At 35.3% G+C, this 1,153,433-nt stretch overlaps 3 non-coding genes across 3 annotated transcripts; 2 read left to right on the plus strand and 1 right to left on the minus strand.

The window, feature by feature from the left end:
- Positions 1–499,247: 499,247 nt before the first annotated feature.
- LOC131180371 (small nucleolar RNA R71) lies at positions 499,248–499,354 on the plus strand. The gene has a single exon (XR_009149147.1). It is a non-coding gene; the product is annotated as a small nucleolar RNA R71 (small nucleolar RNA).
- Positions 499,355–611,999: 112,645 nt separating this feature from the next.
- LOC131180423 (small nucleolar RNA R71) lies at positions 612,000–612,107 on the minus strand. Its single transcript, XR_009149198.1, has one exon. It is a non-coding gene; the product is annotated as a small nucleolar RNA R71 (small nucleolar RNA).
- A 447,317-nt stretch (positions 612,108–1,059,424) lies between these two features.
- On the plus strand, positions 1,059,425–1,059,531 carry LOC131180430 (small nucleolar RNA R71). The gene has a single exon (XR_009149204.1). It is a non-coding gene; the product is annotated as a small nucleolar RNA R71 (small nucleolar RNA).
- Positions 1,059,532–1,153,433: the final 93,902 nt, after the last annotated feature.

Genomic DNA, 1,153,433 nt, shown 5'->3' on the forward strand with positions numbered 1-1,153,433 from the left:
GAACATTGAGGTCAAAAGGCAACTTTAGGTGTCAAATGATCAAAATGCCCCTCTTCGGGTTGCATTCCTGATTTTTCGGTAACACCGATTTTTGTCATTTTCTTGATTTTTCATTTTTCTTTATATTAATTTATTAATTTTTCTTTGACATTTCTAATGTCAATTATACCTCAATAAGCCTTTATTTATGTCTCAAAATTTAATTCCGAGGGTTCCTCGTAGTCCTGGGGTCAGCTATTGCCTACGCTATAACTTTCCCGTGCGGTCACCCATCGCTGCGTTGCTGGCTCGTTTAACTTAGTTTCATTTTCTATCTTTTATTTTTCCTTAATTTTTCTTGTATTTTCCTCTATTGTATTTCATTATTTCATGTCTCCTCACTAACATTTAAGTTTAGTTCTAGGCATTCTAGCTGTCCGGACAGACACTGATCGCCAGAACAGTAGAACGCACTACCGAATGTAGGGGTGTTACACTTGCGGGTTTGTAAACCAGTAAACATTGGATCATTCACTCGATCAACTTCTTCCGAACATTTCATCTCAGGCAATTCAATGAGGTTAGCTTGAAAAAAATCCTCCAACATTCTTGTTGCATCAGAATTAGAGAGGGAATACTCTTTCTTTTGTCTCTCTCAGAGTATTTTTCTTTTCAACGTATCCCTTGGAAGGAAAAGTCTTCCCTTCTTTCTTTTCTTCCTCTTTAGCATTAATGAAGAACTTGAATGGTGCTGTACTTACAATCGTAGATTATTTCCCTTTAGTTTTCATAGGAGCCTTGTGATATGTGTAATCCACAGGTATACGGGCCGTATCAAGTAATAAAGTGATAAGTCTAGTATCGTTCCCATGAGGATTTGACGTTTGATTACCAAACTATGAATGAAGCTATTATTTGGGCTAATGATTAATGAAAGTAAAGTGCAAATGCGAATAAACTAAGTGAATTGATAAAGCTAAACAAAATAAGTAAAGAGCAAGCAAATGAATTCTTAATCTAGATGCAATTAAACTAAATTAACAATAGGTAATTTAAATCAAATGCTAATTAATGGGAAAAATGATTCCTGAGTTGGGGGTTTATGCATAAATTAATTGGGATTTGTCTTGATTTTTCCAATTTTAATGGAAAATAGAGTTTGAAGGTAATTAATTCTAAAATCCTTTGAAATCTTTTTCAAGCAAACCAAAGCATATTTTAAGAAAATCAAACTTACTTTCGTACGATATTTGATTAACTTAAAACCCATTAAGTTTTGTAACTAATCAATAAATCCTCTTAAAACCCTAGTTTATTTCTAAATCTAGGTGATTTTAAGTTCTAATTCTTGATTATCTATCAATGATTTTCACCTTTTAGTCCTTCAATTAAAGATTAAGACAATACCTAATGGGTACCAACATTAAGCAAGTAAAATAGGCTTATAAGAAAAGAATCAAAACTTATATTTATATAAAATCTAGAATAAACCAGTCCAAATCCACAAATTAATCTAAAACATATTTTCCATGTAACGATCGGGCTCTAACCACTAGAGAAATTGTCCGCTTTGGCCATAAGCCTCACGGTTTTGTCCCATAGGTGGAATGGAGAACTTCCCAGGAGATCACCCATCATAGGATTTCTCTCAAATGAGCACGCTTAACCTTGGAGTTCTTCCAACTCTCCAAGCCATTCCACCAGAAGGCGCGATACTAAGCTCCATGTTATAAGTACGAGTAGCCAATTCTTCAAAGGTTTTAGGCTTGACACCTTGAAGAATGTATCATTGTCCCCAATTCATGCCTTGAATACACATATCCAGAGGACATACTTTTGAGAGGTGATCCTTGCAATTGAGACTTAGGTTTCTTCACCTATGAATGTAGTCAATTACAAATTCTTCTACTCATTGATGAGTGTTTGTGAGTTCAATCATGCTGACAATTTAGTGAGTGTTGTAGAAACGATTAAGGAACTCACATTTGAGTTACTCTCAACTGTCAATAGTGCCTAGTTCCAAATTAATATACCAATGAAAGGCATTTCCTTTTAGTGATCTAACAAATTGCTCGACCATGAGATCCCCCTCAATACTAGCATTGTTGTAAGCTTTTACAGAGAGGGCCACATGTTGCCTCGGGTTGCCTTTACCATTATTTTGCACATTAAGATGATAAATAGGTTCATTAAAACACAAAAATGGAAGTAATATGAAAATGTCAAAACTAGCACACCTTTGGGATGTTACGAATCCTAAGATCCTAAAAAAGCTAAATAAATTGGGAATAAGATAGGAGAGCCTGCAAAGAAGCATTAAGAAAGCATACATTTCTTAGTTAATTAAACCACGAGATAGTAAACTTTTAACTATTGCAATAGGCACCTGTGGCTCCACTAGAACTCTAATAGGAAAGAAGAATGCTAGGTGGTTTTGCTTTGGTCAATGGTGATAATGGCAATGGCGATGAGAGATTAAAGAGATTGGGAAGTAAGAAGGGTAGAGTGTCGAGACGGAAGGAGAGTAAAAATGGTGGGTGGGATTTTAAGTTTTGGCCCATATGAAACATTAGGGATTTTAAGTTTTAAAATACAATTTTTTGATGGATTTTGATTTTTCAAAAATTCTATTAATTCCTAAATAAATATGTCACTATTTACTTAAATTGATTAACAATCAATAATCCGCCATAAAGTCCATCACTATTTGAAGTAATTTTTAACGAATTTGTATCTGTCAGAAATTTAGCTCTTAGTTTTTTGTAGTGTGTTTTTGGGATATTCATAGTAATGTTGCTAGGATAAATGCTTGGAATCTATATAAAAGAAAAAGAAATTTGGACAACAACTAAAAATTTTAATCACTTCAATATTAAAGAAAGAAAAAAACTTAGTTTAAGATAATAAAAAATTTTAGTTTAAAAAAACAGGGACATTGTTGACCTATGGAAAAGTAAATGGTGGGAGGTTTGGATGGTTGACATGTGGAAAGGCTGATCATGGTTCTACATGGTGAGCACTTTGGCCTTATAGGATTTGGGGCATTAATAGTTAATTTTGGCCACCCTTCTTGCTTAAATTCTAAAAATCAGAGAGAAAAGTTAATATCATTGCAAACTTTGAAGTACAAAAAAGTACAACATGGATTTGACTTATCCTTTATATTGATAATATTTCTTTAAGTGTTCGATATTTATTGATGAGCTATTCACAAGTGCACAAAATCACAATAAGTAATCAAATGATGAGAAATATCATTTTCATGAGAATTGAGATTAATTACCAAAAACACACACTAATTCCACTAATATTTAAACTACTAAGTAATGATGAGCACTCAAATTAACTAAATTAAATTAACTCTAAGAAATCATAATTAACTAAGTAATGATGAGCACTTAAATTAACTTTAAGAAATCATAATAACTATTATTAGAAAATTCAATAAGATAAAACTCAAGGGTTACTTGATTTCACTTTCACCATCAATTAATTCCAATTATTTTGTTTAATAATCTAAATTTAATCATTAAATCAAGGAAAAACCTTAATTATCCAATAATCTATACCTTATATTATTGAACATATCAATCTAAACCTGTAGTTTATCTCCCAATAGTAAAACATATATAAATTAATTCATTAAGAATAAGTTTAACACACGAAATCCCATAGTACGACCAGTATTGCTTCCTGTCAAGATGTTCCTATATGATCCCTGTAATTTTCAACAGATTTACATCCTTCCCTTCTAGTAACAATTATAAATAAGATCATCCAAGTACCAATATTACAACCCAAAAGCATTAAGAACAAAAAACAGGAATTTGAATTAATGAAGAAAATTAATACAAAACTCTATAATCAAAATAGGTTCAAGCTACATTAAGTACCTTAGAAAGAAGTTTAGTTACTCATAATCTCAAAATCCAAACCCATTATCTTGATTCAAAACCCAAACTCATTGTAAAATTATAAGAATAAAAGATTCAAAGCAAGATAAGGGAAGAAAAGAAAAACTCTAATTGAAAAAGCCAAGACTAATCTCTTGAATCCTTCTCCTAAAATAGCCAAATTCTTGAATCTTGAGTAAAACTAGCTGAAATTATTTTTCTTACAGTGTTTAGGGTTGCAAAGTCCCTTCCTAGGTGTAAAAAGATATATTTATACGAAAGGAGGTGTTTAGAATGGTGAGAGTTTTAGTGACTCAAAATTCCATCCAAATAGGTAGGAAATTACGCTAATAAAAGTACACACAGCCAAACCATGCTATTTCTCATTTTTCACTGTTAGGCCATGCACTTTACTACCTCATTTGAAAACTTCAATTTTCCTCAACTATTTCAATTCCACACGACCTGAGCATGAACTTAAGCCGTTTTCCATAGCCTAGCCATGAACTCCACTATTTGAGTTGCTCCCCATTATGCCAAAATGCTCTAATTATTACTTAAATTCAAAAATGGATGCCTTAGGCAACTAAAACCATCAAACATAAAAAAAATTTAGAGTGAAAACACAAGAAACATAATCAATACTTAATTTAGCACTAAATATCAATAAAACACTATAAAAACTTAAAGAAAATAACACCAAATTTAATATAAAAATGCAAGATATCAAACACTCCCAAACTTAAATATTTGCTTATCCTTGAGCAAAGGAAAGTTAAAGTACAATTGTGAAACCTCTCTTTAAATTTATAAGCATCATATATCAAGATTTTCAAGACTATCCTAATTAAATTGATTCATCAATAATTTATCATGATATTAAGAATTGAAAAGGTTACTCATGCATCAATATTTAATAAAGCTCAAAACACTACTCTAAGCACGTATTGAAAAATCAACCAAACAACAATTGCAAGCAAATTAATAAATATATATATATATAAAATTAATAATATCAAATTGCCTCTATTGAAATGAATAATAAAGTTAAGAGACATTTCCAATCCCATAGGAATCCACTAACTCAGTGCACACATCTTAAGAGATCCAAAGGTCTTTATACACGATTGTAATGGGGCTAAGGATAATAATTTGGTTAACAAAGAATGGATAACAAGGACATAAAAGTGAGATAAATTAAGTGCAGAAGATTAAAACACAATATGAATATATATTTTAGAATTTGAAAGGAAGTTTCATAATATGATGCTAGCATATATCTTTTATTGAATATTGAACTGTAAGGAAACTTCGAATTAATAACTTTTAATACTGTCTTTGCCTTCACCCTAAACTTATTACTTAAGATGCTAGGGTGGCTTTTCACTTCTTTGACTTATATGCTAGCACTTTTGTTTTTTTTTTCTTATTTCTTTTTTCTTTCTTTTCTTTTTTTTTTTTCACATATATCCCTAATGCATTTCTCAACTTAACATTTTATTGCATCTCACAAAATATTAAAGGCTAGGCAAATAAATATGGGTGAATAAAGAAAAACATATAGGTTATAAACATTACTCTCAAAAGGGTTAAAAATGATAAATTTCACAAAAAGGGTGGCTAAGCTTTTAATAGGGCTAAAAATAAAAAATTTTGAAATCATTTCTCTTTAATGTGCACACTAGGATTTCACCTCAATATAGGTATAGCAAACGTGTTCTAAGATTGGTAAGGCAATTTAAAATTATCTTCATTAATATACATCTAGCTAGTTATGCACTCACATTATCTTGCAATCAATCAATGAATAGATACCTAAAATAATGAAATCACTTGAGTAAAATAAAGATGAAAAAAGCAAGCAATCTCATTCTAACATTTCTCAAAGTTATTAACATATTAAGTTTTTCAAAATAATCTCAATAATCTATCTATACAACATTGATTCATTCAAAAAGAGTAAAAGAAAATATTATTAATTTTGTGTAACAAAACATAAAGCAAACTAAAAACAAAAAGCATACCCCAAACTTGAATTGGACATTGTCCTTAATGTTATTAAGATAAAACAAAAAAGCACATAAGAAGTAGACGTAAGGAAAAGAATTAGGGATACTCCATTTTGAAGCATTCTTTCCTTATTCCTTTATCTCAAACTTTAATTCCACAAAAAAGCAACATATATCAAAAACAAGTTTGGAGATAATTTAAACACACAAAAACACAAACAAAGAATAAAAATTTTAAACTCTTAAGAATCGTTTGTTTAATGTCATTACCTTGATCCCTTTAAACTCCTCAAGGTGGTTTGAATGTAGAGGAGTGGTCACACTTTTTTACAACTTTCTTTACTAATTTGTATTTCCAACTCTGCCCATTCACTATGAAGACACCTATTAGTTTATTCAAAATACCCCCGTTTTGAGAGGATTTCTTATGGTAAGCAGGTAAGCCTAAGCATTGAAGTTGGGAAGGAGCAGATCTACATGTAACCTTAGGAGCCTTGCGATGAGATTGAAACTGTTCATGTTCTAGTTGTTGAGCTTTATTTGACTTAAATTTTTCTATAATTTCTCATTGGCAACCTCATTAACAACATTGCTATAATTAGATTCATTAAACATCTCATTCAAACAACCATTTATAATATCAATTATACAACAATCATCTTTCTTTAAAAAGGAGTTTAAATAACTGAAAACATTAAAAGTTACCTCTTGTTGCCCCAATCTAAATGCTAACTTACCTCACACACTTCAATGAGTGCCTTACTTATTGCAAGGAATGGGTGTCTTAGTTTGAGAAGTATCTCTTTATCTTCTTTCATTTCAAGCACAATGAAGTCCATTAGAAAAATGAATTTATCTAGCTATCTTCACGAGCACATCCTCCATTATACCCCTTGAGTGTGTGAGCGAGTGTATGCAAGTTTTACAGTTATAGTTAAGGCCTTTATCTTACTTAATCAAAATTTCCTACAAACAGAGGGAGGATTTAAGTTAATACTTGTCACACCCTACCCCTCTGTAAGGCATAACATGATCCCGTAGTATACCTAATGAATTACCAACTCCGTCTACTGATAACCCATTAAATACACTACAAGGGATTTTAAAAACTTTTCTTACTTCTTTTACAGTGGTGAGCACTATTTACAAGTGTTAAAAACCTTTTTGAACTGAAGTGATAGAACTAACACATTTGAATTATTTGGAACTTCTGTAAAAATTTTGGTAGAGTGCCATCTGTATTTTGGATAAAACAGTTCTTCAGAAAACCTGTAAAAAGCACTTCAATATTTTTTCCAAATCTCAACTCAAATCCACAGTGATTTTTCAAAGACTGAGGTAAAAGAAATATAATACAATTTTTACAAGTCAAAATAACTCATAATTTACTTACAACTTCAATGTACAATTTTAATTTACAACTGTACAAAATCAAAAACAAAATGTACATACAGTGGTCATACATTACAGTACAAAATGCAAAATGTGGTATACTCATTATACCCGAAAATCTCTCGCTGGGTGTACTAGCAGCCTAGTCTGCTGCCCTGTCTGTCTGTCTCTCTGCGATAGCGATAAAAAGCTATCGCTGAGACAATGTCTCAGTGGTGCACAACATTAACCAAATACAACTTTAAATCACAATTCATAAGTTAAATAAATAGTGGATACTTAAAACAATAGTTAAATTCAAGACAATAATGTCATAAAGAATTTAACACAATATCATAATAAATCTCAGTAATCAAAACATAGTTAAATTCAAAAGACAGTGAATGTCAATGAGCATTTAAACTCCATTTCACAATTTCACAATACATATCAATAAACCACACACAGCTTAATCATGTTCCAAAGTTCAATTCGTCCCAAAAGTCAATGGCTAATGAGGTATTCAATTCGTTCCAAAAGTCGATGACTAATGAGGAATAATATAGCTAGCTAGCAAAAATATGAGTACTCATCCAATTCGTCCTCAACAGGCACACACCTCAACACTTCAGCCAGAGAGGGAATTCAATTCGTCCCACTAGACAAGCCAGCGAGGAATACAATCAATATACATGATAGCTGTGGTTTCAAACCATTTACAGTGCTTTTCAATCAATAAGTATCCATCAAATATCATTTAAACAATTTTTCACAGTTTCACAATTTTAAACAATAATATGCAAATAGTCATAATTTATTTCAATTGAAAATAATTCAAAAGAAATAGCTGTTGTGCACAAACCTCTGATAACTGTCTCCTGGTCTGGACTCAGTGTTTCCTTCCCTTTCCCTGAGTCTTTACTAACTGAGAAACACAATTTGAAGTGTTTCAGTACTAAACTAAACTGTCTCTATCGATAATGCTTGATAAGTAATTCACTGAAAGCTATTATTTGCTTAATCACCTAATATATCGACCCTCGATCCGTTCTAGGTAAATTAGGTTTTAGTGTTACTAATATGTCACATTCGATAGTCTTTTAGGGTTGGTACATGTTACCAATTTCATTTCCTTGTTTAGTGCATTTTATTGCAACTTGCTGGATTCCGGGATACTAGTTTGACCTAGCCGGACGACCTAGTTCCCTCGGTTTTCGGGTTTTGATCAAAACTACAAACTTGTAGATCTATGTCTTATGGAACGCAGGGCAAAATTTCAGGTCATTCTGAGTTATGTAGACCAAGTTATGGTCATTTTACTATTGCTGGTCAAATGGCATAAATTTGGTTATTTTAGGTCAATTTTGGTCAACTTTGGTTCGGCCAGTTTTTGGACTCGAACTTGTGCAAGCTGTTTGACTTGCTTATGGTCATTTTTGGGCTTTGGTGTCTTCATAAGACTTGTAGATATGGGCCTTAAATATTCATGGTTAAAATGTCAGGTCAATTGGACCTGTTTTGAGTGAGTTATGGCCTAAACACTAACTGCTGCCCAAATGGTTAGTTTTCAGGCCTCACTTGCACTTAATCCGGATTTGGTCATTTTTCAAGCTACCTTGCAAGCATAATTTTGGTATGCTTCCTTCATGAAAGTTGGCACATGTTGTGCCTAGTTTCACCTCCAATTGGCCTCATACCAATTGGAGTTACACATTTAGAGTTATAGGCTAAAATGCATACTGTCCTTAAATACATTGCTTAACATCTATCAATTGCACATTTACTTGCTATAAATCCACTTCTCTTACCAATTCTAATTTGGTAGGGTTCTTGGCTCACTTAACTTGGTTACATTTCTTTGTTATTATTTTTTATTTGTTTTTCTTGTATTTTCTTTTCTTGTATTTCATTATTTTATGTCTCCTCACTCATAATGAAGTGTAGTTCTAGGCATCCTAGCTGTCCGGACAACACTGGTCACCGGAGCAGTAGAACGCACTACCGAACATAGGGGTGTTACAATTCTCCCCCCCTTAAATAAATTTCGTCTCGAAATTTTACCTGGCATTAGTCTCTGAATAGTTGTGGGTGCTGTCTCCTCATATTCTCTTCTCATTCCCAAGTAGCTTTCTGGCCTGAATGATGGTTCCACAGCACTTTAACCAGGTGTATCTGTTTGTTCCTCAGCTGCTTCACCTCATAAGCCAGAATTTTTATGGGTTCTTCCTCATATGAGAGGTCTGGATTTACCTTAATCTCTTCAACGGATAGTACATGAGATGGGTCTGATCTGTACCTCCTTAACATGGACACATGGAAGACACTGTGTATCCTTGCTAGCTCTGGAGGTAATGCCAATCAATATGCCAAAGGACCCACTCTTTCCAGAAACTCATATGGTCCGATGAAACGAGGACTCAGTTTCCCCTTTCTGCCAAATCTCATAATCCTCTTCCAAGGAGAAACTTTGAGGAATACCTTATCACCCACTGCATATTCAATATCTCTTCTCTTCAGATCAACATAGGACTTCTGATGGTCTGATGCAGCCTTGAGTCTATCTCTGATCAATCTAATCTTTTCCTCTGTCTGCTGAACAATTTCTGGTCCAATCATCTTCCTTTTCACCTACTTCATCCCAACATAAGGGAGTTTTGCACTTTCTGCCATACAAAGCTTCATATGGAGGCATCCTAATGCTTGATTGGTAGCTGTTGTTATAAGCAAACTCAATCAAAGGCAAGTGTGTATCCCAACTACCTTCAAATTCAATCACACAAGCCCGTAGCATATCCTCCAATATCTGAATAGCCCTCTCGGTGGCCATGCATGCGTGGGTGGAATCTTTGTCTTTGAAGTTCAATCTAGTTCCTAGGGCTCTCTGAAGACTACTCCAGAATCTAGAAGTGAACCTAGGATCTCTGTCAAATACAATTGATACTGGCACTCCATGCAATTTTACAATCTCATATATGTACAATCTGGCCAATCTTTCCAGGCTATAGTCCATCCGAACTGGCAAAAAGTGAGCAGACTTGGTCAATCTGTCAACTATAACCCATACTGCATCATGATTACTCTGTGTTCTTGGAAGTCCTGTAACAAAATCATAGTTATTCGTTCCCATTTCCACTGCAGTGCGACAAAGGATGTAACAAACCAGTGGAACTTGATGTTACGCCTTTACTTGGCGACAAGTTAGGAATTTGGAAACACACTCAGATCTATACCTATTCATACCCATCCACCAGAAATGCTATTTAACCCCTCTTTACATTTTAGTTACACAATGGTGCAAAGCAAATGGATACTCATTTTCTTCCTTTATAATTAGCTGTGTCAATTCGGCATCATTAGGAACGCACGATACGCTTCGATGTAGCAATAAACCATCATCTCTCATAGAGAATTCAGGTTTCTTGCCCTGCTGGACTTCTTTCAGTAGCTTCTTATATATTTCATCACTCTGAGCAGCCATTCTGATCTGATCAATCAACACTGGCTGTACATGCTATGCAACTACTGTCTGTCCCTCATCATCAATCTCTAAACTGGCATGCTGTGCTTTCAATTCATATACCATGGACAAAGGAGAAACTCTAAGACTTGCCATAGTCTTGCGACTTAAGGCGTCAGCCACCACATTTGCTTTCCTTGGCTGATAGTCTATTAAGCAATCATAATCTTTGATGAGTTCTAACCATCTCCTTTGCCTCAAATTTAATTCCTTCTGGGTGCCTAAGTACTTCAAGCTCTTGTGATCTATGTAAATGTAGCATTTCTCCCCATACAAATAGTGTCTCTAGATCTTCAGAGCAAAAACAATAGCTGCTAGCTCCAGATCATGTGTTGGGTAGTTTCTCTCATGCGGTTTCAGCTGGCGTTATGCATAAGCAATGACATTCCGATCTTGCATCAGTACACAGCCTAACCCATTGTGAGAAGCATCACTATAAACTGTGTATTCTTTACCCGGAGTAGGTAAAGTGAGGATTGGAGCTTCAGTCAAACACCTCTTTAACTCATCAAAACTCTGTTGGCATTTATCAGTCCAATGAAATTTTACATCTTTCCGAAGCAATTTGGTTAGTGGAGAAGATAACATAGAAAACCCTTTCACAAACCGATGGTAATATCCAGCTAAACCCAGAAAACTGTGAATTTCTGTGATGTTCTTGGGCGGCTTCTAATTAAGGATAGCTTCTACCTTGCTGGAATCTACCTTGATCCCTTTAGCTGACACAACGTGTCCCAAAAAGGAGATTTCTTTCAGCAAAAATTCACACTTCGACAATTTGGCGTATAGCTGTTTCTCCCTTAAAGTCTGCAGTACAATCCGCAGTTGTCTATCATGCTCTTCCGCATTCCTTGAGTATATCAAAATGTCATCAATAAACACCACCACAAATTGATCGAGATATGGTCTGAAGATAGTGTTCATCAGATCCATAGAAGCAGCAGGAGCATTTGTTAACCCGAATGGCATTACTAGAAACTCATAGTGGCCATACCGAGTTCTGAAAGCAGTTTTTGGAATACTCTGCTCTTGCACCTTCAACTGATAATAACCAGATCACAGATCAATTTTGGAGAATACAGCTGCTGCCTTCAACTTATCAAACAGATCATCAATGCGAGGCAATGGATATCTGTTCTTTATTGTCACCTTATTCAACTGCCGATAATCTATACATAAGCAGAGAGTACCATCCGTCTTCTTAACAAACAACACTGGTGCTCCCCAAGGTGACACACTAGGGTGGATGAAGCCCTTTTCAAGTAGTTCTTGCAATTGTATCTTCAACTCCTTCAACTCTGCTGGTGCCATTCTGTATGGCGTTATGGAGATTGGTTCCACACCAGGCATAACATTAATATCAAACTGCACTTCTCTTTCCGGAGGTAATCTTGGCAATTCATCAGGAAACACATCTGGAAAGTCATGTACTGTAGGGATGTCCTTCAATGCTAGACTCCCCACTTGGGTGTCTACCACATGTGCCAAGTAGGCTTCACACCCCTTTCTGATCATTTTTCTGGCTAGTGCAGCCGAAATGATGTTTGATGGCAATAACTGCCTTTCCCCTTGTATTACCACATCACTGTACTGAGGAAGGCCAAAAGCGACTGTCTTCAGCCTACAGTCAATCATGGCATGATGCCTAGCTAACCAATCCATGCCCAAGATGATATCATAATCTCTGAAGGGCATTTCAATGAGATCAGGCAGAAAAGTGTGTCCTTGGATCACCAAAGGACAATCTCTATACATTCTATTAACCCTGACTTCCTGTCCTAGTGGACTTGTTACTAGCACCTCAAAGTCCATTTTTGTACATGGAACAGCAATGCAATCAATGATGCTAGCACTCACATAAGAATGGGTAGAACTCGGATCAAATAACACAAATACATCTTGATTAAAAGTTGAAAAGGTACTAGCCACAACATCAGATGTCTCTGTCTCTTCCCTCTGTCTCATTGCATAGATTCTGACTGGAGCACTATCTTGCTCTGAATGTTTCACTGTGCCTTGGCTGCTTGCTGGACTACCTCTACCCCTGCCTCTACCTCTGCTGGGTGGTTGTGAATTTCTGGTGACAGGGCTCTGAACTAACCCTTCTGCAGTAGTAGGAGGTGGTCCAACTCTGCGACTACTGGTGTAGTCCTTAGCAAAGTGTCCTGTGCCTCCACAGTTATAACAGGCTCCAATAGCCTTATAGCATATCCCACCATGATTTTTTCCACAAGTCTCACATTGGCGGGGAGGATAGGAACTTCTAGATCTCTGCTGACCAAATAGTGGAGGTCTCTGTCCTGAATATCTTCCCCTACCAGACTTTTTGCCACCTCTGCCATGTCCCCCATGGTTCTTCCTCTTTCCAGTAGGACCACTGGAACTCTGTTCTACTGATTTTCCCTCTTTCTCTGTCTTCTCTGATTTCTTTTTCTCAGGAGCAGCTTCAAACTCAATTCTTTCCAACTCTAGGGCTTGAGAAACAAGTTCAGAGAAGTTAGTGTGTTTGAAACCGACCACTTGTAATCTGATACTGGGCTTTAAGCCAGTTTCAAACCTCTTGCATCTCTCCCTGCTAGTAGAAAGTAAACTCACTGCATAATGGCTTAGGCGGGAAAATTCTCTTTCGTACTCAGCCACTGATCTACCCCCCTGTTTCAAACTTAGGAATTCTTGTAATTTCTGGTCTACATAAGCATCAGGGACATATTTTTGTCTGAATTCCCTGAGAAAGTCATTCCATGTTAGCACTGCAGGTTCCACCAGACTGTGGGGAATGGTTTTCCACCAGTCATAAGCATCCCCCTGTAACAAAGATACAGAGTATTCAAATCTGAGCTCCTCTGTGCAATGCAGTTTCTTGAATTCCCTATCCATCCTTTCTATCCACTGTTCAGCCTCTAGAGGATCTACTGTCCCCTTGAACTCTGTAGTCCCATACTTCATCAATTTATCATATTGCCTAGCAAGAGACTGTGGTTGTACCACTGGTGTCTATATTGGGACTTGAGTAGGCACATTACCAGCCATTTGTTGGAACATTGCATCCATCTGGTGAGTGAACAGGCAGAAAGTGCAAGATCTTGCGGTGGTGTTCTTTGAACCACTGACATTATGTAGGCCTGGGGCATCCCCTTGCACCTCAGCCTCAATAGATTGATCGACTGAACGATCACCCTCTTCCATATTCAATGCGAGGATTTTAGATCTCCTGAACAAATAACACAAGGAGATTTCCTCCCGTTAGTGCATATTTATAATGTAATGTACTGTATGTATCAAACAATGATATTAAGCAGTTGTACTATGAAGAAAGAATATTCAAGTAACATGTGAAAACAGAAATTAAAAACTTTGCTCTGATACCACTAAAACATGTTACACCCTACCCCTCTGTAAGGCATAACATGATCCCGTAGTATACCTAATGAATTACCAACTCCGTCTACTGATAACCCATTAAATACACTACAAGGGATTTTAAAAACTTTTCTTACTTCTTTTCTGATGGTGAGCACTATTTACAGGTGTTAAAAACCTTTTTGAACTGAAGTGATAGAACTAACACATTTGAATTATTTGGAATTTCTGTAAAAATTTTAGCAGAGTGCCATCTGTATTTTGGATAAAACAGTTCTTCAGAAAACCTGTAAAAAGCACTTCAATATTTTTTCCAAATCTCAACTCAAATCAACAGTGATTTTTCAAAGACTGAGGTAAAAGAAATATAATACAATTTTTACAAGTCAAAATAACTCATAATTTACTTACAACTTCAATGTACAATTTTAATTTACAACTGCTCAAAATCAAAAACAAAATGTACATACAGTGGTCATACATTACAGTATAAAATACAAAATGTGGTATACTCATTATACCCGAAAATCTCTCGCTGGGTGTACTAGCAGCCTAGTCATTGTCTGTCATACGTCTACCTACGATAATAAAAGCTATCGCTGAGACAATGTCTCAGTGGTGCACAACATTAACCAAATACAACTTTAAATCACAATTCATAAGTTAAATAAATAGTGGATACTTAAAACAATAGTTAAATTCAAGACAATAATGTCATAAAGAATTTAACACAATATCATAATAAATCTCAGTAATCAAAACATAGTTAAATTCAAAAGACAGTGAATGTCAATGAGCATTTAAACTCCAATTCACAATTTCACAATACATATCAATAAACCACACACAGCTTAATCATGTTCCAAAGTTCAATTCGTCCCACAAGTCAATGGCTAATGAGGTATTCAATTCGTCCCAAAAGTCGATGACTAATGACGAATAACATAGCTAGCTAGCAAAAATATGAGTACTCATCCAATTCGTCCTCAACAGGCACACACCTCAACACTTCAGCCAGAGAGGGAATTCAATTCGTCCCACTAGACAAGCCAATGAGGAATACAATCAATATACATGATAGCTGTGGTTTCAAACCATTTACAGTGCTTTTCAATCAATAAGTATCCATCAAATATCATTTAAACAATATTTCACAGTTTCACAATTTAAAACAATAATATGCAAATAGTCATAATTTATTTCAATTGAAAATAATTCAAAAGAAATAGCTGTTGTGCACAAACCTCGATAAGCGTCTCACTGTGCGGACTCAGTGTTTCCTTCCCTTTCCCTGAGTCTTTACTAACTGAGAAACACAATTTGAAGTGTTTCAGTACTAAATTAAACTGTCTCTATCGATAATGCTTGATAAGTAATTCACTGAAAGCTAATATTTGCTTAATCAGCTAATATATCGACCCTCGATGCGTTCTAGGTAAATTAGGTTTTAGTGTTACTAATATGTCACATTCGATAGTCTTTTAGGGTTGGTACATGTTACCAATTTCATTTCCTTGTTTAGTGCATTTTATTGCAACTTGCTGGATTCCGGGATACTAGTTTGACCTAGCCGGACGACCTAGTTTCCTCGGTTTTCGGGTTTTGATCAAAACTACAAACTTGTAGATCTATGTCTTATGGTATGCAGGGCAAAATTTCAGGTCATTCTGAGTTATGTAGACCAAGTTATGGTCATTTTACTCTTGCTAGTCAAATGGCATCAAATTTGGTCATTTTAGGTCAATTTTGGTCAACTTTGGTTCGGCCAGTTTTTGGACTCGAACTTGTGCAAGCTGTTTGACTTGCTTATGGTTATTTCTGGGCTTTGGTGTCTTCATAAGACTTGTAGATATGGGTCTTAACTATTCATGGTTAAAAGTTCAGGTCAATTGGACCTGTTTTGAGTGAGTTATGGCCTAAACACTAACTGCTGCCCAAATGGTCAGTTTTCAGGCCTCACTTGCACTTAATCCGGATTTGGTCATTTGTCAAGCTACCTTGCAAGCAGAATTTTGGTATGCTTCCTTCATGAAAGTTGGCACATGTTGTGCCTAGTTTCACCTCCAATTGGTCTCATACCAATTGGAGTTACACATTTAGAGTTATAGGCTAAAATGCGTACTGTCCTTAAATACATTGCTTAACATCTATCAATTGCACATTTACTTGCTATAAATCCACTTCTCTTACCATTTCTGATTTGGTACATTACCAAAACCATTTATCACTTCATATTAAAGTCACTTTGGGCAGAATACAAATATCCTCAATACACCAAATGAAACTCTAATTCACAAAGTCCAAATAAAACACTATATATACACATAACCACTCCTAATTATTACATACAATTTCCACAACCAATTTACATACATATTCATCAATCCTCAATATCACAATTCATCCAATATCTTCATGAATTCAAACATTCATCAAGGAGTCTCAAGGCTGCCGAAATGCTCCCCATTGCCAAAGTTTCCCATGATTAAATCAACTTCAATTTCAAATGCACAATCACCACATATACATGGAAATAACTTACTAGGACATTAAATCACCCTACTCAACATAAATTCCCATCAAATATATGTATGAATATTTCATTAAATATACAACTCCATGGCTGTCCAAACTGGATATATCAATAACTCCTCAAAACTTTAAAATTTTCTTCACAAACATACATGCTTACAAACTTTAACAAAGCAATATTCAAAAACACAAACTTACCTATTGTTGGGACTTGTTAAATCTTCACTAAACTTCCTTGATTTTGCTATCAAACTCTTCCTTGTGATGTGGGGATAATCTTTAATGAAGAAACCTAGATGTTTAGAGGTGAAATGGAGGAGAGGATGAAGCTTGAAGCAAAATGGCTATGGTGGTTCTCAAGTTTTCCATTTCGGCATGGATGAAGGAATTGGAGAAGATGAAGTTGCAGATTGTGTAATGGGTTTACACCGGCCCATTTAGTGTTTAGTTCATTCCATAGTGGTCCACTTACACAAATTAAATCATATTATATGTTTAACTTTCATTTATCCCACATTAAACCCATAATTTTTGCTATTTACTTTATGTACCACCAATTTAATTTTTCATTATATTTTCCAAGTGTAATATTATTTATTTTTAATGGACATTTAGGTCAAAAGACAATTCGGGATGTCAAATGACCACAATGCCCCTGTTTGGGTTACATTCCCGATTTTTTGGTAACACCGGGTTTTGTCCGTTTTTCGATTTCTCACTTTTCTTTGTACTAATTAATTAATTTTTCTTTGATATTTCTAATGATATTTATACTTCAATAGGGGTCTCTTTAAGTCCTAAAAATATTTTCCAGGGTTTCCCGCAGTCCAGAGCTAGTCAACGGTCTACGCCGTGACTTCCCGGTGCAGTCACCCATCGCTAGGGTTCTCGGCTCGCTTAACTTGGTTACATTTCTTTGCTATTATTTTTCTTGTATTTTCTTTTCTTGTATTTCATTATTTTATGTCTCCTCACTCATAACGAAGTGTAGTTCTAGGCATCCTAGCTGTCCGGACAACACTGGTCACCGGAGCAGTAGAACGCACTACCGAACATAGGGGTGTTACAATACTTCAAACAAAATCACAAAGAAATTTATTAAAATCACAATTTCCAATTTTACAAGGGATAGTAAAACTCCTTAGATCTTTGGTTTTTAATGGCATCTTATTTTGAATGATTAAACTGCACTCCTCCATAAGCATTACTATCTTATAATCCTTCAATTTCCTTTTTTTGGAAAGAATCTCCTTATGGAACTTAACATAATTGGCATCTGTGCTAATGCTTCTGCAAAAGGAATGTTAATATGCAATTTTTTAAAAATTTCAAGAAACTTAAGAAAACCCTTATCTTACTTATTTTTTAGCAAACATTAAGGAAATGGTACTAGAGGTATATATGGCCTTACGAACTCCTTTTTCTCTTTATGATCTTCTAATCACAAATATTCTTAGTTTGAGCTTGTTCTTTTCCTTTATCCTTTATAAGCTCTTTTTTCGGTTGCTGTTCTACCACTTTACTACTACTCCAGGTCATTGCATTACGTTGCTCTTTAGATTTTTCTTTGTGTTACTAGCTAATGCCCTTTGAGCTTTATTGGTTAAGGCTGTGCACAATTCCCATTCGTAACTATTCTCACTCTTTTTTTTTTCTTTCGTCCATCTTCTTGGACTATAAACGTAAAATTAGGTGTAAATTCTTGAATTTTCTTAAGGTTACCATTTCTGGGGCAGTAGTAAATATAATTGAAGTTTTGACGTTACCACTAATAGTAGGTTATGAGTTAGTTTGCTATCATAATAAGGAATATCCTCCCAACAACATAGACAATAATCCATATTAAAAACCATAATATTAAAATAATCAATATGGTCTGATTTTATTGATTAAAAAATAACAAATATTATAATAAATACATTCTTAAATTGATAGTTCATGTAATTTTTTTAAATAGTTGTGATAAATTTAAATATTAAAATACATTATTTAATAAACTTATTTTTGTATTTTTTATATTCACCTTGCCTTTTTGTACCTTTGATCCAAATAATAAAAGGTTAGTAAAATATCATTTTCTATACCTTTCTTCCATATAAGATTACATTAGAAAATCTTACTTCACCCTACCTTACTTTCTTCCACACATCCTAAACATAGTGTAAGGAGTCACAAAGAAATAAGAAAAGAGTAATGATACTAAGTGAGTAGAGAATCTATCAGAAAATAAAAAAAGAATGTAATGATTAAAAATAAACATATGTATGCATAATCCATATGGGTTTTCATAGCACAAACAAATCACATATATAGTAGCTATGTCACCAATGGTCCTCCTTTAACATTTCCATGGATTCATTCCAATAAGCCTGACCTATTATGGGAGCTCCTCAAGAATTCCTCTTTATCATTCAAATCACTCTATGATGCCATAGACACATAATTGCCTTACTAGATATCCCTACATCATTTCATAGCATAAAGTTCATTCTTTCATTCACAATGTCATTAACAAGTCATCGTTGTATCATACCTATGATCTCTTGTTAAGAACCAATAGATTATCCATAAACTACCTTCTTTAAAGAAATCAGTTTGCATTTTCAACACACGTCAAAAGATTCACTTTTAACTTTACTGACTCTTGGCCAAATACTTTTACTTTCAAAGGTTTCTTTGGTCTCCTCCTTGATGTCTCATCTCCATGTTTATAAAATATAATATAGATATTATTGATAAGCTACAGGGTTGATAAAGAATAACAAAGATTATCACTTCTTAATCATAAGTTTGTTTAGCGGCCGAAGAGTAGACTTTTAGTGGGTGAAGAGTTGATTTTTGGATGCTGAACATTCCATTTAATGTATATGTTACTATATAAAAGCTTCAGTTGCCGAGCAGTCATGTTTCAGTTGCCAAAGCTAGGAATTCAAGCATTGTAAAATTTACCCTAACTTTCTAGGTTTTGGTTTCCTATCTCAAGATCAAGTCCCATTCTCATGGTTTTGTCAAAATATACCTCTATAGATCATTACAAACCTAAAATAATCCATATTTAAGGTATTATTCATAAAATTGTCAAAATCCTAACCCTTAACCAAATTCATACTTTCTACAATCTCTTCCTTTCTCCATTTATTTAGGATTATGAAAATATAAATGAAAGTTGTTAGAATGGGAACACTTACCATGCATGTTATGTTTTAGAAGAAGTGCAAGATCTTCTCACTATTTCCTTGAATACTTGATGAAAATAAGGAAAAAGGAAGTCTTTAAGTTGTAAAAGTGGCTTTGGAAAGTATGGAGTGGTGAAGGAATTTAGGATGAAGAGATTAAAAAAGGGAGTGAGGGAGAGTGAGATAGGAGCAAAAAAGAAAAATGTCAGTCGATTTTCAAGGTGTAATGCCCCTCTCTAAAATTTCAAACTTTGCTATTGAAATTATTGAAGTTTAACCACCAAAGTTTTCAGGGAAAAACTAACATAAATAGGGGATGGAAGATATTTCTCCCACCCATCTCTCTTATTTGGCTCTCTAGAGCTTTCCCCTTCTCCCCTCTTATCTTCTCATTTTGTCTCTCTTTCTCACCAACCAAACACTCTAAACCTTAGTAAGTCCTTAAGATCTCTCCTTTTAAAATACAGAGATGCTCTTTCTTCTCTTCCTTTGCTTGATGAAAAAGTTGGAGGCTTTGAGGGCTTAACTTATGATTTGGGTTTTGAAGATCCAAGTAAGTTTTTCTTCTTCCTTTCTTTAGATTTGATGAGTTTAAACTAGTAAATATAGAGTTGGGTTAGATTTATGGATTTAAGTGAATTTGGGGAAATCATTAAATCTTGGATTAAATTAATAGATCTAAGTTATTTGAAGTTTATTTCAGTTGTTTAATGTTTGAAGTAGCTAAATATGGTTGAAAAGAGTTTTAGGATGCTTGATTTCGAGCTTGAGGGATTGAAACCCAAATTTGAGAGCTGTAGGATGAGTTTTGGAAATCCAAAGTTTGGTAGTCAAATATGTAGTGAAACTTTGCAAGAATAGTCACTTAAACCATGGCAAGTTAAGCAGCCTAACTTTAAATTTAGGTTGCCTAACTTGCCTTGCCTGAGAATTCAAAGTTCAATTAAACAACTAGGTTAATTACATTAATTCATAAAATATTCTTGCCATATAATAACTATATAAAATGAATTGTAATAACATAAGGACATTGCAAAGAACCTCCAAGAATATTTCTATAATTTCCAAAACATAGAATCACTATAGAGGGAGTTGGGAACATTAACTAGAAAATTGAACTGCTAAACCTAGATTAGGATTTTTTGTCACATCCTACTCCCCCGTAAGATGTAACATGATCTCGTAGTACACCTAATAAATTACCGCACTTTGCCTACCGATAACCCATTAGATATACTACAAGGGATTTTAAAATAATTTTTGTGAAATTTAAATCATCGATTAAAATCTAGTGTTATAAAATTTTTTCAAAATTTTGACAAAGTGTTGATTGTGTTTTGAGAAAACAGTTCTTCAAACCTGAAAAGGAAAACACTCCCAATATGTTTTCTCAAATACAACTCCAATAACTTCATTTCAACTCATAATTCAATTCTCAATAATCAAATCAATTCATTTTCAATCCAATCTCATCATAAAGAACATTTCATTGATTATAATACTCAACATTTATATCATAATAATTTACATTTAATTACATACCAAAATATTTTACAAGAGTTTTTATACAATTGCTCAAATAATTTACATACATATTATTACATGCATACATCCAAACCTGTGTACATGGGTATACCTGGAGCTGATCTGAATGTTTCTTCAAAGAAGCTTACTCAAATGCTCTATGCTCTTTTCACCTGCGACAGCATACAATGCTATTGCTTAGTGGTGAACTCAGTGGTGCACAACTATAATTTAAAACATAGTATAATATACATTGACAAAATTTACAGCAAAAAAATTTGGAAATCTGAATACTCATCAAATTCTAAAACTCAAAATATTCATTGCCAATAATATAAATCATTTGTATAAAATAACTTTGATCACGAATTTCAATTTATCAAGTCACAACTAAACATTTAAGGTAATTCCAACAATTTATGGAAATAAAGATTAATTCCAACAAAATCAATTATACATAAATCCCATTTGAAATCAAAATTCTTTAATATTCAAAACCATTCTTTATCTCAAAAACCATTCTTTATCTCACTAACTATGTAAGACTAATCCGAAAGGGCCATCTTCGGGGTGATTCTAACTCCCTATAGTCGGGGAGGTCGAATTAGATTCTAACTCCCTATGGTTAGGGAGGTCGAATCTTCGTGCACAGTACACATCACAATAATGAATCTTTCGAAAGGGCCAAAATATAAAACTTAGATCTAACCTCTAATAAGAGGAGAATTTAAGCCTGTGCACGTACTATGGTAATCAAAACACAACTAACTCCATTGTCTTCTCAACAAATGAGAGAGATGGGTAATAACCTAGTCAAGCATCTATAGTGAAATATAAAACAATATCACAATCCTTTTAGTGAGCATAAATCACAATACAATTCGATTCAAAGTCAATTCCAATATCTAATAATTTTTATGCTCATCACAATTCAAATCATAAATTTGCATTTTTCCATGCAAATTGCCCATTACAATTCAAAACATGTTCTATCACAATTTTCCAAAACATAATTTATTCAATCCACAACAATGCTTAATACTTGTGGAAATACCATTTCACAAAGCTAAATTCATACATACTATAACAATTTCAATAATCATTTAATTAAATCCAATGTTTGTTAAACATAATACATAAGAAAAATATGTCATTTAATCATATGAAATATTCAGAACAAAATCAGTTAAAAACTAGTTGTGCACAAACCTGATTTGAGTCGCCCCTAGGCCTTGACTCAATGTTCCCTATGCTTCTCAATATCCTTTTCAACTAAAACACACAATTTAAAGTGTTTCAGCACTTAGTTAAATTGTTTCTAACAATAAAATCCAATATCTAAATTTTCTTGGTACTATTCTCTTTAATTCATTTCATTAGTCAAACTATAATGTTGACCCTTGATGTACTCTAAGTGAGTCAATTCTAATGTTACCAATATGTCACATTTTATAGGCCTTTAGCGTTGGTATATGTTACCAAATTCATTTTCAAGTGTATTGCATTTTATTGCAATTTATCGGATTTCAGTGTACTATTTTGACCTAGTCGGACGACCTAGTTCCCTCAGTTTTCAGGTTTTGGTCCAAACTACAAACTTGTAGGTATATGTCTTATTGCATGCGGGGCAAAATTTTAGGTCATTCTGAGTTGTGTAGACCAAGATATAGTCAATTTACCAATGCTGGACAGAATGCACTAAAATAGTAAGCTTAGGTCATTTTTAGGTCATTTTCATTTCGGCCAGTTTTGGTACCCGAAATTGTGCAAGCTATTTGTCTTGGTTATGGCCATTTCTGGGCTTTAGTGTCTTCATAAGAATTGTAGATCTATGTCTAAACTATTCATGGTAAAAATTTCAGGTCAATTGGACCTTCTTTAAGTGAGTTATGGTCCTCCTAATGACTACTATTCATATGGTCAAAAATTCTGGCCTGGACTTACCTATTCCGGATTTGGTCAATTTTTATGTCACTTTGTGGACAGAATTTAGGAAAGCTTCCTTCATGAAAGTTGGCACATTTTGTTCCTAGTTTCACCTTCAATTGGAGTCACACACTTAAGGTTCTAAGCTAAAGTGTACACTGCCCTGTTGCACATTATTCAACACTTACCAATTACACAATCAATACTTACCAAGTTTACATTTCATGCCAATTTTGATTTGGTACCATAACATTAACACACATTACATCACATTTTGGTCATTTTGGATAGCTTGTAACCATTCTCAACATACACATTATAACTTAGAATTTTCCAAAGTCCATTTACACAATTTAACCACATGAACATACCCCATTTATATATCCAATTCCAATCTATTATACACATATACATGCTGCCACCATAAACAACATAATTCAATAAACCAAACCATGAAACAACACATTTCTAACCACACTTTAAAGTTGCTGATTCACCTCATGGAAAATATCTCCTTCAAATTGCTTTCAAGCTTCCAAAACCAAGTGCACCATTACACATACTCTTAATATACATTGTCTAAATCATTTCTATACACATAAACACTTACATCAACATATTAAGCTACCATTAACAAGTAAAAACAAGTTATAAATAGTGAGTTTCCATGGCTGTCGAAATAGTGTACCACCATTAAAACATCAAACTTCAAAACTTCTTCCACAAAACCACTCACCACAACATCCACTCAAAGTTTAATGAAACAAGAATGGAGAATACTCACCTACCACTTTTGAAGCTTGACCAAAACCTCACCAAACCTCCTTAAAATTACTACCAAAATCTTCCTTGCAAGGTAAGGATTAACTTTAAAGAAAGAACTTAGTAGAAAGGATGGCTCCAAGTGGGTTGCATGGAGCTTCACTGAAACGGCCATGGAGGTTTTCTCCCAAAGGATTCAACTGGTTTGCTCAAGGAAGAAGATGAAGGAATCTTCTGCCCAAACTAATTAAAAAGTCCACTTTGAAGGTGTTAGTGGAGCACTAAGTAAGTTTATTATTTGTTTAATCCAAGGTTTTCACAATTCTCACATTTAACCTCTTTTCTTTTACTATATAAATTATGGACCACCATTTTAATTTTCATGATATTTTCAAAGTTTAATATCATTTATTTTTAATGGACATTTAGGTCAAAAGGAAACTCAGGGTGTCAATTGACCACAATGCCCCTATTCGGGTTGCTTTTTGGCTTTTTCGGTAACATCGATTTTTGTCGGTTTCTCGATTTTTCATTTTTCTTTGTACTAATTATTTAATTTTTTCTTTGTACTAATTATTTAATTTTTCTTTGACATTTCTAATATCATTTATTTTTCAATAGATGTTTATTTAAGTCCTAAAATATTTTCTAGGGTTCCCCGCGGTCCAAGGCTAGTCCACGGCCCATGCCGCAACTTCCCGATACGGTCACCCATCGGTACGGTTTTGTCCGTTTAGCTTAGTTCCATTTTCTCTCTTTTATTTTTTTTCTTTATTTTTTCTTGTATTTTCCTCTATTGTATTTCACTATCTTATATCTCCACACTAATATTTAAATATAATTCCAAGCATCCTAGCTGTCCGAACAGACAATGTAATCGGAACAGTAGAACGCACTACCGAACATAGGGGTATTACATTTTTGTAGTCCCTGTATGGGTATTGTGATATTGTTGTAGGCTTGAGACCCTATGTTGAGTTTGCTTTGCAAGGAGGATAGGTGTCACACCTTACCCTTTATAAGGTATGACATGATCTTGTAATATACCTAATGAATTACCAAACTACACCTACCAATAACCCATTAAATATACTATAAGGGATTTTTAACAAAACATAACATTTTATTTAATCTTTATTTTTTGGAAAAGCTGCATGGTGATAGTTAAAACTTTAACAAAACCCAAAGTATAAGCTGTTGAAACCACGAAATAAGTCAACTAAAAGATTTTCTTCAATCCATTTCACAAGCATAATATTAATACCTTCACATTTCAAGTAAACATTTGATTTCAAAAGTTTCATTCAGTAGAGACAATAAACTTAATATTATGAAAGTTACATTTACATAAGTCTTGAAATAAAGTTATAAATATTTATAATCCCAAATTGCTTTAGCAATGTAAAGCTTTTTTTAATACAAACTGCTCAATGTCTGTACATCCATACATATAGTTATAAAATACATCAAAAGGAAATTACAGACCTACTATATATATATACCCACAGTCAAAACAAAATGCTGCCCCCAAGTCTCTCACTCGACAACCTTCTCCTTTCCCTTACCTGCGATAGCATAAATAAACTATCGCTGAGTATATCACTCAGTGACACACAACTAATAACTTTAAAACTTAAAATAAAGCATAACTTGTCAAAACATAATTAATCATATTTTCCATAAGCATGAAAATATCACACAAAAGTTCTAAGTCCATAAGAATCATTTATGAAGAGGTTATAATTCACAATCACAAATCACAAATCATAAGTGTTGCCAACATTAACACGCAGTTTAGACCAGGAAACAAAATTTTACGATCAATGCGGTGTTGTACACTATGACAAAGCAATCTTAAACCTCACTAACCATTATTAATGAGGGAAGGGCCAGCTAGCTAATGAGTACTCATATAGTCTTACCCCACTAATCGTTACTAATGGGGGACATAATCATAATCAAATATCAAACCCCAAGTAGTCGTTACTATTGGGGAGTTCCGAAAGGGACTGTCATGCTAACTGTGGTTTTAAAATAATTTCCAAAAATTTTCTCAAACAATAATCACATTTGTAAATCAATAAACACATTCAAATCATCATAAAACCCATATAGATGTAGCAACACACAAATTTCTTAAATGCAAGAGAAAAACCATATCTCACTCAAAATAAACTCATTCAAATCAATTTACAAAGTTAAAAACAAAGAAAAAGATTAGTTGTGCACAAATCTTCAATGATCTCCTTCCTCTTTACTCACTTCTCCTTATCCGTCCCAACCTCTTTTTCTACTGAAAACACACAAGTAGAATGTCTCAATACTCACCTCAACTATTGCCAAATATTCATTATATGAATATCTAATGCATCCTTAAGTTAGCTCTGTAACTTAAATATGTTTTGGAATTCTGCACAACTTGGTGTTCTAATCTTTGAAATCATAATTTGGTGAGGTGTTCTTTATGAAAATTGTTACTCTAGGTCTGATCTTTATTTCCCGTTTTGAATTATCTTATTTGGAGTTTTGTAGCCCAAGTTATAGTCAAATTAATTTTACTGTTCACATGGACAGATTCTGCAGATTTCAAGATTTCTAGAATTTTACTCAATTTTTCATCTAACATTCTAGCCTCTTACATTCATAATTTGATCCAGGTCCTTACAACAATATTGTAGGTCTCTATCTTGGGTTTCTAATCCATTTTGAATCACTTCAATTAGAGTTTTGTAGAGAAGGTTATGACCTAATAACCCTATTGGGTCATAAGGCCATTTTGCTGAATTGTTGGTAATCTAGCTTAGGCATTCCTAGTTTCTCTAGCAATTTCCATAAGTTGCCCTAAGATTTAGGTTCTGGTCAAAACACAAAAGTTATAGTTCTATGTGTTATAAAAATTTTGGCTTTGGAATCACTACATTTGCAGTTTTGTAGGCCAAGTTATGGCAATTTATCAAAACTGGTCGGATGGCCAATTTCTAGAATTTTTAGGTTGGTTTAGGTTTTGGCAGATTTGTTGACTTAAATTTGCCCAGCAATTTTGTTAAGTTAAGTTCATAATTTGGCTCCAAGTTCCTCATATGAAATGTTCTACTATGTTTTAGGTTTCCATCAGTTCAAGAATCACCTAATTTGGACTTTTCTAGAACAATGCAAAGTTTACTGTTCATGTGTACAAATTCCACAGATTCTAGGTTCTAGCATATTTGTTGATCCAAATTTTCTCAGCAATTTAATTGAGTTAAGTCCATAATTTCACCTAAAATTCTTCACATGAAATGTTCTACTATGTTTCAGGTTTCCATCGGTTCAAGAATCACCTAATTTGGAGTTTTCTAAAGAGAGTTATGACAATACAAAGTTTATTGTTCATGTGGTCACTCTGTCAGGTCCAGATTTCCTACATCTAGATTCAAGCCAAGTTTAAGGCAATTTCTGGGCAGTTTCTCTAACACCCCTATTGTGACTCCCCTTACCCGTCTACATTGTAGCCGAGCAAGTTATGCCACTCAGTGTGCCAGAGTACCAATTTATATTTCTATTACAATTTACCCTTTTAATTTCATTTATTTTCAATTTTGATAAATCTAAATTTATCCACCAATTTTATAGAAAATCCGACAGAGTGCCGGCTGTAAATTGGAAAAACAGTTCTTCTGAACCTGTTTAAAAACACTTCCAAAATGATTTACAAATCCAAACCCCATTATACACATTCAAGTCAATCTCAAAATCTCAATCTCAAATCACAATACTATTTTCAAAAATTTTTTGTTCACTTCATCACTTGAAGCATATTCACAAAAAATTCTCAACATTTCATTTATCAACATACATTATGTAGAAAATCTCAATAATATGAAACTTCATATATTTACATTAATACATAATTACAGGAGTTTATAGTTACAATCCAAACTAATACAAAATGCAAAAATACAAAAGGGCCACCTATAGTCCTAATGTCCTACCATATGCAGTGCAGACGTGAGGTAACTCTAGACCCCGGATGCAGCTCTGAAGGCTCACCTCGTCTGATGTCTACTGGGCTCCCCAGCTAGGTCTCCAGTACCTGTGCGTGGCAAAAGCGACGCACTAAGAAATTCTGCTTAGTGGTGACAATATAAAATAAAATAAAATAGAATAAAATATGATAAAACAAATATGCAGAATGTGTGTTTACATTTTTTTTTGGTAGACTTAACTTCTGATATTATTTGCATTATTATACGATTAAAATTTTTGGTAAGGTTCATTAACATTGCCCGAGTAACCCATACTAATTGACTGGACTGGATAAACGGGTAAACTGGCACTGGGTACTAAGTACCTTGGACCATCACACCATCGGTCACATTGTGTCTCCCGGTGTGCAACAGAACAGCTAATAAGCTGTAATAATTATCTGGGTTAAAACCCAAGTGTAACAATTCAAATAACATAGCCAAAGGCTATTTTGTCACAGAATGGCATAGGAGCCATGAAACACATAATGGCATGAAGCCATATGCAGTACTACTAACAAAACCCTATTGGCATGCCAAGCTATCCAAACCAATCTTGTTGGATATACTAGGGCATATTACATTTTTAAGTTTTACAATTTTTGAATTTCAAGTTTTGGTGTTACTATTCACTTCATTAGTCAACCAAAATGTTGACTTTTGCTTAGACAATAGGTACATTGGTTTAAATACTCCCAACATACCACATTTTGCATTTAAACTTGGTGGCATTGGTTGCCAATACCATTTCTAAGCTTAATGTTAATTAAGCAAAATTTTCAGTTTTCATACTTCATTTTTACTGTTTCATTAGTCATTTTTGCAGTGGGAATTTGGAAAAATGATCAACATGAAAGTTGTTCCTTATTTTGTCTAGTTGAATTTCCTTTTTTGAATCACTCTATTTGGAGTTTTGTAGCTCAAGTTATGGTCCAAAAACCATAACTGGCCAGATTGAAATTTTTCTGGACTGACCATATCTATAGTGCAGTGAACAGTGACTGCAACTCACTTGTTGGATAGGTTCTGGTCATAATTTGGGTTAGGTTCCTTCATGAAAGTTGTTGGTCTATATCTCAGCTTGCTGGTAAATTTTCAGGTCAATTGGACCTTTCTACATTGAGTTATGGCCAAATGAACAATCACTGTTCATTTAGTCATTCTGCAGAAACAGATTGTAGGTCACCCGGATTAGGGCAAGCTTTTGGTCCACTTGGTTTAGTTTTATGGGCATGGTTTCTTCACCAAAGTTGCGTCATTATGTGTCTAGTTTCATGTCCAATTGGCCTTGCACCAATTGAACCTCTACAATTCAAGTTATGGCTGCCCAAACCTGCTGGACTCAAGTCCAATTTTGCAGGTCACTCCATTCTGTAGGTCACTTTCATGGCAGCCACACCAAACCCAATCCCATCACTCAACACACTTCATTTTTAATTTAAACAGAACTAAATGGTCACTAATTGACCATTAAAACCTATTTTCATCATCACATGGTCAAAATCCCATTTTTCCACCCTAAACCCTAACTCACACATTACCCTTCGTGCATTTTCATTGCATTTCTTCAATCCACTTAGTAAATACCATGATCATCTTTTAATTTCATTAAACTCAACAGAATCAAACCCTAACCATGGCTACCCAAAATCTAGGGTTTACATACAAATGGTATTCAACAAATTTTTTTCTTTGTAATTTACACTCATTCAAAGTCCTTATCATGAATTTAAAGTAAAATTCATGGTTAGGTCACTAACCTCAAAGGAGTGAGATTTTCTCACTTGCTAAAACTCTTATTTTCCTCTTCTTTTTCCTCTCAAAAGGATCGCCAAGGTGTAGGAGCAAGTTTTTATGTTGAGAAATTTAAGTTTTAATGGATTAAAACCCAAGAAATCAAGCTTGGATAAAGCTTGGCTATGGAGGGCTATGGTGGGAGAGGTGACGCCAAGAAGAAGAAGTAGAGTGTTTTGATTTTTCTTCTTCACTTTCTGCCCATTTAGTCGCTTTTATATACCTTGGTGACATGTGTCAACACTTGATTGGGTTGGAGACTTTTAATGACATCCTTATGATGTCATAATTTCAATTTCTTTTATTTTTCCATCCTTTTCTTGTCCAATTAATTTCAATTAAATTTTTAACAACTTTTAATCATATTTTATGTTATATAAATTATTTATTTAACTGGACAAGTTGGCCCAAAAATCATCTTTGAAGACGAAATAACCAAAATGCCCTCCGTTTGGCTTAACGGGCAAAAATTGTCTTTACCGATTGAAAAATTTTTCTAAGTATTTTCTTGGCATTGTAATGCTATAAGAACCTCAATGACCCTTCTCTAGAGTCCCAAGAATTATTTTATAATTTTTCCTAATTTTTTTCTTATTAAATATTTAAGTTAATTTTTGGTTCCTCACTTTAGTTTAAATATTTTTCCGAACGTTCTAGCTGTCCGGACCAACACCGGTCTCTGGAACAGTAGACTGTACGGACTAGCTAAAATGAGGATGTTACAACTATTCCCCTCTAATAAAAATTTTGTCCTCGAAATTTATCTGATGCAAACAGTTGAGGGAACTATTGCCTCATTATCTCTTCACTTTCCCAAGTTGCGTCTTCAGTGTTGTGGTGCCTCCAAAGCACTTTCACCAGTGGAATTTGTTTATTTCTCAGTTCCTTCACTTCCCGAGCTAGGATTTGTATAGGTTCTTCTGTGTATGTCAAGTCCGGTCAGATTTCAATCTCTTCCATGGAAATGACATGTGAAGGGTCTGAGCGATATCTTCTCAGCATGGAAACATGGAATACATTATGAATTTTATCCAGTTATGGTGGTAAAGCTAGCCGATAGGCCACTGGTCCCACAAGTTCAATAACTTCATATGGGCCAATGAACCTAGGGCTTAGCTTACCCTTTTTCCCAAACCTCAGTACTTTCTTCCACGGTTAGACTTTGAGAAACACTTTATCGCCAACTGCATACTCTATCTCTTTTCTCTTCAAGTCGGCATAAGATTTCTGTCTATTTGAGGCAACCTTTAAGTTAGCTTTGATTATCTTCACTTTCTCCTCATTCGGTTTCACTGGGTCTGGTCCTACTAGCTTATCTTATCCCAATTCAGTCCAACACACGGAGCCATTTGAATGCTAGCTTTGTAGCTATTGTTATATGGGAATTCTGCCAGTGGGAGGTATCTATCCCAACTTTCCTCAAACTCAATGACATAACTCCTTACCATATCCTCCAAGATCTATCATATAATTCATAGTGTTACTATCATTTCAATTTATTAATTGCAAAAATTCAATTAGGTCTTAGGTTTACCTGGATTACTCGTTCTGACTGTCCATCCATCCGGGGATGAAAAGCCGTGCTAAAACGGAGTTGTGTGCCCAAGGCTTCTTGCAACTTTTTCTAAAATCTCGATGTAAACCTTAGATCTCGATCAGAAATAATGGAAAGTGGGATTCCATATAGTCTAACTATCTCACTAATATACAATTCTACTAACTTCTCCAGTGAGTAGTCAGTCCTAACTGGCAGAAAATGTGCTGACTTTGTCAATCTATCCACTATCACCCACACTGCATCATGCTTCCTTTGGGTGAGAGGTAGACCACTAACAAAATCCATAGTGACCCAGTCCCATTTCCATTTAGGTATGCTTATAGGCTATAGCAATTCTGATGGAACTTGATGTTCTGCTTTAACTTGCTGACATGTCAAACACTTAGTCACATAGTCAGCTATTTCCCTCTTCCTACCAGGCCACCAATAATGAGGCTTCAAGTCATTAAGATTTTTGTGCTTCCTGGGTGCATAGCATAAACACTAGTGTGTGCTTTTTTCAGAATACTAGTCTTCAGTTCCCCATCATGTGGTACACATACTCTTCCTCTGTAGTACGGACACCCATCTGCTTTCACCTCATAATTAGTCTCATTTCCCTCTGGAATTTTACCCACAATGGCTATTAGTTTTTCATCTACCCTCTGCCCATCTTGTATCTGCTATAGCAGGGTTGGCCTCACTTGCAACTCAGCCAAAATATCTCCATCTTGAGCTAAAGACAGACAGGCATTTAGTGATCTTAAAGCTGTGATGGACTTCCTGCTCAAAGCATCAGCAACTACATTTGCCTTCCTAGGATGATAATCTATCACACAATCATAGTCTTTGAGGAACTCAATCCATTGCCTCTGTCTAAGATTGAGCTCCTTCTGAGTTGGAAAATATTTTAGACTCTTATGGTCTGTATAAATGTAGCATTTTCACCATATAAATAATGCCTCCATATCTTTAGTGCGAAGATAATTGCTGCTAACTCCAGGTCATGAGTAGGGTAGTTCTGTTCATGTGGCCTTAACTGCCTAGAAGCATAGGTGACCACTTTCCCCTCTTGCATCAATACACACCCTAACCCATTATGTGAGGCATCACTGTAGACCACAAAGTCTTTTCCCAACACTGGCTATGTTAACACTGGTCCTTCTGTCAACATAGCCTTCAGCCTCTCAAAACTAGCTTGGCACTTGTCGTTCCAGCCAAATTTCACATTATTGTGCAACAACTTGGTCATTGGAGTAGCTATAAGAGAGAACCCCTTCACAAATCTTCTGTAATACCCAGCTAGCCCTAAGAAACTTCTGACCTCAGTTGTATTTCTAGGAGGCTTCCATTCCATCACTGCTTCTATCTTTTTGGGATCCACTCTAGTCCCCTCTGCTGATACTATGTGTCCAAGGAAAGAGATTTCACTCATCCAGAAGTCACACTTGGACAACTTAGCATACAGCTCCTTTTCTCGCAGGGTTTGCAGAACAATGCTCAAATGTTCATCATATTCTTCTCTGGCCTTGGAATACACTAGATATCATCAATAAAGACCACTACAAACTGATCTAAGTATGTGTAACACCCTAGGCAAATCCAACATCGACAAAACACGGGAGAGATGCTTGATTTATAAGTTGGTGGTTCGTAACCCCTAGTAACACGTTTTAAAACCATGAGGGCTTCTGCCCAGAGCGAACAATATCCCTAGTGGGTCGGCCATTACATTTGTGGTATTAGAGCCACTCAACGTGCAACTGTAACACCCCTCACCCGTCTACAGTATAGCCGAGCAAGGCATGCTACACGGCGTGCCGGAACACCTAGTCTGTGATTATCTCATTTCTTGAACTCAATTTGATTTTAAGAAGTCATTAATGTAATATTCATATCATGTTGATACTATTGTCATACTTTGTTAAAATCAGTGTTTCAAGACTGGTAATAAAAATTTGGCAAGGTGCTGTCTATATTTAGGACAAACTGTCCTTCCAAACCTGTTGAAAACAATTTAATATTATGATATCAAAATCTCAAATATTTCACAGTCTCTATTTCTCAGTAAAGTCAATAGACTTTTACAGTCATTAAACAGTTCTATAATACAGTCCATAATAATTAAAATATATATAAAAAATTTCCATGTTATTTAATATGTACAAATATTACAAATCTTAGAGCTTTCATAACATTATAAAATACAGGGCTGAATTTCAAATATACAACAAAAGTACAAAATACAAGATATCCTAAGCCCTACCATGTATGCAATGCAGTGCAGATGACTCTGGACTCCCGTGCAGATCTGATGTCTCACCCGGTCGTAGGTCTGCTGGGTTCCCCAGCTGTATCTCTAATATCTACGCGTTACAAAAGTAACGCGCTAAGCAATTTTGCTTAGTGGTGCCAAATATAAAGAAATATATACTAAAATAAAGTAAATAAAGTGTTTATAAATTTTTGGTGGTGCTGTATGTCAGTAGACTGGATTTAGGTATTTGAATTTAATAGTACTTGAATTACTGCCCGTGTAGCCTATATACTGACCAGACTGGATAAATGGATATCCTAGCACTGGGTACCTAGTACCTCGGGCCGTCACACCATCGGTCACAAAGTGTCTCCCTGTGTGCAAATAGTGTGGCTAAAAAGCCATATAGTCAATCTGGCGATAAGCCAAAAATAAATACAGAATATGTATAGCCGTAGGCTATTAAAGTCACAGTGCGGCATAATAAAACGTAAAAACACAGTATGGCATGAAGCCATTTACAGAACAGCTGTCAGAATCCTATTGGCATGCCAACCTATCCATACTAGTCAACTTGGCAAACTAGGGCACATTATAAATTAATTGTTTAATTCCTCAATCTTTGGAGTTTACTAACTATTATGTAATTCACAAGTCAATGCATATGTTTACCTTTTTTAGGTAATATGGATAAGTTGTTTCTAGCATCAATATGTCAAAATTTATATCTCAATATGCTGCCAATATAGTGCAATTTACTATTTTTACAAGTTGGCATTCATTGCCAAAATGCTTTAAGCATCACTGTATGCAAAATGTCAAATTCTCAATTTTTGTGTGCTAGATTGGTCTAGCTTAAAGTCCTATTTCCCTTGGTTTTTAGCTTCTGGTCAAAGAAGCAAAATTGTAGCTCTATGTCTTATTGCACGCGGGGAAAAATTTCAGGTCATTCCGAGTTGTATAGACTAAGATATGGTCAATTTGCTAAAGCTGGACAGATTGCACTTTTAGTGCACAATTTGGTCAATTTTTAGGTCACTTTTGGTTCGGCAGTTTTTGTGCCTGAACTTGTGCAAGCCATTTGACTTGGTTCTGGTCATTTCTGGGCTTTGGTGTCTTCATAAGACTTGTAGATATAGGTCTTAACTATTCATGGTCAAAATTTCAGGTCAATTGGACCTGTTTTTAATGAGTTATATCCTAAACACTAACTGCTGCCCAAATGGTCAGTTTTCAGGCCTTAAATGCACTAATCCGGATTTGATCACTTTTTAAGGTCAGTTTCTAGGCAGAATTTTGGCAACATTTCTACATGAAAGTTGGCCTATTTGGTGTCTAGTTTCACCCCATATTGGCCTCATACCAATTGGGTTCACAGTTTTGCACATATGGCCTAAATTAGGTGCTGCCTCCAATACACAACCTGCACAAAGCACATACACTCCCAATTTGATGTTCCTTCTCCTCCTCATTACTACAATATTCAATCAACAACACTTCCATACATATATTGTACACAATTCCAGCAAAAATTCTGGGCAGCATACTCAAGTCCACAAGGCACACAATACACCATTAAACTTCAATATTTACATCCACCCAAATTCGACATACTTCAATGTTAATATTACACATATACTTTAACATATTCATACTTCAATATCACTTACACTTGCTGCCCACAATTTAACATTAACATATATCATTAATAACCACATGTTCACACACAATTTCATGCTATTAGGGGCTACCAAACATGGCAGTTTGCTCAAGGCATCAAGGTTCCATTTCACACAGTTAATCTAAACACTACATGCACATACTTATGCACAAACTTACTACAACTTTCATTTGAATTAATCAACCTTCATTTTCATTCATTAGAAGTAAAAATAACTCAAGCTCAACAAGGGTTCATGGCTGCCAAAAATGGACAAGTCCATTTCTCACTATTTCTTTCATTTCTCTTCACCAAAACACTCACCTCAACCTAAACATAAGCTTTACTAAAGCAAGGGAGAGGTTTTGGACACTTACCACTTGAAAGCTTCCTTCAAACTTCACCAAATCTTATTTTTCTTGCTGCCAATATCTTCCCCAAGGTGAGTATGTAAGCTTTAATGAAGGAAGGAAGTGGAAAGGGTGGCTAGAACATGCTTGCATGTAGGTGGAGCAAGGTGCGGCAATGGAGTCCTCCCATGGTGGAAATTCGGTTGGTTTGTGTTTTGGTGAAGAAGAAGTGGTTTCTACCCACTAATGGCTTAGATAATGTCCCAAGGATTGAGTTAGTGGAGCACTAACTCTAAACTAATTGTTTAATTAGTTAAACTTTCATTAATTGCACCTTTAGCTCAATTATTTCACTATTTACATAATGTATCACCATTTAATTTTTCATGACATTTCTAAAGTGTAATATCATTTATTTTTAATGGACATTGAGGTCAAAAGGCAACATTATGTGTCAAATGACCAAAACACCCCACTTCGAGTTACATTCCCGATTTTTCGGTAACACCGATTTTTGTCTGTTTCTCGATTTTTCATTTTTCTTTGTACTAATCTATTAATTTTTTTCTTTGATATTTCTAGTATCAATTACATTTCAATAAACCTTTATTTATGTCTCAAAATTAAATTCAGAGGGTTCCCCGCAGTCCTGGGGTCGGCAACGGCCTTCTCGGTGCGGTCACCCATCGCTGTGGTGCCAGCTCATTTAACTTAGCATCATTTTCTCTCTTTCATTTTTGTTTGATTTTTCTTGTATTTTCTTTTTATTTATTTCATCATTATATGTATGTTTACTATCACCGAAGTGTAGTTCCAGACATACTGACTTGCTGGTATTATTTGACTCTTTGGAGCAATAGAGCATTACAAAATATGTACAGTGGGGATGTTACAACTCTTCCCCTCTAAATAAAAATTTCGTCCTCGAAATTTACCTGATGCGAAGAGCTGAGGGAATTGTTGTCTCATTGTCTCCTCACTCTCCCATGTTGCCTCTTCCATGTTGTGGTGTCTCCATAGGATTTTCACTAGTGGAATTGTCTTATTTCTGAGCTCTTTTACCTCTCGTGCCAAGATTTTAATTGGTTCTTCTTCATATGTCAGGTCAGGTTGTACCACAATTTCTTCTGCTGAGATGACATGTGAAGGATCTGATCTGTATTTTCTGAGCATCGAGACATGGAACACATTATGTATCTTGTCCAGCTCAGGTGGTAAGGCTAATCGGTAGGCTACTGGTCCCACACGTTCAATAATTTCATATGGGCCAATAAACCTAGGGCTTAGTTTTTCCTTTTTCCCGAATCTCAACACTTTCTTCCACGGTGATACTTTTAGAAATACCTTCTCGCCAACTTCATACTCAATGTCTTTTCTCCTCAAGTCAGCATAAGATTTCTGTCGGTCTGAGGCAACTTTCAAATTGGCCTTTAGCAGTTTCACCTTTTCCTCTATCTGTTTTATCAGGTCTGGCCCCACTAGCTTATCTTCACCCAATTCAATCCAACATACAGGTGTTCTGCATTTTCTCCCATACAGTGCTTCATAGGGTGCCATCTGTATGCTAGCTTGATAACTATTGTTATATGCAAATTCTGCCAGTGGAAGGTATCTGTCCCAACTTCCCTCAAACTCAATAACACAACTTCTCAGCATATCCTCGAGGACCTATCACATATATTCGGTTATTATTATCATTATCAGTTCAATTATTGTTTACAATAACTCAATGAGTTTTAAAATTTACCTGGATTATTCTTTCTGACTGTCCATCCGTCTGAGGATGAAAAGCTGTACTAAAATGGAGGTGTGTGCCCAAGGATTCTTGTAATTTCTTCCAAAATCTAGATGTAAACCTCGGGTCTCTATCAGATATAATGGAAAGTGGAATTCCATGTAGTCTAACTATCTCACTGATGTACAATTCTACTAGCTTTTCCAGTGAGTAGTCAGTTCTGACTGGCAGAAAATGTGCTGATTTGGTTAACCTATCCATAATCACCCATACTGTATCATGCTTCTTCTGAGTGAGAGGTAGACCACTGACAAAGTCCATAGTGACTCAGTCCCATTTCCATTCAGGTATGTTTATGGGCTGCAACAAACCTGATGGAACTTGATGTTCTGCTTTGACTTATTGACAGGTTAAGCATCTAGTTACATGGTCAACTATGTCCTTCTTTATACTTGGCCACCAGTATTGGAGTTTCAGGTCATGGTACATTTTTATGCTTCCTGGGTGCATAGCATACACACTGTTATGTGCTTCTCTCAGAATACTAGTTTTCAACTCTTTATTATCTGGTACACATACTCTATCTTTATAGTACAGGCACCCATTTTCTTTCACTTCATATTCAGTTTCCTTCCCCTCAGCGATTTTGCCCATAATAGCCATTAATTTCCCATCTGTCTTCTGCGCATCCTGTATCTGTTGTAACAGATTTGGCTTCACTTGCAACTCAGCCAAAATAACTCCATCATGAGTTAAGGATAGTTGGGCATTCAGAGATCTTAATGCTACAATAGATTTTCTGCTTAAAGCATCAGCGACTACATTTGCCTTCCCAGGGTGATAGTCAATCAAACAATTATAATCTTTCAGGAATTCAATCCATTGCCTCTGTCTCAAATTAAGTTCCTTCTGGGTTGGCAGATACTTCAGACTCTTATGGTCTGTGTATATGTAGCATTTTTCTCCATACAAGTAATGTCTCCATATCTTCAATGCGAAGATAATTGCTGCTAATTTTAGATCATGAGTAGGGTAATTCTTTTCATGTGGCCTTAACTGCCTAGAAGCATATGCGACCACTTTCCCTTCTTGCATGAGTACACACCCTAACCCATTGTGTGAGGCATCACTGTAGACTACAAAGTCTTTTCCAGACATTGGCTGTGTTAACACTGGTGCCTCTGTCAACATAGCCTTGACCTCTCAAACTGGCTTGACACTTGTCATTCCAGTCAAATTTCATATTCTTGTGCAGTAATTTGGTCATTGGAGCAGCTATCAGGGAAAATCCCTTTACAAATCTTCTGTAATATCCAGCTAACCCCAAGAAACTTCTGATCTCGGTTGTATTTCTGGGAGGCTTCCATTCCATCTCTGCTTCAATCTTCTTGGGATCCACTCTAATCCCTTCAGCTGATACTATATGTCCAAGGAATGCAATCTCATTCAACCAGAACTCACACTTGGACAATTTAGCATACAATTTCTTCTCTTTTAAAGTCTGCAGAACAATTCTCAAATGCTCATTATGTTCTGCTTTATCCTTGGAATACACTAGGATGTCATCAATGAAGACCACTACGAACTGATCTAAGTATGGATGGAAGATACGGTTCATAAGGTCCATGAATGCTGCTAGAGCGTTTGTTAACCCAAATGGCATCACTAGGAATTCATAATGCCCATACCGAGTTCTAAATGCAGTCTTAGACACATCTGCATCCTTAACCCTTAGCTGATGATGCCCTAATCTGAGATCAATCTTAGAAAACACACCGACTCCCTTCAACTGATCAAACAGATCATTAATTCTAGGCAACATATACTTCTTCTTCACTGTTACTCTGTTTAACTGCCTGTAGTCAACACATAAGCTCAGTGTCCCATCTTTTTTCTTTACAAACAGTACCGGAGCACCCCACGGTGACACACTGGGGCGTATGAACCCCTTGTCTAGTAATTCTTGTAGCTGAATTTTTAACTCTTTCAATTCAGCAGGTTCCATCCTATATGGAGCAATTGAAATCGGAGCTGTACCCGGCATAATCTCAATGGCAAATTCAACTTCCCTTTTTGGTGGTAAACTAGGCAATTCCTCAGGAAATACCTCAGAGAAATCCTCACGTGGGTATGTCGCAAGTTAAGTTTACCCTGCCTAGTGTCAACCACGTGTGTCAGATAGGCTTCACACCCTTTCCTCAACCATCTCCTTACAACTGTAGCTGAGATGACATTGGACAAGAAATCTGTTCTTTCACCCACTACTATTACTTCTTCGTTCTCAGCAGTTTTCAGAGAGATTCTCTTCAATTTACAATCAACTATTGCCTGATGATGGGATAACCAGTCCATTCCCAAAATCACATCAAACTCATGGAAAGGCAATTCGATTAAGTCTGCTGAGAACTCTTTCCCTTGAATTTTCAATGGACAGCCCTTATACACCTTGTTTACTACCACACTGTGGCCTAGCGGATTTGTGACCAGGATGTCTTGGTCACTTTCCTCCACTGGTATTCCCTTTCCTACGGGCAGCTTGATACAAATATATGAATGAGTAGATCCAGGATCCACTAGTGCATGCACAGAAGTATTATAAAGGAGGAACATACCCTTGATAACATCTGGAGCATCCTGTTCCTCCTGTGCCCTTATAGCATAGGCTTTGGCTGGTTTTCTACATTCTGCTCTCTCCACAAACTCTGACACAGGTTTCTGTGAAGTACCGGCTGCCTCAGCCTTACCCGGCCTTCTACCCTTGAGCCGAGGGGCAGCCTATCGATTGATACAGTGGATGTAGCAGCTCTGCGTGGACAATCTCGGACTAGGTGGGTCAGAGATCCACACCGTAAACAAGCACTGTCATCCTCCAACATTCACCTTTATGCCATTTTTGGCAATGTGGGCAAGCAATATACCGTTGGGGCTGGTCCTCAGCATACTGGCCCCTAGAGAGCTAGCCATTGAAGGGGTGGACTGGCCTCTCCTTGGTGCAAACTGAGATTTGGGCCTTTGTGACTGACCCTGACTTGGTGCTCTACTAAAACTCTGAGTAGGCGAATCTCTGAATTTCTTACTAGGGGCAAAAGGTGTACTGGTCACGACGACCTCTTTTCTGGCATTGTCATACCCTTCTGCTCATTCATTCTAACTTTTTCAACCTTTAGTGCAGCTTTCACTAACTTGGTAAACTCTGTAATCCCCAAGGCTGTAATCATTACTTTAATGTTATCATTGAGTCCTTCCTCAAATCTCTTGCATCTCTCTGCCTCATTAGGGACTATTTCCAGCCCATAGCGGCTTAGTCTGACAAATTCTCTTTCATATTCAGCCACTGTCAGCTGTCTTTGGCGTAGGGTAATAAACTCCCTTCTCTTCTCTTCCAAGTATAAACTGCCCACATACTTCTTTCTAAACTCAGTGAGAAAGAAATCCCAAGTTATCTATTCTGGTGGCACCTCACTAGTTACTGTATCCCACCACTGGTATGCATCATCCTGCAGTAGTGATACAGCAGCTTCCAAATTCTGCTCTGGAGTACAATGAAGTTGTTTAAAGACTCTTCCAGTTCTATCCAATCAGTTTTTAGCTGTGACAGAATCATCTTTTCGTTTGCCCAGAAAGTCCACTGCTCCAAACTTCCTGAGTCTCTCCATATGAGATTTTTAATGTGGAGGTGGTGGTGGTGGCATAACTCCTGCCATCTGTCTAAAGAACTCAGCCATTTGCTAAAATATGGCTGATGCATTTGGTACTGGTGGAACAGGTTCCCTCCTGTCTCCTGGTTCAGTCATAGATGGAGCATGACTTTCCATTTCCTCATCTACCGCTCTCTGCAATGTGGAGTCCATATTCTGATCAAAATAACAAAACAAATCAAAAGATCTGCATTAGAGTCATCTTAACACTTACAATGCAATGCATGATGTGCAATCTATCTAAGTCCAGAAACGCCTAAACCGTGTTCTGATACCATTAAATGTAACACCCCTCACCCGTCTACAGTATAGCCGAGCAAGGCATGCCACACGGCGTGCCGGAACACCTAGTTTGTGATTATCTCATTTCTTGAACTCAATTTGATTTTAAGAAGTCATTAATGTAATATTCATATCATGTTGATACTATTGTCATACTTTGTTAAAATCAGTGTTTCAAGACTGGTAATAAAAATTTGGCAAGGTACCGTCTACATTTTGGACAAACTGTCCTTCCAAACCTGTTGAAAACAGTTTAATATTATGATATCAAAATCTCAAATATTTCACAGTCTCTATTTCTCAGTAAAGTCAATAGACTTTTACAGTCATTAAATAGTTCCACAATACAGTCCATAATAATTTAAATATATACAAAAAATTTCTATGTTATTTAATATGTACCAAATATTACAAACCTTAGAGCTTTCATAACATTATAAAATACAGGGCTGAATTTCAAATATACAACAAAAGTACAAAATACAAGATATCCTAAGTCCTACCATGTATGCAATGCAGTGCAGATGACTCTGGACTCCTGTGCAGATCTGAAGTTTCACCCGGTCGTAGGCCTGCTGGGCTCCCCAGCTGTATCTCCAATACCAAAGCGTTACAAAAGCAAAGCGCTAAGCAATTTTGCTTAGTGGTGCCAAATATAAAGAAATATATACTAAAATAAAGTAAATAAAGTGTTTACAAATTTTTGGTGGTGATGTATGTCAGTAGACTGGATTTAGGTATTTGAATTTAATAGTACTTGAATTACTGCCCGTGTAGCCTATATACTGATCAGACTAGATAAACGGATATCCTAACACTGGGTACCTAGTACCTCGGGCCGTCACACCATCGGTCACAAAGTGTCTCCCAATGTGCAAATAGTGTGGCTAAAAAGCCATATAGTCAATCTGGCTATAAGCCAAAAATAAATACAGAATATGTATAGCCGTAGGCTATTAAAGTCACAGTGCGGCATAATAAACCGTAAAAACACAGTATGGCATGAAGCCATTTACAGAACAGCTGTCAGAATCCTATTAGCATGCCAACCTATCCATACTAGTCAACTAGGCAAACTAGGGCACATTATAAATTAATTGTTTAATTCTTCAATCTTTGGAGTTTACTAACTATTATATAATTCACAAGTCAATGCATATGTGTACCTTTTTTTAGGTAATATGGATAAGTTATTTCTAGCATCAATATGTCAAAATTTATATCTCAATATGCTGCCAATATAGTGCAATTTACCATTTTTACAAGTTGGCATTCATTGCCAAAATGCTTCAAGCATCACTGTATGCAAAATGTCAAATTCTCAATTTTTGTGTGCTAGATTGGTCTAGCTTAAAGTCCTATTTCCCTTGGTTTTTAGCTTCTGGTCAAACAAGCAAAATTGTAGCTCTATGTCTTATTGCTTGCGGGGCAAAATTTCAGGTCATTCCGAGTTGTGTAGACCAAGATATGGTCAATTTGCTAAAGCTGGACAGATTGCACTTTTAGTGCACAATTTGGTCAATTTTTAGGTCACTTTTGGTTCGGCAGTTTTTGTGCCCGAACTTGTGCAAGCCATTTGACTTGGTTCTGGCCATTTCTGAGCTTTGGTGTCTTCATAAAACTTGTAGATATAGGTCTTAACTATTCATGGTCAAAATTTCAGGTCAATTAGACATGTTTTGAGTGAGTTATGGGCTAAACACTCACTGTTGCCCAAATGGTCAATTTTCAGGCCTTAAATGCATTAATCCGGATTTGGTCACTTTTTAAGGTCAGTTTCTAGGCAGAATTTTGGCAACATTTCTACATGAAAGTTGGCCTATTTGGTGTCTAGTTTCACCCCATATTTGCCTCATACCAATTGGATTCACAGTTTGGCACTTATGGCCTAAATTAGGTGCTGCCTCCAATACACAACCTGCACAAAGCACATACACTCCCAATTTGATGTTCCTTCTCCTCATTACTACAATATTCAATCAACAACACTTCCATACATATATTGTACAAAATTCCAGCAAAAATTCTGGGCAGCATACTCAAGTCCACAAGGCACACAATACACCATTAAACTTCAATATTTACATCCACCCAAATTCAACATACTTCAATGTTAATATTACACATATACTTCAACATATTCATACTTCAATATCACTTACACTTGCTGCCCACAATTTAACATTAACATATATCATTAATAGCCACATGTTCACACACAATTTCATGCTATTAGGGGCTGCCAAACATGGCAGTTTGCTCAAGGCATCAAGGTTCCATTTCACACCTTTAATCTAAACACTACATGCACATACTTATGCACAAACTTACTACAACTTTCATTTGAATTAATCAACCTTCATTTTCATTCATTAGAAGTAAAAATAACTGAAGCTCAACAAGGGCTCATGGCTGTAAAAAATGGACAAGTCCATTTCTCACTATTTCTTTCATTTCTCTTCACCAAAACACTTACCTCAACCTAAACACAAGCTTTACTAAAGCAAGGGAGAGGTTTTGGACACTTACCACTTGAAAGCTTCCTTCAAACTTCACCAAATCTTATTTTTCTTGCTGCCAATATCTTGCCCAAGGTGAGTATGCAAGCTTTAATGAGGGAAGGAAGTGGAAAGGGTGGCTAGAACATGCTTGCATAGAGGCGGAGGAAGGTGCGGCAATGGAGTCCTCCCATGGTGGAAATTCGGTGAAGAAGAAGTGGTTTCTGCCCACTAATGGCTTAGATAATGTCCCAAGGATTGAGTTAGTGGAGCACTAACTCTAAACTAATTGTTTAATTAGTTAAACTTTCATTAATTGCACCTTTAGCTCAATTATTTTACTATTTACATAATGTATCACCATTTAATTTTTCATGACATTTCTAAAGTGTAATATCATTTATTTTTAATGGAAATTGAGGTCAAAAGGCAACAATATGTGTCAAATGATCAAAATACCCCACTTCGGGTTACATTCCCGATTTTTCGGTAACACCGATTTTTGTCTGTTTCTCGATTTTTCATTTTTCTTTGTACTAATCTATTAATTTTTTTCTTTGATATTTCTAGTGTCAATTACATTTCAATAAACCTTTATTTATGTCTTAAAATTAAATTTAGAGGATTCCCCGCGGTCCTGGGGTCGGCAACGGCCTTCCCGGTGCAGTCACCCATCGCTGTGGTGCCGGCTCGTTTAACTTAGCATCATTTTCTCTCTTTCATTTTTGTTTGATTTTTCTTGTATTTTCTTTTTATTTATTTCATCATTATATGTCTGTTTACTATCACCGAAGTGTAGTTCCAGACATACTGACTTGCCTGGACTGTTATTTGACTACTGGAGCAATAGAACGTACAAAATATGTACAGTGGGGATGTTACAGCAACCTTGAACGATGGTGGGGCAAACCTCAGCGAGGACGCTGAGTCCCATAAGGGGGGTGGATTGTAACACCCTAGGCAAATCCCACATCGGCAAAACACAGGAGAGATGCTGGGTTTATAAGTTGATGGTTCGTAACCCCTAGTGATGCGTTTTAAAACCCTGAGGGCTTCGGCCCAGAGCGGACAATATCACTAGTGGGTCGGTCGTTACAGTATGGATGGAAGATACGGTTCATAAGGTCCATAAATGCTGCTGGTGCGTTTGTTAACCCAAACGGTATCACTAAAAATTCATAATGCCCATACCGGGTTCTGAATGCAGTTTTTGACACATCTGCATCCTTTAACCTTAACTGATGATAACCTAATCTGAGATCAATTTTTGAAAATACACTGGCTCCTTTCAACTGATCAAATAGATCATCGATTCTAGGCAATGGATATTTGTTCTTCATAGTTACTTTGTTCAACTGTCGGTAATCAATACACAATCTCAAAGTTCCATCCTTCTTTTTTACAAATAGTACCGGAGCTCCCCATGGTGATACACTGGGGCGTATGAACCCCTTATCAAGCAACTCTTGCAACTGAGTTTTCAACTCCCTCAATTCAGTGGGTGCCATCCTATAAGGAGCAATAGAAATGGGTGTTGTACTCGGCATTACCTCAATAGCAAACTTGACTTCCCTTTCTGGTTGTAAACCAGGCAACTCTTCAGGAAATACATTTGGGAAGTCTTTCACTGTGGGTATATCACACAGGTTCAGCTTGGCTTGCCTAGTATCAACTACGTGTGCTAGGTAAGCTTCACAGCTTTTTCTCATCAATCTTCTTACAACTGTGACTGAGATAACATTGGACAGGAAATCTGTCCTTTCACCCACAACAATGATCTCATTACCCTCAGAAGTTTTCAGAGAAATCCTCTTCAATTTGCAATCAACTATTGCCTGATGACGTGACAACCAGTCCATTCCCAAAATCACGTTAAACTCGTGGAAGGGCAACTCAATTAGGTCTGCCGAGAATTCATACCCTTGAATCCTCAACGGGCAGCCTTTATACACTTTATTCACTACCACACTGTGGCCTAGTGGATTTGTGATCAGAATGTCTTGATCACACTCCTCTACTGGAATTCCCCTCTCTATGGGTAGTTTGATGCAAATGTAGGAATGAGTGGATCCTAGATCCACCAATGCATGCACAGAAGTGTTGTAGAGGGAAAAGATACCCCTGATGACATCCGGGGCATTTTGCTCCTCCTGAGCTCTGATGGCATAGGCCCTGGCTGGTATTCTAGTGTCTCGCCTCTCAGCTGACTCAGATGCAGGCCTCAGTGATGGACCAGCTGCCTCAGGTTTACCGGGCTTCCTACCCCTTTGTGGTGTAGGAGCAGGTCTGTCAGTTTGTGTTGGAGCAACAGTAGTAGTCCTCTTCGGACAATTCTTGATCTGGTGTTCTGTCGATCCACACCGTAAGCATGCACCGGTCACTCGCCAACATTCCCCCTTATGCCACTTCTGACAGTACTGACAAGCAGAAAATGCAGGAGCTGGTCCCCTAAACACCGTCCCTGGAGAGTTGCCCATTGATGGTGTAGACTGGCCTCTCCTAGGTGTGAACTGTGGTCTAGGCCCCTGAGACTGACCCTGACCCTGTGGTGGTCCTGACCTCTAAGCAGGAGGACCCTTACTCTTCTTACTGGGAGCAGAAAATATACTGAACTGACCTGGACCCCTCTTCTGCTGTCTTTCCCTTCTATTTTGTTCATTGATTCTGACCCTTTCCACTTTTGTTGTAGCATCCACTAGCTTAGCAAAATCTGTGATTTCCAGTGCTGTGATCATGACTTTGATGTTGTCATTAAGCCCTTCTTCAAACCTTTGGCACCTCTCTGCCTCTGTAGGGACTATCTCCCTGCCATATCTGCTCAGTCTAACAAATTCACGCTCATACTCAGCCACTGACAATTGTTTTTGTCTCAGACTGATAAATTCCCTTCTTCGCTCTTCTAAATACACTTTGCTAATATATTTCTTCCTGAACTCTGTGAGGAAGAATTCCCAGGTGATTCGTTCAGGTTGCACCTCACTAGTTATTGTGTCCCACCACTGACATGCATCATCCTGAAGTAGGGACACAGCACCCACCAGGTTCTGCTCGGGGGTGCAATTTAGCTGTTTGAGCACTATGATGATTCTATCCAACCAATTTTCTATGGCCATGGGATCATCTTCCCTCTTCCCAAAGAAGTCCACAGCCCCATGCTTCCCCAATTTATCCAAATGAGATTTCTGTGGTGCTGGTGGAGGTTGTGGTTGTGGTGGTGGAATTGCCCCCATTATTTGCCAGTAAAACTCGGTCATTTGTTGAAATAGTGCAAACTGAGGTTGGGCTGGTGCCTTAGCTGCTGGTGGAGTAGGTTCTCCCGTGCCCCTAGACTCAGCCCTTGGTGGAGCATGACTCTCCACCTCTTTCTCTACTGCTCTTTGTGAAACAGGATCCATATCCTATTCAAAATAAAAAAACAAATAGATCTGCATCAGTGTCACCTCAACACTTACAAATGCAATGCAATGGTATGTACTTTATCTAGGCCTAGAAACGACTAAACCGATGCTCTGATACTACTAAATGTGACACCCCTTACCCGTCTACAGTGTAGCCGAGCAAGTTATGCCACTCAGTGTGCTAGAACACCAATTTATATTTCTATTACAATTTATCCCTTTTAATTTCATTTATTTTCAATTTTGATAAATCTGAATTTATCCACAAATTTTATAGAAAATCCGGCAGAGTGCCAGTTGTAAATTGGAAAAACAATTCTTCTGAACCTGTTTAAAAACACTTCCAAAATGATTTACAAATCCAAACCCCATTATACACATTCAAGTCAATCTCAAAATCTCAATCTCAAATCACAATACTATTTTCAAAACTTTTCTGTTCACTTCATCACTTGAAGCATATTCACAAAAAATTCTCAACATTTCATTTATCAACATACATTATGCAGAAGATCTCAATAATATGAAATTTCATATATTTACATTAATACATAATTACAGGAGTTTATAGTTACAATCCAAACTAATACAAAATGCAAAAATACAAAAGGGCCACCTATAGTCCTAATGTCCTACCATATGCAGTGCAGATGTAAGGTGACTCTAGACTCCGGATGCAGCTCTGAAGGCTCATCCCGTCTGATGTCTGCTGGGCTCCCCAGCTAGGTCTCCAGTACCTACACGTGGCAAAAGCGACAAGCTAAGCAATTCTGCTTAGTGGTGACAATATAAAATAAAATAAAATAGAATAAAATATGATAAAACAAATATGCAGAATGTGTGTTTACATTTTTTTTTGTAGACTTAACTTCTGATATTATTTGCATTATTATACGATTAAAATTTTTGGTAAGGTTCATTAAAATTGCATGAGTAACCCATACTAATTGACTGGACTGGATAAACGAGTAAACTGGCACTAGGTACTAAGTACCTCAGACCATCACACCATCGGTCACATTGTGTCTCCCGGTGTGCAACAGAACTGCTAATAAGCTGTAATAATTATCGGGGTTAAAACCCAAGTGTAACAATTCAAATAACATAGCCAAAGGCTATTTTGTCATAGAATGGCATAGGAGTCATGAAACACAGAATGGCATGAAGCCATATGCAGTACTACTAACAGAACCCTATTGGCATGCCAAGCTATCCAAACCAATCTTGTTAGGTATACTAGGGCATATTACATTTTTAAATTTTACAATTTTTGAATTTTAAGTTTTGGTGTTACTATTCACTTCATTAGTCAACCAAAATATTGACTTTTGCTTAGACAATAGGTACATTGGTTTAAATTCTCCCAACATACCATATTTTGCATTTTAAACTTGTTGGTATTGGTTGCCAATACCATTTCTAAGCTTAATGTTAATTAAGCAAAATTTTCAGTTTTCATGCTTCATTTTTATTGTTTCATTAGTCATTTTTGTAGTGGGGATTTGGCAAAATGATCATGAAAGTTGTTCCTTATTTTGTCTAGTTGAATTTCCTTTTTTGAATCACTCTATTTGGAGTTTTGTAGCTCAAGTTATGGTCCAAAAACCATAACTAGACAGATTGAAATTTTTCTGGACTGACCATATCTACAGTGTAGTGAATAGTGATTGCAACTCACTTGTTGGATAGGTTCTGGTCATAATTTGGGTTAGGTTCCTTCATGAAAGTTGTTGGTCTATATCTCAACTTGTTGCTGGTAAATTTTCAGGTCAATTGGACCTTTCTACATTGAGTTATGGCCAAATGAACAATCACTGTTCATTTGGTCATTCTGCAGAAATAGACTGCAGGTCACCTGGATTAGGGCAAGCTTTTGGTCCACTTGGTTTAGTTTTATGGGCATGGTTTCTTCACCAAAGTTGCGTCATTATGTGTCTAGTTTCATGTCCAATTGGCCTTGCACCAAATGAATCTCTAAAATTCAAGTTATGGCTACGCAAACCTGCTGGACTTAAGTCCAATTCTGCAGGTCACTCCATTCTGCAGGTCACTTTCATGGCAGCCACACCAAACCCAATCCTATCACTCAACACACTTCATTTTTAATTTGAACAGAACTAAATGGTCACTAATTGACCATTAAAACCTATTTTCATCATCACATGGTCAAAATCCCATTTTTCCACCCTAAACCCTAACTCACACATTACCCTTCGTGCATTTTCATTGCATTTCTTCAATCCACTTAGTAAATACATATTATGGGCAGCCATGATCGTCTTTTAATTTCATTAAATCAACACAATCAAACCCTAACCATGGCTACTAAAAATCTAGGGTTTATGTACAAATGGTATTCAACAATTTTTTTCTTTGTAATTTATACTCATTCAAAGTCCTTATCATGAATTTAAAGTAAAATTCATGGTTACGTCACTAACCTCAAAGGAGTGAGATTTTCTCACTTGCTAAAACTCTTATTTTCCTCTTCTTTTTGCTCCCAAAAGGATCGCCAAGGTGTAGGAGCAAGTTTTTGTGTTGAGAAATTTAAGTTTTAATGGATGAAAACCCAAGAAATCAAGCTTGGATAAAGCTTGGCTATGGAGGGCTATGGTGGGAGAGGTGATGCCAAGAAGAAGAAGTAGAGTGTTCTGATTTTTCTTCTTCACTTTTTGCCCATTTAGTTGCTTTTATATACCTTGGTGACATGTGTCAACGCTTGATTGGGTTGGAGACTTTTAATGATATCCTTATGATGTCATAATTTTAATTTCTTTCATTTTTCCATCCTTTTCTTGTCCAATTAATTTCAATTAAATTTTTAACAACATTTAATCATATTTTATGTTATATAAATTATTTATTTAACTGGACAAGTTGGCCCAAAAATCATCTCTGAAGACGAAATGACCAAAATGCCCTCCGTTTGGCTTAACGGGCCAAAATTGTCTTTACCGATTGCAAATTTTTCTAAGTATTTTCTTAGCATTCTAATGCCATAAGAACCTCAATGACCCTTCTCTAGAGTCCCAAGAATTATTTTATAATTTTTTCTAATTTTTTTCTTATTAATTATTTGAGTTAATTTTTGGTTCCTCACTTTAGTTTAAATATTTTTCCGAACGTTCTAGCTGTCCGGACTGACACTGGTCACCGAAACAGTAGACTGTATGGACTAGCTAAAATGAGGATGTTACACCTATATTAAGTAGTCTATATATTTTACTGTTCTAGTAACTAGTGCCTGTCCAGACAGTCAGGATGTTTAAAACCATGATTAAATCTTCTAGAAAAGTCATAAATAAAAATTAATAGAAATCATATAAGGGTGAAATGGAAATAAGAAAACAAAGCACAATCATTTAAATGAGCTTAGGTCCCAGCAATGGGTAACCAAAACGGGAAGTGACTGCGAGCTTAGTTGCTATCCTAAATTTGTGTGGGACCCTGTGACACCCCAGGCCTAGGAATTATCATACCTTATCCCTCCATAAGGTATAACATGATCCCGTAGTATACCTAATGAATTACCAAACTTCATCTACTGATAACCCATTAGATACACTACAAGGGATTTTAAACCTTTTCTTATTTTTTTTTTTACAGTGGTGAGCACTTTTGATAGGTGTTAATTTTTTTTTTTTTACTGAAATGAAACCAAATAACAAATCTAGAGTATCAATAATTTCTGTAAAAATTTCAACAGAGTGCCGTCTGTATTTTGAACAAAACGGTTCTTCAAAAACCTATAAAAAGCACTTCCAATATTTTTGATCAATCCCAAACTCCAATATAGCTCAACACCAATTAATTTTCTCAACATTTGTCTAACTCAATTCAACATCAATTTTCAATAGTTCTAAAAATAGACTGCAAAATGACTAAGTAGTTTAAAAGCTAAGATAAGAGAAGTACAATACGATATTTTTACAGGCCAAAATAATTTACAACTTTAGTTTACAACTGCTCAAGACCAAATACAATATATACATACAGTTCACATACATTACAACAAAAATTAGAAAAAGGTGGTATACTCAATATACCCGGCAGAATCCCAAAATGTAGCACAAGCAGCCTACTCTGCTGCTTTTTCTATCTGTCTACCTGCGATAATAATGAAAAAGCTATCACTGAGCCAATGTCTTAGTGGTGCATAATATTAAGAAAATGCAATTTAAAACCATAAACCATAAATCTTATAAACTGTAGATACTTAAAATCATAGTTAAATTCAAAAGATAGAGAATGTCATAAAGAATTAAACTCTATTTCACAATGCCCTAATGAATATCAATAAATTACACACACAGATTAATCATAATTCCAAAGTCCAATTTATCCCAAAAGCCAGTGGCTAGTGAGGAATAACATAGCTAGCTAGCAATTATATGAGTACTCATCCTATTCGTCCTCAATTGGCATACACCTCAACACTTCAGCCAGAGAGGGAATTCAAAGCTAATTCATCCCACTAGACAAGCTAGCGAGGAATTCAATCAAATATACATGATAGCTATGGTTTCAAACCATTTGCAATATTTTTCAAGAAAAAAGTATCCATCAAATTTCATTCAAACAATTTTCCACAATTTAAACAATAACATACAAATTGTCATAATTTATTTCGATTGAAAATTCAAAAGAAATAACTATTATGCACAAACCTCTGATGAATAGCCTCTTGGCCTTGACTTAGTGTTTCTTTCCCCTTCCCTAAGTCTTTGCTAACTGAAACACATAATTTAATGTGTTTCAGTACTCAGTTAAATTATTTCTAACAATAAGGTTTAACAATTAATTCTATTTAATACTATTGCTTTGATTAGTCAACTCATAATGTTGACCTTTGATGCACTCTAGGGGAATAAATTTTAACGTGACCAATTGTCACATTTTATAGTCCTTTAGTGTTGGTATATGTTACCAATTTCATTTTTAAGTGTATTGCATTTTATTGCAATTTATCATATTTTGGTGTGCTATTTTGACGTAGCCGGATGACCTAGTTTCCTCAGTTTTCAGGTTCTGGTCCGAATTACAAACTTGTAGGTCTATGTCTTATTGAACTTTTGCCACAAAGTTTAGGTCATTTAGAGTTTACTAGACCAAGTTATGGTCATTTTACCAATGCTGGACAGATTGCACTAAAATGGTAAACTTAGGTCATTTTTAGGTCATTTCCGATTCTGGCAGTTTTTATACCCAAAATTGTGCAAGCATTTTGACTTGCTTATGGCCATTTATGGGTTTTGTGATCTCTACAAAAGATGTAGCCCTATGTCTAAGCTTTTCAACAATATAAATTTCAGGTCATTTGGACCTGTTTTGAGTGAGTTATGGTCAAAATACTGACTGCTGTTCAAATAGTAAATTTTCAAGTTTGCAAAGTCACCAATCCGGATTTGGTCAATTTTCATGTCACTTTCTGGACAGAATTTAGGTAGGCTTCCAACATGAAAGTTGGCACATTTTGTGCCTAGTTTCACCTCCAATTGGGCTCATACCAATTGGAGTCATACAATTCCATTTATAGCCTAAAACATATACTGCCCTTAACACATTTTTTAAAGTATCAACCAATCACACATTCAACTAACCAGACTTCACTTCCCTAACTTAATTCTGCATTTATATCATACCACAACTATTCATCACTTTAAGCTTCCCTTTTAACTTTTCAAACTTATAATTCAAACTATACACATGGTAAATCAACTCCTATACATTTAAGCACTTAAATCAACACCTCAAAACACCATTTACTTGAAGAAATAATTCATTAACCTTGATAATCCATGGCTACTGAAAACAGTACCTTTGAATAACTCATTAAAACCTCAAATTTTCTTCATAAATCAACTCCTCTCAACACTAACAAAAACTTTAACAAAGAAATGAAAAAGAATTGAACATGTACCTCAAGTGGAACTTATCAAACCTCTTCAAATCTCTCCCTTTTTGCTCCCAAAATGCTACCCAAGGTGTGGTGATCAACTTTAATGAAGACAACTAGGAGAAATAGTGACTTGAAGATGGTGGAGTGAAGCTCATGCATGTGGCCGGCCATGGAGTTCCATGGAGAATTGGTTTTGGCTGAATGGTGAGAGGTTGAAGATGAGATTGTTTTCTTTCCAAGAAGGATTATACATGGCCACTTAAGCATGGTTAGTGGAGCACTAACCTTGCTTAATTATTTAAATAATCCAAAGTTTCTTAATTTTGCAATTATGCCACCAAGTTCCACTATTTCTAATATATACCACAATTTTAACTTTTGTGACATTTTCAAAGTTTAATATCATTTATTTTTAATAGAAATTTAGGTCAAAAGGCAACTCGGGGTGTCAAATGGCCAAAATGCCCTTTTCGGGTTGCATTTCGAATTTTTCGGTAACACCGATTTTTATCGATTTCTCATTTTTGTACTAATTAATTAATTTTTCTTTGACATTTTCTAAGTCAATTATACCTCAATAGATGTTTATTTAAGTCTTAAAAATATTTCTCAGGGTTCCCCATGGTCCAGGGCTAGTGAACGGTCCTCGCCGCCACTTCCTGGTGTGGTCACCCATCGCTACGGTTTTTGGCTCGTTTAACTTAATCACATTTCATTACTCTTATTTTTCCTTTGTTTTTCTTGTACTTTCCTCTATTGTATTTCATTATTTCATATCTCCTCACTAACATTTAAGTGTAGTTCCAGGCATTCTAGCTGTTCGGACAGACACCGATCACTGGAACAGTAGAATGCACTACCGAATATAGGTGTGTTACAATTCTCCTCCCCTTAAAATAAATTTTGTCTCGAAATTTTACCTAGTTTTAGTCACTGAATAGTTGTGGGTGCTGTCTCCTCATGTCCTCTTCACGTTCCCAAGTAGCTTCCTAGCCTGAATGATGGTCCCACAGCACTTTAACTAGGGGTATCTACTTATTCCTCAACTGCTTCACCTCATGTGCCAGAATCTCTATGGGTTCTTCTTCATATGAAAGGTCTGGATTTACCTCAATCTCTTCAACTGATAGAATATGAGATGGGTCAGATCTGTACCTCCTTAACATGGACAGATGGAAGACACTGTGTATCCTTTCTAGCTCTGGAGGTAATGCCAACCGATATGCCAAAGGACCCACTCTTTCTAGAACCTCATATGGTCCGATAAAGCAAGGACTCAGTTTCCCCTTTTTGCCAAATCTCATAATCCTCTTCCAAGGAGAAACTTTGAGGAATACCTTATCACCCATTACATATTCAATATCTCTTCTCTTCAGATCAATATAGGACTTCTGACGGTCTGATGCAGCCTTGAGTCAATCTCTAATCAATCTGATCTTTTCCTCTGTCTATTGAATAATTTCTGGGCTAATCATCTTTCTTTCACCTACTTCATCCCAACATAGGGGAGTTCTGCACTTTCTGCAATATAAAGCTTCATATGGAGGCATCCCAATGCTTGTTTGGTAGTTGTTGTTATAAGCAAACTCAATTAAAGGAAAGTGTGTATCCCAACTACCTTCAAACTCAATCACACAAGCTCATAGCATATCCTCCAAGATCTGAATTACCCTCTCAGACTGGCCGTCTGTCTGTGGGTGGAATGTCGTGCTAAAGTTCAATCTACTTCCTAGGGCTCTCTGAAGACTACCCCAAAATCTAGAAGTGAATCTAGGATCTATGTCAGATACAATCGATACTAGCACTCCATGAAGTCTTACAATCTCATCTATGTATAATCTGGCCAATCTTTCCAGGCCATAGTCCATTCGGACTAGCAGAAAGTGAGCAGACTTGGTCAGTCTATCAACTATAACCCATACTGCATCATGACTATTCTGTGTCCTCGGAAGTCCCATCACAAAATCCATAGTTATCCATTCCCATTTCCACTCTATATACTGGCAATGAATGTAACAAACCAGCTGGTACTTGATGTTCTGCCTTCACTTGCTGACAAGTTAGGCATTTGGAGACAAAATCAGCTACATCCCTTTTCATACCCATCCACCAATAATGCTCTTTCAGCCCTCTGTACATTTTAGTTCCACCAGGATGCATAGCAAAAGGAGACTCATGTGCTTCCTTCATAATGATCTGTCTCAATTCCACATCATTAGGAATGCACATTCTACCCTGATGTAGCAGTAAACCATCATCTCTCGCAGAAAATTTAGGTTTTTTGCCCTGCCGGACTTCTTTCAGTAGCTTTTGATATTTCTCATCATTCTGAGCAGCCATTCTGATATGATCAATCAACACTGGCTGTACATGCCATGCAACTACTGTCTATCCCTCATCATCAATCTCCAAACTGGCATGCTGTGCTTTTAACTCATGTACCATGGACAAAGGAGAAACTTTGAGACTTGCCATAGTCTTGCGACTTAAGGCGTCAGCCACCACATTTGCTTTCCCTAGCTGATAGTCTATTAAGCAATCATAGTGTTTAATCAGTTCTAACCATCTCCTCTGTCTCAAGTTTAATTCTTTCTGAGTGCCCAAATACTTCAAGCTCTTGTGATCTGTGTAGATATAACACTTCTCCCCATACAAGTAGTGTCTCCAGATCTTCAGAGCAAAAACAATAGCTGCTAGCTGCAAGTCATGTGTCAGATAGTTCCTCCCATGTGGTTTTAGCTGGCGTGATACATAAGCAATGACATTCCGATCTTGCATTAGTACATAGCCTAACCCATTGTAAGAAGCATCACTATAAACTGTGTATTCTTTACCCGGGGTAGGTAAAGTAAGGACTAGAACTTCAGTCAAACACCTCTTCAACTTGTCAAAACTTTGCTGGCATTTATCCATCCACTGAAATTTTACATCTTTCCAAAGCAGCTTGGTCAGTGTGGAGAAGCTAACATAGAAAATCCTTTCACAAATCGGCCGTAGTATCCAGCTAAACTCAGAAAACTGTGAATTTCTATGATATTCCTAGGTGGCTTCCAATTAAGGATAGCTTCTACCTTGCTAGAATCTACCTTGATCCCTTCAGCTGACATAATATGTCCCAAGAAAGATATTTCTTTTAGCCAAAATTCACATTTCGATAATTTGGTGAATAGCTGTTTCTCCCTTAAGATCTGTAATAAAATCCGCAGCTGTCTATCATGCTCCTTTGCATTCCTCGGATATATCAAAATATCATCAATAAACACCAACACAAATTGGTTGAGGTATGGTTTGAAGATAGTGTTCATCAAATCCATAAAAGCAGCTAGAGCATTATTAACCCGAATGGCATTACCAAAAACTCATAGTGGCCAAATCAAGTTCTGAAAGCAGTTTTTGGAATACTCTGCTCTTACACTTTCAACTGATAATAACCAGTTCGCAAATCAATTTTGGAGAACATAGCTGCACCTTTCAACTGATCAAACAGATCATCAATGTGAGGCAATGGATATCTGTTCTTTATTGTCACCTTATTCAACTGTCAATAGTCAATACATAAGCAGAGAGTGCCATCTTTCTTCTTAACAAACAATACTGGTGCTCCCCAAGGTGGCACACTAGGGCAAATGAAGCCCTTTTCAAGTAGTTCTTGCAACTGTATCTTTAACTCTTTCCATTCTGCTGGTGCCATTCTGTATGGTATTATGGAGATTGGATCCACACTAGGCATAACATCAATCTCAAACTGCACTTCTCTTTCCGGAGGTAACCCTGGCAACTCATCAGGAAACACATCTGGAAAGTCACATACTGTAGGGATGTCCCTCAATGCTGGGCTCCCCACTTGGGTGTCTACCATATGTGCCAAGTACGCTTCACACCCCTTTTTGATCATTTTTCTGGCTAGTGCAGCCAAAATGATGTTTGATGGCAATAACTGCCTCTCCCCGTGTATTACCACATCATTGTACTGAGGGAGACCAAAAGTGACTGTGTTCAGTCTACAGTCAATCATGGCATGATGCCTGGCTAACCAATCCATGCCCAAGATGATATCATAATCTCTGAAGGACATTTCAATAAGATGAGACAGAAAAGTATGTCCTTAGATCACCAAAGGACAATCCCTATACATTATATTGCCCCTGACCTCTTGTCTTAGCGGACTTGTTACTAGCACTTCAAAGTTTATTTTTGTACACGAAACAGCAATGCAATCAATGATGCTTGCACTCACATAGGAGTGGGTAGAACTCGAATCAAATAATACAAATACATCTTGATTAAAAGTTGAGAAGGTACCAGCCACAATATCAGATGTCTTAGCTTCTTCTCTCTGTTTCATTGTGTAGATTCTGACTGAAGCACTGCCTTGCTCTAACTAATTTACTGTGCCTTGGCTACCTGATGGACTACCTCTACCCCAGCCTCTACCTCTGCTAGGTGGTTATGAACCTCTGGTGGCAGGATTCTGAATTGACCCTTCTATAGTAGTAGGAGGTGGCCCAACTTTATGGGCACTGGTGCAGTCTTTGGCAAAGTGTCCTGTGCCTTCGCAGTTATAACAGGCTCCTATGGCCTTGTAGCACACGCCACCATGATTTCTTCCACAAGTTTCACATTGATGGAGAGGGTAGGAACTTATGGTAGTCTATTGACCAGATAAAGGAGGTTTCTATCTCGAAAATCTTCCCCTACCAGACTTTTTACCACCCCTGTTGTGTCCCCCAAAGTTCTTTCTCTTTCCAGGAGGACCACTGGAACTCTGATCTACTAGCTTTCCCTCTTTCTCTTTTTCTGTCTTCTTTGATTTCTTTTTCTATGGGGCCGCTTCTGACTCAATTCTTTCTAATTCAAGTGCTTGAGAAATAAGCTTAGAGAAGTTATTATGTTTGAATCCAACCACTTGTAGTCTGAGACTAGGCTTTAAGCTAGTTTCAAACCTCTTACATCTTTCCCTGCTGGTAGAAAGGAGACTTCCTGCATAGTGGCTCAGGTGGGAAAACTCCCTTTTGTATTCTGCCACTAATCTACTTCCCTGTTTCAGACTTAAGAACTCCTATAGCTTCTGGTCCACATAGGCATCTGGGACATATTTTTGTTTGAACTCTTGAAGAAAGTCATTCCAGGTTAGCACTGGAGGTTTCACCAAACTATGTCGAATGGTTTTCCACCAGTCATATGCATCCCCCTGTAGTAGTGACACTGAATACTCAAATCTTAGCCCTTCTGTGTAGTGCAGTTTCTTGAACACCCTATCCATTCTCTCCAACCATTGTTTTGCCTCTAGTGGATCTACTATCCCTTTGAACTCAGTAGCCTCGTATTTAATCAGCTTGTCATACTGTCTAGCTAAAGGCTGTGGCTGTACCACTGGTGTCTGCAGTGGGGCTTGAGTAGCCATGTTACCAGCCATCTGTTGGAACATTGCAGCCATCTGCTGAGCAAACTAAGCAAGGAACTACGGTACTGAGGGAGCTGGTGCGGCTGATCCACTCACATTATGAAAGGCTAGGGCTTCCCCTTGTACCTCAGCCTCTATTAATTGATCGACTGAATGGTCCCCTTCTTCCATAGTTAATTAGAGTATATTATACCTCCTGAACAAAAAACGCAAGGAGATTTCCTTCCGTTAGTGCATATTTATAATGTAATGTATTGTATGTATCAAACCATGACATTGAGCAGTTGTACTATGAAGAAAGAATATTCAAATTACAGGTCAAAACAGAATTTAAAAACTAGCTTTGATACCATTAAAACATGTCACACCTTACCCCTCCGTAAGGCATAACATGATCCCGTAGTATACCTAATGAATTACCAAACTTCGTGTACTGATAACCCATTAGATATACTACAAGGGATTTTAAACATTTTCTTATTTCTTTTTATAGTGGTGAGCACTTTTGACAGGTGTTAAATTTTTTTTTATTTTTTTTTATTTTTTTTACTGAAGTGAAACCAAATAACAAATATGGAGTATCAATAATTTTTGTAAAAATTTTGGCAGAGTGTCGTCTGTATTTGAACAAAACAGTTCTTTAAAAACCTATAAAAAGCACTTCCAATATATTTGTTCAATCTCAAACTCCAATATGGCTCAACACCAATCAATTTTCTCAAACTCAATTCAACATCAATTTTCAGTAGTTCCAAAAATAGACTGTAAAATGACTGAGTAGTTTAAAAGCTGAGATGAGAGAAGTACAATACAACATTTTTGCAGGTCAAAATAATTTATAATTTTAGTTTACAACTGCTAAAGACCAAGTGCAATATATACATACAGTTCACATACATTACAGCAAAAATTACAAAAAGGTGGTATACTCAATATACCCGGTAGAATTCCAAAATGTAGCGCAAGCGTCTACTCTCTTTGCTTTGCATCTGTATACTTATGGCTAATAAAAAGCTATCAGAGCCAATGTCTCAGTGGTGCACAACATTAAGACAATACAATTTAAAACCATAAACCATAAATAATATAAATTGTGGATACTTAAAATCATAGTTAAATTCAAAACACAGAGAATGTCATAAAGAATTAAACTCCATTTCACAATGTCTCAATGAATATCAATAAATTACACACACTGCTTAATCATAATTCCAAAGTCCAATTCGTCCCAAAAGCCAGTGGCTAGTGAGGAATAACATAGCTAGCTAGCAATTATATGAGTACTCATGCTATTCATCCTCAACTGGCACACACCTCAACACTTCAGCCAGAGAGGGAATTCAAAGCCAACTCATCCCACTAGACAAGCTAGCAAGGAATTCAATCAAATATACATGATAGCTATGGTTTCAAACCATTTGCAATATTTTTCAACCAATAAGTATCCATAAAATTTCATTCAAACAATTTTCCACAATTTAAACAGTAACATACAAATTGTCATAACTTATTTCAATTCAAAATTCAAAAGAAATAACTGTTGTGCATAAACCTCTGATGAATAGCCTCTTAGCCTTGACTTAGTGTTTCTTTCCCCTTCCCTGAGTCTTTACTAACTGAAATACACAATTTAAAGTATTTCAGTACTCAGTCAAATTATTTCTAACAATAAGGTTCAATAATTAATTTTATTTAATACTATTGTTTTCATTAATCAGCCTATAATATTGAGCTTTGAGGCACTCTAGGGGATTAAATTTTAATGTTACCAATAAGTCACATTTTATAGTCCTTTAGTGTTGGTATATGTTACCAATTTCATTTTCAAGTGTATTGCATTTTATTACAATTTATTGGATTTTGGTATGCTGTTTTGACCTAGCCAGATGACCTAGTTTCCTGGGTTTTCGAGTTCTAGTCCAAATTACAAACTTATAGGTCTATGTCTTATTGAGCTTTTGCCACAAATTTTAGGTCATTTGGAGTTTACTAGACCAAGTTATGGTCATTTTACCAATGCTAGACAGGTTGCACTAAAATGGCAAACTTAGGTCATTTTTAGGTCATTTCTGATTCTGGCAGTTTTTATACTCGAACTTGTGCAAGTATTTTGACTTACTTGTGGTCATTTTTGGGTTTTGTGATCTCTACAAAAGATGTAGCCCTATGTCTAAGCTTTCCAACCATATAAATTTCAGGTCATTTGGACCTGTTTTGAGTGAGTTATAGTAAAAACATTGACAGCTGTTCAAATGGTAAATTTTCAGGTTTGCAAAGTCACCAATCCGGATTTGGTCAATTTTCATGTCACTTTTTGGACAGAATTTAGGCAGGCTTCCAACATAAAAGTTGGCACATTTTGTACCTAGTTTCACCTCCAATTGGCCTCATACCAATTGGAGTCACACAATTCCATTTAGAGCCTAAAACACATACCACCCTTAACACATTTTTGAAAGCATTAACCAATCACGCATTCAACTAACCATACTTCACTTCCCTAACCTAATTCTGCATTTGTATCATACCACAACCATTCATCACTTTACATTATTGTCACTTTGGGCAGAATATAACCAGTTGACAATGCACCAATTACACTGCCATTTTATAATATCCAATTCTAAATAATATATCAACATAATACTCCTAACCATTACATATAACTTCCATCATCAAATTACATATATATTCTCTACTAAATCATATACATATGTTGCCACTTTTAGTACCACAATTTAATAAACTTTTCATCAAATTAAACACTTCTAATCTTCACCATAAGGCTGCCCAAGTTACACATATACATCAAGCTTCCATTTTAACTTTTTAAACTTACAATTCAAACTATATACATGGTAAATCAGCTGCTATACATTTAAGCACTGAAATCAACACCTCAAAACACCATTTACATGAAGAAATAATTCATTAACCTTGATATTCCATGGCTGCTGAAAACAATACCTTCCAATAACTCATTAAAACCTCAAAGTTTCTTCATAAATCAACTCCTCTCAACACTAACAAAAACTTTAACAAAGAAATGAAAAAGAATTGAACATGTACCTCAAGTGGAACTTGTAAAACCTCTTCAAATCTCTCCCTTTTTGCTCCCAAAATGATGCCCAAGATGTTGTGATCAACTTTAATGAAGACAACTAGAAGAAATAGTGACTTGAAGATGGAGGAGTGAAGCTCATGCATGTGGCCGGCCATGGAGTTCCATGGAGAATTGGTTTTGGCTGAATGGTGAGAGGTTGAAGATGAGATTGTTTTCTGTCCATGCAGGCTTATACATGGCCACTTAAGCATGGTTAGTGGAGCACTAACCTTGCTTAATTATTTAAATAATCTAAAGTTTCTTAATTTGCAATTATGCCACCAACTTCCACTATTTCTATTATATACCACAATTTTAACTTTTATGATATTTTCAAAGTTTAATATCATTTATTTTTAATGGAAATTTAGGTCAAAAGGCAACTCAGGGTGTCAAATGACCATAATGCCCTTTTTCAGGTTGCATTTCGAATTTTTCGGTAACATCGATTTTTGTCAGTTTTTTCGATTTCTCATTTTTCTTTGTACTAATTAATTAATTTTTCTTTGACATTTTCTACGTCAATTATACCTCAATAGATGTTTATTTAAGTCTTAAAAATATTTTCCAGGGTTTCCCGTGGTCCAGCGCTAGTGAACAGTCCTCACTGCAACTTCCCGGTGCGGTCACCCATCGCTATTGTTTTTGGCTCGTTTAACTTAATCACATTTCATTGCTCTTATTTTTCCTTTGTTTTTCTTGTATTTTCCTTTATTGTATTTCATTATTTCATGTCTCCTCACTAACATTTAAGTGTAGTTCCAGGCATTCTAGCTGTCCGGACAGATACTTGTCATGGGAACAGTAGAACGCACTACTGAATATAGGAGTTTTACAGGAATAATTGCGAAGCTTGTGGTAATGTGAAAATCATAGAAAAGAATGAAGAACCAATTCAAACAATCAAAACAGACTTCAGGAAGCAATTCAGTGCTATTGGAAAAACTGATCAGACCGAGAAGGGGCAATATAGTCAATTCATCCTTAGAGGTGACTCTTGACCTAAATGTCCAATAAAATGTAGGAAATTAAAACTTTGAATAATATATTAGAATTGAAGAGGTGTGTGTGGAAAGAAAAGAAAAGAAATTCAAAAAGGTGAATTATGACATCATGCTTAGGTAAGCATGACACAATAATAATTATAATTTTATATTTTGAAATTATGAGATAATTAACACCATAAAGAGACAAATAAAAAGGAAAAAAAATTAAAAATTTCCTTTCTTCTTCCTTGGTGGCTGAATTCCCTCTCTCTCCTCTCTCTCTCAACTTTCATTCCTCCATTGTTAAAGCTTTGAGAGCTTGAATTTTCTTAATTCCCTTCCATAATTTCCCTAAATTTCAATACCAAAACTCACCCCTAGACTTTGCTAAACCCTTTGGGAGCAAAAGGAAGAGAAAAATTGAAGAATAAAAGATTTGGAAAATCTAACAAAGAGGTAAGTAAATCCAAGCTTTTCTTTTTGAATAATTGAGTAAATTAAAGTTGAAATTGATGAATTTATGTGAAGAAATTTGAAAAAAAATGCATGGTTAGAGAGGGATAAAAATTCGGCCAGCGCTTGAAGTTTATGGTTTTGTTGTGTTCTAAATGAATTGAACATGAATTCTTGGTGAAATTATGTTGTATAAGTGATTAGTGTATGTAAATTTGCATGAATTGAGGTAATTAGGAAATTAGGGTTCTTGGTGATTAGGGTTGTCACACCCTACTCCTCTGTAAGATGTAACATGATCCTGTAGTACACTTAATGAATTATCGTACTTCGCCTACCGGTAACCTATTAAATATACTACAAGGGATTTTAAATCAATTTTTGTGAAATTTAAATCATCGATTAAAATATGGTGTTATAAAAAATTTTCAAAATTTCGGTAGAGTGCTGCCTGTATTTTGAGAAAATAGTTCTTCAAAACCTGCAAAGAAACATACTTCTAATATGTTTTCTCAAATACAAATCTAATAACTTCATTTCAACTAACAATTCAAATCTCAATAATCAAATCAATTCATTTTCAAACCAATCTCATTATAAAGAACATTTCATTGATTACAAGACTCAACATTTATATCACAATAATTTGCATTTAATTACATATCAAATTATTTTACAATAGTTTTTATACAACTACTCAAATAAATTACATACATATTATTACATGCATATATCAAAACCTGTGTACATGGGTAAACCTAGAGCTGATCTGAATGTGTCTTCAAAGAAGCTTACTCAATTGCTCTATGCTCTTTTCACCTACGATAGCATACAAAGCTATCGTTGAGTGGTGAACTCAGTGGTGCACAATTATAATTTAAAACATAGTACAATATACCTTAACAAAAATTACAGTAAATAATTTGGAAATCTGGATACTCATCAAATTCCAAAACTCAAAATATTCATTGCCAATAATATAAATCATTTGTATAAAATGACTTTGAATACAGAATTCAATTTATCAAATCATAACTAACCATTTAAGGTAATTCTAACAAAATCAATTATACATAAATCATAATTGAAATCACAATTCTTTACTATTCAAAAACCATTCTTTATAACTATGCAATACTAATCCGATATGGCCATCTTCAAGGTGATTCTAACTCCCAATGGTCAGGGAGGTCGAATCGGATTCTAACTCCCTATGGTCGGGGAGATCAAATCATCGTGCATAGTACACATCACAATAATGAAACTTCCAAAAGGGCCATGACATAAAACTTAGATCTAACCTCTAATAAGAGGAGAATTTAAGCCTGTGCACGTACCATGGTAATCAAAACACAACTAACTCCATTGTCTTCTTAACAAATGAGAGAGACGGGTAATAACTTAGTCAAGCATCTATAGTGAGATATAAAATAATATCACAATCCTTTTAGTGAGCATAAATCACAATACAATTCATTTCAAAGTCAATTCCAATATCTAATAATTTTTATGCTCATCACAATTCAAATCATAAATTTGCATTTTTCCATGAAAATTGCCCATCACAATTCAAAACATGTTCTATCATAATTTTTCAAAACATAATTTATTTAATTCACAATAATGCTTAATACTTGTGGAAATACCTTTTCACAAAGCTAAATTCATACAAACTATAATAATTTCAATAATCATTGAATTAAATCCAATGCTTGTTAAACATAATACATAAGAAAAATATGTCATTTAATCATATAAAATATTCAGAACAAAATCAGTTAAAAACTAATTGTGCACAAACCTGATTTGAGTCGCTCCTAAGCCTTGACTCAATGTTCTTTATGCTTCTCAATATCCTTATCAACTGAAACACACAATTTAAAGTGTTTCAGTACTCAATGAATTTGTTTCCAAACATAAAATCTAATATCTAAATTTTCTTGGTACTATTCCCTTCAATTCATTTCATTAGTTAACTTATAATGTTGACCTTTGATGCACTCTAAGTGAGTCGATTCCAATGTTACCAATATGTCACTTTTTATAGCCCTTTAGTGTTGGCATATGTTACCAAATTCATTTTCAAGTATATTGCATTTTATTGCAATTTACCGGATTTTGGTGTACTATTTCGGCCTAGCCGAACGACCTAGTTCTCTCGATTTTAAGGTTTTGGTCCAAACTACAAACTTGCAGGTCTATGTCTTATTGCACGCGGGGCACAATTTCAGGTCATTCTGAGTTGTGTAGACCAAGATATGGTCAATTTACCAATGCTGGACAGAATGCACTAAAATGGTAGGCTTAGGTCATTTTTAGGTCACTTTTGGTTCGGCCAGTTTTGGTACCTAAACTTGTGCAAGCTATTTGGCTTGGTTCTGGCCATTTCTGGGCTTGGGTGTCTTCATAAGAATTGGATATCTATGTCTAATCTATTCATGGTAAAAATTTCAGGTCAATTAGACCTGTTTTGAGTGAGTTATGGTAAAAAAACTAACTGCTGCCCAAATGGTCAATTTTCAGGCTTTCAAGTCACTAATCCGGATTTGATCATTTTTCAAGTCACCTTCTAGATAGAATTTAGGTAAGCTTCCTTCATGAAAATTGGCACATTTTTGTGCCTAGTTTCACCTCCAATTGGTCTCATACCAATTGGAGTCACACACTTAAGGTTCTAAGCTAAAGTGTACATTGCCCTGTTACACATTATTCAACACTTACCAATTACACATTCAATACTTACCAACTTTACCTTTCATGCCAATTCTAATTTGGGACCATAGCATTAACACACTTTACATTACATTTTGGTCATTTTGGGCAACTTGTAAACACTCTCAACATGCACATTGTCACACCCTACTCCCCTATAAGATGTAACATGATCTCGTAGTATACTTAATGAATTACCGTACTTCTCCTACCGATAATCCATTAAATAAACTACAAGGGATTTTAAAAAAATTTTCGGGAAATTTAAGTCATAGATTAAAATCTGGTGTTATAAAATTTTTTTCAAAATTTCAGCAAAGTGCTGGCTGTATTTTGAGAAAACAGTTCTTCAATCCTGCAAAAGAAAATGCTCCCAATATGTTTTCTCAAATACAACTCCAATAAACTTTATTTCAATTCACAATTCAATTCTCAATAACCAATCAATTCATTTTCAAACTAATCTCATCACGAAGAAATATTTCATTGATTATAAGACTAAAAATTTATATTACAAAACTATTCAAGTAAATGAAATCTCAAATTTACATTTACAATAATTTATATTTAATTACATACCAAAATATTTTACAAAAGTTTTTATACAACTGGTCAAATAATTTACATACATATTAATACATGCATACATCAAAACCTATGTACATGGGTATACCTATAATATACCTGGAGCTGATATGAAAGTGTCTTCAAAGAAACTTACTCACTGCTCTATGCTCTTCTTACCAGCGACAGCATACAAAGCTATCGCTGAGTGGTGAACTCAGTGGTGTACAACTATAATTTTAAACATAGTACAATATACATTGACAAAATTTACAGTAAATAATTAGGAAATCTAAATACTCATCAAATTCTAAAACTCAAAATATTCATTGCCAATAATGTGAATCATTTGTATAAAATGACTTCGATCATGAAATTCAATTTATCAAATCATAACTAACCATTTAGGTAATTCCAACAAAATCAATTATACATAAATCATAATTGAAACCACAATTCTTTTCCATTCAAAAGCCATTCTGTATCTCAAAAACCATGCTGTATCTCAAAAATCATTCTTTATCTCACTAACTATGCAAGACTAATCCAAAAGGGCCATATTCGATGTGATTCTAACTCCCTATGGTCAGGGAGGTAGAATCAGATTCTAACTCCCTATGGTCGGGGAGGTCGAATCATCGTGCACAGTACCATCACAATAATGAATCTTCCGCAAGGGCCATAACGATAAAATAAACTTAGATCTAACCTTAAATCAGAGGAAAATCTAAGCCAGTGCACATACCATGGTAATTAAAACACAACTAACTCCATTGTCTTCTCAACAAATGAGAGAGACGGGTAATAACCTAGTCAAGCATCTATAGTGAGATATAAAACAATATCACAATCCTTTTAGTGAGCATAAATCACAATATAATTTGATTCAAATTCGATTCTAATATCCAATAATTTTTATTCTCATCACAATTCAAATCATAAATTTGCATTTTTCCATGAAAATTACCATCACAATTCAAAACATGTTCTATCACAATTTTCCAAAACATAATTTATTCAATCCATAACAATGCTTAATACTTGTGGAAATACTATTTCACAAAGCTAAATTCATACATACTATAACAATTTCAATAATCATTGAATTAATCCAATGCTTGTTAAACATAATACATAAGAAAATATGTCATTTAATCATATGAAATATTCAAAACAAAATCAGTTAAAAACTAGCTGTTATGGCCTCAACACTAACTGCTGCCCAAATGGTAAATTTTCAGGCCTTATTTGCACTTAATCCGGATTTGGTTATTTTTCAAGCTACTTTGCAAGCAGAATTTTGGCATGCTTCCTTCATGAAAGTTGGCACATTTTGTGTCTAGTCTCACCTCCAATTGGTCTCATACCAATTGGAGCCACACACTTAAAGTTCTAGGCCTAAACTCAAACTGCCTTATTACATTGCCTTTATACACATCAAAGACCACTTTTAACACTTACCAAAGTCAACATTCAAGCCAATTCTGGTTTGTACCATAACCTAAACATAGTTCACAACATATTAAAGGTCATTTTGGCAGCTTACAATTATATTCAACATACACCATAAAGTGCAGAATTTTTCAAACTCATTTACAATAATTCAATCACCTAACCATAACACTTTTACATGTCCAACTTCACACCATCACACACATACCCAAACTGCCATAACAACCAACACAATTCAACATTAATATTCCATAATCCAAACATGAAATAACATCCTTATGGTTCACCAAACCAGGCTGCCATTTCATGCATTACATTCCCATAATTTCCAAGCATTCAAATTTTAATACACATTCACATATACTAAGTATACATCACCCAAATGATTTCCTACACACATAAACATTTAATCAATGCTTTAATCCACCATTTACAAGAAAAAATAAACTGTCTTCAAGGTGTTTCCATGGCTGCCAAAAGTACACATCCCCATTCAACATCAAACCTCAAAAATTTCTCCATAAATCAAACACCGTTAACATCCTTACAAACTTTAATGAAGCAATAACCCAAAAATACAAACTTACCACATTGGAAATTCTTCAAAACCTCTCTAAAACTTGGTCTTCTTGCAGCCAATCTACTGCCCAAGGTGTAAGGACAACTTTTAGTGAAGAAAGGTGCCAAGAACGAAGCTTAAATCAAGCTTGCATGAAGCTTTCAAGTGGACAACAATGGTGGATCTTCTTTTCACCATTTTCGGCTGAATTTGGGAGCTTGAAGATGAAGTTCAATCTGTTGTCCAAAGGGTGAGTTAGTGGTCCACTTAAATGACTTAGTGGAGCACTATGTGAAAATTAACTATTATTTTAATCTTAACTTTCATTTTCCCACATTTAACTCTCCATTTTTACTATTCACATTAGGTACCACTAATTTAATTTTTCATTATATTTTCCAAGTGTAATATCATGTATTTTTAATGGACATTGAGGTCAAAAGACAACTTGAGATGTCAAATGACCACAATGCCCCTGTTCGGGTTGCATTCCCGATTTTTCGGTAACACCGGATTTTGTCTGTTTTTCGATTTCTCACTTTTCTTTGTACTAATTAATTAATTTTTCTTTGATTTTTCTAATGGCATTTATACTTCAATAGGTGTCTATTTAAGTCCTAAAAATATTTTCCAGGGTTTCCTGCGGTCCAGGGCTAGTCAACGGTCCACGCCGCGACTTCCCGGTGCGGTCACCCATCGCTAGGGTTCTCAGCTCGCTTAACTTGGTTACATTTCTTTGCTATTAATTTTCCTTTGTTTTTCTTGTTTTTTCTTTTCTTGTATTTCATTATTTTATGTCTCCTCACTCATATCGAAGTGTAGTTCTAGGCATCCTAGCTGTCCGGACAACACTGGTCACTGGAACAGTAGAACGCACTACCAAACATAGGGGTGTTACAATTCTCCCCCCCTAAAATAAATTTCGTCTCGAAATTTTACCTGGCATTAGGCTTTGAACAGCTGTGGGTGCTGTCTCCTCATATCCTCTTCACGTTCCCAAGTAGCTTCTTGGCCTGAACGATGGTTCCAAAGCACTTTAACCTGGTGTATCTGTTTATTCCTCAGCTGCTTCACCTCATAAGCCAGAATTTCTATGGGTTCTTCCTCGTATGAGAGGTTTGGATTTTACCTCAATCTCTTCAACTGATAGTACATGAGATGGGTCTGATCTGTACCTCCTTAACATGTACACATGGAAGACACTGTGTATCCTTGGTAACTCCGAAGGTAATGCTAACCGATATGCCAAAGGACCCACTCTTTCCAGAACCTCATATGTTCCGATGAAACGAGGACTCTGTTTCCCCTTTCTGCCAAATCTCATAATCCTCTTCCAAGGAGAAACTTTGAGGAATACTTTATCACCCATTGCATATTTAATATCTCTTCTCTTCAGATCAACATAAGACTTTTGACGGTCTGACGCAGCCTTGAGTCTATCTCTGACCAATTTGATCTTTTCCTATGTCTGCTGAACAATTTCTGGCCCAATCATCTTTCTTTCACCAAGTTCATCCCAACATAGGGGAGTTCTGCACTTTCTGCCATACAAAGCTTCATATGGAGGCATCCCAATGCTTGATTGGTAGCTGTTGTTATAAACAAACTCAATCAAAGGCAAGTGTGTATCCCAACTACCTTCAAACTCAATCACACAAGCCCGTAGCATATCCTCCAATATCTGAATAACCCTTTCAGGTTAGCCATCTGTCTGGGGGTGGAATGCTGTGCTGAAGTTCAATCTAGTTCCTAGGGTCTTTGAAGACTACCCTAGAATCTAGAAGTGAACCTAGGATCTTTGTCATATACAATTGATACTGGCACTCCATGCAATTTTACAATTTCATTTATGTACAATCTGGCCAATCTTTCAGGCTATAGTCCATCCGGACTGGCAAAAAGTGATTAGACTTGGTTAGTCTGTCAACTATAACCCATACTGCATCATGACTATTCTGTGTCTTCGGAAGTCTCATCACAAAATCCATAGTTATCTGTTCCCTTACAATGTTTCATAGGGTGCCACTTGTATGCTAGCTTGACACTTATTAATGTATACAAATTCTATTAGTGGGATGTATCTATCCCATCTCCCCTCAGATTCAAGGACAGAAGTTCTCAGTATATTCTCGAGGGTTTATTACATTTTACAGGTTATTATTATCATTTCATTTCATTATTTATAGAAACTCAACGAGTTTCAAAATTTACCTGAATCACTTGTTTCGACTGTCCATCCATCTGAGGATGATAAGTCGTACTGATATCTCTAAGCTTATAGCAATTACTGGGTACAGGTAATTCACATTAATATATCTGAGTCACTAACTCTAGCTACCTTACAAGTGTAGTCATTTGATAGGCTAGTTCTGAAGTTTTAAATTTCTAACTAAAATTTTCACATTTATTTCCAGCAATAGTACTCTATTCGGGTGCAACTATATCAATTTATAGATTACTTACAAATATTCTTAATTTATTATACCACGAGGAAGCACGTAGCTCTACACAATAATCCCGTGTCCGTACTATAATCTGCAGCTTACAATACAAACATCGAGGACATTATATAGTCACTACGTTATAACTGTTAGTAGTATGCCCTAGAGCATATCATTTAGTATGTATCTTGTACATATTTTATTAATAAAAGGCATTTCCACTTTTTCGTTTACATAATATATTTATGTGTAATAGAAAAGGTCCATTGATATTTTGTTAGAAATATTATTCTTAAGTTGTTAAGAATATGAGTGACAATATTTCTAGCACAAAGTATCATAAATAGGTTCACAATCGAGGATACTTCATAATAAGGACATGACTTATACAGAAAGATTGTATTCATGTTTGTTCCCAAGTTATTTATATGAGATATAAATAAGATGGAATGGTGAGTCTCATGCCATATAACAAACATGATAGGCACTTATAAATGATAAGTAGGCCGAACCAGTGACACTTATGACAAGCACATGGAGTTTACTCTTGTCAATGTTTTGTCATAAATCATATCAGTGCATATAATCTTTAGACCTGAGATAGCACAGTTATCTTGTATATAGGTAGTTTGAGTTTGATACTGCTTTCATACTTGTACTATATATGGGTATATGGGCATGTGTTGGCTCCTGCTAGTTATATATGGAGGTAGGTGTTGATCAAGATGGAATCTGTTCCTCTATGTAAATAGAGTTAAAATCCTATGTTCATTTAATTGTTCTTGATGTTTCAAGTTCCTGGCCAGGACAGATAGATTTATTCAGAAAAGAGTTTCTGATGAGAAAATCTTTTTAATCAAGAACTGGAATTAAAAGAGAACATAATATTCATAGCAAATGGAGTTTGACATAAACCATGACTCCAGCTTGAGTTGGGATTTTGTAACAGAGAGATTCTAGTGCATGGTAACATATGATTATAGGTTCATTTAAGGTAAACCTTATTACTAATTGGGTGGCCATGGCATGCTATGCTAGGTGTTAACCATGGTCTATGAGGTTCATAAAATGATTTAGAGAAATCATTTATGGTAAGAAAGAGTTCTGATGATATTAAGAGTTGATATTATTTCTCATTGCCAATTAGTGATGAGCCTAGTAAGTCACATACATACACAAGTTATCACCTAATTAAATATGATTTAATTAATTAATTAATTAAAGAGTTTAATTGATTAATTAAATAGGTTTGGTTTGCAATTAGATTGCAAAGTCCCTAGCATGACTTGAAACCAAATTTAGATTATTTGATGTATAATATAAGTTAAATTTATATTTAAAGTGTTTAAATATGAATTTAATTAATAAGAAATTAATTAATAGAGATTAATTAATTAATTTATATTTGATATAAATTAATTAGAAGAAGAAAAATAATTATTTTGGGTTGAGAACTCAAAATTAAGACACAGGGGCATTTTGGTCATTTTGCAGTGTGACACGTGGCATCATGAGATGGTGACACATGACATAACACATAAGCTTGCCAAATGTTTTTTTAATCATGTAAGATGATTAAAATCAAGATTAAATATAGGTTTGACACTTGGCACAATTTGATTGGATCACTTAAACCTAGAGCTAATCAAAGGGTGACATGTGGCAAGGGTTTAATGTGTTAACCTAGCTATTTAAGTGTGGTTATGAAAAGAAAACATAACCAGCAGCCTCTCCTCTCATTTTTCACGCCACTTTGAGCCTCTCCAGCTATTCTTCTTCATCTCTCATCAATTCAAAGAGATTAGCCATCAATCTCTTGAATTAAGAACACTAGGAATTGTTTCTAGTGTCCTGTTTACATCTCTAATCTCTTAAAAGGCAGAACTTGAATTTCTAATTAATAGAAAAGGTTTTAGAAGCTGTTCAAGGGCTGCCATAGGTGTTCTTGGTGTGGACAAGCTAGAGGGACAACATTTGGTGTCCTGAAGATGAATCTCAAAGGCGCAGACACGCTGCAGCACATCAAGAGGTTAGTGTAATCGTTCTTGATTTAATCTAGGGTTCTAAAATTAATCTGATTAATTTTAAAATCTTAAATGGCAAATACAGATCCAAAAACATATTAAAAGAGTTTTAATATGTTGTTTATCATTGAAATCAAATAGATAAAAATAAATCTTGCATGATGCATGTGACCCTAGGTGAAAATTTTTGAATTCAATGGTATAAACTTGTGTTTTTCACGCTTCCGTTCCTTCAATAACCTCATGGACTAGGTTTTCTAACATCTTATCTTTCTCAAATCCACTAATATCCTAAACTGATTCTGATTACAATATCCATTAATAATTACTAGCAGTAACATCTTTGCCCTCATCTAGAGCAATTCTATTACTGTAACTTACTTTTATGTCCTCTTGCCTTACATTAAGTAGGCTTGCCAATTAGCTTTATAATTTATGGTATGTTAGAAAATACTTTTAGCTAACAATTCTTCCAAAATTAATGTCAATCATACTTGTTATTATAGTTATTATCCTAAAGGACTAGTCACTAATACATCAAAATTCATTCCCATGTAAAGGAATAACAACAGAACATATAGTTCTGACACTAACACACAACTAAGTAGTGCTGGGATCAAATAATAACTAATTGTTTCTTTCAAAAATTAAGAACTTACCAGCAGCTACATCTGAAGTTTCTACTCATTCTCCTTGGCGCATAGTGGACGCTCTGATTGGTGCGCTACTATATTCGGGTTGATTCACTGTGTTATAGTGGTGAGGAGTACCAATTCTACTTCTATCTCGACTCTGACTGACGGTCTGTGAACTCCAAAAAGCAGATCGAGGTGCTCTAGTACAATCTTTAGTAAAGTGTCCAAGTTTTCCACAATTGTAGCAGGCTCCAAAGGCCCTTCGATAAATACCTCCATGTAGCTTACCACAAACATTGCAGAAACGGGCAGAATAGGAACTTCTGGTTGTTCGACGACTAGATCTTTGTGTTCTCTGCCCTGATGATCTGCCTCTATCGTATCCCTGAGCTCGGGGTTCATCAAATTCTTTTCTCTTCCTCAAATAACTGCTCGAGATTTGACCCGTAGATTTCTCCCTCTTCTCTATTTCACACTGCCCTTGTGGGGGTTGGGTTTATAGTTGGGCTTGGGCTGACAGATTATCAGCCATTTGTTGGAAGAAAGTGGCCATTTGATGGGCCATTTGTGCAGTAATTTGTACTGGTAAAACTGGTACAGTTGGGCCTTCGACACTTTGGGGAGTTGGGGCCTCAACTTGTACTTCTGCCATCACGGACTGTTCTATTGTCTCATTCTTCTCTTCCATATCTTTTCATAGGATTTTCTATTCCTGTACAACCAACATAAGGAGATTCCTCTCCATTAGTTCATATTTATGATGTAACTGTACTATATGTATCAAACATTTGAGCAGTTGTAGTTACCGACAAAAATATTTCAAATTCACAGTTCGAAATTTACTTTAAAACCATTGCTCTGATACCACAAAACATGTCACACCCTACTCCCCTATAAGATGTAACATGATCCCGTAGTATACCTAATGAATTACCGTACTTCTCTTACCGATAATTCATTAAATATACTACAAGAGATTTTAAAACGATTTTCGGGAAATTTAAGTCATAGATTAAAATCTGGTGTTATAAAATGTTTTTCAAAATTTCGGCAAAGTGCCGGCTGTATTTTGAGAAAACAGTTCTTCAATCCTACAAAAGAAAATGCTCCCAACATGCTTTCTCAAATACAACTCCAATAAACTTTATTTCAATTCACAATTCAATTCTCAATAACCAATCAATTCATTTTCAAACTAATCTCATCATGAAGAAATATTTCATTGATTATAAGACTAAAAATTTATATTACAAAACTATTCAAGTAAATGAAATCTCAAATTTACATTTACAATAATTTACATTTAATTACATACCAAAATATTTTACAAGAGTTTTTATACAACTAGTCAAATAATTTACATACATATTATTACATGCATACATCAAAACCTATGTACATGGGTATACCTATAATATACCTGGAGCTGATATGAAAGTGTCTTCAAAGAAACTTACTCAGTGCTCTATGCTCTTCTTACCTGCGACAGCATACAAAGCTATCGCTGAGTGGTGAACTCAGTGGTGCACAACTATAATTTTAAACATAGTACAATATACATTAACAAAATTTACAGTAAATAATTTGGAAATCTAAATACTCATCAAATTCTAAAACTCAAAATATTCAATGCCAATAATGTGAATCATTTGTATAAAATGACTTCGATCATGAAATTCAATTTATCAAATCATAACTAACCATTTAGGTAATTCCAACAAAATCAATTATACATAAATCATAATTGAAACCACAATTCTTTACCATTCAAAAGCCATTATGTATCTCAAAAACCATGCTATATCTCAAAAATCATTCTTTATCTCACTAACTATGCAAGACTAATCCGAAAGGGCCATATTCGATGTGATTCTAACTCCCTAAGGTCGGGGAGGTCGAATCAGATTCTAACTCCCTATGGTCGGGGAGTTCGAATCATCGTGCATAGTACCATCACAATAATGAATCTTCTGCAAGGGCCATAACGATAAAATAAACTTAGATCTAACCTCAAATCAGAGGAAAATCTAAGCCTGTGCACGTACTATGGTAATCAAAACACAACTAACTCCATTGTCTTCTCAACAAATGAGAGAGACGGGTAATAACCTAGTCAAGCATCTATAGTGAGATATAAAACAATATCACAATCCTTTTAGTGAGCATAAATCACAATATAATTTGATTCAAATTCAATTCTAATATCCAATAATTTTTATGCTCATCACAATTCAAATCATAAATTTGCATTTTTCCATAAAAATTACCATCACAATTTAAAACATGTTCTATCACAATTTTCCAAAACATAATTTATTCAATCCATAACAATGCTTAATACTTGTGGAAATACCATTTCACAAAGCTAAATTCATACATTCTATAACAATTTTAATAATCATTGAATTAAATCCAATGCTTGTTAAACATAATACATAAGAAAATATGTCATTTAATCATATGAAATATTCAAAACAAAATCAGTTAAAAACTAGCTGTGCACAAACCTCTGATAACTGTCTCTTGGCTCTGACTCAGTATTTCCTGCCCCTTCCCTGAGTCTTTGCTAACTGACAAATACAATTTGAAGTGTTTCAGTACTCATTTAAACTGTCTCTAAGAATAAGGTTTAATAATTAATTTATCGAACTCTCTTATTTCCTTAGTCAACCTAATATGTCGACCCTCGATGCATTCTAGGTAAATTAGGTTTTAATGTTACTAATATGTCACATTCAATAGTCTTTTAGGGTTGGTACATGTTACCAAATTCATTTCCATGTATCTTGCATTTTCTTGCAATTTGCTGGATTCCGGGATATTAGTTTGACCTAGCTGGACGACCTAGTTCCCTCGGTTTTCGGGTATCAGTCAAAACTACAAACTTGTAGACCTATGTCTTATTGCACGCGGGGCAAAATTTTAGGTCATTCTGAGTTATGTATACCAAGTTATGGTCATTTTACTATTGCTGGTCAAAATGCATCAAAATTGGTCACTTTAGGTCACTTTAGGTCAATTTTGGTTCGGCCAGTTTTTGGACCCGAACTTGTGCAAGCTGTTTGACTTGCTTATGGTCATTTCTGGGCTTTGGTGTCTTCATAAGACTTGTAGATATGGGTCTTAATTCATGGTCAAAATTTTAGGTCAATTGGACCTGTTTTGAGTGAGTTATGGCCTAAGCACTAACTGCTGCCCAAATGGTAAATTTTCAGGCCTTATTTGCACTTAATACGGATTTGGTCATTTTTCAAGCTACCTTGCAAGCAGAATTTTGGCATGCTTCCTTCATGAAAGTTGGCACATTTTGTGTCTAGTCTCACCTCCAATTGGTCTCATACCAATTGGAGCCACACACTTAAAGTTCTAGGCCTAAAACTCAAACTGCATTATTGCATTTCCTTTATACACATCAAAGATCACTTTTAACACTTACCAAACTCAACATTCAAGCCAATTCTGGCTTGTACCATAACCTAAACATAGTTCATAACATATTATAGGTCATTTTGGCAGCTTACAATTACATTCAACATACACCATAAAGTGCAGAATTTATCAAACTCATTTACAACAATTCAATCACCTAACCATAACACTTTTACATGTCCAACTTCACACCATCACACACATACCCAAACTGCCATAATAACCAACACAATTCAACATTAATATTCCATAATCCAAACATGAAATAACATTCTTATGGTTCACCAAACCAGGCTGCCATTTCATGCATTACATTCCCATAATTTCCAAGCATTCAAATTTTAATACACATTCACATATACTAAGTATACATCACCCAAATGATTTTCTACACACATAAACATTTAATCAATGCTTTAATCCACTATTTACAAGCAAAAATAAACTATCTTCAAGGTGTTTCCATGGCTGCCAAAAGTACACATCCCCATTTAATATCAAACCTCAAAAATTTCTCCATAAATCAAACACCCATAACATCCTTACAAACTTTAATGAAACAATAATCCAAAAATACAAACTTACCACTTTGGAAATTCTTCAAAACCTCTCCAAAACTTGGTCTTCTTGCAGCCAATCTACTGCCCAAGGTGTATGGACAACTTTTAGTGAAGAAAGGTGCCAAGAACGAAGCTTAAATCAAGCTTGCATGAAGCTTTCAAGTGGACAACAATGGTGGATCTTCTTTTCACCATTTTCAGCTGAATTTGGGAGCTTGAAGATGAAGTTCAATCTGCTGTCCAAAGGGTGAGTTAGTGGTCCACTTAAATGACTTAGTGGAGCACTATGTCAAAATTAACTATTATTTTAATCTTAACTTTCATTTTCCCACATTTAACTCTCCATTTTTACTATTCACATTAGGTACCACTAATTTAATTTTCCATTATATTTTCCAAGTGTAATATCATGTATTTTTAATGGACATTGAGGTCAAAAGATAACTCGAGATGTCAAATGACCACATTGCCCCTATTCGGGTTGCATTCCCGATTTTTCGGTAACACCGAATTTTGTCCGTTTTTCGATTTCTCACTTTTCTTTGTACTAATTAATTAATTTTTATTTGATTTTTCTAATGGAATTTATAATTCAATAGGTGTCTATTTAAGTCCTAAAAATATTTTCCAGGGCTCCCTGCGGTCCAGGGCTAGTCAACGGTCCATGCCGCGACTTCCCGGTGCGGTCACCCATCGCTAGGGTTCTCGGCTCACTTAACTTGGTTATATTTCTTTGCTATTATTTTTCCTTTGTTTTTCTTGTATTTTCTTTTCTTGTATTTCATTATTTTATGTCTCCTCACTCATATCGAAGTGTAGTTCTAGGCATCCTAGCTGTCCGGACAACACTGGTCACTGGAACAGTAGAACGCACTACCGAACATAGGGGTGTTACACACATTATAACTCAGAATTTTCAAAGTCCAATTATAATAATTTAACCACATGAACATACCCCATTTACATGTCTAAATCCAAACAATTATCCACATACATATGCTGCCACCATAAGCAACATAATTCAACAATATTTCATGAACCTAAACACTTCAATCTTCTTCATGAGGTTGCCATAAGTTTACACATACCCATCAACTTCCATTTTCACTTTTCAAGCTTACAAATTAAACTTTGCATATGGAATTCAACTTCAATATAATTAAACATTTAAATCAACATCCAAACAACCATTTACATGCAAGGGCAAGCTGTTCATGGTGAGGTTTCATGGCTGCCAAAATGCTCCACCACCAATAATTCATCAAACCTCAAATTTCTTCCGTAATTCAACTCACCCAAAGCTCAAAACAAGATCTAATGAAAGAAAATGGGGAGATTAAGCACTAACCTTTTTTGAGCTTGACTAAAACCTCACCAAACTTCCTTATTTTTGCTCCCAATATTCTGCCCAAGATGTGTACATCACTTTTAATGAAGACACTTATAGGAATCGTGACTTGATCATGGAGGAGAGGAAGGTTGCATGTGGGATGGTCATGGAGGACAATGGGAGAGCTTGAATTCGGCAAGGTTTTAAAATGGGAAGAAGATGAAGTTTTAATGCAGATTTTATTGTCCTTATGTGGCTTGTATAGTCCACTTAATGCTCCACTAACCTTATTGAATTAATTAAATAATTCAAATTCTCCATAATTGCACTAATGCCCTCTTTTTCCTTAAATTATATTTTATACTTAATTTTAATTTTCATTAAATTTTTACAATTTAATACTACTTATTTTTAATGGACATTTAGGCCAAAAGTCCACTCTAGGTGTCAAATGACCAAAATACCCCTCTTCGGGTCAAATTCGGACTTTTTCGGTGCTATCGATTTACTCCTTGTACTGCCGGTTTCTTAAATTTTTATTTTTGTTTATATTGACTTACTAAATTTTCTTTGACATTTCTAATGTCAATTACACCTCAGTAGACCTTTAATTATGTCCCTAAAATATTTTCCCGGGTTCTTCGAGGTCCAGGGCTAGTCAACGGTCATCGCCATAACTTCCTAATGCGGTCACCCATCGCTACGGGCTCGGCTCGCTTAACTTAGTTTCATTTCATTGCTATTATTTTTCCTTCATTTTTCTTGTATTTTTTTTTTCTTGTATTTCATTATTTTATGTCTCCACACTAATATTTAAATATAATTCCAAGCATCCTAGCTATCCGGACAGACACTGTCACCGGAACAGTAGAACGCACTACAGAGCATAGGAGTGTTACAATTCTCCCCCCCCTTAAAATAAATTTCGTCTGTGAAATTTTATCTAATAGCCATCTTACAATATTCACACGTTTATTTCCTCCTTTCTATATGATCGTATAATATTCTTTCCTCTGAATTTGTGTAAGATTTTTAACAATCTAATATAATATTTACTTTGTTTATATAGCACTAATCTTTTCTTACTATCGTTCCGTGTAGTATTTCGATTCATGTTCCCTTTTCAAAAGACCATTGAGGTCATGTTAGAATTACTTATCTAATCATAGGTCCTTTGGCCATTCTAGTTAACAATCTTACTCACATTCGTAACATTTCTTTGTTATATCTGAACCAACTGTTCAAATTTTTACTTCCACAACTCTTTTTATCTATTAATATTCTATAACTTACTTCCTTTTGTACTAAACTATAACCTTTCGTTATTCTAACTTTTGAGTTTTAAATCCCTAAATAGGATTTCCAAAACTGATTTCCAACAATAAAATTTTGTCCTGGCATAACTATACCAAAACAGATACCGTTGGCAACTATTCTCATCTTGGTGTACTATCAGGTAGTATGTATCTCTACACAATAATCTCAAGTCAGTATTGTAATCTGTAGCTTACAATATAAACATTAAGAACATTGCATAGTTACTACGATACATCCCAATAGATCAAACTTGCCTATATTTTATCCTTTTTGAATTTACTGATATTAGAATCTAATTCTGTTTACAATATCCATTAACAATTACTAACAGTAACATCTTTGCCCTCATCTAGAGTAATTCTATTACCGCAACTTACTTTTACGTCCTCTTACTTTACATTAAGTAGGCTTGCCGTTTAGCTTTATAATTTATGGTGTGTTAGAAAATACTTTTCACTGATAAACTCTTCCAGAACTAATTTCACTTATTATCATATTACTTATCTTAAAGGACTAATCACTACTGCATCAAAATTTATTCCCATGTAAAGGAATAACAATAGAACATATGGTTCTAACACTAACATACAATTAAGTAGTGCTGGGATAAAATAATAACTCACTATTTCTTTCAAAAAATTAAGAACTTACCAGAAGCTACATTCAAAGTTTCTGTTCTTTCCCCTTGGTGCATAGTGGATGCTCTAACTGATGCGCTATTATGTTCGAGTTGATTCACTGTGTTATGGTTGTGAGGAGTACCAACTCTATTTCTATGTCGACCTCTACTGACTGTCTATGAACTTTGGAGAGTAGATCAAGGTGCTCTAGTACAATTTCTAACAAAGTGTCCAAGCTTTCCACAATTGTAGCAGGCTCCAGAGGCCTTACGATAAATACCTCCATGTAGCTTACCACAAACATGGCAGAAACGGGCAGAATAGGAACTTCTGGTTGTTCGACGACTAGATCTTGGTGTTCTCTGCCCTGATGATCCGCCTCTATCATATCCCTGAGGTCGGGGTTCCTCAAATTCTTTTCTCTTCCCCAAATTACTGTTTGAGCTCTGACCCATAGGTTTCTCCATCTTCTCTATTTCATGCTGCCCTTATGGGGGTTGGGTCTGTACTTGAGTTTGAACTGACAGAGTATCAGCCATTTGTTGAAAGAAAGTGGCCATTTGTTGGGCCATTAATGCAGTAATTTATGCCGATAAAACGGGTACAGTCAGGCCTTCGATACTCTGAGGAGCTGGGGCCTCAACTTGTACTTCTACCATCACAGACTGTTCTATTATCTCATTCTTCTCTTCCATATCTTTTCACAGGATTTTCTATTCCTGTACAACCAACACAAGGAGATTTCTCTCCATTAGTTTATATTTATGATGTAAATGTACTATATGTATCAAACATTTGAGCAATTGTAGTTACCGACAAAAAGATTTCAAATTCACAGTTCAAAATTTACTTTAAAACCATTGCTCTGATACCACAAAACATGTCAAACCCTACTCCTCCGTAAGATGTAACATGATTCCGTAGTGCACCTAATGAATTACCGTACTTCGCCTACTGGTAACCCATTAAATATACTACAAGGGATTTTAAATCAATTTTTGTGAAATTTAAATCATCGATTAAAATCTAGTGTTATAAAAATTTTCAAAATTTTGGCAGAGTGCTAGCTGTATTTTGAGAAAACAGTTCTTCAAAACCTGCAAAGAAACACACTTCCAATATGTTTTCTCAAATACAACTCCAATAACTTCATTTCAACTCACAAATCAAATCTCAATAATCAAATCAATTCATTTTCAAACCAATCTCATCATAAAGAACAGTTCATTGATTACAAGACTTAACATTTATATCACAATAATTTACATTTAATTACAACCAAATTATTTTAAAAGAGTTTTTATACAACTGCTCAAATAATTTACATACATATTATTACATGCATACATCAAAACCTGTGTACATGGGTAAACCTGGAGCTGATATGAATGTGTCTTCAAAGAAGCTTACTCAATTGCTCTATGCTCTTTTCACCCGCGACAGCATATAAAGCTATCGTTGAGTGGTGAACTCAGTGGTGCACAACTATAATTTAAAACATAGTACAATATACCTTAACAAAAATTACAGCAAATAATTTGGAAATCTGGATACTCATCAAATTCCAAAACTCAAAATATTCATTGCCAATAATATAAATCATTTGTATAAAATGACTTTGATCACGGAATTCAATTTATCAAATCATAACTAACCATTTAAGGTAATTCCAAAAAAATCAATTATACATAAATCATAATTAAATCACAATTCTTTACTATTCAAAAACTATTCTTTATCTCACTAACTATGCAAGACTAATCCGATAGGGCCATCTTTGGGATGATTCTAACTCCCTATGGTCGGGGAGGTCGAATCGGATTCGAACCCCCCATGGTCGGGAAGATCAAATCATCGTGCACAGTACACATCACAATAATGAAACTTTCGAAAGGGCCATAACATAAAACTTAGATCTAACCTCTAACAAGAGGAGAATCTAAGCCTGTGCACGTACCATGATAATCAAAACACAACTAACTCCATTGTCTTCTCAACAAATGAGAGAGACGGGTAATAACCTAGTCAAGCATCTATAGTGAGATATAAAATAATATCACAATCCTTTTAGTGAGCATAAATCACGATACAATTCGATTCAAAGTCAATTCCAATATCCAATAATTTTTATGTTCATCACAATTCAAATAATAAATTTGCATTTTTCCATGCAAATTGCCCATCACAATTCAAAACATGTTCTATCACAATTTTCCAAAACATAATTTATTCAATTCACAACAATGTTTAATACTTGTGGAAATACCATTTCACAAAGCTAAATTCATACATACTATAATAATTTCAATAATCATTGAATTAAATCCAATGCTTGTTAAACATAATACATAAGAAAAATATGTTATTTAATCATATGAAATATTCAGAACAAAATCAGTTAAAAACTAGTTGTGCACAAACCTAATTTGAGTCGCTCCTAGGCCTTGACTCAATGTTCTTTATGCTTCTCAATATCCTTATCAATTGAAACACACAATTTAAAGTGTTTCAGTACTCAATGAATTTGTTCCCAGCTATAAAATCCAATATCTAAATTTTCTTGGTACTATTCCCTTCAAATCATTTCATTAGTCAACTTATAATGTTGACCCTTATTGCACTCTAAGTGAGTCAATTCCAATGTTACCAACACGTCACATTTTATAGCCCTTTAGTGTTGGCATATGTTACCAAATTCATTTTCAAGTATATTGCATTTTATTGCAATTTACCGGATTTCGGTGTACTATTTTGACCTAGCTGGACGACCTAGTTCTCTCGGTTTTCGGGTTTTGGTCCAAACTACAAACTTGTAGGGCTATGTCTTATTGCACGCAGGGCAAAATTTTAGGTCATTCTGTGTTGTGTAGACCAAGATATGGTCAATTTACCAATGCTGAACAGAATGCACTAAAATGGTAGGCTTAGGTCATTTTTAGGTCACTTTTGGTTCGGCCAGTTTTGGTACCTGAACTTGTGCAAGCTATTTGGCTTGGTTCTGGCCATTTCTGGGTTTTAGTGTCTTCATAAGAATTGTATATCAATGTCTAAACTATTCATGGTAAAAATTTCAGGTCAATTGGACCTTTTTTGAGTGAGTTATGGTCAAAACACTAACTGCTGCCCAAATGGTCAATTTTCAGGCTTTCAAGTCACTAATTCGGATTTGGTCATTTTTCAAGTCACATTCTAGACAGAATTTAGGTAAGCTTCCTTCATGAAAGTTGGCACATTTTGTGCCTAGTTTCACCTCCAATTGGTCTCATACCAATTGGAGTCACACACTTAAGGTTCTAAGCTAAAGTTTACACTGCCCTGTTACACATTATTTAACACTTACCAATTACACATTCAATACTTACCAACTTTACCTTTCATGCCAATTCTGATTTGGTACCATAACATTAACACACTTTACATCACATTTTGGTCATTTTGGGCAGCTTGTAACCACTCTCAACATACACATTATAACTCAGATTTTTCAAAGTCCAATTACAATAATTTAACCACATGAACATACCCCATTTACATGTCCAAATCCAAACAATTATTCACATAAACATGCTGCCACCATAAGCAACATAATTCAACAATATTTCATGAACTTAAGCACTTCAATCTTCTTCATGAGGCTGCCACAAGTTTACACATACCCATCAACTTCCATTTTCACTTTTCAAGCTTACAAATCAAACTTTACATATGGAATTCAACTTCAATACAATTAAACATTTAAATCAACATCCAAACAACCATTTACATGCAAGGGCAAGTTGTTCATGGTGAGGTTTCAAGGCTGCCAAAATGCTCCATCACCAATAATTAATCAAACCTCAAATTTCTTCCATAATTCAACTAACCCAAAGCTCAAAACAAGATCTAATGAAAGAAAATAGGGAGATTAAGCACTAACCTTTTTTGTGCTTGACTAAAACCTCACCAAACTTCCTTACTTTTGCTCCTAATATTCTGCCCAAGATGTGTACATCACTTTTAATGAAGACACTTATAGGAATCATGACTTGATCATGGAGGAGAGGAAGTTTGCATGTGGGATGGCCATGGAGGACAATGGGAGAGCTTGAATTCGGCAGGGTTTTAAAATGGGAAGAAGATGAAGTTTTAATGCAGATTTTATGGTCCTTATGTGGCTTATATAGTCCACTTAGTGCTCGACTAACCTTATTGAATTAATTAAATAATTCAAATTCTCCATAATTGCACTAATGCCCTCTTTTTCCTTAAATTACATTTTATACTTAATTTCATTTTTCATTAAATTTTTACAATTTAATACTACTTATTTTTAATGGACATTTAGGTCAAAATTCCACTCTAGGTTTCAAATGACCAAAATGCCCCTCTTTGGGTCAAATTCGGACTTTTTCGGTGCTACCGATTTACTCCTTATACCGTCGATTCCTTAAATTTTTATTTTTGTTTATACTGACTTATTAAATTTTCTTTAACATTTCCAATGTCAATTACACCTCAGTAGACCGTTAATTATGTCCTGAAAATATTTTCCCGGGTTTCCCACGGTCCAGGGCTAATCAACGGTCATCGCTGTAACTTTCCAGTGCGGTCACCCATCGCTACGGGTTCGGCTCGTTTAACTTAGTTTCATTTCATTGTTATTATTTTTTCTTTATTTTTCTTGTATTTTCTTTTCTTGTATTTTATTATTTTATGTCTCCACACTAATATTTAAATATAATTCCAAGCATCCTACCTGTCCGGACAGACACTGTCACCAGAACAGTAGAATGCACTACCGAACATAGGGGTGTTACAAGGGTTGTGGGGGAAATTGAGGATTTTGGTGAATTGATGACCAATTGGCATTGTTGATGCTTAATTTGGTCAATTGGGGTGCTTATGAGTGCAATTGAACGAATTGAATTGAATTGAAGTGTGCATGTGGAATGGCCAAATTCTAGCAGCTTGACCCCTGTTCACTTAGAAGGCTATAATTTGAATTATGTTACTCCAATTGGTGTGAGGTCAATTGGGGATGAAAATAGAGTCATAATGCTACAATTTTGATGAAGAAACCTTGCCTAAAACTGACCCCAAGTGGATCTAAAATTTGCTTGAATCCGGATTTGGTACCTTGTTACTCGGCAGAATTGACCAAATGAATAGTATATGTTCAAATGGTCATAACTTTGCGTAGAGAGATCCAAATGACCTGATTTTTGAACCATTGGAAAGCTTAGACATAGTCGAACAAATTTCATGAAGAACACAAACCAAAATTTTGACCATAACCTAATCAAATTTCTAACCAAAGTTAGGTCACCAAAACTACCAGAACCAAAAACTTACCCAGAAAATCTGGAAATGACCAATCCGGCCAGTTATGGTAAAAATCTCATAACTTGAGCTAAAAAACTCCAAATGGAGTGATTCAAAAAGAGAATTAAACTAGACACATTAAGGAACAACTTTGATGAAGAAATTTTAGCCAAATTTTCATTGTAGGTTGGTCCAATAGAACAGTAAACATAAGAAACCAAAACTGAAATTTTGAAATTTTTCTTAATAGGCCTTGAATTGTCATTGGCAACCAATGCAAACAAATGCAAAGGGACTCAACTTAGGAAACTTTATAAGTGAATTTAAAATGCAAAGTTCAATTATTGGAATTATTATTAGAAATAATTTGAATGGATATTGAAACACTCTAATTATGTGTTTCAGTGGGAAAGGAGCCCTCCAAGGAAGGAGGAAAAAGTGGACCAAGTCAAGATTAGTTAAGAGGTTTGCACACAACAACTAACTCCTTTTTGACTTTCAAATTGAATTTTTAATTGAATGAGTTGTGAATTTAATTTATGGCCTTATTTATATTGAATACTTTGATTGATAAAAATTATGTGTTGTTAGCCCAATTTTGGGAAATTATTTGAAATGAAATAAGAATGTGAATTGATGAATATTTTTTATGCTTGGAAAATTATTAAAATGGTTTGAAACCACAGTGTCATGACTATATGTTTGAATTCCTCACTAGCTTGCTTAGTGGGACAAATTAGATTCATATTCCCTCTCTGGCTGAAGTATTGAGGTGTGTGCCGGTTGAGGACGAATTGAACGAGTACTCATATATTTGTGCTAGCTAGCCTTTGCATTCCACATTAACCTTTGGTTATTGGGATGAATTGGATATTTGTGTCATGATCAAGCTGTGTGACTTTTCAAAATTTTGTTTTAGGAATTGTGGAATGAAATTTGATTTATTTAAGGAATTTTCTGGCTGTAGAAATGAAGCATGATTTTCTATGTGTTAATAATTCAATTGATTTAGTTTGAAAAATTGTGATTTTGTTGATTGTGTAAATTATTATTTCCTCAAAGTTTTGCACCGCTAAGTCTTTAGCTCAGTGATAGCTTTTTATTGCTATCATAGGTAAAGAGACAGATAAAGCAGCAGAGTAGGCTGCTGGTGACGTGTAGTAATGATTATTTTGGAGACATCATCAAGTATATAGAAAATACTCTTGTAAATAATGTATATGTATCTGTGTGTATGTACATACTGGACTTGAGCAGTTGCATAAAAATTTTAGAATTTTATTTTGACCAGTGTAAATATTTATAATGTAAGCCAGTTATTTCTTATTAATGAAATCCTTGAGTTTCTTTTGAATTTTTTATAATGAATTGCTTGAAATTGTGTTGATTGAGAAGGGATTATGATGAGTTGTAAATGGAGTTGTGGTTTAAATATATATTGGGAGTGTTTTTCAAAGGTTTTAAAGAATTGTTTTCTCCATTTACAAATGGAACTCTATCAAAATTTTCGTAAAAAATTCTAGAAATTTCGAAAAGGTTAAAATGTATTATTACGATATAAACCCCAAATAAAATGTTCTTTAATGATAAATACCTTCTCTTTTCACCTTGAAAGAAATTGAAATTGTACAAAATCCCTTGTAATATATTTAATAGACTACCGGTAGGCGAAGTTCGGTAATTCATTGAATATATTATGGGATCATGTCATGCCTTATGTAAGGATAGGGTGTGACAGTTTCTAGGTTAGGTCTCTTCATGAAAATTCTAGCCCTATGTCTTATGTTGCATTTCCAATTGGTTTCACACCAATTGAAGTTGTGTAGCTCAACTTATGAGCTGTCAAGCACACTGGACTCAGTGTCCAAAATTTTAGCCCTAAAGTTCAATTTTCATTTCCTTCAATTACTTCCACTAACCAACCTCAATTCACATTTAATTCATCTCAAATGACCATAATTTAACATTAAACACATTAATGGCACTTCCTAGCACAAAACTCTCAATTTTCCAAAACCTTAGTTTGCAATTTCCCCAATCCATACCATTCTATTAATTCCTTTTATTAACCCAATGTCAATTCACACTCAAGGAACTATAAATGACCACAATTTGTCATTATAAACACTAATTACAGTTCATACAATAAAAGCCCCAATTTCTCCATGAACCCTAATCTTCCATAATTCAATTTATACAAATCCCATGGAATTTCACTACCCCAATCATGTAAACCACTTCAATTAAACTTGAATTCATCATCAATTTAGCTAAAACACATCAAAACCCTAATTTTCCCCAAGTTGGAATCACACCTCTTCATACATGCATGATTTCTTTCAATTTCTCATGAAATTTCATCATAATCTAACTTAATTCAAAGTTTGTATAACTAATTAAGTATGAAATAAGCTTACCTCTTATGGAGAGTTTCCAATCTCCTAATTTTCTTCAAGATTAATTATCTCTCTTGCTTGAAATCTTCTAATCTAGGGTTAATGTAAGCTTTTCTATGGTTTGTATGTGGAATTTATGAAAGAAAATCAAAGATTTAAAAGCTTGATGTGGAGCTTCCATGGAGAGCAAGGGGAGAGAAGGGGGCCGGCATTGAGTGGGGAAGAAGAACAGTGGTCTTTTGTTTTTAATGCCTTATTGTCTCTATATATATTTATCCCAAAAATTAGATAATTAAATTGAGTTGTCCAAAGCCCATAGGTCATTAGTTTTTAATTATGACATAATGGAATTAAATTTTAAGTTTTCATTTCTTTTATTTCTTTCACACATTTTTACTCAAATTCTTTTTCAAATTTTCTTCATAATTTAATAACTTATTTTCATTTAATTTAATTGATATTTTAGTCAAAAATCAACTCTTGAAGTGAATTGACCAAAATGCCCCTCATCGGGTTATAATCCATCTTCTTCATAATACCTAATGAGTCCTTAGGTTTTTGGTTCACTTGAATTTTTATTGTGTCCATCTCAATTAATTTTCCCTTTATTTTTTTATCCCTAAGGTGGCTTTGAATAGTACTATTCACAGATAAAAAATGATACTATTTAGAGCTCGGAGGTTCAGGGTGTTACAATAGGTATAGTTAAGAGCAAACTTTAATAGATTTTTGGCAGAATAATTAAGATAATTAAAAGAAATAAGTTGAGTTAATTAAGTAATTAAAGTTAATTAATGATCAGTATATAATAAACTGTCTTTACATTTCATAGGTTCATCCAACCACCAGTACTAGCAGTCCTAGCAAATCCAATAATAGTAAAGGGTTAAACTAGTAGTGTGAATAGAACTTACTTAAATTGTTTTGAATATATTTCTTCACATAAATGTTTACAGCATATCTAACACGATCATGCATCATGTACCTATTTTACATAGTTGTATTACATATAAGAATTGCATATATAATATTATTATATATTTAATTCATGAAGATACTGCATCATATAATTGTAATGAGTTGGTAGCTATGGATGACCCAATGATTCTTAAAGGGAAAATAAAGTAAAAGAGAAAAGGAAAGGCATGTATGTAATGAGCTCATTATCAAAAGTAAAGGAAATGGATGTCAAGCAAGGCAATTCTATGTCTTTAACATCCTAGTACTAGGGATTTCAGGATCCACCTTAAGTAAGTCATGACTTCAGGGTTCTTGGTACCTATTATGTGTATGAATATTAAGAGAAAGTCTTGAGAAATTCCTTTATAGGCTGAGCATATTCGACACATGATATGATTATGAGATGGTGAACCTTTAGTGATATAGTTACCTTATTGTGAATTATCTATGCTATGTAAATATCATGTGATTGTTGCATTTCAAGTGCTTGATTATAATTCCTTTATCAAATGATTTATTTTCCTAAAGCATGCTTTTACTCATTGAGACTCTAGCTCACTGCTTTTCTCTTTCTATACAATCAGTGGATTTTGGCTAGTTGAGTTCTAAAAGTTAGCCCCTCAATTTTTCTTAAATGGTATATGGACATTTTGTGGAACTCTTTTATAATGGCATGTAAATTTTATTTTTTTACTGTTATGTTGTGCCATCTAATATTTTGCAATATAAGTAATCACTGCTTATATTTAATATAACATTTATATGAATAGCACGTAGTAGATTTAAATAAAGATTTTTAATGAAAATTAGGCTTGTTACAGGTTTTGGTTGCCTTATGCCTTCTAGTGCCCTAGCGCTGGTAATAGTTCGGATCAGGATGTTAGACAAGGAGTAAGAAAATGATCAACCACTTAAAATAGGGTTCTATTTATATATTGATGTAAAAAGACCTTCGATGATTAAAGTTTTAACCTTCAACAGCCGAATTTCCCTTATACAACAATTAAACTATTTGATATCACAATCCTCATTTCATCCTACACTCCCATTATTGAAACTCACCTTCCTCAAGATTCAATGATTGTTTCAGTTCCATATTCACATTACATCTAACTCGGATGGTGAGTATTACACTAATAAAGTGGGAATACTATATTAAAATTAAAAAAGTTAATGCATTCATCGGAGAATAATGAGAAAATTTTTGACTCAAATAATATTGAATAAGGTATGTGTGCTAAATGCAAGAATGGTTGCAATAGAGATAAAGTTGTATAATCAATTAATTTTTATAAAATAAAAGGAATATATGATAATTAATGATATCTTAATTTTAAAAGAACTTATTTTCTTAAAAAAAGAAAAAATAAAAACAAAAAAAATTTGAGCATTTGCTTTGAAAATGTTATTTATTAATTTTTAACTAAAATAAATTGAGTTGCACATCAATGTTAGTGAATATATTTGATTTAATTCCACATAGATAATGAATGAACTCAACTCAAATTCTTACCGTACGAGTCAATTGAAACACAAGTGGAAGAATTACTGATGAAAGTTTTATATAATTTATATTTATTTTATTATTTTTTAGTTATTACTATACACTAAATTATATAAGTTATATATTAATATATAATAATATAGAAATAATATATAATAATAATAATGGAAAAATCTATAAATAAATATAATAAATATGAAATAAAAAAATATAAGTAAGAAAAAAAAATTATGAAAGTAACACAATTTTATTTTCTTAGCAATCGATTTATGAATTAAAGAAAAACCAGTTGCATACACTTAATGTAGTAACAACATTTCAAGTTTCTCCCAAATAGTTATTTATAACAAAATACATTTCACTTAATAAATTAATATTATAAAGTAAAAACAATTGAAAAAACGCAGTATAATCAATATGAAAATAAACACAAAATCATTCTTTATTAAAAAAATATTCCTAATTAGCCATCCAAGCAACACAGAGGGACATATATAATCTGTCTCTTAGAGAAATTCATAAGCTCACTCTTGCAACTTTGAAAAAACTCTGTGATCAACAAGAGATTTTCAAAGGAATCATTAATAATACCTAGTCTTTTGCAACTATCTGCACTAGGTCGCATCTTCAGATTAAGTGTAATGACAAGAATTGTGTTTGCAAAAATAAAAAGTAGTAGTAAAGGAGGGAGAAGGAAAAACAAGTTTTATAGATTCTTGAACAAAAAAATCTATTTGAGCAAAGAAATTAGATAGATGCATTGTTTGTGGGGAAAAAGAACATTTTTGAAAAGAATGCCCTCAAAATCCTAAGAAGGCTACAAAGATGATTCGATAGATTCATCAGAGTACTCATCTTGATCTTGAAGAAGCCGATATAGAATCTTTATTCTCTAAAAATGTTGAACCAGATAAAGAGACTTTTTTTTCTTTTGAAGGCATTTGAGTGGATAGCACATCGCCCTCAGAGAGTGATTCTGATTTTAAAAATGTAACACCCCCTATTTGCATAGTCTGATATATTTTACTATTTCGGTGATCGGTATCGGTCTGGACAATTAAGAGGATTAGAACCACATCTAAGATAATTAGATAAACCCTGAACACAAATAATTAGTAATTGTCAAATAGTTAAGTATAAATAAAAAAAACAGAACACAAAAAGTTAAATGAGCCAAGAGTCACAGCGATGGGTGACCTTCTCGGGAAGGACTGTGAGATCGATTTAAACTCGAATTTCAAACCGTAAAATGTGACGCCACGATCCTTAGGACTATTGTGAACACAGTGGAAAAGAGAAAATCACGAAAAAGAATTGTTAAGCCGGTCATATAATTAGGTCAGGAATCCAGAAGAAATATTGAATTATTTGCAAACTAGGTTGAACCGGCGAAGGGTAATTTGGTCAATTGACCCCTAGAGATGACTCTTGAACTGATTGTCAAATAAAATTGGAGAAAAGAAAATTTTGGGATCAAGAATTAAATTAAAGAACTAATAGAAAAATAAATGCAAAAGAAAAAGAAAAAAAAAAGAAGAAAAAGTTTATTTACATCACTTAGATGACATCATCATGATGTTAAAACTAATTTTACTTTTCCTACAAATATTGACCAAGTCAACTAAGACTAAAAGAGTTAAAAATACACTAAAAAGAAACAAAAAAAAATTAGACCTTCTCCCTCACCAACGGGTTGCCCTTCTCTCCCTCACTTCACCATTGAAGAAAACTCCATTAAAGCTTGAAACCAAGCTTCTTCCAATCACCTAACCCCACTTTGTTCCCAAATTCCCCATTAAAACTTGTTAGACCAACTTGAGAAGGTGATTGATCAAGAAAAGGAAGAAGGAAAAATAGAGATTTGAAGATTAGAAATTCAAGAAAAGGTTAGTAATCTAAACTTGAATATTTTAGTTAAATGTTTATGTTCTTAGTCCAATTAACTTAGAAATATACTTAAAATTAAAAGAAAACTATCCTTGGGGACCAAATTGAAATTTGGCCAGCAGTAGGTTAGGGCTTGAAATGAGTGAATTTGATGCATTTGAATGGTTTTTTAGGTTGAATTATGTATGTAGACTATGGATAGGTGTTTAGAATGCATTAGATTCGAATTTTATGAAAGTTAGGGTTTTAGACCTAGGGCTTAGGAGATGACATTTTGAGAATTGGTCAAATGGTGTGTTTGACCTTGTTTGAGCTGAAAAATGGTCATGTATGACCAATTGTGGTATGTTGAAAGTGTTAGAATTAGGTTTAAATTCGGATTGCTTAGGGCCGTTATGCAGGCAGCAGGACCAAGGTCCCTTTTAGGGACTAAAACTAAAAATTTACTAACCAAATCGGTGTGAGGCTAATGGGGATAAAACTAGACACAAAATGACATATTTTTCATTTAGGAATCATGCCCAAAAAGTGGCCATAGCATAGTGAACAAATTGACCAAATCCGGATAAGGCAATCTGACCTGTACAAAAATGACCAAATGAATAGTATTTGTTTATTTGGCCATAACTTGGGCTAGGTAGGTATAAATCTCCTGCAATTTTACCAGTAGAAAGATGAGATATAGACCTAAAACTTTTATGAAGACTGAAAACTCAAATTATGCCCTTAACCAAGTCATTTAGCCACCCAAAGTTAGTGACCTAAAGAACCAGTTTTGGTGCCTAGAAAATATGAGTTAGACTAATCCGGCCAGCCATGCTCAAATGGCTATAACTTGAGCTACAAAACTCCAAATGGAGTGATTCAAAATGGGAAATAAATTTAAGACAATAAGGAACAATTTCTATGAAGAAAACTTAGCCAAATTCTAACAGAAACATGACCAATGGAGCAGTATAAAATAGGACACCAAAACTAAAAATTTGCAATTTTGCCTAAAAGGCTTAAGTTTTGAGAAAACAACCAAAACCAACAAAATTGGTGACCAAAATGTGGTATGTGAGTATAGTTGGAGTTCCCATACCTTTTAAGCATAAGAAAGTCAATATTTTGACTTGAATAGTATCATGAATAGTAACCCCAACATGAAAATTTTCAAGAATGTAAGTTTAAGCATATTGGGATTAATTATTGGAATTATTGTGAGGCAAAGATACTGAGACACTATAAATTTTATGTTTCAGCTGAAAAAGACCCGGAAGACCCAGAGGCAACTAAGTCCAGGTTTGTGCACAATAACATTAAATTATTGTTTTCCCACTGAAAACTTGATTTGTATGCATTGTGTTAATTATGGGTTTTGAGAACTACTGTGTTGCCACTTGTGAATGGAAATTTGACTTTAGAAATTGATTGTGTTTTGTATAAAATATTTAAATAACTTGATTTAAATTGTTTTTAATTCACACTTGGCATGGCAATATTAATATGTTCCTCCTCCACTTGTGAGGTGAGTTTGATATTTGATCACTTTCCTCCCTCTCTGGCTTCCTAGTCTGAGGGGTGAGTTTGGATGAATACTCATTAGCTAGCTAGCAAGCTCCCTCATTGATTTTGATTAGTAGGGTAAGTTTGCCTTGTCGTGCTGTACAACATGGCATGTTTGGAAATTTTGTGTCGTGGCCTAAGTTGTGTTATTTATTGGCAACACTATGTTTATTAAATTATTTGATCAATGTTGTGTTATATTAAGCTTGAAAATTATGATTTGTTATAAATGTGATTTAAAAAAATTGGGAAATGCGATTATGAGATTTTTGGATTATGAGATTTTTGAATTATATTATGCATTTTATACTTTATTGTGCACCACTGAGTATTTTTATACTCAGCGATAGCTTTAGCTTACTGTCGCAGATAGAGAAAATGACATAGCAGCAGAATGAGCTGCTATAGTCAGAGAGGAACACAGTTGAAGAATTTTTGTACGGGTATTTGTCTATACCCTGGTAGTTTAGTTTGATGTAAATATGATAGTATGCATATGTATCTCTGTAGTTTGAGTAGTTGTATAGATAAAATTGTAATAATATTATTTTGGATTTTCTTTCTGTATATTAAAATTGTGTATGTAAAATTAATTTTAATGCCACGTTTATGAATGGAATTATTTTAACAATATTTGAAAAGTGAATTTTGATTTAAATTGTGATTGACTATATTATTTGGGATATTATTGGAGATTGAGGCTGTGAAATGAAATTATTTGGAAGTGTTTTTCACAGGTTTTGAAGAACTGTTTTCTCAAAATATAAACAGCGCTTTGCCGAAATTTTTATAAAATTTGCAAAAAAATAAAAATGGAAAAAAATTTTTACTAGTTTGAAACTTCAATTAAATGTGTTTAATTCCTACCAAAACGCTCACCACTTCCAAAATGTAAGAAAATAGTTTTAAAATCCCTTGTAGTATATTTAATGGGTTACTGGTAGGCGAAGTACGGTAATTCATTAGATGTACTATGGGATCATGTTACATCTTACGGAGGGGTAGAGTGTGACAAAAAATTTTGAGTTTTCTTATATCAACACTCTACAACCATGCTCTTCAGCACTGATGAGTCCCAATCATAAGTTCACGGGTTGCTCAAGTGGTATAGAAAAGATATCATTTGCTCAAAGAGTTGTGTTATAAATTGAATTTTTGATATAAAAAAATGTATTGATCTAAACTAAATTGGACAAATAATTAATTAAATGAAGAGATTGGGAATTAAAATGTATATTTGTAAATTCAATGAATAAATAACTTGAATGGATGATTTCACTAAGGTTATAAGAAATAAGTCGAGCTAAATGTAATATGGTAAGAAATAAGTAACAGGTAATTAAAAACAATTAACAATCAACAATGATAAAAGGTGATTCCAGAGTCATGGGATTTATACTTAAGCTATTTTGGGATTTTGATAGATTAGCCAAACATATGAAAATTATGTGTTTTAAGGAGATTAATTCTCAAATCCTTTAAAAACTCTTTCGAGAAAGATAAAGAATGCCTTGATTAATTAAATCCTACTTTCACGGAGTTTAAAATTAATTAACACCCATTAGGTTTCTTAATCAATCTATTAACCCTCTTAATCCTTAGTCTATTTCTAGATCTAAGTTAATTAAGTCTGATTTCTTGATTATCTATCACTGAGTTTTCTCTTTTTGGTGCTTCAACCAAGGATTAAGAGCATAACTTAATGGGATCCTATACTAAGCATGTCATTAGGCACACAAGAAATGGATAAAACTTTATAATAACCATAAAATCTAGACTAACCAGCTGAAATTCACAAAATATCTTAAATATTATATACCTAACTCCAAAATCTTAGAATATTACTCACTATCCATGTTTAGTGCAAGTGATTCTAATCTTTCCCTAGGACGACCTAAAAATGGTGTGTATGAGGTCACCTCATGTGTGATAATATTTCCTCCTTCAGCTAATTAATTCGAAAGTGCATGGGCTATGCAATGCCTATGTAGGATCTTGTGAATTGTCAAGACTGGAGAGGAGTAAAAATTAGTTTGCATAGCCATGTAGGTTCTTGTGCACATTTTGGCAAGCTTTAAAATTTTTCCGTGAAGGTGTATAAGAGAGTTGCATAGCCTATGTAGGTTTCGACATGTTCTTGCAATTTTTCTGATCAACTGAATAAGCGAGTGCATAGCTTGTGCATGAAGTTGTGCAAGTTTTGGTAGGTTCAGATCGTGAAGGTGCACAAGCTATGCATGAAGCTGTGTGACATCCTATACAGGTCTCGGCAAGTTCATGCTTTTTCTGTGAAGGTGCACAAACTGTGCAACTTTTGGCAATTCTCAACTATTTTTCAGACTCTCGCATAAGTAGGTGCATAGGCTGTGTACTACCCTGTGCACTTTTGGTAAGTCTCAAAATTTCTTCTAATTTTTGTACACAAGCTGCACAGATTATGAAGCATCCTGTGCAAATTTCGATAATTTTCAAAAGCTCAAATTTTCAAGCTTCAAATTTTGGCATTTTTGGAGCTGGAAATTACTCCTCATTTGCACAATTACCTTTTAGTCCCTCAAAAATACCATTTTTTTTGCAAAATAAAAATAAAATTACAAATTAATCAAAAAATTAATAATTATGAAAAATTAACTAAATATCTAGTAAAAATGACTAAAAATAACTAACAAATGAATAAAATGACTATAGAATTCAACCTAAATGACTACATGAATCTATGTCCTCGAATGCCCCCAAACTCGAATCTTTGCTTATCCCTAAGCAAACTTTGAAATACAATGGAACTTTGAGGTGCCCTGTCTATGAGTTATGAAAATCACCTACTAGAGCAACTTAACTCACCTCTAGCCATACCAATAATCCATATACCCATCCTTCGAGATGCAAAGAATTTAATGCTCAACTAGCTTTCATTGCTTAGCCATTAAGTCAAATATCATTCAAAATTCCCAAACCAGTCAATGAAAAGAGAAAGTCATGCTCAAAAAGAACTTTAGAAAGTGCCTCTATATAGAATGATGGAATTTGATGAATGTATGAATAAATTTCCAACCCCATAGTAGTATCAAGATATCAAAGGTCTTCTTAGGGATGTAATGGGGCTATGGGGTTTAAAATGAGGCGAATAAGAAAAGGGTAGATGGGATTTAAAACATGAGAATAATGTTAATCCTTAAAGAAATTAGGTACACTCCCTTTTTTTTTAATATATATATATATAAAGGAAAAAGGAAACACACACTAAAAATAATTAAGTGCTAGCATATTTAATGAAGTACACAAAATTAAGGGACTATTTTGATACTTTAAATTTGTATCTTGTATTTTCTTTTAATAATTATCCCTAAAAATACCACCCCCAAACTCATTTTCTCAAAATATCTTGGGTGGACTTCTTTCAGTTTTGGATAACAATAAAGGAATGTATGTGTATATATATGTATATATATATACACACACACACTTTTACAAAATAATAAGCATTCCTTTTCCTTTTCAATTATATATATTTTCACATTTATTTATTTATTATTATTATTATTGTTATTAATATTAATATTATTATTATTATTATTATTATTATTATTATTATTATTATTATTATTATTATTTTGATAGTGTACCAAATTCCATAAATAATTATTCTCATGAAAAGGTTAAAAGTGTTTGGCTTATTGGCTAGGTAATAATATGGGTTCCAAGGAAAATTAGGAATAATATAGATTTAAAGTGGTTTGCAAATGTTAAATTTAATGAAAGGAGGAACAAAAGTTTAAAATGAGAGGGTTTAAATCAAAGAATGCCTAATCATTTCTCTTTTTAAGTACAAGCTGGTATTTCACCTAGAAAGGTTTAAAAAATTTGTTCTACGATTGTTAAGACATCACTTAACTAGCTTTTATCCTAAACCTCCCTCTAAACTCTTCAATCTCTAAATGACTAATTGGGTGACTTTTTGGCTAAGAATGTAAAACCCTTATACTAAGTAGTCCTATACATTCTACTATTCTTATGACTAATGTCTGTCCGGACAGCTAGAATGTCTAAAACTATACTTAAATCACCTAGAGAAACCATAGATAAAATTGATAAAGATTAAAAGAAGTTGAATAAAAATGAGAGAAATAAAGCATAAATCAGTTAAATGAGCCGAAGGTCTCAACGATGGGTGATTGACCCGGGAAGTGACTGCTAGCTCAGTTGCCACCCTAAATTTGTGTGGGACCCCACGACATTCTTATTTGAGGGTTAATTGCAAAACTACTGGGAATTAGAAAATCCAATAAATAAAAAGAGAATAAGTAAAATTAAGTGAATCAAAACCTTAGGACTCATCGGGCATTATGGAAGAATGTACACTATAACCCGATGAGGGGCGTTTTGGTCAATTCACTTAAAGAGGTGACTTTTGACCTAAATGTCCATTAAATTGTATGAGATTAAAATATTAAAAAAGAATTAAAAATATAAAAATGTGTATGGAAATTTAGAAAATGATATATAAGAAATTAGAATTTTATTATTTATGACATAAGCATGACATGTTCATGACATAATTAAAATTATAAATTAAATAAACTAATTTTGGGGATAAATATAAAAGGGATAAGACATAAATTAAAATCAAAAAAATTTTTCTTCTTTAACCTTCCAATTGGCCGGCCACTCTCTCTCATAAGCTCCCTCCATGTTTGCTTGGTTCCAAGCTTATAAACCCTAAGTTCTTCCATAAATCACTTAGCTTACTTCATGAAAACTTGATCTTGGAGCTTGATTAAGAGATTGGCAGTTGAAGTAGCAAGAAAATTGAAGAGTTTTGGAGGATAAAAATTCTACTCAACAAGTTAAGTGTAAGTTAACCTTGGATTAGTTCTTTAGCTCTTGAAATTAAGTTGAATTGAGTGGAAATTGCATGAGAAAACTTGAAAAACATGCATGAATCCTAAACCTAGATTTTGGCCAGCTTGTTAGGGTTAGGTTTTTGATGAGTTTGATCTAAATTAAACATGTATTGTGATCTTTTATGATGTGGTATACATGATTAGTGAAGTGTCATTGCATGTGATTGCATGAATTGTGAAGTTGGGGGAAATTAGGGTTCTGGTAAAGTTAGAGTTTTGATGTATGAAGTGCAATTAATGTGTCTAATGTTGAATTAAGCTCAATTAATATGTGTGTCACACCTTACCCTTCTATAAGGCATAATATGATTCTGTAGAATACTTAATAAACTACTGAACTTCACCTACCGATAACTCATTAACTACCCTACAAGGGATTTTAAAACCATTTTCTTACTTTTTGGAAGTGGTGAGCATTTTCTTACATTTAATAGAAGGTTAAAAACTAGTTCAAATTTTTGTCCATTTTATTTTTATGCAAATTTTAGAAAAATTTCGGCAAAGTGTCGTCTGTATTTTAAGAAAACAGTTCTTTAAAAACCTATAAAAACACTTCCAATAATTCTTTTTCATCAAACTCACTACTACTTCAATAAAACTCAACATCATTTCTCAAACTCCAAAATTCAAATCAATAATTCACAACTCAATTGTCATCAAAATAATACTCAATATTTCCATTCATTTTTTATTAAAGTAAAAACAAATTACATTTATGAACCACTGTACATTAACAAATCCAAAACAATATTATTACAAACTCTATACAACTACTCATGATCAGTTTTTACATATACATACAGTTACATACACAAATATAAACATTACATTCAGGGTATAAATTATACCCGATAAAACTTCAGGGAAGTGGCTCCAAGATCCTCAGCAGCTCACTCTGCTGCTCCTCTAGTCTGTATATCTGCGATAGCAATAACAGCCATCGCTAAGTACTATGACTCAGTAGTGCACAGCATACTAAAATAACATTTATGCATAATTGAAATCAAATTTATTCAAATATTGAACTGAACATGAAAAACATATACAAAACATGATTTATAATTTTTTAGTTTAAACAATCTCATTTAAGAAGTCTCAAAACGAATTTCACAAAAACACATAGTTATATCATGCCATTCGAAACAAATTCATCTCAATAGCCAGAGGCTTATGAGAAATCACAAGGCTAGCTAGCTCAAATATATGGATATCCATTCAAATTTCTTCTTCTACTGGCACACACCTCAACACTTCAGCCAGAGAAGGAATCAAAATTCAAAACTAATTTCCCCCACTAGTCATGCTAATGAGGCATTCAAATATATGGTCATGACACTGTGGTTTCAAAACTATCTTAGCAATTTACTAAATATTTATTGCCATTTCAAACACATACAAGTAAACTTTCAACAATTTAAGTCAAAAGCATAATAACCATTTCAATACAATTGAGTCACAATTTAATATCTCAATTCATTCAAAACAATTTACAGGAGAAAATTTATAAAAATTCTATGTTGTGCACAAACCTTATATGAGTTGCCTCTTGGCTTTGACTCGATGCTTCGGGTTCTTTCCTGGTATTCTTTTCCATTGAAACACACAATTTCACAGTGTTTCAGTACCATAAATTATCATAAGTCCAAAAATAATTTCAAATCTAACTTTAATATGCTTAATTTGATGTTCTTTGAAATTTGTATTTTGGGGTTACTATTCATGATACTATTCAAGTCAATTTATTGACTTTCTAATGCTTAATAGGTATGGGAATTCTAATTTCACCCACATACTACATTTTGGTTACCTAATTTGTTGGTTTTGATTGTTTTCTCAAACTTCAAGTCCTTTTGGCACAAATTTCAAATTTTCAATTTTGGTGTTTAGTTTTACACTGTTCCATTGGTCATGTTGCTGTGATATTTTGGCTAAGTTTTCTTCATAGAAGTTGTTCCTTATTATCTTAAATTTATTTCCCTTTTTGAATCACTCCATTTAGAGTTTTTTAGCCTAAGTTATAGCCATTTGAACATGGCTAGTCGGATTTGGTGTTACCCAGAATTCTGGGCAAATTCTGGATTTTGGCAATTTTTCTGGTTGACTGTAGGTGGATTTTCAAATAGGTTATGGTCAAAATTTGAGTTTATTTTCTTCATAAAAGTTGTAGGGCTATGTCTCAGCTTTCTACTAGTAAATATTCAGGTCATTTGGACCTTCCTAGACCATGTTATGGTCATTTATGTAACTACTGTTCATTTGGTCATTTTTTTGTACAGGTCAGTGTGCCAATTTCATATTTGGCATAACTGTTCACTAAGTTATGGCCACTTTCTAGGCATGATTCCGAAATGAAAATTGTGCCATTTTGTGTCTAGTTTCATTCCCAATTTGCCTCACACCAATTAGGTCGGTAAATTTTCAGTTTTAGTCTCTAAAAGGGACCTAGGTCAAGCTGCCTACAGATTGACCCTCACCAATCCGAATTTAAATTTATTTCCAACAATTCATACACATCACAAATGGCACAATTGAACATTTCTCAACTCAAATAAGGTCAATAACATCATTTGGACAATTCTCAAATTTTTCTTCAATTTTTCACATGTTCAAAATACTAGCTTCACACAAAGCTCAATCTAATACAATTTAAAGTGTGTATTCATGTTCTACACACCTAATCCACCTCAAATAACCATTCAAAACCATCAAACACATTCATATCAAACCCTAACCCTAGCTGGACGAATTTTCTATTTGGTCCCTCAATAATTATTTTTGTCTGATTTTACACAATTTCTGAGTTAATCAAGCTACAAACATAAACATTTAACTACAAATTTTTAAGTTTAGATTACTAACCACAAACTTTGATTTTCAATTTCTCCAAATCTTCAATTTCTCCCTTTCTTTTCTTCTTCACTCTTCTTGTCTAGGTTAATTTAGAAGCTTACTAGGGTTTGAGGTTAGATTTTGTGAGAGAAAATCAAGTTATTCAAGGTTGAATAACTCTTCAATGGTGGACATCAATGGAGATGTGAGGGAGAGGAAGTGGTTGCCATTTTTGGTGAGGAAGATAAGAGTGTTTTTTTGTCACACCCTACCCCTCTGTAAGGCATAACATGATACCGTAGTATACCTAATGAATTACCAACTCCGTCTAATGATAACCCATTAAATATACTATAAGGGATTTTAAAAGCTTTTCTTATTTCTTTTATAGTGGTGAGCACTATTTACAGGTGTTAAAAACCTTTGTGAACTGAAGTGAAACAGCTAACTCATTTGGACTATTAGTAATTTCTGTAAAAATTTTGGCAGAGTGCCATCTGTATTTTGGATAAAACAGTTCTTCAGAAAACCTGTAAAAAGCACTTCAAATATATTTCCCAATCTCAACTCCAATAGTTAAATTACACAATATTTTCTCAACTCAAATCCACAACCATTTTTCAGTATTTTCAAAGGATGAGATAAAAGAAATATACTACAAATTTTACAAGTCAAAATAACTCATAATTTACTTTACAACTTCAAGGTACAATTTTGATTTACAACCGCTCAAAACCAAAAACAAAATATACATACAGTGAATATACATTACAGTACAAAATGCAAAATGTGGTATACTCATTATACCCGATAATCTCTCGCTGGATGTACTAGCAGCCTAGTCTGCTGCCCTGTCTGTCTGTCTACCTGCGACAGCAATGAAAAGCTATCGCTGAGACAATGTCTCAGTGGTGCACAACATTAACCAATAAAATTTTAAATCACAATTGATAATTCATATAAAGAGTGGATACTCAAAACCATAGTTAAATTCAAGACAATAAATGTCAACAAGAATTTAAACTCCATTTCTCAATATCACAATAATTTCAATAAATCAAATCATGATTAAATTTAAAAGACAGTGAATGTCAATAAGAATTTAACTCCATTTTACAATCTCATAATACAAATCAATAAATCACACACAGCTTAATCATGTTCCAAAGTTTAATTCGTCCCAAAAGCCGATGGCTAATGAGGAATAACATAGCTAGCTAGCAAAAATATGAGTACTCATCCAATTTGTCCTCAACAGGCACACACCTCAACACTTCAGCCAGAGAGGGAATTCAATTCGTCCCACTGAATAAGCTAGTGAGGAATACAATCAATATACATGATAGTTGTGGTTTCAAACCATTTCCAATGCTTTTCAATCAATAAGTATCCATCAATATCATTCAAACAATTTCTCACAGTTTCACAATTCAAAACAACAATATACAAATAGTCATAATTTATTTCAATTGAAAATAATTCAAAAGAAATAGCTGTTGTGCACAAACCTCTGAAAACTGTCTCCTGGTCCTGACTCAGTGTTTCCTTCCCTTTCCCTGAGTCTTTGCTAACTGAGAAATACAATTTGAAGTGCTTTAGTACTTAATTAAACTGTCTCTAATGATAATGTTTGATAAGTAATTCACTAAATGCTAGTATTTGCTTAATCAACCTAATATATCGACCCTCAGTGCATTCTAGGTAAATTAGGTTTTAATGTTATTATTATGTCACATTCGATAGTATTTTAGGGTTGGTATATGTTACCAAGTTCATTTCCGTGTATACTGCATTTTCTTGCAATTTGCTGGATTCCGGGATACTAGTTTGACCTAGCCGGATGACCTAGTTCCCTTGGTTTTCGGGTTTTGGTCAAAACTACAAACTTGTAGATCTATGTCTTATGGAACGCAGGGCAAAATTTTAGGTCATTCTGAGTTATGTAGACCAAGTTATGGTCATTTTACTATTGCTAGTCAAATTGCACCAAAATTGGTCACTTTAGGTCATTTTAGGTCATTTTAGGTTCGGCCAGTTTTTGGACCCGAATTTGTGCAAGCTGTTTGACTTGCTTATGGTCATTTCTGGGTTTTGGTGTCTTCATAAGACTTGTAGATATGGGTCTTAACCATTCATGGTTAAGACTTCAGGTCAATTGGACCTGTTTTGAGTGAGTTATGGCCTAAACACTAACTGCTGCCCAAATGGTCAATTTTCAGGCCTTATTTGCAATTAATCTGGATTTGGTCATTTTTCAAGCTACCTTGCAAGCAGAATTTTGGTAAGCTTTCTTCATGAAAGTTGGCACATTTTGTGCCTAGTTTCACCTCCAATAGGTCTCATACCAATTGGAGCCACACAATTAAAGTTCTAGGCCTAAAACTCAAAGTGCCTTATTGCAATTCTTGCATACACATCAAGCATCACTTTTAACACTCACCAAACTTAACATTCAAACCAATTCTGGTTGTACCACAACCTAAACATAATTTACAACATATTATAGGTCATTTTGGCAGCTTACAATTACTTTCAATGTGCACCAACAAGTGCAAAATTTGTCCAATTCAATTTATAATAATTCAATCACCAATTCATGCTCATTTACATGTCCCACTTTACACCACCATACATACACTCAAACTGCCATAACAACTAACACATTTTAACATCATTATTCCATAAACCAAGCATGAATTCTAGCATTCCTCAAGAGTTAGCAAACTGCCACAATGGTACACTTACATTCCATTACTTTCCAAGCTTTAAATCTCATTTTACATTTACATATACTAAGTATACATCACCCAAACAATTTCCTACACAATATACATTTAATCAATCATTTAATTCACCATTTACAAGCACAAATAAACTGCCTTCAAGGTGCTTTCATGGCTGCCAAAAGTGCACATTCCCATTCAACATCAAAACTCAAAAATTTCTCCATAAATCAAACACCCATAATATCCTTACAAACTTTAACAAAGCAATAATCAAAAACTCAAACTTACCTATTGTTGGGACTTGCTAAATCTTCACTAAAACTTCTTAATATTGGTATCTACTTCTTCCTTGTGAAGTGGGGATAAACTTTGATGAAGAAACCTAGGTGTTTGGAGGTGAAATGAAGGAAAGGATGAGGTTCCTTCAAGTTTCGGCCATGGAAATTTTTAGGGAGTTTATTTCGGCATGTGTGAAACAAATGAAGAAGATGAAGTTTTCAGATTGTGTAGTGGATTTACACCTGCCCTTTTTGTGTTTAATTTACTCCATAGTGGTCCACTTACACAAAACTAATTATATTTTATGTTTAAATGTGATAATTAGTCAATTTGCCCTCCATTTTTACTATTTACATTAGGTACCCCTGAATTAAATTTTCATTATATTTTCCAAGTATAATATTATTTATTTTTAATGGACATTTAGGTCAAAAGACAATTTGGGATGTCAAATGACCACAATGCCCCTGTTCAAGTTGCATTCCCGATTTTTCGGTAACACCGGGTTTTGTCCATTTTTCGATTTCTCACTTTTCTTTGTATTAATTATTTAATTTTTCTTTGATATTTCTAATGATATTTATACTTCAATAGGGGTCTATTTAATTCCTAAAAATATTTTCCAGGGTTCTCCGCGGTCCAGGGCTAGTCAACGGTCCACATCGTGACTTCCCGGTGCGGTAACCCATCGCTTGGGTTCTCGGCTCGTTTAACTTGGTTGCATTTCTTTGCTATTATTTTTCCTTTGTTTTTCTTGTATTTTCTCTACTTGTATTTCATTATTTTATGTCTCCTCACTCATATCGAAGTGTAGTTCTAGGCATCCTAGCTGTCCGGAAAACATTGGTCACCGGAACAGTAGAACGCACTACCGAACATAGGGGTGTTACAATTCTCCCCCCCTTAAATAAATTTTGTCTTGAAATTTTACCTGGCATTAGTCTCTGAATAGCTGTGGGTGTTGTCTCCTCATATCCTCTTCACGTTCCCAAGTAGCTTCCTGGCCTGAATGATGGTTCCACAGTACTTTAACCAGATGTATTTGTTTGTTCCTCAGCTGCTTCACCTCATAAGCCAGAATTTTTATGGGTTCTTCCTCATATGAGAGGTCTGGATTTACCTCAATCTCTTCAACTGATAGTACATGAGATGGGTCAGATCTGTACCTCCTTAACATGGACACATGGAAGACATTGTGTATCCTTGCTAACTCAGGAGGTAATGCCAACCGATATGCCAAAGGACCCACTCTTTCCAGAACTTCATATGGTCCGATGAAACGAGGACTCAGTTTCCCTTTTTTGCCAAATCTCATAATCCTCTTCCAAGGAGAAACTTTGAGGAATACTTTATCACCCACTGCATATTCAATATCTCTTCTCTTCAGATCAACATAGGACTTCTGACTGTCTGATGCAGCCTTGAGTCTATCTCTGATCAATATGATCTTTTCCTCTGTCTGCTGAACAATTTCTGGCCCAATCATCTTCCTTTCACCTACTTCATCCCAACATAAGGGAGTTCTGCACTTTCTGCCATACAAAGCTTCATATGGAGGCATCCCAATGCTTGATTGGTAGCTGTTGTTATAAGCAAACTCAATCAAAGGCAAGTGTGTATCCCAACTACCTTCAAACTCAATCACACAAGCCCGTAGCATATCCTCCAATATCTGAATAACCCTCTCGGTGGCCATCCGTCTGCGTGGGTGGAATGTTGTCTTTGAAGTTCAATCTAGTTCTTAGGGCTCTCTGAAGACTACCCCAGAATCTAGAAGTGAACCTAGGATCTCTGTCAGACACAATTGATACTGGCACTCCATGCAGTTTTACAATCTCATATATGTACAATATGGCCAATCTTTCCAGGTTATAGTCCATCCGAACTGGCAAAAAGTGAGCAGACTTGGTCAATCTTTCAACTATAACCCATACTGCATCATGACTACTCTGTGTCCTTGGAAGTCCTGTAACAAAATCCATAGTTATCCGTTCCCATTTCCACTCTGGTACTGACAAAGGATGTAACAAACCAGCTGGAACTTGATGTTCTGCCTTTACTTGCTGACAAGTTAGGCATTTGGAAAGAAACTTAGCTATATCCCTCTTCATACCCATCCACCAGTAATGCTCTTTCAGCCCTCTGTACATTTTAGTTCCACCAGGGTGCATCGCAAAAGGAGACTCATGTGCTTCCTTCATAATGACTTGTCTCAATTCTACATCACTAAGAATGCACATTCTGCCCTGAAGTAGCAATAAACTATCATCTTTCATAGAAAATTCAGGTTTCTTGCCCTGTTGGACTTCTTTTAGTAACTTCTGATATTTAACATCACTCTGAGCAGCCATTCTGATATGATCAATCAACATTGGCTGTACATGCCATGCAACTACTGTCTGTCCCTCATCATCAATCTCTAAACTGGCATGCTGTGCTTTTAATTCATATACAATGGACAAAGGAGAAACTCTGAGACTTGCCATAGTCTTATGACTTAAGGCGTCAGCCACCACATTTGCTTTCCCTGGCTAATAGTCTATTAAGCAATCATAATCTTTAATCAGTTCTAGCCATCTCCTCTGCCTCAAATTCAATTCCTTCTGGGTGCCCAAATACTTCAAGCTCTTGTGATCTGTGTAAATATAGCATTTCTCTCCATACAAATAGTGTCTCCAGATCTTTAGAGCAAAAACAATAGTTGCTAACTCCAGATCATGTGTAGGGTAGTTCCTCTCATGCGGTTTCAGCTGGCGTGATGCATAAGCAATGACATTCCGATCTTGCATCAGTACAAAGCCTAACCCATTGTGAGAAGCATCACTATAAATTGTGTATTCTTTACCCGGAGTAGGTAAAGTGAGGACTGGAGCTTCAGTCAAACACCTCTTCAACTCATCAAAACTTTGTTGGCATTTATCTGTCCACTGAAATTTTACATCTTTCCGAAGCAGCTTGGTCAGTGGAGAAGATAACATAGAAAATCCTTTCACAAACCGACGGTAATATCCAGCTAAACCCAGAAAACTGCGAATTTCTGTGATGTTCCTGGGCGGTTTCCAATTAAGGATAGCTTATACCTTGCTGGAATCTACCTTGATCCCTTCAGCTGACACAACATGTCCCAAAAAGGAGATTTCTTTCAGGCAAAATTCACATTTTGATAATTTGGCGTATAGCTGTTTCTCCCTTAAGGTCTGCAGTACAACCCGCAGATGTCTGTCATGCTCCTCTGCATTCCTCGAGTATATCAAAATGTCATCAATAAACACCACTACAAATTGATCGAGATATGGTCTGAAGATAGTGTTTATCAGATCCATAAAAGCAGCTGGAGCATTTGTTAACCCGAATGGCATTACTAGAAACTCATAGTGGCCATACCGAGTTTTGAAAGCAGTTTTTGGGATATTCTGCTCTTGCACCTTCAACTGATAATAACCAGATCGCAAATCAATTTTGGAGAATACAGTTGCACCCTTTAACTGATCAAACAGATCATTAATGCGAGGCAATGGATATCTATTCTTTATTGTCACCTTATTCAACTGCCGGTAGTCTATACATAAGCGGAGAGTACCATCCTTCTTCTTAACAAACAACACTGGTGCTCCCCAAGGTGACACACTAGGGCGGATGAATCCCTTTTCAAGTAGTTCTTGCAACTGTATCTTCAACTCCTTCAACTCTGCTGGTGCCATTCTGTATGGCATTATGGAGATTGGATCCACACCAGGCATAACATTAATTTCAAATTGCACTTCCCTTTTCGGAGGTAATCCTGGCAATTCATCAGGAAACACATCTGGAAAGTCATATACTGTAGGGATGTCCTTCAATGCTGGACTCCCTACTTGGGTGTCTACCACATGTGCCAAGTATGCTTCACACCCCTTTCTGATCATTTTTCTAGCTAGTGCAGCCGAAATGATGTTTGATGGCAATAACTGCCTTTCCCCATGTATTACCACATCACTGTACTGAGGGAGACCAAAAGTGACTGTCTTCAGCCTACAGTCAATCATGGCATGATGCCTAGCTAACCAATCCATGCCCAAGATGAGATCATAATCTCTAAAGGGCATTTCAATGAAATCAGACAGAAAAGTGTGTCCTTGGATCACTAAAAGACAATCTCTATACATTCTATTAACCCTGACCTCCTGTCCTAGCGGACTTGTTACTAGCACCTCAAAGTCCATTTGTGTACATGGAACAGCAATGCAATCAATGATGCTAGCACTCACATAAGAATGGGTAGAACCCGGATTAAATAACACAAACACATCTTGGTTAAAAGTTAAGAAGGTACCAGCCACAACATCAGATGTCTCGGCCTCCTCCCTCTGTCTCATTGCATAGACTCTGACCGGAGCACTGTCTTACTCTGAATGTTTCACTGTGCCTTGGCTGCCTGCTGGGCTACCTCTACCCCGCCTCTACCTCTGCTGGGTGGTTGTGAACTTCGGTGACAGGGCTCAATCGACCCTTCTGCAGAGTAGGAGGTGGTCCAACTCTGCGACCATCGTGCGATCCTTGGCAAAGTGTCCTGTGCCTCCACAGTTATAGCAGGCTCCAATAGCCTTATAGCATATCCCACCATGATTTCTTCCACAAGTTTCACATTGGCGGGGAGGATAGGAACCTCTGGTACTCTGCTGACCAGATAGAGGAGGTTTCTGTCCTAAATATCTTCCCCTACCAGATTTCTTGCCACCTCTGCTGTGTCCCCCATGGTTCTTCCTCTTTCCAGTAGCACTACTGGAACTCTGTTCTACTGATTTTCCCTCTTTCTCTATCTTCTCTGATATCTTTTTCTCAGGAGCAGCTTCAGACTCAATTCTTTCCAACTCTAGGGCTTGAGAAACAAGTTCAGAGAAGTTAGTGTGTTTGAAACCGACCACTTGTAATCTGACATCGGGCTTTAAGCCGCTCAAACCTCTTGCATCTCTCCCTGCTAGTAGAAAGTAGACTCACTGCATAATGGCTCAGGCGGGAAAATTCTCTTTCATACTCAGCCACTGATCTGTTCCCCTATTTCAGACTTAGGAATTCTTGTAACTTCTGGTCTATATAAGCATCAGGGGCATATTTTTGTCTGAATTCCCTGAGAAAGTCATTCCATGTTAGCACTGCAGGTTCTACCAGACTGTGGGGAATGGTTTTCCACCAGTCATAAGCATCCCCCTGTAGCAAAGATACTGAGTATTCAAATCTGAGCTCCTCCATGCAATGCAGTTTCTTGAATACCCTATCCATCCTCTCTAACCATTGTTCTGCCTCTAGAGGATCTACTGTCCCCTTGAACTCTGTAGCCCCATATTTCCTCAATTTGTCATACTGCCTAGTAGGAGACTGTGGTTGTACCACTGGTGTCTGTATTGGGACCAAAGTAGGCACATTACCAGCCATTTGTTGGAGCATTGCAGCTATCTGCTGAGCGAACTGAGTAGGAAACCGCGGTACTGCAGGGGCTGGTGCTGCTAAACCACTGACATTATGTAGGCCTGGGGCATCCCCTTGCACCTCAGCCTCAATAGATTGATCGACTGAACGATCACCCTCTTCCATAATCAATGCGAGGATTTTAGATCTCCTGAACAAATAACACAAGGAGATTTCCTCCCGTTAGTGCATATTTATAATGTAATGTACTGTATGTATCAACAATGATATTGAGCAGTTGTACTATAAAGAAAGAATATTCAAATAACATGTGAAAACAGAATTTAAAAACTAGCTCTGATACCACTAAAACATGTCACACCCTACCCCTCTGTAAGGCATAACATGATCCCGTAGTATACCTAATGAATTACCAACTCCGTCTACTGATAACCCATTAAATATACTACACGGGATTTTAAAAACTTTTCTTATTTCTTTTATAGTGGTGAGAGCTATTTACAGGTGTTAAAAACCTTTGTGAACTGAAGTGAAACAGCTAACTCATTTGGACTATTAGTAATTTCTGTAAAAATTTTGGCAGAGTGCCATCTGTATTTTGGATAAAACAGTTCTTCAGAAAAGCTGTAAAAAGCACTTCAAATATATTTCCCAATCTCAACTCCAACAGTTAAATTACCCAATATTTTTCTCAACTCAAATCCATAACCATTTTTCAGTATTTTCTAAGGATGAGATAAAAGAAATATAATACAAATTTTACAAGTCAAAATAACTCATAATTTACTTTACAACTTCAAGGTACAATTTTAATTTACAACTGCTCAAAACCAAAAACAAAATATACATACAGTGAATATACATTACAGTAGAAAATGCAAAATGTGGTATACTCATTATACCCGATAATCTCTCACTGGATGTATTAGCAGCCTAGTCTACTGCCCTGTCCGTCTGTCTACCTGCGACAGCAATGAAAAGCTATTGCTGAGACAATGTCTCAGTGGTTCACAACATTAACCAATAAAATTTTAAATCACAATTGATAATTCATATAAAGAGTGGATACTCAAAACCATAGTTAAATTCAAGACAATAAATGTCAACAAGAATTTAAACTCCATTTCTCAATATCACAATAATTTCAATAAATCAAATCATGATTAAATTCAAAAGACAGCGAATGTCAATAAGAATTTAACTCCATTTTACAATCTCAAAATACAAATCAATAAATCACACACATCTTAATCATGTTCCAAAGTTCAATTTGTCCCAAAAGCCGATGGCTAATGAGGAATAACATAGCTAGCTAGCAAAAATATGAGTACTCATCCAATTCGTCCTCAACAGGCACACACCTCAACACTTTAGCCAGAGAGGGAATTCAATTCGTCCCACTAGACATGCTAGCGAGGAATACAGTCAATATACATGATAGCTGTGGTTTCAAACCATTTCCAATGCTTTTCAATCACTAAGTATCCATCAATATCATTCAAACAATTTCTCACAGTTTCACAAATCAAAACAACAATATACAAGTAGTCATAATTTATTTCAATTGAAAATAATTCAAAAGAAATAGCTGTTGTGTACAAACCTCTGATAACTGTCTCCTGGTCCTGACTTAGTGTTTCCTTCCCTTTCCCTGAGTCTTTGCTAACTGAGAAACACAATTTGAAGTGTTTCAGTACTTAATTAAACTGTCTCTAACGATCTTTAAAGACTACCCCAGAATCTAGAAGTGAACCTAGGATCTCTGTCTGATACGATGGATACTGGCACTCCATGTAGTCTTACTATCTCATCAATGTATAACTTGGCCAATCTTTCTAAACTATAGTCCATCTGGACAGGTAGAAAATGAGTAGACTTGGTCAGTCTGTCAATAATGACCCATACTGCATCATGACTCTTCTGTGTCCTTGGAAGTCCCATCATAAAATCCATCATTAATCTATCCCATTTCCATTCTGGTACTGGTAGTGGATGTAATAAACCAGCTGGTACTTGATGCTCTGCCTTTACTTGCTGATAAGTTAGGCATTTAGAAAGAAATTCTGCTACATTTCTATTCATACCTATCCAGCAGTAGTGCTCTTTTAGCCCTCTATATATTTTTGTGCCACTAGGGTGCATAGCAAAAGGAGACTCATGTGTTTCCCTCAAAATGATCTGCCTTAAATCAACATCATTAAAAATGCACATTCTACCCTGGTGTAGCAATAGACCGTCATCTCTCACTGAGAACTCAGGTTTCTTGCCTTGCTGGACTTCTTCTAACAGCTCCTGATACTTTTAATCATTATGAGCAGCTATTCTGATCTGATCAATCAACACTAGCTGTACATACCATGCAACTGTTGTTTGCCCCTCATCATTAATTTCTAAGCTGGCATGCAATGCTCTCAACTCATGTACCATAAACAAAGGAGTAACTCGTAGACTTGCCATAGTCTTACGATTTAAGGCGTCAGCCACCACATTAGCTTTCTCTGGTTGACAGTCTATCAGACAATCATAGTCTTTTATCAACTCTAACTATCTCCTCTGTCTCAAATTCAACTCCTTCTGAGTGCCCAAATACTTCAAACTCTTATGATCTGTACAGATGTAGCACTTCTCCCTATACAAATAGTGTCTCCAGATCTGAAGAGCAAATATAATAGCTGCAAGCTATAAGTCATGTGTCGGATAGTTCCTCTCATGTGGTTTCGGCTGGTGTGATGCATAGGCAATGACATTCCTTTCTTGCATCAATACACAGCCTAACTCATTGTGAGAAGCATCGCTGTAAACAATATACTCTTTACCCGGGGTAGGTAAAGTAAGGACTGGAGCCTCAGTTAAACATCTCTTCAACTCATCAAAACTCTGTTGGCATTTATCCGTCCACTGAAATTTCATATCTTTTTGATGTAATTTGGTCAATGGAGATGCCAACATGAAGAATCTCTTCACAAATCGAGGGTAGTATCCAGCTAAACCCATAAAACTGCGAATCTCCATGATATTTCTGGGTGGTCTCCAATTAAGAACAGTTTTTATCTTACTTGGGTCTACCTTGATGCCCTCTATCGATACTACGTGCCCCAAGAAGGATATTTCCTTTGGCCAAAATTCACACTTTGACAATTTAGCGTATAGCGGTTTTTCCCTCAAAGTCTGCAGTACAATCTGCATATGTCCATCATGCTCCTCTGCACTCCTCGAGTAAACCAATATATTATTTATGAATACCACCACAAATTAGTAGAGATATGGTTTGAAGATAGTGTTCATCAGATCCATAAAAGCAACCATAGAATTAGTTAGCCCGAAATGGCATAACCAAAAACTCATAATGGTCATAGCGGGTTTTAAAGGCAGTTTTAGGAATACTCTACTCTTGTACTTTTAGTTGGTAATAGCCTGATCTCAGGTCAATTTTGGAGAACACAGCTACACCCCTTAATTGATCAAACAAGTTATCAATGTGGGGCAATGGATATCTGTTCTTTATTGTCACCTTATTCAACTGCCTGTAGTCAATACATAAATGAAGAGTGCTATCCTTCTTCTTAACAAACAACACTGGCGCTCCCCAAGGTGACACACTAGGGTGGATAAAGCCCTTGTCAAGCAGCTTTGCAACTGCACTTTCAATTTTTTCAATTCTCCTGGTGCCATTCCATATGGTGTTATAGGGATTGGGTCCACACCAGGCATAACATCAATTTCAAACTGCACTTCTCTTTCTAGAGGTAGTCCTAGCAACTCATCAGGGAACACATCCGAAAAGTCACATACTGTAGGGATGTCCCTCAGTGCTAGACTCCCCACTTGGGTGTCTATCACATGTGCCAACTATGCTTCACACCCCTTTCTAATCATTCTTCTAGCTAGTGCAGTCGAAATGATGTTTGATGGAAGTAGTTGCCTCTCCCCATGTATTACCACATCATCGTATAAAGGGAGACCAAAAGTGACTGTCTTCAGTCTACAATCAATCATGGCATGATGCCTGGCTAACCAATCCATGCCCAAGATGATATCATAATCTCTGAAGGGCATTTCAATCAAATCTGACAGAAAAGTGTGTCCTTGGATCACCAAAGGACAATCTCTATAGATTCTATTAACCCGAATCTCTTATCCTAACGGACTAGTTACTAACACTTCAAAATCCATTTTGGCACATGGAACAGCAAGTGAGCTAACTATGCTAGCATTAACATATGAGTGGGTTGAACCCAGATCAAACAGTACAAATACATCTTGATTAGAGATAGAGAATGTACCGACTACCACATTGGAAGTCTAAGCCTCTTCCCGCTGTCTCATCGTGTAAACCCTGGCACTCCCTTATGCTGACTGGCTAATGGTACCTTGACTGCCAAAAGCATTGCCTCTACCTCTGCCTCTTCCTTTGCTAACCGGTTGTGAACCTTAGGTAGAAGGACTCTGAATGGATCCTTCTGGAGTAGTAGGAGTTGACCCAAATCTAGGGGCACTGGCGCAGTCCTTAGCAAGATGGCCTTTGCTTCCACAGTTAAAGCAAGCTTCTATTGTCCAATAACATTCTCCCCTATGAATCTTGCCACATGTCTAACAGGGGCAGAGAGGATATGAACCCCTGGTCGACTGCTGACCAGATCTAGGGGGTCTCTGTCCAGAGAATTGGCCCCTTCCAAACCTTCCTCCTCTACCTCTGCTAGGTACCCCAAATTTCTTCTTTTTTCCAAACGTACCACTGGGACTTTGCTCTATTGACTTTTCCCCTTTATCTTTCTCTGATTTTTCAGTCTTCTCAGATTTTTCTTTTGCTGGGGTCGATTCTAATTCAATCCTTTCCAACTCAAGTGCCTGAGAGATGAGCTCAGAGAAGTTACTGTGTATGAATCCCACTACTTGCATCCTCAAATTGGGCTTCAAACCGGTCTCAAATCTCTTGCACCTTTCTTTGCTGGTGGACAGGAGACTCCCAGCATAGTGGCTTAAGTGAGAGAACTCCCTATCATACTCTGCCACTGATCTGTTGCCTTGCTTCAAACTCATAAACTCTTGCAATTTCTGATCTACATATGCATCTGGAACGTATTTCTGTTTGAACACTCTGATGAAGTCATACCAGGTCAATACTGGCAATTCTGCCAAGCTATGGGGGATGGTCTTCCACCAGTCATACGCATCCCCATGCAACAAGGACACTGAGTATTCAAATTTTAGCTCATCTGGGCAGTGCAGCTCCTTGAACACTCAATCCATCCTCTCCAACCACTGCTCTTCCTCTAAAGGGTCTACTGTACCCTTAAATTCTGTCGCCCCATACTTTAACAGCTTGTCATACTGTCTGGCTGGAGGCTGTGGTTGTACCATAGGTGTCTGAAGTGGAGCTTGAGTAGGCATGCTTCCAGTCATTTGTTGAAACATTGCCATCATCTGCTGTGCGAATTGTGCAGGAAACTGCGGTATTTGTGGGACTGGTGCCACCGACCCACTGATATTTTGGAGAGCTGGGGCTTCCCCTTAGGCCTTAGCCTCTACAGACTGCTTAACAGAGCAATCCCCTTCTTCCATTTCAAATTGGAGTTGAGATATCTCCTGAACAAATAACACAAGGAGAATCCCTCCGTTAGTTCATATTTATGATGTAATGCACTGTATGTAACAAATAAGGACATTGAGCAGTTGTATTTATAAAAAAAAAGACACAAATTCACAAGTTAAAACATACTTTAAAAATTCGCTTTGATACCACTAAAACATGTCACACCTTACCCCTCTATAAGGCATAATATAATCCCGTAGAATACCTAATGAACTACCGAACTTCACTTACCGATAACTCATTAAGTACCCTACAAGGGATTTTAAAACCATTTTCTTACTTTTTGGAAGTGGTAAGCATTTTCTTACATTTAATAGAAGTTTTAAAACTAGTTCAAATTTTTGTCCATTTTATTTTTACGCAAATTTTAGAAAAATTTTGGCAAAGTGCCATCAGTATGTAACACCCCTATTTGTATAGCCTGGTATATTTCACTGTTCCGGTGACCGGTGTTAGTCCCGTTAATTAAGGGGATTATAACCATACTTAAGACAACTAGATAACCTATAAACACAAATAATTAGTAATTTCCAATTAGTTAAGTATAAATAAGAAAAACATAACATATGAAGTTAAACGAGCCGAGAGTCATAGTGATGGGTGACCTTCTCGGGAAGGACTGCGAAGTCATTTTAAACTCAAATTTCGAATCGTAAAATGTGACGCTGCGGTCCTTAGGACTATTATGAACACAGTGGAAAAGAGAAAATCACAAGAAAGAACTGTTAAGTCAGTCAAATAATTAGGTCAGGAAGCCAGAAGAAATATTAGATTATTTGCAAACCGGGTCGAACCGGCGAGGGGCAATTTGGTCAATTGACCCCGAGAGCTGACTCTTGACCTAACTGTCAAATAAAATCAGAGAAAAGAAAATTTTGGAGTCAGGAATTAAATTAAAGAACTAATAGAAAAATACACAGAAAAAAAGAAAAAGAAAAGTAAAAAGGTAGTGACATCATCATGGTGACATCACCTATGAGGCCATAAATAATTTTTATTTACTTAATATTTTGTCTAAGTCAACTACAGGTTAAATATCCAAAAGAAAGAAAAAAAAAATCATTTCCCTCATCTTCCTCAAGTTAGCCGAAACCCTCCCCCTCTCATCTCAATGAATTTTCCTCCATTAAAGCTTGCACTCAAGCTTTGAAATCCTTACTAAAGCTCAACTTCTCCCATAATTGCTTCATAAAAACTTGTTTTAGTCACTTGAGAAGGAGATTGATCATCAAAGAAAGAAGAAAAGAAGAGGGAAATTAGAGAATTCAAATTCAAGTGAGGTAAGTACACCAATTTGAAAGTTTGAGATTTAGTAGTTGTATTTATAGCATGATTAACTTGTAAATAAACTTAAAATGAAATGAAACAAATTATTGAGGGACCAAGCTGAAATTCAGCCAGCAATTGTATGGGGGTGTTATTGTATGTTCTGATGGATTTAAATGAGTTTATGGACCTCCATTAGTTGAATGATTATAGTTAAAAGCTTTGAAATTAGCTAAATGCAACAATTTAGTGTGGTTAGGGTTTGGACACTTAGGGTTTAGTGACAAAAATGTGAGGAAGTGGTAAATGATGTCTTTGACCTATTGTGAAGTGAGAAATGCTCATTTGTGACCAAATGAAGTGTGTTGGAATGGCTGGAGTTAAGGCCAAATTCGGATTGAGTGTGGTCATGCTGCTGGCAGCATGACCAAAGTCCCTTTGAGGGACCAAAAATGAAATTTTACAAGTCCAATTGGTATGAGACCAATTGGGAATGAAAATAGACACTAAATGACACAATTTTCATTCAGGAAGCATGCCCAAAAAGTGACCAAAACCTAGTGAACACATTGACCAAACTTGAAAAATCACAGTCTGCCCTGTACAAACTGACGAAATGAATAGTGTTTGTTCATTTGGTTATAACTTGAGCTAAGCAGGTCAAAATGACCTGAAATTTTACCAGTGGATAGTTTAGATATAGACCTAAAACTTTCATGAAGAACACAAACCAAAATTATGCCATTAACCAAGTCATTTGGCCACCAAAAGTTGGTGACCTAAAACTGCCAGAACCAAAAATTGCCCAGAAATTCTGGGTTGTGTCCAATCCGGCAGCCATGGTTCAAATGGCTATAACTTGAGCTACAAAACTCCAATTGGAGTGATTCAAAAATGAGAATAAACTTAAGACAATAGGGAACACTTTCTATGAAGAAAGGTTTGCTAAATTCCAACAGTAAGATGACTAATGGAACAGTGCAACCTTAGACACCAAAACTGAAATTTTATGAAATTTACCTAAAAGACTTAGAATTTGAATAAACAACCAAAACCAACAAATTTAGTGACCACAATGTGGTATGTGGGTGAAGTTGAAATTTCCATACCTATTAAGCCTTAAAAAGTCAACAATTTGACTTGAATAGTATAGTGAATAGTAACCTAAAACACAAAAATTTTAAGAACGTCGAGTTTAGCACGTTAGAGCTAGGTAAAAGTGAAGTTAAATTTATTTTTGGATTTATGCTAAGTTATGGTATTGAAACACTATAAATTGTGTGTTTCAGTTGAAAAAAACACCAAGAAAGAACCCAAAAAATCGAGTAAAGGCCAAGAGGCGACTCGCTTGAGGTTTATGCACAACATCACTATGCTTTAAAATTCATTGATAAAGTGAATAAAATATGCATTTTACTTTTGCTTTGAATTGTTGAAAGTTTATTATGACCTTATTTATGATGTTTTGATTTAAATTGTGAAAGTTATCGTGTAAATGACAATGTTTAGCAAATTGTTAAGATAAGTTTTGAAACCACAGTGTCATGACCATATATTTGAACACCTCACTAGCATGACTAGTGGGGGTAATTAGTTTCGAATTTTGATTCCTTCTCTGGAGAAGTGTTGAGGTGTGCCAGTAGAAGAGGATGTGAATGGATATCTATATATTTGAGCTAGCTAGCCTTGTGATGTGATTTCTCTTTAGTCTCTGGCTATTGAGATTCTATTTGTTTCGAATGGCATAATCTAACTGTGGGTTTTATGAAATGTGATTTGATACTTCAAAATGAAATTGTTTGGGATTAAAATCTCATAATGCATTATTTGTATTTAATTCTCATATTCAGTCAAATTTTTGAATAAATGTGATTTAAGTTCTGCATAAAGATTATTTCAGTATGTTGTGCACCACTGAGTCCTAGTACTCAGCGATAGCTTTTATTGCTGTCACAGATATAGAGACTAGAGGAGCAGCAGACTGAGCTACTAAGGATTGAGGATTTATCAATTTGAAGTTGTCGGGTATAATTTATACTCTGCCTGTAAATATTTATTTTGATGTATGTATTGCACATAAATGTATGGACATGTAAATCGTTCTTGAGTAGTTTGTACAAAGTTTGTATAAAGTTGTAATAAAATTTAGTTTGAATTTTCATAATGTAGATTTTAGTATGATGTATATATATAGATTGTTGTCTTTAATGAATGGAAATGTTTTATTTTAATTTGAATGAGATTGATAGATGTTATTTAATTATTATTGAATTTTGGAAATTGAAAAAGGTTTACTGTTGAATTTTGAGACTTGAGAAATTGTTTGAGACTGATTATGAAATTGAAGTAGTGGTTGAGAAAATTATTGGAAGTGTTTTTTTTCAGGTATTTGAAGAACCGTTTTCTCAAAATATAGACGGAACTCTGCCAAAATTTTTATAAAATTTGCGGAAAAATAAAATGGGTAAAAAAAATTTTAACTAGTTTTCAACTTGAATTAAATCTGTTAATACCTATTAGAAAATGCTCACCACTTATTAAAAGTAAGAAAATTGATTTAAAATCCCTTGTAGGGTACTTAATGAGTTATCGGTAGGTGAAGTTCGGTAGTTCATTAGGTATTCTACGGGATCATATTATGCCTTACAGAGGGGTAAGGTGTGACACTGTATTTTAAGAAAACAGTTCCTAAAAAACCTGTAAAAACACTTCCAATAATTCTTTTTCATCAAACTCACTACTACTTCAATATAACTCAACATCATTTCTCAAACTCCAAAATTCAAATCAATAATTCACAACTCCATTGTCATCAAAATAGTACTCAATATTTCCTAATTTATTGGTTTTGGTTGTTTTCTCGAACTTCAAGTCCCTTAGGATCACATTTCAAATTTTCAGTTTTGGTGTTCAGTATTGCACTGTTCCATTGGTCATGTTGATGTGATAATTTGGCTAAGTTTTCTTCATAGAAGTTGTTCCCTATTGTCTTAAATTTATTTTTCTTTTTTGAATCACTCCATTTGGAGTTTTGTAGCCTAAGTTATAGCCATTTGAATATGGCTAGCCGGATTTGGTGTTACCCAGAATTCTGGGCAAATTTTGGATTTTGGCAATTTTTGTGGTTGACTGTAGGTGGATTTTCAAATAGGTTATGGTCAAAATTTGAGTTTATTTTCTTCATGAAAGTTGTAGGGCTATGTCTCAGCTTTCTACTGGTAAATATTTAGGTCATTTAGACCTTCCTAGACCATGTTATGGTCATTTATGTAACTACTATTCATTTGGTCATTTTTTGTACAGGTCAGTGTGCCAATTCCGGATTTGGCCTAATTGTTAACTAAGTTATGGCCACTTTTTGGGCATGATTCTTGAATAAAAATTATGTCATTTTGTGTCTAGTTTTATTTCCAATTGGCCTCACACCAATTGAGTTGGTAAATTTTCAGTTTTGGTCTCTGAAAGGGACCTAGGTCAAGCTGCCTACAGATTGACTCTCATCAATCCGAATTTAAACTTATTTCCAACAATTCATACACATTACAAATGGTCACAATTGACCATTTCTCAACTCAAATAAGGTCAATAACATCATTTGGCCAATTCTCAAAATTTTCTTCAATTTTTCACATGTTCAAAACCCTAGCTTCACACAAAGCTCAATCTAATGCAACTTAAAGTGTGTATTCATCTTCTACACACCTAATTCACCTCAAATAACCATTCAAAACCATCAAACTCATAATCAAGCTACAAACATAAACATTTAACTATAATTTTTTAAGTTTAGATTACTAACCTCAAACTTTGATTTTCAATTTCTCCAAATCTTCAATTTATCCCTTTCTTTCCTTCTTCACTCTTCTTGTCTAGGTTAATTTAAAAGCTTACTAGGGTTTGAGGTTAGATTTTGTGAGAGAAAATTAAGTTATTCAAGGTTCAATAAGTCTTCAATGGTGGACATCAATGGAGATGTGAGGGAGAGGAAGTGGCTGCCATTTTTGGTGAGGAAGATGAGAGTGTTTTTTTCTTTCTTTTTTTTTTATGTCATTTATGTCTTTAATTAGCTATTTGACTTGGTCAATTATTGGGCAAAATTAATTTTTATTTTGACATCATTTGTGATGTCATCAATATGATGCAATAAAACTTTTTCTTTTGTCTTTCTATTTTCCTAAATTTTTCAATAGTTCTTTAATTTAATTCTCAATTTTGAAATTTTTTTTCTCCGATTTTATTAGACAATTAGGTCAAGAGTCAGCTCTAGGGGTGAATTGACCAAATTGGCCCTTGCCGGTTCGATCTGATTTGCAAGTAATTCAATATTTCTTCCGGATCCCTGACCTAATTTTTTGACCTGCTTAACAATTCTTTTTTTGTGATTTTCTCTTTTCCACTGTGTTCACAATGGTCCTAAGGACTACAGTGTCACATTTTATGATTCAAAATTTGAGTTTAGACTGACCTCGTAGTCATTCCCAAGAAGGTCACCCATCGCTGTGACTCCCGACTCATTTAAGTTTTTATGTTCTGTTTTTCTTATTTATACTTAAATATTTGACAATTACTAATTATTTGTGTTCAGGGCTTAACTAGGTGTTTTAGACATGGTTTTAATCCCCTTAATTTCCGGACCGACACCGATCACGGGAACAGTAAAATATACCAGGCTATGCAAATAGGGGTGTTACAGTGTGTATTGATGAGAAATGAAATTGGTTTGTGAAGAAATCAATGGAGTAGTAATGAGGTCCATATGCTGAAATTCTGGACAGCTTGTGTCCAATCTACTTAGATGCTTATAAGTTGAGTTACACAACTTTAATTGGTGTGAAACCAATTCGAGATGAAATATGAGACATAATGCCAAACTTTTCATGGATAAACCCTGCCCAGGATATGACCATAGGTTGCCCTAATGATGAGCACTCCTAGGATGCCAAGAAACACAACATCTAAAGATTGTAACCAAGATCTTTAATCATCCAAACAAGGCAGAATTTCATATTAAAAGCCCAAGTGTCAATACACAAATAGTAACAAGCTAAGGCATATTGATCATCAAAATAAGACTAGCAAGGGGTTCATGCTGCTAGAATCCAAGTTCTTTCAAGGAACATGGAAGAAACATAGAAGAAATTCAAGCTCCAGCAATGGAGTTCTCTCCCTAATGCTCACACAAAAACAAGAAAAAAATGAAGGCTGCCAATACAATCTGAATATCTTGGGTTATATATAGCATCTCTAAAACCCTAAAAGTGTGCCAAAACCCTAAAAGTGTGCCAACATGGCTAAAAAGACAAAAATACAAGGCTCCTCATTCAGATGGGGCGTCTCCATGGGGGGGGGGGGGGACCATTTGGGACCACTTGCTTTATGGCAGCCCTTTATGTAGTGGGGACCATAAGGTGGCAGCAACACTTTAGGTGATAGCAGCCTTTTTTTAATGTAGTGGGGACCAATAAAAAGTGTCAGCACATGGCAAATCCAAATAAGCATAAGAAGCTCCTCCAATCCACTTGGCCGAATGGTCTTGTGCTAAGTCATGCCAATGTGGCGAAGTCACGCTGATGTGGCACCACTTGTCAAGTCTCCCATGCCAATTTGTGTGAGAATGATCCACCTAGATTCCAACAATATGCAAGAAAGTCCAACATGGCAATTTTGATCCCCCTTGTGTTCACAATGCTCCAACACCAATGCTTGCAGCTCTCTAGCTCTGGCTCTGGTGATGGGTCCTCTAAATAATGGCATAGGCACTGGTGCTTCTTCATCATCCGCTCCTCCTTTGAAAGAATTCGTCCTCGAATTTGGTCCTGCATCAATGCAAGGTGAAAGATCAGTAATGTTAAAAGAATTGCTAATACCATACTCAACAGGTAAATCAATCTTGTATGCATTGTTGTTGATCCTTTCTAGCACTTTGAATGGACCATCACACCTTGGCTGTAATTTTGACTTTCTTAGGTTTGGAAACTGCTCTTTCCTTAAATGCACCCAAACAAAGTCACCTGGTTCAAACACAAGAGGCTTTCAGCCTTTATTAGCATGAGTAGCATATGGTGCATTTTTCTTTTCAATTTGTAACCTAGCTTGCTCATGCAATTTCCTAACCAAATCTGCTTTCTTTTTACCATCAAAACTATTAATATGATTAATAGGTAAAGGCAACAAGTCTAATGGTGTCAATGGATTAAATCCATACACAAACTGAAATGGTGAAAATCCGGTATAAGAATGCACTACTCTGTTATAAGCAAACTCAACAAAAGGAATGCAATCTTCCCAAGATTTCAAGTTTTGTTTAACCATTACACGCAATAAAGTAGTTAAGTTTCTATTCACTACTTCTATTTGTCCATCAGTCTGGGGATGACAAGTAGTTGAGAACAACAGTTTAGTACCTAACTTACCCCACAACACCCTTCAAAAGTGACTTAGGAACTTAACATCTCTATCACTCACTATAGTCCTAGGTATACCATGTAACCTGACTATCTCCTTAAAGAACAAATTGGCTATGTATGTGGCATCATCTGTTTTGTGACACGGTATGAAGTGTGCCATCTTAGAAAATCTATCAACAACCACAAATATAGAATCATGACCTCTCTTAGACCTAGGAAAACCCAAAATAAAATCCATGGAAATATCAGTCCAAGGTTCCTTAGGAATAGGCAAGGGTGTGTAAAGACCATTTGGTGTTACTCTAGACTTTGCTTTCTTACATTCAACACACCTAGAACACATTTGATCAACATCTTTCCTCATATGTGGCCAAAAGAAGTGTTCTTGCAATATGTTTAAAGTCTTAGCAACACCAAAATGTCTCATCAAACCACCACTATGTGACTCCAAAACAAGCAAGTCTCGCATAGAGCATTTAGGCACACACAATTTATTCTCCTTAAACAAGTACCCATCATGCCTATAAAATTTATGAAATGCACTTTTCTCACAAGCAGCATATACATTACAAAAATCAGCATCATCAACATACAATTCTTTCATGAACTCAAAACCAAGCAATTTAGCATCAAGTGTAGACAAAAGTGCATGTCTCCTAGAAAGTGCATCAGCTACAATATTCTCTTTTCCTTGCTTATATTTAATCACATATGGAAATGACTCTAAAAATTCAATCCATTTAGCATGCCTTCTACTCAACTTATTTTGACTCTTAATATGCTTTAATGATTCATGATCTGAATGTATGACAAACTCTTTAGGCCACAAATAATGTTGCCAAGTTTCTAAGGCCCTAACTAATGCATACATCTTCTTATCATAAGTAGAGTAATTCAAGGCAGCTCCATGCAATTTCTCACTAAAATATGCTATTAGTCATTTCTCTTGCATGAGAACCGCACCAATTCCTACACCACTTGCGTCACATTCAATCTCAAAAGTCTTATCAAAATCTGGCAAACTCAACAAGGGTGCAGAACACAATCTATCTTTAAGTTCAGAAAATGCATGTTCATGTTTCTTTTTCCACTCAAATGCAACATTCTATTTCACCAGTTCATTCAAAGGAGCAGCAATTGTACTAAAATTAGGCACAAATCGCATATAAAAACTAGCCAATCCATGGAAACTCCTAACCTCAGACACATTCTTAGGAATTGGCCAATCTCTAATAGCTTTGATTTTCTCTTCATCAACCTGTACACCTTTACACTTACAATAAAACCAAGAAAAATAACCTTATCCAAGAAAAATGAACACTTTTTCGCATTCGCATACAATTTCTCATTTCTCAACACATCAAAAACAAATATCAAGTGATGCAAATGCTCGTCTATGTTACTGCTATAAATCAAAATGTCATCAAAATACACAACAACAAATTTTCCAATGAAATTCCTCAACACATGATTCATCAAACGCATAAAAGTGCTAGGAGCATTTGTAAGCCCAAATGGCATCAACATCCATTCATACAACCCATATTTAGTTTTGAAAGCAGTTTTCCAGTCATCACCAATTTTCATTCTTATTTGGTGGTAACCACTTTTCAAATCTATCTTAGAAAACACACTTGCACCATGCGACTCATCAAGCATATCATCAAGGCGAGGGATTGGGTGTCTATACTTTACAATGATTTTATTCATGGCTCTGCAATCCACACACATGAGATAACTCCCATCCTTCTTAGGCACTAGCAATACAGGTATAGCACATGGGCTCATGCTCTCCCTAACATAGCCCTTCTCCATAAGCTCCTTCACTTGCCTTTGCAACTCCTTTGTTTCTTTAGGATTTGTTCTGTATGCTTGTCTATTCGGTATTTTTGCTCCAGGTACTAAGTCAATATGGTGCTCAATCCCTCTGATAGGTGGCAATCCTGGTGGCAACTCATTCGAGAAGACATCTTCATATTCCTATATAAGAGACAAAGCATCACTAGGCAAATGTGAATTAAGGTCAGTAACATATAAATTAACCTCCTTGTACATAAGTACACAAAGAGGTCTTCCTAAATGTAAAGCCTCTCTAACTTCTCTTTCCTTCACATACAAACTCATTCTTTTCTCTCCACTCTCATTTTGCCTCGAGCTTTCTTTTTTCTCATTTGCTCTCATTTTCTTTTCTTTTGTTTCTCTTTTTCTCTCTTTTTCTTCTTTCTTCTCTTTCTTTTCACTCTCATCCAGCTCGGCCTCTCTAAGTTTTTCTCTCCAAGTTTTTTTCTTTTCTTCAATGGATCTAAGAATCCTCATTTGATCTTCATGCACTTGAGCTGGTCTCATAGGAAGCAATGAGTATGTTCGACCTTCCATAGTGACCGTGTACCTATTCATCCTACCATCATGCACAACACTCCCAACAAAAGATGCGTAGCAACCATAGGCACAACATCACAAAGTACCTCTTCATGATATTTGCCAATGGTGAATGGCACCACCACCTATTTTGTAACCCTCAACTTCCCACAATCATTCAACCATTGCAAGCCATATGGTTTTGGATGTGTAGTAGTAGGCAAACCCAACTTGTCCACCAAGAGTGAACTAGCCACATTACAATAGCTCCCACCATCTACAATCACACTACACAACTTGTCATTCACCAAGCACCTCGTATGGAAGATGTTCTCCCTTTGCATTTCATCACCACACTCCATACTCACTTGTGCACTAAGTGTGCGCATGGTAACAAGGATATTTCCATCCATAGGTGGCTGATCTCCCTCATCATAGTGATCATCCTCATACTCATCAACATTATGAGATTCTTCCTTCCCTTCCTCTTCACTTTCTAACTCTCCATTTTCCCTAACAACCATCACTCTTTTATTTGGACATTGTGAGGCATAATGTCCATTTCCCAAACACTTAAAACACTTTAATTCTCTAGTCCTAGTAGGAACTCCCTTGTTCTTCTCCTCTACTTTCTCCTTTCCTTTCCATTCTTTTTTCTTGAATTAGGGAACTTCTTTCTCCACCCTTGAAGGAGCAGACCAATTCGACTTCCAATTACTCCTAGAAGCCGAATGGTTGGCTGGTGCATATCGAGCCCCATTCTTCCTTTTTAGTTGCTTCTCCACTTTAAGTGCCATTTGTAGCATATCCTCCACCTCCACACAAGGTTGTAGCTCCATAATACTAGCAATTTCAGGATTTAACCCATTCAAAAAGCGAACCGTTGTAGCTTCCCAATCCTCCTCAACATTAGCTCTAATCAAAGCTATCTCCATGGCCTTGTAGTATTCTTCGACACTTTTAGTACCTTGAGTGAGTTTTTATAACCTTTGAAGCAGCTCTCTGTGGTAGTAAGGTGGCACAAACCTGTTTCTCAAGATTCCCTTCCAATCGTCCCAAGTCTCCACGGTTCGTTGCCCATTTCTCCTCGTTCTACTCAACAACTGATCCCACCATACAATTGCATACTCTTTATTCTACAGCTGCTAACTTCACTTTCTTCTCTTCAGAATATTGGTGGCACTCAAAAATCAACTCAACCTGTCTCTGCCACTCCAAATAAACATCTGGATTATCCTTCCCATGAAAAGGTGGAATTTGCATTTTTATACTAGCTAAATTCCCATCAACTCTCTCCTCATTCCCATCTCTATCCCAATGATCACCGAACCTAAAATTTCTGCAACCCCTTCTTCCCCTAGGCCCTCTACCCCTAGGTGTTCTATACCCTGTTCCACCATAATGGTAGTTGCCATAGTCATAAGCTTCATCATACTCATCATCATTCCATTCAGCTTCTTGATACCCTCCATTCCTATGTTCTGCCTGAAATCTACCTTCATTTCTATTCTGATTTCCCACATTTGTTCCCCTATCATTCCTCCTATTTCTATCTTTTCTATCCCTTCTCATCTTTTCCATAAACTTGCTCATTTCAATTCTCATTCCCCTCAATATATCCAATTCATCTCTAAAGTCATTCATTTGCAAATTCATCCTTTCAAAGCTTTGTGCTATGGATTCTTTAAAAACTCGATCGTCAGGAAACTCCCTTTTTTCTTCATTACCTCCACTACTACCACTTGTCTCTTGGAATTTAGACATTATTTGGTTGCAAGAAAATGAAGTTAGTAGAAATGGCTCACCCTCTCTGTCGCAAGGGATTTCGCGATCGCCTGGACGATTACTCACCGAAGTGGGAAAAGTGAGGAGTCGCCACCTTAGTTTTGAGGGAAACTAAAGAAAACCATTTGGGAAGATAAATTAAAAATGAAACCACTTCAAAACAGAGATTCTAGGTTCGGGGTCCGTAAACGGGTGGGGAAGGTGTTAGGCACCCCACCTCGTCCCTTAATAAGGGTAAGTAGATTTAATTTATGCTCTTTATAAATTAGTTAGGAGGGCTTGAATGGGAATGTTAATCCTTTTGGCTAAAGGAACATTTGATTTCTCACTGAATTTGGATCACCCAGATACACAAGTAAATGAGACAACCTTAGTGAGTTGGTGTCGCGAATCATCTTGGTTTTGGGATTATTTTACGTACAGGTTAAGGTTTGATGTGAGAATCGGATAAGAACTCTCCTCCGATCTCTTTTAACTTATTTATTAAAATTTTGGAGGGAGATCGGATAAGAACCCTCCTCCGATCTCCTCTAGACGTTTATTAAAATTTTGGTTGAGACCGGGTAAGAACTCTCCTCCGATCTCTTTTTAATGTTTATTAAAATTTTCGAGTTGAGACCGGATAAGAACTCTCCTCCGATCTCTTTTTAATGGTCATTTATTAAAACTTTGAGTGGAGACCGGATAAGAACCCTCCTCCGATCCCTATTTAATAGTTATTAAAATTTTGAGTTGAGACCGGATAAGAACTCTCCTCCGATCTCTTTTAGATTAACAGGAGCCTGAAAGGGACTTTTCCGATCTCCCGGATTTTAATTTCAGCTACATGACATAAGAGCCTAAAGCTAAGGATTCTGGCATTCAAAGATGCTGGGGATAAGGCTTCTCGATACCTTTTGGCTAGATGGGGAAAACTAGACTTGATTTACCGACCTTCCATGTATTCATTTTACCAATATCTATTAATGACCGATCTATTCTGTTTTGTTTATTTTGGTTTTATTCCACTTTATGACATCTTTGTCCAATTGTTGTTTACGTCAGCCTAATAGTTTGGCTATCTTCCTGACGCGTTATTCAGGTTCTCTCTTTTAAAAGAGATCCTTAAGTTGCAGTTACCTACGTCTTACCGGACCATTTATACGCTACTAGGAGCTAGAGAACTTGCATTCAAAAATGACGAAGATTAATGAAACGATAGACTGATCACTAAAGAAATAAACTCGAGAGTAACATTCTTTTGGGTCCTTTTGCACAAAATGAACTTGGAGAAAATCACATACGTAAGAAGAACAAAGAAAGTGCGAAAAATAAATGTAAACACTTAGTAAAACAGCAATATGAGCTCTTACCTGTGAGGAGCCAAACCTACTGAAATAGCTACGGGGTGGCAAATAGAGATAAGACAGTGGACTGATTAGCCTGAGAGCTGATGTTCGTCGGGAAGTGAAGGGAGCTTAGCTAAAATATAATCAGATTAAGATAAAAGCCGAGTGGAATGAAGTTTAGCTTAGACAGTGGGAATGAAAACAGAGATGATAAAGGGCTGAAAGTGAGGGTGTGACCAGATAATGAACAAACTGAAATGTAGAGTTCCAGATTCGTAATCCTTTTCAAGAAACACTTCGAAAACTAGTTTCAAAAGTTTTTCCAATCAACACTTCAAAGTAGCGGAATAACAAATCAATGAATTTTTCGTAGTTCTTCCGCTATAATAATAATTTCTCCTTTTTGTCCGTCCGCCCTCGAACGCTTTTTTCATGCAGTATTTATAGGAATCGGCCTCGTGAAGGGTCGATTTATTTTGAGGAGATGGAGGGTCAAGATTTCAAGGACGTGATCGGATGTCCAGAATTAAAGAGAATCAAAATGAATGGTCGAGATCCTCTTCGTAACGCTTGTCCTTTTCTTCTTTCAACTGACGGCCCCGATCTTCTTGTCAGTAACGATCTAAGGGCTAAGAGCTAAAGACGCTGTTTTTGTCTTCTTCTCTCTTGATCCAAGTGTTCCGGTTTTTTCCTTACAAGTGTGATCAACTGTGGAGATTGGGATGTACAGATCGTCATGACATACTCGCACTGCCAAGATTGCGGGCGATTCTTAGGCGTATGTGGAGATCTCGTCGCAATGCTTTAACTACCTCGCCCGATTCCGATTTACGGCTATTTGGGATTTGTCTTATTCTTTTGCCTTCCGATCCTCCTCTTCTCGATCTCTTTCACATGTTCTTTCCGATCTTTCATGCTGGTCTCCCATCTTCCGATCTATTATTCCGATCTTTCCCTTCCTTAGGTCCGGTTCGTCAAAGCATTAATTGCCCTCGATTCCCAAAGCGCTCGCTTGCTTTCGCCAAAGAATAAATGCTCATTTTCCCCTATATATACCTCGCTGACAGAGACATTTCCTTCATATGATTTTCCTCTCTTCCTTTCTTACTTTTCCTCGTTTCTAGCCGCCCGTGGAAGTTCCGCCATGATTGTGGTTTTTGATCCCTTCCGATGAGCTTCTTTAACCACCGCTGAAAATTTATGATCCTTGATCGCATAACCCTAATCGACGATGGTGAGAGAACCGATTTGACCGATTTGTATTATGGACCTTGGTTGTACCGATCTCGAGTCGCTCAACCGAGTTCATTCGCTTCTCATCACATTGAGTGTTCCGACACGCTTCTCCCACATTGGGTGTTCCGACAATGATGAAGCATCCGGTCGGCAATATCCTTGGGATCGCCATAAACTGATCCTTAGATCGGCCTTTTGATATGATCAGATCTCCAATGTATTCCGATCCTTAGAGATCGCCCAAATGATGTAGTTAGAACTTTATTGTAATCCGATCCCTAGAGATTGCCCAAATGATGTAATCCGAACTTTTGGAAATAAAAATCTTGTTTCTCCAATTATTGTCTTATTGATTATTTTTCGATCTCTGATATATTTGTCCGACCTGGTTCCCAACAAAACGACTCTTAACTGATCCTTCATTCAAAATATTCAACTTATTATGTCGATCTCCAGTTAACCGATCTCGGAATGTTCGAGAGACGTGTCGTAACAAAGCTAATCCCGTTAACCGATGCACTGCATGGAACCTCGTGAGCATTAAATGCTCGGACTAGTATAAATAGGGATGGGGGGTTAGCCATTTGCTCTCTCATTCCATTTTCAGTCTCTTGCTCACAACTTCGAAGTTCTCTCATTTTTCCCAAGTTCTTCCGACGCCGATCAGACTCTGGTAAGGGTTTTGATCTTCTTTTTAGTTTAAGTTCTTTATTTCCTTTGAAAATGAGCGGTGTCAAAGGTCAGAGAGTGGCGAGCCCTCCTTCCATTCAGTTCTCATGGTCGTCCGATGAAGAAGAGGTATTCGGGCCAAGCACGCAACCTGAACCTCCTAGGGTCTCCGCTCACTGGGGCGGATCATACCATCAAGGCGTGCACTGCTTGTGGAGGGAGACTCTCCCTATAGACAAGCTACCGCCGGTTCTTCGAGAATCCGATCCGCAATCGCTTAGCCAAGAATACAACATTCGCCCGATTCGCAGACGAGCTAATCAAGTGCCACGCGATCTTCGTGTCGATCACTCCTTTGAAGAGAATGACATGGTTATGGTGTACGAGGAACGCTTAAAGGCCGGTCTTCTTCCTCTAGATGACTTCTATAAGGAGGTCCTAAAACTTCACCGAGCGCATTGCTCAAATTCACCCTAACTCGTGGCGGATCTTGGTAGCCTTCGAGGTCTATGCCGATCTAAGGGAATCGACCTACGGCTAAGGTGTTCGCCGAGCCGCATGCACTAACTCACAAAGGATGATTTAACATCGGTTCTTTCAGCGAAGCCTCATTGCGGCTCTTTTTCCGATCCGCCTCATCCCTTAAGAATTGGAAGAACCGCTTTCTTCATTCTCGAGGAGCAAAGATCCGAGCCGCTTGAGGACTTCCCGTAGCTAGTGGTACCAGGGCCTTTGCTTCAAGCATATTACCTGAACCAGAGGAAAGCTTAATAGTGATGGATCTCAAGAGTCGCCGCCACTCAAAAGTATTCTTGTTTGGATGCGTGATCGCCGAGCCGCACCATTGGACTATTCAATCGCCACCGCCAAGGCCGCGAACTTCCGCTCTCTGACCTCGGCATTGGTATTTTCTATATCTCAGCTCTCAGGACCTTAGCGATCTCACTGACCTTTTCTTTGTGCAGGTATGGCGGGTGGTGAGGGTTCTAGGAAGCGGAAGGACAAAGAGATCTTCCGGAAAATAAAGGAGATGAAGCGTTCGGAAATGCTTCGAACACCTGGTCATGAATCTGGGGAAGTACAAGGGGACCCGCCTCAACCTTTCTGATCCGCCGATCACTGCCGCCAATCTCCTCATAGATTGGAAGAGCAGCCTCCGGCTCTTCCAGTTGTTCCAAGCACGAAAAGGGGTCCTTCTCAACCTTCTGGGAGGACCTCTTCTCGTGGCGCCGACATCGATCGATTCTCAAGAATAACCGGATCGCTCGAGAACCCTGCTTTGCCAAAGTCTTGGGGTCCTCTATCTTCCTTCAGGAGGATCGAGACAGGCTATCCCCGAACAGCCTTGATGATATCTTAACTCGATCCATGAGCCTGAACATGGAGTGCCTGGTGAACTAGACCATGGTTCGGGAAAAGGTTCAGCGTCTGGGTAAGGAGATCGGGAAGAAAAATCAGGAAGTGGCTTCCCTCCGATCCCAACTCTCATCCGCTCAAGATTATATATCTGAAGTTGAGGGGCGGGCAAAGTTTTATGAGGACAGGGTGGCCGAATCAATCTTGTTATGGCCGAAAGGAATCGGGTTCTCGGAGAAGTCCAGCGCCATGTGCCAACGGTTGCCGCCAGTCGCTCAACTCATCTAGGATCTTAATGAGAAAGAAGATGAGCTTAAGGAGTAAGATTTAGAGATTGTGACGTGAATAGTCTGAGCCTATGTGAATGCTCACAAGGATCTCTTGGCCGAACCTGCTGCTACCGTAAGAAGACTTCTTGGATGGCCGACTGCTCCCGAGGGCGACGATGAGGACAAAGTGAGGAGGAAGCCGAGGTGAGAGAGAGAGTGAGCAAAATGTAAATCAGTCAGTGACCCTCCACCGAATAGCTTGTACAAAAAAATGAAATTAAATGGAAAGTCTCTTTAGTTCAATGAATGGATGTGATTGGAAAATCTCTGAATTGCCTAAGTATTTGATTGTATGAGCATAGCGAAACAAGAACTAAATGCAATTATTAATCTAAGTATAAGAGATCGGAAAGCACAATAAGCATGAGATCGGTGGGGAAGAAATGCTGAATGGGACTTGATTAAAATTGAAAATTTAACTAGAACACTTAAGATCGGAATCCTCATTAAACCGAATCAAAACCTTAGCTCTTAATCTTTCGAAAAGGAGATCGGCAATAAAACTGGTAAGAAAAGATCTAGTGCCAGTTCATTTTGTTTATTAGGAATATACTTGACGGGTCCTGAGTTTCGACAATGGGTTTGAGAGATCGGTGAGCGATAGACTGGTAAAGCTTTGACTGATGCGAGAACTTAACAATTTGATTTAATTCTTTGCGGGGAGAGATCGGAATTGTGACAGCCTATCAAAGAGGGATCGAAAATGTGATTAGCTGTCCGAAGGAGACTTAGTACCGGGAATCGGTTTCAAAGTTTTATTGATTTTGGGGATCGGCCAAAATATGGTGTCGACAGCTACCCCTCTTTACATAATTTCTATCAAAGGAAAATTTCCGTGTAGGAATTATGTAAAGATTTAGACTCATATTTTTGACGATTAGGTGTACCTAAGTTAGTGACCTAGAATTTGGCTACGAAAGTTAGAATACTAGAAAATTAAAACCAACTTGGATCAAGGAACCAGAGGTTGATAACAGGAAAATTTAAAATCAACTTAGATCAAGGAACCAGAGGTTGATAGCAGAAATGTAAATTGCTAGAATTTAAAATCAACTTAGATCAAGGAACTAAAGGTTGATAGCAGAAATGTAAATTGCAGGAATTTAAAATCAACTTAGATCAAGGAACCAGAGGTTGATAGCAGAAATGTAATTTGCTGGAATTTAAAATCAACTTAGATCAAGGAACCAGAGGTTGATGACAGAAATTTAAACGCAGGAAATTAAAATCAACTTAGATCAAGGAACCAGAGGTTGATAGCAGAAATGTAAATTGCAGGAATTTAAAATCAACTTAGATCAAGGAACCAGAGGTTGATAGCAGAAATGTAAATTGCTGGAATTTAAAATCAACTTGGATCAAGGAACCAGAGGTTGATGACAGAAATTTAAACGCAGGAAATTAAAATCAACTTAGATCAAGGAACCAGAGGTTGATAGCAGAAATGTAAATTGCTGGAATTTAAAATCAACTTAGATCAAGGAACCAGAGGTTGATGACAGAAATTTAAACGCAGGAAATTAAAATCAACTTAGATCAAGGAACCAGAGGTTGATAGCAGAAATGTAAATTGCAGGAATTTAAAATCAACTTAGATCGAGGAACCAGAGGTTGATAGCAGAAATTTAAACGCAGGAAATTAAAATCAACTTAGATCAAGGAACCAGAGGTTGATAGCAGAAATGTAAATTGCAGGAATTTAAAATCAACTTAGATCGAGAAACCAGAGGTTGATAGCAGAAATGTAAATTGCATGAAATTAAAATCAATTTAGATCAAGGAACCAGAGGTTGATAGCAGAAATGTAAATTGCTGGAATTTAAAATCAACTTAGATCAAGGAACCAGAGGTTGATGACAGAAATTTAAACGCAGGAAATTAAAATCAACTTAGATGAAGGAACCAGAGGTTGATAGCAGAAATGTAAATTGCTGGAATTTAAAATCATCTTAGATCAAGGAACCAGAGATTGATGACAGAAATTTAAACGCAGGAAATTAAAATCAACTTAGATCAAGGAACCAGAGGTTGATAGCAAAAATGTAAATTGCAGGAATTTAAAATCAACTTAGATCGAGGAACGAGAGGTTGATAGCAGAAATGTAAATTGCTGGAATTTAAAATCAACTTAGATCAAGGAACCAGAGGTTGATGACAGAAATTTAAACGCAGGAAATTAAAATCAACTTAGATCAAGGAACCAGAGGTTGATAGCAGAAATGTAAATTGCATGAATTTAAAATCAACTTAGATCAAGGAACCAGAGGTTGATAGCAGAAATGTAAATTGCTGGAATTTAAAATCAACTTAGATCAAGGAACCAGAGGTTGATAGCAGAAATGTAAATTGCAGGAATTTAAAATCAACTTAGATCGAGAAACCAGAGGTTGATAGCAGAAATGTAAATTGCATGAAATTAAAATCAATTTAGATCAAGGAACCAGAGGTTGATAGCAGAAATGTAAATTGCTGGAATTTAAAATCAACTTAGATCAAGGAACCAGAGGTTGATGACAGAAATTTAAACGCAGGAAATTAAAATCAACTTAGATCAAGGAACCAGAGGTTGATAGCAGAAATGTAAATTGCTGGAATTTAAAATCATCTTAGATCAAGGAACCAGAGATTGATGACAGAAATTTAAACGCAGGAAATTAAAATCAACTTAGATCAAGGAACCAGAGGTTGATAGCAAAAATGTAAATTGCAGGAATTTAAAATCAACTTAGATCGAGGAACGAGAGGTTGATAGCAGAAATGTAAATTGCTGGAAATTAAAATCAACTTAGATCAAGGAACCAGAGGTTGATAGCAGAAATGTAAATTGCATGAATTTAAAATCAACTTAGATCAAGGAACCAGAGGTTGATAGCAGAAATGTAAATTGCTGGAATTTAAAATCAACTTAGATCAAGGAACCAGAGGTTGATAGCAGAAATGTAAATTGCATGAATTTAAAATCAACTTAGATCAAGGAACCAGAGGTTGATAGCAGAAATGTAAATTGCTGGAATTTAAAATCAACTTAGATCAAGGAACCAGAGGTTGATGACAGAAATTTAAACGCAGGAAATTAAAATCAACTTAGATCAAGGAACCAGAGGTTGATAGCAGAAATGTAAATTGCAGGAATTTAAAAATCAACTTAGATCAAGGAACCAGAGGTTGATGACAGGAAATTTAAATTGCATGAAATTAAAATCAACTTAGATCAAGGAACCAGAGGTTGATAGCAGGAAATTTAAATTGCATGGAATTAAAATCAACTTAGATCAAGGAACCAGAGATTGATAGCAGAAATGTAAATTGCTGGAATTTAAAATCAAGTTACAAAGCAAGTCTAACCCTACACATGCAGTTCTTTCCCTGACGAAGTGTACTTAACAAGATACCGAAGGCCGATGATTAATGGAGGAGGAGTTGCAAGACTTGACCCATGATCCCATTCCTTCGGATGCCCCTTTTCTGTTCCCGACTTTCTCCTTATTTTACGGAAAGCGCCCTTGAGGGTTTTTACTTTCTTTTCGTCCATTCGACCAGAAGCGCCCTTTCGGGTTTTCACTCCTAGTTTTTTTTTTTTTATTTTTTTTTAAGGCCATTCCCTGCAAATCTCATAGTAAAGTATGTGAGGTTATCAATTTTCGAATTCAAATCTTATGGCAAAAATTTTAACTAATCAATAGCGCATTAAACAAAGAGAAAGGATAGTATTTAAAAAGTGAGTAAACAGGAAAACAAAAGGTATGAATAAAGTATAATTTTATTATGGCTTTAGGAAAATAGGGATAGACTTTCAAAGGAAAAGGAAGGGTACAAGGATAGATCTCACATATTCCTTATAGTTGGTTTTGAAGTCTTTTAATCGCCATTATTTCAAGTTCTCTCAAGCCTCATGCCGCGACGCTTTCCTCTCCATCCCTGCTTCATATCCCCTTCCTTATTTCTCCATTTTGGGCGCTCTTTCTGTTTTCACCCCAAGTTTTTTTTTTTTTTTTTTTTTTTTTGGGACGCCTTTCTGGGTTTTCATCCTTCACTGCTTTATGCATAGTATCTCTTGACAAAGGTTTCCAGATTCACAAGTCTCGGGAATTCTTCACCGTCCATGTGGGTCAAGATCAAGGCTCCTCCGTAAAATGCCTTTTAACCACATAGGGTCCTCATAGGTTGGTGACCATTTCCTGGATCGCTTTTGGTTCGGCAAAGACTTTCTTCAAGACTAGGTCCCCGTTGGAATTCGCGTATGGCGGACACCTTTATCAAATGCCCTAGCCATTCTCCTCTCGTATAATTGCCCATGACATGTCATTAATCTTTTCTCGCCCAAGAGTTTAATCGATCCAACATTGACTGGATCTATTCTGATTCATCAATTCCTGATTCCTTTAGAATCCTCAAGGAAGGAATTTCGACCTCAATAGGTAATACTGCTTCCATCTCGTAGACCAGTGAGTATGGAGTTGCCCCGGTTGAGGTCCTCACGGAAGTCCGGTATGCGTGAAGAGCGTAGGGGAGCATATCATGCCAATCCCTATATGTGACCGTCATTTTCCGAATTATCCTCTTGGGGTTTTTGTTTGCGGCTTCCACCGCTCCATTCATCTGGGGACGGTATGGGGAGGAGTTGAGATGTCGGATTCTGTATTGATCACATAGTTTCTGAACCTTCGAACCATTCAAGTTCTTGGCATTATCATTGACAATTTCATTCGGGAGGCCATGCCGGCAGATGATGTTGCTTTTGAAGAATTTGAGAAATGTGTTTTGCGTGATGTGAGCATACGACGTTGCTTCGACCCATTTGGAGAAATAGTCGATGGCCACTAGGATAAATCTATGTCCATTGGATGCCTTGGGATTGATGGGACCAATCACATCGATGCCCCACATTGCGAAAGGCCATGGTGAGACGAGGTTGAACAGCTTATGAGGTGGGACGTTTATCGGATCGGCATAGATCTGACACTTATGGCACTTCCGGAAATACTCGATGCTATCCTTCTCCATTGTGGTCCAAAAATACCCACGTCGCATGATTTGCTTGGCCATCATGTGCCCATTGGCATGGGTTGCACAATTTCCCTCATGAGTCTCAAAAAGGATTCTCTTTGCCTCTTTTGCATCTACACATTTCAATAATTCGTTGGAGCTCCTCTTGTATAGGGTTTCTCCACTGGGGAAGTATCCCAATGCTAATCTCCGGATCATCTTCTTTTCATTTTTGCTTGCCCCTGAGGGGAATTCTCTGGTTCTACAGTAGACCAGGATGTCATGATACCAAGGCTTTCCATCGGGCTCTTCTTCAATCATGAAGCAAGAGGGTCGGTTCATCCTTGCTTTGACCCTCAATGCTTGAGTTGTCCGCTCTTCTTCGATTTGAGCCATAATACTAGAGTAGCTAAGGCATCAGCAAATTGATTCTTGTCTCGCTAAGATGGGTGAAAGAGATTTCTTCAATTTCTTAATCACCCAAGAAGTACTTCTGATATGGGATCAACTTGGGATCCTTAGTTTGCCATTCTCCCTTGACTTGATAAATTATCAGAGCCGAGTCTCCGTACACCTCCAACTTTCTGATTTTCATTTCGATAGCAGCTTGTAGACCCATTACACAAGCTTCATACTCTACGACATTGTTGGTACAGTCAAATCTCAACTTGACAGCTATCGGGAAGTGTTTTCCGTCCGGGGATACCAAGATACTCCGATTCCATTACCTGACAAATTGATCAAACCATCAAAATACATTTCCCATACATCGGTTGGGCCCTCTTCTTCACAGTCTACTTCATTAATATGCTCATCAGGGAATTCAAAATCCAGAGCTTCATAATCCTGGATAGGATTTTCCGCTAGGAGGTCAGCGATCACGCTACCTTTCACCGCTTTCCGGGTCACGTAGACTATGTCGTATTGGGAGAGTATAACCTGCCACTTGGCTATCCTTCCTGGCACGAATGGGCTTTCGAATACATATCTGATAGGATCCATCCTGGAGATGAGCCATGTCTTGTGATTCAACATGTAGTGCTTGAGGCGATTTGCTGTCCAGGCTAACGCGCAGCAAGTCTTTTCTAAGAAAGAGTACCTTGATTCACAATTATTGAACTTCTTGCTCAGGTAATAAATGGCCCTCTCTTTTCGGCCGGTATCATCATGTTGTCCCAAAACACATCCCATCGAGTTCTACTGAACTGCCATATACAGGATCAAAGGTCTGCCCGCCACAGGTGGAACCAATACTGGTGGATTTGACAGATACTGCTTGATTTTCTCAAAAGCCTCTTGACAAACTGAATCCCATTGGGTAGAGTTGTTCTTCCGGAGTAGTCTGAAAATAGGCTCAGCTTTGGCAGTGAGATTAGAAATAAATCTCGAAATGTAGTTCAACTTTCCTAAAATCACGCACCTCCCTTTCTCGCTTTTGGGGACGGCATTTCTTGAATAGCTCTGACTTTGTCCGATCTACTTCTATCCCTTTCTCGCTACTATGAATCCCAACAACTTCCCGATCTAGCTCCGAATATGCATTTAGCAGGTTCACTTCAAGTGGTATTTCCGAGTCTTTCAATACCCTCCTCATCACCCGAACGTGGCTCTCTTCTCCTCGGATTTGATGATCATATCATCCACGATACCTCCACTTCTTTATGCATCATATCGTGGAATAATGTGACCATTGCGCTACCGTAAGTAGCCCCGCATTTTTCAACCCGAAGGGTATGACCCGATAGCAAAATACTCCCATTGAGTGATGAAAGCGCTTTATCCTTGTCTTCTTCGCATCCATTGGGATCTGATTGTACTCGATGCCCCATCAATACACGAACACCGCCCAATCTCGCAAAGATTGTCAACTAACACATCAATGTGGGGAGAGGGAAATCGCTCTTCAAGCTAGCTTTATTAAGATCCCTGTAGTCAACGCACACCCTGACTCTCCCGTCCTTCTTCATTACTGGGACGACGTTAGCCACCCATTGGGGATATTTGACCACTTCCAAGAACCCGACGTCATACTATTTTTTGACTTCATCCCGAACCTTGAGCAGTGTGTCGGGATTCATTCTCCTTAGTTTCTGCTTCACCTAATCGCTCTCGAATTAAGGGAATTTTGTGCATTATCCGAGGGTCCAAACCCACCATATCATCATAGCTCCAGAAAATACATCGAGGAATTCTTAAGGCATCGATCATATCTCCCAATTCTTCACTCTCCACTACCTTAAGTTCCCTTTTTACTTCTTCCGTGCCCAAGTTTATTGTGTGGGTCTCGTCTCCACAAGGCACAAGGGAGGGCTCATCCTTTTCACTGTCTTCATGTGTAAGGTCTTCCTCAGAATCACTTGAAGTAATGGCAGTTATGGGGATTTCAAAATTAACCAGAGGGATTTCTGAGTCTATTGGATTATTAGGTGTTAATTGATGAATGGTCCTGAATAAATAAAGAATAGAACGTGTTATAAGGATGGAATTAAAAAGGAAAGAAGGAGAGTATTGGATTTAAAATGCGGTATCAATTCATTAATATTAATGCCATAAGAAAAGGTCCATTTACAATATTACACTTGTCACCATGGACAAAATGATCAAGTGTTGATAACCAAAGGTACTTTACTCGAGATTGAGTACAGGGATATCCTCTGTTGTCCAGTTGTCCAACTCCTGCCCCTCAGCTATTGGCGAGACTAGGGCCTCATACAAGGAGTCCAGTTGGATGACATCTATGGATGGCTCATCGGTGATTCTTCCAGATTTGCTTGGATGTTGAATGACCGGTTTAGTGAAGATCTCCGTAATTCTCGGGACTATTTTCATCTTTCCCATCTCCTGGTCAAACCTCTGATCCTGAAGTATTTTCCTCATCCAGAATCGCCCATCCACGAGGGCATCCTCCTCATATCCCAAACCACAACGGCCTATCTTCTGAATAGCCGGTATGGGTTCCACGATTCCTTGCAGTGCGGTGCCCAAGCCTTTCCCCTCTTGGTACCCGTTCCTCGACATCACTTTGGCCACCATAGCCATAGCCCCTCCTTCCCTGTATCTTGCGCTCAAGGGCCCGGAAAGAACTCTCCAACGATTCTCGCCGCCCACATAAGGAAGTGATTGCGCTTGGTGACCAAGATGGCTTCTTCGCCTCTTACAGCTGATGATTTTGCCGCCCTTAATGTATTTTATTTTCTCGTGCAAGGTTGAAGGAACAAGATTCGCAGAATGGATCCACGGCCTTCCCAACAAAGATAGTGTAAGTTTACCAATGTTCATCACCGAACGTGACGCTGAAAGTACATGCACCGACTTGGATTGGCAAGTCAATGTCTCCCAAAGACCTCTCTCGGTACCACAAAGGCTCTTACCACCATAGCACTGGACGATATATGATTGGTCGACTAGCACCGCTAAGGTAGCGCTAGGCGACATTGAGGGTCGATCCGTTATCGATGAGGACCTTGGCCACTATACAACCTTTACACTTCACAGCTACATGTAGAGCTTTATTGTGCCCTAAGCTCGCGGGTCTACCTCCTCTTCGTAAAAGGCTACAAAGCGATGCCCGGATTTGTTCTACTATCTTCTCAAACCGCCCTGAGTAATGCTCTGGTTTACAAAGGCTTGATCCAGATTCTTTGTAAGGCTTGTCGGTGGACTTCCGAGCTCGTGATCGTGATAACAGTGAAATCCGGCGGTGTTTTTCTCAACCGCTCCACCACATCATACTCGCCTGTTTCATTATTTGGAGCAGCTTCTTCCTCTTCCTTGTGCTCAACAGCTCTACTTCCCCGCTTTCTCAACCTCCTCTTCAGATTTCTTGATGACTCTCCCATTTTTACTTTCCCTTTCCTCCTCTCTCTTTCTTCGTTCTCCAGAACACCTCCCACTTCGAGTTATAAACTCGACTTCTTATTCAGGTGGAGAGGGCTTTGTTGTGATAACGGGCTGAGAACTGGTCTGGGGAGTAATGTCGCTGGCAGGTCCAGCATAAGTCATCCTGAAGTGCTCATGAGGAGCGAAACATGGTTTTGGTGGTGCCGAGGTGAGACAAGACTAGGAGCCGATGTATCGCTTGACGCTCCCGAGTGAAAACTTGGAAATTATAATTCCATGGGACAAATGGAGTATTGGTGACGGAGCCGAGGCGGAGTTCTGATAACCGCATCAAGCGGTGAGGCTACCGGGGTGAGAAGGTGATTCTAGGTTTGGAGGTAGAAGCGCTTGGCTGAACCTAGTGGTGTTCACTCCTCTTCCGTCTTTGACTTCGTCCGCATCTCGTAACCTTGAGAGACAATAAGTTCCGACCTCTTGCCCGATTCCTCACACCTCGCAGCCATGGTCACCGCCCTCCATGGTAAGGACACCTGCACTCTCTTCGAATCCCGCCACCGAGGGCAAAGGTAGCCTTCCTCATTGCTACAAAGAAAATCTCCTTAAAGTAGGGAACCAGCTTGTCCACTTCCTGTTGATCTTTCTTCCTCACTCAATCATATTTACACCACCGCCCACATTGTGGTTAGGCAAAGGTTTGAGGTAACATTGGGGAGGGATCCATTTCCTCGATCTTCAACCACCCATTTCGGATTAAAGCGTGCACTCTCCTCCGAGTGCCCCGCAGCTATCGCTGAATGCCCTTGTGCCCTCCATGGTACTCACAACGGCAAGGGCATCATACCACCCGGGATATGGCTACCGGATTGGGTCCAAGGGGACTGCACGATTTGGTTTATACCGACAAGGTATCGTATATTTCACCGAGAGGGAGAGGAAGAGGTGGATCGTGGTTCCTTGGAGGTCTTGGGTTGCTTTGTGGTGGTCTTGGTTGAACAGAGGAGGAGGTGGTCTTGGTTGGAAATTTGTAGGTGGGGATATTGTGGGCATGGTCATGATAATTAGGAAACGGAGGTAGAATGTTTGCAATGGTTTGGCCAGGAGAGGAAGGATACGGCCAGTAGTTATTTTGGGGGAATGGGGAATAATTGTTTTGACGGGTGACAGAATGTACCTCACCCTCCTTTTTCTTGCCAAAGTCGCGCCTTCTTGGCGTGGTTCTCACCAACTCCCGCAACCGCCCCATTCTTAGATTGGCCTCTATTCTTTCACCGGCCTGTATGATGTCAGAGAAGCTGTTAGAAGTGTTCCCAATCATCAAGTTGAAGTAGGGAGCCTTCAAAGTCTCGATAAATAGAGAGCATAGCTCATTGTCAGTCACCGGAGGGTGGACTTCTGCCGCCTTTTCTCTCCATCTTTGGGCATACTCCTTGAAGCTTTCCTGCCTTTCGCACTGCATTCTCAAGATCAATCCTTGTGGGGCCACATCGCAGCTTAAATTTGTACCGCTTCAAAAAGGCCTCGCTAAATCCTTCCAGAGCGTAGTCCGCTCCTATCTAATCGAACGCACCACCTCAGGGCTGCTCCAGAGGCTCTCGTGGAAGAAGTGGATTAACAATTTGTCATCATCCGTCATAGAGGACATCTTGGCAATATAGGTGGCCAAATGAATTCGAGGGTCCGAATTCCCAGTATACTTGTCAAAATCGGGACCTTGAATTTAGGAGGTACCACCACATCGGAACCAATCTAAGTGATGCCACATCCACAGAGCCATACATATTCAAATTTCTTCAATTGCTCTCAATCTTTCCTCTAGAGCATAGCTTCGCTTTTGACTTATTTTCCTCCCATCGCTCGGGATATTCCCCAGCTTGGGAGATGAGGGGTGAAGTGAATTGGAGGGATTGAATTTGAAGGGTAAGGGTCGGTGTTTGGAATGGTTGGGTAATGAGAGTAAGGTAGGTCATTATTTGTGGTAACCGGATTGACAAAGTGATTGTCGGTCCGGATGGGAGACCGAAAGGTAAAAGAAGTTGAAGCTTGATGAGGATCATTTGTCGTAGGAGGCGAGGAGGTAATGGTGGGCTAGGCTTTGAAGTAGGTTTATTCTCGAGACATTTCCTTCATTAGTCTCATAATTTCGTAAAGTCGATCTTTCAACTCTGAGACCGCCTGTAGGTTCTCGCATTTGTTCCCGATTTTCCATTATCTTCCTTGTTCGAGATCTTGTTAAGTACACTCGCTGGGGTTGAACCGTGTGCTTGGTCAGACTTGCGTTGTTTGAAGCAATATTGATTTCCTGTGAGGGGTAAAAAAAAAAATTTTAAATGAACTTTGAATTTTGCAAAGAAACTAAAAGTCCTGGTCTGGACGAAGGATACAATGGCATTTGAGAGCCAGGTTGAAATCTGTAAAAGGACAATCGCATCAACTTTATCATGGCATCGTCCGATAGTCTGACTGTGAATGACGGAATTGAATGCGCATTTATGATACCCGGCCCATATAGCGCATTCAATTTTTCACATAACCCTAGCGAGGAGTTCCTACGGAGTCATATTATTCATTCACAAATTTACTAATCAATGGTCCAAAAATCATTTCATTAACTGAATAATTTGTACACCATATTCTTTACATCGGCCTAGGCTCTGGGAGGTTCTTTATAATGAGATGACATTTTCTGAGATACTCATACAACCTTTCTTCTTGCTTGGCAGGATCGAATGCTTTCAGAGCATACTTGATTCTGTAATAGTTCTTGTTTTCCCCGTATATCGCTTTTTCCACCGGTCAACGCTCTCTTTCACCCTTGATAGAGAGCAAATTTGTTTTTCTTTCTCTTTCCTTTCTTTAGCACACTCTTTCAAGATATCGTTGATGAGTAGTGCTTGTTCTTTTAATTCAAGCTTATTCTTTTTGTTTTCTTGCTTATACTCGTCAATGAGTATTTCTTGGTATTTCATCTTTCCAAGCTTACTATTCTCGCACTTTCATTTCTTTGGCCTCACTGAAGAGAGTCTTTTTCCTTTTCCCACTGCACCTCTTGCTTTTCGAACTCCATCCTTTCGGCTCTTGCCTCTTCCTTGAGTATTCTCACCCTTCTCTTAAGTTTCTGCTGTTGGTCCTCCAATTGTTTCATTCATTCTTGCAACTGTGAGTTCTCGGTATTTGCCTTTTGTAGCGAGTCAACCAGCGACATCGCCTTCCTCTAATAGGGCGTTTGGCGAGGGTTGCTGTCCTTGAATTCTATAGTAGAGTGTTCTCGGTCCCTGTCAGCTCTCCATTTAAGATAATCGCCCGAGGCACTTGGGCCTTTGGGTGATCTCTCCATCAGAGTGATGTTTTCCCAAGACTTGCGAGCCATTTTCAACCCTTCTTCTTCCTTGAGCTCATGGTAGAAGCGTCCTTGGTGGTATTCTTTGATGTTAATCACGGACTGTGTTGAGCCAAACTGCCTCATTACCAATGCCGAGTGTAACTTGTATACCCGTTATTCCAATTAGGACACCGCCCGATTACCCTCGCATCGATCGTAACGGGTTGGTCCGACGCCCACGCCTTCCTCCAACAAGAATTATGGCCATTGAAACTCAAAATCCGCTCCCACCATCGCTGCTCATTCTTCGATCGACATTAACCGGTCATTCTCTCGATGGGAGGCTGGTCAAGGTACCAAGTCAATCCCTTTGTCTCCACGGACACACGTGGATCGATAATCCGCAGGTATAACAATTGAGAACAACACTTAATGGACCCTTTGCCCCGCCTTCTTCGCAGCGGTGTGTAAGGGTCAACAGGTCTCGCAAGAATTGCCGCATCGGATTGATCCCCGCCTTTCTATCGCCCAAAATACCTCCACCGCGCTGCAAGTGATGATTCCCAATGGCCCCGGAATGTAAGGCACCATAGATTCCCAAGGCGAAGTGCATCAAGCTTGATCCCATTGTTTCTCTTGGAGGTAATGATCTAACCGCTTCTCGAGGTACGCCCAATACCATCCATGCGTGTTCCTTTGATCGCTTTCTTTGACTTCGCCTCCAAAGGGATGCCCAACAAATGTGTTAATCGCTTCCGTGTCCGCCTATGCTCAAGGTGTAGGTAGATCCTGCTCGCAATGAGTACTGGAATCCCTAGTAATGCCCGATATTCTTCCATAGTGGGAACCGTATCAATGTCATTGAAAGAGAATACCCTGCACTTAGGATTCCAAACCGATAACATGGCTTTTAATGCCGGATTTGGACCTTGACTCGCATTAAGGTTGCAATCCTCCGCATTTCTCTTCAAATCGCACCTTGACTGACGGAAGCAACCTCCATCTATTAGACAGCACTTCGAGGTTGTTCATTCCGACCTCTATCTTATCCAGATCTAGTGAAGGTATTGAGCTAGCGTGTGCCTCTAAACATCATTTTGCGAGGGTACCACCTATGAGCCGATTTGGACCAAAGTTTAGCATGTCGAGCCTCTTCTCGCCGATCGACTGAGGATGCCATGATAAAAATGATGCCTATCCTTTTACGCACTCTTGGTTTGGTAACGCTCATGGAAAATTCGTTAGTAAGACAAATTAGGTAATTTTGAATCATATTGTTGACAGGACACGTACACATTTATCAAAGTAGGAAAATGTGTAGGTGTTCTAGTAGGATTCAAGATTACCCTAAAAAAATGAACAAAAGGAAATTAAAGCAGAATAGGTAAGAGTAAGTATGCCCTTTTGTCCTATAGTAGGGAGACTCCTAATACCGGTGAGCGCTACCTATCCGGATAGTTCTATCTTATAAGGTAGTTTACTACGGCTTTCACTATTGTGATAGTTTAGCTCAGATCTAATTTTCTAAAAGCCAGTGTTCCCAAATTGCCTCATCAGAAAAGAGAGCCCCATTCTACTCCCATGATATTGTCGGGAAAATTCCACGGGTATCACGGTAAATAGAACGAGTTTCAATTTGAGCAGAAGCCTTCACGGATACTAACGGGGTAAAACCCACGGGTACCGCTACATGACCCCCTCCTACTTTCCTAAAAGGGTAAGAAAGCCCGAGTTAGGACCATAGTGTGTGAGGACATTGTGTGAGTGTTCAGTGTGTGAAGGGACACCTTTACCTCTTCCCAATTCAGGGGGATTTTATTTTTTCATTTTTCCGTTTTTCCCTTTTTTGAAATGAAGAGCACTGTAGGAAATAGAACAGGCAAAACAAACAAAATAGTTAGCAGCAATAATAATTAATGTATAAAACATCGCCCAATGAGCCCATCTAACTATAATTTGATCTAACAAAATTAAATCTACTTTTGGACCACTAGACCGGGGTTAAAAATACTTCCCCAGCGGAGTCGCCAAGCTGTCGCAAGGGATTTCGCGGTCGCCTGGACGATCACTCACCGAAGTGGGAAAAGTGAGGATTCGCCACCTTAGTTTTGAGGGAAACTAAAGAAAACCATTTGGGAAGATAAATTAAAAATGAAACCACTTCAAAACAGAGATTCTAGGTTCGGGGTCCGTAAACGGGTGGGGAAGGTGTTAGGCACCCCACCTCGTCCCTTAATAAGGGTAAGTAGATTTAATTTTGCGTTCTTTATAAATTAGTTAGGAGGGCTTGAATGGGAATGTTAATCCTTTTGGCTAAAGGAACATTTGATTTCTCACGAATTTGGATCACCTGTATACACAAGTAAATGAGACAACCTTAGTGAGTTGGTGTCGCGAATCATCTTGGTTTTGGGATTATTTTACGTACAGGTTAAGGTTTGATGTGAGAATCGGATAAGAACTCTCCTCCGATCTCTTTTAACTTATTTATTAAAATTTTGGAGGGAGATCGGATAAGAACCCTCCTCCGATCTCCTCTAGATGTTTATTAAAATTTTGGTTGAGACCGGGTAAGAACTCTCCTCCGATCTCTTTTTAATGTTTATTAAAATTTTCGAGTTGAGACCGTATAAGAACTCTCCTCCGATCTCTTTTTAATGGTCATTTATTAAAACTTTGAGTGGAGACCGGATAAGAACCCTCCTCCGATCCCTATTTAATAGTTATTAAAATTTTGAGTTGAGACCGGATAAGAACTCTCCTCCAATCTCTTTTAGATTAACAGAGCCCGAAGGGACTTTTCCGATCTCCTGATTTTAATTTCAATACATGACATAAGAGCCTAAAGCTATGGATTCTGGCATTCAAAGATGCTGGGGATAAGGCTTCTCGATACCTTTTGGCTAGATGGGGAAGACTAGACTTGATTTACCGACCTTCCATGTATTCATTTTACCAATATCTATTAATGACCGATCTATTATGTTTTGTTTATTTTGGTTTTATTCTACTTTATGACATCTTTGTCGAATTGTCGCTTACGCCACTAATAGTTTGGCTATCTTCCTGACGCGTTATTCAGGTTCTCTCTTTTAAAAGAGATCCTTAAGTTGCAGTTACCTACGTCTTACCGGACCATTTATACGCTACTAGGAGCTAGAGAACTTGCATTCAAAAATGACGAAGATTAATGAAACGATAGACTGATCACTAAAGAAATAAACTCGAGAGTAACATTCTTTTGGGTCCTTTTGCACAAAATGAACTTGGAGAAAATCACATACGTAAGAAGAACAAAGAAAGTGCGAAAAATAAATGTCAACACTTAGTAAAACAGCAATATGAGCTCTTACCTGTGAGGAGCCAAACCTACTGAAATAGCTACGTGGTGGCAAATAGAGATAAGACAAAGGGACTGATTAGCCCGAGAGCCGATGTTCGCTGGGAAGTGAAGGGAGCTTAGCTAAAATATAATCGATTAAGATAAAAGCCGAGTGGAATGAAGTTTAGCTTAGACAAAGGGGAATGAAAACAGAGATGATAAAGGGCTGAAAGTGAGGGTGTGACCAGATAATGAACAAACTGGAAATGTAGAGTTCCAGTATTCAGAATCCTTTTCAAGAAACACTTCGGAAAACTAGTTTCAAAAGTTTTTCCAATCAACACTTCAAAGTAGCGGAATAACAAACTGAATGAATTTTTCAGAGTTCTTTCGCTATAATAACAAATTTCTCCTTTTTGTCCGTCCGTCCCTCAATGCTTTTTTCATGCAGTATTTATAGGAATCGGGCGCCTCGTGAAGGGTCAGATTTATTTTGAGGGAGATGGAGGGTCAAGATTTCAAAGGACATGATCGGATGTCCAGAATTAAAGAGAATCAAAATGAATGGCCGAGATCCTCTTCGTAACGCTTGTCCTTTTCTTCTTTCAACTGACGGCCCCAGATCTTCTTGTCCGAACGATCTAAGGGCTAAGAGCGAAAACGCTGGTATTGTCGCTTTCTCTCTTGATCCAAGGGTTCCGGTTTGTCCTTACAAGTGGGATCAACGGTGGAGATTGGGATGTACAGATCACATGACATACCCTCGCACTGCCAAGATTAAGTGCGATTCTTAGGCGCGGTGGAGATCTCGTCGCAACGCTTTAACTACCTCGCCCGATTCGACGACTGTTATTTGGGATTTGTCTTATTCTTTTGCCTTCCGATCCCTCCTCTTCGATCTCTTTCACATGTTCTTTCCGATCTTTCATGCTGGTCTCCCATCTTTCGATCTATTATTTCGATCTTTCCCTTCCTTAGGTCCGTTCGTCAAAGCATTAATTGCCCTCGATTCCCGGCCGCTCGCTTTTCTCGCCAAAGAATAAATGCTCATTTTCCCCTATATATACCCCTGTTGATAGAGACATTTCCTTCATCTGATTTTCCTCTCTTCCTTTCTTACTTTCCCTGTTCTAGCTGCTCCGGTGGAAGTTCCGGCCATGATTGTGGTTTTTGATCCCTTTCCGATGAGCTTCTTTAACCACCGGCTGAAAATTTACGATCCCGGTGATCGCATAACCCTAACTGACGATGGTGAGAGAACTGGATTTGACCGATTTGTATTGCGGACCTTGGTTGTATCGATCTCGAGTCGCTCAACTGAGTTCATTCGGCTTCTCATCACATTGAGTGTTACGACAATGCTTCTCCCACATTGGGTGTTCCGACAATGATGAAGCATCCGGTCGGCAATATCCTTGGGATCAGTTACAAACTGATCCTTAGATCGGCCTTTTGATATGATCAGATCTCCAATGTATTCCGATCCTTAGAGATCGCCCAAATGATGTAGTTAGAACTTTATTGTAATCCGATCCCTAGAGATCGCCCAAATGATGTAGTCCGAACTTTTGGAAATAAAAATCTTGTTTCTCCAATTATTGTCTTATTGATTATTTTCTGATCTCTGATATATTTGTCCGATCTGGTTCCCAACAAAACGACTCTTAACTGATCCTTCATTCAAAATATTCAACTTATTATGTAGATCTCCGCTAACCGATCTCTAATGTTCGAGAGACGTGTCGTAATAACAAAGTAATCCTGCTAACCGATGCAATCGCATGGAACCTCGTGAGCATTAAATGCTGACTAGTATAAATAGGGATGGGGTTAGCCATTTGCTCTCTCATTCCATTTTCGCCTCTTGCTCACAACTTCAAGTTCTCTCATTTTTCCCAAGTTCTTCCGACGATCGACTCGGTAAGGGTTTTGATCTTCTTTTTAGTTTAAGTTCTTTATTTCCTTTGAAAATGAGCGGTGTCGAAGGTCAGAGAGCGGCGAGCCCTCCTTCCATTCAGTTCTCATGGTCGTCCGATGAAGAAGAGGTAGTCGGGCCAAGCACGCAACCTGAACCTCCTAGGGTCTCCGCTCCACTGGGGCGATCATACCATCAAGGCGCACTGCTTTGTGGAGGGAGACTCTCCCTATAGACGAGCTACCATCGGTTCTTCGAGAATCCGATCTGCAATCGTTTAGCCAAGAATACAACATTTGGCCTGATTCGTACGAGCTAATCAAGTGCCACGGCGATCTTCATGTCGATCACTCCTTTGAAGAGAATGACATGGTTATGGTGTACGAGGAACAGTTAAAGGCCGGTCTTTCTGCCTCTCTAGATGACTTCTATAAGGAGGTCCTAAAACTTCACCGAGCGTGCATTGCTCAAATTCACCCTAACTCGTGGCGGATCTTGGTAGCCTTCCGAGGTCTATGCCGATCTAAGGGAATCAGACCTACGGCTAAAGTGTTCGCCGAGCTGCACAGACTAACTCGTCGAAAGGATGACGAACACTGGTTCTTTCAAAGTAAGCCTCATTATGGCTCTTTTCCGATCCGCCTCATCCCTTAAGAATTGGAAGAACCGCTTCTTCATTCCGAGGAGCAAAGATCCGAGCCGCTTGAGGACTTCCTCAGAATGGTGGTACTGTGGGCCTTTGCTTCCAAGCATATTACCCTAAACCAGAGGAAAGCTTAATAGTGATGGATCCAAGAGTCGCCGCCACTCAAAAGTATTCTTGTTTGGATGCGGTGATCGCCGACCGCACCATTGGACTATTCAATCGCCACCGCCAAGGCCGCGAACTTCCGCTCGACTCGGCATTGGTATTTTCTATATCTCAGCTCTCAGAACCTTAGCGATCTCACTGACCTTTTCTTTGTGCAGGTATGGCGGGTGGTGAGGGTTCTAGGAAGCGGAAGGACAAAGAGATCTTCCAGAAAATAAAGGAGATGAAGCGTTCGGAAATGCTTCGAACACCTGGTAATGAATCTGGGGAACAAGGGGACCCGCCTCAACCTTCGGATCTGCCGACCGCTGAAGCTGTCCGATCTCCTCCTAGATTGGAAGAGCAGCCTCCGGCTCTTCCAGTTGTTCCAAGCACGGAAAGGGGTCCTTCTCAACCTTCTCGAGGACCTCTTCTCGTGGCGCTCGACATCGATCGATTCTCAAGAATAACCGGATCGTCGGGAGAACCCTGCTTTGCCAAAGTCTTGGGGTCCTCTATCTTCCTTCAGAGGATCGACAAAGCTATCCTCGAACAGCCTTGATGATATCTTGACTCGATCCATGAGCTCGAACGTGGAGTGCCCGTGAACCGCACCATGGTTCGGGAAAAGGTTCAAAGTCTGTAAGGAGATCGGAAAAAATCAGGAAGTGGCTTCCCTCCGATCCCAACTCTCATCCGCTCAAGATTATATATCTCAAGTTGAGGGGCGGGCGAAGTTTTATGAGGACAGGGTGGCCGAACTGAATCTTGTTATGGCTGAAAGGAATCGGGTTCTCGGAGAAGTCCAGCGCCATGTGCCAACGAAACGCTCAGTCGCTCAACTCATCGAGGAGCTTAAGGAGAAAGACGAGGAGCTTAAGGAGAAAGATGAAGAGATGGTGACGGAATAGCCGAGCCTATGTGAATGCTCACAAGGATCTCTTCACGAACTCCGTGCGTTACCTAAGAAGACTTCTCTTGGATGGCCGACCTGGCTCCTGAGGGCGACAATGAGGACAGTGAGGAGGAAGTCGAGGGTGAGAGAGAGAGTGAGCAAAATGTAAATCAGGCTGGGGGTGACCCTCCAGCTGAATAGCTTGTACAAAAAAATGAAATGAAATGGAATGTCTCTTTTGTTCAATGAATGGATGTGATTGGAAAATCTCTGAATTGCCTAAGTATTTGATTGTATGAGCATAGCGAAACAAGAACTAAATGCAATTATTAATCTAAGTATAAGAGATCGGAAAGCACAATAAGCATGAGATCGGTGGGGAAGAAATGCTGAATGGGACTTGATTAAAATTGAAAATTTAACTAGAACACTTAAGATCGGAATCCTCATTAAACCGAACTAAAACCTTAGCTCTTAATCTTTCGAAAAAGAGATCGGCAATAAAACTGGTAAGAAAAGATCTAGTGCCAATTCATTTTGTTTATTAGGAATATACTTAACGGGTCCTGAGTTTCGACAATGGGTTTGAGAGATCGGTGAGCGATAGACTGGTAAAGCTTTGACTGATGCGAGAACTTAACAATTTGATTTAATTCTTTGCGGGGAGAGATCGGAATTGTGACAGCCTATCAAAGAGGGATCGGAAATGTGATTAGCTGTCCGAAGGAGACTTAGTACCGGGAATCGGTTTCAAAGTTTTATTGATTTTGGGGATCGGCCAAAATATGGTGTCGACACTCTCAAGTGTTTAGCTCAAGTGTTTTTGCACAAATTTCAGACTCTTACCCTCTTTTGGCACTCACACACTCTTGCTTTTTACCACTCAAAAGTTTGCTTCCCTTGTTCCTTTGGGAGCTAAAATTCACAAACAAGCACAAATACTTGCTAATTTTATAGAAAATAATAAACAAACGAAACTGGAAGAAATGAAATTGCAATAACCAGAGAGTGTAACACTAGAGCCAAAGAAATGGAAGAGACCAAAAGTAGAAGCAAATGTGAACTAAATGGTATAATTTTTGAAAACTATATGAGGGACAACCCAATAGAATGATATCAAGCTCAAACTTCCAATTTCATAGCCAACTTTGCACAAATACCAGCAGTTCTCACAATTAACCAAAAATATGTGACAATTTTGGTTCACCACACAAATGAATATATTTTGATTTGAAATTTGGTAGACATAGGCAGCCCAATACTGACTAACTACTGGTAAAATTTCAGGAGTTTCTGGATGGGTTTACTAGGTGAACAAAATTTGATTAGGTCTACTGCAAAATTTTGGTTCGGTAGGCAAACAATGTCACAAAACCCCGAAAATTGACACAAAAACTACTGAAATGGAGTATAATCAGCCTGTAAAGTTTCAGAGTTTTCTAGGTTGGTTTGGTGTGTTAACTAAAATTGATCAAGTTTACTGCAAAATTTGGTTCGATATGCAAACAGTGGAATTTTCACATCAAATATGGCATGTGAGGTGTCTAGTAATACCCAAAGATGTTGGTAGATTATCAGGCACAAATTCAATGTTTAACTTCACAATCCACAATTTCATCACCTATGTCAGCTTGATAATTTTTCAGCACAACACAACTCAACAATATATGCAGTAGATAATTCAAGGATTTTTATTTACTATCCAATCTCATTCAATCTCAATTCAAATTCAATCAACTCAATCCAATCTCATTTTTTTTTTCCTTTTATACAGATGTAAAGGATAAAAATTGTAGAATCAACTACTGATACCACTCAAGTACTTTGGCAATCCAAATTAAGCTCTACCCATTAGCACACAGGCATATCTCAAGCATTAATTACCCAATTTAACATACTCAGACTTGATATCATATAACTCAAGAGGCAAATAGTGTTAGTAGTATGCCCTAGAGCATATCATTTAGTATGTATCTTGTACATATTTTTATTAATAAAGGCATTTCCAATTTTCCGTTTACATAATATATTTATGTGTAATAGAAAAGGTCCATTGATATTTTGTTAGAAATATTATTCTTAAGTTGTTAAGAATATGAGTGATAATATTTCTAGCACGAAGTATCATAAATAGGTTCACAATCGAGGATACTTCATAATAAGGACATGACTTATCCAGAAAGATTGTATTCATGTTTGTTCTCAAGTTATTTATATGAGATATAAATAAGATGGAATGGTGAGTCTCATGCCATATAACAAACATGATAGGCACTTATAAATGATAAGTAGGCCGAACCAGTGACACTTATGGCAAGCACATGGAGTTTACTCTTGTAAATGTTTTGTCATAAATCATATCAGTGCATATAATCTTTAGACCTGAGATAGCACAGTTATCTTGTATATAGGTAGTTTGAGTTTGATACTGCTTTCATACTTGTACTATGTATGGGTATATGGGCATGTGTTGGCTCCTACTAGTTATATATGGAAGGAGGTGTTGATCAAGATGGAATCTGTTCCTCTAAGTTAATAGAGATAAAATCCTATGTTCATTTAATTGTTCTTGATGTTTCAAGTTCCTGGCCAGGACAGATAGATTTATTCAGAAAAGAGTTTCTGATGAGAAAATCTTTTTAATCAAGAACTGGTATTAAAAGAGAACATAATATTCATAGCAAATGGAGTTTGACATAAACCATGACTCCAGCTTGAGTTGGGATTTTGTAACAGAGAGATTCTAGTGCATGGTAACATATGATTATAGGTTCATTTAAGGTAAACCTTATTACTAATTGGATGGCCATGGCATGCTATGCTAGGTGTTAACCATGGTCTATGAGGTTAATAAAATGATTTAGAGAAATCATTTATGGTAAGAAAGAGTTCTGATGATATTAAGAGTTGATATCATTTCTCATTGCCAATTAGTGATGAGCCTAGTAAGTCACACACATACACAAGTTATCACCTAATTAAATATGATTTAATTAATTAATTAAAGAGTTTAATTGATTAATTAAATAGGTTTGGTTTGCAATTAGATTGCAAAGCCCCTAGCATGACTTGAAACCAAATCTAGATTATTGGATGTATAATATAAGTTAAATTTATATTTAAAGTGTTTAAATATGAATTTAATTAATGAGAAATTAATTAATAGAGATTAATTAATTAATTTATATTTGATATAAATTAATTAGAAGAAGAAAAATAATTATTTTGGGTTAAGAACTCAAAATTAAGACATAGGGGCATTTTGGTCATTTTGCAGTGTGACACGTGGCATCATGAGATGGTGACACATGGCATAACACATAAGCTTGCCAAATGTTTTTTAATCATGTAAGATGATTAAAATCAAGATTAAATATAGGTTTGACACTTGGCACAATTTGATTGGGTCACTTAAACCTAGAGCTAATCAAAGGGTGACATGTGGCAAGGGTTTAATGTGTTAACCTAGCTATTTAAGTGTGGTTATGAAAAGAAAAAATAACCAGCAGCCTCTCCTCTCATTTGTCACGCCACTTTGAGCCTCTCCAGCTATTTCTCTTCATCTCTCATCAATTCAAAGAGATTAGCCATCAATCTCTTGAATTAAGAACACTAGAAATTGTTTCTAGTGTCCTGTTTACATCTCTAATCTCTTAAAAGGCAGAACTTGAATTTCTAATTAATAGAAAAGGCTTTAGAAGCTGTTCAAGGGCTGCCATAAGTGTTCTTAGTGTGGACAAGCTAGAGGGACAACATCCGTGTCCTCAAGACGAATCTCAAAGGCGCAGACACGCCGCAAAGACATCACGAGGTTAGTGTAATCGTTCTTGATTTAATCTAGGGCTCTAAAATTAATCTGATTAATTTTAAAATCTTAAATGGCAAATACAGATCCAAAAACATATTAAAAGAGTTTTAATATGTTGTTTATCATTGAAATCAAATAGATAAAAATAAATCTTGCATGATGCATGTGACCCTAGGTGAAAATTTTTGAATTCAATGGCATAAACTTGTGTTTTTCACGCTTTCGTTCGTTCAATTGGTATCAGAGCCACTATTTGCCATTTAGATTGTTTATTATATGATTTAATTGTGTGATTTGATCATGAGATGATTGATCCATTGCTGGTTGGATCAAGAGGTGTGGCGGCACACGTGGTGAAGCCACCATTGGTGGCGGCAACAATGGTTCCATGGGTGGTTCAAGGTTTGGCTTTTAATTCTACAATTGTTGTATGATCTAAGGCCTATTCTTTGACTAATTAAAGTGTTTAATTAGTTGTTTTAATCACACAATTAAATTATGATTCAAATCAAAATTTTAAAAAATTGTTTGAATGTGATTCAAATCTGAATTTTAAAAGTTGTTTGAATGTGATTCAAATCTGAATTTTTAAAGTTGTTTGAATCATATTTAAATCTGATTTTTTAAAATTGATTGAATAAAATTCAGATCTGATTTTTTAAAAAATTTTTGAATGTGATTCAAATTTGATTTTTTAAAAAATGTTTGAATGTGATTCAAATATGAATTTTTGAAGTTGTTTGAATGTGATTCAAATCTAAATTTTTAAATTTGTTTGAATGAGATTCAAATATGAATTTTTAAATTTATTTGAATCATATTCAAATCTAGATTTTTAAGTTGAATATGAGATATTCAATTTAATTTAAGTATGTATGTTTTATTTAATTGTTAAATAGTGATATGCATGATGGATGATCATGGACTATAAAAGACCAATGTGATTGGATTTATTTCTGTTATGTTTCTTTGGGATTGTAAATTAATTAATTTATTTTAATTTATTTTGGGCATGTATTATTAAGTTTGTAATATTTTTTGGGTTTTAATTTCATTTATTTAAGTTCTTGTAAATTCGCCTTGGTATGCCAAGGATTACTATGTAATATTGGATTGCAAGAAGTTCAAGGAGGTCAAGAGCATTGGTGGGACCAGTGGGAGGAATTCAAGATCAAGTGTTGATTATGTACTCCTTCAGCAACTCTTGTAAAATGAATGAATGAAATGTACCTAGGAATGCCCTGATTCAATTCTTGGTGGCTCAGAATTGAATCCCTTAGAAAGTCCATGATCATACCATATTTACTGCTTATCCATGAATGCATGAGATGTATGGGAATGTATGCAATTATATGATATATGCATGCTAAATGGATAATGTGCAAAGTGAGACCATAATAGTAATTAGAATGACCATAAAATCTTCCAAACAAATGATTAAGTTGGAAATGGTATAATTAAAGTAATTATAACATAAGCCCTCCATTGGGGCAATTATTTTAAGAAATTTTAAATAGTTGTATGAGATGCAATTAATTTAAGAGATTTTCTTAAGAATAATTGTTAAGCATGAGATGTTGTAAATATGTAAATGGTTTGGTACAATATTGGATGTACTGGGACATTAAAATTATTTGCATAATTATCGCTCAATGGGATCAACTTAACTAATGCAAGATAAGTCAATAATGGATGTACCTGAGATTTTGAGCATTAGGGGCTAGGTAAAGGATTGAACCTCACATGAGATGTGATGGGCAAGGAGTTGCTCACTTATAGTTTATTGTAATTCCAATAATGGATGTACCTGAGGATGATCAATAGAATTATAAGAATTCAATCACCCACTAGAAATCCATCCAACTAGGATTTCCGTTTTATACTTTGGAAGTGTAGGATTCGCTAAGTTAGTGGGAGGACCAATTTGGTTAAATGAGCATAATCATTTTGGTTAATTACATGATACATTTACTAATTAATCTGGTTATTTTCAGCTAATTTTCTCGATAAAAATGAGCACAAAACAACCACCACCATCCAATATCCTTGCAAGCATACTTGATCACAATAGGTTGACAGACCAAATCTGTCCGATTGGCTAAGAAATTTGAAACTTGTCCTGAACCTTGAACATATAGGATATGTTCTAGATTCAAATGTTCCTGGTCCCTTACCTCCAGAGGCCACACAAGAGGAACATGAAACTTTGGACAAGTGGAAGGAGCATGATATGAGAGCTAAGTGTTACATGCTTGCTTCCATGAGTAATGAGTTACAGAAGCAACATGAGAACATGCAGAGTGCTAGTGAGATCCTCCTTCACCTACAAGAGTTGTATGGTGAGCACAGCAGGAATGCTAGGTATGAGATATCTAGACAGCTATTCCGTATGAGGATGTCTGAGGGACAGAATGTTGGGGATCATGTCCACAAGATGATTCGGCTGATTGAGCAGTTGGAACATCTTGACTTCAACATGGAATTCCAACTACAAACGGATTTGATCCTTCAGTCCCTTCCTGAGTCTTTTGGGAATTTTGTGACAAATTTCCATATGACTAAACAGGAATGCACCTTAGCTGAATTACTCAACATGCTGGTTATTGCCCAAAAGAATATGCCAGGCAATAAAGGAAAAGAGGTAGCTTTGATTGCATCTTCTTCTGCTGGAAAGTCCAACAACAAGAAGGGCAATAAGAAAAAGAAACCTTAGATTCCTGGTTCTTCCAAGAAAATAGCTAAACAGAAAGGGAAGACCAAAGCTGACAAAGGCAAAGGAAAGTGTTTCCACTGCCAATAGGAAAGTGTTTCTATTACCAGTAAGAAAGTGTTTCCACTGGCTAGAGTATAGCAATATAAAAGAATGCAATGCCATGGTGAAAACCAACACAACTTCAAAATATATTTGGCACTTAAGGTTATGTCATGTTGCAGAAGATAGGATTGCAAAACTGGAGAAAATGGGGATTCTATCCTCATTGGGCTCTGAGCCTACTCCAACTTGTGAATCTTGCCTTCAGGGCAAAATGACTAGATCACCCTTTGTTGGACAGGGGCTAAGAGCTGAAAATATTTTAGAGCTAATACATAGTGATGTATGTGGTCCATTTAAAGAAATGGCTAGAGGGGGTTTTCATTATTTTATTACCTTTACTGATGATAAATCAAGGTTTGGGTATTTGTATTTGATGAAATACAAACATGAATCTTTTGAAAAGTTCAAAGAATTTAAATCTGAAGTAGAAAATCAAACAGGAAAGAATATTAAAGCTCTTCGATCGGATCGTGGAGGTGAATATTTGAGTACTGAATTTGATGAATACTTGAGAGAGCATGGCATTGTTTCTCACCGACTCCTCCAGAACGCCACACCGAATGGTGTATCTGAAGGAGAAATCGTACTTATTGGATATGGTACGTAGTATGATGAGCTATACCGATATGTCAATCTTCTTTGGGGATTTGCATTAGAATCACTTTGTATATTCTGAATAGGATTCCATCAAAATCGCTTTCTTCCACACCTTATGAGATATGGCATGGAAGAAAACCAAGTCTTAAGCATGTTAAGATTTGGGGTCATCCCAAATTATATCAAAAAGTCAACACCGATAAATTGGAGACCAGATCGTAAAAGGTCGATTTGTTGGATATCCAAAAGATAGTTTTGGATATTATTTTTATTTGCCTACTTCACAAAAGGTTGTGATAAGTAGAGATGCCACATTTCTTGAACAACAGTTTGTTCAAGAAGGAGGCAAAGGAAGGCAAATAGAGTTAGAATTGGAGAATTCTGACCAACCAACAGATCAGATGGATATAGATCCATCAAGTCAACCAATACACGTTGATGAAACATCTACAGCTCTTCCTCGTAGAACAACCAGGGTATCTCACCCACCAGTGAGATATGGTTTTCTTCATGAAGAAGAACAAGAGTTGTCTACTTATGAAGAAGTAGATCATGGAGATGATCCACTTACCTATGAAGAAGCTATATCAGATATAAACTCTTCAAAATGGATTGATGCTATGAAATCCGAGATTGATTCCATGTATAAGAATCAAGTTTGGGATCTTGTTGACCCACCTGAAGGTATTATACCTATAGGGAACAAATGGGTTATCAAGAAGAAAATTGGTTCTGATGGAAAGGTAGAGACCTATAAGGCAAGGCTAGTAGCGAAAGGGTTTCGCCAAAGGCAAGGAATCGACTATGAGGAGACTTTCTCGCCTGTTGCCATGCTTAAATCAATTAGGATTTTACTAGCAATAGCTGCATACTATGATTATGAGATTTGGCAGATGGATGTCAAAACAGCTTTTCTCAATGGATACATTGAAGAAAACATTTTCATGGAACAACCTAGGGGATTTGAATCCCAAGATGGCTCCAAGGATGCAGGCTAAAGCGATCCATTTATGGGTTGAAACAAGCTTCGAGGAGTTGGAACATCCGTTTTGATGAAGCCATTAAATCCTTTGGTTTTATCAAAAATGAGGATGAGCCATGTGTATATAAGAAGGTTAGTGACAGTGCTATCACTTTCCTTGTCTTATATGTGGATGACATACTGTTGATGGGTAATGATACAGGTATGTTGACGACTATAAAGGTATGGTTGTCAAATACATTCTCCATGAAAGACTTAGGGGAGACAACCTATATTCTTGGGATTCGCATCTATAGAGATAGAGCGAAAAGAATAATTGGTTTATCCCAAAGTCTATACTTGGAAAAGGTGTTAAAGAGGTTTAACATGCTTGATTCCAAGAGAGGATTGTTACCAGTGAGACATGGTATCCATCTTTCTAAAGAGATGTCTCCAAAGACACCTGAAGAAAGAGATAAGATGGCCAGGATTCCATATGCTTCGACTATTGGAAGTTTAATGTATGCAATGTTGGGTACTAGGCCGGATATCGCATATTCTGTTAGTTTGACTAGCAGTATCAATCCAATCCAGTTTGGAACATCGATAGTCACAAGAATATCCTTAAGTACTTGAGAAGAACTAAGGATTTATTCTTGATTTATGGAGGTGGAGACTTGCAATTGGATGGTTATACTGATTCTGATTTCCAATCAGATATCGATGATAGAAAGTCTACCTCTGGATATGTGTTCATTTGTAATGGAGGTGCAGTCAGTTGGAAGAGTTCCAAACAAAGCACGATCGCAGATTCCACTACGTAGGTCGAGTATATTCTTTGCATCGAATCTTTGCAAAGGAAGTCGTTTGGATAAAGAAGTTTGTGACAGAACTTACAGTAGTTCCTTCCATTGAGTCGTGAGTTCCACTACACCGTGACAATAATGGAGCGATCATGAGCTAAGGAACCAAGGTCTCACCAGAAATCCAAACACATAGAAAGGCGCTACCACATTATCAGAGAAATAGTTGGGCGAGGCGATATAGCCATGCAAAAAAATAACATCAGCTGAAAAAATCCAGCTGATCCATTCACTAAGCCTATGTCACAGACTCAGTTAGACAGACATCTTGAGAAGATAGGTCTAAGATATTGTAATGAATGGCTCTAGTGCTAGTGGGAGATTGTTAGTAGTATGCCCTAGAGCATATCATTTAGTATGTATCTTGTACATATTTTTATTAATAAAGGCATTTCCACTTTTCCGTTTACATAATATATTTATGTGTAATAGAAAAGGTCCATCGATATTTTGTTAGAAATATTATTCTTAAGTTGTTAAGAATATGAGTGACAATATTTCTAGCACGAAGTATCATAAATAGGTTCACAATCGAGGATACTTCATAATAAGGACATGACTTATCCAGAAAGATTGTATTCATGTTTGTTCCCAAGTTATTTATATGAGATATAAATAAGATGGAATGGTGAGTCTCATGCCATATAACAAACATGATAGGCACTTATAAATGATAAGTAGGCCGAACCAGTGACACTTATGACAAGCACATGGAGTTTACTCTTGTAAATGTTTTGTCATAAATAATATCAGGGCATATAATCTGTAGAACTGTGATAGCACAGTTATCTTGTATATAGGTAGTTTGAGTTTGATACTGCTTTCATACTTGTACTATGTATGGGTATATGGGCATGTGTTGGCTCCTACTAGTTATATATGGAGGTAGGTGTTGATCAAGATGGAATCTGTTCCTCTAAGTAAATAGAGATAAAATCCTATGTTTATTTAATTGTTCTTGATGTTTCAAGTTCCTGGCCAGCACAGATAGATTTATTCAGAAAAGAGTTTCTGATGAGAAAATCTTTTTAATCAAGAACTGGAATTAAAAGAGAACATAATATTCATAGCAAATGGAGTTTGACATAAACCATGACTCCAGCTTGAGTTGGGATTTTGTAACTGAGAGATTCTAGTGCATGGTAACATATGATTATAGGTTCATTTAAGGTAAACCTTATTACTAATTGGGTGGCCATGGCATGCTATGCTAGGTGTTAACCATGGTCTATGAGGTTCATAAAATGATTTAGAGAAATCATTTATGGTAAGAAAGAGTTCTGATGATATTAAGAGTTGATATCATTTCTCATTGCCAATTAGTGATGAGCCTAGTAAGTCACACACATACACAAGTTATCACCTAATTAAATATGATTTAATTAATTAATTAAAGAGTTTAATTGATTAATTAAATAAGTTTGGTTTGCAATTAGATTGCAAAGTCCCTAGCATGACTTGAAACCAAATCTAGATTATTGGATGTATAATATAAGTTAAATTTATATTTAAAGTGTTTAAATATGAATTTAATTAATGAGAAATTAATTAATAGAGATTAATTAATTAATTTATATTTGATATAAATTAATTAGAAGAAGAAAAATAATTATTTTGGGTTGAGAACTCAAAATTAAGACATAGGGGCATTTTGGTCATTTTGCAGTGTGACACGTGGCGTCATGAGATGGTGACACATGGCATAACACATAAGCTTGCCAAATGTTTTTAATCATGTAAGATGATTAAAATCAAGATTAAATATAGGTTTGACACTTGGCACAATTTGATTGGGTCACTTAAACCTAGAGCTAATCAAAGGGTGACATGTGGCAAGGGTTTAATGTGTTAACCTAGCTATTTAAGTGTGGTTATGAAAAGAAAAAATAACCAGCAGCCTCTCCTCTCATTTGTCACGCCACTTTGAGCCTCTCCAGCTATTTCTCTTCATCTCTCATCAATTCAAAGAGATTAGCCATCAATCTCTTGAATTAAGAACACTAGAAATTGTTTCTAGTGTCCTGTTTACATCTCTAATCTCTTAAAAGGCAGAACTTGAATTTCTAATTAATAGAAAAGGCTTTAGAAGCTGTTCAAGGGCTGCCATAGGTGTTCTTGGTGTGGACAAGCTAGAGGGACAACATCTGGTGTCCTGAAGACGAATCTCAAAGGCGCAGACACACTACAGCACATTAAGAGGTTAGTGTAATCGTTCTTGATTTAATCTAGGGTTCTAAAATTAATCTGATTAATTTTAAAATCTTAAATGGCAAATACAGATCCAAAAACATATTAAAAGAGTTTTAATATGTTGTTTATCATTGAAATCAAATAGATAAAAATAAATCTTGCATGATGCATGTGACCCTAGGTGAAAATTTTTGAATTCAATGGTATAAACTTGTGTTTTTCACGCTTCCGTTCGTTCAATTAGCTTGTGTCAATGATAGGTTTCAGCTTGATTAACTCTAATCCTATAGACAAAATCAAGGAAAACAAGATGAACAAGATACTTAATCTAAGATTAAGCAAAATCCTACACTAAAATTAACACTGCCAAGTTTCAGCCAGCAAGAGTTCAAACAAAAAAAAAGGAAGAAAAATCAGTACCCTAAAATGCAAATTTAATTTGACTACAAAGAACAAGGTACTAGATGAAGAAACTAATAGATATCTAAAGGTCCTACAATGGCTGACTATTATAGTTAACCAAACAGAAAAGAAAAAACAGTTTTAATGGATAAATACCTTGTTAGATGCCAAGGCTCTGATACCAAAATGATGAGCACTCCTAGGATGCCAAGAAACACAACATCTAAAGATTGGAACCAAGATCTTTAATCATCCAAACAAGGCAGAATTTCAGATTGAAAACCCAAGTGTCAATACATAAATAGTAACAAGCTAAAGCATATTGATCATCAAAATAAGACTAGCAAGGGGTTCATGCTGCTAGAATCCAAGTTCTTTCAAGAAACATGGAAGAAACATAGAAGAAACTCAAGCTCCAGCAATGGAGTTCTCTCCCTAATGCTCACACTAAAACTAGAAAAAATGAAGGTTGCCAATACAATATTAATATCTTGGGTTATATATAGCATCTCTAAAACCCTAAAAGTGTGCCAAAACCCTAAAAGTGTGCCAACATGGCTAAAAAGGCAAAAATACAAGGCTCCTCAATCAGATGGGGCATCTCCATAGGGGGGGGACCATTTGGGACCACTTGCTTTATAGCAGCCCTTTATGTAGTGGGGACCATAAGGTGGCAGCAACACTTTAGGTGATAGCAACCTTTTTTTAATGTAGTGGGGACCAATAAAAAGTGTCAGCACATGGCAAATCCAAATAAGCATAAGAAACTCCTCCAATCCACTTGGCCGAATGGTCTTGTGCTAAGTCATGCTGATGTGGCGAAGTCACGTTGATGTGGCACCACTTGTCAAGTCTGCCATGCCAACTTGTGTGAGAATGATCCACCTAGATTCCAACAATATGCAAGAAAGTCCAACATGGCAATTTTGATCCCCCTTGTGTTCACAATGCTCCAACACCAATGCTTGCAGCTCTCTAGCTCTGGCTCTAGTGATGGGTCCTCTACATAATGGCATAGGCACTGGTGCTTCTTCATCACCTAATTGGACCTTGAATCTGGAATGCAAATTCTGGACCTGATAAAAAATGACTAAATAAATAGTACTTAGCAAATTAGGTTATTCTTGAACCAATGGAAACCTGAGACATAGGAGAATAATTCCTATGATGATCATAGAGCCAAATTATGACCTTAAGTTGATGAAATTGCTAGACAAAGTTGGTCCAGCAAATCTAGAAATTTTGAACAATTGCCTATCCGACTAGTTTTGGCAAAATTTCCATAACTTGGGGTACAAAACTGCAAATGCAGTAATTCTAAAGCCAAAATTATTATAACACATATAACTATAACTTTTGTGTTTTGACCAGAACCTAGATCTTAGGGCAACTTAGGGAAATTTAGAAATGCATAAGCTGAATTTCCTGCAATTCAGCTAAATGGCCTTATGATCCTCGAACGATTAACAGGTTCATAACTTCCTTTACAAAACTCTAATTAAAGTAATTAAAAATGATTTGGAAACCCATGATAAAGACCTAAAACATTGTTTTAGGGACCATAGCTAAATTATGAGCTTAAGATGCTGGGGTATATAATGTAAAGTTAGGATATAAATCTAGAAAACCTAGAATCTCAGGATATGGTACGTGAAACAATGTTTAGTAGTTTAGCCATAACTTGAGATCTAGAACTCCAAATTGAGTGATTCAAATCAGAAAATAATACTAAGACATAGAGGAACAATTTTTCATGAATAACACCTCACCAAATTATGACTAGAATTAGGTTGAAATTGGGTTCAAAATTCAGGGCATAAAATTGTCTAGAACCCAAACTCCTTGAATTTGCATAAGTAACTTAGGAATTCATTTGATTAGTTATTGAAGATAATTAGGATAAGTATTGAGACATTTTTATTGTGTATTTTAAGTGAAAAAGGAGCCTCCTAAAGAAGGGAAAAGTTGAACTAAGTAAGAGGAGTATAAAGAGGTTTGTGCACAACTAAACTCTCCCTTGTTTTTAAATTATAATGGTTTGAATGAATACTTTAATTTTGTAAAATGAGTTTATGATTTTAGAAAGGCAAATGTTGGCCATTTTGTACCATTGTAGCAAAAAGTGGGCAAATTTTGAATGAAATTTGAACTATTTTTAGAAATTGTGTGTTGCCAACCCTTTTTAGGCAACTATTTTGAATGAAATATGATTGTGAATTGGTAAATACATTTTGATGAATGGAAATTGTTTGAGTATGGTTTGAAACCATAGTTGACATGACTATGTGATTTGTATTCCTCACTAACTTGCCTAGTGAGATGACTTGGATTTGTTTTCCTTCTCTGGCTTGAGAGGTGTGTTGCCAGTTGAGGATAACTTGGATGAGTACTCATATATATGCTAGCTAGCCCTTGTGTTCCCCATCAGCCTTTGGTTATTGGGACAAATTAAAAATTTGTGTTATGTTCTAAACTGTGCGATTTTCAGCAAAATTTGTGTTTTATGATTGTTTAGAATAAAATATGATTTTATTAAATGATTCTCTTAGTTTGGAAATGTTGTGATATTTTTCATATGTTTGAAATTATGATTGATTAAGTTTTGATGAATTATGATTTATATTGAGCTTTAACATTTTAAGTTGTGCACCACTGAGTGTAATACTCAGCGATGGCTTGTTTATGCTATCACAGGTAGGAGTAAGGAGAGGACTACTGAGTAGCTTACTAGTAGCAGTAGTTGGAGTAGTTGTGATTTGATCCCGGGTATATACTAGGTATACCCCTGTAAATTGTTTTGATGTATTTTGTATTTATATGTATTTGTATAGACATTGAGCAGTTGCATAAAAAGTCTTCTATAACATTTTGAGTTTGTAAATTTTATGTCTTTTGTAACTTTAACCATGTAAATTATGGTAACATAAACTCCTTTGGTTTTCATGAATAAATGTTGATTCCTTTTGAGATGAGAATGAGAAGATGATTTGTGAAATTATGAAAATGTTGAGATTTAATTTTGTGTACTATCATAAATTATTTGTCTTACATATGAAAAGAACTGTTTTCTTGAATTTTAGCTGTTACCATGCTAAAAGTTTTGTAAAATTCTAAAAATGCCAAATTAATTTAAAATAAAATTTATGGTATAAACCTCATTTAAAAGCACTTCAATAACTATTTATCATAACTTCAAACTTTAAAATGAATAGAATTTGTTTTAAAATCCCTTGTAATATATTTAATAGATTATCGGGAGGCGAAGTTCGGTAATTTATTAAATATGCTACGAGATCATGTCATACCTTACAGAGGAGTAAGGTGTGACAAAGAAGATATAGGTAAAGATGAACACTTCAAAACTTAACACCTTTTAGGAACTTTCAATCCTCAAACCCAACTAAAGGCAGGCTAAATTACTCTACTAAGTAACTTCATTACTCAAAGGACTTAGCAAAAATTTTATTTCATGAATGCATGGTTCCTAAAATTGAGCAACGCATTAACTAAATATGATAAACTATATGTAGTATCTGTATGGTATAATTTCGAAATGATGTGTAATGTTTGTGTGTATGCGCAATATATTTACAATGTATGCATGCAAATGAAATGAAATGAAATATACCTATACTATGATGTGAAAAACTTTTTGCAAAAATCAAAATTAATACATTAATGCACACTCCCAAACTCAAAATTGGACATTATCCTCAATGTCTAAGGTAGTGCACAATGAATGTAGAAATTTAGATAAATAACAAAGCATAGCTGCAAATAGTTAAAATTTAAAAATTTACCCGGGATAGGATAGATAGGTTAACTATGGAGAAGAACAGGGTAAAAGATATTTAGCAACTAAGTATAGAAAAGAAAATTCATGTTGCATAAGCAAGCTGCATAGGCCATACAGGATTTATATCTTTTTAAACCAACTGCACGCTATGCAGTTACTAAAAATCGATAGCAATCCTGTGCAATGTAGAAACAACTAAAAATAACTATATTTCAAGTAGATATATATACAATTATGCACAATTGGAAACTGAGATGATATATGAACATTCAAAAACCCAAAATCAATATCCATAGAATTATATCTCAAGAAATGAAGAATGTAAGCAAATTAAATTGAGATTGTTCCAATGCTCAACTCAACTCAACTCAACTCAACTAAGCATTTATCCTAAAAATTTGGCGTCAGCTATATGTATTCTCTTTCTCCACTCTAAATGATTTTGGGTTAAATCATCGGAAATGTGTAATGCTTCTAGGTCATGTTGTACTTGTAATGCCCTTACTTTAGGTAGTCCATACATTCTACTATTCCAATGATTAACGTCTATTTGGACAGGCAGGATATCTGGAATGACACTTAAACTATAGTGAAGAGACATAAATTGACTAAAAAAAAGATCAAGTAAAATTAAGAAAAAAAAAAAGAAGCAAAGTGCAACTTAGTTAAATGAGCCAGTGGTCACGGCAATAGGTAACCCTAACTGGAAATGATTGTGAAGACAGTTGCCAACCCTACACTCATGGGGGAGCCTTGTGAGATAATTATTTGGAGTTCAATTGAAAGATTTATGAGGATAAATGACAATAAACATGTCAAGAAAAATACAAGAAAATTTAAGTCAATCAGTAAGGGTAATTAAAACTCGATGAACATAACAAAGGGCATTTTTATCATTTCACCCCCAGAGATGAATTTTGACCAAAATGTCAATTAAAATTGAAGAGGTTAAAATAATAAAAATGAATTAAAATCATGAATTTGTGTGATGGAAAAAAAAGGGAAAAGAAAAGAAAAGAAAGAAATAAAAAATATAAATGAATTATGACATAAGCATGATGTCAAAATGACATCAGTAAAATTCATAACTAATTAAATATGGACAACCACATATAAGAAGAGATAAAAATCAATTAAAAGAGACAAATTTGACTAAAGAAGTCATCATCTTCTTCCTCCCATTGCCTTGGCCGAACCATTTGTGCTCTCTCTCCCTCCTCCATTTTCTTTCTTTTCCAAGCTTAATTCCCTTGATAAACTACCATAAAAACCATAGTCCCCAAAACAAAAACTTAATTTTAGACCTTGCCTAAGAGATTAGAAGCAAAAGAGAGAGGAGAAAGTGAAGGTTTCAAGCTTGGGAATTTCATCAATTGAGGTTAGTGCCTATTCTTCCTTCCTCCCTTCTTTAAACTTTGAATTTGAGTTAAGATGAGTTGATATTGCATAAAAATTTAAGAAAATAATGAGTATGTGAGGGGACAAATTTTCAGCAGCCTTGATATATGAGAATAGGATGAGTTTAATTGACATTAAACTTGCCTATGGATGGTATTTGATGTGTATATATGATAGCTAGGATGATTAGATATGAGTTTACATGAATTGTAAAAATTGGAGTTAGGGTTTTGACCTAACTTTGGGAATATTGTGCTGTTAGTAGTATGCCCTAGAGCATACCATTTAGTATGTATCTTGTACATATTTTATTAATAAAAGGTAATTTCACTTTTCCGTTTACATAATATATTTATGTGTAATAGAAAAGGTCTATTGATATTTTGCTAGAAATTCTATTCTTAAGTTGTTAAGAATATGAGTGACAGTATTTCTAGCACAAAGTATCATAAATTGGTACACAATCAAGGATACTTCACATAGGACATGACTTATCCAGAAAGATTGTAATCATGTTTATTCCCAGGGTATTTATACGAGATATAAATAAGATGGAATAGTGAGTCTCATGCCACATAACAAACATGATAGGCACTTATACATGAAAAGTAGGCCGAACCAGTGACGCATATAACAAGCACATGGAGTTTACTCTTGTCAATGCATTGTCATATATCATATCAGTGCATATAATCTTTAGACCTGAGATAACACAGTTATATTGTATATAGGTGGTTTGAGTTTGATACTGCTTTCATACTTGTACTATGTATGGGTATATGGGCATATGTTGGCTCCTACTAGTTATATATGGAGGCAGTTGTTAATCAAGACGGAATCTGTTACCCTAAATAAATAGGGATAAAATCCTATATTCATTTAATTATTCTTGATGTTTCAAGTTCCTAGCCAAGACAAACAAATTTAGTCATAAAACAGTTTCTGATAAGAAAATATAATTAATCAAGAACTGGAATTAAAAGAGAACATAATATTCATAACAAATGGGGTTTGACATAAACCATGACTCTAGCTCGAATTGGGATTTTGTAACAGAGAGATTCTAGTGCATGGTAACATATGATTAAAGGTTCATTTAAGGTATTCCTTATTATTGATTGGGTGGCCATGGCACGCTATGCTAGGTGTCAACCATGGTCTATGAGATGCCTAAAATGATTTAGAGAAATCATTTATGGTAAGAAAGAGTTTTGATGATATTATGAGTTAATATCATATCTCATTGCCAATTATTGATGAGCCTAATAAGTCACACACATACACAAGATAATCACCAAGTAAAATGTGATTTAATTGATTATTTAAAGAGTTTAATTAATTAATTAAATAGGTTTGTTTTGCAATAAGATTGCAAAGTCCCTAGCATGACTTGAAACCAAATCTAGGTTATTTGATGTATAGTATAAGTTAAATTTATATTTAAAGTGTTTAACTATGAATTTAATTGTGAGAAATTAATTAATAGAGTAAATTAATTAATTTATATTTGATGTAAATTGATTAGAATAGAAAAAATATTGATTTTGGGTTGAGAACTCAAAATTACAACATAAGGGTAATTCGGTCATTTCACAGGGTGACATGTGGCACTATGAGATGGTGACATGTGACACCATGAGATGGTGACACATGGCATCATATAAGTTTGCCATTGGTCTTCCTATCATGCAAGGTGATCAAAGTCAAGATTAAATCTAGATTTGACACTTGGCTTAATGTGATTAAGTAAATTAAAAATAAGATGCAATGTGATAGTGACATGTGGCATAGGGTTTAAGTGATTACTTGACTTAATTATATAAAGTAATGTTATATGAAAATAAAATCAGCCAACACTCTCACACTCTCTCAAAGGTTGTGACACTTCTTCATCTCCCTTTTCTCTTCATCTTTTCTCATCAATTCAAAGAGAATTGCCCAAATTTCTTTGAATTAAAATTGCTAGAAATTGTTTCTAGTGTCCTATACACACATACAACCTCCCTAAAGGTAAGAACCCAATTTATAATTAGTTGGCAAAGGCTTAGTAAGCAAATTGGGCACTGCCCATTGGTGATCTTGGTGTGGACAAGCTAGAGTGACAACACTTGAGGTCCTAGGTACTTCCTAAAGGTGCCAATCACATCCATAGTGCATCAAAAAGGTTAGTGCCCTAACTTCTCTTTTAAACTAGGGTTTAAATGAATTAACTGTTAATTCACAATCTTGAATGGCAAACATAGATCTTAATACATATTAAAAGTGTTTTAATATGCAATTGAGCATTAAAATTAATTAGGCACATAATGGATGTGGCATGATACTGTTAGTAGTATGCCTTAGAGCATATCATTTAGTATCTATCTTGTACATGTTTTTATTAGTAAAAGGCATTTCCACTTTTCCGTTTATATAATATATTTATGTGTAATAGAAAAGGTCCATTGATATTTTGTTAGAAATTCTATTCTTAAGTTGTTAAGAATATGAGTGACAATATTTCTAGTACAAAGTATCATAAATAGGTTCACAATCGAGGATAGTTCATAATAAGGACATGACTTATCCAGAAAGATTGTATTCATGTTTGTTCCCAAGTTATTTATATGAGATATAAATAAGATGGAATGGTGAGTCTCATGCCATATAACAAACATGATAGGCACTTATAAATGATAAGTAGGCCGAACCAGTGACACTTATAACAAGCACATGGAGTTTACTCTTGTTAATGCATTGTCATAAATCATATCAGTGCATATAATCATTAAACCTGAGATAGCACAGTTATCTTGTATATAGGTGGTTTGAGTTTGATACTGCTTTCATACTTGTACTATGTATGGGTATATGGGCATGTGTTGGCTCCTACTAGTTATATATGGAGGGAGGTGTTGATCAAGATGGAATCTGTTCCTCTAAGTAAATAGAGGTAAAATCCTATGTTTATTTAATTGTTCTTGATGTTTCAAATTCCTAGCTAGGACATATAGATTTATTCAGAAAGAGTTTCTAATGAGAAAAATCTTTTTAATCAAGAACTGGGATTAAAAGAGAACATAATATTCATAGCAAATGGGGTTTGACATAAACCATGACTTCAGCTTGAGTTAGGATTTTGTAACAGAGAGATTCTAGTGCATGGTAACATATGATTATAGATTCATTTAAGGTAAACCTTATTACTGATTGGGTGGCCATGGCATGCTATGCTAGGTATTAACCATGGTCTATGAGGAGCATAAAATGATTTAGAGAAATCATTTATGGTAAGAAAGAGTTTTGATGATATTAAGAGTTGATATCATGTCTCATTGCTAATTAGTGATGAGCCTAGTAAGTCACACACATACACAAGTTATCACCTAATTAAATATGATTTAATTAATTAATTAATTAATTAAAGAGTTTAATTGATTAATTAAATAGGTTTGGTTTGCAATTAGATTGCAAAGTCCCTAGCATGACTTGAAGCCAAATCTAGGTTATTGGATGTACAGTATAAGTTAAATTTATATTTAAAGTGTTTAAATATGAATTTAATTAATGAGAAATTAATTAATAAAGATTAATTAATTGATTTATATTTGATATAAATTGATTAGAAGAAGAGAAATAATTATTTTGGGTTGAGAACTCAAAATTAAGACACAGGGGCATTTTGGTCATTTTATAGGGTGACATGTGACACCATGACACATGGCATTACACATAAGCTTGCCAAATGTCTTTTAATCATGTAAGATGATTAAAAATAAGATTAAATATAGGTTTGACACTTGGCACAATGTGATTGGGTCAATTAAACCTAGAACCAATCAGAGGGTGACATGTGGCAAGGGTTTAGTGTGTTGACCTAGCTATTTAAGTGTTGTTATGAAAAGAAAATAAGACAACCAGCAGCTACTCCTCCTTTTTCACGCCATTTTGAAGCTCTGCCTCTCTTCCTCTTCATCTCTTATCAATTCAAAGAGATTAGCCATCAATCTCTTGAATTAAAAATACTAGAAATCGTTTCTAGTGTCCTGTTTACATCTTTAATCTCTTAAAAGGCAGAACTTGATTTTCTAAATAATAGAAAAAGCTTTAGAAGCTGTTCAAGGGCTGCCATAGGTGTTCTTGGTGTGGACAAGCTAGAGGAGCAACATCTGGTGTCCTGAAGACGAATCTCAAAGGCGCAAATACACTGTAGTGCATCAAGAGGTTAGTGTGTTTGTTCTTGATTTAATCTAGGGTTCTAAAATTAATCTAATTAATTTTAAAATCTTAAATGGCAAATACAGATCCAAAAACATATTAAAAGAGTTTTAATATGTTATTTATCATTGAAATCAAATAGATAAAAATAAAGCTTGCATGATGCATATGACCCTAGGTGAAAATTTTTTGAATTCAATGGTATAAACTTGTGTTTTTCACTCTTCCGCTCCTTCAATTGGTATCAGAGCTACTATATTTGCCATTTAGATTGTTGATTATATGATTTAATTATGTGTTTTGATCATGAGATGACTCATCCATTGCTAGTTGCAATGGATGTGTGGCGGCATGCAAGAGATCACCATCAATGGTATGCATGGTTTGGCTTCATGGGTGGTGCAAAGATTTGGCTTTTTAATTTGCAATTATTGTATGATCTAAAAGCTCATCCTATGTCTAATTAAATTGTTTAATTAGAATTTTAATCACACAATTAAATTTTGATTCAAATCAGAATTTTAAAAATTATTTGAATGTGATTCAAATCTGAATTTTAAAAGTTGTTTGAATGTGATTCAAATCTAAATTTTTAAAGCTGTTGAAATCATATTTAAATATGATTTTTTAAAGTTCTTTGAATAATATTCAGATATGAATTTTTAAAAATTGTTTGAATGTGATTCAAATCTGATTTTTTAAGGTTGTTTGAATGTGATTCAAATCTGAATTTTTAAATTTGTTTGAATGAGATTCAAATATGAATTTTTAAATTTATTTACATCATATTCAAATCTGGATTTTTAAGTTGAATATGAGATATTCAATTTAATTTAAGTATGTATATTTTATTTAATTGTTAAATAGTGATATGCATGATGGATGATCATGGACTATAAAAGACCAATGTCATTGGATTTATTCTTTTATGTTTCTTTGGGATTGTAAATTAATTAATTTATTTTAACTTATTTTGGGCATGTATTATTAAGTTTGTAATAATTTTTGGGTTGTAATTTCATTTATTTAAGATCTTGTAAATTCGCCTTGGTATGCCAAGGATTACTATGTAATTGGATTGCAAGAAGTTCAAGGAGGTCAAGAGCATTGGTGGGACCAGTGGGAGGAATTCAAGATTAAGTGTTGAATATGTACTCCTTCAGCAACTCTTGTAAAATGAATGAATGAAATGCACCAAGGAATGCCCTGATTCAATTCTTGGTGGCTCGGAATTGAATCCCTTAGAAAGTCCATGATCATACCATATTTACTGCTTATCCATGAATGCATGAGATGTATGGGAATGCATGCAATTATATGATATATGCATGCTAAATGAATAATGTGCAAAGTGAGACCTTAATAGTAATTAGGATGACCATAAAATCTTCCAAACAAATGATTAAGTTGGAAATGCTATAATTAAAGTAATTATAATATGGGCCCTCCATTGGGGCAATTATTTTAATTTAAGAGATTTTCTTAAGAATAATTGTTAAGCATGAGATGTTGTAAATATGTAAATGGTTTGGTGGCCAATATTGGATGTACCTGAGGACATTAAAATTATTTGCATAATTACCCGCTTAATGGGATTAACTTAACTAATGCAAGATAAGTCAATAATGGATGTACCTGAGATTTTGAGCATTAGGGGCTAGGTAAAGGATTGAACCTCACATGAGATGTGATGGGCAAGGAGTTGCTCACTTATGGTTTGTTGTAATTCCAGTAACGGATGTACCTGAGGATGATCAATACAATTATAAGAATTCAATCACCCACTAGAAATCCATCCAACTAGGATTTCCGTTTTCTACTTTGGAAGTGTAGGATTCGCTAAGTTAGTGGGAGGACCAATTTGATTAAAAGACCATAATCATTTTGGTTAATTACTTGATACATTTACTAATTAATCTGATTTTTTTCTGAAGTTAATTTTCTGATAATAATGAGCACAGAACAACCACCGCCATCCAATATCCTTGCAAACATACTTGATCGCAATAGGTTGACAGGACCTAATCTCTCTGATTGGCTAAGAAATTTGAAACTTGTCCTGAACCTTGAACATATAAGATATGTTCTATACTCAAATGTTCCTAGTCCCTTACCTCCAGAGGCCATTCCTGAGGAACATGAAACTTTGGATAAGTGGAAAGTGCATGATTTGACAGCTAAGTGTTACATGCTTGCTTCCATGAGTAATGAGTTACAGAAGCAGCACGAGAAAATGCAGAGTGCGAGTGAGATCCTCTTTCACCTACAAGAGTTATATGGTGAGCACCGCAGGAATGCTAGGTATGAGATATCTAGACAGCTGTTCCGCATGAGGATGTCTGATGGATAGAATGTTAGGGATCATGTCCACAAGATGATTCGGCTGATTGAGCAGTTAGAACATCTTGACTTCAACATGGATTTCCAACTACAGACGGATTTGATCCTTCAGTCCCTTGCTGAGTCTTTTAGAATTTTGTGACAAATTTCCATATGACTAAACAAGAATGCACCTTGGCTAGTTTACTCAAGATGCTGGTTATTGCTCAAAAGAATATACCAGACAATAAAGGAAAAGAGGTAGCTTTGATTGCATATTTTTCTGCTGGAAAGTCAAATAAGAAAAAGGGCAATTAGAAAAGAAACCTCAAGTTCCAAGATCTTCCGAGAAGATAGCCAAACAAAAAAAACAAAAATCAAAGTTGACATAGGTAAAGGAAAGTGTTTCCGCTACCAACAAGAAAGTGTTTCCACTACCAGCAAGAAAGTGTTTCCACTGTCTAGGGTATAGCAATCTAAAAGAATGCAATGCCATGATGGAAATCAACTCAAGTTCAAAGTATATTTGGCACTTAAGATTAGGTCATGTTACAGAAGATAGGATTACAAAATTGGAGAAAATGGGGATTTTATTCTCATTGGGCTCTGAGCCTACTCCAACTTGTGAATCTTGCCTTCAGGGCAAAATGACTAGATCACCCTTTGTTGGACAAGGACTAAGAGATAAAAATATTTTGGAACTAATACATAGTGATGTATGTGATCCATTTAAGGAAATGGTTAAAGGTGATTTTCATTACTTTATTACCTTTACTAATGATAAATCAAGGTTTGGGTATTTGTATTTGACGAAATACAAACATGAATCCTTTGAAAAGTTCAAAGAATTTAAATCTGAAGTAGAAAATCGAATAGGAAAGAGTATTAAAGCTCTTCGATCAGATCGTAGAGGAGAATACTTGAGTGCTGAATTTGATGAATACTTGAGAGAGCATGGCATTGTTTCCCAGCTGACTCCTCCAGGAACACCACAGTTGAATGGTGTATTTGAAAGGAGAAATCGTACCCTATTGGATATGGTACGTAGTATGATGAGCTATACTGATATGCTAATCTCCTTTTGGAGATTTGCATTAGAATTATTTTTGTATATTCTGAATAGGATTCCATCAAAATTAGTTTCTTCCACACCTTATGAGATATGGCATGGAAGAAAACCAAGTCTTAAGCATGTTAAGATTTCGAGTTGTCTAGCTTATATTAAAAAGTTGAACACTGATAAATTGGAAACCAGATCAGAAAAAGGGTCAATTTGTTGGATATCCAAAAGATAGTTTTGGATATTATTTGCCTACATCACAAAAAACTGTGGTGAGTAGAGATGCCACATTTTTTGAACAACAGTTTACTCAATAAGGAGGCAAAGGAAGGCAAAAAGAGTTGGAATTAGAGAATTCTAACTAACCAACAGATCAGATGGATATAGATCCATCTAGTCAACTTACACTAGTTGATGAAACATCTCCAGCTGTTCCTCATAGAACAACCAGGGTATCTCACCCACCAGTGAGATATAGTTTCCTTCATGAAGAAGAACAATAGTTGTCTACTCATGAAGAAGTAGATCATGGAGATGATTCACTTACCTATGAAGAAGCTATATCAGATATAGATTCTTCAAAATGGATTGATGCTATGAAATCTGAAATTGATTCCATGTATAAGAATCAAGTTTGGGATCTTGTTGACCCACCTGAAGGTATTGTACCTATAAGGAACAAATCGGTTTTCAAGAAGAAAATTGGTTCTAATGGAAAGGTAGAGACCTATAAGGCAAGGCTAGTAGTGAAAGGGTTTCGCCAAAGGCAAGGAATCGACTATGAGGAGACTTTTTCGTCTGTTGCCATGCTTAAATCAATTAGGATTCTATTAGTAATAGCTGCATACTATGATTATGAGATTTGACAGATGGATGTCAAAACAGCTTTTCTCAATGGATACATTGAAGAAAACATTTTCATGGAACAACCTAGGGGTTTTGAATCCCAAAATGGTTCCAAGGTATGCAAGCTAAAGCGATCCATTTATGGGTTGAAACAAGCTTCGAGGAGTTGGAACATCCGTTTTGATGAAGCCATTAAATCCTTTGGTTTTATGAAAAATGAGGATGAGCCATGTGTATATAAGAAGGTTAGTGACAGTGCTATCACTTTCCTTGTCTTATATGTGGATGACATACTGTTGATGGGTAATGACACAGGTATGTTGACAACTATAAAGGTATGGTTATCAAATACATTCTCCATGAAAGACTTAGGGAAGGCAACTTATATTATTGGGATTCGCATTTATAGAGATAGAGTGAAAAGAATAATTAGTTTATCCTAAAGTCTATACTTGGAAAAGGTGTTAAAGAGGTTTAACAGGCTTGATTCCAAGAGAGGATTGTTACCAGTGAGACATGGTATCCATCTTTCTAAAGAGATGTCTCCAAAGACACCTGAAGAAAGAGATAAAATGGCCAGGATTCCATATGCTTTGGCTATTGGAAGTTTGATGTATGCAATGTTGTGTACTAGGCCAGATATTGCATATGCTATTAGTTTGACTAGTAGGTATCAATCCAATCTAGGTTTGGAACACTGGATAGCTGTCAAAAATATCCTTAAGTACTTGAAAAGAACCAAGGATGTATTCTTGATCTATGGAGGTGTAGACTAGCAATTGAATGGTTATACTGATTCTGATTTCCAATCAGATATCGATGATAGAAAGTCTACCTCTGGATATGTGTTCGTTTGTAATGGAGGTGCAGTCAGTTGGAAGAGTTCCAAACAGAGTACGATTGCAGATTCCACTACAGAGGCTGAGTATATTACTGCATCAGATGCTGCAAATGAAGCTATTTGGATAAAGAAGTTCGTGACAGAACTTATAGTAGTTCCTTCCATTAAGTCAGCAGTTCCACTACACTGTGACAACAATGGAGCGGTCACACAGGCTAAGGAACCCAGGTCTTACCAGAAATCCAAACATATAGAAAGGCACTACCACATTATCAGAGAAATAGTTGGGCAAGGTGATATAGCCATGCAGAAAATAGCATAAGCTGAAAATCCAGCTGATCCATTCACTAAGCCTTTGTCACAAGCACAGTTAGACCGACTTCTTGAGAATATGGGTCTAAGATATTGTAATGAATGGCTCTAGTGCTTGTGGGAGATTGTTAGTAGTATGCCCTAGAGCATATCATTTAGTATGTATCTTGTACATGTTTTTATTAATAAAAGGCATTTCCACTTTTCCATTTACATAATATATTTATGTGTAATAGAAAAGGTCCATTGATATTTTATTAGAAATTCTATTCTTAAGTTGTTAAGAATATGAGTGACAGTATTTCTAGTACAAAGTATCATAAATAGGTTCACAATCGAGGATACTTCATAATAAGGACATGACTTATCCAGAAAGATTGTATTCATGTTTGTTCCCAAGTTATTTATAGAAGATATAAATAGGATGGAATGGTGAGTCTCATGCCATATAACAAACATGATAGGCACTTATAAATGATAAGTGGGCTGAACCAGTGTCACTTATGATAAGCACATGGAGTTTACTCTTGTCAATGTATTGTCATAAATCATATCAGTGTATATAATCTTTAGACCTAAGATAGCACAGTTATCTTGTATATAGGTCGTTTGAGTTTGATACTGCTTTCATACTTGTACTATGTATGGGTATATGGGCATGTGTTGGCTCCTACTAGTTATATGTGGAGGTAGGTGTTGATGAAGATGGAATCTGTTCCTCTAAGTAAATAGAGATAAAATCCTATGTTCATTTAATTGTTCTTGATGTTTCAAGTTCCTAGTCAGGACAGATAGATTTATTCAAAAAGAGTTTTTGATGAGAAAAAATTTTAAATCAAGAACTGGAATTAAAAGAGAACATAATATTCATAGCAAATGGAGTTTGACATAAACCATGACTTCAGCTTGAGTTGGGATTTTGCAACAGAGAGATTCTAGTGCATGGTAACATATGATTATAGGTTCATTTAAAGTAACCCTTATTACTGATTGGGTGGCCATGGCATGCTATACTAGGTGTTAACCATGGTCTTTGAGGTGCATAAAATGATTTAGAGAAATCATTTATGGTAAGAAAGAGTTCTGATGATATTAAGAGTTGATATCATGTCTCATTGCCAATTAGTGATTATCCTAGTAAGTCACACACATACACAAGTTATCACCTAATTAAATATGATTTAATTAATTAATTAAAGAGTTTAATTAATTAATTAAATAGGTTTGGTTTGCAATTAGATTGCAAAGTCCCTAGAATGACTTGAAGCCAAATCTAGGTTATTGGATGTACAGTATAAGTTAAATTTATATTTAAAGTGTTTAAATATGAATTTAATTAATGAGAAATTAATTAATAAAGATTAATTAATTAATTTATATTTGATATAAATTGATTAGAAAATGAGAAATAATTATTTTGGGTTGAGAACTCAAAATTAAGACACAGGGGCATTTTTGTCATTTCACAGGGTGACATGTGGCACCATGACTCATGGCATTACACATATGCTTGCCAAATGTCTTTTAATCATGTAAGATGATTAAAATTAAGATTAATAATAGGTTTGACACTTGCTACAATGTGATTGGGTCAATTAAACCTAGAACCAATCAGAGGGTGACATGTGGCAAGGGTTTAGTGTGTTGACCTAGCTATTTAAGTGTTGTTATGAAAAGAAAATAAGACAACCAACAGCTACTCCTCCTTTTTCATGCCATTTTTAGGCTCTCCATCTTTTCTTCTTCATCTCTCATCAATTCAAAGAGATTAGCCATCAATCTCTTGAATCAAAAATACTAGAAATCGTTTACATCTTTAATCTCTTAAAAGGCAGAACTTGATTTTCTAAATAATAGAAAAAACTTTAAAAGCCGTTCAAGGGCTGCCATAGGTGTTCTTGGTGTGGACAACCTTAAAGGACAATATTTGGTGTCCTGAAAACGAATCTCAAAGGCGCAAATACACTGTAGTGCATCAAGAAGTTAGTGTGTTTGTTTTTTATTTAATCTAGGGTTCTAAAATTAATTTAATTAATTTTAAAATCTTAAATGGAAAATACAGATCAAAAAACATATTAAAAGATTTTTAATATGTTATTTATCATTGAAATCAAATAGATAAAAATAAATCTTGCATGATGCATGTGACCCTAGGTGAAAATTTTTTGAATTCAATGGTATAAACTTGTATTTTTCACGCTTCCGCTCCTTCAGATACATGAAACTCTAGAAGAAATTTTTGAAATTCAATGGTCTAATCTAATCATTTACATGCTTTCGCTTCTTCAATTGGTATGAGAGCCACTATATTTGCCATTTAGATTGTTTAATATGAGATTTAATTGTGTGATTTGATCGAAAGTTGATTGATTAATTGCTGGTTGAACCATCAAAAGGTGGAAGCATGTTTTTGAGCTCCAATGGTGAACATGCTTTTGGGCCTTCCAATGGTACGTTTGGTTATGGGCTCAATCATGCAATTGTTGTATGATCTAAGGCCCATAATTAGGCCTATAATTAGGCCCATGCTTAATTAAATTGTTTAATTAAGAATTTTTAATCAGACAATGAAATTTTGATTCAATTGTTTGAATGAGATTCAAATCTGAATTTTTTAAATTTGTTTGAATGAGATTCAAATCTGAATTTTTAAATTTATTTGAATGTGAGTCAAATCTGAATTTTTAAATTTGTTTGAATGACATTCTAATCTGAATTTTTTAGTTGAATATGAGATATTCAATTTAATTTAGTTATGTATGTTTTATTTAATTGTTAAATGGTAATAAGCATGATGGATGATCATGAATAATAAAAGACCAATGTGATTGGATTTATTTCTTTTATTTTTCTTTGGGTTAAAAATAATTAATTTTAATTTTGGTGGCATGTATTATAAGTGTTGTAATAATTTGGGTTGCAATTTCATTTATTTGAGGACTTTAAAATCCATGATCTTGTAAATTCGCCTTGGTATGCCAAGGATTACATTGTAATTAGATTGAAAGAAGATCAAGGAGGTCAAGAGCATTGGTGGGACTAGTGGGAGGAATTCAAGGTCAAGTGTTGATTATGTACTCCTTCAGCAACTCTTGTAAAATGAATGAAGGAAATGCACCTAGGAATGCCCTGATTCAATTTTTGGTGGCTCAGAATTGAATCCCTTAGAAAGTCCATGATCATACCATATTAAATGTTTATCCATGTATGCATGAGATGTATGGGAATGTATGCAAGTATATGATATATGCATGCTAATTGGATAATGTGCAAAGTGAGACCATAATAGTAATAAAGCTGGCCACTAAATCTTCCAAACAAATTATTAAGTTGGAAATGGTATAATTAAGGTAATTATATCATGGGCCCTACATTGAGGCAATTATTTTAAGAAATTTTAAATACTTGCATATGATGCAATTGATTTAAGAGATTTTCTTAAGAATAATTGTTAAGCATGAGATGTTGTAAATATGTAAATGGTTTGGTGGCCAATAATGGATGTGCTTGAGGACATTAAAATTATTTGCATGTCTACTGGCTCAACGAGATCAACTTAACTACTGCAAGATAAGTCAATAATGGATGTGCCTAAGGATGATCAATAAGACTATAAGAATTCAATCACCCACTGGAAATCCATCCAACTAGGATTTTCGTTTCCTACTTTGTAAGTGTAGGATTCACTAAGTTAGTGGGAGGACCAATTTAATTAAAAGACCGTAATCATTTTGGTTAATTACATGATACATTATCTAGTTATTTTCTGCAATTAATTTTTTGATAATAATGAGCACACAATAACCACCACCATCCAATATCCTTGCAAGCATACTTTGTCACACCCTACCCCTCTGTAAGGCATAACATGATCCCGTAGTATACCTAATGAATTACCAACTCCGTCTACTGATAATCCATTAAATACACTACAAGGGATTTTAAAAACTTTTCTTAATTCTTTTACAGTGGTGAGCACTATTTACAGGTGTGAAAGACTTTGGTGAACTGAAGTGAAACAACTAACTCATTTGATTTATTTGGAATATCTGTAAAAATTTTGGCAAGGTGCCATTTGTATTTTGGACAAAATAGTTCTTCAGAAAACCTATAAAAAGCACTTCAATATATTTTCAAATCTCAACTCCAACATTTTTATCAACACAACACATTTCTCAAGTCAAATCCACAGTGATTTTCAAAGACTAAGATATAAAGATATAACACAATTTTTACAAGCCAAATAACTCATAATTATTTTACAACTTTACTGTACAACTTAAATTTACAACTGCTCAAAACCAAAAACAAAATATACATACAGTGAATATACATTACAGTACAAAATGCCACATGTGGTATACTCACTATACCCAAAAATCTCTCGCTGGCGATACTAGCGACCTAACTGCTGCCTGCTCTGTCTCTCTACTGCGGACAATAAAAGCTATCAGAGACAATGTCTCAGTGGTGCACAACATTAACCAAATACAAATTTTAAATCACAATTCATAAATCATATCAATAGTGGATACTTAAAACCATAGTTAAATTCAAGATAATAAATGTCAACAAGAATTTAAACTCCATTTGTTAATATCACAATAATTTTCAATAAGTCAGATCATGGTTGAATTCAATAGACAGTATATGTCAATAAGAGTTTAAATCAATTTCACAATCTCACAATACATAATAACACAATTCGATCAAATAACTGAAGAATACAGTGTTGCCAATCTATAACACAATTTAGGCCATGACACAATTTTTCCATATATGCCGTGTTGTACACCACGACAAGACATGCTCACCCCAATAATCGAAATCAATGAGGAAGGAAGCTAGCTATCTAATGAGTACTCATCCATACTCACCTCAGACTGGGAAGTCAAAGAGGGAGGAACATAATCATACTCACCCCAGACTGATAAGTCAAAGAGGGAGGAATAATCACACTCACCCCATTAATGGAGGAGGAACATATTATCAGTGTCATGCCAATTGTGAGTCAAAACAATTCCAAACATTTTATTCAAATGATCCGTAAGAATCCAATAAATTTCCAAAGTTATAATTTCATTCACAAAATGGCAACACAATTCGTAATTCACTTCAATTTCCACAAAAACCATTTACAGTGCTTTTCAATCAATAAGTATCCATCAATATCATTCAAACAATTTTTCACAGTTTCAAACCATTCACAATGTTTTTCAATCAATAAGTGTCCACCAAACACATTTCCACAATTTAAAACAATAATATACAAATAGTCATAATTTATTTCGATTTAAAAATTCAAAAGAAATAGCCGTTGTGCACAAACCTCTGATGATCGTCCTCTGGTCCGACTCGGTGTTTCCTTCCCTTTTCTTTGAGTCCTTGTTAACTGAGAAACACAATTTGAAGTGTTTCAGTACTAAATTAAACTGTCTCTATCGATGGTGTTTGGTAAATAATGCACTGAACTCAATTATTCACTTAATCACCTAATATACCGACCCTCATTGCGTTTTAGGTAAATTAGGTTTTAGTGTCGTTAATATGTCACATTCGATAGGGTTTTAGGTTTGGTATGTTTTACCAAAGTCATTTCCTTGCTTAGTGCACTTTAATGCAAATTCTTTGGATTAGGGATACTGGTTTGACCTAGCCGGACGGCCTAGTTCCCTCGGTTTTCGGGTTTCGGTCGAAACTACAAACTTGTAGATCTAGGTCTTATTGCACGCGGGGAAAAATTTCAGGTCAATCCGAGTTAAGTAGACCAAGTTATGGTCATTATACTATTGCTGGTCAAATGGTACCAATTAGGTCAATTTTTGGTCAATTTGGTCAACTCTGGTTCGGCCAGTTTTTGGACCCGAACTTGTGCAAGTTGTTTGACTTGCTTATGGTCATTTCTGGGCTTTAGTGTCTTCATAAGACTTGTAGGTATGGATCTTAACTATTCTTGGTCAAAATTTCAGGTCAATTGGACCTAGTTTGAGTGAGTTATGGCCTAAACACTCACTGCTGCCCAATTGGTCATTTTTCAGGTCCTAATTGCACCTAATCCGAATTGGTCATTTTTTTAGGTCACCTTGCAAGCAGAATTTTGGTATGTTTTCTCAATGAAAGTTGGCACATTTTGTGCCTAGTTTCACCTCCAATTGGTCTCATACCAATTGAGGTTACACATTTAAGGTTATAGGCTAAAATGTACACTGCCCTCACTATGCCTTTCACACCCCACTTCAAACACATATTTACCTTGCAAAGTTTACTTCCATACCCTACCAATCTGTTTTGGTACATTACCAAAAGCATTTTCTACTTTACATTAACATTATTTTGGGCAGATTACCATTACCCTCAACACACCAAGTATAATTCACATTTACAATTTCTAAGTACCATTACATACACACCTAACCATTACAAATCTTACATACACTTTTCAATATCAATCTACATACATATCATCAATCCTTCTAGGTCAATATTCTGCCCACACTTCCTTCAATACATACAATTACTCAAGTGTTCCCAAGCTGCATAAATCTTCTTCAACATCAAAGTGCCGTCAAGTTACCAATTCCCATCCAAGTGCATAAATCACCATATAAACATGAAATAATTCACTAGGTTACTAAATCACCATGATCAACATTATTTCTCATCAATTATATGCACAAATATCTCATCAAAAAAGTGACTCATGGCTGTCCAAAATGAAAACAACAATAACTCTTCAAACTCAAAATTTTCCTTCACCAAACCAACACCCATAACATGCACACAAAACTTAACAAAGGAGTTCTCAAAAAATGTAAACTTACCTTTGATTGTAACTTGCTAAACCTTCACCAAACTTCTCAAAATTGGTATCAATATCTTCCTTGTGATGTGTAGACAAATTTTAATGAAGAAACCTAAGAGGTTGGAGTTGAAAATGGAGAGTTAAGAAAGCTTGCATGAAAAATGGCTATGGAGTTTCCTCTCACCTTCATTCACGGCAATGTTGAATTCATGTGGAGAAGATGGAGTTTCAGCTGCATATTAAGTGTACACATGTCCCACTATGTGTTTAATTAATTCCCTTAGTGGTCCACTAAAAAATTAAATCATATTTTAAGCTAAACTTTCACTTAATCCCACATTAAACCCTTGATTTTAGCTATTTATTTTAGGTACCACCAAATTAATTTTTCATTTCATTTTCTAAGTGTAATATTATTTATTTTTAATGGATATTTAGGTCAAAAGACACTTCGGGATGTCAAATGACCATAATGCCCCTGTTCGGGTGGCATTCCCGATTTTTCGGTATTACTAGGTTTTGTCTGTTTTTCGATTTCTCACTTTTCTTTGTACTAATTATTTAATTTTTCTTTGATCTTTCTAATGATATTTATTCTTCAACAAGGGTCTATTTAAGTCCTAAAAATATTTTCCAGGGTTCCCCGCAATCCAGGGCTAGTCAACGGTCCACGCCGTGACTTTCCGGTGCGGTCACCCATCGCTAGGGTTCTTGGCTCGCTTAACTTAGTCACATTTCTTTGCTATTATTTTTCCTTTGTTTTTCTTGTATTTTCTCTTCTTGTATTTCATTATTTTATGTCTCCTCATTCATATTGAAGTGTAGTTCTAGGCTTCCTAGCCGTCCGGATAGCACTGGTCACCGGAGCAGTAGAACGCACTACCGAACTTAGGGGTGTTACATACTTGATCACAATAGGTTGACAGGACCTAATCTTTTTAATTAGCTAAGAAATTTAAAAACTTGTCCTGAACCTAGAACATAATGGATATGTTCTAGACTCAAATGTTCCTAGTCCCTTACCTCCAGAGGCCACTCAAGAGGAACATGACACTTTGGACAAGTGGAAGGAGCATGATATGAGAGCCAAGTGTTATATGCTTGCTTCTATGAGTAATGAGTTACAGAAGCAGCATGAAAAATATGCAAAGTGCTATTGAGATCCTCCTTCACCTATAAGAGTTATATGGTGAGCATAGCAAGAATGCTAGGTATGAGATATCTAGGCAGCTATTTCGAATGAGGATGTCTGAGGGATAGAATGTTGGGGATCATGTCCATAAGATTATTCGACTTATAGAGCAGCTAGAACATCTTTACTTTAACATGGATTTCCAACTGTAGATGGATTTGATCCTTAGTCCCTACTTGAGTCATTTGGGAATTTTGTGACAAATTTCCATATGACTAAGCAGAAATACACCTTGGCTGGTTTACTTAACATGCTGGTTATTGCCCAAAGGAATATGCCGGGCAATAAAAGAAAAGAGGTAGCTATGATTGCATCTTCTTCTACTAGAAAGTCCAACAAGAAGAAGGACAATAAGAAAAAGAAACCTCAATTTCCAGGACCTTCTAAGAAGATAGCTAAATAAAAAGGGAAGACCAAAGCTGACAAAGGCAAGGGAAAGTGTTTCCACTGTCAAAAGGATGGGTACTGGAATAAGAACTACCCAGAGTATAGCAAGTAGTAGCAGCTTGCAGTAACGAGATATTAGTCTCCGGGTTGGCAATGGCTCAACTGTTGAAGCTTTAGCCATAGGATCTAAATCGTTATACATGTGTGGACATGTTTTGTATTTAAATAAGGTTTTTCATGTACTTGATGCTTTTAAGAACATCATTTCTATATCTAATTTGACTAGAGATGGTTATGAATTTCAGTTCATAAATGATGTTTGCAATATTTATTTTGGAAATAAATATGTTAGTTCGGGTTATATGCATGATGGACTTTATTATTTAGATAATAATGTTAAATACAAATCTAATGCAAGCAATCTAAATGAATGTAATGCCATGATGAAAATCAACTCAAATTCAAAATATATTTGGCACTTAAGATTAGGTCATGTTGCAGAAGATAGGATTGTAAAACTGGAGAAAATGGGAATTTTATCGTCATTGGGTTCTGAACCTACTCCAACGTGTGAATCTTGCCTTTAAGGCAAAATGACTAGATCACCCTTTGTTGGACAAGGTGTTAGTAGTATGCCCTAGAGTATATCATTTAGTATGTATCTTATATATATTTTATTAATAAAAGGCATTTCCACTTTTCCGTTTACATAATATATTTATGTGTAATAGAAAAGGTCCATTGATATTTTATTAGAAATATTATTCTTAAGTTGTTAAGAATATGAGTGACAATATTTCTAGCACGAAGTATCATAAATAGGTTCACAATTGAGGATACTTCATAATAAGGACATGACTTATCCAAAAAGATTGTATTCATGTTTGTTCCCAAGTTATTTATATGAGATATAAATAAGATGGAATGGTGAGTCTCATGCCATATAACAAACATGATAGGCACTTATAGATGATAAGTAGGCTGAACCAGTGACACTTATAACAAGCACATGGAGTTTACTCTTGTCAATGTTTTGTCATAAATCATATAAATGCATATAATCTTTAGACATGAGATAGCACAGTTATCTTGTATATAGGTCGTTTGAGTTTGATACTGCTTTCATACTTGTACTGTGTATGGGTATATGGGCATGTGTTGGCTCCTACTAGTTATATATGGAGGTAGGTGTTGATCAAGATGGAATCTGTTCCTCTAAGTAAATAGAGATAAAATCCTATGTTCATTTAATTGTTCTTGATGTTTCAAGTTCTGGCCAGACAGATAGATTTATTGAGAAAGAGTTTCGATGAGAAAATCTTTTAATCAAGAACTGTAATTAAAAGAGAACATAATATTCATAGCAAATGGAGTTTGACATAAACCATGACTCGGCTTGAGTTGGGATTTTTGTAAGAGAGATTCTAGTGCATGGTAACATATGATTATAGGTTCATTTAAGGTAAACATTATTACTAATTGGGTGGCCATGGCATGCTATGCTAGGTGTTAACCATGGTCTATGAGGTTCATAAAATGATTTAGAGAAATGATTTATGGTAAGAAAGAGTTCTGATGATATTAAGAGTTGATATCATGTCTCATTGCCAATTAGTGATGAGCCTAGTAAGTCACACACGTACACAAGATATCACCAAATTAAATATGATTTAATTAATTAATTAAAGAGTTTAATTGATTAATTAAATAGGTTTGGTTTGCAATTAGTTTGCAAAGTCCCTAGCATGACTTGAAACCAAATCTAGATTATTGGATATATAATATAAGTTAAATTTATATTTAAAGTGTTTAAATATGAATTTAATTAATGAGAAATTAATTAATAGAGATTAATTAATTAATTTATATTTGATATAAATTAATTAAAAGAAGAAAAATAATTATTTTGGATTGAGAACTCAAAATTAAGACACAGGGGCATTTTGGTCATTTTGTAGTGTGACACATGGCACCATGAGATGGTGACACATGGCATAACACATAAGCTTGCCAAATATTTTTTTTAATCATGTAAGATGATTAAAATCAAGATTACATATAGGTTTGAAACTTGGCACAATGTGATTGGGTCACTTAAACCTAGAGCTAATCAAAGGGTGACATGTGGCAAGGGTTTAATGTGTTAACCTAGCTATTTAAGTGTTGTTATGAGAAAATAAAATGCAACCAGCAGCCACACTCCTTGGTCACGCCATTTTGCAGCCCTCCCTCTATTCTTCTTCATCTCTCATCAATTCAAAGAGATTAGCCATCAATCTCTTGAATTAAGAACACTAGAAATTGTTTCTAGTGTCCTGTTTACATCTCTAATCTCTTAAAAGGCAGAACTTGAATTTCTAATTAATAGAAAAGGCTTTAGAAGCTGTTCAAGGGCTGCCATAGGTGTTCTTGGTGTGGACAAGCTAGAGGGACAACATCTATTGTCCTGAAGACGAATCTCAAAGGCGCAGACACGCTGCAGTGCATCAAGAGGTTAGTGTAATCGTTCTTGATTTAATCTAGGGTTCTAAAATTAATCTGATTAATTTTAAAATCTTAAATGGTAAATACAGATCCAAAAACATATTAAAAGAGTTTTAATATGTTGTTTATCATTGAAATCAAATAGATAAAAATAAATCTTGCATGATGCATGTGACCCTAAGTGAAAATTTTTGAATTCAATGGTATAAACTTGTGTTTTTTCACGTTTCCGTTCCTTCAATTGGTATCAGAGCCACTATATTTGCCATTTAGATTATTGATTATATGATTTAACTGTGTGATTTGATCATGAGATGATTGATCCATTGCTAGTTGGATCAAGAGGTGTGGCGGCATCTTGATGAACTCCAACATGGTGCGCATGGCTTTGGAAGATCATGGTGCGCATGGTTGTTATTAAATTCTGCAATTGTTGCATGATGAAAGGTTCATCATATGACTAATTAAAATGTTTAATTAGGATTTTTAATCACACAATTAAATTATGATTCAAATCAGAATTTTAAAAATTGTTTGAATGTGATTCAAATCTAAATTTTAAAAGTTGTTTGAATGTGATTCAAATCTGAATTTTTAAAGTTGTTTGAATCATATTTAAATCTGATTTTTTAAAATTGATTGAATAAAATTCAGATCTGATTTTTTAAAAAATGTTTGAATGTGATTCAAATCTGATTTTTTAAAAAATGTTTGAATGTGATTCAAATCTGAATTTTTGAAGTTGTTTGAATGTGATTCAAATATGAATTTTTAAATTTGTTTGAATGAGATTCAAATCTGAATTTTTAAATTTATTTGAATCATATTCAAATCTGGATTTTTAAGTTGAATATGAGATATTCAATTTAATTTAAGTATGTATGTTTTATTTAATTGTTAAATAGTGATATGCATGATGGATGATCATGGACTATAAAAGACCAGTGTGATTGGATTTATTTCTTTTATGTTTCTTTGGGATTGTAAATTAATTAATTTATTTTAATTTATTTTGGGCATGTATTATTAAGTTTGTAATAATTTTTGGGTTGTAATTTCATTTATTTAAGTTCTTGTAAATTCGCCTTGGTATGCCAAGGATTACTATGTAATATTGGATTGCAAGAAGTTCAAGGAGGTCAAGAGCATTGGTGGGACCAGTGGGAGGAATTCAAGATCAAGTGTTGATTATGTACTCCTCCAGCAACTCTTGTAAAATGAATGAATGAAATGTACCTAAGAATGCCCTGATTCAATTCTTGGTGGCTCAGAATTGAATCCCTTAGAAAGTCCATGATCATACCATATTTACTGCTTATCCATGAATGCATGAGATGTATGGGAATGTATGCAATTATATGATATATGCATGCTAAATGGATAATGTGCAAAGTGAGACCATAATAGTAATTAGAATGACCATAAAATCTTCCAAACAAATGATTAAGTTGGAAATGCTATAATTAAAGTAATTATAACATAGGCCCTCCATTGGGGCAATTATTTTAAGAAATTTTAAATAGTTGCATGAGATGCAATTAATTTAAGAGATTTTCTTAAGAATAATTGTTAAGCATGAGATGTTGTAAATATGTAAATGGTTTAGTGGCCAATATTGGATGTACCTGAGGACATTAAAATTATTTACATAATTACTGGCTCAATGGGATCAACTTAACTAATGCAAGATAAGTCAATAATGGATGTACCTGAGATTTTGAGCATTAGGGGCTAGGTAAAGGATTGAACCTCACATGAGATGTGATGGGCAAGGAGTTGCTCACTTATAGTTTATTGTAATTCCAATAATGGATGTACCTGAGGATGATCAATACAATTATAAGAATTCAATCACCCACTAGAAATCCATCCAACTAGGATTTCCGTTTCCTACTTTGGAAGTGTAGGATTCGCTAAGTTAGTGGGAGGACCAATTTGATTAAAAGACCATAATCATTTTGGTTAATTACATGATACATTTACTAATTAATCTAGTTATTTTCTGCAATTAATTTTCTGATAAAAATGAGCACAAAACAACCACCACCATCCAATATCCTTGCAAGCATACTTGATCACAATAGGTTGACAGGACCAAATCTGTCTGATTGGCTGAGAAATTTGAAGCTTGTCCTGAACCTTGAACATATAGGATATGTTCTAGATTCAAATGTTCTTGGTCCCTTACCTCCAGAGGCCACATAAGAGGAACATGATACTTTGGATAAGTTGAAGGAGCATGATATGAGAGCTAAGTGTTACATGCTTGCTTCCATGAGTAATGAGTTACAGAAGCAACATGAGAACATGCAGAGTGCGAGTGAGATCCTCCTTCACGTACAAGAGTTGTATGGTGAGCACAGCAGGAATACTAGGTATGAGATATCTAGACAGCTATTCCGTATGAGGATGTCTAAGGGACAGAATGTTAGGGATCATGTCCATAAGATGATTCGGCTGATTGAGCAGTTGGAACGTCTTGACTTCAACATGGATTTCCAACTACAGACGGATTTGATCCTTCAGTCCCTTCCTGAGTCTTTTGGGAATTTTGTGACAAATTTCCATATGGCTAAACAGGAATGCACCTAGCTGGTTTTACTCAACATGCTAGTTATTGCTCAAAAGAATATGCCAGGCAATAAAGAAAAAGAGGTAGCTTTGATTGAATCTTCTTCTAGTAGAAAGTCCAACAAGAAGAAAGTCAATAAGAAAAAGAAATCTCAGATTCTTGGTCCTTCTAAGAAAATAGCTAAACAGAAAACAAAGACCAAAGCTGACAAAGGCAAAGGAAAGTGTTTCCATTGCCAGTAAGAAAGTGTTTCCACTGCCAACAGGAAAGTGTTTCCATTGCCAATAGAAAATTGTTTCCATTGCCAGTAAGAAAGTGTTTCCACTGCCCAGAGTATAGCAATCTAAAAGAATGCAATGCCATGGTGAAAACCAACTCAAGTTCTAAATATATTTGGCACTTAAGATTATGTCATATTGCAGAAGATAGGATTGCAAAACTGGAGAAAATGGGGATTCTATCCTCATTGGGCTCTGAGCCTACTCCAACATGTGAATCTTGCATTCAAGGTAAAATGACTAGATCAACCTTTGTTGGACAAGAGCTAAGAGCTGAAAATATTTTGGAGCTAATACATAGTGATGTATGTGGTCCATTTAAAGAAATGGCTAGAGGGGGTTTTCATTATTTTATTACCTTTACTGATGATAAATCAAGGTTTGGGTATTTGTATTTGATGAAATACAAACATGAATTTTTTGAAAAGTTCAAAGAATTTAAATCTGAAGTAGAAAATCAAACAGGAAAGAATATTAAAGCTCTTCGATCAGATCGTGGAGGTGAATATTTGAGTACTGAATTTGATGAATACTTGAGAGAGCATGGCATTGTTTCTCAGCTGACTCCTCCAGGAATGCCACAGCTGAATGGTGTATCTGAAAGGAGAAATCGTACCCTATTGGATATGGTACGTAGTATGATGAGCTATACTGATATGCCAATCTTCTTTTGGGGATTTGCATTAGAATCAGCTTTGTATATTCTGAATAGGATTCCATCAAAATCAGTTTCTTCCACACCTTATGAGATATGGCATGGAAGAAAACCAAGTCTTAAGCATGTTAAGATTTGGGGTTGTCCAGCTTATATCAAAAAGCTGAACACTGATAAATTGGAGACCAGATCAGAAAAAGGTCGATTTGTTGGATATCCAAAAGATAGTTTTGGATATTATTTTTATTTGCCTACTTCATAAAAGGTTGTGATAAGCAGAGATGCCACATTTCTTGAACAACAGTTTGTTCAAGAAGGAGGCAAAGGAAGGCAAATAGAGTTAGAATTGGAGAATTCTGACCAACCAACAGATCAGATGGAAATAGATCCATCTAGTCAACCAATACCCGTTGATGAAACATCTATAGCTGTTCCTCGTAGAACAACCAGGGTATCTCACCCACCAGTGAGATATGGTTTTCTTCATGAAGAAGAACAAGAGTTGTCTACTCATGAAGAAGTAGATCATGGAGATGATCCACTTACCTATGAAGAAGCTATATCAGATATAGACTCTTCAAAATGGATTGATTCTATGAAATCCGAGATTGATTCCATGTATAAGAATCAAGTTTGGGATCTTGTTGGCCCACGTAAAGGTATTATACCTATAGGGAACAAATGGGTTTTCAAGAAGAAAATTGGTTCTGATGGAAAGGTATAAACCTATAAGGCAAGGCTAGTAGCGAAAGGGTTTCGCCAAAGGCAAGGAATTGACTATGAGGAGACTTTCTCGCCTGTTGCCATGCTTAAATCAATTAGGATTTTATTAACAATAGCTGCGTACTATGATTATGAGATTTGGCAAAGGGATGTCAAAACAGCTTTTCTCAATGGATACATTGAAGAAAATATATTCATGGAACAACCTAGGGGATTTGAATTCCAAGATGGTTCCAAGGTATGCAAGCTAAAGCGATCCATTTATGGGTTGAAACAAGCTTCGAGGAGTTGGAACATCCGTTTTGATGAAGCCATTAAATCCTTTGGTTTTATCAAAAATGAGGATGAGCCATGTTTATATAAGAAGGTTAGTGGCAGTGTTATCACTTTCCTTGTCTTATATGTGGATGACATACTGTTGATGGGTAATGACACAGGTATGTTGACGACTATAAAGGTATGGTTGTCAAATACATTCTCCATGAAAGACTTAGGGGAGGCAACCTATATTCTTGGAATTCGCATCTATAGAGATAGAGCGAAAAGAATAATTGGTTTATCCCAAAGTCTATACTTGGAAAAGGTGTTAAAGAGGTTTAATATGCTTGATTCCAAGAGAGGATTGTTACCATTGAGACATGGTATCCATCTTTCTAAAGAGATGTCTCCAAAGACACCTGAAGAAAGAGATAAGATGGCCAGGATTCCATATGCTTCGGCTATTGGAAGTTTAATGTATGCAATGTTGTGTACTAGGTCGAATATCGCATATCTTTGTTAGTTTGACTAGCGGTATCAATCCAATCAGTTTGGAACATGGATAGTCACAAGAATATTCTTAAGTACTTGAGAAGAACTAAGGATTTATTCTTGATTTATGGAGGTGGAGACTTGTGATTGGATGGTTATACTGATTCTGATTTCCAATCAGATATCGATGATAGAAAGTCTACCTCTAGATTTGTGTTCATTTGTAATGGAGGTGCAGTCAGTTGGAAGAGTTCCAAGCGAGCATCAGTAGATTCCACTACAGAGGTGAGTATATTCTTTGCATCGATGTTGCAAAGGAAGTCGCTTGGATAAAGAAGTTCGTGATGTAACTTACAGAGTTCCTTCCATTGAGTCAACAGTTCCACTACACCGTGACAATAATGGAGCAACATACTGAGCTAAGGAACCAAGGTCTCACCAGAAATCCAAACACATAGAAAGGCGCTGCCACATTATCAGAGAAATAGTTGGGCGAGGCGATGTAGCCATGCATAAAATAGCATCAGCTGAAAATCCAGCTGATCCATTCACTAAGCCTATGTCACAGACTCAGTTAGATCGACATCTTGAGAAGATAGGTCTAAGATATTGTAATGAATGGCTCTAGTGCTAGTGGGAGATTATTAGTAGTATGCCCTAGATCATATCATTTAGTATGTATCTTGTATATATTTTATTAATAAAAGGCATTTCCACTTTTCCATTTACATAATATATTTATGTGTAATAGAAAAGGTCCATTGATATTTTGTTAGAAATATTATTCTTAAGTTGTTAAGAATATGAGTGACAATATTTCTAGCACGAAGTATCATAAATAGGTTCACAATCGAGGATACTTCATAATAAGGACATGACTTATCCAGAAAGATTGTATTCATGTTTGTTCCCAAGTTATTTATATGAGATATAAATAAGATGGAATGGTGAGTCTCATGCCATATAACAAACATGATAGGCACTTATAAATGATAAGTAGGCCGAACCAGTGACACTTATGACAAGCACATGGAGTTTACCCTTGTCAATGTTTTGTCATAAATCATATCAGTGCATATAATCTTTAGACATGAGATAGCACAGTTATCTTGTATATAGGTAGTTTGAGTTTGATACTGCTTTCATACTTGTACTGTGTATGGGTATATGGGCATGTGTTGGCTCCTACTAGTTATATATGGAGGTAGGTGTTGATCAAGATGGAATATGTTCCTCTAAGTAAATAGAGATAAAATCCTATGTTCATTTAATTGTTCTTGATGTTTCAAGTTCCTGGCCAAGACAGATAGATTTATTCAGAAAAGAGTTTCTGATGAGAAAATCTTTTTAATCAAGAACTGGAATTAAAAGAGAACATAATATTCATAGCAAATGGAGTTTGACATAAACCATGACTCCAGCTTGAGTTGGGATTTTGTAACGGAGAGATTCTAGTGCATGGTAACATGTGATTATAGGTTCATTTAAGGTAAACCTTATTACTAATTGGGTGGCCATGGCATGCTATGCTAGGTGTTAACCATGGTCTATGAGATTCATAAAATGATTTAGAGAAATCATTTATGGTAAGAAAGAGTTCTGAGGATATTAAGAGTTGATATCATGTCTCATTGCCAATTAGTGATGAGCCTAGTAAGTCACACACGTACACAAGTAATCACCAAATTAAATATGATTTAATTAATTAGTTAAAGAGTTTAATTGATTAATTAAATAGGTTTGGTTTGCAATTAGTTTGCAAAGTCCCTAGCATTACTTGAAACTAAATCTAGGTTATTGGATGTATAATATAAGTTAAATTTATATTTAAAGTGTTTGAATATAAATTTAATTAATGAGAATTAATTAATAGAGATTAATTAATTAATTTATATTTGATATAAATTGATTAGAAGAAGAGAAATAGTTATTTTGGGTTGAGAACTCAAAATTAAGACACAGGGGCATTTTGGTCATTTTGCAGTGTGACACATGGCACCATGAGATGGTGACACATGGCATAACACATAAGCTTGCCAAATGTTTTTTTTAGTCATGTAAGATGATTAAAATCAAGATTAAATATAGGTTTGACACTTGGCACAATGTGATTGGGTCAATTAAACCCAGAGCCAATCAGAAGGTGACATGTGGCATGGGTTTTAAGTGGTGACCTAGCTATATAAGTGTAAGTTTTGAAAGAATAAAATGTGTGGGCTGCTGTTCTTCTTTGGTGCAGCCACCCAAAGAACATCTCCCCTTTCTTCTTCTTCATCTCTCATCAATTCAAAGAGATTAGCCATCAATCTCTTGAATTAAAAATACTAAAAATTGTTTCTAGTGTCCTGTTTACATCTGTAATCTCTCAAAAGGCAAAACTTGATTTTCTAATTCATAGAAAAAGCTTTAGAAGTTGTTCAAGGGCTGCCATAGGTGATCTTGGTGTGGACAAGCTAGAGGGACAATATTTGGTGTCCTAAAGACGCATCCCAAAGGTGCCAAACACACTGCAGTGCATCAAGAGGTTAGTGCACTTGTTCTTGATCTAATATAGAGTTCTTAAAATTAATCTTATTAATTCTAAAATCTTAAATGGAAAATGTAGATCCAAAAACATATTAAAAGAGTTTTAATATGCTGTTTATCATTGAAATCAAATAGATAAAAATGAATCTTGCATGATGCATATGACCCTAGGTGAAAAATTTTTGAATTCAATGATATAAACTTGTGTTTTTCATGCTTTCACCCCTTCAATTGGTATCAGATCCACTATATTTGCCATTTAGATTGTTGATTATATGATTTAATTATGTGGTATAATCATGAGATGATAGATCCATTGCTGGTTACAAAGAAAGGTGGCAGCTTGGTGACCAACACCATTGGTGCGCACACTTTGTGGTTTCCAATGGCGTGTGCAAGGTTTGGCTTTTTAACTTACAATTGTTGTATGATCTAAAAGCTTATCCTATGTCTAATTAAATTGTTTAATTAGAGTTTTAAATCACATAATTAAATTTTGATTCAAATCATAATTTTAAAAGTTGTTTGAATGTGACTCAAATCTGATTTTTAAAGTTGTTTGAATGTGATTCAAATCTGAATTTTTGAATTTGTTTGAATGTGATTCAAATCTGAAATTTTAAATTTGTTTGAATCATATTCAAATCTGGATTTTTAAGTTGAATATGAGATATTCAATTTAATTTAAGTATGTATGTTTTATTTAATTATTAAATAGTAATATGCATGATGGATGATCATGGACTATAAAAGACCAATGTGATTGGATTTATTTCTTTTATATTTCTTTGGGTTGTAAATTAATTAATTAATTTTAATTTATTTTGGGCATGTATTATTAAGGTTGTAATAATTTTGGGTTGTAATTTCATTTATTTAGTCTTGTAAATTTGCCTTGGTATGCCAAGGATTACTATGTAATTGGATTGCAAGAAGAACAAGGAGGTCAAGAGCATTGGTGGGACCAGTGGGAGGAACTCAAGATCAAGTGTTGATTATGTACTCCTTCAGCAACTATTGTAATATGAATGAATGAAATGCACCTAGGAATGCCTTGATTCAATTCTTGGTGGATCAGAATTGAATCCCTTAGAAAGTCCATGATCTTATCATATTTACTGTTTATCCATGAATGCATGAGATGTATGGGAATGTATGCAAGTATATAATATATGCATACTAAATGGATAATGTGCAAAGTGAGACCATAATAGTAATTAGGATGACCACAAAATCTTCCAAATAAATGATTAAGTTGGATATGCTATAATTAAAGTAATTATAACATGGGCCCTCCATTGGGGCAATTATTTTAAGAAATTTTATATAGTTGCATAAGATGCAATTAATTTAAGGGGTTTACTTAAGAATAATTGTTAATCATGAGATGTTGTAAATATGTAAATGGTTTGGTGGCCAATATTGAATGTACCTGAGGACATTAAAAATATTTGCATAATTACTGGCTCAATGGGATCAACTTAACTTATGCAAGATAAGTCAATGATGGATGTACTTGAGATTTTGAGCATTAGGGGCTAGGTAAAGGATTGAACCTCACATGAGATGTGATGGGCAAGGAGTTGCTCACTTATAGTTTATTGTAATTCCAATAATAGATGTACCTGAGGATGATCAATAGAATTATAAAAATTCATTCACCCACTAGAAATCCATCCAACTAGGATTTCCATTTTCTACATTGGAAGTGTAGGATTCGCTAAGTTAGTGGGAGGACCAATTTGATTAAAAGACCATAATCATTTTCGTTAATTGCATGATACATTTACTAATAAATCTGGTTATTTTTTGCAGTTAATTTTCTGATAATAATGAGCACAGAACAACCACCACCATCCAATATTCTTGCAAGCATACTTGATCGCAATAAGTTGACAGGACCTAATTTGTCTGATTGGCTAAGAAATTTGAAACTTGTCCTGAACCTTGAACATATAGGATATTTTCTAGAATCAAATGTTCTTGGTCCCTTACCTCCAGAGGCTACTCAAGAGGAACATGAAACTTTGGACAATTGGAAGAAGCATAATATGAGAGCCAAGTGTCACATGCTTGCTTCTATGAGTAATGTGTTACAGAAGCGGCATGAGAACATACAGAGTGCGAGTGAGATCCTCCTTCACCTACAAGAGTTGTATGGTGAGCACAGCAGGAATGCTAGGTATGAGATATCTAGATAGCTATTCCGCATGAGGATGTCTGAGGGACAGAATGTTGGGGATCATGTCCATAAGATAATTTGGCTGATTGAGCAGCTGGAACATCTTGACTTTAACATGGATTTCCAACTGCAAATGGATTTGATCCTTCAGTCCCTTCTTGAGTCTTTTGGGAATTTTGTGACAAATTTCCATATGACTAAGCAGAAATGCACCTTGGCTGGTTTACTCAACATGCTAGTTATTGCCCAAAAGAATATGCAAAGTAATAAAGAAAAAGATGTAGCTTTGATTGCATCTTCTTCTACTGAAAAGTCCAACAAGAAAAAGGGCAATAAGAAAATGAAATCTCAAATTCCTGGTCCTTCCAAGAAAATAGCTAAACAGAAAAACAAAGATCAAAGCTGACAAAGGCAAAGTAAAGTGTTTCCACTGCCGACAGGAAAGTGTTTCAATTGCCCAGAGTATAGCAATCTAAAAGAATGTAATGCCATGATGAAAATCAACTCAAGTTCAAAATATATTTGGCACCTAAGGTTAGGCCATGTTGTAGAAGATAGGAATGCAAAGCTGGGGAAAATGAGGATTTTATCCTCATTGGGTTTTGGACCTACTCCAACTTGTGAATCTTGCCTTCAGGGAAAAATGACTAGATCACCCTTTGTTGGACAAGGACTAAGAGCTAAAAATATTTTGGAACTAATATATAGTGATGTATGTGATCCATTTAAGGAAATGGTTAGAGGTGGTTTTCATTACCTTTTTACCTTTACTGATGATAAATCAGGGTTTGGGTATTTGTATTTGATTAAATACAAACATGAATCCTTTAAAAAGTTCAAAGAATTTAAATCTGAAGTAGAAAATCAAACTAGAAAAAGTATTAAAGCTCTTCGATCAGATCATAGAGGTGAATACTTGAGTACTGAATTTGATGAATATTTGAGAGAGCACGACATTATTTCCCAGCTGACTCCTCTAGGAACACCATAGCTGAATGGTGTATCTGAAAGGAAAAATCGTACCCTATTGGATATGGTACGTAGCATGATGAGCTATACTGATATGCCAATCTCCTTTTGGGGATTTACATTAGAGTCAACTCTGTATATTCTGAATAGGATTCCATCACAATCACCATCTTTCACACCTTATGAGATATGGCATGGAAGAAAACCAAGTCTTAAGCATGTTAAGATTTGGGGTTGTCCAGCTTATATCAAAAAGCTGAACAATGATAAATTAAAGACCAGATTAGAAAAGGGTCGATTTGTTGGATATCTAAAAGATAGTTTTGGATATTATTTTTATTTGCCCACATCACAAAAAGTTGTGATAAGCAGAGATGCCACATTTCTTGAATAACAGTTTGTTCAAGAAGGAGGCAAAGGAAGGCAAATAGAGTTAGAGTTGGAGAATTCTGACCAACCAATAGATCAGATGGATATAGATCCATCTAGTCAACCTACACCTATTGATGAAACATCTACAGCTTTTCCTCGTAGAACAACTAGGGTATCTTACCCACCAGTGAGATATGGTTTCCTTCATGAAGAAGAACAAGAGTTGTCTACTCATGAAGAAGTAAATCATGGAGATGATCCACTTACCTATGAAGAAGCTATATCAGATATAGACTCTTTAAAATGGATTGATGCTATGAAATTTGATATTGATTCCATGTATAAGAATCAAGTTTGCGATCTTGTTGACCCACCTAAAGGTATTGTAGCTATAGAGAACAAATGGGTTTTCAAGAAGAAAATTGGTTCTGATGGAAAGGTAGAGTCCTATAAGGTAAGGCTAGTAGCGAAAGGGTTTCGCCAAAGGCAAGGAATCGACTATGAGGAGACTTTCTCACTTGTTGCCATACTTAAATCAATTAGGATTCTATAGCTACATACTATGATTATGAGATTTGGCAGATCGATGTCAAAACAGCTTTTCTCAATGGATACATTGAAGAAAACATTTTCATGGAACAACCTTGGGGTTTTGAATCCCAAGATGGTTCCAAGGTATGCAAGCTAAAGCGATCCATTTATGGGTTGAAACAAGCTTCGAGGAGTTGGAACATCCATTTTGATAAAGCTAGTAAGTCATTTGGTTTTGTAAAAAATGAAGATGAGCCATGTCTATATAAGAAGGTTAGTGATAGTGTGATCATTTTCCTTATCTTATATGTAGAGAATATTCTGTTGATAGGTAATGACACAGGTATGTTGACAACTATGAAGATATGGTTGTCAAATACATTCTCCATGAAAGACTTAGGAGAGGTAACCTATATTCTTGGGATTCGCATCTATAGAGATAGAGCGAAAAGAATAATTGGTTTATCCCAAAGTCTATACTTGGAAAAGGTGTTAAAGAGGTTTAACATGCTTGATTCCAAGAGAGGATTATTACCAGTGAGACATGGTATCCACTTTTCTAAAGTGATGTCTCCTAAGACACCTAAAGAAAGAGATAAAATGGCCAGGATTCCATATGCTTCAACTGTTGGAAGTTTGATAAATGCAATATTGTGTACTAGGTCGGATATTGCATATGCTATTAGTTTAACTAACAAGTATCAATCCAATCTAGGTTTGGAACACTAGATAGCTGTCAAGAATATCCTTAAGTACTTGAGAAGAACTAAGGATTTATTTTTGATATATGGAGATAGAGACTTGCAATTGGATGGTTATACTGATTCTAATTTCAATCAGATATCGATGATAGAAAGTCTACCTCTGGGTATGTGTTCATTTGCAATAGAGGTGCAGTCAGTTGGAAGAGTTCCAAACAGAGTACGACTACAGATTCCACTATCGAGGTTGAGTATATTGCTGCATCAGATGCTGTAAAGGAAGCTATTTGGATATAAGAAATCCCGGTTTCACTAGAAATCCAAACACGTAGAAAGGCGTTACCACATTATCAGAGAGATAGTTGGGCAAGGAGATATAGCCATGCAGAAAATAGCATCAGCTGAAAAATCCAGTTGATTCATTCACTAAGCCTTTGTTACAAGCTCAGTTAGATCGACATCTTGAGAAGATGGGTCTAAGGTATTGTAATGAATGGCTCTAGTGCTAGTGGGAGATTGTTAGTAGTATGCCCTATAGCATATCAGTTAGTATATATCTTGTACATGTTTTATTAATAAAAGGCATTTTCACTTTTCCGTTTAGATAATATATTTATGTGTAAGAGAAAAGGTCCATTGATGTTTTGCTAGAAATTCGATTCTTAAGTTGTTAAGAATATGAGTGACATTATTTCTAGCATAAAGTATCATAAATAGGTTCACAATCGAGGATACTTCACAATAAGGACATGACTTATCCAGAAAGATTGTAATCAAGTTTGTTCCCAAGTTATTTATATGAGATGTAAATAAGATAGAATGGTGAGTCTCATGCCATATAACAAACATGACAGGCACTTATACATGATAAGTAGGCCGAACCAATGACATTTATGACAAGCACATAGAGTTTACTCTTGTCAATGCATTGTTATAAATCATATCAGTGCATATAATCTTTAGACCTGAGATAGCATAGTTATCATATATATAGGTGGTTTGAGTTTGATACTGCTTTTATACTTGTACTGTGTATGGGTATATAGGCATGTGTTGGCTCCTACTAGTTATATATGGAGGTAGGTGTTGATCAAGATGGAATCTGTTCCTTTAAGTAAATAGGGATAAAATACTATGTTCATTTAATTGTTTTTGATGTTACAAGTTCCTGGCCTGGACAGATAGATTTAATTAGAAAAGAGTTTCTGATGAGAAAAATCTTTTAATCAAGAACTGGAATTAAAAGAGAACATAATATTAATAGCAACTAGCGTTTGACATAAACCATGACTCCACCTCGAATTGAAATTTTGTAGCAGAGAGATTCTAGTGCATGGTAACATATGATTATAGGTTCATTTAAGGTAAACCTTATTACTAATTGGGTGGCCATGGCATACTATGCTAGGTGTTAACTATAGTCTATGAGGTGCATAAAATGATTTAGAGAAATCATTTATGGTAAGAAAAAGTTCTAATGATATTAAGAGTTGATATCATGTTTCATTGCCAATTAGTGATGAGCCTAGTAAGTTACACACATAAACAAGTAATCACCAAATTAAATATGATTTAATTAATTAATTAAAAAGTTTAATTGATTAATTAAATAGGTTTGGTTTGCAATTAGATTGCAAAGTCCCTAGCATGGCTTGAAACCAAATCTAGGTTATTGGATGTATAATATAAGTTAAATTTATATTTGAAGTGTTTAAATATGAATTTAATTAATGAAAAATTAATTAATAGAGATTAATTTATTTATTTATATTTGATATAAATTGATTAGAAGAAGAGAAATAATTATTGGTTGTGAACTCAAAATTAAGACACAGGGGTATTTTGGTCATTTCACAGGGTGACATTTAGCACCATGAGATGGTGACACATTGCACTACACATAAGCTTGCCATATGTCTTTTAATCATGTAAGATGATTAAAGTCAAGATTAAATATAGGTTTGATACTTGGCACAATGTGATTGGGTCAATTAAACCTAGAGCCAATTAGAAGGTGACATGTGGCAAGGGTTTTAAGTGGTGACCTAGCTATATAAGTGTAAGTTATGGAAGAATAAAACGTGTGGGCTGCTGTTCTTCTTTGGTGTAGCCACCTAAAGAACATCTACTCTCTCTTCTTCTTCATCTCTCATCAATTCAAAGAGATTAGCCATCAATCTCTTGAATTAAAAATACTAGAAATTGTTTCTAGTGTCCTATTTACATATGCAATCTCTCTAAAGGCAAAACTTGATTTTCTAATTCATAGAAAAAGCTTTAGAAGCTGTTTAAGGGCTGCCATAAGTGATCTTGGTGTGGACTAGCTAGAGGAACAACATTTGGTGTCACACCCTACCCCTCTATAAGGCATAACATGATCCCGTAGTATACCTAATGAATTACCAACTCCGTCTACTGATAACCCATTAAATACACTACAAGGGATTTTCAAAACTTTTCTTACTTCTTTTACAGTGGTGAGCACTATTTACAGGTGTTAAAACCTTTTTGAACTGAAGTGATAGAATTGACACATTTGAATTATTTGGAATTTCTGTAAAAATTTTGGCAGAGTGCCCTCTGTATTTTGGATAAAACAGTTCTTCAGAAAACCTGTAAAAAGCACTTCAATATGTATTTGCAAATCTCAACTCCAACATATTTCTCAACACAACATTTTTCTCAACTCAAATCCGCAGTGATTTTTCAAAGACTGAGATACAAGAAATATAATACAAAACTATTCAAGTAAATGAAATCTCAAATTTACATTTACAATAATTTACATTTAATTACATACCAAAATATTTTACAAGAGTTTCTATACAACTGCTCAAATAATTTACATACATATTATTACATGCATACATCAAAACCTATGTACATGGGTATACCTATGATATACCTGGAGCTGATCTGAATATATCTTCAAGGAAATTTACTTACTGCTCTATGCTCTTCTTACCTGCGACAGCATACAAAGCTATCGCTGAGTGGTGAACTCAGTGGTGCACAACTATAATTTAAAACATAGTACAGTATACATTTACAAAATTTACAGTAAATAAATTGGGAATCTGAATACTCATCAAATTTCAAAACTCAAAATATTCGTTGCCAATAATGTAAATCATTTGTATAAATGACTTTGATCACAAAATTCAATTTATCAAATCGTGACTAACCATTTAAGTAATTCAACAAAATCAATTATACATAAACCATAATTGAAATCATAATTTCTTACCATTCAAAAGCCATTCTGTATGTCAAAAATCATTATGTATTTCAAAAATCAAAAACAATCTCAAAAATAATACAGTATCTCAAAACTCAATCTTTCTCACAAAAATCATTCTTTTTCTCACTAACCATGCAAGACTAATCCGAAAGGGCCATATTCGATGTGATTCTAACTCCCTATGGTCGGGGAGGGCGAATCAGATTCTAACTCCCTATGGTCGGGGAGGTCGAATCATCGTGCACAGTACCATCACAATAATGAATCTTCCGCAAGGGCCATAACGATAAAATAAACTTAGATCTAACCTCAAATCAGAGGAAAATCTAAGCCTGCGCACGTACCATGGTAATCAAAACACAACTAACTCCATTGTCTTCTCAACAAATGAGAGAGACGGGTAATAACCTAGTCAAGCATCTATACTGAGAAATAAAACAATATTACAATCCATTTAGTGAGCATAAATCACAATACAATTCGATTCAAAGTCAATTTCAATATCCAATAAAGTTTTATGCTCATCACAATTCAAATCATACAATTGCATTTTTCCATGAAAATTGCCATCACAATTCAAAACATGTTCTATCAAAATTTTCTAAAACATAATTTATTCAATCCATAACAATGCTTAATACTTGTGGAAATACCATTTCACAAAGCTGAATTCATACATACTATAGCAATTTCAATAATAATTGAATTAAATCCAATGCCTGTTAAACATAGTTCATAAGAAAATATGTCATTTAATCATATAAAATATTCAGAACAAAATCAGTTAAAAACTAGTTGTGCACAAACCTCTGATAATTGTCTCCTGGTCTGGACTCAGTGTTTCCTTCCCTTTTCCTGAGTCTTTGGTAACTGAGAAACACAATTTGAAGTGTTTCAGTATTAAATTAAACTGTCTCTAACGATAATGTTCGATAAGTAATTCACTGAAGGCTATTATTTGCTCAATTACCTAATATACCGACCCTCGATGCGTTTAAGGTAAATTAGGTTTTGGTGTCCTTAATATGTCACATTTGATAGGGTTTTAGGGTTGGTACGTGTTACCAAACTCAATTCTATGTATATTGCGTTTTCTTGCATTTCATTGCAAATTGCTGGATTTCGGGATACTAGTTTGACCTAGTCGGACGACCTAGTTCCCTCAATTTTCGGGTTTCAGTCAAAACTAAAAACTTGTAGCTCTATGTCTTATAGACCGCGGTGCAAAATTTTAGGTCAATCCGAGTTAAGTAGACCAAGTTATGGTCATTACACTATTGCTGGTCAAATGGCATCAAATTAGGTCATTGTTAGGTCAATTTGGTCAACTTTGGTTCGGCCAGTTTTTGGACCCGAACTTGTGCAAGCTTTTTGACTTGCTTCTGGTCATTTCTGGGTTTTGGTGCCTTCATAAGACTTGTAGGTATGGGTCTTTACTATTCATGGTTAAAATTTTAGGTCAATTGGACCTGTTTTGAGTGAGTTATGGCCTAAACACTCACTGCTGCCCAATTGGTCATTTTTCAGGTCCTAATTGCACCTAATCCGAATTGGTCATTTTCTTAGGTCACCTTGCAAGCAGAATTTTGGTATGCTTTCTCAATGAAAGTTGGCACATTTTGTGCCTAGTTCCACCTCCAATTGGTCTCATACCAATTGAGGTTACACATTTAAACTTATTGGCTAAAATGTACACTGCCCTTGGTTACTTTGCTTAACACACATCAATTACACACATTTACCTTGCAATATGTTTACTTCCCTACCAAATCTGTTTTGGTACATTACCAAAACTATATATTACTTTACATTAACATCACTTTGGGCAGATTACAATTATCCTCAACACACCAAATATAACTCTAATTCCCAAAGTTCAAATACCATTACACATACACACAAACATTACTAGTTTTTACATACACTTTACACAATAATTTCATACACATATCCATCAATCCTTAATGCCACAATTCTACCCATATCTTCATGAACACATACACTTATCCAAGAGTTTCAAGGCTGCCGAAATTGTCCTTCAACACCAAAGTGTCCTACAATTCATTAAATCCCATTCCAAGTGCAAAATTTCACCATATACATATGAAGTAATTCACTAGGTTATTAAATCATCATGATCAACATCATTTCTCATCAAATATATGCACAATTATTTCATCAAATACATGACTCCATGGCTGTCCAAAATGAACACAACAATAACTCTTCAAACTCAAAAATTTTCTTCACAAATCCAACACCCATAACATGTACACAAAGTTTAACAAAGAAATCTTCAAAAATGTAAACTTACCTTATGGTTGGAACTTGCCAAACCTTGATTAAACTTCTTAAATTTGGTATCAAACTCTTCCTTGTGATGTGTAGACAATCTTTAATGAAGAAAGGTGTGGGAAAAGGAGGCTTGATCATGGGGTTGTGAAGGTTTGAAGGTGGGCGGCCATGGGAGCTTTTTTTGGAGAATTTCTTCACTTTGGCAATGGTGAGACGTGAGGTTGAAGATGAAGCTTTTAAGTGCTGCCCACTTTGTCCACTTAATCCATTTTATATTTCTTAGTGGTCCACTCACATTAATTAAACCATTTTATAAACTTAATTCTCATTTATCCCACATTAACCCATGATTTTAGCTATTTACTTTAGGTACCACTAAATTAATTTTTCATTTTATTTTCTAAGTGTAATATTATTTATTTTTAGTGGACATTTAGGTCAAAAGACAATTCGGGATGTCAAATGACCATAATGCCCCTGTTCGGGTTGCATTCCCGATTTTTCGGTAATACCGGGTTTTGTTTGTTTTTCGATTTCTCACTTTTCTTTGTACTAATTATTTAATTTCTCCTTGATATTTTTAATGATATTTATACTTCAATAAATATTTATTAGAGTCCTAAAAATATTTTCCAGGGTTCCCCGCAGTGCAGGGCTAGTCAACGGTCCACGCCATGACTTCCCAGTGCGGTCACCCATCGTTAGGTTTCCCGGCTCGTTTAACTTGATCACATTTCTTTGCTATTATTTTTCCTTTGTTTTTCTTGTATTTTCTTTTCTTTTATTTCATTATTTTATGTCTCCCCACTCATATTGAAGTGTAGTTCTAGGCATCCTAGCTGTCCGGACAACACTGGTCACCGGAGCAGCAGAATGCACTACCGAACTTAGGGGTGTTACAATTCTCCCCCCCTTAAATAAATTTCGTCTCGAAATTTTACCTGGCATTAGTCTCTAAATAGCTGTGGGTGCTGTCTCCTCATATCCTCTTCACGTTCCCAAGTAGCTTCCTGGCCTGAATGATGGTTCCACAGCATTTTAACTAGGTATATCTGTTTGTTCCTCAGCTGCTTCACCTCATAAGCTAGAATTTTTATGGGTTCTTTATCATATGAGAGGTCTGGATTTATCTCAATCTCTTCAACTGATAGTACATGAGATGGGTCTGATCTGTACCTCCTTAACATGGACACATGGAAGACACTGTGTATCCTTGCTAGCTCTGGAGGTAATGCCAACCGATATGCCAAAGGACCCACTTTTTCCAGAACTTCATATGGTCCGATGAAACGATAGGCACTTATAAATGATAAGTAGGCCGAACCAGTGACACTTATGACAAGCACATGGAGTTTACTCTTGTCAATGTTTTGTCATAAATCATATCAGTGCATGTAATCTTTAGACCTGAGATAGCATAGTTATCTTGTATATAGGTAGTTTGAGTTTGATACTGCTTTCATACTTGTATTATGTATGGGTATATGGGCATGTGTTGGCTCCTACTAGTTATATATGGAGGTAGGTGTTGATCAAGATGGAATCTGTTCCTCTAAGTAAATAGAGATAAAATCCTATGTTCATTTAATTGTTCTTGATGTTTCAAGTTCCTGGCCAGAATAGATAGATTTATTCAAAAAAGAGTTTCTGATGAGAAAATCTTTTTAATCAAGAACTGGAATTAAAAGAGAACATAATATTCATAGCAAATGGAGTTTGACATAAACCATGACTCCAGCTTGAGTTGGGATTTTGTAACAGAGAGATTCTAGTGCATGGTAACATATGATTATAGGTTCATTTAAGGTAAACCTTATTACTAATTGGGTGGCCATGGCATGCTATGCTAGGTGTTAACCATGGTCTATGAGGTTCATAAAATGATTTAGAGAAATCATTTATGGTAAGAAAGAGTTCTGATGATATTAAGAGTTGATATCATTTCTCATTGCCAATTAGTGATGAGCCTAGTAAGTCACACACATACACAAGTTATCACCTAATTAAATATGATTTAATTAATTAATTAAAGAGTTTAATTCATTAATTAAATAGGTTTGGTTTGCAATTAGATTGCAAAGTCCCTAGCATGACTTGAAACCAAATCTAGATTATTGGATGTATAATATAAGTTAAATTTATATTTAAAGTGTTTAAATATGAATTTAATTAATGAGAAATTAATTAATAGAGATTAATTAATTAATTTATATTTGATATAAATTAATTAGAAGAAGAAAAATAATTATTTTGGGTTGAGAACTCAAAATTAAGACATAGGGGCATTTTGGTCATTTTTGCAGTGTGACACGTGGCATCATGAGATGGTGACACATGGCATAACACATAAGCTTGCCAATTTTTTTTAATCATGTAAGATGATTAAAATCAAGATTAAATATAGGTTTGACACTTGGCACAATTTGATTGGGTCACTTAAACCTAGAGCTAATCAAAGGGTGACATGTGGCAAGGGATTAATGTGTTAACCTAGCTATTTAAGTGTGGTTATGAAAAGAAAAAAATAACCAGCAGCCTCTCCTCTCATTTGTCACGCCACTTTGAGCCTCTCCAGCTATTTCTCTTCATCTCTCATCAATTCAAAGAGATTAGCCATCAATCTCTTGAATTAAGAACACTAGAAATTGTTTCTAGTGTCCTGTTTACATCTCTAATCTCTTAAAAGGCAGACACTTGAATTTCTAATTAATAGAAAAGGCTTTAGAAGCTGTTCAAGGGCTGCCATAGGTGTTCTTGGTGTGGACAAGCTAGAGGGACAACATCTGGTGTCCTGAAGACGAATCTCAAAGGCGCAGACACGCTGTAGCACATCAAGAGGTTAGTGTAATCATTCTTGATTTAATCTAGGGTTCTAAAATTAATCTGATTAATTTTAAAATCTTAAATGGCAAATACAGATCCAAAAACATATTAAAAGAGTTTTAATATGTTGTTTATCATTGAAATCAGATAGATAAAAATAAATCTTGCATGATACATGTGACCCTAGGTGAAAATTTTTGAATTCAATGGTATAAACTTGTGTTTTTCACGCTTCCGTTCCTTCATATTTTATATCTTTAACCTGTGTTAATTCTGTTTGACCCAGGCCAGCATCATTGGTTATATTGCTGTTCCTTGTATGAAAATGGACTTTGAGGTATTAGTAACCAGTCCATTAGGACAAGAGGTTAGGGTCAATAGAATGTATAAGGATTGTCCTTTGGTGATCCAAGGACACACATTCTTATCTGATTTGATTGAGATGCCTTTCAGAGATTATGATATTATCTTGGCCATGGATTGGTTAGCCAGGCACCATGCAATTATTGACTATAGATTGAAGACAATCACTTTTGGTCTCCCTTACTATAGTGATGTGGTTATACAAGGGGAGAGGCAGTTACTACCATCAAACCTTATTTCTACTGCACTTGCCAGAAACATGATCCGAAAAGGGTGTGAAGCTTATTTGGCCCATGTGATAAACACCCAAGTAAGAAGTCCAGCATTGAGGGACATTCCTACAGTATGTGACTTTCCGGATGTGTTTTCTGAAGAATTGCCAGGATTACCTCCAAAAAGAGAAGTGCAGTTTGAAATAGAGGTTATGCTTTGTGTGGAGCCAATCTCTATTACTCTGTATAGAATGGCACCTGCTGAATTGAAGGAGTTAAAGGTGCAGTTGCAAGAGTTGCTTGATAAGGGCTTCATCCTCCCTAGTGTGTCACCTTGGGGAGCACCAGCGTTATTTGTTAAGAAGAAAAAAGACTCTCCACCTGTGTATTTACTACAAATAGTTGAATAGGGTGACAATAAAGAACAGATATCCATTGCCCCGTAAAGATGATTTGTTTGATCAGTTGAAGGGTGCAGCTATGTTCTCCAAAATTGACTTGAGATCGGGATATTATCAGTTAAGAGTGCAAGAGCAGAGTTTTCCAAAAACTGCTTTTAGAACTCAATATAGCCATTATGAGTTTCTGGTTATGCCATTCGGATCAACTAATGCTCCAGCTTCTTTTATAGTCCTAATGAACACTATCTTCAGGCCATATTTATATCAATTTGTTGTGGTATTTATTAATGACATATTGGTATATTCAAAGAATGCATAGGAGCATGATAAGCACCTGTGAATTGTGCTACAGACTTTAAGGGAGAAACAACTGTATGCCAAGCTATCGAAGTTTGAAGCTGGAAGAAATCTCCTTCTTGGGGGATATTGTGTCAGTTGAGGGTATTGAGGTGGATCCCAACAAGGTGGAAGCTATCCTCAATTGGAAGTTGCCTAGCAATGTTACAGAAGTTCACAGTTTTCTGGGTTTAGCTGGATACTACCGCCGTTTTGTTAAAGGATTTTCTATGTTGGCATCTCCACTAACCAAGCTACATCATAAAGATGTGAAATTTCAGTGAACTAACAAATGCCAGCAGAGTTTTGATGAATTGAAGGGATGTTTGACTAAAGCTTCAGTCCTGACTTTACCTACTCCGGGTAAAGAATACATTGTTTATAGCTATGCTTCTGATAATGGGTTAGGCTGTGTATTGATGCAAGATCAAAATGTCATTGCTTATGCATCACGCCAGCTGAAACCACATGAGCGAAACTATCCTACACATGACTTGGAGCTTGCTACCATAGTATTTGCTCTGAAGATCTGGAGACACTATTTGTATGCGGAGAAATGTTATATCTACATAGATCACAAGAGCTGGAAGTATTTGGGCACCTAGAAAGAACTGAATTTGAGGCAAAGGAGGTGGTTAGAATTAATTAAAGACTATGACTGTTTGATAGATTATCAGCCAGGAAAAGCAAATGTGGTAGCAGATGCCTTAAGTCGCAAGACTATGGCTAGTTTAAAAGTTTCTCCTTTGTCTATGGTGCATGAATTAAAAGCACTGCACGCTAGTTTGGAGATAGATAATGAGGGACAGATGAGAGCTACATGGCAAGTGAAACCAGTACTAATTGATCAGATTAAAATGGCTGCACAAAATGATAAAAAGTATCAGAAATTGATGGAGAAAGCTCGGGATGGCTAGAAACCTGGATTTTCAGTGAATGATAATGGCTTACTGCTACACTAGGGCAGAATGTGTGTTCCTAGTGATGTGGAATTGAGACAAATCATTATGAAGGAAGTACATGAATCTCCTTTTGCTATGCACCCTGGTGGGACTAAAATGTGTAGAACAATAAAAGAACATTATTGGTGGAATGTGATGAAGAAAGATATAGCTGAGTATGTAGCCAAATGCCTAACTTGTCAGCAAGTAAAGGTAGAAAATCAAGTGCTAGCTAGTTTACTACTGCCATTGCCAGTTTCTGAGCGAAAATGGGAAAGAATCAGGATGGATTTTATGATGGGACTTCTAAGAACACAGAAGAGTCATGATGCAGAATGGGTCATTGTGGACAGATTAACTAAGTCTGCTCACTTTCTGCTTGTGAGGATGGATTATAGACTCATATTGGCTAAACTGTATCTTCATGAGATAGTGAGACTTTATGGAGTGCCGGTATCGATTTTGTTAGATAGAGATCCAAGGTTCACTTCTAGATTTTAGGGAAGTTTGCAAAGAGCCCTAGGAACTAGATTAAACTTCAGTACGGCATTCCATCTATAGACAGACGGCCAGTCTGAGAGGGTGATTCAGATATTGGAGGATATGCTACGGGCTTGTGTGATTGAATTTGAAGGTAGTTGGGACACACAATTTCCTTTGATTGAGTTTGCTTATAACAACAGCTACCAATTAAGCATAGGGATGCCTCCATATGAAGCTCTATATGGCAGGAAGTGCAGAACTCCTCTATGTTGGGATGAAGTGGGTGAAAGGAAGTTGATTGGCCCCAAAATTATTCAGCAGACAAAGGAGAAGATTAAATTTATCAGAGATTGACTCAAGGCTGCATCAGACCTGCAGAAATCCTATATTGATTTGAAAAGGAGAGATATTGAATATGCAGTGGGTGACAAGGTATTTCTCAACGTTTCTCCTTGGAAGAAAATTATGAGATTTGGCAAAAAGGGGAAACTGAGTCCTCGCTTTATTGGACCGTATGAGGTTTTGGAAAGAGTGGGTCCTTTGGCGTATTGTAACACCCTCACTTTAGCCTGACCATACGTTCTACTGGTCTGGTGACCAAGGTTTGTCCGGATAGATAGAATGTCTAGAATTGTATTTAGACTAGAGTGAAGAGCCATAAATAATTCAAATAAGTATAAGAAAAATTAAGGAAAAATTTTAGAAATAAAATACAATAAAGTTAAATGAGCCGGTGCCCCGGTGATGGGTGACTCTAATGGGAAGTTGCTGTCTTCGCAGCTAGTAGCCCTAAACTAGAGGAAAATTTCGTAAAATAATTTTTGAGACTCTAGAGAAGAGTCATTGAGGTTTCGATGGCATTAGAATGCTAAGAAAATGCTTAGAAAAGTTTTTAGATTGGTGTAGACAATTTTAGTCTGTTAAGCAAAACGAAGGGTATTTTGATCATTTCGTCTTCAGATATGATTTTTGACCAATTTGTCCAATTAAATAAATAAATTATATTATAGAAAATATGAATAAAAATTGATGAAGATTAAATTAAAAACGAGTAGAAAAGAAAAGGAAAGAAAAATTAGTTAAATGGGACTTATGACATCATTATGAGGTCATTAAAATGCGTCCACCCAATCACATTGTGACACCTATTTATAAACCCTATTAAAAGAGTTAAATGGGTAGAAAATTAACAAAGAAATTCTATCATCTTCCTCTCTAACCCAGCCAGCAGCCCTCTTCCCCATGTTCACCATTGTTAACCTTCACACCACTTTACTAACTTGAATTTTACACTATAAAACCTCATTCTTCCTTCATTAAAATTAACCCTTACCACTAGATCAAGCTTGGGGCAGCCGTTAGAAGGAAAAATATTGAAGAATTACAAGCTCAAGTTGGGACTCAAGTAAGGTTAGTGACCAATTCTTCTCTCTCTCTCTTAATTTATAGTTAGGCAAATAAATTGAGTAGAAAACTGTAAGAAAATTGCATGAGAAGCCCTTGTATGCTTCCCCCCAAATTTTGGCAGCCATGGTTATCTTAAGGTTGTGATGATTTTTCTTGATTTAAATGAGTGTATAGGCTTCCCTTGATATGAATGTATCACTTACAACATTAAATTATGAGTTTGCTGCAAGAATTAGAACTTTGGAAATTTAGGGCTAGGGTTTGAAACTTAAATTTGGGGGTTGATGTAATTGAACACAAATTGATGTTATAATGGTCAATTAATGACCATTTGGTGTAGTTTGAACTGAAATTGGAGTGACTTGTGACATTAATTAAGGTAAAGGTGAGGCTGCCTCATGAGTGCATTTTGGACCCTTTGAGTCCAGTGTGTTCTTGGGGTTATAACTCAAGCTAGGTAACTCTAATTGGTTCAAGGACAATCGAAGGTTAAACTAGACACAAAATGCAACAACTTTGATGAAGAAACTTATCCCAGAAAACCAAACTAAGTGGCCCTAAAAATTGACCTAATCTGGGTAACACACATTCTGTCCTGGGTAAAATAACCAAATGAACAGTGTCTATTCATTTGGTCATAACTTAGTATAGAAAGGTCCAATTGACCTAAAATTTATATTAATATAAAGCTTAGATAATTTATGACAACTTTTATGCGGAACACAACTTCAAAGTTTGACCAAAACCTGATGAAATTGCCTAGCAAAAATCAGGACACCAAGCTGCCAGAGTGGAATTCTGCCCAGAAATTTTGGGTAGATACTAATCCTGCCAACATTGCCAAAATTAGCATATCTTGAGGTAGAAAACTCCAAATGGAGGGATTCAAAAAGAGAATTAAAGAAGACATATAAAGGAACAACTTTCAAGAAGAAAATTTTGTCAAATTCTTACTGTACGGATGACCAATAGATGAAGGAACCCTGTCCAGAAACTAAACTTAGGATGCGCTAAAAATTGACAAAATCCGGGTAGCATCAATTCTGCTAGGGCAAAATGACAAAATGAACAGTATTCATTCATTTGGTCATAACTCAGTCTAGAAAGGTCCAATTGACCTGAACTTTATATCAATGGAAAGCTGAGGCAATTTAGAACAACTTTCATTTAGAGCACAAACTCAAATTCTGGACTTAACTAAATAAAATTGCTAGCCAAATTTGAACTACCAAATCTGGAAGAAATAAAATTGCCCAAAAATTCTAAGTAAAGGCAATCCGACTAGTTATGGTGAAATAGCCATAACTTGAGCTAGAAAACTCCAAATGAGGTGATTCAAAGTGAAATGTAACTAGACACAATAAGGAACAACTTTCATGCAGAAAGATTTGTCAAATTTTTACTGTAGCAAGGTCCAATGGAACAGTGAATTTGGTCCTCAAATTCTAAAAATTTGAAATAAAACCTAGGAGGCTAGGAATTGAGTTTGGCAATCAATGCCAACAAAAATAAAATGCAAAATATGGTATCTTGGTGAACTTAGGCTCCACAAATTTATTATAAATCAAAAAGTCTACTTTTGAATGGAGATGGTCAAATGAATAGTAACCACTAAAATATGTGAAGTAAAAGGACAAACCATAAGAACTATTGTAGTCAATAATATAGGAAAGTGTATAATAAATTAGAAAGCTATTGCAATGGTTAATATATAGATAATATAAATAGTTGATTTAAATTTTTGGAATTGAGTGACACTAGGATTTAAGGAAACTTAGCTAAATTTGAAATCCATGAAACATTCATAGACTACTTGAAATATGAATGATAATGTACCTAAATCATGAAAAAAAATAGATAGTTAGGGCTCATGCCTCTTTTTGTAGCTAAAAATTTATACTTTGCATAATTAATGGCATATGAGAAATAAAAAGAATGTTTTGAGTACAATGGTACATGAACACCATTATTGTCAATTGAGATCCAAAATGAATGATGTAAGGAATGCATGAATTATGATGAATGTATAAACTGTACAGAATTGTGATTTAGAAATTTATACTTCTGCTAGGAACAAAATTAAAACGTTATAAATTATAATTGGGACTTATAATGAAATAAGAAGACATATTAATATTTAATGGTACTTATGTGCCCATGTAGTGCTTAGACACATGTGTCAGATTGGATAGATTGGCATGCCAATAGGGTATTGTTTCAGTAGTACTGCGAAATGCTTTATGCCTGTATTCATTACTTTATGCCCGTATTCATGGCTTTATGCCAGCACTCATGGCTTTTTAGCCATTCTGATTGCATACGTGGTTGATGTTCCGCGTCCCATGGTATGACGGCCGGAGGCACCGCGGTGTCCAGTGCCAATGACCCATTATCCAACTTAGTCAGCCTGTCATAGTTTACTTGGGCTGTGAAATTTATTGAAGTAAGTTAAGAATATTAGCAACTAAAAATATTAGCAGTTAAATAAATGAGTAAGAATATTTAAAATAAATTAGTTTAGTATTTAGCAAAAAGAATTGAGCGCTTCTGAAGAGGAATACATTTGAACAAAGGATAGTTAATACTAGAAGTATTATATGAAATTAGATTAAATTCCAGAGAATCCAAATTTTGATCCATTTCTTTTTTTTCATTGTATATTATTTTCTTGTTATATTATTGCACCACTAAGCAGCAATGCTTAGCGCGATGGATTTGTTTCTTCGCGCAGGTACTGAAGGTAAAGCCTAATGAATATTAAACAGAGATTTTGGAGTTCTGATCTGTAGAAGTGTCTGAAGTATTCAAGGTTGTCACCTCCTCAGCAATGCATGTAGATAGGGCCCATATAGGTCATAATTTGTATGTTGTATAAAATGCTTACTTATAGTATTGTAATGTAAATTATGAAAATGTAATTAATAGGTATGTGATGTAAATTAATAAATCGATTAATTCATATGTGATTAAATTGTATATCATGTACATTAATGAAGATTGAAAATTTTCATACATGAGTTGAGCATGAATGGGAATGTATAGAAATGGATATGAATGAAATTGTATAGATTTGAACACAGAATTAAAATATATAGATGATGCATGAAATGATGAGATTTTTAATTTAAAATATTATTGAAATTTTCAAATAGGTGAATAGTGAAACACGTCAAATGTTAATAAAATAGGGAAAACTCTATTAGTTTCTCCATTGAAAAATAATTGATATTAAAAGATAATAACTTGAAAATGATTAAAGGAATAAAGTAAGATAAGATAGGATGCTCCGGCACCGAATGTAGCACACCTTGCTCGGCTACACTGTAGTCGGGTGAGGGATGTTACACACCTAATAACATGTAAATTGCTTAATAAATTTACTTAGGGAAAGATGGTAAATTAAAATAAAGATTTGCATGATAAAGACATGGGATGCATGTTTAGGGGTATGTTCTTAATTGTCTTCAATATGTGCTAATCAACCCAAAGTCATAAAATGAATTAGAAACATATTAATAAAGCAATAAGGTAAATATGGCAACAGTCTCTAACATAGAAACCAAGCATGACTTAGGGCTGCTTAATTGCATATTTAATGGGTGTTAAGTGTTTAGATGATCAAAGTGTGCATGTTAAACTTAGAAATGCATCTTTAATAAATAAGAAGTTTAATAAAGAAACACAAAGACAAGCTATAAGAAACACAAATGGAGGCCAGCCCTTGTTTTAAGGTAATTGTAGGCAGAAAGGGTGCCTACCACTTTCCCTCTTCCATACCGACTATCTCAAACCTAGGCCATTGGGCACCTGGTAAGAGAAGGGTAGTGGACCTTTACAAGGGGTAGAGTTGTCATCATGTCCCTTCTAAAGTATTTGTTCTGGTTATCATCTGGGTGGCGACTCCATTCAATCCTCTAACTATTGATACGTTTATATCTAAGCCTCATGGTAGTATTTTGGGAAGATGGTGCTAAACTAGCTTAGAGTAGGAAACTCGCTACCCACAATGATGACTCCACTAGGGATTAGGGATAGTTACTTTGTTGTGGATCTTATAGCCTTTTTTTTTCTTTATTAAAGTTCTTTTTATTGCATGAACACAAGCATCCACCCTACTTCCATAACCCTAATGTGATGTAGCCCCACTTTACTTCCATTCGAGTTAGAGAAAACTGACTGCACTTAGTGACTCATAGCATGTACCTTTAGGTATAAAAAGGACATGAACCCTATCATTTCTACCTCTCACTTTCTTAAGGCCAATAAAAGATATAATGGTTAAGGCCTTACTTATAGGAGCTTATTGAACCAATAAGAGCAATAAGGATGGAATTCAATCCCAAGCTAAGCCTTATAAACATATGGTCCTAGGACCCTTATTACATGCAATGTGTTGAGTTTGCAAACTTATGTGTTGAATATAAAGTTTTAAAGGTTAGTGGAATGGATTTAGGCTAAGAATGAGTCCCTTTGTTGTCTATTTTAAAATGTTAGGCCCAAAGACATTTTATTCACCTATGGGGATAAGTGGATGCCCACTAATATATTAGACTTTCGGGTTTGTAAGTTCTTCTATTTATGATGGAATGATCATTTTGGGCTCAACCCCTACTCATAAAACCAATGTACTAACACCTAAGGATAGCTATATGGACCTGCCTTTACTTTTAAACATACGTGTTAGTGTTTAGGAGCTATAAAATGATGAATCCTTTGATTTTGAAGTTTATGGTTTAACTTATTTCTTTTTTTTTTTTTAATTGTTCATTATCCAAACAGTTTTTTTAAAAAGTTGTTCATAGTCAAACTTTTTACTTTCTTTTTTTTTTTCCCCTCCAAAATTTCACATCTTTCTTTTCAAAGTTTAAAGTCATTCATGGTCCAAAATTTTCATTAAAGATGTTGTTGACCCCATGAGCTCAAAAGAGCATGAGTTTTGATGATAACAAAACTCAACTAGGATCAAATTAACTTTTTCTTAAATGTTGTATCTTCCTAAGGATGAAGTCAAACAATCAGGAGCTTGTAGACTTATGTTTCAAAGAAAGGATGACATCCTAGGATAACACAAGATGAATGAAACACAAAGAAGACAGAAAGAAAAGGTTACCTTTCAAGCTACGTTGAAGATCAAAATAAAGGTACAAAGTTGAGAAGTTAGTTTAAACTTTTAGGATTGCTTGTGAAAGGAATTGAGGAGTAAAAACCAATGATACTTATTTTTAATCCCTCAAATTTTTATCTAAGTTTTCAAAACTTATTTTGAATTATTAATGGCCTAAAAGTATTTTATTATAATTTGGTGTAAAGTTTTTGTGACACCCCTTACCCATCTATAGTGTAGCTGAGCAAGATATGCCACACAGTGTGCCAAAGCACCAAATCATATTTCAATTCAATTTACCCATTTTACTTATTTATTTACAATTTTTGAGTAATCTAAATTTTTTTGCAAAATTTTATAGAAAATCCGGCAGAGTGCCGGCTGTAAATTGGAAAAACAGTTCTTCTGAATCTGTTAAAAACACTTCCAATGAAATCATCACATCATTCTCAGTCAACCACCAATATATTCTCAACAATTTCTCAAATGACTTCAGTAGCTTAAAATGAAATTCAATTCATATCACAGTCAATTCAATGAGAAATGCTCACATTTATTACTGAACATAGTTTATAGATAATTACATCAAAAGCATAATTACTTGAGTTTATAATATACATTACAGAAGTTGACAAAATACAAAATACCAAAATACCAAAAAGCCAAAAGTGGCCTAATGTCCTACCAAATGCATTGCAATGTGAGGTGACTCTGGACTCAGTATGCAGCTCTGAAAGTTTACCCTGTCTGATGTCTATTGGGCTCCCCAGCTATGTCTCCAGTACCTGCGCGCGGCAAAAGCGACGTGCTAAGCAATTATGCTTAGTGGTGACAATATCAAATAAAATAACTAAAATAAAGTAAATATGCAGAATGTATGTTTACATTTTTTGTAGACTAAATTTTTGATATTTATTGTAGTATTATTCGATTAAAATTTGGTAAGATTTATTATCATTGCCTGAGTAACCCATGCTAGTTGACTGGACTGGATAAATGGGTAAACTAGCACTAGGTACTAAGTACCTCGGACCATCATACCATCGGTCACATTGTGTCTCCCAGTGTGCAACAGAAGAACTAATGAGCTGTAATAATCATCAAGGATATAATTCAAGTATAATAACTCAATTACCATAGCCAAAGGCTATTTTATCACAGAATGGCATGGGAGGCCATGAAACACAGAATGGCATGAAGCCATATGCAGTACTGCTAACAGAGCCCTATTGGCATGCCAATCTATCCAAACCAATCTTGCTAGGTATATTAGGGCATATTACACTTTTAAGTTTCACAATTCTTGAAATTCAAGTTTTGGGTTACTATTCAATTCACTAGTCAACAAAATGTTGACTTTTACATGGACAATAGGTACATTGGTTTTAATACTCCCAACATACCACATATTGCATTTTAAAATTGTTAGTATTAGTTACCAATACCATTTCTAAGCTTAATGTTAATTGTTCAAAATTTTTAGATTTCAAGCTTTGTGTTTACTATTCCATTAGTCATTTTTGCAGTGGGAATTTGGCAAAATGATCAATATGAAAGTTGTTCTTTATTTTGTCTAGTTACATTTCCTTTTTTGCCCTCCATTTGGAGTTTTGTAGCTCAAGTTATGGCCCAAAAACCACAACTGGTCGGATTATAATTTTTCTAGAATTTCTGGATTGACTAAATCTACAGTGTTTTGAGCAGTAAATGCATGTCACTTTTTAAATATGTTATGGTCATAATTTAGGTTAGATTTCTTCATGAAAGTTGTAGGTCTATATCTCATCTTGTTGCTGGTAAAATTTCAGGTCAATTGGACCTTTCTACACTGAGTTATGACTAAATGACTAAACACTGTTCATTTAGTCATTTTGCCCAAGCAGAATGCAGGTCACCTGGATTAGGGCAATCTTTAGGTTAATTTGGTTTGGTTTTCTGGGCATGGTTTCTTCACTAAAGTTGTGCCATTATGTGTCTAGTTTCATGTCAAATTTGCCTTGCACCAACTGAACCTTTACAACTCCAGTTATTGCTGCCCAAACCTGCTGGACTCATGCCCAGTCCTGCAAGTCACCAAGAGCAGCCACACCAAACTCAATTCCCACTACACAACCCACTTCATTTTTTATTCACACATAGCCAAATGGTCAATAATTGACCATTAAAACTCTCTTTCACCAAATACATGAACAAGTCTCAATTTCAAGCTCAAACCCTAGCTCAACCATTTCAAAACTTGCATTCACTTACCTTTCACTATCCTAACCAATAAATTAATGTTAAGGGCAGCCACTATACCACTTTAATTCTAAGAATTCTTCAAAACACTACCAAGTTCAAGGCTACTTGAATTTAGAGCAAGACATACACATAATATTTACTAAATTTTCTTTCAAATTTGCATCAATTACCACTCCTTCAACATGAATTTAAAGAGAAAAACAAGTTTAAGTCACTAACCTCCAATGGAGTGAAATTCCAACTTGCTAGGGTTATTCTTTTTCACTTCTTTTTGCTCCCAAAAGATGTACCAAGATGAAAGAATAAGTCTTTGTACTGGGAACATAGGGTTTAGTTGGGTAAAAACCAAGCAAATCAAGCTTTGTAAAGCTTGAAAATGGTGGACAATGGGAGAGGAGGGAGACGGCAAGGAAGAAAGGGATAAGGCTTTCTGATTTTTTTTCTTTTGTTTTCAGTCCATTAAGTCTTTTCAAACATATTAGTGCCATGTGTCAACATTTGATTGTGTGGGAGAATAGTAATGACATCATAATGATGTCAAAATCCTCATTTTTTCTCAATTTTTATCCTTTTCTTGTCTATTTAATTTCAATTAAATTTTTAATAACATTTATTCGTATTTTATGTCATATAAATTATTTATTTAACTGGACAAGTTGGCCAAAAATCATCTCTGAAGACGAAATGACCAAAATACCCTCCGTTTGGCTTAACGAGCCAAAATTGTGTGTACCGATAGAAAAAAATTTTTAAGCATTTTCTTGGCATTCTAATGCCATAAGAACCTCAATGACCCTTCTTTAGAGTCTCAAAAATTATTTTATAATTTTTCCCCTGGGTCTAGGGTTGTTAACGGCCTTCACTATCACTTCCCCTTCTAGTTACTCATCACTGGGGTTTCGGCTCGTTTAACCTTAGTATATTTTGTTTCTAAAAATTTTTCTTGATTTTTATGAGCATTATTTAGTTTCTTTATAACTCCTCACTTTAGTTTAATTATAAATTTCAAACATTCTAGCTGCCCGGATAAACATTGGTCACCGGAACAGTAGACTGTATGGACTAGCTAAAGTGAGGATGTTACAACTCTTCCCCTCTAATAAAAAATTTCGTCCTTGAAATTTACCTAATACAAACAGTTGAGGGAACTGTTGCCTCATTGACTCTTCACTTTCCCAAGTTGCCTTTTCAGTGTTGTGGTGCCTCCAAAGCACTTTCACTCGTGGAATTTGTTTATTTCTCAGTCCCTTCACTTCTCAAGCTAGGATCTGTATAGGTTCTTCTGTATATGTCAAGTCCGATTGGATTTCAATCTCTTCCATGGAAATGACATGTGAAGGGTCTGAGCGATATCTTCTCAGCATAGAAACATGGAATACATTATGGATTTTATCCAGTTCTGGTGGTAAAGCTAGCCGATAGGCCACTGGTCCCACACGTTCAATGACTTCATATGGGCTAATAAACCTAGGGCTTAACTTACCCTTTCTTCCAAACCTCAGTACTTTCTTCAACGGTGAGACTTTGAGAAACACTTTATCGCCAACTGCATACTCTACCTCTTTTCTCTTCAAGTCGGCATAAGATTTCTGTCTATCTGAGGCAACCTTCAAGTTAGCTTTGATTATCTTCACTTTCTCCTTAGTCTGTTTCACCAGGTCTGGTCCTACCAGCTTATCTTCGCCCAATTCAGTCCAACACACTGGGGTTCTACATTTCCTCCCATACAGTGCTTCATACAGAGCCATTTGAATGCTAGCTTGGTAGCTATTATTATATGCAAATTCTGCCAGTGAGAGATATCTATCCCAACTCCCCTCAAAATCCATGACACAACTCCTTAGCATATCCTTCAAGATCTATTGCATAATTCACATTGTTACTATCATTTCAATTTATTATTTGTGAAAATTCAATTAGTTCTTAGGTTTACCTGGATTACTCATTCTGACTATCCATCCGTCTGAGGATGAAAAGCCATGCTAACCTAAGGCTTCTTGCAACTTTTTCCAGAATCTCAATGTAAACCTTGGGTCTCGGTCAGATATGATGGAAAGTGGGATTCCATGCAATCTAACTATCTCACTGATATACAATTCTGCTAGCTCCTTCAATGAGTAGTTAGTCCTAACTGGCAGAAAATATGCTGACTTCGTCAATCTATCCACTATCACCCATTCTGCATCATGCTTCTTCAGGGTGAGAGGTAGACCACTAACAAAAATCCATAGTGACCCGATCCCATTTCCATTCAGGTATGCTTATAGGCTGTAGCAATCCTGATGGAACTTGATGTTCTGCTTTAACTTGCTGACATGTCAAACACTTAGTCACATAGTCAGCTATATCCCTCTTCATACTAGGCCACCACTAATGAGGCTTCAAATCATTATACATTTTTGTGCTTCTCGGGTGCATAGCATAAACACTAGTGTGTGCTTCTTTCAAAATACTAGTCTTCAGTTTCCCATCATTTGGTACACACACTCTTCCTCTGTAGTACAGACACCCATCTGCTTTCACCTCATAATCAGTTTCCTTTCCCTCTAGAATTTTACCCACAATGGCCATTAATTTTTCATCTGCCCTCTGCCCATCTTGTATCTGCTGTAGCAGGTTTGGCCTCACTTGTAACTCAGCCAAAATAGTTCCATCTTGAGCTAAGGATAGACGGGCATTTAGTGATCTTAAAGCTATGATGGACTTCCTGCTTAAAGCATCAGCAGCTACATTTGCCTTCCCAGGATGATAATCTATCACACAATCATAGTCCTTTAGGAACTCAATCCATCACCTCTATCTAAGATTGAGCTCCTTCTGGGTTGGCAAATATTTTAGACTCTTGTGATCTGTATTGATGTAGCATTTTTCACCATATAAATAATGCCTCCATATCTTCAGTGTGAAGATAATTGCTGCTAACTCCAGGTCATGAGTAGGGTAGTTCTGTTCATGTGGCCTGAACTGCCTGGAAGCATAGGCGACCACTTTCCCCTCTTGCATCAATACACACCCTAGCCCATTATGTGAGGCATCACTGTAGACCACAAAGTCTTTTCTTGACACTGGTTGTGTTAACACTGGTGCTTCTGTCAACATAGCCTTCAGCCTCTCACAACTGGCTTGGCACTTGTCGTTCTAGCCAAATTTCACATTCTTGTGCAACAACTTAGTCATTGGAGCAGTTATAAGAGAGAACCCCTTCACAAATCTTTTGTAGTACCCAGCTAGCCCCAAGAAACTTCTGACCTCAGTTGTATTTCTGGGAGGCTTCCATTCCATCGCTGCTTCTATCTTTTTGGGATCCACTTTAATCCCCTCAGCTGATATTATATGTCCAAGAAAGGAGATTTTACTCATCCAGAAGTCACACTTGGACAACTTAGCATACAGCTTCTTTTCTCACAGGGTTTGCATAAGAATCCTCAAATGTTCATTATGTTCTTCCCTAGTATTGGAATACACCAGAATATCATCAATAATGACCACTACAAACCGAACTAAGTATGGTGGAAGACACGGTTCATAAGGTTCATAAATGCTGCTGGTGCATTTGTTAACCCAAACAGCATCACTAAAAACTCATAATGCCCATACCGGGTTCTGAATGCAGTTTTTGACACATCTGCATCCTTTACCCTCAACTGATGATACCCTGATCTGAGATCAATTTTTGAAAATATACCGGCTCCCTTCAACTGATCAAACAGATCATCAATTCTGGGCAATGAATATTTATTCTTCACAGTTACCTTATTCAACTGCCGGTAATTAATACACAATCTCAAGGTTCCATCCTTCTTCTTCACAAACAGCACCGAAGCTCCCCATGGTGACACACTGGGGCGTATGAACCCCTTCTCAAGCAACTCTTGTAACTGAATTTTCAACTCTCTCAATTCAGTGGGTGCCATCCTATAAGGAGCAATAGAAACTGGTGCTATACCTGGCATTACCTCAATAGCAAACTCGACTTCCCTTTCTGGTGGCAAACTAAGCAATTCTTCAGGAAATACATATGGGAAGTCTTTTACTATGGGTATATCACATAGGTTCGGCTTTGCCTACCTAGTATCAACCACGTGTGCTAGGTAAGCTTCACAGCATTTTCTCATCAATCTTCTTACAACTGTGGCTGAGATAACATTGGACAGGAAATCTGTCCTTTCACCCACAACAGTAATCTCATTACCCTCAGAAGTTTTCAGAGAAATCCTCTTCAATTTGTAATCAACTATTGCCTGATGATGTGACAACTAGTCTATTCCCAAAATCATGTCAAATTCAATTAGGTCTGCCGAGAATTCATACCCCTGAATCCTCAACGGGCAACCTTTATACACCTTATTCACTACCACACTGTGGCCCAGTGGATTTTGTGACCAGAATGTCTTGATCACTCTCCTCTACTGGAACTCCCCTCTCTACCAGTAGTTTGATGTAGATGTATGAATGAGTGGATCCTGGATCCACCAATGCATGCACAAAAGTGTTGTAGAGGGAGAACGTACCCCTGATGACATCCGGGGCATCTTGCTCCTCCTGAGCTCTAATGGCATAGGCCCTGGCAGGTACTCTAGTCTCTGGCCTCTCAGTTGGCTCGGATGCAGGCCTTAGCGATGGACCGCCTTAGTGATGGACCAGCTGCCTCAGATTTACCGGACTTCCTACCCCTTTGTGATGCAGGAACAGGTCTGTCAGCTTGTGTTGGAGCAACTGTAGTAGCACTCTTCGGACAATTCTTGATCTGATGTTCTGTAGATCCACACCGTAAGCATGTACCAGTCACTCGCCAACAGTCCCCCTTATGCCACTTTTGGCAGTACGGACAGGCAGAAGTTGCTGGGGCTGGTCCCCTGAACACTGTCCCTAGAGAGCTGCCCACTGATGGCGTGGACTGACCTCTCCTAGGTGTGAACTGTGGTCTGGGCCCCAAGGACTGACCCTGACCTTGTGGTTGTCCTTAACCCTGACTAGGAGGACCTTTACTCTTCTTACTGGGAGTAAAAATTGAACTGGACTAGCCCGAACCCCTCTTCTGCTGTCTTTCCCTTCTATTTTGTTCATTTATTCGAACTCTTTCTACTTTCATTGCAGCATCAACTAGCTTAACAAAATTTGTAATCTCCAATGCTGTTATCATGACTTTGATATTGTCATTGATCCTTCTTCGAACCTTTTACACCTCTCTGCCTCTATAGGGACCATATTCCTCCCATACCGGCTCAGTTTGACAAACTCACGCTCATACTCTACCACTGATAATTGCCTCTGTGTCAGACTCATAAATTCTCTTCTTCTCTCTTCTAAATATACTTTACTGACATATTTCTTCCTGAACTTTGTGAGGAAGAATTCCCTTGTGATCCATTCTGGTTGCACCTCACTGGTTACTGTCTCCCACCACCGATATGCATCATCCTGAAGTAGGGACACAGCACCCTCTAGGTTTTGCTCGGGGGTGCAATTAAGCTATTTCAGCACTCTGATTGTTCTGTCCAACCAGTTTTCTACTGTCATGGGATCATCCTCCTTCTTCCCAAAGAAATCCACAGCCCCATGTTTTCGCAGTTTCTCCAGATGGGACTTCTATGGTGCTAAAGGAGGTTGTGGTTGTGGTTGTGGTGGTGGAATTGCCCCCATCATTTACCGGTAAAACTCAGTCATTTGCTAAAATAGTGCAAACTGAGGTTGGGCAGGTGCCTCAACTGTTGGTGGAGCAGATTCTCCCCTGCCCCCAGATTCAGCTCTTTGTGGAGCACGACTCTCCACCTCTTCATCAACTGCTCTTTGAGCAGCAGGATCCATGTCCTATTTAAAATAAGAAAACAAACAGATCTGCATCAGTATCACCTCAACACTTACAAATGCAATGCAATGGTATGCACTCTATCTAGGCCCAGAAACGCCTAAACCTGGCTCTGATACCACTAAATGTGACACCCCTTACCCATCTACAGTGTAGCTGAGCAAGATATGCCACATAGTGTGCCGGAGCACCAAATGATATTTCAATTCAATTTACCCTTTTTACTTATTTATTTACAATTTTTGAGTAATCTAAATTTTTCTGTAAAATTTTATAGAAAATCTGACAGAGTGCCGGCTGTAAATTGGAAAAATAGTTCTTTTAAATCTGTTAAAACACTTTCAATAAAATCATCACAACATTCTCAGTCCACTACCAATATATTCTCAACAATTTTTCAAATGACTTCAGTAGCTCAAAATGAAATTTAATTCATATCACAGTCAATTCAATGAGAAATGCTCACATTTATTACTGAACATAGTTCATAGATAATTACTTCAAAAGCATAATTACATGAGTTTATAATATACATTACAGAAGTTGACAAAATACAAAATACCAAAATACCAAAATGCCAAAAGTGGCCTAATGTCTTACCAAATGCACTGCAATGTGAGGTGACTTTGGACTCAGTATGCAGCTCTGAAAGTTTACCCTGTCTGATGTCTTATGGGCTCCCCAGTTATGTCTCCAATACCTGCGTGTGGTAAAAGTGACGCACTAAGCAATTCTGCTTAGTGGTGATAATATAAAATAAAATAACTAAAATAAAGTAAATATGCAGAATGTATATTTACATTTTTTTATATACTTAATTTCTGGCATTTATTTCAGTATAAGTTGATTAAAATTTTGCAAAATTCATTATCATTGCCCGAGTAACCCATACTAGACGACTGGAATGGATAAAGAGGTAAACTGGCACTGGGTACTAAGTACCTCCGACCATCACACCATCGGTCACATTGTGTCTCTCGGTGTGCAACAGAATAACTAATAAGCTGTAATAATCATCAAGGATATAATTCAAGTATAATGACTCAATTAACATAGCCAAAGGCTTTTATGTCACAGAATGGCATGTGAGGCCATAAAACACAGAATGGCATAAAGCAATATGCAGTACTGCTAACAGAACCCTATTGGCATGCCAACCTATCCAAACTAATCTTGCTAGGTATACTAGGGCATATTACACTTTTAAGTTTCACAATTCTTGAAATTCAAGTTTTGGTGTTACTATTTAATTCATTAGTCAACAAAAAATGTTGACTTTTACATGGACAATAGGTACATTGGTTTTAATATTCCCAACATACCACATTTTGCATTCTAAAATTGTTGGTATTGGTTGCCAATGCCATTTCTAAGCTTAATGTTAATTATTCAAAATTTTTAGATTTCAAGCTTTGTGTTTACTATTCCATTAGTCATTTTTGCAGTGGGAATTTGGCAAAGTTGTCTTCATGAAAGGTTGTTCCTTATTTTTTCTAGTTACATTTCCTTTTTTGAATCACTCCAATTGGAGTTTTGTAGCTCAATTTATGGCCCAAAAATCACAACTGACCGGATTATAATTTTTTCAGAATTTCTGGACTGACCAAATCTACAGTAATTTGAGCAGTGATTGCAAGTCACTTTTTGAATATGTTGTGGTCATAATTTGGGTTAAGTTTCTTCATGAAAGTTGTAGGTCTATATCTCAGCTTGTTGTTGGTAACATTTCAGGTCAATAAGTTCAATGAAGGGCATTTTAATCATTTCAACCTCAGTGTTGAATTTTGACCTAAATGCCAAGTGAAAAGAGAGAGAATAAAATATTAAAAATAAATTAAAATTATGAATTATGGAATGGAAAAAGAGAAAAGAAAAGGGAAAGAAAGAAATAAAAAAAAAATTAAATGAATTATGATGTAAGCAAGACATAAGATGACATAATTAAAAATTTTAAACCAATTATATTTAAACATATATATATAAGAGACAAAGAAATTAATTTAACCTAATCACTTTTCTTCTTCTTCTTTTTTTTAGCTTGGCCGACTTCCGTGGGAGAGAGAGAGCTCCCTCCATTATCAAGCTCCCATGCTTGATTTCTCCTTCTTTTCCACCCCGAAACCCAGACCTCTCTTCACTAAAAATTGTCCCCACACCTTGAGGAAGATAGTGGCAGCCAAGAAGTGAAGGAAACTTGAAGTTTTTCAAGATCACACTTGGCTCCAAAGAGATTAGTGCACTATACATACCCTTGCTCTTCTTTAATTAGTATAAGCATTCTAAATTAGGTTGAAATTTAATGAAATCAAAAGAAAACCATTAACAAGTAGGAACCCTAAAATTTGGTTGCCATGAATTGAGTTGAGGTTTGATGATTTTGATGAAATTAATTAAGTTTATTAGTGTTATTGATGAGTATATATGATGATTAAATTGATTGGCATGTATTTGCAAGAGATTGTGAATTTGAGTTAGGGTTTTTTACCTAACTTTGGGGAAATTTGTATATGACTTGAAATTGATGATGTTGAGACCAGTTGTTGACTATTAGAAGTGCTATGAATGTGAATTGAAGTTTGGAAGTTGGGTGGATTTGAAATTGGGAGTGCTGATTTTCATGTAGGATTTTCAGACCCATGAGTCCAGTGTAGTTTTTAAGCTATAAGTAGAGTTTTGTTGCTCCAATTGGTGTGAGTCTAATTGAAGATGAAACTAGGGTCATATTGCCTCATTTTTCATGAAGAGACTATGTCCAAAAAATGTCCCTAAACAGACCTAAAAACTGCTTGAATCAAGGTAACCTTAATTTGGAATCAGAAAAATGACTAAATGAACATTTAATGTTCAAATGGTCATAACTTACTCTAGAAAAGTCAGAATGACCTGATTTTTAAACCATTTGAAATGTTAGACATAGGAGTACATTTTTCATGAAGAATATAGAGCCTAATTGTAACATCCTCACTTTAGCTAGTTCGTACAATCTACTGTTCCGGTGGCCAATGTCAGTCCGAGCAGCTAGAATATTTCAAATGATAAATAGACTAGAGTGAGGAGTTATAAATAAAATAATGCTCGTAACAATTAAGGAAAATTTATAGAAATGAAATACACTAAGGTTAAACAAGCCGAAACCTCAGTGATGAGTAACCCGAAGGGGAAGTGACGGTTAAGACCGTTAACAACCCTAGACCCAGTGGAAAAATTATAAAATAATTTTTGGGACTCCAAATAAGGGTCATTGAGGTTCTTATGGCATTAGAATACCAAGAAAATGCTTAGAAAAATTTTTCTATTGGTACACACAATTTTGGCTCGTTAAGCCAAACGGAGGGCATTTTGGTCATTTCTTCTTCAGAGATGATTTTTGGCCAACTTGTCCAGTTAAATAAATAATTTATATGACATAAAATATGAATAAATGTTGTTAAAAATTTAATTGAAATTAAATAGACAAGAAAAAGATAGAAAATGAGAAAAAATTAGGATTTTGACATCATTATGATGTCATTACTATCCTCACACCCAATCAAATATTGACACATGGAACTAATATGTTTAAAAAGACTTAATGGACAGAAAACAAAAGAAAAAAAGTCAGAAAGCATTATCCCTTTTTTCCTTGCCGTCTCCCTCCTCTCCCATTGTCCACCATTTTCAAGCTTTACAAAGCTTGATTTGCTTGGTTTTTACCCAACTAAACCCTATGTTCCCAACACAAAAACTTGTTCTTTCATCTTGGTAAATCTTTTGGGAGCAAAAAGAAGTGAAAAAGAAGAACCCTAGAAAGTTAGAATTTCACTCCATTAGAGGTTAGTGACTTAAACTTGTTTTTCTCTTTAAATTCATGTTGAAAGAGTGGTAATTGATGCAAATTTGCAAGAAAATTTAGTATACATTATGTGTATGTCTTGCTCTAAATTCCAACAGCCTTGAACTTGATAGTGTTTTGAAGAATTCTTAGAATTAAAGTGGTATAGTGGCTGCCCTTAACATTAATTTATAGGTTAGGATAGTGAAAGGTAAGTGAATGCAAGTTTTGAGATGGTTGAGCTAGGGTTTGAACTTGAAATTGAGACTTGTTCAAGTATTTGGTGAAAGAGAATTTTAATGGTCAATTATTGACCATTTGGTTGTGTGTGAATAAAAAATTAAATAGTTTGTGTAGTGGGAATTGAGTTTGGTGTGGCTGCCCTTGGTGACCTGCAGGACTGGGCATGAGTCTAGCAGGTTTGGGCAGCAATAACTGGAGTTTTAGAGGTTCAATTGGTGCAAGGACAATTGGACATGAAACTAGACACGTAATGGCACAACTTTGGTGAAGAAACTATGCCCAGAAAATCAAACCAAGTTGACCTAAAGATTGCCCTAATCTGGGTGACCTGCAATCTGCCTGGGTAAAATGACCAAATGAACAATGTTTAGTCATTTGGTCATAACTTAGTGTAGAAAGGTCCAATTGACCTGAAATTTTAAAAACAATAATTTGAGATATATAGCTACAACTTTCATGAAGAAACTTAACCCAAATTATGACACAACATATTCAAAAAGTGACTTGCATTCATTGCTCAAATTACTGTAGATTTGGTCAGTCCAGAAATTTTGGAAAAATTATAATCTGGCCAGTTGTGGTTTTTGGGCCATAACTTGAGCTACAAAACTCCAAATGGAGTGATTCAAAAAAGGAAATGTAACTAGACAAAATAAGGAACAACCTTTCATGAAGACAACTTTGCCAAATTCTCATTGCAAAAATGACTAATGGAATAGTAAACACAAAGCTTGAAATCTGAAAATTTTGAACAATTAACATTAAGCTTAGAAATGGTATTGGCAACCAATACCAACAATTTTAGAATGCAAAATGTGGTATGTTGGGAATATTAAAACCAATGTAACTATTGTCCATGTAAAAGTCAACATTTTTGTTGACTAATGAATTGAATAGTAACACCAAAACTTGAATTTCAAGAATTGTGAAACTTAAAAGTGTAATATGCCCTAGTATACCTAGCAAGATTGGTTTGGATAGGTTGACATGCCAATAGGGTTCTATTAGTAGTACTGCATATGGCTTCATGCCATTCTGTGTTTTATGGCCTTACGTGCCATTCTGTGACATAAAACCCTTTGGCTATGTTAATTAAGTCATTATACTTGAATTATATCCTTGATGATTATTACAGCTTATTAGCTGTTCTGTTGTACACTGGGAGACACAATGTGACTGATGGTGTGATGGTCTGAGGTACTTAGTGCCCAGTGCCAGTTTACCCGTTTATCCATTCCAGTCGTCTAATATGGGTTACTCGAGCAATGATAATGAATTTTGCAAAATTTTAATCAACTTATACTGAAATAAATGCCAGAAATTAAGTCTATAAAAAAATGTAAACATACATTCTGCATATTTACTTTATTTTAGTTATTTTATTTTATATTGTCACCACTAAGTAGAATTGCTTAGCGCGTCACTTTTGCCACGCGTAGGTACTACAGACATAGTTGGGGAGCTCAGCAGGCATCAGACAGGGTAAACTTACAGAGCTGCATATTGAGTTCAGAGTCACCTCACATTGCAATGCATTTGGTAAGACATTATGCCACTTTTGATATTTTGGTATTTTGTTATTTTGTATTTTGTCAACTTCTGTAATGTATATTATAAACTCATGTAATTATGCTTTTGATGTAATTATCTATGAATTATGTTCAGTAATAAATGTGAGCATTTCTCATTGAGTTGACTGTGATATGAAATGAATGGAATTTTGAGATACTGAAGTCATTTGAGAAATTGTTGACAATATATTGGTGGTTGACTGAGAATGATGTGATGATTTTATTGGAAGTTTTTTTAATAGATTCAGAAGAACTGTTTTTCCAATTTACAATCGGCACTCTGCCGGATTTTCTATAAAATTTGCGAAAAATTCAAATTAATCAAAAAATTGTAAATAAAAAAGTAAAAAGGGTAAATTGAATTAAAATATGATTTAGTGCTCTGGTACACTGTGTGGCATATCTTGCTCGGCTATACTGTAGACGGGTAAGGGTTGTCACATTTAGTGGTATCAGAGCATCGATTGAGGCATTTGTAGGCCTAGATAGAGTGCATACCATTGCATTGTATTTGTAAGTGTTGAGGTGACACTGATGCAGATCTGTTTGTTTTCTTATTTTGAATAGGATATGGATCCTGCTTCTCAAAGAGCAGTTGATGAAAAGGTGGAGAGTTGTGCTCCACCAAGGGCTGAATCTGGGGGCAAGGGAGAATCTGCTCCACCAAGGGCTGAGGCACCTGCCCAACCTCAGCTATCGGCAAATGACCGAATTCTATCGGCAAATGATTAGGGCAATTCCACCACCACAACTACAGCTACAACTTCCACCAGCACCACAGAAGTCCCATCTGGAGAAACTGCGAAAACATGGGGTTGTGGTTTCTTTCGGAAGAAGGAGGATGATCCCATCACAGCAGAAAACTAGTTGGATAGAACAATCAGAGTGCTGAAACAACTTAATTGTACCCCCGAGCATAACCTGGAGGGTGCTGTGTCCCTACTTCAGGATGATGCATATCAGTTGTGGGACACAAGAACGATGAGGTGCAAGCGGATCACACAGGAATTCTTCCTCACAGAGTTTAGAAAAAAATATGTTAGCAAAGTGTATTTAAAAGAGCGAAGAAGATAATTTATCAGTCTGAGACACAGACAATTATCAGTGGAGTCTGAGTGTGAGTTTATCAGACTGAGCCGGTATGGCTCTAGTGCTTATTCTATCTGTTAGTAGTATGCCCTAGAGCATATCATTTAGTATGTATCTTGTACATATTTTTATTAATAAAAGGCATTTCCACTTTTCCATTTACATAATATATTTATGTGTAATAGAAAACGTCCATTGATATTTTGTTAGAAATATTATTCTTAAGTTGTTAAGAATATGAGTGACAATATTTCCAGCACAAAGTATCATAAATAGGTTCACAATCGAGGATACTTCATAATAAGGACATGACTTATCCAGAAAGATTGTATTCATATTTGTTCCCAAGTTATTTATATGAGATATAAATAAGATGGAATGGTGAGTCTCATGCCATATAACAAACATGATAGGCACTTATAAATGATAAGTAGGCCGAACCAGTGACACTTATGATAAGCACATGGAGTTTACTCTTGTCAATGTTTTGTCATAAATCATATTAGTGCATATAATCTTTAGACCTGAGATAGCACAGTTATCTTGTATATAGGTAGTTTGAGTTTGATAGTACTTTCATACTTGTACTATGTATGGGTATATGGGCATCTGTTGGCTCCTACTAGTTATATATGGAGGTAGGTGTTGATCAAGATGGAATCTATTCCTCTAAGTAAATAGAGTTAAAATCCTATGTTCATTTAATTGTTCTTGATGTTTCAAATTCCTGACCAGGACAGATAGATTTATTCAGAAAAGAGTTTCTGATGAAAAAATCTTTTTAATCAAGAACTGGAATTAAAAGAGAACATAATGTTCATAGCAAATGGAGTTTGACATAAACCATGACTCTAGCTTGAGTTGGGATTTTGTAACAGAGAGATTCCAGTGCATGGTAACATATGATTATAGGTTCATTTAAGGTAAACCTTATTACTAATTGGGTGGCCATGGCATGCTATGCTAGGTGTTAACCATGGTCTATGAGGTTCATAAAATGATTTAGAGAAATCATTTATGGTAAGAAAGAGTTCTGATGATATTAAGAGTTGATATCATGTCTCATTGCCAATTAGTGATGAGCCTAGTAAGTCACACACATACACAAGTTATCACCTATTTAAATATGATTTAATTAATTAATTAAAGAGTTTAATTAATTAATTAAATAGGTTTGGTTTTCAATTAAATCGCAAAGTCCCTAGCATGACTTGAAACCAAATCTAGATTATTGGATGTATAGTATAAGTTAAATTTATATTTAAAGTGTTTAAATATGAATTTAATTAATGAGAAATTAATTAATAGAGATTAATTAATTAATTTATATTTGATATAAATTAGAAGAAGAAAAAATAATTATTTTTGGTTAAGAACTCAAAATTAAGACACAGGGGCATTTTGGTCATTTCACTGTGTGACACGTGGCACCATGAGATGGTGACACATGGGATTACACATAAGCTTGCCAAATGTTTTTAATCATGTAAGATGATTAAAATCAAGATTAAATATAGGTTTGACACTTGGCACAATGTGATTGGGTCACTTAAACCTAGAGCTAATCAAAGGGTGACATGTGGCAAGGGTTTAATGTGTTAACCTAGCTATATAAGTATTGTTATGAAAAAGAAAAACAACCAGCAGCCACTCCTCTCTTTTATCACGCCATTTTGAGGCTCTCCATCTATTCTTCTTCATCTCTCATCAATTCAAAGAGATTAGCCATCAATCTCTTGAATTATGAACAGTAGAAATTATTTCTAGTGTCCTGTTTACATCTCTAATCTCTTAAAAGGCAGAACTTGAATTTCTAATTAATAGAAAAAGCTTTAGAAGCTGTTCAAGGGCTGCCATAGGTGTTGTTGGTTTGGAAAAACTAGAGGGACAACATCTGGTATCCTGAAGACAAATCTCAAAGGCGCAGACACGCTGCAGTGCATCAAGAGGTTAGTGTAATCGTTCTTGATTTAATCTAGGGTTCTAAAATTAATCTGATTAATTTTAAAATCATAAATGGCAAATACAGATCCAAAAACATATTAAAAGAGTTTTAATATGTTGTTTATCATTGAAATCAAATAGATAAAAATAAATCTTGCATGATGCATGTGACACTAGGTGAACTACTCAAACTTGTGAATCTTGCCTCTAGGGCAAAATGACTAGATCACCCTTTGTTGGACAAGGGCTAAGGGCTAAAAATATTTTGGAGCTAATACATAGTGACGTATGTGGTCCATTCAAGGAAATAGCTAGAGGCGGTTTTCATTACTTTATTACCTTTACTGATGATAAATCAAGGTTTGGCTATTTGTATTTGATGAAATACAAACATCAATCCTCTGAAAAGTTCAAAAAATTTAAATCTGAAGTAGAAAACCAAACAGAAAAGAGTATTAAAGCTCTTCGATCAGATCGTGGAGGTAAATGTTTGAGTACTGAATTTGATGAATACTTGAGAGAGCACGGCATTGTTTCCCAGCTGACTCCTCCAGGAACACCACAGCTGAAGGGTGTATCTGAAAGGAGAAATCGGACCCTATTGGATATGGTACGTAGTATGATGAGCTATATTGATATGCCAATCTCCTTTTGGGGATTTGCATTAGAATCAGCTTTGTATATTCTGAATAGGATTCCATCAAAATCAGTTTCTTCCACACCATATGAAATATGGCATGGAAGAAAACAAAGTCTTAAGCATGTTAAGATTTAGGGTTGTCCAGCTTATATCAAAAAGCTGAACACTGATAAATTGGAAAGCAGATCAAAAAAAGGTCGATTTGTTGGATATCCAAAAGATAGTTTTGGATATTATTTTTATTTGCATACATCACAAAAGGTTGTGGTAAGTAAAGATGCTACATTTCTTGAACAACAGTTTGTTCAATAAGGAGGCAAAGGAAGGCAAATAGAGTTAGAATTGGAGAATTCTGACCAACAAACAGATCAGATGGATATAGATCCATCTAGTCAACTTACACCCATTGATGAAACATCTACAGCTGTTCCTCGTAGAACAACCAGGGTATCTCACCCGCCAGTGAGATATGGTTTCCTTCATGAAGAAGAACAAGAGTTGTCTACTCATGAAGAAGGAGATCATGGAGATGATCCACTTTCCTATGAATAAGCTATATCAGATATAGACTCTTCAAAATGGATTGATGCTATGAGATCCGAAATTGATTCCATGTATAAGAATCAAGTTTGAGATCTTGTTAACCCACCTGAAGGTATTGTACCTATAGGGAACAAATGGGTTTTCAAGAAGAAAATTAGTTCTGATGGAAAGGTAGAGACCTATAAGGCAAGGCTAGTAGTGAAAGGGTTTCGCCAAAGGCAACGAATCAACTATGAGGAGACTTTCTTGCCTGTTGCCATGCTTAAATCAATTAGGATTCTAATAGCAATAGCTGCATACTATGATTATGAGATTTGGCAGATGGATGTCAAAACAGCTTTTCTCAATGGATACATTGAAGAAAACATTTTCATGGAATAACGTAGGGGTTTTGAATTCCAAGATGGTTCCAAGGTATGCAAGCTAAAGCGATCCATTTATGGGTTCAAGCAATCTTCGAGGAGTTGGAACATCCGTTTTGATGAAGCCATTAAATCATTTGGTTTTATCAAAAATGAGGATGAGCCATGCGTATATAAGAAGGTTAGTGACAGTGTTATCACTTTCCTTGTCTTATATGTGGATGATATACTATTGATGGGTAATGACACAAGTATGTTAACAAGTGTAAAGGTATGGTTGTCAAATACATTCTCCATGAAAGACTTAAGGGAGGCAACCTATATTCTTGGGATTCGCATCTATAGAGATAGAGCAAACAGAATAATTGGTTTATCCCAAAGTCTATACTTGGAAAAGGTGTTAAAGAGGTTTAACATGCTTGATTCCAAGAGAGTATTGTTACTAGTGAGACATGGTATCCATCTTTCCAAAGAGATGTCTACAAAGACACCTGAAAGAAGAGATAAAATAGACAGGATTCCATATGCTTCGGCTATTGGAAGTTTAATGTATGCAATGTTGTATACTAGGTTGGATATCGCGTATGCTGTTAGTTTGACTAGCAAGTATCAATCCAATCGAGGTTTAGAATACTGGATAGCTATCAAGAATATCCTTAAGTACTTGAGAAGAACTAAGGACTTATTCTTGATCTATGGAGGTGGAGACTTGCAATTGGATGGTTATACTGATTTTGATTTCAATCAGATATCAATGATAAAAAGTCTACCTCTGGATATGTGTTCATTTGTAATGGAGGTGCAGTCAATTGGAAGATTTCCAAATAGAGCATGACTGCAGATTCCACTACCGAGGCTGAGTATATTGCTGCATCAGATGCTGCAAAGGAAGCTGTTTGGATATAAGGAACCCGGTCTCACTAGAAATCCAAAAACATAGAAAGGCGCTACCACATTATCAGAGAAATAGTTGAGCAAGGCGATGTAACCATGCAGAAAATAGCATCAGCTGAAAATCCAGCTGATTCATTCATTAAGCCTTTATCACAAGCTCAGTTAGACTGACATCTTGAGAAGATGGGTCTAAGGTATTGTAATGAATGGCTCTAGTGCTAGTGGGAGATTGTTAATAGTATGCCCTAGAGCATATTATTTAGTATGTATGTTATACATATTTTTATTAATAAAAGGCATTTCCACTTTTCCTTTTAAATAATATATTTATGTGTAATAGAAAAGGTCCATTGATATTTTATTAGAAATATTATTCTTAAGTTGTTAAGAATATGAGTGATAGTATTTCTAGCACAAAGTATCATAAATAGGTTCACAATCGAGGATACTTCATAATAAGGACATGACTTATCCAGAAAGATTGTATTCATGTTTGTTCCCAAGTTATTTATATGAGATATAAATAAGATGGAATGGTGAGTCTCATGCCATATAACAAACATGATAGGCACTTATAAATAATAAGTAGGCTGAACCAGTGACACTTTTGACAAGCACATGGAGTTTACTCTTATTAATGCGTTATCATAAATCATATAAGTGCATATAATCTTTAGACCTGAGATAGCACAGTTATCTTATATATAGGTGGTTTGAGTTTGATACTACTTTCATACTTGTACTATGTATGGGTGTATGGGCATGTGTTGGCTCCTACTAGTTATATATGGAGGTAGGTGTTGATCAAGATGGAATCTGTTCCTCTAAGTAAATAGGGATAAAATCCTATATTCTTTTAATTGTTCTTGATATTTCAAGTTCCTGGCCAGGACAGATAGATTTAATCAGAAAAGAGTTTCTGATGAGAAAATCTTTTAATCAAGAACTGGAATTAAAAGAGAACATAATATTCTTAGCAAATGGAGTTTGACATAAACAATAACTCTAGCTTGAGTTGGGATTTTGTAACAAAGAGATTCTAGTGCATGGTAACATATGATTATAGGTTCATTTAAGGTAAACCTTATTACTAATTAGGTGTTCATGGCATGCTATGCTAGGTGTTAACCATGGTCTATGAAGTACATAAAATGATTTAGAGAAATCATTTATGGTAAGAAAGAGTTCTGATGATATTAAGAGTTGATATCATGTCTCATTGCCAATTAGTGATGAGCCTAGTAAGTAACACACATACACAAGTTATCACCTAATTAAAAATGATTTAATTAATTAATTAAAGAGTTTAATTGATTAATTAAATAGGTTTGGTTTGCAATTAGATTGCAAAGTCCCTAGCATGACTTGAAACCAAATCTAGATTATTGGATGCATAATATAAGTTAAATTTATATTTAAAGTGTTTAAATATGAATTTAATTAATGAGAAATTAATTAATAAAGATTAATTAATTTACTTATATTTGATATAAATTGATTAGAAGAAGAGAAATAATTATTTTGGGTTGAGAACTCAAAATTAAGACACAGGGGTATTTTGGTTATTTCACAGGATGACATGTGGCACCATGAGATGGTGACACATGGAATTACACATAAGCTTGCCAAATGTCTTTTAATCATATAAGATGATTAAAATCAAGATTAAATATAGGTTTGACACTTGGCACAATGTGATTGGGTCAATTAAACCTAGAGCTAATCAAAAGGTGACATGTGGCAAGGGTTTTAAGTGGTGACCTAGCTATATAAGGGAAAGGACGAAAAGAAAAATACCTAGCTGCTATTTTTTTCATTGGTGCCACCCCAAAGAACCTCTCCCTCTCTTCTTTTTCATCTCTCATCAATTCAAAGAGATTAGCCATCAATCTCTTGAATTAAAAATACTAGAAATTATTTCTAGTGTTCTGTTTACATCTTTAATCACTTAAAAGGCAGAACTTGATTTTCTAAATAATAGAAAAAGCTTTAGAAGATGTTCAAGGGCTGCCATAGGTGTTCTTGGTGTGGACAAGCTAGAGGGACAACATCTGGTGTCCTGAAGATGAATCTCAAAGGCGCAAATACACTGCAGTGCATCAAGAGGTTAATGTGTTTGTTCTTGATTTAATCTAGGGTTCTATAATTAATCTAATTAATTTTAAATTCTTAAATGGCAAATACAGATCCAAAAACATATTAAAAGAGTTTTAATATGTTGCTTATCATTGAAATCAAATAGATAAAAATAAATCTTGCATGACGCATGTGACCCTAGGTGAAAATTTTTGAATTCAATGGTATAAACTTGTGTTTTTTATGCTTCCGCTCCTTCAGCAGCTAAGGCCACATGAACAGAATTACCCTACCCATGATCTAGAACTTACAGCAATTATCTTCACACTGAAGATATGGAGGCACTACTTATATGATAAAAAGTGTTACATTTACACAGACCACAAAAGTCTGAAATACTTGCCAACCCAGAAGGAGCTCAACCTTAGACAGAGGCGATGGATTGAGTTTCTGAAGGACTATGATTGTGTGATTGATTACCATCCTGGGAAGGCAAATGTAGTTGCTGATGCTTTGAGCAGAAAATCCATCACAGCTTTGAGATCATTGAATGCCCGTCTATCCTTGGCTCGAGATGGAGCTATTTGGGCTGAATCGCAAGTGAGGCCAAACCTGCTACAGCAAATTTTAGATGGGCAAAAGGTAGATGAGAAATTAATGACTACTGTGAGTAAAATCTCAAAAGGGAAAGTAACTAACTATGAGGTAAAAGCAGATGGGTGTCTGTACTACAAAGGAAGAGTATGTGTACCAGATGATGGGGAATTGAAAGCCAATATCCTGAAAGAGGCACACACCAGTGTTTATGCTATGCACCCAGAAAGTACAAAAATGTATCATGATTTGAAACTTCAGTATTGGTAGCCCGGTATGAAGAAGGACATAGCTGACTATGTGACTAAATGCTTGACATGTCAGCAAGTCAAGGCAGAACATCAAGTTCCATCGGGTTTGCTACAACCTATACGCATACCTAAATGGAAATGGGATCGGGTTACCATGGATTTTGTAAGTGGTCTACCTCCCACCCAGAAGAAGCATGATGCAGTATGGGTGATAGTAGATAGATTGACAAAGTTAGCACACTTTCTGTCAGTTAGGACTGCCTACTCACTGGAGAAGTTAGCAGAATTGTATATCAGTGAGATAGTTAGACTACATGGAATTCCACTTTCCATCATATCTGATCAAGACCCAAGGTTTACATCAAGATTTTGGAAGAAGTTGCATGAATCCTTGGGTACACAACTCCACTTCAGCACAGCTTTCCATCCTCAGACGGATGGGCAATCAGAAAGAGTAATCCAGGTAAACAATTGAAACCAATTGAACTAATACAAATATTGAACTGAAATGATAATAATAACATGAAATATATGTCAAGTCCTTGAGGATATGCTGAGGAGTTGTGTCATTGAGTTTGAGGGAAGTTGGGATAGATAACTCCCACTAGCAGAATTTGCATACAACAATAGCTACCAAGCTAGCATCCAAATTGTAACACCCTCCCGGTAGCAACTCCGTACATTCTACTGTTCCGGTGACCGGTGTCGGTCCGGACAGCTAGAACGTCCGAAAAAATATTTAAACTAAAGTCAGGAACCATAATTAACTCAAATATTAATAAGAGAAATTTAGGAAAAATTTTAGAAATAAAATACAACCAAGTCAAATGAGCCGATACTCAAGCGATGGGTAACCAGAGGTAAGTTGCGGTTCTCGCAGCGAGGAGCCCTAGACCCGGGGAAAAATTCATAAAATAATTTTTGGAACTCCAGAGAAGGGTCAATGAGGTTCCTATAGCATTAGAGTGCCATGCAATTTTGACCTGTTAAGCTAAACGGAGGGCATTTTGGTCATTTCGCCTTCAGAGACGATTTTTGGCCGACTTGTCCAGTTAAGTAAATAATTATTATGATCTAAAATATGAATAAATATTGCTAAAAATTGAATTGAAAATAAGTAGAAAAGAAAAGAAAAGAAAAATGAAAGTAAATGCTTAAATATGCCATCATGCTTAAGTAAGCATGATGCAATTAAATTTTCCCACCAATTGGAATTTGACAAGCACACACTAAAACAATTAAGAAAGGAAAAAAATGGACAGAAAATCAGTTTTCTTCTTCATTTTTTCAGCTTGCCGAATCCTTCCATGGAAGCTTTCATCTCCTTCTCCACTCAAGCTTAAAAAATCTCTTCAACCTTACCTCAAATTTCCTAAGTCCTTTCACTAAAAACTTGTCTATACCTCTTGGTAAGTGTTTGGCAGCCTAGAAAGTGAAAGAAAGTGAAGATTAAACTTGGGAAAAATCTGCCACTTAAAGGTTAGTGCATATTTGTATATAAACCTCTTTTAATCCATGATGGTGACTTGAAATAAGTGAGATTTTGTAACTTAAATGAATAAAATTTGAGTGTATGCACCCCATGGATTTCGGCTGCCCTAGGGAAAGAATAGAATTCGGTGTTTTTGATTGACTTGGAATGAACTACAAATCAAGTTTAAAGTATATAAACATAAGGATATTGATTTAGTTAGTTAACTAGGGTAGTTTGTACAAAACTATAAATTTGAGCTAGGGTTTAGGAGAGAAAACTTGACTTGGCTTATGAAATTGTTAAAGAACACTCTAATGGTCAATTAGTGACCATTTTAGGTAAGTTGACCACAATTTGAACTGAAATATAGCTTGGCAAAGTGAATGTGTAGGCTGCCTAAAGACAGCAGCAAGGTGACTGAGATTTCAGTCCACTTAGACAGCCATAACTTTGGCTGTGTAGGTCCAATTGGTGTTTGGCCAATTGGACATGAAACTATGCTTATAATGGCACATTTTTGCTGAAGAAACCATTCCCAAAATACCAAAGCAAGAGGACCAAAAGTTGGCCCCAATCCGGACACCCTGCAACAGCACCTGCAGAAATGACCAAATGAACAGTAACTGTTCATTTGGCCATAACTTACTGTAGATATGGTCAATTGACCTGAAATTTTTACAGAAACAAGTTAAGACATAGGCAAACAACTTTCTTGAAGAAACCTACCCCAAATTATGGCCAGAACCTATTCAAACATGCACTCACACTCACTGTTCATGTTACTGTAGATATGGTAATTTCTGCAGAATGGAAATCCGGCCAGCTGTGGCTTTTGGACCATATCTGGAGCTAAAAAACTCCAAATGGAGTGATTCAAAAAATGAAATTCAACTAGACAAAATAAGGAACAACTTTCATGTTTACCATTTTTTCAAATTCCCACTGCAACAGTGTCCAATGGAACATAAAATTTGAGTTACAAAAACTGAAAATTCTGCTTCCCTTGGTTTAAACATTGAAATGGTATAAATGCTTAATGCCAACAAGTTTTGAATGCCAAATGCGGTATATTGGGAGTGCCAAAGTCAATGTACATATTTTCTATCCAAAAGTCAACATTTTTGTTAACCAATGAGGTGAATAGTGACACCAAAATTTGAAATTCAAAATTTGAAGAATTTAAAAGTATCAAATGCCCTAGTATACCTAACTAGATTGGTTTGGATAGTTTTGCATGCCAATAGGGTATTGTGTTAGCAGTACTGCAAAAAGCTTTGTGCCCGTATTCATGGCTGTTATGCCCGTATTCATGGCTTTTATGCCCGATTATGTGATATCATGGCTTTTTAGCCATACTGACTGCATACATGGTTGACGTTCTGCGTCCCATGGTATGACGGCCCGAGGCACCGCGGTGTCCAGAGCCAACGACCCGTTATCCAGTCCAGTCATCCAGTATAGGTTACTTGGGCAACCAAATGAATGAAAATGGACAAAGTTAACGAAATAAATGAATATAACAAATACAAAACAAATAATATATATACATTCAATGCCTATCTATTTTCTGCTATTTTCTTTTACTTTATTATTGCACCACTAAGCATTATTGCTTAGCACGTTGCTTTTGCCACGCGTAGGTTCTGGAGATACAGATCGTGAGCCCAGTAGACCGTAGACTGGGTGAGTCCATCTTGCAGTTCTGCACAGTATCCGTGTCACCTCACTACCTGCAGTGCATTAGTAGGGCACTAGGTATCATTTTGTCATTTTGTAATTAAATTTTTATTTTCTCATATGTATTTGGATTTATGTAATGCATTTTGAGGTTCATGTAAATAATAAAGATTTATGGTTATGTATGGAAGTAATTTGAGTATTTAATTATTGTTTATATATGAGAACCCTGAGAAATGATGATTGAGAACTGAAACTGAAAAATGTGAGATTTTGATATTGAGACTCTATTGATGAATTGAAGTTGGGATTGTTTGGAAATTATTTGGAAGTGTTTTTAACAGGTTCTGAAGAACTGTTTTCTCCATTTTTAGCCGGTACTCTGCCGGATTTTCTTTAAAATTTTCGGAACCTCAAATAAATAATAATTTTGATAAATGGCTTGAATTAATTATATTTCATAAATTATATTCAAAAGCATGATATAAATTAATTAAGGTATATTAGAGTGTACCGGTACACCGTGTGGCATTACTTATTCGGGTATACTGTACACGGGTAATGGGTGTCACATTTAGTGATATCAGAGCACGGTTTAGGCGTTTCTGGGCCTAGATTGAGTCCATACCATGCATTGCATTTGTAAGAGTCGAGGTGACACTAATGCAGATCTGTTTGTCTTTCTTATTTTGAATAGGATATGGACCCTTCATCACAGAGAGCAGTCGAGGAGGAAGTGGGGAGTCATGCTCCACCTGCAGCAGCTGAGACTGGGGGCATGGGAGAACCTGCTCCGCCAGCTCAAGCAGAGCCTGCTCAGCCTCCACAGGCCATGTTCCATCAAATGGTCGATTTCTTTAGACAAATGGCCAGAGTAATGCCAGCACCACCACCACCACCACCAGCTCCACAACAGAAATCACACCTGGAAAGGCTAAGAAAGTTTGGAGCTATGGACTTCTATGGCAAGAGAGAAGATGACTCTGTTGCAGCCGAGAATTGGTTGAACAGAACGGGCAGAGTTCTAAAACAACTCCACTGCAGTCCAGAGCAAAACCTGGAAGCTGCCATATCTTTGTTGCAAGATGATGCCTACGAATGGTGGGACATGGTGTTCAGTGAAGTGCAGCCAGAAGCTGTAACTTGGGACTTCTTTCTCTCCGAATTCAAGAAGAAATATGTGGGTACTGTATACCTGGAAGAGAGAAGAAGAGAGTTTATTAACCTGAGGCAGAGACACCGTCGGTGGCGAATATGAGAAGGAATTTGTTCGATTAAGCCGCTATGGAAGGGAGATACTCCCTAATGAGGCCGAAAGGTGCAAGAGATTTGAAGAGGGATTGAACGACAATATAAAGCTCATGATCACTGCCTTGGGAATCACTGACTTCACCAAGTTAGTGGAAGCTGCATTAAAAGTGGAGAAAGTGAGAATAAATGAACAAAATAGGAAAGACAGGCAGCGTAAGAGGGAATTTGGACCAGGACAGTCAGGTATAACAACTGATAGTAAGAAGTTTAAGGGTTCTAGTTCACAAGATCAGACACAGGGCCACAGAGGCCATATTGGAATATCTATAGCTAGTTCTCCGGGCGCAATAACAAGGGGATCAACCCCAGTGCCTGAATGTATGCATTGTGGTAGAAGACACAGAGGGGAGTGTCGACTGTTAACTGGGGAGTGTTTCAAGTGTGGGGCTACGGATCATTTCATAAGAGATTGCCCTCAGAGGAGTGGTTCAATAGCTCCGGTACAAGTTGATAGACCTTCCCCTATAGTTCAAAGGGGTAAAAGATCGGGTAGAGCAGAAACAGCTGACATTACACAGAAGATTGTTCCTAAGACAGTTGAAAAGCACGAAGTCAGGGTGGCACCACAAGTATATGCTATGGAAGCTCAGGAAGAGCCAAACCCAGACACTGATGAGGCGATACAAGAAAGTGAAGAAACAAGAAGGTAGCAACTCCCCGATTACTTAAGTCAGGTAAATTTTGAGGACGAAATTTAAATAAGAGGGGAAGAGTTGTAACACCCTCCCGGTAGTAACTCCGTACATTCTCTTTATTCGGACCAGTGTCGGTCCGACAACTAGAACGTCTGGAAAAATATTTAAACTAAAGTCAGAACCATAATTAACTCAAATATTAATAAGAAAAATTTAGGAAAAATTTTAGAAATAAAATACAACCAAGTCAAATGAGCGGTGCTCAGCGAGGGTAACAGAGGTAAGTTGCGGTTCTATAGCGAGAGCCCTAGACCCAGGGAAAAATTCATAAAATAATTTTTGGAACTCCAGAGAAGAGTCATTGAGGTTCCTATGGCATTAGAATGCCAAGAAAATATTTAGAAAAATTTTTCAATCGGTACAGACAATTTTGACCCGTTAAGCCAAACGGAGGGCATTTTGGTCATTTCGCCTTCAGAGACGATTTTTGGCCGACTTGTCCAGTCAAGTAAATAATTATTATGATCTAAAATATGAATAAATATTGCTAAAAATTGATTTGAAAATAAGTAGAAAAGAAAAGAAAAGAAAAATGAAAGTAAATGCTTAAATATGCCATCATGCTTAAGTAAGCATGATGCAATTAAATTTTCCCACCAATTGGAATTTGACAAGCACACACTAAAACAATTAAGAAAGGAAAAAAATGGACAGAAAATCAGTTTTCTTCTTCATTTTTTTAGCTTGCCGAATCCTTCCATGGAAGCTTTCATCTCCTTCTCCACTCAAGCTTGAAAAATCTCTTCAACCTTACCTCAAATTCCCTAAGTCCTTTCACTAAAAACTTGTCTATACCTCTTGGGAAGTGTTTGGCAGCCTAGGAAGTGAAAGAAAGTGAAGATTTAACTTGGGAAAAATCTGCCACTTAAAGGTTAGTGCATATTTGTATATAAACCTCTTTTAATCCATGATGGTGACTTGAAATAAGTGAGATTTTGTAACTTAAATGAATAAAATTTGAGTGTATGCACCCCATGGATTTCGGCTGCCCTAGGGAAGGAATAGAATTGGGTGTTTTTGATTGACTTGGAATGAACTACAAATCAAGTTTAAAGTATATAAACATAAGGATATTGATTTAGTTAGTTAACTAGGGTAGTTTGTACAAAACTATAAATTTGAGCTAGGGTTTAGGAGAGAAAACTTGACTTGGCTTATGAAATTGTTAAAGAACACTCTAATGGTCAATTAGTGACCATTTTAGGTAAGTTGACCACAATTTGAACTGAAATATAGCTTGGCAAAGTGAATGTGTAGGCTGCCTAAAGACAAAGACAAGGTGGTGAGATTTCAGTCCACTTAGACAGCCATAACTTTGGCTGTGTAGGTCCAATTGGTGTTTGGCCAATTGGACATAAAACTATGCTTATAATGGCACATTTTTGCTGAAGAAACCATGCCCAAAAGACTAAAGCAAGAGGACCAAAAGTTGGCCCCAATCCAGACACCCTGCAACAGCACCTGCAAAAATGACCAAATGTTCATTTGGCCATAACTTACTGTAGATATGGTCAATTGACCTGAAATTTTGCAGCAACAAGTTAAGACATAGACAAAAAACTTTCATGAAGAAACCTACCCCAAATTATGGCCAGAACCTATTCAAACATGCACTCATAGTCACTGTTCATGTTACTGTAGATATGGTAATTTCTGCATAATGGAAATCCGGCCAGCTGTGGCTTTTGGACCATATCTGGAGCTACAAAACTCCAAATGGAGTGATTCAAAAAATGAAATTCAACTAGACAAAATAAGGAACAACTTTCATGTTTACCATTTCTTCAAATTCCCACTGCAACAGTGTCCAATGGAACAGAAAAGTTGAGTTACAAAAACTGAAAATTCTGCTTCCCTTGGTTTAAACTTTGAAATGGTATAAATGCTTAATGCCAACAAGTTTTGAATGCCAAATGTGGTATATTAGGAGTGCCAAAGTCAATGTACATATTTTTTGTCCAAAAGTCAACATTTTTGTTGACCAATGAGGTGAATAGTGACACCAAAATTTGAAATTCAAAATTTGAAGAATTTAAAAGTATCAAATGCCCTAGTATACCTAACTAGATTGGTTTGGATAGTTTGGCATGCCAATAGGGTATTGTGTTAGCAGTACTGCGAAAGGCTTTGTGCCCGTATTCATGGCTGTTATGCCCGTATTCATGGCTTTTATGCCCGATTATGTGATATCATGGCTTTTTAGCCATACTGACTGCATACATGGTTGACGTTCTGCGTCCCATGGTATGACGGCCCGAGGCACCGCGGTGTCCAGAGCCAACGACCCGTTATCCAGTCCAGTCGTCCAGTATAGGTTACTTGGGCAACCAAATGAATGAAAATGGACAAAGTTAACGAAATAAATGAATATAACAAATACAAAACAAATAATATATATACATTCAATGCCTATCTATTTTATGCTATTTTCTTTTACTTTATTATTGCACCACTGAGCATTATTGCTTAGCGCGTTGCTTTTGCCATGCGTAGGTTCTGGAGATACAGATCGTGAGCCCAGTAGACCGCAGACTGGGTGAGTCCATCTTGCAGTTCTGCACAGTGTCCGTGTCACCTCACTACCTGCAGTGCATTGGTAGGGCACTAGGTGTCATTTTGTCATTTTGTAATTAAATTTTTATTTTCTCATATGTATTTGGATTTATGTAATGCATTTTGAGGTTCATGTAAATAATAAAGATTTATGGTTATGTATGGAAGTAATTTGAGTATTTAATTGTTGTTTATATATGAGAACCCTGAGAAATGATGATTGAGAACTGAAACTGAAAAATGTGAGATTTTGATATTGAGACTCTATTGATGAATTGAAGTTGGGATTGTTTGGAAATTATTTGGAAGTGTTTTTAACAGGTTCCGAAGAACTGTTTTCTCCATTTTTAGCCGGTACTCTGCCGGATTTTCTTTAAAATTTTCGGAACCTCAAATAAATAATAATTTTGATAAATGGCTTGAATAAATTATATTTCATAAATTATATTCAAAAGCATGATATAAATTAATTAAGGTATATTAGAGTGTGCCGGTACACCGTGTGGCATTACCTATTCGGGTATACTGTACACGGGTAAGGGGTGTCACACAAATGGCCTCGTATGAAGCACTGTATGGGAGGAAATATAGAACTCCCATGTGCTGGACTGAATTAGGCGAAGATAAACTAGTAGGGCCAGACCTGGTGAAACAGACTGAGGAGAAGGTAAAACTAATTAAAGCCAATCTAAAGGTTGCCTCAGACAGACAAAAATCTTATGACGACCTGAAGAAAAAGAAATAGAATATGCAGTTGGCGATAAACTGTTCCTCAAGGTGTCACCGTGGAAGAAGGTACTGAGGTTTGGAAGAAAAGGTAAGTTAAGCCCTAGGTTCATTGGCCCATATGAAGTCATTGAACGTGTGGGTCCAGTGGCCTACAGGTTAGCTTTACCACCAGAGCTGGACAAGATCCATAATGTGTTCCACGTATCTATGCTAAGAAGATACCGCTCAGATCCTTCACATGTCATCTCCATGGAAGAAATTAAAGTACAACCGGATTTGACATATGAAGAAGAACCCATACGGATCCTGGCTAGGGAAGTGAAAGAGTTAAGGAATAAGCAGATTCCAATGGTGAAAGTGCTTTGCAGGCACCACAACACCGTGGAGGCAACTTGGGAAAGTGAAGAGACGATGAGGCAACAGTTCCCTCAATTGTTTGCATCAGGTAAATTTCGAAGATGAAGTTTAAATTAGAGGGGAAGAGTTGTAACACCCTTCCTGTAGCAACTCCGTACATTCTATTATTCTGGTGACCGGTGTCGGTCCGGACAGTTAGAACGTCTGCAAGAATATTTAAACTAAAGTGATGAACCATAATTAGCTCAAACATTAATAAGAAAAATTTAGGAAAAATTTTAGAAATAAAATACAACCAAGTTAAATGAGCCAGTGCCCTAGTGATGGGTAACCTAGTGGGAAGTTGCAGCTCATAAAATAATTTTTGAGACTTCAGAGAAGGGTCATTGAGGTTTCTATGGCATTAGAATGCCAATAAAATGTTTAAAAAAATTTTTCAATCAGTACAGACAATTTTTGTCTGTTAAGATAAAAGGAGGGCATTTTGGTCATTTCGCCTTCAGAGGTAATTTTTGGCCGACTTTTCTAGTTAAGTAAATAATTATTATGACATAAAATGTGAATAAATATTGCTAAAAATTAAATTGAAATTAAGTAGACAAGAAAAGGAAAGAAAATGAAAGAAATTGGAATTATGACATCACCATGATGTCATTAAACACTTACCACCAATTACAATTAATCAAGCCCATTTAAAATAAATAAAATGAGATAAGAATACAGCAAAAAATCAAAAAACTCAGCAGCCATCACCTTCACTCAAACCAGCCGCCCCATACCCATTCCATTGTTCTCCATTACCAAGTTTTCAAAGCTTGGTTTCCTTGGTTTTTCTTCCACTAAACCCTAAATTCCCAACACAAAAACTTAATAGTTCATATTAGTGAAGCTTTTGGGAGCAAAAAGAAGTAAAAAATAAGAGCTCTTGCAAGATTGGAATTAACACCACTCAAGGTGAGTGACCAAACTTCATGTTTCTTTTTAGTTTCATGTTGAGGAAGTGAGATTAAGTAGAAATCTATAAGAAAATTGGATAAAAATTATGGGTGTACATCCCCAAAAATTTTGGTAGCCTTGTACTTGGTAGGGTTATGAAGTTTTCATTGAGGTAAAATGGTATCATGGCTGCCTTCAATATTAACTTCATGATTAGGATAATGAAATGCAAGTTAAATGCATGATTTGAGATGGTTGAGTTAGGGTTTGGGTATGACATTGAGACTTTGTTCATGTGTTGGTGAATAAAAATTTAAATGGTCAATTAGTGACCATTTGGCTGTGTATAATGAGGAAATAAAGTGAGTTGTGGCTTGGCATTTGAGTTTGGGTGAGCTGCCTTGGCTAACCTGCAGGACTGAGTGTGAGTCCAGCAGGTTTAAGCAGCTATAAATGGAGTTGTAGAGATTCAATTGGTGCAAAGCCAATTGGACATGAAACTAGACACATAATGGCACAACTTTGGTATAGAAACCCTGCCTAGAAAACTAAACCAAGTTGACCTAAAAATTGCCCTAATCCGGGTGACTTGCATTGTGCTTGGGCAAAATGACTAAATGAACAGTATTTGTTCATTTGGTCATAACTCAGTGTAGAAAGGTCCAATTAACCTGAAATTTTACCAACAGAAAGCTGAGATATAGACCTACAACTTTTGTGAAGAACGCAAATCCAAATTCTGACCATAACCTAGTCAAATTGCCAACCAAACTTAGGTTACCAAATCTGGTAGAACCAATTTTGCCCAGAATTTTAGATTCTGTCCAATCGGGCCAGTTATAGTGTTTAGGCCATAACTTGAGCTACAAAACTCCAAATGGAGTGACTTGAAAAAAGAAATGTAACTAGATACAATAAGGAACAACTTTCATGAAGAAAATTTTGCCAAATTCCAACTGTATAAATGACTAATGGAATAGTAAATTTAGTGCTTAAAATCTGAAAATTGTGAATAACTAACACTATGCTTAGAAATGGTATTGGCAACCAATAACAACAATTTTAGAATGCAAAATGTGGTATGTTGGGAATATTAGGACCAATAAACCTATTGTCTATGCAAAAGTCAATATTTTAGTTGACTAATGAAATGAATAGTAATACTTAAACTTCAATTTCAAGAATTGTAAAGTTTAAAAGTGTAACATGCTCTAGTACACCTAGCAAGATTGGCTTCGATAGGTTGGCATGCCAATAGGGTTTAGTTAGCAGTACTGCACATGGTATTATGCCATTCTGTGATTTCATGGCTTTTAGCCGTTCTGACATTGTGTTGAGACTTGGCCTTGTACCTAATGTTATTACAGCTTATTAGCTATTCTGTTGCATACTGGGAGACACATATGTGACCGATGGTGTGACGGCCCGAGGTACTTGATACCCAGTGCCAGTTTACCCGTTTATCCAGTCCAGTCGTCCTGTATAGGTTACTTGGGCAACCAAAAATGAAAGTGGATAAATTTAATGAAATTATGAATATAACAAGTACGTAATAAATAAGATTACCAATAATGATCGAAAAATGGTCTGCATAAGACACTAGAACATGCATTGCATATTTATTTTCTGTTATTTTTTTTATTCTATTATTGGCACCACTAAGCATTATTGCTTAGCGTGTTGCTTTTGCCACGCGTAGGTTCTGGAGAGACCGATAGAGAGCCCAGTAGACCAAAAACTGGGTGAGATCATCTGCAACTTTACATAGTGTTCGTGTCACCTCACCGACGTCAGTTCATTAGTAGGACACTAGGTTTCATTTTGGGTATTTTGTAATTAACTTTTATTTTCTCATATGTAATTGAAACTTATATAATGTATTGTAGTATTAATGTAAATACTGGAAATTGTGTTTATGAATGAAAAAGTGACTATTTATTTATGACTTTTACATAAATATCATTTGAGATGAATGATTGAGAAATGAAAATGTTGTTGAAAAATATTGAGATTTTGTTGATGAAATAGAGTTTGGGATTGATTGAAAATTTTGGAAGTGTTTTTCACAGGTTTTGAAGAACTGTTTCTCCATTTTTAACCAGTACTCTGCCAGATTTTCTATAAAATTTGTGGAACCTCAAATAAATTAATGTTTTCCATAAATGACTTACATAAATTATACTTCACCAATTGTACTTCATAACTATGAAAAAATAAATAAGGGAGGATAAAAATAATTGAAATAAAATATGGTGTTCCGGTACACTGTGTGGCATATTTTGCTCGACTACACTGTAGACGGGTAAGGGGTGTCACAAATGTAGGAAATTAAAATTATGAAAAATAGATTGAAAGTGAAGAGTTGTATAGAAGAAAAGAACAAAAGAAAAGAAAATTCAAAAATTAAAGTGATTATGACATCATCCTTGTGTAAGCATGACACAATAAAAATTTATAATTTAATTTAATTATTTTGGATAAGCATATAATGGGATAAATACAAAAAAAAAAAAATATTGGGCCTTCTTCTTCTCTAAATTGTCGTCCCTCTCTCTCTCATTATCTCTAAAAAATTCTACCATTGATGAACCTAGCAAGCTTTTAAAACCCTAGTTTCTTCCATTAAATTTCACACTTAATTGAACAAAAGCTTGTTATTGCATCTTGACTTGAAGATAAAAAGGAAGAAACTCAAGAAATATTGAAAGGAAGTGAAGTTTGGGACAAGCTTAGAGGTAAGTGTTTTATTAGTTCAAATTAATTATATATGCATGAATTTAAGTTGAAATTGATGGATTTATATGAAGAAACATGAAAAATCATGCATGTTAGGGAGAGATGAATTTTTAGCCAGCCATGGTGTAGTGAAGCTTTGTTATGTTTTAATCCAATTAAACATGTATTTAAGCTTAAATGAGTAAGAATAAGTATGTAGTATGCTTGAATTTGCATGAATTAGGGAATTGGAAATTTAGGGTTTATGGTGATTAGGGTTTTGAATGAAATTAGGGATTTTTCAGAATTGTTAACCAATTGATGTCCATAGTACTCAATTTTGATCAATTAGTGTGCTTAGAATTGAAAATTGATGAATGGAATTGAGATAAGTTGAGGTAGGTTGAGTTGCTGATTTCTCGACCAATGAGTCCAACAAGTTCAAACAGCCACAAGTTGAAGTGTGTGGCTCCAATTGGTGTGAGGCTAATTGGAGATAAAATTAGGGTCATAATGCTACATTTTTTGTGGAGAAACTTTGCCCAAAAGCTGAGCACAAGTTGGTCTAAAATTAGGTTGAATCTAGAATTGGTGCCCTAATTCTATGCAGAATTGACCAAATGAATAGTACATGTTCAAATGGTCATAACTTTGTGTAGAGAGGTCCAAATGACCTGATTTTTGAACCATTAGAAAGCTTAGACATAGTAGAACAACTTTAATTGAGAATAGAAACTCAAATTTTGACCATAAACTAATCAAATTGCTAAACAAAATTAGGTCATCAAAACTACCAAAACCAGAATTTGCCCAGAAATTCTAGATATTGACCAATCCGGCCAGTTATGGTAAAAATACCATAACTTGAGCTACAAAACTCCAAATGGAGTGATTCAAAAGGAAAATTAAAGTAGAGACATTAAGAAACAACTTTAATGGAGAAAGTTTAGCCAAATTTCCATTGTAGATTGGTCCAATGAAACAGTAAACATTAGTAATAAAAACTGAAAATTTGAAATTTCTCTTAATAAGCCTTGAATTTCAATTGGCAACCAATGCCAACAAAATTGTAGCCCAAAATGTGGTAGGACCATATGTTTAGAAATTGTATACCTATTAATTATGAAAAACTCAATATTTTGAATAAATAGTAATGTGAATAGTAACCACAATAATATCAAATGCAAAGAACTCAACCCTTATGAGAATTTATACGTAAAATTAAGTATGCAAAATTCAATTTATTGGATTAATTAGTAGAGATAATTTGGGTGATATTGAAACACTTTAATTATGTGTTTCAGTTGGTAAGGAGTCATCAAAGAAAGGAGAAAAAGTTAGATCAAGTCAAGATTAGCTAAAGAGATTTGTTCACAATAACTAATTTCTTTTATTTTTCACATTGAATTTTGTACTTAATGAATTTTGAAAATAGTTTATGAACTTTATTTCATTAAATATCTTGATTGAAAAATTATGGGTTGTTAGCCATTTTTGGGAAATTAATTTGAATAAAATAAGAATGTGAATTGATGAATACTTTTGATGCTTGGAAAACTTTTGAAATAGTTTGCAACTGCAGTTGACATGAGTATGTATTTTGAATTCGTCACTAGTTTGCCTAGTGGGATGAATTGGATTGTATTCCCTTTCTAGCTGAAGTGTTAAGGTGTATGCCAGTTGAGGACGAATTGAATGAGTGCTCATATATATCTGCTAGCTAGCCTTTGCATTCCCCATTAACCTTTGGTTATTGGAACGAATTGGATATTCATGCCATTATCAAAACTATGTGACTTTTCGAAATTTTTGTTTTATGATTTATGGAATAAAATTTGTTTTTGTTAAGTGACTCTCTGGCTTTAGAAATGAAGCATGATTTTTTATGCGTTAACATTTCAATTGATTTAGTTTTGAAGGTTGTGATTTATATTAATGTGTAAATTATTATTATTATTATTATTATTATTATTATTATTATTATTATTATTATTATTATTATTATTATTATTATTATTATTATTATTATTATTATTATTTTAAAGTTGTGCACCACTAAGTCTTTGGCTCAGCGATATCTTATTTACGCTATCGTAGGTAAAGAGGCAGATAAAGCAGTAGAGTAGACTGCTTATAACATGGAATGATGAACATTTTGGAGTCATTACTGGGTATATAGATTATACCCTTATAGATTTTCTTTTAATGTATATGTATCTGTGTGTATGTACATAACAGACATGAGCAATTGTATAAAGATTTTGGAATTTTATTTTTTATCAGTGTAAATATTTGTAATGTAAACCTATTATTTCTTATTAATGAAATGCTTAAGTTCTTTTGAATTTTTCAAATAATGAATCGCTATTTTTACTTGAGTTGATGGGATTGAATTGTGTTGAAATTACTGAAATTGTGGTTAAAATGTATATTCAGACTGTTTTTAACAGGTTTTGAAGAACTGTTTTCTCAATTTATAGACGAAACTCTGTCAAAATTTTCGTAAAAATTTTAGAAATTTCGAAAAGACCAAAAATTATTATTATGATATAAACCCCAAATAAAAAGTTCTTTAATGGTTATTTATCATCTCTTTCCACTTTAAAAAGAATTGAAATTATTCAAAATCCATTGTTTAATGGATTATTGGTAGGCGGAGTTCGGTAATTCATTGGATATATTACATGATCATGTCATGCCTTATGTAAGGATAAGGTGTGACATGTTTTAGTGGTATCAGAGCTAGTTTTCAAAGCATGTTTTGAACTATGAACTTGAATATTTTTCTTAATAAGTACAACTGCTTAATATCATTGATTAATACATACAGTGCATTACATTATAAATATGAACTGACAGAGGGAAATCTCCTTGTGTTGTTTGTTCAGGAGATAGAATACTCTCTAATTGAATATGGAAGAAGGAGATCCCTTAGTTGAGCAGTCAGTTGAGGCTGAGGCACAGGGGGAAGCCCCAGCTCTTCAAAAGGTTAGTGGGTCAGCTGCACCAGCTCCACCCATACCGCAGTTTCCTACTCAGTTCGCTCAGCAGATGGCTGCCTTATTCCAATAGATGGCTAGAAATATGCCAACACAATCCCCAATTGAAGCACTAGCAGTGCAACCCTAGCCTCTAGCCAGGCAGTGGTTAGAAATATTGGAAAGGGTGTTTAAAAAGCTGCATTGCATGGAAGAATTAAAGTTTGAATACTCAATCTCACTAATACAGGGAGATGCATATGATTGGTGGAAAACCATCCCCCATAGTTTGGTGGAACCCCCGGTGTTGACATGGGATGATTTCCTTAGAGAGTTCAGACAGAAATACATCCCTGACACTTATGTGAAAATGAAACTGTAGGAATTTTTAAGTCTAAAATAGGGGAGCCGAATAGTGGCCGAGTATGAAAGGGAATTCTCTTGCCTGAGCCACTACGCCAGGAGCTTACTTACTACTAGTAGAGAAAGATGAAAATGGTTTGAGGCTGGGTTGAAGCCTAGCTTGCAAGTGGTCTAATTCTAGCATGAACAACTTTTCTAAACTGATATCTCAAGCTCTAGAGCTATAGAGGATAGAATCAGAAGGGGAACCCGTGAAAGAGAAGATAGAAAATGAAAAGAGTGAGAAATCAGTGGATCAGAGTTCCAGTGGTAATACTAGTAAGAGGAAGAACTTAAGGGGACAGAGTAGAAAAAAATCTAGTAGGAGAAGATTTTTGGGACAGAGACCACCTCGATCTGGTCGGCAGATGACTAGGAGTTCTTTCCTTCCCGATCCATGTGACATATGTGGTAAGAACCACGGAGGGATTTGTTACAAAGCCACCGGGGCCTGATTTAATTGTGGTGGTGCAGGGCATTTTGCGAAGGATTGTTCCAATCCTCGCAGATCTGGGCCATCTACCACCACTGAAGGGTTAGTCCAAGGCTCTGTTATAAGAGGTTCACAACCAACTAGTAAAGGCAGAGGCAGAACTAGGGGCAGTACCTCAGGCAGTCAAGGAACAGTTAATCAGTCAAAGCAAGGTAGTGCTCCAGCTAGGGTATACACTATGTGGTAGAGAAAAGAGACAGAGACATCTGATATTGTAGCTGGTACATTTTCTATCTTTGAACAAGATGTGTATGTGCTATTTGATCCCGAGTCTACTCACTCTAATATTAGTGCCAGCATTACTTGTTTTACTACTGTTCCTTATGTGAAAATGGATTTTGAGGTGCTAGTAACTAGTCCGTTAGGACAGGAGGTTAGGGTAAACAAAATGTATAAGGATTGTCCTTTGGTGATCCAAGGACATACTTTCCTATATGATTTGATTGAAATGCCCTTCAGAGATTATGACATCACCTTGGGCATCGATTGGTTAGCCAGTCATCATGCCATGATTGACTGTAGATTGAAGACAGTCACTTTTGGTCTCCCTCAGTATGGTGATGTAGTAATACATGGGAAGAGGCAATTATTGCCATCAAATCTCATTTCAGCTGCACTTGCTAAAAAAATGATTTGGAAGGGGCGTGAAGGCTCACGTGATAGACACCCAAGTAGGGAGCCCAGCATTGAGGGACAGTCCTACTGTATGTGACTTTCTGGATGTGTTCCCTAAAGAATTGCCAGGATTACCTCCAGAAAGAGAGGTGCAGTTTGAAATAAAGATTATGCCTGGAACCAATTTCCATTAGTCCATACAGAATGGCACCTGCTGAGTCGAAGGAATTGAAGGTACAGTTGCAAGAATTGCTTGATCAGGTCTTCATTCACCCCAGTGTGTCACCTTGGGGAGCGCTAGTTTTATTTGTTAAGAAGAAAGATGGTACTCTCCATCTATGCATCGACTACTAACAATTGAATAAGGTGACCATAAAGAATAGATATTCGTTGCCCCACATAGATGATTTTTTTTTATCAGTTGAAAGGTGCAGCTGTGTTCTCCACAATTTACATGAGATCGGGGAATTATCAGTAGAAGGTGCAAGAGCAGAGCATTCCTAAAACTGCCTTCAGAACTCGATATGGACACTATGAGTCTTTGACAATGCCATTCGGGTTAACCAATGCTCTAGCTGCTTTTATAGACCTAATGAACACTATCTTCAAACCATATTACGATCAGTTTGTTGTGGTATTCATCGACGAAATCTTGGTGTATTAGAAGAGTGCAGAGGAGCATAATAAGCACCTGAGGATTGTGCTTCAGACCCTAAGGGAGAAACAGTTGTATGCCAAGCTATCAAAGTGTGAATTTTGGCTGAAGCAAAATTTCTTTCTTGGGGCATATTGTATCAGCTGAAGGCATTAAGGTAGACCCCAGCAAGGTAGAAGCTATCCTTAATTAGAAGCGACCAAAAAATGTTACAGAAGTTTGTAGTTTTCTAGGCTTAACTGGTTACTACCGCTGTTTTGTAAAGGGATTTTCTATGTTAGCATATCCACTGACCAAGTTGCTATGGAAAGATGTAAAATTTTAGTGGACTGATAAATGCCAGCACAACTTCGATGAGTTGAAAATGTAACACCCTCACTGCAGCAATTACGTACATTCTACTTTTCTGGTGACCGGTGTCAGTCTGGACAGCTAGAACGTCTGGAAAAATATTTAGACTAGAGTGATGAGTCATATATAACTCAAATAATAGTAAGAAAAATCTAAGAAAAATTTTAGAAATAAAATACAACCAAGTTAAATGAGCCGGTGCTCTAGCGATGGGTAACCTGACAAGAAGTTGCTGTTTTCACAGCTATAAGCCCTAAACCCGGGGGAAAAATTCGTGAAATAATTTTTGGGACTTCAGAGAAGAGTCATTAAGGTTTTGATGGCATTAGAATGCCAAGAAAATGCTTAGAAAATTTTTTAGATTAGTACAGACGATTTTGGCTCAATAAGCCAAACGGAGGGCATTTTGGTCATTTTATCTTCAGAGATAATTTTTGATCAACTTGTCCAGTTAAATAAATAATTTATATGAAAATGTGAATAAATATTGCTAAAAATTGAATTGAAAATGGGTAGAAAAGAAAAGAAAAGAAAAGAAAATGCATGAAAACTTGAATTATGACATCATTATGATGTCATTAAAAGGCTTCCACCAATGGCATTTCAGCAAGCACTCTTAAACTAATTAAAAAGGAAAGAAAAGAGGTAAAAATGAAATAAAATTTATGTTCTTATTCTTCCATAATTTGGCAGCCTCTCTCTATTCTCTCTTAAACTCCATTAAAGCTCCCTTGTGAGCTTGATTTCCCCCTTCACCCCACCATAAAACCCTATCATCCCTTCATAAAAACTGGTCTTCACCATTAGAGCAATACTTGGCAGCAAAAAGAAGTGAAAATAAAGGAGTTTTTCAAGCTTGGGTTGGCACACAACAAGGTTAGTGTCAATTAAATCTTTTAAATTTTGTGTAGGCATCATTAGGAGTGTAAGTGGAGTATGAATTTGAGAGAAATTAAACAAATTGTGCATGTTGAAAATCCTTCAAATTTCAGAGCCTTGAGATAACATAGGGTTTCAATGATTTAAGTAAATTATAATTGTGAATTGATGCCATTGAACATGAATTTGATGATTAGAACACTTGATTGTATGTTGTTTGAGCAAATTGGAATTATGGAGTTAGGGTTTAGGGAAAACCTAGGATTTTGCTCATGTGTTGGTGAATGAAAGTTCTAATGGTCAATTACTGACCATTTGGCTATGTATGATGAGGAATTGAAGTGAATTATGGCTTTGGATTTGAGGTTGGGTATGCTGCCTCATAGGACTTGTAGGGCTGGATGTGAGTCCAACAAGTTTGGGCAGCAATAACTTGAGTTGTGTTGGTCCAATTAGTGCAAGGTCAATTGGACATGAAATTAGATACATAATGGCACAACTTTGATGAAGGAACCCTTCCCAGAAAACCACAATAGACTAACCTAAAAATTGACCAAATCCAGGTATCATTCATTCTGCCTGGGCAAAATGACCAAATGAACAGTATTCATTCATTTGGTCATAACTTAGTGTGGAAAAGTCCAATTCACCTGAAATTTATGTCAATGAAAATATTAGACAATTTAAAACAACTTTCATGTAGAACACAAACTCTAATTCTGGACTTAACTAAAGGAAATTGTTGGCTAAAATTGAGCTACTAAATCTGACAGAATGGGATTCTGCCCAAAAATTCTAAGCAGATACCATTCCGGCCAGCCTTGTTCAAATTGGCATAGCTTAAGCTAAAAAACTCCAAATAGAGTGATTCAAAAATGGAATTAAAGAAGACACATAAAGGAACAACTTTCATGAAGACAATTTTGTCAAATTCCTAATGTACATATGACCAATAGAACAGTAAACTTAGTGCTTGAAATCTGAAAATTGTAAATAACCAACACTAAGCTTTGAAATGGTATTGGCAACCAATACCAACAACTTTAGAATGCAAAATGTGACATTTTGGGGATATTAGAACCAATATACCTATTGTCTATAAAAAGTCAACATTTTAGTTAACTAATGAAATAAATAGTAACAATTAAACTTCAATTTCAAAGAATTGTAAAATTTCATAGTGTAGCATGCCCTACTAGGCCTAGTGTGATTAGTTTGGATAGTTTGGCATGCCAATAGGGTTCTGTTAGCAGTACTGTATATGGCTTCATGCCATTCTATAATTCATGGCTTAAATGGCCATTCTGGGATTTTATGGCTTTTAGCCATTCGGACCTTATTGAGATACTTGGCCTTGTGCCTAATATTTATTACAGCTTGTTAGCTGTTCTATTGCACACCAGGAGACACTATGTGACCAATGGTGTGACGGCCTAAGGTACTTGGTACCCAGTGCTAGTTTACCTGTTTATCCAGTTCAATCACTGGTATAGGTTACTTGGGTGACCAAAAAAAATATTGATAAATTTTAATCAAGTATTAAAGTAAAAAGTACCAAATGAATAATACTACAAATAATTACTAAAAAAATTTGTTCGTATGAGAAATCAACATATACACTGCATGTTTATTTCTTTTTAGTTCTTTTTATTTTATTATTGGCACCACTAAGCAGTATTACTTAGTGCGTCGCTTTTGCCACACGTAGATACTGGAGATATAGAGCGTGATCCTAGTAGACCTCAGTCTGGGTGAAGATTAGATCTGCGAGTGTCTTATGTCACTTCTCAGGCTACAGTACATTTGGTAGGACACCAGGTTACATTTTGTATTTGGTAATTTTTGTAAAATTTGTAATTAAACTTTTATTTTATTATGTATATTTAAAACTTCTGTAATGTAATTTTGTATTAATGTGATTACCTGTAAATTTGTGTTTATGGATAAAATTTAAGTATTTATTCATAATCTGAGTATGATTTTGATATGAAATAACTGAATGACAAATTGAGGAATTGTTGAGAATTTGATGAGAAATTTATTGAGAAATAATGATTATTTGGAGTTGTAGGTTGAGAAAATTATTGGAAGTGTTTTCTACAGGTTCTAAATAATTGTTTCCTCCATTTATAGCTTGCACTCTGTTATTATCTACAAAATTTACGGAAATTTAAATTAATCAAATAAATCTAAAAAAAAAAAGAAAAAAAAAGGACTTTTGTATTTGCATTTTTCATAAAAGGCGTTTTAATTAATAAAATCAAGAACGAAAATAAATTAAGATAAAGGGAGTGCTTCGACACACTATGTGGCATGTTTTACTCGGCTACACTGTAGATGGGTAAAAGGTGTCACATTTAGTGGTATTAGAGCACGGTTTAGGCATTTCTGGGTTTAGATAGAGTCCATACCATGCATTGTATTTGTAAGAGTTGAGGTGACACTAATGCAGATCTGTTTATTTTCTTATTTTGATTAGGATGTGGACCCCACATCACAGAGAGCAGTCAATGAGGAGGTAAAGAGTCATGCTCCACTAGTGGTTGAAGTTAGAGGCAGGGGGGAACCTACTCCACCAGCACCAAAGGTGCCCGTACAGCCTCCACAAGCCATGTTTCAACAAATGATCGAGTTTTTCAGACAAATGGCCGGAGTTATGCCACCGCCACCACCTCCACAGTAGAAGTCACATTTAGAAAAGCTCATAAAATTCAGAGCTGTGGATTTTATGGGTAAGAAAGAAGATGACTCGATAGTAGGTGAGAATTGGCTAGACCGAACCATAAGGGTACTGAAGCAACTCCATTGCACCCCAGAGCAGAACCTGGAGGGTGTTGTGTCCCTGCTCTAAGACGATGCCTATTAGTGGAGGGATTAGCCCCAGCATCTTCTGCCTGTCCACATTGCTTGAAGTGGCATAAGGGGGAGTGTTGGAGAGTGATGGGTGCTTGTCTAAAGTGTGGGTTTACAGAGCATCAGTTAAGAAACTATCCATGCAGAACTATTACAGCTACTCCAGCCCAAGCAGACAGGCCTGCCCCTGCACCTCAAAGGGTAAGAAGGTCTGGTAAATCTGAGGCAGCTGGTCCATCATAGTGACCTGAATCTCAGACAACCGAGAGGCCAGAGGTCCGGGTACCTGCCAGGGCTTATGTCATGAGAGTTCAGGAGGAGCAAGATGCCCCATATGTCATCAGGGGTACGTTCTTCCTCTACACCTTCCCTGTGCATGCATTTGTGGATTCAGGATCTACCCATTCATATATCTGCATCAACCTACCCGTAGAAAGGGGATATTAGCAAAGGAGAATGATCAAGACATTTTGGTCACTAATCCATTAGGCCATAGTGTATTGGTGAATAAGGTATATAAAGGTTGTCCGTTAAGGATTCAGGGGTACAAATTCTTGGCAGACCTGATTGAATTGCCTTTCCACGAGTTTGACATGATTTTGGGAATGGACTGGTTGTCACGTCATTAGGCAATGGTTGACTATAAATTAAAGAGGATTTATTTAAAAACTGCAGAGGGTAATGAGATCGCAATTGTGGGTGAAAGGATAGATTTCCTGTCCAATGTCATCTCAGCCACAGATTTCCTGTCCAATGTCATCTCAGCCACAGTTGTAAGAAAACTGATGAGAAAGGGCTGTGAAGCCTACCTAGTACACGTGGTTGATACTAGGTAGGCTAAGCCAAATCTGTGTAATATACCCACAGTAAGAGACTTCCTAGATGTGTTCCTTGAAGAATTGCCTGGTTTGCCACCAGAAAGGGAAGTCGAATTTGCCATTGAGTTACTATCGGGTACAACACCAATTTCCATTGCTCCTTATAGGATAGCACCTACAGAATTGAAGGAGCTGAAAATCCAATTACAGGAGTTACTGGACAAGGGGTTTATACGCTCCAGTGTTTCACCATGGGGAGCTCCAGTGCTATTTGTAAAGAAGAAGGATGGGACTTTAAGGCTATGCATTGATTACCGGCAGTTAAATAAAGTGACTGTAAAGAACAAGTATCTGTTGCCTAGAATTGATGATCTGTTTGATTAATTGAAGGGAGCAGGAGTATTTTCCAAAATTGATCTCATATGAGGGTATCATTAGCTGAGGGTAAAGGATGCAGATGTGCCAAAGACTTCATTCAGGACCCGATATGGGCATTATGAGTTCCTGGTGATGCCCTTTGGCCTAACAAATGCACCAGCAGCATTCATGGATCATATGAACCGTATCTTCCATCCATATTTAAATCGGTTCGTAATGGTCTTTATAGATGATATTTTGGTGTATTCCAAGACCAGGGAAGAACATGATGAACATTTGAGGATTGTTCTGCAAACCCTGAGAGAAAAGAAGCTATATGCTAAGCTGTCCAAGTGTGACTTCTAGTTAAGTGAAATTGCATTCCTTGGACACATAGTGTCAGTTGATGGGATTAGAGTGGATCCCAAGAAGATAAAAGTAGTGATGAAATGGAAACCTCCCAGAAATACAACTGGGGTCAGAAGCTTCTTGGGGCTAGCTGGTTACTACAGAAGATTTGTGAAGGGATTTTCTCTAATAGCTGCTCCAATGACCAATTCGTTACACAAGAATGTTAGATTTGACTAGAATGACCAGTGTCAAGCCAGTTTTGAAAGGCTGAAGACTATGTTGACAGAGGTACCAGTGTTAACACAGCCAATATCAGGAAAGGACTTTGTGGTCTACAGTGATGCCTCTCATAATGGGTTAGGGTGTATATTAATGCAAGAGGGGAAGGTGGTTGCTTATCCTTCCAGGCTGTTGAGGCCATATGAACAGAACTACCCTACCCATGATTTGGAACTTGCAGCAATTATCTTCGCACTGAAGATATGGAGGCACTACTTGTATGGGGAAAAGTGTTATATTTACAAAAACTGCTAAAGTCTAAAATACTTGCCAACCCAGAAGGAGCTCAACCTTAGACAGAGGCGATGAATTGAATTCCTAAAAGACTATGACTGTGTGATTGATTATCATCCTAGGAAGGCAAACGTAGTTGCTAATGCTTTAAGTAGAAAGTCCATCACAGCTTTGAGATCACTAAATGCCCGTCTGTCCTTGGCTCGAGATAGAGCTATTTTGGCTGAGTTACAAGTGAAGCCAAACCTGCTATGGTAAATACAAGATGGACAGAAGGTAGATCAGAAGCTAATGGCTATTATGGGTAAAATCTCATAAGGGAAGGAAACTAACTATGTGATAAAAGTAGACGGGTGCTTATACTACAAAGGAAGAGTATGTGTACCAGATGATGGGGAATTGAAGACCAGTATTCTGAAAGAGGCACACACTAGTGCTTATGCTATTCATCCGGGAAGCACAAAAATGTCTCATGATCTAAAATCTCACTATTAGTGGCCTAGTATGAAGAAAGTTATAGCTGACTATGTTACCAGGTGCTTGACATGTCAGCAAGTCAACGCAGAACATCAAGTTCCATCAGGGTTGCTACAGCCTATAAGCATACCTGAATGGAAATGGGACCGAGTCACTATGGATTTTGTAGGTGGTCTACCTCTCATCCAGAATAAGCATGATGCAGTATGGGTGATAGTGGATAGATTGACGAAGTTAGCACACTTTCTACCAATTAGGAATGACTACTCACTGGAGAAACTAGCAGAATTATATATCAGTGAGATAGTTAGACTGCATGGAATTCCACTTTCCATCATATCTGATCGAGACCCAAGTTTTACATTGAGATTTTGGAAGAAGTGGCAAGAATCCTTGGGCACACAACTCCACTTTAGCACAGCTTTTCATCCTCAGATGGATGGGCAATCAGAATGAGTAATCCAGGTAATATTGAAACCAATTGAATTAGTATAAATATTGAACTGAAATGATAATAATAACATGAAATATATGGTAGGTCCTTAAAGATATGTTGAGGAGTTGTGTCATCGAGTTTGAGGGAAGTTGGGATAGATACCTCCCACTGGCAGAATTCGCATACAACAATAGCTATCAAGCTAACATCCAAATGGCTCCGTATGAGGCACTGTATGGGAGGAAATGCAGAACCCCAGTGTGTTGGACTGAATTGGGTGAAGACAAGCTGGTAGGGCCAGACCTAGTGAAACAGACTGAGGAGAAGGTTAAATTGATAAAATCTAATTTGAAGGTTTCCTCAGACAGACAGAAATCCTATGCTGACTTGAAGAGAAAAGAGATAGAATATGCAGTTGGCGATAAAGTGTTCCTCAAAGTATCACCGTGGAAGAAGGTACTGAGGTTTAAAAGAAAGGGTAAGTTAAGCCCTAGGTTCATTGGCCCATATGAAGTCATTGAACGTGTGGGACCAATGGCCCACAGGCTAGCTTTACCATCAGAGCTGGACAATATCCACAATGTGTTTCATGTATCCATACTGGGAAGATATAGATTAGACCCTTCACATGTCATCTCCATGGAAGAGATTAAAATTCAATCGGACTTGACATATGAAGAAGAACCCATACGGATCCTGGCTCGGGAAGTGAAGGAATTGAGGAACAAACAAATTCCACTGGTAAAAGTGCTTTGGAGGCACCACAACACTGAGGAGGCAGCCAGAGAAAGTGAAGAGATGAGGAGGCAATAGTTCCCTCAACTATTTGCATCAGGTAAATTTTGAGGATGAAATTTAAATTAGAGAGGAAGAGTTGTAACACCCTTACTGTAGCAATTTCATACATTCTACTGTTTTGGTGATCGGTGTCGATTCGGACAGCTAGAATGTCTGGAAAAATATTTATACTAGAGTGAGGAGTCATAAATAACTCAAATAATAGTAAGAAAAATCTAAGAAAAATTTTAGAAATAAAATAAAACCAAGTTAAATGAGCCGGTGCCCAAGCGATGGGTAACCTGATGGGAAGTTATTGTTTTCACAGCTAAAAGCCCTAAACTCAGGGGAAAAATTCGTAAAATAATTTTTGGGACTTTAGAAAAGAGTTATTAAGGTTTTGATGGCATTAGAATGCCAAGAAAATGCTTAGAAAATTTTTTAGATCGGTACAGACGATTTTGGCTTAATAAGCCAAATAAAGGGCATTTTGGCCATTTCATCTTTAGAGATAATTTTTGGCTAACTTATCCAGTTAACTAAATAATTTATATGACATAAAATTTGAATAACTATTGCTAAAAATTGAATTGAAAATGGGTAGAAAAGAAAAGAAAAGAAAATGCATGAAAACTTTAATTACGACATCATTATGATGTCATTAAAAAGGCTTCCACCAATGGCATTTCAACAAGCACTCTTAAAGTAATTAAAAAAGAAAGAAAAGAGGTAAAAATGAAACAAAATTTCTATTCTTCTTCTTCCATAATTCGGCAGTCTCTCTCTCTTCTCTCTTAACCTCCATTAAAGCTCCCTTGTGAGCTTGATTTCCCCCTTCATCCCACCATAAAACCCTATCATCCCTACACAAAAATTGGTCTTCACCATTAGGGCAATACTTGGCCAGCAAAAGGAAGTGAAAATAAAGGAGTTTGTCAAGCTTGGAATGGCACACAACAAGGTTAGTGTCAATTAAACCTTTTAAATTTTGTGTAGCCATCATTAGGAGTGTAAATTGAGTATGAATTTGAGAGAAATTAAACAAATTGTGCATGTTTGAAATCCTTCAAATTTTGGCAGCCTTGAGATACCATAGGGTTTCAATGATTCAAGTGAATTATAATTGTGAATTGATGCCATTTAACATGAATTTGATGATTAGAACACTTGATTGTATGTTGTTTGAGCAAATTAGGGTTTGGGGAAAACCTAGTGTTTTGCTCATGTATTAGTGAATGGAAGTTCTAATAGTCAATTAGTGACTATTTGGCTGTGTATGATGAGGAATTGAAGTGAATTATGGCTTTGGATTTGAGGTTGGGTATGCTGCCTCATAGGACCTGCAGGGTTGGATGTGAGTCCAGCAAGTTCAAGTAGCTATAACTTGAGTTGTGTAGATTCAATTGGTGCAAGGCCAATTGGACATGAAATTAGATACATAATGGCACAACTTTAATGAAGGAACCTTACCCAGAAAACCACAATAGACTGACCTAAAAATTCATTCTGCTAGGGTAAAATGATTAAATGAATAGTATTCATTCTTTTAGTCATAATTCAGTTTAGAAAAGTCTAATTGACCTGAAATTTATATCAATGAAAAGCTTAGACAATTTAGAACAACTTTCATGTGGAACACAAACTCTAATTCTGGACTTAACCAAATGAAATTGTTGGCCAAAGTTGAGCTACTAAATCTGGCAGAATGGGATTCTGCCCAGAAATTCTAGGCTGATACCATTCCGGCTAGCCTTGTTCAAATTTGCATAGCTTGAGCTAAAAAAGTCCAAATGGAGTGATTCAAAAAGGGAATCAAAGAGGACACATAAAGGAACAACTTTCATGAAGACAATTTTATCAAATTCCTACTGTACAAATGACTAATAGAATAGTAAACTTAATGCTTGAAATCTGAAAATTGTAAATAACCAACACTAAGCTTTGAAATGGTATTGGCAACCAATACTAAAAACTTTAGAATGCAAAATGTGGTATGTTGGGATATTAGAACCAATATACCTATTATCAATGAAAAATTCAACATTTTAGTTGACTAATGAAATGAATAGTAACAATTAAACTTCAATTTCAAAGAATTGTAAAATTTAAAAGTGTAACATGCTCTAGTAGGCCTAGTGTGATTGGTTTGGATAGGTTGACATGCCAATAGGGTTCTGTTAGCAGTACTGCATATGGCTTCATGCCATTCTGTAATTCATTGCTTAAATGGCCATTCTGTGATTTTATGACTTTTAGCCATTTGGACCTTATTGAGATACTTGGCCTTGTGCTTAATATTTATTATAGCTTGTTAGCTGTTCGGTTGCACACCAGGAGACAATATGTGACCAATGGTGTGACGGCCCGAGGTACTTGGTACCCAGTGCCAGTTTACCCGTTTATCCAGTTCAATCACTGGTATAGGTTACTTGGGCAACCAAAAATAAATATTGATAAATTTTAATCAAGTATTAAAGTAAAAAGTACCAAATAAATAATATTATAAATAATTACCAAAAAAATTTGTCCGTATGACAAATCAACATATACACTGGATTTTTATTTTTTTTAGTTCTTTTTTTTTATTGGCACCACTAAGCAATATTGCTTAGCTCGTTGCTTTTGCCATGCGTAGATACTGGAGATAAAGAGCGTGATCCCAGTAGACCTTAGTCCGGGTGAGGATCAGATCTGTGAGTGTCTTGTGTCACTTCTCAGGCTACAGTGCATTTAGTAAGACACTAGGTTATATTTTGTATTTTGTAATTTAGTTAACTTTGTAATTAAACTTTTATTTTATTATGAATATTTAAAAATTTTGTAATGTAATTTTGTATTAATGTGATTATCTGTAAATTTGTGTTTATGGATAAAATTTGAGTATTTATTCATAATCTGAGTATGATTTTGATATGAAATGAGTGAATGAAAAATTGAGGAACTATTGAGAATTTGATGAGAAATTTATTGAGAAATGATGATTATTTGGAGTTGTGGGTTCAGAAAATTATTGGAAGTGTTTTCTACAGGTTCTGAAAAGCTGTTTTCTCCATTTATGGCCGACACTTTGCTGGATTTTCCACAAAATTTATAGAAATTTAAATTAATGAAATAAATTTAAAAAAAAAAAAGAAAAAAAGTAAAGGGCTTATGTATTTGCATTTTTCATAAAAGGAATTTTAATTAATAAAATCAAGAACAAAAATAAATTGAGATAAAGGGAGTGCTCCGGCACATTATGTGGCATGTTTTACTCGGCTACACTGTAGACGGGTAAAGGGTGTTATAGAAAAGATGTTTGACTGAAGCTCCAGTCCTTACTTTTCCTACACTAGGTAAAGAATATATTATCTACAGTGATGTTTCTCACAATGGGCTAGGCTGTGTACTGATGCAAAACCAATATTTCATTGCTTATGCATCACGTCAGCTAAAACCCCATGAGAGAAAATACTCTACACATGACTTGGAGCTAGCAGCCATAGTATTTGCTCTGAAGATCTGGAGACACTATTTGTATAGGGAGAAATGTTACATCTACACAGATCAAAAGAGCTTGAAATATCTGGGCACACAAAAGGAGTTGAATTTGAGACAAAGGAGGTGGCTAGAATTCATCAAAGACTATGACTACTTAATATATTATCAACCAAGGAAAGCAAATGTGGTAGCTATTGCCTTAAGTCGCAAGACTATGGCTAGTTTAAAAGTTTCTCCTTTGTCTATGGTGCATGAGTTGAGGACACTGCCTGCTAATCTGGAGATAGATGATGAGGGGTAAATGATAGCTACCTGGCAAGTGAAGCCAATGTTGATTGATCAGATAAAAATGGCAGCATTGATGATAAAAAGTATTAGAAATTGATAGAGGAAACTCGGGATGGCAAGAAACTTGGATTTTTAGTGAATGATGATGGCTTATTGCTACACTAGGGCAGAATGTGCATTCCAAATGATGGGGAATTAAGGCAAATCATTATGAAGGAAGCACATGACTCTCCTTTTGCTATGCACTCTGGTGGAACTAAAATGCATAAAATGGTAAAAGAGCACTATTGGTGGATGGGTATGGAGAAGGACATAGCTAAATATGTATCCAAATGCCTAACTTGTCAACAAGTAAAGGCTGAACACCAAGTGCCAGCTAGTTTGCTATAGCCATTGCCAGTTCCCGAGTGGAAATGGGAGAGGATCACGATGGATTTTGTAATGAGACTTCCTAGAACACAGAAAAACCATGATGCAGTATAGGTCATTGTGGATAGATTGACCAAATCTAACCACTTTCTGCTAGTGAAGAAGGACTATAGCCTGGACAGATTGGCTAAACTGTACATTAATGAGATTGTGAGACTTCCTAGAGTGCTACTATCGACTGTGTGAGACAGAGATCCAATGTTCATTTCTAAATTATAGGGTAGTTTGCAAAAAACACTAGGAACTAGATTGAACTTTAGTACTACATTCCATCCACAGACAGATGGCTAGTCTAAGAGGGTAATTCAGATTTTAGAGGATATGCTTCGGGCTTGTGTGATTGAATTTGAAGATAGTTAGGATACACACTTGCCTTTGATTGGATTTGCCTACAATAATGCTCCATATGAAGCCTTGTATGGTAGGAAGTGCAGAACTCCTTTGTGTTGGGATAAAGTGGGTGAAAGGAAACTGATTAGCCCAGAAATTATTCAACAGACAGAGGAGAAGATTAAGCTTATTAGAGATAGACTCAAGCCTGCATCATGTGACACCCCTTACCCGTGTACAGTATATCCGGGTAAGATATGTCACACGGTGTACCGGCACACTCTATTTTACCTTAATTAATTTTTGTCATAGTTTTGAATATAACTTGTGAAATATTATTTATTTAAGTCATTTATTGAAATTATAATTTATTTGAGGTTCCGAAAATTTATAGAAAATCCGGCAGAGTACCGGCTAAAAATGGAGAAAACAGTTCTTCGGAACCTGTAAAAAACACTTCCAATAGCCATGTTCAATCATCTCAAACTCCAATATCAAAATCTCAACAACATTCTTCAATTTCAGTTCTCAATCATCCATCACATGTGATAATCAAGTATAAATCACAATTAGATATTTACTTTTCCATTCACAAATACAATTTTCATAATTTACATGAACATCAAAATACATTACATAATTCTAAATACATATGAGAAAATAAAAATTTAGTTACAAAATGACAAAATGACACCTAGTGCCCTACCAATGCACTGCAGGTGGTGAGGTGACACGGACACTGTGCAGAACTGCAGGATGGACTCACCCAGTCTGCGGTCTACTGGGCTCACGATCAGTATCTCCAATACCTACGCGTGGCAAAAGCAACGCGCTAAGCAATAATGCTTAGTGGTGCAATAATAAAATAAAAGAAAATAGCAGAAAATAAATATGTAGTTTAATGTATATGTTTTATTTGTTTTGAATTTGTATATCATTAACTTTGTCCACTTTCATTCATTTTTTTGCCCAAGTAACCTACACTAGATGAATGGATTGGATAAACGGGTAAACTGGCACTGGGTATCAAGTACCTCGGGCCGTCACACCATCGGTCACATATGCATCTCCCGGTGTGCAACAGAATAGCTAACAAGCTGTGATAACATCAGGCACAAGGCCAAATCTCAATACAAGGTCAGAATGGCTAAAAGCCATAAAATCACATAATGGTATATTGCCATGTGCAGTACTGCTAACTGAACCCTATTGGCATGCCAAACTATCCAAACCAATCTTGTTAGGTATACTAGGGCATTTGAAACTTTTAAATTCTTCAATTTGTGAATTTCAAGTTTTTGTGTCACTATTCACCCCATTGGTCAAAAAAAAAGTTGACTTTTGGATAGAAAATAGGTATATTGGTTGTGAAACTCCCAACATACCACATTTTGCATTTAAAACTTGTTGGAATTAACCCCTAAATCCATTTCCAAACCTAAAACCTAGAGAGCAGAATTTTCAGTTTTTGTGACCCAACTTTACTGTTCCATTGGGCCCTGTTGTAGTGGGAATTTGAGGAAATGGTAAACATGAAAGTTGTTTCTTATTTTGTCTAGTTGAATTTCCTGTTTTGAATCCCTCCATTTGGAGTTTTTTAGCTCCAGATATGGTCCAAAAACCACAGCTGGCCGGATTGCCAAAACTGCAGAATTACCAAATCTACAGTATCATGAACAGTGACTGTGACTGCCATTTGGGTTAGGTTCTGGTCATAATTTGGGGTAGGTTTCTTCATGAAAGTTGTTTTTCTATGTCTTAACTTGTTTCTGTAAAAATTTCAGGTCAATTGACCATATCTACAATGAGTTATGGCCAAATGAACAGTTACTGTTCATTTGGTCATTTCTGCAAGTGCTGTTGCAGGGTATCCGGATTGGGGCCAACTTTTGGTCCTCTTGCTTTGGTCTTTTGGGCATGGTTTCTTCAGAGAAAATGTGACATTATAAGCCTAGTTTCATGTCCAATTGGCCAAACACCAATTGGACCAACACAGCCAAAGATATGGCAGTCCAAGTGGGCTGGAATCACAGCCTCATTGCTGCTGTCACTAGGCAGCCTACACATTTCACTTTGCCATGTTATATTCCAGTCCAAATTATGGTCAACTAACCTCAAATGGTCACTAATTAACCATTAGAATGTTCTTTAACAATTTCATAAGCCATGTCAAATTTTCACCCCCAAACCCTAGCTCAAAGTTAAGGTTTTCACAAATTTCCTTAGTTAACTCTTTCATTCCTTATATATATATATATACATACACTTTAAACATAATCTCTAATTCACTCTAAGTCCATTAAAACAATCAAACTCATTCCTTCCTTAGGGCTGCCGAAATTCATGGTATACATACACATGGATTCTTTTCATTTAATTTACAAATTCTTGTTCACTTTAAGTCCTTAACATGGAATGAAAGGGATTTAGGTATAATTATGCACTAACCTCTTGTAGGGCAAAATTTTCCCAAGCTTAACTTCACTTTCTTTCTTCTTCTTGGCTGCCAAAAGGTTATGCAAGGTGCAAGGATGAATTTTTGTGAAAAGAGTAGGAGGATTTATGGTGAAAAGATGAGAGAAATGAAGCTTTGGTTGAAATCAATGGAGGGAGATGGGGAGAAGGGTTTCGGCTGGTTGGTCCAAGGGAAGAAGATGAATTTTTTTTTCTTCTATTTTCAGCCTCTTTTATTGGTCTTAAGTGTATTGGTTGTATGGTGATTGGTGGACAATTTTAAATGACATCACAATGATGTCATAAATTGCATATATTGTATTTTTCTTTTCTTTTCTTTTCTTTTCTACTAACTTTAAATTAATTTTTCATCAATATTAATTCATATTTTATGTCATAATAATTATTTACTCAACTGGACAAGTCGGCCAAAAATCACCTCTGAAGGCGAAATGACCAAAATGCCCTCCATTTGGCTTAACGGGTCAAAATTGTCTGTACCGATTGAAAAATTTTTCTAAATATTTTCTTGGCATTATAATGCCATAGAAACCTCAATGACCCTTCTCTGGAGTCCCAAAAATTATTTTATAATTTTTTCCCCGGGTCTAGGGCTCCTAGTTGCGAGAACCGCAACTTCCCTCTGGGTTACCCATCGCTAGGGCACCAGCTCGTTTAACTTGGTTGTATTTTATTTCTAAAATTTTTACTAAAATTTTCTTATTAATATTTGAGTTAATTATGATTCCTCACTTTAGTTTAAATATTTTCCCGAACGTTTTAGCTGTCCGGACCGACACTGGTCACCGGAACAGTAGAATGTACGGAGTTGCTACCGGGAGGGTGTTACAACTCTTCCCCTCTAATTTAAATTTCTTCCTCGAAATTTACCTGATGCAAACAGTTGAGGGAACTGTTGCCTCATCGTCTCTTCATTTTCCCATGTTGCCTCTTTGGTGTTGTGGTCCCTCCAAAGCACTTTCACCAGTGGAATCTGCTTGTTCCTCAATTCTTTTACTTCCCGAGCCAGGATCCGTAGAGGTTCTTCTTCATATGTCAAATCCAGTTGTATTTCAATTTCTTCCCTGGAGATGACATGTGAAGGATCTGAGCGGTATCTTCTGAGCATTGACACGTGGAACACATTGTGGATCTTGTCCAGCTCTGGTGGTAAAGCTAGCCTATAAGCCACTGGACCCACACGTTCAATGACTTCATATGGGCCAATGAACATAGGGCTCAACTTACCTTTTCTTCCAAACCTCAATGCCTTCTTCCACGGTGACACCTTGAGGAACACTTTGTCGCCAACCACATATTCTATTTCTTTTCTCTTTAGGTCGGCATAAGATTTCTGTCTGTCTGAGGCAACCTTCAAGTTAGCTTTGATTAGTTTCACTTTCTCCTCAGTCTGTTTTACCAGGTCTGGCCCCACCAATTTATCTTCGCCCAATTTAGTCCAGCACACTGGAGTTCTACATTTCCTCCCATACAGTGCTTCATATGGGGCCATTTGGATACTAGCTTGGTAGCTATTGTTGTATGCAAATTCTGCCAGTGGGAGTTATCTATCCCAACTCCCCTCAAATTCAATGACACAACTCCTCAGCATATCCTCAAGGACCTAACATATATTTCATGTTATTATTATCATTTTAATTCAATATTTGTATCAATTCCATTGGTTTCAATTGTTTACCTGGATTACTCTTTCTGATTGCCCATCAGTCTGAGGATGGAAAGCTGTGCTGAAGTGGAGTTGTGTACCCAAGGATTCATGCAACTTCTTCCAAAATCTCGATGTAAACCTTGGGTCTCGATCAGATATGATGGAAAGTGGAATTGCATGCAGTCTAACTATCTCACTGATATAAAATTCTGCTAACTTCTCCAGTGAGTAGTCAGTCCTAACTGGAAGAAAGTGTGCTGACTTCGTCAATCTATCTACTATCACCCATACTGCATCATGTTTCTTCTGGGTGAGAGGTAGACCACTTACAAAATCTATGGTGACCCGATCCCATTTCCATTCAGGTATGCGTATAGGCTGTAGCAAACCCGATGGAACTTGATGTTCTGCCTTGACTTGCTGATATGTCAAGCATTTAGTCACATAGTCAGCTATGTCCTTCTTCATATCAGGCCACCAATACTGAAGCTTCAGATCATGATACATCTTTGTACTTCCTGGGTGCATAGCATATACACTGGTGTGTGCCTCTTTCAGAATACTGGCCCTCAATTCCCCATTATCTGGTACACACAGTCTTCCTTTGTAGTACAGACACCCATCTGCTTTCACCTCATAGTCAGTTACTTTTCCCTCTGAGATTTTACTCATAATAGCCATTAGCTTCTCATATGCCTTTTGCCCATCTAAAATCTGCTGTAGCAGGTTTGGCCTCACTTGCAACTCAGCCAAAATAGCTCCATCTCGAATCAAAGTTAGACGGGCATTCAATGATCTTAAAGCTATGATGGACTTTCTGCTCAAAGCATCAGCAACTACATTTGCCTTCCCAGGATGGTAGTCAATTACACAATGATAATCCTTCAGGAACTCAATCCATCGCCTCTGTCTAAGGTTGAGCTCCTTCTGGGTTGGCAAGTATTTCAGGCTTTTGTGGTCTGTGTAAATGTAGCACTTTTCCCCATATAAGTAATGCCTCCATATCTTCAGTGCAAAGATAATTGCTGCAAGCTCTAGATCATGGGTAGGGTAATTTTGTTCATGTGGCCTTAGCTGCCTGGAAGCATAGGCGACCACCTTCCCCTCTTGCATCAATACACACCCTAACCCATTATGAGAGGCATCACTGTAGACAACGAAGTCCTTTCACGACCTTTGGGTTAACACCGGTGCCTCTGTCAACATAGCCTTCAACTTCTCAAAGCCCAGTCGACACTTGTCATTCCAGTCAAATCTGACATTCTTGTGTAACAATTTGGTCATTGGAGCAGCTATTAAGGAAAATCCCTTCACAAATCTTCTGTAATACCCAGCTAGCCCCAAGAAGCTTCTGACCTCAGTTGTATTCCTGGGAGGCTTCCTTTCCATCACTGCTTCTATTTTCTTGGGATCCACCCTAATCCCATCAGCTGACACTATGTGTCCAAGGAATGCAATCTCATTCAACCAAAAGTCACACTTGGACAACTTAGCGTACAGCTTCTTTTCTCTCAGGGTTTGCAGAACAATCCTCAAATGCTCATCATGTTCTTCCCTGGTCTTGGAATACACCAAAATATCATCAATAAAGACCACTACGAGCGGATCTAAGTGTGGATGGAAGATACGGTTCATAAGGTCCATGAATGCCGCTGGTGCATTTGTTAGGCCAAAGGGCATTACCAGAAACTCATAATGCCCATACCGGGTCCTGAATGCAGTCTTGGGCACATCTACATCCTTCACCCTCAACTGATGATACCCCGATCTGAGATCAATTTTGGAAAATACTCCTGCTCCCTTCAACTGATCAAACAGATCATCAATTCTAGGCAACGGATATTTATTCTTCACAGTCACTTTATTCAACTGCCGGTAATCGATGCAAAGCCTCAAAGTCCCATCCTTCTTTTTCACAAAAAGCACTGGAGCTCCCCATGGTGACACACTGGGGCGTATAAACCCCTTATCTAGCAACTCTTGCAACTGAGTTTTCAACTCCCTCAATTCTGTGGGTGCCATCCTATAAGGAGCAATAGAAATGGGTGCTGTACCCGGCAGTGTCTCAATAGCAAATTCAACTTCCCTTTCTGGTGGCAAACCTGGCAATTCTTCAGGAAATACCTCTAGGAAGTCTCTTACTGTGGGTATATCATTCAGGTTTGGCTTAGCCTGCTTAGTATCCACCACATGTGCTAGGTAGGCTTCACAGCCTTTTCTCATCATTCTTCTTGCAACTGTGGCTGAGATGACATTGGACAAGAAATCTGTCCTTTCCCCCACAACTGTAATCTCATTACCCTCAGAAGTTTTCAAAGAAACTCTCTTCAATTTGCAATCAACTATTGCCTGATGACGTGAAAACCAGTCCATTGCCAAAATCACGTCAAACTCGTGGAAGGGCAACTCAATCAGGTCTGCCAAGAATTCATACCCCTGAATCCTTAACGGGCAACCCTTGTATACTTTGTTCACCACTACACTGTGGCCCAATGGATTTGTGACCAGAATGTCTTGGTCACTCTCCCCTACTAGTATCCCCCTTTCTACAGGTAGGTTGATGCAGATATATGAATGAGTGGATCCTGGATCCACCAATGCATGCACAGGTGTAGTGTAGAGGGAGAACGTACCCCTGATGACGTCCGGGGCATCTTGCTCCTCCTGAGCTCTAATAGCATAAGCTCTTGCTGGTGGTCTGCTGTCAGGCCTCTCTGCTGGCTCAGATGCAGGCCTCTGTGATGGTCCAACAGTCAGTTACAGATTTTCTACCTCTGCGTAGTGCGGGAGCAGTGCATGCGCTTGTGTTGGAGCAGCTGTAGTAGTTCTGCGTGGACAGTTCCTTAACTGATGCTCTGTCGACCCACACCTTAAGCAGGCACCAGTCACTCTCCAACACTCCCCCTTATGCCATTTCAGGCAGTGTGGACATGCAGAAGATGTTGGGGCTGGTCCCCTGAACCCCATCCACGAGAGGCGCCCGATGGTGTGGTGATCTCTCCTAGGGGTAAAGCGTGGTGCAGGCCCTCAGGATCGACCACTGTGGCTAACCGAACTCTGTGCGAGATGGACCTCTGAACTTCTTCCCAAGTGCGGGAGATGAGCTAGGCGACTGGTCCCCTCTTCTGTGTCTCTCCCTTACAGTGCGCTCCGATTCTTACTTTTTCAACCTTTATTGCAGCTTCCACTAACTTGGTAAATTCCGTGATTCCTAAGGCAGTGAGCTAGATCTTTATGTTGTCATTTAGTCCCTCTTCAAATCTCTTACACCTTTCAGCTTCATTAGGGACTATCTCCCTTCCATAGCAGCTCAATCAGACAAATTCCTTCTCATATTTGGCCACTGACAGCTGTCTCTGCCTCAGGTTAATGAATTCCCTTCTTCTCTCTTCTAGGTATACAGTACCCACATATTTCTTCTTAAATTCGGAGAGGAAGAAGTCCCAAGTTATAGCTTCTGGCTGCAGTTCACTGGATACCGTGTCCCACCATTCATAGGCATCGTCTTGCAGCAGAGATACGGCAGCTTCTAGATTTTGCTCTGGAGTGCAGTGGAGTTGTTTTAAAACTCTGCCTGTTCTGTTCAACCAATTTTCGGCTGCAACAGAATCATCTTCTCTCTTGCCAAAGAAATCCACTGCTCCAAACTTTCTTAATCTTTCCAGGTGTGATTTTGGTTGTGGAGGTGGTGGTGGTGGTGCTGCTGCTGGCATTACCCCAGCCATTTATCTGAAGAATTCGGCCATTTGCTAGAACATGGCCTGTGGAGGCTGAGTAGGCTCTGCTTGAGCTGGCGGAGCAGGTTCTCCCATACCCCCAGTCTCAGCTGCTGCAGGTGAAGCATCACTCTCCACTTCCTCCTCAACTGCCCTCTGAGATGTAGGGTCCATATCCTATTCAAAATAAGAAAGACAAACAGATCTGCATTAGTGTCACCTCGACTCTTACAAATGCAATGCGTGGTATGGACTCAATCTAGGCCCAAAAATGCCTAAACCGTACTCTGATACCACTAAATAAGACACCCCTTACTCGTGTACAGTATATGCGAGTAAGATATGACACACGGTGTACCGGCACACTCTATTTTACCTTAATTAATTTTTGTCATAGTTTTGAATATAACTTGTGAAATATTATTTATTTAAGTCATTTATTGAAATTATAATTTATTTGAGGTTCCGAAAATTTTATAGAAAATCCGGCGGAGTACGGGCTAAAAATGGAGAAAACAGTTCTTCGGAACCTGTGAAAAACACTTCCAATAGCCATGTTCAATCATCTCAAACTCCAATATCAAAATCTCAACAACATTCTTCAATTTCAGTTCTCAATCATCCATCACATGTGATAATCAAGTATAAATCACAATTAGATATTTACTTTTCCATTCACAAATACAATTTTCATAATTTACATGAACATCAAAATACATTACATAATTCTAAATACATATGAGAAAATAAAAATTTAGTTACAAAATGACAAAATGACACCTAGTGCCCTACCAATGCACTGCAGGTGGTGAGGTGACACGGACATGCGAGAATGCGGGATGGACTCACCCGATCTGCGATCTCTGGGCTCACAATCAGTATCTCCAGTACCTACGCGTGGCAAAAGCAACGCCCTAAGCAATAATGCTTAGTGGTGCAATAATAAAATAAAAGAAAATAGCAGAAAATAAATATGTAGTTTAATGTATATGTTTTATTTGTTTTGAATTTGTATATCATTAACTTTGTCCACTTTCATTCATTTGTTTGCCCAAGTAACCTACACTAGATGACTGGACTGGATAAACGGGTAAACTGGCACTGGGTATCAAGTACCTCGGGCCGTCACACCATCGGTCACATATGCATCTCCCGGTGTGCAACAGAACATCTAACAAGCTGTGATAACATCAGGCACAAGGCCAAATCTCAATACAAGGTCAGAATGGCTAAAAGCCATAAAATCACAGAATGGCATATTGCCATGTGCAGTACTGCTAATTGAACCCTATTGGCATGCCAAACTATCCAAACAAATCTTGTTAGGTATACTAGGGCATTTGAAACTTTTAAATTCTTCAATTTGTGAATTTCAAGTTTTGGTGCCACTATTCACCCCATTGGTCAAAAAAAATGTTGACTTTTGGATAGAAAATAGGTATATTGGTTGTGACACTCCCAACATACCACATTTTGCATTTAAAACTTGTTGGAATTAACCCCTAAATCCATTTCCAAACCTAAAACCTAGAGAGCAGAATTTTCAGTTTTTGTGACCCAAATTTACTGTTCCATTGGGCCCTGTTGCAGTGGGAATGTGAGGAAATGGTAAACATGAAAGTTGTTCCTTATTTTGTCTAGTTGAATTTTATTTTTTGAATCTCTCCATTTGGAGTTTTTTAGCTCCAGATATGATCCAAAAACCACAGCTGGCCGGATTGCCAAAATTGCAGAATTACCAAATCTACAGTACCAGGAACAGTGACTGTAATTGCCATTTGGGTTAGGTTCTGGTCATAATTTGGGGTAGGTTTCTTCATGAAAGTTGTTTGTCTATGTCTTAAATTGTTGCTGTAACAATTTCAGGTCAATTGACCATATCCACAGTGAGTTATGGCCAAATGAACAGTTACTTTTCATTTGGTCATTTCTGCAGGTGCTGTTGCAGGGTATCCGGATTGGGGCCAACTTTTGGTCCTCTTGCTTTGGTCTTTTGGGCATGGTTTCTTCAGCAAAAATGTGCCATTATAAGCCTAGTTTCATGTCCAATTGGCCAAACACCAATTGGACCAACACAGCCAAAGATATGGCAGTCCAAGTGGGCTGGAATCACAGCCTCATTGCTGCTGTCACTAGGCAGCCTACACATTTCACTTTGCCATGTTATATTCCAGTCCAAATTATGGTCAACTAACCTCAAATGGTCACTAATTGACCATTAGAATTTTATTTAACAATTTCATAAGCCAAGTCAAATTTTCACCCCCAAACCCTAGCTCAAAGTCAAGGTTTTCACAAATTTCCTTAGTTAACTCTTTCATTCCTTATATATATATATACATACACTTTAAACATAATCTCTAATTCAATCTAAGTCCATTAAAACAATCAAACTCTTTCCTTCCTTAGGGCTGCCGAAATTCATGGTATACATACATATGGATTCTTTTCATTTAATTTACAAATTCTTGTTCACTTTAAGTCCTTAACATGGAATGAAAGGGATTTAGGTATAGTTATGCACTAACCTCTTGTAGGGAAAAATTTTCCCAAGCTTAACTTCACTTTCTTTCTTCTTCTTGGCTGCCAAAAGGTTATGCAAGGTGCAAGGATGAATTTTTGTGAAAAGAGTAGGAGGATTTATGGTGAAAAGATGAGAGAAATGAAGCTTTGGTTGAAATCAATGGAGGGAGATGGGGAGAAGGGTTTCGGCTGGTTGGTCCAAGGGAAGAAGATGAATTTTTTTCTTCTATTTTCAGCCTCTTTTATTGGTCTTAAGTGTATTGGTTGTATGGTGATTGGTGGACAATTTTAAATGACATCACAATGATGTCATAAATTGCATATATTGTATTTTTCTTTTCTTTTCTTTTCTTTTCTACTAACTTTAAATTAATTTTTCATCAATATTAATTCATATTTTATGTCATAATAATTATTTACTCAACTGGACAAGTCGGCCAAAAATCACCTCTGAAGGCGAAATGACCAAAATGCCCTCCGTTTGGCTTAACGGGTCAAAATTGTCTGTACCGATTGAAAAATTTTTCTAAATATTTTCTTGGCATTATAATGCCATAGGAACCTCAATAACCCTTCTTTGGAGTCCTAAAAATTATTTTATAATTTTTCCCCCGGGTCTAGGGCTCCTAGTTGCGAGAACCGCAACTTCCCTCTGGGTTACCCATCGCTAGGGCACCGGCTCGTTTAACTTGGTTGTATTTTATTTCTAAAATTTTTACTAAATTTTTCTTATTAATATTTGAGTTAATTATGATTCCTCACTTTAGTTTAAATATTTTTTCGAATGTTCTAGCTGTCCGGACCGACACTGGTCACCGAAACAGTAGAATGTACGGAGTTGCTACCGGGAGGGTGTTACACATCAGATCGTCAAAAGTCCTACATTGATCTGAAAAGAAGAGACGTTGAGTATGCAGAGGGTGATAAGGTATTCATTAAGGTTTCCCCTTAGAAGAAGATTATGAGATTTGGCATATAGGGGAAACTGAGTCCTCGCTTTATCGGGCCGTATGAGGTTTTAGAAAGAGTGGGTCCTTTGGCATATAGATTGGCATTAAGTCTAGAGCTAGAAAGGATTCATAATGTCTTCCATGTGTCTATGTTTAGGAGGTACAGATTAGACCCCTCTCATGTTCTATCAGTAGAAGAAATTAAGGTGAATCCAGACCTCACTTATGAGGAAGAGCCCATAGAGATCTTGGCATATGAGGTGAAGCAGCTAAGGAACAAGCAGATACCGGTGGTCAAGATGTTGTGGAACCATCATTCAGGCTAGGAGGCTACTTAGGAGCGCAAAGAGGACATGAGGAGATAACACCCACAGCTGTTCAGAGATTAATACCAGGTAAAATTTTGGGATGAAATTTCTTTTAGGGAAGGGGGGGGGGGGGGGGGAGAATTATAGCACCCCAATACCAAGTAGTCTATACATTCTATTGTTCCGATGCCTAGTATCAGTCCAAACAGTCAGAATGTGTAGAACCATATTTATGTCACCTAGAAAAGCCATAAATAAAAATTAATAGAAATGATATGAAGGTAAAATGGAAATAAGAAAAACAAAGCATAATGGGTGATCGAACCGGTAAATAACTGTGAACTCAGTTGCTACCCTAAATTCGTGTGGGACCCTATGACACCTTAGGCCTAGGGATAATTGCGAAGCTAATGGTAATGTGAAAACCATAGAAAAGAATAGAGAACAAGTTCAAATAATCGAATCAGAGTTCAGGAAGCAACCTAGTACTATTAGAAAAACTAATCAGACCGATAAGGGGCAATTTGGCCAATTCACCCTTAGAGGTAACTATTGGCCTAAATATCCATTAAAATGTAGGAGATTAAAATTATGAAAAATAGATTAAACGTGAAGAGGTGTATGGAAGAAAAGAACAAAAGAAAAGAAAATTGAAAAATTAAAGTAATAATGACATCATCCTTATGTAAGCATGACACAATAAAAATTTATAATTTAATTTAATTTTTTTGGATAAGCATATAATGGGATAAATACAAATTAAAAAGAAAAATTTGGGCCTTCTACTTTTCCAAATTGTCGTCCCTCTCATTCTCTCACAAAAATTCCACCATTGATGAACCTAGCAAGCTTTTAAAACCTAATTTCTTCCACTAAATTTCATACTTAATTGAACAAAAGATTGTTCTTGCATCTTAACTTAAAGATAAAAAGGAAGAAACTCCATAAATATTGAAAGGAAGTGAAGTTTGGGAAAAGCTTCATAGAGGTAAGCATTTTATTAGTTCAAATTAATTATATATGCATGAATTTAAGTTGAAATTGATGAATTTATATGAAGAAACATGAAAAATCATGCATGTTGGGGAGAGATGAATTTTTCGCCAGCCATGGTGTAGTGAAGCTTTGTTATGTTTTAATTCAATTAAACATGTATTTAGGCTTAAATGAGTAAGAATAAGTAAGTAGTATGCTTGAATTTGCAAGAATTAGAGAATTGGAAAATTAGGGCTTATGGTGATTAGGGTTTTGAATAAAATTGGGGATTTTTTAGAATTTTTAATCAGTTGATGTGTATAATGCTCAATTTTGATCAATTAGTGTGCTTAGAATTGAAAATTGATGAATGGAATTGAGATAAGTTGAGGTAGGTTGAGTTACTGAATTCTGGACCAATGAGTCCAGCAAATTTAAACAGCCATAAGTTGAAGTGTGTTGCTTCAATTGGTATGAGGCAAATTGGAGATGAAATTAGGGTCATAATGCTACATTTTTATGCATAAACTTTTCCAAAAAACTGACCACAAGTTGGTCTAAAATTAGGTTGAATTCGAAATTGGTGCCCCGATTCTGGGCAGAATTGACCAAATGAACAGTGCATGTTCAAATGGTCATAACTTTGTGTAGAGAGGTCCAAATGACCTGATTTTTAAATCATTAGAAAGCTTATAAATAGTGGAACAACTTTAACTTAGAATGGAAACTCAAATTCTGACCATAACCTAATCAAATTGCTAACCAAAATTAGGTCATCAAAACTGCCAGAACCAGAATTTGTCCAGAAATTCTGGACATAGACCAATCCAGCCAGTTATAGTAAAAATGTCATAACTTTGCTAGAAAACTCCAAATGGAGTGATTCAAAAAGGAAATTAAAGTAGAGACATTAATGAACAACTTTGATGAAGAAAGTTTAGCCAAATTTCCACTGTAGATTAGTCCAATGAAACAGTAAACATTAGTAATAAAAACTGAAATTTTAAAATTTCTCCTAATAAGCCTTGAATTGCAATTGGCAACCAATGCTAACAAAATTGTAACCCAAAATGTGGTAGAACCATATGTTTAGAAATTGTATACCTATTAATTATGAAAAACTCAATATTTTGAATGAATAGTAATGTGAATAGTAACCACAACAATATCAACTACAAAGAACTCAACCCTTATGAGAATTTATAAGTAAAATTAAGTATGCAAAATTCAATTTAATGGATTAATTAGTAGAAATGATTTGCATGGATATTGAAACACTTTAATTATGTGTTTCAGTTGGTAAGGAGTCATCCAAGGAAGGGGAAAAAGTTAGATCAAGTCAAGATTAGCTAAAGAGGTTTGTGCACAACAACTAATTTCTTTTATTTTTCACATTGAATTTTGTACTGAATGAATTGTGAAAATAGTTTATGAATTTTATTAAATTAAATATCTTGATTGAAAAATTATGTGTTGTTAGCCATTTTTGGGAAATTAATTTGAATAAAATAAGAATGTGAATTGATGAATACTTTTGATGCTTGGAAAACTTTTGAAACGATTTGAAACTGCAGTTGACATGAATATGTGTTTTGAATTCCTCACTAGTTTGCCTAGTGGGATGAATTGGATTGTATTCCCTCTCTGGCTGAAGTGTTGAGGTGTGTGCCAGTTGAGGACAAGTTGAATGAGTACTCATATATATGTGCTAGCTAGCCTTTGCATTCCCAATTAACCTTTGGTTATTGGGACGAATTGGATATTCTTTGCAATGATCAAAACTGTGTGACTTTTTGAAATTTTGTTTTATGATTTATGGAATAAAATTTGTTTTTGTTAAGTGACTCTCTAGCTTCAGAAATACAGCATGATTTTATATGCGTTAACATTTCAATTGATTTAGTTTGGAAGGTTGTGATTTATATTGATCTGTAAATTATTATTATTATTATTATTATTATTATTATTATTATTATTATTATTATTATTATTATTATTATTATTATTATTATTATTATTATTATTATTATTATTATTATTATAGTTGTGCACCACTGAGTCTTTGGCTCAGCGATAGCTTGTTTACACTGTCGTAGGTAAAGAGGCAGATAAAGCAGTAGAGTAGATTGCTTGTGATGTGGAGTGGTCAGCATTTTAGAGTCATTATCGGGTATATAGATTATACCCTTATAGATTTTCTATTAATGTATATGTATTTGTGTGTATGTACATAACAGACTTGAGCAGTTGTATAAAGATTTTGGAATTTTATTTTTTATCAGTGTAAATATTTGTAATGTAAACTTGTTATTTCTTATTAATGAAATGCTTAAGTTCTTTTGAATTTTTCAAATAATGAATTGCTATTTTTAATTGAGTTGATGGGATTGAATTGTGTTGAAATTACTGGAGTTGTGGTTAAAATGTATATTGGGAGGGTTTTTAACAGGTTTTGAAGAACTATTTTCTCAATTTATAAATGGAACTCTGTCAAAATTTTCATAAAAATTTTAGAAATTCTGAAAAGACCAAAAATTATTGTTATGATATAAACCCCAAATAAAAAGTTCTTTAATGGTTATTTATCATCACTTTCCACTTTAAAAGGAATTGAAATTATTCAAAATCCCTTATTATATATTTAATGGATTATCGGTAGGCAAAGTTTGGTAATTCGTTGGATATATTACAGGATCATGTCATGCCTTATGTAAGGATAAGGTGTGACACGTGTTTACTTTTATGCAAAAAATATTAGCTTGAGATAAGAGTATGCAAAGCGTTTTGAGCTTTTGACCCATTAAGTGACTAGGTGTCTACAGCATCAATGCTACATTCACATAAAAAGATGTTTGTTTACTCAAGGAAGTCTTACAAGAAGGAAAAAGGAGGCTCACTAGGTTTAAAACCCATAAAGGATAGCCTAGGTAAAAGTTAGACATTAAAAAAAAAGGAAATAATAAGAAAAAAGAAAAGAAAAGGAAGAAAAAGAAAAAAAGAAAAAAAAGAAAGTGAAAGGAAAAATAAAGGAAGAGTTGGTTAGAAAACTTACAAGGGTTAGCCAACGGGTTATGAACGCTTTATTTCCTTTCGAAAATTAGATTAATTGTCTAATTTTATACTGATAAAGAGTAAAGTTATGCCCAAAGTAATTATGAATATATAAAGTCATATTAGTGTAAGACAAAATTATTGGATGTGTTGCACATGACTATAAAGGTGAAACGAAAGTGAAGAGGCCAAAATGGATGTTAGAAAAGAAAAGAAAAAAAAAAAGGAAAAGAAAAGATAAAAATTCAGCTCGATAAGTCCAAAACCTAAAAAGGTGGCTTAGGCAAAAGTTAGATCGACTCACTAAGTCAAAAACCTAAAAGGGTGGCTTAGGAAAAAACTAGAGCAAGGAAAAAAGGAAAGACCTTGGCAAACAAAGTTTCAAATCAAGGTATTTAGCTAGTAGGCAATGATGATGAACACAATATAAGGAGTTAAGAAGGTCATAAGGGCATCATAATAAGGTATCTTCTATCACTTCTAGAACACATCAAGCTGGGGGTAAGGAAATTGTTGAGAAATTAGAGGCAAGCCATAAGGAGTGTTAGAAGATGGATTACTTGCCTACATCTCAAAAGAGGTTATTGGCCAACACAAGGATAAGGAATATTCAAAGGAATAGGGGCAAAGGTATAATATGCATACAGGATATAGAAACTACCATACACAACATGTAAGGACTAAAAGACACGATCATTATAAACCATGCAACATCAAACATAAGTATTTGAATATGAACATCATTGAGCACATCAAGAATCATTATACTATGGATACAAGGAATGTTGAGCATAGTTATGCCTACATTACATGCAATAATAAACCTTGGAAACATTAAAACTACATAAAGGGATGAAAGAGAAAAGTGAAATTGAGAAAAAAAAAAAAAAAAGAAAGAAAGAAAGAAACAAAAGGAGGATGGGAACTGCCTGAATGTTATGGAAAATCTCAAAACTACACGGATCATTAATAAGTAATAAAGTGATCGGTAGAGTATCATTTCCATGAGGATTGTGTTAAGTACTAAACTATAGTGATTTTAATTATCTAAACGATCCAATTTGAGCCAAGATTAAATTTAAAAGTAATTAATAAAACTTAATTTATCAAATAATAAGAATTAAAGAAACAAACAACTAATAGATAAAAGATCCTAGGAATAGGATTTCACTCCATCAACTCACTATGACCCGATACTTAACTCACTCAATTATGGATGACATTGCTTTGAAGGTAAATTATCCTAAAATATCTAATGTACTCTCTCAAGGTACAAATGACGTGTTAGAATTAAAATCATATCTATTTTGACAGTATCAAGTTAATTAAAACCCATTAAGCTTTTTGATATTCAGTTTACCCTTAAAGGATTTAAGCTATCTCTAAGTCATAAATTCCTAAGTTCATATTCTAAAGATCTAATATCAAACTTCATCTTTTGATGCTTCATTCAATATCCAAAATCATGCAGTTATGGGATCCAAACATAATGTAAGCACTAGGCATATTGAATTGATTCAAAAGTAAATATCAATCCATTAATTAAATAAAATTAAATTAAAACCATAATTGAAGTTGAAGAGCTACATCCCTAAACTAGATGAAGAAAACTAATTAATCATGGTTGAAATTAACAACCAAGTTCATCAAGTAAAAGAAATAAGATATGAAAAGAAATAAAATTAAAGATTCCATAAGAGATTTACAGCGCTGATCTTGTAGAACTTCAGCTTGAATCTCCCTTTGTGCAGAAAAAGTGAATTTTCTCAAGCTTGATCTCCCATGTGAACCTCTTAGAAGCTAAGATGGTCCTCCAGTTAAACTGTAACTCCTTATATTTATATCCAATGAAAATAACTCCTTATATTTATATCTGATGAAAAAAACTTTTGGAGTTCTAAAAGCCTTAGGAAACTTCCATGAAAGGAAGGGAAACAAGATAAGTCGGATCTTGATTTTTGCCTTTGAAGAGTTACACGGACCATGGAATTCCTTTAGTTTACATTGCCCTACCTGGTGTAACTCTATGCCTCTTTAATTTTTAATGTTTTTTTAGCATAAAAGGTTACACAGGCCGTGTAATTTAAAATGGCCCCAAAACTACATTTTAATACTCCAAGTCCTTTTCAATTCCATCTATGCCTTTTCGGATCATCGAAACATACCTGATAAATTCATAGGATCAGACCAAACTAAAATAGAATTTAAAAGATAATTAAAATACTTGAAAATAAACATAAAAGAGACTAAATAGTAATAAAATGCAATGAATATGATTCCTAAATGCCTACATAATGTGACTACATTAGTGAACAGGCAGTAAGATAGCCTAAGACATGCTCAAATAGGCATAAGAATGAAGAATAACATGCTTGAATAGGCATAAGAATTAAGAACAACATGTTCAAAGAGGCATGAGATTTTATAAAACAACATGCTTAAATAGGCATTAGATTTTGTATAGCAACATGTTTAAACAGGCATGAGTTTGGAATAGCTACATGCTTGGATAGGCATGAGTTTTGGAATAGCTATATGCTAGGATAGGCATGAGCCTTACAATAGTAGGATGCTCGAACAAGCATGAGAATGAAGAACAACATGCTCAAACAGGCATAGGAATTGGAATAGCAACATGTTTGAACAAACATGAGAATTAAGAACAACATGCTTAAGTAGGCATGAAGATTAAAAACAACATGCTTGAACAAGCATAAGGAGCAACATATTTGAACAAACATGAGAATTACAAGGGGATAAGGGCAAAAATAAGAAGCAGGATAGGAATAAGACTCTTAAGAATAACATAAAAGGGAAGGAAAACATTAGGCTTGCATCCATGATTACATTTTTGGCATAAAAAAATGCACTCCATCCCTATGGAGTCAAGATTACATTTTCATCTCGAGTGAGTTTCCTTCAATTAGACAATATTTAGATGAATTAAATTTGTTGACACCATCCCCAGTGGAAATTTCCTTTACAAAATGGTCCATAAAAAGACCAAGTTTTTACAAAAATCCCTAATGGAGTACTTTTTACCAAATGGTCCCTAAAAAGAACAAATTTTTTTTCCAAAATCCTTAATAAAGTCGTAGCATAGGCATCACTTCCCTAGTAGAGACACAATCATATCATTTGCACCATGAACTATATCAAGTCTGATTCTCTCTCAAAAGGAGATACGTAAGAAGTCTAAGTATGCTTAGATTCAAATGCTGAAAAATTCAAATCATTTGCATTTCTTGAATCCCTCAAAAGGAGATATGCAGGTAGTCTAAGTATCCCTTAGATGTGTAGCCTAGAAATTCATTTCAAATCAAGTTTTTTCAAACCGCATTACATTTCTGAACTATGAGAGGGTTTGATTCTCTCTCAAAAGGGGATACGTAGGAAGCTCAAGAAAATCTGGGTGCAAAGCCTTAAAACACATCAAATATCATAGTTTTCTTTTTTGGTTATGAAATTGTAAGCTTCATAATGAGCAGGGAAAATGCCATAATGCCTAACTTAACTTAGGTACCGAGTTTGTCATGGAATTTGGCATACTCAAAGATCATTCCTGATCATAGATATCACTTTGATAACCTTTAGCACTGATTCCAAACCCCATCAAAGTGAGAAGGGGAGGGGGGGGGTGCAAACTGCAAACCCCTAATTTTTGTCCCCTAAGGAACATATACATCTAAGGCAGTGAAGAGCCCAATGATGAAAGCTTCAAAGGTCTCAAGGATGCTGAAAATGAATGAAGAAATGGAATATAATGTTCTACATGATAAAATAAAATAAAATAAAGTTTAGATAGGTTTATAGAAGAAAAAAAAAAAAAGAAAATCGTAAAATATGTTAGAGAGAACTATAAGGCCTATAAGCAAAGCCATTGACCTCCTGTACTTTAGTTGGATCCAACCTAGTACTACACTGAACTAAGGAAAGCCCAGGAAGTGCCAACTGGAAGCCAATTTTCAGTCAAGAGGGAGTAGATAGGAATGAATTTGGTCTTCCTCCTGCTTTTAGGAAGATCATCCCGCTGAAAAGGAAGAAAATAAGTGAAATAAAAAGGAATAAATAAAAATGGGCAGCCAATGTCCTTGCTTATCAGTTTTAGAGTGTAAAATAGGAAGATGATCTTTTTTTTCTTAGCCAAATAGGAAGAAATTTGCTCTCTTAAGCTAAATAAGAAATTAGGTAGCACAAAGTCAAAGATTTTTTGAAGTGAGTCTAGGTCAAATATTCCTATATAGTAACATGCTTATAAATAAATCTATTGTTCCCCCAAAGAGGCATTCATTCAAATTCATTTAGATGAATACAACTCCTATCAGACACCAAAGACAACCCTAACAGCTACACCACATGCCAACTCTCTCCCTCTCTCTCCCATAAAAACCAACTTCTTCTTTTTCTTTTACTTTTCTTTAAGTTTTTTTAGTTATATTACAAAGTTAAGACATAGCGTAAAATATAATTTAATCACGTAAAAAATCAATATAACATCTCTTTCATGCATTTGTAAGTATGCTTAAATTCTTTTTTATGTTAAGAATGAAATTGATTTGGGGGCAAACAATAAACTTAGTATGTGTTCTTCAAGATGTCTAGCTTCTGCCTTGCTTATATGCCATAGCTAGGCAGATTTTCTAGCCTTAAAATTAATTTTCCCAGATTCTACACTCAAAATCATGCAACTTTTATGCATAACTCATCTTGATATGATTTGTAGTTTTTAACATGTGATTTTTTAAAATTTAGCATTTGATTTTGGATAATTTTGCATGAGCCTAACTTTGCAAGCACATAACTCGATGATGCTCTTACCTTTTTGGGTGATTCTTGAGCCTAAATTGGTATTCTGAATGTCTTTTAAAACTTTCATCTTTTGAGTTTCTTTTTTTTTTTTTTTGTAATTTCTTAGATATTTGTATGCCAACTCATTTTCAAATTTTATGTTAGAATCTAAGTACTCATGAACATTCAATTTTTTTGTTACTCTTTTTGGTTGTTTCCTTTTTCTTTTCAGTTCCTTATTAATGTCTTAGTTGTCATAAAATTTCATTCATTTTCATTTATCTTTTGTATTTTTTACATATTGTTTAATTACTGCCACCACATAATAGAACAGGTAAAAATTATTATTAGTTTTATGAAATTATTTTTTTTTATTGTTTAATCTATACTAACCAACTTTGATTGTTTGTTTGCAATTCTAGGGACCTTAAAAATTTGATTTGGACCAAAGAAGAAGGTCACTAAAGTTTATTCACAACCTTAGCCGATTTGGTTGAGATTAGGGTTTAGTTTTTCTTTAAGAATGGCAAAGCGTTGGGTTTTTGCGGGTACTTAATCTGATCGAACCCTAATAGAACTGGTTTGCGTAGTATATAATCGAGTTTAGAATAGGTTCAAATTTAAAATTCAATACCCATAATAGGTTTGGGTGTTACCTATTGGGTATCCGTTATCCAAACCTGTTTACATAAATGTTTGATTAAATATAAAATATATGTTTTTTTATAATATATATATATATATATATATATATATATATATATATATATATATATTATTTTGTATAAAATAAAATTGAAATATTTTATGAAATTATTAAAATTTTAAAATATAAATTATTAATAAAAGTAATTTTTATGTAGATTTTTAATGAAAATATATAAAATTAAATAGCTTCGGGTAATAATAATCGTGTTTGGGATGGGTTTGGGTAGTTAGAAATAAATTTTAATTAGGTTTGCGATGGGTTTGGGTTTTGAAAATATTAATTAAGTTTGAGTTCGGATAGAATGGTTTTCATGAGTAATCTACCAGTTGCCATCCCTAGTTCCTTTTTTTTTTTTTTTGAATCTTGGTAACTGTTTTAAATATGGTAAGTATTCTAATGTGGAAAGTGGACAAAACACAAGTACCTAAACAAGGAAGGTGATCTCTTTAAATAAGGTAAGAGGACCCAAACTAATAAGGAAATCCTAAGGAGCACTAAATGATGGACCAAGGTCAAAATGAGACTTTAGGACACTTGTATGAGAAAATGGGTCAATAGGCCTTATAATAAAAGTAGGCTTTATTTTAAAAATTTTGGGTTTATGACTCTTTTCTCCCCACTGCATTCTTTAATTTTAAAATTATTTTAAAAGGTTTTGTAATCTTTTCTCCTCCCTTTTTTTATGGTTTATTTATTTGCTTTCACTTACTAATAGCATGTAAATTACTTAGTATACTTAGGGAAAGATGGTAAATTAATAAAAAAAAATTGCATAATAGAGACATGGGGTGCACATTTTGGAGCAGTTTACCACTACAAGAAACAACTTCTTTAGTGGGGAAAAATTTCCCCACTAAATCTACATATTTCGCCACTAAATATATTAGCAGCGAAATAAAATTTCCCCACTACTTCACCACTAAAAGTGCATCACTAAATCAATTAGTGGAGAAATTAAGTTATGCCACTAAAGATGAATATCAGTGGGGAAAATGAATTTTGTCACAAAAGATAAATATTAGTAGAGAAATTACATTTCCCACTAAGTGGTTTGCTCTTTATATGAGAGATTTACTTTGCCCACAAATTGGCATCATCTTTAGTGAGACAAAATTTTCCCATTAAAATATTTGAAATCTGTGACGCCCTCACTTTAGGTAGTTTATATGTTCTACTATTCCAATGATTAATGTTTGTTCAGACAGCCAGGATATCTGGAACTGCACTCCAACTAGTGTGAGGAGTTATAAATTGATTAAATAAAGACCAAGAAAATTAAGAAAAAATAAAATAAAAGAATTGTAAATGAGTTAAACGAGCCGGAGTCATGGCGATAGGTGACTGTACTGGGAAGCGACTGCGAAGACAGTTACTGACCCCAGACCCATGAGGAACCCTAAGAGATAATTTTTGGACTTAATTAAAGGTCTAATGAGGCATGAATGACATTAGATATGTCAACAAAAATTCAAAAGAATTTATTTATCGATACAGACCAAAAATAACCCGATGAGCCTAATGAAGGGTGTTTTGGTCATTTCAACCCCAGAGTTGAATTTTGACCTAAATGTCAATTAAAATGAGAAAGATTAAAACTAATAAAATAAATTAAAAATCATGAAAAATGCAATGGAATTGGGAAAAGAAGAGAAAAGAAAAAGAAATAAATTATGAGGTAAGCATTACATCATGCCAACATAAGCCTACCTAAGCATGATGTAATTATTACCTCATAAAAGCTTAAAATACATTACTATGGCATAAATATCACAACATAAGACAAGGTTGAATAATAAAATCATTTCCTTCATCTTCTTCATCCTCCTTGCCATCCTACATAACCAAAATACTCCCACTATTTTTTTCAAAATTTAAAGCTTGATTCTCCCCTTTCCTTCTCATAAAACCCTAGTTTACCTTCACAAAAATTTATCCCCACATCATAAGGAAGCTAGTGATAGTAATAAGAAGAGGCAGAATTGAAGTTTGGCTAATTCAAGAAGTGGTCATCTAAAGGTTAGTGCAATATACAACCTTTTCCTTTCTTTAAACATTATTAGCTCATTGAATTGAGTTGAAATTTCACGAAATTGAAAGAAAATCATGGGGGCATGAAAAACCTAAATTTTGGTAGCCATGTGGAAATTAGGGTTTGATAGTTTTTGGTTGTCCTAAACTTGCTTAGAGATAATACTAAATGTGTATATGTTAATTTGGTATGAGTTAGTATGAGTTTGTATGAAGATGATTATGGGAGTTAGGGTTTTGCATGAAATTTTAGAATTTTCTGTTGTGACTTGAAATTGATGATGTTGAGACCAATTGTTGACTAATTGAAGTGCCATGAATATGAATTGAAGTTTGGAAGTTGGGTGGAATTCAAAATTGGGAGTTTTGTTTTCATGCAGGATTTCTAGACCTATGAGTCTAGCATGTTTAGAAAGCCATAAGTTGAGTTATGTTACTCTAGTTGGTGTGAGGCCAATTGGAGATGAAACCTAGACAAGTTTTCACATTTTTCATGAAGAGACCATGCCCAAAAACGGAATTTAACTTGACCTAAAATTGGCTTGAATCTAGGTAACCAAAATCTAGACCTGGAAAAATGACCATGTGCATAGTAATTGTTCAATTGGCCGTAACTCCCACTAGGAAGGTCAGAATGACCTGGTTTTTATACCATTGGAAAGACTAGACATAGGAGCACAACTTTTATGAAGAACACAGAACCCAAATCTACCTCTAATCAAATCAAATTGCTAGCACAAGTTAGGTCAACAAAACTGTCCAAAACCAAATTGCCCAGAATTTCTGGACTTAGGCTCACCCGACCAGTTTTGGCAAAAATGCCATAACTTGGTCTACAAAATTGCAAAGCAATGAAACTAGTGCCAAAATTTTTATAAGACATAGATATACAATATTGGTGTTTTTACCAGCACCCACAACCCAAGGGAACTAACTCAAATTGTTATAAAAACTTAGTACACTAAATACTAGAATTTGCCTCAACCACCACTTGACCCCAGAACAGTGCTTATATTATAACTTTAACTAGGAAATCCCAAATGGGATGAGCCAAACTGCTCTGAAAACCTAAGAGATAGGGCTTCAACTTTTATTTAGAAACATTTCTCAAATTTGAGTGTAACAACCCTAAAATGGGAGTCAAAGCCACTAACCTGAACCTGGAATCCTATAGACTCAAGGTACCTGAGTCCAGGTCAGTTAATTGGTTATAATTAATTCTACAAAACTTGAAAAATTGTGATTCAAAATTTTGAGTGATCATAAGACATAAGGTAACAATTCTATGAGAACATTAGGTCTAAAGGTGACTATGACATGTCCAAATAATTAGGGAAACATGGACTCCAAAATCTACCTAAATCTGGACCCAAAAAGAGACCATGAACCAGTTGTGGTTATTTGACCATAACTTGAGTTATAAAACTTCAAATGACATGAATCAAAAAGGAAAGCAAAGACAAGACATAAAGGAACAACTTCTATGGAGGAAGTGTGGCCAAACTGTGGCCACACCTTAACCAATTAGTTAGGTGAACTTAAGACATTAAATCTGGACCTTGAGAAAGGTTCATAAAATGACTTGTTATATGATATGAAGTTAATCAAATGAATTGTTAAACATAGAAGTGACATGAATATGCAAGTGGGACTTATGTTTCCCATTATAAGTAACATGAAAATGTTATTAAATGCAACTAGCACATAATATGACACTATAAATACTTACTAACATTAAATTGCCCAAAGTACACCTAGACTTATTTACATAGCATGGATCTGTTGGTATACTAATTAGGGACTACATATTACAGTACTGCCCACAGGAGTAATCATTGATAGATAATATATATCTAAGATGGTTGTTCTACTGGCTTTATGCTGCCCGTTGGCCATTGTGCCCAATTTTATTTCTGACTTCATGCATGTCCGTTGGCCTTGTGCCTGATATGACAGATGTATATATGTTGGACATACGGATGTTTAAGTAGTATACTTTCGTGAATCCAGTCTTTATCATCTGTCATAGGTTACTTGGGCACAGATATCAGTAATAAACCTTAAATTTAAATAAGTACATGAAAAGATCATAGGCATAACTAATAAGACTGAACATGGAATAAACGAACAAAAAATATCTCGATTAACTTAATTGCTTCCAAAGTTCTATAAACATGTAAAAGACTATAAACTCATGAAATCTATATTTCTTTAAAAAGTTATACATGGAATAATTATTTCAATTATTTAGTTATTTTTATTTCAATTTATGCACCACTAAGCAATATGCTTAGCACGTTAGTTCTTAGCACACGTAGGTACGAAAGACCAGTACCAGCAACAACAGCAGCAGTAGAGCTTAGACAAGATTTTGATCAGATCTGCTATAGTGTAAGTTGTTACCTCAGTAGTCCATTTTGGTAGGACTCATGTATATTTAGATTTTACATTTTGGTTATTGTATATAAGTAAAAGATGTAAATCATTTTATGATTGTAAATAATTTGTACATTATTGTATCTGAATTTTATATGAATGTATGAATTTTATATGAATGAAGTGAAATATTTTATTTACTTGAAATGGTTATGAATATTATGATGACATGACATGGTTTATGGAAAATGATATGGATATGGGATTTTAATAGGTAAATAATAGAATCCGCCAAACAATAATAAAATAGAGGAGACTCTATCTAGGTCTCCACGAAAATAAGATGTGATAAAAAAAAATTTCTACACTTAAGATAATATAATTAAATTAATATTGTATACGACAAGAAAGAATAGGGTGCTTCGGTACTAAATGTAGCATGCTTTGCTTGGCTACACTGTAGACAGGTGAGGGGTGTTACATTTATTAGTATCAGAGCAAAGGCTTAGGCGTTCCTAGGCATAGGTAGATAGAAAGATTTAGTGTGCATAACATGCATGAGCCTTTATATAAGTGTCGAGGTGACACTAATGCAGATATGTTTTCTTGTCTGTTTTATAGGATTGACAGAGTTCGATCCTTCTGAGGAAGGGTCTTACAGACCTAAGGAGGAGGATTTTGGTAGCCATGCACCTGTCCATAGTCAGGGGCGAAACAGGAGAGAGGAGTCATCACATGGTGCTACGGGTAGATCACAACAGGCATTTTTGGAGCAGATGACTCAGATGCCAGTTTATCAGGGCCGCCCCACAGCCATAGCCTACGCAGCAGTCCCTACTAGAGAAGTTGAGAAAATATGGGGCCATCAATTTTATAGGTGAGAAGGAAGATGACCCAGTCGCTGCTGAGCATTGGCTAGAGCGGACTGAGAGAGTGTTAAAGCAGCTATATTGCACACCAGAGTAGTAGCTAGAGTGCGCTCTATCACTTCTATAGGAAGAAGCCTACCAATGGTGGGATACGGTGTCCAGAGTGGTACAGGCGACAGCGCTTACCTGGGACTTCTTCTTGGTTGAGTTGAAGAAGAAGTATATTAGTTATGTGTTTTTAGAGGCCAGAAGGAGAGAGTTTTTGACATTGAGACAGAGACAGTTGATGGTCTCTGAGTACGAGAGGGATTTTATGAGATTAGGTAGATATGTTTGGGAGATAATGCCTACAGAGGCAGATCGGTGCCGTAGGTTCGAGGATGGATTAAAAGATAATATTAGACTTCTGGTGATGGCACATGGGTATACAGACTTGTCACAGTTAGTAGCTACAGCTCTCAATGTAGAGAGAGTATGAAATAATGAGCAAACTCGAAGGGATAAGAAACATAAGAGGGGTCTTGGACCGGGCTAGTCTAGTGCACCGGCTACTAGTAGTAAGAAGTCCTAGGGCCAGAAAGGCCAGTCTGGAGTGTCTATATAGTTCTCTTGGCACAGTAATTAGGGGATCAGCCCCAGTGCCAGAATGTATTCACAGTGGGAGGAGGCACAGAGGAGAGTGTCGATTATTGACTGGAGGATGTTTTAGATGTGGATCTACGGATCACCGTTTGAGAGATTGCCCGTAGAGGGGTGGTTCCACTGTTCTACCACCGATGGAGAGATTCGTCCCCGCAGCTCAGAGGGGCAGACGACCTACGAGGCCAGAGGTGTGGGGTACCTAATAGAGACCAGCTTCTAAGACTAATGAGCAACCCGAAGACCCGAGTAGCACCTCGTGTATACGCTATGAGGGCACAGGAGGAGCAAGATCCAGTAGATGCTGTCAGAGGTATATTATCTCCTTATAATATTTCAGTGTGAGCATTGATAGACCCAGTATATGAGATGAAAGAAAATAGGTGCAGTTCCTCGACTATTTACATCGGGTAAATTTTGAGGATTAAAAATTTTATTTAGAGGGGAAGAATTGTAACGCCCTCACTTTAGGTAGTCTATATGTTCTGCTGCTCCAATAACTAAAGTCTGTTCGGACAGCCAGGATGTGTAGCACCCCTCACCCAACTATAGTGTAGCCAAGCATGGTGTGCTACAATCGGTGCCGGAGCACCCTAACTTATCTTACTTTATTTTTTTTAATAATTTTGAATTCGCTTAATTTAATATCAATTATTTTTCGACAAAGAAACCAGTGGAGTTTCCCCTATTTTATTATCGTTTGGCGTATTTCAATATTCACTTGTTTGAAATTCAATAATATTTTAAAATAAAAATCTCATTCATGCTAATCAAAATTATCTCATCAATCATTCTCATAATTTTCTCATATTTCAAATCTCATCCATACATTTCAATTTCATAATTATTTCCATACATTTCCATTCATACTCAATTCATATGTAAACATTCTCAAATTACATAAGCAAAATTTTCAAATTTCTTTAATTTACATAATTTACAAAATAATTACAAAATTTTATAATTTACATGATATATAAATTAATTACATATGAAAAAGCTAATTTATTAATTTACATTGCATTCCTATTAATTACCTGTTCATAATATACATTACAATACAATATCTAAGCATTTTATACAAAATATAAAATATGATCTATATGGGCCCTATCTACATGCATTGCTGAGGAGGTGACAACCTTGAATACTTCAGACACTTCTGTAGATCAGAACTCCCAAAATTCCCAGTCAAACGTCCATTGGGTTCTAGCTTCAGTACCTGCGCGAAGGAAACAATTCCATCGCGCTAAGTATTGCTGCTTAGTGGTGAAATAATATAACAAGGAAATAATATACAAATAAAGATAGAAACAAAATTCGGATAATTAAGATTTATTTATACTTCACATGTGGTTTCTAAAATTTAATATGTTTTATCCTAATTTAGTCTTCTTTGGAAGTGTTTATTTTGCCAATGTACAGTAATAATGTACAAAGAAAATTGATCTAACAATAATAAATTTATGCTTATATTATTATATAAGTCACATTTGCAATATTTATTTATGTTATAATTTTCTTTGCTAATCTTTTAGCATTTTCTCAATACTTGCTAGGTTGTCTCAGATTATCTCATAATAAGTAAATTTTAATATCGGTCCAGTTCATTTCGATTCTTTCTAATAAATAACTATTCTAATTTATTTTAGGTCATCTTACTCATTTATTTTATTTAATTTCTAATATTTTTAATTGCTAATATTCTTAACTTATTTCAATAAATTTCACTGCCCAAGGAACCTATGACAGGCTAACTAAACTGGATAACGGGTCGTTGACACTGGACACCGTGGTGCCTCGGGCCATCATACCATGGGACGCAAAACATCAACCACGTATACAGTCAGTATGGCTAAAAAGCCATGATAACACATAATCGGGCATAAAAGCCATGAATGTTGGCATAAAGCCATGAATACGGGCATAAAGCCATGAATACTGTAACACCCATATTTGTATAGCCTGGTACATTTCACTATTCCGGTGACCGGTGTCGGTCCAGATAATTAAGGGGATTAGAACCACACTTAAGACAACTAGATAAGCTATAAACACAAATAATTAGTAATTGCCAATTAGTTAAGTATAAACAAGAAAAACAGAACATAAGAAGTTAAATGAGCCGAGAGTCACAGCGATGGGTGACCTTCTCGGGAAGGACTGCGAAGTAGTTTTAAACTCAAATTTTGAACCGTAAAATGTGACGCTGTGGTCCTTAGGACCCTTATGAACACAGTGGAAAAGAGAAAATCATGAAAAAAAGCTGTTAAGCCAGTCAAATAATTAGGTCAGGGATCCAGAAGAAATATTGAATTAATTGCAAACCGGGATGAACCGGTGAGGGACAATTTGGTCAACTGACCCCGAGAGCTAACTCCTCACCTAACTGTCAAATAAAATCGGAGAAAAGAAAATTTCGGAATCGAGAATTAAATAAAAGAACCAATAGAAAAATAAATAAAAAAAAAGGAACATGGAAAAGTCAAAAGGTGATGACATCATGCATGACCTCATGCATGATGCCATAAAAATAATAATTAATATATTTAATTAATTAGATTTTTGGGTCTTCCTAAAGACATAAAAACAAAAAGTAAAAGAAAAAAAAAAGAGTTAATTCTATCACTTTTATGACATCAAAATGATGTCAAAATTTATTTTTAAATTCCCACATTTTTTGACCCATTTCTAAAAGACAGAAAAAGAAAAAGAAAAACATTTCATTTTCTGCTCCCAACCAAAACGGTAGCCATCATCTCTTAGTTCCACCATTGTCTCCCTCCATGAAAGCTTGAGTTCAAGCTTCTAAACATCCATCTAACCCTACCTTGCCCCAAATTCTTCCATGCAAACTTGTAAGAGTGACTTGAGAAAGAGATTGAAGAAGGAAGAAAGGGAATAAGGGAGTGAAGTTGAAGAATTAAAGTTCAAGTGGAGGTAAGGAACTTACTTTGGAAATTATGGTTTCTTATTTGTTTATTTAGTTTAATTAACTTAGATTTTCACTTAAAAATCAAAGAAAATAATTGTTGGGGGACTTTTAGTGAATTCAGCCAGCTAGGGTTTGAGATATGTATGCATGAACTTGATGAATTTAAAGGGTATGTGAGCTTATTGGTGTTGAATGATTATGATTAAATGTCTTGAATTAGCTAAATGCAACAAATGACATGAATTAGGGTTTTGAACATTAGGGTTTAGAGACCAAAAATGTGAAGAAGTGCTAAATGATGCCTTTGACATAGTTTAAGGGAACAAATGGTCATTTGTGACCTAATTAAGTGTGTTAGAAGTGTTTAAATCAAAGCTAAATTCGGATTGGGTATGAAGTATGACCAAAAGTCAACTTTGAGAGACCAAAAATAAAATTTTACAAGTCCAATTGATATGGGATCAATTGGGAATAAAAATAGGCACTAAATGACACAATTTTCATTTAGGAAGTATGCCCAAAAAGTGACCAAAACCTAGTGAACAAACTGACCAAACTTGAAAATCTGCAGTATGAACAGTACACATGAATAGTATTTGTTTTTGGGTCATAACTTGAGCTAGGAAGGTCTAAATGACCTAAAATTTTACCAGTGGTTAGATGAGATATAGACCTAAAACTTTCATGGAGAACACAAACCCAAATTATGCCATTAACCAAGTCATTTGGCCACCCCAAGTTGGTGACTCAAATCTGCTAGCACCAGAAAATTACCCAGAATTCTGGGTTGTGTCCAATCCGGCAGCCATGGTTCAAATGGCCATAACTTGAGCTACAAAACTCAAATTGGGGTGATTCAAAAAGGAGAATAAACTTAAGACATTAGGAAACATTTTATATGAAGAAATTTTTGCCAAATTCCAACAGTAAAGTGACCAATGGAACAGTGCAACTTAGGACTCCAAAACTAAAAATTAGCAATTTTGCCTAAAAGACCTAAGTTTTGAGAAAACAATCAAAACCAACAAATTTATTGACCAAAATGTGGTATGTGGGTGAAGTTGGAATTCCCATACCTATTAAGCCTTAGAAAGTCAACAATTTGACTTGAATAGTGTAGTGAATAGTAACCCAAAACACAAAATTTCAAGAACGCCAAATTTAACACATTAGAGCTAGGTAAAAGTTAAGTTAAATTTATTTTGGATTTATGCTAAGTTATGGTACTGAAACACTGTAAAATTGTGTATTTCAGTTGAAAAAAATACCGGAAAAGAACCCGAGGAACCGAGTCAAGGCCAAGAGGCGACTCGCTTGAGGTTTGTGCACAACATTACTATGCTTTAAAATTCATTGATAAAGTGAATGAAATATGCATTTTACTTTTGCTTTAAATTGTTGAAAGTTTATTTGTGATATTATTTATGATGTTTTGATTTAAATTGTGAAAGTTATTGTGTATATTTGAAATGACAATGTTTAGCAAATTGTTAAGATAAGTTTTGAAACCACAGTATCATGACCATATATTTGAACACTTCACTAGCACGTCTAGTGGGGGTAATTAGTTTCGAATTTTGATTCCTTCTCTGGAGAAGTGTTGAGGTGTGCCAGTAGAAGAGGATGTGAATGGATATCCATATATTTGAGCTAGCTAGCCTTATGATGTGATTTCTCTTTAGCCTCTGGCTATTGAGATTCTATTTGTTTCGAATGGCATGATCTAACTATGGTTTTATGAAATGTGATTTGATACTTCAAAATGAAATTGTTTGGGATTAAAATCTCATAAATTATGTTTTGTGTTTAACTCGCATGCTCAGTTCAAATTTTGAATAAATGTGATTTTATTTCTACATAAAGATTATTTTAGTATGTTGTGCAACCACTGAGTCCTAGTACTCAGCGATAGCTTCTATTGCTGTCGTAGATATAGAGATTAGAAGAGCAGCAGACTGAGCTGCTAAGGATTAAAGATCATTCAGCTTGAAGTGATCGGGTATAATTTATGCCCTAATTGTAAATTTTTCTTTTAATGTATGTATTGCATATAAATGTATGGACATGTAAATGGGTCTTGAGCAACTTGTACAAAATTTGTATGAAGTTTGTAATAAAGTTTAATTTGTATTTCTTTTGATGTAAATTTTGTAGGGATGTATATAAATTGTTTTGTCTCTAATAAAATATGAGTGGAACTATTTTATTTAATTTGAATGAAATGTATTGCTAGTATTTTGAGGATTATTGAATTTTGAACTTGAGAAATTGATTGAAATGATTGTGGAGTTGTTGAAATGGATTGAGTTTGATTGTGAAATTGAAGTAGTTGTTGAGAAAATATTTTTAGAAGTGCTTTTCACAGGTATTTGAAGAATTGTTTTCTCAAAATACAGACAGAACTCTGTCAAAATTTTTATAAAATTTGCGAAAAAATAAAATGGACCAAAACTATTAACTAGTTTTAATTTTAACTAAATGTTTTAAATACTTATTAGAAATGCTCACCACTTATCAAAAATAAGAAAATTGTTTTTAAATCCCTTATAGGGTACTTAATGAGTTATCGGTATGTGAAGTTCGGTAGTTCATTAGGTATTCTACGGGATCATGTTATGCCTTACAGAGGGGTAAGGTGTGACAAATACGGGCACAAAGCCATGAATACAGGCATAAAGCCTTTCGCAGTACTGCTAAAACAATACCCTATTGGCATGCCAAACTATCCAATCTGACATACATGTTTAGGCAATACAAGAGCACATAATATCATTAAATATTAAAATATTGTGTTTTATGACTTTATTATTTCATGATAAATTTCATAATTTATACATTCATCATAATATTCATACATTCCTTACATCATTCATATTGATCACAATTCACAATAATGGTGTTCATATACCATTGTACTTAAAACATTCTTCCTTTCTCTTATAAAGAGAACTAATGTTTCATTCATATTTTAATGTGATTCATTTATTCATTACAATATTTATATGAATTCATAACTCATACAAGGTGTTATTATCTTATTTGTAATGGAAATATAAATCCTAATGTAAACCTCATCCTATTTATACTCAACAATCCATCTAGTTTAATTTCATTTCATATTGAAGTGGTATTAATTATGTTTTATTAGACCTACTAGTAGGGGGAATGCAAATCTTAGCCATATACTCACATAACTTAAATGTTTATTAAGTCATTTAGGTAAATTACTATTTCTATTCCAAGTAATCCATGAATGTTTCATGGATTCCAAATTTCATACCTTAATTTCCTCTATCAATTTAGTTATTACACTTTGTGTCTTTGTATTACTATTCACATTACTATTCACTCAAATTGTTGACTTTTTAATACATAATAAATTTATTAAACCTAAGTTCACCAAGATACCACATTTTGCATTTTAAAGTTGTTGGTATTGGTTGCCAATACCATTTCAAAGCTTATCTTATGTTATTCAAAATTTTCAAATTTCATACCCTAGGTTTACTGTTCCATTGGTCATTTGTACAGTAGGAATTTGACAAAATTGTCTTCATGAAAGTTGTTCCTTATTGTGTCTAGTTACATTTCTTTTTTTAAATCACTCCAGTTGGAGTTTTGTAGCTCAAGTTATAACCTAAAAACTATAACTGGCCGGATTGGACAGAATCCAAAATTCTGGGCAAAACTGGTTCTGGCAGATTTGGTGACCTAAGTTTGGTTGGCAATTTGACTAGGTTATGGTTAGAATTTGGATTTGTGTTCTTCATGAAAATTGTAGGGCTATGTCTCAGCTTTCTTCTGGTAAAATTTCATATCAATTGACAGTTTCTACACTGAATTATGACCATTTGAATAAATACAGTTCATTTGGTCATTTTCCAGAGACAGCATGTTGGTCACCCAGATTGGGGCAGTTTTTAGGTTATCCTAAGTTAGTTTTCTGGGCATGATTTCTTCACCAAAAATGTGTCATTATGTCCTAAGTTTAATTTCCAATTGGTCTCACACCAATTGGAGTAACCTAACTCTACTTATGGTCACATTTAGGTACTGGACTCAAAGTCCAGAAAATCCTGCATGAACACAACACTTCTAATACCCCCCATTCCACACTACTACCAACTTCAATCACATTCAATATACTTCAAATACTTCATAATTAATCTCAACACATCAATTTATTAGCATAACATCAAATTCCCAATTTAGCAAAACCTAAATCAATTTGGTGCAACTTCAAAATCCAAAGGAATTGATAGCACTAACCTTGTTCCTTAGCTTCACTCAACTTCAATTCAACCTTCTAATCAATCAAAAACTTGAAGCTCCTTCTTGGTCCACCTTGGCTGAAATTCCTCTTGCCCCAAACTCTTAATTTCTTTTGTTTTTCTTGAGTGCTTTCTACTAATTAGGCTTTAGTTTAGGATAGGCTATAATTTTTCCAAGAAAAAATTTGGTTGTGACTTAAGGTTTCAAGATTTGAATTTTGGGTTTTAATGGAGAATTTCAGAGAAGAAGGGAAGAAGGCAAGTGGACGGGAAGAAGAAGGGAAAAAGATGCAGAATTTTGTTCAATAATTAACCTATATAATAATTAAATATTTAATGGCAATATGATAAATAAGTAGATTGGTAAATTTGAAATTATTTTGAAGTTTATAATCATTATAATTTGACTTTTCAATAATTATTTTTAATTTTCATAATTTCAATTAATTAAATTAATTTAGCTTCATTAAATTAATAATCATCATTTTTCATCAATATTGGACCCTCAAATTTAATTGACCAAATTTTGCTCTTACCGAGTTGTCGGTTTATCTTTCTTTCTTCTTTCTTTTACTCATTTTTAATTTAATTTTCATTAATATTTATTCATATTTTATATCATAATAATTATTTACTTAATTGGACAAGTTGGTCAAAAATCATCTCCGAAGACGAAAATAACCAAAATGCCCTCCGTTTGGCTTATTGAGCCAAAATTATCTGTACCGATCGAAAAATTTTTCTAAACATTTTCTTGGCATTCTAATGCCATAGAAACCTCAATGACTCTTCTCTGGAGTCTCAAAAATTATTTCACTAATTTTCTCACGGGTCTGGGGTCGGTAACTGTCTTTACCGATACTTCCCTATATGGTCACCCATCGCTAGGGCACCGGCTCATTTAACTTAATTGTATTTTATTTCTATAATTTTTCCTAAATTTTTCTTATTATTATTTGAGTTAATTATGGCTCCTCACTTTAGTCTAAAATATTTTTCCAGACGTTCTAACTGTTCGGACCAACCCCGGTCACCGAAACAGTAGAATGTACGGAATTGTTACAGTGAGGGTGTTACAGGATGTCTGGAACTACACTCGAGCTAGAGTGAGGAGTTATAAATTGATTAAATAAAGACTAAGAAAATTAAGAAAAAATAAAAGAAAAGAATTGTAAATTAATTAAATGAGCCGGAGTCACGGCGATGGGTGACCGTACTGGTAAGCGACTGCGAAGATAGTTGCCGACCCTACACCCGCGAGAAACCCTAGGAGATAATTTTGGAAATTAATTAAAGGTCTAATGAGGCATAAATGACTTTAGATATGTCAAAGAAAATTTAGGAGAATTTATTTATTGATACAGATAAAAAATAACTCGATGAGCCTAATAAAGGGCATTTTGGTCATTTTAGCCCCTAAGTTGAATTTTGGCCTAAATGTCAATTAAAATGAAAAAGATTAAAACTCATAAAATAAATTAAAAATCATGAAAAATGATATGGAATTGGAAAAGAAGAGAAAAGAAAAAGAAATAAATTATGAGGTAAGCATTACATCATGCCAACATAAGCCTGCCTAAGCATGATGTAATTATTACCTCATAAAAGCTTAAAATACATTACTATGAGATAGATATCACAACATAAGACAAGGTTGAGTAATAAAATCATTTCTTTCATCTTCTTCATCCTCCTTGCCATCCTACATAACCAAAATACTCCCACCATTTTTTTCAAATTTTAAAGCTTGATTCTCCCCTTGCCTTCCCATAAAACCATAGTTTACCTTCACAAGAATTTATCCCCACATTATAAGGAAGCTAGTGATAGTAATAAGAAGAGGTAGAATTGAACTTTGGCAAATTCAAGAAGTGGTCATCTAAAGGTTAGTGCAATATACAACCTTTTCCTTTCTTTAAGCATTCTTAGCTCATTGAATTGAGATGAAATTTCATGAAATTGAAAGAAAATAATGGGGGCATGAAAAACCTAAATTTCAGCAGCCATGGGGAAATTAGGGTTTGATGGTTTTTGATTGTCCTAAACTTGCTTAGAGATAATACTAAATGTGTATATGTTAATTTGGCATGAGTTAGTATGAGTTTGCATGAAGATAATTATGGGAGTTAGGGTTTTGCATGAAATTTTGGAATTTTGCATTGTGACTTCAAATTGATGATGTTGAGACCAATTTTTTACTAATTAAAATGCCATGAATATGAATTGAAGTTTGGAATTTGGGTGGAATTGAAAATTGGGAGTATTGTTTTCATGCAGGATTTCTAGACCTATGAGTCCAGCATGTTTAGACAGCCATAAGTTGAGTTATGTTGCTCCAGTTGGTGTGAGGCCAATTGGAGATGAAACCTAGGACATGTTTCCACATTTTTCTTGAAGAGATTATGCCCAAAAACTGAATTTAACCTGACCTAAAATTGGCTTGAATCCAGATAACCAAAATTTAGACCTGGAAAAAAGACCATATGAACAGTAATTGTTCAATTTGCCATAACTCCCTCTAGGAAGGTCAGAATGACCTGATGTTTATACCATTGGAAAGATTACACATAGGAACACAACTTTCATGAAGAACACAGAACTCAGATATGCCTTTAACCAAATCAAATTGCGAGCATAAATTTGGTCAATAAAACTGTCCAGAACCAAACTGGCCTAAATTTCTGGACATAGGCTCACCAGACCAATTTTGGCAAAAATGTCATAACTTGGCCTAAAAAATTGGAAAAGTAATGAAACTAGTGCTAAAATTTTTATAAGACATAGATCTACAATATTTTTAGACATAGATCTACAACTAGAATCCAGAACCGAAGGGAACTAAGTCAAATTGTTAGAATAATTTAGTACACCAAATCCAAGAATTTGACTCAACCACCACTTGACCCTAAAACAGTGCTTATACTATAACTTTTACAAGGAAATCCCAAATGGGATGAGTTAAACTGTTCTGGAATCCTAAGAGATAGGGCTTCAAATTTTACTTAGAAACTTTTCTCAAATTTGAGTGTAAGAACCCTAAAATGAGAGTCAAAGCCACTGACCTGAACCTGGAATCCTGTAAACTCAGGGTACCAGAGTCCAAGCCAGTTAATTAGCACTAATTCTATAAAACTTGAAAATTTGTGATTCAAAATTTTGAGTGATCGTAAGACATAGGGTAACAACTTCTATGCAGAAAATTAGGTCTAAAGGTGACTGTGACATGTCAAATAATTAGGGAAATATGGATTCTAGAATTTGGACCCAAAAAGAGACCAAGAACGAGTTGTGGTTATTTGACCATAACTTGAGTTTTAAGACTTCAAATGACATGAATCAAAAAGAAAAACAAAGACAAGACATAGAGAAACAACTTTCATAGAGGAAGTGTGGCCAAACAATGGCGACACCTTAACCAATTTTTTAGGTGAACTTAAGACATTAAATCTGGACCTCGAGAAAGATTCATAAAATGACTTGTTATATGATATGAAGTTAATCAAAATGAATTGTTAAATATAAAAGTGACATGAATATGCATGTGGGACTTATGTTTCCCATCATAAGTAACATGAAAATGTTATTAAATGTAACTAGCACATAATATGAAATTATAAACTTAATAACATTAAATTGCCCAAAGTATACCTAGACTTATTTATATAACATGGATCGATTGGTATACCAATTAGAGACTACAGATTGCAGTACTGCCCATAGAAATAATCATTGATAGACAATATAGGTCTAAGATAGTTGTTCTACTGGCTTTATACCTACCCATTGGCCATTGTGCCTAATTTTATTTCTGGCTTCATGCCTGCCCGCTGGCCTTGTGCCTCATATGACAGATGTAAACATGTTAGACATATGGATGTTTAACTAGTATACTCTATGAATCCAGTCTTTATAGTTTGTCATAGGTTACTTGGGCACAGATATCAGTAATAAACCTTAAATTTAAATAAGTACATGAACTAATCATAGGTATAAGTAATAAGACTGAACATGGAATAAACGAACAGAAAAGATCCCGATTAACTTAATTGCTTCCAAAGTTCTATAAACATGTAAAAGACTACAAACTCATGAAATATATATTTCTTTATAAAGTTATACATGGAATAACTATTTCAATTATTTAGTTATTTTTAATTCAATTTATGCACCACTAAGGAATATGCTTAGCGCGTTGATTCTTACCATGCGTAGGTACGAAAGACCAGTACCAGCAACAGCAGTAGCAGTAGAGCTTAGACAAGATTTTGATCAGATCTACTGCAGTGTAAGTTGTCACCTCAGCAGTCCATTTTGGTAGGACTCATGAATATTTAGATTTTGCGTTTTGGTTATTGTATATAAGTAAAAGATGTAAATCATTTTTATGATTGTAAATAATTTGTACATTATTGTATCTGAATTTTATATGAATGTATGATATTTATATGAATGAAGTGAAATATTTTATTTACTTGAAATGGTTATGAGTATTATGATGACATGACATAGTTTATAGAAAATTATAAGGATATGGGATTTTAACAGGTAAATAATAGAATCCGCCAAACACTAATAAAACAGAGGAGACTTTGCCTGGGTCTCCACGAAAATAAGATGTGATAAAAAAATTTCTACACGTAAAATAATATAATTAAATTAATATTGTATACGATAAGATAGGATAGGGTGTTCCTACACCGAATATAGCATGCTTTGCTCGGCTACACTGTAAACGGGTAATGGGTGTTACAAAATCAGTAAGGAAATGCAATCCCCACAAAATTGATCTCCTCTTTAATGGGAAAAAAATTTCCTCACTAAAATATTTAAAATTAGTGGGAAAATGACAATTCCCCTCAAATTGATCTCCAACTTAATAGGGAAAATTTTCCCCATTAAAATATTTGAAATTAGTGGAAAAATTGAGGTTCCCCACAAATTATAAGGCATTGTAGCCAATATTTCATCTACTTAAATACTTTCATTTCCCTATATTAATTAATTCAAATATTACAATTATATAATAATGGCTATAGTTTTATAAATATATAATAATTTAAATAGCACATAATAGAATCCATACATCAAAATGAGGTAAATATCTTCCTAAAATAGACATAGCGCATTAACTTGTCTTTACATTAACAAAAGTATAAAGCAACATGTTTCATGCAAAAAGGAGAGAACATGTTGAGGATCGATCCATAATCATATACGCGTTATCGAACATTATCTATATGGAAGCACAACTTTAAGGCCTAATCAAGTGAAATAATATGATATTAAAATCCATATAAACAAATTAAAAAGTTATTATGAGAGCATGGAAAACTAGAATATGAGTTGCTAAATAAACTATACATCATTCAAATATAATGCTACATATAGGTAGAAAATAATTGTGAGCTTTCTACAAAATGGTTTAATAACCTTGATCAAATATAGACCATTGTCTTCTTTCTCCTACATTTTGCAATTAAAGAAATGTAAGTGTTATATTACAAATCTATGGAAATGAAAGCTTGATGAAATTGGTCAATAACAACTTATTAATTATTTTTCATTTGACAAAATGGAAGAATCTACATAAGCACAAGATTAACACAAAAGATATAAACAAAAAAAAAAAAAAAAACATATGCTTGGAACAAGAACAAAACGTTAGCTTCTTATCAAGTATTCCCTTTACTCCCATTGACCTTGGCAATCTTCCTTGATAAATTTTCTTATGAAATGTATAAAGATAATAATTTTCTCCAATTTATCAAATGGATTCAAAAAAAAAATAAATTTGTATAACTAATTGCATGTAATGTCTAAGAAATCAAATGATGAGGAAATTAAAGCATATTAAAACTGACAGTTATTTGAATGGATTGCTTAGACACTGCCTCAGTAGTGAAAATGGATATGCGCATTGTTCTTTAGTATAAAACAACACATTAGATATTAGTTTCTTGAGTTTATTTCTGAAAATATAAAAACTTTCACAACTTACCCCTCCGTAAAGCATAACATGATTTCATAGTATACTCAATGAATCACTTAACTTCGTCTACTGATAATTCATTAAATATACTACAAGGGATTTTAAACAATTTCTATTCATTTTAATTGGTAAAATAATGTTAAAGCATCATTTAAAAACCTTTAATTGGAGTTTAAATACGAAGTAACAAATTTGGTAAATTTTGTTTTCAGCAAATTTTATAAAAATTTCGGTAGAGTGCCGTCTATAATTGGGAAAAATAGTTCTTTTAACACCTGTAAAAATACTCCCAATAAATTTATTTTTCATCCTCAAACTCCAATATAGTCTCAAATCAACACAAGTCAACACAATCTCATTTCAAAATATACAACTCAACACAGTTCAATAAAATTCTTTATCATTGCTTTTGATTTAATTTACATAAACAAGTCTCAATTTACAAAAAGAAAATAAAAAATAATATTATTTCAAACATTAGTGTACAACTGCTCAATTAACTACATAGATACATATGAACAAACTAATATTTACATTAACTAATTTACAAGGGTATAAAGCAATACCCGTACAAAAATCCTCAAAGTAGCTCTCCTGATAACTTAGCAGCTCACTCTGCTGCCTTATCTTTTCCCTTATCTGCGATAGCAAATAAAAGCTATCGCTGAGTAATGATTACTCATTGGTGCATAATAAAAATTTAAAGATATTAAATATCAAAACATACATCCATAAACACAAATTTAAACCATTGCACAAGATAATTCATAAAGTTCAAGTCAACTTTTGTAATATCGTTTTATCAAAATAATTTATAAATCACAGTGTTGCCAATCCATACACAACTTAGGTCATGACACAAAATTTCTTATCAAAGCCACATTGTACACCAGGACAAAGCAATCTCAACCCCACTAATTGAAATCAATGAGGGAAGTGGCTAGCTAGCTATATAAGTACTCATCCGATCTCAACCTCAACTGGCAAGCCAGAGAGAGAGGAATATAGTCGATCTCAACCCCGTAAACGGAGGAGGAATACAGTGATACTGTCATGCTAAGTATGAATCCAAAACCAATTCCAAAATCAATTCCAAAATCATGTTACTCAAACATTTCATGCAAGGCAATAACAAATTTCATTTCAAATTTCAATTTACAAAATAGGCAACACAACAATTATCAAAGCATTATTCAATATAAATTATTCCAAAAATGCATTCAATTAAATTTTCTAATAGTAAACCAAAGGTGAAAATTTATTATGCGCAAACCTCGTATGAGTCGCCTCTAGACCTTGACTCACTTTATCCTTATCTTTCCCAGTTTCTTTCTCTACTGAAATACACAATTGATAGTGTTTCAATATCACGTATCATAATTAATCCAACAATTAATTTCAAGCATACTTGATTGTACCCTTAAATTTGCTTAAAATAGAATTCTTTGTATTTGGCATTTTGTGGTTACTTTTCATTGTACTATTTAAGTCAAAATATTGACTTTTTCAAGCTTAACAGGTATGTTAATTCTAATTACACCCACACACCACATTTTTTGTCATAAATATGTTGGCATTGATTGCCAATTGCCATTCAAAGTCTATTAAAGTTAAATCCTAAAATTTCAGTTTTGGATCACTAGTTTATACTGTTCCATTGGTCTGTTTACAATGGAAATTTGCCAACTTTCCTTCATCAAAGTTGCTCCTTATTATCTTAGTTTTAATTTCCTTTTTGAATGACTCTATTTGAAGTTTTTTAGCTCAAGTTATGTTAAATTCAAGGCGGCTAGCCGGATTGGTTTTAACCCAGAATTCTAGATACCAATTCTGTTCTGGCAGTTTTGGTGTGCCGATTATGGCTCACTTTTCGGATAGGTTATGGTCAGAATTTAGGTTTGTGTTCCTCATGAAAGTTGTATTGGTATGTCTCAGCTTTCCATTGGTATAAAATTTAGGTCATTTGGACCTTTCTATACCAAGTTATGACCATTTAAACAAGTATTGTTCATATGGTCAGTTTTGTGCAGAGCAGTGTGCCTAAATCCGGAGTTGACCTAACTTTTCACCAATTTGTGTTTGGTTTTAGGGCAAGGTTTCTCCATCAAAATTGTAGCTTTAGGTCTTAATTTTCATCTCCAATTGGCCTCACACCAATTGGATCAACCAATTTTCAGTTATGCCCTCTTGAGTTGACCAAGGTCAAACTGCCTAATTGAGGCAGCATCACATTCACCATTTCAATCCCATTCCAACCATTCAAACACATTCCAAATGACTCCACTTGACCATTTCAACCTCAATTAGGTCTAATTGCATCAATTCCTAAAATCCCTAATTTTTTCCCCAAAATGCAATGGTTCAAGAACCCTAATTTCACTAAATTGCACAATACATGAAATTAAATTATTCTAATCACATCTACTACCTCCATTGATCTCGTATACATAATCTATTAACTAAAACATATCATTTCCACTCAAATCCCATGGCTTCCGAATTTACTCCCTCATCATACCAATTGATTTCTTTCATTATTTTGAATCAAATTTCCTCCTAACAATTCAATTTCTAAGATCACATAACTAATCAAGATGAAAGAGAAGTTTACCTTATGGAGCTTTTCAACTCTTCTTAATTTCTTCAATCTTTCCTTTTCTTTCTTGGTCCAAGCTTCTCTTCAAGACTCAAAGATAAGATTTAATTAAGGGGACTATGGGATTTAAGACTAAATTAGGGGGTTGCTCAAGCTCAAAATTGAGCTTTAATGGAGTTTTGGTGAGAGAAATGAGAGAGACGAGAGAGATATGAGAGAGGAGAGGGACCATGGCAATGAGGAAGAATAGAAGAAAAAAAAAATATATTTTTTCATTTCTTGTCTTTTATACTTATCTTTATGTAATTTAATTAAATTAAATTATTTATAATGTCATGCTTATGTCATAAAGTTTATTTAATTTTTTTCCTTTTTTCTTTTCACATAATCACCTCTTCATTTCTAATAGATATTTCATAAATTTAATTTTCTACATTTTAATGGGTAGTTAGGCCAACAGTCACCTCTAAGGGTGAACTGACCATTTTGCCCCTCGGCCGTCTGATCCGGTTTACCAATAATTATGTATTTCTTTCGGAACACTGATCTAATTATTTGACCTTGTTCTCAACTCTTTTATGTGGTTTTCACAATTCCCCTAGCTTCTTAATAATTCTTAGGACTGTGATGTCATAATATCCCGTATGAAATTAGAGTTACAACTGACCTTGCAGTCACTTCTCGGTACGGTCACCCATCGCTGTGACCCCCAGCTCATTTGACCTTTTATGATTTATTTTCTAAGTTTTCATTTTATCATCATATAATGGCTATTTATTTTCAGTCATGGCTTTTCTAGATGACTTAAACATGGTCCTAAGCCTCTTGACTGTTCGGATCGACACCAGTCACCAGAACAGTAAAATACACAGGAATATGCATGTAGGGGTGTAAGAATTCTCTCCCCCTTAAAATAAATTTCATCCCGAAATTTTACCTGATGTTAGTCTCTAAACAACTGTGGGTGCTGCTTCCTCATATCCTCCTCGCGTTCCTAAGTAGCTTCCTGGCCTGAATGATGGTTCCACAGCACTTTCACTAATGGTATTTGTTTATTTCTCAACTGCTTCACCTCATATGCTAGAATCTCAATAGGCTCTTCCTCATAAGTGAGGTCTGGATTCACCTCAATCTCTTCTACTTATAGCACATGAGATGGGTCTGATCTATACCTCCTCAACATGGACACAGGAAAGACATTATTTATCTTATCTAGCTCTACAGGTAGTGCCAATCTGTATGCCAAGGGACCCATTCTTTCCAGAACCTCATAAGGTCCAATAAAGTAAGGACTCAGTTTCCCTTTTCTACCAAATCTCACAATCCTTTTCCAAGGGGAAACTTTGAGGAATACCTTGTCACCCACTGTATACTTAATGTCTCTTCTTTTTAAATCAACATAGGACTTCTGCCGGTCTGATGCAGCCTTTAGTCTGTCTCTAATTAGCTTAATGTCACACCTTACCCCTCTTTAAGGCATAACATGATCCCGTAGAATACCTAATGAACTACCGAACTTCACCTACAGATAACTCATTAAGTACCCTACATGGGATTTTAAAACAATTTTCTTACTTTTTATAAGTGGTGAGCATTTCTAAATAGATATTAAAAAATTTAATTAAAGTTGGAAACTAGTTAAAATTTTTGGCCCATTTTATTTTTCCGCAAATTTTATAAAAATTTCGGCAAAGTGCCGTCTGTATTTTGAGAAAACAGTTCTTCAAATTCCTGTAAAAAGCACTTCCAATAATTTTTCTCAACAACTTCTTCAAATTCACAATCATCCCAATCAATTTCAACATCATTTATCAATCTCCAAAAATTCAAATCCACAATTTCCAATATTCAACAATCATAAAAATACCATTAATTAATATCATTCAATTTAAAACAAAATACTTCCATTCATATTTCATTAAAGATAAAACAATTTATATACATCATTAAAAAAATTTACATTAAAAGAAATTCAAACTAAAATTTATTACAAACTTTATACAAGCTGTTTAAGACCAGTTTTACATGTCCATACCTTTACATACATTACATACATCAAAATAAATTTTTACAGTCAGGGTATAAAATATACTCGATAACTTCAAAGCAGGTAGCTCCTCAGTCCTCAGCAGTTCAATCTGCTGCTCCTCTAATTTCTAAATTTGCGACAGCAATAACAGCCATCGCTGAGTACTAGGACTCAGTGGTGCACAACATACTAAAATAATCTTTATGCAGAATTTAAATCATATTTATTCAAAAATTGAACTGAACATGATAATTAAATACAAAACATGAATTATGAGATTTTCATCCAAACAATTTCTTTTCGAAGTGTCAAAACCAATTTCATAAAACCCATAGTTATATCATGCCATTCGAAACAAATATAATCTCAATAGCCAGAGGCTAATGAGAAGTCACATCACAAGGCTAGCTAGCTCAAATATATGGGAACCCATTCTTTTTCTTCTTCTACTGGCACACACCTCAACACTTCAGCCAGAGAAGGAATCAAAATTCAAAACTGATTACCCCCACTGGTCATGCTAGTGAGGTGTTCAAATATATGGTCATGACACTGTGGTTTCAAAACTTATCTTAACAATTTACTAAATGTTTATGCCATCTCAAATATACACAAATAACTTTCAACAATTTAAATCAAATGCATAATAAATATTTCATCACAATGATGTCACAATTCAATATTTAAAATTATTCAAAACAATATGTAGAAGAAAATTTACAGAAATTCTACGTTGTGGACAAACCTTATATGAGTCGCCTTTTGGCCTTGACTCGACACCTCAGGTTCCTTCCCGGTATTATTTTCCACTGAAACACACAGTTTCACAGTGTTTCAGTATCATAACTTAGCATAAATCCAAAAATAAATTTAAATTCACTTTTACCTAGCTCTAATGTACTAAACTTGACATTCTTTAAAATTTGTGTTTCGGGGTTACTATTCACTACACTATTCAAGTCAATTTGTTGCTTTTTAAGGCTTAATAGGTATGGGAATTCCAACTTCACCCACATACCACATTTTGGTAATAAATTTGTTGGTTTTGGTTGTTTACTCAAATTCTAAGTCTTTTGGGAAAATTTGCAAATTTTCAGTTTTGGTGTCTTAAGTTGCACTGTTCCATTGGTCATTTTTCTGTTAGAATTTGGCAAAACTTTCTTCATAGAAAATGTTCCCTATTGTCTTAACTTTATTCACCTTTTTTAATCACTCCATTTGGAGTTTGTAGCTCAAGTTATAGCCATTGGAATCATGGCTTCTGGATTGGACTTAACCCAAATTTCTGGGCACCAAACTGGTTCTAGCAGTTTTAGGTCACCAAATTTGGGTGGCCAAATGACTTAGTTAAGGGAATAATTTGAGTTTGTGTTATTCATGAAATTTTTAGGTCTATATCTCAGCTTTCTACTGGTAAAATTTTAGGACATTTAGACCTCCCTAGCCCAAGTTATGGCCAAATGAACAAACACTATTCTTTTGGTCATTTTTGGTACAGGTCAGGTTGCCAATTCCAAATTTGGTCAAATTTGTTCACTAGGTTTTGGTCACTTTTTAGGCATGATTCCTAAATAAAAATTGTGCCATTTTGTGTCTATTTTCATTCCCAATTGGTCTCACACCAATTGGACTTGTAAATTTTCAGTTTTGGTCCCTCAAAGGGACCTTGGTCCTACTGCCTGCAGCATGACCCTAAGCAACCCGAATTTGCATTTGGTTCCAACACTTCTAACATACTCCAATTGGTCTCAAACGACCATTTCTTACCTCAACCAAGGTCAAACACACCATTTAACAAATTCTCACATTTTTATCTACCAAACCCTCGGTGCTAAACCCTAATTTGTCCAATCATCACAATTCATGCAATCTAAACATACAAATCACCTTAACAACTTCAATCAAGCTAGTTCAATATTTCAATTCATTCAAAATCCATCAATTTCAATTCCATACTTTGCTGGCCAAATTTTTACATATAATCCACACACTTGGTTTGTTTCATTCTTTCATCAATTCAAAATTTATATTCTACTACCTAAACAAAAATTTAAATACAAATTCAAGGGAAGAAGCACTAACCTTTTCTTTGTATTTCAATCTTCCAATCTTCCAATTTTTCTTTGATTTCACTTCTCCCAAACTCTTCCTTAAAGCTTAATTTGAGGACTTCTACTAATTTTCTAAGGGATTTATGGGGTGTTTTAAGATTATAAAAGCTCAAAGGGAGCTTTAATGGAGGAAAGTGAGGGTGAGGGAAAGAGAGAGAGATGGGAGACGTCTAAGAATGAAGACCCCTCTTCTTTTTTTTTTTTTTTCTTTTCTTCTCTTTTTCTTTTTATAAAGTTTTATCCACTTGGAAGACCAAAATTATCCAAATTTATTATTTTTTTAATTAGTGTTTATAACATCATGCATGATGTCACCGATTTCTACTTTTCCTTTTTCTTATTTTTTTTAATTCATTTTTCCCTAGTTCTTTAATTTAATTCCTGATTATGAAATTTTCTTTTCTCTGATTTTATTTGACAGTTAGGTTAAGAGTCAGCTCTCTGATTTTCCGGTTCAACTCGGTTTGTAAATAATTCAATATTTCTTTCAGATCTCTGACCTAATTATTTGACTGGCTTAACAATTCTTTTTCATGATTTTCTCTTTTCCACTATGTTCACAATAGTCTTAAGGACCACGGCGTCACATTTTACGGTTCGAAATTTGAGTTTAAATCGACTTCGCAATCTTTCCCGAGAAGGTCACCCATCGCTGTGACTCTCGGCTCGTTTAACGTCTTATGTTCTGTTCTTTTTTTATTTATACTTAACTAATTGACAATTACTAATTATTTGGGTTTATGGCTTATCTAGTTGTCTTAGATGTGGTTCTAATCCCCTTAATTGTTCAGACCGACTCTGGTCACCGAAATAGTGAAATATACCGGGCTATGCAAATAGGGGTGTTACACTTAATCTTCTTCTCTGTCTGCTGAACAATCTCTGGGCCTATTAGCTTCTTTTCACCTACTTCATCCTAACATAGAGGAGTTCTGCACTTCCTGCCATACAGAGCTTCATATGGAGGCATCCCAATGCTTGATTGGTAGTTATTGTTATAAGCAAACTCAATTAAAGGCAAGTGAGTATCCCAACTACCTTCAAATTCCATCACACAAGCCTGTAGCATATCCTCCAAGATCTGAATTACTCTCTCAGACTGGCCATCTGTCTGTGGATAGAATGTCGTACTGAAGTTCAATCTAGTTCTTAGGGCTCTCTGAAGACTACCCCAGAATCTAGAAGTGAACCTTGGATCTCTGTCTGACACAATAGATACTGGCACCCCATGAAGTCTCATAATCTCATCAATATATAGCTAAGCCAATCTGTCCATACTATAGTCCATCCGTGCTAGCAAAAAGTGAGCAGATTTTGTTAGTCTGTCCACTATGACCCGCACTGCATCATGATTCTTCTGTGTTCTTGGAAGTCCCATTACAAAATCCATAGTTATCCTTTTCCATTTCCATTCAGGCACTCACAATGGATGTAGCAAACCAGCTGGCACTTGATGTTCTGCCTTCACTTGCTGGCAAGTTAGGCATTTAGATACATAATCAGCTATGCCTCTATTCATGCCCATCCACCAATAGTGCTCTTTAACTGTTCTATACATCTTGGTCCCACCAGGGTGCATAGCAAAAGGAGACTCATATGCTTCCTTCATAATGATTTGTCTCAATTCAATATCATTAGGAACACACGTTCTGCCCTGGTGCAGCAATAACCCATCATTATTCACAAAAAATTCAAATTTCTTGCCATCTCGAGCTTCTTTCATTAATTTTTGATATTTCTCATCAGTTTGTGCGACTGTTTTAATCTGATCAATCAATATTGGTTTTACTTGCCATGCAATTGTCATTTGCCCCTCATCATCAACCTCCAAGCTAGCATGTAGTGCTTTTAACTTATGTACCATGGACAAGGGAGAAACGTTCAAACTAGCCATGGTTTTACGGCTCAGAGCATCGCCAACCACATTAGCATTCCCTAGCTAGTAGTCTATTAGATAATCATAGTCTTTAATCAGTTCTAACCACCTTCTCTGTCTCAAATTCAACTCTTTCTGGGTGCCCAAGTACTTCAAGCTCTTGTGATCTATGTAGATATAATACTTCTCCCCATACAGATAATGTCTCCAGATCTTCAGAGCGAATACAATAGCTACAAGTTCTAAGTCATGTGTCAGGTAGTTTCTCTCATATGGTTTCAGCTGGCGTGATGCATAAGCAATGACATTTCGATCTTACATCTGTACACAGCCTAACCCATTGTAAGAAACATCACTATAGATAATGTATTCTTTACCCGGTGTAGGTAAAGTAAGGACTAGGGCTTCAGTCAAACACCTCTTCAATTCATCAAAACTTTGCTGGCATTTATCAGTCCACTGAAATTTCACATCTTTCCTTAGCAGTTTAGTCAGTGGAGATGCCAACATAGAAAATCCCTTCACAAACTGACAGTAGTATCTAGCTAAACCCAGAAAACTATGGACTTCTATAACATTCCTGGGTGGCTTCCAATAAAGGATGGCTTCAATCTTAATGGGATCTATCTTAATACCCTCTGCTGATACTATGTGCCCCAAGAAAGCAATTTCTTTCAGCCAAAATTCACATTTTGACAATTTGGCATACAGCTATTTTTTTCTTAAAGTTTGCAGCACAATCCTCAGGTGCCTATCATGCTCCTCTGCATTCCTTGAATACACCAAAATATCATCAATAAACACAACCACAAATTGGTCGAGGTATGGTCTAAAGATAATGTTCATAAAAGTAGCTGGAGCATTAGTTAACCCGAATGGCATAACCAGAAACTCATAGTGGCCATATCAAGTTCTAAAAGTAGTTTTTGGAATACTCTGCTCTTGCACCCTCGACTGGTAATAGCCCGATCTCAAATCAATTTTAGAGAACATAGCTGCACCCTTCAACTTATCAAACAAATCATCTATGTGGGGCAACGGATATCTGTTCTTTATTATCACCTTATTCAACTACTTATAGTTAATACACAGATGGAGAATACCATCTTTCTTCTTAACAAATAATACTGGTGCTCTCCAAGGTGACACACTAGGGCGAATGAAGCCCTTATCAAGTAACTCTTGCAACTGCACCTTTAACTCCTTTAGTTCAGTAGGTGCCATTTTGTATGGAGTAATGGAGCTTGGGTCCACACTGAGCATAACTTCTATTTCAAGCGACACCTCTCTTTCTGGAGGTAGTCCTGGTAATTCTTCAGGAAATACATCCGAAAAGTCGCATACTGTAGGAATGTCCCTCAATGCTGGACTTTCTACTCGGGTGTCTACCACATGGGCCAAATATGCTTCACACCCTCTTTCGATCATTTTTCTGGCAAGTGCAGCAGAAATAAGGTTTGATGGCAAAAGTTGCCTCCCCCACATATTACCACATCACTGTACTGAGGGAGACCAAAAGTGACTTTCTTCAATCTACAGTCAATCATGGCATGATGCTTGGCTAACCAATCCATGCCCAAGATAATATCATACTCTTTGAAGGGCATTTCTATTAGATCAGATAGAAAAGTATGTCCTTGGATCACCAAAGGACAATCCTTATACATTATGTTAACCCTAACCTCTTGTCCTAACGAACTAGTTACCAACACCTCAAAATCCATTTTCATGCACGGAACAGCAGTAAGACAAGCAATGCTGGCACTAAAATATGAATGTATAGATCCCAGGTCAAACAAGACATATACATCTTGATTAAAGATTGAGAAAGTACCAGCAAAAATATCAAAAGTCTTAGCCTCTTCTCTCTGTTTCATTGTATACACTCTGGCTGAAGTACCACCTTGTTCTAGCTGATTCACGGTACTCTGACTTCCGGGTGTACTACCCCTACATTTGCCTCTATCTTTACTAACTGCTGGTGAACTTCTTGGAGTAGAAGCTTAGGTTGATCCCTCTGATGTAGCAGATGGTCCAGAACAGCATGCACTTGTACAATCCTTAGCAAAGTGACTGGTCCCTCCACAATTAAAACAAGCTCCTATGGCTCTATAGCATACTCCATCGTGTGTTCTGCTACATATCTCATATAAATAGACCGATAGTGCACCTCTAGGTGTCTGCTAGGTCTGCTGACCAGATCGAGGTGGTCTTTGTCCAGAAGATCTGCCTCTACCCTACTTGCGTGAACTAGATCCTCAAAAATATTTCCTTTTTTCGGAACCACTATCAGTGGCTTAACCAGTAGTTTTTCTCGTTTTCTCTTTTTCTTCAGTACCCTTTTTTACTGATCCTTCATTTTCAATCCTTTCTAGTTCTATGGCCTGTTAAATTAACTCTGAAAAATTCTAGTATCAGAACCCCACAACTTGCATTCTCATACTAGGCCCTAACCCAGCCTCAAATCATTTACACCGATCTCTTGGAGTGGCAACTAGGCTTCCAGCATAATGACTCAACCTGGAGAAATCTCTCTCATACTCTGCTACTGATCTGTCCCCTTGTTTCAAACTCAAAAACTCTTGCAACTTCATGTCAACATGTGTGTTGGGACCCATTTCTGCCTGAACTCTCTCAGAAAATTAGCCCAGGTGAGAACTAGGGGCACTACCAGACTATGGGGGATAGTCTTTCACCATTCATAAGCATCCCCTTAGAGCAAAGAAATAGAGTACTCAAATTTCAGTTCTTCTGTGCAGTGTAACTTCTTGAATACTCTTTCCATTCCCTCTAACCACTATTCTACTTCAACCGAATCCACAGTGTAACACCCTCACTGTAGCCATTTAGTACATTCTAGTGTTCTGGTGACCAATGTCGGTTCTGACAGCCAAAATGTCTGGAACTATGTCTAGACTAGAGTGAGGATTCATAAATAACTCAAATAATAGTAAGAAAAATTTAAGAAAAATTTTAGAAATAAAATACAACCAAGTTAAATTAGTCGATGCCCTAGCGATGGATAACCTAACGGGAAATTGCTGCCTTCACAGCTAGAAGCCCTAAACCCAAGGGAAAATTCATGAAATAATTTTTGGGACTCCAGAGAAGAGTCATTGAGGTTTTGATGGCATTAGAATGCCAAGAAAATGTTTAGAAAAATTTTTAGATCGGTACAGACAATTTTGGCTCAATAAGCCAAGCGGAGGGCATTTTGGTCATTTTGTCTTCAGAGATTATTTTTGACCAACTTGTCCAATTAAGTAAGTGAATTATATGGCATAAAATATGAACAAATTATGATGGAAAATTAATCGAAAATGAGTAAAGAAAGAAGAAAGAAAAAGAAAACAAATGAAATTAAATTAGAATTGTCACATAAACATTAAGTCACCATGATGCAATAAAAAATTTCTTAGCCAATCACCATTCAAAAAGCACTTAAAAAAGACATAAAAGAGATAAACAAAGAAAAAAATTATCATCATCTTCTTCCACCTTCTCTTTGGCTGAACCACTCTTCATCCTTTTCCTCCATTTTTCTTTTCCTTCTCAAGCTTTAAATCCTTGCAAAATCTCCATAAATTAGTTAGTTCCCAAAACAAAAACTTCATATTTGCTTATGGTAAGAAGATTATAAGTGAAAGATTGAAGAAAACTTGAAGTTTGCAAGAAGAAGAAAGAGCCAGGTCAAGTAAGTGCCACTTTACTTCAAATTAATTGTTTAATTTGTGAGAACAAGTTGAAATTATGAAGAAAAATTAAAGAAAACATGCCTAAAGGTTAGGAAGGAAATTCGGCCAGCCTTGGTTGAAGGGGAAATTGATGTGCTTTATTGAGTTAAAACTTGAACACAAGCTTGAATATTAATATGCATGTGATTAGTAACTTTAATTGAAATGTATTGTATGACTCATGAATTGAAAGCTAGGGTTTGAAAGGAAAATTTAGGGTTTTGGATGGAATTGCATAGTTGAAGTGTTTAAGGTCATTTGCTGACCATTTGATGAGAAATTGTGGCGATTTGAAGTAGATTGTTGAATTGAATGGAGAATCTCATAAACTGCCTTGTCATTGGAATTCTGGACCTCTGAGTCCAGTGTATTCATGTGGTTACAAGTTGAGCTGTGTTACTCCAATTGGTGTAAAGCCAATTAGAGATGAAATTTAAGACCTTAAGCCACATTTTTTATGAAGTAACCCTGCCCAGAAAACCAACTTAAGTTAACCTAAAAATTACCTCAATCCGGGTAACCAATATACTGTCCCTGGAAAATGACCAAATTGCTTATTCATTTGGCCATAACTTGGCGTAAAAATGTCCAATTGACCTGAATTTTATACCAATGGAAAGTTGAGACAATTTACAATAACTTTCATGTGAAACACAAACTCTAATTCTAGACTTAACCAAATGCAATGGTTAGCCAATGTTGAACTACCAAATCTGGCAAAATGGGATTCTGCCCAGAATTTCTAGGCAGATACCAATCCGGCTAGCTTTGTTTAAATTGGCATATCTTGAGCTAGAAAACTCCAAATGGAGTGATTTAAGAAGAGAATTAAAGAAGACACATAAAGGAACAACTTTCATGAGGAGAATTTTATCAAATTCCTATTGTACAAATAACCAATGGAATAGTAAACTTAGTGCATGAAATTTGAAAATTTTAAAATAACTAATACTAAGCTTTATAATGGTATTGGTGCAATGCCAACAAGTTTTAGAATGCAAAATGTGATATTTTGGTGATAGTAGAACCAATATACCTATTGTCTATAAAAAAGTCAATATTTTTGTTGACTAATGGAATGAATAGTAATAATTAAATTTCAATTTCAAAGAATTGCATAATTAAAAATGTTAAATGCCCTAGTAGGCCTAGTGTGATTTTTTTGGATAGGTTTGCATGCCAATAGGGTTCTGTTAGCAGTACTGCATATGGCATCATGCCATTCTGTGATTCATGGCTTAAATTGCCATTCTGTGATTTTATGGCTTTTAGCCATTCTGACACTGTTGTGATATTTGGCCTTGTGCATAATATTTATTACAGCTTATTAGCTGTTCTGTTGCACACCGGAAAACACATTATGACCGATGGTGTGACGGCCCGAGGTAATTGATACCCAGTGCTAGTTTACCCATTATCCAGTCCAGTCAACTGGTATAGGCCACTTGGGCAACCAAAAATAAATATTGATAAATTTTAATCAATTATTGATATAAAAGGTACCAAATAAATAATATTATAAATAATTACCAAAAATTTATCCATATGAGAAATTAACATATACACTGCATGTTTATTTCTTTTTAGTTCTGTTTATTTTATTATTGGCACCACGAAGCAGTATTACTTAGCGCGTTGATTTTGCCACGCGTAGGTACTGGAGATACAGAGCATGATTCCAGTAGGCCTCAGTCCGAGTGAGAATTAGATCTGTGAGTGTCCTATTTCACCTCTCAGGCTATAGTGCATTTGGTAGGACACTAGGTTACATTTTGTATTTTGTAATTTTTGTAAAATTTGTAATTAAACTTTTATTTTATTATGTATATTTAAAACTTCTGTAATGTAATTTTGTATTAATGTGATTATCTGTAAATTTGTGTTTATAGATAAAATTTGAGCATTTATTCATAATCTGAGTATGATTTTGATATGAAATGAATAAGTGACAAATTGAGGAATTATTGAGAATTTGATGAGAAATTTATTGAGAAATGATGATTATTTGGAGTTGTGGGTTAAGAAAATTATTCAAAGTGTTTTCTGCAAGTTTCGAAGAACTGTTTTCTCCATTTTTAGCCAGCACTCTGTCGGATTTTTTGTAAAATTTTTGGAACCTCAAATTAATTTAAAATTTTGATAAATGATACCAAATTCATAATTTCACTTAGTGACCATAAATAACTAAATTAAGAAATTATAAATATCAATGAGATAAGATAAAGGAAGTGCTCCGGCACACTGTTTGGCATGTTTTGCTCGGATACACTGTAGACAGGTAAGGGGGGTCACATTTAGTGGTTTCAAAGCACGGTTTAGGCATTTATGGGTCTAAATGAAGTCCATACCACACATTGCATTTGTAAGAGTCGAGGTGACACTAATACAGATCTGTTTGTTTTTCTTAGTTTTGATTAGGATATAGACCCCACATCACAGAGAGCAGTTGATGAGGAGGTGGGGAGTCATGCTCCACCTGCAATTGAGACTGGACGTTGGGTAGAACCTGCTCCACCAGCACCTGAGGTGCCTGCACAGCCTCTGTCAGCTATGTTTCAACACATGGTGGATTTCTTTAGACAAATGGGTGGGGTTGTGCCACCACCACCACCTCCACAGCAGAAATCTCACCTGGAAAAACTGAGGAAATTTGGAGCTATGGACTTTTTGGGTAAGAGAGAAGACGACTCAGTGGCAGCTGAAAATTGGTTAGACAAAACCATCCGGGTATTGAATCAACTGCATTGCACCCCAGAGCAAAACTTGGAGGGTGTTGTGTCCCTACTACAAGACGATGCTTATCAGTGGTGGGACACTGTATCTAGTGAAGTCCGGCCAGAACGGGTAACTTGGGATTTCTTCCTCACTGAGTTCAGGAAGAAGTATGTGGGAAGTGTGTATCTGGAAGATAGAAGAAGAGAGTTTATTAGCTTGAGGCAGAGACAGCTGACTGTAGCAGAATATGAATGGGAATTTGTAAGACTGAGTAGGTATGGGAGAGAGATAGTCCCCACAGAAGCAGAGAGATGCAGAAAGTTTGAAGAGGGGGTAAATAACAATATCAAAATAATGATCACTACCTTGGGGATTACAACTTCACCAAATAAGTGGAAGCTGCTTTAAAGGTTGAGAAAGTCAGAATAAATGAGCAAAACAGAAGGGAGAGATAGCAGAAGAGGGGTATAGGTCAGTCTAGTTCCTCCTCTACACTTGGGAAGAAATTTAAAGGTCCACCGCCGTAGTTCGGGTCACCAAGGTCGTGGTCACCCAGGCCTGCACTACGCTCACACCTAGGAGAGGTCAGTCCACCCCATCAGTGGGCAGCTCTCTAGGGACGGCGTTTAGGGGACCAGCGCCAACATCCTCTGCCTGTCCACACTGCCTGAAGTGGCATAAGGGGGAGTGTTGGAGAGTGACGGGTGCTTGCCTAAGATGTGGGTCTACAGAGCATCAGCTAAGAAACTGTCAACGTAGAACTGTTACAACTGCTCTAGCCTAAGCAGACAGGCCTGCCCCTACACCTCAAAGGGGTAAAAGGCCCGATAAATCTGAGATAGCTGGTCCATCACAGAGACCTACATATAATACAATCGAGATGCCAGAGGTTAGAGTACCTGCCAAGGCTTATGCCATGCGAGCTCAGGTGGAGCAAGATGCCCCAGATGTCATCAGGGGTACGTTTTGCCCTCTACAATATCTTTGTACATGCATTGGTGGATCCAAGATCTACCCATTCATATATCTGCATCAAGCTACCTATAGAAAGGGGGATACTAGTAGAAGAGAATGACCAAGACATTCTAGTGACTAATCCATTAGGCCACAGTGTGGTGGTGAATAAGGTGTACAAAGGTTGTCTGTTAAGGATGCAGGGGTATGAATTCATAGCAGCCCTAATTGAATTGCCTTTCCACGAGTTTGATGTGATTTTAGGAATGGACTGGTTATCATGTCATTAGGAAATGGTTGACTATAAATTGAAGACGATTTCTTTGAGAACTCCTAAGGGAAATGAGATCACAGTTGTAGGGGAAAGGACAAATTTCTTGTCCAATGTCATCTCAACTACTATTGCAAGAAAACTGATGAGAAAGGGCTGTGAAGCCTACCTAGCACACGTGGTTGATACTAGGCAGGCTAAGCCAAACCTGTGTAATATACCCATAGTAAGAGACTTCCCAGATGTGTTCCCTTAAGAATTACCTGGTTTATCACCGGAAAGGGAAGTCGAATTTGCTATTGAGGTACTGCCGGGTACAACACCAATTTATATTGCTCCTTATAGGATGGCACCAACAGAATTAAAGGAGCTGAAAATCTAGTTGCAGGAGTTACTGGACATGTGACACCCCTTACCTGTGTACAGTGTAACCAAGTAAGATATGCCACACAGTGTACCGGAATACCATATTTTATCTCAATTATTTTTATCCTTCCTTAATTTATTTCTTTATGGTGATAAAATGCAATTTGTAAAATTTGACTTATTTAAGTCATTTATTGAAATTATAAATTTATTTGAGGTTCCAAAAATTTTATAGAAAATCCGGCAGAGTACTGGCTAAAAATAGATAAAACAGTTATTCGGAACCTATGAAAAACACTTCCAATAGTCATTCTATTCCACAACTGTCAATTTTCTCTTCAATTCTCGAAAATTCTTCCATTTGTCATTCATTCATTTAACATCATAATCATGTACATTTCATTTATAAACATAAATTTACAAATACTGACATTCATACCAAATTATATTACATAAGTTTCAATTTATACATGAGAAAATGAAAGTTTAATTACAAAATGCAAACAGTACAAAATACCCAAAATGGGACCTAGTGTCCTACCAATGCACTGAAGTCTGTGAGGTGACACTGACACTATACAGAACTATAAATGGCTTCACCCAGTATATGGTTTACTGGGCTCTCTGTCCAAATCTTCAGTACCTAGGCATTGCAAAAGCGATACGCTAAGCATAAAGCTTAGTGGTGCCAATAATAAAAGGAAATATAATATGCAAATAAAAGTAAAAATTTCCTAGTTATTGTGCTTATAAGAAATAAATAATTACTAACTTATTGTTTTGTCGAAGGCTAATTATATCTTATGCTATTAAATCTTTCTAGCATTTTCTTAATCGTTTTCCTGATGATTTTGAGCTTCTTTTTATTGTAATCATTCTTATTCTTTATCTTGATATTTAATTTCCTTACTTTCTTTAATAATCAATTCAATTACATTTATACTTTTCCATGCCCAAGTAACCTATACCAATTGACCGGATTAGATAAATGGGTAAACTAGCACTGGGTACCAGGTACCTCGGGCTATCACACCATCGATCACAATGGGTCTCCCGATGTGCAAACAGAATGGCTAATATGCCATAAAAGCAATAAGGCATAAAACCAAGTATAATATCATAATCAGTATAGCCATAGGCTATTATGTCACATAATGGCATGAAGCCATACGTTATACACAGTACTACTATCAAAACCCTATTGGCATGCCAACCAATCCAAACCAATATTATTAGGTGTACTAGGGCACATTACAAAGTTATTTCTTGAATATTTATACTTAATATGTAAGGTTACTATTCATTTGGTCATTTAAGTCAAAATATTGACTTTCTCACATATAATAGTTGCATGAATTCTAATTACATAAATTTACCACATTTTGGTTCCCAAAAGTGCTGGCATTAGTTGCCAATTAATACTTCTAACCAATGGAACATAAATAAAAAAATTTAGTTTTGGATGCTAGAGTTCACTATTCTATTAGGTCATTCTACAGTGAGAATTTGGCCAAATGTTCTTCATCAAAGTTGTTCCTTATTGTGTCTAGTTACATTTCACTTTTTGAATCACCCCTTCTAGCTCAAATTTTATCTATTGAACCATAACTAGTCAGATTACCTTTACCCAGAATTTCATGGTAGTTTTTGGTTCTGCCAAATTTGGTAGTCCAATTTTGGCTAGCAATTTCATTTAGTTCTGGCCAAAATTTGCAGTTGTGTCCCTCATGAAAGTTGTCCTAAATTGTCTAAGCTTTCTATTGATATAAATTTCAGGTTAATTGGACTTTTCTATAGTGAGTTATGACCATTTGAACAAACACTGTTCATTTGGTCATTTTCTAGGGACAACTTGTTGGTCACCCAGATTGTGGCAATTTTTAGGTCATTCTAACTTGGTTTTCTAAGCAGGATTTCTTCATAAAAGTTGTGTCATTATGTGTCTAATTTCATGTCCAATTAGCCTTGCACCAATTGAACCTACACAACTCAAGTTATAGCTACCCAAACTTGCTGGACTCACATTTAGACCTGCAGGTCACCTAAGGCAGCACGCCCAACCTCAAATCCCAAGCTACAATTCACCTCAATTCCTCATTATACTCAGCAAAATGGTCACTAATTGACCATTAGAACTTCCTTTTACCATCAATAAGGCCAAACCCTAATATAACTCAAAATCCTAATTTCCAATACCTCAATTCATGCATAAGACCTTATAATTCAACTTCTACCATATACAACTCATCAAGAACATTACTAATCAAATTTAATTCCATCAAAATCATAATTTTCTCAAGGTTCCTCATGGCAGCCAAAAATTTTAGAATGTTCCTGACATGTATATTTTCTTCAAATTTCTCCATTTTCTATCTTAACTCAAAGTTCAAATAAAAAATATAAAGAGAAAAGTAAGAGATTTAGCACTAACCTCTTTGAGAGCTAACCCCAAGCTTGTAAATCTGCTTAATTTCTTCTTCTAATTGCTGCCTAGAGATGGTTTAAGGTGTGAGGAAGAGCTTTTGTAAAGAAAGCCTATGATTTTACGGTGATTTTTCAAGAGTTTTTTCTAGTGAGAAAATGAAACAACAATGGAGGTTGGTAGAGAAATGGGTCTCGGCTGGAGAAGAAGAAGAAACCAAAATTTTCTTTCTTAATTTTGACTCATTTTTCCCTTTTTAATTGGGTTAAGTGTGCTTGTTGAAATTGGATTGGTGGAGACCTCAATAATGACATCATGTGATGTCATAATTCTACTTTTCTTTCATTTTCTTTTTCTTTTCTTTACTACTCATTTTCAATTAAAGTTTTAGCAATATTTATTCGCATTTTATTTCATAATAATTATTTACTTAACTGGACAAGTCGGTCAAAAATTATCTCCGAAAACGAAATGACCAAAATGCCCTTCGTTTGGCTTATTGAGCCAAAATCGTCTGTACCAATCAAAAATTTTTCTAAGCCTTTTCATGGCATTCTAATGCCATAGAAACCTCAATGATTCTTCTCTGGAGTCCTAAAACTTATTTCATAAATTTTCTCCCGGGTTTAGGGCTCCTAGCTGTTGTAACACCCCAAAGTTCGGTAGTGCGTTCTGCTGCTCCGGTGACCAGTGTTGTCCGGACAGCTAGGATGCCTAGAACCGTACTTCGATATGAGTGAGGAGACATAAAATAATGAAATACAAGAAAGGAAAACACAAGAAAAACAAAGGAAAAATCATAGCAAAGAAATGTGATCAAGTTAAACGAGCCGGGAAACCTAGCGATGGGTGACCGCACCGGGAAGTCACGGCGTGGACCGTTGACTAACCTCGGATCATGGAACCCCTGGAAAATATTTTTGGACATAAATAGACCCTTATTGAAGTATAAATATCATTAGAAAGATCAAAGAAAAATTAAATAATTAGTACAAAGAAAAGTGAGAAATCGAAAATGCAGACAAAATACGGTGTTACTAAAAATCGAAAGCCACCCGAACAGGGGCATTATGGTCATTTGACATCCCGAATTGTCTTTTGACCTAAATGTCCATTAAAAATAAATAGTATTACACTTAGAAAATGAAATGAAAAATTAATTTGATGGTACCTAAAGTAAATAGTGAGAATTAAGGGTTTAATGTGGGATTAAGTGAAAGTAACTTATAATATGAATTAATTAGAGTAAGTGGACCACTAAGGGAATAAAATAAACACATTATGGGGCTGATGTAAGTCCACTATGTCCAGCAGCCACTTCATCTTCTTCATTTACCATCCAAGCCGTGAATGAAGGGAGAGAAAACTCCATGGACATTTTCATGCAAGCTTGATCCTCCTTCCATTTCAACTCCATTCACTTAGTGTTCTTCACTAAAATTTGTCTACACATCACAAGGAAGATATTGATACCAATTTTGGGAAGTTTGGTGAAGGTTTAGCAATTTACAATTAAAGGTAAGTTTGCATTTTTGAGAAGTTCTTTGTTAAAGTTTATGTTTATGTTATGGGTATTGGTTTGGTGAAGGAAAATTTTGAGTTTGAAGGGTTATTGTTGTTGCCATTTTGGACAGCCATGGGTCACGTTTTTGATGAGGTATTTGTGTATATAATTGATGAGAAATAATGTTAATCATGGTGATTTAGTAACCTAGTGATTTAATGCATGTATATATGGTGAATGATGCACTTTGATGGGAATTGGCATATGGTACGGCAATGTGATGTTGATGAATGAATTGTGGCAGCTTGTGGACACTTGAATAATGGTGTATATTGAAGGGAGTGTGGGCAGCATATTGACCTAGAAGGATTGATGATATGTATGTCAATTTACATTGTAAAGTGTATGTAAAGTTTGAAATGTTTAGGTGTGTTTGTAATGGTACTTAGAAATTGTAATTGTGAATGATATTTGGTGTGTTGAGGGTGATTGGAATCTGCCCAAAATAATGCTAATGTTATGTAGAAAATGTTGTTGGTAATGTGCCAAAACAGTTTGGTAGGGTATGGAAGTAAACCTTGCAAAGGTAAGTGTGTGTTTGAAGTTGGGGTGTGTAATGCATATTAAGGGCAGTGTATATTTTGGCCTATAACCTTGAATGTGTAACCTTAATTAGTATGAGACCAATTTGAGGTGAAACTAGGCACAAAATGTGCCAACTTTCATTGAGAAACCATGCCAAAATTCTGCTTGCAAGGTGACCTAAAAATTTGACCAATTCGGATTAGATGCAATTAGGACCTGAAAAATGACCAATTGGGCAGCAGTGAGTGTTTAGGCCATAACTCACTCAAACCAGGTCCAATTGACCTGAAATTTTGACCAAGAATAGTTAAGACCCATACCTACAAGTCTTATGAAGACACCAAAGCCCAGAAATGACCATAAGCAAGTCAAACAACTTGCACAAGTTCGGGTCCAAAACTGGCCGAACCAGAATTGACCACTTTGACCTAAAATTGACCTAAAATGGTACCATTTGACCAGCAATAGTGTAATGACCATAACTTGGTCTACTTAACTCGGATTGACCTGAAATTTTGCACCGCGTGCAATAAGACCTAGATCTACAAGTTTGTAGTTTCGACCGAGACCCGAAAACCGAGGGAACTAGATCGTCCGGTTAGGTCAAACCAGTATCCCGAAATCCAGCAAGTTGCATTAAAATGCACTAAACAAGGAAATGACTTTGGTAAAACATACCAAACCTAAAACCCTATCGAGTGTGACATATTAACGACACTAAAACCTAATTTACCTAAAACGCATCGAGGGTCGGTATATTAGGTGATTAAGCGAATAATTGAGTTCAGTGCATTATTTACCAAACCCCATCGATAGAGATAGTTTAATTTGGTCAAACACTTCAAATTGTGTTTCTCGCTAACAAGGACTCAGCAAAAGGGAAAGAAATACTGAGTCAAGACCAGGAGACAAATATCAGAGGTTTGTGCACAACAACTGTTTCTTTTGAATTATTTTCAATGGAAATAAATATTGACTGTTTGTATATCATTGTTTTAAATTGTGGAAAAGTGTTTGATGGACACTTATTGATTGAAAAATATTGTGAATGGTTTGAAACTGTGAAAAACTATTTAAATGACATTGATGGATACTTATTGATTGAAAAGCACTGTAATTGGTTTGAAACCACAGCTATCATGTATATTGATTGTATTCCTCTCTAGCTTGTCTAGTGGGATGAATTGAATTCCCTCTCTGGCTGAAGTGTTGAGGTGTGTGCCTGTTGAGGACGAATAGAATGAGTACTCATATTTTTGCTAGCTAGCCATGTTATTTCTCATTAGTCATCGACTTTTGGGATGAATTGAATACCTCATTAGCCATCGGCTTTTGGGATGAATTGAATTATGGATCATGATTAAGCTGTGTGATTCTTGATGTGTATTGTGAGATTGTGAAATGGATTTTAAACTCTCATTGACATATCATCTTTTGAATTCAAACCTGATCTGACTTATGGAAAATTATTGTGATATTGAGAAATGGAGTTTAAATTCTTATTGACCTTTATTGTCTTAAATTTGACTATGGTTTTAAGTATCCACTATTTACATGATTTATAAATTGTGATTTAAATTGTATTTGGTTAATGTTGTGCACCACTGAGACATTGTCTCAGCGATAGCTTTTTATTGCTGTCGCAGGTAGAGAGATAGACAGGGCAGCAGACTAGGCTGCATATACATCCAGCGAGGGATTACCTGGTATATTGAGTATACCGCTTTTGCTTTTTGTACTGTAATGTATGACACTGTATGTACATATTGTATTTGGTTTTGAGCAGTTGTAAATTAAATTAAATTGTACTTGAAGTTGTAAATTAATTATGAGTGTTTTGGATTGTAAAAGTTGTATTATATTTCCTTATCTCAGACTTTGAAAAAATTTCTATGGAATTGAGTTGATGAATTGTTGTGTTGAGAAATGTATTGAAGTTGAGATTTGGAAAATTATAGAAGTGCTTTTACAGGTTTTCTGAAGAACTGTTTTATCTAAAATACAGATGGCACCTTGCCAAAATTTTCTGAAATTCCAAATAAATCAAATGAGTTAGTTGTTTCACCTCAGTTCACCAAAGTTTTTAACACTGTAAATAGTGCTCACCATCAGTAAAAGAAGTAAGAAAAGTTTTTAAAATCCCTTGTAGTGTATTTAATGGGTTATCAGTAGACGGAGTTGGTAATTCATTAGGTATACTACGGGATCATGTTATGCCTTACAGAGGGGTAAGGTGTGACATGTTTTAGTGGTATCAGAGCAAAGTTTTTAAATTCTGTTTTCACCTGTTATTTGAATGTTCTTTCTGCATAGTACAACTGCTCAATATCATTGTTTGATACATACAGTACATTACAGTATAAATATGCACTAACGAGAGTGAATATTCTTGTGTTATTGTTCAGGAAAGCTAAGATCCTCGCATTGAATATGGAAGAGGGTGATCGCTCAATCGATCACTATTGAGGCCGAGGTGCAAGGGGATGCCCAGTACAAAATGTCGGTGGTTCAAAGAAGACCCCTGCATCTGCATTTCTGCTCGATTCGCTCGGCAGTGGTCTGCAATATTCCAACAAATGGCTGGTAATGCACCTACTCAAGTCCCAATTCAGACACCCGTGGTACAACCACAGTCTCCTACAAGGCAAGATGATAAATTGATGAAGTATGGGGCTCAGAGTTCAAAGGGATAGATCCTCTAGAAGTCGAACAGTGGTTAGAGAGGATGGATAGGGTGTTCAAGAAACTTCATTGTACAGAGGAGCTCGGACTTGAATACTCGGTATCCTTACTACAAGGGGATGCTTATGACGGTGGAAAACCATTCCCCACGATGCAGTAGAACTGCAGATCTTGACTGAATGACTTCCTCGGGAATTGATGCAAATACATCCTCGATGCTTATGTAGACCGAAGCTACAAGAATTCTTAAGTTTGAAACAGAGGGGCGATCGGTGGTTGAGTATGAAAGAGAATTTTCCGCCTTAGCCATTATGCGGTGAGTCTACTCTCTACCAAAGCGGAGAGATGCAAGAGGTTTGAAACGGCTTGAAGCCCAGATGTCAGTACAAGTGCTCGGCTTCAAACACACTAACTTCTCGAACTTGTTTCTCAAGCCCTAGAGTTGGAAAGAGTTGAGTTTGAGACTGCTCTGAGAAGAAGAGGTCGAGAAGACAGAGAAAGAGGGAAAATCAAGAGATCGTAGTTCCAGTGGTTATCTTTGAAAGAGGAAGAACTATGGGGACATGGCGGAGGTGGCAAGAAATCTGTAGGGAAGACATTCGGGACAGACCTCCCCTATCCGGTCACAGAGTACCGAAGTTCCTATCCTACCCGCCAATCTGAAACTTGTGTAAAGAATCATGCTGGAATCTGTTAAAAGGCTATTGGAGACTGTTATAAATGTGGAGGCACAGGACACTTTGCCAATGACTGCACAAGTAGTCTCAGAGTTGGACCACCTCCTACTACTGCAGAAGGTCGATTCGAGCCTTGTCACGAAGCTCACAACCACCTAGCGAGGTAGAGGCAGGGTAGAGGTAACCCAAAGTGAGCCAAGGCACAGAAACAAGTCGAGAACAAGACAAGTGCTCGATCGAGTCTATGCCATGAGACTGAGAGAAGAGGCAGAGAGATCTGATGTTGTAGCTTGTACCTTCTCAACTTTTAACCAGACTGTATTTGTGCTATTTGATCCGGTTCTACCCATTCTTATGTGAGTGCTAGCATCATTGATTGCATTCTTTGTTCCATGTACAAAAATGGACTTTGAGGTGCTAGTAACAAGTCCGCTAGGACAGAGGTCGAGTTAATAGGATGTATAGAGATTGCCCTTTGGTGATCCAAGGACACACTTTCTGTCGATCTCATTGAAATGCCCTTCGAGATTATGATATCATCTTGGGCATGGATTGGTTAGCTAGGCATCATGCCATGATTGATCAGTAGATCAAGACAGTCACTTTTGGTCTCCTCAAGATGCTGATGATGTGGTGATACATGGGGAGAGGCACTATTGCCATCCAACATCATTTCGGCCGCACTAGCGTAAAAATGATCGTAAAAGGGTGTGAAGCATACTTGGCACATGTAGTAGACACCCAAGTGGGGAGTCCAAAGATTGAAGGACATCCCTACGGTACATGACTTTCGACGTGTTTCGATGAATTGCGTGATTACCTCCGGAAGAGAAGTGCGATTTGAAATTAATGTTCTGCTGGTGTGGATCCAATCTCCATAACGCCATACGTAATGGCACCAGCAGAGTTGAAGGAGTCAAGATACGATTACAAGAATTACTTGAAAAGGGCTTCATCCGCCTAGTGTGTCACCTTGGGAGCACGGTGTTGTTTGTTAAGAAGAAGGATGGTACTCTCCGCTTATGCATTGACTACGTGCGGTTGAATAGGGTGACAATAAAACAGATATCCATTGCCTCGCATTGATGATCCGCTCGATCGATTGAAAGTGCAGTGAGATTCTCCAAAATTGATTTGCGATCCGTTATCATCGATTGAAGGTGCAAGAGCGAGTATTCCAAAAGCGCTGTAACTCGATATGGCCACTATGAGTTTCTAGTAATGCCATTCGGGTTGACAAATGCTCCAGCTTTTATGGATCCGATGAACACTATCTTCGCACCATATCTTGATCAATTTGTGGTGGTGTTTATTGATGACATTTTGATATACTCGAGGAGTGCAGAGGAGCATGATAGACATCTGCGAATTGTACTGCAGACTTTAAGGAGAAAGCAGACGCCAAATTGTCGAAATGTGAATTTTGGCTGAAGGAAATAACCATTTGGGTACATGTTGTGTCAGCTGAAGGGATCAAGGTAGATTCCATGGGTAGAAGCTATCCTTAATTGGAAACCGCCAGAACATCACGTAAATTCGATTTTAGGCTTAGCTGGATATTACCGTCGGTTTGTGAAGGGATTTTCTATGTTATCTTCTCCACCGACCAAGCGCTTGGGAAAGATGTAAAATTTCGGTGGGTGATAAATGTCAGTGAGTTTTGATGAGTTGAAGAGGTGCTTAATCAAGCTCCAGTTCTCACTTTACCTACTCCGTAAAGAATACACAGTTTATAGTGATGCTTCTCACAATGGGTTAGGCGTATCGATGCAAGATCGAATGTCATTGCTTATGCATCACGCCAAATTGAAACCGCATGAGAGGAACTACCCAACACATGATCCGAGTTAGCGGCTATTGTTTTTGCTCAAGATCCGAGACACTATTTGTATGGGGAGAAATGCTACATTTTCACAGATCACAAGAGCTTGAAGTACTTAGGTACCCAGAAGGAATTGAATTTGAGGCAGAGGAGATGGTTAGAACTCATTAAAGACTATGATTGCTTAATAGACTATCAGCCAGGGAAAGCAAATGTGGTGGCTGACGCCTTAAGTCGCAAGACTATGGCAAGTCTCAGAGTTTCTCCTTTGTCCATGGTATATGAGTTGAAAGCACAGCATGCCAGTTTAGAGATTGATGATGAGGGACAGACAGTAGTTGCATGGCATGTACAGCCAGTGTTGATTGATCAAATCAGAATGGCTGCTCAGAGTGATGAAAAATATCAAAAGCTACTGAAAGAAGTCCAACAGGGCAAGAAACCTGAATTCTCTGTGAGAGATGATGGATTTTTGCTACATCAGGGCAGAATGTGCGTTCCTAGTGATGTGGAATTGAGACAAATCATTATGAAGGAAGCACATGAGTCTCCATTTGCTATGCACCCTGGTGGAACTAAAATGTACAGAGGGTTGAAAGAACATTACTGGTGGATGGGCATGAAAAGAGATATAGCTGAATTCGTTTCCAAATGCCTAACTTGTCAGCAAGTAAAGGCAGAACATCAAGTTCCAGCTGGTTTATTACATCCTTTGTCAGTACCAGAGTGGAAATGGGAACGGATAACTATGGATTTTGTTACAGGACTTCCAAGGACACAGAGTAGTCATGATGCAGTATGGGTTATAGTTGATGATTGACTAAGTCCGCTCACTTTTTGCGATTCGGATGGACTATAGCACGGAAAGATTGGCCGATTGTACATATATGAGATTGTAAAGCGCATGGAGTGCCGTAGCAATTGTGTCGACAGAGATCCTAGGTTCACTTCTAGATTCAGGGTAGTCTTCAGAGAGCCCTAGGAACTAGATCAACTTCAAAGATGACATTCCACCCACGCATGCATGGCCACCGAGAGGGTTATTCAGATATTGGATGATATTCTACGTGCTTTTGTGATTGAATTTGAAGTTAGTTTGGATACTCACTTGCCTTTGCTTGAGTTTGCTTATAACAACAACTACCAATCAAGCATAGGGATGCCTCCATATGAAGCTTTGTATGGCATGAAGTGCAGAACTCCCTTATGTTGGGATGAAGTAGGTGAAAGGAAGATGATTGGGCGTAAATTGTCCAAAGACAGAGGAAAAGATCAGATTGATCAGAGATAGGCTCAAAGGTGCATCGCATCACAAAAGTCCTATGTTGATCTCAAGAGAAGAGATATTGAGTATGCGATGGGTGATAAGGTATTCCTCAAAGTTTCTCCTTGGAAGAGGATTATGAGATTTGGCGAGAAAGGAAAGCGAGTCCTCGTTTCATCGGACCATATGAAGTTCGGAAAGAGTGGGTCCCTTGGCATACCCGGTTGGCATTACCTCCAGAGCTAGCAAGGATACACAGTGTCTTCCATGTGTCCATGTTAAGGAGGTACAGATCGGACCCATCTCATGTACTATCGTTGAAGAGATTGAAGTAAATCCGGACCTCTCATATGAGGAAGAACCCATAAAAATTACGGCTTATGAGGTGAAACAAGTGAGGAACAAACAGATACACACAGTTAAAGTCTTTGTGGAACCATCATTCAGGCCAGGAAGCAACTTGGGAACGTGAAGAGGATATGAGGAGATAGCACCCACAGCTGTTCAGAGACTAATGCCAGGTAAAATTTCGAGACGAAATTTATTTAAGGGGGGGAGAATTGTAACACCCCTAAGTTCGGTAGTGCGTTCTGCTCGGTGACTGTTGTCCTGGACAACTAGGATGCCTAGAACCTGCCGATATGAGTGAGGAGACATAAAATAATGAAATACAAGAAAAGAAAACACAAGAAAAACAAAGGAAAAATCATAGCAAAGAAATGTGATCAAGTTAAGCAGTAGAAACCTAGCGATGGGTGATCATGCCAGGGAAGTCACGGCGTGGACCGTTGACTAACCCCGGATCATGGAACCACGGAAAATATTTTTTGGACATAAATAGACCCTTATTGAAGTATAAATATCATTAGAAATATCAAGGAAAAATTAAATAATTAGTACAAAGAAAAGTGAGAAATCGAAAAACAGACAAAATACGGTGTTACCGAAAAATCGGGAAAGCCACCCGAACAGGGGCATTATGGTCATTTGACATCCCGAATTGTCTTTTGACCTAAATGTCCATTAAAAATAAATAGTATTACACTTAGAAAATGAAATGAAAAATTAATTTGATGGTACCTAAAGTAAATAGTGAGAATTAAGGGTTTAATGTGGGATTAAGTGAAAGTAACTTATAATATGAATTAATTAGAGTAAGTGGACCACTAAGGGAATAAAATAAACACATTATGGGGCTGATGTAAGTCCACTATGTCCAGCAGCCACTTCATCTTCTTCATTTACCATCCAAGCCGTGAATGAAGGGAGAGAAAACTCCATGGACATTTTCATGCAAGCTTGATCCCTCCTTCCATTTCAACTCCATTCACTTAGTGTTCTTCACTAAAATTTGTCTACACATCACAAGGAAGATATTGATACCAATTTTGGGAAGTTTGGTGAAGGTTTAGCAATTTACAATTAAAGGTAAGTTTGCATTTTTGAGAAGTTCTTTGTTAAAGTTTATGTTTATGTTATGGGTATTGGTTTGGTGAAGGAAAATTTTGAGTTTGAAGGGTTATTGTTGTTGCCATTTTGGACAGCCATGGGTCACGTTTTTGATGAGGTATTTGTGTATATAATTGATGAGAAATAATGTTAATCATGGTGATTTAGTAACCTAGTGATTTAATGCATGTATATATGGTGAATGATGCACTTTGATGGGAATTGGCATATGGTACGGCAATGTGATGTTGATGAATGAATTGTGGCAGCTTGTGGACACTTGAATAATGGTGTATATTGAAGGAGTGTGGGCAGCATAATGACCTAGAAGGATTGATGATATGTATGTCAATTTACATTGTAAAGTGTATGTAAAGTTTGAAATGTTTAGGTGTGTTTGTAATGGTACTTAGAAATTGTAATTGTGAATGATATTTGGTGTGTTGAGGGTGATTGGAATCTGCCCAAAATAATGCTAATGTTATGTAGAAAATGTTGTTGGTAATGTGCCAAAACAGTTTGGTAGGGTATGGAAGTAAACCTTGCAAAGGTAAGTGTGTGTTTGAAGTTGGGGTGTGTAATGCATATTAAGGGCAGTGTATATTTTGGCCTATAACCTTGAATGTGTAACCTTAATTAGTATGAGACCAATTTGAGGTGAAACTAGGCAAAAAATGTGCCAACTTTCATTGAGAAACCATGCCAAAATTCTGCTTGCAAGGTGACCTAAAAATTTGACCAATTCGGATTAGATGCAATTAGGACCTGAAAAATGACCAATTGGGCAGCAGTGAGTGTTTAGGCCATAACTCACTCAAACCAGGTCCAATTGACCTGAAATTTTGACCAAGAATAGTTAGGACCCATACCTACAAGTCTTATGAAGACACCAAAGCCCAGAAATGACCATAAGCAAGTCAAACAACTTGCACAAGTTCGGGTCCAAAAACTGGCCGAACCAGAATTGACCACTTTGACCTAAAATTGACCTAAAATGGTACCATTTGACCAGCAATAGTGTAATGACCATAACTTGGTCTACTTAACTCGGATTGACCTGAAATTTTGCACCGCGTGCAATAAGACCTAGATCTACAAGTTTGTAGTTTCGACCGAGACCCGAAAACCGAGGGAACTAGATCGTCCGGTTAGGTCAAACCAGTATCCCGAAATCCAGCAAGTTGCATTAAAATGCACTAAACAAGGAAATGACTTTGGTAAAACATACCAAACCTAAAACCCTATCGAGTGTGACATATTAACGACACTAAAACCTAATTTACCTAAAACGCATCGAGGGTCGGTATATTAGGTGATTAAGCGAATAATTGAGTTCAGTGCATTATTTACCAAACCCCATCGATAGAGACAGTTTAATTTGATCAAACACTTCAAATTGTGTTTCTCGATTAACAAGGACTCAAAGAAAAGGAAAGAAATCTTGAGTCAAGACCACGAGAAAAATATCAGAGGTTTGTGCACAACAACTGTTTCTTTTGAATTATTTTCAATGGAAATAAATATTGACTGTTTGTATATCATTGTTTTAAATTGTGGAAAAGTGTTTGATGGACACTTATTGATTGAAAAATATTGTGAATGGTTTGAAACTGTGAAAAACTATTTGAATGACATTGATGGATACTTATTGATTGAAAAGCATCAGAATTGGTTTGAAACCACGGCTATCATGTATATTGATTGTATTCCTCTCTAGCTTGTCTAGTGGGATGAATTGAATTCCCTCTCCGTGAAGTGTTGAGGTGTGTGCCTGTTGAGGACGAATAGACTGAGTACTCATATTTTTGCTAGCTAGCCATGTTATTCCTCATTATTCATCGACTTTTGGGATGAATTGAATACCTCATTAGCCATCGACTTGTGGGATGACTTGAATTATGGATCATGATTAAGTCTGTGTGATTTCTTGATGTGTATTGTGAGATTGTGAAATGGATTTTAAACTCTCATTGACATATCTTGTCTTTTGAATTCAACCTGATCTGACTTATGGAAAATTATTGTGATATTGAGAAATGGAGTTTAAATTCTTATTGACCTTTATTGTCTTAAATTTGACTATGGTTTTAAGTATCCACTATTTACATGATTTATGAATTGTGATTTAAATTGTATTTGGTTAATGTTGTGCACCACTGAGACATTGTCTCAGCGATAGCTTTATTCTTTGTCAGTAGAGAGATAGACAGTGGTAGACTAGTGCATATACATCCAGCGAGGGATTACCTGGTATATTGAGTATACCGCTTTTGCTTTTTGTACTGTAATGTATGACACTATATGTACATATTGTATTTGGTTTTGAGCAGTTGTAAATTAAATTAAATTGTACTTGAAGTTGTAAATTAATTATGAGTGTTTTGGATTGTAAAAGTTGTATTATATTTCCTTATCTCAGACTTTGAAAAAATTTCTATGGAATTGAGTTGATGAATTGTTGTGTTGAGAAATGTATTGAAGTTGAGATTTGGAAAATTATAGAAGTGCTTTTACAGGTTTTCTGAAGAACTGTTTTATCTAAAATACAGATGGCACCTTGCCAAAATTTTTACAGAAATTCCAAATAAATCAAATGAGTTAGTTGTTTCACCTCAGTTCACCAAAGTTTTTAACACCTGTAAATAGTGCTCACCACTGTAAAAGAAGTAAGAAAAGTTTTTAAAATCCCTTGTAGTGTATTTAATGGGTTATCAGTAGACGGAGTTGGTAATTCATTAGGTATACTACGGGATCATGTTATGCCTTACAGAGGGGTAAGGTGTGACAGCTGTGAAGACCGCAACTTCTCATTGGGTTACCCATCGCCAGGGCACGGGCTCATTTAACTTGGTTGTATTTTATTTTTAAAATTTTTCCTAAATTTTTCTTATTCATATTTGAATTATTTATGACTCTTTACTCTAGTCTAAATATTTTTGCAGACGTTCTAGCTCTCCGGACCGACGCCGGTCACCTGAATAGTACAATGTACGGAATGGCTACAGTGAGGGTGTTACAACTCATCCCCTCTAATTTAAATTTCATCCTCAAAATTTACCTGACTTAAGTAATCATGGAGTTGCTACCTCCTTGCTTCTTCACTTCCTTGTATCACTATATCAATGTCTGGGTTTGGCTCCTCCTAAACTTCCATAGCATATACCCGTGGTGCCACCCTGACTTCAGGCCTTTCGACTTTCTCAGAAACAATCTTCTATGAAATGTCAGCTGTCTCTGGTCTACCCGATCTTTTACCCCTTTGAACTGTAGGGGCAGGTCTATCAACTTGTACTGGAGCTATTGAACCACTCCTCTGAGGGCAATCTCTTATGAAATGATCCTTAGGCCCACACTTGAAACACTCTCCAGTTAACAGTTGACACTCCCCTCTGTGTCTCCTACTATAGTGCATACATTCAGGCACTAGGGCTGATCCCTTTTTTACTGTACCCGAGGAGCTAACTATAATTATCCCAGTCTGGCCTCTCTGGCCCTGTATCTGATCTTGTGAACCAGAATCCTTAAGCTTCTTACTATCAGTCAGTATACTTGACTGCCCTGGTCCAAATTCCCTCTTACGCTGCCTATCTTTCCTATTCTGTTCACTTACTCTGACCCTTTCCACTTTCAGTGCGGCTTCAACTAATTTTGTGAAGTCCGTAACCCCCAAGGCAGTGATCATTATTTTGATGTTGTCATTTAGCCCCTCTTTAAACCTTCTGCACCTCTCTGCTTCTGTGGGGACTATCTCTCTTCTATAGCGGCTTAGTCTGACAAACTCCTTCTCATACTCCGCTACTAATAGCTGCCTCTGCTTTAAACTAATAAACTCGCTTCTTCTGTCTTCCAAGTACACACTTCCCACATACTTCTTCTTAAATTCAGTGAGGAAGAAATTCCAAGTTATCAGCTTTGGCCAGACCCCACTAGATATTGTGTCCCACCACTGATAGGCATCATCTTAAAGTAGGGACACAGCACCCTCCAAGTTCTGCTCTGGGGTGCAATGGAGTTGCTTCAGTACCCGAATGGTGCAGTCTAACCAGTTTTCAACTGCTACTGGGTCATCTTCTTTCTTACCCACGAAGTCCACAACTCTAAATTTTCTCAGTTTTTCCATATGGGATTTCTGCTGTGGAGGTGGTGGTGGTGGCATTACTCCCGCCATTTGTCTGAAAAACTCAGTCATTTGCTGAAACATGGCCTGTGGAGGCTATGCAGGCTCTGCTGGTACTGGTAAAGCAGGTTCTAACCTACCCCTAGTCTCAGCTGCTATAGGTGGAGCACGACTCTCCACTTCCTCATCTGCTACTCTCTATGACATGGGGTCCATATCCTAATTAAAATAAGAAAATCGATCAGATATGCATTAGTGTCACCTCGACTCTTACAAATGCAATGCATGTTATGGACTCGATCTAGACCCAGAAATGCCTAAACCGTGCTCTGATACCACTAAATATGACACACCTTACCCGTTTACAGTGTAACCGAGTAAGATATGCCACACAGTGTACCGAAACACCATATTTTGTCTCAATTATTTTTATCCTTCCTTAATTTATTTCTTTATGGTGATAAAATGCAATTTGTAAATTTTGACTTATTTAAGTCATTTATTGAAATTATAAATTCATTTGAGATTCCGAAAATTTTATAGAAAATTCGGCAGAGTATCGGCTAAAAATGGATAAAACAGTTCTTCGGAACCTGTGAAAAACACTTCCAATAGTCATTCTATTCCACAACTCCCAATTTTCTCATCAATTCTAAAAAATTCTACCATTTGTCATTCATTCATTTAACATCATAATCATGTACATTTCATTTATAAACATAAATTTACAAATACTGACATTCATACCAAATTATATTACATAAGTTTCAATTTGTACATGAGAAAATGAAAGTTTAATTACAAAATGCAAACAGTACAAAATACCCAAAATGGGACCTAGTGTCTTATCAATGTACTGAAGTCTGTGAGGTGACACGGACACTATGCAAAACTGTAAACGGCCTCACCTAGTCTATGGTCTACTAGGCTCTCTGTCCAAATCTTTAGTACCTACGCATTTTAAAAGCGATGCGCTAAGCATAAAGCTTAGTGGTGCCAATAATGAAAGAAAATATAATATGCAAATAAAAGTAAAAATTTCCTAGTTATTGTGCTTATAAGAAATAAATAATTACTAACTTATTGTTTAATCGAGGGCTAATTATATCTTATGATATTAAATCTTTCTAGCATTTTCTTAATCGTTTTCTTGATGATTTTGAGCTTCTTTTTATTGTAATTATTCTTGTTCTTTATCTTGATATTTAATTTCCTTACTTTCTTTAATAATCAATTCAATTACATTTATACTTTTCCATGCCTAAGTAACCTATACCGATTGACCAGACTGGATAAATGGCTAAACTAGCACTGGGTACCCGGTACCTCGGGCCGTCACACCATCGGTCACAATAGGTCTCCCGGTGTGCAGAAAGAATGGCTAATAAGCCATAAAAGCAATAAGACATAAAGTCAAGTATAACATCATAATCAGTATAGTCGCAGGCTATCATATCACAGAATGGCATGAAGCCATACGTCATATGCAGTACTGCTATCAGAACCCTATTGGCATGCCAACCTATATAAACCAATCTTACTAGGTGTACTAGGGCACATTACAAAGTTATTTCCTGAATATTTATACTTAATATGTAAGGTTACTATTCATTTGATCATTTAAGTCAAAATATTGACTTTCTCATATGTAATAGTTGCATAAATTCTAATTACATAAATTTACCACATTTTGCTTCCCAAAAGTGTTGGCATTAGTTGCCAATCAATACTTCTAACCAATGGAACATAAACCAAAAATTTCAATTTTGGGTGCTAGAGTTCACTGTTCCATTAGGCCATTCTATAGTGAGAATTTGGTTAAATGTTCTTCATCAAAGTTGTTCCTTATTGTGTCTAGTTACATTTCACTTTTTGAATCATCCAATTTGGATTTTTCTATCTCAAGTTATGGCTATTGCACCATAACTAGTCGGATTGCCTTTACCTAGAATTTCTGGGCAGTTTTTGGTTCTGCTAGATTTGGTAGTCCAACTTTGGCTAGCAATTTCATTTAGTTCTGGTCAAAATTTGGAGTTGTGTCCTTCATGAAAGTTGTCCTAAATTGTCTAAGCTTTCTATTGATATAAATTTTAGGTTAATTGGACATTTCTACAGTGAGTTATGACCATTTGAACAAACAGTGTTCATTTGGTCTTTTTCCAGGGACAACTTGTTGGTCACCCGGATTGGGGCAATTTCTAGGTCATTCTAACTTGGTTTTCTAGGCAGAATTTCTTCATGAACGTTGTGTCATTATGTGTCTAGTTTCATGTTTAATTGGCCTTGCACCAATTGAACCTGCATAACACAAGTTATAGCTGCCCAAACTTGCTGGACTCACATCCAGTCCTGCAGGTCACCCAATGCAGCACACCCAACCTCAAATCCCAAGCTACAATTCGCTTCAATTCCTCATTATACTCAGCCAAATGGTCACTAATTGACCATTAGAACTTCCATTTACCATCTATAAGTCCAAACACTTGCATAACTCAAAGCCCTAATTTCCAATACCTCAATTCATTCATAAGACCTTATAATTCAACTTCTACCATATACAACTCATCAAGAACATTACTAATCAAATTTAATTCCATCAAAATCATAATTTCCTCAAGGTTCCTCATGGCAACCAAAAATTTTAGAATGTTCCTAACATGCATATATTCTTCAAATTTCTCCATTTTCTATCTTAACTCAAAGTTCAAATAAAAAATATAAAGAGAAAACTAAGAGATTTAGCACTATCCTCTTTGAGAGCTAACCCCAAGCTTGTAAATCTCCTTAATTTCTTCTTCTAATTACTGCCTAAAGATGGTTTAAGGTGTGAGGAAGAGCTTTTGTGAAGAAAGCTTTTGATTTTATGGTGATTTTTCAAGAGTTTTTTCTAGTGAGAAGATGAAACAACAATGGAGGTTAGTAGAGAAATGGGTCTGGGCTGGAGAAGAAGAAGAAACTAGAATTTTCTTTCTTAATTTTGACTCATTTTTTCCTTTTTAATTGGTTTAAGTGTGCTTGTTGAAATTGGATTGGTGGAGACCTCACTAATGACATCATGTGATGTCATATTTCTACTTTTCTTTCATTTTCTTTTTCTTTTCTTTACTACTCATTTTCAATTCAAGTTTTAGCAATATTTATTCACATTTTATTGCATAATAATTATTTACTTAATTGGACAAGTTGGTTAAAAATCATCTCCGAAAGCGAAATAACCAAAATGCCCTCCGTTGGGCTTATTGAGCCAAAATCGTCTGTACCAATTGAAAAATTTTTTTAAGCCTTTTATTGGAATTCTAATGCCATAGAAACCTCAATGACTCTTCTCTGGAGTCCCAAAAATTATTTCATAAATTTTCTCTCAGGTTTAGGGCTCCTAGCTGCGAAGACCGCAACTTCCCACTAGGTTACCCATCGCTAGGGCACCGGCTCATTTAACATTGTTGTACTTTATTTCTAAAATTTTTCCTAAATTTTTCTTATTCGTATTTGAATTATTTATGACTCCTTACTCTAGTATAAATATTTTTCCAGACGTTCTAGTTGTCTGGACCGACACTGGTCACCTGAACAGTAGAATGTACGGAATGGCTACAGTGAGGGTGTTACAGGACAAGGGTTTATACGCCCCTGTGTGTCACCATGGGGAGCTCTGATGCTATTTGTAAAGAAAAAGGATGGGACTTTGAGACTATGCATTGATTACCAGCAGTTAAATAAAATAACTATGAAGAACAAGTATCCGTTGCCTAGGATTGATGATCTGTTTGATTAGTTGAAGGGAGCAGGAATATTTTCCAAAATTGATCTCAGATCAGGGTATCATCAACTGAGGGTAAAGGATGCAGATGTGCCAAAGACTGCATTTAGGATCCGGTATGGGCATTATGATTTCCTGGTGATGCCCTTTAGCCTAACAAATGCACCAGCAGCATTCATGGACCTTATGAACCATATCTTCCATCCATAACTAGATCAGTTTATAGTGGTCTTTATTGATGACATTCTTGTGTATTCCAAGACCAGGGCAGAACATGATGAGCATTTGAGGATTGTTCTGCAAACCCTAAGAGAAAAGAAGCTATATGCTAAGTTGTCCAAGTGTGACTTCTGGTTGAGTGAGATTGTATTCCTTGGACACATAGTGTTAGCTGATGGGATTAGAGTGGATCCCAAGAAGATAGAAGTAGTGATGGAATGGAAGCCTTCCGGAAATACAACTGAGGTCAGAAGCTTTTTGGGGCTAGCTGGGTATTATAAAAGATTTGTTAAGAGATTCTCTCTAATCGCTGCTCCAATGACCAATTTGTTACACAAGAATGTTATATTAGACTGGAACGATAAGGCACCGGGTTACCCATCGCTAGGGCACCATCTTATTTAACTTGGTTGTATTTTATTTCTAAAATTTTTTCTAAATTTTTCTTATTCGTATTTGAATTATTTATGACTAAAATTTTCCAGACGTTCTAGCTGTCTGGACCGACACCGGTCACCTGAATAGTAGAATGTATGGAATGGCTATAGTGAGGGTGTTACAGGACAGGGGGTTTATATGCCCTAGTGTGTCACCATGGGGAGCTCCGATGCTATTTGTAAAGAAGAAGGATGAGACTTTGAGACTATGCATTGATTATCGGCAGTTAAATAAAATGATTGTGAAGAACAAGTATTCGTTGCCTAGAATTGATAATCTGTTTGATCAGTTAAGGGAGTAGGAGTATTTTCCAAAATTGATCTCAGATCAGGGTATCATCAACTGAGGGTAAAGGAAGCAGATGTGCCAAAGACTGCATTTAGGACCTGATATGGGCATAATGAGTTCCTGGTGATGCCCTTTGGCCTAAAAAATGCACCAGCAGCATTCATGGACCTTATGAACCGTATCTTCCATCCATATCTAGATCAATTTATAGTGGTCTTTATTGATGACATTCTTGTGTATTCCAAGACTAGGGCAGAACATGATGAGCAATTGATTATTGTTCTGCAAACCCTGAGAGAAAAGAAGATATATGCTATGTTGTCCAAGTGTGACTTGTGGTTGAGTGAGATTGCATTCCTTGGACACATAATGTCAGCTGATGGGATTAGAGTGGATCCCAAGAAGATAGAAGCAGTGATGGAATAGAAGCCTCTCTGAAATACAGCTGAGGTCAGAAGCTTTTTGGGGCTAGCTAGGTATTATAGAAGATTTGTGAAGGGATTTTCTCTAATCGTTGCTCTAATGACCAAGTTGTTACACAAGAATGTTAGATTTGACTGGAACGATAAGTGTCAAGCCAGTTTTGAAAGGCTGAAGGCTATATTGACAGAGGCACCAGTGTTAACATAGCAAGTGTCAGGAAAGGACTTTGTGGTCTACAGTGATGCCTCGCATAATGGGTTAGGGTGTGTATTGATGCAAGAGGGGAAGGTGGTCGCCTATGCCTCTAGGAAGCTAAGGCCATATGAACAGAACTACCCTACCCATGATGTGGAACTTGCAGCAATTATCTTTGCACTGAAGATATGGAGGCACTACCTGTATGTTGAAAGTGCTACATACACACAGACCACAAAAGTTTGAAATACTTGCCCACCCAGAAGGAGCTCAACCTTAGACAGAGCCGATGGATTGAGTTCCTCAAGGTCTACTATTGTGAAATAGATTACCATCCTGGGAAGGAAAAAGTAGTTGCTGATGCCTTAAGCAGAAAATCCATTGTAGCCTTAAGATCTTTGAATGCCCTTCTATCCTTAGCTCGAGATGGAGTTACTTTGGCTGAGTTACAAGTGAAGCCAAACCTGCTATAGTAGATTCCAGATGGGTAAAAGGTAGATGAGAAGCTAACGGCTACTATGGGCAAAATCCCAGAAGGGAAACAAACTGATTATGAGGTGAAAGAAAATGGGTATCTGTACTAGAAAGGAAGAATGTGTGTACTAGATAATAAGGAATTGAAGACTAGCATTCTGAAAAAGGCACACACCAGTGTTTATACTATGCACCCAGGAAGCCCAAAAATGTATCATGACCTGAAGCCTCACTATTAGTGGCCTGGTATGAAGAAGAATATAGCTGATTATGTGACTAAATGCCTGACATGTCAGCAAGTCAAGGTAGAACATCAAGTTCCATCGGGTTCGCTACAACCCATAAGCATACTTGAATGGAAATGAGACCGGGTCACTATGGATTTTGTAAGTGGTTTACCTCTCACCCAGAAGAAGCATGACGCAGTGTGGGTGATAGTGGATAGATTGACAAAGTCAGTACCATTTCTGCTAGTTGGGACTGACTACTCACTAGAGAAGTTAGCAGAATTCTGTATTAGTGAGATAGTTAGACTGCATGGAATCCCACTTTCCATTATATCTGATCGAGACCCAAGGTTTACATCGAGATTTTGGAAGAAGTTGCAAGAATCATTGGGCACACAACTCAACTTTAGCACAGCTTTTCATCCTCAGATGAATGGGCAATCAGAAAGAGTAATCAAGGAAACATTGAAACCAATTGAATTAATACAAATATTTAACTAAAATTATAATAATAATATGAAATATATGTTAGGTCCTTGAGGATATACTGAGGAGTTGTGTCATCGAATTTGAGGGATGTTGGTATAAATACCTCCCATTGGCGGAATTTGCATACAATAATAGCTATCAAGCTACAAATGGCTCCATATGAGGCATTGTATGGGAGGAAGTGCAGAACCCCAGTGTGTTAGACTGAATTGGGCGAAGACAAACTGGTAGGGCCAGACCTGGTGAAACATACTGAGGAGAAGGTTAAACTTATAAAAGCAAATTTGAAGGTTGCCTCAGACAGACAGAAATCCTATGCCGACTTGAAGAGAAAAGAGATAGAATATACAGTTGGCGATAAAGTGTTCCTCAAAGTATCACCATGGAAGAAGGCATTGAGGTTTGGAAGAAAGAGTAAGTTAAGCTCTAGGTTCATGGGCTCATATGAAGTTATTAAACATGTGGGTGCAGTGGCCTCCAGGCTAGCTTTACCGCCAAAGCTGGACAAGATCCACAATGTGTTTCACGTATTCATTCTGAGAAGATACTAATCAGATCCTTCATTTATCATCTCCATGGAAGAAATTAAAATTCAACTGGACTTGACATATGAAGAAGAACCCATACGGATTCTGGCTCGGGAAGTGAAAGAATTGAGGAACAAACAAATTCCACTAATGAAAGTACTTTGGAGGTACCATAACACTGAGGAGGCAACTTGGGAAAGTGAAGATATGATGAGGCAATAGTTCCCTCAACTGTTTGCATTAGGAAAATTTCGAGGATGAAATTTAAATTGGAGGGGAAGAGTTGTAACACCCTCACTGTAGCCATTCCGTATATTCTACTGTTCCGGTGACCAGTGTTGGTCTGGAAAGCCAAAATGTCTGGAACTATATCTAGACTAGAGTGAGGAGTCATAAATAACTCAAATAATAGTAAGAAAAAACTAAGAAAAATTTTAAAAATAAAATACAACCAAGTTAAATGAGCCGGTGCCCTAGCAATGGGTAACCTAACGGGAAATTACTGTCCTCACAACTAGAAGCCCTAAACCCAGGGAAAAATTCATGAAATAATTTTTGGGACTCCAAAAAAGAGTCATTGAGGTTTTGATGGCATTAGAATGCCAAGAAAATGCTTAGAAAAAATTTTAAATTGGTACAGATGATTTTGGCTCAAAGAGCCAAACGAAGGGCATTTTGATCATTTCGTCTTCAGAGATGATTTTTTACCAACTTGTCCAATTAAGTAAGTGAATTATATGACATAAAATATGAACAAATAATGATGGAAAATTAATTGAAAATGAATAAAGAAAGAAAAAGAAAACAAATGAAATTAAATAAGAATTATTACATAAACATTAACATACCATGATGCAATAAAAATTTTCTTAGCCAATCACCATTCAACAAGTGCTTAAAAATGACATAAAAAGAGATAAACAAAGAAAAAAATTATCATCATCTTCTTCCACCTTCTCTTTGGCCAAACCACTCTTCATCCTTTTCCTCCGTTTTTCTTTTCCTTCTCGAGCTTTAAATCCTTGCAAAATCTCTATAAATTAGTTAGTTCCCAAAATAAAAACTTTATATTTGCTTATGGTAAGAAGATTATGAGTGAAAGATTGAAGAAAACTTAAAGTTTGCAAGAAGGAGAAAGAGCCAAGTCAAGTAAGTGCCATTTTACTTCAAATTAATTGTTTAATTTGTGAGAACAAGTTGAAATTATGAAGAAAAATTAAAGAAAACATGCCTAAAGGTTAGGAAGGAAATTCGGCCAGCCTTGCTTGAAGGGGAAATTGATGTGCTTTGTTTAGTTAAAACTTGAACACAAGCTTGAATATTAATATATATATGTGATTAGTAACTTTAATTGAAATGTATTGAATGACTTATGAATTGAAAGCTAGGGTTTGAAAGGAAAAATTAGGGTTTGGGATGGAATTGCATAGTTGAAGTGTTTAAGGTCATTTGCTGAGCATTTGATGAGAAATTGTGGCGATTTCAAGTAGATTATTGAATTGAATGGAGAATCTCATAAACTGCCTTGTCATTAGAATTCTGGACCTCAGAGTCCAGTATATTTATGTGGTCATAAGTTGAGCTATGCTACTCTAATTGGTGTAAGGCCAATTGGAGATGAAATTTAAGACCTTAAGCCACATTTTTGATGAAGTAACCCTGCCCAGAAAACTAACTTAAGTTGACCTAAAAATTGCCTCAATCTGGGTGACCAATATACTATCCCTAGAAAATGACCAAATGAACAGTATGGCCATAACTTGGCGTAGAAATGTCCAATTGACCTAAATTTTATACCAATGGAAAGCTGAGACAATTTACAATAACTTTCATGTAGAACACAAACTCTAATTCTGGACTTAACCAAATGAAATTGTTAGCCAAAGTTGAAATACCAAATCTGGCAGAATGGGATTCTGCCCAGAAATTATGGACAGATACTAATCTGGCTAGCCTTATTCAAATTGGCATATCTTGAGGTAGAAAACTCCATATGGAGTGATTCAAGAAGAGAATTAAAGAAGACACATAAAGGGACAACTTTCATGAGGAGAATTTTGTCAAATTCCTACTGTATAAATGACCAATAGAACAACAAACTTAGTGCTTGAAATCTGAAAATTTTAAAATAACCAACACTAAGCTTTATAATGGTATTGACAACCAATGCCAACTAATTTTAGAATACAAAATGTGATGTTGGTGATATTAGAATCAATATACCTATTGTCTATGAAAAAGTCAACATTTTAGTTGACTAATGGAATGAATAGTAACAATTAAATTTCAATTTCAAAGAATTGCATAATTAAAATGTTAAATGCCCTAGTAGGCCTAGTGTGATTGTTTTGGATAGGTTGGCATGCCAATAGGGCTCTATTAGCAGTACTGCATATGGCATCATGCCATTCTATGATTCGTGGCTTAAATGGCCATTCTGTGCTTTTATGGCTTTTAGCCATTCTAACACTATTCTGATACTTGGCCTTGTGCCTAATATTTATTACAGCTTATTAGTTATTCTGTTGCACACCGGGAGACACATTATGTCTAATGGTGTGATGGCCCGAGGTACTTGGTACCCAGTGCTAGTTTACCCGTTATCCAATCCAGTCAACTGGTATAGGTTACTTGGGCAACCAAAAATAAATATTGATAAATTTTAATCAATTATTGATATAAAAAGTACCGAATAAATAATACTATAAATAATTATTAAAAATTTAACCGTATGAGAAATCAACATATACACTACATGTTTATTTCTTTTTAGTTCTTTTTATTTTATTATTGGCACCACTAAGCAGTATTGCTTAGTGCGTTGCTTTTTCCATGCGTAGGTACTGGAGATACAGAGCGTGATTCCAGTTGACCCTAATCCGGATGAGAATCAGATCTGCGAGTGTCCTATGTCACCTCTCAGGCTACAGTGCATTTGGTAGGACACTAGGTTACATTTTGTATTTTATAATTTTTGTAAACTTTGTAATTAAACTTTTATTTTATTATGTATATTTAAAACTTCTGTAATGTAATTTTGTATTAATGTGATTATCTGTAAATTTGTGTTTATAGATAAAATTTGAGTATTTACTCATAATTTGAGTATGATTTTGATATGAAATGAATGAATGATAGATTGAGGAATTATTGAGAATTTGATGAGAAATTTATTAAGAAATAATGATTATTTGGAGTTGTGGGTTGAGAAAATTATTGGAAGTGTTTTCTACAGGTTCCGAAGAACTGTTTTCTCCATTTTTAATCAGCACTCTATCAGATTTTCTATAAAATTTTTAGAACGTCAAATTAATTTAAAATTTTGATAAATGATATAAATGATACCAATTTCATAATTTCATTTAGTGACCATAAATTACAAAATTAAGAAATGAGAAATATTAATGAGATAAGATAAAGGAAGTGCTCCGGCACACTGTGTAACATGTTTTGCTCGGCTACACTATAGACGGGTAAGGGTTGTCACACACAATCCCTTTAAACTCTGTCGCCCCAAACTTCATTAACTTTTCATATTGTCTGGCTAGGGGCTGTGGTTGTAATGTGGGTTCCTGAGTTTGAGCTTGCGTTGGCAGATTCGCAGCCATCTGCTAAGCGAACTGAGTAGGAAACTGTGGCATTGGAGGAGCTGGAGTGACTAACCCACTCACATTCTATGGAGCTGGGGCTTCCTCTTGTGCCTCAGCCTCAACAGATTGCTTGACGGAATGATCTCCTTCTTCCATTCCAATTTCAAATGATTGATCTACTCCCTGATAACAAACACAAGGAGGTTTATCTCCATTAGTTCATATTCATGATGTAAATATCTCATATATATCAAGTAAAGACACTTGAGCAGTTATACTTATCAAAGGAAATATGCTAATTCATAGTCAAAACTCATTTCAAAATATGGCTTTGATACCACTAAAACATGTCACACTTTACCCCTCCGTAAGGCATAACATGATCCCGTAGTATACTTAATGAATCACCAAACTTGATCTACCGATAATTCATTAAATACACTACAAGGGATTTTAAACCATTTCTATTCATTTTAATTGGTAAAATAATGTTAAAGCATCATTTAAAAACCTTTAATTAGAGTTTAAATACGAAGTAAGAAATTTGGTAAATTTTGTTTTCCACAAATTTTATAAAAATTTCAGCAGAGTGCCGTCTATAATTGGGAAAAACAATTCTTTTAACACCTGTAAAAACACTCCCAATAAATCTATTTTTCAACCTCAAACTCCAATATAGTCTCAAATCAATACAAGTCAACACAATCTCATTTCAAAATATACAACTCAACACAGTTCAATAAAATTCTTCATCATTGCTTTTGATGTAATTTACATAAACAAGTCTCAATTTACAGAAAAAAAAATCAAAAGTAATATTATTTCAGACTTTAATGTACAACTGCTCAATTAACTACATAGATACATATGAACAAAATAATATTTACATCAATTAATTTACAAGGGTATAAAGCAATACCCGTACAAAAATCCTCAAAGTAGCTCCCCTGACAACTTAGCAGCTCACTCTACTGCCTTATCTTTTCCCTTATCTGCGATAGCAAATGAAAGCTATCGCTGAGTAATAATTACTTAGAGGTACACAATAAAAATTTAAAGATATTAAATATTAAAACATACATCCATAAACACAAATGTAAACCATTGCACAAGATAATTCATAAAGTTCAAGTCAGCTTTTGTAATATCATTTTATCAAAATAATTTATAAATAACAGTATTGCCAATCCATACACAAACTTAGGTCATGACACAAAATTTTCGATCAATGCCGCGTTGTACACCATGGCAAAGCATTCTCAACCCCACTAATCGAAATCAATGAGGGAGGTGGCTAACTAGCTATATGAGTACTCATCCGATCTCAAATTCAATTGGCAAGCCAAAGAGGGAGGAATATAATCAGTCTCAACCCCGTAAATGGTGGAGGAATACAGTGATACTGTAACGCTAAGTGTGAATCCAAAACTAATTCCAAAATCAATTCCAAAATCATGTTACTCAAACATTTCATGTAAGGCAATAACCAATTTCATTTCAAATTTCAATTTATAAAATAGGCAACACAACAATTATCAAAGCATTATTCAACATAAATTATTCCAAAAATGCATTCAATTAAATTTTCTAATAGTAAACCAAAAGTGAAAATTTATTGTGCACAAACCTTGTATGAGTCGCCTCTAGGCCTTAACTCACTTTATCCTTATCATTCCCAGTTCCTTTCTCTACTAAAATACACAATTTACAGTATTTTAGTATCATGTCTCATAATTAATCCAACAATTAATTTCATGCATACTTGATTGTGCCCCTATTTGCTTAAAATAGAATTCTTTGTATTTGGCATTTTGGTGTTACTATTCATTACACTATTCAAGTTAAAATATTGACTTTTTCAAGCTTAACAGGTATGTTAATTCTAATTATACCCACACATCACATTTTTTATCACAAATATGTTGGCATTGATTTCCAATTGCCATTCAAAGTCTATTAAAGTTAAATCCTAAAATTTCAGTTTTGGGTCACTAGATTGTACTATTCCATTGGTCCGTTTACAGTGGAAATTTGGCCAACTTTCCTTCATCAAAGTTATTCCTTACAGTATTAGCTTTAATTCCCTTTTTAAATCACTCCATTTGGAGTTTTGTAGCTCAAGTTATGTTAATTTCAAGGTGGCTGGCCAGATTGGTTTTAACCCAGAATTCTGGGTACCAATTCTGTTCTGGCAGTTTTGTGCCGACTACGGCTCACTTTTCAGATAGGTTATGGTCAAAATTTGGGCTTGTGTTCTTCATGAAAGTTGTAATGCTATGTCTCAGCTTCCCATTGGTATAAAAGTCAGGTCATTTGGACCTTCCTAGACCAAGTTATGACCATTTGAACAAGTACTGTTCATATGGTCAGTTTTGTGCAGGGCAGTGTGCCTAAATCCTGATTTGACCAAACTTTTCACCAATTTGTGTTTGGTTTTAGGGCAAGGTTTCTTCGCCAAAATTGTAGCTTTAGGTCTTAACTTTCATCTCCAATTGGCCTCACACCAATTGGAGCAACCAATTTTCAGTGATGGCCTCTTGAGTTGACCAAGGTCAAACTGCCCAATTGAGGCAGCATCACATTCACCATTTCAATCCCATTCCAACCATTCAAACACATTCCAAATGACTCCAATTGACCATTTGAACCTCAATTAGGTCCAATTTCATCAATTCCTAAAATCCTTAATTTTTTCCTCAAAATTCAATGGTTCAAGAACCCTAATTTCACTAAATTGCACAATATATGAAATTAAATTATTCTAATCACATCTACTACTTCCATTGAACTCGTATACATAATATATTAACTAAAACATATCATTTCCACTCAAATCCCATGGCTACTGAATTTACTCCCTCATCATACCATTTGATTTCTTTTATTATTTTGAATTAAATTTCCTCCTAACAATTCAATTTCTAAGATCACATAACTAATCAAGATGAAAGAGAAGTTTACCTTATGGAGCTTTTCAAATCTTCTCAATTTCTTTAATCTTTCCTTTTCTTTCTTGGTCCAAGCTTCTCTTCAAGACTAAAAAACAAGATTTAATTAAGGGGACTATGGGATTTATGGCTAAATTAGGGGGTTGCTAAAGCTCAAAATTGAGCTTTAATGGAGTTTTGGTGAGAGAAATGAGAGATATGAGAGAGAGATGAGAGAGATATGAGAGAGGAGAGGGACCACGGCAATGAGGAAGAAGTGAAGAAAAAAAATTTTTTTTTTCATTTCTTGTCTTTTATACTTATCTTTATGTAATTTAATTAAATTAAATTATTTATAATGTCATGCTTATGTCTTAAAGTTTATTTAATTTTTTTCCTTTTTTTCTTTTCACATAATCACCTCTTCATTTCTAATAGATATTTCGTAAATTTAATTTTCTACATTTTAATGGGCAGTTAGGCCAACAGTCACCTCTAAGGGTGAATTGACCATTTTGCCCATCGCCCGTCTGATCCGGTTTACCAGTAATTTTGTATTTCTTCCGAAACCCTGATCTAATTATTTGACTTTGTTCTCAACTCTTTTCTGTGGTTTTCACAATTTCCCTAGCTTCGTAATAATTATTAGGACTGCGGTGTCACAATGTCCCATACGAAATTAAGGTTACAACTGACCTCGCAGTCACTTCCCGATACAGTCACCCATCATTGTGACCCCCGGCTCATTTAACCTTTTATACTTTGTTTTCTAAGTTTTCATTTTATCATCATATAATGGCTATTTATTTTCATTCATGGCTTTTCTAGATGACTTAAACATGGTCCTAAGCCTCTTGACTGTCCGGACTGACACCGATCATCGGAACAGTAAAATACACAGGACTATGCATGTAGGGGTGTTAGAAAAACAAAATGTTATATAACCAAAAGATATAAAGCATATATAAAAGCAACTCATGCTAAAGAGATTTAGGTTATTTATTGTAAGATACATAAATATCCTTTGTACTATCAGTTTTAAGCATTGATTCTTCATTGGCTATGAAGATGAAATTAAATATTGTCAAAATGTAATGATTCACTTGAATAAGATATTGTAATAAGTAATAATAGTTGAAGTAAGATTGAAGAAGGAAAATAACTAGCTAATAGTGTGGTGAGAATTGCACATCAAGCTTTTGTGTCCAACCTGCAAGTTCAAAATGAAGTAAAAAAAAAAAAAGTAAAATAAATATAGAATCTCTTTACTAATGAGAGATCATTTATTGTTACATTCACTAATATTCTTCAAATGATCAATATCAAGCATTAAATTCTCTATAGGATGCAAAGAGGACACAATATCCTATCAAAATGTAATGAATCACTTGAATAATATATGTAATAAGTAATAATTCTTGAAGCAAACTTCAAGAAGTCAAGGGGCCCAAGAAAAAAAAAACCCTATGGTGAGAATCTCACATTGAGCATTTGTATCCAACTTGAAAACTTAACATGAAGCAAAAGATATAAAGCATGTAAAAACTCTTTATACTGATAAGATTTAGGTTATTTATTGTTACATACATTAATATCCTTCACATGATCAATTTCTCATATTAAATTCTTTGTAGGATGTAAGATGAAACAAAATCCTTTTCAAAATTCAATGAACCATTGACTAAGATAATCTAATAAGTGATAGTTCTTCAATAAAATTATAAAAGGAAAAAAATAACTAGTATTGGAGTGAGAATCATGCATAGAGGAAAATTATTATCATAGTAATTAGCACATTTTAGTTCTTTCTCATCATGCAACTCAGCCTTCACTTTCTCACCAATTTTAGCTTTGTTTCTTGCATAAAATTCAACAATTTGTCTTTCCACTACAACTTGTATTCGAGCATTAATAGCATTTTCATCAAGAGTGGAATTATGTTAATCTTGACCTCCTTAATAAATATGTTCATCAACAATGGACTTCGTGTCAACACATGACATAAATAAAAAATAATACAATTAAAATATTTAAAATAAATTTAAAAAATAATAGAGGTATACTTCAAGTATAGTCGGCTACATTTGAAGTGCACCTCAACTACATTTTTGAGAAGTGCATTAGAAAGTACAGCCTTGTTACACTTAAAATGTGCAACTAAAGCTGCACTAAAAGTGCAAAGTGCAATAATGGATAGCAATAGGACCTTATGATTTGGTTCTAGTCCCTTAAACAACTGAACTGGAACCAGCCCAAACCTAACCAGTATCCACCTGCTAAGATAGGTCATCATGTTATGAACTAAAAAATAGGGAAATATTGAAAAAGAAAAAGTTATCTTAAAAAAATAATAGAGGTGCACCATGAAAAACTTTTAAAAGATAACTTAATAACAAGCAAAATCCATAAAATAAATAAATTTACTCAAAAATTTTCAATTCCCCAATACTTTTCAACTAACCACTTCGAATCTTCTTTGTCCATATCATCAAGATAGTTATTTAATATTTCTCTATCAGCTTTATGCTTGCAATAATATTTCTTTCTCAATTTGTACCACCAATCTCTAAATCTTTTCATAAGCATTCTCCATATAGCATAATCTATAGCAGAATTATTAGGAAGCACAAACTTTTTTCTAAAACCAATAATGTAAGAAATAAAATGAAAATAATAAGTTTGTATTGTATATATTTCTTACAAATTTAAATAATATCTAAAAAAAACTTCACTTTTTTCATGAGTTGACTTTTGATCTTTGAATCAATATGTGCCCATTTTAAAATATTCAGAGGGCAATACTGCTTAATAAGATAAATTGTCTTCATAATAAATTGTTGTGCATTTTCACCAATAACTCTCATCAATAATGGCAGTATATCAAATTTCAATGTTCGTTACTCTCTTCTTTTTCCAATTTGCCTCTTTATTTCTTTCACATTTAATTCTTACTACTACATTAGGAGCTAAAGAAAAGAATGCTATATTGTCAAAATAATTACAAAACTAAATATATTTTGCAAATAGGACAAGTATTTAGGCATAAGACCATATTAACAATACACTTGACTCAGCCTTAATTGCCTTTGAAGGTTCAACTTCCTTGTTTCAAGTATTTGATAGAAATCTAAACACATGCAAGCACCTACAGTATTGGTAATAATAATAATAATAATAATAATAATAATAATAATAATAATAATAATAATAATAAAACTAATTAAACAAAAAATATCATAAAAGTTATATTATATAGCACTAATCATCTTCATTATACCTAGCATCACCATTATCACCATTGTCATCATTATCATCATTATCATCATTATTATCATCTTCTACCACTTCTTCTTCTTCTTTATCAAACACATCATTATCGATGAATATCTTCCTATGTTCCTTTTAATTTCTATTATGACTATGATCTATTATTTCAAGCTCCATATCGTCTCTTGTTAATGCCACATTTATATCTTCCACCTTGACAATAGAAAAATTCAAATTCTGAATGGGGTTCGCCAATATCCCAATATGGCTCCATATCATCGTCATCTATCTTTTTATCGAGAAGCATATTATAAAAGTTGTGAGGTATAGTCTTGACTACTAGTCACCAATTTGTGTCCAATGTGAATAGCACCAAGTTTCCACCCAAAGGGGATACTTTAACAAAGAAAACACCTTCTGCCATTATGTAAGTTTATATATTAGGGAGAGAGTGTACATTGCGAAGTGTTGTAATAGCAGACCTTTGCAACTAGTCCTTGTTTTCCTTTAACAGTTCATCAGTTGCTATGTATTGACCAGCAAACAAATAAGACTCAAAAGATTTTATTGGCAAAGGTTGTCTAGGAGAAATTTCAAAGCCACTAGTACTGGGATTGATCTCCTGTTTTTTACTAGGGCCATCCCTAATATTGTATGTTTCAGGTGAGTGGTCTGGGTTCTTTTCATACCTCTCTTGTTTAGCTCTCTAGATAGCCTTCAATGTCATATTATCTCTCCTGTTACTAGAGATCCTATTTTGAGCATATCTGGACTGAAATGCGTAGAGCATAAAGGTTCCAATCCATTTGAGTTAAGACTTTTAAGGAGATCATGCAAAAAAGGCCATGGTAGGTACTCTGACAAAGCCAAACTTCCTGCCTCTATGATTTCACTTAATTGTGACATACACATTTGTAATTGTGACATACATGTCTGAGAAGATACCAAATTTTGCAATTGCCTTCCAAAGAGATTGGGCATTCCAATCTGGTGGGAAATTCTCTAAATAAATGGTTGGAAGATTTCACAAGATTTGAATGAGGCTTTGGCTTTGTGTTTGCTGATAATGCCTATAATGGGGGAACGACTGGGTTTACCAAGGAAGTACTGGTGGGTTTGGCTAGTGGGAAGGATGAAGGAGCGGAAGCATGAAAAAAATAAGTTTAGAACATTGAAATTCAAAATTTTTCATCTAGGGTCTCATGCATCATGCAAGATTTATTTTTATCTATTTGATTTCAATGATAAACGGCATATTAAAACTCTTTTAATATATTTTTGGATCTATATTTGCCATTTAAGATTTTAAAATTAACAGATTAATTCATTAGAACCCTAGATTAGATCAAGAACAAGTGCACTAACCTTTTGATGCACTACAATGTGTTTGCCACCTTTGGGATGTGTCTAGGACACTAGATATTGTCCCTCTAGCTTGTCCACACCAAGATCACCAATGGCAGCCCTTGAACAGCTTCTAAAGCTTTTCCTATGAATTAGAAAATCAAGTTTTGCCTTTTGAGAGATTACAGATATAAACAGGACACTAGAAACGATTTCTAGTATTTTTAATTCAAGAGATTGTTTGCTAATCTCTTTGAATTGATGAGAGATGAAGAAGAAGAGAAGGAAGAGGCAGCCAAAGGTGGCGGCACAAAATAGATGAATGGCAGCTTGTATTTTTTCTTTTCATCCTATTCCTTATATAGCTAGGTCACCACTTAAAACCCTTGCCACATGTCAACTTTTGATTAGCTTTAGGTTTAATTGACACAATCACATTTTGCCAAGTGTCAAACCTATATTTAATCTTGAATTTGATCATCTTACATGATTAAAAGACATATGGCAAGCTTATGTGTAGTGCCATGTGTCACCATCTCATGGTGCCACATGTCACCCTATGAAATGACAAAAATACCCCTGTGTCTTAATTTTGAGTTCTCAACCCAAAATAATTATTTTTCTTCTTCTAATCAATTTATATCAAATATAAATTAATTAATTAATCTCTATTAATTAATTTCTCATTAATTAAATTCATATTTAAACACTTTAAATATAAATTTAACTTATACTAGACATCCAATAACCTAGATTTGGTTTCAAGCCATGCTAGGGACTTTGCAATCTAATTGCAAACCAAACCTATTTAATTAATCAATTAAACTCTTTAATTAGTTAATTAAATCATATTTAATTTGGTGATTACTTGTGTATGTGTGTGACTTACTAGGCTCATCACTAATTGGCAATGGGATATGATATCAACTCTTAATATTATCAAAACTCTTTCTTACCATAAATGATTTCTCTAAATCATTTTATACACCTCACAGACCATGATTAACACCTAGCATAGCATGCCATGGCCACCCAATTAGTAATAAGGTTTACCTTAAATGAACCTATAATCATATGTTACCATGCACTAGAATCTCTCTATTACAAAATCCCAATTCGAGCTTGTGTCATGATTTATGTCAAACCCAATTTGCTATAAATATTATGTTCTCTTTTAATTCCAGTTCTTGATTAAAAAGATTTTCTCATCAGAAACTCTTTTCTGATTAAATCTATATGTCCTGGCTAGAAACTTGAAACATCAAGAACAATTAAATGAACATAGGATTTCATCCCTATTTACTTAGAGGAATAGATTCCATCTTGATCAATACCTACCTCCATATATAACTAGTAGGAGCCAACACATGCCCATATACCCATACACAGTATAAATATGAAAGCAGTATCAAACTGAAACCACCCATATACAAGATAACTGTGCTATCTTAGGTCTAAACATTATATGCACTGATATGATTTATGACAATACATTGATAAGAGTAAACTCCATGTGCTTGTCATAAATGTCACTAGTTCGGCCTACTTATTGTAACATCCTCACTTACGTAGTTGGTCCATTCCACTATATTGATGGTTGATGTCTGTTTGGACAGCCAAAAGGACAGGCGGCCAGAGTACAGATAACCAGAATGTGGACAGTCGGAATACAGACAGCCAAAAAGTCTGGAATTACATTTTGGTGATAGTGAAAAAGTATAAAATAATGAAATATGTGATTAAAAAAATTAAGGAAAAATAAAAGAGATAAAATGTGACTAAGTTAAACGAGCCGAACCCGTAGCGATGGGTGACCACACCGAGAAGTTATGGTGAGAACCGTTGACTAGTCCTAGACCATAGGGAAACTCGGGGAAATATTTTTAGGACCTAATTAAAGGTCTACTGAGGTGTAATTAACATTGAAAATATCAAAGAAAATTTAGTAAGTCAATATAAATGAAAACGAAAATTAAAGGAATCGTTGGGTCAAGGAATTAATCGGCGTTACCAAAAAATCAGAAATATAACCCGAGAAGGGGCATTTTGGTCATTTGACACCTAGAGTTGGCTTTTGACCTAAATGTCCATGAAAAATAAGTGGTAGTACATTTTGAAAAATTGAATGAAAAATGAGATTAAAGATAAAATGTGATTAAGAGAAATTAAGTGGAAAAATATGGGAATAATTAAAAGCTTAATTATAATATTCTTAATCTACCTTTAGTGGACAATTAGTGGACCTTAGTGGGATATATATATATATACATATAAAACGTTAAACTTCTGTCCATTTCCACCTTCTTCTTCCTCATATCTTCACTTTGCCAAAATTGTTTCTCTCCCAAAATCACCACAGCCACCGCACATGCAAAGGTCCATTCTTCCATCTTCATGCCATAATCCTTATAATTTCTTTTATTAAACTTGGTCCACACCTCTTGGGCAGATTATGGGGAGCAAAAAGGAAGAGATTTGGTGAAGTTTTGATCAAGCTTAAAAAAGGTTAGTGCTAGTTTTTATTTCTTTGCTTAACTAAAGTTTGTGTTGAGGTTGTGGAAAGCATTTTGGTTGAAAAAATTTTAAGAATTACTTGAGTAATTGTTGGGTGTAACTTGTGGCAGCCATGGAAAGGAAAGGTGAGGAACTTATTCTCACTTGTAATTGATGTTAATTGATGGGAAATTAGTGTGGATTGAAGTAAATGGTAAGGTTAGTAATTTAATTTCATGAGTAAGTTGGGAACTAAGTTTTAGGATTAGATTTGAAGAAATATTGAGGGTCTTGGTAAATTGTAAATTTTGGCAGCCTTGAATTCCATAGAAGAGTGTTAATTTCATGAATATGACAATTAATTTAGTATGTTGTTACATTAGTAGAAGTACATGGTAAAAATTACTAGGTATTAGTTAGTTATTTCATGTATATATTAGGTTGGTTTTGACTTATTGACTAGAGGCTGTATAGTGTACTTTGAGCACTTGTATAAACTGCCCAAATTGATAAAATTGAGATGTGATGAATGATATAGAAGTGCCATGAATTCAGAAATGTAGTTTTGGGAGGAGGAGGAATGACAAATGGAAGTATTGTTTCATGTGCAGGTTGTGTTGTATTGAAAACAGTAGATAATTTAAGCTATAAATAAATGTGTGACCCCAAATGGTATGAGGCCAATTGGAGGTAAAATTAGACTTGTAATGGACCAATTTTCATGTAGAAGTTATGCCAAAATTCTGCCTAGAATTGACCTAAAGAAATGACCAAATCCGGATTTGCAACCTTGCAAACCTGAAAACTGACCATTTGAACAGTAGCCAGTATTTTGGCCATAACTCACTTAAAACAGGTCCAAATGACCTGACATTTATATCATTGGAAAGCTTAGACATAGAGCTACAACTTTAGTGAAGATCACAGAACCCAGAAATGTCATTTACTCAGTCAAATTTCTTGCATAAGTTAAGGTAACAAAACTGTCCAAAACCATTGCAACCCAGAATTTGACCATATGAACAGTAGTCACTAAAATGACCATAACTCACTCAAAACAGGTCCAAATGACTTGAAATTTTACCATGGAAAGATTAGACAAAGAGCTACAATTCTTATGAAGACACCAAAGCCTAGAAATGACCAGAACTAAGTCAAATTGCTTATCCAATTTAGGGTACCAAAATTACCAAAAATGAATTTGATCTAAAATTGACCAAATTTTGCACTAAAGATGCAATCTGTCCAGCTTTAGTAAATTGACAATATCAGGGTCTATACAACTTAGAATGACTTGAAATTTGTGCCAAAATTTCAATACGACACAGAGGTACAATTTTGCTTCTTTAACCAGAAGCTAAAAACCAAGAGAAATAGGACATTAAGCTAGACCAATCTAGCGCACTAAAACTGAAAATTTGACATTAACATACAATGAAGCCTTGAAGTAATTTGGCAATAAATGTCAACTTATGAGAATTATAAATTGCACTATATTGGTAGCATAATGAAATGCAAATAGAGACATGTTGTGTAACACCTTTAACCTCCGAGTTATAAATAGTACCATTTTTTGGTCCGTGACTAGTACTATTCAAAGACACCTTGAGGATCAAAAGTAAAAAGAAAATTAATTGGGATAGACACAATAAAAATTCAAGTAACCCAAAAATATAAGAACTCACCGGGTATATTATAAAAGAGGGATTATGACTCGATAAGGGGCATTTTGGTCAATTCACTTTAAGAGTTGATGTTTGACCAAAATGTCAATTTAATTAAATGAAAATAAAATATTGAATTATAAAGAAATATTGAATCTAAACTAGGGTTTTGGCCAAATTGGAGAAAAGTTAAGGTTTGATGTTTTTGAATGAAATTTATGATGAGATTAAGCTTAGTTCAAGTAGTATACATGATTGGGGCAAAGAAATTGCATGAAATGTGTATAAATTTAATTATGGGAGATTAGGGTTCATGAGAAAATTGGAGTTTTGGTGCTAGAGAGTGAAATTGGTGTCTGTAGTATTAAATTATGGTCATTTGAGGTTTATTTGATTTGAATTGACATTGGGTTGATGAATGGAGGTAATGAAATGGTACAATTAGGGAAAATTACAAACTTTGGTGTTTGAAAATTGTGAGTTTTGTGTTAGGAAGTGCCATTAATGTGTCAATGCTAAATTATAGTCATTTTGGGTGAATTAAAAGTGAATTGAGGTTGGTTTTGAACCTAGGGTAGAATTTGCACACTGAGTTCAGTGTGTTTGACAGCCATAATTTGAGCTACACAACTCCAATTGGTGTGAAACCAATTGGAAATGAAACTTAAGACATAGGGCTATAATTTTTGTGAAGATACCATGCCCCGAAAATGACCTTAAGCTATCCGAAATGAGCCTTGAACTTAGAGACAAAATTCTAGAACTTGCAGAATTTGACTATATGAACAGTAAACTTTGCATAACCATAAATCTCTTTAGAAAGCTTTGATTTAGGCGATTCTTGAACCAATGGAAACCTAAAACATAGTAGAACATTTCATATGCAAAACTTGAGGCTAAATTATGGACTTAACCCAATCAAATTGCTGAGCAAATTTGAATAACTGAATCTATAGAACTGCAAATTTATCATATGAACAGTAAATTTTGCATGGCCATAACTCTTTCTAGAAAACTCTGATTTAGGCGATTCTTAACTTGATGGAAACCTAAGACATAGTAGAACATTTTGTATGAAGAATAGTATACCAAATTATGGACTTAACTTGATCAAATTGCTGAACGATGTTGGATCAATAAATCTGCCAGAACTGAATCTGCAGGATGAAAAATGACGTGAACAGTAACCGTATTTTGGTCATAACTTGAGCTACACAGCTCCGAATTAGGCGATTCAAAAAGGAAAATAAATTTAAGACCTAAATGAACAATTTTCTTGAAGAACACCTCACCAAATTATGATCAAAACGAGGTAAAAATTAGGTTCAAAGATTGGGGCACCAAGCTGTCCCAAAACCAAAATATTCTAAAATTTTCAAAGCTAACTTGGGATGCATTAGACATGCATGTAATGAGTTCTTGGCAGCAATTGAGATTGGTATTGAGGTATTCTATTTGTGTATTTTCAGTAGAAAAAGAAGTTGGAATGGACAAGGAGAAGTAGGTAACAAGGAAGGAGAATTATTGAAGGTTTGTGCAAAACTAACCTTTTCTTTGTTTTTAAACTTGTAAATTGCTCGGAATGCGTTAAATTGAATGAGTTTGCTTTGAAAAAGTTTACTTTGACTGAAGTATGATTTTTCTCTTGCATTTAAGAAATTTGGGTGTCGCCACCTTTATATGGATATTATGATAAATTTAAATGTGTTTATTAGTTTATAAATGTGATTATTGAGTGGGAAATTTTTAGAAACTGTTTTGAAATCACAGTTAGCATGACAGTCCCTTTCGGAACTCCCTAGTAGTAACGACTACTTGGGGTTGATAATTGATATTGATTATGTCTCCCATTAATAATAGTTAGTGGGGTAAGATTACATGAGTGCTCATTAGTGAGGTTGAGATTGCTTTGTCGTGGTGTACAACACGGCACTGATCATGAAATTTTGTGTCATGGCCTAAACTTTGTGTTGATGTTGGCAATACTAATGCTTTGTGAATTGTGATTTATGAAGTGTGATTTCTCTTTTGAAATGTTATTCCAATAAATGGCTCTTATGGACTTAGAACTATTGTGAAGTTTTCATGCTTAAGAAAAATGTGATTTATTATGCTTGACAAATTGTGTTTTACCTTAAGGTTTAATGTTATTAGTTATGCACCACAGAGTGATATACTCAGCGATAGCTTCTTTATGTTGTCGCAGGTAAGGGAAAGGAGAAAGCTACCGAGTGAGAGACTTGGAAGCAGCATTTTGGTATTGATTATGGGTATTTACGTTAGGTATACTCTTGTGATTCCTTTGGATGTATTTTGTGTCACACATTATACCTTCTAAGGCACGACATGTTCCCGTAGCATACCTAATCAATTACCGAACTCCACCTACTGATAACCCATTAGTTATACTACAAAGGATTTTAAAATAAACCATAACTTTTATCTTATCAATTCTTTTGCGGAAAACTACATGAGAATAGTTAAAATTCTATGTAAACATTCATAAGAAATAATGATAGACTAAATATTGCAAAAGTTACATTTTCATAAGTCTCAAAGTAAAATACAAAATAGTTACAAACTCAAAATGTGATAGCAATGCCGTACTCTTTAATGCAAACTGCTCAATGTTAGTACATCCATACATATAGGCACAAAATACATCCAAAGGAATCACAAGGGTATAACTAATGTAAATACCCACAAACAATACTAAAATGTTGCTTCCAAGTCTATCACTCGACAGCCTTCTCCTTTACCTTACCCGAGACAACATAAAGAAGCTATCACTGAGTATATCACTCAGTGGTGCATAACTAATAACTTTAAAACTTAAGAAAAAACACAATTTGTCAAAGCATAATAAATCACATTTTTCTTAAGCATGAAAACTTCACAATAGTTCTAAGTCCATAAAGGCCATTTATTGGAATAACATTTCAAATGAGAAATCACACTTCATAAATCACAATTCACAAAGCAATAGTGCTGCCAATATTAACACACAGTTTAGGCCATGACACATAATTTCATGATTAGTGCCGTGTTGTACATTACGACAAAGTAATCTCAACCTCACTAACCGTTATTAATGAGGGAAGTGCCAGCTAGCTAATGAGTATTCATGTAGTCTTACCCCACTAACCATTATTAATGGGAGATATAATCAATATCAATTATCAACCCCAAGTAGCCGTTACTACTGAGAAGTTCTGAAAGGGACTGTCATGCTAACTATGGTTTCAAAACAGTTTCCAAAAATTTCCCACTCAACAATCACATTTATAAACTAATAAACACATTTAAATTCATCATAATATCCATATAAAGGTGGCAACACCCAAATTTCTTAAATACAAGAGAAATATCATATTTCAGTCAAAGTAAACTTGTTCAAAGCAAACTCATTCAAATAAACACATTCCAAGCAATTTACAAGTTTAAAAACAAAGAAAAGGTTAATTGTGCACAAACCTTCAATAATTCTCCTTCCTTGTTACCTACTTCTCCTTATCCGTTCCAACTTCTTTTTCTACTGAAAATACACAAATAGAATACCTCAATACCAATCTCAATTTCTGCCAAGAACTCATTACATGCATGTCTAATGCATCTTAAGTTAGCTTTAAAAATTTTAGAATATTTTGGTTTTGGGACAGCTTGGTGCCCCAATATTTGAACCCAATTTGTACCTAGTTTCGATCATAATTTGGTGAGATGTTCTACATGAAAATTTTTCATTTAGGTCTGAACTATATTTTCCTTTTTCAATCTCCTAATTCGGAGCTCTGTCGCTCAAGTTATGACCAAAATATGGTTACTGTTCACGTCACTGTTCATGCTGCAGATTCAGTTCTGGCAGATTTATCAATCCAACTTCGTTTAGCAATTTGATCAAGTAAAGTCTATAATTTGGTCTAATGTTCTTCATATGAACTATGTCTTAGGTTTCCATCAGTTTAAGAATCGCCTCAATCGGAGTTTTCTAGAGAGAGTTATGGCGATGCAAAATTTACTATTCATATGGTCAAATTCTGTAGGTTCCAGAATTTTGTCTCTAAGTTCAACGCTCATTTCGGATAACTTAAGGTCATTTTCGGGGTAGGGTATCTTCATAAAAATTCTAGTCCTATGTCTTAAGTTTCATTTTCAATTGGTTTCACACCAATTAGAGATGTGTAGCTTAATTTATGGGCTGCCAAACACACTAAACTCAGCATGCAAATTCTGCCCTAGGTTCAAATTTTTCATTTCTTCAGCTATTCCTACTAACCAACCTCAATTCACATTTAATTTACCCAAAATGACTATAATTTAGCATTGACACATCAATGGCACTTCCTAGCACAAATCCCACTATTTTCAAACACCAAAGTTTGTAATTTTCCCTAATCCTATCATTTCATTACCTCCATTCATCAACCTAATGTCAATTCAAACTAAATAAACCTCAAATGACCATAATGTAACGCTGCACACACCAATTTCACTCTCTAGCACCAAAACTTAAATTTTCCCATGAACCCTAATCTCCCATAATTAAATTTCTGCACATTTCATGCAATTTCTTTGCCCCAATCATGTATACTACTTCAACTAAGCTTAATCTCATCATAAATTTCATTCAAAGACATCAAACCCTAACTTTTTTCCAATTTGGCCAAAACCCTAGTTTAGATTCCATACATGTTTTCTTTCACTTTCTATTGAAATTTCATGTTTTCTCATGTAAATTCATCACACCCAAACTTGATTCAAAGCATATTTGGTTAATCAAGCATGAAAGAGAGAACTTACCTCACTTGATGATTTTTCCCACTTCCAATCTCTTCCAAATCTTGCTCTTCTTATTTTTAATCTCTTAATCAAAGATCTCTTTGATGTTTTCTTTTAGTGAGCTATGGAATTTATGAAGGGAATTGAAGTGAATCATGACTTGGAAGGGAAAACAATGGTGGAAGAAGATTGGAGAAGAAGAGAAAAGAAAAGAGAGGGATAGGGAACATGGGTGGTGGCATGGAAGATGGGAAAGAAGGATACTTGTCTTCTTTTATACTTATTTATTCCTTTTTAATTAAATAATTAAGTTAAATTGTCAAAAGCCCATAAGTCATTAATTTTAATTTGGCAAAAACTGGAATTTAAATTCTAGATTTTTGCCTCTTTTATTTTCTTTCCACTTTTACTCTAATTTTTCCCTCAATATTTCTTCATAATTCAATATTTTATTTTCATTTAATTAAATTGAATGTTTGGTCAAAAATCAACTCTTAAAGTGAATTGACCAAAATGCCCTTTATCGGGTCATAATCCCTTTTTTACAATATACTCGGTGAGTCCTTTTATTTTTGGGTCACTTAAATTTTTATTATGTCTATCTCAATTAATTTTCAATTTATTTTTGGTCCTCAAGGTGTCTTTGAATAGTACTAGTCATGGATAAAAAATGGTACTATTCATAACTTGGAGGTTCGGGGTGTTACAATTCTCCCCTCCTTAAAAATAAATTTCGTCCTCAAAATTTACCTGGTCTCAGTCTCTGAATAGCTGTGGGTGCTATCTCCTAATGTCCTCCTCACGCTCCCATGTAGCCTCCTGGCATGAATAATGGTTCCATAGCACTTCGACTAGAGGTATCTATTTGTTCCTCAGCTATTTTACCTCATATGCCAAGATCTTTATGGGCTCTTCATCATATGTCAGGTTTTGATTCACTTCAATCTCCTCTACTGGCAAAATGTGAGAGGGGTCTGATCTGTACCTCCTTAACATGGAGACATGGAAGGCATTGTGAATCTTTTCCAACTCCAGAGGCAATGCAAGTCTGTATGCTAATGGACCCACTCTTTCCAGAACCTCATATGGCCCAATGAAGCGAGGACTTAGTTTCCCCTTTCTACCAAACCTCATGATCCTCTTCCATGGGGAAACTTTCAGGAACACCTTGTTACCCACACTGTACCGAATATCTCTTCTCTTTAGGTCAATGTAGGACTTCTGTCTATCCATTGCAACTTTGAGTCTATCTCTAATGAGCTTAACCTTTTCTTCCGTCTACTGTACTAATTCTAGGCCAATCAACTTCCTCTCGCCCACTTCATCCCAACACAAGGGAGTTTTACACTTTCTACCATAAAGTGATTCATATGGAGGCATCCGGATGCTTGACTGATAACTGTTGTTATAGGCAAATTCAATTAAAGGCAAGTGTGTGTCCCAACTCCCTTCAAACTCAATCGCACAAGCCCAAAGCATATCCTCTAAAATCTGAATGATCCTTTCAGATTGGCCATCTGTCTGTGGATGGAATGCTGTACTGAAGTTCAATCTAGTTCCTAGGGCTTTTTGGAGACTACCCCAGAATCTAGAAATGAACCTTGGGTCTCTGTCCGACACAATAGATACTGGTACTCCATATAACCTCACAACATCATCAATGTACAATTTGGCCAATCTTTCCAGGCTGTAATCCATCTTCACTGGTAAAAAGTGTGCAGACATGGTCAATCTATCAACAATAACCCAAACTGCATCATGATTCTTTTGTGTACGTGGAAGTCCTATCACGAAGTCCATAGTGATTCTTTCCCATTTCCACTTAGGAATTGGCAATGGCTGTAGCAACCCTACAGGCACTTGGTGTTCTGCCTTTACTTGCTGATAAGTTAGGCATTTGGCAACATATTCTGTAATGTCTTTCTTCATTCCTCTCCACCAATAGTGCTCTTTCAAACTTCTGTACATTTTAGTTCCACCAGGGTGCATTGCAAAAGGTGAATCATGTGCTTCCTTTAAAATCGTCTGCCTTAGTTCAACATTCTCAGGAATGCACATTCTCTCCTTATATAACAACAAGCCCTCATCATTTACTGATAATTCTCGTTTCTTGCCATCCCGAGCCTCTTCCATTAACTTCGCATACTTATCATCCTTCCGTGCAACTACTTTAATTTGTTCTGCCAGCATTGGCTTCACTTGCCAAGTAGCTACCATCTACCCATCTTCATTAATCTCCAAATTAGCATGCAATTCCCTTAACTCATGCACCATGGACAATGGAGAAACCCTCAAACTAGCCATAGTCTCGTGACTTAAAGCATCAGTTACAACATTAGCTTTTCTAGGCTGATAGTCTATCAAACAATCATAATCTTTTATCAGCTCTAACCATCTCCTCTGCCTCAAATTTAACTCCTTTTGTATGCCCAAGTACTTCAAACTTTTATGATCGATGTATATATAACATCTCTCCCCATACAAGTAATGTCTCCAAATCTTCAAGGCAAAGACAATGGCTGCCAGCTCCAACTCATGCGTAGGATAATTCCTCTCATGCGGTTTAAGCTAGTGTGAAGCATAGGCAATGACATTCCTATCTTGCATCAACACATAGCCCAATCCGTTATGAGAAACATCACTATATATGGTATACTCTTTACCCAAAGTGGGCAAGGTTAAGACCAGAGCTTCAATTAAATGCCTCTCTAACTCATCAAAACTTTCCTGGCATCGATCAGTCCACTGAAATTTTACATCCTTCCTAAGTAGCTTGGTCAGTGGAGATGCTAGCATGGAGAATCCCTTCACAAACCTTCAGTAATACCCGACTAAAACAAGGAAATTCCAAACTTCCATGACATTTCTAGGTGGCATCCAATTAAGAATGGCTTCTACTTTGCTAGGATCCACCTGAATGTCCTATGCAGACACAATATGCCCCAAAAATGTAATCTCCTTTAGCCAAAACTCACAGTTCGACAGTTTGGCATACAACTGCTTCTCCCTTAAAGTCTGCAATACTATCCTTAAGTGCTTGTTGTGTTCCTCTGCATTCTTTGAGTACACCAAAATATCATCAATGAACACCACAACAAACTGGTCCAAATATGGCCTAAAGATAGTGTTCATCAGGCCCATAAAAGCAGCTGGAGCATTGGTCTACCCAAATGGCATTACCAAGAACTCATAGTGACCATATCGAGTTCTAAAGGCAGTTTTATGAATACTTTGCTCCTGCACCCTCAACTGGTAGTAGCCTGATCTCAAGTCAATTTTGAAGAATACAGTTGCATCCTTCAACTGATCAAACAAATCATCGATCCGTGGCAGAGGATATCTATTCTTTATAGTCACCTTATTCAACTATCTATAGTCTATGCATAGGCGGAGAGTACGATCCTTCTTCTTCATAAATAATACTGGTGCTCCCCAAGGTGACACGCTAGGGCAGATGAAACCCTTATCTAACAATTTCTGCAATTGCACCTTTAACTCTTTCAACTCAGCAGGTGACATCCTATAAGGAGTGATGGAGATTGGCTCCACACCAGGCATAGTCTCAATTTCAAATTGCATCTCTCTTTCCCGAAAATCCCATACCATAGGAATATCTTTAAGATCTGGACTCCCCACTTGGGTGTTTATCACATGAGCTAGATAAGCTTCACATTCATTTCTAATCATCTTTCTAGCAAGTGCAGCTGAAATGATGTTGGATGGCAATAACTACCTCTCCCCTTGCATCACTACGTCTGCATACTCGAGAAGAGCAAAAGTGACTGTCTTCAGTCTACAGTCGATCATGGCTTGATGCCTAGCTAACCAATCCATGCCCAATATGATATCATAATCTCGAAAGGGCATGTCAATTAAGTCTGACAGGAATGTATGTCCTTGGATCACCAAAGGACAATCCTTATATAATTTGTTCACCCTAGCCTCTTGTCCTAAAGGACTAGTCACTAGCACATCATAATCCAATTTCACACAAGGAATAGCAACAGAGCATGCAATACTAGCACTAGCATAAGAATGTGTAGAACCAAGGTCAAACAGCACATATACATCTCTATCAAAAATGGAGAAAGTACCAACTACAACATCTGATGTCTCAGCTTCATCCCTATGGCGCATGGTGTACACCTTGACCGGTGCACCACTCTGCTCTAGTTGGCTCACTGTGCCCTGGCTACCAGAAGTGTTACCTCTACTCCTGCCTTTGCCTCTACTAGTTGTCTATTGTCCTCTGGAAGCAGAACCTTGAACATATCCCTTAGTGGTAGTAGGTGGCCCAGATCTGTGGGCACTAGTGCAATCTCTAGCAAAATGCCCACTTTCACCATAGTTGTAACAGGCTCCTATGGCCTTATAACATACTCCTCCATGAGTCTTGCCATAAGTCTCACAAGCACGGGCAGGAAAGGAACCCCTAGATGTCTGCTGTTTGAATCTAGGTGGCCTCTGCCCTGAGAATCTTCCCCTACTAGATCCTCTGTTACTTGGTCCCCTAAAGCTCTTCCTCTTACCCGAATTATTACTTGGACTCTGACCTGTAGGCTTACTGCTCTTCTCTTTTTCAGTGGTTACCTTCTCAGATGCCCCTTCCAGTTCTATCCTTTCCAATTCAAGGGCCTGTGATATCAACATAAAGAAGTTATCATGTCGAAACCCAACCACTTGCAATCTCAAACTAGGCCTCAAACTGGCCTCAAACCGTTTGCATTTGTCTCTACTGGTAGTGAGTAGGCTTCTAGCATAGTGGCTGAGGTGGGAAAAGTCTCTCTTATACTCGGCTACAGTCTTGTTTCCTTGCTTCAAACTGAGAAACTCTTGTAGCTTCATATCTACATATGTGTCAGGAACATACTTCTGTCTAAATTCTCTGAGAAAGTCATCCCATGTCAACACAGGGGGCTCAACCAAACTGTGCGGAATGGTCTTCTACCACTCATATGCATCTCCATGCAGTAGGGAAATTGAATATTCAAACTTCAACTCATCTGTGCAGTGTAATTTCTTGAAGACCCTCTCCATCCGTTCTAACCAATGCTTAGCTTCCAGTGGGTCCATTGTACCCTTGAACTCTGTTGCCCCATACTTTATTAACTTGTCATATTGTCTGGCTGGGGCTGGTGGTTGCACTGGAGGTGCTTGCACAAGAGCTTAGACTGGTATATTGCCAGCCATTTGCTGAAATAGTGCAGCCATCTGCTTAGCGAACTGAGTAGGAAACTGCATGGGTGGAATGGGTGCAGCTGACCCACTGGCATTTTGAGGAGTTGGGGCCTCCCCCTGTACCTCAACTGCTACTAATTGTTCTATTGTGTGATCCCCCTCTTCCATATTGAATCACAAAGAATTATACTCCCTGGACAACCAACACAAGGAGATTTCCCTCCATTAGTCCATATTCATGATGTAATGCACTATATGTATCAATTAATGACAATTGAGCAGTTGTACTTATCAAAAATTTTCAAACATGCAATTTCAAAACTTGTATAAAAACCAAAGCTCTGATACCACTAAGACATGTCACACCTTATCCCTTGTAAGGCACGACATGTTCCCGTAGCATACCTAATGAATTACCGAACTCCACCTACCGATAACCCTTTAGTTATGCTATATTGGATTTTAAAACAAACCATAGCTTTTTATCTTATCAATTCTTTTGCGGAAAACTACATGAGAATAGTTAAAATTCCATGTAAACATTCATTGGAAATAATGATAGACTAAATATTGCAAAAGTTACATTTTCATAAGTCTCAAAGTAAAATACAAAATAGTTACAAACTCAAAATGTGATAGCAATGCAGTACTTTTTAATACAAACTGCTCAATCTCTGTACTGTGATACCCTTTACCCATCTACAGTGTAGCCGAGCAAGATATGTCACACGGTGTGCCAGAGTACCAAATCATATTTCAATTCACTTTACCCTTTTTACTTATTTATTTATAATTTTTTATTGATTTGAATTTTTGCCACAAATTTTAATGAAAATCCGGTAGAGTGCCGGCTGTAAATTGGAAAAACAATTCTTCTGAACCTGTTTAAAAGACACTTCCCATATAATTTTCAAATCCATAACTCCAATATACACACATCTCAACTCAATCTCCAAATTTACACACTATTTTCAATATTTTTGTTCACATCACCATTCAAATCACATTCATGTATATTTCTCAACATTTCATTTTTCAACATAATATACAAAAAATTTCAATAACATGAAATTTCATATATTTACATTATCAAATAATTTCAAGAGTTTATAGTTACAATCCAAGACTAATACAAAATGCAAAATACAAAATGCCACCCAAAGTCCTAATGTCCTACCAAGTGTATTGCAGATGTGAGGTAACTCTGGACTCAGTATGCAGCTCTAAAAGTTCACCCAATCTGATGTCTGCTAGGCTTCCCAGCTATGTCTCCAGTACCTGCTCGTGACAAAAGCGATGCGCTAAGCAATTCTGCTTAGTGGTGACAATATAAAATAAAATAACTAAAATAAAGTAAGTATGCAGAATGTATGTTTACATCATTGGTAGACTTAATTTCTTATATTTATTGCAGTATTATTCGATTAAAATTTGATAAGATTTATTATCATTGCCCGAGTAACCCCTACTAGTCGACTGGACTGGATAAACAGGTAAACTGGCATTGGGTACTAAGTACCTCAAACCATCACACCATCGGTCACATTGTGTCTCCCGGTATGCAACAAAATAGCTAATAAGCTGTAATAATTATCAGGGATAAAACCCGAGTATAAAAACTCAATCAACATAGCCAAAGGGTATTATGTCACAGAATGGCACGTGAGGCCATAAAACACAGAATGGCATGAAGCCATATGCAGTACTGCTAACAGAACCCTATTGGCATGCCAACCTATCCAAACCAATCTTGCTAGGTGTACTAGGACATGTTACACTCTTAAATTATACAATTCTTGAAATTCAAGTTTAGGTGTTACTATTCAATTCATTAGTCAACAAAAATGTTGAATTTTACATGGAAAATAGGTACATTGGTTTTAATACTCCCAACATACCACATTTTGCATTGTAAAATTGATGGTATTGGTTGCCAATACCATTTCTAAGCTTAATGTTAATTATTCAAAATTTTCAGATTTCAAGCTATGTGTTTACTGTTCCAATAGTTATTTTTGGAGTGAGAATTTGGCAAAGTGACCAACATAAAAGTTGTTCCTTATTTTATCTAGTTTCATTTGTTTTTTTGAATCACTCCATTTGGAGTTTTGTAGCTCAAGTTATGGCCCAAAAACCACAACTGGCCGAATTACAAATTTTCCAGATTTTTTAGACTGACCAAATTTATAGTATTTTGAGCAGTGATTGCATATCACTTTTTGAATATCTTATGATCATAATTTGGGTTAGGTTTCTTCATGAAAGTTTTAGGTCTATATCTTAGCTTGTTGCTGGTAAAATTTCAGGTCAATTGGACCTTTCTACACTAAGTTATGGGCAAATGACTAAATACTATTCATTTGGTCATTTTGCTCAAGCAGAATGCAGGTCACCCGGATTAGGGCAATCTTGAGGTCAACTTGGTTTGGTTTTCTAAGCATAGTTTCTTCACCAGAGTTGTGACACTATGTGTCTAGTTTCATGTCCAATTGGACTTGCGCCAATTGAACCTCTACAACTCCAGTTACTGCTGCTCAAACCTGCTGGACTCTTGCCCAGTCCTGCAGGTCACCAAGGGCAGCCACACTAATCTCAATTCCCACTACACAAACCACTTCATTTCTTGTTTACACATAACGAAATGGCCACTAATTGACCATTAAAACTTACTTTCACCATTACATGATCAAAGTCTCCATTTCATACCCAAACCCTAACCCTAACATCACAAATCATGCATTTAACTTGCATGTCATCATTTCACTTAAAAGACTAATGTTAAGGCAGCCATACTATCATTTCTAGTTCCATGAAATCCTCAAAACCTCACCATATCCAAGGCAGTAGAAAATTGTGGGATGGGATACACATAATATTTATTCCATTTCCTTGTAAATTTTGCATTCAAATCACTCCCTTAACATGAATTAGAAAAGAAAACTCAAGTTTAGTCACTAACCTCTAATGGAGTGAAATTCAAACTTATCAAAGCTCCTCCTTTCTTCTTCCTTTTGCTGTCTTTAGCTTGCCCAAAGTGTATGAATTATTTTTTGTGAAGACAAAGATGAGTTTCAAGGAGGTTTAATGGGTTATCTCAAGCTTTCCTAAGCTCCCATGGAGGTTTGGGGTGAGGGAAGGGTTTCGGCCAAGAGAAGGAAGAAGACCATCTGATTTTTTTTTCTTTCCTTTTTCTATCCATTAAGTCCTTTTAACTAAGTTAATGCCATGTGTCAACATTTGATTGGGTGGGAGAATAATAATGACATCATAATGATGTCATAATTCCCATTTCTCTCATGTTCTATCCTTTTCTTGTCAATTTAATTTCAATTAAATTTTTAACAATATTTATTCATATTTTGTGTCATAATAATTATTTGCTTAATTGGACAAGTAAGCCAAAAATCACCTTTGAAGGCAAAATAACCAAACCCTCCGTTTATCTTAACAGACCAAAATTATCTGTACCGATTGATTAAATTTTTCTTGTGTTTTCTTAATATTCTATTGTCATGGAAACCCCAATAATCCTTCTCTGAGGTCTCAAAAATTATTTTATGAAGTTTTCCCTGGGTTTAGGGTTGCTAACGGCCTTCACCGCCACTTTCCCTTCGGGTTACTCATCACTGGGGTTTCAGCTCGTTTGACCTTAGTTTATTTGGTTTCTAAAAATTTTTCCTTGATTTTTATGAGCATTATTTGGTTTATTTATAACTCCTCACTCTAGTCTATTTATAATTTCAAACATTTCAGCTACTTAGATCGATATTGGTCGCCGGAACAGTAGACTGTACGGACTAGCTAAAGTGAGGATGTTACACGTACATCCATACATATAGGTACAAAATACATCCAAAGCAATCACAAGGGTATACCTAACATAAATACCCACAAACAATACTAAAATGTTGCTTCCAAGTCTCTCACTCAATAGCCTTCTCCTTTACCTTACCTGCGATAGCATAAAGAAGCTATCGCTGAGTATATTACTCAGTGGTGCACAACTAATAACTTTAAAACTTAAGGTAAACCACAATTTGTCAAAGCATAATAAATCACAATTTTCTTAAGCATGACAACTTCACAATAGTTCTAAGTCCATAAAGGCCATTTATTGGAATAACATTTCAAATGAGAAATCACACTTCATAAATCACAATTCACAAAGCAATAGTGTTGCCAACATCAACACACAGTTTAGGCCATGACACAAAATTTCATGATCAGTGCCGTGTTGTACACCATGACAAAACAATCTCAACCTCACTAACCGTTATTAATGAGGGAAGGGCTAGTTAGCTAATGAGTACTCATGTAGTCTTACCCCACTAACCGTTATTAATGGGAGACATAATCAATATCAATTATCAACCCCAAGTAGTCATTACTACTGGGGAGTTCCAAAAGGGACTGTCATGCTAACTGTGGTTTCAAAACAGTTTCCAAAAATTTCCCACTCAACAATCACATTTGTAAACTAATAAACACATTTAAATTCATCATAATATCCATATAAAGGTGGCAACACCCAAATTTCTTAAATACAAAAGAAAAACCATATTTCAGTCAAAGTAAACTTGTTCAAAGCAAACTCATTCAAATAAACACATTCCAAGCAATTTACAAGTTTAAAAACGAAGAAAAGGTTAGTTCTGCACAAACCTTCAATAATTCTCCTTCCTTGTTACCTACTTCTCCTTGTCCGTTCCAACTTCTTTTTCTACTAAAAATACACAAATAGAATACCTCAATACCAATCTCAATTGCTGCCAAAAACTCATTACATGCATGTTTAATGCATCCCAAGTTAGCTTTGAAAATTTTAGAATATTTTGGTTTTGGGACAGCTTGGTGCCCCAATTTTTGAACCCAATTTGCACCTAGTTTTGATCATAATTTGGTGAGGTGTTCTTCATGAGAATTTTTCATTTAGGTCTTAACTTTATTTTCCTTTTTGAATCGCCTAATTTGGAGCTATGTAGCTCAAGTTATGACCAAAATACAGTTACTGTTCACGTCACTGTTCATGCTGCAGATTCAGTTCTGGCAGATTTATCAATCCAACTTCGTTCAGCAATTTGATCAAGTTAAGTCCATAATTTGCTCTAATGTTCTTCATACGAAATGTTCTACTATGTCTTAAGTTTCCATCGGTTCAAGAATTACCTAAATCAGAGTTTTCTAGAGAGAGTTATGGCCATGCAAATTTTACTGTTTATATTATAAATCTGCAGTTCTGCAGATTCGGTGATTCAATTTTTCTCAGCAATTTGATTGGGTTAAGTCCATAATTTGGCCTCAATTTCTTGAAATGAAATGTTCTACTATATCTTAGGTTTCCATCGGCTCAAGAATTGCCAAAATTGGAGTTTTCTAGAGAGAGTTATGGCCATGCAAAGTTTATTGTTCATATGGTCAAATTCTACAAGTTCCAGAATTTTGTCTCTAAGTTCAAGGCTCATTTCGGATAGCTTAAGGTCATTTTCGGGCATGGTATCTTCACAAAAATTCTAGCCCTATGTCTTAAGTTTCATTTCCAATTAGTTTCACACCAATTGGAGTTGTGTAGCTCAATTTATGGGCTGTCAAACACACTGAACTCAATGTGCAAATTCTACCCTAGGTTCAAAATTTTCATTTCTTCAACTATTCCCACTAACTAACCTCAATTCACATTTAATTCACTCAAAATGACTATAATTTAGCATTGACACATCAATGGTACTTCCTAGTACAAACCCCACAATTTTCAAACACCAAAGTTTGCAATTTTCCCTAATCCTACCATTTCATTACCTCCATTCATCAACCCAATGTCAATTCAAATTAAATAAACCTCAAATGACCATAATTTAACACTACACACACCAATTTCACTCTCTAGCACCAAAACTCAAATTTTCCCATGAACTCTAATCTCCCATAATTAAATTTATACACGTTTGATGCAATTTCTTTGCCCCAATCATGTATACTACTTCAACTAAGCTTAATCTCATCATAAATTTCATTCAAATACATCAAACACTAACTTTTCTCCAATTTGGCCAAAACCCTAGTTTAGATTCCATATATGTTTTCTTTCATTTTCTTATGAAATTTCATGCTTTCTCATGCAAATTCATCACACCCAAACTTGATTCAAAACATATTTGGTTAATCAAGCATGAAAGAGAGAGCTTACCTCACTTGATGATTTTTCCCACTTCCAATCTCTTCCAAATCTTGCTCTTCTTGTTTCTAATCTCTCAATCAAAGATCCCTTTGATGTTTTCTTTTAGTGGGCTATGGAATTTTTGAAGGGAATTGAAGTGAATCAAGACTTGGAAGGGAAAACAATGGTGGAAGAAGATTGGAGAAGAACAGAAAAGAAAAGAGAGGGAGAGGGAAGATGGGTGGTGGCATGGAATAAGGGAAAGAAGGAGACTTGTCTTCTTTTATACTTATTTATTCCTTTTTAATTAAATAATTAAGTTAAATTGTCAAAAGCCCATAAGTTATTAATTTTAATTAGGTCAAAAATGGAATTTAAATTCTAGATTTTTGCCTCTTTTATTTTCTTTCCACTTTTACTCCAATTTTTCCCTCAATATTTCTTCATAATTCAATATTTTATTTTTATTTAATTAAATTGACATTTTGGTCGAAAATCAACTCTTAAAGTGAATTGACCAAAATGCCCCTTATCGGGTCATAATCCCTCTTTTATAATATACCCGGTGAGTCCTTATATTTTTGGGTCACTTGAATTTTTATTATATCTATCTCAATTAATTTTCTATTTATTTTTGGTCCTCAAGGTGTCTTTGAATAGTACTAGTCACGGACCAAAAATGGTACTATTCATAACTCGGAGGTTCGGGGTGTTACATTTTATACCTATATGTATGGATGTACGAACATTGAGCAGTTTGTATTAAAAAGTACTGCATTACTAAAGTATTTTGAGTTTTTATTTAAAAGCATTGCATTGCTATCACATTTTGAGTTTATAACTATTTTGTATTTTACTTTGAGACTTACGAAAATGTAACTTTTGCAATATTTAGTCTATCATTATTTCCAATGAATGTTTACCTGGAATTTTAACCATTCTCATGCAGTTTTCCGCAAAAAGAATTGATAAGATAAAAAGCTATGATTTATTTTAAAATCCTTTGTAGCATAACTAATGGGTTATCAGTAGGTGGAGTTCGGTAATTCATTAGGTATGCTACGGGAACATGTTATGTCTTACCAGGGATAAGGCGTGACATGTTGATACTAGAATCAACTTATCCATGATGTATAAAAAGGTCAACATTTTCATTGACCAGTGAATTGTATAATAACCAATAAACCCTAAAAATAAAGAAATAAATATTTAATATTGTAATATGCCCAAGTTTGCCTAGTTGACTACTTTGGATAGGTTGGCATGCTAATAGGATTCTGATAGCTGTTCTGTAAATGGCTTCATACCGTACTGTGTTTTCTGGCTTATTATGTCGTACTATGATTTTAATAGCCTATGGTTATACAGATTGTGTTATTATACTCGGCTTAATGCCTTATTGATTATATGGCTTTTTTTTTTTAGCCACACTGCTTGCACACCGAGAGATACTTTGTGACCGATGGTGTGATGGCTCGAAGTACTAGGTACCCAGTACTAGTATATCCGTTTATCCAGTCTGGTCAGTGTATAGGCTACACGGGCAATCAATTAATATATTATTCAATTCAGGCAATTAAGTTAAGTTAAGTATAATGAAATTTCAGTACAATTAAATAAAGTATTGAATGAAATGAGAAAAAGAGATTAGGAATAGAAATATAACAAAAATATAAGTTGCAAAATCGTAGAGACTTAAAATACAATACAGTTAGAATAATTTGTATACTGGGTAGTATTACTAAAAGGTTATAAATTTAGCACTTCTAAAGAGGAACAAACTAGTATATAAGATGGTTAATATTAGAAACATTCCAGTAAATCAAATTAATTATTTAATATTTAAATTATGCTCTATCTTTTCTTTATTTGTATATATTTTTTCTTGTTATACTATTGCACCACTAAGCAGAAATGTTTAGCACAACAGAATTGCTTTCTCGCGTAGGCACTGAAGGTAAAACCAGTAGACTGTCGACTGAGATTTTGGAGTCCAGATCTGTAAAAGTGTCAGAAGAGTACAAGGTTGTCACCTCCTCAGCAATGCATGTAGATAGGGCTCATATTTACACATGTTATGTATTTTGTTCATTCTAAGTACATTGTAAATTATTTGTATATCCTGTACTTGACAAACTTATGTAATTAGTTGGCAAATTATGTAAGATAATGAAATGTAAGAATTCTGATATATGAGTTAAGTATCTAATCATGATGATTCTGATTGAGATTGAGTATGAGAAATTTTGAGACTGATTCTGAGTTGTGAATTTGAGTATATATTGGAAATATTTTTAGCAGGTTCAGTAGAACTGTTAGTCCAAATTACTACTGGCACTCTGTTGGATTGTTGTTAAAATTTTTGAAATTCCAAATTAGTCAGATTTTGGTAAATAGTAAAAATAGCCTAAACCTTAGATAAAGTTTTTGAACAAGTAAATCAAGAACTGTAATGAAATCAAATAAGATCAGGTGCTCCAGCACTCCATGTGACCCACCTTGCTTGGCTACAGTATAGACGGGTGAGGGGTGTTATATTTAGTGGTATCAGAGTACGGTTTAGGCATTTCTAGGCACAAATAATTAGAAAGAACTAGTGTGCATACATGCATTGCATTCATAAGAGTCGAGGTGACACTAATGCGGATCTGTTTACTTTTGATTATTCAAAGTTAAGATATGAACTCAGAGTCGCAGAGGGCATTAGTAAAAGAAGTAGAAAACCTAGTTCATGAGGTTATAACGTAGTGACTATGTAATATTCTCGATGTTTTTATTGTAAGCTGCAGATTACAATACCGATATGGGATTATTGTGTAAAGCTACGTGCTTCCTCGTGGTACAATAAAATGAGAATATTTGTAAGTAGTTTGATTTGATATAGTTACACCCGAATAGAGTACTATTACGGAAAATAAATGTGAAAATTCTAGTTAAAAATTTAAACTTTAGAACTAGCATACTGAAAGATCACACTTGTAAGGTAGCTAGAGTCAGTCACTCAGTTACACTAATGTGAACTACCTGTACCACAGTAATTTTTATAAGCTTAGAGATTTTAGTACTGCGTATCATCCTTAGACGGATGGATAGTCGAAACGATTAATTCAAGTAAATTTTAAAACTCATTGAGTTCCTATAAATAAAGAAATGAAATGATAATAATAACCTGTAATATGTGATAAGCCCTCAAGAATATAATGAGAACTTGTGTCATTGAATCTGAGGGGAGATGGGACAGATACCTCCCGCAACAAAATTTGTATACAATAATAAGTGTCAAGCTAGCATATAAACGACACCCTATGAAACACTGTAAGGGAAAGAGTGCAGAACACCAATATATTGAATTGAGTTGGGTAAAGATATTTAGACATTGATATAGAGTCTTATAATTATTTTGATATTTTTGTCAGAAAAGAATGATTTAGGTATTTGAAAATATATTTAGAAGTTGTAGTACTACTCTCTCTGGAAGCAAGAATAAATACCTTCCATTGATGGAGTTTGTGTATAGTGATATTTATTAAATAAGCATGATGATATCAAGATATAAGTTTTGTATGAGATAAATGCAGAATACCTAGACAAAGGGTAATTTAACAGAGTTGGAATTGGTAGAAGAGACTAAATTACTAGTAAGGATTCTAGTATGAGAAATCAGAGAACTAATGAATAATAGACTTTCATGAGTAGAGATAATAAATGCAAAAGAAAATAATGATGGGAAAGTGAGTAGAATTATGAAATAATAATAAGCTCAGTTGTTTAAATCCAATGAATTTCGAGGATGAAATTCTTTTTTAGAGTGGAAGAATTGTAACATCCTCACTTACGTAGTCGTTCTGTTCTACTATACTTGTAACACCCTCCTCCCTGTAGCAACTCTGTACATTCAACTGTTCCGGTGACTAGTGACGGTCTGGATAGCTAGAACGTTTGGAAAAATATTTAAACTAAAGTGAGGAACCAAAATTAACTCAAATATTAATAAGAAAAATTTAGGAAAAATTTTAGAAATAAAATACAATCAAGTCAAACGAGCCAGTGCCCTAGTGATGGGTAACCTAGTGGGAAGTTGCGGTTCTCGCAACTAGGAGCCCTATACCTGGGGAAAAATTCATAAAATAATTTTTGAGACTTCAGAGAAGGGTCATTGAGGTTTCTATGGCATTAAAATGCTAAGAAAATGCTTAGAAAATTTTTTCAATCAATACAGACAATTTTGGCTCAATAAGCCAAACGGAGGGCATTTTGGTCATTTCATCTTCAGAGATGATTTTTGGCCGACTTGTCCAGTTAAGTAAATAATTATTATAACATAAAATATGAATAAATATTGCTAAAAATTGAATTGAAAATGAGCAGAAAAGAAAAAGAAAAGAAAATGGAATAAATGAGAATTTTGACAACATTATGATGTCATTAAAACCCCAATGACCAATCATATTGTGACACATGTCCTTAACCCATTTAAAATGAATAAAATGGGCAGAAAATGAAAGAAAAACTCAGCTTTCTTCTTCTTCCCATTTCCAGCCGTGAACCATTTCTTCCTCCATTAAAATTCCTTTCATTTTCTCTCTTCCAAACCTTGAATTCTCACCACTAAACTTTAAGTTCTCTTCATTAAAAATTATCCATACCTCTTGGGAAGGTGTTTGGCTGCCAAGAAAGCCAAAGAAAGTGAAGGAATTTTGAGTGGAAAAATTCTGCTCATAAGGTTAGTGCTCATTTCTTCTAAAATTTTTGTGTATGGCTGCTATTGAACATGATTTTGGTGTTGAAATTCATGGATTGTATGTGTATAAAAATTTTAGTTGTTGGAGTTAGGGTTTGAGGCACAAAACTTGGATTTTGTTCATATGTTGGTGAATGAAAGTTTAAATGGTCAATTAGTGACCATTTGGCTGTGTATGATGAGGAATTAAAGTGAGTTGAGGCTTGGCATTTGTGTATGGATGAGCTGCCTTGGCCGACCTGTAGGACTGAGCATGAGTCCAGCAGGTTTGGGCAGCTATAAATGGAGTTGTAGATGTTCAATTGGTGCAAGACCAATTGGACATGAAACTAGACACATAATGGCACAACTTTGGTGAAGAAACCCTGCCCAGAAAGCCAAACTAAGTTAACCTAAAAATTGCTCTAATCCGGGTGACTTGCATTATACCTGGGCAAAATGACCAAATAAATAGTGTTTGGTCATTTGGCCATAACTCAGTGTAGAAAAGTCTAATTGACCTGAACTTTTACCATCAATAAGCTGAAATATAGACCAACAACTTTGATGAAGAAACCTAACCCAAATTATGACCATAACATATTCAAAAAGTGACTTGAAATTACTGCTCCTAACATTGTAGATTTGGTCAGTCCAGAAATTCTGGAAAAATTTCAATATGGCCAGTTGTGGTTTTTGGGCCATAACTTGAGCTACAAAACTTCAAATGGAGTGATTAAAAAAAGGAAATGCTACTAGACAAAATAAGGAACAACTTTTATGTTGATCATTTTGCCAAATTCCTACTACAAAAATGACTAATAAAACAGTAAAGACAAAGCATGAAAACTAAAAATTCTATCCAATTAACATTAGGCTTAGAAATGGTATTGGCAACCAATACCAACAAATTTAGAATGCAAAATGTGGTATGTTGGGAGTATTAGAACCAATGTACCTATTGTCTATGCAAAAGTCAACATTTTAGTTGACTAATGAAATGAATAGTAACCCCTAAACTTAAATTTCGAGAATTGTAAAGTTTAAAAGTGTAACATGCCCTAGTAAACTTAGCAAGATTGGTTTGGATAGGTTGGCATGCCAATAGGGTTCAGTTAGTAGTACTGCACATGGCATTATGTCATTCTGTGATTTCATGGCTTTTAGCCATTCTGACATTGTGTTGAGACTTGGCCTTGTGCCTAATGTTATTACAGCTTATTAGCTATTCTGTTGCACACCGGGAGATACATATGTGACCAATGGTGTGACAGCACAAGGTACTTGATACCCAGTGCCAATTTACCCATTTATCCAGTCCAGTCGTCCAGTATAGGTTACTTGGGCAACAAAAAATGAAAGTGGATAAATTTAATGAAATTATGAATATAACAAGTACATAATAAATAAGATTACCAATAATGATCAAAAAATGGTCTACATAAAACATCAGAACATGCCCTGCATATTTATTTTTTGTTATTTCTTTTTATTTTATTATTGGCACCACTAAGCATTATTGCTTAGCGCATTGCTTTTTGCCACGCATAGGTTCTGGAGAGATCGATCGAGAGCCCAGTAGACCACAGACCGGGTGAGACCATAAGCAGCTCTGCATAGTATCCGTGTCACCTCACCATCATCAGTGCATTGGTAGGACACTAGGTTTTATTTTGATATTTTGTAATTAACTTTTACTTTCTCATGTGCAATTGAAACTCATGTAATGTATTTTGGTATTAATGTAAATAGTGAGAATTGTGTTTATGAATGAAAAAAATTGATGACTTGTAAATGAATATCATATGAAATGAATGATTGAGAAATGGAAATGTTGTTGAAAAATATTGAGATTTTGATGATGAAATGGAGTTTGGGATTGATTGAGAATTTTGGAAGTGTTTTTCACAGGTTTCGAAGAACTGTTTTCTCCATTTTTAGCTGGTACTCTGCCGGATTTTCTATAAAATTTTCGGAATCTCAAATAAATTATAATTTCAATAAATGACTTAAATGAATTATATTTCATAAATTGTACTTCATAACTATGAAAAAAATAAATTAGGAAGAATAAAAAAATGATTAAATTAAAATAGGGTGTTTCGGTACACTGCGTGGCATATCTTGCTCCGCTACACTGTAGACGGGTAAGGGGTGTCACAGTACTGATGGTTGATGTCTGTCCGGACAGCTAAAAGTACAAAGTACTCTGATGCAGACAACGAGAATGTGGGCGGTTGGAATCTGAGACGGCCAAAAAAGTCCGAATTACGTTTTGGTGATAGTGAGGAAGTATAAAATAATGAAATATGTGATGAAAAAATTAAGGAAAAATAAAAGAGATAAAATGTGACTAAGTTAAACGAGCTGAACCCGTAGCGATTGGTGACCGCACCGGAGAGTTACGGTGACGACCGTTGACTAGCCCTGGACCACAGGGAAACTCGGGGAAATATTTTTGGGACCTAATTAAAGGTCTACTAAGATGTAATTGACATTGGAAATATCAAAGAAAATTTAGTAAGTCAATATAAATAAAAATGAAAATTAAAGAAATCGGTGGGTCAAGGAATTAATCGATGTTACCGAAAAATCGGAAATATAACCCGAGAAGGGGCATTTTGGTCATTTAACACCTAAAGTTGGCTTTTGACCTAAATGTCCATGAAAAATAAGTGGTAGTACATTTTGAAAAATTGAATGAAAAATGAGATTAAAGATAAAATGTGATTAAGAGAAATTAAGTGGAAAAATATGAGAATAATTAAAAGCTTAATTATAATATTCTTAATCTACCTTTAGTGGACAATTAGTGGACCTTAGTGGGATATATATATACATATAAAATGTTAAACTTCTGTCCATTTCCACCTTCTTCTTCCTCATATCCTCACTTTGATGAAATTGTTTCTCTCCCAAAATCACCATAGCCACCCCACATGCAAAGCTCCATTCTTCCATCTTCATGCCATAATCTTTATAATTTCTTTCATTAAACTTGGTCCACACCTCTTGGGCAGATTATAGGGAGCAAAAAGGAAGAGATTTGGTGAAGTTTTGGTCAAGCTCAAAAAAGGTTAGTGCTAGTTTTTATTCCCTTGCTTAACTAAAGTTTGTGCTGAGGTTGTGGGAAGCATTTTGGTTGAAAAAATTTTAAGCATTACTTGAGTAATTGTTGGGTGTAACTTGTGGTAGCCATGGAAAGGAAAGGTGAGGAACTTATTCTCACTTGTAATTGATGTTAATTGATGGGAAATTAGTGTGGATTGAAGTAAATGGTAAGGTTAGTAATTTAATTTCATGAGTAAGTTGGCAATTAAGTTTTAAGATTAGATTTGAAGAAATATTGAGGGTCTTGGTAAATTGTAAATTTCGGCAGCCTTGAATTCCATGGAAGAGTGTTAATTTCATGAATATGACAATTAATTTAGTATGTTGTTACATTAGTGGAAGTACATGGTAAAAATTACTAGGTATTAGTTAGTTATTTCATGTATATATTAGGTTGGTTTTGACTTCTTGACTAGAGGCTATATAATGTACTTTGAGAACTTTTATAAACTGCCTAAATTGACAAAATTGAGATGTGATGAAAGATATAGAAGTGCCATGAATTCAGAATTGTAGTTTTGAGAGGAGAAGGAAGGACAATTAGGAGTGTTATTTCATGTGTAGGTTGTGTTGTGTTGAAAATAGTAGATAATTTGAGCCATAAATAAATATGTGTGATCCCAGTTGGTATGAGGCCAATTGGAGGTAAAATTAGACTTGTAATGGACCAATTTTCATGTAGAAGTTATGCCAAAATTCTGCCTACAAGTGACCTAAAGAAATGACGAAATCCGGATTTGCAACCTTGCAAACCTGAAAATGGACCATTTGAATAGTAGCCAGTATTTTGGCCATAACTCACTTAAAATAGGTCCAAATGACCTAAAATTTATATCATTGGAAAGCTTAGACACAGAGCTACAACTTTAGGGAGGATCATGGAACCCAGAAATGTCATTTACTAAGTCAAATTTCTTGCACAAGTTGAGGTGACAAAACTGTCCAGAACCATTGCAACCCAGAATTTAACCATATGAATAGTAGTCACTAAAATGACCATAACTCACTCAAAACAGGTCCAAATGACCTGAAATTTATACCATGGAAACCTTAGACATAGAACTACAATTCTTATGGAAACACCAAAGCCCAGAAATGACCAGAACCAAGTCAAATTGCTTGTCCAAATTTGGGTACAAAAACTGCCACAACTGAATTTGACCTAAAATTGACCAAATTTTGCATTAAAGATGCAATATGTCCAACTTTAGTAAATTTACCATATCTTGGTATATACAACTCAGAATGACTTGAAATTTGTGCCAAAAGTTCAATAAGACATAGAGCTATAATTTTGCTTCTTTGACTAGAAGCTAAAAACCAAGAGAAATAGGACATTAAGCTAGACCAATCTAGCACACTAAAACTGAAAATTTGACATACAATGAAGCCTTGAAGTAATTTGGCAATAAATACTAACTTGTGAGAATTATAAATTGCACTATATTGGTAGCATATTGAAATGCAAATTGTGACATGTTGATACTAGAATCAACTTATCCATGATGTATAAAAAGGTCAACATTTTCATTGATCAGTGAATTGTATAATGACCAGTAAACCATAAAAATAAAGAAATAAATATTTAATCTTGTAATATGCCCTAGTTTGCCTAGTTGACTAGTTTGGATAGGTTGGCATACCAATAGGATTCTGACAGCTGTTCTATAAATGGCTTCACACCATACTGTGTTTTCTGGCTTATTATGTCATACGATGATTTTAATAACCTATGTTTATACAGATTGTGTTATTATACTCGGCTTAATGCCTTATTGATTATATGGCTTTTTTTTTAGCCACACTACTTGCACACCGGGAGATACTTTATGACCGATGGTGCGTTGGCCCAAGGTACTAGGTACCCAGTACTAGTATGTTTGTTTATCTAGTCTGGTCAGTGTACAGGCTACACGGGCAGTCAATTAAAACATTATTCAATTCAGGCAATTAAGTTAAGTTAAGTATAATGAAATTTCAGTACAATTAAATTAAGTATTGAATGAAATGAGTAAAAGAGATTAACAATAGAAATATAACAAAAATATAAGTTGCAGAACCGTAGAGACTTAAAATACAATACAGTTAGAATAATTTATATACTGGGTAGTATTACTGAAAGGCTATAAATTTAGCACTTCCAAAGAGGAACAAACTAGTATATAAGATGGTTAATATTAGAAACATTCTAGTAACTCAAATTGATTATTTAATATTTAAATTTTGCTCTATCCTTTCTTTATTTGTATATATTACTTCTTGTTATACTATTTCACCACTAAGTAGAAATGCTTAGCACAATGGAATTGCTTCCTCGCGCAGGTACTGAAGGTAAAACCAGTAGACTATCGACTGAGATTTTGGAGTCCAGATCTGCAGAAGTGTCAGAATAGTACAAGGTTGTCACCTCCTCAGCAATGCATGTAGATAGGGCTCATATTTACACATGTTATGTATTTTGTTCATTTTAGGTACATTGTAAATTATTTGTATATCCTGTGCTTAACAAACTTATGTAATTAGTTGGCAAATTATGTAAGATAATGAAATGTAAGAATTCTAATATATGAGTTAAGTATCTGATCATGATGATTCTGATTGAGATTGAGTATGAGAAATTTTGAAACTGATTCTGAGTTGTGAATTTGAGTATATATTGGAATTGTTTTTGGCAGGTTCAGCAGAACTGTTAGTCCAAATTACTACTGGCACTCTATTGGATTATTGTTAAAATTTTGGAAATTCCGAATTAGTCAGATTTTGATAAACAGTAAAAATAGCCTAAAACTTAGATAAAGTTTTTAAACAAGTAAATCAAGAACTGTAATGAAATCAGATAAGATTAAGTGCTCCGGCACTCCGTGTGACACGCCTTGCTCGGCTACACTGTAGACGGGTGAGGGGTGTTACACTTATCATGTATAAGTGTCTATCATATTTGTTATATGGCATGAGACTCACCATTCTATCTTATTTATATCTCATATAAATAACTTAGAAACAAACATGAATACAATCTTACTGGATAAATCATGTCCTTATTGTAAAGTATCCTCAATTGTGAACCTATTTATGATACTTTACGCTAGAAATATTGTCACTCATATTCTTAACAACTTAAGAATATAATTTCTAACAAAATATCAATGGACCTTTTCTATTACACATAAATATATTATGTAAACGGAAAAGTGAAAATGCCTTTTATTAATAAAAATATGTACAAGATACATACTAAATGATATGCTCTAGGGCATACTACTAACAATCTCCCACTAGCACTAGAGTCATTCATTACAATATCTTAGATCCATCTTCTCAAGATGTCGGTCTAGCTAAGTTTGTGACATAGGCTTAATGAATGGATCAGCTGGATTTTCAGCTAATGATATTTTCTGCATGGCTACATCGCCTCGTCCAACTATTTCTCTGATAATATGGTAGAGCCTTTCAATGTGTTTGGATTTCTGGTGAGACCGGGGTTCCTTAGCCTATATGACTGCTCCATTGTTGTCACAGTGAAGTGGAACTGCTGATTCAATGGAAGGAACTACTGCAAGTTCTGTCACAAACTTCTTTATCCAAACAGCTTCCTTTGCAGCATCTGATGTAGCAATATACTCAGCCTCAATAGTGGAATCTGCAGTCATACTCTGTTTGGAACTCTTCTAACTGACTGAACCTCCATTACAAATGAACACATACCCAGAGGTAGACTTTCTACCTTTGATATCTGATTGGAAATCAGAATCAGTATAACCATCCAATTGCAAGTCTCCACCTTCATATATCAAAAATAAATCCTTAGTTCTTCTCATGTACTTAAGGATATTCTTGACAGCTATCCAGTGTTCCAAACCTGGATTGGATTGATACCTGCAATTCAAACTAACAGCATATATGATATCCGACCTAGTACATAATATTACAGACATTAAATTTCCAATAGCCGAAGCATATGAAATCCTGGCCATTTTATCTCTTTCTTCAGGTGTCTTTGGAGACATCTCTTTAGAAAGGTGGATACTATGTCTCACTAGTAACAATCCTCTCTTGGAATCAAGCATGTTAAACCTCTTTAACACTTTTTCCAAGTATAGACTTTGGAATAAACCAATTATTCTTTTTGCTCTATCTCTATAAATGCGAATCCTAAGAATATATGTTACCTCCTTTAAGTCTTTCATGGAGAATGTATTTGACAACCATACCTTTACAATTGTCAACATACCTATGTCATTTCCTATCAACAAAATGTCATCCACATATAAAACAAGGAAAGTGACAGCACTATCACTAACCTTCTTATATACACATGGCTCATCCTCATTTTTTATAAAACCAAATGACTTAATGGCTTCATCAAAACGGATGTTCCAACTCCTCAAAGCTTGTTTCAACCCATAAATGGATTGCTTTAGCTTGTATACCTTGGAACCATCTTGGGATTCAAAACCCCTAGGTTGTTCCATGAAAATGTTTTCTTCAATGTATACATTGAGAAAAGTTATTTTAACATCCATTTGCCAAATCTCATAATCATAGTATGCAGCTATTGCTACTAGAATCCTAATTGATTTAAGCATGGCAACAGGCGAGAAAGTCTCCTCATAGTCGATTCCTTGCCTTTGGCGAAATCCTTTTGCTACTAGCCTTGCCTTATAGGTCTTTACCTTTCCATCAGAACCAATTTTCTTCTTGAAAACCCATTTATTCCCTATAGGTATAATACTTTCAGGTGGATCAATAAGATCCCAAACTTGATTCTTATACATGGAATCAATTTCGGATTTCATAGCATCAATCCATTTTGAAGAGTCTATATCTGATATAGCTTCTTCATAGGTAAGTGGATCATCTCCATAATCTACTTCTTCATGAGTAGACAACTCTTGTTCTTCTTCATGAAGGAAACCATATGTCACTGGTAGGTGAGATACCCTGGTTGTTCTACGAGGAACAGCTGTAGATGTTTTATCAATAGGTGTAGGTTAACTAGATGGATCTATATCCATCTGATCTATTGATTGGTCAGAATTCTCCAATTCTAACTTTATTTGCCTTCCTTTGCCTCCTTCTTGAACAAACTGTTGTTCAAGAAATGTGGCATCTCTACTTACCACAACCTTTTGTGATGTAGGTAAATAAAAATAATATCCAAAACTATCTTTTGGATATCCAACAAATCGACCCTTTTCTGCTCTCGTTTCCAATTTATCAGTGTTCAGCTTTTTTATATAAGCTAGATAAGCCCAAATCTTAACATGCTTAAGACTTGGTTTTCTTCCATGCCATATCTCATAAGGTGTGGAAGATACTGATTTTGATAGAATCCTATTCAGAATATGCAAAGCTGATTCTAATGTAAATCCCCAAATAGAGATTGGCATATCAGCATAGCTCATCATACTACGTACCATATCTAATAGGGTACGATTTCCCCTTTCAGATACACCATTCAACTGTGGTGTTTCTGGAGGAGTTAGATAGGAAACAATGCCGTGCTCTCTCAAGTATTCATCAAATTCAGTACTCAAGTATTCACCTCCATGATCTGATCGAAGAGCTTTAATACTCTTTCCTATTTAATTTTCTACTTCAGATTTAAATTCCTTGAACTTTTCAAAGGATTCATGTTTGTATTTCATCAAATAAAAATACCCAAACCTTGATTTATCATCAGTAAAGGTAATAAAGTAATGAAAACCACATCTAGCCATTTCTTTAAATGGACCACATACATCACTATGTAGTAGCTCTAAAATATTTTCAGCTGTTAGCCCTTGTCCTACAAAGGGTGATCTAGTCATTTTGCTCTGAAGGCAAGATTCACAAGTTAGAGTAGACTCAGAGCCCAATGAGGATAGAATCCTCATTTTCTCCAGATTTGCAATCCTATCTTCTACAACATGACATAACCTTAAGTGCTAAATATATTTTAAACTTGAGTTGATTTTCACCATGGCATTACATTCATTTAGATCACTTGCATTCATTTTGTGTTTGTCATTATTATCCAAATAATAATGACCATCATTCATATAACCCGAACTAACATATTTATTTCCAAAATAAATATTGCAAACATCATCTGTGAACTGAAATTCATAGCCATTTCTAGTCAAACTAGATATAGAAATGATGTTCTTAAAAGCATCAGGTACATATAAAATATTATCCAAACACAAAACATGTCCTGACATGTAAAAAGATTTAGATCTTATGGCTAAGGCTTCAACAGTTGAGCCATCGCCAATCCGGAGTCTAACATCTCGAGAACACAAGCTGTTACTATTTGCTAGTTCCTGCATATCATAAGAAATTTGAGAACTGGCACCAGTATCTAAAACCAAGCTGTAGATGAACTATTAGTATCATCAAAATCTAAATAAAAAGATATGGACATACCTTCCGAAGGTGTATCCTTCTTGTCTTTCAGTGAAGCAAGATACTCTAAGCAATTCCTTTTCCAGTGCCCATCCTTCTGGCAGTGGAAACACTTTCCTTTGCCTCCATCAGCTTTAGTCTTCCCTTTCTGTTTAGCTATTTTCTTGGAAGGACTAGGAATCTAAGGTTTCTTTTTCTTACTGCCCTTCTTCTTATTGGACTTTCTAGCAGAAGAAAATGCAATCAAAGCTACCTCTTTTCCTTTACTGCCCAGTGTCACACCCTACTCCCCTGTAAGATGTAACATGATCCCGTAGTACACCTAATGAATTACCATACTTCTCCTACCGATAATCCATTAAATATACTACAAGGGATTTTAAAACAATTTTTGTGAAATTTAAATCATCGATTAAAATCTGGTGTTATAAATTTTTTTTCAAAATTTCGGCAAAGTACCGGCTGTATTTTGAGAAAACAGTTCTTCAATCTTGCAAAAGAAAATGCTCCCAATATGTTTTCTCAAATACAACTCCAATAAACTTTAATTCAATTCTCAATAAACAATCAATTCATTTTCAAACTAATCTCATCATGAAGAAACATTTCATTGATTACAAGACTCAAAATTTATAATACAAAACTATTCAAGTAAATGAAATCTCAACTTTATATTTACAATAATTTACATTTAATTACATACCAAAATATTTTACAATAGTTTTTATACAACTGCTCAAATAATTTACATACATATTATTACATGCATACATCAAAACCTATGTACATGGGTATACCTATGATATACCTGGAGCTGATCTGAATATGTCTTCAAAGAAACTTATTCACTGCTCTATGCTCTTTTTACCTGCGATAGCATACAAAGCTATCGCTGAGTGGTGAACTCAGTGGTGTACAACTATAATTTAAAACATAGTACAATATACATTAACAAAATTTACAGTAAATAATTTGGAAATCTGAATACTCATCAAATTCCAAAACTCAAAATATTCATTGCCAATAATGTAAATCATTTGTGTAAATGACTTTGATCACAAAATTCAATTTATCAAATCATGACTAACCATTTAAGTAATTCCAACAAAATCAATTATACATAAACCATAATTGAAATCACAATTCTTTACCATTCAAAAGCCATTCTGTATCTCAAAAATCATTCTGTATCTCAAAAATCATTCTGTATCTCAAAATCATTCTTTATCTCAAAAATCATTCTGTATCTCAAAAATCATTCTTTATCTCACTAACTATGCAAGACTAATCCGAAAGGGCCATATTCGAAGTGATTCTAACTCCCTATGGTAGGGGAGGTCGAATCAGATTCTAACTCCCTATGGTCGGGGAGGTCGAATCATCGTGCACAGTACCATCACAATAATGAATCTTCCGCAAAGGCCATAACGATAAAATAAACTTAGATCTAACCTCAAATCAGAGGAAAATCTAAGCCTGTGCACGTACCATGGTAATCAAAACACAACTAACTCCATTGTCTTCTCAACAAATGAGAGAGACGGGTAATAACCTAGTCAAGCATCTATAGTGAGATATAAAATAATATCACAATCCTTTTAGTGAGCATAAATCACAATATAATTCAATTCAAAGTCAATTCCAATATCCAATAGTTTTTTATGCTCATCACAATTCAAATCATAAATTTGCATTTTTCCATGAAAATTACTATCACAATTCAAAACATGTTCTATCACAATTTTCCAAAACATAATTTATTCAATCCATAACAATGCTTAATACTTGTGGAAATACCATTTCACAAAGCTAAATTCATACATACTATAACAATTTTCAATAATCATTGAATTAAATCCAATGCTTGTTAAACATAATACATAAGAAAAGTATGTCATTTAATCATATGAAATATTCAAACAAAATTAGTTAAAAACTAGTTGTGCACAAACCTCTGATAACTGTCTCTTGGTCTTGACTCAGTGTTTTCTTTCCTTTCCCTGAGTCTTTGCCAACTGAGAAACACAATTTGAAGTGTTTCAGTACTTAATTAAACTGTCTCTAACGATAATGTTTGATAAATAATTCACTGAATGCTATTATTTGCTTAATCAACTTAATATATCGACCCTCGATGCGTTTTAGGTAATTTAGGTTTTAAAGTTACTAATATGTCACATTCGATAGTCTTTTAGGGTTGGTACATGTTACCAAGTTCATTTCCGTGTATACTGCATTTTCTTGCAATTTGCTGGATTCCGGGATACTAGTTTGACCTAGCCGGACGACCTAGTTCCCTCTGTTTTCGGGTTTCAGTCAAAACTACAAACTTGTAGATCTATGTCTTATGGAACGTGGGGAAAAATTTTAGGTCATTCTGAGTTATGTAGGCTAAGTTATGGTCATTTTACTATTGCTGGTCAAATGGCATCAAATTAGGTCATTTTAGGTCAATTTTGGTCAACTTTGGTTCGGCCAGTTTTTGGACCCGAACTTATGCAAGCTGTTTGACTTGTTTATGGTCATTTCTGAGCTTTGGTGTCCTCATAAGACTTGTAGATATGGGTCTTAACTATTCATGGTTAAAATTTCAGGTCAATTGGACCTGTTTTGAGTGAGTTATGGCCTAAACACTAACTGCTGCCCAATTGGTCAATTTTCAGGTCTCAATTGTACTTAATCCGGATTTGGTCATTTTTCAAGCTACCTTGCAAGCAGAATTTTGGTATGTTTCCTTCATGAAAGTTGGCACATTTTGTGCCTAGTTTCACCTCCAATTGGTCTTATACCAATTGGAGTTACATATTTAGAGTTATAGGCTGAAATGCACACTGTCCTTAAATACATTACTTAAACATCTAGCAATTACACATTACCTTGCTATAAGTCCATCTCTCTTACCAATTCTGATTTGGTACATTACCAAAACCATATATCACTTCACTTTAAAGTCACTTTGGGCAGAATACAATTATCTTCAATACACCAAATGAAACTCTAATTCACAAAGTCCAAATACAACCATAAATACACATAAACACTCCTAATTGTTACATACAATTTCCACAACCAATTTACATACATATTCATCAATCCTCAATGTCACAATTTACCCAATATCTTCATGAATTTAAACACTCATCAAGAAGCCTCAAGGCTGCCGAAATGCTTCACATTGCCAAAGTGTCAATAATTTCGTCAACTTCAATCCCAATTGCACAATCACCACATATACATGGAAATAACTTACTAGGGCATTAATTACCCTACTCAACATAATTTCCCATTAAATATATGTAAGAATAAATCATCAAATATACAACTCCATGGCTGTCCAAACTGGATATATCAATAACTCCTCAAAACTTAAAAATTTTTTCACAAAGCAAACACCCATAACATGTTTTCAAACTTTAACAAAGAAATATTCAAAAACTCAAACTTACCTATTGTTGGGACTTGCTTAATCTTCACTAAAACTTCTTAATATTGGTATCTACTTCTTCCTTGTGAAGTGGGGATAAATTTTAATGAAGATAGGTGTGGGAAAAGGAGGCTTGATCATGGGATTGTTAAGCTTTGAAGATGGGCGGCCATGGGAGCTTTTCACTTCTTCATTTCGGCATGGGTGAACCAAGTGAGGAAGATGAAGTGTTTAGTGGAGCAATTCTACCCACTAAACACATATTATAATCCTACGTGCTCCACTTACACCAAATCAAATATATTTTATGTTTAACTTTCATTTATCTCACATTAAACCCATAATTTTTGCTATTTACTTTATATACCACCAATTAAATTTTTCATTATATTTTCCAAGTGTAATATTATTTATTTTTAATGAAAATTTAGGTCAAAAGACAATTCGGGATGTCGATTGACAATAATGCCCCTGTTCGGGTTGCATTCCCGATTTTTCGGTAACACCGGGTTTTGTCTGTTTTTCGATTTCTCACTTTTCTTTGTACTAATTATTTAATTTTTCTTTGATATTTCTAATGATATTTATACTTCAATTGATGTCTCTTTAAGTCCTATAAATATTTTCCAGGGTTCCCCGCAGTCCAGGGCTAGTCAACGGTCCACGCCGTGACTTCCCGTTGTGGTCACCCATCGCTAGGGTTCTCGGCTCGCTTAACTTGGTTATATTTCTTTGCTATTATTTTTCCTTTGTTTTTCTTGTATTTTCTTTTCTTGTATTTCATTATTTTATGTCTTCTCACTCATAACGAAGTGTAGTTCTAGGCATCCTAACTGTCCGGACAACACTGGTCACCGGAACAGTAGAACGCACTACCGAACTTAGGGGTGTTACACCCAGCATATTTTTTTGGGCAATAACTAGCATGTTGAGTAAACTAGCCAAGGTGCATTCCTGCTTAGTCAGATGAAAATTTGTCACAAAATTCCCAAATGACTCAGGAAGGGACTGAAGGATCAAATCCATCTGCAATTGGAAATCTATGTTAAAGTCAAGATAATCCAGCTGCTCAATCAGCCGATTCATCTTGTGGACATGATCCCCAACATTCTGTCCCTTCATATTAGCCCAGTCACTCCCCCATACTTGGCCGATGTGGGATTGAGTCACCTCTGTGACATCTCCCCCACCCGATCCTCGCGACCTGCGTTGCGGTCCGCCACCACCCTACACCTCTGTGCGCTTGGCGTGAGTCGACCAAGATGGGTCGGCTCTGATACCAAATGTCACGGGGGCCTCACGTGGGTAGATATTGTCCGCTTTGGGCCTCGGCCCGCACGGATTTGTTCCTGGGCCAAGCCTCTGCCCAACCCAAAACGCGTCTACCCAAGCAAGGCCACCCCCTTCATATTAGCCAGACATCCTCATGTGGAATAGCTGTCTAGATATCTCATACCTAGCATTCCTGCTGTGCTCACCATACAACTCTTGTAGAAGAAGGAGGATCTCATCGCTCTCTGCATGTTCTCATGTTGTTTCTGTAACTCATTACTCATGGAAGCAAGCATGTAATACTTAGCTCTCATATCATGCTCCTTCCACTTATCCAAAGTTTCATGTTCCTCTTGAGTGGCCTCTGGAGGTAAGGGACCAGGAACATTTGAGTCTAGAACATATCCTATATGTTCAAGGTTCAGGACAAGTTTCAAATTTCTTAGCCAATCAGACAGATTAGGTCTTGTCAACTTATTGCGATCAAGTATGTTTGCAAGGATATTGGATGGTGGTGGTTGTTCTATGCTCATTATTATCAGAAAATTAATTGCAGAAAATAACCAGATTAATTAGTAAATATATCATGTAATTAACCAAAATGATTATGGTCTTTTACTCAAATTGGTCCTCCCACTAACTTAGCGAATCCTACACTTCCAAAGTAGAAAATGAAAATCCTAGTTTGATGGATTTATAGTGGGTGATTGAATTCTTATAATCCTATTGATCATCCTCAAGCACATCCATTATTGGAATCACAATAAACTATAAGTGTGCAACTCTTTGCCCATCACATCTCATGTGAGGTTCAATCCTTTACCTAGCCCCTGATGCTCAAAATCTTAGGCACATCCATTATTGACTTATCTTGCATTAGTTAAGTTGATCCCATTAAGCCAGTAAACATGCAAATAATTTTAATATCCTCAGGCACATCCATTATTGGCCACCAAACCATTTACATATTTACAACATCTCATGCTTAACAATTATTCTTAAGAAAATCTCTTAAATTAATTACATCATATGCAACTATTTAAAATTTCTTAAAATAATTGCCCCAATGGAAAGCCCATGTTATAATTACTTTAATGATAGCATATCCAACTTAATCATTTATTTGGAAGATTTTGTGGTCATCCTAATTACTAATATGATCTCACTTTGCATATTATCCATTTAGCATGCATATATCATATACTTGCATACATTCCCATACATCTCATGCATTCATGAATAAACAGTAAATATGGTATGATCATGGACTTTCTAAGGGATTCAGTTATGAGCCACCAAGAATTGAATCAGGGCATTCATAGGTGCATTTCATTCATTCATTTTACAAGAGTTGCTGAAGGAGTACATAATCAACACTTGATCTTGAATTCCTTCCACTGGTCCCACCAATGCTCTTGACCTCTTTGATCTTCTTGCAATCCAATTACATAGTAATCCTTAGCATACCAAGGCGAATTTACAAAAACTAAATAAATGAAATTACAACCCAAAATTATTACAACCTTAATAATACATGCCCAAAATTAAATTAAAATAAATTAATTAATTTATAACCCAAAGAAACATAAAATAAATAAATCCAATCACATTGGCCTTTTACAGTCCATGATCATCCATCATGCATATCACTATTTAACAATTAAATAAAACATACATAATTAAATTAAATTGAATATCTCATATTTAACTTAAAAATCCAGATTTGAATATGATTCAAACAAATTTAAAAATTCATATTTGAATCGCATTCAAACAACTTTAAAAATTCAGATTTGAATCACATTCAAACAACTTTTAAAATTCAAATTTGAATCAAAATTTAATTATGTGATTAAAACTCTAATTAAACAATTTAATTAGACATAGGATGAGCTTTTAGATCATACAACAATTGTAAATTAAAAACCCAAACCTTGCGCACACCATTAGAGACCACAAAGTGTTCGCACCAATGGTGTTCATCACCATGCCGCCACCATTCCTTTGCAACCAGCAATGGATCTATCATCTCATGATCATACCACACAATTAAATCGTATAATCAATAATCTAAATGGCAAATAAAGTGGCTCTGATACCAATTGAAGGAGTAGAAGCATGAAAAACATAAGTTTAGATCATTGAAATTCAAAATTTTTCATCTAAGGTCACATGCATCATGCAAGATTTTTTTTTTTATCTATTTGATTTCAATGATACACAGCATATTAAAACTCTCTTAATATATTTTTGGACCTACATTTGCCATTTAAGATTTTAAAATTAATAGATTAATTCATTAGAACCCTAGATTAGATCAAGAACAAGTGCACTAACCTTTTGATGCACTGCAGTGTGTTTGACACCTTTGAGATGCGTCTAGGACACCAGATGTTGTTGTCAAACCCTACCCCTCTGTAAGGCATAACATGATCCCGTAGTATACCTAATGAATTACCAACTTCACCTACTGATAACCCATCAAATACACTACAAGGGATTTTCAAAAACTTTTCTTACTTCTTTTACAGTGGTGAGTACTATTTACAAGTGTTAAAAACCTTTTTGAACTGAGGTGAATTAACTAACACATTTAGACTATTAGTAATTTATGTAAAAAAAATTTTGGCAGAGTGCCCTCTGTAATTTGGATAAAACAGTTCTTCAAAAACCTGTAAAAAGCACTTCAATATTTTTCTCAATCTCAAACTCTAGCATAATTGAACACAAATCCACAATAATTTTTCAAAGACTGAGATACAAGAAATATAATAATTTATTTTACAAATTTAATGTACAATTTTAATTTACAACTGCTCAAAACCAAGAACACTATATACATACAGTGAACATACATTACAATATAAAATGCAGAATATGGTATACTCAATATACCCGATGATTTCTCGCTGAATGTACTAGCAGCCTAGTCTGCTCACAATTGTTTCTACTGCGATAAATAATGAAAAGCTATTGCTGAGTAAAATTTACTTAGTGGTGCACAATAACAATTTGAAATGCGATATATAAATCTTTTATTGACAGTTCACAAATCAAATGATTCACAATTCCATTTCACAATTTACAAAATTCATCTAACATAAATTTGATCAAGTAATTGAATAATACCATTTTGCAAATCAATAACACAATTCGATCAAATAACTGAATAATACAATGTTGCCAATCGATAACATAATTTAGGCCATGACACAATTTTTTTTTCACACATGCGATGTTGTACACCACGACAAGACACACTCACCCCAATAATCGAAATCAATGAGGGAGGAAGCTAGCTGAATAACGAGTACTCATCCACACTCACCTCAGACTAGGAAGTCAAAGAGAGAGGAACATAATCACACTCAACCCAGACTGATAGGTCAAAGAGGGAGGAATATATCACACTCACCTCATAAATGGAGGAGGAACATAGTAACAGTGTCATGCCAAGTGTGAATCAAAATAATTTCAAATCATAATATTTCATACAAACCATATATCATATTTTATCTCAAAGTTTCCATTTGCAAAGTTGGCAACACAATAAGTTCCAAATAATATTCCCAAAACCAAAGCAATCAAAAATTATTCATAACTGATTTCTCCAAATAAATTTGCTAGTAAAAGCAGTGAATATAAAAGTATTGTGCATGGACACAATTTAAAACTATAATGTTGAATTAAATTTTTAAGTAGAAAATGAGAAGTCAAAATTATTGTGCATAAACACAATTTAAAACAATAACATTTAAATAATCGTAATTTATTTCAATTGAAAAATTCAAAAGAAATACTTATTGTGCACAAACACAATTTAAAACAATACAAATAATCATAATTTATTCCAATTGAAAAATTCAAAAGAAATAAATATTGTGCACAAACCTCTGATAACTGTCTCTTGGCTCTGACTTAGTGTTTCCTTCCCCTCCCTGAGTCTTTGCTAACTGAGAAACACAATTTGAAGTGTTTCAGTACTCATTTAAACTGTCTCTAACGATAATGCATGATAATTAATTCACTGAATTCATTTATTCGCTTAGTCAACCTACTATGTCGACCCTTGGTACATTCTAGGTAATTTAGGTTTTAATGTCATTAATATGTCACATTCGATAGTCTTTTAGGGTTGGTACATGTTACCAAATTCATTTCCGTGTATACTGCATTTTCTTTGCTATTTGCTGGATTCCGGGATACTAGTTTGACCTAGCCAGACGACCTAGTTCCCTCGATTTTCGGATTTTGGTCAAAACTAAAAACTTGTAGATCTATGTCTTATGGAACGCGGGGCAAAATTTCAGCTCATTCTGTGTTATGTAGGCCAAGTTATGGTCATTTTACTATTGCTGGTCAAATTGCACCAAAATTGGTCATTTTAGGTCACTTTAGGTCATTTTAGGTTCGGCCAGTTTTTGGACCCGAACTTGTGCAAGCTGTTTGACTTAATTATGGTCATTTATGGTCTTTGGTGTCTTCACAAGACTTGTAGATATGGGTCTTAACTGTTCATGGTTAAAATTTCAGGTCAATTGGACCTGTTTTGAGTGAGTTATGGCCTAAACACTAACTGCTGCCCAAATGGTCAATTTTCAGGCCTCATTTGCACTTAATCCGGATTTGGTCATTTTTCAAGCTACCTTGCAAACAGAATTTTGGCAAGCTTCCTTCATGAAAGTTGGCACATTTTGTGCCTAGTTTCACCTCCAATTGATCTCATACCAAATGGAGCCACACACTTAATGTTATAGGCCTAAAATACAAACTGCCTTATTGCAATTCTTGCATACATATCAAACATCACTTTTAACACTCACCAAACTTAACATTCAAACTAATTCTGGTTGTACCATGACCTAAACATAATTCACAACACATTATAGGTCATTTTGGCAGCTTACAATTACATTCAATGTGCACCAACAAGTGCAGAATTTGCCCAACTCAATTTACAACAATTTAACTTCATAACCAAGCTCATTCACATGTCCAACCTTCACACCACTATACATACATTCAAACTGCCATAACAACCAACACATTTTAACATGATCATTCCATAAACCAAGCATGAATTCCAGCATTCTTCAAGAGTTAACAAACTACCACAATGGTACACTTACATTCCATTACTTTCCAAGCTTTAAATCTCATTTTACATTTGCATATACTAAGTATACATTACCCAAACAATATCCTATACAATATACATTTAATCAATCATTTAATTCACCATTTTCAAGAACAATTAAACTGCCTTCAAGGTGTTTCCATGGCTGCCAAAAGTGCACATTCCCATTCAACATCAAAACTCAAAAATTTCTCCATAAATCAAACACCCATAACACCCTTACAAACTTTAACAAAGCAACAATCAAAAACTCAAACTTACCTATGGATGAGACTTCTTAAATCTTCACCAAAACTTAGTCTTCTTGCTGCCAATCTACTGCCCAAGTGGTGTAGACTAACTTTGACGAAGGAAGGTAAAAGGAAAGAAGCTTGAATCTCATATGCATGGAGCTTCGACCATGCGTCAATGGAGTTTTTTGGGAGTAAATTTTCTACTGGTTCTAAGGTTGAAGATGAAGATGTATATTCTACCCAAATGAAGCTTTAGTGGTCCACTTAAATGAGTTAGTGGACCACTATGTAAGAATTAAATCATTGTTTATTCTAAGGTTCCATTTTTCCACATTTAACTCTCAATTTTTGCTATTTACATTAGGTACCACCAATTTAATTTTTCATGATATTTTTCCAAGTGTAATATTATTTATTTTTAATGGACATTTAGGTCAAAAGACAACTCGGGTTGTCAAATGACCACAATGCCCCTGTTCGGGTTGCATTCCCGATTTTTCGGTAACACCGGGTTTTGTCCGTTTTTCGATTTCTCGCTTTTCTTTGTACTAATTATTTAACTTTTCTTTGATATTTCTAATGATATTTCTACTTCAATTGATGTCTCTTTAACTCCTAAAAATATTTTTCAGGGTTCCCACGGTCCGTATTAGTCAACGGTCCACGCCGTGACTTCCTATGTCACCCATCGCTAGGGTTCTCAGCTCGCTTAACTTAGTTGCATTTCTTTACTATTATTTTTCCTTTATTTTTCTTGTATTTTCTTTTCTTGTATTTCATTATTTAATGTCTCCTCACTCATATCAAAGTGTAGTTCTAGGCATTCTAGCTGTCCGGACAACACTGGTCACCGGAACAGTAAAACGCACTACCGAACTTAGGGGTGTTACTATTCTCCCCCCCTTAAAATAAATTTCGTCCACGAAATTTTTCCCAATAGCCATCTTAGTAGTCATACGTTTATTTTCTCCTTTCTATATGATCATATAATCTTCTTTCTCTCAAATTTGTATAAGACTTTTAACAATTTAATACAACGTTTAATTTGTTTGTATAACACCAATCTTCTCTTACTATTGTTCTGTCTAATATTTCAATTCATATTCCTTCTTGAATGACCCTTGAGGTCATGTTAGAATCATTTATCTAGTCATTGGTCCTCTGACCATTCTAGTCCATAGTCTTCCTCACATTCGTAACATTTCTTTGTTATATTTGAACCAACTGTTCGAATTTTTACTTCCATAACTCTTTTATCTCACAATATTCTATAACTTACTTTCTTTTGTACTGAACTATAACCTTTCGATATTCTAACCTTTGAGTTTTAGATCCCTAAGTAGGATTTTCAAACTTATTTCTAACAATTAAATTCTGTCATGGCATAACTATACCAAAACAGATGCCGTTGGCAACTATTCTTATCTAGGTGTACTATCGGATAGTACGTAGCTCTACACAATAATCTCAAGTCAGTACTGTAATCTGCAGTTTACAGTATAAACATCAAGAACATTGCATAGTTACTACGATACATCCCAATAGATCAAATTTTCCTATCTTTTATCCTTTTCGAATTCACTAATATCCCGAACTTATTATGATTACAATATCCATTAACAATTACTAACAGTGACATCCTTGCCCTCATCTAGAGCAATTCCATTACTGCATCTTACTTTTACGTCCTCTTGCCTTACATTAAGTAGGCTCGCCAATTAGCTTTATAATTTATGGTGTGTTAGAAAATACTTTTCGCCAATAAACTCTTTCAAAACTAATTTCACTTATTATCACAATCCTTATTTTAAAGGGCTAATCACTAATGCATCAAAATTTATTCCTCAGAAGGAATAACAATAGAACATATAGTTCTAACACTAACATAAAAGTATGCACTTGTGTCAAACAATACATATATATATATATATATATATATATATATATATATATATATATATATATATATATATATATCTTAGTTACTATTTGTGAAAGTACCAGCAATAATATCAAAAGTCTAAGTCTCTTCTCTCTGCCGTATAGCGTATATTCCAGCTGGAGCATCACCCTATTCGGGTGATTCACAAGATCGACTTCTAGGTGTACTACCCTACCTCTACCTTTGCCTCTACTAACGATGGTGAACTCTTTGGGGTAGAAACTTGGGTTGATCCCTTTGGTGTAGTAAATGATCCGTAACGACTGGATTTACACAATCCCTAGCAAAATGGCAGTCTCTCCACAGTTAAAACATGCTCCTACGGCTCTATAACATACCCCACTATGTGGTTTACCACAAGTTTCACAAAGTCGATCTTACAGGCATTCTGGGTTTCTGTTGAGTTTGCTGATCGGATCGAGGTGGTTTCTGTCGTAAGATCTATCTCTACCTGACTTCTTACTATCTCTGTTGTATCCCCAAAGTTTTTCCTCTTTCCAAGAAGACCACTAGAACTCGTTTCACCGACTTTCCCTTTTTCTGCCTTCTCCGATTTCTTTTCTCGTGTCGCTTGATTCAATTCTTTCTAATTATAGTGCTTGAGAAATAAGTTCATAGAAGTTGTTATGTTTGAATCCGACCACTTGTAATCTGATACTAGGCTTCAAGCCGGTTTCAAACCTCTTAAATCTCTCCTACCGGTAGAAAGTAGACTTATCGCATAATGGCTCAAAGTGAAAATTCCCTTTCATATTCAGCCACCGATCTACTCCTGTTTGCACTTAGGAACTCTTGCAGTTTCGATCTACATAAGCATCAGGGACATATTTTTGTCTGAATTCCCTGAGCAAGTCACTCCAGGTTAGCACTGCAGGTTCTACCAAACTGTGGGGAATGGTTTTCCACCAGTCATAAGCATCCCCCTGTAGTAAAGATATTGAGTATTCAAATTTGAGCTCCTCTGTGCAGTGCAGTTTCTTGAATACCCTATCCATCCTTTCTAACCACTGTTCTGCCTCTAGAGGATCTACTGTCCCCTTGAACTCTATAGCCCCATATTTCATCAATTTGTCATATTGTCTAGCAGAAGACTGTGGTTGTACCACTGGTGTCTGTATTGGGGCTTTAGTAGGCACATTACCAACCATTTGTTGGAACATTGCAGCCATCTGAGCGAATCGAGCAGGAATCATGCTAGGGGGTGTTGCTGAACCACTGACATTATGTAGAGCTGGGGCATCCCCTTGCACCTCAGCCTCTATAGATTGATCGACTGAACGATCACCCTCTTCCATAGTCAACGCGAGGATCTTAGACCTCCTAAACAAATAACACAAGGAGATTTCCTCCCGTTAGTGCATATTTATAATGTAATGTACTATATGTATCAGACAATGATATTGAGCAGTTGTACTATGAAGAAAGAATATTCAAGTAACATGTGAAAACTGAATTTAAAAAAAACTAGCCTTGATACAACTAAAACATGTCACACCCTACCCCTCTGTAAGGCATAACATGATCCCGTAGTATACCTAATGAATTACCAACTTCGCCTACTGATAACCCATTAAATACACTAAAAGGGATTTTCAAAAACTTTTCTTACTTCTTTTACAGTGGTGAGCACTATTTACAGGTGTTAAAAACCTTTTTGAACTGAGGTGAATTAACTAACACATTTAGACTATTAGTAATTTCTGTAAAAAAATTTTGGCAGAGTGCCCTCCGTAATTTGGATAAAACAGTTCTTTAAAAACCTGTAAAAAGCACTTCAATATTTTTCTCAATCTCAAACTCTAGCATAATTCAACACAAATCCACAATAATTTTTCAAAGACTGAGATACAAGAAATATAATAATTTATTTTACAACTTTAATGTACAATTTTAATTTACAACTGCTCAAAACCAAGAACACTATATACATACAGTGAACATACATTACAATATAAAATGCAGAATATGGTATACTGAATATACCCGATGATTTCACGCTGAATGTACTAGCAGCCTAGTCTGCTGCCCTGTCAGTCTGTTTACCTGCGACAGAAATGAAAAGCTATCGCTGAGTAAAATTTACTTAGTGGTGCACAATAACAATTTGAAATGCGATATATAAATCTTTTACTGACAGTTCACAAATCAAATGATTCACAATTCCATTTCACAATTTACAAAATTCATCTAACACAAATTTGATCAAATAATTGAATAATACCATTTTGCAAATCAATAACACAATTCGATCAAATAACTGAATAATACAATGTTGCCAATCGATAACATAATTTAGGCCATGACACAATTTTTTTTTCACACATGCCGTGTTGTACACCACGACAAGACACACTCACCCCAATAATCGAAATCAATGAGGGAGGAAGCTAGCTGAATAACGAGTACTCATCCACACTCACCTCAGACTTGGAAGTCAAAGAGGGAGGAACATAATCACACTCAACCCAGACTGATAGGTCAAAGAGGGAGGAATATATCACACTCACCCCATAAATGGAGGAGGAACATAGTAACAGTGTCATGCCAAGTGTGAATCAAAACAATTTCAAATCATAATATTTCATACAAACCATAAATCACATTTTATCTCAAAGTTTCCATTTGCAAAGTTGGCAACACAATAAGTTCCAAATAATATTCCCAAAACCAAAGCAATCAAAAATTATTCATAACTCATTTCTCCAAATAAATTTGCTAGTAAAAGCAGTGAATATAAAAGTATTGTGCACGGACACAATTTAAAACTATAATGTTGAATTAAATTTTTAAGTAGAAAATGAGAAGTCAAAATTATTGTGCACAAACACAATTTAAAACAATAACATTTAAATAATCGTAATTTATTTCAATTGAAAAATTCAAAAGAAATACTTATTGTGCACAAACACAATTTAAAACAATACAAATAATCATAATTTATTCCAATTGAAAAATTCCAAAGAAATAAATATTGTGCACAAACCTCTGATAACTGTCTCTTGGCTCTGACTCAGTGTTTCCTTCCCCTCCCTGAGTCTTTGCTAACTGAGAAACACAATTTAAAGTGTTTTAGTACTCATTTAAACTGTCTCTAACGACAATGCTTGATAATTAATTCACTGAATTCATTTATTTGCTTAGTCAACCTACTATGTCGACCCTTGGTACATTGTAGGTAATTTAGGTTTTAATGTCATTCATATGTCACATTCGATAGTCTTTTAGGGTTGGTACATGTTACCAAATTCTTTTTCGTGTATACTGCATTTTCTTGCGATTTGCTGGATTCCGGGATACTAGTTTGACCTAGCCGGACGACCTAGTTCCCTCGGTTTTCGGATTTCGGTCAAAACTACAAACTTGTAGATCTATGTCTTATGGAACTAGGGGCAAAATTTCAGATCATTCTGTGTTATGTAGGCCAAGTTATGGTCATTTTACCATTGCTGGTCAAATTGCACCAAAATTGGTTATTTTAGGTCACTTTAGGTCATTTTAGGTTCGGCCAGTTTTTGGACCCGAAGTTTTGCAAGCTGTTTGACTTACTTATGTTCATTTCTGGGCTTTGGTGTCTTCACAAGACTTGTAGATATGGGTCTTAACTGTTCATGGTTAAAATTTCAGGTCAATTGGACCTGTTTTGAGTGAGTTATGGCCTAAACACTAACTGCTGCCCAAATGGTCAATTTTCAGGCCTCATTTGCACTTAATCCGGATTTGGTCATTTTTCAAGCTACCTTGCAAACAGAATTTTGGCAAGCTTCCTTCATGAAAGTTGGCACATTTTGTGCCTAGTTTCACCTCCAATTGATCTCATACCAAATGGAGCCACACACTTAATGTTATAGGCCTAAAATACAAACTGCCTTATTGCAATTCTTGCATACATATCAAACATCACTTTTAACACTCACCAAACTTAACATTCAAACTAATTCTGGTTGTACCATGACCTAAACATAATTCACAACACATTATAGGTCATTTTGGCAGCTTACAATTACATTCAATGTGCACCAACAAGTGCAGAATTTGCCCAACTCAATTTATAACAATTTAACTCCATAACCAAGCTCATTCACATGTCCAACCTTCACACCACTATACATACATTCAAATTGCCATAACAACCAACACATTTTAACATCATTATTCCATAAACCAAGCATGAATTCCAGCATTCTTCAAGAGTTAACAAACTGCCACAATAGTACACTTACATTCCATTACTTTCCAAGCTTTAAATCTCATTTTACATTTACATATACTAAGTATACATTACCCAAACAATTTCCTACACAATATACATTTAATCAATCATTTAATTCACCATTTACAAGCACAATTAAATTGCCTTCAAGGTGTTTCCATGGCTGCCAAAAGTGCACATTCCCATTCAACATCAAAACTCAAAAATTTCTCCATAAATCAAACACCCATAACACCCTTACAAACTTTAACAAAGCAACAATCAAAAACTCAAACTTACCTATGGATGAGACTTCTTAAATCTTCACCAAAACTTGGTCTTCTTGCTGCCAATCAACTGCCCAAGTGGTGTAGACTAACTTTGATGAAGGAAGGTAGAAGGAAAGAAGCTTGAATCTCATATGCATGGAGCTTCGACCATGCATCAATGGAGCTTTTTGGGGGCAAATTTTCTGCTGGTTCTAAGGTTGAAGATGAAGATGTATATTCTGCCCAAATGAAGCTTTAGTGGTCCACTTAAATGAGTTAGTGGACCACTATGTAAGAATTAAATCATTGTTTATTCTAAGGTTCCATTTTTCCACATTTAACTCTCAATTTTTGCTATTTACATTAGGTACCACCAATTTAATTTTTCATGACATTTTCCAAGTGTAATATTATTTATTTTTAATGGACATTTAGGTCAAAAGACAACTCGGGGTGTCAAATGACCACAATGCCCCTGTTCGGGTTGCATTCTCGATTTTTCGGCAATTCCGAGTTTTGTCCGTTTTTCGATTTCTCGCTTTTCTTTGTACTAATTATTTAATTTTTCTTTGATATTTATAATGATATTTCTACTTTAATTGATGTCTCTTTAACTCCTAAAAATATTTTTCAGGGTTTCCCGCGGTCCAGGGCTAGTCAACGGTCCACGTCGTGACTTCCCGATGCGGTCACCCATCGCTAGGGTTCTCGGCTCGCTTAACTTAGTTGCATTTCTTTACTATTATTTTTCCTTTATTTTTCTTGTATTTTATTTTCTTGTATTTCATTATTTAATGTCTCCTCACTCATATCGAAGTGTAGTTCTAGGCATTTTAGCTATCCAGACAACACTGGTCACCGGAACAGTAAAATGCACTACCGAACTTAGGGGTGTTACAGTTGTCCCTCTGGCTTATCCACACCAAGATCACCAATGGCAGCCCTTGAACAGCTTTTAAAGCTTTTCTATGAATTAGAAAATCAAGTTTTGCCTTTGAGAGATTACAGATGTAAACAGGACACTAAAAATGATTTCTAGTATTTTTAATTCAAGATATTATTTGCTAATCTATTTAAATTGATGAGAGATGAAGAAGAAGAGAAGGGAGAGGCAGCCAAGGGTGGCGGCACAAAATAGATGAATGGCTACTTGTATTTTTTCTTTTCATTCTATTCCTTATATAGTTAGGTCACCATTTAAAAACCTTGCCACATGTCACATTTCGATTAGCTCTAGGTTTAATTGACCCAATCACATTGTGCCTAATGTCAAACTTATATTTAATCTTGACTTTGATCATCTTACATGATTAAGAGACATATGGCAAGCTTATGTGTAGTGCCATGTGTAACACCCCTAAGTTCGATAGTGCGTTCTACTGTTCCTGCGACCAGTGTCTGTCTGGATAGCTAGAATGCCTAGAACTACATTTAAATATTGATGAGGAGACATAAAATAACGAAATACAAGAAAAGAAAATACAAGAAAAAAAAGGAAAAATAATAGCAATGAAATGTAATCAAGTTAAATGAGCCGAGAACCCGAGCGATGAGTGACCGCACTAGGAAGTCGCGGCGTGGACCATTGACTGGCACTGGATCGTGGGGAACCCTAGAAAATATTTTTAGGACTTAAATAGACATCTATTGAAGCATAAATATCATTAAAAATATCAAAGAAAAATTAATTAATTAATTAGTACAAAGAAAAGTGAGAAATCGAGAAAACGATAAAATTCGGTGTTACCGAAAAATCGGGAATGCAACCCGAACAGGGGCATTGTGGTCATTTGACACTCCGAGTTGTCTTTTGACCTAAATGTTCATTAAAAATAGATGATATTACACTTGGAAAATGTCATGGAAAATTAAATTGGTGGTACATAGTTTAAATAGCAAAAGATAGGAGTTAAATGTGGAATTTGGAAGTTTTAGAATTAACAAATACTAAATCTTCACTTAGTGGTCCACTAACTCCCTTAAGTGGACCATTAACCTTCATTTGGCTGAAATAACTTCATCTTCTTCAACCTTTAAGACAACCAGCCGAAACCAAGAAGAAAGAAGCTCCGTGGCCGAATTTGGAGAAGCTTCATGCAAGCATGATCCAAGCATGGAAACTTCAAGAATCCTTCATTAAAAGTTGCCCATACACCTTGGATAGTAGATAGGCAACAAGAAGATCAAGTTTTGGTGAAGTTTTGAAGAGTTTCCAAAGTGGTAAGTAGATATTTTTGATGCTTGCATCATTAAAGTTTGTGTGGGTGTTATCGATAGTTGAATAGTGGGAGGAATTTTGGAGTTTGATGTTTTAAGGGAGATGTATATTTTTGGCAGCCATGGAAACTCCATAAGAACAATTTATCCTTGCTTGTAAATGGTAGATTAAAGGGTTGATTAAGTGTTTATGTGTGTAGGAAAAAATTTGGTGATGTATATTAGATGTATGTGAAAGTACACTTGATTTTGGAAGCTTGGAAATTTATTCAAAGTGAGGTATGAATCGGCAGCTTGAATTGTGAACCAAAAAAAAGTTATTTTATGGTTTGGTTTATGGAATTATATGGCTGAATTATGGTACTTGTTATGGCAGCTTGTGTATGTGTATAAGGGTTTGAGTTTGGACATGTAAATGAGCTAGGTTATGTGATTGAATTGTGTGTAATTTGGACTTCGTAAATTCTGCACTATAATGTGCATATTGAGTGTGGTTATAAGCTGCCAAAATGACCAACAATATGAAGTAAAATGTGTTTAGGTTATGGTACAAACCAAAATTGGCATGAATGTGTAATTTGGTAAGTGTTAAATGTATCCCTTGATGAGTGATGAACAATGTGCGATAGGGCAGTGTGTAATTTGGCTTAGAACCTTAAGTGTGTGGCTCCAATTGGTATGAGACCAATTGGAGATGAAACTAGGCACAAAATGTGCCAACTTTCATGAAGGAAGCTTACCAAAATTCTACTTGGAAGGTAATTTGAAAAATGACCAAATCCGGATTAGTGCATTTAAGGTCTGAAAATTGACCATTTGGGCAGCAGTTAGTGTTTTGGCCATAACTTACTCAAAACAGGTTCAATTGACCTGAAATTTCTAACATGAATAATTGAAACACATATCTACAATTCTTATGAAGACACCAAAGCCCAGAAATGACCATAAGCAAGTCAAATAGCTTGCACAAATTCAGGTCCAAAAACTGACCGAACCTAAAATGACCTAAAGTGACCAATTTTGGTACATTCTGACCAGCAAAAGTAAAATGATCATAACTTGGTCTAATAAACTCAGAATGACCTGAAATTTTGCCCCGTGTGCAATAAGACATAGATCTACAAGTTTGTAGTTTTAACCAAAACCTGAAAATCGAGAGAACTAGGTCATCCGACTAGGTCAAATTGGTATACTGGAATCCTACAAATTGCAAAAAAATGCAATGTATATGGAAATGAATTTGGTAACATGTACCAATACTAAAAGGCTACAAATGTGATATATTGGTAACATTAAAACCTAATTCACCTAGAATGCATCGAGGGTCGACATCTTAGGTTGACTAAGGAAATAATAGAATTCAATAAATTAATTATTGAACCTTATTCTTAGAGACAGTTTAAAAAAGTACTGAAACACTTCAAATTATATGTTTCAGTTAGCAAAGACTCAGGGAAGGGGAAGAAAACACCGAGTCAGAGCCAAGAGACAGTTATCAGAGGTTTGTGCACAACTAATTTTTAACTGATTTTGTTCTGAATATTTCATATGATTAAATGACATATTTTTCTTATGTATTATGTTTAACAAGCATTGGATTTAGTTTAAGGATTATTGAAATTGTTATAGTATGTACGAATTTAGCTTTATGAAATGGTATTTCCACAAGTTTTAAGCATTGTTGTAAATTGAATAAATTATGTTTTTGGAAAATTGTGATAGAACATGTTTTGAATTGTGATGGGCAATTTGCATGGAAAGATGCAAATTATGATTTGAATTGTGATGAGCATAAAAATTATTGGATATTGGAATTTGTCACACCCTACCCCTCTGTAAGGCATAACATGATCCCGTAGTATACCTAATGAATTACCAACTTCGTCTACTGATAATCCATTAAATACACTACAAGGGATTTTAAAACTTTTCTTACTTCTTTTTACAGCGGTGAGCACTATTTACAGTAGTTAAAAAATTTTTTGAACTTAAGTGAAAGAGATAACACATTTGAATTATTAGGAATTTCTGTAAAAATTTTGGCTGAGTGTCCTCTGTATTTTGAATAAAACAGTTCTTCAAAAAACCTGTAAAAGCACTTCAATATAATTCTCAATGTCCACTTCAACAGTTAAACAACACAATATCTTTTTCAACTCAAATCCACAATAATTTTTCAAAGACTGAGATAAAAGAAATATAATACAATTTTTACAAGTCAAAATACTCATAATTTACTTTACAACTTCAATGTACAATTTTAATTTACAACTGCTCAAAACTAAGAATAATATATACATACAGTGAACATACATTACAGTACAAAATGCAATATGTGGTATACTCAATATACCCGATGATTCTCTCACTGAATGTACTAGCAGCCTAGTCTGCTGCCCTATCCGTCTGTCTACCTGCGACAGCAATGAAAAGCTATCACTGAGACAATGTCTCAGTGGTGCACAACATTAACCAAATACAACTTTAAATCACAATTCATAAATCATATAAATGATGGATACGTAAAACCATAGTTAAATTCAAGATAATGAATGTCATAAGGAATTTAACACAATATCACATTAAATCTCAGTAATCAAAACATAGTTAAATTCAAAAGACTGTGAATGTCAATAAGAATTTAAACTCCATTTCACAATATCACAATAAATCTCAATAGTCAAAACATGGTTAAATTCAAACGACTGTGAATGTCAATAAGAATTTAAACTCCATTTCACAAATTATCAAATCTCATAATAACACAATTTAATCGAATAATTTAAGAATACAGTGTTGCCAATTCATACACAACTTAGGCCATGACACAATTTTTCGATCAATGCTAGCATTTAAGGGTACTTAACAAAGCACCTGTAGGCGTTACGTATCACCGTCCCTGCAAGCCCTTGGGTGGTACCTATCAGATCACTTGCAGGCGTTACGTATCGCCATCCCTGCAAGCTCCTGAGTTCACTCGTGAGAGTTCCAAAGAATCGTAGGCGTTACGTATCGCCGTCCCTACTTTACTCTGATAATACTAAACACATTTTATTTCAAAATTTCCAAAGTCATAATTTCATTCACAAGATGGCAACAGAATTCATAATTAACTTCAACTTTCACAAATTACACTAAATCAATTTTTCCACAGTTTCAAACCATTTACAATGCTTTTCAAGCAATAAGTATCCATTCAAACACATTTCCATAATTGAAAATAATAATATAAAAATAGTCATAATTTATTTCAATTGAAAAATTCAAAAGAAATAGCTGTTGTGCACAAACACAATTTAAAACAATAACATACAATTAATCATATGAAATATTATTCAGAGCAAAATCAGTTGAAAACTAGTTGTGCACAAACACAATTTAAAACAATAACATTCAAATAATCATAATTTATTTCAATTGAAAAATTCAAAAGAAATAACTATTGTACACAAACCTCTGATAACTGTCTCCTGACCTTGACTCAGTGTTTCCTTCCCTTTCCCTGAGTCTTTGCTAACTGAGAAACAAAATTTGAAGTGTTTCAGTACTCATTTAAACTGTCTCTAACGATAATGCTTGATAATTAATACACTGGATTCTATTACTTGCTTAGTCAGCATAATATGTCGACTCTCGATGCATTCCAGGTAAATTAGGTTTTAATGTTATTAATATGTCACATTCGATAGTCTTTTAGGGTTGGTACATGTTACCAAACTCATTTCCATGTATCTTGCATTTTCTTGCAATTTGCTAGATTCCGGGATACTAGTTTCACCTAGCCGGACGACCTAGTTCTCTCAGTTTTCGGGTTTCGGTCAAAAAAACAAACTTGTAGATCTATGTCTTATTGCACGCGGGGCAAAATTTCAGGTCATTCTGAGTTATGTAGACCAAGTTATGGTCATTTTACTATTGCTGGTCAAATTGCATCAAAATTGGTCACTTTAGGTCACTTTAGGTCATTTTAGGTTCGGCTAGTTTTTGGACCCGAACTTGTGCAAGCTGTTTGACTTGCTTATGGTCATTTCTGGGCTTTGGTGTCTTCATAAGACTTGTAGATATGGGTATTAACTATTCATGGTTAAAATTTCAGGTCAATTGGACCTGTTTTGAGTGAGTTATGGCCTAAACACTAACTGCTGCCCAAATGGTCAATTTTCAGGCCTTATTTGCACTTAATCCGGATTTGGTCATTTTTCAAGCTACCTTGCAAGCAGAATTTTGGTAAGCTTCCTTCATGAAAGTTGGCACATTTTGTGCCTAGTTTCACATCCAATTGGTCTCATGCCAATTGGAGCCACACAATTAAAGTTCTAGGTCTAAAACTCAAACTGCCTTATTGCAATTCTTGCATACACATCAAGCATCACTTTTAGTACTCACCAAACTCAACATTCAAACCAATTCTTGTTGTACCACAACCTAAACATAATTTACAATATATTATAGGTCATTTTGGCAGCTTACAATTGCATTCAATGTGCACCAATAAGTGCAGAATTTGTCCAACTCAATTTACAACAATTCAATCACCAATTCATGCTCATTTACATGCCCAACTTCACACCATCATTCATGCACTCAAACTTCCATAACAACCAACACATTTTAACATCATTATTCCATAAACCAAGCATGAATTCCAGCATTCTTCAAGAGTTAGCAAACTGTCACAATGGTACACTTATATTCCATTACTTTCCAAGCTTTAAATTTCATTTTACATTTACATATACTAAGTATACATCACCCAAACAATTTCCTACACAATATACATTTAATCAATCATTTAATTCACCATTTACAAGCAAAAATAAACTGCCTTCAAAGTGTTTCCATGGCTGCCAAAAGTACACTTCTCCATTTAAACATCAAACCTCAAAAATTTCTCCATAATTCAAACACCCATAACATCCTTACAAACTTTAATTAAACAATAATAAAAAACACAAACTTACCACTTTTGAAGCTTCTTAAAAACTCATCAAAACTTACCTTTCTCACTCCCTAAATGCTGCCCAAGTGGTGTAGACTAATTTTGATGAAGGAACTTAGGAAGAAATTGGCTTACTTCATGCATGCATGGAGCTTTGCCATGGACGGCCATGGAGGAAGTTGAGAGAAGAAAATGATTCAGCTGGTTCTGGTTTGAGAGGTTGAAGAAGGTGATTTGTTTCTGCCCAAAAATGTGTAGTGGTCCACTTAGGTAAGGTGAGTGGAGCACTAAGTAAGAATTAATGATTTTTTTATTCTTAATTTTCCAAATTCTCACATTAAGCTTCCCATTTTTGCTATTTAAACTTTGTACCACTAATTTAATTTTTCATGACATTTTACAAATATAATATCATGTATTTTTAATGGAAATTTAGGTCAAAAGACAACTCGGGGTGTCAAATGACCACAATGCCCCTGTTCGGGTTGCATTCCCGATTTTTCGGTAACACCGGGTTTTGTCCGTTTTTCGATTTCTCACTTTTCTTTGTACTAATTATTTAATTTTTCTTTGATATTTCTAATGATATTTATACTTCAATAAATATTTATTTGAGTCCTAAAAATATTTTCCAGGGTTTCCCACAGTCCAGGGCTAGTCAACGGTCCACGCCGTGACTTCCCGGTGCGGTCACCCATCGCTAGGGTTCTCGGCTCGCTTAACTTGGTTATATTTCTTTGCTATTATTTTTCCTTTGTTTTTCTTGTATTTTCTTTTCTTGTATTTTATTATTTTATGTCTCTTCACTCATAATGAAGTATAGTTATAGGCATTCTAGCTGTCCGGACAACACTGGTCACTGGAACAGTAGAACGCACTACCGAACTTAGGGGTGTTACAATTCTCCCCCCCTTAAAATAAATTTTGTCCATGAAATTTTACCCAATAGCCATCTTACAATGGTCATACATTTATTTTCTCCTTTCTATACGATCGTATAATCTTCTTTCCTTCGAATTTGTATAAGACTTTTAACAATCTAGTACAACATTTTTTTGTTTGTATAACACCAATCTTTTCTTACTATTGTGCTGTCTAATATTTCGGTTCATTTTCCTTCTTGAATGACCCCTTGCGGTCATGTTAGAATCATTTATCTAGTCATTAGTCCTCTGACCATTCTAGTCCATAGTCTTCCTCACATTCGTAACATTTCTTTATTATATCTGAACCAACTGTTCGAATTTTTACTTCCATAACTCTTTTTATCTGTCAATATTCTATAACTTACTTCCTTTTGTACTGAACTATAACCTTTCGATATTCTAACTTTCGAGTTTTAGATCCCTAAGTAGGATTTTCAAACTTATTTCTAATAATTAAATTCTATCCTGGCATAACTATACCAAAATAAATGCCGTTGGCAACTATTCTCATCTAGGTGTACTATCGGGTAGTACGTAGCTCTACACAATAATCTCAAGTTAGCATCAGAATCAGAGCTTACAAAGATAAACATCAAGAACATTGTATAGTTACTACGATACATTCCAATAGATCAGACTTTCCTATCTTTTATCCTTTTCGAATTCACTGATATCCAAACTTATTCTGATTACAATATCCATTAGCAATTACTAACAGTAACATCCTTGCCCTCATCTAGAGCAATTCCATTACTGCATCTTACTTTTACGTCCTCTTGCCTTACATTAACTAGGCTCACCAATTAGCTTTATAATTTATGGTGTGTCAGAAAATACTTTTCGCCGATAAACTCTTTCAAAACTAATTTCACTTATTATCACAATCCTTATCTTAAAGGACTAATCACTAATGCATCAAAATTTATTCCCCTGTAAAGGAATAACAACAGAACATATAGTTCTAACACTAACATAAAAGTATGCAGACCCCAGGTCAAATAATCCATAAACGAAGAGTGCCATCCTTCTTCTTAACAAATAATATTGGCGCTCCCCATGGTGACACACTAGGGCGGATGAAACCCTTTTCAAGTAGTTCTTGCAACTGTACCTTCAACTCCATCAACTTTGCTGGTGCCATTCTATATGGTGTTATGGAGATTGGATCCACACTAGGCATAACATTAATTTCAAACTGCACCTCTCTTTCCAGAGGTAATCCTGGCAATTCATCAGGAAACACATCTGGAAAGTCATATACTGTAGGGATGTCCTTCAATGCTGGACTCCCCACTTGGGTGTCTACCACATGTGCCAAGTATGCTTCACACCCCTTTCTGATCATTTTTCTGGCTAGTGCAGCCGAAATGATGTTGGATGGCAATAGCTGCCTCTCCCCATGTATTACCACATCACTGTACTGAGGGAGACCAAAAGTGACTGTCTTCAGCCTACAGTCAATCATGGCATGATGCCTAGCTAACCAATCCATGCCCAAGATGATATCATAATCTCTGAAGGGCATTTCAATAAAATCAGATAGAAAAGTGTGTCCTTGGATCACCAAAGGACAATCTCTATACATTTTATTAACCCAGACCTCCTATCCTAACGGACTTGTTACTAGCACCTCAAAGTCCATTTTTGTACATGGAACAGCAATGCAATCAATGATGCTAGCACACACATAAGAATGGGTAGAACCCGGATCAAATAACACAAACACGTCTTGATTAAAAGTTGAGAAGGTACCAGCCACAACATCAGATGTCTCGACTTCTTCCCTCTGTCTCATTGCGTAGACTCTAACCGGAGCACTATCTTGCTCTGATTGTTTCATAGTGCATTGGCTGCCGGCTGGGTTACCTCTACCCCTGTCTCTACCTCTGCTGGGTGGTTGTGAAGCTCTGGTGACAGGGCTCTGAACTAACCCTTCAGCAGTAGTAGAAGGTGGTCTAACTCTATGGGCACTAGTGCAGTCCTTGGTAAAGTGTCCTATGCCTCCACAGTTATAACAGGCTCCTATGGCCTTGTAGCATACCCCACCATGATTTCTACCACAAGTTTCACATTGGCAGGAAGGGTAAGAACTTCTAGTTGTTCGACGACTAGACCTTGGTGGTCTTTGCCTTATGATCCACCTCTGTTATATCCCTGAGCTCGGGGCTCCTCAAATTCTTTTCTCTTCCCCAAATTACTGCTTGAGCTCTGACCCATAGGTTTCTCCCTCTTCTCCATTTCATGTTGCCCTTGTAGGGGTTGGGTCTGTACTTGGGCTTGGGCTAACAGATTATCAGCCATTTGCTGAAAGAAAGTGGCCATTTGCTGTGCCATTTGTGCAATAATTTGTACCGATAAAACTGGTATAGTCGGGCCTACGACACTTTGTGGAGCTGGGGCCTCAACTTGTACCTCAGCCTCTATCGATTGATCGACTGAACGATCACCCTCTTCCATAGTCAATTCGAGATCTTAGACCTCCCGAACAATTAACACAAGTAGATTTCCTCCCATTAGTGCATATTTATAATGTAATGTACTGTATGTATCAAACAATGATATTGAGCAGTTGTACTATAAAGAAAGAATATTCAAATAACATGTGAAAATAGAAATTAAAAACTTTACTCTGATACCACTAAAACATGTCACACCCTACCCCTCTGTAAGGCATAACATGATCCCGTAGTATACCTAATGAATTACCAACTTCGTCTACTGATAATCCATTAAATACACTACAAGGGATTTTAAAACTTTTCTTACTTCTTTTTACAGTGGTGAGCACTATTTACAAGTGTTAAAAATTTTTTTGAACTTAAGTGAAAGAGATAACACATTTGAATTATTAGGAATTTCTGTAAAAATTTTGGCGGAGTGCCCTCTGTATTTTGAATAAAACAGTTCTTGTAAAACTCAGAAAAGCACTTCAATATAATTCTCAATGTCCACTTCAACAGTTAAACAACACAATATCTTTTTCAACTCAAATCCACAATAATTTTTCAAAGACTGAGATAAAAGAAATATAATACAATTTTTACAAGTCAAAATACTCATAATTTACTTTACAACTTCAATGTACAATTTTAATTTACAACTGCTCAAAACCAAGAATAATATATACATACAGTGAACATACATTACAGTACAAAATGCAATATGTGGTATACTCAATATACCTGATGATTCTCTCACTGAATGTACTAGCGACCTAGTCACGCTCTATCCGTCTGCCTACCGCGACAAAGAATGAAAGCTATTCTTTGAGACAATGTCTCAGTGCTGCACAACATTAACCAAATACAACTTTAAATCACAATTCATAAATCATATAAATGATGGATACGTAAAACCATAGTTAAATTCAAGACAATGAATGTCATAAGGAATTTAACACAATATCACATTAAATCTCAATAATCAAAACATAGTTAAATTCAAAAGACAGTGAATGTCAATAAGAATTTAAACTCCACTTCACAATATCACAATAAATCTCAATAGTCAAAACATGGTTAAATTCAAACGACAGTGAATGTCAATAAGAATTTAAACTCCATTTCACAAATTATCAAATCTCATAATAACACAATTTAGTCGAATAAATTAAGAATACAGTGTTGCCAATTCATACACAACTTAGGCCATGACACAATTTTTCGATCAATGCTAGCATTTAAGGGTACTTACCAAAGCACCTACAGGCGTTACGTATCGCCGTCCCTGCAAGCCCTTGGGTGGTACCTATCAGAGCACTTGCAGGCGTTACATATCACCATCCTTGCAAGCTCCTGAGTTCACTCGTGAGAGTTCCCAAGAATCGTAGGCGTTACGTATCGCCGTCCCTACTTTGCTCTGATAATACTAAACACATTTTATCTCAAAATATCCAAAGTCATAATTTCATTCACAAGATGGCAACACAATTCATAATTAACTTCAACTTTCACAAATTACACTAAATCAATTTTTCCACAGTTTCAAACCATTTACAATGCTTTTCAAGCAATAAGTATCCATTCAAACACATTTCCATAATTGAAAATAATAATATAAAAATAGTCATAATTTATTTCAATTGAAAAATTCAAAAGAAATAGTTGTTGTGCACAAACACAATTTAAAACAATAACATATAATTAATCATATGAAATATTATTCAGAGCAAAATCAGTTGAAAACTAGTTGTGCACAAACACAATTTAAAACAATAACATACAAATAATCATAATTTATTTCAATTGAAAAATTCAAAAGAAATAACTATTGTGCACAAACCTCTGATAACTGTCTCCTGACCTTGACTCATTGTTTCCTTCCCTTGCCCTGAGTCTTTGCTAACTGAGAAACATAATTTGAAGTGTTTCAGTACTCATTTAAACTGTCTCTAACAATAATGCTTGATAATTAATACACTGGATTCTATTACTTGCTTAGTCAGCATAATATGTCGACCCTCGATGCATTCCAGGTAAATTACGTTTTAATGTTACTAATATGTCACATTCGATAGTCTTTTAGGGTTGGTACATGTTACCAAACTCATTTCCATGTATCTTGCATTTTCTTGCAATTTGCTGGATTCCGGGATACTAGTTTAACCTAGTCGGACGACCTAGTTCTCTTAGTTTTCGGGTTTTGGTCAAAACTACAAACTTGTAGATCTATGTCTTATTGCACGCGGGGCAAAATTTCAGGTCATTCTGAGTTATGTAGACCAAGTTATGGTCATTTTACTATTGCTGGTCAAATTGCATCAAAATTGGTCACTTTAGGTCACTTTAGGTCATTTTAGGTTCGGTTAGTTTTTGGACCCGAACTTGTGCAAGTTGTTTGACTTGATTATGGTCATTTCTGAGCTTTGGTGTCTTCATAAGACTTGTAGATATGGGTATTAACTATCCATGGTTAAAATTTCAAGTCAATTGGACCTGTTTTGAGTGAGTTATGGCCTAAACACTAACTGCTGCCCAAATGGTCAATTTTCAGGCCTTATTTGCACTTAATCCGGATTTGGTCATTTTTCAAGCTACCTTGCAAGCAGAATTTTGGCAAGCTTCCTTCATGAAAGTTGGCACATTTTGTTCCTAGTTTCACCTCCAATTGGTCTCATTCCAATTGGAGCCACACAATTAAAGTTCTAGGTCTAAAACTCAAACTGCCTTATTGCAATTCTTGCATACACATCAAGCATCACTTTTAACACTCACCAAACTCAACATTCAAACCAATTCTGGTTGTACCACAACCTAAACATAATTTACAACATATTATAGGTCATTTTGGCAGCTTACAATTACATTCAATGTGCACCAACAAGTGCAGAATTTGTCCAACTCAATTTACAACAATTCAATCACCAATTCATGCTCATTTACATGCCCAACTTCACACCATCATTCATGCACTCAAACTGCCATAGCAACCAACACATTTTAACATCATTATTCCATAAACCAAGCATGAATTCCAGCATTCTTCAAGAGTTAGCAAACTGCCACAATGGTACACTTATATTCCATTACTTTCCAAGCTTTAAATTTCATTTTACATTTACATATACTAAGTATACATCACCCAAACAATTTCCTACACAATATATATTTAATCAATCATTTAATTCACCATTTACAAGCAAAAATAAACTGCCTTCAAAGTGTTTCCATGGCTGCCAAAAGTACACTTCTCCATTTAAACATCAAACCTAAAAAATTTCTCCATAATTCAAACACCCATAACATCCTTACAAACTTTAATTAAACAATAATAAAAAACACAAACTTACCACTTTTGAAGCTTCTTAAAAACTCATCAAAACTTACTTTTCTCACTCCCTAAATGCTGCGCAAGTAGTGTAGACTAACTTTGATGAAGGAACTTAGGAAGAAATTGGCTTACTTCATGCATGCATGGAGCTTTGCCATGGACGGCCATGGAGGAAGTTGAGAGAAGAAAATGATTCAGCTGGTTCTTGTTTGGGAGGTTGAAGAAGGTGATTTGTTTCTGCCCAAAAGTGTGTAGTGGTCCACTTAGGTAAGGTGAGTGGAGCACTAAGTAAGAATTAATGATTTTTTTATTCTTAATTTTCCAAATTCTCACATTAAGCTTCCCATTTTTGATATTTAAACTTTGTACCACTAATTTAATTTTTCATGACATTTTACAAATATAATATCATGTATTTTTAATGGACATTTAGGTCAAAAGTCAACTCGGGGTGTCAAATGACCACAATGCCCCTGTTCGGGTTGCATTCCCGATTTTTCGGTAACACCGGGTTTTGTCCGTTTTTCGATTTCTTACTTTTCTTTGTACTAATTATTTAATTTTTCTTTGATATTTCTAATGATATTTATACTTCAATAAATATTTATTTGAGTCCTAAAAATATTTTCCAGGGTTCCCCGCAGCCGTATTAGTCAACGGTCCACGCCGTGACTTCCCGGTGCGGTCACCCATCGCTAGGGTTCTCGGCTCGCTTAACTTGGTTACATTTCTTTGCTATTATTTTTCCTTTGCTTTTCTTGTATTTTCTTTTCTTGTATTTTATTATTTTATGTCTCTTCACTCATAATGAAGTATAGTTATAGGCATTCTAGCTGTCCGGACAACACTGGTCACTGGAACAGTAGAACGCACTATCGAACTTAGGGGTGTTACAGAATTGACTTTGAATCGAATTGTATTGTGATTTATAATCACTAAATGGATTGTGATATTGTTTTATATCTCACTATAGATGCTTGACTAGGTTATTACCCGTCTCTCTCATTTGTTGAGAAGACAATGGAGTTAGTTGTGTTTTGATTACCATGGTACGTGCATAGGCTTAGATTCTCCTCTTATTAGAGGTTAGATCTAAGTTTTTTATGTTATGGCCCTTGCGGAAGATTCATTATTATGGTGTGTACTATGCACGATGATTCGACCTCCCCGACCATAGGGAGTTAAAATTCAATTTGACCTCCCCGACCATAGGAAGTTAGAATCAACCCGAAGATGGCCCTTTCGGATTAGTCTCGCATAGTTAGTGAGATACATAATGGTTTTTTTGAGATACAGAATGGCTTTTGAGATAAAGAATGGTTTTTGAGATACAGAATGTTTTTGAATAGTAAAGAATTGTGATTTCAATTATGACTTATATATAATTGATTTTGTGGAATTACCTTAAATGATTAGTTACGAGTTGATAAATTGAATTTCGTGATTAAAGTCATTTTATACAAATGATTTACATTATTGGCAATGAATATTTTGAGTTTTGGAATTTGTTGAGTATTCAGATTTCTAAATTATTTGCTGTAAATTTTGTCAATGTATATTATACTATGTTTTAAATTATAGTTGTGCACCACTGAGTTCACCACTCAGCGATAGCTTTGTATGCTATCGCAGGTGAAAAGAGCATAAAGCAATTGAGTAAACTTCTTTGAAGAGACATTCAGATCAGCTCCAGGTTTACCCATTTACACAGGTTTTGATGTATGTATATAATAATATGTATGTAAATTATTTGAGTAGTTGTATAAAAACTCTTATAAAATAATTTGGTATGTAATTAAATGTAAATTATTGTAAATGTAAATTTGAGATTTCATTTACTTGAATAGTTTTGTAATATAAATTTTGAGTATTGTAATCAATGAAATGTTTCTTTATGATGGGATTAGTTTGAAAATGAATTGATTGTTATTGAGACTTGAATTGTGAATTGAAATGAAGTTATTGGAGTTGTATTTGAGAAAACATATTGGGAGCAATTTCTTTTGCAGGATTGAAGAACTGTTTTCTCAAAATATAGCCGGCACCTTGCCGAAATTTTGAAAAAAATTTTATAACACCAGATTTTAATCGATGATTTAAATTGCACGAAAATTGTTTTAAAATCCCTTGTAGTATATCTAATGGGTTATCGGTAAGCGAAGTTCGGTAATTCATTAGGTGTACTACGGGATCATATTACATCTGACATGGGAGTAGGGTGTGACATGTTTTGTGGTATAAAAGCAATGGTTTTAAAGTAAAATTTGAACTGTGAATTTGAAATCTTATTGTCAGTAACTACAACTGCTCAAATGTTCGATACATATAGAATATTTACATCATAAATATGAACTAATGGAGAGAAATCTCTCTGTGTTGGTTGTATAAGAATAGAAAATCCTGTGAAAAGATATGGAAGAGAAGAATGAGACAATAGAACAGTCTGTGATGGCAGAAGTACAGGTTGAGGCCCCAGCCCCACAAAGTGTCGAAGGCTTAACTGTACCAGTTTTACCGGTACAAATTACTACACAAATGGCTCAGTAAATGGCCACTTTCTTTTAACAAATGGCTGATACTCTGTCAGCTCAAGCTTAAGCACAAGCCCAACCCCCACAAAAGGCAGTGTGAAATGGAGAAGAGGGAGAAACATATGGGTCAGAGCTCGAGCAGTAATTTGGGGAAGAGAAAAGAATTTGAGGAGTGCCGAGCTCAGGAATATGACAGAGGCGAATCATCAGGGTAGAGACCACCAAGACCTAATTGTCGAACAACTAGAAGTTCTTATCCTCCTTATATCTGTAACTCTTGTGGCAAGCTGCATGGAGGTATTTGTCGTAAGGCTTCTGGAGCCTGCTACAACTGTGGAAAGCTTGGACACTTTGTTAGAGATTGTACTAGAGCACCTCGATCTGCATGGAAAGATGTTTTGAATTGTGATAGAACATGTTTTGAATTGTGATGGGCAATTTGCATGCAAAGATGCAAATTATGATTTGAATTGTGATGAGCATAAAAATTATTGGATATTGGAATTGACTTTGAATCGAATTGTATTGTGATTTATGCTCACTAAATGGATTGTGATATTGTTTTATATCTCACTATAGATGCTTGATAGGTTATTACCTGTCTCTCTCATTTGTTGAGAAGACAATGGAGTTAGTTGTGTTTTGATTACCATGGTACGTGCACAGGCTTAGATTCTCCTCTTATTAGAGGTTAGATCTAAGTTTTTTTATTTTATGGCCCTTGCGAAAGATTCATTATTGTGGTGTGTACTGTGCACGATGATTCGACCTCCCCGACCATAGGGAGTTAGAATCCGATTCGACCTCCTCGACCATAGGGAGTTAGAATCACCTCGAAGATAGCCCTTTTGGATTAGTCTTGCATAGTTAGTGAGATACAAAATGGTTTTTTTTGAGATACAGAATGGATTTTGTGATAAAGAATGGTTTTTGAGATAAAGAATATTTTTTGAGATACAGAATGTTTTTGAATAGTAAAGAATTGTGATTTCAATTATGACTTAAGTATAATTGATTTTGTGGAATTACCTTAAATGATTAGTTATGAGTTGATAAATTGAATTTCGTGATCAAAATCATTTTATACAAATGATTTACATTATTGTCAATGAATACTTTGAGTTTGGGAATTTGTTGAGCATTCAGATTTCCAAATTATTTGCTATAAATTTTGTCAATGTATATTGTACTATGTTTTAAATTATAGTTGTGCACCACTGAGTTCACCGCTCAGCGATAACTTTGTATGCTGTCGTAGGTGAAAAGAGTATAGAGCAATTGAGTAAACTTCTTTGAAGAGATATTCATATCAGCTCTAGGTTTACCCATGTACACAGGTTTTGATGTATGTATGTAATAATATGTATGCAAATTATTTGAGCAGTTGTATAAAAACTCTTATAAAATATTTTGGCATGTAATTAAATGTAAATTATTGTAAATGTAAATTTGAGATTTCATTTACTTGAATAGTTTTGTAATATAAATTTTGAGTCTTGTAATCAATGAAATGTTTCTTTATGATGGGATTAGTTTGAAAATGAATTGATTGTTATTGAGATTTGAATTGTGAATTGAAATGAAGTTATTGGAGTTGTATTTGAGAAAACATATTGGGAGCAATTTCTTTTGCAGGATTGAAGAACTGTTTTCTCAAAATACAGTCGGCACCTTGCTGAAATTTTGAAAAAAATTTTATAACACCAGATTTTAATCGATGATTTAAATTGCACGAAAATTATTTTAAAATCCCTTGTAGTATATCTAATGGGTTATCGGTAGGCGAAGTTCGGTAATTCATTAGGTGTACTAAGGGATCATGTTACATCTGACAAGGGAGTAGGGTGTAACACCATGTGTCACCATCTCATGGTGCCACATGTCACCCTGTGAAATGATCAAAATACCCCTGTGTCTTAATTTTGAGTTCTCAACCCAAAATAATTATTTCTCTTCTTCTAATCAATTTATATCAAATATAAATTAATTAATTAATCTCTATTAATTAATTTCTCATTAATTGAATTCATATTTAAAAAACTTTAAATATAAATTTAACTTATACTATACATCCAATAACCTAGATTTGGTTTCAAGCCATGCTAGAGACTTTGCAATCTAATTGCAAACCAAACCTATTTAATTAATCAATTAAACTCTTTAATTAATTAATTAAATCATATTTAATTTGGTGATTACTTATTTATGTATGTGACTTACTAGGCTCATCACTAATTGGTAATGAGACATGATATCAACTCTTAATATTATCAAAACTCTTTCTTACCATAAATGATTTCTCTAGATCATTTTATGCACCTCATAGACCATGATTAACACCCAGCATAGCATGCCATGGCCACCCAATTAGTGATAAGGTTTATCTTAAATGAACCTATAATCATATGTTACCATGCACTAGAATCTCTCTGTTACAAAATCCCAATTCGAGCTGGAGTCATGGTTTATGTCAAACCTCATTTGCTATGAATATTATGTTCTCTTTTAATTCCAGTTCTTGATTAAAAAGATTTTCTCATCAGAAACTCTTTTCTGATTAAATCTATATGTCCTGGCCAGGAACTTGAAACATCAAGAGCAATTAAATGAACATAGGATTTTATCTCTATTTACTTAGAGGAACAGATTCCATCTTGATCAACACCTACCTCCATATATAACTAATAGGAGCCAATACATGCCCATATACCCATGCACAGTACAAGTATGAAAGCAGTATCAAACTCAAACCACCCACATACAAGATAACTGTGCTATTTCAGGTCTAAAGATTATATGCACTGATATGATTTATGACAATACATTGATAAGAGTAAACTCCATGTGCTTGTCATAAATGTCACTGGTTCGGCCTACTTATCATGTATAAGTGCCTATCATGTTTGTTATATGGCATGAGACTCACTATTCCATCTTATTTATATCTCATATAAATAACTTGGAAACAAATATGAATACAATCTTACTAGATAAGTCATATCCTTATTGTGAAGTATCATCGATTGTGAACCTATTTATGATACTTTGTGCTAGAAATACTATCACTCATATTCTTAACAACTTAAGAGTAGAATTTCTAAGAAAATATCAATGGACCTTTTCTATTACACATAAATATATTATGTAAACGGAAAAGTGAAAATGCATTTTAATAATAAAAACATGTACAAGATACATACTAAATGATATGCTCTAGGGCATACTACTAACAAAGGATTGCTAGGTATACTCTCAATTCTTCTCCACAACTTCGTTATGATGGTATTGAGCTTCTGATGAAGTGTCTGTTTGACATTGAGTTTTGGAGGCCAAAATTATTTTTCTGAATAAAAGTGCTAGTTTAGATGTCGAAAAAAGCAGTTTGAAAAAAAAAAAACTATTTCGTTGTTTTAGTGTTTTTATAATTAAAACTTATCAAATTTAATTTTAAATTATTTTTTAATACTTTCTTAATAGCAATTTCAACAGCAATACTAAACAGGCTTAAAAATAGTTTTCCAAATAACTATAAAGCATATTGGGACTAATAATAACTATAGAAAAAATTTTATTCCAATTTTAGCAAAAAATGTAAAGTATTTCTGGAAGTAATTTAAAAAAAATTACATGGGATTAAGCTTCTAAACAAATTGAGCGAGCCAAGCTTTAAAAAGCTTAGGTAATTTGATTTGTCAAAATTTTTTTAATTTGAATCGAGCTTCAGTTGAGCTCATGTTGAGCTTGAGCCATATCAATAAGTTCAAGCTTAGTTCGTTTAAAAAACGAGCTCCAAACGAGTTGAGCGAAGCCAAGCTTTTACCAAATCGAGTCTCGAGCAACTTATGAGTAGCTCGACTCATTTACAACCCTAGTAAGGTTTAGATTTAAAATTATAAAATTCAAACTACATAGTTTTGATTAAATTAAAAAAAAATAACTTAATTTTATAAAATATAAAATTTAAATTAAAAATATATGCATTTTATAAATATAATTTATATATTAATTATATCATAATTTAAAATAATATATTATTTTTAGAAAAATTATAAATAAAATAATAAATATTTATAATATAATAAAATATAATTACTAATATAAATATTTTTATAAATGAGTCTGCTTAAAAGTTAGCTTACAAGCCTGCAAATGAGTCGGCTCACGAGCCGAAACAAGCAAAACTTTTATTAAGTGAAGCCTCGAGTACCTCACAAAAGGTTTGATTCATTTACAGCAATACATGAGATAATGTTAATAATATTTATCTCAAAAATAAAAGAAAAATAAAAAAAATTTAATCTGAAAATTTTTTTTAAAAAAAATTATGTGCCAATCAAACTAAATTTAATTGATCATCTCATATTCTTTTAAGGGTATATGTTTAGATCTTCTCTTCTATCAATATGGTGAGAGTTCTCCGATTCCTCTCTTGTATATAGTTCATATCATAATAAGACTCATTAATCGTCCAGGAAAAAAAAATCATATTATATCCTTATTTTCTCCAAAATGAATTAAGTTATTTCACTTATGAAAAAGTAAGTCTACAAATATAAATTATACAAAATGTGAAGATAATTTTAATAATTAACCCGTCATAGAAAATGCATGAATGTCAAACTTATAACCCTTAATTACAAAGAAACCATTCAAAAAGTGCCAAATAAGTAAAAACCCAATTAAAATTAAAAATTTACCAATAGTTGCAAAGAGAATCATCAATAGAAGAATGCTAGTTCTGAAAACAAAACATGAATGTGGTTGAGATAAATATGAAAGTACAAAATCAGAATAAGTACAAAATTAAAGCTAGACAGTAGTGTAGTCATAATTATAGGCTCTGTAATTGCCTGTATCTGGACAATTAATTAATTTGCTTATTAGTTTTCATAATCACCATATATGACAAGTAACAGCTGCTGATTTCTCATCACCTACTCTCTTCCAGCGTGTATATATATGGTACTGTAATTATTATCTCAGTAAGCACTCCAACGTCTCTATCCACCTTTAAATCTCCCCATCGTATATGATTCAAAGGTAGGGTTTTGATTTTACTGCAAAGAAAAGTGACGACCAACCCTTTTACGTCCGTGTGTACATATGAGGTTCTTTGGGGTGACATCAATTGCATTGATGGTTGTTGTTGGGTTTGTTCTCGCGGCTGTGCCTCCGCTACTCCCTCCACTCCCACCGCCACCGCCACCTTTGGTGTTTCTCTTGCTGCCGGTTTTGATTATGTCTCTTCTCTTTCTCTTGGCATTATCACCGATATCGCGAAATCATATACATTATCGTAACCATCACCGATATTAAGTTCTATGATGAAAGTTTTATGAACTGAAGATGGCATAGATGAAGAGTGCAATGCAGAGAGGGGAGATTCTTCCTTATGGATCCATATATGTTAGCTTCAAATGTCATCTTCGTTAATTTTATTTTTTCTTTTTATACATTTTCTTGTAATTAAAGTTTGGTTGGAGTTTTATATGCTAAAGTGGAATGAAAAGAGAATTCTAATTTTTTTTTTTTCCGCTCGTTGTTAATTTTTTTTAGAATTATTTACTTTTTATTTGATAGAAAGGATGAGAGTCGATCCCCATACATTAATCTATATGAAAAAAATAGTCAATCTCAACTAGCTAAAATTTAATTTTCATTAAAATATTTTTTATTGAAAAACGTAATAAACACTCGATTAATAAGCTGAAATATGATTTTATTGAAGAATTTATTATAAAGCAATTAATATATATATATATATATATATATATAATTGACTTCAATAAAAATGTAAACGTAAGATAGAATAAACCTCTAAGATAGAATAACAATATCCTCCCCTTATTTCTTGTCCTTTTTTTTTTTTTTTTTTTACATTTTTTCTTTGAGCTATCACCGGTGAATTTTTCGTTAATGGCTACTTCTAGATTAATTTTTTATTTACTTATTTTATTTTTCTTTGATTATTCTTTTGTATAAACTTTTAATCCACATTCATTTGGAATAAATCTAGTCTTGTATTCTCAAATCAGTGCCCGTTAAGAATGAATCTGAAATTCTTTTCATATAGTGGCATTATGCTTTCCTGGAGTCCTACTTTCTTTTTCCTTAATAAGTTTTCTTTTTTTTTTTTTTTTTGTATTTGATGATTATTTGTTACTTAAAAATATAACGTGAATCATGAATTTGTTTTAGTTAGATACTTTGAATTTTCAAATACAGGTAATAATCTTTTATCAATAGATAGTATAGCCAGTTTCCCTATTAATAGTTAGTGATTTAATCTCTTATATTGGCTACCAATAACAATATCTCAAAAAGGAAATATTGTAATAAGTTTATTCAATTACCCAAATCATCTTTGAAAAAAAATGTTTTAATTGTCTATATTTATATATTTTTTTCTTTTATGAGAAAAATATGCTCTATTTATTTTATAATGCTTAATATGAATTATTAAATTTTCTATAAGAATAAATAATCCATAAAATTAAGGAGATCATCACTCAATTAACAGATGTAGTTTGATGTCTAATAAAAATCTTTTTATTGAAGGATATAAATGGTAGGCACTCGATCAATTTTTTAAAAGAAGGCACAGAAAAAATTTATATGAAATCGCAATGGATTCCTAATCATATATAACTTCAATCTACAAAAGTCTTTATGTTGAGACGTTAATACAAGCAAGCAATATAAATGAAAGAATAAGTAGTCAATTATAATTTGAATTCTCTTATTATGTTTATAAAGGTTATGATTATTGACATAAAATTACTATTATTAATCAAATCATCAAGACTTCTATTCAAATCAAATTAAAGTGATAAATCTTTCTAAAAAATGATTAATTAGGTGGATTAGATCCTTTTATATTTTCAAAAAATATATCTAATCTATTTTTATTTATGCAATAATAACTCATAAAATTATAATGCATGATTCCTTGAAATTATATTCTTTCTCATATATAATTATTTATTATTTAAAATTAAAGTTTAATTTTTTAAATAAAATTTTAAGTATTAATAATGAAAATGTAGATAGCAAAGTAAATTAAAAAATAATAATAAAAAATGAATGTGATGTTAGGAATTTGTCATGTAAGTAATTGAAGTCATAAAATCAGTATGTCATAGATTTAAAATATAAGATTTATAATGAGATTTATCTATTAAATATGTAATTGTACATATTTATATTATAAATTTATAATAGACTAAATTTAAGTAAGAATTTCTTTAGCCCACTTTGCTGCGGTGAAAATTGATGGGGTGGATCGCAAATCAAGGAAGAAAAATAAGCTTACCATCCAAAATTCCAACTAGCTTTTCCAAGCTTCAGTGCTTCACACCACATTACAGACTACTCCGGAAGAAATTATCCTAAAACTATCACCGACTCGCCGATAAGACCAAATTAATTAATTCATAGGTGCACATTCTAGGCATCCAAATTGGTTTTGAGTGGGCAGACGACACGTAAGAGTGTGCTGTAGGTGAAATTACAACATCTTACTAAACTAGTTCTAATTTTATTCAGTACGAGATTTAATGTCGTGCGATGCCGTATTATTACCAAATGAATTATATATATATATATATATATATATATATATATATATATATATATATATATATATATATAATTTATTGTAAAAATTATTTAGTTATTTCCATCTCTAACATATATGAAATAAATCCATTAATTTCTTATGGACTGAAACATTTTTTGAGAAGAGCAAGATGTCATTAATATGTATAAGAGCACTATGAAGAATGGACTAAAAAATCTTCACCATGGCTTTTTGGAAAAGAAATTGATAAGTGCATAATTTATTAATTTTGCTCCCATCACATTTAATATTTTTAGTGTGTTTTTATGTTTAATTCAGTTGGTTAAAATATATTTATCATTTAGGCATATTTTTAGATAGTTGTGGAATAATTGTGTTAAATGGATAAATTTTAAGCGTTTGACCTTTGCTGAATTTTTCAGGTGTTTCTAAAGTTGTGAGTCTCTAAATTAATTGCTGTTTAATCTATTGAAAAGCTAAGATAGAGCACTTCAAATGATAAAAAGGGACCAAAACTCAAATCAGTCTCTAAGGTTGACAAAATGAGCTATGGATCTATTGCAAAAGCCCAGATTTGATGTGTCACGACCAGTTTCGGTATTTATTTTGTATCTGGAGTTTCAGATATCCAAATGATGCAAGCCCAAGTCCAATTGAACCTTAAGAGCCACCTCTATAACTTGTATGAAGGGCTTGATGCAAGATGAGGCGATTTTAATTGTCAAAAACGGTAATGAAGTCGTTACTATGGGCTAGACTATTTATCAGAACCAGTCCTGGTTTTTGGGCTATAACTTGGGCTGTAGACCTCGGATTTAGGTCCATGAGTACCCATTAGAAAGATAAGAAATAGGGCTACAACTTTCCTGAAGATGGTAGAGGTAGATTCGGAAAGAAAGTCACTGAAAATTTGCCTTGATTCCATAAACGTGAATGCAGGCTAAAAATCTGCATCTTGAATTTCAAAACCTTTACTAGTTTGGTTTGGTTCCTATCTTTGGGGTTAGGTTTTTTACTATAAATACGTCTTTGGCCAGTAGCTAAGAGCATCTCAATTCAGACTTTCGTTCTCCATTTACATTCTAGATTTCTTCTTTATTTCTTCTTTAATTTTCTATAAGCTATGAACATGAGTGGCTAAGTTTTTAATTCAGTTCAAGGGATTCAAGTTCTTATGTGTGATTTGTGAGATCAGGTTCTTAATTTAATTTATATCTTTTTGAATATCTGTTGTTTTCTAATTTAATTGTTTTTGATCTGTTGAATGATTTACTAAAAAGGCCTATTAGTTAATTGTTTGATTTGATCAATTGCTAGTTCATCTTCATAATCCGTAATTGTTGTGTAAGATTGAACATGAGTAGCAATTAGGTTTTATTGATTATGATCCAAGTTTTCGATAATAACCTAAGGAAACAATAGGGTGGATTAAATGATTTATGCTTCATAAATTGTTGTTCAGCTTAATTACTTTCTTTTGTTAAAGCAGTTATTAATTTGATGAGGATTGCTTGATACCAACTCAGTTAATAATTAGAGTCAATAAGAGTGTTGGGCTTGAATTGATGAGTATAGGAAAGTCAGGGGTTTACCTCACTATTTGGTAAATCTACGTTAAGTATTCAATTAAATATAATTATATTTCTTTTGTCTATGATCAAATCAATGCATTGGAATGCCAATTTTCTTGGACTGAAGTTTGTTTAATTGGAGAGTTTTTTATTTTTAGATCTTAATTTTGGATTTTTGATTTCTTCTTTGGATTGTGAATTAACCACCCTCCCCCCCCAAACTTTGTTTCTTTTTCCATTACGCAAGTGCACGAAATTTAATAATTTAGTCTTCGACCTGGATTTACCACTTACTGTAGAAAATATTTCATAATTAGTGATTTCAGTTAATTTAATTTCTGGTGGATTCGATACCCATCAGAGATGGAGCCACTTTTTTAACCCGAATGGCATAATATTGAGCATTTAGAATGCAAAATGTAGTCATATACCTATCAGCTAGATCAATCCCTAGTTGCAAAAAACCCTGCCTTTAAATTAAATTTTGAGAAAATGTAGGCTTCTTGTAGATAAGTAAACAGAGAATTGATCTTTGGAAAAAGAAATTTGTCATCCCTTAAGAAATGGTTTAAAGGCTTATAGTCAATGACAAGCCTTTTCTTTCCCAAAAGTTTTTCTGATCTTTTTTACATATAAAATGCTTGACATGCCCAATCAAAATTGGTTGGCTCCATAAGGCCTTGTTTTAACAATTATTGACTTTCCTTTTTAACAAGAATAAGATCTAAGGGAATCATTCCCGGATGTGTAGCTTTTGTTGGATTAACGTCTTCATCAAGCTTGAAGGGGAGCTTAGTAAAGACATTCTTATTTCTCCACAATGGACTTGGATGAACAAAGTCAGTATGAGAGTCGACACATGAGGGCAAAAGCAGATCCCTATATTCATGAAATTTTGAAGGAGCTTTTACCAAAAAGAAAAACTTATGGACTGTAGTATAGGGTCCGAAGTACCTTTTGAATTTTAATCCAGTAGGAAAGATCTGAAGTTTTTAGGCTTGTTAGTAAACATCAAATCCTACTAACAAATCTTTATAAATAAGATATGTGCCGATGATCTTTGTCCATATGATGCAATCAGGGAAGAATTGTATCCCTACTGGTTTTTTAGTGATAAGATCAGTTTTAAAAATTTTTCCATCTACTGCCTTGAAGTATTCTGAATGGGAGACCCAGTCTTCTTTAAGAAGTATGGTAGGATTCATCATACTTTTATGGGCACCTGTATCAATGAATCCAATCATAAAAATTGGTCTGTTATACTTGGAAGGCAAAATTTGCATTTGGATCAAAGGGATTGGTATTGCAGGTTGTGCTTGATACATCCTGTATCCTCTACCCGATCTACAGTGAAACAGAGCAAAGGAATGCCACATTCTATGCACGGAGCACGTAAACTTATATTTGAACAATTTTCTTAATTAATATTTACTTTTAATTTTTAAACATAAATTTCAAAGGGAAAAAATGCAAGAGTTTTCCCTAAACTTTTAACATCTACTTGTTAATAACATCTATTAATAATGATATTTTTCAATTGCAATAATATTGTTAATCAACTCTCATTATACTTGTAATCAAATTCATTTCCTCATCATATGTAAATATTTACGTAACATATATTCAGACATAAATTTGTAAATGTAACAAAGCATGTTTATACTTAATTTACAATCATCCAAAATAAATTTACATCAAGTGTTTTGGTACATGACAATTGAAATACAAAAATGAGTGACCAAAATGCATCCAGTGTTGGTTGTGCATCTACCACAAAGTCCAAGTATGAGGTGACTTTGGACTTTCCTGCAAATCCACTTCTTCCTCTCCTATCTATGTCTACCTACTCCTTGCCTTTTGTACCTGTGCAAGGAAAAACCTACGCGCTAAGCTTTACAGCTTAGTGGTGCACTAATAATTTAAAAAGAATAAAAGCAAAACTTGTATATATACTATAAGAGATTTTATAAATAATGTTCAAGGGTTAACATCATTCTCATTATATTTGTGTATGTTTTCTTAATTAAATCACATTTTAAGATTTGTCATGTGCCTACAGTAACCTATGATAGAACTATATGGACTGGATATGGAACTCCCAGTACTGAACACTCGATGTCTTTGACCGGTCTAACAATGAGACTCAGTGCCTCTATATAACTGTCAACATAGCCTCTCGGTAATGAACAGTCGGTATCTCTAACCGGTTTAACAATGGGCACTCGGTGCCTCTATATAGTCGTCCATCAATCCAATAACATAATTAATGTAGTACTGCTAATGATGTCCCCTATTGGCATACTAATCTATCCAAACCTATAATTTACTGTCTAGGTTTACCGAGCTTGATAAGGTAATTATCATTTTTTTTTCACATGATGTAATCAACAATACTTGTATGCACATAAACTTATGCCATTATCATATTTTCATATTGCATGAATTTAAATTTCATACATTTATACAAAATTTACACACATGATGACCATTATCAAATTCCAACAAAAAATCAGACTTTATGCATTACTTTGCTCAAGCATTTTGACCTAGTAATTACAAGAATTAAATTCAACTTTCTTCATGAGATTTTTAAATCTATGTATTAAATTTAATATAGTTTTTGAATCACTTAATTTGGATTTAAGGATCAAAAGTTATGATTAATTAATCAACAATTGTCCTTAAGTAAAATTTCAACTTCACTAGTTACAGGGCAAGTTCTAGACAAATTTTAGAGTCCAGATTTGAATAGGTTGCAATTAATTTTTGCCGGTTCATTTTTCATGAAAGTTTATCCCTTGGATTTTAACTTTCCAACAAAACAAGAATCACCTCGTTTGGAGTTTCCTAGGGTAAGTTATACCCATTTTATTCCTGACAGTCCAGAATGCACTCCTACCAGGTTCCAGATTCTGTGCCCTATCTTCTAGCCAAATTTAAGGTCACTTACACAAAATTTTTGGGTAGCATTCCTTCATGAAAGTTTTAGTCTTATGTCTTCATTTGCTATAAATTTCATGTCATTTGGAATCATAGAATTCAAATTATAGGCCTATGAATCATTGCTGTCCTAAATTTCTAGTCAATTCAAGTAAACAGGGCAGCAAAATTAAAATTTCACCAAAAATTCTAACAACAAGGGTTTCATGGCATCTTTTTCAGAATTGAACATTCATATATCTGTTTTAATCTCTAATTTGAATCATTTCAAATCAGGACTACAACTTTAGTTATGAATGAAAAAGTGCAAACTGTTTCAGACTCCAGTCATAGTCAGAGTAGTAACAAGAAATACAAGAATTTCAATATGCAGCCAACAAAATCAATGTTCAATCATAACTACAAAGTTGGCTGCATATTCATTTAGCTTTCCAATGGTTTATGAATCACCCTATTTCAACTTCTAGAGCGCAAGTTATGAAATTTCAAAGTCGAATGTCCTGCTTCTGGCAATCATCAGGTCTATTTTCTAAATTTGAGCAATAAAAAGTTTTGTCCTCAAACACCATCATAGCAGGGGAATTAGGTCTAGCATAAAACTATAAAGTTTTAGAGCGTTCATCAAGGTTTTCATAGACATAAATATCATAGAAATCTAACTTTCCTAGCTCAAGTTATGAAATTTTAAAAATGGCTGGTCCTGGAAACCTACTGGCAGAACCGAGGGTTTCATCACCCCTACCAACTATCTTTCTCACTATTTTACATTTTCCCCTTATCCCTAGTGGTATCCTTACTCAAACTTGATCAAAAATAAAGGTTATAGAACTAACCTTAAGGGAAAACCAGTAGCTACTCTCCCTTTTCTTCTAATTCTCCTCTAAACCCTTTACGAAATTAGGGTTCTTCAAGCTTTACTTGCTAACTCTTCTTGCTTTCTTGCTTATGCCTTCTAAAATTAGTTTGATCTAGGATTTGAATTTGAGATTTTCTCTTCAAATTTTGAGAGAAATGGCTATTAGAAGAAGAAAAGATGAAGAGGAGAAGACACAAATGAATGGCCAGCTAGTTTAGGGAGAGGAAAATAAGGTTGCTTTAATTAGTTTTACCCATTGGTCTTTCATCTTTGTCCATTGGTCCATAGGGTATTTTCTCTTATTTTTGAATTTTCCTCAAAACTTTATAATATATTCAAGGTAGTCTCCAACCTTTTATTTACCCCTTAACTTATTGATTAATTCATTTTAGTTCTTTAACTCTTAATGGCCAACTTCCTAGGTATAATAGGGAGCAAGTGCACACCCACTTACTTAGTTTGCCTCTTATGTGAATATTTTTACTTCTTTTCATTTCTTTGACTTATTAATTCATAATTATACCTTAATTAAGTCTTGATTAAAGTTTTACAAGGTCCTACATGAATTAAAGTAGTGAACAGACTCAAGATACCGATCTTTAGCCACTTCCCAGGGGAGGTACTCATCGCTAGGACTTATGCACATTTATTTGATTTCTAATCCATTTCTTTTTTTTTATTTCATTAAATCTTAATCTTTATTAAATTAAATTATGACTCTTTACTTTAATTTAAGGGTAGTTTCAGATATTCTAGCCATCCAACAGACATTAGTTTTCAGAATAGTAGAATGTACGAAACTACCTAAGGTAAAGGCATTATAATTCTTCCCCTCTTAATATAAATTTCATCCTTGAAATTTACCTGGTTCAAATAATTGTGGATATTGTTGTCTCATAATCTTTTCGCTCTCCCATGTTGCTTCCTCCACTTTGTCGTTTCTCCATAGCACTTTTGCCAATGGAATTTTTTTATTCCTTAGCTCCTTGATTTCTTGTGCTAAGATCTTTATTGGTTCCTCTTCAAATATCAAATCAAGTTGTACATCAATGGTTTCCACCAATAAGATATGTGAATGATCTAATCTACATCTTCGTAACATCGAGACATGAAATACATTGTGAATCTTGTCCAACTCTGGTGGTAATGCTAGCCTATAGATTACCGAACCCACACGTTCAATGATCTCGTATGGACCGATAAACCTGGGGCTCAACTTACCCTTTTTCCCAAATCTGAGCACCTTCTTCCATGGTGACACCTTCAAGAAGACTTTATCACCAACCTCGTACTCAATATCTTTCCTCTTCAAATCTGTATAAAACTTCTATGTATATGAGGTGGCTTTCAAACTATCCTTGATGATCTTGACTTTCTCCTCAGTTTGTCTCACCAAGTCTAGTCCTGTTAACTTATCTTCACTAAGCTCAGTCCAACACGGAGGCATTCTATATTTTCTTCCATATAAAGCCTTATATGGTGCCATTTTTATGCTTGATTGGTAACTATTATTATATGTAATTTCTATCAATGGGAGGTACCTATCCCAGCTCCTCCAAAATCAATAATGCAACTTCTAAGTATATCCTCAAGTACCTGGATCACTCTTTTTGACTGACCATCCGTTTATGGGTGGAAAGTTGTGCTAATTCAACTTGGTACCTAAGGCTTCATGTAACTTCTTCCAAAACCTTGATGTGAACCTCGAGTCTCTATTAGATATGATGGATGCAAGCACTCCGTGTAACAAAACTATCTCATTTATGTACAGCACTACTGACTTCTCTAATGAGTAGTCAGTTCTCATAGATAAAATGTGAGCAGACTTAGTTAACTTGTCAACTATCGCCCATCCTGCATCATGCTTATTCTGTGTGAGAGGTAAACCAATGATAAAGTATATTGTGATGGGATCCCATTTCCACTCGGGTATTGTGATTGGTTGCAATAATCTCGATGGAACTTAATGTTCAGTCTTGACTTGTTGACATGTTAGGCATTTTGTCACATAATTAGCAATGTCTTTCTTCATACAAGGCTACCAATAATGAACCTTCTAGTATTTATTCATCTTGGTGCTTCTTGGATGCATGGTATAAAAGCTGTTATGTGCCTTTTAAGAATGCACCTCTTAAGTTCTTCATCATTCAGAACATATATCTTCCCTTTCTAATATAAGTGACCATCTCCTTTGATCTCATACTCACTCTCCTTCCCTTATTGGATTTGTCTAATAACAGTTATCAATCTTTCACCCAGCTTCTGAGCTTCTTGAATTTGCTACAATAAACTTAGCTTTACTTGCAACTTAGCTACAATAGCTCCATCTGGTGCTTGAGTTAGGCGAGCATTCATGGCTCTCAAAGCTACCAGAGATTTCATGCTTAAAGCATCAGCTACTACATTCGCCTTCCTATGGTGGTAATCAATTATGCAATCATAATCTTTCAAGAATTCGATCCAACTTCTTTGCCTCAAATTGAGTTCCTTCTGAGTTGGCAAGTGTTTGAGACTTTTGTGATCTATATAGATGTAGCACTTCTCCCCATATAGATAATGCCTCCATATTTTTAATGCAAACACAATTGCTGCAAGTTTTAAATCATGAGTTGGTTAATTTTTGTCATGTGGCTTAACTTGCCTGGAAGCATAAGCAACTACTTTTCCTTCTTGCATTAGCACATACCCCAGTTCATTGTGCGAGGCATCATTATAGATCACAAAGTCTTTCCCCGACATTGGTTGCGTAAGAATGTGTAATGCCCTAAACTTCTAAGCTCTGAATAATACCATTTTTAGTAAGTGAATAGTACTATTCAAAACCAGTTTGAGGACTATAAATAAGATGAAAATAAATTGAAATAAGCATAATAAAATTCAAAGTGACCATCGGGTTATGGACTTAATCCGTATTATTGAAAAAGATAGACTATAACCTGATGAAGGGCATTTTGATCAATTCACTCCCAGAGCTGATTTTTGACCTAAATTTCCATTAAAATGAGTGAGACCAAAACATTGGAAAAGAATTAAAAACATGAAGATGTGTAGGAAAACTTACATGGGAGATGAAGGGAATTAAGTGAATTGTTATAATTATATTAATTATAATTAAAATTAAAAGTTAATTAAAATAAGACAAACATATATAAGACAAAGTTAGTTAATTCACTCTTATCACCTAATGCCATCTTCTTTCTCTTCTTAATGCTCTTGGACGAATCATCCTCTTCAACTCCTTCCTCTATTGTTAAGCCATCCAAGCTCCAAAATTCTTAGTTTCCTTCCATATTTTATATACCCACAAACATAAAAACTTGTTATTTGACCTTGGTTGGAAGATTAGCAGTAAGGAAATTGAAGGAAACTGAAGTTTTGGCAAGATTGAAAATTGGTAAAGTGAGGTATGTGCACTCTCATCTTATATTCTTGTATATTTCTTGAATTTAAGATTGATTATGAGGAATTGACATGAGAAATGAAGAAAATGATACATGAATGAGGGGTTTTGATTTTTGCCCAGCATAGATGAATTAGGGCTTTGATGTGTTTGATGAAATGGATAATGAATTCTAGCTTTGGTGAGGTTATAAACTTGGATGGTATGTTGAGTTTGCATGAATTGGGAAGATGAGCAATTAGGGTTTTGGAAAATTGGGAGTTTTATACTATGATGTGTAAGTAATGTTCTTGAGATCAAATAATAAACAATTGATGTGGAATGAATGAGAAATGAAGTTGGTTGGTAAGAGGAATTAATGAATTAAAAGTGTGGTTAATGTGCTGGAATCTAGATAGCTTGTGTCTAGTGTCCTTAAATGCCTATAAGTTGAGCTATATAGCTCCAATTAGTGTGAAACTAATTGGAAATGAAATTTAAGACATAATGCTAAAATTTTCATGAAGAGAGGTTGCTGAGAAAATCACCATAGGAAGCTTTAATTAGGCATTGAATCCGGAATGGCAATTCTGGACTTGGGCAAAATGACTATATGAATAGTACTTAGTAAATTAGTCATAACTCATTCTAGGAAACTCCAATTTAGGTGATTCTTGAACTTATGGAATTTTGAGACATAGGAAAAGAAATTCATATGGAGAACTTAAAGCCAAATTATGGCCCTAACTCAGCTAAATTGCTAGACAAATTTGGTCTAAAAAACCTATCCTGGTTTTGGACTAAACCTGAAATCCTGAACATTTAGGTATCCGACCAGTTTTGGAAAAATTGCCATAACTCAACCTACAAAACTGCAAATGTAGTAATTCTAAAGCCAAAATTCTGATAAAACACATGACTACAACTTTTCTCTTTAGACCAGAACTCAATTCTTAAAGCAAAATAGGAGAATTGTTAGGGTATGTCAGGAATGCCAAATCTAGAATTCCTGCACTTGAAGCATTTTAACTTATGACCTTTAAATGGTTATCAGACCATAAATTTCTCTAAAAAACTCCAATTTAAGTGATTCAAAAAGATTTGGAAACTAAGACAAAGATATAAAACTTTGTTTAAGGGACCTACCCAAATTCTGAGCTTAAGGTGCTCGGATATTAGTTGGAAAAATTGGTAAAATTCTGGAAAACAAGGAAAGTGTAGGGTTTAGTACCCTAGAACAATACTTAGTTCTTTGACCATAACTAGAGCTCCAAAACTTCAAATTGAATAATTCAAAAAGGGAATTAAAGTTAAGACATAGGGGAATAAATTTCATGAAGAAAGTAAGGCCAAACTGATCCTACATCTTGGCCAAATTGCTAGGGAAATTTAAATCATCAATTCTGGAATTCATTAAACTTTCACAAAATGACTTGAAATGTAATATGTACTTAATATAAATGGCTTGATGAACACATATATCATATGAATATGTAATTGGGACTTATGTTCCCATCATGAATGGATTGAAAATGCTATGAGCATGAATAACTCATGAAATGAAATAATGAGTATAATGATATTAAATTGCCCATGTATGCCTAGACATCAGTGTATGGGTTGGATCGATTGGTATGTCAATTAGGGACCACAGATGCAGTACTGCCAATGGTTTTCGAGCCTACTTCATGAATGATCATTGATAGACAATGTATGTCTAATATGGTTAGTCTTCTGGCTTTATGCCTGACATGTTGACAATTTTGCCTGGCGGTTTTATTGGCTTTTATGCTTTCCTACTAGCTTAATGCCTAACAGATGTATACCTGATAAGCACATGGGGTGTCTAACTAATATACTCCCATGTATCTAGTCTTAACAGTCTGTTAGAGGTTGCATTGGGCATTGAAATAATTTTAATAAGTTAACTATTAAAAGAGGAAGAAAAAGATTCCAAATGAATTAAATTACTCTTAAAGATCAACTGTAACACCCTCACATTAGACAGTTCCATACATTTTACTATTCCGATGACTAGTGTCTGTCTGGACAGTCAGGATATTTAAAATCATATTTAAGCCATCTAGAAAAGACATAAATGAAAATTAATAGAAATTATATGAAGGTAAAATGGAAATAAGAAAAACAAAGCATAATCAGTTAAATGAGCCGAGGTCCCGGCGATGGGTGATCGAAACGGGAAGTGATTACGAGCTCAATTGCTACCCTAATTTCATGTGGGACCCTGTGACACCTCAGGCCTAAGGATAATTGTGAAGCTAATGGTATTGTGAAAACCATAAAAAAGAAAAGAAAATAAGTTCAAATAATTGAATCAGCATTCAAAGAATTACTAAACACTATTGGAAAAATGAATAGAACTGGCAGGGGCATTTTGGTCAATTCACCCCTAAAGGTGATTTTTGACCTACATGTCCATTAAAATGTTGGAAATTAAAATTATGAAAAATAGATTAAAAGTGAAGAAGTGTATGGAAGAAATGAAAAAGAAAAGAAAAAAGTTCAAATTAAAAAGATTATGACATCATCAATGATTTAAGCATGGCATAAAAAAGATTTATAATTTAATTAAATTAATTTTGGATAAGGATAAAAAGGATTAAATAGAAATTAAAAAGAAAAAAAAAAGTGGTCTTCATCTTCAACCTTGCCGCCCTCTATCTCTCTCATTTTCTCTCTTAAATTCCACCATAGCCAAGCCAAATCAAACTTCCAAAGCTTGATATCTTACCATAAACCCTATCCATAAGCCATAGAAAGCCCTTAATTTGCCCTAAAAAAGAAGAATTGAAGCAAGAAATTAGAAGAAATTTGGAGATTTAAAAGATTGAGAAGGAGCTTCTTAGAGGTAAGTAGTATTCAAGCCTTCTCTCCTCTTCTTTCTTTGAAAGTGAGTATAATTGTGAGATTTTGTGATGATAAATTGAAAAATGATGCATATCTAGGACCCCTAGAATTTCAGCCAGCCATGTAAATTAAGGGTGTTGATGTGATCCATTTGAATTAAACATGAAATTGAACTTAAAGGAACTTGTATGTATGATTATGGAAGTGAATTTGACATGAATTAAGCAATTGGAAAATTACGGTTCTTGGTAATTAGGGTTTTGGTTAGAAAATGGAGATTTTTGAGAATTGATGACTAATTGGTGTTTTGATGATTAATTTTGGTCATTTGGTGTACATATAATTATGAATTGATGATTGGAGTTGAGATGAGTTATGGTCATGAAATTAATGAATTCTAGACGGCCTGACCTCTGTCCATTTAAGAGGTCATAAGTTGAATTGTGTTCCTCTAATTGGTGTGAGTCTAATTGGAAATGAAATTAGGGTCATAATGCTACATTTTTTATGAAGTAACCTTGCCCAAAAAGTGACCACAAGTTGGTCTAAAATTAGGTTGAATCCAGAATAGGTGCCCTGTTTCTGGGCAGAATTGACCAAATGAATAGTATTTGTTTAAATAATCATAACTTTGTGTAGAGAGGTCCAAATGACTTGATTTTTAAACTATTGGAAGGCTTGGACATAGTAGAACAACTTTCATGAAGAACAGAAACTCAAATTCTGACCATAACCTATTCAAATTGCTAACCAAAGTTAGCTCACCCAATATGCTAGAATCACATATTTGCCCAAAAAATCTAGAAATAACCAATCCGGTCAATTATGGTAAAAATGTCATTACTTAAGCTACAAAACTCCAAATAGAGTGATTAAAAAAGGGAATTAAACTAGACATATTAAGGAACAACTTTGATGAAGAAAGTTTAGCCAAATTTCTATTGTAGATTGGTCCAGTGGAACAATAAACATTAGAGACAAAAATTGAAATTTTGAGATTAATTCTAATAGGCCTTGAAATTCAATTGACAATCAATGCCAACAAAATTGTGACCCAAAATATGGTATGACCATGTTTTTAGAAATGGTATACCAATTAATTATGAAAAAGTCAATATTTTGCATGAATGGTAAGTGAATAGTAACCACAAATGTATCAAATGCAAAGAACTCAAATCTTATAAGTCTTTATGAGTAAATTAAGTATGCAAAAAATTTAATTGTTGTAATTAATTAGTAGAAATGATTTGGATAGATATTGAAACACTTTAATTATATGTTTTAGTTGAAAAGGAGCCTCCCAAGGAAGGGAAGGATTAAGTCAAGAGTAGAAAAGTCAAATAAGGTTTGTGCACAACTAACTCTTTTAATTGTTTTCTACTTTGAAATGAATTTGAATAAGTTTGTATGAATAATTATGATTTTTAATGCATTGAGAATTTTAAATTATTGAATGAAATTGTATGAACCAAATATGATTTTTCCTATGCATCTAAAGAATTATTTACATTGTTTTGAAAGTTGTGAATTGTGAAATGAAATTTTGTCATGGAAAGGCGGATGTTGGCCCTTGGTTTTATTGTAGTAAGGGGGTGGGTTGGTATTTGAATGTCTTTAGAAGTGTTTTACGAACTTAATGCGTTGCCAACCTTGTGCATGAATTTACTATAATTGAATGTGTTTATTTATTATATAAATGTATTTTGTGAGTGAAATTTCTTTAAATATGTTTTGAAATCACAGTTGACATGGAAATATGCTTTGTATTCTTATTAGCTTGTCTAGTGAGATATCTCCTCCACTTGTTGGGGTTGAATTCCTTCCTTTCTAGCTTGCCACTTGAGGAAGAGTTTGGATAATTACTCATATATACTAGCTAGTTTTTGTTCCTTCCTTTAGCCTTGGTTATTGGGAGAGTTTGCTTTGTCATGGTGTACAACATGATATCGATCGTGAAATTTTGTGTCATGGGTCCAATTGTGCAAATTATTGGTAAAACCCTTAAATTAAGCATACTTTGACAAAATGTGATTGAAATAAATATTTGTTAGTGTTTGAAAAATATTTTATTGTTTTCATGGCTCAAGAGAAATGTGGATAAATTGTTATTATTTGATCAAAATGTCATTCAAACGAATGATTTGCATGGTTGAAAATATTAATTTTGGACATTATGAATTTTGAAGAATTTAAAGAGTCAAGCTTTTCTTTTTGTTGTGATTTGTCAAAGCATGATTTGTATTGCGTTTTAAATTATTAATTTGTGCACCACTAAGTTCACCGCTCAGCGATAGCTTTGTATGCTATCGCAGGTGAAAGAAAATATAGAGTAGCTGAGTAAGATCACTTGAAGTTATGACCTGAAGACATGTTGGGACTATCTTCGGGTATATGATAAGTATACCTTGTACATTAAGTTTTGGTGTAATCATGTAATTATATGTATGTAACCGTATTCAAGCAGTTGTACAGAATCACTTGTAATATTATTTTGGGATTGTGATCAAATGTAAACTTTTGTAATATTAATTTTGTTATCTCAATGAAAGCAAACATTTAACTTTCTTCCTGAGTATTGTAAATAATAAATTATTTTCTTTATGATGAGATTTATTGACGATGAGTTGATTAAGTTTTAATTGGACATGATATATTTTTTGTAAATTATCGTTCAATAGGTTTTGAAGATCTGATTTTATATAATTTTAGTTGTAACCGCGCAGATTTTTTGTAAAATTTTGAAAATGCTTAATTATTCCTAAATAAAATTTATGACATATAATTGATTTGAAAACATTTAGTTTAAATTTTATCACCACGCCAGATTGTTAAATGGAATTGTTCTGCTAAAATCCCTTATAGTATATTTAATATATTATTGGTAGGCGAAGTACGGTACTTTATTAGGTATACTATGGGATCATGTCACATCTTACGAAGGGGTAGGGTGTGACATCAACAAATGTGTATGACTCATAATAAATTAAAAATGCATCTCTTTTATGATACTACAAACTCGAAATATTTATTTTTATTTGTTTAGTTAACTTTTATTTTATCATGGCACCACTAAGCAATATGCTTAGCTCAATGGATTTTCCTCACGTTGGTACTGGAGATAATGCCCAGTAGACGTCGGACTGGGATTTGGAGATCTGATCGACAGTAGTGTTGTGTCACCACATCTCGACATTTTGGTAGGGCCCAATGAGTTACAGGAATTTTGTCATTGTACATTGTAATCAAATATTAAGCTTGTAATTCAAATTCTGAATTTGTATAAAAATTTTGTACATTATGTAAGTAAATGAATTTAGTAAATTCATGGATAAAATGAGTTGGAAATTTGATATGGATTAATATGAATAAATGATTGGAAATTATGGTTGAGGATGATATTATGATTTGAAATTATTGAAAATGATAATGAGATTTTATTTAAACAGGTTAAATGTTAATAAAACAGGGGAAACTCTGGCAGTTTCTCCATTTAAATATTGTGATTTTAAATAAGAATGGAACCAAAATTAATAATGAAGAAAGCAAAATAAGAATAGGTGCTCCAGCATAGTATATGACATTCCTTGCTCGGCTACATTGTAGATCGGGTGAGGGGTGTTACAGAATGGGTGCTTCTGTAAGCATTGCCTTCAACTTCTTAAAGCTGGCTTGACATTTATCATTCCATTCAAACTTGACATTCTTATGCAACAATCTAATCAATGGAGTTGCAATGACTAAGAACCCCTTCACAAATCTTATGTAGCAACCTGCCAACCCGAAGAAGCTTCTAACTTCTATCACATTTTTAGGCGGCTTCCACTCCATGATGACTTCTATCATTTTGGGATCAACCCTAATCCCATCAGCTGACACTATATGTAACACCTCTTTGCCCGATCTACAATGTAATTGAGCTAAAGAATGCCACATTCTATGTCGAAGCACCTAATTTTATCCTATTCAATTATAATCAGTTTAATTTTATCATAATTTAATTAAGGACATTTAAAATGGAAACTGCGAGAGGTTCCCCATATTTTTAACATTTTACCTATTAAAGAATTGACCTGTATAATTATTTATTTTGAAAAGTCTCAAATGCATTATAATTTCAACATCACAATTCATATTCTCAATTCTCATCCATTTCTATAAGTTTTTTCATTACATTCATTTACAAAATATACATATTTATCATACATCTCAAAATTTAAATTACAAATTTTGTATTTAATTATAATGCACCATGAGCATGTACTATTGTGGCCCAAATGGTATCTACCAGAGTTATGTGATGAAGTGACAATGATTATTACTGCAGTTCTGTGCCAAAATCCCTATTTAAATCTACTGGATCTTATCTTCTGAACCTGCGCAAGGAGAAACCATCGTGCTAAGCATTTCTGCTTAGTGGTGTAACACCCCTCACCCGACTATAGTGTAGCCGAGCAAAGTGTGCTACATTCGGTGCCGGAGCACCCTATCTTATCTTACTTTATTCCTTTCATAATTTGATCTCATTATATTTTAATATTAATTATTTTTTTGACGGAGAAACCAACGGAGTTTCCCCTATTTTATTACCAGTTGACGTGTTTTACTATTTACCTATTTGAAAGTTTCAACAATATTTTCAGAATAAAGTCTTATCCATGCTAATCATAATTATCTCATCAATCATTCTCATAATTTTCTCATATTTCAAATCTCATTCATACATTTCAATTTCATAATCATTTCCATGCATACTCAATTCGTATGTAAACATTCTCAAATTACATAAGCAAAATTTTCAAATTTCCTTAATTTACATAATTTACAAAATAATTACAAAATTTCATAATTTACATGATATACAAATTAATTACAATTTGCTAATTTATATTACAATATAAGAAATAATTAACATACACAAAATACATGATATGCTTAATGTGAGCCCTATCTACATGCATTGCTGAGGAGGTGACAACCTTGAACGCTATGCAGATCAGAACTCCAAAATCTCTGTTTAGTATTCGCTGGGCTTTAACTTTAGTACCTGCGCGAGGAAACAATTCCATCGCGCTAAACATTGCTGCTTAGTGGTGCAATAATATAACAAGGAAATAATATACAAATAAAGATAGAAATAAAACATAATTCAAATAATTAAGATTTGTTTATACTTCACATGCGGTTTCTAAAATTTAATAAGTTTTATCCTAATTTAGTCTTCTTTGAAAGTGTTTATTTCACCAATGTACAGTAATTATGTACATAGAAAAATGATCTAAAAATAATAAATTTATGCTTATATTATTATGTAAGTCACATTTGCAATATTTATGTATGTTATAATTTTCTTTGCTAATCTTTTAGCATTTTCTCAATACTTTCTAGGTTGTCTCAGTTTATTTCATAACAAGTAAATTTTAATATCGGTCCAGTTTATTTTGATTCTTTCTAATAAATAACTATTCTAATTTATTTTAGGTCATCTTACTCATTTATTTAATTTCTTATATTTTTAATTACTAATATTCTTAACTTATTTCAATGAATTTCACTGCCCAAGTAACCTATGACAGGCTGACTAAACTGGATAACGGGTCGTTGGCCCTAGACACTGCGGTGCCTCGGGCCGTCATACCATGGGACGCAGAACGTCAACCACGTATGCAGTTAGTATGGCTAAAAAGCCATGATAACACATAATCGGGCATAAAAAGCCATGAATGTTGGCATAATGCCATGAATGCGGGCATAAAGCCATGAATACGGGCACAAAGCCATGAATACAGGCATAAAGCCTTTTGCAGTACTGCTAAAACAATACCCTATTGGCATGCCAATCTATCCAATCTGACACATGTGTCTAGGCAATACAAGGGCACATAATATCATTAAATATTAATATATTGAGTTTTATGACTTCATTATTTCAAGATAAATTTCAATTATAATTCATACATTCATTTGATCATTTATATGATCACTATTCTAAATAATAGTTCACATGTACTATTGTATTCAAAACATTTTTCCTTTCTCATTTATATATTCAAAAATCTACTTATGTAATTACAAATTTTATATTTCAAGTTGAGTTACTAATATTTTATGAATTCCATTTGTAATGGGCATATAAGCCCTAGCTATCTATTTACATCAATTAGGTGACTTATTTTTCATATTTCAAGTAATCCATGAACATTTCATGGATTTCAAATTTATGGTCTTAATTTCCTTTTAATAATTTTAACTAAGATGCATAGTCCACATTTGTTATACAATTCTAAGCATTTAAGCTTAGAATTGGTTCTAGGTCTTCATCTTAATTTGCTAATCATTTTGATTACTATTCACCTTACTAGTCAACCAAAATGTTGACTTTTTCATACTTAATTGATATGTTAATTTTAATTACACCAAGATCCCACATTTTGAGTTTTACATTTGCTAGTATTAATTGCCAATTGCAATTTAAAGTCCCCTAGATACATTTCTAAATTTTTAGTTTTTATTACCTAAGTTTACTGTTCCATTTGACAATTTTATAGTGGGAATTTGGGAAAATGATCAACATGAAAGTTGTTCCTTATTTTGTCTAGTTGAATTTCCTTTTTTGAATCACTCCATTTGGTGTTTTGTAGCTCAAGTTATGGTCAAATAACCATAACTGGTTCATTTCCTAGTTCTGGTTCCTTAGATAGCAGATTTTGTAGTTACACTTTACGAATTTTATTGACCAAGTTGCAGTCACATTTAGGTCTAGTACTCTTCATAGAATTTGTTTCCCTATGTCTTATGGTCACTCAAAATTTTGAATCACAATTTTTCAAGTTTTGTAGAATTTATTATATCAATTTAATTGGCCTAGACTCTAGTACCCTGTGTCTTCATGGTCCAGATTCAGGTCAGTGAGTACGAGTGGATTTTTAGGGTTCTTACATTCATGATTTGAGGAAGGTTTCTAAAACAAAGTTAGATCTCTCTATCTTAGGATTCTGAAAATGTATGGCTCATCCTAAATGGAGTTTTCTAGTGGAAGATATGCTATAAACACTAATCTGGGGTCAGATGAAATTGGGTAAATTTCCAGGTTTGGATGTACTAAGTTCTTTTAAGCATTTGACCTAATTCCTTTGGGTTCTGGGTTTTGGTCAAAATACAAATATTGTAGACCTATGTCTTATAAAACTTTTCCCATTGGTTTCATTGCATTTAAATTTTTATAGACCAAGTTATGGCTATTTTACCAAAACTGGTCGGGTAGTCTATGTCCAGAAAATTCTGGGCAGAATGGTTCAGGTCAGTTTGGTGTCCTAATTTGAGTCAACAATTTCATTAGGTTAGAAGCATTTCTGGGCTTGGTGTTCTCAATGAAAGTTGTTGGTCTATATCTAAGCTTGTTGCTGGTAAAATTTCAGGTCATTTGGACCTGTCTAAAGAGAGTTATGGCCAAATGAACGTGTGCTGTTCATTTGGTCATTTTTCTGGGTTCAGTATTTGGATATCCGGATTGGACCAGCAATTTGGTCAACTTATGGACAGAATTTGGGCAGGGTTTCTTCATGAAAAATGGGGTATTTTGTCCTAGGTTTCATCTCCAATTGGCCTCACACCAATTGGAGCAACAAAACTTCAGTTATAGGTCAAACAATACCCTAGACTCATAGGTCCGAATTTCCTGCATAAGAGAGGCACTCCCAATTTTCAATTCCACCCAACTTCCAAACTTCAATTCACATTTATAGCACTTCTAATAGTCAATAATCAACCTCAACATCATCAAATTCAGGTCACAATACAAAATTCCATATTTGAGCAAACCCTAAATCAACTTGCATAAATTTTAAATTCCAAGAGAATTTCTAGCACTAACCTTATTTTTGTAGCTTCAAGCAACCTTCAATCACCCTTCACTTCAATCAAACTCCACTTCCCCCTTGTATTCCACTTCTGGCCAGATTTCTCACTTGGAAATTTGGTGTGTTTTCTTCACTTCAAGGCTGGATATGAAGTTCCCTCAAGGTTTCCAACAATTTTGGTGAAGAGAGGGTGGTGGTTTGAGAGCTTGGAATGGTGGATCTATGGTGAAAATGAAGAAAATTAAGAGAGAATGGTGAGGAGGAATTGGGACGGCAGAATTTTCTGGAGAAGAAGGTAGCTTTTCCCATTTTAAATTCATTTTTATCCATTTTTATTAGTTTGTCAAATGGTGATTGGGTGAAGGCATTGTTAATGACATCATATGATGTCATAATTCCCAATTTCTTTCATTTTCTTTTTCTTTTCTTTTCTACTCATTTTCAATTTAATTTTTAGCAATATTTATTTATATTTTAGATCATAATAATTATTTGCTTAACCGGACAAGTCGGCCAAAAATCATCTCTGAAGATGAAATGACCAAAATGCCCTTCGTTTGGCTTAACAGACTAAAATTGTCTGTACCGATTGAAAAATTTTTCTAAACCTTTTCTTGGCATTCTAATGCCATAGAAACCTCAATGACTCTTCTTTGGAGTCTCAAAAATTATTTTATGAATTTTCTCCCGGGTCTAGGGCTCCTAGTTGCGAGAACCGCAACTTCCCACTGGGTTACCCATCGCTAGGGCACCGGCTCATTTAACTTGGTTGTATTTTATTTCTAAAATTTTTTCTAAATTTTTCTTATTAATATTTGAGTTAATTTTGGTTCTTGACTTTAGTTTAAATATTTTTCCGGACGTTCTAGCTGTCCGGACCGACACCGGTCACCGGAACAGTAGACTGTACGGAGTTGATACCGGGAGGGTGTTACAAGTGGTGTACTAACATATTGAAAATACCATATACAAAACAAAAATAATTTCATGATTGTATGAAATAAGAAAATGCACATTTAAATATTCATAAATCATTTTAAGAATAATGTAAAGTCTATAACATCAAATCTTTATAGTCAATTTACAATATTTTATCATATTTTATTTGGAATTATTGTCTTTATGATCACAACTGGGAGCTTTACTTCAGTACTCATAGTAACTTATGACAGACAGCATATAGATTGGATAATGGGGCTCATGACACTGACCACTCGGTGGTTCTGGTCGATTTAGCACAAGCTTACATCCTTGGTACTAACCACTCGGTGGCTCTAACCAGTATAACATTGATTTTCATTCTCAGTATAGACCACTCGGTGGCTCTGACTGATATAACACTGATTTTTATTCTCGGTACGGACCACTCAGTGGCTTTGCCAGTCTAACATGCCCACTTATCCAATCGTATACCAATTGTCTAGGCTCACTTAGCTCATCTTTCATACATTCCAGATTTGGTACCTTAATTTCCTTAATAAATTTGACTAAGGTATAGCAGGAATTAGGCCATACCTCCTTCATGAGAATTATATATCTATGTCTTATGCTTATTTTGGCTTTGGAATCATTCAATTTTCATTTGTGTAGCTTGAGTTATAGCCATTTTTCCAAAACTATTCAGGTGACCAAATATCAGGTTTTCAGGCCACTTCCAGAATTTAGGCAGATTTCTAGACTTACATTGTCATGCAAATTTGGATAGGTTATAGTCATAACTTAGCCTCATGATCTCGTATGAATTATTCCCCTATGTCTTAGGATTACACAGGTTCAAGAATTACTCAATTTAGAGTTTTATGGAGTGAGTTATGCTCAATTTAGTGTGTACTGTTTATTTGGTAATTTTTTAGGATTTCAGAATTTGTATTTCTAGATTCCAGCCCTACTTTAGGCATCTTCCAGTCAGTTTCTTATGAAAATGGTACCTTTATGTGTTAGCTTTCCAACAAGGTAAAATTTACCTCATTTGGACTTATATGCAGTGAATTATGTTCAAATAAACAGGACAAGTTCAGGGTTCCTACTATACTAATTGCAACACAGATTTTGGGCATTTTTTGGAGCCCAGATTTGAACAAATTATAATCAGAATTTGCCATTTTAATCTTCAGGAAAGTTATCCTTTATGTCTTAGCTTTTCAACAAATCAAGAATCATATCATTTGGAGTTTCCTAGAGTAAGTTATACCCATTTAATCCAGAGTGTTCAGGGTGCCCTACGTCTAGGTTTCAAATTTAGTGATTCAACTTCTAGTAATTATTTTAAGTATCTACACACAGAATTTGGGTAACTAGTCTACATGAAAGTTTTAGTCTATTGTCTTATCTTTAATTTGTCATTAGTTTCACATCAATTGGAGTTATGTAACTCAAGTTATGAGTATTTAACTCTACTGGACTCAAGTTGTCTAAATTCAGCACTTAATATACAACACAAATCCACTTAATTTCTTTGCCAAATCACTAATGTTCTCAATAAATACACATCAAATAATCACAATACAAGCATAATAACATTAATTAGGCTTCATATAAGAAAACACTAATTGTATAGAAACCCTAACTAAATTGGTAATAACTTTCAAGTTCAAAGGAAATTCTTAGCACTAACCTTGGTTTACAAGTCTCAATCACTCTTAATCAACCTTGAATCACCAACAACTTTGATTCTCCTTCTTGGTCTCCCTAAATCAAAATTCCTTCTTTCCTAAATCTTCCAAATTTCTTTGACTTCTTGCTTGCTCTCTTCAAATTAGGGTTTAATTCAAGGTTTTCTCTAAATTTTCTATGATAATTATGGGGAAATTCATGGATTGGAAGCTTGGAATGAAGCTTTCATGGAGAAATGAAGAGAGAGAGTGGTGGACGGCAAAGATGGGAATGGGAAGAAGATGATATTTGTCTTTTATAATTGATATTTATATTAATTTGATTCTATAATGGCAAAGTTGTAAATAAGGGGAATGGCAAACTTATAATTATTATGAAATTCCTAATCATTACCATTGACTTTTAATTTAATTACACTTAATTATCCTAATCTTTAGTTAGATTAATCCCACTTCATTAACTTAATAAATTTCATTTTTGGTCAATATTGGACCTTTAATTTTAATTGATCAAATTTTACTCTTACCGGGTTTTTTGTTCATCTTTTCCATAATACCCGATAAGTCCTTAACTCCGCTTTTTCATAATACCCGATAAGTCCCTAACTCCGCTTTTCTCTTTGGTTTTCACTCTACTTATTTGAACTTATTTCTTTTTATTTTTTTGACTTATTAATTCATAGAAATACTCGAATTAAGCCTTAATTAAGAATCTTACAAGGTACTATAGGAATTAAAATAATAACCAGACCCATAGTTACTTTCCAGTGGAGCAACTCATCACCCGGGACTTGTTCTCATTTAACTGATTTATACTCTACTTCTTTTATTTTTCTTCAACCTTACTTGATCTTTATTACTTTAAATTATGACTTCTTACTTAAATTTAAGGTAACTCTAGACATCCCAGCCATTTGGGCAGATGTTAGTCACCGGAACAGTAGAATGTACGAAGTTACCTACAGTGGGGTATTACACTATATGCCCAAGAAAAGAGATCTCATTCAACCAAAACTCACACTTGGACAACTTAGCATATAGCTTTTTCTCCCTCAATGTCTGCAGTACAATCCTTAGATGTTCATCATGTTTCTCCAGGTTCTTAGAATACACCAAATATTATCAATAAAGACCAGTACAAATTGATCTAAGTAAGAATGGAATATGCGGTTCATAAGGTCTATGAAAGCTGCTGGTGCATTAGTTAGCCTAAATGGCATCACCAGGAACTCATAATGCCCACATCGGGTTCTTAAGGCTATCTTAGACACATCAGACTCCTTTACTCCCAATTGGTAATACCCGGATCTAAGATCAATCATGGAAAAGATGCTTGCTCCCTTCAGCTGATCAAATAAATTATCTATCCTGGGAAAGGAATATTTCTTCTTCACATTCACCTTATTTAGTTGTCTGTAATCAATACATAATTTGAGTGTCTCATCCTTCTTCTTTACAAATAACACCGATGCTCTCTAGGGTGACACACTAGGGCATATAAACCCTTTATCAAGCAACTCCTGCAACTGTATTTTTAACTCCTTCAACTTAGTTGGTGCCATCCTATAAGGAGTAATAGATATTGGTGCTGTACCAGGCATCACATCAATGGCGAACTCCGCCTCTATCTCTGGTGGCAACTCAAACAATTCCTCGAGAAATAGATATGGGAAATCACACACCGTGGGTATGTCACAAATAATAGGCCCTACCTTCCTGGTATCAACCACACTAGCTACGTAAGTTTCACAATCCTTCATTATTAACTTCCTTACTGTGATGGTTGATATGACATTAGAGAGAATATCTGTTCTCTCACCCACAACTGTCACCTCCTCATTGTTAGATGTTCTCAATGTGATTCTTTTTAGACAACAATCCAAAATAACTTGGTGTTTTGACAATCAATCCATCACAAAAATCACATCAAACTCATGAAAAGGTAATGCTATCAAATCAGCTGGAAACTCATTTCCTTGAATTCTCAAAGGACAATCCCTATAGACCCTGTTCACTGTCACACTATGGCGTAAAGGGTTTGTGACTATAATATCATGCTCAATTATACCTTCTTATTGATGGAACGGAAGCGTGAAAAACACAAGTTTATACCATTGAATTCAAAATTTTTCACCTAGGGTCACATGCATCATGCAAGATTTATTTTTATCTATTTGATTTCAATGATAAACAACATATTAAAACTCTTTTAATATGTTTTTGGATCTGTATTTGCCATTTAAGATTTTAAAATTAATCAGATTAATTTTAGAACCCTAGATTAAATCAAGAACGATTACACTAACCTCTTGATGTCTTTGCAGTGTCTGCCTTTGAGATTCGTCTTCAGGACACCAGATGTTGTCCCTCTAGCTTGTCCACACCAAGAACACCTATGGCAGCCCTTGAACAGCTTCTAAAGCCTTTTCTATTAATTAGAAATTCAAGTTCTGCCTTTTAAGAGATTAGAGATGTAAACAGGACACTAGAAACAATTTCTAGTGTTCTTAATTCAAGAGATTGATGGCTAATCTCTTTGAATTGATGAGAGATGAAGAGAAATAGCTGGAGAGGCTCAAAGTGGCGTGACAAATGAGAGGAGAGGCTGCTGGTTATTTTTTCTTTTCATAACCACACTTAAATAGCTAGGTTAACACATTAAACCCTTGCCACATGTCACCCTTTGATTAGCTGTAGGTTTAAGTGACCCAATCAAATTGTGCCAAGTGTCAAACCTATATTTAATCTTGATTTTAATCATCTTACATGATTAAAAAACATTTGGCAAGCTTATGTGTTATGCCATGTGTCACCATCTCATGATGCCACGTGTCACACTGCAAAATGACCAAAATGCCCTTGTGTCTTAATTTTGAGTTCTGAACCCAAAATAATTATTTTCTTCTTCTAATTAATTTATATCAAATATAAATTAATTAATTAATCTCTATTAATTAAATTCTCATTAATTAAATTCATATTTAAACACTTTAAATATAAATTTAACTTATATTATACATCCAATAATCTAGATTTGGTTTCAAGTCATGCTAGGGACTTTGCAATCTAATTGCAAACCAAACCTGTTTAATTAATCAATTAAACTCTTTAATTAATTAATTAAATCATATTTAATTAGGTGATAACTTGTGTATGTGTGTGACTTACTAGGCTCATCACTAATTGGCAATGAGAAATGATATCAACTCTTAATATCATCTGAACTCTTTCTTACCATGAATGATTTCTCTAAATCATTTTATGAACCTCATAGACCATGGTTAACACCTAGCATAGCATGCCATGGCCACCCAATTAGTAATAAGGTTTACCTTAAATGAACCTATAATCATATGTTACCATGCACTAGAATCTCTCTGTTACAAAATCCCAACTCAAATTTGAGTCATGGTTTATGTCAAACTCCATTTGCTATGAATATTATGTTCTCTTTTAATTCCAGTTCTTGATTAAAAGATTTTCTCATCGAAACTCTTTTACGAATAAATCTATATCTGTCTGCCAGAACTTGAAACATCAAGAACAATTAAATGAACATAGGATTTTATCTCTATTTACTTAGAGCAACAGATTCCATCTTGATAAACACTTACCTCCATATATAACTAGTAGGAGCCAACACATGCCCATATACCCATACATAGTACAAGTATGAAAGCAGTATCAAACTCAAACTACCTATATACAAGATAAGCATGCTATCTACGGTCTAAAGATTATATGCACTGATATGATTTATGATAAAACATTGACAAGAGTAAACTCCATGTGCTTGTCATAAGCGTCACTGGTTCGGCCTACTTATCATTTATAAGTGCCTGTCATGTTTGTTATATGGCATGAGACTCACCATTCCATCTTATTTATATCTCATATAAATAACTTGGGAACAAACATGAATACAATCTTTCTGGATAAGTCATGTCCTTATTATGAAGTATCCTCGATTGTGAACCTATTTATGATACTTCGTGCTAGAAATATTGTCACTCATATTCTTAACAACTTAAGAATAATATTTCTAACAAAATATCAATGGACCTTTTCTATTACACATAAATATATTATGTAAGTGGAAAAGTGGAAATGCCTTTTATTAATAAAATATGTACAAGATACATACTAAATGATATGCTCTAGGGCATACTACTAACAATCTCCCACTAGCACTAGAGCCATTCATTACAATACCTTAGACCCATCTTCTCAAGATGTCGGTCTAACTGAGTCTGTGACATAGGCTTAGTGAATGGATCAGCTAGTTTTTCAGCTGATGTTATTTTTCTGCATGGCTATATCGCCTTGCCCAACTATATCTCTGATAATGTGGTAGTGCCTTTCTTTGTGTTTGGATTTTGGCTGAGACCTTAGTTCCTTAGCCTGTATAACTGCTCCATTATTGTCACAGTGTAGTGGAACTGCTGACTCAATGGAAGGAACTACTGTAAGTTCTGTCACGAACTTCTTTATCCAAACAGCTTCCTTTGCGACATCGATGCGAGAATATACTCAGCCTCTGTAGTGGAATCTGCAGTCGTGCTCTGTTTGGAACTCTTCCAACTGATTGCACCTCCATTACAAATGAACACATATCCAGAGGTAGACTTTCTATCATCGATGTCTAATTGGAAATCAGAATCAGTATAACCATCCAATTGCAAGTCTCCACCTCCATAAATCAAGAATAAATCCTTAGTTCTTCTCAAGTACTTAAGAATATTCTTGTGACTATCCAGTGTTCCAAACCTGGATTGGATTGATACCTGCTAGTCAAACTAACAGCATATGCGATATCCGGCCTAGTACACAACATTGCATACATTAAACTTCCAATAGCCGAAGCATATGGAATCCTGGCCATCTTTTCTCTTTCTTCAGGTGTCTTTGGAGACATCTCTTTAGAAAGATGGATACCATGTCTCACTGGTAACAATCCTCTCTTGGAATCAAGCATGTTAAACCTCATTAACACCTTTTCCAAGTATAGACTTTGGGATAAACCAATTATTCTTTTCGCTCTATCTCTATAGATGCGAATCCCAAGAATATAGGTTACCTCCCCTAAGTCTTTCATGGAGAATGTATTTGACAACCATACCTTTATAGTCGTCAACATACCTGTATCATTACCCATCAACAGTATGTCATCCACATATAAGACAAGGAAAGTGATAGCATTGTCACTAACCTTCTTATATACACATGGCTCATCCTCATTTTTTATAAAACCAAAGGATTTAATGGCATCATCAAAACGGATGTTCCAACTCCTCGAAGCTTGTTTCAACCCATAAATGGATCGCTTTAGCTTGCATACCTTGGAACCATCTTGGTATTCAAATCCCCTAGGTTGTTCCATGAAAATGTTTTCTTCAATATATCCATTGAGAAAAGCTGTTTTGACATCCATCTGCCAAATCTCATAATCATAGTATGCAGCTATTGCTAATAAAATCCTAATTGATTTAAGCATGGCAACAGGCGAGAAAGTCTCCTCATAGTCGATTCCTTGCCTTTGGCGAAACCCTTTCGCTACTAGCCTTGCCTTATAGGTCTCTACCTTTCCATCAGAACCAATTTTCTTCTTTAAAACCCATTTGTTCCTTATAGGTATAATACCTTCAGGTGGGTCAACAAGATCCCAAACTTGATTCTTATACATGGAATCAATCTCGGATTTCATAGCATCAATCCATTTTGAAGAGTCTATATCTGATATAGCTTCTTCATAGGTAAGTGGATCATCTCCATGATCTACTTCTTCATGAGTAGACAACTCTTGTTCTTCTTCATGAAGAAAACCATATCTCACTGGTGGGTGAGATACCACAGTTGTTCTACGAGGAACAGTGTAGATGTTTCAAAAGCGGGTATTGGTTGACTAGATGGATCTATATCCATCTCGATCTGATTGGTTGGTCGAATTCTCCAATTCTAACTCTATTTGCCTTCCTTTGCCTCCTTCTTGAACAAACTGTTGTTCAAGAAATGTGGCATCTCTACTTATCACAACCTTTTGTGAAGTAGGCAAATAAAAATAATATCCAAAACTATCTTTTGGATATCCAACAAATCGACCTTTTACGATCTGGTCTCCAATTTATCGTTGTTCACTTTTGATATAAGTGGACAGCCCAAATCTTAACATGCTTAAGACTTGGTTTTCTTCCATGCCATATCTCATAAGGTGTGGAAGAAACTGATTTTGATGGAATCCTATTCAGAATATACAAAGCTGATTCTAATGCAAATCCCCAAAAGAAGATTTGCATATCAGTATAGCTCATCATACTACGTACCATATCCAATAGGGTACGATTTCTCCTTTCAGATACACCATTCAGTTGTGGCGCTCCTGGAGGAGTGAGCTGAGAAACAATGCCATGCTCTCTCAAGTATTCATCAAATTCAGTACTTAAATATTCACCTCCACGATCTGATCGAAGAGCTTTAATACTCTTTCCTGTTTGATTTTCTACTTCAGATTTAAATTCTTTGAACTTTTCAAAAGATTCATGTTTGTATTTCATCAAATACAAATACCCAAACATTGATTTATCATCAGTAAAGGTAATAATGAAAATCCCCTTTAGCCATTTCTTTAAATGGACCACATACATCACTATGTATTAGTTCCAAAATATTTTCAGCTCTTAGCCCTTGTCCAATAAAGGGTGATCTAGTCATTTTGCCTTGAAGGCAAGATTCACAAGTTGGAGTAGGCTCAGAGCCCAATGAGGATAGAATCCCCATTCTCTCCAATTTTGCAATCCTATCTTCTGCAACATGACATAACCTTAAGTGCCAAATATATTTTGAACTTGAGTTGGTTTTCACCATGGCATTGTATTCATTTAGATTGCTATACTCTGGCCAGTGGAAACACTTTCCTGTTGGCAATGGAAACACTTTCCTGTTGGCAGTGGAAACACTTTCCTGTTGGTAGTGGAAACACTTTCCTTTGCCTTTGTCAGCTTTGGTCTTCCCTTTCTGTTTAGCTATTTTCTTGGAAGGACCAGGAATCTGAGGTTTCTTTTTCTTATTACCCTTCTTCTTGTTGGACTTTCCAGCAGAAGAAGATGTAACCAAAGCTACCTCTTTCCCTTTATTGCCTGGCATATTCTTTTGGGCAATAACCAGCATGTTGAGTAATTCAGCTAAGGTGCATTCCTGTTTAGTCATATGGAAATTTGTCACAAAATTCCCAAAAGACTCAGGAAGGGACTGAAGGATCAAATCCGTTTATAGTTGGAAATCCATGTTGAAGTCAAGATGTTCCAATTGCTCAATCAGCCGAATCATCTTGTGGACATGATCCCCAACATTCTGTCCCTCAGACATCCTCATACGGAATAGCTGTCTAGATATCTCATACCTAGCATTCCTGCTGTGCTCACCATACAACTCTTGTACGTGAAGGAGGATCTCACTAGCACTCTGCATGTTCTCATGTTGCTTCTGTAACTCATTACTCATGGAAGCAAGCATGTAACACTTAGCTCTCATATCATGCTCCTTCCACTTGTCCAAAGTTTCATGTTCCTCTTGTGTGGCCTCTGGAGGTAAGGGACCAGGAACATTTGAATCTAGAACATATCCTATATGTTCAAGGTTCAGGACAAGTTTCAAATTTCTTAGCCAATCGCATGATTTGGTCCTGTCAACCTATTGTGATCAAGTATGCTTGCAAGGATATTGGATGGTGATGGTTGTTTTGTGCTCATTCTTATCAGAAAATTAACTGCAGAAAATAACCAGATTAATTAGTAAATGTATCATGTAATTTAACCAAAATGATTATGGTCTTTTAATCAAATTGGTCCTCCCACTAACTTAGCGAATCCTACACTTCCAAAGTAGAAAACGAAAATCCTAGTTGGATGGATTTCTAGTGGGTGATTGAATTCTTATAATTCTATTGATCATCCTCAGGTACATCCATTATTGGAATTACAATAAACTATAAGTGAGCAACTCCTTGCCCATCACATCTCATGTGAGGTTCAATCCTTTACCTAGCCCCTAATGCTCAAAATCTCAGGTACATCCATTATTGACTTATCTTGCATTAGTTAAGTTGATCCCATTGAGCCAGTAATTATGCAAATAATTTTAATGTCCTCAGGTACATCCAATATTGGCCACCAAACCATTTACATATTTACAACATCTCATGCTTAACAATTATTCTTAAGAAAATCTCTTAAATTAATTGCATCTCATGCAATTATTTAAAATTTATTAAAATAATTGCCCCAATGGAGGGCTTATGTTATAATTACTTTAATTATACCATTTCCAACTTAATCATTTGTTTGGAAGATTTTATAGCCATCCTAATTACTATTAAGGTCTCACTTTGAACATTATCCATTTAGCATGCATATATCATATAATTGCATACATTCCCATACATCTCATGCATTCATGGATAAGCAGTAAATATGGTATGATCATGGACTTTCTAAGGGATTCAATTCTGAGCCACCAAGAATTGAATCAGGGCATTCCTAGGTGCATTTCATTCATTCATTTTACAAGAGTTGCTGAAGGAGTACATAATCAACACTTTATCTTGAATTCCTCCCACTGGTCCCACTAATGCTCTTGACCTCCTTGAACTTCTTGCAATCCAATATTACATAGTAATCCTTGGCATACCAAGGTGAATTTACAAGAACTTAAATAAATGAAATTACAACCCAAAATATTATTATAAACTTAATAATACATGCCCAAAATAAATTAAAATAAATTAATTAATTTACAATCCCAAAGAAACATAAAAGAAATAAATCCAATCACATTGGTCTTTTATAGTCCATGATCATCCATCATGCATATCACTATTTAACAATTAAATAAAACATACATACTTAAATTAAATTGAATATCTCATATTCAACTTAAGAATCCAGATTTGAATATGATTCAAATAAATTTAAAAATTCAGATTTGAATCTCATTCAAACAAATTTAAAAATTCAGATTTGAATCACATTCAAACAACTTCAAAAATTTAGATTTGAATCACATTCAAACATGTTTTAAAAAATCAGATTTGAATCACATTCAAATATTTTTTAAAAAATCAGATCTGAATTTTATTGAATCAATTTTAAAAAATCAGATTTAAATATGATTCAAACAACTTTAAAAATTCAGATTTGAATCACATTCAAACAACTTTTAAAATTCAGATTTGAATCACATTCAAACAATTTTTTAAAATTCTGATTTGAATCATAATTTAATTGTGTGATTAAAACAACTAATTAAACACTTTAATTAGTCAAAGAATAGGCCTTAGATCATACAACAATTGCAGAATTAAAAGCCAAACCTTGAACCACCCATGGAACCATTGTTGCCGCCACCAATGGTGGCTTCACCATGTGTGCCGCCACAACTCTTGATCCAACCAGCAATGAATCTCTTGATCTCATGATCAAACACACAATTAAATTATATAATCAACAATCTAAATGGCAAATATAGTGGCTCTGATACCAATTGAAGGAACGGAAGCGTGAAAAACACATGTTTATACCATTGAATTCAAAAATTTTCACCTAGGGTCACATGCATCATGCAAGATTTATTTTTATCTATTTGATTTCAATGATAAACAACATATTAAAACTCTTTTAATATGCTTTTGGATCTGTATTTGCCATTTAAGATTTTAAAATTAATCAGATTAATTTTAGAACCCTAGATTAAATCAAGAACGATTACACTAACCTCTTGATGCACTGCAGCGTGTCTGCGCCTTTGAGATTCGTCTTCAGGACACCAGATGTTGTCCCTCTAGCTTGTCCACACCAAGAACACCTATGGCAGCCCTTGAACAGCTTCTAAAGCCTTTTCTATTAATTAGAAATTCAAGTTCTGCCTTTTAAGAGATTAGAGATGTAAACAGGACACTAGAAAACAATTTCTAGTGTTCTTAATTCAAGAGATTGATGGCTAATCTCTTTGAATTGATGAGAGATGAAGAGAAATAGCTGGAGAGGCTCAAAGTGGCGTGACAAATGAGAGGAGAGGCTGCTGGTTATTTTTTCTTTTCATAACCACACTTAAATAGCTAGGTTAACACATTAAACCCTTGCCACATGTCACCCTTTGATTAGTCAGAGGTTTAAGTGACCCAATCAAATTGTGCCAAGTGTCAAACCTATATTTAATCTTGATTTTAATCATCTTACATGATTAAAAACATTTGGCAAGCTTATGTGTTATGCCATGTGTCACCATCTCATGATGCCACGTGTCACACTGCAAAATGACCAAAATGCCCCTGTGTCTTAATTTTGAGTTCTGAACCCAAAATAATTATTTTCTTCTTCTAATTAATTTATATCAAATATAAATTAATTAATTAATCTCTATTAATTAAATTCTCATTAATTAAATTCATATTTAAACACTTTAAATATAAATTCAACTTATATTATACATCCAATAATCTAGATTTGGTTTCAAGTCATGCTAGGGACTTTGCAATCTAATTGCAAACCAAACCTATTTAATTAATCAATTAAACTCTTTAATTAATTAATTAAATCATATTTAATTAGGTGATAACTTGTGTATGTGTGTGACTTACTAGACTCATCACTAATTGGCAATGAGAAATGATATCAACTCTTAATATCATCTGAACTCTTTCTTACCATAAATGATTTCTCTAAATCATTTTATAAACCTCATAGACCATGGTTAACACCTAGCATAGCATGCCATGGCCACCCAATTAGTAATAAGGTTTACCTTAAATGAACCTATAATCATATGTTACCATGCACTAGAATCTCTCTGTTACAAAATCCCAACTCAAGCTGGAGTCATGGTTTATGTCAAACTCCATTTGCTATGAATATTATGTTCTCTTTTAATTCCAGTTCTTGATTAAAAAGATTTTCTCATCGGAAACTCTTTTACGAATAAATCTATCTGTCCTGGCCAGGAACTTGAAACATCAAGAACAATTAAATGAACATAGGATTTTATCTCTATTTACTTAGAGCAACAGATTCCATCTTGATCAACACCTACCTCCATATATAACTAGTAGGAGCCAACACATGCCCATATACCCATACATAGTACAAGTATGAAAGCAGTATCAAACTCAAACTACCTATATACAAGATAACTGTGCTATCTCAGGTCTAAAGATTATATGCACTGATATGATTTATGACAAAACATTGACAAGAGTAAATTCCATGTGCTTGTCATAAGCGTCACTGGTTCGGCCTACTTATCATTTATAAGTGCCTATCATGTTTGTTATATGGCATGAGACTCACCATTCCATCTTATTTATATCTCATATAAATAACTTGGGAACAAACATGAATACAATCTTTCTGGATAAGTCATGTCCTTATTATGAAGTATCCTCAATTGTGAACCTATTTATGATACTTCGTGCTAGAAATATTGTCACTCATATTCTTAACAACATAAGAATAATATTTCTAACAAAATATCAATGGACCTTTTCTATTACACATAAATATATTATGTAAACGGAAAAGTGGAAATGCCTTTTATTAATAAAATATGTACAAGATACATACTAAATGATATGCTCTAGGGCATACTACTAACACTTATAAATCCCTCTCTTCTAGTATAATGGTACAAATGTATGAATATGTAGAACCTGGATCTATCAATGCATGTACTGAGGAGTCAGAGAGTAAATATACCAACAATAACATCTGGTGCATCTTGCTCCTCACAAGCTCTGATGGCATAGGCACGTGCTAGTGTCTGAGTGTCAGGTCTCTCTACTATCTCAGATGCAGCTCTTTGAGTACCCCTAGCTACCTCAGATCTATTAGGTCTCCTACCCCTCTGTACTGTAGGAATGGACCTTTCTGTCGGTGGTGCAGAGGTAGTCCTCCTTCTAGGGCAATCTCTATGAAAATGATCAGTGGCACCACATCTGTAACAGGCTCCAATCAGTCACCAACACTCGCCTGTATGCCTCTTCCCACAATGGCCGTATGTGGCTGGGCTTGTCCCCTTACTGCATACCCTAGAGCACTAGCCATTGAATTTGCTGGTTGACTCTTCCTGAATGTAGACCCCTGTCCCTGTCTTATGGTCCCTTAAGCCTGTTACTAGCTGTATAGGTGGAACTATACTGCCCAAGACCTCTCTTCTACTGCTCTTGAGTCCTCCTACTTTGTTCACTAACTCTAACCCGCTTGACACTCATAGCTGCAGTAACTAGCTGAGTGAAGTCCTTCATCTGTAGTGCTATGATGTGGAGCTTAATATTATCATTAAGACCCTTTGTAATTCTCCTGCATCTATTAAACTCTGTAGGCACAATCTCCCTGGTATATCTGCTTAGCTGAACAAACTCTCTCTCATATTCTATCATGGTGACGCGTCTTTACCTCAAGTTAATGAATTCTCTCCTCCTATCTTCAAAATAAAAATGGCTGATATATTTCTTTTTGAACTCAGCAAGAAAGAACTCCCAGGTCAACTTAGTAGGATGGACCAAGTATGATACTGTGTCCCACCACTGATATGCAACTGCACATTCTAAACTCTACTCAGGAGTACAGTGTAACTGCTGGAGAATCCTCTTTGTCCTCTCCAACCAATACTCAGCAGTTGTTGGATCATCTTCTTTCTTTCCCTTAAAATACATTGCCCCATATTTCCTAAGCTTCTCCAGGTGGGACTTTTGTGAAGGCTGAGCCTATGGGATGGCTCTTGTCATCTGTCTAAAGAAATCAACCATTTGTTGGAAAAAGAATTGCTATGGCTGTGTAGGCTGTCCAGATGCCTGTGCAGCTGGATCTCTCATGCGTCTATCACTCCTACTACTAGGGGCATGACTTGATAGCACTAAATGCAATACCCCCTACTGGATCTACAGTGAAACTGAGCAAAGAAATGCCACATTCTATGCACGAAACACCTAAACTTATATTTGAATAAGTTGATGTTTACTTTTAATTTTTAAACATAAATTTCAAAGGAAAAAACTGCAAGAGTTTCCCTAAAAACTTTTAACATCCACCTGTTAATAACACTTGTTAATAATCATATTTTTAATTGCAACCATATTGTTAATCAATTCTCATCATACTTGTAATCAAATTCATTTTCTCATCATATGTAAATATTTACATAACCTATATTCAGACAAAAATTTGTAAATATAGCAAAGTATGTTTATACTTAATTTACAGTCATCCAAAATAAATTTACATCAAGTGTTTTTGTACATGACAATTGGAATATAAAAATGAGTGATCAAAATGCATCCAATGCTGGGAGTGCATCTACCACAAAGTCCAAGTATGAGGTAACTTTGGACTTTCATGTAGATCCACTCCCTCCTCTTTTGTCTTTGTCTACCTACTCCTTATCTTTCGTACTTGCATGAGGAAAAACCTATGAGCTAAGCTTCACAGCTTAGTGGTGCACTAATAATTTAAAAAGAATAAAAGAAAAACTTGTATATATATTATAAGAGATTTTATAAATAATGTTCAAGGGTTAACATCATTCTCATTATATTTGTATACGTTTTCTTTATTAAATCACTTTTAAGGTTTGTCATGTGCCCATAGTAACTTATGACAAAACTATATGAACTGGATATGGAACTTCCGGTACTGAACACTCGATGTCTCTGACAGGTCTAACAATGGGCACTCGATGCCTATATATAACTGTTAACATTGCCTCTCGGTACTGAACACTCGGTGTCTTTGACTAGTTTAACAATGGGCACTTGGTGCCTCTATATAGCCATTCATCAATCTAATAACATAATTAATGCAGTACTGCTAATGATGTCCCCTATTGGCGTGCTAATTTATCCAAACCTATAATTTACTGTCTAGATTTACCCGGGCTTAATAAGGTAATTATCATTTTTATTTTCACATGATGTAATCAGCAATACTTGTATGCACATAAACTTATGCCATTATCATATTTTCATATTACATGCATTTAAATTTCATACATTTATACAAAATTTACACACATGATGACCATTGTCAAATTCCAATAAAAAGTCAGACTTATGCATTAGTTTGCTCAAGCATTTTGACCTAGCAATTGCAAAAATTAAATTTAACTTTCTTCATGAGATTCTTAAGCCTATGTATTAACTTTAATATAGTTTTTTAATCACTTAATTTGGATTCAATGATCAAAAGTTATGGTTAACCAAAATTTCAACTTCATGAGTTACAGGGCAAGTTCTAGACAAATTTTGGAGTCTAAATTTGAATAGGTCGCAATTAGATTTTGCCAGTTCATTCTTCATGAAAGTTGATCCCTTGGATCTTAGATTTCCAAAAATATAAGAATCACCTCATTTGGAGTTTCCTAGGATAAGTTATACCCATTTTACTCTAAATAGTTCAGAATGCACTCCTACTAGGTTTCAGATTCTGTACCCTATCTTCTAGCCAAATTTAAGGTCACTTAGTCCAAATTTGAATAGGTTGCAATCAGATTTTGCCAGTTCATTCTTCATGAAAGTTGATCCCTTGGATCTTAGATTTCCAAAAAAATAAGAATCACCTCATTTGGAGTTTCCTAGGGTAAGTTATACCCATTTTACTCTAAATAGTTCAGAATGCACTCCTACCAGGTTTCAGATTCTGTACCCTATCTTCTAGCCAAATTTAAGGTCACTTACACAAAATTTTTAGGTAGAATTCCCTCATGAAAGTGTTAGCCTTATGTCTTAACTTTCATTTTCCATAAATTTCATGTCATTTGGAATCATAGAATGGAAATTACAGGCCTATGAATCATTGTTGTCCTAAATTTTTCAGTAAATTTAGGTAAACATGGCAGCAAAATTCAAATTTCACTAAAAATTCTATCAATAAGGGTTTCATGGCATCCATCCCAGAATTGAACTGTCATATGTCTGTATCAATCTCAAATTTGAATCATTTCAAAATTAGGGCTACAACTCTAGTTATGAATGAAAAGGTGTAAACTATTGCAGACTCCAATCACAGTCAGAGTAATAACAAGAAATGCAAGAATTTCACCATGCATCCAACAAAATCAATATTTGGTCATAACTATAAAGTTTTAGGGTATTCATTTAGCTTTCCAATGGTTCATGAATCACCCTATTTCAAGCTTTGGAGCATAAGTTATGAATTTTCAAAGTCTGGTGTCTTACTTTTAGAAATCATCAGGTCTGTTTTCCATATTTGAGCAATAAAAAGTTTTACCCTCAAACACCATCATAACAAGGGAGTTAGGTCTAGCACAAAACTACAAAGTTTTAGAGCATTCATCAAGGTTTTCATAGATATAAAGATCACAGAAATCTAACTTTCCTAGCTCATGTTAAGAAATTTTAAAGACAACTAGTCTTCTAGACCTACTTGTAGAACCAGGGTTTCATCACCCCTATCAACTATCTTTCTCACTATTTTACATTTCCCCCTTATCCTTAGTGGTATCCTTATACAAAATTGATAAAAAATAAAGGTTATAGCACTAATTTTAAGGGAAAACTAGCTGCTACTCTCCCTTTTCTTCCAATTCTCCTCCAAACCCTTTATGAAATTAGGGTTCTTCAAGCTTTACTTGCTAACTCTTTTTGCTTCCTTGCTTATGCCTTCCAAAATTGGTTTAATCTAGGGTTTGAATTTGAGATTTTCTCTTCAAATTTTGTGAGAAATGACTGTTAGAAGAAAAAAAGATAAAGAGGAGAAGAAATAAATGAATGGCCGGATAGTTTAGGGAGAAGAAGATAAGGTTGCTTTAATTAGTTTTAGCCATTAGTCTTTCATCTTTATCCATTGGTCCATAGGGTATTTTCTCTTATTTTTAAATTTTTCCTAAAACTTTATAATCTATTCAATTAATAATTAATTTATTGAATTCTATTATTTTCCTTAGTCAACCTAAAATGTTGACCCTCGATGCACTCTAGATGACTTAGGTTTAATGTTACCAATATGTCATATTTTATAGCCTTTTAGTGTTGTTACATGTTACCAAATTCACTTTCAAGTATATTGCTTTTTATTGCAATTTGCCGAATTTTGGTGTACTATTTTGACCTAGCCTGACGACTTAGTTCCCTCGGTTTTCGGGTTTCAGTCCAAACTACAAACTTGTAGGTCTATGTCTTATTGCACGCGGGGCAAAATTTCAGGTCATTCTGAGTTGTGTAGACTAAGTTATGGTCAATTTACCAATGCTGGACAGAATGCATCAAAATGGTAACTTTAGGTCATTTTTAGGTCACTTTTGGTTCAGCCAGTTTTGGTACCTAAACTTGTGCAAGCTATTTGGCTTCGTTCTGGCCATTTATGGGATTTGGTGTCTTCGTAAGAATTGTAGATCTATATCTAAACTATTCATGGTAAAAATTTCAGGTCAATTGGATCAGTTTTGAGTATGTTATGGTCAAAACACTAACTACTGCCCAAATGGTCAATTTTCAGGCTTTCAAGTCACTAATCCGGATTTGGTCATTTTTCAAGTTACCTTCTAGGCATAATTTAGATAAGATTCCTTCATGAAAGTTGGCACATTTTGTGCCTAGTTTCACCTCCAATTGGTCTCATGCCAATTAGAGTCACACACTTAAGGTTCTAAGCCAAAACATACACTGCCCTACTACACACTTCTCATCACTTACCAAGTACATATTCAACACTTACCAAACTACTTCCTTCATGCCAATTCTAGTTTGTACCTTACCATTAACACATTTAACAATACATTTTGGTCATTTTGGATAGCTTGTAACCTTTCTCAATATGCACACTACAACACAGAATTTTCCAAAGTCCATTTACACCATTTAACCACATGTACATACACCATTTACACACCCAATTCCAAACCATTATACACATATCCATGCTGCCATCAATAACAACATCTTAAACAACCATAAACAAGTAAAAAAAAGCTACATATACTGAATTTCCATGGCTACCAAAATGTACATCTCCATTAAAACATCAAACTTCAAAAATTATTCTATAAATCAACTACCCACAACCTTGGTTACACTTTTAATGAAACAAGAATTGAAAACACTCACTTACCACTTTTGAAGTTCTTCAAAACATCACCCAAACTTCTTCTTTTTGCTGCCAATGTTTTCCCCAAGCTGAGTATGCAAGGTTTAATGAAGGATTTATAGTGAAAGGAAGCTTGAATCATGGATGCATGGGTGTGGATGTGAGTTTGGCCATGGAGTCTCCATGGAGTTCATTTCGGCCACTCTTCCAAAGGTTGAAGATGACAGAATTTTTCTGTCCAAAGGTTGATTAAAGGTCCACTTAAGTGATGTTAGTGGAGCACTAATTGATTAAAAATCTATTTTAATGTTAAACTTTCCAATTTTTGCAATTTGGCCACCACACTTTCACTATTTACATAATGTATCTCATTTTAATTTTTTATGGTATTTTCAAAGTTTAATATCATTTATTTTTAATCAAAATTTAGGTCAAAAGAGAACTTAGGGTGTCAAATGACCACAATGCCCCTATTGGGGTTGTATTTCTGATTTTTCGGTAACACCGAGTTTTGTCGTTTTCTCGATTCCTCGTCTTTCTTTGTACTAATTAATTTATTTTTCTTTGATATTTCTAATGACATCTATACTTCAATAGATGTTCATTTAAGTCTTAAAAATATTTTCCAGGGTTCCTCGCGGTCTAGGGCTAGTCAACGGTCCACGCCACAACTTCCCGGTGCGGTCACCCATCGCTATGGTTTTTAGCTCGATTAACTTGGTTATATTTTATTGCTATTATTTTTCATTCATTTTTCTTATATTTTTCTTTTCTTGTATTTCATTATTTTATGTCTCCTCACCCATATCTAAGTGTAGTTTTAGGCATTCTAGCTGTCCGGACAGACACTGGTCACTGAAATAGTAGAACGCACTACCGAACATAGGGGTGTTACATAAGATCTTTATTGGTTTCTCTTCATATGTCAAAACAGGTTGTACATTAATGGCCTCTGCCGGTATGACATGTGAGGGATCCTATCTGTATCTCCTTAGCATCGAGATATGAAATACATTGTGAATTTTGTCAAGTTCTGGTGGTAATGCTAGCCTATAGGCCACCAGACCCACACGTTCAATGATATCGTGTGGATTGATAAACCTAGGGCTCAACTTACCCTTCTTCCCAAATCTGAGCACCTTCTTCATGGTGAAACCTTTGTTTCGCTGGTTTTAACCCCGCAAGTGCATGGATCACTATTAAGTAATAAAGTGATAAGTAAAGTATCATTCCCATGAGGAATTTGATTAGTAAGTATCAATCTACACAGTAATTTTGATTGTTTAGGCTATCGAACAATGAGGTAATGAAAGTTGTTTATTTTAAAACACTAAAATGATAAACTTAATATGAAGTAATCTATTTTGAAACAATTTCGAAATTAAGATTTCGCACTTGAATCTCACTATGGATGTTATCTTGTTTATTTACTGGATTGAGAATCGTTTGCCTTGATGGAAATCAGTCCTAAGGTATCCTAAGTCCTCTCTCAAGGCACCTAGGGTGTATTCTAATTAACTTAAACCCGAATTTCATGGCGATCAAATTAATTAAAATCCTTTAAGGTCTTTGACCAATTTTGAAATTTCAATAAAGGTATCAGCCTATATCTAGGTCAGAATCCCTAGGTTCAAGATCTTTGATTTTCTAATATTAATCTTTACCTTTCAGTCCTTCAATTAATATCTACAATCAATACTAAGTGAGTACCGGCACATAGCAAGCATTAAGATCACAAGAAATTAAATCAAGGAACAAATCTCCAATCCAATAAATAAAAGTTAATGTTTATTCATAACAATGATTACAAGCATTACTCTCCCAATTCCAGAATATGAAAACTACTTACTCATGAGTTCAGCAAACATCACGATAAAAAGGTAAAGACAGTAAAAGGAAATCATATAGAAGAAATAAAGCAATAAAAATCCATTTAAGGAGATAGAATGAAGGAACCGAAGAGAGTTTGTAGCTTTGATCTTTGATCTTGTGGAACTTCAGCTAGAAAACTTCTCTTGATATTGATATTCTTCTCCTCAAGACAGTTGGAGAGAGTGCAGAATGTGAGTCTCTTTAAAACTCCTAAAAGTGTTGTCAAAGGATCAATCCCTTTATTTGATGTTTTTTGCTTCTATTTATAAAAGCTGTTATAGGGTTAGGTCATTTTGAGTCCAAAAAGCCTTAGGAGTCTGATTTGAATGTGTAAACAAGAGTGGGAACTCGGGTTTAAAAACTGGCTGTCGCATGATACATGGCCTATGTGTCACTACACGGACCCAGGTTGTGTAACTTACTAGAGTGGAATTTTGGAGTTTTGCATTGGTATAGAGACTTACACGGGTCTGCGCTGGCTACATGGGCCTGGTTACACAGGCACTGTAACTTTTGTTCTCAGAAAGTTCTTTAAGCTTGTGCCTTGTAGAGACTTACACGGGTCACTGCAGATTACACTGGTCCAATTACAAGACCCGTGTACTTGTGTTTCTCCATTGGTTATCTTGGCTTTCTTCTAGTAGAGAGTTACACGGATCTGTGGCTTTGCTTACACGACCCATGTACTTTATATCAACAACAATTCTCAGTCTCTTGACCTCTCCAAGCTTTTCTTTGCACTCTTATACTCTGGGGCTTCACCCAAACACTTGAAATGATGCAGAAAACATGGAATCAAGGGCTTGACAATAGAAATTACAAAAACTAATAAAATCAACTACTATGCATGAGATTACTTACCTAAATGCTATGAGATAGTATACAAATGTGCTTAAAAACATCTATACAATTCAAGTGTATCAAATACCCCCAAACTCAAACTTTTGCTTGTCCTCAAGCAAAATAAAACTCTGTTTTAAAACACATTTCAGGGATAACTTAGAAATATAACCAATAATTTAATAAGCACAAAATTGAACTCCTCCAACCTTCATACCAATTACCTCTTTCTAGGCATAAGGGTTCTAATAGCTGCCTGTTTGGAACTTCACCTCCTTTCATGGTGTTTCAACTAATTATTTCTCTATACAAGGCCATTAATAAGTCACAAATAACCTGTTTTATTAGGATAGACTTGAGAAACACTTACTCCCCCAACTTTGCCTCTATTGTAGATAATTATGATGAAGTGACTCAATTTCAACTTCATAGGCATATCTCAATTTTCTATCTCCACTAATGTAGCATACACGTTTCAAAAGATCAAAAGGTCTTTAAAATGGTTATAATGGGGCTAAAGGGATAATGACTTGGTTGCCAATGAAAGGTTTACAGGGAATGCAAATATGAGGATAGCATTTTATGCATAAAATACCAAGTATACTAAGTTTATTCTATTGATTTTGTCTGGAGAGGAGGGACTTTTAGTTTTTATAGTGCCAAGCATGCTTCCATGATTCTTGAGACTTCCTTTTTCTCTTCTCTTTTTTTTTTTAAATTTTTTTTTTATTTATTTAAGTCCCTTTTGTCTTCTCCCCCAAACTCATTGCTTTTGTTGGGTTAGGAAGGCAGACTTTTCTTTAGTTTCAATTTCGCGCTTGCACTCTTTCTTAAGTTCTTCATCCTCTCTCCATTTTCTTTTTACACTTTAATATACTTTTTACTTATGCATTTAGCTTCCTGAAAAGGGTAGGTATGTGTTTAGGCTAGGCGCTAAATAAATAATATAGGTAAGCAAGGAAAATCTAAGAGATAAATATAGGCTTCAAGTTGGCTACAAGGGATATACATTTTAATTAGGGGTGGCTAAGGCTTAGTGAGGCTACAGCAAAGAATGCCTTAATCATTTCTTCATTAAGCATATGCTAGGATTTCGCCTTAATAGGTCAAAGAGATATGTTCTAGAGCTGCTGAGGCATTTTTAGGTTTGCTTGTGTTTCAAAAATTTTCTCCTAATTTTACAAGTTAAATGTGATAGATTAATGGCTATAAAGGGGTTTAACTAGTCTAGTTCCACTAAAGAGATTATGTTTTTCACAAACAACATGTTAGAATCCCATTTTTCCTATCCAGATACGTTCATTCCTCTATCCTGTGGAGTCCAATTATTAGCTTACTAGAAATTAGTTATAGTTCTAAGTTTCACAATTCAAAGTTCAAAATTTTCAAAAATGTTCATTATTTTTCTGGAATTTTGATACACAAGAATTATATAGCTGAATTTTAACAATGTAATGATATGCATGACATGAAATGCACTAGTACCCCCCCCCCCCCCAAACTGAAATCAGACATTGTCCTCAATGTTAACATAATATGCAAAATTAGAGAAAATGTACAAAGATTATAGGCAAGCATATTATTTATTAAGCATTGAAAAGTTTGGATAAAAAGCAAATAAAAGAGACCTATGATTGCAATTTAGGACTAAGGTATGTAAGATTTTACAATAAAGAACCTATCCTATAGTCCTAACTCTAAAAGGTCTGTGATAGTGATGATGGCGATGTTGGCTCCTCTTTATCGAGCCTCTCCATTAGCATGTCCAATTTGTTGTGGACTTCCTGGAGGCTATCCTCGATTGCTCACATCATGTTGTTGATTGTGGTCTCCATGCGCTGTAGGTATGCGAGTACCGAGTCTGTGGGTGGTGGTGTGTATGGAGGCACTTGAGCAGGGGACTTTTGAAACATTGCCTCTTGGGCTTCCCCCTGTGGCTGCGAAGTCTCACTAGGTCCATCTTGTGCTTCGTCTCTCTGAGAGATGGCATTCCCTCCAGCATCTAGTAGGTAGCGGGTGTTGCCTACCTTCTTACATATCCCCATGTATATGTAGATGGTTTGATCTATTTTTGATGTTCCATTGACAGAGCACAGCCTGTGATGTCCTGGAATGAATCTGAAGTGGGGGGCGATGGTTGTGACAAGGCCACCAAGCACGATGTGCCCGGTAGGTTGATGACAGAGGCGGCGGAGGTGGTTGCACAGAAAAAAACCAATGATGTAGAGCTGCCCGGTGACCATACACCATAAGAAGAATAGCTTGTTGGTGTTTACCATGCCAAGGCTATCCCCACAACACATGATGGTATGGGCGGCTAACCGATGCATGTAACGCAGGGCTGGACTTGTGATACCCGTGGATTTGGACTTGCTGGAGTTGTACGGCTCTATGTTTGGGGCAATGGAATGCTAGAAGTTGACACTGTTGTAGAACATGCAGTTCCTAGGGATCTCTTAGTGGCCGGCACTGTCGAAGCCGAAGATGGCATTGAACTCATCTATATTCATCACCCGGTCGGCACCAAGGAGGCGAAATTCAATTCTGCCTCTATCATCCTTATTGGTAGGCCATAAGGTGGCCTTGAAACTGCCTAAAAACTCCAGTGTGGTGTCCCGGTATGTAGGGAATTAGAGTTGGGCGAACCTTGTCCACCCGATGCTATCGAGTAGTCCATTGATCTCATCCTGCAGCCCGATTTGCTCCAACAGCGTAAAATCCATGTATTTTATAGAGCTTATTTTCCGGGTGTGAAGCCGGATGCACATTGCCTTATGGGCATCATAACAGAATCCCCAAGGAATGGAGATTTCAGGTTGTGGAGTGGCTTGTGGCTGGGGTTACGATGGATGATGGGCTGGTTGAGAGGGTTGAGGAGAGGCTGCCCTTGTTCTTGGGCATTAGGGTGTTGGCTGAGGGGGAGAAGGTGAGGATTCTCCTCCTAGCCTTGAGGAAGAGCCCATTCTTCACCCAGATCACTTTCCAAGAGCCATTGATCAGTTTTTGGAAAGGAGAAGAGTAGGGTTTTTAGGAAGGGAGAAGAGATTTGAGGGGTTTTTATAGACTAGGAGGGGTGGAGATGCAGGGTTTTGCCTTTATGAACGGGTTTAAGGCGAAGGATACATTTAAAGAGCCATTAGAACTCTTCGTTTTGCGCATTTCGCACCCTAGAAGTTGCGTCTTTGACATGATACATGGGTCCCGACATGTAGGGCCGTGTAAATTTCTGCTCGAAAATTTCAAATTTTATCATAGTATATAGCCTATGTAAAAGAGCTCTGGGACCCGTGTAACTTACTGTCTCTTGAGTTGCTTTGCTGGACATGTTACACGGCCTGTGTCAAGTGCAAAGAGGACTCGTGTAACTTTCTGTCCTCAAGTTATTCTGCTAGCAATATTACATGCCCCGTGTACATTGGGCTATGGACCCATGTAACTTTCTATCTCCCTCAAAGTTAAAAATTGCAAGAAATTTATGGACTTTTAGAAAGTTACACGGGGTGTCTGAAACCAGTACACGACTCGTGTAATTTTTTGATTTTCCAAATTTTTCTCAAATGAAAATTTTTATCATCACAACACATGAAATGGATGCAAAGGTTAGTAACAGAGTTACTTCCCCGGTTTTGTCCAATTTTCTCTTTTATGGTTTTGACTTGATGATTCCTTTTCTCTCTTGTTCACTACTCCCCTTTGCTTTTCCAGAAGGTCCTATAAAATGAAATACTAATGAATATGAAACAAAAATCAATATGAAAAAGGGAAAGAAGAAAAGTTCAGAAAAATTTTGGGTTGCCTCATAAAAAGCGCATGTTTATAGTCTTTAATTGGACTTTTCTTATTTATGGTCTGTCAGTAGGATGGTCGAGGGTACAATTGACTCCCATCTCTATGGGTTCTCCTTGAAAGTAAGGCTTCAGCCTCTGCCCATTGACCTTAAATGCACCTGAGGTTTCACTTCACACTTCAACTGCTCCATGCAGGAAGACTTGAGTGACCTTAAAAGGTCCAGACCATCTTGATTTCAGCTTCTCTGGAAAGAGTTTCAATCTTGAATTGAATAACAAGATAGGATCTCCTTCTTTTATTTCTTTCCTTGCTATGTGCCTGTCATGCCATCTTTTGATTTTATCTTTGAAGATTTTAGCATTTTCATACGCATCCTGTCTGATTTTTTCTAACTCATTCAGTTGTAGGAGCCTTTTTTCACAAGCAGCTTTGAGGTTAAAGTTTAAGATCTGAATTGCCCAGTAAGCTTTATGTTTAAGTTCGATAGGGAGATAGCATGATTTTCCATAAACTAGTCGGAAGGGTGTCATTCCGATTGGGGTTTTATATGCAATGCGGTATGCCCACATTGCATCATCTAACTTTATGCACTAGTCCTTCTTGGATCTATTTATAGTTTTCTCTAGAATCCACTTTAGCTACCTATTTTAGATTTCTACTCAATTGCTGGTTTGAGGATGATAAGGTGTGGCCACTTTGTGAGTCACTCCATACTTTTTCGAAAGTGTTTCGAATTGTTGATTGCAGAAGTGACTTCCTCCATCGCTGATTATTGCTCGCGATGTGCCAATCCTTGTGAAGATATTCTTCTTAAGGAACCTTGTTGTAGACCCTTATTTTGTGATGAGTATGTGCATTGAGGCCGTGGGAAACTCGATGATGAAAAATTATATAACTGTAAGATGTAATTGGAGGCATGGAGCTGAATTATTAATTCCGTGGCATGATCTTGAAAAAAATAAAAATAATAATAAAATTTTGGGGAAATTAATTTAATTAAATTTAAATAAAATTTTATTTTGTTTAAATTTAATATGGGTAGTTCTTAAATGGATCTAATTAAGTTTAATTGGGCTCTATGGGCCTAAGAAAGCCTAGTTATGAATTTTAAATGGGACCCATTTAATTATTTTCTAAAAATTAAAATAACAAAATATCTCTCTCCTCCTTGACCCCACTCTCTTCCTCACTCCCTATTGGTGCTTCCATTTTTTCCTGTCTTCCTATTGGTTGAAACACCTCACCCATATCCCAATCTTATTCGAATTCTGCAATCGCAGTTGTTTAAGTCATCTAAACTTTATCACCCTAAGACTCCAAATCCTACCACACCTTTTCCTCATTCCCTATTGGTGCCTTCCATTTTTTCCTGTCTTCCTATTGGTTGAAACACCTCACCCATATCCCAGTCTTATTCGAATTCTGCAATTGTAGTTGTTTAAGTCATCTAAACTTTATCATCCTAAGACTCCAAACCCTATCACACCTCTCTCCCAAAACCCTATAAATACCCTACTAGAGAAGAGAAGAAGGGGATGATGGGAGGAAAGAGAAAGAGAAAATTCAGAGCTATAGGAAATTTAGAGATATTCAAGACTCTTTGAGTTCTTCCTTATTTTTTCTTTTCTTTAAGAAGATTTTCATACAAGATTTCTGGAAGGTCAGTTTTTATTGTTTTCTTTTCAAGATCTATGCCACACAATATTTTAATTATATGCTCTTTGTCTTCAATTTATTTTATATATTCATATAGATCATGTAATCATGTTTAATTTGAGGGGATACACAACTCTGCACATGTTTAGTTTCTGTCTCTCGTATTTTTATTATTTTTCTTTATTTTCTGAATCTGTAAAAAATTTGTAAAAATTATATTCATATTCTACACGAAATTGCATTAATTTTAGGCTCAAGAATTACTAAAAAAGCTTTAATATTTTGTAAGTTATGGCTGTTTGAAGTTAGGGTTCCTGTAAAATCTGATTTGCAGGATATCCGACTTGTGGAGCCCATATCTCCCTTGTTCCTTAATATTTTTGTGCAAATCTAGTGTCTAAAATTAACTTCAGAATCTTATGAATCTTTTCCAATTGGTTTTGCATTCATATCTTTTGTGGTTAATGAGTTATGAATTTTACAAAAAAGTAGTACGATTCTGTCACTTAGAAGAGTTACGATTTATGTAGATCATTCGGCTAGGGTTTTGTTTGATTTATAAATTTTATGTTATTGTATGATATGTAGGCTGTCTTCTGTAATTTTTTTTATGATTTTTAGGCATGTTTAACTATTTTTAAAAAATCGAATTTCTTGCTACTGTTAATCTGTCAGAATTTGAAAATTGTATATTTATGCATGTTCTTGTATTTTCTTGGGTTTTAATTGATGTTTGATCTATTTTTCTGTGTTCCTTTAATTCAAGAAGTGTTATGAAGTGTTTGGATAATGTTAGAAGACTTAGACCATTAGGTGGTTGAAACTAATTAGGAATCTTAACCCTTTAGGAGACTAGAGTTAGAATCCAATGTAAATTGTTATTAATATTTTCTTTATTTCTTTTATTTTCTTTAGTTTCTTTATTTTTTATTACAAAAAAAATTGGTAAGTAGCCCTAAGGTAAGTACCAAAGAGGACATTTGCGTGGAGCTTATATGGAGCTAAACGGGAGTAAGCCAGGGATATCATTGCCATACTAGAAGAGAAGACCCTTTTTTAAGGGTAGCTTGCCCCAATGGCAACTGCATTTACCAACAGGTAAGTAACTCTAAACTTATCGAATAACCATTGGCATGAAATTGTAGTAATAATAGAACTTTTATTTGGTAAATTAAAATTAACTTTGTTTTTAATTTAACTGACTTTTGCATGTAATTAATTTAAATAAATATTTTGTAAATTAAAATTAATCTTGTTTGTAAATTAAACTAACATTGGCATGTAAATAAATTTAATTTAATATTTGGTAATTATAAAATAAATTTGCATGTTAGAAATCTTTATTAGGTTGTGATTGTTTGGGCCTTATATGATATTAGAATAAATTACACATGTACATAATTAACTTAGTTCAATTATCCTTAGGGTAACTTGGTGAAAATTAATTAATTAGATTAAATAGAAACATAGGGTTATTTGAAATTGAATTTGTTTGTAAATTAAATTCTCAATAATAAATTAATTTTAGTCATCTGGTAAATATCATTTAAATAATTAGCAACCCCATAGATAGGAATTACTTGTGTATGAAAATTATGTGTAAACAACAACCCTTTTGTGAATTACTTGCGTTTGTAGGATTAGAATTGCATTTTTTAGGATAAAGTTTAATAAAGGAATAATAAACAAGACTTCTAGAAACATTAGTAGAGGACTGGCACTCGAATTAACGAGGTTAGACCAGCGTAAAGGTACCTAACACCTTCCCCTTACGTACCCACTATCCGAACCTAGACATTGGGCTATGGTAATGACGGTTGTGGAAACTCGCAGGAGTAAGTTGCCATCCATGACCCTCGGAAGAAACACTGAATATGTCCCGGTTATTACCCGGGTGGCGACTCCTGTCTATCTATGCCTTCGTGGCATAAATTCTTAGTACCGTGGTAGTGTTATGGGAAGACGGTACTTACCAGTGGTTTGATTCTATTAGGATTGTATGAAGTGCATGTCTAGGAAATGCTGTCTAAGGAGGTGGTACTTAAGTGAGACCATTGTGACTCCATCATCTTTCCTGGGCATTACCTGGTGCATTTTATATAATTCTAATGGATGACATTTCGCCTCACGCCCCCCCTGCCCTACAGTTTGGCGACTCCACTGGGGACTAAATGGATAGTTACTCCAACATGTTTCTATTAGTCTAATATTATTCCTTTGTTAAACTTTTTGCATTGCACTACACTATCACACGGATCACCCTTACCCTTTCAGCCTCGTTAGTACTAGCATTCACCAATTCGTCATAGCTCCGAGTATATAAAAGAGCCACAGCTCCGGCCGTTGTGCTTAATGGACAAGCTCTCGCATGGGTGACCCTTTTCCTACCCGATGAAGCCCATGAGCCATAGATTTTAACCTTAGGTACCCCATAGATTTTTGTTGTGCTAGATTTATAACCTTACTGTTCAAACCATAAGTTCTAGTGGTAGTTGAGATGAACCTAGGCCTATGCATAGGCCCAATGTGTGTATAGGCCTAAGTCCATTTCAAAACCCATATTAAGCATCCTCATATTAAGCAAGAGGATGCTTACTTATGGTTAAACTTTAAGGATATAAATCCTTTATTTGTGAGGGAAGGATCGTCTTGGACCACCTCCTGTTGGTGTGTCCAGTGAACCATAGCCTAGGATAGAATTTTTTTCTTACCCTGCGCGTGAGAGTTGAAGGTATAAGGGGGCGAAGATTCAGTTTTGGAGATTTTTTTTTCGGTTTTGATTCAGTCTTTGGTCTGATTTTAGTTCAATTTATATGGTCTGGTTTTGGTTCAATTTTGATTCTATTGGTATGTTCGGTTTTGATTTTGTAAAAGTAAAGGCAAAAAAAAAAAAAAAAAGAAAAAAAAGAAATAAATGGTCCATTCATGCATTGCATTCATGTACATAGCATACTTAGGTTAACCCTTAAATCCTATTTTGTTGAGCAAATATAGCCTAAAAAAACACTAAAGAGACTTCCAATCAGGTCACTTGGGTTAGGGAAAGGGATGAGACTAGTAAGGATTTCACCTGCACTACTTAAGATGGAAGAAACTATGGCTGGGCTTGATGAAATATTGAACGCTATGATGTTTGAGCTAGAAGAGACAATTGTGGTCAACTTTAGAAATAGGCCCCGAGGTAGGCCAATTAAGTGGCATTAAAGTTATTGAGGTTCAAATTGTGTCTCACACGCCAAGGAGATTTTTTCCAAATCAGCCAACCCTTATCCTAAGTTTTGGAGCGTCTCAAAGTTCAAGACCTCCTATAGCTCTTAGCACCCAGACCACTACCAAATCCACTCCCACCTAGCTATGATATCAACCAATGTTGCCGGTTCTACCAAGCCCACAATCATGACACCGACTGATGCTTTCAACTTAAGCATGATATCTAAGACCTAATTGATGCCAAAAGGATAATTGACCTAGAAAATCAACCCAAAAGCCCCATGCCTAGCCAAAATTTCCACCTACACCAGGTCTCTACATGATCTCCATCACCCCAAATAACCCTAACAGAATTATTGACTTTATCCAACCCATCCAAAAGCCCAATAAACTTATCCAACCCATCCAAAAGCCCAGTGAACCTATCCAACCCATCCAAAAGCCCAATGAACCTCAGTCTATAATGGTTATTGACATTTGTGATAATTCTAGCTATGATGAGGGTCCTTTAGACGTTTTGATCAATTTTGATGAGGAGGTATTTGCATTACAACTAGATGGTTCAGTTCCACTAGTGTTTGATTTTCAAGTTGTTGGGATCTATAAAAACTAGATGGATCTAAAGGTGGCTACTATGAAGAAAGGGATGAAGTTTTTTCTTAGCACAGGCCTAGAAGAAAGTATAGATAGTCTGGTGACTTTTCTTGGAATAAAGGGATAGATCACAAGGTATGGTTTGGGCTATGAGCCAACTAAAGAGGAAAAAGAGTCAAAACCTCATAAGTTCTTGAAAGACAGGGGCAATTACCTGGATATGTGATTAGGGGTTACTACATGTGAAAGTGCTAAAGCAGAAAATCAAGACCATTGATCTAAGGACAGGATGGAAAGTTAAGCACCTAAAGTTACACTCCTAAGTTTGAGTTTGTCTTTTGTAATGCTCACAGTAGTGATACAGATGTTTCCATTTCTGATGTACTTGATGCTGATTTTAAGGCGAAGATCAACAACATGACCAGTCCTTCTGCTTACTTATTTGATGTTTATTCTATTGGGCATATGCATGGCATTCATAATCATTTAGAATCAGTTTCTATTAATGCATCAAAATCGATCTCTATTAATTTGGGTACACCAAATAATCCTAAATACATTAAGTTAGCTGAAGATTTAACCCAAGAAGAAAGAGATAAATTTATAGCCTTGTTAACAAAGTACCAAGAAGCAAATACCTTGAGCTTAGAATCAGATGGCTGATTCCCAAGCCACACTGGTATCCCCATAGGAAAAGAGTGATCAAAAGTTAACTTAGCTAGTTATCCTAATGAGGAGTAAAATTTCGTGCTATGAAGGATTAGTAATAGCACATGTGGACCTAAAGGGAGAAGGAAAATGATATGAAGGCATAAGGAGGTCTCTGGAAGTGAGAGAATACTTGCAATAAGCCTATAAAAGAGATAGAGCAACAATTCATAGATTAGCCACTTAACTTACTCTAGCTGGGGGGCAATTCTACAAACTCTTATGTGTGATAGAAAAATAGGCTGAGCAAATAATGAAAGAAGTACATGCAGGAATGTGTGGTCCCCATATGAATAAAAAGGTTCTAGTTGAAAAAAAAAATGTTCAAAACATATAAGGATTGGCCTGAAAAAATCCTTTATGTTCTTTAAAGGTTATCATAGTACTATAAGAACATCCATGAGGGCAGCCCCATTCTCTTCAGTGTATGGGACAAAAGCAATGCTATCCATTAAGTAAGAGATCAGATCCTTAAGAGTGATGCTAGAAGCTACGATCCTAGAAAATGAGTGGGCCTAGAAGAGATATGAGGAACTAGCTTTGATTGATGAAAAGAGGATGCGAGCCTTGTATCATATGCAAGCTTATCAAAGGAAGATAACTAGAGCCTTTAATAAGAAGGTGAAGCCAAGAAAGATCAAAGAGGGAGATATGGTTGTGGAACAAACTCGGCTCATCCCTTTTGATCTAAGAGGAAAGTTTAAGCCAAACTGGGATGGTCCACACATAGTCAAAAAGATCTTGCTACTGTAAGAATATCAGACCTGGATGGGAATGAATTTCAAGAACTAGTCAATTTAGACAGGCTTAAATGGTACTTTGTGTGAGACAGGCCCGCTAAGCTGAAAACCTGCAAAAGGCGGTCTAGGCAAAAGTAAGGGTCAAAGAAAAAGAACGAAAGAAAAAAAAAAAAGAAAAAGAAAAAAGAAAAGAAAAGAAAAGAAAAGAAAAAAATGCTAGATTGAAAACCTACAAAAGGCAGTCTAGGCAAAAGGAGAGATGAGAGAAGATCTGGATGGAAAACCTGAAAAGGCCATTCGGCAGGTTATAAAGCTTATTTCTAACTTTGGAAGGTTAGAAATTTAGCAAAACTAAATGTAAGAGGGAGTAATGGTGTACCTGAATAAATAAAGAAGTTTTTATTGCATTAACCAGGAATAGGTTTTATTGAATTATGATTGTGAATGTTTTGTGTCTTGAGGGATATATCAAAAGATTAAGTAATTGAACTGCATTGTTTTGATTTAACCTATTGTCTTGTGAGCATGATAGAATAGGTGCTTGATATGAATATCCTGGTGATTGTCTAATTTCAAAAAAAGATAAAAAGAACAAGTAAAAGAAAAGAAAAAAAGAGAGCTCGCTAAGTGGAAAAGCTGAAAGGGCCGCTTAGGCAAAAGTTAGAGCAAGCCCGCTTAGATGAAAACCCAAAAGGGCATTTCAGGCAAAACTTAGGGCACAGAGAATGAAGTTCATGGAAGAGAAATGAGTCAAGGCAGAAATCATGGGGGGAGAGAAGAAAAAGAAAAATCAGAGAGAAATTATATTGTGACCTTAAGGAAGTCTTTTTTAGTGAATAATTTTTCTCAAAAAAATTTGAGGTTATAAGAAAGTTTTTGCAAAAAGAGGTCCCTCAGAGGACTAAGTTTTTTTTAGAATCTCTAGCAAAATCAGCATGCCCATGATAGGAAGTAGCATATAGGAAGCATAAAAATCAGAGAGAATTTTGAGACCCAGTCATCCTAATTTTTTTTTCAAATCATGAATTAGATATTTTTTGGTAAGTCCTTAGACGTTGTTTAGGGCGCATAACATAATTGTGTAAGGTATAGAAGAACATGCATCAACATGTCACCTGTGGGTGTGTAAGGCGTAGAAGAACATGCATCACCACAGTTTCAAGTGTCGAACTACGAGGGGGTCTAATTCTTCCTCAGGATAGCGAGGGGGATACGTAGGTAGTTTAGGATCGTGGTCCTAAATACGAACCCACAACATTTCATGATAGATGTTTTTTGGTAAGTCCTTAGACGTTGTTTAGGGCACATGGCATAGTTGTGTAAGGCGTAGAAGAACATGCATCAACATGTCACCTGTAGGTGTGTAAGGCGTAGAAGAACATGCATCACCATAGTTTCAAGTGTTGAACTACGAGAGGGTCTGATTCTTCCTCAGGATAGCGAGGAGGATACGTAGGTAGTTTAGGATCATGGTCCTAAATACGAACCCACAACATTTCATGGTAGATGTTTTTTGGTAAGTCCTTAGACGTTGTTTAGGGCACATGGCATAGTTGTGTAAGGCGTAGAAGAACATGCATCAACATGTCACCTGTAGGTGTGTAAGGCGTAGAAGAACATGCTTCACCACAGTTTCAAGTGTCGAACTACGAGTGGGTCTGATTCTTCCTCAGGATAGCGAGGGGGATACGTAGGTAGTTTAGGACTGCGGTCCTAAATACGAATCCACAACATTTCAAATCACAGAGTTGCCATTATCATGAGACCGTAGCTAGTCTCATGATGCACAGTGTATCGACAGAGCAAGATGCATTCAATTTTCACATGACATAGTTATCACTGTTATGAGACCATAGCTAGTCTCATAACGCAGAGTGTATCGACAGAGCAAGATGCAATCAATTTTCACATGACACAGTTATCACTGTTATGAGACCGTAGCTAGTCTCATGACGCAGAGTGTATCGACAGAGCAAGATACGCTCATTTTTCACATGACACAGTTATTACTGTTATGAGACCGTAGCTAGTCTCATAACATAGATTATGTCAACCGATCAAGATATACTTGATCCTCATAGCCAATGTTTCATAGTTATTAGAAATTTGAGTTTCACTTTGACGAAACTTGAGCAATGCTTTAGCATTGATTTCAACTTTCGCCAAAGTGGGGGGCAAACTGTAGACCCTTATTTTGTGATGAGTATGTGCATTGAGGCCGTGGGAAACCCGATGATGAAAAATTATATGACTGTAAGATGTAATTGGAGGCATGGAGCTGAATTATTAATTCCGTGGCATGATCTTGAAAAAAATAAAAATAATAATAAAATTTTGGGGAAATTAATTTAATTAAATTTAAATAAAATTTTATTTTGTTTAAATTTAATATGGGTAGTTCTTAAATGGATCTAATTAAGTTTAATTGGGCTCTATGGGCCTAAGAAAGCCTAGTTATGAATTTTAAATAGGACCCATTTAATTATTTTCTAAAAATTAAAATAACAAAATATCTCTCTCCTCCTTGACCCCACTCTCTTCCTCACTCCCTATTGGTGCTTCCATTTTTTCCTGTCTTCCTATTGGTTGAAACACCTCACCCATATCCCAATCTTATTCGAATTCTGCAATCGCAGTTGTTTAAGTCATCTAAACTTTATCACCCTAAGACTCCAAATCCTACCACACCTTTTCCTCATTCCCTATTGGTGCCTTCCATTTTTTCCTATCTTCCTATTGGTTGAACCACCTCACCCATATCCCAGTCTTATTCGAATTCTGCAATTGTAGTTGTTTAAGTCATCTAAACTTTATCATCCTAAGACTCCAAACCCTATCACACCTCTCTCCCAAAACCCTATAAATACCCTACTAGAGAAGAGAAGAAGGGGATGATGGGAGGAAAGAGAAAGAGAAAATTCAGAGCTATAGGAAATTTAGAGATATTCAAGACTCTTTGAGTTCTTCCTTATTTTTTCTTTTCTTTAAGAAGATTTTTATACAAGATTTCTGGAAGGTCAGTTTTTATTGTTTTCTTTTCAAGATCTATGGCACACAATATTTTAATTATATGCTCTTTGTCTTCAATTTATTTTATATATTCATATAGATCATGTAATCATGTTTAATTTGAGGGGATACACAACTCTGCACATATTTAGTTTCTGTCTCTCATATTTTTATTATTTTTCTTTATTTTTTGCATCTGTAAAAAATTTATAAAAATTATATTCATATTCTACACGAAATTGCATTAATTTTAGGCTTAATAATCACTAAAAAAGCTTTAATATTTTGTAAGTTATGGCTGTTTGAAGTTAGGGTTCCTGTAAAATCTGATTTGCAGGATATCCGACTTGTGGATCCCATATCTCCCATGTTCCTTAATATTTTTGTGCAAATCTAGTGTCTAAAATTAACTTCAGAATCTTATGAATCTTTTCCAATTGGTTTTGCATTCATATCTTTTGTGGTTAATGAGTTATGAATTTTACAAAAAAGTAGTACGATTCTGTCACTTAGAAGAGTTACGATTTATGTAGATCATTCGGCTAGGGTTTTGTTTGATTTATAAATTTTATGTTATTGTATGATATGTAGGCTGTCTTCTGTAATTTTTTTTATGATTTTTAGGCATGTTTAACTATTTTTAAAAAATCGAATTTCTTGCTACTGTTAATCTGTCAGAATTTGAAAATTGTATATTTATGCATGTTCTTGTATTTTCTTGGGTTTTAATTGATGTTTGATCTATTTTTCTGTGTTCCTTTAATTCAAGAAGTGTTATGAAGTGTTTGGATAATGTTAGAAGACTTAGACCATTAGGTGGTTGAAACTAATTAGGAATCTTAACCCTTTAGGAGACTAGAGTTAGAATCCAATGTAAATTGTTATTAATATTTTCTTTATTTCTTTTATTTTCTTTAGTTTCTTTATTTTTTATTACAAAAAAAATTGGTAAGTAGCCCTAAGGTAAGTACCAAAGAGGACATTTGCGTGGAGCTTATATGGAGCTAAACGGGAGTAAGCCAGGGATATCATTGCCATACTAGAAGAGAAGACCCTTTTTTAAGGGTAGCTTGCCCCAATGGCAACTGCATTTACCAACAAGTAAGTAGCTCTAAACTTCTCGAATAACCATTGGCATGAAATTGTAGTAATAATAGAACTTTTATTTGGTAAATTAAAATTAACTTTGTTTTTAATTTAACTGACTTTTGCATGTAATTAATTTAAATAAATATTTTGTAAATTAAAATTAATCTTGTTTGTAAATTAAACTAACATTGGCATGTAAATAAATTTAATTTAATATTTGGTAATTATAAAATAAATTTGCATGTTAGAAATCTTTATTAGGTTGTGATTGTTTGGGCCTTATATGATATTAGAATAAATTACACATGTACATAATTAACTTAGTTCAATTATCCTTAGGGTAACTTGGTGAAAATTAATTAATTAGATTAAATAGAAACATAGGGTTATTTGAAATTGAATTTGTTTGTAAATTAAATTCTCAATAATAAATTAATTTTAGTCATCTGGTAAATATCATTTAAATAATTAGCAACCCCATAGATAGGAATTACTTGTGTATGAAAATTATGTGTAAACAACCCTTTTGTGAATTACTTGCGTTTGTAGGATTAGAATTGCATTTTTTAGGATAAAGTTTAATAAAGGAATAATAAACAAGACTTCTAGAAACATTAGTAGAGGACTGGCACTCGAATTAACGAGGTTAGACCAGGCGTAAGGGGTGCCTAACACCTTCCCCTTACGTACCCACTATCCCGAACCTAGACATTGGGCTATGGTAATGACGGTTGTGGAAACTCTGCAAGGAGTAAGTTGCCATCCATGACCCTCGGAAGAAACACTGAAGATGTCCCGGTTATTACCCGGGTGGCGACTCCTGTCTATCTATGCCTTCGTGGCATAAATTCTTAGTACCGTGGTAGTGTTATGGGAAGACGGTACTTACCAGTGGTTTGATTCTATTAGGATTGTATGAAGTGCATGTCTAGGAAATGCTGTCTAAGGAGGTGGTACTTAAGTGAGACCATTGTGACTCCATCATCTTTCCTGGGCATTACCTGGTGCATTTTATATAATTCTAATGGATGACATTTCGCCTCACGTCCCCCATGCCCTACACTTGTAACCACTTTAGCATCATTGGTTGGTGTGGCTATTGCTTCTACCCATTTTGACACATAATCAACACCAACCAGAATATACTTGTTTCCATTGGAAGAGGGGAATGGGTCCATGAAGTCTATCTCCCATACATCAAACAATTCTACCTCAAGTATACCATGTAGTGGCATTTCTTTCCTTCTTAAAGTGTTACCTGTTCTTTGGCATTGGTCACAAGCTAACACAAAGGATCTTACATCCTTAAACAAATGTGGCCAGTAAAATCCAGCTTGTAAAATTTTTGATGCTGTCTTTGTGGTGCCAAAGTGTCCTCCATATAGTGATGAATGGCAGTGCTGGAGGATGTTCTTCATATCCTTATCCGGTATGCATCTTCTTATTAAGCCATCATTGCATCTTTTGTATAGTAGAGGTTCCTCCCATGTGTAGTATCTCACATCATGTAGGAATTTCTTCCTTTGCTGATAAGTCATGTTTAGAGGCAATACCTTGCATACAAGAAAATTAACAAAGTCAGCATACCATGGAGCTTGGGAGAATGCTAATAATTCTCATCAGGAAATGACTCATCAATTGGCAAATCCTCAAAGTCTCCTGTGTATGCCAATTTCAGCCTAGAAAAATGGTCAGCTACTACATTTTTGGACCCCCTTTTGTCCTTGATTTCAAGGTCAAATTCTTGCAGGAGTAAAATCCATCGAATCAGCCTTGATTTTGCTTCCTTCTTATTCAAAAGGTATCGGATTGTAGCATGATCTGTGAATACAATGACTTTTGACTAAATTAGGTAAGTTCTAAATTTTTCCATTGCAAACACCACTACTAGGAATTCCTTCTCTATGGTAGCATAATTGATTTGTGCATCATTGAGTGTCTTACTAGCATAATAAATGGCATGGAGCTTTTTATCCTTTCTTTGCCCGAGCACTGCTCCAACTGCAAAGTCACTCGCATACATCACCTCGAATAGTAGCTCCCAATTTGGTGGCTGCATTATTGGTGCTAATATCAGGGTTTCTTTGATGCTATAAAAGGAGACAAGTCAATTTTCATCAAAATTAAAGGGAACATCTTGACTTAATAGGTTGGTAAGTGGCTTAGCTATTTTGGAAAAGTCTTTAATGAATCTTCTGTAGAACCTTGCATGTCCCAAAAAGCTTCGTACTCCCTTGACTGATGTTGGTGGTGGCATGTTTTCAATGATGTCAATTTTTGCCTTATCAACCTCAATTCCTCTTTCTGATATCAAATGTCCCATAACTATACATTCTCTTACCATGAAGTGGCATTTTTCCCAATTTAGGACAAGGTTTGATTCTTCACATCTTTGCAACACCTTAGATAAATTAGCTAGGCAATCATCAAAAGTAGTTCCATAAATAGAAAAATCATCCATAAAAACTTCCATGATATTTTCAATATAATCAGAAAAAATAGCCATCATGCATCTTTGAAAGGTAGCAAAGGCATTACAAATACCAAAAGGCATTCTCCTATATGGAAATGTTCCATAAGGGCAAGTGAATGTGGTATTTTCTTGGTCTTCTGGGTAAATGGGAATTTGGAAGAATCCTAAATACCCATCTAGGTAACAGAAGTAAGAGTATTTTGCTAACCTCTTTAACATTTGGTCAATGAAAGGGAGAGGGAAATGGTCTTTTCTGGTAGTACTGTTCAATTTCCTATAATCTATACACTTTCGCCAACCAGTGACTACTCTAGTAAGGATCAGTTCATTGTTTGCATTTTGGATAACAGTTGTCCCACCCTTCTTAGGAACTACATGTACTGGACTAACCCATTTACTATCAGAAATTGGGTATATGATACCTGCATATAATAGTTTCAAAATTTCCTTCTTGACCACTTCTTTTATGTTTGGGTTAAGTCTTCTTTGGTGTTCTATAATGGGTTTATTGTTTTCTTCCATGGGTATCCTATGCTTGCAAATTAAGGGGTTGATCCTTTCAGGTCTTCTATTTTATACCCTAAGGCCTTGTTATGGGTCCTAAGTTCTCCTAGCAATTTTTTCTCTTCTATCTTAGATAGGCTAGCATTAATTATTGCAGGATATTTGGCGTTTGATTCCAGAAATGCGTACCTTAGCGAGGATGGGAGAGGTTTAAGCTCTACCTGTTTGGCATTTTCCTGGAGCTTACCATTGGTTTGTTCTTCCTTCAACTTCTCCATCTCGGAAACCTTAGCTAAGGGTAGGGGTGGATGAGCTGCTAATGTTGTGCACAAGCTGCTATTTCTGTGTTTTCATCATTCGCTGTGTGGCTGTGCGCAATACATGCTTCAAGAGGATCTTTAGGATTATCTTATGAAATTCCTCTTTAACTTATTTGTCAATTATGTCAACCTTGAAGCATTCATTAGGTTTGAATTTGTGTTTCATTGCATCGAACAAGCTGAATTCCACTTCTTCTTCTCCTACCTTGAGGGTTAGTTGCCCATTTTTAATGTCTATGATGGCTCCGGCGGTTGCTAAGAATGGTCTTCCCAAGATGATAGGGATTTGAACATCTTCTTCCATCTCAAGGACAACAAAGTCTACTAGAATGAAGAATTTGCCCACTTTGATATGCTCATAGGATATTTAATAGATCGATCAGCCAATTACAATGAGATTGTCGTGGGCCTCAATTCTCCAATCTCTAGCTTTTTACATATTGATATAGGCATTAAACTCACACTTGCCCCAAGATCGCAGAAGGCTTTGTCTATTTTCTTGTTGTCGATGAGGCAGGGTATGGAGAAGCTTCCTGGTTCTTTCAACTTTTGAGGCAATTTGTTTTGCAGTATGGCACTGCATTCCTCTTTTAGAGCTATTGTCCCATAGTCTTCCAGCTTTCTTTTCTTTAACAGAATTTCCTTAAGAAATTTGGCATAAGATGGCATCTGAGAGAGTGCTTCAGTGAAGGGAATGTTGATATAAAGTTTCTGTAAAACTTCTAAAAACTTCCTAAACTGCTTGTCCAATTTGGCTTTTTGAAATCTCCAAGGAAAAGGTAGGGGAGGCTGGTATGGCTCTGGTAACTTCTTTTTCTTCCCTACTTCCTCTTCCTGATCTTTCTTAGCTTCTTCCTCCTTTTTCTCTGCTTGGCTTTCAGATTTTTCTAAGGTTTCCTCTATAGGTTCTTCCTCTGGTTGTACTAGAGTTCTCCCACTCCTTAATGTAAATGCCTTACAATGCTCCCTTGGGTTCATATTTGGTTTACTAGGCAGTTTACCAGTAGCCTTACTTGAACAACTTGCTTGCTGAGCAATTTGATTTTCTAGCATCTTGTTATGGGTAGCAAGTTGGTCCATTCTGAAAGTTAGCTATTTAATCAATTCATTCTATTGTTGTTGAGCTGCTAGGAACCCTTCCATCATGGATTCCATGGTTATCTTCGGTTCAGGTTGCTGAGGTTGAGGAGGCAATGGTGGCTGTGCAAAGTTTTGGCTTCTGTTCTGATGTCCATGGGGTGCTGGTGTTTTGTACCCTTGTTGTTCGTTTATTAATTGATTCTGCTGATTAGACCATGAGGAATTTGGGTGGTTCCTCCATCCAGGTTTTTAAGTATTTGAATATGGATTGTTGGGCTGTCTCTAGTTGAAGTTTCCTCCATTATTCACATAGTTCATCTATTCTGTGGGAGGTTCATTGAAACTGTTATATTCTGAACTCATGTATCCTCCTCCATAGCTGTCCTCATGTTGACTATTTGTACCAACTGCGTTGGCTTACATTTTGTCGAGTCTCTTTATGAGCTGATCAAATTGAGTTTTTATCATGCTTAGGGCATCCACTTCCAGGACCCCTGTTGTTCTCCTTATGGTTCCTCTTTCATTTGACCATTCATAATTATGGTATGCAACCCTCTCTAGAAGTTCAAGTGCCTGTGTCACTATTTTCTCCATTAGGTTACCCTCTGCAGCTAAATCAACTGTGCTCCTTATAGAGGGTAGTAACCCATTATAGAAGTTTTGCACTAGTAGCCAATCCTCTATGCCATGGTGTGGACATTCCCTCTGCAGGTCTTTATATCTTTCCCATGTGTCATAGAGTGATTCACCTTCCTTTTGTTTGAAGGTGTTGAGCTCAAGTCTCAGTTTTGAAGTCTTTATAGGTGGGAAATACCTTACTAGAAAAGCTTATGAGAGGTTTTCCCAAGTGGTGAATGTTCCAATTGGTTGAGAAAGTAACCACTTCCTTGATCTATCTTGAAGGGAGAATGGGAATGCTCTGAGTCTTATAGCTAGATCCGAAACTCCATTCATTTTGAATGTGTCACATAGGGCAAGAAAGCACTATAGGCGATAGTGTGGATCTTCTGTTGGTGAACCTCTAAACTAGGCTTGTTGAATCATTTGAAGCCACGCTGGTTTTAACTCAAAGTTGTTGGCTTCCACTGTGGGTCTGGTGGCACTAGGCTGAAATCCTTGGACAGATGGAGCTCCGTAGTCTCTCAAGAGTCTTGGTCTATCATTATTATTGGCCATGGTTAGAATTTTAGGATCTTCTTGATCGTGCTCTTAATGTTTCCTTTCCCTTCTGATGGCTCTCAGAGTTCTGTCTATCTCCGGATCATAGCCCAAAATTTCTTCTTTTGACCTTATTCTAGTCATATACCAGATCGGGCACTTGAGAGAAAAGAAAAGAAATAAAACAAATCAAATAAAATTAGATAATAAATATAATTGCCTAAATCAGCTAAATTGCCTATCGCTTGATATTACTAAAGCCAAATTCCCCGGCAACGGTGTCAAAAACTTGTTTCGCTGATTTTAACTCCGCAAGTGCACGGATTGCTAACAAGTAATAAAGTGATAAGTAAAGTATTGTTCCCATAAGGAATTTAATTACTAAGTACCAATCTACACAGTAATTTTGACTGTTTAGGCTATCGAACAATGAGGTAATGAAAGTTGTTTATTTTAAAACATTAAAATAATAAACTTAATATGAAATAATCTATTTTGAAACAATTCCGGAATTAAGATTTCACACTTGAATCTTACTATGGATGTTATCTTGTTTATTTACTCGATTGAGAATCATTTGCCTTGATGGAAATCAGTCTTAAGGTTTCTTCCTCCACAGTTATAACAGGCTCCAATAGCCTTGTAGCAGATCCCACCATGATTTCTTTCACATGTCTCACATTGGCGGGGAGGGTAGGAACCTCTGGTACTCTGCTGACCAGATAGGGGAGGCATCTGTCCTGAATATCTTCCCCTACCAGATTTCTTGCCACCTCTGCTGTGTCCCCCATAGTTCTTCCTCTTTCCAGTAGGACCACTGGAACTCTGTTCTACAGATTTTCCTTCTTTCTCTGTCTTCTCTGATTTCTTTTTATCAGGGGCAGCTTCAGACTCAATTCTTTCTAACTATAGAGCTTGAGAAATAAGTTCAGAGAAGTTGGTGTATTTCAAGCCGACTACTTGTAATCTGATACTGGGCTTCAAGCCAGTTTCAAACCTCTCGCATCTCTCCTTGCTGGTAGAAAGTAAACTCACTGCATAATGGCTTAGGCGGGAAAATTCTCTTTCATACTCAGCCATTGATCTGTTTCCCTGCTTCAGACTTAGGAATTCTTGTAACTTTTGGTCTACATAAGCATCAGGGACATATTTTTGTCTGAATTCCCTGAGAAAGTCATTCCATGTTAGCACTGCAGGTTCTACCAGACTGTGGGGAATGGTTTTCCACCAGTCATAAGCATCCCCCTGTAGCAAAGATACAGAGTATTCAAAAATGAGCTCCTCCGTGCAATGCAATTTCTTGAATACCCTATCCATCCTCTCTAACCACTGTTCAACCTCTGGACGATCTACTGTCCTCTTGAACTCTGTAGCCCCATACTTCATCAATTTATCATACTGCCTAGTAGGAGATTGTGGTTGTACCACTGGTGTCTGTATTGGGACTTGAGTAGGCACATTACCAGCCATTTGTTGGAACATTGCGACCATCTCTTGGCGAGCGAGCAGAAAGCTGCGACGCTGCGGTGGTGCGGTGAACCACTGACATTATGTAGGCCTGGGGCATCCCCTTACACCTCAGCCTCAATAGATTGATCGACTGAACGATCACCCTCTTCCATAGTCAATGCGGGTATTTTAGATCTCCTGAACAAATAACACAAGGAGATTTCCTCCCGTTAGTGCATATTTATAATGTAATGTACTGTATGTATTAAACAATGATATTGAGCAGTTGTACTATGAAGAAAGAATATTCAAATAACAGGTGAAAATAGAATTTAAAAACTTTGCTCTGATACCACTAGAACATGTCACACCCTACCCCTCTGTAAGGCATAACATGATCCCGTAGTATACCTAATGAATTACCAACTCCGTCTACTGATAACCCATTAAATACACTACAAGGGATTTTAAAAACTTTTCTTACTTCTTTTACAGTGGTGAGCACTATTTACAGGTATTAAAAACCTTTTTGAACTGAAGTGATAAAACTAACACATTTGAATTACTTTGAATTTCTGTAAAAATTTTGGCAGAGTGCCACCTGTATTTTGGATAAAACAGTTCTTCAGAAAACCTGTAAAAAGCACTTCAATATATTTTCAAATCTCAACTCCAACATATTCTCAACACAACATTTTTCTCAACTCAAATCCACAGTGATTTTTCAAGGACTGAGATAAAAGAAATATAATACAATTTTTATAAGTCAAAATAACTCATAATTTACTTTATAACTTCAATGTACAATTTTAATTTAGAACTCCTCAAAACCAAAAAAATATGTACATACAGTGGTCATACATTACAGTACAAAATGCAAAATGTTGGTATACTCATTATACCCGGTAATCTCTCGCTGGAGGTACTAGCAGACTAGTTTGCTGCCTTGTCTGTCTGTCTGCCTACGACAGCAATGAAAAGCTATCGCTGAGACAATGTCTCAGTGGTGCACAACATTAACCAAATACATCTTTAAATCACAATTCATAAATCATATAAATAGTGGATACTTAAAACCATAGTAAATTTCAAGATAGTAATTGTCCACAAGAATTTAAACTCCATTTCTCAATATCACAATAAATTTCAATAAGTCAGATCATGGTTGAATTCAAAAGACAGTATATGTCAATAAGAGTGTAAATTCATTTCACAATCTCATAATAAATATCAATAAATCACACACAGCTTAATCATGTTCCAAAGTTCAATTCGTCCCAAAAGCCGATGGCTAATGAGGTATTCAATTCGTCCCAAAAGTCGATGACTAATGAGGAATAACATAGCTAGCTAGCAAAAATATGAGTACTCATCCAATTCATCCTCAACAGGCACACACCTCAACACTTCAGCCAGAGAGGGAATTCAATTCGTCCCACTAGACAAGCTAATGAGGAATACAATCAATATACATGATAGCTGTGGTTTCAAACCATTTCCAATACTTTTCAATCAATAAGTATCCATCAATATCATTCAAATAATTTCTCACAGTTTTCAAATCATTTACAATGCTTTTCAAGCAATAAATATCTATTCAAACACATTTCCACAATTTAAAATAATAATGTACAAATAGTCATAATTCATTTCAATTGAAAAATTCAAATGAAATAGTTATTGTGCACAAACCTCTGATAACTGTCTCTTGGTCTGGACTCAGTGTTTCCTTCCCTTTTCCTGAGTCTTTGGTAACTGAGAAACACAATTTGAAGTGTTTCAGTGCTAAATTAAATTGTCTCTAACGATAATGTTCGATAAGTAATTCACTGAAAGCTATTATTTACTTAATCACCTAATATATCGACCCTCGATGCGTTCTAGGTAATTTAGGTTTTAGTGTCACTAATATGTCACGTTCGATAGTCTTTTAGGGTCAGTACATGTTACCAATTTCATTTCCTTGTTTAGTGCATTTTATTGCAACTTGTTGGATTCCGGGATACTAGTTTGACCTAGCCGGAAGACCTAGTTCCCTCAGTTTTCGGGTTTCGGTCAAAACTACAAACTTGTAGATCTATGTCTTATGGAACGCGGGGAAAAATTTTAGGTCATTCTTAGTTATGTAGACCAAGTTATGGTCATTTTACTATTGCTGGTCAAATGGCATCAAATTAGGTCATTTTAGGTCAATTTTGTTCAACTTTGCTTCGTTTGGACCCGAACTTGTGCAAGCTGTTTGCCTTGCTTATGGTAATTTCTGAGTTTTAGTGTCTTCATGAGACTTGTAGGTATGGGTCTTAGCTATTCATGGTTAAACTTTCAGGTCAATTGGACCTGTTTTGAGTGAGTTACGGCCTAAACACTAACTTCTGCCCAATTGGTCAATTTTCAGGTCTCAATTGTACTTAATCCTAATTGGTCATTTTTCATGCTACATTGCAAGCAGAATTTTGGTATGCTTTCTCAATGAAAGTTGGCACATTTTGTGCCTAGTCTCACCTCCAATTGGTCTCATACCAATTGGAGTTACACATTTAGTTTTATAGGTTAAAATGCACACTGCCCTTAATTACATTGCTGAAACATCTATTCATTACACATTTACCTTGCTACAAATCCACCTCTCAACCCCATTCTGTTTTGGTACATTACCAAAACCATTTACCACTTCACATTAAGATCATTTTGGGCAGAATACAAACATCCTCAATACACCAAATAAAACTCTAATTCATAAAGTTCAAATACAACCACATATACACATAAACATTTCTAATTCTTACATACACTTTACACAACCAATTTACATACATATTCATCAATCCTCAATATCACAATTTATCCAATATCTCCATGAATTCAGAAATTCATTAAGGAGTCCCAAAGCTGCCGAAATGCTCCACAATGCCAAAGTCCCACAATTCATCAACTTCCATCCCAATTTCACAATCACCACATATATACATGGAATTAACTTACTAGGACATTAATCACCATACTCAACATAATTTCCCATTAAATAAATGTAAGAATAAATCCTCAAATATACAACTCCATGGCCGTCCAAACTGGATATATCAAGAACTTCTCAAAACTTAAAAATTCCTTCACAAAGCACACACCCATAACATGTATACAAAGTTTAACAAAGCAATATTCAAAATCTCAAACTTACCTATTATTGGGACTTGCTAAACCTTCACTAGACTTCTTGATTTTGGTATCTAACTCTTCCTTATGATGTGGAGATAAAACTTAATGAAGCCACTTAGGTGATTAGAAGTGAAATTAGGGAGAGGATGAAGCTCCATGCAAAACGACAATGGAGGATTTATCTTTCTTCATTTCGGCAAGGTTGAGGGAAATGGAGAAGATGATGTTTGAGTGGGAGTAATCTGCCCACTTATGATTATATTTAATCCATATTATAATTCTTAGTGGTCCACTTACTCAAATTGATCATATAATAAGCTTAACTCCCATTTATTCCACATTAAACTCTTCATTTTTGCTATTTACTTTAGGTGCCACCAATTTAATTTTTCATTATATTTTCCAAGTGTAATATTATTTATTTTTAATGGACATTTAGGTTAAAAGACAATTTGGGGTGTCAAATGACTACAATGCCCCTGTTCGGGTTACATTCCCAATTTTTCGGTAACACAGGGTTTTGTCTGTTTTTCGATTTCTCACTTTTCTTTGTACTAATTAATTAATTTTTCTTTGACATTTCTAATGATATTTATACTTCAATTGATGTCTCTTTAAGTCCTAAAAATATTTTCTAGGGTTCCCCGTAGTCCAGGGCTAGTCAACGGTCCACGCCGTGACTTCCCGGTGCGGTCACCCATCGCTAGGGTTCTCGACTCGCTTAACTTGGTTACATTTCTTTGCTACTAATTTTCCTTTGTTTTTCTTGTATTTTCTTTTCTTGTATTTCATTATTTTATGTCTCCTCCCTCATATAAAATATAGTTCTAGGCATCCTAGCTGTCCGGACAACACTGGTCACCGGAGCAGTAGAACGCACTACCGAACATAGGGGTGTTACAATTCTCCCCCCCTTAATATAAATTTCGTCTCGAAATATTACCTGGCATTAGTCTCTGAACAGCTGTGGGTGCTGTCTCCTCATATCCTCTTCACGTTCCCAAGTAGCTTCCTGGCCTGAATGATGGTTCCACAGCAATTTAACCAGGTGTATCTGTTTGTTCCTCAGCTGCTTCACCTCATAAGCCAGAATTTTTATGGGTTCTTCCTCATATGAGAGGTCTGGATTTACCTCAATCTCTTCAACTGATAGTACATGAGATGGGTCAGATCTGTACCTCCTTAACATGGACACATGGAAGACACTGTGTATCCTTGCTAGCTCTGGAGGTAATGCCAACCGATATGCCAAAGGACCCACTCTTTCCAGAACCTCATATGATCCGATGAAACGAGGACTCATTTTCCCCTTTCTGCCAAATCTCATAATCCTTTTCCAAGGAGAAACTTTGAGGAATACCTTATCACCCACTGCATATTCAATATCTCTTCTTTTCAGATCAACATAGGACTTCTGATGGTCTGATGCAGCCTTGAGTCTATCTCTAATCAATCTGATCTTTTCCTCTGTCTGCTGAACAATTTCTGGCCCAAGTATCTTCCTTTCACCTACTTCATCCCAACATAAGGGAGTTCTGCACTTTCTGCCATACAATGCTTCATATGGAGGCATCCCAATGCTTAATTGGTAGCTGTTGTTATAAGCAAACTCAATCAAAGGTAAGTGTGTATCCCAACTACCTTCAAATTCAATCACACAAGCTCGTAGCATATCCTCCAGTATCTGAATAACCCTCTCAGACTAGCCATCTGTCTGTGGGTGGTGGAATACTGTGTTGAAGTTCAATCTAGTTCCTAGGGCTCTCTGAAGACTACCCCAGAATCTAGAAGTGAACCTAGGATCTCTATCAGACACAATTGATACTGGCACTCCATGCAATTTTACAATCTCATATATGTACAATTTGGCCAATCTTTCCAGGCTATAGTCCATCCGCACTGGCAAAAAGTGAGCAGACTTGGTCAATCTGTCAACTATAACCCATACTGCATCATGACTACTCTATGTCCTTGGAAGTCCTGTAACAAAATCCATAGTTATTCGTTCCCATTTCCACTCTGGTACTGACAAAGGAGGTAACAAACAAGCTGGAACTTGATGTTCTGCCTTTACTTGCTGACAAGTTAGGCATTTGGAAACAAGCTCCGCTATATCCCTCTTCATGCCCATCCACCAGTAATGCTCTTTCAGCCCTCTGTACATTTTAGTTCCACCAGGGTGCATAGCAAATGGAGACTCATGTGCTTCCTTCATAATGATCTGTCTCAATTTAGTATCATTAGGAACGCACATTCTGCCCTGATGTAGCAATAAACCATCATCTCTCACAGAGAATTCAGGTTTCTTACCTTGCTTGACTTTTTTCAGTAGCTTCTGATATTTTTCATCACTCTGAGCAGCCATTCTGATCTAATCAATCAACACTGGCTGTACATGCCAAGCAACTACTGTCTGTCCCTCATCATTAATCTCTAAACTGGCATGCTGTGCTTTCAATTCACATACCATGGACAAAGGAGAAACTCTGAGACTTGCCATAGTCTTGCGACTTAAGGCGTCAGCCACCACATTTGCTTTCCCTGGCTGATAGTCTATTAAGCAATCATAGTCTTTAATGAGTTCTAACCATCTCCTCTGCCTCAAATTCAATTCCTTCTGGGTGCCTAAGTACTTCAAGCTCTTGTGATCTGTGTAAATGTAGCATTTCTCCCCATACAAATAGTGTCTCCAGATCTTCAGAGCAAAAACAATAGCTGCTAGCTCCAGATCATGTGTTGGATAGTTCCTCTCATGCGGTTTCAGCTGGCGTGATGCATAAGCAATGACATTCCGATCTTACATCAGTACACAGCCTAGCCCATTGTGAGAAGCATCACTATAAACTGTGTATTCTTTACCCGGAGTAGGTAAAGTGAGAACTGGAGCTTCAGTCAAACACCTCTTCAACTCATTAAAACTTTGCTGGCATTTATCAGTCCACTGAAATTTTACATCTTTCCGAAGCAGTTTGGTCAGTGGAGAAGATAACATAGAAAACCCCTTCACAAACCGACGGTAATATCCAGCTAAACCCAGAAAACTGCGAATTTCTGTGATGTTCCTGGGCGGCTTCCAATTAAGGATAGCTTCTACCTTGCTGGAATCTACCTTGATCCCTTCAGCTGACATAACATATCCCAAAAAGGAGATTTCTTTCAGCCAAAATTCACACTTCGACAATTTGGCGTATAGTTGTTTCTCCCTTAAAGTCTGCAGTACAATCCGCAGATGTCTGTCATGCTCCTCTGCATTCCTTGAATATATCAAAATGTCATCAATAAACACCACCACAAATTGATCAAGATATGGTCTGAAGATAGTGTTCATCAGATCCATAAAAGCAACTGGAGCATTTGTTAACCCGAATGGCATTACTAGAAACTCATAATGGCCATACCGAGTTCTGAAAGCAGTTTTTGGATACTCTGCTCTTGCACCTTCAACTGATAATAACCAGATCGCAGATCAATTTTGGAGAATACAGCTGCACCCTTCAATTGGTCAAAAAGATCATCAATGCGAGGCAATGGATATCTGTTCTTTATTGTCACCTTATTCAACTGCCGGTAGTCAATGCATAAGTGGAGAGTACCATCCTTCTTCTTAACAAACAACACTGGTGCTCCCCAAGGTGACACACTAGGGCGGATGAAGCCCTTTTCAAGTAATTCTTGTAATTTTATCTTCAACTCCTTCAACTCTGCTGGTGCCATTCTGTATGGCATTATGGAGATTGGTTGCACACCAAGCATAACATTAATTTCAAACTGCACTTCTCTTTCCTGAGGTAATCTTGGTAATTCATCAGGAAACACATCTGGAAAGTCATGCACTGTAGGGATGTCCTTCAATGCTGGACTCCCTACTTTGGTGTCTACAACATGTGCCAAGTAGGCTTCACGCCCCTTTTTGATCATCTTTCTGGCTAGTGCAGCCGAAATGATGTTTGATGGTAATAACTGCCTTTCCCCATGTATTACCACATCATCAGATCGAGGAAGGCCAAAAGTGACTGTTTCACTGACAACAATCATGGCATGATGCCTAGCTAACCAATCCATGCCCAAGATGATATCATAATCTCTGAAGGGCATTTCAATGAAATCAGACAGGAAAGTGTGTCCTTGGATCACCAAAGGACAATCTCTATACATTCTATTAACCCTGACTTCCTGTCCTAGTGGACTTGTTACTAGCACCTCAAAGTCCATTTTTGTACATGGAACAGCAATGCAATCAATGATGCTAGCACTCACATAAGAATGGGTAGAACCCGGATCAAATAACACAAACACATCTTGGTTAAAAGTTGAGAAGGTACCAGCCACAACATCAGATGTCTCTGCCTCTTCCCTCTGTCTCATTGCATACATTCTGATTGGAGCACTGTCTTGCTCTGATTGTTTCACTGTGCCTTGGTCACTGGCTACCTCTACCCCGCCTCTACCTCTGCTGGGTGGTTGCGAACTTACGTGACAGGCTCAATCGACCCTTCTGCAGTAGTAGGAGGTGGTCCAACCCTGCGACTACTGGTGCAGTCCTTGGCAAAGTGTCCTGTGCCTCCACAGTTATAATAGGCTCCAATAGCCTTGTAGTAGATCCCACCATGATTTCTTCCACATGTCTCACATTGGCGGGGAGGGTAGGAACCTCTGGTACTCACGACTGATAGGGAGGCTTCTGTCCTGAATATCTTCCCCTACCAGATTTCTTGCCACCTCTACTGTGTCCCCCATAGTTCTTCCTCTTTCCAGTAGGACCACTGGAACTCTGTTCTACAGATTTTCCTTCTTTCTCTGTCTTCTCTGATTTCTTTTTCTCAGGGGCAACTTCAGACTCAATTCTTTCTAACTCTAGAGCTTGAGAAATAAGTTCAGAGAAGTTGGTGTATTTGAAGCCGACTACTTGTAATCTAATACTGGGCTTCAAGCCAGTTTCAAACCTCTTGCATCTCTCCTTGCTGGTAGAAAGTAAACTCACTGCATAATGGCTTAGGCGGGAAAATTCTCTTTCATACTCAGCCACTGATCTGTTTCCCTGTTTCAGACTTAGGAATTCTTGTAACTTCTAGTCTACATAAGCATCAGGGACATATTTTTGTCTGAATTCCCTGAGAAAGTCATTCCATGTTAGCACTGCAGGTTCTACCAGACTGTGGGGAATGGTTTTCCACCAGTCATAAGCATCCCCCTGTAGCAAAGATACAGAGTATTCGAATCTGAGCTCCTCCGTGCAATGTAATTTCTTGAATACCCTATCCATCCTTTCTAACCACTATTCAGCCTCTAGAGGATCTACTATCCCCTTGAACTCTGTAGCCCCATACTTCATCAATTTATCATACTGCCTAGTAGGAGATTGTGGTTCTACCACTGGTGTCTGTATTGGGACTTGAGTAGGCACATTACCAGCCATTTGTTGGAACATTGCAGCCATCCACGAGCGAATCGAGTAGGAAATCGCTGCGCAGTGGTGCAGCTGAACCACTGACATTATGTAGGCCTGGGGCATCCCCTTGCACCTCAGCCTCAATAGATTGATCGACTGAACGATCACCCTCTTCCATAGTCAATGCGGGGATTTTAGATCTCCTGAACAAATAACACAAGGAGATTTCCTCCCGTTAGTGCATATTTATAATGTAATGTACTGTATGTATCAAAAAATGATATTGAGCAGTTGTACTATGAAGAAAGAATATTCAAATAACAGGTGAAAACATAATTTAAAAACTTTGCTCTGATACCACTAGAACATGTCACACCCTACCCCTCTGTAAGGCATAACATGATCCCATAGTATACCTAATGAATTACCAACTCCGTCTACTAATAACCCATTAAATACACTACAAGGGATTTTAAAAACTTTTCTTACTTCTTTTACAGTGGTGAGCACTATTTACAGGTGTTAAAAACCTTTTTGAACTGAAGTGATAAAACTAACACATTTGAATTATTTTGAATTTCTGTAAAAATTTTGGCAGAGTGCCATCTGTATTTTGGATAAAACAGTTCTTCAGAAAACCTGTAAAAAGCACTTCAATATACTTTCAAATCTCAACTCCAACATATTTTCAACACAACATTTTTCTCAACTCAAATCCACAGTGATTTTTTAAGGACTGAGATAAAAGAAATATAATACAATTTTTACAAGTCAAAATAACTCATAATTTACTTTACAACTTCAATGTACAATTTTAATTTAGAACTGCTCAAAACCAAAAACAATATGTACATACAGTGGTCATACATTACAGTACAAAATGCAAAATGTTGGTATACTCATTATACCCGGTAATCTCTCGCTAGAGGTGCTAGCAGCCTAGTCTGCTGCCTTGTCTGTCTGTCTTCCTGCGACAGCAATGAAAAGCTATCGCTGAGACAATGTCTCAGTGGTGCACAACATTAACCAAATACATCTTTAAATCACAATTCATAAATCATATAAATAGTGGATACTTAAAACCATAGTAAATTTCAAGACAGTAATTGTCCACAAGAATTTAAACTCCATTTCTCAATATCACAATAAATTTCAATAAGTTAGATCATGGTTGAATTCAAAAGACAGTATATGTCAATAAGAGTTTAAATTCATTGCACAATCTCACAATACATATCAATAAATCACACACAGCTTAATCATGTTCCAAAGTTCAATTCGTCCCGAAAGCCGATGGCTAATGAGGTATTCAATTCGTCCCAAAAGTCGATGACTAATGAGGAATAACATAGCTAGCTAGCAAAAATATGAGTACTCATCCAATTCGTCCTCAACAGGCACACACCTCAACACTTCAGCCAGAGAGAGAATTCAATTCGTCCCACTAGACAAGCTAGTGAGGAATACAATCAATATACATGATAGTTGTGGTTTCAAACCATTTCCAATACTTTTCAATCAATAAGTATCCATCAATATCATTCAAATAATTTCTCACAGTTTTCAAATCATTTATAATGCTTTTCAAGCAATAAATATCCATTCAAACACATTTCCACAATTTAAAACAATAATGTACAAATAGTCATAATTCATTTCAATTGAAAAATTCAAATGAAATACTTGTTATGCACAAACCTCTGATAACTGTCTCTTGGTCTGGACTCAGTGTTTCCTTCCCTTTTCCTGAGTCTTTGGTAACTGAGAAACACAATTTGAAGTGTTTCAGTACTAAATTAAATTGTCTCTAACGATAATGTTCGATAAGTAATTCACTGAAAGCTATTATTTGCTTAATCACCTAATATATCGACCCTCAATGCGTTCTAGGTAATTTAGGTTTTAGTGTCACTAATATGTCACATTCGATAGTCTTTTAGGGTTGGTACATGTTACCAATTTCATTTCCTTGTATAGTGCATTTTATTGCAACTTGCTGGATTCCAGGATACTAGTTTGACCTAGCCGGAAGACCTAGTTCCCTCGGTTTTCTGGTTTCAGTCAAAACTACAAACTTGTAGATCTATGTCTTATGGAACGCGGGGCAAAATTTTAGGTCATTCTTAGTTATGTAGTCCAAGTTATGGTCATTTTACTATTGCTGGTCAAATGGCATCAAATTAGGTCATTTTAGGTCAATTTTGGTCAACTTTGGTTCGGCCAATTTTTGGACCTGAACTTGTGCAAGCTGTTTGACTTGCTTATGGTAATTTTTGGATTTTGGTGTCTTCATGAGACATGTAGGTATGGGTCTTAGCTATTAATGGTTAAAATTTCAGGTCAATTGGACTGTTTTGAGTGAGTTATGGCCTAAACACTAACTGCTGCCCAATTGGTCAATTTTCAGGTCTCAATTGTACTTAATCCGAATTGGTCATTTTTCATGCTACATTGCAAGTAGAATTTTGGTATGCTTTCTCAATGAAAGTTTGCACATTTTGTGCCTAGTCTCACCTCCAATTGGACTCACCTCCAATTGGTCTGATGCCAATTGGAGTTACACATTTAGTTTTATAGGTTAAAATGCGCACTGCCCTTAATTACATTGCTTAAACATCTATTCATTACACATTTACCTTGCTACAAATCCACCTCTCAACCACATTCTGTTTTGGTACATTACCAAAACCATTTACCACTTCACATTAAGATCATTTTGGGCAGAATACAAATATCCTCAATACACCAAATAAAACTCTAATTCATAAAGTTTAAATACAACCACATATACACATAAACATTTCTAATTCTTACATACACTTTACACAACCAATTTACATGCATATTCATCAATCCTCAATATCACAATTTATCCAATATCTCCATGAATTCAAACATTCATTAACGAGTCCCAAAGCTGCCGAAATGCTCCATAATGCCAAAGTCCCACAATTCGTCAACTTCCATCCCAATTGCACAACCACCACATATATACTTGGAATTAACTTACTAGGACATTAATCACCCTACTCAACATAATTTCCCATTAAATAAATGTAAGAATAAATCCTCAAATATACAACTCCTTGGCTATCCAAACTGGATATATCAAGAACTTCCCAAAACTTAAAAATTCCTTCACAAAGCACACACCCATAACATGTATACAAAGTTTAACAAAGCAATATTCAAAATCTCAAACTTACCTATTGTTGGGACTTGCTAAACCTTCACTAAACTTCTTGATTTTGGTATCTAACTCTTGCTTATGATGTGGAGATAAAACTTAATGAAGCCACTTAGGTGATTAGAAGTGAAATGAGGGAGAGGATGAAGCTCCATGCAAAACGGCAATGGAAGATTTATCTTTCTTCATTTTGGCAAGGTTGAGGGAAATGGAGAAGATGATGTTTGAGTGGGAGTAATCTGCCCACTTATCATTATATTTAATCCATATTATAATTCTTAGTGGTCCACTTACTCAAATTAATCATATAATAAGCTTAACTCCCATTTGTTCCACATTAAACCCTTCATTTTTGCTATTTACTTTAGGTGCCACCAATATAAATTTTCATTATATTTTCCAAGTGTAATATTATTTGTTTTTAATGAAAATTTAGGTCAAAAGACAATTTGGGGTGTCAAATGACCACAATGCCCCTGTTCGGGTTACATTCCCGATTTTTCGGTAACACCGAGTTTTGTCTGTTTTTCGATTTCTCACTTTTCTTTGTACTAATTAATTAATTTTTCTTTGACATTTCTAATGATATTTATACTTCAATTGATGTCTCTTTAAGTCCTAAAAATATTTTCCAGGGTTCCCCGCAGTCTAGGGCTAGTCAACGGTCCACGCCGTGACTTCCCGGTGCGGTCACCCATCGCTAGGGTTCTCGACTCGCTTAACTTGGTTACATTTCTTTGCTACTATTTTTCCTTTGTTTTTCTTGTATTTTCTTTTCTTGTATTTCATTATTTTATGTCTCCTCCCTCATATAAAATATAGTTCTAGGCATCCTAGCTGTCCGGACAACACTGGTCACCGGAGTAGTAGAACGCACTACCGAACATAGGGGTGTTACACTCTTGATACTGATATTTTTCTCCTCAAGACAGCTGGAGAGAGTGCAAAATGTGAGTCTCTTTAAAACTCCTAAAAGTGCTGTCAAAGGATCGATCCCTTTATTTGATGTTTTCTGCTTCTATTTATAATAGCTGTTCTAGGGTTAGGTCATTTTGAGTCCAAAAAGCCTTAGGAGTCTAATTTGAATCTGTAAACGAGAGCGGGAACTCGAGTTTAAAAACTGGCTGCTGCATGGTACATGGCCCGTGTGTCACTATACGGACCCAGGCCGTGTAACTTTCTGGAGTGGAATTGTGGAGTCTTGCATTGGCACAGAGACTTACACGAGTCTGCGCTGGCTACACGGGCCATGTAACTTTTGTTCTTAGAAAGTTCTTCAGGCTTGTGCTTAGCAGAGACTTACATGGTTCCCTGTCGATTACACGGGTCCAATTACATGACCCGTGTACTTGTGTTTCTCCATTGGTTCTCTTGGATTTCTTCTAGTAGAGAGTTACACGGGTCTGTGGCTTTGCTCACACGACCCGTGTACTTTGTATCAACAGCAATTCTCAGTCTCTTGACCTCTCCAAGTTTTCCTTTGCACTCCTATACTTTGGGGCTTTGCCCAAACACTTGAAATGATGCAGAAAACATAAAATTAAGGGCTTGATAATAGAAATTACAAAAACTAATGAAATAAACTACTATACATGAGATTACTTACCTAAATGCTGTGAGATAGTATACAAATATCCTTAAAAACATCTATACAATTCAAGTGTATAAACCTTTAAGAAGACTTTATCGCCAACCTCATACTCAATATCTTTCCTCTTCAAATCTGTGTAAGACTTCTGTCTATCTGAGGTGTCTTTCAAACTATCCTTGATGATCTTTATTTTCTCCTTAGTTTGTCTCACCAAGTTTCGTCCTATTAACTTATATTCACCAAGCTCTGTCCATCATAGAGGAGTTCGACATTTTCTTTTATATTGCCATCTTTATGCTTGATTAGTAACTGTTATTGTATGCAAATTCTATCAATAGGAGGTACCTATCCCAACTCCCTCCAAAATTAATAATGAAACTTCAAAGCATATCCTCAAGTACCTGAATCGTCTTTCTGACTGACCATCCATTTGCGAGTGGAAAGCTGTGCTAAAATTCAACTTGATACCTAAGGCTTCATGTAACTTCTTCCAAAACCTTGATGTGAACCTCCGATCTCTATCAGATATGATGGATGCAGGCACTCCATGTAATCAAACTATCTCATCTATGTATAGCTCTGCTGACTTCTCCAAAGAGTAGTTGGTTCTAATAGGAAAAAAGTGAGCAGACTTAGTTAATCTGTCAACTACCACCCATACTGCATCATACTTCTTATATGTAAGAGGTTGACCAATGATAAAGTCCATTATGATGTGATCCCATTTCTACTCGGGTTTTGTGGTTGGTTGCAACAAACTTGATGAAACTTGATGTTCCGCCTTGACTTATTGACATGTTAGTCATTTTGTCACATAATTGGCAATGTCTTTCTTCATATCAGGCCACCAATAATGAGCCTTCAAGTCTCTATACATCTTGGTGCTTCCTGGATGCATGGTATAAAAGTTGTTATGTTCCTCTTTAAGAATGTTCCTCTTAAGTTCTTCGTCATTCAGAACATATATTTTTTCCTTTATAATATAAATGACCATCTCCTTTGATCTCATACTCACTATTTTTCCCTTCTTGGATTTGTCTAATAATAGTTACTAATCTTTTATTCAACTTCTAAGCTTTTTGAATTTGCTGCAATAAACTTGGCTTTACTTGCAGCTCAGCTACAATAGCTCCATTTGGTGCTAGAGTCAGGCGAGCATTCGTAACTCTCAAAGCTGCCTGAGATCTCCTGCGTAAAGCATCAGCTACTACATTTGCCTTCCCAAGATGGTAATCAATTATGCAATCATAATCTTTCAGGAATTCGATCCATCTTCTTTGCCTCAAATTGAGTTCTTTCTGAGTTAACAAGTATTTGAGACTTTTGTGATCTGTATAGATATAGCACTTCTCCCTATATAGATAATACCTCCATATTTTTAATACAAACATGATTGCTGCAAGTTCTAAATTGTTAGTAGGGTAATTCTTTTCATGTGGCTTAAGTTGCCTACAGCCATTTTCCCTTTTTGCATTAGCACACACCCTAGTCTGTTATGCAAGGCATCATTATAGATCACAAAGTCTTTCCCTGATACTAGTTGTGTAAGAATGTGTGCTTTTGTAAGCATTGCCTTTAATTTCTCAAAGCTGGCTTGACATTTACCATTACATTCAAACTTGACGTTCTTATGCAACAATCTGGTCAATGGAGTTGCCATGAGTGGAACCCCTTCACAAATCTCCTATAGTAACTTGCCAACCCCTAAGAAGCTTCTAACTTCTATCACATTCTCAGGCAGCTTCCACTCCACGATGGCTTTTATCTTTTTGGGATCAAACCTAATCCCATCAGTTGATGCTATAAGCCCATGGAAAGAGATCTCATTCAACCAAAACTCACACTTGGACAACTTAGCATATAGCTTTTTCTCTCTCAATGTCTGCAGTACAATTTTCAGATGTTCATCATGTTCCTCCCGGTTCTTAGAACACACCAAAATATCATCAATAAAGACCACTATAAATTGATCCAAGTAAGAATGGAAGATGCAGTTCATAAGGTCTATGAAAGCTGCCGGTGCATTACTTAGCCCAAATGGCATCACCAGGAACTTATAATGCCCACAGTGGGTTCTGAAGGCTGTCTTAGGCAAATCAGACTCCTTTACTCCTAATTGGTAATACTCAAATCTAAGATCAATCTTGGAAAAGATGCTTGCTCCCTTCAACTGATCAAACAAATTATCTATCCTGGGCAAGGGATATTTGCTCTTCACAGTCACCTTATTTAGTTGTCTGTAATCAATACATAATCTGAGTGGCCCATTCTTTTTCTTCACAAATAACACCGGTTCTCCCCAGGGTGACACACTAGGGCTTTTAAACCCTTTATCAAGTAACTCCTACAACTGTATTTTCAACTCTTTCTACTTAGTAGGTGCTATCCTATAAGGAGCAAAGGATATTGGTGCTGTACCAGGCATCACATTAATGGTGAACTGCACCTCTCTCTCTGGTGGCAACCCAGGCAATTCCTCAAGAAGTACATCTGGAAAATCACACACTGTGGGTATGTCACAAATACTAGGCCCTGCCTTCTTTATAACACCCCTTACTCGGTCTATAGTGTAGCCGAGCAAAGTGTGCTACATTCGGTGCCGGAGCACCCTATTCTTTCTTGTCATGTACAATATTAATTCATTTATATTATATTATGTGTAGAAATTTTTTTTTTATCCCATTCTGTCACATCATTTCTCATGTTAATTGTTCATGTACCATATCATAACATTACTCATAATATTTTCAAATAAAATAAACCTGCATTTTATTCATATAACATTACTCACAATAATATACAATTTTATATACAATCCAAAATTTAGTTGCATATCTGCATCTGATTTATTACATACAATAACCAAAATAAAAAATCTAACTACACATGATATAATATAAATGAATTAATATTGTACATGACAAGACAGAATAGGGTGCTCCGGCACCGAATGTAGCACACTTCGCTCGGCTACAATATAGACCGAGTAAGGGTGTTACATTTATTGGTATTAGAGCAAAGGTTTAGGCGTTCCTAGGCATAGGTAAACAGAATGATATAATGTGCATAACATGCATGAGCCCTTATTTAGGAGTCGAGGTGACACTAATGCAGATCTATTCTTTGTTTGTTTTATAGGATTAATGGAGTTCGATCCTTTAGAGGAAGGGTCTTACAGACCAGTGGAGGAGGAGGAGATTGGTAGTCATGCACCTGTCCGTAGTCAGGGGCGAGATAGGAGAGAGGAGTCATCCCGGGGTACAGCAGGTAGAACGCAGCAGGCATTTTTGGAGCAAATGACTCAGATGCTCCGCCAGTTTACCGGAGCCACCCCACAGCCTACACAACGGTCCCCACTAGAGAAATTAAGAAAGTATGGGGCCGTTGACTTTATGGGTAAGAAGGAAGATGACCCATCCGCTGCTGAGCATTGGCTAGAGCGGACTGAGAGAGTGCTGAGGCAGTTACATTGCACACCAGAGCAACAGTTAAAGTGCGCTCTGTCGTTACTATAAGGGGAAGCCTACCAGTGGTGGGATACTGTGTCTAGAACGGTACAACCAACGGAGCTTAGTTGGAATTTCTTTTTGACTGAATTCAGAAAGAAGTATATTAGTCATATATACTTAGAGGCCCTAAGAAGAGAGTTTCTGACCTTAAAGCAGAGACAGTTAACGGTTTTTGAGTATGAAAGAGAGTTTGTGAGGCTGGGTATATATGCATGAGAGGTAATGCCTACAGGGGCAGAGAGGTGCCATAGGTTTGAGGATGGACTGAATGATAATATCAGAATTATAGTGACGGCACATGGGTATAGAGATTTCTCCCGGCTAGTGGCTGCATCACTTAATGTAGAGAGAGTACGAAATGAGGAGCAGTCTAGGAGAGATAGACAGCGAAAGAGGAGTTCTGGACAAGGTCAGTCTAGTACACCAGTTTTTAAGGGTAAGAGGCCTAAGGTTTCCCAGGGCCAGGGCCAGGGCTAGAGACAGGCATCTCAGTTTACTCAGAGAGGGGGACAGTCCAGAGCGTTGGTGGGGAGTTCTCCTGGCACAGTGGTAGGGGGATCTGCCTCAATACCATTATGCACCTACTGTGAGAGGAGGCACCAAGGAGAGTGCCGATTGTTGACAAGGGGATGTTTCCGATGCGAAGCTACAGACCATTTTCTACGAGATTGTCCCCATAGGAGTGTTTCCACTGCCCCACCACCAACTGAGAGATCTGCTCCTGTAGTTCAGAGGGGTAGATGACCTGCAAGACTAGAGGTGACGGGTACCTCACAGAGACCAGCTTTTGAGACGATTGAGCGACCCGAGGCTCGAGTAGCACCTCGTGTGTACACTATGAGGGCACAGGAGGAGCCAGAGCTGGCAAACGTTGCTAGAGGTATATTTCTCATTATAAAATTTTAGTATATGTAATAATAGACCCTATGTATGAGATAAAAGTAAATAGGTACAGAACTAGTTAAGAACAAGATCGTAAAGCCAGAACTAGTAAAACAGACTAAGGAGGAGTAGTTCCTCGACTATTTACACCGAGTAAATTTCGAGGATGAAATTTTTGTTAGAGGGGAAGAATTGTAACACCCTCACTGTAGCAATTTCGTACATTTTACTGTTCCAGTGACCAGTGTCAGTCTGGACAGCTAGAACATCTAGAAAAACATTTAGACTAGAGTGGGAAGTCATAAATAACTCACGTAAGTGTAAGAAAAATTAAGGAAAAATTTTAAAAATAAAAATACAATCAAGTTAAATAAGCCTGTTCTAGCGATGGTCGATCACAGGAAGTATCCAGAAAGACAGTACCCTGCACTCCATGAGAAAATTCATGAAATAATTTTTGGGATTCCAAAGAAGAGTCATTGAGGTTTCTATGGCATTAGAATGCCAAGAAAATGTTTAGAAAAATTTTTCAATCGGTACAGACAATTCTAGTCTATTAAGACAAACGAGGGGCATTTTGGTCATTTCGTCTTCAGAGATGATTTTTGGCTAACTTGTCCAGTTAAATAAATAATTATTATGATCTAAAATATGAATAAATATTGCTACAAATTAAATTAAAATTAAGTAGAAAAGAAAATGAAATTTAATTAGGATTATGACATCATGCACATGTAATCATGATGTAATAAAAATTTGTTAGCCAATCACTATCCAACAAGCATTCATAAAAAGGTTAAAATGAGATTAAAAAACCCAAAAATCACTCATCTTCTTCCATTTTCTAGAGTTGGCCGAACCATTCCCTAAAGAAAGCTCCATAGCTTCTTCTTTTTTCAAGCTTTATTTCTCTTAATTTTCTCCATAAATCTTCATATAACCTTCACAAAAAATTCATTTCTAGTCTTGGGAAAGCTATTGTTAGTAACAAAGAGAAGAAATATTGAAGTTTTGGAGAGCTTAAATTGATCTTAAAGAGGTTAGTGCACTAATTTATTTCTATTTCTTTTCTAAGTATGACAAGCTTGCTAAATTAAGTTAGATTGATATAAAATTAAAAGAAATTTGTAGGGATAGAAAATTTCTAAATTTTAGCAGCCATTATATGAGTTGTGGTTTGATGGTTTTGAGGAAATTATTTGTATTCATTAGTGATATTGATGAGTAATTGTGATGAACAAATTGATTGGCATGTGTTTACATGAATTGAAGAATTGTGAGTTATTGTTTTTGACCTAACTTTGAGGAAATTGATGTGTGTCTTGAAATGGATGATGTTGAGATGATTTAATGACCATTAGAAGTGCTATATATGTTAAATGAAGTTTGTGGAGTTGGGAGAATTGAGTTTGGGAGTGTTGATTTTTATGCAGGAAAATCGGACCTTTGAGTCCAGTGCATTGTTTAAGTTATAACTGGAGTTGTGTTGCTCCAATTGGTGTGAGACCAATTGGAGATGAAATCTAGGACAAAATGCCCCATTTTTCATGAAGAAACCATGCCCAAATTCTGTCCATAAGTTGACCAATTTACTGTCCCAATTCGGATGTCCAGACCTTGAACCCAGAAAATTGACCAAATAAACAGTACATGTTCATTAGGCCATAACTTCTTCTAGACAAGTCTAAATGATCTGAATTTTAACCAGTGGAAATATTAGACCTAGGACTACAACTTTCATTGAGAACACCAAGCCTAGAAATGCCTCTAACCAAATGAAAGTGTTGACTCAAATCGTGATACCAAACTGACCTGCACCATTCTGCCCAGAATTTTCTGGACTAAAGCTCACCCGACCAGTTTTGGCAAAATGGCCATAACTTGGTCTATGAAAATCCAAATGCAATGAAACCAATGGAAAAAGTTTTATAAGACATAGATATACAATATTGATCTTTTAACCAAAACCTAGAAACCTATGGAACTAGGTCAATTGACTAGGTTAATTTAACATATAAATTCTAGAAATTTTCAAAAGAACCATTTGACGTCAGAACACACATTTAGCTATATCTCCTACTAGAAAACTCCAATTGGGTTGGGCCATACAGATCTGGAACCCTAAGTAACAGGGCTCCAACTTTGTTTTAGACTTGGTTCTCAAATTATGAACATAAGAACTCCAAAATGGGAGTCAAAGTTTCTGATCTAAACATGAGTCCTGGTAGAATAGGGTACATGAGTCCAGGCCAGTAATTTGGCCATAATTAATTCTAAAAAACTTGAAAATTTGTAATAAAAATTTTTGAGTGACTATAAGACATAGAGGAACAAATTCTATGAAGGGAGTGTGGCCAAACAGTAGCCACATCCTAGTCAATTTGCTATGCAAAGACAGTGCACCAAATCTGGACCTAAAGAAAAGCCCATAAAACAATTAGGCATATGACATGAAATGAATTAGAATAAATTCTTAAGCATAAAAATAACATGAATTAATGAAATTATAAATACTTAATAATATTATTCTGTGACACCCCTTACCCGTGTACAGTATACCCGAGTAAGCAATGTCACACGGTGTACCGACACACTCTATTATACCTTAATTAACCTTTATTATGCTTTTGAATATAACTTGTGAAATATAATATCTTTGAGCCATTTTTCAAAATTAGAATTTATTGGGGTTCCGAAGATTTTAAAGAAAATCCGGCAGAGTACCGGCTAAAAATGGAGAACACAGTTCTTCGGAACCTGTGAAAAACACTTCCAATATTCATATTCAATCAATCCCAAACTCCAATATCAAAATCTCAACATTTTTCAATTCCATTTATCAATCATTCGTCTCATGTGATAATCATGTATAAATCACAGATAAACATTCACTTTTCCATTCACAAACATAATTCTCATTATTTACATGAACATCAAAATACATTTCATAAGTTCGATTACATGTGAGAAAATAAAAATTAGTTACAAAATATCAAAATGAAATCTAGTGTCCTACCAATGCACTGTGGAGGGTGAGGTGACACGGACAATATGCAGAGCTGCAGGATGAACTCACCCAGTCTGCGGTCTACTGGGCTCACGATCAGTATCTCCAGAACCTACGCGTGGCAAAAGCAACGCGCTAAGCAATGATGCTTAGTGGTGCAATAATAAAATAAAAGAAAATAGCAGAAAATAAATATGTATTGAATGTACATGTCTTATTTGTTTTGTATTTGTATATCTATTCATTTCGTTAACTTTATCCACTTTCATTCATTTGGTTGCCCAAGTAACCTATACTGGACGACTAGACTGGATAAACGGGTAAACTGGCACTGGGTATCAAGTACCTCGGGCCGTCACACCATCGGTCACATATGTATCTCCTGTGCAAATGTAATAGCTAACAAGTCAGAATAATATTAGGCACGAGGCCAAGTCTCAACACAATATCAAAATGGCTAAAAGCCATAAAATCACGTAATGGCATAATGGCATGTGCGATCGCTAATCGAACCCTATTGGCATGCCAAACTATCCAAACCAATCTTGTTAGGTATACTAGGGCATTTGATACTTTAAAATTCTTCAATTTGCGAATTTCAAGTTTTGGTGTCACTATTCACTTCATTAGTCAACAAAAATGTTGACTTTTGGATAGAAAATAGGTGCATACACTCCCAATGTACCACATTTTGCATTTAAAACTTGTTGGAATTAATCACCAAATCCATTTCCAAGCTTAGCACTAAGGGGCAGAATTTTCAGTTTTTGTACCATAAGTTTACTGTTCCATTAGGGACTGTTACAATGGAAATTTGAGGAAATGGTCCAGATATGGTCCAAAAACCACAGCTGGCCGGATTTCCAATCTGCAGAATTTACCAAATCTATAGTACAATGAACAGTGAATGCCACTGCCTTGTTGAATAGGTTCTGGTCATAATTTGGGGTAGGATTCTTCATGAAAGTTGTTTGTCTATATCTCATCTTGTTTCTGTAAAAATTTTAGGTCAAATGGACCATTCTACAGTGAGTTATGGCCAAATGAAACTGTTCATTTGGTCATTCTGCAGAATTTGCTTGTAGGGTATCCGGATTGGGGCCAACTTTTGGTCCACTTGCTTTGGTCTTTTGGGCATGGTTTCTTCAGAAAAATTGTGCCATTATAAGTCTAGTTTCATGTCCAATTGGCCAAACACCAATTGAACCTACACAGCCAAAGATATGGCAGTCCAAACAGGCTGGACTCACAGCCTCCCTGCTGCTGTCACTAGGCAGTCTACCCATTTCAGTTTGCCATACTATAGCTCACTCCAAATTATGGTCAACTTACCCCAAATGGTTTAACAACTTCATAAGCCAAGTCCAATTTTCACTCTCAAACCCTAGCTCAAATTCAAGGTTTACACCAATTACCCTAGTTAGCACACCAATTCATTATACATGTGTATATATACCTTAAACATCATCTTTAGTCCACTCTAAGTCCATCAAAACAATCACTCTTATCCCTTCCTTAGGGCTGCCGAAATTCAAGGAGTACATATACATAAATTTCATTCATTTAATTCACAATTCCTTACTTATTTTAAGTCCTTAATATGGAATAAAAGAAGTATAAATATAAATAGGCACTAACCTCTTGTAGGGCAGAATTTTCCAAGTTTAATCTTCACTTTCTTTCCTTTTCTAGGCTGCCAAACACTTCCCAAGAGGTATAGATAAGTTTTTAGTGAATAGAGTAGGAAGATTTATGGTGAAAAGAAGAGAGAAATGGAGCTTGCTTGAGGTTTTAATGGAGGTTGGGTCTAGGGCATGAATTTCGGCTGCATTTGGGGAAGAAGAAGGCAGCTGTATTTTTTTAATTCCTTAGGGCGCATTTGTCTCTTTTTATTAGTTAATTAGTTGGTTGTTTAATTGTGATTGGAGGGAACTTCAAATGACATCATAATGATGTTATAAATGAGCCCTTTTTCTCATTTTCTATTCTTTTCTTCTCTACTTATTTTCAATTTAATTTTTAGCAATATTTATTCACATTTTATATCATAATAATTATTTACTCAATTGGACAAGTCGGCCAAAAAGCGTCTCTGAAGGCGAAATGACCAAAATGCCCTCCGTTCGGCTTAACGGGTCAAAATTGTCTGTACCAATTGAAAAATTTTTCTAAATATTTTCTTGGCATTCTAATGCCATAGGAACCTCAATGACCCTTCTCTGAAGTCCCAAAAATTATTTTATGAATTTTTCCCTGGGTCTAGGGCTCCTAGTTGTGAGAACCGTAACTTCCCTCTGGGTTATCCATCTCTTGGGCACCGGCTCATTTGAATTAGTTGTATTTTATTTCTAAATTTTTTTACTAAATTTTTCTTATTAATATTTGAGTTAATTATGGTTCCTGACTTTAGTTTAAATATTTTTCCGGACGTTCTAGCTGTCCGGACCGACATCGGTCACCGGAACAGTAGAATGTACGGAGTTGCTACCGGGAGGGTGTTACAACTCTTCCCCTCTAATTTTAATTTCATCCTCGAAATTTACCTGATGCAAACAGTTGAGGGAATTGTTGCCTCATCGTCTCTTCACTTTCCCAAGTTGCCTCCTCGGTGTTGTGGTGCCTCCAAAGCACTTTCACTAGTGGAATCTGCTTGTTCCTCAATTCTTTTACTTCCCGAGCTAGGATCCGTAGAGGTTCTTCTTCATATGTCAAATCCGGTTGTATTTCAATTTCTTCCCTGGAGATGACATGTGAAGGATTTGAGCGATATCTTCTGAGCATGGACACGTGGAACACATTGTGGATCTTGTCCAGCTCTGGTGGTAAAGCTAGCCTATAGGTCACTGGACCCACACGTTCAATGATTTCATATGGGCCAATGAGCCTAGGGCTCAACTTACCTTTTCTTCCAAACCTCAATACCTTCTTCCACGGTGATACCTTGAGGAACACTTTGTCGCCAACCACAAATTCTATTTCTTTTCTCTTCAGGTCGGCATAAGATTTCTGTCTGTCTGAGGCAACCTTCAGATTGGCTTTGATTAGTTTTACTTTCTCCTCAGTCTGTTTCACCAGTGTCCGCCCCACCGCTTGTTCGCCAATTCAATCCAGACACCTGGAGTTCTACATTTCCTCCCATACGATTGCTTCATATGGGGCCATTTGGATACTAGCTTGGTAGCTATTGTTGTATGCAAATTACGCGATGGGAGGTATCTATCCCAACTTCCCTCAAACTCAATGACATAACTCCTCAGCATATCCTCAAGGACCTGACATATATTTCATGTTATTGTTATCATTTTAGTTCAATAGTTGTATTAATTCAATTGATTCAATTGTTTACATGGATTACTCTTTCTGATTGCCCATCCGTCTGAGGATGGAAAGCTGTGCTGAAGTGGAGTTGTGTACCCAAGGACTCATGCAACTTCTTCCAAAATCTCGATGTAAACCTTGGGTCTCGATCAGATATGATGGAAAGTGGAATTCCATGCAGTCTAACTATCTCACTGATATACAATTCTGCTAACTTCTCCTGTGAGTAGTCAGTCCTAACTGGCAGAAAGTGTGCTGACTTTGTCAATCTATCCACTATCAGCCATACTGGTTCATGTCTTTTCTGGGTGAGAGGTAGACCACTTACAAAATCCATGGTAATCCGATCCCATTTCCATTCAGGTATGCGTATAGGCTGTAGCAAACCCGATGGTACTTGATGTTCTGCCTTGACTTGCTGACATGTCAAACATTTAGTCACATAGTCAGCTATGTCTTTCTTCATACCAGGCCACCAATACTGAAGCTTAAGATCATGATACATCTTTGTACTTCCTGGGTGCATAGCATACACGCTGGTGTGTGCCTCTTTCAGAATACTGGCCTTCAATTCCCCATTATCTGGTACACACAGTCTTCCTTTGTAATACAGACACCCATCTGCTTTCACCTCATAGTCAGTTGCTTTTCCCTCTGGGATTTTACTCATAATAGCCATTAACTTTTCATCTGCCTTTTGCCCATATAAAATCTGCTGTAGCAGGTTTGGCCTCACTTGCAACTCAGCCAAAATAGCTCCATCTCGAATCAAAGTTAGACGGGCATTCAATAATCTCAAAGCTGTGATGGACTTTCTGCTCAAAGCATCAGCAACTACATTTGCCTTCTAGGATGGTAGTCAATTACACAATCATAGTCCTTTAGGAACTCAATCCATCGCCTCTGTCTAAGGTTGAGCTCCTTCTGAGTTGGCAAATATTTTAGACTCTTATGGTCTGTGTAAATGTAGCACTTTTCACCATACAAGTAATGCCTCCATATCTTCAAGCATAAGATAATTGCTGCAAGCTCTAGATCATGGGTAGGGTAATTCTGTTCATGTGGCCTTAGCTGTCTAGAAGCATAAGCGACCACCTTTCCCTCTTGCATCAATACACACCCTAACCCATTATGAGAGGCATCACTGTAGACCACAAAGTCCTTTCCTGACACTGGTTGTGTTAACACTGGTGCCTCTGTCAACATAGCCTTCAACTTCTCAAAATTGGTCTGACACTTATCATTCTAGTCAAATCTGACATTCTTGTGTAAAAACTTGGTCATTGGAGCAGCTATTAAGGAATATCCCTTCACAAATCTTCTGTAATACCCAGCTAGCCCCAAGAAGCTTCTGACCTCAGTTGTATTCCTGGGAGGCTTCCATTCCATCACTGCTTCTATTTTCTTGGGATCCACCCTAATCCCATCAGCTGACACTATGTGTCCAAGGAATGCAATCTCATTCAACCAAAAGTCACACTTGGACAACTTAGCATACAGCTTCTTTTCACTCAGGGTTTGCAGAACAATCCTCAAATGCTCATCATGTTCTTCCCTGGTCTTGGATTACACCAAAATATCATCAATAAAGACCACTATGAACCGATCTAAGTGTGGATGGAAGATACGGTTCATAAGGTCCATGAATGCCGCTGGTTCATTTGTTAGGACAAAGGGCATCACTAGAAACTCATAATGCCCATATCGGGTCCTAAATGTAGTCTTTGGCACATCTACATCCTTCACCCTCAACTGATGATACCCTGATCTGAGATCAATCTTAGAAAATACTCCTGCTCCCTTTAACTGATCAAACAGATCATCAATTCTAGGCAACGGATATTTGTTCTTCACAGTCACTTTATTCAACTGCCGGTAATCGATACATAGCCTCAAAGTCCCATCCTTTTTCTTTACAAACAGCACTGGAGCTCCCCATGGTGACACATCGCGTATGAACCCCTTATCAAGCAACTCTTGCAACCGAGTTTTCAACTCCTCAATTCTGGGTGCCATCCTATAAGGAGCAATGGAAATGGGTGTCAGATCTGCAGTTGTCTTAATAGCAAATTCAACTTCCCTTTCTGGTGGCAAACCAGGCAACTCTTCAGGAAATACCTTTGGGAAGTCTCTTACTGTGGGTATATCACTCAGGTTTGGCTTAGCCTGCCTAGTATCCACCACATGTGCTAGGTAGGCTTCACAGCCTTTTCTCATCATTCTTCTTGCAACTGTGGCTGAGATGACATTGGACAAAAAATCTGTCCTTTCCCCCACAACTGTGATCTCATCATCCCCAGGAGTTTTCAAAGAAATTCTCTTCAATTTGCAATCAACTATTGCCTGATGACGTGACAACCAGTCCATTCCCAAAATCACGTCAAACTCATGGAAAGGCAACTCAATCAGGTTTGCCAAGAATTCATACCCCTGAATCCTTAACGGGCAACCCTTGTACACTTTGTTCACTACCACACTGTGGCCCAATGGATTAGTGACCAGAATGTCTTGGTCACTCTCCCCTACTAGTATCCCCCTTTTTACGGGTAAGTTGATGCAGATGTATGAATGAGTGGATCCTGGATCCACTAATGCATGCACAGATGTATTGTAGAGGGAGAATGTACCCCTGATGACGTCCGGGGCATCTTGCTCCTCCTGAGCTCTCAAGGCATAAGCTCTGGCAGGTGGTCTGTTATCTGGCCTCTCTGCTGGCTCAGATGCAGGCCTCTGTGATGGTCTCACTGCATCAGATTTGCCAGATTTCCTACCCCTTTATGGTGCAAGAGCAGGTCTGTCTGCTTGTGTTGGAGCAGCTATAGTAGTTCTGCGTGGACAGTTCTTCAATTGATGCTCTGTTGACCCACACCTTAAGCAGGCACCAGTCACTCTCCAACACTCCCCCTTATGCCACTTCAGGCAGTGTGGACATGCAGAAGTTGCTGGGGCTGGTCCCCTGAACCCCATCCCTGGAGAGCTGCCCACTGATGGTGTGGACTGACCTCTCCTAGGGGTAAACTGTGGCCTGGGCCCTTGAGACTGACCCTGACCTTGTGGCTGGCTTGAACTCTGTGCAGATGGACCCTTAAACTTCTTCCCAAATGTAGGAGATGAACTAGACTTACCTGGGCCCCTCTTCTGCTGTCTTTCCCTTTTAGTCTGCTCACTAATTCTTACTTTTTCAACCTTTATTGCAGCTTCCACTAACTTGGTAAAGTCTTTGATTCCCAAGGTAGTAATCATGATCTTTATATTACCATTTAATCCTTCTTCAAATCTCTTACACCTTTCAGCTTCATTAGGGACTATCTCCCTTCCATAGCGGCTCAATCGGACAAATTCCTTCTCATACTCGGCCACTGACAGCTGTCTCTGCCTCAGGTTAATGAACTCTCTTCTTCTCTCTTCCAGGTATACACTACCCACATATTTCTTTTTGAATTCGGAGAGAAAGAAGTCCCAAGTTACTATTTCTGGCTGTACTTCACTGGACACAGTATCCCATCATTCATATGCATCGTCTTGCAGCAGAGATACAGCAGATTCCAAGTTTTGCTCTGGAGTGCAGTGGAGTTGTTTTAAAACTCTGCCGGTTCTGTTCAACCAATTTTCGGCTGCAATGTAATCGCTTTCTCTCTTGCCAAGAAGTCCACCGCTCCAAACTTTCTCAATTTTTCCAGTGTGATTTTGATTGTGGAGGTGGTGGTGGTGGTGGCATTACTCCAGCCATTTGTTTGAAGAATTCGCCATTTGTTGAAACATGGCTGTGGAGGTCGAAAGGTGCTCGCTTGAGCTGGCAGAGCAGGTTCTCCCATACCCCTAGTCTCAGCTGCTGCAGGTGGAGTATGACTCTCCACTTCCTCCTCAACTGCTCTCTGTGATGTAGGGTCCATATCCTATTCAAAATAAGAAAGACAAGCAGATCTGCATTAGTGTCACCTCGACTCTTACAAATGCAATGCATGGTATGGACTCAATCTAGGCCCAGAAACGCCTAAACCATGCTTTGATACCACTAAATGTGACACCCCTTACCCGTGTACAGTATACCCGAGTAAGCAATGTCACACGGTGTACCGGCACACTCTATTATACCTTAATTAACCTTTATTATGCTTTTGAATATAACTTGTGAAATATAATATCTTTGAGCCATTTTTCAAAATTATAATTTATTGAGGTTTCGAAGATTTTCAAGAAAATCCGGTAGAGTACCGGCTAAAAATGGAGAAAACAGTTCTTCGGAACCTGTGAAAAACACTTCCAATATTCATATTCAATCAATCCCAAACTCCAATATCAAAATCTCAATATTTTTCAATTCCATTTCTCAATCATTCGTCTCATGTGATAATCATGTATAAATCATAGATAAACATTCACTTTTCCATTCACAAACACAACTCTCATTATTTACATGAACATCAAAATACATTTCATAAGTTCGATTACATATGAGAAAATAAAAATTAGTTACAAAATATCAAAATGAAATCTAGTGTCCTACCAATGCACTGTGGAGGGTGAGGTGACACGGACACTATGCAGAGCTGCAGGATGAACTCACCCAGTCTGCGGTCTACTGGGCTCACGATCAGTATCTCCAGAACCTACGCGTGGCAAAAGCAACGCGCTAAGTGTAGAAAGAGATGATTCTTATTGATTTCAATTAATCTGTACATGGGTATATATATACAATTGATTCTTATAATTGTGTTCTACTAATTAGGAAGAAATCCTAAATAAGAAATCCTAAATAGGAATACAGAATACAAAATATACAGAAAAATAATATAGTGATTGACTTTCCATAACATAGTGATTGACTTTCCATAACACTCCCTCTCAAGTTGGAGCATAGATGTTAATCATGCCCAACTTGTTACAAATGTAGTCAATCCTAGCTCCATTCAGAGCTTTTGTGAAAATATCTCCTAATCGCTTCCCGCTTTGATGTGTCCTGTTGAGATGATCTGTTATTGAATCTTTTCACGAATAAAGTGACAATCAATCTCAATATGTTTGCTTCGCTCATGAAACACCGGATTAGAAGCAATATGAAGAGCAGCTTGATTATCACACCACAATTTCACAGGCAGGGAGGTCTTAAAACCTGTCTCATCTAGTAATTGAAGTATCCACATTACCTCACATACTGATTGTGCCATGGCTCAGATTCGGATTCAGCACTAGATCGAGAAACTACACTCTGCTTCTTGCTTCTCCAAGACACCAAATTTCCTCCAATAAAAACGCAATATCCAGTAGTTGACCTCCTTTTAACCTTAGATCCAGCCCAGTCGGCATCTGAAAAACATTCAACATTCAAATGCCCATGATTACCATATAGCAAACCTCTTCCTGGAGCGCCCTTCAGATAACACAAGATTTGTTCCAAGGCTTCCCAATGAGCAACAGTTGGGGAAGACATAAACTAACTTACCACACTAACGGCATAAGCAATGTCAGGACGAGTGACTGTAAGGTAGTTCAATTTTCCTACCAATCTCCTGTATCTCTCTGGATCTTCAAACAACTCACTATCCCCTGCTAACAGTTGTAAAGTTGGAGTCATTGGTGCGCTACAAGGCTTAACACCTAATTTTCCTGTCTCTGTCAATAGATCGAGGACATATTTTCTTTGAGACAAGAAAATACCCTTCTTACTTCTCATTACTTCGATACCCAAGAAATACTTTAACAATCCCAAGTCTTTGGTCTGAAACTGAGTTTGGAGGAAGGTTTTAAGAGATGAAATACCTGTAGAGTCACTCCCAGTGATGACAATGTCATCCACATAGACTACCAAGAGAATTAGACCAGCCTCAGATTGCCTATAAAATACTGAGTGATCACACTTGCTCTTTTGCATACCAAATTCCTGTACTGCTTCACTGAATCTCCCAAACCATGCCCTAGGACTTTGTTTCAAGCCATAAAGAGACTTTCGAAGCCTACAAACTTTACCCAACTCCCCCTGAGCAACAAACCCAGGTGGTTGCTCCATATACACCTCCTCCTGAAGATCACCATGAAGGAAAGCATTCTTGATATCCAATTGATGCAAGGGCCAATCATATGTAGCTGCTAAAGAGATAAACAAGCGAATAGAAGTAAGTTTAGCTACAGGAGAAAAAGTATCAGAGTAATCAACCCCATATGTCTAAGCATATCCTTTTGCTACAAGGCGTGCTTTTAACCTAGCCACAGAACCATCAGGATTTACCTTTCATCAGATATACCCATTTACAACCAATAGCTTTCTTACCGGGGTAAAGGCAATAGTTCCCATGTACCATTAGCATCTAAAGCCTCCATTTCCTCTTTCATAGCATCACACCAGCCAGGATGAGACAGTGCCTCATTAACAGTATTAGGGATAGTAACAGAGTCTAAAGAAGTAATAAAACACCGAGAACAAGAAGACAATTGATTATAAGAAACAAAAGAAGAGATAGGGTAAGTACATGAACGTTTACCTTTACGAAGAGCAATGGGTAAGTCTAGATCAGAATCATGATCGATGAGGTACAGGATCTCCCAACGAAGTAGCCGTGGAGGATCCGAGTCAGAATCTCCAATCTCCGGAATAAACATGAACAACGGAGGTCGAGTAGGTCTAGAGACGGAAGGAACAGTGTGGGAGAGTACTAGACATTGGTTGACAAGATATATTAAGAGATCATCCTCCTCCCCGACTCTCATACACAGATGATGGAGGAAAAATGGAGTGGACTCAAAAATGAGACATCTGCAGAAATAAGATAACGATTAAGAGTAGGAGAGAAACAACGGTACCCTTTTTGGAGCCGGGAGTACACAAGGAAGACACATTTGAGAGATTTTGGATCCAATTTAGTAACCTGTGGACGAACATCACGCACAAAACAGGTACAACCAAAAATACGGGGTTCAATAGGGAACAAAGATTTTGTCGGAAACAAAGTAGTATAAGGAATATCCCCATTAAGGACAGAAGACGGCATATGAGTGATCAAAAACATGCCGTGGAAATCGTGATCCGCCCAAAAGTGTTTAGGTACTTTCATCTGAAAAAGAAGAGCACGAGTTACCTCAAGAAGATGATGATTTTTTCTTTCGGCCACGCCATTTTGAGATGGGGTATCCACACAGGAAGACTGATGAAGAATGCCATTTTGTGTCATATAAGGCTGAAATTGTGCTGAAAAGTATTCTTTGGCATTGTCACTTCTTAATATGCGCACAGAAATATTAAATTGAGTTTTGATTTCATTACAAAAGGCACAAAAGATAGAAAACAACTCAGAACGATTTTTCATTAAATATAACTAGGTAACACGAGAGTAATCATCAACAAAAGTAACAAAATAACGAAATCCAGTTTTAGATGTAACAGAACAAGGACCCCAAACATCAGAATGAACTACCTCAAAAGGAGATGAAGCCTGTTTATTGACTCTAGACACAGAAGGCAAACGATGATGTTTTGCAAACTGACACGACTCACATTCTAGTCTCGATAAAGATCAAATTGAGGACACAAACTTCTTCATGGTACACAAAGAAGGATGACCCAATCTACAATGAGCTTCAAGAGGTGTTAAGGTACTGGAGCAAACAAGCGACCGCGGTACATGATTTTCCAGAATGTAGAGACCACCTGACTCGCGTCCTCTACCAATAATCTGCTTCGTCGTAAGATTCTGAAACAAACACTGGTCAGGAAAAAAGGAAACAGAACAATTTAAGGTACGAGTAAGTTTACTAACAGAAAGTAGATTAAAAGAGAATTTTGGTAAACACAAAATGGATAACAAAGAAATTTACGAAGTCGGGTTCGCAGTTCTAGAACCCATGACACAAGAAGTAGAACCATCAGCTAAAGTAACAGTAGAGGAAGTGAGATTAGACTGAAAAGCAGATAGAAGACTATAATTACTCGTCATGTGATCCATCGCACTGAATCAATAACCCATTTGGATGAAGAAGACACAAGGCATGTAGTAGATTTACCTGACTCAGCGATCGCAGTGACAGGGGAACTGGTAGGCTTTAGAGATGCCTAATACTGGGAAAATTGTGCAAAATCCTCTGCAGATACCAAAATAGTTTTCTCAGAGGAAGATATCAGAGAATTCTCTCACGCCATATTTGCCATTTGTGATCGCTGATTTTTCCTCTGAAGTTGCGGACAATTATATTTTGTATGGCCAGGCTCATGGCAATAATAACAAATGACTTCTCTTGAGTCCTGATTAGAACTAGCCTCTCCATTACGCTGATTACTTCTGTTGCCTGTAATTCCTCCTCTACTTCCTCTTCTATTACCCTGTTGTCCATTTTGATTACGGCTAATAAGAGCACTACTGACAGGTTGTGAAGATTGAGTACTCTGCACGAAGGACCCGTGTGAACGTTTCATGCAAAGAGGAAATCTCGATCTTGGAGAGAATCGAGATTTAGCAGCCTCATACTCAAGGAAGGCCTGCAAGAAAACTCATAATGACCATTGCTCCGTTGGGCTCACTGAACTTTCACATCGTGACTAAAAGGCAACAATACATTAAGTTCCTCATATACCCGCTTAAAATCCATAAAATAAGCCGTGAGAGACTTATCCTCTTTCTCAAAGACGGTAGAATGCCATACAAACATCATAAATACGGAGATATTCCTTTACTGAATCACGTAAAATTTAAGTAATCCATCAATTCCTTAACAAATTTACAGTGATTAATTAAACTAATTACCTCACTATGAATCGAGTTCCGAAGCTGCAAAAATAATCGAGCATCCTCCCTTAGCCAAGTTTGTCGTGTATCATCAGTGGGTGGATCTTTAGTAAGGTGATCATCCTTATCAATGCTACGCAAATAGACCCTACAGTCTTACTCCACCTGTAATTCGAACCATTAAGTTTGTGTTCCGTGATCTTAGTCATCACCGGAATCACATCAGAAACAATATTCTTATTGTCTGCCATTTGTTGAGACAAAGAAAACTAACCGAAACGCTAATCCAAAGTGCTTATAGCAGCAAAATAACCCAAAATCACAAATCAAGCAAATACGAAATAGGATCTGAGAGCCAAACCTCAGAAGTCCTTTAATGGTTATACTGGATCAGGCAACAGCACACGGTGGTGGAATGAGGGGGTTGAGATGACGCCGGCAATGTTGATCGGGGTTGAAACGGCCGGTCGGCAACCAAGGTCTCTCCTGAGCTGGGTAGTGAGAACAAATAGTCACCCTAGATTGATGACCTGCTCTGATACCATGTAGAAAGAGACGATTCTTATTGATTTCAATTAATATGTACATGGGTATATATATACAATTGATTCTTATAATTGTGTTCTACTAATTAGGAAGAAATCCTAAATAAGAAATCCTAAATAGGAATACAGAATATAAAATATACAAAAAAATAATATAGTGATTGACTTTCCATAACATAGATATTGACTTTCCATAACACTAAGCAATGATGCTTAGTGGTGCAATAATAAAATAAAAGAAAATAGTAGAAAATAAATATGTATTGAATGTACATGTCTTATTTGTTTTGTATTTGTATATCCATTCATTTCGTTAACTTTATCCACTTTCATTCATTTGGTTGCCCAAGTAACCTATCTTTGACGATCGGATCGATAAACGGTAACCGCACTGGGTATCAAGTACCTCGCCGCCACACCATCGGTCACATATGTATCTCCTGTGCAAATGTAACACTAACAAGTTGTAAATAATATTAGGCACGAGGCCAAGTCTCAACACAATATCAAAATGGCTAAAAGCCATAAAATCACAGAATGGCATAATGCCATGTGCAGTACTGCTAACTGAACCCTATTTGGCATGCCAAACTATCCAAACCAATCTTGTTAGGTATACTAGCGCATTTGATACTTTAAAATTCTTCAATTTGTGAATTTCAAGTTTTGGTGTCACTATTCACTTCATTAGTCAACAAAAATGTTGACTTTTGGATAGAAAATAGGTGCATTGGTTTTAACACTGCCAATGTACCACATTTTGCATTTAAAACTTGTTGAAATTAATCACCAAATCCATTTCCAAGCTTAGCACTAAGGGGCAGAATTTTCAGTTTTTGTACCATAAGTTTACTGTTACATTAGGGACTGTTACATTGGAAATTTGAGGAAATGGTAAACATGAAAGTTGTTTCTTATTTTGTCTAGTTGAATTTCTTTTTTTGAATCACTCGATTTGGAGTTTTGTAGCTCCAGATATGGTTCAAAAACCACAGCTGGCCGGATTTCCAATCTGCAGAATTTACCAAATCTACAGTACAATGAACAGTGATTTCCACTGCCTTGTTGAATAGGTTCTTGTCATAATTTGGGGTAGGTTTCTTCATGAAAGTTGTTTGTCTATATCTCATCTTGTTGCTGTAAAAATTTCAGGTCAAATGGACCATTCTACAGTGAGTTATGGTGAAATGAACAGTTACTGTTCATTTGGTCATTCTGCAGAATTCGCTTGCAGGGTATCCGGATTGGGGCCAACTTTTGGTCCACTTGCTTTGGTCTTTTGGGCATGGTTTCTTCAGAAAACTTCTGCCATTATAAGTCTAGTTTCATGTCCAATTGGCCAAACACCAATTGAACCTACACAGCCAAAGATATGGCAGTCCAAACAGGCTGGACTCACAGCCTCCCTGCTGCTGTCACTAGGCAGCCTACCCATTTCAGTTTGCCATGCTATAGCTCACTCCAAATTATGGTCAACTTACCCCAAATTGTCACTAATTGACCATTAGAATGTACTTTAACAACTTCATAAGCCAAGTCCAATTTTCACTCCCAAGCCCTAGCTCAAATTCAAGGTTTACACCAATTACCCTAGTTATCACACCAATTCATTATACATGTGTATATATACCTTAAACATCATCTTTAGTCCACTCTAAGTCTATCAAAACAATCACTCTTATCCCTTCCTTAGGGCTGCCGAAATTCAAGGAGTACATAGACATAAATTTCATTCATTTAATTCACAATTCCTTACTTATTTTAAGTCCTTAATATGGAATAAAAGAAGTATAAATATAAATAGGCACTAACCTCTTGTAGGGCAGAATTTTCCAAGTTTAATCTTCACTTTCTTTCTTTTTCTAGGCTGCCAAACACTTCCCAAGAGGTATAGACAAGTTTTTAGTGAATAGAGTAGGAAGATTTATGGTGAAAAGAAGAGAGAAATGGAGCTTGCTTGAGGTTTTAATGGAGGTTGGGTCTAGGGCATGAATTTCGGCTGCATTTGGGGAAGAAGAAGGCAGCTGTATTTTTTTAATTCCTTAGGTCACATTTGTCTTTTTTTATTAGTTAATTTTTTGGTTGTTTAATTGTGATTGGAGGGAACTTCAAATGACATCACAATGATGTCATAAATGAGCCCTTTTTCTCATTTTCTATTCTTTTCTTCTCTACTTATTTTCAATTTAATTTTTAGCAATATTTATTCACATTTTATGTCATAATAATTATTTACTCAACTGGACAAGTCGGCCAAAAATCGTCTCTGAAGGCAAAATGACCAAAATGCCCTCCGTTCTGCTGAACGGGTCAAAATTGTCTGTACCGATTGAAAAATTTTTCTAAATATTTTCTTGGCATTCTAATGCCATAGGAACCTCAATGACCCTTCTCTCAAGTCCCAAAAATTATTTTATGAATTTTTCCCCGGGTCTAGGGCTCCTAATTGTGAGAACCGCAACTTCCCTCTGGGTTACCCATCGCTTGGGCACCGGCTCATTTGACTTAGTTGTATTTTATTTCTAAAATTTTTTACTAAATTTTTCTTATTAATATTTGAGTTAATTATGGTTCCTGACTTTAGTTTAAATATTTTTTCGGACGTTCTAGCTGTCCGGACCGACACCGGTCACCGAAACAGTAGAATGTACGGAGTTGCTACTGGGAGGGTGTTACATATTCTGCCCAAAGTACACCTAGACTCATTTATATAGCTTGGATCGATTGGTATACCAATTAGGGACTACATATTGCGATCGCTTACGGGGATAATCATTGTGCACAACATATGTCTAAGATGATTATTCTACTGGCTTTATGCCTGCCCAATGGCCATAGTGTCAATTTTTATTATTACTGGCTTATGCCTGCCCGCTAGCCTTGTGCCTGATATGACCGTTGTATACTTGATAGACATACGACTGTCTAACTTGTATACTCCCGTGTATCCAGTCTTTATAGTCTGTCATAGGTTACTTGGGCACAGAAATGAGTATAAATCATTAATTGAAATAAATACATGAGAAGATTGTTAAGGTGAACTTCATTGAATTAAACATAACATACATGATAAAAAGACTCCGATTAATTTATTTTGTCCAAAGTTCTATAAACATGTAAAAGACCTAGAAAATTCATAAAATTTTATATTTCCCTATAAGAATACACGTAGGATAATTATTTCAGTTATTTGTTTATTTTTATTTCAATATATGCACCACTAAGCATTATGCTTAGCGCGTTGGTTCTTACCACGCGTAGGTACAAGAGAGCCACAACAGCAGCAGCAGTAGAGCCTAGACAGAACTTGAGAAGATCTGCTACAGTGTAGATTGTCACCTCACTAGTTCTTTTTGGTAGGGCTCATGTGTAGTTAGATTTTGTATTTTGGTTATTGTATGTAATAATCAGATGGAGATATGCAACTAAATTTTGGATTGTATATAAAATTGTATATTATTATGAGTAATGTTATATGAATAAAATGCAGGTTTATTTTATTTGAAAATATTATGAGTAATGTTATGATATGGTACATGAACGATTAACATGAGAAATGATGTGACAGAATGGGATAAAAAAAATTCTACACATAATATAATATAAATGAATTAATATTGTACATGACAAGACAGAATAAGGTACTCCGGCACCGAATGTAGCACACTTTGCTCGGCTACACTATAAACTGAGTAAGGGATGTTACATTCTTGATATTAACCGCACTAGCTAAGTAAGCTTTACAACCCTTCCTTATCAACTTCCTTGTTGTAATGGATGATATGACATTAGAGAGAAAATATGTTCTCTCACCCACAACTGTTACCTCTTCATTGTCAAAAGTTCTCAATGTGATTCTATTTAGATAACAATCCATAATAACTTGGTGTTTTGACAACCAATCCATCTCCAAAATCACATCAAACTCATGAAAAGGTAATGCTATCAAATCAGCTAGAAACTCATATCCTTGAATTCTCAAAGGACAATCCCTATAGACCTTGTTCAATGTCACGCTATGACTTAAAGGGTTTGTGACTAGAATATCTTGCTCAATTGTACCTTCTTGTAAACCCCTCTCTTTTGGTATAGTGGTACAAATGTATGAATGTATGGAACATGGATCTATCAATGCATGTACTAAGGAGTCAAAGAGAGTAAATATACCAACAATCACATCTAGTGCATCCTACTCCTCACAAGCTTTGATGGCATAGGCATGTGCTAGTGTCTAGGTGTTAGGTCTCTCTATTATCTCATATGTATCTCTTTGAGTACCTCCAACTACCTCAAATCTGCCAAATCTCCTACCCCTTTGTGCTATAGGAATGGACCTTTCTGTCAGTGGTGTAGAGGTAGACTCATTCTGGGGTAATCTCTCTGAAAATGATTAGTGGCACCACATCTGTAACAGGCTCCAGTCAGTTACCAACACTTGCCTATATGCCTCTTCCCACAATGGTCATATGTGGCTGGGGCTGGTCCCCTCACTGCTGACCCTAGAGCATTAGCCACCGAAGTTGTTGATTGACTCCTCCTGAATGTAGGCCATTGTCCCTGTCTTTGGGACTGTGCCTATCTTTGTGGTCCCTTAGGCCTTTTACTAGTTGTATAGGTGGAATTGGACTACCCAATGCCTCTCTTCTGCTACTCTCGAATCCTCCTACTCTGCTCACTATTTTTAACCCACTCAACACTCACAGCTGTATCAACTAGCTGAGTGAAGTCCTTCATCTGTAGTGCTATGATGTGGAGCTTAATGTTATCATTACGACCTTCTGTAAATCTCTTGCATCTATCAACCTCTATAGGCACAATCTCCCTAGCATATCTGCTCAGCCGAACAAACTCCCTCTCATATTCTTCCACATTAAGGTCTCTTTACCTCATGTTAATGAATTCTCTCCTTCTATCTTCAAGATAGATATGGCTGATATATTTCTTCTTGAACTTAGCCAAAAAGAACTCCCAAGTTAACTCAGTAGGCTGGACCCCATGTGATATTATGTCCCACCACTGATATGCATCTTCCTAAAGTAATGCAACTGTACATTTTAAACTCTACTCAGGAGTATAGTGCAATTGCTAGAGAATCCTCTTTGTCCTCTCCAACCACTACACAGCAACTACTGGATCATCTTCTCTCTGTCCTCTCTAACTAATATTCAGCAGTTGCTGGATAATCTTGTAACACCCCAATTTGCATAGCCTGGTACATTTTACTGTTTCGGTGACCGGTGTCGGTCTGGACAATTAAGACAATTAGAACCACATCTAAGACACCTAGATAAGCTCTGAATACAAGTAATTAGTAATTGTCAAATAGTTAAGCATAAAGAAGAAAAACAAAGCATAAAAAGTTAAATGGGCCGGGAATCACAGCGATGGGTGACCTTCCCGGGAAATGACTGCGAGGTCAGTCTTAACTCAAATTTTGAATAGGAAAATGAGACGCGGTAGTCGTTAGGACTATTGCGAACACTGTGGAGAAGAGAAAATCACGAAAAAGAGTTGTTAAGTAGATCAAATAATTAGGTCAGAGATCCGAAAGAAAAATTGAATAACTTACAAACTGGATTGAACTAGCGAAGCGCAATTTGGTCAATTCACCCCTAGAGCTGACTCCTGACCTAACTTTCCAATAAAATAAGAGAAATGAAAATTTCAGAATCGAGAATTAAATTAAAGAACTAATAGAAAAATAAATACAAAAGAAAAAGAAAAAAAAAGTGTTATTACATCACTTGGATGACATCATGGGTGATGTCAAAATCCAATTTAATTTTCCCAGAATCTTTGACCAAGTTAATTAAAGTTAATTACATATAAAATAACAAAAAAGAAAAGAAAAAAAATCACTCATCTTCTCTCCTCACTCACTTCAGCCGAAACCTTTCCCATAGCTCCTCCATTGCCAACCTCCATGAAAGCTTAAACTTAAGCTTGAAATCTCTCACTTAACCTTAATTTTTCCCATAATTACTTCATAAAAGCTTGTTATCTCAACTTAAGAAGGAGATTGAAGAAGAAAGAAAGAAGAAAGACAGAAGAAATTGGTTGAGTGAACACCAAAGTTAAGGTAAGAATTTAAATTGAAATTTTTAGTTTAAAATATATGTTTTGAGTTAATTTAACTTAGATTTTAACTTACATTCTAACAAAAACAATTGTGAAGGAACGGAAGCGTGAAAAACACAAGTTTATACCATTGAATTCAAAAATTTTCACCTAGGGTCACATGCATCATGCAAGATTTATTTTTATCTATTTGATTTCAATGATATACAACATATTAAAACTCTTTTAATATGTTTTTGGATTTGTATTTGCCATTTAAGATTTTAAAATTAATCAGATTAATTTTAGAACCCTAGATTAAATCAAGAACGATTACACTAATCTCTTGATGTGCAGCAGCGAGTCTGTGCCTTTGAGATTCGTCTTCAGGACACCAGATGTTGTCCCTCTAGCTTGTCCACACCAAGAACACCTATGGCAGCCCTTGAACAGCTTCTAAAGCCTTTTCTATTAATTAGAAATTCAAGTTCTGCCTTTTAAGAGATTAGAGATGTAAACAGGACACTAGAAACAATTTCTAGTGTTCTTAATTCAAGAGATTGATGGCTAATCTCTTTGAATTGATGAGAGATGAAGAGAAATAGCTGGAGAGGCTCAAAGTGGCGTGACAAATGAGAGGAGAGGCTGCTGGTGATTTTTTTTTTTCATAACCACACTTAAATAGCTAGGTTAACACATTAAACCCTTGCCACATGTCACCCTTTGATTAGCTCTAGGTTTAAGTGACCCAATCAAATTGTGCCAAGTGTCAAACCTATATTTAATCTTGATTTTAATCATCTTACATGATTAAAAAACATTTGGCAAGCTTATGTGTTATGCCATGTGTCACCATCTCATGATGCCACGTGTCACCATCTCATGATGCCACGTGTCACACTGCAAAATGACCAAAATGCCCCTGTGTCTTAATTTTGAGTTCTCAACCCAAAATAATTATTTTTCTTCTTCTAATTAATTTATATCAAATATAAATTAATTAATTAATCTCTATTAATTAATTTCTCATTAATTAAATTCATATTTAAACACTTTAAATATAAATTTAACTTGTATTATACATCCAATAATCTAGATTTGGTTTCAAGTCATGCTAGGGACTTTGCAATCTAATTGCAAACTAAACCTATTTAATTAATCAATTAAACTCTTTAATTAATTAATTAAATCATATTTAATTAGGCGATAACTTGTGTATGTGTGTGACTTACTAGGCTCATCACTAATTGGCAATGAGAAATGATTACAACTCTTAATATGATCAGAACTCTTTCTTACCATAAATGATTTCTCTAAATCATTTTATGAACCTCATAGACCATGATTAATACCTAGCATAGCATGCCATGGCCACCCAATTAGTAATAAGGTTTACCTTAAATGAACCTATAATCATATGTTACCATGCACTAGAATCTCTCTGTTACAAAATCCCAACTCAAGCTGGAGTCATGGTTTATGTCAAACTCCATTTGCTATGAATATTATGTTCTCTTTTAATTCCAGTTCTTGATTAAAAAGATTTTCTCATCAGAAACTCTTTTCTGAATAAATCTATCTGTCCTGGCCAGGAACTTGAAACATCAAGAACAATTAAATGAACATAGGATTTTATCTCTATTTACTTAGAGGAACATTCCATCTTGATCAACACCTACCTCCATATATAACTAGTAGGAGCCAACACATGCCCATATACCCATACATAGTACAAGTATGAAAGCAGTATCAAACTCAAACTACCTATATACAAGATAACTGTGCTATCTCAGGTCTAAAGATTATATGCACTGATATGATTTATGACAAAACATTGACAAGAGTAAACTCCATGTGCTTGTCATAAGCGTCACTGGTTCGGCCTACTTATCATTTATAAGTGCTTATCATGTTTGTTATATGGCATGAGACTCACCATTCCATCTTATTTATATCTCATATAAATAACTTGGGAACAAACATGAATACAATCTTTCTGGATAAGTCATGTCCTTATTATGAAGTATCCTCGATTGTGAACCTATTTATGATACTTCGTGCTAGAAATATTGTCACTCATATTCTTAACAACTTAAGAATAATATTTCTAACAAAATATCAATGGGCCTTTTCTATTACACATAAATATATTATGCAAACGGAAAAGTGGAAATGCCTTTATTAATAAAAATATGTACAAGATACATACTAAATGATATGCTCTAGGGCATACTACTAACAATCTCCCACTAGCACTAGAGCCATTCATTACAATATCTTAGACCTATCTTCTCAAGATGTCGGTCTAATCGAGATCGTGACATAGGCTTAGTGAATGGATCACCGGATTTTCACCGATGCTATTTTCTGCATGGCTACATCGCCGCCCAACTATTTCTCCGATAATGTGGTAGCGCCTTTCTATGTGTTTGGATTTGGTGAGACCTTGGTTCCTTAGCTCAGATGATCGCTCCATTATTGTCACTGTGTAGTGGAACTGCTTACTCAATGGAAGTAACTACTGTAAGTTCTTTCACGTACTTCTTAATGGAAATAGCTTCATTTGCGACATCGATGCAAAGAATATACTCACCTCTGTAGTGGAATCTGCAATCGTGCTCGCTTGGAACTCTTCCAACTGACTGCACCTCCATTACAAATGAACACATATCCAAAGGTAGACTTTCTATCATCGATATCTGATTGGAAATCAGAATCAGTATAACCATCCAATTGCAAGTCTCCACCTCCATAAATCAAGAATAAATCCTTAGTTCTTCTCAAGTACTTAAGGATATTCTTGACTATCGATGTTCCAAACCTGGATTAGATTGATACCTGCTAGTCAAACTAACAGCATATGCGATATCCGGCCTAGTACACAACATTGCATACATTAAACTTCTAATAGCCGAAGCATATGGAATCCTGGCCATCTTATCTCTTTCTTCAGGTGTCTTTGGAGACATCTCTTTAGAAAGATGGATACCCTGTCTCACTAGTAACAATCCTCTCTTGGAATCAAGCATGTTAAACCTCTTTAACACCTTTTCCAAGTATAGACTTTGGGATAAACCAACTATTCTTTTCGCTCTATCTCTATAGATGCGAATCCCAAGAATATAGGTTGCCTCCCCTAAGTCTTTCATGGAGAATGTATTTGACAACCATACCTTTATAGTCGTCAACATACCTGTATCATTACCCATCAACAGTATGTCATCCACATATAAGACAAGGAAAGTGATAGCACTGTCACTAACCTTCTTATATACACATGGCTCATCCTCATTTTTGATAAAACCAAAGGATTTAATGGCTTCATCAAAACGGATGTTCCAACTCCTTGAAGCTTGTTTCAACCCATAAATGGATCGCTTTAGCTTGCATACCTTGGAACCATCTTGGGATTCAAATCCCCTAGATTGTTCCATGAAAATGTTTTCTTCAATGTATCCATTGAGAAAAGCTGTTTTGACATCCATCTGCCAAATCTCATAATCATAGTATGCAGCTATTGCTAATAAAATCCTAATTGATTTAAGCATGGCAACAAAGAGAAAGTCTCCTCATAGTCGATTCCTTGCCTTTGGCGAAACCCTTTCGCTACTAGCCTTGCCTTATAGGTCTCTACCTTTCCATCAGAACCAATTTTCTTCTTGAAAACCCATTTGTTCCCTATAGGTATAATACCTTCAGGTGGGTCAACAAGATCCCAAACTTGATTCTTATACATGGAATCAATCTCGGATTTCATAGCATCAATCCATTTTGAAGAGTCTATATCTGATATAGCTTCTTCATAGGTAAGTGGATCATCTCCATGATCTACTTCTTCATGAGTAGACAACTCTTGTTCTTCTTCATGAAGAAAACCATATCTCACTGGTGGATGAGATACCCTAGTTGTTCTACGAGGAACAACTGTAGATGTTTCATCAACGGGTATTGATTGACTAGATGGATCTATATCCATCTGATCTGTTGGTTGGCCAGAATTCTCCAATTCTAACTCTATTTGCCTTCCTTTGCCTCCTTCTTGAACAAACTGTTGTTCAAGAAATGTGGCATCTCTACTTATCACAACCTTTTGTGAAGTAGGCAAATAAAAATAATATCCAAAACTATCTTTTGGATATCAAACAAATCGACCTTTTCTCGATCTGGTCTCCAATTTATCAGTGTTCAGCTTTTTGATATAAGCTGGACAGCCCCAAATCTTAACATGCTTAAGACTTGGTTTTCTTCCATGCCATATCTCATAAGGTGTGGAAGAAACTGATTTTGATGGAATCCTATTCAGAATATACAAAGCTGATTCTAATGCAAATCCCCAAAAAAAGATTGGCATATCAATATAGCTCATCATAATACGTACCATATCCAATAGGGTACGATTTCTCCTTTCAGATACACCATTCAGTTGTGGCGTTCCTGGAGGAGTCAGCTGAGAAACAATGCCATGCTCTCTCAAGTATTCATCAAATTCAGTACTCAAATATTCACCTCCACGATCTGATCGAAGAACTTTAATATTCTTTCCTGTTTGATTTTCTACTTCAGATTTAAATTCTTTGAACTTTTCAAAGGATTCATGTTTGTATTTCATCAAATACAAATACCCAAACCTTGATTTATCATCAATAAAGGTAATAAAATAATGAAAACCCCCTCTAGCCATTTCTTTAAACGAACCACATACATCACTATGTATTAGTTCCAAAATATTTTCAGCTCTTAGCCCTTGTCCAACAAAGAGTGACCTAGTCATTTTACCCTGAAGGCAAGATTCACAAGTTGGAGTAGGCTTAGAGCCCAATGAGGATAGAATCCCCATTTTCTCCAATTTTGCAATCCTATCTTCTGCAACATGACATAACCTTAAGTGCCAAATATATTTTGAACTTGAGTTGGTTTTCACCATGGCATTGTATTCTTTTAGATCACTTGCATTCAATTTGTGTTTGTCATTATTATCCAAATAATAAAGACCATCATTCATATAACCCGAACCAACATATTTATTTCCAAAATAAATATTGCAAACATCATCTGTGAACTAAAATTCATAGCCATTTCTAGTCAAACTAGATATAGAAATGATGTTCTTAAAAGCATCAGGTACATATAAAATATTATCCAAACACAAAACATGTCCAAACATGTAAAAAGATTTAGATCCTATAGCTTAAGCTTCAACAGTTGAGCCATTGCCAATCCGGACTCTAATATCTTGAGAACGCAAGCTGCTACTGTTTGCTAGTTCCTACATATCATTAGAAATGTGAGAACTGGCACCAGTATCTAAAACCCAAGCTGTAGATGAACTATAAGTATCATCAGAATCTAAATAACAAGATATGGACATACCTTCTGAAGGTGTATCCTTCTTGTCCTTCATAGAAGCAAGATACTCAGGCGGTTCCTTTTCAAAGCCCATCCTTTGGCAATGGAAAGACTTTCCTTTGCCTCCATCGCTTTAGTCTTCCTTTTCTGCTTAGCTATTTTCTTGGAAGGACCAGAATTTGAGGTTTCTTTTTCTTATTGCCCTTCTTCTTGTTGGACTTTCCAAGTAAGAAGATGCAACCAAAGCTACCTCTTTTCCTTTATTGCACAGCATATTCTTTTGGGCAATAACCAGCATGTTGAGTAATTCAGCTAAGGTGCATTCTGTTTAGTCATATGGAAATTTGTCAGAATTCCCAAAAGACTCGTGAAGGATCAAGGATCAAATCCGTTTGTAGTTGGAAATCCATGTCAAGTCAAGATGTTCCAACTTCTCAATCAGCCGAATCATCTTGTGGACATGATCCCCAAAGATTCTCGTCCCTCGGACATCCTCATACGGAATAGTTGTCTAGATATCTCATACCTAGCATTCCTGCTGTGCTCACCATACAACTCTTGTAGGTGAAGGAGGATCTCACTAGCACTCTGCATGTTCTTATGTTGCTTCTGTAACTCATTACTCATAGAAGCAAGCATGTAACACTTAGCTCTCATATCATGCTCCTTCCACTTGTCCAAAGTTTCATGTTCCTCTTGTGTGGCCTCTGGAGGTAAGGGACCAGGAACATTTGAATCTAGAACATATCCTATATGTTCAAGGTTCAGACAAGTTTCAAATTTCTTAGCCAATCGATGATTTGGTCCTCAACCTATTGTGATCAAGTATGCTTGCAAGGATATTGGATGGTGGTGGTTGTTTTGTGCTCATTTTTATCAGAAAATTAACTGCAGAAAATAACCAGATTAATTAGTAAATGTATCATGTAATTAACCAAAATGATTATGGTCTTTTAATCAAATTGGTCCTCCCACTAACTTAGCAAATCCTACACTTCCAAAGTAGAAAACGGAAATCCTAGTTGGATGGATTTCTAGTGGGTGATTGAATTCTTATAATTCTATTGATCATCCTCAGGTACATCCATTATTGGAATTACAATAAACTATAAGTGAGCAACTCCTTTCCCATCACATCTCATGTGAGGTTCAATCCTTTACCTAGCCCCTAATGCTCAAAATCTCAGGTACATCCATTATTGACTTATCTTTGATTAGTTAAGTTGATCCCATTGAGCCGAATTATGCAAATAATTTTAATGTCCTCAGGTACATCCAATATTGGCCACCAAACCATTTACATATTTACAACATCTCATGCTTAACAATTATTCTTAAGAAAATCTCTTAAATTAATTGCATCTCATGCAACTATTTAAAATTTCTTAAAATAATTGCCCCAATGGAGGGCTTATGTTATAATTACTTTAATTATAGCATTTCCAATTTAATCATTTGTTTGGAAGATTTTATAGCCATCCTAATTACTATTAAGGTCTCACTTTGCACATTATCCATTTAGCATGCATATATCATATAATTGCATACATTCCCATACATTTCATGCATTCATGGATAAGCAGTAAATATGGTATGATCATGGACTTTCTAAGGGATTCAATTCTGAGCCACCAAGAATTGAATCAGGGCATTCCTAGGTGCATTTCATTCATTCATTTTACAAGAGTTGCTGAAGGAGTACATAATCAACACTTGATCTTGAGTACCTCCCACTGGTCCCACCAATGCTCTTGACCTTCTTGAACTTCTTGCAATCCAATATTACATAGTAATCCTTGGCATACCAAGGCGAATTTACAAGAACTTAAATAAATGAAATTACAACCCAAAAAATATTACAAACTTAATAATACATGCCCAAAATAAATTAAAGTAAATTAATTAATTTACAATCCCAAAGAAACATAAAAGAAATAAATCCAATCACATTGGTCTTTTATAGTCCATGATCATCCATCATGCATATCACTATTTAACAATTAAATAAAACATACATACTTAAATTAAATTGAATATCTCATATTCAACTTAAAAATCCAGATTTGAATATGATTCAAATAAATTTAAAAATTCAGATTTGAATCTCATTTAAACAAATTTAAAAATTCAGATTTGAATCACATTCAAACAACTTCAAAAATTCAGATTTAAATCACATTCAAACATTTTTTAAAAAATCAGATTTCAATCACATTCAAATATTTTTTAAAAAATCAGATCTAAATTTTATTGAATCAATTTTTAAAAAATCAGATTTAAATATGATTCAAACAACTTTAAAAATTCAGATTTGAATCACATTAAAACAACTTTTAAAATTCAGATTTGAATCACATTCAAACAATTTTTAAAATTCTGATTCGAATCATAATTTAATTGGGTGATTAAAACAACTAATTAAACACTTTAATTAGTCAAAGAATAGGCCTTAGATCATATAACAATTGCAGAATTAAAAGCCAAACCTTGAACCACCCATGGAACCATTGTTGCCGCCACCAATGGTGGCTTCACCATGTGTGCCGCCACACCTCTTGATCCAACCAGCAATGAATCTCTTGATCTCATGATCAAACACACAATTAAATTATATAATCAACAATCTAAATGGCAAATATAGTGGGTCTGATACCAATTGAAGGAACGGAAGCGTGAAAAACACAAGTTTATACCATTGAATTCAAAAATTTTCACTTAGGGTCACATGCATCATGCAAGATTTATTTTTATCTATTTGATTTCAATGATATATAACATATTAAAACTCTTTTAATATGTTTTTGGATCTGTATTTGCCATTTAAGATTTTAAAATTAATCAGATTAATTTTAGAACCCTAGATTAAATCAAGAACGATTACACTAACCTCTTGATGTGCAATGAAGTCTCAGGCCTTTGAGATTCGTCTTCAGGACACCAGATGTTGTCCCTCTAGCTTGTCCACACCAAGAACACCTATGGCAGCCCTTGAACAGCTTCTAAAGCCTTTTCTATTAATTAGAAATTCAAGTTCTGCCTTTTAAGAGATTAGAGATGTAAACAGGACACTAGAAACAATTTCTAGTGTTCTTAATTCAAGAGATTGATGGCTAATCTCTTTGAATTGATGAGAGATGAAGAGAAATAGCTGGAGAGGCTCAAAGTGGCATGACAAATGAGAGGAGAGGCTGCTGGTGATTTTTTTTTTTCATAACCACACTTAAATAGCTAGGTTAACACATTAAACCCTTGGCACATGTCACCCCTTGATTAGCTCTAGGTTTAAGTGACCCAATCAAATTGTGCCAAGTGTCAAACCTATATTTAATCTTGATTTTAATCATCTTACATGATTAAAAAACATTTGGCAAGCTTATGTGTTATGCCATGTGTCACCATCTCATGATGCCACGTGTCACACTGCAAAATGACCAAAATGCCCCTGTGTCTTAATTTTGAGTTCTCAACCCAAAATAATTATTTTTCTTCTTCTAATTAATTTATATCAAATATAAATTAATTAATTAATCTCTATTAATTAATTTCTCATTAATTAAATTCATATTTAAACACTTTAAATATAAATTTAACTTGTATTATACATCCAATAATCTAGATTTGGTTTCAAGTCATGCTAGGGACTTTGCAATCTAATTGCAAACCAAACCTATTTAATTAATCAATTAAACTCTTTAATTAATTAATTAAATCATATTTAATTAGGCGATAACTTGTGTATGTGTGTGACTTACTAGGCTTATCACTAATTGGCAATGAGAAATGATTACAACTCTTAATATGATCAGAACTCTTTCTTACCATAAATGATTTCTCTAAATCATTTTATGAACCTCATAGACCATGATTAATACCTAGCATAGCATGCCATGGCCACCCAATTAGTAATAAGGTTTACCTTAAATGAACCTATAATCATATGTTACCATGCACTAGAATCTCTCTGTTACAAAATCCCAACTCAAGCTGGAGTCATGGTTTATGTCAAACTCCATTTGCTATGAATATTATGTTCTCTTTTAATTCCAGTTCTTGATTAAAAGATTTTCTCATCGAAACTCTTTCTGAATAAATCTATCTGTCCTGGCCAGGAACTTGAAACATCAAGAACAATTAAATGAACATAGGATTTTATCTCTATTTACTTAGAGGAACATTCCATCTTGATCAACACCTACCTCCATATATAACTAGTAGGAGCCAACACATGCCCATATACCCATACATAGTACAAGTATGAAAGCAGTATCAAACTCAAACTACCTATATACAAGATAACTGTGCTATCTCAGGTCTAAAGATTATATGCACTGATATGATTTATGACAAAACATTGACAAGAGTAAACTCCATGTACTTGTCATAAGCGTCACTGGTTCGGCCTACTTATCATTTATAAGTGCTTATCATGTTTGTTATATGGCATGAGACTCACCATTCCATCTTATTTATATCTCATATAAATAACTTGGGAGCAAACATGAATACAATCTTTCTGGATAAGTCATGTCCTTATTATGAAGTATCCTCGATTGTGAACCTATTTATGATACTTCGTGCTAGAAATATTGTCACTCATATTCTTAACAACTTAAGAATAATATTTCTAACAAAATATCAATGGACCTTTTCTATTACACATAAATATATTATGTAAACGGAAAAGTGGAAATGCCTTTATTAATAAAAATATGTACAAGATACATACTAAATGATATGCTCTAGGGCATACTACTAACAAATTGTTGGGGCATTAGTTATGATTTTTGAGCAACTTATGAGGTTGGATAAATTGCATGAATTTGATGGAAGTGAAGTGGTAGTTAAGTTGGATTAAGTGTATAAAGATTGATTATGAACTTGAATTGCATTAGTTAAAGGAATTGAGGAATTAGGGTTCTTAACCTCTTGAAAATTGGAAAAAATTGAGGAAATGGTCAAATGATGTAAATAACCTTACTTGAGTTGAGAAATGGTCAATTGTGACCATTTGTAGTGTGTGTGAATTGTTAGAACCAAGTTTCAATTTGGATTGGTTAGGGTCAGTATGTTGATAGCTTGACCTAGGTCCCTTTCAGGGACCAAAACTAGAAATTTACCAACCCAATTGGTGTGAGGTCAATTGGGAATGAAAATTGACACAAAATGGCACATTTTTCATTTAGGAACCATGCCCGGAAAATGAGATTAGGATAGTGAACAATTAGGCCAAATCCGGATTTAGGCACACTGCCCTGTACAAAAATGACCAAATGAACAGTAGTTACTTAAATTACCATAACTTGGTCTAAGAAGGTGTAAATGACTTGAATCTTATACCGATAGAAAGCTGAGACATAGCCCTACAACTTTCATGAAGAAAACAAACCCAAATTTTGACCAAAACCTATCTGAAAAGTCACCTGCACTCAGCACACCAAAATTGCTAGTATCTAGAAAATTCCCAGAATTCTGGGTAAACCAAATCCGGCCAGCCCCATTCAAATTGTTATATGTTGGGCTACCAAACTCCAAATGGAGTGATTCAAAAAGAGAAATAAATTTAAGACAACAACGAACAATTTCTATGAAGAAAACTTAGCCAAATTTCAACAGCAACTTGACCAATGGAATTGTGTAAAACAGGACACCAAATCTAAAATTTGGAAATTTCACCTAAGACTTAAAATTTGAGGAAATAACCAAAACCAACAAATTAGGTAACCAAAATGTGGTATGTAGGTGAAATTAAAATTCCCATACCTATTAAGCATGAGAAAGTCAACAATTTGACTTGAATAGTGTCATGAATAGTAACCTCGAAATACAAATTTTAAGGAACGTCAAGTTAAGTATATTAAAGCTAGAAATAAATAGATTTGAAATTTTTTTTAGACTTATGATAAATCATGATACTGAAACACTATAAAATTGTGTGTTTCAGTTGAAAAGATGCCGGAAAAGAACCCGAGGCATCAAGTCAAGGCCAAGAGGCGATTCGCATAAGGTTTGTGCACAACATAAAATATTCCTTAAATTTCCTTTGTAAAGTGCATGAAATGAATTGTGATTTACTTATATTGCAAAATGGTGATTGAAATGTATATTATGCTATTGATCTAAATTGTTGAAAATTTAATTGCATGTGTGTTAATTGTCAGTAAATTTTTGGAAAATTATTGAGATAGTTTTGAAACCACAATGTCATGACCATATATTTGAATGTCTCACTAGCATGACCAGTGGGAGGAATTAGTTTTGAATTTTGATTCCCTCTCTGACTGAAGTGTTGAGGTGTGTGCCAGTAGAAGAAGAAATTGAATGGGTACCCATAGATTGAGCTAGCTAGCCTTGTGATTCCTCATAAGCCTCCGGTTATTGAGATAAACATTGTTCTGATGGCATGATATAACTGTGTGTTTTTATGAAACCTGTTTTGAGACTTTCGAAATGAGACTGTTTTGACTAAAATTACAAATTTTCTTTTGTATCTACTTTTCATTTTCAGTACTATATTTGAATAAATGTGATTGAATTATGCATAAAATATTATTTTAGTATGTTGTGCACCACTGAGTCATAGTACTCAGCGATGACTGTTTATTGCTGTCGCAGATAGAGAGACTAGTGGAGTAGCAGATTGAGCTGCTGAGGATCTCGGAGCTACATCTTTGAGATTTTGTCGGGTATAATTTTATACCCTGATTGTAATGTTTATTTTGGTGTATGTAACTGTATGTATATGTATAAACTGGTCTTGAGCAGTTGTATAGATTTTGTAATAATATTATTTTGGATTTTTTAATGTAAATTTTGGGATGATGAATGTAAATTGATTTTTCTTTAATGGAATATGAATGAAGTAATTTAGCATTATTTTTGTAGACAATTGATGTCACACCTTATCCCTGGTAAGGCATGACATGTTCCCATAGCATACTTATTGAATTACCGAACTACACCTACCGATAACCCATTAGTTATGCTACAAGGGATTTTAAAACAAGTCATAGCTTTTTGTCTTATCAATTCTGTTGCAGAAAATTGCATGAGAATAGTTAAAATTCCATGTAAACATTAATTGGAAATAGTAATAGAATAAATATTGCAAAAGTTACATTTTTATAAGTCTCAAAGTGAAATACACAATAGTTACAAACTCAAAATGTGTCATAAGGATAATTAAACTTAAATTTTTATTCCCTTGTTTTTTTTTTTTTTTTTTTTTTTTTTTTTTACATTTACACTTAATTTTTTTTCTTTAATTAAATAATTAAATTTAACAATTAAATTTAACTATCAAAAGCCGATAAGTCTTTCATTTTACTTTGTCATAATGGAAATGAAAGTTTAAGTTTTCATTTCTTAAATTTTCCCTTACATATTTTTTTACTTGCATTTTTCTTCAATTTTTACCCTATAATTCAATTCATTAATTTCATTTAATTTAATTGACATTTTGGTCAAAAGTCAACTGTTGAGGTGAATTGACCAAAATGCCCCTCATCGGGTCATCATCCTTCTTTTTATAATACCCGATGAGTCCTTAGCTTTTTTGTTCACTAGAATTTTTATTATGTCTATCTCAATTAATTTTTCTATTTATTTTTGGTCCTCAAGGTGTCTTTGAATAGTATTAATCACGGACCAAAAATGGTACTATTCATAACTCGGAGGTTCGGGGTGTTACAATTCTCCCCTCCTTAAAAATAAATTTCGTCCTCGAAATTTACCTGGTCTCAGTCTCTGAATAGCTGTGGGTGCTGTCTCCTCATGTCCTCTTCACACTCCCATGTAGCCTCCTGGCCTGAATGATGGTTCCACAGCACTTTGACTAGAGGTATCTGTTTGTTCCTCAGCTGCTTCACCTCATGTGCCAAGATCTTTATGGGCTCTTCATCATATGTCAGGTCTGGATTCACCTCAATCTCCTCTATTGGCAAAATGTGAGAGGGGTTTGATCTGTACCTCCTCAACATGGAGACATGGAAGACATTGTGAATCTTTTCCAACTCCGGAGGCAATGCAAGTTTATATGCCAATGGACCCACTCTTTCCAGAACCTCATACGGCCCAATGAAGCGAGGACTTAGTTTCCCCTTTCTACCAAACCTCATGATCCTCTTCCATGGAGAAACTTTCAGGAATACCTTGTCACCCATACTATACCGAATATCTCTTCTCATTAGGTCAATGTAGGACTTCTGTCTATCCGTTACAACTTTGAGTCTGTCTCTAATGAGCTTAACCTTTTCTTCTGTCTGCTGCACTAATTCTAGACCAATCAACTTCCTTTCACTCACTTCGTCCCAACACAAGGGAGTTCTACACTTCCTACCGTAAAGTGCTTCGTATGGAGGCATTCCGATGCTTGACTGATAACTATTGTTGTAGGCAAATTCAATTAAAGGCAAGTGTGTGTCCCAACTCCCTTCAAACTCAATCACACAAGCCCGAAGCATATCCTCTAAAATCTGAATGATCCTTTCGGATTAGCCGTCTGTCTGTGGATGGAATGTTGTACTGAAGTTTAATCTAGTTCCTAGGGCTTTTTGGAGACTACCCCAGAATCTAGAAGTGAACCTAGGATCTCTATCAGACACAATAGACATTGGCACTCCATGCAACCTCACCACTTCATCAATGTATAGTTTGGCCAATCTTTCCAGGTTGTATTCCATTCTCACTGGCAAAAAGTGTGCAGACTTGGTCAATCTATCAACAATAACCCAAACTACATCATGATTCTTTTGTGTACGTGGAAGTTATTAGTAGTATGCCCTAGAGCATATCATTTAGTATGTATCTTGTACATATTTTTAATAATAAAAGGCATTTCCACTTTTCTGTTTACATAATATATTTATGTGTAATAGAAAAGGTCCATTGATATTTTGTTAGAAATATTATTCTTAAGTTGTTAAGAATATGAGTGACAATATTTCTAATACAAAGTATCATAAATAGGTTCACAATCGAGGATACTTCATAATAAGGACATGACTTATCCAGAAAGATTGTATTCATATTTGTTCCCAAGTTATTTATATGAGATATAAATAAGATGGAATGGTGAGTCTCATGCCATATAACAAATATGATAGGCACTTATAAATGATAAGTAGGTCAACTGGTGACACTTATGACAAGCACATGGAGTTTACTCTTGTCAATGTTTTGTCATAAATCATATCGGTGCATATAATCTTTAGACCTGAGATAGCACAGTTATCTTGTATATAGGTAGTTTGAGTTTGATACTGCTTTCATACTTGTACTATGTATGGGTATATGGGCATGTGTTGGCTCCAGCTAGTTATATATGGAGGTAGGTGTTGATCAAGAAGGAATCTGTTCCTCTAAGTAAATAGAGATAAAATCCTATGTTCATTTAATTGTTCTTGATGTTTCAAATTCCTGGCCAGGACAGATAGATTTATTCAGAAAAGAGTTTCTGATGAGAAAAATCTTTTAATCAAGAACTGGAATTAAAAGAGAACATAATATTCATAGCAAATGGAGTTTGACATAAACCATGACTCCAGCTTGAGTTGGGATTTTGTAACAGAGAGATTCTAGTGCATGGTAACATATGATTATAGGTTCATTTAAGGTAAATCTTATTACTAATTGGGTGGCCATGGCATGCTATGCTAGGTGTTAACCATGGTCTATGAGGTTCATAAAATGATTTAGAGAAATCATTTATGGTAAGAAAGAGTTCTGATGATATTAAGAGTTGATATCATGTCTCATTGCCAATTAGTGATGAGCCTAGTAAGTCACACACATACACAAGTTATCACCTATTTAAATATGATTTAATTAATTAATTAAAGAGTTTAATTGATTAATTAAATAGATTTGGTTTGCAATAAAATTGCAAAGTCCCTAGCATGACTTGAAACCAAATCTAGATTATTGGATGTGTAGTATAAATTAATTTATATTTAAAGTGTTTAAATATGAATTTAATTGATGAGAAATTAATTAATAGAGATTAATTAATTAATTTATATTTGATATAAATTAATTAGAAGAAGAAAAATAATTATTTTGGGTTAAGAACTCAAAATTAAGACACGAGGCATTTTGGTCATTTCACGATTGTGACACGTGGCACCATGAGATGGTGACACATGGCATAACACATAAGCTTGCCAAATGTTTTTTAATCATGTAAGATGATTAAAATCAAGATTAAATATAGGTTTGACACTTGGCACAATGTGATTGGGTCACTTAAACCTAGAGCTAATCAAAAGGTGACATGTGGCTAGGGTTTAATGTGTTAACCTAGCTATTTAAGTGTGGTTATGAAAAGAAAACATAACCAGCAGCCTCTCCTCTCATATGTCACGCCACTTTGAGCCTCTCCAGCTATTTCTCTTCATCTCTCATCAATTCAAAGAGATTAGCCATCAATCTCTTGAATTAAGAACACTAGAAATTGTTTCTAGTGTCCTGTTTGCATCTCTAATCTCTTAAAAGGCAGAACTTGAATTTCTAATTAATAGAAAAGGCTTTAGAAGCTGTTCAAGGGGCTGCCATAGGTGTTCTTGGTGTGGACAAGCTAGAGGGACAACATCCGTGTCCTCAAGACGAATCTCAAAGCGCAGACACTGCAGCACATCAAGAGGTTAGTGTAATCGTTCTTGATTTAATCTAGGGTTCTAAAATTAATCTGATTAATTTTAAAATCTTAAATGGCAAATACAGATCCAAAAACATATTAAAAGAGTTTTAATATGTTGTTTATCATTGAAATCAAATAGATAAAAATAAATCTTGCATGGTGCTTGTGACCCTAGGTGAAAATTTTTGAATTCAATGGTATAATCTTGTGTTTTTCACGCTTCCGTTCCTTCAATTGGTATCAGAGCCACTATATTTGCCATTTAGATTGTTGATTATATAATTTAATTGTGTGTTTGATCATGAGATCAAGAGATTCATTGCTGGTTGGATCATGAGATGTGGCGTCACACATGGTGAAGCCACCATTGGTGGCGGCAACAATGGTTCCATGGGTGATTCAAGGTTTGGCTTTTAATTCTGCAATTGTTGTATGATCTAAGGCCTATTCTTTGACTAATTAAAGTGTTTAATTAGTTGTTTTAATCACACAATTAAATTATGATTCAAATCAGAATTTTAAAAAATGTTTGAATGTGATTCAAATCTGAATTTTTAAAAGTTGTTTGAATGTGATTCAAATCTGAATTTTTAAAGTTGTTTGAATCATATTTAAATCTGATTTTTTAAAATTGATTCAATAAAATTCAGATCTGATTTTTAAAAAATATTTGAATGTGATTCAAATCTGATTTTTTAAAAAATGTTTGAATGTGATTCAAATCTGAATTTTTGAAGTTGTTTGAATGAGATTCAAATCTGAATTTTTAAATTTGTTTGAATGAGATTCAAATCTGAATTTTTAAATTTATTTGAATCATATTCAAATCTGGATTTTAAGTTGAATATGAGATATTCAATTTAAAATAAGTATGTATGTTTTATTTAATTGTTAAATAGTGATATGCATGATGGATGATCATGGACTATAAAAGACCAATGTGATTGGATTTATTTCTTTTATGTTTCTTTGGGATTGTAAATTAATTAATTTATTTTAATTTATTTTGGGCATGTATTATTAAGTTTGTAATATTTTTGGGTTGTAATTTCATTTATTTAAGTTCTTGTAAATTCGCCTTGGTATGCCAAGGATTACTATGTAATATTGGATTGCAAGAAGTTCAAGGAGGTCAAGAGCATTGGTGGGACCAGTGGGAGGAATTCAATATCAAGTGTTGATTATGTACTCCTTCAGCAACTCTTGTAAAATGAATGAATGAAATGCACCTAGGAATGCCCGATTCAATTCTTGGTGGCTCGTAATTGAATCCCTTAGAAAGTCCATGATCATACCATATTTATCGCTTATCCATGAATGCATGAGATGTATGGGAATGTATGCAATTATATGATATATGCATGCTAAATGGATAATGTGCAAAGTGAGACCTTAATAGTAATTAGGATGGCTATAAAATCTTCCAAACAAATGATTAAGTTGGAAATGCTATAATTAAAGTAATTATAACATAAGCCCTCCATTGGGGCAATTATTTTAAGAAATTTTAAATAGTTGCATGAGATGCAATTAATTTAAGAGATTTTCTTAAGAATAATTGTTAAGCATGAGATGTTGTAAATATGTAAATGGTTTGGTGGCCAATATTGGATGTACTGAGGACATTAAAATTATTTGCATAATTATCGCTCAATGGGATCAACTTAACTAATGCAAGATAAGTCAATATTGGATGTACCTGAGATTTTGAGCATTAGGGGCTAGCAAAAGGATTGAACCTCACATGAGATGTGATGGGCAAGGAGTTGCTCACTTATAGTTTATTGTAATTCCAATAATGGATTTACGAGGATGATCAATAGAATTATAAGAATTCAATCACCCACTAGAAATCCATCCAACTAGGATTTCCGTTTTCTACTTTGGAAGTGTAGGATTCGCTAAGTTAGTGGGAGGACCAATTTGATTAAAAGACCATAATCATTTTGGTTAATTACATGATACATTTACTAATTAATCTGGTTATTTTCTGCAGTTACTTTTATTATAAAAATGAGCACAAAACAACCACCACCATCCAATATCCTTGCAAGCATACTTGATCACAACAGTTGATGTAACCTAATCATGCGATTGGCTAAGAAATTTGAAACTTGTCTGAACCTTGAACATATAGGATATGTTCTATATTCAAATGTTCCTGGTCCCTTACCTCCAGAGGCCACTCAAGAGGAACATGATACTTTGGACAAGTGGAAGGAGCATGATATGAGAGCTAAGTGTTACATGCTTGCTTCCATGAGTAATGAGTTACAGAAGCAACATGAGAACATGCAGAGTGCTAGTGAGATCCTCCTTCACCTACAAGAGTTGTATGGTGAGCACAAAGCAGAATGCTAGGTATGAGATATCTAGACAGCCTATTCCGTATGAGGATATCCGAGGGACAATGTTGGGGATCATGTCCACAAGATGATTCGGCTGATTGAGCAGTTGGAACATCTTGACTTCAACATGGATTTCCAACTACAAACGGATTTGATCCTTCAGTCCCTTCCTGAGTCTTTTGGGAATTTTGTGACAAATTTCCATATGACTAAACAGGAATGCACCTTAGCTGAATTACTCAATATGCTGGTTATTGCCCAAAAGAATATGCCAGGCAATAAAGGAAAAGAGGTAGCTTTGGTTGCATCTTCTTCTGCTGGAAAGTCCAACAAGAAGAAGGGCAATAAGAAAAAGAAACCTCATATTCCTGGTCCTTCCAAGAAAATAGCTAAACAGAAAAGGAAGACTAAAGCTGATGAAGGCAAAGGAAAGTGTTTCCCGCCAAAAGGATGGGCACTTTGGAAAAGGAACCGCCTGCAGTATCTTGCTTCTCTGAAGGACAAGAAGGATACACCTTCTAAGGTATGTCCATATCTTGTTATTTAGATTCTGATGATACTCATAGTTCATCTGACTTGGGTTTTAGATCTGGTGCGGTTCTCACATTTCTAATGATATGCGTGAACTAGCAAACAATGGCGACTTGCGTTCTCAAGATATTAGAGTCCTGATTGGCAATGGCTCAACTGTTGAAGCTTTAGCCATAGGATCTATGTTTGGACATGTTTTGTGTTTGGATAATATTTTATATGTACCTGATGCTTTTAAGAACATCATTTCAATATCTAGTTTGACTAGAAATGGCTATGAATTTCAGTTCACAGATGATGTTTGCAATATTTATTTTGGAAATAAATATGTTGGTTCGGGTTATATGAATGATGGTCTTTATTATTTAGATAATAATGACAAACACAAATTGAATGCAAGTGATCTAAAAGAATACAATGCCATGGTGAAAACCAACTCAAGTTCAAAATATATTTGGCACTTAAGGTTATGTCATGTTGCAGAAGATAGGATTGCAAAATTGGAGAAAATGGGGATTCTATCCTCATTGGGCTCTGAGCCTACTCCAACTTGTGAATCTTGCCTTCAAGGCAAAATGACTAGATCACCCTTTGTTGGACAAGGGCTAAGAGCTGAAAATATTTTGGAACTAATATATAGTGATGTATGTGGTCCGTTTAAAGAAATGGCTAGAGGGGGCTTTCATTATTTTATTACCTTTACTGATGATAAATCAAGGTTTGGGTATTTGTATTTGATGAAATACAAACATGAATCCTTTGAAAAGTTTAAAGAATTTAAATCTGAAGTAGAAAATCAAACAGGAAAGTATTAAAGCTCTTCGATCAGATCGTGGAGGTGAATATTTGAGTACTGAATTTGATGAATACTTGAGAGAGCATGGCATTGTTTCTCAGCTGACTCCTCCAGGAACGCCACAGCTGAATGGTGTATCTGAAAGGAGAAATCGTACCCTATTGGATATGGTACGTAGTATGATGAGCTATACTGATATGCCAATCTCCTTTTGGGGATTTGCATTAGAATCAGCTTTATATATTCTGAATAGGATTTCATCAAAATCAGTTTCTTCCACACCTTATGAGATATGGCATGGAAGAAAACCAAGTCTTAAGCATGTTAAGATTTGGGGTTGTCCAGCTTATATCAAAAAGCTGAACACACCGATAAATTGGAGACCGGATCGTAAAAGGTCGATTTGTTGGATATCCAAAAGATAGTTTTGGATATTATTTTTATTTGCCTACTTCACAAAAGGTTGTGATAAGTAGAGATGCCACATTTCTTGAACAACAGTTTGTTCAAGAAGGAGGCAAAGGAAGGCAAATAGAGTTAGAATTGGAGAATTCTGACCAACCATGCATCGGATGGATATAGATCCATCTAGACAACCTATACCCGTTGATGAAACATCTACAGCTGTTCCTCATAGAACAACTGGGGTATCTCACCCACCAGTGAGATATGGTTTTCTTCATGAAGAAGAACAAGAGTTGTCTACTCATGAAGAAGTAGATCATGGAGATGATCCACTTACCTATGAAGAAGCTATATCAGATATAGACTCTTCAAAATGGATTGATGCTATGAAATCCGAGATTGATTCCATGTATAAGAATCAAGTTTGGGATCTTGTTGACACACCTAAAGGTATTGTAACTATAGGGAAAAAATGGTTTTTAAAGAAGAAAATTGGTTATGATGGATAGGTAGATACCTATAAGTCAAGGCTAGTAGCTAAAGGGTTTCGCCAAAGGCAAGGAATAGACTATGAGGTGACTTTTACTTTGTTGCCATGCTTAAATCAATTAGGATTTTATTAGCAATAGTGCATACTATGATTATGAGATTTGGCGGATGGATGTCAAAATGACTTTTCTCAATGGATACATTGAAGAAAACATTTTCATGGAACAACCTAAGGGATTTGAATCCCAAGATGGTTCCAAGGTATGCAAGCTAAAGCTATCCATTTATGTGTTGATACATGCTTCGAGGAGTTGGAACATCCGTTTTTATGAAGCCATTAAATCTTTTGGGTTTATCAAAAATGAGGATGAGCCATGTGTATATAAGAAGGTTAGTGACAGTTCTATCACTTTCCTTGTCTTATATGTGGATGACATCTCGTTGATGGGTAATGACACGGTATGTTGACGACTATAAAGGTATGGTTGTCAAATACATTCTCCATGAAAGACTTAGGGAGGCAACCTATATTCTTGGGATTCGCATCTATAGAGATAGAGCGAAAGAATAATTGGTTTATCCCAAAGTCTATACTTGGAAAAGGTGTTAAAGAGGTTTAACATGCTTGATTCCAAGAGAGGATTGTTACCAGTGAGACATGGTATCCGCTTTTCTAAAGAGATGTCTCCAAAGACACCAAGAAAGAGATAAGATGGCCAGATTCCATATGCTTCGCTATTGGAAGTTTAATGTATGCAATGTTGTGTACTAGGCCTGATATCGCATATCTGTTAGTTTGACTAGCGGTATCAATCCAATCCAGGTTTGGAACATCGATAGTGTCAAGAATATCCTTAAGTACTTGAGAAGAACTAAGGATTTATTCTTGATTTATGGAGGTGGAGACTTGCAATTGGATGGTTATACCGATTCGATTTCCAATCGATATCGATGATAGAAAGTCTACCTCGATATGTGTTCATTTGTAATGGAGGTGCGATCGGTTGGAAGAGTTCCAAACAGAGCACGATCGCAGATTCCACTCATCGAGGTCGAGTATATTCTTGCATCGAGATCTTTGCAAAGGAAGTCGCTTGGATAAAGAAGTTCGTGATGTAACTTACATGAGTTCCTTCCATTGAGTCGCTAGTTCCATTACCTGTGACAACAATGGAGCGATCATACTGAGCTAAGGAACCAAGGTCTCACCGTAAATCCAAACACATAGAAAGGCGTTACCACATTATCGTGAGATATAGTTGGGCAAGGCGATTTAGCCATGCAGAAAATAGCATCAGCTGAAAATCCAGCTGATCCATTCACTAAGCCTATGTCACAGACTCAGTTAGACCGACATCTTGAGAAGATAGGTCTAAGATATTGTAATGAATGGCTCTAGTGCTAGTGGGAGATTATTAGTAGTATGCCCTAGAGCATATCATTTAGTATGTATCTTGTACATATTTTTAATAATAAAAGGCATTTCCACTTTTCCGTTTACATAATATATTTATGTGTAATAGAAAAGGTCCATTGATATTTTGTTAGAAATATTATTCTTAAGTTGTTAAGAATATGAGTGACAATATTTCTAGTACAAAGTATCATAAATAGGTTCACAATCGAGGATACTTCATAATAAGGACATGACTTATCCAGAAAGATTGTATTCATATTTGTTCCCAAGTTATTTATATGAGATATAAATAAGATGGAATGGTGAGTCTCATGCCATATAACAAATATGATAGGCACTTATAAATGATAAGTAGGCCGAACCAGTGACACTTATGACAAGCACATGGAGTTTACTCTTGTCAATGTTTTGTCATAAATCATATCGAGGCATATAATCTTTAGACCTGAGATAGCACAGTTATCTTGTATATAGGTAGTTTGAGTTTGATACTGCTTTCATACTTGTACTATGTATGGGTATATGGGCATGTGTTGGCTCCTGCTAGTTATATATGGAGGTAGGCGTTGATCAAGAAGGAATCTGTTCCTCTAAGTAAATAGAGATAAAATCCTATGTTCATTTAATTGTTCTTGATGTTTCAAATTCCTGGCCAGGACAGATAGATTTATTCAGAAAAGAGTTTCTGATGAGAAAAATCTTTTAATCAAGAACTGGAATTAAAAGAGAACATAATATTCATAGCAAATGGAGTTTGACATAAACCATGACTCGGCTTGAGTTGGGATTTTGTAACAGAGAGATTCTAGTGCATGGTAACATATGATTATAGGTTCATTTAAGGTAAATCTTATTACTAATTGGGTGGCCATGGCATGCTATGCTAGGTGTTAACCATGGTCTATGAGGTTCATAAAATGATTTAGAGAAATCATTTATGGTAAGAAAGAGTTCGATGATATTAAGAGTTGATATCATGTCTCATTGCCAATTAGTGATGAGCCTAGTAAGTCACACACATACACAAGTTATCACCTATTTAAATATGATTTAATTAATTAATTAAAGAGTTTAATTGATTAATTAAATAGATTTGGTTTGCAATAAAATTGCAAAGTCCCTAGCATGACTTGAAACCAAATCTAGATTATTGGATGTGTAGTATAAATTAATTTATATTTAAAGTGTTTAAATATGAATTTAATTGATGAGAAATTAATTAATAGAGATTAATTAATTAATTTATATTTGATATAAATTAATTAGAAGAAGAAAATAATTATTTTGGGTTAAGAACTCAAAATTAAGACACGAGGGCATTTTGGTCATTTCACGATTGTGACACGTGGCACCATGAGATGGTGACACATGGCATAACACATAAGCTTGCCAAATGTTTTTTAATCATGTAAGATGATTAAAATCAAGATTAAATATAGGTTTGACACTTGGCACAATGTGATTGGGTCACTTAAACCTAGAGCTAATCAAAAGGTGACATGTGGCTAGGGTTTAATGAGTTAACCTAGCTATTTAAGTGTGGTTATGAAAAGAAAACATAACCAGCAGCCTCTCCTCTCATATGTCACGCCACTTTGAGCCTCTCCAGCTATTTCTCTTCATCTCTCATCAATTCAAAGAGATTAGCCATCAATCTCTTGAATTAAGAACACTAGAAATTGTTTCTAGTGTCCTGTTTGCATCTCTAATCTCTTAAAAGGCAGAACTTGAATTTCTAATTAATAGAAAAGGCTTTAGAAGCTGTTCAAGGGGCTGCCATAGGTGTTCTTGGTGTGGACAAGCTAGAGGGACAACATCTGGTGTCCTGAAGACGAATCTCAAAGGCGCAGACACGCTGCAGCACATCAAGAGGTTAGTGTAATCGTTCTTGATTTAATCTAGGGTTCTAAAATTAATCTGATTAATTTTAAAATCTTAAATGGCAAATACAGATCCAAAAACATATTAAAAGAGTTTTAATATGTTGTTTATCATTGAAATCAAATAGATAAAAATAAATCTTGCATGGTGCTTGTGACCCTAGGTGAAAATTTTTGAATTCAATGGTATAATCTTGTGTTTTTCACGCTTCCGTTCCTTCAGAAGTTCTGTCACGAAATCCATAGTGATTCTTTCCCATTTCCACTCGGGAATTAGTAATGGCTGTAGCAACCCTGCAGGCACTTGGTGTTTTGCCTTTACTTGCTGACAAGTTAGGCATTTGGCAACATATTCTGCAATGTCTTTCTTCATTCCTCTCCACCAATAGTGCTCTTTCACACTTCTATACATTTTGGTTCCACCAGGGTGCATTGCAAAAGGTGAATCATGTGCTTCCTTTAAAATGGTCTACCTCAGTTCAACATTCTCAGGAATGCACATTTTGCCCTTATATAACAACAAGCCCTCATTATTTACTGATAATTCTGTTTTCTTGCCATCCCGAGCCTCTTCCATCAACTTCACATACTTATCATCCTTCTGTGCAACTGCTATAATTTGTTCTGCCAGTATTGGCTTCACTTGCCAAGTAGCTACCATCTGCCCATCTTCATTAATCTCCAAATTAGCATGCAATGCCCTTGATTCATGCACCATGGACAAAGGAGAAACTCTCAAACCAGCCATAGTCTTGCGACTTAAAGTATCAGCTACAACATTTGCCTTTCCAGGCTGATAGTCTATCAAACAATCATAATCTTTTATCAGCTCTAACCATCTCCTTTGCCTTAAATTTAACTCCTTTTGTGTGCCCAAGTACTTCAAACTTTTATGATCTGTGTATAGATAACATCTCTCCCCATACAAGTAATGTCTCTAGATGTTCAAGGCAAAGACAATGGCTGCCAGCTCCAAGTCATGCATGGGATAATTCCTCTCATGTGGTTTAAGCTGGCGTGAAGCATAGGCAATGACATTTCTATCTTGCATCAACACACAGCCTAATCCGTTATGAGAAGTATCACTATATATGATATACTCCTTACCCAAAGTGGGCAAGGTTAAGACGGGAGCTTCAGTTAAACGCCTTTTTAACTCATCAAAACTTTCCTGGCACCGATTAGTCCACTGAAATTTTACATCCTTCCTAAGTAGCTTGGTCAGTAGAGATGCTAGCATGGAGAATCCCTTCACAAACCTTCGATAATACCCAGCTAAACCAAGGAAACTCCGAACTTCTGTGACATTTCTAGGTGGCTTCCAATTAAGAATGGCTTCTACTTTGCTAGGATCCACCTGGATACCTTTTGCAGATACAATATGCCTCAAAAATGAAATCTCCTTTAGCCAAAACTCACATTTCGACAGTTTGGCATACAACTGCTTCTCCCTCAAAGTCTGCAATACTATCCTCAAGTGTTTATCGTGTTCCTCTGCATTCTTTGAGTACACCAAAATATCATCAATGAACACCACAACAAACTGGTATAAATATGGCTTGAAGATAGTGTTCATTAGGCCCATAAAAGTAGCTGGAGCATTAGTCAACCCAAATGGCATTACTAAGAACTCATAGTGGCCATACCGAGTCCTAAAGGCAATTTTAGGAATACTTTGCTCCTGCACCCTCAATTGGTAATAGCCCGATCTCAAGTCAACTTTGGAGAATACAGTTACATCCTTTAACTGATCAAACAAATCATCGATCCGTGGCAGAGGATATCTATTCTTTATGGTCACCTTATTCAACTGTCTGTAATCTATGCATAGGCAGAGAGTACCGTCCTTCTTCTTCACAAATAATACTGGTGCTCCCCAAGGTGACACACTAGGGCAGATGAAACCCTTATCTAACAATTCCTGCACTTGTACCTTCAACTCTTTCAACTCAGCAGATGCCATCCTATAAGGAGTGATAGAGATTGGCTCCACACCAGGCATAGTCTCAATTTCAAACTGTACCTCTCTTTCTGGAGGTAATCCCGGTAATTCTTCCGGAAAGACATCTGGAAAATCCCATACTATAGGAATATCTTTAAGATCTAGACTCCCCACCTGGATGTCTATCACATGAGCTAGATAAGCTTCACATCCCTTTCTAATCATCTTTCTAGCAAGTGCAGCTGAAATGATGTTGGATGGCAATAATTGCCTCTCCCCGTGTATCACTGTGTCTGCATACTCGGGAAGACCAAAAGTGACTGTTTTCAGTCTACAGTTGATCATGGCGTGATGCCTGGCTAACCAATCCATGCCCAAGATGATATTATAATCTCGGAAGGGCATGTCAATTAAGTTTGACAAGAATCTATGTCCTTAGATCACCAAAGGACAATCCTTATACAATTTGTTCACCCTAACCTCCTGTCCTAAAGGACTAGTCACTAGCACATCATAATCCAATTTCACACAAGGAATAGCAATAGAGCATGCAATACTGGCACTAGCATAAGAATGTGTAGAACCAGGGTCAAACAACACATATACATCTCTATCAAAAATGGAGAAAGTACCAGCCACAACATCTGATGTCTTAGCTTCATCCCTCTGGCACATGGTGTACACCCTAACTGGTGCACCACTCTGCTCTGGTTGGCTCGCTGTGCCCTGGCTGCTAGAAGTGTTACCTCTACCCCTGCCTTTTCCTCTACTAGTTGTCTGTTGTCCTCTAGAAGCAGAACCTTGAATAGATCCCTGAGTGGTAGTAGGCAGTCCAGATCTGCGGGCACTAGTGTAATCTCTAGCAAAATGCCCACTTCCACCATAGTTGTAACAGGCTCCTATGGCCTTATAACATACTCCTCCATGAGTCATGCCACAAGTTTCACAAGCACGGGTAGGAAAGGAACCCCTAGATGTCTGCTGTCCGCATCTAGGTGGCCTCTGCCCTGAGAATCTTCCCCTACTAGATCCTCTGTTACTTGGTCCCCCAAAGCTCTTCCTCTTACCCGAATTGTTACTTAGACATTGACCTGTAGGCTTACTGCTTTTCTCTTTTTCAGTGATTACCTTCTTAAATGCCCTTTCCAGTTCTATCATTTCCAATTCAAGGGCCCGTGATATCAACCCAGAGAAGTTGTCATGTTAAAACCCAACCACTTGCAATCTCAAACTAGGCCTCAAACCGGCCTCAAACCGTTTGCATCTATCTCTACTGGTAGTGAGTAGGCTTCCAGCATAGTGGCTAAGGCGAGAAAAGTCTCTCTCATACTCGGCTACAGTCTTGTTCCCTTGCTTCAAACTAAGAAACTCCTGTAGCTTTATATCCACATAGGTATTAGGAACATACTTCTGTCTAAACTCCCTTAGAAAATCATCCCATGTCAGCACTGGCGGTTCAACCAAACTGTGGGGAATGGTCTTCCACCACTCATATGCATCTCCATGCAGCAAGGAAATTGAATATTCAAACTTCAACTCATCTGTGCAGTGTAATTTCTAGAAGACCCTCTCCATTCGTTCTAACCATTGCTCAGCTTCCAATGGGTCCATTGTACCCTTGAACTCTGTTGTCTCATACTTCATTAACTTATCATATTGTATGGCTGGGGATGGTGGTTGCACTGGAGGTGCTGGCATAGGAGCTTGGACTGGTATATTACCAACCATTTGCTGAAATAGTGCAGCCATTTGTCTTTGAATCGAGCAGAAATCGCATGGGTGGGATGGGTGCAGCCGATCCACTGGCATTCTGAGGAGCTGGGGCTTCCCCCTGTACCTCAGCTGCTACTGATTGCTCTTCTGTGTGATCCCCCTCTTCCATATTGAATCGCAAGGAATTCTACTCCCTGAGCAACCAACACAAGCAGATTTCCTTCCATTAGTCCATATTTAAGATGTAATGCACTATATGTATCAATAATGACAATTGAGCAGTTGTACTTATCAAAAATTTTCAAACATGCAATTTCAAAACTTGTATAAAAACAAAAGCTCTGATACCACTAAAACATGTCACACCTTATCCATGGTAAGGCATGATATGTTCCCGTAGCATACCTATTGAATTACCGAAATACACCTACCGATAACCCATTAATTATGCTACAAGGGATTTTAAAACAAATCATAGCTTTTTGTCTTATCAATTCTGTTGCGAAAAATTGCATGAGAATAGTTAAAATTCCATGTAAACATTCATTGGAAATAGTAATAGAATAAATATTGCAAAAGTTACATTTTCATAAGTCTCAAAGTGAAATACACAATAGTTACAAACTCAAAATGTGATAACAATGCAGTGCTTTTAAATACAAACTGCTCAATGTCCGTACATCCATACATATATGTACAAAATACATCAAAAGGAAATTACAGAGGTACACCTACTATATATACCCACAATTAAAACCAAAATGTTGCTTCCAAGTCTCTCACTCAGTAGCCTTCTCCTTTCCCTTTCCTGCGACAACATAAAGAAGCTATCGCTGAGTATATCACTCACTGGTGCACAACTAAAATTTCAAAACTTAAGGTAAAAACACAATTTGTCAAAGCAAAACAAATCACATCCTTCTTAAGCATGAAAACATCACAATAGTTCTAAGTTCATAAGAACCATTTATTGGAATAACATTTCAAATGAGAAATCACATTTCATAAATCAAAATTCACAAAGTATTAGTGTTGCCAACATCAACACACCGTTTAGGCCATGACACAAAATTTCACGATCAGTGCCGTGTTGTACACCACGACAAAGCAATCTCAACCTCACTAACCATTATTAATGAGGGAAGGGCTAGCTAGCTAATGAGTACTCATGTAGTCTTACCCCACTAACCATTATTAATGGGAGACATAATCAATATCAATTATAAAACACCAAGTAGCCGTTACTACTGGGGAGTTCCGAAAGGGATTGTCATGCTAACTGTGGTTTCAAAACAGTTTTCAAAATTTTCCATTCAACAATCACATTTATAAACTAATAAACACATTTAAATGCATCATAATATCCAAATAAAGGTAGCAACACCTAAATTTCTTAAATGCAAGAGAAAAACCATATTTCTGTCAAAGTAAACTTGTTCAAAGCAAACTCATTCAATTTAACACATTCCAAGCAATTTACAAATTTAAAAACGAAGAAAATGTTAGTTGTGCACAAACCTTCAATAATTCTCCTTCCTTGTTACTTACTTCTCCTTGTCCGTTCCAACTTCTTTTTCTACTGAAAATACACATATAGAATATCTCAATACCAATCTCAATTGCTGCCAAGAACTCATTACATGCATGTCTAATGCATCCCAAGTTAGCTTTAAAAATTTTAGAATATTTTGGTTTTGGGACAGCTTGGTGCCCCAATCTTTGAACCTAATTTGTACCAAGTTTCGATCATAATTTGATGAGGTGTTCTGCATGAAAATTGTTCATTTAGGTCTTAACTTTATTTTCCTTTTTGAATCGCCTAATTCAGAGCTGTGTAGCTCAAGTTATGCCCAAAACACCATTACTGTTCACGTCACTGTTCATGCTGCAGATTTTGTTCTGGCAGATTTATCAATCCAACTTCATTCAGCAATTTGGCCAAGTTAAGTCCATAATTTGGTCTAATGTTCTTCATATGAAATGTTCTACTATGTCTTAGGTTTCCATCAGTTTAAGAATCGCCTAAATCAGAGTTTTCTAGAGAGAGTTATACCTTACAAAATTTACTGTTTATTTGGTCAAGTTTAGGTGCCCACATTCTGGCAGATTCAGTGACCTGAATTCATTTCGCAATTTGATTAAGATAAGTTCATAATTTGGCATAACATTCTGCATATGAAATATTCTACTATGTCTTAGGTTTCCATCGGTTCAAGAATCGCCTAAATCGGAGTTTTCTAGAGAGAGTTATAGCCATTGAAACTTTACTGTTCATATGGCAATTCTGCAGTTTTGCAGATTTAGTAACTCAACTTTGCTCAATAATTTGATTGGGTTAATAGCATAATTTGGGTTTGTGTTCTTCATAAAAGCTTTAGGTCTATGTCTCATCTAACTACTGGTAAAATTTCAGGTCATTTTGACCTGCCTAGCTCGAGTTATGACTCAAACACGATTACTGTTCATGTGTACTGTTCATACTGCAGTTTTTCAAGTTTGGTCAGTTTGTTCACTAGGTTTTGGTCACTTTTTGGGCATTCTTTCTAAATGAAAATTGTGTCATTTAGTGCCTATTTTGAGTCCCAATTGGTCCCATACCAATTGGACTTGTAAAATTTCATTTTTGGTCTCTAAACCCTAATGTTCAAAACCCTAATTTTTCTCTCATTTGGCCAAAACCCTAGTTTAGGTTCCATATTTCTTTTCTTTCATTTTCTTATGAAATTTCATCATAAATTAACTTCATTCCAAGCTTATTCAACTAATCTAACATGAAAAGAAAATTACCTCTTGTTGATTTCTTTCCAACTTCACTTTTCTTCCAATTCTTGTTCTCCTTGCTTTAAATCTCTTAATCAAAGATCTCTTTGATGTTTTCTTTTAGTGGGCTATGGAATTTATGAAGGGAATTTAAGGGAATTAAAACTTGGGAGGGGAAATCAATGAGGGGAAGAAGTGGAAGAAGAAGAGAAAAAGAGAGAGAGAGAGAGAGAGAAAGAGAGAGGAGAGGGTGGTGGCCTCTTATGAAAAAAAAGAAATGAAGAAGACTTTTGTCTTCTTATATATATATATATATATATATATATATATATATATATATATTTATCCCCAAAATTAGCTTATTAAAATTATAAATTTTAATTGTGTCATAAGGATAATTAAACTTAAATTTTTATTACCCTTTTTTTTTTTACATTTACACTTAATTTTTTTTATTTTAATTAAATAATTAAATTTAACTATCAAAGCCCATAAGTCTTTCATTTTAATTTTGTCATAATAGAAATGAAAGTTTAAGTTTTCATTTCTTAAATTTTCCCATACATATTTTTTTACTTGAATTTTTCTTTAATTTTTACCCCATAATTCAATTCATTAATTTCATTTAATTTAATTGACATTTTGGTCAAAAGCCAACTCTTGAGGTGAATTGACCAAAATGCCTCTCATCGAGTCATAATCCTTTTTTTTATAATACCGGATGAGTCCTTAAGCTTTTTTGTTCACTAGAATTTTTATTGTGTCTATCTCAATTAATTTTCTATTTATTTTTAGTCCTCAAGGTGTCTTTGAATAGTATTAGTCACAGACCAAAAATGGTACTATTCATAACTCGGAGGTTCGGGGTGTTACAATTGAATTAAGAATTATTTTGAATTATGGAGTTGGGAGAAATGATGTTGATTTGTGTTGTGGTAGTGGTTGATTTTGATGAAATGAATTATTGGAAGTGTTTTTACAGGTGTTTGAAGAACTTTTTTCCCAAATATAGACAGCACTCTGCCAAATTTTTTTCAAAATTTGCGTAAAAATAAAAATGGATAAAAATTTTAACTAATCTTTAAACTTCAAGTAAATGTTTTTAATACTTGCTATAAAAGCTCACCACTTTCAAAAAGTAAGAAAATTGTTTTAAAATCCCTTGTAGTGTATTTAATGGGTTATCAGTAGACGGAGGAGGTAATTCATTAGGTATATTATGGGATCATGTTACGCCTTACAGAGGGGTAAGGTGTAACATGTTTTAGTGGTATCAGAGCGAATTTTTGAAGCATGTGTTGACTTGTGAATTTTTGTCTTTTATTTGATAAGTACAACTGCTCAATGTCCTTATTTGTTACATACAGTGCATTACATCATAAAAATGAACTAACAGAGGAAAATCTCCTTGTGTTTTTTGTTCAGAAGATATCCTAACTCCAAACTGAAATGGAAGAAGGGGATAAGCCCCAACTCTCCAAAATGTTAGTGGGTCAATGGCACCAGCCCTATAAATGCCACAGTTTTCGGTATAGTTCGCCCAGCAAATGGCTGTAATGTTTTAATAGATAGCTGGGGGTATGCCTGCTCAAGCTCCGCTCCAGACTCCTGTGGTGCATTCTCAGGCTCCAATCAGACAGTATGATAAATTGTTGAAATTTGGGGCGACAGAATTCAAGGGTACAATAGACCCTCTAGAGGCACAGCAGTGGTTGAAGAGAATGGACCGAGTGTTCAAGAAACTGCACTACCTAGATGAACTGAAATTTGAATATTTCATGTCATTACTTCAAGGGGATTCATATGATTGGTGGAAGACTATCCCCCATAGCTTGGCAGAACCACCAGTATTGACTTGGGACGACTTCATCAGAGAGTTCAGACAGAAATATATCCCAGATGCATATGTGGATCAGAAATTGCAAGAATCTTTTAGTCTGAAATAAGGCAACAGATTAGTGGCAGAGTATGAGAGGGAGTTCTCCCACTTAAGCCACTATGCTAGGAGTCTCCTATCTACCAGCAGAGAAAGGTGCAAGAGGTTTGAAACCAGTCTGAAGCCTAGTTTAAGAGTACAAGTGGTCGACTTTAAATGCAGTAACTTCTCTGAACTAATGTCTCAGGCACTGGAAGTAGAAAGAATTGAATTAGAAGCAACACCAGTGAAAGAGAAATCTGAGAGGACTGAAAATCAGAGAAAGATAAAGATGAAAAATCAGTTGAGCAAAGTTCTAGTGGCAATACTGGAAAAGGAAAGAAAGTTAGGGAATCAGGTAGAGGTGGAAGGTTCATAAGGGGCAGATTCTCCGGACAGAGACCCCTTAGGTTTGGTCAGCAGTCGACCAGGGGTTCATATCCTCCCCGCCCCTGTGAGACATGTGGCAAGACTCATGGGGGAGAATGTTATTGGGCTACAGGAGCTTGCTTTAACTATGGAGACACAGGCCATCTCGCTAAGGACTACACCAGTACCCGTAGATTTTGACCAGCCCCTACTACTGCAGAAGGGTCTATTTAGAGTTTTGCTACCAGAGGTTCACAACCAGTTAGCAGAGGTAAAGGCAATGCTTCTGGCAGTCAGGGTACTATTAACCAATCAGCACAAGGGAGTGCTCCGGCTAGAGTTTACACTATGAGATAGCGGGAAGAGGCTGAGACTTCTGATTGTAGTCGGTACTTTCTCTATCTCTGATCATGATGTCTTTGTGTTATTTGATCCGGGTTCAACCCATTCGTATGTTAGTGCCAGCATAGTTAGTTCTCTTGATGTTCCCTGTGTCAAGATGGGTTTTGAAGTGCTAGTAACAAGTAAGTTAGGACAAAAGGTCAGAATCAATAGAATGTATAGAGATTGTCCTTTGGTCATCCAAGGACATGTTTTTTTGTCAGATTTGATTGAAATGCCCTTCAGAGACTATGACATCATTTTGGGCATGGATTGGTTAGCCAGGCATCATGCCATGATTGACTGTAGACTAAAGACAGTCACTTTTGGTCTCCCTCTGTATGGTGATGTGGTAATACACGAGGAGAGGCAGTTACTACCATCAAACATCATTTCGGCTGCACTAGCTAGGAAGATGATCAGAAAAAGGGTGTGCAGCATACTTGGCACATGTGATAGACACCCAAGTGGGGAGTCCAGCATTGAGGGACATCCCTACCATATGTGATTTTCCAAATGTGTTCCCTGATGAGTTACTAGGACAACCTCTGGAAAGAGAGGTGCAGTTTGAAATTGATGTCATGCCTGGTGTGGACCCAATCTCTATAACACCATATAGAATGGCACCAGCAGAATTGAAAGAATTGTCACACCCTACCCCTCTGTAAGGCATAACATGATCCCGTAGTATACCTAATGAATTACCAACTCCGTCTACTGATAACCCATTAAATACACTACAAGGGATTTTCAAAACTTTTCTTACTTCTTTTACAGTGGTGAGCACTATTTACAGGTGTTAAAACCTTTTGAATCAAGTGATAGAATTGACACATTTGAATTATTTGGAATTTCTGTAAAAATTTTGGCAGAGTGCCCTCTGTATTTTGGATAAAACAGTTCTTCAGAAAACCTGTAAAAAGCACTTCAATATGTATTTGCAAATCTCTACTCCAACATATTTCTCAACACAACATTTCTCTCAACTCAAATCCGCAGTGATTTTCAAAGACTGAGATACAAGAAATATAATACAAAACTATTCAAGTAAATGAAATCTCAAATTTACATTTACAATAATTTACATTTAATTACATACCAAAATATTTTACAAGAGTTTCTATACAACTGCTCAAATAATTTACATACATATTATTACATGCATACATCAAAACCTATGTACATGGGTATACCTATGATATACCTGGAGCTGATCTGAATTTATCTTCAAGGAAATTTACTTACTGTTCTATGCTCTTTTTACCTGCGACAGCATACAAAGCTATCGCTGAGTGGTGAACTCAGTGGTGCACAACTATAATTTAAAACATAGTACAATATACATTGACAAAATTTCTGATAAATAAATTGTGAATCTGAATACTCATCAAATTTCAAAACTCAAAATATTCGTTGCCAATAATGTAAATCATTTGTATAAATGAATTTGATCACAAAATTCAATTTATCAAATCATGACTAACCATTTAAGTAATTCAACGAAATCAATTATACATAAACCATAATTGAAATCACAATTTCTTACCATTCAAAAGCCATTATGTATCTCAAAAATCAATCTTTATCTCAAAACCATGTTGTATCTCAAAAATCATTCTTTATCTCACTAACTATGTAAGACTAATTCGATAGGGCCATCTTCGATGTGATTCTAACTCCCTATGGTCGGGGAGGTCGAATCATCGTGCACAGTACCATCACAATAATGAATCTTCCGCAAGGGCCATAACGATAAAATAAACTTAGATCTAACCTCAAATCGGAGGAAAATCTAAGCTGTGCGTACCATGGTAATCAAAACACAACTAACTCCATTGTCTTCTCAACAAATGAGAGAGACGGGTAATAACCTAGCCAAGCATCTATAGTGAGATATAAAACAATATCACAATCCATTTAGTGAGCATAAATCACAATACAATTCGATTCAAAGTCAATTTCAATATCCAATAAAGTTTTATGCTCATCACAATTCAAATCATACAATTGCATTTTTCCATGAAAATTGCCATCACAATTCAAAACATGTTCTATCAAAATTTTCTAAAACATAATTTATTCAATCCATAACAATGCTTAATACTTGTGGAAATACCATTTCACAAAGCTGAATTCATACATACTATAACAATTTTCAATAATCATTGAATTAAATCCAATGCTTGTTAAACATAATACATAAGAAAAATATGTCATTTAATCATATGAAATATTCAAAACAAAATCGATTAAAAACTAGTTGTGCACAAACCTCGATAATTGTCTCTGGTCCGACTCAGTGTTTCCTTCCCTTTTGCTGAGTCTTTGGTAACTGAGAAACACAATTTGAAGTGTTTCAGTACTAAATTAAACTGTCTCTAACGATAATGTTCGATAAGTAATTCACTGAAGGCTATTATTTGCTCAATTACCTAATATACGGACCCTCGATGCGTTTAAGGTAAATTAGGTTTTGGTGTCCTTAATATGTCACATTCGATAGGGTTTTAGGGTTGGTACGTTTTACCAAACTCATTTCCTTGTTTAGTGCATTTTCTTGCAATTTGCTGGATTCCGAGATACTAGTTTGACCTAACCGGACGACCTAGTTCCCTAGGTTTTCGAGTTTCGGTCAAAACTACAAACTTGTAGATCTATGTCTTATTGCACGCGGGGCAAAATTTTAGGTCAATCTGAGTTAAGTAGACCAAGTTATGGTCATTATACTATTGCTGGTCAAATGGCATCAAATTAGTTCAATTTTAGGTCAATTTGGCCAACTTTGGTTCGGCCAGTTTTTGGACCCGAACTTGTGCAAGCTTTTTGACTTGCTTATGGTCATTTCTGGGCTTTTTTGTCTTCATAAGACTTGTAGGTATGGGTCTTAACTATTCATGGTTAAAATTTCAGGTCAATTGGACCTGTTTTGAGTGAGTTATGGCCTAAACACTCACTGCTGCCCAATTGGTCATTTTTCAGGTCCTAATTGCACCTAATCCGAATTGGTCATTTTCTTAGGTCACCTTGCAAGCAGAATTTTGGTATGTTTTCTCAATTAAAGTTGGCACATTTTGTGCCTAGTTCCACCTCCAATTGGTCTCATACCAATTGAGGTTACACATTTAAACTTATTGGCTAAAATGTACACTGCCCTTGGTTACTTTGCTTAACACACATCAATTACACACATTTACCTTGCAATATGTTTACTTCCCTACCAAATCTGTTTTGGTACATTACCAAAACTATATATTACTTTACATTAACATCACTTTGGGCAGATTACAATTATCTTCAATACACCAAATATAACTCTAATTCCCAAAGTCCAAACACAATTACACATACACATAACATTACTAGTTTTTACATACTCTTTACACAACAAGTTCATATACATATCCATCAATCCTTCTATGTGAATATTCTGCCAACACTTCCATGAATACATACATTTATTCAACTGTCTCCAAGCTGCCAAAAATCTTCTTCAACACCAAATTGTCCTACAATTCATCAATTCCCATCCAAGTGCCAAAAATCACCATATAAATATGAAGTAATTCACTAGGTTATTAAATCATCACAACCAACATAATTCTCATCAATTATATGTACAAATACTTCATCAATACATGATTACATGGCTGCTCAAAAATGGATATCTCAATACTCTTCAAACTTAAAAATTTCCTTCACAAAATCAACACCCATAACATGTATACAAAGTTTATCAAAGAAATCTTAAAAAATGCTAACTTACCTTATGGTTGGAGCTTGTTAAACCTTGCTTAAACTTCTCAAATCTGGTATCAAACTCTTCCTTGTGATGAGTAGACAAAGTTTCATGAAGGAACCTAAGTGATTTGGTGTTGAAATGAGGGATGGATCAAGCTTGCATGCAAACGCCCATGGAGTTTTCTTCCCTTCTTCAATTCGGCTGGTTTGGTTGTTTTGGAGAAGATGAGTATTTCTGCTGGTTTATTGGAGTTACAGCTGCCCTATTATGTGTTTATTTTATTCATTAGTGGTCCACTCATAAATTTAATCATATTATAATCTAATTGTTCACTTAATCCCACATTAACCCATGATTTTAGCTATTTACCTTAGGTACCACTAAACTAATTTTTCATTTTATTTTCTAAGTGTAATACTATTTATTTTTAATGGACATTTAGGTCAAAAGACAATTCGGGATGTCAAATGACCATAATGCCCCTGTTCGGGTTGCATTCCGATTTTTATTAACAAGCTTTTGTGCTTTTTCGATTTCTCACTTTTCTTTGTACTAATTATTTAATTTTTCTTTGATCTTTCTAATGATATTTATTCTTCTATAAGGGTCTATTTAAGTCCTAAAAATGTTTTCCGTGGTTCCCCATGATCCAGAGCTAGTCAACGGTCCACGCCGTGACTTCAGTCTGATCACCCATCGCTAGGTTTCCCGGCTCGCTTAACTTGATCACATTTCTTTGCTATTATTTTTCCTTTGTTTTTCTTTTATTTTCTTTTCTTGTATTTCATTATTTTATGTCTCCTCACTCATATTGAAGTGTAGTTCTAGGCATCCTAGCTGTACGGACGATCAGTCACCGAGCAATGAGAATGCACTCTAGAACTTAGGGGTGTTACAATTCTCTCCCCCTTAAAATAAATTTCGTTCGAAATTTTACCTGGCATTAGTCTCTGAACAGCTGTGGGTGTTGTCTCCTCATATCCTCTTCACGTTCCCAAGTAGCTTCCTGGCCTGAATGATGGTTCCACAGCACTTTAACCAGGTGTATCTGTTTGTTCCTCAGCTGCTTCACCTCATATGCCAGAATTTTTATGGGTTCTTCCTCATATGAGAGGTCTGGATTTACTTCAATCTCTTCAACTGATAGTACATGAGATGGGTCAGATCTGTACCTCCTTAACATGGACACATGGAAGACACTGTGTATCCTTGCTAACTCTGGAGGTAATGCCAACCGATATGCCAAAGGACCCACTCTTTCCAGAACCTCATATGGTCCAATGAAACGAGGACTCAGTTTCCCCTTTCTGCCAAATCTCATAATTCTCTTCCAAGGAGAAACTTTGAGGAATACCTTATCACCCACTACATACTCAATATCTCTTCTTTTCAAACCAACATAGGACTTATAATGGTCTGATGCAGCCTTGAGTCTATCTCTAATCAATCTGATCTTTTCCTCTGTCTGCTGAACAATTTCTAGCCCAATCATCTTCCTTTCACCTACCTCATCCCAACATAGGGGAGTTCTGCACTTTCTACCATACAAAGCTTCATATGGAGGCATCCCAATGCTTGATTGGTAGCTGTTATTATAAGCAAACTCATTTGGCCAAAACCCTAGTTTAGGTTCCATATTTCTTTTCTTTCATTTTCTTATGATATTTCATCATAAATTAACTTCATTCCAAGCTTATTCAACTAATCTAACATGAAAAGAAAATTACCACTTGTTGATTTCTTTCCAACTTCACTTTTCTTCCAATTCTTGTTCTCCTTGCTTTTAATCTCTTAATCAAAGATCTCTTTGATGTTTTCTTTTAGTGGGCTATGGAATTTATGAAGGGAATTTAAGGGAATTAAAACTTGGGAGGGGAAATCAATGAGGGGAAGAAGTGGAAGAAGAAGAGAAAAAGAGAGAGAGAGAGTGTGTCACACCCTACCCCTCTGTAAGGCATAACATGATCCCGCAGTATACCTAATGAATTACCAACTCCGTCTACTGATAACCCATTAAATACACTACAAGGGATTTTAAAAACTTTTCTTACTTCTTTTACAGTGGTGAGCACTATTTACAGGTGTTAAGGACTTTGGTGAACTGAAGTGAAACAACTAATTCATTTGGTTTATTTGGAATTTCTGTAAAAATTTTGACAGAGTGCCATCTGTATTTTGGATAAAACAGTTCTTCAGAAAACCTGTAAAAAGCACTTCAATAAATTTCCAAATCCCAACTTCAATACATTTCTCAACACAACAATTTATCAACTCAATTCCATAGAAAATTTTCAAAGTCTGAGATAAGGAAATATAATACAATTTTTACAAGTCAAATAACTCATAATTAATTTACAACTTCAAGTTACAACTTGAATTTACAACTGCTCAAAACCAAAAACAAAATGTACATACAGTGTCATACATTACAGTACAAAATGCAAAATACTGGTATACTCATAATACCAGGTAATCCCTCGCTGGATGTATATGCAGCCTAGTCTACTACCCTGTCTGTCTCTCTACCTGCGACAGCAATAAAAAGCTATCGCTGAGACAATGTCTCAGTGGTGCACAACATTAACCAAATACAATTTAAATCACAATTCATAAATCATGTAAATAGTGGATACTTAAAACCATAGTCAAATTCAAGACAATAAAGGTCAATAAGAATTTAAACTCCATTTCTCAATATCACAATAGATTTTCATAAGTCAGATCATGTTTGAATTCAAAAGACAATATATGTCGATGAGAGTTTAAATCCAATTCACAATCTCAATTTACACATCAATAAATCACACACAGCTTAATCATGATCCATAGTTCAATTTGTCCCAAAAGCCGATGGCTAATGAGGTATTCAATTCGTCCCAAAAGTCGATGACTAATGAGGAATAACACAGCTAGCTAGCAAAAATATGAGTACTCATCCAATTCGTCCTCAACAGGCACACACCTTAACACTTCAGCCAGAGAGGGAATTCAATTCGTCCCACTAGACAAGCTAATGAGGAATACGATCAATATACATGATAGCTGTGGTTTCAAACCATTTCCAATGCTTTTAAATCAATAAGTATCCATCAATGTCATTCAAACAATTTCTCACAGTTTCAAATCATTTACAATGCTTTTCAAGCAATAAATATTCATTCAAATACATTTCCACAATTTAAAACAATAATATACAAATAGTCAATATTTATTTCAATTGAAAATAATTCAAAAGAAATAGTTGTTGTGCACAAACCTCTGATATTTATCTCCTGGACTTGACTAAGTATTTCTTTCCCTTTTGCTGAGTCCTTGTTAACTGAGAAACACAATTTGAAGTGTTTCAGTACTAAATTACACTGTCTCTATCGATGGTGTTTGGTAAATAATGCACTGAACTCAATTATTCACTTAATCACCTAATATACCGACCCTCGTTGCGTTTTAGGTAAATTAGGTTCTAGTGTCGTTAATATGTCACATTTGATAGGGTTTTAGGTTTGGTATGTTTTACCAAAGTCATTTCCTTGTTTAGTGCATTTTAATGCAAATTGCTGGATTCCGGGACACTGGTTTGACCTATCCGGACGATCTAGTTCCCTCGGTTTTCGGGTCTCGGTCGAAACTACAAACTTGTAGATCTAGGTCTTATTGCACGCGGTGCAAAATTTCAGGTCAATCCGAGTTAAGTAGACCAAGTTATGGTCATTACACTATTGCTGGTCAAGTGGTACCATTTTAGGTCAATTTTAGGTCAAATTGGTCAATTCTGGTTCGGCCAGTTTTTGGACCCGAACTTGTACAAGTTGTTTGACTTGCTTATGGTCATTTCTGGGCTTTGGTGTCTTCATAAGACTTGTAGGTATGGGTCTTAAATATTCTTGGTTAAAATTTCAGGTCAATTGGACCTGGTTTGAGTGAGTTATGGCCTAAACACTCACTGCTGCCCAATTGGTCATTTTTCAGGTCCTAATTGCACCTAATCCGAATTGGTCATTTTTTTAGGTCACCTTGCAAGCAGAATTTTGGCATGGTTTCTCAATGAAAGTTGGCACATTTTGTGCCTAGTTTCACCTCAAATTGGTCTCATACCAATTGAGGTTACACATTCAAGGTTATAGGCTAAAATATACACTGCCCTCAATATGCATTTCACACCCCAACTTCAAACACACACTTACCTTTGCCATTTGTTTACTTACCTACCAAACTGTTTTGGCACATTACCAAAAGCATTTTCTACATTACATTAGCATTATTTTGGGCAGATTCCAATCACCTTCAACACACCAATAATCATTCACAATTACAATTTCTAAGTACTATTACAAACACACCTAAACATTACAAACTTTACATACACTTTACAATGTTAATTTACATACATATCATCAATCTTTCTAGGTCAATATTCTGCCCACACTTCCTTCAATATATACCATTACTCAAGTGTCCACAAGCTGCCACAAACCATTCTTCAACATCACATTGCCGTCCCATATACCAATTTCCATCAAAGTGCATAATTCACCATATAAACATGAAATAATTCCCTAAGTTACTAAATCACCATAATTAACATTATTTCTCATCAATTATATGCACAAATACCTCATCAAAAACGTGACTCATGGCTGTCCAAAATGAAAACAACAATAACCCTTCAAACTCAAAATTTTCCTTCACCAAGCTAACACCCATAACATGAACATAAACTTTAACAAAGAATTTCTCAAAAATGCAAACTTACCTTTAATTGTAACTTGCTAAACCTTCACCAAACTTCTCAAAATTGGTATCAATATCTTCCTTATGGTGTGTAGGCCATTTTTCATAAAAGAACCTAAGTGAATGGAGTTGAAATGGAGGGAGAGATTGAAGCTCAAAGAAAACGTCAATGGTGGCTCTTTTTCACTCTTCAATTCGGCATGGATGAGCTAAGTGAGGAAGATGGACTTTTGAGTGGGAATAATCTGCCCACTAATGAGTATTTTTAATCCTTTTAATGTTCTTAGTGGTCCACTAACAAATTTAATTCATATTTTAAGCTAACTATCCACTTATTCCACATTTAACCCATGATTTCCACTATTTATTTTAGGTACCACCAATTTAATTTTTTATTTTATTTTCTAAGTGTAATACTATTTATTTTTAATGGACATTTAGGTCAAAAGACACTTCGGAATGTCAAATGACCATAATGCCCCTGTTCGGGTTGCATTCCCGATTTTTCGGTAACACCGTATTTTGTCTGTTTTTCGATTTCTCACTTTTCTTTGTACTAATTATTTAATTTTTCTTTGATATTTCTAATGATATTTATACTTCAATAAGGGTCCATTTATGTCCTAAAAATGTTTTCCAGGGTTCCCCGCAGTCCAGGGCTAGTCAACGGTCCACGCCGTGACTTCCCGGTGCGGTCACCCATCGCTAGGTTTCCCGGCTCGTTTAACTTGATCACATTTCTTTGCTATGATTTTTCCTTTGTTTTTCTTGTGTTTTCTTTTCTTGTATTTCATTATTTTATGTCTCCTCACTCATATCGAAGTACGGTTCTAGGCATCCTAGCTGTCCGGACAACACTGGTCACCGGAGCAGCAGAACGCACTACCGAACTTTGGGGTGTTACAATTCTCTCCCCCTTAAAATAAATTTCGTCTCGAAATTTTACCTGGCATTAGTCTCTGAACAGCTGTGGGTGCTGTCTCCTCATATCCTCTTCACGTTCCCAAGTAGCTTCCTGGCCTGAATGATGGTTCCACAGCACTTTAACCAGGTGTATCTGTTTGTTTCTCAGCTGCTTCACCTCATAAGCCAGAATTTTTATGGGTTCTTCCTCATATGAGAGGTCTGGATTTACTTCAATCTCTTCAACTGTTAGTACATGAGATGGGTCTGACCTGTACCTCCTTAACATGGACACATGGAAGACACTGTGTATCCTTGCTAGCTCTGGAGGTAATGCCAACCGGTATGCTAAAGGACCCACTCTTTCCAGAACTTCATATGGTCCGATGAAACGAGGACTTAGTTTCCCCTTTCTGCCAAATCTCATAATTCTCTTCCAAGGAGAAACTTTGAGGAATACCTTATCACCCACTGCATACTCAATATCTCTTCTCTTCAGATCAACATAGGACTTCTGGCGGTCTGATGCAGCCTTGAGTCTATCTCTGATCAATCTGATCTTTTCCTCTGTCTGCTGGACAATTTCTGGTCCAATCATCTTCCTTTCACCTACCTCATCCCAACATAAGGGAGTTCTACACTTTCTGCCATACAAAGCTTCATATGGAGGCATCCCTATGCTTGATTGGTAGCTGTTGTTATAAGCAAACTCAATCAAAGGCAAGTGTGTATCCCAACTACCTTCAAATTCAATCACACAAGCCCGTAGCATATCCTCCAATATCTGAATAACCCTCTCGGTGGCCATCCATGCGTGGGTGGAATGTTGTCTTTGAAGTTCAATCTAGTTCCTAGGGCTCTCTGAAGACTACCCCAGAATCTAGAAGTGAACCTAGGATCTCTGTCAGACACAATTGATACTGGCACTCCATGCAATTTTACAATCTCATATATGTACAATCTGGCCAATCTTTCCAGGCTATAGTCCATCCGAACTGGCAAAAAGTGAGCAGACTTGGTCAATCTGTCAACTATAACCCATACTGCATCATGACTACTCTGTGTCCTTGGAAGTCCTGTAACAAAATCCATAGTTATTCGTTCCCATTTCCACTGCATCGACAAAGGATGTAACAAACCAGTGGAACTTGATGTTACGCCTTTACTGGCGACAAGTTAGGCATTTGGAAACGAATTCAGCTATATCTCTCTTCATGCCCATCCACCAGTAATGTTCTTTCAGCCCTCTGTACATTTTAGTTCCACCAGGGTGCATAGCAAATGGAGACTCATGTGCTTCCTTCATAATGATCTGTCTCAATTCCACATCACTAGGAACGCACATTCTGCCCTGATGTAGCAATAAACCATCATCTCTCACAGAGAATTCAGGTTTCTTGCCCTGCTGGACTTCTTTCAGTAGCTTCTGATATTTTTCATCACTCTGAGCAGCCATTCTGATCTGATCAATCAACACTGGCTGTACATGCCAAGCAACTCCTGTCTGTCCCTCATCATCAATCTCTAAAGCGGCATCTTTGTGCTTTCAATTCATATACCATGGACAAAGGAGAAACTCTGAGATTTGCCATAGTCTTGCGACTTAAGGCGTCAGCCACCACATTTGCTTTCCCTGGCTGATAGTCTATTAAGCAATCATAATCTTTAATGAGTTCTAACCATCTCCTCTGCCTCAAATTCAATTCCTTCTGGGTGCCTAAGTACTTCAAGCTCTTGTGATCTGTGTAAATGTAGCATTTCTCCCCATACAAATAGTGTCTCCAGATCTTCAGAGCAAAAACAATAGCTGCTAACTCCAGATCATGTGTTGGGTAGTTCCTCTCATGCGGTTTCAGCTGGCGTGATGCATAAGCAATAACATTCAGATCTTGCATCAGTACACAGCCTAACCCATTGTGAGAAGCATCACTATAAACTGTGTATTCTTTACCCGGAGTAGGTAAAGTGAGAACTGGAGCTTCAGTTAAGCACCTCTTCAACTCATTAAAACTCACGACATTTATCACCCACTGAAATTTTACATCTTTCCGAAGCAGCTTGGTCAGTGGAGAAGATAGCATAGAAAATCCCTTCACAAACCGACGGTAATATCCAGCTAAACCCAGAAAACTGCGAATTTCTGTGATGTTCTTGGGCGGCTTCCAATTAACGATAGCTTCTACCTTGCTGGAGTCTACCTTGATCCCTTCAGCTGACACAACATGTCCCAAAAAGGAGATTTCTTTCAGCCAAAATTCACATTTCGACAATTTGGCGTATAGCTGTTTCTCCCTTAAAGTCTGCAGTACAATCCGCAGATGTCTGTCAAGCTCTTCTGCATTCCTTGAATATATCAAAATGTCATCAATAAACACCACCACAAATTGATCAAGATATGGTCTGAAGATAGTGTTCATCAGATCCATGAAAGTAGCTGGAGCATTTGTTAACCCGAATGGCATTACTAGAAATTCATAGTGGCCATAACGAGTTCTAAAAGCAGTTTTTGGAATACTCTGCTCTTGCACCTTCAACTGATAATAACCATATCACAAATCAATTTTGGAGAATATAGCTGCACCCTTCAACTGATCGAACAGATCATCAATGCGAGGCAATGGATATCTGTTCTTTATTGTCACCTTATTCAACTGCCGGTAGTTAATGCATAAACGGAGAGTACCATCCTTCTTCTTAACAAACAACACTGGTGCTCCCCAAGGTGACACACTAGGGCGGATGAAGCCCTTTTCAAGTAGTTCTTGCAATTGTATCTTCAGCTCCTTCAACTCTGCTGGTGCCATTACGTATGGCGTTATGGAAGTGGATCCACACGGGCATAACATTAATTTCAAATCGCACTTCTCTTTCCGAGGTAATCACGGCAATTCATCGAAACACATCCGAAAGTCATGTCTGTAGGGATGTCCTTCAATCTTTGGACTCCCCACTTGGTGTCTACCACATGTGCCAAGTATGCTTCACACCCTTTACGATCATTTTTACGGCTAGTGCGGCCGAAATGAGGTTTGATGGCAATAATCGCCTCTCCCATGTATTACCACATCACTATCTTGAGGAAGGCCAAAAGTGACATCTTCAACCTCTGATCAATAATGGCATGATGCCTAGCTAACCAATCCATGCCCAAGATGATATCATAATCTCTGAAGGGCATTTCAATGAGATCGGACAGAAAAGTGTGTCCTTGGATCACCAAAGGACAATCTCTATACATTCTATTAACCCTGACTTCCTGTCCTAACGGACTTGTTACTAGCACCTCAAAGTCCATTTTTGTACATGGAACAGCAATGCAATCAATGATGCTAGCACTCACATAAGAATGGGTAGAACCCGGATCAAATAACACAAACACATTCTGGTTAAAAGTTGAGAAGGTACCAGCCACAACATCAGATGTCTCTGCCTCTTCTCTCTGTCTCATGGCATAGACTCTAACTGGAGCACTATCTTGCTCACGAGTGTTTCTTGTGCCTTGGCTGCTCTTTGGGTTACCTCTACCCCTGCCTCTACCTCTCTTTGGGTGGTTGTGAGCTTCTAGTGTGAGGGGCTCAATCGACCCTCTGCAGAGTAGGAGGTGGTCCAACTCTCGACTCAGTGCGATCCTTGGCAAAGTGTCCTATGCCTCCACAGTTATAACAGGCTCCAATAGCCTTGTAACAGATTCCACCATGATTCTTTCCACATGTTTCACATTGGCGGGGAGGATAGGAACCTCTGGTACTCTGCTGACCAGATAGGGGAGGTCTCTGTCCTGAGTATCTTCCCCTTCCAGACTTCTTGCCACCTCTACCATGTCCCCCATAGTTCTTCCTCTTTCCAGTATGACCACTGGAACTCTGTTCTACAGATTTTCCCTCTTTCTCTGTCTTCTCCGATCTCTTTTTCTCTGGAGCAGTCTCAAACTCAACTCTTTCCAACTCTAGGGCTTGAGAAACAAGTTCAGAGAAGTTAGTGTGTTTGAAGCCGAGCACTTGTACTCTGATACTGGGCTTCAAGCCAGTTTCAAACCTCTTGCATCTTTCCCTGCTGGTAGCAAGCAAACTTACTGCATAGTGGCTAAGGTGGGAAAATTCTCTTTCATACTCAGCCACTGATCTATTCCCCTGTTTCAGACTTAAGAATTCTTGTAGCTTCTGGTCTACATAGGCATCAGGGACATATTTCTGCCTGAATTCCCTGAGGAAGTCATTCCATGTTAGCACTGCAGGCTCTACGGTCGTGGGGAATGGTTTTCCACCAGTCATAAGCATCCCCCTGTAGTAAGGACACTGAGTATTCAAATCTAAGCTCTTCTGTACAATGTAGCTTCTTGAACACCCTATCCATCCTCTCTAACCATTGTTCAGCTTCTAGAGGATCTACTGTCCCCTTAAACTCTGTAGCCCCATATTTCATCAATTTGTCATACTGCCTCGTAGGAGACTGTGGTTGTACCACTGGTGTCTGTGTTGGGACTTGAGTAGGCACATTGCCGACCATTTCTTTGGAACATTGCGACCATCTAATGAGCTTCGAGCAGAAACTGCGATGCTGCGGGTGGTCTTTCTTTGAACCACTAACATTTTGTAGGCACAGGGCATCCCCTTGCACCTCGGCCTCAATAGGCGATCATCGAGCGATCACCCTCTTCCATATTCAATGCGAGGATCTTAGCTTTCCTGAACAAATAACACAAGGATGTTTACTCTCGTTAGTGCATATTTATACTGTAATGTACTGTATGTATCAAACAATGATATTGAGCAGTTGTACTATGAAGAAAGAATAATCAAATAACAGGTGAAAACAGAATTTAAAAACTTTGCTCTGATACCACTAAAACATGTCACACCCTACCCCTCTGTAAGGCATAACATGATCCCGTAGTATACCTAATGAATTACCAACTCCATCTACTGATAACCCATTAAATACACTACAAGGGATTTTAAAAACTTTTCTTACTTCTTTTACAGTGGTGAGCACTTTTTACAGGTGTTAAGGACTTTGGTGAAATGAAATGAAACAACTAATTCATTTGGTTTATTTGGAATTTCTGTAAAAATTTTGACAGAGTGCCATCTGTATTTTGGATAAAACAGTTCTTCAGAAAACCTGTAAAAAGCACTTCAATAAATTTCCAAATCCCAACTTCAATACATTTCTCAACACAACAATTTATCAACTCAATTCCATAGAAATTTTTCAAAGTCTGAGATAAGGAAATATAATACAATTTTTACAAGTCAAATAACTCATAATTAATTTACAACTTCAAGTTACAACTTGAATTTACAACTGCTCAAAACCAAAAACAAAATGTACATACAGTGTCATACATTCTGATACAAAATGCAAAATCTTGGTATACTCATAATACTGTAATCCCTCATTGGATGTATATGCGGCCTAGTCTGCTGCACTGTCTCTCTACTGCGACAATAAAAGCTATCATTTGAGACAATGTCTCAGTGGTGCACAACATTAACCAAATACAATTTAAATCACAATTCATAAATCATGTAAATAGTGGATACCTAAAACCATAGTCAAATTCAAGACAATAAAGGTCAATAAGAATTTAAACTCCATTTCTCAATATCACAATATATTTTCATAAGTCAGATCATGTTTGAATTCAAAAGACAATATATGTCGATGAGAGTTTAAATCCAATTCACAATCTCAATTTACACATCAATAAATCACACACAGCTTAATCATGATCCATAGTTCAATTCGTCCCAAAAGCCGATGGCTAATGAGGTATTCAATTCGTCCCAAAAGTCGATGACTAATGAGGAATAACACAGCTAGCTAGCAAAAATATGAGTACTCATCCAATTCGTCCTCAACAGGCACACACCTCAACACTTCAGCCAGAGAGGGAATTCAATTCGTCCCACTAGACAAGCTAATGAGGAATACGATCAATATACATGATAGCTGTGGTTTCAAACCATTTCCAATGCTTTTAAATCAATAAGTATCCATCAATGTCATTCAAACAATTTCTCACAGTTTCAAATCATTTACAATGCTTTTCAAGCAATAAATATTCATTCAAATACATTTCCACAATTTAAAACAATAATATACAAATAGTCAATATTTATTTCAATTGAAAATAATTCAAAAGAAATAGTTGTTGTGCACAAACCTCTGATATTTATCTCCTGGACTTGACTCAGTATTTCTTTCCCTTTTGCTGAGTCCTTGTTAACTGAGAAACACAATTTGAAGTGTTTCAGTACTAAATTACACTGTCTCTATCGATGGTGTTTGGTAAATAATGCACTGAACTCAATTATTCACTTAATCACCTAATATACCGACCCTCGTTGCGTTTTAGGTAAATTAGGTTCTAGTGTCGTTAATATGTCACATTTGATAGGGTTTTAGGTTTGGTATGTTTTACCAAAGTCATTTCCTTGTTTAGTGCATTTTAATGCAAATTGCTGGATTCCGGGACACTGGTTTGACCTATCCGGACGATCTAGTTCCCTTGGTTTTCGGGTCTCGGTCGAAACTACAAACTTGTAGATCTAGGTCTTATTGCACGCGGTGCAAAATTTCAGGTCAATCCGAGTTAAGTAGACCAAGTTATGGTCATTACACTATTGCTGGTCAAGTGGTACCATTTTAGGTCAATTTTAGGTCAAATTGGTCAATTCTGGTTCGGCCAGTTTTTGGACCCGAACTTGTACAAGTTGTTTGACTTGCTTATGGTCATTTCTGGGCTTTGGTGTCTTCATAAGACTTGTAGGTATGGGTCTTAAATATTCTTGGTTAAAATTTCAGGTCAATTGGACCTGGTTTGAGTGAGTTATGGCCTAAACACTCACTGCTGCCCAATTGGTCATTTTTCAGGTCCTAATTGCACCTAATCCGAATTGGTCATTTTTTTAGGTCACCTTGCAAGCAGAATTTTGGCATGGTTTCTCAATGAAAGTTGGCACATTTTGTGCCTAGTTTCACCTCAAATTGGTCTCATACCAATTGAGGTTACACATTCAAGGTTATAGGCTAAAATATACACTGCCCTCAATATGCATTTCACACCCCAACTTCAAACACACACTTACCTTTGCCATTTGTTTACTTACCTACCAAACTGTTTTGGCACATTACCAAAAGCATTTTCTACATTACATTAGCATTATTTTGGGCAGATTCAAATCACCTTCAACACACCAATAATCATTCACAATTACAATTTCTAAGTACTATTACAAACACACCTAAACATTACAAACTTTACATACACTTTACAATGTTAATTTACATACATATCATCAATCTTTCTAGGTCAATATTCTGCCCACACTTCCTTCAATATATACCATTACTCAAGTGTCCACAAGCTGCCACAAACCATTCTTCAACATCACATTGCCGTCCCATATACCAATTTCCATCAAAGTGCATAATTCACCATATAAACATGAAATAATTCCCTAAGTTACTAAATCACCATAATTAACATTATTTCTCATCAATTATATGCACAAATACCTCATCAAAAACGTGACTCATGGCTGTCCAAAATGAAAACAACAATAACCCTTCAAACTCAAAATTTTCCTTCACCAAGCTAACACCCATAACATGAACATAAACTTTAACAAAGAATTTCTCAAAAATGCAAACTTACCTTTAATTGTAACTTGCTAAACCTTCACCAAACTTCTCAAAATTGGTATCAATATCTTCCTTGTGGTGTGTAGGCCATTTTTCATAAAAGAACCTAAGTGAATGGAGTTACAATGGAGGGAGAGATTGAAGCTCAAAGAAAACGTCAATGGTGGCTCTTTTTCACTCTTCAATTCGGCATGGATGAGCTAAGTGAGGAAGATGGACTTTTGAGTGGGAATAATCTGCCCACTAATGAGTATTTTTAATCCTTTTAATGTTCTTAGTGGTCCACTAACAAATTTAATTCATATTTTAAGCTAACTATCCACTTATTCCACATTTAACCTATGATTTCCACTATTTATTTCAGGTACCACCAATTTAATTTTTTATTTTATTTTCTAAGTGTAATACTATTTATTTTTAATGGACATTTAGGTCAAAAGACACTTCGGAATGTCAAATGACCATAATGCCCCTGTTCGGGTTGCATTCCCGATTTTTTGGTAACAACGTATTTTGTCTGTTTTTCGATTTCTCACTTTTCTTTGTACTAATAATTTAATTTTTCTTTGATATTTCTAATGATATTTATACTTCAATAAGGGTCCATTTATGTCCTAAAAATGTTTTCCAGGGTTCCCCGCAGTCCAGGGCTAGTGAACGGTCCACGCCGTGACTTCCCGGTGCGGTCACCCATCGCTAGGTTTCCCGGCTCGTTTAACTTGATCACATTTCTTTGCTATGATTTTTCCTTTGTTTTTCTTGTGTTTTCTTTTCTTGTATTTCATTATTTTATGTCTCCTCACTCATATCGAAGTACGGTTCTAGGCATCCTAGCTGTCCGGACAACACTGGTCACCGGAGCAGCAGAACGCACTACCGAACTGTGGGGTGTTACAGAGAGAGAGAGAGAGAGAGAGAAAGAGAGAGGAGAGGGTGGTGGCCTCTTATGAAAAAAAAGAAATGAAGAAGACTTTTGTCTTCTTATATATATATATATATATATATTTATCCCCAAAATTAGCTTATTAAAATTATAAATTTTAATTGTGTCATAAGGATAATTAAACTTAAATTTTTATTCCCCTTTTTTTTTTTACATTTACACTTAATTTTTTTTCTTTTAAATAAATAATTAAATTTAACTATCAAAAGCGCATAAGTCTTTCATTTTAATTTTGTCATAATAGAAATGAAAGTTTAAGTTTTCATTTCTTAAATTTTCCCATACATATTTTTTTACTTGAATTTTCTTTAATTTTTACCCCATAATTCAATTCATTAATTTCATTTAATTTAATTGACATTTTGGTCAAAAGTCAACTCTTGAGGTGAATTGACCAAAATGCCTCTCATCGGGTCATAATCCTTCTTTTTATAATACCCGATGAGTCCTTAGCTTTTTTGTTCACTAGAATTTTTATTGTGTCTATCTCAATTAATTTTCTATTTATTTTTAGTCCTCAAGGTGTCTTTGAATAGTATTAGTCACAGACTAAAAATGGTACTATTCATAACTCGGAGGTTCGAGGTGTTACAATTGAATTAAGAATTATTTTGAATTATGGAGTTGGGAGAAATGATGTTGATTTGTGTTGTGGTAGTGGTTGATTTTGATGAAATGAATTATTGGAAGTGTTTTTACAGTTGTTTGAAGAACTTTTTTTCCCAAATATAGACAGCACTCTGCCAAATTTTTTTCAAAATTTGCGTAAAAATAAAAATGGATAAAAATTTTAACTAATCTTTAAACTTCAAGTAAATGTTTTTAATACTTGCTATAAAAGCTCACCACTTTCAAAAAGTAAGAAAATTATTTTAAAATCCCTTGTAGTGTATTTAATGGGTTATCAGTAGACGGAGGCGGTAATTCATTAGGTATATTACGGGATCATGTTACGCCTTACAGAGGGGTAAGGTGTAACATGTTTTAGTGGTATCAGAGCGAATTTTTGAAGCATGTGTTGACTTGTGAATTTTTGTCTTTTATTTGATAAGTACAACTGCTCAATGTCCTTATTTGTTACATACAGTGCATTACATCATAAAAATGAACTAACAGAGGAAAATCTCCTTGTGTTTTTTGTTCAGGAGATATCCTAACTCCAAACTGAAATGGAAGAAGGGGATAAGCCCCAACTCTCCAAAATGTTAGTGGGTCAATGGCACCAGCCCCATAAATGCCACAGTTTTCGGTATAGTTCGCCCAGCAAATGGCTGTAATGTTTTAATAGATAGCTGGGGGTATGCCTGCTCAAGCTCCGCTCCAGACTCCTGTGGTGCATTCTCAGGCTCCAATCAGACAGTATGATAAATTGTTGAAATTTGGGGCGACAGAATTCAAGGGTACAATAGACCCTCTAGAGGCACAGCAGTGGTTGGAGAGAATGGACCGAGTGTTCAAGAAACTGCACTACCTAGATGAACTGAAATTTGAATATTTCATGTCATTACTTCAAGGGGATTCATATGATTGGTGGAAGACTATCCCCCATAGCTTGGCAGAACCACCAGTATTGACTTGGGACGACTTCATCAGAGAGTTCAGACAGAAATATATCCCAGATGCATATGTGGATCAGAAATTGCAAGAATTTTTTAGTCTGAAATAAGGCAACAGATTAGTGGCAGAGTATGAGAGGGAGTTCTCCCACTTAAGCCACTATGCTGGGAGTCTCCTATCTACCAGCAGAGAAAGGTGCAAGAGGTTTGAAACCAGTCTGAAGCCTAGTTTAAGAGTACAAGTGGTCGACTTTAAATGCAGTAACTTCTCTGAACTAATGTCTTAGGCACTGAAAGTAGAAAGAATTGAATTAGAAGCAACACCAGTGAAAGAGAAATCTGAGAGGACTGAAAATCAGAGAAAGATAAAGGTGAAAAATCAGTTGAGCAAAGTTCTAGTGGCAATACTGGAAAAGAAAAGAAAGTTAGGGAATCAGGTAGAGGTGGAAGGTTCATAAGGGGCAGATTCTCCGGACAGAGACCCCTTAGGTTTGGTCAGTAGTCGACCAGGGGTTCATATCCTCCCCGCCCCTGTGAGACATGTGGCAAGACTCATGGGGGAGAATGTTATTGGGCTACAGGAGCTTGCTTTAACTGTGGAGACACAGGCCATCTCGCTAAGGACTACACCAGTACCCGTAGATTTTGACCAGCCCCTACTACTGCAGAAGGGTCTATTTAGAGTTTTGCTACCAGAGGTTCACAACCAGTTAGCAGAGGTAAAGGCAATGCTTCTGGCAGTCAGGGTACTATTAACCAATCAGCACAAGGGAGTGCTCCGGCTAGAGTTTACACTATGAGATAGCGGGAAGAGGCTGAGACTTCTGATTGTAGTCGGTACTTTCTCTATCTCTGATCAGGATGTCTTTGTGTTATTTGATCCGGGTTCAACCCATTCGTATGTTAGTGCTAGCATAGTTAGTTCTCTTGATGTTCCCTGTGTCAAGATGGGTTTTGAAGTGCTAGTAACAAGTAAGTTAGGACAAAAGGTCAGAGTCAATAGAATGTATAGAGATTGTCCTTTGGTCATCCAAGGACATGTTTTTCTGTCAGATTTGATTGAAATGCCCTTCAGAGACTATGACATCATTTTGGGCATGGATTGGTTAGCCAGGCATCATGCCATGATTGACTGTAGACTAAAGACAGTCACTTTTGGTCTCCCTCTGTATGGTGATGTGGTAATACACGAGGAGAGGCAGTTACTACCATCAAACATCATTTCGGCTACACTAGCTAGGAAGATGATCAGAAAAGGGTGTGAAGCATACTTGGCACATGTGATAGACACCCAAGTGGGGAGTCCAGCATTGAGGGACATCCCTACCGTATGTGATTTTCCGAATGTGTTCCCTGATGAGTTACCAGGACTACCTCTGGAAAGAGAGGTGCAGTTTGAGATTGATGTCATGCCTGGCGTGGACCCAATCTCTATAACACCATATAGAATGGCACCAGCAGAATTGAAAGAATTGTCACACCCTACCTCTCTGTAAGGCATAACATGATCCCGTAGTATACCTAATGAATTACCAACTCCGTCTACTGATAACCCATTAAATACACTACAAGGGATTTTCAAAATTTTTCTTACTTCTTTTACAGTGGTGAGCACTATTTACAGGTGTTAAAACCTTTTTGAACTGAAGTGATAGAATTGACACATTTGAATTATTTGGAATTTTTGTAAAAATTTTAGCAGAGTGCCCTCTGTATTTTGGATAAAACAGTTCTTCAGAAAACCTGTAAAAAGCACTTCAATATGTATTTGCAAATCTCAACTCCAACACATTTCTCAACACAACATTTCTCTCAACTCAAATCCGCAGTGATTTTTCAAAGACTGAGATACAAGAAATATAATACAAAACTATTCAAGTAAATGAAATCTCAAATTTACATTTACAATAATTTACATTTAATTACTTACCAAAATATTTTACAAGAGTTTCTATACAACTGCTCAAATAATTTACATACATATTATTACATGCATACATCAAAACCTATGTACATGGGTATACCTATGATATACCTGGAGCTGAACTGAATTTATCTTCAAGGAAATTTACTTACTGTTCTATGCTCTTTTTACCTGCAACAGCATACAAAGCTATCGCTGAGTGGTGAACTCAGTGGTGCACAACTATAATTTAAAACATAGTACAATATACATTGACAAAATTTACAGTAAATAAATTGGGAATCTGAATACTCATCAAATTTCAAAACTCAAAATATTCGTTGCCAATAATGTAAATCATTTGTATAAATGACTTTGATCACAAAATTCAATTTATCAAATCATGACTAACCATTTAAGTAATTCAACGAAATCAATTATACATAAACCATAATTGAAATCACAATTTCTTACCATTCAAAAGCCATTCTGTATCTCAAAAATCAATCTTTATCTCAAAACCATGTTGTATCTCAAAAATCATTATTTATCTCACTAACTATGCAAGACTAATCCGATAAGGCCATCTTCGATGTGATTCTAACTCCCTATGGTCGGGGAGGTCGAATCAGATTCTAACTCCCTATGGTCGGTGAGGTCGAATCATCGTGCACAGTACCATCACAATAATGAATCTTCCGAAAGGGCCATAACGATAAAATAAACTTAGATCTAACCTCAAATCAGAGGAAAATCTAAGCCTGTGCACGTACCATGGTAATCAAAACACAACTAACTCCATTGTCTTCTCAACAAATGAGAGAGACGGGTAATAACCTTGTCAAGCATCTATAGTGAGATATAAAACAATATCACAATCCATTTAGTGAGCATAAATCACAATACAATTCGATTCAAAGTCAATTTCGATATCCAATAAAGTTTTAGCTCATCACAATTCAAATCATACAATTGCATTTTTCCATGAAAATTGCCATCACAATTCAAAACATGTTCTATCAAAATTTTCTAAAACATAATTTATTCAATCCATAACAATGCTTAATACTTGTGAAAATACCATTTCACAAAGCTGAATTCATACATACTATAACAATTTTCAATAATCATTGAATTAAATCCAATGTTTGTTAAACATAATAAATAAGAAAAATATGTCATTTAATCATATGAAATATTCAAAACAAAATCAGTTAAAAACTAGTTGTGCACAAACCTCTGATAATTGTCTCCTGGTCTGGACTCAGTGTTTCCTTCCCTTTTGCTGAGTCTTTGGTAACTGAGAAACACAATTTGAAGTGTTTCAGTACTAAATTAAACTGTCTCTAACGATAATGTTCGATAAGTAATTCACTGAAGGCTATTATTTGCTCAATTACCTAATATACCGACCCTCGATGCGTTTAAGGTAAATTAGGTTTTGGTGTCCTTAATATGTCACATTCGATAGGGTTTTAGGGTTGTTACGTTTTACCAAACTCATTTCCTTGTTTAGTGCATTTTCTTGCAATTTGCTGGATTCCGGGATACTAGTTTGACCTAACCGGACGACCTAGTTCCCTAGGTTTTCGGGTTTTGGTCAAAACTAAAAACTTGTAGATCTATGTCTTATTGCACTCTGGGCAAAATTTTAGGTCAATCTAAGTTAAGTAGACCAAGTTATGGTCATTATACTATTGCTGGTCAAATAGCATTAAATTAGGTCAATTTTAGGTCAATTTGGTCAACTTTGGTTCGGCCAGTTTTTGGACCCGAACTTGTGCAAGCTTTGTGACTTGCTTATGGTCATTTCTGGGCTTTGGTGTCTTCATAAGACTTGTAGGTATGGGTCTTAACTATTCATGGTTAAAATTGCAGGTCAATTGGACCCGTTTTGAGTGAGTTATGGCCTAAACACTCACTGCTGCCCAATTGGTCATTTTTCAGGTCCTAATTGCACCTAATCCGAATTGGTCATTTTCTTAGGTCACCTTGCAAGCAGAATTTTGGTATGTTTTCTCAATGAAAGTTGGCACATTTTGTGCCTAGTTCCACCTCCAATTGGTCTCATACCAATTGAGGTTACACATTTAAACTTATTGGCTAAAATGTACACTGCCCTTGATTACTTTGCTTAACACACATCAATTACACACATTTACCTTGCAATATGTTTACTTCCCTACCAAATCTGTTTTGGTACATTACCAAAACTATATATTACTTTACATTAACATCACTTTGGGCAGATTACAATTATCTTCAATACACCAAATATAACTCTAATTCCCAAAGTCCAAACACAATTACACATGCATATAACATTACTAGTTTTTACATACTCTTTACACAACAAGTTCATATACATATCCATCAATCCTTCTATGTGAATATTCTGCCAACACTTCCTTGAATACATACATTTATTCAAGTGTCCCCAAGCTGTCAAAAATCTTCTTCAACACCAAATTGTCCTACAATTCATCAATTCCCATCCAAGTGCCAAAAATCACCATATAAATATGAAGTAATTCACTAGGTTATTAAATCATCACAACCAACATAATTCTCATCAATTATATGTACAAATACTTCATCAATACATGATTACATGGCTGCTCAAAAATGGATATCTCAATACTCTTCAAACTTAAAAATTTCCTTCACAAAACCAACACCCATAACATGTATACAAAGTTTATCAAAGAAATCTTAAAAAATGCTAATTACCTTATGGTTGGAGCTTGTTAAACCTTGCTTAAACTTCTCAAATCTGGTATCAAACTCTTCCTTGTGATGAGTAGATAAAGTTTCATGAAGGAACCTAAGTGATTTGGTGTTGAAATGAGGGATGGATCAAGCTTGCATGCAAACGCCCATGGAGTTTTCTTCCCTTCTTCAATTCGGCTGGTTTGGTTGTTTTGGAGAAGATGAGTATTTATGCTGGTTTAGTGGAGTTACAGCTGCCCTATTATGTGTTTATTTTATTCATTAGTGGTCCACTCATAAATTTAATCATATTATAATCTAATTGTTCACTTAATCCCACATTAACCCATTATTTTAGCTATTTACTTTAGGTACCACTAAACTAATTTTTCATTTTATTTTCTAAGTGTAATACTATTTATTTTTAATGGACATTTAGGTCAAAAGACAATTCGGGATGTCAAATGACCATAATGCCCCTGTTCGGGTTGCATTCCCGATTTTTCGGTAACACCGGCTTTTGTATATTTTTCGATTTTTCACTTTTCTTTGTACTAATTATTTAATTTTTCTTTGATCTTTCTAATGATATTTATTCTTCTATAAGGGTCTATTTAAGTCCTAAAAATGTTTTCCAGGGTTCCCCGCAGTCCAGGGCTAGTCAACGGTCCACGCCGTGACTTCCCGGTGCGGTCACCCATCGCTAGGTTTCCCGACTCGCTTAACTTGATCACATTTCTTTGCTATTATTTTTCCTTTGTTTTTCTTGTATTTTCTTTTCTTGTATTTCATTATTTTATGTCTCCTCACTCATATTGAAGTGTAGTTCTAGGCATCCTAGCTGTCCGGACAGCACTGGTCACCGGAACAGCAGAATGCACTACCGAACTTAGGGGTGTTACAAGAATTGAAAGTGCATTTGCTAGAGCTGCTTAGTAAGGGCTTTATCTACCCTAGTGTGTCAGCTTGGAGAGTTTCAGTGTTTTTTGTTAAGAAGAAAGATGGCACTCTCTGTTTATGTATTGGCTATCGACAGTTGAATAAGGTGACAATAAAGAATAAATACCCACTACCCCGCATTGATGAATTATTTGATCAGTTGAGGGGTGCAGCTGTGTTCTCCAAAATTTACTTGAGATCAGGTTATTATCAGCTGAAAGTGCAAGAGTAGAGTATCCCTAAAGCTGCCTTTAGAACCCACTATGGCCATTATGAGTTCTTGGTCATGCCATTCGGGTTAACTAATGCTCTGACTGCTTTTATGGATCTGAAGAATACTATCTTCAGACCACACCTCGACTAGTTTGTTGTGGTATTCATAGATGATATATTGGTCTACTCGAGGAGTGTAGAGGAGCATGATAGACATCTACGGATTGTATTGCAGACTTTGAGGGAGAAGCAGCTATACGCCAAATTGTCGAAGTGTGAATTTTAGCTGAAGGAAATATCCTTCTTGGGGCATTTAGTATCGGCAGAGGGCATCAAGGTAGACCCAAGTAAGATAGAAGCTGTCCTTAATTGGAGACCACCCAGAAATATCACAGAGATTTGTAGTTTTATGGGTTTAGCTGGATACTACCGCCATTTTGTGAAGGGGTTCTCCATGTTGGTATCTCCATTGACCAAGTTACTCCGAAAAGATGTGAAATTTTAGTGGACTAATAAATGCTAGTAGAGTATTGATGAATTGAAGAGCTGTTTGACTGAAGCTCCAATCCTTACTTTACCTACCCTGGGTAAAGAATACACAGTTTACAGCGATGTTTCTCACAATCTGTTAGACTGTGTACTGATGCAAGAGCGGAATGTCATTACCTATGCATCACGCCAGCTGAAACCGCATTAGAGGAATTATCCGACACATGACTTAGAGCTAGCAGCTATTGTGTTCGCTCTTAAGATCTGGAGACACTATTTGTATGGGGAGAAGTGCTACATCTATACAGATCATAAGAGTTTGAAGTATCTGGGCACTCAAAAGGAGTTGAATTTGAGATAAAAAAGTTGGTTAGAGTTGATAAAAGACTATGATTGTCTAATAGACTATCAGCCAAGGAAAGCTAATGTGGTGGCTGACGTCTTAAGTCGTAAGAGTATGGCAAGTCTACGGGTTTCTCCTTTGTCTATGGTACATGAGTTGAGAGTATTGCATGCCAGCTTAGAGATTAATGATGAGGGGCAAACAGCAGTTGCATGGCATGTACAGCCGGTGTTGATTAATCAGATCCAAATGGCTGCTCAGAATGATCAGAAGTATCAGAAGTTTTAGAAGAAGTCAGACAGGGCAAGAAACCAGAATTCTCAGTAAGAGATAATGGTTTACTACTACACCAGGGTAGAATGTACGTTCCTAATGATGTTGACTTGAAATAGATCATTTTGAAGGAAGCACATGAGTCTCCTTTTATTATGCACCCTAGTGGCACAAAAATGTATAGAGGGTTGAAAAAGCACTACTAGTGGGTGGGTATGAAAAGAGATGTAGCAAAATTTATTTTCAAATGCCTAACTTATCAGTAAGTGAAGGCAAAGGATCAAGTACTAGTTGGTTTGTTACATCCACTACCATTACCGGAATGGAAATGGGAGAGATTAATGACGGATTTTTTAATGGGACTTCCGAGGACACAGAAGAGCCATGATGCAGTATTGGTCATTGTTGACAGACTAACCAATTCTGCTCATTTTCTACCTGTCCGGATGGAATACAGTTTAGAAAGATTAGCCAAGTTATACATTGATAAGATAGTAAGACTGCATGGAGTGCTAGTATCCATTGTATCAGACAGAGATCCTAGGTTCACTTCTACATTCTGGCGTAGTCTGCAGAGAGCCCTAGGAACTAGATTGAACTTCAACACGGTATTCCACCCACAGACAGATAGCCAGTTAGAGAGAGTAATTCAGATCTTGGAGGACATGCTACGGGCTCGTGTGATTGAGTTTGAGGGCAGTTGGGACACACACTTGCCTTTGATTGAGTTTGCTTACAACAACAGCTATCAATTAAGCATTGAATGCCTCCATATGAAGCTTTGTATGGCAAAAAATGTAGAACCCCATTGTGCTGGGATGATGTGGGTGAAAAAAAGATGATTGGGCTAGAAATTGTTCAGTAGACTGAAGAGAAAATCTAATTGGTTAGAGATCGACTCAAAGCTACATCAGACCATCAGAAGTCCTATATTGATATGAAGAGAAGGGATATTGAATATGCAGTGGGTGACAAAGTATTCCTCAAGGTTTCCCTTAGGAAGAAAATTATGAGATTTGGCAGAAAGAGGAAACTAAGTCCTCGTTTCATCGGGCCATATGAGGTTCTGGAAAGAGTGGGTCGTTTGGCATAAAGTTTGGCACTACCTTCAGAGTTGGAGAAGATACATAACGTCTTCCATGTATAAATGTTGAGGAGGTATAGATCTGACCCATCTCATGTACTACCAGTGGAAGAAATTAAATGAATTCATACCTCACATATGAGGAAGAACCCATAGAGATTCTGGTATATGAGGTGAAACAGCTACGGAACAAGCAGATACCGTTAGTGAAAGTGCTGTGGAACCATCATTCAGGCTAGGAGACTACTTGGGAACAAGAGGAGGACAAGAGGAGATAGCATCCACAGCTGTTCAAAGACTGATACCAGGTAAACGTTCGAGACAAAATTTATTTTAAGGGGGGGAGAATTCTAACACCCCTATTTGCATAGTTTGGTACATTTTACTGTTCCGGTGACTGGTGTCAGTTCGGATAATTAAGAGAATTAAAACCACATCTAAGATACCTAGATAAGCCTTGAATACAAATAATTAGTAATTGCCAAATAGTTAAGTATAAAGAAGAAAAACAAAGCATAAAAAGTTAAATGAGCTAGGAATCATAGCGATGGGCGACCTTCCCAGGAAATGACTGCGAGGTCAGTCTTAACTCAAATTTTGAATAGGAAAATGTGACGCAGCAGTCCTTAGGACTATTGCGAACACAGTGGAAAAGAGAAAATCACGAAAAAGAGAGATCAAATAATTTGGTCAGGGATCCGAAAGAAAAATCGAATAACTTTCAAACCGGATTGAACTAACGAGGCGCAATTTGGTCAATTCACCCCTAGAGCTGACTCCTGACCTAACTGTTTGATAAAATTAGAGAAATGAAAATTTCAAAATCGAGAATTAAATTAAAGAACTAATAGAAAAATAAATACAAAAGAAAAAGAAAAAAAAAAAAGAAAAAGTGTTATTACATCACTTGGATAACATCATGGATGATGTCAAAATCCAATTTAATTTTCCCACAATCTTTGACCAAGCTAATTAAAGTTAATTACATATAAAATAACAAAAAAGAAAAGAAAAAAATCACTCATCTTCTCTCCTCACTCACTTCAGTCGAAACCTTTCCCATAGCTCCTCCATTGCCAACCTCCATGAAGGCTTGAACTCAAGCTTGAAATCCCTTACTTAACCTTAATTTTTCCCATAATTACTTCATAAAAGCTTGTTATCTCAACTTAAGAAGGAGATTAAAGAAGAAAGAAAGAAGAAAGATAGAAGAAATTGGTTGAGTGAACTCCAAAGTTGAGGTAATAATTTAAATTAAAATTTTTAGTTTAAAATATATGTTTTAAGTTAATTTAACTTAGATTTTAACTTAAATTGTAACAAAAACAATTGTTGGGGGATTAGTTATGATTTTTTGCCAGCTTATGAGGGTGGATAAATTGCATGAATTTAATGGAAGTGAAGTGGTAGTTAAGTTGGATTAAGTGTATAAAGATTGATTATGAACTTGAACTGCATTAGTTAAAGGAATTGAGGAATTAGGGTTCTTAACCTCTTGAAAATTGGGAAAAATTGAGGAAATGGTCAAATGATATAAATAACCTTCTTTGAGTTGAGAAATGGTCAATTGTAACCATTTGTGGTGTGTGTGAATTGTTAGAACCAAGTTTCAATTTGGATTGGTTAGGGTCAGTATGCTGATAGCTTGACCTAGGTCCCTTTCAGGGACTAAAACTGGAAATTTACCAACCCAATTGGTGTGAGGTCAATTGAAAATGAAAATAGACACAAAATTTCACATTTTTTATTTAGGAACCATGCCCAGAAAATGATATTAGGATAGTGAACAATTAGGCCAAATCCGAATTTGGGAACACTGCCCAGTACAAAAATGACCAAATGAATAGTAGTTACTTAAATGACCATAACTTGGCCTAGGAAGGTCCAAATGACCTGAATCTTATACTGATAGAAAGCTGAGACATAGCCCTACAACTTTTATGAAGAAAATAAATCCAAATTTTGACCATAACCTATCCAAAAGTCACCTATAATTAGCATTCCAAAATTGCCAGTATCCAGAAAATGCCCAGAATTCTGGGTAACACCAAATCCAGCCAGCCCAATTCAAATAGTCATATCTTGGGCTAAAAAACTCCAAATGGAGAGATTCAAAAAGGTAAATAAATTTAAGAGAATAAGGAACAATTTCTATGAAGAAAACTTAGCCAAATTTCAACAGCAACTTGATCAATGGAATAGTGCAATACAGGACACCAAATCTGAAATTTGGAAATTTCACCTAAGAGATTTAAAATTTTAAGAAACAACCAAAACTAACAAATTAGGTAACCAAAATGTGCTATGCAGATGAAATTGAAATTTCCATACCTATTAAGCATGAGAAAGTCAACAATTTGACTTGAATAGTATCATGAATAGTAACCCCAACTCAACTCAACTCAACTAAGCCTTTATCCCAAAAATTTGGGGTCGACTATATGGATTCACTTTCTCCACTCTGAACAATTTTGGGTTAAATTCTCAGAAATGTGTAATACTTCTAGATCATGTTGTACTACTCTCCTCCAAGTCAATTTATGTCTAATGTGCTCTACTTGTCTAACTGGAGCCTCCGTATATCTGCGCTTCACATGACCAAACTACCTCAATCTCCCTTCTCTCAACTTATCTTCAATTGGCACCACTCCTACCTTTTCTCTAATATTCTCATTACGGACTTTATCTTGTCTAGTATGGCCACTCATCCACCTTAACATTCTCATCTCTATAACTCTTATCTTAGATGCATACGACTCTTTTATTTGCCCAACACTTACTACCATATAACATAGCCGGTCGTATTGCTGTACGGTAAAATTTTCCTTTCAATTTATTGGGAATCTCACGATCACATAAAACTCCCGTGGCACGTCTCCACTTTAACCATCCGGCTTTAATCCTATGACTAACATCCTCCTCACATCCCCCATCTACTTGAAGGACTGAGCCTAGATATTTAAAGTGATTACTTTAGGGCAGTATCACTCCATTCAAACTAACTCCTACCCTATCACCAGTTTGGCCTTCACTGAACTTGCAATACATGTATTCTGTCTTCGTTCTACTTAACTTAAAACCCTTTGACTCTAGAGTACTTCTCCAAAGTTCTAGCTTTCTATTGACTCCTTCTCGTGTCTCATCTATCAGAATAATATCATCCGCAAACATCATGCACCAAGGAATCCTCTCTTATATATGTTTCGTTAGTTCATCTAAAACTAATGTAAAAAGGTAAGGGCTTATGGCTGATCCTTGGTGTAATCCAATTGAGATCGGAAAATCTCTTGTGTCCCCTCCCACTGTGCACACAATAGTAGTTGCTCCTTCATACATATCTTTCAATACTTGTATGTACCTAATAGATACCCTCTTTTGTTCTAACACATTCCATAACACCTCTCTTGGAACACTATCATAAGCCTTCTCCAAATCAATAAAAACCATGTGTAGATCTTTCTTCACATCTCTATATTTCTCCATCAAGCTTCTAATAAGAAAGATCGCTTCCATAGTTGAACGACCGGGCATGGAACCAAATTGATTGAGAGAGATAGAAATAGATAGATTTGAAACTGTTTTGGGATTTATGAGAAATTATGATACCGAAACATTGTAAAATTGTGTGTTTCAGTTGAAAAGAATACCGTGAAAGAACCTGAGGCATCGAGTCAAGGTCAAGAGGCGATTTGCATAAGGTTTGTGCACAACATAAAATATTCTTTAAATTTTCTTTGCAAAGTGCATGAAATGAATTTTGATTTACTTATATTGCGAAATGGTGATTGAAATGTATATTATGCTATTGAGCTAAATTGTTGAAAATTTAATTGCATGTGTGTTAATTATCAGTAAATGTTTGGAAAATTATTGAGATAGTTTTGAAACCACAGTGTCATGACCATATATTTGAATGCCTCACTAGCATGACTAGTGGGAGGAATTAGTTTTGAATTTTGATTCCCTTTCTGGCTGAAGTGTTGAGGTGTGTTCCAGTAGAGGAAGAAATTGAATGGGTACTCATAGATTGAGCTAACTAGCCATGTGATTCCTCATAAGTCTCCAGCTATTGAGATGAACATTGTTCTGATGGCATGATATAACTGTGTGTTTTTATGAAACCTATTTTGAGACTTCTGAAATGAGACTGTTTTGACTAAAATTATAAATTGTCTTTTGTATCTACTTTTCATTTTCAGTACTATATTTGAATAAATGTGATTTGAATTATGCATAAAATGTTATTTTAGTATGTTGTGCACCACTGAGTCATAGTACTCAGTGATGGCTGTTTATTGCTGTCTCAGATAAAGAGACTAGTGGTGCAGCTGAGTGAATTGCTGAGGATCTCGAAGCTACATCCTTGAGATTTTGTCGGGTATAATTTTGTAACCTGATTGTAATATTTATTTTGGTGTATGTAACTGTATGTACATATATAAATTGGTCTTGAGCAGTTGTATAGATTTTGTAATAATATTATTTTGGATTTTCTAATGTAAATTTTAGGATGATGAATGTAAATTGATTTTTCTTTAATGGAATATGAATGAAGTAATTTAGCATTATTTTTGAAGACAATTGAATTGAGAATTGCTTTGAATTATGGAGTTGGGAGAAATGATGTTGATTTGTGTTGTGGTAGTGGTTGATTTTGATGAAATGAATTATTAAAAGTGTTTTTACAGGTGTTTGAAGAACTATTTTTCCCAAATATTGACGGCACAAATTTGCGTAAATGTTTTTCCCAACTAATATTCAGCACAAATTTCCCAACAATTTTATTAAAATTTACGTAAAAATAAAAATGGACACAAATTTTAACTAATCTTTAAACTTCAAGTAAATGTTTTTAATACCTGCTATAAAAGCTCACCACTTTCAAAAAGTAAGAAAATTGTTCTAAAATCCCTTGTAGTGTATTTAATGGGTTATCAGTAGACAGAGACGGTAATTCATTAGGTATACTACGAGATCATGTTACGCCTTACAGAGGTATAAGGTGTGACATGCATTCTTTGTCCTCTCCAACCAATACTCAACAACTGCTGGATCATCTTCTCTCTGTCCTCTCCAACTAATATTCAGCAATTGCTGGATCATCTTCTTTCTTTCCCTTAAAATCCACTGCCTAATATTTCCTAAGCTTCTCCAAGTAGGACTTTTGTGAAGGCTGAGCCTGTGGGATGGCTCCTATCATCTGTCTAAAGAAATTAGCCATTTGTTGGAAAAAGAACTGTTATGGCTGTTCAGGCTGTCTAGATGCCTGTGCGGCTGGATCTCTCCTGCCTCTATCACTCCTATTACCAGGGGCATGACTTGATAGCACTAAATGCAACACCCCCTACCCGATCTATAGTGAAACCAAGCAAAGAAATACCACATTCTATGCACGGAGCACCTAAACTTTTATTTGAATAATTTTCTCAGTTAATGTTTACTTTTAATTTTTCAAAATAAATTTCAAAGGGAAAGCTGTAAGAGTTTCCCCTAAAACTTTTAACATCCACCTGTTAATAACACGTATTAATAATTATATTTTTAATTGCAACCATATTATTAATCAACTCTCATCATACTTGTAATCAAATTCATTTCCTCATCATATGTAAATATTTACATAACATATATTCAGACATAAATTTATAAATGTAACAAAGTATATTTATACTTAATTTACCGTCATCCTAAATAAATTTACATCAAGTGTTTTGGTGCATGATAATTGGAATATAAAAATGAGTGACCAAAATGCATCCAGTGTTGGTAGTGCATCTACCACAAAGTCCACGTATGAGGTGACTTCGGACTTTCATGCAGATCCACTCCCTCGTCTCCTATCTCTATCTACCTACTCCTTACCTTCTATGCCTGTGCAAGGAAAATCTATGCACTAAGCTTCATAACTTAGTGGTGCAGTAATAATTTAAAAAGAATAAAAGCAAAACTTTTATATATACTATAAGAGATTTTATAAATAATGTTCAGGGGTTAACATCATTCTCATTATATTTGTGTATGTTTTCTTAATTAAATCACATTTTAAGGTTTGTAATGTGCCCATAGTAACCTATGGCAGAACTATATAGACTGGATATGGAACTCCTAGTACTGAATACTTGGTGTCTCTAACCAGTCTAACAATGGGCACTCGATGCTTCTATATAACTGTCAACATAGCCTCCCGGTATTGAACACTCAGCGTCTCTGACCTGTTTAATAATGGACATTCAGTGCCTCTATATAGTTATTCATCAATCTAATAACATAATTAATGTAGTATTGCTAATGATGTCCCTTATTGGCGTGCCTATCTATCCAAACCTATAATTCACTGTCTAGATTTACTCGGGCCTAATAAGGTAACTATCATTTTTATTTTCACATAATATAATCAACAATACTTGTATGCACATAAACTTATGCCATTATCATATTTTCATATTGCATGCGTTTAAATTTCATACATTTATACAAAATTTACACACATGATAACCATTGTCAAATTCCAATAAAAAATTAGACTTTATATATTACATTGCTCAAGCATTTTGACTAAGTAATTATAGGAATTAAATTCAACTTTCTCCATGAGATTTTTAAATCTATGTCTTAAATTTAATATAGTTTTTGAATCACTTAATTTGGATTCAAGGATCAAAAGTTATGGTCAATTAATTAATAGTTGTCCTTAAGCAAAATTTTAACTTCACCAGCTACAGGGCAGGTTCTGGACAAATATTAAAGTTCGGATTTGAATAGATTGCAATCAGATTTTGCCAGTTTGTTCTTCATGAAAATTGATCCCTTGTATCTTAAATTTCCAGCAAAACAAAAATCACCTCGTTTGGAGTTTCCTAGGATAAGTTATACTGATTTTACTCTAGATAGTCTAGAATGTATTCCTACCAAGTTTCCGATTTTGTGCCCTATTTTCTAGCCAAATTTAAGGTCACTTACACAAACTTTTTGGGTAGCATTCCTTCGTGAAAGTTTTGGCCTTATCTCTTAACTTTCATTTTCCATAAATTTCATATCATATGGAATCATAGAATGCAAATTATAGGCCTATGAATTGAACTTTCATATGTCCATTTCAATTTTCAATTTGAATCATTTTAAAATTAGGACTATAGCTCTAGTTATGAATGAAAATGTACAAATTATTCTAGACTCCAGTCACAGTCAGAGTAGCAACAAGAAATGCAAGAAATTCACTATGCAGCCAGCAAAATGAATTTTTGGTCATAACAACAAAGTTTTAGGGTATTCATTTAGCTTTCCAATGGTTCATGAATCACCATATGTCAAGTTCTAGAGCACGAGTTATGAATTTTCAATGTCGGGTGTCCTGCTTCTGGAAATTATTAGGTTTGTTTTTCCATATTTGAGCAACAAAAAGTTTTGCCCTCAAACACTATCATAACAAGGGAATTAGGTCTAGCACAAAACTACAAAGTTTTAAAGCATTCATCAAGGTTTTCATAGACATAAAGATCACAAAAATCTAACTTTCCTAGCTCAAGTTATGCAATTTTAAAAATGGCTGGTCCTATAGACATACTGGCAGAACCAGGGTTTCATCACCCCTACCAACTATCTTTCTCACTATTTTACATTTTCCCCTAATCCCTAGTGGTATCCTTACTCAAACTTGATAAAAAATAAAGGTTATAGCACTAACCTTAAGGGAAAATCAGCTGCTAGTCTTCCTTTTCTTCCAGTTCTCCTCCAGATCCTTTATGAAATTAGGGTTCTTCAAGCTTTACTTGGTAACTCTTCTTGCTTCCTTGCTTATGCCTTCCAAAATTGGTTTGATCGAGGATTTGAATTTGTGATTTTCTCTTCAAATTTTGAGAGAAATAGTTATTCGAAGAAGAAAAGATGAAGAGGAGAAGAAACAGGTGAATGGCCAGCTGGTTTAGGGAAAGGAAGATAAGGTTGCTTTTATTAGTTTTACCCATTGGTATTTCATCTTTGTCCATTGGTCTATAGGGTATTTTCTCTTATTTTTAAATTTTTCCCAAAACTTTATAATCTATTCAATGTAGTCCTCCAGTCTTTTATTTACCCCTTAACTTATTGATTAATTCATTTTAGTCCTCTAACTCCTAGTGGCCAACTTCCTAGGTATGATAGGAAGCAAGTGCACACGCACTTAGTTTGCCACTTATGTGAATACTTTTCCTTCTTTTCATTTTTTTGACTTATTAATTCATAATTATATCTTAATTAAGTCTTAATTAAAAGTTTTATAAGGTCCTACACGAATTGAAATAGTTAACAGCTCAAGATACCAGTCTTTAGCCACTTCCTAGGAGAGTTACTCATCACCGGGACTTGTGCACATTTAATTGATTTCTAATCCATTTCTTTTATTTTCCTTTAATCTTACTTGATCTTTATTAAATTAAATTATGACTTTTTACTTTAATTTAAGGGTGCTTCTAGATATTTTAGCCATCTGAACAGACGTTAGTCGTCGAAAGAGTAGAGTGTACGGAACTACCTAAAGTGAAGGCATTACACATGCATTTCATGTAGTCATTTAGGTTGAATTCCATAGTCATTTTATTCATTTGTTAGTTATTTTTAGTAAATTTTACTAGTTATTTAGTTAATTTTCCATAATTATCACTTTTTGGATTAATTTATAATTTTACTTTTATTTTTTACATAAAATGGTGTTTTTTAGGGACTAAAAGGTAATTATGCAAGTGTGGAGTAATGTCCAAGTCCAAAAATGCCAAAAATTATTGCCTAAAAATTTGAGATTTTGAAGGTTGCCAAAATCTACATAGGATGTTGCACAGCCTATGTAGCTTGTGTATAGAAATTAGAAAAAATTTTAAGACTTACTGAAAGTTGCATAAGGTAGTGCACAACTTGTGCTCTTGCTTATGCAAGAGCCTAGAAAAATAGCTAAGAATTGCCTAAAGTTGCACAGCTCATGCACAGCCTGTTCACCTCCATGGAAGATAATCTCAACCTGCCGAAACTTGCACAACTTCATGCACAAGCTAAGCACTCACTTATGTGGTTGACCAGAAAAATTACAAGAACATGCTGAAACTTGCACAACCTCCTACACAAGCTATGCAACTCGCTTGTGCACCTTCATGGAAAATTCTGGAGCTTGCCAAAATGTGCATAGGAACTTGCATGGCTATGCCAACCAGTTTTTACTCCTTCTCCCCAATCTTGACTCTGCAAAAGATCCTGCACAGGCATTGCATAACCTATGCACTTTCTCATTAATTGGTCGAGGGAGGAAATATTCTCACACATGTAGTGACCTCACACACACCATTTTTAGGCCATCCTAGGATTTGTGTCAAGGGGTATGAAACCATTCTTACCTCACCTTTTTGGAATAAGGAAAAAGATTGGAAGAAAAAGGAAGGAGAAAAGGGAGCTAACACTTACCATTTTTTAAACCATAATTGGATTCTTCTTCTTCTTTCTTCACCATTTTCTGCACTTTTTCTATCGGTTTCTTCAACTTTAGTTTATTTTCATGATTTGTTTCCTCTTTTGCTTAGAATCTCTTATACTAAACATGGATAGTGAGTAGTATTCTAAGATTTTAGAGTTGGGTATGTAATATTTAAGATATTTTAAAGATTTGAGCTGGTTAATCTAGATTTTATGGTTATTATGAAGTTTAATCCATTTCTAGTGTGCTTAATGACATGCTTAGTGTAGGATCCCATTAAGTTATGTTCTTAATCCTTGGTTGAAGCACTAAAAGGAGAAAACCCAATGATGGATAATTAAGAAATCGAGCTTAATTAACTTAGATCTAGAAACAGACTAAGGATTAAGGAGGTTAATAGATTGATTAAGGAACTTAATGGATCTTGATTAATTTTAAACTCAGCAAAAGTAGGATTTGATTAATCAAGACAATCTTTGTCTCATTCAAAAAAGTTTTCAAAGGATTTAAGAATTAATCTCCTTAAAACACATAATTTTCTTATGTCTAGCTAATCTATCAAAACCCCAAAATAGCTTAAATATGAATCCTATGACTCCAGAATCACCTTTTATCATTATTGATTGTTAACTGTTTTTAATTGCTTGTTACTTTAATTCTTGCTAGATTGCATTTAGCTCAACCTATTTCTTATAACCTTAGTGAAATTGTCCAATCAAGTTATTTCTTCGTTAAATTTACAACTATACATTTTAATTTCCAATCTCGTCATTTAATTAATTATTAATCCAATTTAGTTTAGATCAATACATTTTTTATATCAAAAATTCAATTTATAACACAACTCTTCGAGGAAATAATATCTTTTCTATACTACCTGAGCGACCCGTGCACTTATGGTTGGGACTCATTAAGTTTTTGGTGCCATTGCTGAGGAGTTATTTGTTAAAGATTAAATTCTTGATTATTTTAATTGTTTATAATTTTTATTTTTATTATCATTTCACTTTGTGTTTGATTGTTTTTCTTAGGTACTTTTTTATCTTTTATGAGAAGAGCTAAAAACACAAGTGACACATCTTTTATATAATCCTAAAATTGAGAAGTTTTGTAGAGCCAACAAGAAAGAAACCAGAAAAAGAAAAGAAGCTTTGAGAGCAGCTGAAGTTGCAATAGAAATAGCTAAAGAAAGAGTCAAAACTAGTGGTAATGGTAATGGTGTAAACAATTAGAACAATGAGAATGATGCTCCTGGGGAAGAAGTTATCAATGCTAATGTGCCTATGGGAAGTATGATGGATTATGCATTCCCTTGGTTTGATGATTTGAGAGAGAGCATTGCAAGACTGAGGATTGATGCAAATAGCTATAAGATGGATTTTGGGGTACTTCAAATGATTCAGAATTGTCAATTTAGGGGTCATCCTTCAAAAAATCCTCATACTCATCTTAAGAAGTTCGTTATGATTTGTAACATGCAAAAGCAACTGGGAATATCTGATGATGCAGCGAGGTTAAAACTATTCCATTCTTATGGAAGGATAGAGCATTAGATTGGCTTGATTCTTTACCTTTCAATCACAAATTGGGAGTAGCTCACTAATGCATTCCTTACCCAATAATTCCCACCTAGAAAAGCTCAAGAATTAAGGAATCAAATGACTACTTTTCGACCTAGAGAGGATGAGACTCACTATGAGTCATGGATGAGATGGAAGGAGTTGAAGAGATAATGTCCACATCATGCCATTCCAAAATGAATGATAAATCAGAATGTTTACACAAATGTCACTCTTACTATTAGAGGAATTATTGATGCTCAAACTGGAGGAGAATTCATCATAAAACATAAGGATGAAGCTTATGAGCCGTTAGAGAAAATTGCAAAGAATACTCATCTTTGGAGTAGTCCAAGAGGGCTAGTTCTAACTTAAAAGAGGCAAGCTACTGGAATTTATGATCTTGGTCCCTTCAATATGATCAATGCCAAATTTGATGCACTTATAAATGTTTTAGCAAAGAAGATGGATGATTTAAGTATGCTAGTTACTTCGTCATCCTCTGGAAGTTCTCAAAAAGCTGTGTATGCAGAAGGAACTACCAATTGTGGAGTAGATTATGGTAAGCATGCTACTTATGTTGGGAATTATGGAAACAAGCATATTGAAAATGCTTATTCTCAAACATATAATCTAGCTTGGAGGAATCATCTCAATTTTTCATGAAGGAATCAACAAAATCAAGTTCCAACTCAGAAATTTCAACCATAATAGCAAGGACATCCATGTCAGCAAAATAGACAACCACTACCTAATTTTCAACAAAGGAATGCAAATCCTGCACCCCCACCTAGACGGCAAGAGCAAGGTTCTACAATAAAGGCTTTACTACAATAAATTCTTGTCAACCAAACTAAGCATGATGAAGAGACCAGAGAGGTGAAAGCAAGGTTGGAGCAAATGCAAACACATAATAGAATGCTAGAAAACTAAATTATATATCAAGCAAGCTCTTTAGGTACAAGGTCTATAGGAAAGCTTCCAAGTCAACCAATAAACCCAAGGGAACATTGTCAAGCTATCACATTAAGGAGTGGGAAGGTAGTAAACAATCATAAATTTGAAAAAAGTGTAAATAGAGAAAATGAGAAAGATGTTGAGGGAGATGAAAAACAAGAGAGTGAAAAAGAAGAAGGTTCAAGAAAAAGTAAAGAAGAGGTTGAAGAAAAAGAGCAGAAGCACATACCTTTAGAGCCTTTTAAGCCACAATTTCCCTTTCCACAGAGATTTCAAAAAGCCAGATTAGACTAGTAATTTGGAAAGTTCTTAGAAGTTTTGAAGAAGCTATACATCAATGTGCCTTTTATTGATGCCCTTTCCCAAATGCCCTCCTATGCAAAGTTCCTAAAAGAAATTCTCTCAAACAAGAAGAGACTTGAAGATCATGAGACTGTAGCTTTGATAGAAGAATGTAGTGCCATACTTCAAAAGAAGCTTCCTCCTAAGCTCAAGGACCGGGAAGTTTTTCAATTCCATGCCATATTAGGGAATCATGTTCTACAAAAGCTCTATGTGATTTAGGGGCAAGTGTGAGCTTTATGCCCCTCTCCATATATGAAAAGCTCAACATGCGAGATCTTAAGCCAACCCTCATTTCTTTTTAGCCACCAAATAGATCAATTAGATATCTAAAAGAGATTTTAGAGAATGTACCTTGGTTGGAAAGTTTTACATACTAGTTGACTTTGTCATTTTGGACATGGAGAAGGATTCTATCACCCTAATTATTTTGGGAAGGCCCTTTTTAGCTACAACAAGAGCTTTAATTGATGTAAAAGGTGAAAAGTTGACTCTTACAGTTGGGGAAGATTAGTTGATTTTCAACATTGACAATGTCATGAAGAAACATCATTATGAAGTAGATTCTTGTTTAAGAATTGATATTATTATTGAGCTTGTAGAGGAGCATTTTAGGAAAAGATATCTTGAAGATCCCCTTGAAAATTGCCAAGTTCATGGAGGAAGCATAGACAATGACAATATTTATGTGGCAGTATTTTCTCAACACTTGAAGAGTAGTCCTCCATACCTCTCAGCATCAATTTTTCAACTGACACAAGTGGAAAGAAGTGAGATTAAACAACGATCATTCAAGGAAGAAGATGCACCTACGGTAAAACTTAAACAACTTCCTTCTCAACTATGGTATGCATTTCATGGCCCTAGTGAAACTTTTCCAGGGATTATTAATGCAAATTTGAGTACTTTAGAGGTTGATAAGTTGTTAAGAGTTTTAAGACAATATAGGAAGGTATTAGGATACACAAAAGATGAAATTAAGGGGAATTAGCCCTGATTTTTGCATGTATAGGATTATCTTAGAAGAAAATTGCAAACCATCACATCATAAAAGGCTGAACCCAAATATGAAAGAAGTGGTTAAAAAGGAGATTTTAAAGTTATTTGATGCGGTTATATTGTATCCCATCTTATACAGTACATGGGTTAGTCCAATATATGTGGTCCTTAAAAAATATAGAATAACAATGGTTAAAAATAAAAATAATGAATTAATTTCCACTAGAACAATATCTAGTTGGTGAATGTGCATAGATTATAGAAAATTGAATAATGCCACTAGAAAAGATTATTTTCCACTTCCTTTCATTGATCAAATATTAGAAAGACTTGCCAAACATTCACATTTTTGCTATTTGGATGGATATTCAGGATTTTTTCAAAATCCCTATCCATCCAAATGATCAAGAGAAAACTACTTTTACTTATCCATATGGAACTTTTGCTTATAAAAGAATGCCATTTGGCTTATGCAATGCACTAGCCACTTTTTAAATGTGCATGATGGCAATCTTCTTAGATCTTATTAAAGATATAATGGAGGTTTTTATGGATGACTTTTCTATTTATGGATCTCCATTTGACATTTGTTTCGGTAATCTTTCTAAGGTTTTGCAATATTGTGTAGACACTGACTTGGTTTTGAACTAGGAAAAGTGTCATTTCATGGTCTAAGAAGGGATAGTGCTTGGACATTTGGTGTCTAACAGGGCTATAGAGGTTGATAAATCCAAGATTGAAGTGATAGAAAAGATGCCTCCTCCCACTAATATCAAAGGAGTTTGAAGTTTTTTGGGACATGTTGGATTCTACAAGCGCTTTATTAAGGATTTTTCTAAAATAGCTAAACCTTTGTCTAATTTATTAAGTCATGATATACCATTTGTATTTGACTAAGAGTGTCTTGATGCCTTTTATAGGTTGAAGAAAGCTCTAACTACTACACCAATCATGCAACCACCTAACTGGAATATTCCTTTTGAAATTATGTGTGATGCTAGTGATTATGAAATTTGAGTAGTTCTTGGTCAAAGGAAAGATAGAAAGGCTTATGCTATTTATTATGCTAGTAAAGCACTGGATGAGGCTCAGACAATTATACAACTACTGAAAACGAATTCTTAGTAGTTGTCTTTGCATTAGAAAAGCTCAGATCATATGTCATTTATTCAAAAGTGATTGTATTTTTAGATCATGTAGCAATTAAGTGTTTGCTCCATAAAAAGGAAGCTAAACCTAGGCTAATTAGGCGGATTTTATTGCTACAAGAGTTTGATTTGAAAATTAGAAATAAGAAAAGAGCTGAGAATGTGGTTGCGGATAACCTAAGCATGTTGAGAGTGGATAATGAACAGTTGGATGTAGTTCCTATTGATGAGTTTTTCTTGGATGAATGACTTTTCTATATTGTTATTAAATAGCCATGGTATGCAGACTTGGTAAATTATCTATCTTATGGAGTATTTCCTCCAGGAATGAAATGGCAGCAAAAGAAAAGGTTTTACATGGGGCAAATTTAATACATGGGATGAGCTTTTGCATTTCAGAAGATGTAGTGATGGATTGATAAGAACATCCCTGATGAGGAGATTGAAAATGTAATGCACCATTGCCATGCATCAAATTATGAAAGACATTTGGAGTTTCTAAAACAACTAGCAAAATTCTACAAGCTAGTTTCTTTTGGCCTAATTTATTCAAAGATTTGAGTACATTTGTGTTGAGGTGTGATAAATGCCAAAGATGTGGAAAGCTATCAAAGATAGATGAAATGCCCCAGAATGGTATCCTAGAGGTGGAGTTATTTGATGTATGGGGAATCGATTTTACGGGACCATTTCCACCTTCCTATGATAATAGATACACTTTAGTTAGAGTTAATTATGTGTCAAAATGAGTGAAAGCTATTACCACTCCAACTAATGATGCTAAGGTTGTTGTTAAATTCTTGAAGAAATTTTTTTTGAATAGGTTTGGAGCTCCTAGGGTTGTCATTAGTGATGGAGGTACTCATTTTTGCAATAGGCAATTTGAGACCTTGATGAGGAAGTATGGTGTAGTATACAAGGTAGCTACCCCATATCACCCCCAAACTTGTTGTCAACTTGAGATTTCTAATAGAGAGCTTAAGCACATTCTAGAGAAAACAATTAACAATTTTAGGTAAGATTGGTCTATCAAATTAAATGATGCTTTATGGGCATATAGAACTACCTACAAGACTCCTATAGGCATTAAACCTTTTAGGTTAGTGTATGGTAAGTCTTGTTATTTGCCAATAGAGCTAGAGCACAAGGCATACTAGGCCATTTTGACCTTGAATTTTGATCTCAAGTAAGTTGATGTGAAGAGGCTGTGGCTACTTAATGAGCTCAAGGAGCTAGGAATGGATGCTTACTAAAATGCCCGCATTTACAAAGAATGAACTAAAGCTTGGCATGATAGGCATATTAGGATGAAGAAATTCAAAGAAGGTGAGTCTGTTTTATTATTTAACTCTAGATTGAATTTGTTCCTTAGGAAACTCAAATCAAGATGGACTGGTCCATACCGAATTTCTAGGATTTTCCCTCATGGAGTAGTTGAAATTTGGAGTAGAAATCTAGGAATTTCAAGGTCAATGGGCATAGATTGAAACACTAATTACTGGAGAACCAATTATGGGAGCAAGTTTTTGTAAGCTCTCTGATCCCACACTTTCTTCTTAATAAAAGTGAATCAAGGGTCAAACTTGGGAGACTCCCTAAGGTCATTTATTTTGTTTTTGTTTTGTTCATTTTATATGCATTGTTTTTGCTTTGTTTTAAATCTCCTCCATATTTAATTTTGATATCATTCAATTTATCATTTATAGATGCATTTTGAAAGGAAAGAGGTTGTTGCACTATTGGGGAGTAATTCTTATTATTTTATTATTTAACCTCTTAGAGCCGATTTATTATTATTTCCTTCTTTGCATATTAATTTTTCCTGATATCTTGTGTAAAAAATTTTCAACATATGTGTAGTAATTCTATAGTTTTTACTGTTAATTATCTAATCCCTTCTTATTGGTTAAGGTTCCGTAGCTTACTTCTACATATCCATGTCTTTGATGTTGATTTTATGGTGATTAGTCCATTTTTGTGGTTTGGAAATCAATTGGTGTGTGCACTTCATTTTGTTATGTTAAATTTAATTTAAAATTTAAGAATGAGTGTTTTGTTTTTATTAGTGAGTATATTTTTCTAATTACAGTGCATTGGTATAGGTTCTTGCAAAGCTTTTGCTGTGTTAAAATTTCACTTTGTAGGTTTTGGTTAAACAGGTACTATTCACAGGGCTTTTATGCAAAAATTATTGTCCATGAATTTAATTTATGCATTTGATTTGAATTTGCATTGTGTTGGTGCATTTTTGGTGTTAATCTTAATGATTCATGCATTTCTTGTTTTAAATTTTTCATTTTAATTAAGATTTTAACATCAAAAATCAATTTTCCTTGCATTTTAAGGTTGATAGCATTGTTTTGTTAAATTTTAATTCATGGCGAAATCTGCACAACTAGCTGCATAACCTGTACAGTTTCATGGTATCATTTTAGCTTCTCATTTCTTTCTTACTGAAATCTGCATCGCTTAGTGCACAGCCTATGCAACTTCATGTTACTTCTTTTTCCTTCATTTCCTATTTGCGCCAAAACTTGCACAGGGTACTACATAACTTGTGCACTTTCATGCATAATCTGTGCGAATTATTCCTGCACAACCCTAACTTCCTCTCTTCCCTCTTTCACGCCGCCACTGACTCGCAACCCCCATTCCCCCATTTTTCTCAGCCACTTCTTTCTCTTTTCATATATTTTTGCTGCTCCCTACCCACTTTCTTTATCTCTTTTCTTCTTTTTCTCTTACTTACAGAATTCGACACTCTCTATGGAAACCCCACCACCTTCTTCTCCTTATGGCTCTCCACCTTCTTCTTCTCCATTTATCGAAATTATAATTTATTTGAGGTTCCGAGAATTTTATAGAAAATCCGGCAAAGTACCGGCTAAAAATGGAGAAAACAGTTCTTCGGAACCTGTGAAAAACACTTCCTATGATCATATTCAATCATCTCATCACTCTCAAACTCCAATATCCAAAATCTCAACAATATTTCTCAATAGCAAATTCTCAATAATCTTTTCATTTCACAAACATCCATTTCTCATATACAAGCGATAAATACATGCTCAAATTTTTGCATTCATAGTCATAACTTCCATTATTTACATGGACATCAAAATATATTACATGAGTTCAAATACATATGAAAAAGTAAAAAATCTGCTACAAAATATCGAAATGACAAAATGACACCTAGTGCCCTACCAATGCACTGCAGGTAGTGAGGTGACACGGACATCTGCAGAATCGCAGGATGGACTCACCTACCTGTGGTCTCATCGGGTCACGATCAGATCTCCAGTACTCACGCTGGCAAAGCAACGCGCTAAGCAATAATGCTTAGTGGTGCAATAATAAAATAACAAGAAATAATAGATATAAATGTGTATTGCATGTACATGTTTTGTTTGTCATGTATTTGTATATCCATTCATTTATTTCTTCTACATTGCTCATTTTCATTCATTTGGTTGCCCAAGTAACCTACACTAGACGATCGGATCGATAACGGGTAACCGCACTGGGTACATAGTACCTCGGGCCGTCACACCATCGGTCACATATGCATCTCCCGGTGTGCAACAAAACAGCTAACAAGCTGTAAATAATATCAGGCACAAGGCCAAGTCTCAATACAAAGTCAGAATGGCTAAAAGCCATAAATCACGGAATGGCATATTGCCATGTGCGATCGCTAATCGAACCCTATTGGCATGCCAAACTATCCAAACCAATCTTGTTAGGTATACTAGGGCATTTGAAACTTTTAAATTCTTCAATCTTTGAATTTCAAGTTTTGGTGTTACTATTCACCTCTATGGTCAACTAAAATGTTGACTTTTTGATAGCAAATATGTACATTGACTTTGGCACTCCCAATATACCACATTTAGTGTTTAAAACTTGTTGGCATTAAGTGTTAATACCATTTCAAAGTGTAACTCAACACAAGCAGAATTTTCAGTTTTGGTGAGTCAATTTCACTGTTCCATTGGACACTGTTACTGTAGGAATTTGAAGAAATGTAAAACATGAAAATTGTTCCTTATTTTGTCTAGTTGAATTTCCTTTTTTGAATCACTCCATTTGGAGTTTTGTGGCTCTAGATATGGTCCAAAGACCCAAGCTAGCCGAATGTGCATTCTGCAGAAAATTACCATATCTACAGTGCATGAACAGTAACTAGAGTCACTTGGTTGGATGGGTTCTGGCCATAATTTGGGGTAGGTTCCTTCATGAAAGTTGTTTGTCTATGTCTTAGCTTGTTGCTGTAAAAAGTTCAGGTCAATTGACCAAATCTACAGTGAGTTATGGCCAAATGAACAGTTACTGTTCATTTGGCCAATTCTGCAGAATCAGTTTCAGGGTTCCGGATTGGGGCCAAGTTTTGGTCCTCTTGCTTTGGTCTTTTGGGCATGGTTTCTTCAGAAAAAATGTGCCATTATAAGCCTAGTTTCATGTCCAATTGGCCAAACTTCAATTGGACTAACACAGCCCAAGTTATGGCAGTGCAAAGGGACTGAATTTTCAGTCCCTCTGCTGCTGTCCTAGGGCGGTTTATACCTTGACTTTGCCATACCATTTTTCAGTCCAAATTGTATTCAACATACCTCAAATGGTCACTTATTGACCATTAGATTGTTCTTTAACAGTTTAGTAAGTCAAGTCAATTTTTCAAATATCCAATGCAATTTACCCATAAACCTCAACTAGCACCCTAGTTCAACATCTATATAGGTATATAGCTTAAACATAACCTCCAATTCATGCTAAGTCCATTAAAAACATCCAGAACCATTCCTCTATTAGGGCTGCCGAAATTCAAGTGTTCATACCCATAGGTTTTTTGTTCATTTAAACTACAAATCTTACTAAGTTCAAGTCCAAAATCATGGAAATAAAGAGTTTAATGGGTATAAGTGCACTAACCTTGTTTGGGCAGAATTTCCAAAGCCCTAAACTTCAATTTCCTTCCTCTTGTTGGCTGCCAAGAGCTTTAGCAAGGTGCTAGGGCAAATTTTTGTGAAGATAACTTAAGGTTTTAAGGTTGGATTTTGGAAGATTTAAAGCTAAACTTGAGCATCAATGGAGGAAAGGGGTATAGGGATTTCGGCTGGTCTTTTGGGGAAGGACGGCTGCTGGTTTTTCTTTCTTATTTTGGTCTTATTTTATGTCTTTTAATAGTTAGTCAAAGGATTGCTTAAGTGTGATTGGTGGAAGTTTTTAAGTGACCTCACATTATGTCATAAATGGGCATTTTATTGCATTTTCTTTTCTTTCCTCCACTACTCATTTTCAATTTAATTTCTAGCAATATTTCTTCATATTTTATGTCATATTAATTATTTACTCAACTGGACAAGTCGGCCAAAAATCACCTCGGAAGGCGAAAATGACCAAAATGCCCTCCGTTTGGCTTAACGGGTCAAAATCGTCTGTACCCATTGAAAAATTTTTCTAGGTATTTTCTTGGCATTGTAATGCCATGGGAACCTCAATTACCCTTCTCTGGAGTCCCAAAAATTATTTTATGATTTTTCCCCCGGGTCTAGGGCTCGTTATGAGAACCGCAACTTCCTCCTGCTACCCATCGCTTGGGCACCATTGCTTTTGCTTGTTTTTAATTTATTTCTAAAATTTTTACTTTGTGTTTCTTATTAATATTTGATTTAATTATTGTTCCTGACTTTAGTTTAAATATTTTTCCTGACGTCTAGCCGGACCAACACCGCCACCGAATAAGAGGATGTACTAATGGTTACTGGGAGGGTGTTACATAAACCCTAAATTTCATGTTTTTTGCATCATTTTAGGTGTTGGGATGAAGTTTCAAGGTATAGGAGTACAAAAGAAAGCTTGGAAAAACACAAAGGGAAGAGAAGTGTTGCTGATACACTTTACACGGGTCGTGTAAGCAAAGACACAGACCCATGTAACCTACTGCCAAAGGAAAGTTGAGAAAGACAAGGAAGAAAAGCAGTACACGAGCCATGTACTTAGACCCGTGTAAATCATAGCAACCTGTGTAAGTCTCTGCCTGGCTGGATTTGAAGAATTCTTTGAAAAACAAAAGTACACGGGCCATGTACTTGGACCCGTGTAACCTTCTGTGACATCGCGAGATGCAAACCTTCAGAACTCCAGTTAGTTATAAGGCCCTGGGCTGTGTAGTGATACACGGGCCATGTATCAATCAACAGCCAGCATCCTAATTTCACTCTAGCTATAGTTTTTAACAGAGAAAAGAGACTACTAATGCCTTAGGGACTCTAAAAACCTAACCCTAGGCCATTTAATGTAAATAGAGGCTGCAGATAACAAAAAAAAAAAAGGAGAGATAAAAGGGAAATCCCAGAGTCGTATAATCACTTTCTCACAACCGTCTAGAAAAGTAGGACATCAGTATCAAAAAGGAGCCTTCAGCCAAAGTTCTATAAGAACAAAGCTGCAGATCCTTTTCGATTCTTTTATTCTATTTCTTTTAGAGGATTTTTATTGTCTTTTACTTTATTTTTATCATTTTTGCTGAACTCACCATGAGTGAGTAATTTTCATATTCTAGAATTAGGAGAGTAATACTTGTAATCTTTGTTACGGACAAACATTAAGTTTTGTTTTTATTCCTTGATTTAATTTCTTGTGATCTTAATACATGCTATGTGTTGGTACCCACTTAGTATTGATTACAGATATTAATTGAAGGACTGAAAAGTTAATATTTATATTAGAAAATCAAGATTTTAAACCTAGGAAATCTGACCTAGAGATAGGCTGATGACCTTTGTGGAGTTCCAAAATTAGTCAAAGATCTTAAAGGATTTTAATTAATTTAATCGCTACGAAAGTAGGGTTTAGGTTAATTAAAATACACCCTAGGTGCCTTGAGAGAGGACTTAGAATATCTTAGGATTAATTTCCATCAAGGCAAATGATTCTCAATCTAGTAAATAGACAAGATTACATCCATAGTAAGATTAAAGTGTGAAATCTTAATTATGAAATTATTTCTGTAACACCCTCATTTTTGTAGTCTGTATGTTCTACTGTTCCGACGGCGAATGTCTGCCTTAGAAAGTCAGAATGTCTAGAACTACACTGTAATGACAGTGAGGAAGTATAAAATAATGAAATATGTGATGAGAAAAATTAAAGAAAAATAAAAGAGATAAAATGTGACTAAGTTAAATGAGCCAAACCCGTTGCGATGGGTGACCGCACCGTGAAGTTACAGCGAGGACCGTTGACTAGCCCTGGATCACGGGAAACCCCAAGAAATATTTTCGAGACCTAATTAAAGGTCTACTGAGGTATAATTGACATTGAAAATGTCAAAGAAAAACTAGTAATTCAGTACAAATAAAAATGAAAATTTAAGGAAATCAACGGTACAAGGAGTAAATCGGTGTTACTGAAAAAGTCCAAATTTGACCCGAAGATGGGCATTTTGGTCATTTTTCACCTAGAGTTGACTTTTGACCTAAATGTCCATAAAAAAATAAGTAGTATTAAATTTTAAAAATCCCATGAAAAATAAAATTCTATGTGTAATGTAATTAAGAGAAATTATGGGGTAAAATGTGGGATAATTAAAAGTTTAATTATAATAATAATTAAACTTAAGTTAGTGGACCTTAGTGGGGTATATAAGGCCACATGAAAACAAGAGAATCAACCATTTTCATTCATCTTTTTCTCCATTTCTTCTTCTTGCTGAATTGAAATTCTCTCCCAAGTTCATCCATGGCCGTCCCACTTACAAGCTCCAATCCACCACCTTCAAGCCATGATCTTCACAAGTTGTCTTTATTAAAGTTAATCCCCACATCACAAGGAGACCATTGATGGTAATTTGAAGAGGTATAGTTGAGGTTTGGTCAAGCTCAATAAAGATTAGTGCTTAATCTTCCCATTTTACTTCACTATTCCTTGTGTTGAGCTTTGGGTAAGTTGAATTGCTAAGAAAAATTAAGGAAATGATTGAGTATTGGTGAACCTTAGTTTTGGCAGCCATGAAAATGGATGTTTAGTGACTTATTCTTATATTTAATGGATGGGAATTAAGGTTGATTAACTCAAATGGAAGTTGTGGTAAGTTAATATCCAAGTATGTGCATGTTAGTGCTTGAATTAAGGGTTTAATAGTGGGACTTTGATGCTTTAGTAAACTGCCATGTTGGGCAGCCTTAAATATCATGAATTTGTGTGAGTTTATGAAATTTATTAATGAAATATGATGGTGTTGAATGGTGGGCAGTTTGTGTAATTGCCATGGAAGTGTATGTGTGATATATGTGTTGTTGTACATTAAATTTGGGTTGAAGTAAATGTTAAACATTAATGGTGTATTGTGTGCATTGAGCACTTGAGTGTTCTGCCCAAAATGCTTGCTGGAATTGTGTATAATATATATATAAGTGCCATGATTAAATGTTGAAGTATTGGGAGGAGGAGGATTGTCAAAATTGGAAGTGTGATGTTCAAATGCAGGTTATGTATGTTGGCAATACCTAAATTAGGTCATAAGTGCAAAACTTTGAACCCAATTGGTATGAGGCCAATGGGGGGTGAAACTAGACACAAACAGGACAACTTTCATGGAGAAATGTTGCCAAAATTCTGCCTAGAAACTGACCTTAAAAATGACCAAATCCGGAATGGCAACCTTGCAAACCCAGATTTTTGATCATATGAATAGTAGTCATTAAGATGAACATAACTCACTCAAAACAGGTCCAATTAACCTGAAATTTTTACCATGGATAGCTTAGATATAGAGCTACAATTTTTATGAGGACACAAAAGCCCAAAAAAGGCCAGAATTAAGTCAAATAGCTTGCACAAGTTCGGGTACCAAAACTGCCAGAACTAAAAGTAACTAAAAATTGACTAAATTTTGCACTAAAGGTGCAATCTGTCCAGCTTTAGTGAATTGACCATATCTTTGTCTATACAACTTAGAATGACTTGAAATTTTGCCAAGAGTGCAATAATACATAGAGCTACAATTCTTATGAGGACACCAAAGCCCATAAATGGCCAGAACTAAGTCAAATAGCTTGCATAATTTCGGGTACAAAAACTGCCAGAGCTAAAAGTGACATAAAATTGACCAAATTTTGCACTAAAGGTGAAATCTGTCCAGCTTTAGTAAATTGACCGTATCTTGGTCTATACAACTCAGAATGACTTGAAATTTTGCCCAGAGTGCAACAAGACATAGAGCTACAATTCTTATGAAGACACCAAAGCCCAAAAATGGCCAGAACTAAGTCAAATAGTTTGCACAAATTCGGGTATCAAAACTACCAGAATTAAAAGTGACCAAAAATTTGACCAAATTTTGCACTAAAGGTGCAATATGTCCAGCTTTAGTAAATTGACCATATCTTGGTCTATACAACTCAGAATGACTTGAAATTTTGCCAAGAGTGCAATAAGACATAGAGATACAATTCTTATGAAGACGCCAAAGCCCAGAAATGGCCAGAACCAAGTTAAATAGCTTGCACAAGTTCGGGTACCAAAACTGCCAGAACTAAAAGTAACCTAAAATTGACCAAATTTTGCACTAAAGGTGCAATCTGTCCAGCTTTAGTAAATTGACCGTATCTTGGTCTATACAACTCAGAATGACTTGAAATTTTGCCCAGAGTGCAATAAGACATAGAGCTACAATTCTTATGAAGATACCAAAGCCCAGAAATGGCCAGACCAAAGTCAAATAGCTTGCAAAAATTCGGATACCAAAACTGCCAGAATTAAAAGTGACCTAAAATTGACCAAATTTTGCACTAAAGGTGCAATCTGTCCAGCTTTAGTGAATTGACCATATCTTGGTCTATATAACTTAGAATGACTTGAAATCTTGCCCAGGGTGTAATAAGACATAGAGCTACAATTCTTATAAAGACATCAAAGCCCAAAAATGGCCAGAACCAAGTCAAATAACTTGCACAAGTTCGGGTACCAAAACTACCAGAATTAAAAGTGACCTAAAATTGACCAAATTTTGCACTAAAGGTGAAATCTGTCCAGCTTTAGTAAATTGACCATATCTTGGTCTATACAACTCAGAATGACTTGAAATTTTTCCCAGAGTGCACTAAGACATAGAGCTATAATTCTTATTAAGACACCAAAGCCCAGAAATGGCCAGAACCAGGTAAAATAGCTTGCACAAGTTCGGGTACCAAAACTGCCAGAACTAAAAGTGACCTAAAATTTGACCAAATTTTGCACTAAAGGTGCAATCTGCCTAGCTTTAGTAAATTGACCATATCTTGGTCTATACAACTCAGAATGACTTGAAATTTTGCCCAGAGTGGAATAAGACATAGAGCTACAATTCTTACGAAGACACCAAAGCCCAGAAATGGCCAGAACCAAGTCAAATAGCTTGTACAAGTTCATGTACCAAAACTACCAGAGCTAAAAGTGACCTAAAATTGACTAAATTTTGCATTAAAGGTGCAATCTATCCGGCTTTAGTAAATTGACCATATCTTGGTTTATACAACTCAGAATGACCTGAAATTTTGCCCAGAGTGCAATAAGACATAGAGCTACAGTTCTTATGAAGACACCAAAGCCCAAAAATGGCTAGAACCAAGTCAAATAGCTTGCACAAGTTCAGATACCAAAACTACCAGAACTAAAAGTCACCTAAAATTGACCAAATTTGGCACTAAAGGTGCAATCTGTCTAGCTTTAGTAAATTGACCATGTCTTGGTCTATACAACTCATAATGACCTGAAAATTTTCCCAGAGTGCAATAAGACATAGAGCTACAATTTTTCTTCTTTGACCAGAAGCTAAAAACTAAGAGAAATAGGACTCTAAGCTAGACCAATCTAGCAAACAAAAATTGAGAATTTAACAATTACATAAAATGATGCTTGAAGTAATTTGGCAATAAATGCCAACTTGTGAAAATGGTAAATTGCATTATATTGACAGCATATTGAATTATAAATTGTGACATGTTGATACTAGAATCAACTTATCCATGATATCTAAAAGGTCAACATTTTCATTGACCAGTGAATTGTATAATGACCAGTAAACCCTAAAAGTAAAGAAATAAATATTTAATCTTGTAATATGCCTTAGTTTGCCTAGTTGACTAGTTTGGATAGGTTGGCATGCCAATAGAATTCTGACAGCTATTCTGTAAATGGCTTTACGTCATATTGTGTTTTATAGCTTATTATGCCATACTATGATTTTAATAGCCTATGGCTATACAAATTATGTTATTATACTCGGCTTAATGCCTAATTGATTATATGGCTTTTTAGCCACACTGTTTGCATACTAGGAGATACTTTGTGATTGATGGTGTGACAGCCCGAGGTTCTAGGTACCCAGTGCTAGTATATCCGTTTATCTAGTCTGGTCAGTGTATAGGCTACACTGGCAGTCAATTAAAACATTATTCAATTCAGGCAGTTAAGTTAAGTTAAGTATAATGAAGTTTCTGTATAATAAAATTTAATATTGAATGAAATGAGTAAAAGAGATTAGCAATAGAAACATAACAAAAATATAATTTGCAGAACTGTAGAGACTTAAAAGACAATACAGTTAGAATAATTTGTATACTGGGTAATATTACTGAAAGGTTATAAATTTACCACTTCCAAAAAGGAACAAACTAGTATATAAGATGGTTAATATTAGAAACATTCTAGTAAATCAAATTGATTATTCAATATTTAAATTATGCTCTATCCTTTATTTATTTGTATATATTATTTCTTGTTATACTATTGCACCACTAAGTAGAAATGCTTAGCGCGATGGAATTGCTTCCTCGCGCAGGTACTAAAGGTAAAACCAGTAGACTGTCGACTAAGATTTTTGGAGTCCAAGTCTGCAGAAGTGTCAGAAGAGTTCAAGATTGTCACCTCCTCAGCAATGCATGTAGATAGGGCTCATTTAAGCATATTTTATAATATGTACATTATAATTACTACTTATATTGTAATGTGAACTAGTAACTATAATTTCATTTGTATATCTTATACTTGATAAATTTATGTACTTAATTGGCAAATTATATAAGCTAATGAAATATAAGAATTCTGATATCTGAGTTGATTATCTAATCATAATGATTCTGAATGAGATTGAGTTTGAAAAATTTTGAGACTGAATCTGAGTTTGAGAAACTGATGAGATATTATTGTGATAAATTGACCTGTGAATTTGAATATGTTGTGAACAGTTTTTTGCAGGTTCAGAAGAACTGTTAGTCTAAATTACAGTTGGCACTTTACTGGATTGTCATTAAAATTTTTAAAACTTCCAAATTTGTCAGATTTTGATAAACAGTAAAAATAGCCTAAACCTCAGATAAAGTTTTCTAACAAGTAAATCAAAAAACTATGTTGAAATCATATAAGATTAGGTGCTCTGGCACTCCGTGTGACACGCTTTGCTCGGCTACACTGTAGACAGGTAAGGGATGTTCCAATTTCAACATAAACTATTCCATTTTAAGTTTATTATTCTAGCGTTTAAAATAGACAAGTTTCATTCCCTCATTTTATTCGATAGCCTAGACAGCCAAAATCACTATGTAGTTTGGTATTTACTAATTAAGTTCCTTATGAGATGATACTCTACTCACTACTTTATTATTTGTTCACGATCCGTGCACTTGTGGGGTTGTAAAACCTATAAACAAGTTTTTGGCGTCGTTGTCGGGGAACTTTATTTTTAGTAATATTAGGCGATAAGTAATTTAGTTGATTTAGGCATTTTCATTTATTGTTTAATTTTGTTTAAATTGTTTTATTCTCTTATTCTTTCTCAAGTGATTGGTTTGGTGCATGACTAGAATAAGACTAGAGAAAGAAGTCTTTTGATTTGGATCCAGAGATGGACAAGACCCTACGAACTATCAAGAGGGAGAGAAAACATGAAGGATAAGATCAAACAAATCCAGAAATTCCAAATATGGCCAACAATAACAAAAATAGGCCGAGACTCTTAAAGGATTACGGAGATCCCTCTATATAAGGATTCCAACCTAGTGTTACAAGACCCACAGTGGATGCCAACAATTTTGAATCAAAATTAGCATAGCTCCAAATGATCCAACAGACCCAGTTTGGGGGTTCACTAACAGAAGATCCGCACTACCACCTCCTGTGCTTTCTTGCCCTTTGTGACACATTTAAGATGACTGAAGTCTCTGATCAAGCCATAAGACTCAGAGAATTTCTATTTTCCCTTCAAAATAGAGCGAGGAAGTGGTTACTTTCTCAACCAGCTGGAACATTTACCACTTGGGAAGACCTCTCACAAGCTTTTCTAGCAAGTTACTTCCCACCTGCAAAGACTGTAAGGTTAAGAGTTGAGCTTAACACCTTTAGGCAAAGGGAAGGTGAATCACTCTATGATGAATGAGAGAGATATAAAGACCTACAGAGAGAATGCTAGCCCATGGCATAGAAGATTGGCTCTTGATTCAGAACTTTTATAATGGACTTACTGCCCTCTACAAGGAGCACAGTAGATTCAGCAACAGAAGGTGACCTAATGGATAAAACAGTGGATCAAGCACTTAAACTTCTAGAGAGGGTCGCATATCACAATCACGAGTGGTCAAATGAAAGGGGGAATACAAGGAAAATAGTAGGGATACCATAAGTGGATGCCCTAAGCATGATAAATGATCAGATTGACTAGCTCAGAAAGGGGCTTGATAAAATGCAAGCCAATGTTATAGGGATGAATAGTCAACACGATGACAGCTATGGAGGATGATACATGGGTTCAGAGTATAACAGCTTCAGTGAACTCCCTATAGTGCAAATGAACTATTTGAATAACAGAGGGAATTTAAACTAGAGACAGCCCCACAATCCATATTCAAATACATACAACCCTGGATGGAGGAACCGCCCAAATTTCTCATGGTCAAATTCACAGAATCAGCCAATGAACAAACAGTAAGGGTACAGACCACCAGCGCCCCTGGGATTTTAGAATAGGGGACAAAACCTTACACAGCCACCGATACCCCCTCAGAGCCAATAACTTGAACAAAGGTCAACTATGGAATCCATGATGGAAAGCTTCCTAGCAGCCCAGCAATAAAAAAATGAAATGATCAAATAGCTAGCTTCTAGAATGGACCAACTTGCCACCCACAACAAGATGCTTAAAAATCAAATTGCTCAGTAAGCAACATCTTCAAGCAAAACTGCTGGTAAGCTGCCTAGTCAACCGGAGATGAATCTAAGAGAGTACTATAAGGCAATCACATTGAGGAGTGGAAGGATTTTAGAACAGTCAGAGGAAGAACCAACTGAGAGAACCTCTAATAAATCTGAAAACCAAACAGAGGAGAAAAAGGAAGAAGCTAAAGAGAAGAAAGAAGATGAAGCAAGGAAGGAAAAGAAGCTACCAGAGCCACATCAGCCTCCTCTACCCTTTCCTCAGAGATTCCAAAAAGTCAAATTGGATAAGCAGTTTGGAAAGTTTCTAGAAGTTTTGCAGAAGCTCTATATAAACATTCCTTTTATAGAAGCACTCTCTCAAATGCCATCTTATGCCAAGTTCCTCAAAGACATTTTGTCAAAGAAAAGAAGGCTGGAGGACTATGAGACTGTTGCTCTTATAGAGGAATGCAGTGCCATATTGCAGAACAAGCTGCCACTAAAACCCAAGGATCCAGGAAGTTTCTGCATACCTTGTCTTATCGGTAACATGAATATAGACAAAACCCTCTGTGATCTAGGTGCAAGTGTGAGTCTGATGCCTTTGTTAATATGTAAGAAGCTTAATGTGGGAAAACATAAGCCTACAATAATTTCACTATAACTGGCTGATCGATTTGTGAAATACCCTATGGGCATTCTAGAAAACATCCCTATCAAGGTGGGAAAATTTTTTATCCCAGTTGATTTTGTTGTCCTGGAAATGGAGGAGGACGTCCAAATCCTTATAATCCTAGGAAGACCTTTTTAACAACTACTGGAGCTATCATAGATGTTAAGAGCGGACTGCTAACTCTCAAGGTAGGATATGAAGAAGTGGAGTTCAACCTGTTCAGTGCAATGAAACATAAACTTGAACCCGATGAATGCTTCAAGGTTGATATAATGGACAAGTAAGTTGAAGAGGAATTCATTAAAGCACACCCTGAAGATCCTCTAGGAGCATCCATCATGCACAGCCACATAGCAGAGAAGGAGAACACAGAGATTGTAGCTTGTGCACTATCCTTGATAGCTAATCCACCCCTACTATTGGCTCAAGTTTTCGCTATAGAGGAGTTAAAGGAGGAACAACCCAAAGGCAAGCTTCAGGAAGACACCAAACAGGTAGAACTGAAATCTCTTCTCTCTATGCTAAGGTACGTATTCCTGGACTTAAATTTTAAATATCATGTTATTATCAATGCCAGTCTATCTAAAATAGAAGAGGAAAAATTGCTAAGGGTACTTAGGACCCATAGCAAGAGCATAGGGTATAAAATAGAAGACCTGAAAGGGATTAATCCTTCGATTTGCATGCATAAGATACCTATGGAAGAAAATAGTAAACCTATTATTGAACATCAAAGGAGACTTAACCCAACCATGAAAGAAGTGGTAAAAAAGGAAATTCTAAAACTATTAGATGCAGGTATTATATACTCGATCTCTGATAGCAAATGGGTTACTCCAATGCATGAAGTGCTTAAAAAAGGTGGGACAACTGTCATTCAAAATGAAAATGATGAACTAATCCCTACTAGGGTAGTTAATAGTTTGTGCATGTGCATAGATTATAGAAAATTGAATAGTGCCACCAAAAAGGACCATTTTCCTTTTCCTTTCATAGACCAAATGTTAGAAAGATTAGTAAAATATTTCTACTTTTGCTATCTAAATGGGTATTCGGGATTCTTCCAAATTCTTATTCACCTAGAAGACCAAGAAAAGACCACATTCACATGCCCTTACAGAATATTTGCATATAGAAGAATGCCTTTTGGTCTTTGTAATGGCCCCGCTACTTTCCAAAGATGCATGATGGCAATTTTTTCTAATTATATTAAAAATATTATGGAGGTTTTTATGGATGATTTTTTTTGTCTATGGAACTACTTTTGATGATTGCCTAGCTAACTTATCCAAAGTATTGCAAAGATGTGAAGAATCAAACCTGGTCCTAAATTGGGAAAAATGCCACTTCATGGTAAGAAAAGGTATAGTTATGGGACATTTAATATCAGAAAGAGAAGTTGAAGTTGATAAGGAAAAAATTGAAATCATTCAAAAGATGCCACTACCAATATCAGTCAAAGGAGTATAAAGCTTTTTAGGACATGCAGGCTTCTACAGAAGATTCATTAAAGATTTTTTCAAAATAGCTAAGCCACATACTAACTTGTCAAGTCACAATGTTCCCTTTGATTTTGATGAAATTGCCTTGTCTCCTTCAACAGGATCAAAGAAGCCCTGATTCAGCACTAATAATGCAACCACCAGATTGGGAGCTACCATTCGAAGTGATGTGCGATGCAAGTGTGTAACACCCTCACTGTAGCAATTTCGTACATTCTACTATTCCAGTGATCGGTGTCAGTCCGGACAGCTAGAACGTCTAGAAAAATATTTAGACTAGAGTGAGGAGTAATAAATAACCCAAATAATAGTAAGGAAAAATTTAGAAAAAATTTTAGAAATGAAAACAACAAAGTTAAATGAGCCGGTGCCCCGGTGATGGGTTCAGTGGGAAGTTGCGGTTTTCGCAGTTAGAAGCCTTAAACTCAGGGGAAAATTCATGAATAATTTTTGGGACTCTAGAGAAGAGTCATTGAGGTTTCTATGGCATTAGAATGCCAAGAAAATGCTTAGAAAAATTTTTCGATTGGTATAGACAATTTTGGCTCAATAAGCCAAATGGAAAGCATTTTGGTCATTTCGCCTTTAGAGATAATTTTTGACCGACTTGTCCAGTTAACTAAATAATTATTATGACATAAAATGTGAATAAATATTGCTAAAATTTGAATTGAAAATAAGTAGAAAAGAAAAGGAAAGAAAATAAAGGAAATTGGGAATTATGACATCACATGATGTCATTAAAATGGCTCCACCCAATCACAATTTAACAAATAAATTAAAGGGATAAATATGACGTAAAATGAGACAAAAAAATGAAGCAAATTTTTTGTTCTCCTTCTTCTTGGTTTGGCAGCCCCTTTTCTCTCAACTCCATTAGAGCTTTCTCGTTTCTTTCTCTTCATAACTCTTATTTCACACCATAAAACCTCATTCCACCTTCACTAAACTTGATCCTTGCAACTAGAATAGTCTTGAGGCAGCAATTTGAGGGAAAAATCTTGAAGATTATCAAGCTCAAGAGGGAGTTTTAATAAGGTTAGTGCTAAATCTCTTACTCCTCTCTTTATATTTTTTATTTTAACTTTGAGTTAAGTTAGAAAATGGAGAAAATTTGAAGAAAATATACATGTTAGGGACATTCAAATTTTCAGCAGCCATGGGGGCAGGTTGAGAATTGTTGATTTGATTGAATTAAATTGCTTGGGAATGATGTTTGATAATTATATTAGAGTTAGATGTTGATTTGTGTATGTTAGATGAAGTAATGGATTGTTAGGGTTAGGGTTTTAAGATTTAGTTGAGGATTTAATGCTTAGATGTTTAATTTAAGCTCTAATGGTTAATTAGTGACCATTTGATGAATTTTAAACTTAAATTAGAGGCCATTGTGGCATTGGAATTGAAATGGGTGTGCTGCCTTGAGTACCCTGTAGGTCTAGATGTGAGTCCAGCATGTTTGGGCAGCTATAACTTTGGTTGTGTAGGTTCAATTGGTGCAAGGCTAATTGGAAATGAAATAAGACACATAATGGCACAATTTTGATGAAGGAAACCTATCCAGAAATTAAACTTAGGATGCCCTAAAAATTGACCGAATTCGGGTAACTTACATTCTGCCTGGGCAAAATGACCAAATGAACAGTGTTCATTCATTTGGTCATAACCCAATGTAGAAAGCTCCAATTAACCTGAATATTTACCAGTAGAAATCTGAGAGATAGCCCTACAACTTTCATAAGAAAACAAACCCAAATTTTGACCATAACATGTCCAAAAATTGACCTGCATTCAGTGTACAAAAACTGCAGAATTGATTCTGCCCATAAATTCTGGAAAAATTACAATCCGGCCAATTATGGTGTTTAGGCCATAACATGAGCTAAAAAACTCCAAATGGAGTGATTCAAAAAAAAAGAAATGCAACTAAACACAATAAGGAACAACTTTGATGAAGAACAGTTGGCCAAATTCTCACTGTAGAATGGCCTAATGGAACAGTGAACTCTAGCACCCAAAACTGAAATTCTTGATTTATTTTCCATTGGTTAGAAGTATGGATTGGCAACTAATGCCAACACTTTTGGGAACCAAAATGTGGTAAATCTATGTGATTAAAACTCATGTAACTATTATATATGAGAAAGTCAATATTTAAAAAAAATGACTAAATGAATAGTAACCTTACATGTTAAGTTCAAATATTCAAGAAATAACCTTTGAAATGGAATTGGCAACCAATGCCAACAACTTTAGAATACAAAATGTGGTATGTTGGTAATATTAGAACCAATATACATATTATCTATGAAAAAGTCATCATTTTAGTTGACTAATGAAATGAATAGTAGCCATAAAATTTCAATTTCAAAGAATTACAGAAATTAAAAGTGTTAAATGCCCCAGTAGGCCTAATGTGATTGGTTTGGATAGGTTGGCTTGCCAATAGGTGCCAATAGGGTTCTGATAGCAGTACTGCGTATGATATATGGCTCCATGTCATTCTGTGATATGATAGCCTATGGCTATAATAATTATAATGTTATACTTGGCTTTATGCCTTATTGCTTTTATGGCTTATTAGCCATTCTGTCTGCACACCGGGAGACACATTATAACCGATGGTATGACAGCCTGAGGTACCTGGTAGCCAGTGCTAGTTTACCCGTTTATCCAGTCTAATCAATTTGTATAGGTTACTTGGGCATGGAAAAGTATAAATGTAAGTGAATTTATTATTAAAGGAAGTAAGGAAATTAAATATCAAGATAAAGAACAAGAATGATTATAATAAAGTGAGGCTCAAAATCATCAAAGAAAATGATTAATAAATTGCTAGAAAGAATTGAAATGAACTGGACTGATGATTAAAAAAAAATAAGTTATCTATTATTGAATACACTGGGAACTTTAATTATTATGAAATAAATTAAGATAACCTAGAAGGTATTGAATTAAATGATATAAAAAGATTAATAATAGAAACATAATTTAAATAACTGTTACAAATGTACCTTTAATAATAATATTAACTTAAGAATAATGCTATTAGAATATTAGAATAATGCTATTAGAATATTAGTATATTGTATATTCTTACTGTAACCTTATGAACTAAGCACCTCCAAAGAGGACTAAATTAGGAAAAAAAAAGGGGACATTAAATTTTAGAAACCTTATTGAAGCATAATTAGATCTAAATTATCTGAATCATATTTTATTTTCATCTGTATTTCGTATATTATTTTCTTTGTTATATTATTACACCACTAAGCAGAAATGCTTAGCACGATGGATTTGTTTCCCTCACGCAAGTACTGAAGGTAAAGCCTAGCGAATACTAAATAGAGATTTTGGAGTTCTGATCTGCAGAAGTATCTAAAGTATTCATGGTTGTCACCTCCTCAGCAATGCATGTAGATAGGGCTCACATCAGTCATATTATGTAATTTGTGCATTATAATTATTTATTATGTTGTAATGAAAATTAGGAAATTGTATGTAATACACACCTGATGTAAATTATGAATTTATGCAATTAGTTTGCAAATTATGTAAACTAACGAAATTGAGAATTTTGATATATGTAATAAGCATGAATGAATTTGTACAAATGAGTATGGATTTGAATTACATAATGATTTTTGAAATGATGATATTAGTATGGATTAGATTTTATTGTGAAAATATTGTTGAAATTTCAATGAGGTGAACAGTGAAACACGTCAAACGATAATAAAATAGGGGAAACTCTGTTAGTTTCTCCATCGAAAAATAATTGATATTAAAAGATAATAACTTGAAAATGATTAAAGGATTAAAGTAAGATAAGATAGGGTGCTCTAGCACCGAATGTAGCACACCTCACTTGGCTACATTGTAGATGGGTGAGGAGTGTTACAAAGTGATTATGCAGTTGGAGCAGTGCTCAGGCAAAGAGAAGATAAAAAGCTCCACGGCATTTATTACGCCAGCAAGACACTCGACGATGCACAAATCAATTATGCTACCATAGAAAAGGAATTCCTAGTAGTAGTGTCTATAATTAACAAATTCAGATCCTACCTAATTGGGTCAAAAGTCATTGTATTCACAGATCATGCTGCCATCCGGTACCTTTTGAATAAGAAGGAGGCAAAACCAAGGTTGATTCAATGGATTTTACTCCTGTAAGAATTTAACCTTGAAATCAAGGCCAAAAAGGGATCTAAAAATGTAGTAGCTGACCATCTCTCCAGGCTAAAACTGGAATATACAGGGGACATCGAGGATTTGCCAATTGATTATTCATTTCCTAATGAGCAATTACTAGAATTCTCCCAAGCGCCATGGTATGCTAACTTTGTTAATTTTCTTGTATGCAAGGTATTGCCTCCAAACATGACTTATCAACAAAAGAAGAAATTTCTGCATAATGTGCGGTTCTACACCTGGGAGGAACCTGTAACACCCCTCACCCGACTACAGTATAGCCGAGCAAAGTGTGCTACATTCGGTGCCGGAGCACCCTATCTTATCTTACTTTATTCCTTTCATAATTTGATCTCATTATATTTTAATATTAATTATTTTTTTGACGGAGAAACCAGCGGATTTTCCCCTATTTTATTACCAGTTGACGTATTTTACTATTTACCTGTTTGAAAATTTCAATAATATTTTACAAATAAAATCTCATCAATTATTTTCATAACCATCTCATTCATATATCTCAATTTCACATTCATTTCCATGCATTATCTATATATTTCAAATCTGTCTTCAAATCAATACAATCTCATTCATGCTCAAATCACATAAGTAAAATTTTCAAATTTCCTTAATTTGCATAATTTACATCATAATACAATATCTAGCATTTTATACAAAATACCAAATAGGATCTATATGGGCCCTATCTACATGCATTGCTGAGGAGGTGACAACCTTGAATACTTCAGACACTTCTGCAGATCTGGACTCCAAAAATCTTAGTCAAAGTACCTGCGCGAGGAAATAAATCCATCGCGCTAAGCATTGCTGCTTAGTGGTGCAATAATATAACAAGAAAATAAAATATACAAATAAAGAAAGAAAGAAGCATAATTTGAATATTTAAGAATCAATTTAATTTAATACAATGTGTCTAATATTAATTATCTTTTGTTCTAATTTATTCCACTTTGGAAGCGTTTAATTCCTAAATTCACAGAAATAATGTACAATATACAGAATTAATAAAAATACTCAGTTTATATTCATATGGCAATAGAAGGTACATTTAAAACAATTAGTTAAGTTATACCTATTTTTGCAACTCCTTTATCATTTTACTTAATAATTTTTATGTGGTTTGGATCATTTCATAATTCTAACTAATTCTTTTGAAGTCTTATTAACTCATTTATTTCATTTCTAATATTTTTAATTACTAATAGTCTTAATTTATTTCAATAAATTACACTGCCCAAGTAACCTACGACAGGCTGACTAAACTGGATAACGGGTCGTTGGCACTGGACACCGCGGTGCCTCGGGCCGTCATACCATGGGACGCAGAACATCAACCACGTATGCAGTCAGTATGGCTAAAAAGCCATGATATCACATAATCGGGCATAAAAGCCATGAATGTTGGCATAAAGCCATGAATACGGGCATAAAGCCTTAAATATGGGCATAAAGCCTTTCGCAGTACTGCTAAAATAATACCCTATTGGCATGCCAATCTATCCAATCTGACACACGTGTCTAGGCAATACAAGGGCACATAATATCATTAAATATTAATATATTGTGTTTTATGAATTCATTATTTCATGAGAAATTTCAATTATAATTCATACATTCATTTGATCATTTATATGATCACAATTCACATCAATTATCCTTTTATACCATTGTACTCAAAACATTTTTCTTTTCTCATTTATACATTCAAGAATCTACTCATGTAATTACAATTTTTATATTTCAAGTTGAGTTATTAATATGTTATGAATTCCATTTGTGATGGGCATATAAGCCCTAACTAATTATTCACATTAATTTGGTGGCTTATTTTTCATGTTTCAAGTAATCCATAAACATTTCATGGATTTCAAATTTATGGCCTTAATTCCTTTTTAACAATTTTGACTAGGATGCATAGTCTACATTTGTCATACAATTCTAAGCATTTAAGCTTAGAATTGGTTCTAGGTCTTCATATTAGTTCGCTAATTATTTTGATTACTATTCACCTTACTAGTCAACCAAAATGTTGACTTTTTAATACATAATAAATTTATTGAACCTAAGTTCTCCAAGATACCACATTTTGAGTTTTACATTTGCTAGTATTAATTGCCAATTGCAATTTAAAGTCCCCTAGATGCATTTCTAATTTCAAATTTTGAATTTGAAGTTTTGGTGTCACTATTCACCTCATTGGTCAACAAAAATTTTGACTTTTGGATAGAAAATAAGTACATTGGTTTTAGCACCCCCAATGTACCACATTTTACATTTAAAACTTGTTGGAATTAACCACCAAATCCATTTTCAAACCTAAAACCAAAAGAGCAGAATTTTCAGTTTTTGTGACCCAACTTTACTGTTCCATTGGGTCCTGTTGCAGTGAGAATTTGAGGAAATGGTAAACATGAAAGTTGTTTCTTATTTTGTCTAGTTGAATTTACTTTTTTGAATTACTCCATTTGGAGTTTTGTAGCTCCAGATATGGTCCAAAAACCACAGCTGGCCGGATTTCAATTCTGCAGAATTTACCAAATCTACAGTACCATGAACAGTGACTGCCACTGCCTTGTTGGATAGGTTCTGGTCATAATTTGGGGTAGGTTTCTTCATGAAAGTTGTTTGTCTATATCTCATCTTGTTTCTGTAAAAATTTCAGGTCAATTGGCCATCTCTACAGTGAGTTATGGCCAAATGAATAGTTACTATTCATTTGGTCATTCTGCAGAATTGGCTTGCAGGGTACCCGGATTGGGGCCAACTTTTGGTCCACTTGCTTTGGTCTTTTGGGCATGGTTTCTTCAGAAAAAAATGTGCCATTATAAGTCTAGTTTCATGTCCAATTGGCCAAACACCAATTGGACCAACACAGCCAAAGATATGGCAGTCCAAGTAGGCTGGAATCACAGCCACCCTGCTGGTTACCCTAGGCAGCATACCAAACCAGTTTGCAATGCTATAATTCACTCTAAGTCATGGTCAATTTACCTCAAATGGTCAGTAATTGACCATTAAAATGTTCATTCACCATTACCTAAGCAAGGTCCAAGTTTCTCTCTAAAACCCTAACCCTAATTGACCAAGCCTCCAATTCATGCATCCCACTCCTAATTTGCTATACTAATCATATAATTTATAAGAGGGGCAGCAATATGTCACTTTAAACCAAAGATTTCTCCTAACCCTAACTCATGTCAAGGCTGCCAAAACTTTATGGAATATAACCATGCTTCATTAAGTCAATTTTTGTCAAAATTTTAACTTAACTTAGCTCAAATTCATGATTAGAAAGATGTAAAAGCAAAGGTTATGGCACTAACCTCTTTGGTGATTTTCTAAGCTTGTTCACATCTCACTTTCTTCCACTTTCTCTTCTTCTAATTGCTGCCCAAGTCTTGCTCTAGTGGTAAGGGAAATTTTTAGTGAAGGGAGGACAAGGTTTTGAGGTGGTTTGAAGTGGAAAATGAAGCTTAAGGAGGTTTAATGGTGGAACCTCTTCTCTCTCTCTCTCTCAACGTTTTTTAGACTGCCCAAAGGTTGAAGATGCAGATTGGTTTTTCAAATTTTTGGTCTCTTTTATCTCTTTTAATGAGTTTAACAAATTGTGATTGGTGGAGGAAATTTAAATGACATCATATGATGTCATAATTAGCATTTTCTTTCATTTTCTTTTCTTCTTTCCTCTACTCACTTCCAATTTAATTTTTAGCAATGTTTATTCATATTTTGTGTCATAATAATTATTTACTCAACTGGACAAGTCGGCCAAAAATCGTCTCTGAAGGCGAAATGACCAAAATGCCCTCCGTTTGGCTTAACGGGTCAAAATTGTCTGTACCGATTGAAAAATTTTTCTAAATATTTTCTTGGCATTCTAATGCCATAGGAACCTCAATGACCCTTCTCTAGAGTCCCAAAAATCATTTTATGAATTTTTCCCTGGGTCTAGGGCTCCTCGTTGTGAGAACCGCAACTTCCCTCTAGTTACCCATCGCTTGGGCACCGGCTCGTTTAACTTGGTTGTATTTTATTTCAAAAATTTTTCCTAAATTTTTTTTTATTAATATTTGAGTTAATTATGGTTCCTGACTTTAGTTTAAATATTTTTCCGGACGTTCTAGCTGTCCGGACCAACACCGGTCACCGGAACAGTAGAATGTACGGAGTTGCTACCGAGAGGGTGTTACAGAACCTCTATTGTACAAGAGATATAATGATGGGCTAATAAGAAGATACATATCGGAAGAGGAAATAGAGAGCATTCTGTAACACTGTCATTCATCATTATATGAAGGATACTTTAGCACCACAAAAATAGTAGCCAAGGTTTTGCAAGTAGGGTTTTACTGCCCACATATGTTTAAGGACGTAAGGTCCTTTGTGTTAGCTTGTGATCAATGCCAAAGAACGGGAAACATTTCAAGAAAGAATGATATGCTTCTACATGGTATACTTGAGATCGAGCTGTTTGATGTGTGGGGAATAGACTTCATGGGCCCATTCCCAACCTCCTTTGGAAATAAGTATATCCTAGTTGGCATCGACTATGTGTCAAAATGGGTAAAAGCTGAAGCCACACCAATAAATGAGGCAAGAGTGGTAATGAAATTCCTCTGAAAGAACATCTTCACAAGATTTGGCTCACCAAGAGCGATAATTAGCGATGGAGGAAGTCACTTCTGTAATTGACAATTTGAAAATTTATTAAAGAAATATGGAGTAACTCACAAAGTGGCAACTCCTTGCCATCCTTAAACCAGCGGCCAAGTAGAAATTTCAAATCGGGAGCTAAAATATATCCTTGAGAAAATAGTCAATCGCCCAAGGAAAGATTGGTCCATGAAACTAAATGATGTATTATGGGCATACCGCACTGCATATAAAACTCCCATTAGAACAACAACCTTCTGCTTGGTCTATAAGAAAGCCCGCCACCTATTCGTTGAACTTCAACACAATGCCTATTGGGCTATCCAAACCCTAAATTATGACTTTAAAGCTGCTGGCAAAAAAAGACTTCTACAGCTCAATGAGCTATAAGAGATCAGACAGGATGCCTATGAAAATGCCAGGATCTTGAAGGACAAAACCAAAAGATGGCATGACAGGTGCAACATCCTCACTTTAGCTAGTCCGTACAGTCTACTGTTTTGGGGACCAATGTAAGTTCAGCCAGCTAGGCAGCTAGAATGTTTGAAATTATAATTAGACTAGAGTGGGGAGTTATAAAGAAACCAAATAATGCTCATAAAAATCAAAGAAAATTTTTAGGAATGAAATACAATAAGGTTAAATGAGCCGAAACTCCAGTGATGAGTAACCCAAAGGGGAAGTGACGGTGAAGGCTGTTAGCAACCCTAGACCCGGGGAAAACTTTATGAAATAATTGTTGGGACCTTAGGGAAGTATTTTTGGGGTTCCAATGACAATAAAATGTTAAGAAAATATAGGGAAAATTTAATCAATTGGTACACACAATGTTAGCTCGTTAAGCCAAACGGAGGGCATTTTGGTCATTTCGTCTTCAGAGATAATTTTTGGCCAACTTGTCCAGTTAAATAAATAATTTATATGACATAAAATATGAATAAATATTGTTAAAAATTTAATTGAAATTAAGTAGACAAGAAAAGGAAAGAAAATGAAAATAAATGGGATTTATTACATCATGCTTATGTAAGCATGAGGTAATTAAAGCCTATGGCCAATCAAATTAAAGAAACATAATTATAATAAATAAAAGGGGCAGAAAAATAAAAGAAAAAAGATCAGATGCTTCTTCTTCCTTCCTTGGCTGAAAACCTCTCCTAACTCCACACCTCCATGAAAGGTTAAGAAAGCTTGAGATAACCCACCAAATTACCTTGAAACTCATCTTTGTCTTCACAAAAAATTATTCATACACTTTGGGCAAGCTAAAGATAACAAAAATAAGTAGAAAGGAGGAGCTTTTACAAGTTTGAGATAAACTCCATTAGAGGTATGTGACCAAACTTAATCCTTCTCTTTCAATTCATGTTAAAGGAGTGAAATTGAATGCAAATTTACAAGAAAATTGAATAAACATTATGTGTATGCCTTGCTTAAAATTTTAGCAGCCTTGGGCTTGTTAGGGTTTTGAAGATTTTCTTGAATTAAAATGGTACCCTAGCTGCCCTTAATACTAACCTATTGTTTAGGATAAGGAAAAGTAAGTGGATGCATGATTTGAGATGGAATGGGTTAGGGTTTGGGTATGAAATTGAGACGTTGATCATGCAATGGTGAAAGTAAGTTTTAATGGTCAATTAGTGACCATTTGGTTATGTGTGTATAAAAAATGAAGTGGTTTGTTTAGTGGGAATTGAAGTTAGTGTTGCTGCCTTGGCTGACCTGCAGGATTGAGCATGAGTCCAGCAGGTTTGGGTAGCTATAACTGGAGTTGTGTAGGTTCAATTGGTGCAAGGCCAATTGTACACGAAACTAGACACATAATGGCACAACTTTGGTGAAAAAACCCTGCCCATAAAACTAAAACAAGTTGACCTAAAAATTGCTCTAATCCAGGTGACCTGCATTCTGCCTGGGCAAAATGACCAAATGAATAGTGTTAATTCATTTAGTCATAACTCAGTATAGAAAGGTCCAATTGACCTAAAATTTTACCAGCGGAAAGCTGCGATATATACCTACAACTTTCATGAAGAAACCTAACCTAAATTTTGACCATAACCTATTCAAAAAGTGACCTGCATTCACTGTACAAAACACTATAGATTTGGTCAGTCCAGAAAATCTGAAAAGTTTGCAATCCAGCCAGTTATGGTGTTTAGGCCATAGCTTGAGCTATAAAACTCCAAATGGAGTGATTCGAAAAAATAAATGTAACTAGACATAATAAGGAACAACTTTCATGCTGACATTTTTGCCAAATTCCCAATGTAAAAATGACCAATGGAACAGTAAACACAAGGCTTGAAATCTGAAAATTTTGAACAACTAACACTAAGCCAATAAATGGTATTGGCAACCAATACCAGCAACTTTAGAATGCAAAATATGATATGTTGGGAGTATTAGAACTAATGTACCTATTTCCTATGCAAAAGTCAACATTTTAGTTGACTAATGAAATGAATAGTAATACCTAAACTTAAATTTCAAGAATTGTACAATTTAAGAAGTGTAACATGATCTAGCACACCTAACAAGATTGGTTTGGATAGGTTGGCATGCCAATACGGTTCTGTTAGCAGTACTGCATATGGCTTCATGCCATTCTGTATTTTATGGCCTCCCATGCCATTCTGTGATATAATAGCCTTTGGCTATGTTGATTGAGTTATCATACTTGGGTTTTGCCCCTAATAATTATTACAGCTTATTAGTTGTTCTGTTGCACACCGGGAGACACAATGTGACTGATGGTGTGATGGTCTGAGGTACATGGTACCCAGTGCCAGTTTACCCTTTTATCCAGTCCAGTCGATTAGTATGGGTTACTCGGGCAATTAAAATAAATCTTACCAAATTTTAATCGAATAATACTGAAATAAAGTCAGAAAGTAAGTCTACATAAAATATAAACATACATTCTGCATATTTATTTTATTGTAGTTATTTTATTTTATATTGTCACCACTAAACAGAATTACTTAGCACGTTGCTTTTGCCATACGCAGGTACTGGAGACATAGCTGGGGAGTCTAGTAGACCTCAGACCGGGTGAACTTTCAGATCTGCACACAGAGTCCAGAGTCACCTCACATTTGTAGTACGTTGGTAGGACATTAGGTTACTTTTGGTATTTTGTACTTTTGTAAACTTTTTTAATTTGACTTTTATTTTTTCATGTATATTAAGAATTCATGTAATTATGTTTTGATGTAAACATCTATAAATCATGTTCAGTAATAAATTTAAGTGTTTCTTATTGAGTTGAGTATGATATGAAACGAATTGAATTTTGAGATATTGACGTCATTTGAGAAATTGTGGAAAGATGTTGGTGGTTAACTGAGATTGGTAATATGATTATATTGGAAGTGTTTTTAATAGATTTAGAAGAAATATTTTTCCAATTTACAGCCGATACTCTGCCGAATTTTCTATAAAATTTGCAAAAAAATCATATTAATTAAAATTATAAATAAATGAATTAAAAGGGGTAAATTGTAATGGAAATATGATTTGGTGCTCCGGCATACCGTGTGGTATATCTTGCTCGGCTACACTGTAGACGGGTAAGGGGTGTCACATTTAGTGGTATGAGAGCATTGGTTTAGGTGTTTCTGGGCCTAGATAGAGTGCATACCATTGCATTGCATTTGTAAGTATTGAGGTGACACTGATGCAAATCTGTTTGTTTTCTTATTTTGATTAGGATATGGATCGTGCTTCTCAAACAGCAGTTGATGAAGAGGTGGAGAGTCGTGCTCCACCAAGGGCAGAATCTGGAGGCAGGGGAGAATCTGCTCCACCAGCAGCTGAGGCACCTACCCAACCTCAATTTGCATTATTCCAGCAAATGACCGAATTTTACAGACAGATGATAGGGGCAATCCCACCACCACTACCTCCACCAGCACCACAGAAGTCCCATTTAGAAAAATTGTGAAAACATGGGGCTGTGGATTTCTTTGGGAAGAAGGAGGATGACCCTATGATAGCGGAAAACTAGTTGGATAGAATAGTCAGAGTGTTGAAACAACTTCATTGCACCCCTGAGCAGAACCTGGAGGGTGTTGTGTCCCTACTTCAAGATGATGCATATCAGTGGTGGGACATAGTAACCAATGAGGTGCAATCGGATCAGATCACCTGAGATTTCTTCCTCACAAAGTTCAGGAAGAAGTATGTCAGTAAAGTGTATTTAAAAGAGATGATGAAGAGAATTTATCAGTCTGAGATAGAGGCAATTATCAGTGGTAGAGTATGAGCATGAGTTCGTCAGACTAAGCCGGTATGGGAGGGAGATAGTCCCTACAGAGGCAGAGAGATGTAGAAGGTTCGAAGAAGGGCTCATTGACAATATCAAAGTCATGGTAACAGCATTGGAGATCACGGATTTTGCCAAATTAGTAGATGCTGCATCAAAAGTAGAAAGAGTCCAAATAAATGAGAAAAATAAAAGGGAAAGACAGCAGAAGAGGGGTCTAGGTCAATCTAGTTCATCCTCTGCTCCCAGTAAGAAGAGTAAGGGTCCTCCTGCTCAAGGTTTGGGACAACCACAATGTCAGGGTCAGTCCCAGGGGCCCAGACCATAGTTTATAACTAGGAGAGGCCAGCCCACACCATCAGTGGGCAGCTCTCTAGGGACGGTGTTCAGGAGACCAGCCCCAGCATCTTCTGCCTGTCCATACTACCAAAAGTAGCATAAGGGGGACTGTTGGCGAGTGACTAGTGCATGCTTATGGTGTGGATCTATAGAACATCAGATCAAAAATTGCTCGAAGAGGACTACTACAGTTGCCCCAACACAAGTAGATAGGCTTGCCCCTACATCTCAAAGGGGTAGGAAGTCCGATAAATTTGAGGCAGTTGGTCCATCACTGAGGCCTGCATCTGAGTCAACTGAGAGGCCAGAGGCTAGAGTACCTGCCAGAGCCTATGCCGTAAGACCTCAGGAGGAGCAAGATGCCCCGGATATTATCAGGGGTACGTTCTCCCTCTACAACACATCTGTGCATGCATTGGTGGATCTAGGATCCACTCATTCATACATCTGCATCGAACTACCCATAGAGAGGGGAGTTTCAGTAGAGGAGAGTGATCAAGATATTCTGGTCACAAATCCACTAGGCCACAGTGTGGTAGTGAATAAGGTGTATAAGGGTTGCCCGTTAAGGATTCAAGGGTATGAATTCTCGGCAGACCTAATTGAATTACCCTTCCACGAATTTGATGTGATTCTGGGAATGGACTGGTTATCACGTCATCAGGCAATAGTTGATTACAAATTGAAGAGGATTTCTCTGAAAACTCCTGAGGGAAATGAGATTTCAGTTGTGGGTGAAAGGACAGATTTCCTGTCCAATGTTATCTCAGCCACAGTTGCAAGAAGATTGATAAGAAAAGGCTGTGAAGCTTTCCTAGCACACGTGGTTGATACTAGGCTGGCTAAGCAGAACCTTTGTGATATACCCACAGTAAGAGACTTTCCAAATGTGTTTCTTGAAGAATTGCCTGGTTTACCACTAGAAAGGGAAGTTGAATTTGCTATTGAAGTAATGCAGGGTACAACACCAATTTCTATTGCTCCTTATAGGATGGCACCCACTGAAGTAAGGGAGTTAAAAATTCAGTTATAGGAGTTACTCGATAAGGGGTTGATATGCCCAGTGTGTCACCATGGGGAGCTCCAGTGTTGTTTGTGAAGAAAAAGGATGGAACCTTAAGATTATGCATTGATTACCGGCAGTTGAATAAAGTAACTGTGAAGAATAAATATCTGTTGCCTAGAATTGATGATTTGTTTGATCAGTTAAAGGGAGTCGATGTATTTTCAAAAATTCATCTCAGATCAGGGTATCATCAGTTGAGGGTAAAGGATGCAGACGTGTCAAAAACTACATTTAGAACTCGGTATGGACATTATGAATTCCTAGTGATGCCGTTTGGGTTAACAAATGCACTAGCCGCATTTATGGACCTTATGAACCGTATCTTCCATCCATATTTAGATTGGTTTGTAGTGGTCTTTATTGATGATATTCTGGTGTATTCCAAGACCAGGGAAGAACATGATGAACATTTGAGGATTGTTCTACAAACCCTACGAGAAAAGAAGCTGTATGCTAAGCTGTCCAAATGTGACTTCTGGATGAGTGAAATCTTTCCTTGGACACATAGTATCAGTTGAGGAGATTAGAGTGGATTCCAAAAAGATAGAAGCAGTGATGAAGTGGAAGCCTCCCAGAAACACAACTGAGGTCAAAAGTTTCTTGGGGCTAGCTGGGTATTACAGAAGATTTGTGAAGGGGTTTTCTCTTATAGCTACTCCAATGACCAAGTTATTACACAAAAATGTGAAATTTGGCTGGAACGACAAGTGCCAAGCCAGTTTTGAGAGGCTGAAGGCTATGTTGACAGAAGCACCAGTGTTAATACAGCCAGTGTCGTGAAAAGACTTTGTGGTCTATAGTGATGCCTTGCATAATGGGTTAGGGTGTGTATTGATGCAAGAGGGGAAAGTGGTCGCCTATGCTTCCAGGCAGTTAAGGCCACATGAACTGAACTACCCTAGTCATGACCTGGAGTTAGTAGCAATTATCTTCGCACTGAAGATATGGAGGCATTATTTATATGGTGAAAAATGTTACATCTATACAGACCACAAAAGTCTAAAGTATTTGCCAACCCAGAAGGAACTCAATCTTAGACAGAAGCGATGGATTGAGTTCCTAAAGGACTATGATTGTGTGATAGATTACCATCCTGGGAAGGAAAATATAGTTGCTGATGCCTTAAGTAGAAAGTCCATCACAACTTTAAGATCACTAAATGCCCGTCTGTCCTTAGCTTAAGATGGAGCTGTTTTGGTTGAGTTACAAGTGAGGCCAAACCTGCTACAGCAGATACAATATGGGCAGAAGGCAGATGAAAAATTAATAGCTAATGTGGGTAAAATTCTAGAGGGGAAGGAAACTGATTATGAAGTGAAAGCAGATGAGTGTCCATACTACAGAGGAAGAGTGTGTGCACCAGATGATGGGGAACTGAAGACTAGTATTCTGAAAGAATCACACACTAGTGTTTATGCTATACACCCAGGAAGCACAAAAATGTATAATGATTTGAAGCGTTATTATTGGTGGCTTGGTATGAAGAAGGATATAGCTGACTATGTTACTAAATGCTTGACATGTCAGCAAGTTAAAGCAGAACATCAAGCTCTATCAGGATTGCTACAGCCTATACAGCCTATAAGCATACCTGAATCAAAATGGGCTGGGTTACTATGGATTTTGTTAGTGGTCTACCTCTCACCCAGAAGAAGCATGATGCAGTATGGGTGATAGTGGATAGATTGACGAAGTCAACACATTTTCTTCTAGTTAGAACTGACTATTCATTAGAGAAGCTAGCAGAATTGTATATCAGTGAGATAGTTAAACTGCATGGAATCCCACTTTCCATCATATCTGATCGAGACCCAAGGTTCACATTGAGATTTTGGAAGAAGTTGCAAGAAGCGTTGGGCACATAACTCCACTTTAGCACGGCTTTTCATCCTCAGACGGATGGACAATCGTAATGAGTAATCTAGGTAAACCTAAAACTAATTGAATTTTTATAACTAATAAATTGAAATGATAGTAACAATGTGAATTATGTGATAGATCCTGGAGGATATGCTGAGAAGTTGTATCATTGAGTTTGAGGGGAGTTGGGATAGATATCTCCCACTGGCAGAATTTGTAAATAATAATAGCTATCAAGCTAGCATTCAAATGGCCCCGTATAAAGCACTGTATGGGAGGAAGTGTAGAACCCCAGTGTGTTGGACTGAATTGGGCGAAGATAAGCTAGTAGGACCAAACCTGGTGAAACAAACTGAGAAGAAAGTGAAGATAATCAAAGCTAATTTGAAGGTTGTCTTAGATAGACAAAAATCTTATGCCGACTTCAAGAGAAAAGAGATAGAGTATGCAGTTGGCGACAAAGTGTTTCTCAAAGTGTCACCATGGAAGAAAGTACTGAGGTTTGGAAGAAAGGATAAGTTAAGCCCTAGGTTCATTGGCCCATATGAAGTCATTGAACGTGTGGGACCAGTGGCCTATCGGCTAGCTTTACCACTAGAATTGAATAAGATCCATAATGTATTCCATGTGTCTATGCTAAGAAGATACCGCTCAGACCCTTCACATGTCATCTCCATGGAAGAGATTGAAATCCAACCGGACTTGACATATGCAGAAGAACCCATACGGATCTTGGCTTGGGAAGTAAAAGAACTGAGAAATAAATAAATTCCACTGGTGAAAGTACTTTGGAGGCACCATAATACCGAGGAGGCAACTTGGGGAAGTGACGGTGAAGGCCGTTAGCAATCTTAGACCCGGGGAAAACTTTATGAAATAATTTTTGGGACCTCAGGGAAGGATTTTTGGGGTTCCAATGACAATAAGATGTTAAGAAAACATAAGGAAAATGTAATCAATCGGTACACACAGTGTTAGCTCGTTAAGCCAAACGGAGATCATTTTGGTCATTTTATCTTCAGAGATGATTTTTTGCCAACCTTTCCAGTTAAATAAATAATTTATATGACATAAAATATGAATAAATATTGTTAAAAATTTAATTAAAATTAAGTAGACAAGAAAAGGAAAGAAAATGAAAATAAATGGGATTTATTACATCATACTTATGTAAGCATGAGGTAATTAAAGCCTATGGCCAATCAAATTAAAGAAACATACTTATAATACATAAAAGGGGCAGAAAAAGAAAAGAAAAAAAATCAGATGCTTCTTCTTCCTTCCTTGGCTAAAAACCTCTCCTAACTCCACACCTCCATGAAAGCTTAAGAAAGCTTGAGATAACCTACCAAATTGCCTTGAAACTCATCTTTGTTGTAACACCCCGAACCTCTGAGTTATGAATAGTACCATTTTTGGTTCGTGACTAGTACTATTCAAAGACACCTTGATGACCAAAAATAAATAAAAAATTAATTGAGATAGACACAATAAAAATTCAAGTGAACCAAAGACCTAAGGATTTAACGGGTATCAAAAAAAAAAAAAAAAGGAGAAGGATTATGACCCGATGAGGGGCATTTTGGTCAATTTACTTCAAGAGTTAACTTTTGACCAAAATGTAAATTAAATAAAATAAAAATAAAATATTGAATTATGAAGAAATATTGGGAGAAAAATTAGAGTAAAAGTGAAAAGAAAATAAAAGAGCCAAAAATCTAGAATTTAAATTCCATTTTTTGACCTAATTAAAATTTAAGGGACCAATGGGCTTTGGACAACTCATTAAATGAATTAAAAAGAAATAAATAAGTATAAAAGAAGACAAAACCCTCCCTTTATTTCCCATTTAGTTACCACCCACTCTCTTTCCTTCTCTCTTTCTTTCTTTCTTCTTCTTCCTTCTTTCTCCATTGACACCCATTCTCAAAACTCAATTCCTTGCTTTTCCTCTATGGGTTTTGCATCTAATTGGTAGAGAGCATCAAATTAATATTTGATTTAAAGATTAAAAGCAAGGGGAGACAAGAGATTAGAAGAAAATTGAATATTTGGGGAGTTGGAAGGAAATCATCAAGAGGTAAGTTCTTTAATGCTCATTTTGTTATACAAACCTTAAATTAAGTTAGATTATGATGAAATTTCATAAGAAAATGAAACGAAACATGCGTGGAACCTAAACTAGGGTTTTGGCTAAATTGGAGAAAAATTAGGGTTTGATATATTTCAATGAAAATGATGATGAAATCAAGCTTAGTTGAAGTAGTATGCAAAGAAATTGCATGAAATGTATATAAATTTAATTATGGGAGATTAGGGTTCATGGGAAAATTGGGTTTTGGTGCTAGAGAGTGAAATTGGTGTGTGTAGTGTTAAATTATGATCATTTGAGGTTTATTTAGTTTGAATTGACATTGGGTTGATGAATGGAAGTAATGAAATGGTAGGATTAGGGAAAATTGCAAACTTTGGTATTTGAAAATTTTGGGGTTTATGCTAGGAAGTGCCATTGATATGTCAATGCTAAATTATAGTCATTTTGGGTGAATTAAATGTGAATTAAGGTTGGTTAGAGGGAATAATTTAAGAAATGAAAATTTTAAACTAAGTGCAGAATTTGCACACTGAGTTCATTGTGTTTGATAGCCCATAAATTGAGCTACACAACTCCAATTGGTGTGAAACTAATTGGAAATAAAACTTAAGATATAGGGCTAGAATTTCAATGAAGAGACCCACCCCAGAAATTGACTAAACCTTAGCTTGAACTTAGAGACACAATGTGACACTCCTTACCCATCTACAGTATAGCCGAGTAAGATATGTCACACAATGTACCGGAACATCCTATTTTATCTCAATCATTTTATTCTTCCTTAATTTATTTTTATCATATTTATGAAGTACAATTTGTAAAATGTAATTCATTTAAGTCATTTATTGAAATTATAATTTATTTGAGGTTCCACAAATTTTATATAAAATCCGGCAGAATGCCGGCTAAAAATGGATAAAACAGTTCTTCAGAACCTGTGAAAAACACTTCCAAAAGTTTCTATCAATCCCAAACTCCATTTCATCAATAAAATCTCAATATTTCTCATAAATACTCCCATTTCTCATTCATTCATTTCATATGAAATTTATGTAAAAGTCATAAATAAATATTCACTTGTTCATTCATAAACAAAATTTTCATAATTTACATTAATACTAAAATACATTACATAAGTCTTATTTACACACGAGAAAATAAAAGTTAATTACAAAATACCAAAATAAAACCTAGTGTTCTACCAATGCACTGATGACAATGAGGTGACACGGACACTATGCAGAACTGTGAATGGCCTTATCCAATCTGTGGTCTACTGGGCCCTCTGTCCAAATCTTCAGTACCTACGCGTTGCAAAAGCAACGCGCTAAGCATAAAGCTTAGTGGTGCCAATAATACAAGAAAATATAATATACAAATAAAAATAATAATTTCCTAGTTATTATGTTCATAAAAAAAAATAATTACTAACTTATTATTTAGTCAAAGGCTAATTATATTTTATGATATTAACTTCTTCATGCATTTTGTTAATTGTTTTTTTGATGATTTTGAGCTTATTTGTATTTTATTGTAATCATTCTTTATATTTAATTTCTGTATTTTCTTTAACAATCAGTTCAATTACAATTATACTTTTCCATGCCCAAGTAACCTATACAAATTGACTGGACTGGATAAACGGGTAAATTAGTACTGGGTACCAGGTACCTCGGGCCGTCACACCATCGGTCACAATGTGTCTCCCAATGTGCAAACAGAATGGCTAATAAGACATAAAAGCAATAAGGCATAAAGCCAAGTAAAGTATCATAATCAGTATAGCCATAGGCTATCACATCACAGAATGGCAATGAAGCCATACATCATACGCAGTACCACTATCAAAACCCTATTGGCATGCCAACCTATCCAAACTAATCACATTAGGCTGACTAAGGCATTTTGCACTTTTAAATTTCACAATTTTTGAATTTCAAGTTTGAATGTTACTATTTATTTCATTAGTCAACTAAAATGTCTTTTGCATAGACAATAGGTACATTGGTTTTAATACTCCCAACATACCACATTTTGCATTCAAAATTTGTTGGTATTGGTTGCCAATACCATTTCTAAGCTTAATGTTAATTGGGCAGAATTTTCAGTTTTCATGCTTTGTCTTTACTGTTCCATTAGTCATTTTTGCAGTGGGAATTTGGCAAAATTATCAACATAAAAGTTGTTCCCTATTTTTTCTAGTTGCATGACTCCATTTGGAGTTTTGTAACTCAAGTTATGGTCCAAAAACCACAACTAGCTGGATTGAAATTTTTACAGAATTTTTGGACTGACCAAATCTACAATACTTAAAATAGTGACTGCAACTCACTTTTTGAATATATTCTAGTCATAATTTGGGTTAGATTTCTTCATGAAAGTTGTTGGTCTATATCTCAGCTTGTTTCTGGTAAAATTTCAGGTCAATTGGACCTTTCTACACTGAGTTATGACTAAATGACCAAATACTGTTCATTTGGTCATTTTGCCCAGGCAGAATGCAGGTCACCCGGATTAGGGCAATCTTTTGTTCCACTAAACTTGGTTTTCTAGGCATGGTTTCTTCACCAAAGTTGTGCCATTATGTGTCTAGTTTCATGTACAATTAGCGTTGCACCAATTGAACCTCTACAATTCAAGTTATTGCTGCCCAAACCTGTTGGACTCATGACCAATCCTGCAGGTCACCAAGGGCAGCCTATTCACTCAATTTCCTCATGTCACTCATTTCTAGACCTGAAATGGGCCTCCACATTATTAATTTCTACATGTAACTTCATTAAATCAAAGCATGCTTAATCATTTTTCCTCTAAAATTTCTAGCTCATGCAATGTACATGTTACTAGAATTAATAGTGCACTCAATGGACAATCAGCATGCAGAAATAGGGTGCAAAAATAATCACCATAATTTATAGAAACAAGATTTCAAGACCATATTTTCCAGAAATCAACCTTCATATGTCTAACTCAATCTCCAATTGGAATCACATCAAAATCAGATCGGAAATTGCAGAACTAATTAAAAAGGTGCAACCTGTCCAGAATCCAGTACATGCAGGATAATAGTAAGGAAATGCAAAAATATCAACCAGCAGCTACCACAATTAGCTCTTGGCCATAACTACAAGGTTTTAGAGCATTCAATAAACGTTTCAAGGACTCAAGAATCACATCATTTCGAGTTTTGTGGCTCTAGTTATGATTTATTGAAGGTGGTTGTCTTGTTGCAGGAAATCAGCAGAACAGAGTCCACATCTGAGCAATAAAATGTTTTGTCCTCAGACCCTAACCTAACATTAGAATCAGGTCTGCCATAAAGCTACAAATTTTAGTACATTCCTTAAGGTTTTATTTGACATAAAAATCACCCTGATCTGAAATCCCTAACTCCAGTTATGAATTTTTAAAATTTATTGTTCATGCATATACTGTACAGATTCCAGATTTTCACTTATCTATAATTTCCTATGGCACCTAGTTGTAGGATTTACTAATTTCTTTCATAAAACACAAAAATAAATATAAGTTAAAGCACTAACCTTTGTGTGTGTCAACCCATGCTTGAAGAAAAATCTTTCTCTCCTCTTCTTTTGCTGCCTTAGGCTTGTTCTAGTTGCAAGGAGCAATTTTTGTGAAATCAACAAGTGATTTTATGTTGTGTTTACAAGAAACTTTTAGAGAGAAGTAAAAGCATCCATGGAGAATAGAGAGGGAAAGAGTTTCGGCTGGTTGAAGAAGATGGGCAGCAGATTGTTGTTTTTCATTTTAACTCATTTTATCCCTTTTTAATTAGTTTATAAGGTGTGTGTTGCAATATGATCGGTGGAGGACTTTTAATGACACAATAATGATGCCATAATTTATATTTTATTTCATTTTCTTTTCTACTAATTTTTAATTAAATTTTTAATATATTCACATTTTATGTCATATAAATTATTTACTTAACTGGACAAGTTGGCCAAAAATCATCTCTGAAGACAAAATGACCAAAATGCCCTCCGTTTGGCTTAACGAGCCAAAATTATCTGTATCGATTGAAATTTTTTCTAAGCATTTATTTTTCATTCTAATGCCATAAGAACCTCAATGACCCTTCTCTGGAGTCCCAAAAATTATTTTGTAATTTTTTCCTTGGGTCTAGGGCTTCTAGTTGTGAGAACCGCAACTTCTCACTAGGTTACCCATCGCTAGGGCACCGGCTCATTTAACTTTGTTGTATTTTATTTCTAAAATTTTTTTCTAAATTTTTCTTATTAATATTTGAGTTAATTATGATTTCTCACTTTAGTTTAAATATTTTTCCAGACGTTCTAACTGTCCGAACCGACACTTGTCATCGGAATAGTAGAATGTACGAAATGGATACAGTGAGGGTGTTACAATTCTTTCCCTCTAACAAAAAAATTTCGTACTCAAAATTTACCTGGTGTAAATAGTCGAGGAGCTACTACCTCCTTATTTCTTCACCTTTTCGTGTTATCCTAATTCACTTTCTCATTAGTTTCAATCCTATCCTCAAATAGTTCTGTACTCATCCTCTTTCATCTTAAATACAGTCTCCTTCTCATCTCCATTCACCATCTCATTGTCTCTTCACTCTCTTATTCCATATCTTAACCTAAAATAAACAGGAAATACAGATCTGCAATAGTGTCACCTCGACGCTTACAAATGCAATGCATGCTATGGATTCGATCTAAACCCAGAAACGTCTAAACTGTGCTCTGATACCACTAAATGTGACACCCCATACCCGTCTACAGTATAGCCGAGTAAGATATGTCACATAGTGTACCGGAACATCCATTTTATCTTAATCATTTTATTCTTCCTTAATTTATTTTTATCATAGTTATGAAGTATAATTTGTAAAATGTAATTCATTTAAGTCATTTATTGAAATTATAATTTATTTGAGGTTTCACAAATTTTATATAAAATCTGGTAGAATGCCGGCTACAAATGGATAAAACAGTTATTCGGAACCTGGGAAAAACACTTCCAAAAGTTTCTATCAATCCCAAACTCCATTTCATCAATAAAATTTCAATATTTCTCATATATACTCCCATTTCTCATTCATTCATTTCATATGAAATTTATATAAAAGTCATAAATAAATATTCACTTGTTCATTCATAAACACAATTTTCATAATTTACATCAATACTAAAATACATTACATAAGTCTTAATTACACATGAGAAAATAAAAGTTAATTACAAAATACCAAAATAAAACCTAGTGTCCTACCAATGCACTGATGACAGTGAGGTGACACGGACACTATGCAGAACTGTGAACGGCCTTATCCAATATGTTGTCTATTGGGCCCTCTGTCCAAATCTTCAGTACCTACGCATTGCAAAAGCGACGCGCTAAGCATAAAGCTTAGTGGTGCCAATAATACAAGGAAATATAATATGCAAATAAAAATAATAATTTCCTAGTTATTATGTTTATAAAAAAAATAATTACTAACTTATTATTTAGTCGAAGGCTAATTATATTTTATGATATTAACTGCTTCATGCATTTTGTTAATTGTTTTCTTAATGATTTTGAGCTTCTTTGTATTTTATTATAATCATTCTTGATATTTAATTTTCGTATTTTCTTTAATAATCAGTTCAATTACAATTATACTTTTCCATGCCCAAGTAACCTATGCAAATTGACCGGACTGGATAAATGGGTAAACTAGCACTGGGTACCAGGTACCTTGAGCCATCACACCATCGGTCACAATGTGTCTCCCGATGTGCAAACAGAATGGCTAATAAGCTATAAAAGCAACAAGGCATAAAGCCAAGTAAAACATCATAATCAGTATAGCCATAGGCTATCACATTACAGAATGGCAATGAAGCCATACATCATATGCAGTACTGCTATCAAAACCCTATTGGCATGCCAACCTATCCAAACCAATCACATTAGGCCTACTAGGGCATTTTGCACTTTTAAGTTTCACAATTTTTGAATTTTAAGTTTGAATGTAACTATTCATTTCATTAATCAACTAAAATGTTGACTTTTGCATAGACAATAGGTACTTTTGTTTTAATACTCCTAACATACCACATTTTGCATTCAAAATTTGTTGGTATTGGTTACTAATACCATTTCTAAACTTAATGTTAATTGTGCAGAATTTTTAGTTTTCATGCTTTGTCTTTACTGTTCCATTTGTCATTTTTGCAGTGGCAAAATGATCAACATAAAAGTTGTTCCTTATTTTGTCTAGTTGCATTTCTTTTTTTGAATCATTCTATTTGGTGTTTTGTAGCTCAAGTTATGATCCAAAAACCACAACTAGCCGGATTGAAATTTTTCCTGAATTTCTGGACTAACCAAATCTATAGCACTTGAAACAGTGATTGCAACTCACTTTTTGAATATGTTCTTGTAACACCATCCCGGTAGCAATTCCGTACATTCTACTGTTCCGGTGACCGGTGTCGGTCCGGACAGCTAGAACGTCCGGAAAAATATTTAAACTAAAGTCAGGAACCATAATTAACTCAAATATTAATAAGAAAAATTTAGTAAAAATTTGAGAAATAAAATACAACCAAGTTAAACGAGCCGGTGCCCTAGCGAGGAGTAACCCAGAGGGAAGTTGCGGTTCTCGTAACTAGGAGCCCTAGACCCGGGAGAAAAATCATAAAATAATTTTTGAGACTCCAGAGAAGGGTCATTGAGGTCCCTATGGCATTAGAATGCCAAGAAAATACCTAGAAAAATTTTTCAATCGGTACAGACAATTTTGACCCGTTAAGCCAGACGGAGGGCATTTTGGTCATTTCGCCTTCAGAGGTGATTTTTGGCCTAAATGTCAATTAAAATAAGAGAGATTAAGACACATAAAATAAATTTAAAATCATGAAAATTGTAATGGAAAATGGAAAAAGAAAAGAAGAGAAAAAGGAAAAATAAAATAGGATTAATGACATCACTCATGATGTCATTAAAAATTTTATTAATTAAACTTAAATTTCCATTAGATAAATGAGTAGAATGGGACAAATTTGACTAAAATTCAGTTTCATCTTCTTCCTATTTCTCTTCCTTTTTGCCGTCCACCATTGCTCCCTTCTTCCACCATTTTTATCAAGCTTTGAACTTGATTTTCTCTTCATCCACTCACTAAAACCCATAAGTCCCTTCATCAAAAATTAATCCCACACCTATACAAAGTAATTGGCAGCCAAGAAGAAGAAAGAAAGTGAAGTTTGGGGCTTGGAAAAATCTGCTTACAAGAGGTTAGTGCATTATATACCTAAAACTCTTTAATTCCATGATTAGGGACTTGAACTTAGTAAGAATTGTAATTTAAATGAACAAAAACTCATGTGTATGTGTACATGAATTTCGGCTGCCCTAGTGAAGGAATAGGAATGAGTGTTTTTGATGAGCTTAAAGTGAACTAGAAATCATGTTTGAAGTTTATAAACATAAGAATAATGAATTAGTAGCTAACTAAGGTAAATTGTTTAAATCATGAATTTGAATTAGGGTTTTGGGAGCAAAATGTGAACTTGGCTTATGAAATTGTTAAAGAAAATCCTAATGGTCAATTAGTGACCATTTGAGAAAATTTGACCATAATTTGGACAGAAATATAGCATGGCAAGTGAATGAGTATGCTGCCTTGTGAGTGCAGCAGGGTGACTGAAATTTCAGTCCACTTGGACTGCCATATCTTTGGCTGTGTTGATCCAATTGGTGTTTGGATAACTGGACATGAAACTAGGCTTATAATGACACATTTTTGCTGAAGAAACCATGCCCAAAAGACCAAAGCAAGAGGACCAAAAGTTGGCCCCAATCCAGATCCCCTGCAACAGCACCTGCAGAAATGACCAAATGAACAGTAAGGCCATAACTCACTGTAGATATGGTCAATTGACCTGAAATTATTACAGAAAAAAGTTAAGACATAGAAAAACAACTTTCATGAAGAAACCTACCCCAAATTATGACCAGAACCTCACCCAAATGGCAGTCCACGATCCTTTGCTCATGTTACTGTAGATTTGGTAATTTCTGCAGAATGGAAATCCGGCCAGCTATGGTTTTTGGACCATATCTGGAGCTTCAAAACTCGAAATGGAGTGATTCAAAAAAGGAAATTCAACTAGACAAAATAAGGAACAACTTTCATGTTTGCCATTTCTTCAAATTCCCACTGAAACAGTGTCTAATGAAACAGTAAAGTTGAGTTCCAAAAACTGAAAATTCTGCTTCCCTTGGTTTAAACTTTGAAATGGTATAAATGCTTAATGCCAACAAGTTTTGAATGCCAAATGTGGTATGTTGGGAGTGCCAAAGTCAATGTACATATTTTCTATCTAAAAGTCAACATTTTTGTTGACCAATGAGGTGAATAGTGACACCAAAACTTGAAATTCACAAATTGAAGAATTTAAAAGTTTCAAATGCCCTAGTATACCTACACAAGATTGGTTTGGATAGTTTGGCATGCCAATAGGGTTCGATTAGCGATCGCACATGGCAATATGCCATTACGTGATTTTATGGCTTTTAGCCATTCTGACCTTGTATTGAGATCGGCCTTGTGCTCGATGTATTCTGACTTGTTAGCTGTTACATGCACACCGAGATGCATATGTGACCGATGGTGTGACGGCCGAGGTACTTGATACCCAAAGTGCGCTTTACCCGTTTATCCAGTCCAGTCATCTAGTGTAGGTTACTTGGGCAATCAAATGAATGAAAGTGGACGAAGTTAATGACATACAAATTCAAAACAAATTAAACATATAGATTCACTACATATTTATTTTCTTGCTATTTCTTTTATTTTATTATTGCACCACTAAGCATTATTGCTTAGAGCGTTGCTTTTGCCACGCGTAGGTTCTGGAGATACAGATCGTGAGCCCAGTAGACCGCAGACTGGGTGAGTTCATCCTGTAGCTCTGCACAGTGTCCGTGTCACCTCACTACCTGCAGTGCATTGGTAGGGCACTAGGTGTCATTTTGTCATTTTGTAACTAAATTTTTATTTTTTCATATGTATTTGGATTTATGTAATGTATTTTGAGGTTCATGTAAATAATAAAGATTTATGGTTATGTATGGAAGTAATTTGAGTATTTAATTGTTGTTTATATATGAGAACCCTGAGAAATGATGATTGAGAACTGAAACTGAAAAAAATGTTGAGATTTTGATATTGGGACTCTGTTGATGAATTGAAGTTGGGATTGTTTGGAAATTATTTGGAAGTGTTTTAACAGGTTCCGAAGAACTGTTTTCTCCATTTTTAGTCGGTACTCTGCCGGATTTTCTTTAAAATTTTCGGAACCTCAAATAAATAATACTTTTGATAAATGGCTAAAAATAAATTATATTTCATAAATTATATTTACAAGTATGATATAAATTAATTAAAGTATATTAGAGTATGCCGGTACACCGTGTGGCATTACTTACTCGGGTATACTGTACACGGGTAAGGGGTGTCACAGTTCTGGTCATAATTTGGGTTAGGTTTCTTCATGAAAGTTATTGGTCTATATCTCAGCTTGTTTCTAGTAAACTTTTAGGTCAATTGGACCTTTCTACACTGAGTTATGGCCAAATGACCAAACACTGTTCATTTGGTCATTTTGCCCAGGCAGAATGCAAGTCACCCGGATTAGGGCAATCTTTTGGTCCACTAAACTTGGTTTTTTGGGCATGGTTTCTTCACCAAAGTTGTGCCATTATGTGTCTAGTTTCATGTACAATTAGCCTCGCACCAATTGAACCTCAACAATTCAAGTTATTGCTGCCCAAACTTGCTGGAATCATGACCAGTCCTGCAGGTCACCAAGGGCAGCCTATTCACTCAATTTCCTCATATCACTCATTTCTAGACCTGAAATGGGCCTCCACATTATTAATTTCTAAATGTAAATTCTTTAAATCAAAGTATGCTTAATCATTTTTCCTCTAAAATTTCTAGCTCATGCAATATACATGTTACTAGAATGAATAGTGCACTCAGTGCACAATTAGCATGCAGAAATAGGGTGCAAAAATAATCACCATAATTTATCGAAAGAATATTTCAAGACCATATTTTCCAAAAATCAACCTTCATTTGTTTAACTCAATCTCCAATTGGAATCACATCAAAATCAGACAGGAAATTGAAGAACTAATTAAGAAGGTGCAACCTCTCCAGAATCCAGTACATGCAGGATAGTAGTAAGGAAATGCAAAAATATCAACCAGCAGCTACCACAATTAGCTCTTAGCCATAACTACAATGTTTTAGAGCATTCAATAAGCGTTTCAAGGACTTAATAATCACATCATTTCGAGTTTTGTGGCTCCAGTTCTGATTTATTGAAGGTGGCTGTCCTGTTGTAGGAAATCAGTAGAACAGAGTCCACATCTAAGCAATAAAATGTTTTGTCCTCAAACCCTAACCTAACATTAGAATCAGGTCTGCCATAAAACTACAGAGTTTTAGAAAATTCCTTAAGTTTTCATTTGACATAAAAATCACCTGGATCTGAAATCCCTAACTCCAGTTGTGAATTTTTAAAATTTACTGTTCATGCATATACTGTACAGATTCCAGATTTTCACTCATCTATAATTTCCTATGGCAACTAGTTGTAGGATTTACTAATTTCTTTCATAACACACAAAAGTAAATATAAGTTAAAGCACTAACCTTTGTGTGTTTCAACCCAAGCTTGAAGAAAAATCTTTCTCTCCTCTTCTTTTGCTGCCTTAGGCTTGTTTTAGTTGCAAGGAGCAATTTTTGTGAAATCAACAAGTGATTTTATGGTGTGTTTACAAGGAACTTTTAGAGAGAAGTAAAAGCATCCATGGAGAATAGAGAGGGAAAGAGTTTCGACTGGTTAAAGAAGATGGGCAGCAGATTGTTGTTTTTCATTTTAACTCATTTTATCCCTTCTTAATTAATTTATAAGGTGTGTGTTGCAATATGATTGGTGGAGGACTTTTAATGACACAATAATGATGCCATAATTTATGTTTTATTTCATTTTCTTTTCTACTCATTTTCAATTAAATTTTTAACAATATTTATTCACATTTTATGTCATATAAATTATTTAGTTAACTGGACAAGTTGGCCAAAAATCATCTCTGAAGACGAAATGACCAAAATGCCTTCCATTTGGCTTAATGAGCCAAAATTGTCTGTACCGATTGAAATTTTTTTCTAAGCATTTCCTTGGCATTCTAATGTCATAAGAAACTCAATGACCCTTCTCTGGAGTCTCAAAAATTATTTTATAATTTTTTCCCTGGGTCTAGGGCTCCTAATTGTGAGAACTGCAACTTCTGACTACGTTACCCATCGCTAGGGCACCGGCTCATTTAACTTGGTTGTATTTTATTTCTAAAATTTTTTCTAAATTTTTCTTATTAATATTTGAGTTTATTATGGTTTCTCACTTTAGTTTAAATATTTTTCCAGATGGTCTAACTATCCGAACTGACACTGGTCATTGGAACAGTAGAATGTACGGAATGGATACAGTGAGAGTGTTACACATAATTCTAGAACCTGCAGAATTTGACCATATGAACAGTAAACTTTGCATGACCATAACTCTCTCTAGAAAACTCTAATTTAGGCCATTCATAAACTGATGGAAACCTAAGACATAGTAGAACATTTCATATGAAGAACTTGAGGTCAAATTATGAACTTAACCCAATCAAATTACTGAGCAAAGTTGAATCACCGAATTTGCAGAATTGCAGATTTATCATATGAACAGTAAATTTTGCATGGCCATAACTCTCTCTAGAAAACTCTGATTTAGGCAGTTCTTAAACCGATGGAAACCTAAGACATAGTAGAACATTTCGTATGAAGAACATTAGACCAAATTATGGACTTAACTTGATCAAATTGCCTAACGAAGTTGGATTAATAAATTTGCCAGAACTGAATCTGCAGTATGAACAGTTACGTGAATAGTAATCTTGTTTTGGGCATAACTTGAGCTACACAGCTCCGAATTAGGCGATTCAAAAAGGAAAATAAAGTTAAGACTTTGATAAACAATTTTCATGAAGAACACCTCATTAAATTATGATCGAAACTAGGCAAAAATTGGGTTCAAAGATTGGGACATCAAGCTGTCTAAAACCAAAATTTTCTAAAATTTGCAAATCTAACTAGGGATGCATTAGACATGCATGTAATGAGTTTTTAGCAGCAATTGAGATTGGTGTTGAGGTATTCTATTTGTATATTTTCAGTAGAAAAAGAAGTTGGAATGGACAAGGAATAGTGAGTAAAGAGAAAGGAGAGCATTAAAAGTTTGTGCACAACTAACCTTTTTTCTTTGTTTTAGCTTCGTAAATTGATTTGAATGAGTTTATTTCAATGAGTTTGATTTGGAATGAGCTTATTTTGAATGAGGTATGTTTTTCTCTGGTATTTGAGGAATTTGTGTGTTGCCACCCCTTTTATGGGTTTTATGATGATTTGAATATGTTATTGTTTTGCAAAAGTGATTATTGATTTAGAAACCCTTGAAAGTTGTTTTGAAACCACAGTTAGCATGACTATCCCTTTCGAAACTCCCCAGTAGTAACGGCTACTTGGGGTTGATAATTGGTATTGATTATGTCTCCCATTAATAACGGTTAATGGGGTAAGACTATATGAGTACTCATTAGCTAGCTAGCCCTTCCCTCATTAATAACGGTTAGTGAGGTTGAGATTGCTTTGTCGTGGTGTACAACACGGCACTGATCATGAAATTTTGTGTCATGGCCTAAACTATGTGTTGATGTTGGCAACACTAATGCTTTGTGAATTGTGATTTATAAAGTGTGATTTCTCATTTGAAATATTATTCCAATAAATGGCCTTTATGGACTTAGAACTATTATGAAGTTCTCATGCTTAAGAAAAATGTGATTCATTATCCTTTGACAAATTGTGTTTTACCTTAAGTTTTAAAGTTATTAGTTTTGCACCACTGAGTGATATACTCAGCGATAGCTTCTTTATGCTGCCGCAGGTAAGGGAAAGGAGAAGGCTGCCGAGTGAGAGACTTGAAAGCAGCACTTTGTTATTGTTTGTGGGTATTTACGTTAGGTATATCCTTGTGATTCCTTTGGATATATTTTGTACCTATATGTATGGATGTACGGACATTGAGCAGTTTGTATTTAAAAAAACTGCATTGCTATCACATTTTGAGTTTGTAACTATTTTGTATTTTACTTTGAGACTTATGAAAATGTAACTTTTGCAATATTTAGTCTATCATTATTTCCAATAAAGGTTTACATGTAATTTTAAATATTCTCATGCAGTTTTCCGCAAAAGAATTGATAAGATAAAAAGCTATGATTTGTTTTAAAATCCTTTGTAGCATAACTAATAAGTTATCGGCAGGTGGAGTTCGGTTATTCCTTAGGTATGCTATGGGAACATGTCATGCCTTACCAGGGATAAGGTGTGACATGTTAAGTGGTATCAGAGCTTTGGTTTTTATACAAGTTTTGAAATTGCATGTTTGAAAAATTTTGATAAGTACAACTGCTCAACTGTCATTATTGATACATATAGTGCATTACATCATAAATATGGACTAATGGAGGGAAATCTCCTTGTGTTGGTTGTTCAGGGAGTAGAATTCCTTGTGATTCAGTGTGGAAGAGGGGGATCACACCGTAGAACAATCAGTAGCAGCTGAGGTGCAGGGGGAGGCCGCAGCTCCTTATAATGCCAGTGGGTCAGCTGCACTCGTCCCACCCATTCAGTTTCCTGCTCAGTTTGCTCAACAGATAGCTACATTATTTTAGCAAATGGCTGGCAATATACCAGTTCAAGCTCCTGTGCAAGCACCTCCAGTGCAACCACCATCCCCAGCCAAACAATATGACAAGTTAATGAAGTATGGGGCAACAGAGTTCAAGGGTACAGTGGACCCATTGGAAGCAGAGCAATGGTTAGAACGGATGGAGAAGGTCTTCAAGAAATTGCACTGCACAGATGAGTTGAAGTTTGAATATTCAATTTCCCTGCTGCATGGAGATGCATATGAGTAGTGGAAGACCATTCCCCACAGTTTAGCTGAGTCGCCAGTGTTGACATGGGATGACTTTCTAAGAGAGTTTAGACAGAAATATGTTCCTGATACCTATGTGGATATGAAGCTACAGGAGTTTCTCAATTTGAAGTAAGGGAACAAGACTATAGCCAAGTATGAGAGAGACTTTTCTCGCCTCAACCACCATGCTGGAAGCCTACTCACTACCAGTAGAGACAGATGCAAAAGGTTTGAGGCCGGTTTGAGGCCTAGTTTGAGATTGGAAGTGGTTGGGTTTCGACATGACAACTTCTCTGGGTTGATATCACAGGCCCTTGAATTGGAAAGGATAGAACTAGAAGGGGCATCTGAGAAGGTAATCATGGAAAAAGAGAAGACCAATAAGCCTACAGGTCAGAGTCCAAGAAACAATTCGGGTAAGAGGAAGAGCTTTGGGGGACCAAGTAACAGAGGATCTAGTAGGGGAAGATGCTCAGGACAGAGGCCACCTAGATTCGGACAGTAGACATCTAGGGGTTCCTTTCCTACCCGTGCTTTTGAGACTTGCGGCAGGACTCATGGAGGAGTATGTTATAAGGCCATAGGAGCCTGTTACAACTGTGGTGGAAGTGGGCATTTTGCTAGAGATTGCACTAGTGCCCGCAGATCTGGGCCGCCTACTACCACTGAGGGATCTGTTCAAGGTTTTGCTTCCAGAGGACAACAGACAACTGGTAGAGGCAGAGGTAGGGGTAGAGGTAAAACTTCTAGCAGCCAGGGCACAGTGAGCCAACTAGAGCAAAGTGGTGCACTAGTCAGGGTGTACACCATGCGCCAAAGGGATGAAGCTGAGACATCAGATGTTGTGGCTAGTACTTTCTCCATTTTTGATAGAGATGTATATGTGCTGTTTGACCCTGGTTCTACACATTCTTATGCTAGTGCCAGTATTGCATGCTCTGTTGCTATTCCTAATGTGAAATTGGATTATGATGTGCTAGTGACTAGTCCTTTAGGACAAGAGGTTAGGGTGAACAAATTGTATAAGGATTGTCCTTTGGTGATCCAGGGACATACATTCCTGTCATACTTAATTGACATGCCCTTCCAAGATTATGATATCATCTTGGGCATGGATTGGTTAGCCAGGCATCACGCCATGATCGACTGTAGATTGAAGATAGTCACTTTTGGTCTTCCCGAGTATGCAGACATAGTGATACACGGGGAGAGGCAGTTATTGCCATCCAACATCATTTTAGCTGCACTTGCTAGAAAGATGATTAGAAAGGGATGTGAAGCTTATCTAGCTCATGTGATAGACACCCAGGTGGGGAGTCTAGATCTTAAAGATATTCCTACGATATGGGATTTTCCGAATGTTTTTCTTGAAAAATTGCCGGGATTGCCTCCAGAAAGAGAGGTGCAGTTTGAAATTGAGACTATGCATGGTGTGAAGCCAATCTCCATCACTCCTTATAGGATAGCACCTGCTGAGTTGAAAGAGTTGAAGGTGCAATTGCAGGAATTGTTAGATAAGGGTTTCATCCGCCCTAGCGTGTCACCTTGGGGAGCACTAGTATTATTTGTGAAGAAAAAGGATGGTACTCTCTGCCTATGCATAGACTACAGACAATTGAATAAGGTGACCATAAAGAATATATATCCTCTGCCACGGATCGATGATTTGTTTGATCAGTTGAAGGATGCAACTCTATTCTCCAAAATTGACTTGAGATCGGGCTACTACCAGTTGAGGGTGCAAGAGCAAAGTATTCCTAAAACTGCCTTTAGGACTTGGTATGGCCACTATGAGTTTTTGGCAATGCCATTCGGGTTTACTAATGCTCCAGCTGCTTTTATGGGCCTAATGAACACTATTTTCAGGCCATATTTGGACCAGTTTGTTGTGGTGTTCATTGATGATATTTTGGTGTACTCAAATAATGCAGAGGAACATGACAAGCACTTGAAGATAGTATTGCAGACTTTGAGGGAGAAGCAGTTGTATGCCAAACTGTCAAAATGTGAGTTTTGGCTAAAGGAGATTACATTTTTTGGAGCATATTGTATCTGCAGAGGGTATCCAAGTGGATCCTAGGAAAGTAGAAGCCATTCTTAATTGGAAGCCACCTAGAAATGTCATAGAAGTTTGGAGTTTCCTTGGTTTAACTGGGTATTATTGAAGTTTTGTGAAGGGATTCTCCATGCTAGCATCTCCACTAACCAAGCTACTTAGGAAGGATGTAAAATTTCAGTGGACTGATCGGTGCCAGGAAAGTTTTGATGAGTTAAAGGCGTTTAATTGAAGCTCCAGTCTTAACCTTGCCCACTTTGTGTAAGGAGTGTACCATATACAGTGATGCTTCTCATAACGGATTAGGCAGTGTGTTGATGCAAGATAGAAATGTCATTGCCTATGCTTCACGCCAGCTTAAACCGCATGAGAGGAATTATCCTACACATGACTCGGAGCTAGTAGCCATTGTCTTTGCCTTGAAGATCTGGAGACATTACTTGTATGGAGAAAGATGTTATATATACACAGATCATAAAAGTTTGAAATACTTGGTAACACAAAAGGAGTTAAATTTGAGGCAGAGGAGATGGTTAGAGCTGATAAAAGATTATGATTGCTTAATAGACTATCAGCCTGGAAAGGCAAATGTTGTGGCTGATGCTTTAAGTCCCAAGACTATGGTTGGTTTGAGGGTTTCTCCTTTGTCCATGGTGCATGAATTAAGGGCATTGCATGCTAATTTGGAGATTAATGAAGATGGGCAGATGGTAGCTACTTGGCAAGTGAAGCCAATGCTGGCAGAACAAATTAAAGCAGTTGCATAGAAGGATGATAAGTATGTGAAGTTGATGGAAGAGGCTCGGGATGGCAAGAAACTAGAATTATCAGTAAATGATGAGAGCTTGTTGTTATATAAGGGCAGAATGTGCATTCCTGAGAATGTTGAACTGAGACAGACCATTTTAAAGGAAGCACATGATTCACCTTTTGCAATGCACCCCGGTGGAACCAAAATGTACAGAAGTGTGAAAGAGCACTATTGGTGGAGAGGAATGAAGAAAGACATTGCAGAATATGTTGCCAAATGCCTAACTTCTCAGCAAGTAAAGGCAGAACACCAAGTGCCTGCAGGGTTGCTACAGCCATTGCCAATTCTCGAGTGGAAATGGGAAATAATCACTATGGATTTCGTGATAGGACTTCCATGTACACAAAAGAATCATGATGCACTTTGGCTTATTGTTGATAGATTGACCAAGTCTACACACTTTTTGCAAGTGAGGAAGGATTACTGCCTGGAAAGATTGGCCAAAATGTACATTGATGATGTTGTGAGGTTACATGGAGTGCCAGTGTCTATTGTGTCAGACAGAGACCCAAGGTTCACTTCTAAATTCTGGGGTAGTCTCCAAAAAATCCTAGGAAATAGATTGAACTTTAGTACAGCATTCCATCCACAGACAAACGACCAATCTGAAAGGATCATTAAGATTTTGGAGGATATGCTTTAGGCTTATGTGATTGAGTTTAAAGGGAGTTGGGACACACACTTGCCTTTAATTGAATTTGCCTACAACAACAATTATCAGTCAAGCATCGGGATGCCTCCATACGAAGCACTTTATGGCAGAAAGTGTAGAATTCCCTTATGTTAGGATGAAGTGGGTGAGAGGAAGTTAATTGGCCCAGAATTAGTGCAGTAGATGGAAGAAAAGGTTAAGCTCATTAAAGACAGACTCAAAGTTGCAACGGATAGACAGAAGTCCTACATTGACCTAAAGAGAAGAGATATTCGGTACAGTGTGGGTGACAAGGTGTTCTTAAAAGTTTTCCCATGGAAGAGGATCATGAGGTTTGGTAGAAAGGGAAAACTAAGTCCTCGCTTCATTGGGCCGTATGAGGTTCTAGAAAGAGTGGGTCCATTGGCATATAGACTTGCACTACCTCTAGAGTTGGACAAGATTCACAATGTCTTCCATGTCTCCATGCTGAGGAGGTATAGATCAGACACCTCTCACATTTTACCAGTAGAGGAGATTGAGGTGAATCCAGACCTAACATATGATGAAGAGCCCATAAAGATCTTGGCATATGAGGTAAAATAGCTGAGGAACAAACAGATATCTCTAGTCAAAGCATTGTGGAACCATCATTCAGGCTAGGAGTTTAGAAGAAAATTGAAGATTTTGGGAGTTGGAAGGAAGTCATCAAGAGGTAAGTTCTTTAATGCTCATTTTATTATACAAACCTTAAATTAAGTTAAATTATGATGAAATTTAATAAGAAAATGAAAGGAAACATGCATGGAACCTAAGCTAGGGTTTTGGCCAAATTGAAGAAAAATTAGCATTTGATATATTTCAAAGAAAATGATGATGATATCAAGCTTAGTTAAAGTAGTATGCATGATTAGAGCAAAGAAATTGCATGAAATATGTATAAATTTAATTATGGGAGATTAGGGTTCATGGGAAAATTGGGTTTTGGTGCTAGAGAGTGAAATTGGTGTGTGTAGTATTAAATTATGATCATTTGAGGTTTATTTAGTTTGAATTGACATTGGGTTGATGAATGAAAGTAATGAAATGGTAGGATTAGGGAAAATTGCAAACTTTGGTGTTTGACAATTTTGGGGTTTGTGCTAGTAAGTGCCATTGATATGTCAATGCTAAATTATAGTCATTTTGGGTGAATTAAATGTGAATTGAGGTTGGTTAGAGAGAATAATTGAAGAAATGAAAATTTTAAACCTAGGGTAGAATTTGCACACTCAGTTCAGTGTGTTTGACAGCCCATAAATTGAGCTACACAACTCTAATTAGTGTAAAAACAATTGGAAATGAAACTTAAGACATAAGGCTAGAATTTTCATGAAGAGATCCACCCCAGAAACTACCCAGAAATTTCATAAACCTTGGCTTGAACTTAGAGACACAATTCTGGAACCTGCAGAATTTGACTATATGAACAGTAAATTTTGCATAGTCATAACTCTCTCTAGAAAACTCCAATTTATGCGATTCTTGAACCGATGGAAACCTAAGACATAGTAGAACATTTCATATGAAGAACTTGAGGTCAAATTATAGACTTAACCTAATCAAATTGCTGAGCAAATTTGAATCACTGAATCTGCAGAATTGCAAATTTACCATATGAACAGTAAACTTTGCATGGCCATAACTCTCTCTAGAAAACTCTGATTTAGGTGATTCTTAAACCAATGGAAACCTAAGACATAGTGGAACATTTTGTATGAAGAACAGTAGACTAAATTATGGACTTAACTTGATCAAATTGTTTAACGAAGTTGGATTGATAAATCTGCCAAAACTGAATCTGCAGCATGAACAGTGACGTGAACAGTAATCTTGTTTTGGGCATAACTTGAGCTACACAGCTCCGAATTAGGCGATTCAAAAAGGAAAATAAATTTAAGACCTAGATGAACAATTTTCATGACACCAAATTATGATCGAAACTAGGTAAAAATTGGGTTCAAAGATTAGGGCACCAAGCTGCCTAAAACCAAAATTTTCTAAAATTTACAAAGCTAACTTGGGATGCATTAGACATACATGTAATGAGTTTTTGGCAGCAATTGAGATTGGTATTGAGGTATTCTATTTGTGTATTTTTAGTAGAAAAAGAAGTTAGAATGGACAAGGAATAGTGAGTAAAGAGAAAGGAGAGTATTGAAGGTTTGTGCACAACTAACCTTTTTCTTTGTTTTAGCTTCGTAAATTGATTTAAATGAGTTTATTTGAATGAGTTTGATTTGAAATGAGTTTATTTTGAATGAGGTATGTTTTTCTCTGGTATTTGAGGAATTTGTGTGTTGCCACCCCTTTTATGGGTTTTATGATGATTTGAATATGTTATTATTTTGCAAAAGTGATTATTGATTTAGAAACCCTTGAAAGTTGTTTTGAAACCACAGTTAGCATGACAGTCCCTTTCGAAACTCCCCAGTAGTAATGGCTACTTGGGGTTGATAATTGATATTGATTATGTCTCCTATTAATAACGGTTAATGGGGTAAGACTACATGAGTACTCATTAGCTAGCTAGCCCTTCCCTCATTAATAACGGTTAGTGAGGTTGAAATTGCTTCGTCGTGGTGTACAACACGACACTAATCGTGAAATTTTGTGTTATGGCCTAAACTTTGTGTTGATGTTGGCAACACTAATGCTTTGTGAATTGTGATTTATGAAGTGTGATTTCTCATTTGAAATGTTATTCCAATAAATGGCCTTTATGGACTTAGAACTATTGTGAAGTTTTCATGCTTAAGAAAAATGTGATTCATTATGCTTTGACAAATTGTGTTTTGCCTTAAGTTTTAAAGTTACTAGTTCTGCACCACTGAGTGATATACACAGCGATAGCTTCTTTATGCTGTCGCAGGTAAGGGATAGGAGAAGGCTGCCGAGTGAGAGACTTAAAAGCAGCATTTTGGTATTATTTATGGGTATTTACGTTAGGTATACCCTTGTGATTCCTTTGGATGTATTTTGTACCTATATGTATGGATGTACGAACATCGAGCAGTTTGTATTTAAAAGCATTGCATTGCTATCACATTTTGAGTTTGTAACTATTTTGTATTTTACTTTGAGACTTATGAAAATGTAACTTTTGCAATATTTAGTCTATCATTATTTCCAATGAATGTTTACATGTAATTTTAACTATTCTCATGTAGTTTTCCACAAAAGAATTGATAAGATAAAAAGCTATGATTTGTTTTAAAATCCTTTATAGCATAACTAATGGGTTATCGGTAGGTGGAGTTCGGTAATTCATTAGGTATGCTACGGGAACATGTCATGCCTTACCATGGATAAGGTACGACATTTGTCTTCACAAAAAATTATTCATACACCTTAGGCAAGCTAAAGATAACAAAAAAAAGTAGAAAGGAGGAGCTTTTACAAGTTTGAGATTAACTCCATTAGAGGTATGTCACCAAACTTAATCTTTCTCTTTCAATTCATGTTGAAGGAGTGAAATTGAATGCAAATTTACAAGAAAATTGAATAAACATTATGTGTATGCCTTGCTTAAAATTTCAGCAGCCTTGGGCTTGGTAGGGTTTTGAAGATTTTCTCGAATTAAAATGGTACCCTAGCTACCCTTAATACTAACCTATTATTTAGGATAGTGAAAGGCAAGTGAATGCATGATTTGAGATGGAATGGGTTAGGGTTTGGGTATGAAATTGAGACCTTGATCATGTAATGGTGAAAGTAAGTTTTAATGGTCAATTAGTGACCATTTGGTTATGTGTGAATAAAAAATGAAGTGGTTTGTTTAGTAGGAATTAAAGTTAGTGTTGCTGCCTTGGCTGACCTGCAGGATTGAGCATGAGTCTAGTAGGTTTGGGCAGCTATAACTGGAGTTGTATAGGTTCAATTGGTGCAAGGCCAGTTGTACATGAAATTAGACACATAATGGCACAACTTTGGTGAAGAAACCTTGCCCATAAAACCAAACCAAGTTGACCTAAAAATTGCTCTAATTTGGGTGACCTGCATTCTGCCTTGGCAAAATGACCAAATGAATAGTGTTTATTCATTTGGTCATAACTCAGTGCAAAAAGATCCAATTGACCTGAAACTCTACCAGAAGAAAGCTGAGATATAGACCTACAACTTTCATGAAGAAACATAACCCAAAATTTGACCATAACATGTTCTAAAAGTGACCTGAAGTCACTGCATAGAACACTGTAGATTTGGTCAGTCAAGAAAATCTGGAAAGTTTGTAATATCGCCAGTTATGGTGTTTAGTCCATAACTTGAGTTACAAAACTCCAAATGAAGTGATTCAAAAAAATAAATGTAACTAGACAGAATAAGGAACAACTTTCATGTTGTCATCTTTGCCAAATTCCCACTATAAAAATGATCAATGGAATAGTAAACATAAGGCTTGAAATCTGAAAATTTTGAACAACTAACACTAAGCTTAGAAATGGTATTGGTAACCAATACCGACAACTTTAGAATGCAAAATGAGGTATGTTAGGAGTATTAGAACCAATGTACCTATTTCTTATGCAAAAGACAACATTTTAGTTGACTAATAAAATGAATAGTAATACCTAAACTTAAATTTCAAGAATTGTACAATTTAAGAAGTGTAACATGCCCTAGTACACCTAACAAGATTGGTTTGGATAGGTTGGCATGCCAATAGGGTTCTGTTAGCAGTACTGCATATGGCTCATGCCATTCTGTGTTTTATGGCCTCCCGTGCCATTTTGTGATATAATAGCCTTTGTCATACTTGGGTTTTGCCCTTAATAATTATTACAGCTTATTAGTTATTTTGTTGCACACCGGGAGACAAAATATGACCAATGGTGTGATGGTCTGAGGTACTTGGTACCCAGTGCCAGTTTACTCGTTTATTTAGTCCAGTCGACTAGTATGGGTTACTCGGGCAATTAAAATAAATCTTACTAAATTTTAATCAAATAATACTGAAATAAATGTCAAAAAGTAAGTCTACATAAAATATAAACATACATTCTGCATATTTATTTTATTTTAGTTTTTTTATTTTATATTGTCACCACTAAGCAGAATTACTTAGCACGTCACTTTTTCCATGCGCAGGTACTGGATACATAGCTGGGGAGTCCAGCAGACCTTAGACTGGGTGAACTTTCAGATCTGCACACAGAGTCCAGAGTCACCTCACATTTGCAGTGCAGTGGTAGGACATTAGGTTACTTTTGGTATTTTGTATTTTTGTAAACTTTTTTAATTTGACTTTTATTTTGTTATGTATATTATAAACTCATGTAATTATGTTTTGATGTAAACATCTAAAAATCATGTTCAGTAATAAATTTGAGTGTTTCTTATTGAGTTGAGTATGATATGAAACAAATTGAATTTTGAGATATTGAAGTCATTTGAGAAATTATGGAAAGATGTTGGTGGTTAACTAAGATTGGTAATATGATAATATTGGAAGTGTTTTTAACAGATTCAGAAGAACTTTTTTTTCAATTTACAGTCGGCACTCTGACGAATTTTCTATAAAATTTTCAAAAAATTCAGATTAATCAAAATTATAAATAAATGAATTAAAAGGGGTAAATTGTAGTGGAAATATGATTTGGTGCTCCGATACACTATGTGGCATATCTTGCTCGGCTACACTGTAGATGGGTAAGGGGTGTCACAACAAGCACATCTTGAGGAAGGAAGTCAAAGAAGGGGATCATGTCCTGCTGTTCAACTCCAGATTGAAACTCTTTCCAGGGAAGCTGAAATCAAGATGGTTCAGACCTTTTAAAGTAACACAAGTCTTCCCGCATGGAGCAGTAGAAATGTGGAGCAAAAGCTCAGGTGCATTTAAAGTCAATGGGCAGAGACTGAAGCCTTACTTTTAGGGAGAACCCATAGAGAAGGGAGTCAATTGCACCTTCGAAAACCCTCCAGACAGACTATGAACAATAAAAGCAAAGTCCAGCTAAAGACTATAAACAAGCACTTTTTGGGAGGCAACCCAAATTTTTCTGAATTTTCCTTCTTTCTTTTTCTTATTTTAATTTTTGTTCTGTATTCGTTCGTGTTTTATTTTGTAGAACCCCTAAGATATCAATTCTGAAAAAGCAAGGAACTGAAAGCAAGTGAGCAGAGGAATCGTCAAGTCAGAACCACATAAGAGGAAATTGAATAAAATGGAGGAAGTAATCATGCTGTTAATTCTTGCATTCATCTCATTTATGTAAATAGGAATGGTCTGAGCACTTGATTTCAATAAATAAATAAATAAAATAAAATAAAAATAAAAGGGGGAGATCACCGTGTAACAATTTACACACACTGTGTAACATTCTGGAGCCTAGGAATAAGGCTACAAAAGGCTCCAGGAAGTTACACGGGTCCTCGATGTAATTTGCATGGGTCGTGTAATGATTTACACACGCCGTGTAACATTCTGGAGCCCGGGAATAAGGCTACAAAAGGCTCCAAGAAGTTACATAGGTCCTCGATGTAATTTGCACGGGCTGTGTAACATATTTAACAAGACAATTTGAGAGACAGGGAGTTACACGGGTCCCTAAGCTAATTTACACAGGTCGAGTATCTTAGCAGAAGTCAAAATTTTCAAATAGAAAATTATACGGGCCTATATGTCGAGACCCATGTAGTGATATACGACCTATGTATCGTGTCGCAAAATCTACTCCTAAGGCATAAAATGAGTGAAACGAAGGGTCATAATGACCTTTTAAATTCACCTCTCGTCCTTAAACCGTTTCCCATGCCAAAACCCTTCTTCTTAACTTCTCCTAGCCTATAAAAACCTCTCCAATCTCCTCGCCCCTCACCAAACCCTAGCTTTCCCTCTCTCAAAGTCTCCAATGGCCCCTCCAAAGAGACCAGCAAGAAGAGTGGGCTCTCTCTCCATACAAGGAAGCAGTTCCTCACCCTCACCCCCTCAGCTGTCACCACAACGCCCAATAATAAGGGCAGCACCACTACCACTACCTCCACCGCAACCCCAACAGCCACCACATTTGAAATTTTCCATCCCTTGGGGATTTCGCGATGACACCCATGGAGATCTATGCACCCGGCTTCACACCCAGAAAATAATCTCCATAAAATATAAGGATTTTGGGCTGCTGGAATAAATACGGCTGCAAGATGAAATCAACGGACTCTTTGACAGCATTGGGTGGACCAAATTTGCTCAACTCCAATTTCTTGCCTACCGGGACACAACATTAGAGTTCCTGGGGAGCTTTAGGGCCACTTTATGGCCCATAGATAGGGATGACAGGGGTAGAATTGAATTTCGGCTCCTTAGTGTTGACTGGGTAATGAATATGGATGAGTTCAATGCAATCTTTGGATTCGACAGCATCAGACACCAAGAGATCCTGCAGGACCGAATGGTCTACAACAACATTGACTTTTGGCATTCTATAGCCCTGAACATAGAGCCTTATAACTCCAGCAAGTTAAAATCTATAGGTATCACTAATCCTGCTTTGCGTTACATGCACCGGTTAGTTGCACACACTATCATGGACCGCGGTGACAGCTTGGGTGTAGTGAATGCCAATGAACTCTTCTTCCTTTGGTGTATGGTCACCAGACAATGCTGCAGCACTAGCTTTTTCTTCTGCAACCACCTTCGCTGCCTATGTCACTAGCCTACAGGGTAAATCATTCATGGTGGCCTTATCACAGCCATTGCTCTCCATTTTGGATTTGTTCTAGGTCATCACAGGCTACGCTCTATCATCGGGACCTCAAAGATTGATCAGACAATCTGTGTATCCATGGGGATATGCAAGAAGGTCAGCAACACCTGCTACCTGATTGATGCCGAAGGGAATGTCATCCCTAGGAGAGACGAAGCACGAGAAGGCCCTCACATGCCCAGGAGGAAGCCCAAGACCCACTTCATCATGAGTCTTCTGCTCGAGTGCCTCCATATACACCACCACCTGTAGACCCGGTCCTTGCATACCTGCAGTGTATGGAGACCACGCTCAACAACAGAATGTAGGCACTCGAGGATAGGCTCCAAGAAGTCTATAACAAGCTGGACATGATACTGGAGAGGCCCGATGAAGATGGACCATCCTCACCTTCAAAGACCTTTTAGAGTTAAGACTATAGGATAGCTTCTTTACTGTATAATTCCATATACCTTAGTCCTAAAGTGCACTCTTAAGTTTGTTTTACTTGCTTTTTGTTCAAAGTTTCAAATTTTTAATACATAATATGCTTTCTCATAATTTTTGTGCTATCTTTTAATTTTGCATATTGTGTTGACATTGAGGACAATGTCTGCTTTGAGTTAGGGGTTACAAGGCCATTTCATGCATTGCATATCATTACATTGCTTAAAATTATATATATTATACTTGTGTATCAAAATTCTAGAAAAAATTTTGCAAATTTTGAACCTTGAGTTTCTGAAACTTAGAACTATAACTAAAATTCTAGTGAGCTAATAATTGGACTCCACAGGAAAGAGGAATGAATGTAACTGGATAGGGAAAAAGGCTTCAATATGTTGCTTGTGAAGAACTTAATCACCTTAATGGAGCTAAACTAGTTAAACCGCTTCATAGCTATTAATTTGTCACTTGAACTTGTAAATTTGGGAGAAAATTTTTAAAACACAAGCAAACCTAAAAATGCGTCGCCAGCTCTAGAACATGTCTCTTGGACCTATCGAGGTTAAATCCTAGTATATGTTTGATGAAGAGATGATTAAGGCATTTTTACATATAACCTCACTAAACCTTAGCCACCCTTAATTAAAATATATATACCTTGTAGCCAATTTGAAAACCATATCTATCCCTTAGAATTTATTACTTACCCATATTATTTACCTAGCCCCTAGCCTAAACACCTATCCTACCCTTTTGAGGAGGCTAAATGCATAAGTAAAAAGTATATTAAGTGATTAAAAAAAAAAGAGAAGAAAATGGAGAGAGGATGTAGAACTCAAGAAAGAGTGCAAGTGTGCAATTAAAATCAAAGAAAAATTTGCCTTTCCAACCCAGCAAAAGCAAGAAGTTTAGGGGAGAGGACAAAAGGGACATAAATAAAAATAAAAAAAAAGGGAGAAGAAGTGCCGAGATAAGTATCATGGAAGCATGCTTGGCACTATAAGAAACCAAAAGCCCTTCCTCTCCTTACAAAATCAGTTGAATAAACTTAGTATACTTGATATTTTATGCATATATGCTATCCTCATATTTGCATTCCCTAAAAACCTCTCATTGGCAACCAAGTCATTATCCCTTTAGCCCCATTACAACCCTTTTAAAGACCTTTTGATCTTTTGAAAAGTGTATGCTACATTAGTGGAGATAAAAAATTGAGATATGCCTATGGAGTTGGAATTGAGTCACTTCCTCACAATTATCCATAACAGAGGCAAATTTGGGGGAGTAAGTGTTTCTCAAGTCGATCCTGACAAAATAGGTTATTTGTGACTTATTAATAGCCTTACATAGAGGAACAACTAGTTGAAACACCATGAAGGGAGAGCAAGTTCTAAGTAGGCAGCTATTGAAAACCATATGCCTTGAAAGAGGAAAATTGGTATGAAGGATTGAAGGAGTTCAATTATGTGCTTATCGAATTGTTGGTTATATTCCTAAGTTATCCCATAAAATATGTTTTAAAACAGAGTTTTGTTTTGTTTGAGTACAAGAAAAAGTTTGAGTTTGGGGGTATTTGATACACTTGTATTATATAGATGTTTTAAGCACATTTGTATACTACTTTATAGCATTTAGGCAAGCAATCTCATGCATAGTTATTAATTTCATTAACTTTTATGATTTCCATTAACAAACCCTAAATTTCATGTTTTCTGCATCATTTCAGGTGTTTGGATGAAGTTCCAAGGTATAGGAGTGCAAAAGAAAGCTTGGAAAAACACAAAGGGAAAAGAAGTGTTGCTGATACACTTTACACGAGTCGTGTAAGCAAAGACACAAACCCGTGTAACCTGTTGCCAAAGGAAAGTTGAGAAAGACAAGGAAGAAATGCAGTACACAGGCCGTGTACTCAGACCTGTGTAAATCATAGCAACCCGTGTAAGTCTCTACCTGGCTTAATTTGAAGAATTCTCTAAAAAATAAAAGTACACAAGCCGTGTACTTAGACCTATGTAACCAGTTGTGCCCCATGTAACCTTCTATGACATCACAAGATGCAAACCTTCAGAACTCCAGTTAGTTACACGGCCTTGGGCCGTGTAGTGATACACAGGTCGTGTATCAATTGAGAGCTAGCATCCTGATTTCGCTCCCGCTGCAGTTTTTTATTGGGAAAAGAGACTCCTAACGCCTTAGGGACTCTAAAAACCTAACCCTAGGCCATTTAATATAAATAGAGGTTGTAGATAACAAAAAAAGAAAAAGAAGAGACAAAAGGGAAATCCCAGAGCCGTATAATTACTTTCTCACAGCCGTCTAGAAGAGCAGGACATTAGTATCAAAAAGGAGCCTTCAGCCAAAGTTCTACAATATTAAAGCTGCAGATCCTTTTTAGTTCTTTCGTTCTATTTCTTTTAGAGGAATTTTATTGTCTTTTACTTTATTTTTATCATGTTTGCTGAACTCACCATAAGTGAGTAATTTTCATAATATAGAATTAGGAGAGTAATGCTTGTAATCATTATTATGGACAAACATTAAGTTTTGTTTATTGGGTTTGAGATTTATTCCTTGATTTAATTTCTTGTGATCTTAATGCATGCTATGTGTTGGTACCCACTTAGTATTGATTACAGATATTAATTGAAGGACTGAAAAGTGAAGATTAATATTAGAAAATCAAGATTTTGAACCTAGGAAATCTGATCTAGAGATAGGTTGATGACCTTTGTGGAGTTCCAAAATTAGTCAAAGATCTTAAAAGATTTTAATTAATTTAGTCGCCATGAAAGTAGAGTTTAGGTTAATTAAAATACACCCTAGGTGCCTCGAGAGAGGACTTAGGATATCTTAGGATTAATTTCCATCAAAGCAAACAATTCTCAATCCAGTAAATAAACACGATTACATCCATAGTAAGATTAAAGTGTGAAATCTTAATTCTGGAATTATTTCAAAATAGACTATTCCATTATAAGTTTATTATTCTAGCATTTAAAATAGACAAGTTTCATTCCCTCACTTTACTCGATAGTCTAGACAGCCAAAATCACTGTGTGGTTTGGTATTTACTAATTAACTTCCTCGTGGGACGATACTCTACTTACCACTTTATTACTTGTTCACGATCCGTGCACTTGCAGGGTTGTAAAACTAGCAAACAGTGCCACACTGGTTGTGTACTATGCAACAGCCAGTTTCCTAATTCGATTCTAGCTCCAGTTTTTGCATGCTAAGCAGACTTCTACTACCCTTGGGACTCTAAAACATAACCTTAGGACACCCAATATAAATATCAGTAGACAGAAAATAATTGTTACACCCTACTCCTCCGTAAGGCATAACATGATCCCATAGTACACCTAATGAATTACCGTACTTTGCCTACCGGTAACCCATTAAATATACTACAAGGGATTTTAAAACAATTTTCTTACTTTTTGAAAGTGGTGAGCTTTTATAGTAGGTATTAAAAACATTTACTTAAAGTTTAAAGACTAGTTAAAATTTTTGTCCATTTTTATTTTTACGCAAATTTTGAAAAATTTTCGGCAGAGTGCCATCTATATTTGGAAAAAACAGTTCTTCAAACACCTGTAAAAATACTTCCAATAATTTATTTTATCAAAATCCACCACTACCACAACACAAATCAATATCATTTCTCCCAACTCCATAATTCAAAACAATTCTCAATTCAATTGTCTTCAAAAATAATATTAAATAACTTCATTCATACTCCACTAAAGAAAAATTTATTTACATTCATTACAAAACTCAAAAATAAGTTTGAACATTACAATAATTTGCACTTCCATTACACACCCAAAATAACATTTCAAAAGTTTTATGCATCTACTCAAATAATTTACACACATATATTTACATGCATAATCAAAATCTATACAAGAGTATAACTAAATATTCGTATAAAAGCCTCAATGTAGTCCCAACAATTAGCAGCTCACTCTGCTGCCTTTTTCCTTATTTTTATCTGTGACAGCAAAAAAAGCTATCGCTGAGTATAAAAATACTTAGTAGTGCACAATAAAAGATAAAATGCAAAATATAAAACATTTGTCATTAATTCACAGTTCAAATATTTCACAATCACATTTCAATTTTCAAATCAAATTTATCACAATTCACAATTTAAATATTTCACAATTTTCAAAGCTTAAAATAACACAAATTTGATCAAACAATTTAATAAATACAGTGTTGCCAATCAATAACACAACTTAGGCCATGACACAAAATTTTGAAACATGCCGTGTTGTAAACCACGACAAGGCAAACTCACCCCACTAATCGAAATCAATGAGGGAGGTGGCTAGCTAGCTAATGAGTACTCATCCAAACTCACCTCCGACTGGCAAGTCAGAGAGGGAGGAATATAGTCAAACTCACCCCATAAATGTAGGAGGAACGTAGTGATATTGCCATGCCAAGTGTGAATCAAAAACAATTTAAATCAAGCTATTCAAACATTTCACGCAAAACACAAATCAATTTCCAATCCAAATTTCCATTAATAAAATGGCAACATAGCATTTCTCGAAATCCATAATTAGTATAACTAATTCACAATACATAGCTAAATAAGTTTTCAATTAGAAAATGATAAATTAAGGTTTATTGTGCACAAACCTGATGTGAGTCGCCTCTAGGCCTTAACTCAATTTTCCCTATCCTTATCCAGGTCTTTTGTAACACCCCTCACCTGACTACAGTGTAGCCGAGCAAGGCGTGTCACACGGAGTGCCGGAGCACTTGATCTTATCTGATTTCATTACAGTTCTTGATTTATTTATTCAAAAACTTTATTTAAGGTTTAGGCTATTTTTACTGTTTATCAAAATCTGACTAATTTGGAAATTTCAAAAATTTTAATGATAATCCAGCAGAGTGCTGGCAGTAATTTGGACTAACAGTTCTTCTGAACCTGCCAAAGACAATTTCAATATATACTCAAATTCACAACTCAGAATCAGTCTCAAAATTTTTTTTATACTCAATCTCAATTAGAATCATCATGATCAGATACTTAACTCATATATCAAAATTCTTACATTTTATTTTTTTTATTTTGCATAATTTGCCAACTAATTACATAAATTTGTCAAGTACAAGATGTACAGGATGTACAAATAATTTACATTATACTTAGAATGAACAAAATACATAACATGTATAATTATGAGCCCTATCTACATGCATTGCTGAGGAGGTGACAACCTTCAATTCTTCTGACACTTCTGCAGATCTGGACTCCAAAAATCTCAGTTGAGAGTCTACTAGTTTTACCTTCGGTACTTGCGAGAGAAAGCAATTCCATCGCGCTAAGCATTTCTGCTTAGTGGTGCAATAGTATAACAAAAAATAATATATACAAATAAAGAAAGAAATAAATCATAATTCGAATACTCGAGAATCAATTTAATTTGGTATGGTATTTGTAGTGTCAACGATCTTATATACTAGTTTGTTCCTCTTTGGAAGTGCTTAGTTTATAACTTTTCAGTAATACTACCCAGTATACAAATTATTCTAACTGTATTATATTTCATGTCTCTACGATTCTGTAATTTATATTTTTATTATATTTCTTTTGCTAATTTCTTTTACTCATTCATTCTACACTTCATTTTATTGTACTGAAATTTCATTATACTTAACTTAGCTTCCTAAATTGAATAATGTTTTAAATGACTGCCCATATAGCCTATACACTGACCAGACTAGATAAACGGATATACTAGCACTGGGTACCTAGTACCTCGAGCCGTCACACCATCGGTCGCAAAGTATCTCCCGGTGTGCAAACAGTGTGGCTAAAAAGCCATATAATCAATCAGGCATTAAGCCGAGTATAATAACACAAACTGTATAGCCATAGGCTATTAAAATCATAGTATGGCATAATAAGCCATAAAACACAGTATGACGTAAAGTCATTTACGTAAATGCCGAATCCTATTGGCATGCCAACCTATCCAAACTAGTCAACTAGGCAAACTAGGGCATATTACAAGATTAAATATTTATTTCTTTATTTTCAGGGTTGACTGGTCATTACACAATTCATTGGTCAATGAAAATATTGACCTTTTTATACATCATGGATAAATTGATTCTAGTACCAACATGTCACAATTTGCATTTCAATATGCTGCCAATATAGTGCAATTTACCATTTTTACAAGTTGGCATTCATTGCCAAATTGCTTCAAGCATCATTATATGTAAATGTCAAATTCTCAATTTTTGTATGCTAGATTGGTCTAGCTTAAAGTCCTATTTCTCTTGGTTTTTAGCTTCTGGTCAAAGAAGAAAAATTGTAGCTCTATGTCTCATTGCACTCGGGGCAAAATTTCAGGTCATTCCGAGTTGTATAGACCAAGTTATGGTCAATTTACTAAAACTAGACAGATTGCACCTTTGGTGCAAAATTTGGTCAATTTCTCAATTTTTGTGTGCTAGATTTGTCTAGCTTAAAGTCCTATTTCTCTTGGTACTATTTCCTTTAATTCATTTCATTAGTCAACCTATAATGTTGACCCTTGATGCACTCTACATGAGTTAATTCTAATGTTACCAATATGTCACATTTTATAGCCCTTTAGTGTTGGTATATGTTACCAATTTCATTTCCAAGTGTATTGCATTTTATTGCAATTTACCGGATTTTGGTGTACTATTTTCACCTATCCAGACAACCTAGTTCCCTCAATTTTTGGGTTTCGGTCCAAACTAAAAATTTGTAGGTCTATGTCTTATTGCACGCAGCGCAAAATTTCAGGTCATTCTGAGTTGGGTAGACCAAGATATGGTCAATTTACCAATGCTGGACAGAATGCACTAAAATAGTAGGCTTAGGTCATTTTTAGGTCACTTTTGGTTCGGCCAGTTTTGGTACCTGAACTTGTGCAAGCTATTTGACTTGGTTCTGGCCATTTCTGGGTTTTGGTGTCTTCATAAGAATTGTAGCTCTATGTCTTATTGCACTCGGGGCAAAATTTCAGATCATTCTAAGTTGTATAGACCAAGATATGGTCAATTCACTAAAGCTGGACAGATTGCACCTTTAGTGCAAAATTTGATCAATTTTAGTTCTGGCAGTTTTGGTACCTGAACTTGTGCAAGCTATTTGACTTGGTTCTGGCCATTTCTGGGTTTTGGTGTCTTCATAATAATTGTAGCTCTATGTCTTATTGCACTCGAGGAAAAATTTCAGGTCATTCTAAGTTGTATAGACCAAGATATGGTCAATTTACTAAAGCTGGACAGATTGCACCTTTAGTGCAAAATTTGGTCAGTTTTAGTTCTGGCAGTTTTAGTACCTGAACTTGTGCAAGCTATTTGACTTAGTTCTGGCCATTTCTGGGCTTTGGTGTCTTCATAAGAATTGTAGCTCTATGTATTATTACACTCAAGGAAAAATTTCAGGTCATTCTAAGTTGTATAGACCAAGATATGGTCAATTTACTAAAGCTGGACAGATTGCACCTTTAGTGCAAAATTTGGTCAGTTTTAGTTCTGGCAGTTTTAGTACCTGAACTTGTGCAAGCTATTTGACTTAGTTCTGGCCATTTCTGGGCTTTGGTGTCTTCATAAGAATTGTATCTCTATGTCTTATTGCACTCGAGGCAAAATTTCAGGTCATTCTGAGTTGTATAGACCAAGATATGGTCAATTTACTAAAGCTGGACAGATTGCACCTTTAGTGCAAAATTTGGTCAGTTTTAGTTCTGGCAGTTTTGGTACCTGCACTTGTGTAAGCTATTTGACTTGGTTCTGGCTATTTCTGGATTTTGGTGTCTTCATAAAAATTGTAGCTCTATGTCTTAAATATTCATGGTCAAAATTTCAGGTCAATTGGACCTGTTTTGAGTGAGTTATGGCCTAAACACTAACTGCTGCCCAAATTGTCAGTTTTCAGGCCTCAAATGCACTAATCCGGATTTGGTCACTTTTTAAGATCAGTTTCTAGGCAGAATTTTGGCAACATTTCAACATGAAAGTTGGCTTATTTAGTGTCTAGTTTCACCCCATATTAGCCTCATACCAATTGGGTTCACATTTTGGCACTTATGGCCTAATTTAGGTGCTGCCTCCAATACACAACCTGCACAAAGCACATACACTCCCAATTTGATATTCCTTCTCCTCCTCATTACTACAATATTCAATCAACAACACTTCCATACATATATTGTACACAATTCCAGCAAAAATTCTGGGTGGAATATTCAAGTGCACAAGGCACACAATACACCATTAAACTTCAATATTTACATCCACCCAAATTCAATATACTTCAATGTTAATATCACACATATACTTCAACATATTCATACTTCAATATCACTTACACTTGCTGCCCACAATTTAACATTAGCATATTTCATTAATAACTACATGTTCACACACAAATTCATGGTTTAATAGGCTGCCAAACATGGCAGTTTGCCAAAAGCATTAAGGCTCCATTACACACCCTTAATTAAAGCACTACATGCACATACTTAGATTTTAACTTACTACTTCCTCCATTTAAGTTATACAACCTTAATTTCCATCCATTATAGGTAAGAAAAACTCAACTACAATAAACTTTCATGGCTGTCCAAAATTGAATATGTCAATAACTCATTGAATCCTTCAAATTTCTTCACCATCCAACTCATCTCAACCTTAATACAAACTTTAATGAAGCAAGGGATGAAAAACTAGCACTAACCTTTTATGGAGCTTGATCAAACTTCATCAAATGCTGCCCTTTTTCCTCCCTATGTGTTGCCCATGATGTGTAGAACAACTTTAATAAAGAAACTTATAGGAAAAAATGGCTTGATCATGGGTTGATGAAGCTTGCTTCATGGACATCCATGGATGAGCTTGGGAGAGAAAATCAAATTCGGCAATGGTGATGAACGAGTGAAGAAGATGAAATGGTTTAGTGGAAAATGCTGTCCACTTATGGTTTTATACCCCACTAAACATTTAAATAATAGTTAAAATAATTAAACTTTCATAATTCTAATTATAGCCCCATATTTCCTTTAATTGCATTTCATTTGTAATATCATTTTTCATGGAATTTTCAAAGTTTAATTCCATTTATTTTTAATGGACATTGAGGTCAAGAGGCAACTCTAGGTGTCAAATGACCAAAATACCCCACTTCGGGTTATATTCTCGATTTTTCGGTAACACCGATTTTTTTGTCTGTTTCTCGATTTTTCATTTTTCTTTGTACTAATTTATTAATTTTTCTTTAATAATTCTAGTGTCAATTATATTTCAATATACCTTTACTTATATCTCGGAATTAAATTCTGAGGGTTCCCTGTGGTCCTGGGGTCGACAACGGCCTTCCCAGTGCGGTCACCCATCGCTGCGGTGTCGGCTCGTTTAACTTAGCTTCACTTTCTCTCTTTCATTTGTCTTTGATTTTTCTTGCATTTTCTTCTTATTTATTTAATCATTATATGTCTGTTCATTATCACCGAAGTGTAGTTCCAGACATTCTGACTTTCCGAGGCAGACATTAGCTGTCAGAACAGTAGAATATAGGGACTACGAAAATGAGGATGTTACATCTTTTTCAGTTGAAACACGCAATTTATAGTGTTTCATTATCTTATCTCATAATAAATCCAATAATTAATTCATATATACTTAAGTCTAGCCTCAATATGCTTAAACTAATGTTCTTGAAAATTTTCATTTCGGAGTTACTATTCACGACACTATTTAAGTCAATTTGTTGACTTTCTTATGCTTAATAGGTATAGGGATTTCAATTTCATCTACATACCACATTTTGATTACCAATTTTATTGTTTTTAGTTGCTCTTTAGATTTTTAGGTTTCCTAGGCACAATTTCAAATTTTCCAGATTTGGTGTCCTATCTTGCACTGTTCTATTGATCTAGTTACTATTGAAATTTGGCTAAGTTTTCTTCATAGAAGTTGTTCCTTATTGTCTTAAATTTATTTCCCTTTCTGAATCACTCCATTTGGAGTTTTGTAGCCCAAGATATGACTATTTGAATGGGGCTGGCCAGATTTGGTGTTACCCAGAATTCTGGGCATTTTCTGGATATTGGCAATTTTTGTATACTGAATGCAGGTGAGTTTTTGGACAGGTTATGTCCAAAATTTGAGTTTTTTTTCTTCATGAAAGTTGTAAGGCTATGTCTCAGCTTTCTATTGGTATAAAATTCAGGTCATTTGAACCTTCCTAGACCAAGTTATGATCATTTACGTAACTATTGTTTATTTGGTCATTTTGTACAAGGTAGTGTGCCCAATTTCGGATTTGGCCTAATTGTTCACTAAGTTATGGTCATTTCTCCTAAATGAAAAATGGTCCATTTTGTGTCTAGTTTTATTCTCAATTGGCCTCAAACCAATTGGGTTAGTAAATTTTCAGTTTTGGTGCCTAAAAGGGACCTAGGTCAAGCTGCCTGCATATTGACCCTAACCAATCCGAATTAAAACTTATTTCTAACAATTCACACACACCACAAATGGTCACAATTGACCATTTCTCAACTCAAATAAGGTCAACTACATCAATTGACCAATTCTTAACTTTTTCTCTAATTTTTCAAAATACCTAAAACCCTAATTACATAGAGTTCAAATCTAATGCATTCAAAACATATATCTATACTTCACATACACAACTCAACCTAAACAACCATTAAAACACCTCAAAATCATTCATATCAAACCTTAACTAAGGTTGGCCGAAATTTCCTTTTTGATCCTCCAACAATTGTTTTCTTTTGATTTTAAGTTAAGATCTAAGTTAATTGAGTCATAAACACAATAAATAAACTTAAATTTCCATGTACAAGTGCTTACCTCCACTAGAATTTTCAATTCTTCTCCTTCTTCCTTTTTTTTCTTTTCTTTCCTTCTTCTAAAGCCTCCTCAAGTTTATCTAACAAGTTTTTATGGACTAGTTTGGGGCCAACGTAGGGTTATGTGGTTGGAAGCAAGCTTAAAGCATGCTTTAATGGAGGTTTTTGGTGAGAGAAGAAATGGAATAGAGAGAGTTATGGGAATGAGGAGAAGAAGAAGAAAAAATTTTTCTTTTTAATTTTTTTTTTATCCCTTTAATTGACTTAGTCAAATAGAATAATTAAATGGTAATTATTTATGAGGTAATGCTTAGGTCATGAAGGTGATGTCATTATTCTAATTTTCTTTTCTTTTTTTTTTCCTTTCTTTTTCCATAGTTCTTTAATTTAAATCTATACTTTAATATTTTAATTCCTCAAATTTTATTAGACAGTTAGGCTATGAGTCACCTCTAGGGGTGAATTGACCAAATCGCCCCTTGCAGGTTCAATCCGGTTTGCAAGTTATTCGGTATTTCTTCCGGATCCCTAATCTAATTATTTAACCTACTTAATAACTCTTTTTCATGATTTTCTCTTTTTCACTTTGTTCGCAATAGTCCTAAGGACCGCAGTGTCACTGTGACACCCCTTACCCGTGTACAGTATACCCGAGTAAGTAATGCCACCTGGTGTACCGGCACACTCTAATATTCCTCAATTAATTTAGACAATACTTTTGCATATAATTTATGAAATACAATTTATTTAAACCATTCATCAAAAGTATCATTCATTTAAGGTTCCGAAAATTTTAAAGAAAATCCGGCGGAGTACCGGCTAAAAATGGAGAAAACCGTTCTTCGGAACCTGTTAAAAACACTTCCAATAGGCAAATTCATTCATTCTCAACTTCAATATCATCACAAAACTCAATATCAAGGTTTCAATAATTTTTCAGTTTCAGGTTTCAACAACCTTTTCATTTCTTAACATCCATTTCTCATATACAAGCAATAAATACATGCTCAAATCTTGCATTCATAGTCATAACTTTCATTATTTACATAAACATCAAAATATATTACATGAGTTCAAATACATATGAGAAAATACAAATCTGCTACAAAATATCAAAATGACAAAATGACACCTAGTGCCCTACCGATGCAATCGCAGTAGTGAGGTGACACATTAATCGAGCGTAATCGGATGGACTCACCCAGTCTGTGGTCTACTGGGCTCACGATCGGGATCTCCAGTACCTACGCGTGGCAAAAGCAACGCGCTAAGCAATAATGCTTAGTGGTGCAATAATATAATAGAAGAAAATAGCAAGAAAATAAATGTGTATGCGAAGTGTATACTTTCTTTGTTTGATTTTGGTATATTCATTAATTCATTAACTTTGTTCACTTTTATTCATTTGGTTGCCCCAAGTAACCTACACTAGACGCATCGGATCGATAACGGTAACCGCACCGGGTACCTAGTACCTCGGCCGTCACACCATCGGTCACATATGCATCTCCGTGTGCAGTGAGCGGCTAACAAGCTATAAATAATATCAGGCACAAGGCCAAGTCTCAATGCAAAGTCAGAATGGCTAAAAGCCATGAAATCACAGAATGGCATTGTTGCCATGTGCAGTACTGCTAACGGAACCCTATTGGCATGCCAAACTATCCAAACCAATCTTGTTAGGTATACTAGGGCATTTGAAACTCTTAAATTTGTCAATTTGTGAATTTCAACTTTTTTGGTGTCACTATTCATCATTGGTCAACAAAAATGTTGACTTTTAGCATAAAAATGTGTACATCAACTTTGGCACTCCCAACATACCACATTTGGTGTTTAAAACTTGTTGGCATTAAGTGTTTTTGCAATTTCAAAGTGAAACTCAAAACCAGCAGAATTTTCAGTTTTGGGGAGTCAAGTTCACTGTTCCATTGGACACTGTTACTGTTAGAATTTGAAGAAATGTAAAACATGAAAGTTGTTCCTTATTTTGTCTAGTTGAATTTCTTTTTTTGAATCACTCCATTTGGAGTTTTGTAGCTCCAGATATGGCTCAAAAACCCAAGCTGGCCGGATTGCAAAATCTGCAGATTTACCATATCTACAGTAACATGAACAGTGACTTGAGTTACTTGTTTGACTGGGTTCTGGCCATAATTTGGGGTAGGTTCCTTCATGAAAGTTGTTTGTCTATGTCTTAACTTGTTGCTGTAAAAATTTCAGACCAATTGACCAAATCTACAGTGAGTTATGGCTAAATGAACAGTTACTGTTCATTTGGTCAAATTCTGCAGAGGCAGTTTCAGGGTTCCGGATTGGGGCCAAGTTTTGGTCCTCTTGCTTTGGTCTTTTGGGCATGGTTTCTTCAGCAAAAATGTGTCATTATAAGCCTAGTTTCATGTCCAATTGGCCAAACTTCAATTGGACTTACACAGCCCAAGTTATGGCTGTGCAAAGGGACTGAAATTTCAGTCCCTATGCTGCTGTCCATAGGCAGATTTCACCTTGAGTTTGCCATCCAATTTTTCAGTTCTAATTAGGGTCAACCTACCTAAAATGGTCACTAATTGACCATTAAAAAGTTCCCTAACCATTTCCTAAGCTAAGTCACAAATTTCACCTACAAAACCCTAATGTCCAAACTCATTACTCATACACTTTGATTAACATACTTACTTAAGTCTCCATGTATATTAATACTTTAACCATGATTTCCAACCATTCTAAGCTTATCAAACAATCAACCTCAATCTCCCATAGGGCTGCCTAAATTCTTTGGTAGAGATACACATGGATTTGTTTCATTATTTCACAATTTTTCATTCATTACAAACATAGATCATGGAACTAATGAGTTTTAAACTTCATATATGCACTAACCTTGTTTGGGCAGATTTTTCCCCACTCAAAACTTCACTTTCCTTCACTTTCTAGGTTGCCAAACACTTCCCCAAGATGAGTGGACAACTTGTAATGAAAGGGGTTTAGGGTTTATGGTGAAAAGAAGAGAGAAAGTGAGCTTTGGTTGAAAATCAATGGAAGTTTGGCTATGGGATTTGAGAGCTACGGGTGAGCATTTGTGAAGGTGAGGGCTGCTGGAAATTTTGGTGGTTTTAGTCTTCATTTAGTCTTTTATTTAGTTAGTCAAAGGATGGCTAAATTGTGATTGGTCCAAATTTTCTTAATGACATCACATTATGTCATAAATGGGCATTTTATTGCATTTTCTTTTCTTTCCTCCACTACTCATTTTCAATTTAATTTCTAGCAATGTTTCTTCATATTTTATGTTATATTAATTATTTACTCAACTGGACAAGTCGGCCAAAAATCAATTCGGAAGGCTTAATGACCAATATGCCCTCCGTTTGTCTTTACGTGTCAAAATCGTCTGTACAGATTGAAAAATTTTTATAGGTATTTTCTTGGCATTCTAATGCCATAGGAACCTCAATTGCCCTTCTCTGAGTCCCAAAAATTATTTTATAATTTTTCCCTGTCTAGGGCTCCTCGCGAGAACCGCAACTTCCCTCCTGCTACCCATCGCTGGGCACCTACTGCTTAACTTGGTTGTATTTTATTTCTAAAATTTTTACTAAATTTTTCTTATTAATATTTGAGTTAATTATGGTTCCTGACTTTAGTTTAAATATTTTTCCGGACATTCTAGTCCGGACCGACACCGGTCACCTAACAAGAGAATGTACGAGTAGTTATCGGGAGGGTGTTACAACTCTTCCTCTAATTTAAATTTCGTCCTCGAAATTTACCTGATGCAAACAGTTGAGGGAACTGTTGCCTCATCGTCTCTTCACTTTCCCAAGTTGCCTCCTCGGTGTTATGGTGCCTCCAAAGCACTTTCACCAATGGAATTTGCTTGTTCCTCAACTCTTTTACTTCTCGAGCCAGGATCCGTAGAGGTTCTTCTTCATATGTCAAATCCGGCTGTATTTCAATTTCTTCTCTGGAGATGACATGTGAAGGATCTGAGCGGTATCTTCTGAGCATAGATACGTGGAACACATTGTGGATCTTGTCCAGCTCTGGTGGTAAAGCTAGCCTATAGGCTACTGGACCCACACGTTCAATGACTTCATATGGGCCAATGAACCTAGGGCTTAACTTACCTTTCCTTCCAAACCTCAATACCTTCTTCCATGGTGACACCTTGAGGAACACTTTGTCGCCAACCACATATTCTATTTCTTTCCTCTTCAGGTCGGCATAAGATTTCTGTCTGTCCGAGGCAACCTTCAAGTTGGCTTTGATTAGTTTCACTTTCTCCTCAGCCTGTTTCACCAGGTCTGGCCCTACCAGTTTGTCTTCGCCCAATTCAGTCCAGCACACTGGAGTTCTACATTTTCTCCCATATAGTGCTTCATATGGGGCCATTTGGATACTAGCTTGGTAGCTATTGTTGTATGCAAACTCTGCCAGTGGGAGGTATCTATCCCAACTTCCCTCAAACTCAATGACACAACTCCTCAGCATATCCTCAAGGACCTGACAAGTATTTCACGTTATTGTTATCATTTCAATTCAATATTTGTATCAATTTCATTGGTTTCAATTATTTACCTGGATTACTCTTTCGCATTGCCCATCCGTCGAGGATGGAAAGTCATCTTTGAAATGGAGTTGTGTACCCAAGGATTCATGCAACTTCTTCCAAAATCTCGATGTAAACCTTGGGTCTCGATCGATATGATGGAAAGTGGAATTCCATGCGATCTAACTATCTCACGATATACAATTACGCTAACTTCTCCGGAGTAGTCATCCTAATCGGCGAGAAAGTGTCTTGACTTTGTCAATCTATCAACTATCACCCATGCCGCATCATGCTTCTTCCGGTGAGAGGTAGGCCACTTACAAAATCCATGGTGACCGATCCCATTTCCATTCGTGTATGCGTATAGGCTGTAGCAAACCTGATGGAACTTGATGCTCTGCTTTGACTTGCTGACATGTCAAGCATTTAGTCACATAGTCACCTATATCTCTTTTCATACCAGGCCACCAATACTGAAGCTTCAGATCATGATACATCTTTGTACTTCCTGGGTCCATAGCATATACACTGGTGTGTGCCTCTTTCAGAATACTGGCCTTCAATTCCCCATCATCTGGTACACACAGTCTTCCTTTGTAATACAGACACCCATCTGCCTTCGCCTCATAGTCAGTTGCTTTTCCTTCTGGAATTTTGCTCATAATGGCCATTAGCTTTTCATCTGTCTTTTGCCCATCTAAAATCTGCCATGTGAGTTTGGCCTCACTTGCAACTCAGCCAAAATAGCTCCATCTCGAACCAAAGATAGACGGGCATTCAATGATCTCAAGGCTGTCATGGATTTTCTGCTCAAGGCATCAGCAACTACATTTGCCTTCCCAGGATGGTAGTCAATTACACAGTCATAATCCTTCAGGAACTCAATCCATCGCCTCTGTCTAAGGTTGAGCTCTTTCTGGGTTGGCAAATATTTCAGGCTCTTGTGGTCTGTGTAAATGTAGCACTTTTCACCATACAAGTAATGCCTCCATATCTTCAGTGCGAAGATAATTGCTGCAAGCTCTAGATCATGGGTAGGGTAGTTCTGTTCATGTGGCCTTAGCTGTCTGGAAGCATAGGCGATCACTTTCCCCTCTTGCATCAATACACACCCTAACCCATTATGTGAGGCATCACTATAGACCACAAAGTCCTTTCCGGACACTGGCTGTGTTAACACTGGTGCCTCTGTCAACATAGCCTTCAATTTCTCAAAACTGGTCTGACACTTGTCATTCCAGTCAAATCTGACATTCTTGTGTAACAACTTGGTCATTGGAGCAGCTATTAGGGAAAATCCCTTCACAAATCTCCTGTAATACCCAGCTAGCCCCAAGAAACTTCTGACCTCAGTTGTATTCCTGGGAGGCTTCCATTCTATCACTGCTTCTATTTTCTTGGGATCCACCCTAATCCCATCAGCTGACACTATGTGTCCAAGGAATGCAATCTCATCCAACCAGAAGTCACACTTGGACAACTTAGCATACAGCTTCTTCTCCCGCAGGGTTTGCAGAACAATCTTCAAATGTTCATCATGTTCTTCCCTGGTCTTGGAGTACACCAGAATGTCATCAATAAAAACCACTACGAACCGATCTAGGTATGGATGAAAGATACGGTTCATAAGGTCCATGAACGCCGCTGGTGCATTTGTTAGGCCAAAGGGCATCACCAGAAATTCATAATGCCCATACCGGGTCCTGAATGCAGTCTTGGGCACATCTACATCTTTCACCCTCAGCTGATGATACCCTGATCTGAGATCAATCTTAGAAAATACTCCTGCTCCCTTCAACTGATCAAACAGATCATCAATTCTAGGCAATGGATACTTGTTCTTCACAGTCACTTTATTCAACTGTCGGTAATCAATACAAAGCCTCAAAGTCCCATCTTTCTTTTTCACAAACAGCACTGGAGCTCCCCATGGTGACACACTGGGGCGTATGAACCCCTTATCTAACAACTCTTGCAACTGAGTTTTCAACTCCCTCAATTCGATGGGTGCCATCCTATAAGGAGCAATGGAAATGGGTCTTTGTGCCGGCGTTGTCTCAATAGCAAATTCGACTTCCCTTTACGGTGGCAAACCAGGCAACTCTTCAGAAATACTTGGAAGTCTCTCACCGTGGGTATGTCACTCGTGTTTGGCTTAGCACGCCTAGTATCCACCACATGTGCTAGGTAGGCTTCACACCTTTTCTCATCATTCTTCTTGCAATCGTGGTGAGATGACATTGGACCGAATCATCCTTTCCCCACAACTGTGATCTCATTACCCTCTCAAGTTTTTAGAAATTCTCTTCAATTTGCAATCAACTATTGCTCGATGACGTGACAACCAGTCCATTCCCAATATCACGTCAAACTCATGGAAGGGTAACTCAATTAAGTCTGCCAAGAATTCATACCCCTGAATCCTTAAAGGGCAACCCTTGTATACCTTGTTCACTACCACACTGTGACCCAATGGATTAGTGACCAGAATGTCTTGGTCACTCTCCCTTACCAGTATCCCCCTTTCTACGGGTAGATTGATGCAGATGTATGAATGAGTGGATCCTGGATCCACCAATGCATGCAGTATAGTGTAGAGGAGAACGCATTACCCCGATGACGTCCCGGCATCTTGCTCCTCCCGAGCTCTCGGGGCATAATTTCGGCATGTGGTGCATTATCGGCCTCTCTGGGCTCGGATGTAGGCCTCGAGATGGTCCCACGGCCGGATTTACGGACCTTCTACCCCTTGGTGGTGCAGAGCGGTGCATGCGCTTGTGTTGGAGCAGCTGTATTAGTTATGATTGGACATTTTCTCAACTGATGATCTTTTGACCCACATCTAAAGAAAACACCAGTTACTCTCCAACATTCCCCCTTATGCCATTTCTGACAGTGTGGACATGCAGAGATCTTTGGTGGTCCCTGAACCCCATCCTCGGAGAGCGCCACCGATGGTGTGGGTGACCTCTCCTAGGGGTGATCGTGGCCTGGGCCCTGAGATCGACCACGACCACGTGGTTGACCCGAACTCTGTGCAGGAGGACCCTTAAACTTCTTCCCAAATCCAGGGGCTGAACTAGACTGACCTGGTCCCCTCTTTTGCTGTCTCTTCCTTCTGGTCTGTTCATTGATTCTCACTTTTTCAACCCTTATTGCAGCTTCCACTAGCTTGCTAAATTCTGTGATTCCCAAGGCAGTGAGCTGTATCTTGATATTGTCATTCAGTCCCTCTTCAAATCTCTTGCATCTTTCAGCTTCATTTGGGACTATCTCCCTTCCGTAGCGGCTTAATCGGACGAATTCTTTCTCATACTCAGCCACTGACAATTGTCTCTGCCTCAGGTTAATAAATTCTCTTCTTCTCTCTTCCAGATATACAGTACCCACATACTTCTTCTTGAACTCAGAGAGAAAGAAATCCCAAATTCTGACTTCACTGCACTTCATCGACACGGTCCCACCATCCATAGGCATCATCTTGCGGCAAAGAGATGGCGGCTTCGTGTTTTGCTGGAGTACAGTGGAGCTGTTTTAGGACTCTGCCTGTTCTGTTCAACCAATTCTCGGCTGCAACAGAGTCATCTTCTCTCTTGCCATAGAAATCCACTGCCCCAAATTTTCTTAGTCTCTCCAAGTGTGTTTTCTGCTGTGGAGCTGGTGGTGGTGGTGGTGCTGCTGGCATTACCCCAGCCATCTGTCTAAAGAAGTCGGCCATTTGTTGGAACATGGCCTGTGGAGGCTGAGCAGCTCGCTTGAGTGGCGGAGCGATTCTCTCATGCCCCAGTGTCACCGCTGCAGTGGAGCATGACTCTCCACTTCCTCCTCAACGGCTCTCTGAGAGGAAGGATCCATATCCTATTCAAAATAAGAAAGATAAACAGATCTGCTTTAGTGTCACCTCGACTCTTACAAATGCAATGCATGGTATGGACTCAATCTAGGCCCAGAAACGCCTAAACCGTGCTCTGATACCACTAAATGTGACACCCCTTACCCGTGTACAGTATACCCGAGTAAGTAATGCCACCTGGTGTACCGGCACACTCTAATATTCCTCAATTAATTTAGACAATACTTTTGCATATAATTTATGAAATACAATTTATTTAAACCATTCATCAAAAGTATCATTCATTTAAGGTTCCGAAAATTTTAAAGAAAATCCGGTGAATCTGGCTAAAAATGGAGAAAACCGTTCTTCGGAACCTGTTAAAAACACTTCCAATAGACAAATTCATTCATTCTCAACTTCAATATCATCACAAAACTCAATATCAAGGTTTCAATAATTTTTCAGTTTCAGGTTTCAACAATCTTTTCATTTCTTAACATCCATTTCTCATATACAAGCAATAAATACATGCTCAAATCTTGCATTCATAGTCATAACTTTCATTATTTACATAAACATCAAAATATATTACATGAGTTCAAATACATATGAGAAAATACAAATCTGCTACAAAATATCAAAATGACAAAATGACACCTAGTGCCCTACCGATGCAATCGCAGTAGTGAGGTGACACGCAGACCAGCGAGCGTCGGATGGACTCACCCAGTGCGTGGTCTACTGGGCTCACGATCGGGATCTCCAGTACCTACGCGTGGCAAAAGCAACGCGCTAAGCAATAATGCTTAGTGGTGCAATAATATAATAGAAGAAAATAGCAAGAAAATAAATGTGTATGCGAAGTTTATACTTTCTTTGTTTGATTTTGGTATATTCATTAATTCATTAACTTTGTTCACTTTTATTCATTTGGTTGCCCCAAGTAACCTACACTAGACGACTGGACTGGATAACGGGTAAACTGGCACTGGGTACCTAATACCTCGGGCCGTCACACCATCGGTCACATATGCATCTCCCGGTGTGCATGAGCGGCTAACAAGTAAATAATATCAGGCACAAGGCCAAGTCTCAATGCAAAGTCAGAATGGCTAAAAGCCATGAAATCACAGAATGGCATTGTTGCCATGTGCAGTACTGCTAACGGAACCCTATTGGCATGCCAAACTATCCAAACCAATCTTGTTAGGTATACTAGGGCATTTGAAACTCTTAAATTTGTCAATTTGTGAATTTCAACTTTTTTGGTGTCACTATTCATCATTGGTCAACAAAAATGTTGACTTTTAGCATAAAAATGTGTACATCAACTTTGGCACTCCCAACATACCACATTTGGTGTTTAAAACTTGTTGGCATTAAGTGTTTTTGCAATTTCAAAGTGAAACTCAAAACCAGCAGAATTTTCAGTTTTGGGGAGTCAAGTTCACTGTTCCATTGGACACTGTTACTGTTAGAATTTGAAGAAATGTAAAACATGAAAGTTGTTCCTTATTTTGTCTAGTTGAATTTCTTTTTTTGAATCACTCCATTTGGAGTTTTTTAGCTCCAGATATGGCTCAAAAACCCAAGCTGGCCGGATTGCAAAATCTGCAGATTTACCATATCTATAGTAACATGAACAGTGACTTGAGTCACTTGTTTGACTGGGTTCTGGCCATAATTTGGGGTAGGTTCCTTCATGAAAGTTGTTTTTCTATGTCTTAACTTGTTGCTGTAAAAATTTCAGACCAATTGACCAAATCTACAGTGAGTTATGGCCAAATGAACTGTTACTGTTCATTTGGTCAAATTCTGCAGAGGCAGTTTCAGGGTTCCGGATTGGGGCCAAGTTTTGGTCCTCTTGCTTTGGTCTTTTGGGCATGGTTTCTTCAGCAAAAATGTGCCATTATAAGCCTAGTTTCATGTCCAATTGGCCAAACTTCAATTGGACTTACACAGCCCATGTTATGGCTGTGCAAAGGGACTGAAATTTCAGTCCCTATGCTGCTGTCCATAGGCAGATTTCACCTTGAGTTTGCCATCCAATTTTTCAGTTCTAATTAGGGTTAACCTACCTAAAATGGTCACTAATTGACCATTAAAAAGTTCCCTAACCATTTCCTAAGCTAAGTCACAAATTTCACCTACAAAACCCTAATGTCCAAACTCATTACTCATACACTTTGATTAACATACTTACTTAAGTCTCCATGTATATTAATACTTTAACCATGATTTCCAACCATTCTAAGCTTATCAAACAATCAACCTCAATCTCCCATAGGGCTGCCTAAATTCTTTGGTAGAGATACACATGGATTTGTTTCATTATTTCACAATTTTTCATTCATTACAAACATAGATCATGGAACTAATGAGTTTTAAACTTCATATATGCACTAACCTTGTTTGGGCAGATTTTTCCCCACTCAAAACTTCACTTTCCTTCACTTTCTAGGTTGCCAAACACTTCCCCAAGATGAGTGGACAACTTTTAATGAAAGGGGTTTAGGGTTTATGGTGAAAAGAAGAGAGAAAGTGAGCTTTGGTTGAAAATCAATGGAAGTTTGGCTATGGGATTTGAGAGCTACGGGTGAGCATTTGTGAAGGTGAGGGCTGCTGGAAATTTTGGTGGTTTTAGTCTTCATTTAGTCTTTTATTTAGTTAGTCAAAGGATGGCTAAATTGTGATTGGTCCAAATTTTCTTAATGACATCACATTATGTCATAAATGGGCATTTTATTGCATTTTCTTTTCTTTCCTCCACTACTCATTTTCAATTTAATTTATAGCAATGTTTCTTCATATTTTATGTTATATTAATTATTTACTCAACTGGACAAGTCGGCCAAAAATCACTTCGGAAGGCGAAATGACCAAAATGCCCTCCGTTTGGCTTAACGGGTCAAAATCGTCTGTACCGATTGAAAAATTTTTCTAGGTATTTTCTTGGCATTCTAATGCCATAGGAACCTCAATTGCCCTTCTCTGGAGTCCCAAAAATTATTTTATAATTTTTCCCCCGGGTCTAGGGCTCCTCGTTGCGAGAACCGCAACTTCCCTCCGGTTACCCATCGCTTGGGCACCGGCTCGTTTAACTTGGTTGTATTTTATTTCTAAAATTTTTACTAAATTTTTCTTATTAATATTTGAGTTAATTATGGTTCCTGACTTTAGTTTAAATATTTTTCCAGACATTCTAGCTGTCCGGACCGACACCGGTCACCGAAACAGTAGAATGTACGGAGTGGTTATCGGGAGGGTGTTACAGTCACATTTTCTGATTCAAAATTTGAGTTTAGACTAACCTCGCAGTCATTTCCTGAGAAGGTCACCCATCGCTGTGACTCCCAGCTCATTTAACTTCTTGTGCTTTGTTTTTCTTCTTTATATTTAACTATTTGGCAATTACTAATTATTTGTGTTCAGGGCTTATCTAGCTGTCTTAAACATGGTTCTAGTCCTCTTATTTATCCGAATCGACACCGGTCACTGGAACAGTAAAATGTGCCAGGCTATGCAAATAGGGGTGTTACAATAATAGAGGAAGTGCTTTGAAAAAAGAGTTCCAATTAAGCTTAGCAACCCTAGTTTTTGAGCCATCTAAAGAAGAATTGCATCAACACCTAGGAGGAGATCTCTCAACCGAAGTTTCACCAATCCAAAGGTGCAGAATCTTTCTCTAGGTTCTTTTGTTTTAATTCTTCAGATTGATTTTATGTTCTTTTACTTTAATTATATTATGTTTGTTAAACTCACCATGAGTGAGTAGTTCCTTTAATTCTGGAATTAGGAGAGTAGCACTCTTAATTTCTATTATGGCTATACATTAAGTTTTGTTTAATGGAATTGAGTTTTGTGCTTTGATTCAATATTCTGTGTTCTTAATGCAAGCTATGTACTAATACCCACCTAGCTATGATCTAAGATACTAATTGAAGAACAGAAAGGTAAAGATTAGTATTAGAAAATTAGGATATTGAACCTAGGAAATCTGACCTAGAGATAGGCTGACAACCTTTGTGGAATTTCATAATTATCCAAGATCTTAAAGGGTTTTAATTAAGATTAATCACCATGAAAGTAGGATTCAGATTAATTAAAACATACCTTAGATGTATTGAGAGAGGATCTAGGATACTTTAGGATTAATTTCCATCAAAGTGATAATACTAAATGCATTGAATGAGCTAGGTTAAAACCATAACAGGGTTAAAGTATGAAATCTTAATTCCGAAATTGTTTACTTAATAGAATTCTTTAAATTCTCAGCTTTATTTTCTCTTGCTTTCAAATATTCTTAGTAGTAGTTTAGACACAATTCCTTCATAAGTTTTAGTAGTTTAAACAGTCAAAATTGTTGTCTAGTTTAGTACTTACACCTATACATTCCTTGTGGAAATGATACTCTACTCATCACTTTATTACTTGTTAGCGATCGTGCACTTGCGGGGTTGTAAAACCAGCAAAAAAGTTTTTAACACCATTGCTAGGGATTTAGCAATATTAAGCGATAGGTAATTTAGCTGATCTAAACATTTATTTGTGTCACTTTAGATTTATTTAATTTTTCTCTTTTTGTTTCTTTTTAAAGTGCTAAATTCCGTTTATGATAAGAACAACTAAACCAAAAGAAGAATTGCTTGAATTGGATCCTAAAATAGTTAATACTCCAAGAACCATCAGGAGAGAAAGAAGAAACCAAGAACCAAAATCAGAACCGAAAATTCTTGAAGCTCTAGTCATGGCTGTGACACCCCTCACCTGTCTACAGTGTAGCCGAGCAAGGCGTGCTACAATCGGTGCCGGAGCACCCTAACTTATCTTACTTTATTATTTTAGAAATTTTGAATTTATTTAATTTAATAACAATTAATTTTCAACGAAGAAACTAATGGAGTTTCCTCTATTATATTAACGTTTGACGTGATTCACTATTTACCTGTTTGAAAATCTTAACAATATTTTACATACAATAAAATTTATCCGTACTCATCATGAACATCTGATCAGTTCAAATATTCTCTATATAATTCAATTTCACATTCATTTCCATACATTATCATTCATGCTCCATTCACATATTAAAATTCTTATATTTCCATTAATTTACATAATTTGCATACTAATTGAATAAATTCACAATTTACATAATATACAAATTAATTACATATGAACTAATCAATTTATTAATTTACATTACATAAATATTACTTACAAATTCTTAGTTTATAATTCTTAGTTTACATTACAACATACAAAATATTTATAATATACAAAATACATAAAATGACTTATGTGGGCCCTATCAACATACATTGCTGAGGAGGTGATAACCTTGAACCCTTCTGACACTTATGCAGATCCGGACTTCAAAATCTCAGTCTAATATCCACTGGGTTTTGTCTTCAGTACCTACACGAAGGAAACAAATCTATTGCGCAAAGAATTTCTGCTTAGTGGTGCAATAATATAACAGAAAAATAATATATACAAATAAAGAAAGAAATGGATCATAATTTGGTAAACTATCCTTTATTCTAATTTATTCCTCCTCAGAAGCGTTTAATTCTTAAATTCATGGTACCATCCCCAAAAAATTCCAAGAAATTAAGTTATATCTCTATTGCAAATCTTTTTATCATTTCTTTCAATACTTTTTAGGTTATCGCAGATTATTTCATAATAATTATATTTTAATATCGTTCCAATTCATTTCAATTCTTTATACTAAATAACTAATCTAATTTTATAACAGCCCGACCCACTAGTGATATTATCCGCTCTGGGCTGAAGCCCTCACGGTTTTAAAACGCGTCATTAGGGATTACGAACCACCAACTTATAAACCCAGCATCTCTCCCGTGTTTTGCCGATGTGGGATTTGCCTAGAGTGTTATAATCCACCCCCCTTATGAGACTCAGTGTCCTCGCTGAGGTTTGCCCCACCATTGCTCAAGGTTGCACGTGGAGCGGCTCTGATACCACAAATGTAACAGCCTGACCCACTAGTGATATTGTCCGCTCTGGGCCAAAGCCCTCATGGTTTTAAAACCCGTCACTAGGGTTTATGAACCACCAACCTATAAACCCAACATCTCTCCTGTGTTTTGTCGATGTGGGATTTTCCTAGGGTGTTACAAATTTATTTTAAATATTCTTACTCTTTTATTTAATTGCTAATATTTTCAGTTGCTATTATTCTTAACTCATTTCATTACATTTCACTGCCTAAGTAATCGATGACAGGCTGATTAAACTTGATAACGGGTCGTTGGCACTGGACACCGAGGTGCCTCAGGCCGTCATACCATGGGACGCAGAACGTCAACCACGTATGCAGTCAATATGGCTAAAAAGCCATGATAACACATAATCGGGCATAAAAAGCCATGAGTGCGGACATAAAGCCATGAGTGCGGGCATAAAGCTATGAGTGCAGGCATAAAGCCATGAATACAAGCATAAAGCCTTTCGTAGTACTGCTAAAACAATACCCTATTGGCATGCCAATCTATCCAATCTGACACACATGTCTAGGCGATACATGGGTACATAGTACCATTAAGTGTTCATAAGTTTCATTATTTCATTATAAGTTCTAATTACAATTTCTAGTATTTTAATCTTTTTCATAATAGAAATATAAATCTCTAAGTCTAATATTTACATAATTTATGCATTCATTATAACATCTATGATAATTTCAATTCACATCAATTATTTTTTTTTATGCACCATTTGCACATCGAAATATTTTTCTCCTCTCAGGATGAGAACTAATGTCAAATTCATACATACTTATGATTCTTTTATCTATTACAATAAGTATGTGTATTATCAGTCACAATTTTTCCTAAAGCCCTCTATGTGGGTTATCCACTTATGTCCTAGAGTTACTCAAGTTCAAGGATTAAAATTCACTAATTACATTACATATTATCATTCATAATGCCTTCTCTAATTTATTTTACTTTTTCTTATGTCCTTGGGGTTACTATTCATTTGGTCATTTAAATCAAAATATTGACTTTCTCATATATAATAGTTACATGAGTTTTAATCATATAGATTTACCACATTTTGGTTCCCAAAAGTGTTGGCATTAGTTGCTAATCCAAACTTCTAACCAATGGAGAATAAATTAAAATTTCAGTTTTTGGGTGCTTGAGTTCACTATTCCATTAGGCCATTCTACAGTGAGAAATTGGCCAAGTGTTCTTAATCAAAGTTGTTCTTTATTGTGTCTAGTTACATTTCACTTTTTGAATCACCCCATTTGGAGTTTTCTAGCTCAAGTTATAGCTATTTACCATAACTGGTCGGATTGCCTTTACCCAGAATTTTTGGGCAATTTTTGTTTTTGTCAGATTTGGTAGTTCAACTTTGGCTAGCAATTTGAATTGGTTAGGTTCATAATTTGAGTTTGTATTCTTCATGAAAGTTGTTCTAAATTGTCTAAGCTTTCTCTTGATATAAAATTCAGATCAATTGGATATTTCTGCTCTGAGTTATGGCCAAATGAACATTGTTCATTTGGTCAATTTTACCAGGTCTAGAATTGGTTACCCATATTTGGCCAATTTTTAGGTCATCCTATGTTTGTTTTCTGGGCAAGATTTCTTCATCAAAGTTGTGCCATTATGTGTTTAGTTTCATGTCCAATTGTCCTTGCACCAATTGAACCTACACAACTCAAGTTACAGCTGCCCAAACTTACTAGACTCACATCCAGACCTGTAGGTCACTTAAGGCAGCACTTCTAACCTCAATTCCCATGGCACAATTCACTTCATTTCCTACTCAAACAAAACCAAGTGGTCACTAATTGACTATTATAATTTCCTTTCACCAATACATGAGCAAAATCATAAATTTGTTGCCTAAACCCTAACCCTAAATTTGCTAAGTTCCAATTTCTTGCACCAAACTCATAAATTAATAATTGAAGTGATACATTCACATCAAGGGCAGTCTAAACACTCCTTTAAATCAAAGAAATTCATCATTACACTAAGATTACCATGGCTACCGAAATTCAACATATCTTCCAACATAAGTACTTTGTTAAATTTTACAATAATTTCTCATTCAATTTACCTTACTAACAAAAAAAAATAAAGAGGGAAGAAGGTGAATATATGCACTAACCTCTTTGAGAGCTAACCCCAAGCTTGTAAATCTCCTTAATTTCTTCTTCGAATTACTGCCTAGAGATGGTTTAAGTCGTGAGGAGAAATTTTAGTGAAGACAAGGCAGGGTTTTATGGTGTAATTCAGTGAGAAATGGAGCTTGGGTTGTAACACCCTCCCGGTAACAACTCCGTACATTCTACTGTTCCGGTGACCGGTGTCGGTCCAGACAGCTAGAACGTCCGGAAAAATATTTAAATTTAAGTGAGAGACCAAAATTAACTCAAATATTAATAAGAAAAATTTAGTAAAAATTTTAGAAATAAAATACAACCAAGTTAAACGAGCCGGTGCCCTAGCGATGGGTAACGAGAGGGAAGTTGCGGTTCTCGCAACGAGGAGCCCTAGACCCGGGGGAAAAATTATAAAAATAATTTTTGGGACTCCAGAGAAGGGTTATTGAGGTTCCCATGGCATTAGAATGCCAAGAAAATACCTAGAAAAATTTTTCAATCGGTACAGACAATTTTGACCCGTTAAGCCAAACGGAGGGCATTTTGGTCATTTCGCCTTCAGAGGTGATTTTTGGCCGACTTGTCCAGTTAAGTAAATAATTAATATGACATAAAATATGAAGAAATATTACTAGAAATTAAATTGAAATTGAGTAGTGATGAAAAGAAAAGAAAAATCAAGAAAAGCTCATTTATGACATCTTGATGATGTCATTTATAAACTATGACCAATCACAATTAATCTACCATTTGACTAAACTATTAAAAGACATAAAAGAAGACCAAAATAAGAAAGAAATTGCAGCAGCCACCCTCCCCAAAAGACCAGCCGAAACTCACCTCCATAGCCACCTCCATTCAAGCTTTTTCAAGCTTTAGATTTCCATCATTTCCACCATATTTCCCTAACCCCTCTTCATTAAAACTTTACCCCACACCTTAAACAAGCTCTTGGCAGCCAACAAGAGGAAGGAAATTAAAGTTTGGGGCTTGGAAAAATTCTGCCACTTGAGGTTAGTGCACCTATATCCATTAAACTCTTTATTTTCATGGTTTGGGACTTGAAACTTAGTGAGAATTGTGATTTAAATGAACATAAACCTATGTGTTTGAGCTTGTGAATTTCGGCTGCCCTAGCTATGGAATAGGAGGGAGTGTTTTTATGAGCTTGAAGTGAATTAGAGTTATGTTGGAAGTTTATAAATACAAGAACAATGATTAAAAAGCTAACTAAGACATATTGTATAAAAACATGGATTTGAATTAGGGTTTTGTGAGCAAAATGTAACTTGGTTTAGGAAATTATTAGAGAGCATTTTAATGGTCAATTAGTGACCATTTTAGGTAATTTGACCAACAAATGGACTGAAGAATGGGATTCCAAAGTGAGGTTGCAGGCTGCCCTAGGACAGCAGCATAGGGACTGAAATTTCAGTCCACTTGAACTGCCATAACTTGGGCTGTGTTAGTCCAATTGGTGTTTAGCCAATTGGACATGAAACTAGGCTTATAATGGCACATTTTTGCTGAAGAAACCATGCCAAAAAGACCAAAGCAAGAGGACCAAAACTTGGCCCCAATCCGGATACCCTGCAACTGGTTTTGCAGAATCGACCAAATGAATAGTAACTGTTCATTTGGCCATAACTCACTGTAGATATGGTCAATTGACCTGAAATTTTTACAGAAACAAACTAAGACATAGAAAAACAACTTTCGTGAAGGAACCTACCCCAAATTATGGCCAGAACCTAACCCAAATGGTAGTGGAAGTTACTGTTCCTGTTACTGTAGATATGGTATTTTCTGCAGAATGGGAATCCGGCCAGCTATGGTTTGTGGACCATATCTGGAGCTACAAAACTCCAAATGGAGTGATTCAAAAAACGAAATTCAACTAGACAAAATAAGGAACAACTTTCATGTTCAACATTTCCTCAAATTCCTACAGTAACAGTGTCCAATGGAACAGTAAAGTTGACTCACCAAAACTGAAAATTCTGCTTGTGTGGGTTTACACTTTGAAATGGTATTAACACTTAATGCCAACAAGTTTTAAACACCAAATGTGGTATGTTGGGAGTGCCAAAGTCAATGTACATATTTTCTATCCAAAAGTCAACATTTTTGTTGATCAATGAGGTGAATAGTAACACCAAAACATGAAATTCACAAATTGAAGAATTTAAAAGTTTCAAATGCCCTAGTATACCTAACAAGATTGGTTTGGATAGTTTGGCATGCCAATAGGGTTCAGTTAGCGATCGCACATGGCAATATGCCATTCTGTGATTTCATGGCTTTTAGCCATTCGACTTTGTATTGAGACTTGGCCTTGTGCACGATATTATTTACTGACTTGTTAGGTACATTGCCTGCCGGGAGATGCATATGTGACCGATGGTGTGACGGCCCGAGGTACCCGGTGCGGTTACCGTTATCCATCCGATCGTCTAGTGTAGGTTACTTGGGGCAACCAAATGAATAAAAGTGAACAACGTTAATGAAATCATGAATGTACCAATACCAAACAAAGAAAGCATACACATTCCATACACATTTATTTTCTTGCTATTTTCTTCTATTATATTATTGCACCACTAAGCATCATTGCTTAGCGCGTTGCTTTTGCCACGCGTAGGTACTAGAGATCCCGATCGTGAGCCCAGTAGACCACAGACTGGGTGAGTCCTTCCTACAGTTCTGCTCAGTGTCCTTGTCACCTCAACTTCTGCAGTGCATTGGTAGGACACTAGGTGTCATTTTGGCATTCTGTAATTAATTTTGATTTTCTCATATGTATTTGGATCTATGTAATGTATTTTGATGTTTATGTAAATAATGAAAGTTATGGTTATAAATGCAAAACTTGAGCATTTATTTATTGTTTGTATATGAGGAATGAATGATTGAAAAATGTTGAGAATTTGATAAATGGAGTTGAGATGATGGAATATGAATATAGGAAGTGTTTTTCATAGGTTCCGAAGAACTGGTTTCTCCATTTTTAGCCGGTACTCTGCCGGATTTTCTCTAAAAATTTTCGAAACCTCAAATAAATTATAATTTCAATAATGACTTAAATAAAACATATTTCACAAGCTATAATCAAAATTATTGATGAAAATTTATTAAGGTATAATAGAGTGTGCCGGTACACCGTGTGACATAGCTTGCTTGGCTACACTGTAGACGGGTAAGGGGTGTCACATTTAGTGGTATCAGAGCACGGTTTAGGCGTTTGTGGTCCTAGATTGAGTCCATACCATGAATTGCATTTGTAAGAGTCGAGGTGACACTAATGCAGATCTGTTTGTTTTTCTTATTTTGAATAGGATATGGACCCTACATCACAGAGGGCAGTTGAGGAGGAAGTGGAGAGTCATGCTCCACCTGTAGCGGTGAGGCGGGGTAGGGAGAACCTACTCACTTGACTCAAGTAGAGCCTGCTCAGCCTCCACAGGCCATGTTTCAACAAATGGCCGGAGTAATGCCAGCACCACTTCCACCACCAGCTCCACAGCAGAAATCACACCTGGAAAGGTTAAGAAAGTTTGGGGCAGTGGATTTCTATGGTAAGAGAGAAGATGACTCTGTTGCAGCCGAGAATTGGTTGAACAGAACAGGCAGAGTACTAAAACAACTTCACTGCACTCCAGAGCAAAACCTGGAAGCTGCCATCTCTTTACTGCAAGATGATGCATATGAGTGGTGGGACACCGTGTCCAGTGAAGTGCAGCCAGAAGCTGTAACTTGGGACTTTTTCCTCTCCGAATTCAAGAAGAAGTATGTGGGTACTGTATACCTGGAAGAGAGAAGGAGAGAGTTCATTAATTTGAGGCAGAGGCAGTGGTTAGTGGCCGAATACGAGAAGGAATTTGTCCGATTAAGCCGCTACGGAAGGGAGATAGTCCCTAATGAAGCTGAAAGGTGCAAGAGATTTGAAGAGGGACTGAATGACAATATCAAGATACAGCTCACTGCCTTGGGAATCACAGAATTTACCAAATTAGTGGAAGCTGCAATAAAGGTGGAAAAAGTAAGAATCAATGAGCAGACCAGAAGGGATAGATAGCAGAAGAAGGGCCCGGGTCAGTCTAGTTCAGCTCCTGCATTTGGGAAGAAGTTCAAAGGTCCTCCTGCATAGAGTTCAGCTCAACTACAAGGCCAAGGTCAGTCTCAGGGGCCCAGGCCACAGTTCACCCCTAGGAGAGGTCAGTCCACACCATTAGTGGGCAGCTCTCCAGGGATGGGGTTCAGGGGACCAGCCCCAGCATCTTCTGCGTGTCCACACTGTCAGAAATGGCATAAGGGGGAGTGTTGGAGAGTGACTGGTGCCTGCTTGAGGTGTGGGTCAACAGAGCATCAGTTGAAGAACTGTCCACGCAGAACTACTACAGCTGCTCCAACACAAGCAGACAGACCTGCTCCTGCACCACCAAGGGGTAGAAGGTCTGGTAAATCCGAAGCTGTGGGACCATCTCAAAGGCCTACATCTGAGCCAGCAGAGAGGCCAGATAACAGACCACCTGCCAGAAATTATGCCCTGAGAGCTCAGGTGGAGCAAGATGCCCCGGACGTCATCAGGGATACGTTCTCCCTCTACAATACTTCTGTGCATGCATTGGTGGATCCAGGATCCACTCATTCCTACATTTGCATCAACCTACCCGTAGAAAGGGGGATACTAGTAGGGGAGAGTGACCAAGACATTCTGGTCACTAATCCATTGGGCCACAGTGTAGTGGTGAACAAGGTATACAAGGGTTGCCCGTTAAGGATTCAAGGGTATGAATTCTTGGCAGACCTGATTGAGTTGCCCTTCCACGAGTTTGACGTGATTTTGGGAATGGATTGGTTGTCACGTCATCAGGCAATAGTTGATTGCAAATTGAAGAGGATTTCTCTAAAAACTTCAGAGGGTAATGAAATCACAGTTGTGGGGGAAAGGACAGATTTCTTGTCCAATGTCATCTCAGCCACAGTTGCAAGAAGAATGATGAGAAAAGGCTGTGAAGCCTACCTAGCACATGTGGTGGATACTAGGCAGGCTAAGCCAAACCTGATTGATATACCCACAGTGAGAGACTTCCCAGAGGTATTTCCTGAAGAGTTGCCTGGTTTGCCACCAGAAAGGGAAGTCGAGTTTACTATTGAGACACTGCCGGGTACAGCACCCATTTCCATTGCTCCTTATAGGATGGCACCCACTGAATTGAGGGAGTTGAAAACTCAGTTGCAAGAGTTGCTTGATAAGGGGTTCATATGCCCCAGTGTGTCACCATGGGGAGCTCCAAGGTCTTTGTTTGTGAAAAAGAAGGATGGGACTTTGAGGCTATGCATTGATTCTGCGTGATTGAATAAAGTGACAGTGAAGAACAAATATCCGTTGCCTAGAATTGATGATCTGCTTGATCGGTTGAAGGGAAGCGAGTATTTTCTAAGATTGATCTCGGATCGGGTATCATCAGTTGAGGGTGAAGGATGCAGATGTGCCAAAGACTGCATTCAGGACCCGATATGGGCATTATGAGTTCCTAGTGATGCCCTTTGGCTTAACAAATGCACCAGCGGCATTTATGGACCTTATGAACCGTATCTTCCATCCACACTTAGATCGGTTCGTAGTGGTCTTTATTGATGATATTTTGGTGTATTCCAAGACCAGGGAAGAACATGATGAGCATTTGAGGATTGTTCGCAAACCTGCGGAAAAGAAAGCGTATGCTAAGTTGTCCAAGTGTGACTTTTGGCTGAATGAGATAGCATTCCTTGGACACATAGTGTCAGCTGATGGGATTAGGGTGGATCCCAAGAAAATAGAAGCAGTGATGGAATGGAAGCCTCCCAGGAATACAACTGAGGTAAGAAGCTTCTTGGGGCTAGCTGGGTATTACAGGAGATTTGTGAAGGGATTTTCCTTAATAGCTGCTCCAATGACCATGTTGTTACACAAGAATGTCAGGTTTGACTGGAATGACAAGTGTCAGACCAGTTTTGAGAAGTTGAAGGCTATGTTGACAGAGGCACCAGTGTTAACACAGCCAGTGTCAGGAAAAGACTTTGTGGTTTACAGTGATGCCTCACATAATGGGTTGGGGTGTGTATTGATGCAAGAGGGGAAGGTGGTCGCTTATGCTTCCAGGCAGTTAAGGCCACTTGAACAGAATTACCCTACCCATGATCTAGAGCTTGCAGCAATTATCTTCGCACTGAAGATATGGAGGCATTACTTGTATGGTGAAAAGTGCTACATTTACACATACCACAAGAGTCTAAAATATTTGCCAACTCAGAGGGAGCTCAACCTTAGACAGAGGCGATGGATTGAGTTCCTGAAGGACTATGATAGTGTAATTGACTACCATCCTGGGAAGGCAAATGTAGTTGCTGATGCTTTGAGTAGAAAGTCCATCACAGCTTTGAGATCATTGAATGCCCGTCTAACTTTGATTCGAGATGGAGCTATTTTGGCTGAGTTACAAGTGAGGCCAAACCTGCTACAACAGATTTTGGATGGGCAAATGGCAGATGGAAAATTAATGGCCATTATGAGCAAAATCCCAGAAGGAAAAGCAACTGATTATGAGGTGAAGTCAGATGGGTGTCTGTATTACAAGGGAAGACTGTGTACGGATGATGGGGAATTGAAGGACGATATTCTAAAGAGGCACACACCGGTGTATATGCTATGCACCTGTGAAGTACAAAGATGTATCATGATCCAAGCTCCAGATTGGTGGCACGGTATGAAGAAGGACATAGTGACTATGTGACTAAATGCTTGACATGTCGGCAAGTCAAGCAGAACATCAAGTTCCATCGGGTTTGCTACTGACCTATCGCATACGAATGGAAATGGGATCGGTCACCATGGATTTTGTAAGTGGGCTACCTCTCACCGGAAGAAACATGATGCGGCATGGGTGATAGTTGATAGATTGACAAAGTCGGCACACTTTACGCGATTAGGGTGACTACTCACTAGAGAGGTTAGCAGAATTGTATATCAGTGAGATAGTTAGACTGCATGGAATTCCACTTTCCATCATTTCTGATCGAGACCCAAGGTTTACATCAAGATTTTGGAAGAAGTTGCATGAGTCCTTGGGTACACAACTCCACTTCAGCACAGCTTTCCATCCTCATACGGATGGGCAATCAGAAAGAGTAATCCAAGTAAACAATTGAAACCAATGAAATTGATACAAATATTGAATAGAAATGATAACTGAGACACCCCTTACCCGTGTACAGTATACCCGAGTAAGTAATACCACACGGTGTACCGGCACACTCTAATATCCCTCAATTAATTTATATCATGCTTTTGCATATAATTTATGAAATACAATTTATTTAAGCCATTTATCAAAAGTATTATTCATTTAAGGTTCCGAAAATTTTAAAGAAAATCCGGCGGAGTACCGGCTAAAAATGGAGAAAACCGTTCTTCGGAACCTGTGAAAAAACTTCCTATATTCATATTCCATCATCTCAACTCCATTTATCAAATTCTCAACATTTTTCAATCATTCATTCCTCATATACAAACAATAAATAAATGCTCAAGTTTTGCATTTATAACCATAACTTTCATTATCTACATAAACATCAAAATACATTACATAGATCCAAATACATATGAGAAAATCAAAATTAATTACAGAATGCCAAAATGACACCTAGTGTCCTACCAATGCACTGCAGAAGTTGAGGTGACAAGGACACTAAGCAGAACTGCAGGACGGACTCACCCAGTCTGTGGTCTACTGGGCTCACGATCGGGATCTCCAGTACCTACGCGTGGCAAAAGCAACGCGCTAAGCAATAATGCTTAGTGGTGTAATAATATAATAAAATAAAATAGCAAGAAAATAAATGTGTATAGAATGTGTATGCTTTCTTTGTTTGGTATTGGTATATTCATTATTTCATTAACTTTGTTCACTTTTATTCATTTGGTTGCCCCAAGTAACCTACACTAGACGACTGGACTGGATAACGGGTAAACTGGCACTGGGTACCTAGTACCTTGGGCCGTCACACCATCGGTCACATATGCATCTCGATTGTGCAACAAAGCGCTAAAAAGTCAGAATAATATCAGGCACAAGGCCAAGTCTCAATACAAAGTCAGAATGGCTAAAAGCCATGAAATCATAGAATGGCATATTGCCATGTGCAGTACTGCTAACTGAACCCTATTGGCATGCCAAACTATCCAAACCAATCTTGTTAGGTATACTAGGGCATTTGAAACTTTTAAATTCTTCAATTTGTAAATTTCATGTTTTGGTGTTACTATTCACCTCATTGGTCAACAAAAATGTTGACTTTTGGATAGAAAATATGTTCATTGACTTTGGCACTCCCAACATACCACATTTGGTATTTAAAACTTGTTGGCATTAAGTGTTAATACCATTTCAAAGTGTAACCCAACACAAACAGAATTTTCAGTTTTGGTGAGTCAACTTCACTGTTCCATTGGACACTGTTACTGTGAGAATTTGAAGAAATGTAAAACATGAAAGTTGTTGCTTATTTTGTCTAGTTGAATTTCTTTTTCTGAATCACTCCATTTGGAGTTTTGTAGCTCCAGATATGGTCCACAAACCACAGCTGGCCGGATTCCCATTCTGCAGAAAATACCATATCTACAGTAACAGAAACAGTAACTTCCACTACCATTTGAGTTAGGTTCTGGCCATAATTTGGGGTAGTTTCCTTCATGAAAGTTGTTTTTCTATGTCTTAACTTGTTGCTGTAAAAATTTCAGGTTAATTGACCATATCTACAGTGAGTTATGGCCAAATGAACAGTTACTGTTCATTTGGTCAATTCTGCAGAATTAGTGCAGGGTGTCCGGATTGGGGCCAAGTTTTGGTCCTCTTGCTTTGGTCTTTTGGGCATGGTTTCTTCAGAAAAAATGTGCCATTATAAGCCTAGTTTCATGTACAATTGGCCAAACACCAATTGGACTAACACAGCCAAAGTTATGGCTGTGTAATTGGACTGAAATTTCAGTCCATTTCTGCTGTCCTAGGGCAGCTTACTCCTTCTCTTTGCAATCTCATTTTTCAATCCAAATTGTGCTCAACATACCTAAAATAGTCACTAATTGACCATTAACAAGTTCTCTAACAATTTCCTAAGCCAAGTCACATTTTCACATTTCCAAACCCTAATGTCCAAATCAATTTACTCATAAACCTTAATTAACATACTTAGTTCAATATCCATGCATATTAATACCTTAACCCTCATTTCCAGCCACCATAAGTTTATTAAACAATCAAACTCAATCTTCCATAGGGCTGTCGAAAATTGAAGGTACCCTTAACACATGTAATTTACTTCAATTTCTTAAAAACTCTTAGCTCAAAATGATGTTCTAACTAAGATTACAAGAGTGAGAATAAAAGTGTAGCACTAACCTTGATTGGGCAGAATTTCCAAAGTCCTAAACTTCACTTTCTTTCCTCTTGTTGGCTGCCAAAAGGTTTAGCAAGGTGCTAGGGCAAAGTTTAGTGAAAGGTCTCTAAGGTTTTAGGGTAAAATGAAGAGAAGATTGAAGGTTTGGATTGTTCATCAATGGAGGGTGTATGGGAGAGGTTTCGGCTGCACTAAGGAGAGAAGGATGACTGCTGCAAATTTTGGTGAATTTAGTCTTCATTTAGTCTTTTATTTAGTTAGTCAAAGGATGGCTAAATTGTGATTGGTTGGTAATTATAAATGACATCACCATGATGTCATAAATAGCCTTTTTCCTCAATTTCTTTTCTTTCCTCCACTACTCATTTTCAATTTAATTTCTAGTAATATTTCTTCATATTTTATGTCATATTAATTATTTACTTAACTAGACAAGTCGGCCAAAAATCACCTCTGAAGGTGAAATGACCAAAATGCCCTCCGTTTGGCTTAACGGGTCAAAATTGTCTGTACCGATTGAAAAAATTTTCTAGGTATTTTCTTGGCATTCTAATGCCATGGGAACCTCAATAACCCTTCTGGAGTCCCAAAATTATTTTATAATTTTTCCCCCTGGTCTAGGGCTCCTCGTTGCGAGAACCGCAACTTACCTCTGTTTAAAAATCGATAGGTCACCAGCTCGTTTAACTTGGTTGTATTATATTTCTAAAATTTTTACTAAATTTTTCTTATTAATATTTGAGTTAATTATGGTTCTGACTTTAGTTTAAATATTTTTCGGACATTCTAGGTATGCGGACCGACACGATCCACGAGCAGTAGGATGTACGGAATGGTTATCGGGAGGGTGTTACAATAACAATAACATGAAATATATGTCAGGTCCTTGAGGATATGCTGAGGAGTTGTGTCATTGAGTTTGAGGGAAGTTGGGATAGATACCTCCCACTGGCAGAATTTGCATACAACAATAGCTACCAAGCTAGTATCCAAATGGCCCCGTATGAAGCGCTGTATGGGAGAAAATGTAGAACTCAGGTGTCTTTGGGACTGAATTGGCGAACAAGCTGGTAGGGTGGACACAGTGAAACAGGCTCAGGAGAAGGTAAAATCAATCAAAGCCAACTTAAAGGTTGCCTCGGACAGACAGAAATCTTATGTCGACCTGAAGAGGAAAGAAATAGAATATGGGTTGGCGACAAAGTGTTCCTCAAGGTGTCACCATGGAAGAAGGTATTGAGGCTTGGAAGGAAAGGTAAGTTGAGCCCTAGGTTCATTGACCCATATGAAGTCATCGAACGTGTGGGTCCAGTGGCCTATAGGCTAGCTTTACCACCAGAGCTAGACAAGATCCATAATGTGTTCCACGTGTCTATGCTCAGAAGATACCGCTCAGATCCTTCACATGTCATCTCCAGAGAAGAAATTGAAATACAGCCGGATTTGACATACAAAAAAGAACCTCTACGGATCTTCGCTCGGGAAGTGAAAGAGTTGAGAAACAAGCAAATTCCATTGGTGAAAGTGCTTTGGAGGCACCACAACACCGAGGAGGCAACTTGGGAAAGTGAAGAGTCGATGAGGCAACAGTTCCCTCAACTGTTTGCATCAGGTAAATTTCGAGGACGAAATTTAAATTAGAGGAGAAGAGTTGTAACACCCTCCCGGTAACAACTCCGTACATTCTACTGTTCTGGTGACCGGTGTCGGTCTGGACAGCTAGAACGTCGGGAAAAATATTTAAATTTAAGTGAGGGACCAAAATTAACTCAAATATTAATAAGAAAAATTTAGTAAAAATTTTAGAAATAAAATACAACCAAGTTAAACGAGCCGGTGCCCTAGCGATAGGTAACCAGAGGGAAGTTGCGGTTCTCGCAACGAGTAGCCCTAAACCCGGGGGAAAAATTATAAAATAATTTTTGGGACTCCAGAGAAGGGTTATTGAGGTTCCCATGGCATTAGAATGCCAAGAAAATACCTAGAAAAATTTTTCAATCGGTACAGACAATTTTGACCCGTTAAGCCAAACGGAGGGCATTTTGGTCATTTCACCTTCAGAGGTGATTTTTGGCCTACTTGTCCAGTTAAGTAAATAATTAATATGACATAAAATATGAAAAAATATTACTAGAAATTAAATTGAAATTGAGTAGTGATGAAAAGAAAAGAAAAATCAAGAAAAGCTCATTTATGACATCTTGATGATGTCATTTATAAACTATGACCAATCACAATTAATCTACCATTTGACTAAACTATTAAAAGACATAAAAGAAGACCAAAATAAGAAAGAAATTGTAGCAGCCACCCTCCCCAAAAGACCAGCCGAAACTCACCTCCATAGCCACCTCCATTCAAGCTTTTTCAAGCTTTAGATTTCCATCATTTCCACCATATTTCCCTAACCCCTCTTCATTAAAACTTTACCCCACACCTTAAACAAGCTCTTGGCAGCCAACAAGAGGAAGGAAATTGAAGTTTGGGGCTTGGAAAAATTCTGCCACTTGAGGTTAGTGCACCTATATCCATTAAACTCTTTATTTTCATGGTTTGGGACTTAAAACTTAGTGAGAATTGTGATTTAAATGAACATAAACCTATGTGTTTGAGCTTGTGAATTTCGGCTGCCCTAGCTATGGAATAGGAGGGAGTGTTTTTATGAGCTTGAAGTGAATTAGAGTTATGTTGGAAGTTTATAAATACAAGAACAATGATTAAAAAGCTAACTAAGACATATTGTATAAAAACATGGATTTGAATTAGGGTTTTGTGAGCAAAATGTAAACTTGGTTTAGTAAATTATTAGAGAGCATTTTAATGGTCAATTAGTGACCATTTTAGGTAATTTGACCAACAAATGGACTGAAGAATGGGATTCCAAAGTGAGGTTGCAGGCTGCCCTAGGACAGACTGAAATTTCAGTCCACTTGCACTGCCATAACTTGGGCTGTGTTAGTCCAATTGGTGTTTGGCCAATTGGACATGAAACTAGGCTTATAATGGCACATTTTTGCTGAAGAAACCATGCCCAAAAGACAAAAGAAAGAGGACCAAAACTTGGCCCCAATCCGGATACCCTACAACTGGTTCTGCAGAATTGACCAAATGAACAGTAACTGTTCATTTGGCCATAACTCACTGTAGATATGGTCAATTGACCTGAAATTTTACAACAACAAGTTAAGACATAGACAAACAACTTTCATGAAGGAACCTACCCCAAATTATGGCCAGAACCTAACCCAAATGGTAGTGGAAGTTACTATTCCTGTTACTGTAGATATGGTATTTTCTGCAGAATGGGAATCCGGCCAGCTGTGGTTTGTGGACCATATCTGGAGCTACAAGACTCCAAATGGAGTGATTCAAAAAAAGAAGTTCAACTAGACAAAATAAGGAACAACTTTCATGTTTTACATTTCTTCAAATTCCCACAGTAACAGTGTCCAATGGAACAGTGAAGTTGACTCACCAAAACTGAAAATTCTGCTTGTGTGGGTTTACACTTTGAAATGGTATTAACACTTAATGCCAACAAGTTTTAAACACCAAATGTGGTATGTTGGGAGTGCCAAAGTCAATGTACATATTTTCTATCCAAAAGTCAACATTTTTGTTGACCAATGAGGTGAATAGTAACACCAAAACATGAAATTCACAAATTGAAGAATTTAAAAGTTTCAAATGCCCTAGTATACCTAATAGGATTGGTTTGGATAGTTTGGCATGCCAATAGGGTTCAGTTAGCAGTACTGCACATGGCAATATGCCATTTTGTGATTTCATGGCTTTTAGCTATTCTGACTTTGTATTGAGACTTGGCCTTGTGCCTGATATTATTTACAGCTTGTTAGCTGTTCTGTTGCACACCGAGAGATGCATATGTGACCGATGGTGTGACGGCCCGAGGTACTAGGTACCTAGTGCCAGTTTGCCCGTTATCCAGTCCAGTCGTCTAGTATAGGTTACTTGGGGCAACCAAATGAATAAAAGTGAACAACATTAATGAAATCACGAATGTACCAATACCAAACAAAGAAAGCATACACATTCCATATACATTTATTTTCTTGCTATTTTCTTCTATTATATTATTGCACCACTAAGCATCATTGCTTAGCGCGTTGCTTTTGCCACGCGTAGGTACTAGAGATCCCGATCGTGAGCCCAGTAGACCACAGACTGGGTGAGTCCGTCCTGCAGTTCTGCTCAGTGTCCTTGTCACCTCAACTGCGATTGCATTGGTAGGACACTAGGTGTCATTTTGGCATTCTGTAATTAATTTTGATTTTCTCATATGTATTTGGATCTATGTAATGTATTTTGATGTTTATGTAAATAATGAAAGTTATGGTTATAAATGCAAAACTTGAGCATTTATTTATTGTTTGTATATGAGGAATGAATGATTGAAAAATGTTGAGAATTTGATAAATGGAGTTGAGATGATGGAATATGAATATAGGAAGTGTTTTTCATAGGTTTCGAAGAACTGGTTTCTCCATTTTTAGCCGGTACTCTGCCGGATTTTCTCTAAAAATTTTCGGAACCTCAAATAAATTATAATTTCAATAATGACTTAAATAAAACATATTTCACAAGCTATAATCAAAATTATTGATGAAAATTTATTAAGGTATAATAGAGTGTGCCGGTACACCGTGTGACATAGCTTGCTCGGCTACACTGTAGACGGGTAAGGGGTGTCACGTGGGTGATGCTTTAATGGAGGAAGAGAGAGAGAGGTGTGTTTCGGCTAGAAGAAGGTGATGGATAGCAGATTGTTTTTTTTTCATTTTAACTCATTTTATCCCTTTTTAATTAGTATATAAGGTGTGTGTAGCAATATGATTGGTGGAGGGCTTTTAATGACATCATAATGATGTCATAATTTGAGTTTTATTTTATTTTCTTTTTCTTTTCTTTTCTACTTATTTTTAATTAAATTTTTAGCAATATTTATTCATATTTTATGTCATAATAATTATTTAGTTAACTAGACAAGTTGGCCAAATATCATCTCTGAAGACAAAATGACCAAAATGCCCTCCATTTGGCTTAAGGAGCCAAAATCGTCTGTACCGATCTAAAAATTTTTCTAAGCCTTTTCTTGGCATTCTAATGCCATAGAAATCTCAATAACTCTTCTCTGGAGTCCCAAAAATTATTTTATGAATTTTCTCTCGGATTTAGGGCTCCTAGCTGCAAAGACCGCAACTTTCCACTAAGTTACACATCGCTAGGGCACTAGCTCATTTAACTTGTTTGTATTTTATTTCTAAAACTTTTCCTAAATTTTTCTTACTACTATTTGAGTTATTTATGACTCCTCACTTTAGTCTAAACATTTTTCCAGACATTCTAACTATTCGAACTGACACAGGTCACTTAAACAGTAGAATGTATGGATTTGCTACAGTGAGGGTGTTACAATGGCCAACAACAATAACAGGCCAAGACCCTTGAAGGGCTATGGAGCTTTGACAATATAAAGATTCCAAATCTAGTGTTACCAAACCTACATTTGATGACAATAATTTTGAACTCAAACCAGTATGGCTCCAAATGATTTAGCTAACTCAATTTGGAGTTTCACCTATAGAAGATTCGCACTATCACCTATAGTGCTTTCTTGCTTTGTGTGACACTTTTAAGATGAATGGGGTTTTTGATCAAGCTATTAGACTCCAAGCATTCCCATTCTCGCTTCGAGATAAGTCAAAAAAGTGGTTGCTTTCTCAACTAGTTGGAACATTTACCACCTGGGAGGATTTTTCATAAGCCTTCTTACCAAGGTTCTTCCCACCCACAATGACTGCAAAACTGAGGTTAAAGCTGAATACTTTCAGAAAAAAGGAAACATAATCGCTCTATGATGCATGGGAAAGATATGAAAACCTATAAAGGGTATGTCCACAGTATGGCATAGAAGACTGGCTCCTTGTTCAAAATTTCTGTAATAGACTGCTACCATCCACAAAGAGTACAATTGATTTAGCAGCAAGAGGAAACCTCATGGAGAAAACAATGACTAAAGCTTTGGAACTGCTAGAAAGGGTTGCCTATCACAACTTTGAATGGTCAAATGAGAGGAGAGATGTAAGAAGAACAGTGGGGGTCTTGGAATTGGATTCCCTCAACATGATTAATGCCTAGTTTGACTAGCTCACAAAAAGACTTGACAGGATGTAGACCAATGTAGTGGGGTTAAGCAACCGACACTATGATAACTGTGGAGAAGGTCATGCAACTTTAGAATGTAGCCATTACAGTGAAACTTTCTGTTACACCTTATCCCTGGTAAGGCATGACATGTTCCCATAGCATACCTAAGAAATTAACGAACTCCACCTACCGATAACCCATTAGTTATGCTACAAAGGATTTTAAAACAAATCATATCTTTTTATCTTATCAATTCTTTTGTAGAAAACTGCATGAGAATAGTTAAAATTACATGTAAACATTCATTGGAAATAATGATAGACTAAATATTCCAAAAGTTACATTTTCATAAGTCTCAAAGTAAAATACAAAATAGTTACAAACTTAAAATGTGATAGCAATGCAATGCTTTTAAATACAAACTGCTCAATGTCCATACATCTATACATATAGGTGCAAAATACATCAAAAGGAAATTACAAGGGTATACCTACAATTTATACTCGCAAACAATACCAAAATGCTGCTTCTAAGTCTCTCACTCGGCAGCCTTCTCCTTTCCCTTACCTGCGACAGCATAAAGAAGCTATCGCTGAGTATATCCCTCAGTGGTGCACAACTAACTTTAAAACTCAAGATAAAATACAATTTGCCAAAGCATAAAAAATCACATTTTTCTTAAACATGAAAACTTCATAATAGTTTTAAGTCCATAAGAGCCATTTATTGGAATAGCATTTCAAATGAGAAATCACACTTCATAAATCATAATTCACAAAGCATTAGTGTTGCCAACATCAACACACAGTTTAGGCCATGATACAAAATTTCACTATCAATGCCGTGTTGTACACCATGACAAAGTAATCTCAACCTCACTAACCATTATTAATGAGGGAAGGGCTACCTAGCTAATGAGTACTTATGTAGTCTTACCCCACTAACCGCTATTAATGGGAGACATAATCAATATCAATTATCAACTCCAAGTAGCCGTTACTACCGGAGAGTTCCGAAAGGGACTGTCATGCTAACTGTGGTTTCAAAACAGTTTCCAAAAATTTTTCACTCAACAATTACGTTTATAAAACAATAAACACATTCAAATTCATTATAATATCCATATAAAGGTGGTAACACCCAAATTTCTCAAATGTAAGAGAAAAACCATATTTTAGTCAAAGTAAACTTGTTCAAAGCAAACTCATTCAAATAAACACATTCCAAACAATTTACAAGTTTAAAAACGAAGAAAAGGTTAGTTGTGCACAAACCTTCAATGCTCTCCTTTCTCTTTACTCACTATTCCTTGTCCGTTCCAACTTCTTTTTCTACTGAAAATACACAAATAGAATACCTCAATACCAATCTCAATTGCTGCCAAAAACTCATTACATGCATGTCTAATGCATCCTAAGTTAGCTTTGTAAATTTTAGAAAATTTTGGTTTTGGACAGCTTGGTGCCCCAATTTTTGAACCCAATTTTTACCTAGTTTCAATCATAATTTGATGAGATGTTTCTCATGAAAATTGTTCATTTAGGTCTTAACTTTATTTTTCTTTTTGAATCGCTTAATTTAGAGCTGTGTAGCTCAAGTTATGCCCAAAACAAGATTACTGTTCAAGTCACTGTTCATGCTACAGATTCAGTTCTGGCAGATTTATCAATCCAACTTCATTAAGCAATTTGATCAAGTTAAGTCCATAATTTTGTCTAATGTTCTTCATAAGAAATGTTCTACTATGTCTTAGGTTTCCATCGGTTCAAGAATCGCCTAAATCAGAGTTTTTTAGAGAGAGTTATGGCCATGCAAAGTTCACTGCTCATATGGTAAATCTGCAATTATGTAGATTCGGTGATTCAATTTTGCTCCGCAATTTGATTTGGTTAAGTCCACAATTTGGCCTCAAGTTCTTCATATGAAATGTTCTACTATGTCTTAGGTTTCCATCGGTTCAAGAATCCGCTAAATTATAGTTTTCTAGAGAGAGTTATGGCCATGCAAAATTTATTGTTCATATGGTCATATTCTGCAGGTTCCAGAATTGTGTCTCTAACTTCAAGCCAAGGTTTAGGCAATTTCTGGGGTGGGTCTCTTCATGAAAATTCTAGCCCTATGTCTTAAGTTTCAATTCCAATTTGTTTCACACCAATTGGAGTTGTGCAGCTCAATTTATGGGCTGTCAAACATACTGAACTCAGTGTGCAAATTCTGCCCTCGGTTTAAAATTTTCATTTCTTCAATTATTCCCTCTAACCAACCTCAATTCACATTTAATTCATCCAAAATGACTATAATTTAGCATTGACACATCAATGGCACTTCCTAGCACAAACCCCATAATTTTCAAACACCAAAGTTTGCAATTTTCCCTAATCCTACCATTTCATTACTTCCATTCATCAACCCAATGTCAATTAAAATTAAATAAACCTCAAATGATCATAATTTAACACTACACACACCAATTTCACTCTTTAGCACCAAAACCCAATTTTCCCATGAACCCTAATCTCCAATAATTAAATTTATACACATTTCATGCAATTTCTTAGCTTTAATCATGCATACTACTTCAACTAGGCTTGATTTCATCATCATTTTCATTGAAATATATCAAACTCTAATTTTTCTCTAATTTGGCCAAAATCCTAGTTTAGGTTCCATGCATGTTTCCTTTCATTTTCGTATGAAATTTCATCATAGTCTAACTTAATTTAAGGTTTGTATAACAAAATGAGCATTAAAGAACTTACCTCTTGATGACTTCCTTCCAACTCCCCAAATCTTCAATTTTCTTCTAATCTCTTGTTTCCCCTTGCTTTTAATCTTTAAATCAAATATTAATTTGATGCTCTCTACCAATTAGATGCAAAACCCATAGAGGAAAAGTAAGGAATTGAGTTTTGAGAATGGGTGTCAATGGAGAAAGAAGGAAGAAGAAGAAAGAAAGAAAGAGGGAAGGAAAGAGAGTGGGTGGTAACTAAATGGGAAAGAAAGGGAGGGTTTGTCTTCTTTTATACTTATTTATTCCTTTTTAATTTATTTAATGAGTTGTCCAAAGCCCATTGGTCCCTTAAATTTTAATTAGGTCAAAAAAAATGAAATTTAAATTCTACATTTTTGTCTCTTTTATTTTATTTTCACTTTTACTCTAATTTTTCCCTCAATATTTCTTCATAATTCAATATTTTATTTTTATTTAATTTATTTTACATTTTGGTCAAAAGTCAACTCTTGAAGTGAATTGATCAAAATGCCCCTCATCGGGTCATAATCCTTCTTTTTTTTTTTTGATACCCGTTAAATCCTTAGGTCTTTGGTTCACTTGAATTTTTATTGTGTCTATCTTAATTAATTTTTTTATTTATTTTTGGTCCTCAAGGTGTCTTTGAATAGTACTGGTCACAGACTAAAAATGGTACTATTCATAACTCGGAGGTTCGGGGTGTTACACTTTCATAGAGCAGCTGAACTATGTGAATAATGGAGGGAACTTCAACCATAGATAGGCCAATAATCTATATTCAAATAATTATAACCTTATATGGAGGAACCACCCTAATTTCTCATGGTCCAATTTGTAGAATCAGCAAAATCAACCAATAAACAAACAGCAGGGATACAGGCCACCACCACCTGGTTTTTAGAATAGAGGTTAAAACTTAGTGTGGCCACCACCACTTCAACCTCAATAACCAGAATCCAAGTTAATCATGGAATCCATGATAGAGAGCTTTTTGGTAGAATAACAGCAGCAAAATGAGATAATCAAACAATTAGCTTCTAGTTTGGACTAGTTGACTACCCATAATATGATGATTGAAAACCATATTGCCCAACAAGCTAGTTCCGTAAACAAATAGATTGGGAAATTGCCAAGTCAACTGGAGATGAACCCCGAGGAACATTGCAAGGTAGTTATATTGAGGAGTGGGAGAATATTAGAAGAGCAAAAACTAAAAGAAAAGCAAAAGCAGAAAGAAGAAATTTCTAGAAATTCTGATAGCCAAACACAAGATAAAGAGAAGCAAGCTAAAGAAGATAAGTAAGAAGAGTAAAAAAAGAAAAATAAATTACCAAAACCTTACTAGCCCCCTCCACCTTTTTCTCAAAGGTTCCAGAATGCTAAATTAAACTAGTAGCTTAGAAAATTTTTGAAAGTTTTGCAGAAACTTAGCATAAACATTCCTTTTACAGAAGCACTATCTCAAATGCCATCCTATGCAAAATTTTTAATGGAAATTCTTTCTAAGAAGAGAAGGCTGGAGGAATATGAGACTTTTGCTTTGACAGAGGAATGTAGCGCTATCCTATAAAACAAACTACCTCCAAAGCTAAAAGATCCTAGAAGCTTCTCCACACCATGCCTCATTGGTAATATGAACATAAATAAGGCTTTCTATGATCTTGGTGCTAGTGTGAGCCTAATGCCCTTATCCATATGCTAAAAACTGAATGTTAGAGAACTAAGACAAACAACTATCTCATTACAATTGGCAGACAGATTTGTTAAATATCCTGTTGGTATCATAGAGAACATCCCCATCAAGGTAGGAAAATTCTTTATTCCTATAGACTTTGTAGTCTTGGAAGAAGATGTTCAAATTCTCATAATATTGGAAAGTCCTTTCTTGGCAATCGTCGAAGCTATTATAGATGTCAAAAATGGGCAGTTAACTCTTAAAGTGGGGGATAAAGAGGTGGAATTTAACTCTCAAAGTGAGGGATGAAGAGATGGAATTCAACCTATTTAGAGCAGTGAAGCATAAATCTAAATCTAATAAATGTTTACGGGTTGATATCATAAATAAGCTTCTAGAGGAGGAATTTCAAAAGAGATATCCTGAGAACCCTCTTGAGGCCTACATAGTGCATAGCCGCACAACAGAGGATGAAAATAAAGAAATTGCAGCCTATGTATAATCTTTGGAGGCTAGCCCACCTTTGTCTTTGGCTTAAGCACTGTTAGTAGAAGAGCTACAGGAAAAACAACCCAAAAGCAAGTCACCATGTAACACCCTTACTTTAACTAGTCCGTGCATTCAACTGTTCTGGTGATTAATGTGGGTCCGGATAGTTGAAATGTCTGGAACTATATGTAGACTAGAGTTAGGAATCATAAATAACTCAAATATGAATAAGAAAAATTTAGGAAAAATTTTAGAAATAAAAAACAACCAAGTTAAATGAGCCGGTGCCCTAGGGATGGGTAACCTAGTGGGAAGTTGTGGTTTTCGCAGCTAGAAGCCCTAAACCCAGGGGAAAATTCATGAAATAATTTTTGAGACTCCAGAGAAGAGTCATTGAGGTTTCTATGGCATTAAAATGCCAAGAAAAGGCTTAGAAAAAATTTTCGATCAGTATAGACAATTTTGGTTCAATAAGTCAAACGGAGGGTATTTTGGTCATTTTGTCTCCAGAGATAATTTTTTGGCTGACTTGTCCAGTTAAGTAAATAATTATTATGATATAAAATGTGAATAAATATTGCTAAAAATTGAATTGAAAATGAGTAGAAAAGAAAAGAAAAGAAAATTGATGAAAATTTGAATTTTGACATCACATGATGTCATCAAAACCACTTCCACCCAATCACCTTGCAACACACACTTTAAAACTAATAAAAAGGAGATAAATGAGAAAAATTTACAAAAAAATCTACATCTTCACCATGGGCAGCCAAAACAAGAGAGAAAAGGAAAAGAAAGAAAGGAAGAAGGAGAAGGAGATGAACAGTAGCAGAAACAGGGGTTTTGCAGGGGCAGCATGTTTCTCTTTCGTCCATGCGAGTTTGGCTCAACTTATTCCATTGATTTTTTAATATTTTGAGGTATGTATGTGTAGAATTTATGGTTAAAATTTGGTGATTGTTCAACAGTTGGATTTAGAGAGATATATTGTTGAACACAGACTGTCTACAAGTTGAATTCTAAATTTTAGCTACTGAAATTTGAGAAAAATAAATAGTTATGATGCTTATAAAATTATGAAACTTGGTACAAATGATATTTGGGATGTTGAGGCTGTTGTGTTAAAATTTTTTGAATTTTAGACTTGTGGTTTATGAGATATAAATTGTTTTCCATGAACTGTTTGAGGAAAACTGATTTCTACAAAAATTTAGATTTTGAAGGGTTGAATGAATATTTTGATATCTCATGATATAAAGGTGATTTGATGCTAAAATTTTTATTGATATTGCATAGGGATGTCTTCAATATATGGTTAAAATTTGGGATTTATCTGACTGTTAGATCATTACATATAAATTTGAATGAACAAGCTGCCAAATTGGGTATTAATGGTTTGTGTATGTGAGATTTATGATAGGAGTTTAGTCTAATTTAAGGGGAAATGCTGTTGAATTTTTATTGGATATTTAATTTGGAAAAGTGAAGTTATAATTGATTATGATTATTATGGTTCTAGGAGAAATCTTGAAGAATAACAAGCTCAAGTTTGGTTTCAAAAAGGTTAGTGCTAACTCTTACATCTCTCTTTTTATTCCGTGTTAGAAAGTTAAAGTGAATGAGAAATTGTTAAGAAATTGAATAAAACACTTATGTAGGAGTATGTATGAATTATGGCAGCCAAGAGAGGGTTAGGGTTTGGATGGTTTAGTTGTAATTAAGTTTGTATATTAATGTCAATTAATGTATACACACGAATTGGAGTTGAATGGCGTTGAATCGTTTTGAGTTTGCATGAGAATGAGATTTGATCAATTAGGGTTACTATGAAAATTGGAGATATTGTGTTTGAGTGGTAAACTAATGTTGTAATGGTCAATTAGTGACCATTTGGCTGTGTATGATAAGGAATTGAAGTGAATGGTACCTTTGGATTTGAGTTTGGGTGTGCTGCCTTGAGTGCCCTGTAAGTCTAGATGTGAGTCCAGTATGTTTGGGCAGCTATAACTTGGGTTGTGTAGGTTCAATAGGTGCAAGGCTAATTCGACATGAAATTAGACACATAATGGCACAACTTTGATGAAGGAAACCTGTCCAGAAAACAAACTTAGGATGCTCTAAAATTGACCAAATTCGGGTAACACACATTCTGCCTGAGCAAAATGACCAAATGAGCAGTGTTCATTCATTTGGTCATAACTTAGTGTAGAAAGGTTCAATTGACCTTAAGTTTATATCAGTGGAAAGGTGAGACAATTTAGAATAACTTTCATGCAGAACACAAACTCAAATTCTGGACTTAATTAAATTAAGTTGCTAGCCAAATTTGGACTACCAAATTTGGCAGAACCAAAAATTGCCCAGAAATTCTGGGTAAAGGCAATCCGACCAGTTTTGGTGAAATAGCCATAACTTGAGCTAGAAAACTCCAAATGGAGTGATTCAAAAAGGGAATTAAAGAAGACACATAAAGGAACAACTTTCATAGACAATATTGCCAAATTCTTACTAAAAAATTGACCACTAGAACAGTAAACCAAGTACTTGAAATCTGAAAATTTTAAATAACCAATCCTAAGCTTTGAAATGGAATTGGCAACCAATGCCAACAACTTTAGAATACAAAATGTGATATGCTGGTGATATTAGAGTTAATATACCTATTGTCTATGAAAAATTCAACATTTTAGTTGACTAATGAAGTGAATAGTAGCCATAAAAGTTCAATTTCAAAGAATTACATAAATTAAAAGTGTTAAATGCCCTGGCAGGCCTAGTGCGATTGGTTTGGATAGGTTGGCATGCCAATAGGGTTCTGATAGCAGTACTGCGTATGATGTATGATTTCATGCTATTCTGTGATATGATAGCCTATGGCTATACTGATTATGATGTTATACTTGGCTTTATACCTTATTGCTTTTATGGCTTATTAGCCATTCTGTCTGCACACCGGGAGACACATTGTGACCGATGGTGTGACGGCCCAAGGTGTAACATCCTCACTTTAGCTAGTCCGTACAGTTTACTATTCCGGTGACCAGTGTCAGTCCGGACAGCTAGAACGTCCGGAAAAATATTTAACCTAAAGTAAGGAACCATAATTAACTAAAATATTAATAAGAAAAATTTAGAAAAAATTTTAGAAATAATATACAACCAAGTTAAATGAGCCCGTGCCCTAACAATGGGTAACTTAGTGAGAAGCTGCGGTTCTCGTAACTAGGAGCCGTAGACCCAGGGGAAAAATTATAAAATAAATTTTGAGACTCCAGAGAAGGGTCATTCAGGTTCTTATGGCATTAGAATGCCAAGAAAATGATTAGAAAAAATTTTCAATCGGTACAGACAATTTTGGCCCGTTAAGCCAAATGGAGGGCATTTTGGTCATTTCGTCTTCATAGATGATTTTTGGCCGACTTGTCCAGTTAAGAAAATAATTATTATGATTTAAAATATGAATAAATATTGCTAAAAATTAAATTGGAAATGAGTAGAGAAGAGAAGAAAAAAAATAAAAGAAAATGCTAATTATGACATCATATGATGTCATTTAAATTTCCTCCACCAATCACAATTTGTTAAACTCATTAAAAGAGATAAAAGAGACCAAAAATTGAAAAACCAATCTGCATCTTCAACCTTTAGGTAGCCAAAAACATTGAGAGAGAGAAAGAGAAGAGGTTTCCCCATTTTCAAGCTTAAAAGCTTGAATTTCCTCTCCATTTGTTCACCAAAATTGTAACACCCCTAAGTTCGGTAGTGCGTTCTGCTGCTCCGGTGACCAGTGTTGTCCGGATAGTTAGGATGCCTAGAACTACACTTCAATATGAGTGAGGAGACATAAAATAATGAAATACAAGAAAAGAAAATACAAGAAAAACAAAGGAAAAATAATAGCAAAGAAATGTGATCAAGTTAAGCGAGCAGAGAAACCTAGCGATGGGGGACCGCACTGGGAAGTCACGGCGTGGACCGTTGACTAGCCCTGGACTGCGGGGAACCCTGGAAAACATTTTTAGGACTTAAATAGACCCTTATAGAAGAATAAATATCATTAGAAAGATCAAAGAAAAATTAAATAATTAGTACAAAGAAAAGTGAGAAATCGAAAAACAGACAAAATCCGGTGTTCAGAAAAATCGAAATGCAACCGAGCAGGGCATTATGGTCATTTGACATCCCAAATTGTCTTTTGACCTAAATGTCCATTAAAAATAAATAATATTACACTTAGAAAATGAAATGAAAAATTAATTTGGTGGTACCTAAAGTAAATAGCTAAAATCATGGGTTAATGTGGGATAAATGAACAATTAACATATTATATGATTTAATCTTAGTTAGTGGACCACTAGGGATTTAATTAAACATAAAAATACTGATGTAAGTCCACTATACCCATCAGAATGTTCATCTTCTTCATTGTACCAAACCAGCCGAATTGAAGAACCTAGAAACCTCCATGGCCGTTTTATGTAAAGCTTGATCCATCCCTCCATTTCATCTCCAAACACTTAGATCCCTTCATGAAAAATTGTCTACACATCATAAGGAAGAGCTTGATACCAAATTTAAGAAGTTTAATCAAGGTTTGGCAAGTTCCAACCATAAGGTAAGTTTACATTTTTGAAGATTTCTTTGTTAAACTTTGTGTACATGTTATGGGTGTTGGTTTTGTGAAGGAAATTTTTAAGTTTGAAGAGTTATTGAGATATCCATTTTTGGGCAGCCATGTATTCATGTATTGATGAAGTATTTGTACATATATTTGATGAGAATTATGCTGGTTATGGTGATTTAATATCCTAGTGAATTACTTCATATATATATGGTGATTTTTGCACTTGGATGGAAAATTGATGAATTGTGGAAAACTTGGTGTTGAGGAAGTTTTCGGCAGCCTTGAGATTCTTGAATAAGTGTATATGTTCATGAAAGTATTGGCAGAATATTGACCTTGAGAGTTTATGGATATGTGTATAGATTGATTGTGTAAGTATATGTAAAAATTTGTAATGGTTAGGTGTATATGTGATTGTACTTAGAACTTGTAAATGTGAGCTTTAATTAGTGTATTGAGGATAATTGCAATCTGCCCAAAGTGATGTTAATGTAAAGTGGATTATGGTTTTGGTAATGTGCCAAAACAGAAATTGTAAGGGGAGTGGACATATAGCAATTAAATGTGTAATGGATGCATGTATAAGCAAAGCAATTAAAGGCAGTATGCAATTCAGTCAATAACTTTAAATGTGTAACCTCAATTGGTATGAGACCAATTGGAGGTGGAACTAGGCACAAAATGTGCCAACTTTCATTGAGAAAGCATACCAAAATTCTGCTTGCAAGGTGATATGAAAAATGACCAATTCGGATTGAGTACATTTGAGGCCTGAAATTTGACCAATTGGGCAGCAATTAGTGTTTAGGCCATAACTCACTCAAAACAGGTCCAATTGACCTGAAATTTTAACCATGAATAGTTAAGACCCATACCTACAAGTCTTATGAAGACACCAAAGCCCAGAAATGACCATAAGTAAGTCAAAAAGCTTTCACAAGTTCGGGTCCAAAAACTGGCCGAACCAAAGTTGACCAAATTGACCTAAAATTGACCTAATTTGATGCCATTTGACCAGCAATAGTGTAATGACCATAACTTGGTCTACTTAACTCGGATTGACCTAAAATTTTGCCCCGCGTTCCATATGACATAGATCTACAAGTTTGTAGTTTTGACGGAAACCCGAAACCCGAGGGAAATAGGTCATCCGGCTAGGTCAAACTAGTATCCCGAAATCCAGCAATTTGCAATGAAATGCAAGAAAACGCAATATACATAGAATTGAGTTTGGTAACACATACCAATCCTAAAACATTATCGAATGTGACATATTAATGACACTACACCCTAATTTACCTAAAACGCATCGAGGGTCGGTATATTAGGTGATTAAGCAAATAAAGGTATTCAGTGAATAATTGAGTTCAGTGAATTACTTATCGAACATTATCGTTAGAGACAGTTTAATTTAGTACTGAAACACTTCAAATTGTGTTTCTCGATTACAAAGACTCGAGAAAAGGAAGGAAATCTGAGTCGGACAGGAGACGATTATCGAGGTTTGTGCACAACTAGTTTTCAACTGATTTTGCTTTGAATAATATTTCATATGATTAATTGTATGTTATTGTTTTAAATTGTGTTTGTGCACAACAACTATTTCTTTTGAATTTTTCAATTGAAATGAATTATGACTATTTGTACATTATTGTTTTAAATTGTGGAAATGTGTTTGAGTGGATATTTAATTCTTGAAAAGCATTGTAAATGATTTGAAATTGTGAGAAATTGTTTGAATGATATTGATGGATACTTATTGATTGAAAAGCACTGTAATTGGTTTGAAACCACAGCTATCATGTACATTGATTGTATTCCTCGCTAGCTTGTCTAGTGGGATGAATGGAATTCCCTCTCTGGCTGAAGTGTTGAGGTGTGTGCCTGTTGAGGACGAATAGAATGAGTACTCATATTTTTGCTAGCTAGCTATGTTATTCCTCATTAGTCATTGGCTTTTGGGATGAATTGAATACCTCATTAGCCATCGGCTCTTGGGATGAATTGAACTTGGGAACATGATTAAAGCTGTGTGTGATTTATTGATATGTATTGTGAGATTGTGAAATGAATTTAAACTCTTATTGACATATACTGTCTTTTGAATTCAACCATGATCTAACTTATTGAAATTTATTGTGATATTGAGAAATTGAGTTTAAATTCTGGTTTGACAATTATTGTCTTGAAATTAACTATGGTTTTATGTATCCACTATTTACATGACTTATGAATTGTGATTTAAATTGTATTTGGTTAATGTTGTGCACCACTGAGACATTGTCTCAGCGATAGCTTTATTCTTTATCATGGTGAGACAGGCAAACGAGCGTGATTAGGCTGCTAGTACCTCCAGCGAAAGACTACCGGGTATAATGAGTATACCAATATGTTGTATTTTATAATGTAATGTATGTTCACTGTATGTAAATATTGTTGTTGGTTTTGAGCAGTTGTAAATAAAAATTGTACATTGGAGTTGTAAAATAATTATGAGTTATTTTGACTTGTAAAATTGTATTATATTTTCTCTATCTCAGTCCTTGAAAAATTACTGTGAATTTGATTTGACAACTGTGTTGGGTTGAGAAAAATGTTGAAGTTGAGATTTGGAAATTTATTGAAGTGCTTTTTACAGGTTTTCTGAAGAACTGTTTTGTCCAAAATACAGATGGCACTCTGCCAAAATTTTTACAGAAATTCCAAATAATTCAAATGTGTTAGTTCTATCACTTCAGTTCAAGAAGGTTTTTAACACCTGTAAATAGTGCTCACCACTGTAAAAGAAGTAAGAAAAGTTTTTAAAATCCCTTGTAGTGTATTTAATGGGTTATCAGTAGACGGAGTTGGTAATTCATTAGGTATACTACGGGATCATGTTATGCCTTACAGAGGGGTAGGGTGTGACAAAAATTGCCAAGTCCCTTCACAAAAATTTGATCTTTCACCTACAAAAAGATATTGGCAGCCAAAGAAGAAGAGATTAGGGAGGTTTAATCAAGGTTAAGTGAAGCTCAAAAAAGTTGCACTAAACAATTTTTTTTCTTTCTTTAATCTTGTAAGCATGCTAAATCAAGTAGAAATTGTGTGAAATTAAAAGAAAAACTTGAGTAAATGAAATCTCTAAATTTGGCAGCCATGAGAAAGTTTAAGGATTGTTAGTTTTTGATGAAATTAAGTGGCTTAATTATGTTATTGATGAGTATAGATGATGGATAAAGTGATTTGGTATGAGTTTGGTGTGCGTATGCCATGAATTGGAAATTGGGGTTAAGGTTTGGGTATAAAATGGAGACTTTGATCATGTAATGGTTAAAGTGAGTTTTAATGGTCAATTAGTGACCATTTGGATATGTGTAAACAAGAAATGAAGTGGTTTGTGTAGTGGGAATTGAGATAAGTGTGGCTACCCATGGTGACCTGCAGAATTGGACATGAGTCTAGTAGTTTTGGGCAGCCATAACTTGAATTATAGAGGTTCAATTGGTGCAAGGCCAATTGGACATGAAATTAGACACATAATGTCACAACTTTGGTGGAGAAAGCATGCCCATAATGAAGGAACGGAAGCATGAAAAACACAAGTTTATACCATTGACTTCAAAAATTTTCACCTAGGGTCACAAGCATCATGCAAGATTTATTTTTATCTATTTGATTTCAATGATAAACAACATATTAAAACTCTTTTAATATGTTTTTTGGATTTATATTTGCCATTAAGATTTTAAAATTAATCATATTAATTTTAGAACCCTAGATTAAATCAATAACGATTACACTAACCTCTTGATGTGCTGCAGCGTGTCTGCGCCTTTGAGATTCGTCTTTAGGACACCATATGTTGTCCCTCTAGCTTGTCCACACCAAGAACACCTATGGCAGCCCTTGAATAGCTTCTAAAGCCTTTTCTATTAATTAGAAATTCAAGTTCTGCCTTTTAAGAGATTAGAGATGTAAACAGGACACTAGAAACAATTTCTAGTGTTCTTAATTCAAGAGATTGATGGCTAATCTCTTTGAATTGATGAGATGTAACACCCCTAAGTTCGGTAGTGCGTTCTGCTGTACCGGTGACCAGTGTTGTCCAGACAGCTAGGATGCTTAGAACTACACTTCAATATGAGTGAGGAGACATAAAATAATGAAATACAAGAAAAGAAAGTACAAGAAAAACAAAGGAAAAATCATAGCAAAGAAATGTAACCGAGTAAGTGAGCCGGGAAACCTAGCGATGGGTGACCGCACCGGGAAGTCACGGCGTGGACCGTTGACTGGCCCTGGACTGCGGGGAACCCTGGAAAACATTTTTAGGACATAAATAGACCCTTATTGAAGTATAAATCTCATTAGAAAGATTAAAGAAAAATTAAATAATTAGTACAAAGAAAAGTGAGAAATCGAAAAACAGACAAAATACGGTGTTACAGAAAAATCGGGAACGTAACCCGAACAGGGGCATTATGGTCATTTGACATCCCGAATTGTCTTTTGACCTAAATGTCCATTAAAAATAAATAGTATTACACTTAGAAAATAAAATGAAAAATTAATTTGGTGGTACCTAAAGAAAATAGCTAAAATCATGGGTTAAATGTGGAATAAGTGGGAATTTAGCTTATTATATGATTAAATGACTAAGTGGACCACTAAAGGGATTAATTAAATACATAGTGGGACATGTGTACACTTAAAATGCAGCTGAATAAGTCATCTTCCTCATTTGCATTCAACATTGCCGAATTGAAGAACCAAATAGAAACTCCATGGGCGTTTGCATGAAAGCTTCATCCACTCCCTCTTTTCATCTCTAAATACTTAGGTTCCTTCACGAAAAATGGTCTACACATCACAAGGAAGATATTGATACCAATTTTGAGAAGTTTGGTGAAGGTTTAGCAAGTTACAATTAAAGGTAAGTTTGTATTTTTGAGAATTTCTTTGTTAAAGTTTATGTTCATGTTATGGGTGTTGGTTTGGTGAAGGAAAATTTTGAGTTTGAAGGGTTATTGTTGTTTTCATTTTGGACAGCCATGAGTCACGTTTTTGATGAGATATTTGTGCATATAATTGATGAGAAATGGTGTTGATCATGATGAATTAGTAACCTAGTGAATTATTTCATGTTTATATGGTGATTTATGCACTTGGATGGGAATTGGTAAATTGGATGGCACTTTGATGTTGAAGAATGGTTTGCGGCAGCTTGGGGACACTTGAGTAATGGTATATATTGAAGGAAGTGTGGGCAGAATATTGACCTAGAAGGTTGATGAGATGTATGTAGATTGATATTGTAAAGTGTATGTAAAATTGTAATGGTTAGGTGTGTTTGTAATGGTAATTAGAAATTGTAATTGTGAATGATATTTGGTGTGTTGAGGGTAATGGTAATCTGCCCAAAATAATGTTAATGTAAAGTAGATAATGCTTTTGGTAATGTACCAAAACAGATTGGTAGGGCATGGAAGTAAACTTTGCAAGTTAAATGTGTGTTTGAAGTGGGGTGTGAAAGGCATAGTGAGGGCAGTGTACATTTTAGCCTATAACCTTAAATGTGTAACCTCAATTGGTATGAGACCAATTTGAGGTGAAACTAGGCACAAAATGTGCCAACTTTCATTGAGAAACCATACCAAAATTCTGCTTGCAAGGTGACCTAAGAAAATGACCAATTCGGATTAGGTGCAATTAGGACCTGAAAAGTGACCAATTGGGCAGCAGTGAGTGTTCAGGCCATAACTCACTCAAACCAGGTCCAATTGACCTGAAATTTTGACCAAGAATAGTTAAGACCCATACCTACAAGTCTTATGAAGACACCAAAGCCCATAAATGACCATAAGCAAGTCAAACAACTTGCACAAGTTCGGGTCCAAAAACTGGCCGAACCAGAATTGACCAATTTGACCTAAAATTGACCTAATTTGGTACCATTTGACCAGCAGTACTATAATGACCATAACTCGGTCTAATTAACTCGGATTGACCTGAAATTTTGCCCCGCGTGCAATAAGACCTAGATCTACAAGTTTGTAGTTTCGACCGAGACCCGAAAACCGAGGGAACTAGATCGTCCGGTTAGGTCAAACTAGTGTCCCGGAATCCAGCAATTTGCATTAAAATGCACTAAGCAAGGAAATGACTTTGGTAAAACATACCAAACCTAAAACCTTATCGAATGTGACATATTAACGATACTAAAACCTAATGTACCTAAAACGCAATGAGGGTCGGTATATTAGGTGATTCAGTGAAAAATTGAGTTCAGTGCATTATTTACCAAACATTATCGTTAGAGACAATTTAATTTAGTACTGAAACACTTCAAATTGTGTTTCTCAGTTACTAAAGACTCAGGAAAAGAGAAGGAAACACTGAGTCGGACTGTGAGACAGTCATCAGAGGTTTGTGCACAACGGCTATTGCTTTTGAATTTTTCAATTGAAATAAATATTGAATATTTGTATATTATTGTTTTAAATTGTGTTTGTGCACAACAACTGTTTCTTTTGAATTATTTTCAATGGAAATAAATATTGACTATTTGCATATCATTGTTTTAAATTGTGGAAATGTATTTGGTGGACACTTATTGATTGAAAAACATTGTGAATGGCTTGAAACTGTGAAAAATTGTTTGAATGATATTGATGGAAACTTATTGATTGAAAAGCACTGTAAATGGTTTTTGTGGAAATTGAAGTTAATTATGAATTGGGTTGCCATTTTATGAATGAAACTATGACTTTGGAAATTTATTGGATTCTCACGAATCATTTGAATAAAATGTTTGGAATTGATTTTGTGTTCACACTTAGCATGACAGTATCGTATCATTCCTTCTCCATTTATGGGGTTGTGATCGTTTATTTTCCTTCTCCATTTATGGAGTCGTGATCGCTTATTTTCTCCCTCTGGTTTACGGTTGAGGTGATCGGATGAGTACTCATTATATAGCTAGCTCCCCTTCCTCATTGATTTCGATTAGTGAGGTTGTGATTGCTTTGTCGTGGTGTACAACACGGCATCGATCGGAAATTTGTGTCATGGCTTAAGTTGTGAATGAATTGGCAACACTGTATTCTTAAATTATTCGACTAAATTGCATTATTATGTATTGTGAGATTGTGAAATTGATTTAAACTCTCATTGACATATACTGTCTTTTGAATTCAAATATGATCTGACTTATGGAAATCTATTGTGATATTGAGAAATGAGTTTAAATTCTTATTGACATTTATTGTCTTGAATTTAATTATGATTTTAAGTATCCACTATTTACATGACTTATGAATTGTGATTTAAATTGTATTTGGTTAATGTTGTGCACCACTGAGACATTGTCTCAGCGATAGCTTTTTATTGCTATCGCAGGTAGAGAGACAGACAGAGCGTGAGACTAGGTCGCTAATACATGTGAGAGATTTTTGGGTATAGTGAGTATACCACATGTGGCATTTTGTACTGTAATGTATGACATTGTATGTACATATTGTTTTTGGTTTTGAGCAGTTGTAAATTCAAGTTGTACCTTGAGGTTGTAAAATAATTATGAGTTGTTTTGAATTGTAAAAGCTGTATTATATTTCCTTATCTCAGACTTTGAAAAATTTCTATGGAATTGAGTTGATAAATTGTTGTGTTGAGAAATGTATTGAAGTTGAGATTTGGAAAATTATTGAAGTGCTTTTCTGAGTTTTACAAGAACTGTTTTGTCCAAAATACAGATGGCACTCTGCCAAAATTTTTACAGAAATTCCAAATAAACCAAATGAGTTAGTTGTTTCACTTCAGTTCACCAAAGTCTTTAACACCTGTAAATAGTGCTCACCACTGTAAAAGAAGTAAGAAAAGTTTTTAAAATCCCTTGTAGTGTATTTAATGGGTTATCAGTAGACGGAGTTGGTAATTCATTAGGTATACTACGGGATCATGTTATGCCTTACTGAGGGGTAGGGTGTGACATGTTTTAGTGGTATCAGAGCAAAGTTTTTAAATTCTGTTTTCACCTGTTAATTGAATGTTCTTTCTTCAAAGTACAACTGCTCAATATCATTGTTTGATACATACAGTACATTACAGTATAAATATGCACTAACGAGAGTAAACATCCTTGTGTTATTTGTTCAGGAAAGCTAAGATCCTCGCATTAACTATGGAAGAGGGTGATCGTTCAGTCGATCAGTCTATTGAGGCTGAGGTGCAAGGGGATGCCCCAGCTGTACATAATGTCAGTGGTTCAGCAGCACCAGCCCCTGCGATGCATGATTTCTGCTCGATTCGCTCAAAGAGATGGTCGCAATGTTCCAACAAATGGCTGGCAATGTACCTACTCAAGTCCCAATACAGACACCAGTGGTACAACCACAGTCTCCGACTAGACAGTATGATAAATTGATGAAATATGGGGCTACAGAGTTCAAAGGGACAGTAGATCCTCTAGAAGCTGAACAGTGGTTAGAGAGGATGGATAGGGTGTTCAAGAAACTTCATTGTATAGAGGAGCTCAGATTTGAATACTCAGTGTCCTTACTACAAGGGGATGCTTATGACTGGTGGAAAACCATTCCCCACAGTCTGGTAGAGCCTGCAGTGCTAACATGGAATGACTTCCTCAGGGAATTCAGGCAGAAATATATCCCTGATGCTTATGTAGACCAGAAGCTACAAGAATTCCTAAGTTTGAAACAGGGGGGCAGATCAGTGGCTGAGTATGAAAGAGAATTCTCCCGCCTTAGCCACTATGCAGTAAGTTTGCTTGCTACCAGCAGGGAGAGATGCAAGAGGTTTGAAACTGGCTTGAAGCCCAGTATCAGAGTACAAGTGCTCGGCTTCAAACACACTAACTTCTCTGAACTTATTTCTCAAGCCCTAGAGTTGGAAAGAGTTGAGTTTGAGACTGCTCCTGAGAAAAAGAGATCAGAGAAGACAGATGAAGAGGGAAAGTCAGTAGAAAAGAGTTCCAGTGGTCCTACTGGAAAGAGGAAGAACTATGAGGGACACAACAGAGGTGGCAAGAAGTCCAGTAGGGAGGACATTCGGAATGAAACCTCCTTTATCCGTCAAGATAGTCTTGGAGGTTCCTACCATTCCGCCAATGTGAAAATTGTGGAAGATATCATGGTGGGATATGCTATAAGGCTATTGGAGCTGTTATAACTGTGGAGGCATGGGACACTTTGCCAAGGACGCACCGATGAGTCGCAGAGTTGGACCACCTCCTACTACTGCGCAGAATGGTCGATTCGAGCCCTGTCACGAAGTTCACACCACCCACAGAGGTAGAGGCAGGGGTAGAGGTAACCCAAGAGCAAACAAGGCACATAAAACATTGAGCAAGATAGTGCTCGATCGAGTCTATGCCATGAGACAGAGAGAAGTGGCCGAGACATCTGATGTCGTGGCTGGTACCTTCTCAACTTTTAACCAAGATGTGTTTGTGTTAATCGATCTGGGTTCTACCCATTCTTATGTGTGTGCTAGCATCATTGATTGCATTGCTGCTCCATGTACAAAAATGGACTTTAAGGTGCTAGTAACAAGTCCGCTAGGACAGGAGGTCAGGGAAATAAATTTTGATGCATTAGTGACTAGTCCTTTAGGATAAGGATTGTGATAACAAGTGAAATTAGTTTTGGAAGAGTTTATCGGCGAAAAGTATTTGCTGACACACCATAAAATTATAAGCTAATTGGCGAGCCTACTTAATGTAAGGCAAGAGGACGTAAAAATAAGTTACAGAAATAGAATTGCTCTAGATGAAGGTAGAGATGTTACTGTTAGTAATTGTTAATGGATATTGTAATCAGAATAAGTTCGGATATCAGTGAATTCGAAAAGGGTAAAAGATAGGAAAGTTTGATCTATTGAGTAAGCTGCAGATTTCAGTACTAACTTGAGATTATTGTGTAGAGCTACGTACTACCCGATAGTATATCTAGATGAGAATAGTTGCCAACGGCATCTGTTTTGGTATAGTTATGCCAGGACAGAATTTAATTGTTAGAAATAAGTTTGAAAATCCTACTTAGGGATCCAAAACTTAAAAGTTAGAATATCGAAAGGTTATAGTTCAGTACAAAAGGAAGTAAGTTATAGAATATTGACAGATAAAAAGAGTTATGAAAGTAGAGAATTGAACAGTTGATTCATGTGTAACAAAGAAATATTACAAATGTGAGGAAGACTATGGACTAGAATGGTCAGAGGACCAATGACTGATGAATGATTCTAGCATGACCTCAAGGGTCATTCATTCAGGAAGCAACGTGAACCGAAATATTAGACAGCATAATAGTAAGAGGAGATTGGTGTTATCCAAACAAATTAAACATTGTATTAGATTGTTAAAAGTCTTACGACCATATAGAAAGGAGAAAATAAACGTATGACTATTGTAAGATGGCTATTGGGTAAAATTTCGAGACGAAATTTATTTAAGGGGGGGAGAATTGTAACACCCCTAAGTTCTGTAGTGCGTTCTCAGCAGGTGACCAGTGTTGTCCGGACAGCTAGGATGCTTAGAACTACACTTCAATATGAGTGAGGAGACATAAAATAATGAAATACAAGAAAAGAAAGTACAAGAAAAACAAAGGAAAAATCATAGCAAAGAAATGTAACCGAGTAAGTGAGCCGGGAAACCTAGCGATGGGTGACCGCACCGGGAAGTCACGGCGTGGACCGTTGACTGGCCCTGGACTGCGGGGAACCCTGGAAAACATTTTTAGGACATAAATAGACCCTTATTGAATTATAAATCTCATTAGAAAGATTAAAGAAAAATTAAATAATTAGTACAAAGAAAAGTGAGAAATCGAAAAACAGACAAAATACGAGTTACGTAAAAATCGAACGAATCTAACATGGGCATTATGGTCATTTGACATCCCGAATTGTCTTTTGACCTAAATGTCCATTAAAAATAAATAGTATTACACTTAGAAAATAAAATGAAAAATTAATTTGGTGGTACCTAAAGAAAATAGCTAAAATCATGGGTTAAATGTGGAATAAGTGGGAATTTAGCTTATTATATGATTAAATGACTAAGTGGACCACTAAAGGGATTAATTAAATACATAGTGGGACATGTGTACACTTAAAATGCAGCTGAATAAGTCATCTTCCTCATTTGCATTCAACATTGCCGAATTGAAGAACCAAATAGAAACTCCATGGGCGTTTGCATGAAAGCTTCATCCACTCCCTCTTTTCATCTCTAAATACTTAGGTTCCTTCACGAAAAATGGTCTACACATCACAAGGAAGATATTGATACCAATTTTGAGAAGTTTGGTGAAGGTTTAGCAAGTTACAATTAAAGGTAAGTTTGTATTTTTGAGAATTTCTTTGTTAAAGTTTATGTTCATGTTATGGGTGTTGGTTTGGTGAAGGAAAATTTTGAGTTTGAAGGGTTATTGTTGTTTTCATTTTGGACAGCCATGAGTCACGTTTTTGATGAGATATTTGTGCATATAATTGATGAGAAATGGTGTTGATCATGATGAATTAGTAACCTAGTGAATTATTTCATGTTTATATGGTGATTTATGCACTTGGATGGGAATTGGTAAATTGGATGGCACTTTGATGTTGAAGAATGGTTTATGCAGCTTGGGGACACTTGAGTAATGGTATATATTGAAGGAAGTGTGGGCAGAATATTGACCTAGAAGGTTGATGAGATGTATGTAGATTGATATTGTAAAGTGTATGTAAAATTGTAATGGTTAGGTGTGTTTGTAATGGTAATTAGAAATTGTAATTGTGAATGATATTTGGTGTGTTGAGGGTAATGGTAATCTGCCCAAAATAATGTTAATGTAAAGTAGATAATGCTTTTGGTAATGTACCAAAACAGATTGGTAGGGCATGGAAGTAAACTTTGCAAGTTAAATGTGTGTTTGAAGTGGGGTGTGAAAGGCATAGTGAGGGCAGTGTACATTTTAGCCTATAACCTTAAATGTGTAACCTCAATTGGTATGAGACCAATTTGAGGTGAAACTAGGCACAAAATGTGCCAACTTTCATTGAGAAACCATACCAAAATTCTGCTTGCAAGGTGACCTAAGAAAATGACCAATTCGGATTAGGTGCAATTAGGACCTGAAAAGTGACCAATTGGGCAGTAGTGAGTGTTCAGGCCATAACTCACTCAAACCAGGTCCAATTGACCTGAAATTTTGACCAAGAATAGTTAAGACCCATACCTACAAGTCTTATGAAGACACCAAAGCCCATAAATGACCATAAGCAAGTCAAACAACTTGCACAAGTTCGGGTCCAAAAACTGGCCGAACCAGAATTGACCAATTTGACCTAAAATTGACCTAATTTGGTACCATTTGACCAGCAGTACTATAATGACCATAACTCGGTCTAATTAACTCGGATTGACCTGAAATTTTGCCCCGCGTGCAATAAGACCTAGATCTACAAGTTTGTAGTTTTGACCGAGACCCGAAAACCGAGGGAACTAGATCGTCCGGTTAGGTCAAACTAGTGTCCCGGAATCCAGCAATTTGCATTAAAATGCACTAAGCAAGGAAATGACTTTGGTAAAACATACCAAACCTAAAACCTTATCGAATGTGACATATTAACGATACTAAAACCTAATGTACCTAAAACGCAATGAGGGTCGGTATATTAGGTGATTCAGTGAAAAATTGAGTTCAGTGCATTATTTACCAAACATTATCGTTAGAGACAATTTAATTTAGTACTGAAACACTTCAAATTGTGTTTCTCAGTTACTAAAGACTCAGGAAAAGAGAAGGAAACACTGAGTCCGCACTGTGGAGACAATCATCGAGGTTTGTGCACAACGGCTATTGCTTTTGAATTTTTCAATTGAAATAAATATTGAATATTTGTATATTATTGTTTTAAATTGTGTTTGTGCACAACAATCAAGCTTTCTTTTGAATTATTTTCAATGGAAATAAATATTGACTATTTGCATATCATTGTTTTAAATTGTGGAAATGTATTTGGTGGACACTTATTGATTGAAAAACATTGTGAATGGCTTGAAACTGTGAAAAATTGTTTGAATGATATTGATGGAAACTTATTGATTGAAAAGCACTGTAAATGGTTTTTGTGGAAATTGAAGTTAATTATGAATTGGGTTGCCATTTTATGAATGAAACTATGACTTTGGAAATTTATTGGATTCTCACGAATCATTTGAATAAAATGTTTGGAATTGATTTTGTGTTCACACTTAGCATGACAGTATCGTATCATTCCTTCTCCATTTATGGGGTTGTGATCGTTTATTTTCCTTCTCCATTTATGGAGTCGTGATCGTTTATTTTTCTCCCTCTCTGGTTTACCAGTTGAGGTGATCGGATGAGTACTCATTATATAGCTAGCTCCCCTTCCTCATTGATTTCGATTAGTGAGGTTGTGATTGCTTTGTCGTGGTGTACAACACGGCATCGATCGGAAATTTGTGTCATGGCTTAAGTTGTGAATGAATTGGCAACACTGTATTCTTAAATTATTCGACTAAATTGCATTATTATGTATTGTGAGATTGTGAAATTGATTTAAACTCTCATTGACATATACTGTCTTTTGAATTCAAATATGATCTGACTTATGGAAATCTATTGTGATATTGAGAAATGAGTTTAAATTCTTATTGACATTTATTGTCTTGAATTTAATTATGATTTTAAGTATCCACTATTTACATGACTTATGAATTGTGATTTAAATTGTATTTGGTTAATGTTGTGCACCACTGAGACATTGTCTCAGCGATAGCTTTTTATTGCTATCGCAGGTAGAGAGACAGACAGGGCAGCAGACTAGGCTGCTAATACCGCCAGCGAGAGATTTTTGGGTATAGTGAGTATACCACATGTGGCATTTTGTACTGTAATGTATGACATTGTATGTACATATTGTTTTTGGTTTTGAGCAGTTGTAAATTCAAGTTGTACCTTGAGGTTGTAAAATAATTATGAGTTGTTTTGAATTGTAAAAGCTGTATTATATTTCCTTATCTCAGACTTTGAAAAATTTCTATGGAATTGAGTTGATAAATTGTTGTGTTGAGAAATGTATTGAAGTTGAGATTTGGAAAATTATTGAAGTGCTTTTACGAGTTTTCAAGAACTGCTTTGTCCAAAATACGGATGGCACTCTGCCAAAATTTTCTGAAATTCCAAATAAACCAAATGAGTTAGTTGTTTCACTTCATTCACCAAAGTCTTTAACACACTGTAAATAGTGCTCACCATTGTAAAAGAAGTAAGAAAAGTTTTAAAATCCCTTGTAGTGTATTTAATGGGTTATCGATGAAGCGGAGTTGGTAATTCATTAGGTATACTACGGGATCATGTTATGCCTTCTTGAGGGTAGGGTGTGACATGTTTTAGTGGTATCGAGCAAAGTTTTTAAATTCTGCTTTCACTGTTAATTGAATGTTCTTTCTTCAAAGTACAACCGCTCAATATCATTGTTTGATACATACAAGTACATTCTGAGATAAATATGCACTAACGAGTAAACATCCTTGTGTTATTTGTTCAGAAAGCTAAGATCCTCGCATTAACTATGGAAGAGGGTGATCGTTCATCGATCGATCTATTGAGGTGAGTGCAAGGGATGCCCAGTGTACATAATGTCGATGGTTCAAGGCACCGGCCCTGCGATCTGCATTTCTGCTCAATTCGCTCAGCAGATGGCTGCAATGTTCCAGCAAATGGCTGGCAATGTACCTACTCAAGTCCCAATACAGACACGATGGTACAACCACGATCTCCGACTAGACAAGATGATAAATTGATGAAATATGGGCTCTGAGTTCAAAGGACAGTAGATCCTCTAGAAGTCTGAGCAGTGGTTAGAGAGGATGGATAGGGTGTTCAAGAAACTTCATTGTATAGAGGAGCTCGGATTTGAATACTCGGTGTCCTTACTACAAGGGGATGCTTATGGTGGTGGAAAACCATTCCCCACGATGCAGTAGAGCTGCAGTGCTAACATGGAATGACTTCCTCGGGAATTCAGAGTAAATATATCCTCGATGCTTATGTAGACCGAAGCTACAAGAATTCCTAAGTTTGAAACAGGCGGATCGGTGGTGAGTATGAAAGAGAATTCTCCGCCTTAGCCACTATGCAAGAAGTTTGCTTGCTACCAAAGGAGAGATGCAAGAGGTTTGAAAGCGGCTTGAAGCCCAAGATGTCAGTACAAGTGCTCGGCTTCAAACACACTAACTTCTCCGAACTTATTTCTCAAGCCCTAGAGTTGGAAAGAGTTGAGTTTGAGACGCTCCCGAGAAAAGAGATCGGAGAAGACAGATGAAGAGGAAAGTCGGTAGAAAAGAGTTCCGGTGGTCCCTCCGGAAAGAGGAAGAACTATGAGGACACAACAGAGGTGGCAAGAAGTCCAGTAGGGGAGGACATTCGGATGAGAAACCTCCTTTATCTGGTCAAGATAGTGCTCGAGGTTCCTACCATTCCGCCAATGTGAAAATTGTGGAAGATATCATGGTGGGATATGCTATAAGGCTATTGGAGCTGTTATAAGCTGTGGAGGCATGGGACACTTTGCCAAGGCGCACCGATGAGTCGCAGAGTTGGACCACCTCCTACTCTGCAGAAGGGTCGATTCGAGCCACTGTCACGAAGTTCACAACCACCCAGCGAGGTAGAGGCGGGGTAGAGGTAACCAAAGAGCAGCCAAGGCACGATAAAACATTGAGCAAGATAGTGCTCGATCGAGTCTATGCCATGAGACAGAGAGAAGTGGCCGAGACATCTGATGTCGTGGCTGGTACCTTCTCAACTTTTAACCAAGATGTGTTTGTGTTAATCGATCTGGGTTCTACCCATTCTTATGTGTGTGCTAGCATCATTGATTGCATTGCTGCTCCATGTACAAAAATGGACTTTAAGGTGCTAGTAACAAGTCCGCTAGGACAGGAGGTCAGGGAAATAAATTTTGATGCATTAGTGACTAGTCCTTTAGGATAAGGATTGTGATAACAAGTGAAATTAGTTTTGGAAGAGTTTATCGGCGAAAAGTATTTGCTGACACACCATAAAATTATAAGCTAATTGGCGAGCCTACTTAATGTAAGGCAAGAGGACGTAAAAATAAGTTACAGAAATAGAATTGCTCTAGATGAAGGCAGAGATGTTACTGTTAGTAATTGTTAATGGATATTGTAATCAGAATAAGTTCGGATATCAGTGAATTCGAAAAGGGTAAAAGATAGGAAAGTTTGATCTATTGAGTAAGCTGCAGATTTCAGTACTAACTTGAGATTATTGTGTAGAGCTACGTACTACCCGATAGTATATCTAGATGAGAATAGTTGCCAACGGCATCTGTTTTGGTATAGTTATGCCAGGACAGAATTTAATTGTTAGAAATAAGTTTGAAAATCCTACTTAGGGATCCAAAACTTAAAAGTTAGAATATCGAAAGGTTATAGTTCAGTACAAAAGGAAGTAAGTTATAGAATATTGTGAGATAAAAGAGTTATGAAAGTAGAGAATTGAACAGTTGATTCATGTGTAACAAAGAAATATTACAATTGTGAGGAAGACTATGGACTAGAATGGTCAGAGGACCAATGACTGATGAATGATTCTAGCATGACCTCAAGGGTCATTCAGGAAGCAACGTGAACCGAAATATTAGACAGCATAATAGTAAGAGGAGATTGGTGTTATCCAAACAAATTAAACATTGTATTAGATTGTTAAAAGTCTTACGACCATATAGAAAGGAGAAAATAAACGTATGACTATTGTAAGATGGCTATTGGGTAAAATTTCGAGACGAAATTTATTTAAGGGGGGGAGAATTGTAACACCCTAAGTTACGTAGTGCGTTACTGTGCACTGGTGACCAGTGTTGTCCGGACAGCTAGGATGCTTAGAACTACACTTCAATATGAGTGAGGAGACATAAAATAATGATATACAAGAAAAGAAAGTACTAGAAAAACAAAGGAAAAATCATAGCAAAAAAATGTAACCGAGTAAGTGGTAGGAAACCTAGCGATGGGTGACTGCACTTAGGAAGTCACGGCGTGGACCGTTGGTACTGACTGCGAGGAACCACGGAAAACATTTTTAGGACATAAATAGACCCTTATTGAAGTATAAATCTCATTAGAAAGATTAAAGAAAAATTAAATAATTAGTACAAAGAAAAGTGAGAAATCGAAAAAGCAGACAAAATACGATTATTCTGAAAAATCGGGAACGTAACGAGCAGGGCATTATGGTCATTTGACATCCCGAATTGTCTTTTGACCTAAATGTCCATTAAAAATAAATAGTATTACACTTAGAAAATAAAATGAAAAATTAATTTGGTGGTACCTAAAGAAAATAGCTAAAATCATGGGTTAAATGTGGAATAAGTGGGAATTTAGCTTATTATATGATTAAATGACTAAGTGGACCACTAAAGGGATTAATTAAATACATAGTGGGACATGTGTACACTTAAAATGCAGCTGAATAAGTCATCTTCCTCATTTGCATACAACATTGCGAATTGAAGACCCAAATAGAAACTCCATGGGCGTTTGCATGAAAGCTTCATCCACTCCCTCTTTTCATCTCTAAATACTTAGGTTCCTTCACGAAAAATGGTCTACACATCACAAGGAAGATATTGATACCAATTTTGAGAAGTTTGGTGAAGGTTTAGCAAGTTACAATTAAAGGTAAGTTTGTATTTTTGAGAATTTCTTTGTTAAAGTTTATGTTCATGTTATGGGTGTTGGTTTGGTGAAGGAAAATTTTGAGTTTGAAGGGTTATTGTTGTTTTCATTTTGGACAGCCATGAGTCACGTTTTTGATGAGATATTTGTGCATATAATTGATGAGAAATGGTGTTGATCATGATGAATTAGTAACCTAGTGAATTATTTCATGTTTATATGGTGATTTATGCACTTGGATGGGAATTGGTAAATTGGATGGCACTTTGATGTTGAAGAATGGTTTGCGGCAGCTTGGGGACACTTGAGTAATGGTATATATTGAAGGAAGTGTGGGCAGAATATTGACCTAGAAGGTTGATGAGATGTATGTAGATTGATATTGTAAAGTGTATGTAAAATTGTAATGGTTAGGTGTGTTTGTAATGGTAATTAGAAATTGTAATTGTGAATGATATTTGGTGTGTTGAGGGTAATGGTAATCTGCCCAAAATAATGTTAATGTAAAGTAGATAATGCTTTTGGTAATGTACCAAAACAGATTGGTAGGGCATGGAAGTAAACTTTGCAAGTTAAATGTGTGTTTGAAGTGGGGTGTGAAAGGCATAGTGAGGGCAGTGTACATTTTAGCCTATAACCTTAAATGTGTAACCTCAATTGGTATGAGACCAATTTGAGGTGAAACTAGGCACAAAATGTGCCAACTTTCATTGAGAAACCATACCAAAATTCTGCTTGCAAGGTGACCTAAGAAAATGACCAATTCGGATTAGGTGCAATTAGGACCTGAAAAGTGACCAATTGGGCAGCAGTGAGTGTTCAGGCCATAACTCACTCAAACCAGGTCCAATTGACCTGAAATTTTGACCAAGAATAGTTAAGACCCATACCTACAAGTCTTATGAAGACACCAAAGCCCATAAATGACCATAAGCAAGTCAAACAACTTGCACAAGTTCAGTCCAAAACTGGCCGAACCAGAATTGACCAATTTGACCTAAAATTGACCTAATTTGGTACCATTTGACCAGCAGTACTATAATGACCATAACTCGGTCTAATTAACTCGGATTGACCTGAAATTTTGCCCCGCGTGCAATAAGACCTAGATCTACAAGTTTGTAGTTTTGACCGAGACCCGAAAACCGAGGGAACTAGATCGTCCGGTTAGGTCAAACTAGTGTCGGAATCGAGAATTTGCATTAAAATGCACTAAGCAAGGAAATGACTTTGGTAAAACATACCAAACCTAAAACCTTATCGAATGTGACATATTAACGATACTAAAACCTAATGTACCTAAAAGCAATGAGGGTCGGTATATTAGGTGATTCGATGAAAAATTGAGTTCGATGCATTATTTACCAAACATTATCGTTAGAGACAATTTAATTTAGTCTTGAAACACTTCAAATTGTGTTTCTCGATTACTAAAGACTCGAGAAAAAGAAGGAAACACTGAGTCGGACCGGGAGACAATCATCAGAGTTATGTGCACAAATGCTAATGCTTTTGAATTATTCAATTGAAATAAAAATTTAAAATTTGAATATTAATGATTAAAATTGTGATTTTCCACAACAACTGATAATATTGAATAAATTTCAATGGAAATAAATATAGACTATTTGCATATCACTGTATAAAATTGTGGAAATGTATATTCTGGACCCACAATGATTGAAAAACAGTGACCATGGCTAGAAACTGTCAAAAATTGTTTGAATGAAATAGATGTAAACTTATTGAATGAAAAGCAACGTAAATGGTTTTTGTGGAACTTGAAGTTAATTATGAATTGGGTTGCCATTTTATGAATGAAACTATGACTTTGGAAATTTATTGGATTCTCACGAATCATATTAATAAAATGTTTGGAATTGATTTTGTGTTCACACTTAGCATGTGATGTCGTATCATTCCTTCTCCATTTATGGGGTTGTGATCGTTTATTTTCCTTCTCCATTTATGGAGTCGTGGTCGTTTATTTTTACCTCTAAGGTTTACAAGTTGAGTTTATCAGATTAGTACTCATTATATAGCTAGCTACCATAACTCATTGATTTCGATTAGTGAGGTTGTGATTGCTTTGTCGTGGTGTATAACACGGCATCGATCGGAAATTTGTGTCATGGCTTAAGTTGTGAATGAATTGGCAACACTGTATTCTTAAATTATTCGACTAAATTGCATTATTATGTATTGTGAGATTGTGAAATTGATTTAAACTCTCATTGACATATACTGTCTTTTGAATTCAAATATGATCTGACTTATGGAAATCTATTGTGATATTGAGAAATGAGTTTAAATTCTTATTGACATTTATTGTCTTGAATTTAATTATGATTTTAAGTATCCACTATTTACATGACTTATGAATTGTGATTTAAATTGTATTTGGTTAATGTTGTGCACCACTGAGACATTGTCTCAGCGATAGCTTTTTATTGCTGTCGCAGGTAGAGAGACAGACAGGGCAGCAGACTAGGCTGCTAATACCGCCAGCGAGAGATTTTTGGGTATAGTGAGTATACCACATATGGCATTTTGTACTGTAATGTATGACATTGTATGTACATATTGTTTTTGGTTTTGAGCAGTTGTAAATTCAAGTTGTACCTTGAGGTTGTAAAATAATTATGAGTTGTTTTGAATTGTAAAAGCTGTATTATATTTCCTTATCTCAGACTTTGAAAAATTTCTATGGAATTGAGTTGATAAATTGTTGTGTTGAGAAATGTATTGAAGTTGAGATTTGGAAAATTATTGAAGTGCTTTTACGAGTTTTACAGAAGCTGTTTTGTCCAAAATACGGATGGCACTCTGCCAAAATTTTCTGAAATTCCAAATAAACCAAATGAGTTAGTTGTTTCACTTGATTCACCAAAGTCTTTAACACTGTAAATAGTGCTCACCCTTTGTAAAGAAGTAAGAAAAGTTTTAAAATCCCTTGTAGTGTATTTAATGGGTTATCGATGAAGCGGAGTTGGTAATTCATTAGGTATACTACGGGATCATGTTATGCCTTACTGAGGGGTAGGGTGTGACATGTTTTAGTGGTATCAGAGCAAAGTTTTTAAATTCTGTTTTCACCTGTTAATTGAATGTTCTTTCTTCAAAGTACAACTGCTCAATATCATTGTTTGATACATACAGTACATTACAGTATAAATATGCACTAACGAGAGTAAACATCCTTGTGTTATTTGTTCAGGAAAGCTAAGATCCTCGCATTAACTATGGAAGAGGGTGATCGTTCAGTCGATCAGTCTATTGAGGCTGAGGTGCAAGGGGATGCCCAGTGTACATAATGTCGATGGTTGAGAGCACCGGCCCCTGCGATCTGCGATTTCTGCTCGATTCGCTCGTGAGATGGCTGCAATGTTCCAACAAATGGCTGGCAATGTACCTACTCAAGTCCCAATACAGACACCAGTGGTACAACCACAGTCTCCGACTAGACAGTATGATAAATTGATGAAATATGGGGCTACAGAGTTCAAAGGGACAGTAGATCCTCTAGAAGCTGAACAGTGGTTAGAGAGGATGGATAGGGTGTTCAAGAAACTTCATTGTATAGAGGAGCTCAGATTTGAATACTCAGTGTCCTTACTACAAGGGGATGCTTATGACTGGTGGAAAACCATTCCCCACGATGCAGTAGAGCTGCGGTGCTAACATGGAATGACTTCCTCGGGAATTCAGTGAAATATATCCACGATGCTTATGTAGACCAGAAGCTAAAAGAATTCCTAAGTTTGAAAGCAGGGGCGGTCGGTGGTGAGTATGAAAGAGAATTCTCCGCCTTAGCCACTATGCGATAAGTTTGCTTGCTACCAGCAGGAGAGATGCAAGAGGTTTGAAAGCGGCTTGAAGCCCAGATGTCAGTACAAGTGCTCGGCTTCAAACACACTAACTTCTCGAACTTATTTCTCAAGCCCTAGAGTTGGAAAGAGTTGAGTTTGAGACGCTCCTGAGAAAAAGAGATCGGAGAAGACGGATGAAGAGGAAAGTCGGTGAAAAGAGTTCGGTGGTCCCTCTGGAAAGAGGAAGAACTATGAGGGACACAAAGAGGTGGCAAGAAGTGCAGTAGGGGAGGACATTCGGGATGAAACCTCCTTTATCAGTCGAGATAGTCTTGGAGGTTCCTACCATTCCGCCAATGTGAAAATTGTGGAAGATATCATGGTGGGATATGCTATAAGGCTATTGGAGCCTGTTATAAGCTGTGGAGGCATGGGACACTTTGCCAAGGACTGCACGATGAGTCGCAGAGTTGGACCACCTCCTACTCTGCGGAAGGGTCGATTGAGCCACTGTCACGAAGTTCACAACCACCCAGAGAGGTAGAGGCGGGGTAGAGGTAACCAGAGCAGCCAAGGCACGATAAAACATTGAGCAAGATAGTGCTCGATCGAGTCTATGCCATGAGGCAGAGAAGTGGCGAGACATCGATGTCGTGGCTGTACCTTCTCAACTTTTAACCAAGATGTGTTTGTGTTAATCGATGCAGGTTCTACCCATTCTTATGTGTGTGCTAGCATCATTGATTGCATTGCTGCTCCATGTACAAAAATGGACTTTAAGGTGCTAGTAACAAGTCCGCTAGGACAGGAGGTCAGGGAAATAAATTTTGATGCATTAGTGACTAGTCCTTTAGGATAAGGATTGTGATAACAAGTGAAATTAGTTTTGGAAGAGTTTATCGGCGAAAAGTATTTGCTGACACACCATAAAATTATAAGCTAATTGGCGAGCCTACTTAATGTAAGGCAAGAGGACGTAAAAATAAGTTACAGAAATATAATTGCTCTAGATGAAGGTAGAGATGTTACTGTTAGTAATTGTTAATGGATATTGTAATCAGAATAAGTTCGGATATCAGTGAATTCGAAAAGGGTAAAAGATAGGAAAGTTTGATCTATTGAGTAAGCTGCAGATTTCAGTACTAACTTGAGATTATTGTGTAGAGCTACGTACTACCCGATAGTATATCTAGATGAGAATAGTTGCCAACGGCATACATTTGGTATAGTTATGCGGGATGAATTTAATTGTTAGAAATAAGTTTGAAAATCCTACTTAGGGATCCAAAACTTAAAAGTTAGAATATCGAAAGGTTATAGTTCAGTACAAAAGGAAGTAAGTTATAGAATATTGACAGATAAAAAGAGTTATGAAAGTAGAGAATTGAACAGTTGATTCATGTGTAACAAAGAAATATTACAATTGTGAGGAAGACTATGGACTAGAATGGTCAGAGGACCAATGACTGATGAATGATTCTAGCATGACCTCAAGGGTCATTCAGGAAGCAACGTGAACCGAAATATTAGACAGCATAATAGTAAGAGGAGATTGGTGTTATCCAAACAAATTAAACATTGTATTAGATTGTTAAAAGTCTTACGACCATATAGAAAGGAGAAAATAAACGTATGACTATTGTAAGATGGCTATTGGGTAAAATTTCGAGACGAAATTTATTTAAGGGGGGGAGAATTGTAACACCCCTAAGTTCTGTAGTGCGTTCTGCTGTACCGGTGACCAGTGTTGTCCGGACAGCTAGGATGCTTAGAACTACACTTCAATATGAGTGAGGAGACATAAAATAATGAAATACAAGAAAAGAAAGTACAAGAAAAACAAAGGAAAAATCATAGCAAAGAAATGTAACCGAGTAAGTGGTAGGAAACCTAGCGATGGGTGATCATGCCAGGAAGTCACGGCGTGGACCGTTGACTGCCACTGGATGCGAGGAACCACGGAAAACATTTTTAGGACATAAATAGACCCTTATTGAAGTATAAATCTCATTAGAAAGATTAAAGAAAAATTAAATAATTAGTACAAAGAAAAGTGAGAAATCGAAAAAGCAGACAAAATACGATTATTCTGAGAAAAATCGGGAACGTAACTTGAGCAGGGCATTATGGTCATTTGACAGCCCTAATTGTCTTTTGACCTAAATGTCCATTAAAAATAAATAGTATTACACTTAGAAAATAAAATGAAAAATTAATTTGGTGGTACCTAAAGAAAATAGCTAAAATCATGGGTTAAATGTGGAATAAGTGGGAATTTAGCTTATTATATGATTAAATGACTAAGTGGACCACTAAAGGGATTAATTAAATACATAGTGGGACATGTGTACACTTAAAATGCAGCTGAATAAGTCATCTTCCTCATTTGCATTCAACATTGCGAATTGAAGAACCAAATAGAAACTCCATGGGCGTTTGCATGAAAGCTTCATCCACTCCCTCTTTTCATCTCTAAATACTTAGGTTCCTTCACGAAAAATGGTCTACACATCACAAGGAAGATATTGATACCAATTTTGAGAAGTTTGGTGAAGGTTTAGCAAGTTACAATTAAAGGTAAGTTTGTATTTTTGAGAATTTCTTTGTTAAAGTTTATGTTCATGTTATGGGTGTTGGTTTGGTGAAGGAAAATTTTGAGTTTGAAGGGTTATTGTTGTTTTCATTTTGGACAGCCATGAGTCACGTTTTTGATGAGATATTTGTGCATATAATTGATGAGAAATGGTGTTGATCATGATGAATTAGTAACCTAGTGAATTATTTCATGTTTATATGGTGATTTATGCACTTGGATGGGAATTGGTAAATTGGATGGCACTTTGATGTTGAAGAATGGTTTGCGGCAGCTTGGGGACACTTGAGTAATGGTATATATTGAAGGAAGTGTGGGCAGAATATTGACCTAGAAGGTTGATGAGATGTATGTAGATTGATATTGTAAAGTGTATGTAAAATTGTAATGGTTAGGTGTGTTTGTAATGGTAATTAGAAATTGTAATTGTGAATGATATTTGGTGTGTTGAGGGTAATGGTAATCTGCCCAAAATAATGTTAATGTAAACTAGATAATGCTTTTGGTAATGTACCAAAACAGATTGGTAGGGCATGGAAGTAAACTTTGCAAGTTAAATGTGTGTTTGAAGTGGGGTGTGAAAGGCATAGTGAGGGCAGTGTACATTTTAGCCTATAACCTTAAATGTGTAACCTCAATTGGTATGAGACCAATTTGAGGTGAAACTAGGCACAAAATGTGCCAACTTTCATTGAGAAACCATACCAAAATTCTGCTTGCAAGGTGACCTAAGAAAATGACCAATTCGGATTAGGTGCAATTAGGACCTGAAAAGTGACCAATTGGGCAGCAGTGAGTGTTCAGGCCATAACTCACTCAAACCAGGTCCAATTGACCTGAAATTTTGACCAAGAATAGTTAAGACCCATACCTACAAGTCTTATGAAGACACCAAAGCCCATAAATGACCATAAGCAAGTCAAACAACTTGCACAAGTTCGGGTCCAAAAACTGGCCGAACCAGAATTGACCAATTTGACCTAAAATTGACCTAATTTGGTACCATTTGACCAGCAGTACTATAATGACCATAACTCGGTCTAATTAACTCGGATTGACCTGAAATTTTGCCCCGCGTGCAATAAGACCTAGATCTACAAGTTTGTAGTTTCGACCGAGACCGAAAACCGAGGAACTAGATCGTCGGTTAGGTCAAACTAGTGTCGGAATCCGACAATTTGCATTAAAATGCACTAAGCAAGGAAATGACTTTGGTAAAACATACCAAACCTAAAACCTTATCGAATGTGACATATTAACGATACTAAAACCTAATGTACCTAAAAGCGCAATGAGGTCGGTATATTAGGTGATTGATGAAAAATTGAGTTGATTGCATTATTTACCAAACATTATCGTTAGAGACAATTTAATTTAATCTTGAAACACTTCAAATTGTGTTTCTCGATTACTAAAGACTCGGGAAAAGAGAAGGAAACACCGAGTCGGACCGGAGACAGTCATCGAGGTTTGTGCACTCCGGCTCGTGCTTTTGAATTTTGCAATTGAAATAAATATTGAATATTTGTATATTATTGTTTTAAATTGTGTTTGTGCACAACAACTGTTTCTTTTGAATTATTTTCAATGGAAATAAATATTGACTATTTGCATATCATTGTTTTAAATTGTGGAAATGTATTTGGTGGACACTTATTGATTGAAAAACATTGTGAATGGCTTGAAAATGTGAAAAATTGTTTGAATGATATTGATGGAAACTTATTGATTGAAAAGCACTGTAAATGGTTTTTGTGGAAATTGAAGTTAATTATGAATTGGGTTGCCATTTTATGAATGAAACTATGACTTTGGAAATTTATTGGATTCTCACGAATCATTTGAATAAAATGTTTGGAATTGATTTTGTGTTCACACTTAGCATGACAGTATCGTATCATTCCTTCTCCATTTATGGGGTTGTGATCGTTTATTTTCCTTCTCCATTTATGGAGTCGTGATCGTTATTTTTCTCCCTCTACGGTTTACGGTTGAGGTGATCGGATGAGTACTCATTATATAGCTAGCTCCCTTCCTCATTGATTTGATTAGTGAGGTTGTGATTGCTTGTCGTGGTGTACAACACGGCATCGATCGGAAATTTGTGTCATGGCTTAAGTTGTGAATGAATTGGCAACCTTTGTATTCTTAAATTATTCGACTAAATTGCATTATTATGTATTGTGAGATTGTGAAATTGATTTAAACTCTCATTGACATATCTTGTCTTTTGAATTCAAATATGATTTGACTTATGGAAATCTATTGTGATATTGAGAAATGAGTTTAAATTCTTATTGACATTTATTGTCTTGAATTTAATTATGATTTTAAGTATCCACTATTTACATGACTTATGAATTGTGATTTAAATTGTATTTGGTTAATGTTGTGCACCACTGAGACATTGTCTCGTGATAGCTTTATTGCTATCGCGGTAGAAACAGAGCAGGCGTGAGACTAGGTTTGCTAATACCATGAGAGATTTTTGGGTATAGTGAGTATACCACATGTGGCATTTTGTACTGTAATGTATGACATTGTATGTACATATTGTTTTTGGTTTTGAGCAGTTGTAAATTCAAGTTGTACCTTGAGGTTGTAAAATAATTATGAGTTGTTTTGAATTGTAAAAGCTGTATTATATTTCCTTATCTCAGACTTTGAAAAATTTCTATGGAATTGAGTTGATAAATTGTTGTGTTGAGAAATGTATTGAAGTTGAGATTTGGAAAATTATTGAAGTGCTTTTCTGAGTTTTACAGAAGCTGTTTTGTCCAAAATACAGATGGCACTCTGCCAAAATTTTCTGAAATTCCAAATAAACCAAATGAGTTAGTTGTTTCACTTGATTCACCAAAGTCTTTAACACTGTAAATAGTGCTCACCCTTTGTAAAAGAAGTAAGAAAAGTTTTAAAATCCCTTGTAGTGTATTTAATGGGTTATCGATGAAGCGGAGTTGGTAATTCATTAGGTATACTACGGGATCATGTTATGCCTTCTTGAGGGTAGGGTGTGACATGTTTTAGTGGTATCGAGCAAAGTTTTTAAATTCTGTTTTCACTGTTAATTGAATGTTCTTTCTTCAAAGTACAAGCTGCTCAATATCATTGTTTGATACATACATTACATTCTGATATAAATATGCACTAACGAGTAAACATCCTTGTGTTATTTGTTCAGAAAGCTAAGATCCTCGCATTAACTATGGAAGAGGGTGATCGTTGATCGATCGATCTATTGAAATTTGAGTGCAAGGATGCCCGGTGTACATAATGTCGATGGTTGTGACACGGCCCCTGCGATCTGCGATTTCTGCTCGATTCGCTCGGCGGATGGCTGCAATGTTCCAACAAATGGTGGCAATGTACCTACTCAAGTCCCAATCTGAGACACGATTGGTACAACCACGATCTCGACTAAACAATATGATAAATTGATGAAATATGGGGCTCTGAGTTCAAAGGGACGATAGATCCTCTAGAAGGTGAGCAGTGGTTAGAGAGGATGGATAGGGTGTTCAAGAAACTTCATTGTATAGAGGAGCTCAGTTTGAATACTCGGTGTCCTTACTACAAGGGGATGCTTATGGTGGTGGAAAACCATTCCCCACGATGCAGTAGAGCTGCGGTGCTAACATGGAATGACTTCCTCGAGAATTCGAGAAATATATCCACGATGCTTATGTAGACCGAAGCTACAAGAATTCCTAAGTTTGAAAGCAGGGCGATCGGTGGTGAGTATGAAGAGAATTCTCGCCTTAGCCACTATCACGATGGTTTGCTTGCTACCAGCGAGAGAGATGCAAGAGGTTTGAAAGCGGCTTGAAGCCCGATGTCAGTACAAGTGCTCGGCTTCAAACACACTAACTTCTCTGAACTTATTTCTCAAGCCCTAGAGTTGGAAAGAGTTGAGTTTGAGGCGCTCCTGAGAAAAAGAGATCGGAGAAGGCGGATGAAGAGGAAAGTCGGTAGAAAAGAGTTCGGTGGTCCCTCTGGAAGAGGAAGAACTATGAGGACACAACGGAGGTGGCAAGAAGTGCAGTAGGGGAGGACATTCGGAATGAAACCTCCTTTATCTAGTCGACATAGTCTGGAGGTTCCTACCATTCCCGCCAATGTGAAAATTGTGGAAGATATCATGGTGGGATATGCTATAAGGCTATTGGAGCTGTTATAGCTGTGGAGGCATGGGACACTTTGCCAGGACTGCACCGATGAGTCGCGAGTTGGACCACCTCCTACTCTGCGGAAGGTCGATTCGAGCCACTGTCACGAAGTTCACAACCACCCGGAGGTAGAGGCGGGGTAGAGGTAACCAGGCAGCCAAGGCACGATAAAACATTGAGCAAGATAGTGCTCGATCGAGTCTATGCCATGAGGCAGAGAGAAGTGGCGAGACATCGATGTCGTGGCTGGTACCTTCTCAACTTTTAACCAAGATGTGTTTGTGTTAATCGATGCAGGTTCTACCCATTCTTATGTGTGTGCTAGCATCATTGATTGCATTCTTTGCTCCATGTACAAAAATGGACTTTAAGGTGCTAGTAACAAGTCCGCTAGGACAGGAGGTCAGGGAAATAAATTTTGATGCATTAGTGACTAGTCCTTTAGGATAAGGATTGTGATAACAAGTGAAATTAGTTTTGGAAGAGTTTATCGTGAAAAGTATTTGTGACACACCATAAAATTATAAGCTAATTGGCGAGCCTACTTAATGTAAGGCAAGAGGGCGTAAAAATAAGTTCTGAGAAATAGAATTGCTCTAGATGAAAGCGAGATGTTCTTGTTAGTAATTGTTAATGGATATTGTAATCGAATAAGTTCGGATATCGGTGAATTCGAAAGGGTAAAAGATAGGAAAGTTTGATCTATTGAGTAAGTGCAGATTTGATTACTAACTTGAGATTATTGTGTAGAGCTACGTCTTGCAGATAGTATATCTAGATGAGAATAGTTGCCAACGGCATACTGTTTTAGTATAGTTATGCGGGACGAATTTAATTGTTAGAAATAAGTTTGAAAATCCTACTTAGGGATCCAAAACTTAAAAGTTAGAATATCGAAGGTTATAGTTCGATTACAAAAGGAAGTAAGTTATAGAATATTGTGAGATAAAAGAGTTATGAAAGTAGAGAATTGAGCAGTTGATTCATGTGTAACAAACAAATATTACAATTGTGAGGAAGACAATGGACTAGAATGCTCAGAGGACCAATGACTGATGAATGATTCTAGCATGACCTCAAGGGTCATTCAGGAAGCAACGTGAACCGAAAAATTAGACAGCATAATAGTAAGAGGAGATTGGTGTTATCCAAACAAATTAAACATTGTATTAGATTGTTAAAAGTCTTACGACCATATAGAAAGGAGAAAATAAGCGTATGACTATTGTAAGATGGCTATTGGGTAAAATTTGAGACGAAATTTATTTAAGGGGGAGAATTGTAACACCCTAAGTTACGTAGTGCGTTACTGTCAGGTGACCAGTGTTGTCCGGACAGCTAGGATGCTTAGAACTACACTTCAATATGAGTGAGGAGACATAAAATAATGAAATACAAGAAAAGAAAGGACAAGAAAAACAAAGGAAATATCATAGCAAAGAAATGTAACCGAGTAAGTGAGCCGGGAAACCTAGCGATGGGTGACACCTTAGGAAGTCACGGCGTGGACCGTTGGTAGATTTGCTGGACTGAGGAACCACGGAAAACATTTTTAGGACATAAATAGACCCTTATTGAAGTATAAATCTCATTAGAAAGATTAAAGAAAAATTAAATAATTAGTACAAAGAAAAGTGAGAAATCGAAAAATAGACAAAATACGATTATTCTGAAAAATCGGGAACGTAACCCGAACAGGGGCATTATGGTCATTTGACATCCCGAATTGTCTTTTGACCTAAATGTCCATTAAAAATAAATAGTATTACACTTAGAAAATAAAATGAAAAATTAATTTGGTGGTACCTAAAGAAAATAGCTAAAATCATGGGTTAAATGTGGAATAAGTGGGAATTTAGCTTATTATATGATTAAATGACTAAGTGGACCACTAAAGGGATTAATTAAATACATAGTGGGACATGTGTACACTTAAAATGCAGCTGAATAAGTCATCTTCCTCATTTGCATTCAACATTGCCGAATTGAAGAACCAAATAGAAACTCCATGGGCGTTTGCATGAAAGCTTCATCCACTCCCTCTTTTCATCTCTAAATACTTAGGTTCCTTCACGAAAAATGGTCTACACATCACAAGGAAGATATTGATACCAATTTTGAGAAGTTTGGTGAAGGTTTAGCAAGTTACAATTAAAGGTAAGTTTGTATTTTTGAGAATTTCTTTGTTAAAGTTTATGTTCATGTTATGGGTGTTGGTTTGGTGAAGGAAAATTTTGAGTTTGAAGGGTTATTGTTGTTTTCATTTTGGACAGCCATGAGTCACGTTTTTGATGAGATATTTGTGCATATAATTGATGAGAAATGGTGTTGATCATGATGAATTAGTAACCTAGTGAATTATTTCATGTTTATATGGTGATTTATGCACTTGGATGGGAATTGGTAAATTGGATGGCACTTTGATGTTGAAGAATGGTTTGCGGCAGCTTGGGGACACTTGAGTAATGGTATATATTGAAGGAAGTGTGGGCAGAATATTGACCTAGAAGGTTGATGAGATGTATGTAGATTGATATTGTAAAGTGTATGTAAAATTGTAATGGTTAGGTGTGTTTGTAATGGTAATTAGAAATTGTAATTGTGAATGATATTTGGTGTGTTGAGGGTAATGGTAATCTGCCCAAAATAATGTTAATGTAAAGTAGATAATGCTTTTGGTAATGTACCAAAACAGATTGGTAGGGCATGGAAGTAAACTTTGCAAGTTAAATGTGTGTTTGAAGTGGGGTGTGAAAGGCATAGTGAGGGCAGTGTACATTTTAGCCTATAACCTTAAATGTGTAACCTCAATTGGTATGAGACCAATTTGAGGTGAAACTAGGCACAAAATGTGCCAACTTTCATTGAGAAACCATACCAAAATTCTGCTTGCAAGGTGACCTAAGAAAATGACCAATTCGGATTAGGTGCAATTAGGACCTGAAAAGTGACCAATTGGGCAGCAGTGAGTGTTCAGGCCATAACTCACTCAAACCAGGTCCAATTGACCTGAAATTTTGACCAAGAATAGTTAAGACCCATACCTACAAGTCTTATGAAGACACCAAAGCCCATAAATGACCATAAGCAAGTCAAACAACTTGCACAAGTTCAGTCCAAAAACTGGCCGAACCAGAATTGACGTATTTGACCTAAAATTGACCTAATTTGGTACCATTTGACCAGCAGTACTATAATGACCATAACTCGGTCTAATTAACTCGGATTGACCTGAAATTTTGCCCCGCGTGCAATAAGACCTAGATCTACAAGTTTGTAGTTTCGACCGAGACCCGAAAACCGAGGGAACTAGATCGTCCGGTTAGGTCAAACTAGTGTCGGAATCGACAATTTGCATTAAAATGCACTAAGCAAGGAAATGACTTTGGTAAAACATACCAAACCTAAAACCTTATCGAATGTGACATATTAACGATACTAAAACCTAATGTACCTAAAGCATAATGAGGGTCGGTATATTAGGTGATTCGATGAAAAATTGAGTTCGATGCATTATTTACCAAACATTATCGTTAGAGACAATTTAATTTAATCTTGAAACACTTCAAATTGTGTTTCTCGATTACTAAAGACTCGAGAAAAGAGAAGGAAACATGAGTCGGACCGGAGACAGTCATCGGAGGTTTGTGCACTGCGGCTATTGCTTTTGAATTTTTCAATTGAAATAAATATTGAATATTTGTATATTATTGTTTTAAATTGTGTTTGTGCACAACAAGCTTTCTTTTGAATTATTTTCAATGGAAATAAATATTGACTATTTGCATATCATTGTTTTAAATTGTGGAAATGTATTTGGTGGACACTTATTGATTGAAAAACATTGTGAATGGCTTGAAACTGTGAAAAATTGTTTGAATGATATTGATGGAAACTTATTGATTGAAAAGCACTGTAAATGGTTTTTGTGGAAATTGAAGTTAATTATGAATTGGGTTGCCATTTTATGAATGAAACTATGACTTTGGAAATTTATTGGATTCTCACGAATCATTTGAATAAAATGTTTGGAATTGATTTTGTGTTCACACTTAGCATGACAGTATCGTATCATTCCTTCTCCATTTATGGGGTTGTGATCGTTTATTTTCCTTCTCCATTTATTGAGTCGTGATCGTTATTTTTCTCCTCTCTGGTTTACGGTTGAGGTGATCGGATGAGTACTCATTATATAGCTAGCTCCCCTTCCTCATTGATTTCGATTAGTGAGGTTGTGATTGCTTTGTCGTGGTGTACAACACGGCATCGATCGGAAATTTGTGTCATGGCTTAAGTTGTGAATGAATTGGCAACACTGTATTCTTAAATTATTCGACTAAATTGCATTATTATGTATTGTGAGATTGTGAAATTGATTTAAACTCTCATTGACATATACTGTCTTTTGAATTCAAATATGATCTGACTTATGGAAATCTATTGTGATATTGAGAAATGAGTTTAAATTCTTATTGACATTTATTGTCTTGAATTTAATTATGATTTTAAGTATCCACTATTTACATGACTTATGAATTGTGATTTAAATTGTATTTGGTTAATGTTGTGCACCACTGAGACATTGTCTCAGCGATAGCTTTTTATTGCTATCGCAGGTAGAGAGACAGACAGGGCAGCAGACTAGGCTGCTAATACCGCCAGCGAGAGATTTTTGGGTATAGTGAGTATACCACATGTGGCATTTTGTACTGTAATGTATGACATTGTATGTACATATTGTTTTTGGTTTTGAGCAGTTGTAAATTCAAGTTGTACCTTGAGGTTGTAAAATAATTATGAGTTGTTTTGAATTGTAAAAGCTGTATTATATTTCCTTATCTCAGACTTTGAAAAATTTCTATGGAATTGAGTTGATAAATTGTTGTGTTGAGAAATGTATTGAAGTTGAGATTTGGAAAATTATTGAAGTGCTTTTCTGAGTTTTCAAGAAGCTGTTTTGTCAAAATACAGATGGCACTCTGCCAAAATTTTCTGAAATTCCAAATAAACCAAATGAGTTAGTTGTTTCACTTGATTCACCAAAGTCTTTAACACTGTAAATAGTGCTCACCATTGTAAAAGAAGTAAGAAAAGTTTTAAAATCCCTTGTAGTGTATTTAATGGGTTATCGATGAAGCGGAGTTGGTAATTCATTAGGTATACTACGGGATCATGTTATGCCTTACTGAGGGGTAGGGTGTGACATGTTTTAGTGGTATCAGAGCAAAGTTTTTAAATTCTGTTTTCACCTGTTAATTGAATGTTCTTTCTTCAAAGTACAACTGCTCAATATCATTGTTTGATACATACGATACATTCTGAGATAAATATGCACTAACGAGTAAACATCCTTGTGTTATTTGTTCAGAAAGCTAAGATCCTCGCATTAACTATGGAAGGGTGATCGTTGATCGATCGATCTATTGAGGTGAGGTGCAAGGATGCCCAGTGTACATAATGTCGATGGTTCAAAGACACCGGCCCTGCGATCTGCGATTTCCTGCTCAGTTCGCTCAGCAGATGGCTGCAATGTTCCAACAAATGGCTGGCAATGTACCTACTCAAGTCCCAATACAGACACCAGTGGTACAACCACAGTCTCCGACTAGACAGTATGATAAATTGATGAAATATGGGGCTACAGAGTTCAAAGGGACGATAGATCCTCTAGAAAATTTGAGCAGTGGTTAGAGAGGATGGATAGGGTGTTCAAGAAACTTCATTGTATAGAGGAGCTCAGATTTGAATACTCAGTGTCCTTACTACAAGGGGATGCTTATGACTGGTGGAAAACCATTCCCCACAGTCTGGTAGAGCCTGCAGTGCTAACATGGAATGACTTCCTCGGGAATTCAGCGAAATATATCCGATGCTTATGTAGACCGAAGCTACAAGAATTCCTAAGTTTGAAAGCAGGGGCGGTCGGTGGTGAGTATGAAAGAGAATTCTCCGCCTTAGCCACTATGCGATAAGTTTGCTTGCTACCAGAGAGAGATGCAAGAGGTTTGAAAGCGGCTTGAAGCCCGATGTCAGTACAAGTGCTCGGCTTCAAACACACTAACTTCTCTGAACTTATTTCTCAAGCCCTAGAGTTGGAAAGAGTTGAGTTTGAGACGCTCCGAGAAAAAGAGATCGGAGAAGGCGGATGAAGAGGAAAGTCGGTAGAAAAGAGTTCGGTGGTCCTCTTTGGAAGAGGAAGAACTATGAGGACACAACAGAGGTGGCAAGAAGTGCAGTAGGGAGGACATTCGGGCGAAACCTCCTTTATCCAGTCGGCATAGTCTGGAGGTTCCTACCATTCCGCCAATGTGAAAATTGTGGAAGATATCATGGTGGGATATGCTATAAGGCTATTGGAGCTGTTATAGCTGTGGAGGCATGGGACACTTTGCCAAGGCGCACCGATGAGTCGCAGAGTTGGACCACCTCCTACTCTGCGGAAGGTCGATTGAGCCTGTCACGAAGTTCACAACCACCCAGCAGAGGTAGAGCGGGGTAGAGGTAACCAATGACGCCAAGGCACGATAAAACATTGAGCAAGATAGTGCTCGATCGAGTCTATGCCATGAGGCAGAGAGAAGTGGCGAGACATCGATGTCGTGGCTGGTACCTTCTCAACTTTTAACCAAGATGTGTTTGTGTTAATCGATCAGGTTCTACCCATTCTTATGTGTGTGCTAGCATCATTGATTGCATTCTTTGCTCCATGTACAAAAATGGACTTTAAGGTGCTAGTAACAAGTCCGCTAGGACAGGAGGTCAGGGAAATAAATTTTGATGCATTAGTGACTAGTCCTTTAGGATAAGGATTGTGATAACAAGTGAAATTAGTTTTGGAAGAGTTTATCGTGAAAAGTATTTCTTGACACACCATAAAATTATAAGCTAATTGGCGAGCCTACTTAATGTAAGGCAAGAGGACGTAAAAATAAGTTACAGAAATAGAATTGCTCTAGATGAAGGTAGAGATGTTACTGTTAGTAATTGTTAATGGATATTGTAATCAGAATAAGTTCGAATATCAGTGAATTCGAAAAGGGTAAAAGATAGGAAAGTTTGATCTATTGAGTAAGTGATTTGATTCGATTACTAACTTGAGATTATTGTGTAGAGCTACGTACTACCCGATAGTATATCTAGATGAGAATAGTTGCCAACGGCATACATTTTAGTATAGTTATGCGGGACAGAATTTAATTGTTAGAAATAAGTTTGAAAATCCTACTTAGGGATCCAAAACTTAAAAGTTAGAATATCGAAGGTTATAGTTCGATACAAAATGAAGTAAGTTATAGAATATTGACAGATAAAAAGAGTTATGAAAGTAGAGAATTGAACAGTTGATTCATGTGTAACAAAGAAATATTACAATTGTGAGGAAGACTATGGACTAGAATGGTCAGAGGACCAATGACTGATGAATGATTCTAGCATGACCTCAAGGGTCATTCAGGAAGCAACGTGAACCGAAATATTAGACAGCATAATAGTAAGAGGAGATTGGTGTTATCCAAACAAATTAAACATTGTATTAGATTGTTAAAAGTCTTACGACCATATAGAAAGGAGAAAATAAACGTATGACTATTGTAAGATGGCTATTGGGTAAAATTTCTAGACAAAATTTATTTAAGGGGGGGAGAATTGTAACACACCAAAGTTAGGTAGTGCGTTACATGCAGGTGACCTGTGTTGTCCGTACAGCTAGGATGATAGAACTACACTTCAATATGATTGAGGATACATAAAATAATGAAAAACAAGAAAAGAAAGAACAAGAAAAACAAATTAAAAAACAAATAAAAAAAATGTAACCGAGTAAGTGGTAGGAAACCTAGCGATGGGTGGCCAGGAAGTCACGGCGTGGACCGTTGGTACTGGACTGCGGGGAACCGTGGAAAACATTTTTAGGACATAAATAGACCCTTATTGAAGTATAAATCTCATTAGAAAGATTAAATAAAAATTAAATAATTAGTACAAAGAAAAGTGAGAAATCGAAAAACAGACAAAATACGATTATTCTGGAAAAATCGGGAACGTAACGAGCAGGGCATTATGGTCATTTGACATCCCAAATTGTCTTTTGACCTAAATGTCCATTAAAAATAAATAGTATTACACTTAGAAAATAAAATGAAAAATTAATTTGGTGGTACCTAAAGAAAATAGCTAAAATCATGGGTTAAATGTGGAATAAGTGGGAATTTAGCTTATTATATGATTAAATGACTAAGTGGACCACTAAAGGGATTAATTAAATACATAGTGGGACATGTGTACACTTAAAATGCAGCTGAATAAGTCATCTTCCTCATTTGCATTCAACATTGCCGAATTGAAGAACCAAATAGAAACTCCATGGGCGTTTGCATGAAAGCTTCATCCACTCCCTCTTTTCATCTCTAAATACTTAGGTTCCTTCACGAAAAATGGTCTACACATCACAAGGAAGATATTGATACCAATTTTGAGAAGTTTGGTGAAGGTTTAGCAAGTTACAATTAAAGGTAAGTTTGTATTTTTGAGAATTTCTTTGTTAAAGTTTATGTTCATGTTATGGGTGTTGGTTTGGTGAAGGAAAATTTTGAGTTTGAAGGGTTATTGTTGTTTTCATTTTGGACAGCCATGAGTCACGTTTTTTATGAGATATTTGTGCATATAATTGATGAGAAATGGTGTTGATCATGATGAATTAGTAACCTAGTGAATTATTTCATGTTTATATGGTGATTTATGCACTTGGATGGGAATTGGTAAATTGGATGGCACTTTGATGTTGAAGAATGGTTTGCGGCAGCTTAGGGACACTTGAGTAATGGTATATATTGAAGGAAGTGTGGGCAGAATATTGACCTAGAAGGTTGATGAGATGTATGTAGATTGATATTGTAAAGTGTATGTAAAATTATAATGGTTAGGTGTGTTTGTAATGGTAATTAGAAATTGTAATTGTGAATGATATTTGGTGTGTTGAGGGTAATGGTAATCTGCCCAAAATAATGTTAATGTAAAGTAGATAATGCTTTTGGTAATGTACCAAAACAGATTGGTAGGGCATGGAAGTAAACTTTGCAAGTTAAATGTGTGTTTGAAGTGGGGTGTGAAAGGCATAGTGAGGGCAGTGTACATTTTAGCCTATAACCTTAAATGTGTAACCTCAATTGGTATGAGACCAATTTGAGGTGAAACTAGGCACAAAATGTGCCAACTTTCATTGAGAAACCATACCAAAATTCTGCTTGCAAGGTGACCTAAGAAAATGACCAATTCGGATTAGGTGCAATTAGGACCTGAAAAGTGACCAATTGGGCAGCAGTGAGTGTTCAGGCCATAACTCACTCAAACCAGGTCCAATTGACCTGAAATTTTGTCCAAGAATAGTTAAGACCCATACCTACAAGTCTTATGAAGACACCAAAGCCCAGAAATGACCATAAGCAAGTCAAACAACTTGCACAATTTCGGGTCCAAAAACTGGCCAAACCAGAATTGACCAATTTGACCTAAAATTGACCTAATTTGGTACCATTTGTCCAGCAGTAGTATAATGACCATAACTCGGTCTACTTAACTCGGATTGACCTGAAATTTTGCCCCGCGTGCAATAAGAGCTAGATCTACAAGTTTGTAGTTTCGACCGAGACTCGAAAACCGAGGGAACTAGATCGTCCGATTAGGTCAAACCAGTGTCCCGGAATCCAGCAATTTGCATTAAAATGCACTAAGCAAGGAAATGACTTTGGTAAAACATACCAAACCTAAAACCTTATCGAATGTGACATATTAACGATACTAAAACCTAATGTACCTAAAGCATAGCGAGGGTCGGTATATTAGGTGATTAAGTGAAAAATTGAGTTCGATGCATTATTTACCAAACATTATCGTTTGAGACAATTTAATTTAATACTGAAACACTTCAAATTGTGTTTCTCGATTACTAAAGACTCGAGAAAAAGAAGGAAACGAGTCGGACCGAGAGCGATCATCAGAGGTTTGTGCACAACAGCTATTGCTTTTGAATTTTTCAATTGAAATAAATATTGAATATTTGTATATTATTGTTTTAAATTGTGTTTGTGCACAACAACTATTTCTTTTGAATTATTTTCAATGGAAATAAATATTGACTATTTGCATATCATTGTTTTAAATTGTGGAAATGTGTTTGGTGGACACTTATTGATTGAAAAACATTGTGAATGGTTTGAAACTGTGAAAAATTGTTTGAATGATATTGATGGAAACTTATTGATTGAAAAGCACTGTAAATGGTTTTTGTGGAAATTGAAGTTAATTATGAATTGGGTTGCCATTTTATGAATGAAACTATGACTTTGGAAATTTATTGGATTCTCACGAATCATTTGAATAAAATGTTTGGAATTGATTTTGTGTTCACACTTAGCATGACAGTATCGTATCATTCCTTCTCCATTTATGGAGTCGTGATCGTTTATTTTCCTTCTCCATTTATGGAGTCGTGATCGTTTATTTTTCTCCCTCTCTGGTTTACCAGTTGAGGTGATCGGATGAGTACTCATTATATAGCTAGCTCCCCTTCCTCATTGATTTCGATTAGTGAGGTTGTGATTGCTTTGTCGTGGTGTACAACACGGCATCGATCGGAAATTTGTGTCATGGCTTAAGTTGTGAATGAATTGGCAACACTGTATTCTTAAATTATTCGACTAAATTGCATTATTATGTATTGTGAGATTGTGAAATTGATTTAAACTCTCATTGACATATACTGTCTTTTGAATTCAAATATGATCTGACTTATGGAAATCTATTGTGATATTGAGAAATGAGTTTAAATTCTTATTGACATTTATTGTCTTGAATTTAATTATGATTTTAAGTATCCACTATTTACATGACTTATGAATTGTGATTTAAATTGTATTTGGTTAATGTTGTGCACCACTGAGACATTGTCTCAGCGATAGCTTTTTATTGCTATCGCAGGTAGAGAGACAGACAGGGCAGCAGACTAGGCTGCTAATACCGCCAGCGAGAGATTTTTGGGTATAGTGAGTATACCACATGTGGCATTTTGTACTGTAATGTATGACATTGTATGTACATATTGTTTTTGGTTTTGAGCAGTTGTAAATTCAAGTTGTACCTTGAGGTTGTAAAATAATTATGAGTTGTTTTGAATTGTAAAAGCTGTATTATATTTCCTTATCTCAGACTTTGAAAAATTTCTATGGAATTGAGTTGATAAATTGTTGTGTTGAGAAATGTATTGAAGTTGAGATTTGGAAAATTATTGAAGTGCTTTTTACAGGTTTTCTGAAGAACTGTTTTGTCCAAAATACAGATGGCACTCTGCCAAAATTTTTACAGAAATTCCAAATAAACCAAATGAGTTAGTTGTTTCACTTCAGTTCACCAAAGTCTTTAACACCTGTAAATAGTGCTCACCACTGTAAAAGAAGTAAGAAAAGTTTTTAAAATCCCTTGTAGTGTATTTAATGGGTTATCAGTAGACGGAGTTGGTAATTCATTAGGTATACTACGGGATCATGTTATGCCTTACTGAGGGGTAGGGTGTGACATGAGAGATGAAGAGAAATAGTTGGAGAGGCTCAAAGTGGCGTGACAAATGGGAGGAGAGGCTGCTGGTTATTTTTTCTTTTCATAACCACACTAAAATAGCTAGGTTAACACATTAAACCCTTGCCACATGTCACCCTTTGATTAGCTCTAGGTTTAAGTGACCCAATCAAATTGTGCCAAGTGTCAAACCTATATTTAATCTTGATTTTAATCATCTTACATGATTAAAAAACATTTGGCAAGCTTATGTGTTATGCCATGTGTCACCATCTCATGGTGCCACGTGTCACACTACAAAATGACCAAAATGCCCCTGTGTCTTAATTTTGAGTTCTCAACCCAAAATAATTATTTTTCTTCTTCTAATTAATTTATATCAAATATAAATTAATTAATTAATCTCTATTAATTAATTTCTCATTAATTAAATTCATATTTAAACACTTTAAATATAAATTTAACTTATATTATACATCCAATAATCTAGATTTGGTTTCAAGTCATGCTAGGGACTTTGCAATCTAATTGCAAACCAAACCTATTTAATTAATCAATTAAACTCTTTAATTAATTAATTAAATCATATTTAATTAGGTGATAACTTGCGTATGTGTGTGACTTACTAGGCTCATCACTAATTGGCAATGAGACATGATATCAACTCTTAATATCATCAGAACTCTTTCTTACCATAAATGATTTCTCTAAATCATTTTATGAACCTCATAGGCCATGGTTAACACCTAGCATAGCATGCCATGGCCACCCAATTAGTAATAAGGTTTACCTTAAATGAACCTATAATCATATGTTACCATGCACTAGAATCTCTCTGTTACAAAATCCCAACTCAAGCTGGAATCATGGTTTATGTCAAACTCCATTTGCTATGAATATTATGTTCTCTTTTAATTCCAGTTCTTGATTAAAAAGATTTTCTCATCAGAAACTCTTTTCTGAATAAATCTATCTGTCATGGCCAGGAACTTGAAACATCAAGAACAATTAAATGAACATAGGATTTTATCTCTATTTACTTAGAGGAACAGATTCCATCTTGATCAACACCTACCTCCATATATAACTAGTAGGAGCCAACACATGCCCATATACCCATACACAGTACAAGTATGAAAGCGAGATCAAACTCAAACTACCTATATACAAGATAATCATGCTATCTCGTGTCTAAAGATTATATGCACTGATATGATTTATGACAAAACATTGACAAGAGTAAACTCCATGTGCTTGTCATAAGTGTCACTGGTTCGGCCTACTTATCATTTATAAGTGCCTATCATGTTTGTTATATGGCATGAGACTCACCATTCCATCTTATTTATATCTCATATAAATAACTTGGGAACAAACATGAATACAATCTTTCTGGATAAGTCATGTCCTTATTATGAAGTATCCTCGATTGTGAACCTATTTATGATACTTTGTGCTAGAAATATTATCACTCATATTCTTAACAACTTAAGAATAATATTTCTAACAAAATATCAATGGACCTTTTCTATTACACATAAATATATTATGTAAATGGAAAAGTGGAAATGCCATTTATTAATAAAATATGTACAAGATACATACTAAATGATATGCTCTAGGGCATACTACTAATAATCTCCCACTAGCACTAGAGCCATTCATTACAATACCTTAGACCCATCTTCTCAAGATGTCAGTCTAACTTAGCTTGTGATAAAGGCTTAGTGAATGGATCAGCTGAATTTTTTAGCTGATGTTATTTTTCTGCATGACTATATCGCCTTGCCCAACTATATCTCTGATAATGTGGTAGTGCCTTTCTATGTGTTTGGATTTTGGGTGAGACCTTGGTTCTTAGCCTGTATGACTGCTCCATTATTGTCACAGTGTAGTGGAACTGCTGACTCAATGAAAGGAACTACTGTAAGTTCTGTCACGAACTTTTTAATCCAAACAGCTTCCTTTGCGATCTCGATGCAAGAATATACTCACCTCAGAGTGGAATCTGCGATGCGTGCTCGCTTGGAACTCTTCCAACCGATCGCACCTCCATTACAAATGAACACATATCCGCAGGTAGACTTTCTATCATCGATATCCGATTTGAAATCGTAATCAGATAACCATCCAATTGTAAGTCTCCACCTCCATAAATCAAGAATAAATCCTTAGTTCTTCTCAAGTACTTAAGGATATTCTTGATGACTATCGATGTTCCAAACTGGATTGGATTGATACCGCTAGTCAAACTAACAAGATATGCGATATCAGGCCTAGTACACAACATTGCATACATTGTACTTCCAATAGCCAAGCATATGGAATCACAGCCATCTTATCTCTTTCTTGGTGTCTTTGGAGACATCTCTTTAGAAAGATGGATACCATGTCTCACTGGTAACAATCCTCTCTTGGAATCAAGCATGTTAAACCTCTCTAACACCTTTTCCAAGTATAGACTTTGGGATAAACCAATTATTCTTTTCACTCTATCTCTATAGATGCGAATCCCAAGAATATAGGTTGCCTCCCCTAAGTCTTTCATGGAGAATGTATTTGACAACCATACCTTTATAGTCATCAACATACCTGTATCATTACCCATCAACAGTATGTCATCCACATATAAGACAAGGAAAGTGATAGCACTGTCACTAACCTTCTTATATACACATGGCTCATCCTCATTTTTGATAAAACCAAAGGATTTAATGGCTTCATCAAAACGGATGTTCCAACTCCTCGAAGCTTGTTTCAACCCATAAATGGATCGCTTTAGCTTGCATACCTTGGAACCATCTTGGGATTCAAATCCCCTAGGTTGTTCCATGAAAATGTTTTCTTCAATGTATCCATTGAGAAAAGCTGTTTTGACATCCATCTGCCAAATCTCATAATCATAGTATGCAGCTATTGCTAGTAAAATCCTAATTAATTTAAGCATGGCAACAAAGCAGAAAGTCTCCTCATAGTCGATTCCTTGCCTTTGGCGAAACCCTTTAGCTACTAGCCTTGCCTGATATGTCTTTACATTTCCATCCTAACGTTGGGTCTTCTTGAAAACCCATTTTTTCACTATAGGTATAATACCTTGTGGGTCAACAAGATCCCAAACTTGATTCTTATACATGGAATCAATCTGATTTCATAGCATCAATACATTTTGAAGAGTCTATATCCGATATAGCTTCTTCATAGGTAAGTGGATCATCTCCATGATCTACTTCTTCATGAGTAGACAACTCTTGTTCTTCTTCATGAAGAAAACCATATCTCACGGTGGGTGAGATACCCGGTTGTTCTACGAGGAACAGTGTAGATGTTTCATCAACGGTTATTGGTTGACTAGATGGATCTATATCCATCCGATGCATTGGTTGGCCGAATTCTCCAATTCTAACTCTATTTGCCTTCCTTTGCCTCCTTCTTGAACAAACCGTTGTTCAAGAAATGTGGCATCTCTACTTATAACAACCTGTTGTGAAGTAGGCAAATAAAATAATATCCAAAACTATCTTTCGATATCCAACAAATCGACCTTTTCTCGATCTGGTCTCCAATTTATCGGTGTTGCACTTTTGATATAAGCTGGACAACCCCAAATCTTAACATGCTTAAGACTTGGTTTTCTTCCATGCCATATCTCATAAGGTGTGGAAGAAACTGATTTTGATGGAATCCTATTCAGAATATACAAAGCTGATTCTAATGCAAATCCCCAAAAGAAGATTGGCATATCAGTATAGCTCATCATACTACGTACCATATCCAATAGGGTACGATTTCTCCTTTCAGATACACCATTCAGCTGTGGCGTTCCTGGAGGAGTCAGCTGAGAAACAATGCCATGCTCTGTCAAGTATTCATTAAATTCAGTACTCAAATATTCACCTCCACGATCTGATCGAAGAACTTTAATATTCTTTCCTGTTTGATTTTCTACTTCATATTTAAATTCTTTGAACTTTTCAAAAGATTCATGTTTGTATTTCATCAAATACAAATACCCAAACCTTGATTTATCATCAGTATGTTAGTAGTATGCCCTAGAGCGTATCATTTAGTATGTATCTTGTACATATTTTTATTAATAAAGGAATTTCCACTTTTCCGTTTACATAATATATTTATGTGTAATAGAAAAGGTCCATTGATATTTTGTTAGAAATATTATTCTTAAGTTGTTAAGAATATGAGTGATAATATTTCTAGCACAAAGTATCATAAATAGGTTCACAATCGAGGATACTTCATAATAAGGACATGACTTATCCAGAAAGATTGTATTCATGTTTGCTCCCAAGTTATTTATATGAGATATAAATAAGATGGAATGGTGAGTCTCATGCCATATAACAAACATGATAGGCACTTATAAATGATAAGTAGGCCGAACAAGTGACACTTATGATAAGCACATGGAGTTTACTCTTGTCAATGTTTTATCATAAATCATATCAGTGCATATAATCTTTAGACCTGAGATAGCACAGTTATCTTTTATATAGGTAGTTTGAGTTTGATACTGCTTTCATACTTGTACTGTGTATGGGTATATGGGCATGTGTTGGCTCCTACTACTTATATATGGAGGTAGGTGTTGATCAAGATGGAATCCGTTCCTCTAAGTAAATAGAGATAAAATCCTATGTTCATTTAATTGCTCTTGATGTTTCAAGTTCCTGGCCAGGACAGATAGATTTATTCAGAAAAGAGTTTCCGATGAGAAAATCTTTTTAATCAAGAACTGGAATTAAAAGAGAACATAATATTCATAGCAAATGGAGTTTGACATAAACCATGACTCCAGCTTGAGTTGGGATTTTGTAACAGAGAGATTCTAGTGTATGGTAACATATGATTATAGGTTCATTTAAGGTAAACCTTATTACTAATTGGGTGGCCATGGCATGCTATGCTAGGTGTTAACCATGGTCTATGAGGTTCATAAAATGATTTAGAGAAATCATTTATGGTAAGAAAGAGTTCTGATGATATTAAGAGTTGATATCATTTCTCATTACCAATTAGTGATGAGCCTAGTAAGTCACACACATACACAAGTTATCACCTAATTAAATATGATTTAATTAATTAATTAAAGAGTTTAATTGATTAATTAAATAGGTTTGGTTTGCAATTAGATTGCAAAGTCCATAGCATGACTTGAAACCAAATCTAGATTATTAGATGTATAATATAAGTTAAATTTATATTTAAAGTGTTTAAATATGAATTTAATTAATGAGAAATTAATTAATAGAGATTAATTAATTAATTTATATTTGATATAAATTAATTAGAAGAAGAAAAATAATTATTTTGGGTTGAGAACTCAAAATTAAAACACAGGGGCATTTTGGTCATTTTGCAGTGTGACACGTGGCATCATGAAATGGTGACACATGGCATAACACATAAGCTTGCCAAATGTTTTTTAATCATGTAAGATGATTAAAATCAAGATTAAATATAGGTTTGACACTTGGCACAATTTGATTGGGTCACTTAAACCTAGAGCTAATCAAAGGGTGACATGTGGCAAGGGTTTAATGTGTTAACCTAGCTATTTAAGTGTGGTTATGAAAAGAAAAAAAAATAACCAGCAGCCTCTCCTCTCATTTGTGACGCCACTTTGAGCCTCTCCAGCTATTTCTCTTCATCTCTCATCAATTCAAAGAGATTAGCCATCAATCTCTTGAATTAAGAATACTATAAATTGTTTCTAGTGTCCTGTTTACATCTCTAATCTCTTAAAAGGCAGAACTTGAATTTCTAATTAATAGAAAAAGGCTTTAGAAGCTGTTCAAGGGCTGCCATATGTGTTCTTGGTGTGGACAAGCTGGAGGAACAACATCTGGTGTCCTGAAGACGAATCTCAAAGGCGCAGACACGCTGCAGCACATCAAGAGGTTAGTGTAATCGTTCTTGATTTAATCTAGGGTTCTAAAATTAATCTGATTAATTTTAAAATCTTAAATGGCAAATACAGATCCAAAAACATATTAAAAGAGTTTTAATATGTTGTTTATCTTTGAAATCAAATAGATAAAAATAAATCTTGCATGATGCATGTGACCCTAGGTGAAAATTTTTGAATTCAATGGTATAAACTTGTGTGTTCACGCTTCCGTTCCTACAATTGGTATCAGAGCCACTATTTGCCATTTAGATTATTTATTATATGTTTTAATTGTGTGATTTGATCATGAGATGATTGATCCATTGCTGGTTGGATCAAGAGGTGTGGCGGCACACATGGTGAAGCCACCATTGGTGGCGGCAACAATGGTTCCATGGGTGGTTCAAGGTTTGGCTTTTAATTCTGCAATTGTTGTATGATCTAAGGCCTATTCTTTGACTAATTAAAGTGTTTAATTAGTTGTTTTAATCACACAATTAAATTATGATTCAAATCAGAATTTTAAAAATTGTTTGAATGTGATTCAAATCTGAATTTTAAAAGTTGTTTGAATGTGATTCAAATCTGAATTTTTGAAGTTGTTTGAATCATATTTAAATCTGATTTTTTAAAATTGATTCAATAAAATTCAGATATGATTTTTTAAAAAATATTTGAATGTGATTCAAATCTGATTTTTTAAAAAATGTTTGAATGTGATTCAAATCTTAATTTTTGAAGTTGTTTGAATGTGATTCAAATCTGAATTTTTAAATTTGTTTGAATGAGATTCAAATCTGAATTTTTAAATTTATTTGAATCATATTCAAATCTGGATTTTTAAGTTGAATATGAGATATTCAATTTAATTTAAGTATGTATGTTTTATTTAATTGTTAAATAGTGATATGCATGATGGATGATCATGGACTATAAAAGACCAATGTGATTGGATTTATTTCTTTTATGTTTCTTTGGGATTGTAAATTAATTAATTTATTTTAATTTATTATGGGCATGTATTATTAAGTTTGTAATAATTTTTGGGTTGTAATTTCATTTATTTAAGTTCTTGTAAATTCGCCTTGGTATGCCAAGGATTACTATGTAATATTGGATTGCAAGAAGTTCAAGGAAGGTCAACGACATTGGTGGGACCAATGGGAGAATTCAAGATCAAGTGTTGATTATGTACTCCTTCAGCAACTCTTGTAAAATGAATGAATGAAATGCACCTAGGAATGCCCCTGATTCAATTCTTGGTGGCTCAATTGAATCCCTTAGAAAGTCCATGATCATACCATATTCTCGCTTATCCATGAATGCATGAGATGTATGGGAATGTATGCAATTATATGATATATGCATGCTAAATGGATAATGTGCAAAGTGAGACCTTAATAGTAATTAGGATGGCTATAAAATCTTCCAAACAAATGATTAAGTTGGAAATGGTATAATTAAAGTAATTATAACATAAGCCCTCCATTAGGGCAATTATTTTAAGAAATTTTAAATAGTTGCATGAGATGCAATTAATTTAAGAGATTTTCTTAAGAATAATTGTTAAGCATGAGATGTTGTAAATATGTAAATGGTTTGGTGGCCAATATTGGATGTACCTGAGGACATTAAAATTATTTGCATAATTATTGGCTCAATGGGATCAACTTAACTAATGCAAGATAAGTCAATAATGGATGTACCTGAGATTTTGAGCATTAGGGGCTAGGTAAAGGATTGAACCTCACATGAGATGTGATGGGCAAGGAGTTGCTCACTTATAGTTTATTGTAATTCCAATAATGGATGTACTTGAGGATGATCAATAGAATTATAAGAATTCAATCACCCACTAGAAATCCATCCAACTAGGATTTCCGTTTTCTACTTTGGAAGTGTAGGATTCGCTAAGTTAGTGGGAGGACCAATTTGATTAAAAGACCATAATCATTTTGGTTAATTACATGATACATTTACTAATTAATCTGGTTATTTTCTGCAGTTAATTTTTTGATAAAAATGAGCACAAAACAACCACCACCATCCAATATCCTTGCAAGCATACTTGATCACAATAGGTTGACAAGACCAAATCTGTCTGATTGGCTAAGAAATTTGAAACTTGTCCTGAACCTTGAACATATAGGATATGTTCTAGATTCAAATGTTCCTGGTCCCTTACCTCCAGAGGCCACACAAGAGGAACATGAAACTTTGGACAAGTGGAAGGAGCATGATATGAGAGCTAAGTGTTACATGCTTGCTTCCATGAGTAATGAGTTACAGAAGCGACATGAGAACATGCAAAGTGCGAGTGAGATCATCCTTCACCTACAAGAGTTGTATGGTGAGCATAGCAGGAATGCTAGGTATGAGATATCTAGACAGCTATTCCGTATGAGGATGTCTGAGGGACAGAATTTTGGGGATCATGTCCACAAGATGATTCGGCTGATTGAGCAGTTGGAACATCTTGACTTCAACATGGATTTCCAACTACAAACGGATTTGATCCATCAGTCCCTTCCTAGGTCTTTTGGGAAATTTTGTGACAAATTTCCATATGACTAAACAGGAATGCACCTTAGCTAGTTTACTCAACATGCTGGTTATTGCCCAAAACAATATGCCAGGCAATAAAGGAAAAGAGGTAGCTTTGGTTGCATCTTCTTCTGCTGGAAAGTCCAACAAGAAGAAGGGCAATAAGAAAAAGAAACCTCAGATTCCTGGTCCTTCAAAGAAAATAGCTAAACAGAAAAGGAAGACTAAAGCTGATGGAGGCAAAGGAAAGTGTTTCCACTGCCAATAGGAAAGTGTTTCCATTGCCAGTAAGAAAGTGTTTCCACTGGCCAGAGTATAGCAATCTAAATGAATACAATGCCATGGTGAAAACCAACTCAAGTTCAAAATATATTTGGCACTTAAGGTTATGTCATGTTGCAGAAGATAGGATTGCAAAATTGGAGAAAATGGGGATTCTATCCTCATTGGGCTCTGAGCCTACTCCAACTTGTGAATCTTGCCTTCAAGGCAAAATGACTAGATCACCCTTTGTTGGACGAGGGCTAAGAGCTGAAAATATTTTGGAGCTAATACATAGTGATGTATGTGGTCCATTTAAAGAAATGGCTAGAGGGGTTTTCATTATTTTATTACCTTTACTGATGATAAATCAAGGTTTGGGTATTTGTATTTGATGAAATATAAACATGAATCTTTTGAAAAGTTCAAAGAATTTAAATCTAAAGTAGAAAATCAAACAGGAAAGAATATTAAAGTTCTTCGATCAGATCGTGGAGGTGAATATTTGAGTACTGAATTTGATGAATACTTGAGAGAGCATGGCATTGTTTCTCATTAACTCCTCCGAAACGCCATACGGTGAATGGTGTATCTGAAGGAGAAATCGTACCCTATTGGATATGGTACGTAGTATGATGAGCTATCTTGATATGCCAATCTTCTTTTGGGGATTTGCATTAGAATCGACTTTGTATATTCGAATAGGATTCCATCAAAATCAGTTTCTTCCACACCTTATGAGATATGGCATGGAAGAAAACCAAGTCTTAAGCATGTTAAGATTTTGGGTGTCGACTTATATCAAAAGTGAACAACGATAAATTGGAGACCGGATCGAGAAAAGTCGATTTGTTGGATATCCAAAAGATAGTTTTGGATATTATATTTTATTTGCCTACTTCACAAAGGTTGTGATAAGTAGAGATGCCACATTTTTGAACAACGGTTTGTTCAAGAAGGGGCAAAGGAAGGCAAATAGAGTTAGAATTGGAGAATTCGACCAACCAGCGGTCGGATGGATATAGATCCATCTAGTCAACCTATACCCGTTGATGAAACATCTCTGTTTGTTCCTCGTAGAACAACCAGGGTATCTCAACCACCAGTGAGATATGGTTTTCTTCATGAAGAAGAACAAGAGTTGTCTACTCATGAAGAAGTAGATCATGGAGATGATCCACTTACCTATGAAGAAGCTATATCAGATATACACTCTTCAAAATGGATTGATGCTATGAAATCCGAGATTGATTCCATGTATAAGAATCAAGTTTGGGATCTTGTTGACCCACATGAAGGTATTATACCTATAGGGAACAAATGGGTTTTCAAGAAGAAAATTGGTTCTGATGGAAAGGTAGAGACCTATAAGGCAAGGCAAGTAGCGAAAGGGTTTCGCCAAAGGCAAGGAATTGACTATGAGGAGACTTTCTCGCCTGTTGCCATGCTTAAATCAATTAGGATTTTACTAGCAATAGCTGCATACTATGATTATGAGATTTGGCAGATGGATGTCAAAACAGCTTTTCTCAATGGATACATTGAAGAAAACATTTTCATGGAACAACCTAAGGGATTTGAATCCCAAGATGGTTCCAAGGTATGCAAGCTAAAGCGATCCATTTATGGGTTGAAACAAGCTTCGAGGAGTTGGAACATCCGTTTTGATGAAGCCATTAAATCCTTTGGTTTTATCAAAAATGAGGATGAGCCATGTGTATATAAGAAGGTTAGTGACAGTGCTATCACTTTCCTTGTCTTATATGTGGATGACATACTGTTGATGGGTAATGATACAGGTATGTTGACGACTATAAAGGTATGGTTGTCAAATACATTCTCCATAAAAGACTTAGGGGAGGCAACCTATATTCTTGGAATTCACATCTATAGAGATAGAGCGAAAAGAATAATTGGTTTATCTCAAAGTCTATACTTGGAAAAGGTGTTAAAGAGGTTTAACATGCTTGATTCCAAGAGAGGATTGTTACCAGTGAGACATGGTATCCATCTTTCTAAAGAGATGTCTCCAAAGACACCTGAAGAAAGAGATAAGATGGCTAGGATTCCATATGCTTCGGCTATTGGAAGTTTAATGTATGCAATGTTGTGTACTAGGCCGGATATCGCATATCTTTGTTAGTTTGACTAGCGGTATCAATCCAATCGAGTTTGGAACATCGATAGCTATCAAGAATATCCTTAAGTACTTGAGAAGAACTAAGGATTTATTCTTGATTTATGGAGGTGGAGACTTGCAATTGGATGGTTATACTGATTCTGATTTCCAATCAGATATCGATGATAGAAAGTCTACCACTGGATATGTGTTCATTTGTAATGGAGGTGTAGTCAATTGGAGGAATTCCAAACAGAGCACGACTGCAGATTCCACTACAGAGGCTGAATATATTGCTGCATCAGATGCTGCAAAGGAAGCTGTTTGGATAAAGAAGTTCGTGACAGAACTTACAGTAGTTCCTTCCATTGAGTCAGCAGTTCCACTACACTGTGACAATAATGGAGCAGTCATAAAGCTAAGGAACTAAGGTCTCACCAAAATCCAAACACATAGAAAGGCACTACCACATTATCAGAGATATAGTTGGGCAAGGCGATATAGCCATGCAGAAAAATAACATCAGCTGAAAAATCCAGCTGATCCATGCACTAAGCCTCTGTCACAAGCTTAGTTAGACTGTCATCATGAGAAGATGGGTCTAAGATATTGTAATGAATGGCTCTAGTGCTAGTGGGAGATTGTTAGTTGCATGCCCTAGAGCATATCATTTAGTATGTATCTTATACATATTTTTATTAATAAAGGCATTTCCACTTTTCCGTTTACATAATATATTTATGTGTAATAGAAAAGGTCCATTGATATTTTGTTAGAAATATTATTCTTAAGTTGTTAAGAATATGAGTGACAATATTTCTAGCACAAAGTATCATAAATAGGTTCACAATCGAGGATACTTCATAATAAGGACATGACTTATCCAGAAAGATTGTATTCATGTTTGCTCCCAAGTTATTTATATGAGATATAAATAAGATGGAATGGTGAGTCTCATGCCATATAACAAACATGATAGGCACTTATAAATGATAAGTAGGCCGAATCAGTGACACTTATGACAAGCACATGGAGTTTACTCTTGTCAATGTTTTATTATAAATCATATCAGTGCATATAATCTTTAGACCTGAGATAGCACAGTTATCTTGTACATAGGTAGTTTGAGTTTGATACTGCTTTCATACTTGTACTGTGTATGGGTATATGGGCATGTGTTGGCTCCTACTAGTTATATATGGAGGTAGGTGTTGATCAAGATGGAATCTGTTCCTCTAAGTAAATAGAGATAAAATCCTATGTTCATTTAATTGTTCTTGATGCTTCAAGTTCCTGGCCAAGACAGATAGATTTATTCAGAAAAGAGTTTCCGATGAGAAAATCTTTTTAATCAAGAACTGGAATTAAAAGAGAACATAATATTCATAGCAAATGGAGTTTGACATAAACCATGACTCCAGCTTGAGTTGGGATTTTGTAACAGAGAGATTCTAGTGCATGGTAACATATGATTATAGGTTCATTTAAGGTAAACCTTATTACTAATTGGGTGGCCATGGCATGCTATGCTAGGTGTTAACCATGGTCTATGAGGTTCATAAAATGATTTAGAGAAATCATTTATGGTAAGAAAGAGTTCTGATGATATTAAGAGTTGATATCATTTCTCATTGCCAATTAGTGATGAGCCTAGTAAGTCACACACATACACAAGTTATCACCTAATTAAATATGATTTAATTAATTAATTAAAGAGTTTAATTGATTAATTAAATAGGTTTGGTTTGCAATTAGATTGCAAAGTCCCTAGCATGACTTGAAACCAAATCTAGATTATTGGATGTATAATATAAGTTAAATTTATATTTAAAGTGTTTAAATATGAATTTAATTAATGAGAAATTAATTAATAGAGATTAATTAATTAATTTATATTTGATATAAATTAATTAGAAGAAGAAAAATAAATATTTTGGGTTGAGAACTCAAAATTAAGACACAGGGGCATTTTGGTCATTTTGCAGTGTGACACGTGGCATTATGAGATGGTGACACATGGCATAACACATAAGCTTGCCAAATGTTTTTTAATCATGTAAGATGATTAAAATCAAGATTAAATATAGGTTTGACACTTGGCACAATTTGATTGAGTCACTTAAACCTAGAGCTAATCAAAGGGTGACATGTGGCAAGGGTTTAATGTGTTAACCTAGCTATTTAAGTGTGGTTGTGAAAAGAAAAAAAAATGACCAGCAGCCTCTCCTCTCATTTGTCACGCCACTTTGAGCCTCTCCAGCTATTTCTCTTCATCTCTCATCAATTCAAAGAGATTAGCCATCAATCTCTTGAATTAAGAACACTAGAAATTGTTTCTAGTGTCCTGTTTACATCTCTAATCTCTTAAAAGGCAGAACTTGAATTTCTAATTAATAGAAAAAGGCTTTAGAAGCTATTCAAGGGCTGCCATAGGTGTTCTTAGTGTGGACAAGCTGGAGGGACAACATCTGGTGTCCTGAAGACGAATCTCAAAGGCGCAGACACGCTGCAGCACATCAAGAGGTTAGTGTAATCGTTCTTGATTTAATCTAGGGTTCTAAAATTAATCTGATTAATTTTAAAATCTTAAATGGAAAATACAGATCCAAAAACATATTAAAAGAGTTTTAATATGTTGTTTATCATTGAAATCAAATAGATAAAAATAAATCTTGCATGATGCATGTGACCCTAGGTGAAAATTTTTGAATTCAATGGTATAAACTTGTGTTTTTCACGCTTCCGTTCCTACACAGTAAAGGTAATAAAATAATGAAAGCCCCCTCTAGCCATTTCTTTAAATGGACCACATACATCACTATGTATTAGCTCTAAAATATTTTCAGCTCTTAGCCCTTGTCCAACAAAGGGTGATCTAGTCATTTTGCCTTGAAGGCAAGATTCACAAGTTGGAGTAGGCTCAAAGCCCAATGAGGATAGAATCCCCATTCTCTCCAATTTTGCAATCCTATCTTCTGCAACATGACATAACCTTAAGTGCCAAATATATTTTGAACTTGAGTTGGTTTTCACCATGGCATTGTATTCATTTAGATTACTATACTCTGGCCAGTGGAAACACTTTCTTACTGGCAATGGAAACACTTTCCTGCTGGTAGTGGAAACACTTTCCTGTTGGCAGTGTCAGCTTTGGTCTTCCCTTTCTGTTTAGCTATTTTCTTGGAAGGACCAGGAATCTGAGGTTTCTTTTTCTTATTGCCCTTCTTCTTGTTGGACTTTCCAGCAGAAGAAGATGCAACCAAAGCTACCTCTTTTCCTTTATTGCCTGGCATATTGTAACACCCTTCCCGTAGCAACTCCGTACAGTCTACTGTTCCGGTGACCGGTGTCGGTCCGGACAGCTAGAACATCCGGAAAAATATTTAAACTAAAGTCAGGAACCATAATTAACTCAAATATTAATAAGAAAAATTTAGTAAAAATTTTAGAAATAAAATACAACCAAGTCAAACGAGCCGGTTCCCAAGAGATAGGTAACGGAGGTAAGTTGCGGTTCTCGCAACGAGGAGCCCTATACCCGGGGTAAAAATTATAAAATAATTTTTGGGACTCCAGAGAAGGGTTATTGAGGTTCCCATGGCATTAGAATGCCAAGAAAATACTTAGAAAAAATTTTCAATCGGTACAGACAATTTTGACCCGTTAAGCCAAACGGAGGGCATTTTGGTCATTTCGCCTTCAGAGGTGATTTTTGGCCGACTTGTCCAGTTGAGTAAATAATTAATATGACATAAAATATGAATAAATATTACTAGAAATTAAATTGAAAATGAGTAGTGGAGGAAAGAAAAGAAAATGAAGAAAAAGGCTTAATTATGACATAAGGTGATGTCATTAAAAAGCCACCACCAATCACCTTTAAACTACTATTTAAATAACTAATAAAAGAGGTAAATAAAGACCAAAGGAAAAGAAAAAACGTGGGCAGCCCTTCTTCTCCTTCATGAAAACGTAACCCTCTCCTTTCCTCCCTCCATTGATGAGCTTGGCAAGCTCATGAAGCCTAAACTCCCACCATATTTCCTCAAGTTCTCAACACAAAAATTTATTCTAGAAGCTTGCTAAGGTGTTTGGGAGCAAAAGGGAGAAGAGAAATTAAAGTTGGCAAGCTTGGAGATTCTTCAAGTTGAGGTTAGTGCATTTATATCTTAAAAACTCATTATTTTCATGGTTTGGGACTTGAAACTAGTAAGGATTGTGATTTAAATTAACAAAAACTTATGTGTATAACATCTTGAATTTTGGCTGCCCTAGCTATGGAATAGGGGGAAGTGTTTTGATGAGCTTAGAGTGGAATAGAAACCATGTTGAAGTGATAGACATATGAGCAATGCATTGGTAGCTACTAAGATACATGGCATAAACCATGAATTTGAATTAGGGTTTGGAAAGGTGAAAATGTGACTTGGCTTAGGAAATTATTAGAGAGCATTTTAATGGTCAATTAGTGACCATTTTAGGTAATTTGACCAACAAATGGACAGAAAAATGAGATTGCAAAGTGAGGATTGCAGGCTGCCCTAGGATAGCAGCATAGGGACTGAAAATTCAGTCCCTTTGCACTGCCATAACTTGGGCTGTGTTAGTCCAATTGATGTTTGGCCAATTGGACATGAAAATAGGATTATAATGGCACATTTTTGCTGAAGAAACCATGCCCAAAATACCAAAGCAAGAGGACCAAAACTTGGCCCCAATACGGATACCCTGCAAACAGCCCCTGCAGAATGACCAAATGAACAGTAACATAACTCACTGTAGATTTGGTCAATTGAGCTGAAATTTTTACAGCAACAAGTTAAGACATAGGCAAACAACTTTCATGAAGAAACCTAGCCCATATTATGACCAGAACCTAATCCAAATGGCAGTCACGATTCTTGTTCAAACACGCAACTCTGATTTTCATTTGAGCAGTAATGTTTGGATGGCTATAACTCTCCCTAGAAAACTCAGATTTAGGCGATTCTTGAACCGATGGAAACCTAAGGCATGGTAGAACATTTCATATGAAGAAAGTTAGACCAAATTATGAACTTAACTTGGTCAAATTACTGACCAAAGTTGGACCAAAATCTGCCAAAACCCAAAAGTGCAGCATGAGCGATTGCGTGAGCGATAAACTTATTTTGGCCATAACTTGAGCTAAAAAACTCCAAATGGAGTGATTCAAAAAAAGAAATTCAATTAGACAAAATAAGGAACATTTTCTATGAAGGAAGTTTTGTCAAATTCCAACAGTAGATCGACCAATAGAATAGTGCAACTTCGGAGCACCAAATTCGAAAATTGGCAATTTTTCCAAAATGACCTAAGCTTTGAGAAAGTGACCAAAACCAAAAAGTTTTAAATGTAAAATGTGGTACATTGGGAGTGTTAAAACCAATGCACCTATGATCTATGCAAAAGTCAACTTTTTGTTGACTATTGAAGTGAATAGTGACATAAAAACTTGAAATTCAAAAATTGAAGAATTCAAAAGTATGAAATGCCCTAGTAGGCCTAATGTGATTGGTTTGGATAGGTTGGCATGCCAATAGGGTTACGATAGCGATCTGCGTATGATGTATGGCTTCATTGCCATTCTGTGATGTGATAGCCTATGGCTATAGTGATTATGATGTTTTACTTGACTTTATGCCTTATTGCTTATATGGCTTATTAGCCATTCTGTTTGCACACCGGAAGACACATTGTGACCGATGGTGTGACGGCCCGAGGTACCTGGTACCTAGTGCTAGTTTACCCGTTTATCCAGTCCGGTCAATTTGTATAGGTTACTTGGGCATGGAAAAGTATAACTGTAATTGAACTGATTGTTAAAGAAAATACGAAAATTAAATATCAGAAATGATTACGATAGAATACAAAGAAACTCAAGATCATGAAGAAAATAAATAAACAAAATGCATGAAGAAGTTAATATCATAAAACGTAATTAGCCCTCAACTAAACATTAAGTTGGTAATTATTCAGTTCTTGTGAACACAATGGCTAAGATTATGATTTTTATTTGCATATTATTTCTTTCTATTTTATTATTTGCACCACTAAGCTTTATGCTTAGCGCGCTAAGCTTTGCAGCGTGAGTGCGAAGATCTTGATTGAGAGCCGTGAGACCACAGTTGGGTAAGTCCATCCTGTAGTTACGCATAGTGTCCGTGTCACCTCACAAAGCTCTGATGCATTGGTAGGACACTAGGTGTCATTTTGGTATTTTGTAATTGATCTTATTTTCTCATGTGTAAATGAACTTATGAAATGTAATTTGATGTTCATGTAAATAATGAGAATTGTGTTTGTAAATGAAAAAGTGAATGTTTATCTGTGATATATATATGATTATCACATGAAATGAATGATTGAGAAATGAATGTGAACTGAAAAATATTGAGATTTTGATAAATGGAGTTGAGATGAATGAATAAGAATATAGGAAGTGTTTTCACGAGTTAGAAGAGCAGTTTTCTCCATTTTTAGCCGGTACTCTGCCAGATTTTCTTTAAAAATTTTCGGAACCTCAAATAAATTACAATTTCAATAAATGAATTATATTTCACAAATTATTTTCAAAACTATGATAAAAATGAATTAAGATAAAATAGAGTGCTCCGGCACACTGAGTGGCATAACTTGCTCGGCTACACTGTAGTCGGGTAAGGGGTATCACATTTAGTGGTATCAGAGCACGGTTTAGGCGTTTCTGGGCCTAGATTGAGTCCATACCATGCATTGCATTTGTAAGAGTCGAGGTGACACTAATGCAGATCTATTTATCTTTCTTATTTTTAATAGGATATGGACCCTTCATCTCAGAGAGCAGTCGAGGAGGAAGTGGAGAGTCATGCTCCACCAGCGGTGAGGCCCGGGGCATGAGAGAATGCTGCTCGGCAGCTCAAGCGAGCACCTGCTCGGCCTCCACGAGCCATGTTTGACAAATAGCCGATTTCTTTAGACAAATGGCCGGGGTAATGCCAGCACCACCACCACCACCAGCTCCACAGCAGAAATCACATCTGGAAAGTCTAAGAAAGTTTGGAGCAGTGGATTTCTATGGCAAGAGAGAAGATGACTCTATTGCAGCCAAAAATTGGTTGAACAGAACGGGCAGAGTCTTAAAACAACTCCACTGCACCCCAGAGCAGAACTTAGAAGCTGTTGTATCCTTGTTACAAGACGATGCCTATGAATGGTGGGACAACGTGTCCGATGAAGTGTAACTGAAGTCAGTAACTTGGGACTTCTTTCTTTGAGAATTTAAGAAGAAATATGTGGGTAATGTATACCTAGAAGAGAGAAGAAGAGAGTTTATTAACTTTGAGGCGACGGTTATCGGTGGCGAATATGAGAAGGAATTCGTAAGATTGAGCCGCTATGGAAGGGAGATAGTCCCTAATGAAGCCGAAAGGTGTAAGAGATTTGAAGAGGGACTAAATGACAACATCAAGATCCAGCTCACTGCCTTGGGAATCACAGAATTTACCAAGCTAGTGGAAGGCTGCAATAAAGGTTGAAAAGGTAAGAATCGGTGGCGGACCGGAAGGGAGAGCGAGAAGAGGGCCCGGGGCAGTCAAGTATACCAAGCGATAGTAAGAAGTTTAAGGGTTCTAGTTCACAAGATCGGACACCACGGGGCCACAGAGGCAGATTGGAATATCTATAGCTAGTTCCCGGGCACAATAATAAGGGATCAACCCCAAAGCTGAATGTATGCATTATGGTAGAAGACACGAGAGGAGTGTCATTTGTTAGCGGAGAGTGTTTCAAGTGTGGGGCTACGGATCATTTCATAAGAGATTGCCCTCGGAGGAGTGGTTCAATAGCTCGGTACAAATTGATAGACCTTCCCTGTAGTTCAAAGGGTAAAAGATCGGGTAGAGCGGCGGTGACATTTCACGAAGATTGTTTACGAGACCGTTGAAAAGCCCAAGTCGTGGTGGCACCACAAGTATATGCAATGGAAGCTCGGGAAGAGCCAAACCTGCACAACGATGAGGCAATACAAGGAAGTGAAGACACAAGGAGGTAGTAACTCCCGATTACTTAAGTCGAGTAAATTTAGGACGAAATTTAAATAAGAGGAAGAGTTGTAACACCCTCCTCGTAGCAACTCAAATGCTGATCTCTTATTCCGTGACCGGTGTCGGTCCGGATAGCTAGAACGTTCGGAAAAATATTTAAACTAAAGTCAAGAACCATAATTAACTCAAATATTAATAAGAAAAATTTAGTAAAAATTTTAGAAATAAAATACAACCAAGTCAAAGCAATGGTGTGGCGATGGGTAACGGAGGTAAGTTGCGGTTCTCATAGCGAGGAGCCCTATACAGGGAAAAATTATAAAATAATTTTTGGGACTCCAGAGAAGGGTTATTGAGGTTCCCATGGCATTAGAATGCCAAGAAAATACTTAGAAAAAATTTTCAATCGATACAGACAATTTTGACCCGTTAAGCCAAACGGAGGGCATTTTGGTCATTTCGCCTTCAGAGGTGATTTTTGACCGACTTGTCCAGTTGAGTAAATAATTAATATGACATAAAATATGAATAAATATTACTAGAAATTAAATTGAAAATGAGTAGTGGAGGAAAGAAAAGAAAATGAAGAAAAAGGCTTAATTATGACATAAGGTGATGTCATTAAAAGCCACCACCAATCACCTTTAAACTACTATTTAAATAACTAATAAAAGAGGTAATTAAAGACCAAAGGAAAAGAAAAAGCATTGGGCAGCCCTTCTTCTCCTTCATGAAAACGTAACCCTCTCCTTTCCTCCCTCCATTGATGAGCTTGGCAAGCTCATGAAGCCCTAAACTCCCACCATATTTCCTCAAGTTCTCAACACAAAAATTTATTCTAGAAGCTTGCTAAGGTGTTTGGGAGCAAAAGGGAGAAGAGAAATTAAAGTTGGCAAGCTTGGAGATTCTTCAAGTTGAGGTTAGTGCATTTATATCTTAAAAACTCATTATTTTCATGGTTTAGGACTTGAAACTAGTAAGGATTGTGATTTAAATTAACAAAAACTTATGTGTATAACATCTTGAATTTTGGCTGCCCTAGCTATGGAATAGGGGGAAGTGTTTTGATGAGCTTAGAGTGGAATAGAAACCATGTTGAAGTGATAGACATATGAGCAATGCATTGGTAGCTACTAAGATACATGGCATAAACCATGAATTTGAATTAGGGTTTGGAAAGGTGAAAATGTGACTTGGCTTAGGAAATTATTAGAGAGCATTTTAATGGTCAATTAGTGACCATTTTAGGTAATTTGACAACCAAATGGACAGAAAAATGAGATTGCAAAGTGAGGATTGCAGGCTGCCCTAGGGCGACATAGGGATGAAAATTCAGTCCTTTGCACTTTACCATAACTTGGTCTGTGTTAGTCCAATTGATGTTTGGCCAATTGGACATGAAACTAGGCTTATAATGGCACATTTTTGCTGAAGAAACCATGCCCAAAATACCAAAGTAAGAGGACCAAAACTTGGCCCCAATACGGATACCCTGCAAACAGCCCCTACAGAATGACCAAATGAACTTAACTTGGTCAAATTACTGACCAAAGTTGGACCAAAATCTGCCAAAACCCAAAAGTGCAGCATGAACAGTGCACGTGAACAGTAAACTTATTTTGGCCATAACTTGAGCTACAAAACTCCAAATGGAGTGATTCAAAAAAAGAAATTCAACTAGACAAAATAAGGAACATTTTCTATGAAGGAAGTTTTGTCAAATTCCAACAGTAGATCGACCAATAGAATAGTGCAACTTCGGAGCACCAAAATCAAAAATTGGCAATTTTGCCAAAATGACCTAAGCTTTGAGAAAGTGACCAAAACCAACAAGTTTTAAATGTAAAATGTGGTACATTGGGAGTGTTAAAACCAATGCACCTATGATTTATGCAAAAGTCAACTTTTTGTTGACTATTGAAGTGAATAGTGACATAAAAACTTGAAATTCAAAAATTGAAGAATTCAAAAGTATCAAATGCCCTAGTAGGCCTAATGTGATTGGTTTGGATAGGTTGGCATGCCAATAGGGTTACGATAGCGATCTGCGTATGATGTATGGCTTCATTGCCATTACGTGATGTGATAGCCTATGGCTATCACGATTATGATGTTTTACTTGACTTTATGCCTTATTGCTTATATGGCTTATTAGCCATTCTGTTTGCACCGGAGACACATTGTGACCGATGGTGTGACGGCGAGTACAGTACCCGGTGCTAGTTTGCTCGTTTATCGATCAGGTCAATTTGTATAGGTTACTTGGGCATGGAAAAGTATAAGCGTAATTGAACGATTGTTAAAGAAAATATGAAAATTAAATATCAGAAATGATTACGATAGAATACAAAGAAACTCAAGATCATGAAGAAAATAAATAAACAAAATGCATGAAGAAGTTAATATCATAAAACGTAATTAGCCCTCAACTAAACATTAAGTTGGTAATTATTCAGTTCTTGTGAACACAATGGCTAAGAAATTATGATTTTTATTTGCATATTATTTCTTTCTATTTTATTATTTGCACCACTAAGCTTTATGCTTAGCACGTCGCTTTTGCAACGCGTAGGTACTGAAGATACTGATCGAGAGCCAGTAGACCACAGATTGGGTAAGTCCATCCTGCGATTACGCATAGTGTCCGTGTCACCTCACAAACTCTGATTGCATTGGTAGGACACTAGGTGTCATTTTGGTATTTTGTAATTGATCTTATTTTCTCATGTGTAAATGAACTTATGAAATGTAATTTGATGTTCATGTAAATAATGAGAATTGTGTTTCTAAATGAAAAAGTGAATGTTTATCTGTGAAATATATATGATTATCACATGAAATGAATGATTGAGAAATGAATGTAAACTGAAAAATATTGAGATTTTGATAAATGGAGTTGAGATGAATGAATAAGAATATAGGAAGTGTTTTTCACAGGTTCTGAAGAACGGTTTTCTCCATTTTTAGCCGGTACTCTGCTGGATTTTCTTTAAAAATTTTCGGAACCTCAAATAAATTATAATTTCAATAAATGAATTATATTTCACAAATTAGTTTCAAAACTATGATAAAAATGAATTAAGATAAAATAGAGTGCTCCGGCACACTGAGTGGCATAACTTGCTCGGCTACACTGTAGTCGGGTAAGGGATGTCACACATATTCTTTTGGGCAATAACCAGCATGTTGAGTAAACCAGCTAAGGTGCATTCCTGTTGAGTCATATGGAAATTTGTCACAAAATTCCCAAAAGACTCAGGAAGGGACTGAAGGATCAAATCCGTTTGTAGTTGGAAATCCATGTTGAAGTCAAGATGTTCCAACTGCTCAATCAGCCGAATCATCTTGTGGACATGATCCCCAATATTCTGTTCCTCAGACATCCTCATACGGAATAGCTGTCTAGATATCTCATACCTAGCATTCCTGCTGTGCGCACCATACAACTCTTGTAGGTGAAGGAGGATCTCACTAGCACTCTGCATGTTCTCATGTTGCTTCTGTAACTCATTACTCATGGAAGCAAGCATGTAACACTTAGCTCTCATATCATGCTCCTTCCACTTGTCCAAAGTTTCATGTTCCTCTTGTGTGGCCTCTGGAGGTAAGGGACCAGGAACATTTGAATCTAGAACATATCCTATATGTTCAAGGTTCAGGATAAGTTTCAAATTTCTTAGCCAATCAGACAGATTTGGTCCTGTCAACCTATTGTGATCAAGTATGCTTGCAATGATATTGGATGGTGGTGGTTGTTTTGTGATCGTTTTTATCAGAAAATTAACTGCAGAAAATAACCAGATTATTTAGTAAATGTATCATGTAATTAACCAAAATGATTATGGTGTTTTAATCAAATTGGTCCTCCCACTAACTTAGCGAATCCTACACTTCCAAAGTAGAAAACGGAAATCCTAGTTGGATGGATTTCTAGTGGGTGATTGAATTCTTAAAATTCTATTGATCATCCTCAGGTACATCCATTATTGGAATTACAATAAACTATAAGTGAGCAACTCCTTGCCCATCACATCTCATGTGAGGTTCAATCCTTTACCTAGCCCCTAATGCTCAAAATCTCAGGTACATCCATTATTGACTTATCTTGCATTAGTTAAGTTGATCCCATTGAGCCAGTAATTATGCAAATAATTTTAATGTCCTCAGGTACATCCAATATTGGCCACTAAACCATTTACATATTTACAACATCTCATGCTTAACAATTATTCTTAAGAAAATCTCTTAAATAAATTGCATCTTATGCAACTATTTAAAATTTCTTAAAATAATTGCCCCAATAGAGGGCTTACGTTATAATTACTTTAATTATACCATTTCCAACTTAATCATTTGTTTGGACGATTTTATAGCCATCCTAATTACTATTTGTTAGTAGTATGCCCTAGAGCATATCATTTAGTATGTATCTTGTACATATTTTAATAATAAAAGGCATTTCCACTTTTCCGTTTACATAATATATTTATGTGTAATAGAAAAGGTCCATTGATATTTTGTTAGAAATATTATTCTTAAGTTGTTAAGAATATGAGTGACAATATTTCTAGCACAAAGTATCATAAATAGGTTCACAATCGAGGATACTTCATAATAAGGACATGACTTATCCAGAAAGATTGTATTCATGTTTGTTCCCAAGTTATTTATATGAGATATAAATAAGATGGAATGGTGAGTCTCATGCCATATAACAAACTTGATAGGCACTTATAAATGATAAGTAGGCGAACCGGTGGCGCTTATGACAAGCACATGGAGTTTACTCTTGTCAATGTTTTGTCATAAATCATATCGATGCATATAATCTTTAGACCTGAGATAGCACAGTTATCTTGTATATAGGTAGTTTGAGTTTGATACTGCTTTCATACTTGTACTGTGTATGGGTATATGGGCATGTGTTGGCTCCTGCTAGTTATATATGGAGGTAGGTGCTGATCAAGATGGAATCTGTTCCTCTAAGTAAATAGAGATAAAATCCTATGTTCATTTAATTGTTCTTGATGTTTCAAGTTCTGGCAGACAGATAGATTTATTCAGAAAAGAGTTTCTGATGAGAAAAGTCTTTTAATCAAGAACTGGAATTAAAAGAGTACATAATATTCATAGCAAATGGAGTTTGACATAAACCATGACTCCAGCTTGAGTTGGGATTTTGTAACAGAGAGATTCTAGTGCATGGTAACATATGATTATAGGTTCATTTAAGGTAAACCTTATTACTGATTGGGTGGCCATGGCATGCTATGCTAGGTGTTAACCATGGTCTATGAGGTTCATAAAATGATTTAGAGAAATCATTTATGGTATGAAAGAGTTCTGATGATATTAAGAGTTGATATCATGTCTCATTGCCAATTAGTGATGAGCCTAGTAAGTCACACACATACACAAGTTATCACCTATTTAAATATGATTTAATTAATTAATTAAAGAGTTTAATTGATTAATTAAATAGATTTGATTTGCAATTAAATTGCAAAGTCCCTAGCATGACTTGAAACCAAATCTAGATTATTGGATGTGTAGTATAAATTAAATTTATATTTAAAGTGTTTAAATATGAATTTAATTGATGAGAAATTAATTAATAGAGATTAATTAATTAATTTATATTTGATATAAAATAATTAGAAGAAGAAAATAATTATTTTGGGTTAAGAACTCAAAATTAAGACACCGGGGCATTTTGGTCATTTCACAGTGTGACACGTGGCACCATGAGATGGTGACACATGGCATAACACATAAGCTTGCCAAATATTTTTTAATCATGTAAGATGATTAAAATCAAGATTAAATATAGGTTTGACACTTGGCACAATGTGATTGGGTCACTTAAACCTAGAGCTAATCAAAAGGTGACATGTGGCTAGGGTTTAATGTGTTAACCTAGCTATTTAAGTGTGGTTATGAAAAGAAAACATAACCAGCAGCCTCTCCTCTCATATGTCACGCCACTTTGAGCCTCTCCAGCCATTCTTCTTCATCTCTCATCAATTCAAAGAGATTAGCCATCAATCTCTTGAATTAAGAACACTAGAAATTGTTTCTAGTGTCCTGTTTACATCTCTAATATCTTAAAAGGCAGAACTTGAATTTCTAATTAATAGAAAAGGCTTTAGAAGCTGTTCAAGGGCTGCCATAGGTGTTCTTGGTGTGGACAAGCTAGAGGGACAACATCTGGTGTCCTGAAGACGAATCTCAAAGGCGCAAACACGCTGCAGCACATCAAGAGGTTAGTGTAATCGTTCTTGATTTAATCTAGGGTTCTAAAATTAATCTGATTAATTTTAAAATCTTAAATGGCAAATACAGATCCAAAAACATATTAAAAGAGTTTTAATATGTTGTTTATCATTGAAATCAAATAGATAAAAATAAATCTTGCATGGTGCATGTGACCCTAGGTGAAAATTTTTGAATTCAATGGTATAATCTTGTGTTTTTCACGCTTCCGTTCCTACAATTGGTATCAGAGCCACTATATTTGCCATTTAGATTGTTGATTATATAATTTAATTGTGTGTTTGATCATGAGATCAAGAGATTCATTGCTGGTTGGATCATGAGACGTGGCGTCACACATGGTGAAGCCACCATTGGTGGCGGCAACAATGGTTCCATGGGTGGTTCAAGGTTTGGCTTTTAATTCTGCAATTGTTGTATGATCTAAGGCCTATTCTTTGACTAATTAAAGTGTTTAATTAGTTGTTTTAATCACACCATTAAATTATGATTCAAATCAGAATTTTAAAAATTATTTGAATGTGATTCAAATCTGAATTTTAAAAGTTGTTTGAATGTGATTCAAATCTGAATTTTTAAAGTTGTTTGAATCATATTTAAATCTGATTTTTTAAAATTGATTCAATAAAATTCAGATCTGATTTTTTAAGAAATATTTGAATGTGATTCAAATCTGATTTTTTAAAAAATGTTTGAATGTGATTCAAATCTGAATTTTTGAAGTTGTTTGAATGTGATTCAAATCTGAATTTTTAAATTTGTTTGAATGAGATTCAAATCTGAATTTTTAAATTTATTTGAATCATATTCAAATCTGGATTTTTAAGTTGAATATGAGATATTCAATTTAATTTAAGTATGTATGTTTTATTTAATTGTTAAATAGTGATATGCATGATGGATGATCATGGACTATAAAAGACCAATGTGATTGGATTATTTCTTTTATGTTTCTTTGGGATTGTAAATTAATTAATTTATTTTAATTTATTTTAGGCATGTATTATTAAGTTTGTAATAATTTTTGGGTTGTAATTTCATTTATTTAAGTTCTTGTAAATTCGCCTTGGTATGCCAAGGATTACTATGTAATATTGGATTGCAAGAAGTTCAAGGAGGTCAAGAGCATTGGTGGGACCAGTGGGAGGAATTCAATATCAAGTGTTGATTATGTACTCCTTCAGCAACTCTTGTAAAATGAATGAATGAAATGCACCTAGGAATGCCCTGATTCAATTCTTGGTGGCTCAGAATTGAATCCCTTAGAAAGTCCATGATCATACCATATTTACTGCTTATCCATGAATGCATGAGATGTATGGGAATGTATGCAATTATATGATATATGCATGCTAAATGGATAATGTGCAAAGTGAGACCTTAATAGTAAATAGAATGACCATAAAATCTTCCAAACAAATGATTAAGTTGGAAATGCTATAATTAAAGTAATTATAACATAGGCCCTCCATTGAGGCAATTATTTTAAGAAATTTTAAATAGTTGCATAAGATGCAATTTATTTAAGAGATTTTCTTAAGAATAATTGTTAAGCATGAGATGTTGTAAATATGTAAATGGTTTAGTGGCCAATATTGGATGTACCTGAGGACATTAAAATTATTTGCATAATTACTGGCTCAATGGGATCAACTTAACTAATGCAAGATAAGTCAATAATGGATGTACCTGAGATTTTGAGCATTAGGGGCTAGGTAAAGGATTGAACCTCACATGAGATGTGATGGGCAAGGAGTTGCTCACTTATAGTTTATTGTAATTCCAATAATGGATGTATCTGAGGATGATCAATAGAATTATAAGAATTCAATCACCCACTAGAAATCCATCCAACTAGGATTTCCGTTTTCTACTTTGGAAGTGTAGGATTCGCTAAGTTAGTGGGAGAACCAATTTGATTAAAAGACCATAATCATTTTGGTTAATTACATGATACATTTACTAATTAATCTGGTTATTTTCTGCAATTAATTTTCTGATAATAATGAGCACAAAACAACCACCACCATCCAATATCCTTGCAAGCATACTTGATCACAACAAGTTGACAGGACCTAATCTGTCTGATTGGCTAAGAAATTTGTAACTTGTCCTGAACCTTAAACATATAGGATATGTTCTAGATTCAAATGTTCCTGGTCCCTTACCTCCAGAGGCCACACAAGAGGAACATGAAACTTTGGACAAGTGGAAGGAGCATGATATGAGAGCTAAGTGTTACATGCTTGCTTCTACGAGTAATGAGTTACAGAAGCAACATGAGAACATGCAGAGTGCGAGTGAGATCCTCTTTCACCTACAAGAGTTGTATGGTGAGCACAGCAGGAATGCTAGGTATGAGATATCTAAACAGTTATTCCGTATGAGGATGTCTGAGGAACAGAATGTTGGGGATCATGTCCACAAGATGATTCGGCTAATTGAGCAGTTGGAACATCTTGACTTCAACATGGATTTCCAACTACAAACGGATTTGATCCTTCAGTCCCTTCCTGAGTCTTTTGGGAATTTTGTGACAAATTTCCATATGACTAAACAGGAATGCACCTTAGCTGAATTACTCAACATGCTGGTTATTGCGCAAAAGAATATGCCAGGCAATAAAGGAAAATAGGTAGCTTTGGTTGCATCTTCTTCTGCTGGAAAGTCCAACAAGAAGAAGGGCAATAAGAAAAAGAAACCTCAGATTCCTGGTCCTTCCAAGAAAATAGCTAAACAGAAAAGGAAGACTAAAGCTGATAAAGGCAAAGGAAAGTGTTTCCACTGCCAACAGGAAAGTGTTTCCATTACCAACAGGAAAGTGTTTCCATTGCCGATGAAAGTGTTTCCACCGGCGAGTATAGCAATCTAAATGAATGCAATGCCATGGTGAAAACCAACTCAAGTTCAAAATATATTTGGCACTTAAGGTTATGTCATGTTGCGAGAAGATAGGATTGCAAAAGCGGAGAAAATGGGGATTCTATCCTCATTGGTCTCTGAGACTAATCCAATTTATGAATCTTGCCTTGAGGCAAAATGACTAGATCACCCTTTGTTAGACAGGGGCTAAGAGTGAAAATATTTTGGAGCTAATACATAGTGATGTATGTGGTCCATTTAAAGAAATGGCTAGAGGGGTTTTTATTATTTTATTACCTTTCTTGATGATAAATCAAGGTTTGTGTATTTGTATTTGATGAAATACAAACATGAATCTTTGAAAAGTTCAAAGAATTTAAATCAAGTAGAAAATCAAAGCAGAAAGAATATTAAAGCTTTTCGATCGGATCGTGGAGGTGAATATTTGAGTCTTGAATTTGATGAATACTTGAGAGAGCATGGCATTGTTTCTCGGTGACTCCTCCAGAACGCCATACGGTGAATGGTGTATCTGAAAGGAGAAATTGTACCTTATTGGATATGGTACGTAGTATGATGAGCTATACTGATATGCCAATCTCCTTTTGGGGATTTGCATTAGAATCAGCTTTATATATTCTGAATAGGATTCCATCAAAATCAGTTTCTTCCACACCTTATGAGATATGGCATGGAAGAAAACCAAGTCTTAAGCATGTTAAGATTTGGGGTTGTCCAGCTTATATCAAAAAGCTAAACACTGATAAATTGGAGACCGGATCGTAAAAGGTCGATTTATTGGATATCCAAAAGATAGTTTTGGATATTATTTTTATTTGCCTACTTCACAAAGGTTGTGATAAGTAGAGATGCCACATTTCTTGAACAACAGTTTGTTCAAGAAGGAGGCAAAGGAAGGCAAATAGAGTTAGAATTGGAGAATTCTGACCAACCAACAGATCAGATGGATATAGATCCATCTAGTCAACCAATATCCGTTGATGAAACATCTACAGTTGTTCCTCGTAGAACAACCAGGGTATCTCACCCACCAGTGAGATATGGTTTTCTTCATGAAGAAGAACAAGAGTTGTCTACTCATGAAGAAGTAGATCATGGAGATGATCCACTTACCTATGAAGAAGCTATATCAGATATAGACTCTTCAAAATGGATTGATGCTATGAAATCCGAGATTGATTCCATGTATAAGAATCAAGTTTGGGATCTTGTTGACCCACCTGAAGGTATTGTACCTATAGGGAACAAATGGGTTTTCAAGAAGAAAATTGGTCCTGATGGAAAGGTAGAGACCTATAAGGCAAGGCTAGTAGCGAAAGGGTTTCGCCAAAGGCAAGGAATCGACTATGAGGAGACTTTCTCACCTGTTGCCATGCTTAAATCAATTAGGATTTTATTAGCAATAGCTGCATACTATGATTATGAGATTTGGCAGATGGATGTCAAAACAGCTTTTCTCAATGGATACATTGAAGAAAACATTTTGATGGAACAACCTAAGGGATTTGAATCCCAAGATGGTTCCAAGGTATGCTAGCTAAAGCGATCCATTTATGGGTTGAAACAAGCTTCGAGGAGTTGGAACATTCGTTTTGATGAAGCCATTAAATCATTTGGTTTTATCAAAAATGAGGATGAGCCATGTGTATATAAGAAAGTTAGTGACAGTGCTATCACTTTCCTTATCTTATATGTGGATGACATACTGTTGATGGGTAATGACACAGGTATGTTGACGACTATAAAGGTATGGTTGTCAAATACATTCTCCATGAAAGACTTAGGGGAGGCAACCTATATTCTTGGGATTCGCATCTATAGAGATAGAGCGAAAAGAATAATAGGTTTATCCCAAAGTCTATACTTGGAAAAGGTGTTAAAGAGGTTTAACATGCTTGATTCCAAGAGAGGATTGTTACCAGTGAGACATGGTATCCACCTTTCTAAAGAGATGTCTCCAAAGACACACAAGAAAGAGATAAGATGGCCAGATTCCATATGCTTGGCTATTGGAAGTTTAATGTATGCAATGTTGTGTACTAGGCCTGATATCGCATATCTTTGTTAGTTTGACTAGCGGTATCAATCCAATCCAGTTTGGAACATGGATAGTATCAAGAATATCCTTAAGTACTTGAGAAGAACTAAGGATTTATTCTTGATATATGGAGGTGGAGACTTGCAATTGGATGGTTATCCGATTACGATTTCCAATCAGATATCGATGATAGAAAGTCTACCTCTGGATATGTGTTCATTTGTAATGGAGGTGCAGTCAGTTGGAAGAGTTCCAAACAGAGCATGACTGCAGATTCCACTACTGAGGCTGAGTATATTGCCGCATCAGATGCTGCAAAAGAAGCTGCTTGGATGAAGAAGTTCGTGACAGAACTTACAGTAGTTCCTTCTGAAGGAACGGAAGCGTGAAAAACACAAGATTATACCATTGAATTCAAAAATTTTCACCTAGGGTCACATGCACCATGCAAGATTAATTTTTATCTATTTGATTTCAATGATAAACAACATATTAAAACTCTTTTAATATGTTTTTGGATCTGTATTTGCCATTTAAGATTTTAAAATTAATCAGATTAATTTTAGAACCCTAGATTAAATCAAGAACGATTACACTAACCTCTTGATGTGCTGTAGCGTGTCTGCGCCTTTGAGATTCGTCTTGAGGACACGGATGTTGTCCTCTAGCTTGTCCACACCAAGAACACCTATGGCAGCCCTTGAATAGCTTCTAAAGCTTTTTCTATTAATTAGAAAATCAAGTTCTGCCTTTTAAGAGATTAGAGATGTAAACAGGACACTAGAAACAATTTCTAGTGTTCTTAATTCAAGAGATTGATGGCTAATCTCTTTGAATTGATGAGAGATGAAGAGAAATAGCTGGAGAGGCTCAAAGTGGCGTGACATATGAGAGGAGAGGCTGCTGGTTATGTTTTCTTTTCATAACCCCACTTAAATAGCTAGGTTAACACATTAAACCCTAGCCACATGTCACCTTTTGATTAGCTCTAGGTTTAAGTGACCCAATCACATTGTGCCAAGTGTCAAACCTATATTTAATCTTGATTTTAATCATCTTACATGATTAAAAATATTTGGCAAGCTTATGTGTTATGCCATGTGTCACCATCTCATGGTGCCACGTGTCACACTGCAAAATGACTAAAATGCCCCTGTGTCTTAATTTTGAGTTCTTAACCCACAATAATTATTTTCTTCTTCTAATTAATTTATATCAAATATAAATTAACTAATTAATCTCTATTAATTAATTTCTCATCAATTAAATTCATATTTAAACACTTTAAATATAAATTTAATTTATACTACACATCCAATAATCTAGATTTGGTTTCAAGTCATGCTAGGGACTTTGCAATTTAATTGCAAACCAAATCTATTTAATTAATCAATTAAACTCTTTAATTAATTAATTAAATCATATTTAAATAGGTGATAACTTGTGTATGTGTGTGACTTACTAGGCTCATCACTAATTGGCAATGAGACATGATATCAACTCTTAATATCATCAGAACTCTTTCTTACCATAAATGATTTCTCTAAATCATTTTATGAACCTCATAGACCATGGTTAACACGTAGCATAGCATGCCATGGCCACCCAATTAGTAAAAAGATTTACCTTAAATGAACCTATAATCATATGTTACCATGCACTAGAATCTCTCTGTTACAAAATCCCAACTCAAGCTGGAGTCATGGTTTATGTCAAACTCCATTTGCTATGAATATTATGTTCTTTTTAATTCAGTTCTTGATTAAAAGATTTTTCTCATCGAAACTCTTTTACGAATAAATCTATCTGTCCGTGCCAGGAACTTGAAACATCAAGAACAATTAAATGAACATAGGATTTTAACTCTATTTACTTAGAGGAACAGATTCCATCTTGATCAACACCTACCTCCATATATAACTAGTAGGAGCCAACAGATGCCCATATACCCATACACAGTACAAGTATGAAAGCAGTATCAAACTCAAACTACCTATATACAAGATAACTGTGCTATCTCAGGTCTAAAGATTATATGCACTGATATGATTTATGACAAAACATTGACAAGAGTAAACTCCATGTGCTTGTCATAAGTGTCACTGGTTCGGCCTACTTATCATGTATAAGTGCCTATCATGTTTGTTATATGGCATGAGACTCACCATTCCATCTTATTTATATCTCATATAAATAACTTGGGAACAAACATGAATACAATCTTTCTGGATAAGTCATGTCCTTATTATGAAGTATCCTCGATTGTGAACCTATTTATGATACTTTGTGCTAGAAATATTGTCACTCATATTCTTAACAACTTAAGAATAATATTTCTAACAAAATATCAATGGACCTTTTCTATTACACATAAATATATTATGTAAACGGAAAAGTGAAATGCCTTTTATTAATAAAAATATATACAAGATACATACTAAATGATATGCTCTAGGGCATACTACTAACAATCTCCCACTAGCACTAGAGCCATTCATTACAATACCTTATACCCATCTTCTCAAGATGTCAGTCTAACTGAGCTTGTGACAAAGGCTTAGTGAATGGATCAGCTGGTTTTTTCAGCTGATGTTATTTTTCTGCATGGCTATATCGCCTTGGCCAACTATATATCTGATAATGTGGTAGTGCCTTTCTATGTGTTTGGATTTTGGGTGAGACCTTAGTTCCTTAGCCTGTATGACTGCTCCATTGTTGTCACGCGATTAGTGGAACTAGCGACTCAATGGAAGGAACTCTGTAAGTTACATCACGAACTTCTTTATCCAAATAGTTTCCTTTGCGACATCGATGCGAGAATATACTCAGCCTCTGTAGTGGAATCTGCAGTCGTGCTCTGTTTGGAACTCTTCCAACTGACTGCACCTCCATTACAAATGAACACATATCCAGAGGTAGACTTTCTATCATTGATATCTGATTGGAAATCAGAATCAGTATAACCATCCAATTGCAAGTCTCCACCTCCATAAATCAAGAATAAATCCTTAGTTCTTCTCAAGTACTTAAGGATATTCTTGACAGCTATCCAGTGTTCCAAACCTGGATTGGATTGATACCTGCTAGTCAAACTAACGAGATATGCGATATCCGCCTAGTACACAACATTGCATACATTAAACTTCCAATAGCCAAGCATATGGAATCTGGCCATCTTATCTCTTTCTTGGTGTCTTTGGAGACATCTCTTTAGAAAGGTGGATACCATGTCTCACTGGTAACAATCCTCTCTTGGAATCAAGCATGTTAAACCTCTTTAACACCTTTTCCAAGTATAGACTTTGGGATAAACCAATTATTCTTTTCGCTCTATCTCTATAGATGCGAATCCCAAGAATATAGGTTGCCTCCCTAAGTCTTTCATGGAGAATGTATTTGACAACCATACCTTTATAGTCGTCAACATACCGTATCATTACCCATCAAAGATGTCATCCACATATAAGACAAGGAAAGTGATAGCACTGTCACTAACCTTCTTATATACACATGGCTCATCCTCATTTTTGATAAAACCAAAAGATTTAATGGCTTCATCAAAACGGATGTTCCAACTCCTCAAGCTTGTTTCAACCCATAAATGGATCGCTTTAGCTTGCATACCTTGGAACCATCTTGGGATTCAAATCCCTTAGGTTGTTCCATGAAAATGTTTTCTTCAATGTATCCATTGAGAAAAGTCGCTTTGACATCCATCCGCCAAATCTCATAATCATAGTATACACTATTGCTAATAAAATCCTAATTGATTTAAGCATGGCAACAAAGTAGAAAGTCTCCTCATAGTCTATTCCTTGCCTTTGGCGAAACCCTTACGCTACTAGCCTTGCCTAATAGGTCTCTACCTTTCCATCGTAACCAATTTTCTTCTTGAAAACCCATTTGTTCCCTATAGGTACAATACCTTCGTGGGTCAACAAGATCCCAAACTTTATTCTTATACATGGAATCAATCTCGGATTTCATAGCATCAATCCATTTTGAAGAGTCTATATCTGATATAGCTTCTTCATAGGTAAGTGGATCATCTCCATGATCTATTTCTTCATGAGTAGACAACTCTTGTTCTTCTTCATGAAGAAAACCATATCTCACTGTTGGGTGAGATACCCTGGTTGTTCTACGAGGAACAGAAGTAGATGTTTCATCAATGGGTATAGGTTGACTAGATGGATCTATATCCATCTGATCTGTTGGTTGGTCAGAATTCTCCAATTCTAACTCTATTTGCCTTCCTTTGCCTCCTTCTTGAACAAACTGTTGTTCAAGAAATGTGGCATCTCTACTTATCACAACCTTTTGTGAAGTAGGCAAATAAAAATAATATCCAAAACTATCTTTTGGATATCCAACAAATCGACCTCTTTCTGATCTGGTCTCCAATTTATCAGTGTTCAGCTTTTTGATATAAGCTGGACAACCCCAAATCTTAACATGCTTAAGACTTGGTTTTCTTCCATGCCATATCTCATAAGGTGTGGAAGAAACTGATTTTGATGGAATCCTATTTAGAATATATAAAGCTGATTCTAATGCAAATCCCCAAAAGGAGATTGGCATATCAGTATAGCTCATCATACTACGTACCATATCCAATAGGGTACGATTTCTCCTTTTAGATACACCATTTAGCTGTGGCGTTCCTGGAGGAGTCAGCTGAGAAACAATGCCATGCTCTCTCAAGTATTCATCAAATTCAGTACTCAAATATTCACCTCCACGATCTGATCGAAGAGCTTTAATATTTTTTCCTGTTTGATTTACTACTTCAGATTTAAATTCCTTAAACTTTTCAAAGGATTCATGTTTGTATTTCATCAAATACAAATACCCAAACCTTGATTTATCATCAGTAAAAGTAATAAAATAATGAAAGCCCCCTCAAGCCATTTCTTTAAATGGACCACATACATCACTATGTATTAGCTCCAAAATATTTTCAGCTCTTAGCCCTTGTCCAACAAAGGGTGATCTAGTCATTTTGCCCTGAAGGCAAGATTCACAAGTTGGAGTAGGCTCAGAGCCCAATGAGGATAGAATCCCCATTTTCTCCAATTTTGCAATCCTATCTTCTGCAACATGACCTAACCTTAAGTGCCAAGTATATTTTGAACTTGAGTTGGTTTTCACCATGGCATTGCTTTCATTTAGATTGCTACACTCTGGCCAGTGGAAACACTTTCTTACTGGCAATGGAAACACTTTCCTGTTGGCAGTGGAAACACTTTCCTTTGCCTTTATCAGCTTTAGTCTTCCTTTTCTATTTAGCTATTTTCTTGGAAGGACCAGGAATTTGAGGTTTCTTTTTCTTATTGCCCTTCTTCTTGTTGGACTTTCCAGCAGAAGAAAATGCAACCAAAGCTACCTCTTTTCCTTTATTGCCTGGCATATTCTTTTGGGCAATAACCAGCATGTTGAGTAATTTAGCTAAGGTGCATTCCTGTTTAGTCATATGGAAATTTGTCACAAAATTCCCAAAAGACTCAGGAAGGGACTGAAGGATCAAATCCGTTTGTAGTTGGAAATCCATGTTGAAGTCAAGATGTTCCAACTGCTCAATCAGCCGAATCATCTTGTGGACATGATCCCCAACATTCTGTCCCTCAGACATCCTCATACGGAATAACTGTTTAGATATCTCATACCTAGCATTCCTGCTGTGCTCACCATACAACTCTTGTAGGTGAAGGAGGATCTCACTAGCACTCTGCATGTTCTCATGTTGCTTCTGTAACTCATTACTCATGGAAGCAAGCATGTAACACTTAGCTCTCATATCATGCTCCTTCCACTTGTCCAAAGTATCATGTTCCTCTTGTGTGGCCTCTGGAGGTAAGGGACCAGGAACATTTGAATATAGAACATATCCTATATGTTCAAGGTTCAGGACAAGTTTCAAATTTCTTAGCCAATCGCATGATTAGGTCCTGTCAACTCATTGTGATCAAGTATGCTTGCAAGGATATTGGATGGTGGTGGTTGTTTTGTGCTCATTTTTATCGTAAAATTAATTGCGTAAATAACCGATTAAATTGTAAATGTATCATGTAATTAACCAAAATGATTATGGTCTTTTAATCAAATTGGTCCTCCCACTAACTTAGCGAATCCTACACTTCCAAAGTAGAAAACGGAAATCCTAGTTGGATGGATTTCAAGTGGGTGATTGAATTCTTATAATTCTATTGATCATCCTCAGGTACATCCATTATTGGAATTACAATAAACTATAAGTGAGCAACTCCTTGCCCATCACATCTCATGTGAGGTTCAATCCTTTTACTAGCCCCTAATGCTCAAAATCTCGTGTACATCCAATATTGACTTATCTTGCATTAGTTAAGTTGATCCCATTGAGCCGATAATTATGCAAATAATTTTAATGTCCTCAGGTACATCCAATATTGGCCACCAAACCATTTACATATTTACAACATCTCATGCTTAACAATTATTCTTAAGAAAATCTCTTAAATTAATTGCATCTCATGCAACTATTTAAAATTTCTTAAAATAATTGCCCCAATGGAGGGCTTATGTTATAATTACTTTAATTATAGCATTTCCAACTTAATCATTTGTTTGGAAGATTTTATAGCCATCCTAATTACTATTAAGGTCTCACTTTGCACATTATCCATTTAGCATGCATATATCATATAATTGCATACATTCCCATACATCTCATGCATTCATGGATAAGCGAGAAATATGGTATGATCATGGACTTTCTAAGGGATTCAATTGAGCCACCAAGAATTGAATCAGGGCATTCCTAGGTGCATTTCATTCATTCATTTTACAAGAGTTGCTGAAGGAGTACATAATCAACACTTGATATTGAATTCCTCCCACTGGTCCCACCAATGCTCTTGACCTCCTTGAACTTCTTGCAATCCAATATTACATAGTAATCCTTGGCATACCAAGGCGAATTTACAAGAACTTAAATAAATGAAATTACAACCCAAAAATATTACAAACTTAATAATACATGCCCAAAATAAATTAAAATAAATTAATTAATTTACAATCCCAAAGAAACATAAAAGAAATAAATCCAATCACATTGGTCTTTTATAGTCCATGATCATCCATCATGCATATCACTATTTAACAATTAAATAAAACATACATTCTTAAATTAAATTGAATATCTCATATTCAACTTAAAAATCCAGATTTGAATATGATTCAAATAAATTTAAAAATTCAGATTTGAATCTCATTCAAACAAATTAAAAAATTCAGATTTGAATCACATTCGAACAACTTCAAAAATTCAGATTTGAATCACATTCAAACATTTTTTAAAAAATCAGATTTGAATCACATTCAAATATTTTTTAAAAAATCAGATCTGAATTTTATTGAATCAATTTTAAAAAATCAGATTTAAATATGATTCAAACAACTTTAAAAATTCAGATTTGAATCACATTCAAACAACTTTTAAAATTCAGATTTGAATCACATTCAAACAATTTTTAAAATTCTGATTTGAATTATAATTTAATTGTGTGATTAAAACAACTAATTAAACATTTTAATTAGTCAAAGAATAGGCCTTAGATCATACAACAATTGCAGAATTAAAAGCCAAACCTTGAATCACCCATGGAACCATTGTTGCCGCCACCAATGGTGGCTTCACCATGTGTGACGCCACATCTCATGATCCAACCAGCAATGAATCTCTTGATCTCATGATCAAACACACAATTAAATTATATAATCAACAATCTAAATGGCAAATATAGTGGCTCTGATACCAATTGAAGGAACGGAAGCGTGAAAAACACAAGATTATACCATTGAATTCAAAAATTTTCACCTAGGGTCACATGCACCATGCAAGATTAATTTTTATCTATTTGATTTCAATGATAAACAACATATTAAAACTCTTTTAATATGTTTTTGGATCTGTATTTGCCATTTAAGATTTTAAAATTAATCAGATTAATTTTAGAACCCTAGATTAAATCAAGAACGATTACACTAACCTCTTGATGTGCTGTAGCGTGTCTGCGCCTTTGAGATTCGTCTTCAGGACACCAGATGTTGTCCCTCTAGCTTGTCCACACCAAGAACACCTATGGCAGCCCTTGAATAGCTTCTAAAGCTTTTTCTATTAATTAGAAAATCAAGTTCTGCCTTTTAAGAGATTAGAGATGTAAACAGGACACTAGAAACAATTTCTAGTGTTCTTAATTCAAGAGATTGATGGCTAATCTCTTTGAATTGATGAGAGATGAAGAGAAATAGCTGGAGAGGCTCAAAGTGGCGTGACATATGAGAGGAGAGGCTGCTGGTTATGTTTTCTTTTCATAACCCCACTTAAATAGCTAGGTTAACACATTAAACCCTAGCCACATGTCACCTTTTGATTAGCTCTAGGTTTAAGTGACCCAATCACATTGTGCCAAGTGTCAAACCTATATTTAATCTTGATTTTAATCATCTTACATGATTAAAAATATTTGGCAAGCTTATGTGTTATGACTTGTGTAACCATATCATGGTTCAACGTTTCACAATGCAAAATTACTAAAATTCACCTGTGTCTTAATTTTGAGTTCTTAACCCACAATAATTATTTTCTTCTTCTAATTAATTTATATCAAATATAAATTAACTAATTAATCTCTATTAATTAATTTCTCATCAATTAAATTCATATTTAAACACTTTAAATATAAATTTAATTTATACTACACATCCAATAATCTAGATTTGGTTTCAAGTCATGCTAGGGACTTTGCAATTTAATTGCAAACCAAATCTATTTAATTAATCAATTAAACTCTTTAATTAATTAATTAAATCATATTTAAATAGGTGATAACTTGTGTATGTGTGTGACTTACTAGGCTCATCACTAATTGGCAATGAGACATGATATCAACTCTTAATATCATCAGAACTCTTTCTTACCATAAATGATTTCTCTAAATCATTTTATGAACCTCATAGACCATGGTTAACACGTAGCATAGCATGCCATGGCCACCCAATTAGTAAAAGATTTACCTTAAATGAACCTATAATCATATGTTACCATGCACTAGAATCTCTGTTACAAAATCCCAACTCAAGCCGAGTCATGGTTTATGTCAAACTCCATTTGCTATGAATATTATGTTCTTTTTAATTCCAGCTTTTGATTAAAAGATTTTTCTCATCGAAACTCTTTCAATAAATCTATCTGTCTGTGCCGGGAACTTGAAACATCAAGAACAATTAAATGAACATAGGATTTTAACTCTATTTACTTAGAGGAACAGATTCCATCTTGATCAACACCTACCTCCATATATAACTAGTAGGAGCCAGATGCCCATATACCCATACACAGTACAAGTATGAAAGCGATATCAAACTCAAACTACCTATATACAAGATAACTGTGCTATCTCAGTCTAAAGATTATATGCATCGATATGATTTATGACAAAACATTGACAAGAGTAAACTCCATGTGCTTGTCATAAGTGTCACTGGTTCGGCCTACTTATCATGTATAAGTGCCTATCATGTTTGTTATATGGCATGAGACTCACCATTCCATCTTATTTATATCTCATATAAATAACTTGGGAACAAACATGAATACAATCTTTCTGGATAAGTCATGTCCTTATTATGAAGTATCCTCGATTGTTAACCTATTTATGATACTTTGTGCTAGAAATATTGTCATTCATATTCTTAACAACTTAAGAATAATATTTCTAACAAAATATCAATGGACCTTTTCTATTACACATAAATATATTATGTAAACGGAAAAGTGAAATGCCTTTTATTAATAAAAATATATACAAGATACATACTAAATGATATGCTCTAGGGCATACTACTAACACCTTCCATTGAGTCAGCAGTTCCATTACACTGTGACAACAATGGAGCAGTCATACAGGCTAAGGAACTAAGGTCTCACCCAAAATCCAAACACATAGAAAGGCACTACCACATTATCAGAGATATAGTTGGGCAAGGCGATATAGCCATGCAGAAACATAACATCAGCTAAAAAAAAATTCAGCTGATCCATTCACTAAGCTTTTGTCACAAGTTCAGTTAGACCGACATCTTGAGAAGATAGGTCTAAGGTATTGTAATGAATGGCTCTAGTGCTAGTGGGAGATTGTTAGTAGTATGCCCTAGAGCATATCATTTAGTATGTATCTTGTACATATTTTAATAATAAAAGGCATTTCCACTTTTCCGTTTACATAATATATTTATGTGTAATAGAAAAGGTCCATTGATATTTTGTTAGAAATATTATTCTTAAGTTGTTAAGAATATGAGTGACAATATTTCTAGCACAAAGTATCATAAATAGGTTCACAATGGAGGATACTTCATAATAAGGACATGACTTATCCAGAAAGATTGTATTCATGTTTGTTCCCAAGTTATTTATATGAGATATAAATAAGATGGAATGGTGAGTCTCATGTCATATAACAAACTTGATAGGCACTTATAAATGATAAGTAGGTCAACCAAGGACGCTTATGACAAGCACATGGAGTTTACTCTTGTCAATGTTTTGTCATAAATCATATCGTGCATATAATCTTTAGACCTGAGATAGCACAGCTTATCTTGTATATAGGTAGTTTGAGTTTGATATCGCTTTCATACTTGTACTGTGTATGGGTATATGGGCATGTGTTGGCTCCTCGCTAGTTATATATGGAGGTAGGTGTTGATCAAGATGGAATCTGCCTCTAAGTAAATAGAGATAAAATCCTATGTTCATTTAATTGTTCTTGATGTTTCAAGTTCTGCCAGACAGATAGATTTATTCGTAAAAGAGTTTCGATGAGAAAATCTTTTAATCAAGAACTGGAATTAAAAGAGTACATAATATTCATAGCAAATGGAGATTGACATAAACCAAGACTCCAAATTGAGTTGGGATTTTGTAACATATAGATTCTATTTCATGGTAACATATGATTATAGGATCATTTAAGGTAAACCTTATTACTAATTGGGTGGCCATGGCATGCTATGCTAGGTGTTAACCATGGTCTATGAGGTTCATAAAATGATTTAGAGAAATCATTTATGGTAAGAAAGAGTTCTGAGGATATTAAGAGTTGATATCATGTCTCATTGCCAATTAGTGATGAGCCTAGTAAGTCACACACATACACAAGTTATCACCTATTTAAATATGATTTAATTAATTAATTAAAGAGTTTAATTGATTAATTAAATAGATTTGGTTTGCAATTAAATTGCAAAGTCCCTAGCATGACTTGAAACCAAATCTAGATTATTGGATGTGTAGTATAAATTAAATTTATATTTAAAGTGTTTAAATATGAATTTAATTGATGAGAAATTAATTAATAGAGATTAATTAATTAATTTATATTTGATATAAATTAATTAGAAGAAGAAAATAATTATTTTGGGTTAAGAACTCAAAATTAAGACACAGGGGCATTTTGGTCATTTCACAGTGTGACATGTGGCACCATGAGATGGTGACACATGGCATAACACATAAGCTTTCCAAATATTTTTTAATCATGTAAGATGATTAAAATCAAGATTAAATATAGGTTTGACACTTGGCACAATGTGATTGGGTCACTTAAACCTAGAACTAATCAAAAGGTGACATGTGGCTAGGGTTTAATGTGTTAACCTAGCTATTTGAGTGTGGTTATGAAAAGAAAACATAACCAGCAGCCTCTCCTCTCATATGTCACGCCACTTTGAGCCTCTCCAGCCATTCTTCTTCATCTCTCATCAATTCAAAGAGATTAGCCATCAATCTCTTGAATTAAGAACACTAGAAATTGTTTCTAGTGTCCTGTTTACATCTCTAATATCTTAAAAGGCAGAACTTGAATTTCTAATTAATAGAAAAGGCTTTAGAAGCTGTTCAAGGGCTGCCATAGGTGTTCTTGGTGTGGACAAGCTAGAGGGACAACATCTGGTGTCCTGAAGACGAATCTCAAAGGCGCAAACACGCTGCAGCACATCAAGAGGTTTGTGTAATCGTTCTTGATTTAATCTAGGGTTCTAAAATTAATCTGATTAATTTTAAAATCTTAAATGGCAAATACAGATCCAAAAACATATTAAAAGAGTTTTAATATGTTGTTTATCATTGAAATCAAATAGATAAAAATAAATCTTACATTGTGCATGTGACCCTAGGTGAAAATTTTTGAATTCAATGGTATAATCTTGTGTTTTTCACGCTTCCGTTCCTACACTATTAAGGTCTCACTTTGCACATTATCCATTTAGCATGCATATATCATATAATTGCATATATTCCCATACATCTCATGCATTCATGGATAAGCAGTAAATATGGTATGATTATGGACTTTCTAAGGGATTCAATTCTGAGCCACCAAGAATTGAATCAGGGCATTCCTAGGTGCATTTCATTCATTCATTTTACAAGAGTTGCTGAAGGAGTACATAATCAACACTTGATCTTGAATTCCTCCCACTGGTCCCACCAATGCTCTTGACCTCCTTGAACTTCTTGCAATCCAATATTACATAGTAATCCTTGGCATACCAAGGCGAATTTACAAGAACTTAAATAAATGAAATTACAACCCAAAAATTATTACAAACTTAATAATACATGCCCAAAATAAATTAAAATAAATTAATTAATTTACAATCCCAAAGAAACATAAAAGAAATAAATCCAATCACATTGGTCTTTTATAGTCCATGATCATCCATCATGCATATCACTATTTAACAATTAAATAAAACATACATACTTAAATTAAATTGAATATCTCATATTCAACTTAAAAATCCAGATTTGAATATGATTCAAATAAATTTAAAAATTCTGATTTGAATCTCATTCAAACAAATTTAAAAATTCAGATTTGAATCACATTCAAACAACTTCAAAAATTAAGATTTGAATCACATTCAAACAATTTTTAAAAAATCAGATTTGAATCACATTCAAATATTTTTAAAAAAATCAGATCTGAATTTTATTGAATCAATTTAAATAAAATCAGATTTAAATATGATTCAAACAACTTTAAAATTTCAGATTTGAATAACATTCAAACAACTTTTAAAATTCAGATTTGAATCACATTCAAACAATCTTTTTAAAATTTTGATTTGAATCATAATTTAATTGTGTGATTAAAACAACTAATTAAACACTTTAATTAGTCAAAGAATAGGCCTTAGATCATACAACAATTACACATTCACCATCCATTTACCTTTGCACACCATTGTGATGCATCAACCATGCACACCATGGTGTTCATCATTTGTGCCGCCACTTTGACTTTGCAACCAGCAATAAACTCTTGATCTCATGATCAAACACACAATTAAATCATATAAACATCAATTTAAATGGCAAATATAGTGGCTCTGATACCAATAAAAGGAACGGAAGCGTGAAAAACACAAGTTTATACCATTGAATTCAAAAATTTTCACCTAGGGTCACATGCATCATGCAAGATTTATTTTTATCTATTTGATTTCAATGATAAACAACATATTAAAACTCTTTTAATATGTTTTTTGGATCTGTATTTGCCATTTAAGATTTTAAAATTAATCAGATTAATTTTAGAACCCTAGATTAAATCAAGAACGATTACACTAACATCTTGAAGTGCTGCAGCGTGTCTGCGCCTTTGAGATTCGTCTTCAGGACACCAGATGTTGTCCCTCTAGCTTGTCCACACCAAGAACACCTATGGCAGCCCTTGAACAGCTTCTAAAGCCTTTTCTATTAATTAGAAATTCAAGTTCTGCCTTTTATGAGATTAGAGATGTAAACAGGACACTAGAAACAATTTCTAGTGTTCTTAATTCAAGAGATTGATGGCTAATCTCTTTGAATTGATGAGAGATGAAGAGAAATAGCTGAAGAGGCTCAAAGTGGCGTGACAAATGAGAGGAGAGGCTGCTGGTTATTTTTTCTTTTCATAACCACACTTAAATAGCTAGGTTAACACATTAAACCCTTGCCACATGTCACCCTTTGATTAGCTCTAGGTTTAAGTGACCCAATCAAATTGTGCCAAGTGTCAAACCTATATTTAATATTGATTTTAATCATCTTACATGATTAAAAAACATTTGGCAAGCTTATGTGTTATGCCATGTGTCACCATCTCATGGTGCCACGTGTCACACTGCAAAATGACCAAAATGCCCCTGTGTCTTAATTTTGAGTTCTCAACCCAAAATAATTAATTTTTGTTGACCCCGTGTAGCTCAAAATGAGCATTGATTTTGATGATAACAAAACTCAAAGAGAATCTATCTAACCCAACTTTAAAAGTGATGTGTAGATTCTTTGTCTTATTACTAAAGAATTCTTGAAGTTGCATCTAAGGAGAAAGGATACTCAAAGGCATTTCAAGACAAATTCAAAATAAGAAAAGGACAAGACTATGGAAGCCAAGACTCAAAGAAAAGGTATAAAAGGCATAGTATTAAGGAGTGAGTCTTAGGTCTTTTGTAAAAAGAATGAATGAGAATTTAGTCATATGGAGCTCAAAAATGAAATTTTATTTTCTGATTATTTTTTTCTCATCATGACCTTGGATACTACCATTGAAATATTTTTTAAGGTCTAAATCATTTGACATTGCAAGTTGAGATATGCAGATGTTGACTTAGTTTGCTAACTGGTTTGCTAAAATCGTTAGTTTACTAACCAGTTCTTGTTGCTCCTAAAATTTTATTAGTTTGCTAATTTATCAGAGCTGCTCAACTTCGCACAAAAGGACAAAATAACGGCTATTTTGTCTTGGGCAGTGTGTGTAACGTTCCAAAAGGGTTTCAAACGGTCTAAAATGATTTGGGACTATAAATACACATTCTTTACTTCATTTACACTTAATGAAAGCTTACATTTGATCTCCAACATTGAATTTTCATTTATTGCTTTCATTCAAGAGCATTTAAAGATTTTTGAGCTTCCATTGGCAAATCTACTCATCTCTTCTTTATAGTTTGATTTGTATTGAGTAAGAGTGAGTGTTGAAATATTGAATTGCATTCAAGAGAGGTTGTACAAGCACCTATTGAAGCTTGGAAGTGTAAGTGCTTGTGATAGCACTTGTGGAGGTTTCAAGCTACCTTGGTGTAAAAGCTTGGTGTTGAGAAATTGTAAAGGGCTTTTGGTCTCTTGCCTTCAAAAGAGCAAATAGTGGAGAAAAGACTCAAAGAGGGTTCTTTGAGAGAGTGGATGTAGGCTAGCTAAGCCGAACCACTATAAAATCCTTGTGTTTGATTTCTCTAACCTTTACCTCTTTACTTTTATGCAATTTAAATTTCTTTTCTCATATACATGATAGTGAATGTTGGTTAAATAGATTGAGTTGATAAATTTGTGGACATATTGAGAGACTTGAGAAAATTAGTTGATAAATGCTTTATTAGAGATTGCCATATACATTGATTGAGAATTGAATTGCAACATAGAAACACATTGTTGAAGCACATAGTTGAACAAAGCCACAATTTTTCATTAGGCTATAAGCAAGGGCCGAAAAATTGTTAAAGTCCAATTCACCCCCCTCTTGGACTATTTTGGGACAACAATTTTCTTCTTCTAATTAATTTATATCAAATATAAATTAATTAATTAATCTCTATTAATTAATTTCTCATTAATTAAATTCATATTTAAACACTTTAAATATAAATTTAACTTATATTATACATCCAATAATCTAGATTTGGTTTCAAGTCATGCTAGGGACTTTGCAATCTAATTGCAAACCAAACCTATTTAATTAATCAATTTAACTCTTTAATTAATTAATTAAATCATATTTAATTAGGTGATAACTTGTGTATGTGTGTGACTTACTAGGCTCATCACTAATTGGCAATGAGAAATGATATCAACTCTTAATATCATCAGAACTCTTTCTTACCATAAATGATTTCTCTAAATCATTTTATGAACCTCATAGACCATGGTTAACACCTAGCATAGCATGCCATGGCCACCCAATTAGTAATAAGGTTTACCTTAAATGAACCTATAATCATATGTTACCATGCACTAGAATCTCTCATTACAAAATCCCAACTCAAGCCGAGTCATGGTTTATGTCAAACTCCATTTGCTATGAATATTATGTTCTCTTTTAATTCCAGTTCTTGATTAAAAGATTTTCTCATCGTAAACTCTTTTACGAATAAATCTATCTGTCCTTGCCAGGAACTTGAAACATCAAGAACAATTAAATGAACATAGGATTTTATCTCTATTTACTTAGAGGAACAGATTCCATCTTGATCAACACCTACCTCCATATATAACTAGTAGGAGCCAACACATGCCCATATACCCATACATAGTACAAGTATGAAAGCAGTATCAAACTCAAACTACCTATATACAAGATAACTGTGCTATCTTAGGTCTAAAGATTATATGCACTGATATGATTTATGACAAAACATTGACAAGAGTAAACTCCATGTGCTTGCCATAAGCGTCACTGGTTCGGCTTACTTATCATTTATAAGTGCCTATCATGTTTGTTATATGGAATGAGACTCACCATTCCATCTTATTTATATCTCATATAAATAACTTGGGAACAAACATGAATACAATCTTTCTGGATAAGTCATGTCCTTATTATGAAGTATCCTCGATTGTGAACCTATTTATGATACTTCGTGCTAGAAATATTGTCACTCATATTCTTAACAACTTAAGAATAATATTTCTAACAAAATATCAATGGACCTTTTCTATTACACATAAATATATTATGTAAATAGAAAAGTGGAAATGCCTTTATTAATAAAAATATGTACAAGATACATACTAAATGATATGCTCTAGGGCATACTACTAACAATCTCCCACTAGCACTAGAGCCATTCATTACAATATCTTAGACCTATCTTCTCAAGATGTCGGTCTAATCGAGATCGTGACATAGGCTTAGTGAATGGATCACCGGATTTTCACCGATGCTATTCTCTGCATGGCTACATCGCCTCGCCCAACTATTTCTCGATAATGTGGTAGCGCCTTTCTATGTGTTTGGATTTACGGTGAGACCTTGATTCCTTAGCCAAGATGATCGCTCCATTATTGTCACGATGTAGTGGAACGCCGACTCAATGGAAGGAACTCTGTAAGTTCATCACGAACTTCTTTATCCAAACAACTTCCTTTGCAAAGATCGATGCGAGAATATACTCACCTCTGTAGTGGAATCTGCAATGCGTGCTCTGCTTGGAACTCTTCCAACCGATCGCACCTCCATTACAAATGAACACATATCCAGAGGTAGACTTTCTATCATCGATATCTGATTGGAAATCAGAATCAGTATAACCATCCAATTGTAAGTCTCCACCTCCATAAATCAAGAATAAATCCTTAGTTCTTCTCAAGTACTTGAGGATATTCTTGACAGCTATCCAGTGTTCCAAACCTGGATTGGATTGATACCTGCTAGTCAAACTAACGGATATGCGATATCCGCCTAGTACACAACATTGCATACATTAAACTTCCAATAGCCGAAGCATATGGAATCCTGGCCATCTTATCTCTTTCTTCAGGTGTCTTTGGAGACATCTCTTTAGAAAGATGGATACCATGTCTCACTGGTAACAATCCTCTCTTGGAATCAAGCATGTTAAACCTCTTTAACACCTTTTCCAAGTATAGACTTTGCGATAAACCAATTATTCTTTTCGCTCTATCTCTATAGATGCGAATCCCAAGAATATAGGTTGCCTCCCCTAAGTCTTTCATGGAGAATGTATTTGACAACCATACCTTTATAGTCGTCAACATACCTGTATCATTACCCATCAACAGTATGTCATCCACATATAAGACAAGGAAAGTGATAGCACTGTCACTAACCTTCTTATATACACATGGCTCATCCTTATTTTTGATAAAACCAAAGGATTTAATGGCTTCATCAAAACGGATGTTCCAACTCCTCGAAGCTTGTTTCAACCCATAAATGGATTGCTTTAGCTTGCATGCCTTGGAACCATCTTGGGATTCAAATCCCCTAGGTTGTTCCATGAAAATGTTTTCTTCAATGTATCCATTGAGAAAAGCTGTTTTGACATCCATCTGCCAAATCTCATAATCATAGTATGCAGCTATTGCTAGTAAAATCCTAATTGATTTAAGCATGGCAACAGGCGAGAAAGTCTCCTCATAGTCGATTCCTTGCCTTTGGCAAAACCCTTTCGCTACTCGCCTTGCCTTATAGGTCTCTACCTTTCCATCAGAACCAATTTTCTTCTTGAAAACCCATTTGTTCCCTACAGGTATAATACCTTCAGGTGGGTCAACAAGATCCCAAACTTGATTCTTATACATGGAATCAATCTCGGATTTCATAGCATCAATCCATTTTGAAGAGTCTATATCTGATATAGCTTCTTCATAGGTAAGTGGATCATCTTCATGATCTACTTCTTCATGAGTAGACAACTCTTGTTCTTCTTCATGAAGAAAACCATATCTCACTGGGTGAGATACCTGGTTGTTCTACGAGGAACAGTGTAGATGTTTCATCAACGGTATTGGTTGACTAGATGGATCTATATCCATCCGACCGTTGGTTGGTCGAATTCTCCAATTCTAACTCTATTTGCCTTCCTTTGCCTCCTTCTTGAACAAACCGTTGTTCAAGAAATGTGGCATCTCTACTTATCACAACCTTTTGTGAAGTAGGCAAATAAAATAATATCCAAAACTATCTTTTGGATATCCAACAAATCGACCTTTTACGATCCGTCTCCAATTTATCGTTGTTCACTTTTTGATATAAGTGGACAGCCCCAAATCTTAACATGCTTAAGACTTGGTTTTCTTCCATGCCATATCTCATAAGGTGTGGAAGAAACTGATTTTGATGGAATCCTATTCGTAATATACAAAGTGATTCTAATGCAAATTCCCAAAAGAAGATTGGCATATCAAGATAGCTCATCATACTACGTACTATATCCAATAGGGTACGATTTCTCCTTTCAGATACACCATTCACCGTATGCCCTGGAGGAGTCACCGAGAAACAATGCCATGCTCTCTCAAGTATTCATCAAATTCAAGATTTCAAATATTTACCTCCACGATCTGATCGAAGAGCTTTAATATTCTTTCCTGTTTGATTTTCTACTTCAGATTTAAATTCTTTGAACTTTTCAAAAGATTCATGTTTGTATTTCATCAAATACAAATACCCAAACTGTAACACCCCTAAGTTCGGTAGTGCGTTCTGCTGCTCCAGTGACCAGTGTTGTCCGGACAGCTAGGATGCCTAGAACCACACTTCAATGAGAGTGAGGAGACATAAAATAATGAAATAAAAGAAAAGAAAGTACAAGAAAAACAAAGGAAAAATGATTGCAAAGAAATGTGATCAAGTTAAACGAGCCGGGAAACCTAACGATGGGTGACCGCACTGGGAAGTCACGGCGTGGACCGTTGACTGGCCCTGGACTGCGGGGAACCCTGGAAAACATTTTTAGGACATAAATAGAACCTTATTGAAGAATAAATATCATTAGAAAGATCAAAGAAAAATTAAATAATTAGTACAAAGAAAAGTGAGAAATCGAAAAACAGACAAAACTTCAGTATCTACCGAAAAATCGGGAATGCCACCCGAACAGGGGCATTATGGTCATTTGACATCCCGAAGTGTCTTTTGACCTAAATTTCCATTAAAAATAAATAATATTACACTTAGAAAATGAAATGAAAAATTTGTTTAGTGGTACCTAAAATAAATAGCCAAAAATGGAGTGGAAATGGTGTAAATAAAACATTAAACTTATAATATGGTTAAATAATGTGAGTGGGCCACTAAGGGAATAAACTAAAGACATAATGGGGCAGGTGTACACTCATCTCACCATCTGCAATTCATCTTCCTCCTTTAGATTCAAAGTGGCCGAATTCAAGAGAAAAGAGAACCACCATTGATGTTTTGCATGAGCTTCATTCTCTCCCTCCATTCCACCTCTAAACACTTAGGTTCTTTTATGAAAAATGGTCTACACATCACAAGGAAGATATTGATACCAATTTTGAGAAGTTTGGTGAAGGTTTAGCAAGTTACAATTAAAGGTAAGTTTGCATTTTTGAGAATTTCTTTGTTAAAGTTTATGTTCATGTTATGGGTGTTGGTTTGGTGAAGGAAAATTTTGAGTTTGAAGGGTTATTGTTGTTTTCATTTTGGACAGCCATGAGTCACGTTTTTGATGAGATATTTGTGCATATAATTGATGAGAAATGGTGTTGATCATGATGAATTAGTAACCTAGTGAATTATTTCATGTTTATGTGGTGATTTATGCACTTGGATGGGAAATTGTAAAATGGACGGCACTTTGATGTTGAAGAATGGTTTGTGGCAGCTTGGGGACACTTGAGTAATGGTATATATTGAAGGAAATGTATGCAGAATATTAACCTAGAAGGATTGATGATATGTATGTAGATTGATCTTGTAAAGTGTGTGTAAAATTTGTAATGGTTAGGTGTGTTTGTAATAGTACTTAGAAATTGTAATTGTGAATGATATTGGTGTGTTGAGGCTGATTGGAATCTGCCCAAAATAATGTTAATGTAAAGTAGAAAGTGCTTTTGGCAATGTACCAAAACTGATTTGGTAGGGTATGGAAGTAAACTTTGCAAGGTAAATATGTGTTTTGAATGGGGTGTGAAAAGCATATTGAGGGCAGTACACATTTTAGCCTATAACCTTAAATGTGTAACCTCAATTGGTATGAGACTAATTTGAGGTGAAACTAGGCACAAAATGTGCCAACTTTCATTGAGAAACCATGCCAAAATTCTGCTTGCAAGGTGACCTAAAAAAATGACCAATTCGGATTAGGTGCAATTAGGACCTGAAAATGACCAATTGGGCAGCAGTGAGTGTTTAGGCCATAACTCACTCAAACCAGGTCCAATTGACCTGAAATTTTAACCAAGAATAGTTAAGACCCATACCTACAAGTCTTATGAAGACACCAAAGCCCAGAAATGACCATAAGCAAGTCAAACAACTTGCACAAGTTCGGGTCCAAAACTGGCCGAACCAGAATTGACCAATTTGACCTAAAATTGACCTAAAATGGTACCACTTGACCAGCAAGAGTGTAATGACCATAACTCGGTCTACTTAACTCGGATTGACCTGAAATTTTGCACCGCGGTCCATAAGACCTAAATCTACAAGTTTGTAGTTTCGACCGAGACCGAAAACCGAGGAACTAGATCGTCGGTTAGGTCAAACCAGTGTCCTTGAATCCAAAGAATTTGCATTAAAATGCACTAAGCAAGGAAATGACTTTGGTAAAACATACCAAACCTAAAACCCTATCAAATGTGACATATTAACGACACTAAAACCTAATTTACCTAAAACGCATAGCGAGTCGGTATATTAGGTGATTAAGTGAATAATTGAGTTCATTGCATTATTTACCAAACACCATCGATAGAGACAGTTTAAATTAGTACTCAAACACTTCAAATTGTGTTTCTCGATTTACCAAAGACTCGTGAAAAGGGAAGGAAACACGAGTCGGATCGGGGGACAGTCATCAGAGGTTTGTGCACAACAACTGTTTCTTTTGAATTATTTTCAATGGAAATAAATATTGACTATTTGCATATCATTGTTTTAAATTGTGGAAATGTGTTTGGTGGACACTTATTGATTGAAAAACATTGTGAATGGTTTGAAATCGTGAAAAATTGTTTGAATGGTATTTGATGGATACTTATTGATTGAAAAGCACTCAAATGGTTTTTGTGGAAATTGAAGTGAATTACGAATTGTGTTGCCATTTTGTGAATGAAATTATAACTTTGGAAATTTATTGGATTCTTACGGATCATTTGAATAAAATGTTTGGAATTGTTTTGACTCACAATTGGCATTACACTGATAATATGTTCCTCCTCCATTAATGGGGTGAGTGTGATTATTCCTCCCTCTTTGACTTATTAGTCTGGGGTGAGTATGATTATGTTCCTCCCTCTTTGACTTCCCAGTCTGAGGTGAGTATGGATGAGTTCTCATTATATAGCTAGCTTCCTCCTCATTGATTTCGATTATTGGGGTGAGCATGTCTTGTCGTGGTGTACAACACGGCATATATGAAAAATTTGTTTCATGGCCTAAATTGAGTTATAGATTGGCAACTCTGTATTCTTAAGTTATTTGATCGAATTTTGTTATTATGTATTGTGAGATTGTGAAATTGATTTAAACTCTTATTGACATATACCATCTATTGAATTCAACCATGATCGACTTATTGAAAATTATTGTGATATTAACAAATGGATTTTAAATTATTTTTGATATTTATTCTCTTGAATTTTAATATGTTTTTAATTATCCACTATTTATATTATTTATGAATTGTGTTTTAAAATTTGTATTTGGTAAATGTTGTGCACCATCGAGACATTGTCTCAAATGATAGCTTTTATTCTTTATCGCAGTAGAGACAGGCAGTTAGGCTGCTAGTATCGCCAATGAGAGATTTTTGGGTATAGTGAGTATACCACATGTGGCATTTTGTCAGAATGTATGACATTTGTATGTACATTTTGTTTTTGGTTTTGAGCAGCTTGTAAATTCAAATTGTACCTTGAAGTTGTAAATTAATTATGAGTTATTTGACTTGTAAAATTGTATTATATTTCCTTATCTCGGACTTTGAAAAATTTCTATGGAATTGAGTTGATAAATTGTTGTGTTGAGAAATGTATTGGAGTTGAGATTTGGAAAATTATTGAAGTGCTTTTACAGGTTTTACAAGAACTGCTTTGTCCAAAATACATGGCACTTTGCCAAAATTTTTACAGAATTCCAAATAAACCAAATGAGTTAGTTGTTTCACTTCATTCACAAAAGTTTTTAATACACTGTAAATAGTGCTCACCACTGTAAAAGAAGTAAGAAAAGTTTTAAAATCCCTTGTAGTGTATTTAATGGATTATCGTGAGACGGAGTTGGTAATTCATTAGGTATACTACGGATCATGTTATGCCTTACAGAGGGGTAGGGTGTGACATGTTTTAGTGGTATCGAGCAAAGTTTTTAAATTCTGCTTTCACTGTCATTTGAATATTCTTTCTTCACAGACAACCGCTCAATATCATTGTTTGATACATACAAGACATTACATTATAAATATGCACTAACGGGAGGAAATCTCCTTGTGTTATTGGTTTAGAGATCTAAAATCCTCGCATTGACTATAGAAGAGGGTGATCGCTCATCGATCAATCTATTGAGGTGAGGTGCAAGGGATGCCCCATGCCTACATAATGTCGGTGGTTCAAGAGCACCACCTGCAGATCTGCAGTCTCTGCTCGATTAAGCTCGTGACTGCAATGTTCCAACAAATGGATGGTAATGTGCCTACTCAAGTCCCAATACAGACACCGGTGGTACAACCACGATCTTACGCTAGACAATATGACAAATTGATAAAGTATGGGGCTCAGAGTTCAAGGGAACAGAGATCCTCTAGAGGCGAACAATGGTTAGAGAGGATGGATAGGGTATTCAAGAAACTGCATTGCAGAGGAGCTTAGATTTGAGTACTCAAGATCTTTGCTACAGGGGATGCTTATGACTAGTGGAAAACCATCCCCACACCGATAGAACTGCGGTGCTAACATGGAATGACTTCCTCGAGGAATTCAGCAAAAATATGTCCCCGATGCTTATGTAGACCGGAAGTCGCAAGAATTCCTAAGTCCAAACAGGGGCGATCGGTGGTGAGTATGAAAGGAATTCTCTGCCTAAGCCATTATGCAAGAAGTCTACTTTCTACCAGCGGGGAGAGATGTAAGAGGTTTGAAACCGGCTTGAAGCCTAGTATCAGTTACAAGTGGTGATTCAAACATAACAACTTCTCTGAACTTATTTCTCAAGCACTAGAATTAGAAAGAATTGAATCAAGCGGCTCTTGAGAAAAGAAATCGGAAGAAGCGAGAAAAAGAGGAAAGTCACAGTGATGTAGTTCTAGTGGTCCCTCTTGGAAAGAGGAAAAACTTTGGGGATACGATGCAGATAGTAAGAAGTCAGGTAGAGATAGATCTTTTGGACGAAACCACCTCGATTCGATCACCAACTCAACAGTAAACCCGTAAATGCGCTGTCGGATCGACTTTGTGAAACTTGTGGTAAACCACATAGTGGGGTATGTTATAGAGCCATAGGAGCATGCTTTAATTGTGGAGAGACTGGTCATTTTGCTAAGGATTGTGTAAATCCAGTCGTTCGATCATTTACTACACCAAAGGGATCAACCCAAGTTTCTACCCCAAAGAGTTCACCATCGGCTAGTAGAGGCAAAGGTAGAGGTAGGGTAGTACACCTAGAAGTCGACTCATCGTGAATCAGCCAAAAGCAGGTGATGCTTCAACGAGTATACGCTATACGACAGAAAAGAGACTGAGACTTTTGACATCATTGCTGGTACTTTCTCAATTAGCAACTGAGATATATATATGTATTGTTTGACCTGGAATTTTCATATTTTTACATTAGTGTTAGAACTATATGTTCTGTTGTTATTCGTTCTGGAGGAATAAATTTTGACGCATTAGTGATTAGCCCTTAAGATAAGGATTGTGATAATAAGTGAAATTAGTTTTGAAAGAGTTTATCGGCGAAAAGTATTTTCTAACACACCATAAATTATAAAGCTAATTAGTGAGCCTACTTAATGTAAGGCAAGAGGACGTAAAAGTAAGATGCAGTAATGGAATTGCTCTTGATAAGGGCAAGGAGGTTACTGTTAGAAATTGCTAATGGATATTGTAATCAGAATAAGATTCGAATATCAGTGAATTCAAAAGGAATAAAAGATAACAAAGTTTGATCTGTTGGGATGTATCGTAGTAACTATGCAATGTTCTTGATGTTTATACTGTAAGCTGCAGATTACAGTACTGACTTGAGATTATTGTGTAGAGCTACGTACTACCCGATAGTACACCTAGATAAGAATAGTTGCCAACGGCATCTGTTTTGGTATAGTTATGCCATGACAGAATTTAATTGTTAGAAATAAGTTTGAAAATCCTACTTAGGGATCTAAAACTCAAAAGTTAGAATATCGAAAGGTTACAGTTCAGTACAAAAGGAAGTAAGTTATAGAATATTGACAGATAAAAAGAGTTACGGAAGTAGAGATTTGAACAGTTGATTCATATGTAACAAAGAAATATTACGAATGTGAGGAAGATTATGGATTAGAATGGTCAGAGGACCAATGACTGATGAATGATTCTAACATGACCTCAAGGGTCATTCAAGAAGCAACGTGAACCGAAATATTAGACAGCATAATAGTAAGAGGAGATTGGTGTTATCCAAACAAATCAAACATTGTATTAGATTGTTAAAAGACTTATACAAATTTGAGGAAAAGAAGATTATACGATCATATAGAAAGGAGAAAATAAACGTATGACTATTGTAAGATGACTACTGGGTAAAATTTCGTGGACGAAATTTATTTAAGGGGGGGAGAATTGTAACACCCCTAAGTTCGGTAGTGCGTTCTACTGCTCCAGTGACCAGTGTTGTCCGGACAGCTAGGATGCCTAGAACCACACTTCAATGAGAGTGAGGAGACATAAAATAATGAAATAAAAGAAAAGAAAGTACAAGAAAAACAAAGGAAAAATGATTCAAAGAAATGTGATCAAGTTAAACGAGCCGGGAAACCTAACGATGGGTGACCGCACTGGGAAGTCACGGCGTGGACCGTTGACTGGCCCTAGACTGCGGGGAACCCTGGAAAACATTTTTAGGACATAAATAGAACCTTATTGAAGAATAAATATCATTAGAAAGATCAAAGAAAAATTAAATAATTAGTACAAAGAAAAGTGAGAAATCGAAAAACAGACAAAACCCGGTAATACCGAAAAATCGGGAATGCCACCCGAACAAGGGCATTATGGTCATTTGACATCCCGAAGTGTCTTTTGACCTAAATTTCCATTAAAAATAAATAATATTACACTTAGAAAATGAAATGAAAAATTTGTTTAGTGGTACCTAAAATAAATAGCCAAAAATGGAGTGGAAATGGTGTAAATAAAACATTAAACTTATAATATGGTTAAATAATGTGAGTGGGCCACTAAGGGAATAAACTAAAGACATAATGGGGCAGGTGTACACTCATCTCACCATCTGCAATTCATCTTCCTCCTTTAGGTTCAAAGTGGCCGAATTCAAGAGAAAAGAGAACCACCATTGATGTTTTGCATGAGCTTCATTCTCTCCCTCCATTCCACCTCTAAACACTTAGGTTCTTTTATGAAAAATGGTCTACACATCACAAGGAAGATATTGATACCAATTTTGAGAAGTTTGGTGAAGGTTTAGCAAGTTACAATTAAAGGTAAGTTTGCATTTTTGAGAATTTCTTTGTTAAAGTTTATGTTCATGTTATGGGTGTTGGTTTGGTGAAGGAAAATTTTGAGTTTGAAGGGTTATTGTTGTTTTCATTTTGGACAGCCATGAGTCACGTTTTTGATGAGATATTTGTGCATATAATTGATGAGAAATGGTGTTGATCATGATGAATTAGTAACCTAGTGAATTATTTCATGTTTATGTGGTGATTTATGCACTTGGATGGGAAATTGTAAAATGGACGGCACTTTGATGTTGAAGAATGGTTTGTGGCAGCTTGGGGACACTTGAGTAATGGTATATATTGAAGGAAATGTATGCAGAATATTAACCTAGAAGGATTGATGATATGTATGTAGATTGATCTTGTAAAGTGTGTGTAAAATTTGTAATGGTTAGGTGTGTTTGTAATAGTACTTAGAAATTGTAATTGTGAATGATATTGGTGTGTTGAGGCTGATTGAATCTGCCCAAAATAATGTTAATGTAAAGTAGAAAGTGCTTTTGGTAATGTACCAAAACTGATTTGGTAGGGTATGGAAGTAAACTTTGCAAGGTAAATATGTGTTTTGAATGGGGTGTGAAAAGCATATTGAGGGCAGTACACATTTTAGCCTATAACCTTAAATGTGTAACCTCAATTGGTATGAGACCAATTTGAGGTGAAACTAGGCACAAAATGTGCCAACTTTCATTGAGAAACCATGCCAAAATTCTGCTTGCAAGGTGACCTAAAAAAATGACCAATTCGGATTAGGTGCAATTAGGACCTGAAAAATGACCAATTGGGCAGCAGTGAGTGTTTAGGCCATAACTCACTCAAACCAGGTCCAATTGACCTGAAATTTTAACCAAGAATAGTTAAGACCCATACCTACAAGTCTTATGAAGACACCAAAGCCCAGAAATGACCATAAGCAAGTCAAACAACTTGCACAAGTTCGGGTCCAAAAACTGGCCGAACCAGAATTGACCAATTTGACCTAAAATTGACCTAAAATGGTACCATTTGACCAGCAAGAGTGTAATGACCATAACTCGGTCTACTTAACTCGGATTGACCTGAAATTTTGCACCGCGGTCCATAAGACCTAAATCTACAAGTTTGTAGTTTCGACCGAGACCCGAAAACCGAGGGAACTAGATCGTCCGGTTAGGTCAAACCAGTGTCCTGAAATCCAGCAATTTGCATTAAAATGCACTAAGCAAGGAAATGACTTTGGTAAAACATACCAAACCTAAAACCCTATCAAATGTGACATATTAACGACACTAAAACCTAATTTACCTAAAACGCAACGAGGGTCGGTATATTAGGTGATTAAGTGAATAATTGAGTTCATGCATTATTTACCAAACACCATCGATAGAGACGGTTTAAATTAGTAATCAAACACTTCAAATTGTGTTTCTCGATTACCAAAGACTCAGAAAAGGGAAGGAAACACTGAGTCAGATCGTGGGGATACCATCGAGGTTTGTGCACAACAACTGTTTCTTTTGAATTATTTTCATTGGAAATAAATATTGACTATTTGCATATCATTGTTTTAAATTGTGGAAATGTGTTTGGTGGACACTTATTGATTGAAAAACATTGTGAATGGTTTGAAACTGTGAAAAATTGTTTGAATGGTATTTGATTGATACTTATTGATTGAAAAGCACTGTAAATGGTTATTGTGGAACTTGAAGTGAATTACGAATTGTGTTGCCATTTTGTGAATGAAATTATAACTTTGGAAATTTATTGGATTCTTACGGATCATTTGAATAAAATGTTTGGAATTGTTTTGACTCACAATTGGCATGACACGATAATATGTTCCTCCTCCATTAATGGGGTGAGTGTGATTATTCCTCTCTCTTTGACTTATTAGTCCAGGGTGAGTATGATTATGTTCCTCCCTCTTTGACTTCCCACCGAGGTGAGTATGGATGAGTTCTCATTATATAGCTAGCTTCCTCCTCATTGATTTCGATTATTGGGGTGAGCATGTCTTGTCGTGGTGTACAACACGGCATATATGGAAAAATTGTGTCATGGCCTAAATTGTGTTATAGATTGGCAACACTGTATTCTTCAGTTATTTGATCGAATTGTGTTATTATGTATTGTGAGATTGTGAAATTGATTTAAACTCTTATTGACATATATTGTCTATTGAATTCAACCATGATCTGACTTATTGAAAATTATTGTGATATTAACAAATGGAGTTTAAATTCTTGTTGACATTTATTGTCTTGAATTTAACTATGGTTTTAAGTATCCACTATTGATATGATTTATGAATTGTGATTTAAAATTTGTATTTGGTAAATGTTGTGCACCATCGAGACATTGTCTCAATGATAGCTTTATTCTTTGTCGCAGGTAGAGAGACAGACAGGGCAGCAGGCTAGGCTGCTAGTATCGCCAGCAAGAGATTTTTGGGTATAGTGAGTATACCACATGTGGCATTTTGTACTGTAATGTATGACACTGTATGTACATTTTGTTTTTGGTTTTGAGCAGTTGTAAATTCAAATTGTACCTTGAAGTTGTAAATTAATTATGAGTTATTTGACTTATAAAAATTGTATTATATTTCCTTATCTCAGACTTTGAAAAATTTCTATGGAATTGAGTTGATAAATTGTTGTGTTGAGAAATGTATTGGAGTTGAGATTTGGAAAATTATTGAAGTGCTTTTTACAGGTTTTCTGAAGAACTGTTTTGTCCAAAATACAGATGGCACTTTGCCAACATTTTCTGAGAATTCCAAATAAACCAAATGAGTTAGTTGTTTCACTTGATTCACAAAAGTTTTTAATACTGTAAATAGTGCTCACCATCGTAAAAGAAGTAAGAAAAGTTTTTAAAATCCCTTGTAGTGTATTTAATGGATTATCAGTAGACGGAGTTGGTAATTCATTAGGTATACTACGGGATCATGTTATGCCTTACAGAGGGGTAGGGTGTGACACAAACCTTGATTTATCGTCAGTAAATGTAATAAAATAATGAAAGCCCCCTCTAGCCATTTCTTTAAATGGACCACATACATCACTATGTATTAGCTCCAAAATATTTTCAGCTCTTAGCCCCTATCCAACAAAGGGTAATCTAGTCATTTTTCCCTGAAGGCAAGATTCACAAGTTGGAGTAGGCTCAGAGCCCAATGAGGATAGAATCACCATTTTCTCCAGTTTTGCAATCCTATCTTCTGCACCATGACATAACCTTAAGTGCCAAGTATATTTTGAACTTGAGTTGGTTTTCACCATGGCATTGCTTTCATTTAGATTGCTACACTCTGGCCAGTGGAAACACTTTCTTACTGGCAATGGAAACACTTTCCTGTTGGCAGTGGAAACACTTTCCTTTGCCTCCATCAGCTTTATTCTTCCTTTTCTATTTAGCTATTTTCTTGGAAGGACCAGGAATCAGAAGTTTCTTTTTCTTATTGCCCTTCTTCTTGTTGGACTTTCCAGCAGAAAAAGATGCAACCAAAGCTACCTCTTTTCCTTTATTGCCTGGCATATTCTTTTGGGCAATAACCAGCATGTTGAGTAATTCAGCTAAGGTGCATTCCTGTTTAGTCATATGGAAATTTGTCACAAAATTCCCAAAAGACTCGTGAAGGGTCAAGGATCAAATCCGTTTGTAGTTGGAAATCCAAGTTGAAGTCAAGATGTTCCAACTGCACAATCACCCGAATCATCTTGTGGACATGATCCCCAAATTTCAGACCCTCAGACATCCTCATACGGAATAGCTGTCTAGATATCTCATACCTAGCATTCCTGCTGTGCTCACCATACAACTCTTGTAGGTGAAGGAGGATCTCACTAGCACTCTGCATGTTCTCATGTTGCTTCTGTAACTCATTACTCATGGAAGCAAGCATGTAACACTTAGCTCTCATATCATGCTCCTTCCACTTGTCTAAAGTTTCATGTTCCTCTTGTGTGGCCTCTGGAGGTAAGGGACCAGGAACATTTGAATCTAGAACATATCCTATATGTTCAAGGTTCAGACAAGTTTCAAATTTCTTAGCCAATCGCATGATTTGGTCCTGTCAACCTATTGTGATCAAGTATGCTTGCAAGGATATTGGATGGTGGTGGTTGTTTTGTGCTCATTTTTATCAGAAAATTAACTGCAGAAAATAACCAGATTAATTAGTAAATGTATCATGTAATTAACCAAAATGATTATGGTCTTTTAATCAAATTGGTCCTCCCACTAACTTAGCGAATCCTACACTTCCAAAGTAGAAAACGGAAATCCTAGTTGGATGGATTTCTAGTGGGTGATTGAATTCTTATAATTCTATTGATCATCCTCAGGTACATCCATTATTGGAATTACAATAAACTATAAGTGAGCAACTCCTTGCCCATCACATCTCATGTGAGGTTCAATCCTTTACCTAGCCCCTAATGCTCAAAATCTCAGGTACATCCATTATTGACTTATCTTGCATTAGTTAAGTTGAGCCCATTGAGCCAGTAATTATGCAAATAATTTTAATGTCCTCAGGTACATCCAATATTGGCCACCAAACCATTTACATATTTACAACATCTCATGCTTAACAATTATTCTTAAGAAAATCTCTTAAATTAATTGTATCTCATGCAACTATTTAAAATTTCTTAAAATAATTGCCCCAATGGAGGGCCTATGTTATAATTACTTTAATTATAGCATTTCCAACTTAATCATTTGTTTGGAAGATTTTATGGTCATTCTATTTACTATTAAGGTCTCACTTTGCACATTATCCATTTAGCATGCACATATCATATAATTACATACATTCCCATACATCTCATGCATTCATGGATAAGCAGTAAATATGGTATGATCATGGACTTTCTAAGGGATTCAATTCTGAGCCACCAAGAATTGAATCAGGGCATTCCTAGGTGCATTTCATTCATTCATTTTACAAGAGTTGCTGAAGGAGTACATAATCAACACTTGATCTTGAATTCCTCCCACTGGTCCCACCAATGCTCTTGACCTCCTTGAACTTCTTGCAATCCAATATTACATAGTAATCCTTGGTATACCAAGGCGAATTTACAAGAACTTAAATAAATGAAATTACAACCCAAAAAATATTACAAACTTAATAATACATGCCCAAAATAAATTAAAATAAATTAATTAATTTACAATCCCAAAGAAACATAAAAGAAATAAATCCAATCACATTGGTCTTTTATAGTCCATGATCATCCATCATGCATATCACTACTTAACAATTAAATAAAACATACATACTTAAATTAAATTGAATATCTCATATTCAACTTAAAAATCCATATTTGAATATGATTCAAATAAATTTAAAAATTCAAATTTGAATCTCATTCAAACAAATTTAAAAATTCAGATTTGAATCACATTCAAACAACTCCAAAAATTCAGATTTGAATCACATTCAAACAATTTTTAAAAAATCAGATTTGAATCACATTCAAATATTTTTTAAAAAATCATATCTGAATTTTATTTAATCAATTTTAAAAAAATCAGATTTAAATATGATTCAAACAACTTTAAAATTTCAGATTTGAATCACATTCAAACAACTTTTAAAATTCAGATTTGAATCACATTCAAATAATTTTTTTAAAATTATGATTTGAATCATAATTTAATTGTGTGATTAAAACAACTAATTAAACACTTTAATTATTCAAAGAATAGGCCTTAGATCATACAACAATTGCAGAATTAAAAGCCAAACCTTGAACCACCCATGGAACCATTGTTGCCGCCACCAATGGTGGCTTCATCATGTGTGCCGCCACACCTCTTGATCCAACCAGCAATGGATCAATCATCTCATGATCAAATCACACAATTAAATCATATAATAAACAATCTAAATGGCAAATAGTGGCTCTGATACCAATTGAAGGAACGAAAGCGTGAAAAACACAAGTTTATACCATTGAATTCAAAATTTTTCACCTAGGGTCACATGCATCATGCAAGATTTATTTTTATCTATTTGATTTCAATGATAAACTATATATTAAAACTCTTTTAATATGTTTTTGGATCTGTATTTGCCATTTAAGATTTTAAAATTAAGCAGATTAATTTTAGAATCCTAGATTAAATCAAGAACGATTACACTAACCTCTTGATGTGCTGCAGTGTGTCTGCGCCTTTGAGATTCGCCTTCAGGACACCAGATGTTGTCCCTCTAGCTTGTCCACACCAAGAACACCTATGGCAGCCCTTGAACAGCTTCTAAAGCCTTTTCTATTAATTAGAAATTCAAGTTCTGCCTTTTAACAGATTAGAGATGTGAACAGGACACTAGAAACAATTTCTAGTGTTCTTAATTCAAGAGATTGATGGCTAATCTCTTTGAATTGATGAGAGATAAAGAGAAATAGCTGAAGAGGCTCAAAGTGGTGTGACAAATGAGAGGAGAGGCTGCTGGTTATTTTTTCTTTTCATAACCACACTTAAATAGCTAGGTTAACACATTAAACCCTTGCCACATGCCACCCTTTGATTAGCTCTAGGTTTAAGTGACCCAATCAAATTGTGCCAAGTGTCAAACCTGTATTTAATCTTGATTTTAATCATCTTACATGATTAAAAAACATTTGGCAAGCTTATGTGTTATGCCATGTGTAACCATCTCATGATGCCACGTGTCACACTGCAAAATGACCAAAATGCCCCTGTGTCTTAATTTTGAGTTCTCAACCCAAAATAATTATTTTTCTTCTTCTAATTAATTTATATCAAATATAAATTAATTAATTAATCTCTATTAATTAATTTCTCATTAATTAAATTCATATTTAAACACTTTAAATATAAATTTAACTTATATTATACATCCAATAATCTAGATTTGGTTTCAAGTCATGCTAGGGACTTTGCAATCTAATTGCAAACCAAACCTATTTAATTAATCAATTAAACTCTTTAATTAGTTAATTAAATCATATTTAATTAGGTGATAACTTGTGTATGTGTGTGACTTACTAGGCTCATCACTAATTGGCAATGAGAAATGATATCAACTCTTAATATCATCAGAACTCTTTCTTACCATAAATGATTTCTCTAAATCATTTTATGAACCTCATAGACCATGGTTAACACCTAGCATACCATGCCATGGCCACCCAATTAGTAATAAGGTTTACCTTAAATGAACCTATAATCATATGTTACCATGCACTAGAATCTCTCTGTTACAAAATCCCAACTCAAGCTGCAGTCATGGTTTATGTCAAACTCCATTTGCTATCAATATTATGTTCTCTTTTAATTCCAGTTCTTGATTAAAAAGATTTTCTCATCAGAAACTCTTTTCTGAATAAATCTATCTGTCCTGGCCAGGAACTTGAAACATCAAGAACAATTAAATGAACATAGGATTTTATCTCTATTTACTTAGAGCAACAGATTCCATCTTGATCAACACCTACCTCCATATATAACTAGTAGGAGCCAACACATGCCCGTATACCCATACATAGTACAAGTATGAAAGCAGTATCAAACTCAAACTACCTATGCACAAGATAACTGTGCTATCTCAGGTCTAAAGATTATATGCACTGATATGATTTATGACAAAACATTGACAAGAGTAAACTCCATGTGCTTGTCATAAGCATCACTGGTTGGGCCTACTTATCATTTATAAGTGCCTATCATGTTTGTTATATGGCATGAGACTCACCATTCCATCTTATTTATATCTCATATAAATAACTTGGGAACAAACATGAATACAATCTTTCTGGATAAGTCATGTCCTTATTATGAAGTATCCTCGATTGTGAACCTATTTATGATACTTCGTGCTAGAAATATTGTCACTCATATTCTTAACAACTTAAGAATAATATTTCTAACAAAATATCAATGGACCATTTCTATTACACATAAATATATTATGTAAACGGAAAAGTGGAAATGCCTTTATTAATAAAAATATGTACAAGATACATACTAAATGATATGCTCTAGGGCATACTACTAACAATGTTACATTCAAACTTGAAATTCAAAAATTGTGAAACTTAAAAGTGCAAAATGCCCTAGTAGGCCTAATGTGATTTGTTTGGATAGGTTGGTATACCAATAGGGTCTTGATAGCAGTACTGCGTATGATGTATGGCTTCATTGCCATTCTGTGATGTGATAGCCTATGGCTATACTGATTATGATGTTTTACTTGGCTTTATCTGTTATTGCTTTTATGGCTTATTAGCCATTCTATTTGCACACCGGGAGACACATTGTGACCGATGGTATGACGGCCCGAGGTACCTGGTACCCAGTGCTAGTTTACCCGTTTATCCAGTCCAGTCAACTTGTATAGGTTACTTGGGCATGGAAAAGTATAACTGTAATTGAACTGATTATTAAAGAAAATATGGAAATTAAATATCAAGAATGATTATAATAAAATACAAAGAAGCTCAAAATCATTAAGAAATTGATTAACACAATAACTAGGAAATTATTATTTTTATTTGCATATTATATTTTCTTGTATTATTGGCACCACTAAGCTTTATGCTTAGCGGGTCGCTTTTGCAACGCGTAGGTACTGGAGATTTGGACAGAGGGCCCAGTAGACCATAGATTGGATAAGGCCGCTCATAGTTCTGCATAGTGCCCGTGTCACCTCCTCAGCAATGCATGTAGGTAGGGCCCAATAGATCATATTTTATATTTTGTATAAAACGCTTAGATATTGTATTGTAATGTATATTATGAACAGGTAATTAATAGGAATGCGATGTAAATTAATAAATTAGCTTTTTCATATGTAATTAATTTATATATCATGTAAATTATAAAATTTTGTAATTATTTTGTAAGTTATGTAAATTAAGGAAATTTGAAAATTTTGCTTATGTAATTTGAGAATGTTTACATATGAATTGAGTATGAATGGAAATGATTATGAAATTGAAATGTATGGATGAGATTTGTAATGTGAGAAAATTATGAGAATGATTGATAAGATAGTTATGATTAGCATGGATAAGATTTTATTTTAAAAATATTGTTGAATTTCAAACAGGTGAATATTGAAATACGCCAAATGATAATAAAATAGGGAAAACTCCGTTGGTTTCTCCATCGAAAAATAATTGATATTAAATTAAATGAATTCAAAATTATTAAAAAAATAAAGTAAGATAAGTTAGGGTGCTTTGGTACCGATTGTAGCACGCCTTACTCAGCTACACTGTAGTCGGGTGTGGGGAGTTACACAAGGTACCTAGTACCCAGTGCTAGTTTACCCATTTATCCAGTCCGGTCCATTTGTATAGGTTACTTGGGCATGGAAAAGCATAATTATAATCGAATTGATTATTAAAGGCAGTGAGGAAATTAAATATCAAGATAAAGAACAAGAATGATTACAATAAAAAGAGGCTAAAAAATTATCAAGAAAATGATCAATGAAATGCTAAAAAGAATTAATATCTTAAGAATATTAGCAACTGAAAATATTTACAATTAAATAAATGAGTAAGAATAATTAAAATAAATTAGATTAGTTATTTAGCAGAAAAAAAAAATTAAAATGAATTGAAACGATATTAATATTTAATTATTATGAAAGAATTGAGCCCTTTTGAAGAGGAATAAATTAGAATAAAGGATAGTTAATACTAGAAGTATTATATAAAATTAGATTAAATTCCAGAGTATCCAAATTTTGATCCATTTCTTTCTTTATTCGTATATTATTTTCTTGTTATATTATTGCACCACTAAGTAGAAATACTTAACGCGATGGATTTGTTTCCTTCGCGTAGGTACGAAAGGTAAAGCTCAGCGAATGTTAAATAAGGATTTTGGAGTTTTGATCTACAAAAGTGTCTGAAGTATTCAAGGTTGTCACCTCCTCAGCAATGCATGTATATATGGCTCATATTAGTCATATTATGTAATTTGTAAATTATAATTATTTATTATGTTGCAATGAAAATTAGGAAATTGTATGTAATATGCACCTGATGTAAATTATGAATTTATGCAATTAGTTTGCAAATTATGTAAACTAATGAGATTGAGAATTTTGATATATGTAATATGCATGAATGAATTTGTACCAATAAGTAAGGATTTGAATTACATAATGATTTTTGAAATGATGATATGAGTATGGATGAATTATTATATGGAAAATATTGTTGAGATTTTTAAACAGGTAAATATTAAAATACGCCAAATGATAACAAAATAGGAAAAACTCCACCGGTTTCTCCTAAGAAAAATAATTGATATTAAAATATAACGAGAACAAATTATTAAAAGAATAAAGTAAGATAAGATAGGGTGCTCCGGCACTAAGTGTGACATGTTTTGCTCTGCTACACTGCAGACAGGTGAGGGGTGTCACATTTATTGGTATCAGAGCATGGTTTAGGCATTCCTAGGCATCGATAGATGGAAAGGAATAGTGTGCATAACATGCATTATATTTATATGAGTCCAAGTGACACTAATGCAGATTTGTTTTCACTGGTAAGATGAAGAAATAAGGAAGTAGCAGCTCCTCGACTATATACACCAAGTAAATTTCAAGGACGATATTTTTATTAGAGAGGAAGAATTGTAACACCCTCACTTTAGCTAGTCCGTGCATTCGACTGTTCCAGTGATTAATATCAGTCTGGATAGTCAAAATGTCTAGAACTATATGTAGACTAGAGTGAGAAATCATAAATAACTCAAATATGAATAAGAAAAATTTTAGAAATAAAAAACAATCAAGTTAAATGAGCCAGTGCCCTAGCGATGGGTAACCCAGTGGGAAGTTGCGGTTTTTGCAGCTAAAAGCCCTAAACTCAGGGAAAAATTCATTAAATAATTTTTGAGACTCGAGAGAAGAGTCGTTGAGGTTTCTATGGCATTAAAATGCTAAGAAAAGGCTTAGAAAATTTTTTCGATTGGTACAGACGATTTTGGTTCAATAAGTCAAACGGAGGGCATTTTGGTCATTTTGTTTTCACAGATAATTTTTGGCGGACTTATCTAGTTAAGTAAATAACTATTATGACATAATATGCGAATAAATATTGCTAAAAATTGAATTGAAAATAAGTAGAAAAGAAAAGAAAAGAAAATGGATGAAAATTTAAATTTTGACATCACATGATGTCATCAAACCACTTCCACCCAATCACCTTGCAACACACACTTTAAAACTAATAAAATGGAGATAAATGAGACAAATTGACAAACAAATCTACATCTTCACCATGGGTAGCTGAAACAAGAGAGAAAAGGAAAAGAAAGAAAGGAAGAAGGAGAAGGAGATGAATAGTAGCAGAAACAGGGTTTCTGTAGGGACAGCATGTTTCTCTTTCGTCCGGGCAAGTTTGGCTCAACTTACACCATTGATTTTTGGATATGTTTGAGGTATGTATGTGTACAAGTTATGGTTAAAATTTGGTGATTGTTCAATGGTTGGATTTGGAGAGATATATTGTTGAACACAGGCTGTCTGCAAGTTGAATTCGAAATTTTGGCTACTGAAATTTGAAAACGATAAACTGTTGGGATGCTTATAAAATTATGAAATTTGGTACAAATGATATTTGGGATGTTGAGGCTGTTGTGTTAAAATTTGGTGAATTTTAGACTTGTGGTTTATGAGTTATAAATTGTTTTGCATGAGCTGTCTGAGTAAGACTAATTTCTACATTCAGATTTTGAAGGGTTGAATGAATATTTTGATATCTCATGATATAGAGATGATTTGATCTAAAATTTTTATTGATATTGTATAGGGATGTCTTGAATATATGGTTAAAATTTGGGATTTATTTGACGGTTAGATCATTATATATAAATTTGAATGCACAAGCTGCCAAATTGGGTATTAATGGTTTGTGGATTTGAGATTTATGATAGGAGTTTAGTCCAATTTAAGGGGAAATGCTGTTGAATTTTCATTAGATATTTAATTTGGGAAAGTGAAGTTATAATTGATTATGATTATTATGGTTCTAGGAGAAATCTTGAAGAATAACAAGCTCAAGTTTTTGTTTCAAAAAGGTTAGTGCTAACTTTTACATCTCTCTTTTTATTCCTTGTTAGGAAGTTAAAGTGAATAAGAAATTGTTAAGAAATTGAATAAAACACTTATGTAGGAGTATGTATGAATTGTGGCAGCCAAGAGAGGGTTAGGGTTTGGATGGTTTAGTTGCAATTAAGTTTGTATATTAATGTCAATTAATGTATACATATGAATTGGAGTTGAATGGAGTTGAATCTTTTTGAGTTTGCATGAGAATGAGATTTGATCAATTAGGGTTAGTACGAAAATTGGAGATATTGTGTTTGAATGGTAAATTAATGTTGTAATGGTCAATTAGTGACTACTTGGCTGTGTATGATGAGGAATTGAAGTGAATGGTGGCTTTGGATTTGAGGTTGGGTGTGCTGCCTTGAGTGCCCTGCAGGTTTGGATGCGAGTCTAGCATTTTTCGGCAGCTATAACTTGGGTTGTGTACATTCAATTAGTGCAAGGCCAATTGGGCATGAAATTAGACACATAATGGCACAACTTTGATGAAGGAAACCTGTCCAGTAAACAAACTTAGGATACCCTAAAAATTGACCAAATTCGGGTAACACAAATTCTGCCTGGGCAAAATGACCAAATGAACAGTGTTCATTCATTTAACCTGAAATTTATATCAATGGAAAGCTAAGACAATTTAGAACAACTTTCATGTAGAACACAAACTCAAATTCTGGACTTAACTAAATGAAATTGCTAGCCAAAGTTGGACTACCAAATCTAGCAGAACCAAAAATTGCCCAAAAATTCTGGGTAAAGGCAATTCGACCAGTTATGGTGAAATAGCCATAACTTGAGCTAGAAAACTCCAAATGGAGTGATTGGAAAAAAGAATTAAAGAAGACACATAAAGGAACAACTTTCATGAAGACAATATTTCCAAATTCTTACTGAAAAATTGACCATTGGAACAGTAAGCCAAGTGGTTGAAATCTGAAAATTTTAAATAACCAACACTAAGCTTTGAAATTGAATTGGAAACCAATGTCAACAACTTTATAATGCAAAATGTAATATGTTGGTGATTTTAGAGCCAATATACCTATTGTCTATGAAAAAGTCAACATTTTAATTGACTAATGAAATCAATAGTAGCCATAAAAGTTCAATTTTAAAGAATTACATAAATTAAAAGTGTTAAATGCCCTAGTAGGCCTAGTGTGATTGGTTTGGATAGGTTGGCATACCAATAGGGTTCTGATAGCAGTACTGCGCATGATGTATGGCTTCATGCCATTTTGTGATATAATAGCCTATGGCTATACTGGTTTTGATGTTATACTTGCCTTTATACCTTATTGCTTTTATGGCATGTTAGTCATTTTGTCTGCACACCGGGAGATACATTGTGACAGATGATGTGACGACCCGAGGTACTTGGTACCTAGTGCTAGTTTACCCGTTTTTCCAGTCCGGTCAATTTGTATAGGTTACTTGGTCATGGAAAAGCATAATTGTAATCGAATTGATTAGTAAAGGAAGGAAATTAAATATCAAGATAAAGAAAAAGAATGATTACAATAAAAAGAGGCTAAAAAATTATCAAGAGAATGATTAATAAAATGCTATAAAGAGTTAATATCATAAGAACATTAGAAACTGAAAATATTAGCAATTAAATAAATGAGTAAGAATAATTAAAATAAATTAGATTAGTTATTTAGCAGAAAAAAAATTGAAATGAATTGGAATGATATTAATATTTAATTATTACGAAAGAATTGAGCGCTTTTGAAGAGAAATAAATTAGAATAAAGGATAGTTAATAGTAGAAGTATTATATAAAATTAGATTAAATTTCAGAGTATCCAAATTTTGATCCATTTCTTTCTTTATTTATATATTATTTTCTTGTTATATTATTGCACCACTAAGCAGAAATGCTTAGCGCGATGGATTGGTTTCCTTTGCGCAGATACTGAAGGTAAAGCCCAGCGAATATTAAATAGGGATTTTGGAGTTCTGATCTGCAGAAGTGTTTGAAGTATTCAAGGTTGTCACCTCCTCAGTAATGCATGTAGATAGGGCTCATATTAGTCATATTATGTAATTTGTGCATTATAATTATTTATTATGTTGTAATGAAAATTAGGAAATTGTATGTAATATGCACCTGATGTAAATTATGAATTTATGCAATTAGTTTGCAAATTATGTAACTAATGAAATTGAGAATTTTGATATATATAGTAAGCATGAATGAATTTGTACCAATAAGTATGGATTTGAATTGCATAATGATTTTTGAAATGATGTTATGAGTATGGATGAATTATTGTATGAAAAATATTGTTGAGATTTTTAAACAGGTAAATATTGAAATACGCCAAACAATAATAAAATAGGGGAAGCTCCACAGGTTTCTCCTCAAAAAACTAATTGATATTAAAATATAATGAAAACAAATTATTAAAAGAATAAAGTAAGATAAGATAGGGTGCTCTGGCATCGAGTGTGACATGTCTTGCTCGATTACACTGTAGACGGGTGAGGGGTGTCACATTTATTGGTATCAGAGCACGGTTTAGGCATTCCTAGGCATCGACAGATGGAAAGGAATAGTGTGCATAACATGCATTGCATTCATATGAGTCGAGGTGACACTAATGCAGATATGTTTTCTCTGGTAAGGTGAAGAAATAAGGAAGTAACAGCTCCTTGACTATTTACACCAAGTAAATTTCGATGGCGAAATTTTTGTTAGAAGGGAAGAATCGTAACACCCTCACTTTAGCTAGTCCGTGCATTCTACTGTTGCGGTGATTAATGTCAGTCTGGATAGTCGAAATGTCTGGAACTATATGTAGACTAGAGTGAGGAATAATAAATAACTCAAATATGAATAAGAAAAATTTAGGAAAAATTTTAGAAATAAAATACAACCAAGTTAAATGAGCCGGTGCCCTAGCGATGGGTAACCCAGTGGGATGTTGCGGTTTTCGTAGCTAGAAGCCCTAAACCCAGGGAAAAATTCATGAAATAATTTTTGAGACTCTAGAGAAGAGTCATTGACGTTTCTATGGCATTAGAATGCCAAGAAACTTAGAAAAATTTTTCGATCGGTACAGACGATTTTGGTTCAATAAGGCAAACGGAGGGCATTTTGGTCATTTTGTCTTCAAAGATAATTTTTTTGTCGACTTATCCAGTTAAGTTAATAATTATTATGACATAAAATGTGAATAAATATTGCTAAAATTTGAATTGGAAATGAGTAGAAAAGAAAGGAAAAGAAAAGAAAATGGATGAAAATTTGAATTTTGACATCACATGATGTCATCAAACCACTTTCACCCAATCACCTTGCAACACACACTTTAAAACTACTGAAAAGGAGATAAATGAAACAAAATTGACAAACAAATCTGCATCTTCACCATGGGCAGCCGAAACAAGAGAGAAAAGGAAAAGAAAGAAAGGAAGAAGGAGAAGGAGATGAACAATAGCAGAAACAGGGGTTCTGCAGGGGCAGTATGTTTCTCTTTCGTCCAGGTGAGTTTGACTCAACTTATACCATTGATTTTTGGATATGTTTGAGGTATGTATGTGTAGAGATTATGGTTAAAATTTTGTGATTGTTCAACTGTTGGATTTGGAGAGATATATTGTTGAACACAAGCTGTCTGCAAGTTGAATTCTAAATTTTGGCCACTAAAATTTGAGAAAAATAAATAGTTAGGATGCTTATAAAATTATGAAATTTGGTAAAAATGATATTTGGGATGTTGAGGCTGTTGTGTTAAAATTTAGTGAATTTTATACTTATGCTTTATGAGATATAAATTGTTTTGCATGAGGTGTCTGAGTAAGACTGATTTCTATAAAAATTCATATTTTGAAGGGTTGAATGAATATTTTGATATCTCATGATATAAAGATGATTTGATCTAAAAAATTTTTACTGATATTGTATAGGGATGTCTTGAATATATAGCTAAAATTTGGGATTTATCTGACTGTTAGATCATTATTTATAAATTTAAATGTACAAGCTACCAAATTGGGTATTAATGGTTTGTGGATTTAAGATTTATGATAGGAGTTTAGTCCAATTTAAGGGAAAATACTATTGAATTTTTATTGGATATTTAATTTGGGAAAGTGAAGTTATAATTGATTATGATTATCGTGGTTCTAGGAGAAATCTTGAAGAATAACAAGCTCAAGTTTGGTTTCAAAAAAGTTAGTGCTAACTCTTACATCTTTCTTTTTATTCCGTGTTAGGAAGTTAAAGTGAATGAGAAATTTTAAGAAATTGAATAAAGCACTTATTTAGGAGTATGTATGAATTGTGGCAGCCAAGAGAGGGTTAGGGTTTGGATGGTTTAGTTGCAATTAAGTTTGTATATTAATGTCAATTAATGTATACATATGAATTGGAGTTGAATGGAGTTGAATCTTTTTGAGTTTGCATGAGAATGAGATTTGATCAATTAGGGTTAGTATGAAAATTAGAGATAATGTGTTTGAATGGTAAATTAATGTTGTAATGGTCAATTAGTAACAATTTGGCTATGTATGATGAGGAATTGAAGTGAATGGTAGCTTTGGATTTGAGGTTGGGTGTCCTACCTTGAGTGCCCTGTAGGTCTGGTTGTGAGTCCATCATGTTTAGGCAGCTATAACTTGGGTTGTGTAGGTTCAATTTGTGCAAGGACAATTGGAAATAAAATTAGACACATAATGGCACAACTTTGATGAAGGAAACCTGTCCAGAAAACAAATTTAGGATGCCCTAAAAATTGACCAAATCCGGGTAACACACATTCTGCCTGGGTAAAATGACCAAATGAACGGTGTTCATTCATTTGGTCATAACTCAATGTAGAAAGGTCTAATTGACCTGAAATTTATATCAATGGAAATCTGAGACAATTTAGAACAACTTTTATGTAGAACACAAACTCAAATTATAGACTTAACTAAATGAAGTTGCTAGCCAAAATTGGACTATCAAATCTGGCAGAACCAAAAATTGCCTAGAAATTCTAGGTAATGGCAATTCGACCAGTTATGGTGAAATAGCCATAACTTGAGCTAGAAAACTCCAAATGGAGTGATTCAAAAAGGAAATTAAAGAAAACACATAAAGGAACAACCTTCATGAAGACAATATTATCAAATTCTTACTGAAAAATTGACCACTGGAATAGTAAACCAAGTACTTAAAATATGAAAATTTTAAATAACCAACCCTAAGCTTTGAAATGGAATTGGCAACCAATGCCAACAACTTTAGAATGCAAAATGTGATATGTTGGTGATATTAGAACCAATATACCTATTGTCTATGAAAAAGTCAATATTTTAGTTGACTAATGAGGTGAATAGTAGCCATAAAAGTTCAATTTCAAAGAATTACATAAATTAAAAGTGTTAAATGCCCTAGTAGGCCTAGTGTGATTGGTTTGGATAAGGTAGCATGCCAATAGGGTTCTGATAGCAGTACTGCGTATGTTATATGGCTTCATGCCATTCTGTGATATAATAGCCTATGGCTATACTAATTATGATGTTATACTTGGCTTTATGCCTTATTGCTTTTATGGCTTATTAGCCATTCTGTCTGCACACCGGGAGACACATTGTGACCGATGGTGTGACGGCCCGAGGTACCTAATACCCACTGCTAGTTTACCTGTTTATCCAGTTCGGTCAATTTGTATAGGTTACTTTGGAATGGGAAAGTATAATTGTAATCGAATTGATTATTAAAGGAAGTAAGGAAATTAAATATCAAGATAAAGAACAAGAATGATTACAATAAAAAGAGGCTTAAAAATTATCAGGAAAACGATCAATAAAATGCTAAAAGGAGTTAATATCATAAGAATATTAGTAACTGAAAATATTAGCAATTAAATATATGAGTAAGAATAATTAAAGTAAGAATAATTAAAATAAATTAGATTAGTTATTTAGCAGAAAAAAAATTGAAATGAATTAGAACGATATTAATATTTAATTATTATGAAAGAATTGAGCACTTTTAAAGAGGAATAAATTAGAACAAATGATAGTTAATACTAGAAGTATTATATGAAATTAGATTAAATTTCAGAGTATCCAAATTATGATCCATTTCTTTATTTATTTATATATTATTTTCTTGTTATATTATTGCACCACTAAGCAGAAATGCTTAGTGAGATGGATTTGTTTCTTTCGCACAGGTACTGAAGGTGAAGCCCAGTGAATATTAAATAGGGATTTTGGAGTTCTGATCTGCAAAAGTATCTAAAGTATTCAGGGTTGTCACCTCCTCAGTAATGCTTATAAATAGGGCTCATATTAGTCATATTATGTAATTTGTGTATTATAATTATTTACTATGTTGTAATAAAAATTAGGAAATTGTATGTAATATGCACCTGATGTAAACTATGAATTTATGCAATTAGTTTGCAAATTATGTAAACTAATGAAATTGAGAATTTTGATATGTGTACTAAGCATTAATGAATTTGTACCAATAAGTATGGATTTGAATTACATAATGATTTTTGAAATGATGATATGAGTATGGATGAATTATTGTATGAAAAATATTGTTGAGATTTTTAAACAAGAAAATATTGAAATACGCCAAACGATAATAAAATAGGGGAAACTCCGCTGGTTTCTCCTTAGAAAAATAATTGATATTAAAATTTAATGAGAAGAAATTATTAAAAGAATAAAGTAAGATAAGATAGGGTACTCCGGCCCCGAGTGTGACATGTCTTGCTTGGCTACACTATAGACGGGTGAGGGGTGTCACACACCAGAAGAGACAACACAGGTAAAACTAAAACCTCTTCCTTTAATTCTAAGGTATGCATTCTTGGATTCTAACTCCAAATATCCAGTTATTTTGAATGCTAACTTGAATAATGTAGAAGAGGAAAAACTCTTGAGGAAGCTTAAGACCCATAGCAAGACTATAGTGTACATTATAAAAGACCTAAAAGGGAACAGTCCTTCCATTTATAAGCATAAAATACCTATGGAAGAAAATAGCAGACCTGCCATTGAACACCAAGGGAGACTGAACCCTAACATGAAAGAAGTAGTTAAAAAGGAAATTTTGAAGCTATTAAATATAGGTATTATATACCCAATCTCTGATAATAAATGAGTCAGTCCAGTACATATAGTGCCTAAAAAGGGTAGGACAACTATTGTAAAAAAAGAAAATAATGAGCTGATCCCCACAAAGGTAGTCACTGGTTGGCATATGTGCATTGACTATAGAAAATTAAATAGTGCCACTAGGAAGGACCACTTTCCTCTTCCATTTATAGATCAAATGTTAGAAAGACTAGCAAAACATTCTTATTTCTGCTATCTAGATGGGTATTCTGGATTTTTTCAAATCTCCATTCACCCTGAGGACCAAGAAAAGACCACATTCACTTGCCCTTATGGCGCTTTTGCATATAGGAGAATGCCCTTTGGTCTTTACAATGCCCCTGCTACTTTTCAAAGATGCATAATGTTTATTTTTTCTGATTATATTGAAAGCATAATGGAAGTTATTTATGAAACCACTTTTGATGAGTGTCTAGCTAATCTGTCCAAAGTGCTACAAAGATGTGAGGAATCAAACCTAGTTTGAAATTGGGAAAAATGCCACTTCATGGTAAGAGAGGGTATTATCCTTGGTCATCTAGTGTCAGAAAGAGGAATAGAGCTGGATAAGGCGAAGATTGAACTAATTAAGAAAATGCCACCATCTTCATCAACCAAAGGAGTGCAAAGCCTTTTGGGACATGCAGGCTTCTACAAAAGATTCATCAAGGATTTCTCTAAAATAGCTAAGCCTTTAACTAACTTGCTAAATCAAGATGTTTTTTTTGACTTTGATGAAAGTTTCCTTGTTGCATTTGATAGGATAAAGGAAGCTTTAATTTCTGCACCATATATGCAACCACATGATTGGGAGCTACCATTTGAGGTAATGTGCAATGCAAGTGATAATGCACTATAGGCAATACTTGGACAACGAAAGGACAAGAAGATTCATGCCATCTACTATGCTAACAAGACATTTGATGATGCACAGGTCAATTATGCAACCACAGAAAAGGAACTCTTAGTAGTACTTTTTGCAATTGACAAATTCAGATCTTACTTGGTTGGATACAAAGTCATTGTATACATAAACCATGCTGCTATCCAGTACCTCTTAAATAATAAGGAAGCAAAACCAAGGTTGATCTAATGAATTGTACTTCTGTAGGAATTTAACCTTAAAATTAAAGACAATAAGGGAACTGAAAATGTGGTAGCTGACCACCTCTCTAGGCTCAAGCAAGAAGAAATAGGGGACAACTTTGAAAATTTGCCAATTGTTGATTCCTTTATAGATGAGCACTTGTTAGCAATTTCCCAAGCCCCATGGTATGCTGATATTGTTAAGTATCTTGTGTGTAGGATTTTGCAACCCAACATGTCCTACCAACATAAGAAGAAATTTCTACATAATGTAAGGGACTATACCTGGGAAGAACCTTTGTCATTCAAGATATGTTATGATGAGCTGATACGAAGATGCATACCAGAGGAGGAAATAGTCAGTATACTATAGCACTGCCACTCATCACCCTATGGAGAACACTTTAGCACAACAAGGATAATAGCCAAGATCTTACAAGCAGGATTCTATTGGCCCAACTTGTTTAAAAATGTGATAAACTTTGTACTGACATGGAATCAATGCCAAAGAACTGAAAATATTTCAAGAAAGAATGAGATGCCACTGCATGGTATACTTGAAGTTGAGCTATTTGATGTTTGGGGTATAGACTTTATGGGTCCATTCCCATCTTCGTTTAGTAACAAGTACATCCTAGTTGGTGTATAGTATGGATCAAAATGGGTAGAAGTAATAGCTACACTAATAAACGATGCTAGAGTAGTGGTCAAGTTCCTTAAGAAGTAAATCTTCATAAGATGTGGCACACCAAGGGCAATCATTAATGATAGAGGAGTCACTTCTGCAACAAGCAGTTTGAAACTCTATTGAAAAAATATAAAGTAATACACAAAGTGGCAACACCTTACCACCCTCAAACAAGTGGTTAGGTGGAAGTTTCAAATAGGGAACTGAAGGAGATCCTTGAGAAAATAGTAAATCGCTCAAAGAAGGACTGGTCCTTGAAATTAGATGATGCGTTATGGGCCTACCGCACTGCTTTTAAGACTCTGATTGGAATAACCCCTTTCGCTTGGTTTTATGGGAAATCATGCCACCTACCCATCGAGCTTGAACACAAGGCCTATTAGGCAATCCAAACCCTGAATTTGGATTTGAAAGCTGCTGGAGAAAAGAGGCTTCTATAGCTCAATGAATTAGAGGAGCTTAGGCAAGATGCCCATCAAAATGCAAAAATCTTCAAGGACAGGACCAAAAGTTAGCATAACAAGCACATAACCAAAAGAGAAATCAAGGAAGGAGACCTTGTCTTGCTCTTTAACTCAAGACTGATGCTATTCCTAAGAAAGCTAAGGTCAAGATGGTCTGGACCCTTCAAGGTTAGACAAGTCTTGTAACACCCTCACTTTAGGAAGTCCACATATTCCACTGTTCTGATGACTAATATCTGTTCGGACAGTCAGGATGTCTAGAACTACATTCAAACTAGAGTGAGGAGGCATAAATTGACTGAACAAAGACTAAAAAAAATTAAGGAAAAATAAAAGAAATAAATTGCAAATGAGTTAAACGAGCCAGGGTCACAGTGATGGGTGACCGTACGGAGAAGCGACTGTGAAGACAGTTGCTAGCCCCAGACCTACGAGAAACTATAGGGAAACAATTTTTGGGACTTCAATGAATAGCTATTAAGGTCTAAATGACATTAGAAATGTCATAGAAAATTTAAGAAAATTAATTAATAGGTACAGATAAAAATAACCCGATAAGTATAATAAAGGGTATTTTGGTCATTTCAACCTCAGAGTTGAATTTTGACCTAAATGTCAATTTAAATGAGAGAGATTAAAACACATAAAATAAATTAAAATTATGAAATTATGTATAGAAATGGGAAAAGAAAAGAAAAGAAAAGAAATTTAAATAACCTTTATTACATAAGCATGACATTGAAATGATGGAATTAAAATTTGTAACCAATAAAAATTGAACAACCATTTATAAAAGGATAAGAAGAAACCGAAAAGAGAGAAAATAGCCATCATCTTCCTTTCTTTTCTAAGTTGGCCGAACCACTTAAGCCTTTTTCCTCCATTGTTCTTCAAGCTTCCAAGCTTGATTCCCATGCTATTCTACCCCAAAACCCTAAGTGCCTTAACTAAAACTTGCTTTTACACTTTGAGGGAACTAGTGGCAGCCATGAATTGAAGAAATTCTTAGAGTTTTCAAGATCAACTTGGGTCAATTCAAGGTTATTGCTATAATCATCCTACTTTTTTTCTTTAAGTGTTATAAGCATGCTAAATCAAGTTAGTATGGCATGAAATTGAAGAAAATATCAAGCATATGGGAACTTAAAAATTTGGCAGCCATGAAAAGAGTGGGGATTTGATGATTTTTTATAGAAATAAATTGTTTATTAGAGTTATTAATGAGCTTATGTGATAGACAAATGGATTGGATATAAGTTTGATATGTGTTTTACATGAATTTGTGTTAAGTTAAGGTTTTGGCATAACTTTGGGAATTTGTGTTGTGACTTGAAATTGATGATGTTGAGACCATTTTTTGACTAATTGAAGTTTGGAAGTTTGGTAGAATTGAAGATTGCAAGTGTTGTTTCATGTGCAGGAATTCTGGACCTATGAGTCCAGCAAGATTAAACAGCCAAAAGTAGAGCTATGTTCCTCCAATTGGTGTGAGGCCAATTGGAGATGAAACCTAGGACAATTTGCCACATTTTTCATGGAGGAACTATGCCAAAAAAACTGTCCTTAACCTGGCCAAAAATTGGCTTGAATCCGGGTAACCCTAATCTGGACCTGGAAAAATGACCAAATGAACAGTAAATGTTCAAATGGCCGTAACTCACATTAGGAAGGTCAAAATTACCTGATTCTTGAACCATTAGAAAGGTTAGACATAGGAGCACATTTTTCATGAAAAACATAGAACCCAGATCTACCTCTAACCAAGTCAAATTATTAGCATAAGTTAGATCAACAAAATTGTCCAGAACCAATCTGCCCAGAATTTGTTGGACTTAAGCTCACCCGACTAGTTTTGCCAAAAATACTATAACTTGGTCTACAAAATTGAAAAAGCAATGAAAGCAGTTTTAAGAATTTTATAAGACAAAGATCTACAATATTGGTGTTTTTACCAGAGCTCAGAACCCAAGGGAACTAGGCCAAATTGCTAGAACAAATCAGCATATTAAAACCTGGAATTTGTCTAAACCACCACTTGACCCAGAATAGTGTTTATAGCATATCTCCCACTAGGAAATCCCAAATGGGATGAAGCAAACTGTTATGGAAACTTAAGAGATAGGGCTTCAACATTGATTTAGAAACTTTCCTCAGATTATGAGTGTAAGAACCCTAAAATGAGAGTCAAATCCACTGACCTAATCCTAGAATCCTCTAGACACAGGGAACCTGAGTCCAGGCCATTTAATTTGCTATAATTAATTCAACAAGACCTGAAAAATTATAATTCAAAATTTTGAGTAAAAATAAGACATATTGTAACAACTTATATGGAGAACATTAGGTCTAAAAGAGACTATAACATATCCAAATAATTAGGAAAAGATTGACTCCAGAATCTGCCTGGTTCTGGAATTTGACTGAGTTAAGGAACCAATTTTGGTTATTTGACCATAACTTGAGTTCTAAAACTCCAAATGACATGATTCAAAAGGAAAAAAAAAAAAAAAGACAAGACATAGAGAGACAACTTCCATGAAGGATGTATAGCCAAACAGTGACCACATTTTGACTAAATTGTTAGGTAAAGTTGAGACATCAAATCTGGATCTTGAGAAAGGTTCATAGAAATTACTTGTCATATGATATGAAGTTAATCAAAATGAATTGTTAAACATAAAGTGACATGAATATGCATGCGGGACATATGTTTCCCATCATAAGTAGCATGAAAATATTAATAAATACTTAATAATATTAATTTGCCCAAAGTGTACCTAGACTTACTTATATAGTATGGGTCAATTGGTACACCAATTAGGGACAACATATTACAGTACTGCCCACATGAATAATCATTGATATATAATATATGTCTGGTATGATTGTTATACAGGCTTTACTCCTGCCTGTTGGCCATTATGCCTAATTTTATTACTGGCTTAATGTAACACCCCTTAACCAACTGCAGTGTAGCCGAGCAAGGTGTGCTACATTCGGTGCCGGAGTATCCTATCTTATCTTTCTTTATTCCTTTAATAATTTGATCTAATTATATTTTAATAATAATTATTTTTCGACAGAGAAACCAGCGGAGTTTCCCCTATTTTATTACCAGTTGGTGTATTTTACTATTCACCTGTTTGAAATTTTCAATAATATTTTCAAATAAAGATCTCATCCATGCTCATCATTTCTGATAATGTCCATACATTTCGATTTTTATTCATTACCATGCTCATTTCATATATCAAAAATTTCAAATTTCCATGAATTACATAATTTACAATTTACATAATATACAAATTAATTACAATTCCATAATCTATGTTTCAACGTACAATTCATAAATTACATTACATACCTGCTAATTACATTTTCATAATCTACATTACAATACAATAACTAAGCATTTTATACAAAATACCAAAGATGATATATATGGGCCCTATCTACATGCATTGCTGAGGAGGTGACAACTTTGAATACTTCAGACACTTCTGCACATCAGAACTCTAAAATCCTAGTTTAATATTCATTGGGTTTTGCCTTCAGTACCTACGCGAGAGAAATAAATCCATTGCGCTAAGCATTTCTGCTTAGTGGTGCAATAATATAATAAAGAAAATAATATACAAAATATAGATGGAAATAAAACATGGTTCAGATAATTTAGATATAATTATGCTTCAATAAAGTTTTTAAAATTTAATATCTTTTTTTTTTCTAATTTAATCCTCTTTGGAGGTGCTTAGTTCATAAGGTTACAGTAAGAATATACAATATACTAATATTCTAATAGCATTATTCTTAACTTAATATTATTATGAAAGGTACATTTTTAACATTTATTTAAATTATATTTCTATTATTAATCTTTTTGTATTATTTAATTAATACCTTCTAGGTTATCTTAAATTATTTCATAATAATTAAAGTTCCCAGTGCATTTAATAATAGATAACTTTTTTTTTTTAAATCATCAGTCCAGTTTATTTCAATTCTTTCTAGCATTTTACTAATCATTTTCTTTGATGATTTTGAGCCTCACTTTATTGTAATCATTCTTATTCTTTATCTTGATATTTAATTTCCTTATTTCCTTTAATAATCAATTCAATTACATTTATACTTTTCCATGCCCAAGTAACCTATACAAATTGACCGGACTGGATAAATGGGTAAACTAATACTAGGTACCACGTACCTCAAGCCGTCACACCATCGATCACAATGTGTCTCTCGGTGTGCAGAAAAAATGGTTAATAAGCCATAAAAGCAATAAGGCATAAAGCCAAGTATAACATCATAATTAGTATAGCCATAGGCTATCATATCACAGAATGGCATGGAGCCATATATCATATGCAGTACTACTATCAGAACCCTATTGACATGCCAACCTATCCAAACCAATCACACTAGGCATACTAGGGCATTTTACAAAGTTATTTCTTGAATATTTGTACTTAACATGTAAGATTACTATTTATTTAGTCATTTAAGTCAAAATATTGACTTTCTCATATATAATAGTTACATGAGTTTTAATCATATACATTTACCACATTTTGATTCCCAAAAGTGTTGGCATTAGTTGCCAATCCATACTTCTAACCAATGAAGAATAAATCAAAATTTTAGTTTTTGGGTGCTAGAGTTCACTGTTCTATTAGGCCATTCTACAGTGAGAATTTGGGCAAGTGTTCTTAATCAAAGTTGTTCTTTATTTTGTCTAGTTACATTTCACTTTTTAAATCACCCCATTTGGAGTTTTCCAGCTCAAGTTATGGCTATTGCACTATAACTGGTCGGATTGCCTCTACTCAGAATTTTTGGGCAATTTTTGGTTCTGCCAGATTTGCTAGTCGAAATTTGGCTAGCAACTTCGTTTAGTTAAGTCCAGAATTTTAGTTTTTATTCTGCATAAAAGTTGTTCTAAATTGACTCAACTTTCCATTGATATAAATTTCAGATTAATTGGACCTTTCTACACTGAGTTGTGACCAAATGAATGAACACTGTTCATTTGGTCATTTTGCCCAGGCAGAATATGTGTTACTTGGATTTGGTCAATTTTTAGGGTATCCTAAGTTTTTTTTCTGGACAGCATTCCTTCATCAAAGTTGTGCCATTATGTGTCTAATTTCATGTCCAATTAGTCTTGCACCAATTGAACCTACACAACCCCAGTTATAGCTACCCAAACATGCTGGACTCACATCTAGACCTGCAAGGCACTTAAGGCAGCACCTCTAACCTCAATTCCCATGGCACAATTCACTTCAATTCTTACTCAAACACAACCAAATGGTCACTAATTGACCATTAGAATTTCCTTTCACCAATACATGAGCAAAATGGAGGTAGGTGTTCATCAAGATGGAATCTGTTCCTCTAAGTAAATAGAGATAAAATCCTATGTTCATTTAATTATTCTTGATGTTTCAAGTTCCTGGCCAGGACATATAGATTTATTCAGAAAAGAGTTTCTGATGAGAAAATCTTTTTAATCAAGAACTGGAATTAAACGAGAACATAATATTCATAGCAAATGGAGTTTGACATAAACCATGACTCCAGCTTGAGTTGTGATTTTGTAACAGAGAGATTCTAGTGCATGGTAACATATGATTATAGGTTCATTTAAGGTAAACCTTATTACTAATTGGGTGGCCATGGCATGCTATGCTAGGTGTTAACCATGGTCTATGAGGTTCATAAAATGATTTAGAGAAATCATTTATGGTAAGAAAGAGTTCTGATGATATTAAGAGTTGATATCATGTCTCATTGCCAATTAGTGATGAGCCTAGCAAGTCACACACATACACAAGTTATCACCTATTTAAATATGATTTAATTAATTAATTAAAGAGTTTAATTGATTAATTAAATAGGTTTGGTTTGCAATTAGATTGCAAAGTCCCTAGCATGACTTGAAACCAAATCTAGATTATTGGATGTATAATATAAGTTAAATTTATATTTAAAGTGTTTAAATATGAATTTAATTAATGAGAAATTAATTAATAGAGATTAATTAATTTATTTATATTTGATATAAATTGATTAGAAGAAGAAATTAATTATTTTGGGTTAAGAATTCAAAATTAAGACACAGGGGCATTTTGGTCATTTTGCAGTGTGACACGTGGCACCATGAGATGGTGACACATGGCATAACACATAAGCTTGCCAAATGTTTTTTAATCATATAAGATGATTAAAATCAAGATTAAATATAGGTTTGACACTTGGCACAATGTGATTGGGTCACTTAAACCTAGAGCTAATCAAAGGGTGACATGTGGCAAGGGTTTAATGTGTTAACCTAGCTATTTAAGTGTTGTTATGAGAAAATAAAACACAACCAGCAGCCACACTCCTTTGTCACGCCACTTTGAGGGTTTTCTTCTCTTCTTCTTCATCTCTTATCAATTCAAAGAGATTAGCCATCAATCTCTTGAATTAAGAACACTAGAAATTGTTTCTAGTGTCCTGTTTACATCTTTAATCTCTTAAAAGGCAGAACTTGATTTTCTAATTAATAGAAAAAGCTTTAGAAGCTATTCAAGGGCTGCCATAGGTGTTCTTGGTGTGGACAAGCTAGAGGATAACATCCGTGTCCTCAAGACGAATCTCCAAGGCCTGCATACGCCGCAGTTGCATCAAGAGGTTAGTGTAATCGTTCTTGATTTAATCTAGGGTTCTAAAATTAATCTGATTAATTTTAAAATCTTAAATGGCAAATACAGATCCAAAAACATATTAAAAGAGTTTTAATATGTTGTTTATCATTGAAATCAAATAGATAAAAATAAATCTTGCATGATGCATGTGACCCTAGGTGAAAATTTTTGAATTCAATGGTATAAACTTGTGTTTTTCACGCTTCCGTTCCTTCAATTGGTATCACAGCCACTATATTTGCCATTTAGATTGTTGATTATATGATTTAATTGTGTGTTTGATCATGAGATCAAAAGTTCATTGCTGGTTGCAAAGCAAGTTGGCGGCAAACTTGAAAAAAACACCATCAATGGTGCGCATAGTTTGGCTTCCATGGGTGGTTTAAGGTTTGGCTTTTAATTCTGCAATTGTTGTATGATCTAAGGCCTATTCTTTGACTAATTAAAGTGTTTAATTAGTAGTTTTTATCACACAATTAAATTATGATTCAAATCAGAATTTTAAAAATTGTTTGAATGTGATTCAAATCTGAATTTTAAAAGTTGTTTGAATGTGATTCAAAACTGAATTTTTAAAGTTGTTTGAATCATATTTAAATCTGATTTTTTAAAATTGATTGAATAAAATTCAGATCTGATTTTTTAAAAAATGTTTGAATGTGATTCAAATCTAATTTCTTAAAAAATGTTTGAATGTGTTTCAAATCTGAATTTTTTAAGTTGTTTGAATGTGATTCAAATCTGAATTTTTAAATTTGTTTGAATGAGATTCAAATCTGAATTTTTAAATTTATTTGAATCATATTCAAATCTGGATTTTTAAGTTGAATATGAGATATTCAATTTAATTTAAGCATGTATGTTTTATTTAATTGTTAAATAGTGATATGCATGATGGATGATCATGGACTATAAAAGACCAATGTGATTGGATTTATTTCTTTTATGTTTCTTTGGGATTGTAAATTAATTAAATTATTTTAATTTATTTTGGGCATGTATTATTAAGTTTGTAATAATTTTTGGGTTGTAATTTTATTTATTTAAGTTCTTGTAAATTCGCCTTGGTATGCCAAGGATTACTATGTAATATTGGATTGCAAGAAGTTCAAGGAGGTCAAGAGCATTGGTGGGACCAGTGGGAGGAATTCAAGATCAAGTGTTGATTATGTACTCCTTCAGCAACTCTTGTAAAATGAATGAATGAAATGCACCTAGGAATGCCCTGATTCAATTCTTGGTGGCTCAGAATTGAATCCCTTAGAAAGTCCATGATCATACCATATTTACTGCTTATCCATGAATGCATGAGATGTATGGGAATGTATGCAATTATATGATATATGCATGCTAAATGGATAATGTGCAAAGTGAGACCTTAATAGTAAATAGAATGACCATAAAATCTTCCGAACAAATGATTAAGTTGGAAATGCTATAATTAAAGTAATTATAACATAGGCCCTCCATTGGGGCAATTATTTTAAGAAATTTTAAATAGTTGCATGAGATGCAATTTATTTAAGAGATTTTCTTAAGAATAATTGTTAAGCATGAGATGTTGTAGATATGTAAATGGTTTAGTGGCCAATATTGGATGTACCTGAGGACATTAAAATTATTTGCATAATTATGCTCAATGGGATCAACTTAACTAATGCAAGATAAGTCAATAATGGATGTACCGAGATTTTGAGCATTAGGGGCTAGGTAAAGGATTGAACCTCACATGAGATGTGATGGGCAAAGAGTTGCTCACTTATAGTTTATTGTAATTCCAATAATGGATGTACCTGAGGATGATCAATAGAATTATAAGAATTCAATCACCCACTAGAAATCCATCCAACTAGGATTTCCGTTTTTCTACTTTGGAAGTGTAGGATTCGCTAAGTTAGTGGGAGGACCAATTTGATTAAAAGACCATAATCATTTTGGTTAATTACATGATACATTTACTAATTAATCTGGTTATTTTCTGCAATTAATTTTCTGATAAAAATGATCACAAAACAACCACCACCATCCAATATCCTTGCAAGCATACTTGATCACAATAGGTTGACAGGACCTAATCTGTCTGATTGGCTAAGAAATTTGAAACTTGTCCTGAACCTTGAACATATAGGATATGTTCTAGATTCAAATGTTCCTGGTCCCTTATCTCCAGAGGCCACACAAGAGGAACATGAAACTTTGGACAAGTGGAAGGAGCATGATATGAGAGCTAAGTGTTACATGCTTGCTTCCATGAGTAATGAGTTACAGAAGCAACATGAGAACATGCAGAGTGCGAGTGAGATCCTCTTTCACCTACAAGAGTTGTATGGTGAGCACAGCAGGAATGCTAGGTATGAGATATCTAGACAGCTATTCTGTATGAGGATGTCTGAGGGACAGAATGTTGGGATCATGTCCACAAGATGATTCGGCTAATTGAGCAGTTGGAATATCTTGACTTCAACATGGATTTCCAACTACAGACGGATTTGATCCTTCAGTCCCTTCCTGGGTCTTTTGGGAAATTTTGTGACAAATTTCCATATGACTAAACAGGAATGCACCTTAGCTGGTTTACTCAACATGCTGGTTATTGCCCAAAAGAATATGCCAGGCAATAATGGAAAAGAGGTAGCTTTGGTTGCATCTTCTTCTGCTGGAAAGTCCAACAAGAAGAAGGGCAATAAGAAAAAGAAACCTCAGATTCCTGGTCCTTCTACGAAAATAGCTAAACAGAAAAGGAAGACTAAAGCTGATGAAGGCATAGGAAAGTGTTTCCATTGCCAATAAGAAAGTGTTTCCATTACCAGTAAGAAAGTGTTTCCACTGGCCAGAGTATAGCAATCTAAATGAAAGCAATGCCGTGGTGAAAAACAACTCAAGTTCAAAATATATTTGGCACTTAAGGTTATGTCATGTTGCAGAAGATAGGATTACAAAATTGGAGAAAATGGGGATTCTAACCTCATTGGGCTCTGAGCCTACTCCAACTTGTGAATCTTGCCTTCAGGGCAAAATGACTAGATCACCCTTTGTTGGACAGGGGCTAAGAGCTGAAAATATTTTGGAGCTAATACATAGTGATGTATGTGGTCCATTTAAAGAAATGGCTAGAGGGGGTTTTCATTATTTTATTACCTTTACTGATGATAAATCAAGGTTTGGGTATTTGTATTTGATGAAATACAAACATTAATCTTTGAAAAGTTCAAAGAATTTAAATCAAGTAGAAAATCAAACAGAAAGAGTATTAAAGCTCTTCGATCGATCTTGGAGGTGAATATTTGAGTAATCGAATTTGATGAATACTTGAGAGAGCATGGCATTGTTTCTCACCGACTCCTCCAGAACACCACAACCGAATGGTGTATCCGAAGGAGAAATCGTACCCTATTGGATATGGTACGTAGTATGATGATCTATACCGATATGCCAATCTTCTTTGGGGATTTGCATTAGAATCACTTTGTATATTCTGAATAGGATTCCATCAAATCGCTTCTTCCATACCTTATGAGATATGGCATGGAAGAAAACCAAGTCTTAAGCATGTTAAGATTTGGGGTTGTCCAAATTATATCAAAAAGTCAACACCGATAAATTGGAGACCGGATCGTAAAAGGTCGATTTGTTGGATATCCAAAAGATAGTTTTAGATATTATTTTTATTTGCCTACTTCACAAAGGTTGTGATAAGTAGAGATGCTACATTTCTTGAACAAATGTTTGTTCAAGAAGGAGGCAAAGGAAGGCAAATAGAGTTAGAATTGGAGAATTCGACCAACCAATGCATCGATGGATATAGATCCATCTAGTCAACCTATACCTATTGATGAAACATCTACACTGTTCCTCGTAGAACAACTGGTATCTCACCCACCAGTGAGATATGGTTTTCTTCATGAAGAAGAACAAGAGTTGTCTACTCATGAAGAAGTAGATCATGGGGATGATCCACTTACCTATGAAGAAGCTATATCAGACATAGACTCTTCAAAATGGATTGAAGCTATGAAATCCGAGATTGATTCCATGTATAAGAATCAAGTTTGGGATCTTGTTGACCCACCTGAAGGTATTATACCTATAGGGAACAAATGGGTTTTCAAGAAGAAAATTGGTTCTGATGGAAAGGTAGAGACCTATAAGGCAAGGCTAGTAGCGAAAGGGTTTCGCCAAAGGCAAGGAATCGACTATGAGGAGACTTTCTCGCCTGTTGCCATGCTTAAATCAATTAGGATTTTATTAGCAATAGCTACATAGTATGATTATGAGATTTGGCAGATGGATGTCAAAACAGCTTTTCTCAATGGATACATTGAAGAAAACATTTTCATGGAACAACCTAGGGGATTTGAATCCCAAGATGGTTCCAAGGTATGCAAGCTAAAGCGATCCATTTATGGGTTGAAACAAGCTTCGAGGAGTTGGAACATCCGTTTTGATGAAGCCATTAAATCCTTTGGTTTTATCAAAAATGAGGATGAGCCATGTGTATATAAGAAGGTTAGTGACAGTGCTATCACTTTCGTTGTCTTATATGTGGGTGACATAATCGTTGATGGGTAATGACACAGTATGTTGATGACTATAAAGGTATGGTTGTCAAATACATTCTCCATGAAAGACTTAGGGGAGGCAACCTATATTCTTGGGATTCGCATCTATAGAGATAGAGCGAAAAGAATAATTGGTTTATCCCAAAGTCTATACTTGGAAAAGGTGTTAAAGAGGTTTAACATGCTTGATTCCAAGAGAGGATTGTTACCAGTGAGACATGGTATCCATCTTTCTAAAGAGATGTCTCCAAAGACACCTGAAGAAAGAGATAAGATGGCCAGGATTCCATATGCTTCGGCTATTGGAAGTTTAATGTATGCAATGTTGTGTACTAGGCCGGATATCGCATATGCTGTTAGTTTGACTAGCAGGTATCAATCCAATCCAGGTTTGGAACACTGGATAGCTATCAAGAATATCCTTAAGTACTTGAGAAGAACTAAGGATTTATTCTTGATTTATGGAGGTGGAGACTTGCAATTGGATGGTTATACTGATTCTGATTTCCAATCAGATATCGATGATAGAAAGTCTAGCTCTGGATATGTGTTCATTTGTAATGGAGGTGCAGTCAGTTGGAAGAGTTCCAAACAGAGCACGACTGCAGATTCCACTACAGAGGCTGAGTATATTGCTGCATCAGATGCTGCAAAGGAAGCTATTTGGATAAAGAAGTTTGTGACAGAACTTACAGTAGTTCCTTCCATTGAGTCAGCAGTTCCACTACACTGTGACAACAATGGAGCAGTCATACAGGCTAAGGAACTAAGGTCTCACCCAAAATCCAAACACATAGAAAGGCACTACCACATTATCAGACATATAGTTGGGCAAAGGCGATATAGCCATGCAGAAAAATAACATCAGCTGAAAAAATTCAGCTGATCCATGCACTAAGCCTTTGTCACAAGCTCAGTTAGACTGACATCTTGAGAAGATGGGTCTAAGGTATTGTAATGAATGGCTCTAGCGCTAGTGGGAGATTGTTAGTAGTATGCCCTAGAGCATATCATTTAGTATGTATCTTGTATATATGTTTATTAATAAAAGGCATTTCCACTTTTCCGTTTACATAATATATTTATGTGTAATAGAAAAGGTCCATTGATATTTTGTTAGAAATATTATTCTTAAGTTGTTAAGAATATGAGTGACAATATTTCTAGCACAAAGTATCATAAATAGGTTCACAATCGAGGATACTTCATAATAAGGACATGACTTATCCAGAAAGATTGTATTCATGTTTGTTCTCAAGTTATTTATATGAGATATAAATAAGATGGAATGGTGAGTCTCATGCCATATGACAAACATGATAGGCACTTATAAATGATAAGTAGGCCGAACCAGTGACACTTATGACAAGCACATGGAGTTTACTCTTGTCAATGTTTTGTCATAAATCATATCAGTGCATATAATCTTTAGACGAGATAGCACAGCTTATCTTGTATATAGGTAGTTTGAGTTTGATACTGCTTTCATACTTGTACTGTGTATGGGTATATGGGCATGTGTTGGCTCCTACTAGTTATATATGGAGGTAGGTGTTGATCAAGATGGAATATGTTCCTCTAAGTAAATAGAGATAAAATCCTATGTTCATTCAATTGTTCTTGATGTTTCAAGTTCCTGGCCAGGACAGATAGATTTATTCAGAAAAGAGTTTCTGATGAGAAAATCCTTTTAATCAAGAACTGGAATTAAAAGAGAACATAATATTCATAGCAAATGGAGTTTGACATAAACCATGACTCCAGCTTGAGTTGGGATTTTGTAACAGAGAGATTCTAGTGCATGGTAACATATGATTATAGGCTCATTTAAGGTAAACCTTATTACTAATTGGGTGGCCATGGCATGCTATGCTAGGTGTTAACCATGGTCTATGAGGTTCATAAAATGATTTAGAGAAATCATTTATGGTAAGAAAGAGTTCTGATGATATTAAGAGTTGATATCATGTCTCATTGCCAATTAGTGATGAGCCTAGCAAGTCACACACATACACAAGTTATCACCTATTTAAATATGATTTAATTAATTAATTAATTAAAGAGTTTAATTGATTAATTAAATAGGTTTGGTTTGCAATTAGATTGCAAAGCCCCTAGCATGACTTGAAACCAAATCTAGATTATTGGATATATAATATAAGTTAAATTTATATTTAAAGTGTTTAAATATGAATTTAATTAATGAGAAATTAATTAATAGAGATTAATTAATTTATTTATATTTGATATAAATTGATTAGAAGAAGAAATTAATTATTTTGGGTTAAGAATTCAAAATTAAGACACAGGGGCATTTTGGTCATTTTGCAGTGTGACACGTGGCACCATGAGATGGTGACACATGGCATAACACATAAGCTTGCCAAATGTTTTTTAATCATATAAGATGATTAAAATCAAGATTAAATATAGGTTTGACACTTGGCACAATGTGATTGGGTCACTTAAACCTAGAGCTAATCAAAGGGTGACATGTGGCAAGGGTTTAATGTGTTAACCTAGCTATTTAAGTGTTGTTATGAGAAAATAAAACACAACCAGCAGCCACACTCCTTTGTCACGCCACTTTGAGGGTTTTCTTCTCTTCTTCTTCATCTCTTATCAATTCAAAGAGATTAGCCACCAATCTCTTGAATTAAGAACACTAGAAATTGTTTCTAGTGTCCTGTTTACATCTTTAATCTCTTAAAAGGTAGAACTTGATTTTCTAATTAGTAGAAAAAGCTTTAGAAGCTATTCAAGGGCTGCCATAGGTGTTCTTAGTGTGGACAAGCTAGAGGGACAACATCTGGTGTCCTGAAGACGAATCTCAAAGGCCCAGACACGCTGCAATGCATGAAGAGGTTAGTGTAATCGTTCTTGATTTAATCTAGGGTTCTAAAATTAATCTGATTAATTTTAAAATCTTAAATGCAAATACAGATCCAAAAACATATTAAAAGAGTTTTAATATGTTGTTTATCATTGAAATCAAATAGATAAAAATAAATCTTACATGATGCATGTGACCCTAGGTGAAAATTTTTGAATTCAATGGTATAAACTTGTGTTTTTCACGCTTCCGTTCCTTCATAAAGTAGGGCTCAGATTAATTAGAACACATCTTAGATGCCTTAAGAGAGGATCTATGATACTTTAGGATTAATTTCCATCAAAGAGACAACACTTAATCCATTAAATAAGCAAGTTTAACACCATAACATGATTAAAGTGTGAAATCTTAATTCTAGAATTATTTACTTCGTAGAATTCTTTTAATTCTCAGCTTTATTTTCTCTTGCTTTAAAATATTCTCAACAGCAGTTTAGATACAAATCCTTCATAAACTTCGATAGTTTAAAAAGTTAAAATAGCCATCTAACTTAGTACTTACGCCTGTAAATTTCTCATGGGAACGATACTCTACTCATCACTTTATTACTTGTTAGCGATCCGTGCACTTGTGGGATTGTAAAACCAGTAAACAACCTAGCCTTTAAGTTTATCCATAGGCTAATTACTTGCACCACCTTGGGCTGAGGCACTAGTGTTGGTATTATAGAGAATTCATAACTTTTTATTCGTTGGTGTGCTTTCCATAAGGTCAAGATAACTCTTGGCTATTTCTTCTATGAGCATGTTTTACATACTGCCAGCAAACCCACATGTGATATTGTTATAGGAGGCTTGATAACTATTATAGCCAAACATTTTGGCTTTGATCTAGCCTAGCATCCACTGCCTGTTATTGCGAACACCGTTCATTTTAATGCTCACTACCTATTTAAGATTAGGGTAAGTTTGGCACCACTTGAAACTGCACAGCTCGAGACCTTTACTGCACAGCTAGTTCCACCACCATCTGCTCAACCAGCCCAGCTAGCAGCACCACAATCTATAGCTGGACCTTCCTCCTCCACTAGTCCTACACCATTTAACACCACAACACTATTTACCTATCTAGAAAGAACACAAGGAGATTTTCCTCCATCAGTTCATATTCATAATGTAATGCACAGTATGTATTAAACAATGACATTGAGCAGTTATACTTATTAAAGAAAATATTCAAATTCCCAGTTCAAATAATGCTTTGAAAACTAGCTCTGATACCACTAAAACATGTCACACCTTACTCCTCTGTAAGGCATAACATGATCCCATAGTATACTTAATAAATTACCGAACTTCGCCTACTGATAACCCATTAAGTATACTACTAGGGATTTTAAACCAATTTCTAATCATTTTAAAGTGGTGGCTAATATTTAGTGATTATTAAAACCCTTTAATTAAAGTTTAAATCATAAATCAAATTTTTTATTAATTTGAAATCTCCGCAAATTTTACAAAAATTTCGACAAAGTGCCAACTATAATTTGGGAAAATAGCTCTTTAAAATCCTGTGAAAACACTCCTAAAATACATTTAAGTCTCAAACTCCAATATTCTCATCAAAATCTATTTCAAGCAATTCATAAAAAAAAAAAATTTCAAAAGTAAACTGAAGCATTTCATTAAATAAGGATAATAAGTTTACATTATAATTATTTACGCAGATAAAAAATAAACTCCAAAATTTATTACACAACTACTCCAAGTTAATGCACATACATACAGCTACACATGTATAAAAATAAAAATTTATAAGGGTATAATCTGTTAGTGGTATACCCTAGAGCACATCATTTAGTATGTATCTTGTACATCTTTTATTAATAAAAGGCATTTCCACTTTTCTGTTTACATAATATATTTATGTGTAATAGAAAAGGTCCATTGATATTTTGTTAGAAATTATATTCTTAAGTTGTTAAGAATATGAGTGACAGTATCTCTAGCACAAAGTATCATAAATAGGTTCACAATCAAGGATACTTCATAATAAGGACATGACTTATCCAGAAAGATTGTATTCATGCTTGTTCCCAAGTTATTAATATGAGATATAAATAAGATGGAATGGTGAGTCTCATGCTATATAACAAACATGATAGGCACTTATACATGATAAGTAGGCCGACCCAGTGATGCTTATGACAAGCAGATGGAGTTTACTCTTATCAATGTATTGTCATAAATTATATCAGTGCATATAATCTTTAGACCTGAGATAACACAATTATCTTATATATAGGTGGTTTGAGTTTGATACTGCTTTCATACTTGTACTGTGTATGGGTATATGGGCATGTGTTGGCTCCTACTAGTTATATATGAAGGTAGGTGTTGATCAAGATGGAATCTGTTCCTCTAAGTAAATAGGGATAAAATCCTATTTTCATTTAATTGTTCTTGATGTTTCAAGTTCTTAGCCAGGACATATAGATTTAATCAGAAAAGAGTTTCTAATGAGAAAATCTTTTTAATCAAGAACTAGAATTAAAAGAGAACATAATATTCATAGCAAATGGGGTTTGACATAAACCATAACTCCAGCTTGAATTGGGATTTTGTAACAGAGAGATTCTAGTGTATGGTAACATATGATTATAGGTACATTTAAGGTAAACCTTATTACTGATTGGGTGGCCATGGCATGCTATGCTAGGTGTTAACCATGGTCTATGAGGTGCATAAAATGATTTAGAGAAATCATTTATGGTAAGAAAGAGTTCTGATGATATTAAGAGTTGATATCATGTCTCATGGCCAATTAGTGATGAGCCTAGTAAGTCACACACATACACAAGTAATCACTAAATTAAATATAATTTAATTAATTAATTAAAGAATTTAATTGATTAATTAAATAGGTTTGGTTTGCAATTAGATTGCAAAGTCCCTAGCATGGCTTGAAACCAAATCTAGGTTATTGGTTGTATAGTATAAGTTAAATTAATATTTAAAGTGTTTAAATATGAATTTAATTAATGAGAAATTAATTAATAGAGATTAATTAATTAATTTATATTTGATATAAATTGATTAGAAGAAGAGAAATAATTATTTTAGGTTGAGAACTCAAAATTAAGACACAGGGGCATTTTGGTTATTTCACAGGGTGACATGTGGCACCATGTGATGGTGATACATGACACTACACATAAGCTTGCTAAATGTCTTTTAATCATATAAGATGATTAAAATTAAGATTAAATATAGGTTTGACACTTGGCACAATGTGATTGGGTCAATTAAACCTAGAACCAATCAGAAGGTGACATGTGGCGAGGGTTTTAAGTGGTGACCTAGCTATATAAGTGTTGTTATGAAAAGAAAAAATAACAATCAGCTGCTGTCTCCTTTGTGCCGCCGCCTTTGAGGCTCCCATTCTCTCTTCTTCTTCATCTCTCATCAATTCCAAGAGATTAGCAAACAATCTCTTAAATTAAAAATACTAAAAATTATTTCTAGTGTCCTATTTACATCTTTAATCTCTTAAAAGGAAAAACTTGATTTTCTAATTAATAGAAAAAGCTTTAGAAGTTGTTCAAGGGCTACCATAGGTGATCTTGGTCTGGACAAGCTAGAGGGACAACATCTGGTGTCCTAAAGACGCATCCCAAAGGCACAAATACACTGCAGTGCATCAAGAGATTGGTGTATTTGTTCTTGATTTAATCTAGGGTTCTAAAATTAATCTGATTAATTCTAAAATCTTAAATGGCAAATACATATCCAAAAACATATTAAAAGAGTTTCAATATGTTGTTTATCATTGAAATCAAATAGATAAAAATAAATCTTGCATGATGCATGTGACCCTAGGTGAAAATTTTTGAATTCAATGGTATAAAATTGTGTTTGCATGCTTCTGCTCCTTCAATTGGTATCAGAGCCACTATATTTGCCATTTAGATTGTTGATTATATGATTTAATTGTGTGGAATAATCATAAGATGATAGATCCATTGCTGGTTGTAAGAAAAGGTGGCGGCTTGGGTGAAGAACACCATCATTGGTGCGCCATCTTTGGCCTTCATGGTTGGCTTAAGGTTTGGTTTTAAATTCTGCAATTGTTGTATGATCTAAGGCCTATCCTATGAATAATTAAAGTGTTTAATTAGTAGTTTTAATCACACAATTAAATTTTGATTCAAATCAGAACTTTAAAAATTGTTTGAATGTGATTCAAATCTAAATTTTAAAAGTTGTTTGAATGTGATTCAAATCTAAATTTTTAAAGTTATTTGAAGCATATTCAAATCTCAATTTTTAAAGTTGTTTGAATAATATTCAAATCTGAATTTTTAAAAATTGTTTGAATGTAATTCAAATCTGATTTTTAAAAATTGTTTGAATGTAATTCAAATATGAATTTTTAAGGTTGTTTAAATGTGATTCAAATCTAAATTTTTAAATTTGTTTAAATGTGATTCAAATCTGAATTTTTAAATTTGTTTAAATCATAATCAAATTTAGATTTTTAAGTTGAATATGAGATATTCAATTTAATTTAAGGCCTATCCTATGAATAATTAAAGTGTTTAATTAGTAGTTTTAATCACACAATTAAATTTTGATTCAAATCAGAACTTTAAAAATTGTTTGAATGTGATTCAAATATGAATTTTAAAAGTTGTTTGAATGTGATTCAAATCTGAATTTTTAAAGTTGTTTGAATCATATTTAAATCTGATTTTTTAAAATTGATTGAATAAAATTCAGATCTGATTTTTTAAAAAATGTTTGAATGTGATTCAAATCTAATTTTTTAAAAAATGTTTGAATGTGTTTCAAATCTGAATTTTTTAAGTTGTTTGAATGTGATTCAAATCTGAATTTTTAAATTTGTTTGAATGAGATTCAAATCTGAATTTTTAAATTTATTTGAATCATATTCAAATCTGGATTTTTAAGTTGAATATGAGATATTCAATTTAATTTAAGCATGTATGTTTTATTTAATTGTTAAATAGTGATATGCATGATGGATGATCATGGACTATAAAAGACCAATGTGATTGGATTTATTTCTTTTATGTTTCTTTGGGATTGTAAATTAATTAAATTATTTTAATTTATTTTGGGCATGTATTATTAAGTTTGTAATAATTTTTGGGTTGTAATTTTATTTATTTAAGTTCTTGTAAATTCGCCTTGGTATGCCAAGGATTACTATGTAATATTGGATTGCAAGAAGTTCAAGGAGGTCAAGAGCATTGGTGGGACCAAAGGGGAGGAATTCAAGATCAAGTGTTGATTATGTACTCCTTCAGCAACTCTTGTAAAATGAATGAATGAAATGCACCTAGGAATGCCCTGATTCAATTCTTGGTGGCTCAGAATTGAATCCCTTAGAAAGTCCATGATCATACCATATTTACTGCTTATCCATGAATGCATGAGATGTATGGGAATGTATGCAATTATATGATATATGCATGCTAAATGGATAATGTGCAAAGTGAGACCTTAATAGTAAATAGAATGACCATAAAATCTTCCAAACAAATGATTAAGTTGGAAATGCTATAATTAAAGTAATTATAACATAGGCCCTCCATTGGGGCAATTATTTTAAGAAATTTTAAATAGTTGCATGAGATGCAATTTATTTAAGAGATTTTCTTAAGAATAATTGTTAAGCATGAGATGTTGTAGATATGTAAATGGTTTAGTGGCCAATATTGGATGTACCTGAGGACATTAAAATTATTTGCATAATTACTGGCTCAATGGGATCAACTTAACTAATGCAAGATAAGTCAATAATGGATGTACCTGAGATTTTGAGCATTAGGGGCTAGGTAAAGGATTGAACCTCACATGAGATGTGATGGGCAAAGAGTTGCTCACATATAGTTTATTGTAATTCCAATAATGGATGTACCTGAGGATGATCAATAGAATTATAAGAATTCAATCACCCAATAGAAATCCATCCAACTAGGATTTCCGTTTTCTACTTTGGAAGTGTAGGATTCGCTAAGTTAGTGGGAGGACCAATTTGATTAAAAGACCATAATCATTTTGGTTAATTATATGATACATTTACTAATTAATCTGGTTATTTTCTGCAATTAATTTTCTGATAAAAATGATCACAAAACAACCACCACCATCCAATATCCTTGCAAGCATACTTGATCACAATAGGTTGACAGGACCTAATCTGTCTGATTGGCTAAGAAATTTGAAACTTGTCCTGAACCTTGAACATATAGGATATGTTCTAGATTCAAATGTTCCTGGTCCCTTACCTCCAGAGGCCACACAAGAGGAACATGAAACTTTGGACAAGTGGAAGGAGCATGATATGAGAGCTAAGTGTTACATGCTTGCTTCCATGAGTAATGAGTTACAAGAGTTGTATGGTGAGATCCTGTTTAGAACATGCAGAGTGCAAGTGAGATCCTCCTTCACCTACAAGAGTTGTATGGTGAGCACAACAGGAATGCTAGGTATGAGATATCTAGGCAGCTGTTCCGCATGAGGATGTCTAAGGGACAGAATGTTGGGGATCATGTCCACAAGATGATTCGACTGATTGAGCAATTGGAACATCTTAACTTCAACATGGATTTCCAACTGCAGATGGATTTGATCCTTCAGTCCCTTCCTGAGTCTTTTGGGAATTTTGTAACAAATTTCCATATGACTAAACAGGAATGTACCTTGGCTGGTTTACTCAACATGCTAGTTATTGCCTAGAAGAATATGTCGGGCAATAAAGGAAAAGAGGTAGCTTTGATTGCATCTTCTTCTACTGGAAAGTCCAACAAGAAGAAGGGCAATAAGAAAAAGAAACCTCAGATTCCTGGTCCTTCCAAAAAAGTAGCTAAACAGAAAGGGAAGACTAAAGCTGATGGAGGCAAAGGAAAGTGTTTCCACTGCCAGAAGGATGGGCACTGGAAAAGGAACTGCCCAGAGTATCTTGCTTCTCTGAAGGACAAGAAGGATAAACCTTCGAAAGGTATGTCCATATCTTGTTATTTAGATTCTGATGATACTCATAGTTCATCTACAGCTTGGGTTTTAGATACTGGTGCCAGTTCTCACATTTCTTATGATATGTAGGAACTAGTAAATAATAGCAGCTTGCGTTCTTAATATGTTAGACTTCGAATTGGCAATGGCTCAACTATTGAAGCTTTAGCAATAGGATCTAAATCTTTTTACATGTTTGCACATGTTTTGTGTTTGGATAATATTTTACATGTACCTGATGCTTTTAAGAACATTATTTCTATATCTAGTTTGACTAGAAATGGCTATGAATTTCAATTCACAGATGATATTTTCAATATTTATTTTGGAAATAAATATGTTGGTTCGGGTTATATGAATGACGGTCTTTATTATTTAGATAATAATGACAAACACAAAATGAATGTAAGTAATCTAAATGAATGCAATGCCATGGTGAAAACCAACTCAAGTTCAAAATATATTTGGCACTTAAGGTTATGTCATACTGCAGAAGATAGGATTGCAAAACTGGAGAAAATGGGGATTCTATCCTCATTGTGCTCTGAGCCTACTCCAACTTGTGAATCTTGCCTTCAGGGCAAAATGACCAGATCACCCTTTGTTGGACAAGGGCTAAGGGCTAAAAATATTTTGGAGCTAATACATATTGATGTATGTGGTCCACTTAAGGAAAAGGCTAGAGGTGGTTTTGATTACTTTATTACCTTTACTGATTATAAATCAAGGGTTGGGTATTTGTATTTGATGAAATACAAACATGAATCCTTTGAAAAGTTCAAAGAATTTAAATATGAAGTAGAAAATCAAACAGGAAAGAGTATTACATCTCTTCAATCAGATCGTAGAGGTGAATATTTGAGTACTGAATTTGATGAATACTTGAGAGAACATGGCATTGTTTCCCAGCTGACTCCTCAAGGAACACCACAGCTGAATGGTGTATATGAAAGGAGAAATCGTACCCTATTGGATATGGTACGTAGTATGATGAGCTATACTGATATGCCAATCTCCTTTTGGGGATTTGCATTAGAATTAGCTTTGTATATTCTGAATAGGATTTCATCAAAATTAGTTTCTTCCACACCTTATGAGATATGGCATGGAAGAAAACCAAGTCTTAAGCATGTTAAGATTTGGGGTTGTCCAGCTTATATCAAAAAGCTAAACATTGATAAATTGGAAACTAGATCAGAAAAGGGTTGATTTGTTAGATATCCAAAAGATAGTTTTGGATATTATTTTTATTTGCCTACTTCACAAAAGGTTGTGGTAAGTAGAGATGCCACATTTCTTAAACAACCGTTTGTTCAAGAAGGAGGCAAAGGAAGGCAAATAGAGTTAGAATTAGAGAATTTTGACCAACCAACAGATCAGATGGATATAGATCCATCTAGTCAACCTACACCCATTGATGAAACATCTACAGCTATTCCTCGTAGAACAACCAGGGTATCTCACCCACCAGTGAGATATGGTTTCCTTCATGAAGAAGAACAAGAGTTGTCTATTCATGAAGAAGTAGATCATGGAGATGATCCACTTACCTATGAAGAAGCTATATCAGATATATACTCTTCAAAATGGATTAATGCTATGAAATCCGAGATTGATTCCATGTATAAGAATCAAGTTTGGGATCTTGTTCACCCACCTGAAGGTATTGTACCTATAGGGAACAAATGGGTTTTCAAGAAGAAAATTGTTTCTAATGGAAAGGTAGAGACCTATAAGGTAAGGCCAGTAGCGAAAGGGTTTCGCCAAAGGCAAGGAATTGACTATGAGGAGACTTTCTCGCGCTGTTGCCATGCTTAAATCAATTAGGACTCTATTAGCAATAGCTGCATATTATGATTATGAGATTTGGCAGATGGATGTCAAAACAGCTTTTCTCAATGGATATATTGAAGAAAACTTTTTCATGGAACAACCTAAGGGTTTTGAATCCCAAGATGGTTCCAAGGTATGCAAGCTAAAGCGATACATTTATGGGTTGAAACAAGCTTCAAGGAATTGAAACATCCGTTTTGATGAAGCCATTAAATCATTTGGTTTTAACAAAAATAAGGATGAGCCATGTGTATATAAGAAGGTTAGTGACAGCGCTATAACTTTCCTTGTCTTATATGTAGATGACATACTATTGATGGGTAATGATACAGGTATGTTGACAACTGTAAAGGTATGATTGTCAAATACATTCTCCATGAAAGACTTAGGGGAGACACCCTATATTATTGGGATTCACATCTATAGAGATAGAGCGAAAAGAATAATTGGTTTATCTCAAAGTCTATACTTGAAAAAGGTGTTAAAGAGGTTTAACATGCTTAATTCCAAGAGAGAATTTTTGCCAGTGAGACATGGTATCCGCCTTTCTAAAGAGATTTCTCTAAAGACACCTGAAGAAAGAGATAAAATAGCCAGGATTCCATATGCTTTGGATATTGGAAGTTTAATGTATGTAATGTTGTGTACTAGGCCGGATATCATATATGCTATTAGTTTAACTAGCAGGTATCAATCCAATCCAGGTTTAGAATACTGGATCACTGTCAAGAATATCCTTAAGTACTTGAGAAGAACTAAGGATTTATTTTTTATTTATGGAGGTGGAGACTTGCAATTGGATGGTTATATTGATTCTCATTTTCAATCAGATATCGATGATAGAAAGTCTACCTCTGGGTATGTGTTCATTTGTAATGGAGGTGTAGTCAATTGGAAGAGTTCCAAACAGAGTACAACTGCAGATTCCACTACCGAGACTAAGTATATTGCTGCATCAGATGCTGTAAAAGAAGCTATTTGGATAAAGAAGTTCGTGACAGAAATTGCAGTAGTTCCTTCCATTGAATCAGCAGTTCCACTACACTGTGACAACAATGGAGCAGTCATACAGGCTAAGGAACCCCGGTCTCACCAGAAATCCAAACACATAGAAAGGCGCTACCACATTATCAGAGAAATAGTTGGACGAGGCGATGTAGTCATGCAGAAAATAGCATCAGCTGAAAATCCAGTTGATCCATTCACTAAGCCTATGTCACAGACTCAGCTAGACCGACATCTTGAGAAGATGGGTCTAAGATATTGTAATGAATGGCTCTAGTGCTAGTGGGAGATTGTTAGTAGTATGCCCTAGAGCATATCATTTAGTATGTATCTTGTACATCTTTTATTAATAAAAGGCATTTCCACTTTTTCGTTTACATAATATATTTATGTGTAATAGAAAAGGTCCATTGATATTTTGTTAGAAATTCTATTCTTAAGTTGTTAAGAATATGAGTGACAGTATCTCTAGCACAAAGTATCATAAATAGGTTCACAGTCGAGGATACTTCATAATAAGGACATGACTTATCCAGAAAGATTGTATTCATGTTTATTCCCAAGTTATTTATATGAGATATAAATAAGATGGAATGGTGAGTCTCATTCCATATAACAAACATGATATGCACTTATACATGATAAGTAGGCCGAACCAGTGACGCTTATGACAAGCACATGGAGTTTACTCTTGTCAATGTATTCTCATAAATTATATCAGTGCATATATTCTTTAGACTTGAGATAACACATTTATCTTGTATATAGGTGGTTTGAGTTTGATACTGCTTTCATACTTGTACTGTGTATGGGTATATGGGCATGTGTTGGCTCCTACTAGTTATATATGGAGGTAGGTGTTGATCAAGATGGAATCTGTTCCTCTAAGTAAATAGGGATAAAATCCTATGTTCATTTAATTATTCTTGATGTTTCAAGTTCCTGGCCAGGAAAGATAGATTTAGTCAGAAAAGAGTTTCCGATGAGAAAATCTTTTTAATCAAGAACTAAAATTAAAAGAGAACATAATATTCATAGCAAATGGGGTTTGACATAAACCATGACTCCAGCTTGAATTGCGATTTTGCAATAGAGAGATTCTAGTGCATGGTAACATATGATTATAGGTTCATTTAAGGTAAACTTTATTACTGATTGGGTGGCCATGGCATGCTATGCTAGGTGTTAACCATGGTCTATGAGGTGCATAAAATGATTTAGAGAAATCATTTATGGTAAGAAAGAGTTCTGATGATATTAAGAGTTAATATCATGTCTCATTGCTAATTTGTGATGAGCCTAGTAAGTCACACACACATAAGTAATCACTAAATTAAATATGATTTAATTAATTAATTAAAGACTTTAATTGATTAATTAAATAGGTTTGGTTTACAATTAGATTGCAAAGTCCCTAGCATAGCTTGAAACCAAATCTAGGTTATTGGATGTATAGTATAAGTTAAATTTATATTTAAAGTGTTTAAATATGAATTTAATTAATGAGAAATTAATTAACAGAGATTAATTAATTAATTTATATTTGATATAAATTGATTAGAAGAAGAGAAATAATTATTTTGAGTTGAGAACTCAAAATTAAGACACAGGGGCATTTTGGTCATTTCATAGGGTGGCATGTGGCACCATGTGATGGTGATATATGGCACTACATATAAGCTTGCCAAATGTCTTTTAATCATGTAAGATGATTAAAATTAAGATTAAATATAGGTTTGATACTTGGCACAATGTGATTAGGTCAATTAAACCTAGAACCAATCAGAAGGTGACATGTGACAAGGGTTTTAAGTGGTGACCTAGCTATATAAGTGTTTTTGTGAAAAGAAAAAAATAACAATCAGCTGCTGCCTCCTTTATGCCGCCACCTTTGAGGCTCCCATTCTCTCTTCTTCTTCATCTCTCATCAATTCCAAGAGATTAGCAAACAATCTCTTGAATTAAAAATACTAGAAATTGTTTCTAGTGTCCTGTTTACATCTTTAATCTCTTAAAAGGCAAAACTTGATTTTCTAATTAATAGAAAAAGCTTTAGAAGCTGTTCAAGGTCTGCCATAGGTGATCTTGGTGTGGACAAGCTAGAGGGACAACATCTGGTGTCCTAAAGATGCATCCCAAAGGCACAAATACGCTGTAGTGCATCAAGAGGTTAGTGTATTTGTTCTTGATTTAATCTAGGGTTCTAAAATTAATTTGATTAATTTTAAAATCTTAAATGGAAAACATAGATCCAAAAACATATTAAAAGAGTTTTAATATGTTGTTTATCATTGAAGTCAAATAGATAAAAATAAATCTTGCATGATGCATGTGACCCTAGGTGAAAATTTTTAAATTCAATGGTATAAACTTGTGTTTTCATGCTTTCGCTCCTTCATAATCTATATACCTAGTGATAACTCTAAAATTTTGGTTACTTTAAGTCCCAAGCAGCCTACTCTGCTGCTTTATCTACCTCTCTACCTGTGACAGCAATAAAAAGCTATCACTGAGCCAAAGACTCAGTGGTGCATAACTTAAAGAAAATAACAATTTATATAACAAATAAACCACAATTTTTGCCAATATAAAACAATTGAAATATTAAACATATACAAATCATACATTATTTCTAAAGCCAGAAAATTTTCTTAATTTAAGCCAAATCTCATTTCATAAATCACAAAATAATTTTTGAAAAGTCATACAGCTTAATCATGACTCCAATATCCAATTCATCCCACTAGCCAAAGGCTAATGAGGAATACCAAGGCTAACTAGCACAAATATTTGAGTACTCATTCAATTCGTCCTCACACCTCAATACTTTAGCCCAAGAGGAAATACAAAACCAATTCATCCCACTAGGTAAGCTAGTGAGGAATTCAAACAAATAGTCATGACCACTGTGGTTTCAAACCATTTCAACAATTTTCCTAAGTATCAAATATCAAACAATTCACATTCAAATTAATTTCCCAAAATTTGGCTAATAATAAAAAAATTTTGTCAATCAAAGAATTCAATATAATTTTGGCCATAAATTTATTTCACCACACATTCAATTCCAAATTCAATTTGAAAATCACATGAAATTTAGTTATTGTGCACAAACCTCTAACAAGTCACCTCTTTGCCTTGACTCACTGTTTTCTTATTCTTCCCAGTGTCTTTTTCTACTGAAACACACAATCTAAAGTGTTTTAATACTCATTCAACTCATTTCTAATAACTAATCCAACATTTAAATTTTGTAGATCAAATCTACCCCAATAAGATTTATAAATTTGAATCCTTTGCATTAGTTGCATTTGTGGTTACTATTCATTTGATCAATTGGCTAAAATATTGACTTTTTCATACTTAATAGGTATATTAGTTCTAATTACTCCCGCATACCACATTTTGGGTTACTTTTGTGCTGGCATTGATTGGCAATTGAAATCACAAACTTCCTAAGTGAAATTCCAAAATTTCAATTTTGGGTCACTTGGTTCTACTGTTCCATTGGACCTTCTACAGTGGGAATTTGGCCAACTTTCCTTCATCAAAGTTGTTCCTTATTTTCCTAGCTTTAATTTTCTTTTTGAATCACTCCATTTGGAGTTTTTTTTAGCTCAAGTTATGCCTCTTTTTCTAAGGCTGGCCGGATTGGTCAAAAACCCAAAATTCTGGGAAATTTTAGGTTCTGGCAGATTTGGTGATCCAAATTTGGTTGGCAATTTGATCTGGCTATAGTCCGAATTTGAAATTGTGTTCTTCATGAAAGTTGTTCTAATATTTCTTAGCTTTCCAATGGTTCACAAATCAGGTCATTTGGACCTTTTTACATAAAAGCTATGGCAATTTGAACATGTACTGTTCATATGATCAATTTTGTCCAGTGGCAGGATACCTAATCCAGATTCAACCTAATTTTACACTAAATTATGGTCAGTTTTAGGGAAAATTGTTGCTTTGGGATTGACCTCACACCAATTGGAGCAACAGAATTTTAGTTATGGCCATTTGAGTGGACCATGTTCAGGCTTTCCAAAGTTGGACATTACACATTCACAATTCAATTTCAATTTCAATCATTCAATCACATTCCAAATCACACCAATTGACCAATTTAAGCATCAATTAGGTCAATTGGCATCAATTCACCAAACTCCCAAAATTTCCCTCAAATTTCTAATTGTCAAGAACCCTAATTATACATTTACCATAATTCATAAAATTCAATTGCTTAAATCATCTCTACCTACTCAATTGAGCTAGCCTACACCTTTAATTCAATCAAAGTCCATCAATTTCAATTTCTTCTTAGGTTGGCCGAATTCCACTAGGTCCCCTAACATGTTTTTTTTTTTTCACTTTTCTCTACATAAAACAATTAATTCTCCATTCAATTTAATCAATTTCACTAAAGGATGAGATTGAATTAGCTTACCTCTTGTGAAGTTTTCCAAAGCTCTAATTCTTCCAATTTTCTTTAATTTTCTTTCTCCCAAACTTCTTCTTGGAGTTTAATTTGAAGATTTCTACAAATTTTTATGAGGGATTTAGGGTATAATTTAGGGTTTAGAAAGCTTGGGGTGAGCTTTCAAGGACGAATTGGAAGAGAAATGAGAGAGATATGAGAGAGAATCGGGCGGCTAGTTTAGTGAGGAATAAGACTAAAATTTTCCAATTTTAATTTGTTTTTATCTCTTTTAACTTATCTCAAAATAATATAATTAATTAATTAATTTCTTTGTTACATCATGCTTACATAAGGTGATGTCATAATTTACTTTATTTGAATTCCTTTATTTTCCTTTTTCCTTTTCATTCTTCCACCACTTCACTTGTAATCTATTTTTCAAAATTTTAAATTTTCTACATTTTAATGGATATGTAGGCCAAAAGTCACCTCTAAGGGTGAATTGACTATTTTGCCCCTTATCGGTCTGATCCATTTTTCCAGTAATATTTAATTGCTTTTGGAACCCTGGTTAAATTTTTCGAACTGGTTCTCTACTCTTTTCTGTGGTTTTCACATTACCATTAGCTTCGTAATAATTCTTAGGCCTGAGGTGTCATAGGGTCCCACTCAAAAATAGGGCAACGATTGACCTTGCAGCCACTTCCCATTTTGGTCACGCATCGCTATGGCCTTGGCTCACTTAACCCATTATGCTTTGTTTTCTTCTTTTGCATTTAATCTTTATGTAATTGCTATGAATTTTTGTTTATGGTTTTTCTAGATGACTTAATTATGGTTCTAAGCCTCTTGACTATCTGGGCCGACACTGGTCACTGGAACAGTGGAATGTATAGAACTATGCATATAGGGGTGTTACAATTCTCCCTCATTTAAAAGAAATTTTGTCCTGAAATTTTACCTGGTATTAGTCTCTGAACAGTTGTGGGTGCTGCCTCCTCATATCCTCGTCGCGCTCCCAAGTAGCCTCCTAGCCTGAATGATGGTTCCACAGCACCTTAACCAATAGTATCTGCTTGTTCCTTAGCTGCTTCACCTAATGTGACATAATCTCTATGGTTCTTCCTCATATGTGAGGTCTGGATTCACCTCAATCTCCTCAACGGATAGAACATGAGAGGGGTATGATCTATACCTCCTCAACATAGACACATGGAAGACATTATGTATCTTTTCTAGCTCTAGAAGTAGTGCCAATCAATACGTGTGACACCCCTTACCCATTTACAATGTAGCCGAGCAAGGCATGTCACATTTGGTGCCGGAGCACCCTATATTATCTATCTCAATTTATTACTTCTTAATTATCACATTCAATTTTCATTAAATTTAATTAATTGTTCATTTATTTTATTTTATTTTATTTTTTGTGGAGAAACTGATGGAGTTTCCCCTCATTTCTCAATAATTTGACAATTTTCCCACCTGTGTGAAACAATTATTTTTGCATAGATTCTCAAAATTGTTTTCTCATTCAGAACATTAATAGTTTTCACTCATATAAATACATAAGAAAATTTAAATCATTTCCATACATATACAATTCAAATATGAAAATTTTAAACTGTGTTAATTTACATCAAATGCACCTTTAATGTACAAAAATACATAATTTATACTAAATGAACAAAATTTGATTGCAAAGATCAAAAATAAAATACAAGCTACTGGACACTACCAAAATATGCACTGCTGAGGAGGTGACACTCGGAACTCAAATGCAGATCAAAACTTCTAATCTCCCAGTCTATGGTCTACTTGGTTCTCTGGCCAAATCTTCAGTACCTAAGCATTGCAAACAGCAACGCGCTAAGCATAAAGCTTAGTGGTGCCAATAATACAAGAAAATATAACATACAAAGAAAAATAATAATTTCTTAGTTATTGTGCTTATAAGAATAATAAATAATTTCTAATTTTTTGTTTTTTTAAGGCTAATTAAATCTTATGATATTAACTCTTCCTAACATGTTATTAATCAATCTCATAATGATTTTAAGCCTCATGTATTTATTTATCTTCATTTTCTGACCCTTAAGAATATTTATTTTTATTGGAATCATTCTTGTTTCTTAACTTAATATTTCATCAATTTATTTCCTTTAAACTTAATTTAATTTTATTTATACTTTTCCATGCCTGAGTAATCTATACAAATTGACTGGACTGGATAAATAGGTAAACTAGCACTGGATACCAAGTATCTCGGGTCATCATACCATCGATCACAATATGTCTCCCAGTGTGCAGACAGAATGGCTAATAAGCCATAAAAGCAATAAGGCATAAAGCCAAGTATAACATCATAATCAGTAAAGCCATAGGCTATCATATCACAAAATGGCATAATAGGCCGTAAAACACAGAATGGCGTGAAGCTATACGCAGTACTACTATCAAAACCCTATTGACAGGCCAACCTATCCAAACCAATCACACTAGGCCTACTAGGGCATATTATAAGTTTAAATGTGACATTCTTTGCAATTAAAGTTCAATAGTTACTATTCATCCCATTAGTCAACTAAAGTGTTGACTTTTGAATAAACAATAGGTATATTAGTTCTAATATCACCAATATTGTGACACCCCTTACCCGACTACAGTGTAGCCGAGCAAGTTATGCCACTCAGTGTGCCGGAGCACTCTATTTTATCTTAATTCATTTTTATCATAGTTTTGAAAATAATTTGTGAAATATAATTCATTTATTGAAATTGTAATTTATTTGAGGTTCCGAAAATTTTTAAAGAAAATCCGGCAGAGTACCGGCTAAAAATGGAGAAAACCGATCTTCGGAACCTGTGAAAAATACTTCTTATATTCATATTCAATCATCTCAACTCCATTTATCAAAATCTCAATATTTTTCAGTTCACATTCATTTCTCAATCATTCATTTCATGTGATAATCATATATATATCACAGATAAACATTCACTTTTTCATTTACAAACACAATTCTCATTATTTACATGAGCATCAAATTACATTTCATAAGTTCATTTACACATGAGAAAATAAGATCAATTACAAAATACCAAAATGACACCTAGTGTCCTACCAATGCAATCAGAGTTTGTGAGGTGACACGGACACTAAGCGTAATCGCAGGATGGACTTACCCAACTGTGGTCTACGGCTCTCGATCAAGATCTTCGCACTCACGCGTTGCAAAAGCGACGCGCTAAGCATAAAGCTTAGTGGTGCAAATAATAAAATAGAAAGAAATAATATGCAAATAAAAATCATAATTTCTTAGCCATTGTTTCACAAGAACTGAATAATTACCAACTTAATATTTAGTCGAGGGCTAATTACGTTTTATGATATTAACTTCTTCATGCATTTTGTTTATTTATTTTCTTCATGATCTTGAGTTTCTTTGTATTCTATCGTAATCATTTCTGATTTTAATTTTCGTATTTTCTTTAACAATCAGTTCAATCGTTATACTTTTCCATGCCCAAGTAACCTATACAAATTGACCGGATGGATAAACGGGTAAACTAGCACCGGGTACCTGTACTCGTCACACCATCGGTCACAATGTGTCTCCCGGTGTGCAAACAGAATGGCTAATAAGCCATATAAGCAATAAGGCATAAAGCCAAGTAAAACATCATAATCAGTATAGCCATAGGCTATCACATCACAGAATGGCAATGAAGCCATACATCATACGCAGATCGCTATCGTAACCCTATTGGCATGCCAACCTATCCAAACCAATCACATTAGGCCTACTAGGGCATTTGATACTTTTGAATTCTTCAATTTTTGAATTTCAAGTTTTTATGTCACTATTCACTTCAATAGTCAACAAAAAGTTGACTTTTGCATAGATCATAGGTGCATTGGTTTTAACACTCCCAATGTACCACATTTTGCATTTAAAACTTGTTGGTTTTGGTCACTTTCTCAAAGCTTAGGTCATTTTGGCAAAATTGCCAATTTTCGGTTTTGGTGCTCCGAAGTTGCACTGTTCTATTGGTCTATCTACTGTTGGAATTTGACAAAACTTCCTTCATAGAAAATGTTCCTTATTTTGTCTAGTTGAATTTCTTTTTTTGAATCACTCTATTTGGAGTTTTTTAGCTCAAGTTATGGCCAAAATAAGGTTACTGTTCACGTGCACTGTTCATGCTGCACTTTTGGGTTTTGGCAGATTTTGGTCCAACTTTGGTCAGTAATTTGACCAAGTTAAGTTCATAATTTGGTCTATATTTCTTCATATGAAATGTTGTACTATGCCTTAGGTTTCCATCGGTTTAAGAATCGCCTAAATCCGAGTTTTCTAGAGAGAGTTATAGCCATCTAAACATTACTGCTCAAATCAAAATCTGCAGAGTTGCAGATTTGAACAGTGACTGTGACTGCCATTTGGGTTAGGTTCTGCTCATAATTTGGGGTAGGTTTCTTCATGAAAGTTGTTTGTCTATGTCTTAACTTGTTGCTGTAAAAATTTCAGGTCAATTGACCATATCTACAGTGAGTTATGGCCAAATGAACAGTTACTGTTCATTTGATCATTTCTGCAGGTGCTGTTGCAGGGTATCCGGATTGGGGCCAACTTTTGGTCCACTTGCTTTGGTCTTTTGGGCATGGTTTCTTCAGAAAAAATGTGCCATTATAAGTCTAGTTTCATGTCCAATTGGCCAAACACCAATTGGACCTACACAGCCAAAGATATGGCAGTCCAAACAGGCTGGACTCACAGCCTTAATTCTGCTGTCTCTAGGCAGCCTTCCCATTTTAGTTTACCATGCATTAGCTTACTTCAAATTATGATTAACTTGCCTTAAATGGTCACTAATTGACCATTAGTATGTCCATTAATCATTTCATAAGCCAAGTCCAATTTTTCACTCCCAAACCCTAGTTTCCCATTATGATTCACACATACACCTTAGATACACACTTTCATTCATCACATATGTGTATATGCACCTTAAACATAATCTCTAATTCATTTTAAGTCCATTAAAACCATCAAAAACACTCCATCATTGTTCCTTCCTTAGGGCTGCCAAAATTTATGGTACACATACACATGAGTTTTAGTCCATTTAACTTACAATTTCATACTAAATTCAAGTCCTTAACATGGAAGTAAAGGAATATTAGCATAAGTAAGCACTAACCTCTTGTAGGACAGAATTTTCCAAGCTTAAACTTCCCTTTCCTTCACTTTCTAGGCTGCCAAACACCTTCCCAAGATGAGTGGACAAGTTTTAATGAAGAGAATTTAAGGTTTAGTGGTGAGAATTCAAGGTTTGGAAGAGAGAAAATGAAATGAATTTTAATGGAGGAAGAAAGGTTCACGTATGGAAATTGGGAAGAAGAAGAAAGCTGCATTTTTCTCTCATTTTCTGCCCATTTTATTGATTTTAAATGGGTTATAGCCATGTGTCACCATATAATTGGGTGAAGGTACACTAATGACATCATGTGATGTCATAAATTCCCATTTAATTCATTTTTTTTTCTTTTCTACTCATTTTCAATTCAATTTTTAGTAATATTTATTCATATTTTAGACCATAATAATTATTTACTTAACTGGACAAGTCGGCCAAAAATCGTCTCTGAAGGCGAAATGACCAAAATGCCCTCCGTTTGGCTTAACGGGTCAAAATTGTCTGTACTGATTGAAAAATTTTTCTAAATATTTTCTTGGCATTCTAATGCCATAGGAACCTCAATTACCCTTCTCTGGAGTCTAAAAAATTATTTTATAATTTTTCCCTGTCTAGGGCTCCTCGTTAAGTAGAACCGCAACTTCCTCCGTTACCCATCGCTGGGCAATCGCTCATTTAACTTGGTTGTATTTTATTTCTAAAATTTTTACTATATTTTTCTTATTAATATTTGAGTTAATTTTGGTCCCTCACTTTAGTTTAAATATTTTTCCGGACGTTTCTAGTCCGACCGACACCTGGCCACCGAATGAGAATGTACGGAGTTGCTACGGGGAGGGTGTTACAAATATACCATATTTTGTATTTTAAATTTGTTGGCATTTATTGCCAATACAATTTCAAAGCTTATTGTTTATTATTTATAATTTTCAAATTTTAAGCAATAAGTTTACTATTCCATTCGTCATTTGTACAGTAGGAATTTGACAAAATTCTCTTCATGAAAGTTATTCCATTATGTGTCTTCTTTAATTCCATTTTTGAATCACTCCATTTGGAGTTTTCTAGCTCAAGATATACTCATTTTAGCAAGGCTGGCCAGATTGGCATCTACCCAGAATTTCTGGGCAGAATTCCATTCTGGCAGCTTGGTGTCCTGATTTTTGCTGGGCAATTTTACTAGGTTCTGGTCAAAATTTGAAGTTGTGTTCGTCATAAAAGTTGTCATAAATTGTCTATGCTTTCTATTAATATAAATTTCAGGTTAATTGGACCTTTCTACACTGAGTTATGACCAAATGAATAAATAAATACTATTTATTTAGTCATTTTGCCAAGGGCAGAATGTGCGTTACCCAGATTAGGTTAATTTTTAGGGTCACTTAGTTTGGTTTTCTGGGATAGGTTTTTTCATCCAAGTTGTTTCATTTTGTGTCTAGTTTAACATCCAATTGTCCTTTAACCAATTAGAGTTACCTAGCTTGAGTTATAACCCCAAGAACACACTGGACTAAAAGGGTCCAGAATGCACTCATGAGGCAACCTCACCTTTACCTTAATTAATGTCACAAGTCACTCCAATTTCAGTTCAAACTATACCAAATGGTCACTAATTGACCATTACAACATCAATTTGTGTTCAATTACCTCAACCCCCAAATTTGAGTTTCAAACCCTAGCCCTAAATTTCCAAAGTTCTAATTCTTGCACCAAACTCATAATTTAATGTTGTAAGTGATACATTCATATCAAGGGCAGCCTATACACTCATTTAAATCAAAGAAAATCATCACAACCTTAAGATAACCATGGCTACCGAAATTTAGGGGGAAGCATACAAGGGCTTCTCATGCAATTTTCTTACAGTTTCTTACTCAATTTATGTGCCTAACTATAAATTAAGAGAGAGAGAGAGAGAGAAGAATTAGTCACTAACCTTACTTGAGTCCCAACTTGAGCTTGTAATTCTTCAATATTTTTCCTTCTAATGGCTGCCTCAAGCTTGATCTAGTGGTAAGGGTTAATTTTAATGAAGGGAGGATGAGGTTTTATGGTGTAAAATTCAAGTTAGCAAGGTGGTGTGAAGGTTAACAATGGTGAACATGGGGGAAGGGGGCTGCTGGCTGGGTTTAGAGAGGAAGATGACAAAATTTCTTTGTTAATTTTATGCCCATTTAACTCTTTTAATGGGGTTTATAAATAGGTGTCACAATGTGATTGGGTGGAGGCATTTTAATGACCTTATAATGATGTCATAAGTCCTATTTAACTCATTTTTCTTTCCTTTTCTTTTCTGCTCATTTTTAATTTAATCTTCATCAATTTTTATTCATATTTTCTGTCATATAATTTATTTACTTAATTGGACAAGTTGGTCAAAAATCATCTCTGAAGACGAAATGACCAAAATGCCCTTTATTTTGCTTAACAGACTAAAATTGTCTGTACCGATCTAAAACTTTTCTAACCATTTTCTTGGCATTCTAATGCCATCGAAACCTCAATGACTCTTCTCTGGAGTCTCAAAATTTATTTTACAAAATTTCCCTCGGGTTTAGGGCTATTAGTTGCGAAGACAGCAACTTTCCATTAGGGTCAACCATCACTAGGGCACCGGCTCATTTAACTTTGTTGTATTTTATTTCTAAAATTTTTCCTTAATTTTTCTTCCACTTATTTAAATTATTTATGACTTCTCACTCTAGTCTAAATGCAATTCCAGACATTCTAGCTGTCCAGACAGACCTTGGTCACCAGAATAGTAGAATGTACGGTCAGGCTAAAGTGAGGGTGTTATAACTCTTTCCCTCTAATTTAAATTTCATCCTCGAAATTTACCTGAATTAAGTAATTGAGGAGCTGCTACCTCCTTGCTTCTTCACTTCCTTGTATTGCCTCATCAATGTCTAAGTTCAGCTCCTCTCTAGCCTCCATGGCATATACCCGTGGTGCCACCCTGACTTCGGGCCTTTCGACTGTCTCAGAAATAACCTTCTGTGAAATATCAGTCGTCTCAACTCTACTAGGTCTTCTACCTCTTTGTATTATGGGGACAGATCTATTAGTTTCTGCTGGAGCTGTCAAATCACTCCTCTGAGGGTAATCTCTTGTGAAGTGATTCGTAGCCCCACACTTGAAACACTCTCCAGTTAACAGTTGACACTCCTCCCTGTGTCTCTTGCCACAGTGCATACATTCTGGCACTAGGCCTGATCCCCTCATTACTATGCTTGGGGAGCTAGCTATAGATATCCCAATCTGGCCTCTCTGACCTTGTGTGTGATCTTGTGAACCAGAACCCTTAAGCTTCTTACTATCAATCGGTATACTTGACTGCCCTGATCCAAATTCCCTCTTACGCTACCTATCTTTTCTATTCTGTTCACTTACTCTGACCCTTTCCACTTTCACTGTGGCTTCAACCAGTTTTGTAAAATCCGAAATCCCCAAAACTATTATCATAATTTTGATATTATCATTTAGGCCCTCTTCAAACCTTTTGCACCTCTCTGCTTCTGTGGAGACTATCTCCCTCCCATATCTACTCAATCTCACAAATTCTCTCTCATATTTTGCTACAGTCAGCTGTTTCTGCCACAAGTTAATAAATTCTCTTATTTTTTCTTCTAGGTACAAACTTCACACATACTTCTTTCTAAACTCAGCGAGGAAGAAATCCCAAGTTATCAGCTCTAGCCGAACCTCACTAGATACGGTGTCCAACCACTGAAAAGCATCCTCTTGGAGCAGGGACACAACACCTTCCAGGTTCTGCTCTGGGGTGTAATGGAATTGCTTCAATACTCAGATAGTTCTGTCCAATCAATTCTCAGCTGCCATGTAACACCCCTATGTTCGGTAGTGCGTTCTACTGTTCTGGTGACCAGTGTTGTCCGGACAACTAGGATGCCTAGAACTACACTTAGATATGAGTGAGGAGACATAAAATAATGAAATACAAGAAAAGAAAATATAAGAAAAACAAAGGAAAAATCATAGCAATGAAATGTAACCAAGTTAAACGAGCCGAGAACCCTAGCGATGGGTGACCGCATCGGAAAGTTACGGTGTGGACCGTTGACTAGCCTTGGACCGCGGAGAACCCTGGAAAAATATTTTTAAGACTCAAATAGACATCTATTGAAGCATAAATACCATTAGAAATATCAAATAAAAATTAATTAATCAGTACAAAGAAAAGTGAGAAATCGAAAAACAGACAAAACTCAGTGTTACCGAAAAATTGGGAATGCAACCCGAACAAGGGCATTGTGGTCATTTGACACCTCGAATTGTCTTTTGACCTCAATTTCCATTAAAAATAAATGATATTAAACTTAAAAAATGTCATAAAAATTAAATTGTGGTACATTATATCAATAGTGAAAGAAGTGGTGATAAAATTGCAAATTTGGAAACTTTGGATTAATTATTCATTAACTAAACTTAGTGGTCCACTAAGTGAGCTAAATGGATATTAAAATATAACATTAGTGGACAGATTTCTCCACTAAGTAAGCTTCATCTTCTTCATTCTTCTTCCAAACCGAATTGAACTTTCTCCCAAAACTCCCATGGAAACTCCATGGACAACCTCACTTCAACCACCATGCAACCATGATTTATCCATATTTTTCACTAGCTTCCTTCACAAAAACTGTTCTACACCACTTGGGCAATAGATAGGCAGCAAGAAGATCAAGTTTAGTCAAGGTTTTGAAGAGTTTCCAAAGTGGTAAGTTTGTGTTTTTGGTTATTGCTTCATTAAAGTTTGTGAGGAGGTTATGGGTACTTGAATTGTGAAAAGATTTTTGGAGTTTGATGTTCTAAGGGAGATGTTTATTTTTGGCAGCCATGGAAACTCCTTGAGAACAGTTTATTCTTGCTTGTAAATTGTAGATTAAAGGCTTGATTAAATGTTTATGTGTATAGGAATTAATTTGGGTGATGTATACTTAGTATATGTGAATGTGTACTTGAATTTGGAAGCTTGGAAATTAATGGACTGTAATGTATGAATCTGCAGCTTGGTTTGGTAAACCATAAAGATGTTATTTCATGTTTGGTTTATGGAATATTAATGTTGAATTGTGATAGTTGTTATGGCAGCTTGGGTATATGTATGATGGTGTGAGGTTGGACATGTAAATGAGTTAGGTTAAGTGATTGAATTACTGTAATTTGAGCTTGAAAAATTCTATGCTAAATGGTGCATATTGAAGGTGATTGTAAGCTGCCAAAATGACCAACAATATATTGTTAATTATGTTTAGATTATGGTACAAACCAGAATTAGCATGAATGCGTAGTTTGGTAATTGTTAAAAGTGTCCTTTGATGAGTAATGAAGAAAATGGAATAGGGCAGTTTATGTTTTGGGCCTAGAAACCTTAAGTGTGTGGCTCCAATTGGGATGAGACCAATTAGAGGTGAAACTAGGCACAAAAAGTGCCAACTTTCATGAAGGAAGCTTACCAAAATTCTGCTTGTAAGGTAACTTGAAAAGTGACCAAATCCGGATTAGTGCATTTAAGGCCTGAAAATTGACCATTTGGGCAGTAGTTAGTATTTTGGCCATAACTCACTCAAAACAGGTCCAATTGACCTGAAATTTTGACCATGAATAGTTAAGACCTATATCTACAAGTCATATGAAGACACTAAAGCCCAGAAATGACCATAAGCAAATCAAAAAGCTTGCACAAGTTCGGGTCCAAAAACTGGCCGAACCTAAAATGACCTAAAATGACCTAAAGTGACCAATTTTGATGCATTTTGACCAGCAATAGTATAATGACCATTACTTGGTCTACATAACTCAGAATGACCTGAAATTTTGCCCTGCGTGCAATAAGAAATAGATCTACAAGTTTGTAGTTTTGACCAAAACCCGAAAACCGAGCGAACAAGGTCATCTGGCTAGGTTAAATTGGTATATCGAAATTCAACAAATTGCAATAAAACGCAATATACATAGAAATGAATTTGGTAACATGTACCAATACAAAAAGGCTATAAAATGTGACATATTGGTAACATTAAAACCTAATTCACCTAGACTGCATCGAGGGTTGACATCTTAGGTTGACTAAGGAAATAATAGAATTCAATAAGTTAATTATTAAGCTTTATCTTAGAGACAGTTTAAATGAGTACTGAAATACTTCAAATTGTATGTTTCAGTTAGCAAAGACTGAGGGAAGGGGAAGGAAAAATTGAGTCAGAGCCAAGAGACAGTTATCAGAGATTTGTGCACAACTAGTTTTTAACTGATTTTGTTTTGAATATTTCATATGATTAAATGACATATTTTTCTCATGTATTATGTTTAACAAGCATTGGATTTAATTCAATGATTGTTGAAATTGTTATAGTATGTATGAATTTAGCTTTGTGAAATTGTATTTCCACAAGTATTAAGCATTGTTATGGATTGAATAAATTATGTTTTGGAAAATTGTGATAGAACATGTTTTGAATTGTAATGGTAATTTTCAGGGAAAAATGCAAATTTATGATTTGAATTGTGATGAGCATAAAAATTATTGGATATTGGAATTGACTTTGAATCGAATTATATTGTGATTTATGCTAACTAAAAGGATTGTGATATTGTTTTATATCTCACTATAGATGCTTGACTAGGTTATTACCCGTCTCTCTCATTTGTTGAGAAGACAATGGAGTTAGTTGTGTTTTGATTACCATGGTACATGCACAGGCTTAGATTTTCCTCTGATTTGAGGTTAGATCTAAGTGTTTTTATCGTTATGGCCCTTGTGGAAGATTCATTATTGTGGTGTGCACTGTGCACGACCCGACCATAGGGAGTTAGAATCTGATTCGACCTCCCCGACCATAGGGAGTTAGAATCACTTCGAATATGACCCTTTCGGATTAGTCTTGCACAGTTAGTGAGATAAAAAAATGATTTTTGAGATACAACATTGTTTTTGAGATACAGCATGATTTTTGAGATACAGCATGGTTTTTGAGATACAGCATGGTTTTTGAGATACAACATGGTTTTTGAGATATAACATGGTTTTTGAATAGTAAAGAATTGTGATTTCAGTTATGATTTATGTATAATTGATTTTGTTGGAACTGCCTTAAATGGTTAGTTATGATTTGATAAATTGAATTTCGTGATCAAAGTAATTTCATACAATTGATTTGCATTATTGGCAATGAATATTTTGATTTTTGAAATTTGATGAGTATTCAGATTTCCAAATTATTTGCTGTAAATTTTGTCAATGTATATTGTACTATGTTTTAAATTATAGTTGTGTACCACTGAGTTCACCACTCAGCGATAGCTTTGTATGCTGTCGCAGGTAAGAGGAGCATGGAGCAGTGAATAAGTTTCTTTGAAGACACATTCAGATCAGCTCCAAGTATATCATAGATATACCCATGTACATAAGTTTTGATGTATGCATGTAATAATATGTATGTAAATTAATTGAGCAGTTGTATAAAAACTCTTGTAAAATATTTTGGCATGTAATTAAATGTAAATTATTGTAAATGTAAATTTGGGATTTCATTTATCTGAATAGTTTTGTAATATTAATTTTGAGTATTATAATCAATGAAATGTTTCTTTTATGAGGAGATTGACTTGATTATTGAGATTTGAATTATGGGTTCAAATGAATTTATTAAAGTTGTATTTGAGAAAACATATTGGGAGTGTATTCTTTGTAGGTTTTGAAGAACTATTTTCTCAAAATAAAATCGGCACTTTGTTGAAATTTTGAAAAAAAAAATTATAACACCAGATTTTAATCGATGATTTAAATTTCATGAAAATTGTTTTAAAATCCCTTGTAGTATATTTAATGGATTATCGGTAGGTAAAGTACGATAATTCATTAGGTGTACTACGGGATCATGTTACATCTTATAGGGGAGTAGGGTGTAATATGTTTTGTGGTATCAGAGCAATGGTTTTAAAGTAAATTTCGAACTGTGAATTTGAAATCTTTTTGTCGGTAACTACAACTGCTCAAATGTTTGATACATATAGTACATTTACATCATAAATATGAACTAATGGAGAGGAATTGTGACACCCCTTACCCGTCTACAGTGTAGCCGAGTAAGTTATGCCACTCAGTGTGTCGGAACACCAATTCATGTTTCAATTTCAATTAATCCCTTTTTATTCATTTATTTATAATTTTTGATAAATCTAAATTTTTCTGCAAATTTTATAGAAAATCCGGCAGAGTGCCGGCTATAAATTGGAAAACAGTTCTTCTGAACCTGTTTAAAAACACTTCCAATATAATTATAATCTCAATCTCAGTCAACCACCAACATTTTTCAACAATTTCTCAAATCAATTCAGTATCTCAAAATTCACATTCATCTCATATCACACCCAATTCAATGAGAAATACTCATATTTATTTCTGAACACAGCTCATAGGTAATTACAACAAAAATATGATTACATGAGTTTATAATATACATAACAAAACTTTACAAATACAAAAGACTTAAGTAGCCCAATGTCCTACCAATGCACTGCAATTTGTGAGGTGACTTTGAACTCTGAGTGCAGATCTGAAAACTCACCTTGTATGAGGTCTGCTGGACTCCCCAGCTATGTCTCCAGTACCTGTGGGTGGCAAAAGCGACGCGCTAAGCAATTTTGCTTAGTGGTGACAATATAAAAAAAATAAAATAAAATAATAACATGTATGCAGAATGTATGTTTACATTTTTGGTAGACTTAATTTCAAATATTTATTGCAATATTATTCAATTAAAGTTTGGTAAGATTTATTAATATTGCCCGAGTAACATATACTAGTTGATTGGACTGGATAAACGGATAAACTGGTACTGGTACTAAGTACCTCGGACCATCACACCGGTCACATAGTGTCTCCCGGTGTGCAACAGAACAGCTAATAAGCTGTAATAATTATCAGGGATTAAACCCGAGCATAACAACTCAATATCATAGCCAAAGGCTATTATGTCACAGAATGGCATGGAAAGCCATGAAATACAGAATGGCATGAAGCCATATGCAGTACTATTAACAGGACCCTATTGGCATGCCAACCTATCCAAACCAATCACATTAGGCCTACTAGGGCATTTAACTCTTTTCATTTATGTAATTCTTTGAAATTGAATTTTTATGATTACTATTCATTTCATTGGTCAACCAAAATGTTGACTTTTGCATTGGAATAGGTAAATTAGTTTAAATATCATCAACATACCACATTTTGTATTTTAAACTTGTTGGTATTGGTTGCCAATACCATCTCTAAGTTTAATGTGAATTAGACAGAATTTTTAGTTTTCAAGCTTTGGGATTACTATTCCATTAGTTACTGTTGCAGTGGGAATTTGGAAAAATGATAAACATGAAAGTTGTTCCTTATTTTGTCTAGTTGAATTTCCTTTTTTTAATCACTCCATTTGGAGTTTTTTTTATCTCAAGTTATGGTCCAAAAACCACAACTGGCCGGATTGAAATTTTTCTGGACTGACCATATCTACAGTACAGTGAATAGTGACTTCAACTCACTTGTTGGATAGGTTATGATCATAATTTGGTTTATGTTTCTTCATGAAAGTTGTTGGTCTATATCTCATCTTGTTGTGGGTAAAATTTCAGGTTAATTGGACCATTCTACACTAAGTTATGGCCAAATGACCAAATACTATTCATTTGGTCATTCTGCAGAAACAGACTGCAGGTCACCCAGATTGGGGCAAGCTTTTGGTCCACTTGGTTTGGTCTTATGGGCATGGTTTCTTCACCAACTTTGTGCCATTATGTGTCTAGTTTCATTTCCAATTGGCCAAACACAAATTGAACCTCTACAATTCAAGTTATGGCTGCCCAAACCTGCTAGACTCATGTCCTATTCTACAGGTCACCTAGGGCAGCCACACTAAACCTAAATCCCATCACTCAACACACTTCATTTTTGGTTTAAACAGAACTAAATGGTCACTAATTGACCATTAATACCCATTTTCATCATCACATGGTCAAAGTCTCATTTCTCCACCCCAAACCCTAACTCAAACATTACCATTCATGCATTTTCATTGCATTTCTTCAATCCACTTACAAAATGCACATTAAGGGCAGCCATAATAACCTTTTAACTTCATTAAATCATCATAAACAAACCCTAACCATGGCTGCCAAAAATTTAGGGTTTACATACAATTGGTATTCAACAATTTTTCTTTATAATTTACACTCATTTATACTTAATCAACATAAATTTGAAGAGAAACATAAGTTTAAGTCACTAATCTCTTTTAGCTCAAATCCAAGCCAACCAAAACTTTAATTTTTCTTCAAAATTTTGCTGCCCAAAGCTTCCTCAAGGTGTGGGGTGAATTTTTTGTGAAGACAACTAGGGCTTTTATGGTGTGGAAGCTAGGGAAAATCAAGCTTGAAAAAGCTTGTCCATGGAGGTTAGGGAAGGAATGGTTTACGGCAAGGAAGAAAGAAGAAATGAGAAATCTGGTTTTTCTCTCATTTTTCAGCCCATTTGTCTCTTTTAAATATAGTTATGCCATGTATCAACAATGGGTTGGGTGAAGGCACACTAATGACATCATGTGATGTCATAAATTCCCATTTAATTTATTTTTTTTTCTTTTCTTTTCTACTCATTTTCAATTCAATTTTTAGTAATATTTATTCACATTATATGTCATAATAATTATTTACTTAACTGGACAAGTCGGCCAAAAATTACCTCTGAAGGTGAAATGACCAAAATGCCCTCCGTTTGGCTTAACGGGCCAAAATTGTCTATACCGATTGAAAATTTTTTCTAAGTATTTTCTTGGCATTCTAATGCCATAAGAACCTCAATAACCCTTCTCTGGAGTCCCAGAAATTATTTTATAATTTTTCCCCCAGGTCTAGGGCTCCTAGTTGCGAGAACCGCAACTTCTCACTAGGTTACCCATCGCTAGGGCAATGGCTCATTTAACTTGGTTGTATTTTATTTCTAGAATTTTTCCTAAATTTTTCTTATTAATATTTGAGTTAATTATGGTTTCTCACTTTAGTTTAAATATTTTTCCGGACGTTCTAGCTAATGGGCCGACATCAGTCACGAGCAGATGGCATGCGGACTAGCTAAAGTGAGGATATTACAGGAATCTCCTTATGTTGGTTGTACAAGAATAGAAAATCCTGTGAAAAGATATGGAAGAGAAGAATGAGACAATAGAATAGTCCGTGATGGCAGAAGTGAAGGAACGGAAGCGTGAAAAACACAAGATTATACCATTGAATTCAAAAATTTTCACCTAGGGTCACATGCACCATGCAAGATTTATTTTTATCTATTTGATTTCAATGATAAACAACATATTAAAACTCTTTTAATATGTTTTTGGATCTGTATTTTCCATTTAAGATTTTAAAATTAATCAGATTAATTTTAGAACCCTAGATTAAATCAAGAACGATTACACTAACCTCTTAATGTGCTGCAGCGTGTCTGCGCCTTTGAGATTCGTCTTCAGGACACCATATGTTGTCCCTCTAGCTTGTCCACACCAAGAACACCTATGGCAGCCCTTGAACAGCTTCTAAAGCCTTTTCTATTAATTAGAAATTCAAGTTCTGCCTTTTAAGAGATTAGAGATGTAAACAGGACACTAGAAACAATTTCTAGTGTTCTTAATTCAAGAGATTGATGGCTAATCTCTTTGAATTGATGAGAGATGAAGAGAAATAGCTGGAGAGGCTCACAGTGGTGTGACAATTGAGAGGAGAGGCTGCTGGTTATGTTTTCTTTTCATAACCACACTTAAATAGCTAGGTTAACACATTAAACCCTAGCCACATGTCACCTTTTGATTAGCTCTAGGTTTAAGTGACCCAATCACATTGTGCCAAGTGTCAAACCTATATTTAATCTTGATTTTAATCATCTTACATGATTAAAAATATTTGGCAAGCTTATGTGTTATGCCATGTGTCACCATCTCATGGTGCCACGTGTCACATCGTGAAATGACCAAAATGCCCACTGTGTCTTAATTTTGAGTTCTTAACCCAAAATAATTATTTTCTTCTTCTAATTAATTTATATCAAATATAAATTAATTAATTAATCTCTATTAATTAATTTCTCATCAATTAAATTCATATTTAAACACTTTAAATATAAATTTAATTTATACTACATCCAATAATCTAGATTTGGTTTCAAGTCATGCTAGGGACTTTGCAATTTAATTGCAAACCAAATCTATTTAATTAATCAATTAAACTCTTTAATTAGTTAATTAAATCATATTTAAATAGGTGATAACTTGTGTATGTGTGTGACTTACTAGGCTCATCACTAATTGGCAATGAGACATGATATCAACTCTTAATATCATCAGAACTCTTTCTTACCATAAATGATTTCTCTAAATCATTTTATGAACCTCATAGACCATGGTTAACACCTAGCATAGCATGCCATGGCTACCCAATTAGTAATAAGGTTTACCTTAAATGAACCTATAATCATATGTTACCATGCACTAGAATCTCTCATTACAAAATCCCAAGTCAAGTTGAGTCATGGTTTATGTCAAACTCCATTTGCTATGAATATTATGTTCTCTTTTAATTCCAGTTCTTGATTAAAAGATTTTTCTCATCGAAACTCTTTTCAATAAATCTATCTGTCTGGCCAGAACTTGAAACATCAAGAACAATTAAATGAACATAGGATTTTATCTCTATTTACTTAGAGGAACAGATTCCATCTTGATCAACACCTACCTCCATATATAACTAGTAGGAGCCAACAGATGCCCATATACCCATACACAGTACAAGTATGAATGCGAGATCAAACTCAAACTACCTATATACAAGATAATCGTGCTATCTCAGTCTAAAGATTATATGCACTGATATGATTTATGACAAAACATTGACAAGAGTAAACTCCATGTGTTTGTCATAAGTGTCACTGGTTCGGCCTACTTATCATTTATAAGTGCCTATCATGTTTGTTATATGGCGTGAGACTCACCATTCCATCTTATTTATATCTCATATAAATAACTTGGGAACAAACATGAATACAATCTTTTTGGATAAGTCATGTCCTTATTATGAAGTATCCTCGATTGTGAACCTATTTATGATACTTTGTGCTAGAAATATTGTCACTCATATTCTTAACAACTTAAGAATAATATTTCTAACAAAATATCAATGGACCTTTTCTATTACACATAAATATATTATGTAAACGGAAAAGTGGAAATGCCTTTTATTAATAAAATTATGTACAAGATACATACTAAATGATATGCTCTAGGGCATACTACTAACAATCTCCCACTAGCACTAGAGTCATTCATTACAATACCTTAGACCTATCTTCTCAAGATGTCGGTCTAACTGAGTATGTGACATAGGCTTAGTGAATGGATCAGCTGGATTTTTCAGCTGATGTTATTTTTCTGCATGGCTATATCGCCTTGCCCAACTATATCTCTGATAATGTAGTAGTGCCTTTCTATGTGTTTGGATTTTGGTGAGACCTTAGTTCCTTAGCCTGTAATGACTGCTCCATTGTTGTCACAGTGTAATGGAACTGCTGACTCAATGGAAGGAACTACTGTAAGTTCTGTCACGAACTTCTTTATCCAAACAACTTCCTTTGCGACATCGATGCAACAATATACTCGACCTCGATGAGTGGAATCTGCAGTCGTGCTCTGTTTGGAACTCTTCCAACTGACTGCACCTCCATTACAAATGAACACATATCCAGAGGTAGACTTTCTATCATCGATATCTGATTGGAAATCAGAATCAGTATAACCATCCAATTGCAAGTCTCCACCTCCATAAATCAAGAATAAATCCTTAGTTCTTCTCAAGTACTTAAGGATATTCTTGATGACTATCGATGTTCCAAACTGGATTGGATTGATACTGCTAGTCAAACTAACAGATATGCCTTATCAGGCCTAGTACACAACATCGCATACATTAAACTTCCAATAGCGAAGCATATGGAATCACGGCCATCTTATCTCTTTCTGGTGTCTTTGGAGACATCTCTTTAGAAAGGTGGATACCATGTCTCACTGGTAACAATCCTCTCTTGGAATCAAGCATGTTAAACCTCTTTAACACCTTTTCCAAGTATAGACTTTGGGATAAACCAATTATTCTTTTCGCTCTATCTCTATAGATGCGAATCCCAAGAATATAGGTTGCCTCCCTAAGTCTTTCATGGAGAATGTATTTGACAACCATACCTTTCTGATCGTCAACATACCTGTATCATTACCTATCAACGAGATGTCATCCACATATAAGACAAGGAAAGTGATAGCCTTTGTCACTAACCTTCTTATATACACATGGCTCATCCTCATTTTTGATAAAACCAAAGGATTTAATGGCTTCATCAAAGCGGATGTTCCAACTCCTCGAAGCTTGTTTCAACCCATAAATGGATCGCTTTAGCTTGCATACCTTGGAACCATCTTGGGATTCAAATCCCTTAGGTTGTTCCATGAAAATTTTTCTTCAATGTATCCATTGAGAAAAGTCGCTTTGACATCCATCCGCCAAATCTCATAATCATAGTATGCACTATTGCTAATAAAATCCTAATTGATTTAAGCATGGCACAAAGCAGAAAGTCTCCTCATAGTCTATTCCTTGCCTTTGGCGAAACCCTTTCGCTACTAGCCTTGCCTTATAGGTCTCTACCTTTCCATCGTAACCAATTTTCTTCTTGAAAACCCATTTGTTCCCTATAGGTACAATACCTTCAGTGGGTCAACAAGATCCCAAACTTGATTCTTATACATGGAATCAATCTCGGATTTCATAGCTTCAATCCATTTTGAAGAGTCTATATCGATATAGCTTCTTCATAGGTAAGTGGATCATCTCCATGATCTACTTCTTCATGAGTAGACAACTCTTGTTCTTCTTCATGAAGAAAACCATATCTCACCGTGGGTGAGATACTGGTTGTTCTACGAGGAACAGTGTAGATGTTTCATTAATGGGTATAGGTTGACTAGATGGATCTATATCCATCGATGCTGGTTGGTTAGAATTCTCTAATTCTAACTCTATTTGCCTTCCTTTGCCTCCTTCTTGAACAAACCGTTGTTCAAGAAATGTAGCATCTCTACTTATCACAACCTTTTTGAAGTAGGCAAATAAAAATAATATCCAAAACTATCTTTTGGATATCCAACAAATCGACCTCTTTACGATATGGTCTCCAATTTATCGGTGTTCGACTTTTGATATAAGTGGACAACCCCAAATCTTAACATGCTTAAGACTTGGTTTTCTTCCATGCCATATCTCATAAGGTGTGGAAGAAAGCGATTTTGATGGAATCCTATTCGAATATATAAAGTGATTCTAATGCAAATCCCCAAAGGAGATTGGCATATCGGTATAGCTCATCATACTACGTACCATATCCAATAGGTACGATTTCTCCTTCAGATATACCATTCAGTGTGGCGTTCTGGAGAGTCACCGGTGAGAAACAATGTCATGCTCTCTCAAGTATTCATCAAATTCGGTATTCAAATATTCACCTCCACGATCGATCGAAGAGCTTTAATACTTTCTGTTTGATTTTCTACTTGATTTAAATTCCTTAAACTTTTCAAAGGATTCATGTTTGTATTTCATCAAATACAAATACCCAAACCTTGATTTATCATCGATAAAGGTAATAAAATAATGAAAACCCCTCTAGCCATTTCTTTAAATGGACCACATACATCACTATGTATTAGCTCCAAAATATTTTCACTCTTAGCCCTTGTCCAACAAAGGGTGATCTAGTCATTTGCCTTGAAGGCAAGATTCACAAGTTGGAGTAGGCTCGAGAGCCCAATGAGGATAGAATCCCCATTTTCTCCAATTTTGCAATCCTATCTTCGCAACATGACATAACCTTAAGTGCCAAATATATTTTGAACTTGAGTTGGTTTTCACCATGGCATTGCATTCATTCGATTGCTATACCGCCGGTGGAAACACTTTCTTCGGGCAATGGAAACACTTTCCTATTGGCAATGGAAACACTTTCTGTTGGCGGTGGAAACACTTTCCTTTGCCTTCATCAGCTTTAGTCTTCCTTTTCTGTTTAGCTATTTTCTTGGAAGGACCAGGAATCTGAGGTTTCTTTTTCTTATTGCCCTTCTTCTTGTTGGACTTTCCAGCATAAGAAGATGCAACCAAAGCTGCCTCTTTTCCTTTATTGCCTGGCATATTCTTTTGGGCAATAACCAGCATGTTGAGTAAACCAGCTAAGGTGCATTTCTGTCTAGTCATATGGAAATTTGTCACAAAATTCCCAAAAGACTCAGGAAGGGACTAAAGGATCAAATCCATTAGTAGTTGGAAATCCATGTGGAAGTCAAGATGTTCCAACTGCTCAATCAGCCGAATCATCTTGTAGACATGATCTCCAACATTCTGTCCCTCAGACATCCTCATGCGGAATAGCTGCCTAGATATCTCATACCTAGCATTTCTGCTGTGCTCACCATACAACTCTTGTAGGTGAAGGAGGATCTCTCTTGCACTCTGTATGTTTCCATGCTGCTTCTGTAACTCATTACTCATGGAAGCAAGCATGTAACACTTAGCTCTCATATTATGCTCCTTCCACTTGTCCAAAGTTTCATATTCCTCTTGTGTGGCCTCTGGAGGTAAGGGACCAGGAACATTTGAATCTAGAACATATCCTATATGTTCAAGGTTCAGGACAAGTTTCAAATTTCTTAGCAAATCAGACAGATTAGGTCCTGTCAACCTGTTGTGATCAAGTATGCTTGCAAGGATATTGGATGGTGGTGGTTGTTTTGTGCTCATTTTTATCAGAAAATTAACTGCAGAAAATAACCAGATTAATTAGTAAATGTATCATGTAATTAACCAAATATGATTATGGTCTTTTAATCAAATTGGTCCTCCCACTAACTTAGCGAATCCTACACTTCCAAAGTAGAAAACGGAAATCCTAGTTGGATGGATTTCTAGTGGGTGATTGAATTCTTATAATTCTATTAATCATCCTCAGGTACATCCATTATTGGAATTACAATAAACTATAAGTGAGCAACTCCTTGCCCATCACATCTCATGTGAGGTTCAATCCTTTACCTAGCCCTAATGCTCAAAATCTCGTGTACATCCATTATTGACTTATCTTGCATTAGTTAAGTTGATCCCATTGAGCGATAATTATGCAAATAATTTTAATGTCCTCAGTACATCCAATATTGGCCACCAAACCATTTACATATTTACAACATCTCATGCTTAACAATTATTCTTAAGAAAATCTCTTAAATTAATTGCATCTCATGCAACTATTTAAAATTTCTTAAAATAATTGCCCCAATGGAGGGCTTATGTTATAATTACTTTAATTATAGCATTTCCAACTTAATCATTTGTTTGGAAGATTTTATAGCCATCCTAATTACTATTAAGGTCTCACTTTGCACATTATCCATTTAGCATGCATATATCATATAATTGCATACATTCCCATACATCTCATGCATTCATGGATAAGCGATAAATATGGTATGATCATGGACTTTCTAAGGGATTCAATTCGAGCCACCAAGAATTGAATCGGGGCATTCTAGGTGCATTTCATTCATTCTTTTACAAGCGGTGCTGAAGGAGTACATACTCAAAACTTTAAATTGAATTCCTCCGAGTGGTCCACCAATGCTCTTGACCTCCTTAAACTTCTTGCAATACAATATTACATAGTAATACTTTGCATACCAAGGCGAATTTACAAGAACTTAAATAAATGAAATAAAAACACAAAAAAATATTACAAACTTAATAATACATGCCCAAAATAAATTAAAATAAATTAATTAATTTACAATCCCAAAGAAACATAAAAGAAATAAATCCAATCACATTGGTCTTTTATAGTCCATGATCATCCATCATGCATATCACTATTTAATAATTAAATAAAACATACATACTTAAATTAAATTGAATATCTCATATTCAACTTAAAAATCCAGATTTGAATATGATTCAAATAAATTTAAAAATTCAGATTTGAATCTCATTCAAACAAATTTAAAAATTCAGATTTGAATCACATTCAATCAACTTCAAAAATTCATATTTGAATCACATTCAAACATTTTTTAAAAAATCAGATTTGAATCACATTCAAATATTTCTTAAAAAATCAGATCTGAATTTTATTGAATCAATTTTAAAAAATCAGATTTAAATATGATTCAAACAACTTTAAAAATTCAGATTTGAATCACATTCAAACAACTTTTAAAATTCAGATTTGAATCACATTCAAACAATTTTTAAAATTCTGATTTGAATCAGAATTTAATTGTGTGATTAAAACAACTAATTAAACACTTTAATTAGTCAAAGAATAGGCCTTAGATCATACAACAATTGCAGAATTAAAGCCAAACATTGAACCACCCAAGGAACCATTGTTGCGCCACCAATGGTTGCTTCACCATGTGTGACTCCACATCTGATGATACAACAAGCATTGAATGTCTTTATCTCATGATCAAACACACAATTAATTTATATAATCAACAATCTAAATGGCAAATATAGTGGCTCGATACCAATTGAAGGCAGGCGTGAAAAACACAAGATTATACCATTGAATTCAAAATTTTTCACCTAGGGTCACATGCACCATGCAAGATTTATTTTTATCTATTAGATTTCAATGATAAACAAAATATTAAAAATATATTAATATGTTTTAGGATCTGTATATTCCAATTAAGATTAAAAAATTAATCAGATTAATTTTAGAACCCTAGATTAAATCAAGAACGATTACACTAACCTCTTGATGTCTTTGCGCGTGTCTGCCTTTGAGATCGTCTTGAGGACACCAGATGTTGTCCCTCTAGCTTGTTCACACCAAGAACACCTATGGCAGCCCTTGAACAGCTTCTAAAGCCTTTTCTATTAATTAGAAATTCAAGTTCTGCCTTTAAAGAGATTAGAGATGTAAACAGGACACTAGAAACAATTTCTAGTGTTCTTAATTCAAGAGATTGATGGCTAATCTCTTTGAATTGATGAGAGATGAAGAGAAATAGCTGGAGAGGCTTACAGTGGCGTGACAATTGAGAGGAGAGGCTGCTGGTTATGTTTTCTTTTCATAACCACACTTAAATAGCTAGGTTAACACATTAAACCCTAGCCACATGTCACCTTTTGATTAGCTCTAGGTTTAAGTGACCCAATCACATTGTGCCAAGTGTCAAACCTATATTTAATCTTGATTTTAATCATCTTACATGATTAAAAAATATTTGGCAAGCTTATGTGTTATGCCATGTGTCACCATCTCATGGTGCCACGTGTCACACTATGAAATGCCCCTGTGTCTTAATTTTGAGTTCTTAACCCAAAATAATTATTTTCTTCTTCTAATTAATTTATATCAAATATAAATTAATTAATTAATCTCTATTAATTAATTTCTCATCAATTAAATTCATATTTAAACACTTTAAATATAAATTTAATTTATGCTACACATCCAATAATCTAGATTTGGTTTCAAGTCATGCTAGGGACTTTGCAATTTAATTGCAAACCAAATCTATTTAATTAATCAATTAAACTCTTTAATTAGTTAATTAAATCATATTTAAATAGGTGATAACTTGTGTATGTGTGTGACTTACTAGGCTCATCACTAATTGGCAATGAGACATGATATCAACTCTTAATATCATCAGAACTCTTTCTTACCATAAATTATTTCTCTAAATCATTTTATGAACCTCATAGACCATGGTTAACACCTAGCATAGCATGCCATGGCCACCCAATTAGTAATAAGGTTTACCTTAAATGAACCTATAATCATATGTTACCATGCACTAGAATCTCTCTGTTACAAAATCCCAACTCAAAGTGAGTCATGGTTTATGTCAAACTCCATTTGCTATGAATATTATGTTCTCTTTTAATTCAGTTCTTGATTAAAAGATTTTTCTCATCGAAACTCTTTTACGAATAAATCTATCTGTCTGGCAGAACTTGAAACATCAAGAACAATTAAATGAACATAGGATTTTATCTCTATTTACTTAGAGAACAGATTCCATCTTGATCAACACCTACCTCCATATATAACTAGTAGGAGCCAACAGATGCCCATATACCCATACAGTACAAGTAAGAAAGCAGTATCACACTCAAACTTCCTATATAATAGATAAGTGTTCTATCTCAGGTCTATAGATTATATGCACTGATATGATTTATGACAAAATATTGACAAGAGTAAACTCCATGTGTTTGTCATAAGTGTCACTGGTTCGGCCTACTTATCATTTATAAGTGCCTATCATGTTTGTTATATGGCATGAGACTCACCATTCCATCTTATTTATATCTCATATAAATAACTTGGGAACAAACATGAATACAATCTTTTTGGATAAGTCATGTCCTTATTATGAAGTATCCTCGATTGTGAACCTATTTATGATACTTTGTGCTAGAAATATTGTCACTCATATTCTTAACAACTTAAGAATAATATTTCTAACAAAATATCAATGGACCTTTTCTATTACACATAAATATATTATGTAAACGGAAAAGTGGAAATGCCTTTTATTAATAAAATTATGTACAAGATACATACTAAATGATATGCTCTAGGGCATACTACTAACAATAAGTACAAGTTGAGGCCCCAACTCCACAAAGTGTCGAAGGCCCGACTGTACCAGTTTTGCCAGTATAAATTACTACACAAATGGCCCAGCAAATGGCCACTTTCTTCCAACAAATGGCTGATAATCTGTCAGTCCAAGCCCAAGTACAGACCCAGCCCCCACAAGGGCAGTGTGAAATAGAGAAGAGGGAGAAATCTATAGGTCAGAACTCGAGCAGTAATTTGGGGAAGAGAAAAGAATTTGAAGAACCCCGAGCTCAGAGATATGACAGAGGCGGATCATTAGGGTAGAGAATACCAAGATCTAGTCATCGAACAACCAAAAGTTCCTATTATGCCCGTTTCTGCCATGTTTGTGGTAAGCTACATAGAGGTATTTATCGAAGGGCCTCTGGAGCCTACTACTGTTAGTAGTATGCCCTAGAGCATATCATTTAGTATGTATCTTGTATATATTTTATTAATAAAAGGCATTTCCACTTTTCCGTTTACATAATATATTTATGTGTAATAGAAAAGGTCCATTGATATTTTGTTAGAAATATTATTCTTAAGTTGTTAAGAATTTGAGTGACAATATTTCTAGCACAAAGTATCATAAATAGGTTCACAATCGAGGATACTTCATAATAAGGACATGACTTATCCAGAAAGATTGTATTCATGTTTGTTCCCAAGTTATTTATATGAGATATAAATAAGATGGAATGGTGAGTCTCATGCCATATAACAAACATGATAGGCACTTATACATGATAAGTAGGCCGAACCAGTGACACTTATGACAAGCACATGGAGTTTACTCTTGTCAATGTTTTGTCATAAATCATATCAGTGCATATAATCTTTAGACCTGAGATAGCACAGTTATCTTGTATATAGGTAGTTTGAGTTTGATCGCTTTCATACTTGTACTATGTATGGGTATATGGGCATGTGTTGGCTCCTGCTAGTTATATATGGAGGTAGGTGTTGATCAAGATGGAATCTGTCCTCTAAGTAAATAGAGATAAAATCCTATGTTCATTTAATTGTTCTTGATGTTTCAAGTTCTGGCCAGACAGATAGATTTATTCGAAAAGAGTTTCGATGAGAAAATCTTTTAATCAAGAACTGAATTAAAAGAGAACATAATATTCATAGCAAATGGCGTTGACATAAACCATGACTCAAATTTGAGTTGGGATTTTGTAACAGAGATTCTAGTGCATGGTAACATATGATTATAGGTTCATTTAAGGTAAACCTTATTACTAATTGGGTGGCCATGGCATGCTATGCTAGGTGTTAACCATGGTCTATGAGGTTCATAAAATGATTTAGAGAAATCATTTATGGTAAGAAAGAGTTCTGATGATATTAAGAGTTGATATCATGTCTCATTGCCAATTAGTGATGAGCCTAGTAAGTCACACACATACACAAGTTATCACCTATTTAAATATGATTTAATTAATTAATTAAAGAGTTTAATTGATTAATTAAATAGGTTTGGTTTGCAATTAGATTGCAAAGTCCCTAGCATGACTTGAAACCAAATCTAGATTATTGGATGTATAATATAAGTTAAATTTATATTTAAAGTGTTTAAATATGAATTTAATTAATGAGAAATTAATTAATAGAGATTAATTAATTAATTTATATTTGATATAAATTAATTAGAAGAAGAAAATAATTATTTTGGGTTAAGAACTCAAAATTAAGACACAGGGCATTTTGGTCATTTTGTGTGACACGTGGCACCATGAGATGGTGACACATGGCATAACACATAAGCTTGCCAAATATTTTTAATCATGTAAGATGATTAAAATCAAGATTAAATATAGGTTTGACACTTGGCACAATGTGATTGGGTCACTTAAACCTAGAGCTAATCAAAAGGTGACATGTGGCTAGGGTTTAATGTGTTAACCTAGCTATTTAAGTGTGGTTATGAAAAGAAAACATAACCAGCAGCCTCTCCTCTCATATGTCACGCCACTTTGAGCCTCTCCAGCTATTTCTCTTCATCTCTCATCAATTCAAAGAGATTAGCCATCAATCTCTTGAATTAAGAACACTAGAAATTGTTTCTAGTGTCCTGTTTGCATCTCTAATCTCTTAAAAGGCAGAACTTGAATTTCTAATTAATAGAAAAGGCTTTAGAAGCTATTCAAGGGCTGCCATAGGTGTTCTTGTGTGGACAAGCTAGAGGACAACATCTGGTGTCCTCAAGATGAATCTCAAAGGCGCAGACACTGCAAAGACATCAAGAGGTTAGTGTAAACGTGCGTGATTTAATCTATGGTTCTAAAATTAATCTTATTAATTTTAAAATCTTAAATGGAAAATACAGATCCAAAAACATATTAAAAGAGTTTTAATATGTTGTTTATCATTGAAATTAAATAGATAAAAATAAATCTTGCATGGTGCATGTGACCCTAGGTGAAAATTTTTGAATTCAATGGTATAATCTTGTGTTTTTCACGCTTCCGCTCCTTCAATTGGTATCAGAGCCACTATATTTGCCATTTAGATTGTTGATTATATGATTTAATTGTGTGATTTGATCATAAGATGATTGATTCATTGCTGGTTGGATTAAGAGGTGTGGCGTCACACATGGTGAAGCCACCATTGGTGGCGGCAACAATGGTTCCTTGGGTGGTTCAAGGTTTGGCTTTTAATTCTGCAATTGTTGTATGATCTAAGGCCTATTCTTTGACTAATTAAAGTGTTTAATTAGTTGTTTTAATCACACAATTAAATTATGATTCAAATCAGAATTTTAAAAATTGTTTGAATGTGATTCAAATCTAAATTTTAAAAGTTGTTTGAATGTGATTCAAATCTGAATTTTTAAAGTTGTTTGAATCATATTTAAATCTGATTTTTTAAAATTGATTCAATAAAATTCAGATCTGATTTTTTAAAAAATATTTGAATGTGATTCAAATCTGATTTTTTAAAAAATGTTTGAATGTGATTCAAATCTGAATTTTTGAAGTTGTTTGAATGTGATTCAAATCTGAATTTTTAAATTTGTTTGAATGAGATTCAAATCTGAATTTTTAAATTTATTTGAATCATATTCAAATCTGGATTTTTAAGTTGAATATGAGATATTCAATTTAATTTAAGTATGTATGTTTTATTTAATTGTTAAATAGTGATATGCATGATGGATGATCATGGACTATAAAAGACCAATGTGATTGGATTTATTTCTTTTATGTTTCTTTGGGATTATAAATTAATTAATTTATTTTAATTTTTTTTGGGCATGTATTATTAAGTTTGTAATATTTTGGGTTGTAATTTCATTTATTTAAGTTCTTGTAAATTCGCTTGGTATGCCAAGGATTACTATGTAATATTGGATTGCAAGAAGTTCAAGGAGGTCAAGAGCATTGGTGGGACCAAAGGAGGAATTCAATATCAAGTGTTGATTATGTACTCCTTCAGCAACTCTTGTAAAATGAATGAATGAAATGCACCTGGGAATGCCCCTGATTCAATTCTTGGTGGCTCAGAATTGAATCCCTTAGAAAGTCCATGATCATACCATATTTACTGCTTATCCATGAATGCATGAGATGTATGGGAATGTATGCAATTATATGATATATGCATGCTAAATGGATAATGTGCAAAGTGAGACCTTAATAGTAATTAGGATGGCTATAAAATCTTCCAAACAAATGATTAAGTTGGAAATGCTATAATTAAAGTAATTATAACATAAGCCCTCCATTGGGGCAATTATTTTAAGAAATTTTAAATAGTTGCATGAGATGCAATTAATTTAAGAGATTTTCTTAAGAATAATTGTTAAGCATGAGATGTTGTAAATATGTAAATGGTTTGGTGGCCAATATTGTATGTACCTGAGGACAATATAATTATTTGCATAATTATCGCTCAATGGGATCAACTTAACTAATGCAAGATAAGTCAATATTGGATGTACCTGAGATTTTGAGCATTAGGGGCTAGTAAAAGGATTGAACCTCACATGAGATGTGATGGGCAAGGAGTTGCTCACTTATAGTTTATTGTAATTCCAATAATGGATGTACCTGAGGATGATCAATAGAATTATAAGAATTCAATCACCCACTAGAAATCCATCCAACTAGGATTTCGCTTACTTTGGAAGTGTAGGATTCGCTAAGTTAGTGGGAGGACCAATTTGATTAAAAGACCATAATCATTTTGGTTAATTACATGATACATTTACTAATTAATCTGGTTATTTTCTGCGGTTAATTTTCTGATAAAAATGAGCACAAAACAACCACCACCATCCAATATCCTTGCAAGCATACTTGATAACAACAGTTGACAGACCTAATCATTCGATTGGCTAAGAAATTTGAAACTTGTCCTGAACCTTGAACATATAGGATATGTTCTATATTCAAATGTTCCTGGTCCCTTACCTCCAGAGGCCACACAAGAGGAACATGATACTTTGGACAAGTGGAAGGAGCATGATATGAGAGCTAAGTGTTACATGCTTGCTTCCATGAGTAATGAGTTACAGAAGCAACATGAGAACATGCAGAGTGCTAGTGAGATCCTCCTTCACCTACAAGAGTTGTATGGTGAGCACAGCAGGAATGCTAGGTATGAGATATCTAAACGATTATTCCGTATGAGGATGTCTAAGGGATGTAATGTTGGGGATCATGTCCACAAGATGATTCATGATTGAGCAGCTTGGAACATCTTAACTTCAACATGGATTTCCAACTACAAACGGATTTGATCCTTCACCCCCTGAGTCTTTGGGAATTTTGTGACAAATTTCCATATGACTAAACAGGAATTCTCTTTAGCTGAATTACTCAACATGCTGGTTAGTGCCCAAAAGAATATGCCAGGCAATAATGATAAAGAGGTAGCTTGGGTTGCATCTTCTTCACTGGAAAGTCCAACAAGAAGAAAGGCAATAAGAAAAAGAAACCTCGATTCTGGTCCTTCCAAGAAAATAGCTAAACAGAAAAGTAAGACTAAAGTCGATGGAGGCAAAGGAAAGTGTTTCCACCGCCAACAGAAAGTGTTTCCATTGCCGAAGAAAGTGTTTCCACCGCCGCAGTGTAGCAATCTAAATGAAAGCAATGCCATGGTGAAAACCAACTCTAGTTCAAAATATATTTGGCACTTAAGGTTATGTCATGTTGCGAAGATAGGATTGCAAAATTGGAGAAAATGCTGATTCTATCCTCATTGGGCTCTGAGCCTACTCCAACTTGTGAATCTTGCCTTCAAGGGAAAATGACTAGATCACCCTTTGTTGGACAAGGGCTAAGAGCTGAAAATATTTTGGAACTAATACATAGTGATGTATGTGGTCCGTTTAAAGAAATGGCTAGAGGGGGTTTTCATTATTTTATTACCTTTACTGATGATAAATCAAGGTTTGGGTATTTGTATTTGATGAAATACAAACATGAATCCTTTGAAAAGTTCAAAGAATTTAAATCTGAAGTAGAAAATCAAACAGGAAAGAATATTAAAGCTCTTCGATCAGATCGTGGAGGTGAATATTTGAGTACTGAATTTGATGAATACTTGAGAGAGCATGGCATTGTTTCTCAGCTGACTCCTCCAGGAACGCCACAGCTGAATGGTGTATCTGAAAGGAGAAATCGTACCCTATTAGATATGGTACGTAGTATGATGAGCTATACTGATATGCCAATCTCCTTTTGGGGATTTGCATTAGAATCAGCTTTATATATTCTGAATAGGATTCCATCAAAATCGCTTCTTCCACACCTTATGAGATATGGCATGGAAGAAAACAAAGTCTTATTCATGTTAAGATTAGGGGTTGTCCCGCTTATCTCAAAAAGCTGTACACTGATAAATTGGAGACCAGATCAGAAAAAGGTCGATTTGTTGGATATCCAAAAGATAGTTTTGGATATTATTTTTATTTGCCTACTTCACAAAAGGTTGTGATAAGTAGAGATGCCACATTTCTTGAACAACAGTTTGTTCAAGAAGGAGGCAAAGGAAGGCAAATAGAGTTAGAATTGGAGAATTCTGACCAACCAACAGATCAGATGGATATAGATCCATCTAGTCAACCTATACCCATTGATGAAACATCTACAGCTGTTCCTCGTAGAACAACAAGGGTATCTCACCCACCAGTGAGATATGGTTTTCTTCATGAAGAAGAACAAGAGTTGTCTACTCATGAAGAAGTAGATCATGGAGATGATCCACTTACCTATGAAGAAGCTATATCAGATATAGACTCTTCAAAATGGATTGATGCTATGAAATCCGAGATTGATTCCATGTATAAGAATCAAGTTTGGGATCTTGTTGACCCACCTGAAGGTATTGTACCTATAGGGAACAAATGGGTTTTCAAGAAGAAAATTGGTTCTGATGGAAAGGTAGAGACCTATAAGGCAAGGCTAGTAGCGAAAGGGTTTCGCCAAAGGCAAGGAATAGACTATGAGGAGACTTTCTCGCCTGTTGCCATGCTTAAATCAATTAGGATTTTATTAGCAATAGCTGCATACTATGATTATGAGATTTGGCAGATGGATGTCAAAACAACTTTTCTTAATGGATACATTGAAGAAAACATTTTCATGGAACAACCTAAGGGATTTGAATCCCAAGATGGTTCCAAGGTATGCAAGCTAAAGCGATCCATTTATGGGTTGAAACAAGCTTCGAGGAGTTGGAACATCCGTTTTGATGAAGCCATTAAATCTTTTGGTTTTATCAAAAATGAGGATGAGCCATGTGTATATAAGAAGGTTAGTGACAAGCTATCACTTTCCTTGCCTTAGATGTGGATGACTTACTGTTGATGAGTACTGTTACTTGTATGTTGACGACTATAAAGGTATGGTTGTCACTTTGTTTCTCCATGTAATTCTTATGGTAGGCAACCTATATTATTGGGATTCGCATCTATAGCTATAGAGCGAAAGAATAATTGGTTTATCCCAAAGTCTATACTTGGAAAAGGTGTTAAAGAGGTTTAACATGCTTGATTCCAAGAGAGGATTGTTACCAAGTGAGACATGGTATCCACCTTTCTAAAGAGATGTCTCCAAAGACACCAAGAAAGAGATAAGATGGCCAGGATTCCAAATGCTTCGGCTATTGGAAGTTTAATGTATGCAATGTTGTGTACCAGGCCGGATATCGCATATGCTGTTAGTTTGACTAGCAGGTATCAATCCAATCCAGGTTTGGATCACTGGATAACTGTCAAGAATATCCTTAAGTAATTCAGAACTAAGGATTTATTCTTGATTTATGGAGGTGGAGACTTGCAATTGGATGGTTATACCGATTCGATTTCCAATCGATATCGATGATAGAAAGTCTACCTCTGGATATGTGTTCATTTGTAATGGAGGTGCGATCGTTGGAAGAGTTCCAAACAGAGTACGATCGCAGATTCCACTCATCGAGGTCGAGTATATTGCTGCATCGATGCCGCAAAAGAAGTCGCTTGGATAAAGAAGTTCATGACGTAACTTACGTGAGTTCCTTCCATTGAGTCGCCAGCCCATTACATCGTGACAACAATGGAGCATCATACAAAGCTAAGGAACCAAGGTCTCACCGTAAATCCAAACACATAGAAAGGCACTACCACATTATCGAGATATAGTTGGGCAAGGCAATATAGCCATGCAGAAAATAGCATCACCAAAATCCACCGATCCATTCACTAAGCCTTTGTCACAAGCTCGCTTAGACCGACATCTTGAGAAGATGGGTCTAAGGTATTGTAATGAATGGCTCTAGTGCTAGTGGGAGATTGTTAGTAGTATGCCCTAGAGCATATCATTTAGTATGTATCTTGTATATATTTTATTAATAAAAGGCATTTCCACTTTTCGCTTACATAATATATTTATGTGTAATAGAAAAGGTCCATTGATATTTTGTTAGAAATATTATTATTAAGTTGTTAAGAATATGAGTGACAATATTTCTAGCACAAAGTATCATAAATAGTTTCACAATCGAGGATACTTCATAATAAGGACATGACTTATCAATAAAGATTTTATTCATGTTTGTTCCCAAGTTATTTTTATGAGATATTAATAAGTTGGAATGGTGATTCTCTTGCCATATAACAAACATGATAGGCACTTATACATGATAAGTAGGTCGAACCGGTGACACTTATGACAAGCACATGGAGTTTACTCTTGTCAATGTTTTGTCATAAATCATATCAAGGCATATAATCTTTAGACTTGAGATAGCACAGCTTATCTTGTATATAGGTAGTTTGAGTTTGATAACGCTTTCATACTTGTACTATGTATGGGTATATGGGCATGTGTTGGCTCGCTAGTTATATATGGAGGTAGGTGTTGATCAAGATGGAATCTTCCTCTAAGTAAATAGAGATAAAATCCTATGTTCATTTAATTGTTCTTGATGTTTCAAGTTCCTGCCAGACAGATAGATTTATTCGTAAAAGAGTTTCGATGAGAAAAATCTTTTAATCAAGAACTGGAATTAAAAGAGAACATAATATTCATAGCAAATGGCGTTTAACATAAACCATGACTACAGCTTGAGTTGGGATTTTGTAACAGAGAGATTCTAGTGCATGGTAACATATGATTATAGGTTCATTTAAGGTAAACCTTATTACTAATTGGGTGGCCATGGCATGCTATGCTAGGTGTTAACCATGGTCTATGAGGTTCATAAAATGATTTAGAGAAATCATTTATGGTAAGAAAGAGTTCGATGATATTAAGAGTTGATATCATGTCTCATTGCTAATTAGTGATGAGCCTAGTAAGTCACACACATACACAAGTTATCACCTATTTAAATATGATTTAATTAATTAATTAAAGAGTTTAATTGATTAATTAAATAGGTTTGGTTTGCAATTAGATTGCAAAGTCCCTAGCATGACTTGAAACCAAATCTAGATTATTGGATGTATAATATAAGTTAAATTTATATTTAAAGTGTTTAAATATGAATTTAATTAATGAGAAATTAATTAATAGAGATTAATTAATTAATTTATATTTGATATAAATTAATTAGAAGAAGAAAATAATTATTTTGGGTTAAGAACTCAAAATTAAGACACAGGGGCATTTTGGTCATTTTGCAGTGTGACACGTGGCACCATGAGATGGTGACACATGGCATAACACATAAGCTTGCCAAATATTTTTAATCATGTAAGATGATTAAAATCAAGATTAAATATAGGTTTGACACTTGGCACAATGTGATTGGGTCACTTAAACCTAGAGCTAATCAAAAGGTGACATGTGGCTAGGGTTTAATGTGTTAACCTAGCTATTTAAGTGTGGTTATGAAAAGAAAACATAACCAGCAGCCTCTCCTCTCATATGTCACGCCACTTTGAGCCTCCAGCTATTTCTCTTCATCTCTCATCAATTCAAAGAGATTAGCCATCAATCTCTTGAATTAAGAACACTAGAAATTGTTTCTAGTGTCCTGTTTGCATCTCTAATCTCTTAAAAGGCAGAACTTGAATTTCTAATTAATAGAAAAGGCTTTAGAAGCTATTCAAGGGCTGCCATAGGTGTTCTTGGTGTGGACAAGCTAGAGGGACAACATCCGTGTCCTCAAGACGACTCAAAGGCGCACACGCCGCAAAGACATCAAGAGGTTAGTGTAATCGTTCTTGATTTAATCTAGGGTTCTAAAATTAATCTGATTAATTTTAAAATCTTAAATGGCAAATACAGATCCAAAAACATATTAAAAGAGTTTTAATATGTTGTTTATCATTGAAATTAAATAGATAAAAATAAATCTTGCATGGTGCATGTGACCCTAGGTGAAAATTTTTGAATTCAATGGTATAATCTTGTGTTTTTCACGCTTCCGCTCCTTCAACTACAATTGTGGAAAACTTGGACACATTGCTAAAGATTGTACTAGAGCACCTCGATCTGCTCTCCGGAGTCCAAAGACCGTCATTCAGAGTCAAGATAGAAATAGGGTTGGTACTCCTCACCACTATAACACAGTGAATCAACTCGAATATAGTAGCGCACCAGTCAGAGCGTCCACTATGCGCCAAGGAGAAAGAGCAGAAACTTCGGATGTAGCTGCTGGTAAGTTCTTAATTTTTGAAAGAAACAATGAGTTATTATTTGATCCCAGCACTACTTATTTATATGTTAGTGTTAGAATTCTATGTTTTGTTGCTATTCCTTTACAGGGGAATAAATTTTTATGCGTTAGTGACTAGTCTTTTAGGATCAAAACTACAATAACAAGTATGATTAACATTAATTTTGGAAGAATTGTTAGCTAAAAGTATTTTCTAACATACCATAAATTATAAAGCTAATTGGCGAGCTACTTAATGTAAGGCAAGAGGATCTAAAAGTAAGTTACAGTAATAGAATTACTCTAGATGAGGGCAAAGATATTACTGTTAGTAATTATTAATGGATATTGTAATCAGAATCGGTTTAGGATATTAGTGGATTCGAGAAAGATAAGATGTTAGAAAACCTAGTCCATGAGGTTATAACGTAGTGACTATGTAATGTTCCCGATGTTTGTATTGTAAGCTACAGATTACAGTACTGACATGGGATTATTGTGTAGAGCTACGTGCTTCCTCGTGATACAATAAATTAAGAATATTTGTAAATAATCCATAAATTGATACAGTTGTGCCCGAATAAAGTACTATTACTGGAAATAAATGTGAAAATTTTAGTCAGAAATTTAAAACTTTAGAACTAGCCTATCAAACAACTACACTTGTAAGGTAGCTAGAGTTAGTGACTCGGTTACATTAATGTGAATTACCTGTACCACAGTAATTGCTATAAGCTTAGAGATATCAGTACGACTTATCATCCTCAGACGGATGGACAGTCGAAACGAGTAATTCAGGTAAATTTTGAAACTCATTGAGTTTCTATAAATAAAGAAATGAAATGATAATAATAACTTGTAATATGTGATAAGCCCTCAAGAATATACTGAGAACTTGTGTCATTGAATTCGAGGGGAGATGGGACAGATACATCCCACTAATAGAATTTGTATACATTAATAAGTGTCAAGCTAGCATACAAGTGGCACCCTATGAAACATTGTAAGGGAACAGATAACTATGGATTTTGTGATGAGACTTCCAAGGACACAGAATAGTCATGATGCAGTATGGGTTATAATTGATAGACTAACCAAGTCTGCTCACTTTTTGCCAGTCCAGATGGACTATAGCCTGGGAAGATTGGCCAGATTGTACATAAATGAGATTGTAAAACTGCATGGAGTGTCAGTATTGATTGTATCAGGCAAAGATCCTAGTTTCACTTCTAGATTCTGGGGTAGTCTTCAGAGAGCCCTAGGAACTAGATTGAACTTTAGCACAGCATTCCACCCTCAGGCAGATGGCCATTCTGAGAGGGTTATTCAGATATTGGAGGATATGCTACGGGCTTGTGTGATTGAGTTTGAAGGTAGTTGGGATATACACTTGCCTTTGATTGAGTTTGCTTATAACAATGGCTACCAATCAAGCATTGGGATGCCTCCATATGAAGCTTTGTATAAAAGAAAGTGCAGAACTCCCTTATGTTGGGATGAAGTAGGTGAAAGAAAGATGATTGGGCCAGAAATTGTTCAGCAGACAAAGGAAAAGATCAGATTGATCAGGGATAGACTCAAGGCTGCATCAGACTGTCAGAAGTCCTATGTGGATCTGAAGAGAAGAGACGTTGAATATGTAGTGGGTGATAAAGTATTCCTCAAAGTTTCTTATTGGAAGAGGATTATGAGATTCGGCAGAAAGGGGAAACTGAGTCCTCGTTTCATCGGACCATATGAGATTCTGGAAAGAGTGGGTTCTTTAGCATATCGGTTGGCATTAACTCTGGAGTTGGCAAGGATACACAGTGTCTTCCATGTGTCCATGTTAAGGAGGTACAGATCAGACCCATCTCATATACTATCAGTTGAAGAGATTGAGGTAAATCCAGACCTCTCCTATGAGGAAGAACCCATAGAAATTCTGACTTATGAGGTGAAGCAGCTAAGAAACAAACAGATATACTTGAGTAAAGTGTTGTGGAACCATCATTCAGGCGAGGAAGCTACTTGGGAACGTGAAAAGGATATGAGGAGACAGCACCCACAGCTGTTCAGAGACTAATGCCAGGTAAAATTTTGTGGATGAAATTTATTTTAAGGGGGGGAGAATTGTAACACCCCTATGTTCGGTAGTGCGTTCTACTGTTCCAGTGACCAGTGTTGTCCGGACAGCTAGGATGCCTAGAACTACACTTAAATGTGAGTGAGGAGACATAAAATAATGAAATACAAGAAAAGAAAATATAAGAAAAACAATGGAAAAATCATAGCAATGAAATGTAACCAAGTTAAACGAGCTGAGAACCCTAGCGATGGGTGATCGCATCGGGTAGTTACGGTGTTGACCGTTGACTAACCCTGGACCACGGAGAACCCTGAAAAAATATTTTTAAGACCCAAATAGACATCTATTGAAGAATAAATACCATTAGAAATATCAAAGAAAAATTAATTAATTAGTACAAAGAAAAGTGAGAAATTGAAAAACGGATAAAACTCAGTGTTACCGAAAAATCGGGAATGCAACCCGAATAGGGGCATTGTGGTCATTTGACACCCCGAGTTGTCTTCTGACCTCAATGTCCATTAAAAATAAATGATATTAAACTTTAAAAATGTCATAAAAATCAAATTGTGGTACATTATATCAATAGTGAAAGAAGTGGTGATAAAATTGCAAATTTGGAAACTTTGGATTAATTATTCATTAACTAAACTTAGTGGTCCACTAAGTGAGCTAAATGGACATTAAAATATAACATTAGTGGACAGATTTCTCCACTAAGTAAGCTTCATTTTCTTCATTCTTCTTCCAAACCGAATTGAACTTTCTCCCAAAACTCCCATGGAAACTCCATGGCCAACCTCACTTCAACCACCATGCAACCATGATTTAGCCATATTTTTCACTAGCTTCCTTCACAAAAACTGTTCTACACCACTTGGGCAATAGATAGACAGCAAGAAGATCAAGTTTAGTCAAGGTTTTGAAGAGTTTCCAAAGTGGTAAGTTTGTGTTTTTGGTTATTGCTTCATTAAAGTTTGTGAGGAGGTTATGGGTACTTGAATTGTGGAAAGAATTTTGGAGTTTGATGTTCTAAGGGAGATGTTTATTTTTGGCAGCCCTGGAAACTCCTTGAGGACAGTTTATTCTTGCTTGTAAATTGTAGATTAAAGGGTTGATTAAATGTTTATGTGTGTAGGAATTAATTTGGGTGATGTATACTTAGTATATGTGAATGTGTACTTGAATTTGGAAGCTTGGAAATTAATGGAGTGTAATGTATGAATCGGCAGCTTGGTTTGGTGAACCATAAAGATGTTATTTCATGTTTGGTTTATGGAATATTAATGTTGAATTGTGATAGTTGTTATGGCAGCTTGGGTATATGTATGATGGTGTGAGGTTGGACATGTAAATGAGCTAGGTTAAGTGATTAAATTGTTGTAATTTGAGCTTGAAAATTTCTGTGCTAAATGGTGCATATTGAGGGTGATTGTAAGCTGCCAAAATGACCAACAATATGTTGTGAATTATGTTTAGGTTATGGTACAAACCAGAATTGGCATGAATGTGTAGTTTGGTAATTGTTAAAAGTGTCCTTTGATCAGTAATGAACAAAATGCAATAGGGCAGTTTATATTTTGGGCCTAGAACCTTAAGTGTGTGGCTCCAATTGGTATGAGACCAATTAGAGGTGAAACTAGGCACAAAAAGTGCCAACTTTTATGAAGGAAGCTTACCAAAATTCTACTTGTAAGGTAACTTGAAAAGTGACCAAATCCGGATTAGTGCATTTAAGGCCTGAAAATTGACCATTTGGGCAGTAGTTAGTATTTTGGCCATAACTCACTCAAAACAGGTCCAATTGACCTGAAATTTTGACCATAAATAGCTAAGACCTATATCTACAAGTCTTATGAAGACACCAAAGCCCAGAAATGACCATAAGCAAGATAAAAATCTTGCACAAGTTCGGGTCCAAAAAGTGGCCGAACCTAAAATGACCTAAAATGACCTAAAGTTACTAATTTTGATGCATTTTGACCAGCAATAGTAAAATGACCATAACTTGGTCTACATAACTCAGAATGACCTGAAATTTTGCCCTGCGTGCAATAAGACATAGATCTAAAAGTTTGTAGTTTTGACCGAAACCCGAAAACCAAGCGAACTAGCTCGTCCGGCTAGGTCAAGTTGGTATACCGAAATTCGACAAATTGCAATAAAGCGCAATATACATAGAAATGAATTTGGTAACATGTACCAATACAAAAAGGCTATAAAATATGACATATTGGTAATATTAAAACCTAATTCACCTAGACTGCATCAAGGGTTGACATCTTAGGTTGACTAAGGAAATAATATAATTCAATAAGTTAATTATTAAGCTTTATTCTTAGAGACAGTTTAAATGAGTACTGAAACACTTCAAATTGTGTGTTTCAAATAGCAAAGACTCAGGGAAGGGGAAGGAAACACTGAGTCAGAGCCAAGAGACAATTATTAGAGGTTTGTGCACAACAAGTTTTTAACTGATTTTGTTTCGAATATTTCATATGATTAAATGACATATTTTTCTCATGTATTATGTTTAACAAGCATTAGATTTAATTCAAAGATTATTGAAATTGTTATAGTATGTATGAATTTAGCTTTGTGAAATGGTATTTCCATAAGTATTAAGCATTGTTATGGATTGAATAAATTATGTTTTAGAAAATTGGGATAGAACATGTTTTGAATTGTGATGGTAATTTTCATGGAAAAATGCAAATTTATGATTTGAATTGTGATGAGCATAAAAATTATTGGATATTGGAATTGACTTTGAATCGAATTATATTGTGATTTATGCTCACTATAAGGATTGTGATATTGTTTTATATCTTACTATAGATGCTTGACTAGGTTATTACCCGTCTCTCTCATTTGTTGAAAAGACAATGGAGTTAGTTGTGTTTTGATTACCATGGTACGTGCACAGGCTTAGATTTTTCTCTGATTTGAGGTTAGATCTAAGTTCTTTTATCGTTATGGCCCTTAGGGAAGATTCATTATTGTGGTTTGTACTGTGCACGATGATTTGAGCTCCCCGACCATAGGGGTTAGAATCTGATTCGACCTCTCCGACCATAGGGAGTTAGAATCACTTCGAATATGGCCCTTTCGGATTAGTCTTGCACAGTTAGTGAGATAAAGAATGATTTTTGAGATACAGCATGATTTTTGAGATAAAGAATGATTTTTGAGATACAGCATGATTTTTGAGATACAGCATTGTTTTTGAGATACAACATGGTTTTTGAGATGCAATATGGTTTTTGAGATACAGAATGTTTTTGAATAGTAAAGAATTGTGATTTCAGTTATGATTTATGTATAATTGATTTTGTTGGAACTACCTTAAATGGTCAGTCATGATTTGATAAATTGAATTTCGTGATCAAAGTCATTTCATACAAATGATTTACATTATTGGCAAATAATATTTTGAGTTTTGGAATTTGATGAGTATTCAGATTTCCAAATTATTTACTGTAAATTTTGTCAATGTATATTGTACTATGTTTTAAATTATAGTTGTGCACCAATGAGTTCACCACTCAGCGATAGCTTTGTATGCTGTCGCAGGTAAGAAGAGCATAGAGCAGTGAGTAAGTTTCTTTGAAGACACATTCAGATCAGCTCCCGGTATATCATAGATATACCCATGTACATAAGTTTTGATGTATGCATGTAATAATATGTATGTAAATTATTTGAGCAGTTGTATAAAAAATCTTGTAAAATATTTTGGTATGTAAATAAATGTAAATTATTTTAAATGTAAATTTGGGATTTCATTTATCTGAATAGTTTTGTAATATTAATTTTGAGTCTTGTAATTAATGAAATGTTTTTTTTTATGAGGAGATTGATTTGATCATTGAGATTTGAATTATTGATTCAAATGAAGTTATTGAAGTTGTATTTGAGAAAACATATTGGGAGTGTGTTCTTTGCAGGTTTTGAAGAACTGTTTTCTCAAAATACAACCGGCACTTTGCCGAAATTTTGAAAAAATTTTTATAACACCAGATTTTAATCGATGATTTAAATTTCATGAAAATTGTTTTAAAATCCCTTGTAGTATATTTAATGGATTATCGGCAGGCGAAGTACGGTAATTCATTAGGTGTACTACGGGATCATGTTACATCTTATAGGGGAGTAGGGTGTGACATGCCATCGAGTCATCTTCTTTCTTACCCAAGAAGTCCACAGCCCCAAATTTTCTTAGCTTTTCTAAATGTGACTTCTGCTATAAAGGTGGTGGCGGTGGCATAACTCTGGCCATTTATCTGAAGAATTCTGCCATTTGCTGAAACATAGCCGACGGAGGCTGTACAGACACTTCTGGTGCTGGTGGGGCAGGTTCCCCCCTGCCTCCAGCTTCAACCACTGGCGGGGCATGACTCTCCACCTCCTCATCAACTACTCTCTGTGATGTGGGGTCCACACCCTAATCAAAATAAGAAAACAACACAGATCTGCATTTGTGTCACCTCGACTCTTACAAATACAATGCATGGTATGGACTCTATCTAGACCCAGAAATGCCTAAACCGTGCTCTAATATCACTAAATATGACACCCCTTACTCATTTACAGTGTAGCCGAGCTGAGATGTCACACTCGGTGCTGGAGCACCCTATATTATCTTCTCTCAATTTATTACTTCTTAATTATCACATTCAATTTTCATTAAATTTAATCAATTGTTCATTTATTTTATTTTATTATTTTATTTTATTTCTTTTTTTTTTGTGGAGAAACTGATAAAGTTTCCCCTCATTTCTTAATAATTTGATGATTTTCCCACCTGTGTTAAATAATTATTTTTGTATAGATTCTCAAAATCATTTTCTCATTCAGAACATTAATAGGTTTCACACATATAAATACATAAGAAAATTTAAATCATTTCCATACATATACAATTCAAATATGAAAATTTTAAACTGTATTAATTTACATCATATGCACCTTTAATGCACAAAAATACATAACTTACATTAAATGTCCAAAATTTGATTACAATGATCAAAAATAAAATACAAGCTGTTAAACACTACCAAAATATGCACTGCTGAGGAGGTGACACTCGGGACCCAAATGTAGATCAAAACTTCTAATCTTCCAGTTTATGATCTACTGGGTTCTCTGGCCAAATCTTCAGTACCTACGCGTTGCAAAAAGCAACGCTGTAACACCCTCCCTGTAGCAACTCCGTGCATTCTACTGTTCCGGTGACCGGTGTCGGTCCGGATAGCTAGAACGTCCGGAAAAATATTTAAACTAAAGTCAGGAACCATAATCAATTCAAATATTAATAAGAAAAATTTAGTAAAAATTTTAGAAATAAAATACAACTAGGAGCCCTAGACCCGGGGGAAAAATTATAAAATAATTTTTGAGACTCCAGAGAAGGGTTATTGAGGTTCCTATGGCATTAGAATGCCAAGAAAATATTTAGAAAAATTTTTCAATCGGTACAGACAATTTTGACCCGTTAAGCCAAACAGAGGGCATTTTGGTCATTTCGCCTTCAGAGGTGATTTTTGGCCGACTTGTCCAGTAGAGTAAATAATTATTATGATCTAAAATATGAATAAATATTGCTAAAAATTAAATTGAAAATGAGTAGAGAAAAGAAGAAAATAAAATGAAAGAAAAACCTAAATATGACATCACATGATGTCATTTACCTTCTCCCAACCAATCACCATTTAACAAGCTTTCTTAAATCACTTAAAAGAGTCAAAAGAAGACCAAAAAAATTCTACTCTTCATCTTCTTCTTCAGCCAAAACGTGAGTTTCTCCTCCATAACCCTCCATGAAAGTTTCCTTTAATTACTTCCATTTCCCATGAAATTCCACTACTAAACCCTAAGTCACCTTCATTAAAACTTGTCCACTCATCTTGGGGAAGTGTTTGGCAGCCAAGAAAAGGAAAGAAAGTGAAGTTAAGCTTGGGAAAAATCTACCCTACAAGAGGTTAGTGCCTATTATGCACACATCTTTCTCTTTCCATGATTAGAGACCTAAAATAAGCAAGAATTTGTGAATTAAATGAATGGAATTCATGTGTATGTATACAATGATTTTGGCAGCCCTATTGAAGGAACAATAATGGAGTGTTTTGATGGACTTAAAGTGGATTAGAGATTATGTTTAAACCATGTATGCATGTGGTTAGTGAATGAGATTTGAAATATGAGAAAATTATGAGAATGATTGATGAGATAATTATGATTAGCATGGATAAGACTTTATTTGTAAAATATTATTGAAACTTTCAAACAGGTAAATAGTAAAATACGTCAACTTGCAAAAAAATAGGGGAAACTCCGCTGGTTTCTCCGTCGAAAAATAATTAATATTAAAATATAACGAGATCAAAATATGAAAGAAATAAAGTAAGATAAGATAGGGTGCTCCGGCACCGAATGTAGCACACTTTGCTCGGCTACACTGTAGTCGGGTGAGGGGTGTTACAAACGTGCTAAGCATAAAGCTTAGTGGTGCCAATAATACACGAAAATATAATATACAAATAAAAATAATAATTTCTTAGTTATTGTGCTTATAATAATAATAAATAATTTCTTAATTTTTATTTTGTTTAAGGCTAATTAAATCTTATGATATTAACTCTTCCTAACATGTTATTAATCAATATCACAATGATTTGAAGCCTCATGTATTAATTTATCTTCATTTTTTAGCCCTTGAGAACATTTATTTTTATTGGAATCATTCTTGCTTCTTAACTTAATATTTCATCAATTTATTTCTTTAAACTTAATTTAATTTTATTAATACTTTTCCATGCCTGAGTAGCCTATACAAATTGACCAGACTGAATAAACGGGTAAACTAGCACTGGGTACCAAGTACCGTGTGTGACACCCCTCACCCGACTATAGTGTAGCCGAGCAAGGCATGTCACACTCGGTGCCGGAGCACCTTATCTTATCTTACTTACCATTATATTTTAATATCAATTATTTTTCTATGGAGAAACCAGTGGAGTTTCGCCCATTTTATTAAATATTGACATGATTCACTATTCACCTGTTTGAAAATTTCAACAATATTTTCCATACAATAATTCATCCATACTCATATTATCATTTCAAAAATCATTATGTAATTCAAATCTATACTTATTTGTACAAATTCATTCATGCTTATTATATATATCAAAATTATCAATTTCATTAGTTTACATAATTTGTAAACGAATTGCATAAATTCATAATTTACATCAGGTGCATATTACATACAATTTCCTAATTTTCATTACAACATAATAAATAATTATAATGCACAAATTATATAATATGACTAATATGAGCCCTATCTACATGCATTGCTGAGGAGGTGACAACCTTGAACCCTTCTGACACTTCTGCAGATCTGGACTTTAAAATCCCGGTCTAATATCCACTGGGCTTTTGCCTTCAGTACCTGCGCGAAGGAAACAAATCCATCGTGCTAAGCATTTCTGTTTAGTGGTGCAATAATATAATAAGAAAATAATATATACAAAATACAGATGGAAATAAAACCTAATTTGCGTAATCAAGAATTATTTTCATTTCATATGGAATTCCTAATATTAATTATCTTTTATCATATTATATTGTTCTTTGGAATCACTTGTTTCCTAAATTTACTGTAGTGATATACAAAATACGAAATATATTAGTATATTACATTTCTATTTATGTTATTTCAGAAGATGTAGTTGTAATTATTTATTTAAATGATATCTATTTTGCTAATCTTTTTACCTTTCACTCAACATTTCTTAGATGTTTGGATCATTTCATAGTAAATAAAATTTGAAGACTAATTCTAGTTTCTTTCTTATTCATTCATTTAATTCACATTATTCTTAACAAATTTCACTATCCAAGTAACCTATGACAGGTTGACTAAACTGGATAACGGGTCGTTGGCACTAGACACAGTGGTGCCTTGGGACGTCATACCATGTGACACGGAACATCAACCATGTGTGCAATCAGAATGGCTAAAAAGCCATGATAACACATAATCGGGCATAAAAGCCATGAGTGCAGCCATAAAGCCATGAATGCGGGCATAAAGCCATGAGTGCAGGCATAAAGCCATGAATGCAGGCATAAAGCCATGAGTGCAGGCATAAAGCCATGAGTGCAGGCATAAACCCTATCACAGTACCGCTAAAACTATACCCTATTGGCATGCCAATCTATCCAATCTGACATACGTGTCTAGGCAATACATGGGCACATAAGTACTATTAAATATTAATATGTCTTCTTATTTCATTATTTCATTATAAGTTCCAATTATAATTTATAACGTTTTAATTTTATTCTTAGCAGAAGTATAAATTTCTAAATCACAATTCCATATAATTTATGCATTCATCATAATTCATACATTCCTTACATCATTCATTTTGATCTCAATTCACAACAATGGTGTTCATGTACCATTGTACTCAAAACATTCTTTTTGTTTCTCATATGCCATTAATTATGCAAAGTATAAATTTTTAGCTACAAAAGAGGCATAAGCCCTAACTATTTATTTTTTTCATGATTTAGGTGCATTATCATTCATATTTCAAGTAGTCCATGAATGTTTCATGGATTTCAAATATAGCTAAGTTTCCTTAAATCCTAGTGCCACTTAATTCCAAAAATTTAAATCAACTATTTATATTATCTATATATTAACCATTACAATAGCTTTCTAATTTATTATACCCTTTCCTATATTATTAACTATAATAGTTCTTATAGTTTGTCCTTCTACTTCACATATTTTAGTTGTTACTATTTATTTGACCATCTCCATTCAAAAGTTGACTTTTTGATTTATAATAAATTTGTGGAGCCTAAGTTCACCAAGATACCACATTTTGCATTTTACATTTGTTAGTATTAATTGCCAATTGCAATTTAAAGTCCCCTAGATGCATTTCTAAATTTTCAGTTTTGATTACCTAAGTTTACTGTTTCATTGGACAATTCTACAGTGGAAACTAGGCTAACTTTTCTTCATCAAAGTTGTTCCTTATTGTGTCTTCTTTAATTCCCTTTTTGAATCACTCTAATTAGAGTTTTGTAGCTCAAGTTATGGCCTAAATACTATAACTGGCCAGATAAGGCAGTACCCAGAATTTATGGGCAGAATCCATTCTGGCAGTTTTGGTGTCCTGAGTTTGGTGGGTGATTTCATTAAGTTCTAATCAAAATTTAGAGTTGTGTCCATAATGAAAGTTGTCCTAAATTGTCTAAGCTTTCTATTGATATAAATTTTAGGTCAATTGGACATTTCTACAATGAGTTATAACCAAATAAATGAACACTATTCATTTGGTCATTTTGCCCAGTCAGAATGTGTGCTACTCGGATTTGGTTAATTTTTAGGGCATCCTAAGTTTATTTTCTAGACAGGGTTTCTCCATCAAAGTTGTGCCATTATGTGTCTAATTTCATGTCCAATTAGCCTTGCACCAATTGAACCTACACAACTCAAATTATAGCTACCCAAACATGTTGGACTCATATCCAGACCTGCAATGCACACTGGAAAACATACTTAACCTCAATTCCCGTGGCACAAATCACTTCATTCCTAATCAAACATAGCCCAATGGTCACTAATTGACCATTACAACTTTAGTTTATGTCCATTTTCATCCACCACCAAAATTAAATTTCAAAACTCTAACCCTAATTGACCAAGCCTTCAATTCATACATCTTACTCCTAATTTGCTATACTAATCATATAATTTATACTAGGGCAGCTAATATGTCACTTTAAATCAAAGAATTCTCCTAACCCTAACTCATGTCAAGGCTGCCAAAATTTCATGGAACATAATCATGCCTCATTAATTCAATTTTTATCATATTTTTAACTTAACTTAGCTTAAATTCATGTTTAGAATGATGTAAAAGCAAAGGATATGGAACTAACCTCTTTGGTGATTTTCTAAGCTTGTTCACATCTCAGTTTCTTCCACTTTCTCTTCTTCTAATTGCTGCCCAAGTCTTGCTCTAGTGGTAAGGTAAATTTTTAGTGAAGGGAGGATAAGATTTTGAGGTGAATTGAAGTGAGAAATGAAGCTTGGCAAAGCTCTAATGGTGTAAGGGAGTGAGAGAATTGGCTGGGCTATGGGAGGAAGAAGAGTGCAGTTTTTTCTTTTCAATTTTCTTCCCATTTAACTCATTTTAAGTGGTTTATAGACATGTGTCACAATGTGATTGGGTGGGAGTGCTTTAGTGACATAAGCATGAGGTCAAAATTGCAAATTTACTTCATTTTCTTTTCTTTTCTTTTCTACTCAATTTCATTTTAATTTATAGCAATATTTATTCATATTTTATGTCATAATAATTATTTACTTAACTGGATAAGTCGGTTAAAAATCATCTCTGGAGACGAAATGACTAAAATGCCCACCGTTTGGCTTATTGAGCCAAAATCGTCTGTATCGATCGAAAAATTTTTCTAAGCCTTTTCATGGCATTTTAATGCAATAGAAACCTCAATGACTCTTCTCTGGAGTCCCAACAATTATTTTATGAATTTTCTCCTGGGTTTAGGGCTTCTAGCTACGAAGACCGCAACTTCCCACGGGGCTACCCATCGCTAGGGCATCGGGTCATTTAACTTAGTTGTATTTTATTTCTAAAATTTTTCTTAAATTTTTCGTATACTTATTTGAGTTATTTATGAATCCTCACTCTAGTCTAAATATTTTTTCAGACGTTCTAACTGTCCAGACCAACACCAGTCACCGAAATAGTAAAATGTATGGAATTGCTACACTGAGGGTGTTACACCTCGAGCTGTTACACCATCGGTCACAATGTGTCTCCAGGTGTGCAGAAAAAATGGCTAATAAGCCATGAAAGCAATAAGACATAAAGCCAAGTATAACATCATAATCAGTATAGCCATAAGCTATCCTATCACAGAATGGCATAATAGGCCATAAAACATAGAATGGCATGAAGCCATATGTAGTACTGCTATCAGAACCCTATTGGCATGCCAACCTATCCAAACCAATCACACTAGGCCTACTAGGGCATATTACAAGTTTAAATGTGACATTCTTTGCAATTGAAGCACAATAGTTACTATTCATCGTATTAGTCAACTAAAGTGTTGACTTTTTAATAAACAATAGGTATATCAGTTCTAATATCACTAATATACGACATTTTGTATTCTAAATTTGTTGGCATTCGTTGTGAATACCATTTCAAAGCTTATTGTTTGTTATTTATAATTTTCAGATTTTAAGCACTTTATGTGTCTAATTTCATTTCCAATTGGCCTTACACCAATTGAACCTACACAACTCAAGTTATAGCTGCCCAAACATACTAGACTCACATCCAGACCTGCAGGGTACATTGGACGGCATACCTAACCTCCATTCCTTTGGCACCATTCACTCAATTTCCTACTCAAGCATGACCAAATGGTCACTAATTGACCATTACAACTTCTTTTCATCAATACATAAACAAAATCCCAACTTTGGTGCCCAAACCCTAACTCCAATAACTATAATTCTTCATATACATACAATCCATAAATTAAAACACCAAAATCATATTCAATGGTAGCCATACACAACTATTATACAATTTAAATTGATGAAACCCTAAGGCTGCCAAAATTTCATGGGGCAAGTTCATACATCTTTAATTCATTGTTCATCAAATTTTCAACTTAACTCAACTTATATTCATGCTTAGAAAAGAGTGGAAGCAAGAAAATTAGCACTAACCTCTTGGATGAATTTCTACCCTTCACTTTCCTTCACTTTTTCCTCTTCTAATAGCTGCCCAAATCTTGCTTTAGTGGTGGGGGTAAAATTTCATGAAGGAAAGTTAGGGTTTTGAGGTGATTTGGTTGAGGTTTGGAAGCTTGGCAAAGCTTTAATGGTGGAAGAGAGGGAGAGAGTGTATTACGGCTAGAATGAGGAAGAAATGAGCAGATGGTTCTTTTGATTTTTCAGCCCATTTAACTCCTTTAATTGGATTTATAATGAGGTGTCAAAATATGATTGGGTGGGAGTGCTTTAATGACATAAGCATGAGGTCAAAATTGTAATTTTAATTCATTTTCTTTTCTTTTCTTTTCTACTCAATTTTAATTTAATTTTTAGCAGTATTTATTCATATTTTATGCCATAACAATTATTTACTTAAATAGACAAGTTGGTCAAAAATCATCTTTGAAGACGAAATAATCAAAATGCCCTCTGTTTGGCTTATTGAGCCAAAATCATCTGTATGGATCAAAAAATTTCTCTAAGCCTTTTCTTGGCATTCTAATGCCATAGAAACCTCAATGACTCTTCTCTAGAGTCTTAAAATTATTTCATGAATTTTCTCCCAGGTTTAGGGCTTCTAGCTGCGAAGACTGCAACTTCCTACTGGTTACCCATCGCTAGGGCACCAGCTCAGTTAACTTGGTTGTATTTTATTTATAAAATTTTTTATAAATTTTTCTTATCATTATTTGAGTTATTTATGATTCCTCACTATAGTCTAAATATTTTTCCAGACATTCTAGCTATTCGGACCGACACTGGTTATCGAAACAATAGAATGTACGGAATGGCTACAGTGAGGGTGTTACAAGGTGAGTGAAAACAAATAAATAAACCATACATAGAAAGAGGGAGGGGAAAAGATTTAAAAAAAAAAAAAACCCTTCAAATAATGCTAAAATTAAATAATGGAGGGAGAAGAAAAGAGTTACAAACCTAAAACTTTACAAATAAAAGCCTAATTTTATTATAAGGAAAATTAGCCTATTTCCCCATGTAAGAGTTTTAAAGTCACATTTAAGCCTTGGTCATCATCATTCAATGCTTCTCAGGATTTCCTTATTAGTTTCGGTCCATTTGCCTTATTTGAAAAGGTTGTCTTCCTCGTTTGGGTACTTGTCTTTTTAATCCACTTTCCATATTAGACTACTTGCCATATTGGTTACTTACCATATTTACAACACTTATCAAAATTAAAAGATTCAAACATGGAAGCAAATCAAAGTAAGAAAAAAAAAAGGAAAAAAAAACCTAAACCCTAATCTCAACTAAATTGACTAGGGTTGTGAATTAACCCTAGCCACGTTCTTCTTTGTTCCAAAACAAGTTTTCAAGGTCCAAAGAACAACATAAAAACAAGCAAAGTTGGTTAGTATACATTGTAACACCCCTATTTGTATAACCTGGTATATTTCACTGTTCCGGTGATCGGTGTCGGTCCGGATAATTAAGGGGATTAGAACCACATCAAAGACAACTAGATAAGCCCTGAAAACAAATAATTAGTAATTGTCAAATGGTTAAGTATAAATAAGAAAAATAGAACACAAGAAGTTAAATGAGCCAAGAGTCACAGCGATGGTTGACCTTCTCGGGAAGGACTGCGATGTCGATTTCAACTCAAATTTCGAATCATAAAATGTGATGTCGCGGTCCTTAAGACTATTATGAACATAGTGGAAAAGAGAAAATCACAAAAAAAAAAAAAATTGTTAAGCAGGTCAAATAATTAGGTTAGGGATCCGGTAAAAATGTCAAATAACTAGTAAACCAGATTGAACCAGCAAGGGGCAATTTGGTCAATTCACCCCTAGAGCTGACACCTGACCTAACTGTTCAATAAAATTGGAGAAAAGAAAATTTTGGGATCAAGAATTAAATTAAAGAATTAATGGAAAAATAAATGCAAAAGAAAAAGGAAAAAGAAAAGTTTATTTACATCATGCATGACATAAGCATGATGCAATAAATTTAATATTTAAAATTTTGAAATTTTGGGATAATTATGTATAATAAAGTAAAAAAATTCAAAAGAAATTCATTTTTCTTCTTTTCTTCTCCTTCTTGCCGATTTCATCTCTTTCTCTCATCTCTCTCATTTTCTTCCTCCACCATGAAAGCTTGTGTTAAGCTCTCACAATCCTAAAAACCTCCATTAATTTCACAACTCCCATAAGAAAAAATTTCCCTTGAGCTTTGATTTGAAGATTGAAAAAAAAAAAGATAAGGAAAATTGAAGGATTGAAGAAGTGGAAATTCACAAATTTAGGTAAGTCCATTTTCTCTTTTAAATTAAGTATTATGAATAGATATGAGGTTGAATAAGTGTGAATTGCATGGAAAATATGAAAAATCATGCTTGTTAGGAGTCATAAAAAAATTCAGCAGCCATGAGATTGAGTGGAGATGATATGTTTTAGTGTAATAAATTATGAACATAAGTTCAATGGAAGTAGTTGTTGTGCTTAGAATGTTTCAATTTCATGAGTTGTGCAAATTAAAAAAAAAAATAGGATTCTTGGTGCCATTGAAATTGGGAGAAAAATTTGAGAATTAGCCAAATGATGTAGTTAACCTTATTTGAGTTGAGTAATGGTCAAGTGTGACCATTTGAGGTGTGTATGAAGTGTTGGAACTAAGTTTAAATTCAGATTGGTTATGGTCATTCTGCAGGCAGCATGACCTAGGTCCTTTTCAGGGACCAAAACTGAAAATTTACCAACCCAATTGGTGTGATGCCAATTGAGAATGAAACTAGACACAAAATGACACATTTTTCATTTAGGAATCATGCCCAAAAAGTAACCACAACATAGTGAACAAATTGGCCAAATCCAGATTAGGCAAACTAACCTGTACAAAAATGACTAAATGAATAGTGTTTGTTCATTTGGTCATAACTTGGGTTAGGCAGGTCCAAATGATATGAAATTTTACCAGTAGAAAGCTGAGACATAGTCCTACAACTTTCATGAAAAACACAAGTCTAAATTATTCCCTTAACTAAGTTATTTAGCTACCCAAAATTAGTGACCTAAAACTGCCAGAACCAAATTACTGCATAGAAATATGGGTTAGATCAATCCTGCCAGCCATGTTCAAATGGCTATAACTTGGGCTAAAAAACTCCAAATGGAGTTATTCAAAAAGGGAAATAAAGTTAAGACAATAAGGAACAGCTTCTATGAAGAAAACTTAGCCAAATTCTAACAGCAGCATGACCAAAGGAATAGTACAAAACGAGACACCAAAACAGAAAATTTGAAATTTGCGCCTAAAAGACATAAGATTTGAGAAAACAACCAAAACCAACAAATTAGGTAACCAAAATGTGGTATGCGGGTGAAATTAGAATTCCCATACCTATTAAGCATTAGAAATTCAACAAATTGACTTGAATAGTATCGTGAATAGTAATTCCAAAATACAAATTTTAAAGAACGTCAAGTTTAGCATATTAAAGTTAGGTATAAATATATTTGAACTTTTTTTTTTATTTATGATAAGTTGTGATATTGAAACACTATGAAACTGTGTGTTTCAGTGGAAAAAAATACTGAGAAAGAACCCGAGACATCGAGCCAAGGCCAAGAGGCGACTCGTGTAACACCCCTAAGTTCGGTAGTGCGTTCTGCTGTACCGGTGACCAGTGTTGTCCGGACAGCTAGGATGCTTAGAACTACACTTCAATATGAGTGAGGAGACATAAAATAATGAAATACAAGAAAAGAAAGTACAAGAAAAACAAAGGAAAAATCATAGCAAAGAAATGTGATCAAGTTAAGCGAGCCGGGAAACCTAGCAATGGGTGACCGCACCGGGAAGTCACGGCGTGTACCGTTGACTGGCCCTGGACTGCGGGGAACCTTGGAAAACATTTTTAGGACTTAAATAGAACCTTATTGAAGAATAAATATCATTAGAAAGATCAAAGAAAAATTAAATAATTAGTACAAAGAAAAGTGAGAAATCGAAATGCATAAAACCCTAATACCGAAAAATCGAATGCCACTGAACAGGCATTATGGTCATTTGACATCCCAAGTGTCTTTTGACCTAAATTTCCATTAAAAATAAATAGTATTACACTTAGAAAATGAAATGAAAAATTAATTTGGTGGTACATAAAGTAAATAGCCAAAAATGGAGTGAAAAATGTGTAAATAACACATTTAAGCATTATTATATAATTAAATGAGTAAGTGGACCACTAAAGGATTAAATTAAACATAAAATGTGGCTGATGTAAGGCCACTATACCCATCAGAATGTTCATCTTCCTCATTTCATAAACATTGCCGTGAATGGAGGTGAGAGGAACTCCATAGCCATTTTTCATGCAAGCTTTCTTAACTCTCCATTTTCAACTCCAACCTCTTAGGTTTCTTCATTAAACTTTGTCTACACATCACAAGGAAGATATTGATACCAATTTTGAGAAGTTTGGTGAAGGTTTAGCAAGTTACAATTAAAGGTAAGTTTGCATTTTTGAGAATTTCTTTGTTAAAGTTTATGTTCATGTTATGGGTGTTGGTTTGGTGAAGGAAAATTTTGAGTTTGAAGGGTTATTGTTGTTTTCATTTTGGACAGCCATGAGTCACGTTTTTTATGAGATATTTGTGCATATAATTGATGAGAAATGGTGTTGATAATGATGAATTAGTAACCTAGTGAATTATTTCATGTTTATATGGTGATTTATGCACTTGGATGGGAATTGGTAAATTGGATGGCACTTTGATGTTGAAGAATGGTTTATGCAGCTTGGGGACACTTGAGTAATGGTATATATTGAAGGAAGTATGGGCAGAATATTGACCTAGAAGGTTGATGAGATGTATGTAGATTGATATTGTAAAGTGTATGTAAAATTTGTAATGGTTAGGTGTGTTTGTAATGGTAATTAGAAATTGTAATTGTGAATGATATTTGGTGTGTTGAGGGTAATGGTAATCTGCCCAAAATAATGTTAATGTAAAGTAGATAATGCTTTTGGTAATGTACCAAAACAGATTGGTAGGGTATGGAAGTAAACTTTGCAAGTTAAATGTGTGTTTGAAGTGGGGTGTGAAAGGCATAGTGAGGGCAGTGTACATTTTTGCCTATAACCTTAAATGTGTAACCTCAATTGGTATGAGACCAATTTGAGGTGAAACTAGGCACAAAATGTGCCAACTTTCATTGAGAAACCATACCAAAATTCTGCTTGCAAGGTGACCTAAAAAAATGACCAATTCGGATTAGGTGCAATTAGGACCTGAAAAATGACCAATTGGGCAGCAGTAAGTAATTAAGCCATAACTCACTCAAACCAGGTCCAATTGACCTGAAATTTTGACCAAGAATAGTTAAGACCCATACCTACAAGTCTTATGAAGACACCAAAGCCCAGAAATGACCATAAGCAAGTCAAAAAGCTTGCACAAGTTCGGGTCCAAAAACTGGCCGAACCAGAATTGACCAATTTGACCTAAAATTGACCTAAAATGGTACCATTTGACCAGCAATAGTATAATGACCATAAATCGGTCTACTTAACTCGGATTGACCTGAAATTTTGCCCCGCGTGCAATAAGACCTAGATCTACAAGTTTGTAGTTTTGACCGAGACCCGAAAACCGAGGGAACTAGATCGTCCGGTTAGGTCAAACCGTGTCTCTGATCCAAAGAATTTGCATTAAAATGCACTAAGCAAGGAAATGACTTTGGTAAAACATACCAAACCTAAAACCCTATCGAATGTGACATATTAACGACACTAAAACCCAATTTACCTAAAACACAATGAGAGTCGGTATATTAGGTGATTAAGTGAAAAATTGAGTTCAGTGCATTATTTACCAAACATTATCGTTAGAGACAATTTAATTTAGTACTGAAACACTTCAAATTGTGTTTCTCAGTAACTAAATACTCAGGGAAAGGGAAGGAAACACTGAGTCCAGACCAGGGAGACAGTCATCAGAGGTTTGTGCACAACGGCTATTGCTTTTGAATTTTTCAATTGAGATAAATATTGAATATTTGTATATTATTGTTTTAAATTGTGTTTGTGCACAACAACTGTTTCTTTTGAATTATTTTCAATGGAAATAAATATTGACTATTTGCATATCATTGTTTTAAATTGTGGAAATGTGTTTGGTGGACACTTATTGATTGAAAAACATTGTGAATGGTTTGAAACTGTGAAAAATTGTTTGAATGATATTGATGGAAACTTATTGATTGAAAAGCACTGTAAATGGTTTTTGTGGAAATTGAAGTTAATTATGAATTGGGTTGCCATTTTGTGAATGAAATTATGACTTTGGAAATTTATTGGATTCCCACGAATCATTTGAATAAAATGTTTGGAAATTGATTTTGTGTTCACACTTAGCATGACAGTATCGTATCATTCCTTCTCCATTTATGGGGTTGTGATCGTTTATTTTCCTTCTCCATTTATGGAGTCGTGATCGTTTATTTTTCTCCCTCTCTGGTTTACCAGTTGAGGTGATCGGATGAGTACTCATTATATAGCTAGCTCCCCTTCCTCATTGATTTCGATTAGTGAGGTTGTGATTGCTTTGTCGTGGTGTACAACACGGCATTGATCGGAAATTTGTGTCATGGCTTAAGTTGTGAATGAATTGGCAACACTGTATTCTTAAATTATTCGACTAAATTGCATTATTATGTATTGTGAGATTGTGAAATTGATTTAAACTCTCATTGACATATACTGTCTTTTGAATTCAAACATGATCTGACTTATGGAAAATTATTGTGATATTGACAAATGGAGTTTAAATTCTTGTTGACATTTATTGTCTTGAATTTAACTATGATTTTAAGTATCCACTATTTACATGAATTATGAATTGTGATTAAATTGTATTTGGTTAATGTTGTGCACCACTAAGACATTGTCTCAAATGATAGTTTTTATTGCCGCCGCAGTAGAGAGACAGGCATGTATACAGACTAGGCCGCATATACATCCAAATGAGGGATTACCTGTATTATGAGTATACCAAGATTTTGCATTTTGTAATCAGAATGTATGACATCGTATGTACATATTGTTTTTGGTTTTGAGCAGTTGTAAATTCAAATTGTACCTTGAAGTTGTAAAATAATTATGAGCTATTTTGACTTGTAAAAGCTGTATTATATTTCCTTATCTCAGACTTTGAAAAATTTCTATGAAATTGAGTTGATAAATATGTTGTGTTGAGAAATATGTTGGAGTTGGGATTTGGAAATATATCGCAGTGTGCTTTTTTACAGGTTTTTTGAAGAACTGTTTTATCCAAAATATAGATGGCACTCTGCCAAAATTTTTACAGAAATTCCAAATAAAACAAATGAGTTAGTTATTTCACTTCAGTTCACCAAAGTCTTTAACACCTGGAAATAGTGCTCACCACTGTAAAAGAAGTAAGAAAAGTTTTTAAAATCCCTTGTAGTGTATTTAATGGGTTATCAGTAGATGGAGTTGGTAATTCATTAGGTATACTACGGGATCATGTTATGCCTTACAGAGGGGTAGGGTGTGACATGTTTTAGTGGTATCAGAGCAAAGTTTTTAAATTCCGTTTTCACCTGTTATTTGAATGTTCTTTCTTCATAGTACAAGCGCCGTCAATATCATTGTTGATACATACAAGACATTACAAGATAAATATGCACTAACGAGTAAATATCCTTGTGTTATTGTTCAGAAAGCTAAGATCCTCGCATTGAATATGGAAGAGGGTGATCGCTCAATGATCACCATAGAGGCCGAGGTGCAAGGAGATGCCCTGTGCTTACATAATGTTAGTGGTTCAAAGAAGACCACCGCAGCATCGCAGCTTCGCTTCGCTCGCCAGATGGTCGCAATATTCCAACAAATGGTCGGTAATGCACCTACTCATGTCCCAATACGCATACACGATGGTACAACCACGCCTCCTACAAGGCAAGATGACAAATTGATGAAGTATGGGGCTACAGAGTTTAAGGACAGAGATCCTCTAGAAGTCGAGCAAAGGGTTAGAGAGGATGGATAGGGTGTTCAAGAAACTTCATTGTACAGAGGAGCTCGACTTGAATACTCAAGATCCTTACTACAAGGGGATGCTTATGATCGTGGAAAACCATTCCCACAACCGTAGAACTGCAGTTGCTAACATGGAATGACTTCCTCAGTGAATTCAGTAAATATATCCCCGATGCTTATGTAAACCGTAGTCGCAAGAATTCCTAAGTCCAAACAGGGAACAGATCAGTGGCTGAGTATGAAAGAGAATTTTCTCGCCTTAGCCATTATGCAGTGAGTCTACTCTCTACCAGCAGGGAAAGATGCAAGAGGTTTGAAACTGGCTTGAAGCCCAGTATCAGAGTACAAGTGCTCGGCTTCAAACACACTAACTTCTCTGAACTTGTTTCTCAAGCCCTAGAGTTGGAAAGAGTTGAGTTTGAGACTACTCCTGAGAAAAAGAGATCAGAGAAGACAGATGAAGAGGGAAAGTCAGTAGAACAGAGTTCCAGTGGTCCTACTGGAAAGAGGAAGAACTATGAGGGACACAACAGAGGTGGCAAGAAGTCTGGTAGGGGAGGACATTCAGGACAGAAACCTCCTTTATCTGGTCAGCATAGTACCGGAGGTTCCTACCATTCCCGCCAATGTGAAAATTGTGGAAGATATCATGGTGGGATATGCTATAAGGCTATTGGAGCCTGTTATAACTGTGGAGGCATGGGACACTTTGCCAAGGACTGCACCAGTAGTCGCAGAGTTGGACCACCTCCTACTACTGCAGAAGGGCCGCCAGAGCCCTGCTACTGTAAGTTCACAACCACCCAGCAGAGGTAGAGGCAGGGGTAGAGGTAGCCCAGCAGGCAGTCAAGGCACAGTAAAACATTCAGAGCAAGATAGTGCTCCAGTCAGAGTCAATGCCATGAGACAGAGGGAAGAGGCAGAGATATCTGATGTTGTGGCTGGTACCTTCTCAACTTTTAACCAGGATGTGTTTGTGTTAATCGATCTGGGTTCTACCCATTCTTATGTGTGTGCTAGCATCATTGATTGCATTGCTGCTCCATGTACAAAAATGGACTTTGAGGTGCTAGTAACAAGTCCGCTAGGACAGGAGGTTAGGGAAATAAATTTTGATGCATTAATGACTAGTCCTTTAGGATAAGGATTGTGATAACAAGTGAAATTAGTTTTGGAAGAGTTTATCGGCGAAAGGTAATTGCTGACACACCATAAAATTATAAGCTAATTGGCGAGCCTACTTAATGTAAGGCAAGAGGACGTAAAAAATAAGTTACAGAAATAGAATTGCTCTAGATGAAGGCAGAGATGTTACTGTTAGTAATTATTAATGGATATTGTAATCAGAATAAGTTTGGATATCAGTGAATTCGAAAAGGATAAAAGATAGGAAAGTTTGATCTATTGAATAAGCTGTAGATTACAGTACTAACTTGAGATTATTGTGTAGAGCTACGTACTACCCGATAGTACACCTAGATGAGAATAGTTGCCAACGGCATCTGTTTTTTGTATAGTTATGCCAGGACAGAATTTAATTGTTAGAAATAAGTTTGAAAATCCTACTTAGGGATCTAAAACTCAAAAGTTAGAATATCGAAAGGTTACAGTTCAGTACAAAAGGAAGTAAGTTATAGAATATTGACAGATAAAAAGAGTTACGGAAGTAGAGATTTGAACAGTTGATTCATATGTAACAAAGAAATATTACGAATGTGAGGAAGACTATGGATTAGAATGGTCAGAGGACCAATGACTGATGAATGATTCTAACATGACCTCAAGGGTCATTCAAGAAGGAATGTGAGCTGAAATATTAGACAACATAATAGTAAGAGGAGATTGGGGTTATCCAAGCAAATTAAACATTGTATTAGATTGTTAAAAGTCTTACGACCATATAGAAAGGAGAAAATAAACGTATGACTATTGTAAGATGGCTATTGGGTAAAATTTCGTGGACGAAATTTATTTAAGGGGGGGAGAATTGTAACACCCCTAAGTTCTAGAGTGCTCACAGACGGTGACCAGTGTTGTCCGGACAGCTAGGATGCTTAGAACTACACTTCAATATGAGTGAGGAGACATAAAATAATGAAATACAAGAAAAGAAAGTACAAGAAAAACAAAGGAAAAATCATAGCAAAGAAATGTGATCAAGTTAAGCGAGCCGGGAAACCTAGCGATGGGTGACCGCACCGGGAAGTCACGGCGTGTACCGTTGACTGGCCCTGGACTGCGGGGAACCTTGGAAAACATTTTTAGGACTTAAATAGAACCTTATTGAAGAATAAATATCATTAGAAAGATCAAAGAAAAATTAAATAATTAGTACAAAGAAAAGTGAGAAATCGAAAATGCATAAAACCCAGAATACCGAAAAATCGGGAATGCCACCTGAACAGGGGCATTATGGTCATTTGACATCCCGAAGTGTCTTTTGACCTAAATTTCCATTAAAAATAAATAGTATTACACTTAGAAAATGAAATGAAAAATTAATTTGGTGGTACATAAAGTAAATAGCCAAAAATGGAGTGAAAAATGTGTAAATAACACATTTAAGCATTATTATATAATTAAATGAGTAAGTGGACCACTAAAGGATTAAATTAAACATAAAATGTGGCTGATGTAAGGCCACTATACCCATCAGAATGTTCATCTTCCTCATTTCATAAACATTGCCGTGAATGGAGGTGAGAGGAACTCCATAGCCATTTTTCATGCAAGCTTTCTTAACTCTCCATTTTCAACTCCAACCTCTTAGGTTTCTTCATTAAACTTTGTCTACACATCACAAGGAAGATATTGATACCAATTTTGAGAAGTTTGGTGAAGGTTTAGCAAGTTACAATTAAAGGTAAGTTTGCATTTTTGAGAATTTCTTTGTTAAAGTTTATGTTCATGTTATGGGTGTTGGTTTGGTGAAGGAAAATTTTGAGTTTGAAGGGTTATTGTTGTTTTCATTTTGGACAGCCATGAGTCACGTTTTTTATGAGATATTTGTGCATATAATTGATGAGAAATGGTGTTGATCATGATGAATTAGTAACCTAGTGAATTATTTCATGTTTATATGGTGATTTATGCACTTGGATGGGAATTGGTAAATTGGATGGCACTTTGATGTTGAAGAATGGTTTATGCAGCTTGGGGACACTTGAGTAATGGTATATATTGAAGGAAGTATGGGCAGAATATTGACCTAGAAGGTTGATGAGATGTATGTAGATTGATATTGTAAAGTGTATGTAAAATTTGTAATGGTTAGGTGTGTTTGTAATGGTAATTAGAAATTGTAATTGTGAATGATATTTGGTGTATTGAGGGTAATGGTAATCTGCCCAAAATAATGTTAATGTAAAGTAGATAATGCTTTTGGTAATGTACCAAAACAGATTGGTAGGGTATGGAAGTAAACTTTGCAAGTTAAATGTGTGTTTGAAGTGGGGTGTGAAAGGCATAGTGAGGGCAGTGTACATTTTTGCCTATAACCTTAAATGTGTAACCTCAATTGGTATGAGACCAATTTGAGGTGAAACTAGGCACAAAATGTGCCAACTTTCATTGAGAAACCATACCAAAATTCTGCTTGCAAGGTGACCTAAAAAAATGACCAATTCGGATTAGGTGCAATTAGGACCTGAAAAATGACCAATTGGGCAGCAGTGAGTAATTAAGCCATAACTCACTCAAACCAGGTCCAATTGACCTGAAATTTTGAACAAGAATAGTTAAGACCCATACCTACAAGTCTTATGAAGACACCAAAGCCCAGAAATGACCATAAGCAAGTCAAAAAGCTTGCACAAGTTCGGGTCCAAAAACTGGCCGAACCAGAATTGACCAATTTGACCTAAAATTGACCTAAAATGGTACCATTTGACCAGCAATAGTATAATGACCATAAATCGGTCTACTTAACTCGGATTGACCTGAAATTTTGCCCCGCGTGCAATAAGACCTAGATCTACAAGTTTGTAGTTTTGACCGAGACCCGAAAACCGAGGGAACTAGATCGTCCGGTTAGGTCAAACCAGTGTCCCGGAATCCAGCAATTTGCATTAAAATGCACTAAGCAAGGAAATGACTTTGGTAAAACATACCAAACCTAAAACCCTATCGAATGTGACATATTAACGACACTAAAACCTAATTTACCTAAAACACAATGAGAGTCGGTATATTAGGTGATTAAGTGAAAAATTGAGTTCAGTGCATTATTTACCAAACATTATCGTTAGAGACAATTTAATTTAGTACTGAAACACTTCAAATTGTGTTTCTCAGTTACTAAAGACTCAGGGAAAGGGAAGGAAACACTGAGTCCAGACCAGGGAGACAGTCATCAGAGGTTTGTGCACAACGGCTATTGCTTTTGAATTTTTCAATTGAGATAAATATTGAATATTTGTATATTATTGTTTTAAATTGTGTTTGTGCACAACAACTGTTTCTTTTGAATTATTTTCAATGGAAATAAATATTGACTATTTGCATATCATTGTTTTAAATTGTGGAAATGTGTTTGGTGGACACTTATTGATTGAAAAACATTGTGAATGGTTTGAAACTGTGAAAAATTGTTTGAATGATATTGATGGAAACTTATTGATTGAAAAGCACTGTAAATGGTTTTTGTGGAAATTGAAGTTAATTATGAATTGGGTTGCCATTTTGTGAATGAAATTATGACTTTGGAAATTTATTGGATTCCCACGAATCATTTGAATAAAATGTTTGGAAATTGATTTTGTGTTCACACTTAGCATGACAGTATCGTATCATTCCTTCTCCATTTATGGGGTTGTGATCGTTTATTTTCCTTCTCCATTTATGGAGTCGTGATCGTTTATTTTTCTCCCTCTCTGGTTTACCAGTTGAGGTGATCGGATGAGTATTCATTATATAGCTAGCTCCCCTTCCTCATTGATTTCGATTAGTGAGGTTGTGATTGCTTTGTCGTGGTGTACAACAAGGCATTGATCGGAAATTTGTGTCATGGCTTAAGTTGTGAATGAATTGGCAACACTGTATTCTTAAATTATTCGACTAAATTGCATTATTATGTATTGTGAGATTGTGAAATTGATTTAAACTCTCATTGACATATACTGTCTTTTGAATTCAAACATGATCTGACTTATGGAAAATTATTGTGATATTGACAAATGGAGTTTAAATTCTTGTTGACATTTATTGTCTTGAATTTAACTATGATTTTAAGTATCCACTATTTACATGAATTATGAATTGTGATTAAATTGTATTTGGTTAATGTTGTGCACCACTGAGACATTGTCTCAGCGATAGCTTTTTATTGCTGTCGCAGGTAGAGAGACAGACAGGGCAGCAGACTAGGCTGCATATACATCCAGCGAGGGATTACCTGGTATTATGAGTATACCAGTATTTTGCATTTTGTACTGTAATGTATGACACTGTATGTACATATTGTTTTTGGTTTTGAGCAGTTGTAAATTCAAATTGTACCTTGAAGTTGTAAAATAATTATGAGCTATTTTGACTTGTAAAAGCTGTATTATATTTCCTTATCTCAGACTTTGAAAAATTTCTATGAAATTGAGTTGATAAATATGTTGTGTTGAGAAATATGTTGGAGTTGGGATTTGGAAATATATCGCAGTGTGCTTTTTTACAGGTTTTTTGAAGAACTGTTTTATCCAAAATATAGATGGCACTCTGCCAAAATTTTTACAGAAATTCCAAATAAAACAAATGAGTTAGTTATTTCACTTCAGTTCACCAAAGTCTTTAACACCTGGAAATAGTGCTCACCACTGTAAAAGAAGTAAGAAAAGTTTTTAAAATCCCTTGTAGTGTATTTAATGGGTTATCAGTAGATGGAGTTGGTAATTCATTAGGTATACTACGGGATCATGTTATGCCTTACAGAGGGGTAGGGTGTGACAACTCGTATAAGGTTTGTGCACAACATATAATTTTCTATAAATTTTCTTCTGCAAATTGTTTTGAATGAATTGTGATATGAAATTGAGACTTAATTGTATTGAAATGTTTATTAAGCTTTTGACTTAATTTGTTGAAAGTTTACTTGTATGTGTTTGAAATGGCAATAAATGTTTGATAAATTGTTAAGATAGTTTTGAAACCACAGTGTCATGACCATATATTTGAATGCCTCACTAGCATGACTAGTGGGGAAATCGCTGAATTTTGATTCCTTCTCTGGCTGAAGTGTTGAGGTGTGTGCCAGTAGAAGAAGAAATTGAATGGATATCCATATATTTGAGCTAGCTAGCCTTGTGATGTGACGTCTCATAAGCCTCTGGCTATTGAGATGGTTATTGTTTCGAATGGCATGATATAACTGTGTGTTTTTACGAAATTTGTTTTGAGACTTTCGAAATGAAATTGTTTGGATTATAAGCTTATAAATCATGTTTTGTATTTATTTCTCATATTCAGTTTAGTTTTTTAATAAATAAGATTTAAATTCTGCATAAATGTTATTTTAGTATGTTGTGCACCACTGAGTCATAGTACTCAGCGATGACTGTTATTGTTGTCGCAGATATAGATACTAGAGGAGCAGCAGAGTGAGCTGCTGAGGATTGTGGAGCCACCTTCCCTGAAGTTTTATTGGGTATATTTTATACCCTGATTGTAATAACTATTTTGATGTATGTAAATGTATGTACAAATAGAACTGGTCATGAGCAGTTGTATAAAGTTTTTAATAATATTAGTTTGGATTTTTTTAATGTAAATTCTGGATTGTTGAATGTAAATTGTTTTAACTTTAATGAAATTGGGAATGAAATTATTTTTTTTTTAATTTGAATGAAATTACTTAGTATTAGTTTGGATGATATTGAATTGGAAATTATTTATTTGAATTTTGGAATTTGAGAAATGATGTTGAAATTTGTTGTGGTGGATGTTGAAGTTGTTGAGTTGATGAGATAAATCATTGGAAGTGTTTTTTTTTTTTAGGTATTTGAAGAACTGTTTTATCAAAATACAGACGACACTCTGTCAAATTTTTTTTTTAAAATTTGCGGAAAAATAAAAGGGACAAAAATTTTAACTAGTTTTCAAACTCTAATTAAATGTTTTAATACCTATTAGAAAATGCTCACCACTTCTAAAAAGTAAGAAAATGATTTTAAAATCCCTTGTAGGGTACTTAATGAGTTATCGATAGGTGAAGTTCAGTAGTTCATTAGGTATTTTACGGGATCATATTATGCCTTATAGAGGGGTAAGGTGTGACATATTTTAGTGGTATCAGAGCAAAATTTTTGAAGTATGTTTTAATTTGTGAATTTGTGTCTTTTCTTTGATAAGTGCAACTACTCAATGTCCTTATTTATTACATACAGTGCATTACATCATAAATATGAACTAATGGAGGGAATCTCCTTCTGTTATTTATTTAAGAGATATCCTAACTCTAGATTGATATGGAAGAAGGGGATCACTCTGTTGAGAAATCTGTTGAAGCTGAGGCACAAGAGGAAGCCCCAGCTCTACAGAATGCTAGTGGGTCAGTGGCACCAGCCCCACAAATGTCGCAGTTTTCTGCACAGTTCGCACAGTAGATGGTAGCAATGTTTCAATAGATGGCTGGGGGTATGCTTGCTCAAGCTCCACCCCAGACTACTGTGGTGCAACCTCAAGCTCTAGTCAGATAGTATGACAAGCTGTTGAAGTATGGGGCCACAGAATTTAAGGGTACAGTAGACCCACTGGAGGCAGAGCAATGGCTGGAAAGAATGGACAGAGTATTCAAGGAATTGCACTGCCAAGATAAACTAAAATTTGAATATTCGGTATCTTTGCTACAAGGGGATGCTTATGATTGGTGGAAGACCATCCCCCATAGCTTGGCTGAACCACCAGTACTGACCTGGGGTGACTTCATCAAAGAGTTCAGATAGAAATACATCCTAGATGCATATGTGCATCAGAAGCTACAAGAATTTCTGAGTTTGAAACAAGGCAACAGAACAGTGGCAGAATATGAGAGGAAGTTCTCCTGCTTAAGCCATTATGCTAGGAGTCTCCTTTCTACCAGTAAGGAAAGGTGCAAGAGATTTGAGATTAGTTTGAAGCCCAGTTTGAGGATGCAAGTTGTGGGATTCAGACTCAGTAACTTCTCTAAGCTCATTTTTTAGGCACTTGAGTTGGAAAGAATTGAATCACAAGTGACCCCAGTAAAAGAAAAATCAGAGAAGACTGAGAAATCAGGGAAAGATAAAGGGGAAAAGTTAGTAGAGCAAAGTCCTAGTGGTACCTCTGGAAAGAAGAAAAAATTTGGGGGACCTAGCAGAGGTCGAGGTGGAAGATTTGGAAGGGGTAGATTCTCTAGACAGAGACCCCCTAGATCTGGTCAGCAGTCGACCAGGGGTTCATAACCTCCTCACCCCTATGAGACTTGTGGAAAGATTCATGGGGGAGAATGCTATTGGGCAACAGGAGCCTGCTTTAACTGTAGAGGCAAAGGCCATCTTGCTAAGGACTGCACCAGTGCCCTTAGATTTGGGCTAGCTCCTATAACTACAGAAGGGTCTGTTCAGAGTCCTACATCCAGAAGTTCACAACTGGTTGGCAGAGGAAGAGGCAAAGGTAGAGGCAATGCTTAAGGCAGTCAGGGTACTGTTGGTCAGTCAGCACAAGGAAGTGCTTCAGCTAGAGTCTACACTATGAGACAGCGGGAAGAGGCTGAGACTTCCAATGTTGTAGCCGGTACATTCTCTATCTCTGATCAAGAAGTATTTGTGTTGTTTGATCTAGATTCAACCCACTCATATGTTAGTGCTAGCATAGTCAGTTCACTTGCTGTTCCGTGTGTTAAAATGGGTTTTGAAGTGCTAGTAACTAGTCCATTAGGATAAGAGGTTCGAGTCAACAGAATCTATAGGGACGTCCTTTGGTGATCCAAGGACATGCTTTTCTGTCAGATTTGATTGAAATGCCCTTCAGAGATTATGATATCATCTTGGGCATGGATTGGTTAGCCAAGCATCATGCCATGATTGACTGTAGATTGAAGACAGTCACTTTTGGTCCCCCTTTGTACGGTGATGTGGTAATACATAGGAAGAGGCAATTACTGCCATCAAACATCATTTCAGCTGCACTAGCCAGAAGAATGATCAGAAAGGCGTGTGAAGCATACTTGGCACATGTGATAGACACCCAATTGGGGAGTCTGTAGCACCCCTATGTTCGGTGGTGCGTTCTACTGTTCCGGTGACCAGTGTAGTCCGGATAGCTAGGATGCCTAGAACGACACTTAAACATTAGTGAGGAGACATAAAATAATGAAATACAAGAAAAGAAAATACAAGAAAAACAAAGGAAAAATAATAGCAATGAAATGTAACCAAGTTAAATGAGCCGAGAACCATAGGGATGGGTAACCGCACGGGGAAGTTTCGCGTAGACCGTTGACTAGCCCTAGACTGCGGGAAACCCTGAAAAATATTTTTAGGACTTAAATCAGTATCTATGGAAGTACAAATATCATTAGAAATATCAAAGAAAAATTAATTTATTAGTACAAAGAAAAACGAGGAATCGAGAAAACGACAAAACTCGGTGTTACCGAAAAATCGGGAATGCAACCTAAATAGGGGCGTTGTAGTCATTTGACACCCCGAGATGCCTTTTGACCTAAATTTCCATTAAAAATAAATGATATTATACTTGGAAAATGTCATAAAAAATTAAAATAGTGGTACATAATCTAAATAGCAAAAGATAGGAGGAAAATGTGAGAAATTGGAAATGTTGGAATAAACAAACCTTTTAATTGATTTAGTGCTCCACTAACATCTTCAAAGTGGACCTTGAATCAGCATATGGGCAGAAGATTCTATCTTCTTCAACCTTGGGAAAATTCAACTGAAACACTTTGGGAGGAAACCTCCATAGCCGTCCATGGTGAGAGCTCCATACAAGTATGTTTTAGCCACTTTTTCCATTAGGTTCCTTCATTAAAATTGACCTCCATACCTTGGGCAGCATACTAGGAGTAAGAAAGTTAAGTTTTGGTGAGGTTTTGAAGAACTTCAAAAGTGGTAAGTGAGTGTTTTCAATTCTTGTTTCATTAAAAGTGTAACCAAGGTTGTGGGTAGTTGATTTATGGAAGAATTTTTGAAGTTTGATGTTTTAATGGAGATGTACATTTTGGCAGCCATGGAAATTCAGTATATGTAGCTTGTTTTTACTTGTTTGTGGTTGTTTAAGATGTTGTTATTGATGGCAGCATGGATATGTGTATAATGGTTTGGAATTGGGTATGTAAATGGGGTATGTTCATGTGGTTAAATGATGTAAATGGACTTTAGAAAATTCTGTATTATAGTGTACATATTGAGAATGGTTACAAGCTGTCCAAAATGACCAAAAATGTGTTGTTAAAGGTGTTAATGGTAAGGTACAAACCAGAATTGGCATGAAGGAAGTAAGTTGGTAAGTGTTGAATATGTAATTGGTAGGTGATGAGGAGTGTGTAGTAGGGCAGTGTATGTTTTAGCTTAGAACCTTAAGTGTGTGACTCCAATTGGTATGAGAGCAATTGGAGGTGAAACTAGGCACAAAATGTGCCAACTTTCATGAAGGAAGCTTACCTAAATTCTGCTTAGAAGGTAACTTGAAAAATGACCAAATCCGGATTAGTGACTTGAAAGCCTGAAAATTTACCATTTGAGCAGTAGTTAGTGTTTTGACCATAACTTACACAAAACAGGTCTAATTGACCTGAAATTTTTACCATGAATATTTTAGACATAGATCTACAATTCTTATGAAGACACAAAAGCCCAGAAATGGCCAAAACTAAGCCAAATAGCTTGCACAAGTTTAGGTATCAAAACTGGCCGAACCAAAAGTGACCTAAAAATGACCTAAAGTTACCATTTTGATGCATTCTGTCCAGCAATGGTAAATTGACCATAACTTGGTCTACACAATTCAGAATGACCTGAAATTTTGCCCCGCGTGCAATAAGACATAGACCTACAAGTTTGTAGTTTGGACCAAAAACCGAAAATCGAGGGAACTAGGTCATCCGGCTTGGTCAAATTAGCATACCGAAATATGGCAAATTACAATAAAATGCAATATACTTGAAAATGAAATTGGTAACATATACCAACACTAAAGGGCTACAAAATGTGACATATTAATAACATTAAACCTAATTCACCTAGAATGCAATGAGGGTCAACATCTTAGGTTGACTAAGGAAATAATAGAATTCAATAAATTAATTATTAAGCCTTATTGTTAGAGACGGTTTAAATGAGTACTGAAACACTTCAAATTGTGTGTTTCAGTTAGCAAAGACTCAAGGAAGGGGAAGGAATCACTGACTTAGAGCCAAGAGGCATTTATCAAAGGTTTTTGCACAACTAGTTTTTAACTGATTTTGTTCTGAATATTTCATATGATTAAATGACATATTTTTCTTATGTATTATGTTTAACAAGCATTGGATTTAATTCAATGATTATTAAAATTGTTATTGTATGTATGAATTTAGCTTTGTGAAATGATATTTCCACAAGTATTAAGCATTGTTGTGGATTGAATAAATTATGTTTTGAAAAAATTGTGATAGAACATGTTTTGAATTGTGATGGGCAATTTGCATGGAAAAATGCAAATTTATGATTTGAATTGTGATGAGCATAAAAATTATTGGATATTGGACTTGACTTTGAATCGAATTGTATTGTGATTTATGCTCACTAAAAGGATTGTGATATTGTTTTATATCTCACTATAGATGCTTGACTAGGTTATTACCCGTCTCTCTCATTTGTTGAGAAGACAATGGAGTTAGTTGTGTTTTGATTACCATGGTACGTGCACAGGCTTAGATTCTCCTCTTATTAGAGGTTAGATCTAAGTTTTTTTTTATGTTATGGCCCTTTCGAAAGATTCATTATTGTGATGTGTACTGGGCACGATGATTTGACCTCCCCGACCATAGGGAGTTAGAATCCGATTCGACCTCCCCGACCATAGGGAGTTAGAATCACCTTGAAGATGGCCCTTTCAGATTAGTCTTACATAGTTAGTGAGATAAAGAATGTTTTTGAATAGTAAAGAACTGTGATTTCAATTATGATTTATGTATAATTGATTTTGTTGGAATTACCTTAAATGGTTAGTTATGATTTGATAAATTGAATTTCGTGATCAAAGTCATTTTATACAAATGATTTATATTATTGGCAATGAATATTTTGAGTTTTAGAATTTGATGAGTATCCAGATTTCCAAATTATTTGCTATAATTTTTGTTAAGGTATATTGTACTATGTTTTAAATTATAGTTGTGCACCACTGAGTTCACCGCTCAACGATAGCTTTGTATGCTGTTGCAGGTGAAAAGAGCATAGAGCAATTGAATAAGCTTCTTTGAAGAGACATTCATATCAGCTCCAGGTATACCCATCTACACAGGTTTTGATGTATGCATGTAATAATATGTATGTAAATTATTTAAGCAGTTGAATAAAAACTCATGTAAAATATTTTGGTATATAATTAAATGTAAATTATTGTAAATGAAAATTTGAGATTTCATTTACATGAATAGTTTTGTAATATTAATGTTGAGTCTTGTAATCAATGAAATGTTCTTTATGATTAGATTGATTTGAAAGTGAATTGATTTAAATTTCACGAAAATTGTTTTAAAATGCTTTGTAGTATATCTAATGGGTTATCGGTAGGTGAAGTACGGTAATTCATTAGGTGTACTATAGGATCATGTTACATCTTACAGGGGAGTATGGTGTAACATGTTTTGTGGTATCAGGGCAATGGTTTTAAAGTAAATTTCAAACTATGAATTTGAAGTCTTTTTATCGGTAACTACAATTGCTCAAATGTTTGATACATATAGTACATTTACATCATAAATATGAACTAATGGAGAGGAATCTCCTTGTGTTAGTTGTACAGGAAATAGCAAATCCTGTGAAAAGATATGGAAGAGAAGAATGAGACAATAGAACAGTCTGTGATGGCAGAAGTACAAGTTGAGGCCCCAGCTCCACAAAGTGTCAAAGGCCCGACTGTACCAGTTTTACCGATACAAATTACTGCACAAATGACCCAACAAATGGCCACTTTCTTTCAACAAATGGCTGATACTCTGTCAGCTTAAGCTCAAGCATAAACCTAACCCCCATAATGGCAGTGTGAAATGGAGAAGAGGGAGAAACCTATGGGTCAGAGCTCGAACAGTAATTTGGGGAAGAGAAAAGAATTTGAGGAAGCCCGAGCTCAGGGATATGATAGAGGTGGATCATCAGGGCAGAGAATACCAAGATCTAGTCATCGAACAACCAGAAGTTCCTATTCTGCCCATTTCTGCCATGTTTGTGATAAGCTACATGGAGGTATTTGTCGTAAGGCCTCTGGAGCCTGCTACAATTGTGGAAAGCTTGGACACTTTGTTAGAGATTGTATTAGAGCACCTCGATCTGCTCTCCAGAGTTCATAGACAGTCAGTCAGAGTTGAGATAGAAATAGAGTTGGTACTCCTCACCACCATAACACAGTGAATCAACCCTAATATAGTAGCGCACTAGTCAGAGCGTCCACTATGCGCCAAGGAGAAAGAACAAAAACTTCGGATGTAGCTGCTGGTAAGTTCTTAATTTTTGAAAGAAATAATTAGTTATTATTTGATCCCAACACTACTTAGTTGTGTGCTAGTGTTAGAACTATATGTTCTGTTGCTATTCCTTTACATGGGAATGAATTTTGATGTATTAGTGACTAGTTTTTTAGGATAAAAACTATAATAACAAGTATGATTGACATTAATTTTGGAATAATTATTAGCTAAAAGTATTTTCTAACACACCATAAATTATAAAGCTAATTGGCGAGCCTACTTAATGTAAGGCAAGAGGACCTAAAAGTATGTTACAGTAATAGAATTGCTCTAGATGAGGGCAAAGATGTTACTATTAGTAATTGTCAAGGGATATTGTAATCAGAATCGGTTTAGGATATTAGTGGATTCGAGAAAGATAAGATGCTAGAAAACCTAGTCCATGAGGTTATAACGTGGTAATGTTCTCAATGTTTGTATTGTAAGCTGTAGATTACAGTACCGATACGGGATTATTGTGTAGAGCTACATGCTTTCTCGTGGTACAATAAAATAAGAATATTTGTAAGTAATCTATAAATTGATATAGTTACGCCCGAATAGAGTACTATTACGGAAAATAAATGTGAAAATTTTAGTCAGAAATTTAAAACTTCAGAACTAGCCTGTACTATTACGGGAAATAAAGGAATAGCCTTAAAACTGGTAAGTTCCTTCAATTTTTGAATTTTAGTCAAAAAGACTACACTTGTAAGGTAGCTGGAGTCAGTAACTTAGTTACAATAATATGAACTACCTGTACCACAGTAATTGCTATAAGTTTAGAAATATCAGTACGACTTATCATCCTCAGACGGATGGACAGTCGAAATAAGTGATTCAGGTAAATTCTGAAACTCATTGAGTTTCTGTAAATAATGAAATGAAATGATAATAATAACCTGTAAAATGTAATAAGCCCTCGAGAATATACTGAGAACTTGTGTCCTTGAATCTGAGGGGAGATGGGACAGATACCTCCCACTAACAGAATTTGTATACAATAATAAGTGTCAAGCTAGCTTACAAATGGCACCCTATGAAACACTATAAGGGAACGGATAACTATGGATTTTGTGATGAGACTTCTGAGGACACAGAATAGTTATGATATAGTATAGGTCATAGTTAATAGACTAACCAAGTCTGCTCACTTTTTGCCAGTCCGAATGGACTATAGTTGGAGAGATTGGCCAGATTGTACATAAATGAGATAGTAAAACTACATGGAGTGCCAGTATCGATTGTATCAGACAGAGATCCTAGGTTCACTTCTAGACTCTGGGGTAGTCATCAGAGAGCCCTAGGAACTAGATTGAACTTTAGCATGGCATTCCACCCATAGACAGATGGCCAGTCTGAAAGGGTAATTCAGATATTGGAGGATATGCTACGGGCTTGTGCGATTGAGTTTGAAGGTAGTTGGGATATACACTGAAGGAACGGAAGCGTGAAAAACACAAGTTTATACCATTGAATTCAAAAATTTTCACCTAGGGTCACATGCATCATGCAAGATTTATTTTTATCTATTTGATTTCAATGATAAACAACATATTAAAACTCTTTTAATATGTTTTTGGATCTGTATTTGCCATTTAAGATTTTAAAATTAATCAGATTAATTTTAGAACCCTAGATTAAATCAAGAACGATTACACTAACCTCTTGATGCACTGCAGCGTGTCTGCGCCTTTGAGATTCGTCCTCAGGACACCAGATGTTGTCCCTCTAGCTTGTCCACACCAAGAACACCTATGGAAGCCCTTGAACAACTTCTAAAGCCTTTTCTATTAATTAGAAATTCAAGTTCTGCCTTTTAAGAGATTAGAGATGTAAACAGGACACTAGAAACAATTTCTAGTGTTCTTAATTCAAGAGATTGATGGCTAATCTCTTTGAATTGATGAGAGATGAAGAAGAATAGAGGGAGGGCTGCAAAATGGCGTGACCAAGGAGTGTGGCTGCTGGTTGCATTTTATTTTCTCATAACAACACTTAAATAGCTAGGTTAACACATTAAACCCTTGCCACATGTCACCCTTTGATTAGCTCTAGGTTTAAGTGACCCAATCACATTGTGCCAAGTGTCAAACCTATATGTAATCTTGATTTTAATCATCTTACATGATTAAAAAACATTTGGCAAGCTTATGTGTTATGCCATGTGTCACCATCTCATGGTGCCACGTGTCACACTGCAAAATGACCAAAATACCCCTGTGTCTTAATTTTGAGTTCTCAACCCAAAATAATTATTTTCTTCTTCTAATTAATTTATATCAAATATAAATTAATTAATTAATCTCTATTAACTAATTTCTCATTAATTAAATTCATATTTAAACACTTTAAATATAAATTTAACTTATATTATACATCCAATAATCTAGATTTGGTATCAAGTCATGCTAGGGACTTTGCAAACTAATTGCAAACCAAACCTATTTAATTAATCAATTAAACCCTTTAATTAATTAATTAAATCATATTTAATTAGGTGATAACTTGTGTATGTGTGTGACTTACTAGGCTCATCACTAATTGGCAATGAGACATGATATCAACTCTTAATATCATCAGAACTCTTTCTTACCATAAATGATTTCTCTAAATCATTTTATGAACCTCATAGACCATGGTTAACACTTAGCATAGTATGCCATGGCCACCCAATTAGTAATAAGGTTTACCTTAAATGAACCTATAATCATATGTTACCATGCACTAGAATCTCTCTGTTACAAAATCCCAACTCAAGCTGGAGTCATGGTTTATGTCAAACTCCATTTGCTATGAATATTATGTTCTCTTTTAATTCCAGTTCTTGATTAAAATGATTTTCTCATCAGAAACTCTTTTCTGAATAAATCTATCTATCCTGGCTAAGAACTTGAAACATCAAGAACAATTAAATGAACATAGGATTTTATCTCTATTTACTTAGAGGAACAGATTCCATCTTGATCAACACCTACCTCCATATATAACTAGTAGGAGCCAACACATGCCCATATACCCATACACAGTACAAGTATGAAAGCAGTATCAAACTCAAACTACCTATATACAAGATAACTGTGCTATCTCAGGTCTAAAGATTATATGCACTGATATGATTTATGACAAAACATTGACAAGAGGAAACTCCATGTGCTTGTCATAAGTGTCACTGGTTCGGCCTACTTATCATTTATAAGTACCTATCATGTTTGTTATATGGCATGAGACTCACCATTCCATCTTATTTATATCTCATATAAATAACTTGGGAACAAACATGAATACAATCTTTCTGGATAAGTCATGTCCTTATTATGAAGTATCCTCGACTGTGAACCTATTTATGATACTTCGTGCTAGAAATATTGTCACTCATATTCTTAACAACTTAAGAATAATATTTCTAACAAAATATCAATGGACCTTTTCTATTACACATAAATATATTATGTAAACGGAAAAGTGGAAATGCCTTTTATTAATAAAAATATGTACAAGATACATACTAAATGATATGCTCTAGGGCATACTACTAACAATCTCCCACTAGCACTAGAGCCATTCATTACAATATCTTTGACCTATCTTCTCAAGATGTCGGTCTAACTGAGTCTGTGACATAGGCTTAGTGAATGGATCAGCTTGATTTTTCAGCTGATGTTATTTTTCTGCATGGCTATATCACCTTGCCCAACTATATATCTAATAATGTGGTAGTGCCTTTCTATGTGTTTGGATTTTGGTGAGACCTTGGTTCCTTAGCTCAGATGATCGCTCCATTATTGTCACAGGTAGTGGAACCGCTGACTCAATGGAAGGAACTCCGTAAGTTCTATCACGAACTTCTTTATCCAAACAGACTTCCTTTGCAAGATCTCGATGCAAGAATATACTCACCTCCAGAGTGGAATCTGCAATGTGCTCGCTTGGAACTCTTCCAACCGATCGCACCTCCATTACAAATGAACACATATCCAGGTAGACTTTCTATCATCGATATCGATTGGAAATCGAATCGTATAACCATCCAATTGCAAGTTTCACCTCCATAAATCAAGAATAAATCCTTAGTTCTTCTCAAGTACTTAAGAATATTCTTGACAACTATCCAAATGTTCCAAACTCGATTGGATTGATACCGCTAGCCAAACTAACGGATATGCGATATCCGGCCTAGTACACAACATTGCATACATTAAACTTTCAATAGCCGAAGCATATGGAATCTTGGCCATCTTATCTCTTTCTTCAGGTGTCTTTGGAGACATCTCTTTAGAAAGATGGATACCATGTCTCACTGGTAACAATCCTCTCTTGGAATCAAGCATGTTAAACCTCTTTAACACCTTTTCCAAGTATAGACTTTAGGATAATCCAATTATTCTTTTCGCTCTATCTCTATATATGCGAATTCCAAGAATATAGGTTGCCTCCCCTAAGTCTTTCATGGAGAATGTATTTGACAACCATACCTTTATAGTCGTCAACATACCTGTGTCATTACCCATCAACAGTATGTCATCCACATATAAGACAAGGAAAGTGATAGCACTGTCACTAACCTTCTTATATAAACATGGCTCATCCTCATTTTTTATAAAACCAAAGGATTTAATGGCTTCATCAAAACGGATGTTCCAACTCCTCGAAGCTTGTTTCAACCCATAAATGGATCGCTTTAGCTTGCATACCTTGGAACCATCTTGGGATTCAAATCCCCTAGGTTGTTCCATGAAAATGTTTTCTTCAATGTATCCATTGAGAAAAGCTGTTTTGACATCCATCTACCAAATCTCATAATCATAATATGCAGCTATTGCTAATAAAATCCTAATTGATTTAAGCATGGCAACAGGCGAGAAAGTCTCCTCATAGTCGATTCCTTGCCTTTGGCGAAACCCTTTCGCTACTAGCCTTGCCTTATAGGTCTCTACCTTTCCATCAGAACCAATTTTCTTCTTGAAAACCCATTTGTTCCCTATAGGTATAATACCTTCAGGTGGGTCAACAAGATCCCAAACTTGATTCTTATACATGGAATCAATCTCGGATTTCATAGCTTCAATCCATTTTGAAGAGTATATCTGATATAGCTTCTTCATAGGTAAGTGGATCATCTCCATGATCTACTTCTTCATGAGTAGACAACTCTTGTTCTTCTTCATGAGTAGACAAACTGTTGTTCAAGAAATGTGGCATCTCTACTTATCACAACCTTTTGTGAAGTAGGCAAATAAAAATAATATCCAAAACTATCTTTTGGATATCCAACAAATCGACCTTTTTCTGATTTGGCCTCCAATTTATCAGTGTTCAGCTTTTGATATAAGCTGGACAACCCCAAATCTTAACATGCTTAAGACTTAGTTTTCTTCCATGCCATATCTCATCAGGTGTAGAAGAAACTGATTTTGATGGAATCCTATTCAGAATATACAAAGCTGATTCTAATGCAAATCCCCAAAAGAAGATTGGCATATCAGTATAGCTCATCATACTACGTACCATATCCAATAGGGTACGATTTCTCCTTTCAGATACACCATTCAGCTGTGGCGTTCCTAGAGGAGTCAGCTGAGAAACAATGCCATGCTCTCTCAAGTATTCATCAAATTCAGTACTCAAATATTCACCTCCACGATCTGATCGAAGAGCTTTAATATTCTTTCCTGTTTGATTTTCTACTTCAGATTTAAATTCTTTGAACTTTTCAAAAGATTCATGTTTGTATTTCATCAAATACAAATACCCAAACCTTGATTTTTCATCAGTAAAGGTAATAAAATAATGAAAGCCCCCTCTGGCCATTTCTTTAAACGGACCACATACATCACTATGTATTAGTTCTAAAAATTTTTTTAGCTCTTAGCCCTTGTCCAACAAAGGGTGATCTAGTCATTTTGCCCTGAAGGCAAGATTCACAAGTTGGAGAAGGCTCAGAGCCCAATGAGGATAGAATCCCCATTTTCTCCAATTTTGCAATCCTATCTTCTGCAACATGACATAACCTTAAGTGCCAAATATATTTTGAACTTGAGTTGGTTTTCACCATGGCATTGTATTCATTTAGATTGCTATACTCTGGCCAGTGGAAACAGTTTCTTACTGGCAATGGAAACACTTTCCTTTGCCTCCATCAGATTTAGTCTTCCTTTTCTGTTTAGCTATTTTCTTGGAAGGACCAGGAATCTGAGGTTTCTTTTTCTTATTGCCCTTCTTCTTGTTGGACTTTCCAGCAGAAGAAGATGCAACCAAAGCTACCTCTTTCCCTTTATTGCCTGGCATATTCTTTTGGGCAATAACCAACATGTTAAGTAAACCAGCTAAGGTGCATTCCTGTTTAGTCATATGGAAATTTGTCACAAAATTCCCAAAAGACTCAGGAAAGGACTGAAGGATCAAATCCGTCTGTAGTTGGAAATCCATGTTGAAGTCAAGATGTTCCAACTGCTCAATCAGCCGAATCATCTTGTGGACATGATCCCCAACATTCTGTCCCTCAGACATCCTCATACGGAATAGCTGTCTAGATATCTCATACCTAGCATTCCTGCTGTGCTCACCATACAACTCTTGTAGGTGAAGGAGGATCTCACTCGCACTATGCATGTTCTCATGTTGCTTCTGTAACTCATTACTTCATGGAAGCAAGCATGTAACACTTAGCTCTCATATCGTGCTCCTTCCACTTGTCCAAAGTATCATGTTCCTCTTGTGTGGCCTCTGGAGGTAAGGGACCAGAAACATTTGAATCTAGAACATATCCTATATGTTCAAGGTTCAGGACAAGCTTCAAATTTCTTAGCCAATCAGATAGATTTGATCCTGTCAACCTATTGTGATCAAGTATGCTTGCAAGGATATTGGATGGTGGTGGTTGTTTTGTGCTCATTTTTATCAGAAAATTAACTGCAGAAAATAACCAGATTAATTAGTAAATGTATCATGTAATTAACCAAAATGATTATGGTCTTTTAATCAAATTGGTCCTCCCACTAACTTAGCGAATCCTACACTTCCAAAGTAGGAAACGGAAATCCTAGTTGGATGGATTTCTAGTGGGTGATTGAATTCTTATAATTCTATTGATCATCCTCAGGTACATCCATTATTGGAATTACAATAAACTATAAGTGAGCAACTCCTTGCCCATCACATCTCATGTGAGGTTCAATCCTTTACCTAGCCCCTAATGCTCAAAATCTCAGGTACATCCATTATTGACTTATCTTGCATTAGTTAAGTTGATCCCATTGAGCCAGTAATTATGTAAATAATTTTAATGTCCTCAGGTACATCCAATATTGGCCACCAAACCATTTACATATTTACAACATCTCATGCTTAACAATTATTCTTAAGAAAATCTCTTAAATTAATTGCATCTTATGCAACTATTTAAAATTTCTTAAAATAATTGCCCCAATGGAGGGCCTATGTTATAATTACTTTAATTATAGCATTTCTAACTTAATCATTTGTTTGGAAGATTTTATGGCCATTCTAATTACTATTAAGGTCTCACTTTGCACATTATCCATTTAGCATGCATATATCATATAATTGCATATATTCCCATACATCTCATGCATTCATGGATAAGCAGTAAATATGGCATGATCATGGACTTTCTAAGGGATTCAATTCTGAGCCACCAAGAATTGAATCAGGGCATTCCTAGGTGCATTTCATTCATTCATTTTACAAGAGTTGTTGAAGGAGTACATAATCAACACTTGATCTTGAATTCCTCCCTCTGGTCCCACCAATGCTCTTGACCTCCTTGAACTTCTTGCAATCCAATATTACATAGTAATCCTTGGTATTCCAAGGCGAATTTACAAGAACTTAAATAAATGAAATTATAAGTCAAAAATTATTACAAACTTAATAATACATGCCCAAAATAAATTAAAATAAACTAATTAATTTACAATCCCAAAGAAACATAAAAGAAATAAATCCAATCACATTGGTCTTTAATAGTCCATGATCATCCATCATGCATATCACTATTTAACAATTAAATAAAACATACATACTTAAATTAAATTGAATATCTCATATTCAACTTAAAAATCCAGATTTGAATATGATTCAAATAAATTTAAAAATTCAGATTTGAATCTCATTCAAACAAATTTAAAAATTCAGATTTGAATCACATTCAAATACTTTTTAAAAAAATCAGATTTGAATCACATTCAAACATTTTTTTAAAAATCAGATCTGAATTTTATTTAATCAATTTTAAAAAATCAGATTTAAATATGATTCAAACAACTTTAAAAATTCAGATTTGAATCACATTCAAACAACTTTTAAAATTCAGATTTGAATCACATTCAAACAATTTTTAAAATTTTTTATTTGAATCATAATTTAATTGTGTGATTAAAAATCCTAATTAAACATTTTAATTAGTCATATGATGAACCTTTCATCATGCAACAATTGCAGAATTTAATAACAACCATGCGCATCATGATCTTCCAAAGCCATGCGCACCATGTTGGAGTTCATCAAGCATGCCGCCACACCTCTTGATCCAACCAGCAATGGATCAATCATCTCATGATCAAATCACACAATTAAATCATATAATAAACAATCTAAATGGTAAATATAGTGGCTCTGATACCAATTGAAGCAACGAAAGCGTGAAAAACACAAGTTTATACCATTGAATTCAAAAATTTTCACCTAGGGTCATATGCATCATGCAAGATTTATTTTTATCTATTTGATTTCAATGATAAACAAAATATTAAAACACTTTTAATATGTTTTTGGATCTGTATTTGCCATTTAAGATTTTAAAATTAATCAGACTAATTTTAGAACCCTAGATTAAATCAAGAACGATTACACTAACCTCTTGATGCACTGCAGCGTGTCTGCGTCTTTGAGATTCGTCTTCAGGACACCAAATGTTGTCCCTCTAGCTTGTCCACACCAAGAACACCTATGGCAGCCCTTGAATAGCTTCTAAAGCCTTTTCTATTAATTAGAAATTCAAGTTCTTCCTTTTAAGATATTAGAGATGTAAACAGGACACTAGAAACAATTTCTAGTGTTCTTAATTCAAGAGATTGATGGCTAATCTCTTTGAATTGATGAGAGATGAAGAAGAATAGAGGGAGGGCTGAAAAATGGCGTGACCAAGGAGTGTGGCTGCTGGTTGCATTTTGTTTTCTCATAACAACACTTAAATAGCTAGGTTAACACATTAAACCCTTGCCACATGTCACCCTTTGATTAGCTCTAGGTTTAAGTGACCCAATCACATTGTGCCAAGTGTCAAACCTATATGTAATCTTGATTTTAATCATCTTACATGATTAAAAAACATTTGGCAAGCTTATGTGTTATGCCATGTGTCACCATCTCATGGTGCCACGCGTCACACTGCAAAATGACCAAAATGCCCCTGTGTCTTAATTTTGAGTTCTCAACCCAAAATAATTATTTTCTTCTTCTAATTAATTTATATCAAATATAAATTAATTAATTAATCTCTATTAACTAATTTCTCATTAATTAAATTCATATTTAAACACTTTAAATATAAATTTAACTTATATTATACATCCAATAATCTAGATTTGGTTTCAAGTCATGCTAGGGACTTTGCAAACTAATTGCAAACCAAACCTATTTAATTAATCAATTAAACTCTTTAATTAATTAATTAAATCATATTTAATTAGGTGATAACTTGTGTATGTGTGTGACTTACTAGGCTCATCACTAATTGGCAATGAGACATGATATCAACTCTTAATATCATCAGAACTCTTTCTTACCATAAATGATTTCTCTAAATCATTTTATGAACCTCATATACTATGGTTAACACTTAGCATAGCATGCCATGGCCACCCAATTAGTAATAAGGTTTACCTTAAATAAACCTATAATCATATGTTACCATGCACTAGAATCTCTCTGTTACAAAATCCCAACTCAAGCTGGAGTCATGGTTTATGTCAAACTCCATTTGCTATGAATATTATGTTCTCTTTTAATTCCAGTTCTTGATTAAAAAGATTTTCTCATCAGAAACTCTTTTCTGAATAAATCTATCTGTCCTGGCCAGGAACTTGAAACATCAAGAACAATTAAATGAACATAGGATTTTATCTCTATTTACTTAGAGGAACAGATTCCATCTTGATCAACACCTACCTCCATATATAACTAATAGGAGCCAACAAATGCCCATATACCCATACACAATACAAGTATGAAAGCAGTATCAAACTCAAACTACCTATATACAAGATAACTGTGCTATCCCAGGTCTGAAGATTATATGCACCGATATGATTTATGACAAAACATTGACAAGAGTAAACTCCATGTGCTTGTCATAAGTGTCACTGGTTCGGCCTACTTATCATGTATAAGTGCCTATCATGTTTATTATATGGCATGAGACTCACCATTTCATCTTATTTATATCTCATTTAAATAACTTGGGAACAAACATGAATACAATCTTTCTAGATAAGTCATGTCCTTATTATAAAGTATCCTCGATTGTGAACCTATTTATGATACTTCATGCTAGAAATATTGTCACTCAAAATCTTAACAACTTAAGAATAATATTTCTAACAAAATATCAATGGACCTTTTCTATTACACATAAATATATTATGTAAACGGAAAAGTGGAAATGCCTTTTATTAATAAAAATATGTACAAGATACATACTAAATGATATGCTCTAGGGCATACTACTAACATACACTTGCCTTTGATTGAGTTTGCTTATAACAACAGCTACCAATCAAGCATTAGGATGCCTCCATATGAAGCTTTATATGGCAGAAAGTGCATAATTCCCCTATGTTGGGATAAAGTAGGTGAAAGGAAGATGATTGGGCTAGAAATTGTTTAGCAGACAGAGGAAAAGATCAGATTGATCAGAGATCGACTCAAGGCTGCATCAGACCGTCAGAAGTCCTATGTTGATCTGAAGAGAAGAGATATTGAATATGCAGTTGGTAATAAGGTATTCTTTAAAGTTTCTCCTTGGAAGAGGATTATGAGATTTGGCAGAAAGGGGAAACTGAGCCCTCGTTTTATCGGACCAAATGAGGTTCTGGAGAGAGTGGGCCCTTTGGCATATTGGTTGGCATTACCTCTAGAGCTAGAAAGGATACACAGTGTCTTTCATGTGCCCATGTTAAGGAGGTAAAGATCTAACCCATCTCATGTTCTATCAGTTGAATAAGGTGACAATGAAGAATAGATATCCATTGCCCCGCATTGATGACTTATTTGATCAGTTGAGGGGTGTAGCTGTGTTCTCCAAAATTGACCTGAGATTAGGTTATTATCAGCTAAAAGTACAAGAGCAGAGTATTCCTAAAACTGCCTTTAGAACCCGCTATGGCTATTATGAGTTCTTGGTCATGCCATTTGGGTTAACTAATAGTCTGGCTGCTTTTATGGATCTGATGAACACTATCTTCAGACCATATCTCAACCAATTTGTTGTGGTATTCATAGATGATATATTAGTCTATTCAAGGAGTGCAGAAGAGCAAGATAGACATCTGCGGATTGTATTACAAACTTTGAGGGAGAAACAGCTATACGCCAAATTATAGAAGTGTGAATTTTGGCTGAAGGAAATATCCTCTTGGGGCACATAGTATTAGTAGAGGGCATCAAGGTAGATCCAAGTAAGGTAGAAGCTGTCCTTAATTAGAGGCCACCCTGAAATATCATGGAGATTCGAAGTTTTCTGAGTTTAGATGGATACTACCGTCGATTCGTGAAGGGATTCTCCATGTTGGCATCTCCATTGACTAAGCTACTTCGAAAAGATGTAAAAATTCAGTGGACGGATAAATGCTAGCAGAGTTTTGATGAGTTGAAGAGATATTTGACTGAAGCTCCAGTCCTGACTTTACCTACTCCGGGCAAAGAATACACAATTTACAGTGATGCTTCTCACAATGGGTTAGGTTGTGTATTGATGCAAGAGCGGAATGTCATTGCCTATGCATTACATCAACTGAAACCGCATGAGAGGAATTATCTGACACATGACTTAGAGCATGCAGCTATTGTGTTCGCTTTTAAAATCTGGAGACATTATTTGTATGGGGAGAAGTGCTACATCTACACAGATCATAAGAGTTTGAAATATCTGGGCACTCAGAAGGAGTTGAATTTGAGACAGAGGAAATGGTTAGAGTTGATAAAAGACTATGATTTTCTGATAGACTATCAGCCAGGGAAAGCTAATGTGGTGGCTGACGCCTTAAGTCGCAAGACTATGGCAAGTCTACGGGTTACTCCTTTGTCATGGTACTTGAGTTGAGATCATTACATGCCAGCTTAGAGATTAATGATGAGGGAAGACAGCAGTTGCATGGCATGTACAGCCAGGGTTGATTGATCAGATTAGAATGGCTGCTCAGAATGATTAAAAGTATCAGAAGCTGTTAGAAGAAATCTGGTAGGGCAAGAAACTAGAATTCTTAATAAGAGATGATGGTCTACTGCTTCACCAGGACAGAATGTGCGTTCCTAATGACGTTGACTTAAAATAGATCATTTTAAAGGAAGCACATGAGTCTCCTTTTGCTATGCACCCTGGTGGCACAAAAATGTATAGATTGCTAAAGGAGCTTTACTGATGGATGGGTATGAAAAGAGATGTGGCAGAATTTGTTTCCAAATGCCTAACTTGTCAGTAAGTGAAGGCAGAACATCAAGTACCAGCTGGTTTGTTACATCCACTACCAGTACCATATTGGAAATGGGAGAGAATAACTATGGATTTTGTGGTGGGACTTCCGAGGACACAGAAGAGTCATGATGTAGTATGGGTCATTGTTGATAGACTAACCAAGTTTGCTCATTTTCTACTAGTACAGATGGACTATAGTTTAGAAAGATTGGCCAAGTTGTACATTGATGAGATAGTAAGACTGCATGATGTGCTAGTATCCATCGTATCAGACAGAGATCCTAGGTTCACTTCTAGATTCTGGGGTAGTCTTCAGAGAGCCCTAGGAACTAGATTGAACTTTAGTATGGCATTCCACCCACAGACAGATGGCCAGTCTGAGAGAGTAATTTAGATCTTGGAGGACATGTTACAGGCTTGTGTGATTGAGTTTGAGGGCAGTTGGGACACACACTTGCCTTTCATTGAGTTTGCTTACAACAACGGCTACCAATCAAGAATTGGGATGCCTCCATATGAAGCTTTGTATGGTAGAAAGTGTAGAACTCCGTTGGGATGAAGTAGGTAAAAGGAAGATGATTGGACCTGAAATTGTTCAGCAAACTGAAGAGAAGATCAGGTTGATCAGAGATCGATTTAAGATTGCATCAGACCATCAGAAGTCCTATATTGATTTAAAGAGAAGGGATATTGAGTATACAGTGGATGAGAAAGTATTCCTCAAGGTTTCCCCTTGGAAGAAAATTATGAGATTTGGCAGAAAGGGAAAACTGAGTCCTCATTTTATCGGGCCATATGAGGTTCTGGAAATAGTGGGTCCTTTTGCATATTGTTTGGCACTACCTCTAGAGTTAGAGAAGATACATAATGTCTTCCATGTGTCCATGTTGAGGAAGAACCCATAGAGATTCTAGCTTATGAGGTGAAGCTGCTACGGAACAAGCATATACTGTTAGTAAAAGTGTTGTGGAACCATCATTCGGGTCAAGAAGCTATTGGGAACAAGAGGAGGATATGAGGAGACAGCACCCACAACTGTTTAGCGACTGATACCAGGTAATATTTCGAGACGAAATTTATTTTAACGGGAGGGAGAATTATAGCACCCCTATTTGTATAGCCTAGTATATTTCACTGTTCTGATGACTGGTATCAGTTTTGGATAATTAAAGTGATTAGAACCACATCTAAGACAACTAGAAAAGCCTTGAAAATAAATAATTAGTAATTATCAAATGGTTAAGTATAAATAAGAAAAATATAACACAAGAAGTTAAATGAGCTGAGAGTCACAGCGATGGGTGACCTTCTCGGGAAGGACTGCGAGGTAGATTTCAACTCAAATTTTGAACCGTAAAATGTAACACCCCTAAGTTCGGTAGTGTGTTCTACTGTTCCGGTGACCAGTGTTGTCCGGATAGCTAGGATGCCTAGAACTACACTTAGATATTGATGAGGAGACATAAAATAATGAAATATAAGAAAAGAAAATACAAGAAAAACAAAGGCAAAATAATAGCAATGAAATGTAACCAAGTTAAACGAGCCGAGAAACCTAGCGATGGGTGACCACACCGGGAAGTCGCAACGTGTACCGTTGACTAGCCCTGGACCACGGGGAACCCTGGAAAATATTTTTAGGACTTAAATAAATGTCTATTGAAGTGTAAATATTATTAGAAATATCAAAGAAAAATTAATTAATTAGTACAAAGGAAAGTGAGAAATCGAAAAACGGACAAAACCCGGAGTTACCGAAAAATCGGGAATGCAACCAGAACAGCGGCATTGTGGTCATTTGACACCCCGAGTTGTCTTTTGACCTAAATTTCCATTAAAAATAAATGATATTATACTTGGAAAATGTCATGAAAAATTAAATTAGTGGTACCTAATGTAAATAGCAAAAATGGGGAGTTAAATGTGGGAAAATGAAACTTTTGAATAAATAAACATTAAACATAACTTAGTGCTCCACTCACTCATCAAAGTGGACCACTTACTCATCATTTTGGACAAATTTCATCTTCTTCCTCAAGCTCCCAAAGAACCAGCCGAAAGTGCCTTGAGGGAATCCACCATTGCCGTCCACTTGAAAGCTCCATGCAAGCTTGATCCAAGCTCGTTTCTTGGCACTTCCCTTCATTAAAAGTGTTCCATACACCTTGGGCAGTAGATAGGCAACAAGAAGAACAAGTTTTGGAGAGATTTTGAAGAGTTTCCAAAGTGGTAAGTATGTGTTTTTTATTATTGCTTCATTAAAGTTTGTGAGGATGTTATGGGTACTTGAATTGTGGAGAGATTTTTAGAGATTGATGTATTAAGGGAGATGTTTATTTTTTGCAGCCATGGAAACTCCTTAAGGGCAGTTTATTCTTGCTAGCAAATGGTAGATTAAAGGGTTGATTAAGTGTTTATATGTGTAGGAATAAATTGGGTGATTTATACTAAGTATATGTGAATGTATACTTGAATTTGGAAGCTTGGAACTTTATTCAAAGTGAGGTACAAATCGGCAGCTTGAATTGTGAACCAAAAAAATGTTATTTCATAGTTTAGTTTATGGAGTTGTATGGTTGAATTATGGTACTTGTTATGGCAGCTTGTGTATGTGTATAAGGGTTTGAATGTGGACATGTAAATAAGCCATATTATGTAGTTAAATTATGTGTAAATTGGACTTGGTAAATTCTATACTATAAGGTGCATATTGAGTGTGGTTATAAGCTGCCAAAGTGACAAAAAATGTGTTGTGAAATGTGTTTAGGTTATGGTACAAAACAGAAATGGCATGAATGTGTAACTTGGTAATGTTAAATGTGTCCTTTGATTGAGTGATGGACAATGTGTAATAGGGCAGTGTGTAATTTAGCCTAGAACCTTAAGTGTGTGGCTCCAATTGGTATGAGACCAATTGGAGGTGAAACTAAGCACAAAAAGTGCCAACTTTCATGAAGGAAGCTTAATAAAATTCTGCTTGGAAAGTAACTTGAAAAATGACCAAATCCGGATTAGTGCATTTAAGGCCTGAAAATTGACCATTTGGGCAGCAGTTTGTGTTTTGGCCATAACTCACTCAAAACAAGTCCAATTGACCTGAAAGTTTTACCATGAATAGTTGAGACATATATCTACAAGTCTTATGAAGACACCAAAGCCCAGAAATGACCATAAGTAAGTCAAATAGCTTGCATAAGTTCGGGTCGAAAAACTTGCCGAACCTAAAATGACCTAAAGTGACCAATTTTGATGCACTTTGACTAGCAATAGTAAAATGACCATAACTTGGTCTAGGAAACTCTGAATGATCTGAAATTTTGCCCCGCATGTAATAAGACATAGATCTACAAGTTTGTAGTTTTGACCAAAACTCAAAAACCGAGAGAACTAAGTCATTCGGTTTGGTCAAATTAGTATACTAGAATCTGATAAATTGCACTAAAGTGCACTATACATGGAAATGAATTGGGTAACATGTACTAACACTAAAAGGCTATAAAATGTGACATATTGGTAACATTGAAACCTAATTCACCTAGACTGCATCGAGGGTCGACATCTTAGGTTGATTAAGGAAATAATAGAATTCGATAAATTAATTATTGAACCTTATTCTTAGAGACAGTTTAAATGAGTACTGAAATACTTGAAATTGTGTTTCTCAGTTAGCAAAGACTCAGGGAAAGGGAAGGAAACACCGAGTCAGAGGCAAGAGACAGTTATCAGAGATTTGTACACAATAGTTATTTCTTTTGAATTTTTCAATTGAAATAAATTATGATTATTTGTATGTTATTGTTTTAAATTGTGTTTGTGCACAATAGTTATTTCTTTTGAATTTTTCAATTGAAATAAATTATGATTATTTGTATGTTATTGTTTTAAATTGTTTTTGTGCTCAATAGTTATTTCTTTTGAATTTTTCAATTGAAGTAAATTATGATTATTTGTATGTTATTGTTTTAAATTGTGTTTGTGCACAATAATTTTGACTTCTCATTTTCTACTTAAAAATTTAATTGAACATTATAGTTTTAAATTGTGTCCGTGCACAATACTTTTATATTCACTGCTTTTGCTAGCAAATTTATTTGGAGAAATAAGTTATGAATAATTTTTTATTATTTTGGTTTTAGGAATATTATTTGAAAATCATTGTGTTGCCTACTTTGTAAATGGAAATTTTGAGATAAATTGTGTTTAGTGGTATCGGAGCAAAGTAGGGACGATGATACGTAACGCCTACGATTCCTGGAAACTCTTACTCGTGAACTCAGGAGCTTGCAGGGATGGCGATACGTAACGTCTGCAAGTGCTCTGATAAGTACACTATATTCCTTCTTCTTTGACTTGTCAGTCTGAGGTGAGTGTGGATGAGTACTCATTATTTAGCTAGCTTCCTCCCTCATTGATTTCGATTATTGGGGTGAGTGTGTCTTGTCTTGGTGTACAACATGGCATGTGTGGAAAAATTGTGTTATGGCTTGAATTGTGTTATCGATTGGCAACACTGTATTCTTCAGTCATTTGATCAAATTGTGTTATTGATGGGTAAAACTGTGTTATTCAGTTATTTGATCAAATTGTGTTATTGATTGGCAAAACTGTATTGTTTAGTTATTTGATCAAATTGTATTATTCATTGGCAAAACTGTGTTACTCAGTTATTTGATCAAATTTGCGTTATATGAACTTTATAAATTGTGAAATGGAATTGTGAATCATTTGATTTGTGAATTGTCAATAAAAGATTTATATATCGCATTTCAAATTGTTATTGTGCACCACTGAGTAAATTTTACTCAGCGATAGCTTTTCATTACTATCGCAAGTAGACAGACTGACAGGGCGGCAAACTAGGCTGCTAGTGCTTCAGTAAGAGATCATCGAGTATATTGAGTATACCATATTTTGCATTTTGTATTATAAGGTATGATCACTGTATGTATATAGTGTTCTTGGTTTTGAGCAGTTGTAAATTAAAATTGTACATTGAAGTTGTAAAAATAAATTGTGAATTATTTTGGCTTGAAAAATTTGTACTATATTTCTTTTATCTCAGCCTTTGGAAATATTGAAAAATTATTGTGGTTTGAGATTGAGAAATATATTTGAAGTGCTTTTTATAGGTTTATGAAGAACTACTTTATTCAAAATACAGATGGCACTCCGCCAAAATTTTTACAGAAATTACTAATAATTCAAATGTGTTAGCTGTTTCACTTTAGTTCAAAAAAGTTTTTAACACCTATAAATAGTGCTCACCACTGTAAAAAGAAGTAAGAAAATTTTTAAAATCCCTTGTAGTGTATTTAATGGGTTATCAGTAAACGAAGTTGGTAATTTATTAGGTATACTATGGGATTATGTCATGCCTTACAAAGGGGTAGGGTGTGACATAAAATGTGACGCCACGGTCCTTTGGACTATTATGAACATAGTGAAAAAGATAAAATCACAGAAAAGAATTGTTAAGCAGGTCAAATAATTAGGTCAGGGATCCAGAAGAAATGTCGAATAACTAGTAAACCGGATTGAACCAGCGAGGGGCAATCTGGTTAATTCACCCCTAGAGCTGACACCTGACCTAACTGTTCAATAAAATTGGAGAAAAGAAAATTTTGGGATCAAGAATTAAATTAAAGAATTAATGGAAAAATAAATGCAAAAGAAAAAGGAAAAGAAAAGTTTATTTATATCATGCATGACATAAGCATGATGCAAAAAATTTAATATTTAAAAATTTGAAATTTTGGGATAATTATGTATTAATAAAGTAAAAAAATTCAAAAGAAATTCATTTTTCTTCTTTCCTTCTCCTTCTTGCTGATTTCATCTCTTTCTCTCATCTCTCTCATTTTCTTCCTCCACCATGAAAGCTTGTGTTAAGCTCTCACAACCCTAAAAACCTCCATTAATTTCAAAACTCTCTTAAGAAAAAATTTCCCTTGAGCTTTGATTTGAAGATTGAAAACAAAAAAAGATAAGGAAAATTGAAGAATTGGAGAAGTGGAAATTCACAAATTTAGGTAAGTCCATTTTCTCTTTTAAATTAAGTATAATGAATGGATATGAGGTTGAATAAGTGTGAATTGCATGGAAAATAAGAAAAATCATGCTTGTTAGGAGTCATAAAAAAATTCAACAGCCATGAGATTGAGTGGAGATGATACGTTTTAGTGTAACAAATTATGTACATAAGTTCAATGGAAGTTGTTGTTGTGCTTAGAATGTTTCAATTTCATGAGTTGTGCAAATTAAAAAAAAAAATTTAGGATTCTTGGTGCCATTGAAATTGGGAGAAAAATTTGAGAATTAGCCAAATGATGTAGTTAACCTTATTTGAGTTGAGTAATGGTCAAGTGTGACCATTTGAGATGTGTATGAAGTGTTGGAACTAAGTTTAAATTCGGATTGGTTATGGTCATTCTACAGGCAGCATGACCTAGGCCCTTTTAAGGGATCAAAACTAAAAATTTACTAACCTAATTGGTGTGAGGCCAATTGGGAATGAAACTAGACACAAAATGACATATTTTTCATTTAGGAATCATGCCCAGAAAGTGACTATAACTTAGTGAACAAATTGGCCAAATCTAGATTAGGCAAACTGACCTGTACAAAAATGACCAAATGAATAGTGTTCGTTCATTTGGCCATAACTTGGGCTAGGCAAGTCCAAATGATATGAAATTTTACTAGTAGATAGCTGAGACATAGCCTTACAACTTTCATAAAAAATACAAGTGTCACACCTCACCCCTCTGTAAGGCATGACATGATCCCTTAGAATACCTAATGAACTACAGAACTTCACCTACCGATAATTCATTAAGTACACTACAAGGGATTTTAAAATAATTTTCTTACATTCTGGAAGTGGTGAGCATTTTGGTAGGAATTAAAAACCATTTATTCAAAGTTTAAATACTAGTAAAAATTTTTGTCCAATTTAAATTTTGCCGCAAATTTTATAAAAATTTTGACAGAGTTCCGTTTGTATTTGGAGAAAACAATTCTTTAAATACCAAAAAAAAAACACTTCCAATAATTTTCTCAGCTCCCAACCTCCAATAAATCACAAATCAATTCAATTCAATTCACTTCAAAATAATTCCACAATCCAAATCAAAATTTATCATCTCAAAATATTTACTAACTTCATTCACAAGGCATAAAGTATGAAATTCACAAGTACAAATATTAATTTACAGAAGGAAATACAAAAATAATATTATTACAATTTATTTTACAACTGCTCAACTTTACATTGATACATACAACATTTCTATATTTACATCAAAATTAACTATGAGGGTATAAAATAATACCCGTACAAAAAGATCGACGTAGTCCTCAATTCAATAGCAGCTCACTCTGCTGCTTTTTCCTTGCTCTTATCTGCGACAGCAAAATAAGCTATCGTTGAGTATAAAAATACTCAGTGGCGCATAATAAAAATTTAAAATATGATACATAAATCATTCATTACCAAAACACGATTTAAATATTTCTCAATCACATTTCACAATTATCAAAACTCAGAATAACACAATTTAGTCAAATAATTTAATAAACACAGTGTTGCCAAAATCATGCACAACTTAAGCCATGACACGAAATTTTCGATCAATGCCGTATTGTACACCACGACAAAGCAATCTACAACCTCACTAATCAAAATCAATGAGGGAGGTGGCTAGCTAGCAAATGAGTACTCATCCGATCTCAACCTCAACTGGCAAGCCAGAGAGGGAGGAAAATGAACGATCTCAACCCCATAAATAGAGGAGGAATAATGTGATACTGTCATGCTAAGTGTAAACACAAAATCAATTCAAAACAATTTATTCAAATAATTTATGAAAAATCTAGACAATTTTCAAAGTCATATTCACAATCATAAATGGCAACACAATTCATAATTAACTAAAAAAAAAAATCAAATTTTCAAGAATTATATATTTAAACAAAAATTACTGTGCACAGACCTGACGTGAGTCGCCTCTAGGCCTTGACTCAGTCTCTCAAAGCTTCCAAGCCTTTTTCAGCTGAAACACACAGTTTCACTGTACCATAACTTAGCATAATTCCAAAAATAAATTTAACTTCACTTTTACCTAGCTTTAATGTGCTAAATTCGACGTTCTCGAAATTTTTGTGTTTCGGGTTACTATTCACTATATTATTCAAGACAAATTGTTGACTTTTTAAGGCTTGATAGGTATGGGAGCTCCAACTTCACCCACATACCACATTTTGGTCATTAAATTTGTTGGTTTTGGTCCTTTTCTCAAAGTTTAAGTCCTTTAGGCAAAATTGTCAAATTTTCAGTTTTGGTGTCCCTAGTTGCACTGTTCCATTGGTCATTCTACTGTTAGAATTTGGCAAACCTTTCTTCATAGAAAATGTTTCCTATTGTCTTAAGTTTATTCTCCTTCTTGAATCACTCCAATTGGAGTTTTGTAGCTCAAGTTATGGCCATTTCAACCATGGCTGCCGGATTGAATGCAACCCAGATTTTCTGGGCAACTTTGGTGCTGGCAGTTTTGGGTCACCAACTTGGGGTGCCCAAATGACTTGGTTGCTGGTAGAATTTGGGTTTGTATTCTTCATAACAGTTTTAGGTCTATATCTCATCTAACTACTGGTAAAATTTCAGGTCATTTGGACCTGCCTAGCTCGAGTTATGACCAAATGAACAAACACTGTTCATTTGGTCAGTTTGTACAGGGCAGCCTGCACTTTTCCAACTTTGGTCAATTTGTTCACTAGGTTTTGGTCACTTTTTGGGCATGGTTCCTGAATGAAAATTGTGTCATTTTGTGTCTATTTTCATCCCCAGTTGGTCCCATATCAATTGGACTTGTAAAATTTAATTTTTGGTCCTTCAAAGCTGACTTGGTCATGCTGCCAGCAGCATGACCACACTCCCTCCGAATTTAACTTTAATTCCAATCACTCCAACACAACTCATTTGGTCATAAATGACCATTTTTCACTTCACAATAGGTCCAAGACACCATTTACTCATTTCTTACATTTTTGGTTCATAAACCCTAAGTCCCAAAACCCTAACTTACTAAATTGTTGCATTTAACCACATTTAATGCTTTTAATCCTAACCAGTCAACTAAATAAAGTTTCTAACTCATTTAAATCCATCAAACCATGCAGATCATACTCCCATCACCTGCTGGCCAAAAATTCAGTTTAGTCCCTCACACATATTTTTATTTTTTATTTTGAGTTTATTTACAAGTTCTTGATGCCATACATACACTAATTAAACTAAAAATTTGAAGTTTGCATTACTAACCTTGCTTGGAGGGTTTTTAGGCTTCCCTTTCTTCAATTTTTTCTTCTTCTTTTTAGTCTCTAATGTTTCCTCAACATGTAAGGAGAATTTTTTGTGTTGGGACTTTGTGAATTTATGGGATAGAGTAGGGAAATTCAAGCTTCCTTTCCCTTAACAATGGTGGAACAAGTGAAAGAATGGGAAGAGAGAGGTGAGGCGGCAAGTTTGGTAAGGAAGATGACTTTATTTATTTATTTTTTCTTTTCTTTTATCTATTTTAGCTTATGGAAGACCTCAAAAAAAATCTAATTAATTAAATATTAAGTATAACATTTATGGCATCATGCATGATGTCATGCATGATGTCATCTCCCTACACCTTTTTCATTTTCTTTCTTTTTTTTTAATTTTTTTCTATTAGTTCTTTAATTTAATTCTCGATTCCGAAATTTTCTTTTCTCCGATTTTATTTGACAGTTAGGTCAGGAGTTAGCTCTTGGGGTCAATTGACCAAATTGCCCCTCGCCGGTTCATCCCGGTTTGCAAATAATCCAATATTTCTTCCGGCTCCCTGACCTAATTATTTGGTAGCTTACGTTCTTTTTCGTGATTTTCTCTTTTCCACTGTGTTCATAAGGGTCCTAAGGACCGCAGCGTCACATTTTACGGTTCGAAATTTGAGTTTAAAATGACTTCGTAGTCCTTCCCGAGAAGGTCACCCATCGCTGTGACTCTCGGCTTATTTAACTTCTTATATTATGTTTTTCTTATTTATACTTAGCTAATTGGCAATTACTAATTATTAGTATTTATGGCTTCTCTAGTTGTCTTATGTGTGGTTCTAATCCCCTTAATTGTCTGGACTGACACCGGTCACCGGAATAGTGAAATATACCTGGCTATACAAATAGGGGTGTTACAATTCTCCCCCCCTTATAATAAATTCCGTCTCGAAATTTTACCTGGCATCAATCTCTGAACATCTGTGGGTGTTGTCTCCTCATGTCCTCCTCTCGTTCCCAAGTAGCCTCCTGGCCCGAATGATGATTCCACAGCACTTTTACCAATGGTATCTGTTTGTTTCGTAGCTGCTTCACCTGAGAAGCTAGAATCTTTATGGGTTCTTCTTCATATGTGAGGTCTGGATTTACTTCAATTTCTTCTACTGGTAGTACATGAGATGGGTCTGATCGATACCTTCTCAACATGGACACATGGAAGACATTATGTATCTTCTCTAACTCTGGAGGTAGTGCCAACCGATATGCCAAGGGACCCACTCTTTCCAGAACCTCATATGGCCCAATGAAACGAGGACTCAGTTTCCCCTTTCTGCCGAATCTCATAATTCTCTTCCAAGGAGAAACTTTGAGGAAAACTTTCTCACCCACTTCATATTCAATATCCCTTCTTTTCAAATTAATGTAGGACTTTTGACGATCTGATGCAATTTTAAGTCGATCTCTGATCACCCTGATTTTCTCTTCAGTCTGTTGAACAATTTTGGGTCCAATCATCTTTCTTTTGCCCATGTCATCCCAACACAACGGGGTTCTACATTTTCTGCCATACAAAGCTTCATATGGAGGCATCCCAATGCTTGATTGGTAGCTATTCTTGTAAGCAAACTCAATCAAAGGCAAGTGTGTATCCCAACTACCCTCAAACTCAATCACACAAGCCCATAGCATGTCCTCCAAGATCTGAATTACCCTCTTAGACTGGCCATCTGTTTGTGGTGGAATACAGTACTGAAGTTCAATCTAGTTCCTAGGGCTCTCTGAAGACTACCCCAGAATCTAGAAGTGAACTTAGGATCTCTGTCTGATACAATGGATACTGGCACTCCATGAAGTCTCACAATCTCATCGATGTAAAACCTGGCCAATCTGTCTAAACTGTAGTCCATTCGGATTGGCAGAATATGAGCAGACTTAGTCAGTCTGTCAATAATGACCCATACTGCATCATGACTCTTCTGTGTCCTCGGAAGTCCCATTACAAAATCCATCATTATTCTTTCCCATTTCCATTCTGGCACTGGTAGTGGATGTAACAACCCAATGGGTACTTGATGCTCTGCCTTTACTTGCTGACAAGTTAGGCATTTGGATACAAACTCTGCCACATCTCTCTTCATACCCATCCACCAGTAATGCTCCTTTAGCCCTCTATACATTTTTATACCACCAGGGTGCATGGCAAAAGGAGACTCATGTGCTTCCTTCAAAATAATCTGCCTCAAATCAACATCATTAGGAACACGTATTCTACCCTAGTGTAGCAGTAGACCATCATCTCTGATTGAAAACTCTGGTTTCTTGCCCTTTCTGACTTCTTCCAATAGCTTCTAATACCTTTCATCATTCTGAGCAGCCATTCTAATCTGATCAATCAACACTGGCTATACATGCCATGCAACTGCTGTCTATCCCTCATCATTAATCTCTAAGCTGGCATGCAATATCTTAACTCATGTACCAAAGACAAAGGAGTAACCCGTAGACTTGTCATAGACTTGCGAATTAGGGCATCAGCCACAACATTAGCTTTCCTTGGCTGATAGTCTATCAGACAATCATAGTCTTTTATCAACTCTAACCATCTCCTCTGTCTCAAATTCAAGTCTTTCTGGGTGCCCAAATACTTCAAACTCTTATGATCTGTGTAGATGTAACACTTTTCCTCATACAAATAGTGTCTCCAAATCTTAAGTGCAAACACAATAACTGCAAGCTCCAAATCATGTGTTGGATAATTATTATCTCATGCGGCTTTAGCTGGTGTGATGCATATACAATGACATTTCGATCTTGCATCAATACACAGCCTAACCCATTGTGAGAAGCATCGCTGTAAACTGTATATTCTTTACCCGGTGTAGGTAAAATCAGGAATGGAGCCTCTGTCAAACATCTTTTCAATTCATTAAAACTTTGCTGGCATTTATCCGTCCACTGAAATTTCACATCCTTTCTAAGCAACTTGGTCAATGGAGACGCCAACATGGAGAATCCCTTCACAAATCGATAGTAATATCCAGCTAAACCTAGAAAACTGCGAATCTCTGTGACATTTCTGGGTGGCTTCCAATTAAGGACAGCTTCAATCTTGCTAGGATCTACCTTAATACCCTCTGCTGATACTATGTGCCCCAAAAAGGATATCTCCTTCAGCCAAAATTCACATTTCGACAGTTTGGCATATAGCTGTTTCTCCCTCAAAGTTTGTAGTACAATCCGCAGATGTCTATCATGCTCTTCTGCATTCCTTGAGTAGACCAATATATCATCAATAAATACCACAACAAACTGGTCGAGGTATGGTCTGAAGATAGTGTTCATCAGATCCATAAAAGCAGCCAGAGTATTAGTTAACCCGAATGGCATGACCAAGAACTCATAATGGCCATAGAGGGTTCTGAAGGCAGTTTTAGGAATACTCTGCTCTTGTACTCTTAACTGATAATAACTTGATCTCAGGTTAATTTTGGAGAACACAGTTGCACCTCTTAACTGATCAAATAAGTCATCAATGCGGGGCAATGGGTATCTGTTCTTTATTGTCACCTTATTCAACTGCCGATAGTCAATGCATAATCGAAGGGTGCCATCTTTCTTTTTTACAAACAACACTAGCGCCCCCCAAAGTGACACACTAGGGTGGATAAAGCCCTTGTCAAGCAATTCTTATAATTGCACTTTCAACTCCTTCAATTCTGCAGGTGCCATTCTGTATGGTGTTATGGAGATTGGTTCCACACCAGGCATAACATCAATTTCAAACTGCACTTCTCTTTCTGGAGGTAATCCTGGCAATTCATCAGCAAATACATCCGGAAAGTCACATACAGTAGGAATGTCCTTCAGTGCTGGACTCTCCACTTGGGTGTCTATCACATGTGCCACTTACGCCTCACACCCTTTCCTAATCATTTTTCTGGCCAGTGCAGCTGAAATGATGTTTGAAGGCAATAACTACCTCTCCCCATGTATTATAATATCACCATGCTGAGGAAGACCAAAAGTGACTGTCTTCAGTCTACAATCAATCATGGCGTGATGCATGGCTAACCAATCCATGCCCAAGATAATGTCATAGTCTCTGAAGGGCATTTCAATTAAATTAGATAGAAAAGTGTGTCCTTGGATCACCAAAGGACAGTCCCTATATAGCCTATTTACCCTGACCTCCTGGCCTAATGGACTAGTTACTAGCACATCATAGTCCATTGGTACACACTGAATAGCAGTAGAACACATCACACTAGCACTAACATACGAATGTGTGGAGCCAGGATCAAATAACACATGTACATCTTGGTCAAGGATGGAAAAATTACCAGCTACAAAGTCTGATGTTTCAGCCTCCTCCCTCTGATGCATGGTATATACTCTGACTGGTACGCCACTGGGTACTGGCTGGTTAATAGTGCTTTCACTTCTAGGAGTATTACCAGGACCCCTACCACTGCCTCTACCTCTAACAGCTGACTGTGACCCTCTAGGTGCAAAGACTTGGGCTGATCCTTCAGATGTAACAGAAGGTCCAGACCGGCACGGACTAGTGCAATCCTTAGCGAAATGTCCGCTCCCTCTATAGTTAAAACATGCACCGGTAGCTTTGAAACAAACCCCACCATGAGTTCTACCACAAGTTTCACACTGCTGTACTGATAAAGCTCCTCGGGGTGCCTACTAGGTCTGCTGACCAGACCGGGGTGGTCTTTGGCCAGAAAATCTACCTCTGCCAAATCTACGGGAGCTGGATCCCCCAAACTGTTTCCTCTTTCCAGAACCACTCTCAGATGTTTGTCCCGTAGTCTTTTCAGTCTTCTCTTTCTCTTGTGTACCCTTCTTTACTGCCCCTTTAGATTCTATCCTTTCCAGTTCCAGGGCCTATGAGATCAACTCAGCAAAATTCTGATGTCGAAAACCCACAACTTGCATTCTCAGATTCGGCCTTAACCCAGACTCAAACCTCTTATATCTGTCTCTGGGGGTGGAGACTAAGCTTCCAGCATAGTGGCTTAGCCTTGAGAAGTCTCTCTCATACTCTGCTATAGTTTTGTCTCCTTGTTTCAAACTCAAGAATTCTTGTAATTTCATATCTACATACACATCAGGAACCCATTTCTGCCTGAATTCCCTCAGGAAATCTGTCCATGTCAGCACAGGTGGCTCAACCAGGCTGTGGGTGATGGTCTTCCACCATTCATACGCATCCCCTTGGAGAAGAGATACTGAATACTCAAATTTTAATTCTTCAGTACACTGTAGCTTTCTAAAAACCTGTTCCATTCTTTCCAACCACTGTTCTGCCTCCAGTGGATCCACAGTGCCTTTAAACTCGGTGGCCCCAAATTTCATCAATTTTTCATACTGCCGAGCTGAGGGCTGTGGTTGTGCTACAGGTGTTTGCATCTGAGCTTGGGGTGGCACATTACCTGCCATTTGCTGGAAAAATGCAGCCATCTGCTATACAAACTGAGCAGGGAACTACGTTGCTGGAGTAGGAGTTGGAGTAGCTGACCCACTCATGTTCTGGAGTGCTGGGGCTTCCCCTTGAACCTCAGCCTCAACAGATTGTTCTACGGAATGATGTCTTTCTTCCATTCCGTTTTCCCAAATTTTCTACTTCCTGAGATCAAACACAAGGAGGTTGACCTCCGTTAGTGCATATTCATGATGTAAATACATCATATGTATCAATTAAAGGCACTTGAGCAGGTGTACTTATCAATAAAATATTCATACACATAGTCAAAATTTATTGAAAAACCATGCTTTGATACCACTAAAATATGTCACACCTCACCCCTCTGTAAGGCATGACATGATCCCGTAGAATACCTAATGAACTACCGAACTTCACCTACCGATAATTCATTAAGTACACTACAAGGGATTTTAAAACAATTTTCTTACATTCTGGAAGTAGTGAGCATTTTGGTAGGAATTAAAAACCATTTATTCAAAGTTTAAATACTAGTAAAAATTTTTGTCCATTTTAAATTTTGCCGCAAATTTTATAAAAATTTTGACAGAGTTCCGTTTGTATTTGGAGAAAATAGTTCTTCAAATACCTAAAAAAAAAATACTTCCAATAATTTTCTCAGCTCCCAACCTCCAATAAATCTCAAATCAATTCAATTCAATTCACTTCAAAATAATTCCACAATCCAAATCAAAATTTATCATCTCAAAATATTTACTAACTTCATTCACAAGGCATAAAGTATGAAATTCATAAGTACAAATATTAATTTACAGAAGGAAATACAAAAATAATTTTATTACAATTTATTTTACAACTGCTCAACTTTACATTGATACATACAACATTTCTATATTTACATCAAAATTAACTATGAGGGTATAAAATAATACCCGTACAAAAAGACCGGTGTAGTCCTCAATTCAATAGCAGCTCACTCTGCTGCTTTTTCCTTGCTCCTATCTGCGACAGCAAAATAAGCTATCGCTGAGTATAAAAATACTCAGTGGCGCACAATAAAAAATTTAAAATACGATACATAAATCATTTATTACCAAAACACAATTTAAATATTTCTCAATCACATTTCACAATTATCAAAACTTCGAATAACACAATTTAGTCAAATAATTTAATAAACACAGTGTTGCCAAAATCATACACAACTTAAGCCATAACACAAAATTTTTTATCAATGCCGTGTTGTACACCACGACAAAGCAATCTACAACCTCACTAATCGAAATCAATGAGGGAGATGGCTAGCTAGCTAATGAGTACTCATCCGATCTCAACCTCAACTGGCAAGCCAGAGAGGGAGGAAAATGAACGATCTTAACCCCCTAAATGGAGGAGGAATAATGTGATACTGTCATGCTAAGTGTGAACACAAAATCAATTCAAAATAATTTATACAAATAATTTATAAGAAATCTGGTCAATTTTCAAAGTCATATTCACAATCATAAATGGCAACACAATTTTTAATTAACTAAAAAAAAATCAAATTTTCAAGAATTATATATTTAAACAAAAATTACTGTACACAGACCTGACGTGAGTCGCCTCGAGGCCTTGACTCAGTCTCTCAAAGCTTCCAAGCCTTTTTCAGCTGAAACACACAGTTTCACAGTGTTTCAGTACCATAACTTAGCATAATTCCAAAAATAAATTTAACTTCACTTTTACCTAGCTTTAATATGCTAAATTCGATGTTCTCGAAATTTTTGTATTTCGGGTTACTATTCACTATACTATTCAAGTCAAATTGTTGACTTTTTAAGGCTTGATAGGTATGGGAACTCTAACTTCACCCACATACTACATTTTGGTCATTAAATTTGTTGGTTTTGGTCCTTTTCTCAAAGTTTAAGTCCTTTAGGCAAAATTATCAAATTTTCTGTTTTAGTGTCCCTAGTTGCACTGTTATATTGGTCATTCTACTGTTAGAATTTGGCAAACCTTTCTTCATAGAAAATGTTCCCTATTGTCTTAAGTTTATTCTTCTTTTTGAATCACTCCAATTGGAGTTTTTAAGCTCAAGTTATGGCCATTTGAACCATGGCTGCTGGATTGAATGCAACCCAGATTTTCTGGGCAACTTTGGTGCTGGCAGTTTTGGGTCACCAATTTGGGGGTGGCCAAATGACTTGGTTGCTGTCAGAATTTGGGTTAGTTTTCTTCATAAAAGTTTTAGGTCTATATCTCATCTAACTACTGGTAAAATTTTAGGTCATTTGGACCTGCCTAGCTTGAGTTATGACCAAATGAACAAACACTGTTCATTTGGTCAGTTTGTGTAGGGCAGCCTGCACTTTTCCAACTTTGGTCAATTTGTTCACTAGGTTTTGGTCACTTTTTGGGCATGGTTCCCAAATGAAAATTATGTCATTTTGTGTCTATTTTCATCCCCAATTGGTCCCATATCAATTGGACTTGTAAAATTTCATTTTTAGTCCTTCAAAGCTGACTTGGTCATACTGCCAGCAGCATGACCACACTCCCTCCGAATTTAACTTTAATTCCAATCACTCCAACACAACTCATTTGGTCATAAATGACCATTTTTCACTTCACAATAGGTCCAAGATGCCATTTACTCATTTCTTACATTTTTGGTTCATAAACCCTAAGTCCCAAAACCCTAACTTACTAAATTGTTGCATTTAACCACATTTAATGCTTTTAATCCTAACCATTCAACTAAATAAAGTTTCTAACTCATTTAAATCCATCAAACCATGCAAATCATACTCCCATCACCTGCTGGCCAAAAATTCAGTTTAGTCCCTCACACATATTTTTACTTCATTTTGAGTTTATTTACAAGTTCTTGATGCCATACATACACTAATTAAACTAAAAATTTGAAGTTTGCATTACTAACCTTGCTTGGAGGGTTTTTAGGCTTCCCTTTCCTCAATTCTTTCTTTTTCTTTTTAGTCTCTAATGTTTCCTCAACAAGTAAGGAGAATTTTTTGTGTTGGGACTTTGTGAATTTATGGGACAGAGTAGGGAAATTCAAGCTTCCTTTCCTTAACAATGGTGGAACAAGTGAAAGAATGGGAAGAGAGAGGTGAGGCGGCAAGTTTGGTAAGGAAGATGACTTTATTTTATTTTTTTTTCTTTTCTTTTATCTATTTTAGCTTATGGAAGACCCCAAAAAAAATCTAATTAATTAAATATTAAGTATAACATTTATGGCATCATGCATGATGTCATGCATGATGTCATCTCCCTACACCATTTTCATTTTCTTTTTTTTTTTTTTTTTTCTATTACTTCTTTAATTTAATTCTCGATTCCAAAATTTTCTTTTCTCCGATTTTATTTGACAGTTAGGTCAGGAGTCAGCTCTCGGGGTCAATTGACCAAATTGCCCCTCGCCGGTTCATCCCGGTTTGCAAATAATCCAATATTTCTTCCGACTTCCTAACCTAATTATTTGACTGGCTTAACAGTTCTTTTTCATGATTTTCTCTTTTCCACTGTGTTCATAAGGGTCCTAAGGACCGCAGCGTCACATTTTACGGTTTGAAATTAGAGTTTAAAACGACTTCGCAGTCCTTCCCGATAAGGTCACCCATTGTTGTGACTCTTGGCTCATTTAACTTCTTATATTCCATTTTTCTTATTTATACTTAGCTAATTGGCAATTACTAATTTTTTGTATTTATGGCTTCTCTAGTTGTCTTAAGTGTGGTTCTAATCCCTTTAATTGTCCGGACCGACACCGGTCATCGGATCAGTGAAATATACCTGGCTATACGAATAGGAGTGTTACAACAAGTCCAAATTATATCCTTAACTAGGTCATTCAGCCACCCAAAATTAGTGGCCTAAAACTGCCAGAACTAAATTAGTGCCTAGAAAATCTAGGTTAGAGCAATCCGGCCAACCATGTTCAAATGGCTATAACTTGGGCTACAAAACTCCAAATGGAGTGATTCAAAAAGGGAAATAAATTAAGACAATAAGGAATAACTTCTATGAAGAAAACTTAGTGAAATTCTAATAGCAACATGACCAAAGGAATAGTACAAAACAGGATACCAAAACTGAAAATTTGAAATTTGTGCCTAAAAAACTTAAGATTTGAGAAAACAACCAAAACCAACAAATTAGGTAACCAAAATGTGGTATGTGGGTGAAATTAGAATGTCCATACCTATTAAGCATTAGAAAGTCAACAAATTAACTTGAATAGTATCATGAATAGTAACTCCAAAATACAAATTTTAAAAAACGTCAAGTTTGGTATATTAAAGCTACGTATAAGTATATTTGAATTTTTTTTTTTTGGATTTATGACAAGTTGTGATACTGAAACACTGTGAAACTGTGTGTATTAGTGGAAAAGAATACCGAGAAAGAACCCGAGACATCGAGTCAAGGCCAAGAGGCGACTCGTATAAGGTTTGTGCACAACATAGAATTTTCTATAAATTTTCTTCTACAAATTATTTTAAATGAATTGTGATATTAAATTGTGACTTAATTGTATTGAAATGTTTACTATGCTTTTGACTTAATTTGTTGAAAGTTTACTTGTATGTGTTAGAAATGGCAATAAATGTTATATACATTGTTAAGATAGTTTTGAAACCATAGTGTCATGACCATATATTTGAATGCCTCATTAGCAAGACTAGTGGGGGAAATCAGTTTTGAATTTTGATTCCTTATCTGGTTGAAGTATTGAGGTGCGTGCCAGTAGAAGAAGAAATTGAATGGATATCCATATATTTGAGCTAGCTAGCCTTGTGATGTGACTTCTCATAAGCCTCTGGCTATTGAGATGATTATTGTTTCGAATGGCATGATATAACTGTGTTTTTATGAAATTTGTTTTGAGACTTTCGAAATGAAATTATTTGGATTATAAGCTTATAAATCATGTTTTGTATTTATTTCTCATATTCAGATCAGTTTTTGAATAAATATGATTTAAAGTCTGCATAAATGTTATTTTAGTATGTTGTGCATCACTGAGTCATATTACTCAGCGATGGTTGTTATTGCTGTCACAGATATAGAGACTAGAGGAGCAACAGAGTTAGCTGCTGAGGATTGTGGAGCCACCTTCCCTGAAGTTTTATCGGGTATATTTTATACCCTGATTGTAATAACTATTTTGATGTATGTAAATGTATGTACAAGTAGAACTGGTCATGAGCAGTTGTATAAAGTTTGTAATAATATTAATTTGGATTTTTCTAATGTAAATTTTGGATTGCTGAATGTAAATTGTTTTAACTTTAATGAAAATTGGGAATGAAATTATTTTGTTTTAATTTGAATGAAATTACTTAGTATTATTTTGGATGATATTAAATTGGAAATTATTGATTTGAATTTTGGAATTTGAGAAATGATGTTGAAATTTGTTATGGTGGATGTTGAAGTTGTTGAGTTGATGAGATAAATAATTGGAAGTGTTTTTTTTTTAGGTATTTAAAGAATTATTTTATCAAAATACAGACAACACTCTGTCAAAATTTTTCTAAAATTTGCGAAAAAATAAAAAGGAACAAAAATTTTAACTAGTTTTCAAACTCTAATTAAATGTTTTAATACCTATTAGAAAATGCTCACCACTTTTAAAAAGTAAGAAAATGATTTTAAAATCCCTTGTAGGGTACTTAATGAGTTATCAGTAGGTGAAGTTCGGTAGTTCATTAGGTATTCTACGGGATCATGTTATGCCTTATAGAGGGGTAAGGTGTGACATACATCAAACAACAAAAGAAATTGAATTACAAAACTAAAATAAAAATTTTTTAATTTTTTTTGTTCTATGTCAGCAACAATAAAACATGTAAAAAATATGAAACATACAAGAAAATGAATGAAATTGTATGACAATATTCCTAAGACATTAATAAAGAACTTAGAAAAAAGAACAAATAAAAAGAGTAGCAGAAAGATTAAATCCAAATATTAAAACCAATGTTGTTTATGTATACCCAGATTCTAACGTTTTAAAACTAGTTTGCATGCAAATCTATAAGGAATTAAAGAAAGATCACAACATGAATGTTTTAAAGAACATTTGGAACTCCAATATAGAATCAAGAATTACCCAAAAGGAGAGAGCATCATCGAGTTATGTCATTGCTATGTTTGGGTTTATCAAAATAACACAAAATCGAATGCTAAAACTTGAAAAATCATATGTCAAAAATACAAATTAGATTAAGATGAGTTATGTGTGAAAGTTGCACAATTTTGAGTGTAGCCACCTTCCCTGAAGTTTTATCGGGTATATTTTATACCCTGATTGTAATAACTATTTTGATGTATGTAAATGTATGTACAAGTAGAACTGGTCATGAGCAGTTGTATAAAGTTTGTAATAATATTAATTTGGATTTTTCTAATGTAAATTTTGGATTGCTGAATGTAAATTATTTTAACTTTAATGAAAATTGGGAATGAAATTATTTTGTTTTAATTTGAATGAAATTACTTAGTATTATTTTGGATGATATTGAATTGGAAATTATTGATTTGAATTTTGGAATTTGAGAAATGATGTTGAAATTTATTATGGTGGATGTTGAAGTTGTTGAGTTGATGAGATAAATAATTGGAAGTGTTTTTTTTTTAGGTATTTAAAGAACTATTTTATCAAAATACAGACAACACTCGGTCGAAATTTTTCTAAAATTTGCGAAAAAATAAAAAGGAACAAAAATTTTAACTAGTTTTCAAAATCTAATTAAATGCTTTAATACCTATTAAAAAATGCTCACCACTTTTAAAAAGTAAGAAAATGATTTTAAAATCCCTTGTAGGGTACTTATTGAGTTATCGGTAGGTGAAGTTCGGTAGTTCATTAGGTATTCTACGGGATCGTGTTATGCCTTACAGAGGGGTAAGGTGTGACATACATCAAACAACAAAAGAAATTGAATTACAAAACTAAAATAAAAAATTTTTAATTTTTTTGTTCTATGTCAGCAACAATAAAACATGTAAAAAATATGAAACATACAAGAAAATGAATGAAATTGTATGACAATATTCCTAAGACATTAATAAAGAACTTAGAAAAAAGAACAAATAAAAAGAGTAGCAGAAAGATTAAATCCAAATATTAAAACCAATGTTGTTTATGTATACCCAGATTCTAACGTTTTAAAACTAGTTTGCATGCAAATCTATAAGGAATTAAAGAAAGATCACAACATGAATGTTTTAAAGAACATTTGGAACTCCAATATAGAATCAAGAATTACCCAAAAGGAGAGAGCATCATCGAGTTATGTCATTGCTATGTTTGGGTTTATCAAAATAACACAAAATCGAATGCTAAAACTTGAAAAATCATATGTCAAAAATACAAATTAGATTAAGATGAGTTATGTGTGAAAGTTGCACAATTTTGAGTGTAGCCACCTTCCCTGAAGTTTTATCGGGTATATTTTATACCCTGATTATAATAACTATTTTGATGTATGTAAATGTATGTACAAGTAGAACTGGTCATGAGCAGTTGTATAAAGTTTGTAATAATATTAATTTGGATTTTTCTAATGTAAATTTTGGATTGCTGAATGTAAATTGTTTTAACTTTAATGAAAATTGGGAATGAAATTATTTTGTTTTAATTTGAATGAAATTACTTAGTATTATTTTGGATGATATTGAATTGGAAATTATTGATGTGAATTTTTGAATTTGAGAAATGATGTTGAAATTTATTATGGTGGATGTTGAAGTTGTTGAGTTGATGAGATAAATAATTGGAAGTGTTTTTTTTTTTAGGTATTTAAAGAACTATTTTATCAAAATACAGACAACACTCTGTAGAAATTTTTCTAAAATTTGCGAAAAAATAAAAAGGAACAAAAATTTTAACTAGTTTTCAAACTCTAATTAAATGTTTTAATACCTATTAGAAAATGCTCACCACTTTTAAAAAGTAAGAAAATGATTTTAAAATCCCTTGTAGGGTACTTAATGAGTTATCGGTAGGTGAAGTTCGGTAGTTCATTAGGTATTCTACGGGATCATGTTATGCCTTACAGAGGGGTAAGGTGTGACATACATCAAACAACAAAAGAAATTGAATTACAAAACTAAAATAAAAAATTTTTAATTTTTTTGTTCTATGTCAGCAACAATAAAACATGTAAAAAATATGAAACATGCAAGAAAATGAATGAAATTGTATGACAATATTCCTAAGACATTAATAAAGAACTTAGAAAAAAGAACAAATAAAAAGAGTAGCAGAAAGATTAAATCCAAATATTAAAACCAATGTTGTTTATGTATACCCAGATTCTAACGTTTTAAAACTAGTTTGCATGCAAATCTATAAGGAATTAAAGAAAGATCACAACATGAATGTTTTAAAGAACATTTGGAACTCCAATATAGAATCAAGAATTACCCAAAAGGAGAGAGCATCATCGAGTTATGTCATTGCTATGTTTGGGTTTATCAAAATAACACAAAATCGAATGCTAAAACTTGAAAAATCATATGTCAAAAATACAAATTAGATTAAGATGAGTTATGTGTGAAAGTTGCACAATTTTGAGTGTAGAATCAAGAAAAAAATAAGTTCAGGGCTAGAAATTCTACCTACCTATGGCTTATAAGGAAGGCATAAGCTAGATGCCTTGAAGAACACATATAGAGTTTATTGTTTGCTCTCAAATCAATTTCATTCTTAACATGAAAAAGAACTCGAGAATACTTACAAATGCAAAAGAGATGTTAAACTAATGTTCTATACGATTGAATTATATTTTACACCATGTCTTACCTTTGAAAAATAACTATAAAATCTCAAGAAACGTAGAAGAAAAAGATGAAGAAGAAATTAACATGTATAAGAGAGAAAGGGAGAGAGTTGGCGTGTGGTGTGGCTCCTAGGGTTGTCTTTGGTACTATTAGGTGTTTTATGCATTTGATGAATGCCTGTTCAGCAGAATATGAGATGTATTTATAGGCATATTACTATATAGGAAGATTTACATTAGCTTATTTAAGAGGATCTTTAACTTTATGCTACCTAATTTCCTATTTAACTCAAAAGAGCACATTTCTTCCCATTCAACTACAAAAGAGTAGATCACCTTCTTATTTACTTTTCCAAAATTGGCAAGCAAGGATATTGGGTGTCGATTTTTATTTATTCCCTTTTGTTTCACTTATTTTTCTTCCTTTTTAGTGTGATTTCCTTCCTAAAGAGCAGAAAGAAGACTAGATTCACTCCCACCTACTCCCTTTTGACCAAAATTTGGCTTAGAATAAGGATTTAATGGACCTTGCTCTAGTTGGCACTCCCTGGGCTTACCCTGGTTTAGTGCAGCACTGGGTTAAATCCAACTAAAACATAGGAGGTTCATATCTTTACTTACAAGCCTTACAGCACTCTCTAACCTATTTTATTATTTTCTATTTTTCACTTTTCTTTTATAATCTTATTTAATTATTATTTTATTTTATTTTAATCATGTAGAACATTATATTCCATTTCTTCATGCATTTTCAACATCTTTGATACCTTTGAAAGTTTCATTATTAGGCTCCTTATTGCATCAAATGTATATGTTCTTCAAGGAAGAAAATTTAGGGGCCTACAGGTATTGTCTAACTCTTGGCCCTTATGTGCTTGCTCATATTTACCATGACTTATGCAACTTTGTTCCTTCAAGGACCTCTAAGTCATTTAAAAGTACTTGCAACCCTTTGTGGATTGTTCATTTTTGGCTACCCACCTACTTTCTTGCATTGGTGGACATTGTGTCCAAGTCACACGCCATGTTAATACCTTGTTATGGTGAGTGATTAAGACAATACTCTCCAACAGAAAAAAAAAAAAGCTTCAAGTGGCATTTGAATTTCCTCTATGACCTCTAGGAGCACTTAGAAAGTCAAATAGCCCCATTTCCCCCTCTTTTCTTAATACTAGATGGGTCATCTTTCAAGTAGAGAGATATCATGAAAATATCGAGAGGACTATCCTCTCGGGACGGAGCAGTTATTATACTTGTCATATAATAGTAAGGGATCTTTCTAATGGCTTGATTCTTTTGTTATCATCACGGACCTCATAAAATATCCAATTCGAATCATTTAGCACACTTTTTGGGTCAAATCATAATTTAGACCAATAAAAAACATCTGAGTCCAAGCCGCATTACGACATTTATTATTCACTTGTGCGCGTGAATTACTTAATAATGATTGGATAAAAATGGTTTGATTGTAAAAGTTTTATGTTAATTTAATCATTAAGTTCAAATGGTGCTAGATAAAACCAATGTGAGGGGCCAATTTAACCTTTATACTTAAAAATTACTAATAAAGAATGAATCGTGTGTAGTGGACTCGTCTCTAAAACTATGGGATTCTAGGTTAAGTCTAATAAGAGGAAAAAAAAAAAACTATAAAAAAAGTTGGACGGCAATCCAACCACATTTGTACAAGGAAAATGAACCCTCAAGGACTTGCAGAGAAAGATAGGTAGAGAGAAGGAAATATTATAGAAAGGGATTATTAATTGTGTTCCATGCTAGTCAAACAAAGCAATTGATGAGTTCCACAAATTTTCTTGGAGAATAATGAAACAATTAATTATAGCCTGTGATCCATGATAGTTTCATCAAGATGATGAAAACACCTCAACACGTCAAATTGCTTTTTAATGACTAATAAGGCAAATAGATGTTGTTGAGTGTTGAGATCTATGATTCGAGACATGGGTGCCTGAGCATCCTGCAATTAAAAGAAGGTGAAGTCCAACAATATAGTATTTATTGGACGTATACCAAGACTGGGAGTAATATCAATACGAGAAAGTAATAAGAGAAAGTAGGGAGATATGCATTTGTCTTTGTTAGCATAATTATAGCAATTAGCATAATTACAGTAATTAATATGATTATAGGAGATTTATAGCATAATTATAGCAATTATTATTCTTATCTAAATTAGCTCATATTCCCATGTATAAATAAATGCAATATCTCTGTAAATAAGTAATAGACAAAAACACAGACAAATACACAATCCTTTTCTTCATTACTTGTATTCTTTCTTCTAACATGGTATCAGAGCCGTAAAGCTTTTATTTATAGTTTCTGGGGTCTCTCTTCTCTCTTTACAACATGTTCTGGTTCATTCTTTTATTTCTGTTATTATACTAAAGAGCTGTTTCCAAATCCTAATCCAGGTGATTGTGATGTGCTCAATATTAGTCCAACTACACCTGCCTCTGTTGAATCTGCACTAGGTGTTGATCCAGTACCTGTGCCTGCATCTGCTCTTAGCACTACTCTTCGTCATTCTACCCGTCCAGTTTAACTGCCTCTGTTGAATTTGCACCAGTTGTTGATCCGATGCACGTGCTCGCATCGCTCCTAGCACTACTCTTCGTAGTTCTACCCGTCTAGTTTACTGTCTCTGTTGAATCGCACGATTGTTGATCCATCGATTACTGCGCTGCATCGCTCCTAGCACTACTCTTCGTAGTTTTACCCGTCCAATTTACTGTCTGTTGAATCGCACGATTGTTGATCCAGACTGCGCTGCATCTGCTCCTAGCACTACTCTTCGTCGTTCTACCCATTCAGTTTGATTCCTGTCTCCTTTATCAGCCAAACCGCTGATATATTCACAAAAACGCATCATTCCACTTGCTTTCAGGATCTCTTAAGCAAACTCAAGTTGGCACATGAGCTACCACCTTGAGTTTGAGGGGGGGTGTTAGCATAATTATAGCAATTAGCATAATTACAGTAATTAATATGATTATAGGAGATTTATAGCATAATTATAGCAATTATTATTCTTGTCTAAATTAGCTCATATTTCCATGTATAAATAAATGCAATATCTCTGTAAATAAGTAATAGACAAAAACACAGACAAATACACAGACAAATACACAATCCTTTTCTTCATTACTTGTATTCTTTCTTCTAACAGTCTTGTTTGATTTGTGTTTGGTTTGCCAGAGAATGAAAGAAAGTGGAGAAGAAGAAAAATGAGAGAAAATAACTGATAACATTTATTTGTTTTAATTAGAAAAGAATCGTTTGTGGTTTTCCTTACAATACATTTTCAAGCTTGATAAAAATTTCCAAACTAGTTTTAGTTTTTTAAAAGTTTATTAATCATTCAACACTTTTAAATCCTTATTACAAAATTATAAATTTTTTATTTACTCGTTAATTCCTAATATCTTAGTATGAAATTTTAAATTTTAAATATACAAATAAAAAATGCTTATCATTATATTTTTCACTAATATATAGGAATTAAAATTACTACAATAGGGATTAAAATATATTCTGATATAAATCTCAAGAGATTTTTTTAATTAATTTTATAATAACTTATATATTTGAATTATTTATTTTGTTCATTTTATGGTAATTATTAATAATATTACTAAAGTAATTGCATAAAAAATTAATGAAAAAGGAAATTTATTTTATAAAAATAAAAAATCATGATAAAATTCTCATTCTATTATTATTATTATTATAAAAAAATTATTTATTTTCTTTAATTTAATGGAAGTCTAATGAATTGAACAATGATTTCATAATGTTCATTAGTATAGTGATGGTAAAATTAAAAAAAACAAAAACTAAAGCATAAATTAATTACTTATATTTTATTTAAAACCGTGAAAAAAGATGGAAAGAAAATAGATGTACGGATGTTTGAAATATGAAGAATGATGCTTTCTTTGGGAATTTGAAAAAGTGGCTTTTTGTTTGAAATATTGGTTGAGTACGTTTAACGTTAAGCAAGTGAGAATGTCATGTTTTTGAATTGTTTGCCAGAGGATTCAATGTTTCTCTGTCCTTTGTCTTGTCTTTCAAGAAAAAGCTTTCTTGGAAAATAATTAAGAAAACAGGCAGTTTTTTTTTCTCAATTTTAAAATTTATTAAATATTTATCTCTTAATTTCAATTATTTTTATAAGATTATTTAATTTTAATTTTATTTAAAAAAAAGTCTCTACTGTAATTTTTAATATTAATTAGCATATTTAATTAAAAATACTTATCTATTTATTTCTTTAACTTCAGTTATTTGTTGTTTTTTTTAACTTAACATAATTAATGAGCAAAAATTTTCCAATATAAATAGATGAGCATCCATTATGTTCATACACAACACTTAACAAAAAAATAAAAGATATTTGTGAGAGTTTAAAAGTCAAATAATGGTATTTTTTAGTGGAGTTTTGGCTTCAACCGCTAGTATAAAGTTAGTTTGAATTACATGATGAAATTGTTAGTCAATATAAAAGCCAACTGCATCGGTTTGTGGGCATTGCCCACAGCAGAGAGCTTAAATCTCTTTAAAGAAAGTGAGATATTCGTGCCTCAATCTAATTAATTTCGTTAATTTGTTTTTTATATTTTTATTTTTATTTTAATATATTGCAATTGCACCAACGGTCTCTAATTCAAATTATTAAAAATACAATGGTATGTTACCTTCTCTCCATTGTTCTCTCTCTGTCTCTTTCTTATTTTTCTCCTCTCTCTCACATCTTTAAGGGTCAAATTAATTAAAGATTATTTATTAATAAAATTATTTTATTTTAAAATTTATTAATAAATTAATTATTAATTTATATTTCTTGCTATTTCTTATTATTATTATTAATTTAAATTTTATTAAATTCATTATTTAAATTGATATTAAAAAAATTAATTTTAGGGTTTTAATTTACTTTTTTTTTTCCTTTAATAAGAAAAGATTTGCTATCAATCAAAAATTCGAAATAACTCAGTGGTGAAACTCATGTTGAGCAGTTGGAGCATAGTATGGGCTAGCGATAAGAGTAATGTCTCGTCGAAATAAACAAACCATTGTATAGTGGTGAATGAGGTATGATGCACTGGAGATGGATGACATGGCAGTTGACCAAGACAATATCCTTAAATAGGATGAGTTAAGAATATGAGATTTTTTTTTTTTTTTGGAGGGGGAGGGAAGAGGTTAAGAGGGTGGTGAAACGTCCCGAGAATTTCGAGCTCTTAATAGTACTATTTTCGATATGTGAATAGTATTATTCAAAGCCAACTCGAAGACTAAAAATGAGATGGAAATTAATTAAGATAAGCAGAACAAAAAACAAAGTGACCATCGGGCTGTGGATGTAACACCCCTAAGTTCGGTAGTACGTTCTGCTGCTCCGGTGACCAGTGTTGTCCGGACAGCTAGGATGCCTAGAACTACACTTCGATATGAGTGAGAAGACATAAAATAATGAAATACAAGAAAAGAAAATACAAGAAAAGCAAAGAAAAAATAATAGCAAAGAAATGTAACCAAGTTAAGCGAGCCGAGAACCCTAGCGATGGGGGACCGCACCGGGAAGTCACGGCGTGGACCGTTGACTAGCCTTGGACTGCGGGGAACCCTGGAAAACATTTTTTAGGACCTAAATAGACCCTTATTGAAGAATAAATATCATTAGGAAGATCAAAGAAAAATTAAATAATTACTACAAAGAAAAGTGAGAAATCGAAAAACACACAAAACCCGGTGTTACCGAAAAATCGGAATGTAACCTGAACAGGGGCATTATGGTCATTTGACATCCCGAATTGTCTTTTTACCTAAATTTCCACTAAAAATAAATAATATTACACTTAGAAAATAGAATGAAAAATTAAATTGGGGGTACCTAATACAAATAGCCAAAAATGGAGTGAAAAATGTGTAAATAACACATGTAAGCTTATTATATAATTAAATTTGAGTGAGTGGGCCACTAAAGGAATAAAATAGAAACATAGTGGGGCAGATGTAAGTCCACTATACCAAGCAGAAACTTCATCTTCTTCACTCCTTTAACCTAGCCGAATTGAAGAAGAAGCAAACCTCCATTGGCGTTTTCATGCAAGCTTCATCTAAACCCTCACTTCACTTCTAAACACTTAGGTTCCTTCATTAAAAATTGTCTACACATCATAAGGAAGAGCTTGATACCAAAATCAAGAAGTTTAATCAAGGTTTAGCAAGTTACAACCATAGGTAAGTTTGTATTTTTGAAGATTTCTTTGTTAAACTTTGTGTTTATGTTATGGGTGTTGGTTTTGTGAAGAACAATTTCAAGTTTGAGAAGCTATTGATATGTTCATTTTGGACAGCCATGGAGTTATGTATTTGATGAAATATTTGTACATATAATTGATGAGAAATGATGTTGGTTAGGGTAATTTAATATCCTAGTAAATTATTCCATATGTATATGGTGATTTTTGCACTTGAATGGAAATTGATGAATTGTAGGACACTTTGGTGTTGAGGAAGCTTTTCGGCAGCCTTGGGATTCTTGGATAAATGTATGTGTTCATGAAGGTGTTGGCAGAAATATTGACATTAAGGTTGATGGATATGTATATAGATTGATTATGTAAAGTGTATGTAAGAACTAGTAAGGTTTAGGTGTATATGTGATTGTACTTAGACTTTGTAAATGTGAGTGTTAATTGGTGTATTAAGGATGTTTGTAATATACCCAAAGTGATGTTAATGTAAAGTGGAATATAGTTTTGGTAATGAACCAAAACAGAATTGGTAAGGGAAGTGGACATATAGTAAGGTAAGGGTGTAATTGATGTATGTTTTAGCAATGTGATTAAGGCAGTATGCATTTTAGCCTATAACTTTAAATGTGTAACCTCAATTGGTATGAGACCAATTGGAGGTGAAACTAGGCACAAAATGTGCCAACTTTCATTGAGAAAGCATACCAAAATTCTGCTTGCAAGGTGACATAAGAAAATGACCAATTCGGATTAAGTGCAAATGAAACCTGAAAACTGACCATTTGGGCAGCAGTTAGTGCTTAGGCCATAACTCACTCAAAACAGGTCCAATTGACCTGAAATTTTAACCATGAATAGTTAAGACCCATACCTACAAGTCTTATGAAGACACAAAAGCCCAGAAATGACCAGAAGTAAGTCAAAAAGCTTGCACAAGTTCGGGTCCAAAAACTGGCCGAACCAAAGTTGACCAAATTGACCTAAAATTGACCTAATTTGATGCCATTTGACCAGCAATAGTATAATGACCATAACTTGATCTACATAACTCGGATTGACCTGAAATTTTGCTCCGCGTGCAATAAGGCATAGATCTACAAGTTTGTAGTTTTGACCGAAACCCGAAAACCGAGGGAACTAGGTCGTCCAACTAGGTCAAACTAGTATTCCGGAATCCAGTAAGTTGCATTAAAATGCATTAAACAAGGAAATGAGTTTGGTAAAACATACCAACCCTAAAACCCTATCGAATGTGACATATTAATGACACTAAAACCTAATTTACCTAAAACGCATCAAGGGTCGGTATATTAGGTGATTGAGCAAATAATAGCCTTCAATGAATTACTTATCGAACATTATCGTTAGAGACAGTTTAATTTAGTACTGAAACACTTCAAATTGTGTTTCTCAGTTACCAAAGACTCAGGAAAAGGGAAGGAAATACTGAGTCCAGACTTGAGACGATTATCGAGGTTTGTGCACAACAACTATTTCTTTTGAATTATTTTCAATTGAAATAAATTATGACTATTTGCATATTATTGTTTTAAGATGTGAAATTGTGAAAAATGGTTTGAATGATATTTGATGGATACTTATTGATTGAAAAGCACTGTAATTGGTTTGAAACCACAGCTATCATGTACATTGATTGTATTCCTCGCTAGCTTGTCTAGTGGGATGAATTGAATTCCCTCTCTGGCTGAAGTGTTGAGGTGTGTGCCTGTTGAGGACGAATAGAATGAGTACTCATATTTTTGCTAGCTAGCTATGTTATTCCTCATTAGTCATTGACTTTTGGGACGAATTGGATACCTCATTAGCCATCGGCTTTTGTGATGAATTGAACTTGGGAACATGATCAAAGCTGTGTGTGATTTATTGATATGTATTGTGAGATTGTGAAATGAATTTAAACTCTTATTGACATATACTATCTTTTGAATTCAACCATGATCTGACTTATTGAAATTTATTGTGATGTTGAGAAATGGAGTTTAAATTCTGGTTGACAATTATTGTCTTGAAATTAACTATGGTTTTAAGTGTCCACTATTTATATGATTTGTGAATTGTGATTTAAATTGTATTTGGTTAATGTTGTGCACCACTGAGACATTGTCTCAGCGATAGCTTTTTATTGCTGTCACAGGTAGACAGACAGATAGGGCAGCAGACTAGGCTGCTAGTACCTCCATCGAGAGACTACCGGGTATAATGAGCATACAAATATTTTGTATTTTGTAATGTAATGTATGTTCACTGTATGTACATATTGTTTTTGGTTTTGAGCAGTTGTAAATTAAAATTGTACATTGAAGTTGTAAAGTAAATTATGAGATATTTTGACTTGTAAAAATTGTATTATATTTTCTCTATCTCAGTCCTTGAAAAATTACTGTGAATTTGACTTGAGAAATGTGTTGAGTTGAGAAAAATGTTGAAGTTGAGATTTGGAAATTTATTGAAGTGCTTTTTACAGGTTTTCTGAAGAACTGTTTTATCCAAAATACAGATGGCACTCTGCCAAAATTTTTACAGAAATTCCAAATAATTCAAACGTGTTAGTTCTATCACTTCAGTTCAAAAAAGTTTTTAACGCCTGTAAATAGTGCTCACCACTGTAAAAGAAGTAAGAAAAGTTTTTAAAATCCCTTGTAGTGCATTTAATGGGTTATCAGTAGACGGAGTTGATGATTCATTAGGTATACTACGGGATCATGTTATGCCTTACAGAGGAGTAGGGTGTGACATGTTTTAGTGGTATCAGAGCAAAGTTTTTAAATTCAGTTTTCACCTGTTACTTGAATATTCTTTCTTCATAGTACAACTGCTCAATATCATTGTTTGATACATACAGTACATTACATTATAAATATGCACTAACGGGAGGAAATCTCCTTGTGTTAATTGTTCAGGAGATCTAAAATCCTCGCATTGACTATGGAAGAGGGTGATCGTTCAGTCGATCAATCTATTGAGGCTGAGGTGCAAGGGGATGCCCCAGGCCTACATAATGTCAGTGGTTCATTGCATCACCGTAGTACCGCGATTTCTGCTCAGTTCGCTCAGCAGATGGCTGCAATGTTCCAACAAATGGCTGGTAATGTGCCTACTCAAGCCCCAATATAGACACCAGTGGTACAACCACAGTCTCCTACCAGGCAGTATGATAAATTGATGAAATATGGGGCTACAGAGTTCAAAGGGACAGTAGATCCTCTAGAAGCTGAACAGTGGTTAGAGAGGATGGATAGGGTATTCCAGAAACTACATTGCACAGAGGAGCTCAGATTTGAATACTCAGTGTCTTTGTTACAGGGGGATGCTTATGATTGGTGGAAAACCATTCCCTAAAGTCTGGGGGAACCAGCAGTATTAACATGGAATGACTTTCTCAGGGAATTCAGATAGAAATATGTCCCTGATGCTTATGTAGACTAGAAGCTGCAAGAGTTCCTAAGTCCAAACAGGCGCATCGAGTCGAGTATGAAAGGGAATTTTCCCACCTTAGCCATTATGCAGTGAGTCTACTCTCTACCAGCAGGGAGAGATGCAAGAGGTTTGAAACTGGCTTGAAGCCCAGTATCAGAGTACAAGTAGTCGGCTTCAAACACACTAACTTCTCTGAACTTATTTCTCAAGCCCTAGAGTTGAAAAGAATTGAGATTGAGACTGCTCCTGAGAAAAAGAAATCAGAGAAGACAGATAAAGAGGGAAAGTCAGTAGAACAGAGTTCCAGTGGTCATACTGGGAAGAGGAAGAACCATGGGGGACATGGCAGAGGTGGCAAGAAGTCTGGTAGGGGAAGATATTCAGGACAGAGACCTCCCCTATCTGGTCAGCAGAGTACCAGAAGTTCCTACCCTCCCCGCCAATGTGAAACTTGTGGAAAAAATCATGGTGGGATATGCTATAAGGCTATTGGAGCCTGTTATAACTGTGGAGGCACAGGACACTTTGCCAAGGACTGCACTAGTAGTCGCAGAGTTGGACTGCCTCCTACTACTGCAGAAGGGTCAGTTCAGAGCCCTGTCACCAGAAGTTCACAGCCACCCAGCAGAGGTAGAGGCAGGGGTAGAGGTAACCCAGCAGGCAGCCAAGGCACAGTGAAACATTCAGAGCAAGACAGTGCTCCAATCAGAATGTATGCAATGAGACAGAGGGAAGAGGTCGAGACATCTGATGTTGTGGCTGGTACCTTCTCAACTTTTAACCAAAATATGTTTGTGTTATTTGATCCGGGCTCTACCCATTCTTATGTGAGTGCTAGCATCATTGATTGCATTGCTGTTCCATGTACAAAAATGGACTTTGAGGTGCTAGTAACAAGTCCACTAGGACAGGAAGTCAGGGTTAATAAGATGTATAGAGATTGTCCTTTGGTGATCCAAGGACACACTTTCCTATCTGATTTCATTGAAATGCCCTTCAGAGATTATGATATCATCTTGGGCATGGATTGGTTAGCTAGGCATCATGCCATGATTGACTGTAGGCTGAAGACAGTCACTTTTGGCCTTCCTCAGTATAGTGATGTGGTAATACAGGGGGAGAGGCAGTTATTACCATCAAACATCATTTCGGCTGCACTAGCCAGAAAAATGATCAGAAAGGGGTGTGAAGCATACTTGGCACATGTAGTAGACACCCAAGTGGGGAGTCTAACATTGAAGGACATCCCTACAGTACATGACTTTCCAGATGTGTTTCCTAATGAATTGCCAGGATTACCTCCGGAAAGAGAAGTGCAGTTTGAAATTAATGTTATGCCTGGTGTGGATCCAATCTCCATAACGCCAAACAGAATGGCACCAGCAGAGTTGAAGGAGTTGAAGATACAATTGCAAGAATTACTTGAAAAGGGCTTCGTCTGCCCTAGTGTGTCACCTTGGGGAGCACCAGTGTTATTTGTTAAGAAGAAGGATGGTACTCTCCGCTTGTGCATTGACTACCGGCAGTTGAATAAGGTGACAATAAAGAACAGATATCCATTGCCTCGCATTGATGATCTGTTTGATCAGTTGAAGGGTGCAGCTATATTCTCCAAAATTGATTTGCGATCTGGTTATTATTAGTTGAAGGTGCAAGAGCAGAGTATTCCAAAAACTGCTTTCAGAACTCGGTATGGCCACTATGAGTTTCTAGTAATGCCATTCGGGTTAACAAATGCTCCTGCTGCTTTCATGGATCTGATGAACACTATCTTCAGACCATATCTTGATCAATTTGTGGTGGTGTTTATTGATGACATTTTGATATATTCAAGGAATGCAGAAGAGCATGACAGACATCTGCGGATTGTACTGCAGACTTTAAGGGAGAAATAGCTATACGCCAAGTTGTCGAAATGTGAATTTTGGGTGAAAGAAATTTCCTTTTTGGGACATGTTGTGTCAGCTGAAGGAATCAAGGTAGATTCCAGCAAGGTAGAAGCTATCCTTAATTGGAAGCGCCAGAACATCACGTAAATTCGCAGCTTAGGTTTAGCTGGATATTACCGTCGGTTTGTGAAGGGGTTTTCTATGTTATCTTCTCCACTGACCAAGCTGCTTCGGAAAGATGTAAAATTTCAGTGGGTGATAAATGCCAGAAAGTTTTAATGAGTTGAAGAGGTGTTTGATCAAGCTCACCCTCACTTTACCTACTCCGTAAAGAATACACAGATTATAGTGATGCTTCTCACAATGGGTTAGGTCTTGATGCAAGATCGAAATGTCATTGCTTATGCATCACGCCATTGAAACCGCATGAGAGGAATTACCCAACACATGATCCGAGCTAGCTATTGTTTTTGCTCAAGATCCGAGACACTATTTGTATGGAGAGAAATGCTACATTTACACAGATCACAAGAGCTTGAAGTACTTAGGCACCCAGAAGGAATTGAATTTGAGGCAGAGGAGATGGTTAGAACTCATCAAAGATTATGATTGCTTAATAGACTATCAGCCAGGGAAAGCAAATGTGGTGGCTGACGCCTTAAGTCGCAAGACTATGGCAAGTCTCAGAGTTTCTCCTTTGTCCATGGTATGTGAATTGAAAGCACAGCATGCCAGTTTAGAGATTGATGATGAGGGACAGACAGTAGTTGCTTGGCATGTACAGCCAGTGTTGATTGATCAGATCAGAATGGCTGCTCAGAGTGATGAAAAGTATCAGAAGCTATTGAAAGAAGTCCAGCAGGGCAAGAAACCTGAATTCTCTGTGAGAGATGATGGTTTATTGCTACATCAGGGCAGAATGTGCGTTCCTAGTGATGTGGAATTGAGACAGATCATTATGAAGGAAGCACATGAGTCTCCATTTGCTATGCACCCTGGTGGAACTAAAATGTACAGAGGGCTGAAAGAGCATTACTGGTGGATGGGTATGAAGAGAGATATAGCTGAATTTGTTTCCAAATGCCTAACTTGTCAGCAAGTAAAGGCAGAACATCAAGTTCCAGCTGGTTTGTTACATCCTTTGTCAGTACCAGAGTGGAAATGGGAACGAATAACTATGGATTTTGTTACAGGACTTCCAAGGACACAGAGTAGTCATGATGCAGTATGGGTTATAGTTGACAGATTGACCAAGTCTGCTCACTTTTTGCCAGTTCGGATGGACTATAGCCTGGAAAGATTGGCCAGATTGTACATATATGAGATTGTAAAATTGCATGGAGTGCCAGTATCAATTGTGTTTGACAGAGATCCTAGGTTCACTTCTAGATTCTGGGGTAGTCTTCAGAGAGCCCTAGGAACTAGATTGAACTTCAGCACAGCATTCCACCCACAGATAGATGGCCAGTCTGAAAGGGTTATTCAGATATTGGAGGATATGCTACGGGCTTGTGTGATTGAATTTGAAGGTAGTTGGGATACACACTTGCCTTTGATTGAGTTTGCTTATAACAACAGCTACCAATTAAGCATTGGGATGCCTCCATATGAAGCTTTGTATGGTAAAAAGTGCAGAACTCCCTTATGTTGGGATGAAGTAGGTGAAAGGAAGATGATTGGGCCATAAATTGTTCAGAAGACAGAGGAAAAGATCAGATTGATTAGAGATAGACTCAAGGTTGCATCAGACCGTCACAAGTCCTATGTTGATCTGAAAAGAAGAGATATTGAGTACGCAGTGGGTGATAAGGTATTCCTCAAAGTTTCTCCTTGGAAGAGGATTATGAGATTTGGCAGAAAGGGGAAACTGAGTCCTCGTTTCATCGGACCATATGAAGTTCTGGAAAGAGTGGGTCCTTTGGCATATCGGTTGGCATTACCTCCAGAGCTAGCAAGGATACACAGTGTCTTCCATGTGTCCATGTTAAGGAGGTACAGATCTGACCCATCTCATGTACTATCAGTTGAAGAGATTGAGGTAAATCCAGACCTCTCATATGAGGAAGAACCCATAAAAATTCTGGCATATGAGGTGAAGCAGCTGAGGAACAAACAGATACACCTGGTTAAAGTGTTGTGGAACCATCATTCAGGCCAGGAAGCTACTTGGGAACATGAAGAGGATATGAGGAGACAGCACCCACAGCTGTTCAGAGACTAATGCCAGGTAAAATTTCGAGATGAAATTTATTTAAGGGGGGGAGAATTGTAACACCCCTAAGTTCGGTAGTGCGTTCTGCTGCTCCGGTGACCAGTGTTGTCCGGACAGCTAGGATGCCTAAAACTACACTTCGATATGAGTGAGAAGACATAAAATAATGAAATACAAGAAAAGAAAATACAAGAAAAACAAAGGAAAAATAATAGCAAAGAAATGTAACCAAGTTATGCGAGCCGAGAACCCTAGCGATGGGGGACCGCACCGGGAAGTCACAGCGTGGACCGTTGACTAGCCCTGGACTGCGGGGTGAAGGAGCGGAAGCGTGAAAAACACAAGTTTATACTATTAAATTCAAAAATTTTCACCTAGGGTCACATGCACCATGCAAGATTTATTTTTATCTATTTTATTTCAATGATAAACAACATATTAAAACTCTTTTAATATGTTTTTGGATCTGTATTTGCCATTTAAGATTTTAAAATTAATCAGATTAATTTTAGAACCCTAGATTAAATCAAGAACGATTACACTAACCTCTTGATGTGCTGCAGCGTGTCTGCGCCTTTGAGATTCGTCTTTAGGACACCAGATGTTGTCCCTCTAGCTTGTCCACACCAAGAACACCTATGGCAGCCCTTGAACAGCTTCTAAAGCCTTTTCTATTAATTAGAAATTCAAGTTCTGCCTTTTAAGAGATTAGAGATGTAAACAGGACACTAGAAACAATTTCTAGTGTTCTTAATTCAAGAGATTGATGGATAATCTCTTTGAATTGATGAGAGATAAAGAGAAATAGCTGGAGAGGCTCAAAGTGGCGTGACAATTGAGAGGAGAGGCTGCTGGTTATGTTTTCTTTTCATAACCACACTTAAATAGCTAGGTTAACACATTAAACCCTAGCCACATGTCACCTTTTGATTAGCTCTAGGTTTAAGTGACCCAATCACATTGTGCCAAGTGTCAAACCTATATTTAATCTTGATTTTAATCATCTTACATGATTAAAAATATTTGGCAAGCTTATGTGTTATGCCATGTGTCACCATCTCATGGTGCCACGTGTCACACTGAAATGACCAAAATGCCCCTGTGTCTTAATTTTGAGTTCTTAACCCAAAATAATTATTTTCTTCTTCTAATTAATTTATATCAAATATAAATTAATTAATTAATCTCTATTAATTAATTTCTCATCAATTAAATTCATATTTAAACACTTTAAATATAAATTTAATTTATACTACACATCCAATAATCTAGATTTGGTTTCAAGTCATGCTAGGGACTTTGCAATCTAATTGCAAACCAAACCTATTTAATTAATCAATTAAACTCTTTAATTAATTAATTAAATCATATTTAATTAGGTGATAACTTGTGTATGTGTGTGACTTACTAGGCTCATCACTAATTGGCAATGAGACATGATATCAACTCTTAATATCATCAGAACTCTTTCTTACCATAAATGATTTCTCTAAATCATTTTATGAACCTCATAGACCATGGTTAACACCTAGCATAGCATGCCATGGCCACCCAATTAGTAATAAGATTTACCTTAAATGAACCTATAATCATATGTTACCATGCACTAGAATCTCTCATTACAAAATCCCAACTCAAGTGAGTCATGGTTTATGTCAAACTCCATTTGCTATGAATATTATGTTCTCTTTTAATTCCAGTTCTTGATTAAAAGATTTTTCTCATCGAAACTCTTTTACGAATAAATCTATCTGTCTGGCAGGAACTTGAAACATCAAGAACAATTAAATGAACATAGGAGTTTATCTCTATTTACTTAGAGGAACAGATTCCATCTTGATCAAAACCTACCTCCCTATATAACTAGCAGTAGCCAACACATGCCCATATACCCATACATAGTACAAGTATGAAAGCGAGATCAAACTCAAACTACCTATATACAAGATAACTGTGCTATCTCGTGTCTAAAGATTATATGCATCGATATGATTTATGACAAAACATTGACAAGAGTAAACTCCATGTGCTTGTCATAAGTGTCACCGTTCGGCCTACTTATCATTTATAAGTGCCTATCATGTTTGTTATATGGCATGAGACTCACCATTCCATCTTATTTATATCTCATATAAATAACTTGGGAACAAACATGAATACAATCTTTCTGGATAAGTCATGTCCTTATTATGAAGTATCCTCGATTGTGAACCTATTTATGATACTTTGTGCTAGAAATATTGTCACTCATATTCTTAACAACTTAAGAATAATATTTCTAACAAAATATCAATGGACCTTTTCTATTACACATAAATATATTATGTAAACGGAAAAGTGGAAATGCCTTTTATTAATAAAATATGTACAAGATACATATTAAATGATATGCTCTAGGGCATACTACTAACAATCTCCCACTAGCACTAGAGCCATTCATTACAATATCTTAGACCTATCTTCTTAAGATGTCGGTCTAACTGAGTCTGTGATGTAGGCTTAGTGAATGGATCAGCTGGATTTTTCAACTGATGTTATTTTTCTGCATGGCTATATCGCCTTGCCCAACTATATATCTGATAATGTGGTAGTGCCATTCTATGTGTTTGGATTTTGGGTGAGACCTTAATTCCTTAGCCTGTATGACTGCTCCATTGTTGTCACAGTGTAGTGGAACTGTTGACTCAATGGAAGGAACTACTGTAAGTTACATCACGAACTTCTTTATCCAAATGACTTCTTTTGCAACATCGATGCGAGAATATACTCAGCCTCTGTAGTGGAATCTGCAGTCGTGCTCTGTTTGGAACTCTTCCAACTGACTGCACCTCCATTACAAATGAACACATATCCAGAGGTAGACTTTCTATCATCGATATCTGATTGGAAATCAGAAACAGTATAACCATCCAATTGCAAGTCTCCACCTCCATAAATCAAGAATAAATCTTTAGTTCTTCTCAAGTATTTAAGGATATTCTTGACAGCTATCCAGTGTTCCAAACCTGGATTGGATTGATACCTGCTAGTCAAACTAACGAGATATGCGATATCAGGCCTAGTACACAACATTGCATACATTAAACTTCCAATAGCGAAGCATATGGAATCTGGCCATCTTATCTCTTTCTTCAGTGTCTTTGGAGACATCTCTTTAGAAAGATGGATACCATGTCTCACTGGTAACAATCCTCTCTTGGAATCAAGCATGTTAAACCTCTTTAACACCTTTTCCAAGTATAGACTTTGGGATAAACCAATTATTCTTTTCGCTCTATCTCTATAGATGCGAATCCCAAGAATATAGGTTGCCTCCCCTAAGTCTTTCATGGAGAATGTATTTGACAACCATACCTTTATAGTCGTCAACATACCTGTGTCATTACCCATCAACAGTATGTCATCCCCATATAACACAAGGACTCTGATATCACTGTCAGGAACCTTCTTATATACACATGGCTCATCCTCATTTTTGATAAAACCAAAGGATTTAATGGCTTCATCAAAACGGATGTTCCAACTCCTCGAAGCTTGTTTCAACCCATAAATAGATCGCTTTAGCTTGCATACCTTGGAACCATCTTGGGATTCAAATCCCTTAGGTTGTTCCATGAAAATGTTTTCTTCAATGTATCCATTGAGAAAGGCATTTTGACATCCATCGCCAAATCTCATAATCATAGTATGCCATTATTGCTAATAAAATCCTAATTGATTTAAGCATGGCAACAAAGAGAAAGTCTCCTCATAGTCTATTCCTTGCCTTTGGCGAAACCCTTTCGCTACTAGCCTTGCCTTATAGGTCTCTACCTTTCCATCAGAACCAATTTTCTTCTTGAAAACCCATTTGTTCCCTATAGGTATAATACCTTCAGGTGGGTCAACAAGATCCCAAACTTGATTCTTATACATGGAATCAATCTCGGATTTCATAGCATCAATCCATTTTGAAGAGTCTATATCTGATATAGCTTCTTCATAGGTAAGTGGATCATCTCCATGATCTACTTCTTCATGAGTAGACAACTCTTGTTCTTCTTCATGAAGAAAACCATATCTCACCGTGGGTGAGATACCACAGTTGTTCTACGAGGAACAGCTGTAGATGTTTCATCAATGGGTATAGGTTGACTAGATGGATCTATATCCATCTGATCTGTTGGTTGGTTAGAATTCTCCAATTCTAACTCTATTTGCCTTCCTTTGCCTCCTTATTGAACAAATTGTTATTCAAGAAATGTGGCATCTCTACTTATCCCAACCTTTTGTGAAGTAGGCAAATAAAAATAATATCCAAAACTATCTTTTGGATATCCAACAAATTAACCTTTTTCTGATCTGGTCTCCAATTTATCAGTGTTCAGCTTTTTGATATAAGTTGGACAACCCCAAATCTTAACATGCTTAAGACTTGGTTTTCTTCCATGCCATATCTCATAAGGTGTGGAAGAAACTGATTTTGATGGAATCCTATTCAGAATATACAAAGCTGATTCTAATGCAAATCCCCAAAAAAAGATTGGCATATCAGTATAGCTCATCATACTACATACCATATCCAATAGGGTACGATTTCTCCTTTCAGATACACCATTCAGCTGTGGCGTTCCTGGAGGAGTCAGCTGAGAAACAATGCCATGCTCTCTCAAGTATTCATCAAATTCATACTCAAATATTCACCTCCACGATCTGATCGAAGAGCTTTAATACTTTTTCCTGTTTGATTTTCTACTTCAGATTTAAATTCTTTGAACTTTTCAAAGGATTCATGTTTGTATTTCATCAAATACAAATACCCAAACCTTGATTTATCATCAGTAAAGGTAATAAAATAATGAAAGCCCCCTCTAGCCATTTCTTTAAATGGACCACATACATCACTATGTATTAGCTCCAAAATATTTTCAGCTCTTAGCCCTTGTCCAACAAAGGGTGATCTAGTCATTTTGCCTTAAAGGCAAGATTCACAAGTTAGAGTAGGCTCAGAGCCCAATGAGGATAAAATCCCCATTTTCTCCAATTTTGCAATCCTATCTTCTGCAACATGACATAACCTTAAGTGCCAAATATATTTTGAACTTGAGTTGGTTTTCACCATGGCATTGTATTCTTTTAGATCACTTGCATTCAATTTGTGTTTGTCATTATTATCCAAATAATAAAGACCATCATTCATATAACCCGAACCAACATATTTATTTCCAAAATAAATATTGCAAACATCATCTGTGAACTGAAATTCATAGCCATTTCTAGTCAAACTAGATATAGAAATGATGTTCTTAAAAACATCAGGTACATATAAAATATTATCCAAACACAAAACATGTCCAAACGTGTAAAAAGATTTAGATCCTATGGCTAAAGCTTCAACAGTTGAGCCATTGCCAATCCGGACTCTAATATCTTGAGAACGCAAGTCGCTCTTGCTTGCTAGTTCCTGCATATAATTAGAAATGAGAGAACAGACACCAATATCTAAAACCCAAGCTGTAGATGAACTATGAGTATCATCAGAATCTAAATAACAAGATATGGACATACCTTCCGAAGGTGTATCCTTCTTGTCCTTCAGAGAAGCAAGATACTCTGGGCAGTTCCTTTTCCAGTGCCCATCCTTTTGGCATTGGAAACACTTTCCTTTGCCTCCATCAGCTTTAGTCTTCCTTTTCTGTTTAGCTATTTTCTTGGAAGGACCAGGAATCTGAGGTTTCTTTTTCTTATTACCCTTATTCTTGTTGGACTTTCCAGCAGAAGAAGATGCAACCAAAGCTACCTCTTTTCCTTTATTGCCTGGCATATTCTTTTGGGCAATAACCAGCATGTTGAGTAATTCAGCTAAGGTGCATTCCTGTTTAGTCATATGGAAATTTGTCACAAAATTCCCAAAAGACTCAGGAAGGGATTGAAGGATCAAATCCGTTTGTAGTTGGAAATCCATGTTGAAATCAAGATGTTCCAACTGCTCAATCAGCCGAATCATCTTGTGGACATGATCCCCAACATACTGTCCCTCAGACATCCTCATACGGAATAGCTGTCTAGATATCTCATACCTAGCATTCCTGCTGTGCTCACCATACAACTCTTGTAGGTGAAGGAGGATCTCACTAGCACTCTGCATGTTCTCATGTTGCTTCTGTAACTCATTACTCATAGAAGCAAGCATGTAACACTTAGCTCTCATATCATGCTCCTTCCACTTGTCCAAAGTTTCATGTTCCTCTTGTGTGGCCTCTGGAGGTAAGGGACCAGGAACATTTGAATCTAGTGAAGGAACGGAAGCGTGAAAAACACAAGATTATACCATTGAATTCAAAAATTTTCACCTAGGGTCACATGCACCATGCAAGATTTATTTTTATCTATTTGATTTCAATGATAAACAACATATTAAAACTCTTTTAATATGTTTTTGGATCTGTATTTGCCATTTAAGATTTTAAAATTAATCAGATTAATTTTAGAACCCTAGATTAAATCAAGAACGATTACACTAACCTCTTGATGCGCTGCAGCGTATGCGCCTTTGAGATTCGTCTTGAGGACACGGATGTTGTCCATCTAGCTTGTCCACACCAAGAACACCTATGGCAGCCCTTGAACAGCTTCTAAAGCCTTTTCTATTAATTAGAAATTCAAGTTCTGCCTTTTAAGAGATTAGAGATGCAAACAGGACACTAGAAACAATTTCTAGCGTTCTTAATTCAAGAGATTGATGGCTAATCTCTTTGAATTGATGAGAGATGAAGAGAAATAGCTGGAGAGGCTCAAAGTGGCGTGACAATTGAGAGGAGAGGCTGCTGGTTATGTTTTCTTTTCATAACCACACTTAAATAGCTAGGTTAACACATTAAACCCTAGCCACATGTCACCTTTTGATTAGCTCTAGGTTTAAATGACCCAATCACATTGTGCCAAGTGTCAAACCTATATTTAATCTTAATTTTAATCATCTTACATGATTAAAAAATATTTGGCAAGCTTATGTGTTATGCCATGTGTCACCATCTCATGGTGCCACGTGTCACACTGCAAAATGACCAAAATGCCCCCTGTGTCTTAATTTTGAGTTCTTAACCCAAAATAATTATTTTCTTCTTCTAATTAATTTATATCAAATATAAATTAATTAATTAATCTCTATTAATTAATTTCTCATCAATTAAATTCATATTTAAACACTTTAAATATAAATTTAATTTATACTACACATCCAATAATCTAGATTTGGTTTCAAGTCATGCTAGGGACTTTGCAATTTAATTGCAAACCAAATCTATTTAATTAATCAATTAAACTCTTTAATTAATTAATTAAATCATATTTAAATAGGTGATAACTTGTGTATGTGTGTGACTTACTAGGCTCATCACTAATTGGCAATGAGACATGATATCAACTCTTAATATCATCGAACTCTTTCTTACCATAAATGATTTCTCTAAATCATTTTATGAACCTCATAGACCATGGTTAACGCCTAGCATAGCATGCCATGGCCACCCAATTAGTAATAAGATTTACCTTAAATGAACCTACAATCATATGTTACCATGCACTAGAATCTCTCTTACAAAATCCCAACTCAAATTTGAGTCATGGTTTATGTCAAACTCCATTTGCTATGAATATTATGTTCTCTTTTAATTCCAGTTCTTGATTAAAAGATTTTCTCATCGAAACTCTTTTAGAATAAATCTATCTGTCTGGCAGAACTTGAAACATCAAGAACAATTAAATGAACATAGGATTTTATCTCTATTTACTTAGAGGAACAGATTCCATCTTGATCAACACCTACCTCCATATATAACTAGCAGAGCCAACACATGCCCATATACCCATACATAGTACAAGTATGAAAGCGAGATCAAACTCAAACTACCTATATACAAGATAATCATGCTATCTCAAGTCTAAAGATTATATGCACTGATATGATTTATGACAAAACATTGACAAGAGTAAACTCCATGTGCTTGTCATAAGTGTCACTGGTTCGGCCTACTTATCATTTATAAGTGCCTATCAAGTTTGTTATATGGCATGAGACTCACCATTCCATCTTATTTATATCTCATATAAATAACTTGGGAACAAACATGAATACAATCTTTCTGGATAAGTCATGTCCTTATTATGAAGTATCCTCGATTGTGAACCTATTTATGATACTTTGTGCTAGAAATATTGTCACTCATATTCTTAACAACTTAAGAATAATATTTCTAACAAAATATCAATGGACCTTTTCTATTACACATAAATATATTATGTAAACGGAAAAGTGGAAATGCCTTTATTAATAAAAATATGTACAAGATACATACTAAATGATATGCTCTAGGACATACTACTAACAATCTCCCACTAGCACTAGAGCCATTCATTACAATACCTTAGACCTATCTTCTCAAGATGTCGGTCTAACTGAGTCTGTGACATAGGCCTAGTGAATGGATCAGCTGGATTTTCAGCTGATGCTATTTTCTGCATGGCTATATCGCCTTGCCCAACTATATCTCTGATAATGTGGTAGTGCCTTTCTAAGTGTTTGGATTTTGGTGAGACCTTAGTTCCTTAGCACTTTGTATGTTGCTCCATTGTTGTCACGATGTAATGGAACTGGCGACTCAATGGAAGGAACTCATGTAAGTTCATCACGAACTTCTTTATCCAAACGACTTCTTTTGCGAGATCGATGCGAGAATATACTCAGCCTCTGTAGTGGAATCTGCAGTCGTGCTCTGTTTGGAACTCTTCCAACTAACTGCACCTCCATTACAAATGAACACATATCCAGAGGTAGACTTTCTATCATCGATATCTGATTGGAAATCAGAATCAGTATAACCATCCAATTGCAAGTCTCCACCTCCATAAATCAAGAATAAATCCTTAGTTCTTCTCAAGTACTTAAGAATATTCTTGTGACTATCGATGTTCCAAACTGGATTGGATTGATACCGCTAGTCAAACTAACGAGATATGCGATATCGACCTAGTACACAACATTGCATACATTAAACTTCCAATAGCCAAGCACATGGAATACTGGCCATCTTATCTCTTTCTTGAGGTGTCTTTGGAGACATCTCTTTAGAAAGGTGGATACCATGTCTCACTGGTAACAACCCTCTCTTGGAATCAAGCATGTTAAACCTCTTTAACACCTTTTCCAAGTATAGACTTTGGGATAAACCAATTATTCTTTTCGCTCAATCTCTATAGATGCGAATCCCAAGAATATAGGTTGCCTCCCCTAAGTCTTTCATGGAGAATGTATTTGACAACCATACCTTTATAGTCGTTAACATACCTGTATCATTACCCATCAACAGTATGTCATCCACATATAAGACAAGGAAAGTGATAGCACTATCACTAACCTTCTTATATACACATGGCTCATCCTCATTTTTGATAAAACCAAAGGATTTAATGGCTTCATCAAAACGAATGTTCCAACTCCTCGAAGCTTGTTTCAACCCATAAATAGATCGCTTTAGCTTGCATACCTTGGAACCATCTTGGGATTCAAATCCCTTAGGTTGTTCCATGAAAATGTTTTCTTCAATGTATCCATTGAGAAAAGTTGTTTTGACATCCATTTGCCAAATCTCATAATCATAGTATGCAGCTATTGCTAATAAAATCCTAATTGATTTAAGCATGGCAACAAAGCAGAAAGTCTCCTCATAGTCTATTCCTTGCCTTTGGCGAAACCCTTTCGCTACTAGCCTTGCCTTATAGGTCTCTACCTTTCCATCAGAACCAATTTTCTTCTTGAAAACCCATTTGTTCCCTATAGGTACAATACCTTTAGGTGGATCAACAAGATCCCAAACTTGATTCTTATACATGGAATCAATCTCGGATTTCATAGCATCAATCCATTTTGAAGATTCTATATCTGATATAGCTTCTTCATAGGTAAGTGGATCATCTCCATGATCTACTTCTTCATGAGTAGACAACTCTTGTTCTTCTTCATGAAGAAAACCATATCTCACTGGTGGGTGAGATACCCTGGTTGTTCTACGAGGAACAGCTGTAGATGTTTCATTAATGGGTATAGGTTGACTAGATGGATCTATATCCATCGATGCTGGTTGGTCAGAATTCTCCAATTCTAACTCTATTTGCCTTCCTTTGCCTCCTTCTTGAACAAACTGTTGTTCAAGAAATGTGGCATCTCTACTTATCACAACCTTTTGAGAAGTAGGCAAATAAAAATAATATCCAAAACTATCTTTTGGATATCCAACAAATCGACCTCTTTCTTATCTGGTCTCCAATTTATCAGTGTTCAGCTTTTTGATATAAGCTGGACAACCCCAAATCTTAACATGCTTAAGACTTGGTTTTCTTCCATGCCAAATCTCATAAGGTGTGGAAGAAACTGATTTTGATGGAATCCTATTCAGAATTACAAAGCTGATTCTAATGCAAATCCCCAAAAGGAGATTGGCATATCAGTATAGCTCATCATACTACGTACCATATCCAATAGGGTACGATTTCTCCTTTCAGATACACCATTTAGCTGTGGCGTTCCTGGAGGAGTCAGCTGAGAAACAATGTCATGCTCTCTCAAGTATTCATCAAATTCAGTACTCAAATATTCACCTCCACGATCTGATCGAAGAGCTTTAATACTTTTTCCTGTTTGATTTTCTACTTCAGATTTAAATTCTTTGAACTTTTCAAAGGATTCATGTTTGTATTTCATCAAATACAAATACCCAAACCTTGATTTATCATCAGTAAAGGTAATAAAATAATGAAAGCCCCCTCTAGCCATTTCTTTAAATGGACCACATACATCACTATGTATTAGCTCCAAAATATTTTCAGCTCTTAGCCCTTGTCCAACAAAGGGTGATCTAGTCATTTTGCCTTGAAGGCAAGATTCACAAGTTAGAGTAGGCTAAGAGCCTAATGAGGATAAAATCCCCATTTTCTCCAATTTTGCAATCCTATCTTTTGCAACATGACATAACCTTAAGTGCCAAATATATTTTGAACTTGAGTTGGTTTTCACCATGGCATTGCATTCATTTAGATTGCTATACTCTGGCTAGTGGAAACACTTTCTTACTGGCAATGGAAACACTTTCCTGTTGGCAGTGGAAACACTTTCCTTTGCCTTTGTCAGCTTTGGTCTTCCCTTTCTATTTAGCTATTTTCTTGGAAGGACTAGGAATCTGAAGTTTCTTTTTCTTATTGCCCTTCTTCTTGTTGGACTTTCCAGTGGAAGAAGATGCAACCAAAGCTACCTCTTTTCCTTTATTGCCCAGCATATTATTTTGGGCAATAACTAGCATGTTGAGTAAACCAGCTAAGGTGCATTCCTGTTTAGTCATATGGAAATTTGTCACAAAATTCCCAAAAAACTTAGGAAGGGACTGAAGGATCAAATCCGTCTGTAGTTGGAAATCCATGTTGAAATCAAGATGTTCCAACTACTCAATCAGCCGAATCATCTTGTGGACATGATCCCCAACATTCTGTCCCTCAAACATCCTCATACGGAATAGCTGTCTAGATATCTCATACCTAGCATTCCTGCTGTGCTCACCATACAACTCTTGTAGGTGAAGGAGGATCTCACTTGCACTCTGCAAGTTTTCATGCTGCTTCTGTAACTCATTTCTCATGGAAGCAAACATGTAACACTTAGCTCTCATATCATGCTCCTTCCACTTGTCCAAAGTTTCATGTTCCTCTTAAGTGGCCTCTGGAGGTAAGGGACCAGGAACATTTGAATCTAGAACATATCCTATATGTTCAAGGTTTAAGACAAGTTTCAAATTTCTTAGCCAATCAGACAGATTAGGTCCTGTCAACCTATTGCGATCAAGTATGCTTGCAAGGATATTGGATGGTGGTGGTTGTTCTGTGGTCATTATTATCAGAAAATTAATTGCAAAAATAACCAGATTAATTAGTAAATGTATCATGTAATTAACCAAATATGATTATGGTCTTTTAATCAAATTGGTCCTCCCACTAACTTAGCGAATCCTACACTTCCAAAGTAGAAAACGGAAATCCTAGTTGGATGGATTTCTAGTGGGTGATTGAATTCTTATAATTCTATTGATCATCCTCAGGTACATCCATTATTGGAATTACAATAAACTATAAGTGAGCAACTCCTTGCCCATCACATCTCATGTGAGGTTCAATCCTTTACCTAGCCCCTAATGCTCAAAATCTCAGGTACATCCATTATTGACTTGTCTTGCATTAGTTAAGTTCAACCCATTGAGCCAGTAATTATGCAAATAATTTTAATGTCCTCAGGTACATCCAATATTGGCCACTAAACCATTTACATATTTACAACATCTCATGCTTAACAATTATTCTTAAGAAAATCTCTTAAATTAATTGCATCTCATGCAACTATTTAAAATTTCTTAAAATAATTACCCCAATGGAGGGCTTATGTTATAATTACTTTAATTATAACATTTCCAACTTAATCATTTGTTTGGAAGATTTTATGGTCATTCTATTTACTATTAAGGTCTCACTTTGCACATTATCCATTTAGCATGCATATATCATATAATTGCATACATTCCCATACATCTCATGCATTCATGGATAAGCAGTAAATATGGTATGATCATGGACTTTCTAAGGGATTCAATTCTGAGCCACCAAGAATTGAATCAGGGCATTCCTAGGTGCATTTCATTCATTCATTTTACAAGAGTTGCTGAAGGAGTACATAATCAACACTTGATATTGAATTCCTCCCACTGGTCCCACCAATGCTCTTGACCTCCTTGAACTTCTTGCAATCCAATATTACATAGTAATCCTTGGCATACCAAGGCGAATTTACAAGAACTTAAATAAATGAAATTACAACCCAAAATATTATTAAAAACTTAATAATACATGCCCAAAATAAATTAAAATAAATTAATTAATTTACAATCCCAAAGAAACATAAAAGAAATAAATCCAATCACATTGGTCTTTTATAGTCCATGATCATCCATCATGCATATCACTATTTAACAATTAAATAAAACATACATACTTAAATTAAATTGAATATCTCATATTCAACTTAAAAATCTAGATTTGAATATGATTCAAATAAATTTAAAAATTCAGATTTGAATCTCATTCAAACAAATTTAAAAATTCAGATTTGAATCACATTCAAACAACTTCAAAAATTCAGATTTGAATCACATTCAAATATTTTTTTAAAAATCAGATTTGAATCACATTCAAATATTTTTAAAAAAATCAGATCTGAATTTTATTGAATCAATTTTAAATAATCAGATTTAAATATGATTCAAACAACTTTAAAAATTCAGATTTGAATCTCATTCAAACAACTTTTAAAATTCAGATTTGAATCACATTCAAACATTTTTTAAAATTCTGATTTGAATCATAATTTAATTGTGTGATTAAAACAACTAATTAAACACTTTAATTAGTCAAAGAATAGGCCTTAGATCATACAACAATTGCAGAATTAAAAGCCAAACCTTGAATCACCCATGGAACCATTGTTGCCGCCACCAATGGTGGCTTTTCCATGTGTGACGCCACATCTCATGATCCAACCAGCAATGAATCTCTTGATCTCATGATCAAACACACAATTAAATTATATAATCAACAATCTAAATGGCAAATATAGTGGCTCTGATACCAATTGAAGGAACAGGCGTGAAAAACACAAGATTATACCATTGAATTCAAAAATTTTCACCTAGGGTCACATGCACCATGCAAGTTTTATTTTTATCTATTTGATTTCAATGATAAACAACATATTAAAACTCTTTTAATATGTTTTGGATCTGTATTTGCCATTTAAGATTTTAAAATTAATCAGATTAATTTTAGAACCTAGATTAAATCAAGAACGATTACACTAACCTCTTGATGTCTTTGCAGCGTGTCTGCGCCTTTGAGATTCGTCTTCAGGACACCAGATGTTGTCCCTCTAGCTTGTCCACACCAAGAACACCTATGGTAGCCCTTGAACAGCTTCTAAAGCCTTTTCTATTAATTAGAAATTCAAGTTCTGCCTTTTAAGAGATTAGAGATGCAAACAGGACACTAGAAACAATTTCTAGCGTTCTTAATTCAAGAGATTGATGGCTAATCTCTTTGAATTGATGAGAGATGAAGAGAAATAGCTGGAGAGGCTCAAAGTGGCGTGACAATTGAGAGGAGAGGCTGCTGGTTATATTTTCTTTTCATAACCACACTTAAATAGCTAGGTTAACACATTAAACCCTAGCCACATGTCACCTTTTGATTAGCTCTAGGTTTAAATGACCCAATCACATTGTGCCAAGTGTCAAACCTATATTTAATCTTGATTTTAATCATCTTACATGATTAAAAATATTTGGCAAGCTTATGTGTTATGCCATGTGTCACCATCTCATGGTGCCACGTGTCACACTGCAAAATGACCAAAATGCCCCTGTGTCTTAATTTTGAGTTCTTAACCCAAAATAATTATTTTCTTCTTCTAATTAATTTATATCAAATATAAATTAATTAATTAATCTCTATTAATTAATTTCTCATCAATTAAATTCATATTTAAACACTTTAAATATAAATTTAATTTATACTACACATCCAATAATCTAGATTTGGTTTCAAGTCATGCTAGGGACTTTGCAATTTAATTGCAAACCAAATCTATTTAATTAATCAATTAAACTCTTTAATTAATTAATTAAATCATATTTAAATAGGTGATAACTTGTGTATGTGTGTGACTTACTAGGCTCATCACTAATTGGCAATGAGACATGATATCAACTCTTAATATCATCGTAACTCTTTCTTACCATAAATGATTTCTCTAAATCATTTTATGAACCTCATAGACCATGGTTAACACCTAGCATAGCATGCCATGGCCACCCAATTAGTAATAAGATTTACCTTAAATGAACCTACAATCATATGTTACCATGCACTAGAATCTCTCTGTTACAAAATCCCAACTCAAGCTGGAGTCATGGTTTATGTCAAACTCCATTTGCTATGAATATTATTTTCTCTTTTAATTCAAGTTCTTGATTAAAAGATTTTCTCATCGAAACTCTTTTACGAATAAATCTATCTGTCTGGCCAGAACTTGAAACATCAAGAACAATTAAATGAACATAGGATTTTATCTCTATTTACTTAGAGAGCAGATTCCATCTTGATCAACACCTACCTCCATATATAACTAGCAGGAGCCAACACATGCCCATATACCCATACATAGTACAAGTATGAAAGCGAGATCAAACTCAAACTACCTATATACAAGATAAGCATGCTATCTCAAGTCTAAAGATTATATGCACTGATATGATTTATGACAAAACATTGACAAGAGTAAACTCCATGTGCTTGTCATAAGTGTCACTGGTTCGGCCTACTTATCATTTATAAGTGCCTATCAAGTTTGTTATATGGCATGAGACTCACCATTCCATCTCATTTATATCTCATATAAATAACTTGGGAACAAACATGAATACAATCTTTCTGGATAAGTCATGTCCTTATTATGAAGTATCCTCGATTGTGAACCTATTTATGATACTTTGTGCTAGAAATATTGTCACTCATATTCTTAACAACTTAAGAATAATATTTCTAACAAAATATCAATGGACCTTTTCTATTACACATAAATATATTATGTAAACGGAAAAGTGGAAATGCCTTTATTAATAAAAATATGTACAAGATACATACTAAATGATATGCTCTAGGGCATACTACTAACATCTAGAACATATCCTATATGTTCAAGGTTCAGGACAAGTTTCAAATTTCTTAGCCAATCAGACAGATTTGGTCCTGTCAACCTATTGTGATCAAGTATGCTTGCAAGGATATTGGATGGTAGTGGTTGTTTTGTGCTCATTTTTATCAGAAAATTAACTGCAAAAAATAACCAGATTAATTAGTAAATGTATCATGTATTTAACCAAAATGATTATGGTCTTTTAATCAAATTGGTCCTCCCACTAACTTAGCGAATCCTACACTTCCAAAGTAGAAAACGGAAATCCTACTTGGATGGATTTCTAGTGGGTGATTGAATTCTTATAATTCTATTGATCATCCTCAGGTACATCCATTATTGGAATTACAATAAACTATAAGTGAGCAACTCCTTGCCCATCACATCTCATGTGAGGTTCAATCCTTTACCTAGCCCCTAATGCTCAAAATCTCAGGTACATCCATTATTGACTTATCTTGCATTAGTTAAGTTGATCCCATTGAGCCAGTAATTATGCAAATAGTTTTAATGTCCTCAGGTACATCCAATATTGGTCACCAAACCATTTACATATTTACAACATCTCATGCTTAACAATTATTCTTAAGAAAATCTCTTAAATTAATTGCATCTCATGCAACTATTTAAAATTTCTTAAAATAATTGTCCCAATGGAGGGCTTATGTTATAATTACTTTAATTATAGCATTTCCAACTTAATCATTTGTTTGGAAGATTTTATAGCCATCCTAATTACTATTAAGGTCTCACTTTGCACATTATCCATTTAGCATGCATATATCATATAATTGCATACATTCCCATACATCTCATGCATTCATGGATAAGCAGTAAATATGGTATGATCATGGACTTTCTAAGGGATTCAATTCTGAGCCACCAAGAATTGAATCTGGGCAGTCCTAGGTGCTATTCTTTCATTCATTTTACAAGAGTTGCTGAAGGAGTACATAATCAACACTTGATATTGAATTCCTCCCACTGGTCCCACCAATGCTCTTGACCTCCTTGAACTTCTTGCAATCCAATATTACATAGTAATCCTTGGCATACCAAGGCAAATTTACAAGAACTTAAATAAATGAAATTACAACCAAAAATATTACAAACTTAATAATACATGCCCAAAATAAATTAAAATAAATTAATTAATTTACAATCCCAAAGAAACATAAAAGAAATAAATCCAATCACATTGGTCTTTTATAGTCCATGATCATCCATCATGCATATCACTATTTAACAATTAAATAAAACATACATACTTAAATTAAATTGAATATCTCATATTCAACTTAAAAATCCAGATTTGAATATGATTCAAATAAATTTAAAAATTCAGATTTGAATCTCATTCAAACAAATTTAAAAATTCAGATTTGAATCACATTCAAACAACTTCAAAAATTCAGATTTGAATCACATTCAAACATTTTTAAAAAATCAGATTTGAATCACATTCAAATATTTTTTAAAAAATCAGATCTGAATTTTATTGAATCAATTTTAAAAAATCAGATTTAAATATGATTCAAACAACTTTAAAAATTCAGATTTGAATCACATTCAAACAACTTTTAAAATTCAGATTTGAATCACATTCAAACAATTTTTAAAATTCTGATTTGAATCATAATTTAATTGTGTGATTAAAACAACTAATTAAACACTTTAATTAGTCAAAGAATAGGCCTTAGATCATACAACAATTGCAGAATTAAAAGCCAAACCTTGAACCACCCAAGGAACCATTGTTGCCGCCACCAATGGTGGCTTCACCATGTGTGCCGCCACACCTCATGATCCAACCAGCAATGAATCTCTTGATCTCATGATCAAACACACAATTAAATTATATAATCAACAATCTAAATGGCAAATAACCTGGCTCTGATACCAATTGAAGGAGCGGAAGCGTGAAAAACACAAGTTTATACCATTGAATTCAAAAATTTTCACCTAGGGTCACATGCACCATGCAAGATTTATTTTTATCTATTTGATTTCAATGATAAACAACATATTAAAACTCTTTTAATATGTTTTTGGATCTGTATTTTCCATTTAAGATTTTAAAATTAATCAGATTAATTTTAGAACCCTAGATTAAATCAAGAACGATTACACTAACCTCTTGATGTGCTGCAGCGTGTCTGCGCCTTTGAGATTCGTCTTCAGGACACCAGATGTTGTCCCTCTAGCTTGTCCACACCAAGAACACCTATGGCAGCCCTTGAACAGCTTCTAAAGCCTTTTCTATTAATTAGAAATTCAAGTTCTGCCTTTTAAGAGATTAGAGATGTAAACAGGACACTAGAAACAATTTCTAGTGTTCTTAATTCAAGAGATTGATGGCTAATCTCTTTGAATTGATGAGAGATGAAGAGAAATTAGGTAATTAACATATTTAAACATAAAATATGATTGATTTTATGTGAGTGGACCACTAAGGATTATAATATGTATTAAGTGGGCAGATTGCTCCACTAAAACTTCATCTTCAACCTTTGAAGACCACCATTGCCTAAATGAAAGCTTAGAAACCTCCATTGCCGAAATTTGAAGGAGCTTCATCAACCTCTTCATTTCACCTCCAAACACCTAGGTTGCTCCATTAAAGTTTATCCCCACATCACAAGGAAGAGTTTGATAGCAATTTCAAGAAGTTTTGGTGAAGATTTGAGAAGTCTCATCCATAGGTAAGTTTGAGTTTTTGATTGTTTCTTTGTTAAAGTTTGTAAGGATGTTATGGGTGTTTAATTTATGGAGAAATTTTTGAGGTTTGATGTTCAATGGGAATATGTACTTTTGGCAGCCATGGAAACACCTTGAAGATATTTTACTCTTTCTTGTAAATGGTGGATTAAAAGGTTGATTAAATATTTATGTGTATGGGAAATCATTTGGGTGATTATACTTAGTATATGTAAATGTGAAATGAAATTTAAAGCTTGGAAATTAATGGAATGTAAATGTACCATTGTGGCAGTTTGCTAACTCTTGAAGAATGCTGGAATTCATGCTTGGTTTACGGAATAATGATGTTAAAATGTGTTGGTTGTTATGGCAGTTTGAGTGCATGAATGATGGTGTGAAGTTGGGCATGTAAATGAGCATGAATTGGTGATTGAATTTTTGTAAATTGAGTTGGACAAATTCTGCACTTATTGGTGTACATTGAATGTAATTGTAAGCTGCCAAAATGACCTATAAAATGTTGTAAATTATGTTTAGGTTGTGGTACAACCAGAATTGGTTTGAATGTTAAGTTTGGTAAGTGTTAAAAGTGATGCTTGATGTGTATGAAAGAAATGCAATAAGGCAGTTTGTGTTTTAGGCCTATAACTTTAAGTGTGTGGCTCCAATTGGTATGAGACCAATTGGAGGTGAAACTAGGCACAAAATGTGCCAACTTTCATGAAGGAAGCATGCCAAAATTCTGCTTGCAAGGTAGCTTGAAAAATGACCAAATCCGGATTAAGTGCAAATAAGGCCTGAAAATTGACCATTTGGGCAGCAGTTAGTGTTTAGGCCATAACTCACTCAAAACAGGTCCAATTGACCTGAAATTTTAACCATGAATAGCTAAGACCCATATCTACAAGTGTTATGAAGACACCAAAGCCCAGAAATGACCATAAGTAAGTCAAACAGCTTGCACAAATTCGGGTCCAAAAACTGGCCGAACCTAAAATGACCTAAAGTGATCAATTTTGATGCATTTTGACCAGAAATAGTAAAATGACCATAACTTGGTCTACATAACTCAGAATGACCTGAAATTTTGCCCCACGCTCCATAAGACATAGATCTACAATTTTGTAGTTTTGACCAAAACTCGAAAACCGAGGGAACTAGGTTTTCCGGCTAGGTCAAACTAGTATCCCAGAATCCAGCAAATTGCAAGAAAATGCAGTATACACGGAAATGAACTTGGTAACATGTACCAACCCTAAAAGACTATCGAATGTGACATATTAGTAACATTAAAACCTAATTTACCTAGAATGCACCGAGGGTCAACATATTAGGGTGACTAAGCAAATAGTAGAATTCAGTGGATTAATTATTAAGCATTATCGTTAGAGACAGTTTAAATGAGTACTGAAACACTTCAAATTGTGTTTCTCAGTTAGCAAAGACTCAGGGAAAGGAAAGGAAATACTGAGTCAAGACCAGGAGACAGTTATCAGAGGTTTGTGCACAACAACTATTTCTTTTGAATTTTTCAATTGAAATGAATTATGACTATTTGAACATTACTGTTTTAAATTATGGAAATTTGTTTGAATGAATATTTATTATTTGAAAAGCATTGTAAATGGTTTGAAACTGTGAAAATTGTTTGAACGATATTGATGGATACTTATTGATTGAAAAGCATTGGAAATGATTTGAAACCACAGCTATCATAAATATTGATTGTATTCCTCGCTAGCTTGTCTAGTGGGACGAATTGAATTCCCTCTCTGGCTGAAGTGTTGAGGTGTGTGCCTGTTGAGGACGAATAGAATGAGTACTCATATTTTTGCTAGCTAGCTATGTTATTCCTCCTTAGTCATCGACTTTTGGGACGAATTGAATACCTCATTAGCCATCGGCTTTTAGGACGAATTGAACTTTGGAACATGATTAAGCTGTGTGCGATTTATTGATATGTATTATGAGATTGTGAAACGGAGTTAAATTCTTATTGACATTCACTGTCTTTTGAATTTAATCATGATTTGATTTATTGAAATTATTGTGATATTCAGAAATGGAGTTTAAATTCTTGTTGACATTTACTGTCTTGAATTTAACTATGGTTTTAAGTATCCATTATTTATATAACTTGTGATTTGTGATTTAAAGTTGTATTTGGTTAATGTTGTGCACCACTGAGACATTGTCTCAACGATAGCTTTTCATTGCTGTCGCAGGTAGACAGACGGACAGGGCAGCAGACTAGGCTGCTAGTACATCCAGTGAGAGATTATCGGGTATATTGAGTATACCACATTTTGCATTTTGTACTGTAATGTATGTACACTGTATGTATATATTGTTTTTGGTTTTGAGCAGTTGTAAATTAAAATTGTACATTGAAGTTGTAAAGTAAATTATGAGTTATTTTGACTTGTAAAAATTGTATTATATTTCTTGTACTTCAGTCTTTGAAAAATTACTGTGGATTTGAGTTGAGAAATATGTTGTGTTAAGAAGTATGTTGGAGTTGTGATTTGGAAATATATTGTGCAACACCCCTATGTTCAGTAGTGCGTTCTACTGTTCTGGTGACCAGTGTTGCCTGGACAGCTAGTATGCCTAGAACTACACTTCGATATGAGTAAGGAGACATAAAATAATGAAACATAAGAAAATAAAATACAAGAAAAACAAAGTAAAAATAATGGCAAAGAAATGTAACCAAGTTAAGCGAGCCGAGAACCCTAGCGATGGGTGACCACACCGGGAAGTCACGGCGTGGACTGTTGACTAGCCCTGGACTGCGGGGAACCCTGGAAAATATTTTTAGGACTTAAATAGACACCTATTGAGGTATAAATACCATTAAAAATATCAAAGAAAAATTAATTAATTAGTACAAAGAAAAGTGAGAAATCGAAAAACGGACAAAACTCGGTGTTACCGAAAAATCGGGAATGCAATCCGAACAGGGGCATTGTAGTCATTTGACACCCTGAGTTGCCTTTTGACCTAAATGTCCATTAAAAATAAATAGTATTTAAATTTGGGGACCCCATGAAAAAGGAAATTAAATGGGTAATGAAATTTAGGGAAATGTGGGGATTAAGTGCAATTATGTAAACTTTAAACTATAATAAGGTTAAAAAAAGATTAGTGGAGCACTATGGACACCTTAAAAAATTATTAAGGAATAGATTAGTGGACCACTAACCATTTTATCTTCTTCTTCCACAAATTCTTCAAAGTTTCCGAATCCAACTTTTCTCCCAAACCACCATTGTTGTCCCATTTGTGAGCTTTATCCATCCATGATCCAAGCTTTAAGTGGTTAGGGTTTCTTCACTAAAAGTAACCACCACACCATGGGCAGTAGATAGGCAGAAAGAAGTCCAAGTTTTGGAGAGGTTTTGAAGAATTTCCGAAGTGGTAAGTTTGTGTTTTTGATTGTTGGTTTGTTAAAGTTTGTAAGGATGTTATGGGTGTTTGATTTATAAAGAAATTTTTGAAGTTTGATGTTGAATGGGGATGTGTACTTTTGGCAGCCATGGAAACACCTTGAAGACAGTTTATTTTTGCTTGTAAATGGTGGATTAAAGCATTGATTAAATGTTTATGTGTGTAGGAAATCATTTGGGTGATGTATACTTAGTATATGTGAATGTGTATTGAAATTTGAATGCTTGGAAATTATGGGAGTGTAACGCTTGAAATGGCAGCCTGGTTTGGTGAACCATAAGGATGTTATTTCATGTTTGGATTATGGAATATTAATGTTGAATTGTGTTGGTTGTTATGGCAGTTTGGGTATGTGTGTGATGGTGTGAAGTTGGACATGTAAAAGTGTTATGGTTAGGTGATTGAATTGTTGTAAATGAGTTTGATAAATTCTGCACTTTATGATGTATGTTGAATGTAATTGTAAGCTGCCAAAATGACCTATAATATGTTGTGAACTATGTTTAGGTTATGGTACAAACCAGAATTAGCTTGAATGTTGAGTTTGGTAAGTGTTAAAAGTGGTCTTTGATGTGTATAAAGGAAATGCAATAAGGCAGTTTGAGTTTTAGGCCTAGAACTTTAAGTGTGTGGCTCCAATTGGGATGAGACCAATTGAAGGTGAGACTAGACACAAAATTTGCCAACTTTCATGAAGGAAGCATACCAAAATTCTGCTTGCAAGATAGCTTGAAAAATGACCAAATCCAGATTAAGTGCAAATAAGGCCTGAAAATTGACCATTTGGGCAGCAGTTAGTGTTTAGGCCATAACTCACTCAAAACAGGTCCAATTGACCTGAAATTTTGACCATGAATAGTTAAGACCCATATCTACAGGTCTTATTAAGAAATCAAAGCCCGGAAATGACCATAAGTAAGTCAAACAGCTTGCACAAGTTCGGGTCCAAAAACTGGCCGAACCAAATTTGACCTAAAATGACCTAAAATGACCAATTTTAGTGCAATTTGACCTACAATAGTAAAATGACCATAACTTGGTCTACATAACTCAGAATGACCTGAAATTTTGCCCCGCGTGCAATAAGACATAGATCTACAAGTTTTTAGTTTTGACCGAAACCCGAAAATTGAGGGAACTAGGTCGTCCAGCAAGGTCAAACTAGTATTCCAGAATCCAGCAAATTGCAAGAGAATGCAAGATACATGGAAATGAATTTGGTAACATGTACCAACCCTAAAAGACTATTGAATGTGACATATTAGTAATATTAAAACCTAATTTACCTAGAATGCATCGAGGGTCGACATATTAGGTTGACTAAGGAAATAATAGAATTTGATAAATTAATTATTGAACCTTATTCTTAGAGACAGTTTAAATGAGTACAGAAACACTTCAAATTGTGTTTCTCAGTTAGCAAAGACTCAAGGAAGGGGAAGGAAACACTGAGTCAGAGCCAAGAGACAGTTATCAGAGGTTTGTGTACAACTAGTTTTTAACTAATTTTGTTTGAATATTTCATATGATTAAATGACATATTTTTCTTATGTATTATGTTTAACAAGCATTGGATTTAATTCAATGATTATTGAAAATTGTTATAGTATGTATGATTTTAGCTTTGTGAAATGGTATTTCCACAAGTATTAGGCATTGTTATGGATTGAATAAATTATGTTTTGGAAAATTGTGATAGAACATGTTTTGAATTGTGATGGTAATTTTCATGGAAAAATGCAAATTTATGATTTGAATTGTGATGAGCATAAAAATTATTAGATATTGGAATTGAATTTGAATCGAATTATATTGTGATTTATGCTCACTAAAAGGATTGTGATATTGTTTTATATCTCACTATAGATGCTTGACTAGGTTATTACCCATCTCTCTCATTTGTTGAGAAGACAATGGAGTTAGTTGTGTTTTGATTACCATGGTACGTGCACAGGCTGAGATTTTCCTCTGATTTGAGGTTAGATCTAAGTTTATTTTATCGTTATGGCCCTGGCGGAAGATTCATTATTGTGATGGTACTGTGCACGATCATTCGACCTCCCCGACCATAGGGAGTTAGAATCTGATTCGACCTCCCCGACCATAGGGAGTTAGAATCACATCGAATATGGCCCTTTCGGATTAGTCTTGCATAGTTAGTGAGATAAGAATAATTTTTGAGATACAACATAGTTTTTGAGACACATAATGTTTTTGAATGGTAAAGAATTGTGATTTCAATTATGATTTATGTATAATTGATTTTGTTGGAATTACCTAAATGGTTAGTTATGATTTGATAAATTGAATTTTGTGATCAAAGTCATTTTATAAAAATGATTCACATTATTGGCAATGAATATTTTGAGTTTTAGAATTTGATGAGTATTCAGATTTCCAAATTATTTACCGTAAATTTTGTCAATGTATATTATACTATGTTTTAAATTATAGTTGTGCACCACTGAGTTCAGCACTCAGCGATAGCTTTGTATGCTATCGCAGGTAAGAAGAGCATAGAGCAGTGAGTAAGTTTCTCAAAAGACACTTTCAGATCAGCTCCAGGTATATTATAGGTATACCCATGTACATAGCTTTTGATGTACGCATGTAATAATATGTATGTAAATTATTTGAGCAGTTGTATAAAAACTCTTGTAAAATATTTTGGTATGTAATTAAATAAAAATTATTGTAAATGTAAATTTGAGATTTCATTTACTTGAATTGTTTTGTAATATAAATTTTGAGTCTTATAATCAATGAAATATTTCTTCATGATGAGATTGGTTTGAAAATGAATTGATTGTTTATTGATAATTGAATTGTGAATTGAAATAAAGTTTATTGGAGTTGTATTTGAAAAAACATATTGGGAGCATTTTCTTTTGTAGAATTGAAGAACTGTTTTCTCAAAATACAGTCGGCACTTTGCCGAAATTTTGAAAAAATTTTATAACACCAAATTTTAATCTATGACTTAAATTTCCAGAAATTTGTTTTAAAATCCTTTGCAGTATATTTAATGGATTATCGGTAGGAGAAGTACGTTAATTCATTAGGTATACTACGTGATCATGTTACATCTTATAGGGGAGTAGGGTGTGACATGTTTTGTGGTATCAGAGCAATGGTTTTAAAGTATATTTTGAACTGTGAATTTGAAGGAACGGAAGCGTGAAAAACACAAGTTTATACCATTGAATTCAAAAATTTTCACCTAGGGTCACATGCATCATGCAAGATTTATTTTTATCTATTTGATTTCAATGATAAACAACATATTAAAACTCTTTTAATATGTTTTTGGATCTGTATTTACCATTTAAGATTTTAAAATTAATCAGATTAATTTTAGAACCCTAGATTAAATCAAGAACGATTACACTAACCTCTTGATGTGCTGCAGCGTGTCTGCGCCTTTGAGATTCGTCTTCAGGACACCAGATGTTGTCCCTCTAGCTTGTCCACACCAAGAACACCTATGGCAGCCCTTGAACAGCTTCTAAAGCCTTTTTCTATTAATTAGAAATTCAAGTTCTGCCTTTTAAGAGATTAGAGATGTAAACAGGACACTAGAAACAATTTCTAGTGTTCTTAATTCAAAGAGATTAGAGATTGATGGCTAATCTCTTTGAATTGATGAGAGATGAAGAGAAATAGTTGGAGAGGCTCAAAGTGGCGTGACAAATGAGAGGAGAGGCTGCTGGTTATTTTTTCTTTTCATAACCACACTTAAATAGCTAGGTTAACACATTAAACCCTTGCCACATGTCACCCTTTGATTAGCTCTAGGTTTAATTGACCCAATCAAATTATGCCAAGTGTCAAACCTATATTTAATCTTGATTTTAATCATCTTACATGATTAAAAAACATTTGGCAAGCTTATGTGTTATGCCATGTGTCACCATCTCATGATGCCACGTGTCACAATGCAAAATGACCAAAATGCCCCTATGTCTTAATTTTGAGTTCTCAACCCAAAATAATTATTTTTCTTCTTCTAATTAATTTATATCAAATATAAATTAATTAATTAATCTCTATTAATTAATTTCTCATTAATTAAATTCATATTTAAACACTTTAAATATAAATTTAACTTATATTATACATCCAATAATCTAGATTTGGTTTCAAGTCATGCTAGGGACTTTGCAATCTAATTGCAAACCAAACCTATTTAATTAATCAATTAAACTCTTTAATTAATTAATTAAATCATATTTAATTAGGTGATAACTTGTGTATGTGTGTGACTTACTAGGCTCATCACTAATTGGCAATGAGAAATGATATCAACTCTTAATATGATCAGAACTCTTTCTTACCATAAATGATTTCTCTAAATCATTTTATGAACCTCATAGACCATGGTTAACACCTAGCATAGTATGCCATGGCCACCCAATTAGTAATAAGGTTTACCTTAAATGAACCTATAATCATATGTTACCATGCACTAGAATCACTCTGTTACAAAATCCCAACTCAAGCTGGAGTCATGGTTTATGTCAAACTCCATTTGCTATGAATATTATGTTCTCTTTTAATTCCAGTTCTTGATTAAAAAGATTTTCTCATCAGAAACTCTTTTCTGAATAAATCTATCTGTCATGGCCAGGAACTTGAAACATCAAGAACAATTAAATGAACATAGGATTTTATCTCTATTTACTTAGAGGAACAAATTCCATCTTGATCAACACCTACCTCCATATATAACTAGTAGGGGCCAACACATGCCCATATACCCATACATAGTACAAGTATGAAAGCAGTATCAAACTCAAACTACCTATATACAAGATAACTGTGCTATCTCAGGTCTAAAGATTATATGCACTGATATGATTTATGACAAAACATTGACAAGAGTAAACTCCATGTGCTTGTCATAAGCGTCACTGGTTCGGCCTACTTATCATTTATAAGTGCCTATCATGTTTGTTATATGGCATGAGACTCACCATTCCATCTTATTTATATCTCATATAAATAACTTGGGAACAAACATGAATACAATCTTTCTGGATAAGTCATGTCCTTATTATGAAGTATCCTCGATTGTGAACCTATTTATGATACTTCGTGCTAGAAATATTGTCACTCATATTCTTAACTACTTAAGAATAATATTTCTAACAAAATATCAATGGACCTTTTCTATTACACATAAATATATTATGTAAACGGAAAAGTGGAAATGCCTTTATTAATAAAAATATGTACAAGATACATACTAAATGATATGATCTAGGGCATACTACTAACAGAACTTGAGATCTTTTTGTTGGTAACTACAACTGCTCAAATGTTTGATACATATAGTACATTTACATCATAAATATGAACTAATGGAGAGGAATCTCCTTATGTTGGTTGTACAGGAATAGAAAATCTTGTGAAAAGATATGGAGGAGAAGAATGAGACAATAGCATAGTCCGTGATGGCAGAAGTACAAGTTGAGGCCCTAGCTCCACAAAGTGTGGAAGGCCCGACTGTACCAGTTTTACCAGTACAAATTACTGCACAAATGGCCCAGCAAATGGCCACTTTCTTCCAATAAATGGCTGATAATTTGTCAGCCCAAATCTGAGACTCCAACCCCACAAGGGCAGTGTGAAATAGAGAAGAGGGAGAAATCTACGGGTCAGAGCTCGAGCAGTTATTTGAGGAAGAGAAAAGAATTTGAGGAACCCCGAGCTCAGGGATACGATAGAGGCAGATCATCAGGGCAGAGAACACCAAGATCTAGTCATCGAACAAACAGAAGTTCCTATTCTGCCCGTTTCTGCCATGTTTGTGGTAAGCTACATGGAGGTATTTGTCGAAGGGCCTCTGGAGCCTACTACAATTGTGGAAAACTTGGACACTTTGCTAAAGATTGTACTAGAGCACCTCGATTTGCTTTCCGGAGTTCACAGACTGTCAGTCAGAGTCGAGATAGAAATAGAGTTGGTACTCCTCACCACTATAACACAGTGAATCAACCCGAATATAGTAGCGCACCAATCAAAGCGTCCACTATGCGCCAAGGAGAAAGAGCAGAAACTTCAGATGTAGCTGCTGGTAAGTTCTTAATTTTTGAAAGAAACAATTAGTTATTATTTGATCCCAGCACTACTTAGTTGTGTGTTAGTGTCAGAACTATATGCTCTGTTGTTATTCCTTTACATAAGAATGAATTTTCATGTATTAGTGACTAGTCTTTTAGGATAATAACTATAATAACAAGTATGATTGACATTCATTTTGGAAGAATTGTTAGCTAAAAGTATTTTCTAACATACCATAAATTATAAAGCTAATTGGCAAGCCTACTTAATGTAAGGCAAGAGGACCTAAAAGTAAGTTACAGTAATAGAATTGCTCTAGATAAGGGCAAAGATGTTACTGTTAGTAATTATTAATGGATATTGTAATCAGAATCGGTTTAGGATATTAGTGGATTCGAGAAAGATAAGATGTTAGAAAACCTAGTCCATGAGGTTATAACGTAGTGACTATATAATATTCTCGATGTTTGTATTGTAAGCTGCAGATTATAGTACCGACACAGGATTATTGTGTAGAGCTACGTGCTTCCTCGTGGTATAATAAATTAAGAATATTTGTAAGTAATCTATAAATTGATACAGTTGCACCCGAATAGAGTACTATTACTGGAAATAAATGTGAAAATTTTAGTCAGAAATTTAAAACTTCAGAACTAGCCTATCAAACGACTACACTTGTAAGGTAGCTAGAGTCAGTGACTCAGTTATATTAATGTGAATTACCTGTACCACAGTAATTGCTATAAGCTTAGAGATATCAGTACGACTTATCATCCTCAGACGGATGGACAGTCGAAACAAGTGATTCAGGTAAATTTTGAAACTCGTTGAGTTTCTATAAATAATGAAATGAAATGATAATAATAACCTGTAAAATGTAATAAACCCTCAAGAATATACTGAGAACTTCTGTCCTTGAATTCGAGGGGAGATGGGACAGATACATCCCACTAACAGAATTTGTATACATTAATAAGTGTCAAGCTAGCATACAAGTGGCACCCTATGAAACATTGTAAGGGAACAGATAACTATGGATTTTGTGATGAGATTTGCGAGGACACAGAATAGTCATGATGCAGTATAGGTTATAGTTGATAGACTAACCCAGTCTGCTCACTTTTTACCAGTCCAGATGGACTATAGCCTGAGAAGATTGGCCAGATTGTACATAAATGAGATTATAAAACTGCATGGAGTGCCAGTATTGATTGTATCAGACAGAGATCTTAGGTTCACTTCTAGATTCTGGGGTAGTCTTCAGAGAGCCCTAGGAACTAGATTGAACTTCAGCACAGCATTCCACCCACAGACAAATGGCCAACCTAAAAGGGTTATTCAGATATTGGAGGATATGCTACGGGCTTGTATGATTGAGTTTGAAGGTAGTTGGGATACACACTTGCCTTTGATTGAGTTTGCTTATAACAACAGCTACCAATCAAGCATTGGATGCCTCCATATGAAGCTTTGTATGGCAGAAAGTGCAAAACTCCCTTATGTTGTGATAAAGTTGGTGAAAGAAAGATGATTGGGCCAGAAATTATTCAACAGACATAGGAAAAGATCAAATTGATCAGAGATAGACTCAAGGCTGCGTCAGACCGTCAGAAATCTAATGTTGATCTGAAGAGAAGAGATATTGAATATGCAGTGGGTGATAAAGTATTCCTCAAAGTTTCTCCTTGGAAGAGGATTATGAGATTTGGCAAAAAGGGGAAACTGAGTCCTCATTTCATCGGACTATATGAGGTTCTGGAAAGAGTGGGTCCTTTGGCATATCGGTTGGCATTACCTCCGGAGTTAGCAAGGATACACAATGTCTTCCATGTGTCCATGTTAAGGAGGTACAAATTAGACCCATCTCATGTACTATCAGTTGAATAGACAGAGGTAAAATCCAGACCTCTCATATGAGGAAGAACCCATAGAAATTCTGGCTTATAAGGTGAAGCAGTTGAGGAATAAACAGATACACCTGGTTAAAGTCCTGTGGAACCATCGTTCAGGCCAGGAAGCTACTTGGGAACATGAAGAGGATATGAGGAGACAGCACCCATAGCTATTCAGAGACTAATGCCAGGTAAAATTTCGAGACGAAATTTATTTTAGAGGGGGAGAATTGTAACACCCCTATGTTCGGTAGTGCGTTCTACTGTTCCGGTGACCAGTGTTGTCTGGACAGCTAGGATGCCTAGAACTACACTTCGATATGAGTGAGGAGACATAAAATAATGAAATACAAGAAAAGAAAATAAAAGAAAAACAAAGGAAAAATAATAGCAAAGAAATGTAACCAAGTTAAGCGAGCCGAGAACCCTAGCGATCGGTGACCACACCGAGAAGTTACGGCGTGGACCGTTGACTAGCCCTGGACTGCGGGGAACCCTGGAAAATATTTTTAGGACTTAAATAGACACCTATTGAAGTATAAATACCATTAGAAATATCAAAGAAAAATTAATTAATTAGTATAAAGAAATGTGAGAAATCGAAAAACGGACAAAACTCGGTGTTACAGAAAAATCGGGAATGTAATCCGAACAAGGGCATTGTAGTCATTTGACACCCCGAGTTGCCTTTTGACCTAAATTTCCATTAAAAATAAATAGTATTTAAATTTGGGGACCCCATGAAAAAGGAAATTAAATGGGTAATGAAATTTAGGGAAATGTGGGGATTAAGTGTAATTATGTAAACTTTAAACTATAATAAGGTTTAAAAAAGATTAGTGGAGCACTATGGACACCTTAAAAAATTATTAAGGAATAGATTAGTGGACCACTAACCATTTTATCTTCTTCTTCCACAAATTCTTCAAAGTTTCCGAATCCAACTTTTCTCCCAAACCACCACTGTTGTCCCATTTGTGAGCTTCATGCATCCATGATCCAAGCTTCAAGTGGTTAGGGTTTCTTCACTAAAAGTAACCACCACACCATGGGCAGTAGATAGGCAGCAAGAAGACCAAGTTTTGGAGAGGTTTTGAAGAATTTCCAAAGTGGCAAGTTTGTGTTTTTGATTGTTGGTTTGTTAAAGTTTGTAAGGATGTTATGGGTGTTTGATTTATGAAGAAATTTTTGAAGTTTGATGTTGAATGGGGATGTGTACTTTTGGCAGCCATGGAAACACCTTGAAGACAGTTTATTTTTTCTTGTAAATGGTGGATTAAAGCATTGATTAAATGTTTATGTGTGTAGGAACTCATTTGGGTGATGTATACTTAGTATATGTGAAAGTGTATTGAAATTTGAATGCTTGGAAATTATGGGAATGAAATGCATGAAATGGCAGCCTGGTTTGGTGAACCATAAGGATGTTATTTCATGTTTGGATTATGGAATATTAATGTTGAATTGTGTTGGTTGTTATAGATGTTTGGGTATGTCTGTGATGGTGTGAAGTTGGACATGTAAAAGTGTTATGGTTAGGTGATTGAATTGTTGTAAATGAGTTTGATAAATTCTGTACTTTATGGTGTATGTTGAATGTAATTGTAAGCTACCAAAATGACCTATAATATGTTGTGAACTATGTTTAGGTTATGGTACAAACCAGAATTGGCTTGAATGTTGAGTTTGGTAAGTGTTAAAAGTGGTCTTTGATGTGTATAAAGGAAATGCAATAAGGCAGTTTGAGTTTTAGGCCTAGAACTTTAAGTGTGTGGCTCCAATTGGTATGAGACCAATTGGAGGTGAGACTAAACACAAAATGTGCCAACTTTCATGAAGGAAGCATGCCAAAATTCTGCTTGCAAGATAGCTTGAAAAATAACCAAATCCGGATTAAGTGCAAATAAGGCCTGAAAATTGACCATTTGGGCAGCAGTTAGTGTTTAGGCCATAACTCACTCAAAACAGGTCCAATTGACCTGCAATTTTGACATGAATAGTTAAGACCCATATCTACAGGTCTTATGAAGACATCAAAGCCCAGAAATGACCATAAGCAAGTCAAACAGCTTGCACAAGTTCGGGTCCAAAAACTGGCCGAACCAAAATTGACCTAAAATGACCTAAAATAACCAATTTTAGTGCAATTTGACCTGCAATAGTAAAATGACCATAACTTGGTCTACATAACTCAGAATGACCTGAAATTTTGCCCCGCGTGCAATAAACATAGATCTACAAGTTTTTAGTTTTGATCGAAACCCGAAAACCGAGGGAACTAGGTCATCCGGCAAGGTCAAACTAGTATCCCGGAATCCAACAAATTTCAAGAAAATGCAAGATACATGGAAATGAATTTGGTAACATGTACCAACCTTAAAAGACTATTGAATGTGACATATTAGTAATATTAAAACCTAATTTACCTAGAATGCATCGAGGGTTGACATATTAGGTTGACTAAGGAAATAATAGAATTCGATAAATTAATTATTGAACCTTATTCTTAGAGACAGTTTAAATGAGTACTGAAACACTTCAAATTGTGTTTCTCAGTTAGCAAAGACTCAGGGAAGGGGAAGGAAACACTGAGTCAGAGCCAAGAGACAGTTATTAGATGTTTGTGTACAACTAGTTTTTAACTAATTTTGTTTGAATATTTCATATGATTAAATGACATATTTTTCTTATGTATTATGTTTAAGAAGCATTGGATTTAATTCAATGATTATTGAAAATTGTTATAGTATGTATGAATTTAGCTTTTTGAAATGGTATTTCCACAAGTATTAGGCATTGTTATGGATTGAATAAATTATGTTTTGGAAAATTGTGATAGAACAGGTTTTGAATTGTGATGGTAATTTTCATGGAAAAATGCAAATTTATGATTTGAATTGTGATGAGCATAAAAATTATTGGATATTGGAATTGAATTAGAATCGAATTATATTGTGATTTATGCTCACTAAAAGGATTGTGATATTGTTTTATATCTCACTATAGATGCTTGACTAGGTTATTACTCGTCTCTCTCATTTGTTGAGAAGACAATGGAGTTAGTTGTGTTTTGATTACCATGGTACGTGCACAGGCTTAGATTTTCCTCTGATTTGAGGTTAGATCTAAGTTTATTTTATCGTTATGGCCCTTGTGGAAGATTCATTATTGTGATGGTACTGTGCACAATGATTCGACCTCCCCAACCATAGGGAGTTAGAATCTGATTCAACCTCCCCGACAATGGGGAGTTAGAATCACATCGAATATGGCCCTTTCGGATTAGTCTTCCATAGTTAGTGAGATAAGAATAATTTTTGAGATACAACATGGTTTTTGAGACACATAATATTTTTGAATGGTAAAGAATTGTGATTTCAATTATGATTTATGTATAATTGATTTTGTTGGAATTACCTAAATGGTTAGTTATGATTTGATAAATTCAATTTTGTGATCAAAGTCATTTTATACAAATGATTCACATTATTGGCAATGAATATTTTGAGTTTTAGAATTTGATGAGTATTCAGATTTCTAAATTATTTACCGTAAATTTTGTCAATGTATATTATACTATGTTTTAAATTATAGTTGTGCACTACTGAGTTCAGCACTCAGCGATAGCTTTGTATGCTGTCGCAGGTAAGAAGAGCATAGAGCAGTGAGTAAGTTTCTTTGAAGACACTTTCAGATCAGCTCCAGGTATATTATAGGTATACCCATGTATATAGGTTTTGATGTATGCATGTAATAATATGTATGTAAATTATTTGAGCAGTTGTATAAAAACTCTTGTAAAATATTTTGGTATGTAATTAAATGTAAATTATTGTAAATGTAAATTTGAGATTTCATTTACTTGAATAGTTTTGTAATATAAATTTTGAGTCTTATAATCAATGAAATATTTCTTCATGATGAGATTGGTTTGAAAATAAATTGATTGTTTATTAAGAATTGAATTGTGAATTGAAATAAAGTTTATTGGAGTTGTATTTGAGAAAACATATTGGGAGCATTTTCTTTTGTAGGATTGAAGAACTGTTTTCTCAAAATACAGCCGGCACTTTGCCGAAATTTTGAAAAAATTTTATAACACTAAATTTTAATCTATGACTTAAATTTTCTGAAAATTGTTTTAAAATCCCTTGTAGTATATTTAATTTATTATCGGTAGGAGAAGTACGGTAATTCATTAAGTATACTACGGGATCATGTTATATCTTATAGGGGAGTAAGGTGTGACATATTGAAGTGCTTTTTACAGGTTTTCGGAAGAACTATTTTATCCAAAATACAGATGGCACTCTGCTAAAATTTTTACAGAAATTCTAATAGTCTAAATGTGTTAAATGTTTCAAGTCAGTTCACAAAAAGTTTTTAACACCTGTAAATAATGCTCACCACTGTAAAATGAAGTAAAAAAAGTTTTTAAAATCCCTTGTAGTGTATTTAATGGGTTATCAGTAGACGGAGTTGGTAATTCATTAGGTATACTATGGGATCATGTTATGCCTTATAGAGTGGTAGGGTGTGACATGTTTTAGTGGTATCAGAGCTAGTTTTTAAATTCTGTTTTCACATGTTATTTGAATATTCTTTCTTTATAGTACAACTGCTCAACATCATTGTTTGATACATACAGTACATTACATTATAAATATGCACTAACGGGAGGAAATCTCCTTGTGTTATTTGTTCAGGAGATCTAAAATCCTCGCATTGATATGGAAGAGGGTGATCGATCAATCTATTGAGGCTGAGGTGCAAGGGGATGCCCCAGGCCTACACAATGTTAGTGGTTCAAAGAAGACCAGCCTGCGATGCAGATTCCACCTGCTTAGTTCGCTCAGCAGATGGCTGCAATGTTCCAAGAAATTGCTGGTAATGTGCCTACTCAAGTCCCAATATAGACACCAGTGGTACAACCACAGTCTCCTACTAGGCAGTGTGACAAATTGATGAAATATGGGGCTACAGAGTTCAAGGAGACAGTAAATCCTCTAGAGCCTGAACAGTGGTTAGAGAGGATGGATAGGGTATTCAAGAAGCTACATTGTACAGAGGAGCTCATATTTGAATACTCAGTATCTTTGCTACAGGGGGATGCTTATGACTAGTAGAAAACCATTCCCCACAGTCTAGTAGAACCTGCAGTGTTAACATGGAATGACTTTCTCAGGGAATTCAGACAAAAGTATGTCCCTGATGCTTATGTAGACCAGAAGCTACAAGAATTCCTAAGTCTGAAACAGGGGGGCAAATCAGTGGCTGAGTATGAAAGAGAATTTTCCCGCCTGAGCCATTATGCAGTAAGTTTACTTGCTACTGGCAAGGAGAGATGCAAGAGGTTTGAAACCGGCTTGAAGCCCAGTATCAGATTACAAGTGGTCGGATTCAAACACACTAACTTCTCTGAACTTGTTTCTCAAGCCCTAGAGTTGGAAAGAATTGAGTTTGAAGCTGCTCCTGAGAAAAAGAGATCAGAGAAGACAGAGAAAGAGGGAAAATCAGTAGAACAGAGTTTTAGTGGTCCTGCTGGAAAGAGGAAGAATCATGGGGGACATGGCAGAGGTGGCAAGAAGTGCAGTAGGGAAGATATTCAGATGAAGCCTCCCCTATCTGGTCAGCAGAGTATCAGAGGTTCCTACCCTCCCCGCTAATGTGAAACTTGTGGAAGAAATCATGGTGGGATATGGTACAAGGCTATTGGAGCCTGTTATAACTGTGGAGGCACAGGACACTTTGCCAAGGACTGCACCAGTAGTTACAGAGTTGGACCATCTCCTACTACTGTAGAAGGGTCAGTTCAGAGCCCTGTCACCAGAAGTTCACAACCACTCAGCAGAGGTAGAGGCAGGGGTAGAGGTAGCCCAGCAGGCAGCCAAGGCACAGTGAAACATTCAGAGCAAGGCGATTAGCCGATCGAGTCTATGCAATGAGACAGAGGGAAGAGGCTGAGACATCTGATGTTGTGGCTGGTACCTTCTCAACTTTTAACCAAGATGTGTTTGTGTTATTTGATCCGGGTTCTACCCATTCTTATGTGAGTGCTAGCATCATTGATTGCATTGCTGTTCCATGTACACAAATGGACTTTGAGGTGCTAGTAACAAGTCCGCTAGGATAGGAGGTCAGGGTTAATAAAATATATAGGGATTGTCCTTTAGTGATCCAAGGACACACTTTTCTGTTTGATTTCATTGAAATGCCCTTCAGAGATTATGATATTATCTTGGGCATGGATTGGTTAGCTAGGCATCATGCCATAATTGACTATAGGCTGAAGACAGTCACTTTTGGTCTCCCTCAGTACAGTGATGTGGTAATACATGGGGAGAGGCAGTTATTGCCATCAAACATCATTTCGACTGCACTAGCCAGAAAAATGATCAGAAAGGGGTGTGAAGCATACTTGGCACATGTGGTAGACACCCAAGTGGGGAGTCCAGCATTGAAGGACATCCCTACAGTATATGACTTTCTAGATGTGTTTCCTGATGAATTGCCAGGATTACCTCTGAAAAGAGAAGTGCAGTTTGAAATTAATGTTATGCCTGGTGTGGACCCAATCTCCATAACACCATATAGAATGGCATTAGCAGAGTTGAAGGAGTTGAAGATACAGTTATAAGAATTACATGAAAAGGGCTTTATCTGCCCTAGTGTTTCACCTTGGGGAGCGCTAGTATTGTTTGTTAAGAAGAAGGATGGTACTCTTCGCTTATGTATAGATTACCGGCAGTTGAATAAGGTGACAATAAAGAACAGATATCCATTGCCTCGCATTGATGATCTGTTTGATCAGTTAAAGGGTGCAACTGTATTCTCCAAAATTGATTTGCGATCTGGTTATCATCAGTTGAAGATGCAAGAGCAGAGTATTCCAAAAACTGCTTTCAGAACTCGGTATGGCCACTATGAGTTTCTAGTAATGCCATTCGGGTTAACAAATGCTCCAGCTACTTTTATGGATCTGATGAACACTATCTTCAGACCATATCTCGATCAATTTGTGGTGGTGTTTATTGATGACATTTTGATATATTTGAGGAATGCAGAAGAGCATGATAGACATCTGCGGATTGTACTGCAGACTTTAAGGGAGAAACAGCTATATGCCAAATTATCGAAATGTGAATTTTGGCTGAAAGAAATCTCCTTTTTGGGACATGTTGTGTCAGCTGAAGGGATCAATGTAGATTCCAGTAAGGTAGAAGCTATCCTTAATTGGAAGCCATCTAGGAATATCACAGAAATTCACAGTTTTCTGGGTTTAGCTTGATATTACCGTCGGTTTGTGAAGGGGTTTTCTATGTTATCTTCTCCACTGACCAAACTGCTTCGGAAAGATGTAAAATTTCAGTGGACAGATAAATGTTAGTAAAGTTTTGATGAGTTGAAGAGGAGTTTGACTGAAGCTCCAGTCCTTACTTTACCTACTCCGGGTAAAGAATACACAGTTTATAGTGATGCTTCTCACAATGGGTTAGGCTGTGTACTGATGCAAGATCCGAATGTCATTGCTTATGCATCACGCCAGCTGAAACCGCATGAGAGGAACTACCCAACACATGATCTGGAGCTAGCAGCTATTGTTTTTGCTCTGAAGATCTGGAGACACTATTTGTATGGGGAGAAATGCTACATTTACACAGATCACAAGAGCTTGAAGTACTTAGGCACCTAGAAAGAATTGAATTTGAGGCAGAGGAGATGGTTAGAACTCATTAAAGACTATGATTGCTTAATAGACTATCAGCCAGGAAAAGCAAATGTGGTGGCTGACGCCTTAAGTCGCAAGACTATGGCAAGTCTCAGAGTTTCTCCTTTATCCATGGTATATGAATTGAAAGCACATCATGCCAGTTTAGAGATTGATGATGAGGGACAGACAGTAGTTGCATGGTATGTACAACCAGTGTTGATTGATTAGATCAGAATGGCTGCTCAGAGTGATGAAAAATATCAGAAGCTACTGAAAGAAGTCCAACAGGGCAAGAAACCTGAATTTTCTGTGAAAGATGATGGTTTATTGCTACATCAGGGCAGAATGTGTGTTCCTAATGATGCTGAATTGAGACAGATTATTATGAAGGAAGCACATGAGTCTCCTTTTGCTATGCATCCTGGTGGAACTAAAATGTATAGAGGGCTGAAAGAGCATTACTGGTGGATGGGTATGAAGAGAGATATAGTTGAATTTGTTTCCAATTGCCTAACTTGTCAGCAAGTAAAGGCAGAACATTAAGTTCCAGCTGGTTTGTTACATCCTTTGTCAGTACCAGAGTGGAAATGGGAACGAAAAATTATGGATTTTGTTACAGGACTTCCAAGGACACAGAGTAGTCATGATGCATGTAACATCCTCCCAGTAGCAACTTCGTACATTCTACTATTCCGGTGAGCGGTGTTGGTTCGGACAGCTAGAACGTCCGGAAAAATATTTAAACTAAAGTCAGGAACCATAATTAACTCAAATATTAATAAGAAAAATTTAGTAAAAATTTTAGAAATAAAATACAACCAAGTCAAATGAGCTGGTGCCCAAGCGATGGGTAACCGGAGGGAAGTTGCGGTTCTCGCAACTAGGAACCCTAGACCCGAGTAAAAATTCATAAAATAATTTTTGGGACTCTAGAGAAGGGTCATTGAGGTTCCTATGGCATTAGAATGCCAAGAAAATATTTAGAAAAATTTTTCAATCGGTACAGACAATTTTGACCCGTTAAGCCAAACGGAGGGCATTTTGGTCATTTCGCCTTCAGAGGTGATTTTTGGCCGACTTGTCCAGTTAAGTAAATAATTATAATGATCTAAAATATGAATAAATATTGCTAAAAATTGAATTGAAAATGAGTAGAGAAAAGAAGAAAAGAAAATGAAGGAAAATGCTTAATTATGACATATGATGATGTCATTTAAAAGCCCCCTCCAATCACCATTTGACAAACCAATAAAAAGAGATAAAAATGACTTAAAATGAGATAAAAAAACAAAGGAAACCAGCAGTTTCCTTCTTCATACGGGCTGGAATAAGAGAGAGAGAGAGAGAAAAGGAAAAGAAAGAAAGAAAGGAAGAAGGAGAAGGAGATGAATAGTAGCAGAAAAAGGGGTTCATCAGGGCAGCATGTTTCTCTTCCGTCCAGGTGAGTTTCGCTCAACATCTATGGCTGATTTTTGGATATATTTGAGGTATGTATGTGTGGAAGTTATGGTTAAAATTTGGTGATTTTTCAACGGTTGGATTTGGAGAAATATATTGTTGAACACAGGCTGTCTGTAGGTTGAATTCTGAATTTTGGCTACTGAAATTTGAGAAAAATAAAAAGTTAGGATGCTTATAAAATTATTAAATTTGGTACAAATGATATTTGGGATGTTGAGGCTTCTGGGTTAAAATTTGGTGAATTTTAGACTTGTGGTTTATGAGATATAAATTGTTTTGCATGAGCTGTCTGAGTAAGACTGATTTCTGTAACAATTCAGATTTTGAAGGGTTGAATGAATGTTTTGATATCTCATGATATAGAGATTAATTTATGCTAAAATTTTTATTGACATTGTATAGGGATGTCTAGAATATATGGTTAAAATTTTGGATTTATCTAACGGTTAGATCATTATATATAAATTTGAATGCACAAGCTGCCAGATTGGGTATTAATGGGTGGTTGTGGATTTAAGATTTATGATAGGAGTTTAGTCCAATTTAAGGGGAAATGCTGTTGAACTTTTATTGGATATTTAATTTAGGAAAGTGAAGTTATAATTGATTATGTTTATTATGATTCTAGGGGAAATCTTGAAGAATAACAAGCTCAAGGTTAGTTTCAAAAAGGTCAGTGCCTACTTATATATATACTTCTTTGATTCCATGTTAGAAGCTTGAAATAAGTGTGAAATTGTAAATGAAATGAATAAAAGTTAAGTGTATGCATCCCTTGAATTTTGGCAGCCCTAAGGAAGGAACAAGATTGAGTGTTTTGATGGACTTGGAGTGCACTAGAGATTATGTTTAAAGTGTATAAACATAAGGATAATGAAGTAGTTGGTTAATTAAGGTAAATTGTGTAAATTTTGAATTTAAGCTAGGGTTTTGGGAGTGAGAATTTGATTTGGCTTATGGAATGATTAGTGGACATTATAATGGTCAATTAGTGACCATTTAAGGCAAGTAAATCATAATTTGAAGTGAGCTAATGCATGGTAAACTGAAATGGGAAGGCTGCCAAGAGACAGCAGAAATGAGGCTGTGAGTCCAGCATGTTCGGACTGCCATATCTTTGGCTGTGTAGGTCCAATTGGTGTTTGGCCAATTGGACATAAAACTAGGCTTATAATGGCACATTTTTGCTGAAGAAACCATGCCCAAAAGACCAAAGCAAGAGGACCAAAACTTGGCCCCAATCCGGATACCCTGCAAACAGCCCCTGCAGAAATGACCAAATGAACAGTAAATGAACAGTAACTGTTCATTTGGCCATAACTCACTGTAGATATGGTCAATTGACCTGAAATTTTTGCAGCAACAAGATATGATATAGACAAACAACTTTCATGAAGAACATTACCCCAAATTATGCCATTAACCGATTCAAATTATTGGGCAAAGTTAAGTTATCAAACCTGCAACTCTGCAGATTTTCACTTGAGCAGTAATGTTTGGATGGCTATAACTCTCTCTAGAAAACTCGGATTTAGGCGATTCTTGAACCGATGGAAACCTAAGGTATGGTAGAACATTTCATAAGAAGAAAGTTAGACCAAATTATGAACTTAACTTGATCAAATTACTGACCAAAATTGGACCAAAATTCTGCCAGACCCAAAATCTCAGCATGAACAGTGCACGTGAACAGTAAACTTATTTTGGCCATAACTTGAGCTACAAAACTCCAAATGGAGTGATTCAAAAAAGGAAATTCAACTAGACAAAATAAGGAACAACTTTCATGTTTACTATTTCCTCAAATTCTTACTGCAACAGTGCCCAATGGAATAGTAAAGTTGAGTTACAAAAATTGAAAATTTTGCTTCTCTTGGTTTAAGCTTAGAAATGGTATTAATGCTTAATGCCAACAAGTTTTAAATGCAAAATGTGGTACATTGGAAGTGTTAAAACCAATGCAACTATTTTCTATGCAAAAGTCAACTTTTTGTTGACCAATGAAGTGAATAGTGACACCAAAACTTGAAATTCAAAAATTGTGAAACTTAAAAGTGTAAAATGCCCTAGTAGGCCTAATGTGATTGGTTTGGATAGATTGGCATGCCAATAGGGTATTGTTTTAGCAGTACTGCGAAAGGCTTTATGCCCGTATTCATGGCTTTATGCCCGTATTCATGGCTTTTATGCCTGTATTCATGGCTTTTATGCCGATTATGTGATATCATGGCCTTTTAGCCATACTGACTGCATACAGTTGGCGTTACCGTCCCATGGTATGACGACCCAAATACGCGGTGTCGGTGCCAACGACCGTTATCGATCGATCGTCGAGATAGGTTACTTGGGCATGGAAAAGTATAACTGTGATTGAACTGATTATTAAAGAAAATACGAAAATTAAGTATCAGGAATGATTACAAAAATACAAAGAAGCTCAAGATCATGACGAAAATAATTAACGAAATGCATAAAGAAGTTAATATCATAAAACATAATTAGCCCTCGACTAAACAACAAGTTAGTAATTATTCATTTCTTATGAACACAATAGCAAGGAAATTATTTTTTTTTATTTGCATATTATATTTTCTTGTATTATTGGCACCACTAAGCTTTATGCTTAGCGCGTCGCTTTTGCAACGCGTAGGTACTGAAGATTTGGACAGAGGGCCCAGTAGACCACAGATTCGGTAAGCGGTTCACGATTACGCATAGTGTCCGTGTCACCTCACCATCCACAGTGCATCGGTAGGGCACTAGGTTTCATTTTGACATTTTGTAACTAATTTCTATTTTCTCATATGTATTTGAACTTATGGAATGTATTTTGAGGTTCATGTAAATAATGAAAAATCGTATTAATGAATGTAACAGTGAATGTTTATCTGTGATTTATACATGATATCACATGAGATGAATGATTGAGAAATGAATGGTGAAAAATGTTGAGATTTTGATATTGAAGTTTGAGAGTGATAAGATGATTGAATATGATCATAGGAAGTGTTTTTCACAGGTTCCGAAGAACTGTTTTCTCCATTTTTAGCCGGTACTTTGCCGAATTTTCTATAAAATTCTCGAAACCTCAAATAAATTACAATTTCAATAAATGAATTATATTTCACAAGTTATTTTCAAAACTATGATAAAAATGAATTAAGATAACATAGAGTGCTCCGGCACACTGAGTGGCATAACTTGCTCGGCTACACTGTAGTCGGGTAAGGGGTGTCACAATGCAGTATGGGTTATAGTTGACAGATTGACCAAGTATGCTCACTTTTTGCCAGTTCAGATGGATTATAGCCTGGAAAGAATGGCCAGATTGTACATATATGAGATTGTAAAATTGCATGGAGTGCCAGTATCAATTGTGTTTGACAGAGATCCTAGGATCACTTCTAGATTCTGGGGTAGTCTTCAGAGAGCCCTAGGAACTAGATTGAACTTCAAAGACAAGATTCCACCCACGCATGCATGGCCAGTCTGAAAGGGTAATTCAGATATTGGAGGATATGCTACGGGCTTGTGTGATTGAATTTGAAGGTAGTTGGGATACACACTTGCCTTTGATTGAGTTTGCTTATAACAACAGCTACCAATCAAGCATTGGGATGCCTCCATATGAAGCTTTGTATGGTAGAAAGTGCAGAACTCCCTTATGTTGGGATGAAGTAGGTGAAAGAAAGATGATTGGGCCAGAAATTGTTCAGCAAACAGAGGAAAAGATCAGATTGATCAGAGATAGACTTAAGGCTGCATCAGACCGTCAGAAGTCCTATGTTGATATGAAGAGAAGAGATATTGAATATGAAGTGGATGATGAAGTATTCCTCAAAGTTTCTCCTTGGAAGAGGATTATGAGATTTGGCAGAAAGGGGAAACTGAGTCCTCGTTTCATCGGACCATATGAGCTTCTGGAAAGAGTGGGTCCTTTGGCATATCGGTTGGCATTACCTCCAGAGCTAGCAAGGATACACAGTGTCTTCCATGTGTCCATGTTAAGGAGGTATAGATCTGACCCATCTCATGTACTATCGGTTGAAGAGATTGAGGGAAATCCAGACCTCTCATATGAGGAAGAACCCATAAAAATTCTGGCATATGAGGTGAAGCAGCTGAGGAATAAACAGATACACCTGGTTAAAGTGCTATGAAACCATCATTCAGGCCAGGAAGCTACTTGGGAACGTGAAGAGGATATGAGGAGACAGCACCCACAGCTGTTCAGAGACTAATGCCAGGTAAAATTTCAAGACAAAATTTATTTAAGGGGGGGAGAATTGTAACACTCCTATGTTCGGTAGTGCGTACTACTGTTCCGGTGACCAGTATTGTCCGGACAGCTAGGATGCCTAGAACTACACTTCGATATGTGTGAGGAGATATAAAATAATGGAATACAAGAAAATAAAATACAAGAAAAACAAAGGAAAAATAATAGCAAAGAAATGTAACCAAGTTAAACGAGCCGAGAACCCTAGCGATGGGTGACCGCACCAGGAAGTCACGGCGTGGACCGTTGACTAGCCCTGGACTGCAGGGAACCCTGGGAAATATTTTTAGGACTCAAATAAATATTTATTGAAGTATAAATATCATTAGAAATATCAAAGAAAAATTAAATAATTAGTACAAAGAAAAGTGAGAAATTGAAAAATGGACAAAACCCGGTGTTATCGAAAAAATCGGGAATGCAACCCGAACAGGGGCATTGTGGTCATTTGACACCCCTAGTTGTCTTTAGACCTAAATGTCCATTGAAAATAAATAATATTACACTTGGAAAACATAATGAAAAATTAAATTAGGGGTACCTAATATAAATAGCAAAAATAGGGTTCAAATTAGGTAATTAACATATTTAAACATAAAATATGATTGATTTTATGTGAGTGGACCACTAAGGATTATAATATGTATTAAGTGGGTAGATTGCTCCACTAAAACTTCATCTTCAACCTTTGAAGACCACCATTGCTGAAATGAAAGCCTTAGAAACCTCCATTGCTGAAATTTGAAGGAGCTTCATCATCCTCTTCATTTCACCTCCAAACACCTAGGTTGCTCCATTGAAGTTTATCCCCACATCACAAGGAAGAGTTTGATAGCAATTTCAAGAAGTTTTGGTGAAGATTTGAGAAGTCTCATCTATAGGTAAGTTTGAGTTTTTGATTGTTGCTTTGTTAAAGTTTGTAAGGATGTTATGGGTATTTGATTTATGGAGAAATTTTTGAGGTTTGATGTTGAATGGGAATATGTACTTTTGGCAGCCATGGAAACACCTTGAAGATAGTTTACTCTTGCTTGTAAATGGTGGATTAAAAGGTTGATTAAATATTTATGTGTATGGGAAATCATTTGAGTGATTATACTTAGTATATGTAAATGTGAAATGAAATTTAAAGCTTGGAAATTAATGGAATGTAAATGTACCATTGTGGCAGTTTGTTAACTCTTGAAGAATGCTGGAATTCATGCTTGGTTTATGGAATAATGATGTTAAAATGTGTTGGTCATTATGGCAGTTTGAGTGCATGAATGATGGTGTGAAGTTGGGCATGTAAATGAGCATGAATTGGTGATTGAATTGTTGTAAATTGAGTTGGACAAATTCTGCACTTATTGGTGCACATTGAATGTAATTTTAAGCTGCCAAAATGACCTATAAAATGTTGTAAATTATGTTTAGATTGTGGTACAACCAGAATTGGTTTGAATGTTAAGTTTGGTAAGTGTTAAAAGTGATGCTTGATGTGTATGACAAAAATGCAATAAGGCAGTTTGTGTTTTAGGCCTATAACTTTAAGTGTGTGGCTCCAATTGGTATGAGACCAATTGAAGGTGAAACTAGGCACAAAATTTGCCAACTTTCATGAAGGAAGCATGCCAAAATTTTGCTTGCAAGGTAGCTTGAAAAATGACCAAATCCGGATTAAGTGCAAATAAGGCCTGAAAATTGACCATTTGGGCAGCAGTTAGTGTTTAGGCCATAACTCACTCAAAACAGGTCCAATTGACCTGAAATTTTAACCATGAATAGTTAAGACCCATATCTACATGTCTTGTGAAGACAAAAAAGCCCATAAATGACCATAAGCAAGTCAAACAGCTTGCACAAATTCGGGTCCAAAAACTGGCCGAACCTAAAATGACCTAAAGTGACCTAAAGTGATCAATTTTGATGCATTTTGACCAGCAATAGTAAAATGACCATAACTTGGTCTACATAACTCAGAATGACCTGAAATTTTGCCTCGCGTTCCATAAGACATAGGTCTACAATTTTGTAGTTTTGATCGAAACCCGAAAACCGAGGAAACTAGGTCTTCCGGCTAGGTCAAACTAGTATCCCGTAATCCAGCAAATTGCAAGAAAATGCAGTATACATGGAAATGAACTTGGTAACATGTACCAACCCTAAAAGACTATCAAATGTGACATATTAGTAGCATTAAAACCTAATTTACCTAGAATGCACTGAGGGTCAACATATTAGGGTGACTAAGCAAATAGTAGAATTCAGTAAATTAATTATTAAGCATTATCGTTAGAGACAGTTTAAATGAGTACTAAAACACTTCAAATTATGTTTCTCAGTTAGCAAAGACTCAGGGAAAGGGAAGGAAACACTGAGTCATGACCAGGAGACAGTTATAAGAGGTTTGTGCACAACAACTATTTCTTTTGAATTTTTCAATTAAAATGAATTATGACTATTAGAACATTATTGTTTTAAATTGTGGAAATGTGTTTGAATGAATATTTATTGCTTGAAAAGCATTGTAAATGGTTTGAAACTGTGAAAATTTGTTTGAATGATATTGATGGATACTTATTGAATGAAAAGCATTGGAAATGATTTGAAACCACAGCTATCATGTATATTTATTGTATTCCTCACTAGCTTGTCTAGTGGGATGAATTGAATTCTCTCTCTGGCTGAAGTGTTGAGGTGTGTGCCTGTTGAAGACGAATAGAATGAGTACTCATATTTTTGCTAGCTAGCTATGTTATTCCTCATTAGTCATCGACTTTTGGGACGAATTGAATACCTCATTAGCCATCGGCTTTTGGGACGAATTGAACTTTGGAACATGATTAAGCTGCGTGTGATATATTGATATGTATTATGAGATTGTGGAGTTAAATTCTTATTGACATTCACTGTCTTTTGAATTTAATCATGATTTAATTTATTGAAATTATTGTGATATTGGGAAATGGAGTTTAAATTCTTATTGACATTTACTGTCTTGAATTTAACTATGGTTTTAAGTATCCATTATTTATATAACTTGTGATTTGTGATTTAAAGTTGTATTTGGTTAATGTTGTGCACCACTGAGACATTGTCTCAGCGACAGCTTTTCATTGCTGTCGCAGGTAGACAGACGGACAGGGCAGCAGACTAGGCTGCTAGTACATCCAGTGAGAGATTATCGGGTATATTGAGTATACCAAATTTTGCATTTTGTACTGTAATGTATGTACACTGTATGTATATATTGTTTTTGGTTTTGAGCAGTTATAAACTAAAATTGTACATTGAAGTTGTAAAGTAAATTATGAGTTATTTTGACTTGTAAAAATTGTATTATATTTCTTGTATTTCAGTCTTTGAAAAATTACTGTGGATTTGAGTTGAGAAATATGTTGGAGTTGTGATTTGGAAATATATTGAAGTGCTTTTTACAGGTTTTCTGAAGAACTGTTTTATCCAAAATACAGATGGCACTCTGCCAAAATTTTTACAGAAATTCTAATAGTCTAAATGTGTTAACTGTTTCAAGTCAGTTCACAAAAAGTTTTTAACACCTGTTAATAGTGCTCACCACTGTAAAATGAAGTAAGAAAAGTTTTTAAAATCCCTTGTAGTGTATTTAATGGGTTATCAGTAGACGGAGTTGGTAATTCATTAGGTATTCTACGAGATCATGTTATGCCTTACAGAGGGGTAGGGTGTGACAATGAAAGCTTCCTTTCCAAGCTCTAAACTCTTAAATTCTTCCATAATTTCCACAGGAAATCAAGAAAAACGCTTGAATTAAACCTTGATTGAAGGAGCCAAGCAAGAATTCAAAGAAATTTGGAAGATTAGTAAAGAGGGAGAGTTAGCCAATTGAGGTAAGTGATGATTCAAGTTTAATTAGTTATGAATTTATGGATTTCAAGTTTAATTGTGGAGATTACTATGGAAATTGATTAAAATCGTGTATGTTATGAAGAAAGAGAATTTCGATCGTGGAGGAAAGAGTTAGGGGTTTTGAGTTTTGATTTAATTAACTTGATTGCTAGTTTTGAATGAAGTAGTAAACATGGTTTATTAACTTGAAATTGATTAAAATTGGAAGATGGGAGTTAGGGTTTTATGCAATTAGGGTTTTCATGGCATGAAACCTATTTAATGCTATTATGGTTATATTATGATGATTGGATGTGTATTTATAGAGAAACATTAATGATTTGGTGAAGAAATTTAATGAATGGATATTATGCATTAAGTGTTGAATTTGGATAGCTTGAGTTCAATAAGGTTAAATGCTCATAACTTGAGCTACAAAATTCAAATTGAGGTGAAACCAAAGGGAAATTAAAGGTAAGATAATATATGAAAACTTTCATGAAGGATCCTTGACCTGAAATTGACTAGAAGATGCCTAAATTAGGGCTAGAATCATGCAATGCCAAAACTGGAAACCTTGAAACTGACCAAATGAATAGTACGTACTAAATTAAGCATAACTCACTCTACAAAACTATAAATTGAGTAATTCTTGAACTTGTGTAATCCTGAGACATTTGGGAACAATTCATATGAAGACTATGATGTTAAATTATGATTATAACCTATCCAAGTTTGCTTGAAAAAGTGAGTCTAGAAATTTGCTTGGATTCTGGAACTGACTTAAAACCTGATAATTTATCACCTGAACAGTTTTGGAAAAATGAACAAAACTTAAGCTGCACAAATGCAAATTAAATGATTCCAAAGCCAAAATAAACATAAGACATAGACTTACAATTTCTATGTTTTGACCCAGACCAAATTCTTAGGGCAAAGTGGTTTAAATTTTAGAGTAATTCAAAATTGCAAAACTAAAATTCCTGTAATTTAGCAATTTAGCCTTATGACCTTCGTATAGTAAACAGGGCATATCTTCCTTTGTATATCTCCAATTGAGGTGCTATAAAATGATTTGGAAACTTAAGACAAAGTCCTAAAACTTTGCTTTACAGACATTGTACAAATTCTGGACATAAAGTGATTGGATATTGAGTGCAAGTTCAGGTAAAAATCTAAAAAATTTGAAAATCTCATTATAAGGCACCCAGGAATAGTACCTTGTATTTTGGCTAGAACTAATAATATAGACCTCCAAATTGAGTGATTCAAAATGATAATTAAAGCTAAGGCAAAGGAAAAACTTTCATGAAGACCAATTTGACAAATTATGACTGGAACTTGATTGAAATTGAGTTCTAAAGACATATTCATATTCTGCCCTATAATTTGGAATAGTTAGAATGTATTGTTATTTTAGGAATTTACTAGGAATTTATTTGGTTTTTTATTAGGGGAAGTTAGAATAAGTATTGCAACTTTTGAAATTGTGTTTCACTGGAGAAAAGAAGTTTGAAGTAAAGGGAGAAATAGGTCAAAGCAAGGAGACTGAGATAAGGTTTGTGCACAACTCAAATTTTCTTGTATTTTAAATTTGAAAATGAAAAGAATTTATTATTGTGATGAAAAGGAAGACGTTTGGCCATTTATATTATTGTAGCACAGGAGTGGCCGGATGTATGTAATTTAGAAGTGTTGGTGAAATTGATGTGTTGCCAACTATGTGTGATGATTTATGATGATTTGAAATATTCATTTGTGTGAATGGAAATTGTTTTAAAATTGTTTTAAAATCACAGTTGGCATGACATACTTTGATTGCTTTCCACATTTTATGAGGTTGAGTTTGGATATGTTTATCCTCCACTTGAGGGGTTGAGATTGGTTATATTATCCTCCCTCTCTAGTTTACTAGTTGAGGTTGATATCGGATGGGTGCACTCATATTTGCTACCTAGTTTTGCTTCCCTCATTAGTTTCGGCTAGATGGGGTTGAGATAGCTTGGTCATGATGTACAATATGATATTGATCGGAAATTTTGTGTCATTGCTTAAACTGTGAGATGTTGGCAACGCTAGTTATTTTTAAATGTTATAACAAATGTGTTATTGAAAATAAATGATTTGTTGATGAATGAGAATATTATTATTTTCATGTTTCATTTAGAAGATAAGGGTGTAGCTTTTAAATCCCATGCATGCATAATACATCTAAAAAGTAAGGAGATTGTTTTTGCTATGCACTCATTTACAGCTTGCTTGGAAAGGGGAGAGGAAAGAAAAATAACTAAGGGAAAATAAGAATGATTAGACACTTTCCCTTGTTTGGATAGAAAGAGGAAAATGAAAGATAGGAAGGAAAGTAAGCTATATTTTCTCTTGAAAATTTTCTCTCCAATTTGGAGAGAAAATAAGGAATCAAATGAAAAGTGGCCTCTTAACTAGTCAAATTACATAATTACCCTCCTAAATTTTTTGCTACTTTTTCATACAATTTGTAAAAAAGGGTAAAATAGTAATTTAAATTATTTTCTTTCCACTCATTCTCTTTCGAAATAAGGGAAAATAAGTTTTTTATTTTCCACTTAACCAAACATAAGGAAAATAAGAGAGGGAAAGGAAAGTAAAAATTATTTTCCCTCTCTTATTTTCCTTCCTCTCCTTCAAGATATCCAAACATAGTGTTAATGATACAATGTCGCCTGATGGGATGTTTATTATGGACCTAAAATGATGTCATCATGAGATGCCTTCTACGAAAGACCAAACTCTAGAAATAAATATTGATCATGATGTTTCTATTTTTGAAAATGCACTATCGATAGGATTTGTGAATCAGGCCCACTAGGTGCAATGACTTGTCTAAGCTTGAATTGTAATTCGTGCCCTTGGGGATCTCATTCTTTCTTTTAAGCCCATGTATATAGTGTTATTAGAAACAAAAGCTCATAGAATTACGATAGAGTTTATTCATAAGTAGCTGGGTTTTAAAGGGAGTTTCTTTATAAATAGTAATGGTAATAGTAGGATTATATTGTTTTAAAGATTTAAAAATGTAGTTTAGTTACTTAGTTTTTCTCAAAATCACATTGACATTTTGGTCAAGCAGAGGAGGGCACCTTCTTGGAGGCTTATAGGGTTTTATGGCTACTTTGAATGTCAGAATTGTCATCACTCATCAATTGAAAGCTCTAAGTAGGCAATCGAAAGAACCTAGGAGCATGTTGGGTGATTTTAACTATTTGCTTTGCCATAGTAACAAATATAGGTAGGTTCCACATCCTAATTCATTAAATAGTGGTTTTAGAGATGTTGTTCACTATAGCAGTTTCTTAGATGATTACGTCAAATTATATAGATATTTAAGGTGAACGTTCATTACATTTTGTTAGCATTTAGTATCTTTTATGTTTATTTTTATGTGTTTTAATTATTAATTTATAAAACATGTTAATCCAACTCAATTAATTGATTTTTATATTTTATCAGGTGTTTTTATGTTGTTCTAGAATCAAAGATGAGTTTGGAAGAGATTTAGAGGTCAAAACATGAAGAATACAGGGCCAGAAGCAGTACACGGGCCGTGTAACCTGCCCCGTGTAACTTCCTGCATCCCGTGTAACTCTCTGGACTGAAGAAAACTTGAAAACTGAAGTGGCAGAAATTTACACGGGGCGTGTATTAGTACACAACCCTTGTAAAGTCTCTTGACAGTAATTCTGATGCAACTTTTCTTGCTTCCAACTCAACCCAGATGGACTCCTAAGGCTTCTAGGACTCTAAAATTAGGGTTTTTACACCAGATATAAATATAACAAGTCAAGAATTGAGGGAAAGAGAATTAACAATCAATAGCCGATATACATTTAAGGATGCACCTCAACTTCAAGGAAGGCAAGGGAGAAACAAGATCTGCAAGATTGCTAGAAGGGATTTTCAGCTGAAGCTCCAAAAGTTCAAGGTTGCAACTCTCTTTCTGTGTTCTTTTACTCTATTTTCTTCTCATGTCTTCTCTTTATCTTTTTATAGACTTAATTGTAAAGCTCACCATGGGTGAGTAGGTTTTTAATTCTAGGGTTAGGGAGTAGCACTCAATTTCATTATGGATCTAGTTTTATTTTATTTAATACATTGGGTATTTTATTCTTTGATTTAATCTCTTGTGATCTTAATGCATGCTATGTGTTGATACCCACTTAGTATTGATTACAGATATTAATTGACGGACTGAAAGGTGAATATTAATATTAGAAAATCGGGATTTTGAATCTAGAAAATCTGACCAGAGATAGGCTGATAACCTTTGTGGAGTTCCAAAATTAATCATAGATCTTAAAGGGTTTTGATTAGGACTAATCACCAATGAAAGTAGGGTTTGGCTCTAATTGAAATACACCTTAGATATCTTGTGAGAGGATCTAGGATACCTTAGGATTAATTTCCATCAAAGCAACAATCTCCCATTTATTGAATGAATTAGATTAATTTTATAATTGATTGAAGTGTGAACCCCTGGATCTGGAATGCCTTTGTCCGTTAATATTCAAGTTTAGTTAATTATTTAGATTTTATTTCTTTTAATTTAGATCTAATTATTATTTCTATATAATTCAATAGTCTAGATAATTAAAATCACTATAGTTTGGTACTCAACAGGGTCCTCGTGGGAACGATACTATACTTATCACTTTATTACTTGTTAGCGATCCGTGCACTTGCTGTGGTTATAAAACTAGCAAACAAGTTTTTAGCGTTGTTGCCGAGGACCAGTGCTTGATATTAAATGATTAATGATTTGATTACTATAGACATTCTTATTTCTTTTATAGTTTATTTCTTATTTAATTTTATTTTTACTTATTTTTCATGTGAGGTACATTGAGATGTTTCATCAATAAGTTTTCACAAATTTTATTCAACAACACAATGAACCATTTTACAATGCTTGGAGAAGATTCAATGAATTGATAGAGCAATTTGCCAATCATTGTCTTTCAAATTATGAACTCACTCTCAATTTCTATAATGGTCTGGATAAAGTAACAAGGAATTGGGTAGATTATGGAGCTTGGGCTATCTGTAATCACGTTCTTCAAAGAAACCATGGGGATGTCATTCACTTGTTGAATGACATGGCAGATTTTGATTACTATTGGCATTGGGATACTTCACTACAAGGTTAGAGTCATCAATACCCTCCATACACCTATCAACCTAATATTTCATGCCAACCATTTGAGCTACAACTAGAGAACATAGTGGAAATTGAAGAGGCGATAGCTCTATTAGAAAATTTTAACAATCTAATGGTAAACAATGAGCTATCACTATGAGGAGGAAACAAATGAACAAAGTTGGGAGAATGAAGAAGCTTCATTGGAATTTGAACCTATAGAAGAAGTTGAGCCTGAAGAATAAAATTCCTTTAATGATGACTTACCAATAGAATTCCCATAAAAACAGGAGTTACTTGAAGAAGAAGTGAAACTTGAAGTTAAAGAAAACAACTCCTTTATTGTTGGAGGGCCATTAGAAGAGTGCTTACATGAGGATAGATCATAAGTGAAAGTGGTAGATGAAGAAATTGACAAGACTATCAACTTGAGCTTATTAACGATGTTTACACATACACCACTGAAAGACCATTTTCTATCATGGACACCTCCTGCATCATCATATATTCTGCATGAGCTAAAGCAGCCCTCATCCCAAGCATATCACTCTAAACCATGTGTTGTTCATGTAATGTGCAATCCTGTTTCAAATCTTGCCAATCTTGAGGGTACCACAAATCAAGACCCATATGTGGTGTTACATGACAACTACTATGGGCAAAAGCTGCTTTTTGATCAGTAATTCTAAAAGGGGTTAAGCTAATGACCTTAAATTAGCGTTTCTTGGGAGGGAATCCAAGTTTTAAATTTAATTTTTGTATTTGTCTATTTCTTTTGCTTTATCACCCTCCCAAACTTGATTTCAATGTGTGTTCACTTTGTAGGTTCAAGAAGCACTTGAAAGGAGCAATGGACATCAAATTCACAAATCTTTAAGGGAAGGCACGCTTCAAAGGGGGAGTATTCTATATGCATTAGGTTTTCCTTATTATTACATTTATGATGTTGCTCTTGACCTGATTGTGATATCTCGATTACATTGAGGACAATGTCAAATTTGAGTTTGGGGGTGCATTTTATGCATTACATTCATAAATTGCATTTTATCACCTTATTATGTCTATATTATATTTGTGTGTCAAAAATCTAAAAAATTTTTACAAATTTTGAAAATTTTGGACTTTTTCAAAAGGCTTTTAACTTAGAATTATAATTAAAACCTTAATGAGCTAATGATTGGACTCTCTAGGAAAGAGGAATGAATGTAACTGAATGGGTAAAAGGGCTTCAATATGTTGTTTGTGAAGAAATTAATCACCTAAGTGGAGTTAAACTAGTTAAACCCCTTGGCGGGTGTCGAATCCACCAGAAATTAAATTAACTGAAATTACCAATTATGAAATATTTTTCTATAGCAAGTGGTAAATCCAGGTCAAACCCTAGAGACTGAATTATTAAATTTCATGTACTTGTGAAATAGAAAATGAAAGAAACAAAGATTTGGGGGGGGGGGGGGGGGTGGGTGGGTTGTAATACAAAATCAGAAGAAATCAGAAATTCAAGAATTAAATATGAAAATCTCATTTTAAACAAACTTTAGTCCAAGGTAATTCTCATTCCAAAGCATTGATTTGATCATAAACAAAAGAAATACACTTATCTCTTATTGAATACTTAACGTAGATTTACCAAACAGCGAGGTGAATCCCTAACTTCCCTATACTCATCAATTCGAGCCCAACACTTTTATTGACTCTAATTATTAACTGAATTGGTATTAAGCAATCCTCATCAAATTAATAACTGCTTTAAGAATAGGAAGTAGTTAAGCTGAACAATAATTTATGAAGCATAAATCATTTAATTTACCCTATTGTTTCCTTAGGTTATTATTGAAAACTTGGATCATAATCAATAAAACCTAATTGCTACTCATGTTCAATCTTACACAACAATTACAGATTATAAAGATGAACTGGCAATTGATCTCATCAAACAATTAACTAATAGGCCTTTTTAGCAAATTATTCAATAGATAAAAAATAAGTAAATTAGAAAACAATAGATATTCAAAAAGACACAAATTAAATTAAGAACCTGGTCTAACAAATCAAGCAAAAGAACTTGAATCCCTTGAACTGAATTAAAAACTTAAGCCACTCATATTCATGGCTTATAGAAATAAAAATAAAGAAGAAATCTTAAAAGACAAACGGAGAGGTTATTGAATCGTATTGGAGGCGTCTGAATTCTCCCTTTGTGACGGCTGCTGCCTCCTCTATTTATAATAAATAGACTAGGGTTAGGTTTTTAGAGTCTCTATCAAAAATTGCAATTGGAGCAAAATCAGGAAACTGATTGTTGACGGATACACGGCCAGTGTATCACTACATGGCCCAGAGCCGTGTAACTTACTGGAGCTGAGTGGGTCTGTTTTGTATCGGCACAGAAAGTTACACGGGTCTCCAAGATTTACACGGGTCAAATTACATGGCCTGTGTACTTTGTTTTTTCCTCGGTTCTCTGGATTCCTTTTGGCAGAATGTTACACGTGTAACATCCTCCCGGTAGCAATTCTGCACAGTCTACTGTTCCGGTGACCGGTGTCGGTCCGGACAGCTAGAACTTCTGGAAAAATATTTAAACTAAAGTGAGGAACCATAATTAACTCAAATATTAATAAGAAAAATTTAGTAAAAAAATTTAGAAACAAAATACAACCAAGTCAAACGAGCCGGTGCCCAAGCGATGGGTAACTAGAGGGAAGTTGCGGTTCTCGCAACGAGGAGCCCTAGACCCGGGGGAAAAATTGTAAAATAATTTTTGGGACTCCAGAGAAGGGTCATTGAGGTTCCCATGGCATTAGAATGCCAAGAAAATATTTAGAAAAATTTTTCAATCGGTACAGACAATTTTGACCCGTTAAGCCAAACAGAGGGCATTTTGGTCATTTCGCTTTCAGAGGTGATTTTTGGCCGACTTGTCCAGTTGAGTAAATAATTAATATGATATAAAATATGAATAAATATTAGTAAAAATTAATGTGAAAATGAGTAGAGAAAAGAAGAAAAGAAAATGAAAGAAAAACCTAAATATGACATCACATGATGTCATTTGGAGGGCTTCCACCAATCACAACCTAATAAGCCAAATTAAAAAGCGAAAAATGACAAATGAAGACACAAAATTTCTGATTCTTCTTCTTCTTTTGGACGTGAACCACTTCTTGAGCCTTCCTCCATGGATGCTTTTTGAAGCTCTAATTTCCCATTAAAATCTTCCATATTTTCCCAACCTCCAAACACAAAAACTTGATTTTTGACCTAGCTTGAGAGATTGGAAGCAAAAGGGAGTGACTAGCTGGATTTTCAACCAAGGTTAGTGCTTTAACTTATGTTTATTTCTGTGTTTTATAGAAGAAATTAGTAAATCCTACAACTAGATGCCATAGAAACTTGTAGATGATTGAAAATCTGGAATCTGTACAGTGTATGCGTGAACAGTAAATTTAAAAATTCATAACTAGAGTTAGGAATCTCAGATCAGGGTGATTTTTATGTCAAAAGAAACCTTAAGGAATGTTCTAAAACTTTGTAGTTTTATGTCAGACTTGATTCTAATGTTAGTTTAGGGTTTGAGGACAAAACATTTTATTGCTCAGATGTGGACTCTGTTCTGCTGATTTCCTGCAACATGACAGCCACCTTCAATAAATCATAACTGGAGCTATAAAACTCGAAATGATGTGATTCTTGAGTCCTTGAAACGCTTATTGAATGCTCTAAAACCTTGTAGTTATGGCCACGAGCTAATTGTGGTAGCTGCTGGGTGATATTTTTACATTTCCTTACTACTATCCTGCATGTACTGGATTCTGGACAGGTTGCACCCTTTTAATTAGTTCTGCAATTTCCGATCTGATTTTGAAGTGATTCCAATTGGAGATTGAGTTAGACATATGAAGGTTGAGTTCTGGAAAATATGGTCTTCAAATCTTGTTTCTATAAATTATAGTGATTATTTTTGCACCCTGTTTCTGCATGCTGATTGTGCACTGAATGCACTATTCGTTCTAGTAACATGTATATTGCATGAGCTGGAAATTTTAGAGAGAAACATGGACCTTGCTTAGGTAATGGTGAAAGAACATTTTAAGGGTCAATTAGTGACCATTTGAGGTAAGTTCACCATAATTTGAAGAGATTTAGAGTGATGCAAACTTAATTGGTAGGCTGCCTAGGGTAACCAGTAGGGAGGCTGTGATTCCAGCCCACTTAGACAGCCATAACTTTGGCTGTGTAGGTCCAATTGGTGTTTTGCCAATTGGACATGAAACTAGACTTATAATGGCACATTTTTTCTGCAGAAACCATGCCCAAAAGACCAAAGCAAGTGGACCAAAAGTTGGCCCCAATCCGGGTACCCTACAAGCCAATTCTGCAGAATGACTAAATGAACAGTAACTGTTCATTTGGCCATAACTCACTGTAGAATGGGTCAATTGACCTGAAATTTTTACAGCAACAAGTTAAGACATAGACAAACAACTTTCATGAAGAAACCTACCCCAAATTATGACCAGAACCTAACCAAAATGGCAGTCACAGTCACTGTTCATGGTACTGTAGATTTGGTAATTCTGCAGTTTTTCCAATCCGGCCAGCTGTGGTTTTTGGACCATATCTTGAGCTACAAAACTCTAAATGGAGTGATTCAAACAAGGAAATTCAACTAGACAAAATAAGGAACAACTTTCATGTTTACCATTTTCTCAAATTCTTAGTGTAACAGTCCCTAATGGAATAGTGAAGTTAGGGCACAAAATCTGAAATTTCTGCCCCCTTAGTGCTAAGCTTGGAAATGGATTTGGAGATTAATCCCAACAAGTTTTAAATGCAAAATGTGGTATGTTTGGAGTGTCAAAACCAATGTACCTATTTTCTATCCAAAAGTCAACATTTTTGTTGACCAATGAGGTGAATAGTGACACCAAAACTTGAAATTCAAATGTGAAATTAGAAATGCATTTAGGGGACTTTAAATTGCAATTGGCAATTAATACTAGCAAATGTAAAACTCAAAATGTGGGATCTTGGTGTAATTAGAATTAATATATCCATTAAGTATAAAAAAAATCAACATTTTGGTTGACTATTAAGGTGAATAGTAATCAAAATGATTAGTAAATTAAGATGAAGACCTAGAACCAATTCTAAGCTTAAATGCTTAGAATTGTATGACAAATGTGGACTATGCATCCTAGTCAAAATTGTTAAAAAAGAAATTAAGGCCATAAATTTGAAATCCATGAAATATTCATGGATTACTTGAAACATGAAAAATAAGTCACCTAATTAATGTGAATAGATAGTTAGGGCTTACATGCCCATCACAAATGGAATTCATAAAATATTAATAACTCAACTTGAAATATAAAATTTGTGACTACATAAGTAGATTCTTAAATGTATAAATGAGAAAGCAAAAATGTTTTGAATACAATGGTACATGTGAACCATTGTTTAGAAGTGTGATCAATATGAATAACATAATGAATGAATAAATGAACCATATTAATGTATGAATGAGACATTAGTTCTCATTATTGTAGAGAGGAGAAGTATTTTGAGTACAATGGTAAAAAAAAAAGGATAATTGATGTGAATTGTGATCATATAAATGATCAAATGAATGTATGAATTATAATTGAAATTTATCATTAAATAATGAAGTCATAAAACACCATATATTAATATTTAATGATATTATGTGCCCTTGTATTGCCTAGACACGTGTGTCAGATTGGATAGATTGGCATGCCAATAGGGTATTGTTTTAGCAGTACTGCGAAAGGCTTTATGCCCGTATTCATGGCTTTATGCCCGTATTCATGGCTTTATGCCAACATTCATGGCTTTTATGCCTGATTATGTGTTATCATGGCTTTTTAGCCATACTGACTGCATACGTGGTTGACGTTCTGCGTCCCATGGTATGACGGCCCGAGGCACCGCGGTGTCCAGTGCCAACGACCCGTTATCCAGTTTAGTCCGCCTGTCGTAGGTTACTTGGGCAGTGTAATTTATTGAGATAAGTTAAGAATATTAGCAATTAAAAATATTAGAAATTAAATAAAATAAATGAGTAAGATGACCTAAAATAAATTAGGATAGTTATTTATTAGAAAGAATTGAAATGAACTGGACAGATATCAAAATTTACTTATTATGAAATAATCTGAGACAACCTAGCAAATATAGAGAAAATGCTAAAAGATTAGCAAAGAAAATTATAACATAAATAAATATGGCAAATGTGCTTATATAACAATATAAGCATAAATTTATTATTTTCAAATCATTTTTCTTTGTACATTATTACTGTACATTGGCAAATAAACACTTTCAAAGAAGACTAAATTAGGATATAACACATTAAATTTTAGAAACCGCATGTGAAGTATAAATAAATCTTGATTATTTGAAATATGTTTTATGGCTATCTTTATTTGTATATTATTTCCTTGTTATATTATTGCACCACTAAGCAGCAATGCTTAGCGCGATGGAATTGTTTCTCGCTCATGTAGTCTTGATAGAACCACCGGACGTTTGATCGAAATTTTGAGAGTTCAGATCTGCAGAGTGTCAAAGGTTGTCACCTCCTCAGCAATGCATGTAGATAGGGCTCACATTAAGCATATCATGTATTTTGTGTATGTTAATTATTTCTTATATTGTAATATAAATTAGCAAATTGTAATTAATTTGTATATCATGTAAATTATGAAATTTTGTAATTATTTTGTAAATTATGTAAATTAAGGAAATTTGAGAATTTTGCTATAAGAATGGAGCATGAATGAATTTGTACAAATGAGTATAGATTTGTATTACATAATGATTTTTCAAATGATGATATGAGTGTGGAAATGATTATGAAATTGAAATGTATGGATGAGATTTGAAATATGAGAAAATTATGAGAATGATTGATGAGATAATCATGATTAGCATGGATAAGATTTTATTTTGGAAATATTGTTGAATTTCAAACAGGTGAATATTGAAATACGCCAAACGATAATAAAATAGGGAAAACTCCGCTGGTTTCTCCGTCGAAAAATAATTGATATTAAATTAAATGAATTCAAAATTATTTAAATAAAAATAAAGTAAGATAAGTTAGGGTGCTCCGGCACCGATTGTAGCATGCCTTGCTCGGCTACACTGTAATCGGGTGAGGGGTGTTACAACACGGGTCTCTTGTTGTGCTTACATGAACCGTGTATTTTGTATCAACAACACTTCTCAATCCTTTGACCTTTTCAAGCTTCCTTCCACACTTCTATGCTCCAGAACTTCACCAAAACTCTGAAAAATACAGCAAGAGTCAAATTTCTCTATTTAACATAATTATTTCAACAACTCTCTAAACATATGTCTAATAGATAAATATACTTAACCAATTGAATTAAAAATAAAAACACATTAAAAATACTAAATGTGATGAGAGTAAAATTAATAAATTATGCACTTATCAAATTCCCCCACACTTATTCCATGCTTTTCCTCAAGCATGAATTAAATTCTCAATCAACTCTACTTAGAAGTTCCTTAACTTCACCCTATCACAATCATTCTCTAACAAAAGATTAAAAGCTTGAAAGAAGAGGCAAGTAAGGTAATAACCATCACAACAAATTCCATCAACACCATACAAATATATCAACAATTTTCCAACATAAAATAAAAGGCTTGAAATCAATTAAACTCACACAATTAAAGTTCCATAAAATTTTAAGTCAATATATACCAAAACACAAGGTTAATTTATCAAGGCACAACAATTATAGCTTTTTGCAAATCTTATGGGAGATAGAAAAGCCCCTTTTTTTTATTTGAAATTGGTACTTCTCTCTTGTCACAGTTATCACTTTTTTTTTTTTTTATTTCAATCGTCATCTTTAGAAAAGTAACTTGCTCATATCCTAGCTAGCTTTTGGCCTAAGAATCGACATGGGTTCATGAAGACCCCTGGTTAGTTTGCTTAACTAAAATAGCGGAGCAATTTTCAAGTTCAACATTTTATTTCCCCCACTTTATGCATCTACATATTATAAAGTGCCTAGATATATTAAACAAAGTTCTGAAATATGCATGACACTAGTTTAAAGCACACATAACTAATCATTTCACCATTAAATCAAGCCTAAATGATTTATGCAAGAAAAAAAATTTGCTCTATGGTATGGAAAAGAGGGAAAATCCATCATTAAAGTTACTATTACCTTGCCTAAAATCTCAAAAATTCAATCTAAATAAGAAAAGTCATTTAAAGGACAAAGCACTTCTCTCCGAGAGTTAATATAGAATCATGAATCAAGCTTAAAAGAATAATTTTTTTTTTAAATAATTAAAAAGATTGTAGTAACAAATTTCTCCTGTTCGACACTTAAAACTTATATTGTCCCCAATGTAAAGCCCAAATGCAAAAGAAAAGAAACAAATACTAGCAAATAAAATAAGGAAAAGAAAACAAATCTGATTGTGGCTAACAAGCCACCCATGGGTTGCCTCTCAAGAAGCGTTTTTGTTTATCGTTGTTAGCTCGACATGGTATAGCTCCTTAATCCGCTGAATGCTCCTGAAACCCCTCATAAAATGGCTTGAGTTCATGACTGTTGACTTTGAACACTTTGTTAGTTCCTAAACTTTGAATTTTAACTGCACCATAAGCAAACACATTAGTAACAACAAAGGGTCCAATCCAATGATAACGCAACTTACTAAGCATCAGCTTCAATATGGAATTATACAATAAAACTTTTTGCCCAATCACAAACTACTTCTTTATTTTTTCATGGAATGCCTTTTTCTTTTCTTTACAAATCCTAGAATTTTCATAAGCCTTAAGGTGAATTTCCTCTAATTCATGCAAATGTGATTTTCTTTCTAACTCATCCTCTATGCTTAACTCAAAATTATCCTACACAAATGTATCAATAATATCAATAGAAAAGACAGAATGATTATCAGCAGGACACTTCATGGCATCCAAGATATTAAATTTGACAATTTCTCCGTCAAACTCCATAGTTAAGGTACCCTCATCCACATCAATTTTTGTCTTGGCAGTTTTTAGGAAAGGTCTTTTAAACAAAATCAAAGCTGAATTTGATGAGAGAGCACTATCATCCTCCATATCCAGAATGTAAAAATCTGAAGGAAAAATCAATCCTCCAACCTGCACCAACATATCCTCAACTACTCCCAATTGGTAAGCATTAGAACAATCAGCTAATTGAATAATGACACTGGTTTCTTTCAAAGGACCCAAATTTAAAGGTTGAAAAACTGAATTTGACATAACATTAATAGATGTTCCTAAATCTGCCATTGCATATTCAAATTTAGAATCACCTTTTCTGCAAGGAATAGAAAATGAACTTGGATCCTTATACTTAGGGGGTAATTTTTGCTGAATAAATGCTGACACATTTTCCCCCACACTAATCTTCTCATTATTCCTCAACTTGCGCATTGTAGTGCATAACTCCTTAAGGAATTTAGCATACTTGGGAACTTGTTTGATCACATCAAGTAAAGGTATATTCACATCCACCTTCCTAAAAGTCTCCAAAATTTCTTTCTCTTATTCTTCTTTCTTATTTTTGGCCAACCAGCATGAGAATGGAGGAAGAACGGAATTATTAACCTTATTTGAGTTAGGTTCAGTATTTACCTCAGCTTCAGAAACTTAAGACTCTTTTTCTTCTTGCTTCTTCCTTTTTATTGGCTCATGTGGAATCTGATAATCAACTTCCTTCGCACTCCGCAATAGTATAGCACTCGCATTTTCTCTGGGATTCATGACTATTTGTGATGGAAGCTTTCTAGAACCTTGAGCTTCCAATTTGCTCACAGATGAGGCTAATTGACCAATCTGCTTCTCTATGTTTTGAATGCTATTTCTGGTCTCCTGTTGAAACTGTTGTGTATTATTAGCCAAAGCCTTAATAATTTCATCAAGTGACATACCTTGATTTGAGGGAGGTGGAGGTGGTTGTGGTTGATTCACCTGTGGTCTTTACTGCTGGTATCGGTTTTGTGCCTGTTGATTCCCATAACTCAAATTGGGATGATCTCGCCATCCTGGATTATAAGTACTCGAATATGGATCATACCTGCATTGTGGCTGTCCATAATGTCCTACTTCATTAGCATGTTGCATTGATTCATCCTCTTATAATGCAGGACACATGCCAGTAGCATGACCCGAACCTGAACAAATCCCACATACCTTAACCGTTTGCATTTTCCCTACAGCCAATTGCCTCACCAAAGAAATTAAATCAGAAATCTGTTTCTCAAGGTTAGATGTACTTACCTCATTAACCTTCATGGGTGTGTGATCCATTCTCATTCCAAACTGCAGAGAGTTTGCTGCTATGTTAGCAATCAACCTCCTTGCCTCTTCTGGTGTCTTGTCAACCAAAGCTCCTCCACTAGCAGAATCTATCATACTGCGGTCCATTAGTAGAAATCCCTCATAGAAATACTGAATCAACAGCTGCTCACTTATTTGATGATGGGGACAGTTTGCACACAGCTTCTTAAATCTCTCCCAATACTCATACAAACTCTTTCGATTGTACTGCCGAATGCCATAAATTTCTTTTCTTATGTTGGTAGCACGGGAAGCAGGAAAGTACTTCTCCAAAAATATATGCTTCATCCCATTCCATGAGTTAACAGATCCGGAAGGAAGGTAATACAACCAATCCTTAGCTGTGCCTTCCAATGAGAAGGGAAAAGCTCGAAGCTTGATTTGATCCTCTGAAACTCCTTGAGGTTTCATGCTAGAACAAACAACATGAAATTCCTTTAAATGCTTATGTGGATCCTCACCTGCAAGACTATGAAACTTAGGTAAAAAATGGATTAGTCCAGATTTTAACTCAAAAGCAACATTTAAAGTAGGGTATTGGATACATAAAGGCTATTGGTTTAGATCAGAAGCAGCCAATTCTTTCAAGGTTCTAGCAACCATGGTTTCATTTTCAGAATTTGACTCTGAATCCGAATCCAAACTTAACTCCTTTGGAGATTGGACTCCAACAAATGTACTCGGAATCTATCTAGCTTGCTTAGTCAATTTTCTCAACCGTTTAGCTATTTTTTTCTACTTCTGGATCAAAAATCAACTCACCAGATTGAGAAGTTATTGTCATAAACAAAGAGAAATCAAAGTAAAAATAGAAAAATGCCTCAAAACCCTAGAAAATGATGGAATTTGGCCTTAAGAGGGTGGGGCCAAGGAAATCCTATGGATTGATTGGTCTTGATCAGAGCAACATTTCCTTCAAAATAGGTATAGGCCGCCCTCCAAATTCAACCAAATTTCTTAATGAACAGTAACACCGTAAAATTTTTTTTTTCGAAAACCTGAAAACAGCAACACTCTACAAAACAAAGTTAATAACAAAATACCCTAACACTAAAAACACAAAAATCAATAAATTTCAGCCTCCGGCAACAGTGCCAAAATTCTTGACGGGCATTAAATCCACTAGAAATTAAATTAACTGAAATTACCAATCATTAAATATTTTCTGTAACAAGTGGTAAATCCTAGTTGAACCCTAGAGACTGAATTATTAAATTTCGTGCACTTGTGTAATGGAAAATGAAAGAAACAAAGATTGGGGGGGGGGGGGGGGTTGTAACACAAAATCAGAAGAAATCAGAAATTCAAGAATTAAATATGAAAATCTCAATTTAAACAAACTTCAGTCCAAGGTAATTCTCATTCCAATGCATTAATTTGATCATAGACAAAAGAAATACACTTATCTCTTATTGAATACTTAACGTAGATTTACCAAACAGCGATGTGAACCCTTGACATCCCTATACTCATCAATTCGAGACCAGCACTCTTATTGACTCTAATTATTAACTGAATTGGCATTAAGAAATCTTCATCAAATTAATAACTGCTTGAAGAATAGGAAGTAGTTAAGCTGAACAACAATTTATGAAGCATAAATCATTTAATTCACCCTATTGTTTCCTTAGGTTATTATTGAAAACTGGGATCATAATCAATAAAACCTAATTGCTACTCATGTTCAATCTTACACAACAGTTACGGATTATGAAGATGAACTAGCAATTGATCTCATCAAACAATTAACTAATAGGCCTTTTTAGCAAATTATTCAATAGATAAAAAACAAGTAAATTAGAAAACAATAGATATTCAAAAATACATAAATTAAATTAAGAACCTGGTCTCACAAATCAAGCGAAAGAACTTAAATCTCTTGAACTGAATTAAAAACTTAGCCACTCATGTTTATGGCTTATAGAAAAAAAAAAAAATAAAGAAGAAATCTAAAAAGACGAATGGAAAGGCTGTTGAATCGTCTTGGAGGCATATGAATTCTCCCTTTGTGATGGCTGCTGCCTCCTTTATTTATAATAAATGGTCTAGGGTTAGGTTTTTAGAGTCTCTATTAAAAATTGCAACTAGAGCAAAATAAGAAAATTGATTGTCGACGGATACACGGCCCGTGTATCACTACACGGCCCAGGGCCATGTAACTTACTAGAGCTGAGTGGGTCTATTTTGTATCAGAACAAAAAGTTACACGGGTCAAATTACACGGCCCGTGTACTTTGTTTCTTCCTCGGTTCTCTGGATTCCTTCTGGCAGAATGTTACATGGGTCTCTGGTTGAGCTTGCACGACCTGTGTATTTTGTATCAATAGCGTTTCTCAATCCTTCGACTTTTCTAAGCTTCCTTCCACACTTCTATGCTCCGAAACTTCACCAAAACCCTGAAAAATATAGCAAGAGTCAAATTTCTCCATTTAACACAATTATTTCAACAACTCTCTAAACATATGCCTAATAGATAAATACTTAACCAACTGAATTAAACATAAAAACACATTAAAAACACTAAATGTGAGGGGAGTAAAATTAGTAAATTATGCACTTATCACCCCTTCATAGCCATTAATTTATGAACTTGCAAAATTAGGAGAAAATTACAAACAAACCTAAAAATGCCTCACCAGCTCTAGAATATATCTCTTGGGCCTATCGAGGCAAAATCCTAGTATATGCTTAATGAAGAGATGATTAAGGCATTCTTTGATATAGCCTTACTAAGCCTTAGACATCCCTAATTAAAATATATATATATCCCTTACAGCCAATTTGAAGCCTATTCTTATCCCTTAGAATTTATTGCTTACTCATATTATTTGTCTAGCCCCTAGCCTAAACACCTACCTTACCCTTTTGAGGAAGTTAAATGTATAAGTAAAAAGTATATTAAGTATATATAAAAAAAAGAAGAGAAAAGTGGAGAGAGGATGTAGAACTCAAGAAAGAGTGCAAGTGTGCGATTGAAATTAAAAAAAAAAGTTTTCCTTTTCAACCCAGCAAAAGCAAAAAGTTTGGGGGAGAGGACAAAAGGGACATAAATAAAAATAAAAGAAGAAAATAAAAAAAAAAGAAAAAGAAGAAGTCCCAAAATAAGTATCATGAAAGCATGCTTAGCACTATAAAAAATCAAAAGCCCCTCCTCTCCATACAAAATCAGTAGAATAAACTTAGTATACTTGGTATTTTATGCATACATACTATCCTCATATTTGTATTCCCTAAAAAACTTTTATTGGCAACTAAGTTGTTATCCCTTTAGCCCCATTACAACCTTTTGAAAGATCTTTTGATCTTTTGAAAAGTGTATGCTATATTAGTGGAGATAGAAAATTGAGATATTCCTATGGAGTTGGAATTGAGTCACTTCAGCAAAATTACCCACAATAGAGGCAAATTTGGGGGAGTAAGTATTTCTCAAATCTATCCTAATAAAATAGGTTATTTGTGACTTATTAATGGCCTTACATAGAGGAATAATTAGTTAAAGTACCATGAAGGGAGTGAGGTTCTAGCAGGCAACTGTTGAGGTCCCTGTGCCTTAAAAGTGGAACTTGGTATGAAGGTTGAAGAGTGTCTAATTATGTGCAAGTTAAATTTTTGGTTATATTTTTAAGTACCCAAATGAGTTTTTATAAAGTTTTATTTTGTTTAAGGACAAGCAAAGGTTTGAGTTTGGGGGTATTTGATTACGTCAAATTATATAGACATTTAAGATTAACTTTCATTGCATTTTGTGAGCATATAGTCTCCTTTTTATGTTTATTTTTATGCATTATTATTATTATTTTAGAAAACATATTAATCAAACTCAATTCATTGATCTTTTTATTTTATCAGGTGTTTTTATGTGGTTCTATAATCAAATACGAGTTTGGAAGAGATTTAGAGGTCAAAACGTGAAGAATACAGGGCAAGAAGCAGTACACGGGCCATGTAACCCACCCCGTGTAACTCTCTGGACTGAAGAAAACTTGAAAAACGAAGTGGCAAAAATTTACACGGGGCGTGTAGTGATCCCCTGACAATAATTCTGATGCAACTTTTTTTGCTTCCAACTTGACACGGATGGACTCCTAAGGCTTCTAGGACTTTGAAATTAGGGTTTTTACACCAGATATAAATATAACAAGTCAAGAATTGAGGGAAAGAGAATTAACATTCAAGTGCCGATTTACATTCAAGGATGCACCTCAACTTCAAAGGAGGCAAGGGAGAAACAAGATTTGCAAGATTGCTATAAGGGATTTTCAATTGAAGTTCCAAAAGTTGAAGGCTGCAACTCTCTTTCTGGGTTCTTTCACTCTATTTTCTTCTCATGTCTTCTCTTTATCTTTTTATAAACTTCATTATAAAACTCACCATGGGTGAGTAGGTTCTTTATTCTAGGGCTAGGGAGTAGCACTCAATTTCATTATGGATCTTGTTTGATTTTATTTAATACATTGGGTATTTTATTCTTTGATTCAATCTCTTGTGATCTTAATGCATGCTATGTGTTGGTACTCATTTAGTATTCATTATAGATATTAATTGAATGACTGAAAGGTAAATATTAATATTAGAAAATCGAGATTTTGAACCTAAGAAATCTGACCTAGAGATAGGCTGATAACCTTTGTGGAGTTCTAAAATTAATCATAGATCTTAAAGGGTTTTGATTAAAACTAATTACCAATGAAAGTAGGGTTTGGCTCTAATTAAAATACACCTTAGATACCTTGAGAGAGGATCTAGGATACCTTAGGATTAATTTCCATCAAAGCAACAATCTCCCATTTATTGAATGAATTAGATTAATTCTATAATTGATTAAAGTGTGAACCCCTTGATCTAGAATGCCTTTGTCCATTAATATTCAAGTTTAGTTAATTATTTAGATTTTATTTCTTTTAATTTATATCTAATTATTATTTCTATGAAATTCGATTGTTTAGATAATTAAAATCACTATAGTTTGGTACTTAATGCGGTCCTCGTGGGAATGATACTCTACTCATCACTTTATTACTTGTTAGTGATCTATGCACTTGCGGTTGTTGTAAAACCAACAAACATTAGACTTAGCCATGGAGGGCTACCCATTGACTTAGGGGTGTGTAAGGGAGTCAAAATGTTGGGTTAGAGAATGATGGTAGGGTTCTAGTATCTCGGTCTTCGATGGAATTATTCTAGGAGGTGATGTGTTGAATCTAACTGCCTCAATAGTGTTAAACCACTCACTTATTTTTATTGCAGTGGTGCTTTTATATGGTGTAATAGAGTACTTGATCCTTCAAGTTTGAGAATATTAAGGCATGATGAGTGTAAAGATGTAGTGGCTCATAGATGGTTGATAAATCCTTATCATTGTTTGTTGGTTAAAATTGCAGACTATGGGGGAAGAGTTGAGCAGATGTAATGGTGGCTTTCTAAAGTAGTAAAAGGATAGAGTGCGGGTCTTTAAGAGGCAAATGAATTTTCTTAGGGAAAAACTGATGTGATGTAACTTTTTGGGTTTGAATTGGTGAAGCAGGATTATGAGAGGGCACTTGCAGATTATGAAATTTATTAGAAGCAAAGGGCTTAGCATTTTTGGTTACTTAAGGGGGATTCTAACTGTTAATTATTTTCATGTTCAAGTATCAACTAAAAGAGGAGAAACACAATAATGAAATTGAAAAATGATACTAGTGCATGGAAAAAATGGGGGTGTTAAGCTTGATACAATAAGTAATACCTATTTTGACAACCTATTTCAGTCCCTAAGTCCTAAAGGAAGTGCAATTTTTTATCGTACATATCAAATGGTTACAATTGATCAAAATGTTGCGTTATCTACTGCCTTTACTTTATAGGAGGTTAAGGAAGCTATATTTTCTATGAAGACTGAGCAGGCACAAGGTCTGGATGGCATGAATCCAACATTCTTTCAGAAATTCTAGGACATTATATGTATGGATGTTACTTCTGCTTGTTTGCATTACTTGAATGATGGTTTTCTAACTATGAAATTGAATGAAACTTATGTTATGTTGGTTCCGAAAAAAGAAAAACCCATAATGTATGTTAGATCTTATGTCAATTTCTTTATGTAATGTTTTGTATAAAGTTATTTCTAGGGTTTTGGCTAATAGACTAAAAATGGTGCTTCCTCATATAATCTCTCCTACTTATAGTGCATTCATACCTGGTTAATTAATTATTGATAATATTTTAATAATTTTCAAAGTGGTTCACTATTTGAGGCATAAAAAGGTAGGGGAAGGAAGGAATGTTTGCATTGAAAATTAATATAAGGCATATGATCGGGTTGAGTGGACTTTTCTAAAGGGAAAGACGATGAAATTGGGTTTTCTTTAGTTTTTCATAGGCCACATTATGATGTGTGTTTTGTCTGTTAAATATATTATTGTTTAGCAAAGCCATAAGCTCAGTCCAATTTTACTATCTTAAGGGTTGAGGAAGGGTGATCCATTATCACCTTATTTGTTTATAATTTGTGCAAAAGGTTTATTGGCCTTGTTGCAAGATAGGGAGAGGAAGGGGTTGATACATGGTTATCAGGTTGCGAGAAGTGCTCCTTTAATTTTACCCTTATTTTTTTTTTTTTGTAAACAATAGTTTTATGTTTTTTAAATTTATTCCAAATGAATGTAATGAGGTAAAGTCTTATTTACATATATATGAAGCAGTGTGGGGCCAAATGATAAACTTCTTGATATCATCCATTATATTTAGTAGGAATACCAGTAATGCAGCTTGTTGCTATGTGACTAGTATGTCAAATGTAGGTGAAACTATATAGTTAGGATATTATTTAGGTTTTCCATCACAGTGGTTCGAAATAAGAGGGAAATTTTTAGGTATCTCAAAGAAAAGGTGTGGAACAGGCTCTAAATTTGGAATAAGAAAATATTGTCTATAGTGGGAAAAGAAGTGCTTTTGAAATCAATTGCTCAAGTTATGCCTAGTTATGCTATGAATGTGTTCTTAATCTCACTTGATTTATGTGCAAAGCTAAAGAGGATAAGAATTCATTTTAGTGGTGTTCAACTAAGAGGAGTGGTGGAATCGTTGATGGAAGTGTTGGGATTTAATGTGTAAGAGCAAGATGGTGAGGGGTTTGAATTTTTGGCGTGTGCATGAATTCAACTTGGCCTTATTAGGTAAATAAGCATGGAGACTATTAACTAATCATATTCCCTTATGTCTTGAGTTTTTAAAGCACAATATTATCCAAGGGTAGAGTTGTTTGATGATCTAATGGGCACTAATCCAAGCTATGCTTTAAAAAGTATTAGGGTAGCTAATCCATTGTTATAAGTTGGATGTAGTTGGTGTGTTGGCTTTGATGAATCAATCTTAATTTGGCAATAACCCTGGTTGCCTGATGTCAGTAATCTCTATGTATCTAGTGATGTTCCCTATGTTATGGAAGGGATGAAGGTTTTGTGATCTGATGATGGATAATGGGAGGGGTTGGAACATGGATTTGCTTAATGACATTTTCAATGATAGAGATAAGGCCTTGATTATTCATATTCCTTTTGTGAGGCATGTCACTTTTGATTATTGGAATTTGGTTGAGGAGAAGAATGTAATTTTTTTTTTAAAGCTTGCATATAGACATAGTGGTGTAAACAAGCTGAGTCAAGCCAAACTTTGGCTTGTTCAGGCTCAGCGCATTAGTATTGGTTTAGGCTTGAACTTGAGCTTGAGCTCGAGTTTGGTTTGAGCTTTAAAATTAATGCTCAAGCTCGGTTCACTTGAAATATGTTAAATTCGAGTTCGATTGAAGCTTGGCTCATTTTAAGTTTATTTATTATATTAACGAGCCAAACTTGAGCTTAGCTCGTACCAAGCTCGACAAGCTTATTAAAACAAACTCAAATGGGAGCTTAATAATCTCAAGCTAAAGCTCGAGTTTGATAAGTTCGATCTCAAATTCAATAAGCTGGAGCTGGACTGTGATTGTACCTATTTTAACTGACAATTATTTTCATAATAAATTATTACATGAGTCCATAATCATTAATAATAGAAAATAACATGAAAAAAAAAGTTTAAAATACATTGCAACTAATTTTAAAATAACATAAATAACAAAAGCACTATAATTCAATTGAAATTAACTATTCTTTATTCTTTCAATGCAAAACTACATAGTTTTTAATCAAAACTATGTAGTTTTAAAAGCATACTATAAATTCTATGCAATTATAATTAAATTATTATTTTACTTTTCTATTGTTATTCTAATAAAATATATTACTTTTTGCATTATTAATTAATTCATACTATTAATAAATTAATTTATTAATTTTTTATATAAATGGATTATAGTTTGAGTGTTTTCACTATTTTTATATTTAATTTATTTAAATAAGTGATGTTATTCTCCTCTTTGGCTTGTAATGGGTGTCAAATAGGATATACAAGAAAGAAGAGCATCGGGAACACTGCTCCGATGCCTAAGTCAGTAATGGGAACTGGACAATAGGATGAATGAATTGTTTTTTAGTGTGCACACTTGATGGCTTTTATATAGGTTTTTATCATAGTTTCCTATTAGGATTAGGAGTTTTGTAGTTGAGCAGTGTTAGAAGTCTATTTCACTTATTGTATCCTTGTGTGAATGGGATTAAGGTGGATACCTCGGGATCCTTATCTTTAGCAATGATCCAAGTATAACTAGTTGGGCAAGTAACTTCCTTCTCTGAGTGTCTGAGTATTAAGATCCGTTACTCGATTATCCATTACTCGACCTTTACTAATATTTTTGTTACCACAATTGTGATGCTCCTTACCCGTCTACAGTGTAGCCGAATAAAGCATGCCACAATTGGTGTCGGAGCACCCTATCTTATCTTGTCTTGTCCATTGTTAATTTTAAACTTTATAGAAAATATGTGGTAAATTTTTTTTTTATCATAATTTATTTCTGTGAAAACCCGAACAAAGCCTCCTCTGTTTTATTAGCATTTGTCGGGATGCAATATTTACCTGTCAACATTGTAACACCCTATGTTCGGTAGTGCATTCTACTGTTCCGGTGACCATTGTCAGTCTAGACAGCTAGGATGCCTAGAACTACATTTAAATGTTAGTGAGGAGACATAAAATAATGACATACAAGAAGGAAAATACAAGAAAAACAAAGGAAAAATAATAGCAATGAAATGAAACTAAGTTAAACGCGCCAGCACCGCAGTGATGGGTGACCGCACGGGGAAGTTACGGCTCAAGCAATAGCCGACCCTAGGACTGCATATTGTACAAAAATTTGGCAGCATATATGTTTGTGGAATAGTTGTGATAGGTATGTAATTTGATGATGGAAGTTTGTGTGATAATTATAAGTATTTACATGTATACATTGTTGGGTTTGAACTTTGTAAACTATGACTGCATTTGGTGTATTTTGAAGTGGTTATATTCTGTCCAAGTTGACCTATAATGTAAAGAAGTGAATGATTTTGTTTAGTGCCAAATGCAGAATGTTGTGTGGAAGTGAAGATGTAATTGGTAAACTTGTGTTTGATTTGGTGTTTGAAAAACATGTAGAGGGCAGTGTTCAAATGGACCTATAACTCTAAGTGTGTGGCTCCAATTCTATGAGGCCAATTGGAGGTGAAACTAGGCACAAAATGTGCCAACTTTCATGAAGAAAGTCTACCTAAATTCTACCCAGGAAGTAACTTGAAAAATGACCAAATCCGGATTAGTGACTTGAAAGCCTGAAAATTGACCATTTGGGCAGCAGTTAGTGTTTTGGCCATAACTCACTCGAAACAGGTCCAAATAATCTGAAATTTTTACCATGAATAGATTAGACATAAACCTAAAATTCTTATGAAGAACCAAAACCCAAAAATGACCATAAGCAAGTCAAATAGCTTGCATAATTTTGGGTATAAAAATAGCCAGAACCAGAAATGACCTAAAAATGACCTAAAGTTACCATTTTAGTGCAATCTGTCCAGTTTGGTAAATTGACCATATCTTGGTCTATAGAACTCAGAATGACCTGAAAATTTGCCCTATGTGCAATAAGACATAGATCTACAATTTTTCTTTTTTGACCAGAAGCTAAAAACCAAGAGAAATAGGACTTTAAGCTAGACTAATCTAGCACACAAAATTTGAGAACTTGACATTTACATACAATGATGCTTGAAATAATTTGGCAATGAATGCCAACTTGTAAAAATGGTAAGTTGCACTATATTGGTAGCATATTGAATTGCAAAATGTGACATATTGGTAACATTAAACTTAATTCACCTAGGGTGCATCGAGGGTCAACATTATAGGTTGACTAAGGAAAATAATAGAATTAAATAAAATAATTATTAAGCCTTATTGTTAGAGACAGTTTAAATGAGTACTGAAACACTTCAAATTGTGTGTTTCAGTTAGCAAAGACTCAGGGAAGGGGAAGGAAACACTGAGTTAGGGCTAAGAGGCATTTATCAGAAGTTTGTGCACAACAGTTATTTCTTTTGAATATTCAATTGAAATAAATTATGACAAATTGTTTGTTATTGTTTAAATTGTTAAAAATTGTCTTAATGATATTTGATGGATACTTATTGCTTGAAAAATATTGTAAATGGTTTTAAACCACAGCCATCATGTATATTGATTGAATTCCTCGCTAGCTTGTCTAGTGGGACGAATTGACTTTGAATTCCCTCTCTGGCTGAAGTGTGGAGGTGTGTGCCTGTTGAGGATGAATAAAATTAGTACACATATTATTGCTAGCTAACTATGTTATTCCTCAATAGCCATTGGCTTTTGGGATGAATTGGACTATGGAATCATGATTAAGCTATGTGTGTGATTTATTAATATTTATTGTGATATTGTGAAATGGAGTTTAAATTCTTTATGACATTCACTGTCTTTTGAATTTAAATATGATTTTAAGTATCTACTGTTCATATGATTTATGGTTTATGGTTTTAAATTGTATTTTCTTAATGTTGTGCACCACTGAGACATTGGCTCAGCGATAGCTTTTTCATTGCTGTCGCAGGTAGACAGACGGACAGAGCAGCAGAGTAGGCTACTTGTGCTACATTTTGAGATTTCACTGGGTATATTGAGTATACCATATTTTGTAGTTTTTGTTGTAATGTATGTACACTGTATGTATATATTGTACTTGGTCTTGAGCAGTTGTAAACTAAAATTGTAAATTATTTTGGCTTGTAAAAATATTATGATATAATTCTCTTATCTCACATTTTGGAAACACTGGAAAATTGTTGTAAAACTGAGTTGACATGTGACACCCCTTACCCATCTACAGTGTAGCCGAGCAAGTTATGCCACTCAGTGTGTCGGAACACCAATTCATGTTTCAATTTCAATTAATCCTTTTTAATTCACTTATTTATAATTTTTGATAAATCTAAATTTTTTCGTAAATTTTATAGAAAATCCGGCAGAGTGCTGGCTATAAATTGGAAAAACAGTTCTTCTGAACCTGTTAAAAACACTTCCAATAATATCATCACATTATTCTCAATCAACCTCCAATATATTCTCAACAATTTCTCAATTCACTTCAGTATCTCCAAAATTCAATTCAATTCAAAACACAATCAATTCAATGAAAAATGCTCAATTTATTACTGAACATATTCCATAGATACTTACATCAAAAGCATAATTACATGAATTTATAATATACATTACAGAAGGTTACAAAATATCAAAATATCAAAATATCAAAATGGCCTAATGTCCTACCAAATGCACTGTAATGTGAGGTGACTCTGAACTCTGAGTGCAAATATGAAGGCTCACCCGGTATGAGGCCTACTGGACTCTCCAGCTATGTCTCCAGTACTTGCGCGTGGCAAAAGTGACGCGCTAAGCAATTCTGCTTAGTGGTGATAATATGAAATAAAATAAAATAAAATAAAAGCATGTGTACATAATGTATGTTTGCATTTTTGGGTGAACTAAGTCTCAAATATTTATTGCAATATTATTCAATTGAAGTTTGGTAAGATTTATTAATACTGCCCGAGTAACCTATACTAGTTGACTGGACTGGATAAATGGGTAAACTGGTACTGGGTACTAAGTACCTCGGACCATCACACAATCGGTCACATTGTGTCTCCCGGTGTGCAGTAGAACAGCTAAGAAGCTGTGATAATTATCGGGGATTAAACCCGAGTATAACAACTCAATATCATAGCCAAAGGCTATTATGTCACAGAATGGCATGGGAAGCCATGAAATACAGAATGGCATGAAGCCATATGCAGTACTGCTAACAGAACCCTATTGGCATGCCAACCTATCCAAACCAATCACATTAGGCCAACTAGGGCATTTAACACTTTCATTTATGTAATTCTTTGAAATTGAATTTTTATGATTACTATTCATTTCATTGGTCAACCAAAATGTTGACTTTTGCGTTGACAATAGGTAAATTAGTTTAAATATCATCAACATACCACATTTTGCATTTTAAACTTGTTGGTATTGGTTGCCAATACCATCTCTAAGCTTAAAGTGAATTGGACAGAATTTTCAGTTTTTAAGCTTTGGGTTTACTATTCCATTAGTCACCTTTGCAGTGGGAATTTGGAAAAATGATCAACATGAAAGTTGTTCCTTATTTTGTCTAGTTGAATTTTGCTTTTTTGAATCACTCCATTTGGAGTATTTAGCTCAAGTTATGGCCTAAAAACCATAACTAGCCGGATTGGACAGATTCCAAAATTCTGGGTAAAATTGTTTCTGCCAGATTTGGTAACTCAAGTTTGGTTGGCAATTTGACTAGGTTATGGTCATAATTTGGGTCAGGTTTCTTCATAAAAGTTGTTGGTCTATACCTCACCTTGTTGCTGGTAAAATGTCTGGTCAATTGGACCTTGCTAGATTGAGTTATGGCCAAATGACCAAATACTGTTTACTTGGTCATTTTGCCCAGGCAGATTGCAGGTCACCCGGATTGGAGCAAGGTTTTGGTATACTTAGTTTGGTCTTATGGGCATCCTTTCTTCACCAAAGTTGTGCCATTTTGTGTCTAGTTTCATGTCCAATTAGCCAAACAACAAATGAACCTCTACAATTCAAGTTATGATTGTTCAAACAGGCTGGACTCACATCTAAACCTGCAGGTCACACAAGGCAGCCACTCCAACCTCAAATCCCACAACCCAATTCACTTCATTTTTGATTCAAACGAAACCAAATGGTCACTAATTGACCATTAAAACCTCTCCCATCATCACAAGATCAAAGTCTCATTCTTCAACCCAAATCCTAACTCAACATTTCAAAACCATGCATTATCATTGCATTTATAAATTCACTTATAAGATACACATTAAGGGTAGCCATACTAGCATGTTAACTCCCCAAAAGTCATCACCATATTAACCTAGCCATGGCTGCCAAAATTTAGGGTTAGCATACCAATGGTGTTTCATAAAATTTCTTTGTCATTTACACACATTTATAGTTCTTAAACATGAAATTTAAGTGAAATTCAAGGTTTAGGTCACTAACCTCTTTTAGCTGAAATCCAAGCCAACCAAAACTTTAATTTTTCTTCAAAATTTTGTTGCCCAAAGCTTCCTCAAGGTGTGGGGTGAATTTTTTGTGAAGACAACTAGGGCTTTTGGTGGAAGAAAGCTAGGGAAATGGAGGTTTAGAAGTTTGTTAATGGTGGTTATGGTGGAATGGTTCACGGCAAGAGGAAGAAGAAAGAAAGAAAAGTCTGATTTTCTTCATTTTCCAGCCCATTTGACCTCTTTTAAGTTAGTTTGTGCCATGTGTCACCATGTAATTGAGTGAAGGCACACTAATGACATCATGTGATGTCTTAAATTCCCATTTAATTCATTTTTTTTCTTTTTTTTTCTACTCATTTTCAATTCAATTTTTAGTAATATTTATTTACATTTTATGTCATAATAATTATTTACTTAACTGGACAAATCGGCCAAAAATCATCTCTGAAGACGAAATGACCAAAATGCCCTCCGTTTGGCTTAACGGGCCAAAATTGTCTGTACCGATTGAAAAAATTTTCTAAGCATTTCCTTGGCATTCTAATGCCATAAGAACCTCAATAACCCTTCTCTGGAGTCCCAATAATTATTTTATAATTTTTCCCCAGGGTCTAGGGCTCCTAGTTGCGAGAACCATAACTTCTCACTAGGTTACCCATCGCTAGGGCACCGGCTCATTTAACTTGGTTGTATTTTATTTCTAAAATTTTTACTAAAATTTTCTTATTAATATTTGAGTTAATTATGGTTCCTCACTTTAGTTTAAATATTTTTCCGGACGTTCTAGCTGTCCGGACCGACACTGGCCACCAGAACGGTAGAATGTACGGAGTTGCTACCGGGAGGGTGTTACAACTCTTCCCCTCTAATTTAAATTTCGTCCTCAAAATTTACCTGATGCAAACATTTGAGGGAACTATTGCCTCATCGTCTCTTCACTTTCCCAAGTTGCCTCCTCGGTGTTATGGTGCCTCCAAAGCACTTTCACCAGTGGGATCTGTTTATTTCTCAACTCTTTCACTTCCCGAGCCAGGATCCGTATGGGTTCTTCTTCATATGTCAAATCCGGTTGTACTTCAATTTCTTCCATGGAGATGACATGTGAAGGATCTGAATGGTATCTTTTTAACATAGACACGTGGAACACATTGTGGATCTTGTCCAGCTCTGGTGGTAAAGCTAGCCTATAGGCCACTAGACCCACACGTTCAATGACTTCATATGGGCCAATAAACCTAGGGCTCAACTTACCTTTTCTTCCGAATCTCAATATTTTCTTCCATGGTGAGACTTTGAGAAACACTTTATCACCAACTGCATACTCTATCTCTTTTCTCTTCAGGTCGACATAAGACTTCTGTCTATCGGAGGCAATCTTCAGGTTAGCTTTGATTATTTTCACTTTTTCCTTAGTCTATTTTACTAGGTCTGGTCCTACCAGCTTGTCTTCGCCTAATTCAGTCCAACACACTGGGGTTCTACATTTCCTCGCTTCATACGGAGCCATTTGAATGCTAGCTTGGTAGCTATTGTTGTATGCGAATTCTGCTAGTGGGAGGCATCTATCCCAACTTCCCTCAAACTCAATGACACAACTCCTTAGCTGATCCTCAAGGACCTGACATATATTTCATGTTATTATTATCATTTCAGTTCAATATTTGCATTAGTTCAATTGGTTTCAGTTGTTTACCTGGATTACTCTTTCTGATTGCCCATCCGTCTGAGGATGAAAAGCTGTGCTGAAGTGGAGTTATGTACCCAAGGATTCATGAAACTTCTTCCAGAATCTTGATATAAACCTTGGGTCTCGGTCAGATATGATAGAAAGTGGGATTCCATGCAGCCTAACTATCTCACTGATATACAATTCTGCTAGCTTCTCCAGTGAGTAGTCAGTCCTAACTGGAAGAAAATGTGCTGACTTCGTCAATCTATCCACTATCACCCATACTGCATCATGCTTCCTTTGGGTGAGGGGTAAACCACTAACAAAATCCATAGTGACCCGATCCCATTTCCATTCAGGTATGTTTATAGGCTGTAATAAACCCGATGGAACTTGATGTTCTGCCTTAACTTGCTGACATGTCAAGCATTTAGTCACATAGTCAGCTATATCCCTCTTCATACCAGGCCACCAATAATGAGGCTTCAAATCATTGTGCTCCCCGGGTGCATAGCATAAACACTCGTGTGTGCTTCTTTCAGAATACTAGTCTTCAGTTCCCCATCATTTGGTACACACACTCTTCCTCTGAAGTATAGACACCCATCTGCTTTCACCTCATATTCATTTTCCTTCCCCTCAGGAATTTTAGCCATAATTGCCATTAGTTTTTCATCTGCCTTCTGCCCATCTTGTATTTGCTGTAGTAGGGTTGGCCTCACTTGCAACTCAGCCAAAATAGCTTCATCTTGAGCTAAGGAGAGACAGGCATTGAGTGATCTTAAAGCTGTGATGGACTTTTTGCTTAAAGCATCAGCAACTATATTTGCCTTCCCAGGATGATAATCTATCACGCAATCATAGTCCTTTAGGAACTCAATCCATCGCCTCTGTCTAAGATTGAGCTCCTTCTGGGTTGGCAAATATTTTAGACTCTTGTCGTCGGTATAGATGTAGCATTTTTCACCATATAAATAATGCCTCCATATCTTCAGTGCAAAGATAATTGCTGCTAACTCTAGGTCATGAGTAGGGTAGTTATGTTCATGTGGCCTTAACTGCCTGGAAGCATAGGCGACCACTTTCCCCTCTTGCATCAATACACACCCTAGCCCATTATCCGAGGCATCACTGTAGACCACAAAATCCTTTCCCGACACTGGCTGTGTTAACACTGGTGCCTCTATCAACATAGCCTTTAACTTCTCAAAACTAGCCTAACACTTGTCATTCCAGTCGAATCTAACATTCTTGTGTAACAACTTGGTCATTAGAGCAGCTATTAAGGAAAATCCCTTCACAAATCTTCTGTAATACCCAGCTAGCCCCAAGAAACTTCTGACCTCAGTTGTATTTCTGGGAGGCTTCCATTCTATCACTGCTTCTATCTTTTTGGGATCCACTCTAATCCCCTCTGCTGATACTATGTGTCCAAGGAAAGAGATTTCACTCATCCAGAAGTCACACTTGGACAACTTAGCATACAGCTTATTTTCTCACAGGGTTTGCAGAACAATCCTCAAATGTTCATCATATTCTTCCCTGGTCTTGGAATACACCAGAATATCATCAATAAATACCACCACAAACCGATCTAAGTATGGATGGAAGATAAGGTTCATAAGGTCCATAAATGCTGCTGGTGCATTTGTTAACCCAAATGGCATCACTAGAAATTCATAGTGCCCATACCGGGTTCTGAATGCAGTTTTTGACACATCCGCATCCTTTACCCTCAACTGATGATACCTTGATCTGAGGTCAATTTTTGAAAATACACCGGCTCCCTTAAACTGATCAAACAGATCATCAATTCTGGGCAATGGATATTTATTCTTCACAGTTATTTTATTCAACTGCCGGTAATCAATACACAATCTCAAAGTTCCATCCTTTTTCTTCACAAACAGCACCGGAGCTCCCCATGGTGACACACTAGGGCGTATGAACCCCTTATCAAGCAACTCTTGCAACTGAGTTTTCAACTCCCTCAATTCAGTGGGTGCCATCCTATAAGGAGCAATGGAAATGGGTCTTTGTGCGGCATTACCTCAATAGCAAACTCGACTTCCCTTTCTGGTGGTAAACCAGGCAACTCTTCAGGAAATACATCTGGGAAGTCTCTTACTGTAGGTATATCACTCAGGTTTGGCTTAGCTTGCCTAGTATCAACCACGTGTGCTAGGTAAGCTTCACAGCCTTTTTTCATCATTTTTCTTGCAACTGTAGCTGAGATAACAATGGACAGGAAATCTGTCCTTTCACCCACAACAGTGATCTCATTACCCTCAGAAGTTTTCAGAAAAATTCTCTTCAATTTACAATCAACTATTGCCTGATGACGTGATAACCAGTCCATTCCCAAAATCACGTCAAACTCGTGGAAGGGCAATTCAATTAGGTCTGCCGAGAATTCATACCCCTGAATCCTCAACGGGCAACCTTTATACACCTTATTCACTATCACACTATGGCCTAGTGAATTTATGACTAGAATGTCTTGATCACTCTCCTCTACTGGAACTCCCCTCTCTATGGGTAGTTTGATGCAAATGTAGGAATGAGTGGATCCTGGATCCACCAATGCATGTACAGAAGTGTTGTAGAGGGAAAACGTACCCCTGATGACATCCAGGGCATCTTGCTCCTCCTGAGCTCTGATGGCGTAGGCCCTGGCTAGTATTCTAGTGTCTGGCCTCTCAGCTGACTCAGATGCAGGCCTCAGTGATGGACCAGCTGTCTCAGGTTTACCAGGTTTCCTACCCCTTTGTGGTGCAGGAGCAAGTCTGTCAGTTTGTGTTGGAGCAATAGTAGTAGTCCTCTTTGGACAATTCTTGATTTCATGTTCTGTCGATCCACACTGTAAGCATGCAGCGGTCACTCGCCAACACTCCCCCTTACGCCACTTCTGACAGTACTAATAGACAGAAGATGCAGGGGCTGGTCCCCTAAACACCATCCCTGGAGAGCTGCCCATTGATGGTGTGGGCTGGCCTCTCCTAATTGTGAATTGCGGTCTGGGCCCCTGAGACTGACCCTGACCCTGTGGTGGTCCTGAACTCTGAGCAGGAGGACCCTTACTCTTCTTACTGGGAGCAGAAAATGCACTGGACTGACCCGGACCCCTCTTCTGTTGTCTTTCCCTTCTATTTTGTTCATTGATTCTGACCCTTTCCACCTTCGATGCTACATCTACCAGTTTAGCAAAATCCATAATCTCCAGTGCTGTGATCATGACTTTGATGTTGTCATTGAGCCCTTCCTCAAACCGTCTGCACCTCTCTGCCTCGGTAGGGACTATCTCCCTCCCAAATCGGCTCAGTCTAACAAACTCACGCTCATACTCAGCCATTGACAACTGTCTCTATCTCAAACTGATAAATTCCCTTCTTCGCTCTTCTAAATACACCTTGCTAACATATTTCTTCCTGAACTCTGTGAGAAAGAATTCCCAGGTGATCCTTTCAGGTTGCACCTCACTGGTTACTGTGTCCCACCATTGATATGCATCATCCTAAAGTAGGGACACAGCACCCACCAGGTTCTGCTCGGAGGTGCAGTTTAGCTGTTTCAGTACTCTGATGGTTCTGTCCAACCAATTTTCTGCAGCCATGGGATCATCCTCCCTTTTTCCAAAGAAGTCTACAGCCCCATGTTTTCGCAATTTCTCCAAATGGGACTTTCTGTGGTGTTGGTGGAGGTTGTGGTTGTGGTTGTGGTTGTGGAATTGCCCCCAACATTTGTCGGTAAAACTCGATCATTTGCTGGAATAGAGCAAACTGAGGTTGAGCAGGTGCCTCAGCTACTGGTGGAGTGGGTTCTCCCCTGCCCCCAAACTCAGCCCTTGGTAGAGCATGACTCTCCACCTCTTCATCAACTACTCTGTGCGAAGCAGGATCCATAACCTATTCAAAATATGAAAAAAAAAAACAAATCTACATCAGTGTCACCTCAACACTTACAAATGCAATGCAATGGTATGTACTCTATCTAGACCCAGAAATGCCTAAACCGATGCTCTGATACCACTAAATGTGACACCCCTCACCCGTCTACAGTGTAGCCGAGCAAGTTATGCCACTCAGTGTGTCGGAACACCAATTCGTGTTCCAATTTCAATTAATCCTTTTTAATTCATTTATTTATAATTTTTGATAAATCTAAATTTTTTTGCAAATTTTATAGAAAATCCGGCAGAGTGCCAGCTATAAATTGGAAAAATAGTTCTTCTGAACCTGTTAAAAACACTTCCAATAATATCATCACATTATTCTCAATCAACCTCCAATATATTCTCAACAATTTCTCAATTCACTTCAGTATCTCAAAAATTCAATTCAATTCAAAACACAATCAATTCAATGAAAAACGCTCAATTTATTACTGAACATATTCCATAGATACTTATATCAAAAGCATAATTACATGAATTTATAATATACATTACAGAAGGTTACAAAATATCAAAATATCAAAATATCAAAATGGCCTAATGTCCTACCAAATGCACTACAATGTGAGGTGACTCTGAACTCTGAGTGCAGATATGAAAGCTCACCCTGTATGAGGCCTGCTGGACTCCCCAGCTATGTCTCCAGTACCTGCGCGTGGCAAAAGCGACGCGCTAAGCAATTCTGCTTAGTGGTGACAATATGAAATAAAATAAAATAAAATAAAATAAAATAAAATAAAAACATGTATACAGAATGTATGTTTACATTTTTGGGTGAACTAAGTCTCAAATGTTTATTGCAATATTATTCAATTGAAGTTTTGTAAGATTTATTAATACTGCTCGAGTAACCTATTCTAGTTGACTGGACTGGATAAATGGGTAAACTGGTACTGGGTACTAAGTACCTTGGACCATCACACCATCGGTCACATTGTGTCTCCCGGTGTGCAATAGAACAGCTAATAAGCTGTGATAATTATCAGGGATTAAGCCCGGGTATAACAACTCAATATCATAGCCAAAGGCTATTATGTCACAGAATGGCATGGGAAGCCAAGAAATACAGAATGGCATGAAGCCATATGCAGTACTGCTAACAGAACCCTATTGGCATGCCAACCTATACAAACCAATCACATTAGGCTTACTAGGGCATTTAACACTTTCATTTATGTAATTCTTTGAAATTGAATTTTTATGATTACTATTCATTTCATTGGTCAACCAAAATGTTGACTTTTGCATTGACAATAGGTAAATTAGTTTAAATATCATCAACATACCACATTTTGCATTTTAAACTTGTTGGTATTGGTTGCCAATACCATCTCTAAGCTTAAAGTGAATTGGACAGAATTTTCAGTTTTCAAGCTTTGAGTTTACTGTTCCATTAGTCACCTTTACAGTGGGAATTTGGAAAAATGATCAACAAGAAAGTTGTTCCTTATTTTGTCTAGTTGAATTTCCTTTTTTGAATCACTCCATTTTGAGTTTTTTAGCTCAAGTTATGGCCTAAAAACCATAACTGGCCGGATTGGACAGATTACAAAATTCTGGGTAAAATTGTTTCTGCCAGATTTGGTAACTCAAGTTTGGTTGTCAATTTGACTAGGTTATGGTCATAATTTGGGTCAGGTTTCTTATTGAAAGTTGTTGGTCTATACCTCAAATTGTTGCTGGTGAAATTTCAGGTCAATTGGACCTTGCTAGATTGAGTTATGGCCAAATGACCAAATACTGTTCATTTGGTCATTTTGCCCAGGTAGATTGCAGGTCACCCGGATTGGAGCAAGGTTTTGGTCCACTTAGTTTGGTCTTATGGGCATGGTTTCTTTACCAAAGTTGTGCCATTTTGTGTCTAATTTGATGTCCAATTAGCCAAACACCAAATGAACCTCTACAATTCAAGTTATGACTGTCCAAACAGGCTGGACTCACATCCAAACCTGCAGGTCACACAAGGCAGCCACTCCAACCTCAAATCCCACAACCCAATTCACTTCATTTTTTATTCAAACCAAACCAAATGGTCACTAATTGACCATTAAAACCTACTCCCATCATCACAAGATCAAAGTCTCATTCTTCTACCCAAACCCTAACTCAACATTTCAAAACCATGCATTATCATTGCATTTATCAATTCACTTATAAGATACACATTAAGGGCAGCCATACTAGCATGTTAACTCCATAAAAATCATCACCATATTAACCTAGCCATGGCTACCAAAATTTAGGGTTAGCATACCAATGGTGTTTCATCAAATTTCTTTGTCATTTACACACATTTATAGTTCTTAAACATGAAATTTAAGTGAAATTCAAGGTTTAGGTCACTAACCTCTTTTAGCTCAAATCCAAGCCAACCAAAACTTTAATTTTTCTTCAAAATTTTGCTGCCCAAAGCTTCCTCAAGGTGTGGGGTGAATTTTTTGTGAAGACAACTAGGGCTTTTGGTGGAAGAAAGCTAGGGAAATTGAGGTTTAGAAGTTTATTAATGGTGGTTATGGTGGAATGGTTCACGGCAAGAGGGAGAAGAAATAAAGAAAAGTCTGATTTTCTTCATTTTCCAGCCCATTTGACCTCTTTTAAGTTAGTTTATGCCATGTGTCACCATGTAATTGGGTGAAGGCACACTAATGACATCATGTGATGTCATAAATTCACATTTAATTCATTTTTTTTCTTTTCTTTTCTATTCATTTTAAATTCAATTTTTAGTAATATTTATTCACATTTTATGTCATAATAATTATTTACTTAACTGGACAAATTGGCCAAAAATCATCTCTGAAGACGAAATGACCAAAATGCCCTCCGTTTGGCTTAACGGGCCAAAATTGTCTGTACCGATTGAAACATTTTTTTAAGTATTTTCTTGGCATTCTAATGCCTTAAGAATCTCAATAACCCTTCTCTAGAGTCCCAATAATTATTTTATAATTTTTCCTCTGGGTCTAGGGCTACTAGTTGCGAGAACCACAACTTCTCACTAGGTTACCCATCGCTAGGGCACCGACGCATTTAACTTGGTTGTATTTTATTTCTAAAATTTTTACTAAATTTTTCTTATTAATATTTGAGTTAATTATGGTTCCTCACTTTAGTTTAAATATTTTTTTGGATGTTCTAGCTGTCCGGACCGACACTGGTCACCGGAACGGTAGAATGTACGGAGTTGCTATCGGGAGGGTGTTACATGACAAATGTTGAGAAATTTATTGTGTTGAACTGTTATTAGAGTTTGGGGATTGAACAAACTTGTTGGAAGTGCTTTTTACAGGTTTTTGAAGAACTGTTTTATTCAAAATACAGATGGCACTCTGCCAAAATTTTTATAGAAATTTTTAATACTTTAAATTTGTTATTTGGTTTCACTTAAGTAAAAGAAAATTGTTAACACCTGTCAATAATGCTCACCACTATAAAAAGAAATAAGAAAAGGTTTAAAATACCTTGTAGTGTATTTAATGGGTTATTAGTAGATGAAGTTTGGTAATTCATTAGGTATACTACGGGATCATGTTATGCCTTACAGAGGGGTAGAGTGTGATGTGTTTTAGTGGTATCAAAGCTAGTTTTTAAATTATGTTTTGACCTGTAATTTGAATATTCTTTCTTCATAGTACAACTGCTCAATGTCATTGTTTGATTTGATATATACAGTACATTACATTATAAATATGCACTAACAGGAGGAAATCTCCTTATGTTATTTGTTCAGAAGGTCTAAGATCCTCAAATTGACTATAGAAGAGGGGGATCATTCAGTCGATTAATCTATAGAGGCTGAGGTATAAGGGGATGCCCTAGCCCTACACAATGTGAGTGGAATAGCAACACCAGCCCCCTCAGTACAGCAGTTTTTTGCTCAGTTTGCACAGCAGATGGCTACAATGTTCCAATAGATGGCTGGTAACATGCCTACTCAAGTCCCACTACAGACACCAGTGGTACAACCACAGTCTTCAGCTAGGCAGTATGACAAGCTGATTAAATATGGGGCTACTGAGTTTAAGGGGACAGTAGATTCTCTAGAGGCAGAACAATGGTTAGAGAGAATGGATACGGTGTTCAAAAAAACTGCGCTGCACAGAAGAGCTGAGATTTGAGTATTCAGTATCACTATTACAGGGAGACGCACATGACTGGTGGAAAACCATTCCTCATAGTTTGGTGGAACCCCCAGTACTAACCTGGGATGACTTTCTGTGGGAGTTCAAACAAAAATATGTCCCAGATGCCTGTGTGGACCAGAAGCTATATGTCACACCCAACTCCCCCGTAAGATGTAACATGATCCCATAGTACACCTAATAAATTGCCGTACTTCGCCTACCGATAACCCATTAGATATACTACAAGGGATTTTAAAAACAATTTTTGTGAAATTTAAATCATCGATTAAAATTTGGTGTTATAAAATTTTTTTAAAATTTCGGCAAAGTGTCGGCTGTATTTTGAGAAAACAGTTCTTTAATCCTGCAAAAGAAAATGCTCCCAATATGTTTTTTCAAATACAACTTCAATAACTTCATTTACACTTATAATTTAAATCTCAATAATCAAATCAATCTCCTCATAAAAGAAACATTTCATTGATTACAAGACTCAAAATTAATATTACAAAACTATTCAGATAAATGAAATCCCAAACTTACATTTACAATAATTTACATTTAATTACATACCAAAATATTTTACAAAAGTTTTTATACAACTGCTCAAATAATTTACATACATATTATTACATGCATACATCAAAACCTATGTACATGGGTATACCTATAATATACCTGGAGCTGATCTAAAAGTGTCTTTAAAGAAACTTACTCACTGCTCTTTGCTCTTTTTACCTGCGACAGCATACAAAGCTATCGCTGAGTGGTGAACTCAGTGGTGCACAACTATAATTTAAAACATAATACAATATACATTGACAAAATTTGCAGCAAATAATTTGGAAATCTGAATACTCATCAAATTCTAAAACTCAAAATATTAATTGCCAATAATGTGAACTATTTGTATAAAATGACTTTGATCATGAAATTCAATTTACCAAATCATAGCTAACCATTTAGGTAATTCCAACAAAATCAATTATACATAAATCATAATTCTTTACTATTCAAAAGCCATTCTGTATCTCAAAAACCATTATGTATCTCAAAAATCATTCTATATCTCAAAAACCATTATGTATCTCAAAAATCATTCTGTATCTCAAAAACCATTATGTATCTCAAAAATTATTCTTATCTCACTAACTATGCAAGACTAATCCGAAAGGGCCATATTCGATGTGATTCTAACTCCCTATGGTCGGGGAGGTCGAATTAGATTCTAACTCCCTATGGTCAGGGAGGTCAAATCATCATGCACAGTACCATCACAATAATGAATCTTCCGCAAGGGCCATAACGATAAAAAAACTTAGATCTAACCTCAAATCAGAGGAAAATCTAAGCCTGTGCACGTACCAAGGTAATCAAAACACAATTAACTCCATTATCTTCTCAAAAAATGAGAGAGACGGGTAATAACCTAGTCAAGCATCTATAGTGAGATATAAAACAATATCACAATCCTTTTAGCGAGCATAAATCACAATACAATTCGATTTAAAGTCAATTCCAATATCCAATAATTTTTATGCTCATCACAATTCAAATCAAAAATTTGCATTTTTCCATGAAAGTTACCATCACAATTCAAAACAGGTTCTATCACAATTTTCCAAAACATAATTTATTTAATCCATAACAATGCTTAATACTTGTGGAAATACCATTTCACAAAGCTAAATTCATACATACTATAATAATTTCAATAATCATTGAATTAAATCCAATGCTTGTTAAACATAATATATAAGAAAAATATGTCATTTAATCATATGAAATATTCAAAACAAAATCAGTTAAAAACTAGTTGTGCACAAACCTCTGATAACTGTTTCTTGGCTCTGACTCAGTGTTTCCTTCCCCTTCCCTCAGTCTTTGCTAACTGAGAAACACAAATTGAAGTGTTTCAGTACTCATTTAAACTGTCTCAAAGAATAAGATTCAATAATTAATTTGTCGAATTCTATTATTTCCTTAGTCGACCTAATATGTCGACCCTCGATGCGTTCTAGGTAAATTTGGTTTTAATGTCACTAATATGTCACATTCAATAGTCTTTTAGGGTTGGTACATGTTACCAAATTCATTTCCATGTATCTTGCATTTTCTTGCAATTTGCTGGATTCCGAGATACTAGTTTAACCTAGCCGGACGACCTAGTTTCTTCAGTTTTCGGGTTTCGGTCAAAACTACAAACTTATAGATCTATGTCTTATGGAATGCAGGGCAAAATTTCAGGTCATTCTGAGTTATGTAAACCAAGTTATGGTCATTTTACTATTGTTGGTCAAAATGCATCAAAATTGACCACTTTACGTCATTTTAGGCCATTTTAGGTTCGACCAGTTTTTGGACCCGAACTTGTGCAAGCTTTTTGACTTGCCTATGGTCATTTATGGGCTTTGGTGTCTTCATAATACTTGTATATATAGGTCTTAACTATTCATGGTCAAAATTTCAGGTCAATTGGACCTGTTTTGAGTGAGTTATGATCAAAATACTAACTGCTGCCCAAATGGTCAATTTTCAGGCCTGCACTTACCTATTCCGGATTTGGTCATTCTTTTAGGTCACTTCTAGGCAGAATTTGGACAAGATCTCTTCATGAAAGTTGGTCTATATTGAGTCTAGTTTTACCTCCAATTGGCCTCATACCAATTGGAGCCACAACTTTACACTTATAACCTAATTTATACACTGCCAACAATCACAACCTGCATAAGAGAATTTACACTTCCAATTTAGCAATCCTCCTCCTCCCAATACTTCAATATTCATCCTTGGCACTTCTATATTTATTCAACACAATTCTAACAAAGTAAATTGGGCAGAATACTCAAGTAATGTAGGCTCTCATGGCTGCCTAAAATTGGGCAGTCCAATAACTCAATAATTCTTCAAATTTCTTCACCCAAAATACACCCCATAACCTCAACACAAACTTTAATAAAGTAAGTTAAAGAAATAAGCATTTACCTTTAGTTGACCACTTCTCAACCTTCACCAAAGCTCCTTTTCTTGCTGGCTATAGCTTTCCCATGATGTGTGGACAATTTCTTGTGAAAGGATTAGTGGAAATCATGGTGAGATTGAGTGAGATTAAAGCTTGCATGAAGGTGTTTCAATAGAGATTTGAGAGGAATTTAAATTCTGCAACTTGAGAGGTGAAAAAGATGAATGAAGATAGTGGAAAATTCTGTCCACTTTTGGCTTTTATATGATGCATAATGGTCCACTAACTCAATTAAATAATAAGGTAATGTTAAACTTTTAATTATTCACATTATACCCCATAATTCTCGTTCATTATATTTCATTCCAACTTTAATTTTTCATGTAATTTCTAAACTTTAAAACTACTTTATTTTCATGAACATTGAGGTCAAAAGGCAACTCTAGGTGTCAAATGACCAAAATGCCCCACTTCGAGTTATATTCCTGATTTTTCGGTAACACCAATTTTTGTCATTTTCTCGATTTCTCGTTTTTCTTTGTACTAATTAATTAATTTTTCTTTGATATTTCTAATGGAATTTATACTTCAATAGACATTTATTTAAGTCCTAAAAATATTTTTCAGGGTTCCCCAGGGTCCAGGGCTAGTCAACGGTCCACGCCGCAACTTACCGGTTCGGTCACCCATCGCTAGGGTTCTCGGCTCGCTTAATTTGGTTATATTTCTTTGCTATTATTTTTTCTTTGTTTTTCTTGTATTTTCTTTTCTTGTATTTCATTATTTTATGTCTCCTCACTCATATCGAAGTGTAGTTCTAGGCATCCTAGCTGTCCGGACAACACTGGTCACCGAAACAGTAGAACGCACTATCGAACTTAGGGGCATTACACTATAGGAGTTCTTAAGTCTGAAACAGGGAAGTAGGTCACTGGCAGAATATGAAAGAGAATTTTCTCACCTGAGCCACTATGCTGGAAGTCTCCTTGCTACCAGCAGGGAAAGGTGTAAAAGGTTTGAAACCAGTTTGAAGTCTAGTATCAGATTACAAGTGGTCGGATTCAAACATAATAACTTCTCTAAGCTTATTTCCCAAGCACTGGAATTAGAGAGAATTGAGTCAGAAGTAGCCCTAGAGAGAAAGAAATCAGAGAAGACAGAAAAAGAGAAAGAGGGGAAGTCAGTAGATCAGAGTTCCAGTGGTCCTATTAGGAAGAGAAAGAATTTGGGGGACACAACAGAGGTGGTAAAAAGTTTGGTAGGGGAAGATATTCAGGACAGAAACCTCCTCCATCTGGTCAGCAGAGTACCAGAAGTTCCTACCCTCCTCGCCAATGTGAAACTTTTGGTAAAAGCCATGGTGGGGTATGCTATAAGGCCATAGGAGCCTGTTATAACTGTGGAGCCACAGGACACTTTGCTAAGGACTGCACCAGTGCCCGTAGAGTTGGGCCACCTCCTACTACTGCTGAAGGCACAGTTCAGAATCCTGTCACCAGAGATTCACAACCACCTTGTAGAGGTAGAGGCGAGGTAGAGGTAGTCCAGTAGGCAACCAAGGCAATGTGAATCAATCACAGCAAGGCAGTGCTCCAGTCAGAGTTTACGCAATGAGACAGAGAGAAGAGGCTGAGACACCTGACATTGTGGCTGGTACCTTCTCAACTTTTAATCAAGATGTATTTGTGTTATTTGATCTGGGTTCTACCCATTCCTATGTGAGTACTAGCATCATTGATTGCATTGTTGTTCCGTGTGTGAAAATGGACTTTGAGGTGCTAATAACAAGTCCGCTAGGACAAGAGGTCAGGGTCAATAGAATGTATAGGGATTGTTCTTTAGTGATCCAAGGGCACGCTTTTTTGTCTGATCTCATTGAAATGCCCTTCAGAGATTATGATATCATCTTGAGTATAAATTGGTTAGCTAGGCATCATGCCATGATTGACTATAGACTGAAGACAGTCACTTTTAGTCTCCCTCAGTATAGTGAAGTAGTAATACATGGGGAGAGGCAGTTATTGCCATCAAACATCATTTCGGCTGCACTAGCCAGAAAGATGATCAGAAAGGGGTGTGAAGCATACTTGGCACATATTGTAGACACCCAAGTGGGGAGTCCAGCATTGAGGGACATCCCTACAGTATATGACTTTTCAGATGTGTTTCCTGATGAATTGCCAGGATTACCTCCAGAAAGAGAGGTACAGTTTGAGATTAATGTTATGCCTGGTGTGGATCCAATCTCCATAACACCATACAGAATGGCACCAGCAGAGTTGAAGCAGTTGAAGGTACAGTTGCAAGAACTACTTGAAAAGGGCTTCATCCGCCCTAGTGTGTCACCTGGGGAGTGCCAATATTGTTTGTTAAGAAGAAATATGGCACTCTCCGCTTATGTATTGACTACCGACAGTTGAATAAGGTGACAATAAAGAATAGATATCCATTGCCTCGCATTGATGATCTGTTTGTGCAGCGATATTCTCCAAAATTGATTTGCGATCTGGTTATTATCAGTTGAAAGTGCAAGAGCAGAGTATTCCAAAAACTGCTTTCAGAACTCGATATGGCCACTATGAGTTTCTAGTAATGCCATTCGGGTAAACTAATGCTCCAGCTGCTTTTATAGATCTAATGAACACTATCTTCAGACTATATCTCTATCAGTTTGTAGTGGTGTTTATTGATGATATTTTGATATATTCGAGGAATGCAGAGGAGCATGACAAACATCTGCAGATTGTACTGCAGACTTTAAGGGAGAAATAGCTATACACCAAATTGACAAAATGTGAATTTTGGCTGAAATAAATCTCTTTCTTGGGACATGTTATTTTAGCTGAAGGGATCAAGGTAGATTCCAGCAAGGTAGAAGCTATCCTTAATTGGAAGCTACCCAGGAATATCACAGAAATTCACAGTTTTCTAGGTTTAGCTGGATATTACCGTCAATTTGTGAAAGAGTTTTCTATGTCAGCTTCTCCACTAACCAAACTGCTTCGGAAAGATGTAAAATTTCAGTGGACAGATAAATGCCAGCAGAGTTTTGATGAGTTGAAGAGGTGTTTGACTGAAGCTTCAGTCCTTACTTTACCTACCACGGGTAAAGAATACACAGTTTATAGTGATACTTCTCACAATGGGTTAGGCTATGTACTGATGCAAGATCGAAATGTCATTGCTTATGCATCACGCCAGCTGAAACCGCATGAGAGGAACTACCCAACACATGATTTGGAGCTCGCAGCTATTGTTTTTGTTCTGAAGATCTAGAGACACTATTTATATGGAGAGAAATGCTAAATTTACGCAGATCACAAGAGCTTGAAGTACTTGGGCACCTAAAAGGAATTGAATTTGAGGCAGAGGAGATGGTTAGAACTAATTAAAGACTATGATTACTTAATAGACTATCAGCCAGGGAAAGCAAATGTGGTGGCTGACGCCTTAAGTAGCAAGACTATAGCAAGTCTCAGATTTTCTCCTTTGTCCATGGTACATGAGTTGAAAGCACAGCATGCCAGTTTGGAGATTGATGATGATCGACAGATAGTAGTTGCATGGCATGTACAGCCAGTGTTGATTGATCAGATCAGAATGGCTGCTCGGAGTGATGAAAAATATCAGAAGCTACTGAAAGAAGTCCAGTAGGGCAAGAAACCTGAATTCTTTGTGAGAGATGATGGTTTATTGCTACATCAGGGCAGAATGTGCGTTCCTAATGATGTGGAATTGAGACAGATCATTATGAAGGAAGCACATGAGTCTCCTTTTGCTATGCACCCTGGTGGAACTAAAATGTACAGAGGACTAAAAGAGCATTACTTGCGGATGGGTATAAAGAGAGATGTAGCTGATTTTGTTTCCAAATGCCTAACTTGCCAGCAAGTGAAGGTAGAACATCAAGTACCAGCAGATTTGTTACATCCATTGCCAGTATCAGAATGGAAATGGGAATGGATAACTATGGATTTTGTGATGGGACTTCTGAGGACACAGAATAGTCATGATGCAGTATGGGTTATAGTTGATAGACTAACCAAGTTTGCTCACTTTTTGCCAGTCCAGATGGACTATAGTTTGGAGAGATTGGCCATATTGTACAAAAATGAGATTGTAAAATTGCATGGAGTGCCAGTATCGATTGTATCAGACAGAGATCCTAAGTTCACTTCTAGATTCTAGGGTAGTCTTTAGAGAGCCCTAGGAACTAAATTGAACTTCAGCACGACATTCCACCCACAGACAGATGGCCAGTCTGAGAGGGTAATTCAGATATTGGAGGATATGCTACGGGCTTGTGTGATTGAGTTTGAAGGTAGTTGGGATATACACTGTTAGTAGTATGCCCTAGAGCATATCATTTGGTATGTATCTTGTACATATTTTTATTAATAAAAGGCATTTCCACTTTTCCGTTTACATAATATATTTATGTGTAATAGAAAAGGTCCATTAATATTTTGTTAGAAATATTATTCTTAAGTTGTTAAGAATATGAGTGACAATATTTCTAACACAAAGTATCATAAATAGGTTCACAATCGAGGATACTTCATAATAAGGACATGACTTATCCAGAAAGATTGTATTCATGTTTGTTCCCAAGTTATTTATATGAGTTATAAATAAGATGGAATGGTGAGTCTTATGCCATATAACAAACATGATAGGCACTTATAAATGATAAGTGCCGAACCAGTGACACTTATGACAAGCACATGGAGTTTACTCTTGTCAATGTTTTGTCATAAATCATATCAGTGCATATAATCTTTAGACCTGAGATAGCACAGTTATCTTGTATATAGGTAGTTTGAGTTTGATACTGCTTTCATACTTGTATTATGTATGGGTATATGGGCATCTGTTGGCTCCTGCTAGTTATATATGGAGGTAGGTGTTGATCAAGAAGGAATCTGTTCCTCTAAGTAAATAGAGATAAAATCCTATGTTCATTTAATTGTTCTTGATATTTTAAGTTCCTGGCTAGGACAGATAGATTTATTAAGAAAAGAGTTTCTGATGAGAAAATCTTTTTAATCAAGAACTGGAATTAAAAGAGAACATAATATTCATAGCAAATGGAGTTTGACATAAACCATGACTCCAGCTTGAGTTGGGATTTTGTAACAGAGAGATTCTAGTGCATGGTAACATATGATTATAGGTTCATTTAAGGTAAACCTTATTACTAATTGGGTGGCCATGGCATGCTATGCTAGGTGTTAACCATGGTCTATGAGGTTCATAAAATGATTTAGAGAAATCATTTATGGTAAAAAAGAGTTCTGATGATATTAAGAGTTGATATCATGTCTCATTGCCAATTAGTGATGAGCCTAGTAAGTCACACACATACACAAGTTATAACCTATTTAAATATGATTTAATTAATTAATTAAAGAGTTTAATTGATTAATTAAATAGGTTTGGTTTGCAATTAAATTGCAAAGTCCCTAGCATGACTTGAAACCAAATCTAGATTATTGGATGTGTAGTATAAATTAAATTTATATTTAAAGTGTTTAAATATGAATTTAATTAATGAGAAATTAATTAATAGAGATTAATTAATTAATTTATATTTTTATATAAATTAATTAGAAGAAGAAAAATAATTATTTTGGGTTGAGAACTCAAAATTAAGACACAGGGGCATTTTGGTCATTTCGCAGTGTGACACGTGGCACCATGAGATGGTGACACATGGGATTACACATAAGCTTGCCAAATGTTTTTAATCATATAAGATGATTAAAATCAAGATTAAATATAGGTTTGACACTTGGCACAATGTGATTAGGTCACTTAAATCTAGAGCTAATCAAAGGGTGACATGTGGCAAGGGTTTAATGTGTTAACCTAGCTATTTAAGTGTTGTTATGAAAAGAAAAGAAACCAGCAGCCACTCCTCTCCTTTGTCATGCCACTTTGAGGTTTTTCATCTATTCTTCTTCATCTCTCATCAATTGAAAGAGATTAGCCATCAATCTCTTGAATTAAGAACACTATAAATTGTTTCTAGTGTCCTGTTTACATCTCTAATCTCTGAAAAGGCAGAACTTGAATTTCTAATTAGTAGAAAAAGCTTTAGAAGCTGTTCAAGGGCTGCCATAGGTGTTCTTGGTGTGGACAAGCTAGAGGGACAACATCTGGTGTCCTGAAGAGGAATCTCAAAGCGCGACACATGCGATTGCATCAAGAGGTTAGTGTAATCGTTCTTGATTTAATCTAGGGTTCTAAAATTAATCTGATTAATTTTAAAATCTTAAATGGCAAATACAGATCCAAAAACATATTAAAAGAGTTTTAATATGTTGTTTATCATTGAAATCAAATAGATAAAAATAAATCTTGCATGATGCATGTGACCCTAGGTGAAAATTTTTGAATTCAATGGTATAAACTTGTGTTTTTCACGCTTCCGTTCCTTCAATTGGTATCAGAGCCACTATATTTGCCATTTAGATTGATGTTTATATGATTTAATTATGTGTTTGATCATGAGATCAAAAGTTCATTGCTGGTTGCAAAGCCAAGGTGGCGGCACAAATGATGAACACCATGGTGCGCATGGTTGATGCACCACAATGGTGTGCAAAGGTAAATGGATGGTGAATGTGCGATTGTTGTATGATCTAAGATCCATTTTATGTCTAATTAAATTCTTTAATTAGAATTTTTATCACACAATTAAATTATGATTCAAATCAGAATTTTAAAAATTGTTTGAATGTGATTCAAATCTGAATTTTAAAAGTTGTTTGAATGTGATTCAAATCTGAATTTTTAAAGTTGTTTGAATCATATCTAAATCTGATATTTTAAAATTGATTGAATAAAATTCAGCTCTAATTTTTTTAAAAAAGTTTGAATGTGATTCAAATCTGATTTTTTAAAAAAAGTTTGAATGTGATTCAATTCTGAATTTTTAAAGTTGTTTGAATGTGATTCAAATCTGAATTTTTAAATTTGTTTGAATGAGAGTCAAATCTGAATTTTTAAATTTATTTGAATCATATTCAAATCTGGATTTTTAAGTTGAATATGAGATATTCAATTTAATTTAAGTATGTATGTTTTATTTAATTGTTAAATAGTGATATGCATGATGGATGATCATGGACTATAAAAGACCAATGTGATTGGATTTATTTCTTTTCTGTTTCTTTGGGATTGTAAATTAATTAGTTTATTTTAATTTATTTTGGGCATATATTATTAAGTTTGTAATAATTTTTGAGTTATAATTTCATTTATTTAAGTTCTTGTAAATTCGCCTTGGTATGCCAAGGATTACTATGTAATATTGGATTGCAAGAAGTTTAAGGAGGTCAAGAGCATTGGTGGGACCAGTGGGAGGAATTCAAGATCAATTGTTGATTATGTACTCCTTCAGCAACTCTTGTAAAATGAATGAATGAAATGCACCTAGGAATGCCCTGATTCAATTCTTGGTGGCTCAGAATTGAATCCCTTAGAAAGTCCATGATCATGCCATATTTACTGCTTATCCATGAATGCATGAGATGTATGGGAATGTATGCAATTATATGATATATGCATGTTAAATGGATAATGTGCAAAGTGAGACCTTAATAGTAATTAGAATGACCATAAAATCTTCCAAACAAATGATTAAGTTGGAAATGCTATAATTAAAGTAATTATAACATAGGCCCTCCATTGGGGCAATTATTTTAAGAAATTTTAAATAGTTGCATAAGATGCAATTAATTTAAGAGATTTTCTTAAGAATAATTGTCAAGCATGAGATGTTGTAAATATTTAAATGGTTTGGTGGCCAATATTGGATGTACCTGAGGACATTAAAATTATTTACATAATTACTGGCTCAATGGGATCAACTTAACTAATGCAAGATAAGTCAATAATGGATGTACCTGAGATTTTGAGCATTAGGGGCTAGGTAAAGGATTGAACCTCACATGAGATGTGATGGGCAAGGAGTTGCTCACTTATAGTTTATTGTAATTCCAATAATGGATGTACCTGAGGATGATCAATAGAATTATAAGAATTCAATCACCCACTAGAAATCCATCCAACTAGGATTTCCGTTTCCTACTTTGGAAGTGTAGGATTCGCTAAGTTAGTGGGAGGACCAATTTGATTAAAAGACCATAATCATTTTGGTTAAATACATGATACATTTACTAATTAATCTGGTTATTTTCTGCAGTTAATTTTCTGATAAAAATGAGCACAAAACAACCACCACCATCCAATATCCTTGCAAGCATACTTGATCACAATAGGTTGATAGGACCAATTCTGTCTGATTGGCTAAGAAATTTGAAGCTTGTCCTGAACCTTGAACATATAGGATATGTTCTAGATTCAAATGTTCCTGGTCCCTTACCTCCAGAGGCCACACAAGAGGAACATGATACTTTGGACAAGTTGAAGGAGCATGATATGAGAGCTAAGTGTTACATGCTTGCTTCCATGAGTAATGAGTTACAGAAGCAACATGAGAAGATGCAGAGTGCGAGTGAGATCCTCCTTCACCTACAAGAGTTGTATGGTGAGCATAGCAGGAATGCTAAGGATGAGATATCTAGACAGCTATTTCGTATGAGGATGTATGAGGGACAGAATGTTGGGGATCTTGTCCACAAGATGTCCACATAAGCTTGCCAAATGTTTTTTAATCATGTAAGATGATTAAAATCAAGATTAAATATAGGTTTGACACTTGGCACAATGTGATTGGGTCACTTAAACCTAGAGCTAATCAAAGGGTGACATGTGGCAAGGGTTTAATGTGTTAACCTAGCTATTTAAGTGTTGTTATGAAAAGAAAAGCAACCAGCAGCCACTCCTCTCCTTTGTCATGCCACTTTGAGGTTTTTCATCTATTCTTCTTCATCTCTCATCAATTCAAAGAGATTAGCCATCAATCTCTTGAATTAAGAACATTAAAAATTATTTCTAGTGTCCTGTTTACATCTCTAATCTCTTAAAAGGCAGAACTTGAATTTCTAATTAATAGAAAAAGCTGAAGAAGCTGTTCTAGGGCTGCCATAGGTGTTCTTGGTGTGGACAAGCTAGAGGGACAACATCTGGTGTCCTAAAGACGAATCTTAAAGGCGCAGACACGCTGCAGTGCATCAAGAGGTTAGTGTAATCGTTCTTGATTTAATCTAGGGTTCTAAAATTAATCTGATTAATTTTAAAATTTTAAATGGCAAATATAGATTCCAAAAACATATTAAAAGAGTTTTAATATGTTATTTATCATTTTAATCAAATAGATAAAAATAAATATTGCATGATGCATGTGACCCTAGGTGAAAATTTTTGAATTCAATGGTATAAACTTGTGTTTTTCACGCTTCCGTTCCTTCATACACTTGCCTTTGATTGAGTTTGCTTATAACAACAGCTACCAATCAAGCATTAGGATGCCTCCATATGAAGCTTTGTATGGTAGGAAGTGCAGAACTCCCCTATGTTGGGATGAAGTAGGTGAAAGAAAGATAATTGGGCCAGAAATTGTTCAGCAGACAAAGAAAAAGATCAGATTGATTAGAGATCGACTCAAGGCTGCATCAGACCGTCAGAAGTGCTTTGTTGATCTGAAGATAAGAGATATTTAATATGAAGTGGGTGATAAGGTATTTCTCAAAGTTTCTCCTTGGAAGAGGATTATGAGATTTGGCAGAAAGGGAAAACTGAGTCCTCGTTTTATTAGACCATATGAGGTTCTAGAAAGAGTGGGTCCTTTGGCATATCGGTTAGCATTACCTCTAGAGCAAGAAAGGATACACAGTGTCTTCCATGTGTCCATGTTAAGGAGGTACAGATCTGATCCATCTCATGTTCTATCAGTTGAAGAGATTGAAGTAAATCCAGACCTCTCATATGAGGAAGAACCCAAAAAAATTCTGGCATATGAGGTGAAACAACTGAGGAATAAACAGATACCCTTGGTGAAAGTGCTGTGGAACCATCATACAGGCCAGGAAGTTACTTAGGAATGTGAAGAGGATATGAGGAGACAGCACCCACAGTTGTTCAGAGACTGATGCCAAGTAAAATTTCGAGACAAAATTTATTTTAAGACGGGGAGAATTGTAACACCCTTATGTTCGGTAGTGTGTTTTATTGTTCCGGTGACTAGTGTCGGTCCGAACAGCTAGGATACCTAGAACTACATTTAAATGTTAGTGAGGAAACATAAAATAATGAAATACAAGAAAGGAAATACAAGAAAAACAAAGGAAAAATAATAGCAATGAAATGGATCTAAGTTAAACGAGCCAGCACCGCAGCGATGGGTAACCGCACGGGAAAGTTACGGCGCAGGCAATAGCATACCCCAGGACTGCAGAGAATCCTCAGAATTTAGTTTCGAGACATGATTAAAGATTTATTGAAGTATAAATGTTATTAGAAATATCAAAGAAAAATTAATTAATTAGTACAAAGAAAAACAAGAAATCAAGAAAACGACAAAACTAGATGTTACCGAAAAATCGGGAATGTAACCCGAATAGGGGCATTGTAGTCAATTGACACCCCAAGTTACCTTTTGACCTAAGTGTCCATTAAAAATAAATAGTATTTAAATTTAGGGACCCCATTAAAAATGAAATATTATGCGTTGTATAAATAAGAAAAATTATGGGTATAATGTGGAATAAATGGAAGTTTAACATTAACTTAGATTCTTTAATCACTTAGTGGACCACTATGGAATATCTAAAGCATTAAAAAACCAGAATTTGTCCCACTAATATTCTGCAACACTCTTTCTTCCTCAAGTCCTCACCTTGCCGAATTCAAAATCTCTTCCAAACCACCATTGCCAGCCATGGAAGGACCTCCATGCAACCTTGATCAAGTCACCTTTTTCACTAGGTTCCTTCACTACACCTTATCTACACACCTTGGGCAGCAATAAGGGAGTAAGAAAGATAAGTTTTGGTGAGGTTTTGAAGAAGTCCAAAAGAGGTAAGTGGTTATTTTCAATCCTTATTTCATTAAAACTATAACTAAGGTTGTGGGTAGTTGAATTGTGTAAGAAGTTTGAGGTTTGATGAATTATTTGAGTTGAGCCATTTTGACAGCCATGGAACTTCATCATGAACAGCTTGTCTTTGCATGTAAATGGTTGTTTGAGATGTTAAATTAAGTATTTAAATGTATTGGAGTTGGTTTTCATGTATAAAGTTTGATTTGTAAGCTTGAAAAGTGAAAATGGAAGTTGATGTCTATGCATAATTTTTGGGCAGCCTCAAAATGGAAATCGATAAGGTTCAAATTCATGAAATGTTTTTGAAATATTGTACAAAAATTTGGCAGCATATATGTGTGTGGAATAGTAGTGATAGGTATGTAATTTGATGATGGAAGTTTGTGTGATAATTAGAAGTATTTATGTGTATACATTATTGGGTTTGAACTTTATAAATTGTGACTGCATTTGGTGTATTTTGAAGTGGTTATATTCTGTCCAAGTTGACCTATAATGTAAAGAAGTGAATGGTTTTAGTTAGTGCCAAATGCAGAATGTTGTGTGGAAGTGAAGATGTAATTGGTAAACTTGTGTTTGATTTGGTGTTTGAAAAGCATGTAGAGGGCAGTGTGCAAATGGACCTATAACCCAAAGTGTGTGGCTCCAATTGGTATGATGCCAATTGGAGGTGAAACTAGGAACAAAATGTGCCAACTTTCATGAAGAAAGTCTACCCAAATTCTGTCCAGAAAGTAACTTGAAAAATGACCAAATCCGGATTAGTGACTTGAAAGCCAGAAAATTGACCATTTGGGCAGCAGTTAGTTTTTTGGCCATAACTCACTCAAAAAAGGTCGACCTGAAAGTTTTACCATGAATAGATTAGACATAAAGCTACAATTCTTATGAAGACACCAAAACCCAAAAATGACCATAAGTAAGTCAAATAGCTTGCACAAATTCGGGTATAAAAACTGCCAGAACCAGAAATGAGCTAAAAATGACCTAAAGTTACCATTTTATTGCAAGCTGTCCAGCTTTGGTAAATTGACCATATCTTGGTGTATATAACTCAGAGTGACCTAAAATTTTTCCCCGCATGCAATAAGACATAGATCTACAATTTTGCTTCTTTGACCATAAGCTAAAAACCAAGAGAAATAGGACTTTAAGCTAGACCAATCTAGCACACAAAAATTGAGAACTTGACATTTACATACAATGATGCTTGAAATAATTTGGCAATGAATGCTAACTTGTAAAAATGGTAAGTTGCACTATATTAGTAGCATATTGAAATGAAAAATGTGATATATTGGTTACATTAAACCTAATTCACCTAGAGTGCATCGAGAGTCAACATTATAGGTTGACTAAGGAAAATAATAGAATTAAATAAATTAATTATTAAGCCTTATTGTTAGAGATAGTTTAAATGAGTACTGAAATACTTCAAATTGTATGTTTCAGTTAGCAAAGACTCAGGGAAGGGGAAAGAAACACTGAGTCAGGGCCAAGAGGCATTTATCAGAGGTTTGTGCACAACAATTATTTCTTTTGAATTTTCAATTGAAAAAAATTATGACAAATTGTTTGTTATTGTTTAAATTGTGAAAAATTGTCTTAATGATATTTGATGGATACTTATTGCTTGAAAAACATTGTAAATGGTTTAAAACCACAACTATCATGTATATTGATTGAATTCCTCGCTAGCTTGTCTAGTGGGACGAATTGACTTTGAATTCCCTCTCTAGCTAAAGTGTTGAGGTGTGTGCTTGTTGAGGACGAATAGAATGAGTACTCATATTATTGCTAGCTAGCTATGTTATTCCTCATTAGCCATTGGCTTTTAGGATGAATTGGACTATGGAATCATGATTAAGCTGTGTGTGTGATTTATTGATATTTATTGTGCTATTGTGAAATGGAGTTTAAATTCTTTATGATATTCACCGTCTTTTGAATTTAACTATGATTTTAAGTATCCACTGTTCATATGATTTATGGTTTATGGTTTTAAATTGTATTTTCTTAATGTTGTGCACCACTGAGACATTGGCTCAGCGATAGCTTTTCATTCTTTATCGCAGTAGATAGACTGACAGACGAAGCGAGAGTAGGTTGCTTGTGCTACATTTTGAGATTTCACTGGGTATATTGAGTATACCATATTTTGTAGTTTTTGTTGTAATGTATGTGCCCTGTATATATATATTGTACTTAGTCTTGAGCAGTTGTAAACTAAAATTGTAAATTATTTTGGCTTGTAAAAATATTGTGATATAATTCTCTTATCTCAGATTTTGGAAACACTGGAAAATTGTTGTTGAACTGAGTTGATAAATGTTGAGAAATTTATTGTGTTGAATTGTTATTGGAGTTTGGGGATTGAACAAACCTGTTGGAAGTGCTTTTTATAGGTTTTTGAAGAACTATTTTATTCAAAATACATATGGCACTCTGCCAAAATTTTTACAGAAATTATTAATACTTTAAATTTGTTATTTGGTTTCACTTCAGTAAAAGAAAATTTTTAACTCCTGTCAATAGTGCTCACCACTGTAAAAAGAAATAACAAAAGGTTTAAAATTCCTTGTAGTGTATTTAATCGGTTATCAGTAGATGAAGTTTTGTAATTCATTAGGTATACTACGGGATCATGTTATGCCTTACAAACGGGTAGGGTGTGACAAACATAATCATGTTCCATTCATATTTTTCCATGTCATGTGATGTCATCAAACATTCATATAATTTACTCATAATCATTGTATATAAAAGTTTATACACAATAATTTACAATTTCATTTACAATCTCAAAATGTAATTACATGATGTTTATGTACAATAAACCAAAATACAAAATCTAATACATGGGCCCTACCAATAAAATATAAACTACTGAGGTGACTAGCAGACACTGAAAAATTTGGTCAATCTCAGTCAGGGCACTACTGCTACGGCTGCTGCTGTGACTGTGTTTGGTCTCTAATACCTACACGATGGAAAGCCAACGCGCTAAGCAAAGTGCTTAGTGGTGCATAATTTTAAAGAAAAGTAACTAAATAATTAAAAATAATTATTCTAGGCAAATTTCATAAATTCTAAATATTTATAGATTTATTTAACTTTGGGATCAATTTATTTATTAGGATCTTATCTGTGCATTTATTTTATTTTTAGTCTTTTTAAAATTATATTAGTACCCAAGTAACTTATAACAGACTATAAAGGCTGGATACACGGGAGTATACTGGTTTGACAACTATATGTCTATCCTGTATATAACTGTCATGTTAGGTACAAGGCCAGCGGGTAGGCTTTTAAGCCATAAATGAAATTAGGCACAATGGCCAACGGATAAGCATATAGCCTATAGAACAATCATGTTAAACATATTTTGTCAATCAATGATCATTCATGTAGTTAGTACTACTATCTGTAGTCCCTAATTGGTATACCAATCGATCCAAACTATATACATAAGCCTAGGTTTACTTTGGGCAATTAAGCATTATCAATTACTTATTAGAAATTTCATGTCAATTTGTAGTAGAAAAGTGGGTCCCACATACCTATTTCATGTAATTTAGTGTTTAACAATATATTAGGGTTAAAATCCTACCATAAAATAATTTGTCTTATGAACCTTTCTTTAGGTTCAGTTTTAATGTCTTAATTTTACCTATCAAATTGATCAATTTGTTGCCACTGTTTGGCCATACTTCCTTCATGGAAGTTGTTCGTCTATGTATTGCCTTATTTTCCATTCTTGAATCATGTCATTTAGATTTCTAGAACTCAAGTTATGGTCAAATAACCAAAACTGGTTCATTTTAAAATTTTGGATCCTTAGCTAGGTAGATTTTGGAGTTACAATTAACCAATTTAATTGAACAAGTTGAAGCCACATTTTGGCCTAGTGTTCTTCATAGAATTTGTTGCCCTATGTCTTATGGTCACTCATAATTTTAAATTGTAATTTTTTAGGTTTTTTAGAATTAATTATAGCCAAATAACTAGCCTGTACTCATGTACCCTATGCCAACAGGATTCCAGTTCAGGTCAGTGGTTTTGACTCAACTTTTAGGATTCTTACATTCATAATTTGAGGAAAGTGTATAAAAAAATGTTTGAGCCCTATTTCTTAGGTTTCTAGAACAATATGGCTCATCCCAATTGGAGTTTCCTAGTGAGAGATATGACTAAAAGACTATTCGGGGGTCAAGTGGTCATATAGGCAATTTCTAGAATTTGCATACTAATTTGACCTAGCGAATTAACCTAGTTCCCTTGATTTCTAGGTTTTGGTCAAAATACCAATATTGTAGATTGATGTATTGTGGAAATTTTGCCACTAATTTCATTGCATTTGGATTTTTGTAGACCAAGTTATGGCCTTTTTTCCAAAATTGGTCGGATAAGCCTATGTCCAGCAATTTCTGGGCATTATGATTCTAGACGGTTTTGTGACTTAATTTAGGCCAGCAATTTGATTTGGTTAGAAGCATTTTTGAGCTCTGTGCCCTTCATGAAAGTTTTAGTCCTATGTCTAAGCTTTCCAATGGTATAAAATTTAGGTCATTTGGATCTGTCTAGTGGGAGTTATGAGCAAATGAATGTGTATTGTTCATTTGGTCATTTTTCTGGGTTTATTGAATGGTCAGCCGGATTGGGACAATAAATTGGTCAATTTTTGGACAAAATTTGAGCATGGTTTCTTGATGAAAAATGGAGTATTTTGGGTCTAGTTTCATCTTTAATTAGCCTCATTCTGATTAGAGCAACACAAATTCAGTCATGGCTCAAAACATACATTAGATTATAAAGTCCCAAACCTGCAAAGAAATGTACACTTCCAATTTCATTTCCTCCAACTCCCAAACTACGAATTGGCATTCATGGCACTTCTAAATATCATCAACTCATCTCAACAAAGTCAAATTCTAGCAATTGTTAGGTCAAAACCCTAACTCAAATTGTCAATCTCAACATACACATGCAATAAAATTTCTAGTACATGCAACTTCATCATTCAACATATAACTCACATCTACTTATTCATCAACATCACAAATCACCATTTACGTGCATGAAGTTATCAAACTCCCATGTTTCCTAAGGCTGCCGAATTCTAGGGTTCCAAAGTTTCTTATTATTTTCTTTCAATTTCATATTATACTCACTCATTTCAACCTCAATTCAAGATTTAATAAAGGAAGGAAGAGAAAATATGCACTAACCTTTAATGGCTACTTCTTAGCCTTGTGAAAACCTCCTTATTTCCTCTTTCCTTGGTTGCCTATAGACTTCCCAAGGTGTGGGGGCAAATTTTTGTGAAGGTGAATTAGGGTTTTGGAGTGGGAAGAGGGAGAATTAAGCTTTGAAAAGAAAGAAAATGGAGAGAGAGCATGGGGAGTGGAATTCGGCCATGGGAGAAGGAATGAAGAAGATGAAGGTGAAAATGACTTTAAGTGGTTGGATTTGTCTTCTTATGTCTATATATAGCCCAATAAAAATTTATTTATTAATTACAATAAATAAAATTTTAACATTTCTAATAATTCCCTTCATGTTCCTTTAATTACTTTACATATAGTTTAATGTTTTCATGGGATTTTTCAAAATTTTAATTTCACTCATTTTAATAGACATTTAGGTCAAAAGTCAACTATAGGTGCCAAATGACCAAAATGCTCCTCTTCGGGTTATAGTTAAACATTTTTGGTAATACCAACTAAATCCCTAACCCGATGGTTCCTTAAATTTTTGTAATGTCTATTTCATTTTTATTTTCATCTGGACCGATTAAGTAAATTTTCTTAAATTTTCTTTGATATTTTTAATGTCATTTATACCTCAGTAAACTTTTAATTAAGTCTTAAAAAATATTTCCTAGGGTTCCTCCCGAGTCTAGGGCCAGCAACTATCTACACAGTTACTTCCCACTATGGTCACCCATCGCTGGAACCTCGGCTCATTTAACCTTGTTGCATTTCATTTCTTTTATTTTCTCTTAATTTTTCTTGTATTTTCTTAACATTTATTCCATCAATTTATGCCTCCTCACTCTAGTTTAAGTGTAGTTCCAGACATTCTGACTGCCCGAACAGACATTAATCGTCAGAACAATAGAATGTATGGACTACTTATAGTGAGGGCGTTACAGCAATATCATTAGTCCCCCTATGAGTATTCGAGTCCTTAGTCTTGGTGTCACTTTTTATTTCATCTTCTTCATTCGTTGCTTAGGCATTAGCAGTTGAGAGGTAAGATTTGAAAAGTTTTGAAATTAGTTATATCTTAGAGAATCATGTGGTAATCATTTCAACGCGATGTTCTAGGCATCTCGTTTGATGTTTTGAGGGTTATTGCATTAATTGCTTCTATTATATACACTCAATATCAAGCTAGTTACTTTATCCTATTTTGTTTTTAGCCTTCCTCTTTCTTTTTGCTTTCCTTGTTTCCACCATTTGTGTTAGAGATTTGGGTTTAACTACCACTGGGAGAGCAGTTCCTAGCCTTTTTCAAAATTCTTTTAAGGTAAACTACTTTTCTTTGTCTGTTAATTTTTACTTCTCTTTCCCTTTTGATGAGTTCCCTAAACCTCGATTTGGGTCAAGATACCACCGAGGATTCTTTTGACTTGACCATACCTCCTCTATAGGTATTAGTGCTCGGAGGAGGAATGCCCCAACAAGTTGTGCTATTAACGGAGGCCGAAGTTATGGCCACTAGAGAATAGGAAATAGTTGCAGGTCTGACCCTTCTAGGTCCTTCTGGTTCTAATCCAGCACCTCCTCACTATAGCTACAAGGGTAAGCAGTCGATGAAAGGGGCATTCGGGATGGATATGATTGCTAATGGGTTGGTGAGATCTTAGAGGAGCATCAAGTCCTGCCTTACCTCCTCGCCTACAAACCTAGGGAGCAGATTGTAGACCCTTATTTTATGATGAATATGTGCATTGAGGCTATAGGAAACCCGATGATGAAAAATGATATGACTGTAAGATGTAATTGGAGGCATAGAGTTGAATTATTAATTCCGTGGCATGATCTTGAAAAAAAAAATAATAATATGAATTTTTTTGGGAAATAAATTTAATTAAATTTAAATAAAATTTTGTTTTATTTAAATTTAATATAGGTAGTTTTTAATTGTACCTAATTAACCTTAATTAGGCCCCATGGGCCAAAGAAAGCATAGTTAGAAATTTTAAATAGGACCCATTTAATTTATTTTTTAAAAATTAAAATAAGAAAATATCTTTTTCTCTATCCCTCTCCCATACAAACTCTCTCTCCCTTTTTAGCTCCACTCTCTTCCTCACTCCCTATTGGTGCCACCCCCTTTCCCTCTCTTCCTATTGGTTGGAACAACTCACCCATATCCCAGTCTCACCCAAATTCCTTAATCCCAGTTGTTTAAGTTATCTGAACCTTATCACATTAGGACTTCAAATACCACAACTCTTCCTCACTTCCTATTGGTGCCTTCCCCTTCCCCTCTCTTCCTATTGGTTGATGCACCTCATTCATATCTCAGTCTCACCCAAATTCTGTAATTCTAGTTCTTTAAGTTATCTGAACTTTATCACCCTAGGACTCGAAACCCTATCACACCTCTCTCCCAAAGCCCAATAAAAACCCTACTGGAGAAAGAAAAAAAAAAAGGAGGAGAAGGATAAGACAAAAAAAAAAAAACAAAAAGAAAAAAAAGAAAGAAAAAAAATTTTTAAAAAGAGAAATAGTCAAAATTCTTTTGGTTCTTCTTTCTTTCTTGCGATATTTCTTGAAGGTTAGTTCTTTTATTTTCTTTTCAAGATCTATGTCATGTAATGTTTAATTCTATGTTCTTTGTTTTTAATTTATTTTGTATGTTCATATAGATCATATAATCATATTTAATTTAAGGGAATACACAACTCTGCACATGTTCAGTTTTCTATCTCTCATATTTTTATTAGTTTTTGTTATTTTTTGAATCTGCAAAAACTTTGAAACAATTACATTCATATTCTGCATGAAATTCCATTAATTTTAGGCTCAAGAATCACTAAAAAAGCTTTAATATTTTGTAAGTTATGGCTGTTTAAAGTTAGGGTTCCTATAAAATCTAATTTGCAGGATACTCGATTTGCGGAGCTCATATCTCTCTTGTTTCTTAATATTTTTACGTAAATCTAGTGTCTAAAATTAAGTTTGGAATCTTATGAAATCTTTTCCAATTAGTGTCACATTCATATCTATTATGTTTGGTGAGTTATGAATTTTATAAAAAAGTAGTGTGATTCTGTCATTAGGAAAATATATGATTTGTGTAGATTATTTGGCTAGGGTTTTGTTTAATCTATGAATTTTATAATGTTGTACAATGTTTTGACTATCTTTTGTAATTTGTTCATGATTTTTAGGCATGTCTAACTATTTTTCAAAAATCAAATTTCTTGCTACTGTCAATTTGCTAGAATCTGAGAATTGTACATTTATGTATGTTCTTGTGTGTTCTTGAGTTCTAATTGATATTTGATTTATTTTTCTGAGTTCTCTTATTTCAAGAAGTGTTATGAAGTGTTTGGATCATGTTAGAAGACCTGAACTCTTAGGTAGTTGTAACTAATTAGGAATTTTAACCCCTTAAGAGACTAGAGTTAGAATCGAATATGAATTGTTATTAGTATTTTCTTATTTTTTTGGATTTCATTATTTTTTAGTTTCTTTATTTTTATTACAAACAAAATTGGTAAGTAACCCTAAAGTAAGTACCAAAGAGGGCATTTGCGTGGAGCTTACATGGAGCTAAACGGGAGTAAGCTAGGGGTATTATTGCCATACTAGAAGAGAAGACCCCCTTTTTTAAGGGTAGTTTGCCCCAATGACAACTGCAATTACTAGCAAGTAAGTAGTTCTAAATTCCTAAAATAACAATTAGTAAGAAATTATAGTAATAATAGGATTTTTATTTTTTTAATTAAAATTAACTTTATTTTTAATTTAACTAACTTTTGCATGAAATTAATTTAAATAAATACCTTGTAAATTAAAATTAATCTTATTTGTAAATTAAACTAACCTTGGCATGTAAAATAAATTTAATTTAATACTTGGTAATTGTGAAATAAATTTACATGTTACAAATCTTTATTAGGTTGTGATTATTTAGGCCTTATGTGATATTAGAATAAATGTGACACTCTACCCCTCCGTAAGGCATAACATGATCCCGTAGTATATCTAATGAATTACCAAACTTCATCTACTGATAACCCATTAAATACACTACAATGGATTTTAAATATTTTCTTACTTCTTTTTACAGTGGTGAGCACTTTTGACAGGTATTAAAAAATTTTAACTGAATTGAAACAAAATAACAAATCTGTAAAAATTTTGGCAGAGTTTCATTTGTATTTTAAATAAAACAGTTCTTCAAAAACCTATAAAAAGCACTTCCAATAAGTTTGTTCAATCCCCAAACTCCAATAACAGTTCAACATAATAAATTTCTCAAATTTTATTAACTCAGTTTAACAATTAATTTTTTAGTGTTTACAAAAGATGAGATAAAAGAAATATGTCACAATATTTTTTTATAAGCCAAAATAATTTACAATTTTAGTTTACAACTGCTCAAGACTAAGTACAATATATACATACAGTGCACATACATTACAACAAAAACTACAAAATATGATATACTCGATATACCCGGCAAAATCTCAAAATATGGCACAAGCATCCTACTCTGCTGCTCTGTCCGTCTGTCTACCTGTGATAGCAATGAAAAAGCTATCGCTATGCCAATGTCTCAGTGATGCACAACATTAAGAAAATACAATTTAAAAACCATAAGCCATAAATCATATAAACAGTGGATACTTAAAATCATAGTTAAATTCAAAAGACAAAGAATGTCATAAAGAATTTAAACTCCATTTCACAATATCACAATAAATATCAATAAATCACACACACAGCTTAGTCATGATTCCATAGTCCAATTCATCCCAAAAGCCGATGGCTAATGAGGAATAACATAGCTAGCTAGCAATAATATGAGTACTCATTCTATTCGTCCTCAACGGGAGCACACCTCAATACTTCAGCCAGAGAGGGAATTCAAAGTCAATTCGTCCCACTAGATAAGCTAGCGAGGAATTCAATCAATGTACATGATAGCTGTGATTTCAAACCATTTACAATTTTTTTCAAGCAATAAGTATCCATCAAATATCATTAAGAAAAATTTTCACAATTTAAACAATAACAAACAATTTGTCAAAATTTATTTCAATTGAAAATTCAAAAGAAATAACTGTTATACACAAACCTCTGATAAATGCCTCTTGGCCCTGACTCATTGTTTCCTTCCCCTTACTTGAGTCTTTGCTAACTGAAACACTCAATTTGAAGTGTTTCAATACTCATTTAAACTGTCTCTAACAATAAGGTTTAATAATTAATTTATTTAATTCTATTATTTTCCTTAGTCAACCTAAAATATTGACCCTCGATGCACTCTAGGTGAATTAGGTTTAATGTTACCAATATGTCACATTTTGCATTTCAATATGATACCAATATAGTGCAACTTACTATTTTTACAAGTTGGCATTCATTGCCAAATTATTTCAAGCATCATTGTATGTAAATGTCAAGTTCTCAATTTTTGTGTGCTAGATTGGTCTAGCTTAATGTCCTATTTCACTTCATTTTTAGCTTCTGGTCAAAGAAGCAAAATTGTAGCTCTATGTCTTATTGCACACGGGGCAAAATTTTAAGTCATTCTGATTTGTATAGACCAAGATATGGTCAATTTACTAAAGCTGGATAGATTGCACTAAAATGGCAACTTTAGGTCATTTTTAGGTCATTTCTGGTTCTGGCAGTTTTTATACCCGAATTTGTGCAAGCATTTTGACTTGCTTATGGTCATTTCTGGGTTTTGGTGTCTTCAAAAGAGTTGTAGATTTTGTCTAATCTACTCATGGTAAAAATTTCAGGTCATTTGGACCTGTTTTGAGTGAGTTATGGCCAAAACACTAACTGCTGCCCAAATGGTAAATTTGGCTTTCAAGTCACTAATCTGGATTTGGTCATTTTTCAAGTCACTTTCTGGATAGAATTTAGGCAGGCTTTCTTCATGAAAGTTGGCACATTTTGTGCCTAGTTTCACCTCCAATTGGCCTCATACCAATTGGAGCCACACACTTAGGGTTATAGGTCCATTTGCACACTGCCCTCTACATGCTTTTCAAACACCAAACCAAACACATGTTTATCAATTACATTTTCACTTCCCCACAACATTCTGCATTTGGCACTAACCAAAACCATTCAATTCTCTACATTATAGGTCCACTTGGACCGAATATAACCACTTCAAAATACACCAAATGCAGTCACCATTCACAAAGTTCAATCCTAACAATATATACACATAAATATTTCTAATTATCACACAAACTTCCATCATCAAATTACATACCTATCACTACTATTCCACACACATATATGCTTTCAATTTTTGTACAATATTTCAACAACATTTCATGAACTTAAACACTTCAATCTTCATCATGAGGCTGCCACAAGTTTACACATACACATCAACTTCTATTTTCACTTTTCAAGCTTACAAATCAAACTTTATATATGAAAATAAACACTTAATTTAACATCTCAAACAACAATTTACATGCAAAAACAAGCTGTTCATGATGAAGTTCCATGGCTGCCGAAATGGCTCAACTCCAATAATTCATTAAACATCAAACTTCTTCCATAATTCAACTACCCACAACTTTAGTTACACTTTTAATGAAACAAGAATTGAAAATAACCTCTTACCTCTTTTGGACTTCTTCAAAACTCCACCAAAACTTATCTTTCTTGCTCCCTTATTGCTGACCAAGGTATGGTGGTCAAGTTTAATGAAGGAAGCTAGTGAAAAAGATGGCTAAATCAATGGTGGACTTAAGCTTGATGGTGGATGGCAATGGAGGATTCCATGGGAGAGGGAATTCGGCCAAGGTGAACTTGTGAGGAAGAAGAAAGTAATTGATCCTACACCTGTCCCACTTCAATCTTTAGGTGTCCCAAATATGATTTTAGTGGAGCACTAATGTAGTATATTGATTATTTATTCCAAAGTTTCCAAATTCCCACATTTACCACATTTCTTTGACTATTTAATTTATGTAACACCATTTTAATTTTCATGATATTTTCAAGGTTTAATATCATTTATTTTTAATGGAAATTTAGGTCAAAAGGCAACTCCGGGTGTCAAATGACCACAATGCCCCTATTCAGGTTACATTCCTAATTTTTTGGTAACACCGAGTTTTGTCATTTTCTCGATTTCTCATTTTTCTTTGTACTAATTAATTAATTTTTCTTTGATATTTCTAATGATATTTATACTTCAATAAGTCTTTAATTATGTCTCGAAACTAAATTCCGAGGGTTCATTACGATCCTGGTGGCTATTACTGTATTGTAACTTCCGTCACGGTCACCCATCGTGATGGTCTTTGGCTCGTTTAACTTAGTTTCATTTCATTGCTATTATTTTTCCTTTATTTTTCTTGTATTTTCCTTTCTTGTATTTCATTATTTTATGTCTCCTCACTAACATTTAAATGTAGTTCTAGGCATTCTAACTGTCCGAACAGACACTGGTCATCGGAACAGTAGAACGCACTACCGAACATAGGGGTGTTACAATAAATTACACATGTACATAATTAATTTAGTTTAATTATCCTTAGGGTAACTTAGTTAAAAATTAATTAATTAGATTAAATAAAAACTTAGGGTTCTTTGAAATTGAATTTGTTTGTAAATTAAATTCTCAATAATAAATTAATTTTAGTCATCCAGTAAATATTATTTAAATAATTAGCAACCCCATAGATAGAAATTACTTGTGCATGAAAATTGTTTATAAACAACAACCCTTTTGTGAATTACTTGGGTGTGTAGGATTAGAATTGCATTTTAAGAATAAAGTCTAATAAAGGAATAATAAACAAGACTTCTAGAAACATTAGCAGAGGACTGGCACTCGAATTAACGAGGTTAGACCAGGCGTAAGAGGTGCCTAACACCTTCCCTTTACATACCCACTATCTCGAACCTAGACATTGGGCTATGGTAATGACGGTTGTGGAAACTCTACAAGGAGTAAGTTTCCATCCATGATCCTTGGAAAAAACACTGAATATGTCCCGGTTATTACTTGAGTGGTGACTCCTGTCTATCTATGCCTTCGTGGCATAAATCCTTAGTACCGTGGTAGTGTTATGGGAATACGGTACCTACCAGTGGTTTGATTCTATTAGGATTGTATAAAGTGCATGTCTAGGAAATGTTGTCTAAGAAGGTGGTACTTAAGTGAGACCATTATGACTCCATCATCTTTTCTAGGCATTGCCTGGTGCATTTTATATAATTCTAGTGGATGATATTTCACCTCACGCCCCCCCCCCCCCTTATAGTTTGGTGACTCCACTGGGGATTAAATGGATAGTTACTCTAACATGTTTTTATTAGTCTAATATTATTCCTCTATTAAACTTTTTGCATTGCACTACACTATCACATGGATCACCCTTACCCTTTTTAGCCCTGCTAGTACTAGCCAAGGAGACTATAGTTCCACTCGAGCTATGATAAATTGGTGAGTGCTAGCACCCCATACCCATACCTTTGAGTATATAAAAGAGCCACAGCTCTGACCATTATGCTTAATGGACAAGCTCTCACATAAGTGACCCTTTTCCTACCCGGTGAAGCCCATGAGCCATAGATTTCAGCCCTAGGTACCCTGTAGATTTTTGTTGTGCTGGATTTATAACCTTGCTGTTCAAACCATAAGTTCGTGTGGTAATTGAGATGAACCTAGGCCTATGCATAAACCCAATGTGTGTATAGGCCCAAGTCCATTTTAAAACCCATGTTAAGTAAGAGGATGCTTACTTATGGTTAAACTTTAAGGATATAAATCATTTGTTTATGAAGGAAAGGTCGTCTTGGACCACCCCCTGTTGGTGTGTCTAATGTACCGTAGCCTAGGATAGATTTTGTTTTTCCTACCCTACCCGTGAGAGTTGAAGGTATAAAGGGGCGGAGATTTAGTTCTAGAGACATTCTTCTCGATTTTTTATTCACTCTTTGGTCCGATCTTAGTTCGATTTATACAGTTTGGTTTTGGTTCAATTTTGGTCCTATTAGTAAGGTTCGTTTTTGGTTTTGTAAAGGCAAAGGTAAAAATGAAAGTGCATATTCATGTATTCATGCATTGCATTTGTACATAGCATAGGTTGTTAAAACCTTGTACTTTTTTTTTCTCTTATAGTAAAAATAACTTTAGAACACATCGGAAAGACTTCTAACTAGGTCATTTGGGTTAGGGAGGGAAAGAGATTAGTAAGAGTCACACCTGTACAAGCTAAAATGGAAGACACTAAGGTCATGTTTAAACAAATGCTTGAGGAAGCTTTGAATGCCAAGATGTCTTAGCTTGAAGGAAAATCATGGCCAACTTTGAGAAGAAGCTAGAGATGGGTGGGCCTAATGAGATCCAAGTGAAAAGGCTTGAAGAAGAGACTGGTAAAAAGAAGGCCTTTGATGACCTCTGGGATGAAGAGGATTATCTCCAAGACAAAGCCAAAAAGAAAGAAAAAGGGATAAGTGAAGAGATTAGAGTTGTTATTGAGATGATGGAAAAACTTTTGGCCAGTGTGAAAAAGCAAGCTGAGTTTACTGGAACGGGGCTGTTAGATATAGATGACTTTAACATCCAGATGGATGGAAATCTACCTGAAAAATTCAAGATGCCTGATTTGCTTAAATTCGATGGTACTAGTGACCCAAAAGCCCACATGAAGTCTTATTTGATAGTCATGAGAATAACTGGTTTGACTAAGAACCAAGTCTCTCTGTTCTTTTCTCTGTCACTAGAAGGGGTTGCATCTTTATGGTATCATGGGCTAGAAGCCACTGTGAGAAAAGATTGGGGGAAGCTAGTTAGGAGATTTGTGCAACAATACTCCTATAATATAGTTTTAGATGTTACCCTGAGAGACTTAGAGACCACTAGGCAAAAGACAAACGAAACATTTTCTGAGTATCTATTGAGATGGAGGAAAAAGGCCATGAAGATGACCAATAGGCCTGCTGAAAAGGATTAGGTGCGCTTGGCAGTGAAAAGTCTGTAGCCTAGTTATTATGAGAAACTTTATTATTATCCCTTGGCTACCTTTGAATAGCTATATGATACTGGGGTATTAGTGGAGGATGTATTGAACAATGAAAGAAAGAGTTATCAGACCAAGAGGGAAGGATACCAGTTAGTTGGCAACATTACTGGGGAAAACAAAGTCATTGAGGTTCAAACTGTGTCCCACACCCCTAGAAAGTTCTCTCAGTTTAACCAACCCCTATCTAAAGTCTTTGATCGACTCAAAGCTTGGGGTCTCCTCCAACCCTTGGCACCTAGATTGCCACCAAACCCACTACTACCCAATTACAATGCTAACCTATACTGCCAATTTCATCAAACTCATGGCCATGACACTGATAGATGTTTTTGGCTAAAACATGAAGTTCAGGACCTGATCGATGCCAAGAAAATAGCTGACCTAGAAAATCGACCCAACACATGCACTAACCTGATGCCCAACCATAATGTTCCACCCCCACTAGGACTTTACATGATTTCTAGTACCCCAATTTACCCTGACCAAATTCTCAACCTTATTCAAAATATCCAAAAGCTTAATGAACCTCAATCTGTGATGACAATTGATATCTGGGATAGTTCCAGTAATGAGGAAGGTTTGTTAGATGTTTGGGTTGACTTCGACGGAAAGGAAAAGAGTAGGGTGAGCCACATGACTAAAAGTGGTAGATATTATCCTAATCCACCCATGGAGAAGGATGATGTGAGAGGGAAAGCCAAGGTGTTAGCCAAAGAGGACACAAATGAAGAGGATGATCAGTTCCTTAGGTAATTGAAAAGGACTCATGCTAGCATAACAGTCTGGGAATTGCTATTAGCATTAGAAAAACACTGAACCACGCTGACCAAGGCCCTAAGTGTACTCAAGGTCTCCACGGAGATAACTCCAGAAGAGATTGCCAAAGTTGTGCTTATAGAAGATGGGGGTCATATTACTTTCTCTGATCATGATCTCCCAGCTAAAGCGAGAAATCATAGCAGGGCTCTGTTTGTGACTACCGAGGTTAGAGGGTGGAAAGTGCCATGTGTGATGATAGATGATGGGTCAGCCATCAACATATGCCCTCTGAAGATTCTGCCAAAATAAAAAATTTCTATGTCTGAACTAACTGGTTCTGATATGGTTATCAGGGCCTATGATGATTCAAAAAGAAACATGATAGGGGTATTTAAGACTATGTTTAAGGTGGGGCTTACAGAAACCAAAGTTGAGTTCACTGTGCTAGACATCCCCATGACATTCTCCTTACTGTTGGGTAGAACTTAGTTCCATCCCTTAGGTGGAGCCCCCTCTACACTCCACCAAAAGATTAAGATCCCGCACTAAGATGGTACAATCACTATCAATGCTGGAAGAGATGGGGAAGTAACTATGCTACAGGTGGATGGTTTGGTACCACTATTGTCTGGTTTCCAAGTTGTTGGGATCTATGAAGACTAGATGGACCCTAGGGTGGCCACTATGATGAAAGAGATGAAGTTTTTTTCTAGCATGAGTCTGGGAAAATGAGCTAATGGCCTAGTGAGTTTTCTAGAAATAAAGGGGCAGATCACTAGATATGGGCTGGGCTATCAACCAGCTAAAGATGAAGAGGGACTCAAGCCCACCAAGTTCATCAGGGAGGACGCAATTGCATGGACTGATGACCAGGAGCTATCGCATGTTAAGGAGTTAGAACAGGAGGTCAGTGCCATCAAGTTAAAGTCTACATGGAAGCCAAGCACTTAGACCTACACCCTTAAGACACCCCTAAGTTTGAGTCTGTCTTTTGTAATGCTCATAGTAGTGATAGTGATATTTTTATTTCTAATGTACTTGATGAAGATTTTAAGGCAAAAATTAATAATATGACTAGTCCTTGTGCTTACTTGTTTGATGTTCATCCTAATGGCTACACGTATACAGTTCATAGTCATTTAGAATCTGTTTCTGTTAATGCATTAAAATCAATCTCTATTAATTTGGGTGCACCATATGATTCTAAAGACATTAAGTTAGCTGAAGATTTAACCCAAAAAGAAAGAGATAAATTTATAGCCTTATTAATAAAGTACCAAGAAGCATTTGCCTGGTCTTATAAAGATATGTCGGGAATTGATCGAGACATAGTATAGCACAAGATCCCCACAGACCCTAACATGAGGCCCATAAAACAAAAGAAGCATCGGCTTAGGTTAGAATGGGAAGAAAAGATAGCTCAAGAGGTGAAAAAGCTTATTGAGGCTGATTTCATTGAAGTAATTGAGTATCCCAAGTGGTTAGCCAACATTGTGCAAGTCCCTAAGAAGGATGGACGAGTTCAGATGTGTGTAGATTATAGGGACCTAAATAAGGCTACTCCTAAGGATGATTTCCCATTGCCTCACATCGATGTGCTTGTTGACAGTGCTACTTGCATGGCCATGTACTCTTTCATGGATGGTTTTTTGGGATATAATCAGATCCTCATGGATTTGATAGATAAAGCAAAGATAGCTTTTATCACTAAATAGGGGACTTATTGTTATAAGGTCATGCCTTTTCGGCTAAAAAATGCTAGTGCGACTTTTCAAAGAATGGCTGTTATGTTGTTTCATGACATAATGCACAAAGAAGTTGAAGTATATGCGGATGACATGGTAGTAAAATTCCCAACTAGGGAGAGACATTTTGAGGCATTAGAGAAGTTTTTTCATTCATCAAGTATAAATTGAGACTGAACCCTAACAAGTGTGTGTTTAGGGTCACTTCAGGCAAACTATTAGGGCATATAATTAACAAGAAAGGGATTGAGGTTGATCCAGATAAGGTGAAGGCAATCTAGGAGATGCCAGCCTTGAGAATAGAAAAAGAGGTTAGAGGTTTCTTAGGAAAATTACAGTACATCAGTAGGTTCATAGCTAGGCTCACAACTAACCGTGAACCAATTATTAAGCTACAAAGAAAGAATCAGCCAATGGTGTGGAATGAGTAATGTCAAGAGGCATTTGAAAAGATAAAGCAGTGTTAGCAGTATGCCCTAGAGCACATCATTTAGTATATATCTTGTACATATTTTATTAATAAAAGGCAATTTCACTTTTCCGTTTACATAATGTATTTATGCGTAATAGAAAAGCTCCATTGATATTTTGCTAGAAATTCTATTCTTAAGCTGTTAAGAATATGAGTGACAGTATTTCTAGCACAAAGTATCATAAATTGGTTCACAATTGATGATATTTGACACATCCTACTCCTCCATCAGATGTAACATGATCCCGTAATACACCTAATAAATTACCGTACTTCGCTTACTGGTAACCCATTAAATATACTACAAGGGATTTTAAAATAATTTTCATGAAATTAAATAGTGTTGGGAACGTTGAATATTTCTTAAAAAGCCTTTAAGTGAAATTTTGATCACCCATCAAATCATTGATTAAATTTTGGTGTTACAAAAATTTTTCAAAATTTCAGTAGAGTGCTGGCTGTATTTTGAGAAAATAGTTCTTCAAACCTGAAAAGGAAAACACTCCAAATATGTCTTCTCAAATACAACTCCAATAAACTTCATTTCATCTCACAATTCAATCTCAATAATCAAATCATTTCATTTTCAAACTAACCTCATCATAAAAGAAACATTTCATTGATTACAAGACTCAAAAATTAATATTACAAAACTATACAAGTAAATGAAATCTCAAATTTATATTACAATAATTTGTATTTAATTACACACCAAAATATTTTACAAGAGTTTTTAGACAACTGCTCAAATAATTTACATACATATATTTACATGCATACATCAAAACCTATGTACATGGGTATACCTATGATATATCGGGAGCTAATTTGAATGTGTCTTCAAGGAAGCATATAAAAGTGCTACATGCTCTTTTCACCTATGACAGCATGCAAAGCTATCGCTGAGTGGTGAACTTAGTGGTGCACAACTATAATTTAAAATATAATACCATATATATGTTGACAAAATTATAACAAATAATTTGGAAATCTTATACTTCATAAAAATTTTAAAGGTCAAAATAATCATTTCCAATAATATAATCATTTGTTAAAATAACCTTGATAAAAAATTTCAATTTGTCAAATCACAACTGAACAATTAAAGTAATTTTAACAATTTATGGAAATCAATATTAATTTTAATAAAATCTAGTATGCATAAATCCCATTTGAAATTAAAATTCTTTACTATTCAAAAAATCATTCTTTATCTCACTAACTATGCAAGACTAATCCAAAAGGGCCATCTCCTAACTCCCTATGGTCAGGGAGGTCAAATCGGATTCTAACTCCCTTGGTCGGGGAGGTCAAATCATTGTGCACAGTGCACATCACAATAATGAAACTTTTGAAAGGGTGATAAAAAACTTAGATCTAACCTCTAATAAGAGGAGAATCTAAGCCTGTGCACGTACCATGGTAATCAAAACAAAGCTAACTCCATTGTCTCCTCAACAAATGAGAGAGACAGGTAATAACCTAGTCAAGCATCTATAGTGAGATATAAAACAATATCATAATTCTCTTTGTCCTTTTTGTGAGCATAAATCACAACACAATTCGATTCAAAGTCAATTCCAATATCCAATAATTTTTATGCTCATCACAATTCAAAACATAAATTTGTATTTTTCCATGCAAATTGCCCATCACAATTTAAAACATATTCTATCACAATTTTCCAAAACATAATTTATTCAATCCACAACAATGCTTAATACTTGTTGAAATACCATTTCATAAAGCTAAATTCATACATACTATAACAATTTCAATAATCATTGAATTAAATCTAATACTTGATAAACATAACATATAAGGAAAATACGTTATTTAGTCATATGGAATTTTCATAACAAAATCAATTAAAAGCTAATTATGCACAAACCTCTGATGAGTCACCTCTTGGCCTTGACTCAGTGGGTCATTTCCCTTTCCAGTGTCTTTTCTAACTGAAACACACAATTTAAAGTGTTTCAGTACTCATTTAAATTGTTTCTAATAATGAGGTTCAATAATTAAATTTTATTAATATTATTCCTTTCATTAGTCAATCTATAATGTTGACATTTAATGCACACTAGGTGGATTAATTTTAATGTCACTAATATGTTCCATTTTTCATTCATCACATGTTGACATATGTTGCCAATCTCATTTCAAAGCTTATTGCATTTTTATTGCAATTATTTAGATTTTATGGCCAATGTTTACTGTCTATTGGACCAAGCTGCAGTGTAAATTTAACAGATTTCTCTTCTTTAAATTGTTTCTCATTGTGTCTTCTTTAATTTCCTTTTTGAATCACTCAATTTGGAGTTGTATAGCTCAAGTTATAGTCAATTAACCATAACTAGGTCAAACCTAAATTTTAGTTTCCTTTTTAGGCATTTTCGATTCTGAATTTACTAATTTATTTGGACTGTTTGTAATCACATTGAGGTCTAGCATTCTTCATAAGTATTGTTGCCCTATGTCTTAGGGTCAATAAAAAATTTTGCTTACCATTTTCAAGTCTTATAGAATTCTTTATAGACAAATTGTTAACTTAGACTCAAAGGTCCTATATTGGCATGGTCCTCAATTAGGTCAATGATTTTGACCTTAAATTCTGACCTTATACATTTATAATTTGAGGAAGTTGTCCAAAACAAAGTTTTAGGTCTCTTTCTTAGCTTTCCAGATTGGTATGGCTCATTACATTTGGAAACTTCTTGTGGGAGATATGCCTATTTGAATTTTCTGGACTTCATGGTCAATTGTACCAATTCTAAATTTAGTGTGTCAACTTAATCAACTTAATTAACCTAGTTCCCTTGATTTTTGGGTTCTGGTCAAAATTTTAATATTGTAGGTCTATGTCTTATTGAACATTTGGCATGAATTTTTGGTCGTTCGGAGTTGTGTAGACCAAGATATGGCCATTTTACTATGGCTGGTCAAGTTGCATTTATATTGCACAATTAGGTTATTTTTAAGTCAAAGTCAATTCGGCCAGTTTTTGTAACCCAAATTGGGCAATCCATTTGACTTGCTTAATGGCATTCTAGGTTTGGTGGTCTTAACCAAAGTTATAGCCCTATGCCTAATATTTCCAATGATATAAATTTCAAATCATTTGGACCTGTTTTGAGTGATTTATGACTAAAATACTGGCTACTGTTCATATGGTTAAAAATCTGGGTTGCAAATTGCCAATTTCGGATTAGGTCACTTTTTGAGTCACTTTCTGCACAGAATTTAAGCAAGGTTCCTACATGAAAGTTGATTCATTACATGTCTAATTTTACCTCCAATTAGCTTTACACCAATTTGGGTTACACAATTAAGGTTATAGGCTCAAATGCATACTGTCCTCAATACAGTCCTCAAATACCAATCAATTTACACATTCAACTTGTTATACCTTAACTTCCCATGCTTAAATTTTGAACTCATAATGTACTAACATCATTCATCACATCTCATTAAGGTCATTTTGAATAGTATATACAAATCCTCAATGTACAATATACAACCCTAAATCACAAAGTCCAAAATCAACATTATACACACATGAATACACCTAATTATTACATATAACTCCAACAATAATTTACATACACTTCCATTAATCCCTTAGTACCACAATTCATCAAATAACTTCATGAATTCAAGCACTCTTCAATGAATCATAAGGTTGCCAAATTGCCCAAAAATGCATAAATCTTCCATAATTCCTTTAACTCCAAATTCAAATGCTCAAATATACATTCATATGGAAATTAACTTACTAACACCATAAATTACCTTAATCAACATTAAATCCCAACAAATACATGTAAGAATAATTCAATAACCATACACTTCCATGACTACCAAATTCATGCTCCATCAAATACTCATCTTTTTCTTCAAATTTCTCAAACAATTACACTCATCACAACCTTAAATCAAAGATTAATTATGGGAGGAAGGAAATTTAGCACTAACCTTATTTTGAGCTTTGTAAAACCTCACCCAAACTTCTTCCTTTTATTGCCTATGTGTTGGCCATGATGTCTAGACTAAGTTTAATGAAGAACTCTTGAAGAAATGGTGGCTTGATCATTGAGAAAAGGAGCTTGAAGTGAGGACGACAATGGTGATTTTAGGAGAGAAACAATTTCTGCAAGGTGAAGATATGAGGAAGAAGAAGGTGGAAATGGACAGAAGTTTAACAATTTATATGTATATATATATCCCACTAAGGTCCACTAATTGTCCACTAAAGGTAGATTAAGAATACTATAATTAAGCTTTTAATTATTCCTATATTTTTCCACTTAATTTCTCTTAATCACATTTTATCTTTAATCTCATTTTTCATTCAATTTTTCAAAATGTGCTACCACTTATTTTTCATGGAAATTTAGGTCAGAAGCCAACTCTAGATGTCAAATGACCAAAATGCCCCTCTTCAGGTTATATTTCGGATTTTTCAATACTACCGATTAACTCCTTGTACTGCCGATTTCTTTAATTTTTGTTTTTCATTTATACTAACTTATTAATTTTTCTTTGACATTTTCAATGTCAATTACACCTCAGTAGACCTTTAATTATGTCTCGAAAACATTTCCCTGAGTTCTCCGCTGTCCAGGGCTAGTCAATGGTCCTCGCCGTAACTTCCCAGTGCGGTCACCCATCGCTTCGGTGCTGACTCATTTAACCTAGTTTCATTTCCTCTCTTTTATTTTTCCTTAATTTTTCTTATATTTGCTTTTTACTTATTTCATCATTTTATGCCTGTTTACTATCACTGAAGTGTAGTTCCAGACATCCTGACTTGTTCGAACCGACATTAGGTCATCGGAGTAGTCGAATGTATGAACTACGTAAAGTAAGGGCGTTACAATTCTTCCCCTCTAAATGAAAATTTCATCCTCGAAATTTATCGTATTCATATAGTTGATATCGTTATGTCATAATTTTACTCACTCTCCTGTCATTGTGTCCTTTGCCTTTTGTGTTTCCACTCATGAAATTCGCTTATTCATTAGTTTCTTGATTTCTCATACTATAATCCTTACTAGTCTTTCCGTCTCCTTTACATACTCCAATCCTATTAGCTTGCCCTCGTCTAGGTATTCTACATTTATCTCACATAAATATCTCAAATGCCTAAATCATTTCTTTCTGACAAAAATATCAAAATAACTATAAGACTCCATATCGAGGTCTAGATATCTTCATCCTCAAGGTATTCTTTTTAATTTATAGTCATACTAAAATCTCTAATTTTATAGTAATTCCTGCCGTATCGGTAGCTCACATTAGTGTAATCGAGTCACTGACTAATAGTGATCTTTCGATATGTTAGTTTTAAAGTTTTCAATTTCTAACTAAAATTTTCACATTTATTTCCCGTAATAGTACTCTTCTATACCAAATCAAAGACTACTTACAAACATCCTTATCTTGGTGTACCACGAGGAAGCACGTAGCTCTAAACAATAATCCCATGTTGGTACTGTAATCTACAGCTTACAATATAAACATCGAGAACATTACATAGTCACTACGTTATAACCTCATGGACTAGGTTTTCTAACATCTTATCCTTTACGAATCCACTAATATCCTAAACCTATTCTGATTACAATATCCATTGACAATTACTAACAGTAACACCTTTGCCCTCATCTAGAGCAATTTTATTACTGTAACTTACTTTTAGATAACTGACAATTTTTTTTTTCAAAATTAATGTCAATCATACTTATTATCGTAGTTTTGATCCTAAAGGACTAGTCACTAATACATCAAAATTTATTCCCATGTAAAAGAATAGCAACAAAACATATAATTCTAACACTAACATACAAATAAGTAGTGCTGGGATCAAATAATAACTCATTATTTCTTTAAAAAATTAAAAACTTATCAGCAGCTACATCCAAAGTTTCTGATCTTTCTCCTTGGCACATAGTGGACGCTCTGACTGGTGTGCTACTATATTCAAGTTGATTCACTGTGTTATGGTTGTGAGGAGTACCAACTCTATTTCTATCTCGACCTATACTGACTGTCTGTGAACTTCGGAGAGCAGATCGGGGTGCTCTAGTACAATCTCTATCAAAGTGTCCGAGCTTTCCACAATTGTAGCAGGCTCCAGTGGCCTTACGACAAATACCCCCGTGTAACTTGCCACAAACATGGCAGATATGGGCAGAATAGGCACTTCTGGTTGTTCGACGACTAGATCTTGGTGGCCACTGCCCTGATGATCCGCCTCTGTCATCTCCCTGAGCTCGGGGCTCCTCAAATTCTTTTCTCTTTCGCAAATTACTGCTCGAGTTCTAACCCATAGGTTTATCCCTCTTCGCTATTTCACACTGCCCTTGTGGCGGTTTTGTTTGTGCTTGGGCTTAGGCTGATAGATTATCAGTCATTTGTTGAAAGAGAGTGGCCATTTGCTGGGCCATTTGTGCAGTAATTTATACCGGTAAAACTGGTACAGTCGAGCCTTCGACACTCTGAGGAGCTGGGGCCTCCCCTTATACTTCCACCATCACAGACTGTTCAATTGTCTCATCCTTCTCTTCCATGTCTTTTCACAGGATTTTCTATTCCCTGTACAACCATCAATTTCTCCCCATTAGTTCATATTTATGATGCAAATGTATTATATGTATCAAATATTTGAGCAGTTGTATTTACTGATAAAAAGATATCAAATTCATGTTCGAAATTTACTTTAAAACCATTGCTCTGATACCTCTAAATATGTTACACCTTACTCCTCCATAAGATGTAAAATGATCCCGTAATACACTCAATGAATTACCGTACTTCGCTTACCGGTAACCCATTAAATATATTACAAGGGATTTTAAAACAATTTTCGCGAAATTGAAGAGTGGTGGGAATGTTGAATAATTCTTAAAAAGCATTTAAGTGAAAATTTGATTATATATCAAATCATCAATTAAAATCTGGTGTTACAAAAATTCTTCAAAATTTCGGCAGAGTGTCGACTGTATTTTGAGAAAACAGTTCTTCAAACCTGAAAAGAAAAACACTCCTAATATGTTTTCTCAAATACAACTCCAATAAACTTCATTTCATCTCACAATTCAATCTCAATAATCAAATCATTTCATTTCCAAACCAACCTCATCATAAAAGAAACATTTCATTAATTACAAGACTCGAAAATTAATATTACAAAACTATACAGGTAAATGAAATCTCAAATTTATATTACAATAATTTGCATTTAATTACATACCAAAATATTTTACAAGAGTTTTTATATAATTACTCGAATAATTTACATACATATATTTACGTGCATACATCAAAACCTGTGTACATGGGTATACCTATGATATACTGGGGGCTGATCTAAATGTGTCTTCAAGGAAGCTTACTCAACTGCTCTATGCTTTTTTCACCTGCGACAGCATGCAAAGCTATCGCTGAGTGGTGAACTCAGTGGTGCACAACTATAGTTTAAAATATAATACCATATATATGTTAACAAAATTATAACAAATAATTTGGAAATCTTGTACTTCATAAAAATTTCAAAGGTCAAAATAATCGTTGCCAATAATATAATCATTTGTTAAAATAACCTTGATAAAAAATTTCAATTTGTCAAATCACAACTGAACAATTAAAGTAATTCCAGCAATTTATGGAAATAAATATTAATTTCAATAAAACCAAGTATGCATAATTTCCATTTGAAATCAAAATTCTTTACTATTCAAAAAATCATTCTTTATCTCACTAACTATGCAAGACTAATCCGAAAGGGTCATATCCGGGGTGATTCTAACTCTCTATGGTCGGAGAGGTCGAATCGGATTCTAATTCCCTATGATATGGGAGGTTGAATCATCATGCACAGTGCACATCACAATAATGAAACTTTTGAAAGGGTGATAAAAAACTTAGATCTAACCTCTAATAAGAGGAGAATCTAAGCCTGTGCACGTACCATGGTAATCAAAACAAAGCTAACTCCATTGTCTCCTCAACAAATGAGAGAGACATGTAATAACCTAGTCAAGCATCTATAGTGAGATATAAAACAATATCATAATTCTCTTTGTCCTTTTTGTGAGCATAAATCACAACACAATTCGATTCAAAGTCAATTCCAATATCCAATAATTTTTATGCTCATCGTAATTCAAAACATAAATTTGTATTTTTCTATGCAAATTGCCCATCACAATTTAAAATATATTCTATCACAATTTTCCAAAATATAATTTATTCAATCCACAACAATGCTTAATACATGTTGGAATACCATTTCACAAAGCTAAATTCATATATACTATAACAATTTCAATAATCATTGAATTAAATCCAATACTTGATCAACATAACACATAAGGAAAATGCGTCATTTAGTCATATTAAATTTTTAGAACAAAATCAATTAAAAACTAGTTGTGCACAATGTTAGTAGTATGCCCTAGAGCATATCATTTACTATGTATCTTGTACATGTTTTTATTAATAAAAGGCAACTCCACTTTTCCGTTTACATAATATATTTATGTGTAATAGAAAAGGTCCATTGATATTTTGTTAGAAATTCTATTCTTAAGTTGTTAAGAATATAAGTGACAGTATTTCTAGTACAAAGTACCATAAATAGGTTCACAATCGAGGATACTTTATAATAAGGACATGACTTATCCAGAAAGATTATATTCATGTTTGTTCCCAAGTTATTTATATGAGATATAAATAAGATAGAATGGTGAGTCTCATGCCATATGACAAACATGATAGGCACTTATAAATGATAAGTAGGCACTTATGATAAGCACATGGAGTTTACTCTTGTCAATGCATTGTCATAAATCATATCAGTGTATATAATCTTTAGACCTGAGATAGCACAGTTATCTTGTATATAGTTGGTTTGAATTTGATAATACTTTCATACTTGTACTGTGTATAGTTATATGGGCATGTGTTGGCTCCTATTAGTTATATATGGAGGTAGGTGTTGATCACGATGGAATCTGTTCCTCTAAGTAAATAGGGATAAAATCCTATGTTCATTTAATTATTCTTAATGTTTCAAGTTCCTGGCCAGGACAGATAAATTTAATCAGAAAAGAGTTTCTAATGAGAAAATCTTTTAATCAAGAACTAGAATTAAAAGAGAGCATAATATTCATAGCAAATGGAGTTTGACGTAAACCATGACTCAAGCTTGAGTTGGGATTTTGTAACAGAGAGATTCTAGTGCATGGTAACATATGATTATAGGTTCATTTAAGATAAATCTTGTTACTAATTGGGTGACCATGGCATGCTATGCTAGGTGTTAACCATGGTCTATGAGGTGCATAAAATGATTTAGAGAAATCATTTATGGTAAGAAAGAGTTCTGATGATATTAAGAGTAGATATCATATCTCATTGCCAATTAGTGATGAGCCTAGTAAGTCACACACATACACAAGTTATCGCCTAATTAAATATGATTTAATTAATAACTGAAAGAGTTTAATTGATTAATTAAATAGGTTTGGTTTGCAATTAGATTGCAAAGTCCCTAGCATGACTTGAAACTAAATCTAGATTATTGGATGTATAGTACAAGTTAAATTTATATTTAAAGCATTTAAATATGAATTTAATTAATGAAAAATTAATTAATAAAGATTAATTAATTAAATTATATTTGATATAAATTGATTAGAAGAAGAGAAATAATTATTTTGGGTTGAGAACTCAAAATTAAGACACAAAGGCATTTTGGTCATTTCACAGGGTGACATGTGGCACTATGAGATGGTGACACATGGCATTACACATAAGCTTGCCAAATGTCTTTTAATCATGCAAGATGATTAAAATTAAGATTAAATATATGTTTGACACTTGGCACAATGTGATTCGGCCAATTAAATCGAGAACCAATCAAAGGGTGACATGTGGCAAGGGTTTAATGTGTTAACCTAACTATATAAGTGTTGTTATGAAGAAAAAAAAATACAACCAGCTTCTGTTCTTATTTGTGCCGCCACCTTGAGGCTCTCCCTTCTCTTCTTCTTCATCTCTCACCAATTCCAAGAGATTAGCAAACAATCTCTTGAATTAAAAATACTAGAAATCGTTTCTAGTGTTCTGTTTACATCTTTAATCTCTTAAAAGGCAGAACTTGATTTTCTAATTAATAGAAAAAGCTTTAGAAGCTGTTCAAGGGCTCCATAGGTGTTCTTGGTGTGGACAAGCTAGAGGGACAACATCTGGTGTCCTGAAGATGCATCTGAAAGGCACAAATACATTGCAGTGCATCAAGAGGTTAGTGTATTTGTTCTTGATTTAATCTAGGGTTCTAAAATTAATCTGATTAATTTTAAAATCTTAAATGTCAAATACATATCTGAAAACATATTAAAGTGTTTTAATATTTTGTTTATCATTGAAATCAAATAGATAAAAATAAATCTTGCATGATGCATGTGACCCTAGGTGAAAATTTTTGAACTCAATGGCATAAGCTTGTGTTTTTCGCGCTTCCGTTCCTTCACACAAACCTCTAATAAGTCGCCTCTTGGCCTTGACTCAGTGGATCATTTCCCTTTCCAGTGTCTTTTCTAACTGAAACACATAATTTAAAGTGTTTCAGTGCTCATTTAAATTGTTTATAGTAATAAGGTTCAACAATTAAATTTTATTAATACTTTTTCTTTCATTAGTCAACCTATAATGTTAACCTTTAATGCACACTAGGTGGATTAGTTTTAATGTCATTAATATGTTCCATTTTTCATTCTTCACATGTTGACATATGTTGCCAATTTCATTTCAAAGCTTATTGCATTTTTATTACAATTATTCAGATTTCATGGCCAATGTTTACTATCTATTGGACCAAGTTACAATATAAATTTTGAAGGAATGGAAGCGTGAAAAACACAAGTTTATATCATTGAATTCAAAAATTTTCACCTAGGGTCACATGCATCATGCAAGATTTATTTTTATCTATTTGATTTCAATGATAAACAACATATTAAAACTCTTTTAATATGTTTTGGATCTGTATTTGCCATTTAAAATTTTAAAAATTAATCAACTTAATTTTAGAACCCTAGATTAAATCAAGAACAAACACACTAACCTCTTGATGCACTGTAGTGTATTTTCGCCTTTGAGATTCGTCTTCAGGACACCCAATGTTGTCCCTCTAGCTAGTCCACACCAAGAACACCTATGGCAGCCCTTGAACAGCTTCTAAAGCTTTTTCTATTATTTAGAAAATCAAGTTCTGCCTTTTAAGAGATTAAGGATGTAAATAGGACACTAAAAACAATTTCTGGTGTTCTTAATTTAAGAGATTGTTTGCTAATCTCTTGAATTGATTAAAGAAGAAGAAGAAGAGAAGAATGAGAGCCTCTAGGTGGCGGCACCAAGGGAGTGGCTGCTGCTTGTGTTTTATTTTTTTTTTTTTCATCACAACACTTAAATAGCTAGGTTAACACTTTAAACCCTTGCCACATGTCACCCTTTGATTGGTTATAGGTTTAATTGACCCAATCACATTGTGCTAAGTGTTAAACCTATATTTAATCTTGATTTTAATCATCTTACATAATTAAAAGACATTTGGCAAGCTTATGTGTAATGCCATATGTCACCATCTCATGGTGCTACATGTCACCTTGTGAAATGACCAAAATGCCCCTGTGTCTTAATTTTGAGTTCTCAACCCAAAATAATTATTTCTCTTTTTCTAATTAGTTTATATCGAATATAAATTAATTAATTAATCTCTATTAATTAATTTATCATTAGTTAAATTCATATTTAAGCACTTTAAATATAAATTTAACTTATATTGTACATCAAATAATCTAGATTTGGTTTCAAGTCATGCTAGGGACTTTGCAATCTAACTGCAAACCAAACCTATTTAATTAATAGATTAAACTCTTTAATTAATTAATTAAATCATATTTAATTAGGTAATAACTTGTGTATGTGTGTGACTTACTAGGCTCATCACTAATTGGCAATGAGACATGATATCAACTCTTAATATCATCAGAACTCTTTCTTACCATAAATGATTTCTCTAAATCATTTTATGCACCTCATATACCATGGTTAACACCTAGCATAGCATGCCATGGCTACCCAATTAGTAATAAGGTTTACCTTAAATGAACCTATATTCATATGTTACCTGTAATGGCCCGGCCCACTAGTGATATTGTCCGCTCTGAGCCGAAGCCCTCACAGTTTTCAAACGCGTCAGTAGGGGTTACGAACTACCAACTTATAAACCCAGCATCTCTCCCATGTTTTGCTGATGTGGGATTTGCCTAGGGTGTTACATTACCATGCATTAGAATCTCTCTGTTACAAAATCCCAACTCAAGCTGGAGTCATGGTTTATGTCAAACTCCATTTGCTATGAATATTATGTTCTATTTTAATTCCACTTCTTGATTAAAAAGATTTTCTCATCAGAAACTCTTTTCTGATTAAATCTATCTGTTCTGGCCAAGAACTTGAAACATCAAGAACAAATAAGTGATCATAGGATTTTATCTCTATTTACTTAGAGGAACAGATTCTATCTTGATCAATACCTACCTCCATATATAACTAGTAGGAGCCAACACATGCCCATATACCCATACAAAATACAAGTATGAAAGCAGTATCAAACTCAAACTACCTATATACAAGATAACTGTGCTATCTCAGGTCTAAAGACTATATGCACTGATATGATTTATGACAAAACATTGACAAAAGTAAACTCCATGTGCTTGTCATAAGTGTCACTGGTTCGGCCTACTTATCATTTATAAGTACCTATCATATTTGTCATATAGCATGAGACTTACACCATTCCATCTAATTTATATCTCATATAAATAACTTGGGAACAAACATGAATACAATATATCTGGATAAGTCATGTCCTTATTATGAAGTATCCTCAATTGTGAACCTATTTATGATACTTTGTGCTAGAAATAATGTCACTCATATTCTTAACAACTTAAGAATAATATTTCTAACAAAATATCAATGGACCATTTCTATTACACATAAATATATTATGTAAACGAAAAAGTAGAAAAGCTTTTTATTTATAAAATATGTACAAGATACATACTAAACGATATGCTCTAGGGCATACTACTAACAGTCTCCCATTAGCACTAGAGCCATTCATTACAATATCTTAGACTTATCTTCTCAAGATGTCGGTCTAGCTTAGTCTGTTACATAGGCTTAGTGAATGGATCAATTAGATTTTCAGCTGATGCTATTTTCTGCATGGCTACATTGCCTCGCCCAACTATTTCTTTGATAATGTGGTAACGCCTTTCTATGTGTTTGGATTTTTGGTGAGACCTGGGTTCCTTAGCCTGTATGACTGCTCCGTTGTTGTCACAGTGTAGTGGAATTGCTGACTCAATGGAAGGAACTATTGTAAGTTCTGTCATGAACTTCTTTATCCAAACAGCTTCCTTTACAGCATCTAATGCAATAATATACTCAGCCTCGCTAGTGGAATCTACAGTCGTGCTCTGTTTGGAACTCTTCCAACTGACTGCACCTCCATTACAAATGAACATATATCCAGAGGTAGACTTTCTATTATCGATATCTGATTGGAAATCAGAATCAGTATAACCATCCAATTACAAGTCTCCACCTCCATAGATCAAGAATAAATCCTTAATTCTTCTTAAGTACTTAAGGATATTCTTGACAGCTATCCAGTGTTCCAAACCTGGATTGGATTGATACCTGCTAGTCAAACTAACATCATATGCGATATCCGGCCTAGTACACAACATTGCATACATTAAACTTCCAATAGCCGAAGCATATGGAATCCTGGCCATCTTATCTCTTTCTTCAGGTGTCTTTGGAGATATCTCTTTAGAAAGATGGACACCATGTCTCACTGGTAACAATCCTCTCTTGGAATCAAGCATGTTAAACCTCTTTAACACCTTTTCCAAGTATAAACTTTGGGATAAACCAATTATTCTTTTCGCTCTATCTCTATAGATGCGAATCCCAAGAATATAGGTTGCCTCCCCTAAGTCTTTCTTGGAGAATGTATTTGACAACTATACCTTTACAGTTGTCAACATACCTGTGTCATTACCCATCAACAGCATGTCATCCACATATAAGATAAGAAAAGTGATAGCACTGTCACTAAACTTCTTATATACACATGGCTCATCCTCATTTTTGATAAATCCAAAGGATTTAATGGCTTCATCAAAACGGATGTTCCAACTCCTCGAAGCTTGTTTCAAACCAAAAATGGATCGCTTTAGCTTGCATACCTTGGAACCATCTTGGGATTCAAAACCCCTAGGTTGTTCCATGAAAATGTTTTCTTCAATGTATCCATTGAGAAAAGCTGTTTTGACATCCATCTGCCAAATCTCATAATCATAATATGCAGTTATTGCTAATAGAATCCTAATTGATTTAAGCATAGCAACAGGCGAGAAAGTCTCCTCATAGTCTATTCCTTGCCTTTGGCAAAACCCTTTCGCTACTAGCCTTGCCTTATAGGTCTCTACCTTTCCATCAGAACCAATTTTCTTCTTAAAAACCCATTTGTTCCCTATATGTACAATACCTTCAGGTGGGTCAACAAGATCCCAAACTTGATTCTTATACATGGAATCAATTTCAGATTTCATAGCATCAATCCATTTTGAAGAGTCTATATTTGATATAACTTCTTCATAGGTAAGTGGATTATCTCCATGATCTACTTCTTCATTAGTAGACAACTCTTGTTCTTCTTCATGAAGGAAACCATATCTCACTGGTGGGTGAGATACCCTGGTTTTTCCACGAGAAACAGCTGTAGATGTTTCATCAATGGGTGTAGTGTTAGCAGTATGCCCTAGAGCAAATCATTTAGTATGTATCTTGCACATATTTTTATTAATAAAGGCATTTCCACTTTTCCGTTTACATAATATATTTATGTGTAATAGAAAAGGTCCATTGATATTTTGTTAGAAATATTATTATTAAGTTGTTAAGAATATGAGTGACAATATTTCTAGCACGAAGTATCATAAATAGGTTCACAATCGAGGATACTTCATAATAAGGACATAACTTATCCAGAAAGATTGTATTCATGTTTGTTCCCAAGTTATTTATATGAGATATAAATAAGATGGAATGGTGAGTCTCATGCCATATAACAAACATGATAGGCACTTATAAATGATAAGTAGGCCGAACCAGTGACGCTTATGACAAGCACATGGAGTTTACTCTTGTCAATGTTTTGTCATAAATCATATCAGTGCATATAATCTTTAGACCTGAGATAGCACAGTTATCTTGTATATAGGTAGTTTGAGTTTGATACTGCTTTCATACTTGTACTATGTATGGGTATATGGGCATGTGTTGGCTCCTACTAGTTATATATGGAGGTAGGTGTTGATCAAGATGGAATATGTTCCTCTAAGTAAATAGAGATAAAATCCTATGTTCATTTAATTGTTCTTGATGTTTCAAGTTCTGGCCAGACAGATAGATTTATTGAAAAGTGTTTACGATGAGAAAATCTTTTAATCAAGAACTGGAATTAAAAGAGAACATAATATTCATAGCAAATGGAGTTTGACATAAACCATGACTCCAGCTTGAGTTGGGATTTTGTAACAGAGAGATTCTAGTGCATGGTAACATATGATTATAGGTTCATTTAAGGTAAACCTTATTACTAATTGGGTGGCCATGGCATGCTATGCTAGGTGTTAACCATGGTCTATGAGGTTCATAAAATGATTTAGAGAAATCATTTATGGTAAGAAAGAGTTCTGATGATATTAAGAGTTGATATCATTTCTCATTGCCAATTAGTGATGAGCCTAGTAAGTCACACACATACACAAGTTATCACCTAATTAAATATGATTTAATTAATTAATTAAAGAGTTTAATTGATTAATTAAATAGGTTTGGTTTGCAATTAGATTGCAAAGTCCCTAGCATGACTTGAAACCAAATCTAGATTATTGGATGTATAATATAAGTTAAATTTATATTTAAAGTGTTTAAATATGAATTTAATTAATGAGAAATTAATTAATAGAGATTAATTAATTAATTAATTTATATTTGATATAAATTAATTAGAAGAAGAAAAATAATTATTTTGGGTTGAGAATTCAAAATTAAGACACAGGGGCATTTTGGTCATTTTGCAGTGTGACACGTGGCATCATGAGATGGTGACACATGGCATAACACATAAGCTTGCCAAATGTTTTTTAATCATGTAAGATGATTAAAATCAAGATTAAATATAGGTTTGACACTTGGCACAATTTGATTGGGTCACTTAAACCTAGGGCTAATCAAAGGGTGACATGTGGCAAGGGTTTAATGTGTTAACCTAGCTATTTAAGTGTGGTTATGAAAAGAAAAATAACCAATAGCCTCTCCTCTCATTTGTCACGCCACCTTGAGCCTCTCCAACTATTTCTCTTCATCTCTCATCAATTCAAAGAGATTAGCCATCAATCTCTTTAATTAAGAACACTAGAAATTGTTTCTAGTGTCCTGTTTACATCACTAATCTCTTAAAAGGCAGAACTTGAATTTCTAATTAATAGAAAAGGCTTTAGAAGCTGTTCAAGGGCTGCCATAGGTGTTCTTGGTGTGGACAAGTTAGAGGGACAACATTTGGTGTCCTGAGGACGAATCTCAAAGCGCGAACATATTGCGATTGCATCAAGAGGTTAGTGTAATCGTTCTTGATTTAATCTAGGATTCTAAAATTAATCTGATTAATTTTAAAATCTTAAATGGCAAATACAGATCCAAAAAACATATTAAAAGAGTTTTAATATGTTGTTTATCATTGAAATCAAATAGATAAAAATAAATCTTGCATGATGCATGTGACCCTAGGTGAAAATTTTTGAATTCAATGATATAAACTTGTGTTTTTCACGCTTCCGTTCCATCAATTGGTATCAGAGCCACTATATTTGCCATTTAGATTGTTGATTATATAATTTAATTGTGTGTTTGATCATGAGATCAAAAGATTATTGCTGGTTGCAAAGCAAGGTGGCGGCATACTTGAAAAAATACCATCAATGGTGCGCATGGTTTGGCTACCATGGGTGGTTCAAGATTTGGCTTTTAATTCTGCAATTGTTGTATGATCTAAGGCCTATTCTTTGACTAATTAAAGTGTTTAATTAGTAGTTTTAATCACACAATTAAATTATGATTCAAATCAGAATTTTAAAAATTGTTTGAATGTGATTCAAATCTGAATTTTAAAAGTTGTTTGAATGTGATTCAAATCTGAATTTTTAAAGTTGTTTGAATCATATTTAAATATGATTTTTTAAAATTGATTGAATAAAATTCAGATCTGATTTTTTAAAAAATGTTTGAATGTGATTCAAATCTGATTTTTTAAAAAATGTTTGAATGTGATTCAAATATGAATTTTTGAAGTTGTTTGAATGTGATTCAAATCTGAATTTTTAAATTTGTTTGAATGAGATTCAAATCTGAATTTTTAAATTTATTTGAATCATATTCAAATCTGGATTTTTAAGTTGAATATGAGATATTCAATTTAATTTAAGTATGTATGTTTTATTTAATTGTTAAATAGTGATATGCATGATGGATGATCATGGACTATAAAAGACCAATGTGATTGGATTTATTTCTTTTATGTTTCTTTGGGATTGTAAATTAATTAATTTATTTTAATTTATTTTAGGCATGTATTATTAAGTTTGCAATAATTTTTGGGTTGTAATTTCATTTATTTAAGTTCTTGTAAATTCGCCTTGGTATGCCAAGGATTACTATGTAATATTGGATTGCAAGAAGTTCAATGAGGTCAAGAGCATTGGTGGGACCAGTGGGAGGAATTCAAGATCAAGTGTTGATTATGTACTCCTTCAGCAACTCTTGTAAAATGAATGAATGAAATGCACCTAGGAATGCCCTGATTCAATTCTTGGTGGCTCAGAATTGAATCCCTTAGAAAGTCCATGATCATATCATATTTACTGCTTATCCATGAATGCATGAGATGTATGGAAATGTATGCAATTATATGATATATGCATGCTAAATGGATAATGTGCAAAGTGAGACCTTAATAGTAATTAGAATGACTATAAAATCTTCCAAACAAATGATTAAGTTGGAAATGCTATAATTAAAGTAATTATAACATAGGCCCTCCATTGGGGCAATTATTTTAAGAAATTTTAAATAGTTGCATGAGATGCAATTAATTTAAGAGATTTTCTTAAGAATAATTGTTAAGTATGAGATGTTGTAAATATGTAAATGGTTTGGTGGCCAATATTGGATGTACCTGAGGACATTAAAATTATTTGCATAATTACTGGCTCAATGGGATCAACTTAACTAATGCAAGATAAGTCAATAATGGATGTACTTGAGATTTTGAGCATTAGGGGCTAGGTAAAGGATTGAACCTCACATGAGATGTGATGGGCAAGGAGTTGCTCACTTAGAGTTTATTGTAATTCCAATAATGGATGTACCTGAGGATGATCAATAGAATTATAAGAATTCAATCACCCACTAGAAATCCATCCAACTAGGATTTCCGTTTTCTACTTTGGAAGTGTAGGATTCGCTAAGTTAGTGGGAGGACCAATTTGATTAAAAGACCATAATCATTTTGGTTAATTACATGATACATTTACTAATTAATCTGGTTATTTTCTCAGTTAATTTTTCGATAAAAAGAGCACAAAATAACCACCACCATCCAATATCCTTGCAAGCATACTTGATCACAACAGTTGACAGACCTAATCAATGATTGGCTAAGAAATTTGAAACTTGTCCTGAACCTTGAACATATAGGATATGTTCTAGATTCAAATGTTCCTGGTCCCTTACCTCCAGAGGCCACACAAGAGGAACATGATACTTTGGACAAGTGGAAGGAGCATGATATGAGAGCTAAGTGTTACATGCTTGCTTCCATGAGTAATGAGTTACAGAAGCAACATGAGAACATGCAGACTGCTAGTGAGATCCTCCTTCACCTACAAGAGTTGTATGGTGAGCACAGCAGGAATGCTAGGTATGAGATATCTAGACAGCTATTCCGTATGAGGATGTCTGAGGGACAGAATGTTGGGGATCATGTCCACAAGATGATTCGGCTGATTGAGCAATTGGAACATCTTGACTTCAACATAGATTTCCAACTACAAACGGATTTGATCCTTTAGTTCCTTCCTGAGACTTTTGGGAATTTTGTGACAAATTTCCATATGACTAAACAGGAATGCACCTTAGCTAGTTTACTCAACATGTTGGTTATTGCCCAAAAGAATATGCCAGGCAATAAAGGAAAAGAGGTAGCTTTGGTTGCATCTTCTTCTGGGAAAGTCCAATAAGAAGAAGGGCAATAAAAAAAAGAAACCTCAGATTCCTGGTCCTTCCAAGAAAATAGCTAAACAGAAAGGGAAGACCAAAGCTGACAAAGGCAAAGGAAAGTGTTTCCACTGCCAATAGGAAAGTGTTTCCATTGCCAGTAAGAAAGTGTTTCCACTGTCCAGAGTATAGTAATCTAAATGAATGCAATGCCATGGTGAAAACCAACTCAAGTTCAAAATATATTTGGCACTTAAGGTTATGTCATGTTGCAGATGATAGGATTGCAAAACTGGAGAAAATGGGGATTTTATCCTCATTGGGCTCTGAGCCTACTCCAACTTGTGAATCTTGCCTTCAGGGCAAAATGACTAGATCACCCTTTGTTAGACAAGGGCTAAGAGCTGAAAATATTTTGGAGGTAATACATAGTGATGTATGTGGTCCATTTAAAGAAATGGCTAGAGGGGGTTTTCATTATTTTATTACCTTTACTAATGATAAATCAAGGTTTGGGTATTTGTATTTGATGAAATACAAACATGAATCTTTTGAAAAGTTCAAAGAATTTAAATCTGAAGTAGAAAATCAAACAGGAAAGAATATTAAAGCTCTTCGATCAGATCGTGGAGGTGAATATTTGAGTACTGAATTTGATGAATACTTGAGAGAGCATGGCATTGTTTCTCAGCTGACTCCTCCAGGAACGCCACAACTGAATGGTGTATCTGAAAGGAGAAATCGTACCCTATTGGATATGGTACGTAGTATGATGAGCTATACTGATATGCCAATCTTCTTTTGGGGATTTGCATTAGAATCAACTTTGTATATTCTGAATAGGATTCCATCAAAATCAGTTTCTTCCACACCTTATGAGATATGGCATGGAAGAAAACCAAGTCTTAAGCATGTTAAGATTTGGGGTTGTCCAGCTTATATTAAAAAGCTGAACACTGATAAATTGGAGACCAGATCAGAAAAATGTCGATTTGTTGGATATCCAAAAGATAATTTTGGATATTATTTTTATTTGCCTACTTCACAAAAGGTTGTAATAAGTAGAGATGCCACATTTCTTGAACAACAGTTTGTTCAAGAAGGAGGCAAAGGAAGGCAAATAGAGTTAGAATTGGAGAATTCTGACCAACCAACAGATCAGATGGATATAGATCCATCTAGTCAACCTATACCCATTGATGAAACATCTACAGTTGTTCCTCGTAGAACAACCAGGGTATCTCACCCACCAGTGAGATATGGTTTTCTTCATGAAGAAGAACAAGAGTTGTCTACTCATGAAGAAGTAGATCATGGAGATGATCCACTTACCTATGAAGAAGCTATATGATATAGACTCTTCAAAATGGATTGATGCTATGAAATCCGAGATTGATTCCATGTATAAAAATCAAGTTTGGGATCTTGTTGACCCACCTGAAGGTATTATACCTATAGGGAACAAATGGGTTTTCAAGAAGAAAATTGGTTCTGATGGAAAGGTAGAGACCTATAAGGCAAGGCTAGTAGCGAAAGGGTTTCGCCAAAGGCAAGGAATAGACTATGAGGAGACTTTCTACTTTGTTGCCATGCTTAAATCAATTAGGATTTTATTAGCAATAGCTGCATACTATGATTATGAGATTTGGCAGATGGATGTCAAAACAGCTTTTCTCAATGGATACATTGAAGAAAACATTTTCATGGAACAACCTAGGGGATTTGAATCCCAAGATGGTTCCAAGGTATGCAAGCTAAAGCGATCCATTTATGGGTTGAAACAAGCTTCGAGGAGTTGGAACATCCGTTTTGATGAAGCCATTAAATCCTTTGGTTTTATCAAAAATGAGGATGAGTCATGTGTATATAAGAAGGTTAGTGACAGTGCCATCATTTTCCTTGTCTTATATGTGGATGACATACTGTTGATAGGTAATGACACAGGTATGTTAACATCTATAAAGGTATGGTTGTCAAATACATTCTCCATGAAAGACTTAGGGGAGGCAACCTATATTCTTGGAATTCGCATCTATAGAGATAGAGCGAAAAGAATAATTGGTTTATCCCAAAGTCTATACTTGGAAAAGGTGTTAAAGAGGTTTAACATGCTTGATTCCAAGAGAGGATTGTTACCAGTGAGACATGGTATCCATCTTTCTAAAGAGATGTCTCCAAAAGACACCTGAAGAAAGAGATAAGATGGCTAGGATTCCATATGCTTCGGCTATTGGAAGTTTAATGTATGCAATGTTGTGTACTAGGCCGGATATCGCATATGCTGTTAGTTTGACTAGCAGGTATCAATCCAATCCAGGTTTGGAACACTGGATAGCTGTCAAGAATATCCTTAAGTACTTGAGAAGAACTAAGGATTTATTCTTGATTTATGGAGGTGGAGACTTGCAATTGGATGGTTATACTGATTCTGATTTCCAATCAGATATCGATGATAGAAAGTCTACCTCTCGATATGTGTTCATTTGTAATGGAGGTGCGATCGGTTGGAAGAGTTCCAAGCGAGCACGCATTGCAGATTCCACTACAGAGGTGAGTATATTCTTGCATCGGATCTTTGCAAAGGAAGTCGTTTGGATAAAGAAGTTCATGATAGAACTTACAGTAGTTCCTTCCATTGAGTCGTGAGCTCCACTACACCGTGACAATAATGGAGCGATCATACTGAGCTAAGGAACCAAGGTCTCACCAGAAATCCAAACACATAGAAAGGCGCTACCACATTATCAAAGAAATAGTTGGGCGGCGATGTAGCCATGCAGAAATAGCATCACCGAAAATCCAGCTGATCCATTCACTAAGCCTATGTCACAGTCTCAGTTAGACCGACATCTTGAGAAGATAGGTCTAAGATATTGTAATGAATGGCTCTAGTGCTAGTGGGAGATTGTTAGTAGTATGCCCTAGAGCATATCATTTAGTATGTATCTTGTACATATTTTTATTAATAAAGGCATTTCTACTTTTCCGTTTACATAATATATTTATGTGTAATAGAAAAGGTCCATTGATATTTTGTTAGAAATATTATTCTTAAGTTGTTAAGAATATGAGTGACAATATTTCCAGCACGAAGTATCATAAATAGGTTCACAATCGAGGATACTTCATAATAAGGACATGACTTATCCAGAAATATTGTATTCATGTTTGTTCCCAAGTTATTTATATGAGATATAAATAAGATGGAATGGTGAGTCTCATGCCATATAACAAACATGATAGGCACTTATAAATGATAAGTAGGCCGAACCAGTGATGCTTATGACAAGTACATGGAGTTTACTCTTGTCAATGTTTTGTCATAAATCATATCAGTGCATATAATCTTTAGACTTGAGATAGCACAGTTATCTTGTATATAGGTAGTTTGAGTTTGATACTGCTTTCATACTTGTACTATGTATGGGTATATGGGCATGTGTTGGCTCCTACTAGTTATATATGGAGGTAGGTATTGATCAAGATGGAATCTGTTCCTCTAAGTAAATAAAGATAAAATCCTATGTTCATTTAATTGTTCTTGATGTTTCAAGTTCCTGGCTAGGATAGATAGATTTATTCAGAAAAGAGTTTTTGATGAGAAAATCTTTTTAATCAAGAACTGGAATTAAAAGAGAACATAATATTCATAGCAAATGGAGTTTGACATAAACCATAACTCCAGCTTGAGTTGGGATTTCGTAACAGAGAGATTCTAGTGCATGGTAACATATGATTATAGGTTCATTTAAGGTAAACCTTATTACTAATTGGGTGGCCATGGCATGCTATGCTAGGTGTTAACCATGGTCTATGAGGTTCATAAAATGATTTAGAGAAATCATTTATGGTAAGAAAGAGTTCTGATGATATTAAGAGTTGATATCATTTCTCATTACCAATTAGTGATGAGCCTAGTAAATCACACACATACACAAGTTATCACCTAATTAAATATGATTTAATTAATTAATTAAAGAGTTTAATTGATTAATTAAATAGGTTTGGTTTGCAATTAAATTGCAAAGTCCCTAGCATGACTTGAAACCAAATCTAGATTATTGGATGTATAATATAAGTTAAATTTATATTTAAAGTGTTTAAATATGAATTTAATTAATGAGAAATTAATTAATAGAGATTAATTAATTAATTTATATTTGTTATAAATTAATTAAAAGAAGAAAAATAATTATTTTGGGTTGAGAACTCAAAATTAAGACACAGGGGCATTTTGGTCATTTTGCAGTGTGACACGTGGCATCATGAGATGGTGACACATGGCATAACACATAAGCTTTCCAAATGTTTTTTAATCATGTAAGATGATTAAAATCAAGATTAAATATAGGTTTGACACTTGGCACAATTTGATTGGGTCACTTAAACCTAGAGCTAATCAAAGGGTGACATGTGGCAAGGGTTTAATGTGTTAACCTAGCTATTTAAGTGTGGTTATGAAAAGAAAAATAACCAGCAGCCTCTCCTCTCATTTGTCACGCCACCTTGAGCCTCTCCAGCTATTTCTCTTCATCTCTCATCAATTCAAAGAGATTAGCCATCAATCTCTTGAATTAAGAACACTAGAAATTGTTTATAGTGTCCTGTTTACATCACTAATCTCTTAAAAGGCAGAACTTGAATTTCTAATTAATAGAAAAGGCTTTAGAAGCTGTTCAAGGGCTGCCATAGGTGTTCTTGGTGTGGACAAGCTAGAGGGACAACATTTGGTGTCCTGAAGACGAATCTCAAAGGCGCAGACACGCTGCAGTGCATCAAGAGGTTAGTGTAATCGTTCTTGATTTAATCTAGGGTTCTAAAATTAATCTGATTAATTTTAAAATCTTAAATGGCAAATATAGATCCAAAAAACATATTAAAAGAGTTTTAATATGTTGTTTATCATTGAAATCAAATAGATAAAAATAAATCTTGCATGATGCATGTGACCCTAGGTGAAAATTTTTGAATTCAATGGTATAAACTTGTGTTTTTCACGCTTCCGTTCCATCATGTAGGTTGACTAGATGGATCTATATCCATCTGTTTTGTTGGTTGGTCAGAATTCTCTAATTCCAACTCTATTTGCCTTCCTTTGCCGCCTTCTTGAACAAACTGTTGTTCAAGAAATGTGGCATCTCTACTCACCACAGCCTTTTGTGATGTAGGCAAATAAAAATAATATCCAAAACTATCTTTTGGATATCCAACAAATCGACCCTTTTCTTATCTGGTTTCCAATTTATCAGTGTTCAGTTTTTTGATATAAGTTGGAAAACCCCAAATCTTAACATGCTTAAGACTTGGTTTTCTTCCATTTCATATCTCATAAGGTGTGAAAGAAACTGATTGTGATGGAATCCTATTCAGAATATACAAAGCAGATTCTAATGCAAATCCCTAAAAAGAGATTGGCATATCTGTATAGCTCATCATACTACGTACCATATCCAATAGGGTACGATTTTTCCTTTCAAATACACCATTCAGCAATGGCATTCCTGGAGGAGTCAGCTGGGAAACAATACCATGCTCTCTCAAGTATTCATCAAATTCAGTACTCAAATATTCACCTCTACGATCTGATCGAAGAGCTTTAATACTCTTTCCTATTTGATTTTCTACTTCAGATTTAAATTCTTTGAACTTTTCAAAAGATTCATGTTTGTATTTCAACAAATACAAATACCCAAACCTTGATTTATCATCAGTAAAGGTAATAAAGTAATGAAAACTGCCTCTAGCCATTTCCTTAAATGGACCACATACATCACTATGTATTAGCTCTAAAATATTTTCAGCCCTTAGCCCTTGTCCAACAAAGGGTGATCTAGTCATTTTGCCCTGAAGGCAAGATTCACAAGTTGGAGTAGGCTCAGAGCCCAATGAGGATAGAATCCCCATTTTCTCCAATTTTGCAATCGTATCTTCTGCAACATGACATAACCTTAAGTGCCAAATATATTTTGAACTTGAGTTGGTTTTCACCATGGCATTGCATTCTTTTAGATCACTTGCATTCAATTTGTGTTTGTCATTATTATGCAAATAATAAATACCATCATTTATATAACCCGAACCAACATATTTATTTCCAAAATAAATATTGCAAACATCATCTGTGAACTGAAATTCATAGCCATTTCTAGTCAAACTAGATATAGAAATGATGTTCTTAAAAGCATCAGGTACATATAAAATATTATCCAAACACAAAACATGTCCAAACATGTAAAAAGATTTAGATCCTATGGCTAAAGCTTTAACAGTTGGGCCATTGCCAATCCGGACTCTAACATCTTGAGAACGTAAGCTGCTACTACTTGCTAGTTCCTGTATATCATTAGAAATGTGAGAACTAGCACTAGTATCTAAAACCCAAGCTGTAGATGAACTATTGGTATCATCAGAATCTAAATAATAAGATATGGACATACCTTTCACAAGTGCATCCTTTTTGTCCTTCAAAGAAGCAAGATACTCTTAGCAGTTCCTTTTCCAGTGCCCATCTTTCTAGCAGTGGAAACACTTTTCTTTGCCTCCTTCAGCTTTAGTCTTTCCTTTCTTTTTAGCTATTTTCTTAGAAGGATAAGGAATCTGAGGTTTCTTTTTCTTATTGGCCTTCTTCTTGTTGGACTTTAAAGCAGAAGAAGATGCAATCAAAGCTACCTCTTTTCCTTTATTGCCCGACATATTCTTTTGGGCAATAACCAGCATGTTGAGTAAACTAGCTAAGGTGCATTCCTGTTGAGTCATATGGAAATTTGTCACAAAATTCCCAAAACACTCAGGAAGGGACTGAAGGATCAAATCCGTCTGTAGTTGGAAATCCATGTTGAAGTCAAGATGTTCCGACTGCTCAATCAGCCAAATCATCTCGTGGACATGATCCCTAACATTCTGTCCCTCAAACATCCTTATGCGGAACAGCTGCCTAGATATCTCATACCTAGCATTCCTGTTGTGCTCACCATACAACTCTTGTAGGTGAAGGAGGATCTCACTCGCACTCTGTATGTTCTCATGCTACTTCTGTAACTCATTACTCATGGAAACAAGCATGTAACACTTAGCTCTCATATCATGCTCCTTCCACTTGTCCAAAGTTTCATGTTCCTCTTTAGTGGCCTCTGGAGGTAAGGGACCAGGAACATTTGAATCTAGAACATATCCTATATGTTCAAGGTTCAGGACAAGTTTCAAATTTCTTAGCCAATCAGAGAGATTAGGTCCTGTCAACCTATTGCGATCAAGTATGCTTGCAAGGATATTGGATGGTGGTGGTTGTTTTGTGCTCATTATTATCAGAAAATTAACTGTAGAAAATAACCAGATTTGTTAGTAAATGTATCATGTAATTAACCAAAATGATTATGGTCTTTTAATCAAATTGGTCCTCCCACTAACTTAGCGAATCATATACTTCCAAAGTAGAAAATGAAAATCCTAGTTGGATGGATTTCTAGTGGGTGATTGAATTCTTATAATTCTATTAATCATCCTCAGGTACATCCATTATTGGAATTACAATAAACTATAAGTGAGCAACTCCTTGCCCATCACATCTCATGTGAGGTTCAATCCTTTACCTAGCCCCTAATGCTCAAAATCTCAGATACATCCATTATTGACTTATCTTGCATTAGTTAAGTTGATTCCATTGAGCCAGTAATTATGCAAATAATTTTAATGTCCTCAGATACATCCAATATTGGGCAACAAACCATTTACATATTTACAACATCTCATGCTTAACAATTATTCTTAAGAAAATCTCTTAAATTAATTGCATCTTATGCAACTATTTTAAATTTCTAAAAATAATTGCCCTAATGGAGGGCCCATGTTATAATTACTTTAATTATAGCATATCCAACTTAATCATTTGTTTGGAAGATTTTATGGTCATCCTAATTACTATTAAGGTCTCACTTTGCACATTATCCATTTAGCATGCATATATCATATATTGCATACATTCATATACATCTCATGCATTCATGGATAATAAATAAATATGGTATGATCATGGACTTTCTAAGGGATTCAATTCTGAGCCATCAAGAATTGAATAAGGGCATTCCTAAGTGCATTTAATTCATTCATTTTACAAGAGTTGCTGAAGGAGTACATAATCAACACTTGATATTGAATTCCTCCCACTGGTCCCACCAATTCTCTTGACCTCCTTAAACTTCTTGCAATCCAATATTACATAGTAATCCTTGGCATACCAAGGCGAATTTACAAAAACTTAAATAAATGAAATTACAACCCAAAAATTATTACGAACTTAATAATACATGCCCAAAATAATTTAAAATAAATAAATTAATTTTCAATCCCAAATAAACATAAAAGAAATAAATCCAATCACATTGGTCTTTTATAGTCCATGATCATCCATCATGCATATCACTATTTAACAATTAAATAAAACATGCATACTTAAATTAAATTGAATATCTCATATTCAACTTAAAAATCAAGATTTGAATCTTACTCAAACAAATTTAAAAATTCAGATTTGAATCACATTCGAACAACCTTAAAAATTCAGATTTGAATCACATTCAAACATTTCTTAAAAAATTAGATTTAAATCACATTCAAACATTTTCTAAAAAATCAACTCTGAATATTATTCAATCAACTTTAAAAATTTAGATTTGAATATGATTCAAACAACTTTAAAAATTCAGATTTGAATCACATTCAAACAACTTTTAAAATTTAGATTTGAATCACATTCAAATAATTTTTAAAATTCTGATTTGACTCAAACTTTAATGGTGTGAGTAAAATTTTAATTAAACAATTTAATTAGACATAGAATGATTTTTTTTAGATCATACAACAATTGCAAAATCAAGAATCAAACCATGCGCACCATGGGTTACCCAAAGAGTACGCACCAAAGATGGAAGATCAAGCATGCCGCCATACCTTTTGATCCAATCAGCAATGGATCAATCATCTCATGATAAAAGCACACAAATAAATCATATAATCAACAATCTAAATGGCAAATATAGTGGCTCTGATACCAATTGAAGGAATGGAGGCGTGAAAAACACAAGTTTATACCATTGAATTCAAAAATTTTCACCTAGGGTCACATGCATCATGCAAGATTTATTTTTATCTATTTGATTTGAATGATAAACAACATATTAAAACTCTTTTAATATGTTTTGGATCTGTATTTGCCATTTAAGATTTTAAAAATTAATCAGATTAATTTTAGAACCCTAGATTAAATCAAGAACAAACACACTAACCTCTTGATGCACTGTAGTGTATTTACGCCTTTGAGATTCGTCTTCAGGACACCAAATGTTGTCCCTCTAGCTAGTCCACACCAAGAACACCTATGGCAGCCCTTGAACAACTTCTAAAGCTTTTTCAATTATTTAGAAAATCAAGTTCTGCCTTTTAAAAGATTAAGGATGTAAACAGGACACTATAAACAATTTCTGGTGTTCTTGATTTAAGAGATTGTTTGCTAATCTCTTGGATTGATTAAAGAAGAAGAAGAAGAGAAGAATGAGAGCTTCTAGGTGGCAGCACCAACGGAGTGGCTGCTGCTTGGGTTTTACTTTTTTTTCATAACAACACTTAAATAGCTAGGTTAACACATTAAACCCTTGTCACATGTCACCCTTTGATTGGTTCTAAGTTTAATTGACCAAATCACATTGTGCCAAGTGTTAAACCTATATTTAAACTTGATTTTAATCATCTTACATGATTAAAAGACATTTGGCAAGCTTATGTGTAATGCCATGTATCACCATCTCATGGTACCACATGTCACCTTGCGGAATGACCAAAATGCCCCAATGTCTTAATTTTGAGTTCTCAACCCAAAATAATTATTTCTCTTCTTCTAATCAATTTATATCAAATATAAATTAATTAATTAATCTCTATTAATTAATTTCTCATTAATTAAATGCATATTTAAACACTTTAAATATAAATTTAACTTATACTGTACATCCAATAATCTAGATTTGGTTTCAAGTAATGCTAGGGACTTTGCAATCTAATTGCAAACCAAACCTATTTAATTAATTAATTCAACTCTTTAATTAATTAATTAAATCATATTTAATTAGGTGATAACTTGTGTATGTGTGTGACTTACTAGGCTCATCACTACTTGGCAATGAGACATGATATCAACTCCTAATATCATCATAACTCTTTTTTACCGTAAATGATTTTTCTAAATCATTTTATGCACCTCATAGACCATCGTTAACACCTAGCATAGCATGCCATGGCTACCCAATTAGTAATAAGGTTTACCTTAAATGAACCTATAATCATATGTTACCATGCACTAGAATCTTTCTGTTACAAAATCCCAACTCAAGCTGGAGTCATGGTTTATGTCAAACTCCATTTGCTATGAATATTATGTTCTCTTTTAATTCCAGTTCTTGATTAAAAAGATTTTCTCATCAGAAACTCTTTTCTAATTAAATCTATTTGTCCTGGCCAGGAACTTGAAACATCAAGAACAATTAAATGAACATAGGATTTTATCTCTATTTACTTAGAGGAACAGATTCCATCTTGATCAACACCTACCTCCATATATAACTAGTAGGATCCAACACATGCCCATATACCCATACACAATACAAGTATGAAAGCAGTATCAAACTCAAACTACCTATATATAGGATAACTGTACTATCTCAGGTCTAAAGACTATATACACTGATATGATTTATGAGAAAACATTGACAACAGTAAACTCCATGTGCTTGTCATAAGTGTCACTGGTTTGACCTACTTATCATTTATAAGTACCTATCTTGTTTATCATATGGCATGAGACTCACCATTCTATCTTATTTATATCTCATATAAATAACTTGGGAACAAACATGAATACAATCTTTCTGGATAAGTCATGTCCTTATTATGAAGTATCCTCGATTGTGAACCTATTTATGATACTTTGTGCTAGAAATAATGTCACTCATATGCTTAACAACTTAAGAATAATATTTCTAACAAAATATCAATGGACCTTTTCTATTACACAAAAAAATATTATGTAAACTGAAAAGTAGAAAAGCCTTTTATTTATAAAAATATGTACAAGATACATATTAAATGATATGCTCTAGGGCATACTACTAAGAAATTTAACAGATTTCTCTTCATTAAATTGTTTCTCATTGTGTCTTCTTTAATTTGCTTTTTGAATCACTCAAATTTGAGTTGTATTGCTCAAGTTATGGTCAATTAACCATAACTAGGTCAAATCTAAATTTTAGTTTCCTTTTTAGGCATTTTCGGTTCTGAATTTGCTAATTTATTTGGATTATTTGTAATCACATTAAGGTTTAGTATTCTTTATAAGTATTGTTGCCTTATGTCTTAGGGTCAATTAGAAATTTTGCTTACCATTTTTCAAGTCGTATAGAATTCTTTATAGACAAATTGTTAACTTGGACTCAAAGGTCCTATATTGGCATGGTCCTCGATTAGGTCAATGGTTTTGACCTTAAATTCTGACCTTATACAATTATAATTTGAGGAAGTTGCCTAAAACAAGTTTTAGGTCTCTTTCTTAGCTTTCCAGATTAGTATGACTCATTACATTTGGAAACTTCTTGTGGGAGATATGCCTATTTGAGTTTTCTGGACTTAATGGTCAATTATACCAATTCCAGATTTAGTGTGTCAACTTAATCAATTTAATTGACCTAGTTCCCTTGATTTTTGGGTTCTGGTCAAAATCACAATATTGTAGGTCTATGTCTTATTGAACTTTTGGCACTAATTTTAGGTCATTTGGAGTTGTGTAGACCAAGATATAGTCATTTTACTATGGCTGGTCAAGTTGCATTTATTTTGCACAATTATGTTATTTTTAAGTCAATGTCAATTCGGCCAGTTTTTGTAACCTAAAATGGGCAATCCATTTGACTTGCTTATTGGTATTTCTGGGCTTGGTGGTCCGAACCAAAGTTGTAGCCCTATGTCTAATCTTTCCAATGATATAAATTTCAAATCATTTGGACCTGTTTTGAGTGAGTTATGGCTAAAATACTGACTATTGTTCATATGGTAAAAAATCTGGGTTGCAAATTGCCAATTCCGTATTAGGTCACTTTTTGAGTTACTTTCTGGACAGAATTTAGGCAAGGTTCCTACATGAAAGTTGGTTCATTACATGTCTAATTTTACCTCCAATTGGCCTTATACCAATTTGGATCACATAATTAGGGTTATAAGCTCAAATGCATACTGCTCTCAATACAGTCCTCAAATACCAATCAATTTACACATTCAACTTGCTGTACCTTAACTTCCCATGCCTAAATTCTGGACTCCTAATGTACTAACATCATTCATCACATCTCATTAAGGTCATTTTGAACAGTATATACAAATCCTCAATGTACAATAGACAACCCTAAATCCTCAATTACATATAATTCCAACAATAATTTACATACACTTCCATTAATCCCTTAATACCTCAATTGATCAAATAACTTCATGGATTCAAGCACTCTTCAATGAATCATAAGGCTACCGAATTGCCCAAAAAGGCACAAATCTTCCACAATTCCTTTAACTCCAAATTCAAATGCTCAAATATACATTCATATGGAAATTAACTTACTAGCACCTTAAATTACTTTAATCAACATTAAATCCCAACAAATACATGTAAGAATAATTCAATAATCATACACTTCCATGGCTGCCAAATTCATGCCCCATCAAATACTCATATTTTTCTTCAAATTTCTCAATAATTACACTCATCACAGCCTTGAATCAAAGATTAATTAAGGGAGGAAGGAAATTTAGCACTAACCTTATTTTGAGCTTTGTAAAACCTCAAATAAACTTCTTCTTTTTGCTGCCTATGTGTTGCCCATGATGTCTAGACTACGTTTAATGAAGAACTCTTAAAGAAATGGTGGCTTGATCATTGAGAAGAGGAGCTTGAAGTGAGGACGGCAATGGTGATTTTGGGAAAGAAACAATTTTGGCAAAGTGAAGATATGAGGAAGAAGAAGGTGGAAATGGACAGAATTTTAACATTTTATATGTATATATATATATCCCACTAAGGTCCACTAATTGTGCACTAATGGTAGATTAAGAATATTATAATTAAGCTTTTAATTATTGCCATATTTTTCCACTTAATTTCTCTTAATCACATTTTATCTTTAATCTCATTTTTCATTCAATTCTTCAAAATGTAATACCACTCATTTTTCATGGACATTTAGGTCAAAGGCCAACTCTCGATGTCCAATAAACAAAATGCCCCTCTTCGGGTTATATTTCAGATTTTTCGATACTACCGATTAACTCCTTGTACAGCCGATTTCTTTAATTTTCGTTTTTCGTTTATACTAACTTATTAATTTTTTCTTTGACATTTCTAATGTCAATTGCACCTCAGTAGACCTTTAATTCTCTTGAGTTTACCATGGTCTAGGGCTAGTCAACGGTCCTCACCGTAACTTCCCAGTCTGGTCACCCATCGCTTTGGTGTCGGTTCATTTAACCTAGTTTCATCTCCTCTTTTTTATTTTTCCGTAATTTTTCTTGTATTTTCTTTTTATTTATTTCATCATTTTATGCCTTTTTATTATCACTGAAGTGTAGTTCCAGACATCCTGACTTGTTCGGATCGACATTAGGTCATCGGAGTAGTCGAATGTATGGACTACGTAAAGTGAGGGCGTTATGATACTTCACAATAAGGACATGACTTATCTAGAAAGATTGTAATCATGTTTGTTCCCAATTTATTTATATGAGATATAAATAACATGGAATGGTGAGTCTCTTGCCATATAACAAACATAATAGGCACTTACACATGATAAGTTGACCGAACCAGTAACGCATATGACAAGCATATGGAGTTTAGTCTTGTCAATGCATTGTCATATATAATATCAGTGCATATAATCTTTAGACTTAAGATAACATAGTTATCTTGTATATAGGTGGTTTAAGTTTGATACTGCTTTCATACTTGTACTGTGTATGGGTATATGGGCATGTGTTGGCTCCTACTAGTTATATATGGAGGTAGGTGTTGATCAAGATGGAATCTGTTACCCTAAATAAATAGGGATAAAGTCCTATGTTCATTTAATTGTTCTTGATGTTTCAAGTTCCAGGCCAAGACAGACAGATTTGGTCAGAAAAGAGTTTCTAACAATAAAATCTAATTAATCAAGAATTAGAATTAAAAAAAAATATAATATTTATAGCAAATGAGGTTTGACATAAACTATGACCCCAGCTGGAATTGGGATTTTGTAACAGAGAGATTCTAGTGCATGGTAACATATGATTATAGGTTCATTCAAAGGTATTCCTTATCACTGATTAGGTGGCCATGGCATGCTATGCTAGGTGTCAACCATGGTCCATGAGATGCCTAAAATGATTTAGAGAAATCATTTATAGTAAGAAAGAGTTCTGATGATATTAAGAGTTAATATCATATCTCATCGCCAATTAGTGATGAGCCTAGTAAGTCACACACATACACAAGTTAATCACCAAGTTAAATGTGATATAATTGATTAATTAAAGAGTTTAATTGATTAATTAAATATGTTTGGTTTGCAATGAGATTGGAAAGTCCCTAGCGTGGCTTGAAATCAAATCTAGGTTATTGGATGTATAGTGCAAGTTAAATTTATATTTAAAGTGTTTAAATATGAATTTAATTATGAGAAATTAATTAATAGAGATTAATTAATTAATTTATATTTGATATAAATTGATTAGAAGAGGAGAAATAATGATTTTGGGTTGAGAACTCAAAATTAAAATATAAGGGTAATTTGTTCATTTCACAGGGTGACATATGCTACCATGAGATGGTGACACATGGCACCATATAAGTTTGCCATTTGTCTTCCAATCATGTAAGATGATTAAAGTCAAGATTAAGTCTAACTTTGACACTTGGCTTAATGTGATTAAGTCAATTAAAATTAAGATGCAATGTGGTGATGACATATGGCAAGGGTTTTAAGTGATGACTTAATTATAAAAGGAAAAAGAAAGAAAAATAAAACTCATTCTTCTTCTTTGTCTATAGGTGCTGCCATCTTTAGCTCCCTCTTCTCTCTTCTTCTTTTCTCATCAATTCAAAGAGAAATCAATTGTTTTCTTTGAATTAAAATTGCTAGAAATTATTTCTAGTGTCCTATACACATCTATAACCTCTCTAAAGACAAAAACCTAAATTACAATTGGTTGGCAAGGCTTGAGAATCTGATTTAGGGGCTGCCCATTGGTGATCTTGGTGTGGACAAGCTAGATGCTTCCTAAAGGTGGCAATTACATCACTTGTGCATCAAAAGGTTAATGCACATTTTCTTCTTTCAAACTAGGGTTCAATTGAATTAATTTGTTAATTCAAAAATCTTAAATGGAAAACATAGATCCTAATACATATTAAAAGTGTTTTAATATGCAATTGAGCATTGAGATTAATTAGGCACATAATGGATGTTGCATAATGCATGAAACCCTAGAAGAAATTTTTGAAATTCAATGCTCTAGTCTAACAATTTACATGCTTCCGCTCCTTCAAGCAGTACCTGAGCAATCCACCAATTTTGTCACCAGCCATCCTTGGCATCCCTCTAATCCTCTACCTATCAATGGAAAACATGGCCCTGGGGGAAATGTTGGCACAAGAAGTAGAGAATCTAGAGAGAGCCACTTATTACATCAGTAAAAAACTCCTTGCATATGAGGAGAATTATTCACTAATAGAAAGAACCTGTCTGACTGTAGTATGGGCAACTAAGAAGTTAAGGCACTACTTTCAGACCCATCGATTTATTGTAGTATCCCAGATGGATCCTTTAAAGTACCTATTTGAAGTACTGGTGCTAGTTGGAAAATTGGCCAAATGGTTAATCCTACTGTCTGAATTTGATATTGTGTATGAGACTTAAAAAACCATCAAAGGGTGTGTAGTGGCTAAATTTCTTTCTGAAAATCCAGTTAATGAGGGGGAAGAAGTCAAAACAGCCTTCGCGGATAAGAGTCTCAAGCTAGTAGAGGTCCAAGCATGAAAAATGTACTTTGATGGGGCCATGAATAAGAGCAGAGCTGGTATAGGGGTAGTTTTGGAAGCACTGAATGGAGAACAATTATTAATGTCAAAAAGGCTATGTTTTCTAGCCACTAATAATGTTACAGAATATGAGGCTTGCATTTGTGGCCTGGAGGTATTAATAGCTGTTAGGGCTAAAAAAGTGGAGGTGTTCAAAGATTCAATGCTAGTGGTTTCCCATGTTAAAGGTGTATGGGAATTGAAAGAAGAAAAGTTGAGGCCATACTTGGAGTATGCCAATAAACTATTATTTAGCTTTGAGGAAGTGACTGTGAAGCACATGCCTATAACTCAGAACCAGATAGATGATTCTCTAGCCACACTGGCATCCTTATGGGAGAAGGGCGATCAGAATCTAACCCAGCCAGTTATCCTGATGAGGAGTAGAATCCCATGCTATGAAGGGTTAATAATAGCACATTTAGATCTAGAAGATGAGATGAAATGGTATGAGGACATAAGAAGATACTTAGAGGTAAGAGAATACCCACAATCAGCCAATAGTAGAGATAAAGCTACAATCCGTAGATTAGCCACTCAGTTTACTTTGGTTGGAGAGTAGCTCTACAAAAGGTTCTTTGAAGGACTATTGCTCTTGCGTATGAGAAAAAAGCAATATGAGCAGATAATGGAGGAAGTACATGTAGGAGTGTGTGGTCCTCATATGAACGGAAGGGCATTAGCAGGCAAAATTTTAAGATTGGGGCTATTACTGGTCTACCATGGATACTGACTATGCTAAATTCGTGAAAAGATGCCATGAGTGCCAAATCGATAGGAATTTGAATCACCTATTGTCTAGTGAACTCTACAGTATGACCTCACCGTGGCCATTCTTAATATGGGGCATAGACATTAATGGGAAGATTTCTCCCATGGCTTCTAATGGCTATAGATTTATCATTGTGGCAATTGACTATTTCACCAAGTGGGTTAAAGCTGAATCTTATAAAGTAGTAGGGGCCAAACAGATAAGTAAGTTTGTGTGAAAGAAATTGATCTGCAGGTTTGGGGTACCTCATGAGATGGTATCAGATAATGGCAGTCAGTTCAAAGGTAATTTCTTAGAATTAATTAGCGAATTCAAGATTAAGCATCACAAGTCCTCACCATATAAGCCACAGAATAATGGAGCAGTAGAAGCAGTAAATAAGAATGTGAAAACCATTTTGAGAAAATTTGTTAAAACCTATAAGGATTGGCTTAAGAAACTCCCTTATGCTCTTTGGGGTTATCACACTACTACAAGAACATCCACAGGGGCAACCCCATTCTCTTTAGTGTATGGGACTGAAGCAATGCCACCCATTGAGCTAGAGGTCAAATTCTTGAGAGTGATACTAGAAGCTAAGATCCCAAAAAATGAGTGGGCCTAAAAGAGATATGAATAACTACCTTTGATTGATGAGAAGAGGATGTGAGTCTTGTATCATATGCAGGCTTATCAGAGGAAGATAGCCAGGGCCTTTAATAAGAAAGTGAAGCAAAGAAAGATTAAAGAGGGAGACATGGTTTTGAAATAAGCTCAACCCATCCCTTTTGATCCAAGAGGAAAGTTTAAACCAAACTGGGATGGTCCATACTGAAGGAACGGAAGCGTGAAAAACACAAGATTATACCATTGAATTCAAAAATTTTCACCTAGGGTCACAAGCACCATGCAAGATTTGTTTTTATCTATTTGATTTCAATGATAAACAACATATTAAAACTCTTTTAATATGTTTTTGGATCTGTATTTGCCATTTAAGATTTTAAAATTAATCAGATTAATTTTAAAACCCTAGATTAAATCAAGAACGATTACACTAACCTCTTGATGTCTTTGCGGCGTGTCTGCGCCTTTGAGATTCGTCTTGAGGACACAGATGTTGTCCCTCTAGCTTGTCCACACCAAGAACACCTATGGCAGCCCTTGAACAGCTTCTAAAGCCTTTTATATTAATTAGAAATTCAAGTTACGCCTTTTAAGAGATTAGAGATGCAAGCAGACACTAGAAACAATTTCTAGTGTTCTTAATTCAAGAGATTGATGGCTAATCTCTTTGAATTGATGAGAGATGAAGAGAAATAGCTGGAGAGGCTCAAAGTGGCGTGACATATGAGAGGAGAGGCTGCTGGTTATGTTTTCTTTTCATAACCCCACTTAAATAGCTAGGTTAACACATTAAACCCTAGCCACATGTCACCTTTTGATTAGCTCTAGGTTTAAGTGACCCAATCACATTGTGCCAAGTGTCAAACCTATATTTAATCTTGATTTTAATCATCTTACATGATTAAAAATATTTGGCAAGCTTATGTGTTATGCCATGTGTCACCATCTCATGGTGCCACGTGTCACACTGCAAAATGACCAAAATGCCCCTGTGTCTTAATTTTTGAGTTCTCAACCCAAAATAATTATTTTTCTTCTTCTAATTAATTTATATCAAATATAAATTAATTAATTAATCTCTATTAATTAATTTCTCATTAATTAAATTCATATTTAAACACTTTAAATATAAATTTAATTTATATTATACACCAATAATCTAGATTTGGTTTCAAGTCATGCTAGGGACTTTGCAATTTAATTGCAAACCAAATCTATTTAATTAATCAATTAAACTCTTTAATTAATTAATTAAATCATATTTAAATAGGTGATAACTTGTGTATGTGTGTGACTTACTAGGCTCATCACTAATTGGCAATGAGACATGATATCAACTCTTAATATCATCAGAACTCTTTCTTACCATAAATGATTTCTCTAAATCATTTTATGAACCTCATAGACCATGGTTAACACCTAGCATAGCATGCCATGGCCACCCAATTAGTAATAAGATTTACCTTAAAAGAACCTATAATCATATGTTACCATGCACTAGAATATCTCTGTCACAAAATCCCAACTCAATTTGAGTCATGGTTTATGTCAAACTCCATTTGCTATGAATATTATGTTCTCTTTTAATTCCAGTTCTTGATTAAAAGATTTTCTCATCGAAACTCTTTTACAATAAATCTATCTGTCTGGCCAGAACTTGAAACATCAAGAACAATTAAATGAACATAGGATTTTAACTCTATTTAC

This window comes from Hevea brasiliensis, chromosome 5 (genome assembly GCF_030052815.1).
Source record: "Hevea brasiliensis isolate MT/VB/25A 57/8 chromosome 5, ASM3005281v1, whole genome shotgun sequence".
Classification (NCBI taxonomy): Eukaryota; Viridiplantae; Streptophyta; class Magnoliopsida; order Malpighiales; family Euphorbiaceae; genus Hevea; species Hevea brasiliensis.